This window comes from Oncorhynchus mykiss, chromosome 25, assembly GCF_057628025.1.
Source record: "Oncorhynchus mykiss isolate SJ-2025 chromosome 25, ASM5762802v1, whole genome shotgun sequence".
In the NCBI taxonomy this organism is placed as follows: domain Eukaryota; kingdom Metazoa; phylum Chordata; class Actinopteri; order Salmoniformes; family Salmonidae; genus Oncorhynchus; species Oncorhynchus mykiss.
The window spans coordinates 36,580,873-37,734,305 of NC_143046.1; the positions used below are offsets into that span (position 1 = coordinate 36,580,873).

The 1,153,433-nt window shown below is 41.6% G+C and overlaps 4 protein-coding genes, 7 long non-coding RNA genes and 3 pseudogenes across 21 annotated transcripts; 9 read left to right on the forward strand and 5 right to left on the reverse strand.

The window, feature by feature from the left end:
• The first annotated feature begins 12,523 nt into the window (after positions 1–12,523).
• LOC110505112 (proteinase-activated receptor 4) lies at positions 12,524–17,108 on the forward strand. The gene is made up of 2 exons (XM_021584095.3): positions 12,524–13,639; positions 15,637–17,108. The coding sequence occupies exons 1-2, from the start codon at positions 13,516–13,518 to the stop codon at positions 16,713–16,715; spliced, it is 1,203 nt and encodes a 400-aa protein (XP_021439770.3). The 5' UTR covers positions 12,524–13,515; the 3' UTR covers positions 16,716–17,108.
• A 3,859-nt stretch (positions 17,109–20,967) lies between these two features.
• On the forward strand, positions 20,968–40,968 carry lect2.1 (leukocyte cell derived chemotaxin 2, tandem duplicate 1). Of its 5 annotated transcripts, none has more exons than XM_021582973.3 (5): positions 20,968–21,097; positions 24,463–24,526; positions 39,178–39,289; positions 39,573–39,724; positions 40,629–40,968. In XM_021582973.3, the coding sequence occupies exons 3-5, from the start codon at positions 39,198–39,200 to the stop codon at positions 40,793–40,795; spliced, it is 411 nt and encodes a 136-aa protein (XP_021438648.1). In that variant the 5' UTR covers positions 20,968–21,097; positions 24,463–24,526; positions 39,178–39,197; the 3' UTR covers positions 40,796–40,968.
• Positions 40,969–62,791: 21,823 nt separating this feature from the next.
• LOC149971806 (leukocyte cell-derived chemotaxin-2-like) lies at positions 62,792–64,400 on the forward strand (annotated as a pseudogene).
• A 64,961-nt stretch (positions 64,401–129,361) lies between these two features.
• LOC149971807 (uncharacterized) lies at positions 129,362–177,402 on the forward strand. Its single transcript, XR_016491688.1, has 3 exons — positions 129,362–129,812; positions 130,181–130,242; positions 177,213–177,402. It is a non-coding gene; the product is annotated as an uncharacterized LOC149971807 (long non-coding RNA).
• Positions 177,403–278,494: 101,092 nt separating this feature from the next.
• LOC110505113 (leucine-rich repeat and immunoglobulin-like domain-containing nogo receptor-interacting protein 2) lies at positions 278,495–684,955 on the reverse strand. Its single transcript, XM_021584096.3, has 5 exons — positions 684,287–684,955; positions 610,919–610,996; positions 548,432–548,532; positions 461,928–462,006; positions 278,495–281,440 (listed from the first exon to the last, which is right to left on the reverse strand). Exon 5 carries the CDS (start codon positions 281,426–281,428, stop codon positions 279,584–279,586), a length of 1,845 nt encoding a protein of 614 aa, XP_021439771.3. The 5' UTR covers positions 281,429–281,440; positions 461,928–462,006; positions 548,432–548,532; positions 610,919–610,996; positions 684,287–684,955; the 3' UTR covers positions 278,495–279,583.
• Positions 307,130–774,615, forward strand: LOC149971808 (uncharacterized). Its single transcript, XR_016491689.1, has 3 exons — positions 307,130–307,619; positions 307,988–308,049; positions 774,562–774,615. It is a non-coding gene; the product is annotated as an uncharacterized LOC149971808 (long non-coding RNA).
• Positions 638,574–690,167, forward strand: LOC149971809 (uncharacterized; annotated as a pseudogene).
• A 14,366-nt stretch (positions 774,616–788,981) lies between the features above and the next one.
• Positions 788,982–941,722, reverse strand: LOC149971810 (uncharacterized). Of its 5 annotated transcripts, XR_016491692.1 has the most exons (3): positions 868,563–868,648; positions 792,800–793,047; positions 788,982–789,436 (listed from the first exon to the last, which is right to left on the reverse strand). It is a non-coding gene; the product is annotated as an uncharacterized LOC149971810 (long non-coding RNA). The 5 variants fall into 5 exon arrangements; XR_016491693.1 differs by lacking the exons at positions 792,800–793,047; positions 868,563–868,648 and adding an exon at positions 941,394–941,722; XR_016491691.1 differs by lacking the exon at positions 792,800–793,047.
• Positions 814,626–824,177, forward strand: LOC149971811 (uncharacterized). Of its 2 annotated transcripts, XR_016492106.1 has the most exons (3): positions 814,822–815,069; positions 815,485–820,166; positions 822,478–824,177. It is a non-coding gene; the product is annotated as an uncharacterized LOC149971811 (long non-coding RNA). The 2 variants fall into 2 exon arrangements; XR_016492105.1 differs by having other exon boundaries at positions 814,626–820,166.
• On the forward strand, positions 923,384–925,895 carry LOC149971812 (uncharacterized). The gene is made up of 2 exons (XR_016491753.1): positions 923,384–923,961; positions 924,081–925,895. It is a non-coding gene; the product is annotated as an uncharacterized LOC149971812 (long non-coding RNA).
• A 55,757-nt stretch (positions 941,723–997,479) lies between the features above and the next one.
• On the reverse strand, positions 997,480–1,004,627 carry LOC110504307 (uncharacterized). The gene is made up of 4 exons (XR_002470574.3): positions 1,004,593–1,004,627; positions 1,000,940–1,001,025; positions 1,000,298–1,000,385; positions 997,480–1,000,092 (listed from the first exon to the last, which is right to left on the reverse strand). It is a non-coding gene; the product is annotated as an uncharacterized LOC110504307 (long non-coding RNA).
• A 96,436-nt stretch (positions 1,004,628–1,101,063) lies between these two features.
• Positions 1,101,064–1,107,910, reverse strand: LOC149971813 (uncharacterized). The gene is made up of 4 exons (XR_016491695.1): positions 1,107,809–1,107,910; positions 1,107,044–1,107,185; positions 1,106,780–1,106,860; positions 1,101,064–1,105,707 (listed from the first exon to the last, which is right to left on the reverse strand). It is a non-coding gene; the product is annotated as an uncharacterized LOC149971813 (long non-coding RNA).
• A 26,266-nt stretch (positions 1,107,911–1,134,176) lies between these two features.
• Positions 1,134,177–1,137,132, reverse strand: LOC110505115 (H/ACA ribonucleoprotein complex subunit 1). The gene is made up of 7 exons (XM_021584099.3): positions 1,137,024–1,137,132; positions 1,136,403–1,136,616; positions 1,136,028–1,136,182; positions 1,135,785–1,135,844; positions 1,134,976–1,135,096; positions 1,134,764–1,134,883; positions 1,134,177–1,134,652 (listed from the first exon to the last, which is right to left on the reverse strand). The coding sequence occupies exons 2-7, from the start codon at positions 1,136,602–1,136,604 to the stop codon at positions 1,134,642–1,134,644; spliced, it is 669 nt and encodes a 222-aa protein (XP_021439774.1). The 5' UTR covers positions 1,136,605–1,136,616; positions 1,137,024–1,137,132; the 3' UTR covers positions 1,134,177–1,134,641.
• A 2,475-nt stretch (positions 1,137,133–1,139,607) lies between these two features.
• Positions 1,139,608–1,144,091, forward strand: LOC149971814 (alcohol dehydrogenase class-3-like; annotated as a pseudogene). Its single transcript, XR_016491545.1, has 5 exons — positions 1,139,608–1,139,625; positions 1,139,765–1,139,857; positions 1,139,968–1,140,133; positions 1,141,330–1,141,665; positions 1,143,792–1,144,091. The product of XR_016491545.1 is annotated as an alcohol dehydrogenase class-3-like (transcript).
• Positions 1,144,092–1,153,433: the final 9,342 nt, after the last annotated feature.

The window sequence follows — 1,153,433 nt, forward strand, 5'->3', positions numbered from 1 at the left end:
GTTTTGCTGATGCTCTGATAAATCAGAGACTGAGTGCAGGCATCAGAGCATTTTCCAAATTCCACCCACATATTTCTTCAGTGAAGAACAGGTTTAGCTTTTTTACTTCTGTTTGTCAAGACTGACCTCTGGTGGCTGAAGTAGGTAACAGTGAACAGTCTGGAAAAAGCACAGCACATTTTACGTCTTGTAATTTCCTGTTTCATTTTCCACTGAACAAAAATATAAACACAACATGCAACAATTTCAAAGATTTTACTGAGTACAGTTCATATAAGGACATCAGACAATTGAAATAAATAAATTAGGCCCTAGTCTATGGAGTTCACATGACTACAGATATACAGATATACATTTGTTGGTCACAGATACCTTAAAAAAAGGTAGGGGTCGTAGGGGTCGTGGATCAGACATTTTTTTAGTATCTGGTGTGACCACCATTTGCCTCATACAGCGCGACACATCTCCTTTGCATAGAGTTGATCAGGCTGTTCATTGTGGCCTATGGAATGTTGTCCCACTCCTCTTCAATGGCTGTGCGAAGTTGCTGGATATTGGCGGGAACTGGAACACGCTGTAGTAAACATCAATCCAGAGCATCCCAAACATGCTCAATGGGTGACATGTCTGGTGAGTACGCAGGCCATGGAAGAACTGGGTCTTTTTTAGCTTCCAGGAATTGTGTACAGATCCATGCAACATGGGACTGTGAAACCAGGATTAATCTGAAGAGCACACTTCTCCGGCGTGCCAGTGACCATCAAAGGTGAGCATGTGCCTACTGAAGTCGGTCACGACGCCAAACTGCAGTCAGTTCAGAACCCTGATGAGGACGACGAGCATGCAGATGAGCTTCCCTGAGACAGTTTCTGACAGTTTGTGAAGAAATTCTTTGGTTGTGCATACCCACAGTTTCATTAGCTGTCCAGATGGATGGTCTCAGTCAATCTCGCAGGTGAAGAAGCCTGATGTGGAGGGCTGGCGTGGTTACACGTGGTCTGCTGTTTTGAGGCCGGTTGGAAGTACTGGAAGCAGCTTAAGGAAGAAAAATGAAAATTAAATTATCTGGCAACGGCTCTGGTGGACATTCCTGTAGTCAGCATGCCAATTGCACACTCCCTCAACATTTGAGACATCTGTGGCATTGTGTTGGGTGACAAAACTGCACATTTTAGAGTAGACTTTTATTGTCCCAAGCACCAGGTGCACCTGTGTAATGATCATGCTGTGAAATCAGCTTCTTGATATGTCACTCCTGTCAAGTGAATGGATTATCTTGGTAAAGGAGAAATGCTCACTAGTGGGGATGTAAACAAATATGTGCACAACATTGGAAAGAAATAAGCTTTTAGTGCATATGGAACATTTCTGCAATCTTTTATTTCAGCTCATGAAACATGGGACCAACACTTTACATGTTGTGATTACATTGTTGTTCAGTGTCATTAAATACAGACCAACTCTACTGCATTAAGCAAAAGTGGCTTTGTGAGAAAAATATCAAAATCTACATTCATTCTTCTCTGCATTAAAACAATGAACTAGGTCAAAGGAAAATTACACTGTAGTTCTGCCTAGCTTGCATGTGGGCATTTGCATGTAAAAAGTCCCATGAGCACTAACGTGTAGTTCATAGGAACAGATTGTAATGGATTTCTTCCATCGAATGAGAGGAGGACCAAAATGCAGCGTGGTTAGAGTTCGTGGTTTTTAATATGAGAAACTAAACATGAACACAATTTCAAAACAACAAATGTGGCAAAACCCGAAACAGTCCTATCTGGTGCAGAGAACACAAAGACAGGAAACAACCACCCACAAACCCCAACACAAAACAGTGAGCATGCAACAATTGCTCTATATAATTGCTCTATATAATATTGTACGCGTTCTTGAATTTGTTCTGGCTTTGGGGGTTGTAAAAAGACCCCTGGTGGCATGCCTGTTGGGGTAAGTCTGTGTGTCAGAGCTGTGTGTAAGTTAATTATGCAAACAATTTGGGATTTACATCACATTTCTTATAAAGAGAAGAAGTGGTGCAGTCAGTTTCTCATCAAGAGAGAGACTGGCATGCATAGTAATTACATCAGCCCTCTGATTACAATGAAGAGCAAGACGTGCCGCTCTGTTCTGGCCCAGCTGCATCTTAACTAGGTTTTTCCTTGCAGCACTCAACCACACGACTGGACAATAATCAAGATAAGACAAAAGTACTTGCTTCTCTTTATTAGAATCTCTTTATTATGGACAGACCTCGTCAAATCTTTACAACCATTGAATCTACACTACCGGTTAAAGGTTTTAGAACACCTACTCATTCAAGGGTATTTCTTTATTTTTACTATTTTCTACAATGTAGAATAATAGTGAAGATATCAAAATTATGAAATAACACATATGGAATCATGTAGTAACCAAAAAAGTCAACCAAATCAAAATATATTTAATGTTTGAGATTCTTCAAATAGCCACCCTCTGCCTTGATGACAGCTTTGCAGACTCTTGGCATTCTCTATACCAGCTTCACCTCAAATGCTTTTCCAACAGTCTTGAAGGAGTTTCCACATATGCTGAGCACTTGTTGGCTGCTTTTACTTCGCTCTGCGGTTCAACTCATTCCAAACCATCTCAATTTGGTTGAGGTCGGGGGATTGTGGAAGCCAGGTCATATGATGCAGCCCTCCATCACTCTCCTTACACAGTCTGGAGTTGTGTTGTATCATTGTCCTGTTGAAAAACAAATGCTAGTCCCACTAAGCCCAAACCAGATGGGATGGCATATCGCTGCAGAATTCTGTGGTCGCCGTGATGATTAAGTGTGTCTTGAATTCTAAATAAATCACAGACAGTGTCACCAGCAAAGCACCTCCACACCATAACACCTTCTACTCCATGCTTTACGGTGGGAAATACACATGCGGAGATAATCCGTTCACCCACACCGCATCTCACAAAGGCACGGCGGTTGGAATACAAATCTCCAATTTGGACTCCAGACCAAAGGACAAATTTCCACCAGTCTAATGTCATTGTTCATGCTTCTTGGCCCAAGCAAGTCTCTTCTTATAATTGGTGTCCTTTAGTGGTGGTTTCTTTGCAGCAATTCGACCATGAAGGCCTGATTCACTCAGTCTTCTCTGAAAAGTTGATGTGATGTGTCTGTTACTTGAACCCTGTGAAGCATTTATTTGGGCTGCAATTTCTGAGGCTGTTAACTCTAATGAACGTATCCTCTGCAGCAGCGGTAACTCTGGGTCTTCCTTTCCTGTGGCGGTCCTCATGAGAGCCAGTTTCATCATAGCGCATTATGGTTTTTGTAACCGCACTGGAAGAAACTATCAAAGTTCTTGAAATGCTCCGTATTGACTGACCTTCATGTCTTAAAGTTATGATGGATTGTTGTTTCTATTTGCTTGTTTGAGCTGTTCTCGCCATAATACAGACTTGGTATTTTACCAAATAGGGCTATCTTCTGTATACCCCCCTACACTGTCATAACACAACTGATTGTGTTGTGCATTAAGAAGGAAAGAAATTCCACAGATTCACTTTTAAGAAGGTACACCTGTAAATTGAAATGCATTCCAGGTGACTACCTCATGAATCTGGTTGAGAGAATGCCAAGAGTGTGCAAAGCTGACATCAAGGGTAGCAATTTGAATTGATTTTATTTGTTTTAACACTTTTTTGGTTACTACATGATTCTTTAGGTGTAATTTCATAGTTTTGATGTCTTTACTATTATTCTACAATGTAGAAAAGAGTTTAAAAAATAAAGAAAAACCCTTGAATGAGTAGGTGTTCTTACAATTTTGACTGGTAGTGTATATGTTTTGCCCGTGACAGTTTACAATCTAAGGTAACATCAAGTAATTTAGTCTCCTCAGCTTGTTCAACAGCCACACCATTCATTACCAGATTCAGCTGAGGTCATGAACTTGTGTAGCAAATACAATGTTCTTAGTTTTAGAGATGTTCAGGACCAATTTATTACTGGCCACCCATTCCAAAACAGACAGCAACTCGTCGTTAAGGGTTTCAGTGACTTAATTTGCTGTGGTTGTGGATGTGTATATGGTTAAATCAGCAGCATACATTGACACATATGCCTTGTTCAATGTCAGTGGCAGGCCATTGGTAAAAATATAAGAGTAGAGGGCCTAGAGAGCTGCCCTGAGGTACACCACAATTTTCATGTTTGACATTAGATAAGCTTTTTTTTATTAAAGAAAACCCTTTGAGTTATATTAGATAGATAGCTCTGAATCCAAAATATGGCAGAGGTTGAAAAGCCATAACACATGTTTTTTAAACAACAGGCTATGGTCAATAATATCAAAGGCTGCACTGAAATCTAACAGTACAGCTCCCACAATCTTCTTATTATCAATTTCTTTCAACCAATCATCAGTCATTTGTGGCAGTGCAGTACATGTTGAATGCCCTTCTCTATAAGCATGCTGAAAGTATGTTGTTAATTTGTTTAAAGAGAATTAGCAATATACCATATTTGGTCAAACACATTTTTAGGGGTTTGCTAAGAGCTGGCAGCAAGCTGATGGGTCTGCTGTTAGAACCAGTAAAGGCTGCTTTACCACTCTTGGGGTAGCAGCTTTGGCTTCCCTCCAGGCTTGAAGACAAAGACTTTTCTCTCGTCTCAGATTAAATATATGACAGATAGGAGTGGCTATAGAGTCACTTCAAGCTATTTTCTTGTTGTTGTAACAACTGCTTGTAGAACTATTTTATTTGTTTGAAAGACCCTTCACCTGTGTATTAGAGAGACACCACTGTCCTCAATGGTACTCCGCCAGCTTTGGTCTTTGTCATGGTAGCTAGCAATGTAGGTTACACTGTTACTCCTCGCAGTTCTAGACAGGACAGGTCACAGGGATGATTGAAAACAACAACAAACAGCAGGAATCTAGACAGCAACAAACCCGGTTAGCCACAATGGCTAAAAGGGTCGCGGAATACGTTCAAGCCCTCAAGAAAACCCTGCTAGCTTGATAGACAGCTAGCTAGCAGCTAGGCTAGCTACTATGCCAAATAGCTCCTCAGACTTGGCCTTGGTAGGCAGGATATCAGAGAGTAGCAGTCCCAACAACTGATGCCAACTGCGTTGCGGGATCCAAACTAAAAAGTTAGCTAGCTACCAAGAAACTTTTCAATACACTTTCAAAACAACAAACATTCCAAAATAACAAACCGATCTCTCCCTCGTTCTGCATTCAACAGGTGGCCAACCTTGCTCCACTCCCTGATCTACTGGGTGAGCAGACTTCTATTCCAGCCCAGCAATAATATACATTATTATCAACTCATTGGGTTTGATAAGTTGAATCAGGTGTGTTAGTGCTAGGCTGGAACAGAAGCCTGCACACCCAGCACATCTCCAGGAGAAGGATTGGCCTGTTACAGTTATAATACATTTGTAGCCTACATTGTGTGTGACTTTTAACTGTATTGTTGTATACAACATTTGCTAACATACAGTGCCTTGCGAAAGTATTCGCCCCCCTTGAACTTTGCGACCTTTTGCCACATTTCAGGCTTCAAACATAAAGATATAAAACTGTATTTTTGTGAAGAATCAACAACAAGTGGGACACAATCATGAAGTGGAACAACATTTATTGGATATTTCAAACTTTTTTAACAAATCAAAAACTGAAAAATTGGGCGTGCAAAATTATTCAGCCCCCTTAAGTTAATACTTTGTAGCGCCACCTTTTGCTGCGATTACAGCTGTAAGTCGCTTGGGGTATGTCTCTATCAGTTTTGCACATCGAGAGACTGACATTTTTTCCCATTCCTCCTTGCAAAACAGCTCGAGCTCAGTGAGGTTGGATGGAGAGCATTTGTGAACAGCAGTTTTCAGTTCTTTCCACATATTCTCAATTGGATTCAGGTCTGGACTTTGACTTGGCCATTCTAACACCTGGATATGTTTATTTTTGAACCATTCCATTGTAGATTTTGCTTTATGTTTTGGATCATTGTCTTGTTGGAAGACAAAACTCCGTCCCAGTCTCAGGTCTTTTGCAGACTCCATCAGGTTTTCTTCCAGAATGGTCCTGTATTTGGCTCCATCCATCTTCCCATCAATTTTAACCATCTTCCCTGTCCCTGCTGAAGAAAAGCAGGCCCAAACCATGATGCTGCCACCACCATGTTTGACAGTGGGGATGGTGTGTTGCTTTTACGCCAAACATAACGTCTTGCATTGTTGCCAAAAAGTTCCATTTTGGTTTCATCTGACCAGAGCACCTTCTTCCACATGTTTGGTGTGTCTCCCAGGTGGCTTGTGGCAAACTTTAAACAACACTTTTTATGGATATCTTTAAGAAATGGATTTATTCTTGCCACTCTTCCATAAAGGCCAGATTTGTGCAATATACGACTGATTGTTGTCCTATGGACAGAGTCTCCCACCTCAGCTGTAGATCTCTGCAGTTCATCCAGAATGATCATGGGCCTCTTGGCTGCATCTCTGATCAGTCTTCTCCTTGTATGAGCTGAAAGTTTAGAGGGACGGCCAGGTCTTGGTAGATTTGCAGTGGTCTGATACTCCTTCCATTTCAATATTATCGCTTGCACAGTGCTCCTTGGGATGTTTAAAGCTTGGGAAATCTTTTTGTATCCAAATACGGCTTTAAACTTCTTCACAACAGTATCTCGGACCTGCCTGGTGTGTTCCTTGTTCTTCATGATGCTCTCTGCGCTTTTAACGGACCTCTGAGACTATCACAGTGCAGGTGCATTTATACGGAGACTTGATTACACAGAGGTGGATTGTATTTATCATCATTAGTCATTTAGGTAAACATTGGATCATTCAGAGATCCTCACTGAACTTCTGGAGAGAGTTTGCTGCACTGAAAGTAAAGGGGCTGAATAATTTTACACGCCCAATTTTTCAGTTTTTGATTTGTTAAAAAAGTTTGAAATATCCAATAAATGTCGTTCCACTTCATGATTGTGTCCCACTTGTTGTTGATTCTTCACAAAAAAATACAGTTTTATATCTTTATGTTTGAAGCCTGAAATGTGGCAAAAGGTCGCAAAGTTCAAGGGGGCCGAATACTTTCGCAAGGCACTGTAAGTACATGTAACAGTACTCGTCTTGCGTTGTGTACAATCAGTCATCGACACGGAACTCCAACATGTAGCACCAGTCATGTAGCTTTATTCTGATAAGAACGACACAAAATTGCACGTCATGCAATGCACGTCTCACCATCGCACGCTGGTTTGGTGCTTGTTCACTGGGACGATTCTAACTGGAACATCCCCCCTCGTAAGCAAGCTACGCAAACCAGCCAATAAGATGCCATGTTGAGTAGGTGAAGGCAAAACAAACTCAAACCAAAAACCCATTGGCTTAACAATAAAGTGGCAAGGGGAATCACCAATATAACCCTGTTACATACACATACAACCCATGGAATACAAGGATGTTGAGCAGTCTTTTGGGACATTCACTTGGACCTCTTAATTGGCAGACAAGCTTCCGCAGCTCTCCATATCTGAGGACAGACATCACAAAGAAACAGGCTTCATTTTATTACATTTAGACAGCCCTGACTATTATATATCTGACAGTCTTCTTAGTTTTCCTCTCTAGGGAATAAAACTGGAGAATATTTTCATAACGTCATCATACAACCTGCCCTATCTAACTAGTACACTTACTCAATTTCTGACCGCTGGAGCAGAAAATAATTTCACCCTCTTCCATTGCTGTTATCTACAAATGCATTTGGAGCATGCATTTTTTTTATTTACAATGACAAATAGGCCTATATCAAGATAAGCTAATATGAAGTTAACTACAGGTAGCTGATGATATTTCACTTAGCTATAGTATGTACAGTTGGCTAGCTAGCTAACAAGCAGTTCATTAGCCTACACAGAGTGGCCTGCTTTAGCTAGCTAATAATATATATATTTTGTTTACATTTTCAAAATGTATTTACTTACTTACTTGAATAGGTTCACGCACACACCCACGAAGCGGCCAATCTTTTGAAATGAAGAGTTGTCAAGCGGCAGTCCCCTTCTGGTCGAAATGTACAGTTGGTGGTAACTCCTTTTAAATCCCATTGAGATCATCCATCAATGACAGAAAAACTTGAATTGTTGCATCTCATTGTGTAGTTGTCCCCCGGTGGCTAGCTAGCTAGCTAAAATTGGCCCTTTCCAAAATTAGCCATGGATGGAGATAGGGATTTGGACTTGTGGTTTTACTTAATTCTCTGTACTGGCCACTGATTATAATGGCGATTCTGATCCAACCGTCATGTATGATAGAGTGATAGACCGTTTCGTCAAAACGAAAGAGAGGAAGATGGCATTGGCTTTTCTCTACAAGTAGGGTGAGTCAAAATATTTTTCTTCTTGCACACACACACACACACACACACACACACACATACATACACGCACGCACGCACGCAGACACGCACACACACATAAATCAGAACCATGGACAGCCACAAAATATTTAGCTGACGTTGATTGGACTAAATTGTTTTTGGTATCTTTTAATTGTCACTGTATTAGACGAAGCAGAGGTGATTTGATGTTGTTGGTGAAATGGTGCGGGAATAGTGGAGGCAGCTCCTGTTTTCTTTGCGACTTGCGGTAACTCTCTGTCGAAAATGTCGGAAACAACTTGCTTGACAATGCTGTAGGTCATGTAACTAACTGCCTGTTACACGCACATGCATTCTGGACTTCACCGGACAGAGGTTGCTATCCGGTTTGGTGATAAAAACAAATGTGTGTTTGAATTTACTCTGCCACTGTCTTCTTATTGTCTATGCATTGAGGTCTATATATGATGGTCGCAGGGCACATTAATGAACAGGTTATAGAGCGAACAGCGCAGGGGGGAATAAGTGAGTGACACTCTTGACCAGTCGAAGTCGTAAGTTAGGTGGGTCTAAATCAGGATAATAACCTTCGTCTTCATTACAATACATTTGACTAGGTATGTTGTTTTTTGTTCACGTCCTTTTTGTTTAATTTGATTAATAACCTCCCCTCCTCTCAATGAAGACAGTTTTTTTTTTCATCATGCCCAATGCGTTTCACCAAGTAGACAAGACTATCGGGTTTGGCTAATGATACCGCTTTAAAATAGATGTTAATCTTCAAAGCTTTATTCAAAAGTTTGTCAGCAGCAAAACAGTGAGTGGACATCCCCTTTTTATCTACGTAGGCTATTACGATATTTTAGCCAGTTTCTGTTATTATTTTGGATGTACATATATGCCCATCATGGTAGGAGAGATGGTGACCTTGTGACACTCCTATTTTGAAACATTTAAGTTATTTTCCTCTAGCAATTTCTTGTTTTCTTGTTTGATTAATTAAAAAACCCTTACCCTACTTTGACAAAAGCTGGTTCCACAGTAATGCATCTGGTGTCTTTTTAAAAATCCTGGCCATGCATAAGTAGCCTATCCATAAAAGGTTTCTAAATGGTCTACTTGTGAGGCTTTTGCAAGGCCATACAGACAGGACCAAAAAAAAAGCATTGCTTTTTTCTGCACAACTGGCTATCAGAGTTCACCCACCTATTTTTTTTTTACCACTACATCACTGGTTATGACCTGCTTTTTGTGGGTCTTAAAACTTTCCATTAGCAATGCATGAAATTGTAATTTTTGTGCTCGTTTTTAAAGGACAAAGCTAAATTATTGCCACCCCTCCCATCTCAGTGCAAACGAGCTGAGGTTAGAACAGGTAAATTGACGATTCTGGCATTAGGGCTGGAAAATGCCAATGTGGCAGTTTTTACATGACAAAATGTCAAACTAACATGCGTTTGACACTTGGGCCTCAGCGCCAACCAAAAACATTTATTTAATATTTATTTATTAAATGATTAAAACTCTTCATTCTGTTACCAAATCGGTAACAATTTCACCAAAAAAATCCGTAACAGAATGACTGTAACTGAATTGGGGACAATGAGAATTCAAACTAGTCACAAACCACAGTTCAGTCACGTGCTACTGTCCTCCCTTCCACTGGCATACTGTTTTGTTCAGCTTGTAACTTTTTTCTTTCTCTTTCTGTTACGTGGTAGTCAAAGCAAAAGAGTGTGAAAACAGTCTGGACAACCCCTCCCTCTCGCTCACTTCTCTTCTTTCTCTCTTCAGTTAATGTCACCTCTCCTCGTTCTTATGGATACCCACCCATGAGTGGTAGGTAACCTAGCAGTTAGCGTTTTGGGCCAGTAACTGAAAGGTTGCTAGTTCAGATCAAACCAAATCAAAATCAAATCAGATCAAATTGTACTAGTCACATGTGCCGAATACAACAGGTATAGATAGTGTAATGCTTGCTTGCGAGCCCCTAACCATTAGTGCAATTTCCAAAAAACACAGATAAGATTAAGAAATAAAAGTATTAAGTAAATATAAAGTGCAGCAGTAAAAAATAACAATATATACAGGAGGTACCGGTACCGAGTCAATGTGCGGGGGCATCGGCTAGTTGAGGTAGTATGTACATGTAGGTAGAGTTATTAAAGTGACTATGCATAGAGAGTGGCAGTGGTGTGGACAGGGGAGAGGAGGGGGGGGGGGGGGCAATGCAAATAGTCTGGGTAGCCATTTGACTAGATGTTCAGGAGTCTTATTGCTTGGGGATAGAAGCTGTTTAGAAGCCTGTTGGACCTAGATACTTGGCACTCCAGTACCACTTGCCATGTTGTAGCAGAGAGAACAGTCTATGACTGGGGTGGCTGGAGTCTTTGACAATTTTTAGGGCTTTCCTCTGACTCTGCCTGGTATAGAGGTCCTGGATGGCATGAAGCTTGGCCCCAGTACTGGGCTGTTCTCACTACCGTCTGTAGTGCCTTGCGGTTGGAGTCCGAGCAGTTGCCATACCAGGCAGTGATGCAACCAGTCAGGATGCTCTTGATGGTGCAGCTGTCAAACCTTTTGAGGATCTGAGGACCCATGGCAAATGTTTTCAATCCCAGAGTTAATAATGTGAAAAATCTGTCCATGAGCATGGCATTTAACCCTTATTCCTCCACGGTCGCTGTCAATAATGGCAGACCCCTTACCATGACCAGACTCTCAGGGAGAGTTGGCATATGAATAAAAACACATTTGAAATTCACACATGTATTAATACACACATCTACATGTGTGAAATAGGACCAATATAAGCACCCACCAAATAATTATTTTATTATGAGCCCCCTCATACCCACTGAGCACCAACCAACACCAGACGTCGGACATTGAAAAGTAGTTACAATTTTGTTAGAATTTGTAACTATTAGAATAATAGCCAGTGTGTATAATAAAACCCAGAGATGCAAAGGGAGCTACTACATTTTTTACCTTTGTGTACCTATTCAGGATACATCACCATGAAGAGAATGACATGAATAATTATGCATTTCTGTATAGTACAGATCAAAGACCCATGATGTCATTCTTTTACCATCATTATTTTATGGGCGTTAATCCACTTCACTTACTGTAATTCAATAACCAATAATGTTTTCAAACTCAAGGTGTTATATCATAGCTAACACCCCATTGTTTCTGCAGACATATTTGAATCTTAATTGGAGTTTTGAAAATGTCGTCACATAAAAAAAAAAGAAGAGACTTCACCGTAGTTTTGCAAAGTTCTTTGAGTAAATGTGTAACGGTTTTCTTCATCTGAAGGAGAGGCGGACCAAAATGCAGCGTGGTGGTTATTCATGTTTTAATTTATAAAGACACTATACATGAATAAACTAAGAAAACAATAAACGTGAGAAAACCTAAAACAGTGCAAACACAGAGACAGGAACAATCACCCACAAACACACAGTGAAACCCAGGCTACCTAAGTATGATTCTCAATCAGAGACAACTAATGACACCTGCCTTTGATTGAGAACCATACTAGGCCGAAACATAGAAATCATAGAAAAACAAACATAGACTGCCCACCCAACTCACGCCCTGACCATACTAAATAAATACAAAACAAAGATTTGGTAACACTTTGCCAGATGCAATAAGAAAATTACAGAAACACATTATCAGTAATAGCCTATTGAGGCTGAATATATAAACACCAGGGTGGAACGCATACACACTTCCCCTACATCCGTGATCCCTCATTTCCGTCAGCTAAGATCCTATCGTTTCCTGTGAGATGTCAGGAATTCACATGAAAACACATCAGCATAACATTAGCTAACATTAGCTAGCTAGTTGAAGTCCCTCTCAATCCACTTGCCCTGTGCTAGAAGGGACAAGGACTGTAATGCTGATGTGTTGCAGACCCTATTTGACTTTGCTATTAGTCCTTTCAAGGCCATTGCCTTGATATGCCCCTGTTCTTCTCTGACGGAAGTGACTGCTCCTCATGCAGGCCTCTACCTCTCTCCTCACAGTCACCATACTGGGGACACAGGACATGTGCTTATCCAGCTTGATAGACTGTGTGTTTGTCATGTTTATTTGTGTGTGTCTGAGTAGGGTTGCTTGGTATATGTGTGCGGAAGGACAGACTGCCAAGACAGGAGGAGCAAATAAACCGAGCTACGTGAAAAATAGAGGTCTCATATAAAACGAATGGTTGGATATTTATACAACTAGAGAGTATTTGGGTGGAAAGCACAGCCTCTGTGCCCAGTGGAAGATTATTGATGCTTATTTGACAACGGCTTGTCCTCCTAAGAACGGCAGGAATGTAATACCCTCTGGCGTCAAGACCTGAAGTTTTTTGTAGGTTGTGTTTTAAATGGCATCAGAGGATGCACGATTGAGTCCAGTATGGACAACAAAGATTGCTGCAAGGGAGAGGGGGATTGGGAACATACGGCTGTTGTTTAGGACAGAATATTTTCAATGAATGTCAGAACATGGAACTCTTGAGCACAATGACACTTACTTATGAAGTGTGTGTGTGGTTGTATGTGTGTGTTTGTTGTTGTATACTCGTTGGGTCATTGGGTGTGAGTGAATGTCTGTCTGGAATAATGCATGCCTTACTATGGCCCCAGAGGTGAAATTACCATATTTCCTGTTCCTCAAAGCGTGGGGAAGATCAACTCACCGCTCTCTCCTCATATGAATCACAGCATGAGAAGAACAATGTCATGCCCCAACCACCAAACATGCACCTCCCCCAGAGGCAGAACTAGACACACAGCTGGACCATATTAGAATAGAGGATAGGAGTACAGTGTAGAAGAGAGCGGTGTAGTCTGATGAAGTCAAGCTGCTGAACTCATCTGAGACACAGCTGAGACTCTTGACAAACTTCGGCAGGAACACAGTGATTTGAAGGGTGATAATTGTGGCAAAGGAGATAACAATTTTAGACTTCACTGTATTATCATTACAGGATTTGGGACACAGGGGCTGCGTTACACGGAGCAGTGAAAGGAAGGAAGGGAGAGGCAGCTCTCTCTGCTTGTGGAAGTAGCGCCTGACCATAAATTATAGCTTTCGCTGTGAGAGAGCACGGATCCTCTGCAGCACCATGAGTCTCTTTGCTCCAGCCGGGACTCCAGCCAGGACTCTGCTATTGCTGCTCTCTCTCTCTGCTCTCCTCCATGGCTGTTCCTCCTCTCCCACCACGGAGGAGTGCACTGGCATGGGCGTCCGTAAGTTGGTGCATCTTTTTTTCTTCTTCTTTCGATCCAAACTCCTTCAGGTCACTTTCATTAAGCAAACCACAAACTAATGGTTTGCTTAATGAAACCCTTCGTTTGGGTTTCATTGCGTGAATTATTTTCTTTGTGTGAATTTTTTATTTTTATTTTGGTAGGTGTTCATGTACAATAGTAAGTCATGTTTCCTGTGATTTTGAAGATATACCGGCATGCAAGCTAATCTACTGCCTCTTTTCTACTGAGTAGGAATGTGTTCTCTATAGGGTAGTACATTATTGCCATATACCGGCCAGCTATTTCCTGTAAATTAAACCATTCGCTGAAATGAGCCTGAGCTCTCTGGGAACTGTCACTATAGCCTGCCACTTAACTGTAATGGCTAAAACAACAACAGGCTAAACTGGAATGTAAATTTAATTGGTGATTGAAAAAGTGTTCACAACGCTGAGCCACTACATGCACAGTCAAGGTACTGAACAAGAGAGGTAACCCTCTTAGAAAAAAGGTACTATCTAGAACCAACAAGGGTTCTTTGTCTGTCCCCATAGAAGAATCCTGTGATTTTTGTTTCCAGATAGAACTCTTTTGGGTTCCACGTAGAACCCTCTGTGTAAAGGGTTCTACCTTGAACCCAAAAGGGTTCTACCTGGAGCCCAAAACATTTATACTATGGGGACAGCCGAAGAACCCTTGTGGAACCCTTTTTTCTAAGTGTGTAGGAGCTAAACGAGCTTCAGTCTATCTGCATTTCAAATGTGATAAATATACTGAACAAAAATAAAAAGGCAACATGTAAAGTGTTTCATGAGCTGAAATAAAAGATCCTAGACATTTTCCATAAAAGCTTGTGCACAAATTTCTTTACATCCCTGTTAGTGATAATTTCTCATTTGCTAAGATAATCTATCCACCTGACAGCTGTAACATATCAAGAAGCTGATTAAACAGCATGATCATTACACAGGTGCGTCTTGTGCTGGGGACAATAAAAGGACACTCTAAAATGTGCAGTTTTGTCACACAACACAGTGCCACAGATGTCTCATGTTTTGAGGGAGCATGGAATAGGCATGCTGACTGCAGAAATGTCCACCAGGGCTGTTGCCAGAGACCAGCCACCTGGACAGCTGATGAAACTGTGGGTTTGCACTACCGAAGAACAAACTACACAAACTGTCAGAAACCGCCTCAGGGAAGCTGATCTGCGTGTTCGTCGTCCTCACCAGGGTCTTGACCTGACTGCAGTTCTGCGTCATAACCGGCTTCAGTAGGAAAATGCTCACCTTCGATGGCCACTGGCCCACTGGAGAAGTGTGCTCTCACAGATTAATCCTGATTTCAACTGTTCCGGGACAGATGGCAGACAATGTCGCAATGATCTGTACACAATTCCTGGAAACTGAACATGCCCTAGTTCTTCAATGGCCTGCTTACTCACCAGAAATTTCATCCATTGACATATCATCCATGTTTGGGATACTCTGGAACGACGCGTACAACAGCGTGTTCCAGTTCCCGCCAATATCCAGCAACTTCGCACACCTTCAGACATACAGTACCACAGACCACTTTAATGGTATTGCCAGAACCCTCCCATGACCATAGGTTATTTTCAAGCTGATGAGATCACTTTGTTCTTAATGATCTGAATCCTAGCTTGAGATCCACATCGCGTAACTCAAGTTTTCACCCAAAATGTCCTTTCGACTACGGATGTGAAAGTCCTGCAAGCTTTTCGCATTGGGCTGAATCCTAACGTGAGAAATGCAGGCATATCTCCATCCTTTGTGTATATCACACATTGATGTTATTAGAAGTTTGTGTCACCTACACATTTCAAGTTAGGGGTATGCCTTATCTGAATGCTTAACTAGGATGCACAGCTTTTTCTAGGTAAAATATCAGTATATGAATGCATTTATACTGAAAATAATTTCATGCAGAACCTCTAACGAATGATCAAATCTCTTCTGTTTCTACCTTGACAGGGCTGCGCTCCTTCAAGCTGGTGTCCAACTGCAACTTCACCACCCTGAAAGACAAACAGATCCAGGAGGTGCAGGCTCCCACCACCGTGCTCTACGTGCCCATGCTCTACCTGGTAGCCTTCACTGTGGGCCTCCCAGCTAACCTCCTGGCCCTGTGGGTCCTTCTGTTCCGTACCAAGAAGATGCCATCCACCATCCTCCTCATCAACCTCACCGCCACCGACCTCATGCTACTGATGGTGCTCCCCTTCCGCATAGTCTATCACTTCCAGGGCAACGACTGGGTCTTCGGCGAGCCCTTCTGCCGCGTGGTCACGGCGCTCTTCTACGGCAACATGTATGGCTCGGTGCTGTGCCTGGCGTTCATCGCCGTCGACCGCTACGTGGCATTGGTGCACCCGTTCGGTGCCAAAACCCTCCGCAGCTTCCGCACCTCCCTTTACATGAGCCTGGGCGTGTGGGCGGTGGCGCTGGCCGCCATGGTGCCTCTCCTCGTCTCCCGCCAGTCCTACAAGCTGGACGAGCCGAGCATAACCACGTGCCACGACGCGTTGCCGGAGGAGGAGCATGAGAACTACTTCCTGCCCTACTTTCTCACACTCTTCTTTCTCTGCTTCCTGCTCCCCCTGCTGGTCGTCCTCTACTGCTACGGCTCCGTGATACGCACCCTAGTGGCGGGAGGCCAGCGCTACGCCCACGCTGTGCGCGTCACTGTGCTAGTGCTGGTAGTGTTCGTTGGCTGCCTGCTACCCAGCAACATCCTCCTTCTCCTGCACTACTCCGACTCCTACCTGGTGGATGACGGGGAGGACCTGTACGTGCCCTACATGGTTAGCCTAGCTGTTAGCACGTTGAACAGCTGCATCGACCCCTTCATCTTCTACTATGTCTCTGACGACTTCAGGGAAAAGGTCAGGACGGTGCTGTGTTGCCGCGGCGACAAGGGGAGAGACTCGACCACGGGGAACCAGGTGTCCTATTCGTCCACCTCAAAGGGGACGCAAAGGTCAAAGGTGACACTGCTGTCCAAGTCTAGTCGAAGCCCGGTGACGTCAGAGGGGGAGGTAGCATGCAGATAGGTATTAGACGTGTAGGCACTAGGATCAGACGAAGACTCAATCTTGTGTTGTTCCTCTGGTTTATGTGAGACTCTCATTTATACAGCCAATGACTTTTATCGTATATTGTGAAAAACAAAAAATGGATGGCAAATTCTGTGCAATTTCCATAAACATGCAGTCAATGGAGGGAGGTGTTTAGGAATCATCATCATACATACATACATGATACATACATCATACAATAGTCTCTTTAGACATCCACTTTGCCTCCCACAAATTTCAAATGCTCTTCATTTGTTGCCTATGGTCTGGTTTTCGAGATGAGGGTTTGTATCGTTAGAGTTCTACAGGATTACACAGTCAATCTATATTAATGGACTGTCTTTTATAAATCTGACAAAATGGGAAAAATACAGTTGCAGTGTGTGTTGTCCCTATTCTTCGGTCTAGGTCAGTGGTTCCCAAACTTTTTATAGTCCCATACCCCTTCAAGCATTCAACCTCCAGCTGCATACCCCCTCTAGTACCAGGGTCAGCACACTCTCAAATGTGAATAACATATAATAATCATAATAATATAATAATAATCAATCATTTTGTTCTTTATTTAACCATCTTACATATGAAATCTTATTTGTACATCGAAAATTGTGAATAACTCACCACAGGTTAATGAGAAGGGTGTGCTTAAAATGATGCACATAACTCTGCAATGTTGGGTTGTATTGGATACATTCTTAAATCATTTCCCACACACAGTCCGTGCCTGTATTTAGTTTTCATGCTAGAGAGGGCCGAGAATCCACTCTCAAACAGGTACATGGTTGCAAAGGGCATCAGTGTCTTAACAGCATGATTTGCCAAGGCAGGATAGTCAGAGCGCATCCCAATCCAGACATCTGGCAGTGGCTTCTGATTAAATAAAATTTTCACAGAACCGCTTGTTGCAATTTCGATGAGGCTCTCTTGTTCAGATATCGGTAAGTGGACTGAAGGCAGGGCATGAAAGGGATAACTTTCAATTACGTAGGTACTTTCCTGAAACGGATGAAACAAACAACTGGATTTGTTTGTTTCATCCGTTTCGGGAAAGTAGCTACGTAATTGCGCACCCAACTCACTCAGGTGCTTTGCTATATCACCTTTTACATTGTCCGTAAGCTTGAGTTCATTTGCACACAAAACAATCATACAATGATGGAAAGACCTGTGTGTTGTCCTTGTTAATGCAGAAAGAGAAGAGCTTCAACTTCTTAGTCATAGCCTAAATTTTGTCCCGCACATTGAATATAGTTGCAGAGAGTCCCTGTAATCCTAGATTCAGTTCATTCAGGTGAGAAAAAACATCACCCAGATTGGCCAGTCGTGTGAGAAACTCGTCATCATGCAAGTGATCAGACAAGTGAAAATTATGGTCAGTAAAGAAAACTTTAAGCTCGTCTCTCAATTTAAAAAAACGTGTCAATACTTTGCCCCTTGATAACCAGCGCACTTCTGTATGTTGTAAAAGCGTTGCCCATTTCATGGGATAGTGCAGAAAATACAGAAGAATTCAGGGGCCTTGCTTTAACAAAGTTGACCATTTTCACTGTAGCGTCCAAAACGTCTTTCAAGCTGTCAGGCATTCCCTTGTCAGCAGGAGCCTCTCGGTGGATGCTGCAGTGTACCCGAGTGTCGTAGGGAGCAACTGCTTGCGCGTGCATTACCACTCCACTATGTCTTCCTGTCATGGCTTTTGCGCCATCAGTAAAGATAAACACATATTGACCCCCAACGTCCATTTGATGTCACAAAGCTGTCCAGTACTTAAAAAATATCCTCTCCTGTTATCCTGGTTTCCAGTGGTTTGCAGAAGAGGATGTCTTCCGTAACTGACACCCCATAAACGTAACGGACATATACCAGGAGCTGTGCCAGGCCGCCACGTCTGTTGACTCAACCAGCTGTAACCCATATAATTCACTGGCTTGTATGCGAAGCAGTAATTGTTTCAAAACATCTCCTGCCGTGTCACTGATGCGCGTTGAAACAGTGTTGTTTGATGAAGGCATTGTCTGTATAGTTTTTTGGCCTTTTTCCCTAGCATTTTCCCGGCCATTTCCGCGGTAGCAGGAAGAATTAAGTCCTCCACAATAGTATAGGGCTTGCCTGTCCTAGCCACTCGGTAGCTCACCATATAAGACGCCTCTAGCCCCTTCTTATTAATGGTATCTGTTGCTTTTATACATGTCTTACTACTCAAAAGTCATCTTAGTTCTCCCTCTAGAAAGAGGAGTGGGAGGCCCCGGTGCACAACTGAGCAAGAGGACAAGTACATTAGAATGTCTAGTTTGAGAAACAGATGCCTCACAAGTCCTCAACTGGCAGCAAATGCTTGTCCTCTTGCTCAATTGTGCACCGGGGCCTCCCACTCCTCTTTCTGTTCTGGTTAGTGCCAGTTTGCACTGTTCTGTGAAGGGAGTAGTTCACAGCGTTGTACAGGATATTCAGTTTCTTGGCAATTTCTCGCATGGAATAGCCTTAATTTCTCAGAACACGAATAGACTGATGAGTTTCAGACACAAGTTATTTGTTTCTGGCCATTTTGAGCCTGTAATCGAACCCACAAATACTGACGCTCCAGATACTCAACTAGTCTGAAGAAGGTCTGTTTTATGGCTTTTTTAATCAGAACAATAGTTTCAGCTGTGCTAACATAATTGCAAAAGGGTTTTCTAATGATCAATAAGCCTTATAAAATGTTAAACTTGGATTAGCTAGCACAACGTGCCATTGGAGCACAGGAGTGATGGTTTCTGATAATGGGCCTATGTACGCCTATGTAGATATTCCATTAAAAATCAGCCATTTCCTGCTACAATGGTCATTTACAACATTAAATGTCTACACTGTATGTCTGATCAACTTGATGTTATTTTAATGGACAAAAAATTTGCTTTTCTTTCAAAAACAAGGAAATTTCTAGGTGACCCCAAACATTTGAACGGTAGTGTATATATATTTACGGCATTGTGCGGTACCCCCAGTTTGAGGATACCTGGTCTAGGTGAAATGCCTATATAGAGTGGGTATTACCCTTTCATTATCTACATGTATTGATACAAATATCTCATAGTATGGAATCAGCATTACTACACAGTATTACATATTTGTTTTCATTGTATTATCTAAAAAAATCCAGGGGTACTTTCCTTCAGGTAGGGTGACCTATTCCATAGCTTACAGCTCTGTGATAAATGTTTCAATTGTCCGTGGAATAGCTGAACAGTTTGTACCTGGAGGTCAACAACAGCATTTTACATTAAGCCGTTCTAAGTGATGCTATAATTTTTTTCCCATTTAGACGTGTTGGCCAAATTTAGGCATGTCCATGTGAAAATGGGTACGCGTCTGGAATGGATTTTGTTCATACCATGCTGTGACTGCTTGTCTGGAACACATTCAAGTTTTGGATATTTCCCTCAAAAATTGTAGATCATGGAGGGTTTTTAAGGTAAAGCATAGAGTCAGCAAAACATCATAATGTGGCTTCGTCAGGATTATATACCCTTAAATTAGCCGTTAATAATGATTTTGATGTACATTAGGCTGGTTTATACTTGAATACTTGAACTGGTGGCCTGGTATTTTACAATATTGTTTCCACTGGTATTTATTCAGTTGGCATTTACTAAGAAAGTATGTTGTATTATTTGTACTTACTTATATTCACAGATTGAAAGAAATCACTAAAATAAAGTGCTATAATTTTTGGGGGGAATGGGAGTTATATCATATAATATGCTGAAGCACACATATATCGCCCCAAATGTATCTTTTCACACTCTCTCAAACTTCCCTGACATCATTTGAGTGGAAACCAAATGTATTCTTTGCTTAACTACTGACAATGGGTTTTCTTTCAAAACAAGACACAGAAGGAAGTTTCCTCGTCAATTCCGGAGCCAAGACATACACAGTGCACTTGCCTTCGCTGTGGAACATTCCACAGTGGCAGTAAATCAATACTAGCTCCCACTATCAACATGTAAATGGTTGTTTATCTGGGGCTCAAAACACATTGAAACACCAAACCACTCTATCAAGAACAATTAATATTTCAAAAACAATACCAACGTTTATACATGCACACTTATTTAAACAAAGGGATTAATATCAATGTAACACCAAGTAGACAAAGCCTATGAGTGTGTAATCAAGTGCCAGCAAGCAGTGGATTCAACGCCTTCGTTTGGCCAAATGTGTGGAGTGATAAGGCGTATCATGGCATAGCAGTCTTGGGGGGGAGGGTGGGGGGGAATAAGTGAGTGACACTCATGACCAGTTGAAGCGTCTGTTGGGTGGGTCTAAACCAGGATAATAACCTTCGTCTTCATTGGGATTCCAATACATTTGACTAGGTACGTTGTTTTTTGTTCATAAACTTTGAAAATACCGATATTGATAACAATATCTGCATGTGTCTAACGGAATATTTGAATTTACGACGTAGTCTGACATGCAAAGAAAACCATTTGTTAAAAATAAACTTTTTCAAATGCACAAAGGCTTTGGCATCTGAAACACTGTAAGTGTACGTTTGAAAACAGCTTGGTTAGACAGCTGTCACTTTTGCAATGTGCCAAGTTCTCCTTTTCCTGGATTTGGTTAATTCAATCGAGATTAAGGTTGAGCTGAATGAACAACAGAGACCAAATGCAAGTATAAACCCTTCTTAAAATAGTTTGGGGAATGGCCTCGTCTCTGAGGGATGATCCTCAGAGCCTGATCCTTTGATGGCAGGTAGCCCTATGCGGGGCAGTTGGCATTGAAATCTCCCCCTCTGGGATTAAGAGGTTCCAATGACAGGTGGTGATGGTGGGGAGGTGGAGGGTTGTCGGTAACTTTTGCTGTGACACAGCAAGTACGAGATCATGGGTAAGTTTGACATATAAACACATCCCAAGATTTATGCCCATTGGTTGAGAGAGAGGAATGTGATAAGAGTGTGCCCATTGGTTAAACAGCAAGCGTAAGGAATTTGCATTATTCTGCTCATAGCTATAAGGCAAATAGGTGAATGACATTCTGTACGTTGATAATGGAAAACAGCAAGAGAGACACGATGCCATGCTGATGATGTTAATATTTTGTAAACACTAACATACATTCCCATTATGCACATAGAAGAGGAAGCAATGTAAATTGTATTGTGCTTACTGAAAGAAGCAAAGCGAGCTATCCATTCAGACCAGCCATACCGGTTGAACCTCTGAGATTAACTACATTTGATTAGAAACTTCTCTTCAGCATGACATTATTTCCTCTCCAATTGCTGAGCATCAAATCACATCTCATCACATGTTATTAGTCACATGCGCCGAATGCAACAGTGAAATGCTTACTCAACCAACAATACAGTTAAAAAAAAATATGAATAAAGAATAAGAAATAAAAGGAACAAGTATTAAAGAGCAGCAGTAAAATAACAATAGCGAGATTATATGCCGGGGGTACCGGTACAGAGTCAATGCTAGGGCCTTCTTCTGACACTGCCTGGTATAGAGGTCCTGGATGGCAGGAAGATTGGCCCCAGTGATGTACTGGGCCGTTCGCACTACCCTCTGAAGTGCCGTGCGGTCGGAGGCCGAGCAGTTGCCATACCAGGCAGTGATGCAACCAGTGCTCTCGATGGTGCAGCTGTAGAACCTGAGGACTCATGCCAAATCTTTTCAGTCTCCTGAAGCTGGACGGAAGATGAGAAGGGTAGCTATAGATGTGAGACAATGCAAATCTGAAAAATCTATAAAAGTAATGGCCCATTTGAACTTCCCAAAATAGTTAAGTTTGGTTAAAATGCCAAAGAATTATTAATTGTACTCAGTAAGTAAATGAAGGAGGGAGAAAGAGTATGAATGTTGGTGTGTTTACACCCTTGTATGGGCACTTTCTGTACAGTATGTATAGGACAAAGAAACACACAGTCATACCTCTATGTTTGTGAGTGTTCCTCTATGTTTGTGCGTATGCATGCTGTGTGTGTACGTGTGTGTGTGCATGTGCATTAGAGCAATTAGGATGCACACACTTAACTACTAGACCAATCAATGGACTTTCTCCTTGTCAACAGGGTTAGCTTTGGCAAACCCATAACAGACACTACCAGCCTCATAGTAGGCTGACAAAATGGAGGCTAAATGACCTGTGAGGCTAATGGTTTCTTCCTCTAATGGTCTGGAAAGCCTTAGCATGGCCATTAAAACACAGACAATCAGGTTTAGCAATTCACAGCACCCCCAGAGTAACTCCCCCACGTCATTTCAATTGATTCTCCAAAGAGGCTCTGAAAGGTAATTTCTTTTCTCATGAAGATTATTAGAAAAATAGGATAACCGTCAGAGAACCCAGCGTCTGAACACAGGAACCTAAACTGAAACCTGAATGACATTTGGATGAGGTTTTGATCTATTGTAAGGGTTGTTGAGGTGAAATCTGTTTGGTGACACATGCAGTATACTCAGGAAAACAAATACATTGTTTGTGGTGGTCAGTGAGACTCAAAATACAATTGAAGAGAAATGAGTGGGAGTACAAACGGAACATCTAAACTGTCATCGTCATCTCAAATTCTCTGTCACTAAATCATGAACACGGGCCCTTATGTAAGTATTTGTGCAATATAATGTGAGTAACAGAAACAATACTGGTCATTGGTTGTAGTTGGTTTGATTGGCTGTAGTTCAAATATCTAGCTAATTGGTGAAACAGAGGTGAAATGAGGTGAAGAACCAAGACATGCCAGAAATAAAAGTGGTGTAGCCCGACATCTAGTGGAGAAGTTGAGATTCAGCACATTTTGATCATATTCAGGACCCTGAGCTCAGGCCACGTCTGTGCTTAGTTCTACTGACGTGAATGTGGCTGCAAAGAGCTGATGTCATATGTTCAACTTAAGATCAGATTCCCTTTTGTACTTTCCTATGTTATTACTATTGCTATAACTCTGTTATGGATGATGACACTGCTATTGATGCATTCACTGAAAAACGGAGATAAACCGTAGCGTTGGTCATGCAACAAAAATCCAGTGTGTGTCATGAAGTCTCACTTTGTCGTAAAGTTATGTATCATGTGACTCTCTGTTAATACGTTGTGACTTACCTGTCATTTTTACCTATTGCAGCCTTTGCAGGTGACACTAGTCCTGTCTTGCTTTGTTTGACGGCACAATGGATCTTGACGCAATGAGTGGTGGTGAGAGAAGGCTAAGAGTTCACATATTCCGAGGTCACAGACACGGACGATTTGTCTAAAGTTAAGCACATAACACTCTAAAACCTGACAAACAAAGTAAAAATTCGAACTAAGTCCTACCTCATCTCCCTTTAGCCATATCCACTGCAGTGATGGCTGGTGCTCTGGTCACTCTCCTAGTTGTGGTCACTGTGACAATGTGAGTTTACCGACAAAGGACCATGACGAGGGCAAGCATGGTCAAATAGACCAATGTCAAATAGCAGGACAGCAGGAAGTCCCCCAAAATCCTCACCCAGGGCATCCTGAAGCGAGGTAAAGTTAGGCCTATAAGCATAGTTATACTGCAAGTTGAAGCTCCAATAGTGGTTCCACTTTATTCTGATCGTCTGACTGAAACGTTACCAGCTTTCCACAATCTAGGTTTCATATGCCTAACAATACGTGTCTGTGAAAATAGTCACTCCCTTATTTTATCGAAGCTTTGCACTCAAGTCTCTAATGTGTGGTTTGTCTCTTTTCTTGTGTCCAGCCAGAGAAAGACAGATGTCACTGAGGAAAAGGAGGAGGGTGATGATGAAACGGACGTGAACACTGTAAGTTAGAAAACTTAAACTTAAACTGGACAGCACGCTTTAAAAAGTTTACTCCTTGATGAAATTTGTCTGTGTTATATGTCGGCAGGTATATGCTGCAAATATGATATGTTTTGAACAGCATTCACATTTCATTAAAATATGTATTGTTAAACCAAAACAACAACCTAAACTACAAGATGTTTGGTTAAGTAATGCTGATTTATGTCATGAAAAATAGATATAGAAGCAGTGAAATTATTCTAACAGTATTGTTACAGTAATTAACCCTTTGCAAAATAACCCCCCTTGGTTACTGTTGTTAACTCGGACAAGCTTTTATCTTCCTGCGAACATGGAGAAACACACAGTTTCTGCGCCATCGTGCATACATTTATTTTGTCCCCCTACACCAAACGCGGTCACGACACGCAGGTTAAAATATCAAAACAAAATCTGAACCTGCCACGCCCTGACCTTAGAGAGCCGTTTTATTTCTCTATTTGGTTAGGTCAGGGTGTGATTTGGGGTGGGCATTCTATGTTGTCTATTTCTTTGTTTTTGGCCCAGTATGGTTTCCAATCAGAGGCTGTCGTTGTCTCTGATTGGGGATCATACAGCCCTTTTTCCCACTTTATGTTGTGGGATATTGTCTTTAAAAAAAAAATTATAACAATTTTTTGAATTATTAGGCTGAATGTCATGCGTCCTCCGATACACAACCCAACCAGCCATACTGCTTCTTAACACGGCACGCATCCAACCCGGAAGCCAGCCGCACCAATGTGTCGGAGGCTACACCGACACATTGGTCAGCACACTGCACCATGCACCATACACACTGCACCTGGCAACCTGGCCAATTGTGCGTCGCCCCACGGACCTCCCAGTCGCAGCCGGTTACGACAGAGCCTGGGCGCGAACCCAGGGACTCTGATGGCACAGCTGGCGCTGCAGTACAGCGTCCTTAACCACCGCACCATAGCACTTAGACATACAAAAAAATCGAAATATGACCACTTCTTGTGACTGTCACGATTGTCGTACTACTCCTCTGAGGAGGAGTAGTTGGAAGGATCGGACGACCAAAATGCAGTGTGGTATGTGATCATCGTGAATTTAATGAACAGAGAACACTTGAACAAACTATACAACACAATAAACGAATAACGACCGTGAAGCTATAATAAGAACTGTGCTGACACAAGCAACTAACATAGACAATCACCCACAATGACAAAACAGGCTACCTAAATATGGTTCCCAATCAGAGACAACGACTAACACCTGCCTCTGATTGAGAACCATATCAGGCCAAACAAATAACAGACAAACTAGACATCCAACATAGAATGCCCACTCAGATCACACCCTGACCAAACAAAGCATAGAAACATACAAAGCAAACTATGGTCAGGGCGTGACAGTGACTCTCACCGACTCCACACTTTCCTCCAACTCATTACAGATTTTCCTTGAAGATCCTAAATGGATTTCCCAAGTAGCATTGATCCATAATTCACTCTGTCTAAAAACAAGTCTAGTGGTTTCCTATTTTCCACCACAGCTATACCTCTCTTGTTTGGCCTTTGATATCTATAGGTTGGCACGTTTTTTTCATGGAACTTCCTATGTGATTAAATGCAGCGGTAGGCCTAGAACTTCCATCGTCGACTAAGTAAATACATAGGCCTAAAGCCAACAAATAAAAACAGTAGAAAATATGATGAAAATTCAGATTCTTTCAATCACATTCATCTCTCTACTCCGCCTGTCTGCCTCCGTTTCTATCTGTCTTGACTTGAGCTATTGCTAGTGAAGTGACTTGCCTAGTTAAATAAAGGTTCAATTAAATAAAAAACTGGATCTGGACCGAAGCAGTTGCTAGCAAACTTGCAACATTGTATCAAGTAGCCTATTCACGGCCCTCAGAGTTTCCCGCGCCAGTGAGCTCGGGACAGACAGCTCAGGACAGACAGCTGTTTCCAACTGGATATATGGGATGATCAGATCATGATATTTTTATCTTCCACACCGAGGCTTGGTGATTAACGAGGCCGGGAGTGTTGGAAAGATTTTTCAAATACTGAGGAACTATCTTTTGCAATGGATGTAAACAAACACTTAATTTACAATGTGTGAGGTGAAAACAATGACTGAGCTGCTCAGTATATTAGTGGTGGACCTGTTGAATTAAGACAATCAGAAATCATACATTGCCAAATGGGCACTTTCCTACATTTGTATGCAGCAGGCCAGGTAGGACTACCTCAATGCATGCTCAGGTGACATGCACTCACTCAACGTTATCAGGACATAGAGACACAACAGTGGCACAAGCCAAGAGACAAGAAGATTGATGACAAGCCTATTCCAGCGGTCTTGGAAACAAGGGCAAAAGTGAGCTGGAAGAGAAGTCTACTGCAGTTATAACTTTGACTGGTGAGCTACACGTGAATGCATTGTTTACATCTAATGCATGTAATAACCAATTCAACCACAAGAGGATATTTTTTTATCACAGATGCAAGTCCATTATATCTTCAACTTTTACGTATCAAAGAAACCCATGTTTTAGATATGGGCAGGTACTTACTGTATAGGCACAAATCTATGGTTAGCAGCAGAAACAGTATGGTATCCATAAACAAATGTCATCAAATGTTTCCACCTCCATGGTTGTATGTTTATGTTCTCAGGACAGTGTCAGAAGTAACAGATGAAGATGGGTGGGCGTATAACGTGAACGTCTAGCAACCCGAAGGTTGCAAATTTGATTATCATTACAGACAACTTACACATTTTAGCTAATTAGCAACTTGTCAACTGCTTACTACATTTGAGTTACTTTTCAAATACTAAGTATGCTAGCTAACTCTTCCCCTAACCCTAACCTTAACCCTTTTAGCTTACCCTAACATGAACCCTTTTAGCTAACCCTAACCCTAACCTTTACTCTTTAAGCTAACTTGTAAACATAATCCTAACCCTTAGCCTAGCTAACATTAGCCAGATAGCTAACGTTAGCCACCCAGCCACCTAGCTAGATTTCGTAACATATCATATTATAACGACACAGGGCGAGACGCAGATGCGTTATTGAAAAACAAGGGGCAGGCAAGAGGCTGGTCGAGGACAAGCATAAGTTCATAAACCAGGTCAGAGTCCAGAAGGTACAGGGCAGCAGACAGTCTGGAGGTCAGGCTGAATGGTCAGGCAGGCGGGTACAGTGTCAGGGCAGGCAAAGGGTCAGAACCGGGAGGACTAGAAAAACAGGAGCACGGAAAAACACACTACTTGACTTGACGAACTGGCAACAGACAGACAGAAGACACCGGTAGAAATACACAGGGAATAACGGGAACAAATGGGAGACACCTGGTGGGGGGTGAAGACAAGCACAAGACAGGTGAAACAGGGTGTGACACATATGTTTCGCAAATTCATAACATATACAGTAATAAAAATTGTCATTTGTAACAAATCATAGAAAATGGTTGATGGCCATCCACAAATGATTACATACCATATGAAACGTAATATATCATACTAAAAGGAGTGTCTCGCACAGATAATAATACGAAATTCTCTGAGACCAGGTTGAGAATACCCATACAGATTTCTGTCTGTGTGCATGGGTGTGTGAGGACTAGCCTATAATAAGAATGTGTGGCTGGAAGTTGGACAGCAGACTCCAGTCACCCAAGTCATAGACTGTTTTCTCTGCTACTGCATGCCAGGTCTAGGACCAAAAGGCTCCTTAACAGCTTCTACCCTCAAGCCATAAGTCTACTGAACAATTAATCAAATGCCCCCCCCCCACCATTTGTTATGTACACTGCTGCTACTCGCTGTTTATTATCTATGCATAGTCACTTCACCCTAACCTCCATGTACAAATGACCTCGACTAACCTGTACCCCTGCACATTGACTCGGTACCAGTGCCCCCTGTATATAGCCTCATTATTTTATTATGTTACTTTAGTTTATTTGGTAAACATTTTCTTAACTCGTTCTTGACCTGCACTGTTGGTTAGGTCTACACTTGTTGTATTCGGCGCATGAGACAAAGAAAGTTTAATTTGATTTGAGCATGTTAACCACAAACCATGTCCGGTTTATGTTTCCTAATCTGGAATTAGGGATCTTGCGAGATACTATTTTAAACTTCTTAGTTTGTTTTTTGCCCTTTTCACGTGCACCCTATGCTTCACAATTGTCATCTCAAAATCTAGTTCTGGCATTTGTAGGTTGGACATTGCAAAGTGATGATACATGTAGTGTGTTATTCATTCAGTTATTCATTTAGTGTTAAGGTTATATTTTTTGAGGTCTCCTGAGTCAAATTATATGTAAATCAGACTTCTGTTTCTAACGTTGTACTTGTGATTGCACTAAGTTGTGTAGTTATGTATGAGTTATGTAAGTTGTTATAATTGATTGTCATGACTGGCCTGTGAGCATCAGGGTACAATCGATCAGGGCTCTACAGAGATATCAAAATCAAATCAAATCAAATTGTATTGTTCACATACACGTGATTAGCAGATGTTATTGCGGGTGTACCGAAATGCTTGTGCTTCTAGCTCCAACAGTGCAGTAATATCTAACACGTAATCTCTAACAAATTAAACATTCACCTAATACACACAATTCTAAGTAAGAATGTATGAAGACTATATACATGGACGAGCGATGTCAGAGCAGAATGGACTAAGATACATTAGAATGGTATAGAATATAGTATATACATATGAGATGAGTAATGGAGGATACAGTTTAAGTCGGAGGTTTACAGACACCTTAGCCAAATAGCCAAAAAAGTTTTTCACAATTCCTGATATTTAATCTTAGTAAAAATTCCCTGTTTTAGGTCAGTTAGGATCACCACTTTATTTTAAGAATGTGAAATGTCAGAAAAGTAGTAGAGAGAATTATTTGTTTCAGCTTTTATTTCTTTCATCACATTCCCAGTGGGACAGAAGTTTACATAAAGTTTTTTATGGCGGTTTTGGAGCAGTGGCTTCTTCCTTGCTGAGCGGCCTTTCAGGTTATGTAGTTATAGGACTCGTTTTACTGTGGATATAGATACTTTTGTACCTGTTTCCTCCAGCATCTTCAATAGGTCCTTTGCTGTTGTTCTGGGATTGATTTGCACTTTTCGCACCAAAGTACATTCATCTCTAAGAGAGCGTACACATCTCCTTCCTGAGCGGTATGATGGCTAGGTGGTCCCATGGTGTTTATTATTGCGTACTATTGTTTGTACAGATGAATGTGGTACCTTCAGGTGTTTGGAAATTGCTCAAAATGATGAACCAGACTTGTGGAGGTCTACAATTAATTTTCTGAGGTCTTGGCTGATTTATTTTGATTTTCCCATGATGTCAAGTAAAAAGGCACTGAGTTTGAAGGTAGGCCTTGAAATACATCCACAAGTACACCTCCAATTGACTCAAATTATGTCAATTAGCCTATCAAAAGCTTCTAAAGACATGACATAATTTCATGGAATTTTCCAAGCTGTTTAAAGGCACTGTCAGCTTAGTTTATGCAAACTTCTGACCCACTGGAATTGTGATACATGGAATTCTAAATTAAATATTCTGTCTGTAAACAATTGTTGGAAAAATGCACAAAGTAGATGTCCTAACCGACGTGCCAAAACTATAGTTTGTTAACCAGAAATTTGTGGTGGTTGATAAACAAGTTAATGACTCCAACCTAAGTGTATGTAAACTTCCGACTTCAACGGCATGTAAACATTATTAAGTGAATGAGAAACCATAGAATAGTACAGAAAACAATATATACATATGAGATTACTAATGCCAGATAAGTAAACATTAAGTGACTAAGATACCGTAGAATGTCACGCCTGCTCCCGCTCTTCCCCTCTCCAGCATTGCACACTCCTGCTATCATCATTACGCACATCCCCCGTCATGCACATCCCCCCGTCATGCGCATCAGTGATTATTGGACTCACCTGGACTCAATCACCTCTTGTCATTACCTTCCCTATATCTGTCTGTTTCCCCGCTCTGTTCCCTGCTTCTGCATTGATTGTCATATGTCCTTGTATACCCATGTGCTGGCTCTGTTCCTGTTTTGTTTTATGTCTGTTCCTGATTAAGTGTTTGACTCCCTGTACCTGCTTCTCATCCCAGGCGTCGGTCCTTACAGAATACAGCATATACATATGAGCTGAGTAATGCAAAACATGTAAACATTATTAAGTGACTAAGATACCGTAGAATAGTATAGAATAATGTATACAATGGGGCAAAAATGTATTTAGTCAGCCACCAATTGTGCAAGTTCTCCCACTTAAAAAGATGAGAGAGGCCTGTAATTTTCATCATAGGTACACTTCAACTATGACAGACAAAATGAGAAGAAAAAAAATCCAGAAAATTACATTGTAGGATTTTTAATGAATTTATTTGCAAATTATGGTGGAAAATAAGTATTTTGTCAATAACAAAAGTTTCTCAATACTTTGTTATATACCCTTTGTTGGCAATGACAGAGGTCAAACGTTTTCTGTAAGTCTTCACAAGGTTTTCACACACTGTTGCTGGTATTTTGGCCCATTCCTCCATGCAGATCTCCTCTAGAGGAGTGATGTTTTGGGCTGTTACTGGACAACACGGACTTTCAACTCCCTCCAAAGATTTTCTATGGGGTTGAGATCTGGAGACTGGCTAGGCCACTCCAGGACCTTGAAATGCTTCTTACGAAGCTACTCCTTCGTTGCCCGGGCGGTGTGTTTGGGATCATTGTCATGCTGAAAGACCCAGCCACATTTCATCTTCAATGCCCTTGCTGATGGAATGAGGTTTTCACTCAAAATCTCACGATACATGGCCCCATTCATTCTTTCCTTTACACGGATCAGTCGTCCTGGTCCCTTTGCAGAAGATCAGCCCCAAAGCATGATGTTTCCACCCCCACGCTTCACAGTAGGTATGGTGTTCTTTGGATGCAACTCAGCATTCTTTGTCCTCCAAACACGACGAGTTGAGTTTTTACCAAAAAGTTATATTTTGGTTTCATCTGACCACATGACAATCTCCCAATCTTCTTCTGGATCATACAAATGCTCTCTAGCAAACTTCAGACGGGCCTGGACATGTACTGGCGTAACTTCTTGCGTCGAGCAATCCCGTATCCGAGAGCGTAATCATAGCCTCAAGCTCATTACCATAACGCATCGTTAACTATTCATGAAAATCGCAAATGAAATGAAATAAATATATTGGCTCACAAGCTTAGCCTTTTGTTAACAACACTGTCATCTCAGATTTTCAAAATATGCTTTTCAGCCATACAGTGCCTTGCGAAAGTATTCGGCCCCCTTGAACTTTGCGACCTTTTGCCACATTTCAGGCTTCAAACACAAAGATATAAAACTGTATTTTTTTGTGAAGAATCAACAACAAGTGGGACACAATCATGAAGTGGAACGACATTTATTGGATATTTCAAACTTTTTGAACAATTCAAAAACTGAAAAATTGGGCGTGCAAAATTATTCAGCCCCCTTAAGTTAATACTTTGTAGCGCCACCTTTTGCTGCGATTACAGCTGTAAGTCGCTTGGGGTATGTCTCTATCAGTTTTGCACATCGAGAGACTGACATTTTTTCCCATTCCTCCTTGCAAAACAGCTCGAGCTCAGTGAGGTTGGATGGAGAGCATTTGTGAACAGCAGTTTTCAGTTCTTTCCACAGATTCTCGATTGGATTCAGGTCTGGACTTTGACTTGGCCATTCTAACACCTGGATATGTTTATTTTTGAACCATTCCATTGTAGATTTAGCTTTATGTTTTGGATCATTGTCTTGTTGGAAGACAAATCTCCGTCCCAGTCTCAGGTCTTTTGCAGACTCCATCAGGTTTTCTTCCAGAATGGTCCTGTATTTGGCTCCATCCATCTTCCCATCAATTTTAACCATCTTCCCTGTCCCTGCTGAAGAAAAGCAGGCCCAAACCATGATGCTGCCACCACCATGTTTGACAGTGGGGATGGTGTGTTCAGGGTGATGAGCTGTGTTGCTTTTACGCCAAACATAACGTCTTGCATTGTTGCCAAAAAGTTCAATTTTGGTTTTATCTGACCAGAGCACCTTCTTCCACATGTTTGGTGTGTCTCCCAGGTGGCTTGTGGCAAACTTTAAACAACACTTTTTATGGATATCTTTAAGAAATGGCTTTCTTCTTGCCACTCTTCCATAAAGGTCAGATTTGTGCAATATACAACTGATTGTTGTCCTATGGACAGAGTCTCCCACCTCAGCTGTAGATCTCTGCAGTTCATCCAGAGTGATCATGGGCCTCTTGGCTGCATCTCTGATCAGTCTTCTGACCTGACCTTCTGACCTGGGACGGCCAGGTCTTGGTAGATTTGCAGTGGTCTGATACTCCTTCCATTTCAATATTATCGCTTGCACAGTGCTCCTTGGGATGTTTAAAGCTTGGGAAATCTTTTTGTATCCAAATTCGGCTTTAAACTTCTTCACAACAGTATCTCGGACCTGCCTGGTGTGTTCCTTGTTCTTCATGATGCTCTCTGCGCTTTTAACGGACCTCTGAGACTATCACAGTGCAGGTGCATTTATACAGAGACTTGATTACACACAGGTGGATTGTATTTATCATCATTAGTCATTTAGGTCAACATTGGATCATTCAGAGATCCTCACTGAACTTCTGGAGAGAGTTTGCTGCACTGAAAGTAAAGGGGCTGAATAATTTTGCACGCCCAATTTTTCAGTTTTTGATTTGTTAAAAAAGTTTCAAATATCCAATAAATGTTGTTCCACTTCATGATTGTGTCCCACTTGTTGTTGATTCTTCACAAAAAAATACAGTTTTATATCTTTATGTTTGAAGCCTGAAATGTGGCAAAAGGTCGCAAAGTTCAAGGGGGCCGAATACTTTCGCAAATCACTGTAGCTACACAAGCATTTGTGTAAGAGTATTGATAGCTAGCATAGCATTAAGCCTAGCATTCAGCAGGCAACATTTTCACAAAAACAAGAAAAGCATTCAAATAAAATAATTTACCTTTGAAGAACTTCGGATGTTTTCAATGAGGAGACTCTCAGTTAGCAAATGTTCAGTTTTTCCAAAAATATTATTTGTGTAGGAGAAATCGCTCCATTTTGTTCATCACGTTTGGCCTAAGAAAAAACCCTGAAAATTCAGTCATTACAACGCCAAACTTTTTTCCAAATTAACTCCATAATATCGACAGAAACATGGCAAACGTTTAGAATCAATCCTCAAGGTGTTTTTCACATATCTATTCGATGATAAGTCATTCGTGGCAGTTGGGTTTCTCCTCTGAAGCAAATGGAAAGATACACGCAGCTGGAGATTATGCAATAATTGCAACGGAGGACACCAAGCGAGCACCTGGTAAATGTAGTCTCTTATGGTCAATCTTCCAATGATATGCCTACAAATACGTCACAATGCTGCTGCAGACACCTTGGGGAAATGACAGAAAGTGTAGGCTCATTCCTTGCGCATTCACAGCCATATAAGGAGACATTGGAACACAGCGCCTTCAAAATCTGGGGCATTTCCTGTTTGAAATTTCATCTTGGTTTCGCCTGTAGCATCAGTTCTGTGGCACTCACAGATAATATCTTTGCAGTTTTGGAAACGTCAGAGTGTTTTCTTTCCAAAGCTGTCAATTATATGCATAGTCGAGCATCTTTTCGTTACAAAATATCTTGTTTAAAACGGGAACGTTTTTTTATCCAAAAATTAAAAGAGCGCCCCCTATATCGAAGAAGTTAAGCAGGGGGACACGTCTGGCACTGCAGGATTTGAGTCCCTGGCGGCGTAGTGTGTTACTGATGGTAGGCTTTGTTACTTTGGTCCCAGCTCTCTGCAGGTCATTCACTAGGTCCCCCCGTGTGGTTCTGGGATTTTTGCTCACCGTTCTTGTGATCATTTTGACCCCACGGGGTGAGATCTTGCGTGGAGCCCCAGATCGAGGGAGATTATCAGTGGTCTTGTATGTCTTCCATTTCCTATTGCTATTGATTCAGTCTTCCCAGCCTGGTGCAGGTCTACAATTTTGTTTCTGGTGTCCTTTGACAGCTCTTTGGTCTTGGCCATAGTGGAGTTTGGAGTGTGATTGTTTGAGGTTGTGGACAGGTGTCTTTTATACTGATAACAAGTTCAAACTGGTGCCATTAATACAGGTAACGAGTGGAGGACAGAGGAGCCTCTTAACCTTTCTGATCTCCCCATCCCGTGTATCGTGAATACAGACTCAAGCTCATTACCATAACGCAACGTTAACTATTCATGAAAATCGCAAATTAAATTAAAAAAATATGCTAGCTCTCAAGCTTAGCCTTTTGTTAACAACACTGTCATCTCAGATTTTCAAAATATGCTTCTCAACCATTGCAAAACAAGCATTTGTGTAACAGTATTGATGGCTAACGTAGCATTTAGCGTAGCATTTAGCATTAGCATTCAGCTGGCAACATTTACACAAAAAAACAGAAAAGCATTCAAATAAAATCATTTACCTTTGAAGAACTTCAGATGTTTTCAATGAGGAGACTCTCAGATAGCAAATGTTCAGTTTTTCCTGAAAGATTATTTGTTAAGGACAAATCGCTCCGTTTTCTGCGTCACGTTTAGCTATGAAAAAAACCCTGTATCCAGGATTGTGTAAATCTATCAGCAAGCTCATTAGCATAACACAACGTTAACTATTCATGAAAATCGCAAATGAAATGAAATAAATATGCCATCTCTCAAGCTTAGCCTTTTGTAAACAACACTGTCATCTCAGATTTTCAAAATATGCTTCTCAACCATAGGAAAACAATCATTTGTGTAAAAGTAGCTAGCTAGCGTAGCATTTAGCGTTAGCATTAGCGTTAGCATCCAGCACGCAACATTTCAACAAAAACATAAAAGCCTTCAAATAAAATAATTTACCTTTGAAGAACTTCAGATGTTTTCAATGAGGATACTCTCAGTTAGATAGCAGATGCTCAGTTTTTCCAAAAAGATTCTTTGTGTATTAGAAATAGCTCCGTTTTGTACATCACATTTGGCTACCAAAAAAACCTGAAAATTCAGTCCTCAAAACGCGAACTTTTTTCCAAATTAACTTCAGAATATCGACTGAAAACATGGCAAACGTTGTTTAGAATCAATCCTCAAGGTGTTTTTCACATATCTCTTCGATGATATATCGTTCGTGGAAGCATGGTTTCCCCTCTCAATCAAATGGAAAAATACTTGCACATGGCTTTGCGCACCAGTTTCGACACAGGACACCAGGCGGACACTTGGAAAATGTAGTCTCTTATGGTCAATCTTCCAATGATATGCCTACAAATACGTCACAATGCTGCCGACATCTTGGGGAAACGGCAGAAGGTCTAAGCTTATTCCTGTCGCATTCACAGCCATATAAGGAGACATTAGAAAACAGAGCTTCAGAAATTCTGCTCATTTCCTGTTTGACGTATCATCTTGGTTTCGCCTGTAGAATGAGTTCTGGGGCACTTACAGACAAAATCTTTGCAGATTCTGAAACTTCAGAGAATATGCATAGTCGAGCATCTTTTCGTGACAAAATATCGCGCTTAAAACGGGATCCAAAAATGAAATAGCGCCCCTAGAGATGCAACTGGTTAAAGAAGAAGTTACAGGTCTGTGAGAGCCAGAAATCTTGCTTGTTTGACCAAATACTTATTTTCCACCATAATTTGCAAATAAATTCATTAAAAATCCTACAATGTGATTTTCTGGATTTTTTTTCTCCTTTTGTCTGTCATAGTTGAAGTGTACCTATGATGAACATTACAGGCCTCTATCATATTTTTAAGTGGGAGAACTTGCACAATTGGTGGCTGACTAAATACTTTTTTGCCCCACTGTAAATGTGATGAGTAATGCCAGATATGTAAACATTATTAAAGTGACTAGTGCTCCAGTCTTTAAAGTGGCCAGTGATTTCTAGTATATGTCTATGCAGCAGCCTCTAATGTTTTATGATGGCTGTTTAACAGTCTGATGGCCTTGAGATAAAAGCTGTTTTTCAGTCTCTCGGTCCCAGCTTTGATGCACCTGTACTGACCTCGCCTTCTGGATGATTCCGGGGTGAACAAGCAGTGGCTCAGGTAGTTGATATACTTGATGATCTATTTGGCCTTCCTGTGACATCCGGTGCTGTATGTGTCCTGGACGGTGGATGGTTTACCCCCCCCCCCCCCCCCGCCCCCAGTAATGCGTTGGGCAGACCACACCACCCTCTGGAGAGCCTTGTGGTTGCGGGTGGTGCAGTTGCCATTCAAGGAGGTGATAGAGCCCGACAGGAGGCTTTTAATTGTGTATCTGCTAAAGTTTGTGAGGGTTTTAGGTGACAATCACATTTCTTTAGCCTCCTGAGATTGAAGATGCTCTGTTGCGCCTTCTTCACCACACTGTCTTTGTGGGGGTCAATTTCAGTTTGTCAGTGATGTGTATACCAAGGAACTTGAAGCTTTCCACCTTCTCCACTGCGGTCCCGTCAATGTAGATAGGGAAGTGCGCCCTCTGCTGTTTCCTGAAGTTCACGATCATCTCCATTGTTTTGTTGACGTTGAGAGAGAGGTTGTTTTCCAGGCACCACAGTCCCAGAGCCCTCACCTCCTCCCTGTAGGCTGTCTAGTAATCGTTGATTATCAAGCCTACTACTGTTGTGTCGTCTGCAAACTTGATGATTGAGGCGTGCATACCCACTCAGTCATGGATGAACAGATATCCCTCCCGCAGAGGGGGAGCGGTATAGAGGGATTGATGGGGGGTGGGGTTTAAATTCGTAAATTATAAGGCAGCAGCCCGACTCCTTCCTAGTCTCTAATGTGAGAGACTGGAATGCGTGTGCCTTATGGAGAATCTACCTCAGAATTGTAACATGCAATAAATGGACTTTGGGACATTATATTTCTCCAGCCAAAATGGTCGTAACAATGACAGATGGAATATGAAATGAATGTTATTTTTGCTATGTTATTGTTAAAGGGAAATGTCACAATTGTTCAACTTTATTTTCATCATCTCCAGCACCACCCCAATATCAACATATGTGAAAATTACTTGTTTCTATGTTCGGTCATCATCGGTGTGCATCCTGTGATTTTAACCAATTATGATTAGGAATTGCCCACAAATTGTCTACTAATTGGTTCATTATGTCATTGGGAACACTGATCTTATGAAGTTGAAACATTTTGAAATGTCCCTTCAACCAGGTGGCAGCTGGCTTCTTTTTTCTATTTGTAATATGTTGAGATATTACACATTATACAAAAGGTTAACTTCACTTAGTTGCTTAACTTGGAGCAAAAGTATGTGTCCTTCGTTATCTTCGTTATGACCACAAAGCTTTATCCACAACCTACACTTCTCTCCGTTAGATTTTGGTTTTGGAAAGGGTATAAAAAAGACACCACTCTCTTACCTCTCCAGGTACAGACTGTCAGTATTACATGTGCCCCAGGCACACTGTTTTACCATTTTCTGTTCACTTGTATCAGAGAAAGGAAAAGTATCCCAGCCTGTAGCCCACAGAAACCATGAGGATTTTTTTCAAGGGTCAAGGGTCAAGGGTCAAAAGGGTCAATTATGTAAAACTCATTTGTGATACCTTTGATGGTTTCTTATAACCAGGTGCTTTACATACTAACCAATACACTTGAACATTAACAGGTCAAAGACGGCCATTATGCGTTTTTCTTTATTATAATTTGGTATTATTGTATAATGTACACCATGTGTTAGGCACTTTTTCTGTTATAAAGTTTACGTTTATTCTCTATTGGAGTATATTCATTGCTTAAAGTGATAGTTGACCCAAATGTCATAATTTGTCAACCTTTTTCTGTATTTAAAAAAAAAAAACCCAATCAGAGTATTCTGAACAAACCTTATTTGCCAAGAAACAGGTGAAGGTCAGGGACAGGCTTCAAGTTTCAAGTCCAAAGAAATGTTTTATTGGATGTTCCTTCTCGACAATGCAACAACAATAAAACATTATAAAATATAAGAATTTTGAACATAAAGTCAATTAACTAGAAGAATAGAATAAACATTTTAGCATAACACCACCTGTTTACCCTGCTGTCCACCATTTTGTTCTACCAAATATATGTTTTTCTGGATTTCACAAAGTAAACAAAGTATTTCCAAATTCAGGGTTTCCTACTCTGATGAAAGAGTGTGAAACAAGGGTGTGCAATTTGGGAAAGTTGAACTTCAACCGGTATTTAAGCACAGACATTATGCAGTCAGAAACACAGATGGAAGCTGAGCAAGAATTTCTTGTAGATTTTCTCCATGAGTGAAAGCATCATCTAAGGCTTTACCATGAAGACTGCTGTTCTTTTGTTTACTGTGGTGCTCATAGGTAAGAATAACCAAAAATGACATATATTCATTCAACTATTAGGTCAATCCATTGCAATATCAAATCAAGTAGCTGTCCAGCTCGCACATGCAATTTGGTTGGTTCTGGATGCAGTTTGTGTTCAATATAATTTTGGCATTTTAATATAAATACACTTAAATAGTTTAGTAGAAAATATCAGCATAACAGGTTTTCCTCCTTAGTCATTATATCTGTGGTTCATCCCATCTCTAGCTGTGTTGTCAGAGTGTGAGATGGTCAAGTTTGGTCAGCTGTGCAGCGACAACTCCAGTAACAGGAGGAGGACAGGGGACAGATGGGGACAAGGACACCACGGCGCAAGCAGGTATGGCAAGTGTGTGTGTCTGTAGTATTTGTGGCATGCATTTTGATGTATCAGTTTGGTTTTATATTATTTTACTGTCCGCAATTTACCTCATACTTTAGTTGATAAGATGTTAACTACATTCCATGACAATGATTGAAATCTAAAAACCCATTCATTCAATATTAATGCTCTTACTGTATACAATACAAGAAATAAAACATACCATAGTGTTGCGAATGAGATACTCTCTGAATACTTTGTGAACCCCCCAGCTTTAATACCCTTTCCTATCTATGTCCAGAGGAGGCCGTGCGCATCAGGGTCTGGACATTGTGTGTAATGATGGGGCCACAGTGTACGCTCCATTTGACGTGAAACTCAACGGGAAAGTGATCGTGTACACAGACCCGAAGAAGGCAGCCATCAACGATGGGATCAACCTCAGTGGAGAAGGTCAGTGTCTATCCTGAATCAATTTTTTTAAATAACCAAGATAAATAGTTAAGTTAATGCTATGCTTGTAAATATGCACTGTATTCCGATGGAACTCCCTAAAAACCAACCACTTCACTCTGTGATTGTCGTAACAGGTTAGGAAAGCATTTTCGCTACTCCTTTTCTTTTGTAACAGTATTTTTATTGGAATTTCACAATATTCACCCATATTAAGAGATACAACAACAGAGACAAAGTACACAGAAAAAAAACAAGAAAAACAGCACCCACTTACACATATCTACGCATATAAATATATATACATACATACACACACACACACACACACATACATATATATATATACACACACATACACACATACATACATACACACACCCATACATATACATACATACACGCGTACGCACACACACACATACACAACCATACATACGTACACCATTTTCCTCTTCCCGCTCGGTGCTTCTCTCACCCCATCACCATCATTGCGTCTCTCAATACATACATTTTAAACAAACTTACAAACAGGAATTAAACAAAAAAAGCTCAGTTTAAACCAAGAAGTTAGGTTCCACACAGGGAACGTGCTACTCCTTTTCTTAACTTTAACTTCATTCTCCTAACCTGCTACATTACTTCTCCTTACCTGCTGTGTAAGTTCTCCTAACCACTAAGAAAAAAATCACTTTTGATCATGGCTGTATTGAAGTGGCGTGTTTTTAGGCTGTCCCGTAACCCAATATTCTGGCTCTGTTGTGTCACTGAGGTATACGAGCAACTAATATGTCACATGGCGGAATGGATATTGGAAGAATAATGTGGCATATAATTGGGTAATGGTTGAATCAATTGTCTAATTGATTGATTGACTGACACTGTGGTTGTCTCTGTTTTCTAGGTCTGTGCTTTAAGCTGTTCTACGTAAAGCCTGACAAGTACTCTGGGGTGGTGAAGAAGGGCCAGAGGATTGGGACCATGCTGACCATGCAAAGTGTCTACCCAGGGATCACTTCTCACGTCCACGTCCAGATGTGTGACAAGTCTGACCCCACCAAGTTCTTCTAATGGAGTCCCTTTTGACCTCTCAATCAACCAATAACATGATTGTAATCATTGGCCAATAGATGGGCTTACTGTGTTTAAAAATAATAATTTGCTTATTATTATAAACATTTTTATTACAGTATAAAATCCATGCATGCTGCACATTTCTGGAATAAAGTTTTACATGAACCCTATAAGCATCAGGGGTAAATTCATAATTTTTTATAAATCCTTTTATGCAACTAGTTACAGACATGAAAATAGACAATGATTTCTGTGTTAATATATAATTTCTGTGGTATATATATATATATATATATATATATATATATATACTCTTTTTGTATACTAGTTGTACGTGGCTCATCTGACAATGTGTACTCAATAGTAAAATTTGTGAAAAAAACATGATAGATTTAAAACAAATAACAACCCTGTACCATGACTAGACAGTGGAAAAAAACACCCATCTCTTTAATAAGTTCTTTAGACAATAAAAGCTAATTTACCAACATTTCTGAAAATTTGAAATTAAACTTCTATTGATCAAAATAACTGTTTAAAACATGAAAAACATACTAAAATTGTCACGTTCGTCGTAATGATGAGACCAAGGCGCAGCGTGATAAGAATACATTCTTCTTTAATTAACGAAAAACACTTAAACAACTGTGACGCTATGCTAAACCAAGTGCTGACATGCAACTACACATAGACAATAACCCACAAAACCAAAATGGAAAATGGCAACCTAAATAGGATCCCCAATCAGAGACAACGATAAACAGCTGTCTCTGATTGGGAACCAATTCAGGCCACCATAGACCTACATATACCTAGACATACCAAAACCCCATAGATTTACAAAAACCCTAGACAAGACAAAACTCACATACCACCCTCGTCACACCCTGACCTAACCAAAATAATAAAGAAAACAAAGAATACTAAGGTCAGGGTGTGACAATTTAAAAAAAAAAAAACATTAAATTTGACTATAAATGTGTGAAAATGTAAAAATAATGCATATTTTGGGGAATTTAAACCATTAGCTTGTGTTACAAAAGGTTAATAAAAGAAAAAGTGTTACTGTTTGACAGAAAATGTAATTTTGCCATCATTTCCAATTTGGGGTCAAAAATGACCCATGTTGGTGCATTTAGGGGTCAAAATATGTTGGTACTTTTGGGGTATTAACAACAAAATAAATACACCATAAATCATTCCTGATAAATAATGTGTATTTTTGTATCTGAGCCTCCGTTTTGGATTTTTTTCATATTTTTGTCTCAATAAAAACAACGGCGTGGCTGCGCAACTTGTGTTCAGGAAACATTTTTCCAGTGCACTAAACAACCTAATATTCTGAGCATGTGATACTTTACACAACTAAAACCAAACAAATTTAGCGCAGCCAGTAAGGCAATGTCGAGCCCAAGTGGAGGTGGAAGGGAACGAGGAAGTAGATGTGCTAGCTAAACAGTCCCTTCGAAGAGAGGAAGTGGAGGTGCCAATGAACAAGGCGGCTAAGGGACTGATATGGAAACTAGTGGTGCAGAGATGGCAGGAGCAGTGAAGCAGAGGCACTTAGGGCAGGCATCTATTCCAAATACAGAGGAATAACAAACTTAGGGTTAGAAAACAATTAAATTTTCTGCAAAAAATGATTGACCTAATAAAGCATACGTGGTCGGTTGTTGTTTTGGTCAATTTTTGTTGAGTAAGGCAGCTCCAAAATGCAGCTGTTTCAACCTCGCTCAGTGCTTTATGTGGTGGATGGGCGGACAGAGAAAGTACAGAGCGTAGGCGTCTTTGATCTTCTTTGGTTGTGTGTGATTTGCTCAGGGTGCTGTCATTCACAGGGACACTACGTCACCACAGCACCTGCTGGGAGAGCTAGCTAGCAAAACCCCTCTTCGGTGCTCCATTGATTTACAGTAGAAGTAGCCGCCCAAGAAAGCCCATTGTCATTGGCCACAGATAAATCAACATCTAATGCCCGGTAACTTTGTCAACTTCATAGCTAGCTAGTTGTTTACCACACACTGTTACCACGTCTTGAAGCTTAGCTAATCTTAGCTAGTTGAAACATATCTACTAGCTTAGCTAATTCAGAGCAAATGATTTTCAAACACAGTGTTATGAAGGAAATGTAGAGATAAATGTATTGGTGCTAATTAGCCACCTAAATAAGGTTATCCATTCAAAATAAAGCAAGCTGGTAAAGAAGATTCTAGTCGAGTGGTTGGTGGTGGATCATAGAGCAATGGCTATTGTCGTTGTTTGATGACAGACTGTAATACCGATGGAACCATATGTAGAAGAAGGATTAGTTATAAATGTCTTTGATGGAACTGGAACTGTGCAATATATGAAGCGAGGGAATAGTGTTACAGACATTGCATATTGTTAATTAACCAGGCCCCTTTGTGTCACAATATTACAGACCGATTACTAGTTAGTTAACTCTATAAAAGTATGCTCGACTACCGTGGTCTTTCGTGCAATAAGAGCTAAAGATATGGGACGTACCCATAAACTGATCATAACCCAAATGTTATAACGTTTGTGTGTGTGGCTCCAAATAAGTTTTTGAGATGAATTATTAGTGCATTCAATGTGTAGCCAGTGCAGTGTACTGGTTTTAATGCAAATGAGCTTTGTTGATTGACTTTGCCCCACCAATATTTTCAGGTTAAATTCAGCACTGGACAGGAGGTAAAATGGTATTGAAAAAAGAGGAGTAAACTAACATTTAAATTAACCCCAACCCTATAACTCTTTTAGATTTTTGATGAAAGCATTTTTCAGAATAATATTATTACTCTCTCTCTCTGCTTCTTCAAATGTGTTGCTGAAACAATCACTGACCGACTTCCTGTTCTCTCAGTGACAGTAAGGCAGAGAGTCAAAGTTTGACTGACGCCACAACTCAGAGAAAAGCTCACTTCTGTCACAACCCACTGGGCACAGCACGTCATTTCAACATGGGATAATTGGGTAATATTTGGTTGTGACGTTGAGCAATGAGATTACAACCTATATTAATCCACTCAAAAAGACAGCCAAAAGTAAGTTGAATTTCCAATGTGTTATCACTATGCTTTCAACTATCTAAAAGCACAACCAAATTCCTATCGATAAACAATGTCTGATTTTTGGTTTAGCTGTCACCCAAATGTCTATCACTGCGCTTTCAACCATATAAAAGCACAGCAAAGTTTAAATGGGAATACAGTGTCAGCTATTTTGTTTATTTACACACAGGTTTAATATTAAATCAATGTGCAAGCAGAACCAAATGACCTGGATTGCAGTTGAGATTACATTAAAGCACATTGTGCAAGTGACCAATCCCGTTCAAGATTCTGCACAGACCTACGGCGACCTATGCATGCACTCTTGAACATGCACACTTAATATGATTACATAACACATTTATAGTTAAAGTAACATCAAAATGTAGCCACGGATGTGGTACTCATTTGAAGGTTATTTTTACATTAGTTTGTAAGATAACCACTGAAAGTGTAGCCTGAAGTTGATGATCCAGCCAACCTACGGAGGAGGAGGAGGAGGATACGCCGAATATGCCCGATGAAGAGCTCCAGGCCTGTCTATCCGACTGACGCTTCTCCCTCCCTGTATCCGACACGCCCTGCATTACTATTGCTTTTCTGAACAGCCTCAGCACCCTGTCAGCTGTGGAAGACCATCGTCAAGACCTGCCACTGCCAGTATCCTACATTTGTTTTGTTTAGTTTTTAAAGCGTATTTGAGATTCTCTTTGTAATGAAAAGTGCTACATGAAATACATACATTATTATTGGGCCCACATCATGCCAATGTGGGCATGTTTGCTGGGTTGCTGCTGAAGAGTGGGTTAAATTGCCAGTAGAAGAATGCAGCAAGCTCAATGATGGCTACAAAAAGCTTTTATCTAGGCCAAAGGCTGTGCAAACATGCACTAGCTCCGGGGTGCCAATCACGTTGGCCGGTCCTCTGGCAGTCTCTATGGGGGTACCACAGGGTTCAATTCTCGGGCCGACTCTTTGCTCTGTATATATCAATGATGTTGCTCTTGCTGCGGGCGATTCCCTGATCCACCTCTACGCAGACGACACCATTCTGTATACTTCTGGCCCTTCCTTGGACACTGTGCTATCTAACCTCCAAAAGAGCTTCAATGCCATACAACACTCCTTCAGTGGCCTCCAACTGCTCTTAAACACTAATAAAACCAAATGCATGCTTTTCAACCGTTCGCTGCCTGCACCCTCACGCCCGACTAGCATCACCATCCTGGATGGTTCCGACCTAGAATATGTGGACATCTATAAGTACCTAGGTGTCTGGCTAGACGGCAAACTCTCCTTCCAGACTCATATCAAACATCTCCAATCCAAAATCAAATCTAGAGTTGGCTTTCTATTTCGCAACAAAGCCTCCTTCACTCACGCCGCAAAACTTACCCTAGTAAAACTGACTATCCTACAGATCCTCGACTTCGGCGATGTAATCTACAAAAAGGGAGGATAAAATAGGGGGACACTGAAGAGAGGATAAAATAGGGGGACACTGAAGAGGGGATAAAATAGGGGGACACTGAAGAGAGGATTAAATAGGGGGACACTGAAGAGGGGATAAAATAGGGGGACACTGAAGGGAAGAGAGAAGAGCGTAGCAATCTAAACAGTGGTGTGATGTACCAGGACCAAAGATGAGACTGAGTGCCCTGAAATGCTTCATGTCAAAAGTTGTATCTCCATGTTGTAGCACCAGGGTGAGGACACAGGCACAGACACAGTGTTACCAGTGTTTCCTCTGTCTCTCTCTCTGTCTCTCTCAGGTACCCGTAAGAAATCGGGTGTTTAAATGTCAAACGTTTTGTTATATTTCAGTCTTCTGTGATTTATTGGGATGCAAACTCAAAATGTAATACATTTCAACTCTATGTCTGACATGGTCTTCTTTTTAAAGGCCACAACCATGTGTGTGAGGTGTATACTTTGTTTCAAAGTAGATTCCTTTGACTACAAAGTAAAACTAGGATAAAAGCCCTGTAATTTCCCCAGTGATCAAAAGCTCCACTATACAAATGCACACACACACACACACACACACACACACACACACACACACACACACACACACACAAAGTTCTCTTATAGCTTTACTTTTTCAAGTTTTAAAATGAGTTGCTCTTTCCAGTGGATGACATCACACAGAGAGTTAAAGAGGAACATAAAGCCAGTCTGAGGACGTTTGGATTTCTGAGTGAAAAGCCGCTACATACAGCTCTACATCACACAGGGAGAGAGTAAAGGGGTTAATAACGAACATGAGGTTTGGCAGATTGAATTCATTGAGGAGATTTCCAGGAGAAAAACATCCCCAGACGCTGCCATGACATCTTCAAACCCTTACCTGGACAGAAGAAAGAAATGGAGAGACCAATCAGAACCGTAATGATGAAGGGCAATCACTGGCATCGTAAAAAACAGTCTCTATGCAGAAGTTTATCCATGACTGGGCAGAAGGAAAAGCCAATTTCCCGAAAATATGAAATAGATTAAATAAAGGCAGTACAGTCTTCATGGGCTTATAAATTATGCCCACCCTGAACAACAACAAAAAAACGACACACATAAATATGCCGACTGTAAAGTCATGCTCATCTTGGATGGTCTGGATGAAAGCAGACTTCAGTTAGATTTCAGTCCGAACCTGATGCTGAGTGATCTAACTAAACATCCACACTAAACTGGAGGCATGGAGGATAGTACTTTTGAAGGCTTCTTCACATGACTGGTTGTTGGACAGTTTGTTAGGGTCAACTTGTCACCCGTAGAGCATGTTCGGATGCATTTTTTCTAAATTATTGTTTTTACTTGGAAGTTAGGTCCAAAGATGCATACCTACAGGTAGGTATAACTGGATATTAATACTAGCAGACCAAGAACATTTATGTAGTGAATCATGTGCTTTATGTTCCTCGACATACAGACGTTCTTGGTCGATAACGTGAAATGAACCAAATAGATGAACCTGGTTTAATGTAATTGTGTATTTGACTTTGTCGACTTAAAAAAAAAAAAAGGATTTACCAACATTTTTTTACAACTTGTTACTCATTACGTTACAATATATCACCCCGTTTAGGCTGAACAAACGTTATCTGACAGAGAGATGTTGTGAAGTGTTAGCCTCAGCTCTCAGCTTACAGTTTTTTTCGATTGCTAAACGACAGTGGACACAACTGGAGTCACATGTGCAAAACTCTAACTACAGTCTGCACAGCAGCAGTTCATGTGGACCAAACTCTAGTTCGTTTTTCATTGCTTGAACACAGTTTTCAAAACTCTACACACTTATCCCATGACTTTAACCACAACCTGCACAACACTGTGGATTTACAGCACTTTGTTCAAATGCTAACACACTGCTGTCAAAACTGTGAACCACACATTCAAAACGGAATAGATTTCAGCCTTGTGCCTTTCAAACACTGCTGATTGCAATTTCAGCTGAAAGGCTAAGCAGGTGTCTTGTTTTAGACTTGTTAGTGAACACACACACATATTACAGTATATATAGGTAGAGCTCAAAAATACTCATTTTGGAAATGGAACAAGGAAGATGGGTTTGTGGAGGGAGAAGGGTGGCAGGGAGAGGGCGGATTCGTGGAGGAAGACAAAGAAGACAAAGAGCTATTATTTCAGATGAAATAAGGGCTACACTTATAGACCATGTCGTGAACCATGGTCTCTCATTGAGAGAGGCAGGGTTGAGGGTGCAACCCAATCTGCAAAGATCCACAGTGGCATCTGTAATACGAATTTTCCATCATACAAACAGGTGAGAGTTACATCCTTACAGTAAATGAAAACATTACAGGAATCTATTTTGTATTGCAATTATAGAATATTTACACAGATATATATTACAGTAAGTTTGACTGTAAAATATATTTTTACAACAGGACCCAAAGGCTGCCCCCAACAGGGGGAAGAGGAAAAATATTTTCAGATGCGCAGGAAAATGCTATTGTTGACATGGTTGTTGTCAACAATGCAATAAAACTGCGGGAGATTCAAGATAGAGTGCTGGCTGATAATGATATATTTGAAAATTTTAATTCTGTCAGCACAACAACAATTGCTCGAGTCCTAAAGAAACACCAAGTTACAATGAAACAGTTATACACTGTACCGTTCGAGAGAAACAGTGAACGGGTAAAAGAGCAAAGATACCAATATGTCCAGGTAAGACGTCTGAGGTTACGTACACAGCTATACAAAATATTTACAGTAAAAAAAAACACTAGCATTTCTACAGTAAAACTGTGCACTTACTGTTTTTCAGAGAGTAATGGAGGTGGGAGCACTGGAAAGACCACATTCATTTGTATTTATCGATGAAGCTGGATTTAACCTTGCCAAAACACGGCGCAGAGGAAGGAATGTTATAGGTCAAAGGGCCACTGTGGAGGTTCCAGGCCAAAGGGGGGGAAATATCACCATGTGTGCTGCAATGGCCAATGATGGTTTGCTTCTCAACACACCACTCATTGGCCCATACAACACAGAAAGGCTTATAGCTTTCCTAGAACAGCTCTATGCTCAGCTAGTGCCAGCAGAACAGGGGGAGCCAGTAAGAAACCCTCAAGTTTTTGTCATAGTTTGCGATAACGTTGCTTTTCACCACTCTGCAGCTGTCACAGATTGATTTGCAGCACATCACAGATTTATGGTTTTGTACCTGCCTGCATATCCACCCTTCCTCAACCCAATAGAGGAGTTTTTCTCTGCCTGGAGGTGGAAAGTGTTTGGTCACCACCCACATGACCAAATGTCTCTTTTGGAAGCCATGCGTGCCGGATGTGAGGACACGAGTCCAGAGGACTGCCAGGGATGGATAAGGCACTCCAGAAGGTTCTTCCCCAGGTGCATGGCAAGAGAAAACATTAGATGTGATGTTGAAGAAAACCTGTGGCCTGATGCTAGAGAGAGGAAGGATTAGCCCCTCAATTATTTGTTCGAATTACAGTATGTACTTTTAGTTTCTACCCTTTTTTTCTCATTACTGTAATTCCGTAAATTACTACAGACTATTGAAGCAAACTGCTAATTTTCATTTACCTTAAAGAATTGTTATGTTCTAAAAAATTTAATAAATCATGTGAAAGAATGTCACTCTTTTTCTTTGAAGAAAATATTACTTTGTATGAAGTCACTGAAATTGTTCAAACTGTAAAGATGAAAAGTTTGTATTTTCTGTATTGGTGTTTGATGCTAGTGTTTTTACTCTCAGTGTGTTCTGAGTGACAGTGTGTGTTATCTCAGTGAGGGTTGTGCATAGTGTTTGGCTGCACTGAGCGTGTTTTGAGCCATGTGTTAAGAGTTGTGTTGATTGGAATGAGTTTTGCAGGTGATGTGAACTGTTTAGCTCAGGTGACTGTTGGTAGTGCAGACTGTAGTTAGAGTTTTGCACATGTGACTCCAGTTGTGCCCACGGTCGTTTAGCAATAAAAAAAAACTGTAATTTCACACATCTGGTGTCACTGGTCTAAATCAGTCCCTGATCAGAGGGGAACAATGAAAAAAATGTAGTGGAACTGGCTTAGAGGTTCAGAGTTGAGTTTGAGGGACATAGACTGACCAGGTGAAAGCTATAAACCAGCACTGCCAACTCCCACGCATTGGCTGTGAAACACATGCATTTGACCCTCTTCTCCGCTCTTATGGCACACCTCTTATATCTCACGCAATGAAAACTACTGCTTTCATTATTTTACTTTGTCTATTGTATAGTCAGCTCGTTTACTTTTCAACTGTGTCCCAAATCTTTTTGAAATCTGCGCCTGCAACTGAAGATCAGGAGCAGAACCTCTATGTCCTGTCTTGTTACGTCACTTTGAAGCATATGATTGGTTTTGTTATTGAAGGATCAAGGGGATTGGAGGCATGTGTCAAACAAACGCCCAAGATTAGAGCGGAGCTGAATGGAGAGAGAGAGAGAACATTCTCCGCTGAGTTTATAAAACTGTAAATAGAGCAGCACCGTAACGCTGTTTTATGTCAAATGTGGTCAACAAAATTAGGCTGGTGTTACTCCTGTCCATTAATATATTGTACAATGCAGCCTTTTGTATTGAATTCTATTTCATCCACACTTGCATCAGTCCCCTTGTTTTGATGATTGGCATTTGTTTTAGCAGGGAAGTTTGTTTTAGCAGGGAAGTTTGGTCGGGTGACCTGTTAGTAACTATGAAAATATATATTTTTTTTTACAACAGATTGTGAACCCTAAAGTGTATGTTTGATTCTAGAGTGGGGAAATAAATAGACAAATAATGTGGTTAGGGTGTAAGGGCAGATTAATTAGGATTAATTAGGAATCTTCTCTTCAGGATATTTTATTATCTATTTATTTTGTCTGATTAATGGGCTAAAATAAATGGGCAATTACTGTGTTTGTCAGCAAGAACACTACTGTTATTAACTTATTTCATTATTCCACTTCCAAATGTTGCCATTTGAATACGCATTGGTGGAAAAAGTACCCACATGTAATACTTGGGTAAAATTAAAGATACCTTAACAGAAAATGACTCAAGTAAAAGTGAAAGTCAGAGTAAAATACTACTTGAGTAAAAGTCTAAACGTTTTTGGTTTTAAATATACTTAAGTATCAAAAGTAAAAGTAAAAATTTAAATCATTTCAAATTCCTTATATTAAGCAAACCAGACGGCACCATTTTCTGGTTTTCCTAATTTACGGATTGCCAGGGGCACACTCCAACACTCAGACATAATTTATAAATGAAGAATGTTTATAAAGGTAGTCAGGATGATCAGGGATAAGTGCATGAATTGGACCATTTTCCTGTCCTGAGTAATTTTGTCTGCCAGGGAAAATGTATGGGGTAAAAAGTACATTATTTTCGTTAGGAATGTCGTGAAGTAAAAGTAGTAAAAAATATAAAGAGTAAAGTACAGATACCCAAACAAATCTACTTATGTAGTACTTTAAAGTATTTTTACTAAAGTACTTTACACCACTGTGAATAAGTCCTACAAATAAGCATTGGATATGAAATGCTCCTGAAATCAAATATAATTAAAGACATTTTAGTATTGTGCACTAGGCAGAGATGGTAGAGGGACTCACAACTCATAAAGGCATCATATTTTGTCTATGTAGAGTAAGATGATGGCAAGGATCTTTAACTAGTAGGCATAAACTACCTGAATATTGATATTCATTAGATTTTTCTTGAAGGTTGGGTGATTTTGAGAAATACATTTTCATAAAAAGAAACATAGATCAAGGGAGGCTAATCCTCCTGGAGAGCAAGCAGGATTTTCTTCCAGCCCTATTTTAAAGAGATAGAAAAAAAATGTTTGTGTCCTTTACTTGAAAGCAGTTTATGGACAAGGAGACTACAATCTATGATCCTGTGCCGAGCCTCGCATACAACTTTTCACCTGAGAACAGGGATCAATCCCTGCTTCCAACCTTCCCACTGTTTCTAGCATTTGCCCATCTCCCTATCTATTCATTACTGTCTGAATGAAGTCTCGAAACACAAAAAATAAATACAAATTAAACAAATATATTAGCATACTTTCAATTTCATCCCCCCAAAATCTCAAAGTAACAAAGCCGTCGAATTTTGAGTGTTCATTTACTGTTCAAAGAATCCTGGTTACACCTGACCGTTTTGTGTGTGTTTTTCCCCCACCCTGGTCATAGGTCTAAGCCATGTCAAAATACGTAGAATTGCAGGAAATGTACTTTAAAACAGGACAATTTTCCAGGGGGCAATGAGGGTTGTGCCAGGGGGCAGCGCTGTATGATCCCTCATTGATGTCATTTGTTGAATCCACTTCAAATCAGTGGAGCTGAAGGGGAGGAGACAAGTTAAATAATTATTTTATTTTGAGACAATTAAGACATGGACTGTGTATGTGTGCCATTCAGAGGGTAAATGGGCAAGACAAAATATTTAAGTGCCTTTGAACAGGGTATGGTAGTAGGTGTCAGGCGCACTGGTTTGAGTGTGTCAAGAACTGCAATGGTGCTGGGGTTTTCACTCTCAACAGTTTCCCACCCAAAGGACATCCAGCCAACTTGACACAACTGTGGGAAACATTGGTTTCAAATCTAATCAAGTTTTATTAGTCACATGTGCCGAATACAACAGGTGAAATGCTTCCTTACTACAAGCCTTTAAAACAATGCAGTTTTAAGAGAAATAAGAGTATAAGAAAAATATTTATGAAACAAACTAAAATAAAAAACTAAAAGAGCAACAATAAAATAACAATAACGAGTCTACAGTTGAAGTCGGAAGTTTACATACACCTTAGCCAAATGCATTTAAACTCAGTTTTTCACAATTCCTGACATTTAATTACAGTACAAATTCCCTGTCTTAGGTCAGTTAGGATCACCACTTTATTTTAAGAATGTAAAATGTCAGAATAATAGTAGAGTGAATTATTTATTTTAGCTTTAATTTCTTTCATCACATTCCCAGTGGGTTAGAAGTTTACATACACTCAATTAGTATTTGGTAGCAGAGCTTGGGTCAAACTTCCACAAGCTTCCCACAATAAGTTGGGTGAATTTTGGCCCATTCTTCCTGACAAAGCTGTTGTAACTGAGTTTGTAGGCCTCCTTGCTCGCACACACTTTTTCAGGTCTGCACACAACTTTTCTATGGGTTTGAGGTCAGGCTTTGTGATGGCCACTCCAATACCTTGACTTTGATGTCCTTAAGCCATTTTGCCACAACTTTGGAAGTATGCTTGGGGTCATTGTTTATTTGGAAGACCCATTTGCGACCAAGCTTTAACATCCTGACTAATTTCTTGAGATTTTGCTTCAATATATCCACATAATTTTATTTTGTGAAGTGCACCAGTCCCTCCTGCAGCAAAGCACCCCCACAACATGATGCTGCCACCCTCGTGCTTCATGGTTGGGATGGCGTTCTTCGGCTTGCAAGCCTCCCCCTTTTTCTTCTAAACATAACGATGGTCATCATGGCCAAACAGTTCTATTATTGTTTCATCAGACCAGAGGACATTGCTCCAAAAAGTACAATCTTTGTCCCATATGCAGTTGCAAACAATAGTCTGGCTTTTTTATGGCGGTTTTGGAGTAGTGGCTTCTACCTTGCTGAGCGGCCTTTCAGGGTCTGTCGATATAGGACTCGCTTTACTGTGGATATTGATACTTTTGTAACTGTTTCCTCCAGCATCTTCACAAGGTCCTTTGCTGTTGTTCTGGGATTGTTATGCAATTTTCGTACCAAAGCACGTTCATCTCCTATATATGACAGTTGCATGGTCCCACGGTGTTTATACTTGCGTACTATTATTTGTACAGTTGAATGTGGTACCTATAGGCATTTGGAAATTGCTCCCAAGGATGAACAAGGCTTTTTGATTTTTGATTTTCCCATGATTTCAACCAAAGAGGCACTGAGTTGGAAGGTAGACCTTGAAATACATCCACAGGTACACCTCCAATTGACTCAAATTAGGTCAATTAGCCTATCAGAAGCTTCTAAAGCCACAACATCATTTTCTGGAATTTTCCAAGATGTTGAAAGACACAGTCAACTTAGTTAATGTAAACTTCTGACCCACTGCAATTGTGATACAGTGAACTATAAGTGAAATAATCTGTCTGTAAACTATTGTTGGAAAAATTACTTGTGTCATGAACAAAGCAGATGTCCTAACCGACTCGCCAAAACTATAGTTTGTTAACAAGAAATTGGTGGAGTGGTTGAAAAACACGTTTTTCAACCACTCCACCACTCCACCAGTGGGGAGAACAAGTATTTGATACACTGCCGATTTTGCAGGTTTTCCCACTTACAAAGCATGTAGAGGTCTGTAATTTTTATCATAGGTACACTTCAACTGTGAGAGACGGAATCTAAAACAAAAATCCAGAAAATCACATTGTATGATTTTTAAGTAATCAATTAGCATTTTATTGCATGACATAAGTATTTGATCACCTACCAACCAGTAAGAATTCCGGCTCTCACAGACCTGTTGGTTTTTCTTTAAGAAGCGCTCCTGTTCTCCACTCATTACCTGTATTAACTGCACCTGTTTGAACCCGTTACCCGTATAAAAGACACCTGTCCACACACTCAATCAAACAGACTCCAACCTCTCCACAATGGCCAAGATGAGAGAGCTGTGTAAGGACATCAGGGATAAAATTGTAGACCTGCACAAGGCTGGGATGGGCTACAGGACAATAGACAAGCAGCTTGGTGAGAAGGCAACAACAGTTGGCACAATTATTAGAAAATGGAAGAAGTTCAAGATGACGGTCAATCACCCTCAGTCTGGGGCTCCATGCAAGATTTCACCTTGTGGGGCATCAATGATCATGAGGAAGGTGAGGGATCAGTCCAGAACTACACGACAGGACCTGGTAAATGACCTGAAGAGAGCTGGGACCACAGTCTCAAAGAAAACCATTAGTAACACACTACGCCGTTATGGATTAAAATCCCTGCAGCGCACGCAAGGTCCCCCTGATCAAGCCAGCGCATGTCCAGGCCCGTCTGAAGTTTGCCAATGACCATCTGGATGATCCAGAGGAGGAAAGGGAGAAGGTCATGTGGTCTAATGAGACAAAAATATAACTTTTTGGCCTAAACTCCACTCGCCGTGTTTGGAGGAAGAAAAAGGATGAGTACAACCCCAAGAATACCATCCCAACCGTGAAGCATGGAGGTGCAAACATCATTCTTTGGGGATGCTTTTCTACAAAGGGGACAGGACGACTGCACCGTATTGAGGGGAGGATGGATGGGGCCATGTATAGCGAGATCTTGGCCAACAACCACCTTCCCTCAGTAAGAGCATTGAAGATGGGTCGTGGCTGGGTCTTCCAGCATGACAACGACCCGGAACACACAGCCTGTGCAAGTAAGTGGCTCCGTAAGAAGCATCTCAAGAAAATCTTTGGAGGGAGCTGAAAGTCCGCATTGCCCAGCGACAGCCCCGAAACCTGAAGGATCTGGAGAAGGTCTGTATGGAGGAGTGGGCCAAAATCCACGCTGCAGTGTGTGCAAACCTGGTCAAGAACTACAGGAAACGTATGATCTCTGTAATTGCAAACAAAGGTTTCTGTACCAAATATTAAGTTCTGCTTTTCTGATGTATCAAATGCTTATGTCATACAATAAAATGCAAATTAATTACTTAAAAATCATACAATGTGATTTTCTGGATTTTTGTTTTAGATTCCCTCTCTCACAGTTGAAGTGTACCTATGATAAAAATACAGACCTCTACATGCTTTGTAAATAGGAAAACCTGCAAAATCGGCAGTGTATCAAATACTTGTTCTCCCCACTGTAAGTGTATGTAAACTTCCGACTTCAACTGTACAGGGGTTACCGGTACCGAGTAAATGTGCTAGGGTACAGGTTAGTCAAGGTAATTGAGGTAACATGTACATGTAGGTAGGGGTAAAGTGACTATGCATAGACAATAAATAGTGAGTAGCAGCTTCCTAAAAAAAGGGGTGTGTCAATGCAGTGAAATGCTTACTTACGAGCCCCTAACCAACAGTGCAGTTTAAAAAATACGGATAGGAATAAGAGATAAAAGTAACAATTAATTAAAGAGCAGCAGTAAAAAATAACAATATATATGGGGGGTGCCGATACAGAGTCAATTTGCGAGGGCACCCGTTAGTTGAGGAAGTATGCAAATGTAGGTAGAGTTAATTAACGTGACTATGCATAGATGACAACAGAGAGTGGCAGTGGTATGGAGAGGGGGGGGGGGGGGTGTTGATGTTCAGGAGTCTTAAGGTTTTGGGGTAGAAGCTGTTTAGAAGCCTCTTGGATCTAGACTTGGCGCTCCGGTACCACTTGCTGTGTGGTAGCAGAGAGAACAGTCTATGACTAGGGTAGCTGGAGTCTTTGACAATGTTTAGGGCCTTCCTCTGACACCGCCTGGTATAGAGGTCCTGGATGGCAGGAAGCCTGGCCCCAGTGATGTACTGGGCCGTTCGCACTACCCTCAGTAGTGGCTTGCGGTCGGAGGCCGAGCAATTGCTAAAGCAGGCAGTGATGCAACCCGTTCTTGATGGTGAAGCTGTAGAACCTGAGGATCCATGGGATTTGAGGACCCATGCCAAATCTTTTCAGTCTCCTGAGGGGGATTAGGTTTTGTCGTGCCCACTTCAGGACTGTCATGAAGTGCATGGACCATGTTAGTTTGTCGGTGATGTAGACACCAAGGAACTTGAAGCTCTCGACCTGTTCCACTGCAGCCCCGTTGATGAGATTGGGGGCGGGCTCGGTTCTCTTTTACCTGTAGTCCACAACCATCTCCTTTGTCTTGATCACGTTGAGGGAGAGATTGTTTTCCTGGCACCACACGGCCAGGTCTCTGTTCCTCCTCCCTATGGGCTGTCTCGTTGTTGTCGGTGATAAGGGCTACCACTGTTGTGTCATTGACAAATTTAATGATGTGTTGGAGTCATGCCTGGCCGTGCAGTCATGAGTGAACATGAAGTACAGGAGGGGACTGAGCACGCACCCCTGAGGGGCCCCTGTGTTGAGGATCAGCGTGGCAGATGTGTTTTTACCTACCCTTACCACCTGGGGGCAGCCTGTTAGAAAGTCCCGGATGCAGTTGCAGAGGGAGGTGTTTAGTCCCAGGGTCCTTAGCTTATTGATGAGGTTTGAGGGCACTATGGTGTTGAACACTGAGCTGTAGTCAATGAATAGCTTTCTCACATCGGTGTTCCTTTTGTCCAGGTGGGAAAGGGCAGTGTGGAGTGCAATAGAGACTGCATCATCTGTGGATCTGTTTGGGCGGTATGCAAATTAGAGTGGGTCTAGGGTTTCTGGGAAAATGGTGTTGCTGTGAGCCATGACTAACCTTTCAAAGCAATTCAAGGCTACAGACATGAGTGCTATGGGTCGGTAGTCATTTAGGCAGGTTACCTTAGTGTTCTTGGGCACAGGCACTATGGTGGTCTGTTTGAAACATGTTGATATTACAGACTCGGACAGGGAGAGGTTGAAAATATCAGTGAAGACACACTGGTCAACGCATGTGCACGTCTTGGTAATCCGTCTGGCCCTGCAGCCTTGTGAATGTTGACCTGTCTTAAAGGTCTTACTCACATCGGCTGCGGAGAGCATGATCACACAGTCTTCTGGTACAGCTGGTGCTCACATGCATGTTTCAGTGTTATTTGTGTTGAAGCAAGCATAGAAGTAGTTTAGCTCATCTGGTAGGCTCGTGTCACAGGGCAGCTCTTGGCTGTGCGTCTCTTTGTAGTCTGTAATGGTTTGCAAGCCTTGCCACATCCAACTAGCGTCAGAGCCAGTGTAGTATGCCTCAACGCTTTCCCTGTTTGAAGGTTCGTCGGAGGGCATAGCAAGATTTCTTATAAGCTTCCGGGTTAGAGTCCCACTCCTTGAAAGCGGTAGCTCTGGCCTTAGTGTGCTCAGTGTGGATGCTGCCTGTAATCCTTGGCTTCTGTTTGGGGTATGTACGTATGGTCACTGTGGGGACGACATCATCGATGCACTTATCGATGAAGCCATTGTCAGATGTGGTGTACTCCTCAATGCCATTGGAGGAATCGCAGAACATATTCCAGTCTGTGCTAGCAAAACAGTCCTGTACCTTAGCATCTGCTTCATTTGCCAACTTTTATATTGATCTAGTCACTGGTGCTCCCTGCTTTAATTTTTGCTTGTAAGCAGGAATTAGGAGAAGAGAATTATGGTCAGATTTGCAAAGAGAGGGCGAGGGAGAACTTTGTCTGTGTCTCTGTGTGTGGAGTATAGGTGGTCCAGAGTTCTTTCCCCTCTGGTTGCATATTTGACATGCTGATAGAAATTTGGCAAAACTGATTTAAGTTTCCCTGCATTAAAGTACCTGGCTACTAGGCCGCCTCTGGGTGAGCATCTTCTTGTTTGCTTATGGCGGAATACAGCTCATTCAATGCTGTCTTAATGCCGGTCTGGTGGTATTTAAACAGCTTCAAAGAATACAGATGAAAACTCTCTCGGTAGATAGTGTGGTCTACAGCTTATCACGAGAAACTCTACCTCAGGCGAGAAATAGCTAGAGAAATCCAGCTGTTGTTTACAAAAATACATAGACAGCCAGCCCTTGTCTTACCAGACGCCGTTGTTCTATCCTGCCGGTACGTTGTATAACCAGCCAGCTGTATGTTGATGTTGTCCTCGTTCAGTCACGACTCCATGAAGCATAAGATGTCACAGTTTTTAATGTCCCCTTGGTAGTTTAATCCTAAGTGTAATTCGTCGATTTTATTGTCCAAAGATTGCACATTTGATGGCAGAATTGAGGGAAGTGGGGGTTTGACTTCTCAGCAGGCAGCCTGTTCTCCGGCCTCTCTTTCTCCCTCTCCTGGTTTTTATCACATTGAGGGAGTGGTTGTTGTCCTGGCTCCACACTGCCAGGTCTCTGACCAACCTATAGGCTGTCTCATTGTTGTCGGTGATAGACTATAATATTGTGACCATAACCATGAACACTAAGGTTCAAAAGAAACTCCCAAGGATTGTGGACAAGATACATTTTTAAACATTTAATCACAAAAAAATATCAAAATGATTTGGCTGCTGTACCCTGTGAGCTGATTGATCTAGGATCATTTAAGTCACACTCCAGAATGTTATATTAATTTGCTCACTTGGGTAATGGACCATCATGCCCCAGTAAGAAGGACTACAGTTGGGACTCGTCAATCTCCATGGATTGATGATGAACTGGGTGAAAAAAAAAATATGGCAAAAATCTTCGCAGCCAAATATAAACTAGAAATTATTTAACATAATTGTATAATACTATGTAATTATGCAGTTAAAATAAATAACTATTTTACAAAAATGCTTTTATTGATTGTAAAAATAATTTGGAATACAGTTAAGGGCTTACTTGGTACATGTATTTCATCATGCCCATCTAGTGTGGAAGTTGACGGGAGAACAATACCATACTGTATATCATTTTGCAAAGAACCAAATTTACTGAGCAATAATGTAAACACCCATTCTTCCAAACAAGCTATTGTTCAATGGATTGATGATCATATTATGAGCTCTTTTAGTCTACAATTGGTGTCAGGAGAGCTGTTAAACCTATTGAAGTCATTACACAATGGTAAATGTACAGATTATGATCTTATGGATATTTTTTGCTTCGCTATGCTGCTCCCCAGAATGCAGCTCCACTGAAATACATATTTAATTGGTCACTGGAAAAGGGGAAATTTCCAAATGTATGAAAGCATGCTAAACTGTGTCCAATCCCGAAAGACAGCAATGAACCCATTACTCCTGCCAATATTCGAAAAATTAGTCTACTCCCTTCACTCAGTAAGACATTGGAGGGTATTGTGAATAGACACATATGGGAGTATATGGAAAAGAATGATCTGATCACAGCCAATCACCATGCTTATCGCAAAAACCATTCCACTACCACTGTACTGGTTGACATGACTGACCAGTGGCTCAATGCTATGGATAATAGCAGGTTTGTGGGTGTACTATTTTTTTGATTTTAGTGCAGCATTTGATTTAGATATTCATGAAAATGATTGCATTATGGGTATCTAACTGACAGGAAACAGTCCACCTATATATCAATGGGTCGTTTTCTTCCCCTCATGCTCTAAACTGTGGAATACAGGGCAGTTAACTGTGGCCACTTCTTTTCTTAATGTATACCAACAACCTTCCTTATGCCTTATCTGAAACTCAAGCTATTATATTTGCAGATAATACTACAATTTATACAGCAAGACAATTGGTTCAACAGGTACAGCAGGCTCTACAAGTAGAAATGGGACATTTCAGGGAGTGGGTTTGCCAGAACAAACTTGTTTTGAACAACATGAAAACCAAGGTTATGTTGGTCTGTTGCATCCCACCACAGTATGGGATGCAATTAAGTATGGGGGAGTACAAATTCTGGAAGTGGCAGAAACCAAAACTACTAGGGGTGCAGCTAGACAACTGCTTATCATAACTAATAACTAATCTATGTAAATTAATAATGAAAACTGCATGTATGATCAGAAGGATAGCTAAATATTTGCTTGGAAAGATTCTTAAGCAAACAACCCAAGTATTAATTGGGAGTCAGTTCTGTGGTCTGGGGAAAAGCGTCAGCAAGTGAGGCTACAGATTTCACAGAACAAAGCAGCAACGATTGTTTTAAGGTGGAGACAAGATTTTTCTGTTGTAGTCATGCACAATGCTCTTGGTTGGTCATCAATCAACAAGATAATTGAAAAAAACATTATTTCACAATGTACACTATTTAAAACGGCCAAATTCTTTTCACAACAGTATTCAGTTGGTTAGAGACAGATATTCAGTCAATACTAGGAATAGATTGTCCATTTGTTAGCCAGACGAAAAAGAGAAATAGGCTAAATAAAATGTAGATTCAGAGCAGTAAAAAAATATATAATAATTTAAATGATCAAAGCAGAAACCTTTCAGTATATAAATTCCAACAATACTTTTTAAATAAAATATTTTGGGAAGGTTGTGCAAGGACTATGGTATATGAAGTAATCAATCTATAATTTCAGACTGTTAGAGTATTTATCTGGTCAATATGTCAGTGTATTATGTCTGTTTTTAACAGTGTGTTATATACACTACCGGTCAAACGTTTTAGAACACCTACTCATTCAAGGGTTCTTTTTTATTTATTTTCTGCATCGTGGAATAATAGTGAAGACATCAAAACTATGAAATAACACATTTTGCCTTGATGACAGCTTTGCACACTCTTGGCATTCTCTCAACCAGCTTCATGAAGTAGTCACCTGGAATGCATTTATATTAACACGTGTACCTTCTTAAAAGTACATTTGTGGAATTTCTTTCCTTCTTAATGTGTTTGAGCCAATCAGTTGTGTTGTGACAAGGTTGGGGTGGTATACAGAAGATAGCCCTATTTGGTACAAGACCAAGTCCAAATCATGGCAAGAACAGCTCAAATAAGCAAAGAGAAATGGCAGTGCATAATAACTTTAAGATATGAAAGTCAGTCACTTCAAGAACGTTGAAAGTTTCTTCAAGTGCAGTCGCAAAAACCATCAAGCGCTATGATGAAACTGGCTCTCATGAGGACCGCCACAGGAAAGGAAGAGCCAAGGTTACCTCTGCTGCAGAGGATACGTTAATTAGAGTTACCAGCCTCAGAAATTGCAGCCCAAATAAAAGCTTCACAAAGTTCAAGTAACAGACACATCTCAACATGAACTGTTCAGAGGTGTGAATCAGGCCTCCATGGTCGAATTGCTGCAAAAACAAACACGACTAAAGGACACCAATAATAAGAAGAGAATTACTTGGGCCAAGAAACACGAGCAATGGACATTAGACTGGTGGAAATCTGTCCCCTTTCGTTCTCATTTGGATTAATCTTACAAGAGTTCTTAAACATTAAAATACAATTTAAAATACAATCACCTTTTCGCATAATGTACCGGTCAAAATTTTGAGAACACCTACTCATTCAAGGGCTTTATTCTATTTGTACAATTTTCTACATTGTAAAATAATAGTGAAGACATCAAAACTTTGAAATAACATATTTGCAATCATGTAGTAACCAAAAAGGTGGCTGAGATAATGAGTTGGCTAGACATGCCGAGAGATGAGTTGGGATTGGTCTGCCCTTCTGTCAATTTGAGCTGGTCAGTATGTCTAGGTAATCCTAGACATACTAGCCGGTGTCAGTAAGCGTTGGGCAGTAAACGTAATTAAATTGTTGCCAGCATCACAGTTACAGTCGCCAACGCTCTGGATAACATGAAAACAGCCTAACCAGCTCTGCTAGGATCAGAGTGAGGTGTTCTCTCATTATGTGTCTGGAAGTAGCTAATAAGCTAGCCAATGTTAGCCAGTTAGCTCGGTTGCTTGACTGCTGCTTTTAGGGAAGAACGTTCGGGTCAACCCTACTAATCGGGCAGAGAGCCCGGTGTGCGGTCTGAACGTGAAACGTTCTGAATTTACAAACATATAATCTAACAGCACAGTTGCAGTCACCAACGCTCTGGATAACATGAAAACAGCCTAAACAGCTCTTATAGGGCGAGTAAAATGGTCAGATTAGGGTGTTCTCTCATTATGTGTCTGGAAGTATCTAGCCAATGTTATAGCCAGTTAGGTCGGGTGCTTGACTACCGTTGTGAGATGATCAACCCTACTAATCGGCCCGAGCGTCCGATGTGCTCTCCGAACGTGAAACACATTGAATTTACTAACGGACAATCTGACAACACAGTTGCATTCACCAACGCTCTGGATAACATAACAGCCTAACCAGCTTTGTTAGGGTGAATAATGTTCAGTGAGCTGCTCTCTCTCACTGAGATGTCTGGAAGAAGCTAGCAAGTTTGGGTGCGTGACTGCTGTAGTTACTTACATTCGGATCAACCCTTAAAGAGATGGGTGGGGCGAAAGCTTAACTTCTTATGGCTGCAGGGGCAGTATTGAGTTGCTTTGACGAAAAGGTGCCCAGAGTAAACGGCCAGCTCCTCAGTCTCAGTTGCTAATATATGCATATTATTATTAGTATTGGGTAGAAAACACTCCAAAGTTTCCAAAACTGTCAAAATATTGTCTGTGAGTTTAACAGAACTGATATTGCAGGCAAACCCTGAGGAAAATCAAACCAGGAAGTGGCTTCTATTTTGAAAAGCATATTTTCAAAATCTGATACGACAGGTGGATTAACAAAAGGCTAAGCTGTGTTTTGCTATATTGCACTTGTGATTTCATGAATATAAATATTTTTAGTATTTTTAGTAAGGCTGCTCCAAAATGCAGGTGTTTCAGTGCTTTCTGTGGTGGTGAAGCAGCCAGCAGAATATATGGAGCATAGGGGTTGGTAATGTTCTCTAGTTGCGCCGTGATTGGCTCAGTGTTCTGTCACTCATGGGGACACAATGTCTCCGGGTAGAGCTCGAAAATTCAAGCCCCCTGGGTGCTGCCATATAGTTACATTAGAAGTACCCATCCAAGAAGGCTCAAGGTAATTGGCCACAGATAAAATGACATCAAATCACATTGTATCTACCATAGCTTTGATTGGACTGATCATGTCAACATCATACCTTCAAAATCTTAGATAGCAAGCTAGCAGTCATCATCATGAATCAATTTGACAATCTATTGGCAAATTCTTTTCAATCCTTATCATATGAAGAGAAATTATGAAGAGAAATTATAGATAAAGCGTATCGGTGGCTATAAAATAAAACGCTAGCAAATTACTAACTGCAATGCACAACATGCAAAGTCTAAAATTACATTAAAATGAAGTGAATCTCTAATAATTTCAATTTTCTTATGTCTGTGTCCAGAACTGGCTGTTGCAAACACATGGGGGTTGACGTAGCATGATCGGATGGCCCGGGGCATCAGTCTATATGCCAATCAACGTGAAATTCAACGGCAGATCTATGCCATACTCCGCCCCTAGAAAGAAGGACATTAACAATGGGGTTTCTGTCTAAAAGGATTTACTTGGAAAACGAATTGCATGGAAAACGAATTGCATATTATATCTAATCTACCGTAGTGTACTTTGGACAATATCATTATTAGCACCCATTGAGGAAGCACACAGGACGCACACAAGCTATTCGTGTTTCAAAAGACATTTAAGTGTCTAAATAACAGATATGTTTAGATTTTTACTACAAGTGAATTTTTTTAACAATAGTTCTATATTGGGGTCAAAATGATCCAAAATACAGCTAGGTACCTGCCAAAATAAAGGAACAAACACCAACATAAAGTGTCAGTGTTGGGTCACCATGAGCCAAAACAGCTTCAATGCACGCACCTTGGTATAGATTCTACAAGTGTCTGGAACTCTATTGGAGGTTGCAACACCATTCTTCCACGAGAAATTCCATGATTTGGTGTTTTGTTGATGGTGGTGGAAAATGCTGTCTCAGGCGCCGCTCCAGAATCTCCCATAAGTGTTCAGTTGGGTTGAGATCTGGTGACTGAGACGGCCATGGCGTACATATATTATGGTTTACACCGTTTTCATGCTCATCAAAAAATTGTCATGGTAGCCAAAATAAGGGCCTGCCCAGAATTTGTATACATGACCCTGAGCCTGATGGTATGTTAATTACTTAATTAACTCAGGATCCACACTTGTGCGGAAGCACCTGTTTTCAATATACTTTGTATCCTTCATTACCTCAGGTGTTTGGCAGTCAACTGTACTTTAGCATCTTGAGGGTTAATGGAAGCTATTGGTCAAAAGGAAACTGTATACAGAGTGGGTACCCAGGGTCCAGAGCCGTGAAAACCTGGTGTTCAGTTAAGTGTAACATTGGTTAATATCATGTTCTCCTTTTTTCCAGAAGTCTGTGCTTTAAGCTGTGGTATGTGAAGCCAGTAAAGTACAGTGGCATAGTGAGGAAGGGCCAGTGGCTGGGGACAATGATGCCCATGTAACTTGTCTATCGCAGGATCACTTCTCATGTCCACCTTCAGATGTGCAACAGATCCAACCCCACCAAGTATATCAGATAGATGAGGGGGGTAGTAATTGTAAAAACTGGATGAAATACTGATGCAACTATGAAATGTATATTCATGTACATATATTATGCTACTTTACCCAATAAAAACGTGTACATACAGTTGAAGTCAGAAGTTTACATACACTTAGGTTGGAGTCATTAAAACTTGTTTTTCAACCACTCCACACATTTGTTGTTAACAAACTATAGTTTTGGCAAGTCGGTTACGACATCTACTTTGTGCATAACACAAGTAATTTTTCCAACATTTGTTTACAGACAGATTATTTCACTGTATCACAATTCCAGTGGGTCAGAAGTTTACATACACTAAGTTGACAGTGCCTTTAAAACAGCTTGGAAAATTCCATAAAATGATGTCATGGCTATAGAAGCTTCTGATAGGCTAATTTACATAATTTGAGTCAATTGGAGGTGTAACTGTGGATGTATTTCAAGGTCTGCCTTCCAACTCAGTGCCTCTTTGCTTGACATCATGGGAAATTCAAAATAAATCAGCCAAGACCGTAGAAAAATAATGGTAGACCTCCACAAGTCTGGTTCATCCTTGGGAGCAATTTCCAAACGCCTGAAGGTACCACGGTCATCTGTACAAACAATAGTATGCAAGAATAAACACCATGGGACCACACAGCCGTCATACCGCTCAGGAAGGAGACGCATTCTGTCTCCTAGAGATGAACGTACTTTGGTGCGAAAAGTGCAAATCAATCCCAGAACAGCAGCAAAGGACCTTGTGAAGATGCTGGAGGAAACAGGTACAAAAACATCTATATCCACAGTAAAACGAGTCCTATATCAACATAACCTGAAAGGCCGCTCAGTAAGGAAGAAGCCACTGCTCCAAAACCGCCATAAAAAAGCCAGACTACGGTTTGCAACTGCACATGGGGACAAAGATCTTACTTTTTGGAGAAATGTCCACTGGTCTGATGAAACAAAAATATAACTGTTTGGCCATAATGACCATCGTTATGTTTGGAGGAAAAGGGGGGAGGCTTGCAAGCCGAAGAACACCATCCCTACCGTGAAGCTCGGGGGTGGCAGCATCATGTTGTGGGGTGGGCTTTGCTGCAGGAGGGACTGGCGCATTTAACAAAATAGATGGCATCATGAGGTAGGAAAATTATGTGGATATATTGAAGCAACATCTCAAGACATCAGTCAGGAAGTTAAAACTTAGTCGCAAATTGGTCTTCCAAATGGACAATGACTCCAAGCACACTTCCAAAGTTGTGGCAAAATGGCTGAAAGACAACAAAGTCAAGGTATTGGAGTGGCCATAACAAAGCCCTGACCTCAATCCTATAGAATATTTGTGGGCAGAACAGGAAACGTGTGTGCGAGCAAGGACGCCTACAAACCTGACTCAGTTACACCACCTCTGTGAGGAGGAATGGGCCAAAATTCACCCAACTTATTGTGGGAAGCTTGAGGAAGGCTACCCAAAACGTTTGACCCAAGTTAAACAATTTCAAGGAAATGCTACCTAATACGAATTGAGTGTATGTAAACTTCTGACCCACTGGGAATGGCCAGGCACGACTTCAACATCATCATTAAGTTTGCAGACGACACAACAGTGTTAGGCCTGATCATCGACAATGACGAGACAGCCTATAGTGAGGTGGTCAGAGACCTGGCCGGGTAGTGCCAGAATAACAACCTATCCCTCAACGTAACCAAGACCAAGGAGATGATTGTGGACTACAGGAAAAGGAGGACTGAGCACGCCCCCATTCTCATCATCGGGGCTGTAGTGGAGCAGGTTGAGAGAATCAAGTTCCTTGGTGTCCACATCACCAACAAGCTAGAATGGTCCAAACACACCAAGACAGTCGTGAAGAGGGCATGACAAAGCCTATTCCCCTTCAGGAAAATAAAAAGATTTGGCATGGGTCCCGAGATCCTCAAAAGGTTCTACAGCTGCAACATCGAGAGCAACCTGACCGGTTGCATCACTTGCTGGTTCGGCAATTGTTCGGCCTCCGACCGCAAGGCACTACAGAGGGTAGTGCGTACGGCCCAGTACATCACTAGGGCTAAGCTGCCTGCCATCCAGGACCTCTACACCAGACGGTGTCAGAGGAAGAACCTAAAAATTGTCAAAGACCCCAGCCACCCCAATCACAGACTGTTCTCTCTACTACCGCAAGGCAAGTGGTACTGGATTGCCAAGTCTAGGTCAAAATGGCTTCTCAACAGTTTTTACCCCCAACTCATAAGACTCCTAAACAGGTAATCAAATGGCTACCCGGGCTATTTGCAACCATATCTACATGTACATACTACCTCAATCAGCCTGACTAACTGGTGTCTGTATGTAGCCTCGCTACTGTATATAGCCTCGCTACTGTTTTACACTGTCTTTTTACTGTTGTTTGTATTTCTTTACTTTCCTATTGATCACCTAATACCTTTTTTTCCACTATTGGTTACAGCCTAAGTAAGCATTTCACTGTAAGGTTTACACACCTGTTTTATTCGGTGCACATGACAAATAAACTTTGATTTGATGAAAGAAATAAAAAGCTGAAATAAATCATTCTCTCTACTATTATTCTGACATTTCACATTCTTAAAATAAATTGGCGATCCTAACTGACCTAAGGCAGGGAATTCTTACTAGGATTAAATGTCAGGAATTGTGAAAAACTGAGTTTAAATGTATTTGGCTTAGGTGGATGTAAACTTCTGACTTCAACTGTATATCAATGTCCCTTAGCTCCACCATGGTATTTACAGTAATCTTTTTGTTCGTTCTGTTCTGCTTTGCTCTTCCTAAAGCACTAGATGGCAGCAATGTATTACGATATTCAGAGGAAGAAATGGCTACATTATAAATTGATGGGCTGCACTGTACTGTTTCTCCTTTCAGAGATGGAAATTAAAATTATACCCTGTACGAATAATTCAATAACGCAAAAAGAACGTCTGCATCCATCTTCCTACAAATACATGTGGCATTCAGCGGCATGTCATCAAAAGAAACAGAGTATCTCTGTTTCTTATACATTCAACATTCAACCATATATTGGCTTTCTATCACTTTCTCTCTACCATGCCATTTCTGATGTGATTGAAGAAACTCAGGGAAGGTTCCACGTTGGCTGGAATACTGACGCCCTGCTGTTTCTGAATAGATTGAATTAGAAATACATTCAGGGGGTGGAAGCACTTCCCTTGTCTCCCCGTTGAGAAGGGGGATTGAATCCTTCACCAAAGGGATTCTGGGCCCAAGGTCTAAATTAACACCCATGGCACCCCAACTGTTCAGGGCACCTTGGACGACCACTTCCCTGCCTGGGTTCTCCAACAGGCATGGTGGTCGGTCGGTAGATAGGCTACCTCTCCAAAGGTGGGCTGCTGATTAATTGAGGCTGAGTATGTGCGGCGTAGTGCTGACAGATATTAAGTGCAGATGCTATGATGAGAGAAAGAGCTCTCCATCTTCGCCAAGTAAGTCATTATCTGTGTTGCAAACGTGGCCAAGAAGCCTCCAATGCGTTATTGGGCCATAGGTACGTCGAGTCACAGCACAACATAAGGTTGCTATAGCCCTCTATGGAGAGTCTTATGGACCTTATTTACATTGGTCATTCGTTGTAGATTATGTCTTGTCGTTGACACACAAGGCTATTTTTTTGACACTATCCACTCATTACTGTACCTTAACCTAACTTTACCCACTGGGCAAAAACTGGTTGAATCAATGTTGCATTTATTTAATTAGGGGGTGGATCAGCTTTAACATTGAAAACAGATTGTGGTTTCTATCAATGTAATTGTCTGCATAATTTCCAATCCCCCATATATATGATTTTGTACATATTTTCCTTTATTATTTTCCCCCAACCCTACCACCCCTCCCCTAATTGGAGTAAATTAATGAACAACAACACTTAGGCTTCTGCTTGCAGCCTATACATACTGTATGATATACATTTTACAGACACAGTATATTTTACATGAGTTACCTTTTGTTTGTTTTTAGTCCCATCCTTCAGCTCCACTCAACCCTTCCTATCTATCTCTGAAGACCACCCTGTTTTGATTTCTATTTGCCATATATTTTTAAACTCTGCTGTGATGTTTCACAAAAGTTCTGAACCTATATACATTTAATGGACACAGTATATTTTACATTAGTTATCTTGTTTTTTTGTCCCACCATTCAGCTCCCTCAACCCCTCCTGTTTGCCATATATTTTGCAACTGTGCTGTGATGTTTCACAAAAGTTCTGAACCTTTCTATTCTCATAATTTCTACAGATTGTAAAAGAAAGATAAATATTTTTGCTTAGAGTATTATTATATTATTGATCGATTGAATGATCGAGTGAATGTGACTTCAATCAAAGTTGTTTCCACATCATATCAACTCAAAAATGCTATGTGATGACGTTGAATCAAAGTGGAAAACTGGCGCCAATGGATAGGGCAGCCATGCATTGGGCTCTTAGGGAACTTTGCAGTATTTTATGTTATGTCTTGTTATTTCCTACATTATTATTAAATACAGCCGGGAGGAACTTTTAGATATCAGAGCGACGGTAACTCACCAGCATTACCAGCATTAGGACCGGATCCTTTGTTCGTATCCCCCAGGGCAATTGGTCTGATCCCAGATGCTGTTCCAAAACTCTGACGGCGGAAAAGAGGCACTCCGGAGCTGACATTTAATCCGATTCATGAGGTGGGCCCCCCACCCACCGCCTTCGAGTATATTACTCGCTAAAGTTCAGTCTCTGGATAATAAAGTTGACGAGCTCAGGGCAAGTGTTTCCTTCCAGAGAGACAGCAAGTATTGTAACATACATTGTTTCACGGAAACATGGCTCTCTCAAGATATACTGTCTGAGTCTTTTCAGCCAGTTGGGTTCTCAGTTCATCACGCAGACAGGAATAAATATCTCTCCGGGAAGAAGGGCGGGGGTGTATGTTTCATGATTAATTACTCATGGTTTGATTGTGATAACATACAGGAACTCAAGTCCTTTAGTTCATCCGACCTAGAATACCTCACAATCAAATGCCGACCGTGTTAACTCCCATGAGAATTCTCTTTGGTAATAGTCACAGCTGTGTACATTCCACCTCAAGCCAATACCACAATGGCGCTCAAGGAACTTCATAAAAACTGGAAACCACATATTCTGAGGCTGCATTTATTGTAGCTGGGCATACGGTCAGTCTGTAGCACTGCCCACAACCGCAGGGCTCTCCAGAGGGTGGTGCGGGCTGCCCAGCGCATCACTGGGGGAAAACCTGCCGTCCAGGACACCTACAGCACCTAATGTCACAGGAAGGCCAAAAAGATCCTCAAAAAACACAACCACCCGAACCACTGCCTGTTCACTCCGCCATCATCCAGAAGGCGAGGTCAGTACATATGCAGCAAAGCTGGGACCGAGAGACTGAAAAACAGCTTCTATCTCAAGGCCATCAGACTGTTAAATCCTAGCACTAGCACATTAGAGGCTGCTGCACTCTATATATAGACTGGAAATCACTGGCCACTTTAATAATTGGAACACTACTCACTTTAATAATGTTTACATATTTTGAATTACTCATCTCATATGTAAACTCAGCAGAAAAGTTGTCTTTCAAAGATAATAAAAATCCAAAGAACTTCACAGATCTTCATTGAAAAGGGTTTAAACACTGTTTCCTATGCTTGTTCAATGAACCATAAACAATTAATGAACATGCACTAACAGCTTAGAGACGGTAGGCAATTAAGGTCACAGTTAGGAAAACTTATGACACTAAAGAGGCATTTCTACTGACTCTGAAAAACACCAAAAGAAAGATGCCGAGGGTCCCTGCTCATCTGTGTGAACGTGCCTTAGGCATGCTGCAAGGAGGCATGAGAACTGCAGATGTGGCCAGGGAAATATATTGCAATGTCCGTACTGTGAGACGCCTTAGACAGTGCTACAGAGAGGCAGGGAGGACAGCTGATCGTCCTCGCAGTGGCAGACCACATGTAACAACACCTGCACAGGATGGGTACATCCGTAGCATCAGAACCTGCGGGACAGGTACAGAGTGGCAACAACAAATGCCCGAGTTACACCAGGAATGCATAATTACCTCCATCAGTGCTCAGACAGTCCCCAATATGCTGAGAGAGGCTGGACTGAGGGCTTGTAGGCCTGTTGTAAGGCAGGCCCTCACCAGCCATCACCAGCAACAACGTTGCCTATGGGCACAAACCCACCGTCGCTGGACCAGACAGGACTGGGAAAAAGTGCTCTTCACTGACAAGTTGCGGTTTTGTCTCACCAGGGGTGATGGTCAGATTTGTGTTTATCGTCAAAGGAATGAGCGTTACATTGAGGCCTGTACTCTGGAGCGGGATCGATTTGGAGGTGGAGGGTCCGACATGGTCTGGGGCGGTGTGTCACAGCAGGATCGGACTGAGCTTGTTGTCATTGCAGGCAATCTCAACTCTGTGCATTACAGGGAAGACATCCTCCTCCCTCATGTGGTACCCTTCCTGTAGGCTCATCCTGACATGACCCTCCAGCATGACAATGCCACCAGCCATACTGCTCGTTCTGTGCGTAATTTCCTGCAAGACAGGAATGTCAGTGTTCTGCCATGGCCAGCGGAGTGCCTGGGTCTCAATCCCATTGAGCACGTCTGGGACCTGTTGGATCGGAAGGTGAGGGCTAGGGCCATTCCCCCCAGAAATGTCTGGGAACTTGCAGGTACCTTGGTGGAAGTGTTGGGTAACATCTCACAGCAAGAACTGACAAATCTGGTGCAGTCTATGAGGAGGAGATGCACTGCAGTACTTAATGCAGCTGGTGGCCACACCAGATACTGACTGTTACTTTTGATTTTGACCCCCCCTTTGTTCAGGGACACATTATTCCATTTATGTTAGTCACATGTCTGTGGAACTTGTTCAGTTTATGTCTCTGTTGTTGAATCTTGTTATGTTCATACAAATATTTACACATGTTAAGTTTGCTGAAAATAAACGCAGTTGACAGTGAGAGGACGTTTCTGTTTTAGTTTATATACTGTATTCTGTCCTATTCTACTGTATCTTAGTCTATGCTGCTCTGACATTGCTTGTCCAAATATTTAGATATATTCTTAATTCCATTCCTTTACATTAAGTTGTGTGTATTGTTAAATATTACTTGTTAGATATTACTGCACTGTTGGAGCTATAAGCACAAGCATTTCACTATACCCACAATAACATCTGCTAAACACGTGTATGTAACAAATAACATTTGATTTGATTTGAAAACTGCTAGGATTTTAAAAAGTCATCAAAGTAAGGGAATTTCGTATTTTTTTCATCCAACTTTGAACCTAAATGTGTTTGTTGATTGTGCGTTGAAGTCACCAAATGTAAATCAAAACTAGACGTCGGTGCCAAGTGGGTAACCACTAGCTAGAAACGTAACTTCTCACGTTTACATGTAAATGTAAATAAAGTTTGTGAGCCCACAAGCTGGTTAGCTTAGTTTCTGTGAATAGTAATAACTTCTACTTTTCCTCTCATACTGGGGATAACAGTCTTTGATTGCATGCTGTAAGGATTGCAGGCTGGAAAAGTGAGGAGAAGCAATAATTGTAATGGCATACACACTTACACATAAAACCACCATGGGCATTGTTCAGTGTAAGGTAATAAGGAAGTAACTGACGCAGTAAGACTATACACAGACAAGTTAGCCAGAGCTTCTTTACCTAGAGGCAAACCTCCTGTCTGTACCACTGCACAAATTATGATCACTGCTGTATGCTGTAAATATGGATATGGTTATAGCTTTTGAACTACCATACCCTTCTGTATGGATTTGTCTGGCTGTATAGTTTTTATAGAAGTGTGTACTATATGTGTGTGTGTGTTGCATGCATATGTGTGATGACGAGGTGGGGTGTTTTGGGAGCTGTGTATTTGCATGTACAGTATTGCTAGAATATCAATAAGAAAAAAACAAGTCTTCATTGTTCAGGAAGTTGAACTAGTCACTTATGATGATGGTGACCACACTTTTCTGAGAGGTGAGGGAGTGAGAGTGAGGAAAAAGAAAGAGAGTGTGTGGTGGAGTGTGTTGTAAAAATGTATGGCTAAATTGGAATTTCTCTCAACAAAAGGCGTATTTCCAACAATAGAAGCCCTTCAGAGATAATGCTGATTTTTTAAGCTCTACCAAAAGCACATAAACTACTGAATAGCAATGGCCACTTGCTTCTTCTGTGAGTGGACTAATGCACCCTGGGGGGGTATAGACTGAGAAGTGCTAACTGATGAAGCTTTAACTAGAACAGAATGATTTGAGAGAGGTTTGGACTGTATCTAAGAGGCCCAACGTAGCCTTAGGACAAGTTTATGCAAAAACAGGGCATGATCATTATGTAGCATTTATTCTTCATTTATTTCTTCGTCTTCTCGGTGTGACCTGAGGCCAATTACGATATCTCATAATTCCACAATTTTTTTAAAGATTGCTTCTGAGATGAATCTTTGTGACAGCTGTCCCCAATGCTGTTGTCATTATGCAGAGAGAGAGAGATGTTCATCTGGAAAAAACAAGAGGTCCAAAAAACATGTGGGGGCGAGGAGACCAGAGACAAGAATATCCATAGAGTTCACAAAATGTTCCCTCTTTTCATCTACCAGTATACCATATTAATCTTTAACCAAGCAAAGCCATTTATTTATGAATAGAGCAAAAAACTTTTTGACAACTTAACTGCCCTCCTAGTATTCTCTTTCCTTCTTTTTTCACATATCCATTGTAGTTCAGATAGAGATATAAAACAGCCATTTGCAAAGTGAAAAGCCATGCTAGTCTGGTACGACAATTTCTTTGTGTTCTTCCGTTTCCCTATTCTGATTGCCCTACTTTATCTGAGGGTCCACGCTGAGATGTGAAAGCTACAGCTTAATTCTTATCAAGACTTCACTATAAATCATATCACCATCCATACTATGAGTCGCCCACATTAGGAGACGCGTTTGGGTGATTTAACACTTCCAGAATGGAGACAGTCATTCTCATCTCATGCTATAATGCTTATCTCTCTGAGGAAGAAAGGTCCTTTCAATGCCCATAGCCAACTGATAGAGCTTTCAATATCACCAGTAATAGGCAATATGGTGCTGGCTATTTACAGTACCTCAAGCATTCAATCAGGGTAGGAAGTCCGGAAAGTACCATGCTACTTTTATTTTAAAAATGTAATCCCAAAACCTTTTTCAGTTGTTCTGTGTTGGGAATCATTGTACTGTGCCTTGAAAGTGTATTACGGCGAGTTAATATCTGCTGATAGTATGTTTTTAGTGCCATGCCACTATTTCTACCACGTCCTTACCTTCTGAGTAGTTAAGGGTGTTGTTTCGATTAGATTCTGCAAAACCTATGAGGAAAATGCATATTTTAGGTTCATTCAATTTTAGGCACAAATTAAGCATTGAATTCACAACTCTAAATAGTCCTGATACAGCCTACCCAGATGATTGTAGTTGTACAGATGTCTGATCTTAATTTGAACACTTTCGTCGCAGGAGGTAAATAATCCTGCAGCAAGAGGATTTGAATATCTGAAGAAATATTTAGAATCGGCTACGTGCAGGCTACAGCATGTCTCGTGTGAATTCTTATGTGGATTAGAATAAATGTACATTTTTGTAGGGGATAGATGCATTGTTCGTTAGGGAAAATCTGTTTTGTTTTTATTAAGTCAAGCAATAGGCAAAATAAATTCATGGTTTCATCAGTGCTTGTGTGATCCAGTGGTTACAGCCACTGACCCCAGCACACGTATGCGCGACTCGGCATCGGTTTGAATCTGGCCCACTGCCCTTGGAGTCATGGAAGAAGGTTGCTTTTTTACGCATGAATTCAAAGTTAATTACGTGTGGTTACTGGGTTAAAACAGAAACAACTCAAAAGATTAACAGTTTAGGCATTCATTCCGAGTGGTTTAGGTTAGGGTTATGGTTTAGGGAAGGCTTAAAACAAAATAAAAAAAAACGATGTGCCTATGTATCATTAGGGACAGATCGAAATTTCCTGGGCGAAGGGGCTAGTCCAACTGAAGGTGTCATAAAAAAAAATGCACCCCCTCCACAAAGTTCTGTCTTGGCTGTGTGCTTAGGGTCGTTGTCAGTTGGAAAGTGAACCTTCGCCCCCAGTCTGAGGTCCTGAGCACTCTGGAGTAGGTTTTCATCAAGGATCTCTCTGTACTTTCCTCCATTCATCTTTCCCTCGAGCCTGACTAGTCTTCCAGTCCCTGCCACTAAAAAACATCCCCACAGCATGATGTTGCCATCACCATGCTTCACATTAGGGATGGTGCTAGGTTTCCTACAGACGCTTGGCATTCAGGCCAAAAAGTTCAAACTTGGTTTCATCAGACCAGAGAATCTTGTTTCTCATGGTCTGAAAGTCCTTTAGGTTTCTTTTGGCAAACTCCAAGCTGTCTGTCATGTGCCTTTTACTGAGGAGTGGCGTCCGTCTGGCCACTCTACCATAAAGACCTGATTGGTGGAGTGCTGCAGAGATGGTTATCCCTCTGGAAAGTTCAACTATCTCTACAGAGGAAATCTGGAGCTCTGTCAGAGTGACCATCGTGTTTTTGGTCATCTCCCTGACCAAGGCTCTTCTCCCCCGATCCCCCGATTGCTCGGTTTGGCCGGGCATCCAGCTTTAAGTAGAGTCTTGGTGGTTCCAAACTTCTTCCGTTCAAGAATGATGGCGGCCACTGTGTTCTTGGGGACCTTCAATACTGCAGAAATGTGCCTCAACACAATCCTGTCTTGGAGGATTGCAAAATTCCTTCGACCTCATGGCTTGGCTTTTGCTCTGACATGCACTGTCAACTGTGGGACCTTATATAAACAGGTGTGTGTGCCTTTCCAAATCATGTCCAATCATTTTAATTTACCACAGATGGAGTCTAATCAAGTTGTAGAAATATCTGAAGGATGATCATTGGAAACAGGATGCACCTGAGCTCAATTTCGAGTCTTGTAGCCAAGGGTCTGAATACTTGTGTAAATAAGGTATCTGTTTTTTATTTTAATACATTTGTAAAACTTTCAAAAAACCTGTTTTCGCTTTGTCATTATGGGATATTGTGTGTAGATTGATGAAGAAAATGTTGAATTCAATACATTTTAGAATAAGGCTGTAACATAACAAAATGTGGAAAAAGACAAGGGGTCTGAATACTTTCAGACGAAACTGTATATACTGTACACAAACCATTTTTTAAGTGACCAGGATTGCACAATAAAGTCGGGGACTTAATTAAATTGTGGTCCCTATTATTTACATAAATACATGTACAATTACATAGATACAGACACATTACAGAGACAGAGAGAAAAAAATGCTCAACCTCCATATTCTATAATCATCATAAAAACAATACGCCATTTCAGAATTTCCTTTACGAAAATGTTGCGCCGGACAACATGACAGGGAAGATTTACATTTACCGGACGTTTCAGAAATGTAATGCATATACAGTCAGATCCATACATTCAGATCGAACCTGCACAGCCAGCGCCATCAATAAAGGAGGGATTATGGCATAATGAGCCACATTTACATGTCCTTAAAATCTGCCTATAACAAGTTACAAAAACACTATTCCTTGTGTTTCGATGCATATGAAAAACTTTACAGCCTATTTTACTTTTTTTTATTTGGTCTTCTTTCCTAAAACAATAATTCTACACCTCATGGTTCAACTGTCAGAGATTTGAGAACTAAATGTATCAGGGCATTGCATGGAAAGGCCTATAGGCTTTTAATAAATATAAATACAGTGAACAAAAATACAAATGCAACATGCAATAATTTCAAAGATTTTTCTGAATTACAGATCAAATAAGGAAATCAGTAAATTTATATAAATAAATTAGGCCCTAATCTATGGATTTTCACATGACTGGGAATACAGATATTCATCTGTTTGTCATAGATACCTTACAAGAAAAGGTAGGGGCGTGGATCAGAAAACCAGTCAGTATCTGGTGTGACCACCATTTGCCTCATGCAGCTCGACACATCTGCTTCGGATAGAATTGATCAGGCTGTTGATTGTGGCTTGAGGAACATTGTCCCATTCATCTTAAATCGCTGTGCGAAGTTGCTGGATATTGGCGGTAACTGGAACACACTGTAGTACACGTCGATCCAGATAATCCCAAACATGCTCAATGGGTGACATGTCTGGTGAGTATGCAGGCTTTGGAAGAACTGGGCCATTTTCAGCTTCCTTGCTGCTTCCCAGCTTTCTTGTGTACAGATCCTTGCAACGTGGGGCCGTGCATGATCATGCTGAATCATGAGGTGACGGCGGCGGATGAATTGCACAACAATGGGCCTCAGGATCTTGTCAAGGTATCTCTGTACATTCAAATTGCCATCGATAAAATGCAATTGTTTTCATTGTCCGTAGTTTACGCCTGCCCATACTATAATCCCAATGCCACCATAGGGCACTCTGTTCACAATTTCTGCCATCTGCCCAGTACAGTTGAAGCTGGGATTCATCAGTGAAAAGCACACTTCTCTACTGTGCCAGTGACCATTTGCTCACTGAAGTCGGTTACTGTAATCAGGTCAAGACCCTAGTGAGGATAACGAGCATGCAGATGAGTTTTCCTAAGATACATTCTGACAGTATGTGCAAAAACGTATTTGGTTGTGCAAACCCACCGTTTCATCAGCTGTCAGTGGGGTAGATCTCAGACGATCCCGCAGGTGAAGAAGCCAGATGTGGAGGTCTTGGGCTGGCGTGGTTACACATGGTCTGCGGTTGTTAGGTAGGTCGGATGTACTGCCAAATTCTCTAAAACTAAGTTGGAGTTGGCTTATGGAAAATAAATGAAGATTCAGTTCTCTGGCAACAGCTCTAGTAGACATTTCTGCAGTCAGCATGCCAATTGCACACTCCCTCAAAACTTTAGATATCTGTGGCATTGTGTTGTGTGACAAAACTGCACATTTCAGAGAGGCCTTTTATTGGCCCTAGCACAAGGTGCACTTGTGTAATGATCATGCTTTTTAATCAGCTTCTTGATATGCCACACCTGTCAAGTGGATGGATTATCTTGGCAAAGGAGAAATGCTCACTAACAGCAACATAAACTCATTTGTACAAAAATGAGAAAAATATGTTTTTTGTTTGTATGGATAATGTCTAGGATATTTTTTTTTTGCTCATGAAACATGGGACCAACAGTTTACATGTTGCGTTTAGATTTTTGTTCAGTTTCTAAATACAGTACCAGTCAAAAGTTTGAACACACCTACTCATTCAAGGGTTTTTCTTTATTTTTATTATTTTATACATTGTGTTATATTAGTGAAGACATCAAAACTATGAAATAACACATATGGAATCATGTAGTAACCCAAAAAGTGTTAAATAAATCAAAATATATTTTTTATTTTATATTCTTCAAAGTAGTCATCCTTTGCCTTAATGACAGCTTTGCACACTCTTGGTATCCTCACAACCAGCTTCATGAGGTAGTCACCTGGAATGCATTTCAATTAACAGGTGTGCTTTGTTAAAAGTTCATTTGTGGAATTTCTTTCCTTCTTAATGCTGTGAGCCAATCAGTTGTGTTGTGACAAGGTAGGGGTTGTATACAGAAGATAGCACTATTTTGTAAAATACCAAGTCCATATTATGGCAAGAACAGCTCAAATAAGCAAAGAGAAACGACAGTCCATCGTTACTTTAAGACATGAAGGTCAGTCAATGCGAAACTTTTCAAGAACTTTTCAAGTTTCTTCAAAGCAGTCACAAAAACCATTAAGCGCTATGATGAAACTGGCTCTCATGAGGACCGCCACAGGAAAGGAAGACCCAGAGATACTTCTGCTGCAGAGGATATGTTCATTAGAGTTAACTGCACCTCAGATTGCAGCCAAATAAATTATTCACAGAGTTTAAGTAACAGACGCATCTCAACATCAACTGTTCAGAGGAGACCTCCATGGTCGAATTGCTGCAAAGAAACCACCACTAAAGGACACCAATAACAAGAAGAGACTTGCTTGGACCAAGAAACATGAGCAATGGACATTAGACTGGTGGAAATCTGTCCATTGGGCTGTAGTCTATATTGGAGATTTTTGGTTTCAACCGCCGTGTCTTTGTGAGACGCAGTGTGGGTAAACGGATGATCTCCGCATGTGTTTTTCCCACCGTAAAACATGGAGTTATAGTGTTATAGAGTGGGGGTGCTTTGCTGGTGACGCAGACTGTGATTTATTTTGAATTCAAGGCACACTTAACCAGCATGGGTTTCAGAGTATTCTGCAGCGATATGCAATCCCATCTGGTTTGCGCTTAGTGGGACTACCATTTGTTTTTCAACAGGACAATGACCCAACACACCTCCAGAATGTGTAAGGGCTATTTGACCTAGGAGAGTGATGGAGTGCTGCATCAGATGACCTGGCCTCCACAATCATCCGACCTCAACCCAATTGAGATGTTTTGGGATAAGTTGGACTGCAGAGTAAAGGAAAAGCAGCCAAAGGGTGGCTACTTCGAATGGTGGCTACTTTGAAGATTTGTTAACACATTTTTGTTTACTACATGATTCTATATGTGTTATTTCATAGTTTCATTAATTCAATTTATTTCATTATTCTACAATGTAGAAAACAGTAAAAATAAAGGAAAATCCTTGAATGAGTAGGTGTGTCCAAACTTTTGTATAGAAACATAACCCGTTTATAATAACAGTAAGCCACCTCGGGGGTTTGAGATATATGGCCAATATACCACTGCTAACGGCTGTGTCTAGGCACTCCGTGTTGCGTTGTGCTAAGACCAGCCCTTAGCTGTGGTATATTGGCCATATACTACACCTCGGGACTTATTGCTTAAATAAAGGCTAATATATATATTAGGCTATATATATATATATATATATATATATATATATATACTTTTTGGGGCCTTTACTTATATATACTGTATATATATATTTTTGCCTTTATTTAAGCAATAAGTCCCGAGGAGGTGTGGTATATGGCCAATATACCACAGCTAAGGGCTGTTCTTAGCACGACACAACACGGAGTGCCTAGACACAGCTGTTAGCAGTGGTATCTTGGCCATATATCTCAAACCCCCGAGGTGGCTTATTGTTATTATAAACTGGTTACCAACATAATTAGAACAGTAAAAATAGATGATTTGTCATCCCCGTGGTATACGGTTTGATATACCACTGCTGTCAGCCAATTAGCATTCAGGGCTCGACCCACCCAGTTTATAAAAAGAGAGATAAGTTTAGGCCTAAACTTAGAGAGATACAGATATGCCGGTGGCATGGTATGACACTGACATGCATTTCTTTATGTCAGATGGCTACTGCGTCTACTATACAGATATAGAATATATATAATAATCAAATATAATCAAATAACAAGGGGCCTATTAAAAAGCATGATCATTACACAAGTGCACCTTGTGCTAGCGCCAATAAAAGGCCTCTCTGAAATGGCAATAGATCATCGCTAGCTGATGTCTTGTTAAACCATCAATACATGATAGATTCACCCGCACAGCTGATCTCAGTTGCAACCATTATTGGTCACCCCATTACCGCTCCCTAAAATATGTTGGTGTTAACCTTAGTCCGGCTTGCAACCAGTCTTTCGAGATATGTTCACTATCTGGTTAGTATTGTAATTCGAACAACTTAGTCCTTTTTGCTCAGACTAAGGGTGATTTATCTAGCATTCCGTATAATAGAAATATTAATCCCTTACCAAGGCAAATCTACCCGCCAGTTTGAATGAATGGAAACTAATGTTGGTGTCGCCTATTGCTGTTTTATTTGTTTCCTATTTATGTTACCCAAAAGTGTCTGGCATGGTCATTTCTTATCATGATTGTGGGTAAAATATCTCTGGACTGTCCATATTTTTATTGTGTAAATTAATCAAGTCAATTTGAGGTTTGAGTTATTTGTGACAGAACGCAGTGGGCCAGAATCGACTCCCACGCCAACACGGTAGTCCGCGGCCCTAATAGGTAGACCACCCCAGGACATGATTGAACTAAATTTTGACCTTAGCATACACTTGACACTTTAATTTCGTAGCCTAGTGGAGACCAATACCTATCTTGTATTATTAAGTGATCTAAAACAATGGTTGTTGATGTGTAGGGCTGCATTTCAGATGCATTTTTGTACATTTGAATGTTGCAGTAATAGGACCTTGTAACGCTCGTCTGATGAAGAAGGAGTGGACCAAAGCGCAGCGTGGTAGGTGTTCATGATATTTATTAAAACTGAACACTGAAACAAAATAACAAAGTGGAACAAAATGAAACAGTTCTGCCTGGTGCAAACACAAAACAGAAAATAACTACCCACAAAACACAGGTGGGAAAAAGCTGCCTAAGTAGGATTCTCAATAAGAGACAACGATAGACAGCTGCCTCTGATTGAGAACCACACCCGGCCAAACACAAAGAAAATAGAAAACATAGAAATAAAGAAACTAGAATGCCCACCCTAGTCACACCCTGGCCTAACCAAAATAGAGAATAAAAGCCTCTCTATTGCCAGGGCGTGACAGTATCCCCCCGCCCCAACGGTGCGGACTCCTGGCCACAAAACCTGACTCTAAAGGGGAGGGTCCGGGTAGGCCTCCTTTACGGCGGCAGCTCTGGTGCGAGATGTCGACCCCCCTCCGCCTCTGGCTCCCCCCACTTTGGTGGCGCCTCTGGTGCGGGGACCCTCGCCGCCGACCCCGGACTGGGGACCCTCGTAGCGGGCCCCGGACTGGAGACCGTCGCTGCTGGAGGCTCCGGACTGGAGCCGTCGCTGCTGGAGGCTCCGGACTGGAGACCGTCGTTGCTGGAGAATCCGGACTGGAGGACATCGCTGCTGGAGGCTCCGGACTGGAGAACTTCGCTGGAGGCTCCGGACTGGAGAACGTTGCTGGAGGCTCCGTGTCATAACTCCTCACTGGAGGTTTCGTGCCATGGATCATCCTTGGAGGCTTCTTGCCATGGATCATCACTGGAGGCTTCGTGCACAGGACACACTGGGCTGTGCAGACGCACCGGAGACACAGTGCGCAGAGCCGGCGCAGGATATCCCGGGCCGCAGAGACGTACTGGCGGCCAGATGCGCTGAGCCGGCATCCTCCGACCTGGCTGGATGCTCACCCTAGCCCGGCAGATGCGGGGAGCTGGGATGTAGTGCACAGGGCTAAGAACGCGTACTGGAGACACACTGTGAGCTCCACCGCATAACACGGTGCCTGACTAGTACCACACCCGCCACGGTAAGCACGGGGAGTTGGCTCAGGTCTCACCTCAGGTCACCATTTTTTTTGGGGGGGGGGCCGTGTTCCCTCATAACATTGCCGCTCCGCTTTAGCTGCTGCCTTCGCCTTCCTCTCTGCTTCTACCTGCTCCCAGGGCAGGCGATCCTTCCCGGCCAGGATCTCTTCCCACGTTCAGGATCCCTTGCCATTTAAAATGTCCTCCCATGTCCAGTCCTCCTTCTTACCACGCTGCTTGGTCCTTTGGTGGTGGGAAGTTCTGTCACGCTCGTCTGATGAAGACGGAGTGGACCAAATTGCAGCGTGGTACATGTTCATGATATTTATATATATTTGGGCCCCATCACCACAGGCCACACCAACCCTGTGCAATTGCTGTAACCACACACCTCCAGAACCCAATTCACCCATTCAAAGCTTTAAATAACTCTACCTTCGAAGGCTTGCAACTCTCTTGTTGTCCAATAATTACTGTACGGAATTTACTGACAGTGAGCTGTGAAAATACTGTGCAGACATGCGTTCAACATTGTCCATACAGTGGAATTCACTATTTGATGCAAGACTGACACAAGACTGATACCCTTTTTTTCATAATAATAAAAAAAGAAATTCCCACGGAACCCCTGCAATTATGCCAACTGACATGTCATTCAACACCATGCTGCTCACATCCTTCAGTTGGGGTAGGGAAGGTTCAGGGGTATGGGGATGGGGAGACAGGGCTGCTGAGCCTGAAGCTGCATCTGTTGGGCCTGGCACCAGGCTGGGGCAGGGACAAACATTTGTGTATGAATAGCTTGCTAAAAGTTTGACTGCGTTGATTAAATGTCGGCTAAAAGAGGAGTGAAATTTACACACTCAAGGATATGCATATTCCTGATACCATTTGAAAGGAAACATTTTGAAGTTTGTGTAAATGTGAAATGAATGTAGGAGAATATTACACATTAGATCTGGTAAAAAAATAAATAAAAGAAAAACCAACCGTTTTTTTGTGCCATTATCTTTGAAATGCAAGAGAAAGGCCATAATGTATTATTCTAGCCCAGGCGCAATTTAGATTTTTTTAGCAGTGTGTGTGCAAAGTTTTAGACTGATCCAATGCACCATTGTATTTCTGTTCAAAATGTTGTACCAAGACTGCCCAAATGTGCCTAATTGGTTTATTAATAACTTTTGAAGTTCATAAATGTTCACTCTCCTCAAACAATAGCATGGTATTATTTCACTGTAAATTGGACAGTGCAGTTAGATTTTAACAAGAATGTAATCTTTCTGGCAACATCAGATATGTCTATGTCCTGGGAAATGTTCTTGTTACTTACAACCAACCTCATGCTAATTGCATTAGTCTAGGTTAGCTCAAATGTCCCGTGGGGGACCCACCGATCCTGAATAAGTTTTTAAGTAACTAATGTTAGGGGAGAAAAAGTAGCCTATCTCACTATGAACTAAGCTAACAAGTTCATTTCCACCACTCATGGACTACACCCGCCTTCCTTTGTGAAATGCTTGCTGGATGTTAACTTTTAGCCAAAAAATGTAATATTAAGAAATTGTTAGTTTTATTAGTACATTGTAAATAAAATATTATATTAATGATGATAGGTTAATAATTTCACATTGAATTTTTTTAAACCTAATGTTCTAATCATTTTTTTGGGCTCCTTTCAGTCACAGTCCCCCCCCCCCCCCCCATATGAGGGTGCAGGATATGGTCGAGACCTATGCAAAATCAGCGTTTGGACCAACCCTCCCTTGCGTCGGCAACTCACAAACAATCGCTGTCCATGGTTCTGAAATTGCGATGTCTATGTGGCTGCCTAACAGTAGGCAATCAGAGAATGTGGTGCTTCTAGTAGTCAATAGCTTTACTTTAATGGATACATGTTCATTTTTTGGGGTCGTAATTGACTCATGTCAAGCCTAACGTTAATGTTTCACGAAGCTACAGTGCCTTGCGAAAGTATTCGGCCCCCTTGAACTTTGCGACCTTTTGCCACATTTCAGGCTTCAAACATAAAGATAATAATTTTGCACGCCCAATTTTTCAGTTTTTGATTTGTTAAAAAAGTTTGAAATATCCAATAAATGTCGTTCCACTTCATGATTGTGTCCCACTTGTTGTTGATTCTTCACAAAAAAATACAGTTTTATATCTTTATGTTTGAAGCCTGAAATGTGGCAAAAGGTAGCAAAGTTCAAGGGGGCCGAATACTTTCGCAAGGCACTGTATAGGCCTATGGTGTCGCAATGTTGCTATTTAAAATGCTGGCTGGCTGCAATGTATTTGCTCCTTCAGTAATTAAAATGGGAAATTCAAACATTGCAGATTGTAAAATTTACTGGGCACAATACATCACAATTGTATGAATGTCATACTAAATTAAAGAAGGAAGTCTTCGGCACATATGTTGTATTCATTACATCTTCATATCTTATTTCAGTACGGAGTTGTAGAACGTTAAATAGAGAGTGTGAAAATAGAGAGTCTGAAAATGTTCCTCATCATTGGGTAAATTGTCACACAACCTCAGGTTAATTGTCACATTAGATTCTCAACAAATAAGAACACATCTAATGAAATGTGAATTCTGATTTTAATTTGAAATTTAAAACCAAATTCAACTTCATTAAAGATCTCAAAATAAAAACAATCATGCCTAGAGAATCTGGCAAATCATGCCTTTCTATCAAAACAATAATGTTGGCAGAGCACACATTAGTTAAGTCGCACGACCACTTACTACGAACTTTGAAATCAAACATTCTCTGGCGTGCACATAGATCCAGTTGAATTGTTGGAATCGGAATGGAATGTAATGCTGCAGATAACTTGCTTAAATGTTTAAACTCTAAACAAAACAGACTTGGTGTTTAAACACACTAATGCACTTAATGCACAGTTTTGTAACAGTCTATACGAGTACATCCGTATCTGACTAATCAGACTCATCTTCACCGTCACAGTTCTGGCACACATAAATTGACTGGCCTGAGGTGCAAGCATCATGGGCCCATTTGTTGCATATCACACACTTCACCCAAGTTTCCTTTGGAAGGCTGTTTGAAAATGGCTCCATAAAGACAAGGCAGGAGCACTCCTCTTCATCTGATGACTCTTCTACGATATTTATATTTTTTAGCTGCCTTCTTGTTCTTTGCAGATCCAGATTTTGACTCCCTTCTTGCTTCCCTTTCTATGGAAACTTCTATGGAAATTTTGCCATATTCCTTTCCATTTCTAGTGCCTACTTCACTGGTGTCTCAGTTAGAATAGCTGTTTTGCGACATTTTCTTCCTTTGCAAGCTGGTTTTCGGGGGCCAGCTTTTGGATATGGCCGGATGTCCTCTGGAGTTGGTAGTCCGCTGTCAGCGATGGCATTGCTGGGCAAGGGTGAAGTGGTGCTAGCATAAGAACTGGGCAGGTATGTGTCTGAGCTTGTGCTAGGCAGGGCTGGAATGGTGCTGGGGCCTGGCAGGGCTGGAATAGTGCTGAGGCCTGGCAGGGCAGGGTTGGTGTTGGGGCTTGGTAGGGTTGGGTTCTGAATGGGGCAATCTGTAACGTAGGATGGCGCAAACTCGGTTTCCAGAAATACATCCCTGTTGTAAGGTTGTACCCCAGCCACCCTAAAGCCAGCCTGAATGTTCAAGGTGGTTGTAGCCAGAGGATAGCCGATTGCCACAATCCCAGCAAAGTCATAAATTGACATTGTTCTCCCCGGATTGTTCCTCATCCAGACATCACACGCAGTGTTGATGTGCCTCTTTAGCGGCCTGTAGACAGACCTGTCTAAGGGATGAAGCCGATGAGAGCAATGGGGTGGGAATGACAGCATAATTATGCCATTTTCATTGCCATAATTGAGTCCATCAATGGATGGATGAGACTCGTGGTTTTGTCTAAAAGGAGTAAACAAATCAAAATCAAATCAAATTTATTTACATAGCCCTTCGTACATCAGCTGATATCTCAAAGTACAGAAACCCAGCCTAAAACCCCAAACAGCAAGCAATGCAGGTGTAGAAGCACGGTGGCTAGGAAAAACTCCCTAGAAAGGCCAAAACCTAGGAAGAAACCTAGAGAGGAACCAGGCTATGTGGGGTGGCCAGTCCTCTTCTGGCTGTGCCGGGTGGAGATTATAACAGAACATGGCCAAGATGTTCAAATGTTCATAAATGACCAGCATGGTCAAATAATAATAAGGCAGAACAGTTGAAACTGGAGCAGCAGCACGGTCAGGTGGACTGGGGACAGCAAGGAGTCATCATGTCAGGTAGTCCTGGGGCATGGTCCTAGAGCTCAGGTCCTCCGAGAGAGAGAAAGAAAGAGAGAAGGAGAGAATTAGAGAACGCACACTTAGATTCACACAGGACACCGAATAGGACAGGAGAAGTAATCCAGATATAACAAACTGACCCTAGCCCCCCGACACAAACTACTGCAGCATAAATACTGGAGGCTGAGACAGGAGCCTAAACAGGGCTTCTCCTTTGAGCACTTGGTATGCTCAACAAAATGTTTCAGGAAGTCAACAAAGTGCACATCTTTCATCCACCCAGAGGGATTTCACCACTCTAATGACAGGTGGCATGTTGATCAGGAAATTACCACGGAAGTTGACACGGGAATATAAAATATGGAGGTATACGATTCCCTGTGGCCGAGACAGCACAGGCCAGTGTGACGAGGGTTCCCCTTTCAGCGGAGGTCAGTGAACCTACTTGTTTGAATCCACGTCTGCCAACCACTTTCTCAGGTTTATGTACAGTGGTCACCCCAGTTTCATCGACATTCCATATGTCGCCTGGTCCAAATTGATATCTCTGCAGCACTTCTGCTACATTGTTGAAGAAAGCATTAAAAATGTCTCTGTTGAAGCTACTTGCCTCTGGCTTTCTCAGCGACAGCGTTGGGTGCGGCTTTAAGAAGCCTGTAAACCACTCCGAGCTGGCCTTTTCTTTTTCTGCCCACATTAGCGTGAACTTCAGCTGGTGTGCCCCAGCAAACTGGTAGGCAAGTTCTGACCTCACTTGGCGACAGACCAAAATAAATGCGACCTAGTAACATACTGAACAAGCTGCATCTCCAAATCAGGTGAAAAAAACTGCCTTGGCTTTGTATAGCCAACCACTGTTGTTGGCATGGCTGTCTGACTTTCAACTTCTTCTCTGGTAACCTTTTGACAATACCAAGTCAGAGAACGGTAATTTATGTCAAAATCCTTCGCTGTTCTCCTGATTGATTTGTTCTGCAACTTCACCTGCCTCACTGCCTTTAACATTATGCCAGGTGGTGTGCTGCCATTCTCTGTCTTTCTCTTATCATTTCTACCCTTCCTTCCTTCCTTCCTTCCTTCCTTCCTTCCTTCCTTCCTTCCTTCCTTCCTTCCTCCTACAAAAACACATTTCCTCATTGCAAATATATATTCATTGCAGGCTTATAAAGCCCACCGCCCTGCCTACTATCTTTGTTGCCACAATGCAATTCATAACACCACACTAAATTCACGACACTGTATGAAGTAGTGTGTGTGTGTGTGTGTGTGTGTGTGGATATACTGTCTCATACAGTAGGCATGCAGTGTGATAGTAGACACACACACGCCGGAGCCTGTCTTGTGTAGTCCAGGGATATGTCTGCTGCTCTAAACTATACATATATATATAATAATCAATTTACAGTAACATTTAATACTATTATCAGAGCTGATTACACAATATCACAATGTTCTTTGAGCATGTTCAATGTGTCTATGTATACTGGGGCAAGTTGTCACATTTGAAGACTTTCCCCAAGGTCATTGAGACAACATGCCCCAAACTGACGTGTGCTAATGTTGGCTAAATCTAAAGGTTAGCTCATCATAGGACTGCAGCTAAAGTATCAAAAGACATGTCTTCTCTACTCAGTGAAAAATTATAATTTTGAACATTCATACCTAAGTTTTATTGCATGAAATGTAAAGTGCTGCTAATTTTTTACTTTTGAAGGGGAAAAATAAGAAACGTGTGCTCACCTCAGATTAGAGTGACCTTGACCACACGTGAACAGGAAGTTGACCAAAGTAGTCACACAAAGTAGCTATTTGATTTTTGAGATAGAGCCTCTGTTGTGGTAGTTATGAACAGTTTGACAACTTACCCATGTGACTGTTACGGTGCGTGAATGAGGACCCAAAAGCGAATTAACTTAAACAGAGCTTCTTTAATTACCAAACATAGGTAGGCTCAGACGGACCGGCAGATTCCGACAGGACAAGACAAGGTTACAGCAAACATGACGACAGTCTGGTTCAGGCATGAAACACAACAAACAAGAATCCGACAAGGACAGGAACAAAAACAGAGAGAGATATAGGGGACTAATCAGAGGGAAAAGGGGAACAGGTGGGAGAAGGGGTGACGAGGTAGTCAAGAGGAGACAAGGAACAGCTGGGGGAAAGCGGGGGAGAAAAGGTAACCTAACAACGACCAGCAGAGGGAGACAGGGTGAAGGGAAAGGACAGAGACAAGACACAACATGACAGTACATGACAGTACCCCCCCACTCACCGAGCGCCTCCTGGCGCACTCGAGGAGGAAACCTGGCGGCAACGGAGGAAATCCTCGATCAGCGCACGGTCCAGCACGTCCCGAGAGGGAACCCAACTCCTCTCCTCAGGACCGTACCCCTCCCAATCTACGAGGTACTGGTGACCACGGCCCCGAGGACGCATGTCCAAAATTCTACGGACCCTGTAGATGGGTGCGCCCTCGACAAGGATGGGGGGGGGGGGGGGAAGACGAGCGGGGGCGCGAAGGACGGGCTTGATGCAGGAGACATGGAAGACCGGGTGGACGCGACGAAGGTATCGCGGAAGAAGAAGTCGAACTGCGACAGGATTAATGACCCGAGAAATACGGAACGGACCAATGAACCGCGGGGTCAACTTGCGAGAAGCCGTCTTAAGGGGAAGGTTCTGAGTGGAGAGCCAAACTCTCTGACCGCGACAATATCTAGGACTCTTAGTTCTACGCTTATTAGCAGCCCTCACAGTCTGCGTCCTATAACGGCAAAGTGCAGACCTGACCCTCTTCCAGGTGCGCTCGCAACGTTGGACAAAAGCCTGAGCGGATGGGACGCTGGACTCGGCGAACTGAGATGAGAACAGCGGAGGCTGGTACCCGAGGCTACTCTGAAAAGGAGATAGCCCGGTCGCAGACGAAGGAAGCGAGTTGTGGGCGTATTCTGCCCAGGGGAGCTGTTCTGACCAAGACGCAGGGTTGCGAAAAGAAAGACTGCGTAAGATGCGACCAATAGTCTGATTGGCCCGTTCTGCTTGACCGTTAGACTGGGGGTGAAAGCCGGAAGAGAGACTGACGGAAGCCCCAATCAAACGGCAAAACTCCCTCCAAAATTGAGACGTGAATTGCGGACCTCTGTCCGAAACGACGTCTGACGGAAGGCCATGAATTCTGAAAACATTCTCGATGATGATTTGTGCCGTCTCTTTAGCAGAAGGAAGCTTAGCAAGGGGAATGAAATGAGCCGCCTTAGAGAACCTATCGACAACCGTAAGAATAACAGTCTTCCCCGCTGACGAAGGCAGTCCGGTGACAAAATCTAAGGCGATGTGAGACCACGGTCGAGAGGGAATAGGAAGCGGCCTGAGACGGCCGGCAGGAGGAGAGTTACCGGACTTAGTCTGCGCGCAGACCGAACAAGCAGCCACGAAACGACGCGTGTCATGCTCCCGGGTGGGCCACCAAAAACGCTGGCGAATGGAAGCAAGCGTACCCCGAACGCCAGGGTGGCCGGCTAACTTGGCAGAGTGAGCCCACTGAAGAACGGCCAGACGAGTAGGAACGGGAACGAAAAGAAGGTTCCTAGGACAAGCGCGCGGCGACGGAGTGTGAGTGAGCGCTTGTTTTACCTGCCTCTCAATTCCCCAGACAGTCAACCCGACAACACGCCCCTCAGGGAGAATCCCCTCGGGGTCAGTGGAGGCTACTGAAGAACTGAAGAGACGAGACAAAGCATCAGGCTTGGTGTTCTTAGAGCCCGGACGATAAGAAATCACGAACTCGAAACGAGCGAAAAACAGCGCCCAACGTGCCTGACGCGCATTAAGTCGTTTGGCAGAACGGATGTACTCAAGGTTCCTATGGTCAGTCCAAACGACAAAAGGAACGGTCGCCCCCTCCAACCACTGTCGCCATTCGCCTAGGGCTAACCGGATGGCGAGCAGTTCGCGGTTACCCACATCATAGTTACGTTCCGACGGCGACAGGCGATGAGAAAAATACGCGCATGGGTGGACCTTGTCGTCAGAGAGGGAGCGCTGAGAAAGAATGGCTCCCACGCCCACCTCTGACGCGTCAACCTCGACAACGAACTGTCTAGAGACGTCAGGTGTAACAAGGATAGGAGCGGATGTAAAACGATTCTTGAGGAGATCAAAAGCTCCCTGGGCGGAAACGGACCACTTAAATTACGTCTTGACAGAAGTAAGGGCTGTGAGAGGAGCTGCCACCTGACCGAAATTACGGATGAAACGACGATAGAAGTTCGCGAAGCCGAGAAAGCGCTGCAGCTCGACGCGTGACTTAGGGACGGGCCAATCAATGACAGCTTGGACCTTAGCGGGATCCATCTTAATGCCTTCAGCGGAAATAACAGAACCGAGAAATGTGACGGAGGAGGCATGAAAAGTGCACTTCTCAGCCTTCACAAAAAGACAATTCTCTAAAAGGCGCTGGAGGACACGTCGAACGTGCTGAACATGAATCTGGAGTGACGGTGAAAAAATCAGGATATCGTCAAGGTAAACGAAAACAAAGATGTTCAGCATGTCTCTCAGGACATCATTGACTAATGCCTGAAAGACAGCTGGAGCGTTAGCGAGGCCGAAAGGAAGGACCCGGTATTCAAAGTGCCCTAACGGAGTGTTAAACGCCGTCTTCCACTCGTCCCCCTCCCTGATGCGCACGAGATGGTAAGCGTTACGAAGGTCCAACTTAGTGAAAAACCTGGCTCCCTGCAGGATCTCGAAGGCTGAAGACATAAGAGGAAGCGGATAACGATTCTTCACTGTTATGTCATTCAGCCCTCGATAATCTATGCAGGGGCGCAGAGACCCGTCCTTCTTCTTGACAAAAAAAACCCCCGCTCCGGCGGGAGAGGAGGAGGGGACTATGGTACCGGCGTCAAGAGCTACAGACAAATAATCTTCGAGAGCCTTACGTTCGGGAGCCGACAGAGAGTATAGTCTACCCCGGGGGGGGGGGGTGGTTCCCGGAAGGAGATCAATACTACAATCATACGACCGGTGTGGAGGAAGAGAGGTGGCCCTGGACCGACTGAACACCGTGCGCAGATCGTGATATTCCTCCGGCACCCCTGTCAAATCACCAGGCTCCTCCTGTGAAGAAGAGACAGAGGAAACAGGAGGGATAGCAGACATTAAACATTTCACATGACAAGAGACGTTCCAGGAGAGGATAGAATTACTAGACCAATTAATGGAAGGATTATGACAAACTAGCCAGGGATGGCCCAAAACAACAGGTGTAAAAGGTGAACGAAAAATTAAAAAAGAAATGGTTTCACTATGATTACCAGAAACAGTGAGGGTTAAAGGTAGCGTCTCACGCTGAATCCTGGGGAGAGGACTACCATCCAGGGCGAACAAGGCCGTGGGCTCCTTTAACTGTCTGAGAGGAATGTCATGTTCCCGAGCCCAGGTCTCGTCCATAAAACAGCCCTCCGCCCCAGAGTCTATTAAGGCACTGCAGGAAGCTGACGAACCGGTCCAGCGTAGATGGACCGACAAGGTAGTGCAGGATCTTGAAGGAGAGACAGGAGTAGTAGCGCTCACCAGTAGCCCTCCGCTTACTGACGAGCTCTGGCCTTTTACTGGACATGAAGTGACAAAATGACCAGCGGAACCGCAATAGAGACAGAGGCGGTTGGTGATTCTCCGTTCCCTCTCCTTAGTCGAGATGCGGATACCTCCCAGCTGCATGGGCTCAGCACCCGAGCCGGCAGAGGAAGATGGTAGTGATGCGGAGAGGGGAGCGACGGAGAGCGCGAGCTCCCTTCCACGAGCTCGGTGACGAAGATCAACCCGTCGCTCAATGCGAATAGCGAGTTCAATCAAGGAATCCACGCTGGAAGGAACCTCCCGGGAGAGAATCTCATCCTTTACCTCTGCGCGGAGACCCTCCAGAAGACGAGCGAGCAAGGCCGGCTCGTTCCAGCCACTGGAGACAGCAAGAGTGCGAAACTCAATAGAGTAGTCTGTTATGGATCGATTGCCTTGACATAGGGAAGACAGGGCCCTGGAAGCCTCCTCCCCAAAAACAGATCGATCAAAAACCCGTATCATCTCCTCCTTAAAGTCCTGATACTGGTTAGTACACTCAGCCCTTGCCTCCCAGATTGCCGTGCCCCACTCACGAGCCCGTCCAATAAGGAGAGATATGACGTAGGCGACACGAGCAGTGCTCCTGGAGTAAGTGTTGGGCTGGAGAGAAAACACAATATCACACTGGGTGAGGAACGAGCGGCATTCAGTGGGCTCCCCAGAGTAACACGGCGGGTTATTGATTCTGGGCTCCGGAGATTCGAAAGCCCTGGAAGTGGCCGGTGGATCGAGGCGGAGATGGTGAACCTGTTCTGTGAGGTTGGAGACTTGGGTGGCCAGGGTCTCAACGGCATGTCGAGCAGCAGACACTTCCTGCTCGTGTCTGCCTAGCATCGCTCCCTGGATCCCGACGGCTGAGTGGAGAGGATCCGAAGTCGCTGGGTCCATTCTTGGTCGGATTCTTCTGTTGCGGTGCGTGAATGAGGACCCAAAAGCGAATTAACTTAAACAGAGCTTCTTTAATTACCAAACATAGGTAGGCTCAGACGGACCGGCAGATTCCGACAGGACAAGACAAGGTTACAGCAAACATGACGACAGTCTGGTTCAGGCATGAAACACAACAAACAAGAATCCGACAAGGACAGGAACAAAAACAGAGAGAGATATAGGGGACTAATCAGAGGGAAAAGGGGAACAGGTGGGAGAAGGGGTGACGAGGTAGTCAAGAGGAGACAAGGAACAGCTGGGGGAAAGCGGGGGAGAAAAGGTAACCTAACAACGACCAGCAGAGGGAGACAGGGTGAAGGGAAAGGACAGAGACAAGACACAACATGACAGTACATGACAGTGACAACTTACCTCGCTCTTCCCTACATTTTTGGATGCAACAGCATACTAATCTGTAACTAATAGATTTTTTTGTTTAATATACATCTGTTCTGTAGGCCTATAGCCTACCTTAAGCATCCTCCCGCTCTCTCCCAACTCGGATAGAACGTTTGATGCGTAAAACCAGTCTATTAATGCCACATAATACAATCTGTCCACCGTCAAAACAATAGCTTACTTGGGATTGTTTCATTATGCAGACAATGCAGTCTAGCCTACTAGCCTATCTATAGCTACATACAGTATTTAGCTTGGTAGCCTGAGGAGGAGTAGGTGGGCCTGCACTCTCCCTAGAGGGACTGTTGTCGAGGGGAGGAAGAGGAGGAGCAAGGCCTCTGCCATTGCCAGGCCTGGGCAGTGAGTCTCTGTCGGGACTGGGAGGCTGCTAGTGCTAGCTACTGCATAAGTAGGTGTACTAGCATCCACCTGCAATGGTGTTTTGTCGGTCGAGGACGAGGTGGTAGCTTTGCATATGTGGTTATCGTCAGTAATTTGTTTATCCATCTTGAACAACACACTCATCCTCCATCCGAGTCCGACCTGATTCACCTAACTTTTTTGAACTTATAGCCAATTAGGTGAGGAGGCCGAGGCGGGCTGCTGCCGTCACCACTGAGAAAGAAGCTAATCAGATGCATGACAACTATATTGCCTGTCTGACTCACCCATGTAGATAGGACAACACAAACACTTCGCTTGCAGCATTTGGAAAAAAAGAAAAAAGAAAAAGAGGTTTACTGTCAAAGTGATTTATTTAAAATGTTTATAAAATGTGAGTTGATGGGCGCATGGGCCCCCAGAGCACCGTCTTACTTGGGACGCGGGTGTCCTCTATGTGGGTTTCCTCTCTTGGGACCCGGGTTTCCTCTATCCCTGTGATCTCAACCCATGACCTGTTTTTCTTTAGTGTCGTTACAATCCACTTAGAAAGTAGAATTGATCTGGCTTTTCCTATACAGGCAGTTATTTCAGACACCTGCCCATGATACATGACTGAAGCTATCATTTAATAAGTCATTACATCCCCGTAATATCCCCCATGTGATGCATAAACAACTCTCAGACAGCATGCCAGTAGAGGGACTCAGCCTTAATGACCCTTTACAGACCGCATTTCTCACAGACATCTCGATAATGTGACCAGTGGCACTTCCCTAAGAATAATCTCATGTTAACAACTTGGCTTCAGTGCAGGGATGTAGAGACACTGGGTACAAGGTCAGAATACTGATATTATACACTATTTATACAAAAGTATATGGACAACACGTAAGTGCTCTTATTGTGAAGTGGAAACATCCAGAAGCAACAACGGCTCAGCTGCAAAGTGGTAGGCCACACAAGCTCACAGAATGGGACTGCCAAGTGCTGAAGTGTGTAGTCCTCGGTTGCAACACTCACTACTAAGTTCCAAACTGCCTCTGAAAGTGACGTCAGCACAATAACTGTTCGTCAGGAGCTTCATTAAATGGGTTTCCATTGCCGAGCAGTTGCACACAAGCCTAAGATCACCATGTGTAATGCCAAGTATCGGCTGGAGTGGTGTAAAGCTCGCTGGCATTGGACTCTGGAGTAGTACAATGGAGGAAGGGTGGTTAGGCGGATGCCAGGAGAATGCTACCTGCCTGAATGCATAGTGCCAACTGTAAAGTTTGGTAGAGGAGGAATAATGTTCTGGGGCTGTTTTTCAAAGTTTGGGCTAGGCTACTTAGTTCCAGTGAAGAGAAATCTTGACGCTACAGCAAACAATTACATTCTAGACAATTGTGTTTCCAAATTTGTGGCAACAGTTTGGGGAAGGCCCTTTCCTGTTTCAGTATGACAATGCCCCAGTGCACAAATCGAGGTACATACAGAATTTTTTGTTGAGATCAGAGTGGAAGAACTTGACTGGCCAGTACAGAGACCTGACCTCAACCCCATCGAACACCTTGAGATGAATTAAAACGCTGACTGCGGGAGAAGACTAAATTGCCCAACATCAGTGCCCGACCTCACTCTGGTGGCTGAATGGAAAAAAGTTGCAGCAATGTTACAACATTTTGTGGAAAACCTTCCCAGAAGAGTGGATGCTGTTATTGCAGTCAAGGGGGGGACCAACTTCATATTAATGCCCAGGATTTTGGAATGAGATGTTCGACGAGCAGGTGTCCGCATACTTTTGGTCATGTAGTGTACCACCCATGCGTTAGAGCAGTCTGATAGAATATACATTTTAGATTTGAGGGCTGATACGGAACAATGAAAGGTCTCGTTTTTGATCAAAACACACAACTATCAAGACAACAAGGCGTCGGTGACTACTGTAGCATTAGAACTGTTGTTTTATGCGTGGATGATCAAACATTCATGTTGTTGACAGTGTGCTGTGCATAAGTTAAACAAATCAATTAAATCAGAACTGTTTTGTGATAAATCTACATCCTTATTACCTTGTATTTTCCCTGCCAACATGTTGCTGTTTGCCACTTTTACGGCGGTGTCTGAGGCTGAAGCTAATACTGACACCATATACTTAGCTCAGGATATTTGAACAAAGTCAGGTAAAAAGAAAATAACAGACACACTCAAGCTTTCAATCTGTGCTTAGCTCACTTAACTTCACAAGAAAATAACTATTGCGACCCACTAAAATATTCAAACTTAAAACGTCTACCCTATTAGGAAGTTTGTTGGATTTTTCTTTGTTGGTTTTTCTCTAATCGGGTGATTTACTAAACGAATGGTTGTCTTTTGCATTCCTACCACTTCTCAGTTGCCTGCTAGGCAAGGGATGGCTGCTTTTAATGGCAGAGTATATATTTACCCTGCCTCTAGTTCACTATAATTCTAAGGGATGTTCCATTCAATTTAGAAAAAAGTATTGTGCAGCAGGAGTTAACAAAAATGTATCACATGGAATGCACAACATTGTACAGATGTGGCACTTAAGTTTTACACAATATGCTCAAGTAATTGAAGGTTGCTGTCGTGTAATACACATGGAAACTACATCATGCTCAAATAAAGTGCAGGTAAACAACAAAAAATGATCCAGTCCAGCAAATTAGACAGACAGAATGTCTTGTTTCCACAGGGCCAGGCCGGATCTATGGTTAATGAAGGCACCACCTGCTGTGAACCCATTCATAGATCATATCAGGCTTTTATTAATGCATGAAGACTAGCTGGGTGGGCCTCACATCCTCCCACCCCTCCAAGAAACATATGATTAATGGTCTTCCCCCAACTGCATCAGTTAGCCCGCAATATCTAGTATTTGTCTTCACAAGATGGTATCGACTTTTGTGAGATCATGCAGAAAATGAACTGTCATGTGAGCAAGCGCTGCACTGAATGAACCCTGATAATACAGAAACAGGCCCTACCACAGCCAACGGTAACGAAAATAAATACTACAGGCCGACGAAGTTGCACAGGCCGCGCAGACAAAGCACGACCACAATGTCTGGGATTCTTTTTAAAATGAGCAAGTTAATCTTGTGTGGCTTTAATACGAGTGGCTCGATCCTCATTTGGAAAGACATTTTGAACAGAGGTCTTAGTGAGGATAATACAACAGATCAAGCTGTTCCAATGTTTGCACGGCCTAGATAATGGTGTGTATCATTATTTTTCTTCACATGTGATAGAAGAAAAGTGATAGCCAGCTCTGCCTTTGTTGTGCGTCAATGGGTGCTTAAGTCAGATTAACATCGAAGACGGAACATGATGAATTTCAAGGAAGGTTTTTGCACTGTCTGGAGCCCATTACATTTCCTCAAGGACATCGAAACAGCAACAAAACTAGCTATTAGAACATTGTCTATTTACATATCTGTTTGGTGTTTTTTTTATATAAATTCTCTCTCAGAATATGTTGACCTCTTTCATAAATGTTATTTCTTATAGTAGTAATGGATTATAATATTTAATATATAGTATTTGTGAACCTTGCTGTTGAGTATCCAAAGTATCAACAGGTTGGAAATTGCAGTATGTAGTTTGTCTTGCTGAGGTCTCGTTTGGCAAGAACAAGCTACACAACCTCCCTCATACCCATTTTTGTAGACTACTTTGCAATCACTTTTAAACTTCCTCATGATGCAAGAGTAGAACAACATTATCCAATATGCCAAGGTGAATGGTTGATTAGTTCTTACCTTTAAAAGGGAAATGTAAAAATGACTACTCTACACACCTGAACAGATGCACTCATGCCATCTATTATTTTCCAAGCCTGCAGCAATTTATCGAATGATTTAGTCTTAGACACAACTCTCACAAGTTTTATCTTCTTACTTTCTTGTAATTTTTAGTAAAATCTGGAAATTTAGAGTCATCTGAGGTCCCTGAAGTCGTACCTGCTGCCATTACGGGGAAATCTTAAAGAAAGAGATTGCATCAACCACCCAGATAATGCAAGTAAAGCCAGGTGCTGATTTTTAACAGAGCAGGGCTAGAGGGGCCACCAGGGAGCCTTGGGAGCCCAATCTAAAGGGGGGAGAGAAGCCTCATATTAAGGCAACTCACATCTGCCGCTAGAGGGAGGAATGATTGCCCGGGAAGATAATTGTGAGGCGAGAAGCATGGACTAAACGGTGTGCCAGGAATTTTATCAGTCTGTGGCCCCTTTACGGCCCCTGCTCGTCTTGAATAAGGGGGATATGAAAACTGGCAAGGTGCAGCTGGGAGGGAGAGAGTGTCATTATCGTGGGTCCCCACACAACCCCACATAATTCTTTCCTCTCCTTTGTTTTGCTTTCCCCTTCATTTTTTTTTCATGCTCTTTGCCCTCTCTTGACGAGGTAAACGTGTGAGTCCCTTGGCTTTTGAAATCAATTTGGATCCACGCTGTGTCTCGGATGACTGACTGGCCCCCTGGCTCAGCTCCTTGATGAGGCCTGGCTGGTCCCATGGCGCAGCTCCGTGACGAGGCCTGGCAGGGAGCTTTTGGCTGCCCTCCCTATGTTGAAAGGTGGAGGAAGTGATTAAAGGTGACAGTGCAATCACACACATGCATGTGGGAACACACACACAGACACATCTTTGGTTCACTCATACAGAAGTACACAGGTTTCGATGAGCTCCCTTCCTGTAAGAGAGTGTAAAGTAGGTTGCGTGGACAACGTGCCCAATTCGCCCTTCCTTTCTTTTTGTGAATAATTTTTTTATTGAATCACATCAAAAACAATACAATCAATAAAAAAAATACAATTTTTTTATAAAAAAAGACTTATTATATGAAAGTCATGTGGTGGCAACCAGCACTGAACAAAGACATTTTTTTGGCAGCAGTCAACCCAGCCAGCCAAACCAGCCAGCTGCATACCTGAATCATCATTAAGTGGAAGAGGAAATGGTTCCAATTCGACTTTCCTTATGTAATGATACCACACTGGAAATAATCAATTTTACAGACCCACATGAAAAAATACTACAGTTCACAATAACATTCTACAGTACTTTGGCTATGCCCGATTAAGTGATATGACATGCTATTCTATAAAATAATTTCTCCGTCATCAATATTACCTGATTGAGCTAATCATGTAAATGTAATTAACTAGAGAGTCAGGCACCAGAAAATAATATTTATAGAGCTGTTATCTTCCGAAAATTCTTAGACCTAGTAATATTATACATCAATAGCAGTCAATATTAATCGTCATCTTAATTCAGTCTCATCTGAAAGTTGTAAATTCTTGGTTATCTGCACGAACCCTGGCTAACCATTTGAATCAGCAATACAACATTGGGTTTAATAATTGATTTACTAAATACCTAACTAATCACACAGAATTACACATACACATAATTAAATCATACCTTGATTACAAATTACGTCATAAAGGAAAACGTCCCTAGCGGGCGGAACAGATATGACAGCTTGTTACACAAAAGAAAAGGGGCTGGGTTTGAGTGAAGGAGCGGGAAGACTGAGGAACAAAGGCCGAAGCTGTGCTATCGTAAATACAGTATCTTATGCATTCTAAATTACTGCCCATTTGGAAAAGGAAAACACAATAAATATTTACTCTGAGCTGCACTTCGGTAGGTTGGTGGTAGATGGAAGGCCATGTTGCCCAACCGAGTCCTTTGAAGAATGTCTCTGGTGGTCAATTGGATACGTTGTAGTAACGTCGTTGTGTGACAGACGGAATACTCTGTCTGTTCCTTCCTAACCCTCGTTTACATCTGCTGTTGCTAATTCAACGGCTAGGAGGTATCACTTCTGGAGTGAATAAGAGTTCAAAGTTCATACCATTCGCAACCAAAGCTCAAACTGATGTTAGCTTCATTCTGTAGTTATTATCTGAACCATTCAGACATCGGACCGTCGTCCTACATCCTCGGAACAGGAGGTTATATTGTCGTCAAGGGCTTATATAGGAAGGGAGAGGAGGGTGTGTTTGAAATGTTTTATAGCCCATGTCCCTTCACAGTGGCGGGCCACTGATTGAGCAGAGCCCTATCTCATGAAAACCCAAATCTCACATTTTAGAAGCTAAAATCACATTTAATCCTATCACAAATAATTTCATATTCAAACATTTAAATTGAACAACAATTCCATGTGAATCCGATAACTCTGATGTGTAGACTTTCCACTGTAGAGTCTATGTCATCTTGACAACCGAACTGACAACAAATTCATTAAGTACCACCGCATATGTTCCATTGGTCGGATTACCAGAATATAGTTCATTTCCCCCCATCTTCTGATGTTCCCAGAATCTCTATGTTAACCAAGGGTTTTGAAAATGTAACCTCAGTAGGGTAGAGAGAGGAAAAAGGGGGGAAGAGGTATTTATGACTGTCATAAACCTAACCCCGAGGCCAACGTCATGACAGTACTTACTATAGAATTCTATAGTAAAGTGTATAATACTGTAGAATAGTATACTACACACTGTAGGTGTGAAGTGCACCTACTCTGATTATTTTGACAATCAATGTTGCTTTGGTAACAGTAACTTATTCTTGTTAATCATTGCAGGAGAAACGTAAGAGGACAAGGAGACGTATTGTGTACATGGGTACATAATAGGACAAAGTATACCTATTGTGTACATACAATTGTGGATTGTTAATACTCAGTTCAATAAAACAGAAAAGTATTGTGAAGAGTTTGAATTACAATGTATAATGTGTCACAATGTGCTGTCCTATTCTTGTCTATGTCTGCTGCACCTTTCACCTCATCTCTTATTATTTACTGTACTTGACATACAGTGCCTTCAGACAGTATTCACGCCCTTCGACGTAATCCACATTTTGTTGTATTACAAAGTGGGATTCAAATGGATTTCATTGTCATTATTTTGTCAATGATTAATACAAAATGCTATGTAATGTCAAAGCGGAAGAAACATTTTAAACTTTTGCCACAGATTTTCGAACTGATTTCAGTCACAACTGTAACTAGGCCACTCGGGAACATTCAATGTTGTCTCAGTGTATATTTGGCCTTGTGTTTTAGGTTATTGTCCTGCTGAAAGGTGCAATTTTCTCCCAGTGTCTGTTGGAAAGCAGACTGAACCAGATTTCCCTCTAGGATTTTGCAAGTAATTAGCTCTATTCTATTTTTTTGTATCCTAAAAAAACATCCTAGTCCTTGCCGATGACAAGTATACCCATAACATGATGCAGCCACCACAATGCAGTGGTACTCTGTTATATGTTGTATTTGATTTGCCCCTAACATAACACTTTGTATTCAGGACATACAGTGAGGGAAAAAAGTATTTGATCCCCTGCTGATTTTGCACGTTTGCTCACTGACAAAGAAATTATCAGTCTATAATTTTAATGGTAGGTTTATTTGAACAGTGAGAGACAGAATAACAACAAAAAAATCCAGAAAAATGCATGTCAAAAATATTATAAATTGATTTGCATTTTAATGAGGGAAATAAGTATTTGACTGATCATTTCTTTGTCAGTGGGCAAACGTACAAAATCAGCAGGGGATCAAATACTATTTTCCCTCACTGTAAATTCTTTCTGGGGGATTTAAATATTGACTGGCTTTCATCAGGCTGCCCACTCAAGAGAATGCTTCAAACTTTAACAGGTGCCAGCAACTTAGATCAGGTTATCAATCAACCTACCAAAGTAGTTACAAACAGTACAGGAATGAAATCATCAACATGTATTGATTATATCTTTACTAATGGTGCAGAGATTTGTTTGAAAGAAATGTCCAAATCTTTCGGATGTAGAGATCACAATATAGTATTCATATCTAGGAAAACCAAAGCCTAATATTGTGTATAAGAGGTCATACAATACGTTTTTTAGTGATTCCTATGTTGTTGATGTAAAGAATATTTGTAGGTCCGTGGTGTGTAAAGAGGAGCAAACAGACACTGCTCTGGACACATTTATGACATTGCTTATTCCAGTTACTAATAAGCATGCACCCATTAAGAAAATGACTGTAAAAACTGATAAATCCCCATGGATTGATGAGGAACTGGAAAATTGTATGGTTGAGAGGGAAGAGGCAAAATGAATGGCAAATAAGTCTGGCTGCACAAACGATTGGAAAACGTATTGCAAATTGGTGTCTATCAACAATGACAAGCCACCGGGGTCTGACAACTTGGATGGAAAATTACTGAGGATAATAGCGGACAATATTACCACTACTATTTTCCATATTTACAATTTAAGCCTACTAGAATGTGTGTGACCTCAGGCTTGGAGGGAAGCAAAAGTCAATCCGTTACCCAAGAATAGTAAAGCTCCCTTTACTGGCTCAAATAGCCGACCAATCAGCCTGTTACCAACCCTTAGTAAACGTTTGGAAAAAATTGTGTTTGTCCAGATACAAGGCTATTTTACAGTAAACAAATTGACAACAAACTTCCAGCATGCTTATAGGGAATGACATTCAACAAGCACAGCACTTACACAAATGACTGATTATTGGCTTAGAGAAATTGATGCTAAAAATATTGTGGGGGTTGTTTTGTTAGATTTCAGTGCGGCTTTAGACATTATTGATCATAGTCTGCTGCTGGAAAAACGTATGTGTTACGGCTTTACACCCCTGATAATTTTTTGAAAAAGAGTTACCTGTCTAACAGAACACAACAGAACACAGATGATGAAGCCAGAGATTCTATGTATGCGGATGACTCAACTCTATACATGTCAGCTACTACATACAGTACAGCGACTGAAATTACTGAAACACTTAACAAAGATTTGCAGTTAGTTTCAGAGTGGGTGGCAAGGAATAAGTTAGTCCTAAATATTTCTAAAACTAAAAGCATTTTATTTGGGACATATCATTCATTAAACGCTAAACCTCAACTAAATCTTGTAGTAAATCATGTGGAAATTGAGCAAGTTGAGGTGACTAAACTGCATGAAGTAACCTTGGAATGTAAACTGTCATGGTCACAACAGTAGCTAAGATGGGGAGAAATAAATCAATAATAAAGTGCTGCTCTACCTTCTTAACAGCACTATCAATAAGGCAGGTCCTACAGGCCCTGGTTGTGTCGCACCTGGACTACAAAAAAGGACTTAGGAAAATTTCAATTGGCTCAGAACAGGGCAGCACGGCTGGCCCTTGGATGAACATAGAGAGCTAATATTAATAATATGCACGTCAATCTCTCCTGGCTCAAAGTGGAGGAGCGATTGAGCCTCCCGAGTGGCACAGTGACTGCATTGCAGTGCTAGCTGTGGCACTAGAGATTCTGGGTTCGAGTCCAGGCTCTGTTGAAGGCGGCCGTGACTGGGAGACCCATGGGGCGGTGCACAATTGTCTGGGCTAGGGAAGGGTTTGGCCAGCAGGAATGTCCTTGTCCCATCACGCACTAGCGACTGGCCAGGCAAAGTGCACGCTGACACGGTCGCCAGGTGCACGGTGTTTCCTCCGACCCTGGCTCCCGGGTGTGTCAAAAAGCAGTGTGGCTTGGTTAGGTTTTTTTTTGGAGGACGCATGGCAATCAACCTTCGCCTCTCCCGAGTCTGTATGGGAGTTGCAGCGATGAGACAAACTGTAACTACCAATTGGATACCGCAAATGTTTTTATTTTACCTTTATTTAACTAGGCAAGTCAGTTAAGAACAAATTCTTATTTTCAATGACGGCCTGTTCAGAACGACAGATTTGTACCTTGTCAGCTCGGGGATATGAACTTGCAACCTTTCGGTTACTAGTCCAACGCTCTAAATTGGGGAGAAAAAGGGGTAAAAATATATATAATTACAAATAAAAAAAAATAAAAGCATAACTCTCCCAGTGACCTGTGAATAAATAAAATAAAACATTTAAAAAGTGGAGGAGAGATTGACTTAATCACTACCTGTTTTTATGAGAGGTGTTGAATGTTGAATGCACCGAGCTGTCTGTTTGAACTGCTGGCGCACAGCTTGGACACCCATGCATACCCCACAAGACACAGCAGGTCTCTTCACAGTCCAGAACAGACTATGGGAGGCGCACAGTAGTACATAGAGCTATGGCTACATGGAACTCCACATCAAGTAACTGATGCAGGCAGTAAAATTTGATTTAAAAAACATAAAAATACACTTTATGGAACAGCGGGGACTGTGAAGCAAAACAAACATAGGCACAGACACATGCACACACACACACACACAATAACATGCAATTATACACACACGTACACATGGATTTTGTACTGTAGATATGTGGCACTGCCTTGGCAGCAGTGGATCCATAATCCATTATAAATACAAATACAAATAAAGTTAATTTCACTTTAGTGCCTTATTGCAAACAGGATGCATGTTTGGACATTTTTATTTTTATATTTTCCCTCATCATTTAGATTAGTATTGTGGAGTTACTACAATGTTGTTTATCCATCTTCAATTTTATTTTATCACAGCCATTAAACTTGGCCTCGTGGTGAAATCCCTGAACGGTTTCCTTGCACTCCGGCAACTGAGTTAGGAAGGATGCCTGTATCTTTGTAGTGACTAGGTGTATTGATACACCATCCAAACTGTAATTAATAACATCACAATGCTCAAAGGGATATTCAATGTCTGCTTTTTTTATTTGACCTTTCTAGGTGCCCTTCTTTGTGAGGCATTGGAAAACCTCCCTGGTCTTTGTGGTTAAATATGTGTTTAAAATTCACTGCTCGATTGAATGGACCTTACAAATAACTATTTGTGTGGGGTACAGAGATGAGGTAGTCATTCAAAAAGCATGGTAAACACTGTAATTGTGCACAGAGTGAGTCCATGCAACCGTTGTGACTTGTTAAGAACATTCTTACTCCTGAACATATTTAGGCTTGCCATAACAAAGGGGTTTAACAACATGTGTGCTCCTGCCAGTTAAATCAGTTTCATGGGGGGAATTTTAATTCAGTTTTTGAGGGATGCGTTTGCGCCCCACATCGCTTTTGTTAAAGATTGAGTAATGGTGTATTTGGTGCAAGAGGACGAGGGGGTAGTGACAACATACTAGAAACTCAATTGTTCTGTACATTGCATCAAGAAAGTGTACATTACTTTTAATTATAGACACTGTCAGTAGGGACTGTAAAAAAAGTTGACTTGTTCCGGTCTGGCCGATTAAAATGGATGTGAAACCTTTCATGTTGTCACGGTTCTCTGGAGGTGCTGCTGGGTTGGCTGCCTTGTGCTTTGGCAATAGGGGAGGATATACTCACAATGGTTAATTCATGGGTAAGCCACTAACCCCACTGCACTATGGCGTTTTGGCATTATGTTCACTTTCACCTGGCAGACTCCTCCAAAGACTTCCCTCTCCCCCAACCTTCCGAACCCAGCCGCCTTGAGTGGCAGCTGAGCAGCACATCCTACAAGCCACCATAATCCTTCGTTCTGCTTCTGTCTGATATAATCTTTTCCCTGGGATAAACACTGGTGCCCCAGGGCTTCCCGATAAGAATCTCTTCTGAGAATAGCCGATCCAAGTCGATGAAGACAAGGATCAGATTCTTTCACTTCCACACCCTGGAAATAAAAAACAAAAATATCAGCACCAGACATCCCTTTACTTATTTATAGCTGCAATAAACCCTTGGCAATTAGTTATCTTGCGAAGCAAAGCACACTGCAGCATCATCAAGTAGAAGAGAAAAGACAAATATATTTCAACCGGCATCTCACATTAAATCAATTCGGCGTACTTAAAAAGATTTGCTTACAGTAGTTGCCGATACTTGAGTTGTGCAACAGATGGTGACTCATATTTTGTGCTGTTGATCCATGTGTCAGCAACTCTCACTTGTGTTGCTCTAGAGAAAACATAATGACAATCAATTGCATTTGTCTAGAAGCGCATTTCATTGAGTCTCAAAGTACTTCCTGTCTTAAGTAGATGACACTTCATCCACCGCCAAGGTGTAGCTTTCCTAATATGTACACAGTACGCATGATAACCAATGCCATCAACATTCCAGCAACTATACATGTACTGTTTACTTAATGTGCTATTATCTACATGTTATAAAACACTGGAATCATATGCATAAGGGATTTAACTTAAAACCCAAACTATACTGAACAAAAATATAAATGCAACATGTAAAGTGTTAGTCCTATGTTTCATGAGCTGAAATAAAAGATCCCAGAAAAGTCCCTAATGCAAAAAATGCTTAGTTCTCTCAAATTTTGTGCAAACATTTGTTTACATCCCTGTTAGTGAGCATTTCTCCTTTGCCAAGATAATCCATCCACCTGGCAGGTGTGGCATATCAATAATCTGATTAAACAGCATGATCATTACACATGCGCACCTTGTGCTGGGGACAAAAAAATGGCGCCTCTAAAATGTGCAGTTTTGCCACACAACACAATGCCGCAGATTTCTCAAGTTTTGCTGACTGCAGGAATGTCCACCAGAGCTCACAATTGCAGACCACGTGTAACCGAGCCAGCCCAGAACATCCACATCTGGCTTCTTCACCTACGGGATGGTCTGAGACAAGCCACCCGGAGAGCTGATGAAACTGTAGGTTTGCACAACCAAATAAGTTATTCACAAACTATCAGAAACCGTCTCAGGGAAGCTCATCTGAATGCTCATGGTCTTCAACAAGGTCTTGACCTGACTGCTGCTCGGCAACGTAACCGACTTCAGTGGGCAAATACTCACCTTCGATGGCTAATGGCATGCTGGAGAAGTGTGCTCTTCATGGATGAATCCCAATTTCAACTGTAGGGGGCAGATGGCAGAAAACGTGTATGGCTTCGTGTGGGTGAGTGGTTTGCTAATTTGTTGTGAATAAAGTGCCCCATGGTGGCTGTGGGGATATGGTATGTATGGGCAGGCATAAGCTACGGATAATGAACACAATTGCATTTTATCAATGGCAATTTCAATGCACAGAGATACTGTGATGAGATCTTGAGGCCCATTGTCTTACCATTCATCAGCCGCCATCACCTCATGCTCCACCATGATAATGCACAGCCCCATGTCGCAAGGATCTGTACACAATTCCTGGAAGCTGAAAGTGTCCCAATTTTTACATGGCAAGCATACTCAGACATATCACCCATTGAGCATGTTTGGGATGCTCTGGATTGATGTGTATGACAGTGTGTTCCAGTCCCGCCAATATCCAGCAACTGAAGTGGGACAACATTCCACAGACCACAATCAACAGCCTGATTAATTCTATGCGAAGGAGATGTGTCGCTCTGCCTGAAGCATATGGTGGTCACATCAAATACTGACTGGTTTTCTGATCCACGCCCTTACCTTTTTTTATGTATCGATGACCAACAGATGTGAAATCCATAGATGACGGCCTAATTAATTTATATCAATTGACTGATTTCTTATATGAACTATAACTCAGTAAAATCGTAGAGATTGTTGCATGTTGCATTTATATTCTTGCTCAATATACATTGATACGGGTACCCCCATAGTTTCCCCAATTGAACCTGACACCACTGTCCCCAGTCAATTCCCTGAATCAATACTTGGCCCAGGCTGAAACAAACATTTTCAGACCACATCGAGCATAAATCATTCATGTCATGGATTCATTATTGACCAGGGTAGGGAACAGAAATACAACAAGCAGACAAATTTTGATAAGCATTCTTCCCTTGTACTCACGGTAGCCATTTTGGTCTGGCATTTGATCACTAGCATTCTTCCAGGCCAAAATCTAACATGAAACGCAGACCTGGGTTTAAATACCATTTGAAATAATTGTAAATACTTCAGCAAGAATTGATCTTGTCTGTCGCAATAGAACCAATACTATAGTCGCAAAACTGCAAAAACCTGCTCATCTGGCACTCCAAGCAGGCTAAAGTAAACACTGGATGTTTTTGTTAAGAATAGTATTTGAACCCAGGTCTGGTGAAACTCTACAATGTTTTTTTCTTCATCCTTTCACTCATGTCACTGTAAAATGTAATGATTTGCATATCTCAGGAGTTGTCCCGCTGAGATTTTGTGTGTGGTACATGTGTACAAAATTTCCCTCAGTGCACGTTTAATCAGTCAGCAGATAAGAGCGGGATGCTAGTGAAATACAAAAAAAAAAGTTAATTAGATTTTTCCTGCACTACACCTCTGCAATGTCATTATCCAAGAATTAAATGGGGACGTTTGTTTTGCTGCGCTATCAATTGCTGTGCTATCAACTTAGACTAATTGCGTGCGAACAGTTCTCCTCACAACAAGGGAGCGGAGGCCTCAGCGTGATCAAAACAAGGGAGCGGAGTCCTCAGCCTGACCAGATATTCCAACCCTTCCAGGAATTTGAGTTATTCTCAATTTCTCTAACCAGGAGGGATTTTTGGTTACATATAGGGAGTTGGGAATATTTTCAATTACTTCTCAATAAACTTCCATTTTTTTTTTTTTTATTAAAATCACTTATTGAATTGACTGCCTTCAATTCGATTGACCTCAGCCCTGCTTAGGTGCATTCTCCATGGCCTCTGTTTTGCCATGCTCATATACTGTTAGCTATATTATTATTTAGCGATGTCAGAACACAAAACCCTTCAAATTTCCCACCAAACAGGGTCAATCAGCATAAGCAGTCATCGATTGCAAACAAACCAAAAGCCGGACATGGGCACTTCGATGACAGTCACTCAGGGTAGCTTTGCTAATCGCAACGGAGCACAGCACAGCTAGCTACAAGGTGGAGGACCGTCCACTCTCCTGCAACAGTGTCAAATTATCAAGGATGAATATAGGGTTTAGCAGCAATACTGGAGTTATACCAGTAAATCTAGAGGCTAGCTAACCTACTCCTTTGACCAATAAAGCTAGCTAGCTTGTCAGGAAGCTACCCATAACTATTAGCAACTGTGGATATCTGGTTCCAAAGTTGTTTCAAGCATAGCGTAAGAGTACCTGTAACTATGTTAGCTACCATTCAGATGTTTTTCTTATAACATTTTCTTTCCATTATGAATATATTTAGGGAAAGGGATTCTGCCTTCTTGGTCCTCGCCTTTATCCAAGATGGTAATTTTGAGTTTCTTATGTATGATTATGATTACACCTTTAATTTTGTTTGTACAAATTGTTTGTACAAATGGTTCTCTAGTCTCTGTGAGTCCTTTTGGAAGAGGTGTGTTCCTTGGAACATTGCTATATCAATTTGGCTTCTTCCTAGGATATCAAGACAGCCGGAACATTTAATAGGGGAGTTTAGACCTTTCAAATTCCAAGAGAGAACAGCTAGCGTTGCCATCGTTTAAAAAAAAAGAATGTAGCAGTAATGATGAAATTGTTATCTTTGGTGTTAATAAGCCCATAGGTGTGAAACAAAAAGCAGGACACACAGGGAAACCAGCCATTGGTCGTTTGCCACCCAAAAGACCTCCCTGTGAACAATTGAGCCAGCAAATTGGGGTTAGCCTAGATCTGTTGGCTCGTCCCTTTGTGTGTTGACTTGATGTGCTTATCGAAAAAGTATTGAGCCTCCTTGGCAGTGGAAAATGTGTGGGTTGTATTTTGGAAGGTCAAGATGAGTTTTGCTGGGTGGATGAAGCCATATCTTAGGTTTAGCTTGTGCAGCCGTGATCTCACTTCATTGTAGGTTGACATCCGTTTTAACAGTTTGGCACTCAGATCTGGGTAGATGAAGATCCTCTTCCGCCGCAAGGTGAACAATTTTGTGGTTTGACTGTGGATTGTACAATCATACACTGAGATCCATTCCGGTGCGCTTCTCCCCCCTAAACAGTTCACAGAAATTACAATGAAAAAAAACTGTTGGTCCCATGTTTCATGATCTGATATAAAAGATCTCTGAAACGTTCCATACGCACAAAAAGCATATTCCCCAATTGTTTGCACAAATTTGTTTAAATCCCTATTTGTGAGCATTTCTCACTTACCAAAATAATGAATCCACCTGACAGGTGTGGCATATCAAGAAACAGATTAAACAGCATGATAATTACACAGGTGCAACTTGTGCTGGGGACAATAAAAGGCCACTCTAAAATGTGACGACTGGTTCTTATGTAGCAACATTTTAAATGGTGTTTTTTAGTTTTGGATAAAAGTAGAGACTCAGAGCTAGAAAATGGTTTATTCATTCAGATTCATGCAGGGTAGTAATGTCATAAATTGGGATTATAGTTCATTGTTTACCAAGCTAGCTAGGGACATGTCTTAACAAAAGACTCCACTATGCATGTAACTATTTCAGGGTGCGTTCGTAAATTCAGTCTGGCCATCTACACCTATTTCAGGGCACTCTTGCCTGAGTGTGCCAGAAGGCAGAATAACTGATGAATTCATGAACGCTCAACATCAGTTGAATATGGCCGGTGTCAGTAAACATCGGCAAAAAAACGTAATAAATTGTTGCCAGCAGCACACTTACAGTCACCAACTCTTTTGATAATATGAAAACAGCCTAACCAGCTCTACTAGGGTGAGTAGAAGGGTCAGAGTTGGGTGTTCTCTCATTTGTGTCTGGTAGTAGCTAGCAAGCTAGCCAATGTTAGCCAGTTAGCTTGGGTGCTTGACTGCCGTTGTGAGGTCTGAACGTTCGGATCAACCCTACTCATCGGCCAGAGCATCCAGTGTGTTTACGAAAGGGCAAGTATATGATATACCACTGTAGTGTATGATATACCCATTTTGTAGCTCTGAGTCTCTACTTTTATCCAGTGTAAATAACACAATTAAAAATGTTGCTACATAAGACCGATTTGATCCGGACGGTCACATATACCTGAGAGATAAATGAGATGCTGACCACCGTTTAAATTGGTGTGCCAGAAGGCCTTGTCACCATATTCGTAGTACGTCCTCTTTGTTCATTGCAACAGCAAATCCACCAGTTCTTGACGTTTCAGTTTTCTTTGTTTGACATAATGAGCATTGTAATAAATTGTCTTTCCCTGAAATGCAACTTTGAAAGTCTCCCAAAGAAGAGAGGGGGAGGTGACATTTTTTTAATTTGTCTGTGTTAGTTGAAATAAAGTCACATAATTCTTTGTTAGAAATAGGGCCCTGTTAAATCTCCAATTCCACAGGGTTTTTTTTTGTATTCGGAGTAAGAGCTAAATCTAGAATGTGGGGGGAATGGTCCGAAATTCTATGGCAGAATATTCTGTAGTTTTAACTGAGAGGAGAAGTGCTCTATCTAAAAACAATTGTCAATGCGCTAGTAAACTTGATGAACATGAAAAAAGTCCTTTGTAAGTGTTCTGGGATTAGACCGGTCGAGTCTTGGTTCAATAACACAGTTAAGGTCTCCGCCGAAGATGAGGCGGTGGGTGTCAAAATTAGGGAGAGAGGCTAAAAGACATGTCATAAATCGAGTATCATTCCAGTTAAGGGCGTAAACATTCGCAAGTACTACAGGGGTCTGGAAAAGGGTGCCACTAACTCTTGTATAAACATCCTACAGGAACTGAAATGATCTGTGAGGGTGAAAACTATACTTGTTTGTGAATCACTATTGCTCTTCCCCTGACTTTGCCGTTAAAATTCAAATGAAAAACCTGTCCAACCCATGCTTTACGCAATCTAGTATGGTCATTAACACGTAGGTGCGTTTCTTGAAGAATTGCGATATCAGTATTCAGGCTCTTCAGATGTGAAAATACTCTGGAGAGCTTAATTTGCCCCCCACAACCCCGAATGTTCCATGTCACCAGTCTGTTTGGAAGCCCCAAAATACCATCCTGACTTGTTGTTGAACTAGACATGAATCCTTATAAGAGGAGAAGTCAAATGAAGAAGAAAGAGGAAAAGAGAGATTGAGAGATTGGATGAAAGGTGCAGGGCTCCATCTGAATTTACCCACCAACGTTCCTCTGCACTGCCACGCACAACTTTTCCTCAGCTGGCACAATTTGATTGGCTGCTGTAATCCGTTAAATGAAGAGTTGATGCGCTGCACACTTTGTTTAATAGCATCATTTGTAATATTTGGGCTTGGGGAGGGTTTCAAGCCCGGTTGAGTCAAAAGGCTCAAGTCCAAGTTAAGTCACGAGTCATTGATGTTAATTAAAGTCAAAGTCAAGTTGCAAGTCATCATATTTGTGACTCGAGTCCAAGTCATGTGACTCGAGTCCACACCTTGCTACAGACGTCATTAGAGGGGGCCATCAGTGACAAGCATCACCAATTAAGACCAACGTAAACCACAGATGTTCAGAATTGACATAAAAGTACAAATAAAAGATACAATAAAAAAACAGTATACATCAAACAGACCCCTAATGAAAAATGTATATATACACAAGTATTGGTAGACAGGATCGAGGTCTAACTAGCGAGTAACATTAGCAAGTGTCCTATTGGCGGCCAAACTACCATGTGGGCTATAGATTGCCAAAAGTGTAATAGCAACTTCAAAGCCTTAGTAAAAAATAAATACATCAAAATGCTGTGCTTTTAACAGGGCTTTTATTTGATTAAGAAACTACACAAGATCAAATGAAAGTTTAAAGAGCAGTGAGACAGCAAAGTATGTCATTGTCAACAACACAAACTACTGTAGTTATGTGCTGCCACAAACATATCTACTGTAAGCTTTAGTATTGGATTATTTCATGATAAATGGATTGATAGATAGCTATAGATGGTTTCCAGCATAGCGAGTTGGTCGCTGTGGCCCGACAGCAGGTCTCAAATTCAGCCAGTGTAGTTGTGTGAGATGCCACAGAACCACAGATGGTTTCCATGGTTGCCTGAATTGGAGTCAGAGCAGCTGCCAGTGAGTTATTCAGCAATTCGGGGAGTTCTGCTGCTAAACTTTCAGGTGATTTCGCCAGCTCTCTGTCAAGGATCTCCACTGTTATTGGGTTAGCTGTATCGCCCGGAGTGGCTATTGAAGCCTTTAATGAAGGTGTGATTGTAGCCATTTTAGTGGTGGAGCGTAAAGTTTTTTCAGCCGATTTTCCAAAGCCCGTGACTGGTTTTCTAATGCTAGTTTAGGTACACTCTATTACTGGGTTATTAAAATAACTTTTGAGTTCATAAGAAGTATGAATTTAGGTGAAATTGAGGATTATTTACAAAATCTTGTCGGAGAGACCTCGTGCGACCTCTTTCTACACCGCTCAACCAGAAACGCCCAAAGCAGGGCATTCTACCGGATAACTTTTTTACTTGGACACTATCTCGTTGGCCTAACATTATATCCTAATTTTACTTTAGAGCAGGTCATATTGTTCTTCACATTACTCTCTCTGGTAAACACACACTATATCTGTCACGACTTCCACCGAAGGTGGCTCCTCTCCCTGTTCGGGAGGTGCCCGGCGGTCGTCGTCGCTGGTCTACTAGTTACCACCGATCCATTTTTCTTTTTCGTTTGTGTCTGTCTGTTTCTTACACATGTGTAAGATTGACTATTAACTATTGAGTTAACATCTGTAGGTTTATTTACCTCATTACCTGCTGTTATTTTGTGCAGGATTATTTCTGTGTTTATTTGGTACATGTGCTAGATTGCGCCAACAGGCTATTCTCACGGTCACGGTTTTCCCTACTGTTGTCACTTCGTATTCCTGTTTTGTTGGGCGCCTTCTTTGGGTTTATTTCCTGACCAGTTTTGTTGTGTTTTGGACTTCCAAATAAATATTTTACTATTTGGACCTCAGTGCTCTCCTGCTCCTGACTCTTGCACATACCTCGTCCTAGTGAGGCACCTTTCAATATCAAATCAAATGAACAAGTTTATTTGTCACATGCACAGGATACAGAAGGTGTAAATGGTACAGTAAAATGGTAACTTGCATAGTGGAGTCTTTTGTTTAGACAGCTATCTAGCAAGCTAGCTAGCTAAACAATTAACCATAATCCCAACTCATAACGTTACTACCCTGTATGAATCTGAAGGTAGCTAAAGTTAACCAGCTAGGTTCAATGTTAGCTAGCTAGCTAAAATTTGGATAAAACTAGCAACGCAAATGGCTTTGATGGACAAATAATATTACTACACAGATCATACACATAACGTTAGCTAGCTAGCTAACAGTACACTTGAACTTGTAATGAAAATGATACAATTAGAAACGTATAATATCAAAGAATGTCGCTAGCTAGACTCTCTTACCTGTATACATGGATGAATGCTTCTCCCTCTCTTTCACATATGTCATGGTTGCCCTTAGTTTAAAGGTGTTGCTAATTCGGAAACAGGCGTTTTATACAATGGCAGAATTTTCTCCATATCTTTAGCTATCATACTACTCTGGACGGTTCTGCATATGTGGACAACTACAAATACCTAGGTGTCTGGCAAGACTGTTAACTCTCCTTCCAGACTTACATTAAGCATCCAAAATAAAATCTAGAATCTGCTTCCTATTTGACAATAAGCATCCTACCAATCCTCGACTTTGGCGATGTAATTTACAAAATAGCCTCCAATACCCTACTCAACAAATTGGATGCAGTCTATCACAGTGCAATCCGTTTTGTCACCAAAGCCCCATATACTACCCACCATTGCGACCTGTACGCTCTCGTTGGCTGGCGCTCGCTTCATACTCGTCGCCAAACCCACTGGCTCCATGTCATCTACAAGACCCTGCTAGGTAAAGTCCCCCCTTATCTCAGCTCGCTGGTCACCATAGCATCTCCCACCTGTAGCACACGCTCCAGCAGGTATATCTCTCTAGTCACCCCCCAAAACCAATTCTTTCTTTGGCCGCCTCTCTTTCCAGTTCTCTGCTGCCAATGACTGGAACGAACTACAAAAATCTCTGAAACTGGAAACACTTATCTCCCTCACTAGCTTTAAGCACCAACTGTCAGAGCAGCTCACAGATTACTGCACCTGTACATAGCCCACCTATAATTTAGCCCTATCAACTACCTCTTTCCCAACTGTATTTAATTTATTTATTTATTTTGCTCCTTTGCACCCCATTATTTTTATTTCTACTTTGCACATTCTTCCATTGCAAAACTACCATTCCAGTGTTTTACTTGCTATATTGTATTTACCTTGCCACCAAGGCCTTTTTTGCCTTTACCTCCCTTCTCACCTCATTTGCTCACATTGTATATAGACTTGTTTATACTTTATTATTGACTGTATGTTTGTTTTACTCCATGTGTAACTCTGTGTTGTTGTATCTGTCGAACTGCTTTGCTTTATCTTGGCCAGGTCGCAATTGTAAATGAGAACTTGTTCTCAACTTGCCTACCTGGTTAAATAAAGGTAAAATAAATAAATAAATAAAATCCTTCACTCATGCTGCCAAACATACCCTCGTAAAACTGACCATCCTACCGATCCTCGACTTCGGCGATGTCATTTATAAAATACCCTCCAACACTCTACTCAACAAATTGGATGCAGTCTATCACAATGCCATCCGTTTTGTCACCAAAGCCCCATATACTAACCACCACTGCGACCTGTATGCTCTCGTTGGCTGGTCCTCGCTTCATACTCGTCACCAAACCCACTGGCTCCAGGTCATCTACAAGTCTCTGCTAGGTAAAGCCCCACCTTATCTCAGCTCACTGGTCACCATAGCAGCACCCACCCGTAGCACGCTCTCCAGAAGGTATATCTCACTGGTCAACCTCAAAGCCAATTCCTCCTTTGGTCGGCTTTCCTTCCAGTTCTCTGCTGCCAATGACTGGAACGAACTGCAAAAATGACTGAAGCTGGAGACTCATATCTCCCTCACTAGCATTAAGCACCAGCTGTCAGGGGAACTCACAGATCACTGCACCTGTACATAGCCCATTTGTAAACAGCCAGTCCAACTACCACATCCCCATACTGTATTTATTTATCTTGCTCCATTGCATCTCTACTTGCACATTCATCTTCTACACATCTACCATTCCAGTGTTTAATTGCTATATCGTAATTTCTTCACCAACATGGCCTATTTATTGCCTTAGCTCCCTTAACTTACCTCATTTGCACTCACTGTATATAGACTTGTCTTTTTTCTGCTGTATTATTGACTGTATGTTTGTTTATTCCAAGTGTAACTCTGTGTTGTTGTATGTGTCGAACTGCTGTGCTTTATCTTGGCCAGGTCGCAGTTGTCAATGAAAACTTGTTCTCAACAAACCTACCTGGTTAAATGAAGGTGAATTAAAAAATAAATAAAACATTTAAAAATACTCGGTCTAGAACGTGGAGAGCAATAGCAACATATTTAGAATTCTTTGCGATATCTCAGCCAATCATGGATAGCGGGAAGGTTCTGCTTTTTAAAATATTTTTTTATAAGGAAAGCATGTATTTTGTAGATGTTACATTGTCAGAACAGACACCTTTCTTATAATATCAATTGATTACTCATATAATTCATATATTTTGCCTCAAAAATGTCATACCATATCATACAGTTGAAGCCGGAAGTTTACATACACTTAGGTTGGAGTCATTAAAACTCGTTTTTCAACCACTCCACAAATGTCTTGTTAACAAACTATAGTTTTGACAAGTTGGTTAGGACATCTACTTTGTGCATAACACAAGTAATATTTTAAACAATTGTTTACAGACAGATTATTTCACTGTATCACAATTCCTGTGGGTCAGAAGTTTACATACACTAAGTAGACTGTGCCTTTAAACAGCTTGGAAAATTCCAGAAAATGATGGCTTTAGAAGCTCTGATAGGCTAATTGACATAATTTGAGTCAATTGGAGGTGTACCTGTGGATGTATTTCAAGGCCTACCTTCAAACTCAGTGCCTCTTTGCTTGACATCATGGGAAAATCAAAAGAAAACAGCCAAGACCTCAGAAAAAATGGTAGACCTCCACAAGTATGGTTCATCCTTGGGAGAAATTTCCAAACACCTGAAGGTACCACGTTCACCTGTACAAACAATAGTACGCAAGTATAAACACCATGGGACCACACAGCCATCAAACCGCTCAGGAAGGTGACACGTTCTGTCTCCTAGAGATGAACGTACTTTGGTGCGAAAAGTGCAAATCAATCCCAGAACAGCAGCAAAGGACCTTGTGAAGATGCTGGAGGAAACAGGTACAAAGTATCTATATCCACAGTAAAACGAGTACTATATCAACATAACCTGAAAGGCCGCTCAGTAAGGAAGAAGCCACTGCTCCAAAACCACCATAATAAAAAACCCGACTACGGTTTGCAACTGCACATGGGGACAAATATCGTACTTTTTGGAGAAATGTCCTCTGGTCTGATGAAACAAAAATAGAACTGTTTGGCCATGATGACCATCGTTATGTTTGGAGGAAAAAGGGGGAGGCTTGCAAGCCGAAGAACACCATCCCAACCTTGAAGCAGCATCATGTTGTGGGGGTGCTTTGCTGCAGGAGGGACTGGTGCACTTAAAAAATAGATGGCATCATCAGGGAGGGAAAGTATGTGGATATATTGAAGAAACATCTCAAGACATCAGTGTTAAGTTAAAGCTTGGTCGCAAATGGGTCTACCATATGGACAATGACCCCAAGCATACTTCCAAAGTTGTGGCAAAATGGCTTAACGACAACACATTCAAGGTATTGGAGTGGCCATTACAAAGCCCTGACCTCAATCCTATAGAAAATGTGTGGGTGTGATGTGATGAAAGAAATAAAAGCTGAAATAAATCATTCTCTCTATTATTATTCTGACATTTCACATTCTTAAAATAAAGTGGTGATCCTAATAGACCTAAGTCAAGGAATTGTTACAAGGAATTGTGAAAAACTGGGTTTAAATGTATTAGGCTAAGGTGTATGTAATCTTCCGACTTAAACTGTAAGTAGGACATTCACCACAATCATTTAGTGAATTGTGTATGTCATAAAAGGAATACAAGTTAACACATACAAATACACTACTGACATATTATGCAAAATAATCATCTTCTCCCTTACAGTATTCTTATTTGTTTTTCACAAATCTGTTACCTCTTTGTTATTTATTCCAGATTAACTCAAGCCAGCCCTAGTATCTGACACATAGGATAGATAATACTTACACATAATGTTATCAGGAAAATACACAGCATTGACAGAGATTTACACAAAGTTCCCACTTCAGATTTCCCACTTCAAGCCCAAGTATATCATACTTTGACTAAAACAATGACTTATTGACTTAAATCGTTATGCAACATCATGAGTCATTTTCGCTGGTGTGGTACTTTAACAAAATGAGGCTCCTAATTGATGCAAATGTCTATAGCATGCCTGGAAGAGGCAACAGGGGAAGCATTAGTACACACACACACACACACATACACACACACACACACACACACACACACACACACACACACACACACACACACACACACACACACACACACACCTACTCCAGAGGACATATGACAAATTACATGGTTAGAATAGGGTACAGCAGAATTCAGCACTAAACTGCAGTTAGAGGACTTGTTCTGGTTTATGATTACTTAAACATTTAAAGTAGCTATCCTTTTCAGTTGGTCTAGTTTGACGGCCCTAAAACGGCCCTGAAAGTGTTACATGACCTACAACACTTGCTACCTGTCCTGTATAAACGTCATACAGTAAAGTAAGAAAGCTGAAAATAGTTTTTTGTAGCCAAATGTTATTTTTGGCATTGACGATAAACAACGTCATCCCGTTTCAATTGAATTGTTTTAATTTAATCAGAAGAGAGACATTTTGATATGCCATTCTGAGATCCAACACAAAACAATGATGAACAATCACAGAGCATCTTCTACACTATACATGACATAAACTAATAAAAACTATTTTAAGTGATAAGTAGGCATTAGTCTGAAGCTGAAAAAGAATGGAAATTCATGACTACCACGATGCGTACGTCACCCATGCTCTACCAAGATTTTCCAGCACAAAGTTTTGACCTACTACTGTTGTTACAGTGCCTTCAGAAAGTATTCACACCCCTTGACATTTTCCACATTTTGTTGTGTTACGGACCAAATTTAAAATGGAATAAATGTTGTTTTTTTTGTCACTGGCCTACACACAATACCCTCATGAGGAGGAATTATGTTTTTATTTGACAAATTAACAAAATATGAAAAGCTGAACTGTCTTGAGTCAATAAGTATTCAACCCCTTTGTTATGGAAAGCCTAAATAAGTTCAGGAGTAAAAATGTGTTTAACAACTCACACAATACGTTGCATGGACACACTCTGTGTGCAATAATAATAATACTCTTTTTTGTACCACACACATACAAGGTCCCTCTGTCACGGTCGTCCTCCTCTTCATCTGAAGAGGAGAGGCGAGATGGATCGGAGGACCAAAACGCGGCGTACTGCATACAAAACAATAAACAAATAACGACCGTGAAGCTATCATAAGAACTGTGCTGACACAAGCCACTAACATAGACAATCACCCACAAACAAACAGTGCAACCCAGGCTACCTAAGTATGATTCTCAATCAGAGACAACTAATGACACCTGCCTCTGATTGAGAACCATACTAGGCCGAAACATAGAAATCCCAAATCATAGAAAATCAAACATAGACTGCCCACCCAACTCACGCCCTGACCATACTAAAATGCTCTTTTGCACACCAATATCTCTACCTGTACATAACCATCTGATCATTTATCACTCCAGTGTTAATCTGCATAATTGTAATTATTTGCCTACCTCATGCCTTTTGCACACAATGTATATATAGACTCCCCTTTTTTTCTACTGTGTTATTGACTTGTTAATTGTTTACTCCATGTGTAACTCTGTGTTGTCTGTTCACACTGCTACGCCTTATCTTGGCCAGGTCGCAGTTGCAAATGAGAACTTGTTCTCAACTAGCCTACCTGGTTAAATAAAGGTGAAATAAAAAATAAATAAAATAAAAAAAATACAAAACCAAGGAAATAAAAGGTCAGAACGTGACACCCTCAGACAAGCAGTGAATTTCAAACCCAGATTCAACCACAATGACCAGGGAAGTTTTCCAATGCTGTGCAAAGAAGGGTAAAAATAAAAAAGCAGACATTGAATATCCCTTTAAGCATGGTGAAGTTATTGATTACACTTTGGATGGTGTATCAATACACCTAGTCACTACAAAGATACAGGCGTCCTTCCCAACTCAGTTGCCGGATAGAAGGAAACCACTCAGGGATTTCACAATGAGGCCAATGGTGACTTGAAAAAAGTTATAGTTTAATGGCTGTGATAGGAGAAAACAGGATGGATTAACAACATTGTAGTTACTCCACAATACTAACCTAATTGACAGAGTGAAAAGAAGGAAGCCTATACAGAATAAAAAATATTCCAAAACGTGCATCCTGTTTGCAACAAAGTAATACTGCAAAGAATGTGGCAAAGCAATTAACCTTTTGTCCTGAATACGAGGTGTTATGTTTGGGGCAACTCCAATACAACACATTACTGAGTAACACTGTCCATACTTTCAAGCATAGTGCTGGCTGCATCATGTTATGGGTATGCTTGTTATCGTTTAGAACTGAGGAGTTTTTCAGGATAAAAAATTATTGGAATGGAGCAAAGCACAGGCAAAATCCTAGAGTGGTTAAGACTGCTTTTCACCAGACACTGGGAAATTAATTCACCTTTCAGCAGGATAATAACCTAAAACACATGACCAAATCTACATGGGAGTTGCTGGAGTTGCTAAATCAATTTTAATTCCCCTTTGTAACAACAAAATGTTGTGAATACCTTCTGAAGGCACTATACTGTATGATGGTAGGGAGATTTTAATTTAATACAGGACTATATTACAGGACTCTTTTCATTGAGTTACAGAAAGGCTGTGTTTAGACAGGCAGCCAATTTCTCATATTTCTTTCACTAATTGGTCTTTTGTTCAAATAGCGTCCTTTTCATACACACCAAACTTGGTGCAAAAATACCCCCACTGGTAACCTAGCAACATTCAAAGCTAGAGTCAGAGGTCGGACGTTCCCTGCGATGAAGTAAATGTGTATGAGAGAGGAAGAACGCTAGAGAGGGCATGCGAGTGAACAGAGAATTTAGAGTTTTCTCATGCCTGCCATGCCACAAAACCATGGGAGATGTGCAGTTTCGCCACCTTGTTTGAAATGAGTTAAACGAGTTTGTGTTGTATGTTCAAGTCAACCAGTGTGTGTTTTCCTGTGCGCCTGCTTTTCTACTCCTCACAGTTTTGACCTTTGCCTGTTTTTCTGGACTTCATTTCCGCCTGCCTGACCTCGAGTCTGCCTGCCACTCTACCATCTGCCTCCTGTGCCCTTATAGTAGATAAGTATCAGTTCAATCTTTAACACCTCACTAACCACACTAAGCTAATCAAATCAAATGTATTTATTAAGCCATTCGTACATCAGCTGATATCTCAATGTGCTGTACGGAAACTCAGCCTAAAACCCCAAACAGCAAGCAATGCAGGTGTTGAAGCACGTTGGCTAGGAAAAACTCCCTAGAAAGGCCAAAACCTAGGAAGAAACCTAGAGAGGAACCAGGCTATGAGGGGTGGCCAGTCCTCTCCTGGCTGTGCCGGGTGGAGATTATAACAGAACATGGCCAAGATGTTCAAATGTTCATAAATTATCAGCATGGTCAAATAATCGATCTGGTACACAGGTCAGGATTCCACAGCCGCAGGCAGAACAGTTGAAACTGGAGCAGCAGCACGGCCAGGTGGCCTGGGGACAGCAAAAAGTAATCATGCCAGGTAGTCCTGAGGCATGGTCTCTCTCCGAGAGAGAGAAAGAAAGAGAGAATTAGAGAGAGCATACTTAAATTAACACAGGACACCGGATAAGACAGGAGAAGTACTCCAGATATAACAAACTGACCCTAGCCCCCGACACATAAACTACTGCAGCATAAATACTGGAGGCTGAGACAGGAGGGGTCAGGAGACACTGTGGCCCCATCCGATGATATCCCCGGACAGGGCCAACAGGAAGGATATAACCCCACCCACGTTGCCAAAGCACAGCCCCCACACCACTAGTGGGATATCTTCAACCACCAACTTACCATCCTGAGACAAGGCCGAGTATAGCCCACAAAGATCTCCACCACGGCACAACCCATTGGGGAGCGCCAACCCAGACAGGAAGATCACATCAGTGACTCAACCCACTCAAGTGACACAGCCCTCCCAGGGAAGGCATGAAAGAGCACCAGTAAGCCAGTGACTCAGCCCCTGTAATAGAGTTAGAGGCAGAGAATCCCAGTGGAAAGAGGGGAACCGGCCAGGCAGAGACAGCAAGGGTGGTTCGTTGCTCCAGAGCCTTTCTGTTCACCTTCACACTCCTGGGCCAGACTACACTCAATCATATGACCCACCGAAGAGATGAGTCTTCAGTAAAGACTTAAAGGTTGAGACCGAGTTTGCATCTCTCACATGGGTAGGCAGACCATTCCATAAAAATGGAGCTCTATAGGAGAAAGCCCTGCCTCCAGCTGTTTGCTTAGAAATTCCAGGGACAATTAGGAGGCCTACATCTTGTGACCGTAGCGTACGTGTAGGTATGTACGGCAGGACCAGATCAGAGAGATAGGTAGGAGCAAGCCCATGTAATGCTTTGAAGGTTAGCAGTAAAACCTTGAAATCAGCCCTTGCCTTGACAGGAAGCCAGTGTAGGGAGGCTAGAACTGGAGTAATATGATCAAATTTGTTGGTTCTAGTCAGGATTCTAGCAGCCGTATTTAGCCCTAACTGAAGTTTAATTAGTGCTTTATCCGGGAAAGTAGAGCATTGCAGTAGTCTAACCTAGAAATAACAAAAGCATGGATTAATTGTTCTGCATCATTTTTGGACAGAAAGTTTCTGATTTTTGCAATGTTAAATAGATGGAAAAAAGCTGTCCTTGATATGTTCGTCAAAAGAGAGATCAGGGTCCAGAGTAACACCAAGGTCCTTCACAGTTTTATTTGAGACGACTGTACAACCATTAAGATTAATTGTCAGATTCAACAGAAGATCTCTTTGTTTCTTGGGACCTAGAACAAGCATTTCTATTTTGTCCGAGTTTAAAAGTAGAACGTTTTCAGCCATCCACTTCCTTATGTCTGAAACACAGGCTTCTTGCGAGGGCAATTTTGGGGCTTCACCATGTTTCATTGAAATGTACAGCTGTGTGTCATCGGCATAGCAGTGAAAGTTAACATTATGTTTTCGAATGACATCCCCAAAATATAAAATATATAGTGAAAACAATAGTGGTCTTAAAACGGAACCTTGAGGAACACCGACATTTACAGTTGATTTGTCAGAGGACAAGCCATTCACAGAGACAAACTGATATCTTTCCGACAGATAAGATCTAAACCAGGCCAGAACTTGTCCGTGTAGACCAATTTGAGTTTCCAATCTCTCCAAAAAGAATGTGGTGATCGATGGTATCAAAAGCAGCACTAAGGTCTAGGAGCACGAGGACAGATGCAGAGCCTCGGTCTGATGCCAAATAAAGGTAATTTACCACCTTCACAAGTGCAGTCTCAGTGCTATGATGGGGTCTAAAACCAGACTGAAGCATTTCATATACATTGTTTGTCTTCAGGAAGGCAGTGAGTTGCTGCGCAACAGCCTTTTCTAAAATTTTTGAGAAGAATGGAAGATCCAATATAGGCCGATAGTTTTTTATATTTTCTTGGTCAAGGTTTGGCTTTTTCAAGAGAGGCTTTATTACTGCCACTTTTTGTGATTTTGGTACACATCCGGTGGAAAGAGAGACGTTTATTATGTTCAACATAGGAGGGCCAAGCACAGGATGCAGCTCTTTCAGTAGTTTAGAGGCCATGATTATATTCATCATTGTGTCAAGAGATATAGTACTAAAACACTTGAGTGTCTCTCTTGATTCTAGGTCCTGACAGAGTTGTGCAGACTCAGGACAACTGAGCTTTGAAGGAATAGGCCGATTTAAAGAGGAGTCCGTAATTTGCTTTCTAATAATCATGATCTTTTCCTCAAAGAAGTTCATGAATTTATTACTGCTGAAGTGAAATCCATCCTCACTTGGGGAATGCTGCTTTTTAGTTAACTTTGCGACAGTATCAAAAATACATTTTGGATTGTTCTTAATTTCCTCAATTAAGTTGGAAAAATAGGATGATCGAGCAGCAGTAAGGGCTCTTCGATACTGCACGGTACTGTCTTTCCAAGCTCGTCGGAAGACTTCCAGTTTCGTGTGGTGCCTTTTCCGTTCCAATTGTCTGGAAGCTTGCTTCAGAGCTCGGGTATTTTCTGTATACCAGGGAGCTAGTTTCTTATGAGAAATGTTTTTAGTTTTTAGGGGTGCAACTGCATCTAGGGTATTGCACAAGGTTAAATTGGGTTCCTCAGTTAGGTGGTTAACTGATTTTTGTCCTCTGACGTCCTTGGGTAGGCAGAGGGAGTCTGAAAGGGCATCAAGGAATATTTGTGTTGTCTGTGAATTTACAGCACAACTGTTGATGCTCCTTGATTGGGGTCTGAGCAGATTATTTGTTGCAATTGCAAACGTAATAAAATGGTGGACCGATAGTCCAGGATGATGAGGAAAAACATTAAGATCCACAACATTTATTCCATGGGACAAAACTAGGTCCAGAGTATGACTGTGACAGTGAGTAGGTCCAGAGACATGTTGGACAAAACCCACTGAGTCGATAATGGCTCCGAAAGCCTTTTGGAGTGGGTCTGTGGACTTTTCCATGTGAATGTTAAAGTCACCAAAAATGTGAATATTATCTCCTATGACTACAAGGTCCGATAGGAATTCAGGGAACTCAATGAGGAACGCTGTTTATGTCTCAGGAGGCCTGTAAACAGTAGCTATAAAAAGTGATTGAGTAGGCTGCATAGATTTCATGACTAGAAACTCAAAAGACGAAAACGTCATTTTTTATTTTTGTAAATTGAAATTTGCTATTGTAAATGTTAGCAACACCTCGCCTTTGCGGGATGCACGGGGGATATGGTCACTAGTGTAACCAGGAGGTGAGGCCTCATTTAACACAGTAAATTCATCAGGCTTAAGGCATGTTTCAGTCAGGCCAATCACATCAAGATTATGATCAGTGATTAGTTCATTGACTATAATTGCCTTTGAAGTAAGGGATCTAACATTAAGTAGCCCTATTTTGAGATGTGAGGTATCACAATCTCTTTCAATAATGACAGGAATGGAGGAGGTCTTTATCCTAATGAGATTGCTAAGGCGAACACCGCCATGTTTAATTTTGCCAAACCCAGGTCGAGGCACAGACACGGTCTCAATGGGGATAGCTGAGCTGACTACACTGACTGTGCTAGTGGCAGACTCCACTAAGCTGGCAGGCTGGCCAACAGCCTGCTGCCTGGCCTGCACCCTATTTCATTGTGGAGCTAGAGGAGTTAGAGCCCTGTCTATGTTGGTAGATAAGATGAGAGCACCCCTCCAGCTAGGATGGAGTCCATCACTTCTCAGCAGGCCAGGACTGGTCCGGTTTGTGAGTGAGTCCCAGAAAGAGAGCCAATTATCTACAAATTATATCTTTTGGATGGGGCAGAAAACAGTTTTCAACCAGCGATTGAGTTGTGAGACTCTGCTGTTGAGCGCATCACTCCCCCTAACTGGGAGGGGGCCAGAGACAATTACTCGATGCCGACACATCTTTCTAGCTGACTTACACGCTGAAGCTATGTTGCATTTGGTGACCTCTGACTGTTTCATCCTAACATTGTTTGTGCCGACGTGGATAACAATATCTCTATACTCTCTACACTCGCCAGTTTTAGCTTTAGCCGGCACCATCTTCAGATTAGCCTTAACGTCGGTAGCCCTGCCCCCTGGTAAACAGTGTATGATCGCTGGATGATTTGTTTTAAGTCTAATACTGCGGGTAATGGAGTCGCCAATGACTAGGGCTTTCAATTTGTCAGAGCTAATGGTGGGAAGCTTCGGCGTCTCAGACCCCATAAGGGGAGGTGTAGAGACAAGAGAAGGCTCGGCCTCAGACTCCGCTGCTCAGCTGCTTAGCTGCTTAATGGGGAAAACCGGTTGAAAGTTTCTGATGGCTGAATGAGCGACACCGGTTGAGCATTTCTACAGCATTTCCCTCCAGAAACCATGAGAAAGTTGGCCGGCTGTGGGGACCGTGCGAGGGGATTTATACTAACGTTACTATCTGTACTTACTGGTGGTACAGACGCTGTTTCATCCTTTCCTACACTGAAATTACCCTTACCTAACGGTTGCGTCTGAAGCTGGGCTTGCAACACAGCTATCCTCACCGTAAGGCGATCGTTCTCCTGTATATTATGAGTACAGCGACTTCAATTAGAAGGCATCGTGTTAATGTTACTACTTAGCTTCGGCTGTTGTAGCAAAGTAAGGTTGGCAACAAAACGCACAGCAACACGTAAACAAGTCTGCAAGTTGTGACTGGAAGTTGTCAGCGACAAGAAACATAATGTTGGTCTAATGCTAGACGAAGCACACTACTAGACAGCTTTAGCTCAATTGGCATTGAAAACTAGCGATAACAATTGATATAATTCACAGCTTACCAACCTCCAAAAACAATTTTTATTTATTTTATTTATTTTACCTTTATTTAACCAGGTAGGCAAGTTGAGAACAAGTTCTCATTTACAATTGCGACCTGGCCAAGATAAAGCAAAGCAGTTCGACAGATACAACGACACAGAGTTACACATGGAGTAAAACAAACATACAGACAATAATACAGTATAAACAAGTCTATATACATGTGAGCAAATGAGGTGAGAAGGGAGGTAAAGGCAAAAAAGGCCATGGTGGCAAGTAAATACAATATAGCAAGTAAAACACTGGAATGGTAGTTTTGCAATGGAAGAATGTGCAAAGTAGAAATAAAAATAATGGGGTGCAAAGGAGCAAAATAAATAAATTAATTAAATACAGTTGGGAAATAGGTAGTTGTTTGGGCTAAATTATAGGTGGGCTATGTACAGGTGCAGTAATCTGTGAGCTGCTCTGACAGTTGGTGCTTAAAGCTAGTGAGGGAGATAAGTGTTTCCAGTTTCAGAGATTTTTGTAGCTCGTTCCAGTCATTGGCAGCAGAGAACTGGAAAGAGAGGCTACCAAAGAAAGAAATGGTTTTGGGGGTGACTAGAGAGATATACCTGCTGGAGTGTGTGCTACAGGTGGGAGATGCTATGGTGACCAGCGAGCTGAGATAAGGGGGGACTTTGCCTAGCAGGGTCTTGTAGATGACATGGAGCCAGTGGGTTTGGCGACGAGTATGAAGCGAGGGCCAGCCAACGAGAGCGTACAGGTCGCAATGGTGGGTAGTATATGGGGCTTTGGTGACAAAGCGGATTGCATCCAATTTGTTGAGTAGGGTATTGGAGGCTATTTTGTAAATGACATCGCCAAAGTCGAGGATTGGTAGGATGGTCAGTTTTACAAGGGTATGTTTGGCAGCATGAGTGAAGGATGCTTTGTTGCGAAATAGGAAGCCAATTCTAGATTTAACTTTGGATTGGAGATGTTTGATATGGGTCTGGATGGAGAGTTTACAGTCTAACCAGACACCTAAGTATTTGTAGTTGTCCACGTATTCTAAGTCAGAGCCGTCCAGAGTAGTGATGTTGGACAGGCGGGTAGGTGCAGGTAGCGATCGGTTGAAGAGCATGCATTTAGTTTTACTTGTATTTAAGAGCAATTGGAGGCCACGGAAGGATAGTTGTATGGCATTGAAGCTTACCTGGAGGGTTGTTAACACAGTGTCCAAAGAAGGGCCGGAAGTATACAGAATGGTGTCGTCTACGTAGAGATGGATCAGAGACTCACCAGCAGCAAGAGCGACCTCATTGATGTATACAGAGAAGAGAGTCGGTCCAAGAATTGAACCCTGTGGCACTCCCATAGAGACTGCCAGAGGTCCGGACAACAGACCCTCCGATTTGACACCCTGAACTCTATCAGAGAAGTAGTTGGTGAACCAGGCGAGGCAATCATTTGAGAAACCAAGGCTGTTGAGTCTGCCGATGAGGTTGTGGTGATTGACAGAGTCGAAAGCCTTGGCCAGATCAATGAATACGGCTGCACAGTAATGTTTCTTATCGATGGCGGTTAAGATATCGTTTAGGACCTTGAGCGTGGCTGAGGTGCACCCATGACCAGCTCTGAAACCAGATTGCATAGCAGAGAAGGTATGGTTTGATTCGAAATGGTCGGTAATCTGTTTGTTGACTTGGCTTTCGAAGACCTTAGAAAGGCATGGTAGGATAGATATAGGTCTGTAGCAGTTTGGGTCAAGAGTGTCCCCCCCCTTTGAAGAGGGGGATGACCGCAGCTGCTTTCCAATCTTTGGGAATCTCAGACGACACGAAAGAGAGGTTGAACAGGCTAGTAATAGGGGTGGCAACAATTTCGGCAGATAATTTTAGAAAGAAAGGGTCCAGATTGTCTAGCCCGGATGATTTGTAGGGGTCCAGATTTTGCAGCTCTTTCAGAACATCAGCTGAATGGATTTGGGAGAAGGAGAAATGGGGAAGGCTTGGGCGAGTTGCTGTTGGGGATGCAGTGCTGTTGACAGGGGTAGGAGTAGCCAGGTAGAAAGCATGGCCAGCAGTAGAAAAATGCTTTTGAAATTTTCAATTATGGTGGATTTATCAGTGGTGACAGTGTTTCCTATCTTCAGTGTAGTGGGCAGCTGGGAGGAGGTGTTCTTATTCTCCATGGACTTTACAGTGTCCCAGAACTTTTTTGAGTTAGTGTTGCAAGATGCAAATTTCTGCTTGAAAAAGCTAGCCTTGGCTTTTCTAACTGCCTGTGTATAATGGTTTCTAGCTTCCCTGAACAGCTGCATATCACGGGGGCTGTTCGATGCTAATGCAGAACGCCATAGGATGTTTTTGTGTTGGTTAAGGGCAGTCAGGTCTGGGGAGAACCAGCTATATCTGTTCCTGGTTCTAAATTTCTTGAATGGGGCATGTTTATTTAAGATAGTTAGGAAGGCATTTTTTTTAAATATCCAGGCATCCTCTACTGACGGGATGAGGTCAATATCCTTCCAGGATACCCCGGACAGGTCGATTAGAAAGGCCTGCTCGCTGAACTGTTTCAGGGAACGTTTTACAGTGATGAGAGGAGGTCGTTTGACCGCTGACCCATTACGGATGCAGGCAATGAGGCAGTGATCGCTGAGATCTTGGTTGAAGACAGCAGAGGTGTATTTAGAGGGCAAGTTGGTTAGGATGATATCTATGAGGGTGCCCGTGTTTAAGGCTTTGGGGAGGTACCTGGTAGGTTCATTGATAATTTGTGTGAGATTGAGGGCATCAAGTTTAGATTGTAGGATGGCTGGGGTGTTAAGCATGTTCCAGTTTAGGTCGCCTAGCAGCACGAGCTCTGAAGATAGATGGGGGGCAATCAGTTCACATATGGTGTCCAGAGCACAGCTGGGGGCAGAGGGTGGTCTATAGCAGGCGGCAACGGTGAGAGATTTGTTTTTAGAGAGGTGGATTTTTAAAAGTAGAAGTTCAAATTGTTTGGGTACAAACCTGGATAGTAGGACAGAACTCTGCAGGCTATCTTTGCAGTAGATTGCAACACCGCCCCCTTTGGCAGTTCTATCTTGTCTGAAAATGTTGTAGTTTGGAATTAAAATGTCTGAATTTTTGGTGGTCTTCCTAAGCCAGGATTCAGACACAGCTAGAACATCCGGGTTGGCAGAGTGTGCTAAAGCAGTGAATAGAACAAACTTAGGGAGGAGGATTCTAATGTTAACCAGTTAGAGCTCTAGGGGCGCTATTTCATTTTTGGATAAAAAACGTTCCCGTTTTAAGCGCGATATTTTGTCACTAAAAGATGCTCGACTATTATTATTCTTATGACAGTTTTGGAAAGAAAACACTCTGAAGTTTCAGAATCTGCAAAGATTTTGTCTGTAAGTGCCCCAGAACTCATTCTACAGGCGAAACCAAGATGATGCATCACCCAGGAATTAGCAGAATTTCTGAAGCTCTGTTTTCCATTCTCTCCTTATATGGCTGTGATTGCGCAACGAATGAGCCTACACTTTCTGTCGTTCGCCCAAGGTCTTAGCAGCATTGTGACGTATTTGTAGGCATATCATTGGAAGATTGACCATAAGAGACTACATTTTCCAAGTGTCCGCCTGGTGTCCTGCGTCGAATTCGGTGCGCAATTGCCAGCTGCTTCTACTTTACCATTTGATTCAGGGGAGAAAGCATGTGTCCAAGAACGATGTATCAATGAAGAGATATGTGAAAAACACCTTGATGATTGATTCTAAACAACGTTTGCCATGTTTTCAGCCGATATTATGGAGTTAATTTGGAAAAAAGTTTGCGTTTTGAGGACTGAATTTATGGATTTTTTTTGGTAGCCAAATGTGATGTATAAAACGGAGCTATTTCTAATACACAAGGAATCTTTTTGGAAAAACTGAGCATCTGCTATCTAACTGAGAGTATCCTCATTGAAAACATCAGAAGTTCTTCAAAGGTAAATGATTTTATTTGAAGGCTTTTATGTTTTTGTTAATGTTGCGTGCTGGATGCTAACGCTAATGCTAACGCTAAATGCTAACGCAAAATGCTAACTCTAGCTAGCTACTTTTACACAAATTATTGTTTTCCTATGGTTGAGAAGCATATTTTGAAAATCTGAGATGACAGTGTTGTTTACAAAAGGCTAAGCTTGAGAGATGGCATATTTATTTCATTTCATTTGCGATTTTCATAAATAGTTAACGTTGTGTTATGCTAATGAGCTTGCTGATAGATTTACACAATCCTGGATACAGGGGTTTTTTCATAGCTAAACGTGACGCAGAAAACGGAGCGATTTGTCCTAAACAAATAATCTTTCAGGAAAAACTGAACATTTGCTATCTGAGAGTCTCCTCATTGAAAACATCTGAAGTTCTTCAAAGGTAAATGATTTTTTTGAATGCTTTTCTGTTTTTTTGTGTAAATGTTGCCAGCTGAATGCTAATGCTAAATGCTACGTTAGCCATCAATACTGTTACACAAATGCTTGTTTTGCAATGGTTGAGAAGCATATTTTGAAAATCTGAGATGACAGTGTTGTTAACAAAAGGCTAAGCTTGAGAGCTAGCATATTTATTTCATTTCATTTGCGATTTTCATGAATAGTTAACGTTGCGTTATGGTAATGAGCTTGAGTCTGTATTCACGAACCCGGATCCGGGATGGGGAGATCAGAAAGGTTAACATGCATGAAACCAAGGCTATTACGGTTACAGAAGTCGTCAAAAGAGAGCGCCTGGGGAATAGGAGTGGAGCTAGGCACTGCAGGGCCTGGATTCACCTCTACATCGCCAGAGGAACATAGGAGGAGTAGAATAAGGGTGCGGCTAAAAGCAATAAGGTTGGTCGTCTAGAACGTCTGGAACAGAGAGTAAAAGGAGGTTTCTGGGGGCGATAAAATAGCATCAAGGTATAATGTACAGACAAAGGTAAGGTAGGATGTGAATACAGTGGAGGTAAACCTAGGTATTGAGTGATGAAGAGAGAGATATTGTCTCTAAAAACATCATTGAAACCAGGAGATGTCATTGCATGTATGGGTGGTGGAACTAATAGGACTAGAGGCTCTACAGTGAAATAAGCCAATAAACACTAACCAGAACAGCAATGGACAAGACATATTGACATTAAGGAGAGGCATGCTTAGTCGAGTGATCAAAAGGGTCCAGTGAGTGGAGAGGTTGGTTGAGGGTCACAGCGATTTAGACAGCTAGCCAGGCCATCGGTAGCAAGCTAGCATAGAATGGAGGTCTGTTGTTAGCCTCCTCTTGCGTTCGGTCAGTAGATTAGTGGGGTTCCGTGTGGTAGAGGGGATTAATCCAAATCACACAACAACAACAAAAATAAGAACAATAGATATAGTTATAGAGGCCCGAGAAGAAAACATAATAACAATAAAAATAAATAAATTGTCCGATTGTCTATTCAGATAGCAGCCGGTAAGACAGCTAATGGTTAGCGGGCTGCAGATGGGCGTTCAGGTAACGTCGCGACGGAGGAGCCAGCCGGATCTCCTTCAGGTAGATAACGTCGGCAGTCCAGTTGTGAAGGCCCGGTGGGGTTCCGCTTAGGCAGTAAAACGGGTCCGGATAGGTGACTGCAGCCCAGGAGTGAATGATGGAACTCAGGAGTGATTGACGGAGCTGGCTAGCACCGGAACAATCGATGTTTGCTCCGGAATCGACGAAAGCCGACTGTCACACGGATAGCAGCTAGCTAGCTGTGAGAGCCGGGTATGAATGTCCAGAGAGCAGTTGAAATCCAGGGACATGGAGAGAAAAATTGGTCCAGTATGTTCCGTTCCGAGCCGCGCTGCGCCGCACAAAACTGGCGATAGATTTTCGATAGATTTTTGAGCTAAAGGATAGCTGATGACCACAAACCGTGGTTAGCTGAATACTAACGATTTGCCAGTAAAGAAGCTAACTAGCTTCTGATTAGCTTTTGGATTAGCTTCTGGGCTAGCTCCTGGCTAGCATCTGGCTAGTTTCTGGCTAGCTTCTTGGAGTTTCTGGCTAGCTTCTTGGAGGATTACAGATCTGAGGTAAATAATACTTATTTATAAATATAAATTGGTGAGGCTGGTTGCAGGAGAGTGTTTTGAAGATGAGTTGATGGAAAATAAAAATAAAATGTATGTGAAAAAAAGTTGTAAATATATAAATATACAGGACACGACAAGACGAGGACAAAAGACGTCTGAACTGCTATCCGATATTAGAGATATATACACACAATGTAATTATCCATGATGTCAACGCTATCCATCTGGTCAGTCAGGCTGGTTGCAATCACTCACTAAAAAGCTACATTACATACTTTAATGAAACTACATATGCAAGGTTTGGATGGCAATGTTTTTGTTTGGTTGGGATTCCATCTCTAGCATTCTTCCTTCTCTCGTGTGCCCTTTGTCAGAGCGAACAACCGAACTCTGACCAGTCAGCGCTGCTTTGAATATTGCTATGGTTTTACACCATGTTTGGTGTGGATAAAAAGTCAAATTCTGAAAAAGAGCTGATGTGATTGGTCAAAAGACAAATTAGTGGAATAAACATCAGAATTTGACTTCCTGGGTAAATGCAGCCATTTATACACGGCTCAAAAAAATAAAAGGAACACTTTAACAACACAATGTAACTCCAAGTCAATCACACTTCTGTGAAACCAAACTGTCCACTTAGGAAGCAACACTGATTGACAATACATTTCACATGCTGTTGTGCAAATGGAATAGACAACAGGTGGAAATGATAGGCAATTAGCAAGACACCAACAATAAAGGAGTGGTTCTTTAGGTGGTGACCACAGACCACTTCTCAGTTCCTATGCTTCCTGGCTGATGTTTTGGTCACTTTTGAATGCTGGTGGTGCTTTCACTCTAGTGGTGGCATGAGACGGAGTCTACAACCCACACAAGTGGCTCAGGTAGTGCAGCTCATCCAGGATGGCCCATTAATGTGAGCTGTGGCAAGAAGGTTTGCTGTGTCTGTCAGCGTAGTGTCCAGAACATGGAGGCGCTACCAGGAGACAGGCCAGTACATCAGGAGACGTGGAGGAGGCTGTAGGAGGGCAAGAACCCAGCAGCAGGACCGCTACCTCCACCTTTGTGCAAGGAGGAGCAGGAGGAGCACTGCCAGAGCCCTGCAAAATGACCTCCAGCAGGCCACAAATGTGCATGTGTCTGCTCAAACGGTCAGAAACAGACTCCATGAGGGTGGTATGAGGGCCCGACGTCCACAGGTGGGGGTTGTGCTTACAGCCCAACACCGTGCAGGACGTTTGGCATTTGCCAGAGAACACCAAGATTGGCAAATTCGCCACTGGCGCCCTGTGCTCTTCACAGATGAAAGCAGGTTCACACTGAGCACATGTGACAGACGTGACAGAGTCTGGAGATGCCGTGGAGAACGTTCTGCTGCCTGCAACATCCTCCAGCATGACCGGTTTGGTGGTGGGTCAGTCATGGTGTGCGATGGCATTTCTTTGGGGGGGCGCACAGCCCTCCATGTGCTCGCCAGAGGTAGCCTGACTGCCATTAGGTACCGAGATGAGATCCTCAGACCCCTTGTGAGACCATATGCTGGTGCAGTTGGCCCTGGGTTCCTCCTAATGCAAGACAATGCTAGACCTCATGTGACTGGAGTGTGTCAGCAGTTCCTGCAAGAGGAAGGCATTGATGCTATGGACTGGCCCGCCCGTTGCCCAGACCTGAATCAAATTGAGCACATCTGGGACATCATGTTTCGCTCCATCCACCAAAGCCATGTTGCACCACAGACTGTCCAAGAGTTGGCGGATGCTTTAGTCCAGGTCTGGGAGGAGATCCCTCAGGAGACCATCCGCCACCTCATCAGGAGCATGCCCAGGCATTGTAGGGAGGTCATGCCGTCACGTGGAGGCCACACACACTACTGAGCCTCATTTTGACTTGTTATAAGGACATTACATCAAAGTTGGATCAGCCTGTAGTGTGGTTTTCCACTTTAATTTTGAGTGTGACTCCAAATCCAGACCTCCATGGATTGCTAAATTTGATTTCCATTGATCATTTTGGTGTGATTTTGTTGTCAGCACATTCAACTATGTAAAGAAAAAAGTAGTTAATAAGAATATTTCATTCATTCAGATCTAGGATGTGTTATTTTAGTGTTCCCTTTATTTTTTTGAGCAGTGTATGTATATATATATATATATGTATATATATGGAACCCATTCAACCCTCTGCTAAAGCCATAGGTTGTGTTTACACAGGCATCACCATTTTGATCTTTTGCCCTATTATTTTCAAAACATCTGATCTGATTGGTCCAAAAACAAATGAGTGGCAAAATATCCAAATGAGGATGTCTGTGTAAACTTAGCCTTATTAGTAGTCTAGTTAAGAGTCAAAACACATCTCACCATTCACCTCTCTTTGTCAGCTATACTGGCTTACCAAGAAAAAAAGCAGTAACTGCTCATTTGGTTGAAAATGAGTTAATATCATTTTTGCTACATTAAATACATGCTTAATCATGTGGACAAGTATCCTGCCTCTAGTTGTGTTTTGTAGAAAATGGGGGTTACTGTGAAACCAAGGTAAATAAAAGCCCTTTTTCTCAGTTCCACGCTATGAGCAGTTACTGCCTTTTTGCTTGGAAAGGCAGTATTTCGCACCGGGTTCTTAATTGACTCGAGGATATCAAGATGGGCGGTCTCTAGGTGCATGCTAAAAATAGATCCCTCTCATTGGACTCTCTCCCGGGATGCCATTTTTGCCATGCATTATGCATGTATGCTAATGTTTGACATGGATTAGCTGAAATGCCACCTATGGTTTGTCCTTCAAAGATGTATATGACCGCAAGAAGCAGTGAAATCTTAGGAAATGTATCGGTTGATAGAACATTTTAGAATGCACTCATAGTCAGTTATGGATTTTAGGGTATGTGATGACTGAATGTAGAGAAAGTAATTGATTGGGTTGGTATGGATTTATTGGGACAGAGCTTTAGCTGAAATGTATAAGTTTTGAGAAAATATAAGGGCTGGTGGAAAATATTGCAGATCCTTACCATCTCTCTCCTCTTATATCCTATCATCTCGCCCTTCTGCTAAATCATTCTCCCTCCTGTCTCCTGCCTCTGCCTCTCCCCTTTCTGCATCCTTTGACTCATTGTCCCTTTTCCTCCCGGCTCGACCCTCCCCTCCCGCTTCGTGGCCGAGTGACTCACTGCATGCTCACAGAACAGGGCTGCTTGCAGCTGAGTGAAAACAGAGGAAAAATGTACTTCCGGAGGACCTATCATCCTTCACTCCCTCCTCTCTACCTTTTCATCTGTATCCACTGCTAAAGCCACTTTCTATCACTCTAAATTAGAAGCTTGTGCCTCCAACCGTGGGACACTCTTTTCCACCTTCTTTTCCCTCCTCAATCCTCCACCTCCTCCCTCTGTGTGGATGACTTTGTCAACCACTTTGAAAAAGGTTGACAACATCCGCTCTTCATTCAGTCAACCTACTGAGTCCACTGGTCCCACTCACACAGAACTACCCTATGTCTTGATCTTTTTCTCCCCTCTCTCTCCAGATTGAAATCCTGCAACTAGTGATATCCAGCTATCCGACAACCTGCCAACTTGACCGATCTTTTCCTGCCTTCTTCAGACTATCTCTGGAGAACTTATCCCATTCCTCACTTCCCTCATCAACTCATCTCTGAACACTGGCCGCGTCTCCTCTGACTTCAAGATGGCCAGAGTCGCTCCCCTCCTCCAAAAACCCCTCTGACATCAAAAACGGCAGACCACTATCCCTTTCTTTTCTTTCCAAAACACTTGAGCGTGCTGTCTTTGACCAATTCTTTCGTTATCTCTCTCAGAACATTCTTTTTGACCCTAACGAGTCAGGCTTCAAGACGGGTCACTCAACTGAGACCGCTTTCCTCTATGTCACGGAGGCTCTCCTCTCTGCCAAAGCTGACTCTCTCTCCTCTGTTGTCATCGTCCTAGATTTCTCTGCTGCCTTCGACAATGTGAACCATCAGATACTCCTCTCCACCCACTCAGGGCAGGGCATTGCAGAATCTGCACAATCCTGGACTGCATCCTACCTGGCTAGTCGCTCATACCAGGTGACTTGGAGACGATCTGTGTCTGCACCAGGTGCTCTCACTACTGGTATCCCCAAGGCTCGGTTGTAGGCCTTCTTCTCTTTTCTCTACACACCAACTCACTTGGCTCTGTCATAACCTCACTTGGTCTCTCCTATCATTCAACACATCATTACCTCTCACAAAGACAATTAGTGATGCAGTCAATCTCTCATATACTTAGAGGCAGGAGAGATTGACATGCATGTTATTGATATTAGCCCAGTTCTGGGCCAACTGTAAATTGCCTATGTCCTTCTTTGTGGCACTTGATCATATCACTGGGCAGTAGTCCAGGTGTCATAACACTAGGCCCTGTAGGACTTGTTTTATCAATGTAAATATAAAGGCCCATGATTATCTGTCAATAAAATGTAGTTAGCAGCACTCTTGACATGGCTCCTGTCAACCATATCACATTCAAGTTAACTGGGTTATTGTGTAAACTGTTGTATTGCAATGAAAGCTACTTGTAAAGAGTTACCATCAACAGTTTTTTTTAAATACTTCCTGTTTAATCAATTGCTAATATATAATCCATCTGCTACTGTAGAGTAAGAATTTACATTCTAGGTCTTCTGTCATATAACCAAATCACAACGCACTACACACCACTGCTTCCTCTATCTCATGGTAGAAAACTTGCATCTCAATCCAGGGGATTTCAGTAATGGGGTCAGGTTAAATGGGAAGCCATTTGTTATCTTAGCTTCCCACGACTTAGGGGTGACCATAATAGTGTGATAGCAACCTGCAACTCAATAACCATAGAGTGGAATCAGTTGATGGTGCCTGAGGGAAGCGGATGAACTAGACCCCCTGTTATGGAGTAATCCCTCATGCCAGACTGGATTTCCCTCTACACAAAGCCGTATGGGCTTCTTGACTCCTACACTGCACAAGAACTGATTTGGTGTGTGTGTCCCAAATGGTACCCTATTCTCTATGGGCCCTGGTTAAAAGCAGTACACTATATAGGGAGTGGTTGCTATGGTGACACCCTGACATCCGCCAATCATCCTACAGAGGCTGTTAAAAACTGGGGTCTCAATCTTTCCCCTGAAACAGACCCGAGGGGGCAGGGAGTTTAGGAAGGTTGACTGACATGGGATGTGAGTGAAATACACTAACAGGGGTACAGGCAGGAGGAAAAACCTCATACTAAGATGTCTTTCTGTCTGTTTCTTACTAACCCTAGGAATTGAATTGATTCTGTCTATCAGGTAACACAGTCATTGTTCTGTCCATTGTTTGGAAACTATTTTGAGCTGCATATGTTGCAAATGATGGAGTTCTGCTTGTGTCCTTTTTGTCCTATATGTAGTTAATTGATTATTTTCTGCAGCATTTGTGTGTGTGTCAGAGCCTCACAAGTGTGACTAATTGCCTCACTGACTAAACAAAGCAATTGGATTGTATATTGGATTGATTGATTTTACACCTGCATGTATTAATGCCACTGTAACGGTTGTCTTCGGTGGAAGGAGGGTGAGGACCAAAGGGCAGCGTGGTAAGTGTTTATATTCATATTTATTTAAACTCAGAACACTAAACAAAATAACAAAGAGAATGAAACCAAAACCGAAACAGTTCTGTAAGGTGACGAAAACCACTAAACAGAAAATAATCACCCACGAAACACAGGTGGGAAAAGGCTACCTAAGTATGATTCTCAATCAGAGACAACGAACAACACCTGCCTCTGATTGAAAACCATTCCAGGCCAAACACAAAACCACAACATAGAAAAAAGAACAGACTACCCACCCCAACTCACGCCCTGACCAAACTAAAACCAAGACATAAGAAAGGAACTAAGATCAGAACGTGACAGCCACGTTCATGTCGGAAACTCTGACATGTTTTACTTGTTATCCTAGTCGGATCCCGAGTTTCCCCACTTGGAAGGTACCAGAATCAACTAATAGGAAGCGCTACAAAAATAACTTATGTTCATTTCAACTCTGATGTCCCGAGTTTCTGACATGACGTGAACGTGGCGTTATACCCAGTTTTGTCTGTTGAAGTGTTGCAACCTACAGGAATGGAATGCAGTCCTGAGGCATGGTGGATCCTTTATGCAGCATTATGGTGAGAGCACATGGCTACTGAAGATTGCTTGATACTAAAATGTGGTTGGAAACTCCGTATGGAGGTGACGCAATCGCGGAGCCTCTGGGGGCACACAGGCCAAATTGAGCTCCATACCGCATCGCTGTGCGCCTCCGAAATGTTGTAACAATGTGGAGGGCTCCGTATAGCTCAAAATTGACATGATTGGTTGACGGCAGGTGAGGGTGGGAGGTACTGTATGAACACAAACTCACTTCCTTGACATCTACGCTGCTCCGCAAAGCGGAGAGTATGTTTGATCTGACTTCGGTGGAAGCCGCAACACAGTGAATGCTATATGGTCAATGCAGACGTCGGATTGACCATGCAGCGCCTTTAACTTAAAGAAAATGGACACCTGCCTCCTGGGCTGCACCACTTCCTCTGCTTTTTGTTTATTTCCTTCGTAATGGTATGTTTTTAATTTTGCATGGTTTTTAAACAAACTTTTTTGATACAATGTAAAATAACTAAAGGAAGAGGTGAATGGATAATGGTCTGATACTTGAGTTCAGTTATAGAACAAAACATGCCTTAACCCCCTTGAGTTGATGTCCGCACCCCCACACAAATCAAATTAGCATAATAAAAAAATCCACATAAAAATCTGTCAGTTTAAGTTACAGATATGTTTTTTGAGGGGCGGGGGATGAGCCTCTACCACATCCGCTGATGTCGAACTTCCCCACTGCACTCTAAGGTGACAGAGCTAGAGCAGTGTTTGTCAGGCAATGAGACATCGTGAAAATCGGTCTTCTCAGAAAATTGGCTGCAGCATCCAAACGGTTTGCCCACAGGCCTCACAAGACTCGTCTGAAGGTCCCCCGGTACCAGCTGAAAAAATGTATGGAAGCATATATGGAGACTGTTTAGTGCCAAAGGTAAAGGGTTAAAAAAAAAACTGATCTTATATCTCTCAGATATAGGACAGAGACTTCAGAACAAACTTCCTTTTGAAGAAATTTGTTCCATGCAGTGAATCTGTTATTCAATGTGTTTGTATGGGCTAATAGCAGTAAGGCAGAATAAAAATGGGGGACATAAATTTTAAGGGGTCTTACAATTCCAAATCAAAGAGCAAAATGATCCTCAGTATGACCTTCTTAAAACAATTCCATATAGCTTAGTAGAACCCCCCTACCTCCCCGTCTCCACGGCTTAGACTGTAAGGGGTTAAATACATTTTTGAACTGGTTCACTGTTGTCTACTTCTACGCTACCTGTTCAACCCAGATCCTAAGAACATGTCATGTGTGCATCTATCATTTTGAATGTACTACACACACACACACGTTTATGTCCGTTAGACTGTGTATGCACTATGCATACATTTTTGAGTATGAGCGTGTGTGTCTGACAGCCAGGTCACCCAGACCACTAGCCAGCTGCTGCTATTAGCCTTTGGCTGGGTTGTTTTGGGAGAGGGGGGGGGGGGGGGGGGGGGGGGTGAGAGAGGTCAGGAGCTGTGATATAATCTAGAGGATGTGTGTGTGAGTGATGAGGTCCCCATTGTAAACACAGTGGCTAGTGAGAGGTGTAGTATTAGAGCTGGCTAGAGTGGCAGAGACATACGCACAAGGGTAATTGCTGCTCCCCCATCACCCTAAATGACATCTAATATCACAGCAGAGGGAAGCTGGTAAACCATTACCTGGCTGGAGCACAAGGGCATTTTTTAAGCTTTTTTCAACGGCCGATAAGCTCCAATTGGGCAGCAATATGATTCCTCATATACCCTGGCCACCCAATTTATTTGTCCCTGTTTGATCGAAAGGTGCAGTTTACATAACCAATTGTCTTTACGAATGATATACATATTTTGGGATTTGCTGGACATTTGGATCGGCGAGGGGGTTGTTGGATCGACCTGGGGCTGTTGCATGTATGGATGTGCACATAAGCTTGATAATTGAGAAGCTTTAATAACTCAACTTAACCTCAGGGTCATATGCAGTAGCGGATTTACGTATCGGCGACATGGGCAGCCTCCCAGGGTGACATCTTGCCGGGGGCGGCACAGGGCGCCCGCACAGAAAAAATTGGAATGGTGACATTTGCGCGGTTTTCTATCGCCCGTTTGCACGTCATGTCAATGATATCATGTCACCGTGTGGGACTGTGGGTCAATTAACCTTGTCGGAGTGGGTGACCGGATTCTAGTTTGTGAGCTTGGCAGTCTATTGCCTGGGAAGTTCCCCCACTCAGAATAACAAGATGGGGAGGGGACGGGACGGGGGTAGGTTGATCTCAGGTTTCCCCACTGGAAGCGAGCGGGGGAATCTATCAAATAGCGTACCTCTTACTTTGTACAGTACTAATGCAATTAGTAAAATCAGGCACACTACGAAATGCTACCAAATAAACCACAATTCATTCATAATACTATGAACATGTAGTTTCACAGACATATTGTTAAAAAAAATTCTGGTTTGTGTGAAATCGTTAAGAATAATATAAAACCAGTCCAAATGTATCCATATTTGTGGGCTGCTCTCAGAATTTGTCTTACTCTTCCAGTGGCCGTAGCTGAGGCAGAGAGGAGCTTTTCAAAGCTGAAGCTCATCAAATCCTACCTAAAGTCCACCATGTCACAGGAACGCCTTAGTGGCCTTGCTGTCAGGGTTTAGATGGCATGTGTGCAATTTAGTTTGGGTGTTTCTTGTTTGAAGTGCAATAGTGTAATAATCAGGTTCTCTTCTCTATGGGTGTGTTATTCTACATGTGTATTTGTGTGATATACTGTAGGATTTGTGCAATTTAGTTTTATTTGTGTGTTTTTTGTTAGCAACAGGGTAATAGTGTAATAATTAGATTCTCTTTTTTATTTGTTTTTATATACTACAAATTGTTTCTATTTGTTTTTGTTACTACTTTTTGATATTTATGAGTATTATTTTTGTGTATAGATTTAAATGGTATGATTATTTGTGTTGTTCCAAATGTCTGAATAAAAATGACCGTTAGTGCAGATTTTTTTGTTGGGGGAGGTTCGCCCAGGGAGCGATACCAGCTAGAACCGTCACTGTTCATACGATATGCGTAATTTGCATATTATTGCAAATTAGTCGAACCTATTAGTGGCTGTGTAATTTCAACCGCTGTAATCAATGTATATAATATATATTGTGCAGTAGGATGAATCATGTAACTAAAAAAGGTTGGGTGGACTTACAGTTCACATTTCACAAAAGGGCCTAACCGTTTGTATAATTTCCAGTTGTATATTTTGGCCCATTCACTCATGCACAGGGGTTGGAATCAGTTCAGGGACGAGAACCGGAAAATTAGATTTTCAAAACCTTTCTTTTAAAAAGTATGGGAACTTCCGCTAGCAGGACAACTTCCGGTGAAACTGGAGGGCACGATTCAAATAAATAATAATACAAATTATGGATATTAAACATGTAGGTACATACAAGTGTCTTATATCGGTTGAAAGCTGAAATTCTTGTTAATCTAACTGCACTGTCCGATTTACATTAGACATTACAGCGAAAGCATGCCATGAGATTGTTTGAGGATGGCGCTCCACATTAAAATATTTTTTCCAACGGCACAGGTTTCATAAATTCACAAATAGCGATTAAATATTAATTTACTTTTTGAAAATCTTCCTCTGATTTGTCATCCAAAGGGTCCCAGCTATAACATGTAGTGTCGTTTTCATTAGATAAAATCCTTCTTTATATCCCAAAAAGTCTGTTTAGTAATTTGAGTAATCCACTCATTCAACATGCAGAGAAAGGAATTCGAAAATCTACTGCTAAAATGTTTGTTAAAACAAGTTAAAATATGTTTCTATTGACTCCTCAGAAACCCTAAAATGTAATCAAACTATATGATTTCATACGGAAAGAAGTATGTTCAATAGGAAACCGATATTAACAGGTGCGTCTTGTCTTCATGGCGTGCCCAAACACGAATTTCCAAGAGTGTGTCCCAGTACTAAAGCGTATATTTCTTACTCGTTTTGGAAGAAACAAGCCTGAAATCTTGAACATAGACTGCTGACATCCTGTGGAAGCCATAGGAATTGCATCCTGGGAGCTATATTTCATTATTTCCCTAAACTTTCCATTGTAAGAGCATGGGCTCTCAAAAAAAATCTTTTTTTTTTTTCTTTGGATTTTCTATCATATCTATTGTGTCATAGTCTTCTACATTTATTTTAACATTTCTACAAATGTCAAAGTGTTTTCTTTCCAGTGGTATCAATTATATGCTTATCCTGACTTCAGGGCCTGAGCAACAGGCAGTTAACTTTGGGCACATCAGTCAGGCGGAAATTTAGAAAAAAGGGCCCTAGCCCGAAGAAGTTTTAATAATGTTATTTTACGTTCCAGGCATTTTTTTGTCCCACAACAAGGTGCCTACACAAAGAGATCACCCTCGTCACTAAGAAATGTATTCCAGTGTCTGCATGCAAGCTGAAAATCTTTGCCTGTGCGTGTTTAGGCTACCTGCCCTTCCCCCCTCTGAAGCATAGGCTACTGTGATGTTACAAGCTTGATTCAGAAGATAGTGAGAGAGACAATGCTAGTTAAGGATACTATAGGCCTAGTTATCACTTTTCACGTTGGACAAAAAAGTAAGATGTGTTTTTAATTCATGTGCCGCTCTCTACACAAGCTTGTTAGCTAGATAGTTCAAGCTTGTTAGCTAACTAGCTCTAAGGACATTCAAAGCTCCTCCATAGATGCCGCTCCTTCTAGGTATAATTTTGTGGAACGAATTCAGATAATGCATGTCATAACAAGATGCCCAGCACTTCAAGCCTCCTCATCAAACCCTCTCTGGCTCTCTACCCACTCCCAAAATCTCTGTCGCATCTTGCACCACAGGTTACACTTGTCTGTCCATCACGTATGTAATCAACTGGCTTGCCTGCACTAACCACACTGATTGGTGAAGTAATTCAATGAGCGTAATGTAAAAAGCTGTTCATTTTACAGGTTATTAAAAAAGGAACAATATAAACCAGTACTTTTTTAGGGTTCAAACCAGTTCAGAACTTTATTTGAATGGTCGGAACAGTGGAAAGAAACAACAAAAAAATTGTGGTTCTGTTCAGAATTATTGAGAAAAGATTTTGGTTCCAACCCCTGCTCAGGGATGCTTTCATTGATGAATGCATTCTTTCTGATATTTACAAATCCTGTCGGTTTGAGATGGCTCTCGAAATTCCATCTTGTCCCTATGCAGGGTTTTCAACGGTTACAGTGTGACTGTTTGAGGTTGTGGACAGGTGTATTTTATACTGATAACAAGCTCAAACAGGTGCCATTAATACAGGTAACAAGTGGAGGACAGATGAGCCTCTTAAAGAAGAAGTTACAGGTCTGTGAGAGCCAGAAATCTTGCTTGTTTGTAGGTGACCAAATACTTATTTTCCACCATAATTTGCAAACAAATTCATAACAAATCCTACAATGTGATTTTCGGGATTTTTTTCTCTCATTTTGTCTGTCATAGTTGAAGTGTACCTGTGATGAAAATTACAGGCCTCTCTCATCTTTTTAAGTGGGAGAACTTGCACAATCGGTGGCTGACTAAATACTTTTTTGCCCCACTGTACATTCATTGTGTTTTAATGTTTAGAAATGTCAATATTCATATTTTTCGAACTGGTTTTCGGTTACCTTTCATATCAGAGAGAAATAATCTTGAAAATAAAAGTTAAACAGTTAAAATGAAAGTTTCTATTGGACACATTCAGGTATATTTATCCCCATTTCATTCTGTTTAAAAAATGTTTTTCGATAGAATTGGCTGAATGAATACACCCCTGATCACACATAAACAGTTAACTTTCATAGCCACATAGAAACAGCTCGTTGTGTTCCTTCTCGCATCTACGTGCTCTCCTCCTCTCACCTTTTCCCTTCGCTTGTGGCCTTCAAAGCATAACAAATCAGCTGTATGTATGTGACCAGGAGAAAAAAACTTTCCAAGCCAAACCTTCATATCCTAACCGCTACACACAGCTTACATCGTTGTCACCATATTAGCTAAAGTAACATCATAGTCAACATAGCTAATGTGCTAATAAACCCACTACAATCATGCAGTACAGTGTAGTAATCAGTTTAGCAGTTACAACGGCAGGCCCCGGTGGCAATACATTTGTCAAAACAAAAGCTTACATTGACTTGGAATTGTTCCAGTGTTGGATAGCCACTTAGTTAACATAGCATCCCTCTGTTTGAGCTGGGTGTTTGAGTAGGCTAAACTAGCTAGCTGCCTTTTCAAGGTATGTAAGTGAAAGTGAAAAAAAAGACAAAATATAGCTAACTCTCTCTCATAAGAAAATTAATTTGTTATAAACTGTTCAACTATTTTCTTTCTCTCTCTCTTTGAGTCAAGTACTCATCAAATTTTATGCACTGCAGTGCTATCTAGATGTAGCTTATGCTTTCAGTACTATATTCATTCTCTGATCCTTTGAGTGGGTGGACAACATGTCAGTTCACGCTGCAAGAGCTCTGAAAGGTCCTCCGGAAGTTGTCATAATTACTGTGTAATTCTATGGAAGGCGGTAAGAACCATGAGCCTTCTAGGTTTTGTATTGAAGTCAATGTACCCAGAAGAGGACAGAAGCTAGCTGTCCTCAGGCTACACAATGGTGCTACCATACAGAGTGCTGTTGAGGCTACTGTAGACCTTCATTGCAAAACAGTGTGTTATAATAAATTATTTGGTGACGTGACTATATGTTGCAGTTTTATCTAAAAAGGATACATTTTTAAATCTTTCACTTTTTAAAATATTTTTTATGAAATTCACTGAAGAGGATGGTCCTCCCCTTCCTCCTCTGAGGAGCCTCCACTTGTCAATAGGCACTAAAGCAGTTAGCGTCTATGAATGCGGTAGATTTGAGAGTGCAACCTATTATTGATTTCTGACGATTCACATTCAAATGACAAGGCATAATCTACAAAAAATGTCTGAGGATAAATGTATATTATGCACTGACAAAGGGAATTCCAAGGATTATGGATCAGCAATATGCGCACCTTCAAACCGAAAGGAAAGGGAACAATTATCTGAAATATGTGAAAAAACACCTGTAGGTAGCATGCCATATTCATTGACAACTATATGTGACAATTCCATTGCTTATCAGTGTAATGTGCTGACACTCATAAGAAATCCACTTTAAAATAAACTGTGAATTCAGGTGATTCCTAAATTGGTAATATGAGTGGTCATGTAGAATAGTGAAGCTGTGAGATGAGAGGGCTGCGTTCAGAGCTGACAGTTTGACAGTTACTGCATGTCAAGCTCATACCCAGCCTTAATTTAATTATAATAATTATTATTTATATATTCCTTATAGTGCTTTTCAATATGTTCTCAAACTACTTAAAGCAAAAACAACAAAAATATATTCAACAAATAGTTCACAAGATGGACTATCTTGGCAGGCTGGGTAGTGTTCATTCGTGGCTTGAGCATTCAGCTTTACTATGCGATGGAAAATTGGTAAACTCTCTTAGAAAAGGGCTCACAGTTTAGCAGGTAGGTGTCGATCAATTGATTATCCATCCATCCAAGATAGAGAGTAGAAAAACCTATGCCTTCTCAAGTGCAGTTATTTGCAGCGCCACTGTCAAATCAAATTGTATTGGTTGAGTACACATAGTTTGCAGATGTTATTGCAGGTCCATCGAAATGATTATGTTTATAGATCCAACAGCGCAGTAATTGTGAACAATATTAAACAAAACACAAAAAAAATCTAAAGTTACTGGGAGTTGAGAGCGTTCCCGGCTGGAGCCTTGTGACAACGCTCTCTCTCTCGATGCACGGCAAGCGAGCCACATGGTGCTGGAGGGAAACTGGAGGCGAGGTAGACAGTGTTGGATCATCAAAGGGAGCAGAAGGGAGCAGAGAGCTCCGTATCAAATGGCTTAGCAGAGACAGACAGAATATGAAGAGGGATAGAGAGAGAGAGAGAGAGAGACGAGGGAGTGAGGGAGGATATTTGGGTGGCATGGAGAGTAAGAACCATGAGTGAGAAGACCTTACTAATCACAAGGGAGTTTTGGGTTGCGATATCAGCTGGTCTCAATCTCAGTGATCAACACTTTCGAAATGCTGTCAGCCAAGATGCTGGGTGAAATCTTACAAGGTGACATAAGAGAAATGGTCATGAGAAAATGACAGATCTGTGGACACATATGGCATCGTGTCGACATGTGCTGATTGCTGGGATCATGTGTTGGCTGGGAAGGAACCATTCAGGGTTGCAATCAGTAGGCATGAAAGGAAACATTCCGAAGCGGAGTGAGGAGGGAGGTCCTATCTCAACATTTCCAATAAGAAACACTCATTTTCGTTTTATGTAGCAAATAGTTTTTTTTTAAACATTTTGCCACATGCTGTTGTGGCAGCTTTTAGGCGATGGAAAAACATGCCTCACTCATGCAGTTTGAGGAAAATGACCTCATGCTGTTTACCAAATGGGGCATTACATTGCTTGCTCATGTTTCAAATGTCATCCACAGCAACAGAGAACAGCACTGTCCAATTAAAATGATGTAATTTACTATATATAACATCACACATATATTAATATTTCAAAACACAATGTTCATATATGTGTCTTACTTTATGTAAGCCTAACCCACCCATTGGACATGCAGATGCTGGGAAAGTGCTCATCTGAGTCCATTCCTATACTATATCCTACTGGAATTAAAAGTATCCTAATTTTGCACTGTCAGCATTCACCTCTTACCTGTGGGGCAGATTCAATTCTTTCAGAGCCCAGAACACCTTGTTAGCAACTTTAGCATTGTGCAGACCCTGCAACAAATGTTGCACACACGCCAGCTGTCTGCTAATCCTCGAAAATCACCTCAAGCATGTTCTGACACTCGCTCCCATATCCAGCCTTCCCTGAGCCAAAAATGAGAGAAAACATGTGTAGTACCTCCGAAGACCAGGTGAGGGCACTCTTGTATTTCCTGCATCTCTTCCCATGTAGGCAATGAGGGAGATAAGTTATGAAGTGTCTTTTGAGAGGCTTAATTGAAAGATGCTGGCAAAGCAGTGTGTGTGGACAGACTTGGTCAAAGGTTTCACTGTATGCTTTGCTCACATACGTACCAGGGAGCTGTCTCTGTCAGTGTGCAGCTGGATCCAACGGAGAACCAGAGATCCCATGGCTCCCATGGAGCTAAGGTGGCAGCATCTGTGTTTCTCTCCTACCACAAACAGATGAAAAGGACAAGTAGACCCAGAACTGGGGTTGACACTGCTCCATGTCCCTGGACTTTTTAGAATTGCACACAAAAGAGCCATTCACTTATAATCCGGCAGCATCATCCTTCTGTGAACTGGTTACAAAGAGAAACAGGTAAGGCCAAAGAAAGCGTGCTTCTTGTCAGGGTTGGCTATCTATGAGTAAAAAAGTTAGTGCAGCATTTCCCAACCTCGGTCCTGGGGACACCGAAGGGATTCAAATAACATCATTAAGCATAGTGCTAGGGCAAAAATCAAGACGTGCACCCCTTGGGTTCCCCAGGACTCAGTTTGGGAAACACTGGGTTAGTGTTAAACCTTTAGATTCGTCTGAGGCAAAAAGACAGCTCTTTAAATCAACTTGAAAAGTATGTGGTAAATGTATCTCCCCTTTATCCGTTTTTCACTGCTTTAAAAAGCAGTTCTGTAAGAAATGCATAAATGCAATCATAGGGCAATCTGTTTCTCATCCATTGCTACCGAGAGAAACCTGTCAGAGGAGAAATCATATGGTACGTTCAACAAAAGTATATCATAACCTAGATTTGATTGTAGGCTACACAGTTTGGGATTTTTAATGAATCCTATTTAGGCTGTGCTCTATAACCAATTCCTGTGGTCGTTGTCATGCCAAATATGTTCTAAGACTGTACAAACAGATATGGGACCAGGCTACACTCTTAGAAAAAAAGTATAGAGCCTAAAAGTGTCCCCATAGGAGAACCCTTTGAAGAACCCTTTTTTGGTTCCAGATAGAAACCCTTTGGGTTACATTTAGAACCCTTCCACAGAGGGTTCTACATGGAACACGAAAGGGTTCTACCTGGGACCAAAAAGTGTTCTCCTATGGGGACTTCCAAATAACCCCTTTTTTCTAAGAGTGTAGGTAGAATGTGCTACTCTAAGAAGAAGCCTCTTGTAATTGCTTTGGGAAGTCTTGTTTCTTAGGAAATCTTCAATCTTCAATTCATTTGTATCATGCAATAAAATATTAATCAAGGCAGTGACTCACGTGGTGAGATACTTGGAAGACTTGACTCATGGTGCGATTTGGTATGTTCAGTTTATCCCTTTTCTTTCAAGTTTCGAGATCTATCTGACACATTTGCAGCATGAGCCCATTTAAAATAAATCATGACATCCCTACTTATTTGGCATTTTACATTGTTCGCTGACATAAACATTGAGAAGATATAATTCCTTGACAATAGCTTCCCTTTCACATGTGCATTAGTGATGGGATGTGATTGACTAATGCCGTATGTCCACCAGATGCATATGCATTTTGCTATACGTACTTGATGCGACCAAAGCTAATAATTACAATGGATTAAAGTTATTCTCCTATCAGAGCTACCAGAGCTACCAACAGACTGGCAGAGCTACCAACAGACTGGCGCACACAAGGGTGCATTACAACAATTAATCTTATTTGTTTCTATTCTTCCGTCACTCATCTCTAGCAACCTAAATAAACTGAACTGGTTGTTACCATACAGAGTACTGATTTCAAATCACTAGCTTGCCCTGCATGATGGCATGTTAAATTATGCACAGAACAGTTCTGTGCATATTAATTCTGCACGCAATTCTGTTGGCTGGTTTCATGAAAACTATCCAACAATGCACACTACCCAAGCAGTGTCATTTCTTATCTGAGACAAATTTGCAGTCGTCAAGCCGGTATCCTCCCCTCTCTAACTACACAATAGTCATCATAATTTGGCCTCTATATGGGCCACCCTCGCTATGGAAACTTTTACAAACTTCCTTTTGTGCCACCACATGGTAATGCCTCACACAAGTTGAAAATATTGAACGCATGCAGTACACAGAACGCACTGCAGCCTAGCGTAGCATGCCAAATGTAGCGTTGCAGACTGCTCCATTGACAATGAATGACTTCTGCCGGAACGCAAACAGTTTGACGCATCTGGTGGACATGTAGCTTAAGACATCTTGATAACAATGGAAATCACTGCTGCCAAGGCAGCAGCTATTCTTCCTGGGGTTCAGCGAAATTAAGGCAGTTATGCAATTTTAAAAACATTACAATACATTCATAACAGATTTCACAACACATTAAGTGTGTGCCCTCAGGCCCCTACTCTACTACCACATATCTACAACAAAAAAATCCATCTGTGTAAAGTGCATATGTTATCGTTAGTTTGTATGCATGCGTCTGTGCCTATGTTTGTGTTGCTTCACAGTCCCTGCTGTTCCATAAGGTGCATTTTTATCTGTTTTTTAAATGTACTGCTTGCATGAGTTACTTGATGTGGAATAAAGGTCCATGTAGTCATGGTGCTACATAGTACTGTGCGCATCCCATAGTCTGTTCTGGACTTGGGGACTGCGAAGAGATCTCTGGTGGCATGTCTTGTGGGGTATAAATGGGTGTCTGAGCTATGTGCCTGTAGTTCAAACAGACAGCTCAACATGTCAATACTCTCACAAATACAAGTAGTAATAAAGTCAATCTCTCTTCCACTTTGAGCCAAGAGAGATTGACATGCATATTATTCATGTTAGCTCTCTGTGTATATCCAAGGGCCAGCCGTGCTGGCCTGTTCTGAGCCAATTTGCAAATTTCTTGAGTCCCTCTTTGTGGCACCTGACCACACGACTGAACAGTAGTCCAGGTGTGTCAAAACTAGGGCATGTAGGATCTGCCTTGTTGATAGTGCTGTTAAGAAAGCAGAACAGCACTTTATTATAGACATACTGTACTTCTCCCCATCTTAGTTACTGTTGTATCAATATGTTTTGACCATTTACAATTTACAAGACCATTTATAAGACCAATTAAAATTCAGGGTTACTCCAAGCAGTTTAGTCACCTCAACTTGTTCAATTTCCACATTATTCATTAAAAGATGTAGTTGAGGTTTAGGGTTTAGTGAATGATTTGTCCCAAATACAATGCTTTTTGATTTGAAATATTTAGGACTAATTTATTCTTTGCCACCCACTCTGAAACTAACTGCAGCTTTTTGTTAAGCACTGCAGTCATTTCAGTCACTGACGTGTATAGTGTTGACTCATCCACATATATAGACACACTGTCTTTACTCAAAGATTGAAAAAAGCAAGTGGCCCAGACAGCTGCCCTGGGGAATTCCTGATTCCACATGGATTGTATTGGATAGGCTTCCATTAAAGAACATCCTCTGAGTTATGATAGACAGGTAACTCTTTATTCACAATATAGCAGGGGGTGTAAAGCCAAAAACACATACGTTTTTCCAGGAGCAGACTATGATCGATAATATCTAAAGTTTCACTGAAGTCTCACAAAACAGCCCCCACAATATCTTTATCAGTAATACAAGCAGTACAATTTGATTTAAAATACAGATAAAAAAACACCTTATGGAACAGCGGGGACTGTGAAGCAACACAAACATAGGCACATACACATTATAACATACGCACTATACACACACGTACACAATGATTTTGTCCTGTAGATATGTGGTAGTTGTGGAGTAGGGCCCTGAGGGCACACAGTGTGTTGTGAAATCTGTGAATGTATTGTAATGTTTTTAAAGGTATAAACTGCCTTAATTTTGCTGGAACTCAGGAAGAGTAGCTGCTGGGATCCATAATAAATACAAATCATACATTTCTCTCAGCCAAACATCAGTCATTTGCTGTGCTTGTTGAATGTCCTTCCTTATAAGTGTGCTGAAAGTATGTATGTCTGAATGTCTGAATTTGTTTACTGTAAAATAGCATTGTATCTGGTCAAACAATTTTTCATAGTGTAGTTTCTTCTTTTTATGCAGTTTAGTCACAAGATTTCTTAATTTGCAGTACATTTGCCAATCAGTTGTGCAGCCAGACTTATTTGCCATTTATTTTTACTCATCCCTCTCAACCATGCAATTTCATCATGGGGATTTAACAGTTTTTACACTGATTTTCTTAATGGGTGCATGCTTATTAGTAACTGGGATAAGCAATTTCATAAATGTGCAAGAGCAGCGACTGGTTGCTTCTCATTACACACCACGGACCAACAAATAGTCTTTACATCAACAACATAGGAATCACTACAAAACTTATTGTATGACCTCTTATACACAATATTAGGCCCAGCCTTTGGAACTTTGGTTTTCCTAGATATGGCTACCTTCAAGCTAATTTCTGCAGTATTAGTAAAGATGTGATCAATACATGATGACGATTTCATTCCTGTGCTGTTTGTAACTACCCTGGTAGGTTGACGGATAACCTTAACTAGGTCGCGGGGACTAATTACCGTTTGAAGCATTCTCTTGAGTGGGCAGCCTGATGAAAGCCAGTCAATATTTAAATCAATAAATGGTTCTGAATACAAACGGCCACACCTCCACCTTTAGCATTTCTGTATTTTTTGTAGATCTTATAACCATGTATTGCTACCATTGTATCATCAAAGGTAATATCTAAGTGAATTTCAGAGATTGTCAGAATATGAACATAATATGAAATATAACCTTGTTTCATGAAATCATATGTTCATGTGGGCTATTTTTAGCACTTTTCTGAGATGCTTGATTGTTTTTATTGCTTTTCTGGGAAGCTTAGCAGAGGTAGACATCCTCAGGTTATTTATGTTAGTGCAAGGAGAGCTGCACACAGTGGACTTCCTGCTATGGCACACCACCTCAGTGCAAACAGTATAACTCTGGACATGAATTAGGTTACTTACATTCTGTCTTCCAACGCCCTTGAGATAATGTACATTTGCTGAAGCATTATGACAACTCAGCGACACAATGGTAGGGATTAAATGAGCTGGACTTAGGTCACTGATAATTCATTGTCTCAACGCAGCCGTAAAATGCTGTGAAAGGATCCAGGAACCCAAATGATTTGGGTGGATCCTATCCTCCTTATGATACAAGCTTTGTTTCCAGAAGGTATCAAAATGATCAATAAATGTTATACCCACAGAGCAGCAATAGTCTCTTAGCCATTTATGTAGGGCTAAAGGTCTGCAGGTCAGTGGGATATGCGATGAGTACTGTGTGTGTGTGTATGTATTGGAGTGTCTCTCTCTCTCTCGCTCTCTCTGTAGTTATGTGTGTGTGATCAGTGTGTGTTAATTTCTAACAATCTTCAATCCTCACATTGACTACCATTCTCTCATCCTCTCTGTCATCTTTGAAGCTCCGGAAGGGTCTGTCCATCAGCAAAATGTTCCCCATGTCAACCCCAGACCACACACCAGCCAAAGCTTGGTCTTGGTGCAGAATCTTCAGTTTCTCTCTCATCCCTCAGGCCAGTCCAGGGATCAAGCCCAGACTAGTGAGGATAATCCCTATTGTGTTCATCAGAGAGGCTATACCTCTGCACAGTGCACTGCAACACTTTCACACAGACTGTATGGCTGGAAAACAGAGTTTTACTGACTCTGTACGGCGTCAACTTATCTTGCCGCTCGACTCAAGGCAGTTCCCTGTTACACTTACTCAGAAAGAAATCGGCAGCGACTGATAGGGCTTAGTTCTCTTCAAGTACCCTTAGTGAAAACGTTTGGGAAACCCTGGGCTAGGCTACCTTTTTAATAATTTAAGTAATGGATCAAGCCTTAGCAGTCATTCTGATCTTGTTCCCAATGATCCGTGCTTCAGTTTATTATGTTGCTGTCCAGTGGTTCTGAATTTGCAATGCACCCGACATTCCACATTTTTCTGTTCAATAGCCTTTTGATTTGAACATTTGAAATGTTTTGGTGTGGGTACTAGGCTATTTGATTTCATTTATATATTTTACAGCACTTTGGTTTCACTAATACATACGTTGAAATGGAACCAAATGATCTATTTCTGTCTTCAGTGCTTTTCAAATAGGATAGATGGGCTATATGGTCTACTACGGTATAGGTTGAATGTGATAGTCTGCCTATAACTCCATTCCTATTTCATTCAGAGTTTAGAGAAATGAATAACATTGGAAATGAGCTATTATCCATCTGGTTAATGCAATGTATATCTGTTGAATTTGGAAAAATCCACCCTCACTCAGCCCTGCCCCATCTACACAGCCAATCAGGAGCCACTACTTTGTTGAGGTTGTAGCATCCTGTATACTTTTTTACTAAACTGTACACGCTAAGTAAAATAATATGCAGTTTAAATATGTAGTACGCTGGTATGGGTATTCGGACATGGCCACTATGTCTTGACTCCTATTTGCATTGGCTAATAAGGAAAACGTTATGGAAATGATTGTTCTTTACCCATTTAGGGAAAACCTGTTCAATTAAAACATATAACAGTGTTTCTGGAATAAGATAAGCCTAAAATACAGTGGAAGCAGAATACGGTTATTAACTTTCCCTGAAAAACATGTTACAGGATTTGATTGAATAGGAGGAATATATTGTTAGGGAAACTAGCTACCATTTCCTATATTGTGATTATTATTCATGAATTCAATAAGTCTTGCTTATTTTGCATGAAATAATGAATAGTACAAAGTGTACCACCAGAGATTAATCAAGTCCTAAAAATAATCACAGACACTAGTTTTGTTTTAGCTCCACACAGTAAACCGGCCGCATAACATTTGTACAACGATTTTAAAATTCCAAGTATAGGCCCCTAACAAATTCTTTGATATCTCTACTCTGCTTAATTAAAGAGTGAGAATATGTACTTCGAGCAAGTCTGGAGCGCTCCGTCTAGGGTTCATAACCTCATGGCAACATTATGACAGAACAACTTCTTATCTTGGTGTTACATAGGGATTTTGAAAATGACACAATGCTCGATTGAAAATACCAATATTGTGATCACAAATAGTTACAAATGTATAACGTTTATGCTCGTCGTAAGGATCGGACCAAGGCGCAGCGTGAGTAGAGTTCCACATAATTTAAATAAACTGAAACTCACCTAACAAAACAACAAACAACCAAACGAAACGTGAAGCTACTGATGTGCACTAAGGCAACTATACATAGACAAGATCCCACAACACAAATGAGGGAAATGGCTACCTAAATATGATCCCCAATCAGAGACAACGATAAATAGCTGTCTCTGATTGTGAACCATATCAGGCCAACATAGACATACAAAAACCCCTTGACATACAAAAACTAGAGTACCCACCCTAGTCACACCCTGACCTAACCAAAATATACAGACAAACAGAGATATCTAAGGTCAGGGCGTGACAGTTTAAATGCTTTTTGAAGTCAATTATTTCACTTATAGACACAAAATAGTACACTGCAGAATGAGAAATGTTGTCACATTCCTGCGGTTATTATTATTCATATGGAGCAACTTGTTCACTGGGGAGGCATCGTCCCCACAGGGGCCAACAAGTACAGAAATCACTTTGCTTCCCATCCTCTATCTAAACCAGCCAATCATTTGGCCATCAAGGCATCCCTCCAAGCCAACATAATTCTCCGGGAAGACTCTCTCGATGACAGAAGGAAAAATCATGCAACACAACAAACACTTTTATGTTATCTATTTCTGCCATCAAAGGTTAAATTCCATCAAGTGTCCAAATATATGCCTGTGCAACATATATATAAACCACTTTTCTCTCAAGTGACCTTTTGTTTTCCTCTGATGTACTTTAAAAAAAGTCTATCGAAAGAGGAAATGTGCACTACACTTTAAAAACTAAAATTGAGGTCAAGAGTGAGCCGGGAGAGAAAGTGTTCATTAAGGCATACAGCATATTCTATCCCTTACATAAATCCTTAGGTATTCACCATAGGAGAGAAGTACCAATTATGTTTGGGGACAAGCACTGGTCACACATTACATCGGAAGTGTTCCAGTTCTCACGGTTGTAATGGAAGATAATGCCAGAGTGCAGATGTTCACTAAATCTGGGGCTAAACAACAACATTCAGGCCTATAGGAATTTGGCAATAATAGCCAGGGATTGGAGTTGTGGTTTTATTTGATGTATTAGGATCCCCATTAGCCAACAACATTGGCGACTGCTAGTCTTACTGGGGTCCGATACATAACAAAAAAAGACATTAAAAACAAAAGGCTACCATTTACATACATACAGTTGAAGTCGGATGTTTACATGCACCTCAGCAAAATACATTTAAACTCAGTTTCACAATTCCTGACATTTAATCCAAGTAAAAATGATCCGTTTTAGGTCAGTTAGGATCACCACTTTATTTTAAGAACATGAAATGTCAGAATAATAGTAGAGATAATGATTTATATCAGCTTTTATTTTTTTCATCCATTCCCAGTGGATCAGAAAATTACATACACTCCATTTTGTATTCGGTATTATTGCCTTTAAGTTGATTAACTTGGGTCAAACGTTTCGCGTAGCCTTCCACAAGCTTCCCACAATAAGTTGGGTGAATTTTGGCCCATTCCTCCTGACAGAGCTGGTGTAACTGGTTTGTCAGGTTTGTAGGCCTCCTAGCTCTAGCTAGTCTGGCTTTTTTATGGCAGTTTTGGAGCAGTGGCTTCTTCCTTGAAGAGCGGCATCTCAGGTTATGTCGATATAGGACTCGTTTTACTGTGTATATAGATGCTTTTGTACCTATTTCCTCCAGAATCTTCACAAGGTCCTTTGCTGTTGGGATTGATTTGCACTTTTCACACCAAAGTACGGGGCGGCAGGGTAGCCTAGTGGTTAGAGCATTGGACTAGTAACCGGAAGGTGAGTTCAACCCCCGAGCTGACAAGGTACAAATCTGTCCTTCTGCACCTGAACAGGCAGTTAACCCACTGTTCCTAGGCCGTCATTGAAAATAAGAATTTGTTCTTAACTGACTTGCCTAGTTAAATAAAGGTAAAAAAAAATAAAACATCTCCAGGAGACAGAATGCATCTCCTTCCTGAGCAGTATGACGGCTGCGTAGTCCCATGGTGTTTATACTTGCGTACTATTGTTTGTACAGATGAACGTGGTACCTTCAGGCGTTTGGGAATTGCTTCCAAGGATGACACAGACTTGTGGAGGTCTACAATTTTTTTCTGAGGTCTTGGCTAATTTCTTTTGATTTCCCCATGATGTCAAGCAAAGAGGCACTGAGATTGAAGGTAGGCCTTGAAATAGATCCACAGGTACACCTCCAATTGACTCAAATTATGTCAATTCGCCTATTAGAAGCTTCTAAAGCCATGACAACATTTTCTGGAATTTTCCAAGCTGTTTAAAGGCACAGTCAACTTAGTGTATGAATCTTCTGACCCACTGGAACTGTGATACAGTGAATTAATCTGTCTGTGAACAATTGTTGGAAAAAGTACTTGTGTCATGCACAAAGTAGATGTCTTAACCGACTTGCCAAAACTATAGTTTGTTAACAAGAAATTTGTGGAGTGTTTGAAAAACGTGTTTTAATGATTCCAACCAAGTGTATGTAACTTCCGACTTCAACTGTACATTTAAAAACATTAACATGTAGTGTGTGTGCGCGCATCTATCAGTTACACATACATGTCAGTACATACACACCAATAGGTCACATGAGGGAAAGACATTGTGCCATGAGGTGTTGCTTTATTCGTTTTTTGAAACCAGGTTTGCTGTTCACTATATGAGATGGAAGGGAGTTCCATGCACTTATGGCTCTGTATAATACTGTACATTTCCTTGAATTTGTTCTGGACCTGGGGACTATGAAAAGACCCCTGGTGGCATGTCTGGTTGGGTAAGTGTGTGTGTAAGTTCACTATGCAAACAATATTGAATTTCCAACACATTCATGTTTGTTATAAACTTAGCCAAGCGAGACTGGCATGCATAGTAATGAAGTGCAAGCCGTGCCACTATGTCCTGGGCCAGCTTAAATGTAGCAATAGACAATAGATACAAAACAAAAATTACCTCTCTGTCTTCAAGGCCACACACTACAAGTGTAGTCAGTATACTTACAGCTAATACATTAACACAGAGACTGTATCAGTGGAGGCTCCATATAGGAAGAAGGGGAGGACCATCCTCCTAAGTGATTTTCATAAAAAGTAAATGTGTGAAACGTTTAAAAAGCTATCGTTTTTAGATAAAACTATACTAAATATGTTCACGTCACCAAATAATCTATATAAACACCCTATATTGCAATGGTCTACAGTAGCCTCAGCAACACTATGTAGGGTAGCACCATGGTATAGCCAGAGGACAGCTAGTTTCCGTCCTCCTCTGGGTACATTGACTTCAATGCAAAACCTAGGAATCTCATGGTTCTTACCTCCTTCCATAGACATACACAGTATAATGACAACTTCCAGAGGATGTCCTCCAACCTATCAGAGCTCTTGCAGCATGCTGCAAGAATAAATCCATTCATACTTCTGCTTCTGTAGACACATTCTCCATTATTTGTTTTAACATAGGCCTTCATTTTCTTTTACAGCACACTCAGTCATCACACATTTTGGGCTAAGCAAGCTAGAACCAAAGATGAAAGGGACTTAGTTAAGCAGGTAGGTGCACGGGCCTGAGGTAAAGGACTGTAATACAATCTTACAATTCAGTGTAATTAAATAGCGTTTCATGTTCTTGGCTTTGCAAACTTTGCACCATTGAAATTACAACATCAATCTAGCCTCAAGTTTTAATTCTTCAGATACCTATAATTCAGGTCGAGTCAAAATAGAAGAATTTGCTATCCATTGTGAGATGCATTGGGAATAAAAAATTACCTGAAATTATAGGTGTTTTTGTGCTGGACTCTAAAAGAATAGATACAAAAGAGGGAGTAATTATTAGTTCCTCCTTGATCCCTAGTTGAGAGTACAAAGAGTCAATGGGCAATTAGCCACACAGTTCATGCTAATGATTATATGACTGTTACCTGACAGCAGAGAATGTCACCTTTCCTCTAGGCCCTCTATTCTATTTTTACCAATGACCTGCTACTGGCATTATAGCATGTATGCTGAGCATTGAACCATGTACGCATCAGCAACCACAGATAATACGTTACTGAAACCTGTACATCACTGAAACCCTTAACAAAGAGTTGCAGTCTGTTTTGGAATGGATGGCCAGTAATAAACTGGTCCTTAACATATCTAACACTAAGAGTATTGTATTTGGTACAAATCATCTGTTAAGTTCTAGACCTCAGCTGAATCTGCGACTGAATGATGTGGCTGGGGAGACTAAATTACTTGGTGTTACCTTAGATTGTAAATTGTCATGGTCAAAACATATTGATTCAATGGTTGTAAAGAAGAGGAGAGGAACTGTCTGTAATAAAGAGATGCTCTGCTTTTTTTGACACCACACTCAACAAAGCAAGTACAGCAGGCTCTAGTTTGATGTTATCTTGATTATTGTCCAGTCATATGGTCAAGTGCTGCAAAGAAAGACCTAGTTAAAACTTACAGCTAGGGGCCAGTATCCTGAATTTCCGACCGACTGACGTGTCCAAAGTAAACCGCATGTTACTCAGGCCCAGAGGCTAGGATATGCATATAATTGGTATAATGTGATAGAAAACACTTTGAAGTTCCTAAAACTGTTAAAATAATGTATGTGAGTATAACAGAATTGATATGGCAGGCGAAAACCCAAGGAAAATCCATCCTAAAATATATTTTAGGATGGTAGTCTTTCCAAAGGGAGCTCCACAGGAAAAGTAGTCTTTGGAGTGCATGATTGAGGGCACGCATTTCATTATTTTACTTTTGAACATATTTCTTTCCCTCTGAAATATTATTGTTTATTTACATATTAGGGTACCTGAGGATTGAATAGAAACGTTGTTTGACTTGTTTGGACGAAGTTTACCGGTAGCTTTTTGGATTCCTTTTGTATGAATGTTGGAGTGGATTACTGAAATCAATGGCGCCTAAACAAGTCTTTTTTGGAAAAAAATAAGGACTTTATCAAACAAAATGAACATTCACTCTGTAGCTGGGACCCTTGGGACTGCAACCAGAGGAAGATCTTCCAAGGTAAGTGATTTATTTAACCACCATTTGTGATTTTGTGAAGCCTGTGCTGGTTGAAAAAATATTTTGATGTGGGGCGCTGTCCTCAGATAATCTCATGGTATGCTTTCGCCGTAAAGCCGTTAAGCTTTTAAATTATATAAGATACTTGTATGTTCATGAATGTTTAATATTACAAATATTTATTTGAATTGCGCTCCCTCACATTTCTGTTGTCCCGCTAGTGGGACGTATGTATTGCATGCACACTTTAGTCTGCTAGACCTTTTAATATTTAGTCCTTATTGAATGCTGTGAGAGCTTTGCTGTGTTTTCCACCTGTTTGCTGTTCTGATTAAGATTAAGAAACAGTACTTTGAGGACTACTGCATGTAACCACTAAATTATTGTACTGAAGACTGAGATGCACTGTAATTTGTCTTTTTGGTCCACTTCCAAGCCCAGCCAGTACAGCCCATTTGGCTTGAAAGGTCGACTTTTTTGTGTTTGGTGTTTGTTAATATTAGTGCACTATAACAGCCATGTGTTCTGAGTTCCCCTTTTCTTATCAATCCATGCTATCTATTTAAAACAAACTACATTTTAAGTGAAGTAGGCATTGGTCTGAAGCCGAAAAATAAATCAAATTCACATGAGCATCACAATGCCTATTCTACACATGCTTTACCAAGGTTTTCCAGCACACAGCTTTGACCTACTACAGTAGCTATGTTGGTATTGTACTTCAAACTTTGTATGTAGGTTGCTTGGGTTTCAAACCTTCTCAAACAGTCTAATTCATACTGATATAGAGGTGCATCCACAATAATGTGATCTGTACCGCATACAAGGTAAAGTATTGGATTCTTCACACACCATAGTAAGACATTACTAAGCTAACTTTCTTGCTATTTTTATTAAATTAAAGCAAACTTTGCTTTTATATTTACAAGACCATCAGGCCTGTAGTAGGTCAAAGCTGTGTGCTGGAAAACCTTGGTAGAGCATGGGTGGAATAGGCATTGTGGTGCTTATGTGAAATTTGTTTTTAGACTTCAGACCAATGCCTACTTCATTTAAAATGTAGTTTTGTTTTTAATATATAGCATGGATTGACAAGCATTTTTTATATGGGTCTTACACCAGAAGGTGATTTTCTGTTAAAGAGGAACTGCTCCCGTTTATTTGGCCTCATTTTCTGGCTTGCTGGCGGCCATAACAAAAGCCAAATGTGAGTTGGCTTGGGGGTGTGATTTGATGTGGGTGTTTCTTGGGTGTGTCCTTGCCACCACCAAGACACACACACACATGTCAGAACCTTGGCCACAGCTGTTTCCCCCCAGTCAATAACAACAAACAAACCTCCTGCAGGTTGAGTTCAATAACTACAGGGAGATGTATGGTGGAAGAGGAAGTTTTGAATAGGTCAGTAGCCTACAGAGTAATTTGAGAAGAATGCAATTGCTGAATTTATGTAGATATTCTAAACTAAGCGTTTTGATAATTGTCAAATGTAGTAACAGGTCCATGTAGAATAAATCCTGTTTGGGATAGGGGGCAGCATTTTCACTTTTGGATGAAATAGCATGCCCAGAGTGAACTGCCTCCTACTCAGTCCCAGATGCTAATATATGCATCTGGGACTGTATGCATATTATTATTAGTATTGGATAGAAAACACTCTGAAGTTTCTAAAACTATTTGAATGATGTCTGTGAGTATAACAGAACTCATATGGCAAGCGAACCCCTGAGAAAAATCCAAGGTTTGTAGTTTTTCAAAGCTTGGCCTACCGAATACACAGTGTCTATGGGGTCAAGTTGCACTTCCTAAGGCTTCTGCTATAAACGAGGGGGGAATGGGAGCTGAATGAGTCATGGGTCTGGCAGAGTGTCTCAGGCTCGTGACGTACGGTCCCGACAGAGTTAGCTCTCATTCCAGTGCTTTTCTACAGACAATGGAATTCTCCGGTTGGAGCCTTATTGATGATTTATGTTAAAAACATCCTAAAGATTTATTCCATACATCGTTTGACATGTTTCTACAACCTGTAAAGGAACTTTGAGTTTTGTCTGGAAATAGTGCTCGCGCCTCATGAAGATGGATTACTGGGCTGAGCACGCTAACAAGTGGCTATTTGGACATAAATTATGGACTTTATGGAACAAATCTGTAATTTGTCAAACTGGTATTCCTGGGAGTGCTATCTGATGAAGATAAGTGAGTGAAAAAGGTAAGTGAATATTTATAATGTTATTTCTAACTTCTGTTAGAAACATGGTGGATATTTGGCGGATATTTATTTGGCTGGATTGGGCTCTGAGCGCCGTACTCAGATTAGGCTTTTTAAAAATCTGACACAGCGGTTGCATTAAGGAGAAGTCTCTCTTTAATTCTGTGAATAACACTTGTATCTTTTATAAATGTTTATTATGAGTATTTCTGGGATTTGATGTGACTATCTGCAAAATCAAAATGTAATGATTTGTAATTGATTTGGAATCAAAACATTACTGCACGTCAATGTAAACTAAGATTTTTGGAAATAAATATGCACATTATCAAACAAAACATACATGTATTGTGTAACATGATGTCCTATCAGTGTCATCTGATGAAGACCATCAAAGGTTAGTGATTCATTTTAATCGATATTTCTGCTTTTTGTGACTCCTATCTTTGGCTGGAAAAATGGCTGTGTTTTTTTGACTTGGCTCTGACCTAACATTATCATATGTTGTTCTTTCGCTGTAAAGCCTTATTGAAATTGGACACGATGGGTAGATTAACAAGAAGTTTCTTTCATTTGCTGTATTGGACTTGTTAATATGTGAAAGTTACATATTTAAAAAAATATATTTCTGAATTTCGCGCGCTGCCTTTTCAGCGGAATGTTATCGAGGGGTTCCGCTAGCGGAACGCCTGCCCTAGAAAGGATAAACAACCCTTTACAAAATACCATTGAAGCAGTGTTCTGCTAATTTATCAATGTTCACCTTTCATTGTCATTCCCAGCCAATAAAGATATTGTACCTATTGGGATTTTGTCCTGTGGTAATGGGGCTACCTTTCTGTGTGGTGTCCCATTTAGATCAGGAGTTCCCTGATCCTGGGGCAGAATACACAGGGTTTCTCCCTCCCCATATTGACTGATACAGTTCAATTCAATAATAAAAAAATAACATACAAGTAAAAGTTGTGTCTAGTAAAACATGTTAATGCCAGGGCCAGGACTCACTCCATTCAGAGACATCAGTACCAAGCCTGTTTGTCAGTTTTGACTTTATCTTGCACATCTCTGTGTGCTGGCTCCATACAGGTTTCTGTGAACACATGCACAGTCACAGTTCTATTACCAATGGTAGTTAGGATAGGTAATATCTGATACACAGACAGGTACTATGTTGACATTTGAACAGGTCAGACAGGTCAAAACCTACCCAATTATGGCCTTCCTATCAGACTGGGCTGCTGTTTGGCAAAATAATCTCCAGCCCATCTGTAGGAATACACATAGTTGAGGCAGAGTTCAGCAGTGACACATGGAATGAAAAGGGGGTTTGCTACTACTGAACTTGTGTGCTGTACGGTATTATTAGTAATCATCTCATTGCGGATGTGTACACCGAGGAACTTGAAGCTTTCCACCTCCGCTACTGTCCCTTTAATGTGGATAGGAGGGTGCTCGTCATGCACCTGTGAACACGTACACACAGTCACTGTTCAATTACCAATGGCAGTTAGGGATAGGTGATACACAAACACATACTATGTTGAAGTTTGAACAGGTCAGACTAAACCTACTTAATTCTGTTCTCCCCATTGATGGCTGTTGGAGATCAGGATGGAGGTGAGGTCTTTGCCAGAGCCCCATTGATGAGCATAGCAGCATAGATTTGCTCATGGTCCCTCATCACTGATGAGGCCCTGTCATGCCAAATAATGTCCCCCGGCCTAATCGTGTCCCCCTCTACATCACAAATGGGACTCAAACTATTAGCGTCCATTGCTATTTCAACGGTGTGATGACCTAATGATTTGGAGATCATTAAAGCCTAAATGATATTCTTTTCATCATCGCTTTGCAAACAAGGCCGATATCCACAACAATTTCACTGTTTAAACAAGTTTCATTTAGCTAATAAAATGGAAACATTAATTCAAACTAATTTGTTACCTTGTTAACATTGCATTAAATCCATGTAATCTGCTTTACACATTAAAGTCACTTACCTTACAGATCACGAAGCCAGCTAATTTCCACTCCATTCAAATGCAAATCCTTTTGATTCATTCACTGGCTTGTCTGGCTGTCATGTTTATATTTAACCTGCCCTTCCCTACACTGAAATAATATCATTTCAGTTGTCCTCTATGATACGTTTTTTTCTATCTTGCATAGTTTATTAATACACCCTTGTGGTTGAATATAAACAGTATGTATCTATTGTAGGTCCTGGGATACCACCATGACAAATGTTCAACAAATAAATACGATCAAAGGATACCTTACAACAATGAACACCATGTGAAACGGCTGTGAAAACCAACTTGGCAATATTTAAGATTTTAATACATAAACTGATGGTTTTTGGTACAGTTGTGTCAAATGTATTTTCACAGATTTGTTGTGCACTCACATGGTAATCAAAATAAAATACCTAATTCTGGTGTGTGGAATATATTGGTGGTTGCTGTGTGGGTGGGAGGTTCTGCCTGTCACTTGTTCAACAGGCAGCCAGTCTCAGAAGGGGGACTTGAAGAGGGAGACTGCAAAGTCCAGGCAATGCTGCTCTCTTTGTTCTGAGTGTTTGCAGTGCTAATCTTTTTATCTTACATATTATGTTCCCAGTATGATAGTTTTCTTGCCCTTAGCAGATAATGACAACAGTAGCCGTAGATGATGTCATGAAAAATTGGAGGGTGATTGGTAATGGAGGACATCAGGTGGATCTATGTCTGGGTGTTGGGCAGTACCCCAAGCTCATGGGGAACAGAAGCAGAGTTAAAGGGAAGGAGACAGGCGTAAGCAAGCAAACACAGGTTACACTTTACTGTGAGAAAATTGCATGGATTAGTGTGTTGTTATAAATGGGAGATATGTACTTTAACACTTTTGGAAGGTATAGTCTACCTCAAGCTGGTCCCCCGCCGACTGATCCAAACTCACTGGTTCTGATGGACGGGATAACTCCTCGGAGGCTCCGACAGTCAATGGTTTGGAGAGGTACATTTTTATAAGCTTAGCTTAACTACCATTTCTTGCTTTCTCAAATGTCAACCAAAGCTTAACATACTTTGTCTATTGGGCATCACTGAAGTGTAGGCCGTCAGTGCTTCAAAGTGCTCCAACTGTAGAAGATGGTTACCTCGGTGGAAGACAACACTAGGAAGACAAAGATAAAAAACTATCAGTGTTAGGGGAAACTAAAACAAGCTTCAGGTTATTTTGTATGCAAATAGTTATCTGAGATTTTTTATATTCACTGTAAACAGATGGTGACCCCAGCTAGGAGCGAAAGAGCAGCAAGGTTTCCCAGGTCTCGCCTTTCGTCTTTCTTCCAAACCAAGTAATGTCATAGCACTTGGTCCCCTTCTTGATTCTGCTCTGGTGCCTTTCCTTCCGTTTCTCCTGCACCTTGTCCATGTTCAGTCTCCCCTTGATTGATGACAGGAATACATTTTATATGCATAGATCATTAAATACATTATTTTTCACATTACAAATACATTTCTAACACATCTCTTGGAGGACCAGAAAATAAATTAACAGCGGACAATCATTATTACCTGGTCAAAAACCCTCCACATCCTTCTCAGTCCCTGCCTGAAGGTACTGTAGTCCTTGAAGGCATTCTGATCTGGTTCGACAACTTCCACCACATCAGGTGGGTTTTCAGTGATCTGAAAGTACATTATACAAAAATAGCAATAGACAAACAACTATCACAACTTTGAAAGGCTACAGTAAATGCAATAATTGTATATACAATTTCATTGTTTACCTCAGTCAACAGCTGCTGTGTTATGACATTCATTGAAATCATAATTTCTGATATAATAGAATGTGATTGATAAACAAAAAGGTTCTTTCACTTGCCCAGCTGTCCACCTCCTTGACAATTCCCCGTCAGAAGAAGTAAAGGTTTATTTTGGCAATCATGCGCTTCACTCCGAAATGGCCAGCATGTATCTCGGTCAGCATGGCCTCCTTCTCCTCCTTAGTAAAAATCACACTCCTGTGTGGCTGGCCATCCTCCTGTGCGGCTGGCCGTAGGTAGATATGATTGCCTAACAATTTGGAAGAGGAGAGTTGTTGAAATACTCAAGTCTAAGTATATTTGCGCTATACATTCCACAGACTAGTTTTTATGAATAAAAATAACACTAAATGTACAAACCAACCATTTATCAGGTAATGCTAATTGATTTGAACCCCGGTTGTATTCTTTCCTCCAGAGTGCTTTAGCACACAGCATAACAATATACTGTATCTGTCTGTTTCCTTTAAGCCCACAAATATACAGTAACTAACCCTAAAAAAAAAATCCTATATTTTGGCTTTCTGATAATGTACAGTATATAAAACACCAATATATTTTAACCCCACAGCCCAATTTTTGGGGTACATATCCTACATCGAAAATATTGAGGGGCGTGGCACAGAAGAACAAAAGTCATTGCGTAGGCACACCTGGATACAGATGCGTTGCTGTGGCAGTGTCCATCCCCAAGGATCTGGAGGAAACTCCCCACTGTGTAAAAGAGCCTGGCTATTAAATGAGGCACCTCAATACTCAGCGCAAAGTTGCAGCGAGTTGGTCGGCTGATTGAGGGAGACACAAGGTCGAGCATCTCCTCTCGTGGGAGCCTGTTTGTAACGTGTGCGCTAGGAGTCGGGAAGCAAGTTCAGGGAGTGAATATTTAATAAAGAAATTGAACAGAATAGAAACCAAGAAATACGAAACAACGCACAGACGTGAAACTGAAACAGAAACAATAACGCCTGGAGAAGGAACCAAAGGGAGTGATATAAATAGGCAAGGTTATCAAGGAGGTGATGGAGTCCAGGTGAGTGTCATGAGGCGCGTTCCAAGTATTTCCAGGTATTTCCAATTTGATAAGATTCAGTTTTGGATAAAACTAAGCTTGACAAAATATTACAAATACATATTTCAAATATTACATTAGATCCTATACATTACCCAAATTAAACATTTTATCATCGTATGATCATGTCCATTCACACAAAACACTTATAAATTGTGATAAATGGTATCTTGTGAGGTAAGGCATAAAATAAGCCTAACAATACACTTTGGCTGATCTACAAGTAGATGTGCACAGTTTTTTTTTATTAAGAGCCACTTTACTAACAGAGTCTCTAGGAAAACCTTGACTACTAAAGATAAGATCTAATCTAGGGGGCTAAGATCTAATCTAATTATTTCGCCCCCATCCAAATCAAAACCAAACATGGATCCCATGTTGTATTCTCACTTTGCGCTCACACCTGTCTGTGTTTCACATCTGTTTGTCTTAGATAATCAGCCTTACATTACAGGGGCCGTGATGCACTGACAGGAAGTAGAATGGAGCGTGTGCAACCAAGCATTGACATCCATGTTTGATTTTGATCTGGGGAGGGCGGAAACATCTAACAACAGGATTTAATTATTTCTTGGGCACTGCTCGGCGAAGTAAACAATGACTTCCTAATCAGGACCATCAACCGATTAAGGCTATACCTTCCAAAATATGACACGCACTGCTAAAACACCATGACTCATCTTGAACACTTCCTCACTGGTATGCCCTAAAATGGAGTGTTACTGTTAACTGTACATGACAGCGAGCTCTGTAGGGCTAAATCGGCATTTATATCCAAGTGGGAAGGTGGTAATTACCAATTGTGAAGCTGTAAATACAAGTTGGATGCATCCATGTGGTTTGAACTTGTTCAGAAAGCGATTGGCTAATGGCCAACAAGTTGCATGAACCATCAACTAAAAGTACAGCTATCGTGCTTGTAAACAAAAGATAGTGTTCAAAAACCACATTAATGGATTGCTTTTTATAAATGATGCTTTGTTGTTACATGCGACTGATAAAAAGCTGTTATTCCTTAGTAGCTTAAACCAGAGGTCAGCATGTGGAAGAAGTCAGAGCTCAGGGTTGATAGACAAGTTTCCCACAAGTAATTACCGGTTTGCAGGCCGTTCAAGATTTTGTATGTGGTAAATACCACCTTCCCATTTGGTTATGAACGTGGGGTAAGAGGGTTATGATGACACATCCTAAACATTGTGAGGAGTGTCCTTTTTCAGACAACCTTCCCACTAATTGCCCTGCTGACTGAGGTCAGTGCTCTGTGAGTTGACTGGACTCCCTGCATGTACCACTGACTGAGCTGCGGATTTAAATGGAAAAGCTGTTTGGATAACTGTCTGCTCTACTTCCTCTGAGACACAATGAAACATAAAGGGACGTTTCTCAGTCGCACCGTGCCTTCCCGCTAAGATGTCTGCGGGAAACACAGACTGCAGCTCCTCCATCATGCTTGGTCATGTGCTCCTATTTTAAACAGCTTTGAATCCAAGGCTTTTTTTTGCTATAGGGTGACATGGCCTACAATTGATTTATGTATGGAGATATTTTAAAGTGTGGTACAAAAGCTGGTATATTATTGTTTGATTTTCTGAAAAAATATATCCTTTTACCAACCTCAATGCTAAACACCTTGGGTTAAATCATGACAAGGAAATGCAAATGCTAGAAGGTTATGAGTCACAGCCGCATAGATTATCACATTCACTTAATGACACAACCACAACACCTACACTTTCAGAATTTTTTTTTCCAAAAGGGTTCTGAGGCTGTCCCCATAGGACAGTGGTGTAGAATTCATACCATAGAGGGCCTGGTGTTTGCAGGTTTTTGGTTCTCCCTTTCTATTAAGCCCTAGACAACTCATCAATTAATTCATCAATCAAGTATAAGGCGGAGCGAAAACTTGCAGACACTCGGCCCTCCATGGAATGAGTTTGACACTTGTGTGGATTTGATGCAACTTTACTGCACTTTAGGAAACACGTCTATGGAATTTGGCTGAATTGTATCTAGAGAAAGACGTTGACGCCAGCTGGTGCCAACTATGACAGGGCTGTAATGCATGATTTCTCCTTCCATGTTAGGCCTCTTCCATCATGCCTGGTCAGTGGAGTCATAAGTAGCACTCCCCTCGGGCCAAGAGATTGATGATGACCTTAGCTAAGGTTAATCAGTACAGAAAAGTCAAGTCAGCCCGTGAACATGGTTTTCACAGGGGAAGTGAAATGATAAGCTACAATGACTTTGCTCATTATCATGCACACTGCAAATGACATGTATCTATCTAGTTCTTTACATTTTATTCAATGGGCTAATGTTACAACAATCAGTGGGGCATGTAGGGAAGCAGAATTTTTGTGGTCAAAACCATTAATCTTGCGGCGACAGGGGGAGCAGGTCTGTAAAATGCTATCATATCACGCAATTATAAAATGTTTATATACACTATCTATACAGTGCATTTGGAAAGTATTCAGACCCCTTGACTTTTTCGACATTTTGTTACGTTCCAGCCTTATTCTAAAATGGATAAAACAAATTGTTTTCCTCATCAATCTACACACAATACCCCATAATGGTGAAGCAAAATAGTTTTTAGAAATGTTTGCAAACGTATTAAATATAAAAACTATCACATTTACATAAGTATTCAGACCCTTTACTCAGTACTTTGTTGAAGCACCTTTGGCAGTGATTACAGCCTTGAGTCTTCTTGGGTATGACGCTACAAGCTTGGTATATCTGTATTTGGGGACTTTCTCCCATTCTTCTCTTCAGATACTCAGCAATTTTTAGGTCACTCCAGAGATTTTTTTTCGGGTTCATGTCCGGGCTCTGGCTGGGCCACTCAAGGATATTCAGTGACTTGTCCTAAAGCCACTCCTGTATTGTTTTGGCTGTGTGCGTAGGGTCGTTGTCCTGTTGGAAGGTGAACCTTCAGCCCAGTCTGACATCCTGAGTGCTCTGGAGCAGGTTTTCATCAAGGATCTCTCTGTTTGCTCCGTTAATCTATCCCTCGATCTTGATTAATCTCCCAGGCCCTGCCGCTGAAAAACATCCCCACAGCATGATGCTCCCACCACCATCCTTATCCGTAGAGATGGTGCCAGGTTTCCTCCAGATGTGACGCTTGGCATTCAGGCCAAAGAGTACAATCTTGGTTTCATCAGACCAGAGTGTCTTGTTTCTCATGGTCTGAGAGTCTTTAGGTGCCTTTTGGCAAACCCCAAGCAGGCTGTCATGTGCCTTTTTCTGAGGAGTGGTTTCCGTCTGGCCACTCTACCATAAAGACCTGATTTGGTAGAGTGCTGCAGAGATGGTTGTCCTTCTGGAAGGTTCTCACATCTCCACAGAGCTCTACCAGAGTGACCATTGGGTTCTTTGTCAATGTTAAGTGAAAGGGCATAACGCCAACCCTCCAGCGTGAGTTATTTACATTCACATAAAAACATGGTGTCAGAGAAATTAACCCAAAGTCATGCATTGCGGAAAAGAGGATAAGGTATGTAATGACTGTTGGATAAACGCAAATAAGTGGAACAAATGAGCGAGGACGAAAAGCCTGCAATGTCTCTCAGTCAAATTTCGGTGCCTAGTGCCATGGACATGAAAGGCGATTTGTATCAAAACCGGTTATTTTTAAGTGATCAGTGGGAGAATTATGAAATCACTACAGGCTTAGATAAAAAAAAAAGACCTGCATGTGAGACTGGCAACACTGCTTAGTGTTTTGGGAAGAGACTGCCATATGCTTCAGCGTCCCCTAGATCTGGGGAAGAGGATAGAAACAAATTATAAGAAAATCCTTGACCTTTTACAAAGACAATTTGAACCCACCCATAATCTGATTTATGAAAGATTCATTTTTTTTTACACGTGAACAAACTCAAACAGAGACGTCTGGTCAATATGTTGTGAGGTTACGTCAATTGTGTCAATTGTATCAATTGTGATTTTGGGTCAAAGAGAGACACAATGATCAGAGACAGACTTGTGATTGGCTGTAAAGATAACAGAGTTAGAGCAAGTATGCCGAGCGAACAACAACTTACGCTGACTTAAACTATAGATATATGCAGAACAAGCGAACAGACACAGATCCAATTAAAAAAGATGAACACTGTCCCTGAACAGGCAGAATCTGTCAATTATGCCACTCAGAACAAATACAGAGACCATGTCGATAGAAAATGGAAACATAATTCATCGATCGGACAGTGAACTAAGGCGGAAAAATACTAAAGAAGGGTGCATGTACTGTGGAGCCAAATGCCCAGCATATGGGGTCATATGCAAATTCTTTGGAAAAAATAAAAGTTTTTGCTCAAGTGTGCAAACAGAGACAAAGTAAGCCTGCCAATCTGCTAGAACAGGATACACGGGGGATCAAACTGAAGAGGTGGACATGCTATACATGACAGATGTTAATTCTGTTCAAAGTGGCAAAGATAAATGGTTTACAAACTTAAAGCCTGCCCCACTGACATGTGATAACTGTGATTACGATCCAAGCTGCACTACCAAATGCCAGTTAGACAGTGGCTCAACTGTCAATATATTCAGCTACAGAAACTTTATGCAAGTAATGCAGGATGGAGATGCAAAGCCACAACCAAGCAAGGCAAAGGCTGTACGATGGCCCAGTATTACACCAGAACTACAAGCCAATCCTGATTGGGGAAACATAAGTGCTAAAGTTCCAAGTGGTGAAAACCTTGCAAAAGCCTCTCCTTTCAGCAGAAACGTGTGAAAAAGCTTAAGTACTACAGCTCAACCACCAACATGTCGTTAATCATGTCAGCACTAAAGTAATACAAAAAGGTCCCATCAGACTTGAACAACTCAGAGGCAATACTGAAACAATTTGAGGACATTTTTGAAGGGATGGGGGCTCTGCCAGGTGAGAGCCACCTGGTGGTGGATGAGTCTGTTGGACCAGATCAACAGCTTCCCCGCCGAATCCCCATTCCACTGAAGGAAAAGATACTGTTGATTCAATGGAGGAACAGGGTGTCATTACGAAGGTCACCAAACCTACTGAGTGGATAAGCAACATGGTTGTGGTGGAAAAAACGGGCAAAATAAGAGTCTGCCTAGCATTGAAGAGAGAACTGCCTTGGTGGGGTATGTGTGGCAAGCCATTTTGACATGGAGAATTACTCCCACAGAGGGCTTCGGCAGCAGTCCTGTACAGGGCTTAATGTCTAGACGCAACTGCTCTGTTGCCAACAACTCCCAAGCTCCTCGCACCAAAGGTTATTGGGGATGTTCAGGCACACAAATGTGCACGGCAGGACAAGTCAAAACATTACTTTGACCAGCATGCAAAAAATCTGACTGTCATAAAACAAGGCCAAGCAGTCAAAGTGCTCCTGTCACCTCACGCCAGGGATGCCACATGGAGTCTTGGCACATGCATAGGGCACTCCAGTGCAAGGTCATATGAAGTGGAAGTAAAAGGCTGAAAGTATTGAAGGAACTGGAAGGACATGCGCCCAGTTCAGGAGAGCATAGGTCACAGGAGGGCCACATGGAAAGATTGTGAATATCCTCTGGATGGTGTGGGCAGGACACATAATGAGGAGATTTGGAAGACCCCACCAGGGCAGTTATCTCTGCTGACAGTGCCTCCACAATTTCAGGAGGCTGTGGAAGAGGAATGAGAAGCCCTGAGGCTCCCACCATCACAGGGGTGCCAGGAGAGGACCTGAGGATCCCAGAGGAGCCCAAGATCATATGCTAGCAGTGCGACACACTTGGACAAGGCCTAACATCAGACCTTAACATGTCCCTTAAGAGATGGACACTGATTTTTGTCATCTCATAAAAAAGGGAGTTTGATAATATAAATAGGTATTTTCACTGTGGTATTAAAATGGTATGAAGTGCTCGAGCTTATTATAAATGAAAAGGAAGATGTTAAGATGATGGGCATAATGCCAACCCAGAGATGGCACTAGCGGGGCACCAATCTAGGCTATATAAACAGGTGCATTATGAGTGTCCGATTAGGATGTTGTGACCTGTAACATGTTATACCTGAGTAAAGGATTATGATAGAACTTTACCAAATTCTCCGACGTGAGTTATTCACATACACATAAAAACAGTCACCTCCCTGATCAATGCCCTTCGTCCCCTTCTTGGACCTTCAGTGCTGCAGAAATGTTTTTGTACCCTTCGCCAGATCTGTGCCTCGACACAATCCTCTCTCGGGGAACAACGGGCAATTCCTTCGACATCATGGCTTTGTTTTTGTTCTGACACGCACTGTCAACTGTGGGACCTTGTATATACAGGTGTGCCTTTACATATCATGCCCAATCAATTGAATTTATCACAAGTGGACATCAAATAAGTTGTAAAAATCTCAAGGATGATCAATGGAAACAGGATGCACCTGATCTCAATTCTGAGTATCATTAGTAAAGGGTCTGAATACTTATTTAAGGTATTTCAATACATTTGCTAAAATGTTTAAAAACATGTTTTAGCTCTGTCATTATGGTGTATTGTGTGGAGATTGATGAGGGAAAAAAATAAAATAATTTTAAATTAAGGCTGTAATGTAACAAAAATATGGAAAAAGTCAAGGGGTCTGAATACTTTCTCAATGCACTGTATATAAAAGTATGTGGACACCCCTTCAAATTAGTGGATTCGGCTATTTCAGCCACACCCATTAATGACACGTGAAAACAAAAGAGCACACAGCCATGCAATATCGATAGACAGACATTGGCAGTAGAATGGCCTTACTGAAGAGCTCATTGACTTTCAATGTAGCACAGTCAAAGGATGTCACCTTTCCAACAAGTCAGTTCGTCAAATTTCTTCTCTGCTAGAGCTACCCCGGTCAAATCTAAGTAATGTTATTGTAAAGTGGAAATGTCTAGGAGCAACAACAACAACGACTCAGCTGTGAAGTGGTAGGCCACACAAGCTCACAGAATGGGACCACCAAGCGCTGAATTGCGTAGCGCGTAAAAAATAATCTGGCCTCGGTCACTACTTATTTCCAAACTTCCTCTGGAAGCAAAGTCAGCACAATAAATGTTTGTCGGGAGCTTAATGAAATGGGTTTCCATGGCCGAGCAACCGCACACAAGCCTAAGATCACCATGCGCAACGCAAGCGTCGGCTGGAGTGGTGTAAAGCTTGCTGCCATTGGACTCTGGAGCAGTGGACACGCTTTCTTTGGAGTGATGAATCACCATCTGGCAGTCTGACAGGACGAATCTGGGAAGGAAAATCTTAACGCTACAGCAAACAATGACATTCTAGATGATTCTGTGCTTCCAACATTGTGGCAACAGTTTGGGGAAGGCCCTTTCCTGTTTCAGCATGACAATGCACTGTGCAGAAAGCAGTGGTTTAAAGTACTACTTAAGTGTTTTTTTGGGGTATCTGTACTTTACTATTTATATTTTTGACAACTTTTACTTTTACTCCACTGCGTTCCTAAAGAAAATATTGTATTTTTTACTCCATACATTTTCCCTGACAACCAAAAGTACTCGTTACATTTTGAATGCTTAAAAGAGGACAAGAAAACTGTCAAATTCATGCACTAACAAGAGAACATGTGGTCATCCCTATTGCCTCTGGCGGACTCACTAAACACAAATGCATATTTTGTAAATGTCTGTGTGTTGGAGTGTGCCCCTGGCTATCCATACATTTTATAAACAAGAAAATGGTGCCTTCTGCTTTGCTCTTTTACCCCTACCTACATGTACATATTACCTGAATTATCTCTGGGGGGGCCACAGGGTTGAATTCTCAGGCCGACTCTTTTCTCTGTATACATCAAAAATGTCGCTCTTGCTGCTGGTGATTCTCTGATCCACCTCTACGCAGACGACATCATTCTGTATACTTCTGGCCCTTCTTTGGATACTGTGTTAACTGACCTTCTGACGAGCTACAATGCCATACAACTTTCCTTCTGTGGCCTCTAACTGCTCTTAAATACAAGCTAAACTAAATGCATGCTCTTCAACCAATTGCTGCCCGCACCTGCCCGCTCATCCAGCATCACTACTCTGGATGGTTCTGACTTCGAATCTGTGGACAACTACAAATACCTAGGTGTCTGGTTAGACTGTAATCTCTACTTCCAGACTCACATTAAGCATCTCCAATCCAAAATTAAATCTAGAATTGGCTTCTCATTTTGCCAAACAAACAGAGGAATTTTGGATATAAAAATAATCTTTATGGAACAAATTTGTAGATATCTCAAATCAAATCAAATCCAAGTTTATTTGTCACGTGCTCCGTATCAACAGGAGAATACAGTGAAATGCTTACTTACAGGCTCTAACCAATGGTGTGGGAAAAAAAGTATTGTGTGTGTGTCTGTGTGTGTGTGTGTGTGTGTGTGTGTGTGTGTGTGTGTGTGTGTGTGTGTGTGTGTGTGTGTGTGTGTGTAGGTAAGTGGAGAAATAAAACAACAGTAAAAAGACATTTGAAAATAAGAGTAGCAAGGCTATATACAGACAGCTGTTAGTCAGGCTTATTGAGGTAGTATGTACATGTACGTATCGTTAAAGTGACTATGCATATATGATAAACAGAGAGTAGCCAAAGCGTAAAAAGAGGGGTTGGCGGGTGGTGGGACACAATGCAGATAGCCCGGTTAGCCAATGGCCAATTTAGGTAGTATGTACATGAATGTATAGTTAAAGTGACAATGCATATAAGATAAACAGAGAGTAGCAGCAGTGTAAAATAGGGGTTGGGGGGGCACAAAATTAAAATAGTCCGGGTAGCCATTTGGTTACCTGTTAAGGAGTCTTATGGCGTCGGGGTAAAAACTGTTGAAAAGCCTTTTTGTCCTAGACTTGGCACTCCGGTACCGCTTGCCATGCTGTAGTAGAGAGAACAGTCTATGACTGGGGTGGCTGGAGTCTTTGACAATCTTTAGGGCCTTCCTCTGATACCGCCTGGTGTAGAGGTCCTGGATGGCAGGCAACTTAGCGATGTACTGGGCCGTACGCACTACCCTCTGAAGTGCCTTGCGGTCAGAGGCCCAGAAATTGCTGTATCAGGCAGTGATGCAACCGGTCAGGTTGCTCTCGATGTTGCAGCTGTAGAACCTTTTGAGGATCTCAGGACCCATGCCAAATCTTTTAGGTGTCCCGAGGGGGAATAGGCTTTGTCATGCCCTCTTCACGACTGTCTTGGTGTGTTTGGACCAATCTAGTTTGCTGTCGATGTGGACACCAAGGAATTTGAAGCTCTCAACCTGCTCCACTACAGCCCCGTCATTGAGAATGGGGGCGAGCTCAGTGCTCCTTTTCCTGTAGTCCACACATCCTGGTTTATCCATCTGGCTTCGCAGCCTTGTGAATGTTGACCTGTTTAAAGGTCTTACTCACGTCAGCCACAGAGAGCGTGATCACACAGTCGTCCGGAACAGCTGATGCTCTAATGCACGCCTCAGTTTTGCTTGCCTCGAAGCAAGCATAGAAGTGATTTAGCTCATCTGGTAGGCTCGTGTTACTGGGCAGCTCTCGGCTGTGCTTCCCTTTTTAGTCTGTTATATTTTGCAAGCACTGCCACGTAAGACGAGCGTTGGCGCCGGTGTTGTATGATTCAATCTTAGCCCTGTAGTGACGCTTTGCCCGTTTGATGGTTCGTCGCAGGGCATAGCAGGATTTCTTATAAGCTTCCGGGTTAGATTCCCGCACCTTGAAAGCGGCATTTCTACCCTTTAGCTCAGTGTAATCCATGGTTTCTGGTTGGGGTTTGTACGTACAGTCACTGTGGGGACGACGTCCTCGATGCACTTATTGATAAAGCCAGTGATAAAGCCAGTCCACTTTTTCATAGACCGAGTCACTGGTGCTTCCTGCTTTAATTTTTGCTTGTCAGCAGGAATCAGGTTAGAGTTGTGGTCTGATTTACCAAATGGAGGGCGAGGGATAGCTTTGTACGCGTCTCTGTGTGTGGAGTACAGGTGTTCTAGAATTTTTTTCCCTCTGGTTGCACATTTAACATGTTGATAGAAATGAGGTAGAACTGATTTAAATTTCACTGCTTTAAAGATTCTGGCCACTAGGAACGCCGCCTCTGGGTGAGTGGTTTCTTGTTTGCTTATTTCCTTTTACAGCTGACTGAGTGCAGTCTTAGTGCCAGCATCTGTCTGTGATGGTAAATATACTACAATGAAAAGTATAGCTGAAAACTCTCTAGTCAAGTAGTGTGGCCTGCAATTTATCACAATATACTCTACTTCCGGTGAGCAAAGTCTAGGGACTTCCTTAGATTTTGTGCACCAGCTGTTGTTTACAAATATGCACAGACCACCCCCCCCCTCTTGCTGTTCTATCTTGCTGATGCAGCGTACATCCCGCTAGCTGAATATCCATGTCATCATTCAGCCACGATTCCATGAAACATAGGATATGACAGTTTTTGATGTCCCATTGGTAGGATATTCGTGATCGTGCCTCGTCTAATTTATTGTCCAATGATTGCACGTTGGCGAGTAATATTGACGGTAACTGCAGCTTTCCCACTCGCCTTCTGCGGATCCTCACGAGGCATCCCGCTTTGTGTCCTCTTTACCTACGTCTCTTACTCTAGCAAATAACTGGGATGTTGGCCTTGTCGGGTTTTAGGAGAATGTCCTGTGCATCCTGCTTGTAGAATAAAAAACCTTTGTCTTATCCGAGGTGAGGGATCGCTGTCCTGATATAAAAAATTAGTTTTTCAAATTATGCGAAAAAAAAACACATAATGGCACAATTGGTTGGGTACCCGTAAAACTGCTGCCATTTCTTCCGGTGCCATTTCACCCTACTTTCCATGTGTCTAGGATTAAGCCTGTGTCTCACAGCCCTTTGTCTTCTGTTTCCAGGCCCACCCCTCCTCCCCGTGTCATCAATGGCCATCCGGAGTCCACAGTGAGATGCCTGTAAAGTGTTTGATCACGGGGCAGGGGTTTCTAGTACCCGGTTGACAGGGAGGGTTATGGCCTGGAGGAGAGGTGCTGTGTCCCTGCTAGAGATATCCTGGACCCAGCCCTCATCGCCGCCATTCATCGCCAGCACCCCAGTCAATCAGGTATGCGCCTAGGTAGGATGCCAGGTGGTGCCCCTAGAGGGGGGGGGGGGGTACTGTCACACCCTGATCTGATTCACATGTCTTTGTGATTGTCTCCACCCCCCTCCAGGTGTCGCCCATCTTCCCCATTATTCCCTGTTTATTTATACCCGTGTTCTCTGACGGTCTGTTGCCTGTTTGTAAAGTCAACCAGCATCTTTGAGTCTCAGCTACTGTTTTTCCCAGTCCCTTCTTTTCTCACCCTCCTGATTTTGACCCTTGCCTGTCCTGTCTCTGAGCCCGCCTGCCTGTCCCTGACCCTGAGCCTGCCTGCTGACCTGTACATTTGTCCCAACTCTGGATTATTGACCTCTGCCAACCCTGAGCCTGCCTGCCGTCCGATACCGTTGCCCCATATCTGGTTTACTGACCCCTGCCTGCCTTGACCTGTCTATTGCCTGCCCCTGTTAGATTATTAAACCATTGTTCATTCGATGTTGTCTGAATCTGGGTCTTACCTTCATACCTGATAGCATTCCTGTGTTTCTCACATACAGTGACCCCAAACATTTGAACGGTAGTGTATATGACAACCTATAAGACATATTCCACGTAAATGTTCCTTACATGTTTCAGGAGTACCCATATAGTAATTACTATATGGGTTGCCTGCCATTTTCTCTCTCTCTCTCTCTCTCTCTCTCTCTCACACACACAATTTGCTATAAAGACTTAAGTAAAACACAGAGGGCTCTCACACGCCTCTTCAACGCACCCTTTTATTATTGTCACAAATCATTTTTCAATTAGGAAAAAAATCAGCTACTTTAGATACACACACATTACCGTTACTGTTCAGCCATGTAAAAGGAGGGCGGGGGCGAGGTCGGGCATTGAAACAGGGCACCAGCCATGACCTGTTGTAATAAGCGTGTGATGAATCTGAACTGACCCTGGGCTCAGCGGTACCGTCAAGATGGAGGAAATTAAAGTGTTGTAATTATGCTGTCCTGCGGGCCGTGCCGGTGACAGGGAGATATTCAACAAAGTGCGCTGCAGCAGGTGCTCTTGCCACATGCTCACTGTAAAAAAAGGTACACTGTAGTCAGCTGGTAGCATTGTTTAGCCAATGCATATCTCCTAATTACCGGACTGCCAGCCACTGTAGTCATTGCACGTTTGTAGCCAATATTGTGAGTGTTATGTGCATGCTACGTCTACAAGAGTATGTGTTATGATAAAGCTAAGTTAATAAGTTAGTTGAAGATTCGTGATGGCCTGGTGCGCACATGCATGTGATTTAAGGCCTAGTAACCTAGTAATGGTTTCTCCTTAGATCTGATAAGATCTCTAGCTGGCAGAAGAGACAGGGTCATACATCCTGACTGTCAGCCTCATTAGTGATTAGTCTCTTTCTGTTGAGACATTTACATCTGTAGGACTGTGTGAATATCTCTGATGTTTTATGTTGCAATGGCATGCAATTTATGAGGAAAGATGACCTGTTTCAGGAAACTAGGCGTATGTCACTGGTCACTACTTCATAGGAGAGTCGTTTGAACGTTAACTTACAAAAAAGAAGGCAGAAATGCCTTCTCGAACATGTGAACTTTCATGTGCCTTAATAACAAACAATATCTGTAAATATGAATAAAACATTTAAATTGCGATCCTAGTTCGTTTAGCCACAGAAAAAGCCATCAACCTTTCCGTTAGCCATGATTGGCTGAGATAATGAGTGAGCTGGACATGCTGAGAGATGAGTTTTGATTGGTCTGCCATATAGCACGCTTTTGTCTATTTGAGCTGGTCACTATGTGTTGGTAATCCTGTCTAATGCTGCTGTAAATAGTTTTTAATGCGTAGTAAAACTGTATAAGTATTGCTCTCCACTTTCTGGAGGACCGAGTTCAGTGGAATTTGAGTATGATAGCTAAGGAGATGGAGAAAACACCTGTTTCTGGATTACATCTTCAAACTAAGGGCAACCATGGCATCCGTGACAGGAGACACACTATGATGTATACGTGTAAGAAAGTGATATCATTTCAAGTTAAAGTGTACTGTTAGCTAGCTAAAGTTAGCTGGCTGGCTGGCTGGCTGGCTTGCTAGCTAACGTTACATTAAGTTCATGCAGGGTAGTAACATTATGAGTTGGGATTATGGTTTATTCTTTAGCTAGCTAGCTAGCTACATGTCTTATTAAAAGATTCCACTATGTTCATAAATTCAGTCTGGCCATCTACTCCGATTTCAGAGCACTCTCGTCTGAGCGTGCCACAGCGCAGAATAACTGATCATTTTACGAATGATCAACACCAGTGGAATATGGCCAGAGTCACTAAATGTCGGCAAAAAAGAGTAATGAAATTGTTGCCAGCAGCACAGTTACAGTCACCAACGCTCTGGATAACATGAAAACAGCCTAACCATCTCAACTAGGGTGAGTAAAATGGTCAGAGTGGGGTGTTCTCTCATTATGTGTCTGGAAGTAGCTAGCCAATGTTAGCCAGTTAGTTTGGGTGCTTGACTGCTGTTGTGAGGTCAGACAGTTTGGATCAACCCTTCTCATTGGCCAGAGCGTCCAGTGTGTGCTCTGAGAGCGAAATGCTCTGCATTTACGAACAAACAATCTGACAGCACCTTTAGTCACCAACACTCTGGATAACATAACAGCCCAGTCAGGTCTGTTAGGGCGAGTAACGTTCAGTGAGCTGTTCTCTCATTTGTGTCTGGAAGTAGCTTGCAAGTTAGCTTGGGGTGCTTGACTGAAATAGTTTTAGTATTTAAAAAATATATATTATTATGAACAAAACAAATACAAAAACAGAAATATACAAACAAGAGTACATAGACCTTGTCAAAAAGTTTAAAGGTATCTATTACTTTTTTGTTTTCACCCTTATTGATAATTTCTAAATAATATTTAAATTCTATCTTAAACAATGTGAAGAGGGGTTTGTTCTTCTCCCACTTAATTTTATGGATAACGAATCTATATTAAAAACAAACAAATTAACAATGAAAGTGAAATCAGGGTCCATATAATTTGGAACACAATATAACATAATTTCAGTCTTTCAAATTAACATTAATAGTAGTTTATTTTAAAATAAAATATTCTAACATAAGAACAGTCCAAAAATAAATGGTCAAGAGTCTCTGGGTCACAAGCCCAAATTACACATTTTGAATCTGTGTATAATAAAGGTCTTTACAGGGGTGACTGCTGTTATTAGGCACAGGATCTCAGATCAACCCTTAAAGAGATGGATGGGGGTAAAGCTTAAGAGGGTGTGAACAATGCTGAATGGGTGTAGACAAAGAAGGGCTCTCCAGTAGTAGTACCAAAACATTCAAAGGCCATTTTCTCTAAAGTGAGTTTACAAGTTTAACAACTTTCAAGCAAAATGTATTTCGCATTGTTCCTCAAATGCAGTGTATGATATACCATTGTGTAGCTCTGAGTCTACTTTTATCCAATATACAAAACATAATTTAAAATGTTGCTACATGAGACGATTTTGAGCCAGTCGGTCACATATGTAAAGATCCAATTGTGTAGCCTGCATTACCAGTGTTAAAAGGCATGTTTATTTCCTTTCTTTTATAGAAACCACAAAGATCACTTCTATTCTGTATGGTGCTGACCAAGAGCCAAGAAAACTCTAGATATGGACACATCTGCCTTGTTCTTGCCGGACAGCCTTTGGTGAGTCAGAACCTTAACAATCAGCATTAAGTACTAGCAGGTGAGGGCATCCACAGCCGACCGCTCCGACGAGCTCCAGCTAGCCGTTTTTTCACTCTCACTGATTGCCATTTCACCGTGTACCACTTTCTTTCAATTATATTTTTTGTACATTTTGTATAATTGCCTGATGCTCATTTAATAATAGCAACATTTTCTGTTTAAAAACATATGCTGCCAGTGTCCCGATAATGTCGAGAGTTTGGCTATGCATACACTGCCCTCTGGCATCAAGATCTATTAAGCGATCATGCAAGTAGATGCCTCTGAAATCTAATTTGGGAGTCCTGTCCCAGTTACTTTATGACAATGAAATCATTGATGATGAAATCCACTTCATCGTGGCTTTAGCCAGAGGAGGCTGCTGCTTTCCACTGACAAAGTCTGAGGCTCCTATTGTATAAGACATGGCAGACATGTAAAGCAAGTGCATGCACTCTGTCTGACAGGGCTGAAATCAGTCCCTTTTGAGAACTGCTTCATCCCACTATTTCTCTTGCTAGTCAATGAAGTGGATCTGTGCAGTCGACAATGCCAACCTAGTACCCTGAAGTAGCCATACACTGTATTGTTGCATTGTTTTATTCTCTGCCAAGATTCAAACCCTATTTCTCTCCCACATGACTTTGGAGCATGGGTTTTTTGGCAAACGTTCCTCATTATCGTCAGCCCCTTGTCCAGCTTCACAAAGTAAAATAATACTGTAGCTCCTTTTCCATACAATATTTTGAGTAGACACAATGACCTCCAGCACAGGGGCAACACAATAGGTGTTTGTATACTCTTTCAAAATACCCCAATGAGTCAAGACAATATAAATAATAGCAGAGAACATTGGCTACAAAAGCTCCTGCGAGTGGGTGTTAAGTAATCAATCAAGATGGTATTGTATTAACATGCTAAGGACCTCTCCGCCCACTCCCTCCCACTGTCATCCCCTCAACAGTCTGCTACCTGAGCCATTAGGGATTTGTTAAATTCGTTTCTGACCCATTAGTGTGGGGCTCATTGTCTGATGCAGGCTGAAGAGTGGGAAATGGTTGGAATCGCGACGCTCAAATCGGCCAGATTCCTAATGGCATTCACTACAGGTGCCATGGAGTCTAGGCCTACCAGACATGCCACCAGGGGTCTCTTCACAGTCCCCAAATCCAGAACAAATTCAAGGCAATGCACAGTATTACATAGAGCCATGATCAAAATGGAACTCCCTTCCTATCTCAAGCAAACACCTAAATTAGCTTTAAAATACAAATAAAACACCTCACAACACAACCCCTCTCCCCTATCTGACCTAGTTGTAATGCCTATGTTAATGATTTTACATGTATGTAAATTGTGAAGTATTTTTGAGTGCAATGTCTTTTTTGTTATGTGTCCGACCCCAGGAAGACTATCTGACCCCATTGGTATCGGCTAAAGGGGATCCCAATAAAAATGTAATTAAAAATGCAAAAGCGATAAGTGGAGGTAGAAGTGATGACGTCTATCCACAAACTGCACTGCAAAAATAAACTGAAGACTCAATTCTAGTACTTGTAAGGGAAAGGGGGATACCTAGTCAGCTGTCCAACTGAATGTATTCAATTGAAATCTGTCTTCTGCATTTAACCCAACCCCTCTGAATCAGACAGGTGTGGGGGGCTAGTAGTGAGACTGGAGTTTTGCTGAATACAAAAGTGAAAAAGTGAAGGTCATTATTAAAAAGTGTTACTGTCACATGCTGTCATGAGGCATCACTGTCTTGCGTCAGTAGAGGTTTTTGTGCACACAGATCATAGCATCTTATCTTATAGGACCATTCATCGACAGACAAGGATTTTTCCCATGATGGCATTTATGTACTCTGCATGTCATGGGGTTGAATGAATGACACATTGTGACCAGCATGGAAAGTGGAAACCAGGTTTGTATCCAAAATAATACTACAGCATGAGAACACCTTGAGGAATTTTTGTAGCAACAGATTCAACAATAAAAAAATATAGTCATGGAAATACTTTTATAATGGTTATACAATGTTGTTTCATTGAAAGTGTTACCATGGTCAGAGAACATAAATCGTTTCTAAATCTGTTGTAAAAAAGTTAATGAGTAGAGTTTGAGGTACAACCTGTCGTTGAAAGATATAAGAATTTAATAAGTGAACAAAAGCAATTCACTACAGCAATTGCTGTCTGATAACCACAAAACAATGAAGGTTAGTAGTTCATTGAACATTTCCCCTGATTTTAATTAGCTTCTTTTGATATCCTGATTTATTATAGGGAGAGCAACACTGAGCAACACTAGATTCTAGATCTCTTTTAATTCATCAGATTTACTTGTCAACCCAGACTGAATATCGTGTGATCATGAATTTACAAAAAGTTGTGCACATTTGATACCTTGCAACACACGTAACCACACACATGGCCACAAAAAAAGTGGCCCACATTGCAATATATGTTGGGTACTTAATCCTTAAATGTGTGTGACTTACAAAAGTCTGGTTTACTGAGTAATTGGATGTCTGGTCCCTTTGGCGGTTCGGGTCTGATCTCTTCCTGATGAGTTTCTCCCTTCTTCTCCTGCTGCGTCTGGCAGTATACATTCCTTAATCAGAGAGCACATTCTTTAATAATGCCACCATTAAGCTAATTTCCCTCCTAGTGCTTTTCTCCCCTCACCTCTACAAATAGCAGTTAAGTCAAGACCAATCAGTGTCTTAACCTACTTTCTTGATTTACTTTGGAACATGTACTCAGCACACGTCAACACAAATCATTGGCCATCGTTGGCTTTGGCTGGCCTCTATCTGCCCCAAGGTCGGTGTATGATTCTCTCTCGAAAATCGGTAGGTTTTTAGCTCTGTGGAAATATCTCCATCTATCATGATTTTGTTAGATTATATATATTTTTTTGCCATATTGCTAGCATATTCCTTATATTATCTATCCCTTTCAGGTCTCTGACAGGAAATGGGCTAGATGTTGATTTGGTATTTGGCATGAGACGATTTTTGTTTTACCATCTTATCGTAGACGTACTACAATGTTGCTTCCCTTTGCTCAGTGATGTTTTCATATCCCATATTTTACTGTACAGTAAAAACATGGATGGCCTAGAACTCGCCTTTTGAAGTTGCAAATGATGCCTCGGATGATAAGTGCTCACATAGCTCCTTTTAGGTCACACATTTTCAAGCCACCCAGTGTTGCTTTATACCAGCCAATGAAAGGGACTGCTCTTTGTTCAAATAAAATACTTCTTTTGATCAGGTTCTCTTTTTTGTGACTTGTTCCAGCAAATTTCTTTCCTCAATTTGGCAAAGGCCCTTAGCTTTGATATTACTTTAAATTAGATTATGGTTTCCATGAGGATCCTTTGACCAAAATTACATATTCATATTTTTACAAGAGGGCTTCAGAAGCTCTTGAGAGAATTCTCCAACAAAATAATCTGCAGGTAGGTTTCAACAAAAGTGTGGAATCGAATGACCTAAAATAATGACTGTCTGGAGTGGTTTACTTTTGGTATACTTGTTTCTGTGAGAGGAAATCACATCTCATATTAAATCTCCACACATCCCATCTTAGGCCCTTTTTTACATTGACAAAAGTTGAAGGCGATTCTTCAGAGGCATCGAGAAAAAAAAATCCAGAGAATACACAAATTCATGTAATGTAAAGCTGTGTGAATTGCTTACGTCTTGACCACTACCTCCGGAGAGCGCACGACACAGTTGCCCAACACTCATACCGTAAAAATTATAATAGCAGAGCAATGTTTTTGAAACAGTTTCAAGTTTTATAAGTTGTATTTACAGGATACCCATGGTATACACTGTCCAACGAAGTGCTTCCTTCTCGACAATGCAACAACAATAACAAATAATAAAAGATAAGAGACATACATACATAAAGTAAATGGCTCAGTTGAATAGAATAAACATTGGAGCATAGGTATAATACAGGAAGGCAAAATGTATAAAATGAAGGCAAAATGTCCAATATCTACACTTGTTTTGGGGAATGGGGATTTGGGGGCAAGTGTTTAAAGTGGGCAGTATTTAGCAATCATAATAAGAGTCGGGTAGCAGCAGTTGTGATGTGTAGTGTGTGTGTGTGTGTGTGTGGGGGGGGGGGGGGGGGGGGTGTATATCTCTGTGGGTATGTGGATTAGTGCGAGTGAGTGAATATGTCCTAAGATGTGGAGAATCAGTGCAGGTGGTCAGTCCAGTTCAAGTGTTCAGCAGTCTGCTGGTTTGTAGATACAACTGTCTCTGAACCTGTTGGTATCAGACCTCATGCTCCGATACTGTCTGCGCTACAGTAAAGGAGTAGACAGCTTATGGCTGGGGTGTGTGGGATCCTTGATAATGCAGCGGTATGAGTTGAGGTCCTGGATGGGTGGAAGCATGGTCCCATTGATGTACTGGGCCGTCTTCACCACCCTTTGGAGGGCCTTGCGTCTGATATTTTCCCTATATTTAAGACTTGTTTTATTTAGTTGTTACCTGAAATTGAGGTAACAGCCTATTGCATTCTGAAATTGTTGATGTAGCTTAAAGGAAAGAAAAATGATCAACGGTGCTTGGCTGGCTCCACTGAGCTCCGAAAACCGCCCATCTCAACTCCCTAGGAAATTACTCACGTTTTCAGTTGCCCAATTTGCTTTTACTACATGTAATGCATTATAGTGATCAAAATGAAGTCTGTCTATTTCTTGTGTTATAGGGTAGGACTACTCTACATTTATAATCGTATGAGATGAAGATATGTGGTTAGATTTTGCTAGGTAGCTAGCTAGCATTAACTGTGCTTTTTTCTTTAAGTTCAAATGTAATGAGTTTAAGGACGGACGACAAAATAAGCCCTATAATTGTCTGTACATGCGTGTGAATTATTTGTATTATTCAAGAGTGTAATGCGGTTGGGTTGAAAAGTTGCTTGCATTGTTTAATAGTTTTGCTTACTAGTGGCTATACTGGGATATTTATGGTAAATGTCCCTTGCCGAGCACTCGAACCCTCTCTCGGCACATGACATTCTGTTGCTAATGTAAATTAAAAAGTTGATGTATATATTATGTAAATTGAAATCTCATCGCAGTATCTCTTCTACAACTCCTTCCATTTGAATAGGCCTTTGTTGTCACACAGACAGCTTCACCATTAGCAGCAGCTGTAGGGTTATCTCATGGGGAAAACATTTGAGATATGTTACAGGAAGTTATTATCTTTTCTCAGCGGTTGGTCAGTGCTTCCTGTCAATACCTGTTTGGTTGGTGTGGCCTGTCGGCTTCCCACAGAGAAGATGTGCAAACACACACAGGAAATTAACTGAGGACTAGAAGGCTCTCGGGTCTTGTATGGGAAACTTTCGGCGGCAAGCTCATTTAATTTACACCCCAAGCTTCAACCGTTTGTTGAGTCCACAATACAATTACTATGTTTCTCCCCTCCTTCCTCTGTTTCTCTCTAATGGGTCTTATTCGATGTGCATAATACCTTTCAATTCAAGTGCCATGCCACCTCACCTGCACCGGGTTCTGCAATGTGTTTTTAATGTGAAGTCTCGCATAAGTGATTATTAATTTACATTTTAAAAAGTATGCCTGATCTATCTTCTGGTGACGTGCCACTGTGGAAAAAACACATTCAGAGAAAAGCAATGATGAATTTGTTTTGGTAGACTGTAGTAGACTGCGTCATTGTCGCTTTACTGTGTGTTCAATTACTGTGCCCACGTTGCAAGGCTAATGAATCATGTGTTGGCAAAAAGCCTCAGAATTCGCCGGAAAATAGACAAGAAAAAGGGGAAAGTGGCACCGCCTGCCAGGTTTTGTCTCTGTACAGCATTCGGTGCCTCTGTGAAAACTCTTGATGTCTGATTTGGGGGGGAAGAGTGTGAGGAATGAGTGCATTAATGATTAACTGTTGGGGGCCCAGTTTCCCAAAAGCATCTTCAGGCTAAGTTCATTGTTAGAACCTTTGTAGGAACATTGTTTAATCTCCAGGCTGTTTTTCAAAACCCTAGTTACTAAAGTTGCTGTTGAAAACACTCATTATGTAACGACTGCCTCAGACCACTGTGTCGTAAGATTTTCCCTTTCGCGACTGTTTTCTGTCTTTCTGTGGCTGGCCGATAACTTCAGAACGAATGTGACTACAGATGAAGCTGCCAAATTTATTAGCAATTGTCACTAAAAGCAAAGGATAAAAAGATGATTAAATTAAAATCAAGTTGACTGTATTAGAAATATAAATACAGTTTAGGCTACATAGACCGATATATTTCAATGATATTAAAATCTATTTCATGTTCATCCAATTGAGTTTTATTTCGTTATGTAACCTGCGCAATGATGTGCCGAATCTTGATTTAGTGCATTTTTATAGGGTAAGCCGCTTCAAAATCTGTTGCCATAGATGATAACTTCTCTCTAGGAGCTGATCCGTTGTCAGTATAGTGAAATCATTTTAATGTTAAGGTAAGATTTGAAAGGGAGAACGCCGACCCGAGAACAGCTCTGGCTTTTTTTCAGATCGTATCAATATCGACCCATGGCTCAACGACACACTCTCTACTTGGTGTTTTGGGGAATGCATGTTACTCTTCGGCCGTTGTCCGAAATATGAGCCCAGATAGTTATTTACATGTTAGTGCTTAGCCATGACTCGTGAATGCAGCTGAGGTCTGAAAAGGACAAAGATAGATGCCCCCAAGGCACTTTCTCAATTCCTTATCAAGTGGAGTGGAATTTTGTTGACGGTCCATTTGAGAAGACTCAGCCTTTGTTTCCTTGCAAAAGGGACAGATTTACCTCTTCCTGGGAACCTCGCCCCGTTAGTACTGTGCTTGAACTATTCATATCTCCTGAATCAGGTCAACACAGCATCCAGCCGGGCTTAGAGTCTCACAAAGCAAACTGTTTGGGATTTTGGTAGTAACCCAATACCTTGTCAAGTGTACGTATAAGCTCTCTTTTCTATTTCAATTGGACATAATCCTACACGTGAGCATAAGAAGTGGGCTAATACTCTTCTCCATGGTCAGAGTCTCCATGGGATTTTGGTTCCAGGCGAAGCAGTTGCTTACATGTGTGTAAGAGAGAGACAGTGAGGGAGAGGGGGGAAAAATGGTTTGCTCCTTCATCCTCCAATTGGTTCTGGTCCTTGTTGCCTGGTAACCACAATCCCTTTTTGAAAGGCATTCTTTCCTTCCCAAAATATCACTGAAGACACACTTCCATTTTTCTAGCAAACATGCAATCTATTGACAATGCGACAATAACATTCATTTGGAGAAACAAAGCATAAAGTGACACAATGTTGCCAGTGGGTGTCTGTAATGCCAGATTTCATGGCTAAGCTTGGAAATTGGCCCAGTGCATAATACACAATCATGACAGTCCTCAGTGATATAAAATGTTATGCTGAAAGTTTACCAATGGCGTAGGTCTATTTTGAGGTAATGGGGAAAAATGTAGAACATGATTGCTGTTTACCTCTTAGTCATGGACAAACAGGTTGTACATGCACACTCTTGCACTACATTCACTATGAACTCCATCAAGCAGAAGGCCATGTTTGAGAGTGCATGGTCTTCAATCCATAGCCATCTTCACCTTCATCTTGATGATTTGTGTTTGAATCAATTCAAATCAGTGGCATTGTTGGAACCAGTAAACGGATAACTTTGATAACAAAATGGTTGTTTGAGTATCAGAATGTAGCATAGCTTTTGCTCATAGCTAACTATTTTCATGGAACAACGTTGAGAAAGACCAGTCTGTTATAGCCTACTGTCTGTAAAATTCAATCAACTGACTGTCAAGACAAATAAAGAGTCAAAGGAAATGGATGAGAGTGTCAAGTGAGGGAAGATAAGACAGAGACATGATTGTGAAATTGATCAAAAGCAACAGAGATGTGGTCCGAGTGGACACCCGTCGTACACATTGTTGGAAGTGAAATCAAAGCCAAAGTGATTTCCCTGTGGCTTTTCTTTTGGTTTAAAAGGAAACAAATCATCTAGGTTTGTCTGCCAACCACTTAAAAAAAAAAAACATTTTGGGGAGAGACTGTTGTGGTAAGGTCGCGTCGAGATTTTCCATTTAAGAGCGGCTCTGTTCATACACATTAGTCCACAACACCGTGGAGAGAATAGAATGAGTTATTATTGTTAGCTGAATATTTTTTTAAGTGTTCCAGCTGCCTTAGAAGATGTAAATAAACTGTTAAACAAAATAACAGATGTGGGTTCAGTGTTTTGATTGTCACGACACACTGATATTGATATGAGTTCTCATTACATTTAACACTGACACATTTCACGCACACTACTTTGATGCTAATTTTTCAGTGCAATTTTTATTAAATATTAGTTAGAAAGCCCACAAATGTGTTTTAAATTACTTCAAGCTTACTTCAAGCTATCGTGGTATAAAAGGCCAAACTTGAATTCAACTAAACTCTGTGATGCAATACAGAAAGGTTGCCAGTATTCCTTTACGACAAACAGTGCATACTAGACTGCATTTGGTCGATAACAGTGAATGCCAGTCTTCATGTAGAGAAATGCGGCTTGGGGCTGATCTTTTTCCCCGACCAATACAGACGTCACTGTCAGCCTCAGTGTAAGGGTTAGAGCCATGCAGAAAACACTCACAGTCACACTGTATGTCAGACATGCACAATGCTTGACTTGGGCCGGAGCGCCATACCTGCACTTCAAATTTTGGGGGAATTGTGTACCAGCTCTTCTATAAAACAAAGTAGCCTATCTCCTACCCAGATTCAAACACTGAGGCAAAGAAGGTTGATCAAATCAGAATGAAGGCAGGATGTGCATTGAATAGCAATTGAGAGTGGGCATTCATTCCCTGACTCCACTTTGTTCAAGCTTATTGGCTGCTGGTCTGTGAATCTATGCTTGACAGTAGGCTGTTTGAAAATGCACCAGCCAGAATGTGCATGATGCACTGTTCCAAGTTGTCAAATGTAGTTTTTTTTTAAGGTCAAAGTCAGAGAAATTTGTTTAATCATTTTTTGTAATTTAATTAATATAGGCACACTTTTAAATATTACCAATCACTTAAAAATCTACATATCAGCCATTATCATAATGACCCTTCAGTGTGTGTCTGTGTGTGCTGCATGTGTGCAAGTGGGACATTGCTCGTGGAGAGAAAGCACGACATTTCAGCTGCAGGTTTAAAATTGTGACAGACAACAGACTAACTAGATTGTCAATTCCAAAGATACATTTTACAGTTATCTCGCTAGTTAACTATAGCTAACTAAGCATTTCTTAATGTTGTTGTCACCTTTCTACTGGTACTGTAGATAGTCTAAATAAATCTGTGCCGTTGGAAAGCTGGGATTCCAGTAAAACAGCCCTTACACAGCCTGGAGGTTTGGTGGGTCATTATCCTGTTGAAAAACAAATTATAGTCCCTCTAAGTGCAAACCAGATAGGATGGCGTGGTAGCCATGTTGGTTAAGTGTGCCTTGAATTGTAAATAAATCACTGACAGTGTCACCAGCAAAGCACCCCCACACCTCCTCCATGCTTCACGGTGGGAACCACACATGTGGGAACCACACACCTACTCTGCGTCTCACAAAGACATTGCGGTTGGAACCAAACATCTCATACATGGACTCATCAGACTAAAGGACAGATTTCCACCTGTCTAATGTTCATTGCTCGTGTTTCTTGGCCCAAGCAAGCCTCTTCTTCTTATTGGTATCCTTTAGTAGTGGTTTATTTGCATTAATTTGACTATGGAGGCCTGATTCACACGGTCTCTTCTGAACAGCTGATGTTGAGATGTGTCTGTGGGCTGCAATCTGAGGTGCAGTTAATTCTGATGAACTTATCCTCTGCAGCAGAGGTGACTCTGGGTCTTTCTTTCCTGTGGCAGTCCCCATGAGAGCCAGTTTCATTAAAGAGCTTGATGGTTTATGCGACTGCACTTGAAGAAACTTTCAAAGTCCTTGAAATTTTCTGGATTGACTGACCTTCATGTCTTAAAGTAATGATGGACTATCATTTCTCTTTGCTTTTTTGAGCTGTTCTTGCCATAAAAATTACTTGGTCTTTAAGAAAATAGGGCTACATTCTGTATACCCGCCTACCTTGTCACAACACAACTGATTGGCTCAAAGCATTAAGAAGGAAAGAAATTCCACAAATTAACTTTTAACAAGGCACAGCTGTTAATTGAAATGCATACCAGGTGAACACCTCATGAAGCTGGTTGAGAGAATGGCAAGAGTGTTCAAAGCTATTATCAAGGCAAAGGGTGGCTACTTTGAAGAATCTCAAATATAAAATATATTTGTTTAACATATTTGTTTTTCGGTTACTACATGATTCCATATCTGTTATTTCACAGTTTTGATGTCTTCACTATTCTTCTACAATGTAGAAAATAGTAAAAATAAAGAAAAACCCTGGATTGAGTAGGTGTGTCCACTGTACCATCAAATCCACACATTTTGTTGTTCATCAAAGTGGTGGGCCAAGTGGGTCCAGTACACTTAGCCTACACTCTTAAGAAAACAATTGCTATCTAGAACCTAAAATGGTTCTTTGCTGTCTCCGTCCTTATACTTGATTGATTAATTAAGGTCACTTATTAGTAAGGAACGACCTCTCCCATAGGAGAACCCTTTGAAGAACACTTGGTTCCAGGTAGAACCCTTTTAGGTTCATGTAGAACCCTTTGCACAGAGGATGGATTCTACATGGACCCTTTACACAGAGGGTTCTACATGGCACCCAAACGTGTTCTACCTGGAACCAAAAAGGGTTTTCTCCTATGGCATAGGTGTCAAACTCATTATACAGAGGGCCGAGTGTCTGCGGGTTTTCGCTCCTCTCTTGATGAATTAAGGTCACTAATTAGTAAGGAATGCCCCTCATCTGGTTGGCTAGGTCTTAATTGAAAGGGAAATCCAAAAATCTACAGACACTAGGTCCTTTACACACAATCCTATGGGGACAGCCACAGAACACTTTTAGAACCCTCTAAGAATGTAGGTGTTGTAGTTGTCACATTGAGTGAATGTGACATAATCCACTAGTGTATGAGTCATAACCTTCTAGCATTTGCATTTACTTGTCATGATTGAGGTTTCAGAAAATCAAACAATACTTCATTATGCAGCCCTAATATACCAGCTTTTGTACCACTCTTTAAAATATTTCATACATGTACAATTGAAGTGCAGTAAAATCAATTGTAGGCCATGTCATCCTATAGAAAAAAAGCATTGTATTCAAAGCTGTTTAAAATAGGAGCACATGACCAAGCATGATGGAGGAGCTACAGTCTGTGTTTCCCGCAGACATCTTAGCGGGAAGGCACGGTGCGACTGAGAAAAACTACCCTTTATGTTTCATTGTGTCTCAAAAGAAGGAGAGCAGACAGTTATCCAAACAGCTTTTCCATTTAAATCCTCAGCTCAGTCAGTCAGTGGCACATGCAGGGAGTCCAGTTGACTCACAGAGCACTGACCTCAGTCAGCAGGGCAACTAGTGGGAAGGTTGTCTGAAAAAGTGAGACACTCTTCACAATGTTTGGGGTGAGTCATCATAACCCTCTTACCCTGCGTTCATAACCAAGTGGGAAGGTGGTATTTACCACATACGACTGGGTAAAATCCACTTGAACACCCCTCCAACTGGTAACTACTAGTGGGAAGCTTGTTTATCATCCCTGCGTGTTGACTTCTCCGACATGCTAACCTTTGACATCACATGCTAAGGAAATGACCTCGATAACAGCATTTTCGGTAGTTAAATGCAACAAAAAATGTTTTTTGAACACTAAGATTTATTTACAGGCATGAAAGCTTTACATTTAGTTTATGGTTGATGCAGTTTGTTGACCATTAGCCAATCTGCTTTCCCCACAAGTTCAAAGTATGTGAATGCATCCAACTGGTAGTGTTTGTTTAGCTAATGTTAGCTACCCTATCACTTAAGATGGTGGTGTGCAAAACAACTAAATACACCCATGCGTTGTTGAGGCAATGCATATACAACCAGCAATAAAATATTGCAATATATGTCACAACACATCTAAATGTATGTGTCATGAAAGTATTATGCCAGTGTTATGACATAGTTATGATTGTGTCATAATGTGTTATGAATCTATGTGTCAAAAAGTGATACCAAATAATTTGATCATTTCTGTACTTGGCCAAGAGACTATGTTAAACGCCCACACCAGTAAATATGCACTTTTCTGAGCTCAAAGACGATGGCCAGAGCGTACCCATTATGTTGCACAACTATTTCTGTCAGTAAGTCATCGTTTTAGTCAAAGTGTGATGTATTTGGGCTAAAATTGGGCTAAAATACCACTACCAGTGTAGTGTAATATAGAAATACTCATCAACTGGATGAGTCACCATTTATAGTTGTAAAGTGGAAATAATCCAACAACTGAGAATGAGGGGTCTCCATAATGTAGATGTGTAAAAAAGGACGTTGAATGATTATAAACTTCTGTTATCAATCTGACTCCTTTGTCATGTGAATGCTATAGGCCCATGGTCGTATCCAATGTATAGCAAAGGCTATGAGCCTCGCGTCACCACTCGGAATACTATAAGATGCACGTGTATAGGTTTACCGTTACGCAATTATTCAGAGGCTGACGTCTTTAGCATTCAATTATTGAGTTAACCTTAGCTCAGAGATGCACAGAGACTGAGAATATATGCAATGTAAATTGTGAATGACATTTACCATTGGAATATTACTCAGAAATGTGATGACTATGGTTCGAATCCATTCAAAAAATAACCCGATGTATTACAGTTACGCAATAAGAATGCAGTTAATAAATAAATGGCACGTACCAGAAATCTTCGCCATAAAAATAATACAAAATGTCTTGACATGACATACAAATGTACATCAGGAGATCGGTTTACCAATGACTCCAAGATCAATGTATAAATCCAGCTATTCCTCTTCCAAGAGCACCAGATATCGTCCTTCGTCTAATTAACATAACTTGGTCTAAAGCTTCAAACAAAGGCCTGAAAACGACGCACACATTCCTGGATCTAATCATCACAAATATTATCTAAATGATACGTTACGCACCCCTGTGTCGATCCTCTTTGAACTGTCGGCAGTCCAACAAACAGAATAATAGTTTCTCTGTATCAATAAATCCTTAGCACTAACAGTACAATGAAACATATCAAAATGCATAGCTCTTTATGAACTGCCTTGAGAAAAACCAGTTGAACCTTGTTCCTAACTCTCTGGTCCTGATAGATGTCGCTCAACCTTACCACCGAGTTGGTCTATAGCTAGGGACTATTTCTCATCATCAGCGATATTGGCCTTTACAGTAAGTGGGCTATCCTCAGAGCCTAGCGTCTATGTTCCCTCACTCTATTTCCATCTGGTGCCGTCCCGGTTGCCTAGGCCAGAGCTTCAACCATAGACCAATACAAGGGGCACCTATTTCCCGGGTTGGCTTTGCTCAGAATCACCTCTCTTGTGACTCCTTACCAATGCACTCAGTAACTATAGCTCAGCTTTAGGCTTCTTTATTCCAGTAACTCAGGTTCCCGATCGATTAAGATGCAAAAAAATCCTCAATCAATCAAATCAGGTTCAGAAACCTGAAAATGACATGCACTTGTATGACTCTTTGATGAAACAGGGTTTCAGAACAACACAGCAAGTTTATTCAAAATTCCAGAAACAGACATACAAATCCTGGTTATCAATGAATTACTATCACAGATCAAAATCACACTAGCAATTATGATAAGCGGAAAAGTCATTGAAGAGATTCAGTACCTCCAGCGCCCTTATCTAACTCCCCGTTAGGCTACCAATCAAATATTTTGTGTCTATTACACATTTATACGAAGCACGGCAGTTAAATTTAAATCGAGCTACAGTATAACAGAGATATTCTGCAATACTTTGGCAATACGGATTGAATCTAGCCCCTACCCACTGGGTAAAAACTGGTTGAATCCACATTGTTTCCACGTCATTTCAACTCAAACATGTAATGTGATGATGTTAAATCAAGGTGGAAAACTCATTGGATTTGAAAAAAGGCAATGTAAGGGAATTTCATCTTTTTTTACACCCTATACTTAATCTAAATCCAAATACATTGTGACATTTTTGCTGATTTCACGTTGAATTCATGTTAGTTGACAACTCATCCAAATGTAAATCAAAACTAGACATCTGTGCCCAGTGGGTATTTCCAACATTTATACGAATATACACTATTTCTGCCCTGAAATGACACCAAGCAAAAGACTTCACTCTGCACTCCGGCCCTCATCAAAAGTCAATCAACGTTCCACTTGAAGCGTATGTGATGTGGGGAGAAGTGTGGCAGTGGGTAAAGCTTGCCATATTTGTTCAATGAAAAGAGGACTTCCTTTCAAACGCCTCTGAGATTATGGCTGATGCCACATCCATGGGGTCAACCGGAGAGGAGCATCTCCTCTGGGCCAGTCGACTCACTTAGTCAAGAGGCACGTCAGTATGCCAAGCGTGTCATCCCTGACTCAGACGGGGAGGATGAGAGCGCTGCTCACCTTGGGTTTCCCTTTTGAATGAAAAGTCACATAATTCAAATCAAAACCTTCCGTTTTCTCCAGAGACAGGGGGACGCAGAGGGAGTTGAAGACGGATGTGATGATGTTTAAACCTTGAGTGGGGGCGGGGATGATGGGTAGTAGAAAGCTAGGAAGTCATCCAGGAGGTGGAGGACATATGGCAGTTTATAACTGTAGGTCAGGATCCAGAGTCCTTCCGGGGCCAGAGTAAGGACCTTGAAGGCAACGATGACGTCAGCTTTGGTGAGCCCCACATCCTGCAAGTTTAATCATAATAATGGCACAGTTGACGGCGTGATGCTCTTTGGAGAAGTATTGGCTGGGAATGAAGCTGTTGAAACCGGGGATGTGGCTGTTGCAGGGGGGCAGAGTTTTTATTTTCTTAGTACTTACGTGTTGCTATTCCTATGGGGCTGATCCTGTAGATGGGGAAGGGTAGAGATGCGAAGGGACCGATTTGTATACCTTCTTTGGTCTCCTTGGCTAGAAGGATTTCCACTGATGTGTGATCTGTCATAGCGGTCTGGAGGTTGCGGCTTGTAAAGGGGTAAGATTGCATAGTGATCATAACGGGGGAGAAACTATGGGTGAGGCCTTTGAGGAGGAACTGGACGAACTGGGCGTTTGATGAGATGAGAGTTCGGCTGCCATGGTTGGGATGTTGATGGGGGTAGCGAGGTTATCTGTCAGTCATGCTTGTTTGGATTTGAAGAGGTTGCGGGTGTTCGGGTTGCGGGAGCAGGTTCCACAGATGTGGAAAAAGGCGCAGATGGAGCAGAAGTGGAGCATCTTGTAGGAGGAAGCATTGCAGCCGAGTGCATTGCAAATATTACAAACCATGCTGACCTCAGAGAATGTGATTGGATACCCTTGTCAGTCCCTAGGAGGGGCTTGGGGGCCTGATGGATCAGGGGGCAGAGGTGGGCCCAGACAGGGGTTCTGGTGCATGGAGGGGAAGACTTGGAAAGGGGAAGACTTTGAAACTTGGATGGAACCGGGAGGCCACATCAAGGAAGATTGTGCAGAAGTCGTCCAGCTATGACCATCTAGAGGGAAAGGTTGTACAGAATACGTCCCTGAACATGGAGGCAGGGTGTCGGCGAGAAGATCTGGTGGAGCTGGCTGGGCGTCACTCGGGAGACAACAGGGATTCACGGTGCCGGCGGTTGGGGAGAGAGCATCCCGCAGGTGATCTGGACCTGGTGTGCCGACGGTAGTGCTTGGGAGACGCCAGGGATCCATGCCGCTTTCGGGGAGCCAGTCGATTGTTGGGGCCTCTGGTTTGGTCCGGCCGAATGCTACAATGGGAAATCAAGGAACAATTTTCGTCAGAAGGAGAGATCATGAGCTGTTCCATGGTGACGGTGGTGAGTAGAATAATCAAAGACTGAGAAAACAAAGAATTTAATGTTAGTGATTAATGTCGCTAGCTAATAGGTTGTAGAAATAATTGCAATGACGATACTCTAGCCAACAAAGCTGTTGGGCATGCAAGTAGCGAACTATGAGAGCTTGCGACATTTGGTGTTACGCAGGAAGCAAACACACAGGTTAGTGGTTGGAACAGGTGAGTATAAATGAAGGTAATGATTAGTTAGATGGGAGGGGTTGAAAATGTTTGGATGTGGTCTTTCCTCCGGAACTTAGGCTACATTAATATAGCTCCATCATTTCTGGAAAGAGAAGGATGACAGGGAAGGAGGGCGCAAGAGATTGTAAAAACACGTTTCCAGTTGCTGAGAAATACAGAGCTCAAAAGCAGAGCGCATCGTCGAGAGTCCCTTCTTTAGGGAAGATATATCCTGGCTTTTACTTGTCCTATTCTTTTAAAGATACAGTATGCCATTTTGTATCCAAATGTGTGACAAACCTGCACGCCATGATGCATTTGGGACTCATGTCAATAAATGATCAATAGAGGTGCTTTGCATATTTTGCAGTTCTGAATATGATTACATATGCAGGTATTATATAGACTTCCCCACTGGGTGAAAACTGGTTGAATAAACATTGTTTCCACATCAATTCAACCCCAAAATTCTACATAATGATGTTGAATCAATGTGAACAACTGATTGCCTCAACGTGAGGGAATTTCATATTTTTTTCAACAAACTTTTAACCTTAATCCAATGACATGGTGAAATATGTTAATTTCATGTTGAATTCACGTTGACAACTCAACCAAACATAAATCAAAACTGGTCATTGAACTGATGTCTGTGCCCAGTGGGTTGTTTTGTGTGTCTGTAGAAACACTGAGATTGAGGAAAAACTGTCTTTGGTACTGTACATAGGATTATCAAGGTAAGAACTGTAACAAACAGACTTGTTACATTTGCGTAAGAATCGATTTCTGCCAATTTAGAGAAGGTGATTTGGATTCTACTTTTGATTTCCCTGTGAACCTGTTCCCTGTGCTAAAGCTTTTCCACTGTTGAGAAATAGGCATTAGACCAGACCTCCAATATAGGCTATTGAGCGATAGCATCTATACAGATGTTGACCAATTTGGATTAGTCTCCACAGTCTTTTCTCTGAGGACCAGTGTTCCCGCACAGTAATCCAACTCACTCTGGGAACATCACCAGCTAATCTGGACGCCATGCGAATAGATCTGTAGAACCTGCAGTCTTCCCTTTGTCGCAAATTACACCCAATGTACTTTTTAGTGCGCTACTTTTGACCAGGGCCCATAACGCTCTGGTTAAAAGTAGTGCACTAAGGGCCTCCTGGGTGGTACAGTGGTTAAGGGCGCTGTACTGCAGCGCCAGCTGTGCCATCAGAGACTCTGGGTTCGCGCCCCAGGTTCTGTTGTAATCGGCCGATACCGGGAGGTCCGTGGGGCGACGCACAATTGGCCTAGTGTCGCCCGGGTTAGGGAGGGTTTGGCCGGTAGGGATATCCTTGTCTCATCATGCACCTGTGTGCACACTAACCAAGGTTGCAAGGTGTTTCCTCTGACACATTGGTGTGGCTGGCTTCAAGGGTTGGATGTGCGCTGTGTTAAGAAGCAGTGCGGCTTGGTTGGGTTGTTTATCGGAGGACGCATGACTTTCAACCTTTGTCTCTCCCGAGCCCATACGGGAGTTGTAGCGATGAGACAAGATACAGTAGTAGCTACTAAAACAATTGGATACCACGAAAAAAGGGGGGGAGAAATAAAAAAAATTGTGGTAATAAGGTGCCATTTCGTTTGCAAACAATGCATCTGCCATTCACATGATTTGGCTCAGGGTTTCTGGATATCCTCACTCTAGGCACACCAAACCAAGCTGCACTTCTTGTCTTCTTGTCACACTTATTTGAGCGATGGGAAGCCATGTTCACCTGATTAACAATCAGATCACATTCCACGAGACAAAAAATAAATGCATCACTAGCACAGAGAATGGGAAATGTTTCAGAGCATTTGTCATAGGTAAACTGCCAACATGAGGAAAACATGACATCAGTGTTTCCGTGAAGTAAATCAAAGAAAATGTCAATCTCAAATTTCTTGTGACCATACTATTCATGTACTTAGTAACTCCATAGGCTTTATGAGCTTTTATATATTCCTACACTTTGGTTTATGCATTAACTATGCAAATACAGTATTGGACAGATACAATGAAGGACAAATGAGCTAAAAGTCAGCCACATAATTGCTCCCACATATAATGAATAGTCTAATTATAAATGAAAGTGGGATAAATGTGCTAAATGTCACAGACACACACATCTCCACTCCAATCCCATTCCAATAATGGATGTACTGTATGGATGTCTCAACCTAAGTCTCTCAATTTCCTCACTGCATGTCCTTTGCTGCTGAACTAACATAACCTCATCTTCCCACACCACATTGGGAAAGATGTTCCACATTCAATCAAACCATTTTATCAGTTTTGTACAAAAGAGGACTTGTGGCTATTCTGCCTTTCCAGTGGACAGCTTTTTTGTTATATTCTGTTGCTCTGGAGAAATACAGACTTCAGCAAAACTTGCCAAGACCTGCCACCTCTCCTCAAAGAGTCTCCAAGCATCTTGTCACACCATTCCCACCTCCCATTGTGTCAGGAGCCTGGTCTGGCAGGTCTCCATTGATCCGCTTCAGAGCTGCGATAATTGGCCAATTAAGAGCTAAGAAAAGACAGTCAGCGTGTAGCAGTGAATCCAGCGATGGTAGTGTGGATTTTGTTGGAAAGCACTTCTACAGTAACTCCAACCATTTCCTTCTGCCGTTTTGTATGATTTCACTGCTGTATAGTGGCTCATAGAAATCAATGCGAGTAGAAAACAGCAGTTATGCTTCAATTATTGAAAATGTTGCATGAAAAAGTTTTCAATGCTCCAAAGTTGCCATGTGATGAGTTATACAGTAGAAGCGCTGTCAAAGCAAATGCATATACCTCAGCTAAGGACCTTCTTGTCCGAACATATTAGTCCAATACATCAAAAGAGATAGCATGTCCTCACAGAGACCCAGCAAGCCGCTATGGGCGAGTTTACACATGCAGCCCAATTATTATTTTATTTTTATCTGATCTAATTGGTCAAAAGAGCAATTAGCGAAATGTCTGAATTGGGCTGCCTGTGTACATAGCCAATGTGGTATTCATCACAGCTATTCGACTTAAGCCTGTAAACTTTTAAGAGAAGGGGACAGGGGGACAGACAGCATGTCACATCGAAGTTCTCAGTTCAACATCCTACTTACACCACTTTAACATCATGACAGGGACTTTTCTGCTTTAAGCCACCACATTGTCCTGTTCTTTTTTCTTAAGAGGCCTTATCAAGTTCTCTCAGAAGAACCATGACAAACTCTTATAAATACCTACTTTTAAGGGTAAATTGGTGGTTTTGAAATAGGGATTGGCGTAATCACCTTCACTCACTGAAGTGACTCAGAGTTAAGTTATTTTGATTCAACATACAATTGTAAGGCAACCAGCTGCAATATCATTGTGATAATGCTCAATAAAAATGTTTTTGAGCAAACTCTGGTCACGTTGATTGAGATGATAAAATTATCTGCATTCTTCTCTTCAGAGAACTTCTTAGGGCTGAGATCCCGCTAACGGGATCGATATGACAACAGACAGTGAAAGTGCAGGAGTCAAATTCAAAACAACAGATAACATAATTAAAATTCCTCAAAAACATAATCCCACTACAGTGTCCGATTTCAAATAGGCTTTACGGCAAAAGCACCACAAACAATTATGAGCCAAGTCACAGAGAAACACAGCCATTTTTCCAGCCAAAGAGAGGAGTCACAAAAATCAGAAATAGAGATAGAATTAATCACTAACATTTGATGATCTTCATCAGATGACACTTGTAAGACTTCATGTTACACAATACACAATACAATACACAATACATGTTTTGTTCGATAAAGTTCATATTTATATAAAACAAATCTCAGTTGGCGCGTTATGTTCAGTAGTTCCAAAAACATCCAGTGATTTTGCAGAGAGCCACATCAATTTACGGAAATTCTCATAATAAATGTTGATGAAAATACAGTGTTATGCATGGAACTTTAGATACACTTCTCCTTAATGCAACCGCTGTGTCAGATTTCAAAAAAGCTTTACGGAAAAAGCAAACCATGCAATAATCTGAGTACGGCGCTCAGAGACCAAGCAAGCTAAAAAGATGTCCAACATATTGTGCAGTCAACAGAAGTCAGAAATAACATTATAAATATTCACTTACCTTTGAGGATCTTCATCAGAATGCACTCCCAGGAATCCCATTAACACAATAAATGTTGTTGTTTTTTCGATAATGTTCATAATTTATGTTCAAATAGCTACTTTAGTTAGCGTGTTTTGTCAACAAATCCAACCTCACAAAGCGCATTCACTGGGAAAAAAAGTTCCTTATAGTCCGTAGAAACATGTCAAACGATGTATAGAATCAATCTTTAGGATGTTTTTCACATGAATCTTCAATAATGTTTCAACCGGAGAATTCTTTTGTCTTTAGAAAAGCAATAGAACGCGAGGTAACTCGCACATGAACGAGCGTCAAGACCTTGTGGCACTCTGCCAGACCACTGACTCAAAGAACACTTATGAGCCTCAAACAAGTTTCTAAAGACTGTTTACATCTAATGGAAGCCTTAGGAAGTGCAACATGACCAATATCCCACTATATCTTCAATAGGGAATGAGTTGAAAAACAACCAACCTCAAATTTCCCACTTCCTTGTGGGTTTTTTCCTCAGGTTTTTGCCTGCCATATGAGTTCTGTTATACTCACAGACATCATTCAAACAGTTTTAGAAACTTCCGAGTGTTTTCTATCCAAATTGACTAATACTATGCATATATTAGCAACTGGGACTGAGTAGCAGGCAGTTTACTCTGGGCACCTATTCATCCAAGCTACTCAATACTGCCCCCAGCCATGAGAATAATTATACACTGAGTGTACAAAACATTAAGAACACATTCCCAATATTCAGTGCAACCCCCCTCCCATTTTGCCCTAGAACATTCATCGGGGAATCGACTCGACAAGGTATCGAAAGCGTTCCAAAGGGATGCTGGACCATGTTGACTCCAATGGTTCAGATAGTTGTGTCAAGTTGGCTGGATGTCCATTGGGTAGTGGACTATTTTTGATACACACAGGAAACTGTTGAGCATGAAAAACCCTACAGCCCTGCAGTTCTTGACACAAACCGGTACGCCTGCACCTACTACCATACCTTGTTCAAAGGCACTTTAATATTTTGTCTTGCCCAATCACCCTCTGAATGGCACACATACACAATCCATGTCTCAGTTGTCTCAAGGCTTAAAAATACTTATTTAACCTGTCTCCTCCCCTTCATCTACACTGATTGAAGTGGATTTAACAATTGACATCAATAAGGGATCACATACTTCACCTGGATTCCCAGTCTATGTCATGGAAAGAGCAGGTGTTCATAATGTTTTGTTGGCTCAGTGTATTGTGGTTGAACTCCTCCTGCTCTCTCTCTTTTCTTTTACCTGCTGACTCACACTCAGCTGTCAACTCTCCCCTCCATGAGTCAGGTATCAATCACCCTGTACAACAAAGGCCTACTAAAGAGCTATGAAGAAGATGCTAAATCACAGTCACACTAGAGAAAGAAATATAATCTGATTCCTTTCTGAAATAAACGTGGCCCTGCAAACTGTTCTCTGAAGGGTTCCCTTTCCCTCAGTGCGATCCAATATACTGTAGCTCTGATTGCTGACAAACAGACGGCAAACAGTGACACCTTAGTTGAGTTGAATGTTAAGAAACTGAAGTAGAACGTTTGAAAACGTTGACATGCATATCTGTGCCATGACAACATGTCTGTAAATGAAACGTGGGCTTTTCTCAATATGCACCGTTTATTGTATCTGAAAAACAAGATGGTTGAGAAGGAAATGAAAAGAAAGAAATGTATCGTAATCATGCCTAGCACATGAATACACACAGTACCAGTTTACCTACGGGATTGCTAATCTGGTCTTTATGGCAGCAAAACAATGCAGCAACACAAATATATACTGGTCGCCCTGGGCTGGAGGAGACGGAAGTAATGAACACTTTGCACAATGAAACAGAAATAATAGCAGGATTAGCCGTGGCCACACAGGCTTCTGTCCAGCGTTGTTCATTATTTAGAAGTTGTGCATTGAGGCCTGTAGCGGGAGATAATATTGCATTGTTGTAGGGAGCAAGTGCAATAAGAGTAAGGAAAGAGAGAGAGAGAAGAGTGAGTGTCGCCACCCCCCCCCCCCCCCCCTTCCCCGTGGAAAATTGTGGCGAAGACAGGAGACGAGCACGGGAGGCATTAGTCAGCTGGAGGTGCTTCTATCTTTTTGTTTGTCAGTAATATCATCTCATTTGAGGGGTGATGAATGCTGATGACATCCCATGTTGTTGGAATTTGAACTGAACTATTCCCTAAAAGAATTTGGGAGATGTTTTGTTATTACTTGTGTGGTTGTCATCTTGAATATTGACCATGGCGAGGCATACTTTAGTATTCAGTTTCTATGCCTAGAAAATCGCTCGGCAGAAAAGAAGCAGATGTTATTTCTCACCAAGGATAAGGTGATTGCAAAGTAAAACATGACTCATCCCTCACAAATGGATGGGGTTTATTATACTATACAGTTGTATTTCTTGCAAATTATTACAGGAACCTTGTGGATTGGATGTGGGTTGTGCTTTTTTGTCCGTGACAGAAAAGTTATACGTAGATACAAGAAGCATAGAAACTCCCCAGACGATAACATGAAAGTTAAACTTTTTGGAGAGAAACTGTTTAATATTGCAATGCAATAATCTACATCTAATACAGATTAAAAGGGTAAGGGCCTAGATTCTCAGTTGTTCCCCATGTAACTTAAACATTGTGATGATGATAGTACTGGTTGCATTGTTTTTTATGAGCCAACTTTTTAACCTTTTATGGAGGAGTGTTCCTGTGGCGGGATTAGAGCAGCGCAAATTTAGAGCGCCACCTATAGTTTTTGATAAAACTCAAACTTTCATTAAAACACACATGCAAGGTACTGAATTAAAGCTACACTCGTTGTGAATCTAGCCACCAAGTCAGATTTGTAAAATGCTTTTCGGCGAAAGCATGAGAAGCTATTATCTGATAGCATGCACCCCCCAGAATAGCAGACCGTCACCTAAACAACAGATTTTGCGGTAGCCGGCGCTACCCAAAACGCAGAAATAAAATATAAAACATTCATTACCTTTGACGAGCTTCTTTGTTGGCACTCCTATATGTCCCATAAACATCACAATTGGGTCTTTTTCCCGATTAAATCCGTCATTGTATACCCAAAATGTCATTTGCTGAAGGCCAGTCTGATCCTGGAAAATGCCCCTTTACAAGACGCAACGTCACTTTTTAAAATTACAAAAGTTGCCTATAAACTTTTACAAATCACTTCAAACTACTTTTCTAAACCAACTTTAGGTATTAATAAACGTTAATAATCTATAAAATTGATCACGGGGCGATCTGTATTCGATAGCAGCAAGTCTGGAAATCATCGTCCATGTTTGAAAATTTCACAACATCCTGTGGTGCGCCTCAAGACAGGAAGGGCCCATTCGTGATCTAACCAAGGATAAAGCAGACATGAATTTTCTGTCGCCTTAGACAATTCATTGAATGGCGGATGAATATTTTTTTGTGTTTTTGGTAAACAGTTTTACCAGGGATTTTTACTCCTAAACACGTTCTGTTATAGCCACAGACCTGATTTAACCAGTTTTAGAGACTTCAGAGTGTTTTCTATACACACATACTTATCATATGCATATACTATATTCCTGGCATGAGTAGCAGGACTTGATTGTGCGATTTTTAACAAAAAGCTGCGAAAATTTGCATCATCCCTAAGTGCTTCCGGAACAAACATGTAGAGAGAACGTTCGTTATGTGTCAACACTGAAAGGGTCAAAAGAAAAGCAATGCTGCTCTCGGATCAGCCATCTCCACTCAAATCTTACCTTAACATTAGAATTATTCCACAATATTGACTACGGATCAGCTCCTAGAGAGAAATTACCACATATGGCTGCAAATATTGAGGTGGGAGGCTTATTATACTTTCCCAATAATAATGCACTAAATCACAGATTGGGCATATTGCGCACATCTTGTTAAACATCATGAAACATATTGAGGCAAAATGTTGACTAGAGTCGACTGGCAAAATTAAACTCAATATGATTGAAATACAGTGCCTTCGGAAAGTATTCAGACTGCTTGACTTTTTCCACATCTTGTTAAGTTACAGCCTTAGCCTAAAATTGATTGAATAGTTTTTGTCCTCATCAATATCCACACAATACCCCATTATGACAAAGCAAAAACAATTTTTTTTTAAACATTTTTATACAATTTATAATAAAAAAACAACAACTGAAATATTACATTTGCATAAGTATTCAGACACTTTACTCAGAACTTTGTTGAAGCACCTTTGGCAGCGATTACAGCCTCAAGTCTTATTGGCTGTGACGCTACAAGCTTGGCGCACCTGTATTTGGGGAGTTTCTCCCATTCTTCTCTGCAGATCCTCTCAAGCTCTGTCAGGTTTGATGGGGAGCGTCACTGCACAGCTATTTTCAGGTCTCTCCAGAGATGTTTGATTGGGTTCAAGTATGGGCTCTGGCTGGGCCAGACTTGTCCTGAAGCCAATGCTGCGTTGTCTTGGCTGTGAGCTTAGGGTCGTTGTCCTGTTGGAAGGTGAACCTTCGCCCCAGTCTGAGGTCCTGAGCTCTCTGGAGCAGGTTTTCATCAAGGATTTCCCTGTACTTTGCTCAGTTCATCTTTGCCTCAATCCTGACTAGCATGCCAGTCCCTGCTGCTGAAAAACATCCCCACAGCATGATGCTGCCACCACCATGATTCACCGAAGGGATGGTGCCAGTTGTCCTCCAGACGTGATGCTTGGCATTCAGGCGAAAGAGTTTAATCTTAGTTTCATCAGACTAGAGAATCTTGTTTTTCATGGTCTGATAGTCTTTACTGAGGAGTGGATTCCGTCTGGCCGTCAGGCCATAAAAGCCTGATTGGTGGAGTCCTGCAGAGATGGCTGTCCTTCTGGAAGGTTCTCCCATCTTCACAGAGAAACTTTAGAGCTCTGTCAGAGTGACCATTGGGTTCTTGGTCACCTACCTGACCAAGGCCCTTCTCCCCTGATTGCTCAGTTTGGCTGGGCTGCCAGTCTAGTAAGAGTCTTGGTGGTTCCAAACATCTTCCATTTAAGAATGATGGAGGCCACTGTGTTCTTGGGGACCTTCAATGCTGCAAAAACGTTTTGGTACCCTTCCCCAGATCTGTGCCTCGACACAATCATGTCTCGGAGCTCTACAGTCTTTTCCTTTGACCTCATGGCTTGGTTTTTGCACTGACATGCACTGTCAACTGTGGGACCTTATATAGACAGGTGTGTCCTGTTTCCAAATCATGTCCAATCAATTGAATTTATCCAAGTTGTAGAAACATCTCAAGGATGATCAATGGAAACAGGATCCACCTGAGCTCAATTTTGAGTCTCATAGCAAAGGGTCTGAGCACTTATATACATAAGGTATTTCTGATTATTATTTGTCATACATTTGCAAAAACCTCTAAAAAACAGTTTTTGCATTTTCATTATGGGGTATTGTGGATAGATTGCTGAGGGTTTTAGATATTTAATCAATTTTAGATTAAGGCTGTAATGATTAAGGCTGTAACAAAATGTGGAAAAAGTAAATGGGTCTGAATACTTTTTGAAGTGACTTTCCAGGCCTATGCAGCCTATTTATCTTGTAATGCAGTCATCTTGGTTTTCATATGAAGCATCCTTTTATCTTTCCCTTGTTTGTAGTCAACTTCATTTTGAAGTTCATCAGCGGGGACATTTCAGACATATACCTAGCCTAAACATCTTGATTATATGTTTAACTGAGATCTACCGTTAATAAAGTGACACGGAAGGGCAAAAAACATCTAACGATGCACTTTGGCTGCTCTACGAGTGGTCTGGCTCAAAGGTTTTTAAGAGCAACGTTACGAATGAAGGTTCTGGAAAACAGATTGTCTACTAAAGATAAATCGTAAGATGGTTCTAACGATGATCTTACCGCTATAACGCCTCTGGGAAACGCCGGGCTCTGGGAAATGAGAGGGCCTTATTTCCCAGAGCCTTCCTTAGTAATGTTGCCACTGGCGGAACACAGGTTCTCTGGACCCCCATGCAAGTTCGGAGTTTGGCCCCTAAAATTAATGAAATAGAATGTGTTTGCCAGACAGCCACTCACAAAGTATAAACATAGTATTTACCACTATAGACTACTATAGCCCATGGTGCTGAAATTGCAACATGTCTTTGCGGCTGACTATCAAATTGATGATTTGCTTTCTGTAATGCCAGGGCATGTAGCATATAGCTTTATTTTATCTAATGGATAAATGTTTATTTTCTACTTTTAAACTCGGACAAAACAGAGATGAGTGTTCTAGGTCCCAAGAAACAAAGAGATCTTCTGTTAAATCTGACAATTCATCTTGATGGTTGTACAGTCGTCTCAAATAAAACTGTGAAGGACCTCGGCATTACTCTGGACCCTGATCATTCTTTTGAAGAACATATCAAGACTGTTACAAGGAAAGCTTTTTTTCCATCTACATAACATTGAAAATATCATACACTTTCTGTCCAAAAATGCTGCAGAAAGATGTATCCATGCTTTTGTTACTTCTAGGTTAGACCACTGCAATGCTCTACTTTCCAGCTACCCGGATAAAGCACTAATAAACTTCAGTTAAGGCTAAACACAGCTGTTAGAATCTTGACTAGAACCAACATTTTTTAAAATCATATTACTCCAGTGCTAGCCTCTCCACACTGGCTTCCTGTTAAGGCTGGGGCTGATTTCAAGGTTTTACTGCTAACCTACAAAGCATTACATGGGCTTGCTCCTAACTATCTTTCCGGTTTGGTCATGCCGTACATACCTACACGTACATCATGGTCACAAGACGCAGGCCTCCTTACTGTCCTTAGAATATCTAAGCAAACAGCTGGAGGCGGGGCTTTCTCCTATAGAGCTCCATTTTAATGGAATGGTCTGCCTACCCATGTGAGAGATGCAGACGCGGTCTCGACCTTTAAGTCTTTATTGAAGACTCCTCTCTTCAGTAGGACCTATGATTGAGTGTAGTCTGGCCCAGGAGTGTGAAGGTGAACAGAAAGGCACTGGAGCAACGAACCTCCCTTGTTGTCTCTGCCTGGCTGGTTCCCCTCCACTGGGATTCTCTTCCTCAAGCCCTATTACAGGGGCTGAGTCACTGGCTTACTGGTGCTCTTCCATGCCGTCCCTAGCAGGGGTGCGTCACTTGAGTGGGTTGAGTCACTGACGTGATCTTCCTGTCCGGGTTGGCGCCCCCCCCTTGGGTTCGTGCCATGGGGGAGATCTTTGTGGGCTATACTTGGCCTTGTCTCAGGATAGTTAGTTGGTGGTTGAAGATATCCCTCAAGTGGTGTGGGGGCTGTGCTTTGGCAAAGTGGGTGGAGTTATATCCTGCCTGTTTGGCCCTGTCCGTGGGTATCATCGGACGGGAGCACAGTGTCTCCCGACACCTCCTGTCTCAGCCTCCAGTATTTATGCTGCAATAGTTGTTGAGGGGGGCTAGGGTCAGTCTGTTATATCTGGAATATTTCTCCTGTCTTAGCCGGTGTCCTGTGTGAATTTAAGTACGCTCTCTCTAATTCTCTCTCTTTTTCTCTCTCCCTTTCTTTCTTTCTCTCGGAGGACCTGAGCCCTAGGACCATGCCTCAGGACTACCTGGCCCATGACTACTTGCTGCTCCAGTTTCAACCCTGACCTGTTCACCGGAAGTGCAACATTGTCCCAGACCTGCTGTTTTCAACTCTCTAGAGACAGCAAGATCGGTAGAGATACTGTGAATGATCGGCTATGAAAAGCCAACTGACAATTACTCCTGAGGTGCTGACCTGTTGCACCCTCTACAACCACTGTGGTTATTATTATTTGACCCATCTTGGCCATGTTCTGTTATAATCTCCACCCGGCACAGCCAAAAGAGGACTGGCCACCCCTCATAACCTGGTTCCTCTCTAGGTTTCTTCCTAGGTTTTGACCTTTCTAGGGAGTTTTTCCTAGCCACCGTGCTTCTACACCTGCATTGCTTGCTGTTTGGGGTTTTAGGCTGGGTTTCTGTACAGCACTTTGTGACATCAGCTGATGTAATTAGATTGATTTATTGATAGGCCTATTTGGTCGTCATTTTCTCATGTCACAAAGCTATACACAGGGTCGCAAGGTTGCCAGTGTTTTGACTGCTGGATGGCGGCAATAATGTAATTACTTGTTATATAATTCAAGTTGGAAATTCCAGCATTGCAGATTGTAAAATACATTTTCGATACAACAGTACACTAAGTAAATTTTACAACTGTTCTGTATAGCCTACCTGAACCTGCATGACATGAGCTGTCCTCACGCTCTCTCCCAGCTTGAATAGAAAGTTGTTGTGCGTAAAGAATTGTCTATTAATGCCAAATAATATAGCCAGTCCACCCTCAATACAATAGCTTACTATGGATTGTTTCATTATGCAGTCTAGCTATTTACCTGCTATTTATAAATGTTTTATAAAAATTACACATCAAATAGCCTAACAATGCGGAAAAAGTTTGTCGGCTTGAAGATAAATGTAGCCACTACTTATTGTTGAACTCAGATGGTTTTGTCTGTCTAATAACGTACACAAAATGAGCTGCAATCAAGGTAAATTAAATCCCATTTGAGAGACTCCCCTTGTCTTCTGAAGTCCTCCTGAGACATTGTACATTATTCACAGAGTGGACAAAACATTAGGAATCCCATTCCTAATCTTGAGTTGCAGCCCTTTTGCCCTCAGAACAGCCTCAATTGGTTGGGCATGGACTACAAGGTGTTGAAAGCGTTCCACAGGGATGCTGTCCCATGTTGACTAATGCTTCCCACAGTTGTGTAAAGTTGGCTGGATGTCCTTTGGGTGGTGGACCATTCATGATACACATGTGAATCCCAGCAGTGTAGCAGTTCTTGACATACTCAAACTGATGCACCTGGCACCTACTACCGTACCCTGTTCTTGGTCATTGGCACACATATACAATCCATGTCTCAATTGTCTCAAGGATTAACAATCCTCCGTTACCCTGTCTCCTCATCTTCATCTACACTGATTGAAGTGGATTTAACCATTCCTGTAACTGTCACTTCAGCGGAGACGTCGTTTTCTAAACTAAAACTAATAAAGACCTACCTAAGAACAAAGCATTAGGCTCTCGGTCTGATATGCGCTTTTGAACACTAGAGTAAGCTCCACTCCTTGCACTGACACCGCTGTAGTCGTGACCACAGCATTTTTCTCACCGATATCCCGTAACTTTCAATCAATGATTTATTTTTCAAGGCCTGAGGCACTTTATAGTACATATGGAAATGAAAAAGGTTCATGAATGTCTTTTTGGAGGATTACTGTCATTACTGGCATTTTTAGTTGCTTTTTTTCCAATACCGTGTCACTTTCTTCACAGAAGATCTCCGCTCAACATAGAATTAAGATGCTTAAGCTATTTGTCTGACTGTGACTGCCACTAACTTCAGAACAAAGTTGACTTCAAATACAAAGTTGGCAAAGTATTTGTAATTGTTACAAACAACTGAAGGATAAAATTATGCTTCTAATGAAAACTGAGATGACTCCATTTAAAAGGTCTATATTGCCTATTTCAATCATATTGAAATCTCTTGATGTTTAATCAAGTGAGTTCTATTTTGCGACTAGGCTACTGTCTGTAATGTTTTGCCTCAATGTGTTTCATGATGTGTGACAACATGTGTGCAATGATGAGCCCAATCTGTGATTTGGTGCATTATTATTGGTTAAGCTGTTACGTCCGTTGTTGGAATGAGACCAAGGTGCAGCCCGGTAGGCGAACATCTTACTTTTATTTTAAATTAACTTGTGGAGTAATTCTAATGTCAAGGTAAGATTTTAATGGAGAAAGCTGATCCCAGTGCAGCAGTGATTTTATTTTGATCCTATCAGTATCGACACATGGTCTTAAAACACACTTAGCGAACGTAATATTTATAAGTTTGACTAAATATTATCTCTTGACCCCACATAATCATAGGCAATAAACTTCAATCTGCATAACAACACAAAACAAATTATCAAGCTAGAGAAATTGATCAACCAATACAATCATCACTCAAACATGTCAGAGAGTAAGCATGGAGAACCAATCCCCAAAAGAAAACGAGACTCCTTGACGGACACAGGAGATTCATGCTTTTCACCACTGGGAATGGTAAGTGTAGAAATCGACTTGCTAAAGTTGATAAATGATAAACTGGGCATACTTGAACTAGTCAGTAAAGATAGGAAGAAGTTGAAGTTGAGAAAAGCTGTGACAATGGTGAAAGAAACAAACAAGCTAAAAGGTAGAGTCTATTTGACTGAAACGAACGATAAATAACTTAAAAAGGAGAACATGTTTCTGAGCCTTAGTTGAAATACAAACTAGATCTATACGAGAGAAAATCTGGTGCTTACTGGTATGAAAGAAAAAGAGTGTGAAGACCCTGAAAATGTGCTGAAAGTATTCTTGATGCTCTACAGATCCCAGGCGATACCGTCGACAAAATTAAACTCGAACGTGTACACCGTTTCAAACAGAGATATAAGTGACAATTGTTGCCAAATTTGCATTATTTAACGATACAGTACTGGTTAACAGCCTGGGTAAAAGAATCGCTGGCACAAAAATATGCATAAATAATCAGTTCCTGAAGGAAATTGCAGAACGGCGCAAAGTTCTGTACCCACTCAAGGTGAATAGATTAAAAGGGAAACGTGTAGCCCTCGTAGTCGATAAACTGTATATTGATAACCAAATTGTCCCGAGACACCAAGACTATGCCATGGCTAGTCTACGTTTTACAAAGTTCCATAGAGGAGTCAAATAATAGAACACCCAATACTATCCATGGTAGGGATTGAAATAATTAAAAAAAAGTTCAACAATAAAATACAACAATTAATAAATAAAATACATTATACCATTCAAGAAGGGAAAGTTGTAAAATAATTAGAATTCGACTTCATATTTTGTCACACCTTGATCTGCTTCACCTGTGCTTATCTCCACCCCCTCCAGGTGTCGCCCATCTTTGTCCACTGGGTGTTTAAACCTGTGTTTTCTGCCCGTCTGTGCCAGTTCGTCTTGTATGTTCCAAGTCAACCAGCGTGTTTCTCCCGTGCTCCTGCCTTTTCTATTCTCTTTTGCTAGTCCTCCCGGTTTTGACCCTTGCCTGTTTTCTGGACTCTGTACCTGACCATTCTGCCTGCCACACTGTACTTCCTGGACTCTGAACCAGTTTTGACCTTTTACCGGTTTTGACCTTTTGCCTGTCCACGACCATTCTATTGCCTACCCCTTTTGGATTATTAATACATATCAAAGATTCAAACCAACTGCCTCCCATGTGTTCATCTGGGTCTCGCCTTGTGCCCTTATTTATTTATAGTGTTTATAAATAGATAAAAAACAGCAGTAGAAGAAAGGACAATTATTGAAATAATACTTCTTCAAATATAAGGAACTGGAACACAAAAGTACTCAAAAGCTCAAATTAGGTAAGATTCAACATGGTAGGGATAAAAATACACAAAATAGAGGAAATAGAAGGCACTATATGTGCGGGTGTTTTTGTGTTTGGACAAGTGTGGAGTTAAGTGAGTGAAAAAGAAAAACAATTTCAAATGCCAGAGCCCATGTGTGTCTGAGAGCAGGAGTTGTGACAGAGAACTTTCAATTTTGTGTAGATATGGGATATATATTTTAAAATAAGGGATACATTTTTATTTATTTATTGTCCTATCATGATGGAACGGTCCACAAACCTATACAGTAGACAACCACCTGAGCGACCCCCGCACTAAGGATACGTCCTTATCTATCAGAGGGGAGGCAAATTATTGTGGACCTGGTGGCACAACATTTTCAAAGGTCTGACTGAACAGAGATGTTTGGGAAAATGGTCACAACGGGGGACTAGCATGTGTGTGTTTCAGGGGAAGGGGGTGGTTCTGAGCTCTATCAGCTAGGACTTGACATTGGTTAATTCAGTGGCGACCAATCATTAAGGGCAGGTGGGGCAAAGTTTTGAGCTGTTTAGCTTTTGTGCCCATTAATACATGTCACATATCAGTTGGCATAAAATGTAATGTAAAAAAAATATATAATTGAGTTGCCACCTTCCTGTTTAAGTGCTTTCATTGTCTGCTTATATGCCCTGTTTATTTATCTTACGACTCTGACTTTGTGTACAGGGAGAACACTGTAAGAACGGCCCATGTTCTGAATGCTCTCGCTGTACATGTCAAAAGTGCTGAACAAATAGTTATATTGACTATGTACGTCCTAGCTCGCTAAAGAATGTCCAAATCGAAATTACGGATTGCCTTTTATCCGCTTGATGTCCCCTTATGCCATAGTTTGTACATCTCAATTTTATTTAAACCACATTTGTTTTAGCAAGTCAGCCATATCAGCTATGTTTTTTTTAAACATAGTATTCTATTCTACTTTTTCTATTCTGGTTAGAGCCAGTTTGCGCTCTTCTGTGAAGGGAGTAGTAAACAGCGTTGTATGAGATCTTCAGTTTCTTGGCAATTTATTGCATGAAATAGCCTTCATTTCTCAGAACAAGAATAGACTGATGAGTTTCAGAAGAAAGGTCTTTGTTTCTGGCCATTTTGAGCCTGTAATCGAACCCACAAATGCTGATGCTCCAGATACTCAACTAGCCTAAAGAAGGCCAGTTTTATTGCTTCTTTAATCAGATCAACAGTTTTCAGCTCTGCGAACATAATTGCAAAATGGTTTTCTAATGATCAATTAGCCTTTTAAAATGGTAAACTTGGATTAGCTAACACAATGTGCCATTGGAACACAGGAGTGATGGTTGCTGATAATGGGCCTCTGTACGCCTATGTACAGTAACAAATTGCATAACAAATCTGCAGTTTCCAGTTACAATAGTCTTTTTTACAACATTAGCAATGTCTACACTGTGTTTCTGATCAATTTGATGTTATTTTAATGGACAAGAAATATGATTTTCTTTAAAAAAAACAAGGACATTTCTAAATGACGGCAAACTTTTGAACTGTAGTGTAAATATTTTTTCTAACTGTTTATAATACAATCGAGGTAAGGATGTTGGAAATGCTTTTGGCGGTTGATCTGCTTCTGTTTGGTGGGTGGAACTGTGTGCTCTTTTTGAAGGATAGGTCCCGGTTTCTTGGAGGCCCTGTAATCTGGGGGGACAGGGTTGTCTACCGGTCACTGGGATGACAACCCAACTTGGGATGTGGTGAGATTTTAACGGTTGGAATAGTGGAGAACAATTGGAGGTTTACTTAGTAGCAATGCAAATATCATGGTACAGTTTTACAGTATGGACACTCAATCATTATGGTAGTTTTAATGGTAAGTTTACAAAGATATATTATGATAAATACTGTATAATTGAAACTTGTATCTCATTATGGTAAATGGTGAATTAAGTATAGACAGTTATAATTGTAATGGCTTAGCAGATAATAAGAAAATATGATCAGTATTTACCTGGCTAAAAGAGAAGGAATGTGATCTATTATTTACAGGAAACTCATTCAACAATTTTAGATGAAGTTGTGTTGAAACAGGACTGAGGAGGCGAAATATACGTCTCCCATGGGCAAAGAAACAAAAAAAAGGTGATGATATTAATTAAGAATAATTTTGGCCCGAATGTGCAAATTGTCCAAGCAAATACTCAAGGGAGATGGATTATTTTAAATATGTCATTGGACTAGGGCTGTTGGGGTGAGTTATTACTGCCACACCGGCTGTCTCGAGTCATGAAGGCAGTCAAATTCCATGTGACTATTTAGTCACGGTAATTAGGCTTCTCCAAGCTCTGATGCTGCTGATGGTCATTATAAATGTTTTTTATATCCCAGATTCTTCAAAGTAGCCACCCTTGGCTAACTGTCTGGTACTCAGCACTCTATTGTCCATCTAATCACTCTGACATCCATGCAAATGTATTCGCAAAATCTAATCAGAATCAGACACTTCATGAGAGCACGTTGGGAACGTAGCACAACATTTCAATAGGCCATGCAATTGCACAATAAAACAGAGGGATGGCCTCTACAGAAAAGAGGAGGATCAGCTTTCTATAGGCTAGGCCTACTATATTTATTTTCCAACTTTCCTAATATTTAAGCACAATGCTTTTTCCCAACTTTTTTGAATCATAGTTGCACAGCTCATGTAGCCTAGCCAGTGGGTCTATATGTTTTAATAATTGCATAATTGAATTTATGGTCCCTTTTGATAATGGTCTTTATGCTAATGGAACATTTGCGCTTATAGCCTACTACCATGTGCGCATTGCTGCACTTACAATGTGAAGAAATAGAGTAATAGTTTATGAACATTTGACGCTAAACGTTCTGATCTGTTGTGTGAGCCACATTGAGTAGAACATTTTTTTATGCTAGTGGTTGTTTAATTTGGGAACTATCGCCATCCCACAACTGTCCTAGACTATGTTTGGAATATTTATTTCTCGCACAGAATATAATAGGTAGACCTTTGTACTATGGGGGATAGTAGATTGACATAGGCTAGTTCTTTTGTTGTTCTTAAGCCTATTCATCATGTTGGCTGACGAAAAGTAAATGTGAACAGTTCTTCCATTATCTTCAGTATGCACCTCGGAATTGGATAAGGACGCGCACAGTTGCTGTGTCTGTCTTCACTTGAAGCCTGTGAGAAAGACCTGATCAAGTGATGGAGCACGCAGCACTCAGGGAGAAGGGCACAACAGCCACTGGCCAAAAAAAGGCATGGATGTCTTTGGGGTGCATTACGGCCACACAAAGGGAAGGCCGCCGTGATATTCTAGGCATTATCAAGCGCAAGTCAAATTGTGAATAAATGACTGATGTCATGACGTGACTATCATTAATGTGAGGACATGTTATTTATTGAATAATTAACCATGTTTAATTATTATAGGGTTAAATTAGTCATGTAACAATTAACTCATTAGTAACCTAGGGCACAACGGGAAAAGTTTGTTTAACTTCTTCATGTTTGGGGGTAGTATTCGGAAGTTTGGATGAATGAGTTTCCCAACTGCCTATTACTCAGGCCCAGAAGCTAGGATATGCATATCATTGGTAGTATTGGATAGAAAACATTCTAAAGTGTCTGTAAAATAATGTCTGTGAGTATAACAGAACTGATATGGCAGGCGAAAACCCGAGGACAATTTAAATTGTTAATAATGCACAACATTCAGGCAATACATCATTACATCTTTCCCCAAATGAGCGGCGTTGTGGCACTAACTGGTGGTTGTATGGGGACCTTATTTATGGCTCTATCACTTCCTAAGTGTCAAAGGAAAAGAAAAATGAATAACAACATAAACAAAAGACATACAAAATATAGCTACCACACCTTAATCATCTAATTGGACAATGTTCTATATACGTCCAAGGTCTTGGCTAAATTACTCTATCATGGCATTGTCTCTAATGTCATATCTAAGGTGATCCTACTTGAAGGGGGGTAGTAAAGGCACTTGAAAAAATGACACCCTCAATGACAAAGCTTACATTGGGGACATTACGATGCTGACATAGCGAATTCGGGAGAGGAGGCTGGGGATGCTGTGGATGGACCCCCTGAATGGGTTTCAGGATCTATTGTCAACTTTCCAAAAATCATGATTGCTTCCTTCCCACTAGTATAAGACCTCATTAGGTCTTCCATTGCGTGTGTGCGCCTGTGTGCGTAGTAGGTGCATACGCCAAGGGAAATAAGACCAAGGATCATGGTAACAGTCAGGATACTGTCCGGCACAGTCCAAGATCGGGTGACAGACCAATCTTTTGGCTTGTAGTCAGTCGAGTCAACTAAAACTACTTTGTTGAGTATGCTAAGATCATCAGCCATTGGTCCCTCGTACTGGATTTGGTTTTGAATGGCTTGTGGTAACTCAAGAGAACGCTTAGCAAAAGCGTTGGGCATTTCAATATCAGTGTTTATCCTGTCGTTGGGAAGATGGTATAGATTGAGGGCGTCTACGTGGATATTCGCCCCCTCTGGTACCTTAACAAAAACAGTCTGGGCGGGATGGTTCAGTTGGGTGGTTGAGTCATGGCGTTTGTAAGTCATAGTGGCGGATGCGAACAGAGTATCAACCAATCATCGATTCCCTACATCCTCCACTTGTTTGGTGGTGACCCCATCCCTTGCTGTTAGTTTGGTTCTACAGCTTTCTTCGCTGGTGATAGGCTTAAGACCACAAAGACGCTCAGTGTTATCCCTGGCGAATGGTTTGCTAGGACAGAGGTAGTGGACGTCTTTGGTTAGAGTACACTTTAACAGGGGTGAGATAGAAATCTGGATTGTGTTCCTGATAAGCTACGACTGGGGTTGTGGCAATTTTCACATGGGTCCTATCGCGCCAAAATCCTACATTTTGAACTGTTTTAAAACCATAGATATTCTCCAGTTCAACAACCGGCAGTGTCAGTAAAAATCCCACTTTATTACGGTCAACATCAACGTGTATTGGGATTGCCGAACCCAGACTATAGGCCAAATGTGACTGTAATGGCCTTATCGTGGTTGTGGTAGCTGAGGTCAATATATTGTGCATCACTGAGAGGGGCACTAGATATGAGGGGATTCTGTTCATGGCCAAGTTGTCCATAGAATAGCTAACTACACTAAGGAAATCATTCAATAACAATCGAACCAATTGGACATGGGCAGAGTCATAGTTCATGACCTCTACTAGCTTTCCTACAGACAGGAGTTTTTTTTTTAAGAAGAGCTGCGTGTGTGTTCATCACCAGAATAGTATCCTGGAGAGACTTTCCCACATGTTGCAACCTGAGTGCCTGTGCTTTCATCGTTGCTGGATAAGTAGCATCTCTTCAGTAGTCTTCCTAACATTTCTCTTGACTGTGGCTAGACTGACTGTGGCTAGACTGACTGTGTTGACGGCTGTGGTACCTAGAGCTAATAGTGACCCTACGGCTGCACATATTGAGAGAAGTGCCCCGACTAATCGTTTTTCTCGCCTGGGCTCCGGTAGTTCTGACTGGGTGAATGTGAACTTTTGGAGTTGGGCCAATATATGGGTAGTGTCTAGCTGGGTGTGCTTAACTGCCTGGGTAGTGAAGTCAGCCCCGACCCAACTCAAATGCGCCGCAGGTGGAATGTGTTGGAGGTACATGTTCTCTGCATCTAGGTGGACGTACACCCTCTCTGTGTGTGTACTCTGTAGTTGGTTTTAAGGAGTCCTGGATTATCGCAGAGAACGATTCCCGTAAGGAGTCCACTCGTGAGCACACCTGCTGTGTTGGTTTTGACCTGGGCACAGAGTGTCAGGATCAGCCAAAGGAACACCATCCTACAAAAACTCATAATTAGAGATTTTGTTTGATTATTTCAATTATTCGTTTTTGAAAACGAAAGTGTTTTGACACAACACAATTTTCAGAGGTCTTATTTCAAACAGCACAGCGAGAGACAATATCAACAGTGACAAGGAACTTATATCTTGTAGTTGGGAAGAGAAGGTAAGATGTGCAATGTACTGATCTCCTGGAAGGGATCAGCTGAGGATACTTAAGAATTTTCTAAGTACCTCTGACTTGCTAGGTTTCTATCTCATCGGTGCTGGCTTGCACCTCTTCTATTGTGTGTGGCTCTGATCGCCATCAGTACCAGTGGGCGTTTGATGTCCCAATCTTTGTGGTTGGCTGCCACATATTTCCTCAGGATTCTGACGATTGTCTGGTTGCTCTTTTCTATCCTGCCAGAGTTTTTAGGGTGGTACGAGATGTGACGTTTAGCTTTGAGTCCCAGGAGCCGCCACAGTTCGGTCATTACAGCTGCCAAAAAGTGGGTACCTCTGTCGCTGTCCACAGTTTCTTCTGGCAGGCCAAAACGACTGAAAATGTGGTTGAGCAAAATAATGGCCTTGGTTTCCGCTGTGTCATTGGTTGCGGGCAGGCACTCCACCCATTTTGTGAATACGCTGTGAGGAGATACTTATTGCGAATACAAATCGTGCAAGCCTGCCAATGCCCGTTCAGACAATGGGTAATTGACAGGATCAGACAGGAAAGCCATCAAAGTGATGACGGACTCGGCTTGGTGTTGCATTACTACCAGGTTACCATTCAGGAATGAATGTGTCTTTGTTGGGGTACACCAGGCAGGGTGCCGCTCAAAGCAGGCTTTTCAAGGACGTCACAGCTTCGTCGTGAGTGTCCTCCCAATCGAACGGGGGTCTTTCTAAAGAAGACGGGTCAAAGGCTTCAAGAAGTCGGCATAGTTTTCAATGAATTGACTGGAGTAATTACATACTCCAAAGAAAATGTGCACTTCTTGAAGATTTGTAGGTGTTTTGATGTTGCGGACTGCTTGGATTCTGTTAGACTGTTGCAGGATGCCCTCAGCACCCACCAGAGTCCAACGTAGTTTACCTTGGTCCTGCACCATTGTCCTTTCATGATGGCCAACTTCACCTAGGCTGCCTCGAGTTGGGTAAGAATGTGGTCCATCTCGTTGAAGTGATGTGACCAAGTCTCACTTCTCATGAGAAATGTAAGTAATTATAACGTGTCAAGCTAAAATTGTGCAATTGAGAGGAATATGTTAGATAATGTAGAGACAAACGATTGTGCATATTTTTTGTCATGAAGTTAATTTATGAAAATCGCAATTTAGCAAGGTAACTGACGAATAGCTTACATTAGCCAGCTAGCTATCTGATGTTATGACATGAGTACAGTATGACATTGGAATTCGTGTTGTTTAATGTTTTAGGAAAACCAGCCAACCAGGCTGTCATCTTGGGAAACAGTGGATGTATAAGAATCTAGCTAGCTAAAGCATTTACTGCAAATTGAATGAACAGTTGTGTAAACTGTCCGTGCAATGCAGCTGAAGTAACATAGCTAGCTAAATATGTACTTGTTTATTGTGTAGTGGAGGATAAAAATAACTGTATGCCTATGGATGTGTAGCTAGCTACAGTATGTAGGCGATCTATGTTTGGACCCTAAAACGTTAAGTTCTGAACTAATATTTATACCAATCTATGAACCTCAGCTATCATAGTTGTTGTATCAACTTCAAGTCTGAGTGGCACTAATGAAGCCTATGGATTGAGTAGAATATAATAACTTTACTGTGCCAAGGATGCAAGTCCTACATACATGTACTGTAGTTAATACCACACATGAGATCCTCACATTGTAGCCTGTCCATTGATTATATCCACTGATCATGTACTCTTCCTTGGCAAATAAAGGTGATGTTCAGGTATGAATCTCTATGACATTATTTTTCAGTCATATCCAATACCAGGTGTATCAAACTCCATTCTTTGAATGATGCTGTGTCTGCATGTATGTATTACAATTATACACTTCAACAGTGTTTACCACTCCTGCCCCTGGGACATCAATGATTACACATTGTAACTATGCAATAGACTAGAAACATGATTTACTGTAAGTAAATGCTGATTTGTAATTCATATATACAGAAAAGAAACTATGCATGTCTAACTCCCTTCATCTGCATTAATCTGAGGACACAGGATAGTATTTCAATGAGATACTTAATTTCAACCAGTGGAGAAACGCTTTATTGAAAGAAGTTCATTATCCAGATGTTATAAATACATAATACATGCATTATCATTATGATAATTGTAATATTATATTATTAAAAAAAGTTCAATCTGTACTTCAATGCACATATGGTGTGCATTATAAAACGAGGAAGAAAGACAAGGTGGGGAGTGAGGTGTAGAAGACAGAAAGGGAAAGAGGTAAGAACAGAGGCAGACAGCATATAATTAATGTATTACAGTGCTACCCTAATATTCTCTCAGTTCATCACAATTACAGTGTTTCTAGCAGTGTCTCCTAACCAGCCTTGGGCCCCCAGTTGGCACGAAGGATATCTTAGGATTGGGTGAGATGGCGATGACGGGACTGGCTTCCTCTTTCACATCAAAACATACCTGCAGACAAGAGACAGATGGATAGAGAGAAAGCATGATTAAGCCTTGTTTTTCTATTCTAACACGGTCAGTCATCATAATCATCAGGAGGTGAAATGCAAAGCTGACATTGGATCATTAACTCTGGGACTACGACATCTCTATCTGTATTGCAATGTAAAGCATCTCTTTAATAATACTTCCTGTTGACCTGACCAAGTGACCTCTCACTTATGATCATGCTGTGCCCTCTGTGTCAGCCAGTTCAGATGCAGGAGTTGTTCACCAACACAGCTGACATAACCTAGAACATTTAGGGGTAAAGGGCAGAGCGATGAAGTGAAGGAGAGAGACTGTTCATGATGACTTGATCATTTGAATCAGCTGTGTAGTGCTAAGGCAAAAACAAAAATGTGCACAGGTGTTTGGAGCATTCTGATATTCCACAGCTGGTGAGGTGTCAGGTTTTACTCTGTACTTAGAGGGTGATTATTCTAACTCTCTGTGAAATGCTGCAGACCTGCCAGCAGACGAGGTAGGAACACATATCCCACAAAGAAGAGGTGGATAGAAAAGGTCAAGGTATCCTTCTTCCTCCAAACTGTGCATGTAAGACAGGTTCCATGTACAACAAGACAGGCAGAGAGGAAGAGAGAAAAATAACACAGAACTGTTTAATTACCTCTGGTTATGGACACTTTTGCCAGCAATAAAGCTTTAACAAGGCTAATCTGAAAAGAAGTTCCCTCCATTTTATCAGCATATCGGGCTAGCAAAATTCTGGATCATTTCTTTTCTAACTTCCACGATGCATACAAGGCCCTCCCTCGCCCTCCTTTCGGCAAGTCTGACAACGACTCCATTTTGCAATCACACTGCCCTAGAGGAATACCCATTTAAGAATGCTGTTCATCGATCACAGCTCAGCATTTAACACCATGATATCCTCCAACTCGTCATTAAGCTCAAGACCTTGGGTCTCGACCCCACCCTGTGCAACTGGGTCTTGGACTTTCTGATGGTGGTGAGGGTAGGAAACAACATCTCCACCCGCTGATCCTCAACACTGGGGCCCAGCAAGGGTGCGTTCTCAGCCCTCCCCTGTACTTTCTGTTCACCCATGACTGCCTGGCCATGCACGCCTCCAACTCAATCATCAATTTTGCAGACGACAATACAGTGGTAGGCTTGATTACCAAAAACGATGAGACGGCCTACATGGAGGAGGTGAGTGCCCTCGGAGTGTCTGCTAAGAACTTTGCAGTGTCGTTTGGCTTTCCTGGAACTGGTTCAAAGATGGGGATGTTTTTGACGATTTTGTCAAAGCGATCCCGGCCAAGTGTGTGGGGAGCATCTGCAACTTCCTGTGGGGAATTGTGAGTTGAAAGGCCAGGAGGAAAAGCCAAGCTTTGGTTGGGTAGTCCCGCGATAGCACGTGTCTGTTCTGGAGTTCCTCTAGATGGTACCTCAGGGTGGTATTCTGCTGCATCGCAGAGTCCGCCTGGGAGTGGAGGGTATTTATGTTAGACACGTAAGTGTCGCACTTGCTCCGTTCTGCCTCATGCTTATCGGTCATGGTTTGCAGGGAAAAGTCTCGAGTGCAGAGCGAAAGATTCAGTGACGAGATGTCCTCCGCTTGCTTAGATGTCACGTTTTCCAACTTTCTCAGCTGGTCTTTTTTATTTTAATTTTAATTTGACGCCTTTTTCTCCCCAATTTTGTGGTATCCATTTGTTTGTAGCAACTATCTTGTCTCATCGCTACAACTCCCGTACGGGCTCGGGAGAGATGAAGGTTGAAAGTCATGCGTCCTCCGATACACAACCCAAACAAGCCGTACTGCTTCTTAACACAGCGTGCACCAATGTGTCGGAGGAAACACTGTTCACCTGGCAACCTTGGTTAGCGTGCACTGCGCCCGCCCCGCCACAGGAGTCGCTGGTGCGCGATGAGACAAGGATATCCCTACCGGCCAATCCCCCCTAACCCGGACGACGCTATGCCAGTTGTGCGTCGCCCCATGGACCTCTCGGTCGCGGCCGGTTTACGACAGAGCCTGGGCGAGAACCCAGAGTCTCTGGTGGCACAGTGGCACAGTCTCTGCGCCACCCGGGAGGCCACCCACCTGGTCTTTTTCATCATTCATTAGATCAGCAACCTCAAGTTCTGCTGTTTTGTCATCCAACTTGGTTATTGTGTTCATTAACTTCTTGCGTCGAGCAATCCCGTATCCGGGAGCGTAATCATAGCCTCAAGCTCATTAGCATAACGCAATGTTAACTATTTATGAAAATCGCAAATGAAATGAAATAAATATATTGGCTCACAAGCTTAGCCTTTTGTTAACAACACTGTCATCTCAGATTTTCAAAATATGCTTTTCAACCATAGCTACACAAGCATTTGTGTAAGAGTATTGATAGCTAGCATAGCATTAAGCCTAGCATTCAGCAGGCAACATTTTCACAAAAACAAGAAAAGCATTCAAATAAAATAATTTACCTTTGAAGAACTTCGGATGTTTTCAATGAGGAGACTCTCAGTTAGATAGTAAATGTTCAGTTTTTCCAAAAAGATTATTTGTGTAGGAGAAATCGCTCCGTTTTGTTCATCACGTTTGGCTAAGAAAAAAAACAGAAAATTCAGTCATTACAACGCCAAACTTTTTTCCATAATATTCCACTCCATAATATCGACAGAAACATGGCAAACATTGTTTAGAATCAATCCTCAAGGTGTTTTTCACATATCTATTCGATGATAAGTCATTCGTGGCAGTTGGGTTTCTCCTCTGAAGCAAATGGAAAAATTCGCGCAGCTGGAGGACACCAAGCGAGCACCTGGTAAATGTAAATGTAGTCTCTTATGGTCAATCTTCCAATAATATGCCTACAAATATGTCACAATGCTGCAGACACCTTGGGGAAACGACAGAAAGTGTAGGCTCATTCCTTGCGCATTCACAGCCATATAAGGAGACATTGGAACATAGCGCCTTCAGAATCTGGGGCATTTCCTGTTTGAAATTTCATCTTGGTTTCGCCTGTAGCATCAGTTCTGTGGCACTCACATATAATATCTTTGCAGTTTTGGAAACGTTAGAGTGTTTTCTTTCCAAAGCTGTCAATTATATGCATAGTCGAGCATCTTTTCGTGACAAAATATCTTGTTTAAAACGGAAACGTTTTTTTATCCAAAAATTAAAAGAGTGCCCCCTATATCGAAGAAATTAACTGATCATCTTTGGTCTGCAGCTTTGGGAATAGAACATTATTGCTTTGAGTGGTTTCATTCAAAACTGTTTGCGGGGCATCAAGTTGCTTGCTCCGGTTTCTAGCTAGCTCGTCAGATTCTTCTAGTTTGTGTGGACTTCATCATATTTATTTTTAGCTAAAATTAGTTGTTCCTGTAGAATATGGACTTGGTCAAGAGTTTGTTCACGTTCTTTGTCATAAGTGTTAGCCAGATCTTTCAATTGATCTGTTCTCAAACGCAGTTCCTTGGCTAGCAGTAGCTTGTCTTTGTCGGCTTTTATCGTCAACTTCCTGGTTCTTTCCACATGTCCCTGTCCCAGGGACATGTGTCCATTGGACCACTGTCCATCTCTGCTGGTGGGCATAGTTTAGGGCCAAACTGGAGAGAACCTTCACAAGACCTGTGATATCCAATCAGTTGGAATTGGTTGCATACCGTACAGTGTACCCCGTTGTAACAAAAGTGAGCATACGGTTGCTTTCACAATAAATAATTTATATCTATTTTTTAATTACTTGTGATTCATCACCACCAGGGTTCACTTATCCCTGAAAGCTGAAGTCACACTAGATTCCAGCAAAGGCGGGACTTCCAACAATACCAGATCAGTAATGTGGGAAAAGCAAATTTAATTGATTCATCAATGTTAATGACTAATCAAACCTGTAAAGGCTATTTGGGAATTAAACTTGAATTAACCTGAGAGCGTTGCTATTGTCACGTTCTGACTATAGTTCTGTTATTTTATTCTTTGTTTTAGTATGGTCAGGGCGTGAGTTTGGGTGGGCAGTCTGTTTGTCTTTCTATGTTGGTTTTTGTGTTCAGCCTAGTATGGTTCTCAATCAGAAGCAGGTGTCGTTAGTTGTCTCTGATTGATTGAGAATCATACTTAGGTAGCCTGGGTTTCACTGTTGGTTTGTGGGTGTTTGTTTTCCGTGTGAGTGTTTGATACACAGGATACTGTTTCGGTTTTCATTTTCATCACATCGTTTATTGTTTTGTATTTCAGTGTTCAGTTCGTTTTTAATAAATCGTCATGAACACTTACCGCGCTGCATCTTGGTCCAATCCTTACTCCTCTTCAGACGAAGAGGAAATCTGCCGTTACAGAAACACCCAACACAAAAGGACCAAGCGGCGTGGTAACGGGCAGTGAAGGCAGAGAGGCGCTGGTATGAGGAGGCAGCACGGAGCGCGGCTGGAAGCCCGAGAGGCAGCCCCAAAAATGTATTGGGGGAGGCACACGGGGAGTGTGGTGAAGCCAGGTAGGAGACCTGCGCCAACTTCCTGTGCTTACCGGAGAGAGAGAGGGACCGGGCAGGCACCGTGTTATGCAGTGGAGCGCACAGTCTCCCCAGTGTGTGTGCATAGCCCGGAGTGGGCATCGAGCCAGGTGCCATGAAGCCGGCTTTACGCATCTGGTCTGCAGTGCGTCTCCTCGGGCCGGCGTACATGGCACAAGCCTTACGCATGGTGTCCCCGGTTCGTCAGCACAGCCCAGTGCGGGCTATTCCACCTCGCCGCACTGGCCTGGCTACCGGGAGCATTCAACCAGGTAAGGTTGGGCGGGCTCTGTGCTCAAGAGCTCCAGTGCGCCTGCACGGTCCGGTCTATCCAGTGCCACCTCCATGCACCAGCCCTCCGGTGGCAGCCCCCCGCACCAGGCTGTCTCTCCGTCTTCTGCCTACAGGTGCTCCCGCCTGTCCAGCGCTGCCAGAGCCTTCCTCCTGTCCTGAGCCGCTAGAGTCTCCCGTCTGTCCTGAGCTGCTAGAGTCTCCCATCTGTCCTGAGCCGCTAGAGTCTCCCGTCTGTCCTGAGCCGTCAGAGCCGCCAGTCTGTCCTGAGCCGCTAGAGCCGCCAGTCTGTCCTGAGCCGCTAGAGTCTCCCGTCTGTCCTGAGCCATCAGAGTCTCCCGTCTGTCCTGAGCCGTCAGCCAGCCAGAAGCTGCCAGAGCCGTCAGCCAGCCAGGAGCTGCCAGAGCCGTCAGCCAGCCAGGATCTGCCAGAGTCGTCAACCAGCCAGGACCTGCCAGAGCCGTCAGCCACCCAGGAGCTGCCGGAGCCGTCAGCCAGCCAGGAGTTGCCAGAGCCGCCTGTCACGTCGGCAATGCCGGAATCGCCCTTCACTCCGGAGCTGCCGGAGTCTCCCGCCTGTCCGGCGCTGCCGGAGTCTTCCGTCCATTTGGGACCCGCGGAGTGGGTCCCCAGTCCAAGATCGGCGGCGAGGGTCGCCGCTCTAAAGAGGCCACGGAGGCAGGCTAAGAGGCGCACTAAAACTATGGTGAAGTGGACTCCACGTCCCGCACCAGAGCCGCCAACGCGGACAGACGCCCACCCAGACCCTCCCCTATAGGTTCAGGTTTTGCGGCCGGAGTCCGCACCTTTGGGGGTGTGTTACGGATACAGGTATCCTGTGGGTGTGTGTGTATGTATCCTGTGTTATTTTCTCTCCTTCTCCCCTCACAGGTGAAAATCATCACTCCCCAATCAGTCACCAATCAATCATCAATCAGAAGACACACCTCCTGTTTCCTACCCAATCACAGTTCCTTTCCCTTGGTTTAAAAACCCTGTCAGTTGTATGCTCTAGAGCTCAATCTCTCTGTAAATGCCATGTGTTTGTAGATCGCTCTGTTTCACCCTCTCCTACTATGTCTCTTTATGTATTGAGCTATCTTTTGTTTGAGCACCTCCATATCACTTTGTCCTCACCTGTGAGTTTTGTTTTTGGTTATGGTGTTTTTGTTCCTTTGCTGTCTTTTGTTTTAACGGGAACCCAAGCAACAAATGTGTAGAAAGTGTGCTTGTGGATCAACAGACTTGGTTTATTCCACAAGAGCCCATATCTTTGATGAGCTCAAATTGTCTACATAAGGTTGCAAAGGGACCAGGACGACTGATCCGTGTAAAGGAAAGAATGAATGGGGCCATGTATCGTGAGATTTTGAGTGAAAACCTCCTTCCATCAGCAAGGGCATTGAAGATGAAACGTGGCTGGGTCTTTCAGCATGACAATAAGCATCCAAAACACCCCTAAGCCTATTTCAACAACAGCTAACTAACTAACCAAAAATACAGTGGGTCGTCCGCCCAGTTCTAACTAGTGTTTTTAACAAAGTTTACCTACGAGTAGTGTATGCCCATGGGAGACTTGTCTTGGTTCCCCCTTTTCCCACCAGCAAACAAACACAAACACCATAACCAAAAACAATATTCACAGGTGAGGACAAAGTGATATGGAGGTGCTCAAACAAAAGAGCTCAATACATAAAGAGCGATAGAGAGACATAGTAGGAGAGGGTGAAACAGAGCTATCTACAAACATATGGCATTTACAGAGAGATTGAGCTCTAGAGCTTACAAGTGACAGGGTTTTTAAACCAAGGGAAAGGAACTGTGATTGGGTAGGAAACAGGAGGAGGTGTGTCTTCTGATTGATTATTGATTGGTGACTGATTGGGTGAGTGATGATTTACACCTGTGAGGGGAGAAGGAGAGAAAAGAACACAGGATACATACACACACCCACAGGATACCTGTATCCGTAACCCTCCCACCCTTTAAAGAGCAACCCTAGGGATTGCGACCACAGTATTACAATGAATACCCACAAGATCAACAACAAAGTCAACCTTACAAAACATACAAAAATAATCATTTACACATGAGACAAAGCATCTGCTAACACATTATCTGAACCCTTTTTGTGGCAGATCTCCAAATTAGAATTCTGTACAATAAGGGCCCAACGCATAAGGCGCTGGTTCTGGTTGTACATCCGGTGGAGAAACACATCTCCAACTACCGCTGTTCTTTTTCTTTTTCTGCCTCAATTTTACCCATCTCCAACTGGAGTTTCTCTTGCCTAATTTGGGCTCTCTCTTCCGCCTCCAGTTGGAGCTGTGTCAAATGGACATCCCTCCTGGCATCACCGTTTGTCAGTGGGGAGAGTGGATCAAAACGGGACAATGTGGCTGGTGTTTTAGCCTCGCCCTCGTTCTCAGACACTGACGGGCTTACAGGAGCAGCAACATCCGCTACAGGGGTAGTAGGCTCAGGCAGCGGTAAAACAAGCACCTGCTCTTCCAACAAAACATTTAACACTAGCTGTGTTAAATAGCTGACACTAACCTCCGCCTTAACTACACTCTGCGGAATCGATATAGAATAATGGTCAGCCAAGGTCATTAAATCAACTCTACGACATTTGTCAAAAACCTCCCATGAAGGGTTTTCCAAAAAGGATTTAAAATCAAAAGTAGCTATCTTAACTACTTCACAAGAGCCAACAAAAATAGCAAACACTAATGCTACATCAGCTATAACGCTCAACACTGAACTATACGACTACAACAATCTGCATGAGCGGCATGGGTGTCAGTAAAGACAGATCCCGGACGAGCCCCCACTCTGAATATTCCACTGATATGGGGTGTTTTGGATGCTCATTGTTTCTTTCCTTGGGTCCAGCTCAGCCCCTTTTCCTGCCCCCCCCCCTCCCAATACCAATAATATACGTTTTCTAATAAACCATGTGTTTGACGGTAATTTAGTTGTCTGTGGTTATTTCGTTCTCACTTTTACTTTTTCACTATTATAATTTGCATGAGTTATGTTACGGGTCTCGTTACCATCTCCCCTAGACTGTCGGGCCAAAAGGGATTCGTAATAGGCGGGGATACTGTCACGTTCTGACTATAGTTATGTTATTTTATTCTTTGTTTTAGTATGGTCAGGGCGTGAGTTTGGGTGGGCAGTCTGTTTGTCTTTCTATGTTGGTTTTTGTGTTCAGCCTGGTTCTCAATCAGAGGCAGGTGTCGTTAGTTGTCTCTGATTGAGAATCATACTTAGGTAGCCTGGGTTTCACTGTTGGTTTGTGGGTGTTTGTTTTCCGTGTGAGTGTTTGATACACAGGATACTGTTTCGGTTTTCATTTTCATCACATCGTTTATTGTTTTGTATTTCAGTGTTCAGTACGTTTTTTTATAAATCGTCATGAACACTTACCACGCTGCATCTTGGTCCGATCCTTACTCCTTCAGACGAAGAGGACATCTGCTGTTACAGCTATTTTTAGGTTAATGTGGAAAAGTCTAAAAATGTCTCATTGGTTGGAACAAATCAATTTATGTATTATCCCAATAAACATCCTAAAAAGGTAAGTTTGGCAATTTAACTTATTTATTAAATTGAACAAGACAATGATATCCCATCAGTTGCAATTGATTGGACACCCTACAGCGTACAATTGTAGTAATAGGTGTGAGAGAACGAGTGGTGTCACATGAAATATATGTATTTTTCTTTACTGGCGATTCTTCACCACCAGGGGTCACTGATCGCAGAAAGATGAACTCAAACGGGAGTCCCAGGAGTGACTTCCATTTTCCAAGGGACAACGAGAGAGCTAGTTAACTAAGTGACGTCTAACGTTCAACCTTTCGCTGATATTTTTCATGATGTTAACCGGGAATGCTCGGAAAACAAAGAAATACACAGTTGGTCTACCCAAACCACTGAAAATGCGAGAGATGGAGGGATAATTACTCGCTTCAGTCATATCCCCCCCTAATTCCCAATCGGCCAGCCCATATGTTTTGACTCCAGAAATGAATTATGACTGTTTTACTAGCTCCCGAACGTGAGAGACAGAAATAACACTACGTTGTTGGCCAACGGGTCTATTTCTCAGAATGCCTGCATCGGCTGGTACATATGTCCTAGCTCATATCATTCAGTAAATCCCCTACACACTGACTTTCGTCAGATATTCAACATAGGAGGCAATCTCTCCCTACTAATCTGGGTGAAAAAGAACCACACACAACACTCAACAATAATCCTCCCTATAGCGCAATTGGGGTATAAGTATCTTGTTAAACAATTCCTATGGACTGAATTCAACTGTGAGGCATAGTTTTATCTTATATTACTCACATGGGGCTACAAAATGTTGTGACGTGACTATCATTAATGTGATGACATGCTATTATCAAACAATTAACTATATTTAATTATTACGGGATTAAATTAATCATGTAACAATTAACTCATTAGTAACCTTAGGCACCACGGGAAAAGTTTGTTTAACTTCTTCAGGCTTGGGGGCAGTATTCGGAAGTTTGGATGAATGAGTTTCCCAAAGTAAACTGCCTATTACTCATGCCCAGAAGCTAGGATATGCATATCATTTGTAGTATTGGAAAGAAAACATTCTAAAGTGTCTGTAAAATAATGTCTGTGAGTATAACAGAACTGATATGGCAGGCGAAAACCCGAGGACAATTTAAAATGAATCTTACCTTTGAAGATCTTCATCTGGTTATAGTCACAAGAGTCCCGGCTACACAATAAATGTTTGTTTTGTTCAATAAAGTCCCTCTTTATATCCCAAAAACTCAGTTTTGTTGGAGCGTTTTGTTCAGTAATCCACAGGCTCAAAGGTGGTCAAAACATGCAGACGAATACATCAGAATAGAAACGGGAAAGTTTGTCGAAACATGTCAAACGATGACTATAATTAATCCTCAGGTTGTCTATTGTCTAAATAATTTATAATTTTTCAACCAGACAATAGAGTATTCAATATAAAGGAAAACCAACTAAGGGCTCGCAAACCAGTTCTGCTTGATTCTACAGTCCACTGACAAAATGGTCTCATTCTTCTTCATTTTTCAGAAAACAAGCCTGAAACAATGTCTAAAGACTGTTGACATCTAGTGGAAGCCATGGGAACTGCAATCTGGGTTCTAGCCATTTAGATACTCTATAGTCATTCAATTGAAAACTACCCACTTCAAAAAATCCCACTTCCTGGATGGATTTTCCTCAGGTTTTGCCTGCCCTATCAGTTCTGTTATACTCACAGACAATATTTTAGAGTGTTTCTATCCAAATCTACCAATTATATGCATACCCTAGCTTCTGGTCCTGAGTAACAGGCAGTTTACTTTGGGCACGCATCTCATCCAGATGTCGAAATACCGCCCCCAAGCCATAACAAGTTTTAAAGAGATGTTTTTGTGACGATAAGACTGTGATTTTGGTTGCCTAAATGAGATCATAGTCAATTCTAATACCTTACCTCGTAACGAGCTATGCCCCAGGGAACCAAGAGAGCATGTCACAAATACGGGAATGCCCCCTTTTGACCTGAGGGTGTAAAGTATGTGAGTTAAGAGTTAACATATTAGACTAAAACGGACCACATCTGCAGCGGGACCTACAGACTGTGTGTGTATATGTATGTGTGTGTATATTATGTCATTTTATATCATTTAGCTTGTTAGGAAATAAATAATCAGCTCAATTTGTGTGGTACATAATGATTAGTGAGATCCATGGGCAGACTTAACGGATGATGTGATGTTCAGAATGAGACTGATATGAGAAAATGATTGACTTCAGTGAAATCGAGATTCTGATATTCTTGAGTTAATTCAGGAAACGGTAATTCATTAATCTAAGCCTAGGCGTCGCCGCTAGTGGGACAACTTCCGGTGAAACTGGAGGGCGGGCAATTCAAATAAATAATCATAAACATTATGGATATTAAACATTTAGGTACATATGTGTCTTAAATCGGTTGAAAGCTTACATTCTTGTTAATCTAACTCCACTGTCTAATTTACAGTAGCTATTACAGCGAAAACATGCCATGTGATTGTTTGAGGGCGGCGCCCCACATCAAAATATTTTTCCACCGGCACAGGTTTCATAAATTTACAAATAGCGATTAAATATTCACTTAATTTTTGAAAATCTTCCACTGATTTGCATCCAAAGGGTCCCAGCTATAACATGTATTGTTTGTTAGGTAAAATCCTTCTTTATATCCCCAAAAGTATGTTTAGTTAGCGCCATCGATTTGAGTAATCCACTCGTTCAACATGCAGAGAAAGGAATTCAAAAATCTACCCCTAAACTTGTTTCAACAAGTCAAAATACATTTCTATTTACTCCTCAGATATCCTAAAATGTAAACAAATTATAATATTTCTTACGGAAAAAAGTATGTTCAATAGGAAACCAATTTTAGCAGGTGCGTCCTGTCTTCATAGCGCGCGCAAACACGAATTTCCAAGACTGTGTCCCTGTACTAAAACTGATATTTCTCATAGATTTTTGATGTTACAAGCCTGAAACCTTGACATAGACTGTTGACACCCTTTGGAAGCCATAAGAATTGCATCCAGGGAGCTAATTCTCAGTATGACCTTATACTTGCCATTCCTAGAGGATGGTCTCTCAAACAAAAATAATTCTGGTTGGCTTTTCTTTGAATTTTCTCCTACCGTATCTATTGTGTTATATTCTCCTAAATTATTTAACATTTAACATTTCTACAAACTTCAGTGTTTTCTTTCTAATGGTACCAATTATATGCATATCCTGGCTTCAGGGCCTGAGCAACAGGCAGTTTATGTCATTCAGGCTGAATTTGAGAAAAAAGGGGCCTAGCCCTAAGAACTTCCTTACTGATGTTTTGAGATGTTGCTTCAATATATCCACCTAAATGTCCTTCCTCATGCTGCTATCTATTTTGTGAAATGCACCAGTCCCTCCTGCAGTAAAGCACCCCCACAACATGATGCTGCCACCCCCGTGCTTCACGGTTGGGATGGTGTTCTTCGGCTTCAAAGCGTCCCCCTTTTTCCTCCAAACAAGCAGAGGCACTGAGTTTGAAGGTAGGCCTTGAAATAAATCCAAAGGTACACCTCCAATTGACTCAAATTATGTCAATTAGCCTATCAGAAGCTTCTAAAGACATGACATCATTTTCTGGAATTTTCCAAGCTGTTTAAAGGCACAGTCAACTTTGTGTATGTAAACTTCTGACCCACTGGAATTGTGATGCAGTGAATTGTAAGTGAAATAATCTGTCTTTAAACAATTGTTGGAAAAATTACTTGTCATGCACAAAGTAGATAGCCTAACCGACTTGCCAAAACTATAGTTTTTTAACAAGACATTTGTGGAGTGGTTGAATAACGTGTTTTAATGACTCTAACCTAAGTGTATGTAAATTTCCGACTTCAACTGTATATATACAGTATTTGAATATTTACTGCAATTTCGAACAGACAAATAGATTAGTGTCAATATTGTCATTTAATACTGTCAGATTTTGGTGTTTTTTCTAAGCCATACATTTTATTACTGGGAAGATTTTCACCAAGCCTAATATTGTAATGCCTATCTGGTATGGCTAAAAAGACAGATTTTGAGGTGAATTTGAGATCAAAATAAAGTTCAGCCTTGCAAATTCTTCCTTTCATCTTGAGTTATTCACCTCTGTAGTAGCATAGACATAATTGTACTTTTTTATAAAACATCAGTAATTTGCAGGTGTGCTCTAGAATTAATATGTAGACTAGTAGACAACAAATGTGCATTTGTTTGTATAGCTGTATCATTTGATTTTATCCTTTGATTGTATAGTTGAGTCATTACATGCATGGTTGTCTATGGGACATACGATATTCGAGCATTTTGTCATCCACATTTTCAAATGATATCGAATTCGAGCATAAAATAGCTATTAGACACCCAAATATATCTTCAGCAGCCCCTTAAAAACCCATATGGATCCATCTCTAAGTTGCATATCGTACACAGACAAAATTAGTATTCTTGATGTGTCTTTATTTGATGTCACTCTGGAAGACCAGTCTTAGCCCTTACCACAAGCTGAAAAGGTGAGATCAGTGAGTGGCTAAGTCTACCAACCAAGGCCTGTGATTTCTCTGAGATCTCAGTGCCCTTTAACAATCCCTCTGCAGCTCCTGTATTTCAACTGAACCCTGAGGGCTGGTCAACTGATGACCTCAGAATGAAGGGAGTTATTCTGACAAAAAGGTATTTAGAAAGGGTACTGTAGGATAGAAGAGTTGGGCTCTATCTGTAGCACGGGACTAATCACTGTACAAGAGGCGCCACAAGACTACAGTAGAAATTGAATATACAGTATATACACATGCAAAACTGGTCAACAGTTTTAGAACACCTACTTATTCAATGGTTTTCTTTATTTGGACTATTTTATACATTCTAGAATAATCTTGAAGACATCAAAACAATGAAATAACACATATGGAATCATGTAGTAACCAAAAAAGTGTTAAGTAAAATAAAAATATATTTTATATTTGAGATTCTTCAAAGTAGCCACCCTTTGCCTTGATGACAGCTTTGCACACTCATGGTAGTCTCTCATCCAGCTTCATGAAGTAGTCACCTGGAATGCATTTCAAAGGTGCTTCAACAAAGTACAGAGTAAAGGGTCTGAATACTTATGTAAATAGATTATTACATTTTTTTATGATGTTGCATGTGGACCAATACCCCATCACGTCTGGATGACACCTTTGCTGTACTAGCTGGTGGGAAACGCTTAAGTAAAATCTGAAACAGATTTACCTGCAGAGCTCCAAACAGTACCTGTATAATCACCTGGTTTTTGATATTGCATTTGGCAACAAACTTTTGACCAGATTTGCAAGGAATTCCAAGAACCCAGTGTATCCTGGATGACATGACCATAACGAGACTTGATGAGCACCGATACGTTTTATCAATAATTTCTCATCATTATTTATCTTCATATGACAAGGATTAAAAAGGATTTGCCAGTAGATTGTCAAATTAATTCATGATGATGAATCTAGCTAAGATTTTGAAAGTATGACGTTGACTTGATCAGTTCAATGAAAGCTACTGTAGATATAACGTGATTTGACATCATTTTATCTGTGTCCAATGACTTTGAGCCTTCTTGGATGGGCACATCTAATGTAACTCTACAACAGAACCCAATGGGCTAGAATTTTAGAGCTCTACCCTTAGACTTGGTGGTGACGTAGTGTCCCCATGAGTGACAGAACACTGAGCCAATCACGGCGCAATGCTCTGTATTTTCTACTGGCTTGCCACACCACCACAGAAAGCACTGTGCTAGGCTGAAACATCTGCATTTTGGAGCTGCCTTATTCAAGAAAACAAAAAAAGAGACCATGTTTGTATGCGGATTTATTAACTCAATAATAAATATATATTTTACATTGTGCAAACCGATATGTGACATGTATTAATGCCAAAATAACATGCAAAACAATCAAGCTAAAAATGTGGGGCTCAAAACAAGTGGGGCTCTGCCCCTTCTGCCCTGACTGACGGGTAGCCAATGGTGCGTAGTGTTGCTACATAATATTATTGTACTAACTAGTTTTAGTACATGTGACGTTCCAGTTCATTTCCTTGTATGTAGTCTTTTTTATTATATCCATTAGTAATAAGAGCTAAGACACCACAATAGTCATGATTTCCTAAGTGCATGGGGGTGATTGTTTTTGTGTGATTTCCTTCACGGTCCATTGAGATATTTAAAACAGTATTCTAATCTCCCACCATAATAATACTTTAGAGTCTTGTATTGCTTGTAGATTTGATAATTTACTATATATATTTCCAAAGAAGCGTGGATAATCATTATTTGAACCGTATAGATTAATGAGCCAATCTGTTTATGGTCCAATGTACAATAGGGTTCAATTTATGGTCACAAAATTTTGTCAGCCGGTGATTGTCAAGCAAATAATTGTCGCTCTCACTGTAATTGACCGTTAATGAACATAAACACTTTTAGCATCTCTAGGCTTCCACAATGCTGACCATTGCAACAACTTTAAAAAGTCTAATAAATCCACGTAATATATTTTACACCTTCACAATAAATACATCATTTATTTTAGACAGGTCTAAAGAAGCATGATATGAAGAAAATGTAGTCGACTTCAGAAGAATAGAATAACATACTCTGAGTTGTCCTTATGTTAGGTCCTGATCTGGCTATGCCAAATGGCTGTGGGCTACACTAGTTCATTTAGCAGACAAAATTTGTTTAGAATTCCGTGGCATTATTTCATAGTATGAATAACACAATTGAACAAAGCTGAATAAAATAGAAAGGATATTTTCTCCAAACAATTTGAGGGAGTGCGCATATTCGGCTATTCTGTGTTGAGCAGTTAACAAAGAAATATATATTACTATATGCTTAATTTAGAGTTATTCATGTAACTTTAGTTGTTCTACAAACGTTGGGCTACATATTTTGATTTGTAGTACAAGGCTGCATGATGCGACTTTAATGATGATTTGGAAAAAGTTGCTTGAACGGCATGAGCTCTGCTATGTGTGTCATGACACTATATCAGTGTCATGACTGGCCTGTGAGAATCAGGATACAGTGATTCAGCTCTACAGAGATATCTCTCTCCCGCCGAGGGGGAGAGGGATGAATAGGGGTTTTATGACACCTAGTTTGGGTGTCTGGACTGTTGTGTGCCTTATGAGAGTCTACTGCCCAAAACTAAAACATTGAATAGATTGGATGTTTGGGACAATATATATGATCAACCATATGGTTGAAATAACGATGGATGGAATATGAAAATGAACGTCTATTTTATGATGTTATTGAAAGTTAAATCTTGGTCGCAAATGGGTCTTCCAAATGAACAATGACCCCAAGCATACTTACAAAGTTGTGGCAAAATGGCTTAAGGACAACAAAGTCAAGGTATTGGAGTGGCCGTCACAAAGCCCTGACTGACCTCAATCCCATAGAAAATGTGTGGGCAGAACTGAAAAAGTGTGTGTGAGCAAGGAAAACCTGAGTCCGTTACACCAGCTCTGTCAGGAGGAATGGGCCAAAATTCACCCAATTTATTGTGGGAAGCTTGTGGAAGGCTACCCAAAATGTTTGACCCCAGTTAAACAATTTAAAGGCAATGCTACCAAATACAAATTGAGTGTATGTAAACTCCTGACCCACTGGGAATGTGATGAAAAAATAAAAGCTGAAATAAATCATTCTCTCTACTATTATTCTGACATTTCACATTCTTGAAATAAAGTGGTGATCCTAACTGACCTAAAACAGGGACTTTTTTACCAGGATTAAATGTCAGGAATTGTAAAAATATCATGACACAAGGTGAGACCCAGATGCAGAAACAGGAGGCAGATGGTTGGAGTCTTACAATGTTTAATAATCCAAAAGGTGTAGGCAAGAGAATAGTCGTGGACAGGCAAAAAAGTCAAAACCAGATCAGAGTTCAGGAGAAACAGAGTGGCAGAAAGGCTCTGGAGGATGAGAAAAAAGAGAATATCAAAGGCAGGAGTATGGGAAAAATGTTGGTTGACTTGGAACATACAAGACGAACTGGCACAGAGAGACAGGAAACACAGGGATAAATACACTGGGGAAAACAAGCAACACCTGGAGGGGGTGGAGACAATTACAAGGACAGGTGAAACTGATCAGGGTGTGACAGAAAAAATGATGAGTTGATGAGTTGAAATGTCTTTGGCTAAGGTGTAGGTAAACTTCCAACCTCAGTGTATATATATAATTTTTTACTTAACCTTTATTCAACTAGGCAAGTCAGTGAAGAACAAGTTCTTATTTACAATGATATTTACAATTATATAGTAATAGATTATATTTAAGCCAAGTCTAGCTAGCCAGCTGGTAAACTAAAGCCTAAACTGCCTTTTTCTTTAGTATGCTAGACCTAATGCTCAAGCAGTTCAATCGATTCCATTAAAATGCGACCCCTAGTGTTAGGGTGAGTAGCTGCCAGAAGTGTTGTGGAATCGATTGGGCTACTTTAGCATTAGCTAGCCTACCATGCTGATGAAAAATGCAGTTAATATTTAGCATGAGTTTGGAGTGCCATAAGCTATTGGTCGCTATGGTAGTGGACGTGGCCAAAGGTGTGGTTTTTGAGGCCCTTCCTCTTGGTAATTTACAGTATTTTGCTGTTTTAAAGCTCTTCTTTAAATTCTACACGTTGACATGGCTTATGCCTTGTTCTTGTGCTATCTGAGTGACTCGAACATTATATCAAAATAGATGGGAGTAAAATGCCATTACATTCTCCCTGACTGTTTAGTTTTTATTTGGGTAATTGTTAGTTCTCAAATATGATCTTTTTTTTAAATATATTATCTTTTCCACATTCTTTATATCCATTTTTTTCATATATATTTTTTTGGTGGAGGCCACATTTGACAATATGTCTGAGAGTACCATAAAGCCACTCTCTCCACAGTCACAACTGATGGAGAGAAGTGAAAATTCATGGCCCTGAAATAATGCATTGTGGCTGATTATTCCTCCCCTGGGAGCATTCTCGTTGGAACAATGAGCTTCTTACAGTGTCAGTGAGGACATGCTGTGGAATACTGTTGTAAAGAGAGGTGGAGAGAGGAGGAGGGAGAGAGCGGGCAGAGAGAAAGGAGGTATTGCGAGGAGGGCGTATGCGTTGAAACCTAGTCCAACCTTTGACTGTGATTGCAACACTAATAGAAATTAAACATCCAACAAGCCTTGTTAAAAAACAACCACACTGACCATTGAGTTGAGTTTGAATACAATACCATTACTATAGTCAGCAAAAGATCAGTTTCTCTTTACGTTGCATCACTTTTCTTTAAGTAGGTCAATGTGACCAATTCATGAATTGCATGTGTAAATACATGTATTTCCGGTCAACATGTTTTGATAAAATATCTTGCCTCCAGGTGGTAATATTTGGTTTAGTTTCTTCTGAGCATATAGTCTGTTTAACATCAGTGGTTGGCCAGAGGGTAATTTACGTAGTTACTCAGTTGGAAATATAGAAATGTAAATATAAGTTCATTATGACCTCAGGTCTAGCTCATCTCAGGTCAAGGAGGGTTGCATTCCTGCATTGGCTCATAGTTCATGACTTGCTAGCCTACCAGCACAGGGTTGCAGGATTCACGGCTCCCTACTGCCTGCAATTTGATGCATTTGGGTGGGATGCTGCTATACTGTGAGGCCATTGGATCTGTTCATCTATATCTTGGCTCATTCTTTGAATTTCATCAAATGCATTTTTAATAAGAAATTGTATCTCAATCAAAAAATCAACATCTAATGAGGCATCAATCCAGGCCAAACTGGCACTCATTTTTTCCTATCAGGAAATAGGTTCCTATTTTGTCATGCTATGGTTTCCATGGAAACCTCCCATGACCAGTGACTGAGTTTTGGCTTCAATCTGAGCTGTGGTTAAATCATTTACAGTTATTGGGTGGTGTCACAGGACCTTCAAGGTCAAGCCACCAACAAATATCCACGCTTTTATGGACGTTAAATCATTCTAGAACAAAATATCCTTCCTTTGATGTACTTTCCTGTTTTTCCATTCATTTTTGATGAAGACCAATTCTAAGATAAAGAAAAGGGGTCATACTATGGGTCATACATGCTACATATGGTGGTACACATGAGTATTATCTGTGGTACGGCAACTGCTCTGCCCATAACCGTAATGCTCTCCAGAGGGTAGTGAGGTCTGCACAACGCATCACCGTGGGCAAACTACCTGCCCTCCAGGATACCTACACCACCCGATGTCACAGGAAGGCCAAAAAGATCCTCAAGGACAACAACCACCCGAGCCACTGCATGATCACCCCGCTATCATCCAGAAGGCGAGGTCAGCACAGGTGCATCAAAGCAGGGAATGAGAGACTGAAAAACAGCTTCTATCTCAAGGCCATCAGACTGTTAAACAGCCATCACTAACATTGAGTGGCTGCTGCTAACACACTGACTCAACTCCAGCCACTTTAATAATGGAAAAATTGATGTAATAAATGTATCACTAGCCACTTAAAACAATGCCACTTCACTGCTACAGATTTATATCTATCCTACCCTGCCTTTCTAAGGTTTTCGAAAGCCAAGTCAACAAACAGATTACCCACCATTTCGAATCCCACCGCACCTTCTCCGCTATGCAATCTGGTTTTAGAGCTGGTCATGGGTGCACCTCAGCCACGCTCAAGGTCCTAAACGATATATTAACCGCCATCGATAAGAAACAATACTGTGCAGCCGTATTCATTGACCTGGCCATGTCTTTCGACTCTGTCAATCACCAAATCCTCATCGGTAGAATCGATAGCCTTGGTTTCTCAAATGATTTCCTCGCCTGGTTCACCAACTACTTCTCTGATAGAGTTCAGTGTGTCAAATCGGAGGGCCTGTTTTCCGAGCCTCTGGCAGTCTCTATGGGGGGTGCCACAGGGTTAAATTCTTGGGCCGACTCTCTTCTCTGTATACATCAATGATGTCGCTCTTGCTGCTGGTGAGTCTCTGATCCACCTCTACGCAGACGACACCATTCTGTATACTTCTGGCCCTTTGGACACTGTTAACAACCCTCCAGACGAGCTACAATGCCATACAACTCTCCTTCCGTGGCCTCCAACTGCTCTTAATTACAAGTAAAACTAAATGCATGCTCTTCAACCGATCGCTGCCTGCACCTGCCCGCCTGTTCAGCATCACTACTCTGGACGGTTCTGACTTAGAATATGTGGACAACTACAAATACCTAGGTGTCTGGTTAGACTGCAAACTCTCCTTCCAGACTCACATCAAACATCTCCAATCCAAAGTTAAATCTAGAATTGGCTTCTTATTTCGCAACAAAGCATCCTTCACTCATACTGCCAAACATACCCTCATAAAACTGACCATCCTACCGATCCTCGACTTCGGCTTATGTCATTTACAAAATAGCCTCCAATACCCTGCTCAATAAAATGGATACATTCTATCACAATGCCATCCATTTTTTCACCAAAGCCCCATATACTACCCACCACTGCGACCTGTACGCTCTCGTTGGCTGGCCCTCGCTTCATACTCGTCGCCAAAACCACTGGCTCCAGGTCATCTACAAGACCCTGCTAGGTAAAGTCCCCCTTATCTCAGCTCACTGGTCACCATAGCAGCACCCACCTGTAGCACGCACTCCAGCAGGTATATCTCTCTGGTCACCCCCAAACCCAGTTCTTCCTTTGGCCGCCTCTCCTTCCAGTTCTCTCCTGCCAATGACTGGAACAACTACAAAAATCTCTGAAACTGGAAACACTTATCTCCCTCACTAGCTTTAAGAACCAGCTGTCAGAGCAGCTCACAGATTACTGCACCTGTACATAGCCCATCTTTAATTTAGCCCAAACAACTACCTCTTCCCCTACTGTATTTATTTATGTATTTCACTCCATTGCACCCCATTATTTATATTTCTACTTGCACATTCTTCCACTGCAAATCTACCATTCCAGTGTTTTACTTGCTATATTGTATTTACTTCGCCACCATGGCCTGTTTTTGCCTTTACCTCCCTTATCTCACCTCATTTGCTCACATCTTATATAGACTTATTTTTCTACATTATTATTGATTGTATGTTTGTTTTACTCCATGTGTAACTCTGTGTTGTTGTATGTGTCGAACTGTTTTGCTTTATGTTGGCCAGGTCGCAATTGTAAATGAGAACTCGTTCTCAACTTGCCTACCTGGTTAAATAAAGGTGAAATAAAATACAAATAAATATAATGTTTACATACCTATATTACTCATCTCATATGTATATACTGTACTCTCTACCATCTACTGCATCTTGCCATCTTGATGTAATGTATCACTAGCCACTTTATTTGATTTGTTTAAGTATTTGATCATAGAAGTTTAAATGAGTATGTTTGATCTGTTAACACATTTCGTCTTGCATTCTATTTCTTAAAAATCAGTAAACCTCTCATTTTTATCTGTTTCCAATCCAAGCCAGTCAACCTAGCCTCTTAATATAAAACCCCGTTCTAATTCTGACAATGGAGGCTGACAATGACAATACCTACCTCTGTCATTCCTTTGACAGAAACGTTCCATAAACCACAGCCATTTTATTTATTATCTACGCTGAACAAAAATATAAATGCAACATGAAGACTTTCAAAGATTTTACTGAGTTACAGTTCATATAAGGAAATCAGCCAATTTAAATACATTCTTAAAACCCTAATCAATGGATTTCACATAACTGGGAATGCAGAAATGCATCTGTTTGTCACAGACACCTTTAAAAAAAGATAGGGGTGTGGATCAGAAAACCAGTCAGTATCTGGTGTGACCACCATTTGCCTCATGCAAACACATGTCCTTTGCATAGGGTTGCCCAGGCTGTTGATTATGGCCTATGGAATGTTGTCCCAATCCTCTTCAATGGCTGTGCGAAGTTGCTGGATATTGGAGGGAACTGGAACATGCTGTCGTACAAGTTGATCCAGAGCATCCCACACATGCTGGGATATTTTCAGCATTCAAGAATTGTGTAACATGAGGTGATGGCTGCAGATGAATAGTACAACAATGGGCCTCTCGATCCTGTCACGGTATCTCTTTGCATTGAAATTGCCATCGCTAAAATGCAATTGTATTCATTATCCTTCATTTATTCATGCCCATACCATAACCCCACGCCACCATTGGACACTCTGTTCACATTGTTGACATCAGCAAACCACTCTCCCAAACGACGCCATACACTTGGTCTGCGGATGTGAGGCTTGCTGGACGTACTGCTAAATTCTAAAAAAAAATGTTGGAGGTGGCTTATTGTAGAGAAATGGACATTCAATTCTCTGGCAACAGCTCTGTTGGACATTCCTGCAGTCTGCATGCTTATTGCACGACCCCTCAAAACTTGAGACATCTGTGGCATTGTGTTGTGTGACAAAACTACACATTTTAGAGTGGCTTTTTATTGTGCCCAGCACAATAAGCTTCTTGATATGCCACATCTGTCAGTTGGATGGATTATCTTGGCAAAGGAGAAATGTTCATTCATTTTAAGGCTAGTGGGCAATATTCGCAAGTTTGAATGAATGAGGTGCCCAAAGTCAACTGCCTGTTACTCAGGCTAGGATATGCATACAATTCGTAGTATTGGATAGAAAAACATTGTAACTTAAAGAGTTTTCATAATGTGTATATGATGTTTACATCCTTTACATTGTGTTGGAAATATCCAGATTAACCTCTCTGGCGCAGGCGTTCCGCTAGCGACCTACCTCGACAACATCTGGTGAAATTGCAGAGCACCAAATTCAAAATACAGAAATAGTCTTAATAAACTTTCATAAAAATACAAGTGTTATACATTGGCTTAAAGATTCACCTCTTGTTAACTTGTTATGGCTTGGGGGCAGTATTTTGACATCTGGATGAGAAGCGTGCCCAAAGTAAACTGCCTGTTATTCAGGCCCAGAAGCTAGGATATGCATAGATTTGGTAGATTTGGATAGAAAGCAATCTTAACGTTTCCAAAAATGTTAAAATACTGCCGATGTGTATAACAAAACTGATATAGCAGGCAAAACCCCGAGGAGAATCTATCCCAAAATCTTTTTGGGAGGTGACAGCATTCCATCTTACATTTTATAGTTTATTTACATATTAGGGTACCTGAGGGTTGATTAGAAACATTGTTTGACTTGTTAGGATGAAGTTTATTGGTGACTTTCGGGATTCATTTGTATGCATTTTGAACGAGGGATAACCGGTGGCTTTCTGAGTCAAGCGCACCAACTAAACTGACATTTTTGGAATATATATAGATATAGATATAAAGATATACTTTATTGAACAAAAGGACCATTTGTTATGTAGCTGGGACCCTTGTGATTGCAAACAGAGGAAGATCTTCAAAGGTAAGTGATTTGTTTTATCGTTATTTCTGACTTTCATGACACCTCTGCTTATTTGGAAAATGTTTGTACTGCTTTTGTACGCGAGGCGCTGTCCTTAGATAATCGCATGGTATGCTTTCGCCGTAAAGCCTTTTTGAAATCTGACAAAGCGGCTGGATTAACAGGCAGTTAACCTGTCTACGATATTGGTTCCCAATTGGGAATCAACCCTCCCACGTTCAGCTGAAACGGTGGCGCATGGAACGCAAAAATATTCTTAAAAATATTTAACCTCCACACATTAACAAGTCCAATAGCTCAAATGAAAGATAAACACCTTGTTCATCTAGTCAGATTTCTAAAATGTTTTACGGCGAAAACATAGCACATATGTATGTAAAACCACCACCAGACACAGCTCATTTGAATAGCCAAAACATGCAATCAACAAACGCAGGATTAAAAAATAAATCGTTCACTAACCTTTTGAAAATCTTCATCAGATGACAGTAATATGACATGTTACACAGTACATTTTTTTTTTCAATAATATGCCATTTATATCCATAAATGTCCATTTACAGTGAGTTCACGTTCAGAAATTACTCAAAAATGCCCGCAGGAAATCTAGGTAGCGCGGCAAGATAACGTAAATAGACATCATAAACTTTGACTAAATATACATGTTCTACATATAGTTAGAAAGATACACTGCTTCTTTATGCAACCGCTTTGTTAGATTTATTTTTAACGTTACAGAAATCGCACACTATTCAATATGCTGAGACGGCGCTCAGTTCCAAGCTACATTTCTACGTAATGTTGGAGTCAACAGAAACACAGATTTAAGCATAAATATTCCCTTACCTTCGATGGTCTTCGTTCAGAATGTTCTGGGAGGCTTCATACTTACCCAATACATCGTTTGGTTTCAAGTCTTGCGTCTTTGTATTAGCTACTGCTAATAACATCAGCTGAAATGCACCCAAAACGTCCTCTGGTCCGGAAAAGTTGCGCATCAAAACTTCAAAATTACATATTATATGTCGACTAAACAGGTCAAACTAAGTGCAGAAGCAAGCTTTATGATGTTTTAGACACGCAAAACAAACTTCAATTCAATCGCCCATCGTCTGCCCTTCTCTTGAGTGCTGGAACAAAGGAATGGCTGGGACCAATTCGCGCCCCTACGCACAGCCTATTTTCTCGTGGCACGCACTAATTTCACTCCCATAGGGATTTGAACGATTCAAAGCTCTACTGAAAGAGGACATCTAGCGGAAGAGATAGAAAGTCTCCCCAGAATCATAACTGGTTGGAAAGGGTGGGGGCCATGACGTCAAAGTTGCTCCAACTTTCATGGCCACAAAAACTTGTTTGGAAGAATGCCTGCCCTGTGAGTTCTGCTATACTTACAGACATAATTCCAACGGTTTTAGAATCTTTGGAGTGTTTTCTATCCAATAATAATTTTTATTTGCATATATTAGCAATTTTTGACAGATTTTTTTTCCAGTTTACTAGGGGTACCCAATCTCTCCAAAGGGGGCATATGTCTGCCATATCCTTAACAGGTTTTAAGCTTTTAAACGATGTAAGAGACTTGTATTTTCATGAATGTTTAATATTATGAATTTTGTATTTTGAATTTCGTGCTCTGACATTTCACCGGATGTTAGCCCAAAGAGGTTTAGCAGGGATGACATTTTGTGCACAAAAGATGAGAGAAATAAGCTTTTTGTGCATATGGAAAATGTTGGTGATTTTTTTATTTCAGCTCATGAAACATGGGACCAACACTTTACATGTTGCGTTTATATTTTTGTTCAGTGTATATATCAACAATTCAAGACTGTGATTGTAGGATGACATGGTGTAGACTAGGACGGGGGGATGTGGTAGGGAGTTCAATTTGGCTTATTGTCACCTGCGAATACTTGAACAAATTTCAGCGTTATTGACTTGTTCAAAGGGACATCTGTAGTTATGGAGCAATATCACCAGTGCATTCCATTTGGAGATGGAACCATGGACACAAGTTCTGTCTTGGTCTTGGCTTGTATGTAATCTCATTGTCACGCCTGCTCCCGCTCTCCCTCTCTGGCGCTCAAGGGCACCAGCCTGCCCTTCATTACGCACATCAGCGCTCACTGGACTTACCTGGACTCCTTCACTTTGTTTGTATTGCCTTCCCTATTTCTGTCTGTTCCTCTGTTGGTTCCATTGTCAGCATTAATGTTGTTATATCTTAATGTCCAGAATCTGTCCTTTCCTGTTACATGTCCGTTGCTAATTAAATGTTCACTCCCTGTACTTGCTTCTCGTCTATCAACGTTGATCCTTACAGAATGCCTACTCCACTATATGAAGCATCTTCGAGGTTTTTGTTTTTTTGGTTGGTGACGTTGGGTCCGCCGATGGAACCAGGGGTGCCTCAGCTAGGTCGTCGGGCTTCTATGCGTTAGCTGGCTTGAGAGGTCTTCTTGCCTCGGTGGGATCGGCAGCCTTCAGCCGGCCCATCAGGCTGCCATGCCTCAGCCGGTTCGTCAGGCTTTCACGCCTCAGCCGAATTGTCAGTTCCCTAACCCCAGCATGTTGGCTGGGCAACAGCTCCATAGACAGCAACTCTTCCCACTCCTCCGCTGCAACAAACAGACAGCATTACTCTCCAAACCAAACCATGGATTATAATTAAACACTTTGCCTAAGGATTGTTGGCTCTAAGGACGTCGAACATTCCATTTCTCACGCTGATCACTCTGAGTTGGATTTGACAGAGATGGGCTCACAAACTACAGCAAGGGAGGATTTACTCTTACTTATTAAAAGAGGTTGAGAGCTGCTTGATCGGAGCTCCAACATCACTGAAGTCATTATTAGATTTCCTACACTGAATATACTATTCAAAGAGGTATGGTTTCAGACTTTTTCAAAAGATGGTCAGGGATTCCTCTGTCCTTACTTTAGGAGGAAGCTTGTTCCACCATTGGGATGCCTGGACAGAGAAGAGCTTTGACTGGGCTGACCAGGAGTTGCCCTCCCGAAGGGGTGGGAGGGCCAAGAGACCAGAGGTGGCGGAACGGTGTGCTCCAGTTGGAATGTAAGGTTTGAGCATATCTTGAAAATAAGGAGGGGTAGTTCCCATTGCTGCTCCGTAGGCAAGCATCAGGGTTTGGAAGATGATGCAAGCTTCAAATGGAAGTCAGTGGAGAGTGCAGAGGAGCGTGCTGACATGGGAGTACTTAAGAAGGTTGCACACCAGGCGGCCTGCGGCCTTCTGGATAAGTTGCAGGGGTTTGAAGTCACACACTGGGAGCCCAGCCAACAGAGAGTTGCAGTAGTTTAGACGGGAGATGACAAGTGCCTTGATTAGAACCTGCACCGATTCCTGTGTGAGGAAAGGTTGTACTCTACAGATGTTGAAGAGCATGAACCTGCAGGAGCCAGTCACTGCTTTGATATTTGCAGAGAATGACAGGGTGTTCTCCAGGGTCATGCCAAGGTTCTTTGCACTCTGGGAGGGTGACACCATGGAGTTGTCAACCGTGATGGAGTGGTCTTGGAGCAGGCAGGCCTTCCCCGGGAGGAGTTCAGCTTTGTCATTTTGGTTATAAATGCAAGCTGCCTAAGTATGTCTAAGAATGTCTCCAGTGCTCCTTGGGCTCCCAGAATAAGTGTAAATGTAATAGATTTATTAATGTCAAATAATTAACAGGACCACACATTGAGGGGACAAGAAGACATAAAAAAACAGGATTTCCTTATGTTTCCTGGTGCACACGCCAGGCAACTGACTGTCTGGATTGATGTCAGATCAATTTGACCCTAGACTGAAATGCATACACTGTATGAAAATATGATGAAGGCAGCGGTTGTGGATAAGAAACTTGAACTCAATTCAACAGTATGAGACTGAGTGTATTACCGGAAGTAAAATATTCAAGCTAGGTATTCTGGAAAGGAGAGGTTAAACCCATTCATTAATCATATAGCATCTCTGATGCTATTACATCTTTTTTTTTTCTCAGATGGTTTGTAAGCTAGTTAATAGGAATTTACTCTCATTAATTAGTTAATTAATTTTCACTTGAATGTTCTTTGTCAATGTGCTGTTTTGTCATTACTTGTCTTCCTAATGGGGTCCAAGGCAGTAAAGCCCAAAAGCAAAGTGTGCTTTTGGGGATATTTTGATCGTAAAGGCTCTTTTTTAGAAACCTTTTAGGGGTTTATTTTGTTTTGTACCACATTAGTTTAACGTAGGATACAGGATTATTGCATTTCCATATTTTGTATCACAGGGATAAGTCACACATCAGCAAACAACTATTTTCAAACGACAACAAGGCAATAAAAATGAAAATATTGCATTAGCATAATATGCTTGCCTCCTCTCTCCTCCTCCCAAATATACTCACCCTCCATTACATGACATGAAAGTGGATATTTTTTATTTAGTGGCAGCACACATTGTGCACCCAGAGCCTTTGATTCAAGACCTGAAGCAGTATGCCCAAGCTGGGACTCTGCTGTCCGATCCCTCTCTGTGCAGTAACATATTTAACTGTGTAACTCTGTCTCTTTTTATTAGAATTCTGGGTGTCAATTGTAGTTCCTATGTCTATGAATAACTCCGATGCGGCCTCTGGGTGTTTCTCTAATCTTAGCTGATTGAGAAAACAGACTGCAATGGAAATAAAATAAATAATAGATAGAAGAAGAAATAATTCTATAATAATTGAATATCGCTTCTGCATTGACTTTTGCCATGAGTGAACAGCGTACAACTTATCCTATTGTTCAAAAATGTTGGTTACAGTTATGGCTATAGTGTAATTGTGTCTAAATAAAGAGACTGTAATTTCTTTGTTTCCGTACAGGGTTATCCAAGTTAAAAAATATTTCCAACCATAGCAAAGGAAAAAAGAAAGAAAGCAGAAATGTCAGCAATGTGTGTTCTGAGCCTTCAACACAGGCTGGCCTTATTCTGAAGGATGTCAAAGGTACCTGTCTGTGCATACAGTATGTCTGAGCAAGGTACAGTATGTTCAGATATCCTTTTGTTTAAAGATAATATTGAGCCGATCTGTACTGATATAATCCCATTTAACACCACATTGTCATGTAACCATCTAATAATCTGTTACATGTAGCATCGTATATTTTATTACGTGGCCTATAGAATGCAAATTGTACAATTTAGTGTATGCCTTATATAAGCACAGCATATTAGCACCTGGAAAATGATCAATCCATGTATGAATATTTATAATTAGTGCCACATCAACATACAAATATCGCTTGTAGAAAATAAATGAGTTCACTCGTAAAGCTTTTTTTTTTATGTTATCTTCTTAAAACATTTATTGGACACAATTACGCAGGTTAAAAACCAAATAATTACCAATTATAAAACATGAACGTGTGTACTCATTCTCACCACTCAAGTCGCATGGCAATAAACTCAACATTTTCGCATTGCATCAAATTCAAATAAATACATTAATGCACTGTCTGATGATTAAACTACTCTTTTGTGTGAACCTAAGGTGTGTAAAATTGCTTTCAGACTATCATAAGTCCCTCTTAATAGGACTTCTCTAGTGCTTTATTGATAGAATGAGAGCTATGAGAGAACCTTAGAAAGTTAACTAACAAGTAGGATCTAAAAGAGTGATGCAGGCTTCAAGATAGCCGACATTGAACTTGCCCGAAGACTTCATTAATCTCAACATGGATGCCTTGTCTGAGAAGTTGACTACCATAAAATAATGTGAATGTGGAGGCAAGCTCATCTGATGCAGCACTCCCATTACTCTCCTTCTTGGTCAAATAGCTCATTCACAGCCTGGAGGTGTGTTTTGGGTCATTATCAAGTTGAAATAAAATGATAGTCCCACTTAGCGCAAACCAGATGGGATGGCGTATCGCTGCAGAATGCTGTGGTAGCCATACAGGTTAAGTGTGCCTTGAATTCTATAGAAATCACCGACAGTGTCACCAGCAAAGCACCCCCATACCCCCTCCACCATGCTTCACGGTGTGAACCACACATGCGGAGATCATCTGTTCACGTACTCTGCCTCTCACACGGCAGTTGGAACCAAAAATCATTTGGACTCATCAGCCAAAGGACAGATTTCCACCGCTCTAATGTCCATTGCTCGTGTTTCTTGCCCCAATCAAGTCACTTCTTATTGGTGTCCTTTAGTAGTGATTTCTTTGCACCAATTTGACCATGAAGGCCTGATACACGCAGTCTCCTCTGAACAGTTGATTTTGAGATGTGTCTGTTACTTGAACTCTGTGAGGTGCAAACTAAGGTGCCGATTTCTGAGGCTGGTAACTCTAATGAACTTATCCTCGGCAGCAGAGGTAATTGAAGGAAAGAAATTCCACAAATTTACTTTTAACAAGGCACACCTGTTTTTTGAAAGGTATTCCAGGTGACAATGAAGATGGTTGAGAGAATGCCATAAGTGTGCAAAGCTGTAATCAAGGCAAAGGGTGGCTACTTTGAACAATCTCAAATATAAAATATTTTTTGGGTTATTACATGCTTTCCATATGTGTTATTTCATAGTTGTGATGTCTTCACTATTATTCTAAAATGTAAAAAAAGTACAAATTAACAAAAACCCTTGAATGAGCAGGTGTGCCCAGACTTTGATTGGTACTTTATTTCTGTCTGTGTATTTCTGCCTGCTACACCACCTATACAGATCTCATGATAAAGCATGTAAATGCTTACACCCTCTCAAAAGTGATATAAATATGATTGTTATATGCATTTGTGTTATAGGAACTTATTTTCACACATACAGTGCCTTCGGAAAGTATTCAGACCACATGACATTTTTCACATTTTGTTACGTTACATCCTTATTCTAAAATTGATTAAATAAATAAAAATATCCTCATCAATCTACACACAATAACCCATAATGACATAGTGAAAACAGGTTTTTAGAAATGTATATATATATTTAAAAAATACATAAATACCACAAATTCACATAAGTATTCAGACCCATTACAATGAGACTCGAAATTGAGCTCAGGTGCATCCTGTTTCCACTGATCATTTTCACCTTTATTTAACCAGGTAGGCTAGTTGAGAACAAGTTCTCATTTACAACTGCGACCTGGCCAAGATAAAGCATAGCAGTGTGAACAGACAACACAGAGTTACACATGGAGTAAACAATTAACAAGTCAATAACACAGTAGAAAAAAAAGAGTCTATATACATTGTGTGCAACATCCTTGAGATGTTTCTACAACTTGATTGGAGTCCCCCTGTGGTCAATTCAATTGATTAAGCATGATTTGGAAAGACACACACCTGTCTATACAAGGTCCCATAGTTGACAATGCATGTCTGTATACCGACACAGGATGAGACCCAAATGCAGATGGTTCGAATCTCTGATATTTATTAATAGACAAGGGGCAGGCAAAAGGCAGGTTGAGGACAGGCAGAAGTTCGTAAACCAGGTCAGAGTCAAATGGGTACAGGTAGGAAGGCAGAAAGGCATGACATGCAGGCAGGCTCAGGGTCAGGGAAGGCAGAAAAGCACAAGACAGGTGTGACAGTACCCCCCTCTAGGGGTGCCACCTGGCATCCTACCCGGGTGCATATCTGGTCATTCAGCAATGAGGTCCGGGTTCAGGATGTCCTTAGCGGGGACCCAGCCCCTCTCCTCCGGGCCATAACCCTCCCAATCAACCAGGTACTGGAAACCCTTGCCCTGAGGTCGAACACTATTTTATGCCGGATGGCCATCGATGAGACAGGGAGGGGGGTGGGCCTGGAAACAGGAGCAAAGGGCTGTGAGACAAAGATAAATCTTAGACACATGAAACATTGGATGTATACGGCAGGTGCGGGGCAACAGAAGACGAACAGCAGTGGGACTAAGGACTTTAGAGATGGGAAAGGGACCGATAAAGCGTGGGGAAAGTTTACAGGATTCCACTCTGAGGGGCAGATCCCGAGTGGAGAGCCATACCCTCTGCCACTTAAGAAGTGCGGACCGGTCTCTATTTCCAGGTATGCCGACAGCGATGGATGAACATCTGGGCTGAGGGTATGCCGACCTCTTTCTCTTGCTCTGGGAAGAGCAGAGAATGGTAACTCAGGGAACACTCGAAAGGCTAGAGCCCAGTGGCCAAGCAGGGAAGGGTTTTCCGGGTGTACTACACCAACACGAGTTGCTAGATCCAGGTGGTGGGATCGACCAAGACGAGGCACTGAAGAATCACCTCCAGATCCTGATTGGCACGCTCTGACTGGCCGGAGGACAGGCTGGCCTATGACCCAATGAGGGTGCAGAACCCTTTCAGAATCGGAATGAGAACTGAGGACCACAATCGGAGACCATGTCGATAGGAAGTCCATGGATTCGGAAGACATACTGCACCATGAGCTGGGCCGTCTTCTTGGCTGAAGGTAACTTGGGGAGGTGAATGAAATGGGCAGCTTTAGAAAACCCATCCACCACTGTAAGGATGGTGGTGTTGCCATCAGACAGAGGGAGACTAGTGACAAAGTCCAAGGATATATGGTACCAGGGGTGATGAGGCACAGGGAGTGGTTGAAAGAGGCCAGCCAGAACTTGTCATTGAGTCTTGTTCTGGGCGCACACTGTGCAGGCAGCGACAAATGTGGAGAAGTCAGAAACCATAGTTGGCCACCAAAAATGTTGTCAGATGAAAGCCAGGGTCCGTCGGGAGCCGTGGATGACAGTTAAGCATTGAGGAATGGGCCCATTCCAGGACCCATTCTACCCGTTGTCAAGGTAGACGAACACAAACCGATTCAACATGTCACGGAGCACATCGTTGACCAATGCCTGGAACACTGCGGGAGCATTGGTGAGTCCAAAAGGCATGACCAGGTACTCGTAGTGTCCTTTAGCCATGTTGAAGGCTGTCTTCCAATCGTCTCCTTCCCGTATCCAAACTAGGTGGTAGGCGTTCCGAAGGTCCAACTTAGAAAAGATGGTTGCCCCCTGGAGAGGTTTGAAAGCAGAGGAGTGGTACGGGGTAGCAACTCTATACAGCGATGTAATTGAGGCCCTGGTACTCATTACAAAGACGCAGGGTCTTATTTTCCACAAAGAAGAAACCTGCAATGGCAGGGGAGGCAGAAGGATGAATGCTCCCAGCAGCCAGAGAGTCCTCAATGTACTCCTCCATGGCCTTGGTCTCAGGGCCAGACAAGGAACATAGCCTCCTACGAGGCGGTGTGGTGCCCGGGAGGAGGTCACTGGCATAATAGTAGGGACGATGCGGAGTAAGGGAGGTGGTGCGAGCCTTGCTGAAAACCTCTAGGAGGTCCTGGTACACCCCACGGGAATGGCGAAGAAATCCGAGGCTTTCCAGAGCCCGCAGGAGGACGTCCCAGGGCAGGCTGCGTTAAGGCAGTGGCAGAATGGGCTCCAACCCAGGATAGAACCAGTGGTCCAGTCAATCAGGGGGTTGTGCCTCTAGAGCCATGAAAATCCCAAAACAACTGGAACATAGCAAGTTTCAATAAGTAGAAGCTGTATCGACTCACTGGGATTTCCTGACATTCGCAGATTAATGGGAACCGTACTGTGAGTGATCCTGCCAATGGATCGTCTGTCCATGGGAATGGACAGGAGTTGTGTGGAGATACCCAGCTCAGATACTAGAGTAGCATCCATGAAGCTCTCATCAGCCCTAGAGTCAATGAGCACCCGGAGAGATTTAGACCGATCACCCCACAGCAGAATAACATGGAAAGGGGTATGAGTAAAAGGAGTTAGAAGACTCTCAGTATGGCCCAACAGCATACTCGTACCTACTGATGAGCCTGGTCCTTTACTGACCAGGTGGATAAGTAATGCCCTGTGGTGCTACAGGGCATTACATATCCACCTGTCCAGTAAAAGACCAGGATCATCAGTAGGCAGGCAACTGTTGGAGCTCAGCCTGCATAATCTTTCCTTAGGCAACAATCTAGCCCTGCCCAGTTGCATAGGCTCTGTAGTAAACGAGTTGTGTGTCCCTGATGATTCCCGAGGGGGCTCTGGTGACTTCGGATCCTCTCGGGAATGCAGGCGTAGGGACTCCTGGGGTTCTTCGAAGGCGAGAAAGCAGCCATGGACGAGCGTGTGTGGCCGAGAACAGACCTCCTCTCCCCCCTGCATTATCGTAGGAGCCCATTGATCCTTATGGTTAAGGCTATGAGGGAGTTAAGGTCCAAGGGTAACTCCCCGAGATGTGAGCTGTGATTTAACAAAGTACAGAGTAAAGGGTCTGAATACCTATGTAAATGTGATATAACATTTTTTTTGTATGAATTAGCAAAAATGTAAAAAACGGTTTTGCTTTGTCATTATGGGGTATTGTGTGTAGTTTGATGAGCAGAAAAAAAAACATGTAATCCATTTTAGAATAAGGCTGTAACGTAACAATGTGGAATAGTCAAGGGGTCTGAATACTTTCCCAATGCACTGTATGGCTGCATTTCTTCCCATAGGAAAGTTGAGAAGATTATGATTCATGAGAAACCAAATAGTTATTATGGATAGATTTTTCACAATATTGTTGCTTTCACCTAAACTCATAATAGGTTCAGCGAGCAGTGAGACATAGATATAGATATTCTCCTGTGCCCAACTTTCTAAAACCATGATAAGAGAGATAAGAACATGCCGAAGACTAACAGAGATATGCATGATGACTGCAGACATGTTGGATTTCACATGCACTATAGGACTTTGCTTTTCCTCTTCGCTCCCTCCACCGATTACACATTCCTTGCTGAATGGAGTTGTCGGAGACCTTGAATCATCTAAGTGATAGGCAAGGCTGTGTAACAAGTCATAGAGCAATTTGTATTGCTTGGTTGCAGTTCTCAATGCTGCAGTGATTTTAGTTGACATTTTCAGAAATAAAGACAGATTGCATATGATATTCACTGTGGAACTCGGTCACAAAGGTACTCACGAAATACCCCCAATAAAAAGGTCACTAATACAATAAAGACAATATAATCTAGTAGCACTTTATGTAACAGTCCTGTTTCAACTGGTTACTTAAATATACAGTATACCATATGTGGTGGTAATGACACAGCTAGTGTATATTTAACTATGAGAATTGAGAATGTTAAATTGACCAATTTCACAGAGTACTTGGTGTTAAATTGGGAGTGTTGAAAACCCCCTAGTATACTCTCTGGTATGTCTATGGTACTTTGTGCAGGTAATTCAAGATAGATTGAATATAATTTATCCCCATTTTTTTTAAATCCTGGCACATAAAGGTACTGTTAGGGGGGGGGTTTGAGTTACTCTTGTCATTTTAGTTTTTTAAGTCTCTGGCTTGTAGTGTGATTTTGCTGTTGGGACCGTGCTGCTGCTCCAGTTTCAACTGTTCTGCCTTATTATTATTCGACCATGCTGGTCATTTATGAACATTTGAACATCTTGGCCATGTTCTGTTATAATCTCCACCCGGCACAGCCAGAAGAGGACTGGCCACCCCACATAGCCTGGTTCCTCTCTAGGTTTCTTCCTAGGTTTTGGCCTTTCTAGGGAGTTTTTCCTAGCCACCGTGCTTCTACACCTGCATTGCTTGCTGTTTGGGGTTTTAGGCTGGGTTTCTGTACAGCACTTTGAGATATCAGCTGATGTACGAAGGGCTATGTAAATACATTTGATTTGATTTGATTGGTAAATTCAAAGCAGTTGGTAACTATTGTTACGGAACTCTGGGAAAGATATTTACATGGGTAGTTTTCACCCCTGATTGTTAAATCTGAGATCTGAGAGGGAATTCTGATCCAAGTTAAGCTTTACACACTTTTCTCTCTACACATATTCTGACTTTGAATTTAAGCATGAGAATAGCTTGCTATTGACTCGCTACGAATTTGGGGTGGAGATCAAATAAATTAAGGTGTGGAGGAGGTGTGTCTACAGATACGCCGTATTCTGACATTAACCTTACGTGTGATGAAATAATTTATAAAGTCAAGCAACCTGTCGGTTCCAAGTGGAACAACATCTACTTTATTTTTTCCAATAGAAATAACACCACTTTCCATGCACTGGGATTTAGAAAATTGATAAGAGCTATTGATAAGAGGGGATTGTAAATAAACTCAACAAACATTTCAGTGCAACAATTTCAACGATTTTACTGACTTACAATTCATATAAGGAAATCAGTCAATTGACATAAACTCATTAGGCCCTCTTCTATGGATCTGGGCCTGGAAGGGCATAGCCCACTCACTGGGAAGCCAGGTCCTGCAAATCAGAATTAGTTTTTCCAAACAAAAGGGCTTTATTATGGACAAAAATACCCCTCGGTTTCATCAGCTGTCGGGGTGGCTGGTCTCAGAAGATCCCACAGGTGAAGAAGCCGGATATGGAGGTCATTGGTTGGCGTGGTTACATGGACGTACTGCCAAATTACATAAAACGATGTTGGAGGAGGCTTATAGCGGGGAAATGAACATTACATTCTCTGATAACAGCTCTGGTGGGATATTCCTGCAGTCAGCATGCTAATTGCACTCTCCCTCAAAACTTGAGACATCTGTGGCATTGTGTGATGTGCACATTTTAAAGTGGCCTTTTATTGTCTCCAGCACAAGGTGCACCTGTGTAATGATCAGGCTGTTTATTCAGATTCTTGATATGCCACATTTGTCAGCAGAATGGATTATCTTGGCAAAGAAAAAATGCTAACTAACAGGGATGTAAACAAAGTTGTTCACAAAATTTTAGAGAAATAAGCTTTTTGTGCATATGTGTCACGGTTTCAATAAGTAGTGAGTGCAGGAGTCAGGCGCAGAGAGCAGGGTAGTTCAAAATATGTGGATCTTTAATATTCCAAAAAAACAGAGAGACGGTCACGCCACACACACAAGAGCGCGTAAAGTCCCAGTCCAAACAAACAGGACGAAACTGATTGGAAAAAATAAACCACAAGAATAATCAAACACCATAAACAGAAAAACGAGCCCGCACAAAAGCCGGCGGGCCTACTGGGTTTAAATAGCCCACAACCAAACCTAAACACGAAACAGGTGCAACAAATCAGACACAACTAAATGAAACAGAAAATGGAATCGGTGGCAGCTAGTAGGCCGGCGACGACGACCGCCAAGCGCCGCCCGAACAGGAAGAGGCACCATCTTCGGCGGGATTCGGGACAATATGGAACATTTTCTGGAATATTTTATTTCAGCTCATGAAACGTGGGAACAACACTTTGCATGGTGAGTTAATATTTTTGTTCAGTATATAGATGACAATAGGTTTAGATCTATTTTACCTTATGATCACTGGAGACAAATGTGAAACCAGTCATACGTCAGCAAACTGAAGAATATCAACATACAGTGCCTTGCGAAAGTATTCGGCCCCCTTGAACTTTGCGACCTTTTGCCACATTTCAGGCTTCAAACATAAAGATATAAAACTGTATTTTTTTGTGAAGAATCAACAACAAGTGGGACACAATCATGAAGTGGAACGACATTTATTGGATATTTCAAACTTTTCAAACAAATCAAAAACTGAAAAATTGGGCGTGCAAAATTATTCAGGCCCTTTACTTTCAGTGCAGCAAACTCCCTCCAGAAGTTCAGTGAGGATCTCTGAATGATCCAATGTTGACCTAAATGACTAATAAATGTATAAATGCACCTGCACTGTGATAGTCTCAGAGGTCCGTTAAAAGCGCAGAGAGCATCATGAAGAACAAGGAACACACCAGGCAGGTCCGAGATACTGTTGTGAAGAAGTTTAAAGCCGGATTTGGATACAAAAAGATTTCCCAAGCTTTAAACATCCCAAGGAGCACTGTGCAAGCGATAATATTGAAATGGAAGGAGTATCAGACCACTGCAAATCTACCAAGACCTGGCCGTCCCTCTAAACTTTCAGCTCATACAAGGAGAAGACTGATCAGAGATGCAGCCAAGAGGCCCATGATCACTCTGGATGAACTGCAGAGATCTATAGCTGAGGTGGGAGACTCTGTCCATAGGACAACAATCAGTCGTATATTGCACAAATCTGGCCTTTATGGAAGAGTGGCAAGAAGAAAGCCATTTCTTAAAGATATCCATAAAAAGTGTTGTTTAAAGTTTGCCACAAGCCACCTGGGAGACACACCAAACATGTGGAAGAAGGTGCTCTGATCAGATGAAACCAAAATTGAAATTTTTGGCAACAATGCAAAACGTTATGTTTGGCGTAAAAGCAACACAGCTGAACACACCATCCCCACTGTCAAACATGGTGGTGGCAGCATCATGGTTTGGGCCTGCTTTTCTTCAGCAGGGACAGGGAAGATGGTTAAAATTGATGGGAAGATGGATGGAGCCAAATACAGGACCATTCTGGAAGAAAACCTGATGGAGTCTGCAAAAGACCTGAGACTGGGACGGAGATTTGTCTTCCAACAAGACAATGATCCAAAACATAAAGCAAAATCTACAATGGAATGGTTCAAAAATAAACATATCCAGGCATTAGAATGGCCAAGTCAAAGTCCAGACCTGAATCCAATCGAGAATCTGTGGAAAGAACTGAAAACTGCTGTTCACAAATGCTCTCCATCCAACCTCACTGAGCTCGAGCTGTTTTGCAAGGAGGAATGGGAAAAAATGTCAGTCTCTCGATGTGCAAAACTGATAGAGACATACCCCAAGCGACTTACAGCTGTAATCGCAGCAAAAGGTGGCGCTACAAAGTATTAACTTAAGGGGGCTGAATAATTTTGCACGGCCAATTTTTCAGTTTTTGATTTGTTAAAAAAGTTTGAAATATCCAATAAATGTCGTTCCACTTCATGATTGTGTCCCACTTGTTGTTGATTCTTCACAAAAAAATACAGTTTTATATCTTTTTGTTTGAAGCCTGAAATGTGGCAAAAGGTCACAAAGTTCAAGGGGGCCGAATACTTTCGCAAGGCACTGTATCACCTTTTCCACAGTAAAGTTTATCAAATGTTTGCCTTATAACTTGCAAGGATGAAATTTGGAGACAGTATCAAATCAAATCAAATTGTATTCGTCACATACATGTGTTTAGCAGTTATTATTGTGTGTTTAGCGAAATGTTTGTGTTTCTCTCTCCGACAGTGCAGTAATATCTAACAATTTCGCAACATACCCAATACACACAAATCTAAGTAAAGGAACAGAATTAAGAATATATAAATATATGGACGAGCAATGAATAAGATACAGTAGAATAGAATACAATACAAGATGAGTAATGCAAAGTATGTACACATTATTAAAGTGACTACTGTTCGATTTATTAAAGTCGCCAGTGATTTCAAGTCTATGCATATAGGCAGCAGCCTCTAATGTGATAGTGATGGCTATTTAACAGTCTGATGGCCTTGAGTTAGAAGCTGTTTTTACGTATTTCAGTCCCAGCTTTGATGCACCTGTACTGACCTAGCCTTCTCGATGATAGCGGGGTGAACAGGCAGTGGCTTGGGTGGTTGTTGTCCTTGATGATCTTTTTGGTCTTCTTGTGACATCAGGTGCTGTAGGTGTCCTGGAGGGCAGGTAGTTTGCCCCCGGGGATGCGTTGGGCAGACCGCACCACCCTCTGGAGAGCCCTGCAGTTTCCGTACTAGGCGGTGATACAGTCCACAGGATGCTCTTAATTGTGCATCTGTAAAAGTTTGTTAGGCTTTTAGGTGACTAGCCAAATGTCTTCAGCCTTCTGAGGTAAAAGAGGCACTGTTGCGCCTTCTTCACCACAATGTCTGTATGGGTGGCCCATTTCAGTTTGTCAGTGACGTGTACGCCGAGGAACTTGAAGCTTTCCACCTTCTCCACTGCGGTCCCATCGTTGTGGATAGTTGGGTGCTCCCTCTGCTCTTTCCTGAAGTCCACGATCATCTCCTTTGTTTTGTTGATGTTGAGTGAGTGTTTTTTTTCCTGGCACCACACTCCAAGAGCCCTCATCTCCTCCCTGTAGGCTGTATCGTCATTGTGGGAATCAAGCCTACTGTGTCGTCTGCAAACTTGATGATTGATTTGGAGGCGTGCGTGGCCACGCAGTCATGGGTGAACAGGGAGTACAGGAGGGGGCTGAGCACGCACCCATGTGGGCCTCAGTGTTGAGGATCAGTGAAGTGGAACCTTCACAACCTGAGTGCGGCCCGTCAGGAAGTCCAGGACCCAGTTGCACAAGGCGGTGTTCAGACCCAGGGACTCAAGCTTAATGATGAGCTTGGAGAGTACTATGGTATTGAACGCTGAGTTATAGTCAATAAACAGCATTCTTACATCGGTATTCCTCTTGTCCAGATGAAATAGGGCAGTGTGCAATGCGATGGCGATTGCATCGTCTGTGGATCTATTGGGGCGGTAAGCAAATTGGTTTGGGTCTATTGTGACAGGTAAGTTAGTGTCACACCCTGATCTGTTTCACCTGTCCTTGTTATTGTCTCCACCCCCCCCCCCCAGGTGTCGCTTGTTTTCCCCAGTGTATTTATCCCTGTGTTTCCTGTCTCTCTATGCCAGTTTGTCTTATATGTCCAAGTCAACCAGCGTTTTTTCCCGTTCTCCTGCTTTTGCTATTTCTCCTTCTTCTAGTCCACCCAGTTTTGACCCTTGCCTGTTTCTGGACTCTGTACCCACCTGCCTGACCATTCTGCCTGCCTTGACCTCGAGCCTGCCTGCCACTCTGTACAACCCTGGACTCTGATCTGGTTTTGACCTTTTGCCTGTCCACGACCATTCTCTTGCCTATTTCTTTTTGGATTATTAAACATCTAAGACTCCAGCCATCTGCCTCCTGTGTCTTCATCTGGGTCTCGTCTTGAGTTATGATAGTTAGAGGTGATATGATCCTTGACTAGTCTCTGAAAGCACTTCATGATGACCAAAGTGAGTGCTACGGGGCAATAGTAATTTAGTTCAGTTACCTTTTCTTTCTTGGGTACAGGAACAATGGCGACCATCTTGAAGCATGTGGGGACAGCAGACTGAGATATAGAGAGATTGAATATGTCCGTAAACACACCAGCCAGCTGGTCTGCGCATGCTCTGAGGACTCGGCTAGGGATGCCATCTGGTCCGGCAGCCTTGCAAGGGTTAACAAGCTTAAATGTCTTACTCACGTCGGCCACGGAGAAGGACAGCCCACGTCGGTGGCACTGTGTTATCATCAAAGAGGGCGAAGAAGGTGTTTAGCTTGTCCGGAAGTAAGACACCGGTCTCCGTAACGTGGCTGGTTTTCCTTTTGAAGTCCGTGATTGTCTGTAGATCCTGCCACATATGTCTAGTGTCTGAGCTGTTGAATTGCGACTCCACTTTGTCTCTATACTGACGTTTTGCCTGTTTGATTACCTTGCGGACCGAGTAACTCCACTGTTTGTATTATGACATAATCCCAGCCACCTTTCCATGGTTAAATGCGGTGGTTCGCACTTTCAGTTTCCCGCGAATGCTGCCATCTATCCACGGTTTCTGGTTAGGGTAGATTTTAATAGTAACAGTGGGTACAACATCTCCTATACACTTCCTGATAAACTCAGTCACCGTATCAGTATATTCGTCAATATTAACCTACCCGGAACATATCCCAGTCCACGTGATCAAAACAATTCCGATTGGTCAGACCTAAGTTGAATAATCCTTAGCACGGGTACTTCCTGTTTTGAGATTCTGCCTGTAGGAAGGGAAGAGCAAAATGGAGTTGTGGTCAGATTTGCCAGAAGGAAGGCTGTGGGAGGGCTTGTTGGAATCCCGGAATTGGAGTAGCAGTGTTTGACTGTTTTAGCAGCACGAGTACTACAGTTAATGTGTTGATAGAACTTCGGCAGCCTTTTTCTCAAATTTGCTTTGTTAAAATCCTCAGCTACAATAAATGCGGCCTCAGGATATGTGGTTTCCAGTTTGCATAAAGTCCAGTGAAGTTCTTTGAGGGCCACCGTGGTAATATAAATATAATACGGTGATCATTTGATTGTGAGGTATTCTAGGTTGGGTGATCAAAACGACTTGAGTTCCTATATGTTATCACAATCACACCATAATCCATTAGTTAATCATGAAACATACACCCCTGCCCTTCTGCTTCCTGGAGAGATATTTACTCCTGTCTACGCGATGAACTGAGAACTCAGCTGGCTGGACGGACTCAGACACTAAATCCCGAGAGAGCCATGCTTCCATGAAACAGAGTTTGTTACAATCCCTATGTCTCTCTGGAAAGAAACCCTCGCCCTGAGCTCGTCAACTTTAGTATCCAGAGACTGAACATGACCGAGTAATATACTTGGAAGCTGTGGTTGGTGTTCGCACCTCCTAAGTCGGACTTGAAGACCACTCCGAGTACCTCTTCTCCACCGGCGGTGCTTTGGCTCAGCCTCTGGAATCAGTTCAATTGCCCAGGGGGGTGTGAACAAAGTTTTTTTCCTGGTCACAATGCTGGTAGTGCTGGTGAGTTACCGCCACTCTGATATAGCAGCAAACCTAAGTTTTAATTATAATGAATAAAAAAATGTGTATTGTGTTAAATATTAGCCACTATTGGTAGCCACCAACAGTTATACCAACATACATTTATAACTGTCACTTTAGCGTTATTTTCCATACATTTTGCATCATTCAATTGCATAGTTTACCTTTCTTTCCTCTGTCATGTTTGTGTGGTTGATCCTGAGGATCGCTAGCATTAGTGGATAATATTAGACTAATGTATTACAATTTGGGACGTGTAGCCTATTTTAATCACTATGGAACGCAGAAAATACATAGCAGTTGAAACCTGGAGCATGTTTCATGACGGCAGGACTGTTGTCTTCACAGTTTAGTAATTAGTGAGGATTATTAGGGTAGATTTATAGGGCTACTGTTCAACCCCTATTGTACACTAGTCAAGGATCAAATCACCTCCACCCTACCTGATACCCTAGACCCACAACTTCACCACCAATTTGCTTACCACCCCAGTAGGTCCACTGACGATGCAATCGCCATCAAACTGCACACTGCCCTACCCCATCTGGACAAGAGGAATACCTATGTAAGAATGCTGTTCATCGACTACAGGTCAGCATTTAACACCATGGTACCCTCCAAACTCGTCATTAAGCTTGAGACCCTGGGTCTCGACCACATGCCCTGTGCAACTGGGTCCTGGACTTTCTGACGGGCCGCCCCCAGGTGGTGAAGGTAGGAAACAACATCTTCACCCCGCTGATCCTCAACACTAGGTTCCCACAAGGGTTCCCACATTCTCAGCCCTCTCCTGTACTTCCTGTTCACCCATGACAATGTTGCAATGCACGCCTAAAACTCAATCATCAAGTTTGCAAACGACAATACAGTGGTAGGCTTGATTACCAAAAATGACGAGACAGCCTACAGGGAGGAGGTGAGTGCCCTCGGAGTGTGGTGTCAGGAAAATAACCTCTCACTCAACATCAACACAACAAAGGAGATGATCGTGGACTCAAGGAAACAGCAGAGAGACCTGTCCCAGACCTGCTGCTACCTGTCCCAGACCTGCTGTTTTCAACTCTCTAGAGACAGCAGGAGTGTCTCTAGAGATACTCCTAATGATCGGCTATGAAAAGCCAACTGACATTTACTCCTGAGGTGCTGACTTGCTGCACCCTCGACAACTACTGTGATTATTATTATTTGACCATGCTGGCCATTTATGAACATTTGAACATCTTGGCCATGTTCTGTTATAATCTCCACCCCGGCACAGCCAGAAGAGGACTGGCCACCCTTCATAGCCTGGTTCCTCTCTAGGTTTCTTCCTAGGTTTTGGCCTTTCAAGTGAGTTTTTCCTAGCCACCGTGCTTCTACACCTGCATTGCTTGCTGTTTTGGGTTTTAGGCTGGGTTTCTGTACAGCACTTTGAGATATCAGCTGATATAAGAAGGGCTTTATGAATACATTTGATTTGATTTGGTCAGTACAGGTGCATTAAAGCTGGGACAGCGAGACTGAAAAACAGCTTCCATCTCAAGGCCATCAGACTGCCAACATACAGACTCAAATCTCTGGCCACTTTAATAAATGGACTTAATAAATGTATCACTAGTCACTTTAAATAACTCCACTTTAATAATGTTTACATATCCTACATTACTCATCTCATATGTATATATTGTATTCTATACCATCTACTGAATCTTGCCTATGCCGCATGGCCATCGCTCATCCATATATTTACATTTATATGTACATATTCTTATTCATCCCTTTACATTTGTGTGTGTAACGGATGTGAAACGGCTAGCTTAGTTAGCGTGGGCGCTAAATAGCGTTTCAATCAGTGACGTCACTTGCTCTGAGACCTTGAAGTAGTAGTTCCCCTTGCTCTGCAAGAGCCGCGGCTTTTGTGGAGCGATGGGTAACGATGCTTCGAGGGTGACTGTTGATGTGTGCAGAAGGTCCCTGGTTCGCGCCCGGGTATGGGCGAGGGATGGTCTAAATTTGTACTGTTACATGTGTATAAGGTAGTTGTTGTGAATTGTTTGATTACCTGTTAGATATTACTGCATTGTTGCAACTAGAAGCACAAGCATTTTGCTACATATGCATGTGACCAATAAAATTATATTTTATTTTATTTTAATTGGCATCTCCTCCTCTTGCCTTCCCCAGCCTCAGGTGGATCCTCTTGCCTGCCCCAGTTGCAGCTGTAAGTTCCAATCACCTTGTCCAGGTTGTCCACGCCTCCTTTGTTGTGGTTGTAGTCCAGGATAATGGCTGGCTTCCTGTCCTCACGATCACTGATCTCAGCCATTTTGTGCAGTGTGCTCAGGAGGACCATATTCTTGTTCCTCTTCAGGAGGTGAGAAACTAGAGTGGTGGTGGGGATGAAGGCAAACTTTGATGAGAAGGCCTCTCTCCCCCTTGTTGCGAGGAGTGCAGGGGTGAGCTCAGGCTTGTTCTTTCTAACTGTGCCAACCATGGTGATTTCGTCACGCCCTGGCCATAGAGAGGCTTTTTATTCTCTATTTTGGTTAGGCCAGGGTGTGACTAGGGTGGGCGCTCTATGTTCTTTTTTCTATGTTTCTGGATTTCTTTGATTTTGGCCGGGTATGGTTCTCAATCAGGGACAGCTGTCTGTCGTTGCCTCTGATTGAGAACCATACTTAGGCAGCCTGTTTTCCCACTATGGGTCAATTTTCATTGTTTCACTTTGTTATTCTGTATTTTCTCATGTTCGGTTATAATAAACTATCATGGACACGTACGACGCTGCAGTTTGGTCCGATCTTTCATATTCCTGTTCCTCAGATGAAGAAGATCTTCCTCTTCGGGAGCTATCTGCTGAGTTCATAAGAGGTGAAGAAATTGTCACACATGACATTGTGCCCCCTCAGTCCATCTGCCACATCAAGCACAACCTGCATCCCCTGGTTCTACTTTGGGCCTAAACTGGTCGGCATCCCTGTGTAGACTTGCCTCTTCCAAGCGTAGCTGGATTGTGTGTCACAGGCCACCCATATCTTGATGGCATACTTTGCTGGTTTGCTGGGCATATACTGCCGGAAAGGACAGCGACCTTCTGACGAAAGAGAATACTATCAGTAATTAGTATCAGTGTCAGAAAACAATCACATAAATCAATGATATTACAGCAATACATAATACAATCAACAGAGAAATTACTTACATTACAGATATGAAAGTAAAAATGTACCTCTGAATGGAATCAGTTGCTCATCCCACTGCTACTTCCAGCCCAGGGTTGTAGATGTATGGCAGATGCTCCAACCACACGTCTTGCAGGTCTTGACTCACGGTTATCAAATCGTAGGATTCTTGAGAAAGTGTGAAAGACTTTCAGTGGCATCAGGGCACGGAAAATCGCCCTTCCACTCTCTGCATCCCAGAGACTACATATAGCCTCACGGTGGGACCTATACACACCCGCTAAGATTAGCAGCCCTATGTAGGCACGCAGGTCATTCTCATCCATCCTTTTCCAGTTGTCTCCATATTTATGGAAACCCTACAAATTTGTCATCTCAGGATGATTTTTCGATGGCTGGTGTGATGAACATGTAGAATGTTGAGGCGATGTCCTGGTTATGGGCAACTGCATGTCTCATGTGCCCTGGGGTCATCCTTATGACATGTTGTGCTGCCATCCTACCCTGGTTGTCATATAGAGACAAGGAACATGTTATTTTGCTGTTCTTTGACAAAAAATGTATCTCTTTCAGCTTGGGAGATTTCTTCTTCATTTGAAGATTATGCATCGTGCTCTGGGTGGTATTCTTCCCCATCTTCTTCTTCAGATACCTCCTCCTCTTTTAAATAATTGTTCTCTTGTTCCTCCTCGACATCTGAAAAAAATCTGATCTATGCCCTGTTGGGTATTGAAACGTGCACTCATGGCTTCAGCAAAGAGAGAACCATGGAGACTGTCATCTGCAGCACCTTTATAGCCTCTGACTGCATTCCCCATTAGTAAACTTTCCTACAAGTTTTTATTTTGTCTGAAATTTTGTTTATTTTGTCTAAAATTGTTTACATTTTGTCTGTGAACTTGAGTCATGTGTGGGGTTGTGGAGGGGAGATGCTACACATGCACAATAACGTTTTAGTTATGTCTAAATTCAAACAGTAGCACACAATCTCAATTTCTCATTGTGTGTGTGTCTTTGTGGTTTTTGTGGTGTGTCAATTATTTTTTAACTGCCGGGTCAAAAATGACCCTAATACAATCTTTGTACCCTGGTGGTGTGCAGCTTTCATGGAAATATGAAAAAAAGGCGATGTTTCAATTTTTATAATGTTCGAGTCACTCATCAAATTTCAAGTTGAAAAAATATAATTTATGGGGTTTTCTCTGCTGTTAAACATAGTGGCGGGTCATTTTTTACCCTTAAGAAAACACAAGGGTTAAATCAGGTTCTCTAGCAAATTAGTAAGAATGTCCCACCCTATGTTCAAGAATGTCCTTTTCCCCTTTACTGAGATTACAAACCCTCACTTTTGGAGATTTGAAAACAAAATATTGTTATTTTTAAAACAAGCCAAAGTTAGTTGCAACTTTCGTTTATTCCACAAGAAAAGACAGAACAAATATTGTGGTTAAACTCAAAGTTGATAAAATAAACTAATATTTTCGATACATTTTTTTTTTTAAAGGTATCATCTTCGTAAATTATATCATAAATAGGACTGGTGGAGTTATGTCACACATGCAGCAGTAAATGTCTGCTCTACCAAAATTACAAACAACTAATTCCAGCATGGAATAGGCAAGTGGAATGGGGGAAAAGTCAGTAACTTGTCTGTCGGCCCTGCATTAAAGACCAAAATTGGTTCAAGAAAATTGTGATAAATAAATATACCAGTTTCATGGTGTAACTGAGTCAGGTTTGTAGGCCTCCTTGCTCGCACATGCTTTTTCCGTTCTGCCCACAAATTTTCTATAGGACTGAGGTCAGGGCTTTGCGATGGCCACTCCAATACCTTCACTTTGTTGCCACAACTTTGGAAGTATGCTTGGGGTCATTGTCCATTTAGAAGATCCATTTGCGACCAAATTTCAACTTCCTGACTAATGTCTTGAGATGTTTCTTCAATATAGCCACAAAATGTTCCCTACCTCATGATACCATCTATTTTGTGAAGTGCACCAGAACCTCCTGCAGCATAGCACCCCCGCAACATGATGCTGCCACCCCCGTGCTTCACGGTTGGCATGGTGTTCTTCGGCTTGCAAACATCCCCCTTTTCCTCCAAACATAACAATGGTCATTATGGCCAAACAGTTATATTTTTGCTTCATCAGACCAGAGGGCATTTCTCCAAAAAGTATGATCTTTGTCCCCATGTGCTGTTGCAAACCGTAGCCTGGCTTTTTTATGGCGGGTTTGGAGCAGTGGCTTCTTCCTTGCTGAGCGGCCTTTCAGGTTATGTCGACATAGGACTCGTTTTACTGTGGATATAGATACTTTGTACCTGTTTCCTCCAGCATCTTCACAAGGTCCTTTGTTGTTGTTCTGGGATTGATTTGCACTTTTCACACCAAAATACGTTCATCTCTAGGAGAAAGAACTGGTCTCCTTCCTGAGCGGTATTATGGCTGCATGGTCCCATGGTGTTTAAACTTGAGTACTATTGTTTGTTCAGATGGACGTGGTACCTTCAGGAGTTTCGAAATTGCTCCCAAGGATGAACCAGAATTGTGGAGGTCTACAATTATTTTCTGAGGTCTTGGATGATTTCTTTTGATTTTCCCAAGAAGTCAAGCAAAGAGGCTGAGTTGGAAGGTAGGCCTTGAAATACATCCAAAGGTACACCACCAATTGACTCAAATGATGTCATTTAGCCTATCAGAAGCTTCTAAAGCCATGACATCATTTTCTGGAACTTTCCAAGCTGTTGTAAGGCACAGTGAACTTAGTGTATGTAAACTTCTGACCCACTGGAACTGTGATACATTGAATTATAAGTGAAATAATCTATCTGTAAACACTTGTTGGAAAAATAACTGGTGTCATGCACAAGTAGATGTCCTAACCGACATGCCAAAACAATAGTTGGTTAACAAGAAATTTGTGGAGTGGTTGAAAAAAATAGTGTTAATGATTCCAACCGAAGGGTATGTAGACTTCTGACTTCAACTGTAGTTTAATATTGGAGTGAATCATTATTATTGTCCCTTTTCTTATTTTTTAAAAATCTTTTTGTATAATGGAAAGATGCTATTAAAAGAGACATATCAAACTTAGGGGAGAAGTTGACAAGTAGAAAAAAAAGCCCAGTGGTGTGGCTTTTATCATCTGACAGTTTTTGTCCCTCTTGCAGTAGGTACCTGGGACACAGGTGCCTCTAGACAACACAGTGTACAGAAGAGAGCTGACTTCATCCCTTACACCATAATAAGATGCTCTGGAGCATCCAGACATTAGAGGCTTGTACTAAAAGCAAAAGATGAAAGCACCAGATGGAATTATAATGTATTCCCCCCACCCCTAGTTGCATATATAATATATCAGCAAAGAACCTATGCAGTGTTGAATGAAGTGTGATTGTACTGCATGTTGTTACCAAAGCCTAAAAGGACTCTCACTCAAGTACCTAGGTTAATATCAACAATGGATTATACAAGACAATTTGGAGAACCATAAAGGGAATGTGTTACCCCCCAAAAAGAAAGATGTACATGTTTAAGTGTAGAACAGGGTGTTCTCAAGTGTTTGGTATTTGAATGTGGTTGCTTCAATGGGGCATTCTGAGAAAAATATGTTGCTGCAAAAAGCTAAAAAGACACTATCCGTTTCCATTTCCAGCCAATTGGTGCTTGGAATATAGCCAGCCCAATCTCTATTTACACAAAAGCACACACACCAACTAACAGATATACACACAATTGCCTTTATCTAATGCACATATAAGGCAACATTTCATTGTGAGACCCATCTTCACCCAGAGAGTTTTTGTGATAGTGTCTTTGTTAGTTGGAATGCACACAGTTGTTAACCAGTACTGTGCACATAATGGAACAACCATTGTTTACTGTAGGAATATGTATTTATTTTCCTAGGAAAACTATTTGAAACTTTGTGTGGTGTCTATTAACTCTAGTTAAACACATCATTAAACAAATATGGAGGCGAAAAAAACTATTTCCCTTTTCTCATTTCTGTGTACATTGCAGTCTTTTCGGGATTGTCAAACACGTAATTACAGAATTGCGCAGCACACTAACAAATAAATATTGGATGTTGGCACAGCAAGAGCATTACATGTGATTGGGTAAGGTTTACGCTAATCATTTTTTCTGTCCTCTATCATTGAGATATTCTTTATCATTGCCTGAACTATTGTGTTAGGCATTTATTGAGTCATGGAAATAGCACTATATTCCCTTGCTGGCAATGTACCTTGCTTTTGTGTGTACATACAAAGTTGCGTAAAGGCTTTCCTTTCCTTTATATTGGCAACAAGATTACTCTAAACACATGTACTGTAAATGTACAGTACCAGTCAAAAGTTTGGACACACTTACCTATTCAAGGGTTTTTCTTTATTTTTGCTATTTTTCTTCATTTTTGCTATTTACATTGTAGAATGATAGTGAAGACATCAAAACTATGACATAACAAATATGGAATCATGTGGTAACCAATTAAGTGTTAAAACAAATCAAAGTGTAATTTATATTTGAGATTCTTCAAAGTAGCCACCCTTTGCCTTGATGACAGCTTTCCACGCTCTTGACATTCTCTCAACCAGCTTCATGAGGAATGCTTTTCCAAAAGTCTTGAAGGAGCACCCACTTTGCTGAGCACTTGACTGCTTTTCCTTCATTCTGTGGTCCAACTCGTCCCAAACCATCTCAGTTGGGTTGAGGTCGTGTGGTTGTGTAAACCAAATGGGATGGCGTATCACTGCAGAATGCTGTGGTATCCATGCTGGTTAAGTGTACCTTGAATTCTAAATAAGTCACAGACAGTGTCACCAGCAAAGAACCCCCACACCCCCTCCTCCATGCTTCACGGTTCGAAATACACGTGTGGAGATCTTCCATTCACCTACTCTGCGTCTCACAAAGACACAGCGGATGGAACCAAAAATCTCACATTTGGACTCATCAGACCAAAGGACAGATTTCCACCGGTCTAATGTCTATTGCTTGTGTTGCTTGGCCCAAGCAAATCTCTTCTTATTATTGGTGACCTTTTGTAGTGGTTTCTTTGCAGACATTCGACCATGAAGGCCAGATTTGCGCAGTCTCCTCTGAACAGTTGATGTTGAGATGTGTCTGTTACTTGAACTTTGTGAATAATTTATTTGGGCTGCAATTTCCGAGTCTAGTAACTCTAATGAACATATCCTCTACAGCAGAGAGAACTTGTCACAACACAATTGATTGGCTCAAAACGCATTAAGGAAAGAAATTCTACAAATGAACTTTAAACAAGGCGAACCTGTTAATTGAAATGCATTCCAGGTGACCTCATGAAGCTGGTTGAGAGAATGCCAAGATTGTGCAAAGCTGTCATTAAGGCAAAGGGTGGCTACATTGAAGAATCTCAATATAAAATAAATGTGTATTTATTTAACACGTTTGGTTACTACATGATTCCATATGTGTTATTCCATAGTTTTAATGTCTTCACTATTATTTTTAAATCTAGAAAATAGTACAAATAACGAAAAACCCTGGAATGAGTAAGTGTGTCCAAACTTTTGACTGGTACTGTATTTATTTGATAGGGGGGCACAAACAGTACAAAAACACAAACATACCAATGGTACAAGCCATTCTGTATTCTGTTTCCGTGGGATCTCTCTGTATTTGACAGGATATGCGAGATCAAATACTATGATCTGCAGGGTGCGTGTGTATGTTTGGGTGTAGAGTGCACATATGTATGTGTAATAGAGGAGGACACACACACTATATTATACTCTACATATTTCCCTCCAGTGCAGCCAGACGGTGGTGGGTCAAAAGGTAGAACAGCAGTGGGATCACCAGGGAGCTCATTTGGCAGGAAGCACACCACGAGGGAGTGTATGAAAGCTCACCTAATGAAAGCACACAGCGTCCAACCTGTCCCGCTCACATCTGCCCAGACTGCAGCAAATGCCAGCTCCACTCTAGTACCATTTGATGTCAATGTTGGGCATCCCATCCCTCTCCTTACCCATCCACACCTTTACATTCTTTACCCTTACACAGGGAAGGCAATCCATTGAATGTAATCCAATCTGTTGACAATCCATTGTGTCCACAGGGTAAATTCGTAGCAGCAGGTTTCGAGTCCTGCATAGGCAATGATTATTCTGTTTGCGAGCTGAGGAATGAGGAATGTTGAGTTAAGTCAACGGCAGCTGCTGTGAGATGATGCTGCTAGAATTTCATTTTGATTATGTACGTTTGACTACATCAAGAAAAAAACAGGGACATGTTGCAGAAAATAGACATGCCTCTTTGCATTTGTGAATAGTAAAAGTTTGAGAGCTTCCCCATAAACGTACTGACTACATCGGATTAGATTGGTTGAGGGAAAGGAATACCTTGAGGTTCAAGAGCCCCATTACCAAATAGCTTGTAAAGAACAACCTTTAACAAAATAATGCATTTGATAAATACATTTTGAAATAGTTAAAAGGATGTTCCTTTTATCATGTTTCAGGTAAGACCCAGATCCAGACAATGTCGAATTAACAACGGTTTAATAATCCAACATGGGCATGCAATAGACAGGTCAAGGCAGGCAGGGATCCGTAAACCAGAGGTGGGGCAACGGTACTGGATGGCAGGCAGGCTCAGGGTAGGTAGAGTGGTCAGGCAGGGGGGCTCACAGTCAGGACAGGCAAGGGTCAAAACCAGGAGGACAAGAAAAAGAGACACTGGGAAAAGCAGGTGCTGCGAACAAAAACGCTGGTTGACTTGACAAAGAAGACGAACTGGCAACAGACAAACAGAGAACAGGTATAAATACACAGGGGATAATGGGGAAGATGGGCGACACCTGGAGGAGGGTGGAGATGAGCACAAGGACAGGCGAAACAGATCAGGATGAGACAGTACCCCTCCCTCTAGTGACGCCACCTGGTGTTCTACCTGGATGCATACGTGATTGAGTGGAGTGTTGGCATTGGAATTCAGAGAAGAGGCCTGGGGCCAAGATGTACCTAGCGGAGACCCAGCACCTCTCCTCCGGGCCATAACCCTGCCAATCAACCAGGTACTGGAATCCCCTGCCCCGAGGTTGACCCTTCAGGAGACATCTCACCCTGTACGCCAGTGGAAAGGTCTCAGCTTCCGGGGCCTATAGCGGCGTGCCAGCGCACCCGGCTTAACATCCTTGTGTACTGGTTGGTGTTCTGGAAGCAAAGTGGCCTGGGCCTTACTGAACCCCTCTCGGGGTTCCTGGTACTCCGCGGGAATGGCTGAGAGGTTCGGGGCAATTTTCAAGCCCCCAGAAAGACGTCCCAGGACAGGCAGAGCTAATTTCAGGCAATGAGTGTGGCAGAACGGGCTCCATCCCAAGATGGCACCAGTAAACCAGTCTTCCTGTAGACCCCAGGAAGACTAGCTGCTGCTTTTGCAACAGCTAATGTGGATCCTAATAAAATACCAAAATACCAAAATGGAGGGATTGTGTCGCTGGAGCCAAGATAATCCCAATACCACATGTACCTGCGGAGCCTCAATTAGCAGGAATTGTATCATCTCGCTGTGGTTCTCCGACACACGTAGGTTGATGGGTTGGTATGCTGGGTGACCCAGCCTATAGAGCGACCGTCCAGCGCTGTAACATTCATGGGAATAGAGAAGAGTTGTGTAGGGATGCCCAGCTCGGATGCCAGAGTAACATCCATAAGACTCATATCAGCCCCTGAGTTGATTAGTATCTGGAGAGACTTGGACTGGACGCCCCACTGCAGAGTGGCATGGAGAGGGGGGCGAGCACGAGGAGAAGCAAAATTAAAATTATCCTTAAGGACAGGTAGACACAATTACCGGCAGTACCGCAATACAGACAAGTCTAGGTGTTAAGTCTGGCAAATCGGCAGTCTTTAAGGCAAATCGGCAGTCTCTGGAGGCTAATGGAGGAACTCGGTAAGCTCGTATTCTTTCGTGGACTTCCAGAGTTCATCAGAAGCAAGGCAGGATCCTTGAGTGAGTGATTGGGATCGCAATCAGACCTCTTCTTCGTCCTTCGTTCCCATAGCCGACCATGGATCCAGATGGTTAAAGCGATGAGTGAGTCAAGATCCGTCGGTAGTTCCCGGGCTGCAAGCTCGTCCTTTACTTCCTCAGATAATCTGTGCAGGAACGTGTCGAACAGCGCTTCCGGGTTCCAGGCACCCTCTGCTGCTATCGTGCACAAATCCACCGCATAGTCTGCCACACTGAGGGAGTCCTGCCGAAGCTGGAGTAACTTCTGGATAGCATCTCTCCCGGATACCAGAGCCTCAAACTTCTCACCTCCACCAAGAATGCCTCCAGACTGAGGCAGATGGTGGATTGTTGCTCCCACACCGCCGTGGCCCAGGCGAGTGCCCTCATCAGCATAATAAAATACGCTATCTTCGAGCTGTCCGCGGGGAACAAAGAAATTTGCAGCTCGAAAACCAGGGAGCACTGGGACAGAAAGGCCCGGCAGGTTCTGGAATCTCTATCGTAGCGCTCCTGGGGAGGAAAGCGGGTATCCCGGGAAACTGGGGTGATGGCGCTGCTACCAGCCGGGTTACTGAGGGGCTAGGAGGTTACCTAGTAGACAGGTGAAACAGATCAGTGCATGACACCTTTCCCCAGGGAAAGAGAACTTCTGACATCAATAGGATTATAAATAAAGGTAAAAAAAGGGATTTCTTAGCACCGGTTAAAAAGAGACAACTGCTAAAGTATGGTATATAAACTAAGGCACAGTGGACGTCCATCTGGCTATACTGCTCGACGGGGTGTCACAACAGATCACCTAGAGTTACAGCTTATCATAAGGTACTCTACCTCAGGTGAGCAATACTTCAAGACTTCTTTAATATTAGACATCGCACACCAGCTGTTATTGACAAAAAGACACCCCCACCCCTTGTCTTACCAGAGGTAGAGTCTCTGTTCTGCCTGTGCATGGAAAATCCCACCAGCTCTATATTGTCTGTTTCTTCGTTCAGCCACGTCTCGGTGAAACATAAGATGGTACAGTTTTTAATGTGCCGTTGATAGCATAATCTTTATAGTAGGTCATCAATTTTATTTTCCAACGATTGCACGTTAGCAAGAAGAATGGAAGTTATTGGGAGTTTGCTCGCTCGCCTCCGGTTTCTCAGAAGGATCCCTGATCTTCGTACCCTTTTCTTCACGCAAAAGGCGTGGATCTGGGCCTGTTCTAGTGAAAGCAGGACATGCTTCTCGTCGGACTCGTTAAAAGCTCTTTGGGCTGCAATCTCGTTAACGGGATGATATGACAACAGCCAGTGAAAGTGCAGGGCGCCAAATTCAAAACAACAGAAATCTATCTCATCATTAAAATTCCTCAAACATACATCTCATACCGTTTCAAAAGTAGTCTTGTTGTTAATCCCACCACAGTCGCCGATTTCAAATAGGCTTTACGGCGAAAGCACCACAAACAATTGTTAGGTCACCACCAAACCACAATAAAAACAGCCATTTTCCCAGCCAAAGAGAGGAGTCACAAAAGCACAAATAGAGATAAAATGAATCACTAACCTTTGATTATCTTCAATAGATGACACTCATAGGACTTCATGTTACACAATACATGTATGTTTTGTTTGATAAAGTTCATATTTATATAAAAAAATCTGAGTTTACATTGGGGCGTTACAGTCACTAGTTCCAAAGACATCCAGTGATTTTGCATAGCCACATCGATTCAACAGAAATACTCCTCATAAATGTAGATGATAATACAAGTTATACACATGGAATTATAGATATACCTGTCCTTAATGCAACCGCTGTGTCAGATTTCAAAAAAACTTTACAGAAAAAGCAAACCATGCAATAATCTGAGACGGCGTTCAGAACAATCAAGTCAAATTAGCCGTCATGTTGTAGTCAACATAAGCCATAAATTACATGCTAAATATTCCCTTACCTTTGATGATCTTCAGAATGCACTCCCAGGAATCCCAGGTCCACAATAAATGCTTGATTTGTTTGATAATGTCCGTTATTTATGTCCAATTTGCTACTTTTGTGTGTGCGTTTGGTACACCTATCCAAATGCTGGTGCTGGTGGAACTTTTCTTCGGACAAAAACTTCAAAAAGTTATATTACAGGTTGAAGAAACATTTCAAACTAAGTACAGAATCAATCAATAAGGATGTTTTTTTTATCATATATCTTCAATAAAGTTCCAACCGGAGAATTCTTTTGTGTCTTGAGGAGCAATGGAACGCAAGTGGATCATGTGGAATGAGCGTGACCAGAAAATGGCTGACACCTGTTCATTCTGTTCTTATTCAGTCCCACAACACAGTAGAAGCCAGATTCAAATTTCTATAGACGGTTGACATCTAGTGGAAGCCCTAGGAAGTGCAACTTCATTCATGTCTCAAGGGGATTTCAATGGGAACTGTGTTGAAAACCTACCAACCTCAGATTTCTCACTTCCTGTTTGGATTTCTCCTCAGGTTTTTGTCTGCCAAATGAGTTCTGTTATACTCACAGACATCATTCAAACAGTTTTAGAAACTTCAGAGTGTTTTCTATCCAATACTAATAATAACATGCGTATATTAGTAACTTGGACTGAGGAGCAGGCCGTTTACTCTGGGCACCTTTTATCCAAGCTACTCAATACTGCTCCTGCAGCCATAAGAAGTTAAAGGAAAAAGTTTATTCCAGTCCGCGGTGAGTAATCGCTTTTCTGATGTCCAGAAGTTCTATCCGCGCATAAGAGATGGTAGCAGCAACATTATGTACACAATAAGTAAAAAAATAAGTTACGCAAAAAAAATTACAAAATTACAATTGGTTGGGAGAATGTAAAACATCAGCCATGTTCATCAGCTCCATCTTTTACTCATGCCACACTGTCTGCGTCGCACCAAACGACGCACCAAACAACGAGCATCACAAACACCGGGAATCTTCCCATTCAGTTGGTCAACTTTTACATTTACCGCTACCCCACTACCCCAGTATTCACTCATTTCAATGGCACCCTTGTCTTGAGAGCAAATCAATTCCTATGTCTTGCCCCCATTCATTTAACGCGGAGAGCCTTCTCCCTCTGACCAACAGAAACACAGGCAATTATCAAAAGACCACTTCTGGTTACCCTCACCGATTCCACAGCACCCAACTCTGTTTTCACCCACCCTGAAACCAAAAGGCAAGGGTCCACCTTTTCCCAAAACTTCACTCCCACTGTCACAAACTCATCTTTATCCTGACCCTCAGTGCAAGCCTCGGGCTCCGAGAACTTGACCACACCTACCACTTCCGATACTTCACCCTCATTCACTTCCTTTCTCCTCCTGTCTTCAGCTCACTCTGCTTACACTTTCTACCATTGTTCTTTAACCAACCATCTCCCTTTTCCCGCCATTTTTAACCAGCTCAAGCTCACTCTCTTCCTCCCTCTCGCTCTCTTAGACCTCCTCTGCTTGAAATGAGGTCATCGGCTCGGCCTGCCCTTAATACATTCGTGTGCCCATATATGGTAGTAAGATCAATAGCCAAGATACTCAGCTTTCCACAGACACCCTGCTTTTACAGATAAGGCTACCGTTCTCAAACCCCCAAAAATCCAATAGTGTCCTTAAATATGGGGACATTACATTTAACTATGGCGCAACAAAATTACAGAAGTGACAAGCAGTGATAAGTGCTAAACCTAATTGATACATATGCTCTCAGTTTCTTTGTATTAAAATGTTTATCGTATTAGATTAAGTACAAATTAGCTTGACATTAAATTTAATTCTCATTCTCTGTAAAGCAAGGGGATGATATGAACAATTTTAAAGACAGAGAAAAGCACAGCTGCGACACAGTAATGAAGGAACAATCTAATAAATCAGTCTTGAAAATGTAGTGAATTGGGCAGCATTGTATCTTCTGTAGCATTGTAATCTGCTATCTGCTTAACCCAGGATACCCCTCTGATTTGCTGTCCTCATCCAATTATACATGGTATGCCTCCAGGTGCTCATTTGGACTGTGTCAGAAGGTTAAATTAATTCCTCCACATTCCTCCTCTGATAGCGCCTTCCAATTGACACAAACTACCTGCAATATCATGCTGTCAAGGCTAGACATTTTGCACCATGCCTATCTGATGTGCATTGATTTTAAAGGTTCGAGGGGGGTATCACACAAAGGTTCAAAGGTTATGGTTTTTAGTGAGTGAAAGGGATATTTTTTGTGTACAGTAATTGTACATTCTGGAAAGGCAATGCCTCAAACCATTTAATTTTCTCAACCTGTGATCTGTCGTAAATGTGTTTCTGCAGATCTTCTGATGGCCTTGTCAAACTCATCTGATGTTGTAGAAATGCACAACCCTTACAATTCATACACTGTAAAACAGTAGAGAACAATTCAGTTTCTTTAATGTCAGTGATTGATATTTGAAATGTTCCAATGTAACAATTTTATTCAACCATATGGCTTTTCCCTGTTAGTGTTACCCTGCTGTTTCCAGATGTTCAACAGGCAGATAATACTATATACTGATAAATACCCAATTTAGCTTTGTCATTGTAGTCAATATGTAGACACTCTAAATGTTACAAATAAATCTTATTTTATTTCACATACATTATTATTATTTTTTTTTACTTTGAACTTGTCACAATCTAAATGATTCTACAACAAAATGAGGAACTACCACAACAAAGTCTAAATTTCTTACTGGGGAGAGAAGATATCAACTTCACTGCAGCAAGATGGACACATGTATTTTGCCATTAGGCAAAGGTTACGGTCAAAGTAATAAAAAGACAAAAATAGGATGAAAAAGTGGTCTTTGTAGGTTCTCTGTCAACTTCAATCCTCAAAAGTATTTATTACTCCCCAGAATAGTGTTATAATACTAACTTTTTTTAAAACCTCAAACCACTTTGATAAATAAAATACATGTTCATTTATGGTTGACAATAAATAAAATAAAATATTTAGGGGAACAGGTATCTTTTCTCCAGTGTGACGTTGCAATCCTGTAGAAGCCCTTTCCTATTTTCATGGACAATTTCTTAAGTGGGGAGTTACAATTTTGCTTATTAGGTTGGGGGAATTGAGATTTTGGATGACGTTGCATCCCATGAGTATTGCTATGAACAGTTTGTTTTTAATGAATATGTACATACACGTACATAATGAAGCATTTACGTACACATATGCAAAGATTATGGTCGGAGGGAATGATGCTCAGTTTGATCAGTCTGTTCTGTGAGTAAGCATGGTGCAAGACCAAACAAATAAGAGTAATACTTTTAGATACAAATTTGTACTGTACACGGTTCTGTAGTGTCTTTAATTCCAACCCAGCACTTATGGATTCCTTTTGGGTATATAAATTGAATTTGAAAAGCTTGATTACTGACACCTATTCCTTACAGGTCACCTGGGTAGCAATTAAGTTCATTTCGGAGGATCCGTGTCACTGACAACTGTGCAAAAACATACGTCACAATGTCGTAGCATTGCATCCAATAAGATGGAATGATTTGGGACTGCACTCCTGTGTCCTGTTATGGCGCTCTGCAGTGCTATTTCCATTCCCGGTAGCATTCTCATGCAGTAGTGGGAAATTCAGAAGTTAATAAATAATCCTTAGATTATTCCCAACATTTGGATTCCCAGATTCACAAACCATGTTAGATCATTTTCATGTTAAAGCGACGGGGTCCAGCTTCCCCCTCTGCTCCTCCATCTAAAGAGGTGCCATTAGACTTGGACCGAGGTACGTATTCAATATCTATGTTGTTTTTATGCTTCCCTTTGCCCCGACTCCAAACGAACAGGAGGAGGAAGCAGAACAAAACCACCCCCAGGAATGTGAAACAACCCATTGCTGTCGACACTAAGATAGTCTTTAGGTCCAAGCCGTAGGTCACGTTGATAGTCCCATTGGTAGTGGCATTGCTGGGATCTGTGTAGTACTGGGTCCTGTTTGCGTAGAGCGACCCCAGGCTTTTCACTGCTAGGGAGGTCATTAATGAGTCGTTACCCGCAGTGTTGGTTGCCATGCAAAGGTACACCCCGCCGTCCTGCACCTCGGCCGCCTTGATCTCCAGCGTCCCATTGTTGTGGACCATGACTCTACCGTGGCTCTTGTTGGTGAGGAGGCGCCGGCGTGGGGACAGCCACGACACCACCGGCCTGGGGGTCCCCTCAACACTACAGTGCAGTCTCACTGGCTGACCTTCGTCTACGGCAATTGTTTGCGTCTTGTTCTCCCGTATTTTGGGCTTGGTGCACGTCACATAGTAGGAGAGCAGGGTCTCCTTGAACTCCCTGAAAGGCCTGCCGCGGATGCCCTCGGGGGTACTGCACTCCGGCTGCGAGTCACCAAAGTAGATGGACTGCCTCCTCTGCAGGATCCACATGAGGCGGCAGTCGCAAACCAGGGGGTTGTCATCGATCAAGAGTACCTCCAGAGCCTCAGGAGCTTGGAAGACACCCTTCTCCAGGGTGTCCAAACGGTTGTGGGAGACGTTGAGAACCTTGAGCCACCGGAGGCCCTGAAATGCGTACGGTTCAACGGTCGACAACTGAGCCCCGACCAGATGCAGTTCTCTTAGGTGCACCAACTCCGACAGCATCCTGCCTTCGATGTATGTGATGCGATTGAAGGACAGGTTGAGGAGCGTCAGGTAGTGCAGGTGCTTGATTGCCTGGTATGGGAAGGTGGACAGGTTGGTGTTGGTGATGAAAAGCGTGGTCAAATTGAGGCCATGCAGCGTGTTGGCCGGCACACTGTCCAGCGAGGTCCAGCTGTCAATCTCCAGGTGGCGCAATCGGAACAGCTTCTTGAAGGAGTAGGCATGCAAGGTGCTGATGCTGAGGTATCGCAGGTGAAGTCTTACCAGGTTGTGCAGGTGGGACAGGGCCTCAGTAGGCACCACTGTCAGATTGCATCTCTCCAGGGTTAGAGTCTCTAGGCTAAGCAGTCCACTGAATGCCCGGTGGGAGATGTACACTAGGTCATTGTCACCCACCTCCAGGAACTTCAGATTGTTCAAGTCCTGGAACATGTAGTCCAGCAGGATGACAATATTGTTGTCGCTGACATCCAACCGGGTGAGGTTGGACAGGCCTGTGAAGACACCCATAGGAATGAGCTTAATACGATTGCTTTTGAGACTAAGGGAGTGCATGCTGTACAGAGGGTTGAAGGCCCCCGGCTCCACATAGCTGATAATGTTCCCACTGAGGTCCAAATCCTCTAGACCAGGATAGGGGGCAAAGTCATCCGGGTTGACGGCCTGCAGCTTATTCTTGCTCAGGTCCAGGATCCTGGTCTCGATGGGGATACCGTCTGGGATGCTAGGTAGGCGTTTGCGGTGGCACAGGACCGACTTGCTCTGGGCCGAGCAGTCGCAGCGGGCGGGACATCCCAAGGCAGAACCCACGAAGACGGCCACAAGAGCCAGTCCCAGGAACGGTTGCCAGCATGAGAGGGCCGTGTGCAGCATGACTTTACTCATACAGTCGACCATTCTGTCACGGCTCTACGAGAGAGAGGGAACACACACAACAAGAGAATATAATTAGAGAGCATAAATTGGTAAGAAAAAGTGACATGTGAAAACCTTCATGGATGTCAATATAAACATTCTTTTAAGATTATAAATGGACACTAAAATGGATGAGATCATCTTATTACTGGGTCGAAATTGACTGTCATCTTATTTCAATGAACATTGAGGACAGATTAGAATGGCCTTGTTTCTCTGACGCAAATGACTCATTTTCAACATCCTGAGCCATCATAAGCATTTCACACAGTACTGCAGCTGAAACCAGCAATCATGCCCCACCTATATCCCCTGACTCACGTACTTATTCAACATAATGTCACAATTTAGGCCAATGAACTCTTTTCTTTCAATGGTTTACTCTCGTGCTTTGAATTTAAGAACAATTTGTCTATAGTCATTTGTTATATCGGTTGGGTCTCCTTATAACACAAATCACTTCATAGAGTCTGCAGTCTATTGTTGTGTTTCATCCACAGCAAACTGATCAAGGGAGATGAATGGAGGAGTTATAAGAAAACTATCTCTATGATACGTCTGATCATTATTCTAACCGAGGAGGATTCAGGGGATGTATTCGGATTTATATGTATAACTGTGCAAAATATGTAAGGCCATAAGCAACTAAACAATGACGCTTAATCTTTTCATGTTCATATTGTAAAGTGAGGAATTGCTAGCAACAATGTTTGTCCACAAGTCCACATGTGATGTTTTTTCCCAATTCAACTTTTTAAAAATCCAAGACATTCCATCTATTTCCATCTCTGTGTGTTTTCTTCACATTGAAAAAGTTATATTGTTTATACAGGAATATATCTTTTGCTTTTCTGACCCTTACACTGAAATAATGAGCATGATTTTATTGATTTTCTTAGATAAACTTCCACCCCTCATAAGTAATAGAAACTGCACAACAGCTGCAAAATGACCATGGAACAAAAGAAAAAACATGATTGGAAAAACATGATTATTTCCGCCGTCCAAACACATTGAGAGTGAACACAATCAACACGTAGAAATTGTTGGAGGGCAGAACCTAATGGGAAGAAAATTAGGTTTGTAATTATACGGATTATCACAAAGGCCGCAAAAGCTAATAAATGAAGATCCGGGAGGTTAATCCGTTTTTAAAAATCCAATTAAAAAAATTAATCCAAAAGGTGTCAAAACAAACACCATCACACTCTGAAAGAGTAGCATCTGTAGTCAAGATGTGTCTGCTTTTCTTTTCAGCAGCAGAGAGTGGGGTTGAGATATTGCCTCTCACCTGTAGTAATAGGATGGGCCAAAGCCTTACACGGAACAAGATTCTCAAATAAATTCATTCAACAGTAATGTAACGCCTCAGTGTTACCCGAACACTTACTCATAAGGGGCACAGGGGAACATGCCCCATCAGATTTGTCCTGTTTAACACACACACACATACATACATACATACATACATATATATATATATATATATATATATATATATATATATATTATTCAAAGGTATGTGGACCCTTCAAATTAGTGGATTTGGTTATTTCAGCTACAACTCTTGCTAACAGATGTATACAATCGAGCACACAGCCATGCGATCTCCATAGACAAACATTGGCAGTAGAATGGCCTTACTGAAGTGCTCAATGACTTTCAATGTGGTACCGTCATAGGACACCACCTTTCCAACAAGTCAGTTCATCAAATTTCTGCCCTGCTATTGCTGCCCCGGTCTAATGTAAGTGCTGTTATTGTGAAGTGGAAACGTCTAGGAGCTACAACGGCTCAGTGCGAAGTGGTAGGCCACACAAGCTCACATTACGGATCCGCCGAGTTCTGCATAGAGCATAAAAATAATCTGTCCTCGCTTGCAATACTCACTACCGAGTTCCAAACTGCCTCTGGAAGAAACAGCAGCACAAAAACTGTTTGTTGCGAGCTTCATGAAATTGGTTTCCATGGCCGAGCAGCCGCACACAAGCCTCACCATGGGCAATGCTAAGCGTTGGCTGGAGTGGTGTAAAGCTCGCCGCCATTGGACTCTGGAGCAGTGTAAACACGTTCTCTGGAGTGATGAATCATGCTTCACCATCTGGCAGTCTGACGGATCGAATCTGGGTTTGGCAGACGCCAGGAAAACGCTACTTGCCCCAATGCAATGCCAACTGTAAAGTTTGGTGGATGAGAAATAATGGTCAAGGACTGTTTTACATGGTTAGGGCTAGGCCCCTTAGTTCTAGTGAAGGGAAATCTTAGTACTACAGCATACAATGACATTCTAGACGATTCTGTGCTTCCAACTTTGTGGCAACAGTTTGGGGAAGGACCTTTGCTGTTTCAGCATGACAATGCCCCCGTGCATAAAGCGAGGTCCATACGGAAATGGTTTGTCGAGATCAGTGTTGAAGAACTTGAGTGGCCTGCACAGAGCCCTGACCTCAAACCCATCGAACACCTGTCAGGGCCTAATCGCCCAACATCAGTGCCCGACCTCACTAATGCTCTTGTGGCTGAATGGAAGCAAGTTCCAACATCTAGTGAAAAGCCTTCCCAGAAGAGTGGAGGCTGTTATTGGGGGTCCAACTCCATATTAATGCCCATGGTTTTGGAATGAGACGTTCGACGAGCAGGTGTTCACATACTTTTGGTCATGTAGTGTATATTATATATATTATTGCACATTTTGTTGTGTTACAGACTGAATTAAAAAATTGATTACATTAATTTTTTTCTCACCCATCTACACACAATACCCCATAATGATATAGAGAAAACTTGTTTTTAGAAATGTTTGCAAATTTATTGCAAATGAAATAATTCAGAAATATCTAGTTTATCTAGTTTATTAAGTATTCAAGCCCCTGTTAGAGTCACTTTTGGCAGTGATTACAGCTGTGAGTCTTTCTGAGTAAGAGCTTTGCTCACCTGGATTTTACAATATTTGTCAATTTTCAAGTCTTGCCATAGATTTTCAAGAACATTTCAGTCAAAACCACAACTCGGTCACAAAGGAACATTCACTGTCTTCTTGGTAAGCAACTCCAGTGTAGATCTGGCCTTGTGTTTTCGGTTATTATCCTGCTGAAAGGTTAATCTCCCAGTGTCTGGTGGAAAGCAATCTGAACCAGGTTTTCCTTTAGGATTTTGCAAGTGATTAACTGCATTCCATAACATTTTTATCCTGCAAATCTCCCCAATCCTTAACGATTTCAAACATACCCATAACATGAATGCAGCCACCACTATGCTTAAATATATGGAGAGTGGTACTTAGTAATGTGTTGTATTGCATTTGCTCCAAACATAAAACGTTGTATTCAGGAAAAAAAGTGAATTGCTTTAAACATTTTCTTAACAGTATTACTTTAGTGCCTTGTTGCAAACAGGATGCATGTTTTTGAATATTGTTATTCAAATTGGATGCAGTCTATCACAGTGCCATCGGTTTTGTCACCAAAGCCCCATATACTACTCATCACTGCGACCTGTACGCTCTCGTTGGCTGGCCCTCGCTTCATACTCAACGCCAAACCCACTGGCTCCAGGCCATCTACAAGTCTCTGCTAGTTAAAGCCACACCTTATCTCAGCTCACTGGTCACCATAGCAGCACCCACCCGTAGCACGTGCTCCAGCAGGTATATCTCACTGGTCACCCCCAAAGCCAATTCTTCCTTTGGCCGCCTTTCCTTCCAGTTCTCTGCTGCCAATGACTGGAACAAACTGCAAAAATAACTAAAGCTGCATACTCTTACCTCCCTCACTAGCTTTAAGCACCAGCTTTCAGAGCAACTCACAGATCACTGCACCTGTACATAGCCCATCTGTAAATAGCCCATCCAATATACCTCATCCCCGTACTGTATTTATTTATGCCTTTGTAATCTTCTGCACATTCTACCATTCCAGTGTTTAATTGCTACATTGTAATTACTTCGTCACCATGGCCTGTTTATTGCCTTACCGCCCTTATCCTACCTCATTTACACATGCTGTATATAGACTTTCTACTGTGTTATTGATTGTATGTTTGTTTATTCCATGTGTAACCCTGTGTTGTTGTATGTGTCAAACTGCTTTGCTTTATCTTGGCCAGGTCACAGTTGCAAATAAGAACTTGTTCTCAACTAGCCTACCTGGTTAAATAAAGGTAGAAAAAAAGAATATTAAAAAAAGAAAATATGTACAGGCTTCCTTCTTTTCACTCTGTCAATTAGGTTAGTTTTCTCTTATTATAACCATCAACCTCTTGAAGCTAGGGGGAACTATTTTTATTTTTGGAAAAATAACGTTCCCAAAGTAAACTGCCTATTTCTCAGGACCAGATGCTAGAATATGAATATAATTGACAGCTTAGGATAGAAAACACTCTAAATGTTACGGTGCGTGAATGAGGACCCAAAAGCGAATTAACTTAAACAGAGCTTCTTTAATTACCAAACATAGGTAGGCTCAGACGGACCGGCAGATTCCGACAGGACAAGACAAGGTTACAGCAAACATGACGACAGTCTGGTTCAGGCATGAAACACAACAAACAAGAATCCGACAAGGACAGGAACAAAAACAGAGAGAGATATAGGGGACTAATCAGAGGGAAAAGGGGAACAGGTGGGAGAAGGGGTGACGAGGTAGTCAAGAGGAGACAAGGAACAGCTGGGGGAAAGCGGGGGAGAAAAGGTAACCTAACAACGACCAGCAGAGGGAGACAGGGTGAAGGGAAAGGACAGAGACAAGACACAACATGACAGTACATGACAGTACCCCCCCACTCACCGAGCGCCTCCTGGCGCACTCGAGGAGGAAACCTGGCGGCAACGGAGGAAATCCTCGATCAGCGCACGGTCCAGCACGTCCCGAGAGGGAACCCAACTCCTCTCCTCAGGACCGTACCCCTCCCAATCTACGAGGTACTGGTGACCACGGCCCAGAGGACGCATAGATGGGTGCGCCCTCGACAAGGATGGGGGGGGGGGGGGGAGACGAGCGGGGGCGCGAAGGACGGGCTTGATGCAGGAGACATGGAAGACCGGGTGGACGCGACGAAGGTATCGCGGAAGAAGAAGTCGAACTGCGACAGGATTAATGACCAGAGAAATACGGAACGGACCAATGAACCGCGGGGTCAACTTGCGAGAAGCCGTCTTAAGGGGAAGGTTCTGAGTGGAGAGCCAAACTCTCTGACCGCGACAATATCTAGGACTCTTAGTTCTACGCTTATTAGCAGCCCTCACAGTCTGCGTCCTATAACGGCAAAGTGCAGACCTGACCCTCTTCCAGGTGCGCTCGCAACGTTGGACAAAAGCCTGAGCGGAGGGGACGCTGGACTCGGCGAACTGAGATGAGAACAGCGGAGGCTGGTACCCGAGGCTACTCTGAAAAGGAGATAGCCCGGTCGCAGACGAAGGAAGCGAGTTGTGGGCGTATTCTGCCCAGGGGAGCTGTTCTGACCAAGACGCAGGGTTGCGAAAAGAAAGACTGCGTAAGATGCGACCAATAGTCTGATTGGCCCGTTCTGCTTGACCGTTAGACTGGGGGTGAAAGCCGGAAGAGAGACTGACGGAAGCCCCAATCAAACGGCAAAACTCCCTCCAAAATTGAGACGTGAATTGCGGACCTCTGTCCGAAACGACGTCTGACGGAAGGCCATGAATTCTGAAAACATTCTCGATGATGATTTGTGCCGTCTCTTTAGCAGAAGGAAGCTTAGCAAGGGGAATGAAATGAGCCGCCTTAGAGAACCTATCGACAACCGTAAGAATAACAGTCTTCCCCGCTGACGAAGGCAGTCCGGTGACAAAATCTAAGGCGATGTGAGACCACGGTCGAGAGGGAATAGGAAGCGGCCTGAGACGGCCGGCAGGAGGAGAGTTACCGGACTTAGTCTGCGCGCAGACCGAACAAGCAGCCACGAAACGACGCGTGTCATGCTCCCGGGTGGGCCACCAAAAACGCTGGCGAATGGAAGCAAGCGTACCCCGAACGCCAGGGTGGCCGGCTAACTTGGCAGAGTGAGCCCACTGAAGAACGGCCAGACGAGTAGGAACGGGAACGAAAAGAAGGTTCCTAGGACAAGCGCGCGGCGACGGAGTGTGAGTGAGCGCTTGTTTTACCTGCCTCTCAATTCCCCAGACAGTCAACCCGACAACACGCCCCTCAGGGAGAATCCCCTCGGGGTCAGTGGAGGCTACTGAAGAACTGAAGAGACGAGACAAAGCATCAGGCTTGGTGTTCTTAGAGCCCGGACGATAAGAAATCACGAACTCGAAACGAGCGAAAAACAGCGCCCAACGCGCCTGACGCGCATTAAGTCGTTTGGCAGAACGGATGTACTCAAGGTTCCTATGGTCAGTCCAAACGACAAAAGGAACGGTCGCCCCCTCCAACCACTGTCGCCATTCGCCTAGGGCTAACCGGATGGCGAGCAGTTCGCGGTTACCCACATCATAGTTACGTTCCGACGGCGACAGGCGATGAGAAAAATACGCGCATGGGTGGACCTTGTCGTCAGAGAGGGAGCGCTGAGAAAGAATGGCTCCCACGCCCACCTCTGACGCGTCAACCTCGACAACGAACTGTCTAGAGACGTCAGGTGTAACAAGGATAGGAGCGGATGTAAAACGATTCTTGAGGAGATCAAAAGCTCCCTGGGCGGAAACGGACCACTTAAAGCACGTCTTGACAGAAGTAAGGGCTGTGAGAGGAGCTGCCACCTGACCGAAATTACGGATGAAACGACGATAGAAGTTCGCGAAGCCGAGAAAGCGCTGCAGCTCGACGCGTGACTTAGGGACGGGCCAATCAATGACAGCTTGGACCTTAGCGGGATCCATCTTAATGCCTTCAGCGGAAATAACAGAACCGAGAAATGTGACGGAGGAGGCATGAAAAGTGCACTTCTCAGCCTTCACAAAAAGACAATTCTCTAAAAGGCGCTGGAGGACACGTCGAACGTGCTGAACATGAATCTGGAGTGACGGTGAAAAAATCAGGATATCGTCAAGGTAAACGAAAACAAAGATGTTCAGCATGTCTCTCAGGACATCATTGACTAATGCCTGAAAGACAGCTGGAGCGTTAGCGAGGCCGAAAGGAAGAACCCGGTATTCAAAGTGCCCTAACGGAGTGTTAAACGCCGTCTTCCACTCGTCCCCCTCCCTGATGCGCACGAGATGGTAAGCGTTACGAAGGTCCAACTTAGTGAAAAACCTGGCTCCCTGCAGGATCTCGAAGGCTGAAGACATAAGAGGAAGCGGATAACGATTCTTCACTGTTATGTCATTCAGCCCTCGATAATCTATGCAGGGGCGCAGAGACCCGTCCTTCTTCTTGACAAAAAAAACCCCCGCTCCGGCGGGAGAGGAGGAGGGGACTATGGTACCGGCGTCAAGAGCTACAGACAAATAATCTTCGAGAGCCTTACGTTCGGGAGCCGACAGAGAGTATAGTCTACCCCGGGGGGGGGGTGGTTCCCGGAAGGAGATCAATACTACAATCATACGACCGGTGTGGAGGAAGAGAGGTGGCCCTGGACCGACTGAACACCGTGCGCAGATCGTGATATTCCTCCGGCACCCCTGTCAAATCACCAGGCTCCTCCTGTGAAGAAGAGACAGAGGAAACAGGAGGGATAGCAGACATTAAACATTTCACATGACAAGAGACGTTCCAGGAGAGGATAGAATTACTAGACCAATTAATGGAAGGATTATGACAAACTAGCCAGGGATGGCCCAAAACAACAGGTGTAAAAGGTGAACGAAAAATTAAAAAAGAAATGGTTTCACTATGATTACCAGAAACAGTGAGGGTTAAAGGTAGCGTCTCACGCTGAATCCTGGGGAGAGGACTACCATCCAGGGCGAACAAGGCCGTGGGCTCCTTTAACTGTCTGAGAGGAATGTCATGTTCCCGAGCCCAGGTCTCGTCCATAAAACAGCCCTCCGCCCCAGAGTCTATTAAGGCACTGCAGGAAGCTGACGAACCGGTCCAGCGTAGATGGACCGACAAGGTAGTGCAGGATCTTGAAGGAGAGACAGGAGTAGTAGCGCTCACCAGTAGCCCTCCGCTTACTGACGAGCTCTGGCCTTTTACTGGACATGAAGTGACAAAATGACCAGCGGAACCGCAATAGAGACAGAGGCGGTTGGTGATTCTCCGTTCCCTCTCCTTAGTCGAGATGCGGATACCTCCCAGCTGCATGGGCTCAGCACCCGAGCCGGCAGAGGAAGATGGTAGTGATGCGGAGAGGGGGGCGACGGAGAGCGCAAGCTCCTTTCCACGAGCTCGGTGACGAAGATCAACCCGTCGCTCAATGCGAATAGCGAGTTCAATCAAGGAATCCACGCTGGAAGGAACCTCCCGGGAGAGAATCTCATCCTTTACCTCTGCGCGGAAACCCTCCAGAAGACGAGCGAGCAAGGCCGGCTCGTTCCAGCCACTGGAGACAGCAAGAGTGCGAAACTCAATAGAGTAGTCTGTTATGGATCGATTGCCTTGACATAGGGAAGACAGGGCCCTGGAAGCCTCCTCCCCAAAAACAGATCGATCAAAAACCCGTATCATCTCCTCCTTAAAGTCCTGATACTGGTTAGTACACTCAGCCCTTGCCTCCCAGATTGCCGTGCCCCACTCACGAGCCCGTCCAATAAGGAGAGATATGACGTAGGCGACACGAGCAGTGCTCCTGGAGTAAGTGTTGGGCTGGAGAGAAAACACAATATCACACTGGGTGAGGAACGAGCGGCATTCAGTGGGCTCCCCAGAGTAACACGGCGGGTTATTGATTCTGGGCTCCGGAGATTCGAAAGCCCTGGAAGTGGCCGGTGGATCGAGGCGGAGATGGTGAACCTGTTCTGTGAGGTTGGAGACTTGGGTGGCCAGGGTCTCAACGGCATGTCGAGCAGCAGACACTTCCTGCTCGTGTCTGCCTAGCATCGCTCCCTGGATCCCGACGGCTGAGTGGAGAGGATCCGAAGTCGCTGGGTCCATTCTTGGTCGGATTCTTCTGTTACGGTGCGTGAATGAGGACCCAAAAGCGAATTAACTTAAACAGAGCTTCTTTAGTTACCAAACATAGGTAGGCTCAGACGGACCGGCAGATTCCGACAGGACAAGACAAGGTTACAGCAAACATGACGACAGTCTGGTTCAGGCATGAAACACAACAAACAAGAATCCGACAAGGACAGGAACAAAAACAGAGAGAGATATAGGGGACTAATCAGAGGGAAAAGGGGAACAGGTGGGAGAAGGGGTGACGAGGTAGTCAAGAGGAGACAAGGAACAGCTGGGGGAAAGCGGGGGAGAAAAGGTAACCTAACAACGACCAGCAGAGGGAGACAGGGTGAAGGGAAAGGACAGAGACAAGACACAACATGACAGTACATGACACTAAAGTTTCCAAAACTGTAAAAATATTGTTAAAAACGCTTGTATTGTTTTCGCTGTAAAGCACAATTTCAAAATCTGAGACGAAAGGGTGATTCACAAAAGGCTAAGCTGTGTTTCGCTATATTTCACTTGTGATTTCATGAATATGAATATTTTCTATTAAGATTATTTGACCGTTAAGCTATGCTATTTTGCGTAGTTGATGACAATTATCCTGGATCTGGGCGGAGGGGGGGGTTTCCAAGAGGTTAAACTCTGTAACTGTTTTAAAGTCAGCATTGGCTGAGAGGTTTCCTTCCTCTCTGGCAACTGATTTATGATGGGCACCTGTATCTTTGTAATGACACACCTCAATTTATTTAGGCTTGCCATAACAAAGGGGTTGAAGACTTAACAACTCAAGTGATTTTTTATAAATTTTTAAAAATGTCAAAAAACAGAAATCCCACTTTCACATGATGGGGTATTGCATGCAGGCCAGTGACAAAAAAACTAAATTTAATCCATTTTATATTCAGGCTGTAACACAATAAAATGTGGAAAAGGTGTAAGGCTGTGGATACTTTCTGAAGGCACTTTATACAAAACATTTAAAACACCTGCACTTTCCATGACATAGACTGACCAGGTCAATCCAGGTGAAAGCTATGATCCCTTATTGATGTCACTTGTTAAATCCACTTCCACCAGTGTAGATGAATTGGAGGAAAAAGGTTAATTAAAGAAGGATTTTTAAGCCTTGAGACAATTGAGACATGGATTATGTATGTGTGGCGTTCAGAGGGCGAATGGGCAAAAACAAAAATGTAAGTGCCTTTAAACGGGGTATGGTACTAGATGTAACGAGGCTGGGTATTTCACGCTCAACAATTTCCTGTGTGTATCCAGAATGGTCCACCACCCAAAGTACATCCAGCCAACTTGACACAACTGTGGGAAGCATTGGAGTCAACATGGGCCAGCATCCCTGTGTAACGCTTTCAACACCTTGTAGAGTCCATGCCCCATCACATTGAGGCTGTTGTGTAACTCAATATTAGGAAGGTGTTCCTAATGTTTTGTATACTCCTTCTCTCTCTCGCTGTCTCTCTCAATACTACTACTACTACTACTACTACTACTACTACTACTACTACTACTACTACTACTACTAGTACTACTACTACTACTAGCCACCTAGTCATTTTATGAAGTTCGCTTCAGCTAGCCCAGATAGCTAGGTATAAGGTTGGGAGATTGGGAACCTATGTACCAAAAAGCAATTTCAGGGTAACAATCAAGTTTGAGTAGGTAGCTTGTCTAACTATCTTAGCTGGGGTTTGTAGGGTTTAGCAAATCAAGCATAATAATATACTGAATAAGACTCACATTCCTTTCAATAGTTTACCCAGATTCTAGCAGAGATGCAGAGAAGCATATTTAGTTTCATAAACAATTAAACACCAGTCAGGAGGATACAGATAGCTCAAGAGTTATGCTTAGATCTATAGCTTATAGCTTCAATCTGTGTGTAGTAATGTTATCTCAGAATGCCATTTCACAAGGCAAGTTATTGCCTAATGTTAGCTAGCTAACTAGCTAATATTGAACCTATTTGGTTCACAAAATACCCCAAATTAAAGCCTGCTGTTAGCTAGCTAGCTGATGTTAGATGGCTGGCTCGCTAGCTAACATTATTTTTATGATTTGTGTGTAGTATGTTAATGTTTTCTCAGAATGGCATTTCATATTGCTAGTTATAGCCTAAAGTTAGCTAGCTAACTAGCTAATATTGAACCTATTTGGTTCATTTTAGTTAGCTATGACAATTGGTTTGTATTGCTAGTACTCTATGGATTGGGGTCATGGTTCATTGTTTAGTTAGCTAGCTTGCTAGCTCCATGTATAAACAAATAACCCCAAATTAAATCTGACTGTAAGCTAGCTAGCTGACGTTAGATGGCTGGCTCGCTAGCTAACATTATGTTCATGATTTGTGTGTAGTAATGTTATCTCAGAATGCCATTTCACATTGCTAGTTATTGCCTAAGGTTAGCTAGATAATTTGGCTACTTTAGCTAGCTATGACAATCGGTTTATATTGTTAGTACTCTATCGATTAGGATTATGTTTCATTGTTTAGCTAGCATGTGTAAACAATAGGCTCCACTTGGCCAGATGATTACATGACCAATCAAGTTAGCCAGGTGTGTCTGACGGTGATTATGGCTATCCATTGTATAATAATGCCAAAATATTTGTTTCTGGAATTTGTCTTTCAGCATTAGTAGAACACGCCTGATTCTCCTCTACCAGTAATAGTAGGAGAATGGTCCAATGCCTCCCATCAAAAAGATAGCTGGCCCAAGCAGGCACAGGTCAAATTGTATTTGTCACATACACAGGGTTAGCAGATGTTATTGCGAGTGTAGTGAAATGCTTATGCTTCTAGATCTGACAGTGCAGCAGTATCTAACAGGTAATATCTAACAATTCCACAACTAAACCTAATAGGTAAGAAATATCACAACAAAACCTAATACACACAATCGAGTAAAGAAATTAGATGAAAATAGTTAAGTATAATATATATATGGATGGGCAGTGACAAAGCGGCTAAGATTCAATAGATAGTAAAGAATAGATAGTGAAGGATACAGTATACAGTATATACATATGAGATGAGTAATGTGAGATATGTAAACATTATTGGAGTGGCATTATTAAAGTGACTAGTGTTAGATTTATTAAAGTGGCCAATGACATCAAGTCTTTCAGTAGGTTTAACAATCTAATGGCCTTGAGATAGAAGCTGTTTTTCAGTCTCTATGTCCCAGCTTTGATGCACCTGTACTGATCTCGCCTTCTGGATGGAAGCGGGGTGAACAGGTAGTTGCTCGGGTGGTTATTGTCCTTGATGATATTTTTTGCCTTCCAGTGACATCGGGTGTTGTAGGTGTATGGTAGGGCAGGTAGTTTGCTCCTGATTATGCGTTGTGCAGACTGCACCACCCTCTGGAGTGCCCTGCAGTTGTGGGCGGTGCAGTTGCCATACCAGGTGGTCATACAGGCGGCAGGATGCTCTCAATTGTGCACCTAATAAAGTTAGTGAGGGATTTCTGTGACAAGCCACATTTTTTCATTCTCTGAGGATGAAGAGGCGAGGTTGCGCCTTCTTCACCACACTGTCTGTGTGCGTGGACCATTTCAATTTGACGGTGATATGTACACGAGGAACTATAAACCTTCCACCTTCTCCACTGCTGTCCCGTCGATGTGGATAGGGGAGTGCTCCCTTTGCTGTTTCCTGATGTCCACGATCATCTCTTTTGTTTTGCTGACATTGAGTGACAGGTTATTTTCCTGACAACACACTCCAAAGGCCCTCTGCTCCTCCCTGTAGGCTGTCTCGTCATTGTTGGTAATCAAGCCTACCACTGTAGTGTCATCTGCAAACTTGATGATTGAGTTGGAGGGTGCATGGCCACGCAGTCATGGGTGAACAGGAGAGGGTGTAGGTGAAAATTCATGACTATGGTTGATTTTCAGTAACCTATATTGTTGTCTTTGAAGTAGAAAGAATAACTGATATAAGTTTAAATATTAGACATGTGTAAACAGAATGAAGGCTGAACCCATGTGAGTGTACAAAACTGGATCAACATCGAATTGACCAATGGACATGTAAAAAACAGAACGTAAGCAGAATCTGTGTGTATGAGGCAAGGTAGACTAACAAGACATGACTGGTCTGGGCCATATCTGATCTTGTGAAGGCTACTGGACACGCACATGGGTAAATCATACATAAACAACATCGGCCTGAACTTGTAAAGACCTCTGGACAGGAACATTGGCTAAGCAGTGAGGGGCAACAGTAAGAGGGGGCATGTCATGCCACCAATAGACTATGCCCCAATGTCTGAGCCAATAAGAGAATGGAAACTAAGTAAGACAACAAGATTCATAAAGTGGAGTGATGTAAGGAAAAGACTGTATAAAAGCCAAGTACTAAGAATGAAGTGTTAGTTCTTCCATGGAATTGCTCGGCTTTGTTACTCTCCGTAATAAAGTCTATTTGAATTCACAAGCTCCGGTATCTGAGAAGTATTTGATTCAATATTTTCCACAACAAAGGCTGAGAACACACCCTTTTGTGGCCCCAGTGTTGAGGATCAGCGGAGTGGAGATGTTGTTTCCTACCATAACCACCTGGGGGAGGCCTGTCAAGAAGTCCAGGACACAGTTGCACAGGGCGGGGTCGAGACCCAGGGTCTCAAGCTTAATGGTGAGTTTGGAGGGTACTATGGTGTTGAATGCTGAGCTGTAGTCACCTGAAGCATGAGGATCTGCAGCGAGTGGTGAACTTCATCAACAACTAAGCAGAGGATTATGCAAAAGTATTACCAGGACACCACCCAGGGCACAAACACTTTGGTGGAATGATGCTGCCATCCCATGTTTTTTTAATGTATCCTTTATTTAACTAGGCAAGTCAGTTAAGAACAAATTCTTATTTTCAATGACGGCCTGGGTTAACTGCCTGTTCAGGGGCAGAATGACATATTTGTACCTTGTCAGCTCGGGGGTTTGAACTTGCAACCTTCCGATTACTAGTCCAACGCTCTAACCACTAGGCTACCCTGCCGCAGGGCGGAGTCCCTACAAGGAATCGACTAATAGAATTTTGAATATAATTTTCATTGCATTGTATGAGGTTATTCTTCTTATCTAAACTTGAGAGGTACATTTATGTTGTACAAGGTTGTATTGACTTCTACATGTTTTTGGTTATTTCCTGTTTTACAGCTTCGATGCTCTGGAGCCTGGTGTTGTTGTCGCCAAGGAGTGTAACGCTGACATCCTGCCTCCCATAGATGGTCTGTCTGTACAAGCACCACCTGGACTGGACACAGCTAGACAAACTTATGTTTTTGAGAAGATCAGGGAGTTTTGTGACAAAGAGGCTATGGACATCACATTCCCTGCACCAAAGTCAAGGACAGTACAGAAGATTCCCTTGTTCACGTGTGGTTCGGACGGACCAGTTATCAGCACTATCTGCAGTGCCTCTATTCACATGACTCTCTCCTAACACACACGCCATACATTGCTGCTACTATTATTTTTTTTATCCTGCTGCTCAGCCACTTTACCCCTGATTGTATGCATACTACTACCTCATCGATCACAGATATTGTTACTGATATATTTCTTGTACATACAGTATATTATTTTATATATATTGACAATATCTATTCCTGATATTGCTACTATGCAACGAACCATTTGGCTGCACAGTTTACACCTTCTGTAAGGACCATCATCATGGCAAGATGTGGCTGGAGGTTATAGCAATTCTTTCACATGACCTATACATTTAGACAAGTGTGTCTGGGTAAGATTCATGTAATATTTACAAAATATGTTTTTTCTGTTTACCTGTTTTTTCCCTTATTGTAGACTACTACTTTTACCACTTTTAGTCTTAATCTTCACTACACTACCCACTTTTTAGCACATGACCTCACATGTGAATCCTTATAGAGATGGATGGGGCTGGAGGGAGGGTGTGAACAATGCTGAATGTGGGACAAAAGAGATCTCTCCAGTAGGTACCAAAACATTCATAGGTAATTTTCTCAAAATTTTCAAAGTATAATTACTTTCCCATTGTTCCTCAAAAATGCAGTGTATGATATACAATTGTGTAGCTCTTAGTCTCTACTTTTATCCAATGTAAATAAAACACTATTTCAAATTTTGCTACATAAAAACGATTTGAGCCAGTCAGTCACATATATGCCTAGTTTCAGGAAACTAGGTGTATGTCCCGTGTCACTACTTCACAGGAGAGCCATTTGAATGCACACTTTTTTTGCCTGCTTTTCCTTCACTCTGCGGTCCAACTCACCCCAAACCATCTCAATTGGGTTGAGGTCAGGTGATTGTGGAGGCCAGGTCGTCTGATGCAGCACTCCATCAGTCTCCTTCTTGTTCAAATAGCCCTTACACAGCCTGGAGGTGTGTTTTGGGTCATTGTCCTGTTGAAAAACAAATGATAGTCCCACTAAGCGCAAACCAGATGGGATTGTATATTGCTGCAGAATGCTGTGGTAGCCATGCTGGTTAAGTGTACATTGAATTCTAAATAAATCATTGACAGAGTCACCAGCATAGCACCCCCACACCATCACACCTTTTCCATGCTTCACAGTGGGAACCACACATGCGGAGATCATATGTTCACCTGCTCTGCGTCTCACAAAGACACAGCGGTTGGAAACAAAGATCTCAAATTTGGACTCATCAGACCAAGGACATGTTTCCACAGGTCTATTGTCTATTGCTCGTGTTTTGTGGCACATGCAAGTATCTTCTTAGTATTGGTGTCCTTTAGTAGTGGTTTCTTTTCAGCAATTCGACCATGAAGGACTAATTCACGCAATCTCCTCTGAACAATTGATGTTGAGATGGGTCTGTTACTTGAACTCTGTGAAGCATTTATTTGGGCTGCAGTCTGAGGTGCAGTTAACTCTAATGAACTTACCCACTGCAGCAGAAGTAACTCTGGGTCTTCCTTTCCTGTGGCGGTCCTCATGAGAGACAGTTTCATCATAATGCTTGACGGTTTTTGCGACTTCACTTGAAGAGACTTACTTGAAATTTTCTGGACTGACTGGACTTCTTGTCTTAAAGTAGAAATGGACTGTCGTTTCTCTTTGCGTATTTGAGCTGTTCTTGCCATAATATGGGACTTGGTCTTTAAGCAAATAGAGCTATATTCTGTATACCAACCCTACCTTGTCACAGCACAACTGATTGGTTCAAATGCATTAAGAAGGAATGAAATTCCACAAATGAACTTTTAAAAAGACACACCTGTTAATTGAAATGCATTCCAGGTGACTAACTCATGAAGCTGTTAAAGAGAATGCCAAGAGTGTGAAGAGGTAGGCTACTTTGAAGAATCTCAAATATAAATTATATTTAGATTTGTTTCACACTACATGATTCCATATGTACTATTTCTTAGTGTTGATGTCTTCACTATTATTCTACAATGTAGGAAATAGTAATAATAAAGAAAAATCCTTGAATGAGTAGGTGTGTCCAAACTTTTGACTGGCTACATATACACTGCTCAAAAAAATAAAGGGAACACTAAAACAACACATCCTAGATCTGATTGAATGAAATATTCTTATTAAATACTTTTTTCTTTACATAGTTGAATGTGCTGACAACATAATCACACAAAAAATATCAATGGAAATCAAATTTATCATCCCATGGAGGTCTGGATTTGGAGTCACACTCAAAATTAAAGTGGAAAACCACACTACAGGGTGATCCAACTTTGATGTAATGTCCTTAAAACAAGTCAAAATGAGGCTCAGTAGTGTGTGTGGCCTCCACGTGCCTGCATGACCTCCCTACAAAACCTGGGCATGCTCCTGATGAGGTGGCGGATGGTCTCCTGAGGGATCTCCTCCCAGACCTGGACTAAAACATCCGCCAACTCTTGGACAGTCTGTGGTGCAACTTGGCATTGGTGGATGGAGCGAGACATGATGTCCCAGATGTGCTCAATTTGATTCAGGTCTGGGGAACGGGCGGGCCAGTCCATAGCATCAATGCCTTCCTCTTGCAGGAACTGCTGACACACTCCAGCCACATGAGGTCTAGCATTGTCTTGCATTAGGAGGAACCCAGGGCCAACCACACCAGCATATGGTCTCACAAGGGGTCTGAGGTTCTCATCTCGGTACCTAATGGCAGTCACGCTACCTCTGGCGAGCACATGGAGGGCTGTGCGGCCCCCCAAAGAAATGCCACCCCACACCATGACTGGCCCACCGCCAAACCGGTCATGCTGGAGGATGTTGCAGGCAGCAGAACGTTCTCCACGGCATCTCCAGACACGTCTGTCACATGTGCTCAGTGTGAACCTGCTTTCATCTGTGAAGAGCACAGGGCGCCAGTGGCGAATTTGCCAATCTTGGTGTTCTCTGGCAAATGCCAAACGTCCTGCACGATGTTGGGATGTAAGCACAACCCCTATCTGTGGATGTTGGGCCCTCATACCACCCTCATGGAGTCTGTTTCTGACCGTTTGAGCAGACACATGCACATTTGTGGCCTTCTGGAGGTCATTTTGCAGGGCTCTGGCAGTGCTCCTCCTGCTCCTCCTTGCACAAAGGCGGAGGTAGCGGTCCTGCTGCTGGGTTGTTACCCTCCTACGGCCTCCTCCACGTCTCCTGATGTACTGGCCTGTCTCCTGGTAGCGCCTCCATGCTCTGGACACTACGCTGACAGACACAGCAAACCTTCTTGCTATATCTCGCATTGATGTGCCATCCTGGATGAGCTGCACTACCTGAGCCACTTGTGTGAGTTGTAGACTCCGTCTCATGCTACCACTAGAGTGAAAGCACCGCCAGCATTCAAAAGTGACCAAAACATCAGCCAGGAAGCATAGGAACTGAGAAGTGGTCTGTAGTCCCCACCTGCAGAACTACTCCTTTATTGGGGGTGTCTTGCTAAATGCCTATAATTTCCACCTATTGTCTATTCCATTTGCACAACAGCATGTGAAATTTATTGTCAATCAGTGCTGCTTCCTAAGGGGACAGTTTGATTTCACAGAAGTGTGATTGACTTGGAGTTACATTGTGTTGTTTAAGTGTTCCCTTTATTTTTTTGAGCAGTGTATATATTCATTCTTGAAGAACATCAAAATATAAGCTTGTTTTTCTCCAATGTTTGTAAACATAGTAATCGTAAACAAACACTGTATAGTCAGTTAAAACAATAATTTTGATTTCATGGATGGTCAGTCCTTGCATCCATAACTCTGTCTATTAATCTGAGAGTGGTTACAGGTCCATCCAGGCCCATCCCTGAGCTTTTTACCAAAAACAGAGCTGTGGCGACCGTTATTTTATTGTTTCATCTGTGGATTTGCCGTTTAAATAGCTGCATATTATCAAGACATCAAAGTGTCACCAACAAAAAGGTAAACAATAGGCCTATAGCAAATGCAGCATATGGCATTCCTTTTTCACATGTAACTAGCATTTTCAGTAGCGCTCAAAGCATGCCATTCCGTGAGCACCGCATTTTATTTTTTCAACTCAAATCAATGAGCCCAATCAGTCCTCCATGACAACCAAATCCTAAACAACAGAGTAGGGCTGGTCAATAAGTCCTTAGTTTTGGGGTTATGCTAATGTAAAACAATTTGGCTAATCTATTCTATCTATTCATATTTCCAAGTCCTATTCTTGAATATCAAGGGTTATAACATTTATTGGAATGACTTGAATTCTGATAGACTTTGGTTTTTAATGTAAAGATATAAGTTAATCGTATTATTTTATGTAGTAGAAAGCGATGGGTTAGAACAGTGGTTCCCAAACATTTTTTAGTCCCGTACCCATTCAAACATTCAACCTCCAGCTGCGTTCCCCCTCTAGCACCAGGGTCAGTGCACTGTCAAATGTTGTTTTTTTTCCCATCATTGTAAGCCTGCCACACACACACTCTACGATAACATTTCTCATAAGAATGAGTGTGAGTTTTTGTCACAACCCGGATCATGAGAAGTGACAAAGAGCTCTTATTGGACCAGGGCACAAATAATAATATAATAATCAATAATTTTGCTCTTTATTTAGCCATCTTACATATAAAACCTTATTTGTTCATCGGAAATGTTGAATAATGCACCACAGGCTAATCAGAAGTGTGTGCTTGAAAGGATGCACATAACTCTGCAATGTTTGGATTCTCAGTCTTAAATCATTTTCCACCCACAGTCTGTGCCTGTATTTAGCTTCATGCTAGTGAGGGCCGAGAATCCGCTCTTACATAGGTACGTGGTTGCAAAGGGCATCAGCGTCTTAACCTCTACTGACTCCCCTTAATCATATCCTCAATTTTGTCCCGAGAGTCACTGTAATCCTAGATTCAGATCATTCAGGCGAGAAAAAACATCACGCAGATAGGCCAGTCGTGAGAAACACATCACGCAGATAGGCCAGTCGTGAGAAACACATCACGCAAGCGGTCAGACAAGTGAAAACTATGGTCAGTAGAGAAAACTTTAAGCTCGTCTCTCAATAAAAAATAAATAAATAAAAAAAAACACATGTCAATACTTTGCCCCTTCATAACCAGCACACATATTGTAAAAGCATTTTATGATCGCTGCCAATATCATTGCATAATGCAGAAAATACCTGAGAATTCAGGGGCCTTGCTTTAACAAAGTTAACCATTTTCACTGTAGTTTCCAAAACGTCTTTCAAGCTGCCAGGCATTCCCTTGGCAGCAAGAGCCTCTCGTGGAGGCTGCAGTGTTCTTAAGTGGCGTCAGGAGCAACTGCTTGCACTTGCGTTACCACTCCACTATGTCTCCCTGTCATGGCTTTTGCGCCATCAGTACAGATACCAACACATCTTGACCACCAAAGTCCATTTGATGTCACAAAGCTGTCCAGTACTTTAAAATATCCTCTCACGTTGTCATGGTTTCCAATGATTTGCAGAATAGGATGTCTTCCTTAATTGACCCCCCATAAACATAACAGACATATACCAGGAGCTGTGCCAGGTATGTTGATTCATCCAGCTGTAACGCATATAATTCACTGGCTTGTATGCGAAGCAGTAATTGTTTCAAAACATCTCCTGCCATGTCACTGATGCGTTGTGAAACAGTGTTGTTTGATGAAAGCATTGTCTATATAGTTTATTTTGGCCTTTTCCCCCCAGCATTGTCCCAGCCATATCCACTGCAGCAGGAAGAATTAAGTCATCCACAAACGTATGGGGCTTGTCTGTCCTAGCCACTCGGTAGCTCACCATATAAGACTCTTCTAGCCCCTTCTTATTAATGGTACCTGTTGCTTTTATACATGTCTTACTTCTCAAAAGTCGTCTTTATTCATGCTCAAAAAACTCCCGAGGCTTATTTTTCAAATATTCATGTTTTGCTTCTAAATGTCTGCGCAAGAATGAATGTTTCCTGCGAGAGAGTAACGGTTAATGTGATTGGATGTTCATTATTTTACTAGGCTACCTGTATTTGACTTTGTGTTGTTATTTTGCTGAACACTAGATGGTTTAATTTTGTTTTTGGCACTGAAACGAGGGTACTCAAATGTATAGCCCCTCTGTAATATAGAAATGTACTGTTTTTTTTAATTTTTATATGAATCACATTTTTATTTGGCGTACCCTTGACGGCATACCCCCGTTTGGGAATACCTGGCTTAGAAGAAGCCTACGTAACAAAACCATAATGTAAAATTTTACATCCATATATGGCCAGATATGTAAACTTTAATGTTGATTTATCCTGCAATAGATGTCGTTCAATGGGTAACATACATTTTTGTTTTCTTCTACTGCCTCTTAAGGGGAAAGTAATATGGTGACACTGAATGTAGGCTGTGTGTAGCGGATAGTGGTTATGATATGAAGGTTTTGCTTGGAAGTGTTTTTTTGCCTGAAGTCTGAAGTCCACAAGCAAAGGGAAAAAGTGAGCAGAGGAGAGCGAATAGATGTGAGAAGGAATTTTACAACGATCAAAGGGATGAAAGTGAACTGTGTTTGCGTGTGATGAGGAGTGTATTCATTCGGACGATTCTGTTAAAACATTTCTTAAATGGAAGCAAACTGAATGAAACGGGAATAAACATACCTGAATTTGTCCAATAGAATATTGTATTTGCAACTGTTGGACAAATGATTACACCCTGTAAGGCGATATTGAATGTGCCAATGTGTGTCACCTTGATTACTCAAATTTCTCTTGACCTGTGCACCTACGTCGTAAACTTTCATTCACAGTCTATGTTGTAGCCACCTCCATGAAGGGCATAGGGAAGATTTTAGCATCATGGAGTAGCCTAAACTTATCAACATTACTGATCATTGAGCTGGTGAATGGAATGTGAATGACATTCACCCAATATGCTCATTAAAAAATATTGTCCTCCCTCATTAAACAGCCACTGATGACGTCACATGTTATCACATTAATTGCGCATAAAATCACATGATGAGCAACCATGAAGTGCCAGAGTTCATCCTTTTACTTGCGCAGTCACAACCAACACAAGTTGCCATCCTTCTCAGCATGTGCAATAGCATACAGTATGTGGCATGACTTCACCATAGTGTTTTCACATTCTTCCCAAACGCTTTTGGCTCTCGTGTCTTTGGGATGACCTCAGGGTGGTCAGCTGAGCGTTGTCTCTGAGACTGATACTACATCAAAATGTACGCTCATATTGCTATAGCGCCTATCTGATAATGCAGGCAGACCGCCCTATTCACTGTCTGAGCTTGTGAATGCCAAAGGAGCTTTTATCAGATTGAAATCTAGAGGTGAGAGAGCAGCTACAGGAGATTGCGATCACTCCCCAGGCAGTTGACCGGTATATTCCATGGGCCACCACAGATCTCTCCCACTCTCTCTCTTTCTCTCTTTTTCTCACTGTCTCAATTTCTCTATTATCCTCTCTCCTTCCGGCTCTTTCTCCTTTCTGTCTTGAGTGTGCACAGTGCTCCCTCTCACAAAAACAACAGCACAGCTGTTCAATATTCAGTTGCATCCTAAAGAAAAATGCAATGTATAATAATGGAGATTCAGTGGGAGATTAAATTAATAAAGAATCTATTCATGTTTAATCAACCATTCCACTGTTATTCCCCTTTCATAAAGCCTCAGTAAAATACAAGGTGGAAAACCAATAGATTAAGAAACATTTATGCACTTTGACGTTAAAGGTTTATGCTTTTCAAGACAAAAAGAAGAAGAACATCTTTCATAACACAGACTTGTTTATGATCTGTGGAATCTGTGAAACTCCTCATGATGCATCTTTCGCAATCATCAAGGCATCTGTTTAAAATTAGATATCCAACTTCAGCAGATTTTGTATGCCAACTCGATCACTGAAAATTACTATTCAAATGAAAGCTGATAGAGACTTGGAGAGCACAGCAGACAGAGTATGAAATGTTTGGCCCATCTAAACCTTTTGATGATAAGTACACCCCAGTGGATTGCAATGGAACCCACTGTCACTTACTATTAAATAATTCATGACCTGGGATGCTCTTTGCTTTAGATGAATACCTTTGAGAAATTTCTCGAAGGTATTCACCTGAAGCAAAGATCATCAATGGTCACATAGGGTTGAAGTCGGAAGTATACATACACCTTAGCCAAATACATTTAAACTCAGTTTCACAATTCCTGACATTTAATCATAGTAAATATTCCCTGTCTTATGTCAGTTAGGATCACCATTTTATTAAAAAAATGTGAAAGAGAATGATTTATTTCAGCTTATATTTCTTTCATCACATTTCCAGTGTGTCAGAAGTTTACATACACTCAATTAGTATTTGGTAGCATTGCTTTTTAATTGTTTAACTTGGGTCAAATGTTTTGGGTAGCCTTCCAAAAGCTTCCCACAATAAGTTGGGTGAATTTTGGCCCATTCCTCATTACAGAGCTGGTGTAACTGAGTCAGGTTTGTAGGCCTTCTTGCTCGCACATTATTTTTCAGTTCTGCCCACAAATGTTCTATAGGATTGAGGTGAGGGCCTTGACTTTGTTGTCCTTAAGCCATTTTGCCACAACTTTGGAAGTATGCTTGGGGTCATTGTCCGTTTGGAAGACCCATTTGCCAACAAGCTTTAACTTCCTGACTGATAACCTGATAACCTTAGAGACATGTGAGACGCTAGCATCCCACCTAGTCAACAGGAAATGGAAGTGCGCAATGCCAAATGCTAATAGTACTCGATAAAACTCAAACTTTCATTAAAACACACATGCAGGGTACTGAATTAAAGCTACACTCGTTGTGAATCTAGCCAACGTCAGATTTTTAAAATGCTTTTCGGCAAAAGCATGAGAAGCTATTATCTGATAGCATGCAACACCCCAAAATACCTGAAGGGGACGTAAACAAAATAATTAGCGTAGCCGGCGCTACACAAAACACAGAAATAAAATATAAAACATTCATTACCTTTGATGAGCTTCTTTGTTGGCACTCCTATATGTCCCATAAACATCACAATTGGGTCTTTTTCCCGATTAAATCCGTCCATGTATACCCAAAATGTCAATTTATATAGCCCGTCATCCAAAAGCTCTGTTCCAAAACGCAACGTAATTTTTAAAAATTAAATAAGTTTCCTATATTCTTTGACAAAACACTTCAAACTACTTTTGTAACCCAACTTTAGGTATTTGTAAACGTTAATAATCGATCAAATTGATCACTGGGCGATCTGTATTCAATAGCAGCTACTCTAGAAAACGTTGTCCTTTCTCTCTCTCCCAAAAGTCTCTTCCTGTATACTGGACGAAAGGAAGGACCTACTTCTCATTCCACAAAGGATTTAAACCAATGAAAATGCCAGTACTGGCGACATCGTGTGGAAGTTGTAGGAACTACAAGCTCACCGTTATATATTTTTGCTTGCAATAAACAATTCAGAGACTGGCGGATTGATACTTTTCTGTGGTTTTTGTGACCAGGTTTTTCTTGGGATTTCGCTTGCTGTTCACGTTCTGTTATAGTCACAGACATTATTTAACCAGTTTTAGAAACTTCAGTGTTTTCTATCCACACATACTAATCCTATGCATATACTATATTCCTGGCATGAGTAGCAGGACGTTGAAATGTTGCGCAATTTTTAACAAAATGTTGAAATAATTCAGGGGAGCTTTAAGAGTTAAGATGTTTCTTCAATATATCCACAAAAGTTTCCCCTCATGAAAGCACCCCCACAACATGATGCTGCCACCCCTGTGCTTCACGTTTGCGATTGTGTTCTTCGGCTTGCAAGCGTTCCCCTTTTTCCTCCAAACATAACGTTGGTCATTATGACCAAACTGTTATATTTTGTTTCATCAGACCAGAAGACATTTCTCCAAAAAGTATGATCTTTGTCCCCATGTGCAAACCGTAGTTTAGCTTTTTTTATGGTGGTTTTGGAGCAGTGGCTTCTTCCTTGCTGAGCGGCCTTTCAGGTTATGTCGATATAGGACTCATTTTACTGTGGATATAGATGATTTTGTACCAGTTTCCTCCAGCATCTTTACAAGGTCCTTTGCTGTTGTTCTGAGATTGATTTGCACTTTTCGTCCCAAAGTATGTTCATCTCTAGGAGACAGAACACGTCTCCTTCCTGAGCGGTATGACGGGTGCGTGGTCCCATGGTCTTTATACTTGCGTAATATTCTTTGTACAGATGAACGTGGTACATTCAGGCGATTGGAAATTGCTCCCAATGATGAACCAGACGTGTGGAGGTCTACAAATATTTTTCTGAGGTCTTGGCTGATTTCTTTTGATTTTCCCATGATCAAGCAAAGAGGCACTGAGTTTGAAGGTAGGCCTTGAAATACATCCACAGGTACACCTCTAATTCACTCAAATTATGTCAATTAGCCTATTAGAAGCTTCTAAAGCCATGACAAATGATGTGAAGTTTCCAAGCAGTTTAAAGGCACAGTCAACATAGTGTATGTAAACTTATTTTTATTAATGTTTAAAAATTTCGGTGTGTGAATTTTACCCCTTTTTCTCCCCAATTTCATGGTATCCAATTGTTTAGTAGCTACTGTCTTGTCTCATCGCTACAACTCCCGTACGGGCTCAGGAGAGACGAAGGTTGAAAGTCATGCGTCCTCCAATACCCAACCCAAACAAGCCACACTGCTTCTTAACACAGCGCCATCCAACCTGGAAGCCAGCTGCACCAATGTGTCAGAGGAAACACCATGCACCTGGCAACTTTGGTTAGCGTGCACTGCGCCCGGCCCACCACAGGAGTCGCTGGTGCGCGATGAGACAAGGATTTCCCTACCGGCCAAACCCTCCCTAACCCGGACGACGCTAGGCCAATTGTGCCTCGCCCCACGGACCTCCCGGTCGTGGCCGTTTACGACAGAGCCTGGGCGCAAACCCAGAGTCCCTGGTGGCACAGCTGGCGCTGCAGTACAGCGCCCTTAACCAGTTAGAGCTCTAGGGGCGCTATTTCATTTTTGGATAAAAAACGTTCCCGTTTTAAGCGCGATATTTTGTCACGAAAAGATGCTCGACTATGCATATTCTTGACAGTTTTGGAAAGAAAACACTCTGAAGTTTCAGAATCTGCAAAGATTTTGTCTGTAAGTGCCCCAGAACTCATTCTACAGGCGAAACCAAGATGATGCATCACCCAGGAATTAGCAGAATTTCTGAAGCTCTGTTTTCCATTCTCTCCTTATATGGCTGTGATTGCGCAACGAATGAGCCTACACTTTCTGTCGTTCGCCCAAGGTCTTAGCAGCATTGTGACGTATTTGTAGGCATATCATTGGAAGATTGACCATAAGAGACTACATTTTCCAAGTGTCCGCCTGGTGTCCTGCGTCGAATTCGGTGTGCAATTGCCAGCTGCTTCTACTTTACCATTTGATTCAGGGGAGAAAGCATGTGTCCAAGAACGATGTATCAATGAAGAGATATGTGAAAAACACCTTGATGATTGATTCTAAGCAACGTTTGCCATGTTTTCAGTCGATATTATGGAGTTAATTTGGAAAAAAGTTTGCGTTTTGAGGACTGAATTTATGGATTTTTTTTGGTAGCCAAATGTGATGTATAAAACGGAGCTATTTCTAATACACAAGGAATCTTTTTGGAAAAACTGAGCATCTGCTATCTAACTGAGAGTATCCTCATTGAAAACATCAGAAGTTCTTCAAAGGTAAATGATTTTATTTGAAGGCTTTTATGTTTTTGTTAATGTTGCGTGCTGGATGCTAACGCTAATGCTAACGCTAAATGCTAACGCGAAATGCTAACTCTAGCTAGCTACTTTTACACAAATTATTGTTTTCCTATGGTTGAGAAGCATATTTTGAAAATCTGAGATGACAGTGTTGTTTACAAAAGGCTAAGCTTGAGAGATGGCATATTTATTTCATTTCATTTGCGATTTTCATAAATAGTTAACGTTGTGTTATGCTAATGAGCTTGCTGATAGATTTACACAATCCTGGATACAGGGGTTTTTTCATAGCTAAACGTGACGCAGAAAACGGAGCGATTTGTCCTAAACAAATAATCTTTCAGGAAAAACTGAACATTTGCTATCTGAGAGTCTCCTCATTGAAAACATCTGAAGTTCTTCAAAGGTAAATGATTTTTTTGAATGCTTTTCTGTTTTTTTGTGTAAATGTTGCCAGCTGAATGCTAATGCTAAATGCTACGTTAGCCATCAATACTGTTACACAAATGCTTGTTTTGCAATGGTTGAGAAGCATATTTTGAAAATCTGAGATGACAGTGTTGTTAACAAAAGGCTAAGCTTGAGAGCTAGCATATTTATTTAATTTCATTTGCGATTTTCATGAATAGTTAACGTTGCGTTATGGTAATGAGCTTGAGTCTGTATTCACGAACCCGGATCCGGGATGGGGAGATCAGAAAGGTTAACCACTGCGCCACCGGGGAGGCCGTGTATGTAAACTTCTGACCCACTGGAATTGTGATACAGTGAATTATAAGTGAAATAATCTGTCTGTAAACAATTGTTGGAAAAATCACTTGTGTCATGCACAAAATAGATGTCCTAACCAACTTGCCAAAACTATAGTTTGTAAACAAGACATTTGTAGTAGTTGAAAAACAAGTTTTAATGAGTGTATGTAAACTTCTGACTTCAACTGTAACTAAAGCAGAGCTAAATGCAGTAAGCGTGTCCCTAGCAGACACAACTGTATCATCGGAGGCTTGTACAACATCCCAAAAACCTCAAAAAGCAGGCACGTCCTATTTGCTGGTGTTTGCCCAAGTAGTTAAGGATTAGATAACAAACTTGGCCCCTGTGCAATAAACAAGTAAAAGCCATTTGAGAAATTGGCCTGGTCCATATCTCCACTGGAAGGTTTTAAGAGTGTTTTTGATGTGGCCCTTGGGCTACGATCATTCCATCTAATGCAATTGCTTTTCACACCCAAAGGTGTCTCTGTGCTCCAGCCGTATGTTCCAAGATGTCCGCTTTGTTTAGCCAACAATTGTCAACGCTCTTAAAGACCATGGTCAACGTGTTAGTTATAAGAGGGTACAGGAATAAAGAGACTGTACCTAATGTAACTATCCACAAAGAAAGGGTGTTCTATCTTGGGAGCTGGTTTTTCATTTGGGTTGTCTTGTACATTTATCTGTGTTGGTTGCCCTCAAGCCTGCAGCTCAGAATAATGCTAATAGCGATAAGAGAGAGAGAGAGAGAGAGAGAGAGAGAGAGTCTGAAGACTATATAGTCTGGTTTAGGAAGGGAATGTCTATGGAATGATTTATCGAAACAAAGTGTTCCTCAAGTACTACAAGCAGTAGTGGCAGAGGTGGTTTAACATAAGCCCCTTGTAGGTGTCTGTGGTGATGCCTGCTTACTTGACCTTCAGCAGAGGCACCTTGACTCCAAACCAGCCGTCTGACACTGACATACAAACTGTGCCAAAGTGTGCACTGGCTGATTAGGCTACCTAGATGGGCTACCTACCTTTTCATTCCAAATTATTGACTGCAATTAATTTATCAACATAATGATTATGTTCCAGGTGCACTATTTGTTCTATTGTCAAATTGCAGTTGTTTTTTCTGTGTCTGTATAAGGGAACCTCCCCCTTCTAGTCCCAAATTCATATGAATAAGTACAAGGTTGATGTAGCTCAACATTTCATTCATCCTCCCTAGGGTCTCTAGTTGGAAAACATCTTTGAATGGTATGGTTGGAAAAATGTTACATACATCTAAATGTCCTTTCTCTATTTACAGGAGTTCAGCTATCCAGAATCAGAACCAGAATCATGCTACTATGGGGCTGAACAATAATTGTTCCACTCCACCAGGGTGCCGAGGGATGAAAGACACCTCCACTAGACAACTTCACTGAGTCTACACCTTCACATTTCAAAATGTCATTCCATGTTTGCTTCATGCATTATATCATCCTGTAAAATAAAGTACATGTTTTCTTTATCTTTACAGTAGTAAATGTTGCATTAGATAGATATTTTAGATTTAATTGATGAAATATGATTCATATCTCTTTTGGTGTTGGTTATACTTGCTGTAGTCTGGTCTTTTTGGGCCAGACTGTGTTCTATACATTTTTATACAACGGGTGGATCTAATCCTGAATGCTGATTGGTTAAAAGCGCATTCCAGCCGGGGGCTATTCCACAAGTTATCACCGGCTGGATATATTACTTTAAAATGCCTATTTACTCTGTTCCATCTGACTGCTCAGTCCACTGTTTCATCAGCCCAGCCAGGGAAGTTATAAACTTGATCTTCACTATGAAAAGCATCTAGACATCATCTCACATTTATTTTAGACTAACATTTAGTTTTCAACAGCAGAGATTTGTATAAACCTTCCTGTCTGTCTCTCCAACATTTTCGACATTGTTTCAATATTCCAATTGTCCCATAGTAATGAACTTGTAGGGGTCGGGTGTCGGGACGAGAGAGAAAAGCAGGCAGCATTTCTCAGCCAGTCGAAATCATGAATCAGCTGTCTTAATTTTTATGGATATATACAAAGAAATGTCAGTTGAAAAAAGGTCAAATGAAACAAAGTGCAGCTAGTTTGCAGTCTTTCCAGCTTCAGTTTGAAGTGATTGTTTTAGCTGTATTGTTTTAGCTGTGTTGTTGGCTATCTTCTTTGAACAACAGTGTCCTAACCAATTCATTGTTATTGATGTATCCAAATGAATTTAAATAGAAAACAGCTTAAACCAACTGCAGCTACTGTTGTTATTATGACTGTAAGTTAGCTATAGTTGGCTAGCTAGCTAGCAAGCAAGGGATAAGAACGTTGCCAGCCAGTATGGCAATGGAACATTTAGAACGAACGTCAAAGTCGCGTCCATAGACACAGAACAAAAAGACTGAATGACTGAACCAATAGAACGAACAACCAGCCGGCTTGGGTAGCAACCATAGATTTGTTTCGGTACTATACAGTGCCTTGCGAAAGTATTCGGCCCCCTTGAACTTTGCGACCTTTTGCCACATTTCAGGCTTCAAACATAAAGATATAAAACTGTATTTTTTTGTGAAGAATCAACCACAAGTGGAACACAATCATGAAGTGGAACGACATTTATTGGATATTTCAAACTTTTTTAACAAATCAAAAACTGAAAAATTGGGCGTGCAAAATTATTCAGCCCCCTTAAGTTAATACTTTGTAGCGCCACCTTTTGCTGCGATTACAGCTGTAAGTCGCTTGGGGTATGTCTCTATCAGTTTTGCACATCGAGAGACTGACATTTTTTTCCATTCCTCCTTGCAAAACAGCTCAAGCTCAGTGAGGTTGGATGGAGAGCATTTGTGAACAGCAGTTTTCAGTTCTTTCCACAGATTCTCGATTGGATTCAGGTCTGGACTTTGACTTGGCCATTCTAACACCTGGATATGTTTATTTTTGAACCATTCCATTGTAGATTTTGCTTTATGTTTTGGATCATTGTCTTGTTGGAAGACAAATCTCCGTCCCAGTCTCAGGTCTTTTGCAGACTCCATCAGGTTTTCTTCCAGAATGGTCCTGTATTTGGCTCCATCCATCTTCCCATCAATTTTAACCATCTTCCCTGTCCCTGCTGAAGAAAAGCAGGCCCAAACCATGATGCTGCCACCACCATGTTTGACAGTGGGGATGGTGTGTTCAGCTGTGTTGCTTTTACGCCAAACATAACGTTTTGCATTGTTGCCAAAAAGTTCAATTTTGGATTCATCTGACCAGAGCACCTTCTTCCACATGTTTAGTGTGTCTCCCAGGTGGCTTGTGGCAAACTTTAAACGACACTTTTTATGGATATCTTTAAGAAATGGCTTTCTTCTTGCCACTCTTCCATAAAGGCCAGATTTGTGCAATATACGACTGATTGTTGTCCTATGGACAGAGTCTCCCACCTCAGCTGTAGATCTCTGCAGTTCATCCAGAGTGATCATGGGCCTCTTGGCTGCATCTCTGATCAGTCTTCTCCTTGTATGAGCTGAAAGTTTAGAGGGACGGCCAGGTCTTGGTAGATTTGCAGTGGTCTGATACTCCTTCCATTTCAATATTATCGCTTGCACAGTGCTCCTTGGGACGTTTAAAGCTTGGGAAATCTTTTTGTAACCAAATCCGGCTTTAAACTTCTTCACAACAGTATCTCGGACCTGCCTGGTGTGTTCCTTGTTCTTCATGATGCTCTCTGCGCTTTTAACGGACCTCTGAGACTATCACAGGGCAGGTGCATTTATACGGAGACTTGATTTCACACAGGTGGATTGTATTTATCATCATTAGTCATTTAGGTCAACATTGGATCATTCAGAGATCCTCACTGAACTTCTGGAGAGAGTTTACTGCACTGAAAGTAAAGGGGCTGAATAATTTTGCACGCACAATTTTTCAGTTTTTGATTTGTTAAAAAAGTTTGAAATATCCAATAAATGTTGTTCCACTTCATGATTGTGTCTCACTTGTTGTTGATTCTTCACAAAAAAATACAGTTTTATATCTTTATGTTTGAAGCCTGAAACGTGGCAAAAGGTCGCAAAGTTCAAGGGGGCCGAATACTTTCAATCAAAATAATTTTTTAAATGAAAATATGTCAATCATTATTTGAATACATTGGTTACATGTTGTATTAAAGTGATAATGCCCTCGAAGCCAGTGTTTGGAGGATATATTGGCACAGTTTGGCGGCAACACCCATGCCAATATATCCTCCAAACACCGGCATCTTTGGCATTATCACATAATTAGGGTACTTCATGTGGAAGCATTGTCAACATTATGGGGTAGGGAGGAGATTTCCCTACTATATAAATAGACAGTGGAAGCCTTTTCAAGTTTCTTCAAGTGCAGTTGCAAAAACCAAACGCTATGATGAAACTGGCTCTCATGAGGACCGCCACAGGAAAGGAAGACCCAGAGTTAACGCTGCTGCAGAGGATAAGTTCATTAGAGTTAACTGCAACTTATATTGCAGCCTAAATAAACCATTACTAAAGGACACCAATAAGAAGAATAAACTTGCATGGGCCAAGAAACACGAGCAATGGACATTAGACCGGTGGAAATCTGTCCTTTGGTCTGATGAGTCCGTTATTGAGATTATTGGTTCCAACCACCATGTCTTTGTGTGATGCAGAGTAGGTGAACGGATGATGGGAACCATGTGTTGTTCTCATTGTGAAACATGGAGGAGGAGGTGTGATGGTGTGGGGGTGCTTTGCTGTTGACACTGCCAGTGATTTATTTAGAATGCAAAGTTCACTTAACCAGCATTATGCAGCGATACGCCATCCCATTTGGTTTGCACTTAGTGCAACTATCATTTGCTTTCAACATAACAATGACCCAGTACACCTCCAGGTTGTGTAAAGGCTATTTGAACAAGCAGAGTGATCAGAGTGCTGCATCAGATAACCTGCCCTCCACAATCCCCTGACCTCAACCCAATTAAGATGGTTTGGGATGAGTAGGACCGCAGTGTGAAGGTAAAGCAGCCAACAAGTGCCCAGCATATGTGGGAACTTCTTCAAGACTGTTGGAAAAGCATTCCAGGTGAAGCTGGTTGAGAGAATGCCAAGAGTGTGCAAAGCTGTCATCAAGGCAAAGGTGGCTACTTTGAAGAATCTCAAATATAAAATATATTTTAATCTGTTTAACTACTTTTTTGGTTACTAGATAACTCCATATCTGTTATTTAATAGTTTTGATGTCTTCACTAGGTAATGTAAAGAAATAGGTCAAATAGGTAAATAGTTCAAATAAAGAAAACCCCTTGAACAACCTGGATGTGTGCCCAATATTTACCTATTTCTTTATGTTACCTAGTGAAGACATCAAAACTATGAAATAACACATATATAGTCTATATATATATATTTATATATTTTTTGTGGGGGGGTGCCTGTTTTGCATGTTATTTTGGCATTAATACATGTCACATATCAGTATGCAAACAACGTATAAAAAAAATCATAATTGAGTTAATAAAGCCTAGCTTTCTTCAGTATGGCAGCTCCAAAAGGCAGGTGTTTCAGCCTAGCTTTCAGTGCCTTCTGTGGTGATGGGGCAGCCAGACGAAAATACAGTACGGAGCAGAGTAGGTGTTGGTAATGTTCTCTAGTTGTAATTGGCTCAGTGTTCTGACATTACGTCACTGCCAAATCTAAGGGTAGAGCCCAATAATTCAAGCCCCTTTGCTGCCATAGTTACATTAGAAGTGCCCATCCAAGAAAGGTTCAAGGTCATTGGCTGCAGACAAAATTACATAAAATCAAGGTCATATCTACAGTAACTTTGATTGGACTGATCATGTCAATATCATACTTTCAAAATCTTGGCTAGCAGTCATCATTGTGAATCAAGTTGACAATCTACTGGAAAATCCTTATTAATCCTTGTGAAGAGAAGAGAAGAGAAGTAGAAGTAATGACGAGAAATTATAGATTACATTTATTGGTGCTCAATGGCCATTGGACATAAACATTACACAACAAGTTGGAAATCACAAATTCAACAATGAATGGTTTGGAAGTAATCAGTGGCTAACTGCAAGCATTACAAAGCAATCACTTGTCTGTTATTCAGTGGAGTGGGATTGTGGTCCCAATCCTGGGACCACGCAACTCTTTTCAAAGCTTAAAATTACAAATATTCAACATTGGTCGTACTGTCAATCCAGCTTGATTTGTGCTGCGCTCAAAACAACTTAACTCGAAACTGGGAAATCTGACTTCAATAAGTCCATGACAACTGGGAACTGGGCAAAAAAATAAATCAGACTGGGAAAATACGTTTTGAATTTATCCAACTTGGAATTGTACGTCGGGAACCCGGGCCTCTTTCTAGAGCTACGACCTGAAGATCACTGATCACTTTTTTTTCCAAGTTCCCAGTTGTCTTGAAAGCACCATGAATCCAGAGAATGCCAGATTTTAATGACAAAGTTTGATGTCTGAATTAGCCCACGAAGGACCGCCGCGTCATCTTCCTGTTCAAGTGAACACAGCACAACAAAGCGAGTCCAAAAATGTTTTGTACTCTGCTGCATAAATGTTGTAATATGCCAGGACGATATGTATACTGTTGCTAAGAAAGTAATACTAAGTGTATGTTGTGTAATAAACCTATTTCCCTCTTAATTTCACCTACTGTTCTGACGTGGTGGTGCACATTTAGCCTATAACCTGTTTTAGAGAAATGTAATCATCAAATCTTGTAAGAGGTTCCATTATCTGCTTATATCCCCCCTTTATTTATCCTACAGTTCTGACTTGGTGTACAGGGAGAACACTATAAGAACGGCCCATATTCTGAATGCTGTCGCTGTACATTTCAAAAGTGCTGAACAAATAGCTATATTGATTACGTTCATCCTAGCTTGCTCATGAATGTCTTAATTTAAAATAGGGATGGCCTCTTATCTGCTTGTCGTCTCCTTATGCCATAGTTTGTACATCTCAATTGTCAGTAGAAACCACATTTGTTTAAGCAAGTCAGCCATATCAGCTATGTTTTTTAAAGACAGTAAATGAGGCTGTTTTGCTGACAGAAAAGGCTCAGTTGATAGCCAGGTGTAGCAGTGGTAAGATGATGGGACTGCTGTTGGGACTCTGCTGTTGGGAAAGCTTTATGTAGGTCATAATACTTTGTGGGCACAGTTTGTCACCGTTATAGTGCAATTCATGTATTGTTTAGTGTTGTGTTGTGTAGTGTAGTGGCTTTGCTGGCATGCATCTAAACATTTTTGGTGATGGTTTGCCCCACCAAGATGCTAAAATCAGCACTGTAAACAGAGTTTACTCTGTAAACAGAGAATTAATAACTTCAGTGGGGTAAAGAAACGTTCAACCTGTAATTAGCTAACTAGTTAATTTGTAACTAAAACATACATTTTATTAGCTAGCTGATTTTGAGTTGATAGAAAGCAAGCTAAAGCTATTAGCTGTCTTACATTCTATGGGCTGAACTTTGCTAGCTAACGTTAGTTGCTACTTCCTAGCCACAAGATTGTAACATTAAACAGGTTGCTGTTGTCTAATATGTAACTTGTTTTAGTGTAGAAGGGTTGTTCTAACGTTTTAAAAATGTGTGTGATTATTTATCTGCACTATTCATGATGATATCAGCAAACAATTGCCAAACTCTGAAGGTTTGTGCTTGCTACAGCTGTGTGCGTTTGCCCCTGATTTGTTTATTTAACTAGGCAAGTCAGTTAATTAAGAACACATTCACATTTACAAAGAGGGCCTACCCCCGGACGGTGCTGGGCCAATTGTGCGCCGCCCTATGGAACCCCCAATCAATGCCGGTTGTGATATAGCCTGGAATCAATCCAGGGTCTGTAGTGACGCCTTAGACTGCTGCGCCACTCAGGAGCTGGCTGGAAGTGGAAGGGCTGGGCCCGTCCCCGCCCTATGTAAAAGGACTGGGCCCGCCCCCGCCCTATGTAAACCAATAAATCATGTTTCATTCATTTCAAAATGGGATATCCAACCAGCATAGGGTGTTGCCTGGAAGTCTGAGGGCACATCCCCTTCATTGTCGTCACGTTGTGCAGACACATCAAAGCAGCCATTCCTGACTCTCAATTCAAGGGCGTAGAGAGTCTGTTATTAGCAAGACTAGTGTCAGGGAGAGTGGGATATACAAAATAACATTTCCAATTTACATGTGTATTAATTACACAATTTTACATGTGTGTGTAATAGAACAAATATACTGTACAGGGACTTTACATAATTGGATTAAGACTTGCGTTAGGCATTTTCAGACTCATGTGTACACGGTGCACTGCAAAATGAAAAATATTTACCCGTTTAATGGGAACAGAAATAAATTCAAATGGAAGCTGAAGGCCAATGGGCCCTGACACTTTCCTTCTAAACTATGCTGGCTTGGCCTTGACTTGAATTGAAGTTGCACCAACCTCATACACACAAGCCGCATCTCATGAATTCCAGTACACTCCACATTACAGAGACAACAAGCTGTGCAGTATGCCCCATCATTAACTGTAAGATCGCTAATGTGAAGGGGTTAAACATACACATATTAGATATGTCAGCGCTGCTTTTGATATCTTAATTTCCCAGATATCAAAAATTAAATAACAAACTATCCTCACAAGGGTAACTGTATGGAAAAGTTATTAAATTATAATTGAAATGTTAACGAGCCTTATAGCTTCTAATGACTCTACCCTGAAGGAAACATGTAATTAACTCGCAGGTTAATGCATTGCCAGAGTGCAATCAATCCACCTTTTATAAAGGGAGTGTCTGCAAGTAATCAAAGAGGATGGTGACGATGGAAATGAGAAGGCAATCCTGGAACGTTCTCTTCTTGGTTTATACATTATTCAAATGATTTTTGTAAAGGATGGTGGATGGCATGGGATAGAGCCATATGGTCTGCCAAGGCGCAAAATGACACTGGCCTATTCTTTGATGAGCTTTGATGAGTGGGTTGTGTAACCCAAACTCTCTCAGTACATGCAATGGCATCCGTGTAAGGGACGTGACCTAGTTAAAAAACATCAATAACATGAAGTACATTCTCACATGGTTCTGTTACAGTACCAGTGTATCTACAGTGCTTTGCGAAAGTATTCGGCCCCCTTGAACTTTGCGACCTTTTTCCACATTTCAGGCTTCAAACATAAAGATATAAAACTGTATTTTCTTTGTAAAGAATCAACAACAAGTGGGACACAATCATGAAGTGGAACGACATTTATTGGATATTTCAAACTTTTTTAACAAATCAAAAACTGAAAAATTGGGCGTGCAAAATTATTCAGCCCCCTTAAGTTAATACTTTGTAGCGCCACCTTTTGCTGCGATTACAGCTGTAAGTCGCTTGGGGTATGTCTCTATCAGTTTTGCACATCGAGAGACTGACATTTTTTCCCATTCCTCCTTGCAAAACAGCTCGAGCTCAGTGAGGTTGGATGGAGAGTTTTTGTGAACAGCAGTTTTCAGTTCTTTCCACAGATTCTCAATTGGATTCAGGTCTGGACTTTGACTTGGCCATTCTAACACCTGGATATGTTTATTTTTGAACCTTTCCATTGTAGATTTTGCTTTATGTTTTGGATCATTGTCTTGTTGGAAGACAAATCTCCGTCCCAGTCTCAGGTCTTTTGCAGACTCCATCAGGTTTTCTTCCAGAATGGTCCTGTATTTGGCTCCATCCATCTTCCCATCAATTTGAACCATCTTCCCTGTCCCTGCTGAAGAAAAGCAGGCCCAAACCATGATGCTGCCACCACCATGTTTGACAGTGGGGATGGTGTGTTCAGCTGTGTTGCTTTTACGCCAAACATAACGTTTTGCATTGTTGCCAAAAAGTTCAATTTTGGTTTCATCTGACCAGAGCACCTTCTTCCACATGTTTGGTGTGTCTCCCAGGTGGCTTGTGGCAAACTTTAAACGACACTTTTTATGGATATCTTTAAGAAATGGCTTTCTTCTTGCCACTCTTCCATAAAGGCCATATTTGTGCAATATACGACTGATTGTTGTCCTATGGACAGAGTCTCCCACCTCAGCTGTAGATCTCTGCAGTTCATCCAGAGTGATCATGTGCCTCTTGGCTGCATCTCTGATCAGTTTTCTCCTTGTATGAGCTGAAAGTTTAGAGGGACGGCCAGGTCTTGGTAGATTTGCAGTGGTCTGATACTCCTTCCATTTCAATATTATCGCTTGCACAGTGCTCCTTGGGATGTTTAAAGCTTGGGAAATATTTTTGTATCCAAATCCAGCTTTAAACTTCTTCACAACAGTATCTCGGACCTGCCTGGTGTGTTCCTTGTTCTTCATGATGCTCTCTGCGCTTTTAACGGACCTCTGAGACTATCACAGTGCAGGTGCATTTATACGGAGACTTGATTACACACAGGTGGATTGTATTTATCATCATTAGTCATTTAGGTCAACATTGGATCATTCAGAGATCCTCACTGAACTTCTGGAGAGAGTTTGCTGCACTGAAAGTAAAGGGGCTGAATAATTTTGCACGCCCAATTTTTCAGTTTTTGATTTGTTAAAAAAGTTTGAAATATCCAATAAATGTCGTTCCACTTCATGATTGTGTCCCACTTGTTGTTGATTCTTCACAAAAAAATACAGTTTTATATCTTTATGTTTGAAGCCTGAAATGTGGCAAAAGGTCGCAAAGTTCAAGGGGGCCGAATACTTTCGCAAGGCACTGTAGCTCACTACTGTACTGTAGTTTAGCCATACTAGAACAATAACAACAGCACAGATTTGTTTGTATCTTTGATTAGTGCAATTTATCGTTAGTACCAATGTATGCTGTTGTTTCGGGACATCCTTTCCTGTACATCATCCTCCACTGGCCAATGTTACAATACCAATTTATCAGTGTGATCAAACACCATTTGATTCCGATTGAACATGCATATTTTGGAGAAAGAAAGGGATAACCAAATTATTGGAATCGTATTGTAGGGATTATATGGACAAATTATGACTTTATGGTCAAAAAACATTAGTGAAATGTTCTCCAAATATTGCCATCAATCAGAAGCAAATGAAAGGGAAAGTAGCTTGAGATTAACACAATTACCATAGCTGCAACATAATCACCAACAGGAGTCATGTGAGGCAGAGAAAGAGATTTTGGACCACATCCCTAACTGTGAGAATCAAAGGCCTTGGGTAGGCTAATAATAATCTGCTATTCTCCAATTGGCCTAGTGCTTTATTCACATGGCAAAGTCAAACATAATTAATCAGTGCTAATCAGCCATACAGGAATGTATTTAACACCATGACTTACAGTCTTCATCCCATGTTTAATAGTTATCAATTAATACAACTCAACTGTGGAGAGGAACAGGAGCTTGTCAGGGTGTCTGAATATTTTGTCATTAAATGTGCCAGGACTCAATTATCATGGCACCGAATAAGGACATCATTGGCGAGCCCTGTGCAGGTGATTATTATCAATATACAAGTCAAGATGAGAGATGAGTACTTTGATCGTTGAGGCCACCGTAGATGGGAACCTGGTAAACAGGAAGAAATTGGGAAGTCCTCAAGATTTGAGTCATTCATTTCCGTTGGGGTAAACTAAGGTATTGAATAGAAGGATTTCAAAGTATATTTTTCTCACTATAGCGCCCTTACCATATGAACAGTAATGTATTTCCATATTGATATTGAGGTGAATTTATTATGCTTTATTGCGCCACTTGAACAGGTCAAAATGCACAATCGGGAAGCATGTGTGTGCTCTCTACCATGAGTAGGATGTTCAGGACAGGTATTTAATCTACCATTAACAGGGCCAAGTAGTATAAAAGGTGCATCCCTGCAAACAATAATGAGTTGTTGGGTCGTCAGGACGTTGTCATGGTCCCCTGGGGGTTTTGGCTATTTTAAGATGTTCTTGGGACATTGTGTTATGGTCCCCTGGAGGTTTTTGTTTAGGTCCTGGTTCGTCCCAGGGACGTCACCCAATGGCCATGGAGAACCCCTCCCCCATTACACATTTCATTACACATCACCCCTTGTTACTGTTGCCAAGCCCACGATTGGTGAACCACTGATCCAGTCACAGCTCTTTGGCTTCTGGCAATGCTACAAACAGCATCTTAACATACAGTTTTTTTCAATTTACATATTTGAAATTTACAATTACATTGAATATGTTTATTCATACAGTAATCATAATTTAACATGTGGGATTTGAACTCCCAACCTCTTGGGTCACAACATTCTCAGCTTCCTGCTAGGCCACCATGTCTGTATCAGTGACTGATTTCACTTGAAGGCCTATTCCTACACTTTGCACTTTAAAGAAAATCTCAGCTTTGTTAAACCTGCATTTAACTAGGCAAGTCAGTTTAGAACAAATTGTTATTTACAATGATGGACTACCCCAGCCAAACCCGGACGACGCTGGGCCAATTGTGCGCCGCCCTATGGGACTCCCAATCATGACCAGATGTGATACAGCCTGGATTAGAACCAGGGACTGTAGTGACACCTCTTACACTGAGATGCAGTGCCTTAGACCCCTGCATCTAACCATTATTGCAGTGCCTTAAACCACTGCAGTGCCTTAGACCACTGCATCCATCTAACTATTATTATATTCTCTAGTAACATCAGAACAGAATAATATCACCAACATTAGAAAACAATACTGAAAATCCAAACAAAAATAGTAAATGAAATCAATGAGACAATAGTCAGATTAACTGATGACTAAAATAGCAGTGCAGGTGGCACTATTTTGTTAAGTGCAGAGATGTACTACAGGTAGTAAATGTGTAAGTAACTTCTACAATTCTACAGAATCTGTGACACAGCAGAAAGATCAGCATACCTCATATCCAGAGGTTATGAGTTCAAATGCCGGGTGGGGTCATATTGAAAAGTCAGTACAAATGTAATCATATTGTCATCTACTTAAGATACTTACCTTAAAACCCTCATTAACTTATAATGGTTTGGGAATCCTGGGACCATCACGTAACAAAAACCTCTAGGGGACCATGACATAATGTCCCAAGATCGTTAAGGGGACCTTCAAGGAACCGTCCCAAGAATGTGACCGGGAACTAGACCAAACCTCCATGGGACCATGACACAACTTCCTAAACATTTCCTCTAGGATGTCCGTGCAACAAACTGGGAACTGGACAAAACCTCCAGGGGACCATGACACAACATCCCAAGAACGTTCATGGGACTTTCATGGGACCATGAGACAATGTCCCAAGAACGTCCTAAAAATGTCCCTGGAACGAACAGAGAGAAAAGCTCCTAAGTACTAGTGAAATGAAATTCCTGAGAACGTCCTGACATGGTCCTCAATATCATCCTGGGAATGTACAGGGAACTCGACAAAGGTCCCCAAGAGTAACTTCCCTTTGGACCATCATATGGTGTTCTTACAACGTTCTCAGAACGTCAGTGGGATAACGTCACATCGAACCCTCAAGAGGCCTAATGCGAATGTCCTCAGCACATCCCCTGTGTGCTGGGATATTACCCAGGGGCTATAGAACACATTTGTCTATAATAGCTGTGGAACCCTGCCATGTTAAGTTGCCTTCTGAGAAAATGCCAGAGCGGAAACATGTGTACTCTAAGCACAGGCTAATTGCAACAAGCTCTATATAGGGAGTGTAAGCTTGGTATACTATAACATATACTATAATGTTGCTGATTTTGTTAAGATTAGCATAACCCAGCTATCAACACTGATAGTTGTTAAGAACAATGTTTTCCAAACTATTCCCCGGGGACCACTAGACATTGTACATATTTGTTCTATTCCAGAGCATTTCATTCCACTGTAGTCAACCAGTCTTCAAGCCCTTGATTAGTTGACAAAGCCATGCTAGTGTAGGGTCCCAGAGGACTGGGATGGGAAACACTGGGGTAGATCACGAATAGTCAACTATAACTTGTTCTATGTATTCTAAATGGCAAACCTTGCAAGAAACAATACAATACACAAGTGTATCAAATTCATCTGTGTGTTAGCCAGACATAAATGATGTTCCACCTCAGTTAAAGGTAAGATCAGGCTTTATATTAACCCTATGGTACATTAATCATGACGTCCGGTGCTAACGTTTTAAGACAATGAAAACTGATGGCTCCCATCTGTGTTTCCAACACACGTCCCCCAAATGATATAGATGCAAGCCTCTTTCCACATATCCGCACAAGCTAATGCAATTTGTCAAGAAAGAATGCTTAATGTACCACATAAAGCAGTGTTTAATATGATAGACCGGCTAAATGGATGTCTGGGAAGGAAGCACACTTAGTTATCTTATTTCATAGGAAGTGGACACAGGTTGTTAGTGCGTATGGTGGCAGGTTATAAGTGCTAGGAATGGTTTTGTAAATGACCAACATTATATAAAGGCCTACTTCACAGCAAACAGGAGTTCAAATTGAAAACCATCCAAGTTTAATCTATCGAACCCACCTGATGTGCTATGAGGTCTATTGAAAAAGGCCTGCGTAAAATCAAAATCACTAATCAATTTGCCATTTTCATTTTAATTACAAAAAATTAATTTGCATACGAGTCACTGGCATGTTTCTTCAGAATTTTCCCACTGACCTCCTACTCTTTGGTATTTGCGAGTAGTGACATCAGAGAACAGTCACTGCCACACAATCTATACCAATTAAAAAATTCACAGCCTCCCTAAAACAACCACGTTCATCATGCCTGAACTAAGTGTCTTTGATAATTGCGAGCTGTCACAGCCACAGAACAGAAAAGCTGTCACAGTCACAAAACAATATACCAATATACCCTAAAACAATCCCTTCCATCTGGCCCTGACGCAAGTGTAGCCTAGCCTCTGCCCACAGGGGAAGTGGCTGATGATTAAAATGCATTAAAAAGAGCTAAGAGTTCAATGTGTGGGCTGCTAAGTATCTTCTGCTACACTCCATCTCCCATGTCCGGGCATCCCACATCTGATATGAGTCAGGGGTGTCTCAGCTGTATTGTGAATGAGCCAAAGGGCTAGTTAGGTGAGACGAATGTCTTTGACGACCCCCGCGTTTCCCTCAAAATGGTTCAGAGATCCAGAGCGACAAACAATATAGACATTAGCGTCTGTTTGCTCACACCTTAACTACACAGACACAAACATTAGCAGGCTTCAGGTTTATGGCACTGTGTCATATAGGGAGGGATACATATCCAGCAATTCCTTGATACCCTCCACTGACCCTCTATATCCTCTAAATGTGAAACAACAATAACAACCCAAAACAATCAGGATACCAACAACCACTACAGTAAGCTCCAGCAGTACTGCATTCACTAGCCTCGTGGTTGTGTTCCACCCACTCCGTTGCATCCAACAAGTTAACTAACAACACATCTGTCATGCAAGCAGCATTTCTAGAAACAAGTCTTTTCTCCACAAAACTCTTATTTTTATGGCCCCACTTTCAAAATCAATACCACAAATATTTTATGAATCACATGACTACAAAAAAAGTCTGATCTTGGCAAACCAAAATAAGAACAGCTTCAAAATGCTGTTACAGTAGGTTATCCTAGATTGAGCCATAGCAAACAACACGATAGCATACCCATTTTTCCTCTCTGCCTGTTAGTCCAATGAGGTCTCTGGATACTTGATCCAGTGATACCGGAATCTCATAGGATCATTCTCCCATAGCCATCTCTTGCTCAGCTCAACAATGGCTAGACATCTCCCTCAAGCTACCGCTTCCATCTCTCTCTCTCTCTCTCTCTCTCTCTCTCTCTCTCTCTCTCGCTTTCTGACAGACACATCCGTGCAATCAAGAGGCTTGACCTTTGGCACTCTACTCAGTGCCATTAAAATCCATTCAGATGTGGCTCCTCCCAGGGAGGGACTTGAGACACTAAAAGCCTCCCGGAGTCCTAAATGTCAGCTTGTATAAGTCTGGCCACTTGCTTACAATCGTCTGAATCATTCCTTTGTTGTAGGAGGGTGGTGAGGAAGTCATTAACTACAATGAGACCCTCCCAGTTTTAATGAATGGCCGTAGATCTATGGAGTTTTCCCTCCTTTCATCTCCTCATTGATGACAGTCAGCAGAGAGAAGGGAGACATAATAAATTATTGATCTGCAAAATGTTATCCATCTAAAGTGCATTTCCACTCCCTGTCACAACATACTAAAATACATATAGAGAAACTGCATAATTGTTTCTCCAAGAGGATAACAAATAACAAAGGAATAACAAAGGAATGTTCATGATTGAAACCATGACTGCGTGACAACACTATACATGTAGTCCTATCCCAAACAAAAAACAGTGATGGCGGTAATAGTGGCAGACCATACAGTTTAATTTCTAATTGTGGTTGCTGAGGTAGCATTTGCTTTTGATGGTTGATGATGTAGCCAAGAATAAGAGGGCTCAAGAACAGTACAGTTTGGTAGAATTACTACGTTCTTCACATCAATAGACTGAAATAGAGGGAGATTGAGCCGGGTCACCCATGTAACCATATCTCAGGGTCCAGATTATGTCTGTTATCTTTGTTACTGATGCAAACATAGACCAATACTGGGACACACATCTAAGAGTGTGTCCCAAATGGCACCCTATTCCCTAGCCAAGCTAATTCCATTTGGCTCGAGTTATGCCCTAAAACACAAAAGTTTTGTAATCAAAGTATTTAACAAACCCCTCAAAGAGTCATTGTGAGGAAGCTTAATGTAATACAACCCTGTTTATTGGATTAAAGAGTATTCAGATGTCCTCGAGATTGATTGGCTATTGATGAGGTCACGTTAGGGCCCATGTTTGGCCCAGAAAGGAAAACATGCAGGGGGCAAAAGATTATAGTTATCATGATGCCAGCTGCTGATTCTTGTGTATTTAACAGCTTAATCAATATTCAATTTCTGTTTGTCTTATACAATGTATATCCAGGTGTAAAATACTGCCATTGGAATTTTAACATTAAATTATCTGAAATTACATTGTCAAAAATACTGCAGGGATGCCCATATTCAATATGTAGTGCTTAGGAAATGATTTAGACCCCTTGACTTATTCCACATATTGTTACTTTACAGCCTTATTCTAAAATGGATTAAATAAAATAATTTCTTCATCAATCTACACACAATACCCCATAAAGACTAAGCAAAAACAGGTTAAGAATTCTTAGCAAATGTATTAAAAACAAAAGACAGAAATACCTTATTTACAAAAGCATTCAGACCATTGACAATGTGACTACATCCTGTTTCCATTGATCATCCTTAAGATGTTTCTACAACTTGATTGGAGTCCACCTGTGGTAAATTCAATTGATTGGTCATGATTTGGAAAGGCACACACCTGTCTATATAATGTCCCACAGTTGACAGGGCATTTCAGAGGAAAAACCAAGCCATGAGGTCGAAGGAATTGTCCGTAGAGCCCCGAGACAGGATTGTGTCAAGGCACAGATCAGGGGAAGGGTACCAAAACATTTCTGCAGCATTATAGGTACCCAAGAACACAGTGACCTCAACCATTCTTAAATTAAATAAGGCTGGAACCACCAAGACTTATCCTAGAGCTCTCTGCCCGGCCAAATTGAGCAATCGGGGGAGAAGGGCTTTGTTCAGGGAGGTGACTCTGACGGAGATCTAGAGTTCCTCTGTGGAGATGGGAGAAGCCACTCTTCAGTAAAAGGCACATGACACCCCCCTTGGAGTTAGTTGAAAGGCACCTAAAGACCCTCAGACCATGATAACCAAGTTTCGCTGGTCTGATGAAACCAAGATTGAACTATTTGACCTGAATGCCAAGCATCATGACTGGAGCAAACCTGGCACGATTCTTACGGTGAGGCATGGTGGTGTCGGCATCATGCTTTGGGGATGTTTTTCAGTGGCAGAGATTCGGAGACAAGTCAGGATACAGGCACAGATGAATGGAGTAAAGTACAGATGAAAACCTGCTCCAGAGTGCTCAGGACAGACTGGGGCAAAGATTCACCTTCCAACAGGACAATTACCCTAATCACACAGCCAAGACAACGCAGGAGTGGCTTCGGGACAAGTCTCTGAATGTCCTTGAGTGGCCCAGCCAGAGCCCGGACTTGAACCCAATTGAACAACTCTGTAGAGACCTGAAAATGTTACGGTGCGTGAATGAGGACCCAAAAGCGAATTAACGTAAACAGAACTTCTTTAATAACAAAACATAGGTAGGCTCAGATGGACCGGCAGATTCCGACAGGACAGGACAAGGTTGCAGCAAACATGACGATAGTCTGGTTCAGGCATGAAAAACACAAACAAGAATCCGACAAAGACAGGAACAAAAACAGAGAGAGATATAGAGGACTAATCAGAGGGAAAAAAGGAACAGGTGGGAAAAGGGGTGACGAGGTAGTTAGGAGGAGACAAGGAACAGCTGGGGGAAAGAGGGGGAGAAAAGGTAACCTAATAACGACCAGCAGAGGGAGACAGGGTGAAGGGAAAGGACAGAAACAAGACACAACATGACAATACATGACAGTACCCCCCCACTCACCGAGCGCCTCCTGGCGCACTCGAGGAGGAAACCTGGCGGCAACGGAGGAAATCATCGATCAGCGCACGGTCCAGCACGTCCCGAGAGGGAACCCAACTCCTCTCCTCAGGACCGTACCCCTCCCAATCTACTAGGTACTGATGACCACGGCCCCGAGGACGCACTGCGACAGGATTAATGATCCGAGAAATACGGAACGGACCAATGAACCGCGGGGTCAACTTGCGAGAAGCGGTCTTAAGGGGAAGGTTCTGAGTGGAGAGCCAAACTCTCTGACCGCGACAATATCTAGGACTCTTAGTTCTACGCTTATTAGCAGCTCTCACAGTCTGCGCCCTATAACGGCAAAGTGCAGACCTGACCCTCTTCCAGGTGCGCTCGCAACGTTGGACAAAAGCCTGAGCGGAGGGGACGCTGGACTCGGCGAACTGAGATGAGAACAGCGGAGGCTGGTACCCGAGGCTACTCTGAAAAGGAGATAGCCCGGTCGCAGACGAAGGAAGCGAGTTGTGGGCGTATTCTGCCCAGGGGAGCTGTTCTGACCAAGACGCAGGGTTGCGAAAAGAAAGACTGCGTAAGATGCGACCAATAGTCTGATTGGCCCGTTCTGCTTGACCGTTAGACTGGGGGTGAAAGCCGGAAGAGAGACTGACGGAAGCCCCAATCAAACGGCAAAACTCCCTCCAAAATTGAGACGTGAATTGCGGACCTCTGTCCGAAACGACGTCTGACGGAAGGCCATGAATTCTGAAAACATTCTCGATGATGATTTGTGCCGTCTCTTTAGCAGAAGGAAGCTTAGCAAGGGGAATAAAATGAGCCGCCTTAGAGAACCTGTCGACAACCGTAAGAATAACAGTCTTCCCCGCTGACGAAGGCAGTCCGGTGACAAAATCTAAGGCGATGTGAGACCACGGTCGAGAGGGAATGGGAAGCGGCCTGAGACGGCCGGCAGGAGGGGAGTTACCGGACTTAGTCTGCGCGCAGACCGAACAAGCAGCCACGAAGCGACGCGTGTCATGCTCCCGGGTGGGCCACCAAAAACGCTGGCGAATGGAAGCAAGCGTACCCCGAACGCCAGGATGGCCGGCTAACTTGACAGAGTGAGCCCACTGAAGAACGGCCAGACGAGTAGGAACGGGAACGAAAAGAAGGTTCCTAGGACAAGCGCGCGGCGACGGAGTTTGAGTGAGTGCTTGCTTTACCTGCCTCTCAATTCCCCAGACAGTCAACCCGACAACACGCCCCTCAGGGAGAATCCCCTCGGGGTCAGTGGAGGCTACTGAAGAACTGAAGAGACGAGATAAAGCATCAGGCTTGGTGTTCTTAGAGCCCGGACGATAAGAAATCACGAACTCGAAACAAGCGAAAAACAGCGCGCAGCGCGCCTGACGCGCATTAAGTCGTTTGGCAGAACGGATGTACTCAAGGTTCCTATGGTCAGTCCAAACGACAAAAGGAACGGTCGCCCCCTCCAACCACTGTCGCCATTCGCCTAGGGCTAAGCGGATGGCGAGCAGTTCGCGGTTTCCCACATCATAGTTACGTTCCGACGGCGACAGGCGATGAGAAAAATACGCGCAAGGGTGGACCTTGTCGTCAGAGAGGGAGCGCTGAGAAAGAATGGCTCCCACGCCCACCTCTGACGCGTCAACCTCGACAACGAACTGTCTAGTGACGTCAGGTGTAACAAGGATAGGTGCGGATGTAAAACGATTCTTGAGGAGATCAAAAGCTCCCTGGGCGGAAACGGACCACTTAAAGCACGTCTTGACAGAAGTAAGGGCTGTGAGAGGAGCTGCCACCTGACCGAAATTACGGATGAAACGACGATAGAAGTTCGCGAAGCCGAGAAAGCGCTGCAGCTCGACGCGTGACTTAGGGACGGGCCAATCAATGACAGCTTGGACCTTAGCGGGATCCATCTTAATGCCTTCAGCGGAAATAACAGAACCGAGAAATGTGACGGAGGAGGCATGAAAAGAGCACTTCTCAGCCTTCACAAAAAGACAATTCTCTAAAAGGCGCTGGAGGACACGTCGAACGTGCTGAACATGAATCTGGAGTGACGGTGAAAAAATCAGGATATCGTCAAGGTAAACGAAAACAAAGATATTCAGCATGTCTCTCAGGACATCATTGACTAATGCCTGAAAGACAGCTGGAGCGTTAGCGAGGCCGAAAGGAAGAACCCGGTATTCAAAGTGCCCTAACGGAGTGTTAAACGCCGTCTTCCACTCGTCCCCCTCCCTGATGCGCACGAGATGGTAAGCGTTACGAAGGTCCAACTTAGTGAAAAACCTGGCTCCCTGCAGGATCTCGAAGGCTGAAGACATAAGAGGAAGCGGATAACGATTCTTCACTGTTATGTCATTCAGCCCTCGATAATCTATGCAGGGGCGCAGGGACCCGTCCTTCTTCTTAACAAAAAAAAAACCCGCTCCGGCGGGAGAGGAGGAGGGGACTATGGTACCGGCGGCAAGAGCTACAGACAAATAATCTTCGAGAGCCTTACGTTCGGGAGCCGACAGAGAGTATAGTCTACCCCGGGGGGGAGTTGTTCCCGGAAGGAGATCAATACTACAATCATACGACCGGTGTGGGGGAAGAGACGTGGCCCTGGACCGACTGAACACCGTGCGCAGATCGTGATATTCCTCCGGCACCCCTGTCAAATCACCAGGCTCCTCCTGTGAAGAAGAGACAGAGGAAACAGGAGGGATAGCAGACATTAAACATTTCACATGACAAGAGACGTTCCAGGAGAGGATAGAATTACTAGACCAATTAATGGAAGGATTATGACAAACTAGCCAGGGATGGCCCAAAACAACAGGTGTAAAAGGTGAACGAAAAATTAAAAAAGAAATGGTTTCGCTATGATTACCAGAAACAGTGAGGGTTAAAGGTAGCGTCTCACGCTGAATCCTGGGGAGAGGACTACCATCCAGGGCGAACAAGGCCGTGGACTCCCTTAACTGTCTGAGAGGAATGTCATGTTCCCGAGCCCAGGTCTCGTCCATAAAACAGCCCTCCGCCCCAGAGTCTATTAAGGCACTGCAGGAAGCTGACGAACCGGTCCAGCGTAGATGGACCGACAAGGTAGTGCAGGATCTTGAAGGAGAGACAGGAGTAGTAGCGCTCACCAGTAGCCCTCCGCTTACTGATGAGCTCTGGCTTTTACTGGACATGAAGTGACAAAATGACCAGCAGAACCGCAATAGAGACAGAGGCGGTTGGTGATTCTCCGTTCCCTCTCCTTAGTCGAGATGCGGATACCTCCCAGCTGCATAGGTTCAGCACCCGAGCCGGCAGAGGAAGATGGTAGTGATGCGGAGAGGGGGGCAACGGAGAACGCGAGCTCCTTTCCACGAGCTCGGTGACGAAGATCAACCCGTCGCTCAATGCGAATAGCGAGTTCAATCAAGGAATCCACGCTGGAAGGAACCTCCCGGGAGAGAATCTCATCCTTTACCTCTGCGCGGAGACCCTCCAGAAAACGAGCGAGCAAAGCCGGCTCGTTCCAGCCACTGGAGGCAGCAAGAGTGCGAAACTCAATAGAGTAGTCTGTTATGGATCGATTACCTTGACATAGGGAAGACAGGGCCCTGGAAGCCTCCTCCCCAAAAACAGATCGATCAAAAACCCGTATCATCTCCTCCTTAAAGTCCTGATACTGGTTAGTACACTCAGCCCTTGCCTCCCAGATTGCCGTGCCCCACTCACGAGCCCGTCCAGTAAGGAGAGATATGACGTAGGCGACACGAGCAGTGTTCCTGGAGTAAGTGTTGGGCTGGAGAGAAAACACAATATCACACTGGGTGAGGAACGAGCGGCATTCAGTGGGCTCCCCAGAGTAACACGGCGGGTTATTGATTCTGGGCTCCGGAGATTCGAAAGCCCTGGAAGTGGCCGGTGGATCGAGGCGGAGATGGTGAACCTGTTCTGTGAGGTTGGAGACTTGGGTGGCCAGGGTCTCAACGGCATGTCGAGCAGCAGACAATTCCTGCTCGTGTCTGCCTAGCATCGCTCCCTGGATCTCGACGGCTGAGTGGAGAGGATCCGAAGTCGCTGGGTCCATTCTTGGTCGGATTCTTCTGTTACGGTGCGTGAATGAGGACCCAAAAGCGAATTAACGTAAACAGAACTTCTTTAATAACAAAACATAGGTAGGCTCAGATGGACCGGCAGATTCCGACAGGACAGGACAAGGTTGCAGCAAACATGACGATAGTCTGGTTCAGGCATGAAAAACACAAACAAGAATCCGACAAAGACAGGAACAAAAACAGAGAGAGATATAGAGGACTAATCAGAGGGAAAAAAGGAACAGGTGGGAAAAGGGGTGACGAGGTAGTTAGGAGGAGACAAGGAACAGCTGGGGGAAAGAGGGGGAGAAAAGGTAACCTAATAACGACCAGCAGAGGGAGACAGGGTGAAGGGAAAGGACAGAAACAAGACACAACATGACAATACATGACAGAAAATAGCTGTGCAGCAACGCTCCCCATCCAACCTGACAGAGCTTGAGAGAATCTGCAGAGAAGAATGGGAGAAAATCCCAAATTACAGGTTGCCAAGCTTGAGGCGTCATACCCAAGAAGACTTGGGGCTGTAATCACTGCCAAAGGTGATTCAATAAAGTACTGAGTAAAGGGTCTGAATACTTATGTAAATGTAATATTTCCGTTTTTTGATTTATTTATACATTAGCAAACATTTCTTCAAACCAGTTTTTGCTTTGTCATAATGGCGTATTGTGCGTAGATGTGGAAAAAGTAAATGGGTCGAAAATACTTTTTTGAGGGCACTGTATATATAGATAAAGAACTAAACGCTGCAGCATTACACCAAATCCATAAATATTTTATCTGCTGATAAGAACACACAAACTCATCCATTTTGGAACACATAAACCAGTTGTGTTTTATGTTTCCATTTGAAACAAATGCAGAAGGCAAAGATGCAGATATGCAGATGCGTATTCACGGAGTGACATGCTCAACTCATATTATTTTGTCATTTGAACGGTTTCCCCACTAATCAGTCAGGTGGTTATGTTCCTCCCCATCGCTGATGTTGCTTTCACGTTCCACCTACAATAGAAGACTCTGAACTTGTTCAACAAAACATACCCTTCATCTATATTTAGTTGCATGGTTAATTATCCAAATGTTGTTGTTTTTTGCCTCCTGCTATTTAATTATTCATGAGGAAGCTCATGGGTGTTCCTCCCCCCTCCCGCAAGCACACCTTTCATTTTGAACATGCTGAAAATAAGCTTTGGTAGAGGAATGAAAAGATGAAGAGATGAAACAGGAAGAGTAACATGTAAATCTGAATAAAAATCTGTCTAAGCCAATGCTTTTGACAGGCAGCTAAGGCTAATTAGGTGGCTTTCTCTGGCTTCTAATTTGAGTGACCTTTTGTTAAAAAGCACAATGAACTAAATGACCGAATGACACAATAATCTAGTCACATTGGTCACTAATGTGTACTCAGTATCGACTCAAAATATACCCTTTGTCAACCCAAAGATGTCTTCTATTACTGAAAGAATGCATGACATCATATACAAAGCAGCGGAGAGACAATATAAGAAAACAATCCTCCAATTTGGTCTCATTAGAATATGTCAAAATAGACATTGAACCATTGTGTTTATATGTCACAATAGCTTACATATCGGTAGGTATATGCCACTTACAGTGACATATTATTATGTCACTATAATGATGAATTGTCCCCCTTGCTTCAAACTGAATTTGCAGGTCTTCAAAATACTGAGAGAATCTTTGCAGTATCAGTCCAAATCACTATCTATATCTTGAAATACCCGAAACCTTGATACAGTTTGGTACAATTATCACATAGTAAACCTTTGACTCTGAAACCCCTAATACAGTGCACAAAGGGGCATGAACAGTGCAATTCCATATGTTTCAGGTGCCATATGAGCAGATATACTTGAATAGATTTTAACCTTAGTTTGCATAAGTGCACAGTCATGCACTCTGTGGACAGCCTAACTGAAAGTACTAAACCTCAAGTCACATTTCAAAGATAGTTTATCAGTGGTCTATACTCCCACTCCCGCCTTGTCAATCAGTCGGTAGGGAGCTTTGCGGATTGTGACTTCACAGCATGGGTATTTACCTCACATAAAGAGTTTGTTGCCTCGCTGAGACCTGAGGTGAGGTACACAGAGAGCCTGTTCCTGGAAGATAAGCTCAGAATGATCTCCCCTGCAAACACACCTCTTCACAAACAATCATTAACATAGCCATTTCTCATGGCACATTACTGATTTTGTTATCATTTTGAGCCTCTCCTTATTGACCATGCCTACTTTAGTTATCGACCGCTTCCAGAAGACTAACTTGATGGTGTGCAATCCTTTCAGAGAAGTTAAATAGTAACATTGAAAAAGAAGGAGGATAAATTGTTTTATAAAAAAAGGAAAACAGATCAAATGTTTTTCTGGTGCAGTGATTGAACAGCGGTATCAAATAACAGCAGTGTTGGCAAGAACATTACATTTCATATGTTTAAATGTAACCTTTATTCAACTAGGCAAGTCAGTAAAGAACACATTCTTATTTACAATGACGGCCGACGACACTGGGCCAATTGTGCGCCGCCCTATGGGACTCCCAATCACAGCCAGACACCGTCTGGATTTGAACCAAGGTGTCTGTAGTGATGCTTCTAGCACTGAGATGTAGTGCCTTAGACCACTGCGCCACTTGGTATGGATGTCAAAAGAGCAAAAGTACAGAATATCAATGTTTGATGGACTTTTTATGCAAGGAAGAGATTATTAAATTGATCAAGTTGAAATACACTACTTCTGCAGGTCCATTATTTATAGTTTTTCAAGGTATTCTGTAGTTCCAATAGAAAAATCAGTCCACATGGAAGCCACACCTTAGTCTCTCTCCCCATCGCCCAAAGCTTACTCCATCTTACCGTCCCATATGTCAGCAAGAATTCTCTGCCAGACAATATAATTTTGAAAATTCTGGCACAAACATAGCTAATTCTATTGTCTCTGCAGCCAAAAACCAATACCAAGCTGCATGGGGACTTCTAAAACAGCCAGGAGTGCAGTAGGATCCAAAATGCCTACAAAACAACCCAAAAGCCTGTCACCGCTAAACCGTGTTGGAGGGAATTATTTCTCGACCATGGTTTCAATGGATGGACAGAAAGCCCCAGGGAAAAAACGTCTCTCTCAGCTGAACTATCAAATGCCTGCATATGATGAAGTTGGTTGGCTAAAGCTTGTAATATCTCTGCACTTGGGGACTTTTCTTTTATTCTCTGTGGCTTTCGAAAACACATAGTTGTGCAGGACGTGGCCTATCTCTGCCCTTAAGGTATCGAGCTTCAAGGGATCCGTTAATTGAGCAGAATTCCATTTTGACTCTGGCGTGCCCCTGTCCCACAATTGTCATCAGGACTAGTGTTACTGCAGCTAAATCTGCCAAGCAAAGCCACCCTTACACTCTGAAAGGTCCTCAATGCCCGTGAGGTTTGGCGTCTGAGGATGCTGCATGTGTCAGTGTAATGGCTACATTTGTGCGCAATGGTGGGGCTCCTCCAATTTGGAATAATAAAACAGGATGATAAAGAGCCAGAGGGCACTATCGACTAATTAAGGCCCAGATGGTCCAGATAAGTAGGGCCAGTAAGGCCTCCTACAATTAATTACTAAATGGTATTCAAGTGGCTATTGTTGGTCAGTCAGATACTGCTGACATAGCATCGTCACTGCCACGCCTATGGCCATGAGAGAGCTGAAATGACAGAAAAGCTTAGACAAGGTTTTAACAGACTATACTGGAGTTGGTGCCCATGTGGAGTGTTTCACTCCTCAAAGTAGAAGCCCAATTTACTGGATACTGACACCTACATGTATTATTCTATGTATACACAGCAACCTCCCGAGACTTGGCCATAATTGGGCAGATTTCTATCATGGCGTTAAGACATTTCCCTTGCCATTTTCATGCTTCACAACTGCCGCAACCACAGTCTCACACTGAATTCTTATCCAATGTATACTCACCTCTTTTATGCTGCATATATTATCCCAGATGATAGCTCCTCACATTTGACTTGACTTGGCAAAACTTTGCCAGATGCCAAAAGTCTGCCATCGGTTTAAAAAAACTTATTCGCTGACTAAGTGTCACCTTTGAACAGGTGAAGGGGAATCATTCCGGCTCCAACAATGAAGTTTTCACCACAATGGAAATTTAATGAATTGTCAAGGGTCCTGAAAGAGATCACCAAACACATTCCTCCCATCCTGCATGAGAGGACAGGTGGAGACATGGAGGGTTCAGGTGGATGCCACCAATTGCCCAACACAGGACTTGACAGCATGAGAGGGGGAACTTTCACACATTACTTCTGAAGAAAATATACGAAGGATCCTTGACCACAAAAGGAAGGTCATACGGTACCTTTCTTCTCCTTGTGCCAATACATTGGACATATATAATGTATGACAAGGCCCCAGGGGCTCCATTAAGAGATCCGGGACATGTCTAGTTGAGAAACTTAGAATGTCCCCTTAAAGTCGACAGATACTGTACCACACACTTTATTCTGGGAATAATGGGAAGAAAAGGCTTCCGATGTCCTTTCACACAGACTGTCTATTTTTTACCAAACAATCGCATGCTTAAATTTGAGAATCGAGGGAGCTCTTTTTGGGATAGGGGAGGGTGGAATTGGGTTGAATTATGGTAATGGTATGTAATTGAGAGGACCCAGCAGGACTCTCAATGATCATGCGGCTTGTATGATCAGCAAGTCAGGAGTGCGGAGATACGCTACGCCATCTGCAGACAAATCTCCTACATAAAGGGATTTTACTGTAATGTGGTTAGAATAACATGCTTTGATGTGATCCATTTTGTGTGCAGGGGGTGTGGGGGGGTGGGGGGGCACAGCTCAAGCTATGCAAGAGATATTAGAGAAAGTCGGAGATAAGAATCCCATTGATCAATGAATGGAGGAACGTACAGTATAACGCCTCACACACCAGACTGTTGACAAATAGCAAATGCTGCGTCGTGGCTGCTAATCGTAACACATGAGTAAACAAAACGTCCTATTTTCCTCGAAAGTACATACTGTCACGATTTCAAATCTATATGATATTGCAGAGAACACGTTAATAATCTCACATCTCTGAAACTGTTTTTTGGGTTGTACTTCTGGTTGACAAAATCCGTGCTAATGCTGGATTTCTTTAGTTAGCGCCCAATTGACTCCTATTCACTCCTTAAAGGAGAGCACTCCTTGTCCCAGAATCACCTAGAATTCAATGCACGGCCCATGGGCAACGTACACAATGGTCGTTAATAAAATTCCAAAGGAGTTTTCCATGTCCTCAAAAGTAGCTCTGACTATGCCTCACAATTTATAGGCACAAGGAATTGGGAAGAAGGGCAATACGGGACAATTGTGGTTTGTGGAAATTATTACATTCACTTCGAGACAGTGGGATTTGTGCATTGCTTTCAATGCCTAAATGTGCTTTAAAGGTCAAATCAAATCAAAATCAAATCAAATTTTATTTGTCACATACACATGGTTAGCAGATGTTAATGCGAGTGTAGCGAAATGCTTGTGCTTCTAGTTCCGACAATGCAGTAATAACCAACAAGTAATCTAACTAACAATTCCAAAACTACTGTCTTGTACACAGTGTAAGGGGATAAAGAATATGTACATAAGGATATATGAATGAGTGATGGTACAGAGCAGCATAGGCAAGATACAGTAGATGGTATCGAGTACAGTATGTACAAATGAGATGAGTATGTAAACAAAGTGGCATAGTTAAAGTGGCTAGTGATACATGTATTACATAAGGATACAGTCGATGATATAGAGTACAGTATATACATATGCATATGAGATGAATTTTTTATTTTTTATTTTACCTTTATTTAACCAGGCAAGTCAGTTAAGAACAAATTCTTATTTTCAATGACGGCCTGGGAACAGTGGGTTAACTGCCTGTTCAGGGGCAGAACGACAGATTTGTACCTTGTCAGCTCGGGGGTTTGAACTCACAACCTTCCGGTTACTAGTCCAACGCTCTAACCACTAGGCTACCCTGCCACTAGGCTACCCTGCCGGAATAATGTAGGGTAATGTAGGGTAAGTAACATTATATAAGGTAGCATTGTTTAAAGTGGCTAGTGATATATTTACATCATTTCCCATCAATTCCCATTATTAAAGTGGCTGGAGTTGAGTCAGTGTCAGTGTGTTGGCAGCAGCCACTCAATGTTAGTGGTGGCTGTTTAACAGTCTGATGGCCTTGAGATAGAAGCTGTTTTTCAGTCTCTCGGTCCCAGCTTTGATGCACCTGTACTGACCTCGCCTTCTGGATGATAGCGGGGTGAACAGGCAGTGGCTCGGGTGGTTGATGTCCTTGATGATCTTTATGGCCTCCCTGTGACATCGGGTGGTGTAGGTGTCCTGGAGGGCAGGTAGTTTGCCCCCGGTGATGCGTTGTGCAGACCTCACCACCCTCTGGAGAGCCTTACGGTTGAGGGCGGAGCAGTTGCCGTACCAGGCGGTGATACAGCCCGCCAGGATGCTCTCGATTGTGCATCTGTAGAAGTTTGTGAGTGCTTTTGGTGACAAGCCAAATTTCTTCAGCCTCCTGAGGTTGAAGAGGCGCTGCTGCGCCTTCTTCACAATGCTGTCTGTGTGAGTGGACCAATTCAGTTTGTCTGTGATGTGTATGCCGAGGAACTTAAAACTTGCTACCCTCTCCACTACTGTTCCATCGATGTGGATAGGGGGGTGTTCCCTCTGCTGTTTCCTGAAGTCCACAATCATCTCCTTAGTTTTGTTGACGTTGAGTGTGAGGTTATTTTCCTGACACCACACTCCGAGGGCCCTCACCTCCTCCCTGTAGGCCGTCTCGTCGTTGTTGGTAATCAAGCCTACCACTGTTGTGTCGTCCGCAAACTTGATGATTGAGTTGGAGGCGTGCGTGGCCACGCAGTCGTGGGTGAACAGGGAGTACAGGAGAGGGCTCAGAACGCACCCTTGTGGGGCCCCAGTGTTGAGGATCAGCGGGGAGGAGATGTTGTTGCCTACCCTCACCACCTGGGGGCGGCCCGTCAGGAAGTCCAGTACCCAGTTGCACAGGGCGGGGTCGAGACCCAGGGTCTCGAGCTTGATGACGAGCTTGGAGGGTACTATGGTGTTGAATGCCGAGCTGTAGTCAATGAACAGCATTCTCACATAGGTATTCCTCTTGTCCAGATGGGTTAGGGCGGTGTGCAGTGTGGTTGAGATTGCATCGTCTGTGGACCTATTTGGGCGGTAAGCAAATTGGAGTGGGTCTAGGGTGTCAGGTAGGGTGGAGGTGATATGGTCCTTGACTAGTCTCTCAAAGCACTTCATGATGACGGAAGTGAGTGCTACGGGGCGGTAGTCGTTTAGCTCAGTTACCTTAGCTTTCTTGGGAACAGGAACAATGGTGGCCCTCTTGGTGCAATATGCAGAAATAGCTTCATGTTGCCAAAATTCTAATAGTTTGCCTAATTTCAGTTTATGTAACAAAACAAACAAAACAAGCAAGAGTAGATCATCATTGCACCATCTTATGAAATATCAATAAAGTGTATAACAAAATGTTTTGTCTTGTCAGCTGTTTGAAGCTGGTGTACAAAACCGAAAGTAAAAGACGCAAAAACAAAACTTAAGAACAGGGAGCATAGAAATGGTGTTCATAGAACAGATCTACCGCTTCTTTGGCCTGCTTTGAATGAGTGACAGATCTATAACTCATATTTAAATGTACATTTGGTTGGGTCGCCCAAAAAGTTACATATTTCAGCTTTAATATACTTGACCATGTAATAACTGTTGTTTTCTTTCTAAGTTACAGGGGAATTGCATCAGAATTCCACAACTTGATACTTTCTTATTGACCATGAAAAAATATTTGGGCAAGTTGTCTTTACAATTGAAAGCCTTCTTTGGATGCTGTAGCTGTCTTATGTATTGAGTCAGTGACGCTTTGCAATGATGATGTCCAACGGTACATCATCTCGTATGCCATATGGATATGAATGCTAAAGAGTGCAAATCTCTGCAATGCCTATGCATTAAAACACCCTGTCATTTTTAAAATAGTAATTTCTATGAGTCACAGTAATTTTCTCTATGGGATGGATCAAAAATATATAGAAATGGGGGAAGGACATGCCTTTTCAATTTCAGTCAAGGTGAGGTTTTAGTATTTTTTTTAAATCTTGTCCAGAGGAGGGTCATGTAATGTGTAATTGATGACATTTCTATAGCCTTATAAGAATGTGTTTCTCATTAGGCTGTACAGTATATCGATGTGTGCCCAATGCCGCCCTTCATCTATGATTCTCGCCTGGGCGTGCAATATCAAGTGCGCCTATAGGCTATTTTAGTGTGGCCTCAATCAAATGATCCATAGCCTGCGAGTGTGCGCTCGGAGAAGCACAGAGCAAAGTTAAGCTAGCTGCTGGAATGGTGTAAATAAAACTAGGCTGCAATACACATTGCAATGGATATTTCAACCCTGAGCCCCGGACTGCTCTGCTCTTGCTGATCAAAAACAGTGCTGCCTAACTAATGCTGTGCTGTGTAGGCCTACAGTGACAGTTCAGGCTGAGAGTCAAAGGCTTCTTAAAATATATTTTTTATTAGGCCTAGTCCAGAAAATGCAATATCTTGCAGGCAGACTAACCTATAGCCTATCTTCTGTCCAGTTTGAGAAAGAGAGAGCAAAGATGAGAAGGAGGTCAACTTGATTGCTTGCTGCCACTACTCTAATTGATTTTAATAAAAACAATGTGTTTCTTGCCCATGATGTATTTATCAGAGTAATTGACCTCACAATAAGCCGGATTTGAGTAATTTACATTGTGGTGCTGAAACATGGAACAGCAGCCGCGACACAATCAATCAGAAATGGACAGCTCATGGTGCTGAAAGTAGACAAATTGAAATGGGCATAATTAATTTCAACCATCTTTATTTTTAATTAGACTTTACTAACAACAAGAGGGCTTTGTGTTTCAGCGTATTTCTTACTTGTTAAGAAATAAGAGGTAGGCCTACCGGTTTGACACACAAAATTAGGCTATAGGCTGCTATATACATAGATTTGTCGGCAAATTCCTACACCCACCATGTAATATTTACATATCCTACCTCCGTGTCAGTGAAGGGCTGTTAAGTTAAAACCAGGATTCCAATTGAAGGCATAGGAGAGGGTATGCCGTAGGCCTACCTTTTATTAAAGAAAACGTCAAAAAGCACACGCCTACCCCTTGCTAGCTTAAAATTAAGAAGAAAATAAAAGGGATTGGATTTATATAAAGTGATCTATAACAGCCCTGTGGTCCGCAATGCTTTATACTAGAAACAAGCTGTAATAAATACCCGGGAAAGACGTGACTTCTCTGTAGCCGAGGATACAAAAAATGGACTTTGCTTGGGAGGTAATCTAATTCTGTCACCATCAATTGATTACGCTATTCACTTTCTGTATAATATAAGATGTTTTAAACCCAAGACAGCTTTTAGGGAAACATTTGTGACCTTCTCTCGTTGGACTAAACCACAGAAGAAGAGTTGCCAGCAGGTAAAGCTTACATTTGTCTGCATTGTAGGCCTACTCTGTGTTGGAAAGGTACAGTAGGCCTAACTTTTGAAAGTACCATGCTCAGATTCCTATGATGTCTCAGATTGTATTATTTGCAAACGAGGACATTTTTCGTCGCAAACAAGACACACTGATTTGGCATTGGAGAAATATGACAAGATGAACACATAGGCTTATCTCTCTGTCCATTCGTAGCCTGTAATTTCCGTCATTTGTGTACTATTAAAAATACACGTAGAATTGCATGAAGTTACAATGGTTTCTCGGACCTGCAAATACGATGACAGATTCATGCAATGCTTTTACTGTAACGGAAATCTTTCCACCCCTACTCTTTTCCACGGTGGTCTGTGAACCCACAACCTTGTGGCCAACAGTCCACTGCACTGCTTTGCCGTGTAATGCATGCAGGACAAAAAACTTTTTGTAAAACTGCTTATCTAAGGCTCTGGTCTGTCCAGGTTCTTATTATTTTGGGTATAGGGAAGGGTCAGTTGTTTTATTCAATCAATCAGGGAGGGTTTAAGTAAAATATATTTAAAATATCAAATATATTTCAGAGAGGTCTGATATTCTCTATGAAACCCTTATTATAAATAGCATTCACTCCCTAGGAAATACATGTGTTTCTTTCATATCTGGGCTCTTGCTGGCCTCTATGAGAAACTCACAAAGAGAGAGGTGAGAGGAGTACTATCAAGCAACATCATTGCTCCAGGGATGTGTCTCTGGTCCAACACAGCTGCCAAGGAAGTATACTTTTTGGCATGTTTTCTGCTGACTGAACGTATTCTCGATAACAAGAACAACTTCTTGAATTAAAATGTTTTATGGAATTCCCTGGTAGACACCCATCAACACTCTACATTTGTCAAACCCCTTTCAATCATTACAGTGCCTTGGGAAAGGATTCAGTCCCCTTTACTTTTACCACATTTTGTTAGATTAAAGCATTATTCTAAAATTGATTCAATCGTTTTTTCCTCCTCATCAAAATTGATTCAATCGTTTTTTCCCCCTCATCACACAACACAGAATTTTTTTAGCTAATTTATCACAAAAAAAACTAATTATATAACATTTACATCAGTATTCAGACCCTGTGCTCAGTATTCTGTTGAAGCACCTTTGGCAGTGATCACAGCCTTGAGCCTTCTTGGTTATGACACTACAAGCGGGGCACACCTGTATTTGGGGAGTTTCTCCCATTCTTTTCTGTGGATTTTCTCAAGCTCTGTCAGGTTGGATGGGAAGCGTTGCTGCACTGCTATTATCAGGTCTCTCCAGTGAGTTCAAGTCCAGGCTCTGGCTGGGCTATTTAAGGACACTCAGACACTTGTCCTGAAGCCACTCCTGCATTGTTTTGGCGTTGTGCTTAGGTTCGATGTCCTGTTGGAAGGTGAACCTTCACCCCAGTCTGAGGTCCTGAGCGCTCCGGAGCAGGTTTTCATAAAGGATCTCTCTGCACTTTGCTCCATTCATCTTTGCATCGATCCTGACTAGTCTCCCAGTCCCTGCTGCTGAAAAATACCCCCACAGCATGATGCTGCCATCACCGTGCTTAACCATGCTTGGCATTCAGCCTAAAGAGTTTAATCGTAGTTTCATCAGACCAGAGAATCTTGTTTCTCATGGTCTGAGAGTCTTTAGGTGCCTTTTGGCAAACTCCAAGCGGGTTGTCATGTGCCTTTTACTGAGGAGTAACTTCCGTCTGGCAACTCTACCATAAAGGCCTGATTGGTGTAGTGTTGCAGAGATGGTTTTCCTTCTGGAAGTTTCTCCCACATTCACAGAGGAACTCTAGAGCTCTGTCAGAGTGACCATCCGGTTCTTGTTCAAGTCCCTGATCAAGGCCCTTCTCCCCCGATTGCTCAGTTTGGCCGGTCGGCCAGATCTAGGAAGAGTCTCGGTGGTTCCAAACTTCTTCCATTTAAGAATGATGGATGCCACTGTGTTCTTGGGACCTTCAACGGCGCAGAAATATTTTGGTACCCTTCCCCAGATCTGGGCCTCAACACAATCCTGTCTCGGAGCTCTACGGACAATTCCTTTGACCTCATGGCTTGGTTTTTGCTCTGACAAGCCCTGTCAACTGTGGGACCTTATCTAGACAGGTGTGCCTTTCCAAGTCATGTCCAATGTTGTGGAAAATTGCATACTTAGTTATGCTATCCCATGTTTAACTGTTGAAAGAATTGTCTCTTGTTATATGCTAGTATTTTTTCTAACCTGATACAAACGTGTCTTTGTGGGTGATTCGCTAAGGTCCGCTTGGGTGCGACCGCAGCATGTGGCATCCCGTGGGTTTACTATCTACAGAAAGTCACATGTATGGAAACTCGCAGAGCACATTATAGTATGTGTTGTTGTGAATGCAGTTAAACTGTTGAGCCCTCAGGCTATCTTAAATCTGCACAGACAACTAATTGCATTTTTTACACACTATCTGCTGACTGCCATGTATAAAAGAAAAAGAAAAAGGATGTGCTTCTCTATAAAAGTTGAGAACCGACACTGTTCGTAGAGCTTTTCAACTATGCAATATTGAGTGGATAGTTGATTCTACATTTTTCTCAACTTATAATAATGTGTTGTTTGAAAGAATCTGCAGTCTCTCTTCCTATAGAATTGCTACCACAACAATCAATTTGAATTTGCCACAGGTGGACTACAATCAAGTTGTAGAAACATCTCAAGGGTGATCAATGGAAACAGGATGCACCTGAGCTCAATTTCAAGTCTCATAGCAAAGGGTCTGAATACTAAATGAATAAATAGATATTTCTGTTTTTATTTTTTATAAATTTGCCAACATAAAAAAAAAAACAGTTTTCACTTTGACATTATGGGGTATTGTGTGTAGATTGCTGAGGATATATATATATATATATATATATATATATATATATATATATATATATATATATATATATATATATATATATATATATATATATATATATATATGTCTATATATATATATATATATATATAAATATCTATATCTATATCTATCTATATATATATATATATATATATATATATATATATATATATATATATTTAATACATTTTAATAAATTTTAGTTTAATTAATCAAAAATAATGCAGTAACTTAATTAACAAATTGTGGGAAAAGTCAAGGGGTCTGAATAGTTTCCGAAGGCACTGCATGTAATATTGTTTCAGAGAAGAGAACATTTTCTTTGGAAATAAAGTGTTTATCTTGAGCATAAAGATAACAAAGTAGATCCCAAACAAACAGTAGTACTAAACCTAACAGATTAAAATGAAATACTAGACTTAGTCTATAGTAGCTTATGGTAGGGGAAACATTGTGTCAACTTTCAAATATTTGACTGGAAAGTGAGAAGGCGGCAAAGCTGCTTTCATCCTTGTGTATGGTGAATTGAGCTACCGTATATTTTTGAGAATGTTATATGCACCTGAAAATATGAGGTTGACCATATCGGTGAGAAAACATATTAAAATTGTATGCAGCCACACATAAAATATGTAGCTACAAATATTCATACTGTGACCTGGGGCTTTTGAAGCAATGCACAGTGCAATATCAGTCACTCTGATAGCAGCTTGGTCAGAGGTTAGGTCTGTATCAGATAGGGTTAAGATAGATTACTTCAGCACAGTCTGCATCAACCACCCAAAATGACTATTCATGCCACTACAGCACATTGAGCATATAACTTGTGTCTATTGCAAAGAACAAGAAAAGCTGTTAAATACTGTGCTGGTTGCTGTTAATCTAATCTGTAGAATGGAATTGTTGAATGAATCTTAATTAGTTCGACGTTACACACAAACCTACTTCAGATGTACTGTCATATTTAAAACCTCATTATTAGTATAAGTTCATTAAATATGCAAAAAACACAGTCGTTGTGCTCTAAATAGATGATAGATCACTAAGGTAAAGAAAAACATAACATTTCTGAACTTAAGCACAAATATGATATTTTACTTTTGAAAAGAGCCAAGACCTACAGGTTAAACTAAAATAAAGTTTCTATAAAAATCTATTTAAATCAGAATTGAACAGTTGGACTGATCCTAGAGCCTTCGTAGACTCAACAACACTGAATCATGTATCAGCACACCAAAAAATATTCACAAAAAAATAGGTCCAAAGTAAATATTGGACACTTCATAAAACATTCACACAGAACTATAACAACATGGAAAAAAACGAAACAGATTCTACAAGAACCAATATCACTCCCAAAAAACACACCCCTATGGTACAATGCTTTCCAGGAATTCACCAATAAATCGGTCCACATGGAAAACTAGAGGCACAGACACCGTTAATGACTTGGTAATAGGAAATAAATAGTCCATGACAGTATTAAAAAGCCATTTTGGACTGAACAATGTAGACATTTTCAAATACAAACAACGTCAAAGTTTCACGTCGCAACATTTTGGAGATCAGAGCAATGTTGAGGGAATCATATTTGAGTCAGAAAATTATATTTATATGATAGGTAAGATATATAAAACCTTGCAGAGAGCCTTATCCAACTGACAATCTATTAGAAAAAAATATACACGACTGGAACCAAGGCTTAAAAAGATCTTATATTGGCAAAAAATGGAGGGAGAGTTGGAACATAACTAACGGAATTGCAGTTAAATAACCTAGCACTGGAAAACGCCAATGGTATGAAGAATGAAAGGGAATGTTGGAGTGAGACAAACGGAGCAGCCATGGATGTGGTGGGAAGATGTGGATTTGAGCAGATGTGATGTTATTGATATTTGTTGGAATTTGTGTGCATCTGTCTATTGTATTCTTTCTACGTATGTTTTCTGTTACTTGACAAATAAAATTTGCTTTTGAGTGACAGGAAGTAGAATTTAATTCATTGCAATTCAAAGAAACTCCAGCTCATAGAACATGAGAGTTTAATTGAATCTGAGGAGGGAGGGAGTGATGGAACATACAGTAAGTAATGAAATTACAGTTAACCAAAAATGTACTCTTAATCCAGTATAAACTAATGTATAGAATTTATTATCCAAGAGATACAATTCACAACTTCTACATCACAACGCTAGAGTCATGGCTTAAGTGTAAAACAATCAATAATTAATGTCTTCCGTGGAGGGTTATGAGGTCTAAAAGTTATGGGCAGAGTTAGAAAGTTGTCTTTCAGAAGTTTTATCATTTAAGATGACTTTTAATCTGTCTATCTGCATATTTCAAGACATGGCATTTGAGGATGAGGTAAGATATCAAATGGGTTGGACCATACTTTTCTCGTCAATTTTTGAAAATGATTGATGAGAAAAGTATGGTCCAACCAACTGGGTATCTCACAGCACCCTCATGTTTTACTTGATAACTGGAAATCAAATGATCCACCATCGTTTAGACAGTGGACGAATCAAATGCATTATTAGCCTAATATTGAAAAACATTTTGGCTACAGAGAGGAATAGAATAGCACAATTTGAGGCCATATGGCATAGAGTGTTACAAGCACTGGAAATGTCCATGGTATGAAGAATGAAAGGGAATGTTGGACTGAGACAAACAGAATGGGTATGGATACAGTGGGAACATGTGGGTTTGAGCAGGTGTGAGGTCATTGATGTTTGTTGGAATTTGTGTGCATCTGTCTATTGTATTCTAGTAGCTATGTATGTTTTCAAAAATCTACTGGTCTGATCGGCCCAGTTGGCCAAAAATCTACTGGTCCAAACAGAACTTACAGAACTTATAGGTGTAGTTTTAAAATGTATTGGGGCCATGCAGCGCCTATAGGTTGGCATGCCTTCTCTATATATAAAGCTACTAGTAGGCTAAATATTTGTTTATATCTCAAAATAGGACACTGCACCTTTAAGACAATTGCCTTCCAAAAGAGCCATTGAGCTGGGTTGCGTTCAGTACGTTTTTACATACTGGAACTTTAAATTAAACTGAAACGTTGGTTTATTGAACGACCAGTTAAAAAATGTGGAGGGGTTGGATTTTGGGATGGTGAACGCTGTCAGCATGGCCACTGCCCTTTAAATATGTCACTCAATGCTTCAAGCCACACCTCGCCACTCCCACCAAATGGGAGCAAACGTACGTCAAAGTATGTTCAAGAGCACACATGAACGTTTTGGGGAAACGTGTCGTTCAGTACAAACCGTTCGGCAATGTAACAAACGTTCAAGCGACCTGCATGCACCTCAGGCTAGAGTAGGCAAATATACTAATTGTCCCAGTCATTTACTGGCCAACAGTTATGATCAGTTAGCTGATATAGCAACTACTGAAGTTGAAACAGGTAAATTGCTTTCAGAACCCAAATGAATCAATCAAAGATTATCCTGCTTCGATAAAGAACTGTACACCTCTGATTGTAAATCCACACCAGGCCTTTCGAAAAGAATGAAGAACTCCCATTCTCAAAACAGAGGGAGCTGCATTGCTGGGAGCACAAATCTCTCTCATTTAAATCAAAATGGAATTGGAAAGCATGAATAAAGGCGAAACACCTGGATGGGAGGATATTCTCCCTGAGGTCTATTTAACATTTTGGGAACAATTAGGTCCACTATTCGAAATGCTTAACACAGCCATTCACAAATGTTAATTTGGGAGAGATGTGAATGCAGCACTAATTTAGCTTTTATAAAAAAATAGGTAAGGATGCCACCCAGTGTTCTCACTATTTCCCCATTCTTTGATAAACTCAGATATTCATCTGTTTTATAAAACGTCCCATCTTGAGACTTTCTTACACAAATAGGTCCACAAGGACCAGAGCGGGTTTGTAAAAAAAACTATTGCATACACTACAAGGCCAAAAGAAGGAGGAAAATCTTTCCAAAATCATGGGCATTAATATGGAGTTGGTCCCACCTTTGCTGCTATAACAGCCTCCACTGTTCTGGGAAGGCTTTCCACTAGATGTTGGAACATTGCTGTGGGGAATTGTGTGTATTCAGCCACAAGAGCATTAGTGAGGTCGGGCATTGATATTTGGGCGATTAGGCCTGACTCACAGTCCACTCTCCAATTCACCCCAAAGGTGCTTGACGGGGTTGAGGTTAGGGCCCTGTGCATTCCAGTCAAGTTCTTGCACCCCGAGCTCGACAAATGATTTCTGTATGGACCTCACTTTGTGCATGGGGGCATTGTCATGCTGAAACAGGAAAGGGCCTTCCCCAAACTGTTTCCACAATGTTGGAAGCACAGGATCGTCTAGAATGTCATTGAATGCTGTAGCGTTAAGATTTCCCTTCAATGAAACTAAGAGGCCTAACCCAAATCACGAAAAAGAGCCACAGGCCATTATTCCTCCTCCACCAAACATTACAGTGCAAACCAAGATTTGTCCTTCAGACTGCCAGGTGGTGAAGCATGATTCATCATTCCAGAGCACACATTTCCACTGCTCCAGAGTCCAATGGCGGCGAGCTTTACACCACTCCAGCCAAAGCTTGACATTGTGCATTGTGATTTTAGGCTTGTGTGCTGCAGCTCGGCCATGGAAACCCATTTCATGATACTCCCAACGAACAGTTACGCGCTACGCACTTCAGCACTCGGCATTCCTGTTCTGTGAGCTTGTGTGGCCTACCACTTCACAGCTGAGCCGTTGTTGCTCCTAGACGTTTCCACATCACAATAACAGAACTTACAGTTGCCCGAGGAAGCTCTAGCATGGCAGAAATGTAACAAAGTGACTTGTCGGAATGGTGGCATCCTATGATGGTGCCATGTTGAAAGTCACTGAGCTAATCAGTAAGGAAATTCCACTGCCAATTTCTGTCTATGGAGATTGCATGGCTGTGTGCTTGATTTCATATAACTGTCAGCTACGGTTGTGGCTGAAATATCAGAATCCACTCATTTGAAGGGGTGTCCATATACTTTTGGACATGTAGTGTTTCTTAAATGCTTCATCAGAAACAACAGCTCCATGGGTTATTTTCTCTCGCAATGCAGAAAAAGCGTTTGAAAGACTAGAATGGTCATATCTGTAGTCTGTCTTGGAACATATTGGAATTGGCTCCAATTTCATTAATATGATCAAATACTATATACCAATTTCTCTGCCATAGTTACAGTGGCGGTATCTGCTCTGCTCCGTTCAGAATCACCAGACAGATTGATCCGATTTCTCCTTTGCTATTTTTATTATCCATGGAACCACTGACCCAGGCACTTCGTCAATCCAAGGAAATAACAAATGTCCTTAATATCTAATTTCTCATTATACACGGACAATAATTTACTATATCTAGACAATGTATCACAATCGCTCCCGAACGCATTGAAGATCAAAGATCAATTCAACTTCATACCATGTTATAACATGTATCTCACCTAATCAGCCCTACTGCCTCTCAAGACCCTGACGAAGGACTCCATCTCTACTTATGGAATTCCAATCGTTTCCCATTAGATATATTTGGGAATAGATATATTTATTTAACAGAACATTCAAATTAACTCAATCCGATCTCAGCAGATGGACTAACATCCCAGCTCCTTTAAACAGCAGAACATGTATTGTCAAAATGAATATATTTCCACAGCTGAATTTCTGTAGTACAATGCTTCCCATGTCTACCCCTTGTGGCTAACAGGATGAAATTCATAGTACGGTTTCAAAATGTATATGGCAAGGTAAGCGATCCCAGATAAAATTAACAAACATACAAAGAGGGAAAGGACCAACTGTACCTTTAAATAGGGAAAGACTTAGGAGGACCAACAATAACTTTACATTGTATTTCCAGGCACTAGCATTTCACCCCATCCTAAATTGGTTTAGACATGACTCTTCCGCCTTCTGGTTGAATATAGGGAGACATTTGGTGTATCCTATTGTCCTTGAAGAGGTGGTCTTCACTGATATACTGTCACGCCCTGACCATAGAGAGCCCTTGTTTCTCTATGGTATAGTAGGTCAGGGTGTGACTGGGGGGTATTCTAAGTTTATTATTTCTATGTGGGGTTCCAGTTTATTATTTCTATGTTGGTGGTTTGTATGACTCCCAATTAGAGGCAGCTAGTAATCATCTCTAATTGGGGATCATATTTAAGTAGTTATTGTTCCCACCTGTGTTTGTGGTCACGTTTCGTTGTTAGTTTATTGATTTATTGTTTTGCTAAGTTTCACTTTATTAATAAATTATGTGGAACTCAACATCCACTGCGCCTTTGTCTCTCCACTCATTCGTGACAGACTATCCCACCAAACCAGTACCAAGCAGCGTGTTCACCAGGTGAAGGAGTTTTGGACATGGGAAGAAGTCATGGGAGGATATGAAACCCTTCCTTGGCGGCAGACGGAAGTGAAGGATGGAGGACAGCGACGACGCAGGGGTTCATGGCCACAGAAAGCACAAGGACAACCGCAATATTTTTTGGGGGTGGGGGCACAAGGGGTGGCCTGTCGAGCCGCGAGAAGAGCCAGAGACTGTTAAGGACGCAGTGGAGAAGTTGGGAGAGAAAGAGATGAGAGAAATGTTGTGTTCTGCTCAACATCCGACCAGAGGATCCGGTTAGCAGGCTGGTGCAAACTGTACCGGCTCCACGCTTCTGGTCTTCAGTGTGCCTCCCCAGTTCGGTACGTCCTGTGCCTCCTCCCCGCACTCGCCCTGATGTGCGTGTCACCAGTCCGGTGAAACCTGTACCAGCCCCACCCATCAGGCCTCCAGTGTGCCTCCCCAGTCCGGTACGTCCTGTGCCTCCTCCCCACACTCTCCCTGAACCTAGGCCTCCAGTGCGCATTCACAGTCCAGAGCTTCCGGCGACAGTTCCCAGTCCGGAGCTTCCGGCGACGGTCCACAGTCCGGGAACTCCTGCGACGGTCCACAGTCCGGAACATCCTGCGGCGGTCCACAGTCCGGAACCTCCTGTGGCGGTCCAAGGTCCGGAACCTCCTGCAGCGGACCACAGTCCGGAACCTCTAGTGAGGGTCTACGGTCCGGCGCTTCCAGGCAAAGTGTCCAGTCCAGCTCCAGGGCAGGAGCCTTCCTCTGCACCGATGTCCAGTCCAGGCACGGTGTCCAGTCCCGCTCCAAGATTGGAGCCTTCCTCTGCGCCGGTGTCCAGTCCAAGCACGGCGTCCAGTCCAGCTCCACTGTCACGCCCTGACCATAGAGAGCCCTTGTTTCTCTATGGTGTAGTAGGTCAGGGTGTGACTGGGGGGTATTCTAGTCTATTATTTCTATGTTGTAAGTTTATTGATTTATTGTTTTTGCCAGTTCATGTCCAATCAATTGAATTTACCACAGGTGGACTCCAATCAAGATGTAGACACATCTCAATAGCGAGTCTCATAGCAAAGGGTCTAAATACTTATGTTAAGGTGATTTATTACTTTTTTAAATCGCTTCATCTTTGTGGGTTATTGTGTGTAGATTGATCCATTTTTTTTCTTCATTTAATCACTTTTAGAAAAAGGCTGTAATGTGAAAAAAAATCAAGGGGTCTGAATACTTTCCCGAATGCACTGTACCCCTTACTACTAGAACTGCTGGGCCTCGAAGGACCCCGCTTCAAGCTAACTAGCAATATTCTAACAGTGTAATAAATACATTTCATATATGCAATCACTAAAATAATGAAGGTGTTAGGTAATATTAGAATATTAGAATAGCATTTTCATTAGTTTAAGTTGCTGTAGACTGTATGTCAAAACAAAACAAAACACCAATTCAACTGTTCAATATGTTTTAATCGTGAAGTTCCTTTGACAAGCATTTCGCTACACTCGCATTAACATCTGCTAACCATGTGTATGTGACAAATCAAATTAGATTTGATTTACAACTATGAAACAGAAACCATGTGTTGGAAGACAGTTACAGCTCTTTTTACATATATGTTGTTTTTTAAATACCCAACCACGAAGATGCATACATGCATGGTCAGCAAAACAAGTGACCCTATAATACAAACAGTAGCCTAAACATCATTAAAAGTGCCAAGTGTGCTTGAAAAATATTGAAAATCAGGGACAGTCGAAAAGCATTAAACATTTATGGCAATTTAGCTAGCTAGCTTGCACTTGCTAGCTCATTTGTCCTATTTAGCTAGCTTGCTGTGGCTAGCTAATTTGTCCTAGGATATAAACATTGATATTTTACCTGAAATGCACAAGGTCCTCTACTCTGTCAATTAATCCACACATAAAACGTCCAACCGAATCGTTTCTATTCATCTCTCCTCCTTCCAGGCGTTTTCTTCTCTGGACTTTATATTGTTCATAAATTAGGTGCATTACCGCCACCGACCTTGTTCGTCTTTCAGTCTCCCAAGTGGGTATAACCAATGAGGAGATGGCACGTGGGTACCTGCTTCTATAAACAATGAGTAGATGGGAGAGGCAGGACTTGCTGCGCGATCTGCGTCACAAATAGAACTGACTTCTGTTTTAGCCCTTGGCAATGCAGACGCTTGTTGGCATGTGCAGCAATTTCTACATTTATTTTTCAATGGTTGCGCACACGACGCGGTGATGTAGTCAGCCTGTTACATGGTCTGCTTTTTCACGCAATGGCATCCATTGGATTTCTTTAGCGCTTATCCCTTGTCCTAACCGTTGACACCAATCTTCGCCACTTTCACTTTCTTGACACACTTCCCAAAACCATGTTGTTAGCAGGTGACAGGTGTCCCTAGGTTCGGTGATTTGTGCATCTGGCTACCTCGCACTGTTTCCTCCCCAAAAGCTGTGCTCAATTTGCCTGGCGCAAATGCTCTCATTGAATATTTGCTGCTGCCTTGGCCCTATGTGGCACACGTGGCCCGTATACTAGACTCATTATGAAGTATTTCCTGGGCATGGTGTTGTTCATGCACTGCTTGAACAGCACGTGTGAGTTGATAGCAGCCAAGTCAAGCCATTTTGTAGAACACAGCAATAGGCCAGCAGCGGGTGCCTCCTTTCACAGAGTACTGCCTTGCCAAATGATCCAAAACATCCACACCAACCTAAGGAACAGAATAGAGTAGAAAACATGAGGATTATTTTCCCATTGGAAAAACAACAAGTGTTATACAGATGAGCATAATGCTTTGCATACGTTTGTCTATATATGACAAGGAGTATTATTTAATATTGACATACCTTTGGTTGTAGTGAGTAATAGTATCTGGTTTTGTCTTCGTGTCCCTGTCGATGGCAACTGTCAGATGCATGGCGCTCATGATAGAAACGTTCTTTCTTGCTTTGCATTGGTATAGTGTGAGCACAGTTGGGTAGGTTACTCTCTAAATGTAATCCGGTACAGTTATTAGTTACCTGTCCAAAATTGTAATGAGTAGTGTAGTTTTTGGATTATCCAAAATCAGTAACGTAATCTGATTAAATTCAGTTACTTTTACAGTAGATTACTTTCCCCTTAAGAGGCATTAGAAGAAGACAAACATGTACTTACTGTATGTTACCAATTGAACAAATGTTTTGCAGGATAAATCAATATTAAAGTTTACTTAGCTGGCTATATACATGGATGTTAAATTGTTCTTTATGGGTTGGTTATGTAGGCTTCTTACTACATATAATAATACAATTACATTATATCTTTACATTAAAAACCAAAGTCTATCACAATTACAGTCATTCCAATAAATGTTGTACCCCTTGATCTTCAAGAATAGGACTTGGAAATATGGAAGTATAGATTAGCCAAATTGTTTTACATAAGCATAACCCTAAAACTAAGGACTTATTAGCCAGCCCTACTCTGTTGTTTATGATTTTGTTGTCATGGAGAACTGATTGAACTCATTGATTTGAGTTGAAAAATAAATGCTGCGCTCATGGAATGGCATGCTTTGACTACTACTGAAAAGTGCTATTTACATGTGAAAAATGAATTCCATATGCTGCACTTGCTATAGGCCTATTGTTTACCTTTTTGTTGTTGGTGATATCATGATAATATGCAGCTGTTTAAAGGGTACATTTTCAGATGAAACTATAACAAAATGGTCGCCCCGCCACTGTTTTGGCAAAAAGCTGAGGGATGGGCTTGGAGAAATGTAACCACTCTAAGATTAATAGACAGAGCTATGGATGCAAGGACTGACCATCCCAAATTATTGTTTGAACCATGTTATGAAACAGTACAGTGTTTGTTTACATTTACAATGTTTACAAACATTGGGAAAAAAACAAGCTTATATTTTGGGTTCTCCTGGAGTGTGACAGTTGAACTAAGCTCATGAGGCATTTATGTTATATTCTTCAAGAATCAATGTATATATATATATATATATATATACAGTGCCAGTCAAAAGTTTGGACACACCTACACATTCCAGGGTTGTTCTTTGTTTTTAAAATGTTCTACATTATAGAATAATAGTGAAGACATCAAAAGTATGAAATTACACATATGGAATCATGTAGTAAGCAAAAAAGGTTAATATATTTGATGACAGCATTGCACACTCTTGGCATTCTCTCAACCAGCTTCATGAGGTAGTCACTTGGAAAACTTTCCAAATAACAGGTGTGCCTTTTTAAACGTTAATTTGTGGAATTTCTTTCCTTCTTAATGCGTCTGAGCCAATCAGTTCTGTTGTGACAAGGTGGTATACAGAAGATAGCCCTATTTGGTAAAAGACCAAGTCCATATTATGGCAAGAACAGCTCAAATAAGCAAAGAGAAATCACAGTCCATCATTACTTTAAGACATGAAGGTCAGTCAATCTGGAAAATTTCAAGAACTTCAAAAGTTTCTTCAAGTGCTGTCGCAAAAACCATCAAGTACTATGATGAAACTGTCTCTCATGAGGACCGCCACAGGAATGGAAGGCACAGAGTTACCTCTGCTGTAACTTTCATGCTGTAGAGAATAAATTCATTTACCAGCCTCAGAAATGGCAGCTTAAATAAATGCTTCACAGAGTTCAAGTAACAGACACATTTCAACCTCAGCTGTTCAGAGGTGACTGCGTGAATCGGGCCTTCATGGTCGAATTGCTGCAAAGAAACCACTACTAAAAGACACCAATAAGAAGAAGAGACTTGCTTGTGCCAAGAAACACGAGCAATGGACTTTTCACTGGAGGAAATCTTGAGATTATTGGTTCCAACCGCTTGTGTCTTTGTAAGATGCAGAGTATGTGAATGGATGATCTCTGCATGTGTGGTTCCCACTGTGAAGCATGGAGGAGGTGTGATTATATAGGGATGCTTTGCTGATGACACTGCCAGTGATGTATTTATAATTCAAGGCACACTTAACGAACATGGCTACCACAGCATTCTGCAGCGATACGCCATCCCATCTGGTTTGCGCTTAGTGGGACTATCATTTGTTTTTCAACAGGACAATGACCCAACACACCTCCAGGTTGTGTAAGGGCTATTTGAACTAGAAGGAGAGTCACCTGACCTCAACCCAATTGAGATGGTTTGGGATGAGTTGGACCGCAAAGTGAAGGAAATGCAGCCAAGTACTCAAGTACTCAAGTACTCAGCATATGTGGGAACTCCTTTAAGGCGTTTGGAAAAGCATTCCAGGTGAAGTTGGTTGAGAGAATGCCAAGAGTGTGCAAAGCTGCCATCAAGGCAAAGGGTGGCTTTTATTTAAAACTTTTTCGGTAACTACATGTGCTATTTCATAGTTTATTAGTTATCCTACAATGCGGTATATAAGAAAAATACAGAAAATAATGAATAAATCCACAAATTGATGTAGCAATTACAGATTGCACCTTTAAGTCTATCAAAAGTATGTGAGTTTGAGCATGTGTCTATGGAGTTTGAGCATTAGGCCTATGGATATTGGATTTTTTTTAACAGCATGAATTTGATTGAGCAATAAAAGCCCAATTTTTATTCCATAGTCTGGGATCCGCATTATGCAGCTGTTGCAAGAACGTATATTTCACTGGCTGTTCACTGGTTTCAAAAACCATGATTGATAGGCAGCTTTAACTTCTTGAATTCAACCATTATTGGATTCAAATACACATTTAGATTTTGAACAGCCATTCACAACAACCACAATAGATACATGAGAGAGCAGCAGTGTGATTCACATCAATGCTCTATGTAGATATCAATAATAAGTGATATCCGTATCGCCGTAGACTACACCACTGCTGTCATCCTTACCTCCAAGTATTTATTCAAGTTGGATAATCTTTGGATGCCGACAGTAGTCGCACCATTGGAAGACATATCTTGGACTGTAGCTTACAAATGCCTATTCCTGCTGTTTTCCCGTAATCCATCAGACGCATACATTTTGGTGTGTCATCATACTGGTCTCTGATTTGTGGTCAGACTTGCTCAGGTGGAACAAACTTAAACTTGCACCTTTTTGAAATGCTGATTTGAATGTCATTGAGAAAACAGAGAAGTGTCAAAGATTTTGTTTCTCGCAAACATCGTTTTTGAATTTACAAGTAATCCTTGAAGTAATCATCTAGTTATTCAATAGTATCTGTAATCTGATAACAATGTTTTAGGTGGTAACTAATCCCTTACTTGGTAACTAATCCCTTACTTGTAATCCGTTACTCCCCAACCCTGAGTGTGAGTGTTGTCTTGTCATTCTTCTGCACCCTTGTGGAGTACAACGGCTGTGCAGGTGCCTTATTTTGCGTAGACGGAGCTCCCGTATCGCTTTGTTTGTCCCTAGAATTTCTAAGCAAACAGCTGGAGGCAGGGCTTTCTCCTATAGAGCTCCATTTTTATGGAATGGTCTGCCTATCCATGTGAGAGACGCAAACTCGGTCTCAACTTTTAAGTCTTTACTGAAGACTCATCTCTTCAGTGGGTCATATGATTGAGTGTAGTCTGGCCCAGGAGTGTGAAGGTGAACGGAAAGGCTCTGGAGCAACGACCCGCCCTTGCTGTCTCTGCCTGGCCGGTTCCCCTCTCTGCATTGGGATTCTCTGCCTCTAACCCTATTACAGGGGCTGAGTGCCTGGCTTACTAGGGCTCTTTCATACCGTCTCTAGGACAGGTGCGTCACTTGAGTGGGTTGAGTCACTGATGTGATCTTCCTGTCTGGGTTGGCGCCCCCCCTTGGGTTGTGCCGTGGCGGAGATCTTTGTGGGCTATACTCGGCCTTGTCTCAGGATGGTAAGTTGGTGGATATCCCTCTAGTGGTGTGGGGGCTGTGCTTTGGCAAAGTGGGTGGGGTTATATCGTTCCTGTTTGGCCCTGTCCGGGGGTGTCATCGGATGGGGCCACAGTGTCTCCTGACCCCTCCTGTCTCAGCCTCCAGTATTTATGCTGAAGTAGTTTATGTGTCAGGGGGCTAGGGTCAGTTTGTTATATCTGGAGTACTTTCCTGTCCTATCCGGTGTCATGTGTGAATTTTAAGTATGCTCTCTCTAATTTTCTCTTTCTCTCTTTCTTTCTCTCTCTCTCGGAGGACCTGAGCCCTCGGACCATGCCTCAGGACTACCTGACATGATGACTCCTTGCTGTCCCCAGTCCACCTGGCCGTGCTGCTGCTCCAGTTTCAACTGTTCTGCCTGTGATTATTATTATTTGACCATGCTGGTCATTTATGAACATTTGAACATCTTGGCCATGTTGTGTTATAATCTCCACCCGGCACAGCCTTAAGAGGACTGGCCACTCCACATAGCCTGGTTCCTCTCTAGGTTTATTCCTAGGTTTTGGCCTTTCTAGGGAGTTTTTCCTAGCCACCGTGCTTCTACACCTGCATTGCTTGCTGTTTGGGGTTTTAGGCTGGGTTTCTGTATAGCACTTTGAGATATCAGCTGATGTACGAAGGGCTAAATAAATACATTTGATTTGATTTGATTTGTTCATGGTGCAATTTGTTCGCCAATGACAGTGAAGTGAAGAAAATGTCCACAGTGACATTTTTCCCATTGCCAACATAAGGTTTCACAAGCCTCATCACATTCTCATGTGGATCTTTTCTGAAATGATGTCATCCCTTCCTTTCTCCTGTCTTGTCGTTTCATTTGGTGGTGGCATGGGCACCTGCTTACTGCGTACCATTCTGGCTTTTTTGTGCTTAGGCCTTGAAGGTGTAGGTTCAGGGTGAAGACCAGTCAGAAGAATAATCATCAGAGATGTCATGATTAATTTCTTCCCCACACAGAGTCCTTTTCATTCAGATTTTGTTGCAGCGTTAACGCAGCATGTGCATCCATTGATCTTGGTCTTCATGCCATTGTAAATTACATAGGCCATGACTGTGTACTACAATTAGGCCAGAGTAGACTGATAAGGCTGCTTGGATTTGGTGGACAGATAAAGGATACAGTACATACCATTTTTAGATTATAATTAGAATATACCAATACAATAGAATGGCCACCCTGTTCTTCATTCACAATTGGTTTGCATTATCCAATTCCCCTTACTCATCAACTCACCCATTCTCCCCATCATACTTTACTTTATTTCAGGGTCGCAACTTTCACTGGGGACGGGGGGACATGCCCCCCCCCCCACATTCTGGAATTTAATTTTTGTCCCCCCTAGTTTTATAATTGGAATGTGATCCAAAACAGGCAACAGTGTGCTTTAGGACCATGCGGATGCCTCCGAGCGATCGGGTAGGCTGTTTGGAGTATTTACCGAGTGGATTTAGGACCACGCGGACACCACAAAGCGGGCTGACAGGCTGTATGAAGGCAAAGCTTCTGGAAGGCTGGCTGGACCCGCAAGCAAGAGTTGAGCATAGTTTTTGTTTCTTTTGCTTGTATATTGTACCTGTTGCCCCCAATAAAAAAAAAATACAGCATAATTTCTTAAGGAATCACAAAAAATAAAGCAATTACCAAAACTAAACAAGGTCTCCAATACCCACTGCGTCAAATCTAGTGAAAGCAGCACAGCCTTTATATCTCCACTGCGATTGCTCACTTTTACTGCAAGGGCTCCCATTTTCCTAAGTCACTCAAACAAACTCATCAAATTCTCTTAAGGTGCAGCTGAAAGCATTTACAGAAACACTGTGTGGAAAAGCTAGCCTAAGCCTCTCTCCCACAACCACATTCTGCTAATAAAGGATTGCCATCCAAACAAGATGAATTGTTTAACTGTTTTTCCCCAAACCTCAGCACTTTAGTGAGACCTCTCAAAGTACCATCGTATGCTCATTAGGAGTACAATGTACCACAGGAGCCGATTTCCAACCCACCTGAGTTAAGGGAGAGCTTAGGTGGGTACCTTAAGAAGCAAAATGAATGCCCATGTGGACTCCTCCCTCCCAAATGGGAGGTCCCAAATGCCTTATGCAACACATAAAAGAAGCGACAACCAATTACGTAACATCGCTCTGGAGTGCAACACAATTTTAATCCTGCACAAGAACGGAGAGAGTAACAAGATTATGGTTTTGAAATCCTCTCTGAGGTGTTTGGGGGAACACACTCAGATTTGCTTCAATCTATACAGTACAGCTGTGTATCCCATCCCAGGGCAGAGTGGCGAGTGACCAGGCGGTCTAAGGCACAGCATCTCAGTGCTTGAGGCATCACTACAGACACCCTGGTTTGAATCCAGGCTGTATCCCAACCGGCCGTGATTGGGTGTCCCATAGGATGCCGATTTGTCGGGTGTTGGCCGTCATTGTAAATAAGAATTTGTTCTTAACTGGCTTGCCTAGTTAAATAAAGAGAATGAGCATGAAGAGACCACTATATCAATTCTCACATTCTTCACTATTCATAAAATGTGAATAGCTCTCAAATCTCATTCTCAATTTTTGACCATGCCATGTGTGGGTTAAACTTAGAGCTATTATCAATAATTAATGTCGCAAATGGTCCCATATTTACTTTGGTGCTACGTATCTGTCGTTGTGTGACTCAAGAGGAACCTGACATAGTGATGTCACAGTAGGACTTAGCCCACGTAGTGCTGTTTCGATTAGCTGGCTTGGATTTGCTCAAACAAAGACTTCATTCTCCCACTTTGATGAATTTTGACAAAAAGCATTGAACAAATGACATATCGTAAAACGTGTTCACTTGATTTCCCTTTGGTATAAGTAGGGCTTGGTGTGTCCCTTCTGTAAACCTCATGCGAGATGTATCCCTTTTGTAAACCTTAGCGTCAGGTTACAATGAACATACATGTCATGAATATATTAATCAGTTAATCCAAACTAAATAGATCTAGATCTTAGATTGTTTCTGAATATTGCTAATGTCAATAAGGGACTCTTATGTGAAATAGAAGAAAGACTGTGATTGGACTACAAGCTTCAATTATCCCAGCATGACCGCATAAAATGCAGCTACATTTCTAGACCGAAAGGAATACTGGCTTACCATGGAAAATCAGAAATTACTGCTATTAGAGATGACACAAGATGCAATCCCAGGCACTAAAAGCATTCCCTGTGGTGATGTGGATCCTTGCTTTCATCCTGCGTATGTGTCTCTACCCATGACCAGGAAATCTCTCAGGAGCCATTGTAACAGCAGCAGCATTATAGTACCACTCTGTCCAGTCCAGGCAGCGTCCAGGCTAGAACTCTCCAGACTCAAGCATAACACCTCAGGGAAAACAGCGAAAACTCCAGACTTCAGTTGTCAGCTATCTCGCAAAACAGGAGCTGGACTCTGGGTTGTTTGGTAAACAATGACTGACTGAATGAGCGAATCCAGTTGAGTGAATCCAAGCGGTCCGTTTGTCTGCTAATAGGTAAATGCAAGCGAGGATGCTGGCTAGTTACATGCACTAGTTAATTAACCCCTGTAGGATTGGAAGGGAGCAGAGGCTCTGATTGCAATAGGCCTACTGGGCACAATCAAGGGCCCAAACTGAACACTGTATATGGCACAAAAGTGTTGTAGTAAACACAATCTCTTCGCTCCACCCACCCGAGGGACCTTTTACTCAAACCACAGTGCACTAATGATGGTGTCTCGACAGAAACGAAAAAGGAGGGGAAGAAATGGATAAGAAATAGAAAAGGTGTGTGGGGGGGGGCGAATCACAGGCACACAATTTAAACCACTTTGGCTCTGGGTCTAACTCCTCCACGATGTTTACAGCCCTGTGTTGTCTCCCACAGAGCGCAGAGTAGTCAATTCAGGGGAAGAGATTATTCAGTGTCGGGTATCTACATACTAATCCTAACATGAGGACGGTAGGGATGAGCAAGCGTATAATGACTCATCAGTTTGATATGTGCATGTATGAACATAATAGAGGCTGCAGCTTTGTAATACTGGATATAGAAAGGCATAGCTTGGGTAGAATCAGATAATTTGCATAATGACAAAGATGTTTACATGTACAGTAGCACAAAACCATATGAGACACTTTACGAAGCAATGGATGCATATGTACAGTTCACTATGCACATTAGTACATAAAGTTGTACTCTTCTTAAAACCTCTACAAGATCGTTGGGTCTCCCGCGGGACGGTTGAGCTAATGTAGGCTAATGTGATTAGCACGAGGTTGTAAGTAACAAGAACATTTCTCAGGACACAGACATACCTAACTGCACTGTCCAATTTACAGTAGCTATTACAGTGAAAGAAAACCATGCTATTGTTTGAGGGGAGTGCACAGTTGAAAAATGTATTCATGTATGAAAAATGTATTAATAAACCAATTAGGTACATTTGGGCAGTCTTGACACACATTTTTTTATAGAAATAAAATAGTTCATTGGATCAGTCTAAAACTTTACACATGCACTGCTGCCATCTAGTGGCCAAAATCTAAACTGTGCCTGGGCTGGCATAATACGTTTTGCCATTTTTCTTGAATTTCAAATCTGATGGTACAAAAACACGTTTTTTTCTTTGTATTATCTTTTACCAGATCTAATGTGTTATGTTCTCCTATATTAATGTAACATTTCCACAAACTTCAAAGTGTTTCCTTTCAAATGTATCAAGAATATGCATATCATTGCTTTAAAAAAAGGGGCGGATCCTTTTTGAGCACTCCCTGCATATGCTGTATAATACATTTAGCAGAACATGAATAGCCCACCCGATTCTAACTCAGACTCTTACTTTTCTTTCTTCATTTTAGAATTATCTCACTGGTGCAAGATGGTGAAGGTTGCTGTCCTATCATCGGAGAGAAACATCCATCCTTAGTCAAGGACATCTTTGGAATCACCATAAGCTTTAGTCCTCCAAATTAAGTAATGCAGAGCAGGTAAATAAATAATTAAAACTGAATGGAAATGATGCAAGGCTCTACGATTATGAATGGGAGGCTTTTAGATGGAGCCAGAACAGCTGAATTATTCAGTCGTTGTGAAAAATTGTAAAAAAATTGTGTGGGGGGGGGGGGGGAGCAGACTGGATGGTGACTCTGGGATGAACCAATCTGGAAAGCCATTGATTTCACAGGAGGTTCAAGGTTCACCAATAGGGCACCAGTTTCACCAACCACAGGAGACACAAAACCTCTCTCTTTGGCAATGCTTATAGGAACACACCATCTCCTTTGTGTCATGAATAATGTAAAGCAAAGGCCTACATACCCAGATAGAAGCACACACACACACACACATACACACACACACACACACACACACGCTCCATTACCTCTATTATTAAGAAGGTTACTTTCGGATCATATAAAAGTACAAATGGGCAACCAATTATGATGTCATTGTGTCCTAGCGCTGTGAAATGCCATCAGCTGTATACCAGGGAAGAATGTACAGTGCTCTTTGATCCACAAATTAAGTTAAGGAAACATTGACATACACTGAACAAAAATATAAAGGCAACATGTAAAGTGTTGGTCCCATGTTTCATGAGCTGAAATAAAAGATCCCAGAAATGTTCCATACGCACAAAAAGCTTATTTCGCTCAAAGTTTGTGCACAAATTTGTATACATCCCTGATAGTGAGCATTTCTCCTTTGCCAAGATAATCAATCCACCTGACAGGTGTGGCATATCAAGAAGCTGATTAAACGGCACGATCATTACACAGGTGCACCTTGTGCCGGGGACAGTAAAAGTCCCCTCTAAAATGTGCAGTTTGTTACACAACACAATGCCATAGACGTCTCAAGTTTTGAGGGGCGTGCACTTGGCATGCTGACTGCAGGAATGTCCACCAGAGCTGTTGCCAGAGAATTTAACGTTAATTTCTCAACTATAAGTTGCCTCCAATGTCGTTTTAGGGAATTTCGCAGTTCATCCAACCAGCATCACAACCGTGGATCACGTGTATGGCGTCATGTGAGTGAGTGGTTTTCTGATGTCAAAGTTGTGAACAGAGTGGCCCATGGTGGTGGTGGCATTATGGTATGGGCAGGCATAAGCAAAGGACAATGAACACAATTGCATTTATCGATGGCAGTTTGAATGCACAGAGATTCCGTGACGAGATCCTAAGGCCCATTGTCGTGTCATTCATCCGCCACTATCACCTCATGTTTTAGCATGATATTGAATGTCCCCATGTCTCAAGGGTCTGTACGCAATTCCTGGAAACTGAAAATGTCCCAGTTCTTCCATGACCTGCATATTCACCAGACAATGCTATTTTAATTTATTTTACCTTTATTTAACCAGGTAGGCAAGTTGAGAACAAGTTCTCATTTACAATTGCGACCTGGCCAAGATAAAGCAAACCAGTTCGACAGATACAACGACACAGAGTTACACATGGAGTAAAACAAACATACAGTCAACAGTCAATAATACAGTATAAACAAGTCTATATACAATGTGAGCAAATGAGGTGAGAAGGGAGGTAAAGGCAAAAAAGGCCATGGTGGCAAAGTAAATACAATATAGCAAGTAAAACACTGGAATGGTAGTTTTGCAATGGAATAATGTGCAAAGTAGAAATAAAAATAATGGGGTGCAAAGGAGCAAAATAAATAAATAAATTAAATACAGTTTGGAAAGAGGTAGTTGTTTGGGCTAAATTATAGGTGGGCTATGTACAGGTGCAGTAATCTGTGAGCTGCTCTGACAGTTGGTGCTTAAAGCTAGTGAGGGAGATAGGTGTTTCCAGTTTCAGAGATTTTTGTAGTTCGTTCCAGTCATTGGCAGCAGAGAACTGGAAGGAGAGGCGGCCAAAGAAAGAATTGGTTTTGGGGGTGACTAGAGAGATATACCTGCTGGAGCGTGTGCTACAGGTGGGAGATGATATGGTGACCAGCGAGCTGAGATAAGGGGGGACTTTACCTAGCAGGGTCTTGTAGATGACATGGAGCCAGTGGGTTTGGCGACGAGTATGAAGCGAGTATTCATTGACTACACTTCAGCGCTCAACACAATAGTGCCCTCAAAGCTCATCACTAAGCTCAGGACCCTGGGACTAAACACCTTCCTCTGCAACTAGATCCTGGACTTCCTGACAGGCCATCCCAAGGTGATAAGGGTAGGTAACAACACATCCGCCACGCTGATCCCCAACATGGGGGTCCCTCAGGGGTGCATGCTCAGTCCCCTCCTGTGCTCCCGGTTCACTCATGACTGCACGGCCAGGCACAACTCCAACACCATCATTAAGTTTGCCGATGACACAACAGTGGTAGGCCTGATCACCAACAACAACGAGACTATAGGGAGGAGGTCAGAGACGTGACCGTGTGGTGCAAGGACAACAACCTTTCCCTTAACTTGATCAAGACAAAGGAGATGATTGTGGACTACAGGAAAAAGAGGACTGAGCACGCCCCCATCCGCATCGACTGGGCTGTAGTGGAGCATGTTGAGAGCTTCAAGCTCCTTGGCGTCCACATCACCAACAAACTAACATGGTCCAAGCACACAAAGACAGTCGTGAAGATGGTACAACAAAACCTATTCCCCCTCAGGATACTGAAAAGATTTGGCATGGGTCTTCAGATCCTCAAAAGGTTCTACAGCTGCACCATCGAGAGCATCTTGACGGGTTGCATCACTGCCTGGTATGGCAACTGCTCGGCCTCCGACAGCAAGGCACTACAGATGGTAGTACATCACTGGCAAAAAAGCTTCCTGCCATCCAGGACCTCTATACCAGAGGGTGTCAGTGGAAGGCCCTAAACTGAACACTGTATACTCTCTGTTATTATTTTGCATAGTCACTTCAATAACTTCACCTACATGTACATATTACCTCAATTACCTCGACTAACCGGTGAGGTTGCACATTGACCCTTTACCAGTACCCCCTTTATAGCCTTGTTATTGTTATTTTACTGCTGCTCTTTAATTATTTGTTAGAAAGCCATTGAAGAGGAGTGGGACAATATTTCACAGGCCACAATCAACAGCCTGATCAACTCTCCGTGAAGGAGATGTGTCGCTCTGCATGAGGCAAATTGTGTTCACACCCGGTACCGACTCGTTTTCAGATCCAATCCCCTACCCTACCTACGGATAAAAAGTTATCCGTGACAAACAGATGCATATCTGTATTCCCAGTCATGTGAAATCCATAGATTAGGGCCTAATTGATTTATGAGCTGTAACTCAGTAAAATCTTTGAAATTGTTGCATGTTTTTTTGTTCAGTATATGTACCCACCCACCCACGACTGATCTGAGTATTTCATGGAGAAAAAAAAACAAGAATATCCTTTCAAAACCAAAAAGCCTCCCTGCCATAGCTAGAGCTCAAAGCATGTTAGTTTCATACTTGCTACAAACAGAGAAAAAAAATGATGTACTATATGTCCAGTATATGAACGACAATATTAATGAACTGACCTCCACTTTCCAATTATCAATGGACGACCATTCAAATTTTTTCTTTTGAGGGGGGGGGGGGGACTCGACTACTACTACTATTACTACTGTTATAAGATAGTAAGTCAGTTGATGATCAGTGTTCCTTGTTCGAGTTAACAAGGTAAAATGATTGTATGTTAACATGGTGATATTATTCTACGTAGTCATGCGTGACATACCACAAAGATACCAATTGCCTACATTTGTACCGGTCTTTGGTGAAAATACAAAGGAGAAGCAATATGGATCAAGCCAATTGGAACAAATATCGATTGGGTATAAAAGACTAACTGAAATTACTAAAAGACATCAACAAAAACATGCTATGTGCAGGTACAACAGAAACATACTGTGGCATTTATATGATTAGTAGTTTTTGGAATTTGCAGCTTTGTCCTCAGCTTTAGGACATTTCCCTTGTCCTACAGATCTCCCATGTACAATTAAATGCTGTTCCTCGCCTGCCTGCCCTGCTCTGCTCTCAGGTGCCACATCACTTCTGCTTTCCTGTTTGACAGGATGCTATGTGGTCCCTGACCGGGATGGAAGATGGATGGCCATCGCCCGCCTTGTGAACTCCGCTGGTTAAATTAGCCCAGATTTAATTAACTCTCCCTAGCCTAGGTTCTCGGCCTGACAGCCACAGCACGGAGCCCCATCATGGGCCCCCAATCAACTGCTGGACGGGCAGCCTGACCGTTGGAGCAGGCTGGAGGATAACAAACACATTGGGTGGTGGGGACACCACTGGAGTGCGAGACACTTGGAGACCTGCAGGATAAGAGAGGTAGGGGCGTAAAGATGCACCCATCTCCCACCCTCTTGTCATCCCTAGCCTTGCATCCTGTTTTATTCCCAATGTTTAATTATGTCCCACAGTTAAAACCAATGTTTGCTAGCTAGCTAGCTGCACTTTCAGTGGGACTTGCATAGAGGGAGCGAATGAAAGAGAGAGAGTGAGAGAGATCCATATTTGCCTCACATAAAGTAAGACTAAGGCACTGTACTGACATATCGTTATTCACCTTTCCATTACAAGCCTCCCCTCGTGGGTTAAAGCAGGTTGGGAGATATATAATATATGTATACTACGTTATGTAGCTGCAGATTAGCGTGGTGGTCTGATGCACTATTTCACAATGTGTGAGTGGCATCTCCATTTAAAAGAGCAGCTCAGGTAGACGGCTAGAGCACAGTCCACATTCTGCCTTTACTCCGGTGATCCATAAGGGCTACTCGGCTACGTTGTCACCCAAGCTTGACAAATGCACTGGACCTGCAAAATGCTTGTACTAGCACAAACATATTTGCACGATGTATCTTTCTCCCGGAAAATGTATCGATATATGAATGCATCTCGACCACATCAATTTTGTCCGGTATCCAAAGTGACAATAAAACACAGGGGCAGAAAATAAATGGAGAAATAGAAGAGGATGGAAGTTTCAAGCGGAATCAGTTCATGTTCAATATGCTGTGTGCATCCTTGTAGCAATGCTAGGTTTAAACACATGGAAGAAGCATTACATTTCCCAAGTTCCCAGTGCCTTTAGGCTTTGTATGGACAACAAATGTTGTGTGGGTGGATACAGGCATGATTTGGATTTTCTCCAATGCTGACACAGTTTGCAATCCAGAATGGAGCTTGACATGGCATCATTCCCTCCGAGTTTCATCTCAAGCTATCTATCACATTACCAGGCACAAACTGATGTGTAATCTAACTAAAATGACCCTTTGAATCAAGCTAGGCTTTTTCATGTATCCTTCGTAGCTAAAGTATGTCTACTCGTGCTCTGCTGTGGGTGTAGTCTGCAAGACATATTTAACAAATTAACATTGTCCCCTGTGACATGATGTTTCCTCTTAATTCAAGAAAGTTAAACTGCTTTACTCTGAAGAAACGCTTGCAAACACAACAGAATATATAATTCATACAATTTACAAAATTAATTGACTTATGAAACCTAGGCTGCCTTAAAATGTCACCATCAAGGTTCTACAGAATATAGAGGGATGTGCAGCCAAGAAGCTGGTATCCCTGCCCAGCACATTAGCCCAGAGGGCTAACCTCCTTTAGGAGCCATTTATTCACAGTCAGTGGTAAAGCACAAAGTGGTCAGAGTTCACCCACACATCCATATTGCCCAGACCGGGCGACTCTGGAAAGAGTGATACGTTTGCTTCTGCCTTCCTGTCACTCTGTGGCGCAGTAATAAGTCTCATGTGCTGCATTTCCATAGCAAGCTGAGTGCATTCCGGGACTCTCTTGTCAGGAAGCAGCTGGATCAGAGGCATTTTCTGAGCATTTGCCCTCCCTTCTCTCCCCGCCCTGTGGTACCTGTGGTACCCTGTCATTTTGCCAGCCCTGTCTGTGTCCATCACTGTTCCCTTCCCTGTGTGTTTTCGTCAGGCTCACACATCATGCCCACACATGTGCTACAGGTTATTGTCAATGTATAGCGAACCAAACAGAAACAAATTAGTTTCTAATTCATCAAACAGTGATACCAAAAGGAAATATCTGATCTATGAACTAGACTGATTTTCCACACTACAAGGCCTGTTTGCCAATAGAAGATATACCAGCTTAAATATCTGGCTAACAAAAGAAATTCCATGCTCAAACAACTGGTGAAGAGGCGCACAAGTAGATATTCAGACAAATGTAACTACTAACTACTACTTATCAAACGTGACCTTCCTCCTTTACTAGGCGCCACACGCATCTTTGTGCCGACAAACTCTAAATATCTGCTGAGTCACAAATGCACTGTCAAATGCGTTATAGTTGTACAACCTGAGTGTGTAATGCGACCCTAAAGGAAGTGTCACACGTCAACTTTTGTTGAGGTCAGGCCTCCGGTGAAGTCAGAACTTCCTTTGAAGTTACGTTTTCTGGTGAAAATGTGTAAATGTTGTTCCAACAGTGAAGGTTCACTGCTTCCCCAAAAAAGGAAGACCCAGTCGTGATCTCCCCAACAATGCATCTCTCCCAAACGAACTCAAAGCATTTTATGCACGCTTCAACGCCAACAACACAGTGCCGTGCCGTGAGGGACCCACTGACCCAGAGGACTGATTGATCACGCTCTCCGAGAACAACGTGAGTAAGGTCTTTAGTAATCAGGTCAACACTCACAAAGTGAGGGGCCGGAAGGTATTCCAGGGCGCGTTCTCAGATCATGCGCAGATCATGCGCAGAACAGATGTTAGATATATCACGATCAGTATGTAATCACCCACGTCTTAAACTAACCACCATCATTCCTGTTCCCAGGAACTCTTAAGGCTTCATGTCACAATGACTACCGCCCTGTAGCACTAACATATATAATCATGAAGTGCTTTGAAAGGCTGGTTATGGCACACATCAACTCACCCTAGACCCACTACAATTTGCATACCGCCCTGACAGATCCATAGACGACACAATCACAATTGCACTCCACACTGCCCTCACCCACCTAGGTAAGAGGAATACCTATGTGAGACTGCTGTTCATTGACTACAGCTCAGCATTCAACACCATTGTCCCCTCCAAGCTTGGGACACTGGGACTGAACACCTCCTTCTGCAACTGGATCATGGACTTCCTGATGGCTGATCCCAGGTAGTGAAGATAGGTAACATCACCTCCGCCACACTGACCCTCAACACAGGGCTGGGGCTGCAGTGTAGTGTGTCGAGAGCCTCAAGTTCCTCGGTGGCAAAACCCTGGACTTAAAATGGTCCACACACACATGCACAGTCGTGAAAGAGGTGCGACAGCACCTCTTCCCCCTCCGAATTTTGAAAAGGTTTGGCATGGGCCCTTAAATCCTCAACAACTTCTACAGCTGCACCATTGAGAGCATCTTGACTGGCTGCATCACTGCTTGGTATGGCAACAGCACCGCCCTCCATCGCATGGCGCTACAGAGGGTGGTGCAGACAGCCCAGTACATCACTGAGGCCAAACTCACTGCTATCCAGGACCTCTGTATCAGGCGGGGGAAGGAAGGCCTAGAAAATCTTTAAAGACTCCAGCCACCCAAGCCATATACTGTTCTCTCTGCTTCCGCACAGCAAGAGGTACCGGTGCATGTCTGACACCAACAGGCTCCTAAACAGCTTCTATCCCCAAGCCATGCTACATAGTATGAATTGACCCTTGTACGTTCTTTTTTATTATGTCCCTATACACACTCACAGGACTCTACACACTCATGCACACTGACACTCCAACACACATGCACTTAATTTGTTCACACACATAACATTAACCAACATTTATACTGACTCTACACACACCATATACAGTATGCTGCTGCTATTCTGTTTATCATATATCCTGATGCTGAGTCACCTTAACCAATACATATTTACCTCTATTTTTATTTTATTTTCTTATTTTACCTTCATTTAACTAGGCAAGTCAGTGAAGAACAAATTCCTATGTTCAATGACGGCCTAGGAACAGTGCGTTAAGAGTGCCGGGTTCGGAAATCTTAAAAGCCCCTATGGCTTTGTCTTTAAAACTTTCAGCACTTTAACGTTGACATAAAACTTTTGTATCACCTCTCAATCAAAGCCCCGGGGCGAGTAGTCAATTTAACAAACATACCAGTATAATAAAGACCTCAGTATCATACAACCAACGATTGATGCTGTAGCCACTCTTACTTCAGAGTAAATGGATGTATTCAATCAACACTCCGCTCCATTCTGATTCAGTTCAATGGAAGAGTCCTGGTATGTGCGGCAAGTATATGCTTGTCTAGATCCAGCTCCGGTGAAGAAGCAACCACCAGCAGACAATCACAGAGGAGCTTAACGTGTCCATTAGGCCTGTCAGTTAGCAGTCCGTTGATTAATTGCACACTACACGGTGGCAAATTAAGGCAGTCCTCAAGCCCACCCCCAAAAATAATTAAGTAAGAGTTGAGATTGCTAGTGAGAGGCGATTAGATGGGAGCAATGCTTCTCCCCACCCTGATACCAATCAATCTGTGTCTTAGCGTGAAAAATAAGGAATAGTGTAATAACGTGTTCGACCTACAGTGTGGGAATGTGTGTGCACCTGTGTGTGAGTGTGTGTGTGTGTCCATCTGGCATGTGTGTGAGAGAGAGAGAATGTGTGTTGAGTTGGAACAGAGTAGGGAGAGAGAGGATAAGCCCCTGAAATCAGTCAAGGGGCACTGTAGGCTATTTCAAGTGACTCATAACGCAAGTGGCAATTCACAGGAGCAGGGGCATCCATCATGATCACATGATTGCCTCCCAATCCTACGCCAGTGTGATATCATCCCCTTCTCCTCACGTTTCCTTGGCATTAAAGTGGCACCATCACTTTTTAATTTCATAAGGAAGATAAAAAAGAGAGAGAACACCTACAAACGGAATCAGCAGTGGAAGCAGCAATGGTCCACCTGGGACCATACCTTCTGAGAGACAATATTTTTATAAATTCTTAGTAAACTGTATATACTGTTAGTAAACTGTATATACAGTGCATTCTAAAAATTTTCAGACCCCTTGACTTTTTCCACATTGTGTTACGTTATAGCCTTATTCTAAAATGTATTAAATACAAATAAAATCCTCGTTCATCTACACACAATACCCCATAATGACAAAGTGAAAACGGGTAAAAAAAATAAAATAAAAACTGAAATACCTTACTTACTGTATATTATTATTCGGACCCTTTGTTATGAGACTCGAAATTGAGCTCATAACAATTTCCATTGAGATGTTATACAAAACATTTTTGGAGTCCACCGGTGTTAAATTATATATATATGTATGTATATATATATATATATATATATATATATATATATATATATATATATATATATATATATAGGGTCCCACAGTTGACAGTGCATGTCAGAGCAAAAACCAAGCCATGAGGTCAAAGGAATTGTCCATAGAGGCACAGAACTGGAGAAGGGTACCAAAAAAGTTATGTAGCATTGAAGGTCCCCAAGAACACAGTGGCCTCCATCGTTCCTAAATGGAAAAAGTTTGGAACCATCAAGACTCCCCCTAGAGCTGGCCACCCGGCCAAACTGAAAAATTGGGGGAGAAGGGCCTTCATCCAACCTGACAGAGCTTGAGAGGATCTGCAGAGAAGAATGTGAAGAACTCCCCAAATACAGGTGTGCCAAGCTTGTAGTGTCATACCCAAGAAGACACGAGGCTATACTCGCTGCCAAAGGTGCTTCAACAGAGTACTGAGTAAAGGGTTTGGATACTTATGTAAGTAAGGTATTTCAGTTTTTACTGTTGTTTTGCTTTGTCATTATGGGGAATTGTGTGTGTATATTTATGAGGGGGAAAAAACAATTTCATTAATTTTTGAATAAATCTATAATGTAACATAATGTGGAAAAAGTAAAGGGGTCTGAATACTTTCCGAATTCACTGTGGTACTGTGGAAGAGAAGGAAAAAGCCAGAGAAATGGTCCTATTGTAAAGAGTTTGTTCGAGGAAATTATGACGTTGGACCTCTTTTACAGTGTATGCTCTCTAATGTCTGCTCTCTGCTACACAACCCTCTCAGGCCAAGCAAGCTTCCATCCAGACCAGATCTAAACACTAAACACAAGTTACTCAAAATCAAACAGGTGTACCCGCCTAAGTCCATGGTCTTTTGAAGTACTAGTCCAGATACAGAGAGCAAAACACCCCCTACTGGTTGACACAACTTATAAAAATACAAACAAAAGAGAGAGATACAGCGAAAACATAGAGTTAGGAGCTCGGGGCCCAGAGATAGATGGTGTAATGATGACAGAGCTGGTGTCTAACACCTGCTGCAAACTGTCAAGTCTTATCTTCAACACTGCTCATCCATTAGCTGAGCTTTCTGAGCTGTATTTTGTTCCCTTTCACCCCTGTTTGGCAGAGTCACGAGTGATGCTGGTTAGCAAAGGTGGCCAAGGGAAAGTATTTGTAGGAGAATCAGACTGGGGATCATAACCAGTTTGGTTTTTCAAGAGGAACACATCTTTGTTTACTTAACGAAGAGAAAAAATACTGCATATTGCATATCTGGTCAGAATGCTTCACTTTACAGTGTACCTAGACATGCACAAGAGGAAAACCCTTTCATATGACAAGCCTGAAAACTGACTTCCCGTTGAGGCTGAAATGACTAATCATGTTTTTCTCTGGGTGAAATATTATATTAGCCGTGTGTCTGCATTCAGTATTGGATTCTGTGCACCACAGTCAATAACGGTCACATTGTGTCAACTCATGTCCCAGGGTGCATCTCTCCAAAAAAAAGATCAAAAGACTAATATGACGTATCCCTGGGTAGTGTCTGTACATTGTTGTCCGTTATCCAGTTTGTGCATTTAACTCCTGTATAATACAACTCGGCATGAAATTGGTGATATCGATGTCGCAAAAGTAGCCCTGCACCATGCACAGCTTTGGAGGAGCAGAACCATGCGTTCTATGATTGTTATGCAGTGTGACAAGACAAATGTGGAGGATATGCCACAAGGGAGCAGTATAATGAAGGAACCACTGAAAGATAACATGGTGCTGTAGCATACTGTAGCATGCCCGCAATGTGGCTATGCATCTGTGTGTTTTAACTGGACACCGCTATTGTAAATGCAGTGTGCCTTCTTGTTGGTTCATTTCGTCACAATCACTGGAGTCACCTCTCATAAAAACAGAAGGAGCCAGGCAAGAGCATGTACATTTCATTCTTAAGTGTATTAAAGTCCACCACTCACAAACCCAATGCGCATCAGCACTACAAATGTAACTGTGAGGAGGAGGGTGATAGAGAGGGAGGAAAAAACAACAACATATATTCATAAGCCTTGTGACACTAAAGTGAGATTGGAATGAAGAATAAAAGATACACCGTGCCTCAGCAATTGGCCCATGGCGAAATTCCTTCATGTGCGGTGTCCGAGCCTATACTTCTCCCCATCTCATCACCTGGACAATTTTGTCTCGGTTAGAGCTGGTCCATCTTCTCCCAGGCTACTCCTTATTTCACCGTTTCAATTTCCTCCCCCTGGAAGTGGTGAGTTGCTAGTAGAGTACCTCAGACTTCCTCTCTCAGCAGAGAAAAACCACAGGCTTCTGTCTCAAGCCTCAAGATTCTGCTTCCTGTGTTCATTTGCCTTGTGTGTGGAAAGGAAATACTGCATCCGCCAACCCACATTGAATCACTTTGGCATTTAACCGTTCCACTGTAGGATTATTATTCCTGGGTTGGCTGACGCCGATACTACATGATCAATATCAAAGGCTCTCGGAACATTAAGATGGTTTTCTTTCAGTCTGTCTCTACCTTTACTGTTGTTGCTCTCTCTCTCTCTTCAGCGAATGTATGTTTGTTCTACCCCTCTCTTTCTCAATCTCTCTCTTTCCTTTCTTCGCTCTCTTTTCATTGGTCTCTCTTTCACCGTCCATCTTTCTCTCTCCACCTACCTTTCTCTCTACTGCACTGCTCATCCACATCTCAGTGTCTTTCCTCCCCCTCTGTTCTGTCTACGCCTCTCACTCTCTCTCTCTCTGTATGCTTCTTTGTATATCTCTGTTAGGGGTCCATCTCCTGTCTCACCGGGTCATCCTCGTCTCTCTTCCTACTTACATCCTTCCATCCCAGCCCCCAGGAAGCGTCTTTCCCCCATGAAGCCTGTGCTGATGAAACATTAATGCAGCGTTGAGAGAGAGCCTCCCCCACAGGCCCCCATTTTGATCTGGCCCATCGAAAGCCGACACAGATTGCCCCCCCCCCCCTAAAAAAAATTCCAGGCGTCACAACACATAAAAATAAATATTCCATTGATCTGAATCTCTCAAACAGAATTAGGAACTGGACAACTTTGAGTTCTCACTGTTTTACCGCTGAGCATAATCTGTGGCTCTCTCCACGTCGTGGATGAATTGACTGCCATTCGCGTATAGCATTTAAAACCTTCACAAGGGTCCCCTGGCATTGCTCTGATGTACACAGACACAGACCTGTCCCTCTGTAGTTTTGAGCAGTATACCAACACAGAGCGTGGATGTTAGGGTAGATTGACGTTAGGGTAGATTGAGGTTAGGGTAGATTGTTGTTAGGGTCGATTGATGTTAGGGTAGATGCCTGGTGCAGTGGAAGGGTAAAGAGGACAAGCTTGAAGAGCTGTCAGGTTCGATTAGGAAAATAATACTGCCGTCGATAACTTTACTGTGCAACCCTTTATGCGTAGTATTGCGGTCTTGGGTCTTGGCAACTGAGTATTGGAGAAAGTAACCCTGGCAGACCTGCTCCCAAAAGACTTTCTGAGATTCAGAGAGGAGGCCTCAGCTATCACTCCTTCAGTGTCCAGTTGTGATGGGATGGGATGGGACCTGGAAGTTTTACCCTCAGGGGTTTAGCCCGCTGTGCAAGGCAGAAGGATGACGATCAATATAACCCAGATATCCATTTAACAATCATGACACAATGACTATACGAAGTCCCAAATCAATACCTGGCCCCTGACCCTTAGGCACTTTGGTAGGTCTGAGATGATTGAATAGGCCTGCGTCCATATTATGGCACTGTACAAAAGCCTAGGCGGTTAGGGGCTGTGGGTTGATTTGGGACTTCATATAGGCATTGTGTCATGATATCTGGGTTATCATGAAAGCCATCCTTCTGCCCTGCACAGCGCCCTAAACCCCTAAGGGTAAAAACTATCCCGTCACAACTGTAACACACAAGACACTGAAGGAGTGATAGCCGAGGCCTCTTCTCTGAATCTCAGAAAGTCTTTCAAGGAGCAGGTCTTCCATAGAAGGGGGAAGTATCTATGGCCAGAGCGACGCTAGGTACAGAAACTGGGACATCGCTGTTCCCCTGAGGAGGTGAGATAGGCTCCCAGCGAGAGACCTGCTGCTGCCTCCTCCGCTAGTTCCAGAGTCTCTCCAAGTCTAGAGTCTCTGCACCAACATCTAAAGGATTTGGGCACCTTTGACAGTCAACCACAGTCAACGGGTAGGGCCTGCAGGGCTTACAGGGACTCTGTGAGATTCTGAGCATCAGCTTGGTTTGATCTAGCCTCTAGCAGTATGGGTCAACTTCAAAGATTAGGACTGTACCGGGAGACACCATTGCAGGTAAACCAGCCGAAACTCTAGGTACGGCAAGTAAATCCTTCAGTACGGCAAGTAAATCCTTCAGGCACATTTCTGGCCTAAGTACTACAGGACAAGAAACCAAATTCATCTGGTAGTGTTCTAAGAAACGCCAATGCTTTGGGCGTGGACTGTACTCACTTTTCACATTTCTCTGTCTCTTCGTTTATTTTTCTTTATTTTCCGAAGCTCATTATTCCTCCTCTCTCTTTACATGAAACTCAATTGTTTGTTCAATTCCAGCTCCTATTTTGTACCCCTCTACTTGACCCCAAATCATCATCATCAAGTATTTATTAATCTCCTAGACAGATCATTTTAGAGTTGCTAGGGACCTAAACATCAAATATGTCAGCAGTCTGTTGAAAATGATGGTTTCCGTGACAACCAAAACCCCAGACCAAGTTGTTCTATCTAGCTTGCCAATCAGACCCAAGAAAGAAACATGAAGGACATCATGAAGAGACTGAAATGCCAAATGACAACTTCCATGGTGACTAACAATACTACAATTCAATGCATACGCTCATTAAAGAGGAACATATATTGACTGAAGCTAATGGTGTTACTAATGACACAAAAATAAAAGACTGACATGATGAGAGGATACTTGGATACTTCATACACCAACGATTTGCTCTCTCAAAGTACTTTCTTCGTAAAGTTGTATGAGTGGAGGCTGAATCCAAGTTATTAAGGCAAAGGCGCGGCATATATTACAAAACATACTCACCTACATTGTGAACAGGACAGTTCATCATCATAGAAGCAGCGGGAAAGAAAGAGAAGAGAGAAGCAAAAATAACATTAGTAATGAAAGGATGCACATATACACAACTTTCATTTGTGAAATGTTACAGTTTAACACTTACACACAAAACATAAGCAAAAGTGAATGAATGTGTTTTAGTTGAATTTGTCCAGACGTCAACAAGCACCCATTGCCCTATTAGTTAATTAACTTGATTGAAAACTCAATGAAAACACACCATAAGGGATGTCAACAGGCAGAGAACACATGAGATCACAGGTACAAAGTCAAGCAACAGAACATCAGTATGCAATTGTATTGCTCTGGGCAGGTTAACCATTGTAATTACAGAGTGGTGGTTGTTTTAATGCATGTTTTCTTCTCTAGGCCAACATGGTCACATAGATTTGAATTTAATTCTAGAGGACATCAGGAGTTGGCAAGTCAACCCTAAATATTATTCCTCCTTTAAAATCAACCGCTAAACGTTGGTACCTCTTGAATGATACTCTTATAACTAAATTGCTTCCCAATTCCCAGAACAAACACTCCAAGGTTTCAGAGCCTGGAAAACAGGCAAGTGTACTCAGTAGAAGAAGTACTCAGTTGTCATACTTGAGTAAAAGTTAAGATACCTTCATAGAAAATGTAAAAGTCAACGTATTTGGTTTTAGATATACGAAAGTATAACAAGTTTGTAATTGCTGAAATATACTTATGTATCAAAAGTATAAGTATAAATCATTTAAAATGCCTTATATTAAACAAACCAGACGGCACCATTGTTGCTTTTGTAATTTACGGATAGCCAGGGGCACACTCCAACATTTTTGTATTTGAATTCATTAGGGATTCCCACTACTTTTCCTGGGGTCCAAACACATTAAGGCACTTACATTGCACATTATAAAATATAAAACAGTACATCATATAACATTATTACACCACTACATATCTAAAATACAAAATGTATAATGCTACCATAAAACAATATTACAATGTACGTGTGCTAGCGTGTGTGTGTGTGTGTATGCGTGTGTCTGTACATGTGTGTGTGTGTGTTACTTCACAGTCCCCGCTGTTTCGTAATATGTTTTTTTCATACGTTTTTTTAATCTGATTCTACCGAAAGGCATCAGTTACAAATTAAGCATTTATGTTCGCGAGTCCACCAGATCAGAGGCAGTAATGATGACCAGGGATGTTTTCTTAATAAGTGTGTGAGCTGGACCATTTTCCTCTCCTGCTAAGCGTTCAAAATGTAACAAGTACTTTGGGTGTCAGGGAAAATGTATGGAGTAAAAAGTACATTATTTTCTTTAGGAATGTAGTGAAGTAAAAGTATACATGTGTAAATTGTAAAGCAAAGTGCAGATACTGTAACGGCCGTTGTTGGTGGAAGAAGGTGAGGACCAAGGTGCAGCGTGGTATGTGTCCATATTTATTAAAATGAACACGGAAATAACAAAAATACCAAAGTGCAGACACATAACAGAAAACAATCACCCACGAAACACAATAGAAAACAGGCTCCCTAAATATGGTTCTCAATCAGGGACAACAATTGACAGCTGCCTCTGATTGAGAACCATACCAGGCCAAACACAGAAATAGCAAATCATATAAAAACGAACATAGACAACCCACCCATAGACAACCCAACCAAAGACATAACAAAAGAACTAAGGTCAGAACATGACAGTACCCCCCCCCCCCCCCAAAGGTGCGGACTCCGGCCGCAAAACCTGAACCTATAGGGGAGGGTCTGGGTGGGTGTCTGTCCGCGGTGGCGGCTCTGGTGCAGGACGTGGACCCCACTCCACCATAGTCCTTGTCTTCCTCTTAGCCCGCCACTGTGGCCTCTTTAGAGCGCCGCCGACCTCGGACTGGGGACCATAGCCACGGGTCCCAAATGGACGGGAGACTCCGGCAGCTCAGGACAGATGGGCGGTTCCAGCAGCTCAGGACAGATGGGCGGCTCCGGCAGCTCAGGACAGACGAGCGGCTCCGGCAGCTCAGGACGGACGGGCGGCAGCTCAGGACAGATGGGCGGTTCCGGCAGCTCAGGACAGACGGGCGGCTTCGGCAGATCCCGGACTGGAGGGAGACTCCGTCAGATCCGGACTGGAGGGAGACTCCGGCAGATCCGGACTGGAGGGAGACTCCGGCAGATCCGGACTGGAGGGAGACTCTGGCAGAGCTGGACAGGCGGGAGCACCTGTAGGGAGGAGACGGAGAAACAGCCTGGTGTGGGGGGCTGCCACCGTTGGGCTGGTGCGTGGAGGTGGCACTGGATAGACCGGACCGTGAAGGTGCACTGGAGCTCTCGAGCACGGAGCCTGCCCAACCCTACCTGGCTGAATGCTCCCCGTAGCCAGGCCAGTGTGGTGAGGTGGAATAGCCCGCACTGGGCTGTGCTGGCGAACCGGGGACACCATGCGTAGGGCTGGTGCCATGTACCCCTGCCCGAGGAGATGCACTAGAGACCAGATGCGCTGAGCCGGCTTCATGGCACCTGTCTCGATGCCCACTCTAGCCCAGACGATACGAGGCGCTGCTATGTACCGCACCGGGCCATGCCTGCGCACCGGGGACACCGTGCGCCTCACAGCATAACACGGTGCCTGCCCAGTCCACCTCTCTCCACGGTAAGCACGGGGAGTTGGCTCAGGTCTCCTACCTGACTTAGCCACACTCCCTGTGTCCCTCCCCCCAATACATTTTTGGGGCTGCCTCTCGGGCTTCCTTGACCGCCGTGCCAACTCCATTCTCCATTTCGTCCCATGTTGTAACCTCTTCCAGATAGCGCTGCTCCTTACCACGCTGCTTGGTCCTATGGTAGTGGGTGATTATGTAACGGCCGTTGTTGGTGGAAGAAGGTGAGGACCAAGGTGCAGCGTTGTATGTGTCCATATTTATTAAAATGAACAAGGAAATACCAAAAAAATACCATAACAAATAACTAAGGTCAGAACGTGACAGATACCCCCAAAAACTACTCAAGTTGTACTTTAAAGTACTTTACACCACTTAGTGTACTTGCTATTCCAACTCCAAACCGCTCACATAATAGAGGCCTGCATCTGACTAATAGCATGATTTAGTATCCCTGATGTTAGTGACCCTAGCAGATCAGCGGCTCTCTCCCCAAAAGCTGTGGCCAGTGGGCGCTCATAAATCATAGGTGGATTTATTTGCTACCATTAACAATATAGGAGCTTGAGACCACATTTTACAGCGAGATAGGTTTCGCAGCCCAGCCGGCATCCAAGTGAAAGAGCGTGGAGAGGCGACGGTGAAAAATGACAGCATCACCCTGGATCCGGCCCATATATCATTCAGGGGCCAATTCTTTCAATGGAGTGTGAAAGCAGGGATGGAGACTTAAGGAGACGAGGGATGAAGAGATGCATTTTTTTTGAGGTACTGTGGCTGAGAGGTGGTGAGAAACTAGTAAAGATTGATAGGACCCGGCATAGTCTTGTAGAGAGATTTGTTTATACTGTCCCCTAAACCCTTAAGAATACAACTTGGAAGTGTTTCATTATTTGCAGTAGTGACTTTCCTGGTGAATTTCTCAAAGAAATGTAGGTAATTCAGTACTGCAAATGAACATTCATTTTAAGTCATGAAATTAAGATGACCTAAACCTTTAGGTAGAAATAATAAATGTATCAATGTAGCCTGCACTCCTGTGGTGTTACTATCATAAATGATACACACACTGTGCATATTAATAAGAACACAAACTGCTGAGGGAAATTGAGTATGCATCCGCACAAAACAAAAAAAAATAATAGCAATGGATAAGTGACGAACCAACAGTCCCTGGGTACCTCCACTTATCATCCACTGCAACTACTAACCAATCCACCTCAACGCTGTCAATACTTCCACCGATGGTGGTTCCTCTCCCTGTTTGGGCGGTGCTCGGAGGTCGGCGTCGCCGGCCTACTAGCCATCACCGATCCATGTTTCCTTTTCCGTTTGTTTTGTCTTTGGTTCATTCACACCCGGTTTTCATTTACTTTAATTTCTGTTTGTATATTTACCCCTGTTTCCCCGCTTAGGTTTGTGCTGGATTATTTTCTTGTTGCTTGTGGAGGCTTTCCTCAGTGTATTTCGCGTGTGTTTATTATAGTAAGGTGCGTTGTTTTTTTCGCCTTACGGGGGAGTACTTTTAGTTCCCATTGTCTTGTGCGTTGTTCTTGGGTATTGTACTGTACCGTTTTTTTGGACTTGCCCTTATTAAAATATACGCTACACTGACATCTCTGCTCTCCTGCATTTGACTCTACCTACCTTCAGTGCGTAAACGCAACATACGCAGCCCAGGGCAGTTTTTTATTTCCACCATTCTCTTGATATTATGTTTTTGACAATGCTCTAAATACGTGACAGTCTTTCAGGCAAACAAACAAATGGCTGGGCTTGTGCTTAATGTGGTTATTTTACATGGTCATGGCTATTATTCGTTATGCACTAGTCTAGCCCATTAAAGGGAATAATGCAGTATGGTTTCTGATACCATATTGTTTAGTAGAGCAATATATATGATTCATCATAGCACTATGCATAATGATGATACTGAAATGTACCGATTGTCAGTACGGCTGATTTTCTATATTCCCATAGCTTCAAAGTTAATGGCCTTCTCAAAACCACAGACTGACAGGTGGTTATGTGAGTCATAACACAACGTCTTACTGTGGAATAGCAGATGAGAGATAATCAGCTTGAGCCTCAACGTAGCTGAGAATGGGCCTCCAGAAAAGGTCTCCCACGGTAAAAGTGAATAGGACAGAGCTTAATTACCTCGGAAAAAAGGAATTAATGAAATACTAATATGCCTCCGATTTGAATCTTACGGCTTCGCCATCCACTAAAGTGATCTCAAGGACTTCAGCCCTTCTGTTAGTAAGCCCCATTACTGTTATTTATCATCCCTCACATGACGGAAGGCAGTTTAGAAACCATTATTTCTGGGGATGAAGCCTTCTCCTGCCGCCTCGTCCTTTGATGGAGGACACCCAGGCATTTAGTGAACTGTGTGTGTGGAGAAATGAGCGAGATGTTAAGCAGTTGCTCTTTGAGAGGAGAGAGAGATGTACTCAGTATGCCAGTGAACTCATTGCTGCGTCTTGTCAATTAGACATTGGAGAACAGTCCAATTGGAGTTCTCAAGAGGGGAAAGGGGAGCCAGAGAGTTGATTGTGGGTTTCTTTCCAGCATGGCTGCTTTAAAGCACTAATTAGTAGGGAATGAACTCAAATAACCACGTTCAGTTTTTTCTCAGCCGTATATCCACCTCTGTCGAGACAGTTCTCTGAGACTTAGAAAACCTCTAAATCTTGGTTGAGAATCTAGGTGGAGGGTAATGGAATTTACACTGTCGGCATCCTCCAACACCAAATAGCAGTCTCACAAGACTGTGCACCGCACTGAACCACAAACTGATATCATAAGTCAAAGGCTACTCTTGAAGTTCTGGCAAAGAGAGAGTGAAAAAGTACAAGGGAAGATAATCTCAAAACAGCCCAAGATAAAGCAATTTCCCCTGATCTGAGGCAATCTTTTGACTCTTTCTCATTCGGTGATGACCAAATATCACTACTTTTGCACTCCCATCACTCAAGTGCACCCACTGGTCCCAGAAATTGATTGTTGGCAGATGAGGCTGGAATGGTTGAGGTACAGTGTCCAACAGTACAGATCGTCTGTAACAAAACTGTTTCTCTCTGAAGTCTGAGTGGCCTGATGAAAGGTGGATAGAAATAAGTCTGGACACAATGTCAGAACTCCCTCCATCAAAAGTGACAAATGAAGAACATTACGATGCTACTAGTTCATATACTGTGGCATAATATTATTGATTTGATCTATATCATTGTATTGATTGGTCTCATCGTGAACATTGTTTTCGGTTCAATTCTAGTGAAATCTTCCGATATCCTTTGAAGATCTTTGAGATGAATACCAACACTTGCAAATGACTATGTAGAGAAATGCTACTGTACATGGAACATAAAGGGTATAGATTAACCAACAAAAGCAAGTACAGCAACACCAGGTTTTCAAGCAACGGATTGTTTTGAAATTGTTAACTTCACGAACCACTGTGTGAGTAACAGCTACAGAAGTCTTGTTTGTATCAGGTAGAATATAGTTAGTTTAGCAGATTATACTTTCTCCTACCTCTTTCATAGGGCTTTCACAGATCTTTCACATAGCAGAATCACAACGTTGCCAGTTAGATTTTTTAAGAGGTCAAGATCAATGGAGCTCAATGATTAAAAGTTATTGTTGTAATATGGCTCTGGTATGCCTTCATCATGTACCTTTTAATGGACTAATTCCACCAAAGTGTTGTATGAAAGGGGTATAAAGATCCAGATTATACCAGACAATCTAAAATGTTGAATAGGGAGCAATGTAATGAGATATGCTGTAGCTTGAGAGATAGATGTCCTTGATAATTTGAGAGTGAAGAAAGGAGATTCCAATCTTGTCTTTCATTTTCAAATATAAATGTCCAGAATTTAAAGATTTATAGTATGTAGCTGGAAATGGAAAGAATCTCTTGCGAGTTATCAACCCTTTTGTTGCAACATTGCGTTTGTTTGCCAAGGAGTCCCTTAGAGCCCCAGCTTTGTTTAGCTTATTTTTTTATGTTTACTTTTTCCTCACAAATATACCTGCAAGCCCTCTTTCTCGCTATGATTACTTCCCCAGAGGTGGGGATGAGGGCTCCAATTGAGGCAATTTTTTCAGCTTGTCCTGAATTTAGATGTGTAATGAAAACTCTCCTGAGGTATCTATACAGGCACACACACACACACACACACACACACAAACACAGCCACGCAAACACATACTTTCTCTCACAGAAAATCCCTCTTCTTCTCTGAGTCCTGGATACAGGTTGTGTCTTTAGATGTCTGACAGTGTATTCATAATTAGACTGACAGATTTAAAGGCCCTCTAATTGTTTTCTCCCTCTTTCTCTCTTGCTCAGTGCGTAACTCACAGGCAATGATTAAGGCTGAGTTTTAGTGCTTACACAGCAGAGGTTGATGATGACTATGATGATAATATCATCCTGCCCAGAGTTGAATGCATAAAATGTCATTACCGTTTTGGCTGGCGGATGTTGACCGCTTCTGTCTGTGTTGTCCGCTGTTCTAGTGTTGGTAATAAAGTGCATTCTGCATGATTTTGAATCATTTGATCACCTCTGTGCATCTATGGATACATAAACTGAACAAAAAATATGAAAACAATATGCAACAATTTCAAAGATTTGACTGAGTTACAGTTCATATACGGAAATCAGTCAATTGAAATAAATTCCTTAGGCCCTAATTTAAGGATTTCACAACTGGGAATACAGATATGCATCTGTTGGTCACAGATACCTTAAAAAAAAGGTATGGGCGTGGATCAGAAAACCAGTCAGTGTCTGGTATTACCTTAATTTGCCATATGCAGCGCATAGAGTTGATCAGGCTGTTGATTGTGGCCATCGGAATGTTTTCCCACACCTTTTCAATAGCTGTGCTAAATTGCTGGATGTTGGCGGGAACTGGAACACGCTGTCATACACGTTGATCCAGAGCATCCTAAACATGAGTATATAGGCCATGGAAGAACTGGGACATTTTCAGCTGTTTACAGATCCTTGCTAAATGGGGTCATGCATAATCGTGCTGAAGCATGAGGAGATGGAGGCGGATGAACGGCACGACAATGGACCTCAGGATCTCGTCACAGTATCTCTGTGCATTAAAATTGCCATTGATAAAGTGCAATTGTACTCGTTGTCCTAGTTTATGCCTAGCCAGACTATAACCCCACAGCCATCATAGGGTACTCTGGTCACAACGTTGACATCAGCAAACAGCATACACAGTGCAGAAATTCTTTGGTTGTGCAAACCCAGAGCTTCATCAGCTGTCTGGGTGGCTGGTCTCAGACAATCCCGCAGCTGAAGAAGCCTGATGGGGAGGTCCTGGGCTGGCGTGGTTACACGTGGTCATGCTCCCTCGAGACTTGAGACATCTGTAGCATTTTGTAGTGTGACAAAACTGCATATTTTATTTAGAGTGGCCTTTTATTGTCCCTAGAACAAGGTGCACCTGTGTAATGATCATGCTGTTTAATCAGCTTCTTGATATGCCACACCTGTCAGTTGGATGGAGTATCTTGGCAAAAGACAAATGCTCACTAACAGGGGAATAAACAAATTTGTGCATACAATGTGGGAGAAATATGTTTTTTTGTGCGTACAGAACATTTCTGGGATATTTTACTTCAGCTCATGAAACAAACACTTTGCCTGATTAGTTTATATTTTTGTTCAGTATAGATAGTGTCTGATATTGATCCTATCCACACTGTGGAGCAAGTTCAATGTTTGACAAATTTATAAACTTTTTAAATTAGACAATTCTATATTTTCATTCTTGAATCCAACTCTGCCAAGCTCTCATACATGTTTTATTCATTATTTTTTCGTCCATAAAACATTCACACAATATATCACAAAATAATACTATTAAAATACAGTGGCGTATATTCATGGATGCCAAGGGAAGCCAGGCTTCCCCAAAAAACTCTCCAGTATGTGTTTCATAATTTTCCTTCAATTCGCAAGAGGCTGAATGTATCTCACAGGAGAAAGCATCCGAGCGAGCGAAACAGCGCCCATCTGTCTCTCTACATGTAGTCCATCTATCTGATGCGCTCTGGTCCCAACAAGTATGACATTTTTGCGGCTTGTAGCATTGAAGGCAAGGGAAGCCAGCTAGCATAAAAAGTATACAAAAATTGCAAATCAGCGTTGAGCTAAACTGAGCAAGTTAAACTGAAAAACTTGAATTGTTGCATCTTGTTGTGTTGTTGTCCTCGAGTGTCTACTTAGCTAGCTAGCTAAAATTGTCCCTTTCCTAAGTTAGACATGGATGGAGATAGGGATTTGGACTTGTGGTTTTACTTAATTATCCGTACTGGCCATTGATTATAATGGCAATTCTGATCCAACCATTAAATCATACATTGTTGTGCACCTGGCCTGAGAGGATGGAAGTTCAATATGTAGCTAGATGTAGAAGGCTAACGTTGCCCATGAATGGAAGTTAAGCTAGCGAGCAAGCATTTTAGCCAGGTAGCCTAGGACAACAAAAATAAAAGTGTGTACTGTATGATAGGCCGTTTCCTCAACATGAAAGAGGAGGAGGATGGCATTGGCAATTATCTACAATTAGGGTGAGTCGACATATTTTCTTACTTTACTAACGCACACGCAAGCACACATACACACATAAATCAGAAGCATGGACAGCCACATCATCTTTAGCTAACGTATATTGGACTAAATCGTTTTTGGTATATTTTAGTTGTCACTGTATTAGACTAACATGCTGACCAGACCGTATGCGCAAGTGCGCCTGCGTGCGCTATCGCACACATGTTGATTTTGTCCACCCACACCAGACACGATCAGGACACCCAGGTTAAAATATCAAAACTAACTCTGAACCAACTTTGTGGACATATCGAAAAGCATTAGTCTTGGGATATAAACACTGGGATGTTATTTTACCTGAAATGAAAAAGGTCATCTACTCCAACAATTAATCCACAGATAAAAGGGTAAACAGAGATTGTTTCTAGTAATCTCTCCTCCTTCAGGCTACTTCTTGTTCTTTGGACTTTATATTGTGGTTGGCAACCAACTTTAAGGTGCATTTCCACCACCAACTGAACTGGAGTGTGGACCGGAGTTCATCTTTCAATTACCCCCATGGGTATATGCTCCTAAAAACCAATGAGGAGATGGGAGAGGAAGGACTTGCAGCGCGTCAAGTGTCACAAAGAGAACCAAGTTCTATTTTAGCGCCTGGCTATGCAGACACTCGCGCACGTGACGTGAGCAGTGTGGTCAGCATGTAAGCAGAGGTGGTTTGATAAGTTGAAGTTGAAATGGTGATGGAATAGTGGAGGCAGCTCCTGTTTTCTTTGTGACTTGCGGTAACTCTCTGTGGTTCTAAATGAATAGTTGTTTAGTGGTCCGAAAATGTCAGAAACATTATAACTTGCTTGACAATGCTGTAGGTCACGTAACTGTTTGTTACTGTACATGTAGTATGCTTTGGGGACTTCACTGGACAAAGGTGGCTATCCGGTTTTGTAATAAAACAAACGTGCCACTTTCGTCTTCTTATTGTCTCAGGCTTTAGGCCTATATATCACGTTCGCAAGGCATATGAATTAATAGGTTATAGAGCAAACAACGCAATTATCACAACACTTTGTTTGGAATATGGCTTTTTTTTGTGCTTCCCCAGTGATTTTACCCACGCAACCCCTACTGTTAAAATGCAATATAAGAAGCAAGAATATGGGTTTCTCGTTGCGGTCCTGCTTTACTGCTTGGCTCAGAAGTTTATTTATTTTTGACTGCGGCTCACTCAAAGATGCTCCTGCAATTAATGAAGCGTGCAAGGTTTTTTTCTACCTCAAGTGGACTGGACTGGATAATCAACCTGCTAATGGATGCAATAAAGTAACTGACACCCAAGTCCTTGATACAAAGCGAAAACATTCCACTTCTGACACATTTATTTAACCAGGCAAGTCAGTTAATAACAAATTCTTATTTACAGTGACAGTTTAGGAACAGTGGATTATCTGCCTTGTTCAGGGCCAGAATGGCCTTGTCAGCTCGGGGATTTGATCTAGCAACCCTTTAGTTACTTGCCCAATACTCTACCCACTAGGCTACCTGCCACCCCAAATCCAGGTAGCTCTAAGACGATAAGCACTCGAATAGTCATTATTGTAAAAATAAAAATAAAAAGGTTGAATCATAACTCACAACAATATATTGGTCTATTAGAAGAAGAAAAAACATGAAATGTAATTAAAAACCCACAGCCAAAGCGCTAGATTGCACTCATGGGTAGACCTTGGTGGCCCTCTCAACGGAATCAAATTACTGCAATTCCTCTACACACAGTCCATGCTTTGTGCCCTGCCTGTGTCATAGGGTGGACTTGTATGAAATGAACTCTCACTGAGCTTTGCATGCTTTCACCAGTGATTGACCTTAATTGATTGTTGATTTCCTGTAATTGACTGCATGTGTGTGCTGTGATTTGGAGATTTGCTGCGCTTAACTGAATTAACTTTTTTTTACCACCCTCCACCTGTGATTGGAGCATCTCCTAACTACGCTCTCTTGTTGCAATTCACACCTCTACCTCCTTTATAACCTGTGGTGCATCTCTGTTAGGGCAGCGTGGGGAGCATTGAAGGCAAGGGAGGCCAGCGAGCATTTGGCCTCCTCGGATAAAAAAAGTATAAAAAATGTGCCAATCAGCATTCAGCTAAACTGAGCGAGCTCAACTGTGAATGGTCCTGACGCACCAAAAAAAAAAAGTGTCAGTCACTCCTATCAAATCCCATTGGGAGCGTATGTCATTGACAGAAAAACTTGAATTGTTGCATCTCGTTGTGTTGTTGTTCTCCAGTGGCCACTTAGCTAGTTAACTAAAATTGACCCTTTCCTAAATTAGCTATGGATGGAGATGGGGATTTGGACTTGTGATTTTATTTAATTCTCCATACTGGCCAATGATTTTCACAGCAATTCTGATCTACCCATTAATTCAAACATTGTTGTGCCCCTGGCCTGAGAGGATGGAAGTTCAATATGTAACTAGATGTAGAAGGCCAATGTTAAAAATGTTAATGTTAATGTTAAAAAATGTTAGCTAAGTTAGGCTAGCAAGCAAGCATTTTAGCCAGGTAGCCTAGGAAAACAAAAAATAAAAGTGTGTACTGTATGACAGAGTGATAGACCGTTTCGTCAACATGAAAGAGAGGAGGATGGCATTTCTCTACAATTAAGGGGAGTCAACATCTCGACTTGTACGAATGCAAGCACACACACAAACACACACGCACACAAAAATCAGTACCATGCACAGCCACATTGTACAGTGTTTAGCTTACGTTGATTGGACTACATTTTTTGGTATCTTTAAAAAAAAAGTTATTATTATAATTTCTTTGTTATTTCATTTACTTTTTTGATAGCTTTTTTTCTGCATACATTTTACATATATACTTAAATATACGTACACTGTACACTGCATACACATTTAACATACATGGTACTTTTATATAAAGCAGTCACATGACAATAATACGTTACCAAACATAAACTCTTTAATCCCAACCCTCAGCCACTCTCAGCCCATCCCACCTGTCACCATAGACCATCCTTGTTTGGTTTCCATGTCCCATATATTTATCAGTTGTTCTGTGATGTTTTACATATTTATTTTACCTTTCTAATCTAATAGTATCCACAGATTGTGAGATAATGATTAAAACCTTTCCTAAGAGTATTATTATATTATTTATTGCCTGACTATGGCTTTCCAAATTGCCCAACACTGCTTTTTGTAAGGTTAGTTTCAAGTCCATGTTGTAATTTTTTAACCATTCCTGAACCTGTAACCAGAAACAAGCTACATAGCGGCAATACCAGAATACATTAGATATTGATTCTGTCTCTTTGCAGCAAAATCTACAGAGCTGAAATTGTTGTATGCCCCATATATGTATTATCCTGTTGCGACTCTAGGGGCAGTATTTTCATTTTTGAAAAAAAAAACATTCCCGTTTTAAACGGGATATTTTGTCAGGACAAGATGCTAGAATATGCATATAATTTACAGCTTTGGATAGAAAACACTCTAACGTTTCCAAAACTGTAGAGATATTGTCTGTGAGTATAACAGAACTGATGTTGCAGGCGAAAGCCTGAGAAAAATCCAATCCGGAAGTGCCCCAGGTTTTGAAAGCGCTGTGTTCCAATGAGTCCCTATTGAGCTGTAAATGTGCCATCAAGGAGCTTACGCTTTCTACGTATTCCGCAAGGTGTCTACAGCATTGTGACGTAGTTTTACGCATTTATGTTGAAGAATAGCCGTAAGTGGTCACATGGTGGCTCGGAGAGAGATTCTCGCGTAAAATACAGAGGTAGCCATTACTCCATTCGGTCCTACTGAAAAACGAATTGTCCCGACGGATATCGAATAGTTTTCGTGACTGCAATTTCCGGGCGATTTCTCAGCCAAACGTGAAGAACAAATGGAGCTATTTCGCCTACAAAAATAATATTTTGGGAAAAAATTAACTTTGGCTATCTACCTGGGAGTCTCTTGAGTGAAAACATCTGAAGTTCATCAAAGGTAAACAATTTAATTTGATTGCTTTTCTGATTTGTGACAAGGTTGCCTGCTGCTAGCAAGGCATAATGCTATGCTAGGCTATCGATAAACTTACCCACATGCTTGTCTAGCTTTGGCTGTAAAGCATATTTTGAAAATCTGAGATGACTGGGTGATTAACAAAAGGCTAAGCTGTGTCTCAATATATTTCATTTGTGATTTTCATGAATAGGAATATTTTCTAGGGATATTTATGTCCGTTGCGTTATGCTAATTCGTTTCAGGCGATGATTACGCTCCCGCATGCGGATTTATATAATATATAGCATTCTGTTGGTGGCAAGAATTTTATTTAGTAATTTAAATTGAAAAAATGTGTTGAATCAATTGTAGGTTTTTATACCAGTTCATAAATCATATGCCATTGAATTGGTACATCGAAAATCTCTTCTCATTTATTTTACAACCTGCATGGCACAGTTGTCAACATTTTTGTTCTCAAATGAAACTGGCATATTTTTATATTTATGCCATTTCCTTTCAACCCATTTGTATCTTTAATATATGGCAGGCAAACAAGTTCCCTACCTTCTTCCTTTACAACTTGCCTCCTCCATTTTTGTGGTAGTACTGCAATCAGTTGGTTGTAAATTTGGATTGAGCAGATATTCCAGTATATATTTGCATGTGACATAACTCCTCCGTTTCTATTCATAATATCATTAATGAATATAATTTTAAATAAATAAATGCCATAAATATGTTTTAATCAGTATATTTGATTTTAACCATAACATTTGTTGTAATATTTGTTATATCTTTTCTGGAGGATAAAACTGAAATTGTAACCAGCTTTGTATGGCTTGTTTAAGAAAGGGCGATACTTTAAACAAAATTTCATTTTCAATTAGTCGGAAATGAGAAGTTGTAATCTCTATAAAGGTAAAAAGACAATTGTTAAAAAAGGAAGGACGTTTTGTTATATAAAATAGATTTGAGTAATCCACTCGTTCAACTTGCAGAGAAAGGAATCCAAAAAGCTACCTCTAAACTTTCTTAAAACAAGTCAAAATACATTTCTATTGAATCATCAGGTACCCTAAAATGTAATTAAACTCTAAGATTTCATGCGGAAAGAAGTATGTGAAATAGGAAAGTAAAATTAGCAGGTCCATGTCCTCTTCGTAGCGCACACACAGACTGATTTCCAACTCTTACTCCCAGTACCAAAACTCAAACTTCTTCCTCGTTTGGTAAGAAACAAGCCTAAAACCTTGAACAAAGACTGACATCTAGTGGAAGCCATAGGAATTGCCAATGCTTTCCATTGTAAAAGCATTGACTCTCAAACAAAAAAAAATGACTGGTTGGTTTTTCTTTGGATTTTCTCCTACCATATCAATTGTGTTATCGTCTCATACATTATCTTAACATTTCTACAAACTTCAAAGTGTTTTCTATCCAGTCGTACCAATTATATGCATATCCTGGCTTCTGGGCCTGAGTAACAGGCAGTTTACTTTGGTCACGTCAGGAAGTGGAAGGAAAATAGACCCTAGCCTGAAGAAGCAATTGTTGTATATTATCTCCAATATATCATCCATGTAAAAAAAAAACCCTGTCTGATCAAGATATATCTGGTAAAACCTTTTTTATTCTATGTGCTATGCTTTTCGCCAGGATTTTTGCATCACACTACTGAATTGTTAGAGGCCTGTTACATGCAGTATGTTTTTTGGAACAAAAGAAAGGTCTTGAATTATATTCTTCCACTGTCTTCTTATTGTCTCTGCCTTTAGGCTTATATATCACAGTCGTAAAGGATAATTCTATCCTCCTAATTCTGGATTACAAGCAAAAAATTAAGTAGGAAGCACCAGTGACCCGATCAATAAAAAAGTGGTCAGATGAATCAGATGCTAAGCTACAGGACTGTTTTGCTAGCACAGACTGGAATATGGATTCCTCCGATGGCATGAGGTGTACACCACATCAGTCATTGGCTTCATCAATAAGTGCATCAATGACGTCATCCCCACAGTGACCATACGTGCATACCCCAACCAGAAGCAATGCATTACAGGCAACATCCACACTGAGCTAAATGCTAGAGCTGCCGCTTCAAGGCGCGGGACACTAACCCGGAAGCTTATAAGAAATCCCGCTACGCCCTCCGATGAACCATCAAACAGGCAAAGCGTCAATACAGGACTAAGTTCGAATCGTACTGCATCGGCTCTGACGCTCTTCGGATGTGGCAGGGTTTGCAAAACATTACAGACTACAAAGGGAAGCACAGCCGAGAGCTGCCCAGTGACACGAGCCCACCAGACGAGATAAATGCCTGGTTCAGGCACATTCCCATTCATCAGATGGACACACTTCCTTTCTCAGACCCCACATACATGTGTGTTTGAGCACGCACACACACACACACACACACACACACACACACACACACACACACACACACACACACACACACACACACACACACACACACACACACACACACACACACACACACACCTCACTCCCCTTCTTGAATTCCATGTTAACCCCCACGGGAACCTTTCCTCAATAGAATATTCCCCCACTGGAACCACACCTGTTGGCATTCTCACAAACAATCACAATATTGTTTCAATAATATATAGACCTTTTCTTGCAACTCTGGTATGTAATGCTTTTTTGAGGCTTTGCTCACAATTCATTCTGCGGCAGCACAATGACCAAACTGTATGTGAGGCTCTTGATCATATCTTTGATCATGACACTAGTGAGGAGAGTCCTTGTTAAACTTTGACACAAAGTAGTCTGTGATAAATAGCACAATATGTTTCATCTGAGTAGTTGCTATAGTAAAAAATAATCAATACAAAATATATAACAACATTAGGTGATAATATATGTATTATTATGGATTTATAATCAGCTATAACGGGGTGGTAATTTTGGACTGGGAACACAGAGTTAACTAACATGAAATGAACACAACAGGAGGGTTAAACAGGTCAACATTTACAAGGCCGCAGGGCCATGTACTGCATACCAGGACATGTACTGTGAGCATGCGCTGACCAACTGGCAAGTGTCTTCACTGATATTTTCAACCTCTCCCTGTCCAAGTCTGCATTGCCAACACGTTTTAAGCTGACCACCATAGTTCCTGTGCCCAAGAACACTAAGGAAACCTGCCTAAATGACTACTGACCCAAAGCACTCAAGCCTGTAGCCATGAAGTGCATTGGCTTACATCAACACCATTATCCCAGAAACCCTAGACCCACTCAATTTGCATACCGCTCTAACAGATCCACAGATAATGCAATATATATTGCATTCCACACTGCCCTTTCCCACCTGGACAAAAGGAACATCTACACTACCATTCAAAGGTTTTGGGTCACTTAGAAATGTCTTTGTTTTTGAAAGAAAATAACATTTTTGGTCCATTAAAATAACACCAAATTGATCAGAAATACAGTGTAGACATTGTTAATGTTGTAAATGACTATTGTAGCTGGAAACGGCTGATTTTAATGGAATATCTACATAGGCGTACAGAGGCCCACTATCAGCAACCATCACTCCTGAGTTCCAGTGGCATGTTGTGTTCGTTAATACAAGTTTATAATTTTAAAAGGCTAATTGATCATTAGAAAACCCTTTTGCAATTATGTTAGCACAGCTGAAAACAGTTGTCCTGATTAAAAAAGCAATAAAACTGGCCTTTTTTAGACTAGTTGAGTATCTGGAGCATCAGCATTTGTGGGTTCGATTACAGGCTCAAAATGGCCAGAAACAAAGAACATTCTTCTGAAACGTGTCAGTCTATTCTTGTTCGAAGAAATGAAGGCTATTCCATGAGAGATATTTCTGTCATGGCCATTGAAAGAAGGGGACCAGGGCACAGCGTGGTGAGCATACATTCTCTTTTTATTAGAACTACAAAACAAACTGTGAAGCTAAAGGCTATGTGTCATAAACAAAGTCAACTTTGCACAAAGACAAAAAAAGGGAAAAGGGGCTACCTATGTATGGTTCTTAATCAGAGACACCAATAGACAGCTGTCCCTGATTGAGAACCCTACCCTGCCAAAACATAGAAATACAAATAAAGACATAAAAAGATTCTCTAAGGTCAGGGCATGACAATTTTCAAGAAACTGAATATCTCGTACAACGCTGTGTACTACTCCCTTCACAGAACAGCGCAAACTGGCTTTAATCAGTATAGAAAAAGGAGTCGGAGGCCCCGGTGCACAATTGTGCTAGAGGACAAGTACATCAGAGTGTCTAGTTTGAGAAACAGACGCCTCACAAGTCCTCAACTGGCAGCTTCATTAAATAGTTCCCGCAAAACACCAGTCTCAACATCAACAGTGAAGAGGCGACTCCGGGAGGCTGGCCTTCTAGGCCAGAGACCTGGCCGTGGGGTGCCAGTACAACAACCTCTTCCTCAACGTGATTAAGACAAAGGAGATGATTGTGGACTACAGGAAAAAGAGGACCGAGCACACCCCCATTCTCATCGACGGGGCTGTAGTGGAGCAGGTTGAGAGCTTCAAGTTCCTTGGTGTCCACATCACCAACAAACTAACATGGTCCAAGCACACCAAGACAGTGGTGAAGAGGGCACGAAATATCCTATTCCCCCTCAGGAGACTTGAAAAGATTTGGCAAGAGTCCTCAGATCCTCAAAAGGTTCTACAGCTGCACCATCGAGAGCATCCTGACCCAATCTAACAGGTGACCTGTCACGAACCTGTCTTATACTTGTTAAGGTGTTTCCCTTTTTTAATACGAACTGATGTAGTTTGGTAATTGAGACATTTTAGTCACAGCCACTCTCAGCCAGGGTGTGACGCCTGCAGGGTTTGGAGGAGAAAATAAGACTGCCTTTCTTCCACATTGTAGAAGATTGTACCACTTTCCCATATCAGTGGGTGAAGAATAAGGTGTACAACAACATAAGCCACTGTTACAGATAGTTCAATACATCTTGCGTGTTACTGATAGACTCCTTTCATAAAGCTCATTCTCAAAAATGAGCGAGCATGCAACAGTAGCTTCATTAACTGACAATAACTGTCTATGGAGTACCTCTTAGCACCACATTCCCTGCCAGTTGGATAACAGTCCTCAGATGAACTTCCTTGAAGTCAAAAGAGTGGGCCTTTCGTTTCGAGTGTCACCATATTTCACTCCCTCAACATCTCCTCTTGTTAAATTATTGCTGAACCAATGGGCATTGAAGGTAGTTACTCTTGTGTTAAGGTAGGCCGACCATTTGAATCACATGGTGTACCAAAAAACTGTGTTTACACTGCCATTCCTTTCATATTCCAGGCTATTCCTAAATGGCTGTCCATGATGGCACAGCAAGATTTCTGCATTATCACTACCAACCCCACTTTAGCAGCAGGGACCTTTCAAGAAATTGCGGAAACATTGATACTACACTCCAAGCTGATACACCATCCATTTCTCCTTGCCTGATTGCTTGGTGGACGAGATGGGTTTTCCTCTAGTTTACATTCCGCTCAGGGTTGATGGGTCTAGGCCTGTCAGACAAGATGCCTATCCTCTCCTTGAGAGCTGTGGGAGAGCGAGGCAACAGCCGAGTTCTGAAGGAGGGTGAACTTCACACTCGTCTAATCTCTACTCGGAATCTGTCTATCGTTCAGCGGAAGTCGAGCTGCCAGACCTGGCACTAATTCAATCACTGTCTCTTGATTGGCAGGGGAGCTGGAACGCTCCAGGGAGGGAAAACATCTCTTTTGACCTTAAAAAAAGATGGAGGGTTTAGAGAGAAGGTGTCTAGTTGACGCGTTCCCAAAGGACTGTAGTTAAGACCAGTGAGGGGAGTTGGTTGGAACCACAGATCCAGTGATTAAGATGAGGAAGAAGTTACAAAATATAAATGTTTAATGGAGCAGTGTTGTGTAAAAAATGCCAGGTGCATCTTTTAACAGTTATATCTGTATGTGGTGAGGGAAGTTAATCAAAGCACACAGAACTCCTTGGTCCAACTTTTTGCAAATTATACAGAAGACTTACCATGTTGTTGTGAGGGCATGTCCGGGCATGTCAGATGAGTTGAAATAGATAATTTGAGTGGACAGACTCATTATAATCTATTATGTAGATATAGACTGTCCTTTAACAACATACCTGTTTTTTTGTAATACAGTATGATAATGATGCAATGAGGGGGCAAGAATCTGCAAACCCATCGTAATGCTATGATGTGTTCTCCTAGAGCTAAAAAGGAGGACTAAGTAACATTGAAGGATATTTCTTTACTTTTCTACTTCTCTCATGCTCTTATAAGTCTTAAGATGGAGGTTCCTGTGGACAGGATGAGTGGGTTTACAAGTATTTCATAAGACCTGCCTACTGTACTGGTCCGAAGTTGGAAGCTGGAATTCCCGGACATGTCTATGGAATTTCACATGGATTGCACAGCGCACATGCATGGAATATGCAGGTGATGGATATGAAGAAAATAAACACACTATATTAAAAATCCCACCTTTAGGTCATCATTATTAATACTCAATTCTCCCATACTTTCCTGCTTTGATACTTTGAAACATGCCTATGAAAATTCCCTATGTATCTGCATGCAACTGAGTGTCCAGAAGTGGACTAATTGCTGTGTCAGATACCCTGCCCGCCAAGGGTACTCAGGCAAAGTTATGCAAAACACTTGGAAATGCATCAGCTATCCTTGTTTCTTGCATTCATAATGCTTATAGACAGCAAATCAAACCAAATGTTTTATCTCTGCCTCTGTATTACATTTGGATATCAACTATCCAGAGTTTGAAAATACTATGAATGGAATAATTTCATCCGCAGGAATAATTTAAAATAAAGACTCTCAAAGTGTTTCTTTCACCACCCAATCTAACAACAAAATTATAAATAGAACATCAGAGAACTTGTCACAGACTATTCAAAAAGCGTAATCCTGAATCCTTTAGAGACCTGAAATACAGCAATAGCAATAAATATACTTAATTGTCCCATTTATCTATATTGTTGTATTCATTGCAGAGGGTTTAACACCCTTTTGTGGCTGGTACTATGTGCACAAAGTAAAAAATAAATGGGGAGAAAGTAGTCACAGGAAAGTTCAACTGTGAAGGGAAACTTTAAAGCTCACCTCTCTTTCACCTCTTGTTGAATAATTGATCTACACCTGGGAAACCAAGTCACTTTCCTCCCAAACCACAGCCTCATTTTGTTACCAATTAATGACTACAAAGCACAATGAAGAAGAACCCAAAATAGATGAGTGAGTCTAGAGAGTGTTGCTAGGTTTTTGGTATTTTACCCAGGGCCCCCATATTTAAGTGAATCTCATTGGATTATGTTTTCCTCCCTCAGAGTATTACATTTTTGAGGGGAGATTTACCTGGTGCTGTTACATTTTCTTGCAGATTTGTGTGCCTTTCATCACGTCTGCTTACAATACATTAGAAAAACACCTTGCATCCAAAGAGATCCTGAGAGTATTTAGAGATTATGATACTGCTTGTATCAAAAAGCAACTTGACTTTTGGGTCACATGATCAACGTGCCTCAACGTGATCAAGACAAAGGAGATGATTGTGGACTACAGGGAAAAGAGGACAGAGAATGCCCACATTCTCATCGACAGGGCTGCAGTGGAGCAGGTCGAGAGCTTCAAGTTCCTTAGTGTCCACATCACCAACAAACTAACATGGTCCAAGCACACCATGACAGTCGTGAAGTGGGCACAACAAATTCTATTCCCCCTCAGGAGACTGAAAAGATTTGGCATGGGTCCTCAGATCCTCAAAAGGTTCTACAGCTGCACCATCGTGGTTGCATCACTGCCTGGTATGGCAACTGCTTGGCCTCCAACCACAAGGCACTACAGAGGGTAGTGCGTACGGCCCAGTACATCACTGGGGCAAAGCTTCCTGCCATCCAGGACCTCTATACCAGGCGGTGTCAGAGGCAGGCCCTAAATATTGTCAAAGACATCGGCCACCTTAGTCATAGACTGTTCTCTCTGCTACCACACGGCAAGTGGTACCGGAGGACCAAGTCTAGGTCCAAGAGGCTTCTAAACAGCTTCTACCACCAAGCCATAAGACTCCTGAACATCTAGTCAAATGGCTACCCAGACTCCCCTCTCCGCACCACTGCCGCTCTCTGTTGTCATCTATGCATAGTCACTTTAACTCTACCTACATGTACATACTATCTCAACTAACCAGTGCCCCCACACATTGACTCTTTACTGGCACCCCCCTGTATATATTGTTATTTCATTTTTTACTGCTGCACTTTAATTAATTGTTACTTTTATCTCTTATTCCTATCTGCATTTCTTGAAACTGCACTGTTGGTTAGGGGCTCATAAGTAAGCATTTCACTGAACGTCTACACCTGTTGTATTCGGCACATGTGATTAATAAAATTTGATTTGATTTGACATATTTTATAATTGTGTTAATATTCCCTTTAAAGGGAAATAAGGCAGTTTGGATGTCATACCTTGAACAAATCTACGCATGGTTTCAACTTTGATTTGCCATTTAATATAATATCCAGTGAGTGGACATATAAATATAATACGATTCATCTAACCCAGTGGGCAAAACTGCCTGCAGTGACATTATTGCATCCAGTGAATGATGTCATTGCAACCAGTTTTGCCTGTTGGGAATTTTCTTCAGTGGGCTCCAATTGTTATGTTTTTTTTTGCACGCTATTATCAGATGGTTTTGAAGTCTTCCTGTCACTGTTTTTTCCCCCATGCTGCAGCGCCTGGGTTGGGTGGTATAGGACATTCTGTTCATGTAACACAGAGCTCCCAACTCTGTGTGAGCAAAGTGTCCTTGATGCAGTGAAAATTGTAATAGGCTCAAAGTGCTGTGCTGCAAACGGTAAAAGCCACCATTTTACACCATTCCCTTAAAATAGAAGAGGGGAGGAGAGAGAGGGGAGGGGAGGAGAGAGAGGGGAGGGGAGGAGAGAGAGAGGGGCAGAGAGCGAGAGGGGGGAGAAAGAGAGACAAAGACAAAGACAAAGAGAGAGTGTCTGAGAGTGAATGAAAGGGAGGGAGAGTGGCTCGGCCTGTAATTGGGAGACAGTGATTGAACTTTTCACAAGGTGGTCAGTTGAGACAGTGCAAAGGTCACGGTGGTGGTGATGCCTGAGCGGTTTTGAGAGTCATCATTCTGGCCAGTAATGAGCTCCACGGCTGGGGATTAAACCACCTCTAATACTCAGGGACTTCATAATTACCAAATCTTTTTGATCTGAGTGGAGGAAGATTTATGAAGATTAATGCAGAGGGAAGCTAACACTCACTAGATTTCGTCATTAACACCGGACCGCAATTAAATACATTTCACGGTGCGATGACAGAGTCACTCCGGCCCAATGATTTATTTTCCGGCTCCAGCTGGCATTTCTGTTTTGTCTCTCTGCAGCGTTCGTACAGGCGGGTGATTTACAATGTGAGTGTTAACCCTGTTTAAAGGGTGTCACACAGTGGATCGCGAAAGCAGGGCTTGTCAGTGACACATCGTCATAACTTTGAATTGTGTGAAGAGAAGATTAACGCAAATGTTTTTTCTCTCCCCCCATTATCCATTATTACTGTGTAACTAGAGAACACAGTAAGATGTAATGCACTGTATGCTCTAGTTACAGTACAGTACATCTAATGGTCAAGTGCATGTTTCACAGGTGAGGTTTTTTCTCTACTTCATAACAACTGAATATATTGACATTTCTCTAATGAGCTAGTTGTTTATATTAATCAGACTTACAGACACTGAAAGTAGTTCCTATTTAATCAAAGATCCACCACTATATTTTACAATAGGTATGGGGTTATATTCTGTTCATGCATTCTCATTTCAAAAACAGAGCTCTTTTGCCACCCACACCAGAGGGTGGGTTTGGTGTTGAAATTAAAATGCATGAGCAGTATGGTAGTGTATCTTTGATGTTATGGGGCTTTTTTCGTTCCCACTGGTCCTGGGGCCCTTGTTGATGTCATTGGCATAATGTACTTTACCCACATTTTAGCCAAAAACCTGGTTGCCTCTGCCAGGAGAATCTTCCAGCCAGACAATATTCCCAAGCACACATCAAAATCCACAAAGAAATGGTTAATTGGCCATAAAAATCTGTCTTCTGCAATGGCCATACCAGTCTCCGGACTTGAAACCCATTGAAAACCTGTGATAACCTTTATTTAACTAGGCAAGTCAGTTAAGAGCACATTCTTATTTACAATGACGGCCTACCTCGGCCAAACCCAGGGTATCCTTGCCAGGTGATGTATTGGAAGGTTTTGAAAACAGTGTCAATACTTTTGAGCCTTACCTTTTAAGCAAAACATATTACTTGTTAAACCAAATTTCTGAGCAATTGTATTAGTATAAAATAATATAATTCCCTCCCCCCTGCAAAGAAATGCATACAATATACTGTAGTTCAGTATTTGAATTATTTATTTTATACAGTCATTTTTGCTCATCTTTATCAAGGGTGTCAATAAATTCGGAAACCACTGTATATACAGTTTACTTGTTTGGAACAGATCATTGACTATTCTGACTATATTGTTTGCAGGTAATTAATGAATCTTTGAAAGCACATACACTTAAAAGGGAAACCTTAAAATTATACATTCTTAAATACCTACTCAAATACTGGATTAATGCAGAGTACATTCCCAGTGGTGCGTAATGCATCACTCTTGCCTTGCTGAGTTTAAGAAATGCTAATCAAAGCAAGTTGATGGAATCCGTTCACAGGCCCCGTGATAAAATATTTGTGAATCTTCAAACCTTATTTATGCACAGTCTGGCAATGTGTGAGAGTGAGTGCCTCTCTCCCTTTCTCAGTGTGTGTGTGTGTGTGTGTGTGTGTGTGTGTGTGTGTGTGTGTGTGTGTGTGTGTGTGTGTGTGTGTGTGTGTGTGTGTGTGTGTGTGTGTGAGAGAGAGAGTGAGAAGCTTTCCTTTTAGAATATGACACCTGCTGGCTTATTCTACTGCCATTATTAAACAGGGGATGAGAGGCGGTCTGCACTGTCAAGCAGTTCTTTTTAAATGAGCTCAGAGGTGAAGTGAAAGCCATTTTACTGCGCAAAGCTCAGTGGAAACTAGTATACTCCCGCCCGCTGTCTATCAAGGTGCATTTTTTGGGTAATGCAACTTGTAATGATACAACATAATCATTGGCTCGATGTTCTTTGCAGACAGCACTGTCTGACAGTCTTTTAAGTAACAACAATCAGGTTTTAGAGAAACGTCAGTAAGAAAAAGTGACTCTTGGATTCGCCTGAAAAAAAGCCAAAGCTGGTTACTGCACCAGAGAATTTGAGATTTCCTCATAGCATTTTCTGTCACACTGAGAAATTGTAAAATATGTATTCTTAGATAAACTTCAAGTTGTGGAGATATTAATCTCTGCTTGATTGCTGTTTAATTATGTTTTTATTAAGTGGAAAGGAACTTAATTAATTTCAATACCTTATTATGTAAAAATATATACAGTATATACTGCTGCATCCAAATTTTGCAAGCAATGAGACGACAATAGTCTACTCAATATGAATCATTATTCAGACAGAGGGAAACGATAGAGGGAGACAGATGGAAGGGGATGAGCAGTGTAGAATATGATGAACCAAATAAATTGCCCTGCCATAGGGGGCTGTGTATGGTCTCTAGATTCTAGAAAATGATCACTTAGCCAACCTCCAGCCAGTACCCACACATTCAACTGCCCTGATCAAAACCAAAATATGTCCATCCTGTTGACACCATAGGGGAAAGTCACAATGTTGAGATACAAGGCAGTGCACGCTCTCTTCATGTACACTAACTCACTGTTACAGATGAGAACTCAGTGTATTTAGCCATCATGCAACCAATAGCAGCCCCAGCAGGGGAAATTAAGCTGCAGGGGTCGGGATGATTAAGAGGAGACAGTGCTATTTTGTTGAGAATAAAAGGGGGTGGGTGGTGATAGAGATTCCTTGAACCCTGACTACTCAGGACGTTTAACCTTCTGGAGAAGGAATTCAAACGGCTTAATCGATAGCAATTTTTAGGACAACACTCCAACACTCTTGTCACCTTCCACTTCATCTCCCTCTCCTCTCTGAAGATATTGCAGGAGACAATTTACTGTGGGCCTTACTCCAAAGAAAGACGGGGAAGAGAGCCAGGACAAATGGCTCTTAGGAGAAACTGATGGATCCCTGATTGGACAGGGTCGGAAGGTAGCCTAGCGGTTAGATCATTGGGCCAGTTGCTGAAGATCGCTAGTTAGAATCCCTGAGCCGACAAGGTGAACAATCTGCCAAGGTGCCCTTGAACAAGGCACTTAACCCTAATTGTTCCAGGGTTGACAGTTGATAATGGCTAACCCTGGCCGTGACCCCAATCTCCAAGGGTGTCTCAGAGGGAGTTGGGATATGCAAGAAACACATAAATACCCACCAAATTATTATTATTATTACATGTCCAATACGGCGAGGCTTAAGAGAGCAGTGTTTTTCTATTAGATATATTTTTAGTTCATTGGAACATCAAATGTATTCTGGAATAGGGCAAACTATTAATATTTCTGTCTGACTGGTTTGATTAATAGATTAATAATGAAGTAATCTATAAGAAAGCACAATCAATCCTCACTTTCGAGTCGATTGCAAGTGGAACTTGAGCTTGACGACCCTGATGTGAATCGTTGAAAGCAATTGTTCATTAGCTTTGTGTCCTGGTGGGCACTCGCCAGCCAAAATATGTGGTTTGATCAGATGCGGGAAGGGGGATTTTGGAGGGTGTCAGCTCCCACACCATTCATCATCTGATCAAAGATAATAACACACTCTGCATCCCAGCTGGTGATTCGCTGTCGGACACGAGCAGGGAGAGGAAGGACCTCATCTAGTGCCGGGTCCCTAATGGCACTGTGAAAAGGAGAGCCTAGATTGCCAGCTTGACTGAAATTACAGTAATTTCAAGGCAGGACTACAAATTATCTTCTTAGAGACATGGTACACTGAATCTTCTCTCTACTAAAGCCCATTTGCAATTTAACAGCATCAACAGTAATCACTTTACTAAAATATATGTACGTTACAGCATGTGTACAATGTGTGTTCTTCCACAAGAGTGAATTGGAATACATAATAGGGTGTTATTACACAATGTTTTTTTCCCTCTTGGTAAAAAGAATAAGAGTGAATCACAAAGACTGTAAAAGGATATGGGCTGTTGCTCAGATCTAACAAGATACCATGTTGAGTCATAACCAATTGCAAACGAGAACAGAAGCACAAAAACACATGGAAATCTCAACTTTTGCAAGCGATTAAAGTATAATTTGCTATCTCAAATCAAATCACATTTTATTTGTCACATGCAATATTACAGGTGTAGACCTTGCTGTGAAATACTTACCTACAAGTCCATAACCAACAATGCAGTTCAAGAAATAGAGTAAGAAAATATTTAGTAATTTTTATTTATTTTTTCGTTACAATAACGAGGCTATATACAGGGGGCACCGGTACCGAGTCAATGTGCAGGGATACAGGTTTGTTCATGTAATTTGTAAAGTGACTATGCATAGATAATAAGTAGCGAGTAGCAGCAGTGTAAAAACAAAAGGGGGGGTGTCAATGGAAATAGTTTGGCCGCGGTGATGTACTGGGCCGCACGCACTACCCTTTGTAGCACCTTACGGTCAGATGCCAAGCAGTTACCATACCAGGCGGTGAGGCAACTGGTCAGGACACTCTCAATGGTGCAGCTGTAGAACGTTTTGAGTATCTGGGATCCATGCCAAATATTTTCAGTCTCCTGAGGTGGAAATTGTGTTGTTGTGCCTTCTTGGTGTGTTTGGACCATGATACTTTGTTGGTGATGTGGACACCAAGGAATTTGAAACTCTTGACCTGTTCCACTTCAGCCCCGTCGATGAGAATTGGGACGTGCTCCGTGCTCCTTTCCCTGTAGTCCACAATCTCCTTAGTCTTGGTTACGTTGAGGGATAGGTTGTTATTCTGTTACCCGGCCAGGTCTCTGACCTCATCCCTATAGGCTGTCTCGTCGTTGTCGGTGATCAGGCCACCACTGTTGTGTCGTCAGCAAACTTAATTATGGTGTTGGAGTCGTGCCTGGCCATGCAGTCGTGGGTGAACAGGGAGTACAGGAGGGGACTGAGCACGCACCCCTGGGAAGCTCCAGTGTTGAGGATCAGCGTGGCAGATGTGTTGCTACCTACCCTCACCACCTGGGGGCGGCCCGTCAGGAAGTCCAGGATCCAGTTGCAGAGGTAGGTGTTTAGTCCCAGGTTCCTTAGCTTAGTGATGAGCTTTGAGGGTACTATGGTGTTGAACGCTGAGCTGTAGTCAATGAATAGCATTCTCACATAGGTGTTAATTTTTTCCAGGTGGGAAATGACAGCGTGGAGTGCAATAGAGATTGCATCATCTGTGGATCTGTTTGGGCGGTATGAAAATTGGAGTGGATCTAGGGTTTCTGGGATAATGGTGTTGATGTGAGCCATTACCAGCCTTTCAAAGCATTTCATGGCTACGGACGTGAATGCCACGGGTCTGTAGTCATTTAGGCAGGTTGCCTTTGTGTTCTTGGGCACAGGGACTACGGTGGTCTGCTTGAAGCATGTTGGTATTACTGACTCAATCAGGAACACGTTGAAAATGTCAGTGAAGACACCTGCCAGTTGGTCAGCACATGCCCAGAGGACACGTCCTGGTAATCCATCTGGCCCCGCAGCCTTGTGAATGTTGACCTGTTTAAAGGTCTTACTCACGTCAGCTACAGAGAGCGCGATCACACAGTCGTCCAGAGCAGCTGATGCTCTCATGGATGTTTCAGTGTTGCTTGCCTCGAAGCGAGCATAGAAGTGATTTAGCTCATCTGGTAGGCTCGTGTCACTGGGCAGCTCGCGGCTGTGCTTCCCTTTGTAGTCTGTAAAAGTTTGCAAGCCCTGCCACATCCGATGAGCGTCGGAGCCGGTGTAGTATGATTCAATCTTAGCCCCGTATTGACGCTTTGCCTGTTTGATGGTTCGTCGCAGGGCATAGCGGGATTTCTTGTAAGCTTCCGGGTTAGAGTCCCGCACCTTGAAAGCGGCAGCTCTACCCTTTAGCTCAGTCAAATGTTGCCTGTAATCCATGGCTTCTGGTTGGGGAATGTACATACAGTCACTGTTGATAAAGCCAGTGACTGATGTGGAGTATTCCTCAATGTCGTCGGAAGAATCACGGAACATGTTCCAGTCTGTGATAGCAAAACATTCCTGTAGTTTAGCATCTGCTTCATCTGACCATTTTTTTTATAGACCGAGTCACTAGTTCGTCCTGCTTTAATGTTAGCTTGTAAGCAGGAATCAGGAGGATAGAGTTGTGGTCGGATTTCCCAAATGGAGGGCGAGGGAGAGCTCTGTACGCATCTCTGTGTGTGGAGTACAGGTGATCTAGAATTGTTTTCCCTCTGGTTGCACATTTAACATGTTGATAGAGATTTGGTAGAACTGATTTAAGTTTCCCTGCATTAAAGTCTCCGGCCACTAGGAGCGCCGCCTCTGGGTGAGTGGTTTCCTGTTTGCTTATTTCATTATACAGCTGACTGAATGCGGTCTTAGTGCCGGCATCTGTCTGTGGTGGTAAATTAACAGCCATGAAAAGTATAGCTGAGAACTATCTAGGCACGTCGTGTGGCCTGCAATGTATCATAATATACTCTGTACAGACCACCCGCCCTCGTCTTACCGGAGTGTGCTGTTCAATCCTGCCGGTGCAGCGTGTATCCCGCTAGCTGAATATCCATGTCATCATTCAGCCATGATTCCGTGAAACATAGGATATTTCAGTTTTTGATGTCCCGTTGGTAGGATATTCGTGATTGTACCTTGTCTAGTTTATTGTCCAATGATTGCACGTTGGCGAGTAATATTGATGGTAACGGTAGCTTTCCTAGTTGCCTTCTGCGGGTCCAGATGAGGCATCCGGCTCTTCTTCCTCTGCGTCGCTACCTTTTGCGAATAATTGGGATGTCTGCCCTGTGGGGTGTTTGGAGAATATCGTGTGAGTCCTGTTTGCTGCAGTTGTTGTTGTTGTTGTTGAAATATTATTTGTCTAATCCGAGGTGAGTGATCGCTGTCCTGATATCTAGAAGCTATTTTCTGCCGTAAGATACGGTTGCAGGAACATTATGTACAAAAAAATAATAAATGTTGCGAAAAAAAAACACATAATAGCACAATTGGTTAGGAAACCGTAAAACAGTGTCCATCTCCTCCGGCACCATTGTAGGGGGAAACAGCAAACTTAATTATGGGGTTGGAGTTGTGCATGGCTACGCAGTCGTGGGTGAACAGGGAGTACAGGAGTGATCTAAGCAGGCACCCATAAGGGTCCCCAGTGTTGAGGATCAGCGTGGCAGATGTGTTGTTGCTTACTCTTACCACCTCGGGGCGGCTCGTCAGGAAGTCCAGGATCCAGTTTCAGATGAGCTTTGTGGACACTATTGTGCTAAACGCTGAGCTGTAGTCAATGGCTATGGAGAGCATGATCACACAGTCGTCCGGAACAGCTGGTGCTCTCATGCATGCTCTGGTGTTGCTTGCCTCGAAGCGCGCATAAAACATTTAGCTCATCTGGTAGGCTCGCGTCACTGGGCAGCTCGTGGCTAGGTTTCCCTTTGTAGTCTGTAATATTTTTCAAGCTCTGCCACTTCTGATGAGCGTCAGAGCTTTTGTAGTGGGATTCAATCTTAGTCCTGTACTGACGGTTTGCCTGTTTGATAGTTCGTCTGAGGGCATTGGGGGATTTCTCATAAGCGTCCAGATTAGTCTCCCGCTCCTTGAAAGTGGCAGCTCTAGTATTTTAGCTCGGTTTGGATTTTGCCAGTAATCCTTGTTCTGGTTGGGAAATGTCCGTACGGTCACTGTGAGATGATGTTGTCGATGCACTTATTGATGAAGCCAGTGACTGCGGGGGTATACTCCTCAATGCCATTGGATTAATCCCGGAACATATTCCAGTCTGTGCTAGCAAAACAGTCCTGTAGCATAGCATCAGTCACTGGTACTTCCTGCTTTAGCTTTTGCCTGTAAGCAGGAATCAGGAGGATAGAATTATGGTTAGATTTGCCAAATGGAGGGTGAGGGAAAGCTTTGTATGCGTCTCTGTGTGTGGAGTTAAAGTTGTCTAGAGTTTTTCTTTGTCATAAACTGGTACAAATTTGGTAAAACGGATTTAAGTTTGCCTGCATTAAAGTCCCCGGTAACTAGGAGTGCCGCTTCTGGATGAGCATTTTCTTGTTTGCTTATGGCCTTATACAGCTCGTTGAATGCGGTCTTAGTACCATCATCGGTTTGTGATGGTAAATAGACCACTATGAATAATATAGATATGAAATCTCTTGGTAGATAGTGTGGTCTACAGCTTCTCATAAGGTATTCTACCTCAGGCAAGCAATACCTCAATACTTTTTTTAAATTAGACATTGCACACCATCAGTTATTGAAAAATAGACAAACACCCCCGCCCCTCATCTTACCAGACGTAGCTATTCTGTCCTTTTGATACACAGAGAAACCAGCCAGCTCTATATTATCCGTGTCATCGTTCAGCCACATCTTGTTGAAACATAAGATATTCCAGTGTTTAATGTACTGTTGGTAGGATAGTCTCAATTGTAGATCATCCAGTTTGTTTTCCAATGATTACAGGTTGGCCAGCAATAGTGGTGTAGTGGTGGTTTACCTATTCGTCGGCTAATTCCTACCAGACACCCCGCTCTCCTCCCCCTTTTCCTCCATCTTTTCTTCACACTGATGGGGATTGGCGGGGATTGGCCTTGTCTTGACAAAGCAGTACATCCTTTGTGTCGGACTCATTAATAAAGAAAAACTATTTGTGGGTAATCGCTGTTCTGATGTCCAGAAGCTCTTTTCGGTAATAAGAGACAGTAGCAGCAACATTATGTACAAAATTAGTTACAAAAAATGTGAAATAAAGCGAAAAAAAATTGCACAGTTGCTAAGGAGCCCATAAAACAGCAGCCATCCCCTCCGGCGCAATTATACAGTTGAAGTCGGAAGTTTACATACACTCATTTTTCAACCACAGGTTGGAGTCATTGAAATTCGTTTTTCAACCACTCCACCAATTTCTTGTTAACAAACTATAGTTTTGGCAAATCGTTTAGGATATCTACTTTGTGCATGACACAAGTCATTTTTCCAACAATTTTTTACAGACAGATTATTTCACTGATAATTTACTGAATCACAATATCCAGTGGGACAGAAGGCTACATACACTAAGTTGACTGTGCCTTTAAACAGCTTGGAAAAATCCAGAAAATTATGTCATGGCTTTGGAAGTTTCTGGTAGGCTAATTAGCATCATTTGAGTCAATTTGAGGTGTACCTGTGGATGTATTTTAAGGCCTACCTTCAAACTCAGTGCCTCTTTGTTTGACATCATGGGAAAATCTAAATAAATCAGCCAAGACCTCCACAAATTGTAGACCTACACAAGTCTGGTTCATCCTTGGAGCAATTTCCAAATGCTTGAAGGTACCACGTTCATCTGTACAAACAATTGTACGCAAGTAAAAACACCATGGGACCAGGCAGCCATCATGCCGCTCAGGAAGGAGTCTCCTAGTGATGAACGTACTTTGGTGTGAGAGTTCAAATCAATCCCAGAACAACAGCAAAGGACCTTGTGAAGATGCTGGAGGAAACAGGTACAAAAGTATCTATATCCACAGTAAAACTAGTTCTATATCGAAAAAATGTAAAGGCCGCTCAGCAAGGAAGAAGCCACTGCTCCAAAAACTGACATAAAAAAGCCAGACTATGGTTTGCAATCGCACATGGGGACAAAGATCGTACCTTTTGGAGAAATGTCCTCTGGTCTGATAAAACAAAAATAGAATTGTTTGGCCATAATGACCATCGTTATGTTTGGAGGAAAAAGGGGGAGGCTTGCAAGCCGAAGAACACCATACCAACCGTGAAGCACGGGGGTGGCATCATCATGTTGTGGGGGTGCTTTGCTGCCGGAGGAACTGGGGCACTTCACAAAATATATGGCATCATTGAAGAAGGAAAATTATGTGGCTATATTGAAGCAACATCTCAAGACATCAGTCATGAAGTTAAAGCTTGGTCGCAAATGGGTCTTCCAAATTGACATTGACCCCAAGCATACTTCCAAAGTTGTGGAAAAATGGCTTAAGGACAACAATGTCAAGGTATTGGAGTGGCCATCACAAAGCCCTGACCGTAATCCTATAGAAAATGTATGGGCAGAACTGAAAAAGGGTATGCAAGCAAGGAAGCCTACAAACCTGACTCAGTTACACGAGCTCTGTCAGGAGGAATGTCTAAAATTCACTCAACTTATTGTGGGAAGCTTGTGGAAGGCTACCCGAAACGTTTGACCTAGGTTAAACAATTTAAAGGCAATGCTACCAAATAATAATTGATTGTATGTAAACTTCTGACCCACTGGGAATGTGATGAAATAAATAAATCATTCTCTCTACTATTTTATAACATTTCCCATTCTTAAAATAATGTGCTGATCCTACTTGACCTAAGACAGGGAGTTTTTACTCTGATTAAATGTCAGGAATTGTGAAAAACTGAGTTTAAATGTATTTGGCTAAGGTGTATGTAAACCTCCAACTTCAACTGTATGTGTGAACAGAAGCACAAAAATAAATGTAAATCTCAACTTTTACAAGCGATTAAAATATAATTTGCTATCTTTCTAACATTGATTTCATCATAATTTGCAAGGTCATTGTAGGTGTGGTGGAGATAGGTCAGTGAACCTGATGAATGCCTTTGCCCTTTGACCTGAAGACTCATGTCAGTTCCCAGACCTAACACCAAGGCTTTACGTCAATGGTCTAATGTGTCTATCAAAACCCTGATGGTTACATTGGTGCTGTGGCCATGTTCATACAGGTGCCAATCAAAATGTTGGAGTTGCTGAAGAGGGCCAGGCTTCTGTTCAGTTGACTAACATGAATGGCAGATATACAAAGATTGACTGTCCACATTCCATTAGTATTGTCGATGAAGCATTAGTAATGCATTTAGTTTTAGCCAAAAGCTCCAGTCTAATTTAGGTCTTCTCACGAAAACGTCTGTAGCGTCCGAACGGTTTGGCTTACATTTGACCCCACTGTGGGAAGGGGAGACTCTCACGAACAAGATGGTGTTTCCAGTTTTGCTTTCCAGAATTGTTCCAGGACTCATCTGAAGGTAAACCCACACAATTAAAGGAAGTATTGAGGTAGTTTTGTGCCAACAGAAATACGGGGTTAAATACGTGTCCAAAAAAAGTATAACATTTCCTGAGCTTTCTTATCTCTCTTAGATATACGACGGATACTTTAAAACCTTTTGATACATTTTTTTGCAGTCTTTTCTGCCATTTATGAATGTCATTCAACACATTTCTATGGGCTCTGGTAGTAAAGGCCAAATTCAATATTTTATCAAATAATTGTTCAATATTTTGTTTTGGTCCTAAAATTGTAAATCAAATAGAAACATTATCCTTGATATGACCATTGTAAAACAATTCCATACATTAGCTTAGGAGTTAATATGAACATGTTTAAGGCAATTGTCTATTTTATGATTGGGAAAGTGACAAACTTGCCACCACTGAGCTTCATGTGTCAAATGACAGTGGTGTCCTTTTCTAATGGGGTCTTATTATAGCTATAACTGCGTTGGTTAAGATCTCCTTAGTGTTTAATAAGTTCACAGTGGATATGTTGAGATGGGCTGTTTTTATTGACACACAAACCTTGGACAGATACATGTTATCTGGGTCAGGGGTGCCACATAGCCCTGTCACATGAAATGAAGAAAAACAATCCCACTGGTGGCTGACTTGCATAAAATACAACCATACAGTATGCACAAAAACACATTCTTGTGTTGTTTAACTACACAAACCCTTTCACACAATGATTTGACATTATTGAATATGTTCATTTTAAAAGGCATTATGGAGTGCAAATCACAAAGAGCGATAACAATTGAGATCTACAGTATACGATTAGTAATTTGTTAACTTTTAATGCTTCAAAGACAAACAAATTACATGAATTCCACAGATGTCATGTTAAAAGTCACCTGGGAATTGTATGTTAAGTCTAGTTTCTGAAATTACGATTTACTGCCCTGCCAAAACGAAGGGAGTGCTCTGTCTCGGAGGTGTTTCGATCACACCTCTGTGGGTGGACTTAAGCGCTAGCTGACTCCTACATCTGTCAGCGATGGTTTAGTAGCACTTCTCCTGCGCATACTAATGAACCACTTTGGAGAATCAACATCTTGTAAGACACACAAACCGGAAAGAGAGAGAGAGAGAGAGAGAGAGAGAGAGAGAGAGAGAGAGAGAGAGAGAGAGAGAGAGAGAGAGAGAGAGAGAGAGAGAGAGAGAGAGAGAGAGAGAGAGAGAGAGAGAGAAAGAGAAAGAGAGAGAAAGAGAGAGAGAGAGAGAGAGAGAGAGAGAGAGGGCGTGTTTGCTTGCAGCTTATTCCATTTAAGACCTACAGTATGCGGTTCCCAAAACAGTGCTCTCTTTTATGAGATGCCTACACAAAGGACCAATGACATTAAGCAATGAAACAAGAACATCGACTAGTGCTCAGTGGGGGAGACAGCGAGAGATGTATAGCATAGGTATGGATTTTATTTTTGCAGTACATTACCTATTCAATATACTTTTAAAGGGGAAGGTACTTGGCGAGTCGAATTGAGAAAACCTTCTGTTTACATTGACCTTTAGTTTATTGTTGCAAAATCATGGACATTTTGGGAAATAAGGAGTTTATTGTGATTTCCTTTGAGGCATAACATAAACATAAATTAACAAGCACTATAATTTCAGGGTTCGTCCAATTATCTTGTAGTCTGTTTAGGACCCTTGAATCTGTTCCATGTAATTATTTTACTGTATATGAGTACATGCTGCTATCACGCTGCTGTAATGTTTTTGGGTCATGGAAATTCGTTTTTCAACCACTCCACCAATTTCTTGTTAACAAACTATAGTTTTGGCAAATCGTTTAGGATATCTACTTTGTGCATGACACAAGTCATTTTTCCAACAATTTTTTACAGACAGATTATTTCACTGATAATTTACTGAATCACAATATCCAGTGGGACAGAAGGCTACATACACTAAGTTGACTGTGCCTTTAAACAGCTTGGAAAAATCCAGAAAATTATGTCATGGCTTTGGAAGTTTCTGGTAGGCTAATTAGCATCATTTGAGTCAATTTGAGGTGTACCTGTGGATGTATTTTAAGGCCTACCTTCAAACTCAGTGCCTCTTTGTTTGACATCATGGGAAAATCTAAATAAATCAGCCAAGACCTCCACAAATTGTAGACCTACACAAGTCTGGTTCATCCTTGGAGCAATTTCCAAATGCTTGAAGGTACCACGTTCATCTGTACAAACAATTGTACGCAAGTAAAAACACCATGGGACCAGGCAGCCATCATGCCGCTCAGGAAGGAGTCTCCTAGTGATGAACGTACTTTGGTGTGAGAGTTCAAATCAATCCCAGAACAACAGCAAAGGACCTTGTGAAGATGCTGGAGGAAACAGGTACAAAAGTATCTATATCCACAGTAAAACTAGTTCTATATCGAAAAAATGTAAAGGCCGCTCAGCAAGGAAGAAGCCACTGCTCCAAAAACTGACATAAAAAAGCCAGACTATGGTTTGCAATCGCACATGGGGACAAAGATCGTACCTTTTGGAGAAATGTCCTCTGGTCTGATAAAACAAAAATAGAATTGTTTGGCCATAATGACCATCGTTATGTTTGGAGGAAAAAGGGGGAGGCTTGCAAGCCGAAGAACACCATACCAACCGTGAAGCACGGGGGTGGCATCATCATGTTGTGGGGGTGCTTTGCTGCCGGAGGAACTGGGGCACTTCACAAAATATATGGCATCATTGAAGAAGGAAAATTATGTGGCTATATTGAAGCAACATCTCAAGACATCAGTCATGAAGTTAAAGCTTGGTCGCAAATGGGTCTTCCAAATTGACATTGACCCCAAGCATACTTCCAAAGTTGTGGAAAAATGGCTTAAGGACAACAATGTCAAGGTATTGGAGTGGCCATCACAAAGCCCTGACCGTAATCCTATAGAAAATGTATGGGCAGAACTGAAAAAGGGTATGCAAGCAAGGAAGCCTACAAACCTGACTCAGTTACACGAGCTCTGTCAGGAGGAATGTCTAAAATTCACTCAACTTATTGTGGGAAGCTTGTGGAAGGCTACCCGAAACGTTTGACCTAGGTTAAACAATTTAAAGGCAATGCTACCAAATAATAATTGATTGTATGTAAACTTCTGACCCACTGGGAATGTGATGAAATAAATAAATCATTCTCTCTACTATTTTATAACATTTCCCATTCTTAAAATAATGTGCTGATCCTACTTGACCTAAGACAGGGAGTTTTTACTCTGATTAAATGTCAGGAATTGTGAAAAACTGAGTTTAAATGTATTTGGCTAAGGTGTATGTAAACCTCCAACTTCAACTGTATGTGTGAACAGAAGCACAAAAATAAATGTAAATCTCAACTTTTACAAGCGATTAAAATATAATTTGCTATCTTTCTAACATTGATTTCATCATAATTTGCAAGGTCATTGTAGGTGTGGTGGAGATAGGTCAGTGAACCTGATGAATGCCTTTGCCCTTTGACCTGAAGACTCATGTCAGTTCCCAGACCTAACACCAAGGCTTTACGTCAATGGTCTAATGTGTCTATCAAAACCCTGATGGTTACATTGGTGCTGTGGCCATGTTCATACAGGTGCCAATCAAAATGTTGGAGTTGCTGAAGAGGGCCAGGCTTCTGTTCAGTTGACTAACATGAATGGCAGATATACAAAGATTGACTGTCCACATTCCATTAGTATTGTCGATGAAGCATTAGTAATGCATTTAGTTTTAGCCAAAAGCTCCAGTCTAATTTAGGTCTTCTCACGAAAACGTCTGTAGCGTCCGAACGGTTTGGCTTACATTTGACCCCACTGTGGGAAGGGGAGACTCTCACGAACAAGATGGTGTTTCCAGTTTTGCTTTCCAGAATTGTTCCAGGACTCATCTGAAGGTAAACCCACACAATTAAAGGAAGTATTGAGGTAGTTTTGTGCCAACAGAAATACGGGGTTAAATACGTGTCCAAAAAAAGTATAACATTTCCTGAGCTTTCTTATCTCTCTTAGATATACGACGGATACTTTAAAACCTTTTGATACATTTTTTTGCAGTCTTTTCTGCCATTTATGAATGTCATTCAACACATTTCTATGGGCTCTGGTAGTAAAGGCCAAATTCAATATTTTATCAAATAATTGTTCAATATTTTGTTTTGGTCCTAAAATTGTAAATCAAATAGAAACATTATCCTTGATATGACCATTGTAAAACAATTCCATACATTAGCTTAGGAGTTAATATGAACATGTTTAAGGCAATTGTCTATTTTATGATTGGGAAAGTGACAAACTTGCCACCACTGAGCTTCATGTGTCAAATGACAGTGGTGTCCTTTTCTAATGGGGTCTTATTATAGCTATAACTGCGTTGGTTAAGATCTCCTTAGTGTTTAATAAGTTCACAGTGGATATGTTGAGATGGGCTGTTTTTATTGACACACAAACCTTGGACAGATACATGTTATCTGGGTCAGGGGTGCCACATAGCCCTGTCACATGAAATGAAGAAAAACAATCCCACTGGTGGCTGACTTGCATAAAATACAACCATACAGTATGCACAAAAACACATTCTTGTGTTGTTTAACTACACAAACCCTTTCACACAATGATTTGACATTATTGAATATGTTCATTTTAAAAGGCATTATGGAGTGCAAATCACAAAGAGCGATAACAATTGAGATCTACAGTATACGATTAGTAATTTGTTAACTTTTAATGCTTCAAAGACAAACAAATTACATGAATTCCACAGATGTCATGTTAAAAGTCACCTGGGAATTGTATGTTAAGTCTAGTTTCTGAAATTACGATTTACTGCCCTGCCAAAACGAAGGGAGTGCTCTGTCTCGGAGGTGTTTCGATCACACCTCTGTGGGTGGACTTAAGCGCTAGCTGACTCCTACATCTGTCAGCGATGGTTTAGTAGCACTTCTCCTGGGCATACTAATGAACCACTTTGGAGAATCAACATCTTGTAAGACACACAAACCGGAAAGAGAGAGAGAGAGAGAGAGAGAGAGAGAGAGAGAGAGAGAGAGAGAGAGAGAGAGAGAGAGAGAGAGAGAGAGAGAGAGAGAGAGAGAGAGAGAGAGAGAGAGAGAGAGAGAGGGCGTGTTTGCTTGCAGCTTATTCCATTTAAGACCTACAGTATGCGGTTCCCAAAACAGTGCTCTCTTTTATGAGATGCCTACACAAAGGACCAATGACATTAAGCAATGAAACAAGAACATCGACTAGTGCTCAGTGGGGGAGACAGCGAGAGATGTATAGCATAGGTATGGATTTTATTTTTGCAGTACATTACCTATTCAATATACTTTTAAAGGGGAAGGTACTTGGCGAGTCGAATTGAGAAAACATTCTGTTTACATTGACCTTTAGTTTATTGTTGCAAAATCATGAACATTTTGGGAAATAAGGAGTTTATTGTGATTTCCTTTGAGGCATAACATAAACATAAATTAACAAGCACTATAATTTCAGAGTTCGTCCAATTATCTTGTAGTCTGTTTAGGACCCTTGAATCTGTTCCATGTAATTATTTTACTGTATATGAGTACATGCTGCTATCACGCTGCTGTAATGTTTTTGGGTCCCAGCGGGAACCCCCTTGTGGTCCTGAGGACCGAGTTTGGGAATTGCTGGCTTATGGTGTATTATAGCTGGCTTTAGGCATTTCATCAATTTATCTAAAGCATTCAAAGATGACTTTATAGTGGCTTATAAGTATGCTATAACAAACCAAACCATAACATGATTATGATGTAGTAATAATGTGTTCCTCATTGACAAAAAAGTTAAACATGATTAAAATGCTGTATGATGCTTGAGGAAAAAGTGACCGGCAATTATGAAAAACTACGTTGCTGAACATTATACGCTTTGGAGACCCGTCATTCAGGGTGGAGCCCCACCTAATATGAGCCGCACCAATAATAAAAAAAAGTTAGCCTGTTTTGCATGTAATTACGGCATTAATTAGTGTCACATACCAGCTCAGAAAACAATGTAAAGCAATATGTGAGTGAATAAAGCAGCATGCAACGTTTATATCTTTCTTTGAGCAAGGCAGCTCCAACATGCAGCTGTTTCAGCCTAGCTCAGTGCTTTCTGTGGTGGAGGGGCAGCCAATGAAAGCACAGTTGTTCATCTTCTCTAGTTGAGTAGTGATTGGCTCAGGGTTCTGTCACTCTTAGGGACACTACGTCACCGCAGAATCTACGGGAGAGCTAAGCCGTCCAATTCCCCCCTGCAGTGCTACCATAGATTTACAGTAGAAGTGCCCGTCCAAGAAGGCTCAAGGTCATTGCCACAGATCACGTTACAAATCACGTTTCATCTCCCGTAGCTTTGATTGGAATGATCATGTCAACATCATACTTTCAAAATCTTAGGAAGCCAGCTGGATAAGCAGCCCGTCATCATGAATCACTTCGACAATCTACGAGAAAATCCTTGTCTGATGAAGAGAAATTAGAGATAAAATGTCACCCGCACTCTCTCTCTCTCTCTGTCTGTGTGGCAACTTAAAGAAGAGTAAAGTTAAGACCTCAACATCTTGCTGAATTTATCTGAACTAACATCTGAATTTCTGTCGCTGTCCATTTTGAAAGTGCTGAACGAGTAGGCCTACTGTAGCTCATATCGCAGCTTGTTTGCATGCACATGCTTATGCTTATAGCTAAGTGTTAACGATATGAAGAACAAACATTTTGAATGTGCTGAACATAAATGTAATAACGTTTGTGTATAGTTCAAAAGTGAAAACTCATTTTGATATGAAAGGAGAATGTGGTTCAAGTTACACAAATACACAAGGAGTCAGTAGAAGCCATATTTATTTACACAAGTCAACCATGTCGGATATGGTTTTTAAAAAGGCAATAAATGAGGATGAATGAACTGTTTCGCTCCCATTGACGTCCATGGTACTGAAAGGAAAGGCTCCATTGTTGGGACAGCTTTATGTAGGCCCTAACAGTTTGTGAGCACCAATTGTCAATGTTATAGTGCAATTCATGTCTTGTTTTGTGTTGTGCTGTGTAGTGGCTTCGCTCTCATACATAAAAAAAAATTGGAGTATGCACAACCATAATCACCGCTGACTCTAAGTCATTATTATTCTTAAAAATATTTCAAAACGACATTTTAAAGTGAGAAGTAGGCAAACCTTCTTGAACAGCCTAATTCATACTCTTAGAGGTGCTCCCACAATAATGTGATTTGTTTTGCATACAAGATAAAGCATTGGATTCTTTACACACCACAATAATCCCATTCCACTACCTTATCAAGCTTTTTTTTTTATTATATGAAAGCAGGCTTTACTTTTATTCTTACACAAAACAACCATGCTTCATTGAGTGAGCTGTTTTGTCTTGTAATAATGTGGTGACTGCCTGCATTTCCTTAAACCTTTATTTAAGCAAAACATCAAAATAACAATAATACATTTTATAGCATATATTTTTGGTGAGTATTGTGCCCAACATAATAACAGGTGGGGGTCAGTTGGACAAACTCACTCATATGTAGAGGTCTATAGAGCCTTTCTGCATTCGTGATTTCTGTAACCATTAGCTAAGGGCTGGAATTTGTTCTGGATGCTCGAACAATGACACGTCTGTCTTGTGTGTTGATCTAGCTAATTAGCTAGCTAGCTAGCTAGCATGTGTACACTCACTGCAATGCACAGCAGATGCGTTACTTGCATGTGCATTGTCCGGGTTTAGATTCAATATAGACAACTGGTTTCTTACTAAGACAATTAGTTTAATCAACTACAGTTCGTGTTGCGAGAGGCTGGTCTTGGTTGAAGAAACATTGAAAGGCTAAACTGACATCTGGCTGCTCGCATAGAAATATAGCCAGTTTGACTGTATCATGCCTGGAGATTCTAGATTGTATGTATTATAAGCAGCGTGGCAATTTCCGAAATTTCGGTGTTCACTATGAACTTTACTACCTAGCTAGCTATAATTTATGGAAGAATGTAACTTAGATATACTAAGATATATTGTCAACATTGAGTTTTGGTGCCCAGGTATGGTACAGTCTTGTTGGCTTGTAGCTACTGGCTAGTTGGCTAGCTAACTGGCTATAATAGCAGCCAAGGAGATTCCCTATCTTATTTGTTTGTACTCTGATTTAGTTTACACAGATGACTTCAGACATAAGAAAAACGTACCATAGGAAATATATCTAGCTAGCTAGTCAATCAAACATTGTTTGTGTCCAATGGTCACTTTATGGATGCTATAATCTCATTTTAATCAGATGTCTAGAATTTGAGTTAGGGGTGCTCAGAAAATACTCTGAAAACTCAATCGCTAACGACCCTGTTAAAAAATCTGCTATGTGGTTCTCGGTAACAGCTCATGGTGACAGCTCATGATGAGAGGCGGATATGGGTTGTGTACCTCCAGTCAAGTTGATTTGCAAATCATCGAGCTTGGTGTCATATTGGCTCTGATTTGAGAGTAGGGAGATTTAACATCGAGCTTCAACCAATTCCATACTATTAGCCACCAAAATAATACTTATAATGCATTAGGAGTATTAGCATATGGAATTATGAGTCTATATGAGTCTTTATCTGTGTCTATAATTATGCTTATACAGCATTATCACTATATCATGCATTGTGAGTAAACTTATAATGCTGTATAATGCGTGATGAATATGGACTTCATAAAAAGTGTTTATACTTTATTTGAGGTTCTGGTGGGTTATGAGAGTTAAACTAAGCTCACTTGGCATATATAAGTTATATTATTCAAGAATCAATGTTACATCAGTGTTACATCTTTAAGTTCAAAAATGTATGTAACAACTGCTGATTGTCCCTTTACAGGGGAATTATTTTTAAAGACAAGCCTGCTGCTTTACAATTCCCTTACAGAATGATTATCAGACATAGGACTTTTCTCCCTAATGTTTATTACACAATGTTATAGAAAGTATACACTTATATGTAATAACATAATTATGTATTTAAAGGCCCAGTGCAGTCAAAATGCAGTGTTTCCTTTGTTCTGTATCATATTGTGCTACAGCTGATGAAACTGACACTAAAAGTGTGAGAAAAAAAACATTTCTCAGTGTTATTTCCTGATAGTTGCTGGTTGAAAATACAATCTACTCAGGATTCTACACCTTCACATGATTGTACACAGGATTGCACACATTCTAATCAGCCTGCTCAATTGGGCGGACATTTTGGTTTGCCTGGTGATATCACCAATAACAAAGAGAGTTCCAAACCTCTCTGCCAATAACAGCTAGTTTTACATTTCCCTTCCTCACATAGACAACTCCCAGACAGTGCTAGCAAAATTGTTCCTTGATAAATTGTTTAGATTTTTTGCAAAAAAAGCTTTTTTTTGTCCATTTTAATGGTAACTATTAGAGTAAGGTACTTAAATGTTACCCAGAAACTATTTGATATTGATATAAAATGGCTGCCTTTAACATAGAGCATCCACATCCCCATTAGCTTTCCGTTACACTACAAACCTGCAGGTTAACCTTCAGGTCCATAAAAAAAGAAGGAAGAAGAAGAGAAAAACAGTTGAAATATTAAAGACTCTCTGTGGCACTGGCATGCAATGGCCCTGCTAACTTACCCGTTCCTGGTTGGGCTCCAAATGCAGCTGGTTGTCTCTCAAATATTAACCGTCTCCAATCTGTGACAGTGGTCGTGTCCAAATACCCATACTAGCGTACTACATACTTAAACTGAATACTATGTGCTCATCGTCGCATACTATTTAGCACATACCATTAAGTGAAAAGTATGCCGCAACACAGTAGTGGCTCCTGACTGGCTGAGTAGGTGGGGTGGGGTCAAGTGCTGGGGTATTTTTCCAAATTCAACAGACATGCATCACATTAACCATCTTGAAAATAGCTCATTTGCAAATTTCTCTAAACTCTGAATAGAGTTATAGGCCTACTCAGGCTTGTTATAGGCAGACTATCACATTCAGCCTATGCCATAGCCCATATAGCCCATCTATACTATTTAAAGGGACTTTTAAAAATGTTCAATTTCATATTCATCATCTCCAGCACCACCCCAACATCAACATATGTGAAAATGGTGTATTCCTATATTTTGTAGGATAAAAAAGATAAGCGGGAGATAAGTGTTTCCAAAGACATCGATGTGCATCATGTGATTTTAATCAATTATGAGTAGGCATTGCCTACTAATTGTCTACTAATTGGTTGAATTAATTGGAAACACTTATTTTCAATCAGGCCTTAGTAGACAATTAGTTGGCAATTAGTTAGCCATGCTCAATCAAAATTGGCTAAAGTCACATGATGCACACTTCCAATGCATTGAGGATCTCGTGGTCAGCACAGAAATCACTTAACCTTACCACCTATCCACCTCTTTAGGGAAAAGGGTACTAAAACACAAAGGAAAAGGAGATTAAAAAAATGACACCTTCAAATACCTCCTTCAATATTTAGGAGAAGCTGAATAATTTCAAGAGGAAATGGTTGAACAACTGTTGTATGAAATATGAATGGCAGATGTGGTACTTAAGTCTAAACCATGAGTCTTTTCAGTTGAGCGAACAAAGACAGTAAGTGAAGTTGTTCCCTTGGTACATTTGGACTGGAGGTTGAAAGTTGTGTATATATACTTAACTTTTCCACATAACTCTTGTACATGTTGACCATGTAATCTTACATTCTTTAGGAGGAACCCTTTGGGTTGCCAGTTGAAAAGGGTGAAACTGCAACCTTTTTCTGATAGGAGTGGTTCAATTATTAACCTTTTTAATAATGTATTGTAGAGGTGGCAGCCTATCAGATTGTCTTGGAGGCGTGGCTTTCAGATAGATATTTTTTGAAGATAGCTGTTTGTTGGTTTTGTTCATGCAATTGTACCCCTTGTTTGTGTAGCCTGGTCATACTCTGTGCAGTGGAAATATTTTTTAAAGCGCTTCCTTTTAACTCCATGCTTCCTTACAATGCACACTTCACTCAAGGTGTCAAACTGTTTTCAAAGTCACAGAGGCAATGGAATCTGTAATAGGGCGTCACTCAAGGGTAAACCGACATCATTGGACACCTGACATGGTTGAAGCCTTAATGGCCTTGGTGACACTGAGAAAAAAAATATTAACACTCTACACCCACCTTCATAGCATGTAAGCACATACACACCCACCCACACTCACTTTCACAGAAGAGGAAATTGGTAAAGGACTACACTATTGTACCGCTCTTTGATAACCTCTCACCTCAAAGTATGTAGCTAACAAATGGACTGTTATTTTACCTCCACTTCCTGTGAGAATTGCACTGTTCTTTATAAAAGCAGACATATTGGTCACGTAATAGAGTTACATTATGCATATTTTCCAGTGATAGTTTAATACATTGTTTTCGAGTTACCATTAGAGACCGTGTCACAATCAAACGCAAATGTCAGATGAAAACATAATCAACTTTGAATACAGTTAAGCTATTGGCATCCAGGTAAAAAATAGCCCATGAAAATAGCCCATGCATACAACTTTCTAAACTTGTGTAATCTACATTTTTGACTTATTTAAATAACTGTTTGTCACATGTGAAAGCTTCGCCTCCGGCCACAACAATGCTTCTACCAAACGTGTGAGCTTCATGATAACTGACAGTGATGGATGGTGTCGTCCTTGTAGTCTCAGTGTACCAACGTTATGATAAGTGTACATTTGTGGTGATGATTAACACACACACACAATGCCTAGAAAAAATCCTAACACACTTTGCACAGACTTCAACATTTCGCTACCTTAAAATCTAATCTAAAAAGCCATGACATTTTATTTGTTTCCTACAGATCTACACAACCGACTACATACTTAGTGGAAGCAACTTTGGCAGCCATTACAGCTGTGAAATAAAACAAATAAAATTCAACCATCTTTGCACAATTATTATGGCAATGTACTGTATATGCATAGTTTTTGTCCAAATTGCTCAAGTAAGGTTGGGAACATTCAACAATTTTCTCAGATTTTCAAGCAAATTTAAGTCAGGACTGAAACTGAACCGAGACTGAGACTGTACCACTCAGGAGAACTCTGTTCTGATATGTCTTTGTCATTACAATTCCAGGGTTTTCAGAAAACTGAGCTGGATATTCCTCCAACATTTTAACTGGGCTTGGCTCCTTTCGCATTTCTTCGATCCTACCGATAACATGATGCTGCCACCACAATGGGCTCCTGAGTGGCGCAGCAGTCTAAGAGGCTTCACGACAGTCCCTGGTTTGATCCAGGCTGTGTCACACCCGGCAGTGTTTGGGAGTTCCATAGGGAGGCGCACAATTGTCCCAGGGTCGTCTAGTTTTGGCCGGGGTAGGCTGTCATTGTAAATACGAATTTGATCTTAACTGAATAGCCTGGTTAAATAAAAAATAGCGTACAAAACATTAGGAGCACCTTCCTAATATTGAGTTGCACCCAATTTTGCCCTCGGAGCAGCCTTCTTTTGTCGGATCATGGGACTCTACCAGGTGTCAAAAGGGATTCTGACCCATGTTGACTCCAATGCTTCCCACAGTTGTGTCAAGTTGGCTGGATGTCCTTTGGGTGGTGAACCATTCTTGATACACACAGTTGTTTTGGGACCATCCAGACACCACAGAGCGGTTGGGTAGGCTGTTTGGAGTGTTTATCCAACTGGATTATAAAAAATAAAAAATAAAAAATAAATAGTTATGTCGCCCCAACTTCTAAAACCAAAGATGCGCCCTTGCATACTACCAGTCCCCATTCAAAGGCATTTACAGTATATATATCACCCTCTGAATGGCAATCCATGTGTCAATTGACTCCCCTTCATCTAGACTGATTGAAGTGGATTTAACAAGTGACATCAATAAGGGATCATAGCTTTCACCTGGATTCACCTGGTCAGTCTATGTCATGGAAAGAGCCCTAAGAGTTGTGCAAGGTTAGTCGAATCTTATTCAAAATTATTCACAGCTGTAATGGCTGCCAAAGGTGCTTCCACCAAGTGTTAACTCTGGGGTGTAAAGACGTACTGTACGCAATCCATACTTTATTATTGTATGGATTGGAGGGGTAAACATTTCTATAATTTTTCTTTCACTTTGAAAATTTGGAGTAGGGTGGATCGGTAGGATAAAAAAAAAGAAACCCCTTTTAGATGTAATTTTGTTTGGGATAGGGGGCAGCATTTTCACGTCTGTATGAGAAGCGTGCCCAGAGTAAACTGCCTGCTACTCATTCCCAGTTACTAATATATGCATATTATTACTAGATTTGGATGGAAAACACTCTGAAGTTTCTAAAACTGTTTGAATGATGTCTGTGAGTATAACAGAACTCATATGGCAGGCGAAAACCTGAGAAAAATCCAACCAGTAAGTGGGAAATCTGAGGTTTGTAGTTTTTCAACTCTTGGCCTATTGAATGCACAGTGTCTATCGGGTCATATTGCACTTCCTAGGGCTTTCACTAGACGTCAACAGTCTTTAGAACCTTGTTTGATGCTTCTACTGTAAAGGAGGGGGGGAATGGGGAGAGGGGAATGAGTCAGAGGTCTGCCAGAGAGCCACGAGCTGTTGACGCGCATTCATGTGAGAGCTAGCTTGAGTTCCATTGCATTTCTGAAGACAAAGGAATTCTCAGGTTTAACATTATTGAAGATTTATGTTAAAGACATCCTAAAGATTGGTTCCATACATCATTTGACATGTTTCTACGGACTGTAAAGAAACTTTTGGACTTTCCTTCTGCTCGCGCATCGTGAGTTTGGATTTGTTTACTAAACACGCTAACAAAAGGAGATATTTGGACATAAAGATGAACTTTATCGAACAAATCAGACATCTATTGTGGAACTGGGATTCATGGGAGTGCATTCTGATGAAGATCATCAAAGGTAAGTGAATATTTATAATGCTATTTCTTACTTCTGTTGACTCCAACATGGCGGATATCTGTTTGGCTTGATTTGTTGTCTGAGCGCCGTACTGAGCGCCATATTATATATTTTTTTACCTTAATTTAAATAGGTTAGTCAGTTAAGAACAAATTCTTATTTTCAATGACGGCCTAGGAACAGTGGGTTAACTGCCTGTTCAGGGGCAGAATGACAGATTTGTACCTTGTCAGATCAGGGATTTGAACTTGCAACCTTCCGGTTACTAGTCCCACACTCTAACCACCCCTGCCACCCCGATTATTGCATGGTTTGCTTTATCTGTAAAAAAAATGTTCTGACACAGCGGTTGCATTAAGAAGAAGTATATCTTTAATTCTGTGAAAAACTCTTGTATCTTTTATCAATGTTTATTATGAGTATTTCAGTAAATTGATGTGGCTCTCTGCAAAATCACCGGATGTTTTGGAAGCAAAACATTACTGAATGTAATGCGCCAATGTAAACTGCGATTTTTGGATATAAATATGCACTTTATCGAACAAAACATACATGTATTGTGTAACATGAAGTCCTATGAGTGTCATCTGATGAAGATTTTAAATTTATCAATATTTCTGCTTTTTGTGTGGCTGTGTGTGTTTTTGTGACTAGAATCTGACCTAACATAATCATATGTTGTGCTTTCGCTTTAAAGCCTTTTTGAAATCGGACACGATGGGTAGATTATCTTTCATTTGGTGTATTGCACTTGATAATGTATGAAAGTTAAATATTTCAAAAAAATATTTTTGAATTTCGTACGCTGCCTTTTCAGCGGAATGTTGTCGAGGGATTCCGCTAGCTAGGGATTCCGCTAGTTCCAATATCGTGCTACTAACCTGTGAGAGCCCAAATCATGTTAGGTTGCCTCTGATTACTTGAATGGGCAAACCTGCTTGGCTCCCCTTATAATGAAGGATGGACACATTTCCCATTCTCTCCTCCTGCACTCACTACACTCGCTCCAGCTCTACGCCAAAACCACACGTTACCAGCCACAGCCAGCTAACTACCCATCTAACAGAACCAGCGACCAAACAAGCACAGGGGAGAAGTAGATGAATAGGGACAGGCGGAAAGAAGCGGACAGGGTCCATGTACTCTCCACAAGGCACAACACCACTGGGAGTTTGACAGAGCATCTGGTGAGCTTTTCCAAACCTTGAATGTTTGTTGAAGTGTGTAGGCAAACGTAATTGAAGAAGAGGCCAATAATTAGTGTAATAGCCTACTTGTAGCTGGTGGTAGAATTACTGGTGTAGTGGAGCCAGTCAGCACTAGAGCAAGCGTGGGTTTCAGATTTAGTTACTATGATTTTAATTGTCATTTTCTTTGTGGCACCCTTATGTGCTTTTGCTTTAATCATTGGCCAGTTTTGGCTACACTCCATTTCTCTGATGCCTCAGTTATGATTCCTTCTGTATGTTCTCCTTAAGGAACATTGTCACGTGCCACATTCCAAGTTAACATTTTTCTTTTAAGTTATCACGTTTGACATTGCATGAAAGCAAATGCTAAATTATTGTAGTTGTACTCAGTTATTTGAACTAATAAAGAAGATGCTTGATGTAATTATTGTCCCAGAGAGAGGCGCAAATATGTTTTAAAAACGGTAAAAATTGTATTGATCATGTATGAATTCTGATTAATATGGAGATACCATTTGTTTAATTCAAATCAAATGACTAGCGCCCATTTCATTAATCATTTACTGAGGTGATCATTTGTTGGAAATAGACATTCTATATTTTGTGATCCCATTTCAGGATGTGAAATACAATGAAAATCTATGTTCCCTCGAGAGCCCAGATGACTCACTTACAGAGAAAATGTCAAGGGGAAGACAGTGAGAGGACATCCTGACGAGTGCTCCGGTGGGTTTACAGAGCCCTGAGCAGAGCTGACAAGATCAAACTGGACTGGACTCACAACAACAGCTCCCGTTTGGGGCCTGTCTCTGACTCATCCTCACTCCACACACAGCTTTAACAAGCCTTTTGTGGGGTCCAGCTAGCTGCTTTTGCAGAAAGAAAGCAGTGTTGCACTGCACTTCGCTCTCTCACTTTCTGTTACAGGCTCACCAACATTTTATTAGCTGTCTCTCACAGTTGCTTTGCTTTTTATATTTGGAGAAAAGACTCAGTTAGGGTCAACAGGAATCTTTGTTTGATTGCGTGGTGCACAGAAATAAGACCCTAATAGATCTGTCATGGAATACGAGTTCTGTCTTTAATTTCTCATGCTCGTAGCTACAGTAGATTAGTCTACACTGTTGCAGTGGGCTGTTTATGAGAGTTCTTTACTCTTCCGTGCCATGCAGTGTATTCTCTCATCACCCCAGGCTTTTTGGTATCGCCAGCACCCCAGTTTTAATAAGCAGTCAATGCTAATCTGGGAGGGATTTACAGGACAGAAACAGTACCACAGTTTCCATTCAGCGCCAGTCCATGCGGACAGCGGATAATCGCATCCGCAATGCTTTCAATCCAGCCGACAACACAATGATTAACAACAAGCGGTCGCAATGACACAGCGAGAGGTCAAGCTGGTTTTCAACCACTCATTTCTGCTAGGTTTATTGTAGATACAGTATGGCACAGTCAGACGACGCCTGGCAAAGCCTTCATTTTGGGGAAGGGATTTCAGTCAGTGCTGCCAAAAAGGCTTTCCCCCAGAACTCATTATCTTGTCCTCATTGTCATGGGGAGCTGAAGCCAAATCTGCATGAATTGTTCACTCTCGCTGACTAGAGGGCAGATGTTACTAACAGGCCAGTCGAACACATGAGAGTTGAGGGTTTTTCCCAAATGTTTGCTAATGTGATTGAGGTCATTAAAGGTCATCCAGTGTCTGGTATTATTTATTGCAGACTGTGTAGACTGTAGACAGTCAAATGGAGACTGAAAGGTTAGGCAACACTTTATTTTGATAGTCTGTAGAGCGTCTACAGATGGAGTATGTACAGATTATCTGTATAATTTCATCTCCTAACCCAAGCCCTAACCCTAACTTTAACCCTTATCCTAACCCTAAACGTAACCCATACCCTAACCCTAACCCTTACCCTGACCCTTATTCTAAACATAACTGTAACCATAGCAAGCAGTTGCTTATCAACAGATAGTCTGTTGATATTATGACAGTCTGTTGATATTATGGCCGTCTGTAGAGCATCTACAGATGGACTTTCTAGACTACCCAAATAAAGTGTGACCAAAGGTTACAATGGCGTCCACTAAAAACTATGTTTATAAAATAAATGAGTTAAATGTCAAAGAGCGCTCAATTCAATCCCCTTCATAGCGAGAAACCCAAAATACCATTGCCTTAGTACAAGTACAGAATAAAACCCATTTTCATTCAACTGAAATTAGTTTTGTTTGGTTGCAAGCTGTTTGGTTTTAAGCTGTTCGCATCTGTATAAGTAATTACATTACCTAAAGTGTATATTTACGCTATGTAGGAAGATTCTTATTACTCCACTGTGAATGACTTTTTTTAGTCCATCTGTCTATAATTATACAATGTTTTTCAACACATTACCCATTGGAGCAACTCAACTTCATTACCGGTGGAAGTTTCTCCTAGCAGCTGTTTCCGAACTTGGCTCCCAAGTTAAGACAGTTATGCTAAACTCATTAAGGTATTCATGTCATATTCTTTTTAAATGATAACGATATATATATATATATATATATATATATATATATATATATATATATATATATATATATATATATATCATTAGTTGAACATGCCAATGAGAGGGTTAAAATGGCACAGATTGTATCTTTAATGAATCAATCCAGTGGCTCTCCATGACTAGAGAAGACCATCGCTGCTGCACAAATAGTAATTATTGTGCTATCATTCATAATCTTAATTAGAGTATACAGTGGTCCATCCACAAATCAATGCACCAAGACACATGAAAAAAATGTATCCCTGTTCCCCTCTCTTGTTTCTCAACTCCTCTGTGATAAGATCCCTCTTTACGACAAATGGAAATGCTTGCCTGAGAACATTTCTCTGCACTTCACAACTCATTCTCCTACGTATCTCTGTACTGCATGGCTTACCTGTCAGCAAAGTAATAAATAGCCACAATGAATAGCGAGAGAAGTTGGATAAATAAAATATTGCTTTGTCACTGCTTCGTTCAAAGTGCTATAACTGGAACCGACATCTTCAACCTGTCAGCACACTGTCTGAGTGAGGGCTGCAGGTATATTATCAAGATATGAATCATGAAGTTGGACATTAAAGTATGTCAGTGCCCCTCAATCTCTATTAAACACCACTATCCTATTGAAATTCCTACAGCACTTCCCTACTTAATCTTAAAACCGTCCTTGTTTTTTATTGCTCGCACCTTTAAGTAATTGCATTTGAAGATAAAACGGCGCGTTCATATATTAAACAAAATTCTTTGCAAATCAGAAGGTGTTTTTTTTCCCTGTGACTTCAGCCACTGGGTGCATTTTCTAATCTGTTAGGTGTATAATCCTAACAGGATGGAACCTAACAGGGTGGAAGTTTGCAGCCTAAATTAACCAGAGCTCTGTGAGTAAGCAAAATTGAGATATCAAAATGGTGAAATGTTCTCTATAATTTATCCTAACAGTGTGAACATTTATGAGTGGTACATACAGACTAACAACATACTATAGATGAAACAGAGTATTTATTTTTTATTTTGCTAAATACCTACATTTTTCCCACCAAAGAAATTATGACATTTGTTTCTTAAAGTAGAATTACGATGGACAAAGATTTTATTTTTATATTTACACTTTTTTTTAAATGTTTTTTTTTTGGGTGGAAGTTGATGAATAACACCTGGGTCCATGCCTATATCCACTGAAACAAAGTGTTCAAAATGCATAAAATTACCTTTCAGGATCAATCTTGAAATGATATTCCTAAAATATTCAAAAGTTCAAAGGTTTGGGGTAACTTAGAAATGTCATTGTTTTTTAAAGAAAAGCAAATTTTTTGTCCATTAAAATAATATAAAATTGATCAGACATACAGTGTAGACATTGTTAATATTGTAAATGACTATTGTAGCTGGAAATAGCTGATATTTTTTTTATGGATTCTCTACATAGGTGTACAGAGGCCCATTATCATCAATCCTCACTCCTGTGTTCCAATGGCACATTGTGTTAGCTAATCAAAGTTTATCATTTTAAAATTGTAATTGATCATTAGAAAAACATTTTGCAATTATGCTAGCAAAGCTGAAAACTATCATTCTGATTAAAGAAGCAATAAAACTGGCCTTATTTTGACTAGTTTAGTATCTGGAGCATCAGCCTTTGTGGGTTCGATTACAGGCTCAAAATGACCAGAAACAAAGACCTTTTTTCTGAAACTCGTCAGTCTATTCTTGTTCTGAGAAATGAAGGCTATTCCACGCGAGAAATTGCCAAGAAATGTTGATGTTGGCCGTCTAGGCAGAGTTGCAAAGAAAAAGCCATAACTCAGAATGGCCAATAAAAAGAAAAGATTAAGATGGACAAAAGACCACAGGCACTGGACAGTGGAACTCTACCTAGAAGTCCAGTGTCCCGGAGCTGCCTCTTCACTGTTAACGTTGAGACTGGTGTTTTGCGGGTACTATTTAATGAAGCTGCCAAGTTGGTGCATTGGCATGTGTTGTTCCAATCATAAAAGTAGAATGGCCATGCATGTTAATAAACCATGGTAACCTTTATATATATCACAATCTGTCCAAGTATTTGCAGCACAAAAACAAAAACGTGCCTTTACTGCAAGCAATCAAAATATGTCACCATACTGCTCTGGGTTAGGTAAATCTGCATTTTCTGTGAACTGCAAGCTTGAAGAAATATAATGTCATTGAATTGGTTTTTATAGATGACTTGCATTCCAAATTCAAACCTTCGTCTTGTTTGCATAAAATGTTCTGTTTTTGTCTGACACTAAAATTTTGATTTTGATTGAATAAGTCCTTTCGGCTTGCAACATATCAAGGCTTTATTCACCAGTTTGGGATGACTTGAAGTTCATCAGCTGTGCCTTTTCTTCTTACACGACCTATTTGCCCTCGAGGAGCCGCAAGTGCACCGCCATCTGTCAAGCATCCCACAAAATGCAGTGATCTGGACTCAATTCTTACTGACAGACAGTTTTCACCAAGATGATGTGTCATGCTCACCCACTTGGTGGCTCCTCTGACCCTAGGCTTATTCAGGCGTGCTAATTCTAATAGTGCCTCATATTAGGTAGAGATGTCAATCTAATGAGTTGATATCCATGCATTGACTTTCACTACAACTATTAATTACTGACATTTTCGGGTTAAAACCTCACGTGATAATTTCCCTACTTAGTGGACTTTCATTATAATTTAATTGTTTTATCAAGTTATATCAAGGTAATTCACTTCTAAATCAACTCCGGATGACTCTGGGGTATCAAGTTACATATCCACAGCCATTGGAGGCTTGGGAGTCCTGCCTTAACGCTCATTCGCTGATTGGACTGTCCGTCAATTTGTGGCAGAACGGTACATCACAGTGACACAAACTTCACAAGCTGCAAAAATGAAAGTCTACTGGAACGATAGGAACTAGTTCGACAAACACACATCGGTTTATCAAATGTTATAAAATGTAAATGTATTGTAGATGTGACACAAATCCACTGTGTTTATCATAGAGGCACACACTTTATATTCACTTTATTGTCGCTAGCCAACTCTGTCGTACGTTCACATGGTTAGAGAGACAACAATTAATGAGAGCAGTGCACCAGGAAATTAGTCGGATTTTTCCTTAACACTAGTTATTTAAAACAGTATTACAGAAACAAGCCAGATGAAATCTTAAAGCATGCCAATTGTAAAGTTGATTGTTGATCTTTTTTTATATAGGTAATTCATAGCAAACGATGTACTATTATTCATACTGTAATATTTACTATAGCAGGGCATACTAGTGCAAAAAGTGCATACAAATCATAGATAAATAACGAATACCCCAAGAAAATTCAAAAAAATCAGAGCTTTCGAACAATATAAGGCATTAGTGGGTACTGTCAATTTAGTCTTCATATTGTCTGCAAAAACATTTCACAAAGCCAGAAAGAAAAACTGACTGTCACACCCACTGACTGTGACTAGGGTGGGCATTCTAGTTTCTTTATTTCTATGTTTTATATTTCTTTGTTTTTTGCCGAGTGTGGTTCCAAATCAGAGGCAGCTGTTTATCGTTGTCTCTGATTGGGGATCACATATAAGTTGTCATTCTCCTTTTGGTGTTTGTGGGATTTAGTTTTTTTGTTAACTCTGTTGTTTTTGTTTGGTGTTCTGAGTAATTAAAGTATCATGAACACTTACCACGCTGCACCTTGGTCTCCTTCCGACGACAAACGTTACACTGACATTGATCATAATCTGAATCATAATAACATCCCAGTGTCAACCAAAGGTGAACCTTTCAAAAACCATTTCCGCATCTGAGTCATCACTATTCACAGTCAGTGCCAACAGAGTTACACACTACTGATCGGTGTACAGTTGGAAGACGCCCGGAATCTCAACATTGGCTAAGGAAATGTTGGCCGTCTTTGACGATCACAATATTAACCTGGTGCTGGAGCACGTAAAGGCTAATAGACCACTGGCCAAGGCCCCAGCTCAGTCTCCCAGAGGCATCAAACTTGTAATCTAATTAAAACAGACTGGGAAAGACAAGTTGAAAGATAAGGGTGCCACGGGGAGGATGTGGCCTGCCAGTCCACTTGCAGTGCAGAGCATTCTCCTCACCAATGACACTCACAAGTTATTGAACCCTGGGAGTGTAGCGGGGAGTGGTCGGAGTGCCACAGTAAGTGACATTAATAAAGCAGGAGGGCCGGTCTGACAGCGTTGTCTGTTGGAGATTGACAATGCAATTAATCACAAAGGCCGAGACTTAATATAATAATGAGAAAGGTGGGGTAGTACGGTACACTCCATCTCAATATTTGTGGTGCAAGAGATCCTTTGCTTATAGTGATAGACTGAGGAAATAGACAGCTAAGAGGTAAAAGTGGAAGCACAAATCAAAAGTTGCTTCCTCCCGAGGTGTTTCGTGAAGTCAGATTAATAGGACTGAACTGTGTCTAGGTACTTTAAAATAATGGATATTTTTAGATGAAACAATCATTTTTGAATAACAAAAATTGCTTTGCGAAGGGTTTCATTACATGGAACCAAAACAAAACAACCTGAGTTGAGATATGCCCTGCATGCTTTTATATAGAGCTCACAATTTTTCTACTCCCTAATGGAAGCAATCGCTAACTAAGGATAAAATATTGTTGCCTTCAGTACAGAGGATATCAACACAACCGGATGTTAATCTAGACTACCCCGAAGCCATTGGCACTCTGAAGAGAGAACTGCTCTAGAGGCAAAGTATAGATATATTACAAATGGAATCAACTGAACAAAACATTCAACGTTGTTAGAATAATCAGTTAACCTTAGACATCGGTAAAATAACAGATAATGTGCTCTGTCTACTGCTTGACTAGCTCAATACAATATATTTCAGATTCATTTTTTTGTTTAGTATTATTAATTCTTTGCTAAAGTCACTGAAATTAGTCACAATTTATTTGTATAGTCAGGATATTTTAGTTGTTGCATTTCACCACCATTTTTCTCCCCAATTTCGATCTTGTCTCATCGCTGCAACTCCTCAACGGGCTCAGGAGCTGAAAATCCCACCTTGGGATTAGGTGTAACGATAACCTACACCTGTTGAATTCGGCACATGTGACAAATACAATTTGATTTGATTAGCAAGGTTATGCTTGCTAAGGTTATGGTTAGGGTTAGGTTTACAATAAGGTTTAGGGTAAGAGTGAAGTTTAGGGTTAGGATAAGGATTAAGGTTAGGGTAAGAGCTAGGGATACTACCCTGAAATGTAACTTGTTTATTTATGTCTCAAACAGCGCTAAGGTGACCCCGTAAATTGTCTGCCGTTCATGATTTAGTATTCTTAAGCCCTGTTCTGGCCCCATCATTCCTGACAAAACATGGCACTGTAATTACATCAAATGTTTTCGACAGCTGAATGTGAACGCATTGTGCCAAGTGCTATATATTTATTATTCATTATATTTGTATAGCCAGCTGTAAAATATCAGATTTGCCGCCAAATTAGTTGTTTCCTTTGTTCCCTTGTTATGTTCTATAACATGCTTACTCACAAGTCAGGTTGCATAACATGCAGTACATGACTTAGGAGTGTGATATCTTCATGTTCAAGTGCGCTTAAGTAACACGGTGAGTTCACCATGTTTGTATAGCCTGTAGTGTGTGTGTGTGTGTGTGGTTTGTGTGTGTGTGCGTGTGTGTGTGTGTGTGTGTGTGTGTGTGTGTGTGTGTGCGTGTGTGTGCGTGTGTGTGCGTGTGTGCGTGTGTGTGTGTGTGTGTGTGTGTGTGTGTGTGTGTGTGTGTGTGAGTGTGTGCGATGAAAGATTACTGGACAGATAGTGGGAAATATTAATGACATTGACACACAGAGTGCTGCAATAGACAGATTTTGGCTTATCAGTAATATACGAAAAATAACACAATCATTCTGTGTGCGATGCATGTTCCTTGCTAATGTGCCAATGCATTTTACCCAGGGAACCTCCGGCACTAGGTTGAATTACAGAGACAAGGATGTTGTGCTAGGTGTTATAATGGCATGTCCTGTCCCTATCAAAATGGATGGCACACATAAAAAGCAGGCATAACCACTTCATTGGGGGTCGCCTTTTACTTGAGGGCCACCTGAGCTCAGACATTGCTGACACCAAAGATTTCCAAGGAGTGCAGAGTGGAAAAAAGAACATTGTGAAATAGAAGGAAATAACCTTGAAGTTAGGTCAGCTGTTCAAGGAGCAGTCCATAGAAACAGGCCATATTCCTCTTGTGTAGTAATACAAATACTCTACTCCATTACTATACCATTGAAATGCAATTACAAAGGGGGGAAAAAGTTTTTAAAAATTATTGGTATAAAAAAATAACCCCATTTACAGTTACATGACCAATGTGAAAATCAAGCATATGTCAAAATCTAAATTGCAGGTTCACATGTAAGAAAACACGTGCAAATCTAATTTTCACATGTGGAATTGCAGGTTCACATTTAAGAAAACTCAAACTGTGAAAAATTGCAAATTCACATGTGGGATTGAAATAATGTTATTCACACATGTCAAAAGAAGGTGTAATCATGTTGCAGGAACAATGTTTCCACCGGTGGAATAAGGGTGACCACATCTAAAAAGCTCAAATGCTGGACAAGGAAGCAAAACATTTTTTTGGGGGGGGGGGCAGATTAATGGATCACGTTCAAATGGTGACATACTTGTACCCTGTTAAAGGGGCAATCCTTAGCTGCTACTTTTAAATAAAAAATATGTATCCAATGATTCTTGAAGAATATAGAGTAGAAATGCCTCATGAGCTTAGTTCAACTGTCATACCCCATCAGAACCCAAAATATAAGATCAAATCAAATGTGTTGAGTGTAACAACGCAGAGAGAAAACAATAGAAATAATAGAAAAAAACAACACAAGGAATAAATACACAATGAGTAACGATAACCTGGCTATATAATGTACCAGTACCAAGCTTGTTTTACTCCAATGTTTGTAAACAAAGTAAATGTAACCAACCTCAGTATAGCCTAAAAACATGGTTAAAATAATACATTATCCAGCCCCATCCCTCAGCTTTTCACTGAAACTGGTGTGGGGAAGACACTTTGTGAATGTTTCAATTAAGTTTTGCCACTTGAAACACCTTTAATAGAGTAATAGTGTTATTATATGATGCAATCCTCTTGTGATTGAGTTACTTTTGTTCCATTAATATCAAGCAAAACTTCTGAAGTCAAGGAGATAATTCCAAGTATTGTAAACTAAAATAACGATGCAAAACGTAAACCCAAAAGTATTGATAGCAAAACAAAACATTCCAAGGAAATCATTTTGAAATGCCAAAACATTGTAAATGGGTGCAAAAAAATAGTTTCAGTGAAAACCTTTTTATGATAACGGAATTAAATAAAACGCCTCCCTCTTTCCATGTTTTCCTTGGACTGCCTGCCTGTGCAATTTTTCCTATCTTTAGTTATGTTACCCTTGCCTTAGCGTTCATCAACTTTTTTCCAATTGCAAGTTTTGACACATTAATTCCAGCAACATAGCAACCTGCACCTCACTGTTGGTTTTTAAAATGTCACATTGTGATTTATAGAAGGGTTGACAAATCAGTATATAATGAAACATCATTAGTGTTTGTCAGAAGCCTTTTCTTGGACCAATAAGGCAACTCCATTAATTGAATGCAAAAGCCTATTAATTGAATCCAACTAGCATGCTGGTTGTTCTTGTAGATGTCCAATCATTGTCCTAATGCAAGTTAACATTTTACTGCAGTGGGAAAAATCAGGGTCACACAGTGTGTCACGACTTCCGCCAACGTCAGTCCCTCTCCTTGTTCGGGCGGCGTTCGGCGGTCGACGTCACCGGCCTTCTAGCCACAGCTGATCCACTTTTCATTTTCCATTTGTTTTGTCTTTGTTTTACACACCTGATTTCAATCCCACACTTACTTGTTCAGTATTTAACCCTCAGTTCCCCCATGTTTTCTGTGAGTGATTGTTAATTGTATTTTCGGTCTGTCATGGTGTGCATGTATTTGTTAATTTGTATATTTGACATTTTGAGTAAAAGTAAGTTGATTACTCAAATCTGCTGTCTTATGCCAGACTCTCTACACCAGCTACACATAGGACCCATTACAGAATCACTCACCTGAAGAATGGAGTCAGCAGGAGCAGACGCCCTCCCTGTTCCAGTGGAGGAGCGCGTTCAGCAGCCAGCACGCGACCATGTGGCAATGTCTGGGCACTGCCATGGATCACGTGCTGCAGACTATGGATCATTTGGAGAGACGAGGAGGTTTTTCAGCGCCTCCACCACCCCCACGACAACAGGTCCCACTGTCCACCCCTCTTTCCCCTGGTCCCAGCGGGATTCGACTCACGCTCCCGAGGGAGTATGATGGGACGGCTGCAGGATGCGGGCATTACGCACAGAGCCCACTCGCCCCCAGTGGCTAGCTGGGTGTCTGTACGTTCCGTCTGCTGTCTGCGACCGTTTGATCTATTGGGCCCATACGTCACCCTCCTCTGGTCATCCTGGCATCGGGCAGACGGTGCGTTGCCTTAGTGGGAAGTACTGGTGGCCCACCTTGGCTAAGGACGTAAGGGTTTATGTTTCCTCCTGTTCTGTGTGCACCCCGTGCAAGCGTATGCTGTTCGAACTATCCTGGACTCGAGGCGTCGGGCGAGGGGCCTTCAGTAGCTGATGGAGTGGGAGGGGTACGCTCCGGAGGAGAGATATTGGGTGCCGGTGTAGGACGTCCTGGATCCTTCGTTGCTGCGGGATTTCCACCGTCTCCATCCGCATCGCCCTGCGCTTCGTCCTCCGGGTCGTCCCCGAGGTTGGTGTTGGCTCGCTATTGGAGCTGTGCGTCAAGGAGGGTGGTACTGTCACGACTTCCACCAAAGTCGGTCCCTCTCCTTGTTCGGGCGGCGTTCGACGGTTGACGTCACCGACCTTCTAGCCACCGCTGATCCACTTTTCATTTTCCATTTGTTTTGTCTTTGTTTTACACACCTGATTTCAATCCCACAATTACTTGTTCATTATTTAACCCTCTGTTCCCCCATGTTTTTTTGTGAGTGATTGTTTATTGTATTTTCGGTCTGTCATGGTGTGCGTGTATTCGTTACTTTGTATATTTGACATTTTGAGTAAAAGTATGTTGATTACTTAAATATGCTGTCCTGCACCTGACTCTCTACACCAGCTACACATAGGACCCATTACACAGTGTTTCTTGAAAGTCTTAAACAAATCTACTTTGAAACAGAAGTAGAAACCTCACATACATGGTTATGGGTTGGAAAAAAAACTGAAGATATATTGTTGGAATGTATAACATTTTTAGTTTGCATCCCAATATTACATTTTATACACATCACAGAAAGCTGATGTATGACAAAACCATTTAATATTGAAACACCAGATTTGGGGCTTTAATAACATTTGACCCATGAGGCCAATAGGTCATCTTGCCGAGACCTACACATGATATCCGTCTGTTCATTTGACTTTGGGTAAGTATAAAAAAGGGCTTAATTGACTAAATGTCACACTATCACTTTAAGGGCAATTCCAGACCTTGGTCCTGATTTAATTAAGTAAAGAGGCTGTCAACCATGTCATGTTCTGCTTAGTGTACACTCCACCATGCACAGCTTTGCCACTTAAGCCATGACTGTCATAAGGCAGACAAACATAACCAAATCCACTAGCCTATACATACTTTGTTACTACAACTTACTCAGGGAGAGGGTTAAGCCCAAATTCCATGATTAATTCAACTACACTGAACTAAATTATAAACGTAAAGTGTTGGTCCCATGTTTCATGAGCTGAAATAAAAGATCCCAGATATATTCCATATACACAAAAAACATATTTCTCTAAAATGTTGTGCACAATGTCTTTACATCCCTGTTAGTGAGCATTTGTCCTTTGCCAAGATAATCCATCCACCTGACAGGTGTGGCATATCAAGAAGCTGATTAAACAGCATTATAATTACACAGGTACACCTTGTGTTGGGGACAATAAAAGGTCACTCTAAATGTGCAATTTTGTCAAACAGATGTCTTGTTTTGAGAGTGCATGAAATTGGCATGCTGACAGCAGGAATGTCCACCAGAACTGTTGCCAGATAATTTAACTTTAATATCTCTACCATAAACCGCCTCCAATGTTGTTTTAGAAATTTTGGCAGTGCGTCCAACCGGCCTCACAACCGCAAACCACATGTAACCACGCCAGCCCAGCACCTCCAAATCGGGCTTGTTCACCTGCGGGATTGTCTGAGACCAGCCACCCGGACAACTGATGAAAATTTGGGTCTGCACAACCGAAGAATTTCTGCACAAACTGTCAGAAATCGTCCCAGGGAAGCCCCTCTGCATGTTCTTTCTCCTCACCAGGGTCTTTGCCTGACTGCAGTTCAGTGTCGTAACCGACTTCAATGGGCAAATTATCACCTTTAACAGCCACCGGCATGCTGGAGAATGTGTTTCTTTGCGGTTTCAACTGATGAATCACGATTTCAACTGACCAGTCAGATGGAAGGCAGCATGTATGGTGTTGTGTGTGTGAACACTTTGCTGACGTTGTGAACAGAGTGCCCCATGGTGGCAGTGGGGTTATGGCATGGGCAGGCATAAGCTACGGACAACTAACACAATTGCATTTTATCAATGGCAATTTGAATGCACAGAGATACCGTGACAAGATCCTGAGGCCCATTGTTGTGCTTTTGTCATGCTAGCCCATTGTCATGCATGATAATGCACGGCCCCATGTCGCAAGTATCTGTCCACAATTCCTGGAAGATGAAAATGTCCCAGTTCATCCATGGCCTGCATACTCACCAGACATGTCACCCATTGAACATGTTTGGGATCCCCTGGTTTGACGTTTACGACAGCGTGTTCCAGTTCTTGCCAATATCCAGCAACTTCGCACAGCCATTGAAGATGAGTGGGACAACATTTCACAGGCCACAATCAGTAGCCTATCAACTCTATGCGAAGGAGATGGGTTGTGCTGTATGAGCCAAATGGTGGTCACACCAGATACTGACTGGTTTTCTGATCCACGCCCCCTACCTTGACCAACAGATGTATATCTGTATTTCCAGCCATGCGAAATCCATAGATTAGGGAATTGTAATGTTCTTTACAACATTAAAATGACAGGTTAATCCTTAAACTCCCGGGAAGCATGACTGGAGGGCATACTCTAACCTCCAACACCCTCAACACCTGTAGTAGGGAAGCCTATGCGGCTCGAAAGGGTTTCAATTACAATACGCCTGGTGTGTTCCATTCGTTATGAGGTAAACAAGATAACAAGCAGGGGGTATTTACATTCCATGCCTCTATTTGGAGGCACTGTTGGTGAACGTCCTCCCCAATGCATTCAATTAATGGGATTTGCAAAATACACAGTGACCTTATCCAAACTGACAAATGGGCATTTTCCTCACACCCTTCTGCACACAGCATGCTCGAGCTTCCTTATTTACTGCCCATTTTCCAAATGCCACTTTTGTTTTCTGTTTACTCCAGAAAGCATTGTTCATTTGGACTTTACCCCTGATTACGCCACACTGAAGTGAACGTGACTATACATCTAGCCCCCAGAGGTCCTGGATGGACTGTGATAGCTACGACTCTTTCATCATTATGCCTTTCGCACTAACAAAGAAAGTCCCGCTGTGCAAATCTATATTCATTTAGGTTGACGAGTGGTGAGGGACTTGTCATTAGGTGGCTGGGGCTATATGGAGCGTGTACTCAGAGTTTATACTCCAGGGGACTGTGTTTGTACTCATGAAGTCCTCTCCTCCGTTGTTCTACTCCCTATCGCACAATGGAGTCCAATTGGTGCTGACATTGACCCAGTCATGTTCATGCTCCTATATACAGTGGGGCAAAAAAGTATTTAGTCAGCCACCAATTGTGAAAGTTCTCCCACTTAAAAATATGAGAGAGGCCTGTAATTTTCATCATAGGTACACTTCAACTATGACAGACAAAATGAGAAGGAACAAAAATCCAGAAACTCACATTGTAGGATTTTTTTATGAATTTATTTGCAAATTATGGTGGAAAATAAGTATTTGGTCAATAACAAAAGTTTATCTCAATACTTTGTTATATACCCTTTGTTGGCAATGACAGAGGTCAAACGTTTTCTGTAAGTCTTCACAAGGTTTTCACACACTGTTGCTGGTATTTTGGCCCATTCCTCCATGCAGATCTCCTCTGGAGCAGTGATGTTTTGGGGCTGTTGCTGGGCAACACAGACTTTCAACTCCCTCCAAAGATTTTCTATGGGGTTGAGATCTGGAGACTGGATAGGCCACTCCAGGACCTTGAAATGCTTCTTACGAAGCCACTTCTTCGTTGCCCGGGCGGTGTGTTTGGAATCATTGTCATGCTGAAAGACCCAGCCATGTTTCATCTTCAATGCCCTTGCTGATGGAAGGAGGTTTTCACTCAAAATCTGACGATACATGGCCCCATTCATTCTTTCCTTTACACGGATCAGTCGTCCTGGTCCCATTGCAGAAAAACAGCCCCAAAGCATGATGTTTCCACCCCCATGCTTCACAGTAGGTATGGTGTTCTTTGGATGCAACTCAGCATTCTTTGTCCTCCAAACACGACAAGTTGAGTTTTTACCAAAAAGTTATATTTTGGTTTCATCTGACCACATGACATTCTCCCAATCTTCTTCTGGATCATCCAAATGCTCTCTAGCAAATTTCAGATGGGCCTGGACATGTACTGGCTTAAGCAGGGGGACACGTCTGGCACTGCAGGATTTGAGTCCCTGGCGGCGTAGTGTGTTACTGATGGTAGGCTTTGTTACTTTGGTCCCAGCTCTCTGCAGGTCATTCATTAGGTCCCCCCACGGGGTGAGATCTTGCGTGGAGCCCCACTTCGAGGGAGATTATCAGTGGTCTTGTATGTCTTCCATTTCCTAATAATTGCTCCCACAGTTGATTTCTTCAAACCAAGCTGCTTACCTATTGCAGATTCAGTCTTCCCAGCCTGGTGCAGGTCTACAATTTTGGTGTCCTTTGACAGCTCTTTGGTCTTGGCCATAGTGGAGTTTGGAGTGTGACTGTTTGAGGTTGTGGACAGGTGTCTTTTATACTGATAACAAGTTCAAACAGGTGCCATTAATACAGGCAACGAGTGGAGGACAGAGGAGCCTCTTAAATAAGAAGTTACAGGTCTGTGAGAGCCAGAAATCTTGCTTGTTTGTAGGTGACCAAATACTTATTTTCCACCATAATTTGCATATAAATTCATTAAAATCCTACAATGTGATTTTCTGGATTTTTCTTCTCATTTTGTCTGTCATTGTTGAAGTGTTCCTATGATGAAAATTACAGGCCTCTCTCACCTTTTTAAGTGGGAGAACTTGCACAATTGTTGCTGACTAAATACTTTTGTTGCCCCACTGTATTGTGTTATGAATCTGATTAACTAGCCTACTAATGTTGTTGCACTCATTAAGGCTAGGTGTCTTAGACCTAGCTAGATGGTCTGGAACCTGTTTTAATGTGTTTATACATGTGGGAAGTGTGTGACTAGGTGTTGAATGTACAGTATTTACATTATGCTGCAGTAGACAGCCATCTTACCTTAGTTCCAGGGCCAGCTCAATCATGACTTCTTGGTCGGCCAGTCCAAGTGGACTTTCTTTGTTCATATGGTGACAAACATAAATATTTACTAAAAGGAAAATCCCAAAAGTTATGCCCAAACAAGACTCAAAAATCCACAAAAGGCCTCATGGCTCTGCCAGCTGGGACACTCACTGACTATCACCTTTATTGGCAGCACCTGTGTGCAAATAAAGGCTTGGCTTAAAACCTAGACCCAGTTGGTGCTACCACCTGGGGATTGAGCGTGGAAGTGTACCATGGTAGTGTGTTTGTCTATTCCTTACATTAACCTTCTCCCCCATATCTTTTTTAAATATTTTTTTGCCGCATATATATTTTTTGTATTTTTCTTAACCTCAACTACAAAATACTCTCCTGCAATCCACTTCACCCAATGTGGTATGGATCTGCTGTTTCTTTACCTCTGAACCGGAACCCTCAACAGAAGCTAGCCAGCAAACTAGCTACTAGCCAGCTAGCAACTGCTAGCGGTCATCAGCCTCCAAAAGCCTAGACAAATCTGCACAGCGTAACTCAAATCAGAGCAAATCGGACTTATTTTTCTTCCCCATATCTCCGTATTCCTACCGCAAACTCTGAACCATTTCACCTGGATCATCACAGCTAGCTAGCTGCTATCCAAGTGGCATTTCCTGGCTAACGTCTCTGTCCCGAAGCAAGAACCAATAAGCATGGAGCTAGCCTTGCTAGGCCCATCTCCCGGCTAGCCGAAGAGGTCCATCAGCCACTCCTTGGGCTACAATACCTATTTTGCCAATTGGCCTGGACCCCCCGACCCTTTAAGACTGGACTATTGATGTAATTTGCCTGATGGGTTTCATCAACTGGCTCCTCCATCGCGACGTCCCCTGAATGACCATCTGCTAGCCTGGTAGCCCCGGCCCGCTAGCTGTCTAGAGCATATCGGGCTGTTAGCTTAAGAGGACCATTGGAAAAATTATTTGGCCACTATTCTGCCAATTGGCCTAGACCCCGTTTACCACACGAGCCATGCTGGTCCACGACGACTGGTCTGCAGACGTAACAGCACGAGGGGGCTACAACAGACTTTCTTCCGTCGCGATGTCCCTCTAAGGCCCTTCAGCTAGCTTGCTAGCCACGGCCCGCTAGCTGCCTGACCTCACCTGGTTTAAATTGTGTTTTGAGAGACAATATCTCACTCATCGTCACTCAGTGCATAGGTTTACCTCCGCTGTATTCACATCCTACGAACCTATGAACCTATTCTAGCATGCCCAGAAACCTGCTCCCTTTACTCTCTGTTACGACCGTACTAGACGACCAGTTCTTATAGCCTTTAGCCGTACCCTTATTCTACTCCTCCTCTGTTCCTCTGGTGATGTAGAAGTTAATACAGGCCCTGCAGTGCCTAGCTCCACTCCCATTCCCCAGGCTTTCTCATTTGTTGACTTCTGTAACCGTAAAAGCCTTGGTTACATTATAAGCCTCCTCCCTAAGTTTGTTTTATTCACTGCCTTAGCACACTCTGCCAACCCGGATGTCCTAGCTGTGTCTGAATCCTGGCTTAGGAAGACCACCCAAAACCCTGAAATTTCCATCCAAAACTATAACATTGTCTGACAAGATAGAACTGCCAAAGGGGGCAGAGTTGCAATCTACTGCAGAGTTCTGTCTTGCTATCCAGGTCTGTGCCCAAACAATTTGAGCTCCTACTTTTAAAAATCCACCTATCCAGAAACAAGTCTCTTACCGTTGCCGCTTGCTATAGACCACCTTCTGCCCCCAGCTGTGCCCTGGACACCATATGTGAATTGATTGCCTCCCATCTTTCCTCAGAGCTCGTGCTGTTAGGTGACCTAAACTGGGACATGCTTAACAGCCCGGCCATCCTACAATCTAAGCTTGATGCCCTCAATCTCACACAAATGATCAATGAACCTGCCAGGTACAACCCCAAATCCGTAAACACGTGCACCCTCAAAGATATTATTCTAACCAACCTGCCCTCCAAATACACCTCTGCTGTCTTCAACAAGGATCTCAGCGATCACTGCCTCATTACGACCACCCCTCATCACTGTCAAACGCTCCCTAAAACACTTTAGCGAGCAGGCCTTTCTAATCGACCTGGTCTGGGTATCCTGGAAGGACATTGACCTCATTCCGTCAGTAGAGGATGCCCTTGACCAGCACAAAAACATCCTGTGGCATACTGCATTAGCATCGAATAGCCCCCGCGATATGCAACTTTTCAGGGAAGTTAGGTACCAATATACACAGGCAGTTAGGAAAGCAAAGGCTAGCTTTTTCAAACAGAAATTTGCATCCTCTAGCACAAACTCCAAAAAGTTATAGGACACGGTAAAGTCCATGGAGAATAAGAGCACCTCCTCCCAGCGGTTCCTAGGGATGACTCTTTTCTCTGTATACATCAATGATGTCGCTCTTGCTACTGGTAACTCTCTGATCCACCTCTACGCAGGCAACACCATTCTGTACTTCTGGCCCTTCTTTGGACACTGTGTTAATTAACCTCCAGACGAGCTTTAATGCCATACAACTCTCCTCACAGTGGCATCCAACTGTTCTTAAATGCAAGTAAAACTAAATGCATGCTCGTCAACCGATCGCTGCCCACACCTGCCCGCGTCACTACTCTGGACAGTTCTGACTTAGAATATGTGGACCACTACAAATACCTAGGTGCCTGGCTAGACTGTAAACTCTCCTTCCAGACTCACATTAAGCATCTCCAATCCAAAATTAGATCTAGAATCAACTTCCTATTTCGCAACAAAGCATCCTTCGCTCATACGGCCAACCACCCTCGTAAAATTGACTCTCCTACCAATCCTAATCTTAGGCGATGTAATTTACAAAATAGTCTCCAAAATAGTCTCCAACACTCAACATTCTGATGCAGTCTATCACAGTGCCATCCGTTTTGTCACCAAAGCCCCATAGACTACCCATCATTGCGACCTGTACGCTCTCGTTGGCTGGCCCTCGCTACATATTCATTGCCAAATCCACTGGCTCCAGATCATCTACAAGTCTTTGCTAGGTAAAGCCTTGCCTTATCTCAGCTCACTGGTCACCATAGCAGCACCCACCCGTAGCACGTGCTCCAGCAGGTATATTTCACTGGTCACCCCCAAAGCCAATTCCTCCTTTGGTCACCTTTCCTTCCAGTTTTCTGCTGCCAATGACTGGAATTAACTGCAAAATCTCTGAAGCAGGAGACTCATATCTCCCTCACTAGGTTTAAATCTCTAGGGTAGGGGTAGCATTTGGATTTTTGGGTGAAAAGCGTGCCCAAATTAAACTGCCTTCTACTCAGGCCCAGAAGATATGCATATAATTGGAATATTTGTATAGAAAACACTCCAAAGTTTCCAAAACTGTTAATATAGTGTCTGTGAGTATAACAGAACTGATTTGGCAGGCAAAAAACTGAGAAAAATCCATTCAGGAAGTAGGATTTTTTGGGGGGTTGTTGTTTTCTATTCAATGCCATTACAGTATCCATTGATTTAGGACTCAAATGGCAGTTCCTATGCCTTCAACTAGATGTCAACAGTCTTTAGAAATTGTTTCAGGCTTGTATTCTGAAAGATGAGGGAGTAAGACCAGTCGGAATGAGTGGACCCTGCCGTGTCACAGAGCTTTTTCATGCGCGCGACCAGAGAGAGTGTCATTCCTGTTTACCTTTTATATTGACAACGTTATTGTCCGGTTGAGATATTATTGATTATTTAGGCTAAAAACACCCTGAGGATTGAATATAAACATCATTTGACATGTTTCTATAAACTTTGACTGGTTTGAGCCTGTGGATTACGTAAGAAAATGCACAAACAAAACAGAGGTTTTTGGATATAAAGAGAGACTATCGAACAAAAGGAACATTTATTGAATAAATGAATGTCTTCTGAGTGCAACCATATGAAGATCATCAAAGGTAAGGGATTAATTTTATCTCTATTTCTGACTTGTGTAACTCTTCAACTTGGCTGGTTACTGTTTGTAATGATTTGTCCACTGGGCGATGTTCTCAAATAATCGTAAGGTATGCTTTCGCCGTACATAGCCAACCTGTAATTAGCCCATCCAACTACCTCATCCCCATACTGTTATCTATTTTATATATTTTGCTCCTTTGCACCCCAGTATCTCTACTTGTACACTCATCTTCTGCACGTCTATCACTCCAGTGTTTAATTGCTATATTGTAATTATTTCGCCACTATGGCCTATTTATTGCCTTTCCTCCGTTATTCTACCTCATTTGCACACACATAGACTTTTTCTATTGTATTGTTGACTGTATGTTTGTTTATTCCATGTGTAACTCTGGGTTGTTGTTTGCTTTGCTTTATCTTGGCCAGGTTGTAGTTGTAAATGAGAACTTGTTCTCAACTAGCCTACCTGGTTAAATAAAGGTGAAATAAAAAATGAAAAAATATATAACAATTGCCAAGTGTAGGCTGGCTGCGAAATTGTGATCCTAACAGGGACGGCATGTCGATATTTGTCTATTGTTCAAGAATATGTCTAGCCACAATGTTACATTGTGCTACATTGTGAGTGTTACAAAGCAACAGCTTGATGTCTCTCGATGTACTTTACAAGAAAAACTTGTTTTTGCTTTGTGCGGTGGGGTTGGTGGCTGGGTACGCACTGGCTATTATCAAAGCCATATTTACTCACAAATAAACCTTGATGAAGGCCAAGTTCACCATACAACAGATAGCCCAAACAACCAGGGTAGCATAGGCTATTAACTGAAATTGACAAACAATTTTCACCACATGTAAATACCAATGTAGCCAAGATACACAGGCAATAACCTCCGATGGCAGCATATTTTATAGCAATCAGCCGACGAAATGACACACTGTGCAACTCAGTTCAACTATAGTAGACGATGTAGTATCCACAGCTACAATTGATAGGTGTCACTAAAAGACCAGTTTACAGCATTGACACATTTCATCCAAATAATTTGCAATGCAAACTCCATAGCCTATAACAATGGATTTAAAGTTCATCCAATGCTCATGGCTATTCCGTGCCACTAGTGTGAAGTGAAGTAACTGGCTAGCTAATCGGATGTGTGACTTTCAGATCACAGACATCAGAAATGTAACACAACGTATAGGATATATAGCTATAGTTATAGATTTTTAGTACTATAGCAAAGCGACATTTCATATGAAGCAAAGCAAAGCATAGCACAGCCAACTAGCTAACAAGCTAGCAACACTAGCTAGCTAGCTGTTAATGTGGCTTGAAAACAATCAAAATAAGTAATACACACTGCATTTACAACCACATAACAAACGCGACATATCACTTTATATCTAGCAAGACATATTATCTATGTCTTAACTTTTCAGCAGGTCAGTATTGAATCCCTTAGGAACTCTCTTCACTTTGTGAACGCAAACACAAGGCTCACTCTCAACACTGCCACTTTTTAGATTTTGAGGATAAAAACCGCCATAATCATTGAGAAAAAACATTCAATAACAAAAAATAATGTCCATTTTTTTATGTAATTATATTTTATCAGGCATTTCATAACAGCATTTTAAAAAACGAAATTATCACGGGGTAAGCACTGCCTACACTGACTGGATGTCACCGCTGTTAGCAATGCGTAGTGCTGCTGGTCCCTATTGAGTGGTTGACTAAAGCTGTGGATGTTTGAGCCCAATGGCAACCCAAACATTTGGTTTTGTCTAAAGTTGAGGGATGGGGAATGTAACCCCTGTACTACATGTACTAATTAAACATGTATATGTTATACTGTTAAACAATCAATACATTTAGAAAGAAACATCCCAGATTGTGCCTTTAAACAGTATCTAATAATCCATTCAAACAAAAATGCACAGAGGGTCAGTTACAAATTCCATTATATCAACCAAAATGTGGCAGTATCACCAGCCATTTCCTCTGATCTGTGCTGAATCTCAAAACATACAATTTGTCTCAAGGCCATTAGACATTGTTTTTCTAGATTTTTCTGCACCTTTCTCCTGAATATCTTTGACTGACTTTACTGATATAAACAAGCCCTCTGGACTTCTCCTCCCCACTGAGTTGAACATACCATTATGAGAGACAAACCGCAATATTGGCTCACATACCCACTCCTAAGTGTTGCATTTCATTAGATGACTTAAAACTCTCATCTTCCTTTGACAATAAGCAATATAACCAGCGGTCTAACATAAATGTAAGGCGAGCATGAGCAGCTTGATGACAATGTTCTGTATTCTGACAGTACCCTTTCAGTCGTTATCAAATCCATTGAATGAAACGAGAGAGAAGAGAAAGGAATGCAATCTTGTGGTACAATCTTTTCCACCGCATTTGACAATGATAGATGTCTCTTTTCCTCAAAGGGAAACCACGTCAATGCTGCCAATACCTGTTGATGACACGATACACGACTTGAGAATTTCTGGGCCACAGCAATGTGCCAGAGCAATATTCTGGGCCACAACAATGATACATAGCTCCTAAATAAGTAAACGGTCAGTCATAAAGTGAACAAACACTTATCCGGTGTATGTGACAGTAATAATAATACTTTTAAAAAAGTATTAGCAAACATTTTCAGTATATTTTCGTACAGGACAGGGAATACTGTAGGTCATGAGGGAAAGCAAATTATGTCTCACGTCTAGTAAGACTGAAGATACATTTTCTTTGCTCGGTTCACAATCTCCACAACATATCCCGCCCAACCCATAGGGCAATGTTATGGATTGTTAGGCCAGTTCAGTGGCTTCACACCATGAATGGACATACAGGCCCATCAGTCATACTATTGCAATCATGGTTAAACAAGTGACTGTGGTGGGTGGGAAAGTTAAACTGTGACCTGGACACATTCCAATTATAGGCTACTTCACAAGTTATTTCTAAAGATATTTGAAAATGGCAGAAATATATCGGAACATTATTCAATGCAAGCTCCTACATTCTAATCAGCACAACTAAAGATTGTTTATTATCTGTCCACTGTTATTTTTATAGGAGAATAAACCTTAATCAGCACTCCCAACAACTAATAATGACCTTGCTCCGGTCTGTTCCTCTCCATCTCTTAAAGGTAATGACCCTGATAACCTGTGTGTGTGTCCACTCCTCAATGTGCCGCCATCACTCTCAAGACATTTCCACTCCCAATTGAGCACATATCATGTAGGCATTACATATTACCTGTAAATGGCCCAAAAAACTAATTGCAAAATAAAAAAATGTAAATAAAAGTTAATGAAAATTTAAGAAAGAGAGCAGGTGTGGAAGAGCTCTTCCCCGACTGGTTAGTAATGTCAATGATATGGTTTGCTTCCAATCAGTGACTGTTAAATACCGCTCACTTGAATTCCCAGAGCCAAAATTCACGAAGCGTGCCAAAGTAGGATTGCTGATATAGGACCTGATTTAAGATCAGTTGTGCCTTTTTAAATCTTAATGAGTAAGACGGGGGAACTGATCCTAGATCAGCACTGCTACTTTGAGAGGCCCGAAATTGAAGTAGTAAGTCGAGTAATTCCCTAAGGTCGCTGTTGCACATAGCCTAGCCAACTGATCTCTATCCCCCTAACTCCCTTATCCGCCTGCAGTCCTTTTCCAGCTGCATCTCCGCTAAGATATTCCATGAAATATTTATTTACCCTGCATTTTCCTCAGACAAATCCGGGCTATCCTTTACAGTCACACCTGCTGATCCAAGCCCTTTTTTTCGTGCGAGGGTTTTGGGCCTCAGTTGGCTGCGCCTCCGTGCATAATATCCAACGGGTTAGAGGCGCATCACTGCACATTAAAGGCTGAAGTGGAGTGAACATAAACGTGCTCTACTGCCATGTCCAAAAGTGGTGCCACGTAGATTATTACTGTAGCTCCTTCCCTCATCCACCTGGTACTCTACCCTGCCTGCAGTGTAGGGACTGCTGCCCTATGTACATAGATAGCGTCATTGAACACTAGTCACTTGAATAGTGTTTACTTACTGTTTCACCCACTTTATAGTGGGAATACCTACTGTATTCTAGTCATTGCTAATCCTATATAATTTATATATTCATTTTTTACAATTTATTTATTCGGTATTACGGTTGGAGCTAGAAACACTAACATCTGCAATAACGTCTGCACATCTGTGTACGCGACCAATGCACTTTTATTTGATTTTGATCCTCCCCACATCCTCTACCTCTATCTGAGATATGGAGGATAACAATATATACAGTACCAGTCAAACATTTGACACACCTACTCATTCCAAGGTTCTAATTTATTTGTACCATTTTCTACATTGCAGAATAATAGTGAAGACATCAAAACTATGAAATAACACATATGGAATCATGTGGTAACCCAAAAAGTGTTAAACAAATCAAAATATATTTTTTTATGGGAGATTCTTTAAAGTAGCCACCCTTTGCCTTGATGACAGCTTTGCACACTCTTGGCATTCTCTCATTACTTTACGACACTATCTGTGTACATAGGGCATCAGTCTCTGCTGAGCAGGCAGGGTAGAGTACAGGATGGATGAGGGGAAGATCTACCAAGTCCATATCATGGCAAGAACAGCTCAAATAAGCAAAAAGAAATAACAGTCCATCATTACTTTACGACATGAAGGTCAGTCAAGAACTTTAAAAGTTTCTTCAAGTGGAGTCGCAAAATCCGTCAAGCGCTATGAGGAAATTGACTCTCACGAGGAGCGCGACACGAAAGGAAGACCCAGAGTTACCTCTGCTGCAGAAGATGAGTTCATTAGAGTTAACTGCAACTCAGATTGCAGCCCAAATAAATGTTTCACAGAGTTCAACTAACAGACACACCTCAGCATCAACTGTTCAGAGAAGACTGCGTGAATCAGGCCTTCATGGTGGAATTGCTGCAAAGAAGGAAAGAAATTCCACAAGTTAACTTTTTAACACAAAGGTTCTGATAGCCGCTCAAAGTTTGCCAGTCAAGACATTTCATCCCCCTCCTTTAATTCCTAATTAGAATCGTGGCATTTCCTGTACCAACATCTAAAAAAAAAACAAGCAAAAGGAATGGACATCTAAACCACAGGGAATGTCACATGGTTTTTCTGAGCTCTGTTGTAACCAACCGGGTTAAAACAACTCATAGTTAATGAGAAGAGACACCTAAGAAACATTTAATGTGATAAAACACCTTTTACCTCTCCTCTCCTCACAGCTGAAAACGAGACAACTCTCGTCACCATCCAACAATCCCCTTCAGGAGTATCAATGTTACCCTTTTGTTCCAAAGCTCCGGGGGGCCAGATTTGACAACCTGAACACCACATCCATAAGTAAACGCCCTTCAACTACATTAATTCCAGTCGACCATTAATTGCAGGCTCGCTGTATCAAGCCTGACATTTAAGTTTCCCTCCAGAGTGCATCTTTGGGACAGAGTCTGAATGAGACGCATCTGGTTTAATTAAGGCAAAACAGAGATGACGGGGCGACTGCATGTTAATGTGATCTAGGGGAAGGTTGTCATTGCTGCTTCCCATCACTTCCATATACAGTACATCTATTCAGTCACTACCTCCTGTTTCTCACTGTCTCTTCTTGCAATGGACCTGTCAACAGCAGGAAGGAAGGCTATAGTCCCTAATTCTGATCACGACTAGCAATTTCCCTAATCATTGTGGATAATAGTTTTTTCCTTATAGAGCCATTGTGGAAGGAGAATATCAAAAATTCCAGGGTAGAGAATTGGAGGCATTTAGCTGACTTGGTACTGGATATTTGGTTATTCAATTTGTGGATAAGTTCCCTCATTAAAGCATGTTTTGTTGAATTTTTAGAGGCTTTCTAAAGGTGATGGTGAGGCAAGAACCTTAACTCTATCCTTATTTTTAGCAAGACTCCCTGTACAGTATGCAAATTGCCTTGCTTACACTTAAATACTTACAATATACACATTCCACGGTTGTGTTAATTGGCGAGATGCAGAAGTGTGATTTGTTTAAAGCAGAGGTCATGCCCCTCTTTGAAGGGAACTTCTATGAGTAAAACACACAAGTCGGTCAAGTCAAAGCAATCAACACAAATTGAATTTCACACACTGAGTTATTCATTGCTGTTTTCCACAGATCCTACCTCTCTTCATCATCCAATGATCTAAATAACATCAAATTACTTCAACTCACATTTACATCTCATAGCCATTAAAAGATGAACAATGGATGCTTACTTACAGTGACAATAATATAAATCAAATAAAACATTTCTTAGCATAATTCGTAAAGGGAGGGCTAGAATCCTGATGTTTGGGAGAAGACTGACTGTTGAGAACAATCACATTGAATCATTATACTTGGGGAGACGTGAGTATATTGCAAAGAATGATGAGGCATATAGATGTATCATCTACATTAATAGTCAATAGGAATGCCAATCATCGGATGTGACTTATTTTGCCTTGAATATATAATCTCAAAGCAAGCCCAGCAGGCAAAACTGGTTGCAATGATGCCACAAGGACGTCATTACCACCACTGGGTATGAAAATCTACCTATCAATAACTTGATTTTCAATGTGTGTCATACCCATTGATTAAAGACGTCCTTATAGCATCATTGCAACCAGTTTGCCCACTGGGTTTGCCTTGAGATTTCAGAGTGTACTCCATGTCATTGTATTGAGGATACGTCTTGTAGTGGGCACACACAAAGGAGAAACATACCGATTGTTTGAGAGTCTATTCAACTATAATATCTGAATAGTTCAGAAACTATCATTACCGTACTCGTAGACTTGAAAATAGAAATATGGCGCATTTTTAGGGACAAACAGCCTGTATTTCGCTCTATTCATACTGTATCCCCATGCTCCATCTTCCTAGAAACCTTCATTGAATTAAATGTGCCTTTAGTGCCCAGAGGAAGCAGGCACTGCCAAATAGCTTGGGCTAGAAAAATAAAAGAAAACGGAAACATCTATTTCCATGCCCATAATACATCATCATAACCCCAGCCGCAATGAATTCCTTGCTTCTTTATTTCTGTCCACTATCAGCCGCCAGCAGGCCTGCCTCCACTGCCTCCACAGCCTCGACTCTATGGACACTCCTTGAAAGACAGAATGCAGTAGCTAAGGCTCCCTCGGTTGTTTGAGACTGTCTTCAACACCTGGAAGTGTGGTGCTGAATTAGAAAGGATGTTCAACAGTTGCTGAAAAACTACTTTTTTCATGTGTTTCTCTGTCTTGTGTAATGAAAAATAGGTTAGTGGGAAATTATTGTGTAATTACTTACACACTGGTGGCTGCATACTATAATGTGCACATTTAAGTTGCACATTATCGGGCACACAATGGATCATAGTAAATCTACTGCATGTAGTCAAATCCACTTCACAGCTGGGAATCAGCCACAATAGCCAACACACTATCACATATTATTGTGAAATCGGCACAAATGAATTGCTTTTTTTTTAAATGTTCATCACACGATTATCAAAGTCAATATTTTCGTGTCCACCACATGATTTTCTTCTTCATAACGTATTTGTGTCCATTAAACAATTTTCTTCATAACGAATTCCCCCAAAAAATTGAACTGTATTTTAAGACAATTAAGTACTCTATGTTAGCTAGGCGGCTAACGTTAAGTACATGGCTAGGGGTTAAGTAACCTACTGCCTTTTTCTATGATTGAAATGCACTGGAAAACATAAGTCATTTGAGTCTATTTTACAATTTGTGATAGTGGGTTGCAAAAGCATCACCATTGAATTCCAACACTAAGGGGAAACTCTAACATACCCAAATATTTCTCAATGTTGTGATGGGGAAGTATTGCATGCCTTGTTATATGGCATTGTATTATTAGAGGCAGGCTGTGAAATCCCTCCTGATATATTGATGTATCCTCCTTCGTTCTAATTATCAGCTCTGTCACATTCTACCTGCATCGCCGGGATGGAGTGTGACAGGTGAGGAAGTTGCCCTGGTACTCAGGGATGTTTTGAAATGCAGCCTATTACACAGCCATCTAGCTGAGAAGATGGGCTGGGTGGTTGGGAGGAAGGAAGGGGAGCAGGCAAGTGGGGGAGAAAGGGTAAGGTCATACCAATCTAATTTGTGCTGCAGTCATGCTGGTTCCTGTGGGCCACCCCCTCAACGCCCACCACTCCTCCAGATCAATACATGGTATGAGCCCTAGCCAAGTCGAGTCACTAGAATGTCAGTCAAAACCTGTTATCTGCCCTAGTGGATGTGTGAGTTGGCTAGGGTCTTAAAATCACATTCTGTAATAGTGGGCCACCAATAATAACGTAAACAATGGGGCAAGTGCATGAGATTTGTGACAGATTGAATATTCACAGAGAGGAGGTAATGAGGGCATTAGTACTTCAAGCTTTTATTCGATCATGTGATATGTGGAAACCGTTTTTATCCTCAATGGCCCGACGAGAAAAGTAGTAACCTTGATATGTGCTATGGAAAATATTGATTTAATACTTAGGCCTGCCCATTGCTAGAGGGAACAATGCATACAGTGGGGCAAAAAAGTATTTAGTCAGCCACCAATTGTGCAAGTTCTCCCACTTAAAAATATGAGAGAGGCCTGTAATTTTCATCATAGGTACACTTCAACTATGACAGACAAAATGAGAAGAAAAAAAATCCAGAAAATCACATTGTAGGATTTTTTATGAATTTATTTACAAATTATGGTGGAAAATAAGTATTTGGTCAATAACAAAAGTTCATCTCAATACTTTGTTATATACCCTTTGTTGGCAATGACAGAGGTCAAACGTTTTCTGTAAATCTTCACAAGGTTTTCACACACTGTTGCTGGTATTTTGGCCCATTCCTCCATGCAGATCTCCTCTGGAGCAGTGATGTTTTGGGGCTGTTGCTGGGCAACACAGACTTTCAACTCCCTCCAAAGATTTTCTATGGGGTTGAGATCTGGAGACTGGCTAGGCCACTCCAGGACCTTGAAATGCTTCTTACGAAGCCACTCCTTCGTTGCCCGGGCGGTGTGTTTGGGATCATTGTCATGCTGAAAGACCCAGCCACGTTTCATCTTCAATGCCCTTGCTGATGGAAGGAGGTTTTCACTCAAAATCTGACGATACATGGCCTCATTCATTCTTTCCTTTACACGGATCAGTCGTCCTGGTCCCTTTGCAGAAAAATAGCCCCAAAGCATGATGTTTCCACCCCCATGCTTCACAGTAGGTATGGTGTTCTTTGTCCTCCAAACACGACGAGTTGAGTTTTTACCAAAAAGTTATATTTTGGTTTCATCTGACCACATGACATTCTCCCAATCATCTTCTGGATCATCCAAATGCTCTCTAGCAAATTTCAGATGGGCCTGGACATGTACTGGCTTAAGCAGAGGGACACGTCTGGCACTGCAGGATTTGAGTCCCTGGCGGCGTAGTGTGTTACTGATGGTAGGCTTTGTTACTTTGGTCCCAGCTCTCTGCAGGTCATTCACTAGGTCTGGAATTTTTGCTCACCGTTCTTGTGATTATTTTGATCACACGGGGTGAGATCTTGCGTGAAGCGCCAGATCGAGGGAGATTATCAGTGGTCTTGTATGTCTTCCATTTCCTAATAATTGCTCCCACAGTTGATTTTTTCAAACTAAGCTGCTTACCTATTGCAGATTCAGTCTTCCCAGCCTGGTGCAGGTCTACAATTTTGTTTCTGGTGTCCTTTGACAGCTCTTTGGTCTTTGCCATAGTGGAGTTTGGAGTGTGACTGTTTGAGGTTGTGGACAGGTGTCTTTTATACTGATAACAAGTTGAAACAGGTGCCATTAATACAGGTAACAAGGGGAGGACAGAGGAGCCCCTTAAAGAAGAAGTTACAGGTCTGTGAGAGCCAGAAATCTTGCTTGTTTGTAGGTGACCAAATACTTATTTTCCACCATAATTTGCATATAAATTCATTAAAAATCCTACAATGTGATTTTCTGGATTTTATTTCTCATTTTGTCTGTCATAGTTGAAGTGTACCTATGATGAAAATTACAGGCCTCGCTCATATTTTTAAGTGGGAGAACTTGCACAATTGGTGCTGACTAAATACTTTTTTTGCCCCACTGTATATACAGTAGGTAAACTAATAATTCCTTGATTTATGCTCAAACAGAGCTTATCAACCAGAACACTCAAAATCACCTTGAACATGTGTGGTATTTTAGGAATTCATTGATAATGGGATAGCAGATAGTGAGAAAGCACTTTTATCATTTGAAATGTTCTACTGCAATTCCTCTTCCTCCTACTAATACTTATTTTGCATTTCCACTTCTAATACACCTAATTATATTGATCCGCATCAAAGAATACTTTACTTTTCTTTGTGGTATTAAAAGAACTAGGTAATACAAATCTAGCTGCAAAGATATGCTCTGAGTGTACAACAAAACACCTTCCTAATATTGAGTTACATCCTCCCTTTGCCCTCAGAAAAGCCTCAATTCGTTGGGACATGGACTCTAAAGGGGTAGACGAAGGGACAGGTTAAAGAATGATTTTTAAGCATTCCACAGGGATGCTGGCCCATGTTGACTCCAATTCCTCCCACAGTTGTGTCAAGTTGGCTGGAAGTCCTTTAAATATTTTGTCTTGCCCATTCACCCTCTAAATGGCACACATACACAATCCATTGCCCTCAATTGCCCCAAGGCTTAAACATCCTTCTTTATCCTTTCTCCTCCTCTTCGTCTACACTGAATGAAGTGGATTTAACAAGTGACATCAATAAGGGATCATAGCATTCACCTAGATTCCCTTGGTCAGTCTGTCATGGAAATATCTGTTGTTGTTAATGTATTGTACACTCAGTGTATATTTTCTTGTTGTGATACTGCACAACCCAACAGCACTGTTGGAGAACTGAGCCAAAAAACATCAATATGCACAATTTCAATACTATGTACCCACTTGCCTGTTGAAAACACGCAGGTGGCAAAAATTCCATCAATGATTAAGCAAATGAACACATATTGATTCTCATATTTTTTTTTTAACCAGGCAAGTCAGTTAAGAATAAATTCTTATTTACAATGATGATGTAGGAACATTGGGTGTTTTGTTCGGAAGCAGAACGACAGGTTTTTACCGTGTCAGATCGGCGATTCGATCTAGCAACCTTTCGGTTACTGGCCCAAAGCTCTAACCATTAGGCTACCTGCTACCTGCCGCCATATGGAATGAAGTTTCTTTTTTTTGAGCCAATGGTGCACACTGATGGGTTCCTAGGTTTGTTGAGGAGAATTCTCATTGATGCAGTCATCTGAAACTATAGCACAGCGTCCGATGGCTGAACAGTGCCCACCAGACAGCAGGGTAGCATCCCAAATGGCACCCTATTCCCTATAAAGTGCCCTACTTGTGACCAGAGCCCTATAGGCCTTCATGAAAAGTAGTGCACTGTGTAGGGAATAGGATGCCATTTGGGACACAGTCCCTGTTATACTGATCAGAGAAATCTGGAGAGTTTGAGGCAATTTAGTTTAATACATTGTTTACAATTAATCTTCAACTGGATGTTTTGCGTGGAGCTTAAATAGGCACATCAAAGTTTGCGTCAATAAAATCTGTGAAGAGACACAGCGTCTCAATTGAGTTTCAAAAGAGTACGCCACGCCCTGCTGAGTCTTCCTGTGAGAACAGAGAGATTAACATTTTATAGTGATACTGTGGAAGGACGCGATCTGTCACCTCTGCTTGCTTTTCAATCAAGACCCAGCATCTCTATATTCCTTCATATTGAGCGGCTGGGAGAATGTCTGTCTGAGTTTTGACTTGTTATATAAAAACTTGTGTCAATTTGAGTGTTATGGATTAACAGAGTTGGGTATCCTCCTCCCCAAACATGTTAGGCTGAACATACATGCAGCGGTGGAACATGGCTCGGATGAGAGTGATGACTTGAGTGGCATTGATTTATGCAAGATCAGCAATAGGGGCTTGCATGCATTGTTAAAAACTAGATAATAGCATGAACACATAACACAATTCCCACCAGACATCATCTCAGCCAAAGGTGATAAAATATCCAGTGAGACATCCCAAAATTAACTTTGTGCTGAAAGTATATAGTTCATCAATAACCTTCAACAGCATTTTTTATTTGAATATTCATAATTCACACAAAAAACGTGATTCCTCACTTTACTATTAATAGCTCAGAAATGGTTTGATGAGGGCCCAATGCATGCTGGGGAATGTGAATCACAGTGTACATAAACCAATCGTTTTGCCACCTAGATTTGGAGGGCCCGTCCCTTAAGGTACAGTGCTGTGGAGTTGTGGGCAAAGAGCTTGATAAATATTGAAAAGTAAAATACAAAACTAACCAAGGATTAAAAAAACCTTAGGGAAGGCTAAATGTAGTAATCTTTGGGAACAAACACAAATACTGTATCTTCCATATTCAAGGTGACATTTGAAGCTCATGATATTTATAGAACATTCACCCTCAACTGTAATCGACAGATGACCTCTATTGACGACTCCATACTGTTTGAACTATAACCTCAATTCCTTCAATCTGTTTTGAATGGCATTATAATTACATTTTATATCACAAGAAGCAGTTAGTGGACTACTGTTATGCCTCAGATAAGTGTCAGATCCACCTCAGTTTGTTCTTTTAATCCAGTTGGTGTACATGTCCTTTAATAAGAGCAAATATAGTTTAATTCCAAAACGCCATACAATGCCTTGAAGAAAGACTTTCTGATTTTCTCTATTTTTGCACGTTTTATGCTGAATGTTAGCAGATCTTCAACCAAAACCTAATAGTAGATAAAAGAAAACTGAGTGAACAAATAACAAAAAAAGTATACCTATTTTATTTATTTAATTGACAAAGTTCTGCAACACCCAATTCCCCTGGGTGAAAAAGTAATTGGCCCCTTACACTCTGGGTTTTCAAGCATGAACTGCTCTTTTCAAGTCCTACGTTACCACAACATCTTAATTGGGATTAGGTCGGGACATTGACTAGGCCATTAAAAAACTTTAAATGTGTTGCGTTTTTATGTGTCTGTTTTAGTTTGTTCAGGGTGTGAGTTGGGGTGGGCATTCTATGTTTTTTGTTCTATGTTTTGTATTTCTGCTTTTGGCCTGGTATGGTTCCCAATCAGAGGCAGCTGTCAATCGTTGTCTCTGATTGAGAACCATACTTAGCTAGCCTGTGTTCCCACTATGATTTGTAGATAGTTGTTTTCTGTTTTGTACCTGACAGAACTTTTTCATTTATTTCATTCACTTTGTTATTTTGTTTTGTGTGTTTAGTCTAATAAATTAACATGGACACTTACCACGCTGCACATTGGTCCGATCCTTCCTACTCCTCCTCAAACGAAGAAGACATTCGTTACAGTCTTAGGCATTTTCATGTAGACTTTGGAGTGACTACCTCATCTCTGTACCTCACACACACAATTATCTTTAAGATCCATCAGTCGAGGACTGAATGTCAAACACAGATTTAACCACAAAGACCTTTGACATTGACCTTTGAGCATGGTGAAGTTATTAATTACACTTTAGCTGGTGTATCAATACACCCATTAACCACAAAGATACAGGTGTCTGTCCTAACTTAGTTGCCAGAAAGAAAGATAACAACTCAGGTATTTCACTGTGAGGCCAATGGTGACTTTAACACAGTTTAATAACTATGATCGGAAAAAACTGAGGATGCTATACTAACATAATTGACAGTGAAAAGAAGGAAGCCTGTACAGAATACAAATATTCCAAAACATGCATCCTGCTTGCAACAAGGCACTTAAATAATACTGCAAAAAATGTGGCAAAGCAATTCACTTTTTATCGTGAATACGTAGTGTTATGTTTGTGGCAAATCCAGTACAACACATCATCCAGTACAACACTCTCCATATTTCCAAGCATAGTGTTGGCTGCATCATGTTATGGGTATGCTTACAATCTTTAAGGACTGGGGAGTTTTACAGTCTACAAAAATTAAACGGAATGGAGCCAAGCACAGACAAAATCCTAGAGGAAAACAAGTCTGCTTTCCACCAGACACTGGGAGACAAATTCACCTTTCAGCAAGACAATAACCTAAAACCCATGGCCAAATCTAAACTGGAATTTCTTACCAAGAAGACTGTGAATGTTCCTGGTTGAGTTACAGTTTTGACTTTAAAAAATGTACCAATTTGACAGAGCTTGATGAATTTTGTAAATAATTATGGGCAAATACTGTACAATCCAGGTGTGCAAAGCTCTTACAGACTTATTCAGAAAGACTCAAAGCTGTAATCGCTGCCAAAGGTGATTTCAACATGTATTGACTCAGGAGTGTGAATGCTTATGTAATTGAAATATTTCTGTATTTAATTTTCAATAAATGTGCAAATATTTCTAAAAAACATGTTTTCACATTATGGGGTATTGTGCGTAGATGGGTGAGAAAAATGATCTACTGAATACAGGCTGTAACACCACGGAATGTGGAATAAGTCAGGGTATGAGTAATTCTGAACGTACTGCATTTGTTTGAAATCTAGTTGGTTTTATTTCAGGGAGACAAACAAATCACATTTTGTTGCAAAACAAGATATATCCATCCGCCTCTGCAAGGTTTTATACAGTCAAATGTGACAAATAATTACATGTAATAATGACAACCGTACAAATGGTAGATTTGTGACATCAACATAAAAAAATGTATATATTTTAAACAAAAATATAAACGCAACATTTTCCATACGCACAAAAAATGTATTTCTCCATTTCACAGTGTGTCTTGTGCTGGGTACAATAAAAGGCAATTATAAAGATAATTTAATTGCAATTTCTCTACCATAAACCGCCTCCAACATTGTTCTAGAGAATTTAGCAGTACGTCCAACCGGCCTCACAATGGCAGACTACATGTAACCATGCCAGCCCAGGACCTTCACCTGTGGTATCGTCTGAGACCAACCACCTGGACAGTTTACGAAACTGAGGAGCATTTCTGTCTGTTAAAAAGCCCTTTTGGGGGGAAAAAATCATTCTGATTGGATGGGCTGGCTCCCAAGTGGGTGGGCCTATCCCCAGTCATGTGAAATCTATAGATTAGCGCCTAATGAATGCAAAACACTATAGCATAAGGCTAAACTCAACAACAACTGAAACATCCTCTCACTGTCAACTGCATTTATTTTCAGCAAACTTAACATGTGTAAATATTTGTGTGAACAGATTCAACAACTGAGACATAAACTGAATAGGTTCCACAGACATGTGACTAACAGAAATGGAATAATGTGTCCCTGAACATAGGGGGGTCAAAATTAAAAGTAGCAGTCTGTATCTGGTGTGACCACCAGCTCCATTAAGTACTGCAGTGTATCTCCTCCTCATGGACTACACAATATTTCCCAGTTCTTGCTGTGAGATGTTACCCCACTCTTACACCAAGGCACCTGCAAGTTCCCAGACATTTCTGGGGGGAATGGCCCTAGCCGTCACCCTCCGATTCAACAGGTCCCAGACTTGCTCAATGGGATTGAGATCCGGGCTCTGCAGAACACTGACATTCCTTTCTTGCTGGAAATCCCTCACAAAACGAGCAGTATGGCTGGTGGCATTGTCATTGTCATCAGGTATGATATTCGGATGTACCCATCCTGTGCAGGTGTTGTTACACATGGTCTGCCACAGCGAGGACGGTCAGCTGTCCATCCTGTCTCCCTGTGGAGCTGTCTTAGTTCTCACAGGTCGGACATTGCAATTTATTGGCCACATCTGCAGTCCTCATGCCTCTTTGCAGCTTGCCTAAGGCACGTTCACGCAGATGAGCAGGGACCCTGGGCATTTTCTTTTGGTGTTTTTCAGAGTCAGTAGAAAGGCCTCTTTAGTTTCCTAAATTTTCATAACTGTGACCTTAATTGCCTACCGTCTGTAAGCTGTTAGTGTCTTAACGACTGTTCCACAGGTGCGTGTTCGTTAATTATTTATGGTTCATTGAACAAGCATGGGAAATAGTGTTAAAACCCTTTACAATGAAGATCTGTTTCATGAATTATCTTTGAAAGACAGGGTCATGAAAAAGGAACGTTTCTTTTCTTGCCGAGTTTAGATACGTATATGTTAAATATACAGGTTACAAACATTCGATCACATTTAAGCAGTGAAAAAATAGTGTTATGCAAATGTAAAGAATTGGTGTTTATCGCATTTCCAAAACCATAATTGTGTGTTTCAGCAGTCAAAGAGGATATATAAGAGAAACAGCAATCTCTAATCATCCCTCGGTGAGTTGTATCATGGGAATATGTGGAACACGCAGTATATAGCCAATAAAGAATATTAGTTTGTGTAATGTCATTGCCTCATCTTATAAGATGTTATGCTGCTATAATGTACTATAGATCTAATTCAGCCCTTAAATTCCTCCTGGCTTCTATATACTGTAGCTAACCATCAATTGGATTCATGATTCCCGACTCTTTTCAATTCAATCGCATTGACTAAATTCCCCCCCCCCCCCCCCCCCCTCACAACAGGACCACGGTTTAGGAAAACACCCATAGGGTAATGAATTACCTGCTGATCGCTTGGTATGTTTCAATACAACAACCTAACACCTTTCTCCTCTCCAAACTCAAAATAGCTCACGCTATGCATCAAAGACCTCCTTGATAAGTTAATCGGAACTATCTGTTACCAAATATAGAGAGAAATTCACTGGAGTCTGAACTGACATGGGAACGAAATCAACCACAATCGAAGCCAAACAGTTGAGGCGAAAACAGATGATCAGACATTGTGAATGCTTGGTACTTACCACTTTGAGAAGCAATCATCCTCTCAGCCATGGCATGTTCTTTCCCCCCCAGTTATCACTGTTTTTCAGGCTTCTATATCTGGTTGGAAAGAGAGAGAGAGAGAGAGAGCACGTTAGAGAGCGAGAGCAACAGAGATCGATCACAGGTGAGCTTATGATCTGGTAAGTAGAGTGTGGATCCAAACGCAAAGAACAACATTTCAATCAGTGTTCAAAACAAAATTGTTACGGACACTGTCAGAAGTTCACAATCAAAGAGAAGGGGATCAAAGGGAGCTAGTCATTGTTAGTAACCATTATTTACAGTGTTACTTCAAACCTGAGCTACCCTGCACCAATCATTTTATTTCTTTGGGGGGGGTAGAGCAGCTTTCATATTGCAGATTGTGGGTACTATCAATGTAATTGACATTTCCAATCCCATATATATATATATATATAGATATAGATATTTTTTTTATCATATTTTTTTTATTATTTATTATTTTCCTGCTAACCCTATCAATCTTCCCCTAACAGGAGTAAACTAATGGACAACAAAATGTAGGCTTCTTCTTCCAGTTTATACATTCTACATACATTTTAAATTAGTTTTGTATTTAATTGTTTTATCCTCAACCCCAACCATCTACAGTGCCTTGCAAAAATATTCATCCCCATTGCCGTTTTCCTATTTTTTGCATTACAACCTGTAATTAAAATAGATTTGGGGCGGAATTTCATGTAATGGACATACACAAAATAGTCCAAATTGGTGAAGTGAAATGAAAAAAATAACTTGTTTAAATGAATTATAAAAAATAAAAACCGGATAAGTGGTGCATAGGTATTCACCCCTTTGCTATGAAGCCCCTAAATAAGATATTGTGCAACCAATGTCCTTCAGAAGTCACATAATTAGTTAAATAAAGTCCAACTGTGTGCAATCTAAGTGTCACATGATCTGTCACATGATCTCAGTATATATACACCTATTCTGAAAGGCCCCAGAGTCTGCAACACCACTAAGCAAGGGGCACCACCAAGCAAGCAGGGTCAGGGACAGAGTAGTGGAAAAGTACAGATCAGGGTTGGGTTATAAAAAAATAGCAGAAACGTTGAACATCTCACAGAGCAAAATTAAACCCATTATTAAAAAATGAAAAGAATATGGCATCACAACAAACCTGCCAAGAGATGGCCACCCTCCAAAACTCATGGACCAGGCAAGGAGAGCATTGATCAGAGAGGCAAGAAAGAGACCAAAGATAACCCTGAAGGAGCTGCAAAGTTCCAGGTCAGAGATTGGAGAATCTGTCCATAGTACCACTTTAGCTTTACACTCCACAGAGCTGGGCTTTACGGAAGAGTGGCCAGAAAAAAGCCATTGCTTAAAGAACAAAAATAAGAAAACACGTTTGGTGTTTGCTAAAGGGCAGGTGGGAGACTCCCCAAAGATATGGAAGAAGGTACTCTAATCAGATGAGACTAAAATGTAGCTTTTTGGCCATCAAGAAAAATGCTATGTCTGGCGCAAACCCAACACCTCTCATCACCCCGAGAACACCATCCCCACAGTGAAGCATGGTGGTGCAGCATCATGCTGTGGGTATGTTTTTCATCGGCAGAAACTGGTCAGAATTGAAGGAATGATGGATGGCGCTAAATACATGGAAATTCTTGAGGGAAACCTGTTTCAGTCTTCCAGAAATTTGAGACTGGGACAGAGGTTCACCTTCAAGCAGGACAATGGCCCTAAGCATGCTGCTAAAACAACACTCGAGTGGTTTAAGGGGAAACATTTAAATGTCTTGGAATGGCCTAGTCAAAGCCCAGACCTCAATACAATTGAGAATCTGTGGTGTGACTTAAAGATTGCCGTACACCAGCGGAACCCATCCAACTTGAAGGAGCTTGAGCAGTTTTGCCTTGAGGAATGGGCAGAAATCCCAGTGGCTCGATGTGCCAAGCTTATGGAGACATACCCCAACAGACTTGCAGCTGTAATTGCTGCAAAAGGTGGCTCTACAAAGTTTTGACTTTGGGGGGGTAAATAGTTATTTTTGATGGCTGTAATACATAGATATGCCGATAGTGGACCCTGTTTCACTCCTCTTGACATCCATTATTTACTCTTTTACACCTTGGGTTACAATTCATAACTTTAGACCATTTGTATATGAGATTCTTCAAAATTTAAATCATCCAGGCGTGTATATAAACATTCTAATCGTTCTTTATCAAAATGCCTTTTCAAAATCAGCTATGAACACCAAGCCTGGTTTCCCAGATTTTTCATATTTTTATATATTTTTCTGTACTTGTCTTATATTATATCCTATGTACTGTCTATGTAAAAAAAACTATCTGATTAGGATGAACAATATCCAACAATACATTTTTTATTCTATGGGATATGCATTTTGCTTCAATTTTGGCATCACACTGACGTGTAAGGGGTCTCCAGTTTTTCTGGGTGAACTGAATCTTTATATTTACGACCGGGGTCCGGTTTCAGTAATAGTAAACTATATATATATTATATTCCTTATTTTTTACTTAGCTATATTAAATTGTTTTAAGGTCATACCAAGGATAATTTAGCTATTTTATTTAGAATTTTAAGACCACTTGATTTTTTTTTATATATACAGTACATACACACTCACACATGACCACAAGCTCAGTTGTTCCATCCCCTAGCCCAACTCAAGAGTATAGTTGATGTGTGAATGCGTATTGAGAAGGCATGCCAAATTGAGCAGGAATGGGAACCAACCAATGTCTTGTCCTTTCTGCTGGAGATAGGAAATCCCCCCCTCCCCCACCATTTACACACACTGGTCCCCTGTTCTTCCCAGGCACCTCTGTGTAGTCAAACCATTTGATTATTCTGTGCCTCCAGAGCCACAATAATTTACCCCGTACCAATGAAATACTGCACTTTTTGACCATCTCAAAAACCAAGCATATTGGCATAATCCAAAACCCCAAATGTAATGAATTTCGTTAGTATTTTTTTCACCCTAACACAATCCTTTCCTGTCCCCTGTAAAACAGCGTGACCTTAGGGATATACGTTGGCACCTGTCTGTTGCTCTTTAGCCAATAATGAGTCCCTCCACACAGGCTAGAGGGGAGCAGCACACAGGAAGGTGATTATGAGGAAGGAGTGCCTGAGTTGTTAATGAGACATGATGAGAAAGAGGAGTGAGGCTAATATTAATTCTTTATCCTGTGTCCCAAATTGCACTCTATTCCCTGTGTAGTGATAGGGTTCTGGTCAAAAGTAGTGGACTGTATAATGAGTTTAAAGGCAGGGAGACAAAAAAAAACATTGAGGAAGACTTGTAAAATCAGCCTGACACCCAGTACTACTCGTGCCCCACAAAGAGTTCAAGGACATAAGCTGTCCTGCTATTTGATCATTTATCCATTGGATCCCATCGTTAAGCCAAATCTGACATTTTCCACACTGCCCTGGGAATTTTGATGGGCTGCGAAATTGTGATTTCTTAACACGCTACTAACAGGAGATCAGACAGAGCTCCGAGCTAAATCATGGTTGCAATAAGCAGAATAAACTATACAGACCAGCTGATATGTCATTGTTAGTGTCAAGCCAGCTTGATACTAGACAGCGGAAATGGTTATTGTCTGCGTTCACTACTCCCACCCCAATGAAGTAACGTCAGGAACAAGAATATCTAAATAAGAAAAAGATACATGGAAACATATCACATATTACAACTGAAATAAAACGATTTGACTGGAAATGTCAATTATGAAGATTTAGTTAACATGTTTAACGCCTACAATGAAAATAAAGTTATTGAAGACCGACTGCTAATTAATTGTCACATTGTAAATGAAAGTAATGTGGATTGCAGCAACATGTGTGATAGACAATTTAAATATCATTTTAATAAAGCACTTTGCATCTGTTTCATTGATTTAAGATAACGACTTCCAAATAACAATAAATTACTCTCCCTACCATAATAAGTACAATAAAGTACAATATTTCCAGGGCTGGACTACTGCATTTGGGGCACCGGAGCGCCGATCTTCAGGGGGACCACACTGATTTTGTTAGTCACTCTCACTCAGCTATTATATTAACGTAGCATAAGTCATGGAAAAATGTGTAGGATTGCAGGAAATTAGATTTCTCTCCATCCCATGGAAAAATGGGTAGAATTGAATAAAATGTATAATACAATTGCAACATTTTCTATCAGCCCCATGGCAAAATACTTGCAGATTTCAAGGTAATTTCCTCATATTCTATATATTTAGCCATAAGTCAGAGAGAATTTGGAAGTTTTGAAGCACATTTCTTGCAACTCTACACATCATGCTATCATATGCTATCTGGAGGGTCTCGACCCACAACCCCCAAAATGCTAAATATGTTGGGGGCTGCTTGAAGGTCCCGTTCGGTAATTCGTCCCTGAATATGCCACAGTAGGCCTAGGCTATTGGCCTTGTTACCGTAGACCCGTAAAAAAATATATAAAGGTTCAATTTTGAGGAAACAAAAGTAATTTTTATATAATTTGGGCAAATTTAAATACATTTATTATAATACAATGAAATGTAATAAAAAAATACAACCAATCACAATTTAGACTCAAATGTCAAATGTGTAACTTACAATTCACAAGTATTTCCTTTACCCCTCTTGATAAGAAATTGCCATATTTTATTAAGACATTCGTCAATTAGCTAAATTGGAAATGAAAAAGTAATCACACACCATTCATAAAATGTGTAGGGTAGGCTACATTGCCATAGTTGTAACGATTCTCTTCTTGTGAAGTAGAGGCGGACCAAAGCGCAGCGTGGTGGTTGTTCATTGTATTTTATTCACGACACTATACATGAACAAACTAACGAAAAAACAAGAAACGTGAGAACTCAAAACCTAATACAGCCTATCTGGTGAATACTACACAAAGACAGGAACAATCACCCACAAACACACAGTGAAACCCAGGCTACCTAAGTATGATTCTCAATCAGAGACAACTAATGACACCTGCCTCTGATTGAGAACCATACTAGGCCGAAAACATAGAACTGCCCCAAAACATAGAAAAACAAACATAGACTGCCCACCCAACTCACGCCCTGACCATACTAAATAAATACAAAAACAAAGGAAATAGAGGTCAGAACGTGACAATAGTAGATTTGCCTTGGGAAACGAGGAAATTAAATACTTTATTTCAGGATTGAATTGTTCCGAGGATAATATCCACGAGAGCGAAATCACATAGTCCTTAATTAAAAATAAAAAAAATCTAAGGGTTAACCCAAACATCAGCTTCAGGGAAAGGTAAATTGGGGGCCAATAATGGTTGCAATAGAAATCAGCATGCATTGATGGTTTAACGAGAGACAAGCTGGCGATTAATCTGGTGGCCATCGATGGTTGCATTTGGCCTTAAGATTATACATTTATTTGGTTGTGATCTTTGGATAATACCTATTTTGGATGCAGCAGTTGTTAGCTAGAATGCTAACACTCATTGACATGGCTGGTAGCAAAGCAGGTCAAAGAGCCATTTTACTGGTTGAAGTTGAAGTGTTTTTTAAGTATAATACTGTGTTGTGACAATAACACAAACATTATATTAAGCAGGACATTCATGAAAGCCTTAAAATCCAATTATAATCCAAAAGTAGTGTGAAATGCACTCAAAAGCGCCATGTAAAATGAGGCTTTTTTTGCTGACGGTATATGAGAACTCCGCCATGTTCTGCATCCAAATTGTGCACATCACCCATGTCCGGCAATGTTTGAAAACACAGAGAGGGGCATATTAATGTATTATAAATTAATACCTTTCCTTTCGGGGCCACCGTATATTAACATTATGCAGTTCCAAAACTAAATACTTAATGCAGAATATAAGGTTCCATGCCTTGTGGTAAAGGCACTGCTGCAGCATTTGCTACCTGGAATGAAGATGAATAACCTGGAAGTCACCACTAACCCTTCTTAATTAAAAGACCATCCTGCATGTTAATTGTCAAGAGCGTCTGGGTGCTGAGAACATTGTGGCCAAAATGCATTTGTTCAAACCCCAACTTTTGCATCAGCTCAACTGAGACTGACACCATCCTAACCTGCCAGCCTAATCACCTGCGTTGCCAATTTCTGTCAGTGAATTGGTTGTAATATTTCCCCTGTCAGCACTTGTGACTTCTGGCAATGAACGTGTGTGAGAGTTAATCGTAGCTCTTCTTCCTCTAGGAACCTATAAAGAACAAAATATAAATGCAACATGTAAACTCTTTGTCCCATGTTTAATGAAAAAGAAAATATCACAGACATTTTTCATATGCAAAAAAAAATACTTATTTCACTCAAATGTAGTGCTCAAATTTGTTAGTGAGCATTTCTCCTTTGCTAATATAATCCATCCACCTGACAGCATGATCATTACACAGGTGCACCTTATGCGGGGGACAATAAAAGGCCACTCTAAAATGTGCAGTATTGTCACACAAAACAATGGGTTATGGTGTGTTCAGGCAGAAGCTACGGACAACGAACACAATATTATAACAATTATAATATTATAATAATATTAATAAAATAATAATATTATTTCATCGGTGGCAATTTGAATGCACATAGATACTATGACAAGGTTCTGAGGCCCATTGTCTTGACATTCATCTGCCGCCATCATGTCATGTTTCAGCATGATAATGCAAGGCCCCATGTCGCAAGAATCTGTACACAAATTCTGGAAGCTGAAATGTCCCAGTTCTTCCATGGCCTGCATACTCACCAGACATGCCACCCATTGAGCATGTTTGGGATGCTCTGGATCAACATGTACGACAGAGTGTTCCAGTTCCTGCCAATATCCAGCGACTCCAGCAGCATTCCCCAGGCCACAATCAACAGCCTGATCAACTCTATGCAAAGGAGATGTGTCACGCTGCATGAGGCAAATGGTGGTCACACCAAATACTGACTGGTTTTCTGATTCACACCCGTACCTTTATTTTAGGTACAGTATATATGACCAAGTGATGCATTCCTAGTCATGAAATTCATAGATTAGGCCCAATTAATTTATTTCAATTGACTGATTTCCTCATGTTAACTAACTCAGTAAAATCTTCTAAATGTTTGCATGTTGTGTTTATATTTCTGTTCAGTATATTTCAACATGATACCCTTATGTTAGGAAATGGAGAAAGAAATACACATTCCAGGCAGATTGTCTCATAGGCATTCAGGTGAAAAATGTTGCATTGAGGGGACTATACTATGACCTCAATAATCTGACTGTAAGGAAAGTTATCAAAAACACAATAGAAATCGCATCTGTCATCCTCCAGTAAGCAAAAGCAATGTGTAGAACAACTTAATGAGAGAGAGAGATTTACTCCAAGCAAAATATTAGGAAATGTAGCTGTCTACATTCTTTCTATTTTAAACATATGACCATCTTTGATGGTCATACATCATTTGACAAAGATACCTTTCTCTTTCATTGTCCGGTAATTTATGTGCGTGGCTGCTAGCCAAATAGCATTGCACTTCTGTTGTCAGCTGATGAAAATTAATCTATTTTTGGCTGAATGCATTCATTTACTGTGTGTGACGAGAAACTAGTTGCACACCACTTATCACTCTACTGAAGCAAAAAAACACATTGCTGCCTTTTTTTTTACTGCTACCGGGTTACCATCAGACAAGAATTGTGAGAATTGCAGAAGTTGGCAGATCGGCGGTACCGACTTCAGACGAGACACGTGTCGCTTGTGAGCAAATTGGAGAACATCATCGTGTTCTTGAGAGTCATCTTTCCATCCGGGTCATATTAGTTTGTAGCCCAAACAGTTCGGATGCTACAGGCATTTTCATGAGAAGACCGATTTTCGGGATGGCTTCTGGTCTGACAAACACCAGTGTAGTTCTGCCACCTTCCATCGCCGATGGGGAAGGCCCGACATCGATGGATGAGATGGATTGAGACGCAGCCGATGCGGAAGACCGACATTGATTGAGACGCAGCCGACGCAGATACTGTATGTCTAGCTGAAACAGAGATTTTTATGGGGATTTGTTTATAATTCTAATTAGATGTAGATGTACACATCGACTCTAAGGGGTTATGTACTTTGGGGGCATGAGGCAGTGTCCTCTAGATGTGTTGTTTGCATATACTTTCTAGATATTGTGCAGACAAATTAATTATACTGTAATGAAATACACTGATGTGCGATATCCTTGAAGAACACTTGACAATCCAGGAATGCACCCAAGGGCTCAATATGGCAAGACGTAAACACGTTGAAAGCAAGACAACTTATTCCTCCCTGTCCTGAAGAGACATCATATATTTTTTTTTCTTCTGAAAATCCCCAGTTGAGTGACCAACACATTGCAACCAACAATACACAGTGACATTGCAACCCTTGACATTCCACATGTCAAACAAATCTAACGAGTGACCAATGGTTGCAAGACGAAATTGCTGACAATACAATTGTCAAATGTTTGAGCATATACTTAATTTTGAACTGTGGATTGTGTATCAACATACACACTCACTACAAAGATACAGGCACCCTTCCTAAATGACTTGCCGAAGAGGAAGGAAAACGCTCAGGGATTTCACCATGAGGCCAATGGGGATTTTGAAACAGATAATGGCTATGATAGGGGAAAACTATGGATGGATCAACAACATTATAGTTACTTCACAATGCTAACGTAAATTTGTGAACAGAATAAACATATTCAAAAACATGCATCCTGTTTGCAATAAGGCACTAAGCACTAAAGTAATACTGCAAAAAACGTGGCAAAGAAATTAACTTTTTGTCCTGAAAAAAAGGTGTTATGTTTGGAGGAAATCCAACAGTACCACTGTTCATATTTTCAAGAACAGTAGTGGCTGCATACTTTTATGGGTATGCTTGTCATCGGCAAGGGAGGTTTTTTTTAGGATAAAAATAAACGTAGTAGATCCAAGCACAAGCAAAATCCTAGAGGAAAATCTGTCTCAGTCTGCTTTCCAACAGACACTGGGAAACAAATTCACCTTTCACCAAGACAATAACCTAAAACACAAGGCCAAGATGACATTTTATGTTCCTGAGTGGCCTACTTACAGTTTTGATTTAAATCGTCTTGAAAAATCTATGGCAAGACTTGAAAATGGATGTCTGGAATGATCAACAAACAACTTGACAATTTTTCCTAAAGAATAAAGGGGCAAATATTGTACAATCCAGGTGTACAAGCTCTTAGAGACTTACCCAGAAATACTCTCAGCTGTAATCACAGTCAAAGGTGATTCTAACATGTATGACTCAGGCGGTATAATAATGACCTAATCAAGAAAAATATGCGTTTGATTAATACATTTAAAAAAAAAATAACCTTGCACTTTGACATTACAGAGTATTTTGTGTAGGTCGTTAACAAAAATTTGAATTTAATACATGTATAACAAATTGCTGTATAACTGTAAATGCTGTTTAACAAATTGTGGAAAAAGTTAAGGGTTGTGAGTACATTTGAAGGAACTGAAGTATATAAGTCCAATGAGAAATGCTTTCTCACCAAAGCTGAACGGGTGTCTTTTCATCTAAAGGAGCTCCGTTTAATACAGATAATCTAATTACTTTGCACAGCTGGACATCCTTCATACATTCCTTTCAATCTTAAGCATTTGATTATATGTAAACACATGCTTGATTTACTCCTTACTGTGCGCAAATCTGCCGGCTTGTTGTGATGGATGACAAGAAACCAATTAATCACATCATTATACCAGTTAAAAACCATGTTTGCTCCGATGGAGGCAAAAAACAGAGAGAAGTGATAGGAAGATGATCTGATTCACCAACGCTCCCTCCCAAATAAATACATAAAACGGTGCCATAAACAATATATTATTTTTGCAGAGGTTAGGGAGGTCTTTCTATTGACACATATTTATAATATATCTAAGTTTGCATTAGGAATATGAAACATGAGACCTGGACTGCGTGTACTATGGCCAACCTAACGTGGAGTATTTATTGTGTAAATACAGGTTCCATCCATAGCAACTTAAGTGTGTACCCTTGTCATCCAGACCCTATTAGCAAAGCTCATTAGACATTTTATACCTTCTGCGTTCTTTCTTTTCTTAACCACCACTCCACCACCTCCAAACATATTAACTCCACCAGGCAGTGTTTGCAGCGCTCTGTGGCACTCAGGTCCTGAAGGGCTCGATATCAAATAAAGCAGACTTGACTGGCTATGGCTCACAGGGCCTCCGAGTGGCTCCTCTGAGGGAAGCAGGGCGGCAGAAGAAACTGCAGCTCCGCATGCTCCCTCTCTGTTCCCCTCTGCCGACTCAGTGGCCCACATTTCGTTAATGAGAACCGGCAACACACACAGACACATGTACCGTGTCGACTCTAATTATATTACAAAGCACTGCCCCTCCACCGAGGCCCCCAGTGGCATTGTGTAATGTACTCCAAAGGGTTTCTAAAAGGCAAAACATCTTAATGTGCATTCTGAGTGCATCCAGTTGAAGCACATAAAAAATGCTAACAACAAAACAGTAGATGCCAGCAAGGATCATTGTTCTGCATTTTGTATGTTATTCTTGCTATCTCGCTGATTGAGTGTGGTACTTGCCACTGTACGGACATGGCACCGCTTCTACAAGTAGAATGCTGTATTTTTCCCACTTTAGAGGTAAGAATGTGTTACAGAGATCATTACGCAAACATAATGAGCTTGTTAGGGTGATGTCACCTCCTGGGCAGACAATTAGTCCCCTGCTATGGAAGGCCATAGGACGAGTGCTGGAGCTATGATTTCCACGATTTGCACTTGAAGGGGTTTTGTTGGAAAAATTGAGTTTGACCATAATCTACCACTTGCGCTATTATATGGTGTTGTAATAACATTATTATACCTTTTGCCACAGGGTAATTCCAGGTGTGGTCGAGTCTGACGGCGGGAAATGGCCTAGAAAACAATTGGTTCAAATTCCACTTGAAGGCACATCAGACAAGTATCTGAAGAAAACATTGATAGCTACATATAAACTGAAATGATATTGCAATACTGCGGAGCCTTGAAGAACAAGGAAGTATTCTCAAAGGGAAATTATTTTTGGGACAAAAATGACATCCTCTCTCACCTGGATGAATGGTATTATGGAAGAGTGTTAGAATGAAAAGAGAAAGGGACAGTGCATTCACCTGAATATGTTGGTGCCGCAATGATCTTCAATATTTGCATGCTGCCAATCCTAATATGCATTAGATACCATTAGTCACACAGACAAGAGTAAGACAGGAATTACAATAATAAACAGTAGTGGTGCTTGGGTAAAATCACTGGGGAAGCCAGGGGGGGGGGAAAGCCATATTACAACCTACGTGTTATGATAATTGCATCGTTTGCTCAATAACCGGAGAGCAACCTCTGTCCGGTGACGTTTACAAAGCATATTGTATGTAACAAACAGTTACATGACATACTGTACAGCATGGTCAAGCAAGTTAATGTTTATGACATTTTCAACTACTTAACAACTAATGATTTAGAACACTGGAGAGTTACCGCAACTCACAACGAAAAGAGGAGCTGACATTTATTTCAACATCATCAAATCACCTATGCTTAGTCTAATACGGTGATACCTAAAAAAGTCCAAAAATGATTCTGTCCAATCAACGTGAGCTAAATATCATGTGGCTGTCCATGGAACTGATTTCTGTGTGTGTGTGTGGTGTGCGTAAGTAGAAAAAAACATGACTCACCCTACTTGTAGAGCAACGTCGATGCCATCCTCCTCTGTTTCATGTTGTCGAAATGGTCTATGACTCTGTCACACAGTACAGTACACACTTTTATTTGTTGTTGTCCTAGGCTACCTAGCTAAAATGCTTGCTTGCTAGCCTAACTTCCTTTCATGGGAAACGATGAGCCAGCTAGTCGTTAAAAATGTAAATGGTAAAACATTTAAAAAGTTATCATTTTCAGATATAACAAAACTAAGTATATTCACATGTCACCAAATTATTTATTAAAACACACTGTTTTGCAATGAAGGTCAACAGTAGCCTCAGCAGCACTCTGTATGGTAGCACCATGGTGCAGCCGGAGGACAGCTAGCTTCCGCACTCCTCTCGATACATTGACTTACAAAACCTAGGAGGCTCATGGTTCTCACCCCCTTCCATTGATTTACACAGTAATTATGATAACTTCCAGAGGACGTCCTCCAACCTATCAGAGCTCTTGCTGCATGAACTGACATGTTGTCCACCCAATCAAAGCATCAGAGAGTGAATCTAGTACTGGAAGCATAAGCTACAGCTAGCTAGTAATGCAGTGCATAACATGTGGTGAGTTGTTGATATAAATAGAGAGAAAGACCATAGTTTAACAGTTTTGCACAAATTAATTTCTTAAAGAATGAAGGAGAAGCAAGAGCGATAGAGATTTAATTTTTTTTTCAGTTTCAGTTTCACTCAAACACCCTGCTCAAACAGAGGGATGCTATACTATCTATCTGGTTATGACTATCCAACAAAACACTGGTACTCTTCCAAGTCATGGTAAGCTTTTCGTTATTACCAAGGGGGCCCGTCGGTGTAAGTGCTAACTGCTAACTGACTATACACTGTAAAGTCACTGCATGATTGTAGCGGATTTACTAACACATTAGCTATGTTGACTGTGGCATTACTTTAGCTAATGTTCTACAAAGATGTCGGCTGTGTGTAGCAATTATGATATGGTTTGGCTTGGAAAGTAATTTTTTTGCCTGGTTACAATAAGCTGATGTGTTGTGCTTTGAAGTCCACAAAGGAAGGGAAAGGTGAGAGGAGGAGAGCGCATAGATGGAAGAAGGAATACAACGTGACTGCTATGAATGGGAACTGTTTGAATTGTTTAAGAGTTTAAGAGTTTCTCAAATGGAAGAAAACAAAACAAGGATAAACATACCTGAATTTGTCCAATAGAAACTCTAGTTTGCAACATTTTCTCTCGACTTGTGTGCACCTACATTATAATATTTCATTCATAGGCTAGGTTGTAGCAACCTCATGATGGTTATAGGGACAATTTTAGTATTATGTAGTAGCATTGATTTCACATTGAACTGGGTGAATGGAATATGAATGACAGTCATCCAATATGCTGTGATAGAAATAAAGCCATGCTCATGAAAAAAAAGTGTCCTCCCTCATCTTTAACAGCACTAAACGCCACTGACCTAGCTACATATTGAGCTTCCATCCTCTCAGGCCAGACACACAATGTATGAAATTATGTTTGGATCAGAATCACCATTATAATCATTGGCCAGTACGGAGTATTAGGTAAAACCACATTTCCAAATCCTTATCTCTGTCCACAGCTAATTTAGGAAAGGGACAATTTTAGCTAGCTAGCCACCGGAGGACAACAACACAACGAGATGCAACAGTTAAAATATATTTTTAATCCAAATCCAAACTGACACTTCTTTTTGGTGCGCCAAGACCATTCCCTGTTGGGCTCCCAACGTTTGCTCAATGTTGATTGGCTATTAATGTATATTTTTTTTATCAAGGGAGGCCAAATGCTCGCTGGCTTCCCTTGCATTCAATGTTACAGGTGGCAACAATGTCATACTATTTTAGACCAGACAGCATCAGCTAGAGGGGCGCTGTTTCGCTCACTCAGATGCTTTCTCTGGTGAGATACATTCATTCTATTGCGAATTGAAGGAAAATTATGAAACACAGAGAGACTAAAGATTTTTTTCTTTTTTCTTGCTAAATCTTTTGGGGAAGCCTGGCTTCCCTTGGCATCCATGAATACACGCCACTAATAATAATAACAACAACATCGACAACTGCAAGTCAATAAACACGTCCTAATATAGTACATCAATTAATTTTTCTCAAACAAGGCAAATAGGGCTTTGTGTAAACTATATATGCTCCTGGAGCAAAACAATGGAGACTAATTACTAGTTTACTGCACTTTCAATCTATAAATAGACTCATCAGTAGCAGAAGCATACTGTATATAGTTTCGGGACAACCGAAAAACCCTTTCTGGTACCCTTTTTTCTAAGAGTGCTTATAAGATGAGATCAAAATCAAAAAGGGATACATGAAAGGTCTGGTTTCTCAAAGACCTTCGGAAGATTTCATATTCGACTAAGAATAGCCTTTACCGCTAACACATCATGCTGGCACTTTGCTTTGCAGCTCTGCATAGGAAATGGTAACATGGATCTGTCTCGAATGGAGCTTACTGGCTTCATGGAATGCAGATCAACCTCAGACTGCTATTGAGTGACAGTTTGGCAGGTCTAGCTGAAGTTGCTTTTACCATCCCCCTTTACGACAGAGGTGGCTATGAAATATGGACAGTGGCAAATTGAGATTCATCAGGCATGCGGTCTTCCTCACTGAAATCTATATTCAATTTTGGAGCATCTGTTACAGCAGTGGCGGGACGAGACACACTGGGATTGAGAATCGTTTAAGTGTTCTGAAATGTGTGCAGCGAAAGGCTATCTCTCCTCACTATCAGAGATGTTGAGTCTTTTAAAATCTGCTTCTTGGGAAACAACAACACACTCGTAATAAACAAATACAGATACTCACAAGAAAGGAGCTGCTATTTTCAGTCTATTTCACTGTCGGTGATATCACTTCCAAGGCTCTTCTTTTTCGCCATTGGCAGGAACAGTGATATAAAATCAAGCAGTGTCAGATGGTAATCATTTTCTTCAGAATAATTGAGTATCTCTCTGTCAAAGTATTGTTTGCATGTTGGGCTAAGATCTCCCCATTAGCAGTGAAGGTTTTCATGGGCCCTATTTTAGTTGAATGAGCCACAGCCGTCTGGTCTCATGGGACCTCATCAGATTTAAAGAGGTATGTTACACCTAGAGATCCTTTCAGACAGCTTCCAACACGTCTAGTACCGCAGTGCTGCTTACACTGCTGACCCAAGCAGAATACTAGTGAGGAAAGCACAGGCAGCTGCATAGCGTAGCCACTGGCATTGTCTATTCTCAACTGGATTGGTTTCTAAATGCCTCATGTAGGTAACCGTGTTCAAGTCTTCTAAACACAACTCTTTCCTAAACTGACTAAAACCAAGTTGGATAAGATGATCAAGAAGGAAGCTACACTTTCAAAGATTAAATCCAGTAGGGCTTGAAAATCTATCAGAGCCAGAATACAAGGCAGGGCTCAACTCCCTGTCTTTGACACCAAGATACACACAATATTTGATCAAGTACAATGTACAACACACCTGCAAAGACGTAATAATAAATATCCCAAAAACCTGGACTATGTGGAAGCAAGCGCTCAAGTCAGCCTCATCATTTGACCATGCTAATGAGGACTTGTAGAGGAGAGGAAGTGATGAGGTGATTATCATTATTTGCCAAAAATTTTACTTGAAAGGTCAGGGCGGTTACACTCTCAGAACAACCTGAGGGCAGAGAGAGGGCATTGTAAACAACACAGCCTTATAGGAGGTTAAGGCTTGTTTTAATGACGCGGGAGCCAAAATGCAGATTGTGTGGCCGACCTTCTCTGCTCAGTTCAGAACATTAATCTTGGCCTTTGCATCCTCTGAGATTCCGCTGTAGTTCTGCTCTGACCTTGGGTTCAGATGCAGATTCTGTATGTGGTTTCAGTAGACAGCAGCACAATCCAAGGGAGGTCAACAAATAATAACAGCAAATGAGAGGAAGGACATTTTTATTAGTTCTTCAAAATGTTGCATTGAACTTTTCCTACCACCAGTGAAAGAGGAAGCTGCGTTTTCCTGTAAAGGTACATTTATTGAGAACATCAGAAGCCGATAAAGAATGCACCAAAATAACTAAGAAAGTCAATCTTGTGCAGCAGTTATCCAGAATAAAAAAGAACAGCTCTCCTGCATAGCAAGATATTGTATGCTTGATAAAATATACACCTGAGTTTGCCTTTGTTTCAAATGGTGACAGTATCAATTAAGCGATCTAAACGTCCGTTCTTGGAAATGCATTGTTATCTTATACTCAACTTTGTCATCAAGTTTGATTAAATATGAAGTCCCTAGTGTATTCCCTTAAAACACCCCGCCATATCATAATAATGCATACCCAAATAGAAAATATTCCCTGAACGCGTACAATAGGTGGTAGTACCTTTAATCATTCCTGTTTGCATGCAAAATAGGCTCCATTTTCAATGAGTATGTCACTAGCCTAAGAGAATACATGATCATGCCAGTAAAGCTCTTTATTAGCTCGTAGTGAACAATGAGCCGTGTCAGTTGATAGAGGATGAAGAGCCTTCATAGTTCCCCGGGAAGCTGAAGCTAGCAAAATGAGAATCAATAAGCATGCTTCATTTGTTTTATGTCCATCTCCAAACACTCCCGTCTGAAAATAGATATTCTCATTTTTTTGGCCAGATCTCTACTCACAATGCTGCCATTGACTCCCGAGTCAGTTTGCCAAACAGTAACCCAACCATATACGACAATGGCTTTCAGCTTTATGTGCACCATTGTAGAGCTACAGTATATTGAAGAATAAACACACAGATGTTATCTTTCTACTATTTCATATAAAAGTTCAAGTTAGGCATAGCAACGGGAAGGCTGGCTGGTGTGTTTACGGACATATTCAATCAAGGCTTATCCCAGTCTGCTGTTCCCACATGCTTCAAGAGAGCCACCATTGTTCCAGTTCCCAAGAAAGCAAAGGTAACTGAGCTAAATGACTATCGCCCCATAGCACTCACTTCTATCATCATGAAGTGTTTTGAGAGACTAGTCAAGGACCATATCACCTCCACCCTACCTGACACCCTAGATCCACTCCAGTTTGCTTACCGCCGCAATAGGTCCACAGACGACGCAATCGCAATCACACTGCACACTGCCCTAACCCATCTGGACAAGAGGAATACCTAAGTAAGAATGTTGTTCATCAACTACAGCTCAGCATTTAACACCATGGTACCCTCCAAACTCGTCATTCAGCTCGAGACCCTGGGTCTCGACCCCGCCCTGTGCAATTGGGTCCTGGACTTCCTGACGGGTCCTCAACACTGGGGCCCCACAAGGGTGCATTCTCAGCCCTCTCCTGTACTCCCTTGTTCACCCATGACTGCATGGCCATGCACGCCTCCAACTCAATCATCAAGTTTGCAGACGACACTATAGTGGTAGGCATGATTACCAACAACGACGAGACGGTCTACAGGGAGGAGGTGAAGGCCCTTGGAGAGTGGTGTCAGGAAAATAACCTCACACTCAATGTCAACAAAACAAAGGAGATGATCGTGGACTTCAGGAAACAGCAGAGGGAGCAGCCCCCTATCCACATCGACGGGACAGTGGAGAAGGTGGAAAGTTTTAAGCTCCTCAGCGTGCACATCACGAACAAACTGAAATGGTCCACCCACACAAACAGCATGGTGAAGAAGGCGCAGCAGCACCTCTTCAACCTCAGGAGGCTGAAGAAATTCAGCTTGTCACCAAAAACACTCACATACTTTTATAGATGCACAATCGAGAGCATCCTGTCGGGCTGTATCACCGCCTGGTATGGCAACTGCTCCGCCCACAACCGTATGGCTGTCCAGAGGGTATTGAGGTCTGCACAATGCATCACCGGGGGCAAAGTACCTGCCCTCCCGGACACCTACACCACCCGATGTCACAGGAAGGCCAAAAAGATCATCAAGTACAACAACCACCCGAGCCACTGCCTGTTCACCCCGTTATCATCTAGAAGGAGTTCAGTACAGGGGCATCAAAGCTGGAACCGAGGGACTGAAAAACAGCTTCTATCTCAAGGCCAACAGACTGTTAAACAGCCATCACTAACATTGAGTGGCTGCTGCCAACATACTGACTCAAATCTCTAGCCACTTTAATAATTAAAAATTGGATGTAATAAATGTATCACTAGCCACTTTAAACAATGCCACTTTATATAATGTTTACATACCCTACATTACTCATCTCATATGTACATACAGCACTCTAAACCATCTACTAAATCTTGCCTATGCCGTTCGGCCATCGCTCATCCATATATTTTTATGTACATATTATTTTTCATTCCTTTACACTTGTGTGTATAAGGTAGTTGTGAAATTGTTAGATTACTTGTTAGATATTACTGCATGGTCGGAACTAGAAGCACAAGCATTTCGCTACACTCTTATTAACATCTGCTAACAATGTGTATGTGACAACTGAAAAATGTATTTGATTTTGATGATGCTTATTATGCGTCATGGTTGAACCTAAAGATTACATGTAAAACAAATTAAATGAAATTGGAAAAAGTTTAATATATATGTGAAATTAAATTAAACAATGTATGTTGACGCTAATAGTACAGTATGTATAATGTATAATTATGTTGCCATATGATAGCCTAGTATGTTCTGTAAACTATTGTGTTTTAACAGTTTCACTCAATTCAATCTAATCAACCTGATAATTATGACACACTATGTCATTGGTTGCACTAATTGCACTAATTGTTTGTCTACAACTTGGGTCAAGCATTCATGACATTACCCTGAAAAAAGCACAGTGATGCTGAAAAGTTGGTATTTTACCCAATAAATAACTGGGAGTTTATATATAGAGAGTTTGCGACTCTCTTTATTTCATTGTATAGCTTTTACATAATTTGTGAATGTTGCAATAAAAAAATATGAAACAATTTTTCCGTTGCATTATTGGTATAAATACAAATGGGATTGTGGTAGGGGAGAGAAAAAACATGGGATATCTAAAAACATATCTTATAACCTTCAAACTTTAGGCTACAACTATTCCTGCGAGGCTCCAACATTCCTGCGAGGATAGAAGTTAGCATTTAAATGTCTCAGAAAATAATTTAGGATTTATTTAAACCTTGTTCTAGCCAACCAAAATGGATAAAAACCCCGGGCCTGGTGTATCTAGTATCTGAAGGATCACACGAGTGTCAAGGGGGAATGTGTCAATGTGCTGAGGGAATGGGTCAGGACACTTGAGAGATGACCGCATCGTGGAGGAGATACGACTGCAAATGTTTTTATTAGAATAAACAGTAATTAAATGAATGATACATATACAACACAAGGTTAAAACACATGCAAGACATACGTAATAATCTACTAATATGAAGTGTAACATCGATAAAACAAGTAACAATGAAAAAAATCAAAAGAAAAAATACAACTGCTTGATTCAAATATTAATTAAGAATTATTTTATTTATGACCAAGGTGACGGCTTGTTCCACCAAATCGGCCTCAATATGCCCACAGACAACGTGTCCCAGAGAGGGAGCAGAACCCCAGCCCCCGCTATCGCCACACAATGGAGACTGAAGTGGTGGCACCCGAAGCAGGATAACTCTTTGAAGTGGTGGATCTGGTGCAATTGAGATAAGATTCGACCAGGAAGAGCTAGGGATATCAGCAAGACGAGGGAAAACCACTTTTGACGCAGCAAAAGGAAGCACAACACACATGGTCGCACAGTCCCGTGACTCCCTCCACTTCCCCATGCAACTAGACACAGGCCGCCTGCTGCTCCAACGCCACATGTTGAGGAAACATCACAAAAAATACACCAAGCAGCACTGTCCCATGGGCTTACTTCAACTCTGGCCCCTTCACCCACAAACGAGAGGTAGTAGTAGAGTACCCTCATCAAACTGTGCCTCAGTCTTCTGATGTGTCACGTCGTCGGAGAGGACGTACTCCATCGCTAAGGACTTGGACCCGTAGCACAATGAGCCAGAAATGGCTGACACACGTTACACTTATGCACGTTCACTGTAAAATTCTGGACACCTTGGCCTTACATGCCCTGATGAGGGTTTTTATCCATGTCACCCCAGAGCACGAGGCCACTTTTGGTGTTTTATAACTGCAGCAAAAGGTAAGACCAATGTTTTAATAAACTGTCGCCTTGCAGTTAATATTCTTTATTCAATGCATTTTGGGGGGGGGGATTTATTAATAGTTTTTTGATGTGTTACAAAATGTAATGTTATTGCAATGTTATTGTATTGGCTACACTTGTGTGCTTTGCGTAATAGCTTGAGGATAGTATGGTGTTGGCTTCTGCACTTAGTCAACTGTGCTTTTTCTCTTAAACGCAGTTGTTGTGTTGTGGTTTGAGCAATTATTTATAATTATTGTGTGCTTTGGTGGGAGGTTCTGGTGATAAGTGAGTCCACTTTGCTGGATTTAGTTGGGTGGCACAGGCCCGATTCTGCATGGAGTGTCTCTGTTTTGTAAGCGGTGCACTCATGATTTATGCTCTTATCTAATCAGTTGTGGGGGTGTGGAGTCACACACAAACGCTCTGCTGTACGATAGACAATTTAGTTTGAGTTGAGTCGGGTCTCTCTCTCTCCCTCCTCCCTGTCACTCGCCCCCTCTTTCTCTCCCTCTTCTGTCCCCATTGTAGTGGATATCAAGTGATTGGGAGCAGTGCTCACAATAGTATCCCAATTGTATTTTCTATTAGCTTACAATTCTAAACTTCTAAGCATGAGAACAATTTCAAGTAAGGAACATGGGACTTTGATCGCTTTTCTCCACAATGGTTCTGAAACTGTTTCTTTTTGTGCTCAATTTTATTACGCACAATCTTGTGTTTCCTAATTTAGTTACAACACCCCTCTCGCTTTGTCTCTCATTATAATTTGTTATAACCCGTTATAATTATGCAGTACAAAGACTTGTTTACAACAGGCTTTTTTGCAAACAGCCACAAGTTAAATTAAGTTAGACTGTGGGGATACTGTTACTGAATCTTGTCCTATGCTTAGGCTACTCATCACATTAGGAATTGTATTGCGTAAATGCATGCAATGCTTTATTATAAAGGTGCATTTTGTTTTTCAGCCCAAACACCCTACTCAAAACATCTTCCAGCGGCTATGAAGTCAGGGGCACAGCCCATGAATTATACATGTACCATATTGTGGTCACTTCCAAAAAAGGGAGATTTAAAAATGATAGCTAGTACAGTGACATTTGTTTACTCTGAGAGATCTTACTTTTTGAGTCGGAATTACCACGAAGTGAGAGGCAATCTCATTTTATAGTCAGGCTCACACAACACCTTGCAATGGCTCTGTCACTCATCTCCCTATCACCACTTGACTGCTGGTGGAACTGACAATGACTGAATGACAGACCTGGGTTTCAGTACTACTCAAAATATTTGAAAATACTTCTGTGCTTGATTAAGCTTGCCTGGTATAATGGACCAATAGAATAGAACCTCAAACTCTTGAAATCTGACACTTCAGGCTGGCTTAAACAAACACTCAAATTATTTGAAAGATTTTAAATAGTATTTGAACCCAGGTCAACTCCCCAATGATTCTTCCATCCATCACACAAGTGCCTTTAAAGAGATTGAACAGGATCTTAAGCACTCACAAATTCGTAACATATTGTATGAATTAGAATTATTAACATATCATAATAATTGCAGAAATATATACACTGACTGTACAAAACATTAGGAAAACCTACCAAATATTGAGATTTTGCCCTTAATTCGTTGGGCATGGACTCTACAAGGTGTTGAAAGCAAGGTGATGCTGGCCAATGTTGACTCCAATGCTTCCCACAGTTGTGTCAAGTTGTCTGGATGTCTTTTGGGTGGTGGACCATTTTTGATAGACATGGGAAACTGTTGAGTGTGTAAAACCCAACACCATTGCAGCTCTTGACAACTCAAGAGGTCCGCCTGGCACCGACTACTACCATACCCCGTTCAAAGGCACGTAAATCTTGCACATTCAACCTCTGACTGGCACACATACAGTACACAATCCATGTCTCAATTGTCTCAAGACTGAAAAATCCTTCTTTTACCTGTCTCCTACCCTTCATCTACACTGATTGAAGTGGATTTAACAAGTGACACCAATAAGGGATCATATCTTTCACCTGGGTTCACCTGGTCAGTCCATGCTATGGAAAGAGTTGTATTTTGTATACTCAGTATATACACTACCAATCAAAAGTTTGGACACACCTATTTGTTAAATAAAGGTGAAATAAAAAAATAAAAAAATAAAGAATATTCAATGCTTTTTTTTTTAAAAAATTTTTTTTTAACTATTTTCTACATTGTAGAATAATAGTGAAGACATCAACACTGTGAAATAACACATATGGAATCACGTAGTAACCAAAAAAGTGTTAAACACATCAAAATATATATACAGTGCCTTGCGAAAGTATTCGGCCCCCTTGAACTTTGCAACCTTTTGCCACATTTCAGGCTTCAAACATAAAGATATAAAACTGTATTTTTTTGTGAAGAATCAACAACAAGTGGGACACAATTATGAAGTGGAACGACATTTATTGGATATTTCAAACTTTTTTAACAAATCAAAAACTGAACAATTGGGCGTGCAAAATTATTCAGCCCCTTTACTTTCAGTGCAGCAAACTCTCTCCAGAAGTTCAGTGAGGATCTCTGAATGATCCAATGTTGACCTAAATGACTAATGATGATAAATACAATCCACCTGTGTGTAATCAAGTCTCCGTATAAATGCACCTGCACTGTGATAGTCTCAGAGGTCCGTTAAAAGCGCAGAGAGCATCATGAAGAACAAGGAACACACCAGGCAGGTCCGAGATACTGTTGTGAAGAAGTTTAAAGCCGGATTTGGATACAAAAAGATTTCCCAAGCTTTAAACATCCCAAGGAGCACTGTGCAAGCGATAATATTGAAATGGAAGGAGTATCAGACCACTGCAAATCTACCAAGACCTGGCCGTCCCTCTAAACTTTCAGCTCATACAAGGAGAAGACTGATCAGAGATGCAGCCAAGAGGCCCATGATCACTCTGGATGAACTGCAGAGATCTACAGCTGAGGTGGGAGACTCTGTCCATAGGACAACAATCAGTCGTATATTGCACAAATCTGGCCTTTATGGAAGAGTGGCAAGAAGAAAGCCATTTCTTAAAGATATCCATAAAAAGTGTTGTTTAAAGTTTGCCACAAGCCACCTGGGAGACACACCAAACATGTGGAAGAAGGTGCTCTGGTCAGATGAAACCAAAATTGAACTTTTTGGCAACAATGCAAAACGTTATGTTTAGCGTAAAAGCAACACAGCTGAACACACCATCCCCACTGTCAAACATGGTGGTGGCAGCATCATGCTTTGGGCCTGCTTTTCTTCAGCAGGGACAGGGAAGATGGTTAAAATTGATGGGAAGATGGATGGAGCCAAATACAGGACCATTCTGGAAGAAAACCTGATGGAGTCTGCAAAAGACCTGAGACTGGGACGGAGATTTGTCTTCCAACAAGACAATGATCCAAAACATAAAGCAAAATCTACAATGGAATGGTTCAAAAATAAACATATCCAGATGTTAGAATGGCCAAGTCAAAGTCCAGACCTGAATCCAATCGAGAATCTGTGGAAAGAACTGAAAACTGCTGTTCACAAATGCTCTCCATCCAACCTCACTGAGCTCGAGCTGTTTTGCAAGGAGGAATGGGAAAAAATGTCAGTCTCTCGATGTGCAAAACTGATAGAGACATACCCCAAGCAACTTACAGCTGTAATCGCAGCAAAAGGTGGCGCTACAAAGTATTAACTTAAGGGGGCTGAATAATTTTGCACGCCCAATTTTTCAGTTTTTGATTTGTTAAAAAAGTTTGAAATATCCAATAAATGTCGTTCCACTTCATGATTGTGTTCCACTTGTTGTTGATTCTTCACAAAAAAATACAGTTTTATATCTTTATGTTTGAAGCCTGAAATGTGGCAAAAGGTCGCAAAGTTCAAGGGGGCCGAATACTTTCGCAAGGCACTGTATCTTTGAGATTCTTCAAAGTAGCCACCCTTTGCCTTGATGACAGCTTTGCACACACTTTGCATTCTCTCAACCAGTTTCATGAGGAATGCTTTTCCAACAGTCTTGAAGGAGTTCCCTCATATACTGGGTACTTGTTGGCTGCTTTTCCTTCACTCTGCTTCACTCTGCTTCACTCTGCTGTCCAATTCATCCCAAACCATCTCAATTGGGTTGAGGTCGGGTGATTGTGGAGGCCAGGTCATCTGATGCAGCACTCCATCACTCCATCACTCTCCTTCTTGGTCAAATAGCCCTTACAAAAGCTGGAGGTGTGTTGGGTCATTGTCCTGTTAAAAAACATATGATAGTCCCACTAAGCGCAAACCAGATGGGATGGCGTATCACTGCAGAATGCTGTTGTAGCCATGCTGGTTAAGTGTTTCTTGAATTCTACTGTAAATAAATTACTGACAGTGTCACTAGCAAAGCACCCTCCTACCATCACACCTCCTCCATGTTTCACAGTGGGAACCACACATGCAGAGATCATCTGTTCACCTACTCTCATACTCTGCGTCTCACAAAGAAAAGGCGGTTAGAACCAAAAATCTCAAATTTGAAATCATCAGACCAAATGACACATTTCCACCGGTCTAATGTCCATTGCCTGTGTTTCTTGGCCCAAGCAAGTCTCTTATTCTTATTGGTGTCCTTTAGTAGTGGTTTCTTTGCAGCAATTTGACCATGAAGGCCTGATTCACATAGTGTCCTCTGAACAGTTGATGTTCAGATGTGTCTGTTACTTGAACCTTGTGAAGCATTTATTTGGGCTGCAATCTGAGTAGCAGTTAACTCTAATGAACTTATCCTCTGCTTCAGAGGTAACTCTGGGTCTTCCTTTCCTGTGGTGGTCCGAGCAGCTGCACACAAGTATAATATAGTGTAAGCTCGCCAACATTGGACTCTGGAGCAGTGGAAACTCGTTCTCTGAAATTATGAATCACACTTCACCATCTGGCAGTCCGACGGACGAATATGGGTTTGGCGGATGCCAGGAGAATGCTACTTGCCCCAATGTATAGTGCCAACTGTAAAGTTTGGTGGAGGAGGTGTAATGGTCTGGTGCTGTTTTTCATGGTTTGCGCTGGGCCCCTTAGTTCCAGTGAATGGAAATCTTAACACTAAAGCATACAATTACATTCTAGACTATTCTCCAACTTTGAGGCAACTGTTTGGGGAAGGCCGTTTCCTGTTTCAGCATGGCAATGCCCCGTACAAAAAGCAAGGTCCATACAGAAATGATTTGTCGAGATCATTGTGGAAGAACTTGACTGGCCTGCACAGAGCACTGACCTCAACTCCATTGAACACCTTTGGGATGAATTGGAGCGCGACTGCGAGCCAGGCCTAATTGCCTAACATCATTGTCCGACCTCACTAATGCTTGTGGCTAAATGGATGCAAGTCCTCGCTGCAATGTTTCAAATTCTAGTGGAAAGCCTTCTCAGAAGAGTGGAGGTTGTTATAGAAGCAAAGTGAGACCAACAGCATATTAATGCCCATGATTCTGGAATGAGATGTTCGACAAGCAGGTGTCCACATACTTTTGGTAATGTAGTGTGTGTATATATATATACTGTATATATATTTATAATTTGAAAAAATTGCAGGATGTAACATATTATATGAAATTGATGATGTTGTACACAATTGTGCACAATTTTTGGGGACCCATTTTGGCTCATGCGCGCTACTTTCAAAATATTGGCAAAACATCTGTATCATCACTTTAAAGGGTAAGGTCTTTTTATTTTCAGTCTCCAATCCCAGATGGGAACTGTGAGAGAGAGCGAGGAAAAGGGGAACCCGAACACTGCTTTGTCAAGTTTCTGATATTACTGAGGGACTTTGGGGATGACGGGTGGCTTTCAGCCACGGTGCTCGCCTCCCGGTTATTGGTAAGTGAAGAAGTTGATGGTGATTGGTTCCGCTAGAGTCCACTTGTGCAATCAGCGCGTGCATACGGTCGACGTCTTTAATATGGAAATTTTATTCAGCATCAACGTGTGAGAGGTAATCAAGACATGGCAGAGATCAATCTCTTGACTGTTATGCACAAAATAGATCAGAGAATAGGTTTCAAGCAATAACCCGATGTTGAGGGGTATTTTGATAGGCATGTGTGCTACCTAAATTAATGACAGCAAGGACATTGTTTGCAAAGTCGGGTCATCTCTTTGTCTCACTGTAAGGATTACCTCAGTACCGTGACCCCCAGAAACCCATTGTAACACATCATTTAATTCTGCTATGTTGTAACACCTCTAGGCCTACAAAAACGAGTCCTTGGAGTTAGTCTCCATTTTGGTTGTCAGGGCATGTCTGGATTATGTTGGGCACTGTGGGCAGGCTAAACCACGCCAAAAGGTTTTCTAGTCAGACAAAAAAAAATTTGCCTAAAGATTAGTTGAGTCGCAGAGACAGGATTCAGCAGTCTGGGACTTCAAGCAATGACGTTAGAAACTAATCCTGATTTGTTCTGTCTTTCTGTAAAATAAGCCACTCGGGGATTGGTAGTTTGTTAATGAATAGAAAAAAATGCGATCAACATTCCTTTATTCCTAGGCATTTCTCACTGTCGGGATCAAACTATCGAGAAACAGAAAATGACAAATTTAATAGAGTTAGTCCCCAACAAGCTCTATGCTATCAAGCTACTCGTTTTATATACTGTATAGCTCTCTCTTTACTTGCATGTGTCGCCTGTAAATGGAGACATACCATTATACAGATGTCTCTTTACTGTAACCCTGCTCCCTGCAATGACTGCTGTGGGAGTAGCTAGGCCCAATGCAAAAGGGAATTGAAAAGGTCACTACATGAAGATATGAGAGAACCTGGCTAAAGAAGCCACACTACAATCAACATTTTCAATGGAGGTCTTGAGTTACAAGGGCATATTGACTTCCTGAGTCCCCTCAGGCTTATGTCCCCAGATTAGTCAAGACACTCAAAAAGCCTTCGTCTTAAATTATTGTGTAACATTTAGTGCAACGTGTCAAATAGGTTTTCAGAGTACTAGTTAATAGTTGGTAAAAGCAGTAGTAATAGACCATTTGAACCGATGTATGCAAGTGATACTTTGTACGTTTTTCTGAGCGCACTCACATCTCGAGACGTACACCAAAAAGAGTAATTGAATTGCTCTCCAAACCATGTTTTATCAAATTAAACGTGAGTGGATTATGTTTAAATTAGCCACAGGGAGCCTTTTTAAGGGGAAAAGCTTATGAGTTCAAGCAAGCACTGCTCACGAAGGCAATTTCTACCACTTAGGCAGGACAAATTAGTCTGCATGTAACTAAATATTGATATAACTAATGGACATTAGCCACCTTATTAACCCTAATTATTGATGCCAACATGCATCTAGTTATCAGTCAACTATGACCTTAGAATGAGAGGAAAACATGCAAAACTGGCTAAACATCAGATTCAGGACAATTTTTGGCATCGCCAAAAATGTTTTTAGGAACCAATCACAGGGGGAAATGTTCTTCTTTAGACCTATGAAACATATTGTGACAGGTTTCTGGCATTTCCAGGTCCAAATCACCAGTGACCACATATATCGAGGCTGATAAGGAGATTTCCGGCTGGACTAGCCACAGATTAATGGATCACTGATAGGCATTTCCCCTGATTGGATCCACATTATTGCCATGAAATGATGGTCAATTACAACAAAGTAATACAAATCTAGGTTATTATCACATTTTAACTCATGCGTCTCATCCAACTGCTTCAGTGGACACAGATCCAGTCCGAGAACACAATTCGGCTGAATAATTCTTGGTGCTCTTGCCATTCAATATCCATACATGGGCATTTTAATAATGAATCCAATTCTGATCATCTGGAAGAAATGTTTGATTGCCACTGAATAATGCCAATAGCAAAGGATAATATGGCTATTGATTTAGGTGCTGAATTGCAGGTTGTGAATTTAAATGGTTCATTGATACTTGCATGGTTAGAATGGATTTCATTCCTTCTGCTCATAATCCGTTAAGTATTATTTCTGAGATCAAGTTTATTTGGGAGCACAATATACTAAATCTATGAAGGCAATTGCACAAAGTTTGCAGTCCGTGAACCATCTTCATCAGGATGTTAGGGGGGAAAAATATTAATTTCTCAACCCCGGCAGAGCAGTATTATTTGGCTGCAAATGGTGTCAGGAGGTTAATGTTGATTTAATATGCAATTTATTTTAAGCTGCGAACATAGAATAACAGAGTGAATATGATAAAAAATATAAAAAATATTCAGGTTGGGTTGCTTGGTACATCAGGGCTACATGAATTGTCTTTTCTCTCCTGAAATTGTTCTGCTTGTTCACTACACAGTCATGCGGCTGGCTAATTGGCTCAGCATTCTGCTGGGTGCATGATGATGGCATTCCCAAATAGCTTGAAGAGACTTTGAGGAGCTTTTATAAAGCTCAGGCCTCCGATAATGGCTTGGTATTCTTAGTATTCTGTGAAATACTTTACGAAGCATCACCAACTGTTAGTGATAAGTACATGATCTGAAAAGTTGATCCCATAAATGCATGAGAGGTTCATGAGTTAATACATGTTCTTCCAATTAATTAATTAATTAGTCACAATGTATTACATTTTGTATGCACCTTTATAACCCTTTTGTAAAATGACACCACTGTAAACTGCTACTGTTAATAGCTTCCCTCATTAGCCAGGAGCATATCACCCTGCATCACACTGCTGGCTTGTCTCTGAAGTTAAGCAGGGTTGGTCCTGAAAGTGGTTTTGGAGGACCACCAATTTCCTCTGATCTAAAAAAATATATACCAATGCCCCAGGGCAGTGATTGCCGACATTTCCCTATTTAGGGTGACATCGTTGGCATGCTATAGGGTTGTCCTGACCCTCTGTGGACACTAAATATCCCATGGCACTTATTGGAAGAGGAGGGGTGTTAACCCTGGTGACTTGGCTAAATTCCCAATCTGGTTTTCATACTGTACCATCATGGACACCCAATCATCCCCAGCTAACAATTGGCTCATTCATCCCCCTCCTCTCCCTTTGTAACCATTCCCCAGGTTGTTGCTGTAAATGAGAACGTGTTCGCAGTAAACTTACCTGGTAAAATAAGGGGTAAAAATAAATAAATCCAAAACTATATCTCAAAGTAGCCTCTGAAGGGCTAGCATGCAACTGTCATACATGAGAACTCTGCTATGCTTCCCAAGAGAACAACTACATGGCATCAAATATTTGACCTTCCTCCTTCACAAAACCACACTGCTGCCTGGCTGAAGATAGGAGCTCACATTGAATCCATTATCAGACTGCATGCAGAATGTCTCTTGGGAAGAGTGTTGCTTTGCCACCTTGTCACATTTCCCCATTAATGATGGCCATCTGTGTTGATGTGACTTTGTGGGATACTTCCATTAGCTGTCTTCAGGAGACTCATGATTTAATCTGGGGCGGCAGGAAGCCTAGTAGTTTAAAAATATATATATACAGTGCCTTGCGAAAGTATTCGGCCCCCTTGAACTTTGCGACCTTTTGCCACATTTCAGGCTTCAAACATAAAGATATAAAACTGTATTTTTTTGTGAAGAATCAACAACAAGTGGGACACAATCATGAAGTGGAACGACATTTATTAGATATTTCAAACTTTTTTAACAAATCAAAAACTGAAAAATTGGGCGTGCAAAATGATTCAGCCCCCTTAAAGAAGGTTAATACTTTGTAGCGCCACCTTTTGCTGCGATTACAGCTGTAAGTCACTTGGGGTATGTCTCTATCAGTTTTGCACATCGAGAGACTGACATTTTTCCCATTCCTCCTTGCAAAACAGCTCGAGCTCAGTGAGGTTGGATGGAGAGCATTTGTGAACAGCAGTTTTCAGTTCTTTCCACAGATTCTCGATTGGATTCAGGTCTGGACTTTGACTTGGCCATTCTAACACCTGGATATGTTTATTTTTTAACCATTCCATTGTAGAGTTTGCTTTATGTTTTGAATCATTGTCTTGTTGGAAGACAAAACTCCGTCCCAGTCTCAGGTCTTTTGCAGACTCCATCAGGTTTTCTTCCAGAATGGTCCTGTATTTGGCTCCATCCATCTTCCCATCAATTTTAACCATCTTCCCTGTCCCTGCTGAAGAAAAGCAGGCCCAAACCATGATGCTGCCACCACCATGTTTGACAGTGGGGATGGTGTGTTCAGCTGTGTTGCTTTTACGCCAAACATAACGTTTTGCATTGTTGCCAAAAAGTTCAATTTTGGTTTCATCTGACCAGAGCACCTTCTTCCACATGTCTGGTGTGTCTCCCAGGTGGCTTGTGGCAAACTTTAAACAACACTTTTTATGGATATCTTTAAGAAATGGCTTTCTTCTTGCCACTCTTCCATAAAGGCCAGATTTTTGCAATATACGACTGATTGTTGTCCTATGAACAGAGTCTCCCACCTCAGCTGTAGATCTCTGCAGTTCATCCAGAGTGATCATGGGCCTCTTGGCTGCATCTCTGATCAGTCTTCTCCTTGTATGAGCTGAAAGTTTAGAGGGACGGCCAGGTCTTGGTAGATTTGCAGTGGTCTGATACTCCTTCCATTTCAATATTATCGCTTGCACAGTGCTCCTTGGGATGTTTAAAGCTTGGGAAATCTTTTTGTATCCAAATCCGGCTTTCAACTTCTTCACAACAGTATCTCGGACCTGCATGGTTTGTTCCTTGTTCTTCATGATGCTCTCTGCGCTTTTAACGGACCTCTGAGACTATCACAGTGCAGGTGCATTTATACGGAGACTTGATTACACACAGGTGGATTGTATTTATCATCATTAGTCATTTAGGTCAACATTGGATCATTCAGAGATCCTCACTGAACTTCTGGAGAGAGTTTGCTGCACTGAAAGTAAAGGGGCTGAATAATTTTGCACGCCCAATTTTTCAGTTTTTGATTTGTTAAAAAAGTTCGAAATATCCAATAAATGTCATTCTACTTCATGATTGTATCCCACTTGTTGTTGATTCTTCACAAAAAAATACAGTTTTATATCTTTATGTTTGAAGCCTGAAATGTGGCAAAAGGTCGCAAAGTTCAAGGGGGCCGAATACTTTCGCAAGGCACTGTATATATTTCACCTTTATTTAACCATGTAGGCCAGTTGAGAACAAGTTCTCATTTACAACTGCGACCTGGCCAAGATAAAGCAAAGCAGTGAGACAAGAACAACAACACAATGTTACACATGGGATAAACAAACGTACAGTCAATAACACAATAGAAAAATCTGTATACAGTGTGTGCAAATTAAGTAATGAGGTAAGGCAATAAATAGGCCAATAGTGTTGAAGTAATTACAATTTAGAAATTTACACTGGAGTGATATATGTCCAGATGAGGATGTGCAAGTAGAAATACTGGTGTGCAAAAGAGCAGAAAAACAAATATGGGGATGAGGTGGGTAGTTGGTTGGATGGGCTATTTACAGATGGGCTGTGTATAGCTGCAGCGATCGGTAAGCTGCTCTGACAGCTGATGCTTAAAGTTAGTGAGGGAGATATAAGTCTCCAACTTCAGTGATTTTTACAATTCGTTCCAGTCATTGGCAGCAGAGAACTGGAAGGAGAGGCGGCCAAAGGGGGTGTTGGCTTTGTGGATGACCTGTGAAATATACCTGCTGGAGCGCGTGCTACGGGTGGGTGTTGCTTTGGTGACCAGTGAGCTGAGATAAGGCGGAGTTTTACCTAGCAAAGACTTATAGATGACCTGGAGCCAGTGAGTTTGGCGACAAATATGTAGCGAGGACCAGCCAACGCGAGCATACAGGTCACAATGGTGGGTACTATATGGGGCTTTGGTGACAAAATGGATGACACTGTGATAGACTGCATCCAATTTGCTGAGTAGAGTGTTGGAGGCTATTTTGTAAATGACATCGCCGAAGTCAAAGATCGGTAGGATAGTCCGTTTTATGAGGATATGTTTGGCAGCATGAGTGAAGGAGGCTTTGTTGCGAAATAGGAAGCCGATTCTAGATTTATCTTTGCATTGGAGATGCTTCATGTGAGTCTGGAAGGAGAGTTTACAGTCTAGCCAGACACCTAGGGATTTATAGTTGTCCACATTTTCTAAGTCAGAACAATCCAGAGTAGTGAAGCTCGTCAGGCGGGCTGGTGTAGGCCATGCATTTCATTTTACTAGCGTATTAGAGCAGTTGGAGGCCACAGAAGGAGTGTTATATGGCGTTGAAGCTTATTTGGAGGTTTGTTAACACAGTGTCCAAAGAGGGGCCAGATGTATACAGAATGGTGTCGTCTACGTAGAGGTGGGTCAAAGAATCACCCGTAACAAGAGCGACATCATTGATATATACGGCCCGAGAATTGAACCCTGTGGCACCCCCATAGAGACTGCACCCCCTATTGCTGCAGGATGCAAATTTCTGTTTGAAAAAGCTAGCCTTTGCTTTCCTAACTGACTGTGTGTAATGGTTAACAGCATTGGGCCAGTAACCGAAAGGTCGCTGGTTCGATTCCCAGAGCCGACAAGGTGGAAAAATGTGGCGCTCTGCCCTGGGGCAAGGCAGTTAACCCCAGACAACAACTGCTCCCCAGGTGCCGATGGCACGGATGCCGATTAAAGCAGCCCCCCATTCCTCTCTGATTCAAAGGGTTAAATACGGAAGACACATTTCGGTTTAATGCATTTAGTTGTGCAACTGACTAGGTATCCCCCTTTCCTAAATCCTTTTCAGCAACTATAGTATGACCATACTTGTGAGCAACATTTTGCCACATGCATTACATTGGTAATTGAATTACTACACTCTTAGAAAAGAGGGTTCCAAAGGGGTTCTTCTGTTGTCCCCATAGGATAACCATTTTTTGTTCCAGGTATAACTATTTTGGGTTCTACATGGAACTCAAAAGGGTTCTACCTGGATCCAAAAAGGGTTCTCCTACTGGGACAGCCAAAATAGCCTTTTAGGTTTTAGATAGCACATTTTTTTCTAAGAGTGTAAAGAATTCCTGAATGACCTAAATATTGATATTCCGATGTTTGGGTGAGTAAATCTGCATGCATAATGCAGAACAAACACACAACTGCTCTATAGATATACTAAAGGACAATACATTTCAATGAAAAACATGCACATGTAAACTGAGTTATATTTAAATGTAAACTGAACTTTACTACTATGTAAATTTAAGTAGAACACTTTACTACAATATATTACCAATCAAGAATATGTATATTGTAAATAGTCATGGTATTAAAAAAACATTATTTTGCAAGGACAAGCCAATTAGCCATTCCAGGTAATTTGTCCAGCGAGTTTAGGTAGTTTGGTGAGAGTGGTTAGGTTTACAAGGGGATCCACAAAAATCAAAATGCTCCACAAGCCACCAGCAATACTGTCCCAACAAATGTCTCTCCTTTCCAAGCAAAACTTTACACAGACTAGATAAATCACACAGGCGTGAATAACCTACCTTTGTTACATGTTAGCCTGACCTTTCTCGCACCATCCAGTGTTGTTCATGGCCCAGCACTTGACTCCATGCGAACTATGCCAACACTGTCCTAAGTTGCATGCTAGCACAATTATCTCCTTAAGTTTCAACCTTTCCCTAAACTGTGGAATAACCATTCAATGGCCCAAGTAGTTCCTTTACCTCTCCCAAACATGAAAACCTCCAGAGCTTAATTCAACATGTGGCACCCTATCACGTCTCTCTCAATTGAGAAGATACTGTAGTTTTTCTCTTTCCACCCAGCCCATTAAGAAAATAATCAATTTGTCAGCAGCAGAAGGGAAGAGAGGGGAGGACGGGGGTGGCGTGTTGCACCCTCCGTATCAGGTGTCTCCTGCACTTTCGCAGGAGACAATGACGCCAGTTCGTGTGCAAATTAAATGGAAAGACAGAAAAATGCATTATTGATCCACGGAGGCTGAAGTGTCTAGCTCACAGCACGGGGTCGGGTTCTGGTACAGGATAATTAATCCACAGCCTGAACCGAATCAAGGAGAGGATCATATCCCCCCTCTCGCTCATCTCCCCCTTTTTTAAACACTAGCTGCTTCCATTTTCCATTCAACCACAGAGAAAATAGGTCACCTGCCTGTGGGGCAAAACCTGTGTGCAGATAGATAGCTAGCACCGTTGGGACAAGGAGTACCGACAGAAAAATACCTGAGCTTGTTTTCTGAGCAGGTGCCTGTTCTTTTTGTGTAAGACCAATTGTCAGTGTGCTAGTATCCTGTAATTAGATCCCACATGATAACTCTTACATCACATTATTGTTTCACATTCCTAATATAATCATATTATCCTATACCACCACCACTCGGACTGCAAATGTTCTATGCACCCACACGCTCGTCCTCATGTGTAAAAGAACATCCCTCAAGGACATTGAGATAAAATATGCACTTTGAAATGTTTTAGCTAACTTTGACCTTCTGGCTTTATGTGGGTGAATCTCAAATAAGTGTTGGTGTCCATAAAAACTGTATTTAATAGAAGAGCTGCTGGAGTTCGGGGTAGGGGATCAGCTGTGGCTTGAAGGATTGACTGGCTCTGAATAACCCCCTTCCCAGTCCTTTCATCTCTCATGCCACTGCTGCAGCTCACAAGCCCAGGGCCTAGTGGTGGCGGTCAGTGCAAAGGACAGTTCTCAAGCACAAGGTCCCAGGTGTTGCCAAACAAACCCCTCTTACTGTCAAACTATGACCTTAAGTCATTGGCTTTGTGGCTCTCCTGGCCGTTTGTTTAGCACTGCAGTCAAGTCAAGTTACTCAGGCCACGTTCCAGGTGGACTACATTGCAGACGCATGCCAGGTCTCATAACGCCTGGATAGGTGTTTAACATATACTGTAGCTAACCACATCAGATAATATAGCAATCTGATGCTCGACTGCTCAGTCGAGACGTGACCATTGGTTGATACAATGTAACATACATAATGTAGTGGGACTGGAACTCGACCACAGTGAAGGGAGATTACATGTATCAAATCAAATTGTATTTGTCACATGCGCCAAAGAAAACAAGTGTAGACCTTAAAGTGAAATGCTTACTTACAAGCCCTTAACCAACAATGCAGTTTTAAGAAAATACAAAAAAAGATATAATGAAAGTAACAAATAATTAAAGAGCAGCAGTACAGTAAAATAACAATAGTAAGGCTTTATACAGGGGGTACCGGCACAGAGTCAATGTGTGGGAGAACCAGTTGGTTGAGGTAATTGAGGTAATATGTACATGCAGGTAGAGTTATTAAAGTGACTATGCATAGATAATAACAGAGAGTAGCAGCAGCGTAGAAGAGGGGGGGGGGGGGGGGCAATGCAAATAGTCTGAGTAGCCATTTGATTAGATGTTCATGAGTTATAGCTTGGGGTTAGAAGCTGTTTAGATGCCTCTTGGACCTAGACTTGGCGCTCCAGTACCGCTTGCCGAGCGGTAGCAGAGATAACAGTCTATGAATAGGGTGGCTGGAGTCTTTGACAATTTTTAGGGCCTTCCGCTGACACCGCCTGGTCCTGGATGGCAGAAAGCTTTGCCCCAGTGATGTACTGGGATGTACGCACTACCCTCTGTAGTGCCTTGCGGTCAGAGGCCGAGCAGTTACCATACCAGGCAGTGATACAACCCGTCAGGATGCTCTCGATGGTGCAGCTGTAGAACCTTTTGAGGATCTAAGGACCCATGCCAAATCTTTTCAGTCTCCTGAGGGGGTAGGATAGGTTTTGTCATGCCCTCTTCGAGACAGTCTTGTGTGCTTGGTTAGTTAGTTTTTGGTGATGTGGGTGCCAAGGAACTTGAAGCTCTCAACCTGCTCCACTACAGCCCTGTCGATAGTTTAGTGATGAGCTTTGAGGGCGCTATGGTTTTGAAAGCTGAGCTGTAGTCAATGAATAGCATTCTGACATAGGTGTTCCTTTTGTCCATTTAGGCAGGTTACCTTAGTGTTCTTGGGCACAGGGACAGTGGTGGTCTGCTTGAAACATGTTGGTATTACAGACTCAGACAGGGAGAGGTCAAACATGTCAGTGAAGACAATTGCCAGTTGGTCGACGAATGCTCGGCGTACACGTCCTGGTAATCCGTCTGGCCCATGCGGCCTTGTGAATGTTGACCTGTTTAAAGGTTTTACTCACATCGGCTGTGGAGAGCGTGATCACACAGTCGTCCGGAACAGCTGATGCTCTCATGCATGTTCCAGTGTTACTTACCTCGAAGCGAGCATATAAGTTATTCAACTCGTCTGGTAGGCTTGTGTTGTTGGGCAGCTCTCAGCTGTGCTTCCCTTTGTAGTCTGTCATAGTTTGCAAGCCCTGCTCTAACTCAGGCGAGCAAAATCTTGAGACTTACTTAGATCTCATGCACCAGCTGTTGTTTACACAGTTACATCGACCTCCACCCCTTGTCTTACCAGAGGCTGCTGTTCTATCCTGCTGATAGAGTGTATAACCCACCAGCTGTATGTTATTAATGTCGTCGTTCAGCCATGACTCAGTGAAACATAAAATATTACAGTTTTGAATGTGCCGTTGGTAGGATATACGTGATTTTAGTTTGTCCCATATATTTTCCAGTGATTGTATGTTGGCTAACAGTACGGATGGCAAAGGCAGATTAGCCACTCGTCGCCTGATCCTCACAAGGCACCCCGATCTCCTTCTGCAAAATCTGTCTCTTTCCCCTGCGAACGACGGAGATGAGGGCCTGTTCGGGTGTCTGGAGTAAATCCCTCCAGTCCGACTTATTAAAGAAAAATTATTTGTCCAATTCAAGGTGATTAATTGCTGTTCTGATGTACAGAAGATATTTTCGGTCATAAGAGATGGTAGCAGCAACATTATGTACAAAATAAATTACAAACAATGCGAAAAAACAAACAAAATAGCACGGTTGGTTAAGAGTCAATAAAACGGCAGCCATTCTCTCTGGCGCCATTACAGTAATCTACTGTGAGAGTTTTGCGTTATATCCATGTTCGTGTCGTAATCGTACTATGATTGTTGTTTGTCGTTTTTGCAGTGGCTTTATACTAAAGTTAGACACTATTTTGGCTGTGCAGACAGTATAAAGTTGCATCAAAGACTGAACTAGACATGCGCCAAAAGCCAAATGAAATGGTTTGCTTTTTTACAATCCAGCAGATATCTGACAGGATTTGTTCAGCTTTGTCAAGCGTGCAATTGTAGAGGTATGCTATTTATACCAGTTAGTGAAGCTTGCGGTCATTGCAGATAACCTAAAAACATATATTTGTACACATTCATCAGACCAAAAAACACAGGCTAAAGAGTGTTTTGATGACGTTGTTTAGTGTTTCATTTGTCAGGTGGTGTGTGGGCAGAAGTGTGAACACTTGTTCCTAACATCTGCCCTGTTAATGGCATGGTTTGTGAAGAAGAAGCAAAACAGCGTAATTCCCTCTCCTTCCCAGAATAAAGAAAATAAAAGACAATTTTGAATACATATCATCACAGTCTTTTGCTATTTTAATTTTGGAATCAAGGTGAGCAGAGAATACAAAACAGCACCCACAAGAAGTGTCAAACATAATGTCTTGTTTACAGTCAACTTAAATGATTGTACTAAATGATGTGTACCACATTAAAACTTTGATTTTACATTTTCCTTGCTCAATCAAGAGTTGGTCATGTTCCCTTAGAATGGTATGCAACAACATGCAAACAACCTAACACAAAATACAGTGGTATGTGCAAAGCTATCCAAGCATTATTTCTCTGAGGTAAATTAAAACAGGAATACATTTTTGATTGGCAGATATGGCCTAGTGACTTCACAACTTGTTTATGCATTAGGCTACACTGGAGACCCATCTTGTGCTTGCGTTTCATCCTCCCATTGCTTCTGCATATGTAGGATGCAGCACAGTGGCAGCACAGTGAAGTCTCACATCAACTCCCTCTCCGGATGTTCACCACCCACATACAACAGCAATACAACCACCTCCGTCATTCCCAACCCCTTTTTTTTCTAGGCCATCCATCTTTGGACCTGTCACCCAATTAATCCTTTAGGCCATGATGAACTGAACCAATTAGGCAGTGCACTTCTGCATGGGCAGAGATGCATCTCCTAATGACTGAGTCACTGTTCACAAGAGCGGTCCGCCATGCCTCCATCTATCGCCTCTCTACCTCATTACCATGCAGCCATTAGCCATCCCTCACGCAGACCAGCCACTCACATTTACACCACGATAAACAAATGCTGATTGGGAGGGATCAGGAATTATCATGCGATAACACTGGAGTAATTGGTGTTTAACAGTTTTAGCGTTATTGTAGACATGCAGTTGTTGGCATTTCAAATCTCTATGAATTCATTTAGGTTGTTTTTTTATTTTCCAAAACTTTGTTCTATAATCATAACTCTTCATGATACTATGCAATGCAAAAACATCCATCTTGGGAAAGTCATTTTTACATTCCACATTCTTGCATACCATGTAAATTTCCCATTTAGGCTGATTACACTTGTATACAAACTGGCCCTACCAAGAAAGCAGTGTATGATGGACAATGCCCTTACAAATATTTGATGGTGGGGTTGAGTAACGACATTAACATCCTGAGCTGCATTTTGCCATTCTGTATTTTAGAAAATATCACTGCCCCGTAAAATGATTATTTTTCCCAAAACCAGACTGTTACATTTCAAATACAGCTCCCTTTAAAGTCACACTCAGTAAGATGTGCATACCATCAAAGAGTGGGCCACTGACAGAAAAATAAACATATGAGCAATATGACCCATGTAATTTCGACATGTGAATAGCACTTCATTTCTAATATAAGTACAGTGCCTTCAGAAATGATTCATTGCCCTTGATTTTGTTGTCACCGGCCTACAAACCACATAGAGTCAAAGTGAAATTATGATTTTAGAATTTTTAACAAATTAAAAGCTGCAATGTCTTGAGTCAGTAAGTATTCCAACCCTTTGTTATGGAAAGTGCACTCTGGCACTCTGGGTTGAATTTACAACATACTCGTAGTATAAACCAGCCGTTAGTCTTGAAGTCTGCTTGTTTAGAACATGGCTTTACATGTGAATCCTTAAAGATGTGTGGGGCTAAGAAGAGCTCTCCAGTAGGTGTACCAAAACATTCAAGGGCCATTTTCTCAAAAGTGAGGTTACAAGTTTATCAACATTCAAAGCAGAATTACTTTCCCATTGTTCCTCAAATGTCGTGATATACCATTTTTTAAAGTCTCTACTTTTATCCAATGATAAGAAACACAATTTCAAATGTTGCTACATAAGACTGAATCCAGCCACTCGGTCACATATTGACAATTTCAGGGATCTTTTATTTCAGCTCATGAAACATGCTACCAACACATTACCTGTTGAATAAAACATGTTGTTCATTGTCAGAGGAGGAAGGGGTGGACCATCCTCCTCAGTGAATTTCATAAAAATAAAAATTGTTAAACATTTTAAAAGTTAGATCAAATAATAATAAATATATTCATGTCACCAAATAATTGATTAAAACACACTATTTTTTAATGAAGGCCAACAGTAACCTCAACAGCACACTGTAGGGTAGCACCATGGTGTAGACAGCTAGCTTCTGTCCTCCTCTGGGTACATTGACTTCAATACAAAACCTAGGTTCTCACCTTCAATAGATTTACACAGTAATTATAACAACTTAGGACGTCCTCCAACCTATCAAAGCTCTTGCAGCATGAAATGACATGTTATCCACCTAATCAAAGCATCAGAGAATGAATCTAGCACTGAAAGCATAAGCTACAGCTAGCTAGCACTGCAGTGAATAACATGTTGTGAGTAGTTGATTCAAAGAGAGAGAAAGACAATATTTGAACAGTTTAACAAATTAATTTATTCCAAAATCAAGGAGAAGCAGGAGAAAAAGAAAGAGAGATGTAATATTTTTTTCAAGTTTAACTTACTTAGCTAGCAAATGCAGCTAGCTAGTTTAGCCTACTGAAACACCCTGCTAAAACAGAGGCATGCTATGTTAGCTAGTTGGCTATGACTATTCAACACAAGGCTGGAAGTTTTCCAAGTCAAGGTAAGCTTTTGGTTTTACTCATTTATTGCCACCAGGGCCGCCGGTGTAACTGCTTACTGACTGTACACTGTAACATTACTGCATGATTGTAGCGGATTTACTAATGTGTTAGTTTTATTAGCTATGCTGTCTATGACGTTACTTTAGCTAATATGGTGACAACGATGTCGGCAGAGTGTAGCGGTTTGGCTGGGAAAGTTCTTTTCGCCTGGTCACATACAGCTGATGTGCATTGAAGTCCACAAGCGAAGGGAAGAGGTGAAAGGAGGAGAGCGCATAACGTAGATGCGAGAAGGAATACAACATGGCTGCTATGAAACTGTGAACTGTGTTTACGCATGATCAGGGGTGTATTCATTCCGCAGATTCTGTTGAAAAATGTTTCTTAAACGGAAGCAAACGGGAACAAAACGGGGATAAATATACCTGAATCTGTCCAATAGAAACTCTCGTTTGCAATTGCTGGACTAATGATTACACCCTATATCAGTTAGATGTCTCTGGACTTGTGTGCACATACGTTGTAAACTTTCATTCATAGGCTATGTTGTAGAAACCTCATGAGTATAGGGAACGTTTGAGTATCATGTAGTATCCTAAACCTATCGCTGGTACATTGAACTGGGTTAATAGAATATGAATGACAGTCATCCAATATGATGCAATAGAAATAAGGCCATGCTCCCAAAAAATTATAATCATCCTCCCTCATCTTAAACGGCACTGGCCACCACTTCATTATGCATACTGTATACTCATAGTATCATGAACATTGAATGCAAGTCTGTAACACAATCATAGAGGTGGACAAAAACAAAACCTTCCAAACACATTCAACACAAAATAGGATGGGAGGTAAGAACAAATGATTATTTACAATGACGGCATACCCCGGCCAAACCGACGCCACGCCAATTGTGCGCCGCCCTATGGGACTCCCAATCACGGCCGGATGTGATTTAGCCTGGACTCTCTATGGTTCTGGTTCCCCTATCTCAGGGCCTCTCCTGTTTCCTCCAGCTCTGTCTTCACCATTAGCCTCTTCTCTGTGTCTAATTGACCCTTCACTAAGCCATGCCCCATCATTTTGGCCAACCAATTACAGTGCTCCAATGGATAGCAATTGTTGTCGAGCCCAACAACTCAGACAACCTCAGGTTTAAATCACATGAAAGCCAGTGAGGGCTATGGCAAAAAATGTGAGTTTTCTTCCGAAAATGTATTGTTTAAATGGATAAATAATTTAAAAGCGCACCAGGAGAACTTGCTACTGTGATTCTTGAAATGCAGAGCCTGTTGAGTATTTTTTCTCATCTGAAATTATACTTTTGTTACATTGTTTGCTAGCTCAGCAGGTTAGCCAGCTCTCAATCACAATGAGCACCAAACGTTGCTAACACTAGTTAGCTAGCCACTAAATATAACTTGTTTAATCAAAATGTATGTTAGCTAGCTAGATACAAACATAATTTTGCCAGGTTTCTATGAAGCAATTGTAATGACAGTCCACCACAACATACCCAAACATTTCCTGATTAACAAGGGGTAGTATGTGTTTAATTTCATTGTGTATGAGAAACACAGAATGAGATGATTGTGAGGGGATTTTGCCAGTGATTGAATGGGGAATTGGGCTTCCCGGGAAAGTGTTGTCCGAGGTTGCAACAATAAGCAAGTGTGCCGGGGCTTGGCAAAGTGTCAATTTAAGTCTGCATCTTAAAGATCAGCAGCCACAGAGGCTCCTTCTCATCCTATCCCTTTGATGCAGCTCTAGGGGGCCCTGGCTAGCCTCCAACCCCTCAAACAGGCGCTGAGAAGACTTTCGAGAGACACTGCCACCACACTGCCCCACTCTTTCTTTCTTTCTTTCTTTCTTTCTTTCTTGTGTGTTTTCTTCCAGGGCTGCATTGGGACCTTGCTTCTCAACCAAATGTTTTACTCTCCTAAAATGTATTTTGAATCACCCAGTGTCTCAAAAATGTCCTTGTTTCTTGTTGATGTTGTCGTTTGTTTATACCTCTCTGCCTCGGTTGGCAGGTTGGTGACCGGCACTTTTACATACATGCAGTCTCGCTCATCCATCCTTGTGGATTGCTTCAATATTAATAGGCTACGCGTCGCTTAATTTCCCTCTAATGAGAGCGTCCTTGAAACGTGGCGTTGTAATGAGTCTTGCTACAAGTGCATCGCTTAACCTCCTTAGCCCTGGGAGGGTTGCACTGTGTCTCACTTCCTGTTCGGTTACAGGCACTGCAGCCATGATATACCACATTGACTCTGTCAGAACAAAATTCTGTTAGGGAGCTGTTGAAATGTACACAATTGTTACCCAGTCAGGGGGAGGGTTAGTTTTTTTTTTATTCATAAAAGGGAGGGTCATGTAATTTGTTATAGATTAAATGTCATATTGCTCAGGTGTCACGTTCTGACCATAGTTCTTTTGTGTTTTCTTTGTTTTAGTGTTGGTCAGGACGTGAGCTGAGTGGGCATTCTGTGTTGTGTGTCTAGTTTTCCTATTTCTATGTTTGGCCTGATATGGTTCTCAATCAGAGGCAGGTGTTAGTCATTGTCTCTGATTGGGAACCATATTTAGGTAGCCTGTTTTGTGTTGGGTTTTGTGGGTGGTTGTTTCCTGTCTTCTGTCTTTGTGGCTATGCACCAGATTGGACTGTTTCGGTTTTTCACATTCGTTGTTTTGGTATTTTGTAGTGTTCACGTTTATTGTCTTTATTAAACATGTTGAACACTAACCACGCTGCGCTTTGGTCCGATCCTTCGTCCACAGAAGAAAACCGTTACATCAGGGTTTGAGAATGAGTTCCTTATTATAGTATCTCGATGTGTGCTCAATGTTGCCCCTCATCCCTGATTCTCTGTGGTCTCAAAATAATTATCCATAGCCTATACCAGTGGTCACCATTCTGAGTCAAAATGCAAGCTGAGATCTACTGCTCAGATGTTAAAAAAACTTAAGCCTATGCAATATTAACCCTTGTGTGGTGTGCGGGTCTGTGGGACCCATGTTCAATGTGTACTAAAATAAAAATTGTACAATTAATTGTTTTTTCAACCTGAGACGCCTTGGCTAATTTTCTGTGGCGAACATGTAAAAGAAGACATTTTAATTGAGTGTACTTTGTGCACCGCTCTACACATTTACATAACATATGTGGTGTTCGGGTCCAATGGACCGAGGGTAATAAAAGTGTGTGTGTAAGTGAAAACAGGTCAAAATTAAACAAAAAGGTTTGCTGTGTGCCTTCACTCTGTCTTCCTCCTGCCTGGGCCTGCTGTTTCAACATAGCACCAAGAACCTTCCTGTCTCCCTGCCTGTCTCCCGCTTTTCTTGCACTCTTTACCCTTTGTAGTCTTGCGGGAACCTGCACAATGTTATTACAGTATAATACATTTTTTTCGATACATTGGTAAAACATATGTGTTGTCCCACACTCTACCCCAGCCAGGTGCAAATTGGGAGAGGGACAACAAATAAATAGCTTTACATGTGTGACTCCTTACCACAATCAGCATGGCAAAAATAATCTCTGCTCAGAGGGCCTTAGAAATAATTTTTGCAGTGAGAGAAGCTAGTGTGGAAGGAACGTCTACCACTTTGGAAGATTAAGAATTTTTCGAATATGAGCATCATGTCTCTGTCAAATCAGAGTCTGACAGTGAGTTGGAAGAAGAGGATGAGATTGACCCTCAGCCAGCCCCAGGACCAGCCCGTCAGCAACCAGCCCCAGGACTAGCCCGTCAGAAACCAGCTCATCAGCAGCCTGCAGGAAGAGAAATATGGATTTCAAAATGTTTTAACATTTTATGGTCTTCTTGCCCAAGGAATGAGCCACCCCGCATGGCTGCTAATGTAATAAGGATGCAACCAGGGCCGACGCAGATGGCGGTTACTCATGTGCAGGACACAAAGTCTTCTATGGCTTAAAAAAACAAGCCATAGACCCCCACCTCAGCTGTACAAGGAACAGGCCAATCAATTCCTCTAAGATTGTGTTCACAGCCAACACATCCCTAGTGTCCTCAGTGCCAAAGAAAGGCTACAATGTGCTGCTCATGAGTATGCTGCATAAGGATGGGAGAATCTGTGGCCAGGAACATGAAAAAAAACTGAAATCAGAATGGATTACAATGCCACGAAAGGAGGGGTGGACAATTTAAACATGCTGGTGACTAGCTACAGCTGCAAAAGAAGAACCCTACGCTGGCCACTTTATATTCTTCAACACCTTGTATATCTCGGCACACAACGCGTTTGTCATCTGGATGGCATTGAACCCAGAATGGAACAGAGGAAAGCTCCAGAGGAGACGGCTCGTTCTCGAGAAGCTGGGCAAGGCATTGGTAAGACCTCAAAGGATTCAGGAAGAGGATGCTGGTGCCCCATGTGCCCGTCCCACAGAACCAACAACTCCAATACCGGAAGTAAGTGTGAGTGATGTTGTTGCGTGTGTGTGTGTGTGTGTGTGTGTGTGTGTGTGTGTGTGTGTGTGTGAGACTCTCCTACCTTGGCCTGCTGTAACTAAAATTCCTGAAGTAAGTGTTTTCATCATTCTAGATTGCAGCCGGTAGCAACAAGAAGAAGCGCTGCGGTGTGTGTGGATCCAAGAACAAAGACAGGAAACATGCATCAAGTGCAAGAAATACATTTGCAACACACACACACAGTAAAATTCTGTCCCTCATGTGGTGTGTAGACTGGCCTTAATTTGTGTTCAATGGGGCTCATTGATCATTTCCAGAAAACACTGTAAAATGTGTCCTTTGTTCAGTTCAAAGCAATAAGCATCAATATTGATGAAAATATTGTTTTATTCCACCCATGTCTTCATTATAATTTATTTTTGTTTGCTAAAATCACATTTCATTTAAAAAAACGAATAGAGCTTTTATTGATATATGTGATCTAGCAGAGGTAAATGGCGTATAATTAACCATGTACTCTGTCTATATTGCTTGTAATTGCTATAAGTCAACCTCTAAATATTAAGTATTTTTATGTACATTGTTATGGCTGCATTGTTTTAAAAACCTAATAATGTTGTGGGTCCATCAGACCCGTAAATATTTGTTGAATAACAAAAACATGAACACCACACAGGGGTTAACCTATTAAAAACAGTACTGCAGCAATGAGGTTTGTGCATTAGGCTATTGGCCCAATACTTTATTACCGCAAAATTTGAGGTAGGCTATATGATCACACCGGTAATAGATAAGTTGTTGTATTACTTGTGAGGCACAGCTTAGTGAGCATATGTTTAAGTAATTTTTATTTTTTTTTGTATTTTACTAGGCAGATGGTGCCTGCATTTGATGGTCAGTCTCAGCAAGGGGGAGAGAGCAGCACACTGTGGGTCCATCTCTCAACTTCCCTCCACTCTCCCTTTCCTCCACTGACACTGACCAAATAGGGACACCGTCCCCCAGCTGATGGCAAAACTCGAGTCACACCACATTATCTCTGCCTCATGCACAAATTCATGTTGTTACTTTTATGAACATATTAAGTGAAATATTCCTTGATATCAAAAGAGACCCAAGCCGCTAATAATAGCAACGCAAGCCTATCGATACACTTTCCAACTCATTCATTACAGCTGCAGCTGGTTGTAGCATGATTGGAAGTAGAAAGCACGCACATTTTATGGCGTACATAGCCTAAGTGTTTAATAAAAAAATTTGACAGTGCTGAGTAAGAACGTAAACATGAATTCAATCATAAAATCAGCAGCACTTGGCTGCATTTATTGACAGTTGTTCATTTGTCATGGTTTCAAAAGTTTTTAGATCAGTCTCAACTTTGCTGTAGCTTTCTTTTACGTTACTGCAGACAAATCTGAGTAATCCGATTGGCCAGCAGTAGGCATATAGTGCGCTTGATATGCTCTCCGGGCCCGCGAGGAAGGCAAATTTGTAATTTCAGACACATGAAATGGATCTAAATCCGAACACAACCCAGCTCGTGGGAAGTGAGAATGAGCTCTTATAGGACCAGGTCACAAATAATAATATAATAATAACCAATAATTTTGCTCTTTATTTAACCATCTTACATATAAAACCTTATTTGTTCATCAAAAATTGTGAATAACTCACCACAGGTTCATGAGAAGGGTGTGCTTGAAAGGATGCACATAACTCTCAGTCTTAAATAATTGTCCACACACAGTCTGTGCCTGTATTTAGTTTTCATGCTAGTGAGGGCCGAGAATCCACTCTCACATAGGTACATGGTTGCAAAGGGCATCAGTGTCTTAACAGTGCGATTGGCCAAGGCAGGATACTCCAATCCAGAAATCTGGCAGTGGCTTCTGATTAAATTCAATTTTCACAGAACCGCTTGTTACATTTTTAATGAGGCTCAAATGTTCAGATATCGGTAAGTGGACTGGAGGCAGGGCATGTAAGGGATAACGAATCCAGTTGTTTGTGTCATCCGTTTCGGGAAAGTACCTGGGTAATTGTGCACTCCGCTATATCACATTTTACATTGTCCGTATGCTAATAAAAAAATGTTTTTAATGACAATCATATTTTTATACGGCATTATAAATGGTATTGTACCCCAGTTTGGGAATACCTACTATAGGTTATAGGCCTAGGCTATACAAAGAGCATGCTCGGAGAAGCAGAGGGCAAAGTTATATTTCTAAGAAAATGTACTTCCTTCCTGAGTTTTTCTGCTGCTGGGATAGATATAAAACTAGGCTTCAATGCATTACACACTGCTATGGATAGGCTATCCCAAGCATGAGCCCCGGCCTGCCCTGCTCTTGCTAATGTAAACACTTTTGTGCTGCCTAACCAGTCACTTTGCTGTGTACAGTGGCACTTCAGAAGGCAGTAAAAGTCTTCTTACGAAAAATAAAAATGTAAACATGTCCTGTTCAGTTTCAGAGAGAGAGAGCGCGAAGATGAGAAGGAGGACTGGAGGTAAGCTTTCTACTGCTATAATTGATTTGATATGTTTAAATATATATATATATATATATATATATATTATTTTACCTTTCTTTAAGCACTGGGGAGTTTTTCAGGATAAAGAAGAAATGGAATGAAGCTAAGCACAAGGAAAATCCTAGAGGAAAATCTGTTTCAGTCTGCTTTTCATCAGACACTGGGAGATGAATTCACCTTTCTGCAGGGCAATAACTTAAAACACTAGGCCATATCTGCACAGGAGTTGCTTACCAAGAAGACAGTGAATGTCCCTGAGTGGGCGAGTAACAGTTTTGACTTACGTCTACTTGACAATCTATAGCAAGACCTGAAACTGGTTGTCTAGCAATGATTAACAACTCATTTGACAGAGTTTGAAGAATTAAATAAATATATAAATGTCAATTGTTGCACAATGTAGGGGTGGAAAGCTCTTAGAGACTTACCCAGAAAGACTCACAGCTGTAATCACTGCCAAAGGTGCTTCTATAAGGTTTTGATTCAGGGGTGTGAAAACGTATGTAAATTATTTGTATTTATATATTTCATTTTCAATACATTTGCAAACATTTCGAGAAACACGTTTTATTTTGTCATTGTGGGGTATTGGGTGTAGATGGGTAAAACAAATTAATCTATTTAGGGTGTAACAACAAAATGTGGAATTAGTCAAGTGGTATGAATACATTCTCGAAGGCACTCAATGAATATTTACAAGATTCCTATTTTATAAGTATACCGTTTAGAGATATTGATATTTAAATTGAGAGAAAGAACACATGTACAGGGCCATGCATTACCATTTAGCAAATGGAAGCATAAGCTACAGTATATTGAAAGGTAAATAGTAAATGCCCCTTTAATTGTGTGAAATTGTTATTTCATTTCGCTATGCTGAGCGTTTCCTACTTCCATCCAAATTACTTCCAAATTAGTGATAAAGCTCAACTCAGCCACACGTCATTGGGCAAATGTGTGTGTTCACTCAATGTACTTGAAGACTGTGTCTTTGGGCTTTGACAACTATTAGAACACGTTTCATGGTCACATTTTCCTGCTCTTGTAATGGCGATTTCACCAGTGCTCTCTCTGATGGATAGCACACCGATCACTGTTGTATACCTTCAGCATCTCTCTTACATTTACATTGTAGTCATTTAGCAGACACTTTTATCCAGAGCAATTGGGGTTAAGTGCCTTGCTCAAGGGCACAGACAGATTTTCACCTAGTCGGCTCTGGGATTTTAACCAGTAACATTTTCGTTACTGGCCCAACTCTCTTCACTGCTAGGCTATCTGCCACCTATCTGACAAAATGCTTTGAGAAACAAAGACCAACAGCGCACTCCAATTTGGGCCTCAGTTGGTGTCAGAAATTGAAGGACTATTATTCAGACAAAACAAGAATATAGATACATTCAGTATCATAATAAGAATATTAATGGGAAATGTGGGCTAGGTGCAACATAAGACAAACAATGACATGGGTTTGCATGAGAGGTCAGTTCCTAAGTAATTTCAATGCACTTTTCTGACTCAAGGAAAGAGCCTTCAATTATTAGGTGCTTGTTTGAGCTCTCCTAGCTCTGATGTTGAGGAACTGAAGCAAGCACACGTGTAGTTTTTTGGGGGGTTTGGAACAAAGCCCTGCATCCCCACCATCACATAACTGCTTTGTTGTTTACTCAATCCAAAAAGGTTCCATTATAAATCCCAATCTGGTTCAGGTAGGGATAATTTGAAAGCATATTCTATTGCAAACATGACTAGCTAGTGGTAAATTATAAAATATGATCTTACATTGTTAGACTTTCACAAGGCACTTCAGAGAAGCAGATTGTAATTTTGGGTGGCATAGAATGGTGTTATGAGTGCATTCCGGTGAGTGTTCCGTGGCAAATGTCCTTCACAATACAGCAACATCAGCTAATTTTGTTCAGAACAATCCAGGGTATGATGCCATGTCATCGTTGTAACTGTACATGAAATACGGAAGTCATAAACTTTAAAACTGTAAATGAAATGAGTTATATAATATCGAAATGTGAAGTACATACTGTATTGGGACAGAGGTTTGTGATTTGTGTGTATGACATCAAATATTTATTTATTATAATCCTCTTTTCAGAACATTTTCATCTCCTCCTGATATACAGCACTCAGACAACAACAAAATTACAAAAGTTGGCCAAATAGTTGTAGGAATGGAGAATCTTCTAGTTGTGCTTGGTGCTCACATTTAGAATGGCTGTCAGCTGAATCTCATACAACGCTGTAGAGCTGAGACCCTGAGCTCTCACGTCGTGCATAGCATGTTACTGTGTAGCCACTGCATTCCAATTTAGGCGCTTACCAGTGTCCAAATGTGCCATTTTCAAGTCCCATATGGATACAAGTGTAAAGGGCTACATCATATCAACTCACATCAACTCTGAACTAACTGATCCTCCGTGGTCATTTGAAAATATGTATTTGAATAAAAGCATAATGTCTTCTTCACCACATTATTTATTCAATGACAAAAATTATGCATAATTCGCACTGACCCCAAAAAAACTCTGGAAGACTTTGAGTGGGAGACATCTCGACAGAAGCACATGTAAATTTATAGCAAATCAGCCAGATTTGGCAAGGAAGGAAAGGAAATGCCTCCATATCAAACTGAATAATGGAGTAGCCCTTGAAAAATGGGGTCAGCTATAGATGGCTTTGAATTTTTTCCCCTTTCCTTTAAAACAGCTGTTTGTCCATATAACAGGAGATTGATTTGAAATTCAAATGTGGAAGAAGAACAAACATATGCCATTATACCCAGTCTGTGAACATCCCTGGTGCAGGTGGACTTGTAATCAGGCTGTCATGCTGATGCAGCGCAAGAAACATATGAGGCTGCTGCCTTGTTAAACATTTGTATGCATTATGCCAACCAAAAAAACACAATGTAAACATTAAGAAGAACGTTTGAAATATCGCTCTGTGATAAGTCTTTCAGTGTTTTGCCATTACCATTGCCAACAGATTGTTTAAAACAGGAAGCGCAAAGCTATCCTACAAACGATCGTTCCAAGTCTTTTTGGTAGATGGTCTCGAAATATCAAGGTGTGTCACCTAGCCTCAAAATAAAACAAGAAGCTTGTAAATCTATAATAGGGCTCTCGCTCTCCTGCATCCAAGTGTGTTGAAACAACAACATGTTAAAGGTCCAATGCAGCCATTTTATCTCAATATCAAATCCTTTCTGGGTAATCACCTTACCTTACTGTGATGGTCAATTGGTCAAAAATAAACAAAATAGTCATTCGCAAGAAGCAATTTCTCAAGCTAGAAATTTATTAGGACTGTCTTTGAGTGGTCTGAGGGGGGAGGGGTAAACTGAAAACAAGCTGTTGTTGGCAGAGATTTTGAACCTTCTTTGTTATAAGTCAATTAACTAATTTACCACCTGGCGATGTTTCAAACAGGAAATAAATGGTTTGACTGCACTGTGCCTTTAAGCCACTATTCACCCGTCTATTTTGAGTAATCATCTAACTGCCCCCCCCCACATCCCTCACAGTAGAGAAACTCCTTTTATCAAAATGAAAAAATGGAGCCCTTTAATGGTCTCCACTTCTATGTCCAATTAGCAAACAAGGGCTTTGTGGCACTATTCATTTGTAGTCATTACACACATTTGCATGAGTCATGAGAGGAAAATACAACAGGTGAGGTGCTCCGTCAGTGTTGTGGATTATAACGGTGCGGCCCGACATCTCTGATTGCAAACCATTAAAAGAGGCAATCCACAGTCAATTGAATTCATCATGGAAGTTAGCATGAATCCAGCCATATCAAAAGGGCCCCTGTTCCGGAGAAGCACAGACGCCACGACTAAAACCAGCCATGACCTTGGGTTCTACAGTATGTCTCCATTAGAAACGATTCTGTATCTTTAGGTGCACAGTAACATCTCCAGAATGAGTGTACCAAAGAGCCCTTTCAACTAACATGTAAAGCAGAGATCTAACTGTAAAATGCATCTTCTGTCTAAATATCCACAACTATGTGCCTAATTTAAGTGTATGCGAGGCCTTCATTGGTTGGCCTGACAAAAGTTCAAGATTGTGTGAAATGTTCCATTGTCCGTACAACTAAAACACACAGTTTGAAAACAAGGTCAGTGAACTCCAGGCACCCAGGCACTCTTCCAACCTACCAGTTGAAAACCGCTGCCAGTTTACGCTATCCTGACTCTTAAGAATCGCTTGTGCTAATTTAGATGAAAACATTTAATAACAGTTATCCAATTTGAACAGAATCACGCCCAGATGTTGTGCCCCAGATGCAGGAGCACAGCCACTTAGTCACAGATGTTTTAACAGCACTTGGGGTATGTCCGTAATGTTTACACATGTCTGTTTACCATCATCCACAACCATTGTGATTGTGACTACACCGACAGAGCGTTGTTGCAGAAGTAATGCCTTGCTCTTTGTTTTACAAACACAATCCAGTCATCACATTTGGGTTTAAAACAGGCAGTTGTTATGTTGGCCTACTTTACTTGCATTCTGGTTGCCTTTGATTCTTGATGCCAGAAATCTACTGCCTCAGGGAGGTTGGAAAGTTCTTAGCAATGTGTAATGGCAACAGAGAAAATAGAATGTAATGCAGGGTCATATGTGTGTGATGTGATGACTTATGCTCTGTACTGTTGAGGGCACTATGCCAAAAATACTGTCACTTCAATGCTGATTTATTAATGCATTCTCAGGCTAATCAGTGAAAATTAGATCCCCGATGAAACAAGAGCACATCGTTGCAAAATGAATGACATGTTCCACTGGGCACACCACATCATTTCAACGTGGAAATGTGAGTAATATTTGGTTCAGACGTTGATTAATGAGATTTCAACATTTATTCACCCACTCAAAAAGGACTGCCAGAAGTTTGTTGAATTCCCAACGTGTTATCACTATGCTTTCAACCATCTAAAATCACAAACCAATTCCAATGGAAAAACAATGTCAGATTGTTTTGTTTAGTTGTCACCTAAATGTGTTATCACTGCACTTTTATCCATTTAAAAGCACAACAAAGTTAAAGTGGGAAAACAATCAGATATTTTGTATTTATACAACAATTTAATGTGTTATCACTCTGCATCATCTAATACCCAAATTACCTGGGTTGCAGTTGAGATTACATTAAAAGCACATAGTGCAAGTGATGCCGTTTGAGCTTCTGCACTGATTATTATAGCAATTGACCCTTTGCTAAGCCCCGCCCCAGAATTTTGGCCAATAAATTGCAGCGTTGCAATGGATAGCAATTGTCGTCGAGGCTGACACCTCAGACAAGCTCACTTTTAAATCGCATGAAAACCCTGAGGGCTATGGCAAAAACTGAGTTCTCTTTCCCTAAAAAATAATTGTTTAAATGGCTAAAGGAGCACTTACTACTGTGATTCCTGAAATTATATTTTCGTTACATTGTTTGTTAGCTCAGCTGGTTCTAACGCTCAGTCTGATAGACCACCAAAAGTTGCTTACGCTAACTAGCTAGCCACTTAACATAAGTTGTTTTCTTAAAATGTATGTTAGCTAGCTAAATTAGCAACGTTATGAATACAATTTCCATCTGCTGTTGACATCGATTTGAGAGCACTATCTTGTTGGCTCCAAAAGTTGTTATAGCTTTGGATGCATGCTGACAGTGAATTCATATCCATTGAGTGCATAACTAGCTACACTACAAACATTATTTTACCAAGTTTTCATGAAGTAATTGTAATGACAGTCCACCACAACATACCCAAGAGATTTCTGATCATCAAGAAGTAGTCTGTGTTTAACTTAATTGTGTTGTAGAAACACAGTTTTAGATCATTGTGCAGGCATTACACCAATGGGGAATTGGGCTATCTGGGAAAATATTGTCCAAAGTTGCAACAGTAACCAAAGGGGGTAGGGTAAATTGTGAAGATTTCCAAAGACCTGCGACCTTTGCATGCCATGATGAACATGAGTGCTTTCTATGATTACATAAGAAGAGATTTAGGGTTACAGTACCATAAGAAGACATTTAGAGTTATAGTGGCCATGGATCTGTTACTCATTTTCAGGTTGAATATATACTGTTACATTAGTTAGTAAGATAGCCTAACTTTATGCTATTTACTGAATTACAAAAGTAATATTGAATTGTCAAATACCTCATTCCATTTCCATCACAAGACAATATGCCTGGCACGAAACACTGTATTGTATCCTCCGATAGGATTTTTACGACTATGCTGTTGAAAAAGGTGTGCTCAGGTATCCGCGCCCTGTAGTTTCCCCCGAGATTACATTGTTTTTCCATGATTCATTCCACGACCCCTTTATGATGGTTTCCCTATGCATCCAACTCCTCCAATTCATCTGTTGAGATGGTTCTTTCTGCATACAGATAGAGACAGTGAGATTGAACATTTACTGTACAGTGCTTGCTTTACGATACCTGGAGAAAATCGGATCTCTCTGAAATGAAAATGGATGGCAGTTTTAGAAACTGTTATTCATTTTGTTAGAATTACATGGCAAACTAGCCAGAAGGTTGTGGATTCACAGAACACCACCGATGAGAGTAAGGGCGAAAAAATTTCCAGCAAAATAAAAGCACTGCATGAAACTATCTTATTCCGGGAAAAAACAGCTTTTTATAAATGCCTTTCATGCAATTCTACGTCATTTTACATGACTAGAGACAACCAGAATCTTTTTTAATACCAAATCAGAGCATGACAACGAATATGCACATTCTGCAGTACCGGAGGCGTTTGATTTCTATACAGGCAATTGTTAAAAAAGAGTATAGTTTAAGTTTGGAACAGTGCTGAAGTTGTCTATCAACCGTAAAAACTAAGCGCAAAATAACCAGTTACAACTGAAGTATATGACTATCAATGAATTAGAGAAAAAGCCATTCTTTGTTTAACACAGCAGCCGCATATCATATGCAAAACATTTTGCATATGATAGAAGGCTGTTGCGCAGCCTCTGGATGTCATAGAGACAAACCAAAGATATCCCATATGCATCGGATTCTTGTTTTGTTTAGTAGCATAAATAATTGCAGACTAAAGATTTGTTATAGGTTGCTTTTTATAATCAGGTCCATAACAAAATAACATTGAATCTTAAACTAACAATGGGTAGACCTATGCTTTCAACCATGTTCCTTAACAAAAGCCACAACACCCTCACATACGCCTTTTATTCAAACCCTGGATTTAGCTTAAAACACCGAGCTCTTCACTGAAGAGGCCTTCTCATATTAGCCTACTTTCAGTGTCCATGTGCTGTCCAACTCCGTGGCTGCTGCTTCATAATAAGGTAATTTATATAAATTACTCAAATATAGCTTAATGTTAGGTCAATAACCCTGATGAATAGCTTCATTATGGGAAGCCTCTTTCGTATTGTCCGAGATTGGAAAGCTGCTGCGGTCATCCCCCTCTTCAAAGGGGGTGACACTCTAGACCCAAACTGTTACAGACCTATATCCATCCTGACCTGCCTTTCTAAAGTCTTCGAAAGCCAAGTTAACAAACAGATCACTGACCATTTTAAACCTCACCATACCTTCTCGGTTGTGCAATCCGGTTTCCGAGCTGGTCACAGGTGCACCTCAGCCACGCTCCAGGTACTAAACGATATCATAACTGCCATCGATAAAAGACAGTACTGTGCAGCCGTCTTCATCGACCTGGCCAAGGCTTTCGACTCTGTCAATCACCGTATTCTTTTTTTTTTTTTAATTATAATATGTTTATTATTTTACAATAAAAAATCAAATAAAAAAGACAGCAATACTAACAATGACATTCATTGTACTGTTGAATGGGATGGCCCATCGGCAGACTCAACAGCCTTGGTTTCTGAAATGACTGCCTTGCCTGGTTCACAAAATACTTCTCAGATAGAGTTCAGTGGGTCAAATCGGAGGGCCTGTTTTCCGGACCTCTGGCAATCTCTATGAGGTTACAGCAGGGTTCAAGTCTCGGGCCGACTCTTTTCTCTGTATATATCAGTGATGTCGCTCTTGCTGCGGGTGATTCCTTGATCCATCTCTACGCAGAATGACAGATTTTTACCTTGTCAGCTCGGGGATTCAATCTTAACGCTGCTTCGAGGGTGGCTGTTGTCGATGTGTTCCTGGTTCGAGCCCAGGTAGGGGCGAGGAGAGGGACGGAAGCTATACTGTTACACTGGCAATACTATAGTGCTTATGAGAACATCCAATAGTCAAAGGTTAATGAAATACTGCTAACCTACAAAGCATTACATGGGCTTGCTCCTACCCATCTTTCCGATTTGGTATAGAGAGAAATAGTCCTATAAATACTATATTAACTACAACCTAAAACCTCTTACCTTGGAAAATTTAAGTCTCATGTTAAAAGGAACCACCAACTTTCATATGTTCTCATGTTCTAAGCAAGGAACTTCAACGTTAGCTTTTTTACATGGAACATATTGCACTTTTACTTTTTTCTCCAACACTTTGTTTTTTGCATTATTTAAACCAAATTGAACATGTTTCATTATTTATTTGAGGCTAAATTGATTTTATTGATGTATTATATTAAGTTAAAATAAGTGTTCATTCAGTATTTTTGTAATTGTCATTATTACAAATATATAAAACAAATTGGCTGATTCATCTTTTTTGGTCCTCCAAAAATCGGTATCGGTATCGGCGTTGAAAAATCATAATCGGTCGACCTCTAATCACAGCCATTAAACTCTGAATCTGTTTTTAAGTCACTATTGGCCTCATGGTGAAAAACCTGAGCGTTTTCTTTCCTCTCTAGTTATGAAGGACACCTGTATCTTTGTAATAACTTGGTGTATTGATATACCACCCAAAGTGTATTTAATAATTTCACCATTATCAAAGGAATATTCAATGTCTGCTTTTGTATTTTTACCCATGTACCAGTAGGTTCCCTTCTTTGCAAGGAATTGGAAAACCTCCCTGGTCTTTGTGGTTGAATTTGCGTTTGAAATTCACTGATCGACTGAAAGATCTTATAGATAATTGTATATGTACGGAACAGAGATAAGGCGAGCGATCAAAAATCATATTAAAAAGACTATTATTGCACACAGAGTGGTGTCTTGATAAGCACATCTTTACTCCTGGACTTATTTAGGCTTGCCATAACAAAGGGGTTGAATAAAGGGGTTGAATACTCATGGACTAAATGTTATCGATTTTAAATTCAAGCTGTAACACAACAAGATATTGAAGAAGTCAAGGGGTGTGAATACTTTTTGAAGGCACTGTATAGGCTACTGTGCAAGCTTTGCTCAAGGAAATTATTAATACAGCAAGACGTGGTGATTTATTTAGAGATTCTTACTGTGAGTTCAGAAATATCTTAATCATGCTATAATGTAAACTAGCTCTCATATGTGAACATACAAGCAATCATTCAACAACATTGCACATTTTATCATGTCATCTGGATGATTAGACAATACGTACAATTCCAGGTCAGGGAGTTTGACCAATTTCTCTTGATGACTTTAAAGTGGTGACATGTGAACCTCCATGGCTGTCTTGGGCTGTGGTCCCCGCTGATTCAAAGGGCTTTGTTAAATAAAACCCTCTGACTCTGCTCTAACCTTCACCTCTGAGCCCCAGCTAGATAAGGGAATTGCTCTCCCTCAGATCCCAGTCATCTAAATATAGTTGACATGTCAGAGGCGAGACGGTGTTTGCTCCTCGGCTGACGTTGCTGTTATCTATCATCACTGTCACGGGTATCTGTCTGCTAGGATGATGCCGACTTGTTGTTGTCGACAAACATTTGTGATTGCTACAAGTATGTCTTAAAATTCTTAATGATGATGCATCCCCTGGGCTGCTCCTATCGATTGAATTTATATTTACAGTACAGTTACAACAGAAGCTATGTTTCTATGTGTACTAGTGAGAAAAGGATACTCACATAGTAATGATTGGAGATCATTGTATTGGAATGAGTATTACATCTAGGCGGTGGCAGCTTATGGACGTTATGGACATTAGTGCACTATCTAGGGAATAGGGTACCATTTTGGACGCAGATTTAAATGCACCGTCTCTTCCTCCAACTCTGCATTTAGCACCTAGATGTTGCAAGCCAGAGAGTTAGAATTGCTTAATTGCACTGGTTAGCATTAATAAATCATCTCATATGTAAAGCCCCCTGTTTAGGAGACCTGCATGGTTCTGGTACCAGTTCCGACCGACCGCATATAAATTGATCGAAATGGCATGCATTGAGCAATAGCCCTGGTTCCCATGGGTACATAGCATAATCTGACCTGTGTGACATAGGAAATGAAATCTTGAACCACTTGAAGCTGGGATGTCCCTCCTACCATTTCATTCACTCTTCTGACTGTCCATCAACTCCTGGCTGAACCCTATGTCACAGCCACTGACAAAGCACATGCCTGCAATCTTTACATCGTAGAGCAAAGAGTGGTTTCATCACGGTAACACATTCAGAGATGGATTTATAGCCACAAAATAATGAATCTATTTTAAAAAAAAAACACTTTCTGTTTGTCATATATGGACAAGATTAATATGAGATGAAAGGCGGGTTTCTAACAAGTTCAGAAAGCCATGCTAGAGATGTGTTAGACGTTCCCAGCGATAAGGGCAGACATTTTGATCAAGAGAGACCTTAGAAAATATGCACATTTTCTCTAACACTAAACATACAAATATGTATTTTACAGTTATAAGGAAAGTAAAATCGTATAGTTAGTCATTTTATAATTTGATTATACCATATTTAAAAATAATATAAGTCATTTGAAGCCTTATTCATACAGTTTTGTTGAATAGGAATCATGTTATCATATTTGCACTGTGTACTGTACTTGAGCTTGTGTCCTCAAAAGTAACTACACCTCAGCAATTTAACTCTTTTTTATTTATTTTAACCTTTGAATAAGCAGCATTACTAGTTACTGTTCACGGCCCTCTCATGATAATTAATACATTTTGGGGATTACATAGATTACATTTGAAATTATATTTAGTTACATTTAACTGGTTTAATCTCCAGTCCAAGCAGGTTAAATACTGTATCCATGCTGCATGTATTATATTGACCTGATTTAGTCAGGAAAATGTTAATTTGCTGTGTCTGTGTGTGTGAGAATGAGTGAAAGAAAGACAGAGAGATTGTAAAAGGGCTGGGTATCATGTTTAGCAAAGTAATTGATGGTTTAAAAACATAAATCAACCTCTAATACAACATTTTACAATGTTATGGAGAAACCTGTTACGAAATTATTCAGATTCATGAGACAATTTGAGACAATTTGTCAGCTTGATAACATAAATATCTCTGTTTTCAAATATTCAACCTGAATAATTTGGCATAATCATTAGCATCTGTCATTATCTACTCTGGATATTCACAACAATCATAATTCATTTTAACAGAGAAAATATGATTATTCTACTGTACATCCCTGTTTCTCTTGTTCATGATTGTATGCTCAGTACGGTTGGCATCCATTTTGTCTAGGCATTGCACCATCTGTGGACTGAGCAATGACAGCCCTCTGAGGCATTTCACCTCCAGCAGACTTCCCATAGGCCTCTGATTACACTGGCTGACTGGAACCCAGCAGGTGCCAGGGAGAAAATGATCCTGAGCCTTAGCAAGTGGACAGCCTATGCCAGATTCTGCAGCACCAGGATGAATACCTTAGCTCGTCTGTCTAGCAGCAGATTTAGCCATCTGAACGCCAGAGAGGCAATCACCCACACACTGGTCATTTGGATATGCTAGCGTGTATGGTGTCCATTTTAGGACACCCATTTAACGTTAGAGAACATAACTTCCTAAAGCTGTTAAAAACGGACAAAAATATGTTGCGAACTTCATCCAACAATGAATGTCCTGAAATAGACATAGCTGGGCATTCTACTGTCGGCTGCCATTCTACTGTCACCTGCCATTTGAGTCTACCTGAAACATATGATCCTTCGCCTGCCTTCCCAAAGAGTGCTTCCATGCCAGCATCGGCCGGAAAAAAAAATTGTTTCTCAGATTGTTCTGGCAATTTGACATTTTGTAACACTAACCACTTTTTAGAAAATCATGATGAAAGTGACCATTTTAGGCCCTTTTTAGACCTAAACATGCCCACTGTTAAAATCCTATGATCCATTAACTGTACTTAATACAGACAACATCTTGGTGTCAGTTTTTATACTCCTAATAGTGTGCACTAAAATATGGAGTATCGCTACATTCTGAAATACAATTTTACACATTAATTTATTCAACATTAAAACTATTATTATCACATGTACATATTCTTATGCATTCCTTTACACTTGTGTGTTTAAAGTAGTTGCTGTGAAATTGTTAGATTACTTGTTAGATATTACTGCATGGTCGGAAGTAGAAGCACAAGCATTTCGTTACAGTCACATTAACATCTGCTAACCATGTGTATGTGGCCAGGGTTCGCGGCCACGACGCAAGCCCAAAAGACAGCCCAAATTTTTGGGGAGGAGGCACACGGAGTGGTCGGGAAGTTGATGGGTGAGTCAGAGACTGTCGAGGATTTATTGGACGAACGGAGGGAAGAGTGCTCTCACCTCAAGTGATCCTTCCCAGTCAGGTACGTCCTGTACCTGCTCCTCGCACTCTCCCTCAAGTGCGTCTCCACAGTCCAGTACGCCCTGTGGCTCCTCCCTGCACTCGCCCTGAGGTGCGTGTCACCAGCCCGGTGCCATATGTACCGGCCCCACGCATCAGGCTTCCAGTGCGCCTCCTCAGTCCAGAGCTTCCGGTGACAGTTCCCAGTCCAGAGCTTCCGGCAACAGTGCCCAGTCCAGAGCTTCCGGCGATGGTTCACAGTCCGGAACCTCCAACGACGGTCCGCGGTCCAGAGCCTCCAGCGACAGTCTGCGGTCCAGAGCCTCCAGCGACGGTCTGCAGTCCAGAGCCTCCTGCGGGGGTTCCCGGTCCAGAGCCTCGTGTGAGGGTTCCCAGTCAGGAGCCTCCGGCGACGATCTACGGTCCGGAGTCCCCCGCGACGAACCACGGTCCGGAGTCCCCGGTGACGATCCACTGTCCGGAGCCTCTAGCGACGATCCACGATCCGGTGCCCCCGGCGACGATCCACGGTCCGGAGCATCCGGCGACGATCCACGCACCAGAGCCACCATGGAGGATGATTTTTCTGCAAGCGGATTGGGTACTTCGCCCCGCACCGGAGTCACCCCCGATGGTAGATGCCCACCCGGACCCTCCCCTATTGAGTCAGGTTTTGCGGTCTGAGTTTATTTTCCACCATAATTTGCAAATAAATTCATTCAAAATCCTACAATGTGATTTTCTGGATTTTTTTTCCTCATTTTGTCTGTCATAGTTGAAGTGATGAAAATTACAGGCCTCTCTTAACTTTTTAAGTGGGAGAACTTGCACAATTGGTGGCTGACTAAATACTTTTTTGCTCCACTGTAAGTATACATCTAAAAAGGGCCTAAAAGGGCCACTTTCATCATGATAAAAAAAAACAAGTGTTACAAATGTAGAAAGCATGCGTCTACCCCCTCCTTTTTCGAACATTCTGTTAAAAATCGCGCAACATTTCAGCGTCCTGCTACTCATGCCAGGAATATAGTATATGCATATGATTAGTTTGTGTGGATAGAAAACACTCTGAAGTTTCTAAAACGGGTTAAATCACGGCTGTGACTATAACAGAGCGTGTGTTTCATCGAAAAGCGCAAGAAAAACTGGTCACTGAAAACTGAAAAAAATATCCATGCGCCACTTGCATGTATTGTTTAAGGGACACCAAATTAAATGGGGCCGAGATTGCAATTCCTACAGCTTCCACACGATGTCGCCAGTCTTGTCATTTTTTGTGAGTTATTTCTTGGTGAAACAAAGGAGAGAGATTCCATTCCATCCGGTCTCCGACAGGACGTCTTGGAAGAGAGATTTCCCAAACATGATTTGAAGACGTGGAGCTATTGAATACACATCGCCCCGTGTTCAATTTGATAGATTATTAACGTTTACTAATACCTAAAGTTGGAAGTGTTTTGTGAAAGTTTATCGTCAACTTTTTTAATTTAAAAAAATGATGCTGCGTTTTGAAACTGTGTTTTTTTCTGAATCACACAGTTTCCATAGATGGATATTTTGGGTATATATGGACCGATTTAATCGAAAAAAAGACCCAATAGTGATGTTTATGGGGCATATAGGAGTGCCAACAAAGAAGCTCGTCAAAGGTAATGAATGTTTTATATTTTATTTCTGCTATTTGTGTAGCGCCGGCTACGCTAATTATTTTGTTTACGTCGCCTTCAGGTATTTCGGGGTGTTGCATGCTATCAGATAATAGCTTCTCATGCTTTCGCCGAAAAGCATTTTAAAAATCTGACTTGTTGGCTAGATTCACAACAAGTGTAGCTTTAATTCAATACCCTGCATGTGTGTTTTAATGAACGTTTGAGTTTTAACGAGTACATTTAGCATTTAGCGTAGCGCATTTGCATTTCCAGGTGTCTGGATGAGACATCTGCGTCTCAGGTAGGAGCAAGAAGTTAAACATCCTTGCTCACAATTATGTTTTCATGTGAGAACTTCCAGAGCAATCTTAGATAGTACAAATATTCTCAGGCCATCCTGGCATTCTATGGTGTCTTTCAGTCCCCACAATGTGGCTTTTAAATCCTCTTATACGCTAAGTCCCCTTATACGTTCATCATAATGTACAGTGCCTTGCGAAAGTATTCGGCCCCCTTGAACTTTGCGACCTTTTGCCACATTTCAGGCTTCAAACATAAAGATATAAAACTGTATTTTTTTGTGAAGAATCAACAACAAGTGGGACACAATCATGAAGTGGAACGACATTTATTGGATATTTCAAACTTTTTTAACAAATCAAAAACTGAAAAATTGGGCGTGCAAAATTATTCAGCCCCTTTACTTTCAGTGCAGCAAACTCTCTCCAGAAGTTCAGTGAGGATCTCTGAATGATCCAATGTTGACCTAAATGACTAATGATGATAAATACAATCCACCTGTGTGTAATCAAGTCTCCGTATAAATGCACCTGCACTGTGATAGTCTCAGAGGTCCGTTAAAAGCGCAGAGAGCATCACGAAGAACAAGGAACACACCAGGCAGGTCCGAGATACTGTTGTGAAGAAGTTTAAAGCCGGATTTGGATACAAAAAAGATTTCCCAAGCTTTAAACATCCCAAGGAGCACTGTGCAAGCGATAATATTGAAATGGAAGGAGTATCAGACCACTGCAAATCTACCAAGACCTGGCCGTCCCTCTAAACTTTCAGCTCATACAAGGAGAAGACTGATCAGAGATGCAGCCAAGAGGCCCATGATCACTCTGGATGAACTGCAGAGATCTACAGCTGAGGTGGGAGACTCTGTCCATAGGACAACAATCAGTCGTAAATTGCACAAATCTGGCCTTTATGGAAGAGTGGCAAGAAGAAAGCCATTTCTTAAAGATATCGATAAAAAGTGTCGTTTAAAGTTTGCCACGAGCCACCTGGGAGACACACCAAACATGTGGAAGAAGGTGCTCTGGTCAGATGAAACCAAAATTGAACTTTTTGGCAACAATGCAAAACGTTATGTTTGGCGTAAAAGCAACACAGCTCATCACCCTGAACACACCATCCCCACTGTCAAACATGGTGGTGGCAGCATCATGGTTTGGGCCTGCTTTTCTTCAGCAGGGACAGGGAAGATGGTTAAAATTGATGGGAAGATGGATGGAGCCAAATACAGGACCATTCTGGAAGAAAACCTGATGGAGTCTGCAAAAGACCTGAGACTGGGACGGAGTTTTGTCTTCCAACAAGACAATGATCCAAAACATAAAGCAAAATCTACAATGGAATGGTTCAAAAATTAACATATCCATGTGTTAGAATGGCCAAGTCAAAGTCCAGACCTGAATCCAATCGAGAATCTTTGGAAAGAACTGAAAACTGCTGTTCACAAATGCTCTCCATCCAACCTCACTGAGCTTGAGCTGTTTTGCAAGGAGGAATGGGAAAAAATGTCAGTCTCTCGATGTGCAAAACTGATAGAGACATACCCCAAGCGACTTACAGCTGTAATCGCAGCAAAAGGTGGCGCTACAAAGTATTAATTTAAGGGGGCTGAATAATTTTGCACGCCCAATTTTTCAGTTTTTGATTTGTTAAAAAAGTTTTAAATATCCAATAAATGTCGTTCCACTTCATGATTGTGTGCCACTTGTTGTTGATTCTTCACAAAAAAATACAGTTTTATATCTTTATGTTTGAAGCCTGAAATGTGGTAAAAGGTCGCAAAGTTCAAGGGGGCCGAATACTTTCGCAAGGCACTGTACTTGTTTTCTCAAGATATACCAAGGTATCGCATATAAATTAGCCTCTGTTCTGGCTGACAGCCACGCTTCCCTGCTTCAATTAAATTGCCCTCGGATGACTCTGGAGCATCAGGTTACATATCCACAGCCATTGGAGGCTCAGGAGTCCTGCCTTGATGCTCATTTTCTAATCGGACTGTCCGTCATTTTGTGGCGGAACAGTATATCACAGGCACACAAGCCGCATAGTGTTGCAAAGCTAAGAGTCTACTGCAATTTTACAACACATCGATGTATATAGAATTTAATGGAAACATTTCAAACACAAGTTGAAGATGTGAAAAGAAAATTGTGTTCATCACAGAGGGACAACCTTTATATTACATGCAAACTGAGATTGTGAGGAATCCGTAGAGGCGCTAGCCAACTTTATGGTACGTTCAAAGGGGAAGAGAGAATGAATTTGAGCAGTGCACCAGGAAATGAGTTAAATTTTCCCTAACCACTAGTTATATGAAAAAATTGTTACAGTAAGGCAACTGAAATCTTATACAGTTAATTGTGAGTGTATGTAGATTATCAACCCCATGAATAGGTTGATATCTAGGATGTACTGTATTTTTATACAATTTACTATAGCAGAGCATACTAGTTTAAAAAGTGCATACAAATCACTGATAAATAATGACTACCAAATCAAAGCAACCGTATCAGTGTTTTTAGACGATTAACAACTCTAGACAAGCCTGTGAGACCATAGTGAGAATGTCACAAAACCCCCTGGCAGCTTTCTCACTATGGTCTGAATGTCACAAACACCACCGGCAGCTTCCTCACTATGGTCTGAATGTTACAAAACCCCCTGGCAGCTTTCTCACTATGGTCTGAATGTCACAAAACCCCCTGGCAGCTTTCTCACTACGGTCTGAATGTCACAAACACCACCGGCAGCTTTCTCACTATGGTCTGAATGTCACAAAACCCCCTGGCAGCTTTCTCACTATGATCTGAATGTCACAAAACCCCCTGGCAGCTTTCTCACTATGGTCTGAATGTCACAAACACACCTGGTAGCTTTCTCACTATGGTCTGAATGTCACAAACACCCCTGGCAGCTTTCTCACTATGGTCTGAATGTCACAAAACCCCTTGTCAGCTTTCTCACTATGGTCTGAATGTCACAAAAACCCCTGGCAGCTTTCTCACTATGGTCTGAATGTCACAAAACCCCTGGCAGCTTTCTCACTATGGTCTAAACGTCCCAAAACCCCCTGGCAGCTTTCTCACTATGGTCTGAATGTCACAAAAGCCCCTGGCAGCTTTCTCACTATGGTCTGAATGTCACAAAAACCCCATGGCAGCTTTCTCACTATGGTCTGAATGTCACAAAAAACCCTCACAGCTTTCTCACTTTGGTCTGAATGTCACAAAACCCCCTGGCAATTTCTCACTATGGTCTGAATGTCACAAAAACCCCAGGCAGCTTTCTCACTTTGGTCTGAATGTCACAAATCCCCCTGGCAGCTTTCTCACTATGGTCTGGATGTCACAAAACCCCCTGGCAGCTTTCTCACTATGGTCTGAATGTCACAAAAACCCCTGGCAGCTTTCTCACTATGGTCTAAACATTACAAAATACCCCTGGCAGCTTTCTCACTATGGTCTCAGTGGCTCGTCTTGAGTGTGGACCATTAGGGACTGGAAGTGAATGAGCCAGCTCCTCCAAAAGTCTACCTCCTGGGTAAACCTCAAATGCCCAACACAGCTCCGGCAAAAGGCACAGAGGGTATCAGTAGGGTATGATACAGTAAGTTGAGAGTGGACGACTGCACATAATATTCTGTGGGAGTACGAAGTGGATGAAATAAAGATAACCGGGGGAAGAAGTGGCATACAAGAAGGTAAACAGTGGTAAGAAACAATTAACTGTATATTATACGGTGCCAATATTCCAAGCAGTTTTTTGTCAACAAAGCAAAAGATGTTAACAACATGGAATAATAAATAGTGGGGGAGACAGGCGGTGTCAATTGCATGTTTATTTGTCTAAACCGGTTTGTTGTACAGTGGTTGCCTCTTACCTACCACAAGACCGCTAGACAACATATAAGGAGATAATTGCAGAGCGAGGTGTTTGTCCCCCAACAAGTCTCTCCAAAGCATGGCATTTATGTCATTGAGATAATGAGATGTGTCAAGAAATCTGCTGAAGTCCTCAAGTTTCCCTGCGCTGCATCATGAAACTTGCTGTCAGTATCTCAAATGTGACAGTCCCTTGGCATGCATGCATGCATGAAGCTCCCCCTCCATAGGTTTTTCGCATTGAGTTTGCTTGGCAACAACTGTCCAATCCCGTTGCTTTAAGATGTCTGTGTGGGCAAAACCACTTAAAATGAAGGGCTGGCCAGACAAAAAGTTCGGAACATGCTTTTGTACCTGGAAGCAAGTCTCACACTAAGAATAAAATGCATCACATTTTCAAGAGTGAATCACTTCAATCATATTATTTTGCCATTGTGTTCTTCGTGGAGAAAAGGCATTGGCCTTTTTTGTGACATTCAGACCATAGTGAGAATTGGCATCAACTCGAACATGATAATGAACGCTTGTTTAACCGCAACAGCACATACAATTGAGTTGGATTACATGCAGAGCACTCCGATGTGTCCTGACCCTAATAACCACCGACCCAACACTTTCCAATTCAAAATAATTCCCTTAAGGTTTGTGGCTAGAACGGGGCTATGCTGGGTTGCATGGATGGAGAAGACTTTGTAAAAGAGCGGCTGATGTGTTATTCGTGTTATAGTCTAAGGAAATTGACCCCTCCCCATTACTAGGAAGTCTACTTTCAATATCATCTTAATCGACATCTCCTCTGACAGGGTGGCTGACTTTGTCAGCTCTGGCACCATTTCTTTCTTACTGACATTAAATGGAAATTTAACTACTTTGAGAGCTTTATGACTTGACTGCTTATTCCAATCAATAGCTTATTTAGTACCTTATTACTTTTTTAGCAACAACAACGCATGCATAAACCATGCTATCTCAGAGGGAGTGCATGAATATATCTTGAGGCAAAATGTGAAAAACATCACTTTCCCTGAGTATATTTTGCCGGACTCGGCATGAAATATCCGCAAAGCGTTGACTCAGCAGTAGACTAAAACGTTGATGAATGAGCACATAAACATCCACCTGGATGTCCAACAATGTAATTTATCAGGAGTGGGTAATTAATATGAACATCATATCATTCATCCAGAGTGTGGTGTTGTTTCTGTTGTTTCTGTTGGTGTTGTTTCTGTTGCTTAAACTTTTGTTTTTGTGCGGCATGACGCGTTTTCATGAAGACTCATGGGGTTGCATTGTTCTGGTTCATGTTCTGAAATGCATTATTCTCATGCACTGTTCGATGTTAAAATAGAAGACATCGAATAATTGTATATATTTTAAGATTTTTAGGAAATTTACCATTGGTAGTTGAGCAGTCATAGCAGCCTACTGCAGCTCAATCAAGCAACTGCTGTCTGAGAAAAGCTTTGATTGAATCAAAAATGAGAGGTCTTCAAAGCAAATGTTGTCTGAACATGTTAGGCTGACCATACACTACCGTTCAAAAGTTTGGGGTCACTTAGAAATGTCCTTGTTTTTGAAAGAAAAGCTAATATATTGTCCATTAAAATAACATCAAATTGATCAGAAATACAGTGTAGACATTCTTAATGTTGCAAATGACTGTAGCAGCTGGAAATGGCAGATTTTTATGGATATCTACATAGGCGTACAGAGGCCCATTATCAGCAACCATCACTCCTGTGATCCAATATTTAATGAAGCTGCCAGTTGAAGACTTGTGAGGCATCTGTTTCTCAAACTAGACACTCTAATGTGCTTGTTCTCTTGCCCAGTTGTTCACCGGGGCCTCCCACTCCTCTTTCTACTCTGGTTAGAGCCAGTGTTTGCTGTTCTGTGAAGGGAGTAGTACATATCGTTGTACAAGACCTTCAGTTTCTTGGCAATTTCTCGCATGGAATAGCCTTCATTTCTCAGAACAAGAATAGACTGATGAGTTTCAGAAGAAAGAGCTTTGTTTCTGGCCATTTTGAGCCTGTAATCGTACCCACAAATGCTGATTCTCCAGATACTCAACTTGTCTAAAGAAGGCCAGTTTTATTGCTTTTTTAATCAGGACAGTTTTCAGCTGTGCTAAAAATAATTGCAAAGGATTTTCTAATGGTCAATTAGCCTTTTAAAATGATAAACTTGAATTAGCTAACACAACGTACCATTGGAACACAGGAGTGATGGTTGCTGATAATGGGCCTCTGTACGCCTATGTAGATATTCCATTAAAAATCTGCCGTTTCCAGCTACAGTAATCATTTACAACATTAACAATGTATTTCTGATCAATTTGATGTTATTTTAATGGACTAGAAATGTGCTTTTCTTTCAAAGACAAGGACCTTTTTAAGTGACCCCTAACTTTTGAACGGTAGTGTATGTTCAGCCTAATATATTCAACCTAAATTAGAATTGTACCAACAACAGACAACACTGGTGTGCTCTGGAGTATGGCATTTTGAATACAATGTTTTACAATAATTAGGAATATCTCATGACTTTGTAAAACTGAACATATATTTGAGCAAACTATTGCTATTGTCACGTCCTGACCTTAGTTCCTTTTTTATGTCTCTATTTTAGTTTGGACAGGGCGTGATTTGTGGTGGGCATTCTATGTTTTGTGTTCTATGTTTACTATTTCTATGTGTTTGACCTGGTATGGTTCCCAATCAGAGGCAGCTGGCAATCGTTGTCTCTGATTGAGAACCATACCTAGGCAGCCTGTTCTCACACTGTGGGTTGTGGGTAATTGTTTCTGTCTTCGTATTAGTTACCAGACAGAACTGTTTTGGTTGTTATTTTTGTTTACTTTGTATTTTAGTGTTCAGTGCTATTGAAATAAATGACGAACACTTACCACGCTGCATATTGGTCCGATCCTTCCTACTCCTCCTCAGAAGAGAAGGAAAACCGTTACAGAACTACACACCACCAAAAAAGGACTAAACAGCGTGGTAACCAGGAGCAGAGGGTTCTGGACTTCTGGACAGGCTGGGGAATATCGCCACCCCAAGGAAGAACTGGAGGCAGCGAAAGCTGAGCGGCGGCGATATGAGGTAAGACAGTGCAACAGGCACTAGAGGCACATGGGGAGATTGGCGGAGTCAGGCGATAGACCTGAGCCAACTCCCCGTGCTTACCGGAAGAAGCACAGTACTGGTCAGGCACTGTGTTATGCGGTCAAGCGCACGGTGTCGCCAGTACGCACTCATAGCCTGGTGTGCTATAGACCAGCAAGTGCCATGCGAGAGTAGGCATCCAGCCAGGGCGTATTGTGCCGGCTCAGCGTGTTTGGTCTCCTGTATGCCGTTTTGGCCCAGGGTATCCTGCGCGCGGCTCTGCGTGCTGTGTCTCCGGGGCACTGGGAGGGTGCAGTGCACCCTATGCCTGCTCTCCGCCCGTGCTGGGCGAATGTTGGCATTGAGCCTAAGGGAGAGGTGCGAGTGGTATGCACCAGATCTCCCGTGCTCACCCACAGCCCGGTTCAACCTGTGCCTGCACTCTGGAGGGTCCGGGCTAAAGTGGTCATCCAGCCTGGAGGAGTGGTGCCAAGGCTGCACACCAGACCTCCAGTGCTCCCCCACAGCCCGGTCCATCCGGTGCCTCCTCCACGCTCAAGGCCTCCTGTAGCTCTCCCTAGCCTGATGGGTCCTGTGGCAGCCCCACGCACCAGGCTGTCTCTCCGTCTCCTCCTTCCAGGTTCTCCCGCCTGTCCGGTGCTTCCAGAGTCTCCCTCCTGTCCGGATCTGCCAGTGCCACCCTCCTGTCCGGAGCTGCCAGAGCCCCCCTCCTGTCCGGAGCTGCCGGAGCCACCCGTCAGTCAGGGGCTGCCGGAGCCGCCCGTCAGTCAGGAGCTGCCGGAGCAGCCCGTCAGTCAGGAGCTGCCGGAGCCGCCCGTCAGTCAGGAGCTGCCGGAGACGCCCTACACTCCGGAGCTGCCGGAGTCGCCCTTCACTTCGGCGCTGCCGGAGTCTCCCGTATATTCGGGGCCCACTGCAAGGGTCCCCAGTCTGAGTTCAGCAGCGAGGGTCGCCGCTCCAAAGGCGCCACTTAAGAGGGCCAAGACTATGGTGGAATGGGGTCCACGTCCCACGCCAGAGCCGCCCCCGTGGACAGATGCCCACCCAGACCCTCCCCTATGGTTTTAGGTTTTGCGGGCACCTTTGGGGGGGGGGGTACTGTCACGTCCTGATCTTAGTTAATTTTTTATGTCTCTATTTTAGTTTGGTCAGGGCGTGAGTTGAGGTGGGCATTCTATGTTTTCTATTTCTACGTGTCTGGTATGTATCCCAATCAGAGGCAGCTGGCAATCGTTGTCTCTGATTGAGAACATTACTTAGGCAGCCTGTTCTGCCACTATGAGTTGTGGGTAGTTATTTTCTGTTTAGTGTTTTTGTTGCACCTTACAGAAATGTTTGTTTGTCGGTTTGTTGTTTTTGTTCAATATTCATCTTTATTAAAATGATCATGAATACGTACCACGCTGCACTTTGGTCCTCTTCTCCTTCTCACGACGACAATCGTTACAGCTATGTGTGAAGAATAACTGCATTATAACAGTAACAGCATTAAAATGGAATTAAGGGGCTCTTCCAGCCTGCTTTGTGCCTCTCAAAATTATGGAACAAAATACTGGTCGTCTGTTAATGTCCTCTGAGGGAACTAATGTTCCTGTTATCACATAGAATAATAAAGAAAAGAAAAAACTCAGCGTTCATCAGAGAGGATGTTATAATTCACTGGGGAGAATAACAAATGGCTCTAATAATAAATTGGTGGCGCAACATTTGAAAATGTTACTTCCCATGCATTCCAATGCACTTCTAAGTAAATAATGTCTCTACCTTTGCAAACAGACGTACCCAATGACAATTAATCAATTACAACTGTTTATCATATACATTCATTCCACATTCCAATGTTTGTGTGTCGGTTTTCATTACGCCTTGTTTCGTTTTCCTCTCTCGATTTCCTACAATGGCAAGACACGGAAAGTAGGATACTCACTAAAATTGGATCAAATCTCCCTTAATGAACACAAATCAAAATCACATCAACTAAGTCATCCTCATCAACGGGTAATGTTTTTGAAGGCAACATATTGCCAAAGCACTTGTTTAACAAGCTTCTCCTAGTGTGATTATAACAGATGGGGAAAGCAGCCTGTGGTGTCTTTACGAGGGGATATTCTGATTTACCTTTTAATTACATGCAATTTCTGACCATTCAAGAGGATTGAGTTTCGACAGACTTTTGATGGAAATATATAGGCCTAGGTCTGCTGTGGTGTTCTCATGAGCTATTCACGGTTTTGTATACACGGAGAATACAAAACACTAAGAAGCTCTTTCCATGACATAGACACACTAGGTAAATCCAGTTGAAAGCTATGATCACTTATTCATGTCACTTGCTAAATCCACTTCAATCAGTGCAGATGAAGGGAAGGAGACAGGTTACAGAAGGATTTTTAAGCCTTGAGACAATTGAGATATGGATTGTTGTATGCAATCCAATTGTGTATGTATGCCATTCAGAGGGTGAATGGGCAAGACAAAATATTTAAGTGCCTTTGAACTGGGTATGATCGTAGGTGCCTTGCATCGGTTTGTGTCAAGAACTGCAACACTGCTGGGTTTTTCACGCTCAACAATTTCACGTGTGTGTCAAGAATGGTCCACCACCCAAAGGACACCCAGACAACTTGACACAACTGTGGGAAGCATTGGAGTCAACATGGGCCAGCATCCCTGTGGAACTTTTCTGTCAACTTGTAGAGTCCAAGCCCCGACAAATTTAGGCTGTTCTGAGGGCAAAATGAGTAGAGTGTTTCTTAATATTTGGTATACTCAGTGTGTATCGATAAGTATTCTCCTTCAAAGTAATGGTCATAATTGCCTTGATTACGACTCCCCACCCTCTATTTCAAGGATTCCATAATAAAATAAATCTTCCAATCTAACTCAATCTAATATTGGATTGGGTTGAATTCACTCACTCGTATGTGTATCCTTCTTGAATAGGTGGAATGGCATTCCTTTGAATAGTTTGCTGCAGGCTAGTTACTTAAGGCTTCGATTGTGTTCATGTTGCTTTACAGAGACTGTGCTCATATTTTGCTCTCCAGTCATTATTGGTGTTCAGCCCATTAATTTTATAGTCACATTTTCAATCCAAATGTGCAATCCTGACTGACATGTTTTTAATGGTTTGGAAATGGAAAATAAACACACTCGAAAGAGCAACTTGCGCGCTAGTTTTCTAAATGATTGGTGATATTTGATTATCATCATGTTTTATTGTCTTGCCAGCTTGTCTGTGCGTGTGCGTGCATGCGTGCGAGTGTGTGTGTGTTCCTGCGTGTATTGCGTATTGTGTGCTATTCATCCATGTGTCATATCTACTGTACACATACTTCTGTATTCTGTCAGGTCTTTCATGTTGAAACATCCTGTATGGTAAGCTAAGGGCAATGCTACAATGTGTAGCCTGAATGACAAATATTTATGTTCTTGCTTGCTCATTGTCTGCCAGCTATAATTTGAACAGATGTCTGCCAGCTAGAACGAGAAGTCCCAACACACCACAGTAGGATGTGGATGAACGGGCTACCATTGAAATTTTAGGCTAAGATTCTAGTACTTAAATTCCTGGTGTCAGGTATTTGTACACATTAAGGACGTATAGAGCTAACTGAATGTGGTCCAAAAGTGATTAAACATACAAGACTCCAACTTTCTCTCAAAAGTATTTTTTTTTAAATGAATATTGCATGCCATATGTATTTAAGTGTCGTTAACTATTTTCAACATGTCCATGATTTTTATCACCCAACCTTTTTTTTTAAATTGTAAATTAATAAACTGATGCCTCATTTAAATCAGATTTGCACTAGCCAACACCGGCATAGCTGGAGTTTTGACGGTGTCGGAGGTGGAACCACGTTAGAACTGTCAAACCCACAAGCAACTCCCAGTATTGTAGCTATTGTGGACATTGCCATTGGATGCATGTACGTTAGTATGAATGCAAAGGAGCTGTTTTTACAAGTTTGACACCTGGAATGTGAGATTTAATATATTCTACATAGTGATTAGGCTGGTATAAATCGTCATTATTTAGTTTAATGATTTTAAATTTTAGCGTCATTTATTTCTATATTGCCCTCACTTTCTCGTTATGAACTTCTAACACGAGTGGGACAGGTGTGGCTTCATGACAATCATCACAAGGGTAGCTACTCACTGATTTGACAGCTCCAACACATTTCCACCTCCGACCCCGCCAAAACACCAGGAATGCATGAAGGTATCGGCTATCACCGGTTAACACTTGATCTGATTGAATCTAGGCCGAACACTCTCCAAGATCCCACAAAATCACGTCTTGTGGATTGTAAGTGCGTGTCACGGCGGTAGCCAACTCCCCACCATCTAAGGGTCAAAGAGTCAACCTGTCCATTTTAGAGTGACATGTCTTAGATTTAATCTCCTCTCCAGAGGGTAGGCAGACCACTGGAAGTTAATGGTTAACAGCTTCATGTGACCCTGACCATTGCTCCTACTGATAGAGACTGTACCTCCCTCCACCCACCCACCCTCATCGTCCACATCCACACCCCTCTGGGGGACAAGGGGCAATGGCTGGAATTATTACATCATATAACCCCCCCCCCCCCCCAGCCATCGTCCTCGGCAACTGCCACGGCGTGTTACCACGGCAGCCTCGGAACATGGAGGACAGGTCCTGCCTGCTACAGCACAAATAGAGATAGGGAGGCAGGGAGGGAGGGAGAGACTTTCCCCCAGGGTGTCCACAACTCTGTTTACGCAGAAATACTTGACATTTGTATGTCTGCCCAATCAAATAGTCTTTGCTTGTGGTCCAGTGCAGTGCTCCCCACCTGAGGCTTGCACTTTTCACTCAAGCCAGTTCCCCTTACTTTTGCAAGACTTCGACGTTTGTCCACCCCACGAAGAGGACGAATAAATAAACATGACCCTATAGCCATTGTAAAACTGTGTTTTCATTGTTCTTATATCACTGTCCGATATGGTGTCACACTTAATCTTCTCCTCCTGTGTGTTGGCCTTAAGCAACTGCAGATGTCGGCTCAATCGGAAATTACTTTTAATTATCGCTCTCCACGTATTGAATTCCGGCCTATGAGGTAGCGCAGAAAACATATCATGCCATACCATTTCCTTTAGGTATACTGTAGGCCTACTGTATATTGGGAGATGCATTTGAGGAGTTTTCAGTTCATGTTCCTAGTTTAGTCTCTGTCTCTTCAAGTACTACAGTATATGCAGTAATACTGCTTTCTCACGCTATAGAGTACAAAAGCAAATAAGAAAGCAAACACATTAGCTTTTCTGCAAACATGAATGTGACTGTGCAAATAGCCAAAACAGAGGCTTAAATATTTTATGTCAACAAACAAGCGGGCCAATCCCCCCCCCCCCCCCCTCCCAAAAAAAGGCCAAGCACCATAGTAATGAAGGGCACGATACTTCAAACAGACGGAAGTTAGCACAGCTTTAGAAATGTAGTTTCATATGCATTTCTCAGCTCTCTGTAGTACAAATTAACAGAGTCTCTCATACAAATGTCTTTCAATCTTGTAAACACAGCACATGAGGGGATAAAATAAAGATATGAATGGGGGGAGAAGAAGCGAGGCAGAGAACTTCAAATAGAAAAAACAACAGAGCAAATATCAAGTGTCTGCATGGATAAGTGTAAAAAAAAAATTGGGGGGGAAATTTATATTGGGGGGGGAGTTATATCACAAGGGTATTCATCTTCCCCTGTGCTAGGATGATTCCCATGACATGGAAATTATGAAAGCAGTTGAGATATTTCCTCTCTGTGGAATTGAGGACTATGATATTAGGTGTCCATTGCTATTTCTGTTACAGTGGTTAAGCGGTACCATATCTACTACGAATACTACAATAACAATTAGGCCATTTTCCATATTATGTAGCTAAAATATTACTACTACAATAGGGCCGTTGTTCATATTGTGTAGCTAAAATATTACTACCACAATAGGGCCATTTTGCATATTGTGTAGCTAAAATATTACTACCACAAATAGGGCCATTCTGCATATTGTGTAGCTCAAAACACACACCCAGCCACTCGCTACTTGCACGTTCTCCCTTTATTCAAAGCGATAAGAAAGTGTTGGAAGTGTAATGCACATTAGACGCAATCTTCTTGGAAGATGAATTTGATTTTGGTCATTTGTTGCCATGATGGAGTGAACAACATTGACATCGCCCATTCATCTTCTTAGTTAATTAGACGACAGTTAGACGATACGGTCCACAAAATGTCATGCATAAAAAGGAGCGACAACACATCTTGAAAATAAATAACAATGATAATAACTGAACATAACATATTATACATATTTCTATGATAATATTGACTGGTCAAACATGGGCAGAACAAAGATGTGTAGGCCTGGCATATTTTCACATTTTCACAGAATTGAAATAAATGGTGAAAGAACATTTGTGTGTCAAAGATCGATAGCACCAATAGACACATCGTTGCCATTTATAAGCTCCCTGTGAGGTTATACGCTATCCGTGCAACAATCTGTCACCTCCTCCTTGTGTTTTCAATGCCTTTTGTGGCCTTATCAATAAACCATCCAATGTCACATGCTGGGCCGTGTTATTAACTTCTGCCTCTATTGTAATCTCTCAACAACATCATTGATAGCTGTCCGCCATAATTCTTTACAATCCCTCCACGGAGGCATCTCACCCAGAGAGAGAGAGAGAGAGAGAGAGAGAGAGAGAGAGAAAGAGAGAGAGAACTACTCCCCTCCCCACTCTAAATCTTTCCCCCGCACCTGAGATAAGAGCAGAATTTAGTTATTGAGCGGGTGGTTTAAGATATACGCTTTCGCTAAAGGGACACTCAAAAGACGCACAATGAGAAGAGATTGAATGGTGTTTCATTACTTGTGGGTCCCGTATTCTCTCTTTGTGTGTCTACAGCAGTGCTTCCATTAACCTCGCAGGTCAGAGGGTCTCTATGGTGGAGAGTTCAACAGGTTTTTATATGGTGCAACATGTCTGTTACAAAGTGCTTCATCATACGATTCATACCGTAACATAACATAAATAATGATGAAGGTAAATAGTCTTCAGTTTGTTTTTGGACTCTATTATTTTACTTTGCTAATGAAATACCATGATTGATGACTACATGAGTATTCGTGTGGTCATCAAACAAGAGTATTCACAATATGCACATTGAATTTCAGAAGATATTTTAGGTTTGATACACAATAGCAATCCATCTCTTATTCTTGGCTTTGGCTGGGAACCTATGTGGAATACATGAGGTGTCTTCCCTATAAAGCAGAATGCTACCATCATTTTCCTGACAGAACAGGCAAGGACGATCATGAGCACTCACGCTGTGTATTATCCACCTACAACAGCTGCACCTCCACTATGCACAACATAATGACAAAAATGAAAGGGGTATTCTCAGTGCAAGGAGCAGAGAGCAGGTTTTATTTGTTTTGAGAGGGAATGGGCCTGGTCTTCCTCATTGCAATGGACATGGACAAGAGAGAAGGACTTTGCTTTGTACAGCTCCATCCCCAATGACACCGAGTGTGAGATAATAGCGACCATAATGTGTTGCCGCTAATGGAAACAAGAGGAGTTTAAGAGTACAGAAAAAGACAGACAGAAACACCAAAGGCAGAAGGGAAAGAAAAAATAATGATGTGCTTGATTCACACTTGTCCAAAAAAAAGCCCCGGCTCGTGTGAGAATTTAATTCCGTGGTGAAAATAAGGATGAGATGGGGGAGAGCAGGGAGAGACGGTAGGTGAGAAACAGCACAGCATGGTGGGAAATGGGATCCGCCATTTTAATCCTCTGTTAACATAGAGGTAGTGTTGGGAAGTGTAATCACATGAATGTCCCCTGTGTTAACGGGAGATGTTGATGTTGTACTGAGTCCTTCTAATGATGTCACAATGTGTGTGTGTGTGTTTGTAAATTAGGTACAGATGTGTTGCTGAGAGCTTCGTAATGTACATACATTCACGGAAAACCAGCTCTAACACACAGTTATATTAACGGTATTCCACATTTCATGTAGCCTCATTTTGACCAGCTAATAGCCTAACCGATCATGCAACTAGTAGCGTTGCGTGGGTAAAATCACTGAGGAAGTCAGGCAGGGGAAAAAAATCCATATTATAACCTAGGTGTTGTGCTAATTGCGTTGTTTGATCTACAACCTGTTAGTTCATATTCCTTGACACCGTGATATATAGGCCTAAGGCCGAGACAATAAGAACACACAGTGGCAGAATTAATTCATCACCTTTGCTTCATCACAAAACCGGAGAGCAACATCTGTCCGGGGAAGGCCACAAAACATATTGCATGTAACAAAGAGTTACATGACCTACAGCATGGTCAATCAAGTTAATGTTTCTGACATTTCCGGACGACTAAACTATTAATTTATAACCAGGGATATTTACCGTAAATTGCAAAGAAAACAGGCGCTGCCTCCAATAATCCAGCATCATTTCAACTTCAGAATCATCTAATCACCTATGCTTGGTCTAATACAGTAACTAATACAGTCTAATACTGTGTGTGTGCGTGTGCGTTTGCGTGCGTGCTTGCTTGCAAGTAGAAAAAACATGTTGACTCAGCCTACTTGAAGAGAAATGGCAGTGCCATCCTGCTCTCTTTCATGGGGCCTAAACAGTCTGACTTTCATACAGTACATACTTTTAGTATTTGTTGTCCTAGGCTACCTGGCAAAATTGGTTGCTCGTTAACCTAACTTCCTTTCATGGGCAACGATGTGCCAAGCCTACTACATCCAGCTATAGTTTAAGTCGGAAGTTTACATACATTTAGGTTGGAGTCATTAAAACTTGTTTTTCAACCACTCCACAAGTTTCTTGTTAACAAACTAGAGTTTTGGCAAGTCGGTTAGGACATTTACTTTGTGCATGACATAAATCATTTTTCCAACAATTATTTCACTTATAATTCATTATATCACAATTCCATTGGGTCAGAAGTTTACATACATGAAGTTGACTATGCTTTTAAACAGCTTGGAAAATTCCAGAAAATTATGTCATGGCTATAGAAGCTTCTGATAGGCTAATTGACATAATTTGAGTCAATTGGAGGTGTACCTGTAGATGTAGTTCAAGACCTTCATTCAAACTCAGTGCCTCTTTGCTAGACATCATGGGAAAATCAAAAGAAATCAGTCAAGACCTCATTGGGAGCAATTTTCAAACGCCTGAAGGTACCACATTCATCTGTACAAACAATAGTACGCAAGTATATACACCATGGGACCACACAGCCATCATACCGCTCAGGAAGGAGACTCATTCTGTCTCCTAGAGATGAACGTACTTTGGTGCGAAAAGTGCAAATCAATCCCAGAACAACATCAAAGGACCTTGTGAAGATGCTGGAGGAAACAGGTACAAAAGTATCTATATCCACAGTAAAACAAGTCCTATATCGACATAACCTGAAAGGCCGCTAGGAATATGATGAAACATATAAAAGCTGAAATAAATAATTCTCTCTATTATTCTGACTTAAAATAAAGTGATGATCCTAACTGACCTAAGACAGGGAATTTTTACTTGGATTAAATGTCAGGAGTTGTGAAAAACTGAGTTTAAATGTATTTGGCTAAGGTGTATGTAAACTTCCGACTTCAACTGTACATGTTGAACTTCCATCCTCTCAGGCCAGGGGCACAATGAATACATTCATGGTTGGATCAAAATCGCTGAAATAACATTGGCCAGTCCGGAGAATTAAGTAAAACCACAAGTCCAAATTCTTATTTCCACCCATGGCTATTTTAAGAATGTGCCGATTTTAGCTAGCTACTTACCTGTTAATATAAACTCAGCAAAAAAATAAAAGTCCTCTCACAGTCAACTGTGTTTATTTTGAGCAAACTTAACATGTGTAAATATTTGTATGAACATAACAAGATTCAACAACTGAGACATAAACTGAACAAGTTCCACAGACATGTGACAAACAGAAATTGAATAATGTGTCCCTGAACAAGGGGGGGTTAACAAAAGTAACAGTCAGTATCTATCTGGTGTGGCCACCAGCTGCATTAAGTACTGCTGTGCATCTCCTCCTCATTGACTGCAGTGCATCTCCTCCTCATGGACTGCACCAGATTTGCCAGTTCCTGCTGTGAGATGTTACCCCACTCTTCCACCAAGGCACCTGCAAGTTCCCGGACATTTCTGGGGGGAATGGTCCTAGCCCTCACCCTCCGATCCAACAGATCCCAGACGTGCTCAATGGGATTGAGATCTGGGCTCTGCGCTTGCCATGGCAGAACACAGGAAATCACACACAGAACAAACAGTATGGCTGGTGGCATTGTCAAGCTGGAGGGTCATGTCAGGATGAGCCTGCAGGAAGGGTACCACATGAGCGAGGAGAATGTCTTCCCTGTAACGCACAGCGTTGAGATTGCCTGCAATGACAACCAGCTCAGTTCGATGATGCTGTGACACACTGCCCCAGACCATGACAAACCCTCCACCTCCAAATCGATCCCGCTCCAGAGTACAGGCCTCAGTTTAACGCTCATTCCTTCAACGATAAACGCGAATCAAACCATCACCCCTGGTCAGACAAAACCATGACTCGTCAGTGAAGAGCACTTTTTGCCAGTCCTGCATGGTCCAGCAACGGTTGGTTTGTGCCCATAGGCGACGCTGTTGCTGGTGATGTCTGGTGAGTACCTGCCACACAACACGCCTATAAGCCCCCAGTCCAGCCTCTCTCAGCCTATTGCGGACAGTCTGAGCACTGATGGAGGGATTGTGTGTTCTTGGTGCAACTCGGGTAGATGTTGTTGCCATCCTGTACCTGTCCTGCAGGTGTGATGTTCGGATGTACCAATCCTGCGAAGGTGTTGTTACACATGGTCTGCCACTGCGAGGATGATCAGCTGTCCGTCGTGTCTCCCTGTTGTGCTGTCTTTGGCATCTCACAGTACGGACATTGCAATTTATTGCCCTGGCCACCTCTGCAGTCCTCATGCCTCCTTGTAGCATGCCTTCACGCAGATGAGCAGGGACCCTTGGCATCTTTCTTTTGGTGTTTTTCAGAGTCAGTTGAAAGGCCTCTTTAGTGTCCTATGTTTTCATAACTGTGACCTTACTTTCCTACCGTATGTAAACTGTTAGTGTCTTAACGACCCTTCCACAGGTGCATGTTTATTAATTGTATATGATTCATTGAACAAGCATGGGAAACAGTGTTTAAACCCATTACAATGAAGATCTGTGAAGTGATTTGGATTTTTACGAATTATCTTTGAAAGACAGGGTCCTGAAAAAGGGACGTTTCTATATTTTTTATCAAGGGATAAAGACAGAATCGGATATTTTAGCTACACATACAGTACTAATACAGTTTGAGATATATTCAGGCTCTTGTGAATTAAAACCATATTTTTTTAACACCGAGAGACGGAAGAATGTTTGGGGGAAACCTTGCTTCCCTTGGCAACCATGAATACACGCCACTGCATGCAACATTATGGACGAAATGTTCAAATCCTGTTGCTGCAGGATTTTCTTTCTGTGACAATACAGATCAAATTACGATCCTACATATAATATTTCTGACTGTTAATGCAACAACATGCCAAATGAATGTTAGCTTTTTGAGAAAGTGGCACAATGTCTAGGTCGGTAGTTTATTTGTGAACAATGGCTTATGCCACTGAGTTGAATTCAGTCTTGTAACTGTGAATAGAACATGGTTGCAAAGGAAAATGTGGAAATTCACTTACCTCTGTGCTTATCCAACAATACACAAAATCTTATTTAGGATTCATTTGGATCCCCATAGTATACCTAAGTGGGTAACTGCTCGGAATTCTAAGGTCAAGACAAAGATGTGCATGTCTCAATAGATTCACTTATCTGTTTTTCAGTATTAAAAAATGTACTCAAAAAGTCCTATTTTTATAATTCAACCCCAATTCCGTTCTCCCTCCAGAAATCCCTGCTTGAGCTTCTTCTGACAAAGCTCTCAATAGGGAATTGGCTGCTGGTCTTACAAATCTCCACCTTTGCAGTTCCTGAACCTCCAACAACAAGTGAAACCGTTACCTTGTTTCACATTGCTGCAAGGGCTTGACACAAACCGCTGCACACAATGCACAGCACAACTCGACAATCCACGAGGGAAAGTACCAGACATCTGCAAAAAGAGCCTTGGTTGGTCATATAATAAGTATCTTCCGGTTAGACTTGTATATCCTCTTGCATATTGTTGGGGCACTGTGACATAAAAGAACAAGAGACCTGTTTAATTCTGGGCGAAGAAAAGAGACTATAGACTTCACTCCCTTTCTCCCACTTACATAATGTATCTCTATCCATATTGTTCATTCTATTTCCATGGCTGTTTGCTAGGTATGTGGGACTCCACCTTGGGCCATATGCAAGGTGAGCCAGTTCTACAAACAACGTGCGAGTGCCTCTTTCACAAACAATTATTTTTTTATTTTACCTTTATTTAACTAGGCAAGTCAATTAATAACAAATTCTTATTTTTCTTGACGGCCTACCAAAGAGCAAAAAGGCCTCCTGCAGGGATGGGGGCTGGATTTAAAAATTAAAATGAATGATATAAAAATATAGGATAAAACACACATCAGGGCAAGAGAGACAACACAACATTACATAAAGAGAGACCTAAGACAACAACATAGTATGGCGGCAACACAGCATGTTAGCAAAACAACATGACAACAGCATGGTAGCAACACAACATGGCAGCAGAACAACATGGTAGCAGCACAAAACAAGGTACAAATATTATTAGGCACAGACAACAGCACAAAGTGCAAGAAGGTAGAGACAACAATACATCATGCAAAGCAGCCACAACTGTCAGCAAGAGTGTTCATTCTTTGAATGAGGAGATTGAGATAAAACTGTCCAGTTTGAGTGTTTGTTGCAGCTTGTTCCAGTCGCAAGCTGCAGCGAACTGAAAAGCCGAGAGACCCAAGGATGTGTGTGCTTTGGGGACCCATAACAGAATGTGACTGGCAGAATGGTTGTTGTATGTGGAGGATGAGGGCTGCAGTAGATATCTCAGATAGGGGGGAGTGAGGCCTATGAGGGTATTATAAATAAGCATCAACCAGTGGGTCTTGCAATGGGTACACAGAGATGACCAGTTTACAGAGGAGTATAGAGTGCAGTGATGTGTCCTATAAGGAGCATTGGTGGCAAATCTGATGGCCGATTGGTAAAGAACATCTAGCCGCTCGAGAGCACCCTTACCTGCCGATCTATAAATTATGTCTCCGTAATCTAGCATGGGTAGGATGGTCATCTGAATCAGGGTTAGTTTGGCAGCTGGGGTGAAAGAGGAGCGACTACGATAGAGGAAACCAAGTCTATATTTAACTTTAGCCTGCAGCTTTGATATGTGCTGAGAGAAGGACAGTGTGCTGTCTAGCCATACTCCCAAGTACTTGTATGAGGGGACTAACTCAAGCTCTAAAACCTCAGAGGTAGTAATCACGCCTGTGGGGAGAGGGGCATTCATTAATGCTCTGAGCATGTGGACAGTTTCCTCAGCAAGGCATACACAGGGGTTGTCCAGGGCCCTGAAAGGCTAGAAAGCTGCTCTCTGCTGGGTTTGAAACATCAGACAGACCTGGCAGCTCAACCGTGAGATAGGTGCCATTCAGACAGCCTTCACCCACCGCTGTGCATTCGTCTGCCAAAGGGCATGTCCTGCCTGCTAAAACAGAAACCACCCATTGACATGCAGTGCAATGCACACCTTGCAGAGCTGAATATCTTACACAATCATTGTAATGTAGCCCGCTAATAAACTCAAGTGATTCACCTGCTGAAATAATGTTTTTTTTTTCTTTACATGCAAACTGAACAGTTTGTCAAAAAAAGAGATTGACAGTATCGTGTGGATGTCATTGTCAAATAATCAAAGACCATTGAGTCAGCCTATCAAGGTGAGAATAGGCCGTCAAGCTGTGCAATGCATTGCTTGCATGCAAATGACGCGGTGTCATTGTAATGACACATTTGCATGGTCTCAAGGCCCAGCAGTAACTAACATACTGTATCTCTTTAGGGAAGATGCTTTCCTTTGAGATAGGATTTAGATATCCTGTGAATGCACTCAAAAGGCATTGCGGTTCCATACTCTTTCATCGTTTCCCACATACATCCCGTATTTAATCTCACCCAGTATGAAGAAAAATATGTTCTCTACGGTAAATGTTCAGTCTTGCCTGTTCTCCACCTCTGGATCTAATCGACTTATCATAACCCATGTAACATGCTAAATTAATCTTCCCTGATTCAATATGCACATGTCCATTCCTATTTACAGTGTTTTACCTCCTGTGTTTCAAGTTTGGATTCTGTGTGGCAAATTAATCTGAAGGCCACTGAGGTCTATTTTCAGTTCCACTGTTTATGCCAAAGGCAACATTATGCAACATTATATAAAAAAGTATATTCTCAAGATGGATTTAGCGTAAAAAAAGAGAACCCCCCCCCACACTCCTATATAGATTTAAATGTATTGATGTAATAAACTCAATAGGTTATTAAAAATGCCATATTCAACCATTGAAAAATACTTTGGACATGGCTAGTGCATTTCATGAGACCACACAGGTAATTATTGCCATTGAGTGTACAAAAATAAGTGATCTAAAGGCTCTGTGGTAGGGAATGGTCTTGGAATTGGGGGGTGTCATTTTTGGACCACTAGTTCCCCATTCTCCATAGCGTTGTGAGCACCAGCCCTTCTGCAACCCGGTAGTAGTAATCATTTTTACAGCCCTTACTTAATTAAAATGTTAGATACACTGTAGCAATATGTGGCCGAGTTCTCACCAAATTAAAAAGAAATTAGGATGGAAGATGTGTAGTTTATGGCTTAAACAAGCCTTTACATTGTTTCCAATAAAGCACAACCACAGTCGAATATTGTTAAAATATTTATTGATCCATGAGTCATGTCAAAAAACGATTTGATATACAAGTGCATGGCCAGCTGTTTTGGACTTGTTAATGCTAGCCCTCCTGAGCATTGGCATCTGTTAAAACCAGATATGTGAATAACACAAAAACATGTAGACGGAAACTGTGGATAGATTGAAAATAGTAATAAAACAATTAAGTTTGAACTCAACGGCAAACGGTTGTTGTTAATATACACATGAACATGCTGGTCTTGAGGCAAAGGTAGTGCAGCGGTCTAATCATGTGACCCTATGAGCTATCAACAGCTCCTGTAGGCAGAGTTCAATCAAACCCACATTGCTGGTGGGTACGGTATATTTCATTTCCCTGTTGCCAAATAGAATTGCACAATGGTCTTGTGTTCTAGAGGCTCCTCTCCAATGACAATAAGACATATAGGTTGATTTCAGTGCAGTGGTTGTTTAAACAAAGATACTGCGTCAAAAAATGTTCTACAGGTTTGACGGAATCCAGAGTTCCAGAGCCAAATGTTCACCTCTTCCAAACAACCATCCCCGGTCTGCCATGACACTCACATTGAAGTGAGACAGCAAATGAATTAATCAGCCTCTCGGGCCATGCTGATGCCATCTATGCAGCTGGGAGCACATTTTTGCTCGATATATCCTCAGCAACTTCTGCCATAGCAAAACCTTAGCCCTGTATTTTAACACAGATAACACCTTCAACACATGCACATAATGACACACACAGTGTCTGTGCTTCCTATTTTCCTTCGCCGTCACCTCTGTCTTCCATCCAACTCAAGTGTGACCCTTCGTAGGAATGCACTGCAACTAAATTAAACTGTAACAGTGATCTGTGAGAGTACTCTGGTTTCTGCTGTTACATTATTTACACTACTAAACGTTAAACCTGATGAAAGTGGAAATCAGATTGGAGAAAGAGAGGAAAAGTCTGTGTTACACCTCATGGCGAAGTGTTTGGGAATATGACATTTAATTTTTCCCCCACATCTCGTCCGGCAGCGGTTCCTTTTCATACGTGATCACATTTATTTCCAAACAGTCCCAATCTCCCCCTGCCACATCCTCACAGGGTGCTTATTGAAAACGTGACGGGAAAGGAGAATGGGGGGGGGGGGACTCAAGAGAACTCAGAACCCTGTTTGGAATTCGGTTGGGCCATACACATACAACACAGGGTTGGCATTTGAAACTGAGCATTTAGCATTTAAGCATGTTTACTTGACGCGTTTGACATCTCAGAGTAATTTTCTGTCATGTGTACCCTTTGGAGGATAGTGTCCCTCGGAGGCGTCAAAGGAGCGGTAAAACAGGTCAAAGATCAAATAAATCAAACTCTATTTTCAAAAGAAGCAGGTGGTATACCGTGCCTTCAAAGTATTCACACCCCTTGACTTTTTCCACATTTTGTTGTGTTACAAAGTGGGATTAAATTGGATTTAATTGTCTTTTTTTTTTTGGTCAGAGATCTATACAAAATACTCTGTAATCTCAATGTTTTTAATTCATGGAAAATAACACTAATATAAAACAATACAAGCTCTGTCAAGTTGGTTGTTGATCATTGCTAAACAGACAATTTCAAGTCTTGCCATATAGATTTTCAAGCCGACTTAAGTCAAAACTGTAACTAGGCCACTCAGGAACATTCAATGTCATCTTGGTTAGCAAGTCCAGTGCACTGCATTTTAGGTTGTTGTCCTGCTGAAAGGTTCATTTGTCTCTCAGTGTCTGTTGGAAAACAGACTGAACCAGGTTTTCCTCTAGGACTTTGCCTGTGCTTAGCTTTATTCCTTTTCTTTTTATCCTAAAATGTCATAGTCATTGTCTATGACACCCATAACATGATACAACCACCGCCTTGCTTGAAAACATGAAGAGTGCTAGTCAGTGATGTGTTGGATTTGCCCCAAAAATAAAGCTTTGTTTTCAGGACAAAAAGTTAATTTCTTTGCCACATTTTTTGCAGTGTTAGTTTAGTGCCTTATTGCAAACAGGATGCATGTTTTGGAATATTTTTATTCTGTACCGGTTTCCTTCTTTTCACTCTGTCATTTAAGTTAGTATTGTGGAGTGACTGCAATGTTGTTGATCCATCCTCAGTTTTCTCCTATCACAACCATTTAACTCAATAGAATCCCCATTGGCTTCATGGTGAAATCCCTGAGCAGTTTCCTTCTTCACCGTCAACTGACTTATGAAGGATGCCTTTATCTTTGTAGTGACTGGGTGTATTGACACACCATCCAAGTCTAATTAATAACTTCATCATGCTCAAAGGGATATTAAATGTCTGCTTTCCCCTCCACCATCTACCAGTAAGTGACATTGTTTCAAGGAATTGTAATACCTCCCTGGTGTTTGTCATTAATCCGTGCTTGAAATTCACTGCTCAACTGAAGGATCTTACAGATAATTATGTCTGAGGTACAGAGATGTGGAAGTCATTCAAAAATCATTTAAACTTGTCCTTATTCATTAATTTGTAAAAAATGTCTAAAAACATAATTCCACTTTAACCAAGTGTATTCATAAAGCCCCTTTTCCATCAGCCAATGTCACAAAGTGCTGTACAGAAACCCAGTCTAAAACCTCAAAGAGTAAGCAATGCAGATGTAGAAGCACTTTTTGACAATATGGGGTTTTGTGTGTAGATCAATGACACAAAATCTAAATGTAATCAATTTTAAATTCAAGCTGTAACAAAACAAAATGTGGAATAAGTCAAGGTGTTTGAATATTTTCTGAAGGCACTGTATTGTATTTACTCCATTTCTGACTAGTTGGTCAAACTAATAGCATAACTATAACTATTTCCTCTAGAATACATACAGTAAAATAATTCCTTGACCCATCAAAAAATAACACGTGTGGGAATATTTACAGTGAATATGAGTACAATAAAAAATGTGAAGATAAATATTATTTTCTTACCTGGCAGGGCCTCTGATAGTAGATGTCCATAGAGTGTGACTAAAGAGTATTTAAAAATCCCCAGTGGAATACACAGGTCACTTATTTCAAGATTCCGATGTCTGTAATAAAAAAGAGAAGAAATTTAAGCAGACATAGGGTAGGAGCTTTCCGGAAGTAGCACAAGTCTAAGCAGTAACAAGCCCATCGAACCAAGACAAACATCCTTGAAGACTGTCAGCCCAAGGAAGACAGAGGAAGGCCACTAAGTTGAAGAAGGAAAAGACCTCTGACATGCACAGTATCTTCCTTCAACGCTTGGGCGGATTGATCGTTTTTCTGCCCAAACGGCTGCCAAGGGACGCTTCATTAAATCCTAATTTCTCTCGGCACTGTAACCCGCCCGACTGGCCAAGGAATTTTATGAGAGAATATCCTGATTTAACTCCTAACTGTCATGTTTTGGCTACAAACGTGAGTATCAAAGCAGGGGAAGGGATGGAATTAATCTGTTGACCACAATTTATGGCATTACAAAATTATTGGCACCCCGGTTGCATAGCCTGCCAACAAATGCTTCTTGTAGCCATCAATGAGCTTGCTGCACCTTCTAGTAGCAATTTGGCCCACTCTTGAGCAGCAAATTGCCTCTAATTCTTGTTTGAGGGGTTCCCTCCGCCAACTGCTGTTATCAGATCCGACCGTAGGTTATGGATGTGATTCAGATCTGGGCTCTTTGCTGATCACTCCAGAACAGTCTCACGTTTTTTTCTTGAATCATTCCAGTTTTCTTTTGATATGTTTTTGTGTTGTTGCCCTGCTGGAAGACCCTCAACCTTCAACAGAGATACAGTTTTTGGACACAGGTTTGAACATTGTACTCCAAAACATTTTCATAATCTGCCGAATTTCATGATGTATTGCACACATTCAAGTCTCCCAGTACCAGAGATAGCAAAGCAACCCACAGCATTATTGAACCTCCCCATGTTTGACTGTTGAGAGGGTGTTCTTTGTTTTGTCTTTGGTAAACATGCTGAAGGAGACACAAGAAAGCCTGATTGAATTTCTCAATTTCTTTTATATACAAGCCTAAATCATGGGGAAAATGTTCTGTGGACCAATGAAAGACAATTAGGCAATAAACACTGTGTTTACTAATGACCAAATAAAGGGAAAGGGGATACCTAGTCAGTTGCACAACTGAATGAATTCAACCGAAATATGTCTTCCGAATTGAATCCAACCCTTCTGAATCAGAGAGGTGTGGGGGGCTGTCTAAATTGATGTCCATGTCATCGATGCCCGGGGAGAAGTTGTTGTTGGGGGTTAACTGCCTTGCTCAAGGGCAAAACGGCATATTTTTCTACCTTGCCGGCTGGGAGCATTCAATGAAAATAAGACCCTCCCTACAATCAAGCATGGAGGAGATTTAATAATGCTGTGGGGTTGCTTTGCTGTCTCTGGTACTAGGGGATTTGAATGTGTGCAAGGAATCATAAAATCAGAAGATTATCAGGTGTTTTGGAGTCCAAAGTTCATCCCAGTTTCCAAAAACTGGGTCTCCATTGAAGGATGTGGGTCTTCCAGCAGGACAACGACCTCAGACATACATAACACAATCACCCAGGAATAGTTCAAGAAGAGATGCTGGACTGTTCTGGAGTGGCCAGATCTGAATCACATCTAAAAACCTATGGCACGATCTGAAAACAGTAGTTGGTGGAGGACAGTCCTACATCATTGAAGAATTAGAGAAGTTTGCAAATAAAAGGTGTACCAAATTGCCAGTAAAAAGGTGCAGCAAGCTCATTGATGGCTACAAGAAGTTTGTCTTTAGTTATCTTGGCCAAAGGCTGTGCAACTAGTACTAGCTTTGGAGTGACAATAATCTTGTCAATGCCATTTGTCTTCATTTTCTGTAAACTAAAATTGCATGCATACATTTATTTAAAATAAAATTGCTTCTGCAGTATAGAAAATCCAATTACAAGATGTGGTAACCAAAAGTTGTTTTTAATTTCAACTTATTTTAGAAGAAATAGGGAACCATTTAAGAAAAGTGTAAATGTGTCAATATATTGGGCCGCAACTGTACATGATTAGTCAACCAGTTTTTTTTAATTAGTAGTCCCAGGATGCTACAGAATAGATCTGCCTAATGAGGGGGAGGAGACTCAGTTTGCTTGAAGCATTTAGTGATGAATACTTAATGAGATGTTAATAGGATGATGCAATGTTGGACAGAATACAGTAAATGTTGAAGTGCATTTACACTCCCATTGTGAGCATGACTACTATTTATCCCATTCATATTAAATGAAATTTAGAGACGTGATGAAAGTAAATTACGATGACCTTCTTATTATGTTGCTTTTATCAGTCCCAGGTGTAGATAAACCTCATAAAATATATGTCTTAAATGTGACAATAAGTAATTAAATGAATTGCACGCCATGTCAGTGAGTGAGATGAGTTTGCTCCCAGAGGATAAGCCACTGATATGTTACTATGACTGAGGAATAATACAATTCCTAGTATCAAGTCATCGAGGAATTCACTTAATAACACTCAACAATTGGATTAAGATCTAGAGTCTAACTTGTGTTCCATACAGTGTTGGTTGTTCAACTGGTGTGGTCACAAATATAGGCTACATCAACCAGTGTAAACCCAAATAGTACTTGTATTTAAGCAAAAATGACTTACAACCACACTTTCCTCATAGCCTACAATTAAACAAGGCTGTATGGGGATTTTGAATATATAAATTAAACTCCAACTGTGTCTCTGATTTTGGACATTTTGCTCCATTTCTCCCCATATGAATATATTTTTTGCTGCAAAGTTTGATGCTAGCATGTTTGCTAACTTAACTATGCTATCGCTGGTCCCATCAAACATTCTGTTTGGAATGTGAAGAACAAACGCCAGAGTCTGGTAATCAAATACAGTTCATTCAGAAAATATTCACACCCCTTGACTTTTTCACATTTTTGTTGTATTACAGCCTGAATTTAATATAGATTAAATTGAGATTTTGCGTCACTGAACTACAAACATTACCCTATAATGTCATCGTGGATTTTTTTTCCCACGTTGATCAAAAATTAAAAAAATTAAAAATAAAAAGCTGAAATATCGTGAGTCAATATGGTAAGCCTAAATAAGGAGGTTTTCCAATTGTTAGCAGAGAAGGGCACCTATTGGTAGATGGGTTCAACAAAAAGCAGACATTTAATATCCCTTTGAGCATGGTGCAGTTATTAATAATTACTCTTTGGATGGTCTATCAATACACCCAGACACTACAAAGATACAGGCACCCTTACTAACTCAGTGGCCAGAGAGGAAGGAAAACACTGAGGGATTTCACCATGAGGCTAATGGTGATTTTGGAGTTTAGTGGCTGTGATAGGAAATAACTGATTATGGATCAACACCATTGTAGTTACTCCACAATGAAAAGAAGGAAGCCTGTACAGAATAAAAATATTCCAAAACAAGCATCCTGTTTGCAATTAGTTAATAAAGTAATACTGCAAATAATGTGACAAAAATAGATTTGTGTCCTGAATACAAACCATTAACACAACACTACTGAGTACCACTCTTCATATTTTCAAGCATGGTGGTTTTTGCATGATGTTATGGGTATGCTTGTTTTAATAGTCACAGTGGGTACAAATCTCAAATGCACTTCCTGATAAACTCATTCACTGTATCGGTATATGTGTCGATATTATTTTCTGAAACTACTCTGAACATATGATCAAAATAATGATCAAAATAATCAAAATAATCAAAATGATCAAAATAATGTTGAGGCGTGGATTCCGATTGGTCAGACCAGCGTTGAATAGTCCTCATCATGGGTGCTTCCTATTTGAGTGTATGCCTATAGGAAGGGAGGAGCAAGATGGAATTGTAGTCTGATTTGCCGAATGGTGGGTGGGGGAGGGACTTATATGCATTCTGGGAGGTTGTATAAATAACAATGGCCGAGTGTTTTAGCAGCACGAGTAAGACAATCAATATGTTGATAGAATTTCGGGAGCCTTTTCTTCAAATTTGCCTTGTTAAAATCGCCTGCTACAATAAATGCAGCCTCAGAACATGTGGTTTCCAGTTCGCAAGTCCCGTGAAGTTCTTTGAGGGCCGTTGTGGTATCCGCTTGAGGGGGGGATATAGACCACTGTGGCTATTATTGATGAAAATTATCTCGTGGGATAGTACGGTCAGCATTTGATTGTGAGATATTCTACGTCGGGTGAACAGAAGGACTTGAGTTCCTGTATGTTATCACAGTTACACCATAAGTTGTTAATCATAAAACATTTACCTCCACCCTTCTGCTTCCCGGAGAGATGTTTGTTCCTGTCGGCGCGATGTACTGAGAACCAAACTTTACAGAGTCAGATAGTATATCTCGAGAGAGCCTTGTTTCCGTGAAGCAGAGTATGTTTACAATCTCTGGGGTCTCTCTGAAAGGTGACTCTCGCCTTGAGCTCATCCATTTTATTATCCAGAGATTGGACATTAGCGAGTAAAATAATCTGGAGCGGTGGGTGGTGTGCACGCTTCCTATGTCGGACCAGATGACCGTCTCGAGTACCATTCCTCCACAGGCGTTGTTTTGGGTTAGCCTCTGGAATGTGTTCAATTTCTCTGGGGAAAGCAAACAAAGGATCCACTCCAGGGAAGTCGTAATCCTGTTCGTGATGCTGGAATTTCTGGTGAGTTACCGCTGCTCTAATATCCAAACGTTCTTTCCGGCTGTATGTAATGACACAAAACAATTCCTGAGCTAATAATGTTAAAAATAATACATAAACAAACAAAATACTGCAGAGTTTCTTAAGAGCTAGTCGCAATGCTGCCATCTCCGGCAACGCCATCATCAAAGAAACAAGTCATATTTTGAGTCTATACAGTATGTGTTTACATTTACTTTGTTTACAAACATTGGAGAATATAACAAGCTTGTATTTTGATTTTAGATGGGGTACGACAGTTGAACTAAGCTCATGAGGCATTCATAAGTTATATTCTTCTCGAATCTATGGGTATGTATCATTAATGTATGCCAATGCTGCCAAAGACTGGAACGAATTGCAAAAATCACTGAAGCTGGAGACTCATATCTCCCTCACAAATTTTAAGCACCACCTGTCAGAGCTGCTCACAGATAACTGCATATAACTGATAACTGTACATTGCCCATCTGTAAATAGCCCGTCCAAATACCTCATCCCCATATTGTTATTTCTTCTTTTGCTCCTTTGCACCCCAGTATCTCTACTTGAACATTTATCTTCTGCACATCTATCACTACAATATTTTATTGGTATATTGTAATTACTTCACCATCATGGCCTATTTATTGCCTTATCTTACTTCGTTTGCACATACTGTATACAGTGCCTTGCAAAAGTATTCGGCCCCCTTGAACTTTGCGACCTTTTGCCACATTTCAGGCTTCAAACATAAAGATATAAAACTGTATTTTTTTGTGAAGAATCAACAACAAGTGGGACACAATCATGAAGTGGAACGACATTTATTGGATATTTAAAACTTTTTTAACAAATCAAAAACTGAAAAATTGGGCGTGCAAAATGATTCAGCCCCCTTAAGTTAATACTTTGTAGCGCCACCTTTTGCTGCGATTACAGCTGTAAGTCACTTGGGGTATGTCTCTATCAGTTTTGCACATCGAGAGACTGACATTTTTTCCCATTCCTCCTTGCAAAACAGCACGAGCTCCGTTATGTTGGATGGAGCGCATTTGTGAACAGCAGTTTTCAGTTCTTTCCACAGATTCTCGATTGGATTCAGGTCTGGACTTTGACTTGGCCATTCTAACACATGGATATGTTAATTTTTGAACCATTCCATTGTAGATTTTGCTTTATGTTTTGGATCATTGTCTTGTTGGAAGACAAAACTCCGTCCCAGTCTCAGGTCTTTTGCAGACTCCATCAGGTTTTCTTCAGAATGGTCCTGTATTTGGCTCCATCCATCTTCCCATCAATTTTAACCATCTTCCCTGTCCCTGCTGAAGAAAAGCAGGCCCAAACCATGATGCTGCCACCACCATGTTTGACAGTGGGGATGGTGTGTTCAGCTGTGTTGCTTTTACGCCAAACATAACGTTTTGCATTGTTGCCAAAAAGTTCAATTTTGGTTTCATCTGACCAGAGCACCTTCTTCCACATGTTTGGTGTGTCTCCCAGGTGGCTTGTGGCAAACTTTAAACTACACTTTTTATGGATATCTTTAAGAAATGGCTTTCTTCTTTCCACTCTTCCATAAGGCCAGATTTGTGCAATATACGACTGATTGTTGTCCTATGGACAGAGTCTCCCACCTCAGCTGTAGATCTCTGCAGTTCATCCAGAGTGATCATGGACCTCTTGGCTGCATCTCTGATCAGTCTTCTCCTTGTATGAGCTGAAAGTTTAGAGGGACGGCCAGGTCTTGGTAGATTTGCAGTGGTCTGATACTCCTTCCATTTCAATATTATCGCTTGCAAAGTGCTCCTTGGGATGTTTAAAGCTTGGGAAATCTTTTTGTATCCAAATCCGGCTTTAAACTTCTTCACAACAGTATCTCGGACCTGCCTGGTGTGTCCCTTGTTCTTCATGATGCTCTCTGCGCTTTTAACGGACCTCTGAGACTTTCAGTTCTTGATTTGTTAAAAAAGTTTGAAATATCCAATAAATGTCGTTCCACTTCATGATTGTGTCCCACTTGTTGTTGATTCTTTACAAAAAAATAAAGTTTTATATCTTTATGTTTGAAGCCTGAAATGTGGCAAAAGGTCGCAAAGTTCAAGGGGGCCGAATACTTTCGCAAGGCACTGTATATACTTTTTTCTATTGTGTTATTGACTGTATGTTTGTTTATTCCATGTGTAACTCAGTTGTTGTTTGTTTCGCACTGCTTTGCTTTATCTTGGCCAGGTCGCAGTTGTAAATGAGAAATTGTTCTCAACTAACCTACTGTACCTGGTTAAATAAAGGTGAAATGAAAACAAATAAAAAATGTGTATGTACATAAATGGATGCAGCAACTAAGGATTCTAGCTTTAAATGTGTGAATGATTTTTGCCATTCCGCATTCCTCTTCCACCTCCTTCATGGGGAGCGGTTAGTTAGTCTAGTGAACATTTAGTATTGGCCAAATAAGTTTAATGTTTTAACCAAGTTAAGTCATTTCTGCATCTGTTTAATTTGTAAATATATCTGTGGGTCCAGTCTTCTCCATCATGTGTGGGGGTGTCCTCGGAGTGGGCCACAGTGTCTCCTGACCCCTCCTGTCTCAGCCTCCAGTATTTATGCTGCAGTAGTTTATGTGTCGGGGGGCTAGGGTCAGTTTGTTATATCTGGAGTACTTCTCCTGTCCTATTTGGTGTCTTGTGTGAATCTAAGTGTGCGTTCTCTAATTCTCTCCTTCTCTCTTTCTCTCTCTCGGAGGACCTGAGCCCTAGGACCATGCCCCAGGACTACCTGACATGATGACTCCTTGCTGTCCCCAGTCCACCTGGCTGTGCTGCTGCTCCAGTTTCAACTGTTCTGCCTTATTATTATTCGACCATGCTGGTCATTTATGAACATTTGAACATCTTGGCCATGTTCTGTTATAATCTCCACCCGGCACAGCCAGAAGAGGACTGGCCATCCCACATATGCTCTCTCTAATTCTCTTTCTTTCTCTCTCTCGGAGGACCTGAGCCCTAGGACTATGCCCCAGGAATACCTGACATGATGACTCCTTGCTGTCCCCAGTCCACCTGACTGTGCTGCTGCTCCAGTTTCAACTATTCTGCCTTATTATTATTCAACCATTCTGGTCATTTATGAACATTTGAACATCTTGACCATGTTTTGTTATAATCTCCACCCGGCACAGCCAGAAGAGGACTGGCCACCCCACATAGCCTGGTTCCTCTCTAGGTTTCTTCCTAGGTTTTGGCCTTTCTAGGGAGTTTTTCCTAGCCACCGTGCTTCTACACCTGCATTGCTTGCTGTTTGGGGTTTTAGGCTGGGTTTCTGTACAGCACTTTGAGATATCAGCTGATGTACGAAGGGCTATATAAATAAATTTGATTTGATTTGATTTGATTCTAGGCCTAAATACATACCACCTATTTTATCTCCTGATTTTCTGCTCCACACCAGCCAAAAAGGACGTCGGGTCCTCCATTTTAACACGGTCTTTGTCATTTTCAGTTCTGCTACTGAGGTGCACACATTGAACTAAGAAATTAAGCTGCTCCTTCATTGTGCAGGCTGGAAATCGATGGCTGTTGGTCATCCAGGAAATCCACAGTAAGTTTCCAATGTGGCAATCTAAGATAGCAGTGTAGGCACTCAACTCTGTGGTGGCTTTAGAGCAGACAGCATTTCCTTGTAATCTCCAAATTGGTCAGCAGAATGCCAATCTCCAAAATGGACAAGTTAAAGTTCCGGTATAACTTTTTAAACTCAGCTTGACAAAGCAGAAAGGCAATTGACTGGGACATAGGCCTACAATATACTGTAGTAAACCATTACACAAAAGAGGCAAAGGTCTGGTCTGCTGAACAACACAATTATTACATTCCTGGAATTTCAGAGCATTGGTCTTGTGTTTCCCCCTGTAGTTCCAGCATGTCAAAACATCAGATTTTTTTGATGGTACGCCAATTATAGCTTAGTTCACCTGAGTGTGCACTGACAATGTTCTAGAAAAACAAACAAACAAGTCTTAATTGCTCTCAAAATCAAACCGAGACTTCCCATCCGTTCATTGCCTTGTAAATGACTCACGACCCACAGATTGGAATAATCCGCCATTGGACGATTTGGAAGACTGGAGTCGTGGAGGAATTGCGAAGCGGAAAATGAGTTCAGCTTAATTGGAGAAAATACTTAATAAGAGTCCCTTATTAAGGACTGTAATCAGCGGCACAGAAATGGCCCAGGTAGGGAGATAACACGGTCAAAGGGATCAGCATTAAAGCTTTCCAAATGAGAATAGAGAATGTTTTTTTGAGGAGATTCTAAACTGAAGCCTGATGGCGAGTATGTTAAGAAGGATGTCTCTGGTGTCCCTCACTCCCTCACACATCACTCACTTTATTTTGAGGCTAAATTAAGGTGTCATTTTAGGAGAGAGGCCTTAGTTGAACAGAACAAAAATGGCAACAGCATCACCCTGTATTTATGTCAAATAGATTTATGTCTCAATGGGGACTCACTTGGATGAATAAAGGTTAGACAGATAGACAGAAAAATATAAATGCAACAATTTCAAATTATTTACTGAAATACAGTTAATTGAAGGAAATCAGTCAATTTAAATAATGTATATTCAATAGGCCCTAATTTATGGATTTCACATGACTGGCCAGGGGAGCAGCCATAGGCCCACCAACTTGGGAGCCAGGCCCAACCACTGGGGAGAAGGCCTATGTCAATCAGACTGTTTTTTTCTCCACAAAATGGCTTTATTACAGGCAGAAATATTCCTCATTACCCCGCAACCCCATCTTCAGACAATCCCGCAGGTGAAGAAGCAGGATGTAGAGGTCCGGAGCTGGCGTGGTTACATGTGGTTACACGTGGTCTGCGCTTGTGAGGCCAGTTGCACTTACTCTCAAATTCTCTAAAATCACTTTGGAGGTCGCTTATGGTAGAGAAATGAACATTCAATTATCTGGCAACACTCTGTTGGACATTTCTGCAGTCAGCATGCCAATTGGCATGCTCCCTCAAAACTTGAGACATCTGTGGTATTGTGTTGTGTGACAAAACTGCACTTTTTAGAGTGGCCTTTTATTGTCCCCAGCATAAGGTGCACCTGTGTAATGATCATGCTGTTTAATCAGATTCTTGATATGCCATGCTTGTCAAGTGGATGAATTATCTTGGTGGAAGATAAATGCTTATTAACAGGGATGTAAATAAATTTGTGCATAGAATTTGAGCAAAATAAGCTTTTTGTTCTTATGGAACATTTCTGGGATCTTATATTTCAGTTTATGAAACATGGGACCAACACTCTACATGTTACGTTCAGTATAGATAGATTTTTAAGTGTTACTCAGAAGTATACAGCTGTAACCTCAGCCCCGGACAGTGCTGTTTTAGGAAGGCCACAACACCTAACAACTTTAACACTCTGGTAACAGAAGACTGTGCAATATGGCTTTATTCCAGAAATAAACATTTTAAGCCTTTGGAATGAGGAGACTGTACCTGTTTTTAAAACCTGGTTAGTTGAAGTCACCCGTTTGCAATATATAGAACGGATTTGTCATGTTATCTCTGGCAGATATAAGACATTTGTGAAGATATGGCAGCGCTTTATAGCATATCTTTCACATGATGATGGGCAACACAAAATACAACCTGCAACCCACCCTGAGCGTTTACATTGACTGGCATTAAGTAACTTTTGGTTTGTCATTTTGCTTCAGTTGTTTCTCTTCCTGACAATACTTTAGTGTGAACAGGTTTCTAACTATACAATTAAACACCAGGTGAATAAATGAGTGTACCTTTCAATGAAAGTATCAACACGCGCCACACACATTTCCTGTCCATCTCTCTCTCACCCTATCCCTTCCTTCTCTTTCTCTCTCCACCCAAGAGAGAAATTGTGCTTGGCACAGTCCTGACCTCCCCCCCCCGTCTCAGACCAGAGTTTATTCAACTGGGGAGCCCATCTCCATTTGTCTATGATAGATCAGATATGATTGACTAAGACAAATAGCTGGCCTCAGAGTGCACATCAATCAATCTAGATTCCTCTTCTCGCCACAGACAAGAAGCCACAGAACCAGCCCTATAATCTACCTTCTTACACAGCACCCTGTATCACTTGTTTGATAAATACCCATGTATTAGATGACTGTGAGCATCCTTGTTTGTTAAGTTTTGTAATGCAGTTTCCATTGATCTACAGGTGTCTGTTTACGTTTAATCCCATCTAATTAATGGTCGCTGTCGTCTCATAGAAATCCTAAGAGAAAGGTAATGAGGTTATTTCCACTGGGAATACTGTGAGTACAGCAGCATTGTTGAGCTTTTTGTCTTAGTCTACACAGACACAAGTCATTAATCAATGTTTCTTCTTTCTCATAGCATCCTGAGACCCAGCATTCTTTTTTAGGGGGGATATACACTACATGACCAAGAGTATGTAGACACCTGCTCGTCGAACATCTCATTCCAAAACCATGGTCATTAATATGGAGTTGGTTTCCCCTTTGCTGCTATAACAGCCTCCACTCCACTGGGAATGCTTGCCACTAGATGTTGGAACATTGCTGCGGGGAATTGCTTCCATTTAGCCTAAAGAGCATTAGTGATATTGGGTGATTCAGCCTGACTCGCAGGTGCCGTTCCAATTCATCCCAAAGGTGTTCGATAAGGTTGAAGTCAGGGCTCTGTGCAGGCCAGTCAAGTTCTTCCACACCGATCTCAACAAACAATTTATGTATGGACCTCGCTTTGTGAACAGGGACATTGTCATGCTGAAACAGGAAAGGGCCTTCACCAAACTGTTGCCACAAAGTTGGAAGCACAGAATTGTCTAGAATGTCATTGTATGCAGTAGCGTTAAGATTTCCCTTCACTGGAACTAAGGGGCCTAGACCCTTGGCACTATGCATTCGGTCAGGTAGTGATGTCCTGGCATCCACCAAACCCAGATTCGTCCTTCGTCCTGCCAGATGGTGAAGCGTGATTCATCACTCCAGAGAACGTGTTTCCACTGACCAAGAGTCCAATGCCGGCGAGCTTTACACCATTGTGCATGGTGATCTTAGGCTTGTGTGCGGCTGCTCGGCCATGAACCCCCATTTCATGACACTCCAGATGAACAGTTCTTGGGTTGACGTTACTTCCAAAGGCTGTTTAGAAATCGATTGTGAGTGTTGCAACCAAGGACAGATTATTTGTACGCACTGCAATCTTCAGCACTCGGGGTTCCCGTTCTGTGAGCTTATCTGGCCTACCTTTTCATGGCTGAGCCACTCCTAGACGTTTCCACTTCACAATATCAGCATTTTCAGTTGACTGGGGCAGCTCTTGCAAGGCAGACATTTTACAAACTGACTTGTTGGAAAGCTGGCATCCTATGATTATTTATTTATTTATTTAATCTTTATTTAACCAAGAAGGGCTCATTGAGATTTAAAATATATTTTTCAAGAGCGTCCTGGCCAAGATAGGCAGCACCAAGTCATTGCAAAAATTACAGACAAACAACATAAAAAACCACAAGTAATCTAGTAAAAACCATAGAATTCACAAGAGTATAACAAAATCAAAAACAGCAAATTAAAAACATTGACAGGTCAGGGAATCAGTCTCAGTCTCATTTAAAAATACCAATCGGGACAAGTTCTTCCAGTTTAAAAGTATTTTGTAAGGCGTACCAAGACGATGGCGCAGGGTGATGGTGCTACGTTGGAAGTCACTGAGCTTTTCAATAAGGTCATTCTACTGCAACTGTTTGTCAATGGAGGTTGCATTGCTGTGTGCTCAATTTTATACACCTGTCAGAGACACATGTGGCAAAATAGCCAAATCCACTAATTTGAAGGTGTGTCCACATACTTTTGTATGTATAGTGTATATATATTTTTATGTAACACAAGTGTTTCGGATGAAAAAAAAACAGATTTGCATAATTATTTAAAAACAAAACATATTTTATTGTAAGTGCAAAATTGTCCTCTGTAGTGGTCATTAGGACGTACAGTTGAAGTCGGAAGTTTACATTCACTTAGGTTGAAGTGATTAAAACTCTTTTTTCAACCACTCCACAAATTTCTTGTTAACAAATTAGAGTTTTGGCAAATCGGTTAGGACATCTACTTTGTGCATTACAGACAGATTATTTCACTTATAATTCACTGTACCACAATTCCAGTGGGTCAGAAGGTTACATATACTAAGTTGACTGTGCCTTTAAACAGCTTTGAAAATTCCAGAAAATTATGTCATGGCTTTAGAAGCTTCTGATAGGCTAATTGACATAATTTGAGTCAATTGGAGGTGTACCTGTGGATGTATTTCAAGGCATACCTTCAAACTCAGTGCCTCTTTGCTTCACATCATGGGAAAATCAAAAGAAATCAGCTAAGACCTCGTAAAAAGAATTGTAGGCCTACACAAGTCTGGTTCATCCTTGAGAGCAATTTCCAAATGCCTGAAGGTACCACGTTCATCTGTACAAACAATAGTACGCAAGTATAAACTCCATGGGACCATGCAGCTGTCATACCCCTCAGGAAGGGGTCTCCTAGAGATAAACGTACTTTGGTGCGAAAAGTGCAAATCAATCCCAGAACAACAGCAAAGGACTTTGTGAAGATGCTGTTGGAAACAGGTACAAAAGTATCTATATCCACAGTAAAACGAGTCCTATAATCAACATAACCTGAAAGGCCGCCCCGTAAGGAAGAATCCACTGCTTCAAAACCACCATTAAAAAGCCAGACTACGGTTTGTAACTGCACATGGGACAAATATTGTACTTTTTGGAGAAATGTCCTCTGGTCTGATGAAACAATAATAGAACTGTTTGGCCATAATGACCATTATGCTTGAAGGAAAAAGGGGGAGGCTTGCAAGCTGAAGGACACCATCCCAACCGTGGACGTGTGTTACGGTGGAGGACCAAAATGCAGCATGGTTATTTCGATTCTAGTTTAATAAAAAGATAAACACGAACAACACAATCAATAAACGTAACGTGAAAACCTAAACAGCCTTATTTTTTTTTTAAATAAAAAATAATTTATTATCATCAATACCATTCATTCTTTACAACTCATAATTTCCATACAAACTCAAATAGTGGTATTTTAATTTAAACAAAACAAAAACCCCAAACAAAACCTCAGGGGAGCATCCTCCCTCCCCGTCATCCTACAAACTACCTTTCCCTATCTCCCTGTCCCTAATCTATCCCCTTACAAATCTAAATGACACCCAGCCCTAAACCCCCCTTCCACCTCTCCCGGGCAGCATGCTGCCCCCACTTCCTCTCCTCCCTCTTCATCCTCCCCCTCAAATCTCCTTCCACCCTCCTCACTATCCCTTCCACCCCCCAATCTCCCCCTGTCTTCACCATGTTCTGCCTGGCTTCCCACAGCCCCCGTTTAAAGAGACTCATGAGAAGCCAGAGCAGAAACCTGTCCCTATCAGTCCCTCTCGCTCTCCCTACACCTCTCTCTAACCTGGCCCACATCAATACAAAATCCCCCCTTACCAAACCTAACAACACCCGTGCCCTAGCCCATACTACTCCGGCAAAGGCACAGTCCCAAAAGACATGGCGCGCAGTCTCCTCCCTGCCACAAGAAGATCTTGGACAGGTGGGGGATTGCACCAAACTATACCGGTACATGATGGAACGTACCGGCAAGCACTTATGGAGGCTCAACCAATTCAGGTCCTTGAGCCTGTTGTCCAGACCCCGCGCCTGCACTCCCTCCCAGACCACTTCCGAGATGCCCACTACAGGCGCCGGACTCCCTGCCTTTCTGACCTCCTCGTACAGGTGCCTGTGATCTAAACCTACTCGGGCAACTTCAACCTCAGGGTGCGCACGCAGCCACTTGGCCGCATGACCAAAGTGCCACGGCAGCTGTTCCGCCCGAGGACCCGTGTTAGACCACACCATTACGCTTCTCGCCTGATACGAGAAGAACACCCGCAGGAGGTAACCGGACGGGTGTATCACTGGATGAGCAAGCTCCGTTAACAAGAAAGAAACAAAAATTGCGTCCAGCTTGAGGGGGAAATGTGGTACCCCCCTACCTCCCTCCCCGATGGGACAAAGCATGCGTGCCCTGGCGACCCACTCGCACCTGCCACTCCACATGAACTGAAACACAAGCCTCACTAGAGGCCTCCTCAGACTAGCCGGCAATGGGTAGATGTACGCCAAATACAAAAGAGACGGCAACACATCCACCTTTAGAACCAGGACTTTGCCCATAAAAGACAAATACCTAGCCTTCCACATTGCTAGCTTCCTCTGTACCACTGCGATACGCATGTTCCAGTTTAGCGTCGCTGAGCCGGAGGTCTCAAAATGGACCCCGAGAATCCTCAGGGCCCCCTCACAGAGAGATAACCCCCCGGGCACATCCGTTCTACCGCGCCATCTTCCGAAAAACTTGACGGAAGACTTTGCATGGTTCAGAACTGCTCCCGACGCTCGGGTGAAATCCCCAAAGATGGCAAGGGACCTTGTTAGGCACGAGTCCTTGCACAGCAGCAAGGAAGTGTCGTCGGCGTACTGCGTCATCTTAACACGCAGCCCACCACTTCCAGGGATCAACAAGCCTTCCACCCCTGTGTCTGCCCTAATGGCAGCCCCCAGAGGCTCCATATACAGAACGAAGAGGAGAGCCGAGAGTGGGCACCCCTGCCTGACCCCAGACGAGAGGTCAAAAACGTCACCCAAGTGACTATTTACACTAACTCGGCACCCCGCTCCGACATATAATGTACAAATCCATCCTATGAACTTCTCCCCAAATCCTAATCGACCTAACACTCTGAATAAAAATGATCTATTCACGCGATCAAAGGCTTTCGCCTGATCTAGCGCTGCTACCATTAAAGGCAGTCCTCTATCTTCAACCCAAGCGATGGAGTCCCTGATTAACTGTAGGTTCCATCTAATAGAGCGGCCCTCTACCCCGCACGTCTGATCCTCATGGACGACGTAGGGAAGGGCTGTGCGCAACCGGTCTGCTAAAACCTTTGCAAGTAGCTTGTAATCTACACACAGCATGGTCAACGGCCGCCAGTTGCCAAGGTCTGTTACTTCCCCCTTCTTATATAAAAGTGACAGCACACCAACAGCCATTGATCCCCCCGGGACCCCCGTCTCAAGGATGACCTTCAAGACTTCGAGGACCACTGGTCCAAGTATACCCCAAAACTTGAGATAAAACTCAGCCGGCAGCCCATCTATCCCAGGCACCTTCCCTTTTCCCATCCTCCTAAGAGCACTCTCAACCTCTTCTAGTGAGATCTGGGCCTCCATCACTTCTCTAATGTCCACCGGCAACCGCCTGGACAAGTGTTCTAAAAACACATTTCCCTGCTCTACATCTATTTCCCTTTCCTTAAATAAACCTTGGAAATGATCAGTTGTCACCCTGACCATATCCTCTGGTTCTCTAACTATACTACAATTTTCTTCCCTACCGCCATGCATTACCTTCCTACTCTGTCTGGCCCTAACCGACTTAAAGAACATAGCAGAACAAGTCTCATTGTGTTCTAGAAAGCCACTATGCGCACGCTCCAGGAAAGCTCGAGCCTTCCGCTCCTGCAACTCCCTGAGCTGCGCCTTTAGGGTTGCGGATCTCTCCCAGTCAAACGACCCGCCGAGGTTGCTTGCCTCGTACTCGAGTTCAATTAACCTTTGGATACGATCCACCTCCCTCCTCTCCTCCCTTTTTTTCCTCTTGCAATACCCTATTATAAAAGCCCTAATCCTCACCTTAACTAATTCCCACCACTCTAACACCCCCTCGCACATGGACCGGAGACCCTCAAGCCTCCAAAAGAAACCATAAAACCCGTCAACAAAAGCCTGCTCCTCCAGCACATCCCGATCTAGCTTCCAGTACCCCCTACCAAAGAGGCAGACTGGCGACCCCACCTGCAGGAGCACCCCGTCGTGATCCGAAAAGAAAACAGGCAACAGCCGCCCAGACAACTTACCCAAAGACCTGGGTACAAAAATATAGTCGAGCCTCCGCTCAACCCCCCTGGAGTTGCGCCATGTAGGACCGTCCATTTTCGGAGTAGTGTGTAGACCACCATCTACCAGACCATGGCAAGCCATTAGCCTGGCAATGGCGCCTGCACTGCTATCCCCCCCTCTTCCTAAATCTGTATTAAAATCCCCCCTATCACTAATTTCCTATTTGTGACACACAGGGGCGTCAGACAGTCCACCATCTCCCTCCTGTCTGCCACCACCTGTGGTCCATACACCACCACTAATCTAAAATTACAATCCCTTATCGTGATATCCACCCCTATAACCCTCCCCTGCATTACCACAAAAGAATCCTCCACTTTAACCTCCCTGTGCCCACACAAAATCCCTACCCCCGATGAGTGCACCCCCCCAACACCCCAAACCGACTCCCCCTTGTCCCACTCCCTCTTAAACCTATTAACATCCCCTCCATCCCTCAGGTGAACCTCCTGTAAAAAACAAAAATCAAACCCCACACCCTCCAAATAACTAAAAACCACCCTCCTCTTAACACAATCCCTTAAACCCCTTACATTTAAACTAACAAAAGTAAAATCAGACCCCATGAAAGAATAAAATAAAAACATGTAATACACTCAAATTCTAAACCCAGACAGAAAAAAACAAAAACAGGAGACTCACCCGATGCTCCCCTGCTCCATATCTACCGGTGATAACACCATCTGTACTCCCAACATCCCCCCCTCTTCCTCCATCTCACCAACCCAGGATGCAGGAATAGTGTTTGGCTCCGGGGTGCCCTGCACCCTGGGTCTACCCCCACAATCCTCCCCCTCCCCAGTGCTGCAGCTGGATTGGAAAAAATTCAGGGAGGCTGAGTCCCCAAACAAAAAACTCCCCACCTCCTCCTGTACCCAGTCCTGAGTCTTGTTAGGTGTGTCCCCACCCAACAGATATTGAGAGCCTGTGGAAACCATCAGCAACCCAGAGGTTTCTCCCACCCCCATCACTCTCTTGGCCATCCCCTCCCTCTCACTGTCGGCCAATCGCACCGTCCTCTTCATTCTCTTCTTTGGTGATGACGGCAGTGGAGAGATACCACCCCCCCCCCCCCCCCCCCCCCGCCAGCTCCTCCACCATACCCCTCATCTCTTCCACCAGGGCACATTCCCCCCAGTCCACTTGCTCTTCCACCGTCTCCTTCTCCACCACTCCTCCATCGCTTTCTTCTCTCTCATGCTCCTCCACTCGGTTGCCTTCTTCCGCCACTTTTCCTGGTTCTCCTACTCCCGTGCCTTCCGTTTCCTTCTCTCTTCCTTCCGCCGCTTCTTGCTCCTCCTCCTTCCTTGTGGCCTTCCCCTCTGGACCTGTACTCTGATCATGAGGCGTGCTTCCTTCCCCTCCTCTTCTTCCCCCATCCCCCGCCCCTGCTCCCCCCCCAACCGCAGACGCATAAGACCGCTGACGGGCCGGGCACCCCCGCCACAGGTGTGCTGACGAGCCACACCCATGGCACGTCTTAGGCTCGTGATCCTCAGATGCACAAAATCTGCATTTTCTTGTACTGCATGAGGCGAATATGTGACCGTAGGCCATACAGCGTCTGCAAAATGGGGGCTGACGTGCATAAAACAACATCCCCCTGTCAGCCCCTAGGGAGAACATAGCAGGAGGATGGAGGTAGCCACCATGTCCCTTTGGGTCCTCTCTGAGGAGGGCCTGGAAACCTCTCCTCCCATTCCAAAACCCAAGGGAGTCTTTGAGGTGCCTTGCTGAGGAGACGTTATCCATATATCTCCCCAGAAAAGCCCTCACCTCTTCGTCCTTAACGTAAGGGTTGTAAATGTTGACAGTTACAACCCTAAAGTTATTCTTCGCCAGACTTGTTATTTCGTAGTGGCACATCGGCCTCTCACCTCCCACTGCTCTTGCCCTTCTCAGGATATCATCGTGTTTTACCTCTGTATATAGTGCCACGTCGTATGCTCCCTCCAACGAGTTGCCTTGGAAACAAAACACGTCCTTCACCGTCAGCTTTATCATCAATATTATCCTTCCAAAAGATTCCCGTCCTAAAGGCTCCATCTCCTTTTCCTTCCAAGCAAACCTAATCGTGTTAGCCAGCCCAATCCCAGGGACCGACCGTGTTGATGTATTTAGCACCATCTCCGCAAGGAGAATGGCGCTCGTTCTCTTCTCTTCCAAAACAAGTGAAAAGAAAAAAACAAATGACTGAGCCTATCTGGTGACAACAAACACAGAGACAGGAACAATCACCCACGAAACACTCAACGAATATGGCTGCCTAAATATGGTTCCCAATCAGAGACAACGATAAACACCTGCCTCTGATTGAGAACCACTCCAGGCAACCATAGACTTTTGTAGACAACTCCGCTATACCACAATCCCAATACCTACAAAAACCTCAAGACAAAACACACCACATAATAAACCCATGACCAAAATAATAAAGAAAACACAAAATACTAAGACCAGGGTGTGACAACGGGTGTGGCAACATCATGTTGTGGTGGTGCTTTGCTGCTGGAGATATTGGTGCACTTCACAAAATAGATGGCTTCATGAGGAAGGAAAATTATGTGGATATATTGAAGCAATATCTCAAGACATTAGTCAGGAAGTTAAAGCTCAGTCACAAATGGGTCCTCCAAATGGATAATGAACCCAAGCATACTTCCAAAGTTGTGGCAAAGCCCTGACCTCAATCCCATAGAAAATGTGTGGGCAGAACCGAAAAAGCGTGTGCGACCAAGGAGGCCTACAAACCTGACTCAAAACCTTTACATTGCAGTCGATGGGTACAGTAGGTGAAAATTTGCTGCAGCTTTCAGGCGTACACGACAGAAGACATTTCTTGATAATATAATTTCTAGAGATACTCTACCAGTCAAAAGTTTTAGAACACCTACTTATTAAAGGGTTGTTCTTTATTTTAACTATTTTCTACATTGTAGAATAATAGTGAAGACATCACAACTATGAAATAACACATGGAATCACGAAGTAACCAACAAAGTGTTAAACAAAACAACATATATTTTAAATTTGAGATTCTTCATATATATATATATATATATATATATATATATATATATATATATATATATATATATACACTGCTCAAAAACATAAAAGGAACACTAAAATAACACATCCTAGATCTGAATGAATGAAATATTCTTATTAAATTATTTTTTCTTTACATAGTTGAATGTGCTGACAACAAAATCACACAAAAATTATCAATGGAAATCAAATTTATCAACCCATGGAGGTCTAAATTTGGAGTCACACTCAAAATTAAAGTGGAAAACCTTACTACAGGCTGATCCAACTTTGATGTAATGTCCTTAAAACAAGTCAAAATGAGACTCAGTAGTGTGTGTGGCCTCCACGTGCCTGTATGACCTCCCTACAGCTCCTGGGCATGCTCCTGATGAGGTGGCGGATGGTCTCCTTAGGGATCTCCTCCCAGACCTGGACTAAAGCATCCGCCAACTCCTGGACAGTCTGTGGTGCAACGTGGCGTTGGTGGATGGAGCGAGACATGATGTCCCAGATGTGCTCAATTGGATTCAGGTCTGGGGCACGGGCGGGCCAGTCCATAGCATCAATGCCTTCCTCTTGCAGGAACTGCTGACACACTCCAGCCACATGAGGTCTAGTATTGTCTTGCATTAGGAGGAACCCAGGGCCAACCGCACCAGCATATGTTCTCACAAGGGGTCTGAGGATCTCATCTCGGTACCTAATGGCAGTCAGGCTACCTCTGGCGAGCACATGGAGGGCTGTGCGGCCCCCCAAAGAAATGCCACCCCACCCCATGACTGACCCACCGCCAAACCGGTCATGCTGGAGGATGTTGCAGGCAGCAGACTCTGTCACGTCTGTCACATGTGCTCAGTGTGAACCTGCTTTCATCTGTGAAGAGCACAGGGCGCCAGTGGCGAATTTGCCAATCTTGGTGTTCTCTGGCAAATGCCAAACGTCCTGCACGGTGTTGGGCTGTAAGCACAACCCCCACCTGTGGACGTCGGGACCTCATACCACCCTCATGGAGTCTGTTTCTGACCGTTTGAGCAGACACATGCACATTTGTGGCCTGCTGGAGGTCATTTTGCAGGGCTCTGCAGTGCTCCTCCTGCTCCTCCTTGCACAAAGGCGGAGGTAGCGGTCCTGCTCCTGGGTTGTTGCCCTCCTGCGGCCTCCTCCACGTCTCCTGATGTACTGGCCTGTCTCCTGGTAGCGCCTCCATGCTCTGGACACTACGCTGACAGACACAGCAAACCTTCTTGCCACAGCTTGCATTGATGTGCCATCCTGGATGAGCTGCACTACCTGAGCCACTTGTGTGGGATGTAGACTCCGTCTCATGCTACCACTAGAGTGAAAGCACCGCCAGCATTCAAAAGTTACCAAAACATCAGCCAGGAAGCATAGGAATTGAGAAGTGGTCTGTGGTCACCACCTGCAGAACCACTCCTTTATTTGGGGTGTCTTGCTAATTGCCTATAATTTCCACCTGTTGTCTATTCCATTTGCACAACAGCATGTTGTATTTTGAATGGTTTGCGTCTCAATCAAACACATTCGCCGATGTTTCCCTTCCGCCTCTGTGGTGAAAGTTGCCAGAGCTAGAGCGGTGTTTGTCTGACCTTGTGACATCCAGAAAATCGGTCTTCTCACGAAAACGTCTGTAGCATCCAAATGGTTTGGCTTACAAACTATTATGACCCATCCATGGAAAGATGAGACACACTGGTTTTCCTCCACAACCCTCACGGGACTCGTGTGAAGTTGGTACAGCCGATCTGCCAACTTCTGTCTGTAGTGTCCAAACAGTTTAGGCTACACACTAAAATCACCTCTCTGTGGAAAGTTACGTTTCTCATGCCGTTTTGCTCTAGGACGCCCACAAGCATAACAAGTCTAGTCTAAAAGTAGCCCGGTTCCAGTTTAAAGCGAGATTGAGTTTATAGAAACTTTGTCAGCAGTGCAGTTTCATCTTGGTGCAGAGTCTCAACTCACGTCTCTGTAACAGAACCATAAAACTCCCTTCCTGTCTGTCCCATAGCCCATGCTGTACCTTGCCACTTTTCCTGGTAGAATTTATAGTTTTGCTAAAATTGTTTTACTGTTTAATTGTGTTGCTTTCAAGGCCCGGCGTCGTATCGCAGTTTGTCCCAGACAAGGCTGAGATGAACTTGTGGCTTTCAAACCTTCCAGTCCACTTCAATTCCCCATTCAATCCCCTCTGGCTTGGTCACCATTGTGATTCCATTATGTGGCGGCAGACTGAAGCAAGTCTAAGCTTGTGCATTCAATTCGACTTGATGACACAAATATGCCGAAGGAGGTTTTAGGCACAGCTGCATTGATCCACAGCTTAATTCGATTACACTCATACTGAGGACCATTAACAGCAATAATTTCTACTTCTGTTACATTGTGATGTTGAATTGCATTGTATTCGGTCCTCAGGGACACTCTGGCATAACCAAAGTTAGCCATCTAGATTCGCACTGACCATAAACTTTTTACAGTTAGGATACTTAGTTAGGCTAGAGTAAACCAGGACATGCAATTACTTTTTTTGTACAATACGAAGAGATTGACCTTTTTATCACACTCCGTTAAGACAACCAGCTGGAGAAACAGCCATTGTACCACATGCAAGTAATTGCTGCCTCCAAACTAGAACTACATTAATGGCTTGTGTGACGTCAGCAGATACTCCATGTCACATTTAATCAATCTGAATATCTCTCTCGTCGTTGATTTCAAAGGGGTGATTGGGGTCACTAATGTCAAGGACAACACATTTCTGTTTTATCTATAAGAGTGAATTCAGTGAGTTCATCCGAGCAGGATTTTTACCGTCATACAATCAAATCAATCACTTTTCAGGTTTTGAGATAAACCAGGTGGTTGCCTAGATACTATTTGCTGGATACAAAGACGTCATTTGTTGTTTTGGGGAGTGAGTGACACACTAAATGCAGAGAAAACATTGTCAATGGGCTACATAGCCTAGGAATTATTTTTGTTTCTTCCAAAAAGTCAAACAGAGGTCAGTATTCATATTGTGAGAACTTCAATATAAAAGCGATATTCAAGAGATCAAATCGATATGTCAACAATGAGGATGAAACAAACAAATGGAACTTCAGCCTGGAGGCACAGTCAGCAAAGTGTCAGCGAGTCACAAACATATGCAGACAGAGGGAAAGAAGGTGAATGCAAATTTACCTGCTGGGTCCCTCGAAAAAATAAATAAATATCCAGATAAAAAGAATGCCTGGAAAAAAAGATGGTTGTGGGGGACAAGGTAAAACTATTAAAGAGAACCTTTTTGGAAGATAAAAGCCAGTAGGGAAAGGGGGGGGGGGGGGGAAACAGCATGTGCCTTTGGCCTACGTTGAGAGTTGTTGATGAGAGATTGGTGAATAAGACACAGTAATGCAATGTGAACGCTCTTCCTACACCGAGGTTATTACATTAGTACTCATACCGGCGCCGTGTATGAGTCAGACTCCGACAGTTCTCGACCGCAGGACTGGCTTCATTAGATGAATCTTACACAATGGGCAGGAAGAACGCAAAGGCAGACACCCCCAGGAGACAAAGTGCTCTTTTCCATCCGCAGCATTGTCAAGCTTCAACTTAAGCTACTGCGGCTATTGAGGAGTGTTAAGTCAGATCTGATCCAAACAGTTATCAGTTGCTGTTTTCAAGATGATGGATCCTGGGAACCACTGCTAGATGTCAATTGTTTTCACAGAAGTATTCACATTGATAGGTCCCTCAGCATCAGTAGGTGGGGAGAAACTCCAAATACCTCAGAGACATGCAGAATATATAGTCAATTGCATAATTTCTACGACACACCATTATCCATATAATGACAGCACAAATGGCACCTGCTTAAAGATGGCTCAGGCCAAAAATAACTGCCTCCCTACAGGATAGTAGGGTATTTCAGAACATGAAAATAGTCACGGTATAGCATTCTGTAGGAGATTTCTAAGTCATGTTCTGCTTGAATCCCAAACGTCATGGAGTACTAAAGGCTCTCTAACCTGGTCACACAAGGGCTGCATGCACCTTTACCAGCGACGATCAACAGCTAGAGTGACAACTGTTATTATGCATTACTGCATCATAATGCATTAGAATTGCAGATTTTAAGTAATGTGTTACCAGAAGGCTTTGCACACAAACAAATAAAATAAACTTGTTCCCCAGTGTGTGCAAGCACGTGGACTCTCTCTATATATATATATTTTACCCACAGACACGCTCTCATTAACACACACAGGAAGGCACACACATGTAAGCACGCACACATACGCGCATACACACACACCATGTGGTGTTGCAAGCACAATTAACTTAGGGAGGTGATTTATACCCAGTGGCCTAAACAGGAGCGTGTGTGCCGTCTCTGATGTGATAACACGCTACCAAATCCGTATTTAATTGGGACGCTTTCCCCCCAACATCTCCTCACCCGATGGAAAGACAACAGCGAGCAAATAATACAGCTAAGACATGATCTGGGAGGAATTAGGGGAAAATACACTAAACCAACAAGCCGACAGATGTACTGTATATCTGAGTTAAAGAAACAACAAGTCTTTGAACGTGTAATCCTCCACATTCTGTTCAACTGATTAGCTTTTCCATGCTCAGCAGCTGGCACTTTTGCCCAATTTGTCTGGCTCCAAATATTAAGCAGAATCATGTCCGACACAAACTTCAAGCCAAATGGACAGTAAAAATGGTCGGCCACCAGGTATTGTGAGGGATTGCTTCACGATTAAAAAGGATTTCACGGAAAAGGATTACTGGAAAAGGTTTAAGGAAATGCATCGTAATTTCCTGGTCTCTTTTACCTTCAAGCTAATTTGTTGTGGAGACGTACACTGCATGGATGTCCATCTTTGCCTGAGCTCTTTATACAGCTAATCTATTTTGGATACACATTTGACAGATTCCACTGTCTACAGAATCCACCGCCCCCCTTAGGTTATTGTATTATTACTGTTTAGTGAGTGAAGCTTTTAATAATTAAATAAATGCATAACAGTTAGGGGTAGTGAAATTGATCCATTTTAAATGGTTTTACATTCCTTTGTTGAGAATGCTTCTCCATTTGGAAGAGAGAGAGAGAGAGAGAGATGCAGTAAATGCAGGCTGAGAAAGTATAGTAGCTTCAATCAGTATATGTCATGGTTGAAGTGACACAGAGTTGAAACATGCTTCAGTAGAGGCAGTTGAAAGTGGAAAGCAAACAAAGCCCAGTCGGAGGGAAAATCATGTTTACCTGACAGTCAGCATCTACAGATGTAGGATCTTAATTTGAGCTAGTTTGCTACACCAGGAAAATAATCCTGCAGCAACATGACATTTAAATTATTATGTGGATTATAATTCATGGACATTTTTGTAGAGGGAAAATCAAGTCTGAAATTTCAATCTGAAAATTACAAACTTCAGAAGCTTTTTTAAATGTCAAGTACACTACAAGTTGTACATTTCCTGCATTGCATGAAGTTCTCCTGCAACAGCTTGATCAAATTAAGATCTTGCAACGTATATTGCACACTGCCCTATCCCACCTGGACAAGATGAATACCATTGTGAGAATGCTGTTCATCGACTACAACACAGCCTTCAACACCATAGTGCCCTCCAAACTCATCCCTATGCTCAGGGCCCTGGATCTGATCCCCTTCGTGTGCAACTGGGTCCTGGAATTCCTGACGGGCCAACCCCAGGTGGTGAAGGTAGGTAACAAAACCTCTGCCACGCTGATCTTCAATATTGAGGCCCCCTATGGGTGTGTGCTCAGCCCCCTCCTGTAGTCTCTGTTCACCCATGAAAATAACCTCTCCCTCAATGTCAACAAAACAAAGGAGATGATTGTGGACTACAGAAGACAGCAGAGAGAGCACGCACCCATCCACATTAAAGAGGCCACAGTGGAGAGAAGTTCCTTGGTGTGCAAATCACTGAGGACCTGAAATGGTCTCTCCACAACGACAACGTGGTGAAGAAGGCACAACAATGCTTCTTCAACCTCAGGAGGCTGAAGAAATCCGATTTGGCTCCCCAAGCCACAACCTGTACACCCTGCTACCATCTAGAAGGCAGAGATAATACAGGTCCATCAAAGCTGGAACCGAGAAACTAATAAACAGCTTCTATCTCCAGGCCATCAGACTGCTAATTAAACTGTCATCACTAGCCGGCCTCCGCCTGGTAACTTGCTCTGAACCTAAGACACTGTCACTAGATGGCTACCACACAGTACTCCACCCTTCACCTGCAACCTAGAGACTGCTGCCCTATACACAGTACATTGAGTCATTAAACACTGGTCACTATAATTATGTTTACATACTGTTTGACCCACTTATATCTATATACTGCATTCTAGTTACGGTTCATCCATTAAAACTACTGCTGTACACACATTTTCTATTCATATACTGTCCATACTGTCTATACACACCATTTATAGATATACATATTTATATTCCGGACTTTGACATTCATCGCTTTGTTATTGCTCGCTCTGATATTTCTTAATTATTGTTATAATTTTTGGAGGATTATATGTGTATTGTTTTTGTTAGATATAACTGCTTTGTTGGAGCTAGAAACATAAGCATTTCGCTGCACCCACGATAACATATTAAAATCTTTGTGCTAGACCAATAAACTTTGATATGATATAAGAGACGCTTCGCTCATGCTATTAGCATAGCTTACCTTAGGCAAGGCTATGTTTACCTGGCTGTTTTTGACAGATACACTCCCTTACATATTTAATTGGATTTGAGATCAAATGTTTTATATGAGGTGACAATACAGAATGTCACCTTTTATTTTAGGTTATTTTCATACATATATTTTTTGAAATTGAATCACTGTATGTATTTCGTCCCCCCATTTTAAGGTTTCATAATATTTGGACAAATTCACTTATACAGTTGAAGTTGGAAGTTTACATACACCTTAGCCAAATACATTTAAACTCAGTTTTTCACAGTTCCTGACATTTAATCAGATAAAATATTCACTGTCTTAGGATCACCATTTCACATTATTTTAAGAATGTGAAATGTCAGAATAATAGTAGAGATTATTATTTATTTACGCTTTTATTTCTTTCATCACATTCCAAGTAGGTCAGAAGTTTACATAAACTCAATTCTTTTTTGGTAGCATTGCCTTTCAATTGTCTAACTTGGGTCAAACGTTTTGGGTACCCTTCCACAAGCTTTGACACAATACATTATTTACCATTATTTTATTTTAGGCACAGCATAATCCGAAACCAAACCAAAACAAACTGCAAATGCATCCAATACATTTGTAGAGTGACTAGCTTGACGTAGTCATTGCGTGCTAGGAATTTGGGACCAAATAATGCAACTTTGACTACTTTAATACCCTAAAGAAGAGCGTGTCAAAGACATTTTTCCTAACCACTCAAAGACGACACAATAATCAATTCTGCTTCGTTGATATTAATATCTTTCCTTATTCATGATCACTTGTACTCTTATAACTGACCTATCTAGGGAGAAAAATGACATCAATCCTCTTGTTGGTAGACCTGCAGCATTTTCCATCAACTCCGAAGTCTTGTGAAAATGTAATTTCATGGTCAACAAAAAAGCAAATTGGACACCTGTCCATGCATTTGATTGATGTAGTCCCCCCCCCCCAAAAAATAAGTATTGATGTGGATCCCCAATATACTGTAAGCACTATGCCTGTACATTGTCCTTTGATGGTGTGTGCCCTTTAAAGTGACTTCAATGTGACTGTGCCTAGTTAACCTGAAATGTAAATCTTATGGTTGTCACATAATATTGCTCTCACACTGTACATTTCTGTCTAATAAAATAATTGAAGACTAAACTATGACGGTTCTTACACTGTCTGCTGTCCAGAGTACAAGGCCATCGCTGTGTCCTATGGTCACAACACCCTTTGAGAAAGGTGAGCTAACGTCACTGAGCCTACTCCTGGACTACAAAGCGATTCAAACGGAGGTCCTCCGTTGAACAGGTCATGTGCAACATGCAACCCAAAGACCAATGCATAGCCATGACATGTCAGAGCATAGGGATTGCTGCTGTTTTGCCACCTCCATAGAGAACAATAGTAATGGTGTATTTTTGTAGGCACTAACGGAGGCTAACTCAACCCTCGACTCGTTGGCCAAAGCCTATGGGGAAATTAAATGTTTGTTTTTTTTGGTTGTTTTTTTTGACAAACTCCAAAAGTAAGGTCTGTGTTAAACACAGGCTTAGGAGATCTGATACGTTTTGATCTATGAGATCATCTTCATCAGCTAACGTCACTTTTGAAGAATTTCCATAATCAGAGCAACCACATGAAGCACATAAAGGCTTCATCATTCATGAAGGTCATTTTAACGGACTGATATTATCTGTCTGAACAAAACGTGTATGATCTCCTAAGCCTGTGTTAACAGACCTTGTTTTGGTGTATGGTGTAACACCATTCTATCCCCAGTTATTGCCCCCATAGGAATAGCCAACAAACAGAGGTAGAAAACGCTAACTCATTTCTGTTTTTTAGGACTACAAGCTGGCGAACTCCGTTGATTGACTTGTTAATGGACGATTCTAATTGGCAGATTGTATGCTTCTTAGCCACAGAAAGCTGGAGTCAGCATACAAGGCCCACCTAGGAGTGCCGGGCCCCAACTTGCAATAAGGGACTGCCTTGTGTGTACTTTATGGTACTGATGAGTATGAATTATTCTTTGTCTTGGTGATAATGGTCGCACATTTCCAAGGAACATCCCAGTGTCTGTGTTTGCTCTGCCCATCTTTGCTCTGCCAATCTGTGTGTCTCTCCTTGCAAACCTCTTGTCGTTTGCACAGTGTTCTGCCCTAAGGAGTCCCTTGTTCTTTCTTTTATACAAGATGTTGAATCGTTAATTTTACTGAGTCTGACAGACAATTATTCATGCCCATTGAATTAAGTTGTATTTCTGTCCAAACAACAGTAAGAGGCAAAACTTGGTCACGCAGTCACGTTCCAGTCTTGTTTAATTATCGTCTTTCTTTACTTTATTCTTATTTTGTTCCGAAAGTGTACTTTTGTTTTACCGCTACTCTGTAATACAAGGTTTGTGACGATGGCTGGCTACCGGAACTCATTACAAGCTCATTAAACCCAAATTATTCATTAATTTCTGTGTTTCTACTTTCTGTATTACAGAGGCAAAATAAACCAAAACACAGATATTTTCTGTTGCTGCATTATAATAACAGGATCGAAATAAAGAATAAACACCGTAACTTCTGAATGACCAAATAACTCACAAACACCCACACCCCTAAAATGCAAAAACCTCAAGATATATGTTGTTTTCAAATGATGTTTTTGTATTCCCGCGTTAGTGGCCTCAGCTGTCGATGAAGATGGCCCCATCAAAACATCTCAGCTTTAACATTCATCTTCCCGATAGCAATCTCCTACATGTTAGCGCAAAATGTCAGCTGTTATCTTTTTGATTTTCATTTGAATTCTCACTCTGTCTCTTTTGGAATCTTGACAGGCATATATATTTTGCCATCCACTCATTCTGCTCACCTTGTTGCTGTTGACAGAAGCTGACAGAAATTTGTACTTGCCCTTAACAGGGTCATTGCTTCATCTGAATGTCAACAACAAACAATAAGATACCAAGTTACACATTTCTATTCTATTATTTTTCAATCTACTTATCAACCTGAAAGCAAATTTGATAACATTTGGCTGATAGGAAAAGAGGAAAAGCTTAATCGAGGAGCTCAAGAACCAAATGCAATATCTTCTTCCACATACACCTGAAACACTTCCTGCTACTGCAATACACTAGCTTTGCACTCAAAATACATTTGGCCATTGGTAACTAAAACATGCCTAAATTCGAGTGAATTAAATAGTTAGGGAGATATTCTGGAGGTCAGGCAGTACTTTGTGCTGTTTGACTGGTCACAGATATATGTGGTTTGCCCATGAGCAGTAGCTCCATAAATTAATTCTAACAATCCGAGTTGCCCTGTGGCCAAATCCCTAGCATGCTACTTTCTATTCAGACGGCATGCAGGCCTAGTCAACATTAAGCACAACTGAAAATATAACTGCTGTAATTGGATTGAAATACAATTTGTTGCTTTCAATATTAAATGTAACCTGCCTGAGCCTTTCCAAAATGTGTAACTGGTGTATACCAATGACATTACTTATGCAGAAGCTGATTAATTTCTAAAAAGGTAATGTTGTTTTTATTCAATGTTTTTGACTGTTTGTTTTGTATGCTCCACCTTTGAACCCTGTGATCGAAACACCATGCCCTAGTATCTGCTGGGTCTCCTCTCATCATTGCACCCTCGACAGTGACAGATGTTGACGTGACATCCGGCATGAAAACGTGGTATTTACAGAACATCTATGCTAGGTCAATGTATTTTTTCCTCCATACGTCTCTTTCAACTTTGCATAACCGACAGTAAATGGAGTCATAGTGAACCTCTCTCTGCGTACCTCATAAGGGACCGAGCCAACTTAACCAGCACAGCTGAAATGAGGCAGCCGGTGAGTGAGTGGCTCGGTCCCCTTAACTCTCCATCAACTGTTTACCAGCGAGCCGCTGTGTCACTCTGATTTGTGTGGAAGGCCGTGTGAGGAGGCAGGTTGGAAAACAGAGAGGCCCGCCCGCGTTCGGTGAAGCCTGGGCCCCACTAATGGTGCGCAGCACAGGAGCATTTCCCATCATGGCAAACCGTGGGCGGACGTTGATTTGCCTTCCTTATTTACTTATTTGTCAGATAATATTCAGATTTTTAGCCATTACCGTGAGCCTCTAAATGTATAATTTGGCTTTTTGTTCGGTTCCTGGATAGTTTTAGCTTTCTTATCTTTCATGCCTCAATGTTGAGTTGGGATCTGCGTCCCCAGTAGGCAAAAGTGGTTGCATCGACGTCTTTTGTCACATCTAATGTGTCTTGCAACTAGAATAGGGTCATTATGACTTCCCATGCACATTTTATCTGGAAGGTCTATCTTGGAGGTCTATGTCTATTGGACACTCATTTTACAATTAGACTACATCTCAATCAGGGGTTGACATTTGTTGGCTCTATAACACATCTCTTCCAACATCTCTTTTCACAAAACACAAGTATGAGTGTGCTGAGGAGTTCAGTGCATTTGGTCAGCCTTTTTCATACCACAGTCCAGTCCAGTTTTGATTAAGGATGCAGTGAGGTGCATCATAACAGATGAGTAGATTTGTACCATTAACACATTGGACAAACTTCAACCATATCATCTTTCAGCAGACACCAAAAACCTAGAGACTTGCAGAATGACTTCCATCTTAGAAATATTACCTTCTTCTAGTAATTTGTGATAGTGATGACTGTGAGACATTTTCCACAAGTACTGTGTGATCTTGACCTGAAGTCATAACAAAGGCCTTTATCCTCTGTCATCGAGCAGTTCACATCCATCTTTATCAAATGTGTCAAAGGGAATACATAACAGCAACTCATGCCTAATGAACCACAGTATATGCAATGAAATTACACTAAATTCCTAGCTAACAATAAGGACTGGAAATACTAACAGCCACAATATGCTATGAGATCAGGTGGGAAATATTTGGGTAAACAATGTCATTTGTGAACATGGTTTAGATCAATGGGAGGCAGTGACACTGTTTTACTTTCGACTCGCTCTCAGTCTCTGTTATTTCCACTCTCTCCTCTCATTCTCTCTCCCACCCCGGCTCTCTCTCCCTCTCGCTCTTGTGGATACCAAAGGGTGAAAGGTTCACTGGCCCTACCGAAGCATTTGCATCTAGCTGGGGTCTTGGTTCACTGACATTCAGCAGACACGTTGGTTGTGGATCGATAGGGAGATTAATCTTCACTTTGCATCACATGCCAAGCTTCTTAGATGTCTGGCGATTGCTGACTGCAGACCGATCCTGTTACTCTTTTATTTTTCTAACCAACCCAAAGACTGTCTGAGCTGTCAGGAAAATAGGTGCTCTCTGAGCCTGTATTCAACCTTGTTCTTGTTCATTTGTGCGTGTGGGTGTATGTGTGTTTGTTTTATTGAAATATCAAAGTCACAAAGCATAATTTAGTTGTTGCATGGTAAATACATGTAACAGCAAAGTGAACAAGTAAATATTTAGACATACTCCTCCTTCTTCAGGTTAATTATGCTCTTCTCCCAACTGCTGTTCTTTTAGAATTGCTTCTCAGTGTGCGCTGAAGTAACAAGAACATTTCCCAGGACATAGACCTGTCTTATATGGGCAGAAAACTTAAATTCTTGTTAATCTAACTGCACTGTCTAATGTACAGTATCTATTACAGTGAAAAAATACCATACTATTGTTTGAGGAGAGTGCACAACAACAAAAAACTTTTATCACTGCAACTGGTTTGATACATTCACCTCTGAAGGTAAATAATGTTCTTACATTCAATCATCCTGCTCTGATTTGTCATCTTGAGGGTTCCAGAGATCAAATGTAGCATCATTTTGTTTGATAAAATACATTTTTATATTCAAATGTAGGAACCAGATTCTAAAGTATGAACCCATGCTGGGGGTTCATGAACTCTTGCTCTTAAACTTGAACTTTTCTCAGAGATCTTCTTATGCTACTTTGAGCTGTATTCAACTGCAGAATGGTACTCGGAGCCTACCACATCTGGAGGGCTACCTTCATTTACCTCATACAGTATGTGACTGGGTCTACATGTTAGTCTATAGTGATGCCCTTTCTGTTTAAATATCACTGGAGCAGGTCAGACCAAACATTATGTTGATAGGCAGTCTGAGATTCAGCAAGGATTACATTTAGATGTGTTTTTAATATAGTCTCTTTATTGAGGCACATCATAGTTATATTAATCAAATGTGTAAAAGAGCAGTTTTTGCTTTGTAGTTAGGCCGCATGTACTTACAAGGAGTCCTGTCTCAAAATGGCCACCAGCCATCTCAGTAATGTGAAGCATAAGGAGATGTCTGGCAACTTCTCTCATCTCCCAGTGACTATCAACCATGGGGCCTACTGCTAAGCTAACTAGCAGACAATTAATTTAACCACCAAAAAATTGACAGCTGTGCCATATAGATCGCAAAATTAGTTGGGAAGAGATTTTCCACGTGCAGATTCCATGGCACAAGGTTTACTGTGCTGTTACTGAACTGATATGCAAAACGACGCCGGATTCAAAACTTAGAATTTTTCTATTTGAATTATTATACAAAATTATTTTGAATAGAATGTTATATATATGGGAGATACAACCATCCCAGCTCTGCAGATATTGCTTTAAAGAAACAGAATCATTAGATCATTTGTTTTGGTACTGTCCATATGTAACTTGTTTTTGGCCGAATGTCCAGGAATGGCTGAGGAATTGCAACATTTACCTGGAGCTAACTCTGCACATAGCACTAATGGGTGATTTGAAAAGTCATAGTCAATCAATCAATCATATAATAATACATTTAGCAAAAATGTTTATCTTTGATTTACAATCTGTAGAAACTATGAGAATAGAAATAAGATTTGTGAAACATTACAGCACAGTTGAAAAAATAAATGTTAAACGGCACAGTTAAACATATATGGAAAACAGCAATCAAATTGGATGGTCTTCAGAATTAGGTAGCGGAAAGATAGGAGTAAAAACAGACAAAGATAACTATTGTAAAATAGATTGTGTTCATAGAATGTATATAGTATGCATAAGCTGGAAGTAGAAGCCTACAGTGCCTTGCGAAAGTATTCGGCCCCCTTGAACTTTGCAACCTTTTGCCACATTTCAGGCTTCAAACATAAAGATATAAAACTGTATTTTTTTGTGAAGAATCAACAACAAGTGGGACACAATCATGAAGTGGACCAACATTTATTGGATATTTAAAACTTTTTTGACAAATCAAAAACTGAAAAATTGGGCGTGCAAAATTATTCAGCCCCCTTAAGTTAATACTTTGTAGCGCCACCTTTTGCTGCAATTACAGCTGTAAGTCGCTTGGGGTATGTCTCTATCAGTTTTGCACATCGAGAGACTGACATTTTTTCCCATTCCTCCTTGCAAAACAGCTCAAGCTCAGTGAGGTTGGATGGAGAGCATTTGTGAACAGCATTTTTCAGTTCTTTCCACAGATTCTCGATTGGATTCAGGTCTGGACTTTGACTTGGCCATTCTAACACCTGGATATGTTTAGTTTTGAACCATTCCATTGTAGATTTTGCTTTATGTTTTGGATCATTGTCTTGTTGGAAGACAAATCTCCGTCCCAGTCTCAGCTCTTTTGCAGACTCTATCAGGTTTTCTTCCAGAATGGTCCTGTATTTGGCTCCATCCATCTTCCCATCAATTTTAACCATCTTCCCTGTCCCTGCTCAAGAAAAGCAGGCCCAAACCATGATGCTGCCACCACCATGTTTGACAGTGGGTATGGTGTGTTCAGGGTGATGAGCTGTGTTGCTTTTACACCAAACATAACGTTTTGCATTGTTGCCAAAAAGTTCCATTTTGGTTTCATCTGACCAGAGCACCTTCTTCCACATGTTTGGTGTGTCTCCCAGGTGGCTTGTGGCAAACTTTAAACAACACTTTTTATGGATATCTTTAAGAAATGGCTTTCTTCTTGCCACTCTTCCATAAAGGCCAGATTTGTGCAATTTACGACTGTCCTATGGACAGAGTCTCCCACCTCAGCTGTAGATCTCTGCAGTTCATCCAGAGTGATCATGGGCCTCTTGGCTGCATCTCTGATCGGTCTTCTCCTTGTATGAGCTGAAAGTTTAGAGGGACGGCCAGGTCTTGGTAGATTTGCAGTGGTCTGATACTCCTTCCATTTCAATATTATCGCTTGCACAGTGCTCCTTGGGATGTTTAAAGCTTGGGAAATCTTTTTGTATCCAAATCCGGCTTTAAACTTCTTCACAACAGTATCTCGGACCTGCCTGGTGTGTTCCTTGTTCTTCATGATGCTCTCTGCGCTTTTAACGGACCTCTGAGACTATCACAGTGCAGGTGCATTTATACGGAGACTTGATTACACACAAGTGGATTGTATTTATCATCATTAGTCATTTAGGTCAACATTGGATCATTCAGAGATCCTCACTGAACTTCTGGAGAGAGTTTGCTGCACTGAAAGTAAAGGGGCTGAATAATTTTGCACGCCCAATTTTTCAGTTTTTGATTTGTTAAAAAAGTTTGAAATATCCAATAAATGTTGTTCCACTTCATGATTGTGTCCCACTTGTTGTTGATTCTTCACAAAAAAATACAGTTTTATATCTTTATGTTTGAAGCCTGAAATGTGGCAAAAGGTCGCAAAGTTCAAGGGGGCCAAATACTTTCGCAAGGCACTGTAAGTGTTGTTGTTCATTAGTTTACTCCAAACATCAGACAATTATGCAAATCACTAGCCAAGCTATGCAAAGAAGGATTGGTGGAATCTATATACCCTCTCCTTTTTGTCCAGGTAGCGACTAGCAAGTATAATGATCAAGGCAGGTGTTAATGATGGTGAAGCCGAAGGTTCTCTACAGCCAGAGAAACCAAGAGCAGAGCTTAATGGGGTGAAAAGCTTACTTTTGGAAAAAAGTTCATTATGGCCTTTCACAATCAATAGGGAGAGTGAAAGAACCCCCTATGGGCTATGCTTCAGTTCTCATAAAAAAGGGAGAAGCAACACATTGCTTTTCCCTCTTTTTAGGAGTGTTTTACTCTACCTATTGATCTCAATTAACTTCGTATTTACTGAAAGTTGAAAGGGGCAAGCTGTGTCATGTTAATTTTAATGTTACCTGATTCCAACAGAGAAAACAAAGGCATTGTCATGACCTGGTAGGACAATTAAAAACACAACCACACTGGATCAGAAACATAGGTGATGAAGTACCACCCACCAAAAAGAAGGAAAATGTCTCCGCAATTTAACACATTGTGTGATCGAGGCTCACGTGCTTTGTGCCGTTTTTAACTACTGTCATGGTGTCCATATTTGGACAGCCTTATCTTCACAAGTAGTTGGTGTCAGCTTAGACACTATCATGTACTACTGCGAACCTTGAGTAAGAAGCAAACAATGCAAAGACATTGCACATAACATTCGTAACATAACACATAACATGAAACAAAGCCTTCGGGCAATACTATATAACTGTATGTGTGTATGTTATTGCCTCTTAAATAAAACATCTACAATACATACATCCCATATGAGATATATTACTCCAGATGCTGCATACAACCTCTGCATATTTTTGAATGATGATTTGGACTTCAGTTACAGATCACCATTTATCACCAATGATAATACTAAGTACTAGGTCCAGCAAATGTAAAGACACAATCCCTAAGGATGTAAAAACCCAAAGCAGTATGTAACGAAAGAGACCAATACCATTTTTGCAGAGATCAGCAATGCCATAACATTATTTAAAAGACTGTTGAAGTGAGAACAAGGATGACAGCTTGAGCTGTTAGCACAAGTTAAATGTAATTTCCCATTATTTGCAAAAGAAATGGCTCATGCTGTACTTTCAGAGTGCATTACTGCCAGCCTTTACACATTGTTTTCATGCATAATGTTTCAGTAGAATTTTATGTCTAGTCCCCAGACAATTTTTACAGCTTTTTCACTGATGTATTTTACATTGCAATTATGCATTGCTATTACAATGCAAATTCATTTGTTTGGGGAAAATACAGATTTCTGCTCAATCAGGGGCTGCGTTTCTGCACAATGTTTTATTGAGGTGGTGGAACTAGAATACTTGGCTGCTGCAAAGAAATACATTGTTTTAAAAGAACCCTCACTATGCTAAATCTGTCAATGCCTGTAGATAGCATCCCCATAAAGAACATGTAACAAATAACAAACTTCAGCGAGACAGCCAGGCCCAAGGTTTTCTGGTCAGGCAGATGGTACCCCTCCTAAACAACTGTAATTAAATGTTTCTACCCACATCCTGCACCCCTCGTCCCATAAAGCCATGGGGTTCTATCTCGCCAGCCAATAAGACCCTAATGGCCGTAGTGGATGCAACCGACCCCTGGTTAACACTGGGTAATGATGCCATTACTGCCCAGAGTCCGGTGCTCCAACAGCCCAATCCCGGCTGGATCTCGGAGCCCCAGTGAGCCTTGTGAGCCTGTGCGGGTGGTTAAAAGCCACCCACACAGGCTCACCACAGAGGGAAGGGTGCCATCAATTTCCAATGTCAATGTACAAAAGGTTTGGATGTTTGGAGACAGTCATCCTCCCCTCACAGACAGAGACAAACAAGGGGAGCTTTTTTAAAGGGCTCTTCCGATGATTTAGCCCACACCAGCACTCCCAGGACCACATGGTGTCTTGGCCCGAAGCTGACACTGTCTCTAAACGAGCCCCAAACGATTCCTATTAATTAGAGTCTGTCTGGGTGACAAGCTAATTAATGCCTGTATTATTTTCCCTTATTTCGGAAGAGATAAACATCATCAAATGCAGAAGGTGTGGAACGATTAGCTCATTAGCCAGACCAAATGTCAGTAGATGCATGACGAGATCAGAGAGCTAATTCTGCTAGCGCCTCTTGTGTTATGCATACTGTAAAAGTGTATAAAGTTCAATAACAACAGCATATGTTGTTTACTGAATTTCTTATTAGTAGGTAGCACATTATTGGCACAAAGCTGCCAAATTGTAGGCTTTTCAAGACTTCAACAAAGGAAGAACATTGTGCTTTTCTATTGCTCTCCCTTGGAATTCTCAGGTTCAGAAGACATGGTTTCAATGGTTATGGATGTTGTACGCCATGACCTTTCTCCAGCCATCGGTGATGTTTTGTAGCTTTGAGCTTCACAGCAGTTTCGTTGAAGTTAATTGGTCCTAGTATACAGGTCGAACATTGATCGAAAAAAAAAAATGGTGACCAAGTTATGACGGCTGTCAAGATCTCCCTGGCAGGCTTCCTTAAAGAGCAACTGAATTCATTGATTCCCCATGTGTTTTTCTGTTGCTCATTAATCCTTAGGAGTCTATTGATGCACCCGTGCGTCAGTTGAAGTAACACAATGAAAAAATCCCCATCAAAATCCGTCATGTTAAGCTATAGACATCAGTTCTTGCATGGGCTGCATCTCAGTCCATGTCGGCATCCGCCTTTGTCGGCCTTCCGCATCTGTGGTGGAAGCTGGCCGAGATACAGCTGTGTTTGTCAGTCCATGAGACATCCCATAAAATCAACCGTAGCGTCCAAACGGCCTACAAACTGTTATGACCACTGTATGGAATCTTGATCTTCGACTCTCGCCAACTTTTGTCTGTAGCAACCAAACCATTTTAGCTACATACTATACCACAGGAAGTTGGTGGAACTTAATTGGGGAGGATGGGCTCGTGGTAATGGCTGGAGCAGAAAACAGTGCCTTGCGAAAGTATTCGGCCCCCTTGAACTTTGCCACATTTCAGGCTTCAAACATAAAGATATAAAACTGTATTTTTTTGTTTAGAATCAACAACAAGTGGGACACAATCATGAAAAAAGAAAAGCAGGCCCAAACCATGATGCTGCCACCACCATGTTTGACAGTGGGGATGGTGTGTTCAGCTGTGTTGCTTTTATGCCAAACATAACATTTTGCATTGTTGCCAAAAAGTTCCATTTTGGTTTCATCTGACCAGAGCACCTTCTTCCACATGTTTGGTGTGTCTTCCAGGTGGCTTGTGGCAAACTTTAAACAACACTTTTTATGGATGTCTTTAAGAAATGGCTTTCTTCTTGCCACTCTTCCATAAAGGCCAGATTTGTGCAATATACGACTGATTGTTGTCCTATGGACAGAGTCTCCCACCTCAGCTGTAGATCTCTGCAGTTCATCCAGAGTGATCATGGGCCTCTTGGCTGCATCTCTGATCAGTCTTCTCCTTGTATGAGCTGAAAGTTGAGGGACGGCCAGGTCTTGGTAGATTTGCAGTGGTCTGATACTCCTTCCATTTCAATATTATCGCTTGCACAGTGCTCCTTGGGATGTTTAAAGCTTGGGAAATCTTGTTGTATCCAAATCCGGCTTTAAACTTCTTCACCACAGTATCTCGGACCTGCCTCTTGTGTTCCTTGTTCTTCATGATGCTCTCTGCGCTTTTAACGGACCTCTGAGACTATCACAGTGCAGGTGCATTTATACGGAGACTTGATTACACACAGGTGGATTGTATTTATCATCATTAGTCATTTAGGTCAACATTGGATCATTCAGAGATCCTCACTGAACTTCTGGAGAGAGTTTGCTGCACTGAAAGTAAAGGGGCTGAATAATTTTGCACGCCCAATTTTTCAGTTTTTGATTTGTTAAAAAAGTTTGAAATATCCAATAAATGTCGTTCCACTTCATGATTGTGTCCCACTTGTTGTTGATTCTTCACAAAAAAATACAGTTTTATATCTTTATGTTTGAAGCCTGAAATGTGGCAAAAGGTCGCAAAGTTCAAGGGGGCCGAATACTTTCGCAAGGCACTGTATGTGGAATGGTATCAAATACATCAAACATATGTTTTCCCTCTGTTTGATGCCATTCCATTTGCGCCGTTCTAGCTATTATTATGAGCCATCCTCCCCTCAGCAACCTCCACTGAAGAAAAAATATAAAGTGTAAAGTGAAACCATGTAAAGTGTTGGTTTCATGAGCTGAAATAAAAGATCCCCAAAATGTTCCATATGCACAAACAAGCTTATTTCTCTCAAATGTTTGTTTACATCCCTGTTTGTGAGCATTTCTCATTGGCCAAGATAATGCATCCACCTGACAGGTGTGGCATATCAAGAAGCTGATTAAACAGCATGATCATTACAAAGGTGCACCTTATGCTGGGGGCAATAAAAGACCACTAAAATGTGCAGTTTTGTCACACAACACAATGCCACAGATGTCTCATGTTTTGAGGGAGCATGCAATTGGCATGCTGACTGCAGGAATGTCCACCAGAGCAGTTGCCAGATAATTTTATGTTAATATTCTCTAGCATAAGCTGCCTCCAACGTTGTTTTAGAGAATTTGGCAGTAATTCCAACCAACCTCACAACCGCAGACCACGTGTAACCACGCTAGCCCAGGACCTCCACATCCGGCATCTTCACCTGCGCAATCGTCTAAGACCAGCCACCCCGACTGCTTAGGAGTAATTATATATGTAATAGAGCTCATTTGTTGGGAAAAACAAATTCTGATTTGCTGGGCCTGGCTCCCAAGTTGGTGGGCCTATGTCGTCTCATGCCCACCCATGGCTGCTCCCCTGCCTAATGTGAAATTCATAGATTAGGGCCTAATGAAACTTATGTCCACTGTAACTCAGTAAAATCATTGAAATTGTTCCATGTTAGCTATTGGAATTGAAACATATTGTCCCATGTACATTGTATAATTTGCCGATGGTCCATAACTAGCCCCATAGGGATATCCAAAGTCAACTCGAATTTACCACAGGCCTTACAATCGGTTCTCGTGCAGCTGCACTCTCAGTTCATGATTACTTGTGTGCCAGCTGTAGCATGTGTGCAGAATTTAAACAAACCAAACCTTAATTTATGTTGTGATGCAGCCACAACCACAAGTCGGACGAGACTGGCTTTATGATCAAAAATTATCCTATTTACACTTTGTAGTCCATTTTGAAAATATAATACATTTTTCTGACTATCGATGCCATAGTTTTGTCACAAAACACTCTTGGCATTCTCTCAACCAGCTTCATGACTTAGTCACCTGGAATGCGTTTATTAACAGGTGTGACTTGTTAGCAGTTAATTTGGTGAATTTCTTTCCTTCTTAATGCGTTTGAGCCAATCAGTTGTGTTGTTGTCATGCCCTGACCTTAGAGAACCTTGTTTATTCTCTATTTGGTTAGGTCAGGGTGTGACTTGGGTGGGCAAATCTATGTATCTATTTCTTTGTTGGCCTAATATGGTTCCCAATCAGAGGCAGCTGTTTATCGTTGTCTCTGATTGGGGATCATACTTAGGCAGCCCTTTTTCCCACCTTAGATTGTGGGATCTTGTTTGTGTGTAGTTGCTTTAGGCATTGCATATAGCTTCACGTTCGATTTTGTATTTTGTTGTTTTTTTGGTGTCATTTAAATAAAGAATAAATATACACCTACCACGCTGGTCCAATCCCATCTTTAAACGAGCGTGACAGTTGTGACAAGGTATGGCTGGTATATAGAAGATAGTCCTCTTTGGTAAAAGACCAAGCCCATATCATGGCAACAACAGCTCAACTTAGCAAAGAGAAATGACAGTCCGCCATTACGTCATCCAATCCGGAAGATTTCAAGAACTCTGAAAGTTTCTTCAAGTGCAGTCGTGAGGCTCTCATGAGGATCACCAAAGGAAAGGAAGACCCAGAGTTACCTCTGCTGCAAAGGATCAGTTAATTTGCATTACGAGCCTCAGATATTGCAGCCCAAATAAATAATTCACAGAGTTCAAGTAACACTTTTTTTGGTAACTACATGAATCCATATGTGTTATTTAATAGTTTTGATGTCTTCACTATTATTCTACAATGTAGAATGTGGACTGTTTTATAAATGACAAGTTGTTTTATAGGGGCAGTTGCTCTTTAAGAAAAACAATATTTCAGTCTTGAGGTTGTTGATTGAGATGTGGATGTGTTATGTTTGCTATGTCATATCCTGGCGGTAATGTTGTTTGCATCCTGTTTTCTAGATCTAGCTACGTATCTTTGATGAAAGTTGTGTTTGTGATGCTAATGTTAGCTCACAAATGTGAGGATGTTAATAAAGAACAACTCTCATTCTTTCAACATAACTTTTGCGACATTGTCTTATATATTGTTGTCTGAACATCTCAGAGGCATTGCATGCTAATTGTTACTTCTAAATGGGCGGTTGCAGGTTGATTCTGTTGTAGGTTGATTCTGGTGAGCGATTGGATAGCGTCCACCGGATGCACACTGGGCAGCTGTTATGTTGTGACATACTTAGCTACACAAATCTCACAACTCTGTTTTGGATAGTGCTGACTTTATTACCAAAATGACACTACTTACACTTCTGAGTATATTTTGGCACTGGAATAAATGTTTGACCAATATTGATGCCACATAGGCTCTTTTCAACCAGATGGTTTTTTAAGTTCAGTTTCATTTGAATGTTTAATGTACTCACTTCACAGAAGTCCAAGAGATTTCAGAAGAACAGAGGTGGACATGAATCACCACACAAGCCTGGAATATCTCTAAAGCCAAATAGGGCCACAGTGTGGGCTATGTGTGTATACAATATAGAGCATACTGTATCTCCCAAACCATGAGCTTCTCTGTAGGATTTAGTTATGACCTGTTAGTAGCCTAGCAAATGACGGAAAGGTGAAAATGCTCTAGCATATAGTGGACTATTGCGTATTTACAGCCTGTGCTCTGCTAGCAATTAGCATGTTAGCTTTGTCCCCATGTGTCAGGTGTGTAGAACACGGAAGCTCCAATTTGGAAGGCGACTGCTCTACTGCAATTACTCCACAATGATGAATGGACTGTGTGACGAGGTCCTGAGTAACAGACGGTAAAAAAATGGAAAACACACAAGCTCTGACCTCTCTCTGTGACCAGTAGCCAGCCTTCTCTTCACTACACAGAAGATAAGGAGAGACGGGGAACTAGGCATATCATTTCTGCAGGTAATTGCTGATGGTAATCATAGGCATATTTGATTGAGGGAACAACCACCTCTGGTATTTTTGTGGCAGCAGAGGAAGCCAATGGTCAGCTACCCTGTTAACCACGCAGAGCTAAGCTGACTAATTACTGTAGTCTGACTGCATGCACGCTCACACTCTTCTTCAACGATCTATTCTTATCAGACAATTTAGTGGTAAATAATATTTAACTATATATATTAGATAAACCTGACTCACTACATTTAACATTATTGTGAAACCATGTGCAATCAAGTATTGTGTTTAGCTGACTAAGATCCAGGTATGGTCCTGAAAAGTGAATACAAAATTCAAGTATTATTTGTAAAATAAATGAAATCACATACAAAAGCGTAAAGCTTAAGTTACAAAGCATTAACAAGTATTACAGGGCATTATTCTAGGCATGATCAGAGAGGGAGAGAAATAGAGAAGTCATAGCCTGAAAGGCAATGCCCCAAGCTTCCTTGGGGTGGATAGGAGAGAGAGAGAGAGAGAGAGAGAGAGAGAGAGAGAGAGAGAGAGAGAGAGAGAGAGAGAGTGTGTGTTTCTGACCAGCACAGGTCAGGAACAAAGAAGAGAAAGAGACAATGAATCTCCAACCCCTTTATAATACCCTAGTTGTTTGTATTCAAAATCTGATTTGCTGACCAATAGGATACTGTTGAGTCAACTTCCAATCAATCAGATATCAGACCTACTGGATGTTATCACAACAGAACCTCTGCAATCCAGAGGTGTGACAGAATTTGGGCCAGGGAGAGATAATGCAACATTCCTAAGGCAACACAGAGGAAATCTTTGCACTTCAGGGGCTGGGCCAGCCTACAACAACAAAATACAACCTATAAAAGCACAAAAAAATGTTGTGGGGTGCAAAATACAACAATCCTATTTTCCTAGAAAATGTGAACCTGTAAACCTGGTATTGAAATGAGTCATGAGTATTTATTAGACCATATTCAGTGAGTTTGTCGGTTTCTGGCCAGATGAACATGAGCAGAGAACGCATTGTGATCTGATGCTGCATGGTGTCATCTGATTGAACACCTGTGCGTTGTGGTATAATTGAGACGCTTAGGCAGCTAAATGCAATGGGAAATCCGATTAGAGCATGGACATGTTGATTGCATAATGGCGCACATCTCTAAAACTGAATATACTAGGCGGAAGATGCATTTTAATACCAGGTGTGAACCCAAAGTCCATATGCATTTCTAGACATAGCTGTTTTATATACTGTATCTGGTCTACACAGTCCCCGCATGTACAGTATGTGTGTGTTGGTGTGTTAGTTTGCATTTTCTGTGTGCTACTGCGGAAACTCAAGAAGGTATCCACCCAGTATGGACTCTAAGTATGACGTAGGATTGGTAAACTGTTTTTCTGAGGTTTTCTTGCTCACATCCCAAAACTCCAAAACAATTATCCTCTCACTCCAGAGTACACTTTGTCTTTGATTGCTGAACCAATTACACACTTCTAGACCTCTTTCATGCTATCCTAAAGGAATGGCTGACTTTATACCTTCTTTTCTCTTAAGCAAACTACTGTAGCTATTCATCTACCGGGCTTGTGTCCCCACCTTCTTCCTTCACTATGTTGCTGAGTAACTGTATTGATTTTCCGTTGGTTTTGTTTTATTTCCTTTCTCACATTCCCTTTGTTGGGGAACATCTTTCAGTTGGCACCAATGGTTTTCTTTCTGCTTGTATCCGTGAGAATAGTTATGTCTGCGAGGGAAGTTTGCAATTTCATGCCTTTGCCACTTAAACTATATTCTCCTTAGCCTTTCTTTGTTCTCCTTTTCAGGTTGTTTGTAAAGGTGACTTGCGATTGAAGTCCGAAGGTTAAATAAGTGTTTTTGTCACAGACGGTTTCTGTTGCCTTTTTGACATAATACATTGGATAAAGTGAAGCTATTTGGTTGGAGGACACCAGCATGACCATGTCAATAATGATGTGTTTTGTATTCTCTGGAGAAATATTGCATTTCACAGTAGCATACATCACAACATGATCATCATGGTTTCGGGACTACAACCAAGATTGGTAACGCTTTAAATTAAGTTGTCCCTATTACTATGTAACTACACAGTAATAACTGTAGTAACAACAGTAGTTAGATAGTAAAACCTATGTAAAACTACTATGTAATTACATGGTAATAGGGTTGTTGCGGGTATCAATAATTACACAATTGGAACAAAGGATGTGTAATTACACATTCATTTGAAGGTTATTCTACCTGTGTAACTACTGATGTTATTGCACATTTTCGTGTTCAACTATGTAACTAATGTTTTGTAATTACACATTTGAAAGTCACCTGTGAATTACCATATTAATAACTCAAACCATAATATGACCTAATTAAATCAAATTGTATATGTCACATGCTTTGGAAACAACAGATCTGGACTAACAGAGAAATAAATGCTTAATTACAGTACTTGTCATTTTCCACACATTTTGTTATTATTAGTACAGCGCCTTATTCAAAAATGAATTAATTCAATACCCCGTTTTCTTTTTTTAATTACATAAGTATTCAGAGACTCGAAATTGAGCTCAGGTGCATCCTGTTTCCATTGATCATCCTTTTTTTTTTTTCTCTCTCCCCAATTTCGTGGTATCCAATTGTTGTAGTAGCTACTATCTTGTCTCATCGCTACAACTCCCGTACGGGCTCGGGAGAGACGAAGGTTGAAAGTCATGCGTCCTCCGATACACACCGCACTGCTTCTTAAGCTCGCATCCAGCCGCACCAATGTGTCGGAGGCTACACAGTGCACCTGGCAACCTTGGTTAGCGCGCACTGCGCCCGGCCCGCCTCAGGAGTCGCTGGTGCGCAATGAGACAAGGACATCCCTACCGACCAAGCCCTCCCTAACCCGAACGACGCTAGGCCAATTGTGCGTCGCCCCACGGACCTCCCGGTCGCGGCCGGTTACGACAGAGCCTGGGCGCGAACCCAGGCACAGCTGATGGCACAGCGCCCTTAACCACTGCGCCACCCGGGATCTGGGGAAGGGTACCAAAACATTTCTGCAGCACTGAAGATCCCAAGAACACAGTGGCCTCCATCATTCCTAAAAGAAGTTTGGAACCACACAGACTCTTCCTAGAGGAAGGCTCACCTTCCAACAAGAGGATCTGCAGTGAAGAATGGGAGAAGCTTAAAGTGTCATAACCAAGACTACTCAAGGCTGTAATCACTGCCAAAGGTGCTTCAACAAAGTACTGAGTAAAGGGTCTGAATACTTATGTAAATGTGATATATATTTTTATTTTTATGAATTTGCAAAAAAAAAATAAAATAAAAAATGCTTTGTCAGTATGGGATATTGTATGTAGATTGGTGAGTGAAAAAAACTAGAATACTTACTGAATGCACTTTATTTATAAAGCCCGTTTTACATCAGCTGATGTCACAAAGTACTATACAGAAACACAGTCTAAAACCCCAAACAGCAAGCAATGCAGATGTAGAAACATGATCAGTCCAATATAGTCCATGATCAGCTCCTTTGTATTGCTGACGTTGAGGGAGAGGATATTGTCCTGGCACAACACTTCCAGGTCTTTGATCTGCTCCTTGTAGGCTGCTTCATCATTGTCTGTGATCAGTCCTACACAATTGGAACAGTTGATGTTGGAGTCGTGGGCAGCCACGCAGTCGTGGGTGAACATTGAGTACAGTAGGTGACTAAGCTTTTGTACTACAAGTGGCCACTACCATCGAATCCACATCTAATAGCCGGGATGATAAATAGGCTTGGACCTTGCAACAATTGAAACGAGGCACACACTGTCATTAAATACCTGTCATTTTCAGTTAGTTTGTTTACAATATACTTACCCAGGAGATTGCAACTTAATGTAAATTGAGGTGAATTTTGATTACTTTGTATTTACAATGTAACAACCTTTGCAGACAATTGACTAAACAGGAGAAATAATGAGACAGGAGAGCATTTTTCAGTTTGTATCTTTAATTGATTTAAATAAGATTCATATTTAAAGTGTTCAAATTACATTTCCCATTTCAGACTCAAAGCAATAACTATTTTTATTTAGTAAAAAAACAGGGTAATGTAGCTAGCTAACTAGATGGCTAGCTAGGCAATGGTAGCCTAATGTCAACACGTTTTTATTCTTACTAAATCATAAAACTCATAAAACATTCAGTTTGCAATGTTTTACAATTACATTGCACTTTGCACACTACAAACCTCTAAAAACGAGACAAATCAAGAAACAGAAATAGCATTTGGCTCTCATTTTGGCTGCAAAGGAGAGTGTTCTTATTCAAAAATGAATAAGAAATATCAGTTTTAGCAGAAGGACACAGACTTGGAAATGTGTGTTTGCGTGCGGCATGAAGACATTACTCACCTGCCAAAATCGGGTTCCTATTGAACATACTTCTTTCCGTAAGAAATAATATAGTTTGATTACATTTTAGGCTATCTGAGGAGTAAATGGAAATGTATTTTTACTTGTTGAAACAAAGTTTAGGGGTAGATTTTCGGATTCCTTTCTCTGCACGTTGAACGGGTGGATTACTCAAATCGATGGCTCCAACTAAACTGACTTTTTGGGATATAAAGAAGTATTTTATGTAACAAAACAACACTACATGTTATAGCTGGGACCCTTTGGATGACAAATCAGAGGAATATTTTCAAAAAGTATGTCATGCCCTGACCATAGAGAGCCATTGTTTCTCTATGGTGAAGTAGGTCAGGGCGTGACTGGGGGGTATTCTAGTTTATTATTTCTATGTGGGGTTCTAGGTTAATATTTCTATGTTGGTGATTTGTATGATTCCGAATTAGAGGCAGCTGGTCATTCTTGTCTCTAATTGGGGATCATATTTAAGTAGCATTTTTCCCACCTGTGATTGTGGGATATTGTTTATGTGTAGATGCATGTTAGCACTCCATTTCGTTTCGTTTAGTCTTTATTGTTTGTTGTGTGGTTCACTTATTTCTAATAAAAGATATGGAACCCAGATCACGCTGCATGTTAGTTCGAGTTTGCTTCCAATGAATACCATGACAAAGTAAATTAATATTTAATAGTTATGTGAATTTATGAAACCTGTGCCGGTGGAAAAATATTTTGATGCTGTACGCCAGGGGTGTCAAAGTCAAATGGACGGAGGGCCAAATAAAAAAATCAGCTACAAGACGAGGGCCGGACTGTTCGAATGTTCATTGAAAAATTTTTAAATGACGCATATAGTCTAGTGAACCTAATTGAACCTACTGAAAACCTAACAAATATATTACAATATGATCAGATAAATAAAGCAATATTTTCTTATGGCTCTGTCAGTAATCTTTAATTTTCAACAGACACAAAAGACAAATTTCCTTTATATAAATATCCCCATAACATGAACATTAAATGAAAGAAACCGGTATTCAAGGCACCATCAGTAGACTATATTTTCTATTTTAGCAAAAGTGGGCTAAATTTACTTCAAAGAAAAAACAATAATAGCAATTTTCTATCATCCACTCAACTGAAATATTTTTAAAATATAATTGGATTGAAATACAAAAAAATAAAGTGCAAAAATCTATTAATCAAAAACAACACTTTGTTTAAGGAGAAGTAACATGCAGTGAAAACAAATATTAAATTTTAACTTTTAAACTTGAACTGAGTAAAAACTCTAAATATGTGATTGCACAGTAATGTTCACTTGTTTGAGGTTGAGGGTGATACTTGGTGGTGTCCCATCTTTTCCACAAGTTCATCAATGTTCGGGGTAAGGCTCTGAGCTGAAGAAATCCTCAGAATTGAGTGGAGGTGTTCAGCAGTAAGTCGACTTCTGTGTGATGTTTTGTTCAGGTTCATCAAAGAAAACAGTTGTTCACACAGGTATGTGCTGCCAAACATAGACAACGTTTGAGCAGCCTGGATGCGCAGCTGGGGCATTGTGCCGGGGAGGAAACGGGCGAACTCCGCAGCACCCACTGCCGCATATTTTGCCCTCAGTGCATCATTGCATTGGAGGTCAATCAACTCCATTTGGAGGTTTGGTGGTGAGCTTTCCACGTCAACAGCAAATGGGTTACCGAGCAGTTCCAACCTGCTTTTTTGTGCTTCAAAGTCAGCAAATCGGCGTCGAAAGTCAGCGGCAAGCATACCTATTTTATCAGCCAACTGTGTGCTCGGGAACGCACTGGTAGAGAGCTTCTCTTTCATGGTCTGGCAGCTGGGAAAGTGGCTCAAATTTTATTTCCGCATCTGCGTCTCCCACAGAGTCAGTTTGGTTTTAAATGCCTTCACTGTACTGTACATATCAGAGATGACACGATCCCGACCCTGCAGCTGCAAGTTTATTGCATTCAGATGACTCGTAATGTCACACAGAAAAGCCATTTCACACAGAAACATTTCGTCTCGGAGTTGTGTTGTGTCTTTCCCTTTGCTGTCCAAGAACAGACAAATCTCCTCACGAAGCTCGAAACATCTTTGAAGCACCTTTCCCTGGCTTAGCCATCGCACCTCTGTGTGATAAGGCAAATCACCATGCTCCGTTTCTAACTCCGTCAGAAATGCCTTGAACTGGCGGTGATTCAAACCTTTGGCTCTGATAAAGTTAACTGTGCGCGTGATGATGCTCATTACATGCTCCATTTTCAAGGCTTTACCGCACAACGCTTCCTGGTGTATGATACAATGATAAGCTGTCAGCTCACCTGTCGCGTTTTCCTCTTGCATCTTTTCCCGTATCTTCGCCACCAGTCCGCTCCTGTGTCCACACATCGCAGGTGCTCCGTCGGTTGTCAAACCCACAAGTTTTTCCCAAGGCAGCTCCATCTCATTTACACATCTTGACACCTCTTCATACAAATCATGCCCCGTAGTTGTGCCATGCATAGGACGTAAAGCCAAAAACTCCTCTGTCACGCTTAGGTTGGAGTCCACTCCGCGGATGAAAATTGACAACTGGGCAATGTCAGAAATGTCGGTGCTCTCATCCACAGCCAAGGAATATGCAATAAAATCTTTTCCCTTTTTCACAAGCTGCTCTTTTAGATTGATGGACAACTGGTCTACTCTCTCGGCAATGGTGTTTCTGCTCAGACTCACATTTAAAAAGAGTTGCCTTTTTTCTGGGCAAACTTCGTCACAAACTTTAATCATGCAGTTTTTGATGAAATCCCCCTCCGTAAATGGCCGGGCTGATTTAGCGATCTCTTCTGCCAAAATAAAACTGGCCTTGACAGCAGCCTGGCCTTGTGATTTGGCTTTTTTGAACAGAGCCTGTCGAGATTTGAGGCCTCGTTTTAATTCCTCTGCCTTTTGTAGCCTTTGTTCCATGTCCATATTCTTGTTTTTGTCCGCGTGTTTCGTTTCATAATGTCGTCTCAGATTATACTCTTTCAGTACCGCCACACTTTCTCCACACAGAAGACACACAGGTTTTCCAGCTACCTTCGTGAACATATACTCCGACTCCCACCTTGTTTGAAACCCCCGGTTCTCAGTATCCACCTTCCGTTTTGCCATTTTTGATGGGTATCTGAAAGTTAATTTTACTGTGATGCTGACGACTGCTGTGCCAATAAATATTGAAATGAAGCAGCCTACTGCTCGGTGCGTCACCTTTGCATTGTGGGAAATGTAGTATTGGTGCGTGTAAAAGATCTGCGGGCTGCCGGCTTGCTGCGGGCCGGTTCTAATAATAAATCAAGATCATCCCAGGGGCCGTAAAAAACCTTCTTGCGGGCCGGATGTGGCCCGCGGGCCTTGACTCTGACATATGTGCTGTACGCCATCCTCAAACAATCGCATGACATGTTTTCATGGTAACAGCTACTGTAAATCAGACAGTACATTTAGATTAATAAGAATTTACCAATATAAGACACTTATATTTCCATCAATGTTTAAAATCAATAATATTTATGATTATTTATTTGAATTGCGCGCCCTCCAGCTTCCCCGGAAGTTGTCCCGCTAGCGGGACTCGTATCCCTAAGAAGTTCATTACTCTCCACACAATACCCCATAATGATAAAGCAAAAACTGTTTTTTATAAATATTTGCTAATTTACACAAAATAAAAAGCTGAAATATCATATTTACATGAGTATTCAGATCCTTTAATCAGTACTTTTTTGTAACACCTTTGGCAGCGATTACAGCCTTGAGTCTTCTTGGGTATGACACTACAAGCTTGGCACACGTGTATTTGGGGAGCTTCTCCCATTCTTCTCTGCAGATCCTCTCAAGCTCTGTCAGGTTGGATGGGTAGCGTTGCTGAACAGCTATTTTCAGGTCTCTCCAGAGATGTTCGATCGGGTTCAAGTCCGGGCTCTGGATGGGCCACTCAAGGACATTCAGAGACGTGTCCCGAAGCCACTCCTGCATTGTCTTGGCTGTGTGCTTAGGGTCGTTGTCCTGTTGGAAGGTGAACCTTTGTCCCAGTCTCAGGTCCTGAGTTCTCTGGAGCAGTTTTTCATCAAGGATCTCTGCTCCGTACTTTGCTCCGTTCATCTTTTCCTCAATCCTGACTACTCCCAGTCCCTGCTGCTGAAAAACATCCCAACAGCATGATTTGGTTTGGTTTTTGCTCTGCCATGCACTGTCAACCTTATATAGACAGGTGTGTGCCTTTACAAATCATGTCCAATCAATTGAATGGCCCACAGGTGGACTCCAATCAAGTTGTAGAAACATCTCAAGGATGATCAATGGAAACAGGATGCACCTGAGCTCAATTTTGAGTCTCATAGCAAAGTGGCTGAAAACCTATGTAAATAAGGCATTTCTGTTTTTTTGTATTTAATACATTTGCAAAAATGTCTAAACATATGTTTTCGATTTGTCATTATGGGGTATTGTGTGTAGATTGCTGAGGATTTGTATTTATTTAATCCATTTTAGAATAAGGCTGTATTGTAACAAAATGTGGAAAATGTCAAGGGGTCTGAATACTTTCCATAGGGCACTGTACTTTATATCATTGCTTAGTGAATTATATTTCCTTCACCTTCTTAATTCAAAGTCAAGACAATATGTCTTAATATCTTTGGTTGATTTTCCGTCCGAGACAATTACTCACATTCAATGTGACAACCAGGAGATCAATCGTTTGAAAACAACCCGTCTTAAGTGGTTTACAGCTGAAGATGAGCAAACTTTGACTTTCTTTCTCATTGGAAAGAAGGTGTCAAAAGTGTCCTTCGCACAGAAAAATGACAACGTGTATTGAGACATCACTATTCATTGAGTAGCTAGGAGCAAGGCCAATGCTGGAGTTCCACTTGTGAGGTGTGTCTTGACTTCCGACACCCTGCAAGCGATCTATAAAACATCCAGTCCCCTCAGGCTGTTGGGCAGCTCACTTAAATACATCAATACTGTGGGAAATGAGACACAGAGAAATGGCTTCTAAGGACTGAGGAGTTAGACAGCTGACTGAGATGGCCATATGTCTTATTTAAGCTGCTGTACTCGATGCACCACAGTTAATCGAATGATCTCTCTCTCCATTGCCGAACACCCATTGTATGGGTCTCAGTCCATACATGGGGTTCAGCTATTCCAAAAGAAACATGACATTAGCATGAAGGCTCGTCGTCGCTGAAGTGAATGTTTCAAGGGTTACCTTGGCTGTCGATTGTCATCCTTTCAATAATGTCATTAAAGGCCTCAGACAAAAAGTCGAGAACAAAGTCTAATCTCCTCGTTAGAATTACTAAGGTTTACGCATCAAACTTCTGATGAACTTTACCAAAAATATTGAACAATACCTGTACATACTACATAGCGCTATAATGCAAATAATGCACGTTTGGGTTTAGATGTGCTCCATCAATGTGTCATTTCGCCACGTGTTTTTTCAAGGTCATTGTGACGCCAGCTAATTTAGTGTGTTGCTCAACCAAACAAATGAATGGGTGGACTTGATGAAATTCCAGCTCATCTTCAGTCAAGTCAACTTGGCAAGTGTAATTCAAATTAACTTCCAGTCTCCTCACCAAATAGAACTCCACTTGACAGTCTGTCAGCATTGTTAATAGATTATTCCAGATCATCTTCAACACAATGACATTTTCAACACTATTTTTTTTCCATTCCCTCTGTCCTCAGCTGGATATATTCTGGAGAGTACACAAGGTGTAGAATTAGTTTTTATAATGTTAAATATTCAGATCATTTCCCAGCATCTCTCCTGGAACATTGACCTGTCAATCAAACATCAGAGTGCGTAGCCCTCACAGTCAAATCCCATTTATTGGCTTGGCAACAACAAAAAGATATGTGTACAAGGAATATAAATCAACAATGAGTCTAAGATAAAAGTTTCATAGATTACTCATGACAGGTGGGCCACAATTATCAATTTCCCATTTAGTGTTTGTGCCTCGGTAACTGGAATTGATGCAGTAAAAAAATGCTAGGTTCCAAAGGTTAAACGACTCAGTCTCGACTAAATCCGATAAATAAATTGATGCGAGTCGTGATATTTGGTCAATTGAACAATGCACTGTCACAGAGAACTTAGCACGCTGCCGTGTGTGACATTAGCCTTCCTGCAATCCTCAACTCTCTCTGCTTCTGATACAATATCACAGGTGATTGACTTGTCAGAAGGTGCCATCAGGTGTTTACGTCTCCATTTTGTTATCGCTTCAGCAAATTATCAACATGAAATGTCATCCTGGCACGTTTTCGCAAAAAAAGGTCAACTGTCAGAGTAGCTGACGTTTTTCTCAGTACATTGCATTCAATGGGAAAAGGTGAGTGTCACAAGGTTTATGTTTTTGTCAATGCATTGCTTTTAATTGAAAAAGATGAGCACCACAGGGTTGACGTTAATATCAATACATTGCAGTCAATGGACAAGATGATAGTGAGGTAAGGGGAGAGGGGAGAGAGAGGGCAGGGAGTCAACAGACTGACCGAGGTGGGAGAAAGGAGGGAGAGATAGAGGAGGGAGAGATAGAGATGTGAGGAGGGGGATGCAGGATAGAAGGAGGAAGAGAATGGAGTAGAGAGGAGTGAGAGAGAAAGGGGAGAGTGAGGGATGGGTATAGAAACAGGAAGAGGGTGAGGGAGGGAGGGACGTGGGAGAGACGAGGGAAAGGGAGAGATAAGAAAGAGGTGGCGGGAGGGAAATAAGTAGGGAGATAAAATGTAGAGGGAGAGGGAGAAGGAGGAGGGTGAGGATGAGAGAGAAAGAGCGGGAGAGAGAGACAGAGGGTGAGAGGTTAGAAAGAAGGGGGAGGGAAGCGAGAGAAGAGAGTGGGGGATTAAGAGAAGGTATAGAGTGAGGTAGACAGACATGAGATAAACAAGAAAAAAGTCAATCCTGTGGATACATATATTTTCCCATTTAATGTATTCATGTTCACTTTGCAGCTGTGTGCCACCCATGGCACCATGCTGCTTACTGTCAGTTTTCAGGGAGATCCACCCATGCAGCACCTCAGCCCTGCAGTTATGCTCCTTTAAAAAGCAAATGATGTGAGATGCAGCCAGGGAAGTGATGATCGTGTATGTTGAGACGGAGCAAACCAAGAAAAGACATTGAGTTCACATGAGTAAATTAAACAGGTACAGTATGGAATGGAACAGGTGTACAATGTCCATTTTAGGACATCTGGGCTACTCGATAGGATGAAAGGTGAAAGGTGAGATGATAGAGCACACCAAACAAAGCCATTGAGTTCAGATGGGGAAATGGAACAGGTATGAAACAAGTGTGTGTTGTCCATTTTATGAACTACTTGATGCTCCCAAAGCTCTTCAGTAGCAACACTGTACTGATGGCTTCAACATGGGTTATTTTGAGATCCTTTACAATCTGATTGTTACATACAATGATCCATAAATTTACCCCTTTATACCATTACATTTTATCCTGGTGGAGTAAAGCCTCATAAAGGGTCTATGTGTTGTCTGACTATGAATAACAATGGTCCCTAAAACAAAAATGTTGTCATTTTATCTGGGTAAATTGGGGACTTTAACACATGATGGTTAGCTGTGATCAGTCTGGTTGCTGTAGGCTTTGGAAGAGATCATAGGGCATTGAAATATTGTCATTAAAGAGCTGACTTTTCCCGGAAAAAAATAGGGCTACCAGAACTCCAATGGTAATTATGTTGGTACCTCATTTAGGGCTGCAATTGTGTCATTTTCTGTCAGTGTTCTCCCACCTGTGTCTGAACCCCCAGTTGTTATTATCCACCTTGGTAGCACAGTGGGGCTTTGAGTTTCTCATTTCATTTGCCTCCTATAGCAGAGGAGCTTTTACCACCATACACAGACGCTTCACACTAGGAAAACAGTAAATCCACTTTGATAAAAAGCTCGATTTTTCTTGAAGATTAGAACTCAGGACCGGCTATCTTAATCTTATTGTTAGCACTTTGCCTGTGCCCTAGGCAGTAGAAACCTGTCTCTAAGTAAAATTTAAGGACTCCCTCTTTATTGAAAGCCTAAGTACAAATTGCACTGTTCGCACAAAATATATAAATGAAGCGCTTTATTATCACAACATCTACCTTCTACGCTGGACAATTCATCTTGATGCACGACAGCGGCAGAGAGAAGATAACAAATTCAGCCGGGGACAACAACACAAGTTCATCTTTTGAGGCAGAGACTTCAGTGAGACATTCTAGTCAAAGGGTTCTCTTCAAACAGAGAAGAGCGTAGCCGTGTAGCATGGCCAATTTAATCACTTTGAAACATGAATCACTCCTACTCTCTTTGAGGAACACTTGTCAATATTGATTAGCCCAGCCCTCTAGAAAACAGCCTTTTTAAGTCCCTCCTCATGCCATAGACCTGGGCTTAATCAGGCTTTGCTTAAGAACAGAGCTGCTAGGAGTCCTTTTGTTACATAATGGATGGGGCCAAGTTACACAACTCACTCACTCTGTGGCACCTCACTCTCTCCTCCGCTCTTTCACTTCTTCATTTTTTGAATGCTCTACTGGAGATGCCACACTGCTATGACAACCGACCTCATTGACCCTCGTTATGTTTTCAAATCAGCGAGTGTAATCGGCACCTATTTAATGTGTTTTGGCATTCTGTCATATGATTTTCAGCAGACGATGGAGGATCCCATCTGTTTATTTGGCTCAGTCAGGACCAATAACACACCGGGATAGAACAAAGAACCCCCTTGAAAGCCAGTTTGCAGCCTAGGGAAGTTGAAGGATAGGGACACAGCGAAATGACACCACCTCCCCATCTGGCGAGGTGTGTAGGGTGGGGATCTTGCCCTTGAGTCTTTGGGAGCCATGTAATTAAGGAATTAAGGCACACACCAAGTTAATAAGGCATTACAGTTCAATCAGCAAGTTAGTCACTAACGGGAGACTAGGTGAGGCGACTGCTTAAGCAAATAATGAATTTCATTAAACTATCAGGGATATGGAAGAATACCCCAAGGCTTAAAGATGGCAAAGACCTGGATCATTGGATCAAATGGATATTATGATAATGATCCTACCTAAGACTGCATTTACAGTAATTCAACAATTGTTTTTTGGAGTGTAGAGTGTGAGAAAATGGTGGGGCTCACATTTTGTTTTATTTACTGGCCAATATGCGAAGGCAATTTAAGAAGCTCATACCAAGGATAATTTTGTCATTTGATCTGGAAATTTTAAGACCCCTTGAAGTACAAAAAAAGATCGAAAAAAATGTGGATGAAAATGTTTATTTGGCCTTACTGCTGTTAGCACATGTAAATGCAATGAATAACAGATTGACTAAATGGAACGACAGATAGTTCCACACAAAAAAATGAAGGACGTGTCTGTCCTATATATGAGAGTAATATACGAAACATCAGGATTATTTGTTGTTGGTGTATTTACCCCCTTATGATTGGCACTCAATTGGTACCAGGGGACCTTCAGACAAGTCTTGTGAGGCCTGTGGTCATCCTAGACCAAAACAATCAACATAGAGGGGGTCATAATAGTCTGTAGGCCAAACCGTTTGGACGCCACTGACGATTTTGTGAGAAGAGATTTTCAGGATATCTCATGGTCTGACGAACATACCTCTAGCTGTCAACTTTCCCCGCAGATGCGGAAGTGCGACATCTGCGGATGCTGTGGATTGAGATGCATCCAACGCAAACAAATAAATATACATCTAGCTTAAACTGACGGATTTTGATTGGGACGGATTTTAACGTATTATTATGCTAACTCGATTTCCGTGGGGGTGTGGACATCGACTCTACGGGGTTAAATTGAGGACAGTGTCACCTGACGGAGAAGGAAGAGAGAGAGAGGAAAAATGTCTCCTGTTCAATTACAAGAGCTGAGAAGAGTCGTTGTCTGACTGTCGGAGTCGAGCACAGGAAGTGCATCCAGTAAAAGTGAAGGACAGTCATGCTATTAATATTGCCGGTCGTTCACAAAAGGAAAATATATTGTTTACTCTCATGAGGACAAAGATAGTTTAGGCGCAGTATGTTTTTATCTCAGTGCCTGGCTAGCTGGGCTACATGTGGGTTTTACTCCTGAATTTCAATAAGGACTGTTAACATTTTGGCTGTGATCAGCACATGTGGAACAGTCACAGTTCAGGTTGTTGAGGAGAAACACCAGTCTGAACTTCCTTCTTTTAATGACTCATCATAGTTGTAAGGAAGCACACTACAGCTACAATGTGCACTGTAGTCTTGAATGTGAGTCTAAAGAATTCAGAAATGGAGAGGAAAAGCTTTGTTTGATGAGCGTCCTCTTGAAAATTGGAGAGAGAGAGACGAAAACATGTAGAGAGAGAGAGGAAAACATGTCAGTGGCAAAAATTATTTCATTATTAATATGTTGCCTGGCGACGTTAGGGTTGAGGAGAAAACAGACGGAAAACACAGATGGATAGACCCTCGGCTCTGGGCCTTGAGACCAATCAATGCCCTTCACCTTCGTTTTCTGCACATTCTTTTCTTGGGGGAAAACATGATTGATGAGCATTAGTGTAAGATTAGCAAAACAATGTTTTAATGATTGATAACCACATACTGTTACTCCATGAATGATGACTGACCTAAAATATGCCCTCTGGTGAACTGATTGGAGTGGCTAGGTTTTGACTGGGTAATTAGTGGTCAATTAGAAAAACGCCAGAGATCAACACGGCATGTTTTTCCCTTCTCCCTCTCCTGAATGCAGGTGGTGTAGTGTTAGTGCACATGTGTTGTAGAGCGATAGGGGGGGGGGGGGGGGGGCTCTAATGTAGTATTGGAAGGCCCCCGCTCTTCAAACATTCATGTGGGAACCGCTCCAGGTAATGTTCCCTAATTGGGTGGAGAAAACAGCGGCCTGAAAAATCCATGGTGAAACATACAATCTGGTGGACTTTTTTCCCATTTTTTTCTCAACGTTCAATGTAAATTACGACCTGATGTATACTGAATTCATAATGACCGGTTTTTTGCAAAAATGCAATTTTTCTTCCTCCAATGCATGTAGTGCATGATTCTTTTATAATTTTGTTTCTACAATGTGGTATATTTGTTTATTTGATCCCCATTAGCTTTTGCAGAAGCCTCAGCTACTCTTCCTGGAGTCCACAAAAAAAACAAAAAAATATGGCAAGTTACAAAACACTGATACACTTATAGACAAGGACAGTCACACAAATGTAAAATACATTAAAAAGTAATGTGTGTTTGTGCGTGGTTCAAATGTTCCGACTGTCACTAAGAATTTGTCACCTACTTGTCCTCAGAGTGCTCCATTTGCAACCTATTCCTCCTGCTGCAGCCTGCGTTGAACATTTAGCCCATAGTGTTTGGTATAAGAATAAATTATTGTCTCCAGACGTCTCCTGTAGCCTTACCATTTGTTCATTGCTTTGGAGTCTATACCTAAAGCAAATACAAGGTTTTTTTCCAGTCCACTTTCTACTGAACAGAACCATAAGGGAACACACTGCTCTTTATATTCAACAATCACCTTTCACATTATCTTCAATCCCAATGAAATCTGTCTTCATTTCTTTTATTTAACTAGGCAAATCAGGTAAGAACAAATTTTTATTTACAATGACGGCCTGCCTTGCAGAAAGACTAATTTTTACCTTGTCAGCTCAGGGATTCAATCTAGCAACCTTTCGGTTTCTGGCCCAATGCTCTAACCACTAGGCTACCTGCCGCCCCATTGAACTAACTGGTTGGGCCATACGTGCATGTGGAAAGATGTATGGTATTGACTACTCATTTCAATCACATGGGTCACTTTTCCAACAGTAAAGAGTTGAACATAGTTGTCAATGTCTATTCAGACAACAGTTGTTGATAGGCGCTATACTGAGATACCTGACTATTGGCTACCATTGTATATCTAATTAAGATCTTCAATGAAAAACATGTGTGCTGTGATATGAAACACTTTATTTTATTTTCAGGAAATCCATAATACTTAGATAAGTATAATTTAAAACCTCTACAGGATCGCTGGATCCCCCGCGGGATGGTTGAGCTAATGTAGGCTAATTTAATTAGCATGAGGTTGTAAGTAACATCAACATTTCCCAAGACATAGACATGTCTGATATAGGCAGAAAGCTTAAATTCTTGTTAATCTAACTGCACTGTCCAAGTAACTGTAGCTATTACAGTGAAATAATGCCATGCTATTGTTTAAGGAGAGTGAACAGTTATGAACTTGGAAATATATTAATAAACCAATTAGGCACATTCGGGCAGTCTTGATACAACATTTTGAACATAAATGCAATAGTTCATTGGATCAGTCTAAAACTGTGCACATGCACTGCTGCCATCTAGTGGCCAAAATGTAAATTCCGCCTGGGATGAATAATACATTATGGCCTTTCTCTTGCATTTCAAAGATTATGGTACAAAAAAAGACAAGCCAGATGGCCCTGCTCTTGAGTCAATATTCATTTTAAGGAATTATAATATATGTCTTATTCAAACAGTACAGGACTTGACTTTCAATAGTTTTTTGGCAGTTTCTATATTTGGTGTCATTAGTTGCTCACCGCAACCTATTGTCAGGATGAATTAATTGATAGTGGACAGTTGACATCAATTTGCTCAGAGAAACAAATAAACATCGAATAACTGATGCTACCAAGAAAAGTAGCAACACTAGGAAGCCCGCTAAGAGAAAAGCAAACAATCCAAAGGCAGTGGATTTAGTAGAATTGTTTACTGACATACTGTAAAAGTGAGATTAACAGCTTTCATAGACTTGGCCTCTATTGGTTGGCCTGTCATGATATATTGCTTGTTTGTTCTTTTGCTCTTAAAGCACTTTGAGATTCTATGAAAAGTGCTACAGAAATGTAATACATTATTAACAATAGTTTTCTTTCTTGTGATGGCAGGAGATGTGCATTTCCTGTAATATTGCATGTAAATAGACTCAGGTAAAATTAATAGAAATTACTATCTACTGCAGAGTGCCACAAATATGATATTCTAATAACCATATTACTAATAATAGGCAAAGCTGTCTGACTGTGATATAATAATACCCCATTGAATATTGCTCATTGGTATATAGCGTGAGCTGCTATATTTGCTTATTCGACTCAGAGAGGCTCAGACAAAACTGTAGAGGTTTTCAGGGTCTTCTAAGGTAGTAAGAAGCTTCTTCTTTTTTTTTTTTACCAGAGCTTCCAAGCTTCCATCTCCACAAGAGGAGGATGCTAGAGAGGGGCATTAAGGGGGAGATTTCCCAGCAGCATTTGCCATAATGTTGAGGTTAAGCTGCGGCAGGGCCGCCCGTCCTTTTGTGATTATTGTCGTATTCAACGGTCTCCTCAAAGGCTTTATCTTGTTTTCAAACAGGAGTACGCCTGCTGATTACCAATGGTGTTGCTGTCGCCTTACCACATTCCTTCACAAAATAAAAAAAGATGATGAAGGAATATTTACAAATATGTGATTAGCAGTTTACCGTGGCAGATAAATATCTATGTTGGGGTTTAGGATATGCATACTCCGTAGGCATAGTATACACTCAAGCAATGCGGTTGTCTTATTGTATAGTTGTTCCCCGAAAGCAAACCAGACACTGTTATATTTCAAACAACAGAGTGGATGTAGAATTTTATCCGAGGAAACATTGTGTTTTCCTCAAAAAATATGTATTTGCCATTGACTTCATCAAAGGAGACCCATGCTCCAATTTTAGTCATTCATCTTTTACAGGGCACATCCATTTGTATTTCAGAAAGCAAACTTCATATGACTACAGATATCTTTTTGTTAAAAACATAGAAAATAAGTAAACAAGAATTACTGTTGGTGCATGTACGTCATGTTTACTGTCATCGATGGATTTATAGCACTGAGCCTGTAACATTGATTCAGGGAATTCAGTTTTGTGACAAACTCTCTTTGCAGAGTTATTTTTCCTATTTTATAAGGAGGTAGAGCAATGCAATTAAAACAGTGCTTCAGAGCACCAACTGGTTTATTATTCCAGGTTTTGTTGCCTGTGCCTAATGTAAAAACACCCCTGCATAATGCAGTCATCCGTGTAAAGAAACCACAGTATTATTATTGTATAATCAGTGGCTTTCTTACTCTTTGACGCCAATATAAACATAGAACAAGAAAGAGTTTAGCTCTGGCTATAGAAATAATTGGCTCTGTGCTGTGCCAGAGTCTCTGTTCCAATGTGCAATGTCCTACCATTCCCATTACAATTTGGGAACATAGAATGGGTGGGATTGGGCAGCCTGATTGGCACAGGCCTCTGGTCAGCTGTTATCTTGTTGCACATAATGGGAGGATTTGTATTGGGTTTGAGTAATAAAAAAAAAGAAGGGCCCTGGGGCCCTATTCACCTAGAGTCACCGCTGTGTCCTGATGCTTAAGCCCTCCAGCAATGAATTATTCTGCCTCCGTTTTAAGACTACTGCAGTAGAATGACAAATCCACTGTGTGCTATTTTCCCGGGAACACTGATCATATCTGATATTATTTGTTATATGTGTCATTGATGTAACCCAGTATTGCTACAATCAAATCATTTATACTGACAATTGACATTGAAGACATACTAATGCTGAAACTGTCAGTGATAATCATATGAAAAACATTTGAAACCTTTTATGTTGATGACCTCTTCTTTCAAATCATGAAAATTGTCAATGGCTGAATATGGTAACAAACATAACACGATGCATGCCATTGCATTTGTGCCTTATTTTTGCATGTTGTATACAAATTGATAACCTAGGGCTCGATGGCTTTAAAGAGATGCATTGCATTTCAGTTCCTCAAATGCATTGGATTTCGTTGTAGTTCAGTCTTTCAAATGTATTGCATTGCGGGCTCTACTGTACATTGAATTTCAGTCTTTTCCTTTGTTTTCATCTGATCTCTTGATAATGCAAATTTGACATGTGGATGTCAAGGCTGTGTAATTTTTTTAAAGTGCTTCCACTGTTAGAATGCATATACATGTATTAGTATTTGAATCTGTGAAGAACACACTTGCACATTTTGGAAAGCCACCCACTGCTTTTCCCTTTTCTTCCCGTGTGATGCGTCTGTGTACAAGTACCAAGCCCAGATCAGACAGACTGATCCAGACTGAGCTCAAACAGGGAAGGCAGTGGTACTTTTCTCCATGTCACAGTTCCAAAACTGATTGAAGTTGCTTTTAATTCGACGTTGACTATATCACGCGTCCTCCCCCTTAATCGTTGATACCAAGTGAAAAAAAAAAAAAATTTCTCTGTTTAAAATAATATTCAGTGGCCATGGCCAATAATGTACATCGTCTATGATTAAACTTTTCTTTTTTTTGTAGGGTCATGAAGCTAAGGATGAATAGTCAGAGCAAACGTGGCTATCAAAATATGTAATACGTTATCCTAGCATGAATTCTGCCGCTTTAGCCCTTACATTTCGGCCTCCATTACACTGACAAACTGTAGCAACTTACCATATCAGAAGATGTTCAGACTACATGGTTCTTTTCCGGCTAAGAAGACAGAAGATGAGGGGCCATGGAACAGTCAGTCTGAAAGGCAGTGAGAGAGAGAGAAGGGCAGAGTTAGCATCAGGATATCGTTAACGGTTAGGATTTTGGACGCAGAGCTTCACAGAGATTTAGCCTGTCAGCCCAATGGTCACTAAGTCATTCCAACAGTGTCTAGCCACTATCTAGCAACTTCTCTCGAAAACCATTATTCCTTAAAAGACGGAGAATGTGATGTGAACAATGTAAAGAGGAGCCTCCTGCAGAGTTTGCAATGAAGTGAACTAAATAGCAGAATTAGTATGAAACAAACAGGTTCATTTAGGAGGTTTAAAAGAGATCAATTTCAAACCAAAAATTAGATACTTTTGGTTCCACCAGTGGTGTAGTACTGCTATTTTTTTTTATTGACATCATCATTTCCACAATCAAAGTGTGTACCGACAGATGTAGCCTATTGAATAGCCTCTCATTACAGAGCTCTCCAACCCTTTTGCTAGAGCGCTACCACCCTGTAGGGTTTCACTCCAACCCCAGTTGTAACGAATCTGATTTGTTTTATAAACCAGCTAATTATTAGATATAAGGTTTGCTAGGTTAAGGTTGGAATGAAAAACTACAGGATGGTAGCTCTACAGGAACAGGATTGGAGAGCCCTGTATAGAATAGGCATCAAATGCATCCTCCAATTGCAACATCTGCCTATGCCCACACATATTGTCTCAAGAAAATGTTGTATTTTTAATACCCTCATAACACCAAATTAGGCATACCTAATTTCAAAATAGGCCATCACTGGCAATAGGGAATGATAATGATTCACGTTTTACTGGTGAAACATCTGCATGCCAATCATTTGATTGATCTCAATCAGTTTCATGGGAATAGCCTATGCATTTTGATCGATCTTCTTGAATTACTGTTTCGTGAGCAAATGAGTGCAGATGGTGTTAACAAACTATTAGCCTTTCTCGTATTTTGTTTCAATCAAAGCATACACTACATTTGGAAAGTGATCAGACCCCTCTGACTTTTTCTACATTTTTTTTTAACGTTACAGCCTTATTCTAAAATTGATTAAATAGTCCCCCCCCCTCATCAATCTACACACAATACCCCATAATGACAAAGCAAAAACAGTTTTTGTTTAAATTTCGGCAAATGTATTAAAAAAAATCTGAAACATCATATTTACATACAGTAAGATTTCAGACCCTTTACTCAGAAGCACCTTTGGCTGCGATTACAGCCTTCAGTCTTCTTGGGAATTACGCTACAAGCTTGGCACACCTGTATTGGAAAGTTTCTCTATTTGGAATTCTTCCCTGCAGATCATCTCAACCTCTGTCAGGTTGGATGGGGAGCGTGAACCATCGCACTGGCCTGAGGTCCTGAGCGCTCTGGAGCATGCTTTCATCAAGGATCTCTCTGTACTCCTGACTAGTTTCCCAGTCCCTGTCACTGAAAAAGATTCCCACAGCATGATGCTGCCACCACCATGCTTCACTGTAGGGATGGTGCCAGGTTTCCTCCAGACATTACTCTTGGAATTCAGGCCAATCTTGGTTTCATCAGGCCATATAATCTTGTTTTACACAGGCTGTCATGTTCCTTTTACTGAGGTGTGACATCCGTCCGGCCACTCTACCATAAAGGCCTGATTGGTGGAATGCTGCAGAAATGGTTGTCCTTCTGGAAGGTTCTACAATCTCCACAGAAGAACTCTGAAGCTCTGTCAGAGTGACCATCCGGTTCTTGGTCACCTCACTGACCAATGCACTTCTCCCCCGATTGCTCAGTTTGACCGGGCAGCCAACACTAGGAAGTGGTTTGATGGTTGCAAACTTCTTCCATTTAAGAAAGATGGAGGCCACTGTGTTCCTAGGGACCTTCAATGCTGTAGACATTTTTTTGGTACCCTTCCCCAAATCTGTGCTTCTACACCATCCTGTCTCTGAGCTCTACGGTCCATTTCTTTGACCTCATGGCTTGGTTTTTGCTCTGACATGCACTGTCAACTGTGGGACCTTATATGGACAGGTGTGTGCTTTTCCTTATCATGTCCAATCAATTGAATTTACCATAGGTGGGCTCCAATCAAGTTGTAGAAACATCTCTAGGATGATCAATGGAAACAGGATGCACCTGAGCTCAATAGAAAAGGGGCTCAATACCTAAGTAAATAAGGTATTACTCTTTTTAAATATTAATACATTTTTTTTTTTAAGTCTAAAAACCTGTTTTCACTTTGTCATTATGGGGTATTGTGTGTAGATTGATGAGGGAAAAAATGGATTTAATCAATTTTAGAATAAGGCTGTAACGTAACAACATGTGGAAAAGGGAAGGGGTCTGAATACTTTCCAAATGCACTGTATATCCTGCCTAGAGGCTCTGTTGAGCTTTGGCGCATGTGATTTTCTGTTGGCTTTTCAATTTCAGCTAACTATCCTAAAATTGCATTGGAAATTAGCAGGTGTTTTTGGTGTAACAGTAAAGTTATAGGCCTGCTATGCTAGGACATTATATTTGGTTATGTTATGCAAAATACAAATTAATTGCTTTGTGATCTTACAAGATATTGATTCAGTTTTGATCTAACTTTACTAAACAAGCACCATTGTGAGAACTGGTCATTTTCTATTTCTAAATATTATAGTGATGAGTAGGACTATTAGAAATAAGAAACAGATTTAAGGAATGTTATTTTAAATGATTGGAACACCCATTGATGTTTTTTAAAGGATAACGCTAAATCAACTTTGATTTGCTTACACACATGGTTACAATATACCCTATTTTTTATTTAACCTTTATTTAACTTGGCAATTCAGTTAACAACAAATTCTTATTTACAATGAATGCCAACCCAGACGACACCGGGCCAATTGTGCGCCGCTCTATTGGACTCCCAATCACGGCCAGTTGTGATACAGCCTGGAATCAAACCAGGGTGTCTTTAGTGACTCCTCTAGCACTAAGATGCAGTGCCTTAGACCACTGCTCCACTTGCGAGCCCATTACAGAATAAAATAAAACAGATAGGGGAACTATCAATTCATATAATTTACTTGCTTAGATTTAATCATCAAATCAATTGACCAAGTATTGAACATAAATCATTACTAAGTAAAATTGCAGGAAATTTGTTTTAAAATAGCCATGAAATCAAGCTTTCAATACATCACTGGGGCCAAGCTTCCTGACATCCAGGACCTATATACTAGGCTGTGTCAAAGTAAGGCCCAAAAAATGGTCAAAGACTCCAGTCACACAGGTCATAGACTGTTCTCTCTGCTACCGCATGGCAAGCAGTACCGGAGTGCCAAGTCTAGGACCAAAAGGCTCCTTAAAACCTCTTAGGGCTAGGGGACAGTGTTCGGAAGTTCGGATAAATGACGTTCCCAAAGTAAACTGCCTGTTACTCAGGCCCAGAAGCCGGGATATATATATTCTTGGTACCATTTGAATGGAAACACTGACGTTTGGGGCCAATATATTCTATATGGCCAATGGCCAATATATTCTAAATATCCAAAGCAGGGCTATAGCAACTTCTAGAGACGGTCAGGCTCTTGGGCTTTGTGGTGGACACTCTGGTTTTGGTGTCCTCGGCAGAATAGTTTTGCAGTAACCAGGTGGTCACATACAGTGCCTTGCGAAAGTATTCGGCCCCCTTGAACTTTGCGACCTTTTGCCACATTTCAGGCTTCAAACATAAAGATATAAAACTGTATTTTTTTGTGAAGAATCAACAACAAGTGGGACACAATCATGAAGTAGAACGACATTTATTGGATATTTCAAACTTTTTTAACAAATCAAAAACTGAAAAATTGGGCGTGCAAAATTATTCAGCCCCCTTAGGTTAATACTTTGTAGCGCCACCTTTTTCTGCGATTACAGCTGTAAGTCGCTAGGGGTATGTCTCTATCAGTTTTGCACATCGAGAGACTTTGCTTTATGTTTTGGATCATTGTCTTGTTGGAAGACAAATCTCCGTCCCAGTCTCAGGTCTTTTGCAGACTCCATCAGGTTTTCTTCCAGAATGGTCCTGTATTTGGCTCCATCCATCTTCCCATCAATTTTAACCATCTTCCCTGTCCCTGCTGAAGAAAAGCAAGCCCAAACCATGATGCTGCCACCACCATGACAGTGGGGATGGTGTGTTCAGGGTGTTGAGCTGTTTTGCTTTTACGCCAAACATAACGTTTTGCATTGTTGCCAAAAAGTTCAATTTTGGTTTCATCTGACCAGAGCACCTTCTTCCACATGTTTGGTGTGTCTCCCAGGTGGCTTGTGGCAAACTTTAACCAACACTTTTTATGGATATCTTTAAGAAATGGCTTTCTTCTTGCCACTTCCATAAAGGCCAGATTTGTGCAATATACGACTGATTGTTGTCCTATGGACAGAGTCTCCCACCTCAGCTGTAGATCTCTGCAGTTCATCCAGAGTGACCATGGGCCTCTTGGCTGCATCTCTGATCAGTCTTCTCCTTGTATGAGCTGAAAGTTTAGAGGGACGGCCAGGTCTTGGTAGATTTGCAGTGGTCTGATACTCCTTCCATTTCAATATTATCGCTTGCACAGTGCTCCTTGGGATGTTTAAAGCTTGGGAAAACTTTTTGTATCCAAATCCGGCTTTAAACTTCTTCACAACAGTATCTCGGACCTGCCTGGTGTGTTCCTTGTTCTTCATGATGCTCTCTGCGCTTTTAACGGACCTCTGAGACTATCACAGTGCAGGTGCATTTATACGGAGACTTGATTACACACAGGTGGATTGTATTTATCATCATTAGTCATTTAGGTCAACATTGGATCATTCAGAGATCCTCACTGAACTTCTGGAGAGAGTTTGCTGCACTGAAAGTAAAGGGGCTGAATAATTTTGCACGCCCAATTGTTCAGTTTTTGATTTGTTAAAAAAGTTTGAAATATCCAATAAATGTCGTTCCACTTCATAATTGTGTCCCACTTGTTGTTGATTCTTCACAAAAAAATACAGTTTTATATCTTTATGTTTGAAGCCTGTGGCAAAAGGTTGCAAAGTTCAAGGGGGCCGAATACTTTCGCAAGGCACTGTATCATATTGGGTTCCACAGCGCAAGATGGGGTTGGTGGAGTTTTATGAACATCAAGGCAAAAAGGGAATTTTTTGTCAAGCATCCAACGGGCCTCCGCAGTGCACACATGTAGCCTACAGTTCTTAATCATTCTCGCCACCGCCAGAGAGACGACAGGGGGAAAAACACAATTTGCCTACCTCTAGGCTGCTGTAGCCTACATATTTATTTGGTTTGTCATTCTAACGTTTTTCAATGAATTGTTGTGGTAATTCAATTTATGACACACTGTTATTGTGCTGGAGATTTTTCAATGTGATTTGAAGTTGACACTTCATCTGAACTGGTTTAGTAACGTTACCCCCATAGACCCATATTAACCCTGACCCATATTAAGCCTAATCGTGGACTGAAAAGCATATGGGCTGAGAAGTCCAGGCATCTGGGCTTAATCTGTGTTTTGGAAACTAGCTAGAATATATTATCTACTGGCAATTCTCCTGCATCTAGCAACTCTAGATGTTACCTTGTCATTTCCTTCACAGCAAATGTTATTATGGTGGCAAAGTCGTAGAGCGCCGTGCTCTCATTAATGGTAAACTGTTTTGAATATCTGACAGTGATATCGCCATTGATCTCCTCTTTTTTGTATCGTACTTGGCAGCTTTTTCCCACCCCGACATAAGCACGTCTCTTATGTTTTATCATGTTGCGTCTGAAATGAAGGGAAAAGCACAATAACCTCTCACTGAAAATATAAAATGGGGAATCTTTTTGACAGTCGCATGCATTAAAATTAGCTTGCTTTCACTGTTGCCAGGAAAGTTACGAGCCAGCAGAAATTCGTATGACAGGGAAAGTCAAATAGAGCAGAGGCTTTCTGGCACAAGCCTTTTAATGACTGGATGTAGTAGTTGGTAGCGTATCCCTACGCCTTTAAAATGGTAGCGTGCAGAGGTTAGAGCCTGCAGACTACTGTGGCTTGGCACAGGTGGAGGGACACAAAGATGCCTGACTTCTTTACCACAGCCGTTGGCTTAGTCTGGCCCCACTCTCATCCCCAAGAAAGGGGGATAGATAAAGGGAGGAAGGGAAGGATGGATGAGGGGAAGGTGGGAGTCTGCAATGGTTGGGGGTAGGCGGACGTCCAAAATGGAATCCTGAGAGGTAAACCAAGGTCAGCATTACTCACTAGTCTAACATGAAACCCAACACACACACACAAATATACGAACACACACACACACACACACACCAGGCTGCCAGACTGACACTGTAATGGCAGTGCCCTAAGATTGAGATCTTCACTCTTCACTGACTCTGTCCCTCTGTGGAGAAAGCTCAGTGGAGAGAGTTCGCCCCTGTCTTCCCCTGGTAGTGGCCCAGATTGTGAGGCTTTCATTTGGCTGAGGAGGAGGTTGGTGGTTCAGGGAGCTCAGATGGCTGGACTGTGATGCTTGCAACAACAAGGTTGTTGGATTTTCCCATCAAATACTGCATTTTTAATCGACCATAATGTTAACTGATTCCATACTTGCTGTACTCTATCGATTTGGATACCATCTACATATTGTCACGTTCTGACCATCGTTCGTGTGTGTTTTCCTTGTTTTAGTGTTGGTCAGGATGTGAGCTGGGTGGGCATTCTATGTTGGATGTCTTGTTTGTCTATTTCTATGTCTGGCCTGATATGGTTCTCAATCAGAGGCAGGTGTTAGTCATTGTCTCTGATTGGGAACCATATTTAGGTAGCCTGGGTTTCACTGTGTGTTTGTGGGTGATTGTTCCTGTCTCTGTGTTTGCACCAGATAGGACTGTTTAGGTTTTCACATTTCATTGTTTTGTAGTTTATTCATGTATAGTTTTCCTTCATTAAAAAAACATGAATAACAACCACGCTGCATTTTGGTCCGACTCTACTTCGCCTAAAGAAAACCGTTACACATATAAATTCAGCCACAAAAGAGCATAGCCCAATACATTAAAAAAAGTATATATATATTATTTTTTAAGTCTGTATGTTTATTGGATAGAGAGAGATATAGATGAGAGTGTGCAGAAATAATATATATGCACCAGAGGCAGCGGCCTAGACTGCTAGACCAATGGTTTCTAAACTATATATACACATATATATATATATGTACAGTCTCAGTCAAAAGTTTGAACACAGCTACTCATTCAAGGGTTTTTCTTTATTTTTACCATTTTCTACATTGTAGAATAATAGTGAAGACATCAAAAATAACATATATGGAATAACGTAGTAACAAAAAAAGCGTTAAACAATTATTTTTGATTCGATGTAGTCAAAGTTTGCCTTGATGACAGTTTGGCACACTTGGCATTCTCTCAACCAGATTCATGAGGAATGTTTTTCCAACAGTATTGAATGACTTCCCACATATACTGAGCACTTGTTGGGTGCTTTTCCTTCACTCTGCGGTCCAACTCATCCCAAACCATCTCAATTTGGTTGAAGTCGGCTGATTGTGGAGGCCAAGTCACCTGATGCAGCACTCCATCACTCTCCTTCTTGGTCAAGTAGCCCTTACAGAGCCTGAAGGTGTGCATTGGGTCATTGTCCTGTTCGAAAAGCAAACAATAGTCCCACTAAGCGCAAACTAGATGGGATGGAATATTGCTGCAGAATGCTGTGGTAGCCATGTTAAGTTTGCCTTGAATTCTAAATAAATCACTGACAGTGTCACCAGCAAAGCACCCCCACACGATCACACCTCATCCACACATGCAGAGATTATCCGTTCACCTACTCTGTGTCTCACAAAGACCCATCCAATACAACACTTGAAGTGGGGGTCAATTGAAAAGGATTGCTCATTGAAAATACACAGGCTTAACTCTGGGGTAAAGTATGCTTGATGGTTGGGAGGAAAATACTCTTTCCCCCTAGCAATTCCAGCCCCAAAAAGGCTTTCCCCAAGCGTGCTAATCAGCTTGCGAGTCTCCCGGTGTGTTTTCACACCCCCAAAGGCACCATCTTCTAACTCACGCCAAGCAGCTTTGCACTGCTTTGCCGTTTCTGGCACTGCATGCCTTACCTCCATCCACTTCCCTTCTTTCCCTCCTCCCCCTATCTGTATTTCACTCCCCTTGTTCTCTCTTTGTGTTGCTCTCTCGCTCATCAAATCTCATTGTGTTTTGCTCGTCCTCTCCCCATGTGATTGTGCGTTCTTGTTCCACAGATTCAGCCAGACTGCTCGATACAGAAGCATTGCGTTGTTTTTGTGCAGTTTTCTGTTTTGTCGTTTTGAATGTATTTTCAGCTCTTTTCTCTATGATATGACCTTCTCATCGTTGAAGAGGCTTGCGAGCCTCAAAGAATATGAGCTATGCCAGAGCGGCATCTTCGCCTTGCAAGGTAAATTATAGTGGATAGGTTAGGGTTAAAGGTCCAGATGAAAGCATAATAGTACTCTATTTTGGAGTTTATTTGTTGTGAAGAAAACTTTGTTGCTACAGAAGAAAACACAACGCCTCATAGTCCATTAAAGACAATGTGGTTGTTAGGCTGCATGTTCAACAAGATATTGGTAATTTATCATGGATAATGCTTATTCATAATGAAGGAGTTTTCTGCATTGGAGGGGAGAATAGGCTTAACATTTTCACATCATAAGGGTAAATAAACACTTCAGACGGTGTGCCTTTGGACTGGCCTTCAAAAGGCTCCTAACATTCATCACACTGGCTTCCTGTGAGGTATTCGATGTAGCCTTGATGTAGCTGCGGGGCTAAGAGCTAACTTAACGCTCAAGTTTGTTTTTGTCATCTTGGTTGCATCCAGCCGCCAAGTTTTTTCTTTCTTCTTCTCCCCAATCAAAAATAAGTCAATACTCAATCATTGAAGTCCATCTCACATGAGCTTCGAGAGCCTTTTGAAGCTGTCTGATAGTCTTGCTCTTAATACTTTCTCAGGATTTCCCAAAGGCCAGTAAATGATTTATGGAGCTGAAAGCCAGTGTGTCTGAGAAGAGCTAGTTTCACCTTTGGGAGACGCAGTCACCACCAGAATGTATACAAGAGACAGTATGAGGGCCTCAGTTAGCATTAGTGTCACATACTGTAGTTCAACATCTGGAACAGTCTGTGAATCCTGACAGACATTGCAATGCAGTTTCTACAGACATCAATGCCTCCTTCTTGCAGGCCCTTTCTGTTAATGAAGATATGGCACGGTTGAGGTTCAGTTGAATGTTCAGTTGTGTAACACAGAAAGTTAAGCATGCAAGAAAATGGAGCTACAGTGCACTTTCTGCTAGCTACAATCTGCCATACACACTTTTCTTCAAACTTATGATACAATATCTTGGCTATTCGGTTCAATACAGGAGGCAGCTTCAATTGATTTAGCAGGGAGAAGACAACTTAAATTGAGATCTCTGCTGTTTTTCAATAAATTATCGGGAGTGGTTTTGTAAACAGTGTCACATTTCCCATCTGGGAATCCGTGGCACATTTTATCATGCTCCACGTCTTCTGAGACAGAATGTAGGCCATATAATAAGAGTCCAAAAGAACATCAGATTCCGTTAATGCTATGAATGTGGTGGCAAGGAAAGGTACAGTTGCAGAGCTTTCATACATTGACACAGGACAATGCCTGAATCAAGAGACATTGGTGGAAAGAGGTTAGCATTTTTTTGGGGGGGGGGGTTATGATCTTTGTTAGACTGTAACTTTCTCACTCATCAATATTCATGATTCGTTCATGATTATCCATAATAATGGTAACATCCACACTGTTCAGAAAACATCTTATTTACAATAAAAGTGACTGCAAATTGACACAATACCTTATTCGCCATTCCATTCCTATTGTGAAAAACATAATCTGAAACAAAACCAAAACAAATTGCAAATGCTTCCACCAAGTTTGTAGAGTCACAATCTTGATGTAGTCATTGTGTGCTAGGAATATGGAACCAAAAACTAAACTTTTGACTAGTATAATACACCATTAGTGAAGTTGTCAGTGGAAAAGAATCTTCAAATGGGGGACTAGATACATAAGGTGCTTTCATTTCTAAACGGTAAGTATGAAAATACCCTCAAATAAAAGGTGACATGCTGTACTGTCGCCTCATATGAAACATTTGATCACAAATCCAAAATGCTGAAGTGTATAGACATTTTGGCTCCACTGTCCAAATAAATACATAGGGTAGTGTATGTACGTCTGTACAATTCCATTTGGAATTATCAAATATTTTATTGATAATTATTTCACATGATGTAAATTGATGTATAGCAGAAACCATGCTGTTTCAATTCTAGAAGAGCTTTGTGTACAAAATGCAATGTGAATACTTCCCTCTCAATTTCAATGAGGCAACCACCAAATATTATATAGAAAATAAAGGGATTCATGCTAAATTATGGATTTCACCCTTGCAATCTCCCTCAAGTGTAGAAACAGATCAACGGCAAAAATAACTTTGATAATGATAGCAAAGACGCAATTTAGTGAGCATGAATGAGAGGTTGTCTTTTTCCGTCTGCTTCGATGGGATCATCTATGATCCTCTTTACATGCTAATGTGCTACCACTGGACCGGGAAGCGGAGCCATTTGCAATGTTTGCAATTAAAATTGTACTTTCATTTTCTGTACACTCTGTCAGAGGCGGTATGTATTGAAGTGCCTGAGGCCTCCATAGATTCACTGAGCTATGATTTGAGAAGAACTGAGGACGAGAGGCAATACCGGCGTAAAAATATTAATACACACATATCTGTGGAGCTGTTCAAGAGCTAAGTCTACTCAGAGCCTGTGCCGTAAACGACTCCATTTCTCATTCACTGCTGTGAAGTTCTGTCATTTTAATTAGTTTTGTTGGAGTTGCAGACTTTTTATAATGCCCAGGCAATCCATCACTCTCGCTAGTGGTGCCTATTATCTGTGATAAGTACTGTAGAATATGTCTCAAATATAGTGCAGAGTCAATTCATTTCATAGTGAACTTTGTATTTCACACATTGATGAGGTCAAGTGAGGGTTACAATGAAAAACAGTGTTTCTGGATGGTGTTCCATGTAGACAAGGGGACAAATAGATAAGACACTGACAACTGGCACTGTTTTTAAAGTAGACTCCCATCATTTTGTTAGCTTATTTCAGTTGATATATGCTATAACAAGCACATCCCACTGGGCACAGACATCAATTCAATATCCATTCCACGTTGTTTCAACGTAATTTCATTGACATGATTTGGAAACAACATTGATTCAACCAGTCTGTGTCTAGTGGGGATTTAATACAATGATGGCTGTTTAAAAAAAAAAAAAATGACACATTGAGACATTCCGAATGCACTTGAATGAACAAGGTGAGCTTGGAGCATGTAGTGTAAAAGAAAGTAAAAAAAAAAAAAAACGAAAAAAACGAATTTGGTGATGTTTTTGCATATACAGTAACCAATCGTAGTTCAAAAACAGCACACAATCCTCATGTGTGTGTGTGTCCAAACATTGCCACACCTGTAATCTGTCAACTAGAGCACATAGTGGCATTTTGATGTGACACCACTGGATATGGTGTTTTATACCGGCCATAAATCAATACTCTAAAGGGATGAAAATAAAGGAACGAAACTCATAAATCTTTTCAGTGACTGAGCATCAATACATTTTAAGACTACTGTCTCCTCCGTTCAACTTGCACATTTACATAGAGACTTTCATTTAATATAGTCTGTTTTCAGTTCCACATAACTACTTCCCTAGCACCCAGTACAATATCTCATATGCACCTACAACGAGAACCTAAACATCTGCCTTAATGTTGTGTTTTTGTTCTATAAGTTTAATGAGATCCTATTGTACAGGATAAGTGTATTTGTGAATAATTGAAGAACCAGGCCATTTCCCTGCATGTGAAGGAGGAAGTTAGTATGGGTATTGTCAGGGGTACAGCAGGGGGAAGTTGGTGGGGCCATATCCTGGAACAGACTCCACTGAGTATACCGCATACTGAGTTATCTGCCATCATAAGCACATTTAATAGTGGCATGGCTGTAGGCCTCCTTTTCCTTTGATATAGACTGGCTTTTGTTTTCGTTGATCAGAACAAAGTAAAGTTCTTTCATCGCTGTTAATCACACACACTCAACCTTTTAGATATTTAATCTTTAATCTTGTCGAAAGTCATTAATTTGAAGGGGAATCAATTTCAACAAAGTAAATATATGTAATTATAAGACATGCAGTGTAAGGCTACGATTCTAATGTGTAGTATCCACCTAAGGGTTTTACAATAATTTGGGTATATTTTATTACAATTATCATTAAATAATTACATGTATCAGGAGAATCTCTGTCTTGAATACCATTGTCATGCATAAAATACATTGATTCATTTGGATTCCCTGCTTTTTCCTTAGGATAGATCTATTGCCAGGGACCTGGAAGTCAATGAGACTCTAATGCCAAACAAAGTCTCTCCAGGACAATGTCAACACTGCATCTATAATGAGAATAATGCTACAAGACTGTATTGATAGCTTATAGATATCCTGATATTTTCTTTTCCATCAATTAAGCTTCCCATCCAAAGGGCAAATCCATAATGGAACATCAGGATATTATTAATTAAGTTGAGAGTACATTGTTAGTCACAAATGTCAGGGAAGCGTTGTCAAATGTGCTAAGCAATGCATTGGACACGGTACAGTATGTCGGATGAGACCACAATAATACTGCTTTCACTTAGGATTAACGGAATTTTGTCTGTTACCAAAAATTGGGCAATGTTTATATGGCCTCCTTATGCTGCATTTAGACTAGGGACGCAAAAGCCGCAATACCAGTCGGCATAGCGAGACAAGAAAGCAAGAAAGACGGTGACTGCAAAAGCAAGCCTGCATGACGGTATTCGTTGCTAGAGTTCAGTAAACAAACAATACAAATCAACATCAGGTAGAAATAAATTGTAAACAATGACAACCTGTTTGTTTTTTTGTTTTTTTAACCTTTATTTAACTAGGCAAGTCAGTTAAGAACAAAATCTTATTTTCAATGACAGCCTAGGAACAGTGGGTTAACCTGCCTATTGAGGGGCAGAACGACAGATTTGTACCTTGTCAGCTCTGGGATTTGAACTTGCAACCTTTCGGTTACTAGTCCAACGCTCTAGCCGCTAGGCTACCCTGCCGCCACAAAGGAATGTGGGCTTCCTGTTTGTTTGCCGTCTACTGTCTAACTCTTACCATATAAACGGGCAGTGGCTCGGGTGGTTGTTGTCCTTGATGATCTTTTTGGCCTTCCTGTGACATCGGGTGCTGTGGGTGGCCTGGAGGGCAGGTAGTTTGCCCCTGATGATGCTTCGGGCAGACCACACCACCCTCTGGAGAGCCCTGTGGTTGCGGGCAGTGCAGTTGCAGTACCAGGTGGTGATACAGCCCAACAGGATGCTCTCAATTGTGCATCCATAAACGTTTGTGAGGGTTTAAGGTGCCACGCCACATTTCCTCAGCCTCCTGAGGTTGAAGAGGCGCTGGTGTGCGTTTTTCACCACACTGTCTGTGTGGATGGAACATCAGTTTGTCAGTGATGTGTATGCCAACTTGAAGCTTTCCAACTTCTCTACTGCTGTCCCGTTGATGTTGTTTCCTGAAGTCCACGATCAGCTCCTTTGTTTTATTGATGTTGGGTGAGAGGTTATTTTCCTGGCATCACACTCCCAGGGCCATCACCTCCTCCCTGTAGCCTGTTTCGTCATTGTTGGTAATCAGGCCTACTACCGTTGTGTCGTCTGCAAACGTAATGATTGAGTTGGAGGCGTGGGTGGCCACTCAGTCATGGTTGAACAGGCAGTACAGGAGGGGGCTGAGCACGCATCAATGTAATGCCCCAGTGAGGATCATCAAAGTGGAGGTGTTGTTTCCTACCTGCGAGGGTTAACACGCTCAAATATCTTACTCAAGTCGGCCACAGAGAAGGAGAGCCCACATTCCTTTGTAGCGGGCCGCATCGGAGGTGCTGTGTTATCCTCAAAGCTGGTGAATAAGATGTTTAGCTTGTCCAGAAGCAAGGCTGGTTTTCCCTTTGTAGTCCGTGATTGTCTGTAGACCCTGCCACCCACGTCTCGTGTCTGAGACGTTGAATTGCGACTCCACTTTGTATCTATACTGACATTTTGCCTGTTTGATTTCCTTATGGAGGGAATAACTGCACTCTTCGTATTCGGCCATATTCCCAGTCACCTTGCCATGGTTAAATGCCATGGCTCGCGCTTTCAGTTTTGTGCTGATGTTGCCATCTATCCACTGTTTCTGGTTAGGGTAGGTTTTAATAGTCACGGTGTGTACAACATCTCCAATAGTGGTCAAGTGTTTTAGCAGCGTGAGTACTACAGTCAATGTGTTGATAAAACTTTGCTAATGTTTTTCTAAAATTTGCTTTGTAAAAATGACCAGCTACAATGAATGCGGCCTCAGGATATTTGCTTTCCAATTTGCATAAATTCCAGTTAAGTTATTTGAAGGCTGTTGTGGTATCGGCTTGACGGGGAATATACACGGCTGTGACTATAACCGAAGAGAATTCTCTTGGGAGGTAATACGGTCGGTATTTGATTGTGAGGTATTCTAGGTTGGATGAACAAAAGGACTTGAGTTCCTGTATGTTATCAAAATCAAACCATGAGTAATTAATCATGAAACATACACCCCCGCCCTTCTTCTTTCAGGAGAGATATTTTCTCCTGCGCGATGAACTGAGAACCCAACTGGCTGAACGGACTCAGACAGTATATCCCGAGAGAGCCATGTTTCCATCAAACCTAGTATGTTATAATCCCTGATGTCTCTCTGAAGGAAATCCTTGCCCTGAGCTCCTCAACTTTATTATCCAGAGACTGAACATTAGCGAGTAATATACTCAGAAGCGGTGGATGGTGTACGCGCCTAATGAGTTGAACTCAAAGACCACAGTTTTGGAACAGGCTCTGGGATCAGATCAGATCAATTGTCCTGTCAATTGTCCTGGGGGATATAACAAAGGATCCGGTTAGGGAAAGTCGTATTCCTATTCATAATGCTGGTAATGCTGGTGAGTTATCTCCGCCCTGATATCCAAAAGTTATTCCCGACTGTACATAATAACACTAAATATTTCCCAGGCAAATAATGTAAGAAATAAGCACGGCAGCTCTATCTGTCAGCACCATTACTCAGTGGCATTCTCTCAACCAGCTTCATGAAGTAGTCACCTGGAATGCATTTCAATTAACATGTGTGACTTGTTAAAAGTGTCATTTGTGGAATTTCTTTCCTTCTTAATGCATTTGAGCCAATCAATTGTTTTGTGACAGGGTAGGGGTGGTAAACAGAAGATAGCCCTATTTAGTAAAAGTCCAAGTCTATATTATGGCAAGAACAGCTCAAATAAGCTCAAATAAGCAAAGAGAAATGACAGTCCATCATTACTTTAAGACATGAAGGTCAGTCAATTCGTAACATTTCAAGAACTTTGACATTTTCTTCAAGTGCAGTCACAAAAACCATCAAGTGCTATGATGAAAATTACTCTCATGAGGACCACCACAGGAAAAGAAGACCCAGAAGTTCCTCTGCTGCAGAGGATAAGTTCATAAGAGTTAATTGCACCTTAGAAATGGCAGCCCAAATAAATGCTTCACAGAGTTCAAGTAACAGACACATCTCAACATCTACTGTTCAGAGGAGACTGCGTGCATCAGGCCTTCATGCTTGAATTGCTGCAAAGAAACCACTACTAAAGTACATAAATAAGAACAAGAGACTTGCTTGGGCCAAGAAACACGAGCAATGGACATTAGACGGTGGAAATCTGTCCTTTGGTCTGATGAGTCCAAATTTGAGATTTTTGGTTCCAACCATTGTGTCTTTATGAGACGCAGAGTAGGTGAACGGATGATCTCTGCATGTGTGGTGCCCACCGTGAAGCATGGAGGAGGAAGTGTGATGGTGTGTGGGTGCCTTTCTGGTGACACTATCAGTGATTTATTTAGAATTCAAGGTTCACTTAACCAGCATGGCTACCCCAGCATTCTGCAGTGATAAGCCATCCCATCTGGTTTGCACTTAGTGGGAGTATCATTTGTTTTCAACAGGAAAATGACCTAATACACACCTCCAAGCTGTGTAAGGGCTATTTGCCCAAGAAGGATAATGGAGTGCTGCATCAGGTGACTTGGCCTCCACAATCACCCGACCTCAACCAAATTGAGATGGTTTGGGATGAGTTGGACCGTAGAGTCCTTCAAGACTGTTGGAAAAGTATTCCAGGTGAAGCTGGTTGAGAGAATGCCAAGAGTGTGTAAAGCTATCAGCAAGGCAAAGACTGGCTACTTTGAAGAATGTAAAATTAATAATATATCTTGATTTGTTTAACACTTGTTTGATTACTACATGATTCCATGTGTTATTTCATAATGTTGATGTCTTCCCTATTATTCTACAATGTAGAAAATAGTAAAAATAAAGGAAAGCCCTTGAATGAGTAGGTGTGTCTAAACTTGTACTGGTACATGTCCTTGAATAAAACATTAACTTTAAGCAGTGGTGCATTCCACCGTGCAGAATGCTGCAGCTGTTAATATGCTCCCCTTGTACTTTCTGCCGTGGTCCGAGTGACCACTACATGTAATAAGGTAAAGAGGATGGCCGAAGACCATGTGTCATAGAGCATGAAGAAGACTAAGGAGCAAAGATGTCCTTATATGATCCTGTAAGAGCTTTATGACCCTGATTTAGGCCATATGTAGTGCAATTACTGTAAATAGTAATGAGACAAACACTTTAAGGTTGAATGTAAACATATTAGGCTTTTTATGAGCAGATTGAGTGCTGGGAATGAACTATTTTATACAAGCACTATGAAGACAATGAGGTCAACTGCTCAGACAGTTGAGAAAATATGCTTTCTCCATTTTAGCATCAAAGATGATTTTATTCGCAGGAAACCCTGCGCTAGAAAGGTTCATGCTAAATTGTAATTATTTCGCCTCTATGGCCTATTTATTGCCTACCTCCCTACTCTTCTACGTTTTTACACACTTTACATTTTTCTATTGTGTTATTGACTGTACGTTTGTTTATGTGTAACTCTGTGTTGTTGTTTTTGTCGCACTGCTTTGCTTTATCTTGGCCAGGTTGCAGTTGTAAATGAGAACTTGTTCTCACCTGGCCTACCTGGTTAAATAAAGTTGAAATAAAAATAAATAAATAATAAAGTATTACTAATAATAATTGATTATGCAAGTATAAACACTCATTGTCCATCTAAAAAGGGCTCAAGTCAAATAGTCTCCAACAGTGTGATATTGTGAAAAATTTGCATTACACGTTACGGTGCTGTTTTAGATTCAGTGTCGATGTTAAAACCAGAAAGTTCCGGTGTTGCCATCACTGGTTAATGTTTGCACAATAATCAACGACAGAACAGCAATAATCTCGACGTTTAGCAATGTCTCGCATGGAAACATATATAACAAAGATGTTATTCAGGGGGAAAAACTATTTTGCCTTTTTCCCCTCCATACCTTTCCACGGTGTGTCTTATCTCTGTTCTGCAGTGTTTGCCATTTTTGTTCTCCCAATGTCATGCTACAATTCATCCACAATCTGCTTCTGTTCTCTGAAACAAATCACCAAGCGTCTCTTTTTTGTCTTTGTGACAACAGTCGGTTTCTTATTCAGGCTCTCAACCCCTTTGTCACAATGTCTCCATTCTCTACCCACCGTCTGCCCCTTGTTATTTATGGAATGCAAAGCTACAGTGGCAGTGAGAATGAACCTGGTGCTAAGCACGTGGCCAGGCCTCCCAGGCGGGCACTGCCAAGGGAAGATTATGTCACCAACCGGAGCCTTCTGCCACCTCTTAACATCCATGCCAACTCCCCTTCAACCCTCCAGCATAGCAAACCATGTTTATATGCAGGGGGAATGAGTGGATAAGAAAACAATGGCTCCCATATTGGCATGTTTAGTGATTTGCCGTCACCTTAGACCGCGTTAGTAATCTCTCTGGGCTCGTTCATGTACAGACACGTTTCAGCAACAAAAAAAACGAACAAATAAAAAAGTAAACGTAACTGGAGTCATTTGTCAAGTCATTTTGCAGTGGGGCGGTGTGATCATAAGATTGGGGAAATTTGTTGTCTAATGCTTCAATGATTAAATCAAAAATAGTTTTTGTTTAATAAAAGGATTAGGGTCTTCTGCATGGACCTGATTTCTCATTATTTTTCAAATCCCCTCTACAAGATCCTATACTGAAAGAACATTCTGCCTGTCTTCCTTTTAGAAACCCCTTCACTGCATTTTGATTCATAATTTATACTGCTAGGTTAAAATTGGCTTCTTTCATTATATCATTTTTTGAAGCGCACACAAAGAATTTTCGCTGAATGCTTCGCAACCCCCCCCCCCCCCCCCAAAACAAAAATTATGTATCTGCATGCTGCAGTCTAGTGTAAGAATTACAAACAGAGTTGACTCCATTTCCTATCCCTTCGCTATCCTGAGGTAGCTGTCAAACTGTCAACCTGCTTGCAATGCTACTCCCACGTTCCCAGTTGCAATCCATTACAACGGGGGTGAGCTTATCCTCTATGGAAGCCTGTGCTGGCATCCTACTATTGATTTGCTGCAGGTGTAGGATGACTGTGTTGTGAAACCGAGGAGAGAGTTGCCCGTCTTCCAAAGTCAGGAGAGCTGAAACCCGGATATAACACTCCCTAGCCGGGTTGAGACCAGTGACACAAAGAGCCCCAACCTCTACAGCAAGGCTTGGTTACCCATAAACCCAATTTACCATCAATATCCCCTTGTGACTTCCCTGATAAAAAAAAAACAGGCAACACGTGCTACAGCACATGGACAGCGAGAGCAGATGCTTGATGATGGCCAGTATTGAATTAGGGCTGTTAATGATCCGTCTGTTTTCCAGTATACTTATACTGCAGTCAGTCTGTCTACTGAGAAACAGCGGTGATGTAAGAGAGAGTAGGGAAAGGGAGGGGAGGCACAAAATGTTTTCATCGAGTTTTGGTGCCCAAGGAACTGTAGCTAACATAATACATGACCATCCCCAACATCTATAGCATCCCATTCCATTGTCCAATGCTGCGTAACCGCAGAGCAAATTCTCTACTACTGTTCCATAAATGACCAGATGGGGTAGAGAGAGTTGGAGTTTGTTTGCTAACTGGCCTGCCAACCGCCAACATTCTGGCATCGTGCTTTCGACGCGGCGCCCAAATCCTGAATCACGTGGAAAGGGGGGCGACAGATGTTGTGTTCAGAGGGAGTCCACCAACATATTTCCCCTCCAGCTCATGTCTGCCCGGCTTCATCCTCTCCCCCTACATTGGGGGAAAGTAGCAACTAGCAAGAGCACTCCATCCATGCATCCTTCATGTAATACACAGCTTTAATAGGGTTTACTCATGCAGTCAAGAGAGATATTGACCAACCAAACATGTATGTGACAAGGCAATAAAGCATTGTCGTTCAAGCTGCATGTAAAGGGGGCTCTCCTGGACCTTGATGGTGTTGTCTCGTAACCTCAAGGACTCAGGCTCAATGTCGTTTCCATGGATCAAGAAGAAGGAGGTCTGTTTCCAATCCACGGTAGGTTCACTGGATCCCACCTGTCAAAGACAACCAGCCTCATGATCACTCATTCTCAACAACCCATTAGGCTACTCTGTGTAACTGCTTTCCAATCCAACAGTAGGCGTTTATTGAGCCACAGCCCTGAAGCTTGTCTAATTGGATAGGGTCTGTTGTTCCTGTACCCCAGACATGTACGGGCTGTTTATATGATTGAGTGCGTATACCCACTCGTTCCAGTCCAAGACTGGAACGAGGAGTATAGGACCCCCAAGGTGGCTAATCAGCGGCCTGGAGGACTCAATGTTTAGTAAAAATGATTGCCTTCTTTTCTATTCCCAACTAACAATTCTAGGGACAGAGAATATTTTTGTTACCTGTAATGTTCCCCTGACGTTTAGTGTCCAGTTTTTTGTCTAGTTATGGGAACAATCTTTGTTAGCAAAAAACCTTCTGAGAACCTATTTTTCATGTTTTGATGTTAATAAGAGTTAGGAGAACCGTTTCTAATATCATGCAGAACATACCCAGAATTTGCCATGTTCTCTAGACACGTTTTATTGGACGTTGCAAGAAAATTTATGTATCCAGGTTTTCTGATGGTTAACGTCCAATCACGTTCAAACATATGATGTTCTGTCATGGTCCATCCCCTGGAGGTTTTTGTCTAGTTTCCCAATTTGTTTATGGGGACATCACTAGAGACGTTTTTAGGGCGTCGCCTGATGGTCCCAAACAAATTCTATCCCCCCCAAAATTGCTTGTTTCTTTACACACCACCCCTTGTTACTGTTGCCGAGTGCATCAGGGCCCTGATTGGTGAACCCCTGATCCATTTATCAATCAAATTCAATAACAAAAACATTATAGGGCCCTTTTTAAATCAGAATATGTCATAAAGTGCTTACACAGAAAGCCCATCCTAAAACACCAAAGCGCAAGCAATGCAGATGTAGAATCATGGTGGCTAGGAAAAAGTCCCTAGAAAGGCAGGAACCTAGGGAGGAACCAGGCTCTGAGGGGTGGCCAGTGCTTTTCTGGCTGTGCTGGGTGAAGATTATTCGAGCACATGGCCATTAAGGCCAGATCGTTCTTTAAGATGTTACAATGTTAATAGATGATCAGCACCGTCAAATAATAATCACAGTGGTTGAAGAGGGAGCAACATGTCAGCACTGCAGGAGTATATGTCAGTTGGCTTTTCATAGCCGAGCATTCATAGCCGAGAGTTCAAGACAGCAGGTGCGGTAGAGAGGGAGAGAAGTCTCCCTCCCTTACTGTATGGTGAGAAGGTTAGGGACAGCCCCACACAAACAGTGCTTTTAAAATAAACTTTTTTCAACTCACATATTTGATACCATTATGCATTTATACAGTAATTATTATTTAACAAGTCCTCAACTAGGATTTGAACTCACAACCTCTTGGTTCACAGCATTCCAATCTTCCTGCTATGCTAATCTTCCTGGGACCAGGTTGAAAATAAAGTAAAATCACAAGTCAGGTGTATTTAATATGCTTTGAATGTTGAATGAACATTCAAAACTTGACAACTTAGTTTAACGTACTAAAAGTACAAAACAAGATACAGTACTTGAGGCAAATTTCAATAGTTTTGCCAGCAACTACTAGTTTAACCGGTTAGACATAACCGAACATTTCCGCCTAAATAGTAATTATTTATCATGAAACAATAACTAGTAGTGCAGCCTACTCTAATAAATATTTTAAATGCACCTTTCTGGTAGTTATGAAAACTCACTTTTGAGGACATAAGGTCAAGTATATAATAAAAAATATGAGGAAAATCTTATATATGATGTTTCTATTCAACAAAAGTGGTGGAATGCAGCTTGAAGTTATTGAAATGCTATCTTAATACAGCAACAATTATAAAATGACTAATCGTAAGACTGTACCTTCCTTATAACTGTAAAATAAATATTATATTTAGTGACAGTACAAAATTGGCACATTTTCATATCATTGACGACAGAGCACAGCGTACCTCTGAGTGACACATACAGTAGATGCCATTCAAATGCCTGCCGAATCATTACAAAGTGATTTTGTCCCTCTGTGACCAAGAGAAAGGGGTCTTGTTTCTTTGAAATTATTTTAGTATTTTTTCATGTTGAGAGTCTGTATAAGAATAAATATGGAAATCTGTCTAAGAATACCACAACAAGACCGATATCACTGCATTCACAGGCTGCCCTCTTTAATATGTTGTCTCCCACATGGGGCTCCGTTGCTCAGCCAGAGAAAATCAAACCCTTGTCTGGACAGGCCAGAAAATGTGATGTGTCACTCCCTATTCAAATGAGGTGTCAGATTTCACATTGTCCATCTCATTTCTTCCGGGGCATCAGCAGCTGAAGACAGAGGCTCCTCTCTTCAGCTGAGTACAAAGCAATTGATGTTGCGCCATTCACAGAGCAAAATTGTCGGTAAATGGTCCAGAAATGATACAATTCCCCTAAATAAGGGACTTTACATCGAAGAGGTTTAAGCTATGTCCTGGACAATGTTGTAGTCATAAAAACAATTAGAAAAGGCTATTGAAATGCCACGCATATCTTGTTTTGTACTTTTAGTACTTCAAACCAAGTTGTCAAGTTTTGAATGTACATTGAACGTTTAAAGCATTCTGAATACATCTGTCAAAAAACAAGTAGTTGCATCTGCAAAACTGGGAAGACTAGAAATAATAGAAGATGTATGAATAATAACAATAGTGTTCTTGCTGACACAAGCACATTGATTACCTTATATTTTATCCCATTGTAAGGAATGAGAATTGTTACATCAGCTATTGTGAAAGACCAAATAAGTTCAACAGATGTTGACAGAGTTTTCATTTGGGCCTAATTTTAATTTATTAATTGAGATAAAGTTGAAGTTGGAAGTTTACATACACCTTAGCCAAATACATTTAAACTCTGTTTTTCACAGTTCCTGACATTTAATCCTAGTAAAAAGTCCCTGTCTTAGGTCAGTTAGGATCACCACTTTATTTTAAGAATGTGAAATGTCAGAATAATAGTAGAGAGAATTATTTAGTTCAGCTTTTATTTATTTCATCACATTCCCAGTGGGTCAGAAGTTTACATACACTCAATAGGTATTTGGTTGCATTGTCTTTAAATTGTCTAACTTGGGTCAAATGTTTCAGGTAGCCTTGCACAAGCTTCCCACGATAAGTTGGGTGAATGTTGACCCACTCCTCCTCACAGAGCTGGTGTAACCGAGCCAGGTTTGTAGGCCTCCTTGCTCACACACGCTTTTTCAGTTCTGCCCACAAATGTTCTATATGATTGAGATCAGGGCTTTGTGATGGCCACTCCTATACCTTGACGTCCTTAAGCCATTTTGCCACAACTTTGGAAGTATGCTTGGGGTCATTGTCCATGTGGAAGACTAATTTGAGACATTGCTTCAAAATATCAAAATAATTATCTACCTCATGATGCCATCTATTGTGTGAAGTGGACCAGTCCCTCCTGCAGCAAAGCACCCCCACAACATGATGCTACCACCCCCGTGCTTCACGATTGGGATGGTGTTCTTCGGCTTGCACTCCTCCCCCTTTTTCCTCCAAACATAATGATGGTCAAACAGTTCTACTTTTGTTTCATCCGAACAGAGGACATTTCTCCAAAAAGTACGATCTTTGTCCCCATGTGCAACTGCAAACCGTAGTCTGGCTTTTTTATGGCGGTTTTGGAGCAGTGGCTTCTTCTTTGCTGAGCGGCCTTTCAGGTTATGTCGATATAGGTCTCATTTTACTATGGATATAGATACTTTTTTTTAACCTGTTTTCCTCCAGCATCTTCACAAGGTCCTTTGCTGTTGTTCTGGGATTGATTTGCACTTTTCGCACCAAAGTACGTTAATTTCTAGCATACAGAACGCGTCTCCGTCCTGTGGGGTATGACGGCTGCGTGGTCCCATGGTCCCATGGTGTTTATACTTGGGTACTATTGTTTGTACAGATGAACGTGGTACCTTCATGCGTTTGGAAATTGCTCCTAAGGATGAACCAGACTTGTGGAGGTCTACAATTCTTTTTCTGAGGTCTTGGCTGATTTCTTTGATTTTCCCATGAAGTCAAGCAAAGAGGCTGAGTTTGAAGGTAGGCCTTGAAATACAACCACAGGTACACCTCCAATTGACTCAAATCATGTCAATTGGCCAATCAGAAGCTTCTAAAGCCATGATATAATTTTCTGGAATTTCCCAAGCTGTTTAAAGGCACAGTCAACTTAGTGTATGTAAACTTCTGACCCACTGGAATTGTGATACAGTGAATTTTAAGTTAAATCATTTGTCTGTAAACAATTGTTGGAATAATTACTTGTGTCATACACAAAGTAGATGTCCAAACCGACTTGCCAAAACTACAGTTTGTTAACAAGAAATTTGTGGAGTGGTTGAAAAACACATTTCATTCACTCTAACCTAAGTGTATGTAAACTTCCAACTTCAAATGTACATTAAATACACCACCAAAAGTTGAATTTGATTAGCCCTAGCTACATGCATATTCATACTACAGATATGACAATGTTTGTACTGGTAGTAGTATGAGTTGGGATTATCAGCTAGCTACCGTTTACACCTTCTGTATTTTGTGCATGTGTTTACCAGAGCAAGAGACAGTAATGTGAAGAACAACATGACCTGCACCAAAGTCAGATTAGGATATAGGCCAAAGACTAAATATAATGTATTTTTATCTGCAGTTTTTCCTTATTGGAGGCTACTACATTTACCACTTTTTAGTCTTAATCTTTGGATGTTTACTATTTCACGAACATGTGAACTACACTACTACTCCCTCTGTTTAGAACATGGCCTCACATGTGAATCCTTAAAGACATGGCAGGGGCTAAGGCCTAATGATGCTAGGTGTCAAGTAAAGTGTTACCATTTCAGTTTATGTGGCAAAACAAGCACTCAGTGTATCGAGAATCACTGTACCATCTATTCTGCATTGAAATACATTTTCAATAATCTAAAATGTTGTATTTTGAGCTGTTTGAAGCTGGTGTACAAAACCGAAAGTAAAAGACGCAAAAACAAAACTTAATGTGAAACATAGAAACAGCGCACATAGACAAGATCTACCATTTCGTAGACTTGCTTTCAGTGCGAATTACAGATCTATAACGCTATGTGAATTTGGTCGGGTCACCCAAAACATTACATATTGTAGCTTTAACAAATTCCAACGATTTTAAATAAATATAAATAATAATTACTGGAAGAACTGTACAGACGCCAGCTTTTGTAACGGAAGAACTGTAACATCTCCCTCTGGTTTTTATGTACCCATGTTACCACAAAACTCTGTTACATATCTTTCGGGGGGGGGGGGGGGGGGTTATCAAACTACAGTGAGTGATATGTTTTTAGACCCGGTAACGCAATTAACAGAATTACATTATGGGTCGCTGATCTGTAATACAGCCAATGCATAATTATGGATATGAATGTAATTCTCCTCATATTTGGACATTACAGCACAGCAGAGTAGAGTTGTTTACAGTGCAGTAGAGTACTGTAGAGTCCAGCACAGTAGAGTATAGTTCAGCACAGTACAATGTACTTTTCTTTACTGCACTGTACTGTATTGTACTGTACAACTGTATTGCATTGGACTGTAATCTACTGTGCTCTACTCACTGTACTATCCAAACTTGTGAAACATATGTCTAGGATAGGTTCAGATTTGGTCCAGTCCGGTCCCTCAGTGGACATTGAAGGGAAATTTCATTGCTGCTCTTTCACTGTATATGTCCATTAATATATAATATGTCTCATAAAAATCGAGTTTTTGCATCTCACCTGTAGAAACATGCCATCTACATTTCCTGGTTGTAAGCAAACCACAATATCCAGAATTCATACTGATTTCAGGACTACCACCCCTGTTGATGTGTCTCCAGTTGTCCGATCCCATCAGAGTCCGAAAAACAGTGTTATTAGTAAGAAGGGGATGGTGTGGATGAATGATTGGTGTCTGTTGGGGGTGGGTATTGTGTGTGAAGGTTAGTATGCATGATTGGCAGTATGCATCTATTGACACGAGGGGGATGGGTGGATATAGTACCTTGTTTGAGTGTGTACTGATGGGGACAAAGTAGTAAAATGTTGGCTAATGTTACACTCTGATCTGTTTCACCTGCCTTTGTGCTTGTCTCCACCCCCCTCCAGGTGTTGCCTATCTTCCCCATTATTCCCTGTGTATTTATACCTGTGTTCTCTGTTTGTCTGTTAACAGTTTGTTTTGTTTGTGAAACCTACCCACGTTTGTTCCTCTGCTCCTGTCTGTTTCTTGCTCCAGTTTCCTAGTCCTTCCCGGTTTTGACCCTTCTGTCTGCCCTGACCCTGACCCTGAGCCTGCCTGCCGTTCTATACCTTTTCCCACCTCACTGGATATTTTTCCCCTGCCTGCCCTGACCCTGAGACTGCCTGCCGTTCTGGACCCCTTGCAACTTCTCTAGATTTCTGACCCCTGCCTGCCTTTGACCTGTCGTTTGCTGGCCCTTGTATTAGAAATAAAATGTTGTTTCATCAACACTGTCTGCATCTGGGTCATACTTGAAATGTGATAGCTAATCACAGACTAGTGCGTGTCCTACAGACTAATCCTGCTTCTGATGATGATCTTGACACCAGCTTTAGTAGTACAGATAGTACAGTATAGACCCATTGGATGAAAGCTTTCAGCCGGGAACAAGATCAAGCTCAACATCCTCTGACTCACAAAAGGAAAAGACTGCATGGGGCTGGCTTTGGCAAAGGGGTATAGTCTATGACTCCAAGGTCATAGAGCTCATTAAGTTCTGCCAGACCAGCTGCAATTGCCCAACACAAGACAAGCTTCTTCAGGACCCTGCCTGGAATATTCAGCCAACACAATATCCACATTCAGTAAGATGTATGTTGTAGTATAATATCAGAATACCTAGTATGCTCACAACTACATTGCAGTATAGATATTGCTAGCTCATGTACATATGTGTAGAGACGTGTCGTTTTAATGTCATATGTTGAACAATGTTGAACATCCTTTTACTGTCTACTCTGAGTATACTAAACATTAGGAACACCTTCCTAATACTGAGTTCCCCCCTCCCGCCTTTTGCCCTCAGAACAACCTACATTCTTCAGGGCATGGACTCAAGGTGTTCGAAAGCATTCCACATGGATGCTGGCCCATGTTGACTCCAATGCTCCCCACAGTTGTGTCAAGTTGGCTGGATGTCCTTTGGTTGGTGAACTGTTCTTTTTACACACGGGAAGCTGTTGAGCATGAAAAACCAAGCAGTGGAGTGGAGATACCAGTAGAAAGGCTACTCCAGAAATGTTGCTGCTGACTTGTTGGCAAGTGAAGCATGGGAAGACAGAAAGCAACATTCCGTCTTCCCCAAAGGATGGGTTATGTTGTTGTATTTTCTATTGTAGTTGACAAAAAGAGTAGCCATTTTTTGGAAACAATAGCTAACCGGCTAGCGCTAGTTACTTGCCTGGCTAGTGGCTAGCTAGCCAAGCAGCATACTGGTTTCTTGGAAAGCAAGCCAACCAACTAAAGTAGAGATCTTTACAACTTTTGATCAAAAATCATCTCTCATCGGCCCCAAGCATTACCTCTGCCCCCAGTACTGACTGGTGATTAGCCCCCAGCCCATTTCCCACACTGAGTTGCAGTGCAGAATTAGAAACAATCTTCATGCAGGACCTGGGAAGCTCTATCCTGGGACCACCTCTAAGACCTACTCCACTAGCTTGCTCCTCACCGACGCCACAGAGCAGCAGAAGTCGTAGCAGGGGTGTGAGAAGGGAGAAAAAAGCCGCAGACTCTGTCCTTGACACATCACTCGCAAAGGCATTGCAAATGATTGGAGACATATCCCTAAGAAGATATGGAGAACGTCATGTACTGTGCCAGCAGCTTGTCACAGAGGTAAATAAATACAAATATATACATTTCTTCTGTTCTGAGGTCCTTTTTCCCTCCTCTCCTCACCATGCACACTGTTCTCCAGACACTCATAGTTTCCCCCCTCTTCTCATCCTCTCCACAGGGTCCTAGCACCTGTTGCTGATTTCATGGATCAACTCTCGCCAAAACTCCAGGAGGAATTCGATGACCAGCTGCATGAGTTTGTGCATGACTTCAAGAAGAGGACATGGACCACAGTGAAATTATTAATTTGTTCTGTTGTTCAGACATCTCAGGAGTCACGAGAAACGTACATTTTTATTGCATAAACAGTTGTTATGTACGTGTCTGTTTATAAGGCACTATTTTAATATCGTTCCTAAAAATTTATATTTCCCATATATATTTGTATCTACACTATTTATATTTGATCCTTTTTTTTGTTGACATGTCTGTTCATAGCAGACACTGTGTACTATTGTTCAGAAATATTTGACACGCATTTTTATTCCATTGACACTTGTTTACATGTCTGTTCTCAGCAGACACTTTTGTATTGTGGTTTACTTTCAGAAGCAAGAATAAACGTTTATTTGTCTGCTGAAAAAGCTCTGTTGACATTTCTCAATACAAAAGTATTTCAATGCATTATATTTGAACCATATTTGAATCAACTGCTGACAACATACAGAACAGCTGTGTTTCACAGACTATACAGGCGTTCTTCTACTTGTGGTGTAGTTCAATGTAATATAAATTACTTCACACTGAGATGTCTCAGAATCAGGTTTGAATTTTATTAACACGTTTAAAACTCTACTGGTTCACAGTGCACACAAAGAACTGAGTCTTTGCGTCCATCAAGAATCCTCACCCTTGCAGCCATGATGCCGAATGAATTCTCTGACTCTCTCTTTATTGACACCTGTGAATGACAGATAACAAGAGAATGTCAGATAAATATTTGGTAAACAAAAACACCATACCATTTTCCATGAAACATAATCCAAAAGCATTGATAACATGGAACTTCTCATACAGAGGTGCGTACATGTATGCAGTAACAAGGGAAATAATAACAGAAAAGAAAACTTTATATAATCAACATACCTGGATAAGGGCACATGAGCTTCTATGTAGGGGGAAAGCTGCATCTCCCAGGAAAACATGAGAACTTGACGTTGTGGTACCTGGCAGGACAGCTGGCAGGACAGTGGTAAATCCAGGGTCTCTTGAAACACACCACCGTAGCCCTCTCTGCTGTAATGCCTCTACATCCACCATTGTGCACCTGTAGCGGGCATCTTCTCTGTCTCAGTATCACACCTATTATATGTGTTGCTAGCAACGAGCTATTCTCAGGACCAAAGAAGCAACCTGAACGAGGAACCACCCAACTCAACCAGAGACACAGCCATCTTCTTCAGTTGTTCTCCTTCATGCGGCCTGAAAAATCAAGAGGCCACAACACATTTTGAATAAGACTGAGTATAACATCACTACATTTTCAGGATCTCCAGGTCTTCAGGTCCTGTCTTTCATTCCATTTCCTACCTTTTCATGATCCTTCTCATTACGTTTGGAAATATTTCAATTAATGTTTTTAAATGTGACTGACTGGCTCAATTCGATCCTATTTATCAACATTTTAAATGTATTTATTTTATTTTATTGGAAAACAATGTGAACAATGGGAAAGTAATTCTGCTTTGAAAGTTTATAAACTTGAAACCTCACTTTTGAGAAAATGGCCCTTGAATGTTTTGTTAAACCTACTGGAGAGCTCTTCTTTGTCTACACCCATGGTTCACACCCACTTAAGTCTCAGCCCCAACCATCTCTTTAAGGATTCACATATGAGGCCATGTAGTAAACAACCAAAGATTTGAATACTAAAGGCTGGTTTATACTACATCTATCGACAGTTGTCACATCATCATGAACATTCTATTGCCATCCGACATCAAACTTGTTGTTGTCGTTCTGAAAAAGCATAAACACAAAAACTACAGGCTGCACTAGTGCATTTTAACACCATTAAATCCACCCGTTTATAAATGAATTGAGTATATGTCAATCTATCAAACCAGGCAACTAAAAGCAACTTTCTAAACAATGTTTTTGTGTGTTTCTAGCTTGTTAGCTAGCTTGCTATGGTGTATAATTATGTCTGCAACACCTCTCATCACTCATATTTATGTAAGGAGACTGGAAAAACACCCCCAATTAGTGTCTAACTGTGAAGTGTCCCTTTAAAGTCAAGGCCAGGGTGGACTGGCCAAATTTCTACTACTTTTCAATGTCCATTGGTGTCCGGTGTCGGTCGGTGCTCAGTGGGTGAGGATGCTGGTTACAGTAAATGGAAAGGGCTGGGGAGGTGATATTAACTGGAGAGTGAGAGATAGACGCAGAGAGGGAGAGAGGGGGAGGGGTTGTCTAGACTCAGACTGTTTTAACACTCTTGGTTTGACTACAAGACAACGGAAAGACAAAATAAAACAATAATGACCTGAAGATAACAGTATGCGAGTGGAAGGGAGTAGCAGGTGTCCCAACTGTGGTTTGTGACTATTATGACTCTCCATTGTAACCAATTCCGTTGCAATAATTCCGTTACTGATTTTTGGGGAATTTCCGTTACCAATTTGTTAGCGGAATTACGAGTTTTAATCACTAACACTTTACATTTAGTTGCCTCTATTACTTTGTAACTAACACAGTAATAATTGTGCTTACAACATTGTAAGTAGTTAAATAGGTTTCACAATTTAATCACATGGTAATAGGGTTGTTGCAGAATCAGTTATTAGACAATTGGAACAAGGAATGTGTCATTACATATTTACTTGCTGAAGGTTATTCCACATGTGTAACTACATATGTTATTACACATTGTCTTGTTCCAGTGTGTTACTACTGTTTTGTAATTACATGGTTGAAAGTGACCTGTGAATTACCATGTTAATAACTTGAACCAAAATCTGATCTTACAGAAGAAGATGGCGCCGACAGATATGGCAGCTCTGCTTCTAGCTCCCACAAACATTTCGCTACACCCTCAACTACAAGGTGCCGATACCAGGGTTGATAAATAGGCTAGGACCTGGTAACAACAATTGTAAGACGGCACACCCTGTCATGACCTGGCTCAAAGGCTATGTAAGAACAATGTAGTTTCATAGGATATACTTGTAATTAAACTGAACAAAATAATAAACGCAACAAGCAACAAATTCAAAGATGTTACTGAGTTACAGATCGTATAAGGACATCAGTCAATTTAAATAATTAAATTAGGCCCTAATCTATGGATTTCACAAGACTGGGAATACAGATATATGCATATGTTGGTCACAGATGTGGCGTTCCGCATTAGCATCGAATAGCCCCCGTGATATGCAACTTTTCAGGGAAGTTAGGAACAAATATACACAGGCAATTAGAAAAGCTAAGGCAAGCTTTTTCAAACAGAAATTTGCACCCTGTAGTACTAACTCAAAAAAGTTCTGGGACACTAAAGTCCATGGAGAATAAGAGCACCTCCTCCCAGCTGCACAATGCTCTGAGGCTAAGAAACACTGTCACCACTGATAAATCCACTATAATTGAGAGTTTCAATAAGCATTTCTCTATGGCTGGCCATGCTTTCCACATGGCTACCCCTACCCCGGTCAACTGCCCGGCACCCTCCACGGTAACCCGCCAAAGCCCCCACCATTTCTCCTTTACCCAAATCCAGATAGCCGATGTTCTGAAAGAGCTGCAAAATCTGGACCCCTACAAATCAGCCGGGCTAGACAATCTGGACCCTCTCTTTCTAAAATGATCTGCCAAAATTGTTGTAACCCCTATTACTAGCCTGTTCAACCGCTCTTTCATATCGTCTGAGATTCCCAAAGATTGGAAAGCTGCCGCGGTCATCCCCCTCTTCAAAGGGGGTGACACTCTAGATGCAAACTGCTACAGACCTATATCTATCCTACCCTGTCTTTCTAAGGTCTTCGAAAGCCAAGTTAACAAACAGATTACTGACCATTTCGAATCCCACCATAACTTCTCCGCTGTGTAATCTGGTTTCAGAGCTGGTCATGGGTGCACCTCAGCCACGCTCAAGGTTCTAAACGATATCATAACCACCATCGATAAGCGACATTACTGTGCAGCCGTATTCATCGACCTGGCCAAGGCTTTCGACTCTGTCAATCACAACATTCTTATTGGCAGACTCGACAGCCTTGGTTTCTCACCTGCTCGCCCGTCCAGCATCACTACTCTGGATGGCTCTGACTTAGAATATGTGGACAACTACAAATACCTGGGTGTCTGGTTAGACTGTAAACTCTCCTTCTAGACTCACATTAAGCATCTCCAATCCAAAATGTAATCTAGAATCGGCTTCCTATATCGCAACAAAGCATCCTTCACTCATGCTGCCAAACATACCCTCGTAAAACTGACCATCCTACCGATCCTCGACTTCGGTGATGTCATCTATAAAATAGCCTCCAACACTCTACTCAACAAACTCGATGCAGTCTATCACAGTGCCATCCGTTTTGTCACCAAAGCCCCATACACTACCCACCATTGCGACCTGTACGCTCTCGTTGGGTGGCCCTCGCTTCATACTCGTCGCCAAACCCACTGCCCACAGGTTATCTACAAGTCTCTGCTAGGTAAAGCCCCGCCTTATCTCAGCTCACTGGTCACCATAGCAGCACCCACTCGTAGCACGCGCTCCAGCAGGTATATCTCTCTGGTCACCCCCAAAACCAATTCCTCCTTTGGTCATCTTTCCTTCCAGTTCTCTGCTGCCCATGACTGGAACGAATTGCCAAAATCTCTGAAGCTGGAGACTCACATCTCCCTCACTAGCTTTCAGAGCAGTTTACAGATCACTGCACCTGTACATAGCCTATCTGTAAACAGCCCATCTATCTATCTACCTCATCCCCATACTGGTATTTATTTATTTATTTATTTTGCTCCTTTGCACCCGAGTATCTCTACCTGCACATTCATCTTCTGCCGATCTACCATTCAAGTGTTTAATTGCTATATTGTAATTACTTCGCCACCATGGCCTATTTATTTCCTTAACTAACCTCATTTGCACTCACTATATATAGACTTTTTGTTTTCTTTTGTTCTACTGTATTATTGACAATATGTTTAGTTTATTCCATGTGTAACTCTGTGTTGTTGTATGTGCCGAATTGCTACGCTTTATCTTGGCCAGGTCACAGTTGCAAATGAGAACTTGTTCTCAACTAGCCTACCTGGTTAAATAAAGGTAAAATGAAAATAAAAAATACCTTTAAAAAAGGTAGGGGCGTGGATCAGAAATCCAGTCAGTATCTGGTGTGACCACCATTTACCTCATGTAGCACAACACATCTCCTTCGCATAGAATTGATCAGGCTGTTGATTGTGGCCTGTGGAAGGTTATCCCACTTCATCAATGGCTGTGCAAAATTTCTGTACAGTGGTTCCTCCTTTAAAAGTTGCAAGCTTGCACCGTGGGACTGAGAGGTACTCAGTGTCATGGCTTCATTGCTCCAGACAACCACAAGGAGGAGTGAGAGCACTCATTACGCATTTGGGTCCCAAGATTTTTATATGACCAATCATATAGAATGGTTCCGATGATGGATTTTGACGCAAGCCACCTGTCCCTGGTGAAGATGGCTGACAAAATATACAAGTGAGAGGAATATGTTAGTTAACGTATAGACAAATGTTTGTTTATATTTTTATGTCATAAAGTAAATTTATGTAAATTGCTATTTAGTAAGTTATCTGACTAGCTAGCATTAGTCAGCTAGCTAGTGTTGGGAGAATTAATTTGTAATTTGTGTTGTTTAATGTTATAGCGACTCCTGAGAAAACCAGCAAACTAGGCTGTCATCTTGTGAAAGAGTGGATGAAGGAATCTAGCTAGCTAAAGCATTTACTGCAAATTGAATGTACAATTGTGTAAGCTTGCCTTGCAATGCAGCTGTAGTAACATAGCTAACTATTTACTGGCTTATTGTGTAGTGGAGGATAGAAATAACTGTATGCCTATGGATGTGTAGCTTGCTACAGTATGTAGCCGATCTGTGTATGGACCCTAAAACGTATGGTATGAATATTAGTTCAGAACCTATCTATGATCCGCAACTATCATAGTTGTTGTATCAACTTCAAGTTTGAATGGCATTAGGGGCGGCAGGGTAGCCTAGTGGTTAGAGCGTTGGACTAGTAACCGAAAGGTTGCAAGTTCATATCTCCGAGCTGGTCTGTCGTTCTGCCACTGAACTGTTCAACTGCCTTCATTGAAAATAAGAATTTGAAGTGGCGCAGAGGGTGGCGCAGTGGTCATCAGAACCTCTGGGTTCGTGCCCAGGCTCTAGCCGCGACCGGGAGGTCTGTGGGGCAACGCACAATTGGCCAAGTGTTGTCCGGGTTAGGGAGGGCTTGGCCGGTAGGGATGTCCTTGTCTCATCGCACACCAGTGACTCCTGTGGTGAGCCAGGCGCAGTGCGCGCTAACCAAGGTTGCCAGGTGCACGGTGTTTCCTCCGACACATTGGTGCAAGGGGAACATCAAAAGCTTTTGTGGAGCGAGGGGTAACGAGGGTGGCTGTTGTCGATGTGTGCAGAAGGGCCCAATTAGGGGCGAGGAGAGGGACGGAGTAGAATATAAACACTTTATTGTGCCAAGGATGCAAGTCCTAGATATATGTACTGTAGTTATTACCACACATGAGATTCCCACAATGTCGCCTGCACATTGAATATATTCACTGATCATGCACTCTTCCTTGGGAAAAAAAGGTGTGGTTCAGGTATGAATCTCTGAGACATTATTTTTCAGTCATATCAAACTCCGTTATTTGAATGATGCTGTGTCTGCATGTATGTATTACAATTATACACTTCAACAGTGTTTACCACTCCAGCTACTGGGACATCAATGATTACACATTGTAACTATGCAATAGACAAGAAACATGCTTGATTTGAAATTCGTATACAGTATACAGAAAACAAAACTATGCATATCGAACTCCCTTCACCTGCATTAATCTGAGGACACAGGATAGTATTTCAATAAGATACTTAGTTTCAACTTGTGGAGAATGTGAAACGCTTTATTGAAAGAAGTTCATTATCCAGGTGTTATAAATACATAATACATGCATTATCATTATGATAATTGTAATATTATATTATAAATACAAGATCAATCTGTACTTCAATGCACATATGGTGTGCACTATAAAATGAGGAAGAAAGACGAGGTGGGGAGAGAGGTGTAGAAGACAGAAAGGGAAAGAGGTAAGAACAGAGGCAGACAGCTTATGATTAATGAATTACAGTGCTACCCTAATATTCTCTCAGTTCATCACAATTGCGGTGTCTCCTAACCAGCCTTGGGCCCCCAGTTTGCCCGAAGGATATCTTAAGAGCGGGTGAGATGGCGATGACGGGACTGGCTTCCTCTCTCACATAAAAACATACCTCCAGATGAGTGACAGATGGTTAGAGAGAGCATGATTTAGCCTTGTTTTTTTATTCTAACATGTTCAGTCACTCTGGGACTACTACATCTCTGTCTTTATTTCAATGTAAAGCATCTCTTTAATAATACTTCCTGTTGACCCGACCAAGTGACATCTCAAGTATGATCATGCTGTGTCCTCTGTGTCAGCTAGTTCAGATGCCGGAGGGGTTCACCAAAACAGCTGATATAGCCTAGAGGATCTGGGGAGAAGGGGGAGAGAGATGACGTGAAGAAGAGAGACTGTTATTGTGTGTGTGTGGTCTCACCTGGTGTCCACACTAAGTGGCTACAGAGTACTTTATGCTGAAATCCAGATAATGTCAATAGAAGATACTGTATGTGACGCAGACACCTATCGGAGTGTACCTGAAACATTTAAATACAGAGGGCTATGTGTCTCATCACTTGGTTATTGCAAGGCTAACCCCCAGGGAAATCATGACTTGGCAGCAATAGATAGCAACAGGTAGTCCAGTGAAAAAGGCTGTGTTTATGTTGTGTAAATCTCAAAATTATTAGCTGACATCTTAAGGGTTTTTTAATTAATGCATGTGAGACAGGTTCCATGTACAACTAGACAGGCAGAGATTGAGAAAAATAACACAGAACAGTTTAATTACCTCTGGTTATGGATATTTTTGCCTGCAATAAAGCTTCCACGGCCTGTTCCTCAGACAGTGAACATCTGGCAATATCTACATTTTCGATCCCTTGATCAGGTCGCTCTCTGAAAATAATGAAAAAGCTTATTTTTTATACACATGAAAACAATAACTGAGATATGACCATTCAATCTAAAGCAGCAGATGTCGTTTTTAGGACACAACAATATAGCCCAGTGCTGCTTACCTGAGATGCCATCTTCATAGGTGTCCGCATTTACTTCCTTTGTGTCGGAAAAAAGTTGCTTTCTGAAGAATTTTTTTTTTTTTGCGCTCGACAAAAAGACACAAATGTACCTCAATAGCATATAACAGTTTGCCTGTGAATAACCACACCTTCATACAAACGTGCTACTGTATGAAGAATTCTTGACACACAACCGAAGATGCTGCCATATCCTGCCAGCACGCCCACAATCGAGCCACACAGGAGCAGAATGATGACGCGTGTAAGAGAGAAAGGAATGAGATGGGAACAACTTGTTGCAAATTGGGGAGAGGGGCTATTAGCTGAACAATAAAAAAGTCAACCTTAAAGTCAACCTTTACTAAAGAATAGTCTAATAGCCCCCCCCCCCCATCACAGACCAGATTTGCCCTAATGACCAAGGGGTAGCTTGCTACTCAATGTAATAAAGTAATAACGTTAAAATAAGTTACCTTATAGGTTATGTTGGCTGACAATTTGTTAGCTGCACTGTCCTTACGAACCACATAGCATATCATTACAGCAGTATGTACCGGTATGTTAGCTAGCTACCTAACATTAGTAGTTATACATCAAATTAGCCTGTATATTAACTATAGGCTATCTAACTACCCAACGTTTATTGACTTGATTATTCTCGTCATTCTTAGCTTAGCTAAATGGTATAGTCGTTGTGCTTTATCAATGGGCATTCGGGTCCTTTCGTAAATTCGTTCTGGCTATCTATAGGCTGGACAATGGAAATAGTCAAAATTCACCCAAGGCTGAAAAACGGCTTAAGAAGGTTGGCTAAACTGGAACACGAGCGTGAACCCATAGCAAATGAATGGAATTGAACGTTCGCAGAGCTTGTTTTGACTGGAGTGATGTTTAGAATTCCATAAAAAATGTATCCCTTTTCATTTAACCACTACAATCTGTTCGTCGGACGAAACTGGACAAAAACACACTTGTGTAGAAAGTAAACATCCGCACCTCGATGGTGTCAACTGTGCTTATGTCTGCGTAATAAAAAATTAGGGAGAAATGTAAGAAATATTCTGGTCTAGCAATCGATGACAAACAAACTCGCTGCCCAGACTTACATAATTACAAATTGGAGAATCTCCTGATTGAGATGGTGCCAGTGTAACAGTTTTGCTTCTGTCCTTCTCGTCGCCCCTACCTGGACTCAAACCAGGGACCCTCTCTACACAACGACAACAGCCACCCTCGAAGCATCATTAACCATCGCTCTACAAAAGCTGCGGCCCTTGCAGAGGAGAACAACTACTTCAAGGTCTCAGAGCGAGTGACTAGCTAGCCATTCCAAACCGGTTGCACCCGACTTGAAAAAAAAAAATATATACACATTCAGATATTTGGCGAAATAGACCGACATAACTGTCCATAGGAAAACAATTTGGGGTGCTCATTTGATGACAACCGAGCTAGCTGCCCAGGCTTACATAATTAGAAAGCGGAGATTCTCATGATTGAAATGGCGTCCGACTTGAAAAAAAAATATATATACACATTATGAGATATTTGGCTAAATAAACAGTGATGCCTATATTTCCCCCATAGGAAACAATAGTAAGATGGCAGAGTTCCAATATTATTTTTGTTCTTTACATTTCAACTATAAAACAGCGTAAGCAGGTCTCATTGTCAACAATAGCGAAGCAGGCATTGTGATGTTGAATAATAGGCTGAGAATAGAACATTTGGAAGGCGAGTTGGTGCCACGGTGCTCGATAGAACTAATCGGAGCTGGCAGGGTTAAAAATGCACTAAAATAAGGACTGTTTTTTCACGATTACTTCAAAACGACGGCAAGCAGCTGGGAAATATGGTCATATTATCAAACTGGGCTCCACGGAGGATGCAGTGAACAAGTTTTTGTCAGAAAATAACATTGTCAAAAATGTAATGTGTCCAGCCTACTATCTACATAGATTTCAGAGCACTCTTGTCTGTGTACCAGAGTGCAGAATACCAGAGCACAGTAGCCCAATAAACAAATAACCACATTTCATGAACAAATTATAGATAAAAATACTCTTTCAAAATGTCTTTACATTTACAATGAAATAACTTTTGCAGACAAATTATTGCCAGCAGCACAGTAACAGTAACTAATGCTCTAGATAACATGAACTCATCCTATCCAGCTCTGCTAGGGTGAGTAAAATGGTCAGAGTGAGGTGTTCTCTCATTTGTGTCTGGAAGTAGCTAGCAAGCTAGCCAACTTTATCCAGTTAGCTTGGGTGCTTGACTGCAGTTGTGGAGTCAGAAAGCTTGGATCAACCCTACTCCTTTGCCAGTGTCCAGTGTGCGCTCTGAACGCCCTGAGAGCGAAACGTTCTGAATTTATGAACAGACAATCTGACAACGATCTGAATCTGAACACTCTGACATACTGGAGTATATTTATGAATGCACCCTATATAATTTGGAGACTATGCCCTTACCCTTGCTGTCATTATTTTGTGGATAGGATGAGATACTAGATCTGAACCGCAGGGTACTCTATAAGCACGGAAAGCAGAAGCTGGAAAGAAATCAATTTTGAAAAGCAGGCTGATCGTAAGTCTTGGAACGCACGTAGCTGCAACTGTCCACAATGTCAGAGAGAGTATGAATTCCCCTCTATCTCCAAGCTGGAAAGGATATTGGGTGGCCACCCAAGAGGAGACTAGAATTATTAAACAATGGTATATGGGGGTCATGATTAATAATATATTTGCAATGGCTCCCCATTGAACGTCGTATTGTAAGCATTTGAGTGATGATAGGTTTTTGACTTTTGAAAGAGATTTTGGAATATACTTTGGAACATGCTTTTTCAGTTCTGCCAACAAATTTTATATGGGATTGAGGTCAGGGTTTTGTGATGGCCACTCCAATACCTTGACGTTGTGGTCCTTAAGCCATTTTGCCACAACTTCGGAATTATGCTTGGGGTCATTGTCCATTTGGAAGACCCATTTGCGACCAAGCTTTAACTTCCTGACTGATGTCTTGAGATGTTGCCTCAATATATCCACAGTCCATCTTGCAGCAAAGCACCCCCACAACATGATGCTACCACCCCCGTGCTTCACGGTTGGGATAATGTTCTTTGGCTTGCAAGCGTCCCCCTTTTTCCTTCAAACATAATGATGGTCATTATTTCCAAACAGTTCTATTTTTGTTTCATCAGACCAGAGGACATTTCTCCAAAAAGTACGATCTTTGTCCCCATGTGCAGTTGCAAAGTGTGACTGCCATGACATAATTTTCTGGAATTTTCCAAGCTGTTTATAGGCTCAGTCAACATAGGGTATGTAAACTTCTGACCCACTAGAATTGTGATACAGTGTGTTTTTATTTTAATAATCTGTCTGTAAACAATTGTTGGAAAATAACTTGTGTCAAGCACAAAGTAGATATTCTAACCGACTATAGTTTGTTAACAAGAAATTTGTGGAGTGGTTGAAAAACACATTTTAATGACTCCAACCTAAGTGTATGTAAACTTCCAACGTCAACTGTATATAATAGTCTCCTGATCTTTACTATACTATAAAGTTTCATAATTTTTTAAAAAATTGTATATTTCTTTGAGTCCTTAAGTGGTCTTAACATTCAAAAGCATATATCTAAATGATCCTTGGTATAACAATTTTAAAATAAAATAAACAAAAAAAATTAATAAAAAATAAATCTCCCTTTTTCTGGACTCTGTTTTTCAAAGATAATTTGTAAAAATACAAATAACTTCACACATCTTCATTGTAAAGGGTTTAAACACGGTTTCCCATGCTTGTTCAATGAACCATAAACAGTTACCGAACGTACACCTGTGGAACAGTCGTTAAGACACTAACAGCTAGTAGTGTCTTAGGCAATTAAGGTCACAGTTATGAAAACTTAGGACATTAAAAAGGCCTTTCTACTGACTCTGAATTACACCAAAATAAATATGCCCAGGGTCCCTGCTCATCTGTGTGAACGTGCCTTAGGCATGCTACTTGGAGGCATGAGGATGGAAGATGTGGCCAGGGCAATAAATTGGTGGAGTAGCGGGGTAACATCTCACAGCAAGAACTGGCAAAAATGGTGCAGTCCATGAGGAGAAGATGCACTGCAGTACTTAATGCAGCTGGTGGCCACACCAGATGCTGACTGTTACTTTTGATTTTGACCCCCCATTTGTTTTGATTTTGACCTCCCAAGGGACACATTGTTCAATTTCTGTTAGTCACATGTCTGTGGAACTTGTTGTCTATGTGTCAGTTGTTGAATCTTGCTATGTTCATACAAATATTTACACATGTTAAGTTTGCTGAAAATAAACGCAGTTGACAGTGACAGGACGTTTCTTTTTTTGCTGAGTTTATAATAAAATGTTATCCAACTAAAGGGACATATGGTGGTCAGAGTTGTGAGCAGTAATAGGAACACATGTGGAATGATGGACTGCCTGAGCCAGGGGTTCTAGTGACAAAGCAAATAGTAAGATGCTTGGAGGACATGATTGCCTTTTCCCTCTGGCAATGGGGAATTGTTTAGAACCTAATTTCCCAGTAAGCACAATATTGGATTGATTAGAACACAACACTTTGATCATGCTAATAATCTCCAAAGGCCATACGTTTAAGGACTGTCCAGAGGTACTGCCATTCAAGGCGATCAAAGGACTTTATGGCGTGAGAGAACAGCAGCAGGTAGTTCCACATCTGCAGCTGCGTCAATGATGTGTAACTGACAGCTGATGTTGTCAGATGCCAGACAAGTTTCTATGAAGCCAGTTTGATCATGATAAACTAAATTTGTCATGTAAGGTTTAAGTATGCATCCCAATAATTTTGCATGTAAACTCAAATCTGAATTTTTAACAATGATAGGGGGTGATAGTTCCAATGTATCTGCATTTTCTTTCTTCAGTAAAAGCAAAATAATTGCTGTGTTTGAGTCTCTCGAAAATAACCCTTTGGTTCTAGAAAACTGAATCATATTTAATAGTGGTTCCCCAGTTGTTCCCAGAAAGCAGTCAATAACTCAGGAGGGATTCCATTATAGCTTGGTGATTTTACTATGTCCATGCTTTGTACTGCCTCTTCAAGCTCAGCCAAAGAGATTGGCGTGCAATCAGTTGTGCTAGTCAGTATCTGGTTCTTTCTACTATTGCAGAACATTCACTCCCTCTTACCATGGGCCCAGTGATAGTGGAGCTAGCTCAAACTCTGGCTGCCGACAAAGTGGCTTTGAGTGGAATGATGTTTTCTTGAACAGTAGCTTCATATAAAATGGTACATGGCTTGGAACACACCTTCTCAGAGAGAACCTTCATGAATACCAGGAGGTGTCCTTTTTCCATCCATCAACCTAGATGAGAGCACTTCCAACAGCAATGAAAAGGTTCTCTCCATTCTAGTCAGCTATGTCAATTAAGCTCTGAAGAATATACCTGAACACCTGAGATCTCTTGATGTTTTGAAGGGCAATGCTACCAGCCTAGAGACTGCACTGCTGACGTTTTTCCAAGACCACAACATCCCCTTTTCGAACTTAATCAGCATGATGATTGACCCCTGCAGCGTAACGAGAGGAAAGAAGACGGGACTGGAGACTGGAGTGCGACAGAAGCATTGCCCAACCCTCCTAGATGTTGATGGAGACACCTGCCACCATATTAACAATGCTGCAAAAATGTTTACTGCCCCTTCTGGGCATTTAGTGGAACAGCTGTTCACTGACCTACACACTGACCATCAGTGGCCTTCAGACGAGGTAATTTCAACAGATATAGAGAAGTATAAATCTGAAATATACTAATAAATAGAAAAATGGAGTAATGGGCTAAATAAAATGTGTAAAACATTTCAATTTTATTTCATTTGTTTTCAAGTGAAATACCTTCTGGAGGTGTGCGGGTTCATGGACATTGCAAGGACGAACCCCCAAAGCTTTGTGTCTCACCGCTTGCTCTCAGCATATGATTTTGGCATCATTAACAAGAGACTGCTGCCTGAGTACAAGGTCCTCTACTTTTGGTTCCTGAAACAAGGCAGACCAGACCCTATACGAAGACCCCCTCCAGAAGATCTATGAGGACCACAATGTCACCAAGAGGGCAAAGGCCAGAATACATTTCAGAATACATCTGCAAGAAAGGTGAAATTAGTCATATTTTAATTAATGTAGGCCTTTATATTTTGTTCCCTGTCGAAGTTTAGAAACATTTAAGCATGGGTGTCAGCCCCCACAATGTTATATGTATTCTATACTTTATGTAGCCTAAAGACCCTATTTTAGTCTAAATTAGTCTCTTTCAGGAATGATGCAACTAGGCAAGGACGGAAGCAATGGGTGCTGAAGAAGATTTGGTACGAGAACCACACCACAGACCTCCAACGCAATGTTTACCTTGGTGTGCTTCCCATCTTGAAGGAGTACGTGATAGTTTTTACATTCCTGATAGACAAACTAAATAGGTCTATCCTCTCTGGGTCTCATCAGTTGGAATGTCTTACAAGCAGAACACTTGCCCCAAAAACTGTAAACCAGTTTGGTCTTAAAATAGATTATTTAGCATTTTACAATAACATGCCATGATTCATACACACGGCCGCCAACCCTCGTCCACAAGCTGCATGACAAGCAACTTGAAGTGATCACCACTTGCATGGCATGCTTCGTCAAGGCTGAGCATCTCCACACCACACCCAAGAAGCTCATAGAGATGAGATTTTATTGACAAGATGCTGCCTTCCAGAGAGTTGTATGTTGGACTAGTGGCTGAAAAACTTAAGGCAAAAAATCCAGGACACCCGGTTAGTAAATGTATAATGAGAAATTAAATCCGAAACACTTTTTCTCCGTGTAAAACATTTTCATTTGCAAAATATTTTGTCATAATATTTTCCAGATTGTGTAGCAGTTTTTTTGACGCAGTGAAGACTGCACACATGACAACTGCAGCTTACATGCAGAAAAAACTGCCCCAGGACAGCAGGACCCTACAATCACTTTCTGCTATGGGATCCAATGGTGAAAGGCCATTCACAGACTGGCATCCTGCTAAAGTGGCTTGTGGGGAGAATGGGCCACCCAGTGCATCCCAAATGTGATGTGCCATTGGAAGTCATTAAATGTAATGTGGGCTCCACCCTTCCCCTTACAAGGATGGTGAGGACACAATGGTCTAGTGGTGGGCTGAAGTCATGAACACTGGAAAGTACCCAGGCCTGAACCAGGTTGTACTAGGGGCTTTCTCTGTCTTCCATGGTCCTATGGTGGAGTCTTCATTTAGTGTGATGGGAGACATCATAGACCATCATTTTCTATATTGTAGAATAATAGTGAAGACATCAAAACTATGAAATAATACATATGGAATCATGTAGCAACCAAAACAGTGTTAAACAAATCTAAATATATTTTATATTTGAGATTCTTCAAACTTTGCATATGTGTTATTTCATAGTTTTGATGTCTTCACTATTATTCTTCAATGTAGAAAATAGTAAAAATAAAGAAAAAACATTTAACTTTCAAACTTTTGACTGGTACTGTATATCTCAGTATCAATGCATGCATTTGAAACGAGGCAATCAATGCCAGACAAGGATGATCTAGAGATAAAGTGACACTGTAAAACAGCTCGACACTTCGGGATCTTCATCTGCGATCCATTCTGCTCATTACCCTGCTCTTATTTCACGATTTCGGGAGCAGCGGACTGACTCGACCCCGTTACAGTATTTGGACGGACTTGCGCTGCCGCATGCCACACTGACGTTTTTAATACAATTTCCAGTTACAACCCAATCAGAGGAGCCCAACGTATGACAGCTGTGGTAAAGCGATAAATCATGAAAAATAAGAGGGGAGGCAGGGAAAAAAAAACTATTGGATGTAATTATGACTTTACCATGCACAATGCCACTCGGCTCGCAGCCACGCTCGCTCTTTCATTGCCGTCGTCACACACCTCATGACAACGGACCCAGGTGTGCGTGTGTGGGGGCCCGACCATATGGTACATTATCCTGGCCTTTAGCAGTCCCTTTCAAAAACACCTACCATCTGCTGCATGCATCAACTATATCATTGCCTGTCCCTAAATTACAATGGTTTATTATAATTAGAAGTAAGATATATTAGTATTATTTTATATGTCATAGTTATTTATTTATAGTGGTGCTATGCATGGGGGTGATTTGAATAATTCATTTAATTAATCAAACTATACCTGTGTGATGTGAGTTGATGCATTACTTCCATTTAAGTGTTCTGAGGATACGACGTTGGATTACCCGAAATATGTTACATTTTATATCCTTTGTCAGAACATTGATTTTGGTCTTACCTTTTAGTGTTTGACAAAATGTCATATTAACCAGAGTGTAGAGACAGTTGAAAATGACAATGACAAAGTGGGAAATCAAACCAATCAAAGAAGCGCTGATTTTACCTGGAGCATGTGTTGCAAAAGACACCTCTTCTAATATAAACATGTCTTTGAGGGGCACACTTCAAAATGTTATTTATTTGAACTAATTCCTGTAAAATGGTCATCTCCTCTGCTGGAACTAGAGAGCATGTTGTAAATGGTTATCCAAAAATCTGAGAATAAATATCTAATCTCTGCGAGTCATTATGAGACTTTCACTGCAATGCTTTCAGTGGCAGTACAAAGCAACTCCAATTCATCCTGTACATGTACCTTCCCCTGAAAGTGGGAACCATAAGTATGATGGGTTAATTATTTTTGCACCCAAATGACTGGTAATTCAAGGTCTAGCATGGCCTGTATGAAAAACAGTTGACACAGTATCTCCCTGTATTTTAGCAAATGGCTGCTGCTGACTATAGGTAGGGTGGAGAGTCATTTAGGAGGAATTATCATTCCCTCCTAATACCCCTTGTATAAATCGGTGTGATTTCCATTTCACATTTCAAAACTACCAATAGGAAATTACAATGAGATTATTCATATTGGGCTGAATTGGGACAGTGTCTCTGATGAACAGCCATAGAATCCAAGTCTCTGGAAATCCATTCAACAGACTACATTATTACACTGTTTGACTTTCTAGGGGTTCCAGAGGATGTAGGATACATCACAGACACTAAGAAGAAAGGGATTGTCGGGAGGGGGGAGACAACGTGGAGGGGGAAATAGGAGAAGGCGGATTTGAGGGTGGAGACAATATGGTGGAAATCCATGAGTTAGCAAATAATCCCATTCTCCATCAGCACAATGTACGAGCCACAGGCAGCGCTCAAACGGCTTTAGCCTTGAGTCAGAAATAGTTCCTCCTCTGTTATCATGTCCAGTGCTTAAAAGCCACTTAAAGTGCCTGCAGAATCTGTGTGGAATGAGGCTCCCACTCACACAATGTTAAAAGTGCAACTCTACAGTAGCTCCCATGAAAGGGTCAAATACAGCAAGGCAAATGCCATTGCTATCTTTTACTTCTATGGAAATATCTTTAATAATTTATCACATCGCTTCCTCAATTCAGTTATTGTTTGCCTTTGTTATAACCATTTTCTTGACAACAGTAACATTTGTATTATCTACTTCACAGAAACCATTGTTAGCTAGCATGCTAAACGCTTAAAAAGATCAGCCATTTTAGTTTCTCATAGTGTTTTTTATATAACCCTTATTTTAGCAGGTAAGTTGACTGAGAACACATTCCCATTTACAGCAACAACCTGGGGAATAGTTACAAGGGAGAAGAGGGGGGATGAATTGTAAGCTGAGAATGATTAGGTGACCGTGATGGTATAAGGGCCAGATAGATAGTGACCAGAGACTCAGGACTGGTGCTACCCTCTGTTTATCATTTATGCATAGTCACTTTAACTAATCCAACATGTACATATTACCTCAAATAGCCCGACTAACCAGTGCACCCACACATTGACTCTGCACCGGTACCACCTGTATATAGCCTCGCTACTGTTATTTTTTACATTATAAAAAAATATATTATTTACTTATCTATTGTTTACCTAATACTTATTTTTTACTTTTGGTTAAGGGCTTGTAGGTAATCATTTCACTGTACACTTGTTGTATTTGGCCCACGTGACAAATAAACTTTGATTTGGTTTGGCCCTCCCAACACTTTCCAGTCAAGTGGGAAAACATTGTCAACATTCATGAGCTAACCCATAAAGGCATTATTCAAATTCTCCACTACTGTTTAATTATTTTACAAATGTCATATTTTGGGCAATGACTATTTGAAAGTGAATTTAGAATTTGTTGCAACACACCTGTATAGCTATTTTGATAATAACTTTATTCTGACATTAATATAATCCTTGCCTTGCCTTGACTTCTCTTATTATGGACTGTATTGGTGCTCAACAGCTTTAAAATGCGGAGGCCTATCAGACAGACAGACGGAAAAATAGGATTGCCTTTCAGATTAACAGACACAGTTCTTGTAAACGACTGAGCGTTCCCATCATTGGGAGGCTCAGAGGCTGCTATCTTCTCTACAATACATTCTGTCCATTACAATGGTTCATTTGCTACATTAGTTCATTAATGCTTGTCTTTGTGAGGAAATTCTGATTGAGTATTGGTTGCCACATTTTTTTCTCAATCACTCCAATATGCATGACCCTGTTAGTTTTTTGGAACCAGTCATACAAACTACCCCAATTACATGCAAGTGTACTTCTCAGCATAACATAAAGTAATATTACCAATATTGTACCCATTTACAGTACATTAACTTTATTTAAGAGTACGTTGTGCAGAAATGAACCAACTGCCAATCAGGTGTAGTGGCCCATGGTAAAAACACTAATCCCCCATATTTGATTGTAAGTAGAACAGGTGAAATCCTCTGTATTCAAATTCTGAATAAATAAGCAAGTACTCATATGGCTCACATCTCACAGTGTACAGTACAATGCCTACCTCAAGAATGTTCCAGTTTCAAAAGCTAGATGTCTATAATCAACTGAACCAACTGAACAGAAAGGATTATGCCATGCGGAAATGAGGAGACTTATCTAGGACAGCTCCACTGAAGTATTTGGTGACGCATCAGCAGCATCCCTTAAATTAAATCCCAGGTCGGCGTACATGCTAAGAAACGTGCATGTCACTCACAATACAAGTGCTATTACAAGGAATCGGTGTCCATCACTAAGATAGCATATGATGCTTGCACTTCTTGAGGTAATGAGGATAAATAGGAATGAAAATGATAAATAAAACAGGTACTTTCACATTCTATGATATTGTCAATCACAATCCTTATGACGTTGAACACAAGCCTCATGTCTTCCACTGAACTATCAACATCATTATATGTTATAACTGGCCATAATCACATACTGTACAACACTGTTTAAATGCGCTAGTCATGTAGGAAAACATTTAATGGTGGCCACATTGACAGACGTTGACAGACAATGGAGTCTCTGCTGTTAGAAAGTTTACTTCCAGCATGCACTTTTCCTACCAGCTCTGACTTTGCTGTTGACTACTTTGTTGAGGGAAAATGTACTTGTTGCAATTGTGATATGTTGTTGTCTCGCGGAGCTATTTTAATTAAGATCAATGCACTAATGTAAGTTGGTCTGGATAAGAGCGTCTGCTAAATAACTAATATGTAATGTAAAATGTCTTCCCCCATTCCACCCACCCACCCATTGTAAGCAGTTTAATAACTGTAATTAGTGCAAATTGAACACCTATTTTGACTTGCTGCTCACATCACTGCAAACATGACAACTGTTATAAATGTAATCATAGCAGAGAAAGTGCTGTAAGATGAGGGATGTATTTTAACCTTCATTGTGCATTAGACGGGGGTAATCTTTATCATGGCAGACCTGGTGATTTCCCCCAGTAATGAGACCATGAGGTTCCCAGATTTTCTGAATCAGTCTCTGTCTGGGCTCCAAACCTGTTCCAAGCATTTGGCCAGAGCATTCCACATCCAGCTGCTGCTTCGCTTAACACATTTTCCAAGTTTGCTAAGTGACCTAGCTCTGTCCAAAAAAAAATGGTTTAGCGATGCACTTTTGTCTCAGTTTGATGCACACATACTACATGTAAATATTTTTTAGGTATGTAAATTGTAAAGGCTTTTGTGTAAGAACAGCTATCGCCATTGCAATCGTCTAATGGGGATCCTAATAAATCAAAGATCAGTGCTCGAATTCTGTTTTTCTACTGACATTCTCTGCAAGTAGCAGTCCTGTAAAACCAAATGTCTAATTTAGATTTGAATACAGGAATGCATTGCTGGAACTGAAGTGTCAAAAAGGTCAGAGCTAGCTAAATGTCAGCAGTTGGATCTATAAATCAAGAGTTTTGGTTTGGATGGTCACAGATGAACCGATACTGACCACAAAGGATGATGGTCTCCCATTGGTCTCAGCTGGTCTCTGCAGCGGTGGCATGGCCACTCAAGATACTGCTCCTGCCCACACAGGTGGAGTCTCCCAGGGGAGTGTTCTATGCCAACCACTGTTTTCTGCACCTGTTCTTTCAATCTCCTAAATATTCAGAAATGATTGCTGAAGCGATACAGCAATACGTATCCACCAAGCTGAAGTGCATAGAATGTAAAAAAAAAATGGAAAATGGAAAGAGCAACAAAAACATGAATGGATATATACAGTGCTTTCAGAAAGTATTCAAACCCCTTGACATTTTCCACATTTGGTTACATTACAGTCTTATTCTAAAATTGATTAAATAAATAAAAATCCTCATCAGTCTACACACAATACCATAAAAAGACGAAGCAAAAACACATTTTTAGAACATTTTGAAATGTATTAAAAAAAAATTATACCATATTTACATAAGTATTCAGACCCTTTGACATGAGACTTGGATCTGAGCTCATCCTGTTTCCATTGTTTATCCCTGAGATGTGCCTGCAACTTGAATGGAGTCAACCTGTGGTAAATTAAATTAATTAGACATGACTTGGAAAGGCACACACCTGTCGATATAAGGTCCAAAAGTTGACAATGCATGTCAGAGCAAAAACCAAGCCATGAGGTTGAAGGAATTGACCGTATGGCTCCCAGACAGGATTGTGTTCAGGCACAGATCTGGGGAAGGGTACAATAAAATGTCTGCAGCATTGAATGTGCCCAAGAATACAGTGCCCTACATCATTCTCAAATGGAAGACATTTGGAACCACCAAAACTCTTCCTAGAGCTGTCCGCTCGGCCAAATTGAGCAATCGGTGGAGAAGGGCCCTAGTCAGAGAGGTGACCAAGAACCCGATGGTCACTCTGACAGAGCTCTAGAGTTCCTCTGAGGAGATGGGAGAACCTTCCAGAAGGACAAACATCTCTGTAGCATTCCACCAATCCGGCCTTTATGGTAGAGTGGCCAGACGGAAGCCACTCCTAAGTAAAAGGCAAATGAAGTTTGCCAAAAGACACCTAAAGACTCTCAAACCAGACTCTCTGGTCTGAAGAAACCAAGATTGAACTCTTTGGCCTGAATGCCAAGAGTCACGTTGGGGGGAAACCGGGCACCCCTCATCACCTGGCCAATACCATCCCTATGGTGAAGCATGGTGGTGGCACACTAATCAGTGTCAAGGGAAAGATGAAAGGAGCAACGTATAGAGGGATCCTTGATGAAAACCTCAGACTGGTGCGAAGGTTCACATTCCAACAGGACAACAAAACTAAGCAGTGTCTTCGGGACAAATCTCTGAATCCGATCGAACATCTCTGGAGATACTTGAAAAAATTGCTGTGCAGTGACATTCCCCATCCAACCTGACTGATCTTGAGAGGATCTGCAGAGCAGAAAGGGACATACTCTCCAAATGCAGGTGTGCCAAGCTTGTATCATGTTACCCAAATAGACTTGAGGCTGTAATCACTACCAAAGGAGCTTCAACAAAGAACTGAGTCTATGACTTTAGACACACCTACTCATTACATGGTTTTTCAGAATTTTTCCTATTTTCTACAATGTAGAATAATAGTGAATACATCAAAACAATTAAATAACACATATCGAAAAATGGTTAAACAAAAACATATATATTTTATATTTGAGATTCTTCAAAGTATCCACCCTTTGCCTTGGTGACAGTTTTGCACACTCTTGGCATTCTCTCAACCAGCGTCATGAGGTAGTCACCTGGAATGCATTTCAATTAACAGGTGTGCCTTGTTAAAAGTTATTCTGGGAATTTTTTTTTGTAACTTATGTACTGTACATTTCTTGTGTTACTTTTAGATTTTATAAATTATTTTACTTTAGTTAATTTGTAAATATTTTCTTATCTCTATATCTTGAACTGCATTAAGGGCTTGTAAGTAAGCATTTCACGGTAAGGTTGTATTCGGCGCAAGTGAGAAATACAATTTGATTTGATGAGTAAAGGGTTTGAAAACTTATGTAAATGTGATATTTCCATTGTATTTTTTATCTGCAAAAATTAGAAAAAACTATTTTTGCTTTGTCATCATGGGATATTGTGTGTAGATTTATGAAAATAAGTTTTTCTCCATTTTATAATAAGATTGTAACATAACAGAAAAATTCAAGTTGGTCTGAATACTTTCCGAAAGCACCTTAAAGCTGTGTTTTTTTTGTTGCATGTATTTGTTCTGTAAAAGCTTTAGCCTTGGCATAAATGGCCAAGAGAGGGAACAGAGGATCTCAAAATCTCTGAGCAAGAAACACTTGGCAAGACAGTGCTGACAGACATGGCAGCTCAGCTTCAAGCTCCTAAGCAACTTTGCAGTATTTTTTTTTTTTTGTGTCACTACCATTACGACCAGGAATTTCCCAAATGTGATCCTTTGGTCGCACCCCCCCAGGGAAATTGAACTTATCCCAGAGGCTGCTCCATGGTCCCGCCGGCGGAGAAGAGGTACTCGAAGTGAACTTTTAGTCTTACACACAAGGCGAGCACACCATCAACCGCTTCAGAGTATATTACTTGCTATTGTTCAGTCTCTGAAAAAGTTGACGAGGATCTCCTTCCAGAAAGACACTAGGGACTGTAACATACTCTGTTTCACGGAATCATGGCTCTCTTCGGATATACTGTCCCAGTCCATATAGCCAGCTGGGTTCTCAGTACATAGCACAGACAGGATTAAAAAACTCTCTGTGAAGAAGAAGGGCGGGGGTGTATGTTTCATGATAAACCGCTCATGCTGTGATTGTGATAACGTACAGAGTCTCAATTCATTTTGTTCATCCGACCTAGAATACCATACAATCAAATTCCAACTGTATTACCTCCCAAGATAATTATTTTCGGTTATAGTCACTGCCATGTATATTCCCCCTCAAGCCGATACCACGACAGCCCTCAAGGAACTACACTGCACTTTATGCAAACTGGAAACCACATATCCTGAGACCACATTTATTGTGGCTGGGGATTTGAACAAAGCAATTTTGAGGAAAACGCTACCGAAGTTCTGTCAACACACTGACTGCAATACTCGCACTGGGAAAACACTCAACCACTGCTATTCTCTCTTCCAGGATGCCTACAAGGCCCTGCCCTCCCTTCAGCAAATCCAATCATGACAAAATGTTGCGCTTCCCTTCCTATAGCTAGAAAGGAAGTACCCGTGCTAAGGTCTATTCAAAGCTGGTCTGACCAATCGGAATCCATGCTTCAAGATCTTTTGATCACCTGGCTTGGGAAATGTTCCGGGTAGCCTCAGAGAATAACATTGATGTATACATGGACACAGTGACTGAGTTCATCTGGAAGTGTATATGGGATGTTGTTCCAACTGTTACTATTAAAACCAACCAAAACAGAAACCGGGGATAGATGTCATTATTCGTGCTAAACTGAAAGTGTGAGCCACCGCATTCAACCATGGCAAGGTCACTTGGAACACGGTTGAATACAAACAGTTTAGTTATTCCCTCCGTAATGGCAATCAAACGGGCAAAACGTCAGTAGAGACAAAGAGTCGCAATTCAACGGCTCAGACATGAGATGTATGTGGCAGGTCTATAGACAATCATGGATTACAAAGGGAAAATCCAGACATGTCGCGAACACTGATGTCTTGCTCCCAGACAAGTGAAACACCTTCTTCACCCGATTTGAGGATAACACAGTGCCATCGACACGGCCCGCTCCTAAGGACTGTGGGCTCTCGTTCTCCGTAGCCTTTGTGAGTAAGATATTTAAGCGTGTTACCCCTCGCAAGGCTGCCGGCCCAGACCGCTTCCCTAACCACGTCCTCAGAGCATGCGCAGTCCAGCTGGCTAGAGTGTTTATGGACATATTCAATCTCTCCCTATCCCATCATTCTGTCCCGAATTGCTTCCACCATTGTTCCTGTCGCCACGTTGCACTCACTTCTGACATCATGAAGTGCTTTGAGAGGCTAGTTAAGGATCATATCACATCTACCTTCCCTGACACCCTAGACCCACTTCAATTTGCTTACTGCCCCAATAGATCTGCAGACGATGCAATCGTCATTGAACTGCACACTACCCTATCCCACCTGGACAAGAGCAATATCTATGTAAGCATGTTGTTCATTGACTATAGTTCAGCATTCAACACCATCAAGATCGGGGTCCTGGGTCTGAACCCCGCCCTATGCAACTTTGTTGTGGATTCCTGATGGGCCGCCCCCAGGTGGTGAAGGTAGGAAACAACACTACTTCACTGATCCTCAACACAGGGGCACCACAAGGGTGCATGCTCAGCCCCCTCCTGTACTCCCTGTTCACCTATGACTGCGTGGCGACACATGCCTCCAACTCAATTATCAAGTTTGCAGACGACACAACTACAGTAGGCTTGATTACCAACAATGATGAGACAGCCCACAGGGAGGAGGTGAAGTGTGATGAAGTGTGATGAACATCCTCTCCCTCAACGTCTACAAAACAAAGGAGCTGATCATGGACTTCAGGAAAAAGCAGAGGGAGCAGCCCCTATCCACATTGACAGGACCACAGCGGAGAAGGTGGAAAGCTTCAAGTTCCTCGGCGCACTGACGAGCTGAAATGGTCCACCCACACAGACAGTGTGGTGACGAAGGCACAACAGCGCCTCTTCAACCTCAGGAGGCTGAAGAAATTTGGCTTGGCCACTAAGATCCTCACAAACATTTACAGATGCATAATTGAGAGCATTCTGTCGGGCTGTATCACAGCCTGGTATGGCAACTGCACCGCACGCAACCACAGGGCTCTCCAGAGGATGGTGCAGTCTGGCCAATGCATCTGCCCTCCAGGACACCTACAGCACCCGATGACACAGGAAGGCCAAAAAGATCGTCAAGGACATCAACCACCCGAGCCATGGCATGTTTACTCCGCTATCATCCAGAAGGCGAGGTCAGTACAGGTGCATCAAAGCTGGGACCGAGAGACTGAAAACTAGCTTCTATCTCAAGACCATCAGACTGTTAAATAGCCATCACTAGCCGGCTACAACCCGGTTACTCAACCCTGCACTTTAGAGGCTGCTGCCCTATATACATAGACATGGAATCACTGGTCACTTTGATAATGGAACACTAGTCACTTTAATAATGTTTACATATTGCTTTACTCATTTCATATGTATATACTGTATTCTATTCTACTGTATTTTAGTCAATGCTACTCAGACATTGCTTGCTCTAATATTTATATATTTCTTAATTCCATTATTTTACTTTTAGATTTGTATGTATTGTTGTGAATTGTTAGATATTACTGCACTGTTGGAGCTAGGAACATAAGCATTTCGCTACACCCGCAATAACATCTGTTAAATATGTTTATGTGACCAATAAAATGTGGTTTGATTTGAACAGGTAAATGGGCCACTTATCTTTACAATCAAATATAAGAAACAGGGTTTCTATGAAGTGATGCAGACTGCCGACAGAGTATTTGTGTGTAAACTTAAATTGACAAAATCAGCGAAGAAACATCAGCTCCCTGTACTGCATGTGAACCGCTTGTGAACCCCTCAGTTAAGATGAGATCCTGAGAGGTATTGGATTGTTACAACAACCCAAAATCAGGCAAGACATACATAACTGGAAAGCACACATATAGATTAGGATTTTAATAAACATCTTTCATCTTTCTGCATGCAAACTGTGATGTATGTTTGTTGTGTGCTGATGACCATTGAAGAGCCCAATTAATTAATAATAATAATTAACACTTAGGCATTATTCCAGTACGTATAAATTGTTTCAAGTACATGTTGTACTTTTGGCCATCATCCACACCGACACATTTGATTGTAAATCTTCCACTTCTTCGGGAATATGTTCCCCGCAGACAAGACAACTTGCAACTAAAATTAAATGGTGTGAGCCACTCAAGGTTGAATTCTGTGTGCAGCTAATGAGACAGACAAATGGGAATTGAACTGCAATGTGGGGATGCTAGTGCTAGGCCCTCTATAATAATCAATAACATTGGGCCTACAGTTTATGAAGAACTGCAAATTATAATCTTAAACATTAAACGCATCATCAAGCAATCAAAAAAATAATGTGTTTTATATTCTTGGAGAAAAATGCAGGTGGCTCTTAGAGCTGGTTTTGTTCTCTATGCTGGCAGTGCCAAAGCTGACTGTGGCATTTCCACTCTGAGAGTATACCTCCCGCTACCGGCCATATTATCTCCTCCATCTTGCTGCTGCACATAAAGTGACCTAGTTCTCCATTTAATGAAACAGCGCTCCCCTCTTTCAACAAAGTAGTGCATGCACTATTATCTGACCTCAACACGGCCGAGAAGACATTTGGGCAGTGCCCAAGTGAAGTACACACAGAACTGGAATTAAACACTTATTTGCAAGGTTCACTGAGACAGATGTTCAAGTACCTGGTTGCCTGGCAAAATCATTGTGCTTTTGTGGGAAGTCAAACTGGTGGTTTTGATCACATCTGTGGTATGGTCTCATGATTACCATGATTAAGTCAACTAAGCAATACACTATTTTTAGTCTTTGACCTTTATTTAATCTTTTGATGTTTCAATTATTGGGTCTGATTTATTTCAACTGTGTGAGGAATCAATTCACCACATCTTGATAACATTCCCATCACAGCTAAAACTATAATTGCAATAGCTAAGGAGACATTTGCTCCTACATGCAGACAGGACGTGAATCAGGCGACATTCTGCCAATCAACATGGTGAAAGGGTTACTCGATCACTCAGGGTTTTTAAAATACCCCCATTGATTGACAGCAAGATGGATTGCTGCCAACCGTGCAACATCTCAAATTAGCCATGCAAGGCTTCCTCACTTTTTAATCAACAATCTAATGACAAGAGCCTGTCTGATGGTCGTAACCAATGACGTCTTGCCACGCTCTCCATCATGGCAAGGGTCAATTTACACAATACAATTGTGGTTGGCTGTTGGCTGTTGCAATCTGCCTCTTGCTATCTGAAGAGGCCCTGATTTGATCCTGACAGGTTAACCAAAATTAAAATTACTAGTGTTTATTAAATTACAAAACATTGAATTACAAAACAGTAGCTTTAACAAACATAATCACACCTATTCATTTGACCATAATTTCTATAATGTTATTACAATAATTCAGGGACCTCATGATATGATATCACAATACTTATTTGCCAATACAATATGTACTGCGATTATATATGTATCACGATTATATACTCTCTGTATTGCGATTAGATATTGAGATTTTATTGGGATTCGATGTTCCAATCATATTGTTCACTATATGTCTGATGCAGAGGGACAAGAGAGAGCCATAATGCAAATAACTGTTGATCAGTCATGGAAATAAAAGTGCTGAAAATATACTGGCATACCATTGAAAAAGAAGATTGAGGCCAAGCTGTAGGAGGACAAATACAGAGGTTTTGGGGCAGGTACAGACGACTAGCGCTCGTTAACGCTAACTACCTAGCTCCTTTTTTTTAGAGAACCGATTCTTGTAGTCATAGAATCGAAATAATATAATTAAAAATAATATTGCGATACTCTACTGTGTCGACCCCCCCATCCCTAATATGCACATTTATGTCACAATGAAGTGAAACCAACACATGTACAACGACCTATTCTTCCATTTACTTGATAGGTGCATTGACCTAATTCAATATCAATGTGGATGGCAAAATGTCCAATACAGTACAAAAGGTTCCAATCTCATGACCAACATGTGACTACTCGGCAAAGTATATACAGTGAGGGAAAAAAGTATTTGATTCCCTGCTGATTTTGTATGTTTGCCCACTGACAAAGAAATTATCAGTCTATAATTTGAATGGTAGGTTTATTTGAACAGTGAGAGACAGAATAACAACCAATAAATCCAGAAAAACGCATGTCAAAAATGTTATAAATTGAGTTGCAAATGAGTTGAAATAAGTATTTGACCCCTCTGCAAAACATGACTTAGTACTTGGTGGCAAAACCCTTGTTGGCAATCACAGAGGTCAGACGTTTCTTGTAGTTGGTCACCAGGCTGGCACACATCGCAGGAGGGATTTGGCAGGAGGGCTGACGTTTGGCAACTCAAACCTTCAGCTCCCTACACAGATTCTCTATGGGATTAAGGTCTGGAGACTGGCTAGGCCACTCCAGGACCTTAATGTGCTTCTTCTTGAGCCACTCCTTTGTTGCCCTGGCCGTGTGTTTTGGGTCATTGTCATGCTGGAATACCCATCCACGGCCCATTTTCAGTGCCCTGGCTGAGGGAAGGAGGTACTCACCCAAGATTTGATGGTAAATGACCCCGTCCATCGTCCCTTTGATGCGGTGAAGTTGTCCTGTCCCCTTAGTAGAAAATCACCCCCAAGGCATAATGTTTCCACCTCCATGTTTGTTGGTGGGGATGGTGTTCTTGGGGTCATAGGCAGCATTCCTCCTCCTCCTCCAAACACGGCGAGTTGAGTTGATGCCAAAGAGCTCCATTTTGGTCTCATCTGAAAACAACAGCTGTCCTCTGAATCCTTCTGATGTTCATTGGCAAACTTCAGACGGGCATGTATATGTGCTTTCTTGAGCAGGGGGACCTTGCGGGCCCTGCAGGATTTCAGTCCTTCATGACGTAGTGTGTTACCAATTGTTTTTTTTTGGTGACTATGGTCCCAGCTGCCTTGAGATCATTAACAAGATCCTCCCGTGTAGTCCTGGGCTGATTCCTCACCGTTCTCATGTTAATTGCAACTCCACGAGGTGAGATCTTGCATGGAGCCCCAGGCCGAGGGAGATTGACAGTTATTTTGTGTTTCTACCATTTGCGAATAATCACACCAACTGTTGTCATCTTCTCACCAAGCTGCTTGGCGATGGTCTTGTAGCCCATTCCAGCCTTGTGTAGGTCTACAATCTTGTCCCTGACATCCTTGGAGAGCTCTTTGGTCTTGGCCATGGTGGAGGGTTTGGAATCTGATTGATTGATTGCTTCTGTGGACAGGCGTCTTTTATACAGGTAAAAAACTGAGATTTGGAGCACTCGCTTTAAGAGTGTGCTCCTAATCTCAGCTCGTTACCTCTATAAAAGACATCTGGGAGCCAGAAATCTTTCTGAATGAGAGGGGGTCAAATACTAATTTCCCTCATTAAAATGCAAATCAATTTCTAACATTTTTGACATGCGTTTTTTTTTATTTTTTTGTTGTTATTCTGTCCCTCACTGTTCAAATAAACCTAACATTAAAATTATAGACAGATAATTTCTTTGTCAGTGGGCAAACATACAAAATCAGCAGGGGATCAAATACATTTTTCCCTCACTGTATACACAGTACCAGTCAAAAGTTAGGATACACCTACTCATTCAAGGATTTTTCTTTATTTTTACTTATTTTCTACATTGTAGAATAATAGTGACAACATCAAACTATGAAATAACACATGGAATCATGCGTTATCCAAAAAAGTGTTAATCAAATCAAAATATATTTTATATTTCAGATTCTTCAAAGCAGCCACCCTTTGCTTTGATGATAGCATGGCAAACACTTTGCATTATCTCAACCAGCTTCATGAGGTAGTAACCTGGAATGCATTTCAATTAACATGTGTGCCTTGTTATAAGTTAATGTGTGGAATTTCTCCAGGGACAGGGAGACTAGTCAGGATCAACAGAAAGATGAACGGAGCAAAGTACAGAGAGATCCTTGATAAAAACCTCAGACTGGTGCGAAGGTTCACATTCCAACAGGATAACAACACTAAGCACACAGCCAAGACAACGCAGGAGTGGCTTCGGGACAAGTCTCAATGTCATTGAGTGGCCCAGCCAGAGCCCAGACTTGAACCCGATCGAACATATCTGGAGATACTTGAAAATAGCTGTGCAGTGACACTCCCCATCCAACCTGACAGAGCTTAAGAGGATCTGCAGAGCAGAATGGGAGATACTCCCCAAATACAGGTGTGCCAAGCTTGTAGCGTTTTATCCAAGTAGACTTGAGGCTGTAATCAAAGCCAAAGGTGCTTCAACAAAGTCTATGACTTGGGTGACTTAGGACACATCTACTCATTACATGTTTTTTCCCCCTATTTTCTACACTGTAGAATAATAGTGAAGACATCAGAACAATTAAATAACACACGTGGAGTATCTTGGAGTATCGTGGAGTAACACATCTTGGCATTCTCTCAACCAGAGTCACGAGGTAGTCACCTGGAATGCATTTCAATTAACAGGTGTGCCTTGTTAAAAGTTATTTTATGGAATTTCTTTCCTTAATGCGTTTCAACCAATCAGTTGTGTTGTGACAAGGTAGGGGTATACAGAAGATAGCCCTATTTGCCAAAAGACCAAGTCCTTATTATGGCAAGAGTAGCTCAAATAATGAAAGAAACAGGACAATACATCAATACTTTAAAAAAACATGTTAAAACCTGTTAAGGATGCTGCGAATTTTCGCAGCTTTTTGTTAAAAATCGCGCAACATTTCAAAGTCCTGCTACTCATGCCAGGAATATAGTATATGCATATGATAAGTATGTGTGTATAGAAAACACTCTGAAGTCTCTAAAACTGGTAAAATCGTGTCTGTGGCTATAACAGAGCGTGTTTAGGAGTAAAAATCCCAGGGAAAACTGTTCACCAAAAACACAACAAAAAAAATTCATCCGCCAGTCTTTGAATTGTCTAAGGCGAAAGAAAATAGATCCGCCTACAGCTTCCACACGATGTCGCCAATACTGGCATTTCTTTGCGCATTTATCCTTGGTGGGATGACGTATAGGCACTTCCTGTCTTGGGGTGCACCCAGGGAATTATGAAAGTAAAAAAAATGGACGATGATTTCAAGACTTGCTACTATCGAATACAGATCGCCCCGTGATCAATTTGATCGATTATTAACGTTAATTAATACCTAAAGTTGGTTTGCAAAAGTCGTTTGAAGTGATTTGTAAAAGTTTTTGTCTATGGCAGGGGAAAATAGATAAGACCCTGTTTACAATGCCTACAGCTTCCACACGATGTCGCCAGTACTGTCAATTGATTTTAAATTAATCCTTGGTAACATGAGGAATAGGCACTTCCTGTCGTCGAGCACACCACAGGAAGTAATGAAAGAGAGAATGTGGACCATGATTTCAAAACGTGCTGCTATTGAATACAGATCGCCCCGTGATCAATTTGATAGATTATTAACGTTTACTAATACCTAAAGTTGGATTACAAAAGTAGTTTGAAGTGTTTTCTCAAAGTTTATATGTAACTTTTTTAATTAAAAAAAATTACGGTGCGTTTTGGAACGATGCTTTTCCATGGATCAGACGGCCTTCATAAATGGACATTTTGGGTATACATGGACGGATTTAATAAAAAAAAATACTCAATTGTGATGTTTATGGGACATATAGGAGTGCCAACAAAGAAGCTCGTCAATGGTAATGAATGTTTTATATTTTATTTTTGCGTTTTGTGTAGCGCCGGCTACGCTAATTATTCTGTTTACGTCCCCTTTGTGTATTTCGGGGTTGCATGGTATCAGATAATATAAACATTTTTTTTTTAAAAACAGTAAGACATGAAGGTCAGACAAGAACTTTGAAAGTTTCTTCAAGTGCAGTCACAAAAACCATCAATCGCTGTGATGAAACTGGCTCTCATGAAGAACTCCATAGGAAAGGAAGACCCAGAGTTACCTCTGCTGCAGAAGATAAGTTCATTAAAGTTACCAGCCTCAGAAATTGCAGGCCACATAAATGCTTCACAGAGTTCAAGTAACAGACACATGTCAACATCAACTGTTCAGAGGAGACTGTGTGAATCAGGCCTTCATGGTCGAATTTCTGAAAAGAACCACTACTTAAAACCTCTTGGGGCTAGGGGGCAGAATTTTCACTTTTGGATAAATAGCGTGCCCACTTTCAACTTCCTGCTACTCATGCCAAGAATATAAGATATACATATAATTTGTAGATTTGGATAAAAAACACTCTGACGTTTCTAAAACTGTTTGAATCATGTCTGTAAGTATAACAGAACTTATGTAGCAGGCAAAACCTTGAGGACTAACCGTTCAGAATATATTTTATTTTTTTAAGGTCTCTGTCTGTTCAGTGAGTTCTCGTTGGCAAACAATATTGCTTATTGTCCGGTTGTGCTTCATGTGTTGGTGACAATGTATTTGCCAGAGACCAAGACACTGTGTTTTGTATTATAATGGATGTATCAAACCAAATGTCAAACCATTTAGTTTCCCAATGTCAGTGGTCCTTATGGAGAAACACATTTAACCAATGTGGAGGACACTGCACGAGATGGACGATGACTTCTGTTCCTGTTTCATGCCTATCGTGCTAAAGGACATTTTGATCTACATTTCAGTGTGATTCTGGCCCTGTAAACACACAATCCCTCACACACGCCTCTCGTATTGTCTGAGGCAAAGTCGGTCTTGCTGTACATTGCCCTCCCTCTGTGCCAAGAAGATTTCGCTCTGTCGTCAGGATGAGAAAAAAAGGCATGAAAACCATTTTCTCTGAGAAAATCTCAATCTCGGGCTAATCTACAAGCCCGATCATCTGGCTTTGTAAATAAAGAGAACTACAGAGGGGTGAGAGGAAGAATAAATCTGCGCTTTTTTTTCGCAAGAGCATCTGTTGTCTGTTGCTCAGGTTGCTCACAACTTTGGGAGGAGACGGCATCTGACTCGAAAAAAGCTGAAATTGTAAATCTCATCAATGAGTCGTGACAGACAACATGGAGTGCCGTGCTCTATCAACTGCTAGGTAATGATCATGTAATTTGCCGCTTTTTCTGCTGTCATAATACTGTGCATGAACATTACAAAGGCGACCCTTTGTCATGCAACATCTCTCCCCACGATCCCATCAAGGAACGGGATGTTGAATACACATTTTCCTTCTCCCTCCCTCGCTCTCCTCCTCTCTCCCTTTATCACTGTTTAAATCGGTACAACCATCCAACTGCTTTTTTCATGTCCCTTCAAAGATTTTCTCCGCCCCCAACCAACTTGAAATATTTCGCTTATTGTTCTTTCAACAATAGCTTACAAACACAAATAATGAAGTCTCAGCAGGCTGACACAAAGGAGCGAGCGTGCTCAGTGGAAGTGATCAAATATGGCCTTGAGCCAAGCGCACCTTTGTAGATGGGCTTTGTGTTGCCATTGATCCTGGGGTGGCTACACCCGAGGAATACATTATTGATGTACTTTTTGTAACTTCTGAAAGGAGCAAGTCACAGGCTTAAATGGGGCCAGATTGGCATCATGCCATCAACACCGGAAGAGGCAGAGCCAGTACGTGGGTGCCTCAAGAGTTAAAAGCATACTATATGACCAAGGGAGCACTGTAGTAGAGGTTGTAATCTCTGACTGTGCAGTAATTGGTGAGATTTTTATTTTACCTTTATTTAACTAGGCAAGTTAAAGCACAAATTCTTATTTTCAATGACAGCCTAGGAACAGTGGGTTAACTGCCTGTTCAGGGGCAGAACGACAGTTTGTACCTTGTCAGCTCGGGGATTTGAACTTGCAACCTTCCAGTTATTAGCCCAACGCTAACCACAAGGCTACCCTGCCACCCCAATAATGTACACCTCAACCTAGTCAAGCCTCTGCCATCACTTTGCACATTAATGGCCTTCGCATACAGTTGGAAGAACTTGTAAATTCTATGCAGTATGATGCACATTATATCACAAGATGTCTGCTCCCTTTTTAATAGAACACAACGGCATGGTCCCTAATTTTTAGCCAAATGTTGCATTCTCCTCATCCAAAACTTGGCAAATCTTTCAAAAAACAGATGGTGGTTGGTGGCTGCGATATTTCCTCATCTACTGTAGCTGTTGAAGATGGCGTTAGGGTTGGCACAGAAAATGGGTTGTGCACAGATTTACTTTTTGGATCACTGTCGCTTAGCATGTGCCGTGAGTGGGTTGAGGTTGAGGGGTGAGTCGCATTCTGTATGTGTTGTGGCTTACATACAGACAGAGGCAACCATTATGCATACTATGCAGTAGAATCAAAATGCATTTATTCCTATAGCAGTGCATAAACCTTACATGTCCCTTTTCACTAAATCTACGCTGGACGTCTATTCAATAACATGTAGCATGCAGAAGCATAGAGCTTATAAATCCAACCCCAAGTGCTAATTCAAATAAATGTTTAAGATCAAGTAGGCTTTAAACATACTCACTGCAGAGCACATACACGCACGCGCTGGTTTTTCAGCAGAGGCAATGGCATCCCCTATTGAAATTCTGGGAGAGTTCTCCCTAAGCCTTACAATCACAGACAAGCTCCTGTTGAATAATTGAGCTACATGACACGCCACTGTTCTCATTCAGTGTATCCTACTCACTTCCTCTGTCTTCACTGTTTCACTCAAGTCCTCCAGACAGAAGAGATTAAGGGGTGTGTGCTAACTAACCCTGATGGAACTGACAGACCATCGCCCTATAGTGTCCCTCAAGAACACCGATCTGATGCAAAGTCGATTTATAACACACTATAGCTTTGTTTCCATACCAAACCGATATCTGGAAATCCACAGGATAGGATGTGTCCCACAAAAACAGAAGAGTATAAATTTACTATGAATATCAAACATCAAATGTACACGCCCCCCCCCACATACACTCAACTCCCTACTCCACCAACCTCCCATCCCCCCATACAGCTCACTGTCTGAGCCACTGTGATGTAACCCCCCCATTCTTCCATCAGTATGTTTGGGAGCCGGCATGTGAACAGTGGACCCAGAGCTGGACAGAAAGGCTCCCCCGCCATCCATTATTCGATCATCTGCAAAGCCCAGGGGCCCGGGAATTTTACAGTAATGCAAGCTCATTGATTTATAATTCACAGCCACGCTGGCAACCAAGGGTCGGAATTACACATGTTGACAACAGCGACGGCACTTGTACATGAGGATGTAAAGGTCATTATCTAGATGCCGCGGCTTTTTTTTACGTCTCCCCTGACAAAGGGGGTGCATTAGTGTCTTGTGTGTATGCAATTCCACTAGAGGGAAGGTGCATTCTGGGTCCTCCACAGTGTTGTAAACATGATTGTTTAAACTTTGTCAACATTCAAGAGGTGCCTGTTCATTCATTTGATTCAGCATGCTGTTCCATCCCTGTTTAGCACAGTAGTGTGTGTATTTATGTACTTTGACAACATATTTGTTGTACACAAAACCATATACAGTACTGTATATATGTTTTATCTTATTCTCATAAGCCTGTTGGTTGTTTCGGTTGTTCAAGAATAGGGATTGGATATGTCCATCAAGAACCCTGCATCCAGAACCCTGCACCCCCCCCAAACGATCGACCACACGCACGCACGCACACACACGCACTCACACGCACGCACACGCACGCACCTACACACACACACACACACACACACACACACACACAAACACACACAGAGATCAAGCATTCATCGTGAGACTCTTGACTTGTACCTGACTTGTCACATAACATCCCCCTATAACCCACCAGTGAACGCTGCTACTATGAAACAGGATTACTTCCTGCAGACAAGACATCCATCTCTTTGAACGATGCAAAAACCTCTTGAGAGCTACCATTTGACAACAAAACCTCCAGTATCCTTCTGAATAGGCTCAGAGAGTTGTTGAGCTTTTCTCGGTTAAGCGTGTTTCTCGGTACAGGAGTATCACAGTAGCATGGGGGCTAATGATTCCCTCATCCCATTGACAGCTAAACTCAGATTAAATGTAAAAATGTACAAATCTGGGAGAGATTAAAACGACAAGTGACTCAGCACTCCCTCTCCATATTCACCCTCAGTTCACACAACAGACTGAAAGTAGAGGGGGGAGAAGATAGTGCAACACTTCATATCAAGAAATGTAAGTGAAGGCAAAAATAATGCCTTTAGTGTCAATGTCGTGGTAAAGTGAGATGCAAATACTATAGCACTTCATTATTTACCATGGCTGACTCATTAAAAAACTGCATGGGAAACTACTTTCATAACATACTGTAGTTATGGGAAAATGTTTATTAATGTAATATATTTATGATGTCCATATTAGGACATCATTATTATTAAGTCTGACCTGAAGGAAGTGCTCTTCTTTCATCTCTGCACCATAAAAGGAAGGTGTGGTTCGTTGTCATAATTGGTGGAGGATCTGTGTATTTGAGGGGGTGGATGTGTGTGTTACATGAATACAAATCATAATCTCTATGGTGAACTAGCGATACAACAACCTGATGCCCTCTAGAGCTTTGAGGCAGGATCTTATCGCAACCCTTTAAAGACCCATGGGCTCTCTCTCCTCTTCCCTCTCTCGCAGAAAGAAAGCATGTTCCTCTACAAGGTGCAATTGCCACATGGCAGATGAAACCCTTGAATGGGACTTAACCCAGCAGCATCTCCTCAACCAAGACGTAGGGAGACTGGCCACTGATGCTTGGGTGGGAAAGTGACAATCTCAATATAGAGAGTCTTCAAGGCATGCCCGTTGTTGAAACTTACAAACATCCGCGATGTGGTCTACTGCTCTGGCAGTGTAGCCCTGAAGGGAGTGAGGATCAGTGACCTACACTAACAAGACTAAATCCAATGCCCTGCTGAGAAACTATTCATACACTGGCAGTCACGGCTAAGAGAATCTGTCTGGTATATAAGATATACTATAGTGTTGCTGACATCAAACCCAATCCAAAGGCGATAAAAAATATCAGAAATTTGATTCTCAGTATTTTTCTAACAAATTTTCTGTTATTCTTTCGAGTTGGTCTTTTCTGATTTGTCCAAGTCCAATAATTGGATAAGTGGCTGAATAGTCATAACCATTAACATTATGAAAATTTGAAAACCCTTTCTTGGACTAACACAAAAGGAAATTGGATTCTAGAATCAAATTTACAAATCAAGATTAGACATTTGCTAATACTCAGCCACTCAACTCTAATCCACTGTGCCAACTAAGACACCATCCTTTACCAGGACAACATGTCTTACCAGGACAACATTGCTTACGAAGACAACAAATGCTGCAAGGAGTTAAATATTCAACTGGCTCCCCACCTTGATACCACACACACAGCACTTTTGTAACCGTCTAAAGAGCAAAGCGTTCAATACTCTAAATACCAGGCTTCGCTGCTGGAAACCGAGGGCAGAGAGAAAGAGGGGGTAAGTGGCAAAGTCGTCTTAAGGACACATCAAAGTGGCTGATGAAGGCTAAACACAAAATGGATGGTCCTGCCATTAGACTTGTGCCCGTATAAATCTTATAAGGAATAACGATATAGGCTGGTTATTACAGTTTATACATATTACATTACATGTAATTAGTAAATGAGGAAGTGATAGTCCAGCATTAGAAACATGGTACGACTGTAGAAATGGGTTGTTGTGTCCAAGTTGGGAAGTTTGGTGCTAAAATGTATTAACCTTTATATAAAGTTGAAGGTCTCATGACTTTCAATGTTTCCATGTTTGATAGTGCATTCTACAACAAAAAAGCACATTGAATATCATATTTCTTATAAAATCACACATTTGTTGCACCAGTCAGTCACCTAAGTAACTGCTGCAAAAAGCCGTAAAAATAACCTTTGATGTTACTCTCAGATACACTCTGTGTTCTGCTTCTGAAAACATAATAGAGCTTAATAAGTAAATGTGCTGTCAGATGTGGGAAGCTAAAAGGGTAGTTAGATAGCAGTGTTTCGCCAACTTATTAGCAAGTGAAGACAAGACAATGGATTCTTAATTTTACTCACGACAAATGAGAACACAACAAGAAAATCCAAGAAGTAATAACTTGTGATTACAGGCTATTGTGAAATGGTAGGACCTGCTATAGCAAACTAGCTAGCTATGTGACTTTTTCTCCACAACCAAAACATGATGTTCTATTTTTAGCTGATATGGGAATTAATACACAAGCAGCATGTCAAACTGGGATAATACATCTGATTATTTCACATGGAGATGTAGGAAGCTAAAACAGCTAGCTTGCTGTGTTTGTAGCCAGTGTAAAGCCAGCAATAAGGGTTTTGTCCAGGCACTCCGCAATGTATTGTGCATAAGAACAGCCCTAAGTCATGGTATATTGGCCATATACCACAACCCGTCGTGACCTATTGTTTAAGTATATTACTAGAACTACCCAATGCAGCAACATTCTGTATCAAAATCCCAATGGGTCAGACTTTAAACAGCTTGGAAAATTCCTTAAAATTATGTAATGGCTTTAGAAGCTTCTGATAAGCTATTTGACATCATTTGAGTCAATTGGAGGTGTACCTGTGGATGTATTTCAAGGCCTACCTTCAAACTCAGTGCCTCCTTGCTTGACATCAAGGTAAAGTCCAAAGAAATCAGCCAAGAACTCAGAAAAAAATTATAGACCTCCACCTCATCCTTGGAGCAATTTCCAAACACCTAAAGGTACCACGTTCATCTCTACAAACAATAGTACACAAGTATAAACACCATGAGACCAGGCAGCCATCATACCGCTCAGGAAGGAGACGCATTCTGTCTCCTAGAGATGAACGTACTTTGCTGCGAAAAGTGCAAATCAATCCCAGAACAACAGCAAAGGACCTTGTGAATATGCTGGAGGAAATAGGTACAAAAGTATCTATAGCCACAGTGAAACGAGTCCTACATCGACATAACCTGGAAGGCTGCTCAGCAAGGAAGAAGCCACTGCTCCAAAACAGCCATAAAAAAGCCAGAATATGGTTTGCAACTGGACATGGGGACAAACATCGTACATTGTTGGAGAAATGTCCTCTGGTCTGATGAAACAAAAATAGAACTGTTTGGCCATAATGACCATCATTATGTTTGGAGGAAAAGGGGGGAGGGTTGCAAGCCGAAGAACACCATCCCAACCGTGAAGCACGGGGGTGGCATCATCATGTCGTGGGGTTGCTTTGCTGCAGGAGGGACTGGTGCACTTCACAAAATAGATGGCGTCATTAGAAGGAAAATTATGTGGATACATTGAAGCAACATCTCAAGACTTCCAAAGTTGTGGCAAAATGGCTTAAGGACAACAAAGTCAAGGTAGTGGAATGGTCATCACAAAGCCCTGACCTCAATCCCATAGAAAATGTGTGGGCAGAACTGAAAAAGTGTGTGGGAGCAAGGAGGCCCACAAACCTGACTCATGTACACCAGCTCTGTCAGGAGGAATGGGCCAAAGTTCACCCAACTTATTGTGGGAAGCTTGTGGAAGGCTACCCAAAACGTTTTATCCAAGTTAAACAATTTCAAGGCAATGCTACCAAATACTTATTGAATGTATGTAAACTTCTGACCCACTGGCAATGTGATGAAAGAAATAAAAGCTGAAATAATTAATTCTCTACTATTATTCTGACATTTCACATTCGTAAACTAAAGTGGTGATCTTAACTGACCTAAAACAGGTAATTTTAGGATTAAATGTCAGGATAAAATGTCAGGAATTGTGAAAAACTGAGTTTAAATGTATTTGGCTAAGGTGTATGTAAACTTCCAGCTTCAAATGTACAAGGAGTACCAGTACTGAGTCAATGTGCAGGGGTACGAGGTAGTTGAGGTAATACAGTATGTACATGTGGGTAGGGGTAAAAGTGACAAGGGAATCAGAATATTTAATAAACAGAGTAGCAGCAGCGTATGTGAAGTTTGAATGTGTGTCTATGTGTGAGTGTGGCATCAACATGCAGGGCAAAACAATTAAGATGAATAAATAATAAAGGGGGTCAATTTAAATTGTCCGGGTAGCAATTTGATTAACTGTTCAGCAGACTTATGGATTTGGAGTAGAAGCTTTCCAGGTGCCTTTTGGTAACAAACTTGCGCTAGGCACCAAGTTGTGATGCAGCCAGTCAAGATGCTCTCAATGGTGCAGATGTTTAACTTCTGATGTTGCATGCCAAGTCTTTTCAGTCTCCTGAGGGGGAAGAGGTGTTGTTGTGCGCTCTTCACGATTGTGTTGGTTTGTTTGGCCCATGATAGAAAGAACTTAAAGCTCTCGACCCGCTCCACTACAGCCCCGCCGTTGTGAATGGGGGCATGTTCGGCCCTCCGTTTCCTGTAGTCCACGATAAGCTTGTTTGTTGATGAGGGAGAGGTTGTTGTCCTGGCACCACACTGCCAGGTCTCTGACCTTCTCCTTATAGGCTGTCTCATCGTTGTCTGTGATCAGGCCTACCCCTGTTGTGTTGTCTGCAAACTTAATGATGGTGTATGCAATCGTGGGTGAACAGGGAGTACAGGAGGGGACTGAGCACATACCCCTGAGGGGCCCCTGTATTGATGTCAGCGTGGCAGATGTGTTGTTGCTACCCTCACCACCTGAGGGCAGCCTGTCAACCCATGCCTTGTGAATGTTAGCCTTTTTAATGGTTTTACTCACATTGGCTACGAAGACCTCAATCATTACCTGAGATTACTGTAGGACACCACTGCATTCTATAGTGTTCTACTGTTTAAATTACAGAAAGGTGTTACAGTGTGCTGTAAAATAAATGTATGGTATTTTACTGTGTATTATATGATAAACTACTGCATTCAGTTTATACAGTGTCATACTGTTGATTAATACAGTAAGTTACTGATACAATTACAACAACAACAACAAAAATCCCGCTCCAGACACGTTACCCATCTGACCCGTACTAATGCTTCCTGTTGACAAACTCGGGAGGGATGAAGGGGACTTTGCTAGAGGTGACCCGCAACGCTAGTCCCCGGCAGTTCACTCAGAGAGGTCGTGGTCCAAAGTGACACTGTTGACAGGGTCACTGTCAACAGGAGTTGTCCATGATCTGTCCTCAAGCCCCAGCCTCTCCTCGTGTGCTCTTCCCAGAGGGATTTGCACTGCCACCAATGGTCACTCTCTGCCATCCACCACTGGAGCAGGGGCCAGAGGATTCTGCCACGCCATGCCCTTGCTGGCCACAGTGTGCTCATGTGGCAAGGACACTGTCCTGGTTTCATGCACTTAATAGAAAACAAGTTTCCTTTTGTTTATGATTTCTGGTGGGTGAACTGTGAAACCATCACTACCTTTGGTAGCACTGCTGCTACAAGCGAACCACATTTTAGAGAACCAGTGGTGCTCCATTTCACAAACCAATGTTTGGCTAACCACTTTGATAGGAGTCAATGAGTATTCATAAATCCATTAGACTTGATCTCCATTCAACACAAGGTCCTCTTGAAAATGTCTTTAAGAAAGCTGGCTGTCTATACGGTACAGATGTGGGACATCTGAACACTGGAATAAACATGTACACTATGTAAAAAGCCAGCATGCGCTTAGTGGCCCGATCTGTGTAAGCATGTGGCTAAGTAAAGCCTGAAATGTATTTATAATTAGCCTGAAATGGATTTATCAGCGGTGCATCTATCAGCCTGTCAGATATTGAATATTCACCCAAGGGATCCGTTTAACAAGAAACAGTGGAGGAGAAAGCGTATTCAAGCCCAAATCAAATTAATTTCAGAAAAAAAGATGGAAGACGGTCATTCATGTTGGTGCTAGACATGCCAACAAGACACTGCATGTGTCTCTTTTCATAATGACCTGTGTATTTCTGTCACCAAGCCACAGTATGACAATGCCATTCAGGCTCCTCTCTGTACCCGACAAAGGTCATTGTGTCGAAAAACCTGAAACCCAATGTTGACAGCACAGAGAGCATTGATTTTCCTATTCCTTAATGGACTGTCTAAAAATATGCCACTGTGCTCGGGCCATGTATTCCCTTTCACACAGTTCAACCACGCTACTTCTGACAGACAAGTCAACCTCCTATAATGGCAACATTTTTGCTTCTACAGTCTGGATAATAACAACTCTGTTATATTACAGTAATGTTCTACAGAGTGCTTTCAGACAGTTGGGCAGGAGGCCTGAAGTATTGACATTTTAGGATGGGGGCATTTAAGAACAGTACAGTTAATAGCCCGGGACAGAAAGAAGATCTTTTAATGTCCACATAAACGTTGAGACGCCTGTGAATCTCCGAAGAATGCATAGAGGATGCTCTGGTATAATTTCCTAGTCTAAATCAATGCATAGAGTTACCTTCTAATGGCTAACAAACATTGAATATGACTGAATCTCTACAGCGAAAGTGGGCCTTCTTATTCATCATTGAAGGGTCTGACAAGTCCTCTTGATGTATGAGTAGTTTATAGTTACATAGCAACCCAGGTAATATGACTTAAGTGCAATCGTTCCAGTTCCTCTGTGGCTACTCTAACCACGATTGTCCAATCCTTCCAAGCAAATCTTACACATGTGCTGTATTAGCTGGAAGTCTTCCTTCCCTGAAGTAATCCCTGGCTTTATTCTCACTGATGCAGAGTGCTTGTTATTAGCCTTCACTGTCGTGCCTGTAAATGTATCCCTCTCACTAGTCACATTTAGTTCTGTAGAACTCTGAAGTGCAACTGTTTTTGCGTGACCCATCTGCACATTCTAATTTAATTGGAGTTTAGTACAACTGCCACACTGGCATACAACATAGTAGCATAACCCTAAATACTGTATGCTTGTCTGCATCTCGGCTAAAAATCTGGGTAAAAGATCGATTGGAATGTAAATCTTATTCGTTACATTTAGCAATTGCTTGCTTTTCTAAAGTCTAGCAACCTTGTCAGCAGGCATGCCAGCTAAGGTAGTTAGACCAGCTACAATCCCTTGATTGATAGCCTGAAGTGGCTTGGTAGCTAGTTATGAGGTTGGGAGATTGGGAACCTATCTAGCTGGCTAGCTAAAAGTGGCTAGTATTACAGAGAAACAACAAAACATTGTGTTTTCATTCAAAACAATCCCCCTATTCTTTCAGCAAACAGATTCTGGTTAAATTGTAATAAGTAATATTGGCTATAAACAAGTCTTAACAAATTCCTGATTAAAATATAGGGCATAATTCAAAGTATTTCATCTATGTGATTCCAAAACGCAGAAACTATAGAAAATGATTTATTATAGTTGGAAACACTTATGTCATATTTCAGCTGCTTAGTGATGAACATTTATACTGATTCCAACCGTACCTGTATGTAATAAATCAAAAGCACAGGATTTTTTACATCAGTTGTTTTCTTCTCTCATTTCTACCACTTGTTAATGTGTCGTCTACGATTCTGATTATTAACTGGAAAAAAATGATAACTCCCTCTATGCTCCATCAATACTGTATGATTCAGTGGATGCATTATTCTACCGAAATGGAAGACCAAGTCTTTGACTCCTTTGCCAGCATCAGACAGAAAAAAACAGACCGCACCTTTTCCCTTTACAGGAGTTGGAGAGACACACGCAAACAAGCATACGCACACGAACATAAACACACACACAAGCATACACAGACACACACACACACACACACTCAGATGCAAACATACCTGGACTAAATCATTTAGCAGATTCAAAAAGCCGAGAAAGCAAAATCGCCATTGCTTATTGACAGTGAAAAGCAGTACAAGGTTTAATGACATACTGCTCATTAGATTACACCTATACCTGGACTGTGCAAACAAAAAGATGAATAGCCAACAGTCTCTTTCATGAGGTAACATGTGAAAACACACGTTAATTCCAATACCAGAGCTTTGTCACATTGATGGGCAAAATCCTATATTCTAAATATTGTTTTTTAAATTTTTTATCAAACCTTTATTTAACTAGGCAAGTCAGTTAAGAACACGTTGTTATTTACAATATTGCTTGACAAGCATTATATTACAGATAAGAAATAGCCAGTCCTATTGGTGGACATTAAGCAACTGTACCTCAGGAACTGTCTTCAACTTCCATCCACCCTCTTCTGCCTGGTACACCCCCTCTAGCCCCCTGTTGGTGTCTCTAGAGGCAAAAGCATTTAGTGGTCACTGGTTTGCATGCTACACGAGGTAGCATCATAATAATCCTCCCCAGCAGGGGCAGGCTTTGACAGGTACAGGCTATTTATTATTCAATTATTTTCAATATTTCAGGGCAGACAGGATGTGCATGCAATCATAAATATTTCAGCTTGTTCCTACAAAAGATATATCGATAGGGAGGTGCTGTAGATTCCCTCTAACAATGCTGCATTATATTTATAGCCCCCTCTTTTATATCCCTCAATCATCCTATGAATCAGTTTCTTCTAATTTACATTCAACAAGGACCTTGAGGAGAGAAAACACATGCTTATCTACGCGTTTCATCACACTTTCAGCTTAGCAGGAACAAAGATGGGCATGACCGCAGGACAGAAACGATGCATTGCATTACAAGATTTTCCTTGAAAAACTCGCAAGGAACTGATGGCAGAAGTATGATGTGGGGCATTTAAGACATTCGGGCAGCATTCGAAACAACGAAAACAATCTGTTTGCTGTCTGCTACGATTAAAGGGGAAAACAGCCCTTCATATGCAGAGTGACTGTGGCTGTGCAGCTGTGACTCGGTGGTGGGTGGTGGTGGTTAAAATACAAAAGTAATCCCATGGCCCATAGATATGACCCTTACAAAGACGAAGGCAAACACCAGTGGTAATTATGACCTTCCACCCAGGCTTCCTCTTGGAAGCCACGATGCAGAGACCGAGTCCCCAAAGATAAATTGCTTTCCACACTGGCATCATATCAATCATGCATAGGGATAAGGTAAGAGGAAGAGAAATCACAGAAACTTTTCATTAACAGCCTGGTGATGACTCAAACGCACCTACCTCTCCGTCTGATTCTTCTCCCTTTTTTTCTTCTGCTGCTGAGTATTGCAGTTACCTAACACAGGAGGAGTACAGTAGCTGGCCGGCTGATACAGCGGGAGAGTTGAAGATAGGTCCTTACCTTGAAATGCCATCCAGGATCCAATAGTCCACAAGATTAGCTGACTGAAGCTGAGAGCTCCAAAAAAGAAAAGGATGCTTCTCAAGTTCACCTGGAACAGGAGCCTTTGAATTCAAAATACCGTTAAGCGTTTTTTTTTTTCTCTAAATGATGTCTTTCATTGCTGTGTGCTCCTACTTCCTTTATTTCCCTGGTTGTGCTGTATCTTTTCTGTTGCGTCCCTTGGTATTCCACCTTATTAAACCCAAACGCTGATTGGATCTTCTCCTCTTTTGTTACAGACAGGCAGGCAGCGATTAATTGCGAGATCGACAGAGGGAGAACACTCCTCGAGCGCACTGGCTTCCCTGAAAATGACTAGAGGTAGTCTGTGCTCTCCACACCTCGAAGATGGGAGCTGTCCTCTGTTCAGCCCAGCATTGGGGGGAGGGGTCCCCCAGAGTGCAAACTTTCAGACACCTCTCACCACCCAATAGTAGGTAGAAGTGGATAGCGAACTCTTCTTGTATAATATTCTCTATTTTTCCCCTTCCAATTTGCCTTGTTTTGTTGCTCTCCCCTGTAGAACGCTGTCTGCTGAGAAGTGGAAGAATGAACGCTGCTCTCTCTCTCTCTTTCTCTCTCTCACACACACACACACACTCCCCTCCCTGCAACCCCCACCCCCTTGTTTTCGCTCCCTTCCTCTCTCTCTCTGTCTCTCTCTTTCTCTTTCCTCCCTCTTGGTCTCTCTCCCATGTCTGTCGTCTGACAATTACCTCTTTGGCATTCACAGTTATGTCAGATAGAAAAGGTTCGCCGCCTGCACTTCTTAGGATCCCTTAGGGATACAAATAATGGTCTGATAAATATGGGAAGCTAAATAGAGAGTGAGTAAAGAAACAACATGAACATTAATGAAGGAACGAGAAACGAGAAAGGGACTCTGACTAACGTTTTTCCCCCCCATTATTACTGACTCCATGGAGCTTTGGTCTTTTTCATCTCTCTTTTGCAAATGCCTTGTAGTGGATCAGGTCAGGAGTTGATGTTGGCCAACTGTCGAGAGAGATTGAAGAGGGAGACGAAAATAGCAGCAGTAACAGACCAGTGCTCTGAATCGAGGCAAGGACAATCCACGAGATTTAGCAAAGCGTGGATTCTTTTACAATTAGCAGCCTAAACAAATTGCCAGCAATTCCCTTATCACTCAGTGCACATACACACAGAATATTACCCTGGACGCGGAAGCTGAATGAAACAATATGCACAACAATTAGGAACAAAAGAAATAGGTCCCTGGAACATTTCAAGTGGAGCATCGGCATGTATCTAAGCTATGTCTTTACACTTGATTACTAGAGTAACGTTCAGGCGTAATCCGTTTGTCATGTACTTAGGCATAGCATGACAGCATGTGTGTGTTATTTTTACAAACCAAGCATAAATAATGACTGATGATTATCACCTCAGGAATTAAATTGCTGGGAATCGTGCCAGTGTGAGAAATGTCACTTTTTGTTTACTACATTTATTTTTCTCACATAATCTTCACGCTTTCCGAACATTTATCCAACAAGACTCACGTGACTGATGCTCTTATACCCGTGTAATGCAGTAATTACTCTAGTGACAACATGTTGTGAGAGTTAAGATAATGTTGTTACTAGAGTAATTACACAGGTAAAAGAGAATCTTAATGTAAAGTGTTAAAGACAAAAGGACATTAGATCATGTTTTACGTAGATCGTGATAACAGGAAGGAGCATGACCTTGATCTCTATAAGTAGTCTAACTATGAAGCTAAAAGATGAAGAACCCTCAACCGGTCCACTGACCTCTGCATCCTTTCCATCATCACCATTACACTCCTGTCTTTCCTAGAAAACACATCCATTGGCACACTCAATCACAGCCAATGGCACACATCAAATGGCCCACCCAACCACCGACTCCAGTCTATCAAAGAGTGTGTTTGAAAATGTAACTGGAACTATTCACATCACAGACCAGCTATCTAACCATTATAATACAAGAGACTGAATCATTAGCAGGTTTTTAATGCTCGTTCCTTTCTTTACTGTTGAACTACAATCACGCACTGTGACAGTAATTTCTATGTTATAACTGTGCTGTTACATTGCACCAATGATAAATAACGTTTTGCAATGTTCTAGAATGGGATGTCAAAGCAATCAAATTGCAAACATAAACTCCTCAAAATCTAATTGATGGGCTCCCTGAAGAAGACATAACAACCCAGAAGTGAAATGGCTAGACGTAGGACATATTTTGACATTGGAGTCCAAGTTTTTAAAGGACAGAAGCCAGACCTAAGAGTGCTCTGTGTGGACTACAGTGCTCGCTCTACAGTGTCCGCCTAATGTGGGACAGCTTGCAGATAAGCCCGGGTAAGCCTTCTGGCTCAGACACCGGCACGGGCCTCTCCGCATCTCATTATCCAGGTGGTGCCATTTCCAACACAACTCTCCATGGTCCAAACCTACATTCCTCTAAACAGCAGTGGCACACACACAGCCCATTTGCAATTCCGCGAACATCATTAGGACTCAAGTTGCTTTGCAAACTGCTCATATCCAGGGCATCCTATTTATATAATCGTTATACATAAAAGATACATAGACACAGGTATGAATGGTTACTTATCTGACGTACAATATTCTTGGAATGGTAAGCGGTGGCTTTACCTGAAGCAAACTACGCTTAACTTGTAAGGCTTTTTTCAAGGGAACAAGTTTCAAGTTGTATTAGTCGTAGGTAAAGCATACACATGGTATACACCGTCCAACAGAATGCTTAAATTCAGGTTCCTTCTCGACAATGCAACAACAAAATAAATAATAAAAGTTAAGAACACAAACATAGAGTAAAAGGCTAAGTAGTATAAAATACACATCCTCCAGTATTTGACACATCTTAGTGACGTAAATTATAAATGCCAGACAGATACAGTACCAATGGTAACAGCAGGATAAAATATATACTTGTTGAGCGTCAAAAGAAGGGCATTGTGTTGGTGGTGTTAGTTGGCAACTAAGAAATGGGTTTTGTCAGTCACATTTAAGCATCTGTGCTAGACGTTATTCACATTCGCTGTGTTGCCTCCTTGGACTCTCCAGGCAATTTCTTAACCACTCACCCTATGGGTCTGTTTGTCTTGTCTGCATTGTCAGCCCGAAGAGTCCCACTGATTAAACCTAGGGATTTCCACAAAGTGCTTGTCTGCCACTTTTGCCTCAAGGTACATGAAGCAGCTCGTCTCTACCTCATTGATCAACAGTGGAATTGTTATTGAGACATGTAAAGGCATAGCTAATTAGGGTATCATGGTTCATTAACTAAGCCTCATTATGAATAAGATGAGAAAGACACCTACTATACTCTTCAATATTAAAGAGTGTACCTGTCGTGCAAAGGGAAAACTCAACCACAATTTGAGTTGTTCCTTAAGTACATTAAACATTCACCATTGAAATTATTTTGAGTAAAGCTATTGTGATCTGGTTTGTCTTTCTACTTAACAGTGTCAGCATTACAGTGCAGTATTCAGACCCCTTCACTTTTTCCACATTTTGTTACGTCACAGGCTTATTCTAAAATGGATGATATTGTTTTTTCCCCTCAACAATAAAACACAATCTTTCATAATGACAAAGAAAAAAATGGTTTGTAGACATTTTTGAAAATGTATTAAAACTTTAAAACTGAAATATCACATTTACATAAGTATTCAGACTTTACTTAGCATTTTAGGGTATGACGCTACAAGCTTGGTACACCTGTATTTGGGGAGATTCTCCCATTATTCTCTGCAGATTCTCTCAAGCTCTGTCAGGTTGGATGGGGAGAGTCGCTGCACAGCTGTTTTCAGGTCTCCCCAGAGAGGTTTGATCGGGTTCAAGTCTGGGCTCTGGCTGGGCCAGAGCTGCATTGTCTTGGCTGCATTGTCAGAGCTGCATTGTCTGCATTGTCTTGGCTGTGTGCTTAGGATCGTTGTCCTGTTGGAAGGTGAACATTCACCTCAGTCTGAGGTCATGAGCGCTCTGGAGCATGTTTTCATCAAGGATCTCTCTGTACTTCCCTCGATCCTGACTAGTCTCCCAGTACCTTCTGCTGAAAAAAAATGACCACAGCATGATGCTGCCACTACCATGCTTCACCATAGGGATAGTATTGGCCAGGAGATGACTGGTGCCTGGTTTACTCCAGACGTGACGCTTGGCATTCAGGCCAAAGAGTTCAATCTTGGTTTCATCAGACCAGAGAATCTATTTTCTCATGGTCTGAGAGTCCATTTGGTGTCATTTGGAAAACTTCAAGCGGGCTGTCATGTGCATTTTACTTAGGAGTGGCTTCTGTCTCGCCACTCTACCATAAAGGCCAGATTTGTGGAGTGCTGCAGAGATGTTTGTCCTTCTGGAAGGTTCTCCCATCTCCACAGAGGAGCTCTGTCAGAGTGACTATCGGGTTCTTAGTCACCTCCCTGACCAATGCCTTTCTCCCCCGATTGCTCAGTATAGCCTGGCGGCCAGCTCTAGGATGAGTCTTGGTGGTTCCAAACTTCTTCCATTTAAGAATGAAGGAGGCCACTGTTTTCCTGGGGACCTTTCATGCCCTCTCCTTCCCCAGATCTGTGGCTCCGACACAATCCTGTCTCTGAGCTCTACGGACAATAACTTCGACCTCATGGCTTCGTTTTTTGCTCTGACATTCACTGTCAACCGTGGGAATTTATATAGACAGGTATGAGCCTGTCCAAGTCATGTCCAATCAACTGAATTTACCACAGGTGGAATCCAATCAATTTGTAGAAACATCTGAAGAATGATCAATGGAAACAGGATACTCCTGAGCACAATTTCAAGGGTGGGTCTGAATACTTATGTAAATAAGGTATTTCTGTTTTTTATTTGATACATTTGCAAGTATTTCTAAAAACCTGTTTTCCCTTTGTCATCATTGGCTATTTTAGAATAAGGCTGTAACATAAAAAAATTTGTACAAAATTAAGGGGTCTGAATACTTTCAGAATGCACTGTACATATTAGTCCTACAAAACAGACCAATTCTTGCCCCGAAGCAGTCACTGTATGTTAACTCAGTTAATATGCAGGTAGGCTTGGAGTCTGCCCTCTGGTCCAGACAATCTACAAAGAGAGATGGGATTACTAGCAGACCGAGACAGACCTCTCAATTATAAAATGTATGCTGAGCTTCATGAAGTTTAATTTATGACCTCAGGGAACTTTTGATCACTACAGACTGTTTATTGTATCAACAATCTTCAGATTCTATACGGCTAGTCCCTTTACAGCATGCTACCCCAATCTTCATCTGTGTGAGGACAGACGCTTGGAGATGAGAAGCAAGTACAGGGAGTGAACATGATGGGCAGCCTGGTGCCCCTTGAGCGACAGAGAGGGGAGCAGGAACAGGCTTGACAGTACCCTCCCTTCTAGGGGTGCCCCCCGGCGTCCCACCTGGGCGAGCTTGACGGCCCGAGACACGGGAGTCGGACAAACCGGCTGAGGCGTGGGACACCAACGAGCCGGCTGAGGCGTGAAAGCCTGACGATCCTGCTGAGGCGTGGGAGCCTGAAGAGCCGGCTGCAGCATGACGTAGGATGGGAGCCTGCCGAGCCAACCGAGGCAAGAAAACCTCCCGAGGAAGCTAAGGTGTGGAAGCCCGACAAGACAGCTGAGGCAACCCCGGTTCCTCTGGCAGCGACACCTGGACCCGACATCACATACAAAAAACAAAAAAACTCCCTGATGCTTCGAATTGTGGTGTCAGCATTCTGTGTGGACAGACGCTTGCAGACGAGAAGCAAGTACAGGGATTGAACATGAGCACCAGAGAGGGGGAGCGGGACCAGGCGTGACAATGTGGATGGATGTTAATAACCATAAGGCTGGTTTCCCGAACACAGAATAAGTTTAGTCCTGAGCTAAAAAGCAGATTCTCCATTGGCCAGGCAGAGGTCAGTAATCCAGGGCAGCGTCTGAAAGGTACAGAACGGCAGGCAGACTCAGGGTCAGGTAAGGCAGAAAAGTAAAAACCGGAAGAACTAGAAAACAGGGACTAGAGAGAACTGGAGTATGTGAAAAAAACACGCTGGTTTGACGAGACAAGACGAACTGGCAACAAATGGGTAAAATGGGTGACACCTGGAGGGGGGTGGAGACAAACACAAGACAGGTGAAACAGATCGGGGTGTGACAAAATTGAGGTGAGAAATGCTGAGCACATTGCAAAATGAAGGTTTATAGAAGTACTGTTTCCCAGAGATAACCACGTTCTTTCTTTTGTGTCTTCTCTTGACGGCTCTTGTGCGAAACACAAGAACTGTGTTTTGCTGATTTTTATTTACTTATTTTATTTCACCTTTATTTAACTAGACAAGCCAGTTAAGATCAAATTCTTATTTACAATGATGGCCTACCAAAAGGCAAAAGGCCTCCTGCGGGGATGGGGGCTGGGATTAAAAATGTAAACATTTAAAATATTTAAATATTTGACAAAACACACATCACGACGAGAGACAACACAACACTACATAAAGAGAGACCTAAGACAACAACATAGCAAGGCAGCAACACATGACAACACAGCATGGTAGCGACAACATGATAACAACACAACATGGTAGCAGCACAAAACATGGTACAAAAATGATTGGGCACAGATAACAGCACAAAGGGCAAGAAGGTAGAGACAACAATACATAACGCAAAGCAGACACAACTGTCAGTAAGAGTATTCATGATTGAGTCTTTGAATGACGTAAATGATAAATGCCAAACTGTCCAGTTTGAGTGACTGTTGCAGCTCATTCAGGTAGCTAACTTCAGCGAACTGAAAAGAGGAGTGACCCAGGGATGTGTGTGCTTTGGAGACCTTTATCAGAATATGACTGGCAGAACGGGTGTTATATGTGGAGGATGAGAGCTGCAGTAGATATCTCAGATTGGGGGGAGTGAGGCCTAAGAGGGTTTTATAAATAAGCATCAACCAGTGGGTCTTGCGACGGGTATACAGAGATTTTACAGAGGCGTATAGAGTGCAGTGATGTGTCCTATAAGGAGCATTGGTGGCATATCTGATGGCCGAATGGTAAAGAACATCTAGCTGCTCGAGAGCACCCTTACCTGCAGATCTATAAATTATGTCTCCGTAATCTAACATGGGTAGGATGGTCATCTCAATCAGGGTTAGATTGGCAGCTGAGGTGAAAGAGGAGCGACTACGATAGAGGAAAGCAAGTCTAGATTTAACTTTAGCCTGCAGCTTTGATATGTGCTGAGAGAAGGACAGTGTACCGTCTAGCAATACTCCCAAGTACTTGTATGAGGTGACTACCTCAAGCTCTAAACCCTCAGCGGTAGTAATCACACCTGTGGGGAGAGGGGCATTATTCTTACCAAACCATATGATCTTTGTTTTGGAGGTGTTCAGAACAAGGTTAAGGGTAGATAAAGCTTGTTGGACACTAATAAAGCTTTGTTGTAGAGCATTTAACACAAAATCCGGGGAGGGGCCAGTTGACTATAAGACTGTATCATCTGCTTATTATTGGATGAGAAATGTTCCTACTGCCTGAGCTATGTTAATGATGTAAATTGAGAAGAATGTGGGGCCTAGGATTGATAGACTGGTGGAATGTAGGTCCTACTATACAATGCAAACTGGGTGTTAGGAATATTCTTCCAAAGGTGTACCACAAAGGCAGCTTCACAGAAAAGAAAGTCCCAGATCTGCTGCATATGTGTTGACCATAACAAACTCAGATATTTTATGAAGATCACCAATATTTGTTGTATATACCGCATATTAAGATGACTGCACTAATTTTAATTTGCTCTGGATAGGAGTGTCTGCTAAATGAATCAAATGTAAACGTAAAATTGTGATGATGGCATACTGACCATTTTGACATGGCAAATGGTACTTTAAAGTAATCTTGGCTGACACTACATTGGCCTGTCAGTTAACAAGTGCCCGGTTGTGACCCCAACAATGACTAAAAGGCTCAAGTTGGAATACTGTCCAACTCTTTTGAGACCATTTGAATTTCAGTGGTGTTTAACCTTCCCGACCCACACTACCTCACACTGTTTTTTATAAACAGTAGGTTATTTTAATCCCTTGAGTCAGAATAAATATTGACTACGTATGGCTGTTGTGGGAAGCTATTGACAGAGTCATTGAACTGTTAATAATGTTTTCCTGTGGTCAATATTAGTCTATGAGCTCTTACTGTAAATATTTGTATTCAGGTCTTAACTGAGTAGATAATGGTTTTGTAGATAGTACAATTTGTGTACTACAAATTATATCAATATGATGCGGTTGAATAGCCCAGACAGCCCAGAAGACTACTCTGTCCTTCCAAAATGACCCTTGTCTCTTAAGGATCGGACCCTTTTTCTCAATTTTCGCCTGAAATCTAACTGCCTGTAGCTCAGGACCTGAAGCAAGGATATGCATATTCTTGATACCATTTGAAAGGAAACACTTTGAAGTTTGTGGAAATTTGAAATGAATGTAGGAGAATATAAAACATTAGATGTGTTAAAAGACAATACAAAGAAAAAACATGCTTTTGCATTTTTGTTGTTTGTTCCATCATCTTTGAACTGCAAGATAAAGTCCATTATATAACTAAGGACTCTAGGCACATGGATGTTGGCCACTGGCAGCAGTGTTTGTGCAAAGTTTTAGACTGATCCAATGAACCATTGTATTACAGTTCAAAATGTTGTCTCAAGTCTGCCCAAATGTGCCTAATTGGTTTATTGATAAATGTTCAATTACATAACTGTGCACTCTCCTCAATCAATAGCATGGTATTATTTCACTGTAAAAGCTACTGTAAATTGGACAGTGCAGTTAGATTAATAAGAATTTAAGCTTTCTGCCCATATAATAATCTATGTCCTGGGAAATTTCCTTGTTACTTACAATGTCATGCTAATCACATTAGCGCACATTAGCTAACCGTCCCGCGGGGGGGGGGCACCGATCCCATAGAGGTTGAAAGGAACACATTTGTACTTTAATTAATCTCAATGACTTTGAGTTATTTTGGCCACAGTATACATACTCTGAATTTCCCTTTAATAAAGTACAATGGAAAAATCTTGAGGTTCAGGTTAGAATCAAGTGCAATGTAGATTTTTTATTTATTTTTTATTTCACCTTTATTTAACCAGGTAGGCCAGAACAAGTTCTCATTTACAACTGCAACCTGGCCAAGATAAACCAAAGCAGTGCGACAAAAACAACAACACAAAGTTACACATGGGATAAACAAATGTACAGTCAATAACACAATAGAAAATCTGTATACAGTGTGTGCAATTTTATTTTTTTTACCTAGGCAAGTCAGATAAGAACAAATTCTTATTTTCAATGACAGCCTAGTGGGTTAACTGCCTGTTCAGGGGCAGAACGACAGATTAGTACCTTGTCAGCTCGGGGGTTTGAACTTGCAACCTTCTGGTTACTAGACCAACGCTCGAACCACTAGGCTACCCTGCCGCCCCAAATGAAGTAAGAAGGTAAGTCAATAAATAGACCATAGTGGCGAAGTAATTACAATTTAGCAATTTACACTGGAGTGATATATGTGCAGATGAGGATGTGCAAGTAGAAATATTGGTGTGCAAAAAGAGCAGAAAAACAAAACAAATACGGGGATGAGGTAGGTAGTTGGTTGGATGGATGGGCTATTTACAGATTGGCTGCGTACAAAGTTAAAGTTAGTAAGGGAAATATAAGTCTCCAACTTCAGTGATTTTTGCAATTCGCTCCAGTCATTGCCAGCAGAGAACTGGAAGGAAAGGCGACCAAAGTAGGTGTTGGCTCTGGGGATGACCAGTGTAATATACCTGCTGGAGCGTGTGCTACTAATGGGTATTGCTATGGTGACGAGTGAGCTGAGATAAGGCGGAGCTTTACCTAGCAGAGACTTATAAATGACCTGGAGCCAGTGGGTTTGGCGACAAATATGTAGCGAGGACCAGCCAACGCGAGCATACAGGTTGCAGTGGTGGGTAGTATATTGGCCTTTGGTGACAAAACAGATGGCACTGTGATAGACTGCATCCCATTTTCTGAGTAGAGTGTTGGAGGCTATTTTGTAAATGACATTGCCGAAGTCAAGGATCGGCAGGATAGTCAGTTTTACGAGGGTATGTTGGCAGCATGAGTGAATGAGGCTTTGTTGTGAAATAGGAAGCCGATTCTAGTTTTAACTTTGGATTGGTGATGCTTAATGTGAGTCTGGAAGGAGAGTTTTCAGTCTAGCCAGACACCAATGGATTTATAGTCGTCCACATATTCTAAGTCAGAACTGTCCAGAGTAATGATGCTTGTCGGGCGGGCGGGTGTGGGCAGTGAACGGTTGAAGAGCATGCATTTCGTTTTACTAGCATTTGTGAGCAGTTGGAGGCCACTGAAGGAGTGTTGTATTGTGTTGAAGCTCATTTGGAGGTTAGTTAACACAGTGTCCAAAGAAGGGCCAGATGTATACAGAATGTTGTCGTCTGCCTAGAGGTGGATCTGAAAATCATCAGCAGCACATCATTGATGTGACATCATTGATGTATACAGAGAAAAGAGGCACCCAGATAATGGAACTCTGTGGCACCCCCATAGAGACTGCCAGAGGTCCGGACATCAGGCCCTCCGATTTGACACACTGAACTCAATCTGAGAAGTAGTTAGTGAACCAAGTGAGGCAGTCATTTGAGAAACCAAGGCTGTTGAATCTGCCAATAAGAATGTGGTGATTGACAGAGTCGAAAGCATTGGCCAGGTTGATGAAGACGGCTGCACAGTACTGTCTTTTATTGATGGTGGTTATGATATCGTTTAGGACCTTGAGTCTGGCTGAGGTGCACCAGTGACCAGCTCGGGAAAAAGATTGCATAGCGGTGGGATTCGAAATGGTCGGTGTTATGTTTGTTCACTTGGATTTCGAAGACTTTAGAAAGGCAGGGCAGGATGGGGGGGGCTTGGGACAGTTGCTGTAGTAGTGCAGAGCTGTTGGACGGGTTGGGGTAGCCAGGTGGAAAGCATGGTCAGCCGTAGGGAGATGCTTATTGAAATTCTCGATTATCATGGATTTATCACTGGTGACAGTGTTTCCTAGTCTCAGTGCAATGGTGGGCAGCTGGGAGGAAGTACTCTTATTCTCCATGGACTTTTACAGTGTCAAGGGCGGTCTGGAGTGAACCAAGGGCTATATCTGTTCTTAGTTCTTAGAATGAATAGGCCATTTAGATACTGTGCCAAATATTACCGTCAATAATACAGTAATAAGGACAGTGAAATTCATAGTGAAAATACATTACAGGACACTGAAATTGACATATAATTTTACCTTTAAAAGAAAGTAAGAAAGTACCCTTTTTAACAACATGTTCTACCAAGTCACCAGTTGATAGACATTGAAAGTCATTGATTGTATTATCCACTTTTTGGGGCGAACTGTCCATTTTCTACGACGTGTGCTACTCAGACATGTGGGTGCCTTACTGCCTTTTCCATGAGGCTGAGATATCTAGTGATGATGATGTCTATTAATATTCTGAAGCGGGATGGTTGTAAGGTTAGTTTGTGCTTTGTCTCCCTGTCTACATGAGAGGGACCAAGTAGCCACAATTTACTGTCGACAGGAAGGACAATGACCCCCATTTAATGGTAATTAACAGATATGATGGATGAAAATATAAAGCCTCCCAACCTGCCGGAATATCTGATAGAGAAATATGCACTGTTTGCATTCATTTGCATACTGTAATGAGTTGGCATCGAGCTAGGGAAAGATTAATATGTTATTATCTTTATACTGTTTTTAGGATGGAGGGTAGGTACAAAGTAGCAATGGCTTGTTGCACACGGAACCCCAGTAGGGGATGTGAGTCACATTTACTTGTAAGAACCATCTGAAATAGTATTTTCTCTGACTAAATGGTGCTTTTATGGGTAACAGATATTTGCATAACAGTACAACCACTCCCCTATAATTATTTTTCCTCTCCTTACAGTGTGAAGTACAGGATACTGATCATAACATATTCTATTGCACTGTTGCCTGTTCAGATGTTTATGTACTAAAGGTAGGCAGAGAGATTGAGTAATAGCATATTAGTCAATAATATATAAAAAAGGCAGAATGACACATTTAAACTATTACGGTGCATCGTAAATCAATAATGACACAACTCCTCTTGTGGGTTGACATACGCCTATATGTTTTTAATATTGGTGTTTTAGTCTATCATTCAAAAGTCACTGATTGGGTTGCTCAGTTCAGCTCTATTGGAAGGAGGGCAGACCCCTCTGTGTTACATCTGCCAGGAGCTGGAACACCAGGTCAAGGATTGCCTGGAAGTGTTGGAGATGCGGGGACTTTGGACATAAATCCAGGGACTGTTTGTCTCCAAGCAAGTGCACCATGTGTGTAAAAGAGGGCCACAACTCAGTCTTATGCCTACTAAGCAAGGGTTGGTCCCCAATCCAGCCCAGATGAAGAGCTGTAAGAGGAGAGAGAGAGAGGCAGAGCCACCGACCCAGAGCCATACTCCCTGTGCTCTCTTCACCGCCAGCATTGGTCCCCACCACTCAAGCAGGTGGAGTGAAACGCCATTCACACTTCACAATCTAAAGTCAAGGAAAAAAGAGAGATGAGAAACCTGTTCCCAGTAGAAGGTAAGCAAATAATCTAAAAAAGTTTAGAATAAAAGACTTTGAAAACATTGATGATTTAAAATTGAACTGCTTCCTTAGAGGAATGAAAATGAAAAAGTGATACATGTATATTAAGTATACTGTATAAAGCACCTGATGCAAATAAGAAAAAGTGATTCTTTACGAAAGTAAGGGGCTCTTTATGTGTGGGACATTCAATAATTATAGGTGAAGATTTTAGTACGGTGACGGAACCAAATAATCGGGTATCTCAGACAATTTCCGAAATTTAAATAGTAACCCCAAGAGTAATAATAAAAATCCCATAAAAATGTGTCTGTTTAAGCTAGCGATATCAGTTTTTATGCATGGGCCGCATCTCAATCCAACCGCATCGCCAATGGCGGCCTTCCGTATCTATGGCCATGAGACAATCCCCAAAAGTCTGTCTTATCACAAAAACATCTGTAGCGTCCGAATGGATTGGTCTACAAACTAATATGTTGTTCTCCGTTTGCTCAGCGACCCAAACAAGCATCAAGGGACATGTCCAAAGTCGGTACCGCAGATCTGTCTGTAGTGTCCGAAACAGTCTGGGCGATACATTAATATGATACCTCTATGGAAAGCTGAGACTCTCACGAACACGTGCACATGTCGGCATCAGTTTAGAAATGAATGGATGTATACAGTGCTTATGGAACGTATTCACACCCCTTGATTTTTTCCACATTTTGTTGTGTTAAAGTCTGAATTAAAAATGGATTAAGTTAATATTTTGTGTCTCTGGCCTACACACAATACTCCATAATGTCAAAGGGGTATTATGTTTATAATTTTTTTTACAACCAAATTAAAAATGAAAAGCTGAAATGTCTTTAGTCAATAAGTATTCAACCCCTTAGAACCCCCAAATAAGTTCAGGAGTAATAATGTCATATAATAAGTTGCATGGACTGTTTGAAAATAATACTATTTAACCTCTCTGCGCACGGAACCCGGTAGCGGGCTCAAATTCCACAACATAAGGTGATCGCTACATAAATAGTCATATTAAACATTCATGAAAATACAAGTGTCTCACATGTATCGGAAGCCTAGAATCTTTCTAATCCAGATTTAAAAAAGGATGTACTGCGAAAGAATACGATGCGATTATCTGAGGAGAGAGCCCCATAAAAAAAACAATTTCAACCAGCACAGGCTAAAGAAATCACAAACTGCATTAAAATAAATTGTTTACCTTTGACGAACTTCATCTGTTTGCAATCTCAATGCTCATTGTTACACAATGAATGTTCTTTTGTTTGATAAAATCAATTTTTATAGCCTAACACAAAACATTTTGTGAACTGCTTGTGTCGTAAATTCCGTCTCATTCCATTTTTGACGACACAGTTGAGGGTAAATACCAACACAAAACGTGACTTTTCCAGTCATGTTTGGTTTCATTGCAATCAACTGGTTTGTTTGTAACACAACCAAACCTGATGGGCCATTTCGCGGGAGGTATTGACTGAAAGAAACCGATTTGAAGACAACAAGTAATGACATCACTGTGCACCAATGATATGACCACTGTTTCGTTGATTGACTGTATTTTAACCCAATGACCACTGATCGTCTTGAAATATAGCTGGGTAGATAGCCAATGAGCTGAGGTAAACGGCAATATGCAATGGTTATGTGTTGGAAGACCAACCCATGTAGTAAACTCCAGCGTAAAGAGAGTCATTCGCTATTGAAGTTTTATACCGGAAGGAGCTATGCATATTACGCAAAGCATTGTTTGGTAAACGCGCAGATTCATCTGTTTATATATCAATCAGTATGGCGACTAAGTCAGGGAAAGCTAAATCAAAGTCTAGATATACAGGTGTACACACAATTTTAGAAGAAATTGATCGGAAAAGTGAGACAGAGATTGTTGTAGGACGATTCATTTAGCGATCCCAAAGTGGAGAAATATTTTTTGAACAGAGAGGACATGTTTTGGACTGGTAAGTTCTTCTCATGCTAATGCCCTTGTTTGAAATTAATAATATAAAATATTATTTGTGATTTTTTTTTAATTTTAGAAGCAATAGATAAAATGTAATGCAATGAAATGTGAGATGCGTGTGTTGCCGCCCCACCCCAACCCACATGAAATAGCCTATTTGAGGCTGTTGAGGGGAGGGCAGGCCCACAACAATGGCCAACGTGAAATTGAGACAGTAGATCTAGCTGGTCTGTCGTAATATAATAGAGACAGTAGATCTAGCTGAAATGTCATAATATAAAAGAGACAGTAGATCTAGCAGGTCAATAATAATATATCCAACCTTATGTTCCCTGTAATCTATATATATATCTGTTTATTATACCTGTTGATACTCACTTTACAGCAGAAAGAGACTGCTATAGCACCTGGCATCAGCAGCACAATATTGTGTAGAGCTTTGGCAAAGTGGGTGGGGTTATATCCTTCCTGTTTGGCCCTGTCCGGGGGAGTCCTCAGATGGTGCCTCAGTGTCTCCTGACCCCTCCTGTCTCAGCCTCCAGTATTTATGCTGCAGTAGTTTATGTGTCAGGGGGCTAGTGTCAGTTTGTTATATCTGGAGTACTTCTCATGTCCTATCCGGTGGCCTGTGTGAATTTAAGTATGCTCTCTCTAATTCTCTCTTTCTCTCGGAGGAGGACCTGAGCCCTAGGACCATGCCTCAGGACAACCTGACATGATGACTCCTTGCTGTCCCCAGTCCACCTGGCCATGCTACTGCTCCAGTTTCAACTGTTCTGCCTGTGATTATTATTATTTGACCATGCTGGTCATTTATGAACATTTGAACATCTTGGCCATGTTCTGTTACAATCTCCACCCGGCACAGCCAGAAGAGGACTGGCCACCCCACATAGCCTGGTTCCTCTCTAGGTTTCGTCCTAGGTTTTGGCCTTTCTAGGGAGTTTTTCCTAGCCACCGTGCTTCTACACCTGCATTGCTTGCTGTTTGGGGTTTTAGGCTGGGTTTCTGTACAGCACTTTGAGATATCAGCTGATGTACGAAGGGCTATATAAATACATTTGATTTGATTTGATTTGACTAACATAGAAAAACAAACATAGACTGCCCACCCAACTCACGTCCTGACCATACTAAAACAGATAAAATAACAGAACTAAGGTCAGAACGTGACAATAGAGTTAATCACACGCACATTCCTAGATGGGAACCTGGTTCAGTCTGCTTTCCAACAGACACGAAGAGACAAATTCACCTTTCAGCAGAACAATAACTTAAAACAAGGCCAAAAATACACTGTAGTTGCTTACCAATACTTAGTTTTATTTTATTTATAAACATTTTTTTGTTGCTTACCAATATGAATGTTCCTGAGTGGCCTAGTTACAGTTTTGACTAAAATCGTCTTGAAATTCTATGGCAAGACTTGAAAGTGGCTGTCTAGCAATGATCAACAACCAATTTGACGGAATGTTTTAAATATTGTATAACCCAGGTGTGCAAAGCTTTTAGAGACGTACTGTACCCAGAGAGACTCAGAGCTGAAATTGCTGCCAAAAGTGATATTAACGTATTGACTCAGGGGTGTGAATAATTATGTACATTTGATATTTCTGTATTTCATTATCAATAAATGTGCAAACAGTTCTAAAAACATGTTTTCACTTTGTCATTATGTGGTATTGTGTGTCGATGGGTGAGAGAAAAATATATATTTAATCCTTTTTGAATTCAGGCTGTAACACAACAAAATGTGTAGTAAGGGGTATGAATACTTTTCTCTGAGACAGTACTTTATTTGTGAATTATCTGCTTAAGATATTTTTCTCCGTAGTGGCTAAGCTTTCATCACGGGCAATGGCCACTGCATGCCTACTAGTACTCAACTCTAATGTTTTATGAAATCCATCTTATCTAGACAGCTTCCATTTACTAGTTAATAGACCAGACTTTGTGATAACGAAAAGGCAAAATTGCTACTTCAGACAGGAGAGAATAGGGCTTGATATGTTTTTTTCAGCTATGGTGCTTCTGCTATGGAGGAAAGAGAAATTGAATCATCCAGGTGCTAACAAACTGCCATGTTCCCCACCCCTGGGGACCTCTACACGTTGTCTAGAAAAACGACTGGGGCAGCACCAGGCTTTGAGAAAAGCGCTGAAATCCCTCGCTGATGGGAGGTGGCCGACAGCTATGCAAAAATCACTTATTCTTCCAGGAGACCATAATTAGTGAATCATATCTGGTTAAAGAAGTGTGAAATAGAAAATAGGTCTCATTTGTGCTATGATGTGTTTGTGGCCTCCGCTCTTGTTTCTCCCTTCCACTTCCATAACAAAGCAATCAAAACAGACAAATTATATAACACACTGCTTCCGTAGTTGTCGACTTTGCATACAGATTCTTATGAATTCATAAGAGGAAGTGACTAAGAAGTTACAATAAATGAGCATTTGTCCCACTATTGATGCTGTCATGCTTTTGGAGAAGTTTATTATGGGTTATGACTAAGTTGTAGGTTTGATTTCTAACATGCAAGGTAATGCAAAGCTCCTGTGCTCACCAGCTACAGGCACTGGAATAGGTTCACAGAATGTCAGTGAGGGTTTATTTAAACAGAGTTTGAAGTCCTCTACCTGCCAACCCGTCATTCATAACCCCACATTTTTAGCATGTTATTTTGGCATTAATACGTGTCACATATCAGTTTGCAAACAATGTAAAAAATATAGATATCATTGAGTTAATAAAGCCGCAAACAAACATGGTCACTTTTTTGTTTTCTTGAGTAAGGCAGCTCCAAAATGCAGGTGTTTCAGCCTAGCTCAGTGCTATCTGTGGTGGTGGAGCAAGCCAGCAGAAAATATGGAGTGTTGCGCCGTGATTGGCTTAGCGTTCTGTCACTCATGGGGAAACTATGTCACCACCAAGTCTAAGGGTAGAGCTAGAAAAATCTAGCACCTTGGGTGCTGCCATAGAGTTACATTAGAAGTGCACATCCAAGAAGGCTCATGGTCATTGACCGCAGAAAAATGACGTCAAATCATGTTATATGTACAGTAGCTTTCATTGGACTGATCATGTCAACATCATACTTTCAAAATCTTAGCTAGCAGTCACCATCATAAATCAAGTCAACAATTTACTGGCAAATCCTCTTTAATCCTTGTCATACAAAGCACTCATGTGCTCCTAATCTCAGCTTGTTACCTGTATAAAAGACACCTGGGAGCCAGAAATCTTTCTGAATGAGAGGGGGTCAATAACTTATTTCCCTCATTAAAATGCAATTAAATGTATAACATTTTTGACATGGGTTTTTCTGGATTTTTGTTGTTGTTATTCTGTCTCTCACTGTTCAAATAAACCTACCATTAAAATTATAGACTGATCATTTCTTTGTCAGTGGGCAAACATACAAAATCAGTAGGGGATCAAATACTTTTATTCCTGACTGTATTTGAGTGCTGACTTGGTGTACAGGGAGAACACTGTACGAATGGCCCATATTCTGAATTTTGTCACTGTACATTTCAAAAGTGCTAAACAAGTAGTTATATTGACTATGTCCGTCCTAGCTTGATCATCAATGTCTTAATTGAAATTACGGATTGCCTCTTATGCGCTTGTTTTCCCCCTATGCATAGTTTGTACATCTCAATTGTCATTAGAAACCACATTTGCTTAAGCAAGTCAGCCATATCAGCTATGTTTTTTTAAAGGCAGTAAATGAGGCTGAATGAACTGTTTAGCTGCCAGACAACTGCTGACAACTGCCAGACAACTTCTGTTGGGACAGCTTTATGTAGGCCCTAACAGTTTGTGGGCACCATTTGTCACCTGTATAGTGCAATTAATGTATTGTTTATTGTTGTGGTTTTGCAAGCATGCATCCCACGTTATTATTTTTGCCCAACCAAGATGTACATGGTAAAATCACCAGTGTTGCCAATACATCTTTCACGTAATTTAAACTGGTACTGGGCTACCTTCAGATGAGGCTTGTAAAGCGTGTGGGCTTCCTAAAGCAAAACAACCAACATGTTCGTATCCGTGAGAGTCTCACATTTACATAGAGGGGTATATTCTTGTGTAGCCCAAACTGTTTGGATGCTACAGACAGAAACTGGCAGATCGGTGGTACCGACGTCAGACAAGTCCCGTAACGCTTGCTAACATATGGAGATTTAAGTATTATTTCTTTATTTTATTTCACCGTTATTTAACTAGGTAGGCTAGTTGAGAACAAGTTCTCATTTACAACTGCGACCTGGCCAAGATAAAGCAAAGCAGGTCGACACATACAACAACACAGAGTTACACAAGGAATAAACAAACATACAGTCAATAATACAGTGGAAAAATATATACAGTGTGTGCAAATGAGGTAAGATAAGGGAGGTAAGGCAATAAATAGGCCATGGTGGCGAAGTAATTACAATATGCAAATTAAACACTGGAGTGATAGTGCAGAAGATGAATGTGCAAGTAGAGATACTAGGGTGCAAAGGAGCAAGATAAATAAATAAATAAATACAGTATGGGGATGAGGTAGTTGGATGGGCTATTTACAGATGGGCTATGTACAGGTGCAATGATTTGTGAGCTGCTCTGACAGCTGGTGCTTAAATCTAGTGAAGGAGATATACGTCTCCAGCTTCAGTGATTTTTGCAGTTCGTTCCAGTCATCAGCAGCAGAGAACTGGAAGGAAAGGCGGCCAAAGGAGGAATTGGCTTTGGGGGTGACCAGTGAGATATACCTGCTGGAGCACGTGCTATGGGTGGGTATTGCTATGGTGACCAGTGATCTGAGATAAGGCAGGGCTTTACCTAGCAAAGACTTGTAGATGACCTGGAGCCAGTGGGTTTGGCGACCAGTATGAAGCGATGGCCAGCCAAAGAGAGCGTACAAGTCGCAGTGGTGGGAGGTATATGGGGCGTTGGTGACAAAACGGATGGCACTGTGATAGACTGCATCCAATTTGTTGAGTAGAGTGTTGGAGGCTATTTTGTAAATGACATCGCAGAAGTCAAGGATCGGTAGTGTGGTCAGTTTTACGAGGGTATGTTTGGCAGTGTGAGTGAAGGATGATTTGTTGAGAAATAGGAAGCTGATTCTAGATTAAACTTTGGATTGGAGATGCTTATTGTGAGTCTGGAAGGAGAGTTTACAGTCTAGCCAGACACCTAGGTATTTGTAGTTGTCCACATATTATAAGTCAGAATCGTCCAGAGTAGTGATGCTGGACGGTCGGTCAGGTGTGGGCAGTGATCGGTTGAAGAGCATGCATTTAGTTTTACTTGCATTTATGATCAGTTGGAGGCCACGGAAGGAGAGTTGTATGGCATTGAAGCTCAGAGGTTAGTTAACACAGTGTCCAAAGAAGGGCCAGAAGTATACAGAATGGTGTCATCTGCGTAGAGGTGGATCAGAGAATCACCAGCCGCAAGAGCGATGTCATTGATGTATACAGAAAAGAGAGTCGGCCCGGGAATTGAACCCTGTGGCACCCCCATAGAGACTGCCAGAGGTCCGGACAACAGGCCCTCCGATTTTACACACTGAACTCTATCAGAGAAGTAGTTGGTGAACCAGGCGAGGCAGTCATTTGAGAACCCAAGGCTGTTGAGTCTGCCGATAAGAATGTGGTGATTGAGTCGAAGCCTTGGCCAGGTCGATGAATAAGGTTGCACAGTATTGTCTCTTATCGATGATGGTTATGATATCGTTTAGGACCTGGAGCGTAACTGAGGTGCCCCCATGACCAAATCTGAAACCAGATTGCATAGTGGAGAAGGTACGGTGGGATTCTAAATGGTCGGTAATCTGTTTGTTAACTTGGCTTTCGAAGATCTTAGAAAGGCAGGGTAGGATTGATATAGGTCTCTTGCAGTTTGGGTCTAGAGTGTCTCCCCCTTTGAAGAGGGGGATGATCACGGCAGCTTTCCAATCTTTGGGAATCTAAGACAATACGAAAGAGAAGTTGAAGAGGGGTTGCAACAATTGTCAGATAATTTTAGAGAGTTTCCAGATTGTCTATCCTGGCTGATTTGTAGGGGTCCATATTTTGCAGCTGTTTCAGAACATCAGCTATCTGGATTTGGCTGAATTAGAAATGGGGGAGGCTTGGTCCAGTTGCTGTGGGGGGTGCAGGGCAGTTGACCGCGGTAGGGGTAGCCAGGTGGAAAGCATGTCCAGCCGTAGAAAAATGCTTATTGACATTCTCAATTTTAGTGGATTTAATGGTGGTGACAGTGTTTCCTAGCCTCAGTGAAGTGAGCAGCTGGGAGGAGGTGCTCTTATTCTCCATGGACTTTACAGTTTGTGCTACAGGATGCAAATGTCTGTTTGAAAAAGCTAGCCTTAGCTTTCCTAGCTGCCTGTGTATATTGGTTCGTAACTTCCCTGAAAAGTTGCTTATCATGGGGGCTATTCGATGCGAATGCAGTACGCCTCAATATGTTTTTGTGCTGGTCAAGGGCAGTCAGGTCTTGAGTGAACCAAGGGCTATATCAGTTCCTCGTTCTAATTTTTTTCAATGGAGCATGCTTATTTAAGATGGTGAGGAAGGCACTTTTAAAGAATAACCAGGCATCCTCTACTGATTGGATGAGGTCAATATCCTTCCAAGATACCCGGGCCAGGTCAAATAGAAAGGCTTGCTCGCTGAAGTGTTTTAGGGAGCGTTTGACAGTGATGAGGGGTGGTCGTTTGATCGCAGACCCATTACGGATGCAGGCAATGAGGCAGTGATCGCTGAGGTCTCGGTTGAAAACAGCTGACGTGTATTTGGAGGGCAGGTTGGTTAGGATGATATCTATGAGGGTGTCCGTGTTTACGGATTTGGGGTTGTACCTGGTATGTTCATTGATCATTTGTGTGAGATGTAGGGCATCAAGGTTAGATTGTAGGAATGCCGGGGTGTTAAGCATGTCCCAGAATTTGTCCTTTCTGCTGCTAGCCCATTGAAACACATTGAATAAGGGATTCATACATGAAAAACATATATATAGTTTTGGGACTATCATAAGGAAGTTTGTTTTAAAGTGTCTGTCTTATACTGTATCTGAGAGATTAAAAAAATATCAGGATTAAAAAATAAAAATTGTTTACCCATTTCCATATAAAACAATTGGCACTAAACTACTTCCAAATACACTGAGTACACAAAACATTCATAACACCTGCTCTTTCCATGCCAAACTGACCAGGGGAATGCAGGTGAAAGCTATGATCCCTTATTGATTTCACTTGTTAAATCCACTTCAATCAGTGTAGATGAAGGGTTAAAGAAGGATTTTTAAGCCTTGAAACAATTGAGACATGCATTTGGTATGTGTGCCATTAATAGGGTGCAAAGCCGCTCTGTTTCCCGTGTGTATCAAGTATGGTCCACCACCCAAAGGATATCCAGCCAACTTGACACAATACATTTTGTCAGAGAATTTAGGGTTAAGTGCCTTGCTCAAGTGCATATCAACAGATTTTTCACCTAGTCAGCTTGGGGATTCAAACCAGCAACCTTTCTATCACTGGCCCAACACTCTTAACCACCAGGCTACCTGCTGCCCTGCCATGAATGCCACATGATATTGGTTGAACTCAACTAGTGCTAAACTGGCTGTTTTAATTGGATATGCATACATTCAGTGATAATCAGTGATAATCAAATGTCAAATGTCCTACATTTTTTTCCTGGTAGCAGCATAAGGCCAAAGTAAATTAACTCAAAACGCATCAATGACATTGTTATTTTCCCGTACTTGGGCAAAGGATCGTTAAATTACTGTTATCTACACGTCACTACCTCAAGCAAAATGTCCATATTGCTTACCTAAGTATCACTGCGGATTTGTTATATACTCAAGAGTGTTATTGTTGAATCAGCAAAAGTGCTCACATTTAACATAATGGACCATAAATTCACTATATATGGTTGGAAACCAAAGGTTATACTAGCAAAAACCTTTCACTTGGATCTATTCACAAATTCAAAGTAATGAAAATAAGAGGCCTGTTTAGTGAGTGGATCTTACAGTAAGTCACATTAACCAACTCAGTAATATGGAAAGATTTTCAGATGCTGCTATAAGGTCCTGTATTTATTTTCTTAGGCAACCTTGGGTTGTGTCTCATTGTGTTCTTGAACATAGCAATGTTTCTTTGTGTTCTGGAATGTAGCCCTGTCTTTCATTTTTGTTCATTGATTTCACCTGTGTCAGTTACTCACCTGGTCTCATCAGCTCCTTATTTAGTTCAGTTCATTCTGTTTGTGCCTTTCTGAGGTATTGTTCATTTTGACTCTACTAAGCATTTTACCTGCCCGTTTGTGAGAACCAGTTATAGCCTTCAGTCCTAGTTTTTGATTCACCTGCCTGTTTGCCTACCTGTGAATGACCATTCCCTGCCTGTGACCACAATTTCTGTCTTCTGCAAAGGCGAAATAAACACCTGCCGCGCTCTGCGTGTGAATCTACACCTTTTTCTCCCTGAGTATTCATGTCTGAAACTTTGGCTCAGCTATCACAGAAGTTGACTCAACTACAACATTACTTGTTAATCCATATCCAACCCCAGCTTTTCAATTCATTTTCTAATCACTAGAATTGAAACAAGGCACAAGGGCTTGAATTGCTCATCTCCCAACATATAGTTATTATTCAAATCCTCAGTACAGCTCCAGAATAACATTTTCATTACACTTCCATAATGCAATATATCTCATAATAACCTTAAATTGTGAAACCTCAATATTCAGGCAACAATACAGATATGGTTTCATTTCTGAAGTGAGATGTCTTCAAGGTTCCTCTAACCTCTCAGTGGACTCTCTGTGTTCGGACAAAAATACAATCAAAATACCATTTTGATTATGTCAGCGCTCGACAAAAGCCACGGCACTTGCAGAGCAAGGGGAACAACTACTTCATGGCCTCAGACCAAGTGACGTCACCAATCGAAATGCTATTAGCACGCACCACCGCTAACCAGCTAGCCATTTCACATTGGTTACACTCACCCCCCCTTTTGACCTCCTCCTTTTCCGCAGCAACCATTGATCCGGGTCAACAGCATCAATCTAACAGTGTAACTTTAGTCTGTCCCCTCGCCGGGCTGGAACCAGGAACCCTCTGCACACATCAACAACTGCCTCCCACGAAGAATCGTTACCCATCGCTCCACAAAATCCACGGCCCTTGCAGAGCAAGGGGAACCACTACTTCAAGGTCTCAGAGCGAGTGACGTCACCGATCGAAACACTGTTAGGGCGCACCACCTCTAAATAGCTAGCCATTTCACATCGGTTATACAGCAATGTCTAAAATGCAGTCTAATAAATCCACAACAACTATCTAATACACACAAATCTAAGTAAGGAATGGAATAAGATATAAACATATAAATGTATGGATGAGCAATAACAGAGTGGCTTAGGCAAGATGCAATAGATTGTATAAAATACAGTATATAAACTCAACAAAAAAAAAAAACCTTTTTCAGGACCCTGTCTAAAAATCCAAATAACTTCACAGATCTTTATTGTAAAGGGTTTAAACACTCTTTCCCATGCTTGTTCAATGAACCATGAACAATGAATGAATATGCACCTGTGGAACAGTTGTTAAGACACTAACAGCTTACAGACGGTAGGCAATTAAGGTCACAGTTATGAAAACTTATGACACTAAAGAGGCCTTTCTACTGACTCTGAAAAACACTAAAAGAAAGATCCCCAGGGTTCCTGCTCATCTGCGTGAACGTGCCTTAGGCATACTGCAAGGAGGCATGAGGACAACAGATGTGGCCAGGGCAATAAATTGCAATGTCCGTACTGTGAGACGCCTAAGACAGCGCTACAGGGAGACAGGATGGACAGCTGATCGTCCTCGCAGTGGCAGACCACGTGTAACAACACCGGCACATCACACCTGCAGGACATGTACAGGATGGCAGCAACAACTGCCCGAGTTACACCAGGAACGCACAATCCCTCCATCACTGCTCAGACTGTCCTCAATTTTGTCTCACCAGGGGTGATGGTCAGATTCTCGTTTATCATCGAAGGAATGAGCGTTACACCAAGGCCTGATCTCTGGAGCGGGATCGATTTGGAGGTTGAGGGTCCGTCATGGTCTGGGGCGGTGTGTCACAGCATCATCGAGCTGGGCTTGTTGTCACTGCAGGCAATCTCAGTGCAATGCGTTACAGGGAAGACATCCTCCTCCCTCATGTGGTACCCTTCCTGCAGACTCATCCTGACATGACCCTCCAGCATGATAATGCCACAAGCCATTCTGCTCTTTCTGTGCGTGATTTCCTGCAAGACAGGAATGTGAATTTTCTGCCATGGCCAAGCGAAGAGCCCAGATCTCATTCCCATCGGAGGGTGCGGGCTAGGGCCATTCCATGCATAAATGCCTGGGAACTTGCAGGTGCCTTGGTGGAAGAGTGGGGTAACATCTCACAGCAAGAACTGGCAAATCTTTTGCAGTCCATGGGGAGGAGATGTACTGCAGTACTTAATGCAGCTGGTGGCCACACCATATACTGACTGTTACTTTTGATTACGACCACCCTTTTTTCAGGAACACATTCAAATTCTGTTAGTCACCTGTCTGTGGAACTTGTTCAGTTTATGTCTCAGAGGTTGAATCTTGTTATATTCTTACAAATATTTACACGTTTCTTCTTTTGCTGAGTTTACATACGTATGAGATGAGTAATGCAAGATATGTAAACATTATTAAAGTGACTAGTGATACATTTATTAAATTGGTAATGATTTCAAGTCTATGTAAGCAGCAGCCTCTCTGTGATAGTGATGGATGTTTAACAGTCTGATGGCCTAGACATAGAAGCTGTTTTTCAGTCTCTCGGGTCCCAGCTTTGAATCACCTATACTAACCCCACCTACTGGATGGTAACGGGGATAACAGACAGTGGCTCAGGTGGTTGTTGTCCTTGATTATCTTTTTGGCCTTCCTGTGACATCGGGTGCTGTAAGTGTCCTGGTGGGCAGGTAGTTTGCCCCCGATGATGCGATGTGCAGATGGTACCACCCTCTGGAGGGCCTTGCGGTTGTGAGCGTTTCAGTTGCCGTACCAGGCGGTGATACAGCCCAACAGGATGTTCTCAATTGTGCATCTGTAAAAGTTTGTGAGGGTATTAGGTGATTAGCCAAATTTCTTCAGCCTCCTGAGGTTGAAGAGGTGCTGTTGCGCCTACTTCACCACACTGTCTATGTGGGTGGACTATTTCAGTTTGTCCATAAGGTGTACCCCGAGGTACTTAAAGTTTCTCCTTCTCCACTGCTGTCCCGTCGATGTGGATAGGGGGGTGCTCCCTCTGCTGTTTCCTGAAGTCCACAATCATCTCCTTTGTTTTTTGTTGACGTTGAGTGAGGGGTTGTTTTCCTAACACCACACTCCAAGTGCCCTCACCTCCTCCCTGTAGGCTGTCTCGTCATTGTTGGTAATCAAGCATACCACTGTTCTGTCATCTGCAAACTTGATGATTGAGTTGGAGGGCTTGCATGGCCATGCAGTCATGGGTGAAAAGGGAGTACAGGAGGCGGCAGCGAAGTGGAGATGTTGTTTCTTACCTTCACCACCTGTGGGCGGAACGTCAGGAAGTCCAGGACCCAATTGCACAGAGCGGGGTTGAGACCCAGGGCCTCAAGCTTAATGATGAGCTTGTAGGGTACTATGGTGTTGAATTCTGAGCTATAGTTAATGAACAGGATTCTTACAAAGGTATTCCGCTTGTCCAGATGAGATAGGGCAGTGTGCAGTATTATGGTGATTCCATCATCTGTGGACTTATTGGGGCGATAGGCAAATTGAAGTGGGTCTAGGGTGACAGGTAAGGTGGAGGTGATATGATCCTTGACTAGCCTCTCAAAGCACTTCATGATGACAGAAGTGAGTGCTGTGGGGCGATAGTCATTTAATTCAGTCACCTTTGCCTTCTTGGGTACTGGAACAATGGTGGCCATCTACCCCCCTACCATCTAGTAGTTTGAGATGTTAAATGTGCATCAAGGCTGGGACCGAGAGACTGATAAACAGCTATCTCCAGGCCATCAGACTGTTAAACAGTCACCACTAGCCGGCCTCCGCCCAGTACCCTACCCTGAACCTTAGTCACTGTTACTAGCTGGCTAACACCCTGTACTCTGCCCTGCATCTGAGAGACCGCTGCCCTATGTACATAGAGTAATTGAACACTGGTCACTTTCATAACATTACATACTGTTTTAACCGTACTGTATTCTAGTCATGGCTAGGGCGGTTGCTGTGAAACTATTAACACCACACTAGCAGTCATGAGTCGAGGTAATCTCCTTTTATGCACTCAAGACTTGCTATGGTAGTACCCAACGTGCTTACAACCATCAGGTCGCTAATGGCCTGGTACTTAGGGCTTTATTGTCACTCTAAATACTCTGACATCAATGCAAATCCAATTGAATATCACATCAAACACATAAAAAACAGCACTGTGATTGATCAATTTGAATAAAGAAATATAACAACAGGTTGAAACAGAGTGGAAAATATGATCATTGAGGATGTTGTTTCAAAGCCTAATAATGAAATGGACATCACTTTCTAAGCTTATAATGAATTCAAAACAAACATACGCATATTAGAGCTTATGCATACACATAAGCCTACACAGTATATGAGCCTAGGCCCAAATTATTGTTTATTTTTTTATTAAAATAATTATTGTCTTTCCACAACACATATCCTACCACATATTACGCACAGCAGAAAAACATACACAGTACTAGTCTAAAGTTTTGACAGATTTCCACCTGTCAAATGTCCATTGCTTGTGTTTCTTGGCCCAACAAGTCTTTTCTCCTTTTTGGTATCCTTTAGTAGTGGTTTCTTTGCAGCAATTCGACCATGAATGCCTGATTCACAAAGTCTCCTCTGAACAGTTAATGTTGAGATGTGTATGTTACTTGAACTATGTGAAGCATTTATTTGGGCTGCAATCTGAGTTGCATTTAATTGCAGATTTCTGAGGCTGGTAACTCTAATGAACCTATCCTCTGCAGCAGGGGGAACTCTGGGTCTTCCTTTCCTGTGGCGGTCCTCATGAGAGCCAGTTTCATCATAGTGCTTGATGGTTTTGCGACTGCAATTGAAGAAACTTTCAAAGCTCTTGATATTTTCCAGATTGACTGACCTTCATGTCTTAAAATAATGATGGACTGTCGTTTCTCTTTGCTTATTTGAGCTGTTATTCCCACAATATGAACTTGGTATTTTACCAAATTGCCCTACCTTCTGTATACCACCCCAACTGTACCTTGTCACAACACAACTGATTGGCTCAAATGCATTAAGAAAAAAATAAATTCCATACATTAACTTTTAACACGGCACACCTGTTAATTGTAATGCATTCCAGATGACTAGGCACCTCATGAAGCTGGTTGAGAGAATGCCAAGAGTTTGCAAAGCTGTCAAGGCAATGGGTGGCTACTTTGAAGGTTCTCAAATATAAATATATTTTGATTTGTTTAAAAAAAAAAATTTTTACTTTCAATTCCATATGTGTTATTTCATAGTTTTGATGTCTTCACTGTTATTCTAGAATGTAGAAAACAGTCAAAATAAAGAAACCCCTTGGAATGAGTAGTTATGTCCAAACTCTTGACTGGTATTCTTCATAATAACTTAATTACCTTGACTGGCCTATGACCCCGCACGTTGACTCTGTACCACCCACTGTATATAGTCTTGTTACTGTTAATTCATTGTTGGTCTTTATTTTATTTTTTTCTCTCTTTTTTTTCTTTTTTTTTTGTATCATTAATTTTTACTTAATTATTTTCGTAAATATTTTCTTAACATGTATTTTTCTTAAACAGCATTGTTGGTTAAGGGCTTGTAAGTAAGCATTTCACTGTAAGGTTGTATTCGGTGCATGTGACAAATAACATTTGATTTGACAAACCAAATGTCGACTGGATTGATGCTATTGTTCTGCCAGATAGACATGTAGCTACAGTGCCTTCAGAAAGTGTTCATACCCCTTGACTTACTCCACATTTTGTTGTTTTTTGTTCATATACAAACAATAACCCATAATGCCAAAGTGAAAATTGATTTTTAGAAATGTTTGCAAATTAATAGAAAATGGAATACAGTAAGATTTAATTTACATAAGTACTCACACCCTTTGCCATGACACTACAAATTGAGCTCAGGTGCACACACTTTCCTTTGATCATCCTTGACGATGTCACTACAACTTGATTGGAGCCCACCTGGGGTCAATTAAATTGTTTGGACATTTATTAGAAAGAAACACACCTGTCTCCATCATTGGGAAATTTAAAAAATATGGAACTACCCAGACTCTGCCTAGAGCTGGCAGTCCGACCAAACTGAGCAACAGGGCAAGAAGGACCTTAGTCAGGGAGGTGACCAAGAACCCAATTACCACTCTGACAGAACTAAAGAGTTATTTGGCTGAGATGGTAGAACCTTCCAGAAGGACAACTGTCTCTACAGCACTTCACCAATCTGGGCTTTATGGGAGAGATGCCAGACGGAAGCCTGCCTGGAGATTTCAAAAAGACACACAAAAGAATCAGAGCATAAGGCATAAGATTCTGTGTTCTGATGAGACAGAAATGTAACTCTTTGGCATGAATGCAAAGTGGTATGTCTGGAAAAACAGGCACAGCTCATCACCCATCTAACACCATCCTTACAATGAAGCATGGTGGTGGCAGAATCATGCTATGGGGATGCTTTTCAGCGGCTGGGATTGGGAGACTGGTAATGATAGAGGGAACAATAAATGGAGCCAAATACAGGAAAATCCTTAATGCGAACCATTCCAACAGGTCAATGACCCCAGGCACACAGCCAAGGCAATGCTAGAATGGCTTCAAAACAAGGATGTGATAGTCCTTCTGTGGCCCAGCCACAAGCCCAGACTTGAATCCAATTGAAACTCTGTGGAAAGCCTTGAAGATTGCTGTTCACCGCCTCTTCCCATCTAATTTAACAGAGCTTGAGAAAATCTGCATGAAAGAATGTGAGAAAATCCCCAAATCCAGATGTGCAAAGCTGATACAGAGATACTCAAAGACGACTCAAAGCTATAATTGCCACCAAAGGTGCTTCTACAAAGTATTGACTCAGGGGTGTGAATACTTATGTAAAAGGTTTTTCTGTATTTCATTTTCAATAAATGTGCATACATTTCTAAAAATATTTTTTCACTTTGTCATTTTTGGGGATTGTGTGTAGATCGGTGAGATATCAATTGAATACACTTTGAATTCAGGCTGTAACAACAAAATGTGGAATAAATCAAGGGGTATGAATACTTTCTGAAGACACAGTAGTTAACATTTAATTGAGATATGTGTTTTGGGAAAGCCTTTCCATCATTAGTAGAACTATATTTGTACTGTTCCTTAATTGTTTGAAACCAATGGAGGAAGCCACTTAGGGGTCTTGGTATAAAAAACAATGGCTAGTCCACTTCCTCTTTTTTGCAAGCTAGTCTTGACTCCTTACGGAGTTGTGAAGCCTATCTCTTGGCCTAAAAATGGCATTCTCCTGATGTAGTCTACCATGACGGTCCCACTTGGCCGATAACATATTGCAGCCAAATGTAATTCTATTTAGTTAATTATATGCTTCAAAAGATGATCACCGACCATTCAATAGCTTATTTCCAGCTTCAGTGTTTTCATATGCCTCCGAATCACAAGGGCAAATAATAGGTAACAGGCATGCAAAACCCCTCAATTTGGCTTAGTAATTTCAACAGCCTGAAAAGCCAGGAACCTCACTAGCAGTCATAAATGAATGATTCATGTTTACGATGCATTCCAAATAGGCTACACTTTGTACCAACTCTGATTCATGCCAATTGGATAACAAGAATAGTTGTCCATTTTGTGCGTGTCGTATCCCGGCGAACCAGAATTTTAACCCTCCTGCATAAAGTTAGGGCCATATACATCCAGTAAGACATGGTGCAGCCAAGCGCCTGGATATATATAGTGAAACAGGAAGGTGATCCTTTTTAGATAAAACTATACTAAATATGTTCACGTCAGAAAATAATTTATTAAAACACTGTTTTGCAATGAAGGTCTACAGTAGACTCAACAGCATTCTGTAGGTTAGCACAATGGTGTAGCCAGAGGACAGCTAATTTCCATCCTCCTTTGGTACCCATCCAGGCTATGAGGCTTGTGGTTCTCACCCCCTTCCATAGACTTACACAGTAATTATGACAACTTCCGGAGAATGTCCTCTAACCTATCAATTCCTTGCAGCAGGATGCTGGATATGTTGTCCACCTAATCAAAGGATCAGAGAATGAATCAAGTACTGAAAGCATAAGTACTGAAAGCATAAGCTACAGCTAGCTAGCACTGCAGTGCATAAAATATGGTGAATAGTTGACTCAACGCGAGAGTTTGAATTTAATTTGAAGGGGTGTCGACATTTACATAAGTATTCACACCCCTGAGTCAACACATGATATAATCCAATTTGGCAACAATTACAGCTGTGAGTCTCTGGGTAAGTCTCTAAGAGTTTCCACACATGGATTGTAAAATATTAGCCCATTATTCTTAAAACAATCTTCACGCACTGTCAAGTTGGTTGTTGATCATTGCTAGACAACCATTTAAGTCTTGCCATAGATTTTCAAGCAGATTTAAGTCAAAACTGTAACTTGGTCACTCTGGAGCATTCACTATCTTCTTGGTAAGCAACTCAATTGCAGATTTGGCCTTTTTTTTAGGTTCTTGTCCTGCTGAAAGGTTGAATTAATCTCCTATGTGTCTGGTGGAAAGCAGACTGAATCATGTTTTCCTCTTGGATTTTGCCTGTACAGCTCTATTCTGTTAATTTTGCGTCCTGAAAATGTCCCCAGTCCTTAATGATTACAAGCATACCCATAACATAATGCAGCCCCCACTATGTGTGAAAATATGGAGAGTGGTACTCAGTAATGTATTGGATTGCCACAAAATGAACACTTTGAATCAGGAAAAAAAGTGCCTTGTTGCAAAATGGATGCATGTTTTGAAATGTTTTTATTCTGTACAAGCTTCATTCTTTGTCAATTATGTTAATATTGTGGAGTAACTACAATGTTGTTGATCCATCCTCAGTTTTCTCATATCACAGCCATTCAACTCTAACTCTTTTAAAGTCACCAAAGGCCTGTATATTTGTAGTGAGTGGGTATAATTAATACCTTTGACTGAGGAACCTTACAGATAATTGTATGTGTGGGGTACAGAGATGAGATAGTCATTCAACAATCATGTTAAACAATATTTTTGCACACAGAGTCCACGCAACAAATTCCGTGACTTTTAAGTACATTTTTTACTCCTGAACTTATTTAGCCTTGCCATAACAAATGGGTTGAATACTTACTGAGTCAAGACATTTCAGCTTTGCATTTTTTTATTCATTTGTAAACATTTCGAAAAAAACATAATTCCACTTTGACATTATGGGGTATTGTGTGTAGGCCAGTGACACAAATCAACTTTAAACACAACAAAATGTTGACAATGGCAAGGGGTGTGAATACTTTCTGAAGGCACTGTACCTGCGTATACCCTCCGCAACACCACGGCTCAATGGTACTTCAAACATTGGCTGGTTACACCAACATAGTTATAACGTAATTCCATTTCTATGCACACCATGGTCTGTTTGATGTTATTCATGAGCTGTAACTGAAAGTAATACAACTGCATGAAGGCTGAATGTGGCTATGAATATAAAGTGCTGGCTGTCATGCTTGAGTACTGTATGCGTACCTGGTCTTAATAATGAATTTTAATTCAACGTTGCCTAACGGTTATTACTTTCCCACACTTTTTTCTCTCCGTGAAGTGGGCAGAGGAGGTGTGGATCTTTCAGCTATCTTTTAAGTGGTAATTAGAGTGTTGTGTTTTAAATTATTTCTGGCTTATAATTGTGATGCTTTTAGTCAAGTGAGAAAGGCTAATACAGTCCATGGAAAATATGCAAAGCCTATGTTTTCAATTACAGAAGATTTTGAATAGGTCTGGATAACAAATACGATTTTTACTGGCCTGTAATTATATTGCCACTGAAGTCCTCGGGATGATCTTTTATGATTGTCAAAATAGACTTTGCCTCTTGTAATGGATATAGCAAGTTAGTAACGACTCCTGTTGCTGAAGAGCTGTGGTAGTTTTTTGCTCTACTACTGTGAACTGGGCTTGAAGACCCTTTCGGATGTTGTGGAGACTTCATTGTTTATTGTTTGCTTGAAACTCTGTAGTGATGTTCTATAGTCTGGTTGATTAATTTATATTCCATAGTTAACGCTTATTCAACTCTTCCTGACAAATTTCGATCTTTGCATAATAAGATATTAAGTGACAATAAATCAAATATAACAAGACAATAAATAACATAACCAAATATTGGAAAGCTGCAGCTTATAATAAATTTAAAAAATGCCAGTAACACCGAGCCGGTGTTGTGCCAAAAAGCTCCCCTCTGCTGCTTTTTTTCAAGTGTATTACTCCATAAATAAATCTCTTTGCTAAAATTCATCATCTCTCCCATGTCTTATTCGACTAGTAGTTGTTCTGAAATGTTTATTGCTTGCCTATATTTTACTCCCTCCACTATGTTTAATATAACACACATACATTAATTATTCATTTTGGTTGCCTATCCTGATGTGAAGTTTGTTCTATAGAAATTATTTGTCTCTGATGTGTCCCACAGAAAGTATTTGACTCTAGCCACAAAATGTAAGGAAATTAGGGGGGGGGGGGGGGATTTTGGCAAGGCTATTTTCTTGACTGCCAAAATTCCCCCCCCCCCCCCTAAGTTTTCATACAGGACTGGTGGACCCATCGTGGGCAGTGGTCACAACCAATCTGAAATGTATGTTGAAAAATGTTAATATACTGTATATAAAACATTGAATACATTTTCTTGAATTACAATTATTTCATTATCAGACAATGCGGATGATACTACCTCTAGAAATATTACTGCTTATACAAATTAGAAGTGAACAAGCAACTACCCAGTTAGTGTCTTCCTCATTGTTGTCCACCTCCCCACAGAAGTGGCACAGTTGGCTCAGGTCATCTAGCAAAACAATGTCAAGCAGTCTATACATCTTTACATGTATCTGAGCAAACAGGGAACAAGGCCATAGTTTAGGTTTCTTGTAACATAATTATTTCAATAATGTGTTTTAGTGGCCATCTAGTCAGAAGTCGGATCAAAGAAAACCTTGAAATATCCATTTAAATGTTGTTTGTATCTACAATTCTATTAAATTAGAATTTGAACATACCAGTGTTTGAGGATAGTGACTACCATTTCTTCTCTCATGATGTTAACATCTTGGCCGTATTTTAAAAGACAATCGACTCCTCCTTCAGAAGACATTCAGCAAACTGGGTAAAAAAAAATCTGATGGTCATTTCAGTTTTCCTCAGCAAAATGATGTTAAACTTAAGATTCTAATTCGCAAGTATAGAACGACACAGCTATAATATAATTTGACAGTTCTGTTTTGCCTTTTAGTTAGTATACTTTCAGTAGGTTAACTGTACATTACTTATACTCTCATACTTACTTTCAAGGCAAAGACCCCACAAGAAGTAACATCTTGTTGGCATGGGTGAGGAACGGTACCACACGCCCATCTGTAGATATTACACCCCTTCACTCTCAGGAATGATCTGAACATATATGTTAATTAAAGTACATCATTTTGATACATTTTCTTGATTACAATATAGAGATTAATAACAGAGGGGAATCAGAGAATGCGGGGATTCCAGCAGGGTGTGAGTTGAAGTAGTCAAATCTGGAGCTAACAAGGCTCTGACTTAGCATCTTGGGGGCATTACTAGATGGTGTGGAGGAAGAAGCAGAACGTTCAGGTTAGGGCTGGAATGTAAAGGACGTGATCATCTCAGATGATCTAACATCTGAGAACGGGCAGGCATTCCCTCGGATGTAGAGCATCTCCGCCTTGCTGATATGTGCTGTCATCCAGGTGGAAATGTCACCTGCATATCTGATGTAGGAAAAGATAAGAGATAAGTTGAGTGTCCTGTGAATATGTGTGTGTATGTGTATATATATCTTGGTATGTATTTTTTCAATTTTATTTTCAATTAGTATTATCACTATTGGGTTTTGTGGTTGAGGGGATGGTGGTGCTGGGGGTGTCCTATTGAGGGCGAAGGGACCTATTGGGGAGGCGATTCTTCATGGAGGCACATTCAGTCATAGTTTTGTTTATTATTGCATTATACATAAAAAAAATCTGATTATAACAATTTACTGTGATTATGGAAATGCGATCATGTTGACATACATTAACTTTCTTTTTCACCCAGAGTACAATTTGTATATTTATTATTACTATTATTGTATTATTACTACTGTACCTACAGTACACTTTTTTAAAACTAAAACAGAAAAAAAAAAATCAGGAAAAGCCATGAGTGAAAAGCACGATGGGATCAGGGATTGAGGGATGGGTAGAGAGAACAGTAAAGGGACCCGAACACTATTATTGCTGAATTAACCACTTCCTTTTGTGACTAGAGTCTAATACTTCCAGTGGCACACATCAGAGGGCATGATAGGTTACCAAAATGATCCTGAAGTGTGCCAGGCCTTGCAGTTCCAAGATAGAAGGGGGGGGGGGAGAATTTCGGAAGACAAGAAAATGGCCTTTCTGAAAACATCCCAACCCCACCTTCTAATTTCCTTAATTTTGTGGCTAGAGTCAAATACTTTATGTGTATCAGAGTAAAATTCAGGATAGGCAACCTGTCATGTGTGCTCCCTCTCCGGCTTCTAGGTCACCAGGCTGCTCGTTAGGGCGCACAACTGTCACCAGCGTTAATGACACTCAACTGGACTCCATCACCTCCTTGACTACCTGCGATATATGTCACTCGCTTTGGTTTCTTCCCCCATCATCATTGTTTCTGTTCCTGTTTCATGTCGGTGCGCTGTTTGTGCTTCTTGTTTTGTTCATTTATTTATTCAATGTATTCACTCCCGGAACTTGCTTCCCAACTCTCAGTGTACATAGTTACAGAATGACGACTCATCAAAGGGAAGAGTCAGGGAGTAAAAAAAAATAAGGTTTTGTTTTGGGGGTGGTGTCAGGTCCGGGTGATGGAGCCGGAGCTACCTGGGAGGACTCAGCCGGTTTGTAGGCTCCCGTGCCTCAGCGGGTTCGATTGGCTCCCATGCCGAAGCTGGGTGAACAGGTTCCCCTGCCTCAGCCGAGGCAACCGGGGAGGTCTCAGGTCTCAGCTGGCTCGTCAGGTTTCTGTGCCTCAGCGGAGGCAACCGGTCCGCTCCGGATCCCCGGGATCATCCCTGAGGTCTGAGTCCTGCTGCTGGAGCCGAATGCTCTCTCTCCAGCACCAGAGGTCATCATGTTCCCGCGCTTTAGCAAAGGTGACCTGTCCACTCCTGATCCCCGGGATCGTCATCTTGGTCGGCGTCCTGCGGCTGGAGCCGCGAATTGGGGAGGGGGTACTGTCAAGTGTACTCCCTCCCAGGCTGCTCGTTAGGGCGCACACCTATCGTTATGTGCATAATTACACACCTGGACTCAATCCCCTTCTTGATTAACTCCCTTTGGTTTATTCCCCAGTCGTCATTGTTGCTGTTTCTTGTTGGTGCACTGTTTGTGTTTCTTGTTTTGTTCATTAATTAATTACATGTATTCACTCCCTGAACTCGACTCTCAGCGTATATCATTACAGTGACACAAATTCATGGTTTTATAAGTGTTGACACCGACCTGACACAATGCTGCCCCCATCTCGGATTCTCCACTGTGCGTGCAATATCAAGTACGCCTATAGGGTATTTAGTATTATCTCAGTCAAATTATCCATAGCCTATAGGCTATGAAGTGCATGCTCGGAGAAGCATAGAGCAAAGTTGTATTTCTAAGATGGCTGCTTGGAAGGTGTAAATAAAACAAGGCTGCCGTGAGGAAGACTCCCATAGGGCAGCGTCCAATTGGCCCAGCGTCGTCCACGCTTTTTTGGCGTGCTGCCTAACCAATGGCTGTGCTGTATAGGCCTACAGTGGCAGGAGGAGAGTAAGGGCCTCTTCCCGAAAATAATTTTTGATTAGGAATAGTCCAAAAACTGCACTCTTGCATGCGGACTAACCTATAGCCAATGTTCAGTTCAGTTTAACCCCCTCAGGTCGCGGAAATCTAATTAGCACAATAAAAAAAATCCCCATAACAGTATATCAATTGAAGCATCTCAATCCACCACATCTGCCTATGTAACACTTGCGCGTCTACGGTGAATGGTGATGAAGTGTTGTTTGTCAGATAGTTATTCTCACAAGATCATCGGCAGGGTCCGAACTGTTTGGTGTGGGTCTCAGTTTTGCTCTACAACCCCCACAAGTGTCAGGGGGCTCTTCTGAAGTTTGTACCGTCTTGTGTCAACTTCTGTTTGTAACGTCCAAACCGTTTGGGCTACAAACTAATGTGATTTGAAGTGGTTATGAGAGGGATAGAGTTGTCTCCGGACTTGTCTCTGGGCTGCTGTGCTGTTTATTGCTACTTGGCTACCTGCCACACTTTTCACAACGGTTTAATCAAAACTCTGCATTTGACACCTTTACCAATGTCTTTGTTTTTTCTCGCTCAACTTTTTTTCACCCCGTGGTTCTACAGGACCTCCGCCTGCTCAAAAAGCTAATTAGTAACATTAACACTGTTGATGGGCTCCTGAGTGGCGCAGCGGTCTAAGGCACTGCATCTCAGGGCAAGAGGTGTCACTGCAGTTGTAAGGGCGTTCGTCTGTAGGAGGAGGAGAAGCGGACCAAAGCGCAGCGTGGTGGTTATTCATATTTTAATAAATCACTACACATGAACAAACTAACGAAAACAAATGTGAGAACGCAAAACAGTCCTATCCTGTGACAACAAACACAGTGACAGGAACAATCACCCACAAACACACAGTGAAACCCAGGCTACCTAAGTATGATTCTCAATCAGAGACAACTAATGACACCTGCCTCTGATTGAGAACCATACTAGGCCGAAAACATAGAAATGCCCCAAAACATAGAAAAACAAACATAGACTGCCCACCCAACTCACGCCCTGACCATACTAAATAAATACAAAACAACAGAAATAGAGGTCAGAACGTGACAGTACCCCCCCCCCCCCAAAGGTGCGGACTCCGGCCACAAAACCTTGACCTATAGGGGAGGGTCTGGGTGGGCGTCTGTCCGCGGTGGCGGCTCTGGCGCGGGACGCGGACCCCACTTCACCATTGTCTTAGTCCGCCTTATTGTCCGCCTCCCTGGCTTACTCACCATGGCCACCCCTCTCAATGACCCCACTGGACAGAGTGGCTGCTCGGGACAGAGGGGCAGCTCGGGACAGAGGTGAAGCAGCTGCTCGGGACAGAGGGACAACTGCTCGGGACAGAGGGACAACTGCTCGGGACAGAGGGGCGATAGCAGCTCGGGACAGAGGGGCGATAGCTGCTCGGGACAGAGGGGCGATAGCTGCTCGGGACAGAGGGGCGGCAGCTGCTCGGGACAGAGGGGCAGCTGCTCGGGACAGAGGGACAGCTGCTCGGGACAGAGGGACAGCTGCTCGGGACAGAGGGACAGCTGCTCGGGACAGAGGGGCGGCAGCAGCTTGGGACAGAGGGGCGACAGCTGCTCTGGACAGAGGGGCAGCTGCTCGGGCGGCCCCTGGCTGACTGACGGCACTGGCGGCCCCTGGCTTACTGGCGGCCCCTGGCTGACTGGCGGCACTGGCGGCCCCTGGCTGACTGGCGGCCCCTGGCTTCCTGGCGGCACTGGCGGCCCCTGGCTGACTGGCGGCACTGGCGGCCCCTGGCTGACTGGCGGCACTGGCGGCCCCTGGCTGACTGGCGGCACTGGCGGCCCCTGGCTGACTGGCGGCACTGGCGGCCCCTGGCTGACTGGCGGCACTGGCGGCCCCTGGCTGACGGGCGGCACTGGCGGCTCCTGGCAGACGGGCGGCACTGGCGGCTCCTGGCAGACGGGCGGCACTGGCGGCTCCTGGCAGACGGGCGGCACTGGCGGCTCCTGGCAGACGGGCGGCACTGGCGGCTCCTGGCAGACGGGCGGCACTGGCGGCGCTGGGCAGACGGGCGGCGCTGGGCAGACGGGCGGCGCTGGCGGCGCTGGGCAGACGGACGGCGCTGGCGCCGCTGGGCAGACGGGCGGCGTTGGCGGCGCTGGGCAGACGGGAGGCTCAGCTGGCGCTGGGCAGACGGGAAGCTCAGCTGGCGCTGGGCAGACGGGAAGCTCAGCTGGCGCTGGGCAGACGGGAAGCTCAGCTGGCTTTGGCCAGACGGGAAGCTCCGGCAATGCTGGAGAAGAGGAAGGCCCTGGTAGCGCCGGAGAGGCGGGAGACTCCGGCAGCGGCGCCGGTCAGGCGGGAGGCTCCGGCAGCGGCGCCGGACAGGCGGGAGGCTCCGGCAGCGGCGCCGGACAGGCGGGAGGCTGCGGCAGAGGCGCCGGACAGGCGGGAGGCTCCGGCAGAGGCGCCGGACAGGCGGGAGGCTCCGGCAGCGGCGCCGGACAGGCGGGAGGCTCCGGCAGCGGCGCCGGACAGGCGGGAGGCTCCGGCAGAGGCGCCGGACAGGCGGGAAGCTCCGGCAATGCTGGAGAAGAGGAAGGCCCTGGTAGCGCCGGAGAGGCGGGAGACTCCGGCAGCGGCGCCGGACAGGCGGGAGGCTCCGGCAGCGGCGCCGGACAGGCGGGAGGCTCCGGCAGAGGCGCCGGACAGGCGGGAGGCTCCGGCAGAGGCGCCGGACAGGCGGGAGGCTCCGGCAGAGGCGCCGGACAGGCGGGAGACTCCGGCAGAGGCGCCGGACAGGCGGGAGACTCCGGCAGCGCTGGACAGGAGGAAGCCCCTGTAAGGATGGGCCGGAGAGACAGCCTGGTACGGGGGGCTGCCACCGGAGGGCTGGTGCGTGGAGGTGGTGACGGATAGACCGGACCGTGAAGGCGTACTGGAGATCTTGAGAGCAGGGCTGGCACCAACCGCCCTGGCTGGATCTTCACCCTAGCCCGGCAGATGTGGGGAGCTGGGATGTAGCGCACCGGGCTAAGCACGCGTACTGGGGACACCGTGCGCACAACTGCATAACACGGTGCCTGACCAGCACCACGCCCGCCACAGTTAGCACTGCTAGGAGCACTGTAGTGCTGAGATGGCACAGGACGTGCAAGGCTAGGGAGATGCACAGGAGGCCTGGTGCGTGAGGCTGGCACAGTCTTCACCAGACCCCTCGCTCGTACCTCAGGATGAGTATGGAGAGCTGACCCCGGTGCCATTAAATCCCTGACACGCTCCGTCGGGCGAATGTCGTGCCTCATGCACCAAACCAGCAAGTCCCTCATATCACTCTCCTCCAATTTCCCCATTAACTCCTTCACAGTCTCTGCTTCGCTCACCTCCAACACCAGCTCTGGTTCTGAGCTCCTCCTTGGCTCCTCACGATAAACGGGGGGAGTTGGCTCAGGTCTGACTCCTGACTCTGCCACACTCCCCCTGTGCCCCCCCCAAGAAATTTTTGGGGGTGACTCTCGGGCTTCCATCCGCTCTGCCGTGCTAGTTCCTCATAATGCCGCCTCTCTGCTTTTGCTGCCTCCAGCTCGGCCTTGGGGCGGCAATATTCTCCTGGCTCTGCCCAGGGTCCTTTCCCGTCTAGAATCTCCTCCCAAGTCCATCTCTCCAAGTAGTGCAGCCTCTCCCACTGCTGCTTCTGCTGCTGCTGCTGTTGCTCCTCCTGCTGCTGCCTTTGCTGCTGCTGCTGTTGCTCCTGCTGCACCAGTCGCTTCTCCTGCTGCTGCTGTTGCTGCAGCCTCTGTTTACCACGCCGCTTGGTCCTTGGTGGGTGGGTGATTCTGTAAGGGCGTTCGTCTGTAGGAGGAAGAGAAGCGGACCAAAGCGCAGCGTGACGGTTATTCATGTTTTAATAAATCACTACACATGAACAAACTAACAAAAACAAGAAATGTGAAAACGCAAAACAGTCCTATCCTGTGACAACAAACACAGTGACAGGAACAATCACCCACAAACACACAGTGAAACCCAGGCTACCTAAGTCTGATTCTCAATCAGAGACAACTAATGACACCTGCCTCTGATTGAGAACCATACTAGGCCGAAAACATAGAAATGCCCCAAAACATAGAAAAACAAACAGACTGCCCACCCAACTCACGCCCTGACCATACTAAATAAATACAAAACAACAGAAATAGAGGTCAGAACGTGACAGCAGTCCTTGGTTCAAATCCAGGCGGCATCACATCCGGCCATGATTGGGAGTCCAATTTGCCCAGTGTCATCTGGATTTTACCAGGGTAGGCTGTAATTGTAAATAAGAATTTGGTCTTAAATGACTTGCCTGGTTAAATAAAAAAATGAACACTAAACTGTCTAATTGCAGTTGCTGTACTCATAATATAGAGGAGAACTATCCCCTTATGGTGAGGATAGTCTCTCCTCCACCCGTTACGGGCTCTGAGCTGTTGACTCCATTGCCTGCAATATTACACTTTAAAAAATCATCCAGTGATCATACACTGCTTACCAGGGGACAAGGCTAATCTGAAGGCTAAAACTGGTGAGTATAGGGATATTATAATACACGTCGGCACCAACGATGTTAGGATGAAACAGTCAGAGGTCACCAAGCGCAACATAGCTTCAGCGTGTAAATTAGCTAGAAAGATGTGTTGGCATTGAGTTATTGTCTCTGACCCCCTCCCAGTTAGGGGAAGTGATGATCTCTACAGCAGTCTCACAACTCAATCGCTGGTTGAAAACGGTTTTCTGCCCCTCCCAAAAGATAAACTGTGTAGATAAGTGGCCCTCTTTCTGGAACTCACCAACAAACAGGACCAAGACTGGCCTACTTAAGAGTGACAGACTCCATCCTAATGAAGGGTTCTCTAATCTTATCTATCAACATAGACAGGGCTCTAAATCCTCTAGCTCCACAATGAAATAGGGTGCAGGCCAAGCAACATGCTATTAGCCAGCCTGCCAGCTTAGTGGAGTCTGCCACAAGCGCAGTCAGTGGAGTCCGCTTAGCAATCCCCAATGAGACCGTGCCTGTTCCTCGATCTAGGTTGGGCAAAACTAAACATGGGGGTTTTCGCTTTAGCAATCTTACTGGATTAAAGAACTCCTCCATTCCTGTCATTATTGAAGAGATTGTGGTATCTCACATCTCAAAATACGTCTACTTAATGGTCGATCCCTCACTTCCAAGGCAGTCATAGTCAATTAAATAATCACTATTCATAATCTTGATGTGATTGGCCTGCCTGAAACATGGCTTAAGCCTGATGAATTTACTGTGTGAAATGAGGCCTCGCCTCCTGGTTACACTAGTGACCATATCCCCCGCTCATCCAGCAAAGGCTAAGGTGTTGCTAACATTTATGCCAGCAAATTTCAATAAAAAATACATATTTTTCATATTTTGAGCTTCTAGTCATGAAATCTATACAGCCTACTAGTTCACTTTTTCTAGTTACTGTTTACAGGCCTCCTGAGCTGTATACAGCCTTCCTTGCCGAGTTCTCTGAATTCCAATCCAACCTTGTTGTCATGGTAGATCTTTTTTTTTTAAATGGTGACTTCAATGTTAACATGGAAGGTCCACTGACCCATTCCAATAGGTTTTTGGAGCCACTCTGTGGGCTTTGTCCAACATGTCTCTGGGCCTACTCATTGCCACAGTCATACCCTGGATCTATTTTTTCTAAATGTTGTGGATCTAAATGTTTTTCCTTATAATCTTGGACCACCATTTTATTACGTTTGCAATTGCAACAAATAATCTGCTCAGACCCCGACCAAGGATCATCGAAGGTTGTGCTATAAATTCTTGGACAACCCAAAGATTCCTAGATGCCCTTCCAGACTCTCTCCACCTATCCAAGGATGTCGTACAGTTAACCACCTAACTGAGGATCTAAATGTAACCTTGTGTAATACGATAGATGCAGTGGTACCACTAAAAACAAAAAACATTTGTCACAAGAAATTCTCCCTGGCATACAGAAAATACCTGAGCCCTGAAGCAAGCTTCCAGAAAATTGGAAAGGAAATGGTGCTCACCAAACTGGAAGTCTCTCGACTAGCTTGGAAAGACAGTACCGTGCAATATTGAACGGCCGTCACTTCTGCTCGATCATCCTATTTTTCAACCTAATTAAGGAGAATGAGAACAATCCAAAACTAAAAAGCAGCATTCCCCAAGAGGGGATGGCTTTCACTTCAACAGTGATGAATTCGTGAACTTTTTCAACAAAAAGATCATGATCATTAGAAAGCAAATTACAGACTCCTCTTTAAATCTGCACAATTCTCCAAAGCTCAGCTGTCCTGAGTCTGCACAGTTAATCCTGTATCTCTTGACACATTAATGAAAATAGTCATGGCCTCTAAACCTTCAAGCTGCATACTGGACCCTATTCCAACTAAACTACTGAAAGAGCTACTTCCTGTGCTTGGCCCTCCAATGGCTCCTTATCCTCCAGATCTGTACCAAACTCACTAACAGTGGCAGTAATAAAGCCTCTTTTGAAAACGCTAGACCTTGACCCGGAAAATGTAAAAAACGATTGGCCTATATCAAATCTCCCATTCCTCTCAAAATAATGTATACGAAACGCTTCACCCTGGTTTTAGGCCCCATAATACAGTAGCACTGAGACATGGTCTGGTAATTGACCACCTTCACGAAGGTGGTCAATTACCAGACCAAGACTCTGAATCTGTCCTCATGCTCCTAGACCTTAGTGCTGCTTTTGACACCATCGATCATCACATTCTTTTGTAGAGATTGGAAACCCTAATATATCTACACTGACAAGATCTTGCCTGGTTTAGAGCTTATCTGTAGGAATAAGAAATATCAGTTTTTCTCTGTGTATGGTTTGTCCACTGACAAATCAATTGTAAGTTTTGTTTTTCCTCAAGGTTTCGTTTTAGGACAACTATTGTTTTCACTATATATTCTACCTCTTGGTGATGTCATTCGGAAACACAATGTCAACTTTCACTGCTATGCAGATGACACACAGCTGTGCATTTCAATGAAACATGGTGAAGCGCCAAAATTAACTACCCTGGAACCCTGTGTTTCAGACATAAAAGTAAGTGGATGGAGGCAAATGTTTTACTTTTAAACTCGGCCAAACAGATGCTAGTTGTAGGTCCCAAGAAACAAAGAAATCGGCTGCTGGATCTGACAATTAATCTTCATGGTTGTACAGTCGTCTCAAATATAACAGTGAATGATCTCTGCGTTACTCTGGACCCTGATCCCTCTTTTGACAAACTTATCAAGAATATTTCAAGGACAGCTTTTTTCCATTTTTGTAAAATTGCAAAAACATGAAACTTTGCCTTTGTCACTTCTAGATTAGTTTACTGCAATGCTCTACTCTCCGGCTACCCGGATAAAGCACTAAATACACTCCAGTTAATGCTAAACACGGCTGCTAGAATCTTGACTAGAACCAAAACATTTGATCATATTATTCTAGTGCTAGCCTGACTAAACTGGCTTCCTATTAAGGCTACGGCTGATTTCAAGGTTTTACTGCTAACCTACAAATCATTAGATGGGCTTGCTCCCACCTATCTCTCCGATTTGGTCCTGCTGTACATACCTACACGTATGCCACGGTCACAAGACGCAGGCCTCCTTATAGTCCCTAGAATTTCTAAGCAAATAGTTGAAGGCAGGGCTTTCTCCTATAGAGCTCCACTTTTATGGAATGGTCTGCCTATCCATGTGAGAGACGCAGACTCGGTCTTGACCTTTAAGTCTTAAGTGAAGACTCATCTCTTCAGTAGGTCCTATATTGTATTTGAGTGTAGTCTGGCCCATGGGTGCGAAGGTGAACGGAAAGGCACTGGACTAAGTTAGTTAGTGGTCTATTGATATCCCTCTAGTGGTGTGGGGGCTGTGGTTTGGCAAAGTGTGTGGGGTTTTATCCTGCCTGGTTGGCCATGTCCGGGGGCCACAGTGTCCCCCGATCCCCCGTCTCAGCCTCCAGTATCTATGCTGCAATAGTCTATGTGTAATTATCCTGTCTTAGCTGGTGTCATGTGTGAATTTAAGTATGATCACTCTAATTCTCTCTCCCTCCCCTCCTGGAGTACCAGAGCCCAAGTACCCTGTCTCAGGAATACCTGGCCTGATGACTCCTGGCTGTTTCAACTGTTTTGCCTGTGGCTATGGAACCCTTATCTGTTCACCGGACATGCTACCTTATCCCGGACCGGCTGCTTTCGACTCTCTCTCTCGCAACTGCTGTCTCGACCTCTGAATGCTCGGCTATGAAAAGCCAACTTACATTTACTCCTGGCCTGTTACACCCTCTACAACCACTGGGATTATTATTTGACCCTGTTGGTCATCTATGAAGGTTTGAACATCTTGAAGAACAATCTGGCCTTCATGGCCACGTACTATTATAATCTCCACCCGGCACAGCCAGAAGAGGACTGGCCACCCCTCAAAGCCTGGTTCTTCTCTAGGTTTCCTCCTATGTTCCTGTCTTTCTAGCGAGTTTTTCCTAGCCACCGTGCTCTTACAATGCAACGCTTTTACTATGAAAGGAGATATTTCCACCCCTACTCTTGTCCATGGTGGACTGCAAACCCACAACCTTCTGACCCGCAGACCTGTGCGCTTTCAAAATTCCGTAATTGCCATGTAACGCTTACAAGACGAAGAACAGTTTCTAAAACTGCATATCAAATGTATTTAAAACTTTAAATACACTACAGGTTTGACATGTCCTGCATTCTAGGAAAACTCTCCTGCAACAGGGTGATCAAATTAAGATCTTACTGTACTGTACTCTACTTTGCATCTACTGTGCAGTCCAAACTTATAAAACATAGAAGTCTATGATTGGGTCAGACCTACCAAATTTGCTCTTTTTTGGGTGAGGAGCTCATTGGAATAATAACCAGTGTGTAGAATAATAACCATTTATGCAAAGGATGATATTGCATATTTCTACAGTTGTGTACCTATTCAGGATACATAGCCATGAAGAGAATATCCATAATTATGCATTTCTGTATAGTACAGATCAGGGACCCATGATGTAATTCCGTTACTGTAAATATGTTACCGGGTGTAAATCCACTTCACTTACTGTAGTTCAATAAACAAAAGAGATTTCAAACTCAAGGTTTCATGTCATAGCTGACACCCATTCTTTGTTTCCATCGAATTGCCCAGTACACCAATGTTTTTTTTCCTGTTTTCTCTTTGATACTGTTGCCAAGCATACATCTGCTCAGAGAGCTGTGAGTGGGACCAGCCTCTGCAAGGAGCTCCACGAGGTGGACTCATCTGTGCATTCCCTCACACATAAGGCTTATGGGTACCCACTACCCTGTTTCCCATTCATCGCTCCCTAGCTTTTGTTTACGCGATTTCCTGTCGAGTGCAATGGGAATTCCCGATCCCACCCTTTGGCCCCTTCAGTGCACATTTCTGAATCTGCTCTGTGCCATTGTTGCTGGCATCAAAATTCAAGATGCTCCTAAGACACAGACCCTGTCAACATTATCATCGCAAAGCTACTTATCGCTGGCTGGAGATTAATTTGGCCTGGGTTTGCAATGAATATAAATCCGGCCATGTTGTTCTTTATGACACCAGAGGACCAGTAGTGCAGCAGACTGGGGGATTGATGGTGGACCGGACATAATGAGAGTTGGATCCCTTCACAAATGTCCCCTAATTACAATTGTGTGCCCCACTGATTTATGGGATATGGCTTCCAATAACAGCTCGTACAGTATAGGCGAGGGACGATCTGGGACTTTCCACCAGTGCTGCATTCCCATTTCAAATCACAGTCCTCACATCAAAGGAACTCAGACTATCTCCCTGGTTAGAGTAAACAAATAAACTAACACAGTTAGGGCAACCAATCAGAAGTACTGATGCTCTCATACTCACAAGTTGGGCTGTTGTTGAACCTATTGGAACAGTAGTGTAATGGTTGATGCAGACTAAAATGACAATAGATCAAGTTTAAAGTGGGACCGAAAAGTTGTGTCCCAAATTATTCAGTAGATACATATATTAGGGGCACTTGTTCTTTTCAGCAGCCATTTCAAAAAGCTATATCTACATCCAGCACAACTTCATATGATTCATTATTGAATTGCATTGCTTTCAGATGTTCTGCATTTTGAACAGAACAGTTTTCATCAGGACATATTTTATCTTACTTTCAATATTGGAAAAAACCTGCCGTCGTTTTTATACCGCGGTCTTGATAAAAGAAAAGTTAATGGGCATACCCAATAAAACATTCAACAGTGGTTAAGGGAAGTAATGGAAGGATAAGGTTGTGAATAGGTTGGTCAAATGTTAGTGATCGCTGCATGGAAATCCCCATGGAGCCCAGATAACATGTTTCACACACTACTAGGCCAAGGAAGCCAGGACTCCTCCTAAGGAATCACAGATGTAGCTTCGTATCCTCCAAAATGTAGTCCCACATGTCCTGAGGAAGATTCTTGTTCTCTTACTGAACCTTCTGACGAAGAGGAGTAGTAGGAAGGATCGGAGGACCAATGCGCAGCGTGGTAAGTGTTTATAGCTTTTAATGAAGTACTAGAACACTGAGCAAAACAATAAATAACAACCGAACAGTCCCGTAAGGTGAAAGACAAAAACACTAAACGGGAAATAATCACCCACAACTCAAAAGTGAAACCAGGCTACCTAAGTATGGTTCTCAATCAGGGACAACAATTGACAGCTGCCTCTGATTGAGAACCATACCAGGCCAAACACAGAAATCCCAAAACATAGTAAAGGGAACATAGACAACCCACCCAACTCACACCCTGACCATACTAAAACAAAGACATAACAACAGAACTAAGGTCAGAACGTGACAGAGGTTTATATGTTCAAAATGTCTTATTCATAAGAAAGCAACACAAGCTCATTTGGTTCCTGTGCAGCAGTACTTCACATTTTCGAAGCAAATGCACTTTTAAGTGCTGAGAAAATAATGTTTTACAGTCAACTCTAGTAAAAAAATATATATATATAACATGTGTTTTTCTCTGCCTGGTGGAGTATTTTGGAGGGTTCTTTGGCAAGTTCTCTCATGCAAGCATCGATAAGATCATATTTAAAGAAAATCACACGGGTGAAAATTAATTGTAGTTTGACCAATGCGACATGTATGCTCTCGTTGGTCCTCGCTACATATTCGTCGCCAAACCCACTGGCTCCAGGTCATCTATAAGTCTTTGCTAGGTAAAGCTTCGCCTTATCTCAGCTCACTGGTCACCAAAGCAACACCCACTCGTAGCACGCGCTCCAGCAGGTATTTTTCACTGGTGATCCCCAAAGCCAACACCCTTTTGGCCGCCTTTCCTTCCAGTTCTCTGCTGCCAATGACTGGAACGAATTGCTAAAAATCACTGAAGTTGGAGACTTATATCTCCCTCACTAACTTCAAGCATCGGTTGTCAGAGCAGCTTACCGATCGCTGCAGCTGTACACAGCCCATCTGTAAATAGCCCATCCAAACAACTACCTACCACATCCCCATATTTATTTATTTTTTTGGCTCTTTTGCACAGCAGTATTTCTACTTGCACATCCTCGTCTGCACATATCACTCCAGTGTTAATTGCTCAATTGTTATTACTTTGCCACTATGGTCTATGTATTGCCTTACCTTCTTACTTCATTTGCACACACTGTATACAGATTTTCTATTGTGTTATTGACTGTACATTTGTTTATCCCATGTGTAACTCTGTGTTGTTGTTTTTGTCCAGGGTCCCTGCCGATCTGCGTAAATGTGCCTTAGGCATGATGCAAAGAGACATGCGGACTGTGGATGTGGCCAGGGTAATAAATTGCAATGTCCGTACTGTGCCTATGACAGCACTACAGGAAGACAGGACGGACAGCTGATCGTCCTGGCAGTGGCAGACTACGTGGAACAACACCTTCACAGGATCGGTACATCTGAACATCACACCTACAGAACAGGTACAGGAGAGCAACAACATCTGCCCGAGTTACATCATTAATGCACAATCCCGCCATCAGTGTTCAGACTGTCCGCAATAGGCTGAGAGAGGCTGGACTGAGGGTTTGTAGGCCTGTTGTAAGGCAGGTCCTCACCAGACATCACCTGCAACAATGTCGCCAATCGGCACAAACCCACCGTCGCTGGACCCGACAGGACTGGCAAAAAGTACTCTTCACTGACGAGTCACGGTTTTGTCTCACAAGGGGTGATGGTCAGATTAGCGTTTATCGTCGAAGGAATGAGCATTTCACCGAGACCTGTACTCTGGAGCGCGATCGATTTGGAGGTGGAGGGTCCATCATTATCTGGGGCGGTGTGTCACAGCATCATCAGACTGAGCTTGTTGTCAGTGCAGGCAATCTCAGTGCTGTGCATTACAGGGAAGACATCTTCCTCCCTCATGTTGTACCCTTCCTTCAAGCTCATCCTGCCATGACCCTCCAGCATGACAATGCCACCAGCTGTACTGCTCATTCTGTGCATGATTTCCTGCAAGACTGGCCTGTCATGGCCAGTTGCCCAGAAATGTCTGGGAACTTGCAGGTGTCCTGGTTGAAGAGTGGGGTAATCAGAGCCAAACTGCAGACAGGTTAAACCAATAAGGGCCACAACCTAACCGCACCCTTGGCTTTTCTGTCTTTGTCTTCCCTTTGACCCACACTGTGAAGGAGTAGGAGGTTGTTGGAGAGATAGAATGTATGGTGGTGATGGAGGATTAACTTCTTATGGCTGGGGGCAGTATTGAGTAGCTTGGATGAATAAGGCGCCCAGAGAAAACTGCCTGCTACTCAGGCCCAGTTGCTAATATATGCATATTATTATTAGATTTGGATAGAGAACACTGAAGTTTCTAAAACTGTTTGAATGATGTCTGTGAGTATAACAAAACTCAAATGGCAGGCAAAAACCTGAGAAAGAATCCAACCAGGAAGTTGGAAATCTGAGGTTTGTAGTATTTCAAGTCAATGCCTATCGAATATACAGTGTCTATGGTGTCATATTGCACTTCCTAAGGCTTCCAATAGATGTCAAGTATTTAGAACGTTGTTTGATGCGTCTACTGTGAAGGAGGGGGGGGATGAGAGCTGAATGAGTCAAAGGTCTGCCAGAGTGCCATGAGCTGATCACGCGTGCTCACATGAGAGTTAGCTGCGTTCCATTGCATTTCTACAGACAAAGGATTTCTCAAATTGAAACATTATTGAAGATTTATGATACAAACATGCTAAAGATTGATTCTATACTTCGTTGTTTCTACGAACTGTAATATGAACTTTCGCTGGACTTGCCCGCACGTCGTGATTTTGGATTGTGTACTAAACGCGTGAACAAAAAGGAGGTATTTGGACATAAATTATGGACTTTATCAAACAAATCAAACATTTATTCTGGAACTGGGATTCCTGGGAGTGCATTCTGATGAAGATCATCAAAGGTGAATGAATAAGTGAATATTTATAATGCTATTTCTGACTTCTGTTGACTCCACAACATGGCAGATATCTGTATGGCTTGTTTTGTTGTCTGAGCGCTGTACTTGGATTATTGCATGGTGTGCTTTTTCGGTAAACCTTTTTTGAAAGCTGACACAATGGTTGCATTAAGGAGAAGTTTATCTAAAGTTCCATACATAACACTTGTATTTTCATCAACATTTATGATGAATATTTCTGTAAATTGATGTGGCTCTCTGCAAAATCACCGGATGTTTAGGAAGCAAAACATTACTGAACGTAATGCGCCAATGTAAACTGAGATTTTTGGATATAAACATGATCTTTATCAAACAAAACATACATGTATTGTGTAACATTAAGTCCTGTGAGTGTCATCGGATGAAGATCAAAGGTTAGTGATTCATTTTATCTCTCTTTCTACTTTTTCAGACCTAATATAATCATTTGGTGTGCTTTCGTCGTAAAGCCTTTTTGTAATCTGACACTGTGATGGGATTAACAATAAGTTTATCTTTAAAATGGTGTAAATTACTTCTATGTTTGAGAAATTTTAATTATGAGATTTCTGTTGTTTTGAATTTGGCGCCCTGCACTTTCACTGGCTGTTGTCATATCGATCCAATTAGCGGGATCTAAGCCATAAGAAGAAAGGAATGTTTGATTTCAATGAACCCCCAAAGATTGGAGGACCTTCCACTGGTGACAAAGTAGTTACTCTCTTTGTTTTGAGTTTGGTATATAAACCTGATAGTAATAAACTGGTTGAACACTTCACTTGAACTGGTGGTGTATGTTTGTCTGTGTAAACCTTTCCTTACAAAGTTCTTGTGACCGAAACCGCCACATTTTTGAGAATGTGGGCCTGGCAGTGAGGATACACATACAGCCACAACAATGTTTTTGGGGTTGTTTTAATTAAGGACAGTCAACCATGTAAGATCTTTTGAATCAATTGGTCGCTTCCAATAATATGCAACAAGAGGAAAGCAATCACTTGTTATTAGAGGGACAAAGGAAGTGTCAACTGCAGATGAATATAGACATGCAAAAGTTAACTTTTGATCCATCACTGCGGTAAAAATTGCTCAACAGACCGCTGGTCTACCCATCGTGGCCAGTCAGTATCTGCAGAAAATAACGTTGGATGATGAGGGAAGCCAATAGCTATGACACACTGAAGAAAAAATCAATACAGTTGGTAGTCACTGTGTCTTTGAAGGCAGAGCGGTTCCACACTTGGACATATCAACCCAAGAAGGCACCGAGGTCACAGATATTTGATCTGGTCCACCTAGCAAAAAAAATGGCTAGAGCCCGCAACCCTCAGTAGTGGGGAAATCGTGGAAAGAATAGTGATTGACCACTACATCCGGGCCTTACCTTATGAGTTAAAGAAGGTTGTCAGCCTGGGCAGTCCCACCACTGTGAATGGAGTGGTGGACCTCATTGAGAGATGTCAAGCAACTGACGAACTGCTCAAACCAAATCCAAAGATCGGATGGGGAACTTGGGCACCAGGACCAGGTTTTCCAACCGGAAGCAAAGACTAGGAACAGAGGGGTGGATACCGACACCCAGGAGTGATATCGCTGAGGTGAAATAGGACACATCGCATGGAACTGTCCCAAGAAGGAGGAACCCACGCAGGTCGACAATCTACACCACTGCCATGTAATTTCTGCACATGTCCAAGCCCATGGCCACCCACCACACCTCAGTCGGGTACAGGTCCAAGGAAAATAAGTTTATGCTGTTCTAGACTCCGGGGGCATGGTTTCCCTCATCATACCTTCACTATTAACCCAGCCACAGAAGACTACAACTGTAACCATGGACATCACCTGTGTACACATGGACACCAAAACTTACCCAACCGCAGATGTAGAGATTAACACCACCAGAGGGCAGTTCAGAGGTAACCTAGGGTTGATTGAGAACCTACCACACCCTGTGCTAGTGGGTCGCGACTGTCCATATTTTCAAGAATTGTAGAAATGTCTACAGGACAAAGGAGATGGTTGAGCCAGTAATAGTGCATGCCAGGTACCATGTACATTTTCCAGTGGAAAGGAAATAAAACCACAACCAAATAACTCACTGACCTATGAAAAGAACGTTGACAAGTTGGTACTTACCTACCCGTATCCTGTAGCCGACACTCGAGTTCTCCTGGGAGAAGAAGGGGAAGGAAACAACGAAGGGAGAGTAAACTCAGTGGGGATAAATGGGCCAGAAATGATGGAAGAAAACCCAGGCCGAGGGGTCTGTAAATTCTTACGCCAATTAATTTTACCTCCTGTGTTAACACAGTATAGGGGAAAGTTTGCTACTGCTCAGTTGGAAGACACCACACTATAGAGGGCAAGACAGAATGTCAAGGTAACAGGTGGTGTACCTGTAAATACTGCTCATGTACTCACCTTCCCCTTTTTTCCATGAGAAACATTCTCTTATACCAGGTCACGAAGTCCAATGACCTCCCAGTGGAGCAGCTGTTTGTTCCAACTCCGTTTCGGCGGACAGTGCTGAACCTGGCCCATAGTCACTTATTGGGAGGACATTTACGGACAGAAAAAAAACACAAGAATGGGTGTTACAATGCCCCTGGCAATGCTTCTGCATATTGTCAGGGGTGTCCTGACTGTCAGAGAACCTCACCGCTCCCTGATTTACGAAATCCCTCCTTATGGATTCAGCTAGGGGGCACTATTTTTATGTTTGGAAAAATAACGTTCCCAAAGTAAACGGCCTATTTCTCAGGCCCATATGCTACAATATGCATTTAATTGACAGATTAGGATAGAAAACACTCACAAATTTCAAACTGTCAAAATGTTGTCTGTGAGTATAACAGAACTGATATTACAGGCGAAAACCTGTGGAAAATCAAACCAGGAAGTGGCTTCTATTTTGAAAGCTCCATGTTCCATAGCCTGCCTTCGCTCCATTTAAATGGGATATCAACCAGATTTATTTTGCTATCGCTTCCTCAAGGTGTCAACAGTCTGTTGACATAGTTTCAGGCTTTTATTTAGAAAAATGAGCGAGAAAGATAATATCGCGTAGTGGATAGCTGGGTGTTCGCATGAGTTTTGCTTGCGCAACAGAGTGGGGCAGCAATTGTCTCTCCCTCTCCTACTGAAAAAGAGACAGTGCCGGGTGACATATTGTCAATTATATATTCTAAAAACAACCTGAGGATTGATTATAAAAAACGTTTGACATGTTTTGTGGACATTACAGATACTATTTGGAATTTTCGTCTGCGTTGTCGTGACCGCTAGAGCCTGTGGATTTCTGAACATAACGCGCCAAACAAACTGAGGTATTTTGGATATAAAAATAATCTTTATGGAACAAAAGGAACGTTTATTGTGTAACTGGGAGTCTCGTGAGTGAAAACATCCGAAGATCATCAAAGGTAAGCGATTCATTTGATTGATTTTCAGATTTTCGTGACCAAGCTACGTATTTTTTTTTTAATGTGGCGCTCTGCAATTCAGCGGTTGTTGATGAAAATTATCCCGCTAACGGGATGTGGCGCTCTGCAATTCAGCGGTTGTTGATGAAAATGATCCCGCTAACTTGATGGGTTGCGTCAAGAAGTTAATCACATTTGCAGTGATAGACACACCATCCGATTTAATTGCTATGGATTTAATTGGACCCTTGCCATGGTTAGCAACATGTTTTCAACATATACTGGCTGTAGTGGATTATGCCACTAGGTATCCCGAGGTAATTCCCCTGTGTACTGTCAACAACAAGAGCATCCCCAGAGAGCAGCTATAGATGTTTTCTAGAGTAGGTTTACCCTGAGAGATCCTGCCGGACAAAGTTACGGTGTTCATGTCCAAGATGACAAAAGATTTATGTAAATTGCTTCAAAGCAAACAACTGTGCATGTCTCTCTAGTCAAGAGATTAAATAGATCCCTGAAATCCGTGTTCATAAGGATCATGGAGCGGGATGAGAGAAACTAGGACCAGCTACTGCTGGTTTTATGTTTGCCAGGCATCCACAGATTTTTTTTCCCCATTTGAGCTATTGTTTTCCCACAGGAATTGGGATTGTTAGATGTGATGAAAGAGAACTGGGAACAACAGGCCAGCCCACACAACACTGTCATGGAACACATTGAAGAAATGAGAGAACGTTCCTCTGACCCCAGTAGCTTGAATGGAGACGGTCGGTTACAATATGTGCAACTGCCCTTTGGACTTTACGGAGCCCCAGCCACGTTTCAACAGCTGATGGACCGCATTCTGCACCCACATCAATCCTATGCCTGGACGATTTGATAATCTACAGTCACACGTGGGAGGAGCACCTAATCCAATTAACAGCGGTCCTCGAAGCCCTTTGTTATGCAGGACTCGCAGCCAACCCAAAGAAATGCATGCTGGGGGCAAGGGAAGACCCCCATGAAATGTACAAAAATGAATGGCAATTTATTGGCATTGGGCAAACCATATACACAATCGCAAATACCACTCAAGTGGACGGCAGTTCATCAAACCATATTGCAAGTGGAACATGGCAAATGCCAAGTGTCATACCCCAAAAATCCCAAAGATAGCGAGCGTGCTCCACTGTAGATTTTCACATGGCAAATGCTCACCAAGTCAGGTCCCAAGGGGGAAATTTGGAAAATCTCAACAACAAAAAATCTATTTTAAAACTTCAAGTGCTTTTTGGACCGTTTTTCGAAACATAAAAAAAAAATGGTCAATTATACATATGTAATAACTGTATGGACATCCATTTGTCTTATTTTATTGAGTTTGTTCATAAGACCTATGTTTTTTCCATTTTCAATATATGATCATAGAAAGTCGGCTTCCGAACCCAAAAGTCAGTGAACCATGTCCAAATGCCATACATAAGTATTGAAAGTACCAAATCAGGATGTTATGATCAGAGGGAGTCGGCTTCCGAACCCAAAAGTCAGTGAACCATTTCCAAATGGCATAAGAAATGTCCAAATGGCATTTATACTGACCAAATTATATCTATCACAATGTTAAGCCCTGAATCAACCTAGAAGGTCTATTAGTCATGTTTGATCATAGGAAGTAAGAATTTCTCGTTGATGTTGATTTCAGCCTGTCCATTTGGTGATGGAAAATCCTTCATTAAATGCAATTACCCTGTCCATTTGCAATGTTTTACAAAGGGCATTTACCATCACAAATTGGACATGGTTTAATATATTACAGAAATGTCCAATTGCCTCGCTCGTTGAACTCGAGATGGATGAGCAGTGATAGTGGTTCCTCTCTATCGCTCGTTGGTGAAATGCGCCCCCCATTGGCAGGACCCGGGTGGGAGGTGTTCCCTACCCGGCCATGGACCCCTTGGAACCCCCCGAAGCCATTAAGATCCACATTAAAAATACGCTCCTGGTAACTGTTAGATTAATTTAGTTCTTATGTGTTCATTAACCAACTCTGTCCGTTTCTAAGAATTTGTAAGATTCTTATTTGCATAAAATAGACAGAGACCAGTCAACCAAAATTAGCCAATAGCGTTTATTCTCGAGAGCGCTCTGCTTAAAATAGCATGTACATCAGTTTATGTATCACATACATGTATAACCTCATAGAGTTTTAAATGTCCATCCTCCTCTCCGACAAAGACAAAGCAGCTTCAAAAGTCCATTCCAACCCACTAACGCACATACATTACACACTATATCTGGATTATCTCCTGAAGTCTCACCACAGTTTATTACCACTTAGATGACAGTTCCAGCCCCCACCAGATACAGAACCTGGAGGGGCTCTTGCTGTCTTATTTTATCTCCACAGAGTTATAGCTGGGTAGGTTCAAACATAGGTTGAGGAGTCTCTTTGCTTTCTTTCATTACACACATACATTCCTTCTTCCATAATGGTTATCATTTTGAATTACTCCTTGTCCATGCTACATAACCTCTTTCTTATGAACTAACATTATTAATCAGATATAGTAAAACAGGGTAGAATTCAATTACTTCTAGTTCTAGTTAAATGTATACATTGTTTAGTCATTATTCATAACAGTAACCCGTTCAGATTACCAGGTGCATGGCTGTCCATTTGCAATGTCTTACAATGAGCATTACCATCAAGAATTGGACATGCTCTAATATACTGCAGAAATGCCCAATTGACTGGCCCGTTGAACTCGGCATGGTCGAGCAGTGATAGTTGTTCCTCTCCATCGCTCATTTGTTTTGATTTCAGCATGTCCATTTGGTGATGGTAAATCCCTCATTAAATACATGGGAAATGTACACTGTCCATTTGCAATGTCTTACAATGGGCTTTTACCAACACAAATTGGACATGCTCTAATATACTGCAGAAATGCCCAATTGAGTGGCCTGATGTACTCGGGATGGATGAGCAGTGATAGTGGTTACTCACCATCGCTCAATGGTGCAATGAGAGAGACTCTGTTGGTATTTTAAAGATTTTTTGAAAAACGTCCAAAATGACCAGGGGCGCCCACTATTGGGTGGGGGGTGCTCCCTACCCGGCCATGGACCCCTTGCACCACCTAAAGGCATTTAACCTCTCTTGGGTAGGGGGCAGTATTTTCACGTCGGGATGAAAACTAAACTGCCTGTTACTCAGACCCAGAAGCTAGGATATGCATATATTTGATAGAAAACACTGTAAAGTTTCTAAAATTATGTATGTGAGTATAACAGAACTGACATGGCAGGTGAAACCCAGAGGACAAAACATCCCCCCAAAAAATCATTTTCAGCCTACTTTTATTATAAGGCGAAATCCTCCCAGATTGCAGTTCCTAGAGATTCCACTAGATGTCAACAGTCTTTAGAAAGAGTTTCATACTGGTTTTTGGAAAAATTAGCCTGTAATTGTAGTTTTTCTAGGTGGCTCCCATTTTGGCTGTAGTGTTTCCAAGCACGTGGAAGAGATCGCGTTCTTTGGTATTTTTCTCCGGTAAAGACAACAAAGATTCTCCGTTTCAAATTGTATCGTTTATTTACGTATTAGGGTACCTAAGGTTTGATTGTAAACTTTGTTTGATTTGTTTGGATAAGTCTATTAGTAATGTTTAGGATTAATTTTGTATGCATTTTGATGGAGGGAAACTGGATGGATTATTGACTGAAGCGCGCCAGCGAAACTGAGTTTTTATGGATATAAAGAAGGACATTATCGATGTATCTGGGACCTTTTGGAGTGCCAACAGAAGAAGATCATCAAAGGTAAGGCATTTATTATGTCGCTATTTCTGACTTTCATGGCGCCTGCCTGGTTGAAATATGGTAGACAGGTAGACACAAAATCACCGGCAGTACCACAATACAGACAACTCTGGGTCTCAAGTCTGCGTTCGGCCGGAGACAGCCTAGCCCTGTGGAGCTGCATCGGCTCAGGAAGAGATGATTCGGCAGTCTCTGGAGGTTCTTGGAGGGACACCGACAAGCACGGATCCTTTCGGGGACGTCCGGAGTTTATCAGCTGCAAGGTGGAATCCCTGAGTGAGCGATTGGGACCACAATCAAACCTCTTCTTCCTCCTACGTTCCCGTAGCCGACCTTCGATTCGGATGGTTACAGATGAATGAGTCGACATCCGTCAGTAGTTCTTGGGCTACCAGTCTATCCTTTACCTCCTCCGATAATCCATGCAGGAACGTGTCGAACAGCGCTTCCGGGTTCCAGGTAACACTCCGCTGCTAGCGTGCGGAAATCCACCATATAATCTGCCACACATAGGGTGTCCTGCCGAAGCTGGAGTAACTTCCGGGCAGCCTCTCTCCTGGACACCAGAGCCTCAAACACCTTTCTCACCTCCGCCACGAATTCCTCCAGACTGAGGCTGACGGCGGATTGTTTCTCCCACACGAGTGCCCTCCCGGTCATCAGTGTAATAATATACACTATCTTCAAGCGGTCCGAAGGTAACGAAGAAGGCTGCAGACTGGTGTGACGGCGCTGCTACCCGGCCAGGTTATGGAGGGGCTGGGAGGTTACCGTTGTGGTTGGCTACCTAGAAGGCAACCCATGGACTTGCTCCCCCAAAATGTCCAATGCTTGGTCGTGACATTAGGCCGTGGCCTGGAACCCTTCCATCATACAGCGAAGCAACTCCTCTTGCCTACCAAAGGTGTCTCCTTGGTAGGTTGAACTCCGAGGGGGAGTTCACATACCCAAACGGGCAACGATTGAACTTGTTGGTCACGAGGGTCAACTGTGAAGAAGTACTTGGCATTTTCCACCTTTGGCAACTCTTGGTTGAGTTGTGTTATTGGAAAATGAGACAAAGGAACCAGCTCGTTGAGTTGTCTATAGTCAATGGTAAGATGCCTTTTACCCATTGATTTCTAAAATGGGCCACACAGGAGCGCTGTGCGTCCTGAACACTCACTGATTATCTGTTTAGCTAATAGGGAGTCGATAATCTCTTGTACCTCTGCGTACGCTGCAAGATGAATTTTGCTTTGTCTCACAAACATAGGAGCTGCTCCTGGTAGCGTAGGAATACACACCACATGAATACCTGTAACATTGCAATCCAGCAAGTCTGTCGAGCAGATCTCACGTTAAACAATTCTCTCAACTGATGTCATTCAGTGTCATTGACTAGTGTGTCAGTTGCTGTAGTACCTCTGCGTGGAAACCAGGATGTGGTTTGGCTACATCGTACAGGTCTTCATCAGCTGGTGACGGCATGTCAATGGTGGGGGAATCATCTACTGTTACCTCACAAGAGTGTACCTCACATGCAGGAGGAGATGCGGTATCGTTCTCTGTGACTATGAAGTATATTAACAGGTTTTTGTCAGAATCGACATCCAGCCTGAACATTGATGTGTAGTCATTTGGCAATACTGGAGTTATTGTGATTGCTTTTGACGGACAAGTAAAACGCGTACCACGCTTGCCACATAGGTCTAGGGAGGATGGAAGATGCCCAATCACAGGAACAACAAGTTCACCGGGGTTGCGTCAGTTGCTGATGTCAAACATGTAGCCTTTGAAAAATGTGGTGAAATCAACATAGCTGGCATAGTTATTTGTGTACAGACTTGGTTGGTTTCCAATCCATTAGTGGTACCAAACGGTCAATTAAATCTATCCCAATCAGCATCCGTTCGGTGTCAATGCTAGTCACGTACACATGGAGAATCAGTGACACGCTTCTGAAGTTCAGTTTAAATAGGAGACGCTTGGTTAGAGGCGAGGTAGCATGAGTGAAACCACAAAGTTGTGTCACAACGTTCCGTTTTCAACCAATGTTTTGCTGGGTCCACTGCCCTTTCGAGTTCATCCAGTAAAGTTTCAGATATAAGGGAAAGATTCGGATTCGAGTTTATCAGAGCATCACAGTTCAAAAAAACTGCTTTAAGGTATGCCCTGTTTCAGTTGATATTTCTCGTCATATCCCCAACAAAGTGGAGTGGGTTGGAAGAACAGATCGGTTTGTTATGTGTCAATTTTCAAGACAGATAACCCACCTTCGTGCCCAGTGGGTCCTCTATCTGTTGCAACGCTGCTTACCTTGTGCGTCTCCACATCTGTATCAAAGTCTGTAGACAAAACCTGCGGGCTTGTGTCTGGAACGAGCTGTCCCTGGATAGGGATTTGAGTGTGGGCGGGGGTAATCGGAATGTTGACATCCTCGCAAATGGTGTGAATTTCAGAGGACTCGGTCTCCAACGATTTTACGCCTAGTCATGATGACTTATCCTTGTCCTTTCTCAAATTTATTTTGCTGCAGTACGTATTTTTCTCAAAGCTTCTATATTGTTTTGGTTAACATTTAGATCGTTGTTGAACACTTTGTAGCCCTTGTTACCCTTGTATCCTGACCCTTTGAGGGTTAGGTGCAGAGACGTAGTGGCCAGGTCAATCCCTATGGGACCTGTTAGGTTGGGGACGTTCATCATAGCTATCTTTACTTTGGTGTTATCGGTATGGTGGTGGTTACTCTATAGCCACCCCATTTTGTCCGTAATCTTTACCGCACCTGTCCCTGATGCCACACCTTCCAATTGGAGTGACTGTTACCGCTCAAGCTCGAAAACCGAACTGTCCGCGCTCTTAGTCCGGCTTGTGTTTGATGCTTCAAAAGCTGTGCTCGCAACATTTCGAAGTGCCGAGATTGGCAAACCAATGTGGGCAGTAGGGCCCAAGTAGTTGGGATACATGTTTGACAAAAACATTTGTTTGAATGGCAATAGCTCTTCCAATCCTGTTTCAGTGAGCATGCCAAAGTAAGCTGAACAAAGCCTATGATAGTAGGCTTGTGGGTGTTCATTCCAAGCTTGTGAGTCGCAGAACCACTGAATTCTATTTTCAAAGCCATGGCAAGTTTAACGCAGTTGTTTTGAACGTGTTGCTGTTGTAGACGGATAAACCTTGTCACATGTCTGTTGGACGTTCACTTCAACAGGTGAAGTCTGTCTGTGTTTTTAGCGTTAGAGTAGCCATCCAAGATGTCCTCTATGTCTGCTAAGAACGTCTAAGTGTTGTATGGCTTTCCTGGAACTGGGTCAAAGATTCAGAAGTTTTTTACGATTTTGTCAATTCGATCCCCGTCAAGTGCGCGGGGAGCATCTACACCCACGTGTGGGGAATTGTGGGCCGAAAGGCCAAGAGGAAAAACCAAGCTTTGGTTGAGTTGGCGAGGAGGCGCCATTTCAAAATGGGCCGAATGGTCAAGATGAAGAGACTAAAGGACCCCTAAGAAAGGTGAAGTCTGAAATCTCCTGTCGTCTACATTCCCTCGTTCCCTGAGCTCCGGTTGTGAGCTAGGTTGCTTGGTTCGGTAGTCTTGCGATATCACGTGACTGTTCTGCTGTTCCTCCAGATGATTCCTAAGGGTGTTATTCTGCTGCATCGCAGAATCCACCTGGGAGTTGAGGATGTTTATCTTAGACACACAGGTGTCGCACTTGCTCCGTTCGGCCTCATACATATCTGTCATGGTTTGCAGGGAGAGGTCTCGAATGTGGAGCAAGACATCCAGTGATGAGATGTCCTCATTTTGCTTAGAGGTCACATTTTCCAACTTTCTCACCTGGTTTTCTCATCCTTCATTAAATCTGTGACTTCAAGGAGTTCTGCTGTTTGCCATCCAACTTGGTCATTGTGTTCTTTATCTGATCGTCTTTGGTCTGCTGCTTTTGGAATAGAACATTATTGCTTTGATTGTTTTCATTCAAAACTGTTTGCATGGCATCAAGTTGTTTGCCCCTATTTTTAGCTAGTTGTCAGTTTCATCTAGTTCTGTGTGGACTTCATCATATTTATGTTTGGCCACATCGAGTTGTTCCTGTAGAATACGGACTTGGTCAAGAGTTTGTTCACGTCCTTCATCATAATTGTTAGCCAGATCTTTCATCAAACACAGTTTCTAGCTAGCTGTATCTTGTCTTTGTTGGCTTTTATAGTCAACTTGCTGGTTCTCTCCACCTGTCCCTTCAACTCCACAGCTTCCTGCTCGTGCCTCTGCTGGGTATTGGACCACTGTCCATCTCTGCTGGTGGACATAGTTTAGGGCTAAACTGGAGAGAACCTTCACAAGGCTTGTGCCTGATGGTCTATTTTGGACTTCATCTATCGCAATTTCAGAATTTTCTTTGCTTATGGCATCGATATCTAACATTATCAGACCCTCTGCATAGTTAGGATTTGCATCGCTGCTGTGGTCAGCGATCAATCTTTCTGTGGGTGAGGGTTCACTTATTAGCGGGGGAATGGGTGGCAACCCATTTTATAGCTTGCTCATTATTATGATGATCAGTTATTTCAACGTATGTAAAGTTTGGGTTTTGAGTTGGAAGTTTATAATTGTCAATGAATCATCAAAACTGGATAAGTAATGTGGGAGTAATGAACTTGCAAAGGCACATTTTATTGATTCATCAATTTGAATGATAAATCAAACCTGTATAGGCTATTTGGGAATTCAACTTTAATTAACCTGAAAGCAGTGCTGTATCTAAGTTAATGTGGAAAAGTTTAACAATGCCTCATTGGTTGGAACCAATCAGTTCTTGTATTATCCCAATAAACCAGCTAAAAGGTATTATGGCAATTTAACTTATTTATTAAATTGAACGAGATAATGATATCCAATCAGTTGAGATTGGTTGGATACCATACAGTGTGCACCATTGTAACAAATGTGAGCATATGGTTGCCATCACAAGAAATAAAATATAAAAAATGTACTTACTCGCGATTCATCACAACCAGAGGTACCCGATAGCACAGGCTAAAGTTGTGCAGGGTACCAGCAAAGGTGGAGCTTCACAATACGTGGCCGTAGACACCAATGAGCTGGTAAAAGCACATTTGATTGATTAACAAATGTTATTGATCAATGATATCTGTCTAGGCTATTTGGGAATTGAACTTTAATTAACCTGAAGGCGCTGCTTTATCTAATGTAGAAAAGTTTAAAATGATAAACAGTGTAACCTGAATTATTTAAAAACAATGACTGGTGATTCTTCACCACCAGAGGTTACTAATAGCACAAGCTGAAATCACACAGGATTCCCGCACGGCGCAGGATTTCCCTTTGAACAAAGAGGAAACAAAATGGCTGCTCCCCTTGTTAGCATAGAATTTGGTGCAATGCTTAGCTTCACTTGTGCGGAATCTTACTTTCCAGCACAACAACAGTCCCCTCCAGCAAGAGAACAGTCTAGTAAGCGATCGTCTCACATTCAACCTTTTCGACGTAGTTTGGATTTCTATGCTAGCAACATTTCCGGACTATGCAGAAACATAAAAGAAATACCCACCTTGATCTCTTCACGTTACCAAAACACGAGAGGTAATGACTTTGCTTCAGTCAAACGAATATATCTACTCAAATTTCCATAATGGCCGGCTCATATGTCCTCTGCTCTAGAAATTACTTATGACCGAGTCTACTCGCTCCTGAACGTGATAGACAGAAATAACACTGTGGGGCCCAACTACTATTATTCTCAGAATGCCTGCATCGGCTGGTACATATGCCCTAGCTCATAGCATTCAGTAAGTCCACCACACACTGATTTTTGTATGATATACAACGCAAGGGGAAATCTCTCCCCAATAGTATCTGGGTGAGAAAAAAACCCACACACGCCACTCTCAACAATAATCCGGCCTATAGCTATTGTGTATAAGTATTTTGCTTCACAATTTCTATAAACTGAACTCAACAGTGAGGCCTAGTTTTATCTCAGATTCCTAGCACGGGGGTGCCAAATATGTCAAGATGTTGTATCATTAATGTGATGACTGCTATTCATCGAATAATTAACTGTGTTGATAATTACATGATTAAATTCATTTTTAATTTTTTTAAATGTTAAATTTCACCTTTATTTAATCAGGAAGGCAACATGAGAACAAGTTCTCATTTACAATTGCGACCTGGTCAAGATAAAGCAAAGCAGTTCGACACATTCAACAACACAGGGTTACACATGGAGTAAAACAAACATACAGTAAATAATACAGTAGAAAAATAAGTCTATACGATGTGAGCAAATGAGGTAAGGGAGGTAAAGGCAAAAAAAGGCCATGTTGGCGAAGTAAATACAATAAAGCAAGTAAACACTGGAATGGTAGATTGGCAGTGGAAGAATGTGCAAAGTAGATAAATAAATAATGGGGTGCAAAGGAGCAAAATTAATAGATAAATACAGTAGGGGGAGAGGTAGTTGTTTGGGGATGGGCTACGTACAGGTGCAGTAATATGTGAGCTGCTCTGACAGCTGGTGCTTAAAGCTAGTGGGGGAGAAAAGTGTTTCCAGTTTAAGAGATGTTTGTAGTTCATTCCAGTCATTGTCAGCAGAGAACTGGAAGGAGAGACGGCAAAGGAAGAATTGGTTTTGGGGGTGACCAGAGAGATATCTGCTGCAGCGCGTGCTAAAGGTGGGTGCTGCTATGGTGACCAGTGAGCTGAGATAAGGGGGGACTTTACCTAGCAGGGTTTTGTAGATGCCCTGGAGCCAGTGGGTTTGGCGACGAGTATGAAGCAAGGGCCAGCCAACGAGAGCGTACAGGTCGCAGTGGTGGGTAGTATATGGGGCTTTGGTGACAAAACGGATGGCACTGTGATAGACTGCATCCAATTTATTGAGTAGGGTATTGGAGGCTATTTTGTAAATGACATCGCCGAAGTCGAGGATTGGTAGGATGGTCAGTTTTACAAGGATATGTTTGGCAGCATGCGTGAATGATGTTTTGTTGCGAAATAGGAAACCAATTCTAGATTTAACTTTGGACTGTAGATGTTTGATGTGAGTCTGGAAGGAGAGTTTGCAGTCTAACCAGACACCTAAGTATTTGTAGTTGTCCACATATTCTAAGTCAGAACCTTCCAGAGTAGTGATGTTGGACGGGCGGGCAGGTGCAGGCAGCGATCGGTTGAAGAGCATGCATTTAGTTTCACCTGAATTTAAGAGCAATTGGAGGCCACAGAACAAGAGTTGTATGGCATTGAAGCTCGTCTGGAGGGTTGTTTGCATAGTGTCCAAAGAAGGGCCAGAAGTATACAGAATGGTGTTGTCTGCATAGAGGTGGATCAGAGACTCACCAGCAGCAAGAGCGACATCATTGATGTATACAGAGTAGAGAGTTGGTCCAATACTTGAACCCTGTGGTACCCCCATAGAGACTGCCAGATTTGACACACTGAACTCTATCAGGGAAGTAGTTGGTGAACCAGGCGAGGCAATCATTTGAGAAACCAAGGCTATCGAGTCTGCCAATGAGGATGTGGTGATTGACAGAGTAGAAAGCCTTGGCCAGGTCAATGAATACGGCTGCACAATATTGTTTCTTATCGATGGCGGTTAAGATATTGTTTATGACCTTAAGCGTGGCTGAGGTGTACCCATGACCAGCTCTGAAACCAGATTGCATAGCGGAGAAGGTATGGTGGGATTCGAACTGGTCGGTAATCTGTTTGTTGACTTGGCTTTCGAAGACCTTAGAAAGGCAGGGTAGGATAGATATAGGTCTGTAGCAGTTTGGGTCAAGAGTGTCCCCCCCTTTGAAGAGGGGGATGACCGCAGCTGCTTTCCAATCTTTGGGAATATCAGACGACACGAATGAGAGGTTGAACAGGCTAGTAATAGGGGTTGCAACAATTTCGGCAGATCATTTTAGAAAGGGTCCAGATTGTCTAGCCCGGCTGATTTGTAGGGGTCCAGATTTTGCAGCTCTTTTGGAACATCAGCTCACTGGATTTGGGAGAATGAGAAATGGGGAAGGCTTGGGCAAGTTGTTGTGGGGGGTGCAGTGCTGTTGACCAGGGTAGGGGTAGCCAGGTGGAAAGCATTGGCCAGCCGTAGAAAAATGCTTATTGAAATTCTCAATTATAGTGGATTTATCGGTGGTGACAGTGTTTCCTATCCACAGTGCAGTGGGCAGCTGGGAGGAGGTGTTCTTATTCTCCATGGACTTTACAGTGTCCCAGAACTTTTTTGAATTTGTGTTGCAGGAAGCAAATTTCTTCTTGAAGCTAACCTTGGCTTTTCGAACTGCCTGTGTATATTTGTTTCTAGCTTCCCTGAAAAGTTGCATATCACAGGTGCTGTTTGATGCTAATGCAGAACGCCATGAGATGTTTTTGTGTTGGTTAAGATCTGGAGAGAACCAAGGGCTATATCTATTCCTGGTTCTAAATGTATTGAATGGGGCATGCTTATTTAAGATGGTGAGGAAGGCATTTATAAAAAATAACCAGACATCCTCTACTGACGGGATGAGATCAATATCCTTCCAGAATACCCCGGCCAGGTTGATTAGAAAGGCCTGCTCACTGAAGTGTTTCAGGGAGCGTTTGACAGTGAAGAGTGGAGGTCGTTTGACCGCTGACCCATTACGGATGCAGGCAATGAGGCAGTGATCGCTGAGATCTTGGTTGAAAACAGCAGAGGTGTATTTAGAGGGCAAGTTAATCTGGCAACCATTAACTCAGTAACCTGGGGCACCATGGGAAAGTTTGTTTATTGAGTTACCGTTTCCCAAATTAACTCAAAGAGGATCAGAATATTAATTTCATAACAGTCGCTAATTAATTGATTTCCTCTTAAGTCTCATTCTGAACGTCGCACAATTCGTAAATCTGCACAAACCCGGGTCTCACTAAATCATTCCATACCACACCAATTGAGTTGATGTATTTATTTACTAAACAAGCCGAATGATAACATAAGATATACTAACAGTTTTGGTTATTGGTTAGAACTTCATACATTGGCAAACAGGTCCCTAGCAGACCTACACAATTTGACACTTGTTACACAAAATTGAGATTTAAAGAAAGAGAGATATAGAGAGAGAAAAAGTGCACAAGATAAAAGCACACAATGATACATTAATAAACTATGCTTAGTTTAGCCCTGACACTTTGCCCCGAACTGCCGCTCTTATGGGTCAGAATTATAATGAACGTAGGTCTCCGTTCGGTATCTCTTGGACCAAGTTCCGCTTAGTGGAAAAGGTTTGGCTGACACATTTTCTCTCAATGGCAGCGTCTCCTTCGTTACCAGGTAGATATTCTGAGAGTAGTCATATCAGAAGGCTAATCAGCTATGTCGACGCTCCCAGCTTGGGTAGGAGGGCCGTGTAGACAACCGATGATTTGAAGAGAATAACTGTCTGGTTCTTGAATACACCTTCTTAGATACAGTAATCAACCATAGCCTTGATTGTTAAGAGGTTCCTTTGACTTCATGTTGCGTTTGTTGGGTCGCAACTATTTTAGATCAAGCTGTGGACCCTTTTAGTCTGTATGTAAATTCTTAACTCACAAGTTTTATACCCTCAGGTCACAAAGGGGCGTTTCCGTCTTCATGGCATACTCTCTGGGTTCCCTGGGGACGTAGCTCGTTACAAGGCAAGGTATCAGGATTTTACCCTGATCTTGTTTAGACAACTAAATTCACAGTTCATCTTTACAAAAAAAAATATCTTTGATCTGGAAATGTTCTACCAAATGCACAGTATGTAAACATCATGTACATATTATAAAAACTCTTCAAGTTACAATGTTTTCGTTACAACGTCGTTGTTTAACTTGTAATGATAATAATAACGACATTCCTTTTCATATTACATCTATCATTGTTACCACTATTTTGGCAGATTACATATATTGTCCCAAAGTCAATTTATTGCATGTTACAGTTCTGAGGTAGATTCTCCATAAGGCCCACACAAAGACATTCCAGTCCCAAACACTAACAGGACCAAGGTTTTGTCTGCTGCCTTCAGATTTTCAATGGGTGTGAGGTGTCATAACATTCTTCTATACCTCTCCCCCTGTGCGGGAGTGGGGGATGCCTCTGTAAAACTGCAATCTGCGGCAACCTGATCCTCACAGGCCAGGCATGACACCAGCCAATTGTGCGCCGCCCAGTCACGGCCGGTTGGGATACAGCCTAGAATCAAACCAGGGTCTGTAATGACGCCTCTAGCACTGAGATGCTGCACCACTCAGGAGCTCCCAGGCTAATACAAAAGTATGTTATTCAAAACCATTATTCTAGAATGTAGGAAATAGTAAAAATAAAGAAAAACCCTTGAATGAGTAGGTGTTCTAAAACCTTTGACTGGTCGTGTATACTGCTCTGCTAACTAGCTAGCTGAAGTGTAATCAGTGGATAGCTAAGACAGAGAAAGGGGACGTAAGAAGTCATCATGGATTGGGCACAGGACTCTTGCTGGTGAACAGTAGTTGACAGTGTCGGCTACAGATGACATGCAGGAGCTTCCTGCAGGAATTTGTAGTCTTGCTGGGGTCTTCACTGTTGCTTCTCTGTTGCTTAGCATTTCACATTTTTGATAGTAGTAAGACACATCACGAACATGGACTGGACTCGTACAGTATGTGTCCCAAGACTAGTCTGAAGGTAACCCGGTACCGGTTTCAAAATCGAATGGAAGTATGGGAGAAGTTCTGTGCCAACAAAAAAAGGGGTTAAACATTGTGTCCAAAAAATAAATAAATATTTGCTGCGCTGTCTTATATCTCCTAGATATAGGACAGACACTTCAAAACCTTATTATTTTTTGACTGTTTGTTTTGCCATTTATGAATATGTTATTCAATGTGTTTCTATGGGCTATAAGAGGTAAAGGCAAATTCAATATGTTATCCCAAAAATGTGTTATACTTACAATGGTTCTAAAATTCCAAATAAAATAGGTAAGTGATCCATGGTATGACCATGTTATGTATTCCATTTTCAATTCTAAATTCTCAATGGCAACCAAACTACATCTACAACCCCTGTTCTAGGCAATAACATGTATTTTACACGAATCCTATGAATAAACAGTTTCATTTTCTAAGAATTTGTATTCTCTTCTATTTTCTATTCTAAATAGTCATTGACAATCAAACCACTTCCATTCTCCCTGTATAAAAGACATGCCCAAGGGACAAGCATAAATCAAGCAAGACTGTTTCTGACCTCTGAAATCCCGGCAGTCAAAGTTACGCGTTAGGACCTGTGTGGCTGTCTAATCCAAGAAGTCATCCCCTTGTCACTCATGGTCTCGCCATCTCTACTGATGTATGTGATGGCTTTTCATACGAATAGCAACACAGGCTAAAAACACAGGCAACACTTGAGCTAATCTTGTCCTCTGACACTTCTTAATAAACACAGGGCAGCTTTGTTTTTTTTTTTATTAGCATTGTTATTAATATTTTTTGATCATTTCCCAGGTATAGTCTCACTTTAGGATAAATTAAGACTTACAGTATACTTGCAGAGATGCCTGTTGTCATGTAACTGGGCAGAGGTGCATTGTCCAGAGTCATACCTGCAACCAATCAGAACACACAAACAATTAATTCAAACAGACCAATAAGCTCAGGGTTTCTAATGACATGATTACTGCAATTCACGTAATAGAGGAAGGTATGACTCTGAAGAATTCCCCACAGTTTATGAACAATTTATACACAAAACATGACCCCATTTTTGTTATAATACTCGGCAGTTATTATGCTTGAGCTCAACACGCTGTTAAATGAAATCGCACTAAACATAACTCATTCTTCCAAAAAAGGATCAACAACGAAAATACTGTTGGGATAGCATTTAGTCCACCACAATACACCCCAATATTTATCCCATTTGGCTATCGCTACACTGCTTAAAGACAATTCTGTGTCATTGTTATTCACATGGTGTCTGTCAGATCTATCTCTGTGATGTCCTTTTGAGAGAAGCCAGTGACCTTTGTGCAGGTGCATCTTCATTTGTTGTATGTCTCTCAGTATCTCCTTTGCAAAGGTCACCTTGGCTGAATGAAAAGGTGCTGCATTATAGTTCTCAACTAATACAGAACTTAGTTTCAAGTGCTGGTATATGTTTATCCCAGTCCACATTAACAATAGATATCCCTATACATTCTATTTTAACTTCATGGTTATAATTTTATAACCGGTTTAACTTTGAACAATTTACAGTCTGATTACCGATTCATAATCCACACCAGTGGACAAGAGGCCTGCATGACATTCAATATCCCTTGAATATGCCTTTTAAAAGGACTGTCTTATAATGCTGTTTGTAAAGTATGCCATTTGTGGTAGTAAATTAAAGTTCTTCCTCCCAGCACATTTCTTTTTATCTAGAGGGTTATTCACCTGTCCCCATAGGATAATTATTTGATGAACCCTTTTAGGTTCCAAGGAGAACCCTTTCCACAGAGAGTCCTACCTGGAACCAATAAGGGTTTTCCTATGGCGACAGACAAATATCCCTTTTGGAACCCTTTTTTCGAAGAGTGTATTTTGCCATCAACTTAAGAGGAGGCAGACATCTATATGGTAGGAATATATCCATATACTGTATGTTACGTTGCCATTCATACATTTTTTTTCCCGCTGGAGTAACAGCCCTTGTGTACATTTTGTTGTTTAGCTTTAGTTTGCAGTGACCTTTATTTAAGATTGTATGCAAGATGTGATCAAAGAAACCTGTTTTTCACATTTGGCGTGGTACCGGCAGGATCCCGGCATCCCACACAGACTGGTTTAGGTTTTCTAGAACGTCTGGTAGCATTTTAGGTGGGCGGGTGTTCAACCATTTAAAGGGGGTTTAATGTCACTTTGCCCTCCCTTATAAACTCTGTCAACTGCGTTTATTTTCAGCAAACTTAACATGTGTAAATATTTGTATGAACATAACAAGATTCAACAACTGAGAAATAAACTGAACAAGTTCCACAGACATGTGACTAACAGAAATGGATTAATGTGTCCCTGAACAAAGGAGGGGGTTCAAAATCAAAAGTAACAGTCAGTATCTGGTGTGGCCACCAGCTGCATTAAGTACTGCAGTGCATCTCCTCCTCATGGACTGCAATAGATTTGCCAGTTCTTGCTTTGAGATGTTATCCAACTCTCCCACCAAGGCACCTGCAAGTTCCCAGACATTGGGAATGGCGCTAGCCCTCACCCTCCGATCGTGTTCAATGGGATCGAGATCCGGGCTCTTCGCTGGCCATGGCAGAACACTGACATTCCTGTCTTGCAGGAAATCACGCACAGAAGGAGCAGTATGGCTGGTGGCAGTGTCATGCTGGAGGGTCATGTCAGGATGAGCCTGCAGGAAGGGTACCACATGAGGGAGGAGGATGTCTTCCCTGTAATGCACAGTGTTGAGAATGCCTGCAATGGCAACAAGCTCAGTCCGATGATGCTGTTACACACCGCACCAGACCATGACGGACCTTCCACCTACAAGTAGATCCCGCTCCAGTGTACAGGCCTCGGTGTAACGCTAATTTATTTGACGATAAACGCGAATCTGACCGTCACCCTTGGTGAGACAAAACCATCACTTGTCAGTGAAGATCACTTTTTGCCAGTCCTGTCTGGTCCAGCGACGGTGGGTTTGTGCCCATAGGAGATGTTGCCGGTGATGTCTGGTGAGGACCTGCCTTACAACAGGGCTACAAGCCCTCAGTCCATCCTCTCTCAGCCTATTGCGGACAGTCTGAGCACTGATGGATGTGTTCAGATGTACCGATCAGCTGTTCGTCCTGTTTCCCTGTAGCCCTGTCTTAGGCGTCTCACAGTACGGACATTGCAATGTACTGCCCTGGTCACATCTGTAGTCCTCATGCCTCCTTGCAACATGGCTAAGGCACATTCACGCAGATGAGCAGGGACCCAGGGAATCTTTATTTTGGTGTTTTTCAGAGTCAGTAGAAATGCCTCTTAATTGCCTACCGTCTGCAAGATGTCAGTGTCTTAACGATCGTTCTACAGGTGCATGTTCATTAATGGTTTATGGTTCATTGAACAAGCATGGCAAACAGTGTTTAACATTGCTTAAAAGTAGAGACTCAGAGCTACAAAATGGTATATCAAACACTGCATTTTTGAGGAACAATGGAACAGTTATTCTGCTCTGAAAGTTGATGGAACTTGTAAACTCACTTTTGAGAAAATGGCCTTTGAATGTATTGTTACCTACTGGAGAGTTCTCCTTTGTCTACACCCATCAGCATTGTTCACACCCTCTTCTGCCAGCCCCACCGATCTCTTTAAGGATTCACATGTTTTACTTGCTATATTGTATTTACCTTGCCACCAAGGCCTTTTTTTGCCTTTACCTCCCTTCTCACCTCATTTGCTCACATTGTATATAGACTTGTTTATACTTTATTATTGACTGTATGTTTGTTTTACTCCATGTGTAACTCTGTGTTGTTGTATCTGTCGAACTGCTTTGCTTTATCTTGGCCAGGTCGCAATTGTAAATGAGAACTTGTTCTCAACTTGCCTACCTGGTTAAATAAAGGTAAAATAAATAAATAAATAAAAATGTGAGGTCATGTGCTAAACAGTGAGCAGTGTAGTAAAGATTAATCTTAGGTTTTATTACATACAGTCGGGAGGAACTATTTGATATAAGAGCAATGTCAACTCACCAACATTACGACCAGGAATACGACTCCTGAAGCGGATCCTCTGTTTGGCCCACCACCCAGGACAATGGATTGCAGCCGGCAATGCAAAACAAAGGCGCCACAGAAGCGGCAGACAAAGCGGTCTACTGGACAGGCTCCGTAGACGGGCACATCGCGCACCGCTCCCGAGCATACTACTCGCCAATGTCTAGTCTCTAGACAACAGGGTAGATTAAATCCTTGCAAGGGTTGCCTTCCAGAGAGGCATCAGAGACTGTAACGTTCTTTGTTTCATGGAAACATGGCTCACTGATAACAGTCGGTACAGCCACCTGGTTTCTTCACGCATCGCGCCGACAGAAACAAGCACCTCTCTGGTAAGAAGAAGAGCGGGGGTGTATGCCTTATGATTAACGAGACGTGTGATCCTAAAAACAAACAGGAACTCAAGTCCCTTTGTTCACCTGGTTTAGAATTCCTCACAATCAAATGCCGACCGCATTATCTACCAAGAGATTTCTCCTCGATCATAATCACAGTCGTGTATATTCCCCCTGAAATAACTTAATTCAACTCTATGTAAACTGGAAACCACATATCCTGAGGCTGCATTTATTGTAGCTGGGGATGTTAAACCCTTAACAATGAGGATCTGTGAAGTTATTTGGATTTTTACAAATTATCTTTGAAAGTCAGGGTCTTTTCTTTTTTTGCTGAGTTTTGCAATACTTTCCCCTTAGAGTACCAACCCTTGTGTACATTTTATGGTGTAAAACTCCCATGGTGACACCAGCACGTTTTGAACTTCTAACCCCTTTTAAACATTGTGTTTGAGATACTGACTGATGGTGCATGGGATTAATCTATATCTTCAGCATCCACTGATACCAACCATTAGTCTGTGTGATTAACGGGAGCTGAGCTCGAGCAGTTTTTGTGAGACAAGGGTGGATCCCGAAAATTGTTATTCCCACAATAAACTCTCTAACGTCAGAATGGTTTAAGCTACAAACTATTATGACCCAACTATAAAAAGCTGAGACTCCCATGAACGTACTGTTTTTCCCTATGAAGCTCACAAGCTACAGATTTGTTAGAAGGTAAGAGGTTGTTCCATATAGAAGATCATAGGAAATCTGTAATGCTGTAATAAGCTCACACAGTTGCTGTCACAAACTCCAACCTCCACACGCTTGTCACTAACTAATTGGATTTTAATTTCCTACTGAGCAAAACATTTCTGTACTTACAGTATTCTCTTTTTTACCCGTTTTGTGCTTGGCAGACATTCTTTTTTCCTTGGTAATGTGAGTTGGCCCAGGTTGGCCCACACCTGGGCCTGAGGGCACTTTTGAAAGGTTGGCAGAAATGGATGTTCTGTTCGAAACTGATGGTGAGTGGGGTGAAGATGAGAGTATAGGGTGAGTACGAGTGTGCTACAGTCGTGAAGAAAAAAGGAAACAAAATCATTAAAGTTGTGATGGAAACGAAATTGTTTGTAGTTGGAGTGAGGATTTTGGATCATTGAGCATCATGGAGAAGATGGGTGAGAGTCGGTGAGAGTCACAAGAGCTGGTCTTATTCAGATTTTTTGTGTGTCCATGGAACAGAAGAAGCATGCTTTGTTCCTCAAACATGATTTTAAAAAAAAATGTGTGTATAGATTTCCGAAGCAGGGCCCCTTATTTCTGGTAGACCATCATTGTAAATAATAATTTGTTCTTAACTGGTTTCCCAGCTAGCACAGTGGATCTGGGCCAATTCCCGCTGAGAGTCGGGGCACTCGGGTGAGAGTCAGACTCGGCCGATGTCATGTGGCCCTTCGGCAGTATTACTTATGGCTAGGATGCGAGAATTGAGCTCGGTCCGATTCTGGTGTGAGTTATCTGGCCCAATTTGGCTGATTGGGTCTACTCTCTGGCAGATGATTTCACGGGCAGCTTTATATAATTCAATTTATATAATTAATTAATTCAAAATAATTGTATTTTAAGAGTCCTATGTAGTCGTAATTAAGTATTTTGATACTATGTGCACGGACGGCAGTTGATAAGCATTAAAAACTTTGTGGATGGAGCAACGGTCTAAGACACTGCATTGTCGTGCAAACTGCGTTGCTACAGATGCTGGTTCGAGACCCGTGCTGGCCGCGCCCAGGATACCCATGAGGCGATGCATAATTGGCTCAGCGTCGTCCGAGTTAGGGGAGGGTTTGGCTAGCCAGGATGTCCTTGTCCCATCGTGATATAGCGACTCCTGCACATGACACGGTATGGTGTTTCCTCCAACACAAAATGTTATTTTTGTGGATGGGTATAATTTGTATGTATAAAATGTATAATTGTAATTTTGTATACATTTAATTAAATTAACATCTGGCCACTTCTTGGGGAATTGTGGTAAGATGTCGGGCAAATTCGGCTGAATTCCGGTCGAAGGAAACTGCCCGATGTTCTTGGGTCGATACTGGGCTGTCATTCCTTTTGATTCCGGGCCGATTCAATCAGTTAGCCCCCGGAAGAGGGCTGCTTCGGGGCCTATTCCTCATTGCTAGCTGGGTAGCCTAGTTAAATAAAGGTTAAGTAAAAATATTTTAAAAAACACTTCCGCAAATTATTCTGAATCAAGATAAATTAAGGAATCGGTCATTAATTGAGACATTTTTTGTTTTAAATTAAAATCGCCCCAACAAGCTAATATTTCAGGCAGTCTTTTCAAACAGGTCTTACACTAAAATGGCATTATCATTTTCGCAATTTCACAGTATTATTTAAACCTCAATGTGGAAATATACACTGAGTGTACAAAACATTAGGACTTTCCATGACAGACTGACCAGGTGAAAGCTATGATCCCTTATTGATCCCACCTGTTAAATCCACTTCAAAACGTGTAGATGAAGGGGGAGGGGACACGTACAAATATTTTTATGCCTTGAGTCAATTGAGACATGGATTTTGTATTTCTAAAGTACCATTCAGAGGGTGAATGGGCAAGGGAAAGTATTCAGACCACTTCCCTTTTTCCACATTTAGTTCAGTTACAGACATATTCTAAAATGGATTAAATAAATAAAAAATCCTCATCAATCTACATGCAATTCCCCATGGGGACAAAGTGAAAACAGGTTTTTAGAAGTGTCTGCAACTTTATAAAAAATAAAACACTGATACCTTATTTACATACAGTACCAGTCAAAAGTTTGGATGCCTATTCATTCAAGGGTTTTCATTAATATTTTCCACATTGTAGAATAATACTAAAGACATAAAAACTATGAAATAACGCATATGGAATCAGGTAGTAACCAAAAAGTGTTAAGCAAATCAAAATATATTTTATATTTGACATTTTTCAAAGTAGCCACCCTTTGTCTTGATGACAACTTTGCACACTATAGGCATTGTCTCAACCATCTCCACCTGGAATGCTTTTACAACAGTGTTGACGGAGTTCCCACATATGTGTCCCGTTTCAGGAAACTGCAGTTGAAGTCAGAAGTGTAAAAACACTTATGTTGCAGTCATTAAAACTTGTTTTTCAACCACTCCACAAATTTCTTGTTAACAAATTATAGTTTTGGCAAGTCGGTTAGGACATCTACTTTGTGCATGACAAGTAATTTTTCCAACAATTGTTTACAGACAGATTATTTCACTGTATCACATTGGGTGAAGTTTATATATAAAGTTGACTGTGCCCTTAAACAGCTTGGAAAATTCCTTAAAATTATGTCATGGCTTTAGAAGCTTCAGATAGGCTAATTGACATAATTTGTGTCAATTGGAGGTGTACCTGTGGGTGTATTTCAAGGCCTACCTTCAAACTCAGTGCCTCTTTGCTTGACATCATGGGAAAATCAAAAGAAATCAGCCAAGACCTCAGAAAAATAATTGTAGACCTCCACAGGTCTAGTTCATCCTTGGGAGCAATTTCCAAATGCCTGAAGGTACCATGTTCATCTGTATAAACAATAGTATGCATGTATAAACACCATGGGACCACGCAGCAGTCATAGCTCTCAGGAAGGAGACGCGTTCTGTCTCTTAGAGATGAGCGAAAAGTGCAAATCAATCCCAGAACAGCGGCAAAGGACCTTGTGAAGATGCTGGAGGAAAAAGTATCTCTATCCACAGTAAAACGAGTCTTATATCGCCATAACCTGAAAGGCCACTCAGCAAGGAAGAAGCCACTGCTCCAAAACCACCATAAAAAAGCCAAACTACGGTTTTAAACTGCACATGTGGACGAGAAAAATAGAATTGTTTGGAGGATAAAGGGGGAGGCTTGCAAGCTGAAGAACACTATCCCAACCGTGACGCACGGGGGTGGCAGCATCATGTTGTGGGGGTGCTTTGCTGAAGGAGGGACTGGTGCACTTCACAAAATAGATGGCTTCATGAGTAAGGAAAATTATGTGGATATATTGAAGCAACATCTCAAGACATCAGTCAGGAAGTTAAAGCTTGGTGACAAATGTGTCTTCCAACCGGACAATGTCCCCAAGCATACTTCCAAAGTTTTGGAAAAATGGATTAAGGACAACAAAGTCAAGGTATTGGCGTGGCCATCACAAAGCCCTGACCTCAATCCTATAGAGCATTTGTGGGCAGAACTGAAAAAGCGTGTGGAGGAGTTATAATTCATAATGAATTATTCCAGCCCAGTTGCAATTTAGATTTTGACCACTAGATGGCAGCAGTGCATGTGCAACGTCTGAGACTGATCCAATGAAGCGTTGTATCAAGACTGCCCAAATGTGCCTAGTTTGTTTATTAATAACTTCAAAACTGTGCACCCTCTTCAAACAGTAGCATGGTATTATTTCACTGTAATAGCTACTCTAAATTGGACAGTGGAGTTAGATTAACAAGAATTTAAGCTTTCTGCCAATATCAGATATGTCTATGTCCTGGGAAATGTTCTTGTTACTTACAACCTCATGCTAATAGCATTAGCCTATGTTAGCTTAACCGTCCCTTGGATGGGACACTGGTCTCGAGGAAGATAATATCCTGTTAGGGATAGGGGGATGAATTGCGTGCCCATAGTGAACTGCATCCTACTCTGTCCTAGATGATAATATATGCATATAATTATTACTATTGGATAGAAAACACTCTGAAGTTTCTAAAACTGTTTGGATTATGTCTGCGAGTATAACAGAACTCATAGGGCAGGCAATCTTCCAAACAGGAAGTGGAAATTCTGAGGCTGGTCGATTTTGAAGTCATCGCCTGTCCACATCCAAACAAGATATGGATCTGTTTGCACTTTCTACGCCTTCCACAAGATGTCAACAGTCAGTAGAATGTGGAATGAAGCCTCTAGTGTGATGTTTGACCAAATGGGAGGGGAATGAGTCACTGGCCTGGCAGAATGCCATTTCCTGGTTGCGCAATTTTCTGTTAATATCGCCTGCGTTCCATGACTGTAGACAAAAATGAATGCTCCGGTTGGAAAGTTATTGGATAGATATGAAAATAACATCCTGAAGATTGATTCTCTACTTAGTTTGACCAGTTTATTCGACCTGGAAAATAACTTTTTGAAGTTTTCCAGCGCCAGCTTTTGGACATGTGAGCTAAACGTGCTAGCAAAAGCAGCTAATTGGACACTAGTAATGGACATTGTGGAACAAAACAACGAATTATTGTGGAAGTAGGACTCCTTGCACTGCATTCTGATGAAAGATCACCAAAGGTAAGGGAATATTTATGATGTAATTTCGTATTTCTGTTGACTCCAACATGGCGGAGAAATATTGTCTACGTCTGAGCGCCGTCTCAGATTATTGCATGGTATGCTTTTTTCGTAACGTTTAAAAAAAAATAGGACACAGCGGTTGCATTAAGAACCAGTGTATCTTTAATTATATGTAAAATATGTATCTTTCGTCAAAGTTTATGACGGGCGGAGTGACGGGCGATTCCGGCAGCTCAGGACAGATGGGCGACTCCGGCAGCTCAGGACAGACGGGGGACTCCGGCAGCTCAGGACAGACGGGAGACTCTGGCAGCTCAGGACAGACGGGAGACTCTGGCAGAGCTGGACAGGCGGGAGCACCTGTAGGGAGGAGACGGAGAGACAGCCTGGTGCGGGGGGCTCTCACCGGAGGGCTGGTGCGTGGAAGAGGCACCGGATAGACCGGACTGTGGAGGCGCACTGGAGGTCTCGAGCACCGAGCCTGCCCAACCCTACCTGGCTGGATGCTCCCCGTAGCCAGGCCAGTGCGACGAGGTGGGATCGACCGCACTGGGCTGTGCTGGCGAACCGGGGACACCATGCGTAGGGTTGGTGCCATGTACCCCGGCCTGAGGAGACGCACTGGAGACCAGATGCGCTGAGCCGGATTCATGGCACCTGACTCGATGCCCACTCTAGCCCGGTCAATACGAGGCACTGCTATGTAACTCACCGGGCTATGCCTACGCACCGGGGACACCGTGCGCCTCATGGCATAACACGGTGCCTGCCCGGTCCATCTCTCTCCACGATAAGCATGGGGAGTTGGCTCAGGTCTCCTAACTGACTTAGCCACACTTCCCGTGTGCCCCCCACCCAATACATTTTTGGGGCTGCCTCTCTTCCCAGCCGCGCTGTCGTGCTGCCTCCTCATACCACCGCCGTTTAGCTTTCGCTGTCTCCAGGTCTGCTTTGGGGCGGCGACATTCCCCAGCCTGTGCCCAGGGTCCCTTGCCGTCCAGAATCTCCTACAATGTCAATGAGTCTTGAGATTTCTGCCGCTGCCCATTACCACGCTGCTTGGTCCTTGGTTGGTGGGTGATTCTGTAACGGTCGTTGGAGGAAGAAGGTGAGGACCAAAGCGAAGCGTGGTACTTGTTCATGTTATTTATTTCAACTGAACAACATCTAACAAAGAAACAAAAAGCACAACCGAAACCGCTCCATCAGGTGCAACACACACTAAACAGAAAATATAATCACCCACAACTCAAGGGTGAAAACAGGCTGCCTAAGTATGGATCTCAATCAGGGACAACAATTGACAGCTGCCTCTGAGAACCATACCAAACACAGAAATCCCAAATTCTAGAAAAAAGAACAGACTGCCCACCCCAACTCCTGCCCTGACCATACTAAAACAAAGATAAAACAAAGAAACTAAGGTCAGAACGTGACACTATCACTCTCCTTCTTGGTCAAATAGCCCTTACACAGCCTGGAGATGTGTTAGATTATTGTCCTGTTGAAAACAAGTGAAAATCCAACTAAGCGCAAACCAGATGGAATGGCGTATTGCTGCAGAAGCCATGCTGGTTAAGTCTGCCTTGAATACTAAATAAATCATGGACAGTGCCACCAGCAAAGCACCCCTACACCATCACTTCTCCTCCTCCATGCTTCACGGTGGGACCCACACATGCGAAGATCATCTGTTCACCGTGGTTGGAACCAAAAATCTCATCAAACTAAAGGAAAGATTTCCACAGGTCTAATGTCCGTTGCTTGTGTTTCTTGGCCCAAGTAAGTCTCTTCTTGTTATTGGTGTCCTTTAGTAGTGGTTTCTTTGCAGCAATTTGACCATGAAGGCCTGATTCACAGAGTCTCCTGTGAACAGTTGAATTTGAGATGTGTCTGCTACTTTAACTCTGAAGCATTTATTTGGGCTCCAATCTGAAGTACAGCTATCTGTAATTAATTTATCCTCTGCAGCAGAGGTAACTCTGGGTCTTCCTTTCCTGTGGCGGTCCTCATGAGAGCCAGTTTCATCATAGAGCTTGATGGGTTTTGCGACTGCACTTGAAGAAACTTTCAAACTTCTTGAAATGTTCAGAATTGACTGACCTTCATGTCTGAAAGTAATGATGGACTGTTGTTTCTCTTTACTTATTTGAGCTGTTTTTGCCATAATATGGACTTGGTCTTTTACCAAACAGGGATGTTTTCTGTATACCACCCTTGCCTTGTCACAACACAAATGATTGGCTCAAATGCATTAAGAAGGAAATAAATTCAACAACAAGGCACACCTGTTCATTGACATGTATTCCAGGTGACTACCTCATGAAGCTGTTTGAGAGAATGCCAAAAGTGTGGAAATCTGTTTTCAAGTAAAGGATGGCTACTGAAGAATCTCAAATATAAAATATATGTTGATTTTTTTAACACTTATTTTTGGTTACTACATTATTCCATATGTGTTATTTCATAGTTTATGTCTTCACTATTATTCTACTATGTAGAAAATAAAGGAAAACACTTGAATGAATAGGTGTGTCCAAACTTATGACGGGTACAGTAAGTATTCAGACCCTTTGCTACGAGACTCAAATTTGAGTTCAGGTGCATCCTGTTTCAATTGATCATCCTTAAATGGTGGAGTTTTGGGCGGGGTGAGGAAAGGTGTGACTTTCAGGTTACAATAGGTATACAGCAGATTGCCGAATGTCCTCACTTTGATTATGCTGGACAACATACTCTAGCACCATGATTAGGATCTCTATTAATTTAATTGAGCATTCAGAAGGAATGGAAAATCTACTGGAATCATTTCAAAAATACTGGTAGACTTGGGGATTTTGGTAACGGACAGTGCTATTCGCAAACACTATCATCAGATGCTTGTTTTACGCCAAACTCGAAAGCCCAGGAAAATGAACTGGTAGAGTCGACGACAATACTGTAAAGTAGGCCTAATAATGCTGAAAATAATGCGTAAATCGACTGCTGGTCTTTACTGTATGCTGCACATGTTTACATTGTATTTCATTTCTAGCGAGACTATTCAAGCCATCAACTCACTGATGAATGAAGATGATGAGCAATCGGCAATGGCAATCTGTAATCTGCTGGCATCATAGCACAGCATCGCTCTAATCACCGTCAAAAGACATTTGAAGAAACTTGTGTGGACTTACGGAAAGGCTCGGTAAGTAATGTTTTATATATATTATTTTTTTTTTAATTCTCAGAACCCTGTGTTCGCTTGTTTTGTACTGTTCTGTAGTTTCATCCCAATGATTTGTCTGACAAACAAAGAACTTTGTGTCCTGCAGGCCCAGGCATGGATCAAAGCTGGTGAGACATTCAATGACGTCATCTTCACAAACAAATCAACCATGGCCCTTGAGCAATCAAGCAAGCCGAGTACCAAGCATCTGCTCAACTCCTGATTTAAACCGGATCGAACTTGTTTGGCATCAACTGAAAACATTCATCCGTAACTCTGCCAAGCCGACAAGCAAAGATGAGCTGGTCAAGGCCATCAAGATGTTTCGGCTATTGATCATCTCAGCAAGGTTTTACCTGTGGTAGTGGAGCTGGGTGGATGTGCGACTGAAATGTAGTTTAAATAAACATCTGCATTTGAATGTATTTTTTCTCGTTATTTTATTAACGAAAGCATTAAGATGTTGATGAGAAGAAATACTGTACTGCTGTTTTGAGTTAGAAATGTAACACCAAATACATTGCAAGTTGAGGGATTTTCACAACAGTAGCCGGGCTATAAAAAGTCTATTGTCCTGCTAATAGGAAACATTTGCATGATGGGCTACACCTGCTACAGTGCAACAGTACACTTGTGAAAAACAAGTGTTTGAAAGCCTGCATTCAAAATGCCTCCAGTTGTCAATCACTACTGTAAAAAAACACAGCATCTTGTTTACATTCTTTATTGTAACCACAATGTCAATTACTATTAGAGTTTGGGATTTACAAATGTGCGCTTTTCATTATTATTTACATTGTTTAGGTTCAAACGTGCAGACTTTTTTCCTTTAAATGATTTGATGTAGGATGCTACATTTTTGACAATCTTACTTCTATTAGGCTGTTATTTTATATAGGTCTTGGCTTGGAAGAAATAGACTCAAATTAAGCCCTCATTGTCTGTAAAGTCAAATTAAAATGAAGATTATTGCTGAAACGAATTGCTCGACTGGTGTAGGTTTTCTCCATCTGTTGGTGTCCAACACTTGCATAACAAGTTAGCTATATTTTCAGCACCAGTCACTGTTCACCTCCTATTGATTGCGTTGCGGTTGCCACCAATTGTTTTTTAAATCTAACCTTTGTTTAACCAGACAAGTCAGGTAAGAACAAATTCTTATTTGCAATGCCAGCCTACCCCAGCCAAACCCAGATGTTTTGCACCACCCTATGGCACTCCCAATCACGGCCGGATGTGATACAGCCTGTATTCGAACCAGGGACTGTAGTAATGCCTCTTGCACTGAGATGTAGTGCCATAGACTGCTGCACCACTAGGAAGCCATGAGCAATATATATACAGTATATATATATATATATATATATATATATATATATATATATATATATACACATTTCTTTTTTTTCAGAACATTAACCGTGTGTAGGTAGATGTGGAAAGGTAGATACAAATGATTTGTTGCTAGTTGGGAGGGGGGGGTTCACACCTAGCTCAAATTGGGGAGGGGGGGGTTCACACCTAGCTTGGCTTAGTAAAGGTTGAATAGTCTATTGTTTAGCTAATAGCCCATCCTAGAAACGTTGTTAGCATAATTCACAGCCTGCTGCGCTTGTGAAAAAGAAATAACTATGCTTTTTCCCCTTTCCACTTGTTTTTAGCCACAATCGGCCCCAAACCCAATTAAGACATTTTTGGCACAGTCGATAGCGTGCTGGACTTCGGGCTAGAATGTTGAGGGTTTGAAACCTGCTTCCTGCTTGTTTCATTACATTATTATGCCAGTCTCAGAGCAAATAGCCTGGATTGTTACTCCCATCTCGTTCCTCGCTCACTTCCACACTTCATTCTCCACCAGAGTGGCTCGCTTGTGGGAGTGCTGGCAGGATATGGCAGCACCTTCGGTTGTGCGTCAAGAATTCAGCATGAAGGTCTGGTTATTCACAGGCAAAGAGTAATATGCTCTAAACCGCTCTGGTGACAACCAAACTTTTCTGCCCTGTTTTCAGTCATTCCACTTGGCTGGGACAACCTCCTCAGATTAACACAGATGAAGGGAGTTAGATATGCATAGGAAGTGTAGTTGACATTTTTTCTGTATATATGAATTACAAATCAGCCTTTACTTAAATGATGTTTAACAGTATACCACCCTGCATCCCACTGCTGGTTTGCTTCTGAAGCTAAGCCAGGTTGGTCCTGGTTGGTCCCTAGATGGGAGACCAGATGATGCTTAAAGTGGTGTTGGAGGGTCAGTAGGAGGCACTCTTTCCTCAGGTCAAAAAAATATCCCAATTCCCCAGGGCAGTGATTGGTGACAATTCCCTGTGTAGGGTGCTGTCTTTTGGATGGGATGTTAAATGGGTGTCCATTTGGTCATTAAAGATCCCATGGCACTTATTGTAAGAGTAGGGGTGTTAACCCTGGTCTCCTGTCTGAATTCCCAAGCTGTCCATCATACCATCATGGTCACCTAATCATCTCCAGGTTACAATTGGCTCATTCATCCCCGTTCCTCTCCCCTGTAACTATTCCCCAGGTTGTTGACGTAAATGAGAATGTGTTCTCAGTCAATTTACCTGGTAAAATAAATAAATATAAATGTTTCTAGTCTTGCATAATCATTGATGTCGCAGGAGTTGTAAACACTGTTGAAGTGTATAATAGTAATACATACATGCAGACACAGCATCACTCACAGAATGGAATGTGATACCTGGTATTAGAAATGACTGAAAAAAAACTTGCTAAATATAGATTTTTGTAAATTAACTTCATGACAAAAAAATATGCACAATCGTTTGTCTCTACATTAACATATTCCTCTCAATTGTACATTTTTTTGCTCATTATGACATTATACATTTGCTTCCAGAGTAATGTTTTTTGTCAGACATCTTTGCTGAAGAAAGTTGCCAGCGATGGGTGGCAAAACTCAGTTTTCAAGATATTTAGATTTGTAAACATAGTGTCATTTGTTTGATTTTAAAATTGAGGCATTATTGCCTTTCTCTGGGAAATGGTGTCATCAACATTTTGAAATGTACTGACATTATATATCTGTATTAAATATTGGCCATTGGCCTCCTTGAACCCCCAAAATTGGTATCAGTATCAGCCAGAAAAAAATACATATTGGTCGTTCTCTAGAATACACATAATTATTTAGGCCTACATGACATTTATGCCCTCTTTTGTTTTTCTACTCTAAACCATTTTTCTATTGGTTTAGTGTAGCTTAATGATCTCAACTCCATCCCAATGGAGTACGTTTAGTGCTGACTGACCATTATCAGATCACTACTTTTTTTTCCAGTTGAATTAGCATGGTTGTGGTTTCCTATTTCTCTCTCACCTAAAGATTTACAGACTCACATTCTATGCATTTGACACGTTTGTCTGTTTGGCTTTGTATCAGCTTTACACAGACATGGCAAACCCTCCCAGAACTCTACAAGTGGAGTTGGGGAGCCAATAGGAGGGACTCTTTCCTCTGGTTTAAAAGATCCCATTGCCCTGTTCAGGGTGCCGTAATTCGGATGGGAGGTTAAAGGGTGTCCTGACTCTGTGGTTACTAAAGATCCCACTTATCGTAAGAGGGGCGGGGGGGGGGGGGGGGGGGAGATGGCTGGCTAAATTTCAAATCTGGTCATCCCCCATCCACTCCCATGTAACAATTCATTATATCGTTGCTGTAAATTATGTGTTCTTAGTCAACTTACCTGGTAAAATAATGGTTGTGTGTATATATATATATATATATATATATATATATATATATATATATATAAAATCATTATTTTACCAGTTGTTGGCACATTCCTCCTGACAGAGCTGGTGTAACTGAGTCAGGTTTCTAGCCCTCCTTGCTCGCACACACTTTTCAGTTCTGGCCACAAATTCTCTATAGGGTTCCAGCACAGCCAGAAGAGGACTGGCCACCCCACATATGCTCTCTCTAATTCTCTCTTTCTTTCTCTCTCTCGGAGGACCTGAGCCCTAGGACCATGCCCCAGGACTACCTGACATGATGACTCCTTGCTGTCCCCAGTCCACCTGACCGTGCTGCTGCTTCAGTTTCAACTGTTCTGCCTTATTATTATTTGACCATGCTGGTCATTTATGAACATTTGAACATCTTGGCCATGTTCTGTTATAATCTCCACGCGGCACAGCCAGAAGAGGACTGGCCACCCCACATAGCCTGGTTCCTATAGGTCATATGATTGAGTGTAGTCTGGCCCAGGAGTGGGAAGGTGAACGGAAAGGCTCTGGAGCAACGAACATCACTTGCTGTCTCTGCCTGGCCGGTTCTCCTCTTTCCATTGGGATTCTCTGCCTCTAACCGTATTGCAGGGGCCACAGTGTCTCCTGACCCCTCCTGTCTCAGCCTCCAGTATTTATGCTGCAGTAGTTTGTGTCGGGGGCTAGGGTCAGTTTGTTATATCTGGAGTACTTCTCCTGTCCTATTCAGTGTACCGTGTGAATTTAAGTGTGCTCTCTCTAATTCTCTCTTTCTTTCTCTCTCTCGGAGGACCTGAGCCCTAGGACCATGACTCCTTGCTGTCCCCAGTCCACCTGGCCGTGCTGCTGCTCCAGTTTCAACTGTTCTGCCTTATTATTATTTGACCATTTTGGTCATTTATGAACATTTGAACATCTTGGCCATGTTATGTTATAATCTCCACCCGGCACAGCCAGAAGAGGACTGGCCACCCCACATAGCCTGGTTCCACTCTATGTTTCTTCCTAGGTTTTGGCCTTTCTAGGGAGTTTTTCCTAGCCACCGTGCTTCTACACCTGCATTGCTTGCTGTTTGGGGTTTTAGGCCTGTTTTCTATACAGCACTTTGAGATATCAGCAGATGTACGAAGGGCTATATAAATACATTTGATTTCAATAAATCAGGTTTCCCATAGAAAATAATTGGAAATCACAATGACCCCCAAAAAATGTTTCCCTAGATGGAATGTGCTCGGGGTTTCGTCTGCCAAATAAGTTCTGTTATACTCAGACATAATTTTAACAGTTTTAGAAACTTTAGTGTTTTCTATCCAATACTACCATGCAAATGCATATCCTAGCTTCTGGGCCCGAGTAACAGGTAGTTTACTTTGGGCATGCTTTTCATCCGGACGTGAAAATACTGCCCCTAGCCCAAAGAGGTTTAACAGTCACCATTCTAAAACTAGCAGTAAATCTAAAAAAAATGACATTGTGACCAAAGAGAACAGACAAAATTGATATTTTTTATTTCACCTTTATTTAACCAGGTAGGCAAGTTGAGAACAAGTTCTCATTTACAATTGCGACCTGGCCAAGATAAAGCAAAGTAGTTCGACACATACAACACAGAGTTACACATGGAGTAAACCAAACAAACAGTCAATAATACAGTAGAAAAATATATACAATGTCTATATACAATGTGAGCAATTGAGGTGAGATAAGGGAGGTAAAGGCAAAAAAATGCCATGGTGGCGAAGTAAATGCAATATAGCAAGTAAAACACTGTCTATTTTTATTACATTTACAGTTTCCTAGTTACAAACACTTCTGACCACAACATGGCTTCCAAGATTGGCTTCCCGCTTCCTCACAATTTTTTTTTTTTTTACATAAAAATAAAATAAACTGCACTACACTGCCTTTCTGTTCAAAACAAACCAGATATGATCCCTACACAGGCCCAAAGAAAGTCTGGGAGGATGGGCTAGTACCGCACGGCAAGTGGTACCGATGCACCAAGTCTGGAATCAACAGGACCCTGAACAGCTTCTATCCCCAAGCCATAGGACTGCTACATAGTTAGTTAAATAGTTAACCAAATAGCTACCTGGACTGTTATGTTCCCGAGCAAGTGAAACAAAAATGTCACTCAAATAGAAGGGGGAATTAACAAAGAGTCACTGACAACAAACAAAATCAGATAGGTGGTGTTCTAGGACAGGTTCTGAAAGACAATCATGGGATGTCCACTGAAAGTTGACTAGCAACAACTGGTACCTAAAAGATACCCACTAAATTTGCCTAAGAATATGCAAACACAATAAAACCCCACACCAAACTTAAAGACAGGAAGCAAATCAGTGGAGCAAAATGAAAACAGGGAAAATAAGATTTTTTTTTTTTTGTCAAACAGGGAGAGCCAGATAAAGATGGTAAGCCTCAACATCTCTCAAGCCAAATGGAGCAACGGGCCAGCCACTCTTAAATATCATCTTTGCCAGCACAGGTGAAACACCTGACTAACGAGATGACAAGCCAGCACAGGTGTAAATCATATTGACTAAAGAGGTGACACCATTTGGAGCGGGCAACGTGCTAATATCCTAATGTACAACCTCAAAATAGAAATGGAAAAAACAAAGCCTGTAACACCTTCCCCCTTAAGACAACACATATATCAAATATTTTTATTTGAGGGGGCTTGGGCAATTTGCTGCAGGGGGTGCTGAGCGGTGGGCCAGGGTAGGGGTAGCCAGGTGGAAAGCATGGGCAGCCGTAGAAAAATTCTTATTGAAATGTTCGATTATCCTAGATTTATCGGTGGTGACAGTGTTTCCTAGCCTCAGTACAGTGGGCATCTGAGAGGAGTTGCTCTTATTCTCCATGGACTTTACAGTGTCCCAAAACTTTTGGAATTAGCGCTACAGGATGCACATTTATTTTTGAGAAAGCTAGCCTTAGCTTTCCTAACTGACTGAATGTATTGGTTTCTGACTTCCCTGAAAAGTTGCATATCGAGGGGGCTATTCGATGCTAATGCAGAATGCCACAGGATGTTTTTGTGCTGGTCAAGGGCAGTCAAGTCTGGTGTGAACCAAGGGCTATGTCTGTTCTTAGTTCTACCATTTTTGAATGGGCCATGCTTATTTGAGATGGTGAGGAAAGCATTTTTAAAGAGCAACCAGGCATCCTCTACTGACGGGATGAGGTCAATATCTTTCCAGGATACCCGGGCCATTAGAAATGCCTGCTCGCTGAAGTGTTTTAGGGAGCGTTTGACAGTGATGAGGGGTGGTCGTTTGACTGCGGACCCATTACGCACGCAGGCAATGAGGCAGTGATCGCTGAGATCCTGGTTGAAGACAGCAGAGGTGTATTTAGAGGTCAAGTTGGTCAGGATGATATCTAAGAGGCTGCCCATGGTTACGGATTTAGGGTTGTACCTGGTAGATTCCTTGATAATTTGTGTTGAAGGCATCTAGCTTAGATTGAGGGCATCTAGCTTAGATTGTAGGACGGCCAGTGTGTTAACTTGTTATGGCTGCAATCCCGATATCGGGATCGATATGACAACTACCAGTGAAAATAAACAGTGCCAAATTCAAACCACAGAAATCTCATAATTACAATTCCTAAAACATACGTGTCTTATATAATTTTTAAAGCTATTCTCGATGTTAATCCCACCAAACTGTCCGATTTCACTACAAACGATTGTTAGGTCTCCACCAAACCACAATAAGCACAGCCATTTTCCAGCAAAATGTAGCATTCTCAAAAAGCATAAATAAAGATACAATTAATCACTAAACTTGAATTATCTTCATCAGATGACACTCATAGGACTTCATGTTACACAATACATGCATGTTTTGTTTGATCAAAAAAAATCTGAGTTTACATTGGCGCGTTAGATTCACTAGTTCCAAAAACATCAAGTGATTTTGCATTGCCACATCGTTTCAACAGAAATACTCATCATAAATGTAGATGATAATACAAGTTATACACGTGGAATTATAGATATACCTCTCCTTAATGCAACCGCTGAGTCAGATTTCAAAAAAAGTTTACGGAAAAAGCAACCCATGCAATAATCTGAGATGCCGCTCAGAACAGAAGGTTCCGTAACAGTCAGTAGAAACATGTCAAACGATGTACTGAATCAATCTTTAGAATGTTGTTTACATATATCTTGAATAACGTTCCAACCGGAGAATTAGAATTACTTCAGATGAGCGGTGGAACGCAAGTCCTTCCCCTGTGAACGCGCCTGGTGAAAGCGTGGTCCACTCATGGCTGTGGTGACTATTTCTTGTGTCAATCGACCACCCCCTTCACATTAGAGTCATCAGACAAAGTTCTATTGACTTCTGACATCTAGTGGATGGCGTAGGAAGTGAAAACTCATCCATATCTCGCTGTAATTTCAATGAGACCTTGGTTGAAAATCTAGAAGTGGAAGTGGAAGGAAGTGTAATTTCTCAGGTTTTTGCCTGCTATATGAGTTCTGTTATACTCACTGACATAATTCAAACAGTTTTAGAAACTTCAGATTGTTTTCTATCCAATACTAATAATAATATGCAAATATTAGCTATTATGACTGAGGAGCAGGCCGTTTGATATGGGCACCTTTCATCCAAGCTACTCAATACTGCCCCTGCAGCCATAAGAAGTTAAGCATGTTCCAGTTTAGGTCACCTAACAGTACGAACTCTGAAGATAGATGGGGGGCAATCAATTCACATATGGTGTCCAGGGCACAGCTGGAGGCTGAACGGGGTCTATAACAAGCGGCAACGGTGAGAGATTTGTTTCTGGAAAGTGTATTTTTAAAAGTAAAAGCTTGCATTATTTGGGCACAGACCTGGATAGTATGACATTAGAGTTACTAGCCTCAGATATTGTAGCCCACATAAATGCAAAAAGTAACAGACATCTCAACATCAACTGTTCAGAGGAGGCTATGTGAATCAGGCCTTCATGGTCAAATTGCTACAAAGAAACAACTACTAAAGGACACCAATAATAAGAAGAGACTTGCTTGGGCCAAGAAACACAAGCAATGTACATTAGACCGGCAGAAATGTGTCCTTAGGTCTAGAGTCCAAATTTGAGATTTTTGGTTCCAACAGCTGTGTCTTTGTGGGTGAACGGATGATCTCTGCATGTGTATTTCCCACTATAAAGCATGGAGGAGGAAGTGTTATGGTGTTGGGCTGCTTTGCTGGTGACACTGTCTGTGATTTATTTAGAATTCAAGGCTCACCTGCATGGCTACCAAAGCATTCGGCAGTGATACGCCATCTCTTCTGGTTTGAGTTTAGTGGGACTATAATTGTTTTTCAAAAGGACAATGATCCAACACACCTCCAGGCTGTGTAAGGGCTATTTCACCAAGAAGGAGAGTGATGGAGTGCTGCATCAGATTACCTGGCCTCCACAATCCCCCGACCTCAACCAAATTGAGATGGTTTGGGGTGAGTCGAACCATAGAGTGAAGGAAAAACAGCCAACAAGTGCTAAGAATATGTGGGAACTCCTTCAAGACTGCTGGAAAAGCCTTCCAGGTGAAGCTGGTTGAGAGAATGCCAAGAGTGTGCAAAGCTGTCATCAAGGAAAAGGGTGGCTATTTGAAGAATCTCAACTATAAAATGTATTTGGATTTGTTTAAAACTTTTTTGGTTACTACATGATTCCATATGTGTTATTTCATAGTTTTCATGTATTCAGTATTATTCTACAATGTAGAAAATAGTACAAATAAATAAAAACCCTTGAATGAGTAGATGTTCTAATGAGTAAGTGTTCTTTTGACAGGTAGTATATACATACACACATACAGTGTCTTGCGAAAGTATTCGGCCCCCTTGAACTTTGCGACCTTTTGCCACATTTCAGGCTTCAAACATAAAGATATAAAACTGTATTTTTTTGTGAAGAATCAACAACAAGTGGGACACAATCATGAAGTGGAACGACATTTATTGGATATTTCAAACTTTTTTAACAAATCAAAAACTGAAAAATTGAGCGTGCAAAATTATTCAGGACCTCAGACTGGGGTGTAGGTTCACCTTCCAACAGGACAATGACCCTAAGCACACAGCCAAGACCACACAGGAGTGGCTTCGGGGCAAGTCGCTGAATGTCCTTGAGTGGCTCAGCCAGAGCCTGGACTGGAACCCAACCGAACATTTCTGGAGAGAACTAAAAATAGCTGAGCAGCAACATTCCCCATGCAACCTGATTGAGCTTCAGAGGTCCTGCAGAGAATAATGGGAGAAACTCACCAAATACATGTGTGCCAAGCTTATAGCATTATACCCCAAAATGCTGAAGGCTGTAATCGCTGCCAAAGGTGTTCATCCAAATACTGAGTAAAGGTTCTGTAAATGTGATATTTCAGGGGGTTTTTAATGAGAAAAAATGTAATTATAGGTTGTTGTGTGTAGATTGATGGGGATATTTAAAAAATATATATTTTAGAATAAGGCTGTAAGGTAACACAATGTGGAAATAGTCAACGGGTCTGAATACTTTCCGATGCACTGTATACACACGCATACATATTATGAATACCCTCCCACTCTATCTGACAAATTATTTCTCTCTGCTCTTACTTTCCTTAATAGGATGTCGGTGGGCCAAGCTGTGAGAGTCTTCAGCGAAATGGAACACACCTGGGCTCGGATGTGTTCCGGGGTTAAATACACCTTTCCCCCATACATCGAGGTCACTCTCCATGCAGACACACTGTTGTCTTTTGTTGTGTCATTTTGGGGCGTCTTTGTTTTTGTTTTGGCACCTCTCAACACCCCTCATTATCACCATCTATGCACTCATCCATTCACTTACACTACTGACTAAACACGCCATTGTTACTTGTATATAGGTTACTTTATTTAATAAATATACGTTTCTTATTTCTTTATCTCTGCGTTGTCTCCCTCTTTGTTTTGAGCTAAGAGCCGGTTTGTAACATGGGGGGCTCGGCTGGGATATAAGGTTGGTTCCTAGGCATTTTGGAATATAGTATTTTTTGGCATTATGTTGGCTTAATGCTAATTACGATGCGCTTTGGTTGGTATTCACTGCCTAGTCTTTTAACTTGTTATGGCTGGGGGCCTTATTGAGTAGCTTGGATGAACAAGGTGCACAGAGTAAACTGTCTGCAATTCAGGCCCATATATACATATTATTAGTAGATTTGGATAGAGAAAACTGTTTGAATGATGTCTGTGAGTATAACAGAACTCATATGGCAGGCAAAAACCTGAGAAAAAAATCCAACCAGGAAGTGAGAAATCTGAGGTTTGTAGTTTTTTAACTCATTCCCTATCGAATACACAGTGTCTATGGGGTCATATTGCACTGCCTTAGGCTTCCACTAGATGTCAACAGTCTTTAGAACCTTGTTTGATGCTTCTACTGTGAAGTGGAGACGAATGAGAGGGGAATGAGTCAGAGGTCTGTCAGAGCGGCATGAGCTGACCACGCGCGTTCACGTGATAGTTCGCTTGCGTTCCATTTCAATTCTAAAGACAAAGGAATTCTCCGGTTGGAACATTATTAAAGATTTATGTTAAAAACATCCTAAAGATTGATTCTATACATCGTTTGACATGTTTCTAAGGACTGTAAAGGAACTTTTTGACTTTTTGTCTGCACCTAGTGATCGCGCGTCATGAATTTGGATTACTGGGTTAAACACGTGAACAAAAAGGAGGTATTGGGACATAAATTATGGACTTTATCGAACAAATCAAACATTTATTTTGGAACTGGGATTCCTGGGTGTGCATTCTGATGAAGATCATCAAAGGTAAGTGAATATTTATAATGTCATTTCTGACTTCTGTTGACTACACAACATGGCGGATATCTGTTTGGGTTGTTTTGGTCTCTGAGCACTGTACTCAGATTATTGCATGGTGTGCTTTTTCGGTAAAGCTTTTTTGAAATCTGACACAGCGGTTGCATTAATAACCTCTTGAAACTAGGGGGTGCACTATTTTTATTTTGGGAAAAATAACGTTCCCAAAGTAAACCGCCTATTTCTCAGGACCAGATACTAGAATATGCAAGTAATTGACAGCTTAGGATAGAAAACACGATAAAGTTTCCAAAACTGTCAAAATATTTTCTGTGAGTATAACAGAACTGATTTTGCAGGCGAAAGCCTAAGAAAAATCCAATCAGGAAGTGACTCATGTTTTGAAACCGTTGTGTTCCTTTCTACGTATTCCCTAAGGTGTCTGCAGCATTGTGACGTAGCTTCGCGCATTTATGTTGAAGAATGAGCGTAAACGACTACATTGTGTAAGTGGCCAGCTGAGGGCTCTCAGAGTGATTATTGGGTAAAAGACAGAAGTAGTAATTTCTCCTCTCGCTCCTACTGAAAAGCCAATTGTCCCGGTTGATATATTATTGAAGAGATATTTGAAAAACACCTTGAGGATTGATTATAAAAAACGTTTGCCATGTTTCTGTCGATATTATCGTCATGACCGTCATGACCACTATTTCTGAACATAACGTGACAAGCAAACGGAGGAATTTTGGGTATAAAAGTAATCTTTATGGAACAAAAGGAACATTTGCTGTCTAACTGGGAGTCTCGTCAGTGAAAACATCCGAAGATCATCAAAGGTAAACGGTTAATTTGATTGCTTTTCTGATATTCGTGACCAAGCATCCTGCTGCTAGCTGGACATAATGCTATGCTAGGCTATCGATAAACTTACACAAACGCTTGTTTTGCTTTGGCTGTAAAGCATAGTTTTAAAATTTGAGATGACAGGGTGATTAACAAAAGGCTAAGCTGTGTTTCACTATATTTCACTTCTGATTTCATGAATATGAATACTTTCTAGTAATATTTTTGGACCGTTGTGCTATGCTAATTAGTGTAGTTGATGACAATTCTCCCGGATCCGGGATGGGTAGTTTCAAGTTAACCTCCTGGAACTCCCTCTCCCGGATCCGGGAGAATTGTCATCAACTGACATTTTATACTGTAGTTTTAAGATTTGCCTTTTCCGAACCATGAAATAACGCCCCAGATCATTATTCCTCCTCCACCAAACTTTCCAGTTGACATTATGCATTCGAGCAGGAAGCATTCTCCTGGAATCCACTAACCCCAGAATTGTCCGTTGGACTGCCAGATGGTGAAGCGTGATTCATCACTTCAGAGACCGCGTTTCTACTGCTCCAGAGTCCAATGGCAGCAAGCTTTACACCACTCCAGCCGACATGGCATTGCACACGGTGATCTTAGGCTTGTGTGCGGCTGCTCGGCCATGGAAACCCATTTCATGATGCTCCAGACGAACAGTTCTTGTGCTGATGTTGCTTCCAGAGGCAGTTTTTATCCTGGTAGTTGCAACCGAGGACAGACGATTTTTACACACTACACACTTCAGCACTCAACAGTCCCGTTCTGTGAGCTTGTGTGGCCTACCACTTCATGGCTGAGCCATTGTTGCACCTAGATGTTTCCACTTCCAAATAACAGCACTTACCGTTGACCGGGGCAGCTCTAGCAGGGCAGAAATTTGACGAATTGACTTGTTTGCATGGTGGCATTCTATGACGATGCCGTTTTGAAAGTCACTGGGCTCTTCAGTAAGGCCAGTCTACTGCCAATGTTTGTCTATGGAAATTGCATGGCTGTGTGCTCAATTTTATACCTCTGTCAGCAACGGGTGTGGCTGAGATAGCGAATCCACTCAGTTGAGGTGGTGTCCACATAGTTTTGTATATATAGAGTATGTATTTATGTGTGTTTTATTGTCAAATACACCAGATAATTGCAGTAAGATGTGTTGTTTTACAGGGTCAGCCATAGTATTACTGCACCCCTGGAGCAAATTATGGTTAAGTGCCTTGCTCAAGGACACAGACAGATTTTTCACATTGTCGTCTAGGGTATTTGAACCAGTGACCTTCACCAAGTACGAGGACAGTTTAGCAAAACACCTGGTTGCCTAAAGTTATCCTGACGCTGTGTTATGGTCCCCTGGAGGTTTTGTCTAGTTTCCGTTGGGTCCTGGGGACGACACCTGATGGTCATAAAGAAAAATCCCCATCAAATGCGTCAGTTTTTTTGTATTGGATGCATCTCAATCCACCGCATCCGCCGTTGTCGCAATTTCGCATCTGCGGTGAAAGGTGGCAGAGCTGGAGCGATGCTTGTCAGACATCCCAAAAAATCAGTCTTCTCTCAAAAACCACTGTAGCACTCGAACAGTTTGGCCTAAAAACTACACTGAACAAAAATATAAATGCAACATCTAAAGTGTTGGCCCAGTGTTTCATGAGCCGAAAAAAAATCACACATTTTCCATACGCGAATAAAGCTTATTTCTCTAAAATTTTGTGCACAAGTTTGTTTACATTTGTGTTAGTCATAATTTCTCCTTTGCCAAGATAGTCCATCCACCTGACAGGTGTGGCATATCAAGAAGCTGATTAAACAGCATGATCATTACACAGGTGGACCTTGTGCTGGAGACAATAAATGAACACTTTCAAATGTAGTGTTTCTGTCTGTAATAAAGACCTTTTGTGGAAAAATGTATTCTGATTGGCAGCCAAGTAGGCGGGCCTATGCCCTCCAAGGCATTAGGGCCTAATGAATTTATTTCAATTGACTTGTTACCTTATATGAACTGTAACTCATTAAAAACTTTGAAATTGTTGCATGTAGGTTTACATTTTAGTTTTCATTTTAGCATTTGGAAAGTATTTAGACCCTTTTAGTTTTTTCCACAATTTGTGACGTTACAGCCTAATTCTAAATGGATTAAAGCAAAAACAGGTTTTTAGATTTAAGTATTCAGACCCCTTTACTCAGTACTCAGTACCTGCAAGCTAGGACACGTATTCAGTGGTGTAAAGTACTATTTAACTAGTTTTTTGGGGTGTCTGTACTTTACTTTACTATTTACATTTTTGACAACTTTTATTTCACTACATTCCTAAAGAAAATAATGTACTTTTTACTCCATACATTTTCCCTGACACCGATAAGAACTCATTACATTTTGAATGCTTAGCCGGAGAGGAAAATGGTCTAATTCACGCACTTATCTCTGGTCATACCTACTGTCATCCCTACTGCCTCTGATCTGGCGGACTCATTAAAATCATGCTTAGTTTGTCAATTATGTCTGAGTGTTGGAGTGTGCCCCTGGCTATCCTTACATGTTTAAAAAAAAAAATGAAAATGGTGCTGTCTAGTTTGCTTAATGTAAGGAATTAGAAATTATTTATACTTTTTCTTTTGAAACTTAAGTATATTTTTGCAATTACATTTACTTTTCATACTTAAGTATATTTAAAACCAAATACTTTAGACTTTTACTCAAGTAGTAATTTACTGGGTGACTTTCGCTTTTATTTTAGTCATTTTCAATTAAGGCATCTTTACTTTTACTCAAGCATGACAATTGAGTACTTTTTCCACCACCGCTTTTATTTGGGGAGTTTCTCCAATTCTTCAGTGAAAATCCTCTCAAGCTCTGTCAGGTTGGATGGACACCGTCACTACACAGCTATTTTTAGGTCTCTCCAAAGATGTTCAATCGGGTTCAAGTCCGCGCTCTGGCTGGGCCACTCCGGCGTTGTCTTGGCTGTGTGCTTAGGGTTGTTGTCCTGTTGGAAGGTGAACCTTTGCCCCAGTCTGAGATCCTGAGCACTCTGGAGCAGGTTTACATGAAGAATCTCTCTGTACTTTGTTCTTTTTTATCTCCCCCTCGATCCTAACTATTCTACCAAAACCTGCTGCTGAAAAATATCCCCACAGCATGATGCTGCCAACACCATACTTCACCGTAGGGATGGTGCCAGGTTTCCTCCAGATGTGACACTTGGTATTCAGCCCAAAGAGTTCAATCTCGGTTTCATTAGACCAGAGAATCTTTTTTCTCATGGTCTGAGAATCCTTTCTGTGCCTTTTGGCAAACTCCAAGCATACTGTCATGTGCCTTTTACTGAGGAGTGTCTTCCGTCTGGCCACTCTACCATAAAGGCCTGATTGGTTGAGCACTGCAGAGATGGTTGTCCATCTGGAAGCTTCTCCTATCTCCACAGAGGAACTCTGGAGCTCTGTCAGAGTGACCATCGGGTTCTCTGTCACCTCCCTGACCAAGGCTCTTCTCTCCAATTGCTCAGTTTGGGCAAGAGGAAGAGTCTTGGTGGTTCCAAACTTCTTCCATTTAAGAATGATGGATGCCTCTGAGTTGTTGGGGACTTTCCATGCTGCAGAATTGTTTTGGTACCCTTCCCCAGATCTGTGCCTCAATGCAATCCTGTCTCGGAGCTCTATGAACAATTCCTTCAAACTCATGGCCTCGTTTTTGCTCTGACATGCCCTGTCAACTGTGGGACCTTATAAAGACAGGTGTCTGCCTTTCTAAATCATGTCCAATCAATTGAATTTACCACAGGTGGACTCGAATCAAGATGTAGAAACATCTCAAGGATGATCAACGGGAAAAGGATGCTTCTGAGCTCAAGGGTCTGAATACTTACAAGGTATTTTTTATTTTATTTTATAAATGTAATAATGAGTCATTATTGGCTATTGTGTTTAGATAGATGTAGAAACACTAACTTAATCAATTTTAGAATAAGGCTGTAATCTAACAGAATCTGGAAAAAGTCCAGGAATGCAGTGTATTATGACCACTATGGAAAGGCGAGACTCTCATGAACACGATGGTAATCTCCATTTTCCAATTGTCAGGGGACTCTTCTGAAGTCGGTATCGTCTATGTGCCAACTTCTGTTTGGTAGCATCTGTACTGTTTGGGATACAAACTAATGGGAAAGGGACGTTCTCACGAACACAATGGTGTTCTTGGTTTGTGTGTACGACCTCCACAAGTGTCACGGGACTCGTCTGAAGTATGAAGTTAGTTTTATGTCTACAAAACATATATATTTCCAGAGTTTTCTCATCTCCAATATTTAGGACAGACACTTCAAAACCTTTATGATTTTTTTTACTGTCCTTTTTGCCATTTATGAATGTGTTATTCAATGCGTTTCTTTGGGATATACTGGTAGTAAAGGCAAAAAATCAACATTTATCAAATAAGGTTTAAAACATTTTTCACCTCAAGGGGTCCTAGAATTTCAAATCACATAGCTAAATGATCCATAGTATGACCCTCTTATTAAAACAATTCCAAATGTCAGCTTAGCACCCCCTTCCCCCCATTGTCTTCGACCCTAAAGAATAAACAAGGCATTAGTCCATCTTAAAAACTCCTCCACATTTACTGGATTGATTTTTAGAGTGCAGAAGAGAACCTCCCCCTTCAGTTTTCTTTCTCATCATCAAGACCAGTATGTAGGGGATTTAGTTCCAGGCATTTATTTTACACCTGCTACATTACGTTAGTGTTGCCAAGCCCTGATTGGTGAATCACTGATCCAGTCACAGCCCTTTGTCTTTTGGCAATGCTACAGTAGGGACACCCACACACACACACACATACACACACAAACACACACACACACGCACACAAACAGTGCTATTAACTTACATATTTGACACACAAGTACGTGATTACATTGTGTATGTTCCTTTATACAGTAGTATTAGTATCTCACAACCTCTTGGTTTACAACATACTGACCTTCCTGCTACGCCACCATGTCTGTATCAATGAGTGAATTCACCTGTAGTGCTATTCCTACACTTTGCACTTCAAAGTAAATCTCAAATCTGTTTAAATTACACTGAAGAAAAACTATTATATGTCTCATAGTTATCTAGGTGTAACATTAAACCAGAATAATATGCCTCATCAACATTAGACAACTATACTCAAAACCCAAACTCATATTGCTAAATTAAGTAAATTAAATCAATGAGAGAATAGTCAGATAAACTGCTAATTAAAATAGCAGTGCAGATAGTACTCTTTTGCTAAGTGTAGAGACATTTTAACGGTAATAAATGTGCAGGAGACTTCTAAAATTTTACAGACTTTGTGGCGCAGCATTTAATCAGCATATTCCAAATCCAGAAGATGAGTTCAAATCCTAGGTGGGGTCACTGAAAAGTCAGGACTAAATGATCGTGTCAAATGTAATCATATTGATTAAAGATTTTCACACTATTTTAGCTGAAGAGAGTACTTACCTTAAAACAGTCATGCCATTTAATTATTTTCTTATAATGGTTTGGGATACCATGACACAACATCCCAAGAATTCCCTAAAAACGTCCCCGGAACAGACCGGGAACAAGACGAAACCTCCATGGGGAACCTTCAGGGGACCATGACTTGACATCCCAAGAACGTCCTAACACCATCCCCAGGACAAACCGGTAACTATAAAAAGGTACCCCAGAGAATTTTCCCTTGGGACCATCATGTGACATAGTAAGGACTAGTAAAATTAAAGTCCTGAGAAATGTCGTAAAAACATCCTGACATGGTCCTCAGTGACATCCTTGGTACTAGACAAATGTCCCCCAGGGAACGTTCCCTTGGGGCCATCCTGTAACATTCTTAGAGCGTCAGTGGGATAACGTTGCGCCAAAACCATTAAGGGACCTTATCGGAACGTCACCGAATGTCCTCAGGAAGTCCCCTGTTTGCTGGGAGAACCCTCCCAATGTGATCTCCAAGCTCATAAAACACCCCTCTTGTCCTAAAGGTCCAATGCAGCCATTTCAATCTCAAAATGAAATCATTTCTGGGTAAGAATAAAGTACCTTACAGTGATTGTGTTCAATTAAAATTGTCAAAATAAAACAAAAATAGCTTCTTAGCAGAGAGCAATTTCTCCAGCAAGATTTTTGCTATGACTGTCTGTAAGTGGCCCAATGTTTTATGAGCTGAAATAAAAGATCCAATAAATGTTCCATACGCAAAAAAAATGTAATTCTCTCAAATGTTTTTCAAAAAATGTATTACATCCCTGTTAGTGAGCATTTATCCTTTTCCAAGATAATCCATCCACCTGACAGGATTGGGATATCAAGATTAAACAGCATGATCATTACACAGGTGCACCTGTAAAATAAAATGCCAGTCTAAAATGCCACGTCTCAGGTTTTGAGGGAGCGTGCAATTGGCATGCTGACTGCAGCAATGTCCACCAGAGCTGTTGCCAGATAATTTAACGTTAATTTATCTACCATAAGCCTTCTCCAACGTTGTTTTAGAGAATTTGGCAGTGTTTCTAACTGACCCCACTACCGGGTCATTGTTATGGTATGGGCAGGCTTAAGCTACGGACAATGAACACAATTGCATTTTATTGATGGAAATTTGAATGCACAGAGATACCGTGATGAGACCCACTGTCGTGCCATTCATCCGCAGCCATCACCTTATGTTTCAGCAAGATGTTGCACGACCCAATGTCACAAGGATTTGTTCACAATTCCTGGAAGATGAAAATGTTCCAGTTCTTCCATGGCCTTCATCCTCAGACATCATATATATCTTCTAAAGCTTGCATTGAGGATGCCCATGAGGTTTACACATTTGTAGTACATGCAATGACATTCTCTTCAGCGAATTGTGTCTTGCATGCTTTCAAATCCATCCTAAGTTTTTTCTCACCTAGAGACTTTGATCTGAGCAGGCAGCCACACCACTTAACAGCCATGTATAAGGCCATCTATCATATTTATGATTGATGGCAATACACTGTGGCATACATCTACATGGATCAATATATGCCTTCTCTTTCAGCGCTACATGTAAGTACGTATTATTTACACAGTACCAGTCAAACGTTTGGACGCCTACTCATTCCAGGAATTGTCTTTTTTTTAAACTTTCAATCAGTCAATCAAATGTATTTATAAAAGCCTTTCTTACATCAGCTGATGTCACAAAGTGCTGCTCAGAAACCCAGCCTAAAACCCCAAACAGCAAGCAATGCAGGTGTGGAAGCACGGTGGCTAGGAAAAACTTGAAAGGCCGGAATCTAGGATGAAACCTGGAGAGGAACCAGGCTATGAGGGTTGGCCAGTCCTCTTCTGGCTGTGCCGGGTGGACATTATAACAGAACATGGCCAAGATGTTCAAATGTTCATAGATGACCAGCCTTGATGACAGTTTTCACACTCTTGGCATTCTCTCAAGCAGCTTCATGAGGTAATCACCTGAAATGTATTTCAACTAACAGGTGTGCCTTGTTAAATGTTAATTTGTATTATTTATTTCCTTACTAATTATTTTGAGCCAATCAGCCCTATCTTGTCATAACACAACGATCTTCTGTATACCACCCCTATCTGGTAAAAGACCATGTCCATACTATGACAAGAACAGCTCAAATAAGCAAAGAGAAATGACAGCCCATAATTAATTTAAGACATGAAGGTCAGTCAATACCGAAAATTGGAAGAACTTTTAAAGTTTCTTCAAGTACAGTCACAAAAACCATCAAGAGCTATGATGTAACTGGCTCTCATGAAAACCACCAGAGGAAAGGAAGACCCAGAGTTACCTCTGCTGCAGAGGATAAGTTCATTACAGTTAACTGCACCTCAGATTGCAGCCCAAATAAATGCTTCACAGAGTTCAAGTAACAGACACATCTCAACATCAACTGTTCACAGGATACTGCGTGAATCAGGCCTTCATAGTTGAATTGCTGCAAAGAAACCACAACTAACGGACACCAAGGCCAAGAAACACGTGTAATGGACATTAGACCGGTGGAAAACTGTCCTTTGGTCTGATGAGTCCAAATTTTAGATATTTGGTTCCAACCGCCGTGTCTTTGTGAGACGCAGAGTAGGTGAACTGATGATATCTGCATGTATGGTTCCTACCATGAAGCATGGAGGAGGAGGTGTAATGATTTGGGGGTGCTTTGCTGGTAACACTGTCTGCTATTTACTTACAATTCAAGTCATACTTAACCAGCATAAATACCACAGTTCTGCAGTGAATCGCCATCCCATCTAGTTTGCACTTAGTGGGACTATCATTTGTTTTCAACAGGACAATGACCCAACACAACTCCAGGCTGTGTAAGGGCTATTTGACCAAGAAGGGGAGTGATGGAGTGCTGCATCAGATGACCTGGCATCCATAATCACAATTAAAAGCTGCTAACAAGTGCTCAGCATTTGTGAGAACACCTTCAAGACTGTTGGAAAAACATTCCAGGTGAAGCTGGTTGAGAGAATGCCAAGAGTGTGCAAAGCTGTCATCAAGGCAAAGGGTGGCTACTTTGAAGAATCTCAAATATAACACATATTTTGATTTGACTTTTTTGTTTACTACATGATACCATATGTGTTATTTCATATTGTTGATGTCTGCACTATTATTCTACAATGTATACAATAGTAAAATAAAAATGAGTAGGTGTCCAAACTTGACTGGTACAGTATATCCCTGAAGCTTTGTTGAATATTGTCAAGTGATGTGTCCTGAGTACAGTCCGAACTCACAGGTGGACAGTACCACATCTAAGGACATGAATGTGTGAGCAGCATGTATTTTTCTGTAATATATTGATACAAACCTCACCCTGTTTGGTTACAGGTAGAAACCTTTTGGCTTCCATGTAGAACCATCTGTGGAAAGGGTTATACATGGATCCAAAAATGGTTCTACCTAGAACCCAAAAGGGTTCTTCAAGGGTTCTCATAAGCCAACAGCCAAAGAACCCTTTTAGGTTCTAGATACACATTTGGTCAACACCATACCTGTAGCAAACATCTCAAGAGGACCTCACATTTCTGCTGACTTTATCAGCATGGGTATGATCTTTATATTTACAGAAGATGGGCTAAAGAATCCATTAAGCACTCTTTAAAAAGGGTTCCAAAAGGGTTCTTCAGCTTTCCCCATAGGAGAACCCACTTTAATTCCAGGTAGAAACCTTTTTGGTTCCATGTAGAACGCTCTGTGGAAAGGGTTTTACATGTAACCCAAAAAGGTTATTCAAAGGATTGCCCGAAGAACCCTTTTCGGTTGCGTACCAGCATTTCTCTTATGGCAGTCACTGATAGTCACTTAATTGACAAATGTCAGCTAGCATTTTTTTAGAATAGTAATTTCGTCTAGCTGTCTAGCGGCAGATAGCTTAATGTTTAAGGTGAAAAATCTGTCGATGTGCCATTGATCAAGGCACTTAACCATAATTTTCTTCAGTGGCACCGTACTACTATTGCTGACCTTGTAAAACAACTCATTTCATTGCACCTAATAAAAATATTTGGGGTGGGGGGTAGCTACTGTATCTAAACTTAGTAATCATGGTTTATTAACTGACTGATTTTGTTAGTCACTCTAACTCAAATATCATATTGAAAACGGCAAACATTTCTCTCCACCCTGTGGCAAAATGTTTAGAATTGCTGGAATTTCGCTGATAAAACTTCACATTATTCTCTCCGTCCCATGGCAGAATGTGTAAAATTGCAGAAAACTTGCTTTAAAACTGCAACAGTTACTCTACGCCCTGTGGCAAACTGTGTAGATTTGCAGGAAATTAACTTTAAAAAATATATATTATCCACTGTCAAGGGGGTATAATTGTGGGTACGTAGACCTGGGAGCCACTCTGGACCCTCATGATGAGTTCATTTAAAAAAAGTTATTTTTTATCCATTCCTGTTTTAGATAGCACCTATTTTTCTAAGAGTGTGAGTACCAACTAGATAGATATTTATTTGAATGCTCATTACAATATGTACTCAGAGTCATTATTCAAATGAGCTTTTCTGTTTAAATGCATACAGTACATTTGCAGTAAGTTGCCACCTGCCATATGTTGCTGCACTAGAAATTAAGGAAAGCAGAAGAACATAGTTATGAAGAGGGTGGTTTCAATGAAACTAAGGAGGTATGTCAAATTGTTGATGGATTCAAATAGTGAATTTAATCATTAAGGCATTTTTTGTGGAATCAGGTCCTTTTAGTGTCGGTCTCGAACAAAAGCCTTAACAAGCAAGTATGATTCCCACATACAGTAAAGAATGGTGGTTACAGTACCACAACAAAAAGGGAGGAAATGTGGGTTTTGATGGGAAAGGTGGCCCTAAAGTGTGGGATAATACTCTTAACTAGAAACATTGTCTGGCTCTTCAAAGTATCATGTGATTTGCAGTGATTAAATGGGCTTCTATACTGTAAGTGTTTGAAACTTATCAAGGTTAATGCCTGCACATGATAAAACAAAGAATCTTGGAATTAAATCTTGAAGTCAAACTAAATTACATTCTAGAGGGTCCTTGGAGTGCCTTAAAGTTGATTTAAATTAGATTGGAAACATGAAAGTCAAACAAGCGCAGTAAATGTCACACTTTTCAACAATGATGTTTCACGGATCTCAGAATAATATGCTTGGGCTTTCAAATTGAAATGTTATGTGTGCAAATTGTTGTGCAGATGCATATTTTACGATCAATACCAAACCTGAACTGATGTCAACACACAACAGATGCAAATTTCCTTGAAGTGATGTCCACAAGAATCAATAATTGCATGTGAAAGACAGATATGTTAATGGTAGTAGTTTAGCCATCATTGTTTAATTTAAACCCTGCTTCATTTACACATAGTGGTAATCATCTGCTTAATAGTCGATATTTGCCACTTAAACAGTCAGTTAATCACAGTCGCTGCAAATTTGCAACTTTAGTTTTGTCTTCTCTTGTTAAAAAAACAGTTTTCCTTGTTTTAAATTGCACTCATCATTGAGAAGAGAATGAGCTGGAATGTGTAAAGATGCTTAGGGTTAATAAATTACATTAAATAGGCAGGTTAAAATGTTGTTTAAAATGTTTAATTAATTTGATTTCATTTGTAATTTAGAGATAAAACAGAACACTGTCGTCATGGGTTCTGCAACTGATATCTCTTTATACTGTAGCACTGCCCACATTTAGCATGTTATGGGTTTCCCATTAAATAGTAAGCAAGTTACAGTGTGACGTTACACAAACCTGTTGATGGGCTTCAAATCACTTTATCTGCCACGAGCTACAGGAGACCTCACCAGCAAAGGCTTTCCAATGGACTCTAATATGGCCGTGCGAAATGTTAGTTTGCGCAAATTATTGAGCAATCTCTGCAAGACCCTCCTCCTCGGCCCCACCCTCTCTCCCACCCGGGGTTTTGGAATTGACAGTCAAATGTGTGCGCAACGAAGGCATTGCACGGCATGACTCCAGTCAGGGTCCACTCTTCCCGGCTGGAGAGATTCTAAGGAGTGACGTCGATGGCTGCGGGGGAAAGAGAAAAACAACAGCATCAAAATTATTTTCTAATGGAGTGGGAGACTAATTGTACACAGAGGGCCACAGCCCATGATATGAAGTCTTTATTTTGGAAAGTACAGTATTGTTCATCACTACAGTATATGCTATATGATAGAACTTGAATAGATATACTTTGTGGCAATGTTATAATACAACTGTATGATCCAATTGGCTGGTCAGTTATGAAATACCACCACAGTGTTCTGGATGTATGAGAATCACAACAATTCCAGGTAACAAAGGTCATGAATTCCATAGTTCTTCTCAAGCAAGTTATTCAGATTTTCCAAACTAACCGGTTGTAAGTAATCACCTAACATAACATAAAATGGTATTATGTGAAATATGTGATAAGATCAGCTAATAGCCCATGTCTTTTATTAATGTTTTCATACAAATAACATGTGGGCCTGCCTACTACATCCTCATGACAAATGCACACCATATAATAAGCATTGTTTGGGGATTGTGTTTGTTCCATTCTTACACTCTCCCTTTCATACATCACGGCATAGTGTGCATTCAGATTTTTTTTATATTTTTTTACCCCTCCTCTCTCCTGTTTTTCCACTGCAAGTAATTATAGCTTAAGTGCGGGCCGGCTGTAAGGGTAAATCCCAAATAGCACCCTATTCCCTATATCCCTATGGGCCCTGGTCAAAAGTAGTGACTATATAGGGAATAGGGTCGTATTTGGGATGCAAATTAAATGCAGAGAGAGTGGAGTTGTAACATAATTTCCTTGCCCTCCTGGTGTAATGCAACACAAGGAATGTCTTGTATTTAGTTAGCCCCTTTTTGTTGCAGAACCCGTTGTGTTTCACAGCTGGGCACCATTGATTTGAATGGCGAAAGATGAAATGGATGTTTGCTGCCACCCTGTTCTGTCGTTATCAGCATTTTTGTGCCTGCTCAATCAAGCCTTATCTGAGCTGGCTGCTGTTTTTTGTAAAGACAATAATACATTTACAATGACAAAAAAACACACTTCCTCGACTTCATTTGAGCTTTCCACAGGAGCATAAAAATTTGCTGAGTTTGAAAAGCTGGAATTACAACGGGAACATTGTTTACAGCCCTCTTCATGGTGTACTTATCAGCCTTATGGGCAGTGTAATCGAGATTAGGCTTAACTTATTTGACAACAAAACAGAATGCAATAAGGAATATTTATTAGATAGAAAGGGGGAGGCCTCGTCTCCAAGAAAACGCTCCTGGGTACCAGATGTGGATGACAGGTAACCCTATGCCGGGCAGCATAAGTTACTCATCAGAAAGGAGGGATACATGGAGCAAAGTTTGCATATAAAGATTGAAGACAAGGTAATGGAAAGTATTTTTTAATTCAAGGTGCGCTGATTTTAACAATGTTTAATGTCGTTTGGTTGAAATTAGATGTCTGCATGTACACTACCGTTCAAAATGTTTGGAGTCACTTAGAACTGTCCTTGTCCGGATAACACCAGTCTCAACGTCAGCAGTGAAGAGGTGACTCTGGGATGCTGGCCTTCTAGGCAGAGTTCCTCTGTCCTGTGTCTGTGTTCTTTTCCCCATCTTAATCTTTTCTTTTTATTGGCCAGTCTGAGATATGTCTTTTTCTTTGCAACTCTGCCTAGAAGGCCAGCATCCCAGAGTCACCTCTTCACTGTTGACGTTAAGACTGGTGTTTTGCGGGTACTATTTAATTAAGCTGTTGAGGACATGTGAGGCGTCTGTTTCTCAAACTAGACAATCTAATGTACTTGTCCTCTTGCTCAGTTGTGCACCAGGGCTTCCCACTCCTCTTTCTATTCTGATTAGAGCCACTTTCCCCATTAGAAGAATTCAAAAATCTATGTTACCAAGTGAACAACATCTTTTGCAGGATAAATCAATGTTAAAGTTTACATAGCTGGCCATATATAGATGTAACATTTTACTTTATGGGTTGGTTATGTAGGCTTTTTCAAACCATCACTTTCTTTTACATATGATTAATATATATAATTTATAAATCCCAAAATGGATGTAGCAGCTACAGATTGCCCCTGTCCATTAGGTCTATGGATTTATTTTTTATCAACATGAATTAGATTGAGCAATAAAAGCCCCACTTTTATTCCATATGCTGGGATTCGTACCATGTAGCTGTTGTAAAAACACATTTTTCACCGGCTGTCCAATGGTTTCAATGATTGATAGGCAGTTTATACTTCTTGAATTCAACCATTATTGAGTTCAAATACATATTTCGATATGTGAACAGCCATTCACAACAACCATCATCCATCCGTAAGGCGCAAATAACTAAATGAGAGAGCAGCAGTGTGATTCACATTAATGCTCTTTGTAGATATCAATAATAAGTGATATCTGTATCGCCGTAGACTACACCACTGCTGTCATCCTCATCTCCAAGCGTTTATTCAAGTTGGATAATCTTTGGATGCCAACAGCGGTTGCGCAATTGGAAGACATAGCTTGGACTGTAGCCAAAAAAGCCTATTCCTTCTCTTTTCCCTCAATCCATCAAACATATTTGATGGGTCATCATAGTGGTCTCTGACTTGTGGTCAGGCTCACTCAGGTGGAACAAACTTGAACTTGTGCCTTTTTTCAATGCCCTATTTGAATGTCATTGAGGAAACAGAGAAGTGTCAACAACAACAATAAAAAATCCACATCCTCATCTAGTGTTTCAAACATATATCTTTAATCTGATTACAATATTTATGCTGGTAACGAAACAAGCGAGCTAGTTGCTGAAGTGTGGCTACTGTAGTCGCAGCTCCGATTCGGGACGAGTGGCTATTGTAGTGTTGAGCTGAAAGACTGCAGGGTAGTATTATTTGGGAAAGGTGAATTTTGACAAGGGTAGAAGAGGAGGGATGATGAACAGAGAGAGTGATGAGGGGAAGAGCGTAGTTGAGACAGGACATATTTAAGCATGGAAGAGTAAGGACAGAATTGACTGTTAGTGTGAGCTATTACCCGGAAGCTGATTTGGAATACTTGAGAGTGATTCTATGGGGTGAAAGACCAGATCAGTAAAACCAAGATCATGTGAAGGGAAAAAAGTGTTGGAAGGAGTAGTGAACTCACTGCCACAAAGGAAACCATAGAAAGTCAGGAGGAATACAGCATTAGACACTATATCAATAAAGGGGGAAAAACTCTGTTCCCTAACAACAGCAAGCATATTTTGTTGTTGACGAGAGTGATGGGAAGCCTAGCATCAGGAGGAGAGGGCTACATATTTTTCATGCCTATGAGCATCCATTTAATTTACATGGTGAGAAAACAGACTCAGAAAAGAAGGATCACAACATCTGACATGGAATTGGATACCTGCCACCATAAAGTGAATGTATTGAGGAGAAAGATGAAGGTGGTCCCTGCAGAAAGTGATAAAGAAAGTGATTTCCACGCGGAATCATATGATTTCAATGTGGAAACGTCTATGCCACTGCGCGTATATTGTTTAGCTGACCCCCATAGGGCTGCTATCACAGGATTGTTTAGAACAGCAGCATTTCCAAGTGTGGCGGCAGTGGCACTGGGACCTTGCTAGCAGCTGGGAACCTGCGACGAAACTCCTGAAAACAGAAACAAGACAGAGCATCAGCCACAGTATTCTCGTGCCCTGGGATATGTACGGCATTAATAATACAATGATGAATGACAGACAGCCATGTTAGGTGCGGCTTCATTTTCACAGTGAACAGTTCTGCGCTTCCATTGCCGTACGCTGGCCCCATATAGCTCAAGCCACGACGATGGGGTAAACTTAGAAATACGCTAATTACCTTTTGTGATCTAATTTGGAGAGGTAGGGTGGCCATCTACCTGCAAACCACTGACCTTCAAAATCACCCACAAAACCCAAGGGTGGGGCCGCATCCATAAAGAACTCGAGGGCATCCGAGCACATGAGGAACTCGTCGTAGAAAAAATAGTTTATGTTCCAGCTATTAAGCAAGAGAGACCAGAACCAAAGGTCTGAATGGAAATCCTCATCCAGGAATAATAGGTCTGAGAGGCTAGCATAAGAATCTGTGATATAAAGGCGCGAATTTGAGGGATGATACGCATCACAAAGTTATGGTGTCCCAGTAGAGTCAATAGATCGTGTTTAGTATTGGGCTGCCCATCCGCGAAGGACTGCACTGATTCATGGATGAGTAGCAGTTTATCTAGGGGGAGATAAACCTATTGATGCTATCTAGAGTTATGCCTAGGAACTCAAGGGTGGTTGAACGGCCAATAGTTTTCTCCTCTGACAGAGGGATGCCTAGAGCTTAGAATTTCTGCCTAAGTTCTGAGATTGCGTGGCCTGAATTGTCAGGAGGGAAATTAATAACCAGAAAACTGTATAAAAATGGCAGTTATTTAAAGGTGCAATATGCAGACATCGTTCCTCCTTTTCCTAGATGCTAAAATCCAAAGTCAGCCTAATTTCAGTTTGTGACAAAACAAGCACTCAGAGTGCAGAAAATCATTGTACCATCTAAACCGCTGTCAAATATATTTTCATCTGTTTGAAGCTGGTGTATAAAACCAGAAATAAAAGATGCAATAACAAAACTTCAGAACGGGAAGCTTAGAAAAAACATACACAGAACAGATCTACCTATCACGTGTCACGCCCTGACCTTAGAGATCCTTTATTCTCTTTTTTGGTTAGGTCGGGGTGTGACTAGGGTGGGCATTCTAGTTTCTTTATTTCTATTTTGGCTTGGTATGGTTCCCAATCAGAGGCAGCTGTCTATCGTTGTCTCTGATTGGGGATCATATTTGGGCAGCCTTTTCCCACCTGTTTGTTGTGGGATCTTGATTTTGTGTAGTGCCTGTGAGCACTGCATTGACTTCACGTTTCGTTTGTTTTGGTGAGTTTAATTTATTAAACATGTGGAACTCTACGCACGCTGTGCCTTGTTCCGTTAATTCTACAAACGATCTTGACATCATGACTCAGGATGAGACCCAGATGCAGACACAGGAGGCAGACAGTTCGAATCTCAGATATTTATTATAAAACAGGGCACAGGGAAATGGCAGGTCAAGGGCAGGTGGGGTCAGTAATCCAAGGCAGAGTCAATCAAAGACAAAGACAGGCAGGCTCAGTGCAAACAGAATGGCCAGAACCGGGAAGACTAGAAAACAAAAACAACGGGAAACACACTGGAACGACCTGACAAGACAAACTGGCAGGTATAAATACACAGGAGATAATGGGGACAAATGGGAGACACCTGGTGGGGGGCGCAAGACAGGTGAAACCAATAAGGGTGTGACACTACCGTTTGTTAAACTTGCTTTCAAGGAGAGCTTGATAGCGAAATAATACAGAGATTCCCACACGATGTAAAACATTGGCCGTAGAGCGGCAAAATGGGCACACAGACTTTGGGTGGGGATCAAAGCATGAGCTGCAGACATGGAGGAAGATGCAATTATAGATTATTTTCATTGAAATTGTTGAATTTAGGTTGTGTTATTGTGAAACTCCACCTTACATCCCTGGCGAGTGGTGAAAAGGGCAAGGGAAGGGCGTATTTGCTCAGACTTGACAACAAAACATGATGCTGGAGCACAGGGGACCTCTGCCGGCTTGACTCCAAAAGCAGCCTTCAGGCACATCTCGGGGCATGCCTGGCTGGCCACAATCTGAGCAGGTTAGGGCCCTATAACTACTGTATCGCTACTAGCATGCAACACCACTAACTCCGTGTCAAGGACAGACCAGTCGATGACCTCGTTGAAGGTAGCTAGATGAAGGGCAGCTTTAGCGGAAAAGCACCCTCAGACTTAATACTAAGATCTCAAATCTTAGAGATGTAAATCTAGCTCCTTTCGCCTGAGGTGAAACACAGAGCAAATAATGTCGCAGCAAATGCTAAAAACTACAACGAACTCGGAGATGGAAAGGTTACGCTGTATCCTGGGATCAGAGGTCTTAAAGACAGCTGTTACATCTCCACAAGCCACAACCCTCTCGTCACCCGTCTTTCCCTTGGGGGATGGTGGTCCTTAGTCGGGGAGACACGTAGTCTGTGGAGGACACATATGGCCTACCATTGGGGGCCGCCGGTGTAGCCGAGGCCAGGATTAACATGGGCTGTGCATGTAAAAAATTGCTTCAGGATCCCCAGCTACAACTGGGGTCAGATCTGCTATGCTGGAAACGATACCGCAAGCGGAGCTGTCTACTTCAATCACTTGGAGTCGTGCCTCGAGAGTCCATGGTGCCGAGGATGGTTTGGATAATTTTAAAAAATGACGTTGCGTGTTGGAAGATAGCTTTTTTCCTGAACCAGACAGGCTATACAAATGGATATTTTGGGCATACATGGACGGATTTAATCGGGAAAAAGACACAATTGTGATGTTTATGGAACATATAGGAGTGCCAACAAAGAATATCATCAAAGGTAATGAATGTTTTATATTTTATTTCTGCGTTTTGTGTAGCGCCGGCTACGCTAATTATTTTGTTTACGTCTCCTTCAGGTATATTGGGGTGTTGCATGCTATCAGATAATAGCTTCTCATGCTTTCGCCGAAAAGTATTTTAAAAATCTGACTTGTTGGCTAGATTCACAACGAGTGCAGCTTTAATTCAATACCCTGCATGTGTGTTTTAATGAACGTTTGAGTTTTAACGAGTACATTTAGCATTTAGCGTAGCGCATTTGCATTTCCAGGTGCCTAGTTGAGACGTCTGCGTCTCAAGTAGGATCAACAGGTTAATCCAGCCGTGTTGTCAGGTTTCAAAAAATCAAAAGCACACCATGCCATTATCTGAGGACAGCACCCCGCACACCAAAGCATTACATACATTTTCCAAAAAAGCAGATGCGCCACAAAAGTCAGAAATAGCGATAAATTAACCAGTTGCACTTAGCCATCCCGGATCCGGGATCGTGAATACGGCCTCAAGCTCATTACCATAACGCAACGTTAACTATTCATGAAATTGGCAAATGAAATGAAATATGCTAGCTCTCAAGCTTAGCCTTTTGTTAACAACACTGTCATCTCAGATTTTCAAAATATGCTTCTCAACCATAGGAAAACAATCATTTGTGTAACAGTAGCTAGCTAGCGTAGCATTTAGCGTTAGCATTCAGCAGGCAACATTTTCACAAAAAACAGAAAAGCATTCAAATAAAATCATTTACCTTTGAATAACTTCAGATGTTTTCAATGAGGAGACTCTGTTAGATAGCAAAGATTATTTGTTTAGGAAAAAAACCCGAAACTTTTTTCCAAATTAACTCCATAATATCGACTGAAACATGGCAAACGTTGTTTAGAACCAATCCTCAAGGTGTTTTTCACATATCTCTTCGATGATATATCGTTCGTGGAAGTGTGCTTTCTGTCCTGAATCCCAGGAGAAAATGCCCGCAACTGAAGATTACGCACCAATTTAGACAAAGGACACCGGGCGGACTCCTGGAAAATGTAGTCTCTTATGGCCAATCTTCCAATGATATGCCTACAAATACGTCACAATGCTGCAGACATCTTGAAGAAACGACAGAAAGCGCAGGCTCGTTCCTGGTGCATTCACAGCCATATAAGGAGACATTGGAAAACAGAGCTTCAGAAATTCTGCTAATTTCCTGTTTGAAGTTTCATCTTGGTTTCGCCTGTAGCATGAGTTCTGTGGCATAATATCTTTGCAGTTTTGGAAACGTTAGACTGTTTTCTTTCCAAAGCTGTCAATTATATGCATAGTCGAGCATCTTTTCGTGACAAAATATTGCGCTTAAAACGGGCACGTTTTTTTATCCAATAATGAAATAGCGCCCCCATAGATTCAACAGGTCAAATCCCTTACCTTTGAAGATCTTCATCTGGTTGCAATCACAAGGGTCCCAGCTACGTAACAAATGGTCCTTTTGTTCGATAGTCCTTCTTTATACCCCGAAAGTTTCGATGGCACGCTTGACTCAGTAATCCACCGGTGTCCCTCGTTCTAAATGCATACAAAATGAATCCCGTCCCTTCTTCTAAACAAGTCAAACAACGTTCCTAATCAATCCTCCGGTACCCTATTATGTAAATAAACTATAACATTTAAGACGGAGAATACTGGAGACCATTACCGGAGATAAATAACAAAGTACGCGCCTTCACCGGAATGCGCTACAAACACTACAGCCAAAATGGGAGCCACTTAGAAATACTACAAATTATAGCACATTTTTCAAAAAACAAGCCTGAAACTCTTTCTAAAGACTGTTGACATATAGTGGAAGCCTTACAAACTGCAATCTGGGAAGAATTCCTTTTATATTCCCATTCCCAGCCTTTGTAATCAGATGTGAGCTGAAAAAAAAACATTCTGGATGGATTGTCCTCTGGTTTTTGCCTGCCATATCAGTTATATTATATTCACAGATATTATGTGTGTGAGTGCAACAGAACTGATGTTACAGGCGAAACCCAGATAAAAATCCAATCAGGAAGTGCCGCATTTTTTTAAACCGCTTCATGCCAATGACTCCTTATATGGCTGTGAATGGGCTACGAATGAGCTTACGCTTTCTACGTATTCCCCAAGGTGTATACAGCATTGTGACGTCTTTTTACGCATTTATGTTGAAGAATGGCCGTAAGGGATGGATCCCGCAGAAAATCTTGCGTAAAGTACTGAGGTAGCCATTTTTCCAATCGCTTCTTATGAGAAACCAATTGTCCCGATGGATATATTATCGAATAGATATGTGAAAAACACCTTGAGGATTGATTCTAAACAACGTTTGCCATGTTTCTGTCGATATTATGGAGCTAATTTGGAAAAAAGTTTGGCGTTGTAGTGACCACATTTTCCGGTCGATTTCTCAGCCAAACGTGAAGAACAAACGGGAGCTATTTCACCTACAAAAATAATATTTTTGGAAAAAAGGAACATTTGCTATCTAACTGGGAGTCTCCTGAGTGAAAATATCCAAAGTTCTTCAAAGGTAAATGATTTAATTTGATTGCTTTTCTTATTTTCGTGAAAATTTTGCCTGCTGCCAGCAGAGCCTAGCATAGCATTATGCCATGATAAACTTACACAAATGCTTGTCTAGCGTTGGCTGTAAAGCATATTTTGAAAATCTGAGATGACAGTGTGATTAACAAAAGGCTAAGCTGTGTCTCAATATATTTCATTTGTGATTTTCATGAATAGGAAGATTTTCTAGGAAGATTTGTCTGCTGCGTTATGCTAATTAGTTTGAGGCGATGATTACGCTCCCGGATCCGGGTTTGAGAGTCACAAGAAGTTTTAACAGGTTTGGAAACTTGTGTTTTCTATCCAATACTACCAATGACATGCATATCCTAGCTTTTGGGCCTGAGCAACAGGCGGTTTACTTTGGGCACCTCATTCATCCAAACTTCTGAATACTGCCCACAAGCCCGAAGAAGTTACAAGAAATTTGTGGAGTGGTTGAACAACAAGCTTTAATGACTCCAACCAAAGTGTATGTAAACTTTGTCTGACTTCAACTGTATCACTGTATCATTTGCATACATTTGAACTTCAGATCCAGCACAGACAGAAGACTGATCATCAATATACAGGCTGAATGGGAGAGGCCCCAATATTGACCCTTGTTGCAAGCCCATTGACACACTGGGCTCTGCCTTCAAGATATGATTTCATCCATTTCAAGGATTTGGGGGAAAAGTTTAACTCGGACAGTTTTGTGATGAGAACCTCATGGTTAACAGTATCAAAAGCTTTCCGTAGGTCTAGAAATACAGCCTCAACAATGTGCCAATGAGTGACTAGTTCTAGTTTTTAAGAAAGGTAGAGCCCAGCCCAAATACATCTTTGGCTTTAGTGAGCTAATCACCTTGTTCAACTCTGACTCAGAAACCTCCCTTAACCTCCCATAATGAAGGCCAGTTGAGTGTCATTCACTGGCGCTGAGTCCAAGAATCCAGTGGTTTGGTTCTGTGTCAGTACATTGACAGAGTCAACAAAGTGGGAATTGAAGGCTGTTGCTATTTCGACCTTTGAAATACTGTTGCTGTAAAACAGCAAGTGAGAGTCACAAGGGGTAAGTTGACATTTTAAATACTACCCTAGATTTACGCCCATTAGTCAAAGGAAAGTGATTATTGCAGGAGTGAACCCGTAGGTTAATCAGCAAGTGTGGTAACATTGCCTGAGTGTGCTGTGCTCATAGGCTGACAATAGGTGAATGATATTCCTCATGCTTGCCAATAGTAAAGGAGGAGAGACATGACACTATGCTGATGAGGTAACATTGTAAAAGCTACCATAGGAATACCTGCTATGCCCGTGAGATAGGGAGTGATGTGAATATATAATGCTTACTAGATGGATAAAAAAGTTACACCCATTCAGAACAGCTTTCCTGATTGAACTTTCATAAACTACATTTGATTTTACTCCAAGGACTGAATCAAATTTGGTGTCAAAGTTGGGGTTAGACATCTACTATATGAGGACAAGTAAGTGTCATAATTGAAGGTCTCCCTTGTAGCTGTGTGTAACTGAGTCAGTGAGTGAAAATCACCATAGTCTTATATAGCATGATCTTTATTAATGAAGCAATTGAGAGAGAAACTACTCCTCATTCATGAGCTAATGGATGGGTGCATGTTCCATGTTCCTCATTCATTATTTACAACATCTAATTTATACACCAATGTTGACATAGACAATCACATTTGAGATACTCCATGTAGATCCTTATTTAATTTCTCTGAAATCGGCTCCCATGTTTCTCAACCCTGCTTGCGTTACATATGTGAGAAACACAATTCTTCCAGCATTGGCATTTTTCCTGGTAGGTATGTGAAAAACATACAGTACTTTGTCCAGCATAGGCATTTTTTCATTCAAATGCATACCTCTGATGGTAAAGAGTGTGGAGGGCTCTCAATCATCCCAGTTGGTTGGATGCAAGATTCCCAAGATCATTAAATCAGTGAAGCATAATAATTCTGCCAGGGTTCTCGTTTAGCCCCCTTGGATATTAAGCCCTCCATATGAATACTTTTTTCACCCTCAATACATTTGTTACTGCATCCAGCCCATAACCTGTTTCAGTGCAGAAGTGTCTGGGGAAGGTGTATAGATTAACAGCAGAGACGGATTGAAACCTTCTCTACTTTCAACACATGACCTAAATCCTATATCTCAAGTCAACTCGATATGACATGGGTATAAAGAGATGTAAAGCCAACCAATACCGCACTCATCTGTTGCCCCTTTTCAATGTACTGTATGTGCCCAATCGCCCATAGATATGAAAGGATTAGATGTGGGCCTTAAGGATCTAGGGGTAAGCACTAGGGATCCATTTGGGTTTGGGCCGCAGGTTAGCATTTTTCGTCATAAATCTTGTTCTGGAACAGCTCTGCAGAGGGGTCACTAGCTGGCACAATCTGACTTTAATCTTAACCTTAACTCGAACTAACCTTTACCACACTGCTAACTCTAATGCCAAACCTTAAATCTCAATTTTTGTTTTAATGAGTTTTGATAATATAGCCAATTTTGACTTTGCAGCTGGCCTATCTAAGTGGAAATCACTCGGTTCTGCCTCCAGGACAAGACTCATGACAAACGTCAACCTGCGTTTGGGCCATTGGAAGACATGTACTCTTCACACATAGAACTTGACATGGATAAATACCTGCACCATTACATAGGACAAGATTAAAGGGATCATTTTGTATATGTATTTATTAGGGATCACCATCAGCTGCTGCCAAGACAGCATCTACTCTTCCTGGTGTCCAAACACATTAAAGCACTTACATTACATATAAAACAGTACATCATATAACAGTATTACAATACAAAATGCACAATACAAAAATAGTCCACTGAAAATGCAAATATACCAGATTTTCCACCAATTTCATGAGTGAGTTGCTAATCCCTGTAGCATGACCCTCCTCATTCGGAGTGAACTAAGAGTTTTGCAATCCTTCTTAAGTATTTCAATTGCTTGACATCCACCAGCTGCAACTGTTTCAATGTACCATAATTAATGACAACCATCTAAAAGGAAATTAACAGACTATAGCCCAAAGGCAGTGGACCTAAAATGGTGAGTTTAATGAAAATTATTGAAGTTAATAATAAATGATTTTGCACATTTGAGCTCAAATATTGTTGGAGGACCTTAGGACAAATCTTTAGAATTAGACCTCAAAAGTAGTTTATCTCTTATCAAGTGGACTAGTGTCACTGACTGAGAACCAACAGGAAGAGGATTGTTTCCAAGGAAAATTAAATATTAACACAACACGCAGTTCTGCACTATGTGGTGCTTTCTGTCCTCTTTTGGTTGATGTCTCATGCTAGTTCCACGCAGTTGGAAAGCTGCGGATATGCAGACGTCTCACGTTTCCCCCTGCATTGTGTGTGAACGGGGAATGAGAGGGGATGATTGTGGGAGCAATCCTAATTGTTGTCCCATTTGTTCGTCGCCACGAAAACAACAAAGTCGACGGTCAAAGCAAGGTGGTGCAATAGAAATGTATTAAGGAGTGTCAGGGAGGGGAGAAGAGAAATTCAAGCTGACCATTAACATACAGTAAATGAGTAAAGCCAAGCGATGTTGAGCCAGAGATACAGACAACAACAGTGGGAGCTGACCGTGAGGTGCAGAGTGCAGATAAATAAAGCAGTGTTATTAATTCAGAGAAGGGTTTCAACGTTAGTAGTCAAGTGCTGAGTTATTTGTTTTCCACTTGCTCACACAGCCTGTGGAAAAAGGGGGCGACTAGTCCAATTTCACAGGCTACGTGAACTAAGTGCCCCTATCCTAGTTATTTGTCCCAGATCTGCTGATGCATCCCTCTCTTTCCTTCCTCTTTTTCTTGCTTGCACCATTTATTATTCAAACCATTCCTTTCAATTCTCTCTTTCGTGTTCTGCATGCCGATTGGATGTGCATTACATTATTCTGCGCACACCAATATTTGCGCAACATCAAAATAGGACACCGTTTATTTTATCATATGGAGGACTGACATTCTAATTCATTACTACTTATATTGTTTAGAGACCCACATACTGTACAGTATTGTCAAATTGTACTGATAAATAGACTCCAGTGCTGTAGGCCACAGTGACCTCCTCGCAGGTAGGAAAAGGGAGCTTCTACAAAATGGGAACCTGCTAAAGTACAATCTGCTTGCATTATATTCATGTGCCTTCAGAAACAGTGGAGGCTCCTCAGAGGAGGAAGGGGACCTAGGGTGTTAAGTTAGCTAATATGGGGACAACAATGTAGGCTGTGTGTAGCGGTTATGAAATAGTTTGGCTTGGCTTGGAAAGATTTTTTCACCTGGTCACATACAGCTGATGTGTTGTTCATTGAAGTTCACAAACAAAGGGTAAAGGTGAGAGAAGGAGAATACGTAGAGGCGAGAATGAATACAACATGGCTGCTATGAAAGTGAACTGTGTTTATGCGTGATCAGAGGCGTATTCATTCTGTCGATTCTGTTAACTTTTCTTAAAAGGAAGGAAATGAAACAGGGATAAACAATACTGGAATTTGTCCGATATAAACTCTTGTTTGCAACTTTTGGGCTTTTGATTACCCCCTAGATAAGCTAGATGCCGGCAATAGTGTGCAAGGCAGTATTGGATGTGCCACTGTCTGTCATCTAAAAAAAATATCTTGACCTGTGTGCACCTACGTTGTAAACTTTAATTCATAGGCTAGGTTGTAGCAACCTCATGATGGGTATAGGGACAATTTGAGTATGTAGTAGCCCAAAGTTGTGTAACGGCCTAAACCTGTCAATGTTACATTGAACTGGGTGAATGGAATATGAATGATAGTTATCCAACACGCTGTAATAGAAAAGTAAGGCCATGCCCATAAAAAAAATACAATAATCCTCCCTCGTCATAAATGGCATTGTTCAGAAAGTATTCACAGCCCTTGACTTTTTCCACATTTTGTTGTGTTACAGCCTGAATTTAACATGGATTAAATTGAGATTTTGTGTCACTTCCCTACACACAACACCCCATAATGTCAAAGTGGACATTTTTACAAATTAATAAAAAATGAAAAGCTGAAATGTCTTTAGTCAATAGGTATTCAATCCCTTTGTTATCTTGTTATGGCTGCAATCCCGATATCGTGATAAGTGTCATCAACAACCGCTGAATAGCATAGCGCTACATACAATAAATATTACTATAAATATTTATGAAATCACAAGTGCAATATAGGAAAACACAGCTTAGCCTTTTGTTAATCCACCTGTCGTGTCAGATTTTTAAATTATGCTTTACAGCGAAAGCTTATCGATCGCACAATAAAACATTAAGTACACTTAGCATCAGGTGGCTCGGTCACGAAAATCAGAAAAGCAATCAAATTAATCGTTTACCTTTGATGATCTTCGGATGTTTTCACTCATGAGACTCCCAGTTACACAACAAATGTTCCTTTTGTTCCATAAAGATTATTTTTAGATCCAAAATACCTCAGTTTGTTTGTTATGTTCAGAAATCCACAGGAAAGAGCGGTCACGACAACGCAGACAAATTCCAAATAGTTTCCATAATGTCCACAGAAACATGTCAAATGTTTTTTATAATCAATCCTCAGGTTTTTAAAATATAAAATCGATAATATACAGTGGGGCAAAAAAGTATTTAGTCAGCCACCAATTGTGCAAATCCTCCCACTTAAAAAGATGAGAGAGGCCTGTAATTTTCATCATATGTACACTTCAACTAAGACAGACAAAATGAGGGAAAAAAATCCAGAAAATCACATTGTAGGATTTTTTATGAATTTATTTGCAAATAATGGTGGAATATAAGTATTTGGTCAATAACAAAAGTTTCTCAATACTTTGTTATATACCCTTTGTTGGCAATGACAGAGGTCAAACGTTTTCTGTAAGTCTTCACAAGGTTTTCACACACTGTTGCTGGTATTTTAGCCCCTTCCTCCATGCAGATCTCCTCTAGAGCAGTGATGTTTTGGGGCTGTTGCTGGGCAACACAGACTTTGAACTCCCTCCAAAGATTTTCTATGTGGTTGAGATCCTGAGACTGGCTAGGCCACTCCAGGACCTTGAAATGCTTCTTACAAAGCCACTCCTTTGTTGCCCGTGCGGTGTGTTTGGGATCATGGTCATTCTGAAAGACCCACCCACGTTTCATCTTCAATGCCCTTGCTGATGGAAGGAGGTTTTCACTCAAAATCAAAAGATAAATGGCCCCATTCATTCTTTCCTTTACACGGATCAGTCGTCCTGGACCCTTTGCAGAAAACAGTCCCAAAGCATGATGTTTCCACCCCCATGCTTCACAGTAGGTTTGGTGTTTTTTGGATGCAACTCAGCATTCTTTGTCCTCCAAACACGACGAGTTGAGTTTTTACCAAAAAGTTATATTTTGGTTTCATCTGACCATATAACATTCTCCCAATCTTCTTCTGGATCATGCAAATGCTCTCTAGCAAACTTCAGATGGGCCTGGACATGTACTGGCTTAAGCAGGGGGACACGTCTAGCACTGCAGGATTTGAGTCCCTGGCGGCGTAGTGTGTTACTGATGGTAAGCTTTGTTACTTTGGTCCCAGCTCTCTGCAGGTCATTCACTAGGTCCCCCTGTGTGGTTCTGGGACTTTTGCTCACCGTTCTTGTGATAATTTTGACCCCACGGGGTGAGATCTTGCGTGGAGCCCCAGACCGAGGGAGATTATCAGTGGTCTTGTATGTCTTCCATTTCCTAATAATTGCTCCCACAGTTGATTTCTTCAAACCAAGCTGCTTACCTATTGCATATTCAGCCTTCCCAGCCTGGTGCAGGTCCACAATTTGATTTCTGGTGTCCAATGACAGCTCTTTGGTCTTGGCCATAGTGGAGTTTGGAGTGTGACTGTTTGAGGTTGTGGACAGGTGTCTTTTATACTGATAACAAGTTCAAACAGGTGCCATTAATACAGGTAACGAGTGGAGGACAGAGGAGCCTCTTAAAGAAGAAGTTACAGGTCTGTGAGAGCCAGAAATCTTGCTTGTTCGTAGGTGACCAAATACTTATTTTCCACCATAATTTGCAAATAAATTCGTAATTTTTTTTCTCATTTTGTCTGTCATAGTTGAAGTGTACCTATGATGAAAATTACAGGCCTCTCTCATCTTTTTATGTTGGAGAACTTGCACAAGTTCTCTGTCTTTCACAGTAGGAGAGGGAAAAGCAATACCTATCCAAACTCTGTTGCAAGAGCAAAACTCGTGTGACCACTTGACGCGACGTTATGGATCTGGCTCATTTTTCAAAATAAAAGCCTGAAACTATGTCTGAAGACTGTTGACACCTTGAGGAAGCGATAGGAAAAGGAATCTGGTTCATATCCCTTTAAATGGAGCAAAGGGTGGAACATGGAGTTTTCAAAATAGAATCCACTTCCTGCTTTGGTTTTCGGCTGCAATATCAGTTCTGTTATACTCACAGACAATATTTTGTCAGTTTTGGAAACTTTAGAGTGTTTTCTATCCAATACTAATAGTAATATGCATATATTAGCAACTGAGACTGAGGAGCTGGCCGTTTACAATGGGCACCTTTTCATCCAAGCTACTCAATACTGCCCCTGCAGCCATTGAAAGTTATGTCAGGCCTCAATCACTTCAGGTGTCAAATTTAACAAGGCTTGACGAGTCACATACAGTGCCTTGCGAAAGTATTCGGCCCCCTTGAACTTTGCGACATTTTGCCACATTTCAGGCTTCAAACATAAAGATATAAAACTGTATTTTTTTTGTGAAGAATCAACAACAAGTGGGACACAATCATGAAGTGGAACGACATTTATTGGATATTTCAAACTTTTTTAACAAAACAAAAACTGAAAAATTGGGCGTGCAAAATTATTCAGCCCCTTTACTGCAGCAAACTCTCTCCAGAAGTTCAGTGAGGATCTCTGAATGATCCAATGTTGACCTAAATGACTAATGATGATAAATACAATCCACCTGTGTGTAATCAAGTCTCCGTATAAATGCACCTGCACTGTGATAGTCTCAGAGGTCCGTTAAAAGCGCAGAGAGCATCATGAAGAACAAGGAACACACCAGGCAGGTCCGAGATACTGTTGTGATGAAGTTTAAAGCCGGATTTGGATACAAAAACATTTCCCAAGCTTTAAACATCCCAAGGGGCACTGTGCAAGCGATAATATTGAAATGGAAGGAGTATCAGACCACTGCAAATCTACCAAGACCTGGCCGTCCCTCTAAACTTTCAGCTCATACAAGGAGAAGACTGATCAGAGATGCAGCCAAGAGGACCATGATCACTCTGGATGAACTGCAGAGATCTACAGCTGAGGTGGGAGACTCTGTCCATAGGACAACAATCAGTCGTATATTGCACAAATCTGGCCTTTATGGAAGAGCGGCAAGAAGAAAGCCATTTCTTAAAGATATCCATAAAAAGTGTCATTTAAAGTTTGCCACAAGCCACCTGGGAGACACACCAAACATGTGGAAGAAGGTGCTCTGGTCAGATGAAACCAAAATTTAACTTTTTGGCAACAATGCAAGACGTTATGTTTGGCGTAAAAGCAACACAGCTCATCAGCCTGAACACACCATCCCCACTGTCAAACATGGTGGTGGCAGCATCATGGTTTAGGCCTGCTTTTCTTCAGCAGGGACAGGGAAGATGGTTAAAATTGATGGGAAGATGGATGGAGCCAAATACAGGACCATTCTGGAAGAAAACCTGATGGAGTCTGCAAAAGACCTGAGACTGGGACAGAGATTTGTCTTCCAACAAGACAATGATCCAAAACATAAAAGCAAAATCTACAATGGAATGGTTCAAAAATAAACATATCCAGGTGTTAGAATGGCCAAGTCAAAGTCCAGACCTGAATCCACTCGAGAATCTGTGGAAAGAACTGAAAACTGCTGTTCACAAATGCTCTCCATCCAACCTCACTGAGCTCGAGCTGTTTTGCAAGGAGAAATGGGAAAAAATGTCAGTCTCTCGATGTGCAAAACTGATAGAGACATACCCCAAGCGACTTACAGCTGTAATCGCCGCAAAAAGTGGCGCTACAAAGTATTAACCTAAGGGGGCTGAATAATTTTGCACGCCCAATTTTTCAGTTTTTGATTTGTTAAAAAAGTTTGAAATATCCAATAAATGTCGTTCCACTTCATGATTGTGTCCCACTTGTTGTTGATTCTTCACAAAAAAATACAGTTTTATATATTTATGTTTGAAGCCTGAAATGTGGCAAAATGTCGCAAAGTTCAAGGGGGCCGAATACTTTCGCAAGGCACTGTAATACATTGCAGGGACTTACTCTGTGTTGAATAATAGTGTTTAACATGATTTTTGAATGATTGCCTAATCTCTGTATCCCACACATACAAGTATCTGTAAGGTTATGGGTATATTTGTTATCGACAATGACTAGGGAGTTTTTGGGGTAAAAACAAACGGAATACAGCCAATGTTCCCTCTAAACTGTGCACGGGCGTGCAGCTCCCCTGGGACCTCTGCACAGAATAAATATCAGCCTGCGCAGAGAAGCACGAGATTGAACTTCACCCAACTTTCTAGTTTTCCCCTTTAGTTAGCACTATCAACATTTCCCTCTACTGTGGGAATTGCCAATATTAGCCACTTTCAATGCAACATACCGAAACAAAACGAACTATGCAAGACTGACTTACTATGCAAAACTAACTTTGATATCTTATACTAAGATATTTTCTTATGGGCAAAATGCACCGGAGTAGGATTCTATTGCATTGACAGGCATGACTCAGCCTATACTCTACAAACCAGTGCAGCATTAACCAATCAGAGCTGCAGTATCCCTATATGCAAATAGACCATTGCCATATATGGATTGGTGCCATTCACAATGAAGCATGAGTGCTCACGAGAAGATGCGGTTTGTTTTGAGATCGAAGCGAGAGATGTGTGTACCTACGTTTGTTTTGAGATCGAAGCGAGAGATGCTTGTACCTACGTTTGTTTTGAGATCGAAGCGAGAGATGCATGTACCTACGTTTGTTTTGAGATCGAAGTGAGAGATGCATATACCTACGTGTGCAAATTTGTCACGATTCTTTGCTAGCAAGTGAGTTATTAGCCCAGTTATAGCTCATTTCTAGTCAGCAATGGGTGATTGGTTACACAAAAGCATTTATAGGCGTCTTTGAAAAGCGAGCCAGGTAAAGTGCATTTTTTGTTGTATTTTAGGACATTTTAAATTTATTTCACCTTTATTTAACCAGGTAGGCAAGTTGAGAACAAGTTCTCATTTACAATTGCGACCTGGCCAAGATAAAGCAAAGCAGTTCGACACATACAACAACACAGAGTTACACATGGAGTAAAACAAACACAGTCAATAATACAGTAGAAAAAATATATACAATGTCTATATACAATGTGAGCAAGTGAGGTGAGATAAGGGAGGTAAAGGCAAAAAAAAAGACCATGGTGGCGAAGTAAATGCAATATAGCAAGTAAAACACTGGAATGGTTGGTTTGCAGTGGAAGAATGTGCAAAGTAGAGATAGAAATAATGGGGTGCAAAGGAGCAAAATAAATAAATACAGTAGGGAAAGCGGTAGTTGTTTGGGCTAAATTATAGATGGGCTACGTACAGGTGCAGAAATCTGTGAGCTGATCTGACAGCTGGTGCTCAAAGCTAGTGAGGAAGATAAGTGTTTCCAGTTTCAGAGATTTTTGTAGTTTGTTCCAGTCATTGGCAGCAGAGAATTGTAAGGAGAGGCGGCCAAAGGAAGAATTGGTTTTGGGGGTGACCAGAGAGATATTTCCAGCTGGAGCACATGCTACAGGTGGATGCTGCTATGGTGACCAGCGAGCTAGGATAAGGGGGGACTTTACCTAGCAGGGTCTTGTAGATGACCTGGAGCCAGTGGGTTTGGCGACGAGTATGAAGCAAGGGCCAGCCAACGAGAGCGTACAGGTCACAGTGGTGGGTAGTATATGGGGCTTTGTTGACAAAACGAATGGCACTGTGATGGACTGCATCCAATTTATTGAGTAGGGTATTGGAGCCTATTTTGTAAATGACATCGGCGAAGTCGAGGATTGGTAGGATGGTCAGTTTTACAAGGGTATGTTTGGCAGCATGAGTGAAAGATGCTTTGTTGCGAAATAGGAAGCCAATTTTAGATTTAACTTTGGATTGGAGATGTTTGATGTGAGTCTGAAAGGAGAGTTTACAGTCTAACCAGACACCTAGGTATTTGTAGTTTTCCACATATTCTAAGTCAGAGCCGTCCAGAGTAGTGATGTTGGACAGGCGGGCAGGTGCAAGCAGCAATTGGTTGAAGAGCATGCATTTACTTTTACTTGTATTTAAGAGCAATTGGAGGCCACGGAGTTGTATGGAGAGTTGTATGGCATTGAAGCTCGCCTGGAGGATTGTTTACACAGTGTCCAAAGAAGGGCCGCCAGAAGTATACAGAATGGTGTCGTCTGCGCAGAGGTGGATCAGAGACTCACCAGCAGCAAGAGCGACATCATTTATGTATACCGAGAAGAAAGTCGGTCCAAGAATTTAACCCTGTGGCACCCCCATAGAGACTGCCAGAGGCCCGGACAACAGACCCTCCGATTTTACATACTGAACTCTATCAGAGACATGCTTGAATAAGCTAAGTAGCCAGTAGGCAGAGGATAGCATAATTTGTCTGACTCTCTGTAATAATAGTATAGGAATAATGACCTTTATTTTGTAAAGTGGTTTCTTGCATCAAACAACATATTTTTACGAAGACGACATTGAATGTTCCTCAGTGGTCTAGATACTATTTTGACTTCAATCGACTTGAAAATCTTGACAGAACTAGATTTTGTTTTAAGAATAATGTGCAAATATTTTACAATGGAGGTATGCAAAGCTCTTAGAGACATACGCAAAAAGACCGACAGCTGTAAATTGCTGCCAAAGGTGGTTCTATCATTTATTGACTCAGGTGTGAATACTTATGTAAATGAAATATTTCTGTATTTAATTTTCAATACATTTGCAAAAATGCCTAAAAACATGTTTTCACTTTGTCTTTATGAGGTATTGTGTGTGAGAAAATTGTTTTTTAATCCATTTTGAATTCAGACTGTAACACAACAAATTGTGGATCAAGTCAAGGGGTATAAATAGTTGCTGAAGGCACTGTACATATTCAGTTAGTTTTCCCTGCTCTGTTGACATGTAAAAACTCCCAAGGTGAAGATACTGTAGCTAGGGCCAGCACTGCCTTTTTGGCATTCCTAAACAAGATTTGGTTGGGAGCCCCCCACCTCATGGGTAAACATTTTAAGTAGTCCCCCTCTTGGGAGCTTCTAGAGAAAATATTGTGGTTTGAAAGCAAATTTTCTGCAATTCTTCACATTTTGTCATGGGGCAGAGATAACATGTTACAGTGTCCAAAATAATTTCATGTAATTCTACAAATGTTTCCTAGGGTGGAGAGAAAAAATATAAATGTTTAAGCTAATTTAATGCAATTCTACACATTTTGCTATGATTTATGCCATGTTCATTTGATATCTGAGTGAGAGTGACAAAGTCTATGTGGGCCCCATGGAGGTCAGGGCCCAAGGGCAGATGCCCCGCGTGCCTGGTCAGTAATTTGGCCATGATTACTACAAGGTGTAGATATCTGCCTAGACTAAATTACCAAATTAAATAATGTTAGTTGACATGGGCTAATTAAGTGGCTGTCAGTGACTGACATTACAAGATAAAAACTGCTGATGCACTACCACATTTTGAAATTGCTTCCTGTGTATTGTACTATTTGAACTCTCAACAGTAAATAAAACATTATGATGTTGTTGGGGCCCCCTAGTAGCTGGGGTCCTTAAGTGACCGCTTATTTCACTTATGCCCTGTGCCGTCCCAAGACATAGGTTCCACTTATTTTCTAAGGGTCAATCAAGTAAAGTGAACGTGGAGCTTCTCCAATCACTTTTTATGTGCCAAATCCTCATAGATGTGATTGGTCTACTTGCCTGTTCATCAACACCTATCGTTGTCAATTAAGTTTACAAATACAATTGTTGTTAATAATGGTGATAGTGTCACGAGATACTAGGAGTGGTGGGTGGAATCAGGCGCAAAGAGCAGGGTTCAGTAGAGTGTCAGTTTATTCTCCGGTGCACAAAACGGTCATGCCAACACACAGGGCGCATACAATTAACCAGCCCAAAACACAGGACCAAAATAGTCCGGGGAATACATACACGAAAAACCACCATACAACAGAGTAACAAAAACAATCCTGCACAAAACAAGGGCGGGACAACCTACTATATATAAGGACGTTAATCAAACTAAAATACATACAGGTGAAACTAATAAGACAAAACCAACAGACAAACGAAAAAGGGATCGGTAGTGGCTAGTAGGACGGTGACGACGACCGCCGAGCACCGCCCGAACAGGCAGGGGAGCCAACTTCGGCGGAAGTCGTGACAGATAGGCTGGAAAATACGCAGGTTAGTGTTTTTTGTTGTTGTCATAAATCTTGTTCTGGAGGCAGCTCTGCAGAGTGGTCACTTTAAATCTGATTTTAAACGTAAACATAACCATAACATTAACCACACTGCTAATCCTAATGCCTAACCTTAAATTAAGACCAAAATGAATTTCTACAATATAGCCAATAAACAGTACCAGTCAAAAGTTTGGACACATACTCATTCAAGAGTTTTTCTTTATTTTTACTATTTTCTACATTGTAGGATAATAGTGAAGACATCAAAACTATGAAATAACACATAAGTAACATAAAAGTGTTAAACAAATCTAAATATATTTTATATCTGAGATTCTACAAAGTAGCCACCATTTGCCTTGATGACAGCTTTGAACAGTCTTGGCATTCTCTCAACCAGCTTCATGAGGTGGCATGCACCTGGCATGCATTTCAACTAACAGGTTATGTTATTAAAAGTTCATTTTTGGAATTTATTTTCTTCTTAATGCGTTTGAGACAATCAGTTGTGCTGTGACCAGGTAGGGGTCGTATACAGAAGATAGCCCTATTTGGTAAAAGACCAAGTCCATATTATGGCAATAACATCTCAAATAAGTAAATAGAGATGACAGTCTATCATTCTTTAAGACATGAATGTCAGTCAATCTGGAAAATGTAAAGAACTTTGAAAGTTTCTTCAAGTGCAGTTGCAGAAACAGGCTATCATGAGGTCCGTAACATAAAAAGAATAGAGTTACCTCTGCTGCAGAGGACAAGATCATTAGAGTTACCAGCCTCAGAAATCGCAGCCCAAATAAATGCTTCACCAAGTTCAAGTAACAGACACATCTGAACATCAACTGTTCAGAGGAGACTCCGTGAATCAGGCATTCATGGTCAAATTGTTACAAATAAACCACTACTAAAGGACACCAATAAGAATAAGAGACTTGCTTGGTCCAAGAAAAACGAGCAATGGACATTCGACCGGTGGAAATCTGGCCTTTGGTCTGATGAGTCCAAATGTGAGATTTTTGGTTCCAACCACTGTGTCTTTGTGAGACGCAGAGTAGATGAACGGATTATCTCTGCATGTTTGGTTCCCACCCTGAAGCATGGAGGGGGAGGTGTGATGGTGTGTGGGTGCTTTGTTGGTGATTTATTTAGAATTCACACTTAACCAGCATGACTACCACAGAATTCTGCAGCGATATGCCATCCCAATCCTTCATTTTTAAAGTGCATGTATTGTTGACATCAGGACGAGATAATTTCCGGTCACAACTTGCAGACTTGTTTACGTGTTGCTGTGCGGTTTGTTGCCAACCTTACTTTGCTACCTGACAACTTTGCGGTTTTTACTTTTTAATTACCGTTTATATTTTTAGTTTTTCCCTCACTCAACGCTTTATCTGGGCATGGTTCGTCAGGACTTCCAACAGCCGAAGCTAAGTAGTAACATAAACATGATGCCTTCTAATTGCAGTCGCTATACTCCATAATATACATGAGAACGATTGTCTTACGGTGAGGATAGCTGTGCTGCAAGCCCAGCTTCAGACGCAATCGTTAGGCAAGGGTAATTTCAGTGTAGGAAAGGATGAAACAGCATCTGTGCCACCAGTAAGTACAGATAGAAACGTTAGTACAAATCCCCTCACATGGTCCCCGCAGCCGGACAACGTTCTCATGGCTTCTGGAGGGAAATGCTGTAGGAATGCTCAACCGGTGTCGCTCATTCAGCCGACAGAAACTTTCAACCGGTTCTAACCATAAGGCAACAAGTTGGAGTCAGAGGCCGAGCTTTGCATCATTAGCTTTGACGAATTGAAAACACTACTCATTGGCTTGGTATACCCAAAATATGAGTCTTAAAACGAATCTTCTAGAACTTCTAGGTTAGATTACTGCAATGCTCTACTTTCCGGCTACCCGGATAAAGCACTAAATAAAATTCAGTTAGTGCCTAATACGGCTGCCAGAATCCTGACTAGAACCAAAAGATTTGATCATATTACTCCAGTGCTAGCCTCCCTACACTGGCTTCCTGTTAAGGCAAGGGCTCGATTTCAATGTTTTACTGCTAACCTACAAAGCATTAAATGTGCTTGCTCCTACCTATCTTTCCAATTTGGTCATGCCGTACATACCTACACGTAAGCTTTGGTCACAAGACGCAGGCCTCTTAATTGTCCCTAGAATTTCAAAGCAAACAGCTGGAGGCAGGGCTTTCTCCTATAGAGCTCCATTTTTATGGTATGGTCTGCCTAACCATGAGAGAGACGCAGACTCGGTCTCAACTTTTAAGTCTTTACTGAAGACTCATCTCTTCAGTAGGTCATATGATTGAGTGTAGTCTGGCCCAGGAGGTGAACGGAAAGGCTCTGGAGCAACGAACCGCCCTTGCTGTCTTTGCCTGGCCGGTTCCCCTCTCTCCACTAGGATTCTCTGCCTCTAATCCTATTACAGGGGCTGAGTCACTGGCTTACTGGTGCTCTTCCATGCCGTCCCTAGGAGGGTGCGTCACTTGAGTGGGTTGAGTCACTGACGTGATCTTCCTGTCTGGGTTGGCGCCCCCGCTTTGGGTTGTGCCGTGGCGGAGATCTTTGTGAGCTATACTCTGCCTTGTCTCAAGATGGTAAGTTGGTGGTTGAAGATATCCCTCTAGTGGTGTTGGGGCTGTGCTTAGGCAAAGTAGGTGTGGTTATATCCTGCCTGTTTGGCCCTGTCTGGGAGTACCATCGGATGGGGCCACAATGTCTCCTGACCCCTCCTGTGTCAGCCTCCAGTATTTATGCTGCAGTAGTGTATGTGTCGGGGGGCTAGGGTCAGTCTGTTATATCTGGAGTACTTCTCCTGTCTTATCCGGTGTCCTGTGTGAATTTATGTATGCTCTCTCTCTCTCTTTCTTTCTTTCTCTCTCTCAGAGGACCTGAGTCCTAGGACCATGCCTCAGGACTACCTGGCATGATGACTCCTTGCTGTCCCCAGTCCGTGCTGCTGCTCTTGTTTCAACTGTTCTGCCTGCGACTATGGAACCCAGACCTGTTCACTGGACGTGCTACCTTGTCCCAGACCTGCTGTTTTCAACTCTCTAGAGACAGCAGGAGCGGTAGAGATACTCTTAATGATCGGCTATGAAAAGCCAACTGACATTTACTCCTGAGGTGCTGACTTGTTGCACCCTTGACAACTACTGTGATTAATATTATTTGACCATGCTGGTCATTTATGAACATTTGAACATCTTGGCCAAGTTCTGTTATAATCTCCACCGGCACAGCTAGAAGAGGACTGGCCACCCCTCATAGCCTGGTTCATCTCTAGGTTTCTTCCTAGGTTTTGGCCTTTCTAGAGTGTTTTTCCTAGCCACCGTGCTTCTACACCTGCATTGCTTCCTGGTTGGGGTTTTAGGCTGAGTTTCTGTACAGCACTTTGAGATATCAGCTGATGTAAGAAGGGCTTTATAAATAAATTTGATTTGATCTGTTTGCGTTTACCTGTAATAGCATTCGTTTTTTTAACAGGACAATGAACCAACTCTCCTCCAGGCTTTGTAAGGGATTTTGACCAAGAAGGAGAGTGATTGAGTGCTGCATCAGATGACCTGGCCTCCACAATCACCCAACCTCAACCCAATTGAGATGGTTTGTCACGACTTCCGCCGAAGTTGGCTCCCCTGCCAGTTCGGGCGGTGCTCGGCGGTCGTCGTCACCGTCCTACTAGCCGCTACCGATCCCTTTTTCATTTGTCTGTTGGTTTTGTCTTATTAGTTTCACCTGTGTGTATTTTAGTTTAATTAGCTTCCCTATATGTAGTAGGTTGTCCCGCCCTTGTTTTGTGCGGGATTGTTTTTGTTACTCTGTTGGATAGTGGTTTTCATGTGTGTTTTCTCCGGACTGTTTGGTCCTGTGTTTGGGCTGGTCGATGCGCCCTGTATGTTGGCGTGACCATTTTTTGGAGGAGAATAAATCACGATATACCGAACCCTGCTCTCTGTGCCTGATTCCAACCCACCACTCCTAGTATCCCATGACATGGTTAGTATGTGTTGGACCACAGAGTGAAGAAAATGCAGCTAAGAAGTTCTTAGAATAGGTGGGAACTCCTCCTTATAGAATAGGTGGGAACTCCACTATTGTAAAAACATTCCAGGTGAAGCTGTTTGAGAGAATACAAAGACTCTGCAAAGCTGCCATCAAGGCAAAGGGTGGCGACTTTGAAGAATCTCAAATCTAAAATATATTTTGATTTGTTTAACACTTTTTTTGTTTGCTACATGATTCCAAATGTGTTATTTCATAGTGTTGATGTCTTCACTACTATTATACAATTTAGAAAATAGTAAAAAAAAAAGAAAAGCCTTTTAAATGAGTTGGTGTGTCCAAACGTTTGATTGCTTGCACCCTCTCCCAGGCTGTTTATAAATAAGCCCCACCACTGCACTTAAATTATACCACTGCATCCTCTGTATGATGTTTATGCCTTTAATCACTGAAACCACATGATGGCTAAAGCATGGCGTTAAGGCATTTTCTTTCATGTCTTTGGTCAGCTGGACCTTATTCAGTCACAACTTGTAGACTTGTTTACGTGCTGCTGTGCGGTTTGATGCTAACCTTACTTTGCTACCTGCCAACTTTGCGCTTTTTACTTTTTAATTACCGTTTATATTATTTTTTCCCTCACTCAACGTTTTTCATTCAACATTTTCACCCCGGACACTATATCTGGACTTGGTATGTCAGGACATCCACCAGCCGAAGCTAAGTTGTAACATTAACATTATGCCTTCTAATTGCAGTTGCTGTACTCATAACATACAGTTTGTAATGCCCGGGGTGTAGTGGAGGAAGGAGTCAGACGCAGGAGACAGAGAGTTCAGAGTAGGCTACTTCTTTATACACCGACCAGGTGAAAAGAGACGCCACTCAAAACAAATGCCCCAAAACACAGGGGAACTAAACAGTCCCAAAAAACAGCTCACGTACACGAACAACCGTGACCTACATATATGTACAAAGAGTACACATAAAACAATCCCGCACACCCAGCAGGCGGGCCGGCTGGCTAATAAAGCCCAACTAATAAATCTAATTAACAACAGGTGTAACTAATAAACAGACAAGGAGGGGGAGGAAAAGATGAGTGGCAGCTAGTAGGCCGGTGACGACCGCCGAGCGCCACCCAAACGGGAAGGGGAGCCACCTTCGGTAGGAGTCATGACACAGTTGAACGATCGCCTTATGGCGAGGATAGCCGTGCTGCAAGCCCAGCTTCAGACGCAATCGTTAGGCAAGGGTAATTTAAGTGTAGGAAAGGATGAAACAGCGTCTGTGCCACCAATAAGTACAGATAGTAGTATAAGTCCCCTCGCACAGTCCCCGCAGCCGGACAATTTTCTCATGGCTTCTGGAAGGAAATGTTGTAGGAATGCTCAACCGGTGTCGCTCATTCAGCCGACAGAAACTTTCAACCGGTTCTAACCATAAGGCAACAAGTTGGAGTCAGAGGCCGAGCCTTGCATCATTAGCTTTGACGAATTGAAAACACTACTCATTGGCTTGGTATACCCAAAATATGAGTCTTAAAACGAATCATCCAGCGATCATACACTGTTTACCAGGGGGCAGGGCTACCGACGTTAAGGCTAATCTGAAGATGGTGCTGGCTATGTCTAAAATTGGCGAGTGTTGAGAGTATAGGGATATTGTAATATACTTCGAAACCAACGATGGCGGGTAGAAACAGGCAGAGGTCACCAAGCGCAACATAGCTTCAATGTGTAAATCAGCTAGAAAGATGTCGGCATCAAGTAATTGTCTCTGGCCCCCTCCCAGTAAGGGGGAGTGTTGAGCTCTACAGCATAGTCTTACAACTCAATCGCTGGTTGAAATCTGTTTTTTGCCCCTCCCAAAAGATAGAATTTGTAGATAATTGGCCCTCTTTCTGGGACTCACCCACAAACAGCTCCAAGCCTGTCCTGCTGAGGAGTGACGGACTCCATCCTAGCTGGTTGGGTGCTCTCATCTTATCTACAAACATAGACATGGCTCTAACTCCCCTAGCTCCACAATGTGATAAGGTGCAGGCCAGGCCCCAGGCTGTTAGCCAGCCTGCCAGCTTAGTGGAGTCTGCCACTAGCACAGTCAGTGTTGTCAGCTCAGCTATTCCCATTGAGACCGTGTCTGTGCCTCGATCTAGGTTGGGCAAAACTGAACATGGCGGTGTTCGCCTTAGCAATCTCACGCCTTAGCAATCTCCTCCATTCCTGTCATTATTGAAAGAGATTGTGATATCTCAAAATAGGGCTACTTAAATGTTAGATCCCTCACATCCAAGGCAGTTGTAGTCAATTAACTAATCACTGATCATAATCTTGATGTGATTGGCCTTACTGAAACATGGCTTAAGCCTGATGAATTTACTGTGTTAAATGAGGCCTCTTCTCCTGGTTACACTAGTGATCATATCCCCCGTGCATTCCGCAAAGGCAGAGGTGTTAATTTCAATTTACAATAAAAACAAAACGACTGTGTTTTCCTCTTTTGAGCTTCTAGTCATAATCTATGCAGCCTACGCAATCACTTTGTATAGCTACTGTTTACAGGCCTCCTGGGCCGTATACAGCGTTCCTCACTGAGTTCCCTGAATTCCCATTGGATCTTGTAGTCATGGCAGATAATATTCACATTTTTTGTGACATTAATATTCAAATGAAAAAGTCCACAGTCCCCCTCCAAAAGGCTTTCGGATCCATCATTGACTCAGTGTGTTTTATCCAACATGTCTCCGGACCTACTCACTGCCACAATCATAATCTTAACCTAGTTTTGTTTTTGTGGTATAAATGTTGTGGATATATGTTCTTCCTCATAATCCTGGACTATCGGACCACCATTTTATTACGTTTGCAATCTCAACAATTTATCTGCTCAGAACGCAACCAAGGATCATCAAAAGCTGTGCTATAATTTGTCAGACAACCCAAAGATTCCTAGATGCCCTTCCAGACTCCCTTCACCTACCCAAGGACATCAGAGTACAAAAATCAGTAACCGCCTAACTGAGGAACTCAATTGAAACTTGTGTAGTACCCTAGATGCAGTCGCACCCCTAAGAACAAAAAACATTTGTCATAAGAAACTAGCTCCCTGGTATACAGAAAATACCCGAGTAAGCAATTCCCGAAGCAAGCTTCCAGAAAATTGGAACTGAAATGGCGCTAGACCAAACTGGAAGTCTTCAGACTAGCTTGGAAAGACAGCACTGTGCCGTATTGAAGAGTCCACACTGCTGCTCGATCATCCTATTTTTACAACTTAATTGAGGAAAATAAGAACAATCAAAAAAAAAAATTGATACTGTCGCAAAGCTAACTAAAAAGCTGCATTCCGCAAGAGAGGATGGCTTTCACGTCAGCAGTGATAAATTAATGAACTTCTTTGTCGAAAAGATCATGATCATAAAAAAGCAAATTACAGACTCTTCTTAATCTTAGAGATAGGGGACAGCATTTCCACTTTTGGATAAATAGCGTGCACAATTTCAACTTCCTGCTACTCATGCCAGAAATATATTATATGCATATGATTAGTAGGTGTGGATAGAAAGCACTCTGAAGTTTCTAAAACTGGTTCAATCATGTCTGTGACTATAACAGAACTTATGTAGCATGTAGCAAAACCCTAAGGAAAAACTGTTCAGAATAAAACCATTTTTTTCCTCTGACCGTTCCCTCAGTTGTCTTTGCCAAGGGAAATTAGATAGCGCCCATTTTATAGTTCCTACTACTTCCACAGGATGTCACCAGTCTTTGTAATTAGGTTGAAGTTAATCATTGGTGAAACAAAGAAGAGGCACATCCTGGAACAACGTTACACTGTTGATAGTTACACAAGAGGGATGTTTTGTTTACTTTCTCTATCGAATACAGATTGCCCCGTCTACCATTTGATCGATTATTAACGTTTAAAAATACCTAAAGTTGTATTACAAAAGTAGTTTGAAATATTTTGGCAAAGTTTATAGGCAACTTTTGAAATGTTTTGTAGTGACGTTGTGTTTTGGAAAGCTGTTTTTTTTCCGGATCAAACCTGCTTTATAAATGGACATTTTGGGTATACATGGACGGAATTAATCGAAAAAAAAGGACCAATTGTGATGTTTATGGGACATATTGGAGTGCCAACAAAGAATCTCGTCAAAGGTAATGCATGTTTTATATTTTATTTCAGTGTTTTGTGTAGCGCCGGCTACGCTAATTATTTTGTTTACAACTCGTTCAGGTGGTTCAGGGGGTGCATGCTATCAGATAATAGCTTCTCATGCTTTCGCCGAAAAGCATTTTTAAAATCTGACATGTTGGCTGGATTCACAACGAGTGTAGCTTTAATTGAGTACCCTGCATGTGTGATTTAATGAAAGTTTGAGTTTTAACGCGTTTTATTTGAATTTGGCGCTCTGCATTTCCCGAGGCTATTGGCCACTTGGGACGCTAGCGTCTCACTATCCCCAAGAGGTTTTAAAATCAGATTATTTCTCCAAAGCTCAGTTGTCCTGAGTTTGCACAACACTGCCAAGACCTAGGATCAAGGGAGACACTCAAGTGTTTTAGTACTATATCTCTTGACACAATTATGAAAATAATCATGGCCTCTAAACCTTCAAGCTGCATACTGGACCCTATTCCAACTAAACTACTGAAAGAGCTGCTTCCTGTACTTGACCCTCCTATGTTGAACATAATAAGCGGCTCCCTATCCACCGAATGTGTACCAAACTCACTAAAAGGGGCAGTAATAAAGCCTCTCTTGAAAAAGCCAAACCTGGACCCCCAAAAAATAAATAAATATTGTCCTATATCGAATCGAAAATGTTTGAAAAATCTGTTGCGCAGCAACTCACTGCCTTCCTGACGACAAACAATGTATATGAAATGCTTCAGTCTGGTTTTAGACCCCATCATTGCACTGAGATTGCACTTGTGAACGTGGTAAAATACCTTTTATTGGCATCAGACCGAGGCTCTGCATCTGTTCTTGTGCTCCTAGATCTTAGTGCTGCTTTTGATACCATCAATCACCACATTCTTTTGGAGAGATTGGAAACTCAAATTGGTCTGCACGGACACGTTCTGACCTGGTTTAGATCTTATCTGTCGGAAAGATATAAGTTTGTCTGTAGATTGTTTGTCCTCTGACAAATCGTCTATAAATCTCGGTTTTCTTCAAGGCTCTGTTTTAGGACCACTATTGTTTTCACTATATATTTTACCTCTTGGTAATGCCATTCAGAAACATAGTGTTGACTTTCACTGCTATGCGCACGACACACAGCTGTACATTTCGATGAAACATGGTGAAGCCCCCAAATTGTCCTCCCTGGATGCCTGTGTTTCAGACATATGGATGTAGATGGCGGCAAATGTTCTACTTTTAAACTCGGACAAAACAAAGCTGCTAGTTCTAGGTCGTCTCAAATAAAACTGAGAAGGACCTCGGCGTTACTCTAGACCCTGATCTCTCTTTTGACGAACATATCAAGACTGTTTCAAGGACAGCTTTTTTCCATCTACGTAACATTGAAGAAATCAGAAAGTTTCCATCCAAAAATGATGCAGAAAAATGTATCTATGCTTTTGTCACTTCTAGGTTAGACTAATGCAATGCTCTACTTTCCGGCTACCCGGATAAAGCACTAAATAAAATTCAGTTAGTGCTAAATACGGCTGCTTGAATCTTGACTAGAACCCAAAAAATGTATCATATTACTCCAATGCTAGCCTCTCTACACAGGCTTCCTGATAAGGCAAGGGCTGATTTCAAGGTTTTACTGCTAACCTACAAAGCATTTGATTGGTTTGCTACGTACGCTACGGTCACAAGACGCAGGTCTCCTTACTAGAATTTCTAAGCAAAGCTGGAGGCAGGGCTTTCTCCTACAGAGCTCCATTTTAATGGAATGGTCTGCCTATCCATGTGAGAGACGAAGACTCGGTCTCGACCTTTAAGTCTTTATTGAAGACTCATCTCTTCAGTAGGTCATATGATTGAGTGTAGTCTGGACCAGGGGTGTTAAGATGAACGGAAAGGCACTGGAGCAACGAACCACCCTTGCGGTCTCTGCCTGGTCGTTTCCCCTCTCTCCACTTGGATTATCTGCCTCAAACCCTATTACAGGGGCTGAGTCACTGGCTTACTAGTGCTCTTCCATGCTGTTCCTAGGAGGGGTGCGTCACTTCAATGGGTTGAGTCACTGACGTGATCTTCCTGTCTGGGTTGGGTGGGGGCGTCGTGGGGGAGATCATTCTGGGCTACACTCTGCCTTGTCTCAGGATGGTAAGTTGGTGGATACTGGGGCTGTGGTTTGGCAAAGTTTTTGGGGTTATATCCCGCCTGTTTGGCCCTGTCCGGGGGTATTATCGGACAGGGCCACTGTGTCTCCCGACCCCTCCTGTCCCAGCATCCAGTATTTATGCTGCAATAGTTTATGTGTCTCTCTCTCTCTTTCTCTCTGAGGACCTGAGCCCTTGGACCACCTGGCGTGATGACTCCTTGCTGTCCCCAGTCCACCTGGTCATGCTGCTGCTCTAGTTTCAACTGTTCTGCCTGCAGCTATGGAACCTTGACCTGTTCACCGGATGTGCTACCTTGTCCCAGACCTGAAGTTTTCAACTCCCTAGAGAAAGCAAGAGCGGTAGAGACACTCTGAATGATCGGCTATGAAAAGCCAACTGACATTTACTCCTGAGGTGCTGACCTGTTGCACCCTCTACAACCACTGTGATTATTATTATCTGACCCTGCTGGTCGTCTATGAACATTTAAACATCTTGACCATGTTCTGTTCTAATCTCCACCCGTCACAGTCAGAAGAGGACTGGCCACCCCTCATAGCGTGGTTCCTCTCTAGGTTTCTTCCTAGGTTCTAGTCATTCTAAGGAGTTTTTTCCTAGCCACTGTGCATCTACACCTGCATTGCTTGCTGTTTGGGGTTTTAGGCTGGGTTTCAGTCCTGCACTTTGTGACTTCAGCTGATGTAAGAAGGCTTTTATTAATATAATAAATAATATATAAATAAATTACAGTACCTCCACCACATTTCCCAGGAGCACATTTCCAGGCAGCATCATCTCTACTGCTGTCCATGCTACCAATATATCACACTCCAAACAATAAGTTTAACGACACTCTTTTCCTTATAGTAGCATATGTCACGATAAGTGACCTACTGTAACTCATGTTAGCTCAGCTGACATGTCACTACAATGGTTAAATGTCTGTTTTTTTTCCTATTTTAATGAGACCATGTTGGTGTGTATGCACCTAGCTTTTGTAAAAAACTAGCAGCTGATGTGAATCTGTCTCTCCTGGAAGGACAGGACCGTAGTTGGACATCACTCTGCTGTCTTTGTAACACAGTATGTCTGTAGTTTGAAGGTACTTTACACCCATTCTACACCCACCCCTCCATCATTGTCCTATGTGAAACATCTGTGTGCTGCCCTTTCAGGACTCAAAGTAGAATGTACAATATGTCCCTGTGTGTCACATATATTTCATTTAGGCTGGGCCTTTCAATATGCTGTGTATGACATGATTTTGGATTTGTTAGACCCCTTTGTGAGAAAATAACACTTTGTTACAAAAGGTCAATCCATGACCCGACAACATTCTTCTTCACTCTTGGCACGTCTTATACTGATCCACAATGACCCCTTTATACTATAAGTACTAATGGGCAGGGTGTATTATCCCCAAAATATAATCTATAATAATCTGACCTTTTGTAACAAAGTTTCCGGTAAATTATTTTATATTGCTGTTTGGCCAATTCAGCACTTTTCACATGAACATTGAATCTTCACGGCAATCACCTCCCTCCCAAACAACCTCTGCTTTCTCCCACTGTCTACTGTTTTTGGTTACCTCTGCTTCGTTTTTTTCTTATTCCTTCCCTGTTGTCTCAAGGCACCTCCTGAAAGTAATCCTGAAAGGTCCACCTGCTGGGAGCTATGCGGTTTCCTGTTTTTTATTGGTGAGTCAATTAAGCAGTAAATGACCCCTAAAATCTACTGTTATAAGGCAAGCACCAGCATTGGATTGCCTTTAATACATCACAATTATGACAGTAATTGATTCTGACGGCTGATTGCGTTTTCCCAAGCTGTAAAGATATTTCAGAAAACAATAAAATATGATATTGTCACCATTAAAAAGGAGTGATTAAAGCCATCAATTTTTGTTGCTAGTCAAGGGGACCGGCTTGAGGTGCCGCCACTAACAGGTGCGAGCATCAACACTGTAGAATAATTGTCACATCATTTCACCCTTGACTTCATACCTACTGCAATCTGGGCTGAGAAGTAGTCATAAGGGTGAGATTTAGTCTGTCAATGGCCTCTTCAGTCATTATTCAGAATCACTTATCTGTAAGCACTCACTCAAAATGGCCGCTTCTGCAGGATTGGAGTATGGTGGTACACAACGGTTATATAATTCATATTTCTCAGTTGGGTTTATCAGCATTAGAGCACCTTGCCTTGACTGCTCATTATTACTAACATCACAGATATTAAATGTACTAACTCTGAGTTGTAAGATAGTTGACCACTCCTGACCTATACAGTACATCAGAATGATCCCCAGTTGGAATGCCCTTCTTAATTATAAGAAGACATTGTTCACGCTCGAGTCCAGAGCAATTACAGAGCATTCCAATTGGATTTCAGGTTTTTCCCTAAATGTCCATAGTCTAAACAAGTTTGTTGAAATTGAGTATAGTATCAAACAGGCCTGAAGTAGGAAAATCATGTTAAATCATTGCTGCAGAAAACAAAAGATAATTTATTTAATTCAAACGTACAGTAAATGTTGGATTTTCATCAAAGAGAGTGAATCCTCATATAGGAAAAGGAATTATGCCTCTGTGGCAGTTGCCTTGATGATAACATTCGTCAAAGCGCTCGCCATTGATTTCAGCAGATAATTATCTTGTGTGCATCGCCAAGGTCATTCAAATATTTTATTGGCACTCAGAAACTTCTGCTGAAAACCAGCTCGTGCCATTACCAATTCATGAGCTTATTATGACTGAATTATATTATCTCTTCCGCACAACCGTTTTTTCACTCCATCATAAAGGCCTGCTTGATCGATTAACCCTAAGCCCTGTCTAAGGGGGAGGGGGGGGGGGGGGGGGGGGGTATTCTACTGAGCTATATGGAATTGTTTTAAGAAGGTCATACCAAGGATAATTTTGCTATTTGATTTAGAATTTTAAGACCTCTTGATGTATAAAAAAACAAAGTACTTGATGAAAACAAATGTTTGGCCTTTGTTATTAGCCCATACAAAAGGCATTGTATAACAGATTCACTCCATGGAACAACAGATATTCCCCCAAAAATCTAAATTAAGTTTGTTCTGAAGTGTTTGTCCTATATCTGAGGGATATAAGAAAGATCAGGAAACATTTGTAAAAAAAAACTGTTTTACATGTATTTAACCCCTTATTTTTGGCACTGAACATTCTCTGTATATACAGTACCAGTCAAAGGTGTGGACACATCTTCTCATTCCAGTGTTTTTCATTTTTTGTACTATTTTCTACATTGTACAATAATACATTGTACAATAATAGTGAAGACATCAATAAAATAAAATAACACATAGTATGTCGTAACCAAATCAAAATATATTTTATAATAGAGATTCTTCAAAGTAGCCACCCTTTGCCTTGATGACAACTTTGCACACTCTTGGCATTCTCAACCAGCTTCACCTGGAATGCTTTTCAAACAGTCTTAAAGGAGTTCCCACATATTCTGAGCACTCGTTGGCTGCTTTTCCTTCACCCTGCGGTCCAACTTATCCCAAACCATCTCAATTAAAATAACCTAGAATGCATTTCAATGAACAGGTGTGCCTTGTTAAAAGTTAATACGTGGAATTTATTCCCTTCTTAATGCATTTGAACCAATCAGTTGTGTTTTGACCAGGTAGGGGTGATATACAGAAGATAGCCCTATTTGATTAAAAGAACAAGTCCATAGTATGGCAAGAATAGCTCAAATAAAAAAAGAGAAACGTCAGTCCATCATTTAAGACATGATGGTCAGTCATACTGGAAAATTTCAAGAACTTTTAAAGTTTCTTCAAGTAAAGTCACAAAAACCATCAAGCTCTATGATGAAACTTTCTCTTCTGCGGACCGCCACAGGAAAAGAAGACCCAGAGTTACCTCTGCTACAGAGGATAAGTTCATTAGAGATAACTGCACCTCAGATTGCAGCCCAAATAAATGCTTCACAGAGTTCAAGTAACAGACACATCTCAACATCAACTGTTCAGAGGATAATTTGTGAATCAGGCCTTCATGGTCAAATTGCTGCAAAGTAACCACTACTGAATGGCGCCATTAGAAAAAGAGACTTGCTTGGACCAAGAAACATGAGCAATGGACATTCGACTGGTGGAAATCTGTCCTTTGGTCTGATGAGTCCAAATTTGATATTTTTTGGTTCCAACCGCCGTGTCTTTGTGAGTAGGTGAACTGATGATCTCTGCATGTGTGGTTCCCACTGTGAAGCATGGAGAAGGAGGCATGATGGTGGGGGGTTGAAGAGAGAGATGAAGTGCTGCATCAGTTTACCTGGCCTCCACATTCACCTGACCTGATCCAAATTGAGATGTTTTGGGATGAGTTAGACTGCAGAGTGAAGGAAAAGCAGCCAATAAGTGCTCAGCATATCTGCCTCCTGTGCCATCTAAATATTTGTTGGAGACAATGTAGTAGGAGGCGTAGTAGAATTGTCAGTACTTAGAAAAGCTACTTCACTATTGGGGATTTGAGAGTGTATTTTTGCCTGCATATATTTTGTAATAAACCAGATAAAATCATTTTGTCCCATAGGGCGACGCACAATTGGCCTACTATCGTCCAGTCTAGGGTTTGGCCATGGTAGGCCGTCCTTTGTAATAAGAATTTGATCTTAACTGACTTGCCTAGTTAAATAAAGGTAAAAAAGAACAGGAAAAAAAGCATATTTGAGGTACTCCTTCAAGACTTTTGGAAAAGCATTCCAGGTGAAGCTGGTTGAGAGAATACCAGGAGTGTGCTGCAAAGCTGTCATTAAGGCAAAGGTGGTAACTTTGAAGAATTTCAAATCTAAAATACATTTGTATTTGTTTAACACTTTTTGGTTGCTACATGATTCCATATGTGTTATTTCATAGTTTTGATGTCTTCACTATTATTCTACAATGTATAAAATTGTCCAAATGAAGCTAAACCCTTGAATTACTAAGTGTGTCCAAACCTTTGACTGGTACTGTAAATTGGTCGGGGTGACCTTCAGACGAGTCTTGTGAGGCCTGTGGGCATCCTAGAGCAAAACTAGCAGCATGCATCTATTCGGGAGAGTCTCACCCTTCCACAGAGGGGTCAAATTTGGATGTTACAGACAGAAGTTGGCAGATCGGCTGCACCGTCTTCAGACGAGTCCCAAGACACTTGCGGGGGTTGTAGAGCAAAACGAAGAACACCCTCGTGTAGGCCAAACCGTTCAGACGATACAGACAATTTTGTGAGAATATAGAGTTTCAGGATGTTTCATTGTCTGTCCTCTGTCACCTTTAACCACATATGCGGAAGTACGAAATCTGTGGATGCGATGAATTGAGACGCATCCAATGCAAAAAACACTGATGTCTCCAGCTTAAACCGAGGGATTTTTTTAGTATGCTAATTACATTTCCACAGGGGCACGGACATCAACTCTAGGGGGTTAATCATTAAAATGCAATTTTCATATTGTGTATAGGTTTACAGATGGCTGGTAAATAGTTCATAAATATTTATAATTTCACAATTTAATGGCAAACACCCATCATCTAAAATATAATATATACAAAATAAGTGCAGAACCTCAATCTGTCTAGTTTTGTACACCGGTGTTGGGGGAATATTCTGCTTCCTGTTCCAGAACATTCTGAAATTCCACATTACTGTAGCTGGGCTGGCTAATGTTATGTACAACATCTTTTTATTTGTATTTTTTTAAATTACAGTTTCCAGTCAGCCCTCTAGAGAGTTCTGACAATAAGGGAAAGCCATTTAAATGTAAACTAAATAAATAATGATTAGATAGCAAAATAGAACAGCTGTGGGTGTATACATCTTTAACATGTGGGGAATCATTTGCACTTATGTGATGGCATATTTTCTCTCAGACATGACATGCCAGTGCATATGTCCTTGTGTAACTCTCATCAATATGCATCTGCCACCTGTGCCATCTAAATATTTGCTGGAGAAAATGTAGTAGGAGGCGTATTAGCATTGTGAGTGCTTACAAAAGCTTCGTCACTTTTGGGGATTTGAGAGTTTATGATTGCCTGCATATATTTTGTAATACACAAGATAAAATCATTTTGGAACATGATCAAAATATACATCAAAGCTCCTTGCAAATCAGGCTTTTGATTGTATTTCATGAATTTCTTTTGATGTGCCTTTCAATGCCACTCCAAACTCTGTTCACTGTCTCCCATGTGTTTTCCAAGGGCTTATGGGGTACTAAAACGGATCTAATTTAATGTTTAAGTCAGAGCTAGAAGTCTGCCCCAGAATACCACTTTAATACAAAGTTAGAAAACCAGATTAATTTCAGTGTCAGTGATAATAATGCCTATTGGTGCAAAGTGAATTCCTAATGCGGGAACATTAAACTGGTAGTTGTGCTTCTCACTCTCTGGCTTTCAAACTACTGAGTACATGGGAACTGCTTCAGTCCACAGTGTGAACATGCTACCACTCACATCCCTGGATCTCTTCTCTGCTTTAACAGCTCATTGATGGTCCTATGGAGACGTGTGTTTAGAGGCATTGTGCCTTTGTGCAGTATCATAATGAGAGAGGGTTATAGGTTCTTCTCTCCAGCTCACCCACAGAGGGACAAGCTGCCATGGGATGTTCCTTCTGGAGAGTCAAAGCTCCCCAGGTTTTATTGAGAAACGGACAGTTAATTTGTCCTGGCATATAGTAACAAACTTAGGGTAGCAGAGTTGGTGTTTTTGTTGTTACCACACAATGCAAAAGCTCTTCGGTATCCCTCGGTGGCAACACTAATACTTAACCAATGTGGCACTATTATCCATCACCCAAATTGAGTAACAATTAAGATAAATGATCAAATACACAATAAGAGCTGTTTGTAGCTCCCAAACATCCAGGGAAGGACTAGCCATGTGGCTGTTCTATTTTTAGCCCAGTGGGACTGTCTAACTTGTTGGTTTTTTTGTGTGCAAAATTATCATTATCTGGCTAATAATGGGGGCCTCAAGGAAAAATATATGCTAGTGTGAGGGCCTGAGGATCAAAATGTGTCTGGTGTTTTAGAAATGCCAGGGTCGATTCATGGAGCCAGTCCGCCCCTTCAAACACCATACTAACATCAATGGTTAATGTCAAAGACTTTTTAATTCCCTAAAGTGTTTTCTTCCGGGACTATTGACTGGGATAGGGAAGATACACCAAGTGCTCGGGAACACTTTGAAGTAAATGTGGGGATAGAATTGTTATCCCAGCTCTGAGACAATAAATGTCAACAGACCTCTCGCCAGGGCCTGCTATGCTTCAGCGTGGCACATTTCAATTGCCACACCATGAAAATACTGTATGACAAAGTGCCCATTGAGATTATGGCATAAAATACTGGCAGCGAGGCCTTCTCCAAGGCCAGAAGCAGAGAGAGATGCATTTACTAAAGAATCATTTTCATACCAGGGCTATCGCTAAAGGGCTACATCCACCATGCCAGAACTGTTTTGAAAAAATTTTATAATAAGAAATATTTACAGTGATGTCCACACAGTCTTTTGTCTCTTTCATTAAAGGTATTATGGCTGAATTGGAACTGCACTAAGGATGAAAATAAGACCTCAAAGCTCCCAAGGCATAGGTTTTATTAGATTTGGGAGCGTTATAATTTGGGAGGTTGTATATTTTCATGGTGGTTACAAAATTTCACAGCTCTGCTGTTGCCTATGGTGTATTGACTGTGATCCCCGGTTGCACAAACAGCTATTACTCATTCTTGGTCCTTGTCATCTTAATATAGCAGAGTGTTTACAGCATTGTGTTACCAGGCCATCAAGATTAATAACAGTCATAGACTGACAGTCACAGCTTCACAGGTTACTCTAAACAGCACCCCCATTGTGCGGTTTTATACATAGGCCTACTAGTATCACTGTCCCGTGTTGCTCAGTTGGTAGAGTATGGCGCTTGGGGTTGTGGGTTCGAATCCCAAAGGGGACATTACAGATGTTGTATGTATGGGGGACAGAGGAAGGGTTAGTCATTCCAAAATCAACACCTATTATTTTACACAGAGTGAGTCCATGTAACTTATTATGTGATTTTTTTAAGCCACATTTTACTCCTGAACTAATTTAGGCTTACCTAAAACAAAGAGGCTGAATAATTATGCAATGACTATATTTTTAGTGATACATTTTTTATTTATCTTTAAAAAAATCTTCCACTTTGACATTATAGAGTATTTTGTGTAGATTGCTGACAAAAATGTTACAATTTAATCCATTCCAATGAAAACATTGATGAAACATTGTCAACTAAACATACTGCAGCGTAAAACTTTACATGTGATGGTGTGCTTCCTTTTAAACGTCTGACAGCAAGCCTTTGGTGGTCCAGAGGCAGACATGGAGCCAGTAGCTAGGCAACCCTAGAGACCAGCTCTTACAATATCACTAGTCTTTAAAAAGTGTTTAGAAGCTTTTATAATGCTTCAAGTTTTACTTCGTTTTTTAATTCTAGTTGATGAGAAGTTGATGTCAAGGAAATATTTCTGTTGCAATTCTTGTGTTAAATGAAGGTTGACATTTTCCGTCTGTAAATTAGTCTTGGCAGCTTGTAAAGTTGTCGGATTGTAACCATCGCATTTTAAATACAGTGCCTTGCAAAAATGTTCAGATCCCTTAAATTTCTTCACATTTTGTTGTGTTACAACAAGTGGGATTAGAATGGATTAAATTGTACATTTTTTGTCAGCAATCTACACAAAATACTCTATATTCAAAGTGGAAGATTTTTTAAAAGATAAATAAAAAATGTATCACTAAAATATGTGTGTTGCATAATTATTCAGCCTCAATTAGTTCAGGAGTAAAATGTGGCTTAAAAAAATCACATAATAAATTACATGGACTCACTCTGTGTAAAATAATAGATGTTGATTTTGGAATGACTAACCCTACCTCTGTCCCCCATACATACAACATCTGTAAGGTCCCTCAGTCAAGTTTTGAATTTCAAGCAGATTTAACTTCAAAGAACAGGTAGCTTTTCAAAAGTCTCATAAAGAAGGGCAGTGATTAGTAGATGAGTAAGAATAACAAATCAGTCATTGAATATCTCTTTAAACATGGTCAAGTTAGTCATTATTCTGTAGATTCTGTATTAAACCACCCTGACATATTGAAGATACTGTCATCCTTCTGAACTGAGCTGATGGACATGAATGAAACTGCCCAGGGATGTTACCATGAGGCCATAGGAAAGTTCTTTGATGGGAGAAAACTGAGGATGGATCAACAACATTGTAGTAAATCCACAATAATGACCTAAATGACAGAGTGAAAATGAGAGTACAAATAGAAAAAACATATTTCCAAACATGCATCTTGTACGCAACAAGGCACTAAAGTAATACTGCAAAAAAAACAGCAAACGAATACATAAAGCCTTATGTCAAATCCAACACAACACTTACAGGAGTGACTGCTTCCTTATTTTCAAGCACGGTGGTGGCTGCATAATGCAGTGGAGGCTGCTGAGGCGGGGATGGCTCATAATAATAATAATAATAGTGAATTTTAATGGCTGGAATGGAGTGAATGGAATGGCATCCAAAACATGTGTTTGATACCATTCCATTCACTCCATTTCAGCCATTATTATGAGCCGTCCTTCCCTTAGCAGCCTCCACTCGCATCACGGTATGGGTATGCTTGACATCTGCACGTTTTCAGGATACAGAGTAACGGAACGGAGAACAGGCAACATCCTAGAGGAAAACATGCATCACTCTGCTTTACACCAGAGATTGGGAAAGGAAATCACCTTTCAGCAGGACAATAAACTTGTGCTTACCAATAAGTCATTGAATGTTCCTGAGTGGCCAAGTTACAATTTTGAATTAAATCTGCTTGAAAATTGCTATCTAACATCTTGGGCTCCCGAGTGGCGCAGTGATCTAAGGCACTCAGTGCTTGAGGTGTCGCTACAGACACTCTGATTCGAATCCAGGCTGCTTTGAATCCATCCCATTGGGCGGCGCACAATTGGCCCAGCGTCATCCAGGTTTGGCCGGAGTAGGCCGTCATTGTAAATAACAATTTGTTCTTAACTAGCTTGCCTAGTTAAATAATGGTTAAATTTCATTTTTTTTAAGTTATTTTGAAAATAATAATTGGCAAATAACATGTATTGACTCAGCGAGCTGAATATTTATGCAAAAACTATATTTTTGTTATTAAATTAGTATTAATCTTTAGAAAATGTAAGAATTTTGCTTCCACCTTTACATTACAGAGTATTGTGTGTAGATTTTTGAACAAAGAAATTACAATTAAATCAATTGTAATACCACTTCGTGACACAATCAAATGTAATGAAATCCAAGGGGTCTTTAATACTTTTGCAAGGCACTGTATGTAATGTGTTTGGAGTACTGCAGGTAATAACTGCATTGAATTGACATAGTAATTGCTCAAATAATTGCCATCTTCTCAAAAACATCATAAAACTGAAGTTAGGAGACAATTCCCATCTGACCTATGGTTACTAATACAGCATTCTTTGTAAATACCAATGCCGTTGAATATACATGAATAACAGATACATGAAGGACATAAGTGCATTATGTGATGGACAAACCCTGCAAAGAACTACAATTATATGGGGCGATATCACGTCAGCATGGGCCGAAAATATTTTTGGATTCTCCGATTTTTCTGCCAATTCTCACGTAAAAACGTAATTGTGAGGATTTATGTTTAACATGCTTTTTACATTTGTGTCACAAACCACTACAAAAATGTTTTTGACCTATACATGCCTCCTATAAAACCCTATGATCCGTGAACCATACTTGATACAGAAAACAACGTGCTCTAAAATATGTAGTATGGCTATATTCTGAAAGAAGCATTTCCACAATAATGTATTCAACATTAAAACTATTCATATGAATATGTCAATGTCTATTGTTTAGAACAATACACTCTTCAAACACATCACATTTTCAGAGTGTGCTCTGTGATACTTTTAAAGAAATTATCAATTTGATAGATATACATTGACAGTATATGTCATCAACCAAATCACAGCCCTCCTGTAGGATTGCACATTCAGCAAATCACCAGCACGAGGAAGTTCTCTTTGAATCAATTCCCCATTCACTGTGTTGGTGGTGCCACAGATTATCCATTATATTAACCAGATATTCAAGTGGCTGTCCTAACAATGAAAGTAAATGTCTTCAAAAATGGAAGGAAGTCAGGAGTAGGAAAGATCAGCTGTGACCATTCTATCCAATGAGAAGGCAGATACACACGTAAATAACAAGCACAACTCCATTTTTTCTCAAAGTTGCTGGGATGTCATGTGTCCTAATTATATAATTTCACTCGTAACAAGCTAAGAATTATGAAACTTCTATTCCATCAAATAAACCGTACTTAGCAAATAAGCCTTTCGATTGTTTTGTTAACCAAATTCAACTCTCATTGACCCCCATACAAAAACTCCTTGTTGGTGAGCGAGAAAAATAAATAAAAATAAAAATAAAACCCCTGCTGGAGAAGGCTGATTTCAGGCCCAGATATCCTCTCTGGTGGCGCTCTTAAGATGTGTCTAAAATGTGTTAAAACGATATGTAAAAAAATGTACAACATCATAAAGGGTACTTCTAAGATATATTAATGTTTAAAATAGTTTTAAGGTTGAATAAATCAATGTGTAAAATTACGCTTCAGTATGTGGACGATACTCCATATTTTACAGCACACTATTCGGAGTATAATTGCCTCTATCATGTACGGTTCACGGATCATTAATCTTACAGGGGGCATGTACACAGTAGATGCCTGGAGTATTGAAAACATATATATATATATATTTTTTATTACTTGTTAAAGAAAATCTCTTTCTCTGAGCAATTTTATTAGTATAAAATAATATACCCTTTCAGCAAACAGCAACTCAGCATATGAATCATTTATTTTTTAAACCGTGTTTCTATCAAGAGTGCCAATAATTTTGGACCTGGCTGTCTATTCAAGGACGCATCACAAATACCTTTGGCAAAGCCAGAGGACTGTGCCTGTTGACTGTTGTAGAATGCACATATTTTTCCACTGCTTTTTATGTCTCACCTCTGTTTCATAATTCATGACTGTTTTGCTGCACTTCGAGAACATTGGTGACCCTCCACTCCTGATCAGACACAAATGGCTGAATCCCTACAATGCTGTGGCGGCCAGATAAAAGCAAAGCAGAGTGATTCACTTGTGGCTCGCTTGGCCCTTTGCTTTTAGGGGTTGCCCGCCCACACACACCATGTGGGTTCAAATCATGCCCAATCCATAAGAGGAAAGGGGAGTGAGAGAAAGGGAGATAGAAAGGGGGAAGAGGATGGCGGCTGGCACTTCGTCCTGCTATGAGCATAATGCTAGCGTGGGCACTCGAGGGGAATATTTTTCCCATCCTTGTGGCAAGTGTGCCTCTGAGTGCCTCAGCCATTTCATACCGTTTGTGTTGTGAGGCTGTCTCTTTTCTGAGGTATAACAGATGCTATTCATGCAACAGTTGAGTTGTATATGTAACATTGTATATAACCAGGGATGTTCTAATCAATGTTGATTATAATGCAGAAATATGAGCAGGCAGTTAGGGACAATATGTGCCTTGCAATTATGCGATAAAACAAAGGGAAATAAATGCATATGAGTGTTCAAATCAATATTTTAGGATTTTGTAAGAATTCAAATCTTACAGATTATTTTTTATCAACCCTACATTATCCAATAGGTAGTACGTATGTAACACAGCATGTTACCTATAGCTAAGTCATAACTCGAACACATTGAGGGTGTAACAATGATGTACTTAATGATGATTGCATTTTCCCGCCTGAAATCTGGACCTTAAATTATGCAATACAGTGGTAAGAGACCTTAATTAGTGTGTGTGACAAAAACAATTAACGAGATGGATCTTATACTGAGTAAATTCATAAAAGCAGCCATTCCTATTTCCATCCGCCGTTTGGCGTATGCTATGATTTATGGCAACCCTCTCAAAGCAATGATAGACAACATATTTGCATGTAAATGCTGGGCAACTGAAATGTGACAACATAAATATAATAGAAGCATAGCGTGAGATGACATGGCAATCACCTCAATAAATTCAATATTGTATGGCATGTTAGGCCCACAGTGTTACATAAGGTCGAATGCAACAAACAAGTGACTTTGGCTATGCTTTGTACTGAAGTTCAGCCATGATGCATTGGCTTGGCTGATACTGTGTTAAGGCTTCCAAAATGGGTCCTTAAAAACCCTTATCAACACGGGTCATGAATAGATTTAAGGCTACATCTGTCTCTCTGTCTACAGTAGGTTGACAAATTTAAAGTAAAATCACCACAACATAACTGTAGGAAAATCTATGACTTGGTGATTTAATAAATACAAAACAGCATGATGGAAAGCATTTACGGAAATGAAAACATTGTTTCCATTTCCTTATAGATATTTTATGCATCTAAATTCATTTTCCATTTTCCTCTATCTTCGCGATTCCGAGTCCATGATCATACATGGTGTGCCTTTGTGCATCCTCACAGGGTCCCTGGATGCAAACAGAGGCAGAGCTGACATTCTTTAATAATGCATTGGATCCACGGTGCCATTCCAGTGGCGGGGTTGTCATTGACCATTTAACACAATTATACTCATCCAGCCAGGCAGTGGACTCAAGCAAGCGGGCAAGGTTTGAAAGGGAGAGAAGTAGCAGTGAAATATTTATAATGGGAACTATTTGACTAGAAAACATTGGTAGCATTCTGTTGTTCCCCAAGATGGCGTTAAAATAGACAGCCAAATGTTGGTGATCAAAGTGTGGTGTGTAGCTACGGAATAATATATAACAATCCTGTCAGAGATGTATGTATTTTAATCTCTGCAGATTTATTCAAAGATTTGTAATGATCCTATTTGATTGACCCACTGCAGATCCTTTGCAAACAATTTTTTTTTGCAGTAACATTCAATGTCTCTCACTTCCACTTGTGAATGACTGTCCTAAAATGGACCCCGTGCATTTGGGTATAATGGTGAGCGTCTACATAACACTCCATACGGCAGTCATTGTCAAGACAATGACTTAAAATAATCAAATACAAAAGTATTGTATTAAACAACAAGGTCATCAAACCTTGAAGATAAGTATTATTTGACATTTCTGCTATGACTCATGTTGTCGATGTTCACAAGGCCATTGACTTGACTATACAAGAGACAAAAATGACAAGCGATATATTCTCATGAATCTGGAGTCTGTTAAATTTACTGGAAATGTGGTTCCTTTCTATTTACAAAGTGACATTCACGGTGTAAAATATATCAAGATTGTCGTGAAGGCTGAATGTTCAGAATTGCTAGCAGACTACGTTGCTGTGTTTTATCATTCTGACAATAGCTTGGTTAATCCAAATCAAATGTCCATCCTGCAAACATATTGTCCCACAGAAGCAAAATACTGTATATGTGGTGGTCACTGTCTTTCGCAGGGCCTGGGGAAATGTGTCGGTGCAGGTAAACTGATGATGGTGTCGGTGCCGGTGGCTGAGTGTGCTGTTCCACTATGATGAATTTCACTATCCCAGATGGCCAACCCTACACGAGTCAGAACAAGCAAACCCTTCAACCAGCATGAGGCTTCACCAGCCAGCCGTTGTCTTACCGGCCAAGGTCACTGTCAGAGGAAAGGCAGACAGGAAGAGAGTTTAATATCTCCAGTGCTGACAACTGCAATTTAATTGTTACCCTGTGAAATAGATTTCACACTTTTTGGGAAACGGATGTTGCTTGAGCTTGATCTTGACAGCACTCTTTAAAGTCTCCCAACTCCTTGGGACATAACTTTTGTGAACTTTGGGAATGGGGTATGGATTTCTTGCAAAGTCATTACAGAGATAACCAGATAAAATTAAATAAAACCTGTCTTATGCAGCAGAACACACACTGGGAAGGTTTTTGGGATTTATGCCAGTGAGATAAAAAGGTAGCTCCACGATATGGAAATCAGGCCAGGTTTTTTTTTTACTAGGCTGTGTCCCTGAAAGGCTTGCCAAGAAGCATTGCTGTGGACAATTGGAATGCTCAGTAAGCAGGTATGATTTATTTATTCTCTTCAAACACAGTGTTTTTGTGTTGGTCAAAACAATGAAACCGAGTGTTCTGTGGACTGAAGATGTACCCTGTTAAATGTACTACCAGGAAAACGATTTTTGTCTTATTTTAACCTAGATTTCAACCACAAATTGGATTGTTGATCTGACATCTTTTCAGACTTCCCAAAATGGGCTCATTGTGCTTCCTCAGTGACATCTTCAGCAGATGTTATGTAAATAGTTGATACTCGTTGTGTTGGAGATGTTTACACTATAGTTTTCTTCCAAATACATTGCCTCATTCACATTGAAGTACTTATGTTGGTCCCATTTCCATGAAAAAAAAATATTGGACTAATTCTAAGCTTGGTTCCAGAAAATTAGAACTTTGTCAGGTATCTATTTTCAGTCAGAAATGGTAAAAATCAAAGAAAGCCAACTATAGCTACACCTCAGGACTAAAATCAGACATTGAAGCTGAACAAATCTCATTGAGATTCAACAATTTCTCATGGTGCATGGCTGAGAGACATTAAATGTTATTGCAAAAGTGTAGGTTGCAAAGATGTGTAATGATCCTATCTTTGCGACCTAAACTATTCTGTGGTAACATTCAATGTCTCTCACTTCCATGGTGAGTGGGTACATAGCATTCCGTCGAGACAATGACTTAAAATAATTAAAAAAAAATTACAGTGCCTTGCGAAAGTATTCGGCCCCCTTGAACTTTGCGACCTTTTGCCACATTTCAGGCTTCAAACATAAATATATAAAACTGTATTTTTTGGTGAAGAATCAACAACAAGTGGGACACAATCATGAAGTGGAACGACATTTATTGGATATTTCAAACTTTTTTAACAAATCAAAAACTGAAAAATTGGGCGTGCAAAATTATTCAGCCCCTTTACTTTCAGTGCAGCAAACTCTCTCCAGAAGTTCAGTGAGGATCTCTGAATGATCCAATGTTGACCTAAATGACTAATGATGATAAATACAATCCACCTGTGTGTAATCAAGTCTCCGTATAAATGCACCTTCACTGTGATAGTCTCAGAGGTCCGTTAAAAGCGCAGAGAGCATCATGAAGAACAAGGAACACACCAGGCAGGTTCGAGATACTGTTGTGAAGAAGTTTAAAGCCGGATTTGGATACAAAACGATTTCCCAAGCTTTAAACATCCCAAGGAGCACTGTGCAAGCGATAATATTGAAGTGGAAGGAGTATCAGACCACTGCAAATCTACCAAGACCTGGCCGTCCCTCTAAACTTTCAACTCATACAAGGAGAAGACTGATCAGAGATGCAGCCAAGAGTCCCATGATCACTCTGGATGAACTGCAGAGATCTACAGCTGAGGTGGGAGACTCTGTCCATAGGACAACAATCAGTCGTATATTGCACAAATCTGGCCTTTATGGAAGAGTGGCAAGAAGAAAGCCATTTCTTAAAGATATCCATAAAAAGTGTAATTTAAAGTTTGCCACAAGCCACCTGGGAGACACACCAAACATGTGGAAGAAGGTGCTCTGGTCAGATGAAACCAAAATTGAACTTTTTGGCAACAATGCAAGACGTTATGTTTGGCGTAAAAGCAACACAGCTCATCACCCTGAACACACCATCCCCACTGTCAAACATGGTGGTGGCAGCATCATGGTTTGGGCCTGCTTTTCTTCAGCAGGGACAGGGAAGATGGTTAAAATTGATGGGAAGATGGATGGAGCCAAATACAGGACCATTCTGGAAGAAAACCTGATGGAGTCTGCAAAAGACCTGAGACTGGGACGGAGATTTGTCTTCCAACAAGACAATGATCCAAAACATAAAGCAAAATCTACAATGGAATGGTTCAAAAATAAACATATCCAGGTGTTAGAATGGCCAAGTCAAAGTCCAGACCTGAATCCAATCGAGAATCTGTGGAAAGAACTGAAAACTACTGTTCACAAATGCTCTCCATCCAACCTCACTGAGCTCGAGCTGTTTTGCAAGGAGGAATGGGAAAACATTTCAGTCTCTCGATGTGCAAAACTGATAGAGACATACCCCAAGCGACTTACAGCTGTAATCGCAGCAAAAGGTGGCGCTACAAATTATTAACTTAAAGGGGCTGAATAATTTAGCACGCCCAATTTTTTAAAAATTTGTTAAAAAAGTTTGAAATATCCAATAAATTTCGTTCCACTTCATGATTGTGTCCCACTTGTTGTTGATTCTTCACAAAAAAATACAGTTTTATATCTTTATGTTTGAAGCCTGAAATGTGGTAAAAGGTCGCAAAGTTCAAGGGGGCCGAATACTTTCGCAAGGCACTGTATCCTTGATTTGCTAGCTATGGCCATCTAGTTCAAGTGCTGCCTTTCTTCCCAGTAGCCTACTTAGTATGTGAACTACTGACTGCTCATGACTTGCAGATGATTGCTGACACATCAACCAGGATTAAGGGGCAGTGCAATTTGTGACTTGTTGTTTTGCAATCAGTGGCTGTATTGTAGGAGGGGTTGTTTTTAAATATTTTCTGAGTATATTACCAGCTTCTCAGGGTCCATCTCAGTGTGCTTCATTAAATAGCTAGAGGACCTCTAATATCTTCAGGCATAATAAGTATAATTTTTGTTTTAGTCTGTTGTTTTCTAATACTGTCTTTTTACTAGTTAAATCAATCTACTTTAAGTGCTGCCTGTCTTCCCAGTAGCGTACTTGGTGTTTGAACTGCTGACTACTCATAACTTGCAGATTATTGTTGACACATCAACCATGATTAAAGGGCAGGGCAATTTGTCACAGTTGTTGTTTTCATAATCAGTGGCTGTATTGGAGAGGGAGTGGTTTCTCCTCTCCTAGGCAATCAGCCATTACTTCCGGGAGGTGTGCTCTTCACCTTTGCAAGGCAATTAGCAATTTGTGTTTGTACTTCAGTCTCCCTTGTTTTCTCAACGGCACTTGTGTCAGCGCAGTTCTAGTCGCAAAACTAAGACCACCACCGAAACACAGACGGTTTTGCAGAGTTTTTGTGCAGAGCTATTCAAGGAAGGAAATAGGTGAAGGTTCCACACCACTCTTTTACTTGAATATCTTACCTAGTTATTTTAGGATTATCTCATTTTCTTATTTTGTCAATTTGGCAACTATGTGTGTGTTTATATACCTGTTTGCACCTCTCCTTGGTTGCAAACCTTCTAATTTAGTGTACCCTACACACACAACCTCTGCGGTCAAGAATGCAGAGTTCATCTCAGCCTGCTGTCCTTCAGTCCCTTAACTTTTGGGCCCTGCCAGAGATATGGCTCACCCCAGAGAACAAGCTGCTACTCCAGCTTCTCTCTCTTCATCTGACTATGCTGTCTCTCATAGTCTGAGGGCATCTGGTTGTCACGGTGATGGCACAGGACTACTAATTTCTCCTAAGTGGACATTTTTTATTTTCTCCCTCACTCACCTGTCCATCTCCTGATATAAATTCCACTGTCACTTGTCTACTTAAGCGTAACATTGTTGTCATCTTTCGCCCAGCAGGTGCCTTTAGAGCGTTCCCTTAATGAGCTTGACACCTTGATAAGCTAATTTCATGATGATGGCTCATCGCTCTTCGTTCTTGGCAACTTCAACCTCCCAATACCTGCCTTCGATTCATTTCTTTCCAACTCTTTATTTTCCCGCCTTGCTACTTTTGACCTGACACTTTCACTCCCACTCACAAGGCAGGCAATACACTTGACCTCATCTTTACTAGCGGCTGTTTGCTTACTAATCTCACTGCAACCCCTGTCCAGGTCTCTGATCACTACTTTGTTTCCTTTCCTTCAACCCTAGCCACTCGGCCTCTACCCAGATGGTCATGCGCAGTAGCAATGTTCACTCTCTCTACTCTCTTCTCTTATTTCCTTTCATCTTTCCCTTCTGCTAAACCCTACTCCCTCCTCTCTCCTTAATTCTGCCTTTTTTGACCTTACTCTCTTCCCTTTCCTCATCCTATGACTCGCACTGTCCCCTTTCCTACTGGCCGACCTGGCCCTCTTCTCCTGTTCCATGGCTGAGTGACTCATTACGAGCTTACAGAACAGGGCTGTGGGCAGCTGAGCGAAAATGCAGGAAAACTAAACTTCCGGAGGACCTATCATCCTTTCACTCCCTCCTCTCTACCTTCTCTTCCCCTATCTCTGCCAACGCCACTTTCTATCTCTCTAAATTTAAAGCTTCTGCCTCTAACCATAGGAAACTATTTTCCACATTCTTCTTCCTCCTTAATCCCCCACCTCTCCTACCCCTCTCCCTCCTCCCTCTCTGCAGACAACATGTTCAACCATTTTGAAAGGTTGATGACATCCCCTCATCATTCACTCAGCCTATTGAGTCCACTGGTCCCACTCACACAGAATTACCCTACGCTTTGACATCATTCTCCCCTCTCTCTCCAGATGAAGTTCTGCAACTAGTGAGGTCCAGCCACCCGACAACCTGCCCATTCGACCCCATCGCATCCTCCATTCTCCTGACCATCTCTGGAGACCTTTTACCATTCCTCACTTCCATATCAGCTCATCCCTGACCACTGGTTGCATCCCCTCTGACTTCAAAATGGCCCGAATCGCTCCCATCCTCAAGTAAACAACACCCGACTCATCTGACGTCAAAAACTACAGACCAGTATCCCTTACTTATTTTCTTTGCACAACACTTGAGTGTGCTGTCTCTGACCAACTATCTCACTATCTCTCTCAAAATCATCTTCTTGACCCTAACCAGTCAGGTTTTGTCCTAGGCCGTGTCTCTGAAAGGCTTGCCAAGAACCATTGCTGTTTAGAGTTGGAATGATCAGTACACAGGTATCATTTTTCACCTCATATGTTAAAGCTTTATTCTCATCAAACAAGGTCTCTTTGTGTTGGACAAAAAACTAAACCGTGTCTTCTGTAGACTGAAAATGTACCTTGTAAAATGTACTACCAGGAAGGGTATTTTTGTCTTAGTTTAACCAAGATTTCAACCACAAATTGGATGGTTGATATGACATCTTTTCATACTTCCCAGAATGGGCTCATTGTGCTTTCCTCAGTGATGTCTTCAGTAGTTGTTATGTAAATAGTTGAGAGTCCTTTAGTAGGGGATAGTCATACCAGTTTTCTCCTAAATCCACATTGAATGAGACATAAAATAGACCCACTTATGATGATCCCATTTCCAAATAATATTTTGTGGTTTGCACCCACGTCACATAAAAAAAGAAAAATGCTTTGGGCTACTTCTTAGCTATGTTCCAGATAATTCGAAGTTTGTAATGCGTCAATGTTCAGTAATTTTTGGTCAGAAATGTTTAAAATATAAGAAAGCCAACTATAGGTCCATCTTTGTACTAAAATCAGACATTAAAGCTGATCGAATCTCATTGAGATCCATCAGTTCCTCATGGTGCATGGCTACCATAGGCTATGTCTGTCAAATGATCATGTTGTATTCAACTGTAACCCACAGGTGCTCCTTAGGTCACAGAGGTATCACTTTTGATTGAGAGTGTTGCCTCGGTTGTCTGTGTGTTTCTACTAATAGGCATCCCTCTCAAATGGCAGTTTGACAGGCTCAGGACACTGACAGGAATATCAATAAATACCTCATAGAAAATAGACTTGTCAGTCATCATTGGAAAATATGGATTTTGCTTTTCATGAGCCACACAGTTATAAACTGCATTTCTAGACATTGCAAATCAATAACCTCATAAAAATCTCATAGGTTTAACTACAGTACCAGTCAAAAGTTTGGACACACCTACCCGGACTAATAGCATTGACCTGCCATTTTTTTTACGCTGCTGCTACTCACTATTTATTATCTATCTATGCATAGTCACTTTGCACCTACCTACAAGTACAGTACCAGTCACCAATTTGGCCACACCTACTCAATCAAGGGTTTTTCTTTGTTGTTTACTATTTTCTACATTGTAGAATAATAGTGAAGACATCAAAACTATGAAATAACACATATGGAATCATGTTTTAAACAAATATATTTGAGATTCTTCAAAGTTGCCAGCCTTTGCATTCATGACATTTTTACACACTCTTGGCATTCTCTCAACCAGCTTCACCTGGGATTCTTTTCCAACAGTCCCGAGGGAGTTCCCACATATGCTGAGCACTTGTTGGCTGCTTTTCCTTCACTCTGCAGATGAGCTCATCCCAACCATCTCAATTGGGTTGAGGTCGGGTGAATGTGGAGGCCAGGTCATCTGATGTTGCACTTCATCACTCTCCTTCTTGGTCAAATAGCCCTTACACAGCCTGGAGGTGTGTTCAGTATTTGCACTGTTGAAAAACAAATGATAGTCCAACTAAGCGCAAACCGCAAACCAGATAGTATGGCGTAAAAATGCTGTGGTATCCACGCTGGTTAAAATTTCTTGTCGCGGGATCATTTTTGTCAACATCCGCTGAATTGCAGAGGGTAAAATTCAAATTAAATTAATAATTTTTAATTGTACACCAAAATGAGTAACTACTCTGACACTGACAAACTGAGATCAAACTGGTCTTGAATTCAAACAAACAATAGCCCAGGCCAATGAAGCTACAGACAGATTGTGCAATATAAGGAGGCAATAAACAGTGCATTCAGAAATATATTCAGACCCCTTAACATTTTCCAATTTTTGTTACGTTACTGCCTCATTCTAAAATGGATTAAATAAGTAAAAATCCCCCCATAATGACAAAGCGAGAACAGATTTTTTTAAATGTTTGCAAATGTATTACATTTTTTTAAACAGAAATACCTTATTTACTTAAGTATTCAGACCCTTTGCTATGATACTTGAAATTGAGCTCTGTTGCATCCTGTTTCTATTGATCATCCTTAATATGTTTCTACAACTTGATTGGAGTACACCTGTGGTAAACTCAATTGATTGGACATGATTTGGAAAGGCACACACCTGTCTATATAAGGACCCACAGTTGAGAGTGAATGTCAGAGCAAAAAACAGGCCATAAGGTCGAAGGAATTGTCCGTAGACAGGATTGTGTTGAGGGAAAGATCTGGGGAAGGGTACAAAAAAATGTCTGCAGCATTGAAGGTCCCCAAGATCCCCAGTGGCCTCACTCATTCTTATATGGAGGAAATTTGGTGCCACCAAAACTATTCCTAGAGCTGGCACCCTTCCAAACTGACCAATCGGGGAAGAAGGGCCTTGGTCTGGGAGGTGACCAAGAACCTGGTGTTCACTCTGACATAGCATTAGAGTTCCTATGTGGAGATGGGAGAACCTTCCAGAAGGACAACCATCTCTGCAGCACTCCACTCCAATCAGGCCTTTGTGGTAGAGGGACCAGATGGAATCCACTCCGCAGTAAAAAGTATATGACAGCCCGCTTGGAGTTTGCCAAAAGGCACCTATAGACTCTCAGACCATGAGAAACAAGATTCTCTGGTCTGATGAAATCAAGATTTAACTTTTTGTTTTGAATGTCAAGCGTCACATCTGGAGGAAACATGGCACCATCCTTACGGTGAAGCATGGTGGTTGCAGAATCATGCTGTGGGGATGTTTTTCAGCGGCAGTGACTGGGAGACTAGTCAGGATCGAGGCAAAGATGAACGGAGCAAAGTACAGAGAGATCCTTGATGAAAACCTCCTCCAGAGCTCTCAGGACATCAGACTGGGGAAATGGTTCACCTTCTAACATTGCAACAACCCTAAGCACACAGCCAATAAAATGCAGGAGTGGTTTTGGGACAAGTCTCTGAATGTCCTTGTGTATGTAAACTTCAGACTTCAACTGTATGTTATGGTGTGGGGTGCATTTTCCTCGCATGGTTTAAGTCCACTTGTAGAATCTATGTCAAGCCGCATTGAAGCTGTTCTGCAACACCGTTTCAAGAACATTTATGTTGGAGTGTCCTTAATTTTGGCAGAAACCTGTATATGCTTGTGATAAAACATAATCCAGTTTTTTATCCTCTGTGGTTAAATTATGCTCTCTGGTGTATTTTGAACATTGAGAATGGGCTCCTTTGGTTGGATACAAAAGTATAATAATACAAAAATAAAAATACATGTTTTAAATCATAGATTTTTTGCCTCTTGGATCACCTACAGTCTTGGGCCCCTGACTCACAATTGACCAGTCACATTATTTTTATTAACCAGTTACCCAATCAAGGCAGGGCCCCTAGTTACTCACGTAGGCCCCCTACCTCCTCTCCTCCCCCATCTGATGATTAGCAGAGCGGCAGCAGAATGTCTACACTCGTTGAGAGAATCTTCCTGTGGTTGGCGGTTGCAGTTAATTAAATGTAAAATATACATTACATATATAATATACACTTAATATATAATATATACAGTATATATTTCCTTTGATTTTTATGCAAAAACCTTTTTTTGTTAAAGAACATACAGTATATGTTAACCTAAAAACCTAAGGCCCAAATCTAACTTCACAAGGCCCAATAAGGCCCAAATCTAACTACACTACACAGTACTGTAATTAAAGTGGCTACACAGTAATCTAACTACACAGTAACGACAATGGACGTTTCCTTAAAAAAAGATTTGTGGAAAATCAAGTACCACTTGAAGTAACAGCAACTTATTCCCTTTAATACACATTTTAATATGGAAAATATTGTCCTGGTCTTCTGAAGAAGGTCTTAGAGACAGAAGTGGAGGATTGATTAGAAGGGAGTTAATTGGGTTACCAGCGATGCAAAAGACACAGATTGCCGAGATGACAGAAAAATGACATGCAGAAAGATGACACTGCGACACCATGCAAAAAGTGTCAACGCAAGCCGCACCCGACGTCAATAATACCAAGGATTTGTTCCTGCTTACCCAAGGATCCCTCCCACATAACAACAACATGTCAAAAGACTAGCCCGGCTTGTCATTGCCAGAAGTAATAGCTATATCCTTGGAAGGAATATGATTGTGTCCATGCTGTACAATGTACAATACATCCACTACAGTCTCCACACCGTATATGTCATACACACATCAACAGTGCATACAGTTTATATACATACAGTGCTGTGCATGAATTCCACATGGGCAAATGTGAATTAAAATAATAAATGTTCAATTCTGGAGGCCTGTGTCCGACAAGAGCATTGTGAATCCATATCACACTTAAGTGCTTGTTGTTTTCTTTAACTTTCCACAATTTTCTATTTCAGACGCAGCTGGAGACTGAGATAGATAGACAGCCATCACAGCTCTCAATTTCTCTTCTTTACCCCTCCAGGCACTTTGAAAAATAGACAGAGAAAGCGAACAGTGGGGTGAATCATGCAATGCATGCATGCACAGTACAATACAGTAGCAACTCTAAGCCATGTCACATGTCATTTTCTGTACGAACTAAAGCAGAATGGTCAAACATCAATGATATAAGCATGACTTCAGAATTGTGAAGAATTGATTCTTCACTGAAAATAGGTCACAAGCCTTACAACAACACATTGTAGTTTAAGTGACAGTTCTACGTTTCAAAGCTATCATGAAGGTGTCCACTATGTCTTCGTTTTTGTCTAGTCCACAAATTCAATATTCACTTTCAGCTTGTAGACATCAACTGAAATGTATACTTTTTGAACCAAAAACATTTGCCCCAAAAAATGATTGAAAATCAAACACCCATAAGCAAAGTTGTTTTTTTGCTCTTCTTGTTGTTTGTTTACTTTAGACTTTGGTGAGACTTCCCAGCAACTTATACAAACAGCAGTGAACTCATGAATAAACCGTTTTTGAGTTGAACACGTTAATGCGTTTATAGGCCCAGTGCAGTCAAAATTACAGTGCATTAGGAAAGTATTCTGGAAAGTATCCCTTGACTCTTTCCAGATTTTGTTAAGTTACAGCCTCATTTAAAATGGATTAAGTTGTTTTTTTCCCCCTCATCAATCTACACACAATACCCCATATCAGGTATTCCCAAGGGGTACACGCAATGCCGTCAGGGGTACGCCAAATAAAAATATTACTCACATTTTTAAAAAAAAGTTTTAAGTAAATGAAATCAAAAAAATGTAATAAAACAAATCACATGTTCAAACAGTACTGTACATTTATATTTTCCAACGGGGCAATACAATTGGGTGAGTTTTTCATTGCCCGAGTATCCTCGTTTCACTGCCAAAAAATAAAATTTCAACCATCTAGTGTTCAGCGATATAACAACACAATGTCAAATACAGGTAGACTTGTCATATAATTAATATCCAATGACATTAACCACTACTCTCTCGCGGGAAACCTTCACTGTTGCGCAGACATTTAGAAACGTAACATGACAATTTGAAAAATAAGCCTAGGGAGGTTTTTGAGCGAGAATAAAGATGACTTTCGAGTAGTAAGACATGTCTAAAAGCAACAGATACCATTAATAAGAAGGGTCTAGAAGTGTGTTATATGGTGAGCTACTGAGTGGCTAGGAGATACAAGCCCCATACTATTGTGGAGGACTTAATTCTTCCTGCTGCCGCGGATATGGCTGGGACAATGCTGGGGGAAAAGGCCAAAAAACTATAGAGACAATGACTTCATCAAACAACACTGTTTCACAACGCATCAGAGATGTGGCAGGAGATGTTTTGAAACAATTCCTGATTGGCAAACAAGCCAGTGAATTATATGCATAACAGCTGGATGAGTCAACAGACATGGCGGGCCTGGCACAGCTCCTGGTATATGTCTGTTACGTTTATGGGAAATCAATTAAGGAAGACATCATCTTCTGCAAACCACTGTAAACCAGGGCAACAGGAGAGGATATTTTTAAAGTACTGGACAGGTTTGTGACATCAAATGGACTTTGGTGGTTAAGATGTGTTGGTATCTTTCCTGATGGCGCAAAAGCCATGATAGGAAGACATAGTGGAGTTGTAACGCGTGTGCAATCAGTTGCTCCCGACGCCACTTGGGTACACTGCAGCATCCACCGAGAGGCTCTTGCTGCCAAGATAATGCCTGAAAGCTTGAAAGACGTTGTGGACGTGAAAATTGTTAATTTTGTTAAAGCAAGGCCCATTCTCGGGTATTTTCTGCACTATGCAATGATATGAACGCTTTTACAACATACAGAAAGAAGTGCGCTGGTTATCAAGGGTCAAAGTATTGACACATTTTTTAAAATTGAGAGACAAGCGTTAAGTTTTCTTTACTGACCATAATTTTCAATTGTCTGACTGCGTGCATGATGACGAGTTTCTCACACGACTGACCAGTCTGGGTGATGTTTATTCTCGCCTGAATTATTTGAACCTAGGATTACAGGGACTCTCTGCAACTATATTCAGTGTGTGGGACAAAACTGAGGCTATGATTAAGAAGTTGAAGCTCTTCTCTTTCTGCATTAACTAGGACAACACACAAGTGTTTCCATCAATGTATGATTTTTTTTGTGTGCAAATGAACTCAAGCTTACGGACAATGTAAAATGTGATATAGCAAAGCACCTGAGTGAGTTGGGTGCGCAATTACGTAGCTACTTTCCCGAAACGGATGAAACAAACAACTGGATTCGTTATCTCTTTCATGAACTGCCTCCAGTCCACTTACCGATATCTGAACAAGAGAGCCTCATCGAAATTGCAACAAACGGTTCAGTGAAAATTGAATTTAATCAGAAGCCACTGCCAGATTTCTGGATAGGGCTGCGCGCAGAGTTTACTGCCTTGGCAAATCACGCTGATGCCCTTTGCAACCATGTACCTATGTGAGAGTGGATTCTCGGCCCTCACTAGCATGAAAACTAAATACAGGCACAGACTTTGTGTGGAAAATTATTTAAGATGGAGACTCTCTCCAACACAACCCAACATTGCAGAGTTATGTGCATCCTTTCAAGCACACCCTTCTCATGAACCTGTGGTGAGTTATTCACCATTTTTGATCAACAAATAAAGTTTTATATGTAAGATGGCAAAATAAAGAGCAAAATGATTGATTATTATTATATTATTATTTGTGCCCTGGCCCTATAAGAGCTCTTTGTCAATTCCCACGAGCCGGGTTGTGACTAAAACTCACACTCATTCTTCTGTTTAATAAATGTATCATAAAGTGAGTGTGGCAGGCTTACAATGATGGCAAAAAACAAGATTTGAGAGTGCGCTGACCCTGGTACACAGCTGGAGGTTGAATGTTTAAAGGGTAACGGACTATAAAACGTTTGGGAACCACTGCCCCATATAGACAAAGCATAAACATCATGGCTTGGTTTTTGCTCTGACATGCACTGTCAACTGTGGGACCTTATATGTGACTCCATTCAGGAAACTAGGCATATGTCACACGTCGCTACTTCACAGGAGAGTCATTAAAACGTAAACATGTATTTTTGATCAAAATGTGTTTTTTTGTCAGAAATATCTTCTGGAGCATACAAACTTTCATGTGCCTTAAATCAAATCAAATCACATTTTATTGGTCACATACACATGGTTAGCAGATGTTAACGCGATTGTAGCGAAATGCTTGTGCTTCTAGATCTGACAGTGCAGTTATATTTGAACAAGTAATCTAACAAATTCACAACGACTACCTTATACACAAATGTAAAGGGATGAGTAAGAATATGTACTTATACTGTAAATATATGGATGAGCGATGGCCGTGCAGCGTAGGCAAGATGCAGTAGGCTGTCTCGTCGTTGTTGGTAATCAAGCCTACCGCTGTAGTGTCATCTGCAAACTTGATGATTGAGTTGGAGGTGTGCATGACCACGCTGTCATGGTTTAACAAGGAGTACAGGAGAGGGCTGAGAACACACCCTTGTGTGGCCCCAATGTTGAGGTTGGAGCGGGGTGGAGATGTCATTTCCTTCCCTCCCCACCTGGGGGAGGCCCGTCAGAAATTCCAAGACCCAGTTCCACAGGGCGGGGTCGAGGGTGCTATGGTGTTAAATGCTGAGCTGTTGTCAATGAACAGCATTCTTACATAGGTATTCCTTTTCTCCAGGTGGGATAGGGCAGTGTGCAGTGTGATGGTGATTGCGTCGTCTGTGGACCTATTAGGTCGGTAAGCAAATTGGAGTGGGTCTAGGATATCAGGTAGGGTGGAGGTGATATGATCCTTGAATAGTCTCTCAAAGCACTTCATGATGACAGAAGTGAGTGCTATGGGGTGATTTATTTTTGTCATCCGTGATTGACTGTACAGTCGTGGCCAAAAGCTTTGAGAATGACTCAAATATTAATTTCCACAAAGTTTGCCGCTTCAGTGTCTTTAGATATTTTTGTCAGATGTTACTATGGAATATTGAAGTATAATTAAAAGCATTTCATAAGAGTCAGAGGCTTTTATTGACAATTACATGAATTTGATGCAAAGAATCAATTTTTGCAGAGTTGACCCTTCTTTTTTAAGACCTCTGCAATCCACCCTGGCATGCTGTCAATTAACTTCTGGGCCACATCCTGGCTGATGGCAGCCCATTCTTGCATAATCAATGCTTGTAGTTTGTCAGAATTTGTGGGTTTTTGTTTGTCCACCTGCCTCTTGAGGATTGACCACAAGTTCTCAATGTGATTAAGGAGGGAATAACTACACTGTTTGTATTCGGTCATGACTCCATTCACCATGCCATGATTAAAAGCGGTAGTTGAAACTTTCAGTTTTGCACTAATGCTGACACGGTTTCTGGTTAGGGAAGGTTTTAATAGTCACCGTTGGTACAACATCACCAATGCACTTGCTAATAAACTTGTCCACCGAGTCAGTGTATACGTCAATGTTGTTGTCTGAGGCTACCCGGAACATATCCCAGTCCACGTGATCGAAGCAATCTTGAAGTTTGGAATCCGATTGGTCAGACCAGCATTGGATAGACCTGAGCACAGGTGTTTCGTGTTGTAGTTTCTGTCTATAGGCTGGGAGCAACAAAATGTAGTCATAGTCAGATTTGCCGAAGGGAGAGCGGGGTGGGCTTTGTATGCATCATGGAAGTTAGAGTAGCAATGATCCAGATATGCTGATAGAATTTAGGAAGCCTTGTTCTCATATTAGCTTTCTTAAAATACCCAACTAAAATAAATGCAGCCTCAGGATATATATATATGGTTTCCAGTTTACATAGAGTCCAGTGAAGTTCTTTCAGAGCCGTTGAGGTATCTGCTTGGGGGTAATATACACTGCTGTGACTATAATCTAAGAGAATTATCTTGGCAGATAATGCGGTCAGCATTTGATTATAAGGAATTCTAGGTCAGGTGAAAATAAGGACCATGAGTCGTTAATCATAAGGCATACACCCCCGCCCTTCTTCTTACCAGAAATATGTTTGTTTCTATCGGTGCGATGCATGAAGAAACTGGGTGGCTGTACCAACTCCGACAACACATCCCGAGTGATCCATGTTTCCGTGAAACAGAGAATTTTACAATCTCTGATGTCTCTCTGGAAGGCAGCTCGTGCCCTAATTTCATCCACCTTGTTGTCTAGAGATTGGACATTGGCGAGTAATATGCTCAGAAGCGATGGATGGTGTGCTCGCTTTTTAAATCTGGCCAGTTGGCCCCTCCGTCTGCCTCTCTTGCGGCGACCGTGTTGTTTTGGGTCGTCCTCTGTCCAGGGTGGAGGCCCGAACAAAGGATCAGTTTCGAGAAAGTCGTATTCCTGGTCGTAAAGTTGGTAAGTTTACATCGCTTTTTATATCTAGTAGTTCGTATGTAATAACTGTATGTAATAACACTTGAGATTTTCTGGGCTAACAATGTAAGAGATAATTCAGAAAATAAACAAATTACTGCATAGATTCCTAAGGACCTGAAGCGAGGCGACAATCTCTGTCAGCGCCATCTTATAATAACAAACTTGTAATCCATCCATAAATACCAGTAAAATGTTTACATTTGTATTAAATGTTTTAAATTTAACCTTTTAACTATTGCAAGTGAGTTAAGAACAAATTCTTATTAACAATGACTGCCTACACCAGCCAAACCCTGATGACGCTGGTCCAATTATGCGCCAGCCTATGTGACTCCCAATCACGGCCGGTTGTGATACAGCCTGGGTGAGCCTAGTTGGTTTAGCCACAGAAAAAGCCTGGAACCTTCCCACTAACCACAATTGGCTGAGATAATGGTAAGGCTGGACATGCTGGAAGATGAGTTTGAATTTGTTCTGCCATTGTGCGTGCTTCTGTTTGTAACGTGAGCTTTTCAGTATGTGTTTATAGGCCTTTCTACCGCACCGTTTTTGAAAGATATAGCATCAGCCATCGATAACTAAAAACAAGTATATACTTTTATCAACAACATTGATGCCCTGAATTTAGCGGATCAGTTTAAAAAGTGAGGGCTATTTTCTGCACATGCAGAGTGACTTGACTCAACGCTGGCCAAACAAGCTACAAAGAAAATGGAGTTCAATTGTTCCAGTCTGCCGTGAAGCGTTCATCCGAGTACGTATATGGCTAAGAGTCTAGCTACATTTTCTGATTTGGGTTTCTAATTTTGTTAGAAAGTTGTTTTAATTGCAAGTTAAAGCATACTGTTACGGTGGTTCATCCTTTAAAAGTTGCAGCGTACTGCAGCGCAGCTTGCATGTTGTCCCAGAATTCTATGGCACGTTATTTAAGTGTGAACCACTGGTACCATTAATGCTAGTTAGTGCTAGTTTGACCACCAGAGGGCATCTTTGAGGAGATTTTGATAGCCTTCAATAGTGGCTTTACTAGAGAATTTAAAACCTTTTTTTGAAAGAACATTGGATATGGGACTGATTTTAAGACATTTTGCTAAATTAATTAGATTAATATTATGATGTTTCTATTCCAAGAAAAATTAAAAACCCTCTGGGTTTCCGTTAGGATGGAGTGTAAAATATGGACAACGTGACGATCGGGAGTAGGCTAAGGTACTAGGCTATTTAGCTAAATTATCCCCATGTTGTGCGGGCACGCGGGAGACCGGGGTTCAATTCCCCGACGGTGAGGAAGGAATAGGCTGTCCTTGTAAATAAGAATTTGTTCTTAACTGACTTGGCTAGTTAAATAATGGTTACACTAAGAGAATAACATGTATATTGTATAATTGTAGTCTAACCAATACCCAAACGGAGATTCAGTGAAAATGAAAATCCCATTGATTTATCAAGACCAGTCCCCATGCTTGTCTGAGAGCAGCGTGAAATGGTGCTAAAATAGTTCTAGACTATTGCTTCAAATCATATTGCTTCTATTTTCAATATGCTGTTTAACCTCTCTAGGCTATGTGGGACGCTAACGTCCCATCTGGCCAACATTCAGTGAGGTTGCAGAGTGCCAAATTCAATTACAGAAAAGCTCATTATAAAAATTCTGAAAACAAAATGTATTTTACATAGGTTTAAAGATTAACTTCTTGTTAAACCAACTAGTGTCATATTTATAAAATGCTTTTCGGCGAAAGCATACCTAGCCCAGAACATAGCCCAGTTGACAAATTATTACAAACAGTAACCAGCCAAGCAGAAGCGTTAAAAAACTCAGAAATAGAGATAAAATTAATCCCTTACCTTTGATGATCTTCATATGGTGGCAATCAGAAGACACTCATTTACTCAATAAATGTTCCTTTTGTTCGATGAAGTGTCTTTATATTCAAAAACCTTTGTTTTGTTAGCGCATTTTCTTCAGTAATCCACAGGCTCAAACTTAGTCAAAACAATCAGACAAAAAAATCAAATTGTATCCGTAAAGTTCATAGAAACATGTCAAACGATGTTTATATTCAATCCTCAGTTTGTTTTGTAGCCTAAATGATCTATAATATTTCAACCGGACAATAACGTTGTCAATATAAAAGGTAAACAAGAAATGCAAGTGCGCCTGAAAAAACTCACGTTTGTGTCCACTCGTTCAGACTGGTCTTACTCCCTCATTTATAAGAATACAAGCCTGAAATGATTTCTAAAGACTTGACATCTAGTGGAAGGCATATGAACTGCAAATGGAGTCCTATGTCAATGGATAATGTAATGGCATTGAATAGAAAACTACAAAACCAAAAAGAAAACTACTTCCTGAATGGATTTTTCTCAGGTTTTTGCCTGCTAAATCACTTCTGTTATACTCACAGACACTATTTTTGGAAACTTTAGAGTGTTTTCTATCCAAATCTACCAATTATATGCATATCATATCTTCTGGGCCCAAGTAGCAGGCCGTTTAATTTGCGCATGCTTTTCATCCAAAATTCCAAATGCTGCCCCCTACCCTAGAGAGGTTAAATAAATATGACCTATGCCACTTTAAACAGCACATTACTCAACACTAGTGAGACTCATGTTGCCTGGGGTAGGCCTACAGTATAAGGAAAAATATGACTTGGAGGATTCTAAATTTAAACCAAAAGCCACCTCATGGGTCTCCTGTTGGCGGCCTGGGTATCGAACCTGCATCTGTAGCAATGCATTTTGCACTGCGCCACTCAGGAGGCCTCATCCAAAAAAGCATCAAAATATAGAGAGGTATTGGTAAAGGTATATTGTCCTGCTAAAATAGTTGTAGGCTATTGCTTCTAACTTCAATATGCTTTAAAATAAATAAGACCTACACAACTTTTAACAGCGCATTACTCAACACGAGTGAGACTCATGTCGCCTACAGTAGGTACCTTAGGTATATCGGAAATATGACGTGACTGTCCGACAATAATTACATGTAGAGGATTGGAGGATTCTAAATAAAACCAAAAGCCGCCTCTTCAGTTTCCCGTTGGCGGCCGGTATGGGTATCGAAACTGCATCTTCAAAGTTTGAATCTGATCCATGTGCACCTTCATCAGATGAGCAGAATTGTACCGCCCTGAGCCCCCATCGATTAGAGTGGGCTGTGACAGAAAGATTAGATGAATTAAGAATTAAAAGTGATTCCAATGCACAAACACTGCGTACACATTTTGAGAAATGTCCAGCAAGTGCCAGGACCGTCTCCTAAAGTTGATTCAGCTGCGGGATTGTGGCACCACCAGTACAGAGCTTGCTCAGGAATGGCAGCAGGCAGGTGTGAGTGCATCTGCACGCACAGTGAGGCGAAGACTTTTGGAGGATGGCCTGGTGTCAAGAAGGGCAGCAAAGAAGCCAGAAAAAACATCAGGGACAGACTGATATTCTGCAAAATGTACAGGTACAGACTGGATCAAAAGTCTTTTTTTTTTTTTTTTAATTTAAAAATGTTACCCCTTTTTCTCCCCAATTTCGTGGTATCCAATTGTTGTAGTAGCTCATCTTGTCTCATTGTAGTAGTATCTTGTCTCATTGCTACAACTCCCATACGGGCTCGGGAGAGACAAAGGCTGAATGTCATGCGTCCTCCGATACACAACCCAACCAGCCGTACTGCTTCTTAACATAGCGCGCATCCAACCCGGAAGCCAGTGTGTTGGAGGCTACCACGTGCACCTGGCAACTTGGCTAGCGCGCACTGCGCCCGGCCCGCCACAGGAGTCGCTGGTGCGCGATGAGACAAGGAGATCCCTACCGACCAATCCCTCCCTAATCCGGACGACGCTAGGCCAATTGTGCGTCGCCCCACAGACCTCCCGGTCACAGCCGGTTACGACAGAACCTGGGCGCGAACCCAGGGACTCTGATGGCACAGTCCCTCCCTGCAGTACAGCGCCCTTAACCACTGCGCCACCCAGGAGGCTTAAAGTCATTATTTTCTGATGAATCCCCTTTCCGATTGTTTGGGGCAAAAAAGCTTTTCTGGAGAAGACAAGGTGAGCGCTACCATCAGTTCTGTGTCATGCCAACAGTAAAGCATCCTGAGACCATTCATGTGTGGGGTTGCTTCTCAGCCAAGGGAGTTGGCTCACTCACAATTTTGCCTAAGAACACAGCCGCAAAAAAAGAATGGTACCAACACATCTTCCCGAGAGCAACTTCTCCCAACCATCCAGGAACAGTTTGGTGATGAACAATGCCTTTTCCAGCATGATGAAACACCTTGACATAGGCAAAAGTGATAACTAAGTGGCTCTGGGAACAAAACATCGATATTTTGGGTTCATGGGCAGGAAACTCCTCAGGCCTTAATATCATAGAGAACTTGTGGTCAACCCTCAAGAGGCGGGTGAACAAACAAAAACCCACAAATTCTGACAAACTCCAAGCATTGATTATACAAGAATGGGCTGCCATCAGCCAGGATGTGGCCCAGAAGTTAATTGACAGCATGCCAGGGCGGATTGCAGAGGTCTTGAAAAAGAACGGTCAACTCTGCAAATATTGACTCTTTGCATCAACTTCATGTAATTGTCAATAAAAGTCTTTGACACTTATGAACTGCTTGTAATTATACTTCAGTATTCCATAGTAACATCTGACAAAAATATCTAAAGACACTGAAGCAGCAAACTTTGTGGAAATTAATATTTGTGTCATTCTTAAAACTTTTGGCCACGACTGTACATCCCACTGCTAATTTGAAACAATGTCTTCTCCTGTTTTTCCTACCCCCTCTACTCACTGTCCTATAATTAAAAGCTTGTAAAAAAAATACAAGAGGAGTGGGAACTGCCTCCAAAATGAAAAGAAAATGGAAAAAAAGGATGTCACCTGAAAATGAAAAATCAGACACTTATGTCTCATATTGAGTCATGTGTTATAAATATTTGAATAATATAATTTACTGTGTATAGTGCTCACCCAGGTTCTTTACAATATATGTACAGTCAAAATGCATCTCTGATAAAAAAGTAAAGTAACTCAACATCAAATCAAATCAAACATATAGTATGGCCATTTTGAACAATGTGGACCAGAAACACGTTCTGGTGGGAGTTATAGCAACACCAGAGTGGAAGACAAAGATATTTTCTTAAGGTGTTCTACAAATGAAATCCACTGAGAAGGAGAAAACGTTGTGTCTTAAATTGTTTGTAAGGGGGGGTGGGGGGGACTCTTCAGAGTCACCAATTTCTTCTTGTGTGGGATATGAATCATGGGAAACATCCTTAGATTGCATCCATTTGTTATTGTTGTGCCGTTTTTATGGCTGAGGGAGAAATATATATAAATCTGAGAGATGATACATTGGAATGGATGGTTTCCTGACTGCCTTTGTGCATTTCCAAAGTGATCGATCATTGGCTTTATCCCACTTGTCAAATGCATTGAATTCAGCAGTTCCAAAGCTGCTGTTAAAGGGAACAAAAGCAAAGTGGTTGTTTTCTACCCAGAAAACCCAGAGGTTTGCTTTGTTAGAGATCCATCTTTTCATAGACTTCTTTATTTTCGTAATTTTGAAGTGTGTCTCATTTTCCAAAATTTCACTTCAGCATGATTTGTTAGCCCAGCATTACTGGAGTGGAGAAAATTAGGGAATAACTGAATACAGCAGAATGGATTGGTATCACAGTACGTTCAACCAGTGTTCTCCAAGCTTGGTCCTGGAGACGCAGTGGGTGTTCCTACTCAACTAATAAACCATTGATTAGTTGAATCAGGTATTAGCGCTGGGCTGTAATAATAACTTTGCACCCAGTGGCTCTCCAGCACCAGGTTTTGAGGGTGAGGCAACAGGGAGGTTGGTTAGACAGGGTTGACAATGTGCAGTGATTTATGATGCAACATATTGGTGAAAGCAATTGTAATTCAATCTCATTCAAGACTGACTATCACTATAAAAACATCATGATTTTCCATACTCTGCAGGATCGCTGTCATTTAAATTAAAGTGATAGTCTCTAAATCCACCTAGTATTTTAGTGAGACGGTTGGTCTGACAAACAGAGTATTTTAGTGAGACAGTTGGTCTGACAAACAGAGCGACTGTAGTCTAGGATCATTTGGAATTAAAGAAATTGGGCACAAACCCACATTGAAAGCACTGGGTAACTCATCCTTTTTTCATAATATTAATTCCATTTTGCATTTCAAACACTTTTGTACCTGAGGATATGCACACACACTCTCAAAGATATACAGTGGCCTTTTGGTGAATGGAAATGAGTGTCACTTATTGCTTAAATTATAATTCAAACAAGGGGAAAAACACAAACACAGAAGAGGAATTCATTTTTTTATTTGCAGATAATCCATAAAGTGCTCTTTAATCATGGAATTATATACTATAGAACAGTGATCATCAACTCGATTCAGCCACGGGCCGATTTTTCTTGAGCAGATGGTCGGGGGACCAGAACATAATTACAAATAATTTGTAGACTGCAAATTGACCACAAGAAGCCAAAACAGATATAATATATGAGTGAAACATAATCATTTCAAACCTTGCTTACATTTGTATGCGATCACTTGTTTTCTATGCTTGGGAACAGATTTCAAAACTCAAAATTGCTTGGTGCTGATTTCCTGCTGTTTTTACAGTATTTTATTTCCAACCATGAAAATGTAAAAAAAAAATATGTACAGTGCCCTCAAAAACTATTCACACACCTTTACTTTCCCTTGATCCTGACTAGTCTCCCAGTCCCTTCCTGCTGAGAAACATCCCCACAACATGCTTCACTGTAGGGATGGTGCCAGGCATCCTCCAGACATCATGCCTGGCATTCAGGACAAAGGGTTCAAACCTCAGACCAGATAATCTTGTTTCTCATGGTCTATTAGGTTCCTTTTGGCAAAATACAAGTTGGCTGTCATGTGCCTTTTAATGAGAAGTGGCTTCCATCTGGCCACTCCACCATAAAGCCCTAATTGGTGGAGTGCGGTGGTTGTCCTTCTGGAAGGTTCTCCTATCTCCACATAGGAACTCTAGAGCGCTGTCAGAGCGACCATCGGGTTCTTGGTCACCTCCCTGACCAAGAAACTTCTCCCCCGTTTGGAAGAGCGGCCAAGTCTAGGAAGAGTATTGGTGCTTCCATTACTAAAGGACACCAATAAGAATAAGATATTTGCTTGGGACAAGAAACACGAGCAATGGACATTAGACCGGTGGAAATCTGTCCTTTTTCTATTGATTCCACATTTTTGTCGATGAGTGATGGTGTAGGGGTGCTTTGCTGGTGACACTGTCAGTGAATTATTTAGAATTCAAGCAGCCAACAAGTGCTCAGCATATATGGGAACTCATTCAAGACTCTTGAAAAAGCATTCCAGATGAAGCTGGTTGAGAGAATGCCAAGAGTGTACAAAGCATTTCACTACACCCGCAATAACATAATAACATAATAATAAACATGTTTATGTGTCACGCCCTGACCTTAGAGATCCTTTTTATGTCTCTATTTGGTTTGGTCAGGGTGTGATTTGGGGTGGGTATTCTATGTTCTATTATTTGTATTTCTATGTTTGGCCGGGTAGGGTGCTCAATCAGATACACCTGTCTATCGTTTGATAGAGAACCATACTTTTCCCACCTGTCTTTGTGGGAAGTTGACTTTGCTTATGGCACATAGCCTTTAGCTTCACGGTTTGTTTTGTAGTGTTTATTGTTTTGTTCAACGTCATTTCATTCTAATAAAGAAAATGTACGCTCACCACGCTGCACCTTGGTCCAGTTCTTTCAACGGCCATGACAGTATATGACAAATACAATTTCATTTCATTTTTGAAGCTGTCATCGAGGCAGGGGTGGCTACTTTGAGGAATCTAAAATATAATATAACACTTTTTTGGTTACTACATGATTCCATATGTGTTATTTCATAGTTTTGATGTTTTCACTGTTATTGTACAATGTAGAAAACAGTACAAATAAAGAAAATCCTTGAATGAGTAGGTGTGTCCAAACGTTTGACTGGTGCTATATGTGTTTGTGAGAATCTCACCTTTCCACAGAGGGGTCACATTGTGTAGCCCTAACTGCTTGGACATTACAGACATAAGTTGGCAGATAGGCTGTAAATAATTCAGGTGAGTTCCAAGACGCTTGTGAGGGTCATGGAGCAAAATGTAGGCCAAACCGTTTGGACGCTACAGACGAATTTGTGAGTATCCCAATCTTCGGGATGTCTAATGTTCTCACAAACAACATTCTAGTTCTGAAACCGCAGATGCGGATGTGCGATATAGGCAGATTTTATGGATTGTGACGCAACCAAAACACATATCTAGCTTAAATGGTGTGCAATAATAGTGTTTAACATGATTTTTGAATGACTACCTCATCTCTGCACCCCACACATACAGATAATTGTAAGGTCCCTTAGTCTAGCAGTGAATTTCATACACAGATTAAACCGCAAAGACCATGGTGTCACACCCTGATGTGTTTCACCAGTCCTCGTTAATGTCTCCACCTCCTCCAGGTGTCGCTTGTTTTCCCCAGTGTTTAAATCCCTGTGTTTTTTATCTCTGTCCCAGTTCGTCTTGTATGTTTCCAAGTCAACCAGCGGTTTTCCCGTTCTCCTGCTTTTTGCATTTTCTAGTACTCCCGGATCTGACCCTTGCCTGTTTCTGGACTTTGTACATGCCTGCCTGACCATTCTGCCTGTCTGCCACTCTGTACCTCCTGGACTCTGATCTGCTTTTGACCTTTTTACCTGTCCATGACCATTCTCTTGCCTACCGCTTTGGATTATTAAACATTGTAAGACTGCCTCCTGTGTCTGCATTTGGGTCTCGCCTTGTACCTTGATACATGGAGGTTTTCAAGAGCCTCACAAAGAAGGGCACTTATTGGTAGATGGGTCTTTTTTTCCCACTCTTTTTTTAAGCAGACACTGAATATCCCTTTTAGCATGGTGAGTTATTAATTACAATTTGGATGGTGTATCAATGCACCCCATCACTACAAAGATACAGGTGTCCTTCCCAATTCAGTTGCCAGAGAGGAAGGAAACCACTCAGGGATTTCACCATGATAGGAGAAAACTGAGGCTGGATCACCAAAATTGTAGTTACTCTACAATACTAACCTAATTCACAGAGAAAAGAAGGAAGCCTGTACAGAATAGAAATGTTTTTCTCCATTTTACTTCAGAAAGTATTCATACCCCTGGACTTATTACACATTTTGTTGGATGAAATTGATTATTTTTTCATAATCGTTATTTAGATTTGTATTTTTTTTTGAGATTTACACGATTATCAAAACGTCACGCCAGGGTAAGCTTACACGAAATACAGCACTTGTTTTATGTGTTTCTAAAACCCACTATGTGACAATGAATGGTGAAAAAACGATTGGAACCATTTCCCTGTTTGACCGCTAGGTTTTATGGATATTTCGACTGTGGTATTCTATGCCCTGGTGACACGAGCATTAACGTACCTGACAGACATATGGACATTTGTTTCAAATATAGGCTCCCAACCAGAAGTGACATAATGAAGCAAAGAGGTGGTACACCTGAGGCTCAGATTTAGTAAATATCACATGGGCTACTGATCTTGGGCTAAATATGGCACTAATGTGTAAGGTTCTTTGAATCCTTTCTGGTGTATATTTTGTGCACATCCCAGATGCACATTCCTTAAAAACCCAACGGTGAAGTAAATGCTAAAGCCTCTCATCTTACGACTTTTCAACACAGGACTTTAGTGTTTCACTTCTGCAGCAAGCGCAATCAGGAAATGTCAGTGGAACTGTACATAGAAAGGCATTAACATCCAACAACTAAGCAGCTGAGTAATCAGATGAGAAAACAACCATTATCGTATTATCCTGCCCATCTTTACACATTATACTGGACATTTGGCTCATTCACTCATTCAAGCACTAGTCCTTCTAACAAAAAATTGTATCAAATCTGAGGCAAAAATAGACAATTGTGCATGTAGATCAGCACTGCATCGGAACACTCCAAGCCACACTAGGAGGCCTGCGGGTCTCGAATGCACAGTACACCGGACCAATGCCCTGTGGGGAACAAAAGGGCGGACGATACAGACATTGAGGTCAGTCTCCAAAACAAAACAATCACCCCTATTACTCGCTCTCTCCAAACAGTGAGAAATCCCATTAAAAGTGTGAAAGCCCCATTGGATTTGACCTGCCATCAAGAATGCATTGCATTTGAAGGAGGCCACGACCCTAGAGACTCTGGAACTGATCCATTCTACGCCCACAAACGTTATTTTATTCTCTACTCTAATTTCATTATCTCAACATATAGTTATCGAAATGTAGCCCTTTAATAATGAATGGATAGTCAGATAAACAGAGAATAGAGAAGACATTTCCAGGTTGAAATAATGACTGACTTGGATAGGCAGAGTGAAGCACCATTGAAATGTGTTAAGATGACAGACGGCTGATGGAAATCATTTTCCACCACAGTGTACATTTATCTCTAAACAGTCCACCAAACATTCCAACTGATGTGGAAGGTATTCAAATAATAGAAGTTACAATTCAGCTTGGGTGTCCAAAATAGATACAGTACATAGGAGTCTGCAGCAGGGGTACTCCAGCTAGCTCATTTCCATGCAAACAGGGTTGTCAAACTGTTAAATAATTTCTTAAAAACATTGTTTTAGTAAAAAACTTTTTTTTAACCATTAACACCAATTATCTCAAGTCATTCTTGTTTTTCATTTTCACATATGTTGCAGCTTAGACCCTATTTGACATCATTTGAGGTGTTAGTGTTGTGCCCGCCATCGGTTGAGACACAGCATACTCTTGAATTGGATGGGTGTTATGTAAATCATAGAAATGTAATTCATAGAACAGATATATCCCTAAGACCACTGCAATGTAGCTGGTACATCATTCACATTTTAATTGAATTTATTGCAAAACATAATCCCAAAAGTATTGAGAGCAAAACATATACACTACTGTTCAAAGGTATGGTGTCACTTAGAAATGTCCTTGTTTTTGAAAGAAAAACACTTTTTTTTGTCCCATGAAATTGTTCAGAAATATATTGCTAATGTTGTAAATGACCATTGTAGCTGGAAACTACTTTTAAAAATGTTTTTAAATGGAATATCTACATAGGCGTACAAAGGCCCATTACCAGCAACCATCACTCGTGTGTTCCAATGGCATGTTGTGTTAGCTAATCCAAGTTTATAATTTTAAAAGGCTAATTGATCATTAGAAAACCCTTTTGCAATTATGTTAGCACAGTTGAAAACTGTTCAGGTTTAAAGAAGCAATAAAAGTCACCTCCTTTAGACTAGTTGAGTATCTGGAGCATCAGCATTTGTGGGATCAATTACAGGCTCAAAATGGCCTGAAACAAAACTTTCTTCTGAAACTCTTCAGTCTATTCTTGTTCTGAGAAATGAAGGATGTTCCATGAGAGAAATTGCCAAGAAACTGAAGATCTCATACAACGCTGTGTACTACTCCGATGTGAAAAAGGGTCTACGCTACAACATACGTGAAAATGAAAGAGAAAAAAAAGAAATCGGATTGGCTATATTCCCGTGAAATTTGAGGTGCATGGTTGTGAGGGAATTTCCCATGCGAGTGTGTGGATTCCTGCACACTCCCACGCATCCCCTGAACACTTCAGTGATACAGGAATTTCTGGGGTAGTAAATTCCCAATAATGCATTAACAAGGTTCTTGAAATGTCCAGGTTGTGCGAGTAATGTAAACTCTCAACTGCTGCAAGTGTGTGCCTCTTTGTCATGTGTGGAAGAGAAGCCCAGTGAAAAGCCAACTCTCCTTGTCTCTTAACTTATCTTATTTTCAGGTTGTAACATTTATAATAATGGTATTTAATACATTTTTATAAAATGTTCTGCAATGTGTTCAATCAAACACTGAAAAAGAGTGATACTCTCAAAGGTATGTTTAATGCTCTGTAAACATTCAATAGCAAAGCGCTGCATTGGTGGCTTGTCCACCAAAACAGTGTAAAATGAACCTTGTGCTTGTATCTATTACAGGTTCTTGTGCCACTTATTAGGAGACTGTGAGGTAGGTGTATCTCTCAGGTTTACCTGATGACAGGGCATCATGCCCTGGTTTGTTGTGTACTGAATGTAAAGAAGGGAAGGCCAGAGGAGAAAGCCTTTTTGTGCAAGTAGCTTCTGTGTAACACTAGGTTTATTCCTCATTCATTACTCCTGGTCATTGGAATACACAGGTCATACATGGCCCTACTACATGTTTCAAGCAAAAAAAGTATGTTTCCTACTCTAGTTCACATGCCTTTAGATCTGTGCACTGGATGTATCACAAGCAAAACGTGTTGCATACCTCATTTGATTATAACGACCATTGGGTAGGTGTTTGTGGGCGATGCATCCACTGCATGGAGCCAAAGGAATCTGGACCCCATTTCAAACAGGTGTTTTCACAATAGTCCAATGACAGTTATTCCATGAGATATCAACAACTGTTTTGGGGGAACTACAATCAAGGAAAGAGTGATAAATGTCAAAGGTTAAAATTCCCCTGGAATATCTCTCAATCTCGGGATGGTGGGACTGAGGCTCATCGTGAGAGTATGCATGACTTGAGACTGATGCATTTGTTTACTGTATTCTAGTATTTCTTTGTTTTTTTATTTTGCTTCTCCAGTGCACAGTCGAGAGCGCTTGCAGAGGATGAGAGATATTTGGACAGTTCATGTTGACCCGATTAGCGATTAGGAGGGTGGCCTGCAAAACAGCAAACCACCCTGGGCCAAGCTGGATGACTCTTGTTAGTTGATAATATGCAGGTAAGCATGATATTCAAAGATAAGAATGAAAGTGTTTTCAAAATAATCAAGCAGAGTACTGGCAGGATTCATCCAGCTTGGCACAGATCGAGCCTCTGCGGGGGTTACTTTCATTTCAGGCCCTGCTTAGCCTAAATGCAGATACTATTAGCACTTTTTCCTTCTCTACTGAAATGAATTATCCTTCAAGAATTAATTAAGTGGATTTCAATGTTTTATTCAAGGAACTAAAACCTTGATACGGGTGCTTGAATTTTATTTCTGAAAATATGTAGAAACCCTGATGTGTGATTTTAATGATAATACAAATAATTTAAAGGAAGGTTTTCATTTATCATTCACTGATTCATTCATTTAATTATTAATTGTTGGTTTTAATATACTGGTGACATCCACAAAGGCAAGCTAGCAATGACTATCATTAGCATTTAGTGGGGGCAAATAAGCATGCACAAGCAAATCATTTACTGACATTTATGGGAGCGACGTTATCGGAGATATACGGGACGTGTAAATTTGTGTAAATTTTCAGAAATGCACACTTGCACACACATTCTCGTTGAAAATGGCAGATTTGGGCACTGAAAAGCGCCTAAATTAGAAAGCAGTGGCTATACCATAACATGCTACACATTATTTCAGAGCTCAAGCTCTACACTTCACAGCGCTGTATGGGTTCTGAACTCGAGCACTGCACACGACAAGAAATTGCCCCCATTCGTCACGCTAATTAGGCAACTTTTGCAAATGTTCTGTTGTCTGAGGAAGGGAAATGCTGTGAATTGAGAGCTCGAGGGTATTTTTATCGAGGAGATGTTGTGGATTATAATAAATACTGCTTTGATGTCATACAAGCAAGCAAAACACCAAATGTGTACTTCACATTTCCACATCATAGAACTCATGTCATATACGTACACTAAGTGTAGAAAAATTAAGGACACCTATGATCCTTTATTGATGTCACTTGTTAAATCCACTTCAGTCAGCGTAGATGAAGGGGCGGAGACATGTTAAATAAGGATTTTTAAGCCTTGAGACAACGATTGTGTATGTGTGCCATTCATAGGGTGAATGGGCAAGACCAAAAAATATGAGTGCCTTTGAACGGGGTATGGTATTAGGTGCAAGATGCACCGGTGTCAAGAACTACAACGCTGCTGGGTTTTAGACTGCTTCGCCACTCGGGAGGCGACATCCAGCCGACTTGACACAACTGTGGGAAGCATTGGAGTCAACATGGCCGAACATCCCTGTGGAACAACACCTTGGGGAGGGGGTGTTTGATTTACAGTTACAAGATGACAGGGCATCATACCCTGGTTTGTTGCGAACCGAATGAGCCTATGTTTGTATATTGTGAAGAAAATTGGTCACGAAAAACACACCTGAATGCACTCATGACTCATCTCTATTCACACCAAAATTACGATCTGTTTCTCTGAATTTCCTTGTGAAAGCCTAACACTGTAAGATTGCATTGTATACCTTGGCTAGTCATATTGGCAATACAACAAGATACAACAAGATTTCAAATGATGCCCACCTGACCCAGATTGCGATTTATAACAGGCCATTTTTGGATAGAGTCAACAACAGCAATTGTGAGATGCTTGGAATGCAGGATTGTGTTCCAAACAAAACAACTACAAGTGTGCTTGCTCTAGTTCTCCAACAGCACTGCTAGGAGAGCTCAAAAAACACCTTTAAGTTAAAGACACTTCTTTGAGTCATAAAAGTACATTTAAATTACTTACAAACTGTGGACACTTTGGAGAGGTGTGTGGTCACCTGAAGAAACCAGATAGTCCTCTTACTCAAACCCTTGTCATTTTGTTTGTCTCATGTGGCATCTACCCCACATGTTCCAGGAATATTTTAATCATGTATCCAGAGAATTTTCAGATTTAGTTATCAAGAAATGCGGTCAAAAGTACAGCAAATGTAATGCACATGAAATCAACAGTGTAAGATTTGGATTTAGTCTTGTTTCAGGTGAACTGATGTGTCTTCAACTTTGGTCTAATCCTTTTCCCAAATTCTCCAAACTTTTCCCTTTCAATTGCCACCAGACTTGTCTGTATGCTTTTCATATTTATTCTGTAAGAAACATTTCAATGTAGCCCTACCCATAAAGGCCAATTCCCTGGAGTGTAAAGAGTTCAAGGTAAAACAAATGTCAATTTTGATCAAATTAAAATATTTCTTTCAAGAAATGTATACACTTGTTTGACAACCCTGTTTTGTAAGCTTTTCAATTATATTGAACTCAACCATTTATCTTTTACATTGTGGAAGACATGGATGTCTCATGGTAGGGTGGAAAATGGGTCAACTTTGAGCAACTTAACCTCCTAAATATTTTTGCAGTCAGGTATATTAATTATATTAATTTCTGACCACTTCTTCCATGGGCAAGTATGGATAGAAAGTTGCATTCAAATCAAAAAGGGTTTGAAATCAAATGGAACGACCCATAGTTGTCACGCCCTGATCTGTTTCACCTGTCCTTCTGCTTGTCTCCACCCCCTCCAGGTGTCACCCATCTTCCCCATTATCCCCTGTGTATTTCTACCTGTGTTTGTCTGTTACCAGTTTTCTTGTTTGTTCATGCCTACCAGTGGTTTGTCGCTGCTCCTGGGTTTCTCTTTCTCATCCTCCTGGTTTTTGACCTTTTGCCCATCCGCCAGACCACTGCCTGTCTCTGAGCCTGCCTGCCGTCCTGTACCTTGCTCCACCTCTGGATTACCGACCTCTGCCTGCCTGCCGTCCTGCACCTTGGCCTCTGCTCTGGATTATCGGCCCCTGCCTGCCTTGACCTGGAGTTTGTTGTGTACGTCAACAGCGCTTCCCTTCTTTTTGTCTACGACCAATAGTTAATGTATGCAAAAGTACTCTACATTTTTACAGTAGGTGGAGAGGAGCTGTACTGTAGATTCAAGACTTCTCGCTCTGTGTCTGTGTGTCTGTGTGTGTGTGTGTGTGTGTGTTACAATATCCGGTAATCGTAGCTGTACAGTGGCAAAAGCAACTCTCCATGGAAAGGCACATTTACGGGGTGGAACACTCCAGCGCGTAAGTCTGAAAGTACAATTTGTGGGTGTACAGCCGTAGTCGGACCTGCACATCTCCGATAAACACTTTGTGCGCCTTTGTCAGCTGCACTAAATCTACGTTCACATCTGCCCATGTCTCTTCCATAAATGTTCGTTCACTTGTTTGTTGTGCATGCTTATTTGCCGCACTGAATGATGCTGTCACTGGTATATTAAAAACACTAATTATTGAATTATGAATGACATCTCTTCAACAACTGCAGCAGACAATCTTATGAGGTGGTGTTGACCAGAGGGCCTGTGACAGCGTGATATAATAGACAGCTAAATGTTCAATTGTAAGTAAGGACAAAGCATTTTATTAGACATGTAAATGTTAAATTGTAAGTAAGGACAAAGCTTTTTACTAATGCATTTCACAACCAAAATGACAATACTACTACAGTTGTATCTGCTTGGCTGGGGAACTAGCCTAATAGTTTATCAAACTGGGAATTTTTTATTACAACTTTTCAGATTTCACAAAACACAAATTACCTGTCAGTGTTGATGACGCTGTCGGCGTCATCAGGGCAGCAACTCGGTTCACTATCAGAGGCATCATGATGGCATTTCCTTTTCTTAGGAGTCGAGGGAGACAGCCAAATACGTGAATACAGACTCAAGCTCATTACCATAACGCAACGTTAACTATTCATGAAAATCGCAAATGAAATGAAATAAATATGCTAGCTCTCAAGCTTAGCCTTTTGTTAACAACACTGTCATCTCAGATTTTCAAAATATGCTTCTCAACCATAGGAAAACAATAATTTGTGTAAAAGTAGCTAGCTAGAGTTAGCATTTCGCGTTAGCATTTAGCGTTAGCATTAGCGTTAGCATCCAGCACGCAACATTAACAAAAACATAAAAGCCTTCAAATAAAATCATTTACCTTTGAAGAACTTCTGATGTTTTCAATGAGGATACTCTCAGTTAGATAGCAGATGCTCAGTTTTTCCAAAAAGATTCCTTGTGTATTAGAAATAGCTCCGTTTTATACATCACATTTGGCTACCAAAAAAAATCCATAAATTCAGTCCTCAAAACGCAAACTTTTTTCCAAATTAACTCCATAATATTGACTGAAAACATGGCAAACGTTGTTTAGAATCAATCATCAAGGTGTTTTTCACATATCTCTTCATTGATACATCGTTCTTGGACACATGCTTTCTCCCCTGAATCAAATGGTAAAGTAGAAGCAGCTGGCAATTGCGCACCGAATTCGACGCAGGACACCAGGCGGACACTTGGAAAATGTAGTCTCTTATGGTCAATCTTCCAATGATATGCCTACAAATACGTCACAATGCTGCTAAGACCTTGGGCGAACGACAGAAAGTGTAGGCTCATTCGTTGCGCAATCACAGCCATATAAGGAGAGAATGGAAAACAGAGCTTCAGAAATTCTGCTAATTCCTGGGTGATGCATCATCTTGGTTTCGCCTGTAGAATGAGTTCTGGGGCACTTACAGACAAAATCTTTGCAGATTCTGAAACTTCAGAGTGTTTTCTTTCCAAAACTGTCAAGAATATGCATAGTCGAGCATCTTTTCGTGACAAAATATCGCGCTTAAAACGGGAACGTTTTTTATCCAAAAATGAAATAGCGCCCCTAGAGCTCTAACAGGTTAAAGAGATTGTGCTATTTTTCAAGGTATGTTTATAATTGAGGGATGATAACAATCGTTTACTTTTTTTCTGTTCGACAAAGTGCACAGACTGATCCCCAGGTCATGAATGGTTGCCGGGACCTGCCTGAAGGAGAGAAGGTGGGTGTCATAACATGCAATGGTTTAGTGACCTCCAAAAGTAATTTAATTCACTGTTCAATTGCCATTTTCACAGCTTGTCAAGCAAGACCTCGGAATAAAAGTGTGTAATGCGAGACAAGTACCCTTGTGACACCTCCATTTTCTTCCTGTCTCCCTCGACTCCTAAGAAAAGGACATGCCATCATGATGCCTCTGATAGTGAACCGAGTTGCTGCCCTGATGACGCCGACAGCGTCATCAACACTGACAGGTAATTTGTGTTTTGTGAAATCTGAAAAGTTGTAATAAAAAATTCCCAGTTTGATAAACTATTAGGCTAGTTCCCCAGCCAAGCAGATACAACTGTAGTAGTATTGTCATTTTGGTTGTGAAATGCATTAGTAAAAAGCTTTGTCCTTACTTACAATTTAACATTTACATGTCTAATAAAATGCTTTGTCCTTACTTACAATTGAACATTTAGCTGTCTATTATATCACGCTGTCACAGGCCCTCTGGTCAACACCACCTCATAAGATTGTCTGCTGCAGTTGTTGAAGAGATGTCCAGTTTGCAACAGGACATTCAGCATAGAGAAGAACATCAAGGGAGCCCTCATCAGCATCATGCAGACATGCTCTCAATGTGAGCATTTCAATGAATGGAACAGTCAGTCACCCGTCAACGGCAATAGCTTATGATATCCCAAGTGTGTTTATATGTGAGCAACCAGTATCTAGGGGACAGGAGCTGACCAACGATGCATTAAAGCGGCTCTGGCAAAGGCCTTACCTCTTGCCTGATCACCAACGGTGATCAGAATTAGGTTGGTTTATTCTGACCTGTTCAAACTTCAACATAGTATATGTTTGTTTGTCAGATATCACCTATCCTAACTGCTATTGGTAATAGAACAGTGACTGTGTGTATGCATTCAAAAATGAATCTATTAACCTCTTGAAACTAGGGGGTACTATTTTCATTTTTGGAAAAATAACGTTCCCAAAGTAAACGGGCTATTTCTCAGGACCAGGTGCTAGAATATGCATATACAGTGGGGCAAAAAAGTATTTATATATATATTGTGCAAGTTCTCCCACTTAAAAAGATGAGAGGCCTGTAATTGTCATCATAGGTGCACTTCAACTTTGACAGACAAAATGAGAAAAAAAATCCAGAAAATCACATTGTAGGATTTTTTATGAATTTATTTGCAAATTATGGTTGAAAAATAAATGTTTGGTAAATAACAAGTTTATCTCAATACTTTGTTATACACCCTTTGTTAGCAATTACAGAGGTCAAATGTTTTCTGTAAGTCTTCACAAGGTTTTCACACACTGTTGCTGGTATTTTGGCCCATTCCTCCATGCAGATCTCCTCTAGAGCAGTGATGTTTTGGGGCTGTTGCTGGGCAACACGGACTTTCAACTCCTTCCAAAGATTTTCTATGGGGTTGAGATCTGGAGACTGGCTAGGCCACTCCAGGACCTTGAAATGCTTCTTACGAAGACACTCCTTCGTTGCCCGGGCGGTGTGTTTGGGATCATTGTCATGCTGAAAGGTGTGTGTATGTATGTGTGTGTGTATATATATATATATATATATATATATATATATATATATATATATATATATTGCTCAAAAAAATAAAGGGAACACTAAAATAAGACATCCTAGATCTGAATGAATGAAATATTCTTAGTAAATACTTTTTTCTTTACATAGTTGAATGTGCTGACAACAAAATCACACCAAAATGATCAATGGAAATCAAATTTTTCAACCCATGGAGGTCTGGATTTGGAGTCACACTCAAAATTAAAGTGGAAAACCACACTACAGGCTGATGTAATGTCCTTAAAACAAGTCAAAATGAGGCTCTGTAGTGTGTGTGGCCTCCACGTGCCTGTATGGCCTCCCTACAATGCCTGGGCATGCTCCTGATGAGGTGGCGGATGATCTCCTGAGGGATCTCCTCCCAGACCTGGACTAAAGCATCCACCAACTCCTGGACAGTCTGTGGTGCAACGTGGCGTTGGTGGATGGAGCGAGACATGATGTCCCAGATGTGCTCAATTGGATTCAGTTCTGGGGAACGGGCGGGCCACTCCATAGCATCAATGCCTTCCTCTTGCAGGAACTGCTGACACACTCCAGCCACATGAGGTTTAGCATTGTCTTGCATTAGGAGGAACCCAGGGCCAACCGCACCAGCATATGGTCAAGGGGTCTGAGGATCTCATCTCGGTACCTAATGGCAGTCAGGCTACCTCTGGTGAGCACATGGAGGGCTGTGTGGCCCCCCAAAGAAATGCCACACCACACCATAACTGACCCACTGCCAAACTGCTCATGCTGAAGGATGTTGCAGGCAACAGAACGTTCTCCACGGCGTCTCCAGACTCTGTCACGTCTGTCGTGTGCTCAGTGTGAACCTGCTTTCATCTGTGAAGAGCACAGGGTGCCAGTGGTGAATTTGCCAATCTTGGTGTTCTCTGGCAAATGCCAAACGTCCTGCACGGTGTTGGGCTGTAAGCACAACCCCCACCTGTGGACGTCGGGCCCTCATACCACCCTCATGGAGTCTGTTTCTGACCGTTTGAGCAGACACATGCACATTTGTGGCCTGCTGGAGGTCATTTTGCAGGGCTCTGGCAGTGCTCCTCCTGTTCTTCCTTGCACAAAGGCGGAGGTAGCGGTCCTGCTGCTGGGTTGTTGCCCTCCTACGGCCTCCTCCACGTCTCCTGATGTACTGGCCTGTCTCCTGGTAGCGCCTCCATGCTCTGGACACTACGCTGACAGACACAGCAAACTTTCTTGCCACAGCTCGCATTGATGTGCCATCCTGGATGAGCTGCACTACCTGAGACACTTGTGTGGGTTGTAGACTCCCGTCTCATGCTACCACTAGAGTGAAAGCACCACCAGCATTCAAAAGTGACCAAAACATCAGCCAGGAAGCATAGGAACTGAGAAGTGGTCTGTGGTCACCACCTGTAGAACCACTCCTTTATTGGGGGTCTTGCTAATTGCCTATAATTTCCACCTGTTGTCTATTCCATTTCCACAACAGCATGTGAAATTCATTGTCAATCAGTGTTGCTTCCTAAGTGGACAGTTTGATTTCACAGAAGTGTGATCGACTTGGAGTTATATTGTTGTTTAAGTGTTCCCTTTATTTTTTTGAGCAGTATATATATATTCCATGTCAGATATATATTTTCAATTTTTTTATTCAAATGGAATGGAGTAGAACAGCAAACACACACGGCCACTGCGCCTGCTACTCCTCTCCATTTCCATATGAAATAGCCATTGGGTGCTGTTCAGGGGACGGCAGGCCCACAACAATGGCCGGAGTTGAATGAAACAGCACTTCACCTTAGTGACTGTTCCCTCTGCTCTATATAATACGTTTCTGTTTATTTTATGTGATGATAAAAGGCTCATACAATACAAATATTTTTTAAATGTTTTCTTTCACAGTGATAGCGACTCCGACTGGGAGCCCCCGGTGCCAAGCTGCCTGCTCTACCTCTGCCCCCAGTGGTGTTCATATGCCACAGTTCATTGCTGCAGGCATGATTGTGCCTCAGGGCCAAAAGGGCACAGCATGGAGGCGTCGTTGTGTTCTGTGTCGCATGAACTGCACCACTTGTTCAGTTTGCCTCAGCTTTACATCAGAAAGAGACTGCTATGGGACATGGCACAGGCAGCAAAATATTGTGTAGAGGACTTCCAAAGGGTGTACTGTTTTTTTAAAAATATTTATTTTCTAATATTTTTTGTGTGTGTGTGTTAGAATTGCTTTTTGATATGTTGTATATAGTTATTTGCACTGTTGTATATAGTTACAGGTCATTTCACCAATTCGGCCACTTGGGTACATTTGGGCAACTTGTGTGGGACACCTGTGTGACTTCATGCTAAATGTCATGTAGCTCACCCATTCCTGAAGTTATCAGTCTGAAACCTTGCACACCTACAGGTGCCCTCTTGTGTTATCCATCAAAATTATCTACAGCATCCTATCTGACTGTGTGGCTATTTTAGTACATGTGAAAGATGATGCTACAACAATAAAAAACAGAAAACGTATGCTCTTTCTTTCTCTTTACTTCCACCAGATCTACTGTGTTATACATTTCCACAAACTCAGAATGTTTCCATTCAAATGATACCAATAATATGAATATCCTTGCCTCTGGGGCTGAGCTACAGGCAGTTAGATTAGGGTATGTCTTCAGGCGGAAATTGATAACAAGGGATGCAGCAATAAGAGTTAAGCCAGCTCTTGGAGACTTGCAAGATGGTGTGATGGAGCCCTGACCAACAGAAAGGCTGGGTACTGACATCTCTGAAGGGAGAGCGACATGGCACTCAACACATCCCTCATATGGGATAGAAGGTGATTATGAATAGAGTACAGCAAAAATGTCCTGTATTTGCAACATCCTTTTCATTCCATGTGTCACTGATGAACTCTGCCTCAACTTTGCCTATTTCTACAGATGGAAAGGATCGTTTGATGCCGAGACAATAATTGGGTAGGTTTTATCTGACCTTTTCAAACTTCAACATAGTACCTGTTTATGTGTCATATTTTACCTATCCAAACTGTTGTTGGTAACAGTGACTACAGTATGCGTGTATGTCTTCACAGAAACATGTAGGGTGCCAGCACAAGGAGACTTGCAAGATGGTGTGATGAAGTCCAGACTTATAGACAGGCTTCATACTGTCATCTCTGAATGGAGTGAGACCTGGCACTCTGCATTACAATTTTACAAGAAAACATTTACTTGTATTTTTTTATTTTTTATTATGGCAAGACCAGCTCAAATAAGCGAAGAGAAATGACAGTCCATCATTACTTTAAGACATGAAGGTCAGTCAATCCGGAAATTGTCAAGAACTTTCTTCATGTGCAGTTGCAAAAACCATCAAGCACTATGATGAAACTGTCTCTCATGAGGACCACCACAGGAAAGGAAGACCCAGAGTTACCTCTGCTGCAGAGGATAAGTTCATTAGAGTTACCAGCCTCAAAAATTGCAGCCCAAATAAATGTTTCACAGAGTTCAAGTAACAGACACATCTCAACATTAACTGTTCAGAGGAGACTGCATGAATCAGGCCTTCGTCGTCGATTTGCTGCATCAAAAAAAAACACTACTAAAGGGTACCAATAAGAAGACTTACTTGGGCCAACAAACACAAGCAATGGACATTAGACCGGTGGAAATCTGTCCTTTAGTCTGATGAGTCCAAATTTGAGATCTTTGATTCCAATCGCTGTGTCTTTGTGAGACGCAGAGTAGATGAACGGATTATCTCTGTATGTATGGTTCCCACCGTGAAGCATGGAGGAGGAGGTGTAATAGTGTGGGGGTGCTTTTCTGGTGACACTGTCAGTGATTTATTTAGAATTCAAGGCACACTTTGCCTACATGGCTACCACAGTATTCTGCAGCAATACACCATCCCATCTGGTGTGTGATTATCATTTGTTTTTCAACAGGACAATGACCCAACACACCTCCAGGCTGTGTAAGGGCTATTTTTTATTTTATTTTTATTTCATTTCACCTTTATTTAACCAGGTAGTCTAGTTGAGAACAAGTTCTCATTTGCAACTGCGACCTGGCCAAGATAAAGCATAGCAGTATGAGCAGACAACACAGAGTTACACATGGAGTAAACAATTAACAAGTCAATAACACAGTAGAAAACAAAGGGGGAGTCTATATACAATGTGTGCAAAAGGCATGAGGTAGGCGAATAATTACAATTTTGCAGATTAACACTGGAGTGATAAATGGTCAGATGGTCATGTACAGGTAGAGATATTGGTGTGCAAAAGAGCAGAAAAATAAATAAATAAAAACAGTATGGGGATGAGGTAGGTGAAAATGGGTGGGCTATTTACCAATAGACTATGTACAGCTGCAGCGATCGGTTAGCTGCTCAGATAGCTGATGTTTGAAGTTGGTGAAGGAGATAAAAGTCTCCAACTTCAGCGATTTTTGCAATTCGTTCCAGTCACAGGCAGCAGAGTACTGGAACGAAAGGCGGCCAAATGAGGTGTTGGCTTTAGGGATGATCAGTGAGATACACCTGCTGGAGCGCGTGCTACGGGTGGGTGTTGCCATCGTGACCAGTGAGCTGAGATAAGGCGGAGCTTTACCTAGCATGGACTTGTAGATGACCTGGAGCCAGTGGGTCTGGCGATGAATATGTAGCGAGGGCCAGCCGACTAGAGCATACAAGTCGCAGTGGTGGGTGGTATAAGGTGCTTTAGTGACAAAACGGATGGCACTGTGATAGACTGCATCCAGTTTGCTGAGTAGAGTGTTGGAAGCCATTTTGTAGATGACATCGCCGAAGTCGAGGATCGGTAGGATAGTCAGTTTTACTAGGGTAAGCTTGGCGGCGTGAGTGAAGGAGGCTTTGTTGCGGAATAGAAAGCCGACTCTTGATTTGATTTTCGATTGGAGATGTTTGATATGAGTCTGGAAGGAGAGTTTGCAGTCTAGCCAGACACCTAGGTACTTATAGATGTCCACATATTCTAGGTCGGAACCATCCAGGGTGGTGATGCTAGGCGGGCATGCGGGTGCAGGCAGCGATCGGTTGAAAAGCATGCATTTGGTTTTACTAGCGTTTAAGAGCAGTCGGAGGCCACGGAAGGAGTGTTGTATGGCATTGAAGCTTGTTTGGAGGTTAGATAGCACAGTGTCCAATGACGGGCCGAAAGTATATAGAATGGTGTCGTCTGCGTAGAGGTGGATCAGGGAATCGCCCGCAGCAAGAGCAACATCATTGATGTATACAGAGAAAAGAGTCGGCCCGAGAATTGAACCCTGTGGCACCCCCATAGAGACTGCCAGAGGACCGGACAGCATGCCCTCCGATTTGACACACTGAACTCTGTCTGCAAAGTAATTGGTGAACCAGGCAAGGCAGTCATCCGAAAAACCGAGGCTACTGAGTTTGCCGATAAGAATATGGTGATTGACAGAGTCGAAAGCCTTGGCAAGGTCGATGAAGACGGCTGCACAGTACTGTCTTTTATCGATGGCGGTTATGATATCGTTTAGTACCTTGAGTGTGGCTGAGGTGCACCAGTGACCGGCTCGGAAACCAGATTGCACAGCGGAGAAGGTACAGTGGGATTCGAGATGGTCAGTGACCTGTTTGTTGACTTGGCTTTCGAAGACCTTAGATAGGCAGGGCAGGATGGATATAGGTCTGTAACAGTTTGGGTCCAGGGTGTCTCCCCCTTTGAATAGGGGGATGACTGCGGCAGCTTTCCAATCCTTGGGGATCTCAGACGATATGAAAGAGAGGTTGAACAGGCTGGTAATAGGGGTTGCGACAATGGTGGCGGATAGTTTCAGAAATAGAGGGTCCAGATTGTCAAGCCCAGCTGATTTGTACGGGTCCAGGTTTTGCAGCTCTTTCAGAACACATTTGACCAAGAACGGGAGTGATGGAGTGCTGCATCAGATGAACTGTCCTCCCCAATCACCCGAGTTGGACCGCAGAGTGAAGGAAAAGCAGCCAACAAGTGCTCAGCATATGTGGGAACTCCTTCAAGACTGTTGGAAAAGCATTCCAGGTGAAGCTGGTTGAGAGAATGCAAAGAGTGTGGAAAGGGTGTCTACTTTGAAGAATCACTAATATAAAATATATTTGGATTTGTTTAATGTTTTTTGATTTCTACATGATTCCATATGTGTTATTTCATAGTTTTGATGTCTTTGCTATTATTCTACAATGTAGAAAATATAAAAAATAAATAAAAATCCTTGAATAAGTAGGTGTGTCCAGTACATGGATGAGCGATTTGCCGTCTCTGTCATGGAAGCCATGGTTGTCCTTTGTATGAAGATGTAATCCTCAGACAGTTTTTTTTATGCAACAGCCTTCTGTGTTCTCTTTTTGACTCCCTTTTTCGACTCCTATTTGCAATCATACTCTGCTTCCACCAGGCATTCCAGTGATTTCAAAACTCGGTCAACTTTTTCTGTGACAACAACACTGTTGATCACTGTTTCTTCCCATCACTGTCATCAGAAGACTCTGCAATGTCTGGTTCAATCTGACAACCCAGATGTTCTAGCCATGTCTGAATCCTGGCTTAGGAAGGCCACCAAAAATCCTGAAATTTCCATCCCTAACTATAAAATTTTCTGACAAGATAGAACGGCCAAAGGGGGCAGAGAGAGCCTGCAGAGTTCTGTCATACTCTCCAGATATGTGTCCAAACAATTCGAGCTTCTACTTAAAAAAATGTACCTTTCCAGAAACTATGTTAGATGGCCTCAATCTCACACAATTATCAAGGAACCTATCAGGTACAACCCTAAATCCGTAACCATGGGCACCCTCTTAGATATCATCCTGACCAACTTCACTCCAAATACACCTCTGCTGTCTTCAATCAGGATCTCAGCGATTATTGCCTCATTGCCTGCATGCATAATGGGTCCGCGGTCAAACAACCACCTGTCATCACTGTCAAACGCTCCCTAAAACACATCAGCGAGCAGGCCTTTCTAATCTACATGGCCCGGGTATCCTGGAAGCATATTGACCTCATCCCGTCAGTAGAGGATGCCTGGTTGCTCTATTAACCAGTTGGATTTAGGGGGCGCTATTTTAATTTTTGGATGAAAAACGTTCCCGTTTTAAACAAGATATTTTGTCACGAAAAGATGCTCGACTATGCATATATTTAACAGCTTTGGAAAGAAGACTCTGACGTTTCCAAAACTGCAAAGATATTGTCTGTGAGTGCTACAGAACTGATGTTACAGGCGAAACCCAGATAAAAATCCAACCAGAAAGTGCTGCATTTTTTGAAACCGCCTCATGCCAATGACTCTTCATATGGCTGTGAATGAGCTTACGTTTTCCACGTTTTCCCCAAGGTGTCTACAGCATTGTGACGTCTTTTTAGGCATTTCCCTTGAAGAATGGCTGTAAGGGACCATATATGGCATGTGGTCACATGGTGTCTCCCGCAGAAAACCTTTGCGTAAAATACTGAGGTAGCCATTTTTCCAATCGCTTCTTATGAGAAACCAACTGCCTCGACGGATATATTATCAAATATATTTCTTAAAAACACCTTGAGGATGGATCCTAAACAACGTTTGCCGTGTTTCTGTCGATATTATGTAGCTAATTTTGAAAAAAGTTTGGCGTTATGGGTGTAGCATTTTTCGGTCGATTTCTCAGCCAAGCATGGTGAAGAAACGGGAGCTTTTTCGCCTACAAAAATAATATTTTTGGAAAAAAGGAACATCTGCTATCTAACTGGGAGTCTCCTGAGTGAAAGCATCCGAAAGTCTTCAAAGGTAAATGATTTAATTTGGTTGCTTTTCTTATTTTTGTGAAAATGTTGCCTGCTGCCAGCAATTCCTAACATTCCTAGCATTATGCCACGATAAACTTACACAAATGCTTGTCTAGCGTTGGCTGTAACGCATATTTTGAAAATCTGAGATGACAGTGTTGTTAACAAAAGGCTAAGCTTGTGCTTGAATATATTTATTTCATTTCATTTGCGATTTTCATGAATAGGAAAAGTTTATAGGGGTATTTATGTCCGTTGCGTTATGCTAATGCGTTTGAGGCTATGATTACGCTCCCGGATACGGGTTTGCTCGTCGCAAAAGGTTAAAGTGCAATTGCCCCTGCGATATGTCACTTTTCAGGGAGGTCAGGAATCAATATACTCAGCCTTAGCTTTCCTAACCGACTATATTTTTAAAACAGGAATTTGCATAATTCCAAAATGTTTTGGGACACTGTAAAGTCCATGGAGAATAACACCACCTCCTCCAAGCATCCCACTGCACTGAGGATAGGACATCTAGGATAATTGATCATTTCAATAATAATTTTTCTACGGCTGGCCATGCTTTCCACCTGGCTACCCCTACCCTGGCCAAAACCTCAGCACCCCATGTAGCAACTTGCCCAAGTGCCCCCCTCTCCGCTTCTTCTTCACCCAATTCCAGACAGCCGATCTTCTGAAAGAGCTAAATATCTGGATCCCTACAAATCAGCTTGGCTAGACAATCTGGGCCCTCTCTAAAATGATCTGCCGAAATTGTTGCAACCCCTGTTACTAGCCAATTCAATCTCTCTTTCGTATCGTCTGAGATCCTGAAAGATTGGAAAGCTGACACGGTCAACCCCTCTTCAAAGGGGGAGACACTCTAGACCCAAACTGTTATAGACCTATGTCCATCCTGCCCTGCTTTTCTCAAATCTTCAAAAGTCAAGTTAACAAACAGATCACCAACCATTTCGAATTCCACCGTACCTTCTCCACTATGCAATCTGGTTTCCCGAGCTGGTCATGGGTGCACTTCAGCCACACTCAAGGTCCTAATTAATATAAGAACCGTCAATCACTGTATTCTTATTGGCTGACTCAATAGCCTTGGTTTCTCTAATGACTGCCTTGCCTAGTTCACCAACTACTTCTCAGATAGAGTTCAGTGTGTCAAATCGGAGGGCCTGATGTCTGGACCTCTGGCAGTCTCTATGGGTGTGCCACAGGGTTCAATTCTCAGGCTGACTATTTTCTCTGTATATATCAATGGTGTGCTCTTGCTACTGGTGATTCTCTGATCCAACTCTACACAGATGACACCATTCTGTATACATCTGGCCCTTCTTTGGACACTGTGCTAACAAACCTCCAAACGACCTTCAATGCCATACCACACTCCTTCCGAGGCCTCCAACTGCTTTTAAATGCGAGTAAAACCGATTGCTGCCCGCACCCTCCCGCCCGACAAGCATCACCACTCTGGACGGTTCCGTGACTTAGAACATGTGGACAACTACAAATACCTAGGTGTCTGCTTAGACTGTAAACTCTCTTGCCAAACTCACATTAAGCATCTCCAATCCAAAATGATCTAGAATCAGCCTTCTATTTCGCAACAAAGCCTCCTGCACTCCTGCTGCCAAACATTCTCTTGTAACACTGACTATCCTACCGATCTTTGACTTCGGCGATGTCATTTACAAAATAGCCTCCAACGCTCTACTTAGCCAATTGGATGTAGTTTATCACAGTGCCATCCGTTTTGTTACTAAAGCCCCATATACTACCCACCACTGCGACCTGTACACTCTCGTTGGCGGCCCTCACTACATATTCGTCGCCAAACTCACTGGCTCCAGGTCATCTATAAGTCTTTGCAAGGTAAAGCCCACCTTATCTCAGCTCACTGGTCACCATAGCAACACCCACTCATAGCACGCGCTCCAGCAGGTATATTTCACTGGTCATACCCAAAGCCAACAATTCATTTGACCGCCTTACCTTCCAATTCTCTGCTGCCAATGACTGCAACTAATTGCAAAAATCACTGAAGCTGGAGTCTGATATATCCCTCTCTAACTTAGAGCATCAGCTGTTGGAGCACCTTACCGATAGCTGTACCTGTACATAGCTAATCTGAAAATAGCACACCCAACTACATCACCTGCAAATAGTTAATTACACTCTTTTTCTTTTGCACCCCATTATCTCTACTTGCACATCATCATTTGCATATCCATCACTACAATTTTAATTCTAAATTGTAATTATTTTGCTTCTATGGCCTGTTAATTGCCTCTTCTACATTTGCACACACTATACATAGAATTTTTCTATTGTGTTATTGACTGTGTGTTTGATTTTGTCGCACTTGCTTTGCCTTATCTTGGCCAGGTTGCAGTTGTAAATGAGAACTTGTTCTCAACTGGCCTACCTGGCTAACGTCTCTAGGGAAGGGGGCAGCATTTGGAATTTTGGATGAAAAGCCTGTCGAAATTAAACTGCATTCTACTCAGGCCCAGAAGATAGGATATGCATATAATTAGTAGATTTGGATAGAAAACACTCTAAAGTTTCCAAAACTATTAACCTGTTGCGGTGAGCAATCCCGTAATCGGGAGCGTAATTATAGCCTCAAGCTCATTACCATAACGCAACGTTAACTATTCATGAAAATCGCAAATGAAATAAATATATTGGCTCACAAGCTTAGCCTTTTGTTAACAACACTGTCATCTCAGATTTAAAAAAAATGCTTTTCAACCATAGCTACACAAGCATTTGTGTAAGAGTATTGATAGCTAGCATAGCATTAGGCCTAGCATTCAGCAGGCAACATTTTCACAAAAACAAGAAAAGCATTCAAATAAAATAATTTACCTTTGAAGAACTTCGGATGTTTTCAATGAGGAGACGCTCAGTTAGATAGCAAATGTTCAGTTTTTCCAAAAATATTATTTGTGTAGGAGAAATCGCTCCGTTTTGTTCATCACGTTTGGCTAAGAAAAAAACCCTGAAAATTCAGTCATTACAACGCAAACTTTTTCCAAATTAACTCCATAATATCGACAGAAACATGGCAAACGTTGTTTAGAATCAATCCTCAAGGTGTTTTTCACATATCTATTTGATGATAAGTCACTCGTGGCAGTTTGGTTTCTCCTCTGTTCAAAATGGAAAAATGCGCGCACCTGGAGATTACGCAATAGTTTCGACGGAGGACACCGAGCGGACACCTGGTAAATGTAGTCTCTTATGGTCAATTTTCCAATGATATGCCTACAAATACGTCACAATGCTGCTAACACCTTGGGGAAACGACAGAAAGTGTAGGCTCTCTCCTTGCGCATTCACAGCCATATAAGGAGACATTGGAACACAGCGCCTCAAAAATCTGGCTCACTTCCTGTATGAAATTTAATCTTGGTTTCGCCTGTAGCATTAGTTTTGTGGCACTCACAGGTAATATCTTTGCAGTTTTGGAAACGTCAGAGTGTTTTATTTCCAAAGCTGTCAATTATATGCATAGTCGAGCATCTTTTCGTGACAAAATATCTTGTTTAAAACGGGAACGTTTTTCATCCAAAAATGAAATACTGCCCCCAGAGGTTCAAGAGGTTAAAACAATGTATGTGAGTATAACAGAACTGATTTGGCAGATAAAAACCAAAACCATTCAGGAAGTAGGATTTGTTGTTGTTGTAGTTTTCTATTCAATTCCAGTACAGTATCCATTGACTTAGGACTCAAATTGCAGTTCCTATGCCTTCCACTAGATGTCAACAGTCTATCGAAATTGTTTCAGGCTTCTATTCTGAAAAATGAGGGAGTAAGAGCAGTCTGAATGAGTGGAACCTGCCGTGTCACAGAGCTTTTTCATGCGCTTGACCGAGAGATTGCCTTTCTTGTTTACCTTTTATATTGACGACGTTATTTTCCAGTGGAAATATTACAGATAATTTAGGCTAAAAACAACCAGAGGAATGAATATAACATCGTTTGACATGTTTCTATGAACTTTATGGATAATATTGTTGTCTGCCTGTTGTGACTGCGTTTGAGCCTGTGGATTACTAAAGAAACCGTTCAAACAAAACGGAGGTTTTCGGATATAAAGAGAGACTTTGTCGAACAAAAGGAACATTTATTGAAAAAACTAATGTCTTCTGAGTGCAAACATATGAAGATCATCAAAGGTAAGTTATTATTTTTATCTCTATTTCTGACTTGTGTAACTCTTCTAGTTGGCTGGTTACTGTTTGTAATGATTTGTCTGCTGGGCTATGCTCTCAAATAATTGTAAGGTATGCTTTCGCCGTAAAGCATTTTTGAAATCTGACACCGTGGTTGGATTCACAAGAAGTTAATCTTTAAACCTATGTAAAATAGTTGTCTTTTCTGAATTTTATATTGAGTATTTCTGTATTTGAATTTGGCGCTATGCAATCTCACTGGATGTTGGCCAGGTGGGACGCTAGCATCCCACATACCCTAGAGAGGTTAATAAAATAAAGGTGAAATTAAATGAAATTAAAATTAAAATGTTTTTACCTAAATCAAGGATTTCCTAATTTCCTCATGCTACATGGCAGACCAACCCGAACTCATCTCTCGGCATGTCTAGCCCATTCATTATCTCAGCCAATCATGGCTAGCGGGAAGGTTCCTAACTTTTTCCATTGCTAAACCAACTAGGCTCATCATAACAATTGTATTTGTATTTACAGATGGCATACAAGTTTGTTATTAAGGCACATGAAATTTCACATGTTCCAGAAGGAATTTCTGACCCAAAACACAGTTTTACATTCAAATTACTCTCATGTGAAGTAGTGAAGTGCAAAATATGCCTCGTTTCATGAAACGGGTCACATGTGATTGTCCCACCCTGCTATCTAACTAAATGTAAGTAGCTCTGGATAAGACCGTCTGCTAAATGACTAAAATGTAAATGTTAAATGAATGTAAATATGGCTTTGCAAATGTCAAAAGTAATAACACGTCTAGGTTTATAGAGGACAAATGGGCATCTGTGAGGCAGCTGGGGCCAATATTTGAAGTCGCACACACACACACGTCGGGATGCAGGTGGCATTATCCTGTTTGGGTGAGGGGCCATGATATTATGGCTTTCTGTAATTGAGATGGCTTTGGCTTAAGGGAGGGAAGATTACTGGCTTTGTGGTTGAACAGATGCTCAGTGGTTGCCAGCAAGCACCAAGTCAAACAGCATTCATGATGGACCCTTTGATTATTTATGACAGTATTAAGTCAATACCCTCAGCATCCTTCTCTTTTCAACCTCCTGACCTTCCTCTCTGTCGTGTGATATGTTGGGATTCCTCTGACTCAGAGAGTGAGGATAATGTCATATCCTGTCTTTTAAGATGAACTGGTTCATATGGTGGCTTTGAAAAGTAGTGCAGCATTTAGGGATTCCAGTTTCCACATGCTGACTTCTCTACCTAACCAGTATATCACCTCACAACAAATATAATAGTAAATTGTTAATTTTTAATCCCCAGGAGAAGACATTGAGAAGACATTACCTCACACATTTTTCCATCCATAGTAATGTCATGATAACTAAGTTACTTAAGTTCATTTTGATTAAATCTTTGCAGTTCAGAGTACATTACCTCCAGTTTGGAGATGACACTGTCACTGTTGTCAGCAGAAGCCATCTTTTTGGGCTCAAAGGTAACACGGAATGACGGATCACACACCCGTTCCATTCATCATTATCAAGTGTGAGACAATGCCGCTGTAAATTTGTACCTGACATTTTCCAATTTCCATTTAATGAAACTGTGAAAAGCAATTACAGTCCCAATATAATACAATGTAAATGGATCAAACAATAGGCTGTGAGCTGAGCATCTGTAACGAGTTTTGTGTGTTGCTGGTGAGAGAGTCAGGTGCAGGACAGCAGATACGAGTAAAAAAACGTGCTTTACTCAAAAAAGACAAATATACAAAGTAACATCTTGAGCACACACAGACGAACCGAAATTACAATAAACAATCACTCACATATACAACATGTAGAACAGGGGGTTAAATAATAAACAAGTAATTGAATAAGTGAAGACAGGTGTGATAAGACAAAGACAGAACAAATGGAAAATGAAAAGTGGATCCGCGATGGCTAGAAAGCCGGTGACGTCGACTGCAGAAAGCCGCCCGAACAAGGAGCGGGACCGACTTCGGTGGAAGTCGTGACAGCATCGTGACATGCCTCAGTAAAATATCGCAGTGGTTTAAACACTGAAACTTGCCAATGGAAAAGGTGCCTCAGAACTTCTTGCAGGGATAATAATGAACGTCCCTAAAATGGCTTACACGCAGTGTTCCTGTGTAACTAAGAGGCTTGGCTTGAGACCTGGCACAAAGTGCTAATACACCAAGGACACATGTGCCATGTTAACACGATTTTAAATAAGATGGTGTATAGAAGATGGACTTGAATAACGCCTGCTGCTACAGTACTGCAAAGCTTTCTCCTTTCTGAGCTCTTTCTTTGAACATTCTGCACAACCACATACATGTAATCAATCTGTAGAAATGTATATATCAAGGTTCAAATAAAACAGTTTTATAAAATATAATCAAAATATCACATATCTTCACGCATCGCTCAATGTCAAACCCAACTGCTTCCTCTCATTGCCCGGGCTGATATTGGCACAATGGATGAGCATCTCGACCAAAGAATAAAACGTGCCACTGGCCTTCCTCCAGATCCCCGTGGTGGTAACTGAAAGATATGCTGAAAGGCCTGGTGGAGGTGGAGATCCATCTGCATAAGATGCTCTGTTGTTCATTGAGCAAACTCTACTGGACGTTAATGGCGGCCATTGTTTGAAAACATAATGAGGCTAGATTTTGCTGTCCTCTGCGGTCTCTTCCAGACTGTTTTCCTGGAGTTGAATAAACATGGTTAAATGACAGGGTTTATAAATGGGCCCCCATTTTCTCTCTGGAGAAAGCTTTTGGAGACACATAATACTATGCATTCAGGGCTTTCTCTGTTTGTGCTCTACTCAAATGGTTCCAAATATAGCACGGTACACGGTCCATCCCTGCCACAGCGAATGGTTTAAAACCAACACACAACACAACAGAACACACAACCCCACAAATGTACTCTTTCAGTTGAAGAAAATGGTGGCAGTGAAGGTTGGTATTAAAGTGTTTGGTAGTAGGGGTAGTACCCTGTGGGGTCATTCCACGTTCAAAAGAACAAGAAATAGCATTTCTACAACCACCATCTCAGATTATTCTTAAATCGTTTCTGTAATTAGTAATAGACACGAGTAGCATTCCTAAAACATTATTTTGTTGAAATATAATTTGATCTCAGAGAAATTAGGCTACTTTATTGTACCCAAATTGGCCACTTCCATTCATAGGATTCAGATAATATTCAATAAATATAGTATCCAAAATCCGATTAGGACCAAACTTCTTCCTACCAATAAATAATGACATCAGAAATCCAAAAGCCAAATATGGACCCCCACACCCAAGCCAATCCCACTCCAACAACTAGTATATAGTATAAATTATCTGTTTGACAAGTACTCAGCCCACAGTCCTTGGTAGCAGAGGAGGCACTGTGTTATCCTCAAAGCGTGCGAATAATGTGTTTAGCCTGACTACTTGACAAGTAGTATGTGGTTTGGAGTATTGCTTCTTCATACTGTGTAATGTATTCCCTGTGAATCTGCTAATGGCTTTTTTTGGCCTTGGTCAGATACATTTGTTAATGAAGTTGCTTTTGTTATTTACCATGAAGTAGTGTGAAAGTACCATGTTTTGACCACCGGATGCCGCTGTTCTTAATATACCGTCGCACCCTTTTATCCATTCTGCTGATCTCTTGTGTTTATTGAATAGATCACAGCATTTATTTTTACAACTTATGAAAATAAATTGTGTGGTCATTCTCACAATTCAAGCCAGTCCTCCGTGAAAGCAATTCAGTTTGTCCGTCTCTTAGAAATCTAATACATCAACCCAACTCTCCATGAATAGTCTAACAAGTGTCCACTCTGCGAGGGCTATCCCTAAGCAATTCTCATATGAAGATTTTTTTTAAAAGCACAATACTTTGATGGTGAAATGGGACAGGGACTAAAATGTTGTGACAATCCTAATAAAATATTACATTGCATGGCAGTCTTATGTTTTTCAATCATTTGTGTATGAAACTGCTCTATATATATTGTAATTATTGACATTTACCATTAAACCCAACCATATACCATTACCATTGCAAAAAACTTTACAGTGTGCGTTTGGGACTTATACAATTGGAGACCCTTAGAGACCATGACATTGAAACCATTAGAACTTTTGTAGCATAATGGTTTTAGAAGGGCGTGTCATTTTTTGAATGGTTTTCCACTGTTGCCAGTTCTTCTCCCAACATTTGAAAGTGCCCAGTTGAGAATCACCCTGAAAATAGACTCGAAACTGCACCTAAACTATACCAAAACTAATTTCACACATATAACAACAGATTAAATAAATGAAGTAGTATGATGTGGGAGTTGATGAGCGAGGGGAAGTTAATTATTATTAGTGAATAATTATGTAATCGCCAATTGTGAATGAAGAAAATCAGTCCAAGCTGCCTACTCTGACCTACTTGAGTACTTGATTTATTTTTTATTTTACCTTTATTTAACTAGGCAAGTCAGATAAGAACAACTTTCTTATTTTCAATGACAGCCTAGGAACAGTGGGTTAAAACCTTTGGGCTAGAGGGCAGGGGGCTAGGGCTTGGGGCCAGTATTCGGAGGTTTGGATGACTGACATGCCCAAAGTAAACTGACTGTTATTCAGGCTTAGAAGCTAGAATATGCATTGGATAGAAAACACTCTGAAGTTTCGAAAACCGTTAAAATAATGTCTGTGAGTGTAACAGAACCGATTTGGCAGGCAAAATCCCGAGAACTATCTATCCAGATTTTTTTTTTTTTAAGTCACAGGCCATTTCAATGTTCAATTGTCTATGAAATATTCAAATGAATTTCTCCCAGATTGCAGTTCCTATGACTTCCATTAGATGTCAACAATTCTTTTGAACGGTTTCTGGCTTTTTTAAAAAATGAGCAAGTAGCTGTAGTTTTTCAAGGTGTCTCACATTAGGACTCTAGTCTTGTGGTGCATGTGAATGAGGACGTTATTTATCTACGGTAATGAACATACTACACTCAGTCTTAAATTTGATAGTTTATTTACATATTAGGGTACCTAAGGATTGATTAGAAACGTTGTTTGGACGAAGTTTACTGGTATCTTTTGGGATTCCTTTGTCTGCATGTTTGAACGAGTGGAATGGTGGATTACTGAATTAAACGCGCCAACTAAACAGACTTGTTTGGGATATAAAGAAGGACTTTTTTGAACAAAACGACCATTCGTTGTGTAGCTGGGACCCTTTGGATTGCAAACAGAGGAAGATCTTCAAAAGTAAGGGATTTATTTTAGTGTTATTTCGGATTTTTGTGATGCCTCTGCTGGTTTGAAAAATGTTTTTAATGCTGGTGTATGCCGGGAGCCGTCCTCTGATAATTGCATGGTATGGTTTTGCTGTAAAGCATTTTTGAAATCTGACAATTCGGTTGGATTAAAACAACAAGTTAAGCTTTCAAATAATGTAAGATACTTGTATACAATTTTAGCATTTTGAATGTCACACTCTGCAATTTCACCGGATGTTGTCTAGCCCAAAGAGGTTTTAAACAACAGAGATTGCAGATTGCAGAGCGCCAAATTCAAATACAGAAATGCTCATTATAAAAATTAAGTTAACAAAATATATTTTACATAGGTTTAAAGATGAACTTCTTGTTAATCCAACCATGGTGTCAGATTTATAAAATGCTTTTCGGCGAAAGCATACCTAGCCCAGAACATACCTAGCCCAGAACATAGCCCAGTTGACAAATTATTACAAACAGTAACCAGCCAAACAGAAGCGTTACAAAATTCAAAAATTGAGATACAATTAATCCTTTACCTATGATGATCTTCATATGGTGGCAATCAGAAGACATTAATTTACTCAATAAATGTTCCTATTGTTCGATAAAAAGTCTCTTTATATCCAAAAACCTCTGTTTTGTTTGCACGTTTTCTTCAGTAATCCACAGGCTCAAACGCAGTCAAAACAGGCAGACAAAAAATCCAAATTGTATCCGTGAAGTTCATAGAAACATGCCAAACGATGTTTATATTCAATCCTCAGGTTGTTTTTAGCCTAAATGATCTATAATATTTCAACCGGACAATGAAGTCATCAATATAAAAGGTAAACAAGAAATGCACTCTCTCGGGATTGCGCATGAAAAAGCTCTGCGACACGGTAGGGTCCACCCATTCAGACTGGTCTTACTCCCTTATTTATAAGAATACAAACCTGAAACAATTTCTTAAGACTGTTGACATCAGGTGGAAGGCATAGGAACTGCAAATTGAGTCCTAAGTCAATGGATACTGTAATGGTATTGAATAGAAAACTACAAAACCAAAAAAAAAACGACTTCCTGAATGGATCTTTCTCAGGTTTTCGCCTGCCAAATCAGTTCTGTTATACTCACAGAGACTATTTTAAGAGTTTTAGAAACTTTAGAGTGTTTTCTATCCACACATAGCAGTTATATGCATATCATATCTTCTAATTTGGACATGCTTTTCATCCAAAAATCCAAATGCTGCCCCCTACCCTAGAAAGGTTAACCGCCTTGCTCAGAATGTTTACCTTGTCAGCTCAGGATTCGATCTTGCAAGCTTTCAGTTACAAGTCTAATACTCTAACCACTATGCTACCATATACACAGTGAGAGTATGTGTAATTTACAAAATTGGAATGAAAATGACTCCGATGGTGGGGAAGAAATTCATCATGACATCTCTGATGATTATTCTTCTGATTCTGAGGCTTAGCCTACACCTTTGAGGCCAACTACGCAAATATCCGACCGAGCTACCACCAAATGAATGGTGCTGCACTGGAGAGTGGCTGTTTTACAGGCTCCTGACCAATTGTGCTTCATTTGTGTCATTTTTGGGCTAATCGTAACTTTTTTTTAATAATGTTTCCGTCATCGTTTCCTATGACCAAAAAGAGCTTCTGGACATCAGAACATCTATCACAAACCTTGATTTGGACAATGACTTCTACTTCAATGAGTCGGAGGCGAAAGACACAGATTTTTCAGAATCTGTCCCAAATCCCTGACACTCGAAGGAGACGGCATTATAGAGGCCGATGAGCGGACACCCTGATGAGACTATGGTGGTGAGTGAATAAATCGGCGCTACCCTCTGTTCTATTGGCAAATATGCAATCGCTGGAGAATAAACTGGACGAGCTCCATTCGAGTCTATCCTCTCAATGGGACAATAACTTCTTGATACTACCCACCCCGCATGCGCGAGCGTAATCATAGCCTCAAACTAATTAGCATAGCGCAGCGGCCATGAATATCCCCAGAAAATGTTCCTATTCATGAAAATCACAAATGAAATATATTGATACACAGCTTAGCCTTTTGTTAATCACACTGTCATCTCAGATTTTCAAAATATGCTTTACAGCCAACTCTAGACAAGCATTTGTGTGAGTTTATCATGGCATAATGCTATGGCTAGGCTCTGCTACCAGCAGGCAACATTTTCACGAAAATAAGAAAAGCAATCAAATTAAAAAATTTACCTTTGAAGAACTTCGGATGTTTTCTCTCAGGAGACTCCCAGTTAGATAGCAAATGTTCTTTTTTTCCAAAAATATTATTTTTGTAGGCGAAATCGCTCCATTTGTTCTTCACGTTTGGCTGAGAAATCGACCGGAAAATGCAGTCACTACAACTCCGAACAAACCATCAAAACAGGCAAACTATCACTGATTACAAACTATCACGGATTTCAAAGGAAAACCCAGCTGAGAGCTGCCCAGTGACGGAAACCTACCAGACGATCTAAATGGCTTCTATGCTCGTTTCGAGGCAAGCAAAACTGAACCATGTGAGAAATCACCAGCTGTTCCGGATGACTGTATGCTCTTTGTAACCGATGTGAGTAAGACCTTTAAAGAGGTTAACATTCACAAGGCCGCAGGGCCAGACGGGATTACCAGGACATTTACTCAGAGCATGCGCTGACCAGCTGGCAAGTGTCTTCACTGACATTTTCTACTTCTCCCTGATCCAGTCTGTTTCAAGCAAACCACCATAGTCCCGTTGCTCAAGGTAACCTGTCTAAATGACTATCGCCCATAGCGCTCTCATCTGTAGCCATGAAATCCTTTGAAATGCTGGTTATGGTTCACATCAACACCATCATCACAGAAAGCCTGTACCCACTCCAATTCGCATACCACCCCAACAGATCCACAGATGACTGCAGCTCAGCATTCAACACCATAGTGATCTCAAAGCTCTTCACTTAAATCAAAATCAAATTTTATTTGTCACATACACATGGTTAGCAGATGTTAATGCGAGTGTAGCGAAATGCTTGTGCTTCTAGTTCCGACAATGCAGTAATAACAAGTAATCTAACTAACAATTCCAAAACTACTGTCTTGTACACAGTGTAAGGGGATAAAGAATATGTACATAAGGATATATGAATGAGTGATGGTACAGAGCAGCATAGGCAAGATACAGTAGATGGTATCGAGTACAGTATGTACAAATGAGATGAGTATGTAAACAAAGTGGCATAGTTTAAAGTGGCTAGTGATACATGTATTACATAAGGATACAGTCGATGATATAGAGTACAGTATATACGTATGCATATGAGATGAATAATGTAGGGTAAGTAACATTATATAAGGTAGCATTGTTTAAAGTGGCTAGTGATATATTTACATAATTTCCCATCAATTCCCATTATTAAAGTGGCTGGAGTTGAGTCAGTGTCAGTGTGTTGGCAGCAGCCACTCAGTGTTAGTGGTGGCTGTTTAACAGTCTGATGGCCTTGAGATAGAAGCTGTTTTTCAGTCTCTCGGTCCCAGCTTTGATGCACCTGTACTGACCTCGCCTTCTGGATGATAGCGGGGTGAACAGGCAGTGGCTCGGGTGGTTGATGTCCTTGATGATCTTTATGGCCTTCCTGTGACATCGGGTGGTGTAGGTGTCCTGGAGGGCAGGTAGTTTGCCCCCGGTGATGCGTTGTGCAGACCTCACTACCCTCTGGAGAGCCTTACGGTTGAGGGCGGTGCAGTTGCCATACCAGGCGGTGATACAGCCCGCCAGGATGCTCTCGATTGTGCATCTGTAGAAGTTTGTGAGTGCTTTTGGTGACAAGCCAAATTTCTTCAGCCTCCTGAGGTTGAAGAGGCGCTGCTGCGCCTTCTTCACGATGCTGTCTGTGTGAGTGGACCAATTCAGTTTGTCTGTGATGTGTATGCCGAGGAACTTAAAACTTGCTACCCTCTCCACTACTGTTCCATCGATGTGGATAGGGGGATGTTCCCTCTGCTGTTTCCTGAAGTCCACAATCATCTCCTTAGTTTTGTTGACGTTGAGTGTGAGGTTATTTTCCTGACACCACACTCCGAGGGCCCTCACCTCCTCCCTGTAGGCCGTCTCGTCGTTGTTGGTAATCAAGCCTACCACTGTTGTGTCGTCCGCAAACTTGATGATTGAGTTGGAGGCGTGCGTGGCCACGCAGTCGTGGGTGAACAGGGAGTACAGGAGAGGGCTCAGAACGCACCCTTGTGGGGCCCCAGTGTTGAGGATCAGCGGGGAGGAGATGTTGTTGCCTACCCTCACCACCTGGGGGCGGCCCGTCAGGAAGTCACACCTGACGCACACTGACACTGACTCAACTCCAGCCACTTTAATAATGGGAATTGATGGGAAATGATGTAAATATATCACTAGCCACTTTAAACAATGCTACCTTATATAAATGTTACTTACCCTACATTATTCATCTCATATGCATACGTATATACTGTACTCTATATCATCGACGGTATCCTTATGTAATACATGTATCACTAGCCACTTTATACTATACTATGCCACTTTGTTTACATACTCATCTCATTTGTACATACTGTACTCGATACCATCTACTGTATCTTGCCTATGCTGCTCTGTACCATCACTCATTCATATATCTTTATGTACATATTCTTTATCCCCTTACACTGTGTACAAGACAGTAGTTTTGGAATTGTTAGTTAGATTACTTGTTATTACTGCATTGTCGGAACTAGAAGCACAAGCATTTCGCTACACTCGCATTAACATCTGCTAACCATGTGTATGTGACAAATAACATTTGATTTGATTTGATTTTTTTAAGTCCAGTACCCAGTTGCACAGGGCGGGGTCGAGACCCAGGGTCTCGAGCTTGATGACGAGCTTGGAGGGTACTATGGTGTTGAATGCCGAGCTGTAGTCGATGAACAGCATTCTCACATAGGTATTCCTCTTGTCCAGATGGGTTAGGGCAGTGTGCAGTGTGGTTGAGATTGCATCGTCTGTGGACCTATTTGGGCGGTAAGCAAATTGGAGTGGGTCTAGGGTGTCAGGTAGGATGGAGGTGATATGGTCCTTGACTAGTCTCTCAAAGCACTTCATGATGACGGATGTGAGTGCTACGGGGCGGTAGTCGTTTAGCTCAGTTACTTAGCTTTCTTGGGAACAGGAACAATGGTGGCCCTCTTGAAGCATGTGGGAACAGCAGACTGGTATAGGGATTGATTGAATATGTCCGTAAACACACCGGCCAGCTGGTCTGCGCATGCTCTGAGGGCGCGGCTGGGGATGCCGTCTGGGCCTGCAGCCTTGCGAGGGTTAACACGTTTAAATGTCTTACTCACCTCGGCTGCAGTGAAGGAGGGGCTGCATGTTTTCGTTGCAGGCCGTGTCAGTGGCACTGTATTGTCCTCAAAGCGGGCAAAAAAGTTATTTAGTCTGCCTGGGAGCAAGACATCCTGGTCCGTGACTGGGCTGGATTTCTTCCTGTAGTCCGTGATTGACTGTAGACCCTGCCACATGCCTCTTGTGTCTGAGCCGTTGAATTGAGATTCTACTTTGTCTCTGTACTGGCGCTTAGCTTGTTTGATAGCCTTGCGGAGGGAATAGCTGCACTGTTTGTATTCGGTCATGTTACCAGACACCTTGCCCTGATTAAAAGCAGTAGTTCGCGCTTTCAGTTTCACACGAATGCTGCCATCAATCCACGGTTTCTGGTTAGGGAATGTTTTAATCGTTGCTATGGGAACGACATCTTCAACGCACGTTCTAATGAACTCGCACACCGAATCAGCGTATTCGTCAATGTTGTTATCTGACGCAATACGAAACATCTCCCAGTCCACGTGATGGAAGCAGTCTTGGAGTGTGGAGTCAGCTTGGTCGGACCAGCGTTGGACAGACCTCAGCGTGGGAGCCTCTTGTTTTAGTTTCTGTCTGTAGGCAGGGATCAACAAAATGGAGTCGTGGTCAGCTTTTCCGAAAGGGGGGCGGGGCAGGGCCTTATATGCGTCGCGGAAGTTAGAGTAACAATGATCCAAGGTCTTTCCACCCCTGGTTGCGCAATCGATATGCTGATAACATTTAGGGAGTCTTGTTTTCAGATTAGCCTTGTTAAAATCCCCAGCTACAATGAATGCAGCCTCCGGATAAATCGTTTCCAGTTTGCAGAGAGTTAAATAAAGTTTGTTCAGAGCCATCGATGTGTCTGCTTGGGGGGGGATATATACGGCTGTGATTATAATCGAAGAGAATTCTCTTGGTAGATAATGCGGTCTACATTTGATTGTGAGGAATTCTAAATCAGGTGAACAGAAGGATTTGAGTTCCTGTATGTTTCTTTCATCACACCATGTCACGTTGGCCATGAGGCATACGCCCCCGCCCCTCTTCTTACCAGAAAGATGTTTGTTTCTGTCAGCGCGATGCGTGGAGAAACCCGTTGGCTGCACCGCTTCGGATAGAGTCTCTCCAGTGAGCCATGTTTCAGTGAAGCAAAGGACGTTACAGTCTCTGATGTCCCTCTGGAATGCTACCCTTGCTCGGATTTCATCAACCTTGTTGTCAAGAGACTGGACATTGGCAAGAAGAATGCTAGGGAGTGGTGCACGATGTGCCCGTCTCCGGAGTCTGACCAGAAGACCGCCTCGTTTCCCTCTCTTTCGGAGTCGTTTTTTTGGGTCGCTGCATAGGATCCACTCCGTTGTCCTGTTTGTAAGGCAGAACACAGGATCTGCGTCACGAAAAACATATTCTTGGTCGTACTGATGGTGAGTTGACGCTGATCTTATATTCAGTAGTTCTTCTCGACTGTATGTAATGAAACCTAAGATGACCTGGGGTAATAATGTAAGAAATAACACGTAAAAAAACAAAAAACTGCATAGTTTCCTACGAACGCGAAGCGAGGCGGCCATCTCTGTCGGCGCCGGAAGTTCTCACTTAGCTTAGGAGCTGGGGACTTAACACCACCCTCTGCAACTGGATCCTGGACTTCCTGACAGGTCGCCCCGAGGTGGTGAGGGTAGGCAACAACACATCCACCATGCTGACCCTCAACACGGGGGCCCCTCAGTGGTGCATGCTCAGTCCCCTCCTGTACTCCCTGTTCACCCACGACTGCATGGCCTCTCATGACTCCAACACAATCATATAGTTTGCTGACAAAACGACGTTGGTAGGCCTGATCCCAGACAATGATGAGACAGCATGTGCAGTGGTTTGTCCTTTAAAAGTTGGGTCTTACTGCTGCACAGCTTGCGTTGTGCCGCAGAATTCTATGGCACGTCATTTAAGTGCCAACTACAGGTTCCATTAATGCTAGTTTGTGCTAGTTTGACCACCAGAGGGCATCTTTGAGAAGCATTTTATAGCCTTCAATAGTGGCTGTACTAGATCATTTTAAACCTTTTTTGTAAGAACACAGTATATGGGACTGATTTTAAGAAATGTTGCTTAATTAATTTGATACATTTTATGGTGTTTCTACTCCATTATGGCCCACTCCCCCCCCCCCCCCCCCCCCATTCCCCATGGGCTAAGTCTGTCTTCTGTGCACTTCTCTGCGGCCTATACTGTTCCCCCTGATCTCGTGCCTTGAACCTTGCGCGCTTTCAGTGGATGGAGAACTGCAAGGCAATCCCATTGTGCCACTTGGGAACCATGACCAATATACAGTATATTGTCCTGCTAATAAGGTTAATAATATATCTGTGAGGATATCCAAGCAGATTTTATATCATTCTAAATGAATAATAACAATAATCGTTTTGTTAAAAAAATAACAATATTTGGAAATGATTTCATTTTCAAATAACGTAAGATGAGAGAGAAAAGGCCATTCTTGAACATGGGGTAAGACGTGATTTATTTATGTTTTATTTATGTTTTAGAGGGAGAGAAACCAAAAAGCCACAGTCATCTCAAGGGTCTCCCAGTCAAGGTCATCACAGGTATTGAACCAGCATCCATAGCAACACAGCTTGCATTGCTATGCAGTGTCTTAGACCTTTGCACCACTCAGGCTCTGTACAATGTGATCGGTCAGAAGTGGGCTACAGTACTACAATAAGAGCAAAATAAAATAATGAAAACATTTGTGTAACAACAGTTTTAGTAAGTCGTGCACAATTATCCGTTTCTATTTAGGTTTATGTTGCCCATTCATTGTCAGTTAGAGACAAGGACCCAAAAGCAAAATCAGTGCTCTAATCAGATCCTCACACACATGAATATTGACCCCACACACACTCTCAGACAGACACACTTTCACACATACGCTGCTGCTCTGTTCATTATATATCCTGATTCCCTCGTCACTATTACCCCTACCTACATGTACATATTGAATTACCTCAATTACCTCATACCCCTGTACACTGACTTGGTACTGATGTGGCTTGTAAATAGCTTCATAATTGTTTTGTTTTACTGTGTTACTATTTCCTTTTTCATTTAGCAAATATTTTTCTTCCTATTTATTAACTCTGCATTGTTGGGAATGGGTTTGTAAGTAAGCAGTTTACGATAAAGTCTACATCTGTTGTACTCAGCCCATGTGACCAATAACATTTCATTTGATTTAAAGTTAAGCAGTGTGACAGGAGCGAAGGTACTGCACCGTTTGGATAGAAAAAGCCTGTGACAATACATCAGGACTTTTATCAGCCCAAAATGAATGCAATTCCTTTCTTTGGAGATGACATGTTGTTACACCAGCCTTCGCTTTGGCTCCCCCTCCTGTTCAGATCTGGCAGTCGGCATCGCCAAATTTCCATCTCTAACGAACCCCCTTCACTCATGAAGACCGGACTTGTCTCGTCACCATTACACAGTCCTGGTTCCAATCCCCACCCTATCACTGTATATATATTCCCTCTGTCATTTGCCTTTGTCTGTCATTGTAAATGTTGCTTGTTTTCCTGAGAGGAATTTCTCCTACTATTTCCTGAGTACTTTATTATTTTGCACTTTGGGTTTCATCCCGCTTTTATATATATATATACGATAGTGCTATATATATATATATATATATATATACACAGTGGGGAGAACAAGTATTTGATACACTGCTGATTTTGCAGGTTTTCCTACTTACAAAGCATGTAGAAGTCTGTAATTTTTATCATAGGTACACTTCAACTGTGAGAGACGGAATCTAAAACAAAAATCCAGAAAATCACATTGTATGATTTTTAAGTAATTAATTTACATTTCATTGCATGACATAAGTATTTGATCGCCCACCAACCAGTAAGAATTCTGGCTCTCACAGACCTGTTAGTTTTTCTTTAAGAGGCCCTCCTGTTCTCCACTCATTACCTGTATTAACTGCACCTGCTTGAACTCGTTACTTGTATAAAAGACACCTGTCCACACACTCAATCAAACAGACACCAAACTCTCCACAATGGCCAAGACCAGAGAGCTGTGTAAGGATAATCAGGGATAAAATTGTAGACCTGCACAAGGCTGGGATGGGCTTCAGGACAATAGGCAAGCAGCTTGGTGAGAAGGCAACAACTGTAGGCGCAGTTATTAGAAAATGGAAGAAGTTCAAGATGACGTTCAATCACCCTCGGTCTGGGGCTCCATGCAAGATCTCACCTCGTGGGCATCAGTGATCATGAGGAAGGTGAGGGATCAGCCCAGAACTACACGCCGGGACCTGGTCAATGACCTGAAAGGAGCTGGGACCACAGTCTCAAAGAAAACCATTAGTAACACACTATGCCGTCATGGATTAAAATCCTGCAACGCACGCAAGGTCCCCCTGCTCAAGCCAGCGCATGTCCAGGCCCATCTGAAGTTTGTCAATGACCATCTGGATGATCCAGAGGAGGAATGGGAGAAGGTCATGTGGTCTGATGAGACAAAAATTTAGCTTTTTGGTCTAAACTCCACTTGCCGTGTTTGGAGGAAGAAGAAGGATGAGTACAACCCTAAGAACACCATCCCAAACGTGAAGCATGGAGGTGGAAACATCATTCTTTGGGGATGCTTTTCTGCAAAGGGGACAGGACGACTGCACCGTATTGAGGGGAGGATGGATGGAGCCATGTATGCGAGATCTTGGCCAACAACCTCCTTCCCTCAGTAAGAGTATTGAAGATGGGTCGTGTCTGGGTCTTCCAGCATGACAACGACCCGAAACACACAACCAGGGGAACTAAGGAGTGGCTCCGTAAGAAGCATCTCAAGGTCCTGGAGTGGCCTAGCCAGTCTCCAGACCTGAACCCAATAGAAAATATTTGGAGGGAGCTGAAAGTCTGTATTGCCCAGCGACAGCTCCGAAACCTGAAGGGTCTGGAGCAGGTCTGTATGGAGGAGTGGGCCAAAATCCCTGCTGCAGTGTGTGCAAACCTGGTCAAGAACTACAGGAAACATATGATCTCTGTAATTGCAAACAAAGGTTTCTGTACCAAAAATTAAGTTCTGTTTTTCTGATACATCAAATACTTATGTCATGCGATAAAATGCAAATTAATTACTTAAAAATCACACAATGTGATTTTCTGGATTTTTTTAGATACCGTCTCTCACTGTTGAAGTGTACCTATGATCAAAATTACAGACCTGTACTTGCTTTGTAAGTAGGAAAACCTGCAAAATCGGCAGTGTTTCAAGTACTTGTTCTCCCCACTGCATATATAGTGCTTTAATAAATGCAGTAGCTCTAAACCTGTGACTGCCTCCTGCCTACTCCTGTCTACACTTTGACCTAAAAGAACAGGAAGCAGCAGGACATCCCGACCTCTCTGCTATAGGAGCAAAGCTCATGCCTGGAGCACCTCGGGACTAACCTGGATGAGGTGCTCCGGACCGTACGCCAGCTGCAGGCTACACCACCACCTTCCCAGCTCCCCACGGTCGTTCCAGCAACCCCACCACTATCTACATCACCCGGTCCGATCAGCAACATCCACCTGACCTTCCCGGAGGGGTTTGACGGCACCCCAACTGTAGGGGGTTTCTCCTGCAGTGTGGCCGTGGTGATCTCGGTGCTGACAGGCCGGGCTCTGGAGTGGGCCCACACCATCTGGGAGAGGGACGGTCCAGAAGTGCAGTCCTATGAGTGCTTCACCCAACTCTTCCATGCCGTTTTCGGCCACCCTACAGAGGGCCGAGTGGGAGGTGAGAGTCTCCTCCATCTATGCCAGGGGTCCAGGACAGTGTCTGAGTATGCTCTGGATTTCCAAACGGTGGCTGCGTACACACGCTGGAATGACCAGGCCCCGTTGACGGTTTTCCGCAGCGGGTTACAGGCGGACGTCCAGACCGTTCTGGTGAGGACCTCAGGCTGGACCAGCTCATTGCCATGGCCATCCGCCTGGATAATCTTCTGCGTGCCCGTCGTCGCCCAACCCAGGGGTTCGGGTCTCTCCCAGGAACCTCCAGTGAGACTGAGCCCGACGCACTTTCCCCCAGAGGAACATCAACGCCATAGTCAACAGGGTCTCTGCTCCTACTGCGGGGAGTCGGACCACCCTTGGAACACCTGTCCCAGAAGGAGAACCAGGCGAGGAAGCGACAGGCCGAGGAGCGCTCCTGCACCTTCCCAGGTAGGTGTGAACATGCCTTGCTCCTCTCTGTCCACCCAGCCCATCCTTTTTCCTGTCACCTTCCCGGACTGTCCTTGACCCACCCTGAGTCCTGCATTAGTGGACTGAGGTTCTTCAGGAAATTTCCTAGACCGGTCAGTGGCCTTATCAATACGCTTTCTTCTAGTCCCTTTACAACCCCTATACCTCCTAGACAACCGTCCCCTAGGAACCTGACTGGTGTGCCAGACCACGATTCCCATTTCCCTCACAGTTGCTCACAACCACCATGAACGTATCACTTGCCTCATCTTAGACTCTTCTGCACACTCCGTAGTTTTAGCTTTCCCCTGGTTACAGTTGCATAACCCCAGGATATCGTGGATGAAAAGGAGGTTGTTGGATTGGTCACAGGAGTGTCAGGGGAGGTGTTTCTCTGTGTCTATCTGTGCCACCTCCGTGGAACGTTCGGACCAGGCCATCCACCCGGAGGAATACAGGGACCTACAGTTGGCCTTTTCGAAGACTCGTGCCACGTGCCTGACCCCTCATCGTCCATGGGACTGCACTATCGAATTTCTGTCTGGCTCTACACTCTTGCGGGGGTATATCTACCCTCTCTCGCATGCAGAGACCGAAGCCATGGAGGTCTACATCCAGAAAGCCGCTGCCCCAAGGATTCCTCTGTCCGTCCACCTCTACGGCCTCCTCCAGTTTATTTTTCGTGAAGTAGAAGGATGGAGGTCTCCGCCCCTGTATCAATTACTGGACACTGAATAAGGCAACTGATAAATTCAGTTATCCCCTGCCTCTCATACCCACTGTGATGGAACAGATGCACGATGCTCAGTACTTTACCAAATTGGATTTACGCAGTGCCTACAACCTGTTGCGCATCAGAGAGGGGGATGAATGTAAGACTGCCTTCAGCACCAGCACCAGGCACCACAGTGGTGGCGCCTCTCACCTCCATCCTCCATCCTGAAGGGACGTCCTCGACAGCTGTGCTGGACTGATGTTTATGCTACTGATGTTTTCATAATTTTACCATGCATCTTGGAAGTTGGGATATTTATTTAAATGTTATTGTTATTAAAATAAGCTCTTACCATGTTCCAACACATCTGCTTCTGTTTCATAGTTGTTTCATAATTTTACCATGCATCTTGGAAGTTGGGATATTTATTTAAATGTTATTGTTATTAAAATAAGCTCTTACCATGTTCCAACACATCTGCTTCTGTTTCATAGTTGTAATAAAGGCACTCCACCAATAATATTTATTGAACACTTGAATGTTGGTGTTTTTAGTGTTTTTACATATAGCCTACAGCAACATAAACTAATGAAAATACCATTGTGTTATTTGACCTTCAAGAACACAACCTAATTATTATTTTTGTGATAGCATATATCACTGTTAGAATGTTGCAGTCAGATTGATTCCTCATTAGCTTGAAAGGTGTGCCTCGAAGACGAGCAGTTCTCGTGTTAAGCAAGCCAAATCTATTGGTTGCCTACCCAAAACTGCATAGGAAATGTTGAGATCTATTTAACTTGTTATGGCTGCAGTGTCATCAACATCCGCTGAATAGCATAGCGCTACGTTCAATAAATATTACTACAAATATTTATATTCATGAAATCACAAGTGCAATATAGGAAAACACAGTTTAGCCTTTTGTTAATCCACCTGTCTCGTCAGATTTTGAAATTATGCTTTATACCGAAAGCAATCCAAGCGTTTGTGTAAATTTATCGATCGCACGATAAAACATTAAGTACACTTAGCATCAGGAAGCTTGGTCACGAAAACTCTGTTGTGCGAGCAAAACTCATGTGACCACTTGACGCGATGTTATCTTTCGGGCTCATTTTTCAAAATAAGAGCCTGAAACTATGTCTGAAGACTGTTGACACCTTGAGGAAGCGATAGGAAAAGGAATCTGGTTCATATCCCTTTAAATGGAGCAAAGGGAGGCTATGGAACATGTCGTTATCAAAATAGAAGCCACTTCCTGTTTTGATTTTTCTCAGGGTTTCGCCTGCAATATCAGTTCTGTTATACTCACAGACAATATTTTGACAGTTTTGGAAACTTTAGAGTGTGTTCTATCCAATACTAATACTATGCATATATTAGCAACTGAAACTGAGGAGCTGGCCGTTTACAATGGGCACCTTTTCATCCAAGCTACTCAATACTGCCCCTGCAGCCATACATTTTTTTTAAAATACAAGTTACAAGCTATATATACTGTATAAAAGTGTGGAGGCATAGCAAGAACAGCCGCATCTTGTGGTGAAAACCTGGTATTTCATACTACTTTATGGGAAAAATGCAAGCGAGTTCAATTACTTATTTCTTTAAACAGGGTAAACAAAACATGACCAGATTCACAGGGAATACATTACATCCTACTGAGAAGCCTCAGCTTCATACTATTTGTCAAACATAGAGAACTGATACTGTGTACTGGTTGTTGTTGTTGGATTGGCGTGGGGGGTTCGTGTGTAGCACAACATTTTACGTGGCGTCATTACGTCATTACGACATTATATAGGTATGCACATCAGCTTTGACATCGTTTTTTCACATCGCCGTTAAACTAGACATCGGGCTGATGCCAATGTTGGCATTTTTAGCTAATGTCAGCCGATTCCGATATGTTCACTGATATATCGTGCATCCCTATTACTAATAGCTCCATATACAATGCCCCTCACAGTCAGGTAGTCTTGTATTCAAGTAACTGTATATTTAGTCAATCTGTATGTACTCTACCAGGCATAGGTCCAGTTCAGATACTCCTTTCTTTTATCTAATCACTGATCTCACATTGGAATCCATTTAGTGAAACTCAGTCTTTCCCCTACCTATTCATGTAAGAGCAGTGATTATCTCAAAGAGGGACTGCATTTTCAAAGTATTCAAATAGGGAACCAGAACTGGTTGTCTGTCTCGATTAAATATTGATAAAGTGGGCCTCGTATAGTGCTGCAACACTAAATTATCCATTGGGTAACCTATTGGTCAACTCATAGCAACCACTATCAGAATATTTTCAATTATGCTTTGAAATAAAGTAAATTCCATAGAACTAATAAATAATATATATATATATGCAGGGCCCGAATCCCAAGGTAGGGCAGAGATAATATCCTTATACTGCCTTTGTGAGTCAGGGCATGGATGTAAATGTGTTGTTTGAGGTGTGTGTCAACGCCCTAGCTGTCAATGCTAGTTAATGATAGCCTGCCATCGACCCCGGAATGCATTGCTAAATTAAACATCCAGGGGAAGTTAGATGTCTGTGTATATGCAGTAACGATTGCAAGGGTATCTGGGAGCAAGGCGTCCACCACCCCACAGTCATGGATAGTCTATCTCGATGCATTAATTTGTTTGAGAGACTTGTGAGTTTGACCAAGTATTCTTCTATTCATTTGCTTCCTTTAGAATTTTTTATGTGTAAAATTGAATCTATCACGCCACATGGGGCATGATGCTACCAGTCAAAAGTTCGGACACACCTACTCATTCCAGGGGTTATCTTTATTTTGAATATATTCTACATTGTAGAATAATAGTGAAGACATCAAAACTACGAAATAACACACATGGAATCACGTAGTAACCAAAAAAGTGGTAAACAAATCAAAGTATATTTTATATTTGAGATTCTTCAAAATAGCCACCCTTTGCTTTGAAGACAGCTTTGCACATTCATGGCATTCTCTCAACCAGCTTCTTGAGGTAGTCACTTGGAATGCAATTCAATTAACAGGTGTGCCTCAAAAGTTAATTTATGGAATTTCTTTCCACTTCTCAAAATCAACTGTTCAGAGGAGAGGTGATTCAGGCCTTCGTGGTCGAATTGCTGCAAAGAAACCACTACTAAAGGACACCAATAAGAATGAGACTTGCTTGGGCCAAGAAACACGAGCAATGGACATTAGACCAGTGGAAATATATCCTTTGGTCTGATGAGTCCAAATTTAAGATTCTTGGTTCCAACCGCCGTGTCTTTGTAAATGAACGGATGATCTCTGCATGTGTGGAACCCTGTTACGGTGCGTGAATGAGGACCCAAAAGCGAATCAACTTAAACAGAGCTTCTTTAATTACCAAACATAGGTAGGCTCAGATGGACCGGCAGATTCCGACAGGACAGGACAAGGCTACAGCAAACATGACGGCAGTCTGGTTCAGGCATGAATGACACAAACAAACAAGAATCCGACAAGGACAGGAGCAGAAACAGAGAGAGATATAGGGACCTAATCAGAGGGAAAAAGGGAACAGGTGGGGAACGGGGTGAATGGGTAGTTAGAGGAGACAAGGGACAGCTGGGGGAAAGCGGGGGAGAAAAGGTAACCTAACACGACCAGCAGAGGGAGACAGGGTGAAGGGAAAGGACAGAGACAAGACAACATGACAGTACATGACAGTACCCCCCCACTCACCGAGCGCCTCCTGGCGCAATCGAGGAGGAAACCTGGCGGCAACGGAGGAAATCATCAATCAGCGCACGGTCCAGCACGTCCCGAGAGGGAACCCAACTCCTCTCCTCAGGACCGTACCCCTCCCAGTCAACTAGGTACTGATGACCACGGCCCCGAGGACGCATGTCCAAGATTTTACGGACCCTGTAGATAGGTGCGCCCTCGACAAGGATGGGGGGGGGGGGGGAAGACGAGCGGGGGCGCGAATAACGGGCTTAACACAGGAGACATGGAAGACCGGGTGGACGCGACGAAGATATCGCGGAAGAAGAAGTCGCACTGCGACAGGATTAATGACCTGAGAGATACGGAATGGACCAATGAACCGCGGGGTCAACTTGCGAGAAGCCGTCTTAAGGGGAAGGTTCTGAGTGGAGAGCCAAACTCTCTGACCGCGACAATATCTAGGGCTCTTCGTTCTACGCTTATTAGCAGCTCTCACAGTCTGCGCCCTATAACGGCAAAGTGCAGACCTGACCCTCTTCCAGGTGCGCTCGCAACGTTGGACAAAAGCCTGAGCGGAGGGGACGCTGGACTCGGCGAACTGAGATGAGAACAACGGAGGCTGGTACCCGAGGCTACTCTGAAAAGGAGATAGCCCGGTCGCAGACGAAGGAAGCGAGTTGTGGGCGTATTCTGCCCAGGGGAGCTGTTCTGACCAAGACGCAGGGTTGCGAAAAGAAAGACTGCGTAAGATGCGACCAATAGTCTGATTGGCCCGTTCTGCTTGACCGTTAGACTGGGGGTGAAAGCCGGAAGAGAGACTGACGGAAGCCCCAATCAAACGGCAAAACTCCCTCCAAAATTGAGACGTGAATTGCGGACCTCTGTCCGAAACGACGTCTGACGGAAGGCCATGAATTCTGAAAACATTCTCGATGATGATTTGTGCCGTCTCTTTAGCAGAAGGAAGCTTAGCAAGGGGAATGAAATGAGCCGCCTTAGAGAACCTATCGACAACCGTAAGAATAACAGTCTTCCCCGCTGACGAAGGCAGTCCGGTGACAAAATCTAAGGCGATGTGAGACCACGGTCGAGAGGGAATAGGAAGCGGCCTGAGACGGCCGGCAGGAGGAGAGTTACCGGACTTAGTCTGCGCGCAGACCGAACAAGCAGCCACGAAACGACGCGTGTCATGCTCCCGGGTGGGCCACCAGAAACGCTGGCGAATGGAAGCAAGCGTACCCCGAACGCCAGGGTGGCCGGCTAACTTGGCAGAGTGAGCCCACTGAAGAACGGCCAGACGAGTAGGAACGGGAACGAAAAGAAGGTTCCTAGGACAAGCGCGCGGCGACGGAGTTTGAGTGAGTGCTTGCTTTACCTGCCTCTCAATTCCCCAGACAGTCAACCCGACAACACGCCCCTCAGGGAGAATCCCCTCGGGGTCAGTGGAGGCTACTGAAGAACTGAAGAGACGAGACAAAGCATCAGGCTTGGTGTTCTTAGAGCCCGGACGATAAGAAATCACGAACTCGAAACGAGCGAAAAACAGCGCCCAACGCGCCTGACGCGCATTAAGTCGTTTGGCAGAACGGATGTACTCAAGGTTCCTATGGTCAGTCCAAACGACAAAAGGAACGGTCGCCCCCTCCAACCACTGTCGCCATTCGCCTAGGGCTAACCGGATGGCGAGCAGTTTGCGGTTACCCACATCATAGTTACGTTCCGACGGCGACAGGCGATGAGAAAAATACGCGCATGGGTGGACCTTGTCGTCAGAGAGGGAGCGCTGAGAAAGGATGGCTCCCACTCCCACCTCTGACGCGTCAACCTCGACAACGAACTGTCTAGAGACGTCAGGTGTAACAAGGATAGGAGCGGATGTAAAACGATTCTTGAGGAGATCAAAAGCTCCCTGGGCGGAAACGGACCACTTAAAGCACGTCTTGACAGAAGTAAGGGCTGTGAGAGGAGCTGCCACCTGACCGAAATTACGGATGAAACGACGATAGAAGTTCGCGAAGCCGAGAAAGCGCTGCAGCTCGACGCGTGACTTAGGGACGGGCCAATCAATGACAGCTTGGACCTTAGCGGGATCCATCTTAATGCCTTCAGCGGAAATAACAGAACCGAGAAATGTGACGGAGGAGGCATGAAAAGTGCACTTCTCAGCCTTCACAAAAAGACAATTCTCTAAAAGGCGCTGGAGGACACGTCGAACGTGCTGAACATGAATCTGGAGTGACGGTGAAAAAATCAGGATATCGTCAAGGTAAACGAAAACAAAGATGTTCAGCATGTCTCTCAGGACATCATTGACTAATGCCTGAAAGACAGCTGGAGCGTTAGCGAGGCCGAAAGGAAGAACCCGGTATTCAAAGTGCCCTAACGGAGTGTTAAACGCCGTCTTCCACTCGTCCCCCTCCCTGATGCGCACGAGATGGTAAGCGTTACGAAGGTCCAACTTAGTGAAAAACCTGGCTCCCTGCAGGATCTCGAAGGCTGAAGACATAAGAGGAAGCGGATAACGATTCTTCACTGTTATGTCATTCAGCCCTCGATAATCTATGCAGGGGCGCAGAGACCCGTCCTTCTTCTTGACAAAAAAAAAACCCCGCTCCGGCGGGAGAGGAGGAGGGGACTATGGTACCGGCGTCAAGAGCTACAGACAAATAATCTTCGAGAGCCTTACGTTCGGGAGCCGACAGAGAGTATAGTCTACCCCGGGGGGGGGGTGGTTCCCGGAAGGAGATCAATACTACAATCATACGACCGGTGTGGAGGAAGAGAGGTGGCCCTGGACCGACTGAACACCGTGCGCAGATCGTGATATTCCTCCGGCACCCCTGTCAAATCACCAGGCTCCTCCTGTGAAGAAGAGACAGAGGAAACAGGAGGGATAGCAGACATTAAACATTTCACATGACAAGAGACGTTCCAGGAGAGGATAGAATTACTAGACCAATTAATGGAAGGATTATGACAAACTAGCCAGGGATGGCCCAAAACAACAGGTGTAAAAGGTGAACGAAAAATTAAAAAAGAAATGGTTTCACTATGATTACCAGAAACAGTGAGGGTTAAAGGTAGCGTCTCACGCTGAATCCTGGGGAGAGGACTACCATCCAGGGCGAACAAGGCCGTGGGCTCCTTTAACTGTCTGAGAGGAATGTCATGTTCCCGAGCCCAGGTCTCGTCCATAAAACAGCCCTCCGCCCCAGAGTCTATTAAGGCACTGCAGGAAGCTGACGAACCGGTCCAGCGTAGATGGACCGACAAGGTAGTGCAGGATCTTGAAGGAGAGACAGGAGTAGTAGCGCTCACCAGTAGCCCTCCGCTTACTGACGAGCTCTGGCCTTTTACTGGACATGAAGTGACAAAATGACCAGCGGAACCGCAATAGAGACAGAGGCGGTTGGTGATTCTCCGTTCCCTCTCCTTAGTCGAGATGCGGATACCTCCCAGCTGCATGGGCTCAGCACCCGAGCCGGCAGAGGAAGATGGTAGTGATGCGGAGAGGGAGGCGACGGAGAGCGCGAGCTCCTTTCCACGAGCTCGGTGACGAAGATCAACCCGTCGCTCAATGTGAATAGCGAGTTCAATCAAGGAATCCACGCTGGAAGGAACCTCCCGGGAGAGAATCTCATCCTTTACCTCTGCGCGGAAACCCTCCAGAAGACGAGCGAGCAAGGCCGGCTCGTTCCAGCCACTGGAGACAGCAAGAGTGCGAAACTCAATAGAGTAGTCTGTTATGGATCGATTGCCTTGACATAGGGAAGACAGGGCCCTGGAAGCCTCCTCCCCAAAAACAGATCAATCAAAAACCCGTATCATCTCCTCCTTAAAGTCTTGATACTGGTTAGTACACTCAGCCCTTGCCTCCCAGATTGCCGTGCCCCACTCACGAGCCCGTCCAATAAGGAGAGATATGACGTAGGCGACACGAGCAGTGCTCCTGGAGTAAGTGTTGGGCTGGAGAGAAAACACAATATCACACTGGGTGAGGAACGAGCGGCATTCAGTGGGCTCCCCAGAGTAACACGGCGGGTTATTGATTCTGGGCTCCGGAGATTCGAAAGCCCTGGAAGTGGCCGGTGGATCGAGGCGGAGATGGTGAACCTGTTCTGTGAGGTTGGAGACTTGGGTGGCCAGGGTCTCAACGGCATGTCGAGCAGCAGACAATTCCTGCTTGTGTCTGCCTAGCATCGCTCCCTGGATCTCGACGGCTGAGTGGAGAGGATCCGAAGTCGCTGGGTCCATTCTTGGTCGGATTCTTCTGTTACGGTGCGTGAATGAGGACCCAAAAGCGAATCAACTTAAACAGAGCTTCTTTAATTACCAAACATAGGTAGGCTCAGATGGACCGGCAGATTCCGACAGGACAGGACAAGGCTACAGCAAACATGACGGCAGTCTGGTTCAGGCATGAATGACACAAACAAACAAGAATCCGACAAGGACAGGAGCAGAAACAGAGAGAGATATAGGGACCTAATCAGAGGGAAAAAGGGAACAGGTGGGGAACGGGGTGAATGGGTAGTTAGAGGAGACAAGGGACAGCTGGGGGAAAGCGGGGGAGAAAAGGTAACCTAACACGACCAGCAGAGGGAGACAGGGTGAAGGGAAAGGACAGAGACAAGACAACATGACAGTACATGACAAACCCACAGTGGAGTATGGAGGTGTGATGTTTTGAGGGTGCTTTGCTGGTGACACTGTCGGTGATTTATTTAGAATTCAAGGCACACTTAACCAGCATGGCTACAAAGCATTCTGCAGTGAAAAGCCATCCCATTTGGTTTGCGCATAGTGAGACTATCATTTGTTTTTCAACAGGACAATGACCCAACACATCTTCAGGCTGTGTAAGGGCTACATGACCAAGAAGGAAAGTGAAGGAGTGCTGCATCAGATGACCTGGCCTCCACAATCACCCAACCTCACCCCAATTGAGATGGTTTGAGATGAGTTGGAATGCAGAAAAGTAGTCGATAAGGGCTCAGCATATGTTGGAACTCCTTCAAGCCAGTTGGAAAAGCATTCCAGGTGAAGCTTATTGAGAAATGCCAAGAGTTTGCAAAGCTGTCATCAAGGCAAAGTCTGGCTACTTTGAAGAATCTTAAATATAAAATCTATTTTGATTTGTTTAACACTTTTTTGGTTACTACTTGATTCCATATGTGTTATATCATAGTTTTGATGTCTTCACTATTATTATTAGAAAATAGTAAAGATAAACCCTTGAATGGATAGGCGTGGCCAAACTTTTGACTGGTCCTGTATAGTATGTCTATATATATATATATATATATATATATATATATATATTATATATAGCATTACAGTATTTTATCCGGCATCTCAACAAATTGGTGGTATAAGCAAAGCAAATCATCTAGCCTGCTCAGATTAGTTTGTTCAAGGGAAGAGATGTTCGACCACATGCTGATCAGAGATGAGTTGTCGCAGCATGCAAACACAATGTTGGAGTAGGATAAAGAGGACATCTGCGTCACTTAAGAGCATTTGAATCTGTTTACCCATAGCACATGTATGGAGGCGTCCGATGAATGCTCTATGGATCTATCTCGGCCCCCGCACAGAAATTGAAGCTTGCAGCCTATCACTTTCTATTTGGCCATCTTCAACAGACTGCAACCCACTGCAGATAGTCTGCGTGTGATATTTGCAACATCAATTAGAACATGCATTTATGAGATATGAATCGAGTAGGGAGACCCCAATTCAATAGATAAAACAATGGCATGAAAATGAATGCAATTGTTGTAATTAAAAAATTATGTTCACGTTTTTAAAGTTTTTAAAGCCAATGTGTACAGTCATGTTACTCACAGTACTATACAGTCCATCTGAGCCTTGAACTTGCAGTGCTCTGATGCTTGACTGGCATATTTCCATAACCTGTGACAGCGTACTACAGCATCGTTGATCTACCATCAAACCACACTGGACTTATGCTACTCAGCATTCCTTAATTCATTTGAGCCTTTCCCCAAAGTCGTATTTGCCCTCTTTCCAAAACACTAGTATTCAGGTGCCCTGTGATCCCTGTCCTGAGTGGAAAGCCTGGTCTCATAGACTAGACATAACATAGTACATTTAAATCTGGAATGTTCATATTAGTACATACTGTATGTTACATTTGGTACGGTTACATAAGAATTTTCCATAACCTTAACCCTTTTAGCTAACCCTTCCCCTAACACTAATCTTAAGCCTTTAACCTAACTCCTAAACATAACCCTAACCTTAACCCCTAACCCTAACCCTTAGCTTTGGCAATGAGCTGGATTTCATAACATATCATATGTTTAGCAAATTTGTAACTTATTGTACGAAATGGGTGATGGACATCCACAAATTAATACATACCATACGAAATTTAACAAATTATACTAAATAAAGTGTCTTGGATTTACAAAATAATACCAAATGTTCTGAGACCAATTTGAAATGGCTTAGTCCGATTTTGAGAATGACTCCCGGGCGCCTGAGGAGCCATGTCTGTGTAGACATTCATTGGGCTAATCGTATTAAACTATAGAGAACTTCCGCCTACAGGTCCATTCCCAAGCCTATTGCCAAAGTTATGTCATCCAATTCAATGTAAAGAACACTCAGAATAAAAATGCTTTTGGGACGTTAATAAAAGCAGCTCTTCTGATGCACCCGGGCTGTGTCTCGGGCCTGCTATTTATTTTCCCCCATTTCTATTTATTTGTCTATTTCTGGCAAAGGTGCAGCGAACCCTGTCAGATCTGCGTTGTGGACGAGAATAATTAATATTCGAGCGAGGAGAGCGTTTCGGCAGGAGACAAAGCGTTGGAGCTATTAGGACTGCAGAGGAGGCCAAATGCGCTGGCGGTGCAGATCGACGCAAATGACTTCACCGGGGGAGATGGTGGTCCCCTCTGCTCGAACTTCTGGCAGATGATCATTAGCACCTCGGGTTTTGATTGATATGGCACATTTCCGATGGCAGGTGCACGACTCCTCTAAACACCGCTGTCCCTAATGATTAATCTCATTTTAAGATGCATCTGGAGACGTAGACTCACTCAAGACGAGCACGTGTCATTTAAAGTGTACTCTGGAATTGGCAGATTAAGAATTTAAGACAATATTACAGGACAGAGATATGAGGCTACAGTACAGAGAGAATCTGACACAAACAACATATGAGGTTAACTGAGTAGGTGCTTAAGGTGGTCTGAACATTGACAGATGCCTGATTATGAAGCCCCCCCCCCCCCCCCCCCCCCAAGGTCGATGAGAAAAAAAATACTTTTGGATCTTCACAGACATTGTAGATTGCTTTCCTGTGTTTCAACTGATTCTTGATTCTACATTTCACAGTTGAAATTAAAGTTAACTTAAATATTTGAAATTAAGTTGTTTTCGCTCCAGAGAAGCAATCAACACTGAACGGTGCAGAATGGCTCTATTAATTTGAAAAGCTGCACATCCATTTCACAGAGTCTAAGGCGATTGTACTGTAGTTTTATTTAATAAGGTTTAGGATGAAGAACAGCTCAGTTCAGTGTTAAGACAGATTCTTTCATTTGGGTAATATTTTTTAATTAGGCAGGCAAGTCAGGAAACTTTGTCTGATTCTTAATTGAAATAGAATATGGCCTTGTCATTTGTGGTTAATTTGCTATTTAAATCCCAAGAAAGCATTTGAATATGGCATAACGTTCGATAGAAGATGCTAACCCAATACTCATTCTTCTCAACCAGGACACTTCTTTGAGTTTTTAAAAATTGCCTGCCATTTCAATACTAATGCACTGATGGGAATATATCCGAAAACCAGAAGCGTCTACCTGTGATTTCAATTGATGAGATGCATTTCTTATGTGATGGTGACTGAGGGTTTCTTGGAAACCACACTTGCTTCCACTGCAAGTGTATACGATAATGTGTTCAGTTGATGTCACCTTGACCTTGCACTGATCCCTGCTTGGGTAACAATGTGAAAGGGGGAATAGAATTGCATAGAGTTTCTATGTAAATCAGATGTCTGTACAGCATCAGAATGTTATATTTCAAACACAGAGAGAGAGGGTGGCAGAGGAGTAGAGAAAGAAAGAGAAATGTCAGCCGGTTTAATGCTGTCATAGCTGAAGATCTTTTTCATAACAGAGAGTGTAAGATAAACCTTTGTTCCTATCACACTTGACCTCCGTAACATTCTCCTAGAGTATCTAGAAAGACAGCCAAACATCAAACACAGCTATCTGAAACTATCTCGCAAGTTGTTGATGTCTGCCCTTTGCCAAAGAGAATGACACATCCTTTTCCTCTATCTCAACCATCTCAGGAATGTCCCTCTAGTCATTAAAATGTGACATGGCAAGACTTTGCCACCAGCCTCTGTCCGTCGCCTATACCCAATCAATGTGTAGCACACATACGGGCATAAGGGCACATGCGTGTCACATTGGATTACCTGGCAGAAGTGAGTCACAGATGTTTCTTCTGTGACGTGACATAACAGCCAATTCTTACAGGCATGTGGTGGGCCGTACTGCCCAGCTCAAGTCCAAGATGACACAAAATGGCAGCTGAAACGCAATGCCCTCTACTCTCTAATACGATCTTACAGTAAACTACCAAAGTGAATAATGCAGATTTGTTCATAAGCACTAATATGGATCTGAAATTATGACATGTTGGCTGACTGACTAAAAAGTCATGAAATGTAGTTGATGCTTGATGCCATGGTTTTTCTTACCTCTTCTATGACTGCTCTCTATTTATATAATTCTGTACAGACGTAGGATCTTAATTTGAGCCAAGTTGCATCACTGCCTATATGGCAACTGCTCGGCATCCGACCGCAAGGCACTACAGAGGGTAGTGCGTACGGTCCAGTACATCACTGGGGCCAAGCTTCCTGCCATCCAGTACCTCTATACCAGGCGGTGTCAGAGGAAGGCCCTAAAAATTGTCAAAGACTCCAACCACCCTAATCATAGACTGTTCTCTCTGTTACCACACGGCAAGCGGTACCAGAGCGCTAAGTCTAGGTGCAAAATGATCCTTAAAAGCTTCTACCCCAAAGCCATAAGACTCCTGAACAGCTAATCAAAGGGCTACCCAGACTATTTGAATTGCCCTCCCGCCCTCTTACATGCAACTGCTACTCTCTGTTTATTATCTATGTATAGTGACTTTAGCTCTACCTACATGTATATAACCTTGCTACTGTTATTTTACCGCTGAAATGGGATCTGAGGGTCAATTAAAAAAAATAGTTATTATTTTTTTATTTCACCTTTATTTAACCATGTAGGCTAGTTGAGAACAAGTTCTCATTTACAACTGTGATCTGGCCAAGATAAAGCAGAGCGGTGCGACAAAAACAACAACACAGAGTTACACATAAACAAATATAACAGTCAGTAACACAATAGAGAAATCTATGTACAGTGTGCGCAAATTTAGAAGAGTAGGGAGGTAAGGTCAATAAATAGGCCATAGAGGTGTAATAATTACAATTTAGCATTAACACTGGAGTGATAGACATGCATGATGATGTGCAAGTAGAGATACCCGGGTGCAAAAGAGCAAGAAGATAAAATAACAATATGGGGATGAGGTAGTTGGGTGTGTTATTTACAGATTGGCTGTGTACAGGTACAGTGATCAGTAAGCTGCTCTGACAGCTGATGCTTAAAGTTAGAGAGTGAGATATAACTCTCCAGCTTCAGTGATTTTTGCAATTCGTTCCAGTCATTGGCAGCAGAGAACTGGAAGGAAAGGCGGCCAAAGGAAGTTTTGGCTTTGGGGATGACCAGGGAAATATACCTGCTGGAGCGCATGCTACGGGTAGGTGTTGCTATGGTAACCAGTGAGCTTAGATAGATAACGTGGGGCTTTACCAAGCAAAGACTTATAGATGACCTGGAGCCAGTGGTTTCACCAGGCAAACAGCTATTTTAAGGATTGTTTATGGTGATTTCCTGACCCAGACTGCTGCATATTATGTGAAAATAAAATCTATTTGTATGCTGTCAACTTTCAACTGTTCATCTCTCTCTATGAGACATGGACGCAGGTACGCGCGCACACACACATACACCTAGAAAAGTTAACCTGTGGTTTACTTTGATGAAATATTTTTTCTCTCTCTTTCTCCATGGGTTTCCTCTTTCAAAGTCCTCTTGTGTATTTCCCATCCTTTCATGGTAGGCTGAGCTTTTCAGGCATTGTCAAGCTTGTTTAAATATTTAATAGGAATTGGGAAAGAAACAAAGAGACCAAGTTGAGGGCAGAGTCCCTCCTCAGAAACCTAAGGTATATTTCCCATGAAATGGTGTGCAATGAAGTAGAATACAACTAAGGCTTTTGTGTTTTCCGATGCATTCACTTTATTTTAAACATTGTGAGAATTGTCCCTGGTGACATTTTAACTTCTACAGCTTAACTTTAGCCTGCCCAGAATAACCATACCCATGTGGATTTGACTAAGCATGCTCACTTCAGCGTCATAAAACCAGACTGTGTTTCTCCACAGTGGTAAAAAAAAAATGTTATTGTGTGTGGCGAGTGAAGTATTTTTACCTGACTCTATATGCAACTGGTAACATGTTAAGTAAACTGGAGGCTACTTGATGATACTGTCCAACAAATTATTTTATGAATTAAAGGAGCAATATGAGATGTCCATTTCTTCTTGAAGAATAACTCATAAATGCCACATGAGCTTAGTTCAACTGTCTTAATCACAACCCGATGTTATTAACACACACGCTTCAAAACATTGTAAAAAATATCATTTTGATTTCATGGATGGTCAGTCTCATTGATGGCTCCATCTATGAATTTGAGAGTGCTTACATTTCTCCAGCCCCAACCCACAGCTTAGTATCAAAACCAAGTAGTGGGGTTGCCATTGGGCTGAAACAAATACATTTACATACTCATTATAAAGAGATAACTGTAACGAACAGGATGGGAGACAGAGAGCTAGTTTCAAGCGCAGGGAGCAGCAGGTGTTTATTAGTAAAGGACCACAGGGGGAGGCAGGTAGCTGGGTCCAGGGGCAGGCAGGTCATACAAAGGGGTTCCAAAAAGGCAACAGTATAGCCAGGGAAAAGGCTAGTAACGTCATCTGGGAGATCAGGCAATAGCTTGATAGCAGGAAATCCGATAGGCTAAAGTACAGGCAGGGAATAGGTATCGTTATTGAGGCAGGCAAACACTATCATAAATGGGAGGATTAAATTACAGGCAACCCAGCATTCCAAATAGAAGTGTGTCACAAAACAAACAATACCTCACAATGATGGGGTGCAAACAACTGAACTAAATAGTGTGTGATAATGACATCCAGGTATGTGAAGAGGTGATCAGAATTCAGGTGATTGGGATCTGGAGAGTGAGCTGCGTTCAGGGGATCTACGTGTTTGAGAGTGAGTTGGAAGCGAACATTACAATAACATTACTTTATCTGATATGCGTTTAAATGTCCAAATACAGTTAATTGGCACAGCAGCACTAAGTCAATTCATATCTTATGCCAAGAAAATCATAAAGCTTATTAGAGAAGTGTCCTTATTGAGCTTCATAACATCTTGAGCTACAAGGTAGTCTACTCTGATGAGGTGGGTAATTGAAAACTGCCAGGCAACCAGAGTAAACAAATAAAGAGAGAAAAACGAAGCCGAGCAATTCCACATTAATGAAATTACAACGAGACTCTGATTTTTCACTTTTAAAATGTCTGCTAAACAAAAAAACATGTATTTAAAAATGTAACAAACCATACAACACTATGCACAAGGCGGGGAGAGGAAATGTGTACTTGGGAAAATGCTGACAAGGTTAGAATATGGGTGTATTTTACATGGAGGAGTTGGCATACTTGAGGGCAAAACGATTAAGAAGAGGTTATGAGAGAGAAATTTACCTCTGAAGTATTTATTGTAAAACATTGTAAATTGTAAAACATGAATAAGACAACAGTGACACATTCAAGTTACAGAACTTGGCAAGTCTTTGATTATAGATTGTGATATTATTAAAGAGTAGGCTACAGCCTTCATAACCTTGTACAGTACCTCTTCACCCACAAATTATATTTTACACAGATGCAGCTCCCACCTTATGTATGGGACCAGAACTAGGCCTATGTTTGTATACCAACTGTAGATGGATCTCCTGTAAAATATCATAAGCAATCGAACTAACACTCAATTTCACCAACGTGTGAGCTGGTGACGATTCACAATGCCCTGTGCAGTGCCACCACATAGAGGGGCAGTGCAGGACTCTGTATTAACGAAATGTCTCCCCCTTCCGGTCAACACAGAGTGAGACCAGCCCTCAAGTATGCCAACTTCATCACATACAGTGCCTGCATCAAGAACACTGGCATGTGTCACATGTGTGACAGCCCAAAGTGTTGTAGATGCAATATGTTCAACAAAATGGTCATCCATGATGCTGTAATCATGTAATCATGTCTATTATTGAGTGCTGTTGGGAAATAACACGAAGAATGGAGCAAGCTATGAAATCCACGGAATTACGGCTGCTCGCTTGTCACAATCCAATTACATTGTCACTGTTTTCTCCGGCTCAAATCCCAACTCCCCTAGCCTCAATTCATTCAGTGAGGTTAATCTCTGATTATGTTTGTCTGTACATTTCCAATGTGCCTCAAATCCAATAGGAGAAAGCATTGTTAATAAATAATGACCTAGGTTCCACACTGTCCATATGTGCAGAAGGAGCATAGTGCAAACCTGATTTTGAAGTTGTAATACTCGTTGATAACACGAGGGAGGTTATAATTTATCCCTTGGATTGTCTCACGTATACTGCACAGTCCATAATATGCCAACACGGTGTGAATTAAATTAGTATTATCTTTCTAGCGTAAACAAATACTCCTTTATGTGTAGGATCAGCTTTGGGCCGACATGTCCACTGTGCAACGTGTGTGTCACGTTCTGACCTTTATTTCCCTTGTTTTTGTATTTAGTTAGTATGGTCAGGGCGTGAGTTAGGTGGGCAGTCTATGTTTGATTTTCTATGATTTGGGGATTTCTATGTTTCGGCCTAGTATGGTTCTCAATCAGAGGCAAGTGTCATTAGTTGTCTCTGATTGAGAATCATACTTAGGTATCCTTGGTTGCACTGTTTGTTTGTGGGTGATTGTCTATGTTAGTGGCTTGTGTCAGCACAGGTCTCATTTATAGCTTCACGGTCATTATTTGTTTATTGTTTTGTATGCAGTGTCAGTACTTTCTTTATTAAAGATTTACCATGGACACTTACTTGCATATTGGTCCTCTGATCCATTTCGCCTCTCCTCTTCAGATGAAGAGGAGGACGACCGTGACAGTGTGGCATCTCATTGGGGGTTGTCGAGAGAAACTGACACTGGATCCTCATTGTGTGTGTTGCTCTTTCAGCCCCCCCCTCAAAAAATTGAATTGTCAAGAGCACTACAGCTGGAAATGGACAAATATTTTACTTAGCAAGGACTTGACATGGAACAGCCAGTTAAGAAAAAATGCTGGACACCTACAAATTATTATATATTTTAGTCAACACTCTTACCCCAGAGCAATTTACAGGACAAACTAGAATTAAGTGCATTGATCAAGGGAACTTCAACAGATTCTACACCTAGTCAGCCCTGGGATTGGAACCAGGGACATTTAGCTTACTGACTCAATGCTCTTAACCACTAGGCTACCTGGCACCCCTAGTAAACATTGAGGTAATGATAGTTCATTACTTTTGTACAGTCGAAAATTGTACTGGTGAAAAACAATGTAGGCAAGAGACTCTCATGCAGACTTTCTCACTGTAAAGCTAGCCCACTGTATGCAAAAACAATTTGCGCCAAAGAGACCTCGAGGAATTGGATCCAAAGTTAAACTGGTACTGTTATACTCAAAAATGAATTTGTCTCAGAGCTAGTTGGCCGTCTGAGAAAATACATTTTATTTCCCTTCAAAAAATCACTTGAACCCGCTTGGCTATCATTGGCAGCCCCTAGTCAGACAGCCCAAACTGGGGTTATTCACTTTGAGGGCCTTGGTAGATTGGCTTGTCTGGAGCTAACTGATATGGACCAGGGCCCAATTTTCTTTGGCTAATTAGTTTGGCTACCATATCAGTGCCAGTCCTTATCAGCCCCGGGGCCTTGTGGTTTTCTCTTTCTCTAAACCAGAAACACTGTAAGACATGTCTTTCTGTGTATTTATATGTCCTCATAGTTGTGATAAAAGTAGTGCTATTTGTCAAGGTGTGCCTTGCCAAAACCTTCACACGAAGAAAAAAACAAAACAGGTTGAAAATTACTGCCATCTTTGCTAAATTTCGAGAACATGACTACCTTACTCTGGGAGTGAGAAATCGGTTAATTTGTCACACCAATGCTACCCACTAAATGCAAACCAAAAGGCTGTTAGTACATTTCCTTTAAGTATACAGTGTGTCTGTGGAAAGTTGAGACAAACCATTTCGACAGGTACAAGGGTGTTGCTAGTGTAGACTTGAATTCAGTACCCTATAGTTCGCTATACATTTGTGGGAAGGCTATTTGTTATCACTATCCAGATATTCACATAAGTTTACAGTCATTTAAAGCACATTCCAGATTCCAGTGAACCACTCTATGACCACCCAAGCTGATTTCTTTATGTCTAATTCATCCACCCTGAACTGAACATATCCCACTGAGTAAAACCCCTTCCAAAGTTTATTCAGTGCTTTTGACATATCAAATGAACCACAGTCTAATTCATGTGATCCACAGAGATAGCACGTCTGTGTAGTGTAGTCATTAAAAATGCACTGCTGCTCTCTCAATGGCGGCTCAGTCACATACAGTCATGCAGAGAGCCCTTTGGTAATTTAATCACATTCAGTAATTTCCAGTTAACAGCAACATGGGCTAAGGATAAATTATTAAGTGCATACATACAGTATTTGCCTCAGGTATTCTCTCAAGGCTGGAGAGTTTTGATCATACAGTTGTATGCATTACATTGTCTGAATTTGTATTTCTTCATGGCCTATTTAGGTGTACACAGAGTGAATAGAGGTTTACCTTTTACATCACATCTCATGATAAATTGTTAATCTAAAAATCACAGTTAACTGCTGTGCCGTATACACAGAGTTGGGGAGTAACTGTTTACATGTGATGTGACTACCTCAAAGCTGTAACTGTAATCCGTTACGTTACCAGCAATCAGATAACAAACAAAAACTAGGTGATTACTTCTTGGTTGACTTTTAAATTCAGAAAGTATGTTTGCTTGAGTCTGATGGATCCTTTTTGTCTTTCTTCTCCCTTTCTTTCTTTCTCTCTCTCTCTCAGAGGACCTGAGCCCTAGGAACATGCCTCAAGACTACCTGACATGATGACTCCTTGCTGTCCCCAGTCCACCTGGCCGTGCTGCTACTCCAGTTTCAACTGTTCTGCCTGTGATTCTTATTATTTGACCATGCTGGTCATTTATGAACATTTAACATCTTGGCCATGTTCTGTTATAATCTCCACCCGGCACAGCCAGAAGAGGACTGGCCTCTCTAGGTTTCTTCCTGTTTTGGCCTTTCTAGGGAGTTTTTCCTAGCCACCATGCTTCTACACCTGCATTGCTTGCTGTTTGGGGTTTTAGGCTGGGTTTCTGTACAGCACTTTGAGATCAAATCAAATCAAATCAAATCAAATCAAATCAAATCAAATTTTATTTGTCACATACACATGGTTAGCAGATGTTAATGCGAGTGTAGCGAAATGCTTGTGCTTCTAGTTCCGACAATGCAGTAATAACAAGTAATCTAACTAACAATTCCAAAACTACTGTCTTGTACACAGTGTAAGGGGATAAAGAATATGTACATAAGGATATATGAATGAGTGATGGTACAGAGCAGCATAGGCAAGATACAGTAGATGGTATCGGGTACAGTATGTACAAATGAGATGAGTATGTAAACAAAGTGGCATAGTATAGTATAAAGTGGCTAGTGATACATGTATTACATAAGGATACCGTCGATGATATAGAGTACAGTATATACGTATGCATATGAGATGAATAATGTAGGGTAAGTAACATTTATATAAGGTAGCATTGTTTAAAGTGGCTAGTGATATATTTACATCAATTCCCATCAATTCCCATTATTAAAGTGGCTGGAGTTGAGTCAGTGTCAGTGTGTTGGCAGCAGCCACTCAGTGTTAGTGGTGGCTGTTTAACAGTCTGATGGCCTTGAGATAGAAGCTGTTTTTCAGTCTCTCGGTCCCAGCTTTGATGCACCTGTACTGACCTCGCCTTCTGGATGATAGCGGGGTGAACAGGCAGTGGCTCGGGTGGTTGATGTCCTTGATGATCTTTATGGCCTTCCTGTGACATCGGGTGGTGTAGGTGTCCTGGAGGGCAGGTAGTTTGCCCCCGGTGATGCGTTGTGCAGACCTCACTACCCTCTGGAGAGCCTTACGGTTGAGGGCGGTGCAGTTGCCATACCAGGCGGTGATACAGCCCGCCAGGATGCTCTCGATTGTGCATCTGTAGAAGTTTGTGAGTGCTTTTGGTGACAAGCCGAATTTCTTCAGCCTCCTGAGGTTGAAGAGGCGCTGCTGCGCCTTCTTCACGATGCTGTCTGTGTGAGTGGACCAATTCAGTTTGTCTGTGATGTGTATGCCGAGGAACTTAAAACTTGCTACCCTCTCCACTACTGTTCCATCGATGTGGATAGGGGGGTGTTCCCTCTGCTGTTTCCTGAAGTCCACAATCATCTCCTTAGTTTTGTTGACGTTGAGTGTGAGGTTGTTTTCCTGACACCACACTCCGAGGGCCCTCACCTCCTCCCTGTAGGCCGTCTCATCGTTGTTGGTAATCAAGCCTACCACTGTTGTGTCGTCCGCAAACTTGATGATTGAGTTGGAGGCGTGCGTGGCCACGCAGTCGTGGGTGAACAGGGAGTACAGGAGAGGGCTCAGAACGCAACCTTGTGGGGCCCCAGTGTTGAGGATCAGCGGGGAGGAGATGTTGTTGCCTACCCTCACCACCTGGGGGCGGCCCGTCAGGAAGTCCAGTACCCAGTTGCACAGGGCGGGGTCGAGACCCAGGGTCTCGAGCTTGATGACGAGCTTGGAGGGTACTATGGTGTTGAATGCCGAGCTGTAGTCGATGAACAGCATTCTCACATAGGTATTCCTCTTGTCCAGATGGGTTAGGGCAGTGTGCAGTGTGGTTGAGATTGCATCGTCTGTGGACCTATTTGGGCGGTAAGCAAATTGGAGTGGGTCTAGGGTGTCAGGTAGGGTGGAGGTGATATGGTCCTTGACTAGTCTCTCAAAGCACTTCATGATGACGGATGTGAGTGCTACGGGGCGGTAGTCATTTAGCTCAGTTACCTTAGCTTTCTTGGGAACAGGAACAATGGTGGCCCTCTTGAAGCATATGGGAACAGCAGACTGGTATAGGGATTGATTGAATATGTCCGTAAACACACCGGCCAGCTGGTCTGCGCATGCTCTGAGGGCGCGGCTGGGGATGCCATCTGGGCCTGCAGCCTTGCGAAGGTTAACACGTTTAAATGTCTTACTCACCTCGGCTGCAGTGAAGGAGAGACCGCATGTTTTCGTTGCAGGCCGTGTCAGTGGCACTGTATTGTCCTCAAAGCGGGCAAAAAAGTTATTTAGTCTGCCTGGGAGCAAGACATCCTGGTCCGTGACTGGGCTGGGTTTCTTCCTGTAGTCCGTGATTGACTGTAGACCCTGCCACATGCCTCTTGTGTCTGAGCCGTTGAATTGAGATTCTACTTTGTCTCTGTACTGGCGCTTAGCTTGTTTGATAGCCTTGCGGAGGGAATAGCTGCACTGTTTGTATTCGGTCATGTTACCAGACACCTTGCCCTGATTAAAAGCAGTGGTTCGCGCTTTCAGTTTCACACGAATGCTGCCATCAATCCACGGTTTCTGGTTAGGGAATGTTTTAATCGTTGCTATGGGAACGACATCTTCAACGCACGTTCTAATGAACTCGCACACCGAATCAGCGTATTCGTCAATGTTGTTATCTGACGCAATACGAAACATCTCCCAGTCCACGTGATGGAAGCAGTCTTGGAGTGTGGAGTCAGCTTGGTCGGACCAGCGTTGGACAGACCTCAGCGTGGGAGCCTCTTGTTTTAGTTTCTGTCTGTAGGCAGGGATCAACAAAATGGAGTCGTGGTCAGCTTTTCCGAAAGGGGGGCGGGGCAGGGCCTTATATGCGTCGCGGAAGTTAGAGTAACAATGGTCCAAGGTCTTTCCTCCCCTGGTTGCGCAATCGATATGCTGATAAAATTTGGGGAGTCTTGTTTTCAGATTAGCCTTGTTAAAATCCCCAGCTACAATGAATGCAGCCTCCGGATAAATTGTTTCCAGTTTGCAGAGAGTTAAATAAAGTTCGTTCAGAGCCATCGATGTGTCTGCTTGGGGGGGGATATATACGGCTGTGATTATAATCGAAGAGAATTCTCTTGGTAGATAATGCGGTCTACATTTGATTGTGAGGAATTCTAAATCAGGTGAACAGAAGGATTTGAGTTCCTGTATGTTTCTTTCATCGCACCATGTCACGTTAGTCATAAGGCATACGCCCCCGCCCCTCTTTTTACCAGAAAGATGTTTTTTCTATCAGCTGATGTCAGCTGATGTACGAAGGGCTATATAAATACATTTGATTTGATTAGATTTTCTTCTAAGGGGAATTCATCCAAAAGTAACTCAAAGTAATCAGGTTACGTTACTGAGTTTGCAACCTGGACTCAGTAGTAGTTGTAACATAGTAACCATAAATCCAGCACAGCCAATTAGTATGATATGTTATGTTTTGTATAGTATGTATTAATTTCTGGATATCCATCATCCATTTCGTATGATAAGTTACGAATTACAATATGTTTGATATGTAATGAAATTTGTACAATGTGTTGTGGATAATATTAGCTAGGTGGCTAACACTAATGTTATGGATTATGGGTTAAGGTTAGGGTTAAGCTTAGCATGTGTTACATCTGCGCCAGCCACGCCCTCTACTGCTCATCCTGTGTCTCCCCAACCTTCCGCCACTCCCGATGTGCGTGTGTGTGTGTGTGTGTGTGTGTGTGTGTGATTGTGTAGGCAGAGACAGGTGTGCTGGAGGCAGAGAAGATCCCCACCAGCTGCAACCTGTTCCATAATCAAGACCTCTACAAATACTCAGCCCTGCCACTTCCACACTGCCAGATCGTAACCTCTGCTTAGTCAGTCTGCGGTTTTTAGCCGTTTGTTCCTGCTTAAGATCTTGTTTTCATGTTATGCCTGTTTTCCCTTGCCTGATGCTGTTTTCCTCTCCGGTACAATTCTGCCGCTCTGACTCTAGTCCCTGTCTCCAGTCCCACATCTCCCCCACTCCGCTGCTTCCTTGGATTCCTCTCCGGACCTGCTTACCCAGTCCCAATTCCACTCGCTCCAGCCTCAGCTTCTGCACCTGGCTTCCAGCAACCCACCCGAGCTTCCCCTGGCCTGCACTCCATCTTCCCCCTGTGTTTCAATAAATACCTTGGTTACAGCCTTTGATATTATTGACCATAGTGTGTTGTTGAAAAAACTTTAGTGCTATGGCCTTTCAACCTCTGCCATATCGTGGATTCAGAGGTATCTACCTAATATAACTCAAATATAACACTTTAAAGGAAGCGTTTCTAATGTCAAACATGTAAAGTGTGGTATACCGCAGGGCAGCTCTCTAGGCCCACTATTATTTTCTAAATTTACCAATGACCTGCCACTGGCATTAAACAAAGCACATGTGTCCATGTATGCTGATGATTCAACCTTATATACGCATCAGCAACCACAGCTAATGAAGTCACTGAAACCCTTAACAAAGAGTTGCAGTCTGTATTGGAATGGGTGGCCAGTAATAAACTGGTCCTGAACTGGTCCTCTAAAACGAAGAGCATTGCATTTGGTACAAATCATTCCTTAACTTCTTCAGGATTGGACTCTTTTTTTCCAATATTCACCTAAAATGAGATTCCCAAATCTAACTGCCTGTAACTCAGTCCCTGAAGCAAGGATATGCATATTCTTGGTAGCATTTGAAAGGAAAGACTTTGAATTTTGTGTAAATTTGAAAGGAATGTAGGAGAATAAAACACAATAGATCTGGTAAAAGATAATACAATGAAAAAACCAAACATTATTTTGTATGTTTTTTTGTACCATAACCTTTGAAATGCAAGAGAAAGGTCATCATGAATTAGTCCAGCCAAGTATAATTTTTTTGGGGCCACTAGATGGCAGCAGTGCATGTGCAAAGTTTTAGACTGATCCAATGAACCATTGCATTTCTGTTCAAAATGTTGTATTGAGACTACCCAAATGTGCCTAATTGATTATTAATAAATTGTCTTTCACTGTAAAAGCTACTGTAAATTGGACAGTGCAGTTAGATTAACAAGAATGTAGGCTTTCTGCCAATATCAGATATGTCTATGTCCATGGAAATGTTCTTGTTACTTACAACCTCATTCTTATCGCATTATCCTATGTTAGCTCAACGTCCCACCAGTCCCGAAGAAGCTGCAGCTGGCCCAGAACAGAATGACACGTTTTGCTCTTAATTGCAATCAGAGGGCTGATATAAATACTATGCATGCCAGTCTCTCTTGGCTAAGAGTTGAGAAGAGACTGTCTGCATCACTTCTTCTTTTAATGTGTTGAAAATCCCAAATTCTTTGCATAGTCAACTTACACACAGATCTCTTGACACACAGACTTATCCCACCAGACATGCCTCCAGGGGACTTTTCATAGTCCACAAATCCAGAACAAATTTTTAAAAAGTACAGTATTATATAGAGCGCTTTTTGCATGGAATATCCTTCCATCTCATATTGCTCAAATAAACAGCAAACCGGGTTTCAAAAAACAGATAAAGCAACATCACGTGGCCCAACATCTCTCCCTTATTTGACCTAGATAGTGTGTGTGTGTGTGTATGCATTGATATGTAGGCTACGTGTGCCTTTAAAAAAATATATGTAGTTCTGTCCTTGAGCTGTTCTTGTTTAATGATGTTCTGTATTATGTCATTCTGTATTATGTGTCATATTTGTGTGGATCCCAAGAAGAGTAGCTGATGCTTTTGCAACAGCTTATGGGGATCCAAATAAAATACCAAATACCAAAATACCTCATCCCAGTCTCCTCTTCCGAGTCTGCTCTTGGGTTCATCTGCTCCTCTCCGCTTGACATTACGATCTGGCCCAGATATGAAGCCAGCAGACTCAGATTCTCTCCACCAAACCCTCGCCAGCCAAGGCGACCAAGCAATATGACCAATCCCTGAAAACCCTTCTGGAGCACGTCAAGGAGTTTTCACATAGCCTTTCGGACCTGCAAGGCCAAACCGCCCAGAGCTCACAACCTGCCCCGGGTCCCTCTCCTCTGCCCTATGAGCCGTTTGTTCCGACCCCAGAGTGTTACGATGGCAACCTCGGAGCTTGCATAGACTTTTTGGTTCAATGTTCACTAGTATTTGAGCAACAGCCCTACGCTAATGCTAGTGAACGGGCCAAGATTTCCTTCCCGATTGGCAGCCTCTGTGGAGCAGCGCTTTCCTGGGCCACGGAAGGGGCGGTATGGGAGAGACAGTCTCCCATCTGCTCCTCCTACTCCAGCTTCACAGAGGAGATGAGTCTTCGACCACCCTGTCTGTGGTAGGGATGACGCTAAGCGACTTCTGTCCCTCCGTCGAGGCCCCTATAGTACCGCTGAGCTGGATCTGGAACTGAGAGAATCTGGAATGAGGCGGCCCTTCGTGGAGCATTTCTGCAAGAACTCACTGAGACCACCAATGATGAGTTGGTGTCCAGGGATGAGTCGGATGGACTCGACGCTCATTTCCCTCGCCATCCGCATTGACACCCGTCCCCACGAGTGTTGGAACGAGAGGGCACGTAGGGTTGCATGCCCCATCACTACATCTGCTTCTTTGCTTGGTCTTCCTCCTCTGACTGCCTCCCTTCCCAAGGCTCTCCCAGAACCTGAACCCATGCAGTTCGGTCGGGCCCGTCTCTCACCTGAGAAGAGGCAGTAGCAAATCAGCAGTAGGAGCTGCCTATACTGTGGCCAGGTTGGTCACTTCGTCTCCACTTGTTCCCTGTGTACAGCAAACGATGGTGGCCTGGCAGTTGTTTGGGGATATACTTTTGAACCAAATCCCAGCCAATCTCCCCCAGACCCTTGCTAGGCAAAAACCTAGTGTGGCAGAGCCAGGCTTTTCCTCTGCCTGTCCTCATCGATTCAGTGCCAAAGAGAGTTTCCTGGACTGAGGTGTCGTTGTCCAGTTGGGCCAGGATACTGTTCCACTGGATTTACCCCTTGATGCCAACGCTCTCAACGGACAGATCCTTGCCTGTGTCTGTGAGAGAACTGTCCCTGTCATCCTGCGTCTCTCTGGGAATCATCAGGAAAGGATCAGTCTCCAAATGATCGACTGCCCTCACTCTCCCCTGGTTCTGGGCCATCCTTGGTTCTGGGCCATCCTGCACAATCCACAAATCGACTGGATCACCGGAAAGGTAACCACTTGGAGTACATTCTGTCACTCAAATTGTTTTCATTCTGCCCTTGTTACTGCCTTGTCTGTGCCCCAATCCACTCCAGAACCTCCAGAACTGTCATCAGTTCCTCTCAAGTATCACGATCTGGCTCCTGTGTTCAGAAAGCAGTTTTTTACTTTGTAAATAAAAAGGATGGGTCGCTGAGGTTGTGCATAGACTTCCGTGGGCTGAATAACATCACTGTGAAGAACAAGTACCCCTTGCCACTCATCAGTTCTGCTTCGCCCCACTCCATGTTTCCACGGTGTTCACCAAACTCGACATCCGGAATGCCTACCACCTGGTCCGCATCAGAGGGAGGGACGAGTGGAAGACGGTGATTCACACACCACTTGGACACTTCACCTGCTCCGATACGCATGACAGGGTTAGGGTTAAGATTAGGGTTAGGGGAAGGGATAGCTGACATGTTAAGTCATTTCAAAGTAGCTAAAAATGTGTAAGTAGTTGCAGAGTTAGTATTTAGCGAAAATGCAACCTTTGTGTTGCTAGAAGTTTGCATTATACAACTACCCATCTGCCCAACCAGCCACCCTACTTTTGCTTCTGCCTTAAGTAAGCTTCTGTCTTAAATAACCATACCATACCACACGTAACATTTACTTTTACGACATTACATCAAGTCTCAGATCAGGCTGGAGTTTGGGTAATCCAAAAGCTACATTACTGATATTTTTTTGGGGGGGACATCTAACTAGTAACTATAACAAACTATATTTAGAAAGTAACCTACCCAACTCTGCATACAGTATATACACTCCTCCTCATGAGATTCAGAGAAAGAAATGAAGAATAAGATAAATTATTTTATTTGGAAATAATATGAATTCTGAATCCATTTTGGTTTGCGCTTGAGAGGAAAAAATCTTTCAAATGCCACCTGTCGTCATACAGGCCTAGTGTACTGCGTGTTCAAATGTATGGTATGGTAGCTACCATACTTCAGGAACAACAGAAACATCTATATGTAAAGGAAAAGGGGGTCAATGCAAATATTTCGGGTAGCAATTTGATTGACTGCTCAGCAGTATTATGGCTTGAGGATAGAAGATGTCAAGGAACCCTTTGGACCTAGACTTGGCACTCTGGTACCAGTACACACCCTCATGAGAGTCAGAGAAAGAAATGAAGAAAAAGTGGAAATTCATGAAAGAGGCTGACAAACCGAGACAGTTCAACGTCTCCTTTAATGTGTTTCTTGGTAACATATAGCTCCAGGGGGTCTCATGGACAAGTATGTAGCTAATGGCATACAAAGAGCATGAGTAAGACTGTAAAATGGATTTCATGACCATTAAACTTTGATATAGCGGATAAGTAATGTAGTTAATAGGTTTTCGGGTACCCCTATCCGAGACCACCAGCCTCACAGATTTAATTTCCAAAGTAAAGTGATCTGAATATTACTGTGGAAAAGCATAGTTCCAGTGTGACTGCAACCTCGCTCAGTGTCTTTGAAGAAAATTGAAATTAGACTCCCGGTGAAACATGTGCCTGGACCATAATAGACTGGCTCCCCCTTCCCACAGCAGCGTGGCAGTGTTTGCCAATGTGTTCCGATTAAAAAAAAGAAGACTGAGTATTGCTCCAAAGGAGCTCCCACTATTACACACAAGGGGGATTTCAATGGTGATGGCCTGTTTGCAAGTGGTGAGGGAAAAGTGTCCAACCTTACTATCACCTTATCACCGGGTTAGCACCTTCCCCCTCTTATCTCGGAGCCGGGCTCCGCAGAGAGATAGTCTTGGAGACTATGTGCACTGGAGTGCAGTGGCAACTAGAGATCAGGTCCACTGGGGAGCCTTCACAGTCTGTAAGGCTTTTTGCAGCTCAGAGCAACACCTAGCACTTATTCATTGATTGGGCCATACCACTCACGGCCAAGAACCACCTAAGGGTGATGATCAGGTGATGTGTTCCACAAAGACATGTTGTATTTTTCATTTCTATTACAATATATACACTGAGTGTACAAAACATTAGGAACACTTTCCAAATATTGAGTTGCACCCCCTTGTGTCCTCAGAACAGTCTCAATTAGTTGGGGCATGGACTCTACAAGCGGTTCACAGGGATGCTGGCCCATGTTGACTGCAATGCTTCCCACAGTTGTGTCAAGTTGGCTGGCTGTTCTTTGGGTGGAGGACCACTCTTGATACACACAGGAAACTGTTTAAGATGAAAAACCCAGCAATGTTGCAGTTGTTGTCACACTCAAACCAGCTCGCCTGGCACCTACCACCATACCCCGTTCAAAGGCACTTAAATATTTTGTCTTTCCCATTCACCCTCTGAACGGCAGACATGCATAATCCATGTCTCAATCCATGTCTCAATTGTCTCAAGGCAATTGTCTCCCCTTCATCTACACTGAAGTGGATTTAACAGGTGACATCCATAAGGGATCTCAGAAGACAGAGTAATTGAGTTCAAAGTTGTGCTGGGAAAAACATTTCTAGTAGACATTTGTATTTTAGGCCAACTTAGTTTTATCCATACCTACTCTAGATTTTCCAATGCATTTGTGTACGTTACGGGCACTATGTGCTCAATAAAATAAAAAACTCTTTATAAGAACTCCAATGTCTGCGAACCAGGAATGATCAATAGCTATCGATCCATTCTGAGCCTAGATTTTACTGAGGCTATTTCATGTGTGTGGCTCAGGGAAGCAACCCACACATGACACACTTAAAACCAAATACAGTCAATAATTTCCTCTTGGAGTTACTTTTGGACACAGTAGTTTCACAGGCTTTACTTGACATAGGACAATGTGAGGGAATTTCTGTAACCAGCAATTTTACAGAGTAAGGCCTACTTGCTAGCTTGCTACAGCGTAAATACACTGTTTATACAGTGGGTAAATGCCTACTCTAAGTGTGACCTCCCTATAAAAGTGTAAATCCATGTATTTTGTACCCCTAAAACACATTTACAGTCAAATAATTAAAATACCTAGTCAGCTTTATGCCTAGAAGAGCTGCGTTCACATTTCAACAAGTTTGGCACATCAAGCCGATTCACATTGAGGTTGTTCCCGTCATACATTGGTAAGTATGGGACAGCTAGTGTGATATTGATTCAACATGCATATCTTCAGAGGATTTTAGGCCTTCATAATTGCCAATCTGGTGAAGGTTGCTGGAACAAGAAATGTAGTCCATCCACCCAAAGTTATCTGAGATAGACGAGTGGGAGGCTAAAAGAGAAGCCTGGTAAATAATGATTTGTGGTAGCTACAGTTGAAATCGGAAGTTTACATACACCTTAGCCAAATAAATTTAAACATAGTTTTTCACAATTCCTGACAATTAATCCTTGTCAAAATTACGTTTTAGGTCAGTTAGGATCACCACTTTATTTTAAGAATGTGAAATGTCAGAATAATAGTAGAGAAAATGATTTATTTCAACTTTTATGTCTTTCATCACATTCCCAGTGAGTCAGACGTTTACAGCCTTTCACAATCTTCCCACAATAATGTCATGACTGTCTTGATCAGGTCAGGTTACAGGAGACCACAACCCTACAGATTATCTCTCAACCCCAACAGAGGAGTAGAGATCTAGGGGTCTGAAGATGTGGGGGTTTGATGACTGTCACGACTTCTGCCGAAGTTGTTGCCTCTCCTTGTTCGGGCGGTGCTTGGCAGTCGACGTCGACGGTCTTCTAGCCATCATCGATCCATTTTTCATTTTCCATTGGTTTTGTCTTGTCTTCCCACACACCTGTTTTCAATCCCACCCATTACCTGTTGTGTATTTAACCCTCTGTTTCCCCTCATGTCTTTGGTCAGAGATTCTGTCAGAGACGTGTGTATAGGTGGCAGGGATGTCAGGCGCAGTAGAGTCAAACGGAGTGTAAAATGGAGTCTTTTAATAAATGTCCAAGTAACATGCTCCATAACACTAATAAGAAAAATGAATATAAACAAATATGGGTACGAAGACCCGTCGCGTACCTATACAAATAAACACTACACTGACAATAAACAATCTCTGACAATGACATGAGGGGAAACAGAGGGTTAAATACACAACAGGTAATGGATGGGATTGAAAACAGGTGTGTGGGAAGACAAGACAAAACCAATGGAAAACGAAAAATGGATCGATGATGGCTAGAAGACCGGTGATGTCGACCGCCGAGCACCGCCCGAACAAGGAGAGGCAAAGACTTCGGCAGAAGTCGTGACAATGACCCTTCACGCCCATGGTAAATCTTAGGCCACAGACAAATTCATTTTGTCCTGTTACTATGGAGAACCAGCCTCAGAACATTAAACATGAAATAAAGGGACTTTGGAACAATGGGTTCCGTCAGCCACAATGGTGGTAATGACAATAGATGGAATATGAAAATGTATGTCATTTTTGTTTTGTTATTAAAGGTTAATAGATGACGTTATTACGAAAACATTGTAACGTCAATAGTTTACCGAGTATATGTTTGATGTTTATACATTGTATGGAACATTTCCAAATCAAAGAGAATGTTCTGGTAAAGATTAAATGTGAAGTTAGTTGTCTAAATTTAGATTTGAGTAAAATCCAGACCTTGCCCATAACTTGGTACGCCCAGAGAATTGCCCTAAGGGTGGTTACGCCCACTTCTGACACGAGGGTATAAAACCTGTGTGTAAAGAATTTACAGATAAGACTACGTGACCCAAGTTGCAGCCGACGTCTAAAAAGGTAAACAAACCCAAAACGCAACACAAGTTTGAAGTCAAAAAAATATTTTCTACCCAAGCTACGAATGAGTAGCTGTGTCTAAGCGGGTAAATTCAAGTTGAACCATCTAGCCTCCACTCCTCATCGAATCGGGGTATCTACACTCTTTCATTCCTACGCTGTGAGCTCTGAGCTACAGAGCTGTCTGTCCTAAGAAGAGCCCTTCCAGAGCAAGGGTGAGGGAACAGACTCCTAAGCCAAAAGGACACTGACATCGTGAGGACAACCAAAGAGTTGCGCCGGAGAAGTGCGTCATTGAGCAGCCTGAACGGTCCACGCGGAGAACCCACGGAGACCTTCCCCACGTAATTACATCATTATATTCTGATCCATAAGAGCGGCAGTTTGGGGCAAGGCTAGGGTTAGAATAAGCATAGCTGACAAATTCACCCAAATGTATATTTCTCTCGTGTACTTTCTCTTTTTCTCTCTCTTTTAAATCCCCATTTTGGGTAACACGCACCATAGTGTGTTGGCCCGTTACACTAAGTTCTAATTAACAGCCTAGAATGTAATTTTGTGTATGTACATCTTTTATCATCATTTTAGCTTTCTAGTAAATCCATACTCAACTAAGATTGGTGTGGTAAGAAATCATTGGTGAGACCCGGGTCTGTGCAGATTCCCGGATTATGCGACGTTCAGAACGAGACTGTATAAGTAACTGGTTAATTAGCGGCTGTTGTAAAATCAATATTCTGATATTCTTTGAGTGGATTTGGGAAATAGAAACTCATTTTCCCATGGTGCCCCAGGTTAATGAGTTAATAATTGCTTGATTCAGTTAATCACGCAATTAGAAACCTTTAATCATTCGATGAGCAACAGTCGTCACATTAACTAATACAACGTCACAACAATAAGTTGGGTGAATTTTGGCCCATTCCTCCTGACAAAGCTGGTGTAACTGAGTTAGGTTTGTAGGCCTCCTTACTCGCACACACTTTTTCAGTTCTGCCTGTTTCTATAGGATTGAGGTCAGGGCTATGTGATGGCCACACCAATTCCTTGACTTTGTTGTCCTTAAGACATTTTGCCACAACTTTGGAAGTGCGCTTGGGGTCATTGTCCATTTGGAAGACCCATTTGCTACCAAGCTTTAACTTCCTGACTGATGTCTTGAGATGTTGCTTCAATATATCCACATAATTTTCTTTCCTCATGATGCCATCTATTTTGTGAAGTGCACCAATCCCTCTTGCAGCAAAGCACCCCCACAACATGATGCTGCCACCCCCATGCTTCACGGTTGGGATGGTGTTCTTAGGATTGCAAGCCTCCCCCTTTTTCCTCCAAACATAACGATGGTCATTATGGCCAAACAGTTTTATTTTTGTTTCATCAGACCACAGGACATTTCTCCAAAAACTACGATCTTTGTCCCAATGTGCAGTTGCAAACCGTAGTCTGGCTTTTTATTGCGGTTTTGGAGCAGTGGCTTCTTCCTTGCTGAGCGGCCTGTCAGGTTATGTCGATATAGGACTCTTTTTACTGTGGATATAGATACTTTTGTACCTGTTTTCTCCAGCATCTTCACAAGGTCTTTTGCTGTTGTTTTGGGATTGATTTGCACTTTTTGCACCAAAGTATTTTCATCTCTAGGAGACAGAATGTGTCTCCTTCCTGAACGGTACGACGGCTGCGTGTCCAATGGTGTTTATACTTGCATACTACTGTTTGCACAGATGAACGTGGTACCTCCCAAGGATGAACCAGACTTGTGGAGGTTTACATTTTTTTTTCTGAGGTCTTGGCTGATTTCTTTAGATTTGTACATGATGTCAAGTAAAAAAGCACTGAGTTTGAAGGTAGGCCTTGAAATACATCCACAGGTACACATCCAATTGACTCAAATGATGTCAATTAGCCTATCAGAAGCTTCTAACGCCGTGACATCATTTTCTGGATTTTTCCTAGCTGTTTAAAAGCACAGTCAACGTAGTGTATGTGAACTTCTGACCCACTGGAATTGTGATACCTTGAATTATAAGTGAAATAATCTGCCTGTAAACTATTGTTGTAAAAATTACTTGTGTCATGCACAAAGTAGATGTCCTAACCGACTTGCCAAAACTATAGTTTGTAAACAAGAAATGTGTCAAGTGGTTGAAAAACGAGTTTTATTGAGTCCATCCTAAGTGTATGTAAACTTCCAACTTCAACTGTATATCCTGTTGATGCCAGGAGTTCCTCTGTAGGAACACCCTCCCCCCCGTTCAGCTCAAACGGTGGCGCATGGAACGCAAAAATATTCTTAAAAATATTTAACCTCCACACATTATTAAGTCCAATAGCTCAAATGAAAGATAAACACCTTGTTCATCTACCCAGCATGTCAGATTTTTAAAATGTTTTACGGCGAAAACACACCACACATTTATATTAGACCACCACCGAAACAAAGACAAGCGGCAGCCATTTTGTCCCAGAAAATATAAAATTATAAAAGCAGGATTAAAAAATAAATCGCTCACTAACCTTTTGAAAATCTTCATCAGATGACAGTGATAGGACATGTTACACAGTACATTTTTTTTTTTTCAATAATATGCCATATATATCCATAAATGTCCATTTACAGTGTACTCATGTTCAGAAATTACTCAAAAATGCCCGCAGGAAACCTAGGTAGCTCGGCAAGATAACGTAAATAGACATCATAAACTTTGGCTAAATATACATGTTCTACATATAGTTAGAAAGATACACTGCTTCTTTATGCAACCGCTGTGTTAGATTTATTTTTAACGTTACAGAAATCGCACACTATTTCATATGCTGAGGCAGCGCTCAGTTCCAAGCTACATTTCCACGTAATGTTGGAGTCAACAGAAACACAGATTTAAGCATAAATATTCCCTTACCTTCGATGGTCTTCGTTCAGAATGTTCTGGAAGGGTTCATACTTACCCAATACATCGTTTGGTTTCAAGTCTTGCGTCTTTGTATTAGCTACTGCTAATAACATCAGCTGAAATGCACCCAAAACGTCCTCCGGTCCGGATAAGTTGCGCATCAAAACTTCAAAATTACACATTATATGTCGACTAAACAGGTCAAACTAAGTGCAGAAGCAAGCTTTATGATGTTTTAGACGTGCAAAACAAACTTCAATTCAACCGGGCATCGTTTGCTCTTCCCAGGAGTGCTGGCACAAAGGAATGGCTGTGACCGATTCGCGCCCTGACGCACAGGTTTTTTTATCGCGACACTTACTCCAACCACTCCTGTAGGGCCAATTCTCGCGCGATTTGAACGATTGAGCGCTCCAAAGAAAGAGGACATCTAGTGGAAGAGATGGAAAGTGTCCCCAGATCCATAAGTGGTCGGGAAGGGTGGGGGCATGACGTCAAAGTTGCTCCAACTTTCATGGCCACAAAAACTAGTTTGGAAGAATGCATGCCCTGTGAGTTCTGCTATACTTACAGACATAATTCCAACGGTTTTAGAAGCTTTAGAGTGTTTTCTATCCAATAATAATTATTATATGCATATATTAGCAATTTTTAATATATTTTTTTTTCAGTTTATTAGGGGTACCCAATTTCTCCAAAGGGGGCGTAAATCTGCCTGGCATCAACAGGATATGCTAAGACACTGCAAGGTACTTTGCTCCATTCTGCCGCTCTCCAGTTTTCATATGTTTTCATAAAGAAACGCCACCCTTGCACTTTCCCCTCAACAGTAACGTGGATGGAAGCATTTTACATGTGATTGGAAAGCTTATCCTCTTGTCTGAAAGCAACTTTTATCAGTCTACTCATAACATCACCTCTTACTTCTGGGTGATATGATAGCATAGATTTACCAAACAAGTGTCAGTATCCTCCCGGTTATAATAGAGGGAAACATTCTCTCTATGTCTTGGAGAAGAGACATAAAATACAATGAATGTTTTTTCAAGCCTCACCACATCAACATAACCTTAACATCTCCAAGCAGCTGCTGGAGAAGATGGATAGAGTTCAACTTTCTGCCAGCTAAAATCAAAAGGCTGGAAATCAGAGCATGAGCAGTCCCTCTGATATTGATTTAAAAGCTTGGTATTCAAAATTGGGATTCAGCTTTTCAAACCGTGAAAACATAATTTGAAGCTTGTGAAAACATGCCAATTGGACTTACTTATAGACATCAGTTCCTGAGGGTCAGCCAATGAATATGTTGCCACCATAATGATATGAGGGGCAGTTGTATACTTTTTTATTTGTATTTCAAGTAAGGATATATTTAGTCTTAAGTTTTAAATTTAATTCCAACTGTTTCAATTATTCCAAAATTGACACCAACTTACCCAACCAGACATGCCACCAGGGGTCTTTTCACAGTCCCCAAGTCCAGAACAAATTCAAGGAAACGTACAGTATTATACAGAGCCATGATTGCATGGAACTCTTTTCCATCTCATATAGCGCAAGTAAACAGCAAACCTGGTTTCAAAAACAAATAAAGCAACACCTCACAGAACAACACCTCTCCCCCATGTGACCTAGGTTTTGTGTGTACTAATATGTTTATGTAACTGATATATGCAAACACACACACACACAGACACACACACACACACACACACACACACACACACACACACACACACACACACACACACACACACACTACATGTTAATGTTTTAAATGCATTTCAATTGTAAAGACTTTTGTCTGTAATGTATTTTCTCCAGTAAGACTAGCTGTCACCATTAGCATCGGCTGATCCTAATAAAATCAAAAATCTAAACCTCTGGTTCAGACTCAAAAATACAGCTGGAACCCAATTTGAGTTTTCAAAGTAAAGTCTTATTCACTGTGCCTTTGCAGAGATTTGGAATCACTACTTGCCTACATTGTAAGTAATATCTACTATCATCACATTACTGGTGGAGTGTGGTACCTGCCTTGGGGATTGACCAAGATCAGTCTAATCACTCTGTGTCAGCGAATCTGGTGACTCCCTGAAAGTTGAATCATGCCACTAGGGGTAGAATCATTATGATGAGGTGCAGATGACAGGCTAGGGCTTCTTACCCTAAAAGATAGCTACATTATGAACCCAATGGATATCAAAAAGCTTTTGCCAATTAAGACATTTTCACCTACTAACACATGAAAAGCCCAATGTACCCTCACAAATGTTAAGACTACAATTTACGTCAATGTATGCAATTACATCAATGTATTCCTAGGCTTTCCAAAACTGATTCCCAATTTCCAACTGGGAAATCCCAATAAGAATGTGTCTTCAACATTATCCATCTGAAAGCTGAAATTCACAATAGGCGAAATAGCACAACTGGCCAACCCAGGCGCATTTGTTATTGTTTTTGTTTTGAGGAAATGAGCATCCACCAAAATGGTAAAAAGAATCATAGGAATTACTCTGCTATTCTATCATGCCTGCAATGATGTCATAGGGAGAAAAAAACATTGTTTCAAGTAACGTCATTGCTGTTGTAACATCGAACGGACGTAGCCGTTTCACCGCTATGGACTCCAGCTTTAAACATGCAGAAAACACAGAGGAAAGTTCCATGTGGTTTGAAACATAATTATTTTTCCAATGGTGCTCTCCTCTTGGACCGTGCATTAGTCCCGCAACATCTTGTTGTGGACTCAGAATAACAACTACAATGTTTCACAAAAGTTGAAAAAGTGCCAGATTCATTGGAAAAGCTGCACTATTTTGACAGTCAATATACCAACCGCTGTAGGCACAATACCCCAGCCATGTTTTATCCTTGCTGAGTTTGTCCAATGGATTATACTTTTGAAAGGTATATATTTATTAACCAGCACTTCCTCAATCCTCAGGAGTAGGAGTCTGTATACTTTACCCTGAAAATGCTTCATTCCTCAACTAGCATTGCATCAGTTGTCAGCCAAATCTACTTAATTTCTTTAAAAAATACGACATCAATGCAACCAAGTTGGCTCCCAACACCGGTCACTTGTCAAAATGCATGACATGCCAAAATATTGCATCAGACTGACTCATGAAATAAGCATAGATCCCCTACTCTGACATATCAGCAAACGATTGTAAGTATTTAAATACCCATCTGGAAATGTCAATGTCCTTAAATAACTCTCATCAGAACTCGTAAATGGCGTATAATTTATGTTTGGATAGAGAGATATTTTTTTAATGCTGGATAAGTAACACATATTCATTTAGAATACTAAAAGACTGATGAGAAGCTCAATGATAATGAATAAGAGGGCTTTACCTTTCCAGTATACTCCAGTCCATGCATGATATACACTGTTCTATTGCCAAAGAGATTTTCCTTGAGTCAATATACACATGCAGACATCCAGGGGTGATGGATTTTGCAGTTACCGGTGGGGGCTGTGACTTATATGCATATTGCTCAAAACATTTTTGACTTTGTCTTTCATCACCTGTCGTCAAAATGTGTGCAGGACTAAATGTGATACCTTACGGGTTCTCTGGGAGAGATAAAATACATGTTTTAATGCAAAGTGTAAGTGTGAAATACTAGCATATCCTTTGAGATGAATGCTGAGTTTAATTTTGTTTCCATCAAATTTGATCATATATTGCACTATATCATACTACTTACTAGTACTACAGAATTCTTTATGGGAGTAGAGCTTGAGATCCTTTCCCATTTTGCCTTGGGGTTCTTAGTTTGTTTTCAAGGTCCATTAACACGTGCTTGATCCTTACTGGCTGAGCCAGTAGGAGTTATTTCCGTAGATTTAAATTCATTCCAGAATTCATCCCTCTCCTCAGCAACAATACCTCCATAAGCTCCACCACTTTGTGTACTTCAAAGGCCCCAAGACTGAGCTTTCTTTGTACGTAAAACAAAGAAGGGATGTGCTTTTCCTTCTTTCAGGTTTCTAGAAAGCAAAATCAACACAAAAACCCTAAGAACTACAGCACAATTCGACATAAAATATACCTGGAAAAGTGTACTTTTTCTTTTACCTTCCACTCCAAACTTTTTGAAACAAATGATTGTACAACTCAAGCTCCCACAAAGCCCGGCGAAATCACGGCTATGAAGCGACGGACGTGCCCCATCTTATCGTCTGCTGGCACAGCACAGATTAGTGGTGAACGGAATGGAAAAAGGGTGTGAGGGAGAAAGAAAAATGTAAAAGCTGCTCTCCAGTATTAGAACAGACAGTTGCATTAGCTTTCTAATAAGATGAGACAGAGCAAGACTGAGCCCAGAAAAGGGGAGAGAACAGTTTCCTTGCTCCTCAGTTTTTTTTCCCTCTCCGCCAGTTTTTTCTTCATTGTATTTTCCCCCTTCTGTCTTTTCTACTTGTATCAGATTGTTCTGGAGAATATAGAAGAAGCATGTCATAGTTTTACCTTATAGAGCATTAATTATACTCCTTTAATCGTGGCTGTTATCGTCGCAAAGTTGAACCCCCTCGGCAGCCTCCGTTCCCCTGGGTGCAGCGTGATCCTCTTTGTGCGATGGGCCTTTATGATGTATGAGCCTTGCAACTAGTAATCACCGCAATACTCAGGATGCGTGGGGATGGGCAGAAAAACTCCCCCTCACACTTCAGTCAAAATACTTTGCGATGGTGCATCTCCCTGCATGCACAGGGTCTGTGATGAGAATGCATGCCCACACTATGGTGTTGCTAGGTTAGGCTATAGCTGGTGGCATATACAGTTGACCAGTGTTTCCCAACTCCAAAAGTTAATACTGTACTGTATACAGCTTAGTAAAGCAATGGAAGCATATTCAGCCCACTGCAGCGTTTCCCAACTCCAGTCCTCAAGTATCCCCCAACAGCACACATGTTTGTTGTCGCCCCAGACAAACCTGATGCAACTCATTAAGGGCTTGATGATTAGCTGACAAGTTGAACCAGGTGTTCTTTCTAGGGCTACAACAAAAATGTATGCTGTTGTGGGTACTTGAGAACTGGAGTTGGGAAACGTGGTATATGCTTCCACTGCTTTACTAGTCTGTATACAGTACAGGCCTTTGGAGTTGGGAAACACTGGATCTGAGAGCCTTCAATTACTAACCACCACAGGTCTCTGGAGTTGGACAGGCGAGAATAAATGTAGAGCAGCAACACGACCCCTGACTGTTAGGCTGCACGTACCCTGCTGAGATGTCTGCGGAGGAGGTGTGAGTTGAATCATAACACCGGGCCCTAATGAGACTGGGATGCACTCATCTTAGCTGTTATTCGTTGCCTACTTACGTGAACATTCAGATTATGATAGCTTAAACCTTCACGATCAGTCCCCAAAGTTTTTCATCCATAGATACTAAACCGTTTCCAATCCAACCTGAAGCTATGTCTCCCCGCCTCCCTCTCACCCTCACCTCCCCTCAACTCATCAACTATGTCACTTAAGGAAACATGGAGGTGAGGCGTCACATAAGAGAGACAGAGGGCCGGAAATCATTTTCCCTATTTCACACCATGAAAAGCAAAACCTGTCTCCTTTACAGAAATCAGTCGTTCCTAGCAGCCTCTCCCAGGTGGCAGTTTGTGCACAGGCATGTCCGAAGGTTGACCCCTGCATTTAAACCTAACAAGCACCATGTTGCCTTGGGCAAAGAAGTGGTTAGACACAGTAAGGTAAGGGTAGAAAATCTCTACACAGCAAGATACCGTTAGACACAAAAACAAGTCTGAATCTGCTTTGGGGAGGGGGGGGGGGGGGTCATACTAAGCTATATGAAATTGTTTTAAGACGGTCAAACAAAGGATCATTTTGATTTAGAATTTTAAGACCACTTGAAGTATGAATTTATTTTTTGCTAAAAACACATTTTTATGAAAAATTAATTTTGGCCTTAATGCTATTAGCACATACAAAGGGGTTAAACATGTGTCCAAAAAAAGCCCAAATAATATTTCCTGAACTTTCTTTAATCTCCTAGATTTAGGACAGACGCTTCAAAACCTTTTTGCCATTTATGAATGTGTTTTTCAATGTGTTTCTATGGGCTATTGCAGTAAAGGCCAAATTCAATATGTATCACCCCAAAAATGTATATATTTTTTAATACCTAAAGAGGTCCTAAAATTCACAATTAAATAGCTAAATGATATATAGTATGACCTTTAAACAATTCCATATGTTAGCTTAGTAGAATCCCCCCACCCAAGACTTGGCCAAGCCACTTCCAGTTTAGATGGATAGCTGGACGCATCCACTATTCATGTCCACTTACAGTGTGAGGCTGTGTCAGATTTCAGAAAAACCTTATGGAAAAAGCATAATCTAAGTACAGCGCTCAGAGCCCAATCCAGCCAAAGAAATATCCGCCATGTTGGAGTCAACAGAAGTTAGAAATAACAATATAAATATTCAGTTACCTTTAATGATCTTCATCAGAATGCACTCCCAGGAATCCCAGTTCGACAATAAATGACTGATTTGTTCCATAAAGTCCATAATTTATGTCCAAATAGCCACTTGTTGTTAGCGTGTTCAGCCCAGTAATCCATGTTCATGAGGCGCGAGCACTATGTCCAGACAAAAACTTGGAAAGTTCCGTTACTGGTCGTAGAAACATGTCAAATGATGTATGGAATCAATCTTTAGGATGTTTTTTTACAGAAAACATCAATAATGTTCTAACCAGATAATCCCATTGTCTGTAGAAAAGCAATGGAACGAGAGCTAACTCTGTCGGCACCGCGTGTCACGAGCCTGAGTCACTCTGCCAGACCACTGACTCATTCAGCTCCCATTCCCCCCTCCTTTATAGCAGAAGCATGAAACAAGTTTCTAAAGACAGTTGACATCTATTGGAAGCCTTAGGAAGTGCAACTTGACCCCATAGACACTGTGTATTCGGTAGGCCAAGCTTTGAAAAACTATAAACCTTTCCCAATTCCTGATTGGATTTTTCTCAGATTTTCGCCTGCCATATGAGTTCTGTTATACTCATAGACATCATTCAGTTTTAGAAAGTTTTAGAAACTTCAGAGTGTTTTCTATCCAATACCACTAATAATATGCATATAATAATATGCATATATTAGTATCTGGGACTGAGTAGGAGGCAGTTCACTCTGGGCACGCATTTCATCCAAAAGTGAAAATGCTGCCCCCTATCCCAAACAGGTTTTAAGAAATACTCTAGTTACCGACTCTGAACAACTCTGCACAACCCTACAATCTATTATCAGCGACACATTGTATTTGTTATTCTCAAGTCAAAGGAGAATAACCTCTCACTGGCATGGACTCAAACATTGAAGTGATTAAACTTTCATCACTGATTTGTGGCTGGAGTACATCATTAACAGTAATCTTGATTGACAGATCACTGAAAAGAGACACAACCGTTACAAAATGTCTCTTGTAGTTGATACACAGTAAGAAAAGACAAAACTTGGATAGTTTTATAAAACTGGGATATTTATATAAGGATTTTCTTGAAAACATAACTTCGTCATCTTTGAAAACAAAATATATATTGAACCATCATTTAACTAGGCAAGTCAGTTAAGAACAAATTCGTATTTACAATGACAGCCTACCCCGGCCAAACCCAGACGACGCTGGGTCAATTGTGCATCGCCCTATGGGACTCCCAATCACAGCCTGATGTAATGCAGCCTGGATTTGAACCAGGTACTGCAGTGACACATCTTGCACTGAGATGCAGTGTCTTAGACCGCTGCACGACTAGGCAGCCCACAAAAGGTTGTCACCTTAACCATACGCATTTACTAGTGCGTTGTTGTGCAAAGCTTTGAGAAGAGGAACTCAGAAAAAAAGAGATGAGAATACCAGATGCAGTATGTGTTTGTGATAGTGAAATAATGCCCATTGTATAAATACAATTTCTGTCCTTTGGTACTGAAACCCGAGCACTTGTGAAGCTCGCTTCTCCATTCATCAGACTGTGCTTCACAATTTACAGTAATTTCATGGATCTGCTCAAGCAGTTTAATATCTAACACCATTAGGAACTTTCATGGGGATTTTACTTCCCGATTTTGATCCATGAGATGTTCCCAAAAACTCCAGACTGGGCTCTTGATTGCCTGGCTACCTTGAGATAAGAGAAGAGGTTTAAAATTCTAACCCTAAAGTGAAAATAATTTCTCTGTTCTTTGACTGCATTTTTTTAAAATATAACTGCATCGTGAACCAATTACTAAAATGAATGTGCCCCCTCTCACCAATGTATTGACTTGAATACTGATTCAGCAGCCTCTCATCTCAGAATTTACATGCCCCTTCTTACACTTGTCATGAATAAGATGTACAGCAATCTCTCTCTCTCTCTCTCTCTCTCTTTTTTGAAAGTTGCTTCTTGCATCTTCAGCAGGTTCAAGGACTGTGCCAACTGTTCCATAGCTTCAAAGATTTTTTTTGCCGGTGAAAGAGATAATCTGCTTGCGAGTCACTCCAGGCTGTGCTGGCTTCTTGGGCCACACAGACACCCCTGGAATCAGAAATGAGGGTTGACTCCCTGTCAGTGTCTGCCAGCCGACTCATTGATGCATTTGCCTAATGATGGAACCCACTCTCCAGATCCCACCACTAAGGGAGAGATAACTCAACTGCAACATAAAGCATCTATCAGTATTCCTCACTTTCCCTCGAAATATAGAAAACCAGCAATGGCTCATCTGTTCATCCCCCCCCCCCCCCCCCCCCCCCCCACACACACACACACACACACACACGATACAGTTCTCTGGCTGATTGCACCTGGCTTATAAGTGTTTTGTGTGCTGAAATCCAGTTTGCGTTGCATGTTACAGCTATCATGTAAACCTCTTTGAAGATGTGCCCACATAGCAGCTAAAACTAACACACGCTTCAACCTTTCTCTTAGAAACTGTCATACTGGGAAGAAGTAGGAATTCTGTTGATATGTATTCTGTTGATATGAAATTAGTGTAGGAGTAATATGCCCATAATATAATATATACTGAACAAAAATAGAGACGCAACATGTAAAGTGTTGGTCCCAGTTTTCATGAGCTGAAATAAAAGATCCCAGAAATGTTATATTAGCACATAAAGCTTATTTCTCTCAAATGTTGTGCTTAAATTTGTTTACATCCCTGTTAGTGAGCATTTCCCCTTTTGCCAAGATAATCCATCCACCTAGACAGGTGTGGCATATCAAGAAGCTGATTAAACAGCATGATCATTACATAGGTGCACCTTGTGCTGGGGACAATACAAGTTTTGTCACACAACGCAATGCCACAGATGTTTAGAGGGAGTGTGCAATTGGAATTCTGACTGCAGGAATATCCACCAGAGCTGTTGCCAGAGAATTGAATGTTCATTTTTCTACCATAAGCCACCTCCAAAGTCGTTTTAGAGAAACATCCGACTGGCCTCACAACCGCAGACCACGTGTAACCACGACATTGCTGGACCTCCACATTCGGCTTCCTCACCTGCGGGATCAGCCGAGGAGTATTTCTGTCTGTAAAAAGCCCTTTTTGTGGGGGAAAAATAATTCTGATTGCCTGGGCCTGGCTCCACAGTGGGTGGACCTGGCTCTCAAGTGGGTGGGCCTATGCCCTCCCAGGACCACCTATGGCTGCACCCCTGCCTAGTCATGTGAAATCCATAAATTAGGGCCTAATGAATAGACTGATTTCCTTCTATGAAGTGTAACTCAGTAAAATCTTTTAAATTGTTTCATGTTGCAGTTATATTTTTGTTCAGTATATTATCTGAATCCATAATTATGTGAATGCTATAGGCCCTTAAGCATATTCGATGGGTCTAGCCAAGGTAGCGAGCCGTGCGCCATCACTCAGAATACTATAAATTAGAATAAGTTGTGTCCAAGATAGCCGTTATGCAATCATTTAAGAGGCTAAGAGCTAATATCTTGCGATCAATTAAATGATTGACTTTGCATCTCTGAGTTAAGGCTAACATACACTACATGACCAAAAGTATGTGGACACCTGCTCGTCAAACATCTCATTCCAAAATCAAGGGCATTAATATGGAGTTGGTCCACCCTTTGCTTTTACAATAGCCTCCACTCTTCTGGGAAGGCTTTCCACTAGATTTGGAACATTGCTGCAGGGACTTGCTTCCATTCAGCCACACAAGCATTTGTGAGGTCGGGCACTGATGTTGGCTGATTTGCCTGGCTCACAGTTGGCGTATTAATTCATCCCAAAGGAGTTCGATGGGTTTGAGGTCAGGGCTCTGTGCAGCCCATCCAAGTTCTTCCACAACGATCTCGACAAACCATTTCTGTATGGACCTCGCTTTGTACACGGCGGCATTGTCATGTTGAAACAGGAAAGGGCCTTCCCCAAACTGTTGCCACAAAGTTGGAATCACAGAATCATCTAGAATGTCATTAGCGTAGCGTTAGGATTTCCCTTCATTGGAACTAATGGGCCTAGCCTGAACCATGAAAAACAGCCCCAGAACATTATTCCTCATCCACCAAACTGAACAGTTGACAATATGCATTCGGGCAGGTAGCGTTCTCCTGGCACCCGTCAAACCCAGGTTTGTCCATCCGACTGCCAGATGGTGAAGGGTGATTCATCACTCCAGAGAATGTGTTTCCACTGCTCCAGAGTCCAATGGCGGTGAGCTCTACACCACTCCAGCCGGCGCTTGGCATTTAGCATTGTGATCTTAGGCTTGTGTGTGGTTGCTCGGCCATGGAAACCTATTTCATGAAGCTCCTGACAAACAAGTCTTATGCTGACGTTGTTTCCAGAGGCAATTTGGATTTCAGTAGGGAGTGTTGCACCCCAGGACAGATAATTTTACACAATTCAGCAATCGGTGGTCCCATTCTGTAAGCTTGTGTGGCCTTTTTTGAAAACCTGACTTGTTGGAAAGGTGGAATTTATGACGGTGCTCTTCAGTAAGGCCATTCTACTGCCAATGTTTGTCTATGTAAATTGCATGGCTGTGTGCTAGATTTTATACACCTGTCAGCATTGGTGTGGCTGAAATAGCCAAATCCACTAATTTGAAGGGGTATCCACATACGTTTGTATATACAGTGTAGTGTATATGTTATGTGTAGTGTGAATAACATTTACCATTAGACCATACTTCAAATAATAATTTAGCCTCTCTGCGAGTAAAGCTAGTTTCCAGAATTTCCGCCTGTCTGACGTGCCCAAAGGACTCCATTTGCAGTTCATATGCCTTCCACTAGATGTCAACAGTCTTTAGAAATAGTTGCAGGCTTGTATTCTTATAAATGAGGGAGTAAGACCAGTCTGAACGAGTGGACCCTAACGTGTCGCAGAGCTTTTTCAGGCGCATGTGCATTCCTTGTTTACCTTTTATATTGACGACGTTATTGTACCGTTTAAATATTATAGATCATTTGGGCTAATAAACAACCTGAGGATGGATTATAAACATCATTTGACATGTTTCTATGAACTTTACGGATACAATTTGGATTTTTTTGTCTGATTGTTTTGACTGAGTTTGAGCCTGTGGATTACTGAAGAAATTAGAGGTTTTTGGATATAAAGAGACATCATCGAACAAAAGGAACATTTATTGAGTAAATTAATGTCTTCTGATTGCCACCATATGAAGATCATCATAGGTAAGGGATTCATTTTATCTCTATTTTTGTAACTCTTCTGCTTGAATGGTTACTGTTTGTAATAATTTGTCAACTGGGCTATGTTCTGGGCTAGGTATGTTCTGGGCTAGGTATGCTTTCGCCAAAAAGCATTTTATAAATATGACACTGTGGTTGGTTTAACAAGAAGTTCATCTTTAAACCTATGTAAAATATGTTTTGTTTTCTGAATTTTTATAATGAGCATTTCTGTAACTGAATTTGGCGCTCTGCAACCTCACTGGATGTTGGCTAGATGGGATGCTAGCATCCCACGTACCCTAGAGAGGTTAACTTCTTAAGGTATAGTGGGCAGCATTTTCACTTTTGGATAAATTGCTTGCCCAATTTCAACTTCCTGCTAAAAAAAAATGTGTCTGTTCACTGAGTTCTCATTGGCAAATGATATTTCTTACGAACCTGTTTTCAGTTCCTACTGCTTCCACTGGATGTCACCAGTCTTTGGAATTTGGTTGAGGTTATTAATTTGTGCAATGAAGAAGTAGGCCATCTAGGAACTGGGTAACACTGTTGAGAGTGCGTTGGTTTGTTGTCTTCCTATATTGAACACAGATAGACCCTTCTACAATTTGATCGATTATTAACGTTTAAAAATGCCTAAAGTTCTATTACAAAAGTAGTTTGAAATATTTTGGCAAAGTTTATAGGCAACTTTTGAAATATTTTGTAGTGACGTCGCGTTTTTTGGAAGCTGTTTTCTTCTGGATCAAACGCGGCAAATAAATGGACATTTAGATATATATGGACGGAATTAATCGAACAAAAGGACATATTGTGATGTTTATGGGACATATTGGAGTGCCAACAAAAGAAGCTCGTCAAAGGTAATGTATGTTTTATATTTTATTTCTGCGTTTTGTGTAGCGCCTGCAGGGTTGAAATATGCTACCCTCTTTGTTTACTATTGTGCTATCATCAGGTAATGATGCTTTATGCTTTCGCCGAAAAGCCTTTTAATAAAAATCTGACATGTTGGCTGGATTCACAACGAGTGTAGCTTTAATTGAGTGTCTTACATGTGTGATTTAATGAAAGTAAGATTTTTATATATTTTTTTTTATTTGCCGCGCTGCATTTTCCCTGTTTTTTGCCCAAGTGGGACGCAACCGTCCCCTATACCATAGACTTCTCCTTAACTTCCTATCTTTAATTCTGTGAATAACAATTGTATCTTTTATCAACGTTTATTATGAGTATTTCTGCAAAATCACAGGATGTTTTGGAATCAAAATATTACTGCACATAACGCGCCAATGTAAACTGAGATTTTTGGATATAAATATGCACATTATCGAACAAAACATACATGTATTGTGTAACATGATGTCCAATGAGTGTCATCTGATGAAGATCATCAGAGGTTAGTGATTCATTTTATCTATATTTCTGCTTTTTGTGACTCCTATCTTTGGCTGGAAAAATGGCTGTGTGTTTGTTTGACTTGGCGGTGAGCTAACATAATCTTGTTGTGCTTTCGCTGTAAAGCATTTTTGAGATCGGACACGATGGGTAGATTAACAGGAAGTTTCTTTAATTGCTTAATTGGACTTGTTAATGTGTGAAAGTTACATATTTCAAAAAAATATTTTTTAATTTCGCACACTGCCTTTTCAGCGGAATGTTGTCAAGGGGTTCCGCTAGCGGAATGCCTGCCCTAGAAAGGTTAATGATGTTACTGCGACAACTGTATGGCTACCATTTTACAAACTCCAAACCAACTGTTCCATTTTGTTTGTTTTTTTGTAATGTTTATAGCTCATTTTGTACACAATGTTGCTGCTACTGTCTCTTGTGACCGAAAACAGCTTCTGGACCTCAGAACAGAGATTACTCACCTTGAACTGGACAAAGATTTTTTCTGTAATGAGTCCAATGCGAAGGATATACTGAGGATATACGGAGACCAGGCCCAAATCCCCGTCATTTGCATGAAAAAAGGTGGAAATATAGAGGGCGAAGGTCTCGGTGCCTTGTGAGAATTTGTCAGTGAGTGAGTAAATCACCACTATCCTCGATATTATTGTCCAACAAGCAATCATTGAAAAACAAACTGGATGAGCAACAATTAAGACTATCCTACCAACAGGACATTAATTAAAACCTGTTTTGGCTTGTGGGCAGTATTTTGATGTCTGGAAGAGAAGCGTGCCCAATGTAAACTGCCTGTTTTTCAGGCCCAGAAGCTAGGATATGCATATAATAGGTGGTAGATTTGGATAGAAAACAAGCTAAAGTTTCAAAAACTGTTAAAATAATGTTTTTGAGTATAACAGAACTGATATGGCAGGCAAAAATCTGAGGAAAATCCATCCAGGAAGTGGGGTATCTTGACGTGGGTAGTTTTCAATTGAATGCCTATAGAGTGTCTATTATGGTTAGGACCCAGATTGTTTTTCCTTTCTATTGAATACGCTATTGTCCGTTGTAAATATTATCAATTATTCAGACAGTTGACAACCTGAGGATTAATTATAAACATTGTTTGACATGTTTCAACGAACTTTACCGGTACTATTAGAAAATATTCTTCTGCATGTTTTGACCGCCTTTGAGCCTGTGGATTACTGAACAAAACGCGCCAACAAAACTTTTTGGGATATAAAGAGGGACTTTATCGAAGAAAACAAAAATGTATTGTGTAGCTCTTGTGACTGTAACCAGATGAAGATCTTCAAGGGTAAGTGATTCATTTTATAGCTATTTCTGACTTTTGAGACTCCCATACTTGAAAGTGGAAAATGGCTGGAAAATGTTTGTATGATTAGGTAAGCGGGGCGCTCTCCTCAGATGCTTTCGCCGTAAAGCCTTTTTGAAATCTTTCAAAGTGTCACGACTTTCAGCGAAGGTGGCTCCTCTCCCTGTTCGACTACTAGCTGCCACTGATCCATTTTTCCTTTTCGTTTCTGTCGGTCTGTTTTGTTTACACCTGTGTCCTATTAGTTAATTTCGGTGGGTTTATTAAGGACAGAGCAGCTACGTTTGGTAAGACGAGGGGCAGGGGTGTGTGTTTATTTGTCAATAACGGCTGGTCGCGATGTCTAATACTAAAGAAGTCTCAAGGTATTGCTCGCCTGAGATAGAATACCTCATGATAAGCTGTGGCTGGGCACCTTAATGCAGGCAATTTAAATCTGTTTTTTAGAGAAGCATGTCACATGTGCAAACAGAGGGAAAAAAACTCTACAAGCAAAAACTAAAGCAGGAAGTACCAGTGACTCGCTTAATACGGAAGAGGTCAGATGATGCAGATGTACTACCTACATGTTTCAAACAGACCACCATAGACCCAGTGACCAAGAAAGCAAAGGTAACCTGCCTAAATGATTACCACCCCATAGCACTCTCATCGGTAGCCATGAAGTGCTTTGAAAGGCTGGTCATGGCTCACATCAACACCATCATGCCAGAAACTCCAGACCCACTCCCATTTGCACACCGCCATAACAGATCCATACATGACGCAATCTCATTCGCACTCCACACTGCCCTTTCCCACCTGGACAAAAGGGACACCTATGTGAGAATGCTGTTCATTGATTACAGCTCAGCTTTCGACATCATAGTGCCCACAAAGCTCATCACTAAGCTAAGGACCCTGGGACTAAACATCTCCCTATACAACTAGATCCTGGACTTCCTGATGGGCCACCCCCAGGTGGTAAGGGTAGTCAAAAAAACATCCTCAACACTGTGGCCCCTCAGTGCTGCATGCTTAGACACACCCACAAATGGGTGGCCAAGCATGTCTCCAACACCATCATTAAGTTTGCTGACGACACAACAGTGGTAGGCCCGATCACTGACAACGATGAAACAGCCTACAGGGAGGAGGTCAGAGACCTGGCAGTGTGTTGCCAGAAAAACAATGTCTCGCTCATTGTGAGCAAGACAAGGTAGCTGATCGTGGACTAAAGGAAAAGGACGGCCGAACAGGCCCCCATTAACATTGACGGGACTGAAGTGGAGTGGGTCGAGTGTTTCAAGTTCCTCTGTGTCTACATCACCAACAAACTATCATGGTCCAAACTCACCAACACAGTCGTGAAGAGGGCACAACAACACCTTTTCCCCCTCAGGGGAATGAAAAGATTTGGCATGGGTCCCCAGATCCTCAAAAAGTTCTACAGCTGCACCATCGAGAGTATCCTGACCGGTTGCATCACCGACTGGTATGGCAACTGCTCGGCATCTGACCGTTAGTCGCTACAGAGGGTAGTGTGTAAGGCCCAGTACATCACTGGGGCCAAGATTCCTGCCATTCAGGACTTATATACTAGATGGTGTAAGAGGAAGGCCCAAAACATTGTCAAAGACAGTCACCAAAGTCATGGACTGTTCTCTCTGCTACTGCATGGCAAGCAGTACCGGAGCGGCAAGTCTAGGACCAAAAGGCTTTTCAACAGTTTCTACCCCCAAGCGATAAGACTGCTGAACAACTAAACTAATCGAATGGCTACCTGGTCTACTTACACTGACCCCCCTTTTGTTTTTACACTGCCTTTACTCGCTGTTTATTATCTATTCATAGTTAATTTACAAATTAGATCGAATAATCTCTACCGCTGCACATTGACTCGGTACAGGTACCACCTGTATATAGCCTCGTTATTGTTATGTACAATTCTTGTGTTTTGTTTTTAAGGGGTGGATCAGCTTTAATATTGCGGATAGATTGTTGCTTCCATCAACTTAATTGTCTGCATCATTTTGTTCTGTCTGTGACTATCATTAAATGTATAGACTTATTTTGTCAAATCATTTTTCTATGTGTAATTATTATTACGTGATTCAACTAATCATATAAACTTGAATTAACTAGGATGTCAGGGCAACACGGGAAAATGTTTATAGAGTCTCTATTTCCCAAATCAACTCTTCAGATATTTTTATTATTTATAAAGTACAGTCTTGTATTAATGTATTATTACCTCATCAGTTCTCATTACTGAACATCACAAACCCTTGGATATCTACACAAACCCTTGCCTAAATCATGAATCAGCAATATACAAATTGTTTTAATTATTTATTTACTAACTAACTAATCAAGTCACAGAAATACATGAAAACACACTCAATTAGTTCATACATGGGGTATTACATGATACAAAGAAAAAGTCCCAAGCAGACAAAACCAATATGACAGCTTGGTAGACAAAGAAAGGGGGTGTTGCCCGCTCAAGAGAGGGAAACTCATAGCTGATAACACACTCATAGAAATCTATTCATGTTCTCAGAAATGAAGGCTATTTCATGAGAGAAATTGCCAAGAAACTGAAGATCTCGTACAACACTGTGTACTACTCCCTTCACAGAACAGCGCAAACTGGCTCTAACCAGAATAGAAAGAGGAGTGGAAGGTCCCGGATCACAACTGAGCAAGAGGACACGTAAATTAGAGTGTCTAGTTTGAGAAACAGACACCTGACAAGTCCTCAACTGGCAGATTCATTAAATAGTACCCACAAAACACGAGTCTCAATGTCAACAGAAAAGAGGCGACTTCAAGATCCTGGCCTTCTAGGCAGAGTTCCTCTGTCCAGTGTATGTGTTCTTTTGCCCATCTTAATCTTTTCTTTTTATTGGCCAGTCTGAGATAAGGTTTTATTTGGAACTCTGCCTAGAAGGCCAGCATCCCAGAGTCGCCTCTTCACTGTTGATGTTGAGACTGGTGTAATCCGAGATAGAATACTTTATAAACCAATACTTTATAATCAGATAGAAAATCATAGCATATAGACATAAATAAATCACAAGTAAATCACAACCTCATGCAGACTATAAGAAAAATGTAGTATATGAAAATGTAGCTAGCTAACGATAGACTACCTTACCTGTATACATCCTCATGCATGATGGACGCATCTCCCTGTCAGGAATGCCATACCACGGTTGCCCTTAGTTTTAAGATGTAATCCGGAGACAGGTGTTTTCTCCATCTCGTTAGCTATCATACTCTAATTCCACTGATTTCAAAACTTGATCCTCCAGAAAGTGGAGAGCAACACGAATGCAGCTCAACTACACAATACATGTTTTTTTAAAAGCAGAGTTCGACAGGCTTACCAACACAGACTGACAAGCTCAAATAGACAGAAGCCATCAAAATGGCAGACCAATCCGAACTCCTCTCTCGGCATGTCCAGCCCACTCATTATCTCAGCCAATCATGGCTAGTGGGAAGGTTGCTGAATTTTTCTGTGGCTTAACCAACAAGGCTTGAAATGTAACAGTTATATTCGTATTTACAAATGGCATACAACTTTGTTATTGAGGCACATGAAAGTTTGTGTGGACGAGGAGGCATTTCTGCCCAAAAACACATTTTGATAAAAAAATGTAAAACATTACGTTCAAACGGCTCACCTGTGAAGTCGTGACTTGCGACATACACCTAATTTCCTGAATTTGAAATGCAAGCTGCCAAGACAATGAGGTCAGCTTTATTTAAAACCTAAAGAACCTCCACTAAAGTTATCTGTTCATAAATATTATGAGGAGAATTCACAGGGTTGTCTATGACTGTCAAGATGTGTCTAGGATAATCGGGGTTATTTCTTTTGAAAAGGAGACTGTGTAACAAAGCCAAATGCTGTGCAACAAACAGCTAGTGATGGTCATGATGACCTTGCCCACGCTCTGTGTAAAGGAGTTCATGTGTAGCCACCAGCAAGTAAACAGCAACTGAAACAAGAGGAGCAAGATTTGTTCTTATGGTTATTGGCAGGCAAACATACACTTGTGGGGGCATAGCTGTGTGTGTGTGTGTGTGTGTGTGTGTGTGTGTGTGTGTGTGTACACGTACGTAGGTACTACCACGCGATCTCATGCTACAGGTGACGTCAATAAAAATCTATGAGCTACAATGTAGCCAAGCATCAGAGGGTACATGCCTTCCATTTTGAAATGTACTAATCCAATACTTTATAATCAGATAGAAAATCATAGCATATAGAAATAAATAAATCACATGAGTGAATCACAGGTAAATCACAAACTCATGAACATGATATGCAACTAACTAACTAACTAACTAACGTGATGGGGTTAATAAGTAAAAATATGATTCGCATTGTCTCCAGACAATGTAGATGTACTGTTTGTACAATTAAAGTAGGAAGATTACATACACTTAAGTTGGAGTCAATAAAACTTGTTTTTCAATGCAGCCGTCATACCGCACAGGAAGGAGACGTGCTCTGTCTTCTAGAGATGAACGTACTTTGCTGCGAACAGTGCAAATCAATCCCAGAACAACAGCTAAGGACCTTGTGCAGATGCTGGAGGAAACAGGTACAAAAGTATCTATATCCACTGTAAACAAGTCCTATATCGACATAACCTGAAAGGGCGCTCAGAAAGGAAGAAGCCACTGTTCAAAAACCGCCACAAAAAAGCCAGACTACGGTTTGCAACTGCACATTAGGACAAAGATCGTACTTTTTGGAGAAATGTCCTCTGGTCTGATGAAATAAAAATAGAAGTGTTTGGCCATGATGACCATTGTTATGTTTGGAGGAAAAAGGGGGAGGCTTGCAAGCCGAAGAAAACCATCCCAACCGTGAAGCACGGGGGTTGCAGCATCATGTTGCAGGTGTGCTCTGCTTCAGGAGGGACTGGTGCACTTCACAAAATAGATGGCATCATGAGAAGAAAAAATATGTGGATATATTGAAGCAACATCTCAAGAGATCAGTCAGGAAGTTAAAGCTTGGTCACAAATGGGTCTTCCAAATGGACAATGACCCCAAGCATACTTCCAAAGTTGTGGCAAAATGGTTTAAGGACAACTAAGTCAAGGTATCGGAGTGGCCATCACACAGACCTGATTTCAATCCTATAAAACATTTGTGGGCAGAACTGAAATAGAGTGTGCAAGCAAGGAAGCCTACAAACCTGACTCAGTTACACCAGCTCTGTCAGGAGGAATGGGCTAAAAATTCACCCAAATTATTGTGTGAAGCTTGTGGAATGCTGCCCAAAACGTTTGACTCAAGTTAAACAATTTAAAGGCAATACTACCAAATACTAATTGAGTGTATGTAAACTTCCGATCCACTGGAAATGTGATGAAAAAAATCAAAGCTGAAATAAATAATTCTCTCTACTATTATTCTGACATTTCACATTCTTAAAATAAAGTGCTGAACTAAGACAGGGAATTTTTACTAGGATTAAATGTCAGGAATTGTGAAGAACTGAGTTTAATTAAATGTATTTGGCTAAAGTGTATGTAAACTTCCGACTTCCACTGTACATAGATCTACAAATGAGGAGGGTCTAATGCTATCCAAGGTTGTTATCTTTGACAATTCCAAGACAGAGGATAGCTACAGTCCTGTAAGGATGAGTCGGTAGATAAATACAAGTGATTGACCTTTGAGCTATTCAGTGACACATCCTCTAAATCAGGGATCATCAACTAGATTCAGCTGCAGGCGCATTTTTTCTGTTGGTGGGCCGGAACATAATTAGAAATAATTTGAAGACTGCAAATTGACCGCAAGAACAGTTATAATGTTTGACTAAAACATAATCATTTCAAAACTTGCTTACATTTGTACATGTATATGTCTCTCTATTATGCGTGGGAATACTTGGGAACATATTTCTTAAATAAAAGTTACTTGGAGCTGATTTCCTGGTGTTTTATGTACAACATTAAACGTTTAACATTTTTTTATTTATTATATACACATGTTTTGTTGTTGAAAACTTGTGGGCCCCCAAATAAAACCGTCAGTTGGGGAACACTGCTCTAGATTGACATCTGCAGATGCTCGAGGAGGACATTTACATTTGACAATTTGGTCATTTAGCAGATGCTCTTATCCAGATTGACTTACAATTTGTGCATTCATCTTAAGATAGCTAGGTGAAGTACAGATGATGCAAGCTTAGACGGGAAGCCTGTGAAGTGTGCGTAGGAGCGTGGTGACATGGGGCTGCGGCATTCTGGATAAGTTGCAGGGGTTTGATGGCACAAGCAGGGAGCCCAGTCAACAGAGAGTTGCAATAGTCAGGACGGGATATGACAAGTGCCTGGATTAGGACCTGCGCCGCTTCCTGTGTGGGGAAAGGTTGTACTGATGTTGTAGAGCATGAACCTGCAGGAGAAAATAATTTATTTGATGCTTGCAAAGAACAAAATGGTGTTGTGCAGGGTCACACCAAGGTTCTTTGCACTGGGAGGGGGACACATTGGAGTTGTCAACCGAGATGGAGAGGTCTTGGAGCGGGCAGGCCTTCCCCTGGAGAAATAGCAGCTCAGTTTTGTTGAGGTTGAGCTTGAGGTGGTGGGCCCACATCCAAGCTGAGATATCTGCCATGCACGCAGAGATGCGTGTCACCACCTGGGTGTCAGAAGGGGGGAAGGAGAAGAGTAGATGAGTGTCATTCACATAGGGTAACATGAAATTGCACAGGGAATTACTTCCCTTTTACAGTGCATTGCAAAACTATTCGGCCCCTTGAACTTTGCAACCTTTTGCCACATTTCAGGCTTCAAACATAAATATATTAAACTGTATTTTTTTGTGAAGAATCAACAACAAGTGGGACACAATCATGAAGTGGAACAACATTTATTGGATATTTCAAACATTTTTAACAAATTAAAAACTGAACAATTGGGCGTGCAAAATTATTAAAAGCCACAGATCGATCAAGGAATATTATTGCAAGCTTAGTTCAAACATGTACATTCAATGATGGTGGACTTTTTGAAGTGAACAGATATTGTGGTGTGTAGATAACAAACAAACAGATGTTAGCTTATGTTGCCATCCCAGCAAGGCTAACAGTATTTCATCCTACCAAATCAAAACAGATTTCGTTGGGCATATTTATTGCCCCAGGCTTTGTATACACACTGATACTTGAACATACTGAAATATCCACTAAGTGTTGGCTTGCATAGAAGACTTTGGATCATCACAACAAATCTAAATACATACACTTGTTTCCCCCTCAAATATCCATGATGAAGAGTTGTTATTTCCATCGATATTGAGGAAACAGAACTTGAGCTCCAATTGAATGTTGATGAATTTACCAAATCGCCCTGAAATTGTCATGTTGTCTTGTCTCTGTCCTTTCCCTTCACCCTGTCTCCCTCTGCTGGTCGTTGTTATGTTACCTTTTCTCCCCCTCTTTTCCCCAGCTGTGCCTTGTCTCCTCCTAATTACCCATTCACCCCGTTCCCCACCTGTTCCCTTTTTTCCCTCTGATTAGGTCCCTATATCTGTCTCTGTTTCTGCTCCTGTCCTTGTCGGATTCTTGTTTGTTTGTTTATGTGTCTCATGCCTGAACCAGACTATCATCGTGTGTGCTGCAACCTTGTCCTGTCCTGTCGGAATCTACCTGTCCATCTGAGCCCACGTATGTTCGTCATTAAAGTACTCTGTTTGTTAATTCGCTTTTGGGTCCTCATTCACGCACCATAACAGAAGAATCCGACCAAGAATGGACCCAGCGACTTCGGATCCTCTCCACTCAGCCGTCGAGATCCAGGGAGCGATGCTAGGCAGACACAAGCAGGAATTGTCTGCTGCTCGACATGCCGTTGAGACCCTGGCCACCCAAGTCTCCAACCTCACAGAACAGGTTCACCATCTCCGCCTCGATCCACCGGCCACTTCCAGGGCTTTCGAATCTCCGGAGCCCAGAATCAATAACCCGCCGTGTTACTCTGGGGAGCCCACTGAATGCCGCTCGTTCCTCACCCAGTGTGATATTGTGTTTTCTCTCCAGCCCAACACTTACTCCAGGAGCACTGCTCGTGTCGCCTACGTCATATCTCTCCTTATTGGACGGGCTCGTGAGTGGGGCACGGCAATCTGGGAGGCAAGGGCTGAGTGTATTAACCAGTATCAAGACTTTAAGGAGGAGATGATACGGGTTTTTGATCGATCTGTTTTTGGGGAGGAGGCTTCCAGGGCCCTGTCTTCCCTATGTCAAGGCAATCGATCCATAACAGACTACTCTATTGAGTTTCGCACTCTTGCTGTCTCCAGTGGCTGGAACGAGCCGGCCTTGCTCGCTCGTCTTCTGGAGGGTTTCCGCGCAGAGGTAAAGGATGAGATTCTCTCCCGGGAGGTTCCTTCCAGCGTGGATTCCTTGATTGAACTCGCTATTCGCATTGAGCGACGGGTTGATCTTCGTCACCGAGCTCGTGGAAAGGAGCTCGCGCTCTCCGTCGCCTCCCTCTCCGCATCACTACCATCTTCCTCTGCCGGCTCGGGTGCTGAGCCCATGCAGCTGGGAGGTATCCGCATCTCGACTAAGGAGAGGGAACGGAGAATCACCAACCGCCTCTGTCTCTATTGCGGTTCCGCTGGTCATTTTGCCACTTCATGTCCAGTAAAAGGCCAGAGCTCGTCAGTAAGCGGAGGGCTACTGGTGAGCGCTACTACTCCTGTCTCTCCTTCAAGATCCTGCACTACCTTGTCGGTCCATCTACGCTGGACCGGTTCGTCAGCTTCCTGCAGTGCCTTAATAGACTCTGGGGCGGAGGGCTGTTTTATGGACGAGACCTGGGCTCGGGAACATGACATTCCTCTCAGACAGTTAAAGGAGCCCACGGCCTTGTTCGCCCTGGATGGTAGTCCTCTCCCCAGGATTCAGCGTGAGACGCTACCTTTAACCCTCACTGTTTCTGGTAATCATAGTGAAACCATTTCTTTTTTAATTTTTCGTTCACCTTTTACACCTGTTGTTTTGGGCCATCCCTGGCTAGTTTGTCATAATCCTTCCATTAATTGGTCTAGTAATTCTATCCTCTCCTGGAACGTCTCTTGTCATGTGAAATGTTTAATGTCTGCTATCCCTCCTGTTTCCTCTGTCTCTTCTTCACAGGAGGAGCCTGGTGATTTGACAGGGGTGCCGGAGGAATATCACGATCTGCGCACGGTGTTCAGTCGGTCCAGGGCCACCTCTCTTCCTCCACACCGGTCGTATGATTGTAGTATTGATCTCCTTCCGGGAACCACCCCCCCCCGGGGTAGACTATACTCTCTGTCGGCTCCCGAACGTAAGGCTCTCGAAGATTATTTGTCTGTAGCTCTTGACGCCGGTACCATAGTCCCCTCCTCCTCTCCCGCCGGAGCGGGGTTTTTTTTTGTCAAGAAGAAGGACGGGTCTCTGCGCCCCTGCATAGATTATCGAGGGCTGAATGACATAACAGTGAAGAATCGTTATCCGCTTCCTCTTATGTCTTCAGCCTTCGAGATCCTGCAGGGAGCCAGGTTTTTCACTAAGTTGGACCTTCGTAACGCTTACCATCTCGTGCGCATCAGGGAGGGGGACGAGTGGAAGACGGCGTTTAACACTCCGTTAGGGCACTTTGAATACCGGGTTCTTCCTTTCGGCCTCGCTAACGCTCCAGCTGTCTTTCAGGCATTAGTCAATGATGTCCTGAGAGACATGCTGAACATCTTTGTTTTCGTTTACCTTGACGATATCCTGATTTTTTCACCGTCACTCCAGATTCATGTTCAGCACGTTCGACGTGTCCTCCAGCGCCTTTTAGAGAATTGTCTTTTCGTGAAGGCTGAGAAGTGCACTTTTCATGCCCCCTCCGTCACATTTCTCGGTTCTGTTATTTCCGCTGAAGGCATTAAGATGGATCCCGCTAAGGTCCAAGCTGTCATTGATTGGCCCGTCCCTAAGTCACGCGTCGAGCTGCAGCGCTTTCTCGGCTTCGCGAACTTCTATCGTCGTTTCATCCGTAATTTCGGTCAGGTGGCAGCTCCTCTCACAGCCCTTACTTCTGTCAAGACGTGCTTTAAGTGGTCCGTTTCCGCCCAGGGAGCTTTTGATCTCCTCAAGAATCGTTTTACATCCGCTCCTATCCTTGTTACACCTGACGTCTCTAGACAGTTCGTTGTCGAGGTTGACGCGTCAGAGGTGGGAGTGGGAGCCATCCTTTCTCAGCGCTCCCTCTCTGACGACAAGGTCCACCCATGCGCGTATTTTTCTCATCGCCTGTCGCCGTCGGAACGTAACTATGATGTGGGTAACCGCGAACTGCTCGCCATCCGGTTAGCCCTAGGCGAATGGCGACAGTGGTTGGAGGGGGCGACCGTTCCTTTTGTCGTTTGGACTGACCATAGGAACCTTGAGTACATCCGTTCTGCCAAACGACTTAATGCGCGTCAGGCGCGTTGGGCGCTGTTTTTCGCTCGTTTCGAGTTCGTGATTTCTTATCGTCCGGGCTCTAAGAACACCAAGCCTGATGCTTTGTCTCGTCTCTTCAGTTCTTCAGTAGCCTCCACTGACCCCGAGGGGATTCTCCCTGAGGGGCGTGTTGTCGGGTTGACTGTCTGGGGAATTGAGAGGCAGGTAAAGCAAGCACTCACTCAAACTCCGTCGCCGCGCGCTTGTCCTAGGAACCTTCTTTTCGTTCCCGTTCCTACTCGTCTGGCCGTTCTTCAGTGGGCTCACTCTGCCAAGTTAGCCGGTCACCCTGGCGTTCGGGGTACGCTTGCTTCCATTCGCCAGCGTTTCTGGTGGCCCACCCGGGAGCATGACACGCGTCGTTTCGTGGCTGCTTGTTCGGTCTGCGCGCAGACTAAGTCCGGTAACTCTCCTCCTGCCGGCCGTCTCAGGCCGCTTCCTATTCCCTCTCGACCGTGGTCTCACATCGCCTTAGATTTTGTCACCGGACTGCCTTCGTCAGCGGGGAAGACTGTTATTCTTACGGTTGTCGATAGGTTCTCTAAGGCGGCTCATTTCATTCCCCTTGCTAAGCTTCCTTCTGCTAAAGAGACGGCACAAATCATCATCGAGAATGTTTTCAGAATTCATGGCCTTCCGTCAGACGTCGTTTCGGACAGAGGTCCGCAATTCACGTCTCAATTTTGGAGGGAGTTTTGCCGTTTGATTGGGGCTTCCGTCAGTCTCTCTTCCGGCTTTCACCCCCAGTCTAACGGTCAAGCAGAACGGGCCAATCAGACTATTGGTCGCATCTTACGCAGTCTTTCTTTTCGCAACCCTGCGTCTTGGTCAGAACAGCTCCCCTGGGCAGAATACGCCCACAACTCGCTTCCTTCGTCTGCGACCGGGCTATCTCCTTTTCAGAGTAGCCTCGGGTACCAGCCTCCGTTGTTCTCATCTCAGTTCGCCGAGTCCAGCGTCCCCTCCGCTCAGGCTTTTGTCCAACGTTGCGAGCGCACCTGGAAGAGGGTCAGGTCTGCACTTTGCCGTTATAGGGCGCAGACTGTGAGAGCTGCTAATAAGCGTAGAACGAAGAGCCCTAGATATTGTCGCGGTCAGAGAGTTTGGCTCTCCACTCAGAACCTTCCCCTTAAGACGGCTTCTCGCAAGTTGACCCCGCGGTTCATTGGTCCATTCCGTATCTCTCAAATCATTAACCCTGTCGCAGTGCGACTTCTTCTGCCGCGATATCTTCGTCGCGTCCACCCGGTCTTCCATGTCTCCTGTGTCAAGCCCGTTCTTCGCGCCCCCGCTCGTCTTCCCCCCCCCCCCCCATCCTTGTCGAGGGCGCACCCATCTACAGGGTCCGCAGGATTTTGGACATGCGTCCTCGGGGCCGTGGTCACCAGTACCTTGTTGATTGGGAGGGGTACGGTCCGGAGGAGAGGAGTTGGGTTCCCTCTCGGGACGTGCTGGACCGTGCGCTGATCGATGATTTCCTCCGTTGCCGCCAGGCTTCCTCCTCGAGTGCGCCAGGAGGCGCTCGGTGAGTGGGGGGGTACTGTCATGTTGTCTTGTCTCTGTCCTTTCCCTTCACCCTGTCTCCCTCTGCTGGTCGTTGTTATGTTACCTTTTCTCCCCCTCTTTTCCCCAGCTGTGCCTTGTCTCCTCCTAATTACCCATTCACCCCGTTCCCCACCTGTTCCCTTTTTTCCCTCTGATTAGGTCCCTATATCTGTCTCTGTTTCTGCTCCTGTCCTTGTCGGATTCTTGTTTGTTTGTTTATGTGTCTCATGCCTGAACCAGACTATCATCGTGTGTGCTGCAACCTTGTCCTGTCCTGTCGGAATCTACCTGTCCATCTGAGCCCACGTATGTTCGTCATTAAAGTACTCTGTTTGTTAATTCGCTTTTGGGTCCTCATTCACGCACCATAACAGAAATGGCACGAACTCCAGAAAACTGGTAAAGTCACAAACTGGTAAAGTGCTGTGTTGACAGCATTGTGAAAAAAAGCTTACATCACAATTGAGTGTGTTTGACCCTTGACGTACACTCAGTGTACAGTACAAAAGATTAAGGACACCTGCTCTTTACATGACATCCCTTATTAACGTCACTTGTTAAATTTACTTCAATCAGTGTAGATGAAGGAGGTGAGACAGCTTAAAGAATAATTTTTACACCTTGAGATAATTGAGGCAGGGATTGTGTATGTGTGCCGTTCAAAGGGTGAATGGGAAAGACAAAATATTGAAGTTCCTTTGAACGGGGTATAGCAGGTAGTAGGTGCCAGGCGCACCGTTTTGTGTCAAGAACTGAAAAGTTGCTGGGTTATTCACTCAACAGTTCCCCGTGTGTATGAAGAATGGACCACCACCCAAAGGACATCCAGTCTACTTCACAACTGTGGGAAGCATTGGAGTCAACATGGGCCAGCATCCATGTGCAATGCTTTTGATATGTTATAGAGTCCACGCCCAAAATAATCTGGGCAGTTATGATGGGAAAAGGGTGGTGCAACAAGATATTAGGAAGGTGTTCTTAATATTTTATACACAGTGTATATGCCATGGTATTTGCTAGGATTTGCGAGTGGGTGAAAATATTATAATTTAAAATATCTCTTTCAATATAAAATCCCCACAGTAATAATGATATATAATCTTATGATAAATTTAGTTTCGTTTTTTTGTCCTTTGCTCATCCTTCTGTGCTCAACAAACATGATCTAAATCAGGGATGTAAACAGTTCAGTGCAAAAATAAAGTACCATGAGAATCTTTCTGCTGTCCCTAGAACATAACTGAACTGTGATGTCAAACCTATACAGTTACTGTATGTACCATAGATGGGTTGACTGATGGTAGTAGGGCTACCATAATGAGCTTGTCGGAGCAAGTTGTTGGCAACAGTGCTGTTAGTCTGTTTAACTTCACCCAATGTATACAGTGTCCATATAAGGACAACTCCAAGTGACTACTCTGACAACTATGGTCGTGTGAATGTCCAAATATGGACACTGTTAACAAATCCAGAATGCTGCAGTGTGTTTAATGAGGTAGAAAAACAGCTGCAATTCTATCAATCAAATTATGTTTATGTTTTGAGATATCAGCTTATTAAGTTTGACACTTAATAACCTTTAAGAAATTTGAACATTTAGCTATTAGGGAAATAAAGACGTCCATTTTGCTCTTTAAGCAGGTCTATCCGTTTAATCTGGTCATTATTTACCCCCCAAAAATGAAATCAGTGCTATTGCCTTAAAAGAGAACGATCAGAAAGTATATGCATGCAATTGTGCCTGTGTGTAATTTTTAAGGACCTCGGGCATCCACTGGGGGATTTCACTTCTGAAAATGTCATGGATTTGAAGAGACTGGGTACAATCTAAAAATCAATAGGGAATTATTTCACAAGCTAATAATAGTTGAACCGGCTAAATGTATGTCTTTATATTTTAGTGGTCTATACAAACCTCAGGGCTATCTCAGTTTTGATAAGTGATGAGAAGTTATGTTGGGTTGAATCTCCACATTACGCTTTCAAATGATGGATAATAGCCAAGATTTTTCTGAATGCTGTAGTGTAGGTAAACGTATCCCTGCTTGAGTAGCTGTGTAAAGCCACATACTCTGAGCATAAAGACATGTATTCCATACAAATTTCCCGCTAACAATAAACAAAGCTGACAATTTGAGTCCAGTTAAATTATTCTTCGGCCTTCCAATACACAATGGCTCCATAATCTCAAAATTTTCATGTGGAATTGTGACGTCAGACCAAGTTGTGAATCGGCCACATAATTATGTTGTCAATGGTCTCATAGGGATCCCAAGGTATCATTATTAAGCCTGTGAGTTGTGAGTGTGTCACAAAATTACACGGCACTCTGTGGCAAGTAGCCTAGCTTTGAAGTGTTGGGCCAATAACTGAAATGTGTCTGATTTGAATACCCTAGTGGACTTGTTGACAAATCTGTCGATGTGCCCTAGATCAAGGCACTTAAATCTAATTGCTCCTGTAAGTCACTCTCGAAAAGTGTGTCTGCTAAAATGTAAATCAATGAAACCAATCTAACAGTTTGTCTGTGATATGACTGCTGAGATTATCTTTTCATTGAGTAACAGTAATTCAACCTGTCATTTTCACACAACCCTTATCACTGCAAACAATTAAGTTTACCCTGTATGGACAGAGTTGATCATTCTAATATCAAAATAAATCTCCTGGCCTCCTGAGTGGGCCAGTGGTCTAAATGAGGCGCCACTACAGACCCGGGTTCGACCCCAGGCTGTGTCACAGATAACCGTGACCGGGAGACCAATGAGGCAGTGCATAATTGGCACAGCATCGTCCGGGTTAGGAGAGGGTTTGGCCGGCCGGGATTTCCTTGTGACTCTCTGGTGACTCCTTGTGGCAGGCCGGGTGCCTGCAAGCTGACTTTGGTCGCCAGGTGGACAGTGTTTCCTCTGACACCTTGGTGCGGCTGGCTTCCGGGTTAAGCTAGCAGTGTGTCAAGAAGCATTGCGGCTTGGCAGGGTCGTGTTTCCGACGACGCATGGTTCTCGACCTTTGCCTCTCCCGTAGGCACAAGACTGTAACTACCAATTGGATATCACAAAATTGTGGAGAAAAAGGGGTAAAATGTCATCTCCTCTATACCCCTGATAAAAGATGTCACTCACCCTGACTAGCTAAGACTGGGAAATTATTCATACACAAATGGCTGATCTGTCAATCAAGGTAAAGACTACACCGATAGTATTTTACTGTATTTTCAGTAGAATGAAACCTAAAGAGCCTGCAAAGTGAAATGGAACACGTTGGACAACTAGACACTGAAGTAGAACATGGTGCCCAGTCCTTGCGGCTGCCAGGGATACAGACACTCACTCACTCACTGTGAGCATTATGCTGGAATTAGGCTTCAGACAGCAAATTACTAAATGGGGAAATCTAATTAAATCCAGGATTTGTATAAGTATCTGTGCTGAGGATTACAAAGGCTCAGCCTGGCTAAATCCTCAGAGTGACATTTCAAAAACTCTGGTTACATAAACCATCGGACAAGGAAGACAGACCACATAAGGCCACCTCCGTGCTGCCTTGGAAATGGAAAATAGTCAGCCATTTGTAGATGCTGTAAATCAGTTTCCCTGTTATGTATTACAGTGGAACACCTTGAAGGATGCCATTAATAACATATGGGCACCTGAAAGGCGAGATTGTGCAACTATGATTTACAGGGGTCATTGTAAACTAATGCATTTAATTTCACCTGTAAAATATTCGATGGGATTTATTGAGTAATATGATACTTTAAATTTGCTGACATGAATGGGGTATATTGTTCTGAACCATGCTAAGGTTTGGGATGATGGCAACTTTTCTCTGTCCCCTGGCATTTGGTGAATGTTCTCTGTAATGTGCTGCTGAAATTCTAGCTATACTACTAACTGTAATGAGCAATTTTATATGTTCCACTTACAGGTTTTTAAAGAACCTCTCTTTTGGTGCCCCAAATGCTAATAAGTTAATTGTTACATGATTCATAGAATTGGGTAACTATTAAATATACTTAGTTGATTTGATAAATAACAGTCATCAGATTAATGAAAGTAAAGTCACAACATATTGGAGCCGCATGCAAGGAAACTAAGACAATATTAGGCTTTACTGCTGAATTCAGTCTATATGAATGTTGTAGCAAAATTACATTATACAACAATAGAGCTGTAGGCAGGATCATCGTTGAGAGTTTGTGTTTGTTTCATTTCAACCCAGATGGCAGTGAAAGATTGTGTTGTTTTATACCTGACAAAGGGTCAGAGTGAGTAGACTCACCAATTATTACATTTCCAGAACTGGGACATTTAGGGCCAGCCGATTTAAGGAAATTTGAGAAAATATATTAGTTTGGCCAAAGCAAAGTATTATCTCTCTGTTCATCGAGCTTCAGTAGCGTGAGTATTTCTTTGTTACCTAGTGTTCCATTAACATCGCTAGGTTGAACCTGAGACATGTAAAGTCGTTCGTAAACCCCATTCCCGAATTGAAGGATACCCTGTTTGTGCTTGAAATTAACATTCTTGTGCAAGAAAGGCTAGCTTTGCATTAGAGGCGAAGCTAATAAAGAGAGAGAAGCCATTCTCCTTTGTTTACAGCGGAAATCCCGCCTTGGGCGACGGAAGTCCAGCCTTTGCTGGAATCTCTTGTGAGTTCAACTTTCAGGGCTAAGTGATTCTTTGTGGTGAAGAATCGGCAGTAATTTATTTGGAAAAAATGTAATTAAATCCAATGTGAGGGCAAACGTCTTCTCACAGGTGACACTTTATAATTTCCAACGAATCTCAACTGATTGGATATCGTTGTCTCATTCGATTTAACAAGTAAGCTACATTTGCAAACAAATATTTATATCAGGTTGATCACTCAGATTAGGACAAAATGTATTTGTTCCAACCAATGAGACATTTTAAACTTGTCAACCTTAACCTAGATACAGCAACACTTTCAGGTTAATTAAAGTTTAATTCCCAGATAGCCTATACAGGTATGATTAGTCATTAACATTGCTTAATCAATTAAATTAGCTTTTGCAAATTCATTGACGTCCAACTCCCACATAACTGATCCACTATTGATGATCCACTAACGTCTATAAATATATTAAAATTGTTTTTGCAGCTTCCAACAACTCATAACTTGTTATTTTTTAAATAACAATAATGAGCAATAATAACAATCGGACACCAACACCAACTGCTGGTAGGGGGGGGGGATCCCGAGACACAAAGGGGGAATAGTAGCTCAGATCCATTATGAGGCCAGTGGGGGGGGGTTAGGACTACGTGCAATGCTGTACGAGGCCCCCTGATCAGGAACAAGTTGTACATTTCCCCACAAGAAAGAAAGGCGTGATAACCATAGAATACATTTGAGATATCACTGAGGTGTCCCACACGTGTCATGAAAGACCTACCTACCAAAACAATGGTAACTATAATAATTTATTGCCATGCGTAGTCTCAACTACAAAACAACTAGGACAATGCTCTAATCATGTGTTCAAATCAAATCAAATTTTATTTGTCACATACACATGGTTAGCAGATGTTAATGCGAGTGTAGCGAAATGCTTGTGCTTCTAGTTCCGACAATGCAGTAATAACAAGTAATCTAACTAACAATTCCAAAACTACTGTCTTGTACACAGTGTAAGGGGATAAAGAATATGTACATAAGGATATATGAATGAGTGATGGTACAGAGCAGCATAGGCAAGATACAGTAGATGGTATCGGGTACAGTATGTACAAATGAGATGAGTATGTAAACAAAGTGGCATAGTATAGTATAAAGTGGCTAGTGATACATGTATTACATAAGGATACAGTCGATGATATAGAGTACAGTATATACGTATGCATATGAGATGAATAATGTAGGGTAAGTAACATTTATATAAGGTAGCATTGTTTAAAGTGGCTAGTGATATATTTACATCATTTCCCATCAATTCCCATTATTAAAGTGGCTGGAGTTGAGTCAGTGTCAGTGTGTTGGCAGCAGCCACTCAGTGTTAGTGGTGGCTGTTTAACAGTCTGATGGCCTTGAGATAGAAGCTGTTTTTCAGTCTCTCGGTCCCAGCTTTGATGCACCTGTACTGACCTCGCCTTCTGGATGATAGCGGGGTGAACAGGCAGTGGCTCGGGTGGTTGATGTCCTTGATGATCTTTATGGCCTTCCTGTGACATCGGGTGGTGTAGGTGTCCTGGAGGGCAGGTAGTTTGCCCCCGGTGATGCGTTGTGCAGACCTCACTACCCTCTGGAGAGCCTTACGGTTGAGGGCGGTGCAGTTGCCATACCAGGCGGTGATACAGCCCGCCAGGATGCTCTCGATTGTGCATCTGTAGAAGTTTGTGAGTGCTTTCGGTGACAAGCCAAATTTCTTCAGCCTCCTGAGGTTGAAGAGGCGCTGCTGCGCCTTCTTCACGATGCTGTCTGTGTGAGTGGACCAATTCAGTTTGTCTGTGATGTGTATGCCGAGGAACTTAAAACTTGCTACCCTCTCCACTACTGTTCCATCGATGTGGATAGGGGGGTGTTCCCTCTGCTGTTTCCTGAAGTCCACAATCATCTCCTTAGTTTTGTTGACGTTGAGTGTGAGGTTGTTTTCCTGACACCACACTCCGAGGGCCCTCACCTCCTCCCTGTAGGCCGTCTCATCGTTGTTGGTAATCAAGCCTACCACTGTTGTGTCGTCCGCAAACTTGATGATTGAGTTGGAGGCGTGCGTGGCCACGCAGTCGTGGGTGAACAGGGAGTACAGGAGAGGGCTCAGAACGCAACCTTGTGGGGCCCCAGTGTTGAGGATCAGCGGGGAGGAGATGTTGTTGCCTACCCTCACCACCTGGGGGCGGCCCGTCAGGAAGTCCAGTACCCAGTTGCACAGGGCGGGGTCGAGACCCAGGGTTATTGTTATTACTGCATTGTCGGAACTAGAAGCACAAGCATTTCGCTACACTCGCATTAACATCTGCTAACCATGTGTATGTGACAAATAACATTTGATTTGATTTGATTTTTTTAAGTCCAGTACCCAGTTGCACAGGGCGGGGTCGAGACCCAGGGTCTCGAGCTTGATGACGAGCTTGGAGGGTACTATGGTGTTGAATGCCGAGCTGTAGTCGATGAACAGCATTCTCACATAGGTATTCCTCTTGTCCAGATGGGTTAGGGCAGTGTGCAGTGTGGTTGAGATTGCATCGTCTGTGGACCTATTTGGGCGGTAAGCAAATTGGAGTGGGTCTAGGGTGTCAGGTAGGGTGGAGGTGATATGGTCCTTGACTAGTCTCTCAAAGCACTTCATGATGACGGATGTGAGTGCTACGGGGCGGTAGTCATTTAGCTCAGTTACCTTAGCTTTCTTGGGAACAGGAACAATGGTGGCCCTCTTGAAGCATGTGGGAACAGCAGACTGGTATAGGGATTGATTGAATATGTCCGTAAACACACCGGCCAGCTGGTCTGCGCATGCTCTGAGGGCGCGGCTGGGGATGCCATCTGGGCCTGCAGCCTTGCGAGGGTTAACACGTTTAAATGTCTTACTCACCTCGGCTGCAGTGAAGGAGAGACCGCATGTTTTCGTTGCAGGCCGTGTCAGTGGCACTGTATTGTCCTCAAAGCGGGCAAAAAAGTTATTTAGTCTGCCTGGGAGCAAGACATCCTGGTCCGTGACTGGGCTGGGTTTCTTCCTGTAGTCCGTGATTGACTGTAGACCCTGCCACATGCCTCTTGTGTCTGAGCCGTTGAATTGAGATTCTACTTTGTCTCTGTACTGGCGCTTAGCTTGTTTGATAGCTTTGCGGAGGGAATAGCTGCACTGTTTGTATTCGGTCATGTTACCAGACACCTTGCCCTGATTAAAAGCAGTGGTTCGCGCTTTCAGTTTCACACGAATGCTGCCATCAATCCACGGTTTCTGGTTAGGGAATGTTTTAATCGTTGCTATGGGAACGACATCTTCAACGCACGTTCTAATGAACTCGCACACCGAATCAACGTATTCGTCAATGTTGTTATCTGACGCAATACGAAACATCTCCCAGTCCACGTGATGGAAGCAGTCTTGGAGTGTGGAGTCAGCTTGGTCGGACCAGCGTTGGACAGACCTCAGCGTGGGAGCCTCTTGTTTTAGTTTCTGTCTGTAGGCAGGGATCAACAAAATGGAGTCGTGGTCAGCTTTTCCGAAAGGGGGGCAGGGCAGGGCCTTATATGCGTCGCGGAAGTTAGAGTAACAATGGTCCAAGGTCTTTCCTCCCCTGGTTGCGCAGAAGTACCTGTAGGATAACATTACGAAATAAATTGGTAGGATAGCTGGTCCCCTTGGGAACCAGTACCAATGCCAGCCACAGTCAGTAAGAATGTTAGAGACCTAACAATTCAAAATGCCCTTCATAACAACGACAGAGGGATTAGCCACTCAGATTGCAACACATGGAAGGGAATCGCCAAAACACTGTTCTGCTAATAAATAGAACCCTCCATTCTGGAGGAAAGTTTGATTCAGTGCTTATAGAGTACTTCTGTCGTGAGGTTAGCTCCTCTGTGGATGACATAGTTATGAAATAGTCTCCTTCATACCTATCGCCACTACAATAGCGTAAGACACTTTGACTTGTATTAAATCCAGTACAGGTCCCCTTGGCATAAGGCTTGAGGTCGGCACCAATTCTTCCTGAGACAAGGTCATTGACATGGAAATATTCTGATGACTCATTCTGTCCAGGTTGCAGCCTACCAGGATATTTGGTTTTCTTGCCCTTGGCATGTGCACTTGTGCAAGCATAAACGCACAACGGAACATTTAATGAGGATTCATACAAGGATCACTTATTAAGCGTTCAAGCAAAATACCAGTCTTGGTAAAGTGGAAATAGACCCTGACACCCCTTTGACTCTACAGCTACATTAATCACCATTTTTTTCCCCAGAGGTCCATAGGTCATTCCTGTAGACTGTCCGAAGCTAGTTGTCACTACTTCCGCCAAAGTCGGTTCCTCTCCTTGTTCGGGCGGCGTTCGGGGGTCGACGTCACCGGTCTTCTAGCCATCGCCGATCCACCTTTCATTTTCCATTTATTTTGTCTTGTTTGTTTACATTCCCTCATTTCGGTGACGTGTATATAACCCTCTGTTCCCCCCACGTCTGTGTGTTGAATTGTTTGTTGTAAAGTGTATGTGCATTGTAGACTAGATTATTTCAACCCATATTTTGTTGTTCTGGGTGCCGTCGGTTTTGCCTCATTAAACTGCTCTGGTTATTACCCAGTTCTGCTCTCCTGCGTATCTGACTTCCCTGAAGCCAGTTATGCACCTTTTACAGAATTCCACACCCGAATATGGAGTCAGCAGGAGCAGGTACCTCTGGTATAGGGGCCGAGGAGCGCCTCCGGGGGCACGCGGCAATGCTCCACCATCTCGGCGCCGGCATGGACTGCGTCGTCCAAACTATGGACCGCTAGGAGAGACAGGGAGTTCCTTCAGCGCCTCCACCAGCACAACAGGGGTCTCCAATGCTCGCCTCCCTTGCACCTGGTCCCAGTGGGATTCGTCTCGCCCATCCCCGGGAGTATGATGAGACGGCTGCACGCTGCCAGGGTTTCCTGTTGCAGCTGGATCTATACCAGGCAACCGTCCACCCGGCTCCTTCGGGCCGTGAGAGGGTGTCCGCCCTCGTCTCATGCCTCTCGAGGAAAGCCCTGGAGTGGGCCAACGCCGTGTGGGAGAAAGGAGATGAGGCGCTTGACCATTTCGAGGATTTCACCCACCTTCGACCTCCCGCCCGAGTGTAGAGCGGCGGGTGAACGTCTCTTCCATCTGAGGCAGGGGACGAGGAGCGCTCAGGAGTTCGCAATGGACTTTCAGACCCTGGCCGCCGGCGCGGGATGGGACGACAGGGCCCTGATCGACCACTATCGCCTGCAGGGACACCACCCTCACCTTTGACCAGCTGGTGAACCTGTCCATTCAGCTGGATAACCTGCTGTCTACCAGCACCACCTCTCCGATGCCCATGGAGCTGGGAGGTGCTGCGCTCAGGGAAACCGGAGGGGGTTCATTCACGTGCACAATCTGTGGCCGCAGAGGTCACACTGCCGGTTGGTGCCTGGTTGGTTCCTCTGGGGGTCGAGGCAGCAGGCAGGACACTCTGGCGTCACCCCAGGTGATCTGGCACCATTCTCACCCAGAGCCCTCTGTTGCACACAGGTTTTTGTATGTTACTTTTCCTGAGTTCTCCCCGCATTGTCAGCATAAGACGCTCGTCGATTCAGGTGTGGCTGGGAATTTCATGGATTGATCATCCGCCCATAGTTTAGGGATCCCCATTGTTCCAGTGGCTATGCCCTTCCCAGTTCACGCCTTAGACAGTCGACCATTAGGGTCAGGGTTGATTAGGGAGGCCACCGCTCCCCTGGGCATGGTGACGCAGGGGGGTCAGAAGGAGAGAATCAGTCTCTTCCTTATTGACTCTCCTGCATTTCCCGTGGTGCTAGGCCTACCCTGGTTAGCCTGTCATGACCCCACTGTTTCATGGCAACGGAGGGCTCTCACGGGGTGGTCGCGAGAGTGCTCTGGGAGCTGTTCAGGTGTTTCCGTTGGTGCTACTATGGTGGAAAGTCCAGACCAGGTCTCCACCGTGCGCATTCCCCCCAAATATTCAGATTTGGCTCTCGCCTTCTCCAAAACGAAGGTGACTCAATTACCACCCCATCGTCGGGGGGATTGTGCGATAAATCTCCTGGTAGACGCCGAACTTCCCAGGAGTCACGGGTATCCCCTGTCAAAGGCAGAGACGGCGGCTATGGAGACATACAGTATGTCTCCGAATCCCTGCGTCAGGGGTATATTCGGTCCTCTACTTCACCCGTCTCCTCAAGTTTCTTTTCTGTGAAGAAGAAGGAGGGAGGTCTGCGCCCATGTATTGACTATCGAGCTCTTAACCAGATTACTGTGAAGTACAGTTTACCCGCTACCTCTCATAGCCACAGCGATTGAGTCAATGCACGGGGCGCGCTTCTTCACGAAACTAGACCTCTGGAGTGCTTACACCCTGGTGCGAACCCGGGAGGGAGACGAGTGGAAGACTGGGTTCAGTACTACCTCAGAGCATTATGAGTACTTCGTCATGCCGTACGGGTTAATGAATGCCCCCTCAGTCTTCCAAGCCTTTGTGGATGAGATTTTCAGGGACCTGCATGGGCAGGGTGTAGTGGAGTATATTGATGACATTCTGATATACTTCGCTGCACGCGCCAAGCATGTGTCCATGGTGCGCATGGTGCTAGGTCGACTGTTGGAGCATGACCGGTACGTCAATTCTGAGAAATGCCTGTTCATTCAGCAGTTTGTCGCCTTCCTAGGATACCGCATTTCCACCTCAGGGGTGTAGATGGAGAGTGACCCCATTTCAGCTGTGCGTAATTGGCCCACTCCCACCACGGTAAAGGAGGTGCAGCGTTTTCTAGGGTTTTCTAAATACTACCGGAGGTTTATCCAGGGTTTTGGTCAGGTAGCGGCACGCATTACCTCACTGCTGAAGGGGGGCCCGGTGGGTTTGCAGTGGTCGGCTGAGGCAGACAGGGCTTTTGGTCACCTAAGGGCTCTGTTTACCTCGGCTCCCGTGCTAGCCCATCCGGATCCCTCTTTGGCGATCACAGTGGAGGTGAACGCGTCAGAGGCTGGGATAGGAGCCGTGCTCTTTCACCGCTCGGGTATGCCACCGAAGCTCCCCCTGTTCCTTCTTCTTTAGGATGCACATTCCGGCGGAGCGAAACTATGACGTGGGGGACCAGGAGCTATTGGCTGTCATCAAGGCTTTGAAGGCATGGAGACATTGGCTTGAGGGGGCTAAACACCCTTTTCTCATCTGGACTGACCACCGCAATCTGGAGTACATCCGGGCAGCAAGGAGACTGAATCCTCGCCAGACAATGTGGGCCATGTTTTTTACCCATTTTGATTTCACCCTTTCGTACAGACCAGGTTCCCAGAATGTCAAGGTAGTCACACTGTCCCGGCTGTATGACACAGAGTAGCGGCCCATGGATCCCACCCCTCTACTTCCGGCCTCCAGCCTGGTGGCGCCGGTAGTGTGGGAGCTGTTCTGGGTGCCGTCGGACTTGCCTCAATAAACTGCTCCTGTTTAACCCAGTTCTGCTCTCCTGCGCCTGACTTCCCTGCAGCCAGATACGCACATCTTACAGCTATAAACTTATAATGTAGTTATCAATTTAGGATAGTGCCCTAAGCAACACACCACTAAGTCGGATCGCCCTAGATATGACAATAGACAAAATGCCATGATAGCGTAATTTAGCCAAAACTGTGGAAGTATATAGAACAGAGTCCAGTTAGATGATTAAGGTGTGGTAATTATATTTTGTATATCTTTTTGTTTGTGTTTTATTCTTAATTTCATTTTCATTTCCTTTGACTCTTAGGAAGTGATAGTGTCACAAACAAGTTCCCAATACGACCACCAGTTAGTGCCACAATGCCGCTCATTTGTGGAAGAAATGTAATGATGTATTTCGTGAGTGTTATGCGTTATTAACATCTAAGTAACTTCCTAGATCCACCAGCCTGGACAACAGGACGATGTGTCCGGATCAAAGATCCACAACCAAGACATCCCATGGCCATTCTTGTGGGAGTCTGCAACTTACAGAAATCCTACAAGGTTAAACCACCAGAGGGGAACTGGCATGATGATCCACAAACCAGGACATCTGGTGGTCATTCTTGTGGCGAGTTGCAACTTGCAGAATCCCTCCAAGATTGAACCCACCAGAGGGGGACTGTCATGACTGTCCTGTGAGGATCCAAATAGGTCAGATCAGCTTGGAAATGGATGACTTCAACCATACCCTCTCACCCACAAAGGGGGGACAGTTCACACCCTGTTGTAAATCAATGATTAGAACCTTCAGCTATTTCTCCCTCCAAATTCACACATTAATGTGCCTTAGGCACAAAACGTTTCACAGACATTTTCCCGTTGAAACTCTAACACGTTCTGAAGCAAATACTGGAACAATATTTCTAACATAGAACATGGGGAATGGTCAGAGATGATCAAAAGAAAAATAATGTCATTTCGGTTGTTATTTTGTGACGTCATTAAAAATGTTATAAAGTAAATGCTGTAACTTGAAAAGTATACACACTACATGTACGAAGTCTACATCCTCTACATTGTGTATGTAATATAACAAATTATGAAAGAGTTTTTGTTAAGAGAGGGATGTGATGTTAGAAACTATAAGAGGAAATTGTTTCTATAACTTTGTACAAGTAGTCACCGCCCCTTAAGTGAAGTCAGAGAGCATGTGAGCCTCACAAACCGCCCCTTTAGAATGAACTATATAAAACGGTGGGTTAAGAATTAACATATTAGACCAGGGAGATGTGTATCTGCAGGTCACGTCCAAGGTGGTTTGAACTCTGAAATCTCAACATGAGGATTATGATTATGATTACCTGTCCTAAGTAAAGTATCTAGAAAAGTGAATTTAAGTGGGACCATTGTACTGCTATCCTCAAACCATCCTATTCTACTTCTCTCATCACCAATAGGCTTGCTAGCCTATCTTCCAATAAGCATCTTCCAAAGCGAGTGGAAGTTAGCTCTGTAGTTCTGTTCAGGACTACACAACGGGATGCCGGGCGACGGCAGAGGAGAGCAACAGAAGGAGACGGGTGGGGACCATTTTTGGACAATCAGATCCTTACACTCATGCTGCATAAAGGCCCAACAACCTTTCCAACAAGGCCTGTTCCGACAGATAATACGGCGAACCAAGGCATTTACACATAAATACATTCATTATTTCTTACTCCAAACAGGCGGCGGTTTGTGTGCAAAGTATATGATTACTGTGAAAGTAGTTTCTAAAATGTGCCAACGTTAAGTGTCTCTGTCTCGCCCTCTCCATGTCTTTTTGTAACAAGCCGCCATATTGTTGTCAGTTCACTAGTGACCTGTTTCTAATGTATTATGTGTGTATGCTCATCCTGTGTAGCCATTTAGTTAGCTAGTAAATAACAATTTGTGTAGTACTGATTCATAAGTAAGGGTTTTTGCAGATGCAGGAGGTTTCTGACTGTTTAGAATGATAATATATTTTGTATTTATTTTACATTGTATTTAACCAGGCAAGTCAGTTAAGAACAAATTCTTATTTTCAATGCCTAAGAACAGTGGGTTAACTGCCTTGTTCAGTGGCAGAATGACAGATTTGTACCTTGTCAGCTCGGGGATTCTAACCTGCAACCTTTCGGTTACTAGTCCAACGCTCTAACCACTAGGCTACGCTGCCGCCCCTTATGATTAATAAGTTGACTGTTTATGGATGTGATAGGTAAAGACTTTAGAGTTTAATTTGGGAGATGGTAACTCTTTAAAGAACTCCTCTTGTGCTGCCCAAAATCCTAATGAGTTAATTGTTACATGATTAATTTAAATTGGGTAACAATTAAACATAGTTAGTTGATTAGATCAGTAACAGTCATCAGATTAATGAAAGTAAAGTCAAGACAATGCACACAATAGATTAATCTCTAACTCAAACGAAAAGTTATTCATATTGCTATTCAGGAGACTCTCGGCTATGTTGTGGTGGACTGTTATTACAATTGCTTCACGGGAACCTTGTCAAATTAAGTCTGCTGGCGTACTGCCACTGAGCAAGGCAGTTAACCCACTGTTCCCCGGGCGAGGCAGCCTCCCTCACCTCTCTGATTCAGAAGGGTTGGGTTAAATGTAGAAGACACATTTCAGTTGAATACATTCAGTTGTACAACTGATTAAGTTACCCCCTTTCCCTTTTCTGAACGCACTGTCAGCATGCAGTCAAAGCATAAATGAAAACATTAATAAATTAGCTTCTTGGTCTAGATTTATTAAGGTTAGGATTAGGCTAAGGCTAGCAGCCTGGTTAAGGTTAGGCTTAAAATCGGATTTGAATAATATAAAATGTAGGAATAGACAGAGTTTATAACTTTTCAGTTGTTTTAACTAGTTATGACCTTATACTTGGCCACCTAGCCATGGAGCAAATGATAACACTAACATTTTAGGCAAATTCATTTTGTGGTCCCACTGGTGTACAGGGTTTGCTCATTTTTGACCATTCCATCAATCCTAAAGATACATCTCCACCCACCTTGGGCAACAGGCCATGTAAAACGAATTTGCCCATTGTGTCAATACACACTCCAAACCTGTCAACATTTAGCCTATCCAGATTTCAAGAGTTTATGTTCTTTCTATTGGCAGATTTGCATCCACAATTTTAAAAGTCTAATTGATCATTAGAAAACCCTTTTGCAATTATGTTAGCAAAGGTGAAAACTGTTGTTCTGATTAAAGTGTCTAGTTTGAGAAACAGACACCTCACAACTGGCAGCTTCATTAAATAGTAACCACAGAACACCAGTCTCAACTTCAACAGTGAAGAGGCGACTCCAGAATGTTGGCCTTCTAGGCGGACTTCCTCTGTCCAATGTATGTGTACTTTTGCCCATCTTAATCTTTTATTTTTATTGGCCAGTCTGAGATATGGCTTTTTTTCCAACTCTGCCTAGAAGGCCAGCATCGCAGTGTTGCCTCTTCACAGTTGACGTTGAGACTGGTGTTTTGTGGGAACTATTTAATGAAGCTGCCAGTTGAGGTCCTGTGAGGCGTCTGTTTCTCAAACTAGACACTCTAATATACTTGTCTTATACTTACTTATACTCTTGCTCAGTTGTGCACCGGAGCATCCCACTCCTCTTTCTATTCTGGTTAGAGCCAGTTTGCGCTGTTCTGTGAAAGGAGTACTGCATCTTGCATGGGTCTCAATCCACTGCATCCGCCGATGTCGCACTCCTGCATCTGCGGTGAAAGGTGACAGAGCTAGAGCGGTGTTTGTCAGAACTTGAGTCATCCCGAAAATTGTATTTCTCATACAATTGTCTGTAACATCCTAACAGTTTGACTTATAAACTAATATGACCCCTCTATGGAAAGATAAGACTATCACAAACCCATACATGTCATTGTTTGCTCTAGAACGCTAACAAGCCTCACAAGACTCATCTGAAGGTCCCCGGTACCAGTTGAAACATTTTATGGAAGTACAGTGCATTAGGAAAGTTTTCAGACCCCTTCACTTTTTTCTGCATTTTGTTACGTTACATTGGTTTGTTGTCTTGTTGGAAGGAGAACATTTGCCCTAGTCTGAGGTCCTAATCGCTCTAGATCAGTTTTTCGTCAAGGATCTGTCTGTACTTTGCTACATTCATCCTTCCCTCGATCCTGACTAGCCTCCTAGTCCCTGCAGCTGAAAAGCATCCCCACAGCATGATGCTGCCACCATAGGGATGGTGCCAGGTTTCCTCCAGACGTGCCGCTTGGAACTCAGGCCAGAGTTCAATCTTGTTTTCATCAGACCAGTGTTAGCAGTTGATGATATTCTTTGACAACACAGACCCCAAAGCAAATCAGGAGGAGAATATATTTATTCAAAGAGAAAAAAATCACAGTTGTTATGCTGGAAAGTGAATGGTCGATATTCATTCTTCCCTGTTCTCGTTGTTTCTCCACTGAAAAAAAGAGACTGGATGTAGTTTATACTCAAACCTAGCCTGTGGTTGACACATTTGAATTCATTGCTGTAAAATTGGGCCAATGGCCAAATGTAAAGTATCCTGTTTCAGCTTCAATGTATAGATAATGTGGACCAATGAGAACTTGCCACACGTAGATATGAGTCCCGGATTGGAACCTCTACACAGATTCTAAACAGATGTTGAACTGAAAAACAACTAGTTCCATTGATCTTTAGTTCTCTGTGTTGAATATTTCTCTTTGAATATTCTCGCATTAGAGAATCTTGTTTCTCATGGCCTGAGAGTCTTTAGTTGCGTTTTGGCAACTCCAAGTGAGCTGTCATGAGACTTTTACTGAGGGGTGGCTTCCGTCTGCCCACTCTACCATAAAGGCTTGATTGGTGGAGTGCTATAAAGATGGTTGTCCTTCTGGAAAGTTCTCCCATCTCCACAGAGGAACTCTGGAGCTCTGTCAGAGTGACCATCTTGTTCTTGGTCACCTCCCTGACATAGGCCTTGAGAAACTAGATTGCTCAGTTTGGCCAGGTGGCTAGCTCTAGGAAGAGCCTTGGTGGTTCCAAACTTATTCTATATAAGAATGATGGAGGTCACTGTGTTCTGGGGACCTTCAATGCTGCAGAAATGTTTGGTACCCTTCCCCAGATCTGTGCCTCAACACAATCCATTCTCTGAGCTCTTGTTTTTGCTCTGACATGCACTGTTAACTGTGGGACCTTATATAGACAGGAGTGTGCCTATCCAAATCATGTCCAGTCAATTGAATTTACCACAGGTGGACTTAAATCAAGTTGTAGAAACATCAAGGATGATCAATGATGCACCTGAGCTCAATTTCGAGTCACATAGGAAAGGGTCTGAATACTTAAGTAAATCATGTATTTCTGTTTAAAACATTGTATACATTTGAAAATATTTCTAAAAACCTGTTTTTGCTTTTCCATTATGGGGTATTGTGTGTAGTTTGATGAGGAAAAATAATAATTTAATCAATTTTAGAATTAGGCTGTAAAGTAACAAAATGTGGAAAAAGTGAAGGGGTCTGAATACTTTCCCGAATGCACTGTACATACAGAGACTGTTTAGTGCCAAAAATAAGGGGTTAAATACATGTAACAAAAAATGTAAATAAATGTTTCCTGATCTTGATTATAGCCCTTGCTTATCGCCCAGATATAGGAAAGACACTTCAGAATAAACTTCCTTATGATTTATTGGGGGAGACTATCTGTTGGTCCATGTAGTGAATCTGTTATTCAATGCATTTGAATGGGCTAATAGCAGTAAGTCCCAAAAATATGTTTGATATTTCAAGCAGTCTTAAAATTAAATCCAATGATCCTTGGTATGACCTTAAAACAATTCCATATAGCTTAGTATGACTATAAATATGGAAACAGTGATTTTAGAGAAAGAAGCAATAGCCTATGATTAAAGGGTTAGGCTCTCCATTATCATTATTCAGATCATCCCAAATCAATCAAGTCACAATTATCAGTTTGATATTTACGTCAGTGAGCAGGCTTGCCGAGTGAGGAGAGACACATGGGTACCAACGGAAATGACTCGTGACTTAACTTGGACTTGAGCCTTTTGACACAAACTGACTTGATACCCTCCCCAAGCCCAAATATATAAAAAATTATGCTATTAACAAAAGGGTGCAGCGCATCAACTCTTCATTTAACAGATTACAGTTTGAATCGAGCAGCAGCCATTCAAATTGTGCCAGCTGAGAAAAAGTTGCACGTGGCAGTGCAGAGGAACGTCGGTGGGTGAATTCAGACGGAGCCCTTGGAAAGATGATACCCAAAAGTATTATTTTCAGATATAAAGACTACCCTGTAGTCATCAAAAAACGAATTTCAACTTGCAAAACATGTGGAAAGAAAATTACAGACGGAGGAGCAACAACTTCCAACTTTTTCTACATGTGAAGCTACACAAAGTCGTAGCTAATATAACCGACAGCAATATATAACATTGCTAGTGTAGCACGTAGGGTAACGTAACGTTGAACCAATGATCCTCCACACAGTCAGTCAGTGCGGGAACGTGATCATTGCACCCAAGATTGAGCTACAACTAGCTAGCCTAAATCCTGCCTGATGTTACTGCTGTTTCTAAAACCATTGATATGCATTAGCCAACTGTAACCACACACAGAGAGGGTATGTGTGTGTGTGTGTGTTAAGTTTGGGTGATTGTGTACAAGCCTACATCGCCCTATTGCGCCCCATACTCTTGTTAAAAATATGAAATGGTATTACATACATAAGGGAACATTTCGGCATTTCGTGTATGATCAGTGAGAAAGTCCATATTGCAAATGTACGGTCCCTTACCCGACGTCCGAAATCGTTTGTAAAATTCGCGGTCGGCGTCGGGCCGTGCGGTAGGGCCGGACCTACCGGGAAGTCGTCGAATGAACTTTGTCGGACTTTCGGTTCCCGTTTTAAAAAAAAAACAAGTTTCGGACCGTTTTTCCGCCGTCCCGGACACTCCCACCAGATGGCATACGGAATCATATGGCAATTTGGCAAAACATCACGAATCGCGACGGGGCCTTATCTCAAAAACTGAAAATAATTCGAAGCCGAAACTTGGCGAGCGTAGGTTTGGCTCAAGGGGCAGTTGGCCCCGAACGGGATGGCGTCTAGGCCTCGACGGTTTTTGAGCTACGGCCATTTTTCTGGGATTAAAGGCTTAAAATGGAAGTAGAGAAATTATTTTTCCACTTCGGGTCAAAGCCAAGGAGCCTCCGGTGTCAATAAAAAAAGAACCAGCCATTTATCTATCGTCATTTAAGAGAAACGGAACAATGACAAATTGGTGATGGTCACAAATAGGCGTTTTTTTTTTTCAACGGTTACAGATCCAGTTGCAGGGTGTTCATACGAATCTTTTTAAAGTGTGCTGCGGAGCTCTGCGACATTTCTGTGATTTTCTATGATTTTCTGAAATAACACAATAACCGACCATTAGAATAGTAGGCCCAAAATGAAGCCTGCCCCACAATGTCATTTGCTTTTGAGTGACAGTGAGAGAACCGTTAGGGTGAGAAGAAAAATTCCACCACATGAATGTTCCTAAGGTCCTCCCGATCTCAACAAGCCTAACCTTGACCGTGTGGCATTAACCCTTCACAGTAAAACAGGGTTTTTTGATCTCACAGATTACAGTTTCATCTCTCCCCATAGGAATACATTGCCTGCACCCCTAATTTCAACCTGAGGCCTATGTGGGTTATGAATGCCGTATGAACCTGTCTTCGGTACCAGTCCATCGGGCCACTATGAGGTCTACCTGTGTCGATTCTAAGCTTCCTGGACCAACCGGAAGTGGTTCAAATGCCCCTAAAAGTGTTTACCCATACACTGCATGCAGTTTGATAGACATAGTGCATTCAACCCTGTGTAGATCAGTCAATTCTTAACGTAAGGACTTAAAACTCAGGATTCTGTAACAGCATACCCCAATGAGGATATGTGGTGACTTATAGCTTCCTGTGCCAACCGGAAGTGCCATAATTGGTGTCTCAGGGGCTGTTTCGAAGGGTTAAAAAATTCAGATCTGTCCAAAACTTCATATATGTGATTAGGCAACCCCCATGAACTGTAAATCAGTCATTTTTCCCCAAAAAAATCAAAGGAAAAAAAAATTGCACTAAAACACAACTTGGATGGAGGGACGTATTGGGGTGCGTAGAGACAGACAGTGGCCGCAATAGTTAGCTTTGTTCGAGCTAAAAAAGAACGGTCGGACCTAGAGTTCCGAAACTTTAGAAACCTGTTCTAGACCTCCGGGCCATGGTGCGTGACGAGTTACGTGGCTCTAGATGGTTCTCGGACCGAGAAACAGCCTCGTACATTCGCAATAACTTCAATTCATTTTTGCATCACGAAAATGACGACGTTTAGAAAAGTCTCAGAGACGCAAGGCTAGGTGCGTTGAAACCGGCTCGGCCCATAGAGACGGACCCCAAAGTTTCTTTCCGATAGCTCGTTCAAGGACCCCGTAGCAAGGCATGGAAATAAGTGGATTTTCAGCACCAATTAGGGTTTTTCTCGGACACCAAATGACCTATCGAGCCGAAACTCGGGATTCGGGGTCGCCTCACATAGGACTTCACATAATGTCCGAACTGGACCCGCAGCTAGAACGTAACTATGTGTTTTACCTTTTTATTATGTTTTAAACTAGAGGCGCTGTGAATTATGGGACTGCTCTGACATATATGATAGTTGGCATCTAAATGAGTAGGAAACAGTGGGTTTGGTGTCATAATGACATCTAATGGACTGATGGACACTGACTTGCTAGTTGACTTTTGTACATTTGCAATATGTTTAAACAGAGAGGGACCATCACCAAAATGGCATTCTGAAATCAACACAAAAAATGGCATCACCATAGTCTCCAGACTGTGCTGAGTTCAACGAGCTATCCCGCTTGACCGTAGCTCGCTCGGTCTAGGCGCAGCAACCATTAGAATATTAGGCCCAAAATGAAGCCTGCCCCACAATGTCATTTGCTTTTGAGTGACAGTGAGAGAACCGTTAGGGTGAGAAGAAAAATTCCACCATAGGAATGTTCCTAAGGTCCTCCCGATCTGAACAAGCCTAACCTTGACCGTGTGGCATTAACCCTTCACAGTAAAACAGTGTTTTTTGATCTCACAGATTACAGTGTCATCTCTCCCCATAGGAATACATTGCCTGCACCACAAAATTCAACCTGAGGCCTATGTGGGTTATGAATGCCGTATGAACCTGTCTTCGGTACCAGTCCATCAGGCCACTATGAGGTCTACCTGTGTTGATTCTAAGCTTCCTGGACCAACCGGAAGTGGTTCAAATCACCCTAAAAGTGTTTACCCATACACTGCCTGCAGTTTGATAGACATGGTGCATTCAACCCTGTGTAGATCAGTCAATTCTTAACGTAAGGACTTAAAACTCAGGATTCTGTAAGTGGCCATGTCAATCAAGACATGTGGTGATTTATAGCTTCCTGTGCCAACCGGAAGTGCCATAATTGGTGTCTCAGGGGCTGTTTCGAAGGGTTAAAAAAGTCAGATCTGTCCAAAACTTCATATAGGTGATTAGGCAACCCCCATGAACTGTAAATCAGTCATTTTTCCCCAAAAAAATCAAAGGAAAAAAAAATTGCACTAAAACACAACTTGGATGGAGGGACGTATTGGGGTGCGTAGAGACAGACAGTGGCCGCAATAGTTAGCTTTGTTGGAGCTAAAAAAGAACGGTCGGACCTAGAGTTCCGAAACTTTAGAAACCTGTTCTAGACCTCCGGGCCATGGTGCGTGGCGAGTTACGTGGCTCTAGACGGTTCTCGGACCGAGAAACAGCCTCGTACATTTGGAATAACTTCAATTCATTTTTGCATCACGAAAATGACGACGTTTAGAAAAGTCTCAGAGGCGCAAGGCTAGGTGCGTTGAAACCGGCTCGGCCCATAGAGACGGACCCCAAAGTTTCTGTCCGATAGCTCATTCAAGGACCCCGTAGCAAGTCATGGAAAATAGTGGATTTTCAGCACCAATTAGGGTTTTTCTCGGACACCAAATGACCTATCGAGCCGAAACTCGGGATTCGGGGTCGCCTCACATAGGACTTCACATAATGTCCGAACTGGACCCGCAGCTAGAACGTAACTATGTGTTTTACCTTTTTATTATGTTTTCAACTAGAGGCGCTGTGAATTATGGGCCTGCTCTGACATATGTGATAGTTGGCTACTAAATGAGTAGGAAAAAGTGGGTTTGGTGTCAATTGATATCCATTTGGTGTCATAATGACATCTAATTGACTGATGGACACTGACTTGCTAGTTGACTTTTGTACATTTGCAATATGTTTAAACGGAGAGGGACCATCACCAAAATGGCATTCTGAAATCAACACAAAAAATGGCATCACCATAGTCTCCAGACTGTTCTGAGTTCAACGAGCTATCCCGCTTGACCGTAGCTCGCTCGGTCTAGGCGCAGCAACCATTAGAATAGAAGGCCCAAAATGAAGCCTGCACCACAATGTCATTTGCTTTTGAGTGACAGTGAGAGAACCGTTAGGGTGAGAAGAAAAATTCCACCACTTGAATGTTCCTAAGGTCCTCCCGATCTCAACAAGCCTAACCTTGACCGTGTGGCATTAACCCTTCACAGTAAAACAGTGTTTTTTGATCTCACAGATTACAGTGTCATCTCTCCCCATTGGAATACATTGCCTGCACCCCTAATTTCAACCTGAGGCCTATGTGGGTTATGAATGCCGTATGAACCTGTCTTCGGTACCAGTCCATCAGGCCACTATGAGGTCTACCTGTGTTGATTCTAAGCTTCCTGGACCAACCGGAAGTGGTTAAAATGCCCCTAAAAGTGTTTACCCATACACTGCATGCAGTTTGATAGACATAGTGCATTCAACCCTGTGTAGATCAGTCAATTCTTAACGTAAGGACTTAAAACTCAGGATTCTGTAACAGCATACCCCAATGAGGATATGTGTTGATTTATAACTTCCTGTGCCAACCGGAAGTGCCATAATTGGTGTCTCAGGGGCTGTTTCGAAGGGTTAAAAAAGTCTGATCTTTCCAAAACTTCATATGTGTGATTAGGCAACCCCCATGAACTGTAAATCAGTCATTTTTCCCAAAAAAAATCAAAGGAAAAAAAAATTGCACTAAAACACAACTTGGATGGAGGGACGTATTGGGGTGCGTAGAGACAGACAGTGGCTCCAATAGTTAGCTTTGTTGGAGCTAAAAAAGAACCGTCGGACCTAGAGTTCCGAAACTTTAGAAACCTGTTCTAGACCTCCCGTAGATGGTGCGTGGTGAGTTACGTGGCTCTAGAAGGTTCTCGGACCGAGAAACAGCCTCGTACATTTGAAATAACTTCAATTCATTTTTGCATCACGAAAATGACGACATTTAGAAATGTCCCAGAGTCGCAAGACTAGGTGCATTGCGAACGTCTCGGCCCATATAGACAGACCCCAACGTTTCTGTCCGATATCTCATTCAAGGACCCCGTAGCAAGTCATGGAAAATAGTGGATTTTCAGCACCAATTAGGGTTTTTCTCGGACACCAAATGACCTATCGAGCCGAAACTTGGGATTCGGGGTCGCCTCAGCTAGGCCAACACATAACATAAGAAATGGACCCGCAGCTAGAACGTAACTACGTGTTTTATGGTTTTTTTATGGTTTGTACCGAAGGCGTTGTGAATTTTGGGCCAGCTCTGAAGTATGTAATAGTTGGCTACTAAACGAGTTGGAAAAAGTGGGTTTGGTGTCAGTTTGTATCAGTTTGGTGGTCAGAATGATATCTAATTGACTGATGGACTCTTGTCCACTTGACTCTTGTACATTTGCAATATGATTCTATAGTGAAAAAACATCACCAAAAGCGACATTCTGAAATCAACCCAAACGAGCGATTGAGATGACCCAGAATCACTGCAAAGCCATCCCGAGTTCATCGGGCCAGTCAATTTCACATTCCTGCAGGATTTTTATAGCATGACAAATTCGTGATGGTACCTGCCCATTAAAACATATTGCAAATGCACAGTGACTTTGAAAAAGTAAGAAACAAAAAAAAATACATCTAAAATTTTTTGAGCATGACAAATTCGTGATGGTACCTGCCCATTGAAACATATTCCAAATGCACAGTGACTTTGAAAAAGTAAGGAAACAAAAAAAAATACATCTAAAATTTTTTGAGCATGACAAATTCGTGATGGTACCTGCCCATTGAAACATATTGCAAATGCACAGTGACTTTGAAAAAGTAAGGAAACATAAACAAATTCGATAAACAAATTCGTGATGGTACCTGCCCATTGAAACATATTGCAAATGCACAGTGACTTTGAAAAAGTAAGGAAACATAAACAAATTCGATAAACAAATTCGTGATGGTACCTGCCCATTAAAACATATTCCAAATGCACAGTGACTTTGAAAAAGTAAGAAACAAAAAAAAATACATCTAAAAAATTTTGAGCATGACAAATTCGTGATGGTACCTGCCCATTGAAACATATTGCAAATGCACAGTGACTTTGAAAAAGTAAGGAAACATAAACAAATTCGATAAACAAATTCGTGATGGTACCTGCCCATTGAAACATATTGCAAATGCACAGTGACTTTGAAAAAGTAAGGAAACATAAACAAATTCGATAAACAAATTCGTGATGGTACCTGCCCATTAAAACATATTCCAAATGCACAGTGACTTTGAAAAAGTAAGGAAACAAAAAAAAATACATCTAAAAAAATTTGAGCATGACAAATTCGTGATGGTACCTGCCCATTGAAACATATTGCAAATGCACAGTGACTTTGAAAAAGTAAGGAAACATAAACAAATTCGATAAACAAATTCGTGATGGTACCTGCCCATTAAAACATATTCCAAATGCACAGTGACTTTGAAAAAGTAAGAAACAAAAAAAAATACATCTAAAAAATTTTGAGCATGACAAATTCGTGATGGTACCTGCCCATTGAAACATATTGCAAATGCACAGTGACTTTGAAAAAGTAAGGAAACATAAACAAATTCGATAAACAAATTCGTGATGGTACCTGCCCATTGAAACATATTGCAAATGCACAGTGACTTTGAAAAAGTAAGGAAACATAAACAAATTCGATAAACAAATTCGTGATGGTACCTGCCCATTAAAACATATTCCAAATGCACAGTGACTTTGAAAAAGTAAGGAAACAAAAAAAAATACATCTAAAAAATTTTGAGCATGACAAATTCGTGATGGTACCTGCCCATTGAAACATATTGCAAATGCACAGTGACTTTGAAAAAGTAAGGAAACATAAACAAATTCGATAAACAAATTCGTGATGGTACCTGCCCATTAAAACATATTCCAAATGCACAGTGACTTTGAAAAAGTAAGAAACAAAAAAAAATACATCTAAAATTTTTTGAGCATGACAAATTCGTGATGGTACCTGCCCATTGAAACATATTGCAAATGCACAGTGACTTTGAAAAAGTAAGGAAACATAAACAAATTCGATAAACAAATTCGTGATGGTACCTGCCCATTAAAACATATTCCAAATGCACAGTGACTTTGAAAAAGTAAGAAACAAAAAAAAATACATCTAAAAAATTTTGAGCATGACAAATTCGTGATGGTACCTGCCCATTGAAACATATTGCAAATGCACAGTGACTTTGAAAAAGTAAGGAAACATAAACAAATTCGATAAACAAATTCGTGATGGTACCTGCCCATTGAAACATATTGCAAATGCACAGTGACTTTGAAAAAGTAAGGAAACATAAACAAATTCGATAAACAAATTCGTGATGTTACCTGCCCATTAAAACATATTCCAAATGCACAGTGACTTTGAAAAAGTAAGGAAACAAAAAAAAATACATCTAAAAAATTTTGAGCATGACAAATTCGTGATGGTACCTGCCCATTGAAACATATTGCAAATGCACAGTGACTTTGAAAAAGTAAGGAAACATAAACAAATTCGATAAACAAATTCGTGATGGTACCTGCCCATTAAAACATATTCCAAATGCACAGTGACTTTGAAAAAGTAAGAAACAAAAAAAAATACATCTAAAATTTTTTGAGCATGACAAATTCGTGATGGTACCTGCCCATTGAAACATATTGCAAATGCACAGTGACTTTGAAAAAGTAAGGAAACATAAACAAATTCGATAAACAAATTCGTGATGGTACCTGCCCATTAAAACATATTCCAAATGCACAGTGACTTTGAAAAAGTAAGAAACAAAAAAAAATACATCTAAAAAATTTTGAGCATGACAAATTCGTGATGGTACCTGCCCATTGAAACATATTGCAAATGCACAGTGACTTTGAAAAAGTAAGGAAACATAAACAAATTCGATAAACAAATTCGTGATGGTACCTGCCCATTGAAACATATTGCAAATGCACAGTGACTTTGAAAAAGTAAGGAAACATAAACAAATTCGATAAACAAATTCGTGATGGTACCTGCCCATTAAAACATATTCCAAATGCACAGTGACTTTGAAAAAGTAAGGAAACAAAAGAAAATACATCTAAAAAATTTTGAGCATGACAAATTCGTGATGGTACCTGCCCATTGAAACATATTGCAAATGCACAGTGACTTTGAAAAAGTAAGGAAACATAAACAAATTCGATAAACAAATTCGTGATGGTACCTGCCCATTAAAACATATTCCAAATGCACAGTGACTTTGAAAAAGTAAGAAACAAAAAAAAATACATCTAAAATTTTTTGAGCATGACAAATTCGTGATGGTACCTGCCCATTGAAACATATTGCAAATGCACAGTGACTTTGAAAAAGTAAGGAAACATAAACAAATTCGATAAACAAATTCGTGATGGTACCTGCCCATTAAAACATATTCCAAATGCACAGTGACTTTGAAAAAGTAAGAAACAAAAAAAAATACATCTAAAAAATTTTGAGCATGACAAATTCGTGATGGTACCTGCCCATTGAAACATATTGCAAATGCACAGTGACTTTGAAAAAGTAAGGAAACATAAACAAATTCGATAAACAAATTCGTGATGGTACCTGCCCATTGAAACATATTGCAAATGCACAGTGACTTTGAAAAAGTAAGGAAACATAAACAAATTCGATAAACAAATTCGTGATGGTACCTGCCCATTAAAACATATTCCAAATGCACAGTGACTTTGAAAAAGTAAGAAACAAAAAAAAATACATCTAAAATTTTTTGAGCATGACAAATTCGTGATGGTACCTGCCCATTGAAACATATTGCAAATGCACAGTGACTTTGAAAAAGTAAGGAAACATAAACAAATTCGATAAACAAATTCGTGATGGTACCTGCCCATTAAAACATATTCCAAATGCACAGTGACTTTGAAAAAGTAAGAAACAAAAAAAAATACATCTAAAAAATGTTGAGCATGACAAATTCGTGATGGTACCTGCCCATTGAAACATATTGCAAATGCACAGTGACTTTGAAAAAGTAAGGAAACATAAACAAATTCGATAAACAAATTCGTGATGGTACCTGCCCATTGAAACATATTGCAAATGCACAGTGACTTTGAAAAAGTAAGGAAACATAAACAAATTCGATAAACAAATTTGTGATGGTACCTGCCCATTAAAACATATTCCAAATGCACAGTGACTTTGAAAAAGTAAGGAAACAAAAAAAAATACATCTAAAAAATTTTGAGCATGACAAATTCGTGATGGTACCTGCCCATTGAAACATATTGCAAATGCACAGTGACTTTGAAAAAGTAAGGAAACATAAACAAATTCGATAAACAAATTCGTGATGGTACCTGCCCATTAAAACATATTCCAAATGCACAGTGACTTTGAAAAAGTAAGGAAACAAAAAAAAATACATCTAAAAAATTTTGAGCATGACAAATTCGTGATGGTACCTGCCCATTGAAACATATTGCAAATGCACAGTGACTTTGAAAAAGTAAGGAAACATAAACAAATTCGATAAACAAATTCGTGATGGTACCTGCCCATTAAAACATATTCCAAATGCACAGTGACTTTGAAAAAGTAAGAAACAAAAAAAAATACATCTAAAATTTTTTGAGCATGACAAATTCGTGATGGTACCTGCCCATTGAAACATATTGCAAATGCACAGTGACTTTGAAAAAGTAAGGAAACATAAACAAATTCGATAAACAAATTCGTGATGGTACCTGCCCATTAAAACATATTCCAAATGCACAGTGACTTTGAAAAAGTAAGAAACAAAAAAAAATACATCTAAAAAATTTTGAGCATGACAAATTCGTGATGGTACCTGCCCATTGAAACATATTGCAAATGCACAGTGACTTTGAAAAAGTAAGGAAACATAAACAAATTCGATAAACAAATTCGTGATGGTACCTGCCCATTAAAACATATTCCAAATGCACAGTGACTTTGAAAAAGTAAGAAACAAAAAAAAATACATCTAAAAATTTTTGAGCATGACAAATTCGTGATGGTACCTGCCCATTGAAACATATTGCAAATGCACAGTGACTTTGAAAAAGTAAGGAAACATAAACAAATTCGATAAACAAATTCGTGATGGTACCTGCCCATTAAAACATATTCCAAATGCACAGTGACTTTGAAAAAGTAAGGAAACAAAAAAAAATACATCTAAAAAATTTTGAGCATGACAAATTCGTGATGGTACCTGCCCATTGAAACATATTGCAAATGCACAGTGACTTTGAAAAAGTAAGGAAACATAAACAAATTCGATAAACAAATTCGTGATGGTACCTGCCCATTAAAACATATTCCAAATGCACAGAGACTTTGAAAAAGTAAGGAAACATAAACAAAAAAACATCCCAAAAAATGTTGGGTAACCAGCTGCATATTTTAGATCACAAGCTTGAATTCTGAGCATGACAAATTCGTGATGGTACCTGCCCATTAAAACATATTGCAAATGCACAGTGACTTTGAAAAAGTAAGGAAACATAAACAAAAAAACATCCCAAAATTTTTTTTTTGGGTTACCAGTTGCATATTTTAGATCACCAGGTGCACATTTCAGGTCACCAGGTGCACATTTCAGATCACCAGGTGCACGGAGGAAAATATTTACTTTTGACTTTGACTTTTGACTTCCTATGACATCATATTGCAAATGGAGAAAACATATGCCTTATGCACAAGTAAAACAAAAAGAAATATGTAATACAAGTTGACCAAGGTATAGTTTGAGCAAAGTAAAGTTTGAATTTTGAGCATGACAAATTCGTGATGGTACCTGCCCATTAAAACATATTGCAAATGTACAGTGACTTTGAAAAAGTAAGGAAACATAAACAAAAAAACATCCCAAAATTTTTTTTTTGGGTTACCAGTTGCATATTTTAGATCACCAGGTGCACATTTCAGGTCACCAGGTGCACATTTCAGATCACCAGGTGCACGGAGGAAAATGTTTACTTTTGACTTTGACTTTTGACTTCCTATGACATCATATTGCAAATGGAGAAAACATATGCCTTATGCACAAGTAAAACAAAAAGAAATATGTAATACAAGTTGACCAAGGTATAGTTTGAGCAAAGTAAAGTTTGAATTTTGAGCATGACAAATTCGTGATGGTATCTGCCCATTAAAACATATTGCAAATGCACAGTGACTTTGAAAAAGTAAGGAAACATAAACAAAAAAAATCCAAAAAATTTTGTTGCACATTTTAGATCATCAGTTGCACGGAGGAAAATATTTACTTTTGACTTAGACTTTTGACTTCCTATGACATCATATTGCAAATGGAGAAAACATATGCCTTATGCACAAGTAAAAAAAATATGATAATAAAGCATGACTAAAGTATGTTGATAAAGTTCTTATACATGTGTTATTGACACAAAAATCGAAAGAATTTTGAAAAAAGGTCAAGAAAGCACTTTTTTAAGGATGTATGAAGTTTTTTACCAAATTTTGACATTTTTGACTTTTGACTTTTGACTTCCTATGAAATCATATTCCAAATGGAGAAAACATATGCCTTATGCACAAGTAAAAAAATATATATATATATGATAATAAAGTATGACTAAAGTATGTTGATAAAGTTCTTATACATGTGTAATTGACACAAAAATCGAAAGAATTTTGAAAAAAGGTCCAGAAAGCACTTTTTTAAGGATGTGTGAAGTTTTTTACCAAATTTTGACATTTTTGACTTTTGACTTTTGACTTCCTATGAAATCATATTGCAAATGGACAAAACATATGCCTTATGCGCATGTACTTAAAAAAAATATATATATGATGACAAAAGTATACTCATACAGTACTTACCCATGTGTAATTGACAAAAAACTCGAAAGAATTTCGAAAAAAGGTCCAGAAAGCACTTTTTTAAGGGTTTTTAAGTTTTTTTTAAAAAATGTCATTTTTCAAAATTTGGCTTTTGGATGTTGACTTGGGTGCCATTTGCAATATGAAATGCCCCGGTGGAACGCACACGCCCCCTATTGGAATTTTGAAGTGTTACAATTGGCAATTGCCATATGGCATTTGCAATATACTTTGCATGAATCAACGCCAAATTGGGTGGTATTGACCATCGTGTACATGGTTTGTCCAATGCCAATATACCGCCATTTGTTTTTGTCCAAATCAGGGGGGTATTCCCTTACATTTGGTGAAGAGCACATTATGACTTGTTTAGGACTTGAAACTCAAAGTTTAGGACTTTGGACTTGACTTGGTACTTGAGTGCTAAGACTTGAGACTTACTTGTGACTAGTAAAACAATGACTTTGTCCCACCTCTGTTAGCTACTGTCATGGAGTTGGCTAAATATTTTCGTGAAGAAACTGATAAAACACAGGTACAAAATCAAGGTGACTTACAAAGATGAGGACAAAGAGCAAGACAGGGAGTGCGGTGATGTGGTGTCCGCAACTAATGAATCATTGTAGTATCTGAAAAGACACCTATCCCGGAAGCATGATCGTGTATTTACTATGTGCATATGCTAAAACATTAAACATTTTGTTCATTTTTGTTAAATTATCTACACAATAGGTCATAATTGATTTTGGCCCAATTTTGGCCAGGCATGTTCCAATGTTCAAGGTACTTTCCGTTTTGATTGGGTTATTTTGCCTAAGAATCTTTAGGCCTACCTATAGAAAAATAAAATACTTCTGCATCTCTGCCCAAACTGGTAGGAGTGGCCTAAAGGGTGTTTAGCATCCCCAGTGGCTCTGCAATCGTGGAGATGATATTCTCCGCTGTTGGCCTGCTCTCCAGGCACCAATACATGAGCCTGAAGCCACAGACTGGTCAAACTCGTGATCCTAAAAATGAACTCTAAAAATGAATTCAAAAGAATCAAAGGATGTCAAATTCAAAGGAATCAAACATGAAAGCACATGCAAGTGCGTGAAATGCATGAAAGTGTTCAACAAATGTAGTCTCCATGTCTGACACCACAAAATAAATCTAATCTCTCAGATATATGCCAACAATGTTACTTACAGTACCAATCAAAAGTTTGGCCACACCTACTCATTCAAGGGTTTTTCTTTATTTTAAAATAATAGTGAATACATCAAAACTATGAAATAGCACATATGGGATCATGTAGTAACGAAAAAAGTGTTAAACACATAAAAAAATATTTTATATTTCAGATTCTTCAGAGTAGCCTTTGCATTGATGACAGCTTTGCACACTCTTGGCATTCTCTCAACCAGCTTCACCTGGAATGCTTTACCAACAGTGTTGAAGGAGTTCCCAAATATGCTGAGCACTTGTTGGCTGCTTTTCCTTCACTCTGCAGTCCAATTAATCCCAAACCATCTCAATTGGGTTGAGGTTGGGTGATTGTGGAGGCCAGGTCATCTGATGCAGCACTCCATCACTCACCTTCTTGGTCAAATAGCCCCTACACAGCCTGAAAAAAAAATGTTGGGTCATTGTCCTGTTGAAAAAACAAATGGTAGTCCCACTAAGTGCAAACCAAATGGGATGGTGTATCGTTACAGAATGCTTTGGTAGCCATTCTGATTAAGTGTGCTTTGAATTCTAAATAAATTACAGACTGTGTCACCAGCAAAGCACCCCCACACCATCACACGTCCTCCAAATGTTATTGGTTACTTACACGTGAATAGCAGATGTTATTGTGGGTGTAGCAAAGTGCTTGTGCTTCTTGCTCCAACAGTGCAGTAATATCTAACAAATTACACAATATATACCCAATATACACAAATCTAAGTAAGAATGCTTTTAGACTATATACATATGGACGAGTGATGTCAGAACGGAATGGACTAAGATACAGTGGAATAGTATAGAAAACAGTATATACCGTACATATGAGATGAGTAATGCAAGTGTCACACCCTGGTCAAAGTATTTTGTGTTTATCTTTATTTATTTGGTCAGGCCAGGGTGTGGCATGGGTTTTTGTATGTGGTGTGTATGTATGGGGATTGTAGCTAGTGGGGTGTTCTAGCTAAGTCTATGGCTGTCTGAAGTGGTTCTCAATCAGAGGCAGGTGTTTATCGTTGTCTCTGATTGGGAACCATATTTAGGCAGCCATATTCTTTGAGTTTGTGGTGGGTGATTGTCCTTAGTGTCATTGTTCTGTGTTAGGTTACACAAGTATAGGCTGTTTTGGTTTTCGTTAAGTTTATTGTTTTGATAGTGTTTGTGTTTAGTGTGTTACTTCATTAAACATGGATTGCAATAGACACGCCGCATTTTGGTCCGACTCTCCTTCTCATCAAGAAAACCGTTACAGCAAGATATGTAAACATTAAGTGAATGAGATACTGTAGAATAGTATAGAATACAGTATATATATATATGAGATGAGTAATGCCAGATATATAAACATTATTAAAGTGACTAGTCCTTAAAGTGGGATTTCTATTCTATGCCTATAGCAGCAGCCTCTAATGTGCTAGTGATGGCTGTTTAACAGTCTGTGGGTACTACATCTCCTATACACTTCCTTATGAACTCAGTCACCGTATCCGTGTATGCGGCTAGATTATTTTCGCAAGCTACACAGAACATATCCCAGACTACGTGATCAAAACAATCCTGAAGTGTGGATTCTGACTGGTCAGACCAGCATCGACTAGCACGAAGCACGGGCACTTCCTGTTTGAGTTTCTGCCTATAGGATGGGGGGAGCAAGATGGAGTCGTGATCAAATTTGCTGAATGGAGGGCGGGGGAGGGCCTTGTAAGCATTCCGGAAGTTTGAATAGCAATGGTCGAGAGTCTTAGTAGCTCGAGTAGGACAGTCGATATGTTGATTGAACTTCGGCGGCCTTGTCCTCAGATTTGCTTTGTTAAAATCCTGAGCTACAATAAATGCAGCCTTAGGATATGTGGTTTTCAGTTTGCATAACGTCCAGTGAAGTTCTTTGAGGACCGTCAAGGTTTCGGCTTGAGATGGGACAAAAATGCCTGTGGCGATGAAGGAGGAGATTTCTAATGGGAGATGGTCGGCATTTCATTGTAAGGTATTCTAGGTCGGGTGAATAAAAGGACTTGAGTTCCTGTATGTTCCTAGAATTACACCTTGAGTCGTTAATCATGAAACACACCCCGCAGCCCTTCTGCTTCCCGGAGAGATATTTATTCCTGCCTGCAAGATGTACTGAGAATCCTGCTGGCTTTACTGACAGAGTATCCCGAGAGACAGGCCCCAATGTCTCTCTGGATATAAATCCTTGCTTTAAACTCATCAACTTTGTTATTCCAAAGACTGAATATTAGCGGGTAATATACTCGGAAGAGGTGGGTGGTGTGCGCGCCTCCTAAATCGAACCAGCGGGCCGCCTTGAGTGCCTCTCCACCACCGGCAATGTATTGGGTCGGCCACAAAAGGATCTGCTCCAGGAAAGTCGTATTCCTGGTCGTAATGCTGGTTGTTCTGGTGAGTTACCACCACTCTAATATCCAATAGTTCTTCCCGGCTGCATGTAATGACACAAAACATTTCCTGAGCTAATAATGTAAAAAAATAGTACATAAAAAAACGAAATACTGCAACGTTTCCTAAGAGCTAGTCGCGATGCTGCCGTCTCCGTCGGCGCCATCTTCAGACACACATGCGAAGATCATCCGTTTACCTACTCTGGGTCTCACAAAGACACAGTGGTTGGAAGAAAAAATCTCATATTTGGACTGATCAGACCAATTTCCACCAGTCTAACGTCCGTTCCCCTTGTTTCCTGGGCCAAGCAAGTCTCTTCTTCTTATTGGTGTCCTTTAGTAGTTTTTTTTGCAGCAATTCGACCATGAAGGCCTGATTCACGCACTCTTCTCTGAACAGTTGATGCATTTATTTGGACTGCAATTTCTGAGGCTGGTAACTCTAATGAGCTTATTCTCTGCAGCAAAGGTAACTCTGGGTCTTCCTTTCCTGTGGCGTTCCTCATGAGAGACAGTTTCATCATAGCGCTTGATGGTTTTTGTGACTGCACTTGAAGAAGCTTTCAAAGTTATTTTCTGGTTTGACTGACCTTCATGTTTTCAGGTAATGATGGACTGTCATTTCTCTTTGCTTGTTCGAGCTGTTCTTGCCATAATATGGACTTGGTCTTTTACTAAATAGGGCTATCTCCTGTATACCACCCCTACCTTGTCATAGCACAACTGATTGGCTCAAACGTATTATTAAGGAAAGAAATCCCACAAATGTACTTTTAACAAGGCACACCTGTTAATAATGCATTCCAGGTGACTACCTCATGAAGCTGTTTGAAACAATGCCCAGAGTGTGCAAAGCTGTCAACAAGGCAAAGTGTGGCTACTTTGAAGAATCTAAAATATATTTTGATTTGTTTAATACTTGTTTGGTTGCTACATGATTCCGTGTTATTTCATGTTTTTGATGTCTTCACTATCATTCTACTATTTAGAGAATAGCAAAAATAAAGAAAAACCCTTTTTTGAGTAGGTTTGTCCAAACTTTTGACTTGTACTGTATATGCCAACAATCTTACTGAACACAGGCCTCTCACCCACTACATTTGAACAGACAAGGCCAGTGCAATACTCAATACCATCACACGACTAGGGTGTGACCCATATTGAACAGGACACATCAAACTGAAAATTCTCTGAGATCAATTTTAAATTTTCAATGTCATTCAACATTTGAGTTTTGAAATGCCCAGACTAATTCTCAATGATGTGCAATGACCACTTGGTGTTTACTAGCGAGGGATTTGGTTACTTTCTTTAAATGTTTCATGCTAGACCTGAAACATGTACCAATGGACCAATTTCTCGTATAGATTCTGGCTAGTGGATCATGAAGTGATGCTTCGTAATCAGATAATTCAGCGGATACAACTAACTCTGTAAACAATATATGATGCTCTGGGATAACATGCTTAGAAAATACAGTCATCCCCTCAGTGATGCTGGGAGAAAATACATGTTGAAGATGTCCAACAGCAGCAACATCAAATGCCAGTGTCTATCTCTTTCTGGGACCAACATCACCAAATATTAGATGAATGTTCCTCATAAAACACATTGTTCGACTGGCATTAATCCCGATGCCATTACCGCTGTGTTGTAGGTTTAACTTTGTCTTGTGGTTATTTTTGTCCATATAGCCATAGCTGAATGTATAAACTCATTTAATAATGTTTTCATTGGAAAGTTCTTACTAAATATTCAAAGAGCAGCTTGATCTCATACTGTCCTACACCCTCTAAAATGTAATTCATTATGTCCAACATAATGAATTACATTTTCAGAATGAATTACGAGTTATCTGATACATTGATGTCAAGGAATTGACTAAACTGTTGTGTTTGATTCTGCAACAAGAACTGTCACCTGGATTCTAAGCAAGATGTAATGCCCCTCATTCAATGTTTTGGTGCGGACTGACTACCCCCTGAGCCGTGACCTTGTCAGTGAGGCACATCCTGCAGTAGTAGTTGGCACTGAAAGGTTCCACATAACCAAGAATGCAATTTAAACATAAATTGTCACACGTAATCTGTGCAATGGTACCATAGTAGATTTATCAGTGAACAACACTTTCAATCCACTCTGTTCCAATACTTTTACATCTTCAACAAATGGACTTAGAATTCTGTCAATGCCATACTTCTTCCCATCTTGAGAGTGGAACAATGCAATAAGATGGATATTCAGCAGAGATTAATTCTGGAGTGGTGGAGAATTATGGAGAGTGAAATATAGACATCAAGTTTATGAATGCCATGTTTAGACCCTAATGGGTTTACAGTTTCAAAGTCATCATAATAAACTTGAATTTGCAGGTCATTTTCATACTTTGAATACAATGGATGGTTTCGGTCGTACTTTCCATCAGAAAAATCATGATTCATGCCACTATGAAAAGACATCTGAATGTGATTTCATTCATCCTCATTCATTCCAGTTACTTTGTTTGTCTTTTAATCATATCTCACTTCTAAGTGCACGTCCAGAGGTTCGACAACCCCACATTTTTCTCTGAAATACTTCACATATTTAGCATCTGTGTTTAAGTCAGTGAAAGGATTATGCACATTGTTAAAAACTTATTCTACTGAGCTTCTACTGGGATTGTTAGGAGGGACCACACTCAATACTTGTTCCCTGAGACTTCTCTGTGACCTTCATTCACATACTCTTCCGTGCTTTCAACAATAGACAGTACAACATTCTTAGCAACACCACTGCCCTGTAACTTAGCAATAATAGATGCACACATTTCTTTAGACTGGTCTTTTGAGATATGAGACATTGCAGGTTGATGGACAAATTGAGGTCTGAATCAGAGTCACTCTCTTGCGAGGTCTCTTCAATCACATTCTCAGATTGTGGAGTTGTGGGCGTGTTGCCATCATTACTTGATGATGCTGAATATCATTCTCATAGTTTTTTATCAAGTGCTTTCTAAAATGTGCAAAACTTTTGAATTGCAATGAACATCCATCTTGAGCACATATCAAACAAAATTATTCCAGGATACAAGCCATGCAAAAACTTAATTTGCCGAATTAATGTGCCAGCTGCACAGTGGTGTGCATTCATGGATGCAAAGGGAAGCCAGTAAACCCCCCCAAAAATATCAATCACACAAAAAAACACACAATTACTTGTCTTTTGTCTGTCTACGTTTCATAATTTTTCTTTAATTCAAAGAGGCTGAATGTATCTCACAGGAGAAATCATCCGAGCAAGCGAAACAGGGCCCCTTTGTCTCTCTACGTGTAGGCCATCTATCTGATGCTGTCTGCTCCAAACGAGTATGACATTGTTGCTGCCAGAAGGAATCTGGCCTCCCTTGACAAAGAAGCATAAAGAAAATGTACCAATGTGATTTCATGGTGTTGAAGTTGAAATGGTGCCGGAATAACTTGCGGTAACTCTCTGTGGTTCTCAATCAATAGCTGTTTAGTGGTCTTAAAATGGCGGAAACATGAACTTGCTTGACCATGCTGTGGGTGATTAACTGTCTGTTATTATACATGCAATATGCTTTGTGGACTTCACTGAACAGAGAACAGCCCATTCCATCTCATCCCATCTCATCCCATCCCTATCCGGTTTTGTGCTAAAACAAAGAAGTGGTTGAATTTATTCTGCCACTGGGTCTTCTTATTGTCTTGCTCTTCAGGCCTATATATCACAGTCACAAGGTATATGAATTAACTGGTTGTAGAGCAATATAGCAATACATAGGCTGAAAAAAATGTGAACTTTGCAAGCTAACAGGCGGGCCACAGACAAATCCTTGTCACGGATGGGCTATTGCAGCAGATGACCACACCGAGTTCCACTCCTATAAGCTAAAAACAAGAAGAAGTGGTTCCAGTGGGCACACGATCACCAACACTGGACAACTGAAGAGTGGAAAAACATTGCCTGGAACATGAAAGCGAGTTCAGTTTATTTGAGTGGCTTGCGCAGTTCCCAGACCTCAACCCATTAGACTAGAACATCTTCGGGATGAGATGGAATGGGCTGTTCGCAGCATTAATGTACCACCGTCCAATCTGTAGCAACCGCGTGATGCAATTGCGTCAGCATGGGCCAACATCTCATTGGACAACTTGTAAGACTTGTGACGGCCCTGAATTATTCTGAACCGTCTCAGTGACCGTCTCAAACTAAAAGGAGAAACCAATGTTTTCTCTGGTAGGCACAACCTACCTGGCACCCCTATAAATAATAACTTCAAGTCAAAACCGTTAGACTGGCCTGAAAAATTAATCATGTTCTGGAGGCAAAGGGGGGTCCGACAAGGTCCCAGATTTAGGGCTCTCTCTTGTGTTGCCAAAATCAATGCTGTAGACTGTTGTCTGGAGAAATGTGTTCATGTTGCTGATTAACTCATTGTAGCTTACATTGAAATCAAGATTAGCTTTGAAAATGTAGTCAAATGCTGCCAATAATTCTACATGACAATGTAGAAGTTGCTGATGGCCTGCTTGCTGGATCCTGAGGTGAGTAGGTATGGCTGCCGTCTTCCTTCGTCTCCAGGTACTCATCTAGGCTCCTACAGGACTTAGGAAAAAAGAAAAGAAAGACATTCAACAATGCTGTTATGCTGAGGTAAAGAAAGTTCAAAAGATATCTTTGTCATGTGTTAGGATAAAGGGTTTCATATTCAATTTGACACACATGCATACAACATGATTACCTAGTTCCACTTCTTTGTTGGAATTTGATTCACATACTGAGCTCAAAGAAGTTGACATCTGCCACATACCTTGTGAAATACAACCAGATGTTCAATGGTGTGAGCTGCGCTGATCTTCTGTATTTTTTTCCTTTCAGCAGGCTCCCTGATAACAGGACTAGAAAGGAAGACATGTCACTGTCCCACTCTCTAAGCAAGAATTGCTGATATTAGCATCAAATGAACTCATCATCAACATTTTGTTCAAGTGTTTTAAGTTCCCTACAAGGACCCAAGTGAAGAGTCATTGCAGGCAAAGATTTCGAGTTTGTCTTCTCTTATGGATTGCCGACTCTTATGGACTAGACTTTTAAAGGATATTTGTGAACAACACCCTCTACCTCAGTGTCTTTCTACTCTGATTTTAAATGTATTTATTGCTCTGAATGTTTTTCTATGTGTTGTATGTGCCTGTGTCATGTGTCATGTCATGTGTGTAATGCACCATTTTACAAATGAAGTTCCTTCCGGAAAAATATAGAACAGTAATTTTAATTGAACTTTGAATTGGATTATAATGTTTTTTTTCCAACTTTCATACAGTACACCCCTTAATCTGAATAAGAACAGATATGAAAGAACAATGTAAGATGGACAAATGATCCTAAAATTTCACATCATAAACATACTCCCCGAACTAGGTCATACTTTATGTGATGTAAGAATGTTCACCATCTGCCTTCTTTATTGTCCCAGTGTCTTCATACCCCTTCAGCATTGCTGTCCCTCCTGGTTTCGTCAGCATAATCTTTGATCAACTAAACAGATTAAAACAAACATCTCCTTGATTGTCAAGGAGTCAAAGGGTGAGGGTTGTGTCGAAATACACAATTAGCAATATATTTGATAATGGCACTGATGATGATCTGCTGGATAATGGCACGTGTGGTATCCATAACAAAGTTGGAGAACAAAATTAATCAAAAAAAGAATTGCATACATTTGTTTACATCCCTGTTAGTAGGCATTTCTCATTTTCCAATATAATCCATCCAACTGACAAGTGTGGCATATCCAGAATCTGGTTAAACAGCATGATTATTACATAGGTAATAATCTTGGCTACGTATGCTACACATGCCTCTCCCTAATGTCAATATGCCTTGTCCACTGCTGTTTTGTTTAGTTATTATTGCCTTATTTCACTGTAGCGCCTCTAGCCCTGCTCAATATGCATTAGCTAACCCTTGAGTTAAAACTCCCACACATCCGGTGACCTCACCTGGTTTAAATTATGTTTCTAGAGACAATATCTCTTTCATCGCCTCTCAATGCATAGGTTTACCTCCACTGCATTCACATCCTATCATACCTCTGTCTGTACATTTTCCCTTGATTCTAACCTACCGTGCCCAGAAACCTGCTCCTTTAACTCTCTGTTACGAACAAACTAGACGACCAGTTCTTATAACCTTTAGCCATTCCCTTATCCTACTCCTCCTCTGTTCCTCTGGTGATGTAGAGGTTAATCCAGGCCCTGCAGTGCCTGCAGTGCCTCAAAACAATTTGAGCTTCTACTTTTAAAAATCCACCTTCCAGAAACAAGTCTCTCACTGTTGCCGCTTGCTATACACCATCTTCTGCCCCCAGCTGTGCCCTGGACACTATATGTGAATTGATTGCCCCCATCTATCTTCAGAGCTTGTGCTGTTCGGTGACCTAAACTGGGACATGCTTAAAACCCCGGCCATCCTACAATCTAAGCTTGACGCCCTCAATCTCACACAAACTATCAATGAACCTACCAGGTACAACCCCAAATCCGTAAACACAGTCACCCTCATACTTATCATCCTAACAAACCTGCCCTCCAAATACATCTCTGCTGTCGTCAACCAGGATCTCAGCGATCACTGCCTCATTGCCTGCGTCCATAATGGGTCTGCGGTCAAATGACCACCCCTCATCACTGTCAAACGCTCCCTAAAACACTTCAGTGAGCAGGCCTTTTTAATCAACCTGGCCCGGGTATCCTGGAAGGATATTGAAGTCATTCCGACAGTAGAGGATGCCTGGTTATTCTTTAAAAGTGCTTTCTTCACTATCTTAAATAAGCATGCCCTATTAAAACAATTTAGAACCAGGAACAGATATAGACCTTGGTTCACTCCAGACCTGACTACCCTTTACCAGCACAATATCATCCTGTGGTGTACTGCATTAGCATTGAATAGCCCCCGCGATATGCAACTATTCAGGGAAATTAGGAACCAATATACACAGGCAGTTAGGAAAGCAAAGGATAGCTTTTTCAAACAGAAATTTGCATCCTGTAGCACAAACTCCAAAAAGTTCTGGGACACTGTAAAGACCATGTATAATAAGAACACCTCCTCCCAGCTGAAATTAAGAAACACTGTCACCACCGATAAATCCATGATAATTGAGAATTTCAAGAAGCATTTTTCCACAGCTGTCCATGCTTTCCACCTGGCTACACGTGCCTCGGTCAACAGCCCTGCACCTACCACAGCAACTTGCCCAATCTTCCCAATTTCTCTTTCACCGAAATCCAGATAGCTGATGTTCTGAAAGAGCTGCAAATTATGAACTCCTACAAATCAGCCGGGCTAGACAATCTGGACCCTCTTTCTAAAAGTATCTGCTGAAATTGTTGCAACCCCTATTATTAGTCTGTTCAACCTCTCTTTCGTATCGTCTGAGATCCCCAAAGATTGGAAAGCTTCCACGTTCATCTTCCTCTGCAGATGGGGAGACACTCTAGACCCAAACTGCAACAGACCTATATCTATCCTACCCGGCCTTTCTAAGGTCTTCGAAAGCCAAGTTGACCAACAGATCACCGACCATTTCGAATCCCACCGTACCTTCTCCGCTATGCAATCTGATTTCTGAGCTGGTCATGGGTGCACCTCAGCCACACGCAAGGTCCTAAATGATATCATAACTGCCATTGATAAGAAACAATATACTGTGCAGCTGTATTCATCGACCTGGCCATAGCTTTCAACGCTGTCAAACACCACATTCTTATCGGCAGACTCAACAGCCTTGGTTTCTCAAATGACTGCCTATCCTAGTTCACCAACTACTTCTCAGACAGATTTCAGTGTGTCAAATCGGGGGGCCTGTTGTCCAGACCTCTGGCAGTCTCTATGGGGGTGCCACAGGGTTCAATTCTCTTTTCTCAGTGTACATCAATGATGTCACTCTTGCTGCTGGTGATTATCTGATCCACCTCTACGCAGACGACACCATTTGTATACTTCTGGCCCTTCTTTGGACACTCTGTTAACTAACATCCAGACGAGCTTCAATACCATACAACTCTTCATCTTTGGTCTCCAACTGCTCTTAAATGCAAGTAAAACTAAATGCGTGCTCTTCAACCGATCGCTGCCCACACCTGCCCGCCTGTCCAGCATCATCACTCTGGACGGTTCTGACTTCGAATATGTGGACAACTACAAATATCTAGGTGTCTGGTTAGACTGTAAACTCTCCTTCTAGACTCACATTAAGCATCTCCAATCCAAAATTAAATATAGAATTGGCTTCCTATTTCGCAACAAGAATCCTTCACTCATGCTGGCAAACATACCCTCGTAAAACTGACTATCCTACCGATCCGTGACTTCACCGATGTCATTTACAAAATAGCCTCCAACACTCTACTCAGCAAAATGGATGCTGTCTATCACAGTGCCATCCATTTTGTCACCAATACCCCATATACTACCCACCACTGTGACCTGTATGCTCTCGTTGGCTGGCCCTCGCTTCATATTCGTCGTCAAACTCACTGTCTCCAGGTCATCTATAAGTCTTTGCTATGTAAAGCCCCACCTTATCTCAGCTCACTGGTCACCATAGCAGCACCCACCCATAGCACACGCTCCAGTTCTCTGCTGTCAATGACTGGAAAGAACTGCAAAAATCACTGAAGCTGGAGAGTCAAATCTCCCTCACTAACTTTCAGCACCAACTATCAGTGCAGCTCACAGATAACTGCACCTGTACATAGCACATCTGTAAATAGCCCATCAAACTACCTCATCCCCCATAATGTTATTTGATTTATTTAGCTCCTTTCCACCCCAGTATCTCTACTTGCACACTCATCTTCTTCACATCTATCACTCCACTGTTTAATTGCTCTATTGTAATTATTTCGCCACCATGGCCTATTCATTTACTTACCTCCCTTATCCTACCTTATTTGCACACACTGTATATAGACTTTTTTCTACTGTTGTAACGTGTGTTGTTTGAAGGAGACCAAGGCACAGCGTAATTTGTGGTCATCATATTTATTAAATGAGAACCAGCAACAAAATAACAAAGTGAAACCAAAACTAACGTACCGTTCCGTAGGCTACAAGAGCTGTAGAAAAACAAGATCCCACGACATACATAGGTGGGAAAAAGGCTACCTAAGTATGATTCCCAATCAGAGACAACGATAGACAGCTGCCTCTGATTGGGAACCACACCCGGCCAAACACAAAGAAATACAAAACATAGAATGCCCACCCCACATCACACCCTGATCTCACCAAATAGAGAAATAAAATGGCTCTCTAAGGTCAGGGCGTGACAACTGTATTATTGACTTCATGTTTATTTATTCCATGTGTACTCTGCTTTTGTTCATCTTGGCCAGTTCGCAGTTGTAAATGAGAACTTGTTCTCAACTAGCCTACTTGGTTAAATAAAGGTGAAATAAAATTAAGTAAAAAACATAGGTACACCTTGTGCTAAAGACAAAATAAGGCCACTAATATGTGCAGTTTTGTCACACAACAAAATTTTGAGGGACCTTGCAATTGGCATGCTGGCAACAGGAATGTCCACCAGAGATGTTGCCAGAGAATTGAATGTTAATTTCTCTACCATAAGCCGCCTCTGTCATTTTAGAGAATTTTGCAGCATGTCCAACCGGCCTCACAACCGCAGACAGCGTGTAACCAGGACCTCCACATCCATCTTCTTTACCTGCGGGATCATCTGAGACCAGCCACCTGGACAGCTGAAGAAAATAAATGGCTTCACGAAATGTCAGGAACAGTCTCAGGGAAGCTCATCTGCATGCTCGTCATCCTCACTTGACCTGACTGCAGTTCGACATCATAACCGACTTCAGTGGGCAAATGCTCACCTTCGATTGCCACTGGCTCATCACAGATGAATCACAGTTTCAACTGTACCGGGCATCTGGTAGACAGCATGTATGAAGTAGTATGGGTGAGCTGCTTGCTGATGTCAACGTTGTGAAAAGAGTGCCCCATAGTGGTGTGGATTATGGTATGGACAGGCATATGCTACGGACAACAAACCCAATTGCATTTTATCAATGGCAATTTCAATGCACAGAGATACCGTGACGAGATCCTGAGGCCCCATTGTCGTGTAATTCATACCCCGCCATAACCTCATGTTTCAGCATAATAATGCACAGCCCCATGTCGCAACGATCTGTATACATTTCTTGGGAGCTGAAAATGTCCCAGATCTTCCATGGCCTGCATATTCACCAGACATGTAATCCATTGAACATGATTGGGATGCTCTGGATCGACCTTTGGTGACAGTGCGTTCCAGTTCCACCAATATCCTGCAACTTCGCACCGCCATTGAAGATGAGTGGGACAACATTCCACAGGCCACAATCAACAACCTGATCAACTTTATGCAAAGGCGATGTATCACTCTGCATGAGGTGAATGGTGATCACAACAGATACTGACTGGTTTTCTGATCCACACCCCTGCCTTTTTTTACAGTATCTGTGACCAACAGATGCATATCTGTATTCCCAGTCATTTGAAATCCATAGATTAGGGCCTAATTAAAAAATGGCAATTGACTGATTTCATTATATGAACTGTAAATTAGTAAAATCTTTGAAATTGGTGCATTTTGTGTTTTTTATTTTGTTCAGTGTATCTCTAGTGAACATTGTTGCTCGTGCTTACCCCCAAAATAAAGCCTACCATCTGGGTTAACTTGGTTGAGTTTATGAAAACAGATGTAAGTACAATGTAATTACTAGTTGTTACACTGGATTTAGCTAGTTAAAATGATGTGTATGTCACGTTCTGACCTTTATTTTCCTTTGTTTTGTCTTTATTTAGTATGGTCAGGGCGTGAGTTGGGGTGGGCAGTCTATGTTTTGTGTTTCTATGTTTTTCTATTTCTGTGTTTGGCCTAGTATGGTTCTCAATCAGAGGCAGGTGTCGTTAGTTGTCTCTGATTGAGAATCATATTTAGGTAGCCTGGGTTTCACTGTTGGTGGGTGGGTGTTTGTTTCCTGTGTCAGTGTTTGTGCCACACGGGACTGTTTTGTTTCCATTTCACTTTGTTATTTTGTATTTGTGTCATGTTCAGTCTTTTCTATTAAAACATGAACACTTAGCATGCTGCATATTGGTCCGGTCCTTGCTACACCTCTTCAGATGAAGAGGAGGAAATCTGCCGTTACAGTGTATCTTGAGGGGTACTTACTTGTAATTAATGTGTACTTATTGTGTAAAATGGGCATCCTGAGAACCTGGCCCTCATTTTTTAAGCTTCTGGAAGCACCATCCAAGTGGGAGAATAAACACACTAGTACACCATAAAGTACATGTAATACTCACATAAGTACAATGCAATTACTAGTTGTTACACAGGATTTGTGTATCTTGAGGGGTACTCACTTGTAATTATAGTGTACCTACAAAGTATGTTACCCATCCTAACAATCTATTAGTCAGCTTCTCAAAGTGCCATCCAAGTGAGAAATAAACACACTAGTACACCACAGAGTACATGTAAAATCTGCATAAATACAATGTAGTTACTAGGTGTTACACATGATTTTGCTATTTCTGTATAATTAGTAATGTTCTGAAAGAGCTGCAAATTCTGAACTCCTACAAATCAGCCGGGCTAGACAATCTGGACCCTCTCTTTCTAAAAGTATCTGCTGAAATTTTTGCAACCCCTATTATTAGTCTGTTCAACCTCTCTTTTGTATCGTCTGAGATCCCCAAAGATTGGAAAGCTGCCACGTTCATCCCCCTCTTCAAAGTGGGAGACACTCTAGACCCAAACTGCAACAGACCTATATCTATCTATATCTAATTATAGTGTACCTACAAAGTATGTTACCCATCCTAACAATCTATTAGTCAGCTTCTGAAAGTGCCATCCAAGTGAGAAATAAACACACTAGTACACCACAGAGTACATGTAATATCTGCATAAATACAATGTAGTTACTAGGTGTTACACAGGATTTTGCTTTTTCTGAATAATTAGTTAGGCCTACTACTCATTATCAAGTGAAAATATCTATAACCAACATACAGTATGAGCTTCTACTTTAGTCAACTTTATTGCAACATGTAAAAAAATACCTTACATTTCTTACAAAAGAATACAGATTTGTATTGTTAGATTAATAATTGGATTAAACAAAGATAACATGCAAATAACTATTCTAGTGGTGACTCAAATATGTAGCCTATAGAATGGTGAGTAGCCTATATAGCTAATTTAGAAAAAAGGGACTGTCTTTTTCTCCCCTTTTTAATGTCACAAGTAACAATAGAAACTCCGTCGTCATATGTTTCTTTCTTGTAAGCATTTTCACATGCTGGAGTCTGAGACCTTGTGGTAGAGAAGAAGAATGTATGACAATTTATCATTAGACACTATTACCCTATACTAGTAATCATCATCATGCTTTTTATAGTTTAGGTCTATAGATACCTAGCTAGTACTTGGTTATACAACTAGCTATAAAAGTACATGCTAACACCAAAGTACCAAAGCGAGGAATAGCCTTAATTTCTTAGAACAAGAATAGACTGACGAGTTTCAGAAGAAAGTTCTTTGTTTCTTACCATTTTGAGCCTGGAAATCAAACCCACACATGCTGATGCTCCAGATACTCAACTAGTCAAAATAAGACTAGTTTTACTGCTTCTTTAATCAGGACAACAGTTTCTGCTATGCTAAAATAATTGCAAAAGGGTTTTCTAATGATCATTTAGCCTTTTAAAATGATAAACTTGGATTAGCTAACACAACGTGCCATTGGAACACAGAAGTGATGGCTGCTGGTAATGGGCCTCTGTACACCTATGTAGATATTCCATAAAAAAATGTGCCTTTTCCAGCTACAATAGTAATTTACAACATTAACAATGTCTACACTCAATTTCTGATTAATTTGATGTTATTTTAATGGACAAAAATGTGCTTTTCTTTCAAAAACCAGGACATTTCTAAGTGACCCCAAACTTTTGAACGGTAGAGTATATGTATCTGTTTTCTTTACATGAAACGCGCTGACAAAGACATTACTTGGTGGCAATCCAAACCAACTAATATAGCTCAGAAAAACCTCCAACTTAAGCTAATGCTCTGCCACAAAGATCTAGGTTGTAATCAGTGGCTGGCTAGCTACCGCGCTGTTAATGCTGCACGTGTTAGCTAGGATTCTACTTAGCCAACCATCCTTAGCTGCTTCTTGCCTGAACGTCAGCTAGTCTAGTCAAATTGGAGCTGAAGACTCAATCAAGTGCTGCCTAAAATAATGCGGGCTCAGGAGGCGATACTTCTTTGGCTAGCTAATAACATTAGCTTATTAGATAGCTAACAAGCGATAGCTAACCAAGCAAGATTAAAAATGCTGAGCTTATAATGTTAGCGTGCACTAGCTAGCTAACACGAGTGCACTTATTTCGACTTATTAAAGATAAACTCAAAATAGGAATATGCTGAACAAACCATCAATGAATTAGCTAGCTAACGTTAACTATCTTTAGCCAGCTAGTTTGTATTCGCTAACCTTAGCTAGATAAGTTAGCTGTCTGGCTAGCTTGGTCCGGTCACTGGCCCGGGTGAAAAGGTTTCATATCAGGGGATACCTTTACATGACACGTTTTTGATATTCAACAGAACACAGGCCATTTCATGTGAATATTTTCTGTTTTGTGGACATATACTGACAAATTCTGAATCCAGATTTGTATTTTACAGATGGATCGATATTTACATAGTGGGTACCTGGAGGAAAATGAGAAGGATCATGCTTTTTCAATTTCAGGGTTTTGGGGGAGGGTTTTGTATTTTTTTTTTTTAAATCTAGTCCAATTTCAATATTTTTCAGTGTTTTAGATTAAGTTGCTGTTAGACTATATGTATCGATGTGTGCACGATGCCGCCTCATCTCTGATTATCTGCTGGGCGCGCAAAATCATGTGCGCCTATAGGCTATTTAGCGTGGTGTCAAACAAATTATTAATAGCCTATAGGCTACGAAGTGCATGCACAGAGCAAAGTTATATTTCTAAGATAGCTGCTCGGATGGTGTAAATAAAACTAGGCTGCAATGAATATTGCAAACCTGAGCCCCAGCTTGCTCTGCTTTTGCTGATCAAAAACGTTTTGTGCTACCTAACCAAAGGCTGTACTGTGTAGACCTACAGTGGCAGTTCAGGAGGAGAGTCAAAGGCTTCTTCCGAAAATAATATTTGATTAGGCCTAGTCCCAAAAATGTTGCACGCGGACTAACCTATAGCCTATGTTCTGTTCAGTTTGAGAAGGAGGACAATTCAGCAGCTACTCTTTCTGGCATCCAGCTAAATTAAGGCAGTTAAATATTTAAAAAACATTACAATACATTCATACCAGATTTCACAGCATTAAGTGTGTACCCTCAGGTCTCTACTCTACTACCACATTGCTATAACACAAAATCCATGTGTACATGTGTGTATAGTGCATATGATGTTGTGTGTTTGTATGTATTTGTCTATGTTTGTGTTGCTTCACAGTCCCCTTCACAGTCCCCTTCACAGTCCCTCTAATTTTACTGCTGGCATGAGTTACCTGATGTGGAGTAGAGTTCCATGTAGTCATGGCTCTATGTAGTACGGTGCGCCTCCCATAGCCTGTTCTGGACTTGGGGACTGTGAAGAGACCTCTGGTGGTATGTCTTGTGGGGTATGGATGGGTGTCTGAGCTGTGTGCCAGTAATTCAAACAGACAGCTCGGTGCATTCAACATGTCAATACCTCTCACAAATACAAGTATTGATGAAGTCAATATCTCCTCCAGTTTGAGCCAGGAGAGATTGGCATGCATATTATTAATGTTAGCTCTCTATGTACATCTGAGGGCCAGCCGTGCTGCCCTGTTCTGAGCCAACTGCAATTTTCACAAGTCCCTCTTTGTGGCACCTGACCACACAACTGAACAGTAATCCAGGTGTGACAAAACTAGGTCCTGTAGGACCTGCCATGCTGATAGTGCTGTTAAGAATGCAGAGTAGCGCTTTATTATAAACAGATTTCTCCACATCCTAGCTACTGTTGTATCAATATGTTTTGACCATGACAGTTTACAATCCAGGGTTACTCCAAGTAATTTAGTCTCCTCTACAATTTCCACATTTTTCATTGCAAGATTTAGTTGAGGTTTAGCGTTTAGTGAATGATTTGTCCCAAATACAATGCTTTTGAAATATTTATGACTAACTTATTCCTTGCAACCCATTCTGAAACTAACTGCAGCTCTTTGTTAAGTGTTGCTGTTATTTGAATCGTAGTGGTAGCTGACGTGTATAGTGTTTAGTCAACCGCATACTTACAGTAGGCACACTGGCTTTACTTATATCCTGTGGCATGTCATTAGTAAATATTTAAAAAGAAGGGGCCTACACAGCTGCCCTGGGGAATTCCTGATTCTACCTAGATTTAAAGAACACCCTCTGTGTTCTGTTCGACAGGTAAGTCTTTATCCACAATATAGCTGGAGGTGTAAAGCCATAATACATATGTTTTTCCAGCAACAGACTATGATCAATAATGTCACACCTGCTCCCGCACACCTGCTCCCACTCCCCGATGTCGTCACACCTGCTCCTGTCCATCATTACCCACATCAGCGCTTCATTGGACTCACCTGGACTCTTTCACTTTGTTGATTGCCCCCTCTCTATCTGTCTGTTCTTCAGTTTGATCCCTGTGTCAGCATTATTGTCGTTATGTTTCCCCTGTCCAGACCCTGTCCTTGTTTGTTTCATGTCAGTTATTTATTAAATGTTCACTCCATGTACTTCCTTCTCATCTCTCAGCCTCTGTCCTCACATATGATGACAAAAGCCGCACTGAAATCTTACAAAACAGCCCCCACAATATTTTAATCATCAATTTCTCTCAGCCAATCATTAATTGTTTGTGTAAATGCTGTGCTTGTTGAATATCCTTCCCTATAAGGATGCTGAAAGTCTGTTGTCAATTTGTTTACTGTAAAATATGATTGTCTTTCGTCAAACACAATATTTTTCAAAAGTTTACTAAGGGTTGGTAACATGTTGATTGCTTGGCTATTTGAGCCAGTTAAAGGGGCTTTGCTATACATAGGTAGGGGAATAACTTTTGCTTCCCTCCAGACCTGAGGGCATACACTGTTTAGTAGGTTTAAATTGAAGATATGGCAAATAGGAGTGGCAATATCGTCCGCTATTATCGTCAGTCATTTTCCATCCAAGTTGTGAGACCCCGGTAGCTTGTCATTGTTGATAAACAACAATATTTTTTAAAACTTTCTTTACAGAATTCAAATTTACATTTTGTGTCTTTCATAATTTGGTCAGATATACTTGGATGTATAATGTCATTGTTTGTTGCTGGCATGTCATCCCTAATTTTGCTAACCTTGGCAATGAAAAAAATCATTAAAAGTAATTGGCAATATCAGTGGTGCTGAAACTTGTAGCAGCAGCCGCGACACAATCAATTGGAATTGGACAGCTCATGGTGCTGAAAGTAGGCAAATTCAAGTAGGCATAATTAATTTAAACTGTCATGTTGATTAAGCTTTACTAACAACAAGAGGGCTTTGTGTTGGAGCCTATGTCTTCTAAATTAAGAAATAAGAGGTAGGCCTACCTATTTGACAGACTAAATTAGGCTATAGGCTGGTATATCCATAGATTTGTCGGTCAATTCTTCCACCCACTATGCACTCTTTAAGCCACTGATGACCAGTAGCCAGCAGTTAAAGCTTACATATTTCTCCATCAGTAGGCTTATTTTGTCTGGGGTGGAAGGGGAGTCCTAATCTTTGAAAGTACCATGCTCAGATTCCTAATGATGTCTCAGATTAAAGTATTTGCCAACTGGGACAGTTTCGTTGCATACAAGACACACTGATTTGGCATTGGAGAAATATGATAAGATATCTCTCTTTACATTCTTAGCCTTTAATTTAAGTAATTTGTGTGGTATTAAAAAAGATGTTAATATGTAGAAAGATGTAGAATTGTATGAAATGTTTTCATCTGTATTTTTCGTGGATGTCTTACATACCATGACAGACTTCTGCCGAAGTCGTTGCCTCTCCATGTTTGGGTGGTGCTCGGCGGTCGACGTCACCGGTCTTCTAGCCATCATTGATCCATTTTTCATTTTCCATTGGTTTTGTCTTGTCTTCCCACACACCTGTTTTCAAACCCATTCATTACCTGTTGTGTATTTAACCCTCTGATTCCCCTCATGTCTTTGTCAGAGATTGTTTATTGTCAGTGTTGTGTTTATTGTATAGGTGCGCGACGGGTCCTCGAACCCATGTTTGTTTATAGGACCTCTATATCAGGCGGTGCCAGAAGAAGGCCATAAAAATGTTCAGAGACTCCATCCACCCAAGTCGTAGACTGTTCTCTCTGCTACCACACGGCAAGAGGTACCGGAGCTCCAAGTCTAGGTCCAAGAGGCTTCTAAACAGCTTCTACCCCCAAGCCATAAGACTCCTGAACATCTAATTATATGGCTACCCAGACTATTTGTACACCGCTGGTACTCTCTATTATTGTCTATGCATAGTCTCTTTAATAACTCTACCTACAATTGAAGTCGGAAGTTTACATACACCTTAGCCAAATACATTCAAACCCAGATTTTCACAATTCCTGACATTTAATCCTAGTAAACATTCCCTGCCTTAGGTCAGTTAGGATCACCACTTTATTTTAAGAATGTGAAATGTCAGAAAACTACTAGAGAGAACGATTTATTTCAGCTTTTGTTTCTTTCATCTCATTCCCAGTGGGTCAGAAGTTTACATACACTCAATTAGTATTTTTTAACAATGCCTGTAAAACTTGGGTCAAACCATTCGGATTGCCTTCCACAAGCTTCCCACAATAAGTTGGGTGAATCATGATGCCATCTATTTTGTGAAGTGCACCAGTCCCTCCTGCAGCAACGCACCCCCACAACATGATGCTGCCACACCCGTGCTTCACAGTTGGGATCGTTTTCTTCGGCTTGCAAGCCTCCCCCTTTATCCTCCAAACATAACGATGGTCATTATAGCCAAACAGTTCTATTTTTGTTTCATCAGACCAGAGGACATTTCTCCAAAAAGTACAATCTTTGTCCCCATGTGCTGTTGCAAACGGTAGACTGGCTTTTTTATGGCGGTTTTGGAGCAGTGGCTTCTTCCTTGCTGAGCGGCCTTTCAGGTTATGTCGATATAGGACTCGTTTTACTGTGGATATAGATACTTTTGTACCTGCCTCCTCTAGCATCTTCAAAAGGTCTTTTGCTGATGTTCTGGGATTGATTTGCACTTTTCGCACCAAAGTACGTTAATCTCTAGGAGACAGAACACGTCTCCTTCCTGAGCGGTATGACGGCTGTGTGGTTCCATGGTGTTAATACTTGCGTATTATTGCTTGTACAGATGAACGTAGTACCTTCAGTCATTTGGAAATTGCTCCCAGACTTGTGGTCTACAATTTTTGTAGGTCTTGGCTGATTTCTTTTGATTTTCCCATGATATCAAGCAAAGAGGCACTGAGTTTGAAGGTAGGCCTTGAAATACATCCACAGCTACACCTCCAATTGACTCAAATGATGTAAATGATCAGAAGCTTCTAAAGCCATGATATCATTTTCTTGAATTTTCCTAGCTGTTTCAAGGCACAGTCAACTTAGTGTTTGTATGTAAACTTCTGATCCACTGGAATTGTGATACAGTGAGTTGTAAGTGAAATAATCTGTCTGTAAACAATTGATGGAAAAATGACTTGTGTCATGCACAAAGTAGATGTCCTAACCGACTTGCCAAAACTATAGTTTGTTAACAAGAAATTTGTGGAGTGGTTGAAAAATTAGTTTAAATGACTCCAACCTAAGTGTATGTAAACTTCCGACCAACTGTTGTTCTGTATTTGAGCTGTTCTTGTACAGAATATTGATGTTCTGTATTACGTATGTCATCATGTATTATGTTTCATGTTTTGTGTGGACCCCAGGAAGACTATCTGCTCAAATACGTTGACTAACCGGTTGGGGCCGGTTGGACACATAGACTCTGTACCGGTACCCCCTGTATATAGACTCACTATTGTTATTTTACTGCTGCTCTTTAACTACTTGTTACATTTATTTGTTAATCTTATTCATATTTTTTTGAATTGCATTGTTGGTTAGTGTCTTGTAAGTAATCATTTCACTGTAAGGTTTTGTATACCTGTTGTATTGTGACTAATAAAATGTGATTTGATTTGAAGGGAGGGCCATCCATTTTAATTTCAGAGAGGCCAGATTTTCTCCATATAACCCTTATTATAAATATGTTCACTCCCTTAGACATGTATGATATTGTGATTTGCTCAGTATATCACACATGGACATTTCCTGTGGACAAATATGGACTAATTTAATATCTTAAACTATTTTAAATCCTATTCTCTCTCTTTATGTTGACAAAAACTGACTGTATACATCGCATATGTATTTTCTCAGCACATTCAAGATATGAAGCTATGTTGATTCCAGATATGCTTCTCTCGGCTTGAGGTCCATATCCAGATTTTGATATGCTGAATATAAGGCCGATTTCTGATGGATTTAGAGTGTTCAGCACATGCTCAGTAACTTGACAAATATTAAATACATATTTTTATTTCATGCACAAATCATTTTTGGATATCATACAAATAGGGCTATGTGGACATATTTTCTCTATATGATGACAAATAGCCTACTGACCGTAGCTCTATATAGTATACAGTATTTTCTCAGCACATACAATGCATATGCTCGACTGAAGTTAGTTTTCTCATCATGAATGAAGCAGGTAGAGTAGCTACCTTGTGGTTAGGGCTGTGATGGTAATTGAATAAGCGTGTAGCTGACGGTTATGGATAAAGACCGTCATGAAAATAAAATAACTGCCAAAACCGTTTAAATAGGCCTACATTCATTTTAGAATATGTTTTTTTTTAAATTATTATTAGAATTAGGCACTGTTAAAATGTGACAAGTAAAAGATGCCAAAAACAATTTAGTCCAATCAAAGTAAGCGAAGTATGATGTGGCTGTCCATGGTACTGATTTCTGTGTGTATGTGTGTGCTTGCAAGTAGAAAACAACATGTTAACTCATCCTGCTTGTAGAGAAATGGCAATGCCATCCTCCTACATACAGTACATGCTTTTAGTTTTTGTTGTCTTAGGCTACCTGGTTAAATGCTTGCTCGCTAGCCAAACTTCCTTTCATAGGCAACAATGAGCAAGTTATTTGGGGCATATTGGCCAGGACCGGGCATAATCAGCGTGGATTAGTATATAAATTAAGGAAATATTCTGTATCAAATTTTACCATGTCAGGTTGGAGAGGATTGGTACATTGTCCATTTGACACAGCATTAGCGCATTATAGGCCTCAGAGCCAGAACAATCTAGTCAACTGCTGTTGAATAATTAATCAACAGTCAGACACATCCAGCCTTTGTGTAAAAGAAGACAGAGTTATATATTTACTCTGAAGCAATGAAAATTAGCATTGTATAAAAGAAAGTCCACAAATCAAAGTTTTTTACTGAAGTGCCATGGCCAATAGCTCCCTACACCCACACACATCATCTGTTGGAAAGAGGAGAGGTAGAAAGTTTAACAGACAGGCTAAGTTAGTAAAACATTTGCTTTTAATCATTAGTAAACATTCCCGCTATTTGATTAAGTTTATCTACATGAAAATAAAGTTAAGCATACTGTAGGTGATTTGATAATGTTGAAATGTTCAAGTTGAAATGGTGCTGTAATAGTTGAAGCAGCTTCTGTTTTCTTTGAGACTTGCGGTTGCCTAACTCCCCGTGGTTCTAAATCCTAAAATGTTTAGTAGCCCGAAAATATCGGAAACATTAACTTACTTGGTCATGCTGTATGCCATGTATCTGTTTGTTACACGCAATATGCTTTGTGGACTTCACCAGTCAGGTGTGGCTCTCCGGTTTTGTGGTGAAACACAGGTGTGGTTGAACGTATTCTGCCACTGTGTCTTCTTATTGTCTCGACCTTAGGTCTATATATCATGGTGGCAAAGCATATAAACTAACATGTTATAGAGCAAACAACGCAATTATCACACATTTGGTTGGAATATGACTAATTTTAGCTTCCCCATTGATTTTACCCACTCACCGCTACCGCCGTGCACATTGGCCCGGCCAATTACCGTAACCTCAAATTCTAAGACCGTCACAACCCTACTTGTGGAATGGTTATGTGAAATTACAATATTTCTTGTAATATCGACAACTTTTATTAATGATTTATACATCAATACTTTGGAGTGGATCACAGACCAACACTACCATGACGATTGGGTCTGGACTGCGAGGGACCGCCACTGAAGACCCAATCTGCATCCATCACTTACACCGTCTACAACAAACAGGGCAGGCAGGGGTATTGAGGGTGTGCAACTTTTATAATTTTACATTTTCAAAGATTGGCCTATGTTTGCGTCTTTACAGAAAACACGTGTTGTGATTGGAGCTCTGGACTTGCTATGCTGCATTTTTCTTTACAGAAATGGCTTTGGAAATAGCAACTTGGATGAACTATTACAATGTTTGCCTTTCCGTGTCTTGTATAGCCTACTACTGAATATGGTCCAAATGTATGCTCAGATACATTATGTCACCTTCATGTGAAGATGCACAATGATTTTCGATGCCTGAACAGGTCCAATAATTTGGCCGCTGGACATGTCATGAGTCGGATTTAGCCCATTTCGGTCAGAACACACGAGGATGAATATTACATATCATGTAAGGATGTCTATTGAAATAAAAAAAATGTGTATATACGGACACATAAATGATCAATTAATGACTACAGATATGTGAGCATGTTGACACATACTCCTTCCGGAGTTAAAATATTCTACAAATATGTAAGTGGGTGAATGCGCATCAGGTGCATGTCTTGAATGTATCTCACCCATTACTTTACTTGTTACTTGTAATAAAAAAATAAAACATGTTTTTACTTAAGTTAATTCAGAAAAATATTTTCTTAACTCTATGTTATTAAAACTGCATAGTTGGTTAAGGGCTTGTAAGTAAGCATTTCTCGGTAAGGTCTACTACACCTGTCGTATTCGGAGACTGTGACAAATCAAATTTGATTTGATACCAGATATCTACAAAATATATATGAAAATGTATGCACTCACTACTGTAAGTCGCTCTGGATAAGAGTGTCTGCTAAATGACTAAAGTGTACATAGCAGGGAGATTTTTAAGCTCCGGATCGGATGCATTTAGAAACTGTCCCATTACAGAGAACATCCTAGCTCCATATATTACATTAAGGACAGGCATATGTGGAGCATGTCTACACCTTATATATATATATTTTTTTAAAGCAGATATCCAGAAATCTATAGATAAAGATATCCCCTGATATTGACCCTTTTTGACCCAGTGATATTACTTTCTATGCAAATTCATCATAAACTCATGAGTAGCCTCTATTTCATTGTAAGAATAATCACCATTCCCTCACTGCTGCCACTTTCTCAATGTGAGGGTGGAAAAATGGCATCCAAAAGTAGGTCCCTATCAAAATATCCCGGATGTTCCAATTAACCTTGCTCGGAGCTGAACAACACCGGAATTGAACACCAGACTCTATTGTTCATTTACACTCATAGTGTTTCTCTTGTAAAATTCAAAGCCGGACTCCAAAATCATTAACACAAGAATTATAACACTAGGGTTTTTGCTGTGCTGTGTCAGTGTTCAAGGTGGAACCTAAATGAGAATTTCTGCTCTAGGACAGGAATGACTTGAAATAGGTGCAGCAACTTCTTCTGAGGTGGTCCTTTAAAGAAACATGTCTCATGACTCATTTTTTGACCCATCATTAAGTTATGTTATTCTACAGGATATATCCCTAGTGAAATCATATAGCATATGGCATCATTAAAAAGGGGAAGTGCATATAGTCTAAAAGTATTTTACTGATGCAGTATATGTAATGGTAGGTACTGTATTTATCTGAAAAGCATCTAATATCAATACCAGTCATGATTCAAGGATTCACGCACTAGGTGTACACGAAGCAGATTTAGAGAAAAAAAACATCTTACATTGTGACCCTGACAAGGTGGATTGAAAAATGCTGTCAATTAGTTTGGAGTTTTACTCATGAAACACTGAGAATCTCACTGCTGTTAGACTGTTGATAGGTACTTATCACAGTGTGAGGCTGTTCCTCTTGCTAGAACAAAAGCGGTATCTGTCGCTTGCCGACCTGGTAATGATGAATCTACAGATTCTACTTGTTAGTGGCCAACAACCTGACATACAGCCAATCAAAGAGCACAACCCTTCACATGTGGGAGCCCCCCCTTCAAAAAAAGAGGGTATCACACTTCATATGCAATGTAGGCTACGCAATGGTAGCTAGCTAAGTGCACTGACGCAATGCACACAACATTAAACACTTCCTCCAAGCTAGCTAACCACTGTTGCTACTATTGATATTGTAATTAAATCACAATGGATTAGGTAGTTTCCTTGAAACAGCTGCCTGTGTTAGCTGCCTAGTTAGTGCAGTGTACTTAGCTAGCTAGCTATTCTTTGTTAGCTAGCGAATATGTTAATGGTAGCTAGCTAGCTAAACATTTGGCTATGGGCTGAGTAGGCACTGGCAGTATTGGATTATTAGGCACTTGCAGAATGGGATTATGGAGAGTGAATTAAATTGTTTCTTCAACATTTCGCTATGTAGTTATCTAGCTGTGGCCATCTGGCTAGTATCAACAAGGGCTTTCTACAAAATAGCAACATTAAGCGCAGATAGCTTGGAACCATAAGCAATACGCACGGATATGCATTGCCAAACAACGCTACTAGCACCTTCTGGTTTGGAGTATTTTATCAAGGCTGAGTAGCTGACAATTTCCAAGGTCTTTGCTGTGTGAACACAAAAGAGATTGACTGCCAACACTTTGTTGAGAGATGCAAAGTACTGCAAAACCCTTGACAATCTTACCAGTGTGTCTGAGCTTTAGGGCTTTTGCCGATCCATAAAAAGAAATCCATCTCCAATTATTTGCTTCGGAAATTGCTTTAGCCAACCTTAAATCGTAACGTACCCCCCCCCCCCCCCCCCCCTTATTGCATAATCAGATCTCTGTGGTGGTATACCCAACCTAATATTACGATTAGAGAAATGAGAGGCTGCTATTATGTGTGAGAGCGCCTTCATTTCCCTCTGCTGAAGGGAAGTGATTGCCCTCCCACTGTACACAGTAATGGCTGATAAGAGAGGCTGATCGAAGAAAGGTGCCTTCAATGTGAGCTCGTTATCATGTCAGTGGCAAGCACATGAAGTCCTTTACCCTGCTCATCTGCTGAAAATGTGGAGGAGAAAAGGCATATTTCATGTGCGATTTTCTAGGTTTTTAGGTTCAAATGATTACAGGATAAAAAGAAGAGGTACCTTAAGAGATTGAAACCAACTCTAAACCCCTTCAGGTGAATTTAAATCAATTTTCCTGTATCTCCCTTGTATGGGAGTTCTAACACTGAGGTGTTTGTGGGATTCAGTGAGTTGTCAAAGCAGGCATAGTAGGCATTTGCTTCTGGGATGTTATAAGAACATGATAATAACATAGTACAAACATTGAGATTTAGGCCATGTCATATCTCAGCAATATCCAGATATGCACTTGAGGCTTGGATAGTGTTTGTTGTAGTGACTTGAATTAATTAATTGATGTGCTACATAAAAGGTGTTAGGTTTGCAGCTGAGAACTGGACTAAGGAAAAACCTGATGTTGCATCCTTTGGGGCGGTTACTAAGGGCAGATACTATTGGTGTGGCTGCCCTTGGGGCAGTCAATAAAGTAGGGCAGATACTATTGATGTTGCTGCTCTAGTTACTATAGCAGAAGGAAAGATTATATTAGAGTCCTTGTTTATTTTTATGAAAAGAAAAGTAACTGCTTTAAGTTCAGAACTAGATTTCACTCTTCATTATGCATGCAATATCTAAAATATGTAAACAGAACTTGTGAATTCAGCCGAGTTTTGAGTAAAATGAACATACTAAAACAACACTGCTCATAAGCGCATCAGACAAAAACAGTCTATTTTGGATATGGATGATTGAATCTGCACGTCTCTCTTGGAACAGAAGGTCCTGGTCCGTATGGTAATGCTAACATGATGCAACTCCATATCTGTTCATTTGTTTGCTAAAATTGTGTTATGTTCACATTTGAGATGACACATTCTAGAAACCTCGAGGGAGTTTACACAAACCAGGGCCAAATGTGCATTATTAGCCAGGTCAACATCTGTTTTTGTTGTTTGTCATTGGTTATGTGAGCTCTGATCCATGCCAATATATGATTGGTACAATTTCATTTGATAAGAAAATAGCTACAGTAGTTACCATGGCTACTGCCTTTGATTTTTGGACCAGACCCCATAAAGAGAAGACGTGATTCATTAATGCATAAAGGCACGGGGTTAAGGGCAAAATACAGTGTACGATACTGTTTTTACATCTTGTCATGGATATATTTACACTAATGTAAACCAATTCATTCTTTATAATTGTTCATGTATTGGTGATTTTGTTTAGGAATACAGCAAGTCATTTCACCTGTGCACCTGGCTGGTTCTATTATTATTACCTTTTTGTGTTTCTACTTTGTCAAAAGAAGCTGAAACTGGACTCTTAGTTACAATAACTCTATTACTAATCACATTTACAAACATAGTTTTTGGCAGCAGCTAATGGGGATCCATAATAAATAGAAAAAAATACACTGTATTTTACACTATACTATACCATGGCATTGTTAAATACTCCTTTCTGATTGGCTTGACGGGCATTCTATAGCGTGTAATTTTTCCCTATAACGCACTGTATATTTTCACAGTAGAATGAATTGGCTATAGCTTATTTTACAAGATTTGTTTGAACTACTTTTGAAAGCAAAAATCGAATTGAAACCAGTGTTGGTACTGTTTTCATAAAAGCAAGCTAGGACTGATGGGTTGGTTAGCTAAACTAGAAAGTCTGTTTGATTACCATGGTAACGACTGTAGCTATCTAGTAAACTCGCTAGCTACTTCAGTGGATGTTGAACACATTTCTACTTGAAAATGAGCACATTTCTACTTGCAAAGGAACACATTTCTAGTGGCAAATGTTCTAAGTGATAGCCATGGTATGAAAGGGATAATCAACTTGGGGCTAAATACGTTCTCTGGAAAATAATGTGGGGAACACACCTTCCGCGTTGTGCATTATTTTCCAGAGAATGAACATAGCCCCTCGTTGATAATCCATTACATGTTTTTATTGTAAGTGAAACAAAAATAGACTTTAGCACTACGTTTTTCACTAGGACATATCCTTGACTCTATCTAAACAAAAAACTAGTTGGATTTTTACACAGATAATCAGTATTTCCACAAATATCTCTTCATGCAATTTACCCTTTACACTCTTTTATGCACTACTTATCACGCATTGGTGCGATTTGTCAAGGCAGGATACTCTGAGAGCAGCCCAATCCAGAAATCTGGCAGTGGCTTATGATTCAATTCAATTTTCACAGAACAGCTTGTTGCAATTCAGATATCAGTAAGTGGACTGGAGGCAGGGCATGAAAGGGATAACAAATCCAGTTGTTTGTGTCATCCGTTTCGGGAAAGTACCTGCGTAATTGCCCAACTCACTCAGGTGCTTCTCTATATCACATTTAACATTTTGCGCCATCAGTACAGATACCAACACATCTTGACCACCAAAGTCCATTTGATGTCACAAAGCTGTCCAGTTCTTTAAAAATATCCTCTCATGTTGCCCTGGTTTCCAGTGGTTTGCAGAAGAGGATGTCTCCCCATAAACGTAATGGACATATACCAGGAGCAGTGCCAGGTCTGTTGACTCATCCAACTGTAACGCATAGAATTCACTGGCTTGTATGCGAAGCAGTCAATGTTTCAAAACATATCCTGCCATGTCATTGATGCGTCATGAAACAGTGTTGTTTGATGAAGTCATTGTCTGTATAGGTTTATTTGGCCTTTTCCCCCAGCATTGTCCCAGCCATGTCTGCAGCAGCATTATAATTAAAGTCCTCCACAATAGTGTGGGGTTTGCCTGTCCTAGCCACTCGGTAGCTCACCATATAAGATGCTTCTAGACCCTTCTTATTACTGGCATCTGTTGCTTTTATACATGTCTTACTACTCGAAAGTCGTCTTAATTCTCGCTCAAAAAACTCCCATGTCTTATTTTTCAAATTGGCATTTTTTTTCTCAATGTCTGCGCATGAGTGAAGGTTTCATTGAGTTGTGATATAGTACTTTTGCAGATATAAGACACTGTGGTTGAGGAAAGGCACTACTCGCAATATAAGTGAACCCCAAATCAATGTAGTTCTCATCATATGTCTCTTCGATGGTCCAACATCCCTGTCTGTTGTTCGGTGCTTTCCTGGGTAAGTGGGCAGTAGCTCTTTGGCTGCATCAGATTCACTACTGTCAGTGTCCATGCTAGCTGGGCTAACAATAAATGTAGAATTACTGATGCTAGCATTGGATGTGCATGTGGAAGCAGAACAACTTGTGTTGTTGACAGGCGCAGGTGTAGTACTGCTGGAAGTAGCATGACTACCAGTAGAACTGGTCTCTATGGCTGCAGGGCTTACTTTTTCTAAACATTTATCAATTTAGGAGCAAACGGAATGAGCAGCAGCTACGTTTGGCTAGACTTTGACCAGACTACCTGTGTTTGACATTGTGTTGTTATTTTGCTAAACACTAGATGGTTCAATGTTATTTTTGGCAGGGAAACGAGGCCACTCAGGCGAGAGAGAAAAACTCACCCAAATGTATAGCCGCGTTGGAAAATATGAATGGACTGTTTGAAAATTAAGATTTTGTTAGATTTTTTATATATTTAAAAGAAATGTGAATCACATTTTTATTTGGCGTACCCCCTGTGGGTATTTCCAGATTTGGGAATACCTGCTCTAGCGGGTACTTATAGGCTGAAAGGCCAGGCACTTCTAGTGTTAAACCATGAAGTGGTAATCTGATTTAGGTTTTTATTCTCAAACATAAATTGCATTAGTTAATGGGAATATGTTGGCCTGAAATCAATGGTTAAGCTCTTTCCAGACCTACTAAGGAGAAAGTTGTCTCTTAGGAGTTGTCTCTGTTAAATCTGTTCTTAACCCCTGGTGTAGTACGAGGATGGAAGACCACAAAGACTTCTGCTAAGCATGACTTGTTCAGGATACAGCATTTAGCACAGACTGTTTGAGAGTGCTTTATCGGGGTTCTTCACTCACTCTTCTCAATCATGTTCAAGTTCTACAGAGCGCCTGAGAGACAGTCTCTGGTGAAAGGAGTAGCCTAATTGCCGCCGGGTGTAAGAGAGACCAGTCATTGACTGTCCACTTACATTTTTTGTATTTTTCAATTACATTTTAAATGTCTCCTGGAGGGATTCTGCTCTGAGTAGTCCTTCCACCTGAGAGCCTCTTTCATAGCTTTGACTTAAAATGTTCAAACGTTGAGTCGACTTGGTTGGTTTCCTGCAGGGAATCTGCAGCACGTATGTGTTTTTGTGTGTGGGGGGAGGGGGGAGGGGGGTCTGTGTGTGTGTGTGTGTGTGTGTGTCTCTACTGTAGTGTCTTTATGGCTATCAGTTAGTGTCACAATGGAGACTCCTCAGAGGGCGAAGGGGAGTGAAAACATTTTTTTAATCCTTTTTAAATAAAACTATACTAAACATGTCACCCAATAAGAGACTGTTTTGCAATGGTCTACAGTAGCCTCAACAACACCCTCTAGGGTAGCACCATGGTGTAGCCAGAGTACAGTTGTTTTCTGTTCTGCAAGGGTACATGGACTGAAATACAAACTTAGAAGGCTCATGGTTCTCACCTCCTTCCTTAGACTTTCACAGAAATTATAAATACTTACGGAGGATGTCCTCCAACCTATCAGAGCTCTTGCAGCATGAACTGACATGTTGTCCATCCAATCAAAGGATCAGAGAATTAATTGAATAGTGAAAGCACAAGCTACAGCTAGCTAGCACTGCAGTGCATAAAGTGTGCAGAGTAGTTGACTCAAAGAGAGAGAAAGACAGCAGTTGAACAGTTTGGATCAAATACATTTCTTCCAAAATTAAGGAGAACTACCAGAGAGAGAGAGAGAGAGAGAGAGAGAGATCTATATTTTGTTGTACTTTAACTTACTTATCTGGCCAATGCAGCTAATTTAGCCTACTCAACAACCTGAACCAAAAGAGGGAGGAATGCTTTTTATGTAAGCTTGGACATAATTTCTCTTGCCTCGTCACAGACAGCTGTTGTGTTGTGCACTGAAGTCCACAAGTGAAGGGAAAATGTGAGCGGTGGAGAGCTTGTTGATGCGAGAAGGAATTATACAACGAGAAAAGTGATGATGCTGTATGTGGCTGCTATGAAAGTGATCAAATCAAATTTATTTATATAGCCGATCTTACATCGAAACCTAGGAAGAAACCTAGATAGGAACCAGGCTATGAGGGGAGGCCAGTCCTCTTCTGGCTGTGCCGGGTGGAGATTATAACAGAACATGGCCAAGATGTTCAAATGTTTATAAATGACCAGCATGGTCAAATAATAATAATCACAGTAGTTGTGGAGGGTGCAGCAAGTCAGCACCTCAGGAGTAAATGTCAGTTGGCTTTTCACAGCCGACCATTAAGAGTATCTCTACCGCTCCTGCTGTCTCTAGAGAGTTGAAAACAGCAGGTCTGGGACAGGTAGCATGTCCGGTGAACAGGTCAGCATTCCATAGCCGCAGGCAGAACAGTTGAAACTGGAGCAGCAGCACGGCCAGGTGGACTGGGGACAGCAAGGAGTCATCATGCCAGGTAGTCCTGAGGCATGGTCCTATGGCTCACGTCCCCCGAGAGAGAGACAGAAAGAAAAAAAGAAAGAGAGAATTAGAGAGCGCATACTTAAATTCACACAGGACACCAGATAAGACAGGAGAAGTACTCCAGATACAACAAACTGAACCTAGCCCCCCGACACAAACTACTGCAGCATAAATACTGGTGACTGAGACAGGAGGGGTCAGGAGACACTGTGGCCCCATCCGATGATACCCCCGGACAGGGCCAAACAGGAAGGATATAACCCCACCCACTTTGCCAAAGCACAGCCCGCACACCACTAGAGGGACATCTTCAACCACCAACTTACCATCCTGAGACAAGGCCGAGTATAGCCCACAAAGATCTCCGCCACGGCACAACCCAAGGGGTGGCACCAACCCAGACAGGAAGATCACGTCAGTGACTCAACCCACTCAAGTGACGCACCCCTCCTAGGGACGGCATGAAAGAGCACCAGTAAGCCAGTGACTCAGCCCCTGTAATAGGGTTAGAGGCAGAGATTCCCAGTGGAGAGAGAGGAACCGGCCAGGCAGAGACAGCAAGGGCGGGTCGTTACTCCAGAGCCTTTCCGTTCACCTTCAAGTGATCTTCCAAAGTCATTTTTGATTCATCTAAAGAAAATATATTTGGGCACGCAGCGACGGTTCATTCTCTGAGGGAGAGAGGGTAGAGAAGGAGAAGGAGAACCGGAGGTAAACTTTGTTAGCTTGCTACTACTATAGCTAGCACATTTTGTTAGCCCATGATGTGATGCTTGCTATTCAGTGTTATTGACCTCACAGTAAGCCAGATTCGAGTAACATACATTTCAACATCTTGACTCAAAAGCTACACTGACAGATAACATTAAGCTAGCTAACTAACTTTAGAGACGATCCAGTATTGCTAGCAGTGCTGCTAACATTAGCTAACTAGCTAATTTTATTAATTGGTTTTGAGAGTAATTGATTAAGTTAGCTATCTGGACACTGAATCCAAGTACTGGCGCTCTGTTCACCACCCGAAAAGTATCACTAATTAATTAATAAATTACTGTCTAAAAATGCAAATAAAGCTAACTAGCTAACTTAAGGCTTACATGGATAACATGACGTTTGGTACTTTGGTAACTTCAGCTAAATTAACTTGCTATCTGTTGAGAAATCAAAGCTGGATAGCTGAGTTAACATTGTTTTTCTAACTTATAGAAGATGGACATACAGACATTTGTTTTGAGAAAGAGGGCGAGAGATGCAGCCCAACAAACACAGATGGTTGTTGTATTTGCAGGAGTAAGTGAATAGATTGTGTGTGTGTTTGCAACAATTATTTACTCGTAGCATTTACATAGATGGCTTGGCTGACAATGTCACAGAAATGATGTCCACGCTTCCATGGGCAGAAGTGGCCTGTTGTGATTATGGTTGGCCAGATTGCTAGCAAGCATGACAAGACACTACCATGTGGGGGATCGTAAGTGGCTCATTTCAGCATGTGTCATCTTGTTATTATTCATTATTCATTATTTAACCCTCTGTTTTCCCCATGGTTTTTGTGCGAGATTGTTTTATGTATGTTCGGTCCGTTATTGTGGGCTCGTTATTACGATGATGTTATTGGAATAGTTGTGTAAGGTTACTTGTGTTGAAATCCCTGAGTGTTTTCATTCCTCTCCGACAACTGAGTTAGGAAGGTTTCCTGTATCTTTGTAGTGACTGGGTGTATTGATACACCATCCAAAGTGTGAATAATAACTTCAACATACTTAAAAGGGATATTCAACTTTTTTTTTTTTCATTTTTACCTATCTACCTATCTTTTGTGAGCCATTCAAAAACCTCCCTGGTCTTTGTGGTTGATCTTGTGGTTGGAATTCACTGCTTGACTGAGGGACCTTACAGATAATTGTATGTGTGTGGGTACAGAAGGACAGTGACACAAAATCACAATTTAAATTTCAGGCTGTAACACAACAAAATGTGGAAAAAGTCAAGGTGTGTGAATACTTTCTGAAGGCACTGTATATACAAAAGTATGTGGACACCCCTTCAAATTAGTGGATTCTTATATTTCAGCCACACCCATTGCTGACAGGTGTATAATTAAGTGATTTACCCTATAAGTTTGTGCAGAATTGAAACTTGCTTACTAAGGATAACTACCTCATTCCTGGCATCCTTTGCAAGCAAACACTTGCTGCATTTTAACTCCGGAGTGTCAATATTGTCCTGGACAGGAGCTTAATAAACACAGCTTCTACAGCGCTGGAAACTCCATTGCAACCTTGCTAGCTAGTTGGTAGCAGGTTTTGAAACAAACACTTTCGAACAAGTTAAAAATAAATCAAAATAAAACTTAGCAAACACCAGGCCAAATCAGCAGGTGAAGGCGCAGGAGGTGTCGAAATTTGGACCAGGAGTTTGTGACAGGAAATGATGTGGTTGACTTTTTTTTATCTCAGTGTTAGTTATCACCCTCTTAAACTCCATGTAGGGATCTTCCACCTTATGCTGTGACACAACAATCTCTTTCAACTCAAGATGTGCAGCAAGGGAAAACAACACACTGGACTTAAGAAGGCTGGCACAAAACATGTAACATATGGCAGTATACACGTGATAGTTGACCATTTGACCCTGTTGCCAAAGACAGTTGAATCAAATTTCAATAACATTTATTTATAAAGCCCTTTCTATATCAGAAGTTATCACAAAGTGTTTATACAGAAACCCAGCCTAAAAGCCCCAAAGAGCAAGCAATGCAGATGTAGAAGCACGGTGGCTAGGAAAAACTCCCCACAAATTAAAGAATCTAGGAAGACACCTAGAGAGGAACCAGGCTCCGAGGGTGGCCAGTCCTCTTCTGGCTGTGCCGGGTGGAGATTATAAGAGTACATGGTTATTAAGGCCAGATCGTTCTTCGAGATGTTCAAACGTTCATAGATGACAAGCAGGGTCAAATAATAGTCACAGTGGATATAGAGGGTGCAACAGGTCAGCGCCTCAGGAGTAAATGTCAGTTGGCTTTTCATAGCCGAGCATTCAGAGGTCGAGACAGCAGTTGCAGTAGAGAGTGAGAGAGAAAGAGAGTGTGAGAGAGAGAGAGAGAAAGGAAGAGGTGGAGAGAGAGAGATTGAGGGGACATCCGGTGAACATCCCAGGGTTCCATAGCCGCAGGCATAACCTCAGAAACTCGGGTCAGCAGCGCGACCCGGGGGACTGGGGACGGGGACAGCCAGGAGTCGTCAGGCCAGGTAGTCCTGAGGCATGGTCCTATGGCTCAGGTCCTCTGGGAGGGGAGGGGGAGGAGAGAGAAATAGAGAGACTTGTTATTTCAAGGGGTGGCAAACAAATCTCCTGTTTTTCCTTTTAAGCAGATACTTTATTACAACCCCATTTCTGAGACTGCTCCACCCTACATGGTCACACAAGGGCTGTGTGTGTGTGTGTGTGTGTGTGTGTGTGTTTGGTTTTACCATCCTTGTGGGGATAAGTCGTCACAATTATAGTACAACAAGGAAAATTCGGACAAGTGGGAACATTTGTGGGGTGGATTTTAAGGTGTTTGAGGCGTGTCAAGATGGTGTGGCTGGTTTCTCTTATATAAATGTTGCGACATAGTATGCATATTATGGCATAGACAATGGTAGTGCTCTTAACCTGTTGAAACTCTAGGGGCAGTATTTCATTTTTGGATGAAAAACGTTCCCGTTTTAAACAAGATATTTTGTCACGAAAAGATGCTCGACTATGCATATAATTGACAGCTTTGGAAAGAAAACACCCTGACTTTTCCAAAACTGCAAAGATATTATCTGTGAGTGCCACAGAACTGATGCTACAGGCAAAACCAAGATGAAACTTCAAACAGGAAGTGAGCAACATTTTTGAGGCGCTGTTTTCCATTGTCTCCTTATATGGCTGTGAATGCGCAAGGAATGAGCCTACACTTTCTTTCCCCAAGGTGTTTGCAGCATTGTGACGTATTTGTAGGCATATCATTGGAAGATTGACCATAAGAGACCACATTTACCAGGTGGTGTCCTGCGTCGAAATTGGTGCGTAATCTCCAGCTGCAAATATTCTTCCATGTGATTCAGAGGAGAAACCAGACTTCCACGAACGATATATCATCGAAGAGATATGTGAAAAACACCTTGAGGATTGATTCTAAACAACGTTTGCCATGTTTCAGTCGATATTATGGAGTTAATTTGGAAAAAAGTTTGGCGTTTTGATGACTGAATTTTCGGGTTTTTTTGGTAGCCAAACGTGATGAACAAAACGGAGCGATTTCTCCTACACAAAGAATCTTTTTGGAAAAACTGAACATTTGCTATCTAACTGAGAGTCTCCTCATTGAAATCATCAGTTGTTGGATAAGACTGGAGGTGTGTGCATGTGGATTTTGAATATGTGGGAGTGGTCTACAGTGTTGTTGTTCAATAGCTGGTTTGTTGGAAAATTTGGCATAGACTAAGTGGCCCCTCAGTTTGGGGTTTCTGTTGTAGGCGGATATACAGTATATCACAAAAGTGAGTACACCCCTCACATTTTTGTAAATATTTGAGTATATCTTTTCATGTGACAACACAAAAGAAATGACACTTTGCTACAATATAAAGTAGTGAGTGTACGGCTTGTATAACAGTGTAAATTTGCTGTCCCCTCAAAATAGCTCAACACCCAGCCATTAATGTCTAAACCGCTGGCAACAAAAGTGAGTACACCCCTAAGTGAAAATGTCCAAATTGGGCCCAATTAGCCATTTTCCCTCTCCGGTGTCATGTGACTCATTAGTGTTACAAGGTCTCAGGTGTGAATTGGGAGCAGGTGTGTTAAATTTAGTGTCATCGCTCTCACACTCCCTCATACTGACTGGTTACTGGAAGTTCAACATGGCACCTCATGGCAAAGAACTCTCTGAGGATCTGAAAAAATGTATTGTTGCTCTACATAAAGATGGCCTGGGCTATAAGAAGATTGCCAAGACCCTGAAACTGAGCTGCAGCACGGTGGCCAAGACCATACAGCGGTTTAACTGGACAGGTTCCACTCAGAACAGGCCTCGCCATGGTCGACCAAAGAAGTTTAGTGCACGTGCTCAGCGTCATATCCAGAAGTTGACTTTGGGAAATAGACATATGAGTGCTGCCAGCGTTGCTGCAGAGGTTGAAGGGGTGGGGGGGTCAGCCTGTCAGTGCTCAGACCATACGCCGTACACTGCATCAAATTGGTCTGCATGGCTGTCGTCCCAGAAGGAAGCCTTTTCTAAAGATGATGCACATGAAAGCCCACAAACAGTTTGCTGAAGACAAGCAGACTAAGGACATGGATTACTGGAACCATGTCCTGTGGTCTGATCAGACCAAGATAAGCGTATTTGGTTCAGATGGTGTCAAGCGTGTGTGGCGGCAACCAAGTGAGGAGTACAAAGACAAGTGTGTCTTGCCTACAGTCAAGCATGGTGGTGGGAGTGTCCTGGGGCTGCATGAGTGCTGCCGGCACTGGGGAGCTACAGTTCTTTGAGGGAACCATGAATGCCAACATGAACTGTGACATACTGAAGCAGAGCATGATCCCCTCCCTTCGGAAACTGGGCCGCAGGGCAGTATTCCAACATGATAACGACCCCAAACACACCTCCAAGATGACCACTGCCTTGCTAAAGAAGCTGAGGGTAAAGGTGATGGACTGGCCAAGCATGTCTCCAGACCTAAACTCTTTTGAGCACCTGTGGGGCATCCTCAAATGGAATGTGGAGAAGTGCAAGGTCTCTAACTTTCACCAGCTCCGTGATGTCGTCATGGAGGAGTGGAAGAGGACTCCAGTGGCAACCTCTGAAGCTCTGGTGAACTCCTTGCCCAAGAGGGTTAAGGCAGTACTGGAAAATGATGGTGGCCACACAAAATATTGACACTTTGGGCCAAATTTGGACATTTTCACTTAGGGGTGTACTCACTTTTGTTTCCAGTGGTTTAGACATTAATGGCTGTGTGTTGAGTTATTTTGAGGGGACAGCAAATTTACACTGTTATACAAGCTGTACACTCACTACTTTACATTGTAGCAAAGTGTAATTTCTTCATTGTTGTCACATGAAAATATATACTCAAATATTTACAAAAATGTGAACGGTGTACTCACTTTTGTGATATAATGTATGTCTGAAGTCCTGAAGTGGGGGGAATGTATGTTGTGTGTGATGAATCCGGCTTTGAGTCTGGAGTGAAGGAGTTTGTTTCTGAGAAGGTGCTGATGAGAGGTATAATCTGGAGTTCTGTCTCTGTTGGGGGAGGTGCTAATGCGTCTCTCTCTCCTCACTGAATGAATGACAAATGGGTAACAAGTGGTAACAAGTATGGCGCCAAAAGAGATAGCTGCCGTTTTACGATCCCGAAACCAATTGTGCTACTGTGTATGTTTGTTTTGCGTTGTTTGTAACTCATTTTGTACGAAATGTTTCTGCCATCGTGTCTTATGACCGAAAATAGCTTTTAGATGTCAAGACAGCAATTACTCACCCCGTACAGGAGGAGTACTTTTTCTTTAAACGTTAATAATCAATCAAATAGAAGACGGGTCTATCTGTTTTCAATAGAGGACGAGAGAAAACTAACACTACTTTTCAAGTCTTGCCCAAATCTCAACAGCGTTACCCTTTTACAAGATGGCCGTACTTCTTCATTGCACAAAGGAATAACCTCAACCAAATTCCAAGGACTGGTGACATCCTGTGGCAGCTGTAGGAACTGCATTATTGTTTCCCCAGGAGAATTCATTGAACAGACAGCGACCTCAAAAATAAATAATTCTGAATGGTTAGTCCTATGGGTTTTGCAGTTTCAAACAGTTTCAAACAGTTTTAAAAACATCAGAGTGTTTTCTATCCAAATCTACTAATAATATGCATATCTTATATTCTTGGCATGCGTAGCAGGAAGTTGAAATCGGGCACGCTATTGATCCAAAAGTGAAAATGCTGCCCCCTATCCCAAAGAGGTTTTAAACGTAGTAGGTAATTATTTGATAAATAGCAGTCATCACATTAATTATAGTCACGACAGCTGCAACATCTGTATGTCACAAAAACTCGTGACTCTTTTCAAACCAAACCGTGCCATCCCTCCCAGACTCCTGTTACACCGTGGCAGTTGGGATCACCATTTCAGTTGGCTCTGTTCTGTTTTTTTCTTAGACGAGGCTAAGGCATCGGAGGTTGAGGTTCAAAGTCAACATCAGAATCAGATGAAGAATCTTCATCAGCAACGTTGATTTCAACCTCTATATCCGGTCCTCTATCTGACTCCAACTCATCTAAATTCTGCAGCATTTGCAATGTTGTCAGTGCGCCCATTCGTTTGGTTTGACTTGCCATTGTGAACTACATACATTATTGTATGTACTTACGAGCCCCTAACCATTTTTTTTAAATTATAAGAATAAGAGATAAAAGTAACAAGTCATTAAAGAGGAGCAGTAGAAAATAACAATATATACAGGGGGAGCAGGCACAGAGTCAATGTGCGGGTGAAACGGGTAGTTGAGGTAGTATGTACATGCAGGTAGAGATAATTAAGGTGACTATGCATAGATGACAACAGAGAGTGGCAGTGGTGTGGAGAAGGGATGGGGGGGCAATGTGAAAATTCTAGATGTTCAGGATTCTTACGGCTTGGTAGTAGAAGCTGTTTAGAAGCCTCTTGGACATAGACTTGGCGCTCCGGTAACGCTTGCCGTGTGGTAGCAGAGAGAACAGTCCATGACTAGGTTGGCTGGAGTCTTTGACAATTTTCAGGGCCTTTCTCTGACACCGCCTTGCATAGGGGTCCTGGATGGCAGGAAGCTTGGCCCCAGTGATGTCCTGGGCCATTCGCACTACCCTCTGTAGTGCCTTGCGGTCAGAGGTCGAGCAGTTGCCATACCAGGCAGTGATGCAACCAGTGTGGTATGCAACTCATCATGAGAAACTCTACCTCAGGCGAGCAATGTCTCGAGACTTCCTTAGATATCGTGCACCAGCTGTTGTTTACAAAAATACAAAGACTGCCGCCCTTGTCTTACCAGATGCCGCTGTTCTATCCTCCCGGTACATTGTATAACCAGCCAGCTGTATGTTGATATTGTCATCGTTCAGCCACTACTCTGTGAAGTATAAGATGTTACAGTTTTAATGCCCCGTTGGTAGTTAAATCTTCCCAATAACTTGTCCATTTTATTGTCCAAAGATTGCATGTTTGCAAGCAGAATGGATGGGAGTGGGGGTTTATTTGATCGCCTCCTTCTCCTCAGAAGGTAGCCCTCCTTCTGGCCTCTCTTTCTCCGCCTCCTCTTCATGCAGATCACTAGGGTCGGGGCCTGTCCGTGAGGGAGCCGTATGTCCTCCGGCTCATCAGGGTCGTGAAAGAAAAAAAGGGATTCTGCTAGTCTGTGGTAATCGCAGTCCTTATGTCTAGAAGTTATTTTCGGTCATAAGAGACAGTAGCAGCAACATTATGTACACAAATAAGAAAAAAATAAGTTACAAACAATGCAGATGAACAAACAAAAAAACACAATCGTGTGGGGCACGTAAAACGCCTGCCTTCTGCTCAGGCGCCATTTTAAAAAGCTTTAACTCTCCCAGGGGAAATTATATACCATTTCCAGCCTTTCATCATAAAATAATTAGACCTCCCTCAATCCTCTTCACCCTCATCATTCAGATCTATCAAATTCAATCACCCTTTTCATCCTCATCATCATTCTGTTCATTGAAGTTACATGCACCATTATCAGTTTCTGTGGTTTCTAAAGCCAATTCATCCATTGATGAACAAAACAACATTCATTTTATTTTCAAGCTTGTTATGTTACATGTGGTCATGTGCTGAATGCATTAACAGCACAGGTATTTTTGGAAATAGAGCTGAACCTCTTGAATTCTGAGTTATTTGACAAAGATACTGTTTGTGTCATACAAACGGAAGAATTTGGTTTTCTGGTACTACTCTGAACAAGAATATAAACGCAAAATGTAAATTGTTGGTCCCATGATGCATGATGAGCTGAAAGAAAAATCCCATACATTTTCCATAGGCAAAAAAATATGATTTCTCTCAAGTTGTGTGCACAAATTTGTTTACATTCCTGTTAGTGCACTTCTCTTCTTTGCCAAGATAATCCATCCACTTGACAGGCATATCAAGAAACAGATTAAACAGCATGATCATTACACAGGTGCACCTTGTGCTAGGGACAATAAAATTATACTTTAAAATGTGCAGTTTTGTCACACAACACAATGCCACAGATTTGAGGGAGCGTGCAATTGGCATGCTGACTGCAGGAATGTACGCCAGAGAATTTAATGTTAATTTTTCTACCTAAAGCTGCCTCCAACGTCATTTTAGAGAATTTAGCAGTATGTCCAGCTTATCTCACAAGTATTTCTGTCTGTAAGTAATAAAGCCCTTTTGTGGGGAAAAACAAATTCTTAGAGGCTTGGCCTGGCCTGGCTCCCCAGTGGGTGGGCTTATGCTCTCCAATTCCCACCCATGGCTGCACCCATGCCCAGTCGTGAAATCCATTGATTAGGGCCTAGTTAATGTATTTCAATTGACTGAATTCCTTACATGAACTGTAATTCAGTAAAATAATTGAAATTGTTTCATGATGCATTTATATTTTTGTAAAGTATATTAAAAAATCTAAATGTTTTATCTGTATGTGACTGGGGGTGGATTTGAAAAAAGTGATGCTCCTTTCTCCTCATCTGTCAATTACACGATGCACCCATTTCTTTATGTACAATTTGAAAACTGGTCGGCCTAATATTGTCACTCATCAGATTGTCAATTTAATCTCGTCTATAGGCTTACTCTTATTATGTGTGAAATTAGTTTCGGTATAGTTTAGGTGTAGTTTCGATGGGCCGGCTGTGTATGTTTGTTTCCCACTCATCAACCTGGATAGAGTCAGGCATATGTTTTGCGTTATTCTAAAGGCCTACTGCAACACATATACGGTATTATACCTTTCATCAGTATGTTTTTGTTTCCCTTACAATACATGTGATTAGTAATAGAGTTATAGTAAATGAAACAGTCCCTTTTTACAAAGTAAAATGTAAAAGAGAATGGTATCATCCTGCGGTTAAATTATTGACATGAGCGCCAACGCTGACAAATAGGCTTAACACAAACTCATCATTACACCATTGTTCTTATAAATTAAATCAACCTCTTTAGCCTCATCATTCAGTTAGGCCTAATTTAAATCCAATTGTGAAGTAACTTGCACAATTATCGGCCATTCCAACCATTTGTCATTCATTCAGTGGGTTGGCATTGTTTGCTTCACAAGATAGAGTCAATGTCATATTTAACATTATTCTAAAGGCCTACTGCAACATGTAGCATACGTTTGTTTCCCATGCAATACATGTGATAGAGTTAAAGTAAATAAAACATAAAAGAGTCCCATAATAGCTTCTTTAAAGTAACATGTAAAAGAGAATGGTATCAACCCGCAAGGCATATGCTCAAATGATTTGCTGCTGATAAATAGTCAAAACACCATTACACTATTGTCTTTCTAAATTAAATCAACCTCTTCACCCTCCTTATCATTGTTATGACTAACTTAAATTCAATTGGGTAGTAAGGTGCACTGTTATCGCCCATTCATCCATATCAAATTGTATTTGTCACGTGCGCTGAATACAACAGGTACAGTGAAACGCTTACATTTTAAGAAAAAAAGTGTTAAGTAAAAAATGGATAAGTAAAAAAATAGAAAATAAATGTAAAATATTTGAACAGCAGCAGTAAAATAACAATAGCGAGGCTATATAGAGGGGGCACTGGTACAGAGACAATGTGCGAGGGAACCAGTTAGTCGAGGTAATTTGTACATGTACGTAGAGTTAAAGTGACTATGCATAGATAATATCAAATCAAATGTATTTATATAGCCCTTCGTACATCAGCTGATATCTCAAAGTGCTGTTCACAAACCCAGCCTAAAACCCCAAACAGCAAGCAATGCAGGTGTAGAAGCACGGTGGCTAGGAAAAGCTCCCTAGAAAGGCCCAAACCTAGGAAGAAACCTAGAGAGGAACCAGGCTATGAGGGGTGGCCAGTCCTCTTCTGGCTGTGCCGGGTAGAGATTACAACAGAACATGGCCAAGATGTTCAAATGTTCATAAAAGACCAGCATGGTCAAATAATAATGATCACAGGCAGAACGGTTGAAACTGGGCAAGCAGCACGGCCAGATAGACTGGGGACAGCAAGGAGTCATCATGCCAGGTAGTCCTGAGGCATGGTCCTAGGGCTCAGATACTCCGAGAGAGAGAAAGAAAGAGAGAAAGAAAGAATTAGAGAGAGCATACTTAAATTCACACAGGACACTGGATAAGACAGGAGAAGTACTCCAGATATAACAAACTGACCCTAGCACAACCCAAGGGGGGGGGGCACCAACCCAAAGAAGTTAATGAATGTATTACTGATGAAGTGAAAGCCATCCTCTCTTGGGGAATGCTGCTTTTTAGTTAGCTTTGCGACAGTAGCAAAAATACATTTTGGATTGTTCTTATTTTCCTCAATTAAGTTGGAAAAATAGGATGATCGAGCAGCAGTAAGGGTTCTTCGGTGCAACTGCATCTAGGGTATTGCACAAGGTTAAATTGAGTTCCTCAGTTAAGTGGTTAATGGATTTTTGTCCTCTGACCTCCTTGGGTAGACAGAGGGAGTCTGAAAGGGCATCAAGGAATCTTTGTGTTTTCTGTGAATTTATAGCTCGACTTTTGATGCTCCTTGGTTGGGGTCTGAGCAGATTATTTGTTGCAATTGCAAACGTAATAAAATGGTGGACCGATAGTCCAGGATTATGAGGAAAAACATTAAGATCCACAACATTTATTCCATGGGACAAAACTAGGTCCAGAGTATGACTGTGACAGTGAGTAGGTCCAGAGACTTGTTGGACAAAACCCACTGAGTCGATGATGGCTCCGAAAGCCTTTTGGAGTGGGTCTGTGGACTTTTCCATTTGAATATTAAAGTCACCAAAAATTAGAATATTATCTGCTATGACTACAAGGTCCGATAGGAATTCAGGGAACCCAATGAGGAACGCTGTATATGGCCCAGGAGGCCTGTAAACAGTAGCTATAAAAAATGATTGAGGCTGCATAGATTTCATGACTAGAAGCTCAAAAGATGAAAACGTCATTTTTTGTACTTGTTGTAAATTCTAATTTGCTATTGTAAATGTTAGCAACACCTCCACCTTTGCGGGATGCACAGGGGATATGGTCACTACTGTAACCAAGAGGTGAGGCCTCATTTAACACTGTAAATTCATCAGGCTTAAGCCATGTTTCAGTCAGGCCAATCACATCTAGATTATGATCAGTGATTAGTTCATTGACTATAATTGCCTTTGAAGTAAGGGATCTAACATTAAGTAGCCCTATTTTGAGATGTGAAGTAATACGATCTCTTTCAATAATGACAGGAATGGAGGAGGTCTTATCCTAGTGAGATTGCTAAGGCGAACACCGCCATGTTTTGCCCATCCCAGGTTGAGGCACAGACAAGGTCTCAATGGGGATAGCTGAGCTGACTACACTGACTGTGCTAGTGTCAGACTCCACTAAGCTGGCAGGCTGGCTAACAGCCTGCTGCCTGGCCTGCACCCTATTTCATTGTGGAGCTAGAGGAGTTAGAGCCCTGTCTATGTTGGTAGATAAGATGAGAGAACCCCCTCCAGCTAGGATGGAGTCCGTCACTCCTCAGCAGGTCAGGCTTGGTCCTTTTTGTGGGTGAGTCCCAGAAAGAAGACCAATTATCTACAAATTCTATCTTTTGGGAGGGGCAGAAAACAGTTTTCAACCAGCGATTGAGTTGTGAGACTCTGCTGTAGAGCTCATCACTCCCTCTAACTGGGAGGGTGCCAGATACAATTACTCGATAACGACACATCTTTCTAGCTGATTTACATGCTGAAGCTATGTTGCATTTGGTGACCTCATCCTAACATCTTTGGTGCCGACGTGGATAACAATATCTCTATACTCTCTACACTCGCCAGTTTTAGATTTAGCCAGCACCATCTTCAGATTAGCATTAACGTCGGTAGCCCTGCCCCCTGGTAAACAGTGTATGATCGCTATATGATTAGTTTTAAGTCTAATACTGTGGGTAATGGAGTCAACAATGACTAGGGTTTTCATTTTGTCAGAGCTAATGGTGGGAAGCTTCGGCATCTCAGACCCCGTAACGGGAGGAGTAGAGACAAGAGAAGGCTCGGCCTCAGACTCCGACTTGCTGCTTAATGGGGAAAACCGGTTGAAAGTTTCTGTCGGCTGAATGAGCGACACAGGTTGAGCATTCCTACAGCATTTCCTTCTAGAAACCATGAGAAAGTTGTCCGGCTTTTTGGACCTAGACTTGACGCTCCGGTACCGCTTGCCATGCGGTAGCAGAGAGAACAGTCCTTGACTAGGTTGGCTGTAGTCTTTCACAATTTTTAGAGCCTTCCTCTGACACCTCCTGTTATAGAGGTATTGGATGGCAGGAAGCTTGGCCCCAGTGATGTACTGGGTTGTACGCACTACCCTCTGTAGTGCATTGCAGTCGGAGGCCGAGCAGTTGCAATACCAGTTAGTGATGCAACCAGATACTCTCGATGGTGCAGCTGTAGAAACTTTTGAGGATCTGAGGACTCATGTCAAATCTTTTCAGTCTCCTGAGGGGGAATAGGCTTTGTCGTGCCCTCTTCAAGACTGTCTTAGTGTGTTTGGACCATGATCATTTGTTGGTGATGTGGACACCAAGGAACTTGAAGCTCTCAACCTACTCCACTGCAGTCCACTTGATGAGAATGGAGGCGTGCTCGGTCCTCCCTTTCCTGTAGTCGACAATCATCTCCTTTGTCTTGATCAGGTTGAGGGAGAGGTTGTTGTCCTGGCACCACACGGCCAGGTCTCATTGTTGATGATCAAGTCTACCACTGTTGTGTCATCGGCAAACTTGATGATCATGTTGGAGTCGTGCCTGGACATGCAGTCATGAGTGAACAGGGAGTACAGGAGGGGAGAGGGCACGCACGCCTGAGGGGCCACCGTGTTGAGGATCAGCGTGGCGGATGTGTTGTTCCTACCCTTACCACCTGGGAGCGGCCCGTCAGGAAGTCCAGGATCCAGTTGCTTAGGGAGGTGTTTAGTCCCAGAGTCCTTAGCTTATGGATGAGCTTTGAGGGCACTATGGTGTTGAACGCTGAGCTGTAGTCAATGAATAGCAGGTGTTCTTTTTGCCCAGGTGAGAAAGGGCAGTGTTGAATGCAATAGAGATTGCATCATCTGTGGATCTTTTGGGGTGGTATGCAAATTGGAGTGGGTGTAGGGTTTCTGGGATAATAGTGTTGATGTGAGCCATGACCAGCCCTTCAAAGCACTTCATGGCTACAGACATGAGTGCTATGGGTCGCTAGTCATTTAGGCAGGTTATCTTAGTGTGCTTGGGCACAGGGACTATAATAGTTTACAAGCCTTGCCACATCTGACGAGTATTAGAACCGGTGTAATACGATTCCATCTTAGTTTTGCTGAATCCTTGAAAGCGGCATCTCTACCCTTTAGCTCAGTGTGGATGATGCCTGTAATCCATGGCTTCTTGTTGGGGTATGTACGTGGGGATGACGTCATCGATGCACTTATTGATGAAGCCAGTGACTGATGTGGTGTACTCCTCAATGCCATCGCAAGAATCCCAGAACATATTCCAGTCTGTGCTAGCAAAACAGTCCTGTATTTTAGCATCTGCTTCATCTGACCAATTTCTTATTAACTAGGTCACCTGTGCTTCCTGCTTTAGTTTTTGCTTGAAAGCAGGAATCAGGAGGATATAATTATATATAACTACCCTCTCGGCGACCGATCCTTATAAGGCCACCGGACCTTCGACCTCGATACCTCCGACTCTTTCTCCTGCGAATGACGGGGATTAATTAATTAAAAACCTCTCTGGGATAGGGGGACACAAATGTCCCACTTGGCCAATTGCCAGGGCAAATGCAGAGCCCTAGATTCAAATAAAATACTATAAAATTCAAACTGTCATTAAATCACACATGCAAGATAGCAAATTAAAGCTACACTCGTTGTGAATCCAGCCAACATGTCAGATTTCAAAAAGGCTTTTTGGAGAAAGCATAAGGAGCTATTATCTGATGATAGCACAGCAGTAAACAAAGAGAGAAATATAATTCTGAACGTTGTTGACTTCGTAATCGGCACGAACCCTAACCTAAGGGATGAATCAGCGATACACAAATTGTCTTAATTATTTATTAACTAAATAATCACACAGAAATACATAAACACACACACGGTATAGGTTATTGATTACGAACATAATGCAATGAAACGTCCCTAGTGGACTAATACGATATGACGGCTTGTTACACAATGGAAAGGGGGTGGAGAAAGACAAAGAGCGGGAGAGACATTTGGAAACTACCCTCACCATGAATATTAATATTTAGCACCCTAACAACTGCTCATTTGGATTAGAAATGCAACATATATTTACACATAGATAACATTCTCTGTCGTCTCTCTGTTGAAATCACTCGGTCCGTCTATGGGAAGTAGTTTGATACAAGTCTCTGGTTGTCCACCTGAGGTCACAATGTCCTTAGTTCTAGTTATTTTTTGTTCTGGAGTGTTCTTAGTATGGATACATCAGAGGTTTATCACCCGGTGGTGAGAGGGATCTGTTATTCCCTCCTGTCATTGATCAATTGTCCTAGACTACTTTACATGCAGAGCTGCGGATGGGTGCATATTTTGGTCTAGTCTTCATCTTCTTCACTCGTCGAGAGTTTCAGAGGTCTTACCATTTTCTGCTCTTGTAGTTTAACCATTTCAATGTGTGGACCACGTCCTCATGTTTTCTTTGGTCTGTATTTAAATTCTTAGCGAGTCCTTTTAAGCACTCTAGCCTGAAAGGTGGTTCCTTCATGTTGACATGAACTCTGACCTCAGTGGGGGTCATGGCTTAATTAGTGTGCAACAGACATGAAAAACAATCTAATTAGAAGACTAAAATCATATTTCTATGTTTTCAAAAATAGTTTCATATTTAATCATATACTGTACATTTTACAACATTTAGATGTAAATCTGATATATACCGAGTGAAAGCATTTAATGATATAATGTTCCCTTTATAAAGTATTTCTGATACTTTTAATAACATGACAAAATAGACATTAATTTCCCATGTACTATCTGTCATCAGTCCCAACATTCTTTATGTTAGAAATATTGTTTCAGTGTCCATTGTTTGATGTTTAAGTTGTTAGGAAAGAGTCTCTCTTTACACACAGCACATTCCTTTGTTCAATACTGCAGGGCAAGAGAGAGAAAGTTTACAGCCGGCGTTAAGTCATAAAACCGTCTCAACTCCCCGCTTCCTCTCTGGTGGGAGGGGGGGGGAGGTTCTGGCTATCTATCAGCCCTGTGCCAAGCTGATCTGGCGCCTTTGATCCTCACCAGGGAGAGAGAGTCATGACACAGCACATCAGATATATACTGTAGCTCATGCGCACAGAAAAGGGACAGAGTACATGGGACAGAGTGGAAAGAGCATGGTGTGGAGTCATTTTGGTCTGATAGGTATGGGGTGGTCATTTTCATGCAACCGCTTCAGAGAGACCATGCCATGTAAGCGCATCAGAGAGATTATGTGACACCTGCGGCAGGTGCACAAGAAACAAGGCCAATGAAACTGTGTGCAGTGCAACCGATTTATTTGTGGGTCTTACTCACACAAAGCCCCGAAGCACTGTGCTGAATGTGGACCCGGAGCATAAAGAGAAGACAAGATTGATTCATGCTTAAAGGCACACATAAGGGCACAATATTGTGTCCGATACAATCAACAAATGATTGTTTTTATATCCTGTCAAGAATATATTTATACTTATTTATTAATGCAAATCACCCTTTACAATTGTTCATGCACTAGTGCTTTTAAATTCACCTGTGCAACTGTCTGGTTTATATTTTATTTTATTTTATTTTTAGTTTCTACTTTGACAAAAGAACCTGTAGCTGGACCACTCTCTAAATTACTATAACTCTACAACTAATAGAATCTACAAATAAAATTGACCAAATGGATTATACTACAATGTTTTTATTATAAGGGAAATTTAAATAGTGTGTAGTGTGTGTATGTGTGTGTGTGGCTCCCTGTTACGGTTACAGGCATACTAGGGTTTTCTGAGTCAGTGTTTTGCAGGTCAGCCCCAGACAGTCTCTGCAGGAGGTGTTAGACTACAGCCAAGCTGTCTGAGGGAGAGGAAGCAGCAGAAACTGAATGAACTCATAAAATAAAATGGGCTCTCAGACCCTTGACTGTAGAAACTACCACTTCATCAGTTCAGCATTTTCCATGTGAACTGGTCCCTGAACATTCTCTGTATTTGTGGAACACTGACATATTATCTATAGATAATAATTAATAGCTAAGAAATGTTTTTGATGTGCTTAAAAATGTGTAATAGGCGTTTTGATATACACTGAGTGACCAAAATATTAGGAACACCTGCTCTTTCTATGACAGACTGACCAGGTGAATCCAGGTAAAAGTTATGATCCCTTATTGATGTCACGTGTTACATCCACTTCAAATCAGTGTAGATGAAGGGGATGAGACAGGTTAAAGAAGGATTTGAGACAATTGAGGCCTTGAGACAATTGAGATGTGGATTGTATGTGTGCCATTCAGTGCCATTGAACAGGGTCTAGTAGTAGGTGCCAGGTGCACCGGTTTGAGTGTGTCAAGAACTGCAACACTGTTGGGTTTTTCACACTTATTAGTTTCCCGTGTGTATCAAGAATGGTCTATCACCCAAAGCACACCCAGCCTACTTGACACAACTATAGGACGCATTGGAGTCAACATGGTCCAGCATCCCTGTGGAACACTTTTGTCAACTTGTAGAGTTCATGCCCTGACAAATTAAGGCTGTTCTGAAGGCAGAAGGTGGTGCAGCTCAATATTAGGGGTTCCTAACGTTTTGTATACTCAGTGTACAGTACAGTTAAAGTAAATCGTTACCCAATTTTACTGAATAAACCCATTCAAAACACAGCATAATTGTAATATTTCCCTGAGTGTTGACAAGGAGTACTGGACCAATTAATATCCCAATCTTCCCAGATGTCATTGTTAAGCATTCAAACTGCATACAGTACTGTGTGGGCAAAACTGCAGAGCCATAAATCTCTTCTCTATGATGCTGATATTTTCCCATAAGAAATTATCCATATGGTCAAAATGGGAAGAATTATGCTAATTTGCAATGATTTGCATGCAACATAGCCAAGTACGCAGCTCTCTTATACTTTGCTTTGGAAGCGTATGAATGAATTTTGCCAGATTTGTGGGGGTTACACTTGATAGATGAGGCTCAACAGTGGAAAAACCAGTCACAGCTTTAATACCATATGATTAATAACTATATGCTACCCAACACTGCTCTAAAAGAGAGAAGACCTCATACCAAAACCAAAAGTAACATCTTGCATTCATGTAAGGAATTCTAGGAAATATTGTATAGTTTGCTATAAAATGCGTGGTTCTAATCCGGAATGCTGATTGGTTAAAACCACATTCCAGCCAGTGTCTATTCCACAAGTGTCACGTCTAATCAAGGTGGGTGGAATCAGGCGCAGAGAGCAGATAGCAATATAGAGTTTATTCTCCGGTGAACAAAACATGGTCAACCCAAACACACACAGGGTGAAATTATCCAACACAGGATAACAGACTAACCGGAGAATAAGAAACACAAAAACACTGACTCCACTGGCTAAATCTATAACATTAAAATGCCTATTTACTATATTCCATCTGATTGCACAATCCACTGTTTCATCAACCCAGCCAGGCAATTTTTAAACTTGATCTCCACTATAAAAAGCATCTAGACATTATCTCTCATTTCTTTTAGAGTAACATTTCATTTTCAACATCGGAGATTTGTATAGACCTTGCTGTTTGTCTCGCCGACATTTTCAACATTGTTTCAATATTCAAAGAGAAATGAGTAGCCCTGTGCCACCACCGTGACAACTAGATGCTCTCAGACTATGAGAGAAAGCATAGTCAGATGAAGAGAACAGCTAGAGTAGCAGTGTTCTCTGCAATGATCCGTGTCTCCGTCAGGGCCAAAATGTCATGGGACTGAAGGGCAACATAGGCTGAGATGAACTCGGCATTCTTAACAGCAGATCGGTTGTTTCAAACGCTGCCAGAGACCTGGAATTCCACATGGCTTGTGCACGCAGGTTACACTAAATTAGGAAGGTTGCAGCGAAAGGATGGGGAGTGTCTAAAGCAGGGAGTGGAGAAAACAGGTATAGAAAACACACACACACACCCACACACACACACACACACACACACACACACAGTTGCCAAAGCTACAAAAAAGAGCAGAAACTAGATTTAAATGACTAGGTAAGATACTCAAGTTAGAGTGTGATGTGAAGCCTTCCTTGAATTACTCCGCAGAACTATCTTTGTTTCGGCAACGGTCTTAATTTTGCGACAAAACCACTACTGACATGACTCACGCATACAGCTGCTAAACAAGGGAGACTGAAGTACTAGTCACAAATTACTCTGCCCCTTAATCCTGGTTGACTTTCTGCAAATTATGACATTATCAATATTTGGAGTCTACAGACTATGTATTTCATCCTAGAGATTGTTTTTCTTATTTAAGACACCTTTAAACATTCTGTGAACACTTCTCAGGTTCACAGAATCGGATCTTCAGATCAGATCTTCAGTTTCAATGATCAATCGCTGTGAGAAACCTACTCAACTTTGACTTGCACTACTCAAACAGAAGAATCAAGTGAGAGGAACTTTGCTGAACAACACACTCTGATCGCTTACGACAAACTGAGTCTTCATCTTTCCATAAAAGGGTACACGAACCTTACAATGCACCCAATGCACCTTATATCTTTGGACTGAACAAATTGAGAATTTAACAGAGAGAGAGAGAGAGAGGGGGGGGGGGGGGTCCTTGCATCTGAGCTCCAACGAGGGAAGTAGCTTCTTTGACCGACAATGCAGAGGCTTGCATGACAGCTCTATTGTGTCTGCCAAAGCTTAAAGGCGGTAAGACAATTTAATGACTATGCATTCCTTACCCGAAAGTATTTCTGATTCAATTTCTGTGTTACCTACGTTGCAAACTCACCATCTCAGCCTGATTGGTGGGGCCAACCCGGGAGACTATGAAAGGCAGGTAATTAGGACCACCGCCTCCAGCCATATTTGGAAGCACTATAGCCTACAAGGGAAAAGGGGGGAAAGGGCACAATGTACACAACAGTAGACATCGTTATCAAACATGAGTTCAATTTCAACACAGTTACTTCTGGCAAGTAATGGTAATAGATATTGGGGTGTTTTCCCAAACACAGACTATGCCTTATCGTAAACTAAACTGCACCTTCATGCTGGACTACCTAAAATTCTGTTTTACAAATGGTTTTAGTAGTCCTACATTGTCACTAATCTGGATTTAGACTGTCTGCTACTTTAGATCTAAGTAAGGGCACAATCACTACCTTGTAGGAGGTGGGTTTCACTTCACGCATGTATCAATGGCAATTAATATATTCCCATTGTTTGATTTTGATTGTACTTCTACATCTGTATTGCTTGCTGTTTGGGGTTTTAGACTGGGTTTATGTATAGCACTTTGTGGCATCAGCTGATGTAAAAAGGGCTTTATTATTATTATTATTTTTTATTTATTTTACCTTTATTTAACCAGGTAGGCAAGTTGAGAACAAGTTCTCATTTACAATTGCGACCTGGCCAAGATAAAGCAAAGCAGTTCGACAGATACAACAACACAGAGTTACACATGGAGTAAAACAAACATACAGTCAATAATAAAGTATAAACAAGTCTATATACAATGTGAGCAAATGAGGTGAGAAGGGAGGTAAAGGCAAAAAAGGCCTTGGTGGCAAGGTAAATACAATATAGCAAGTAAAACACTGGAATGGTAGTTTTGCAATGGAAGAATGTGCAAAGTAGAAATAAAAATAATGGGGTGCAAAGGAGCAAAATAAATAAATAAATTAAATACAGTTGGGAAAGAGGTAGTTGATAGGGCTAAATTATAGGTGGGCTATGTACAGGTGCAGTAATCTGTGAGCTGCTCTGACAGTTGGTGCTTAAAGCTAGTGAGGGAGATAAGTGTTTCCAGTTTCAGAGATTTTTGTAGTTCGTTCCAATCATTGGCAGCAGAGAACTGGAAAGAGAGGCGGCCAAAGAAAGAATTTTTGGGGGTGACTAGAGGGGGTGACTAGAGAGATATACCTGCTGGAGCGTGTGCTACAGGTGGGAGATGCTATGGTGACCAGCGAGCTGAGATAAGGGGGGACTTTACCTAGCAGGGTCTTGTAGATGACATGGAGCCAGTGGGTTTGGCGACGAGTATGAAGCGAGGGCCAGCCAACGAGAGCGTACAGGTCGCAATGGTGGGTAGTATATGGGGCTTTGGTGACAAAACGGATTGCACTGTGATAGACTGCATCCAATTTGTTGAGTAGGGTATTGGAGGCTATTTTGTAAATTACATCGCCAAAGTCGAGGATTGGTAGGATGGTCAGTTTTACAAGGGTATGTTTGGCAGCATGAGTGAAGGATGCTTTGTTGCGAAATAGGAAGCCAATTCTAGATTTAACTTTGGATTGGAGATGTTTGATATGGGTCTGGAAGGAGAGTTTACAGTCTAACCAGACACCTAAGTATTTGTAGTTGTCCACGTATTCTAAGTCAGAGCCGTCCAGAGTAGTGATGTTGGACAGGCGGGTAGGTGCAGGTAGCGATCGGTTGAAGAGCATGCATTTAGTTTTACTTGTATTTAAGAGCAATTGGAGGCCACGGAAGGAGAGTTGTATGGCATTGAAGCTTGCCTGGAGGGTTGTTAACACAGTGTCCAAAGAAGGGCCGGAAGTATACAGAATGGTGTCGTCTGCGTAGAGGTGGATCAGAGACTCACCAGCAGCAAGAGCGACCTCATTGATGTATACAGAGAAGAGAGTCGGTCCAAGAATTGAACCCTGTGGCACCCCCATAGAGACTGCCAGAGGTCCGGACAACAGACCCTCCGATTTGACACACTGAACTCTATCAGAGAAGTAATTGGTGAACCAGGCGAGGCAATCATTTGAGAAACCAAGGCTGTTGAGTCTGCCGATGAGGATGTGGTGATTGACAGAGTCGAAAGCCTTGGCCAGATCAATGAATACGGCTGCACAGTAATGTTTCTTATCGATGGCGGTTAAGATATTGTTTAGGACCTTGAGCGTGGCTGAGGTGCACCCATGACCAGCTCTGAAACCAGATTGCATAGCAGAGAAGGTATGGTGAGATTCAAAATGGTCGGTAATCTGTTTGTTGACTTGGCTTTCGAAGACCTTAGAAAGGCATGGTAGGATAGATATAGGTCTGTAGCAGTTTGGGTCAAGAGTGTCCCCCCTTTGAAGAGGGGGATGACCGCAGCTGCTTTCCAATCTTTGGGAATCTCAGACGACACGAAAGAGAGGTTGAACAGGCTAGTAATAGGGGTGGCAACAATTTCGGCAGATAATTTTAGAAAGAAAGGGTCCAGATTGTCTAGCCCGGCTGATTTGTAGGGGTCCAGATTTTGCAGCTCTTTCAGAACATCAGCTGAATGGATTTGGGAGAAGGAGAAATGGGGAAGGCTTGGGCGAGTTGCTGTTGGGGGTGCAGTGCTGTTGACAGGGGTAGGAGTAGCCAGGTGGAAAGCATGGCCAGCAGTAGAAAAATGCTTATTGAAATTTTCAATTATGGTGGATTTATCAGTGGTGACAGTGTTTCCTATCTTCAGTGCAGTGGGCAGCTGGGAGGAGGTGTTCTTATTCTCCATGGACTTTACAGTGTCCCAGAACTTTTTTGAGTTAGTGTTGCAAGAAGCAAATTTCTGCTTGAAAAAGCTAGCCTTGGCTTTTCTAACTGCCTGTGTATAATGGTTTCTAGCTTCCCTGAACAGCTGCATATCACGGGGGCTGTTCGATGCTAATGCAGAACGCCATAGGATGTTTTTGTGTTGGTTAAGGGCAGTCAGGTCTGGGGAGAACCAAGGGCTATATCTGTTCCTGGTTCTAAATTTCTTGAATGGGGCATGTTTATTTAAGATGGTTAGGAAGGCATTTTTAAAAAATATCCAGGCATCCTCTACTGACGGGATGAGGTCAATATCCTTCCAGGATACCCCGGCCAGGTCGATTAGAAAGGCCTGCTCGCTGAAGTGTTTCAGGGAGCGTTTTACAGTGATGAGAGGAGGTCGTTTGACCGCTGACCCATTACGGATGCAGGCAATGAGGCAGTGATCGCTGAGATCTTGGTTGAAGACAGCAGAGGTGTATTTAGAGGGGAAGTTGGTTAGGATGATATCTATGAGGGTGCCCATGTTTAAGGCTTTGGGGAGGTACCTGGTAGGTTCATTGATAATTTGTGTGAGATTGAGGGCATCAAGTTTAGATTGTAGGATGGCTGGGGTGTTAAGCATGTTCCAGTTTAGGTCGCCTAGCAGCACGAGCTCTGAAGATAGATGGGGGGCAATCAGTTCACATATGGTGTCCAGAGCACAGCTGGGGGCAGAGGGTGGTCTATAGCAGGCGGCAACGGTGAGAGACTTGTTTTTAGAGAGGTGGATTTTTAAAAGTAGAAGTTCAAATTGTTTGGGTACAGACCTGGATAGTAGGACAGAACTCTGCAGGCTATCTTTGCAGTAGATTGCAACACCGCCCCCTTTGGCAGTTCTATCTTGTCTGAAAATGTTGTAGTTTGGAATTAAAATGTCTGAATTTTTGGTGGTCTTCCTAAGCCAGGATTCAGACACAGCTAGAACATCCGGGTTGGCAGAGTGTGCTAAAGCAGTGAATAGAACAAACTTAGGGAGGAGGCTTCTAATGTTAACGTGCATGAAACCAAGGCTATTACGGTTACAGAAGTCGTCAAAAGAGAGCGCCTGGGGAATAGGAGTGGAGCTAGGCACTGCAGGGCCTGGATTCACCTCTACATTGCCAGAGGAACATAGGAGGAGTAGAATAAGGGTGCGACTAAAAGCAATAAGAATTGGTTGTCTAGAACGTCTGGAACAGAGAGTAAAAGGAGGTTTCTGGGGGCGATAAAATAGCATCAAGGTATAATGTACAGACAAAGGTAAGGTAGGATGTGAATACAGTGGAGGTAAACCTAGGTATTGAGTGATGAAGAGAGAGATATTGTCTCTAGAAACATCATTGAAACCAGGAGATCTCATTGCATGTGTGGGTGGTGGAACTAATAGGTTGGATAAGGTATAGTGAGCAGGACTAGAGGCTCTACAGTGAAATAAGCCAATAAACACTAACCAGAACAGCAATGGACAAGACATATTGACATTAAGGAGAGGCATGCTTAGTCGAGTGATCAAAAGGGTCCAGTGAGTGGAGAGGTTGGTTGAGGGTCACGGCGATTTAGACAGCTAGCCAAGCCAACCGGTAGCAAGCTAGCATAGGATGGAGTCTGTTGTTAGCCACCTCTTGCGTTCGGTCAGTAGATTAGTGGGGTTCCGTGAGGTAGAGGGGATTAATCCAAATCACACAACAACAACAAAAATAAGAACAATAGATATAGTTATAGAGGCCCGAGAAGAAAACATAATAATAATAAAAATAAATCAATTGTCCGATTGTCTATTCAGATAGCAGCCGGTAAGACAGCTAACGGTTAGCGGGCCGCAGATGGGCGTTCAGGTAACGTCGCGACAGAGGAGCCAGCCAGATCTCCTTCAGGTAGATAACGTCGGCAGTCCAGTTGTGAAGGCCCGGTGGGGCTCCGCGTAGGCAGTGAAACGGGTCCGGATAGGTGACTGCAGCCCAGGAGTGAATGATGGAACTCAGGAGTGATTGACGGAGCTGGCTAGCACCGGAACAATCGATGTTTGCTCCGGAATCGACGAAAGCCGACTGTCACACGGATAGCAGCTAGCTAGCTGTGAGATCCGGGTATGAATGTCCAGAGAGCAGTTGAAATCCAGGGACATGGAGAGAAAAATTGGTCCGGTATGTTCTGTTCCGAGCCGCGCTGCGCCGTACAAAACTGGCGATAGATTTTCGAGCTAAAGGATAGCTGATGACCACAAACCGTGGTTAGCTGAATACTAACGATTTGCCAGTAAAGAAGCTAACTAGCTTCTGATTAGCTTCTGGATTAGCTTCTGGGCTAGCTCCTGGCTAGCTTCTGGCTAGTTTCTGGCTAGCTTCTTGGAGTTTCTGGCTAGCTTCTTGGAGGATTACAGATCTGAGGTAAATAATAATTTTTTATAAATATAAATTGGTGAGGCTGGTTGCAGGAGGGTGTTTAGAAGATGAGTTGATGGAAAATAAAAATAAAATGTATGTGAAAAAAGTTGTAAATATATATATATACACAGGACACGACAAGACGAGGACAAAAGACGTCTGAACTGCTATGCGATCTTGGAGAAGATTTATTTATAAATAAATTTGATTGATTGCTTGATGAAATTACACACAATAGTTGCATATTTGTGGTCCATCCATCAGTTTTTGAAACACCTGCAAACCAGGACACAGTCGACCTAATTTTGATTTAAAATATAGCTTGCTGCAGTCAAGGAGTATGTAGTCCAGAACCCAGTATAATTATTAAACTCCTTAAACCCTTTGTCTGGGTTAGGCTTAAAGCTGTAATATATAACTTTTTGGGCGACCCGACCAAATTCGCAAAGAAATGTAAGTTATAGATATGCCATTCCCATTGAAAGCAAGTCTAAGAAGCGGTAGATCTGTTCGATGCGCGCTATTGATATGCTTTCTGTTATCAAGTTTAGTTTTGGTGTCTCTTACTTTCTGTTTTGTACACTAGCTTCAAAAAGCTGAAAATACAAAATGTTTGGTTATTGAAAATATATTTCACAGCGGTTTTGATGGCACAATGAATGTCCACACTTTAGATTGCTTGTTTTGTCACATACTAAAATTAGGCAAACTATTAGAATTTTAGTAACCAGAAAATGGCAGAGATATTTAATAACTATATAGAACCACACCATACACAATGGCTAAATGGGATTTGATATGGTTGATACTGCAGAGAAGACCAGGAGTTGACAGAAAGTATAACAGGTAGGCTAGCTAGCTGTGGTACCTAGGCTGAATGGATGGACTGGTTTGCAAGTGCAAAAATAAACATTGCATTACGAAATACCTAAAAGGCTGACAATAGTTGGCAAATGACGAAAAGGCAACCTTATTTACCTCACATTGCCATGACATACTGATGACGAAATTACAATGTAAGCAACAAAAATAGGAACTTCACTCTCACTCTTAAGTAAGTAAGTGTTAAGAAAAGTTACAATGTCAGTAAGTCATTGACAACATAATATTATTTGTTGGGAAACAGTTCAAATTATCTGACCCTTATTACCAGCACTATGTTTTTTTCTTCCTGTCGAGGATTGGCGGCCACATTTTACATTCATAAACCATGTAGCGGGCTGTTCGAAAACTCTGTGCGGGCTGTTAACAATTTTTCTGTATTTTACACCTTGTTCACTCATGTTTGTTACCTCATTAGCTAGCTATTTACCAGTATATCCAAACATTTGAGGACACAGAAAGGAAAAGGTATCGCTTCTTCAGGGGATAAATGATCATAGCAATGAATGAATGACGGATCTTATGCACGTAGTCATTAAAAACTTGATGCTCTTAAATGTGCAATATGCACAAATCGCTACCATTTCCTGGTTGCTAAAAGTTTAATACTTTGCCTAATTTCAGGATATGTGACAAAAGTGTAGATAATTATTGTAGCATCTAAACCGCTGTGAAATATCTGTTCATTAACCAAAATATTGTATATTTTTTTTACGTTTTAGAAAAGTAAGACAAAAACTAAACTTAAGAATGAAAAGCATTGAAATAGCACACATAGAACAGATCTACAGCTTCTTAGACTTGCTTTCAATGAGAATGACAGATCTTTAACTCACATTTGTATGTGAATTTGGTTGGGTCATCCAAAAAGTGACATATTTCAGCTTTAAAGAGACAGTGTACAATTTTCAATGTAACGCATCTCAATAGGAACATAATGCTTTTACATAATGTAACAACTTAAAATTCCAGATTTTTTTTTTTCAATTACATGTATTTGTAACAACATTTTACATTTTCATAATAAACAAATGTATCTAAAGAGTTACATATAATTTCATATAGACTATATCTAGAACAATTTTAAAGTGCAATTCCACCCCTTTTAAAAAAATTGCATGTTTCTACGGTCTGTGGTTAAAAAGAAAAGGTCCCCAAAAATGCATCTCTGTGACATCACATGGTAGGGTTAAAAGTTAGAAAAACGGATAAAAAAAAAAAAAAGGATTTTTCAAACATGTCATCGAGTCAAACTTTTTAACTTGATTAATTTCGACACAATGCAGAAATGCACAGTTATATAGACATACAGTTGAAGTCGGAAGTTTAGATATGCTTAGGTTAGAGTCATTAAAACTAATTTTTCAACCACTCCACACATGTCTTGTTAACAAACAATAGTTTTGACAGTTAGGACATCTACCTTGTGCCACAGTGTCTCCTGACCCCTCCTGTCTCAGTCACCAGTATTTATGCTGCAGTAGTTTGTGTCGGGGGGGCTAGGTTCAGTTTGTTGTATCTGGAGTACTTCTCCTGTCTTATCTGGTGTCCTGTGTGAATTTAAGTATGCTCTCTCTAAATCTCTCTTTCTCTCTTTCTTTCTCTCTCTCGGATGACGTGAGCCCTAGGATCATGCCTCAGGACTACCTGGCATGATGCCTCCTTGCTGTCCCCAGTCCACCTTGCCGTGCTGCTGCTCCAGTTTCAACTGTTCTGCCTGTGATTATTATTATTTGACCATGCTGGTCATTTATGAACATTTGAACATCTTGGCCATGTTCTGTTATAATCTCCACCAGAAACAGCCAGAACAACCACAAACTACTGCAGCATAAATACTGGTGACTGAGACAGGAGGGGTCAGGAGACACTGTGGCCCCATCAGATGATACCCCCGGACAGAGCCAAACAGGAAGGATATAACCCCACCCACTTTGCCAAAGCACAGCCCCCACACAACTAGAGGGATATCTTCAACCACCAACTTACCATCCTGAGACAAGGCCGAGTGTAGCCCACAAAGATCTCCGCCACGGCACAACCCAAGTGGGGGCGCCAACCCAGACAGGAAGATCACATCAGTGACTCAACCCACTCAAGTGACACACCCCTCCTAGGGATGGCATGAAAGAGCACCAGTAAGCTAGTGACTCAGCCCCTGTAATAGGGTTAGAGGCAGAGAATCCCATTGGAAAGAGGGCCAGGCAGAGACAGCAAGGGCGGTTCGTTGCTCCAGAGCCTTTCCGTTCACCTTCACACTCCTGGGCCAGACTACACTCAATCATATGACCCACTGAAGAGATGAGTCTTCAGTAAAGACTTAAAGGTTGAGACCGAGTTTGCGTCTCTCACGTGGGTAGGCAGACCACTCCATAAAAATTGAGCTCTATAGGAGAAAGCCCTGCCTCCAGCTGTTTACTTAGAAATTCTAGAGACAATTAGGAGGCCTGCGTCTTGTGACCGTAGCGTACATGTAGGTATGTACGGCAGGACCAAATCAGAGAGATAGGTAGGAGCAAGCCCATGTAATGCTTTGTAGGTTAGCAGCAAAACCTTGAAATCAGCCCTTGCCTTGACAGGAAGCCAGTGTAGGGAGGCTAGCACTGGAGTAATATGATATGGTTCTAGTCAGGATTCTAGCAGCTGTATTTAGCACTAACTGAAGTTTATTTAATGCTTTATCTGGGTAGCCAGAAAGTAGAGATTTGTAGTAGTCTAACCTAGAAGTAACAAAAGCATGGATACATTTTTCTGCATCATTTTTCAATCCCAGAACAACAGCAAAGGACCTTGTGAAGATGCTGGAGTAAACAGGTACAAAAGTATCTATATCCACATTAAAATTAGTCATATATCGACATAACCTGAAAGGAAGAAGCCACTGCTCCAAAACCGGCATAAAAAAGCCAGACTACGGTTTACAACTGCACATGGGGACAAATATCGTACTTTTTGGACAATGTCCTCTGGTCTGACGAAACAAAAATAGAACTGTTTGGTCATGATGACCATTGTTATGTTAGGAGAAAAAAGGGGGAGGCTTGCAAGCCGAAGAACACCATCCCAACCGTGAAGCAAGGGGGTGGCAGTATCATGTTGTGGGGGTGCATCGCTGCAGGAGGGACTGGTGCACTTCACAAAATAGATGGCATCATGAGGCAGGAAAATTATGTGGGTATATTGAAGTAACATCTCAAGACATCAGTGTTAAGTTAAAGCTTGGTCGCAAATGGGTCTTCCAAATGGACAATGACCCCAAGCATACTTCCAAAGTTGTGGCAAAATGGCTTAAAGACAACAAAGTCAAGCAATTGGAGTGGCCATCACAAAGCCCTGACCTCAATCATATAGAAAATGTGTGGTCATAACTGAAATAGCGTGTGCAAGCAAGGAGGCCCACAAACCTGACTCAGTTACACAACTTATTGTGTGAAGCTTGTGGAAGGCTACCAGAAATGTTTGATCCAAGATAAACAATTTGAAAGCAATACTACCAAATACTAACGAGTGTATGTAAACTTTTGACCACTGGGAATGTGATGAAAGAAGTAAAAGCTGAAATAAATAATTCTCTCTACTATTATTCTGACATTTCACATTCTTAAAATAAAGTGGTGATCCTAACTGACCTAAAACAGGGAATGTTTACTAGGGTTAAATGTCAGAAATTGTGAAATACTGAGTTTAAATGTATTTGGATAAGGTGTATGTAAACTTCAAACTTCAACTGTATGTACACACTGGTATTGTGCTGGAGATAATCAAAATGAGGTTGAAAATTGCCCTTCAAATATTTATTCTGGTGCTCCTACATTTTATGTTGTGCACATAACTTTTTAAAGTCGAACATTTTTAATTTAGAGCCTTGGCCATACATAGTCGGGAAGGTCAAGGGAAGGAAAGGTCTGAGCGGTTTGTGGATACTGACAAAACAAAAGCGATCAACTTCAAAGGCCCCTTAGAAAGAGAAGTTGGGGGAAATCCAATATCTTGCTCATTAGTCTGCTGGGGTTTCATTGATGTATACTCTCCCTACCAGCAAACAACATGAGGCCTAGGCTTTTCATATGAGTCGATGAGTCAGACCTGCGCTCAACACAAGCACAGCAGCAGCCTTCACTCGCTGCCAGGGCTATTATTGCAACGCTGTCCATCAACCACTATTTTTCTTCATAGACTTAAAACGTAATGAATTGGCCTTCGTTTTTTACATATTTCTAACGTCAAATGCAGTGAACATTCCTATACGCAATTGGACATCAATACAGTGAATAGTTATAGCTAAATTGTTGTAATACAATTCTGTGACAACATTTAATAATGTCTCTTTGCCTTTGCTGTTGTGCCATGATGTTAAATTGTTGTGCTTTAATACCTTTGTTTAAAAAACATTTTTTCCAATGGACGAATTATGGGAATAGAGTAAAGAGAGAATGTATTTCAACCTCTGTGATATTTGCAAATCCTTGGAGTGGCAGGTTATTTTCAGAAAACCATAATGAAGTTGCAACATCTGGACTATGCCACATGTATGGATTCCTTTTGTCTGAAATATGGGAACAACAAGGTAATTTCCATTACTGTGACAACAGAAAGTAATGACAACTCATTCACAATTAACTCTACCCTCACAATGGATAAAACCTGAGGAAAACCGATTGCTGATTAGTTCAGATGAAAGGGACTGAAATGTAGCTTCTGTCGAGTGCCAGATGGTACCGAAAAGAACAAGAAGCAGGGACATGCAACTCTCAGTACAAAGAACACAACACGCAATTCAAAGAAACCCTGCCTGGCAGCACATGCAAGAGAGACTGACATTTGTAGAATGTCTTTGTTTACTTTTCTAACATAGTAAGATCACTAGGTGAAAGGCTTGATAACACCACATACAGTGCCTTCGGAAAGTACACACCCCTTGACTTTTTCCACATTTTGTTGTATTACAGCCCAAATTTAAAATGGATTAAATTGAGATGTTTTTTCACTGGCCAACACACACTAACCCCATAATGTCAAAGTGGAATTACGTTTACATACAGCTCCAGTCAAAGGTTTGGACACACCTACTAATTCAAGGGATTTATTTATTGTTTACAATTTTCTATATTGTAGAATAATAGAAGACATCAACACAACAGAATATCACATATGGAATCATGTAGTAACCAAAATAAGTGTTAAACAAATCAAAATATATTTCAGATTTTAGGTTCTTCAAAGCAGCCACCCTTTGCCTTGGTGACAGCTTTTCACACTCTTGACATTGTCGCAACCAGGTTCATGAGGAATGCTTTTGCAACAGTCTTTAAAGAGTTCCCACATATGATGAGCACTTGTTGGCTGCTTTTTCTTCACTTCGCGTTCTAACTCATCCCAAACAATCTCACTTGGGTTGAGGTCAGGCGATTGTGGAGGCCAGGTCAGCTGATACAGCATCATCACTCTCCTTCTTGGACAAATAGCCCTTACACAGCCTCGAGGTGGGTTTTTGGTTCATTGTCCTGTTGAAAAACAAATGATAGTCTCACTAAGCGCAAGCTAGATGAGATGGCGTATCACAGCAGAATGTTGTGGTAGACATGCTGGTTTAGTGTGCCTTGAATTCTAAATAAATCAGACAGTGTCACCATCAAAGCACCATCACACCTCCTCCATGCTTCACAGTGGGAACCAAACATGTGGAGATAATCCGTTCACCTACTCTGCTTCCCACAAAAATCTCTCATTTGGACTGATCAGACGGAAGGTCAGATTTCCACTGGTCTAATGTCCACTGCAAGTCTCTTCTTCATATTGGTGTCCTTTAGTAGTGGTTTCTTGGCAGCAATTCAATTATGAAGGCCTGATTCACACAGTATCCTGTGAACAGTTGATGTTGAGATGTGTCTGTTACTTGAACTCCCTGAAGCTTTATTTGGGCTGCAATCTGAGGTGCAGTTAACTCTAATGAATATATTCTCTGCAGCAGAGGTAACTCTGGGTCTTCCTTTCCTGTGGTGGTCCTCAAGAGAGCCAGTTTCATCATAGTGCTTGAAGAGTTTTGCGACTGCGCTTGAAGAAACTTTTAAAGTTCTTGACATTTTCCAAATTGACTGGCCTTCATGTCTTAAAAGTAATGATGGACTGTTTCTCTTTGCTTATTTGAGCTGTTCTTGCCATAATATGGAATTGGTCTTTTACCAAATAGGGCTATCTTCTGTACACCACCCCTACCTTGTCACAACACAACCGATTGGCTCAAACGCATTAAGAAGGAAAGAAATTCCACAAATGAACTTGTATTATAACCTGGGTGGTTTGAGCCCTGAATGCTGATTGGCTGACAGCCATGGTATATTAGACCTACATGATTCCATAATAATGGATGGAACGGAGCTAATGGAATGGCATCAAACACATGAAAACCATGTGTTTGCTTTATTTGATACCATTCCACGATTCCGCTCCAGCCATTACCATGAGCCCATCCTCCCCAATTAATAAGATGCCACCAACCGCCTGTTGTGCAATTATCTATAAGGTGGTCCCTCAGTCGAACAGTGAATTTCAAACACAGCTTCAACTACAAAGACTAGGGAGATTTTACAATGCCTTGCAAAGAAGGGCACGCATTGGTAGCTGAAAAAAAACAGACATTGAATATCCCTTTGAGCATGGTGAAGTTATTAATTACACTTTGGATGGTGTATCACTACACCCAGTCACTACAAAGATACAGGCGTCCTTCCTAACTGAGTTGCCGGAGAGGAAGGAAAACAGGGATTTCACAATGAGGCCAATGGTGACTGAGGAAAATTGAGGATGGATTAACAACATCCTAGGTACTCCACATACTAACCTAATTGGCACAGTGAAAAGAAGGAAGCTTGTACAGAATAAAAATATTCCAAAACATGCATCCCGTTTGGAACAAGGCATTAAAGTAATACAGCAAAAAAATGTGACAAAGCAATTAACTTTTTGTCTTGAATACAAAGTGTTATGTTGGGGAAAATACATTACAATACAACACTGAGTACCATTCCATATTAAGAAGTATAGTGGTGGCTGCATCATGTTATGGGTGTGCTTGTAATCGCTAAGGACTGGGATTTTTTTCAGGATTAAAACGAAATCCTAGAGGAAAACCTGGTTCAGTCTGCTTTCCACCAGACACTGGGAGATAAATTCACCTTTCAGCAGGACAATAACCTAAAACACAAGGCCAAATCTACGCTGGAGTTGCTTACCAAGAAGACAAAATCAAATCGTATTTGTCACATGCAGATGTTATTGCGGGTGTAGCGAAATGCTTGTGTTTCTAGTTCCAACAATGTTCCAGTGAATGTTCCTGAGTTACAGTTTGGACTTAAATCTATGACAAGAACTGAAAATGGTTGTTTAACAATGATCAACAACCAATTTGACAGAGCTTGAATAATTTTTTAAAGATGAATGTGCAAATGTTGCACAATCCAAGTGTAAAAAGCTTTTTGAGTCTTACCCAGAAAGACTCAAAGTTGCAATCGCTGCCAAAGCTGCTTCTACAAAGTACTGACTCAGGAGTGCGAATACTTGTAAATGAGATGTCTGCGTTTCATTGTCAATGAATACATTTTAAAAAATTTACTTTGTCATTTTGGGGTATTGTGTTAAGATGGCTGAGAATTTTGAATTCAGGCTGTAACAACAAAACGTGGAATAAGTCAAGGGGTATGAATACTTTTTGAAAGCACTGAGTAATAAGGAGAGGTCTGTATGGTTATTGACCAAGAATCCGAGAGCAATCCAATAAAATATGTTTTACTCCTCTGCCTACTTCTCAGGATTTGAAATGTCACAGAAAGTGTTTGCCGACAAGAGACTTCTAAAAGTTGACAGATGAGGAATGAATGGCAGCAATACATAGAATTGCCCTGCTACATCTAGAGTTTTTGCATGAGATATCTTATTTGATTTGGTCAAATGTCTCTGCTTTTAACTACTACGTATGTCTTTGCTAGATTCTAAGATTGATTGAATCAACGAATCAAAGTCATTGCTTCACTAGAAAAACATACATTTGCATATGTGAAGTTATGTGCACATTCATTGGCAAATTATCCTTAAAAAATGTAAGGTATCTCTCTCAATGCTAAAAATGGATCTCATGACTATTACCTGCAGTGTTCTATTAATCTGAAAAAAGTATTCTCAAACACAGCCCATAACATCCAAATAACATCAATTACACCTCGTAATGTAAACCTGGATTTCATTATCCCCTCCCAAAAAGGACAACACAATGCGTAATTATATTTATATTAGGTGTTTGCTACAGCATTCTACAGAATACCGCCTTTCTTCTTGTAAGCTTTTGCTCTCTGAACGATACCTGACGGAATATTGTCTGGCTGTCTCAGCGTATTTGGAGAAAGAGCTAGAATGCCCATCAATCTCCCTAGGGGTCTTAGCTGTGGATATTGCCACCCAAGCCACCTGCTTTGGCATCAAACCCCCTTGGTGTAATAGCCCCCTCGAATACCATTGTGAATTCATTCTCGGGCTTGTCAGAACCCAAAATTGAACCTTTTTTTAGAACAATTTGCACACGTTGCCACACTCCATCTACATACATTATTATATGGGTCTCATCATTACTTTTCTAAATTAATTTTGATGCGATGTCATATTAGAAATGCAAAATATGCCTGTTGAGTATCTAAAAAAGAGAAATGCATATTCAGATATTTTTTTGTGAATTGACTACAGACAAGTTAAATGGAAAATTCCTTTAAAGCTAAAGTTAGCACATTCACACCAAGTAAATCACTATTGACAGCTAGTAACAACTATCTAAATAATAGCTAGAAGGAAGTAACATGATCTCACCCTAATTTTACAGCTGTTACCGACTGTTTCTTAAACAACACAATTAGCTTGATTGTAAGGATCCTAAGGCAGTTAGCTATAGCTAGTGCTTCGACTTGAAGATAAACCCATTCGCAAAAGTAGCTTGAATTGGCAATAAGTAATGAAAGGATAGTAGGATAGTAGGGCAGCTGGCAACCAGTCAGATAATATTTCATGTACTTATACATCAGCCAACACTCATTAACACCTCTGTCTGGGTGTCTCTAAGGGGCCTAAGCATTTTACAACATCCTATTGGTGCCTCACATTACAGGAAAAGAAAGACGCTCCAGGGTCCTGATGCTTTTACATTCACCCCCAAACAAAACATGCTCACACACCACGTGTAGAGCAGTGATTTTTGCATATACTCTATCTACCATCTGTGGTAGAACAATGCACCGAGCCACGAGGCCTTATGCAACCAAACCTTGGCTGTGTCTCGTTGAAATGTCACAACGTCTCGCAGGGATGCAATTTTAATCGAAATAAATTGACATTGAAATTTCCCCCCAATATTGTCTCCATGCGTCAGGATGCATTTCAATGCTTAACAACTTCTCATGTGGGTCAATCTGATTGGACACCTCTGATCAAATACTGTAGAATGAGTAAAGACAGAGAGCACTGTGGCATGGTTGTCTAGGCAACACAAGGCTGAATGGGAAAGACAAAGACAGACACAGTTTCGCCTTGGTTCGAAGATACTCGATCCACGCGGACTATGACAGCGTCAGAGCCTTATGGTAAACACTGGATAATTTGCGGCAGCGGTGTCTGGGGTCCAGGTAGGAGGCTTAAGACATGGTTGAGGGGAGACAGGAGTACAGAGAAGGCATGTGTAGAAAGATTAAGCTATGAGCCAACTGACAACCACCTCTCACTCATCACTCTTTCAATCATTCACCCTCACACAAACACACGCCCCTCTCAGGCAGCAGGCAGCCGACGGCGTGCCACGAGATAGGGAGAGCGACTGCAGAGGTAAGAGCACATCTAGTCCCGAGAAACACAATCAACCAGAGGGAAAATGTAAAATACTTCCACCATAAGATTGATTTTAGGAGTAGTCTACACAGGGAGGATTCAGGGTTTGACACAGCTGGGATCATAAGCCCAGTTTACGAATTGCAACCATTGTTTCTGGTGCTTTGCCTGCTGTTACCATATCATGAACCACAACTTTGATAACTGTTACTCTAGTTACCACAGAAGTTACAGAGTAACCATAATATAAATGCTACTCCATGTAAGGTGTCATAATTGGTTACTCCTGCAGCATTGTTGCGAAGGGAATATTACAAAATCCTCTTTCTACTATTTCCTCATATTGTGTTGTCATTCCCCAGTACTATACAAACAAGAAAACGCCCACATGAAGGCTTTATGATGACATTTTTTGTGTCTTTATTGATAACGTCGATGTGTGAGGCTTTTTCATTCAACGTATGACTTTGAAATTAGACCTAGTAGTGGTTTGAGGTGTTATATCCCTAAAATTGGGGAAATAGAAATGATTCACATGGAGAAAGAAATAGCTTCAACTTAGTCAGTTGTATCAACTTCTTACATTGTTACAAAATATGTCAGGGAAGCTCATATAGATTATTTTAAATGACATAGCTCTTACATATTAGAGTATTACATAAACCAGTATTCTGCATTTATCAATTACCATAGCTTAATGTATTCTTATGTACTATTGTATTCTTAATATTCAAACTTGACTCAATGAAATAAATGACAAACCCTTTTAACCTTTTCAATTCATCACATATCCTTCTATGAATTATCTCCCTACAAAGCAGGACACAAACTGACATCCTCTGGCAGGGCACTGTTGACCATTCCAACGTCTAATGTCGGTTGAAAACAAAAGAGACCGGGCATTTTCTATTAGGGCCCCTAGACTTTAGAATGGTCTGGCAGAGGAGGTTCAGTGCTTCCTGCCGAAGACACTTTTATAAAGATTATTTTAATGCATGACTTCAATGTATCATTGTATGGTCTTTTTTTCATTCTCCTTCCTCTTGTATTTGTTTCATTGTTAGTAATTTTATTTGATTATTTTATGATGTGAAGCACTTTGTTACGTGTATTCAAAAGTGCTTTACAAATGAAGTTATTCGGCGTGGATGCAAAGCAATGCACAACTCCAGATTTCTTACATACTCATATTATTATTATTTGATTTCTTACACTCGCTCTAGCACTTAAACAACTTAAGCTAATAGCATGAAACCAACTTCCAAATGTGCAAACTTCCTCAACTTTTATTTATTTATTTTTTATTTCACCTTTATTTAACCAGGTAGGCAAGTTGAGAACAAGTTCTCATTTACAACTGCGACCTGGCCAAGATAAAGCAAAGCAGTGCGACACAAACAACAACACAGAGTTACATGGAATAAACAAGCATACGGGTAAACACAATACAAATTAAAAAAAAGTCTATATACAGGCCATACTATTTTAAGATTCTAAAAAAACATATAATTATATACATTTGCATTAAATAACTCACCAACAGTAACTCTTGAAATGTTCAAGCCGGAAACACCAAACCAACTTTCACAAGTTCAGGCTATGATAACTTCCAATTCTTGAAACCTAACCTAACCTAACCTGAATATAAGAGCAGCGTCAACTCACCATCCGTACGACCAAGAATATGACTTTCCCGGAGCGGATCCTGTGTTCTGCCTTTCACCCAGGACAACGGAATGGATCCCAGCCTGCGACCCAAAACAACGACGCCGTAAAAGAGGCAAACGAAGCGGCCTTCTGGTCAGGCTCCGGAGACACATCGCGCGCCACTCCCTAGCATACTACTCGCCAATGTCCAGTCTCTTGACAACAAGGTTGATGAAATCCGAGCAAGGGTAGCATTCCAGAGGGACATCAGGGACTGTAACGTTCTTTGCTTCACGGAAACATGGCTCACTCGAGAGACGCTATCGGAGTCGGTGCAGCCAGCTGGTTTCTCCACGCATCGCGCCGACAGAAACAAACATCTTTCTGGTAAGAAGAGGGGCGGGGACGTATGCTTTATGCTTCACGAGACGTGGTGTGGTCACAACAACATACAGGAACTCAAGTCCTTCTGTTCACCTGATTTAGAATTCCTCACAATCAAATGTCGACCGCATTATCTACCAAGGGAATTATCTTCGATTATAATCACAGCCGTATATATTCCCCCCCAAGCAGACACATCGATGGCTCTGAACAAACTTTATTTGACTCTTTGCAAACTGGAATCCACACAGCCTGAGGCTGCATTCATTGTAGCTGGGGCTAATCTGAAAACAAGACTCCTTAAATTGTAACAGCATATCGATTGCGCAACCAGGGCTGGTAAAACCTTGGATCATTGCTATTCTAACTTCCGCGATGCATATAAGGCCCTTCCCCGCACTCCTTTTGGAAAAGCTGACCACGACTCCATTTTTTTGCTCCCTACCTACAGACAGAAGCTAAAACAAGAAGCTCCCACGCTGAGGTCTGTTCAATGCTGGTCCGACCAATCTGATTCCACGCTCCAAGACTGCTTGTATCACATGGGCTGGGATATGTTTCGTATTGTGTCAGACAACAACATTGACGAATACACTGATTCGGTGAGCAAGTTCATTAGAACGTGCGTTGAAGATGTCGTTCCCATAGCAACGATTAAAACATTCCCAAACCAGAAACCGTGGATTGATGGCAGCATTCACGTGGAACTGAAAGCGCGAACCTCTGCTTTTAATCAGGGCAAGATGACCGGAAACATGACCGAATACAAACAGTGTAGCTATTCCCTCCGCAAGGCAATCAAACAAGCTAAGCGTCAGTATAGAGACAAAGTAGAGTCGCAATTCAACGGCTCAGACACAAGAGGTATGTGGCAGGGTCTACAGTCAATCACGGATTACAAAAAGAAAACCAGCCCAGTCACGGACCAAAACATGCGGACTCTCCTTCACTGCAGCCGAGGTGAGTAAAACATTTAAACGTGTTAACCCTCGCAAGGCTGCAGGCCCAGACGGCATCCCCAGCCGCGCCTTCAGAGCATGCGCAGACCAGCTGGCTGGTGTGTTTACGGACATCGATCCCTATCGACAATCGATCCCTATCCCAGTCTGCTGTTCCCACATGCTTCAAGAGGGCCACCATTGTTCCTGTTCCCAAGAAAGCTAAGGTAACTGAGCTAAACGACTACCGCCCCGTAGCACTCACTTCCGTCATCATGAAGTGCTTTGAGAGACTAGTCAAGGACCATATCCCCTCCACCCTACCTGGCACCCTAGACCCACTCCAATTTGCTTACCGCCCAAATAGATCCACAGACGATGCAATCTCAACCACACTGCACACTGCCCTAACCAATCTGGACAAGAGGAATACCTATGTGAGAATGCTGTTCATCGACTACAGCTCAGCATTTAACACCATAGTACCCTCCAAACTCGTCATCAAGCTCGAGACCCTGGGTCTCGACCCCGCCCTGTGCAACTGGGTACTGGACTTCCTGACGGGCCGCCCCCAGGTGGTGAGGGTAGGTAACAACATCTCCACCCCGCTGATCCTCAACACTGGGGCCCCACAAAGGTGCGTTCTGAGCCCTCTCCTGTACTCCCTGTTCACCCACGTCTGCGTGGCCACGCACGCCTCCAACTCAATCATCAAGTTTGCGGACGACACAACAGTGGTAGGCTTGATTACCAACAACGACGAGACGGCCTACAGGGAGGAGGTGAGGGCCCTCGGAGTGTGGTGTCAGGAAAATATCCTCACACTCAACGTCAACAAAACTAAGGAGATGATTGTGGACTTCAGGAAACAGCAGAGGGAACACCCCCCTATCCACATCGATGGAACAGTAGTGGAGAGGGTTGTAGGTTTTAAGTTTCTCGGCGTACACATCACAGACAAACTGAATTGGTCCACCCACACAGACAGCATCGTGAAGAAGGCGCAGCAGCGCCTCTTCAACCTCAGGAGGCTGAAGAAATTCGGCTTGTCACCAAAAGCACTCACAAACTTCTACAGATGCACAATCGAGAGCATCCTGTCGGGCTGTATCACCGCCTGGTACGGCAACTGCTCCGCCCACAACCGTAAGGCTTTCCAGAGGGTAGTGAGGTCTGCACAACGCATCACCGGGGGCAAACTACCTGCCCTCCAGGACACCTACACCACCCGATGTAACAGGAAGGCCATAAAGATCATCAAGGACAACAACCACCCGAGCCACTGCCTGTTCACCCCGCTACCATCCAGAAGGCGAGGTCAGTACAGGTGCATCAAAGCTGGGACCGAGAGACTGAAAAACAGCTTCTATCTCAAGGCCATCAGACTGTTAAACAGCCACCACTAACATTGAGTGGCTGCTGCCAACACACTGACTCAACTCCAGCCACTTTAACAATGGGAATTGATGGGAATTGATGTAAAATATATCACTAGCCACTTTAAACAATGCTACTTAAAATATAATGTTTACATACCCTACATTATTTCTCATATGTATACTTATATACTGTACTCTATATCATCTACTGCATCTTTATGTAATACATGTATCACTAGCCACTTTAAACTATGCCACTTTGTTTGCATACTCATCTCATATATATATATATATACTGTACTCGATACCATCTACTGCATCTTGCCTATGCCGCTCTGTACCCTCACTCATTCATATCTTTTTTGTACATATTCTTTATCCCTTTACACTTGTGTGTATAAGGTAGTAGTTTTGGAATTGTTAGCTAGATTACTCGTTGGTTATTACTGCATTGTCAGAACTAGAAGTACAAGCATTTCGCTACACTCGCATTAACATCTGCTAACCATGTGTATGTGACAAATAAAATTTGATTTGGTTTGATTTGATTTACTCCCTGCATATAGCCTCATTATTGTTGTTTATTAATATATATATACATATATATATATATATATATATATATATATATATATTTATATATATATATTTTTTTCTTAAATATTTTTCTTAACTGCGTTGTTGGTTAAGCGCTTGTAAGTAAGCATTTCACACTAAGGTTTACTACACCTGTTGGATTCGGCACATGTGACAAATTACATTTGATTTAAAAACTTTTACCAACTATAATTATCTAAATTTGCACACATTTGCATAAAATTACTCACCAACAGTAACTCCTGAACCGTTCTAGCTGGAAACACCCAACCAACTTTCACAGGTTCAGGAAATCCTCATTTAAGTTTTTTTTTTTAACTGTATAAATCAGCATAGAATAACACAACAACAATAATTTTTGAACAAAGGAAGTTGCAGACACCAAACCAACTTTCACATGTTCAGGTTATTCTATCAATCAATTGATTCTTCACAAGCTAGCATGCACACCACATTTTCTTCAGGAAATTAACTTTGCAAGTAATTATGATTATTATTGTTATTATTATTACTACCACCATGACTTATGCTCATTTACCATGTCTCCATATGTATTACATACTTACTCATTCCAACAGTATGTAAACTCATTCTCAAAAAACATGACCTTGTATAAATTCGTATTTAGTGCTTTAGATAAGATTCATCTTATTCACATTTCCCAACAGTTCTCTATTGCTCTGCGGGCGCACCACACACACACACACGAGCTGTGCACACGTCTCTCTCAAAGACTCCGCATGGTCAATCCAACATCATTTATTGCAATGCAGCCTCAGAGCATTCATACTTGACAGCTTCGGGGGAGCTGTCATAGGCATCTAATAAATTGATTTGCACCGCACGTCTCATAGGGATTATCTTATAGCCATCAGGCTAATTACAAGCAACTGGCTAAACGGAAATACCTATAGCTCTTCTGAGATGTTCGAGTTTGTTTCCCAGCCAAGATCGCATGAAGTAAAAAGACTGCACAGTTTTCCCACCCGCATCTTCATCCTGAATCTCCCCAGCAAAATTCACCTACATTCAGTCTATTGTTTATATGTGTATTTCACACTATGTTGAGGTAAAAATCTGAATATAATGCTTGTATGGATGTCAACCCCAATACATGTTTATCGCATCTTTATTAATCAACTACATTACACTTAAAAACTACTTTGACTACCATTACCGATTTCTGTATGCTAGCTCTGCTACCAGCTTATACGAATGGGAGTTAGCACCCAGTCACTTTTTTTTCTAAACCTGAAAAGGAACAAATTCTAAAATGTTATGCAGTGAAAACAGCCAAATATATCCAAATGGGATTTTAGTAACCTCATTGTGGGCCTGTAAGAATACACCAATCATTAAGGATTTGACAAATATGCACTTTGTTAGATGTGCGCCAATCCAGCGTCCCCCCACTGTCTGCATTCCATTGATCTCTTTAGCACCCCGATCTCTTTCCAGGTGTTCAAACTCACTTTCCTGTCTTTGAAATCCCTACACAAGGTATCATAAATATGTTTTTTTATTTGTGGACTTAATCTGATAGCCTTTCGTCATAGTTCTCCATGTTTGTTGTCAAGGAAGTTGTCAAGGAAGTGAGTTTGCATTTATACAGTATGTACCACCTACCGTCAAATAATCATGTCAATGCATAGCTATACGGAGCCCTCCGCATTGTTACAAAATTTGGGAAGTGCACGGCCATGCGGTATGGAGCTCAATTTGCCCCTATTTGTGTCACACCACCTGTACGGAGCCTCATCGCTGGAGCTGGAGCAAGCATACATTGGCTTCCACTCAGAGCTGCATGGGTCACCCTTTGATAACCCCGACACCTTGTGAACTCATGAGCAAACTGCTAATAGCTAATTCAGAGTGGTGCTAAGCATTCAAATGACATTACTCAAACACATTTGCTAAACAGTAACTAACACACATTAACGTCTAACATTCTGACATGAGCAAATACATTCCAAATATGAATTTCTACCTGAAAGAGGGGAACTACAGAAATGATTCACACGGAGAATCTTCAGCTTCAAGTCAGTTGTAATGACTGAACTGGGATTCTCCGTCCACCCCCTAAAGGATTTCCTAGGCATAACTCAACCTCTGCACAAATAGACAATAAAGCACATATCATTTCACATTCATATAAATGAAAAGCACATTTCATTCTATCACAGGCATAGGAAAAATGGTGAGGGAAGAAAAATTAAGAGGGGATTGAAGCCTGAGAAGCATGGCACAATGGCACAATGGCACAATGTTGAAGAAGTTGTTCGAAACCAATGCTCCGATTTGGTCAATGAGAAGAGAGGATGGGAGGAAGGAAACAAGCGTAACCTGTTTAATTGAGAGAGTAAGGTGATATTATCGCTGACTCGTAGCTCGAATCTGCCACCCACATGCAACTGTCTGCAGCCTTGAACCTGCTAGCTCTGGGCTAATATTAAGAGGAAGGATTGGAACTTAAAAGAGCATTATTATAGATCATTTGCATACAAAACTGGATATTGCCTACCCAGATACATTGCCAGACTTAATGCTACGCCCTCAATCTCCCATCCGCAGTCCACAAACTTTCAGATGATGATTGACACTATGTGAATGGAAGAAATATATATTTTTATGCTGAAATGGATTTGGAATATCCAACAACTCCAACAACAGAAAACAATCTATATAATCCCCGCCAATCATCTCTCTGAGTTTCATTTGCTTTAAAATGTTATTGTGAGACACCAAATCTGTCATAAAGGCGGTCTTTTTGGGTATTCTCAGGGCATAAATGTAAATAGTCTGTAATTACAAAACCTTAGAAATGCAAAGCAATGAAAGCATACAAAATCGCTTCCCAAGACTAATCATTATCGTTGATAACCTTTCATTCAGCTGTTGTCATGGCAGTGGAGTCAGCGGAAAAATAAATGCCCTCTCTCCTTGTGACATAAATGTATTTCAAGCTTATACTGTTCCAAGTATTTTTTCCCCCGGTACACATTATTCAAGGAGCTTCAAATTGAAGGGAGCTATCCCTTTGATGCCCGTTGATTTCGCATCTCCATTTGCTACCTCATTATATACCTTCTCTATTGTTTTCTGTCTCATTCTCCCTCATATGCCAACTCAAATAACTGGTAAATTGGTATCGTTTTTTTTTCTCAGAAAATCTACATTTATTTGAATGCTTTCCAATGTGTGTGTGTGTGTGTGTGTGTGTGTGTGTGTGTGTGTGTGTGTGTGTGTGTGTGAATGTTTGTGTGAATGTGTGTGTGTGTATGTATATATATATATATATATATTTATATATACGTATATATATATATATAAGAAACACACACACACACACACACATTCACACATAGACACGCACACACATCGGAAAGCATTCAAATATATATATATATATATATATATATATATATATATATATATATATATATATATATATATATATAATATATATATATATACACACACACACACACACACACAGCTGAAGTCGAAAGTTTACATACACCTTAGCCAAATACATTTAAACTCAGTTTTTCACAATTCCTGACATTTAATACTAGTAAACATTCCCTGTCTTAGGTCAGTTCGGATCACCAATTTATTTTAAGAATGTGAAATGTCAGAATAATAGTAGAGAGAATGATCGATTTCAGCTTTTATTTCTTTCATCACATCCCCAGTGGGTCAGAAGATTACATACACTCAATTAGTGTTTGGTAGCATTGCCTTTAAATGGTTTACCTTGGATCAAATGTTGTTTCGGGTAGCCTTACACAAGCTTCACACAATAAGTTGGGTGAATTTTGGCCCATTCCTCCTGACAGAGCTGGTGTAACTAAGTCAGGTTTGTAGGCCTCCTTGCTCACAATCGCTTTTTTAGGTCTGCCCACAAATGTTCTATAGCATTGAAGTCAGGGTTGTGTGATGGCCACTCCAATTCCTTGACTTTGTGGTTCTTAAGCCATTTTGCCACCACTTTGGAAGTATGCTTGGGGTCATTGTCCATTTGGAAGACCCATTTGCGACCAAGGGGAACAGAGGACTAAATACATGCACTGATGTCTTGCGATGTTGCTTCAATATATCCACATAATTTTGCTTCTTCATGATGCCATCAATTTTGTGAAGTGAACTAGTCCCTCCTGTAGCAAAGCACCCCCACAACATGATGCTGCCACCCCCGTGCTTCACGGGGCTTACAAGCCTCCCCCTTTTTCCTCCTAACATAACTATGGTCATTATGGCCAAACAGTTCTATTTTTGTTTCATCAAACCTGAGGACAGTTCTCCAAAAAGTACAATCTTTGTCCCCATGTGCAGTTGCAAACCGTAGTCTGGCTTTTTTATGGTAGTTTTGGAGCAATGGACTCTTCCTTGCTGAGTGACCTTTCAGGTTAGGTCGATATAGAACTCGTTTTACTGTGGATGTAGATACTTTGTACCTGTTTCCTATAGCATCTTCACAAGGTCCTTTGCTGTTGTTCTGGGATTGATTTGCACTTTTTGCACCAAAGTACTTTCATCTATAGGAGACCGAACATGTCACCTTCCTGAGCGGTATGACGGCTACGTGGTCCCATGTTGTTTATATTTGCATACTATTGTTTGTACAGATGAACGTGGTACCTTCAGGTGTTTGAAAACTGTTTGAAGACTTGTGGAGATCTATAATTAATTTTCTGAGGTCTTGGATGATTTCTTTAGATTTTCCAATGATGTCAAGCAAAGAGGCACTGAGTTTGAAGGTAGGCCTTAAAATACATCCACAGGTACACCTCCAATTGACTCAAATCATGTCAATTAGCCTATCAGAAGCTTCTAAAGCCATGATGTAATTTTGGGGAATTTTCCAAGCTGAAATAAATCATTCTCTCTACTATTATTCTGACATTTCACATTCTTAAAAGAAAGTGGTGATCCTAACTGACCTAAGACAGGGAATTTTTACTAGGATTAAAAGTCAGGAATTGTGAAAAACTGAGTTTAAATGTATTTGGCTAAGGTATATGTAAACTTCCGACTTCAACGGTATTATCACTTGTGAATGATGCCCAGCGTAAGAAAAAAAGGGATTTATTTCATATCATAGTCACACAGTCTAGCCCATATGTTTCAATAAGGTTTGTATCACAACTAAAGTGGCAAACTAACCTTTAAAATTAAGCACATTAATCCACTTTACAAGGTGTGTACAACCTAACTGGCATATATTAGCAGCACTTGAGTTTCAAGTTTGGGGAAAAACATTTTCACCAATAAAATGCACCTTCATTATAATTGCATTTGCGGTCACTTTTGATATTGGTGTTTTCCACTCAGGGAACTTTTGCGCTTATAGCCTACTACCATTTGTGCATTGCTGCACTTATAATGTTGAGAAATAGCCTAATAGTCTATCGACATTTTAAGCTATATTTTCTGATCTGTGGCGTCAGCCACATTGCATAAGAAATGTTTTTTTGATGCTAGTGGTTGTATTAATTTGTGATCTATCGCATCCCACAACTGTCCCAGAATATGTTTTGAATTGTCAGGGGTGTGCGTGCTGGTGTAGAAGTCAGGTGCAGGAGAGCAAAGAGATGTGATCAGGCACACACTTTATTAGGCAGAAACAAACCTTCAGCCAAAAGCGAAAGTGTAAAGTGCGACAAAGTCACAATGATGCAAAAAAGGAGTATGACAATAAACATACTACGGGTGGACAAACGGTACCCGGGAAACACCAGCCTGGCACATCATAAAACACGTAACAAATAACAATTACACACAAAGACATGGAGGGGAACAGAGGACTAAATACATGCAGTGTGATTAGCGAATGAAACCAGGTGTGCAGGGAACAAGACAAAACAAATGGAAATATGAAAAATGGAGCGGCGATTGCTAGAAAGCCAGTGACATCGACCGCCGAACGCAGCCCGAGCAAGGAGAGGAGCCGACTTCGGCGGAAGTTGTGACAGGAATATTTATTTTCGCGCACAGAATAGAATAGATTGAATTTTGTACTATGGGGGATAGTCGATTGACATAGGCTAGTGTTTTGCTGCTCATTGGGCTTACTCATCTTCGCTTGTAGCCTGTGAGAAAGGCCCGGTCACGTACCGGAGAGCCATGTGAGTGAGGCGCTACGGAATGTGCAGCAGACGCAGCGCACAGAGCAGCACTCCGGGATGCAAAAGGCATGGATTTTTTTAGGGTGCATGACGGCCACAAAGGGATTCCACCATGAAATTGGGGGCATTATCAAGTGCTTGTCAAATTGTGAATACGAGACTATTGGAGTGTGTGCAGCCTGTGCAAAAAAACAAAAAACAAAGCAGAGGTCATGCCTTTCAAGACTTTTTAAAATCATCATTAGTATCATCATGCATCCTTACAATGTATTACAAATCAAAACATAGCACAATGTTTGTAGAACAACTAAAGTTACATTAATAACTCAATTAAGCATATAGGGGTACCTATTTAGTTTTTAACCGCTCAACACTGCCTCAAATCATTTGGTGAAAATATTTGTATTACATTCAGCTTTGTTCAATTGTATTCTTGCCTGTTAAATAAACTAGTGTAGCCCACATGCTTTTGGCATAGCCACATCAGGACTTAACATAAGGTCAAGTTAGAGCATGCTATTCTTTTCTGAAATAGACATTTTATTCGCAGCATTGTCGTGTCTTGGCTATCATTAATGCGATGACGATTGTTTTAGCGAATCGATTAACTATGTTTAATTATTATGATGATTAAATTAATCCTGTAACAATTAACTCCTTAGCAATTTTGGGACACCATGGAAAAAGTTTATTTAACGAGTTATCCTTTTCTGAATGAACTCTTAAAGACAGAAATATCTTATCTCAGTCATTCAATTAATTGTTGCCTTCTATCAGTCTCATTCTGAATGTCTCAAAGTCCTTGGAAATCTACACGAACCCTAGCATAAATGTTGAATCAGCAATATACAAATTGGCTTAATTATTTATTTACTAATGAACTAATCACACAGAATTACATAAACACACACACACACACACACACACACACACAGTACAGTTATTGGTTACTAACACAATACAATGAAAGGTCCCTAATGGACTAAGCCGATATGACGGTTTGTTCCACAAAATGGAAAGGGGGGGAAATGTAAGAAAGAGCGGGAGAAAAGATAAAGGACTTCACTATCGTTCATACAACTGATAACTGTGCTCATGGAAATATGAATACTTTGCACATGAATGGCCGCTCATTTGAAAAATAATTGCAACGTATGTATTTAATATGTGTATGCCTTTGTTGTCTTTCTGTTGAAATCGCCGGTCCGTCTGTTTGAGAGTAGTTTGACAGAAGTCTCTGGTTTGTCCCCCAGATCCTTTGTAGTTGTAGCTGATATCTGTTATAATGGATATGTCAGATGTACCATTGGTTGTTGGATAGGGAAATGTTCTTTAGAATGGATCTTTCAAAGTACCACCCAGTGTTTCTCAGGGCTCGGATGGTTAGAATAGAAACATTAAAGGTATCTATAATGGTGAGAGGAAACTGTTCTCGCTCTTCTTCGGTCAAGTTTTAGGCTAACAGTATTTAAACAGCTGCAGACTGAATGTTCCTGTGAAGTCTTCTTCACTCAAGAGTTTGAGGATCTTACCATTTTCTGGTATTGTAGTCTTTAAACCATTTGTAACGTATTCAGCTGGAACTGCACGTAACTGGTCTATAGAGTGGTAGCCATTTCAACGTGGGGACTACCGTCCTTACATTTTCTTAACTTTAGTTTTGTAGATTTCTTAACCATTCGTGACATCCGCCTGCTTGGTCTAATGTCAATTTTGTCGCGAGTGGGTTTTATGTTCTCTGGGGCAATCCATGATGCCGACATATTGTCTGTGCTCACTGACTAGTTAAGACTTTATATGAATAACAATTCTCTCATTTAGAAGACTAACATCACATTTTATCTTCTCACAAAGTTTCATATTTAATTATATAAGTTCCACAACATCTTGGTGTGACCCTGATAACTGAGAAATATGTACATTCAGAGATACAGGTACGTTGTAAAACTGTCCTTAGTTACATCACAAATTATTAACAAATTTGACAGGATCGAATCTGTTCGAATATGCCTGTCCTGCCTGGCATAACGTGGAAGGTTCTCATCTGAAAAAGGCTAAAAACCATACAGAACCTGGCAATCAAGACTCCCCATGTATACCAACAACCATGACACCCACCAGATGGCAGGACTAAGAACAGAATGGCTGTTCTGGGACACAAGTTTGCCCTCAGGTCAGTGGGGAACCCCTCGCTAAAAACCATTATCCAAGAACAAACCCACACAGATTTTTATCCAGCCAGCACACCCTCTCTTTGCTTCTTAAATATTGATTACTTTTATCACTTTTAAACCTCTATTTCAAACATTTTAAGTGGATTTCTGAGGTACTTCAACCAGATTTGATCCTCTTTTACTTCCGCTGATATCTTACATTTTAGAGGTTGATATTTGACTTGCTCACATCAGTTAAAAAAAATGTTTTTTACATTCCTATGAAGATATTTTTTAGGTCATTTTAAATGGAAACAAACCAACCCAGTTTTAACCCCTAACAAATTATATAGAGGAATAGACTTCCTAAACATGCATTGCTTTTAAAAACATACTTAACACTTACCTGTTCTTATTACGACCAGACGTGTGTAATCCTTTCAGCCCGCTCCTGTTGGACAAAGGAAAACAAAGCTTATTACAACAACAAACTCCTCATCCAACCACTCGCAATCAAAAAGTACCCCTTCCCCAGTATCCCGAAGAGCAGGTTTTTCCTACTTTCTATTTTTTATAAAGTTGTTTACCCACTTCCCAAACCCAAACCAACTCCTCCTTTTTATTCAATAAAGTTTGTTTTAAGTCAGGTTTAGAAAGACAAAAGGACAACTCCATCACTACTCCCCCTTGTACATTGCCAAGCCTCACTTTTAACTGGACAGATACAGTACAATGAGACACAAAGTCCTGAACTGTCTCCACCAGTCCATAAGTTCCTCGACCCAACTAAAATATGGTTGTGGATATTTGAAATTATGGGGCATTATTGCTTCCACTGGTCCTGGGGCCCTTGTAATTTACATTTTAGCCAAAAACCTGGTTGCCTCTGCCAGGAGGATGAAACTTGGCAAAAAGTGGATCTTCCAGCAAGACAACAATCCCAAGCACACAACAAATTCCACAAAGAAATGGTTAATTGACCACAACATCAACATTTTTTGAAACATCAACACCCATTGAAATGTTGTGGTTGGAATTGAAGATGGCAAAGCGCAGATGAAGGATATCAAGGATCTGGGCATAGAGATTTCGCCCAACATATTCTCCAATCTCATAAAACATCTGAGAAAAAGTGCTCAGTGTTATTCTCGCAAGTTGACGTATTGAAAACAGGGGTGCCATTCATTTTCACCCCTATCTTTGAGAGACTTTTTCCACGTTTTGTTACGTTACAGACTTATTCTAAAATTGATAAAAATACAAATAAATCCTCAATCTACACCAAATATCCCATAATGACAAAGCAAAAACAGGTTTCTATATTTTTTTTGCACGTTTATAAAGAATAAACTACTGAAAATTGTCAGCAATTTTATGGTATGACGAAACAAGCTTGGCACACCTGTATTTAAGGAGTTTCTCCCTTTCTCCTCTGCAGATCCTCTCAAGCTCGGTCAGGTTGGATGGGGAGCGTTGCTGCACAGCTATTTTCAGGTCTCTTCAGAGATGTTTGATCGGGTTCCAGTCCGAGCCCTGGCTGGGCCACACAAAGACATTCAGAAACTTGTCCCAAAGCCACTCCTGCTTTTTCTTGGCTTTGTGCTTGGTGTTGTTGTCCTGTTGGAAGGTGAACCTTCTCCCCAGTCTGAGGTTCTGAGTGCTCTTAAGGAGGTTTTCATCAATGATCTCTCTGCACTTTGCTCCTTTCATCTTTCCCACTATCCTGACTAGTCTCCCAGTCACTAAAAAACATCCCCACAGAATGATGCTGCCACCACCATGCTTCAACGTAGTGATGGTGCCAGGTTTCCTCCAGATGTGATGCTTGGAATTCAGGCCAAAGAGTTCAATCTCAGTTTCATCAGACCAGAGAATCTTGTTTCTCATGGTCTGAGAGTCTTTAGGTGCCTTTCGGCAAACTCCAAGCAGGCTGAGGAATGGCTTTCAGCTGGCCACTGTACCATAAGGACTTATTTGTGGAGTGCTGCATGGACGGGAGAACCTTCTAGGACAACCATCTCAACAGAGGAACTCTGGAGCTCTGTCAGAGTGACCACCGGGTTCTTGTTCACCTCCCTGACCAAGGCCCTTCTCCCCCGATTGCTCAGTTTGGCCAGGCGGCCAGCTCTAGGAAGAGTCTTGGTGGTTCCAAACTTCTTCCATTTAAGAATGATGGAGGCCACTGTGTTCTTGGCGACCTTCAATGCTGCAGATATTTTCTGGTACCCTTCCCCAGATCTGTGCCTCAACACAACCCTGTCTCGGAGCTATACTGACAATTCCTTCAACCTCATGGCTTGGTTTTTGCTCTGACATGCACAGTCAACTGTGGGACCTAATATAGACAGGTGTGTGCCTTTCCATATCATGCCCTATCGATTGAGTTTACCACAGGTGGACTACAATCACGTTGTAGAAACATCTCAAGGATGATCAATGGAAACGATGCACCAGAGCTCAATTTTGAGTCTCTTAGCAAAGGGTCTGAATACTTTATTGTAATTGCAAACATTTACTTTCTTATTATGGGGTATTGTGTGTACAGTAGATTGATGAGGAAAACAATGTAGTTAATACATTTTAGAATAAGTCTGTGACGTAAAAAAATAATGTGAAAAAGAGGAAGGGGTCTGAATACTTTTTGAATGCACTGTAGTTAGGCCTGACCACAGGACTGGGGGAAAAGGCCATCTGTGATTCTCTGGGGAAAGTTCACAAACCTAGACAGTTCTAAACTTTAAATTGGTTTGGATTAGAGCTTTTGATGAACCCGTGTTTCCCACCTCCAGTCCTCCAATACACCCAACAGCAGACATTTTTGTTGTAGCCCCTTAATGATTAGTTGACAAGTTGAATCAGGTGTGCTTGTTCTGGGCAATTTAAATGCACAGAGATACCGTGACCAGACAGATTTTAGCAGTGCAGCAGAGTCCATCCTGGCACTTCAGAGTTAATTCCGAGCATCCCAATCATTTCAAGGTCAATCCAGAGAATCCCAAACAAGCTCAATGGGTGACATGTCTGGTGAGTATGCAGGCCATGGAAAAACTGGGACATCTAATTTTCAGGAATTGTGTACAGATCCTTGCGATATGGGGTCGTGCATTATCATGCTGAAACATGAGGTGATGGCGGCAGCTGAATGGCACGACAATGGGCCTCGGGATCTCTTCACGGTATCTCTGTGCATTCAAATTGCCATTGATAAAATGCAATTGTGTTCATTGTCCGTAGCTTATGCCTGCCTATACCATCTGCAAAGTACAGTTGAAACGGGCATTCATCCGTGAAGAGCACACTTCTCCAGCATGTCAGTGGCCATCGAAAGTGAGAATTTGTCCACTAAAGTCGATTACAACGCCGAACCACAGTCAGATCAAGACCCTAGTGAGGACGACGGGCACATAGATGAACTTCCCTGAGATGGTTTCTGACAGTTTGTGCAGAAATTCTTTGGTTGCGCAAACCCACAATATCATCAGCTGTCCAGGTGGCTGGTCTCAGACGATCCCGCAGGGAAAAAAGACAGATCTCTTGGTCCTGGGCTGGCATTGACAAATTCTCTAAAATGACATTGAAGGCGGCTTATGGTAGAGAAATTAACTTAAAATGATCTGGCAACAGCTCTGGTGGACCTTCCAGCATTCATTATGACAATTGCACATGTCGTGGAAAATTACATAATTAGTCATACAATCCTGTGTTTTACTGCTTAAAGAATTGTCTCTTGTTATATGCTCAAGTTGTTTCTAACCTTATACAAACTTTTCTTGGTGTGACTTAGTCATAAGACTGTGCTTACAGCTAAGAGACATGTGGGTGCAACCGCAGCATGTGAAATCCCGTGGGTTTACTATCTACAAAAAGTCACATGCATGGAAACTTTCAAAAAGGAGTACACTATAGTATGTGTTGTTGTGAATGCAGTTAGACTGATCTTAAGTTTGCACAGACAACGAATTACCTTTTACACACCATCTGCTGACTGCCACATATACAGAAAGGGGTTGGATTTTCTCTATGAAAGCAGAGACCTGGCTATGTTTGTTAAACATTCAACTCTGAACCATTCTTGGTGATGTTGATTGCTTCATTTTTGCTAATCTAATAAAGCTGTTGTTGGAAGAATCTACAGTCTCTCTCTTCCTATAGAATTTCCCTGACACACGCTCCCCTCAAACTTGTGTGGAATTGTGTTGAGGGAAAAAAACTGCACCTTTCATTGTCCCTAGCACAAGGTGAACCTGTGTAATGATCATCCTGTTTATTCAGCTTTGAGAAAAATACAATTTTGTGCATATGGAACATTTCTGCGATCTTTTATTTCAATTCATGAAACTTTACATGTTGCATTTATATTTCTGTACAGTGTATAGTCCTTTTAATAGATGAAAGGTATTACTTTGAGGGTGTTTACTACACATCATAAATGAGGAGGTCCCCACTAGCCAAGAACATGTTGTTTTACAGGTTTCCAGTTCTGTTGACATTGAAATGTCCTTCAGGGTTTCCACATGACGGTACTGAGTATTCATGGGCTTTGCTCTTTTCGGCCACTACCAAAACAAAGGTAAGTCGGAACGTCAGGAAACAACAGTGCTTTGATGAAGTACAGCCAGACTCATAGCATCTTTAGTCCGACATTGCAACCGGGTCTGATTGGATTACCCAGCGACAATAAAATTATTCCCTCCCGTCAGTCTTCTATTCCGGATGACCATTCTTTTGGGACAGCAAGCACACAGACAAAGACCAACAGACAGACAGACAGACAGACAGACAGACAGACAGACAGAAAAAAGTAACAATGTAATATGATTTCAGGACAAAAAGAGTGTCTCAGTTCCCCATTTTCAGACAGAGGGTGTGTGCTTGGCGGAGTGATGTCTGTAGAGATACAGATGGATGGGGGGAGAATGAGGAGGAGAGCTAACACAGGGGCCACTGAGCTCATTTAACACCAGGCCTCTGGACAGTTTGGCAGAAGCTCTCTTGCTCTCTCCCTTTATAATGGCCTTCTGTCTATGGCCGGCAAAAGCAGATAGACAGTGGGTATGAGGTGACTGCAGATTTCCGATAACTTCTTAAGACTTTCTGCATCAATGGGGAGCCAGTAATGACATTATATGCAGTTATTTTATCAGATTACTATGAGGAATCAGTTGGAGAGATGAAGTGAAGCTGGTTGTAGGCAAGCTAGGATGCAGGCATGGATGTGGAATCAGTGTTACAATGCAACCTATGAGGTCCAATGCTCCTGTCTCAGGCTCTTCGCAAATTATAATTTGTATTTAGTTACAGAGGATAGGTTCTTTCCCTTGGATAGAATATATGTTTTGTCCTCTCTGCATAATTGTGATGTTTATTTTTTAAATTGGAATCAAGTGCAACAAGCTCCCTATAGTATGGTCATATAAATGTCTAACATAATGACAGAGTTTGACACAATTAAAAAACTGTGTGTGTGTGTGTGTGTGTGTGTGTGTGTGTGTGTGTGTGTGTGTGTGTGTGTGTGTGTGTGTGTGTGTGTGTGTGTGTGTGTGTGTGTGTGTGTGTGTGTATTTCCCAGGTCATGCCTATGCAGACGTCCAATGTCGAGGGGCCCACCCCGGCCATATTGTTCTACTTGACTTTGAGCAGGGTTACGTCTGGGACAAAAGCTATTATGGTCGGCTTTATGGATTATGAGGGAGGAGTGTGACCCTTGTCCCAAGGTGAAACGCTGCTGGCTGCTCCTGTTGCAGTCCATCACGCTACTGTTCTCCATTACAATACAGGTGCCAACCTTGACAGCACATCACTGCTCAGCCTAAACATTGGCAAACATAAATACACTCACATGCATGTGGGTACACACACTTGCATGAACATACACACAGGCAGACACAAAATATCACACACTCACTTGTTATTGAATTGTGTCAAGCACTACCATTCTGTACACACACACAAAGCGAGACAAGCTGCTAAGTTCCATTAATGTTGCAAGCTGACATCCAACTCTGTGTCCCACAGTTGTTCTCCTTGCTTGTGGCATACGGAATTGACAATTGGGGGTAAACACTGTCAGCGGTTTTGTGTGGCCCAGGAAGGTTAAGGGTTTTTATTGAGTGCAGGACTAAAATGGCCCATGTGGATTCAGTGGCTGGCTGTCTACACAATGGAAAGGCAGTGGTTGTTAAACTAAGTCTGGGTTTCCCAATAACATCAGTAACTGTAGTCTGCACCCCCCCTCCCCACCCAATCAGATATTGGGTATACTGTAAGGATAACAAGCAATATATGCATTAGAAAAAGTTTTTTTTGACAAACATGAACCACAAATGGTTCCAACCAATCACAATTAGAAGCTTTAAAGTCAAATCACCAAACAATCAAATAAACAAACTACTACTAATTACAACTAACACCTCCTGTATAATAGTTTCTCACATTTCATATAAACCAACATCCAAATGACTGTGTGTGTGTGTGTGTGTGTGTGTGTGTGTGTGTGTGTGTGTGTGTGTGTGTGTGTGTGTGTGTGTGTGTGTGTGTGGAGGGGTTAGCCTGTGTGTGCGGGTATATGTGTGAATGTGTGTGTGTTTCAGTGTATCTGAATGTGTGTTTGTGTGGGTTATTGTTTGAATCAGTGTTTCTCTTTTTGACAAAGCACACTCTGATTTCCTATTCTGTGAGGAGCCTCACGAAGCAGTTGATGGTGGATGTGAAAGAGGTGGACAGCACTTGGCTTTTGGTGTACCTGTGCACCCTGGTGCCTTGCATTTCCCTTCTTTTCAACCATAATTATCCAGTGGGCTGTGGCATCCAGGAGCACATCAGGGACTGGAATTGGAGCAGCGGGTCCTTTTCTCCTCTTCTCCTCCTCCTGGGTGGGCTCCAGTGTAATCACTCAGAAGGGTCACTGAGCGGTTATCGTACCACTTCACAACGTGGTTTCCCCAACCATGGCCATCTTCTGTTCAAAAGATCCACGTCCTACTCTCTTTAGCTCAGCATCGCACATCAAGTTGACGCCTGGTAGTCTGTTGCCACGGACAGTACCAGTGGAGTGAATTCCCTGCTGAGCCAATGTGAGCACAAGAGGGACACTCGTAAACCAGTTGTCGAAGAAGAGCTTGTAGTTCTCTCGATTGGGTATAGGCTGGGCCAGGCGGAGGACAACGTTGACACTTGCTCCCACATCTGCTAGCTCAGGGGGTTGTACAACTCTTCCTGTTCCTTCTGCCCATAAAATGTTATTGTGTCCATTTCCTGCAAGTATCAGTAGATAGTAAAGTAAATAAATCGACTATGGTCATAATTATGCATCCGAGCACGTCGCCACACTTTAGCATGATATTGCCAGAACAAAACTGCACAATAATGCCCTGAGACAACGAACCAAAAAACACAGTTTTAGTATATAAATAAAAACAAAATAAGTCTTTAAATAATCAAACATACTCATGCATATATTTTTATTAATTTGAAGTTATTTCAATTTAAACATGTTAAAAAGAGATTTTATCTTACTAATTGGTGGCACTGTGTCCCATGCAGCTTTGCGTCCTGAAAGGACTGCTCCACCCCCAGACAAAAGGCCACACCCACTTCAGCCCCTCATTTCTTTGGACACAGACATGTCAGGCAATATTATATAAAAAACAAATATATATTTAAAAAAATTAAAGGGGTGGTGTGAGGTCCAAAAGGGTAGTTTGTTGCCTGAGGGCAACACCATGCCATAGAGAGTTATAGTACCTCATATCATCCCGTGTCTGATAAAGCCTACATTTGACATCAATGCCTTTCCCTTTCCAATCATCAAAACATAGGGCTGGTAATACGCCAACATAACCTAGCAATGTAAAAAAAAAACAATCACTAAACAGTTCAGACAGAGGTCACCTTTGTTTCTATCTCTTTGTGGCTTTGCATTACAATATCGTGGCGTGATCTGGTCTGAGGCTAGTCATGATAAAACCCTGAAGTGCCAGGAAATACTCTGCGGCACTCCTGAAAATCTGTCTGGCATACTCAATATCAGCTAGTCTGTGGGAATAAAGGGCATGTGTATTGACGTGCCATCCTTCTCAGCCCTCCTTGCCAGGCGAGAGTCTTCCACCTGAGGGATCTGACATGAATACCAACCCTGCGTGAGACACGGAAAAGGGGGCAAGATGGGACACAGAGATTTGTTTTTGCCAGGCTTTTAAGGTTAAAGGGGAACTGTATCTGCTGATTTGGCCTTGTTTTTTGACTTGCTCCTCAAGAAATGATGGCGGCCATGACAAAAACCTAACGTGATTTGGCTTGGGGGTGTGGATTGATGTGGGTGTTTCTTTGGTGTTTCCATGCCACCCCCGAGACACACCCATTTGTCAGAACCTTGCCCGCAGCTGTTCCCCCCCAATCAATCACAACAAACAAAACTCCTGCAGGTTGAGTTCAGTAACTACAGGCAGATGTATGGTGAGATGCCTTTGGAAGCTTTGAATAGGTCAGTAGACTACTAAATATGAGAAGAATGCAATTGCTGAATTTATGTATTCTAAACTTAAGTGTTTTGATAACTTTCAAATGTAGTAACAAGTCCATGTAGAATTAACAACCCTTAAGCAGTGTTCTGCTAATATAACAATGTGCACATTTCATTCTCATTGCCAGTGAATACGGATACTATGGGCTTTTTGTCTGGTGGTAATGGGGCTACCTTGCAAACATGTCAGAGTGGTCATACCTTTCTGAGTGGTGTACGAAACAGGAGTTTCCTGATACTGGTGTAGAATACACAGGTTTTCTTCCTCCCCATATTGACTGATACCATTCAATTCAACATTTAAAAAGACGACACACGTAAAAGTTGAGTCTAGTGACAATTTTATGCAGAGTAATAGGTCTCTCTCCATTTAGAGACGTCAGTATCAAGTATGTCTGTCAGTCTGGACTGCGTCACATCATCTTGCAAGTCTCTACATGTGCTGGCTCCACATGTTCCTATTAAGACACACACACACATAGTCACTGTTCTACTGCCAATGACAGTTAGGATAGGTAATGCAGTATCTGACGCACAAACAGGTTGAAGAGGTCAGATTAAACCTACCCAATCATGGTCCCCCCCATCAAACAACAGAGGCTGGCGTCTGCCCAAAACTTCAACAGTCCACTCCATCTGTAGAAATATCTAGAGTTCAGCTAGAGTTCATCAGTGACACATAGAATGAAAATTGTTTTTCAAATACTGGACATTTCTGCTGTACTGTATTATTAGTAATCACTTTCAGTCCCACAGTGTGACAAGGTGAAACAATAGACAGTGACGTGGTAAATTGTATTTTGTTATAATGCACTTCACAATCAAAATGACTTTACAACTTGTATCTGCTTGGTTGGGTAATTAACCTACTAGTTTGTCAAACAGTTTTTTTTATTTATACAACTTTTGTAATAACACACATTACCGTTCTTGATGAATCAGTCTGTGTCATCAGTGCAGTAACTCGGCTCAAGCTAATTCTACGCCGACACCAGTTTCCACAGCCACAATCAAAATGTGAGTTTAAACCTAACCACACTGATAGTCGTATGTCTAACACTAACCTTAAATTAAGACGAAAATACTCATTTTTGTTTTTATGAATTTGTACAATGTAATTTTGTCTTGGGGCTGTGATAACTAGTGGAAACCCCAAGTCTATGCTTTACAGATCTAGATTGACTGTAGCTCCAGATCGGATTAGATTCAGGCTGGTGACGCCGTTACGGTTTATTGCTCCTAGTTCACTGTATTAGTCTGACTCAGATATGAGTTATTTACCACCATAGCTGCAGCCATTATTCCGTTTTGCCCTAGATAATACACATCTATGAGCTATGAACTAACTTGCAAATCTGACTCGTAGGCTAACGTTAGCTAGCCTGTAGCTAGCTAGCCTGCTTTGCCAGCAATATCAAATGATAATGTTAAATAACCAGCAGTATCTAGATAACACACAATAAACTTGTATGAGCTACGAACCAAGTAAGTTGTAATATCTAATGAGCTATGCTAATGTTAGCTTAACCTTAAGCTAGCCTGCCTCACAAGCTAACATTCACTAGCCTGCCTCGCTTTATCAAAATATACCTATTAATGAATCTTCTTAGCGCTAGGCCCATTTATTCTCCATTTCTCCAATGACATGCCTAAAGTAAACTGCCTGTAGCTCAGCCCCTGTGTCAGGATTTGGCCAGGGTTGTTCCGGTTTTTGGTCACTAGATGCCCCCATTGTGCTTTTTGACCTTTTGTTTTCCCTTGATCCCCATTATTATTTGCACCTGTGCCTTGTTTCCCCTGATTGTATTTTAACCCTTAGTTTTCCTCAGTTCTTTGCTCTGTGTTTGTATGTTAGCACCCAGCCCTAGTATTCTGTGAACTCTTGTTGATCCCGGTGGACTCTCTTGTGGAATTCTGTTTTTGTTCTTGTTTATTTATTTTTGAGTATCTTTTGAGGCTTTTTATGCTATACCTACCACCTTGTGGATTTACCTTTTTGTCTTGGAGGATTACCTTTGTTCTTGTGGAATTCCTTTGGAGGTTGTGGAGTTACATGTTTTCCTGAAGGACTTCTCTTTTTACTTCATTAAATACACCGTCTCAAGTACTGCTGTGTCTGCCTCATCTTCTGGGTTCTGCCGACTATTCGTGGCTCAGTAGGTTAAGTGACTGTTTCTCACTCCGGAGACCCGGGTTCGTAACCGGGTCCTGAAGCCAGGATATGCATATAGTTGGTACCATTGGAAAGAAAACACTTTGCAGTTTGTAGAAATGTTCAAATAATTTAGGAGAATATAATACAATAGATATGGTAGGAGAAAATCCCAAGAAAAACCAACCAGAATATTTTGTTTTTTAATACCATCCTCGTAGAAATACAAGAGAATGGTCATATTGTAAAATAGCTCCCTGGATGCAATTCCTATGGCTTCCACCGGGTGTCAGCAGTCTATGTTCAAGGTTTCAGGCTTGTAACTTCAAAAACGAATAATAAATAACAGTTTTTGTATGAGAACACAGTCTTGGAAATCCGTGTTTTTCCACGTCATGACGAAGTTCCGCACCTGCTAAAATCGGTTTCCTATTGAACATACTTCTTTCCGAAATAAATATCAGTTTGATTACATTTTAGGGTGTCTGAGGAGTACATAGAAACATATTTTGACTTGTTGAAACATAGTTTAGGGGTAGATTTTTGGATTCCTTTCTCCGCAAGTTGAACGAGTGGATTACTCAAATCGATGGCGCCAACTAAACTGACTTTTTTTTATATAAAAATATTATTTTATCTAACAAAACGACACTACATGTTATAGCTCGGACACTTTGGAAGATAAATCAGAGGAAGATTTTCAAAAAGCAATTGAATATTTAATCTTTATATGTGAATGTATGAAACCTGTGCCGGTGGAAAAGTATTTTGATGTGGTGCGCCATCTTCAAACAATCTCATGTCATGTTTTCATTGTAATAGCTTCTGTAAATCGGAGAGTGCAGTTATATTAACGAGGATTTAAGCTTTCAGCAGATATAAGACACTTAAATGTACCTAAATGTTTAAAATTCATAATAAATATTAGAAATTATTTAAATTACATGCCCTCCAGTTTCACCGGAAGATGTCCTTCTAGCGGGACACCGATCCTTAAGATTAACCACCAATAATGTTATCTAACGTCACTAGCTAAGTTATACCAGAGATGTTATTATATTCCAGTATCTCTGGTTATACTCACCACCACCACCGGCCATTGCACACCAAGCTAGCGTTACTGGTGCAGACTTGGGGACAGACGAATTCCAAAGCAACTATTCTGCATACTACTAGGGTCCTTCAACAGGGCATGCAGACCATAGAACAGAGGTAGGCAACCCTGTTTCTGGACTGCCACAGGTACTGCAGAATTTTGTTCCAACTAGGCACCACACCTGACCAACTGAGCTAACTGATCAAATTCAACACACTTGGGTCTTCCAGGTCAGTTAAATCAAAAACATGAAGTGCCTGTGGCACTCCCGGACCAGGGTTGCCTACCCCTACAATGGAACTTTGGTTGTGGAGGCTTTGTCAATCCGTATAAGGCCCGTGTTCCTTTCTACATGTTGGCGGCAATGAAACAACTGAGCTCAATTCAATGAAGGGAAGCGAAGTCGGGAGAGGGACGATTTGCACGTGGAGCTTGGCAAAGGGGAGCAAGAATTGTTGACATCATTGTAATCCAAACCCAACCTTCCTTTACTCATTGTGATGCACAGATTCCAAACTCCATTTTAGATGAGACTGACTTACCCTCTTTACACATTGTAGTTAATTTTGACACTAGAATAAATTATGCCACATAGGGCATTTTCAAAGGGATTAGGTTCTTTATAGGGGCAATCGCTCTTTAAGATGCACAAAGAAAGGAGTGGTCTGACAGAGCATGGACTTTACTGCAGTAGACTTCCCTCACCGTCACTACAGCCTCCAGCACACACCCACATACACACTCCACCTCTGCACTAAACCATTGCGGTCTGCTCACTTGCCTGCTGTTCAGGACACTCCATAGTGGTTAAGAAAGAGAATTAAAGCCTGGCAGCAGATTTCAATACCCTGTGAGGTGCTGCTCTCTTCCTCTGAGACGGAAGTTTACCCTAAATTGTCACTGAATATGTCAAATGGGGGACATTAGACTTGTGCAGGAGCCAACTCACGAGCCTATGCAAGTCACCCTGGACGAAATTGTCTGCCAAGAACTGAGAATGATGAAGTGGACTGTGTATGCAGCATGTCTATCAGACTGTAACTACATTTTTACTGGCTTATTCTCTAATGTAAGCCACCCAATAAAGCTAGCATTGAGGAGCTCTCTGAACACGTTAATGTAGCCCAACACTCTTAAAAGGCTACCGAAAAAAATGGACAGCCAAAATAAAAAATAAATATATAAAACCCATTTGCTCCTGATAAATGTAATGACTTGGGAACTATCATGAGCATGCATACTAAAACTAAAGCATGACGCTAGCCAGAGGAAATATAAAACATTTATCTGATTTGCACATGAAAGGAATTTGTACTTATCTGATATACAAGTGGGAAAAGGTTTTGTGACTAAAAACAGGTAAAGTATGACAAGGTTTAGTGGCTAAAAGCATACCTGTATTGCTTTAGGTCTCACAACAACTTGCAGCTGCCGCACATTTAAATGTATGCATGGGAGATCCAATGTTGTAATGTAGACAATCTGTACATACAAATGTCCCAAGTAAAAGTCATAAGACAGTTGTTCTATAAATTAAACGAGGGGGGACTATGTAAAAAAAAAAAAAATGTTTTTTAAATCCTATGACACATGATGTTTTAACATTGTATTGTGCCTAATGGTGTGGGTTATCAAGAATATGTAGGTGATAAATCGTCTTCTCTCGTTGAATTGATAGACTGACACTATCTTTTACTTGGGGTGTTTGAATGTTCAGATTGTCTACATTAAGACGCTGGATCTCCCATGCATACATTTAAATATGCAGCTGCTGCAAGTTGTTGTGAGACCTAAAGCAATGCAGCTATGCTTTTTGTACATACAGAGTTGGTAATGTCACATCAAAGAGGCAGGAGAAGCATCAAAGAATGATGCCCCCTACAGAAATTCCAGGAATATTTGGTATTATCATTGAAGGTTTGTCATATGCAGATTTTGTCTGTCCATTTAAAATGACTTTTTGACAAATTATTTCCTATGACGACAGATGATCGGTTATTAACATTTTATTATGCCTAATGGTGTTAGTGATCAGGAATATGTGGATAAGGAAATGGACAGAAATCTGCATAATGACGAACCTTCAACAGTAATACCACATTTTACTGGAATTTCTGTAGGTGGCATCCATTTCTCTGATGTTTCTCCTGCCTCTGTGTTAATGACATGTCCAACTCTGTATGTACCCAGCACATAAGACCCTGCACCGTATTAATAGGAGTCCAGATATTAGAGTTTCTGTAAGTGATAGCATTTCTTCCAATGCTTTTCTCATTGCCTCGGTGTTATGACATGTTCAAATGTACCCACACATAATCCTGTAGGCCTATGTTCTACAAACACAAATCATCTGCTTATTATCTGCACCCTAACCATGAATCCGTCTGATAAGATCGTAAAAACGCACACAGCTGTAAATCTAAACGAAAGCAAATCTCCGTTGTACCCAACGCAAACGCACTTCTCCGTAATTAAAGCTGATTTGGCATGATATACACGCTGCAGGCATAAGCATGATTAGGTTAGACAAATACCAGGGTCAATATTTTTCGCAGGCCTGGGAAATTACTAATACATTTTATATGATAAACACTTGCACCGTCGGCAATCAAAGCATGCATGCTAAAGAGTTGTGTAGCCATACAATGCTAGGCTACGGAGCCTCCTACTTTTAACCAACCCTATTATTGTTTACTGATGACGGAATATCATGAAAATATTTGCCTGCTGTGTATTATTACCACAAAGAGGGATCTTGAGATATGCTGTTAGTTTCATTGGGTATTTTAGTGTGCTTGGTGTCTGTGTGATGTAGTGAGGTTGTAAAGGCCAAAGTCATTCCAGCCATACTCTATCATTAGTTTTGAAGGTACACTCTGAAATGGAAGGAGGATATTCTGTGTTTTTCAAGTGTCAAATTAAAGAGAGCATCCCTAATGGCGAACTAGACAACTGTGTGTGTGTGTGTGTGTGTGTGTGTGTGTGTGTGTGTGTGTGTGTGTGTGTGTGTGTGTGTGTGTGTGTGTGTGTGTGTGTGTGTGTGTGTGTGTGTGTGTCAACTGATTGACTCTGTATGCATGTGCAATAGATCAGGTCGAGGAAAAACTACAGAGTTCTCCTTTAAGGAAAACCAGGAACACTGCAGGAAGCCAAAACCGTGAACGTGCCTACCAAGGGATAAATTATTAAGGTTTTGTAGGTTTAATCTCATTGTTTGGCTGTGGAATCAACAAGATCTGGCGAAACTATCTCCCTCGCATTCTTCCTCACACGCTTATTGGAACCTGATAAGAAAAAAAGGTGTCGCTCATTGTGAGGTGCTTATCGCAAACACTCAATTGGTGTCATCCTCTAAAATGTGCATGTGGTGGCTGGGCCATATCGAGTGCTGATAAAAGGGATGAGTTATGAGGTGGGTGTTACAGAGGGAGGTGTGGAGAGAAAGAGAGCCAGGAGAGCCTGAGCTCTTGAAAAAAAAAAAAGCATTTTGCTAAATGAGTTTGCCAGTCTCACCTGGCATAGTTAAGTGTGAGAATGTGTCAGAGCGAGAGAGAGATAAAGGTAGAGAGAGAAAGGGAGTCAGATAAAGAGAAGAGACAGGGAGAGCGAGATAAGAGAGGGAGAGACAGATGATGTGGAGCGTGCAGAAAGAGGATTGAGGGAGTTGGAGAATGATAGCCAAACGAGTCTTCTTAAGGGAGGGTCAGGAAATCACTGCATCCGAGGCGTGAGAAGAACTGTAAATGCTTGGCTACCTTTGCCCTGTACACACACTCAAACAGTTGCGCGCACACACACACGGATGAAGCACGCACGCACACACACACGCTCCCCTGTGATAGTCTACACCCTTTACATAAGGCCTTTTTAACGTTTTGGATTTACGCTCTTATCCAGGACAACTTACAGTGAGTGCCTTAATGAGGCTGACACAACCGTTGCGTCATACAACATAATCATACAATACAAGCATCAAATCCTTTATTAGTGCTCATAAACTTTTTCACTTACTCACATTGATAAGAACGGTGGCCATTTTATATCAGTTTTGCCAAATGAAATGGCATTTCAGGTCACTTAATGTTGTGCATTATAACGTGCTGCTTAAATAGGCTCCTTGAACGTTTGAACAGGAAGCGCTGCGATGCTATGAGCCAACATGACATTCGCCAGGCCATCCAGAGTCGCTCGTGCATCGCAATGCCGTCAGAAAAACAAGGAGTCCATCAGTGGCGGTGCATTCACAATTCATGAAATGCCTCCGTGACACAATCTTCCCAATGATAAAATCCAGAGCAGCATGATCCAACTGGGTAGTTTAGAGAGGAGGATTTGGGATAAAGCAGATATAAAATATGAATGGCCGAATAGAACAAACATGGCGGTGGCCCATGAATATTTCACGCGACATGTAATGGAAAAGTATAAAAGGAAAGCAGCGACATTGGAGACCATTAGTTGCACAAAATGACCTTCTCAGACATGACTGAGTGGATGGTAATGACAGAGAGTTGATGGCAAGGCTTCACCCCGCCTCTCCTAGGCCTATGGCAAGCGACTCCACGATAGTCAAAGGCTTTGACACACACACACACAACTTTGTTCATGTGTTTCACCTAACCTTATGACCAAAAAACCCACATTGCTCTAAATGTCATAACCCTCAAGTCATCAGTGGTGTTATGTGGACTGTGTCAATGTGCATTGCTTTTATATTTGACATTTTCTCTACTTTTACATATTTTTTTATACTGAATGTTAACAGATCTTCAATCAAAACTTACTATTAGATAAAGGGAACCTGAATGAACAAACAACAACTATTACATACTTAATTAATTTCCTAAACAAAGTTCTGCAACACCCAATGCCCCTGTGCAAAAAAAGCAATTGCCTCCTTACACTCAATAACTGGTTGTGCCACCTTTAGCTGCACTGACTGCAACCAAATGCTTTCTGTAGTTGTTTATCAGTTTCTCATGTCGCTGTGGAGGAATTCTGATTCCACATGTGTTATTTCATGTTTTTGATGTCTTCACTACTATTCAAAAATATTTGAAAAATAGTCCAAATAAAGAAAAACCCTGGAATGAGTAGATGTTCTAAAACTTTTGACCGGTACTATATCTATCTCTCTCTATCTGGTGTTTTCGTTAAAATAAGATCAATCAGAGTTGACGTTGAAGGATCTATAGGGTTGGGTCGTGTAGGCATAGTCACTAGCTGAGTTAGGTTTAGATGGTGACGCGTGTTTTTTTTTTGGATTGGGAAAAGCAAGCTTCAGACAATCATAATTTAGGTCAACCAGGATAATAACTTCTAATTTAGTAAAAGAAGACAAACTAGTTAACTCCTCGAGTGCACAAAGGTTGGAAGTGCGAGCAAGGTAGACCCCTACTTTAAATGAAATTATGAAAGAAAGACAAAAAGACTAAATCAACATCAAAATCAACATCGAATCAGATGGCTTAGTCATCACAAAACCACTTGATGTTGGCAATTATTTTAATCATTACTTCGTAAGCAAAGTGGAAAAAAATGTACCATGAAATGCCAACAACGAACAGTAAGCCATTGTATTCATGCATTTAAAAAAACATAATGAAAGGGAAGCATTGTAAGTTTTAATTTTGTAAAGTTAGTGTGGAACAGGTGGTGAAATTATTATTGTCAATCAATAATGACAAACCTCCTGGCATTGACAACTGAGATGGAAGGCTACTGAGAATGGTAGCTGACTCTATGGCCACTCCTATCGGTCATATCTTTAACCTGAGTCTAGAGAAAGGTGTTTGGTCCTGGAGGGAAGCCACAGTATAAATTCAAGCACATAGCCAGCCATAAAATCTCCATAGACAAATATTGGCAGAAGAATGGCCTTTACCCGAAGAGCTCAGTGACTTCCAACAAGTCAGTTCGTCAAATTTCTGCCCTGCTAGAGCTGCCCCGGTCAACTGTAAGTGCTGTTATTGGGAAGTGGAAACATCTAGGAGCAACACTCACTACCGAGTTACAAACTGCCTCTGGAAGCAACGTCAGCACAATAACTGTTCGTTGGGAAGTTCATAAAATGGGTTTCTATGCAGAGCAGCAGCACACAAGTGTAGGATCACCATGCACAATGTCAAGCGTCGGCTGGAGTGGTGTAAAGCTTGCCGCCATTGGACTGGAGTGGAAATGTGTATTTCAGTCCGAAGGACAAATCTGGGTTTGGAGGATGCCAGGAGAACACTACCTGCCCGAATGCATAGTGCCAACTGCACTGCAAATTTTGATGGAGGAGGAATAATGGTCTGGGGCTGTTTTTCATGGTTCGGGCAAGGCCCCTTAGTTCCAGTGAAGGGAAATCTTAACACTATAGCATACAATCACATTCTGTGCTTCCAACTTTGTGGCAACCATTTGGGGAAGCCCCTTTGCTGTTTCAGCATGACAATGCCCCTGTGCACAACGTGAGGTGGTGTGGAAGAACTTGACCGGCCTGCACAGAGCTCTGACCTCAACCCCATCGAACAGCCATTGGGATGAATTGGAACACCTACTGCGAGCCAGGTGTAATCGCACAACATCAGAGTCCAACCTCACTAATGCACTTGTGGCTGAATGGAAACAACTCCCCAGCAACAATGTTCCAACATCTAGTGGAAAGCATTCCAAAAAGAGTGGAGGCTGTTGTAGCAGCAATAGGGGGGGGGGGATCAACTCCATATTAATACCCATGATTTTAGAATAAGATGTTAGACGAGCAGGTGTCCACATACTTTTCAGTCCTTCCAGGATTCCGCGATGGCATGAATCAATGCAAAATCAACCAATCAGAGCATATTTTGCAAGAGCTCATGATTTTGACCAATCCCTGTACTTTTAGTGCATAAAAGGGTCCAATCAAAAGCAGTAATTTTGACCAAATACTGCACTGTTACGGTGGAAAATGGCACAATGCAAACACACGTCAACAAAGTTTTTTCCCCCTGGCCTGTCAGCGTATTCACATGTGAAGATGATGGGTGATTGTTGATGGCTAAAAGGAAGTACAATGAACATAAATCAAATCTCATTTGCCAACAAAAAAGAACAGCTAAAGACCGTGCGAAACAATTTCCAAATGTTTTGGAAACGAGAGAAAGTCGACAATCAACGGTCACTTCGAAACAGCAAAGCATATTAGAATGTCAGAACAGTTCCCACAGCAGCGGCAGATCACCATGACTGAACTAGTAGCAGGGAAGACAGTGGCAAGCCCTGGGAGAATCAAGGTGAATGACGTTTTACTCAAACTTTTACTCCGCTCATCTTGGCTTTAGTAGGGTCGTCGACACTCTGCTCTCCCCAGTCTGTCAATGGAGAGTGCTCCTCAAAGCACTGAGGGCAATTTGTCATCTTTGCCGTTTTAAACTCTTTGTAAAACTTAATACGGATCACGAAAGCACAATCTTTCTGGATTTAAAAAAATGTTAATACTGTTGTAAAAGTACATATCAACCACAATACTCTATTTTTACTTGTTCTGTTATTTTTCTCCTTCACCACCCTCTTAGAAAAAAAAAAATCCCAATCAAGTATTTTGTAAACAATTTATGCAAAATAAATATTGATTCTCAAATTGAAAGCGATTGATCAGCTTTTAATTTATTTATTATTATTATTTATTATTTTTTTAGTGAGAGAGAGAGAGTGGGAGGTGTATCTAGTGTTGATAGCAAGCCCCAAGCCTGATGGAGAGGTGTGTGTGTGAGTGAATGTGTGAGTGGATTATGACAGAGCTGTTTGTTCAGGAAAATAAACAAAATGAAGCACTTTATTTTTGTATTATGTATTCTGCTTAAAATCGTCCTAAAACTGAGCACATATGACTTTTTATTGCTTTATATGAAATGCAAAATGAAATGCAAAATGTATCACAGAATTTCGTAAAAGCTGCCACAAAATCAAGTATTTTTGGCCACAGAATTCACAAAAAGAAAATTGCGCGGAATCCTGGAAGGATTGACTTTTGCTCATGTAGTGTACACCGGTTTTCAGCCAATCAGCACTCAGGGCTTGAACCACCCAGTTTATAATGGGAAATATAGAAGAGCTCTATCAACTGTCTTTACCGCATGCACTGTTGAACTTGCTTGCAACCAACATCAAACTTGTGGCTTTCACACAATTAATGTTATGTTTTTTTTAGTCATAATATTAATAATATAATGATGATGATAATAATGATTTGTATTATGTTGAAATTTGCTGTCGATGGCTTCCCTAGTAGACAAATAAGATGATCCCGGATAGGTTTCTTCTCCATTTAAACTTTTCTGTGTGGCTTTTAAATGAACTAGAGTTGTAGCACACATTTCAGCTCTAGAGTGGGCTGCACCTCTCCATTCATTTCACAGCTCCCTGCCAAAAGGCAGAACACCTCAATGGCCCTTTACTTCACAGACAGAAAATAGAGGAATTCACTTTTGTAATAAGGATATAATGGGCACAAGAAGAAACAAGGCACTTGGATAATCAAGTCATGTCTCATTGGAAAAGTGCAAAACACTTTGGACTTTTCTCATTAAAAAAGGTCAGAACTGCCATTGCCAATACAGCATGGCCCTGGGACGCATAGTTACCCTTTCAATAGGATTTCACTCTTCTTTATGTCTTGTAGTTCCAGATCTGCCACTGTAGGATCTTGTTTATAAAGTTGACAGAGTTGAACCAGACAAATAGGCTTGTTTGGTGGTATCACTTGTCCAAGAATACTGTCTATCACCAGCAATGGTAGAGGAAAGCGGTTTATTCTGACTTTCAACCAAATGCATGTTTACTGGCTGACCTCAAATATATAGATCCATCCACAAACACACACACAACCAACTCACCCACCCACCAACACGCACAAATACACAAGCACGCATCCAACCCGCACACACACACACACACTTTCAACCACCCACCCAGAGGCTCACACTCACAAGCACACACACCTGCACCCACACACGCTTGGACGCATAAAAACACACGCCATGCACCTCCACTTTCAAGCTTTAATCCGGGAGGCTTGCCATCTAGCAGAGCTGAATAAATAACCAGTTATATCATGTTGCACTTTGTGTATAGCTCGTTTCAAAAAAACTGTGTGGCTTTCTTTTCAGAGGTGATGGAGGGGAAGGGAAAAAAATCAATAGGTAGAATAATGATGCGAGTCCTGTCTGCGCTGCCTTTCTTCCTTTATATTCAGAATCATCCGTTAAAAGACACAGCCTTTGGACCTCAAAACTAATTTCATTCATCTGCTCTCTTATTTACTTGGTGCTGAGGTTGGATTGAGTGTGCAGGTGTGCATGTGTTTGTGGCAGAAGGAGGAGATGGGGGAGTAAGGGAGGGATGGAAAGACACAGAGAGAGAGCCTGATGGTGTGTGATGGAGAGAAAGAGAAGAGAGAAGCCAAGAAGCCACTCAGTGTGCCTTTTCAAAGCCTCCTCGATGTAGCAAAACGGCAACAGCAAAATAACTATTTTGGCTAATGAGCGAGCTGGTTAGCGGTCCGTGGGCTTTCCTTCCTGCATAATAATAAAAGAATAAGGAAATGTACTGACACAGAAAGAAGATAAAAGGATTTGTAAGGGTATGTAAGTACAGAAGAGGAGTTGAGAAGCCAATCAATAATTCATTTACTTTCAACCAGTCAAGGGCAATTAACACGCTTTTTCTCCCCCCATTACCCGGGTAAAAGGAGCAGTCGCCGTCTGAAACTCCTGCCTGTCGAGAAGGGCTCAAAGGTGGATGACAGGGGAGGCTTTGAGGAATATACAGTCTCTGACACACATGTTAGTTATTTGTTTGTTTGGAGGTCAAACACCTTTTAAACACATTTTAAGAGCTTGTCTGTGTTTATGTGTGTGTCTGTAATTAGCATAATTTCTTTATTTTACCTTTATTTAACTTGGCAAGTCAGTCAAGAACAGAGGCTACCTGCCACCCTGTAGACACAAGTCTTGCATTTTATAGACGGCCTCATTTTCCCCCAAGCCCATCCATTACATGCACCATAAATGTAGGCCCCTGAACAGCATCACAAGTCTCAGTCACAAGATGAATGTGTGGATGTGTGTTTGTAGTCCCGCTATGAGTGAAACAGAAACCGGCAGAGATCATTACAGCTGTGAGAAACTGACAGCTCTGTCATGGATAACAGTAGTATGTCTGGTGACCCTCTGTGCCGGCCCCAGCCACCGTACTCCAGCCTACCAAGCACAGTGGGACTGAACATCTCACTCTCGAACTGAGAGGCCAGTGACATTCTGTCATGGGAGCTAGAGGAGGATTTAGGCTACACTTCTTGTGGACCTCTAGACTGGAACAACATGGAACCTCATGTTGAGCGTGCCGGAGAGTGTTGAGTGCATGGGGTTAAAACATCATAGCTTGAGAATCAGTGCACTGCCTGACTCGCTCTGCCCCCTTTGTATGGGATATACAAGTTGCCCGAGCAGGAAGGCATTGGGGAAAATTGAAAAGTGGGAGAGAGAAAAAAACCAGAAAAAAAAACCTCCAGCTGCTATTTCCAGATACCTCTTCCCCCCGGTGTGTGTACGTTGGAGATGAAGACAGTCTCAGATTGGAATCCTAATTTCCTTTTTTCAAATTACGTTTTCACAATGGAGTCATTCATACAGACGACAGTACAGCTGTAAACTGATCGAGTGGTCCAATACTGCCTCCTTGTGGATGATTGAAATACATTTAGATTTCAGTGAATTTCCCATGATCCAGGTAGGAGGCTGTCAACACTGGAGGCTGCTCAGGAGTGATTTAACCAGGTAGCCAGCCAGCCTTGATGAAGGCTCTATGCTGAAACACATAGGGGTTGTAATCTGCTATAAATGTCTGTAAAAGAAGTGGAATTAAGAATATGCATACCAGTGTTGTCCATCTTAGCCAAAGCCATTTGCCGCCTTCCACTTCTGACCTCTGACCTCCCTCTAGGCCAGCCAGCTCGACCGTTGCTTGGTTGGTAGTTTAGTCCATTCTAGGCCAACCAGCACCAACGTTCCCTGGTAGACCAGTCTATCTAGGCCATCCTGCTCTAGTATTGCCTGGTAGTTCAGTGGTTTAAGTTGAGTTGACACAAATACAAGGTACTTCAAAGGGACTGAAGTCCCACATTAGTCCATCTAGTCTCTATGTGTAGAAGCACAACAACCTGACCGTCTCTCTCACCACGTGGTATCAAGAAACCCCAAATACAAGAGGCTTGACACACCCTTCATTTTATCAACTCTAAACAGGAAATTGCCTCAGAGTAGCCTTCAGAGTATACTTACTATCATCTACTAGTGTAGAGAGTGATTGTTTGGTAGTGCTATCTTAACTCAATGCACTATGAACTGCCAATAGTTAACACACAACATTCAGATCTTTATAAAAAATGGTAAAACTGTCTGCCATATAGAATAGGGAATCAGGTCAGATCGATTAATTACATTTCGAACATTCTGAAAGTTTCAGTCTATTTCATACACTATTGGCTAATCTGCAAAGGAAAAGGAAAACAAACCATCTGTATACTTTAGGATGAAAATTCAAACGCATTCTTCCTGTTACACTTATTAAGGTTTCCCTCTACTGCTTTATGACACAAGTTCACACTGAGTAACTCCATATGCTCTCTTCTTTTCTCTGTTCTTCTCAGTCTGTAATATATCAGAAATGATTAAAGATAACATGCTTATATCAGGAAAAGGTTTACACTGCATTCTAAAAGTGTTCAGACCCCTTGACTTTTTCCACATGCGGTTACATTACAGGCCTATTCTAAAATGAGATAAATAAAAACATTATCCTCATTAATCTACACACACCCCATGTTGACAAAGCGAGAACAGGTTAAGATTTTTTTGCAAATGTGTTAAAAATAAAAAACAGAAATATCTTATTTACATAAGTATTCAGACCCTTTGCTATGAGACTCAAAATTGAGCTCAGGTGCATCCGGTTTCCACTGATTATAATAGAGATGTTTCTACAACTTCATTGGAGTCCACCTGTGGTGAACTTAATTGATTGAACATGATTTGGAAAGGCACACACCTGTCTACATTATATAAGGTCTCACAGTTGACAGTGCATGTCAGGGAAAATACAAGGCATGAGGGAATTGTCTGTACAGTGCTGAGACAGGATTGTGTCGAGGCACAGATCTGGGGAAGGATACCAAAAAATGTCTGCAGCATTGAAGGTCCTCAATAACACAGTGGCCTCCATCATTCTTAAATGGAAGAAGTTTGGAACCACCAAGACTCTTCCAAGAGCTGGCCGCCCAGCCATACTAAGCAATTGGGGGAGAAGGGCCTTAGTCAGGGAGATGATCAAGAACCTGATAGTCACTCTGACAGAGCTCTAGAGTTCCTCTGTGGAGATAGGAGAACCTTTCAGAAGGACAAGCATCTCTGCAGCCTTCCACCAATCAGGCCTTTATGGTAGAGTGGCCAGACCGAAGCCACTCCTCAGTAAAAGGCACCTGACACTCTACTTGGAGTTTGCCTAAAGGCACCTAAAGACTCTCAGACCATGAGAAATAAGATTCTCTGGTCTGATGAAACCAAGATTGAAGTCTTTGGCCTGAATGCCAAGCATCATGTCTGGAGGAGACCTGGCACCATCCCTACGGTGAAGCATGGTGGAGGCAGCATCATGCTGTGAGGATTTTTTTCCAGCAACAGCGAGTGGGAGACTAGTCAGGATCAAAGGGAAAGTTGATAGGAGCAAAGTACAGAGAGATCCTTGATGAAAATCTGCTCCAGAGTGCTCAGGAACTCAGACTGCGGCGAAGGTTCACCTTCCAACAGGACAACAATCCTAAGCACACAGCCAAGATAACACATGAGTGGCTTTCGGACACGTCTCCGAACGTCCTTGAGTGACCCTGCAAGAGTCCGGACTTGAACCCAATCTAACATCTCTGGAGACCTGAAAATAGCTGTGCAACGCTCCCTATCCAGCCTGACAGAGCTTGAAATGATCTGCAGAGAAGAATGGGAGAAACACCACAAATACAGGTGTGCCAAGCTTGTAGCGTCATACCCAAGAAGACTCAAGGCTGTAATTGCTGCCAAAGGTGCTTCAACAAAGTACTGAGTAAAGGGTCTGAATACTTATGTAAATGTGATATTTCAGTTTTATTTTTTTATTTGACAAAATATATTTTTTAAACAGCTTTTGCTTTGTCATTAAAGGGTATTTAAAAAATATTTTAATCAATTTTAGCAGAAGGCTGTAATGTAACAAAATGTGGAATAAGTCAAGGGATTTGAATACTTTCCGAAGGCACTGTATTTCATGATGCTCTCCAAAAAATATCAAAATCTATTTACACTTAAGAGGAATCTCTCCACTACCAGAGTTAAAACAACATACTGTACATATTTAATCATCTTTTGTACCATGTTTGTAGGAGTGGGACAGGGTGAAGCAAGGCATTAAGTCACACCTAATAGGCCGTCAATGAATACAAAAGAGTTTTACATACACTTTATTAAAGCATTCTAATGTGCTTAGCGAGGAAATGTAATAAATTAAATATATATTTACATTAAAAAATATATACAGTATATCACAAAAGTGAGTACACACTCACATTTTTGTAAATATTTGAGTATATCTTTTCATGTGACAACACTACAGAAATGACACTTTGCTACAATGTAAAGTAGTGAGTGTACAGCTTGTATAACAGTGTAAATTTGCTGTCCCCTCAAAATAACTTAACACACAGCCATTAATGTCTAAACCGCTGGCAACAAAAGTGAGTACACCCCTAACCCCTAAGTGAAAATGTCCTTGTCTCTTTTCGTTCGGATGTTGACTACTGCCCCACAAACATCGTTGCTATGGTCATCAAAAGCTTCACCCACAAGGCACAGGAGCTGCATCGCACATGGACAGCCAGATGTATTTAACATTATAATGACAGATAAACATAGTCAACTTTCTGAGACATTAATTACATGGATGGATGTACTATGTTGTGTGTGTAAGAGAGAGGTCACTAGATAGCAGTTACAGTTGAAGTTGGAAGTTTACATACACTTGGGTTGGAGTTATTAAAACTTGTTTTTCAACCACTCCACAAATTTCTTGTAAACAAACTATAGTTTTGGCAAGTTGGTTAGGACATCTACTTTGTGCATGACACAAGTAATTTTTCCAACAATTGTTTCACTTATAATTCACTGTGTCACAATTCCAGTGGGTCAGAAGTTTACATACACTAAGTTGACTGTGCCTTTAAACAGCTTGGAAAATTCCAGAAAATTATGTCATGGCTTTAGAAGCTTCTTTTAGGCTCAATCAATTGGAGATGTACCTGTGGATGTATTTCAGTGCCTACCTTGAAACTCAGTACCTCTTTGCTTGACATCATGGGAAAATCAAAAGAAATCAGCCCTCAGAAAACAATGGTAGACCTCCACAAGTCTGGTTCATCCTTGGGAGAAATTTCCAAATGCCTGAAGGTACCACGTTCATCTGTACAAACAATAGTACGCAAGTATAAACACCATGGGACCACACAGCCGTCATACCGCTCAGGAAGGACACGAGTTCTGTCTCCTAAGATGAACGTACTTTGGTGTGAAAACTGCAAATCAATCCCAGAACAACAGCAAAAGACCTTGTGAAGATGCTGGGGGAAACAGGTACAAAAGTATCTATATCCACAGTAAAACGAATCCTATATCGACATAACCTGAAAGGCCACTCAGCAAGTAAGAAGCCACTGCTCCAAAACTGCCAAAATACAACTGCATGGCCATAACGACCATCGTTATGTTTGGAGGAAAAAGGGGAGGCTTGCAAGCTGAAGAACACCATTCCAACCGTGAAGCACAGGGGTGGCAGCATCATATTGTGGGGGTGCTTTCCTGCAGGAGGGATTGGTGCACTTCACAAAATAGATGGCATCATGAGGCAGAAAAAATATTTATTGAAGCAACATCTCAAGACATCAGTCAGGAAATTAAAGCTTGGTCGCAAATGGGTCTTCCAAATTGACAATGACCCCAAGCATACTTCCAAAATTTTGGCAAAATGGTTTAAGGACAACAAAGTCAAGGTATTAGAGTGGCCATCACAAAGCCCTGACCTCAATCCAATATAACATTTGTGGACAGAACTGAAAAAGTGTGTGCGAGCAAGGAGGCCTACAAACCTGACTCAGTTACACCAACTCTGTCAGGAGGAATGGGCCAAAGTTCACCCAACTTATTGTGTAAAGCTTGTGGAAGGCTACCAGAAACGTTTGACCCAAGTTATACAATTTATAGACAATGCTACCAAATACTAATTGAGTAAACTTCTGACCCACTGAGAATGTGATGAAAGAAATAAAAGCTGAAATAAATAATTCTCTCTACTATCATTCTGACATTTCACATTCTTAAAATAAAGTGGTGATCCTAACTGACCTAAGACAGGGAATTGTACTTGAATTAAATGTCAGGAATTGTGAAAAACTGAGTTTAAATGTATTTGGCTAAGGTGTATGTAAACTTCTGACTTCAACTGTATGTCCCACACACTTAAATACATCACAGACAGAAGTGGTCGAGGTCGGCCCTGCGCTGCTGTTTGGACAATGTGATGAGCCACCTGCCACCACGCTTGTTCCTCTCGTCCTTCCACATGGGCTCGATACCATCCTGCAGCACAACAGGCCAGGCTCAGGGGGTAAAGGTCAAGAACATTACCTTATTTTAGGCCTACACCATGTTCACCTTTATAGATCAGGGGTTGATTGCCATCTGCACAGAGTAAACTGTAGAAACCTCAACAATTGTCACACCCTGACCATAGTTTGTTTTGTATGTTTATAGGTTTTGTTTGGTCAGGGTGTGATCTGAGTGGGCATTCTATGTTGGATGTCTAGTTTGTCTGTTTCTGTGTTTGGCCTGATATGGTTCTCATTCAGAGGCAGGTGTTAGTCGTTGTCTCTGATTGGGAACCTTATTTAGGTAGCCTGTTTTGTCATTGTGGGTTGTGGGTGATTGTCTATGTGAGCACGATTATGCTTTTCATATATAACGGCACGGACGATGTTCATTTATTGTTTTGTTCAGTTTACTTCGTGGTTTCGTCATCCATTAAAATGATGCATTCACACCACGATGCGCTTTGGTCCGCTTCTTACAACGATCGTGACAACAATTGCTTGTTTTTGTTGCAGAACTTGACACTACATGGTAGTAGATGGGCTTTGTATTAAACTGTATTTAGATGAAGTGATTAAGCTATACCCAAGAACAACTCTGTTCTCAGTTTCTGCTTGTTTGGTTGTTATTGAAAGATGAAACCTGGAACTGAAATTGGAAGAGGATTGAAGTGAAAAGCAGTCAACAGACACTGGTAGCCAAGTATGACATTTAATTATCACTGGGAGAGGCTTGTACAATTGCATCAATCTGAGTAGTTGTCTATTTGAGGCGGACAGACCTCCCTGGAAGGAGTCCTAACCCTTGAAGTAAAAGCTAAGGCCACAGGCTGAAACGAGACCATGGGAAATGTGACAACTCCCTGTCATAGTGTAGCCCTCTGTCTGAAAGGCACTGGGCAAGTCAAGAACTCAACTGAACTTTGGTGAATTAATGGAATGTTATGGACAATTAATGGGTTGCTGCTACTGGCCACAACCTGAACAGACAAATGTGCTGTTATGGATGTTGAAAGGTGTATGGAAGAAAAAGGAACAGGTGTGAGATTACAGATAGGGAAAATGACCCTTACCTTGAAAAGTGTGTAGCCAGAGTTATTTGATAGTTGGATGTGATGATACAGACTAAGGAAAGGAGAAAAGGCAGAGTAGTGAAAGGCAGTAAGTCAGAATAGTCGTTGTCATCAATGTAGGATTTAGGCCAGGTGTTCCCAACCTTTTTCACCCCTGCAATGGGGAACATTCTACACACCCCCGCCATGTCTATTTCTATGGGCACAAGCACGGCTCATGACCCAAACTGTTCACACCCCTCTTGTTGGCAGAGAGAACATTTTGCAGGTTTAAAGCTTATTTCCTACAATTCTACACATTTTGTCATGGAGGTGCAGAGAAAAATGTGCCGTTTTAAAGCAATTTTTTTTGCAATTGTATACATTTTGCCATGTCTAAATCAGATCAAATCTTATTGGTCACATACACATGGTTAGCAGATGTTAATGCGAGTGTAGCAAAATGCTTGTGCTTCTAGTTCCAGCCGTGCAGTAATATATAACAAGTAATCTAATAATTTCACAACTACCTACAAGTGTAAACGAATAATTAAGAATATGTACATATACATTTATGGATGAGCGATGGCTAACGGCCAATGTGGCTAATGGCTAATGTGTATTCATGTGACATTTGAGTGACTCGAACATTACTACAAAGTCTATAGGCTAGCTAAAAAGCGGGGCTGATGGGCTAGTTGATCTGGACATTTCTGACAAGTTATAAATAGCTCTTTAAGGTATGCAATGACTGACATGATGAGGAAAATTGGTGATGCACTACCCAATTTGGAAATTGCACCTTGTGCATTCTACGATTACAACTTTCAATAGTATTTTTGTTATTTAACTAGGCAAGCCAGTTAAGAACAAAATCTTATTAACAATGACTGCTTACGCTGGGCCAATTGTGCTCCACCCTATGGGACTCCGAATTACGGCCGGTTGTGATATGGCCTGTATTTTCACCGGCAATCAGTTTCCCCACCTATTTTTTTTTAAGACTACATCTAAGTTTAGCCTTCATTAGGAACTGATTGGGGTCCTAATTTGAGCTAATTTCTCCCATGGTTTCTAAAAGGTCTATTCACAGCTGTGTTCCAGGGTAGGGATTAGGGTTGGGGCTTAGTCATAGCATGACGCTACTCCAAATACTTCTCAAAGTTCAATCACGATTGTCTTACATGCTGTGGTTTTGATGTCGCTTTCAATGATTTCCCCATGATCAATCAAATCATGATGCATAAGTAAACAATTTGTTTGTGTAACTTTGGATGATTGTTAGGCTTTAATATGACTAAATGGCTGGCTGAGGCAGGGGAGACTGGTGATCCCGGCTGAGGCATGAGAGCCTGACGATCCGGCAAAGACATGAAAGCCCGGTGAGCCGGCTGAGAAAGGGGAGCCAGGCGATCTGGCGGAGGCATGAAAGCCTGACGAGCCGGCAGAGGCAGGGGAGCCTGGCGATCTGGTTGAGGCATGAGAACCTGTAGCGGCTCCCGGACCCGACGTCTTTTACTCCAACGGGGGGATTTTTTATTTTTTTTTAACTCCCTTAGGTGAGGCGTTATTCTGTAACGATGTGCGCTGAGACTCGGGAAGCAAGTTCAGGGAGTGAGTGATGTAATCAATAAACAAAACATGATACAAAACAAGAACCACGAACAATGCACAGACAAAATACAGAAACAATAATGCCTGGGGAAGGAACCAAAGGAAGGTTAATCAAGGAGGTGATGGAGGCCAGGTGAGTGTCATGAGGCGTGTGCCGATGGTGACAGGTGTGCCGGAGAGGGAGCACACGTGACAATATAATTCTGAAAGGTAAGTGCTTCAGCAATTGAAAGGTGATTGTTTATAAAAGGCAGAGGTGAGTGAGGCTCAACATGGCAGGCACTTCAGAACGGCACGGACACTGGAATAGACAAATCAAAATGCAGTGGTTAGCATACAATTTTAAAGGACTTTAATACACTTTGTGCTGGAAACTTTTCAATTTGAACAAAGATGTGAATGGACTAACGTAACTAATTGATGTAAAAACTGTACTTATTTTTTATTTCTAGTACTATAGCTAGTGCCACATTGCTGCTCATTTATCAAAAATACCAAATATTTTGATGTTAGAAAAGTCAAGGATCTTCGTCAAAAACCATCCACGACATTCACCTCCAAATGCTGTGCCGTGTACATTCACCTCCAAATGCTGTGCCCCTCCACACACGGCCGGTAATCAGCTGGAATGGACAAGTGGAGATCTCCTGTCCTGTACCTGTCAACCCGATGATGATGCTCTTGCCCCAGCCTTTGTTGCACGCCTCCAGAGCCACCCTCTGAAACAACAGATTGAGTATCATCAGAAGACAAGTATTTAGGGGAAGCCAATCTACTTAGCAAAGTGAAAGGTATTTTGCCATTGCAGTCCAAGCCTGAAGTGCCAACTACAGTGACCTCTGGTGGTGAAGAGTAGAACACCTTCCATATGTGAGAGCAAAAAAAGGGCCACAGTTCAATTACTTTCCCAGTTTCCTGCCTCACCATCTCAGTAGGAGCTGTGGAAAGGTCATGGGCAGCAGGGGTGTGTTCAGTGAGGGGAAACCATTCAGAAAGTTTCAGACAGAATTACAATGGATAGAGCTGACACGATTCCCTATTCACATGACAGACATCTTTAACTTGTCCACAATCAAATCAAATTGTATTTGTCACATGTGCCGAATACAACAGTGAAATTCTTACTTACAAGCCCTTAACCAACATTGCATTGCCAGTGCTCTCTATATGCCAAAAATTCCAGAGGCTATTTCATACATGCATTTTCTTGTCATTTAGCATACACTCTTATCCAGATTGACTTACAGAAGCAATTGGGGTAAAGTGCCTTGCTCAAGGGCACAGACAGATTTTTGTTCACCTAGTCTGATCAGGGATTGAACCCAGCGATCTTTTGGTTACTGGCCCAACGCTCTTAGCCGCTAGGCTACCTGCCTGACAGTTTGGTGGAAGTTGCAATGTTGGTGTTTGCAAGCCTGGTTGCTTCTTCGCTTGCACAGCACCAATTGCAATCCCAAGATTGGAGTAGAATACTGTTGTACTATTTCTAAGATGAATCTAACTATCATTATAGATATGCTCACTGTCTACTTGGCAACGTTGAAAATGGGGAGTCAACAATGAATGATCCTGACTAGGGTTGCATAATGCCAGGAACTTTAAATAAGTGCCCTGATTTTCCAGAAATCCCGGTTAGAAGTTCCCGGAATAAGCAATAAATTCGAAATCCTCCAACTGGAATTTCTGGTAAACCAGGGAATTTATTGAAATTTCCTGCAATTTTGCAAACCAAATCCTGACCACAACCTTCCAAGCTATAGTTGATGACAGGCGAGATTGAATTCCAATTACCTGATCTTCTGGCAGATGTTGGTTTTGGGGTTTTTGCAGAATTTTCACACTGTGGCACATATAATGGGATGACGGTGTCACCTTGGGAAAGAAAATAGACTTTCATTTAACATCTGATTCAACACAATCAAGTCATTGCATTATTTGATTCTGGAGTGTTTGTACTGGACGGGAACCGGAACAAGCATGTTCCCCTGTGGGTCGCCGGGACAGGAAAACACTGTTTTAGGGAGAATACATTTGCTGATATTTACAGTCCTTCACCTGGCTTGAACTTGGTGACTCCCTCGCTCACGCTCTCGATTGTCCCGGCGCCCTCATGACCCAGGATGACAGGGAAGAGTCCCTCCGGGTTGCTGCCGCGCAGAGTGTAGGCATCCGTTTGACACACCCCCGTCGCAAAGATCTGAAACGCACAACATTGCCATTAGGTTCTCTCATTCAATACAACCAGTAAGCTATGAAGTATGTGTTGCCAACTAGCCTAAAACATCCTAAATGGTTCAACCAAGTCCCAACCCTCTAGGACTATTCCTTTAATACCAACTACTGCACCTGCTATGTTGATAATAGAAGCTATCACAAGGTTGTGTCTCAATGGTGCAAGACAGACAGCTAGCTAGTACAATAAAGGAACGTGGTAAAGTTCTTAGAATAACAACGTTTTCTAAACACCCTGTTGAACACATTCCAAAGATGGCTTCCTCACAGCTGGCCTACTAAATCCATTTGGGCGGGGAGACAAGGAACACACTTGATGCTCCCCACAGTATTCCATCAGCTGCCGAAAAGCAGCCTGCCTCAAACAGTATGTCCTTTTTGTTTTACAGAGCAAAAGAGCAAAAGAGCTCACATACATATTATTCTAGGGGGAAGATATATTGAATCACACGTACAAACCAAAGGTACTGCACACAAAACAAAGGTCTGCCGCAGGCTGGGGTGGTTGGTTATGTTGTTGCTGGAATTGTCATGTGAGCGCAAATACAACACAGGAGCATTTGTCTGAGACATTTAAGGGGCCGTTACCTTGATGCGCACTTCGGGGACCTTTGGTGGGGCTACCTACACCTCCTCAATGGACAAGGGTTTCCCAGCCTCCCATGCTACAGCCGCCTTGCACTTAATCACCTGGAAGATAGAGATCCGCAATGTGTCAACTGTCCATTTCATACACAGAAAATATGATTTTGAAGATTGATTGTGGTGTCTGTCTGTGGTGAGTGCAGTTGGAGAGGAGAGTGCTGGTCAGTGGTTACATATTCAGTGTGCACCTGGCCTCCTTACAGTTGGAAGGAATTTGATCTGTAGTCTCGCTACTATAGCCAGTTTAACCTATTACCTACATACCTTACGATCAACTCCTTTGCCAATGATTGGGTAAAAGATCAGAATTGGGCTGCCTGTGTAAGGTATTCTGGAGAGGACTGGTTCAGACAAGAGAACTTGAAACAGCAAGGAACCATGATCCTAACTAATATTACTGTACTGTGAGGCCAATGTACACTGATAAAACTTTTTTTTTTTAAATGCAATATGCAACAATTTCAAAGATTTTACTGAGTTACAAGTCATTTATGGAAATCAGTCCATTTAAATAAATTCATTTGGCCCTAATCCAGGGCTGTCCAACCCTGTTCCTGGAGCGCTACCCTCCTGTAGGTTTTCACTCCAACCCCAGTTGTAACTAACCTGATTCAGCTTATCTACCAGCTAATTATTAGAATCAGGTACGCTAGATGAGGGTTGGAGTGAAAACCTACAGGATGGTAGCTCTCCAGGAACAGGGTTGGACAGCCCTGCCTAATCTATGGATTTCACATGACTGGGAATACAAATGTGCATCTGTTGATCAAAGATATCTTAAAAAAAGGTATGGTCTTGGAACAGAAACCCAGTCAGTAACTGGTGTGACCACCATTTGCCTCATGCAGCACAACACATCTCCTTCGCATAGTTGATCAGGCATGTGGAATGTTGTTATCTTTCACTATATCGGATCATTCCAATATATCGTTATCACTCCGCGGCAGAGGGATACGTCCGAGGTGAGGATTTACTCCCGTGTACACCTGTGTCACGGCTGGGGTCCGCCCCTATATATCGACCCCATGGCCGCGTTACATGTTATTTTTCATTTTCTCGGCAGACGTCTGTGTGGTTTAAGGTACAGACTTTCTGAAGTTCGCTTGGTAAGTGTAATATCTTGCATGGAAGTATACTCACAGCCTGGAGCAGCTGGTTACATGGTCAGCCCCTCTTGAGTGCTCCACTCACTGCGTGCGGTTGATCTGTATCTTCCGCCCGTGGTATCTTCCGCCCGTGGTTTGTCGTATACTTGTGTTTCGTTAGCATTACACTATGACTCCGTGTGCATCCATTAGTATGGTGGCTCTTGCTGCCACAAACTGTAATTGACACATTTTGCCGACTGGCTTCTTCTATGTGTGTGCTGTGAATTGCTTTTACATCAAAGCAGAGGCTCTCTCACTGGATCGTGGATATGATTACAACAGCATACTGCCTGGCTGGCAGGCCGGTGCTGGGATCTGTGGTGTCACATTCAACACAAGGTGTGGCTGAGTCCTGGGCTCTACTGAGAGGAGTGCCCCTCGCTGATATCGGTGCTGCGGCCAGCTGGGCTTCCTCTTGCACCTTTGCTAGGTACTATCGGATAAATTTGGCACTTCCCTTCACGTTTGGTTCAGCGGTGCTGGGCATCCCCTGCGTCTTGGTCCAGGCGCTGGCTGGCCAGATCCCTCTAGCATCAACTAAATCTGGTATGGGTATACCAATATATTGGAGTTATCCAATATAGTGAAACATAACCATGGTTACATATGTAACCTTCGTTATGTGAGCTATATGGCAGATGAACACCACTTATGGCAGGAGCTGGATGAACCAGCTTCAGTGGGGGATGGACACCTTGGCACTGGGGGCTCCCATTCTGAGTCAGTGTCACTGTGAAAGAAAATGTTCAGTTAGAATAGTTTCACATATGAGCCCTGTATCAACAGGTCTATTAAATAGATATATATAGAGTACAGGGAACATAAGGTTGAATATATTATTATAGACCTGCTAGATATACTGTCTCATTTATATTATGACATTTCAGCTAGATCTACTGTCTCTGTTATATTATGACAGACCAGCTAGATCTACTGTCTTTATTATATTACAACAGACCAGCTGCATCTACTGTCTCCGTTTCACTTTGGCCATTGTTGTGGGCCTGCCCTCCCCTCAACATCCTCAGATAGGCTATTTCATTTAAAAAATAATATTTTATATTATTAATTTCAAACAATGGCAATAGCATGAGAAGAACTTACCAGTCCAAAACTATGTCCTCTCCGTTCAAAAAATATTCCTCCATTTGGGAATCGCTAAATGAATCGTCCTCGATCAATTTCTTCTAAAATTGTGTGTACATCTGTATATCTAGACTTAGATGTAGCTTTCCCTGACTTAGTCGCGATATATAAACAGCTGAATATGCGCTTTACCAAAACAACGCTGTGCGCAACATGCGTTGCTCCTTCCGGTATGAAACTTCAATGGCGAATGACCCTCTTTACGTCGGAGTTTCCCACATGGGTTGGTCTTCCAACACATAAACATTACATATTGCCATTTACCTCAGCTCATTGGCTATCTACCCAGCTAGATTTCAAGACGATCAGTGGTTATTGGGTTAAAATACAGTCAATCAACGAAACAGCGGGCAAATCATTGGTGCACAATGATGTCATTACTTGTTGTCTTCAAATCGGTTCTTTCAGTCAATACGTCCCGCGAAATGACCCATCAGGTTTGGTTGTGTTACAAACAAACCAGTTGATTGCAATGAAACCAAACATGACTGGAAAAGTCACATTCTGTGTGTGTATTTACCTCGAGTGTGTCGTTGAAAATAGAATGAGACGGAATTCACGACACAAGCGGTTCACAAAATGTTTCGTGTTAGGCTATAAAAATAGATTTTATCAAACAATAGACCATTCATTGTGTAACAATGAGCATTGGGATTGCAAACAGAGGAAGGTCGTCAAAGGTAAACAATTTATTTTATTGCATTTTGTGATTTTGTTACGCCAGTGCTGGTTGAAATAGTTGTTTTTTATGGGGCTCTATCCTCAGATAAGCGCATCGTATTCTTTCGCAGTAAATCCTTTTTTAAATCTGACAATGCAGTTGGATTAGCAAGATTCTAGGCTTTTGACCCATGTGAGACACTTGTATTTTCATGAATGTTTAATATGACTATTTATGTAGCGATCACCGTATGTTGTCAAAATTCATCCCGCTACTGGGTTCCGTGCGCAGAGAGGTTAATGCAACCGCTGTGTCAGATTTCAAAAAAAGTTTATGAAAAAAGCAACACATGCCATAATCTGAGACGGTGTTCAGAACAGAAGCCAAATTAGGCGTCATATTGGAGTCAACAGAAACCAGAAAATACATTATAAATGTTTCCTTACCTTTGATGCATTCTAATGAAGTTCAGTCTCAGGAATCCCAGGTCCACAATAAATGCTTGATTTGTTTGAAAACGTCCGTTATTTATGTCCAATTAGCTACTTTGGTTAGCGCGTTTGGTAAACAATTCCAAAGTCACAAAGCACGTCCACTATAACATGACGAAATGTCCAAAAGTTCCGTAACAGTCAGTAGAAACATGTCAAACGATGTACTGAATCAATCTTTAGAATGTTGTTTACATTTATCTTGAATAGCGTTCCAACCGGAGAATTAGAATGACTTCAAATGAGCGGTGGAACGCAGGTGCTTCCCCTGTGAACACGCATAGTGGATGCATGGTCAACTCGTGGCAGTGGTGACTATTTCCTGTGTCATTCGACCCACCTTCACATTAGAGTCATCAGACAAAGTTCTATTGACTGTTGAAGGCGTAGGAAGGCGTAGGAAGTGAAAACTCATCCATATCTCGCTGTAATTTCAATGAGAGCTTGGTTGAAGATCTGCCACCCCCAGAAGAAAAAAAACAGGAAGTGGAATTTCTCAGGTTTTTGCCTGCTATATGAGTTCTGTTAAACTCACAGACATAATTCAAACAGTTTTAGAAACTTCAGAATGTTTTCTATCCAATACTAAAAGTAATATGCATATATTAACAACTGAGACTGAGGAGATGGCCATTTACAATGGGCACCTTTTCATCCAAGCTTCTCAATACTGCCCCTGTAGCCATAAAAAGTTAAAGCAATGAAGTTGTATCCGCTCTTCGGCTGCATATTTTCGCAATTTTCTTCAAATTTGAAAACGTTGTGAAGCCACATCTATTTTCGTAAGAATTTCACTATGGGCCCTAAAAGCGACATCCGGGAACGTTTGGCGTACTAACGATATCCATACTATAACCAATAAGCATACTATATACCCAATTTACATCACAAATAGTACGGTTAGTATGAGTATTCGAACACAGCTATGTCACGTGACACATACAAGTCATGTAGACGTCATGTCAGTTTGCTTGTAAGTTTATTATGAATGATCTTACCATGCACACCTTAAAAACGTCTACATGTGTTATGCGTCACGTGTCTGTTTAGTTTATTATTAAAGATCTCACCATGAACGCCTTACGTCTACATGATTTTGTACAAAAAATTATATTTTCCAGAGTAATCAAATCAATTTAATTTGTTGATTTAGCTAAAATAGACATATCACCTCAATAAAATGATTAGGCTAGTTGATATCACAGCCATCCACCATTACTGTGTAGATATGCCTATTATTCACATCAATATAGACACAAGGGCTTCTTTGTTGAAGGTAGCCATATTCAGAAAGAAGAGGTAGCCTAGGTCTCTAGTGGTGCATTCAAAAGAACTCGGCTGACTTCCATCTTCAGTGCTTTCAAGACAACTGGGAACTCGAAAACAAACGAGCTACCACTGGGAAAAATATTTTGAACTGGTCATCCAACTCAGAATTACAATTCAGAAACTCGGGCATCTTTCTTTGACCTGAAATTCACTGATGTCGTGATTTGACCTTGTCCCCCCCCCCCCCCCCCTCCCCCCGGGTTCCTAGTTTAACCGACACAATCACTGTCACCATGCAATCCGTAGACCATACATTTCTGATAAAAGCAGGGCTCGAAATGAGGGGATATGTGAGGATATAGGCCTAACCCTTGTTATAGAGACGGGCAAAAAAGCATATGCTACCCCTTGTTTGCTTAGCCTAAGAAATAACAACGGTCCAGATTATGTAAAACAATCTGGGCTATAACAAGATTTTCTCCCCGATTTTATTTCCACAGTCTACTAGCCTATTGAAGGTCTTGCTCAGCCTCAACATGGTTTCTTGGTAGACCTACAAGCTTTTGACAACATACACTTTTAATTGAAAAGCAAGTGTCACTATTACAGGAAAACATGGATTAAGTAAGTGTAGAATATTAGCGGTAGGCTATGCCAATAGAAGAAATATAGAATCGGTGTGGGTCTAGCCATACACCAAACAGTTTTACAGATAAACACTTTATTATTCAGGATAATCACATTGAGTCAGTCTATTAATTTCAGTGCAGTTTCGTTCTTCCGATTTGACCAACAGTAGATTAACTAGGATCCTTTGACTTTTCCCCATGTTATATTTGTTCCCAATTAGGCTTTTAATGTTTTCCTATTAATATGCATAGGCTAACCATTGCAATTTTAAAACCTCTCTAGGCTAGGTGGGACGTGAAATTCTAAATACACCATTCGTAATATTAAACATTCTTGTAAATACATGTATCTTACATCATCTAAAAGATGAACTTCTTGTTGATCAAAACGCTGTGTCAGATTTCAAAAAGGATTTACGGCGAAAGCATACCATGTGATAATCTGAAGACAGTGCCCCGCACACACAAGTATTACTAGCATTTTCCAACCAAGCATTAGCGTCATGAAAGTCAGAAATAGCAATAAAAGAATCAAGTCCCTTGAAGATCTTCTTCTTTTGGCAATACAAAAGGTCCAATCTTCACAACAAATGGTCGTTTTGTTCGATAAAATCAATTTTTATAGCATAACACGAAACATTTTGTAAACGGCTTGTGTCATGAATTCCGTCTCCTTCAACTTTCGACAAAACATTCTATGTATTACTCACACTAAACTTACGTTTATCTAGTCATGGTGGTTTCATTGCAATCCTCTGTTTGTTAGTAACACAACCATACATGATGGTTATTTTTGCAGGACGTATTGACCGAAAGGAACTGATTTGAACACACCAAACAATGGCCTCATTGCGCGCCAATGATATGACCAGTGCTTCGTTGATTAACTGTATTTCGGCCCAATGACCGTCTTGAAATCTGGCTTGGTAGATGGCCAATGAGCTGAGGTAAATAGCAATATCTAATGGTTATATCCGGGAAGACCAGCTCTTGAACGAAAGTCGAGTGTAACACAGCCATTCGCCATTGAAATTTCTACCTGAAGGAGCCACGTTGTTTGCGCTAAGAAGTATTGAGTCGAGATCATTTTCCGCTATTTTATCGAAAGAATTATGGCGAGTACATCTGGAAAATCAAAGGCAAAGTCCAGGTATACAGATCTACATGATTTTATTGACGAAATTGATAGAGAAAGTGACACTGAGTCAGATTGTGAGACAAGTTTGGACTCCCAATTTGAGGAAACGTTTTTGCACGGAGAGGATGCAATTTTGGACTGCCATTGTTTGAAATTAATAATATTAAATATTATTCATTTGAGTTGTTTTGGAGATATTTTTATTTTATTTGATGTATAAATATATAATCAATAATGAAATGTGTGAAGTACACATGGCTCTACACTGGGTGTGTGTATGTATGTCTGTCTGTATTTGTATATAATTAGATATTTTTTATATGTATTTTATCTAAACATGGAATGAAACAGCACCTCACCATAGTGATTGGGTTCCCTACTCTATATAGAATCTGTGTCTGTGTATATTAGATATTTTTTACATGTATTTTATCTAAACATGGAATGAAACAGCACCTCACCATAGTGATTGGGTTCCCTACGCTATATATAATATGTGTGTCTATATCTTTATTTCACAGTCCCTCCTATTCTGATTGGGAGCCCCCACTGCCAAGGTGCCCATTCACCACAGGAGCTGGTTCATCTAGCCGGACCACTGCTGTCTCCGGCTCCACACCTACCCCCGCCCGGCCAGGTGTGAAGTCGGTGACAAAGAAGCGGAGGTGGGGAAGAGATAAACCTGCAATCAGAGAGGAGGTGGGTCGTTGGCACTCTGTGCTAGAGGAGGATCTGGCGCCACCACCTCCAATATTCAGACTGAAAAGGCCACAAGGACCTCAGCTGGACATAACCTCAAAGTACAGCACCATGCAACTTTTTCAGCTGTTTTTTGCTTTGTCAGTTGTTGATTCCCTGGTGTTGAACACTAATAAGTATGGTTCTAAGAAGCAGGCAGGCAAGAAAGAGGGATGGAAGTCCTTTTCCATATCAGATCTTTTTTCTTACCTGTCAATAGTCATTTACATGGGTCTTGTGAAGCTGAAAACCCTGAAAGACTACTGGAAAACTGCTCCCCTCTATCAACTGCCTTTCCCCTCCACTGTCATGTCACGCAAAAGGTTTCTGACAATCTCACGGGCACTTCATATCAGTGACCCAGAAGTTGATGAGGACAACGAGAAGAAGCGAGGCACAGCAAGGTTTGATAGGCTCTGCAAAATAAAACCTCTCTGACCACAGTGTGGTTGAGGCCTGCAATACCTATTTTCAGCCCACCCAGAACCTTTCCATCGATGAGAGGATGGTAGCCTCAAAGGCCAGAATTGGCCTAAAACAATACATGCGTAACAAACCAACTAAATGGGGTTACAAACTGTTTGTTTTGGCTGATTCTGCGTGTGCATACACGTGCAATTTTTTTGTTTATGAGGGTAGAGCAGTTTTGCGAACTGTAAGGAACTCCGTTATGATTCCGTTATGGAGTTATTCGATTTTCAACTGCTGGGGTAGGGCTACAAACGTTTTGTGGACAACTTCTGTTCACAGCCCTGAGGAAGCTGGATGTGTGGGCTTGTGGCACCATTCGGACCAACAGAGTGGGTTTTCCGAAAACCAAGGTGAATGACATGCCTAAGCGGGCTGAGCGGGTACCATGAGATGGATTCGCCAAGATGACCTGCTCTTTGTGAAGTGGATGGATACGAGAGAGGTGGTCATGTGCTCCAGTATCCACAAGTCCTTCAATGGCGATCACGTTGTCAGGCGTGTGAAGTGCACTACTGGGGCATGGACCACCAAAAATGTGCCCCATTCCTGCAGCCATAAAGGATTACAACAAGGGCAAGGGAGATGTGGACCTGTCAGACGCGCTGATAGGTTACTACAATGTTCTCCATAAGACAATGAAATGGTACAAATGGTTTTCTATAATTTCATCGACGTTGCTGTGGTGAATGCCTTCATCCTCCAGAAGGAAATGGCTAAGAGCTGTGGATAGCCCCCCCATCTCACAGCTAGCCTTCCGAGAGTTGCTCATCCAGGAGCTTGCTTGCTACAGCAAGTCCAATGCAGCACCTTCAGTCCGCTCTACCTCTGTCCCTTCTGCTCCAACCAGTGGTGTTCACCTGCCCAGATTCATCTCTGCCGGCATGAATGTGCCTCAGGGCAAAAAGGGCACAGTGGGGAGGCGTCGTTGTGTGCTTTGTCACAGGACCCATCACCTGCACCACTTGTTCAGTAACCCTCTGATTTATAGCAGAAAGAGACTGCTATTGGCCATGGCATCAGCAGCACAATATTGTGTAGAGGACTGAGGGTCTTCACAATATTGTACATTATACAATGCAAATAGTCTAGGTAGGCATTTGACTAGATGTTCAGAAGTCTTATTGCTTGGGGGTAGAAGCTGTTTAGCAGTACTGTAATTCTCTTTTTACTACTGGCCCAACACTCTTAACCGCAAGGCTATCTGCCAACTATACACTGGCTTGACTGGCTAGCATCTTTTCATTTTAAGCTGACCTTCCCTTATCTACACTGAAATAACATTATTTCAGTAGTCCGCTATGATTAAAAAAAAGAATAGCTCATTAGTACACCATTTTGGTTGAATATATCTAAATTGGTCCTAGGATACAACAATGAATAATGTTGAACTAACAAATACCATCAAGGTACACCTTACAATTTACAATAATGAGCACCTTGCAATATTTAAGATTTAAATACATAAACTTAGATATTCATTTTTTTGGTAAAGGTGTGTCAATTTACTTTCACAGATTTTCTGTACACTCAAATCGAATCAAATTGTATCGCTCACATACACATGGTTAGCAGATGTTAATGCGAGTGTAGCGAAATGCTTGTGCTTCTAGTTCCGACAGTGCAGTAAATTCTAACAAGTAATCTAACAATTTCACAATAACTACTTTATACACACGAGTGTAAAGGGATGAATAAGAATATGTACACATACTGTATATGGATGAGCAATGGCCGAGCAGCATAGGCAAGATGCAGTAGATGGTACAGAGTATAGTATATACGTATGATATGAGTAATCTAGGGTATGTAGTCATTATATAAAGTGGCATTGTTTAAAGTGACCAGTGATACATTTATTACATCCAATAATTAAAGTGGCTAGAGATTTGAGTCAGTATGTTGGCAGCAGCCACTCAATGTTAGTGATGGGTGTTTAACAGTCTGATGGCCTTGAGATAGAAGCTGTTTTTCAGTCTCTTGGGTCCCAGCTTTGATGCACCTGTACTGACCGCGCCTTCTGGATGGTAGCGGGGTGAACAGGCAGTGGCTCGGGTGGTTGTTGTCCTTGATGATCTTTTTGGCCTTCCTGTGACATCAAGTGATGTAGGTGTCCTGGAGGGCAGGTAGTTTGCCCCGGGTGATGTGTTGTGCAGACCTCACTACCCTGTGGAGAGCTTTACGGTTGTGGGCGGAGCAGTTGCCGTCCCAGGCAGTGATACAGCCCGACAGGATGCTCTCGATTGTGCATCTGTAAACGTTTGTCAGGATTTTGGGTGACAAGCCAAATTTCTTTAGCCTCCTGAGGTTGAAGAGGCGCTGTTGCGTCTTCTTCACCACACTGTCTGTGTAGGTGGATAAATTCAGTTTGTCCGTGATGTGTACGCCGAGGAACTTAAAACCTTCCACCTCCTCCACTATTGTCCCGTCGATGTAGATAGGGGGGTGCTCCCTCTGCTGTTTCCTGAAGTCCATCTCCTTTGTTATGTTGACATTGAGTCAGAGGTTATTTTCCTGACACCACACTCCGAGGGCCCTCACCTCCTCCCTCTAGGCAGTCTCGTCATTGTTGGTAATCAAGCGTACCACTGTAGTGTTGTCTGCAAACGTAATGATTGAGTTGGAGGCGTGCATGGCCACGCAGTCATGGGTGAACAGGGAGTACAGGAGAAAGCTGAGAACACACCCTTGGGGGGCACCAGTGGTGCAGATCAGCGGGGTGGATATGTTTCCTATCCTTACCACCTGGGGCGGCCCGACAGAAAGTCCAGGACCCAGTTGCATAGGGCGGGGTCGAGACCCAGGGTCTCGAGCTTAATGACAAGTTTGGAGGGTACAGGCTGAGCTGTAGTCAATGAACAGCATTCTTACATAGGCATTCCTCTTGTCTAGATTGGTCAGGGCAGTATGCAGTGTGATTGCGATTGCGTCGTCTGTGGACCTTTTGTGGTGGTAGGAAAATTGGAGTGGATCCAGGCTATCAGGTTTTGTAAAGGTGATATGATCCATGACTAGTCTCTCAAAGCACTTCATGATGACAGAAGTGAGTGCCACAGGGCGATAGTCATTTAGCTCAGTTACCTTAGCTTTTTTGGGTACAGGAACAATGGTGGCCCTCATGAAGCATGTGGGCACAGCAGACTGGGATAGGGGTTGATTTAATATGTCCGTAAACACAGCCAGCTGGTCTGTGCATGCTTTGTCGACGCGGCTAGGTATACCGTCTGGGCCAGCAGCCTTACGAGGGTTAACACATTTAAATGTTTTACTCACGTTGGCCACGGTGAAGGAGAGCCCACAGGTTTTGGTAGTGGGCCTTGTCAGTGGCACTGTATTGTCCTCAAAGCGAGCAAAGAAGTTGTTTAATTTGTCTGGGAGCAGGACTTTGGTGTCTGTGACAGGGCTGGTTTTATTTTTGTAATCCGTGATTGACTGTAGATCCTGCCACATACGTCTCGTGTTTGAGCCGTTGAATTGCGACTACTTTGTCTCTATACTGACGCTTAGCTTGTTTGATTGCCTTGCGGAGGGAATAGCTACACTGTTTGTATTCGGTCATGTTTCCGGTCGCCTTCCCATCATTAAAAGCAGTGGTTCGTGCTTTCAGTTTTGCCATCAATCCATGGTTTCTGGTTAGGGAACGTTTTAATAGTCACCGTGGGTACAACATCACCGACGCACTTGCTAATAAACTTGCTCACCTAGTCAGCGTATACATCAATGTTTTTGTCTGAGGCTATCGGAACATATCCCAGTCCACGTGATCTAAGCAATCTTGAAGCGGGAATCCGATTGGTCGGACCAGCGTTGAACAGACCTGAGCATGGGCGTTTCCTGTTTTAGTTTCTGTCTATAGGCTCATCGTGGTCAGATTTGCCGAAGTCAGGGCTGGGGAGGTCTTTGTATACGTTGCGGAATTTAGAGTAGCAATGGTCCAGAATGCTGCCAGCTTGAGTCGAGCATTCGATATGGTGATCAAATTTAGGGAGCCATGTTTTCAGATTAGCTTTGATAAAATCCCCAGCTACAATAAATGCAGCCTCAGGATTTATGGTTTCCAGTTTACATAGAGCCCAGTGAAGTTATTTTAGGGCCGTTGAGGTATCCGCTTGGAGGGAATATACATGGCTGTGATGTCCAGACAGTCGTATGAATAATTGCACCAAGGCGCAACGTGAGTACAGCTCCACATTTTAATGATAGTGAGACTTCCAAAACAACAAAGACATAATGATTGTGAAATAAGTAGCGCATATAGGCACTCACACAAAACAATATCCCACATCACAGGTGGGACAAAGGACAAACTAAGTATGATCCTCAATTAGAGGCAATGACAATCAGCTGCCTCCAATTGGGAACCATACTCACACACCAACATAGAAACACAATACAAAAAACTTCCCTAGTCACGCCTGACCTAAAAAAACAGAGAAGCCCGAGGGCTCTCTATGGTCAGAGCGTGACAGTACCTCCCCCCAAAGACCGCAAAACCTGAAACCAGAAACCAGATAGGGATGTTTAGGGTGGCGGCTCCGGTGCGGGACGTAGCATCTGCTCAGACAGCGGATCCAGCCATTAAGCCGGGCGGAACACCGTGCCCGGCGCAGAGGAAGGCTCCGGCCATGGAGCGGGACTGGACGCCGTGCCTGGACTGGACACCGGCGCAGAGGAAGGCGCCGGCCATGGAACGGGACTGGATGCCGTGCCTGGACTGGGCACCGGCACAGAGGAAGGCTCCGGCCATGGAGCGGGACGGGACGCCTGGACTGGGCACCGGTATAGAGAAAAGCTCCGGCAATGGAGCGGGACTGGAAGCCATATCTGGACTGGGCACCGGCACAAAGGAAGGCTCCAGCCATGGCACCAGCGCAGTAAGCTCCGGCCCGTGGACCGTCACTGGAGTCCTGGACTGTGAACCGTCGCTGGAAGTTCTATACTGTGAACCGTCACTGGAGGTTCCGGGTTGTAGACCGTCGCTGGAGACTCAGGGCTGGTGACACACTCTTCAGGGCGAGTGCCGGGAGCCGGCACAGGACGTACCGGGCTGGGAAGGCGCACTGGAGGCCTGGTGCATGGAGCCGGCACAGGTAGCACCGGACTGATGACACGACTTCAGGGCGAGTGCGGGTAGCCGCACTGAAGGCCTGGTGCGTGGAACCGGCACAGGTTGCACCGGACTGATGACATGACTTCAGGGTGAGTGCGGGGAACTGGCACAGGAGGTACCGGGCTGGGAAGGCGCACTGGAGGCCTGGTGCGTGGAGCTGGCACAGGTCACCCCGGACTGATGACATGCTCCTCAAAATGCTTGCGCTGCAGCATACTCCTAGCCAACATCTCTCTCCGATATCCCTCCTCAAATTGCTCCATCGACTCTCAGACGGTCTCTGGCTCTCGGCCGACCTCCCCTTGTGCCCCACCCAAAAATCTTGGGGTTGCCCTTGAGCTGATTTAGGCCGCCGTTACCGGCGTCGTCGCTGTCCTCCTTTACTCCTTGGCGACTCCCGCCAAGGAAGGGTCTCACATCCACCCAGTATCTCCTCCCATGACCAACTCTCCTTTACCTCCTGGGCACGCTGCTTGGTCCTTACTTGGTGGGATAATCTGTCACAACCATGGTATAAATAATTGGACCAAGGCGCAACGTGAGTAGAGTTCCACATTTTAATGATAGTGAGACTTCCAAAACAACAAAGACATAACGATCGTGAAATACATAGCACACATAGGCACTCACACAAAACAAAACAATATCCCACATCGCAGGTGGGTAAAAGGACAAACTAAGTATGATCCCCAATTAGAGGCAACGACAATCAGCTGCCTCCAATTGGGAACCATACTCACACACGAACATAGACACACAATACCTAGAACCCCCCTAGTCACCATAGTGAGCCCTCTGGGTTCTCTATGGTGTTTTAGGTCACGGCATGACACTTGGTAGATAATGCGGTCCGCATTTTATTGTAAGGAATTCTAGGTCAGGTGACCAAAAGGACTTTACTTCCTGTATGTTGTTATGATTAACGACTCGTGGTGTAGTCATAAGGCATATACCAACACACTTCTTCTTACCAGAGAGATGTTTGTTTCTGTCGGCGCAATGCGTGAAGAAAACGGGTGGCTGTACCGACTCTGATAACATATCCCGAGTGAGCCATGTTTCCGTGAAACACAGAATGTTACATTCTCTGATGTCTCTCTGGAAGGCAATCCTTGCTTGAATTTCGTCTACCTAGTTGTCAAAGACTGGACATTGGCGAGTAGTATGCTCGGGAGCGGTGCGCGATGTGCCCGTCTACGTAGCCTGACCAGAAGACCGCTCCGTCTGCCCCTTATGTGGCGCCTCTGTTTAGGGTCGCCTTCTGGGATCAGATCAATTGTCCTGGGTGGTGGTCCGAACAGAGGATCCGCTTCAGGAGAGTCGTATTCCTGGTCATAATGTTGGTAAGTTGACGACGCTCTTATATCGAATAGTTCTTCCTGGCTGTATGTAATAATACTTATGATTTCCTGGGGTAACAATGTAAGAAATAATACATTTAAAAACAATATACTGCATAGCTTCCTAGGAACGCAAAGCGAGGCGACCATCTCTGTCGGGATCATCTTGCGATCTCACATGGCAATCATGTCCTGAAATACTGAATTCTGGTGGGTGGAATAGAGACGAGGTGGGTGCTGTGTTGGTGAGTTTCTGCTGTCACTTGTTCAGTCTCGGAAGGGGGACTCAGAGGGAGACAGCGAAGTCCAGGCACTGCTGCTCTGTTTGTTCTGAGTGTTTGCTAGTGTTTTTAGTTCATCGGTGTATCTCACATTGGTGCCAAGTATGATCGAGCAAGAACATTTCTTAGCAGATAATGACAACATGACAATAACAGTAGCTGTAGATGATGTAATGAAAAGTTGTAGGGTGGTTGGTAATTGAGGACATCAGGGTGGATCCATTTTTGCGTGTCAGGCCCTAGGTCATGGAGAACAGGAGCAGAGTAAAGGGAACCGGGTAAGAGACAGAGATGTAAACAAGCAAAAACACAGGTTCCAGGTTGATCAGGCATGTAAAAATAGTTATTGAATGATTTAATTTACATTTTTGATTAGACATGCAATATTGTTAATGGCAGACAAAAAAGAAAGGATACCCGTCTGTAATTTTTTTTATGTCAGTGCGGTGAGGGATGAGGGAGGTAAAGGATGGTTCCTGGAAAAGATTAGGTGAGTTGTGAGAGAAACTCTGGGGTGGTGTCATAAGGTGTATGACTCAAGTGGTTAACAGTACCTACCTTTCCACGGAGATTACTTATCGGGACACAGCAGTTAGCCTATTTGGAGAAACCCCCGGGTCAGTGTTGGCACTGCTGACAGCATGGCAATGCCGCCTACCGCGAGGAAGCAAATGCAAATAGTTATCATCTGAGATTTTTAAATTCACCTTAATGGATGGTGACCGCAGCTAGGAGCGAAAAAGCAGAAAGGTTTCTCAGGTCTCGCCTTTCGTCCTTCTTCCAAACCAAGTCATTCTTTTTTTTTTTTTTTTTTTACCCCTTTTTCTCCCCAATTTCATGGTATCCAATTGTTGTAGTAGCCACTATCTTGTCTCATCGCTACAACTCCCGTACGGGCTCGGGAGAGACGAAGGTTGAATGTCATGCGTCCTCCGATACACAACCCAACCAGCCGCACTGCTTCTTAACACAGCACGCATCCAACCCGGAAGCCAGGCTACACCGTGCACCCGGCAACCTTGCATGCAAAAAAAAAAAAAAAAAAAAAGATTTGTAAAAACCATTGTTGACAGACTAACATCTGTGCCTTGTTCCAGAGTTCACAACCTCGGTCACTCAAGGTGACCTCAGGAGAACCATGGGTATTGAAGATGTTCATCATCACCTTGGAGGTGGCCTTGCCAGTATTTTCCTTGATGGGTATCATACAAAAGAAAATTCATTTTTTGCTCCAAGCACCCTTTTTAATTGGGTTACGAAGGAAATTTAGAGTTAAGCACGTTCTCTTCCTTTACAGACCTTAATGGGTATTGCCTCCAACCAATAATCGGTCACCTTCAAACACCAGCTGTTGCCCTTCCTGGATTTTGTGAAGGGTACAATGAGGTCCACCCCTAACATAAAAAGTGTTGGAGAGAAGATTACTTCATTCTTCCCCATATCTGTGTCATTCACTATGCAGATTTTCATATTTGTAAAGATAATGACACACACAATCTATAATGTTGAACTATGCTGTGGTCAAATAAAGCAACCGTTAGAAAACAACTTATTAGGGCAAAATTTGAACAGTGACACTTACCGATCATGTGCCATGGTGAAACAACGGATGGTCTTCAACATCTGCGCCACAGTCTAAAACCTCTCAAACTTCTGTCAGGCTAGACAGGTACTGACTTTTAAGCTCAAGGTGACAAATTGAAACATTGTGTTTTCTGAGATGACTTTAATTGAAATCATAATAAATTCAGATATAATAGAATGTGATCAATCAACAAAAGGCTATTTCACTTGCCCAGCTGTCCACATCCTTGACAATCCCATGGCAAAAGAAGCGTGTGTTGATTTTGGCAATCATGAGCTTCACTGCGAAATGGCCGACATGCATCTCGGTCAGCATGGCCTCATTCTCCTCAATGAAAATCACCCTCCTGTGTGGCTGGCCATCCTTCGCTCGTGAGTACATATGATTGCCTAACAAGTTTGAAGAAAAGAGTTGTTGAAATGCTCAAGTCTAAGTCATTTTACACGACCGTCTTTTCTCTCTCTCCCCCCCAATCTCTCTCTGTATTTCACTCTTCCCACCTCTCTCTTTCACTCTCATCCTCTTTCTCCCTTTCCCCCCTATCTATCTGTGTGTCTGCCTAGCAAAGACACCTAGTTAAGGGCAGTTGGAATGACCATAATTGCTTAGACCTATCCATTTGATTGATCAAGGTTAACTTATAGCTTGATATGTCAATATGACAGACACATAACTTAATGCATAACTAGCACCTTGTAGATAACTACCTAGATGGAAAATGGTTGTTGAAAAATTGATGCTTATAGCTAAATCCTTCCAGTTATGTAATAGAAGTTAACTGCTTAACATTGAATAGTGAATTTCTGCCCCCTACGAATGTTGAGCCTCTTGTCGAGATCAGCGGTGCCTTCATAGTACTTCACCTGGTTGGAAAGATAAAATAACATTTCCTCGAGGGATGCCGTTGAAGTGCAAGCTATATACATACAAAAAGCTACAAAAACAGTTAGCTAGCTAGCTAACATTAGCTAAACAACTGTCTGGCTAGCTAGCTGGATGTATATCAGCCCAAATAATTAACAAAACACAAATAAACAAAAACAAAATCCAACGTACTCCTTTATTCAGATTCAACTGCCAATGTCCAACTCTACAGGCTTTAGGTCCTGAGAAGGAAAAGCATCTTCGGACAGTATTCTTTGCAGTGTTTCGGGGATGAAGTCCTGGAAACACCAAAATCTTTTTTGCAGGGGGACTCTATTTGGCTTGACAGGCCCTTTGATTTTGAATTTGTTTTCCCTAAATGACTACTGTAGTGGAAAGATGAGATGGTGATAATACTCCTGACTGGCTGGCGTTCCCATTGAAGTCCTGGGGTCACTGACGCCAGAAGAGATGTGAAGACCGATTTAAAACGTGAATCAACTAAATTAATGTTACTGCGTGAATTAAATTGTCATGTTTGTTCAAGATTTAGTAAAGAACTATGAATTGTAATATTTTTTTTAAATTGTACTGCAGGTGCTATGGATTTATAGTTACATGGAAACTGTGGATAGTTAAAAGGGAGAGACACAAATGTGCGCTCATATCATTAAAATATAGTTGAGTCGATTAGAATCTGGTTGTGTTTTTCCTTTCTTTGACTTTTCCCCACGCCATATGTGTACCCAATTCGGCTAAATGTAATCCTATTAATTAAGAAGCTTGAAATGTTTTCCTATTAATTTGCATAGGTTAACCATTGTGATTAATGATATTTACTATCTTCTGCTTTTTGTGAATAAACAAGCATTGGTAAAAACAACAACAACGTTTTGACTTTTCATTTGTTTTCCATGAATGACGACTGTAGTTGAAGAATGAGAGAAGGTGATATACTCGCGAATGGTGACTGGCTGGAGTGCGAGGCCCAGCATGATGACTCAATCATAATTTATTACATTGTCTGGATGGCAGCTTATCTTTTGCGATCTCTAAGAAGAGGCATTCTCATGGAAGTCCTTCGGTCACTGACGCCAGGAGAGGTGTGAAGACAGATGAAAACGTGAATCAACAAAATGTTATGTTACTGTGTGAATTCAATTGTCATCTTTGAATTTCTCAGGAGTTCACAAAGTGCTACGAATTATATATTTTATTGTACTGTAAGTGCTATGGATTTATTGTTAAAGGGAGTGTTATTTTTTTCATCAGGCAGCAGAAAGTTCAGAGGGAGCGAAAAAAGGATGCACTCCTATCATTTACAATGAGTTGATTAGATTTGAATCTGGCTGTGTTTTCCTGTCTTTTGAAATGTTCATTCTGGTTGGGCATGAGTTTCTGCATGAATTTGGTTTATAGGACAGTGAAGTTTCTCTTAGAGATTATTCTGAGCTGAAGACACGTGTCACCACGTTGTTTTAGCCTATTGGTGATAGTCATATACTGTTATTCTGTAATGTATTTCACGTACACTGTACTTGTTTGAGTGTCAATTCTTTCATCCATTAGTTAAATAGAATAACTGCATTCCTCGTTTTAAAGAGTAATTCTTTGATTGACTAAATGCTTCTAATTCAGTAAGTCTATTGGTAGTTGTTATTTACACTATACACATACTGTAGCATATTCTTGGGTATCATCTTGACATCTCTGGTTAATTAATGCTAGAACATTGGTCGCCAGGATTAGCTATTTGTAGTCTCTTAATAATTGCATAACGGTGCATGTTAGACATGTTCACTATAGTCATACGTCATACTGAGTTGGGGACCCAATGATTCACTGTCTTGCTGATCCTCCAGTGACGCACATGGCCTGTTGCATTCATGTTACGAATCCCTTTTGGCCCGAGAGTCTAGGGGGGATGGTAACAAGGGGGGGGGGGGGGGGGGGGGGGGGCTGAGCTGGACCCAAGGAAAGAAACAAATATCCCAAAATCCTCTAAGCTAAACTAGCCTATTTCAACAACAGCTAACTAACCAAAAATACAGTGGGTGGTCCACCCAGTTCTAACTAGTGTTTTTAACAAGGTTTACCTATGGGGAGAAGGAGAGAAAAGAACACAGGATACATACACACACACACAGGATACCTGTATCCGTAACAATTTATTTTAACAGAAAACCACGGGATAACCACTGCAATATAGGCCTACACTCAGAAAAAAAGGTGCTATCTACAAGCTAAAATAATTATTCCACTGTCCCCATAGGATATTTTTTTTGGGTTCCAGGTAGAAACATTTCTGTGCCTAGGTAGAACCCTTTTGGGCTCCATTCCACAGAGGGTTCTACATGGAACCAAAAATAGAAATAAAGTCAGCAAAAAAATAAATGGCCCCTTTTCAGGACTCAGGACAGGTCTTTAAAGACAATAAGTAAAAATCCAAATAACTTCACGGATCTTCATTGTAAAGGGTTTAAACACTGTTTCCAAATGCTTGTTCAATGAACCATAAACAATGAACATGCACCTGCGGAACGGTAGTTAAGACACTAACAGCTTAAAGACGGTAGGCAATTAAGGTCATAAGTATGAAAACTTAGGACAGTAAAGAGGTCTTTCTACTTACTCTGGAAAAACACCAAAAGAAAGATGCCCAGAGTCCCTGCTCATCTGTGTGAACGTGCTTAAGACATGCTGCAAGGAGGCATGAGGACTGTGGATGTGGCCAGGGCAATAAATTGCAATGTCCGTACTGTGAGACGCCTAAGACAATGCTACGGTGAGACATGACTGACAGCTTATAGCCTTCGCAGTGGCAGAGAGAGGCTGGACTGAGGGATTGAAGGCCTGTTGTAAGGCAGGTCCTCACCAGAAATTACCGGCAACAACGTCGCCTATGGACACAAACCCACCGTCGCTGGACCAGACAGGACTGGCAACAATTGCTCTTCACTGACGAGTCGCGGTTGTGTCTCACCAGGGGTGATGGTCGGATTTGCGTTTATCGTTGAAGGAATGATTGTTACACGAGGCCTGTAGTCTGGAGCGGGATCAATTTGGAGGTGGAGGGTCCGTCATGGTCTGGGGAGGTGTGTCATAGCATCATCGGGCTGAGCTTGTTTTCATTGCAGGCAATTTCAACGCTGTGCGTTACAGGGAAGACATCCTCCTCCCTCATGTGGTACCCTTCCTGCAGACTCATCCTGACATGACCCTCCAGCATGACAATGCCACCAGCCATACTGCTCGTTCTGTGCGTGATTTCCTGCAAGATTGGAATGTCAGTGTTCTGCCGTGGCCAGCGTAAAGCCCGGATCTCAATCCCATTGAGCACGTCTGGGACCTCTTAGATCGGAAGGTGAGGGCTAGGGCCATTCTCCCCAGAAATGTCCGTAAACTTGCAGGTGCCTGGTGCAAGAGTGGGGTAACATCTCACAGCAAGAACTGGCAAATCTGGTGCAGTCCATGAGGAGGAGATGCACTGCAGTACTTAATGCAGCTGGTGGCCACACCAGATACTGATTGTTACTTTTGATTCTGACCTCCCCTTTGTTCAGGAAGACATTATTCAATTTCTGTTAGTCACGTCTGCGAAACATGTTCAGTTTATGTCTCAGTTGTTGAATCTTGTTATGTTCATACAAATACCGTATTTACATGTTAGGTTTACTGAAAATAAACGCAGTTGACATTGAGAGGATGTTTCTTTCTTTGCTGAGTTTACCTGGAACCAAGAAGGGTTCTCCTTTGGTGACAGAAAAAGAGCCTTGTTGGAACTTATTTAATTCTGTACTCAAACATCTGCCAGGTATTCAAGATAACACGGAACATAGCACCACCACCTTTGAAGGTTTTCATCACCCAGTAGGGATGACTGTGGTATCCTCAAAATGGACAAAAAGGAGACACAAGAGGGCCCCCCACACTCATTTTAGATCCCATGGGGTCTTTATTTTCATACTGTATGCTTTTACTGTCATCACTATCTCCTTTGCCATCTTCTCATGTCTTTTCTTGGAACTCCATCCATACACACACACACACAGACACACACACACTACTGTAGCATCTTGTTCACATTTCTCACATTTTAGGCATCCAGCTGAGGGCTTGGATGGATCATGTTGCAATGAGATGGGCACAGTGGTATGTATGTACAATCCTTTTCAGTGTGGCAGCAAATTAGTTAGAACAGGAGAAGAGGATGCGGTTGATAGTGGAGGGTGAGCAGTGTGGGTGGTTTGTAGAACAGCTGCAGTGACGCTGATAGTTTTCTCTGGCTCATCACTTCTTAACTAAAAGAAAGATAGATTTAGAAATGAGTTAGACATTGGCATAGTTCAACAGCTGAAAAGCCTTTATTAACATACTCCCACAGATAGCAAGATATTCAGTATTCACTGAATGATGTAGCCTACCCATCCCTATTTACAATTGTATTAATCAATGAAATAAGTTATACTATAGCACATTCAATGACATTATTATTGTAGGCTATAGGCTCCTTCTGCATCCACCTAGTACAATTTAATGATGTATCATACCCATCCACATTTACAATTTAATTGATCAATTAGATAAACAATACTAGCACATAGAGTGACATTATTGTAGAATAGGCTACCCCTGTGTCTAGATTATATTAGGATGCCGTTATGATTTCATTGGTCTTGTAAGGCATGATTTTAGGTCTTCGATCAAAGTTGTATGTTGTATCTCATTTCCCTTCTTCAGTGAAAAGTACTTATGCATCCCCCATTCAATTCAGTTCGAGTGTGAATGTGTAGGCCTATTGACAGTGGGGGGAAAAATCCATAGCTCCAGCACACAATGGCATGTAGGGTTAGCGTATTACAATGTAAAATATGTATATATCCTATAGTACAATGGCATGTAGGGGTAGTGTATTACAATGTAAAATATGTATATCCTATAGCACCATGTGTATATTTTAATTTACAATTGAATTGATAAATAATAACATCAAATTGCATTATTATTGTACACTAGCCTACTCTACACAGTAAATAATATTGCCTACGCACACTTGTTATCAACAAAAATGTATTATTTTCAAATAAACCAAATTTTCCTTATCAACACAATAGGTCTAAATATTTCCTAACGATATCACAACTTTAACATAGCCTACTTACTCTTCAATTGGATCAAGGACATCTTGGTAATTATTTTCATTGTCTCTAAGGAAACTATCTGGGGCAGACACTCGAAAATCGTCTCTGCCGCTTGTAAAAAAACAAACAGATTAATGTTTGTGTCGCCGCCGAGCTCACAAATACCGTGCCAGTCTCTCACTCTTTGAACGGTCACTGCTATCCGGTTTCCTTGGGAAGTCCTTATCCTGAACCCTAAACCCTAAACTAATACAAAACTTAACCATTTTACACTTATACTTGACAGAGGAAGGGACATCCCAAGGGTCCCGAATACCACGGACCCTCTGGGAAAGCATGTGAACTCCTCTATTTGACTGAAAGCCACGGACACAAGTCTTATTGGTTGTCTGATTTAGGCTACTGGGGAACTGGTCACAACACAGTCTGTGATTGGCTAACAACATTTAGATCTGTTTACAGCGAGATAAGATAACATACCATGCCATGAGGTGTTGAGGGAAAGACAGATTACATATAGATTGGACATAATCTTTTCTAGGCCATTAGTGATAACAGGAAATACACAAGCCATAGGCTACACTCAGACGCAGGCGTCACACAGACATTAGTAAGATGTTGGTATGAAGACATGTTAGTTAACCTTACACGCAGGCGTTATGCAGATGTTATTTAGGCAGCCAAACGGTGGTACGGTTGCATAGGCTTAATTAAGTCTCTTAACACCCCCTATACATTTTAGTCGTTCGTTTGACCTGCTGGCAGCAACAAATTCTACAGCAGGATTAATAAACACTCATGCCGTGACGTGCTCCGACCAACAACTGTCCTCTTCTTCTTTGGTATAATGGCTTTCACAAAAATGATGTGTGCATTCCACCAACTACGTGCAGGTGGAAAATAAAGATCCCCAAAATGAAATAATGCGGTGTAATTTAAAAAATATACAGTTGAAGTCGGAAGTAAATACTCCTAAACTAAACACATTTAAACTCAGTTTTTCACAATTCCTAATATTTAATGCAAGTACAAATTCCCTGTTTTAGGTCAGTTAGGATCACCACTGTGTTTAAAGAATGTGAAATGTAGTAGATATAATAGTAAGAATAATGATTTATTTCAGCTTTTATTTATTTCGTCACATTCCCAGTGGGTCAGAAGTTGCATACACTCAATTCATATTTTGTTGCATTGCTTTTAAATAGTTTAACTTGGGTCAAACTTTTCGGGTGGCCTTCCACAAGTTTCCCACAATAAGTTGGGTGAATTTGGACCCATTCCTCTGACAGAGCTGGTGTAACTGAGTCAGGTTTGTAGGCCTCCTAACTCACACACTCTTTTTCAGTTCTGCCCACACATTTTCTATAGTATTGAGGTCAGGGCTTTGTGATGGCCACTCCAATACCTTGACTTTGTTGTCCTTAAGCCATTTTGCCACAGCATTGGAAGTATGCTTGGGGTCATTGTCCATTTGGAAGACCCATTTGCAACCAAGCTTTAACTTTAACTGATGTCTTGAGATGTTGCTTCAATATACCCACATAATTTTCCTACCTCATGATGCCATCTATTTTGTGAAGTGCACCAGTCCCTCCTGCAGCATAGCACCCCCACAACATGAGGCTGCCACCCCCATGCTTCAAGATTGGGACGGTGTTCTTCGACATGCAAGCCTGTCCCTTTTTCTTCCAAACAAAACAATGGTCATCATGACCAAACAGTTCTATTTTTGTTTCATCTGACCAGAGGACATTTCTCCAAAAAGTATGATCTTTGTCCCCATGTGCAGCTGAAAATTGAAGTATGGATTTTTTATGGCGGTTTTGGAGCAGTGGCTTCTTCCTTGCTGAGCGGCCTTTCAGGTTATGTCAATATAGGACTCGTTTTACTGTGGATATAGATACTTGTACCTGTTTTCTCCAGCATCTTCACAAGGGCCTTTGCTGTTGTTCTGGGATTGATTTTCACTTTTCGCACCAAAGTACATTCATCTCTAGGAGACAGAACGCGTCTCCTTTCTGATCAGTATGACGGCTGCGTTGTCCCATGGTGTTTATATTTGCATACTATTGTATGTACAGATGAACGTGGTACCTTCAGGCATTTGAACATTTCTCCCAAGGATGAACCAGACTTGTGGAGGTCTACAATTTTATTTCTGAGGTCTTAGCTGATTTCCCCATGATGTCAAGCAAAGAGGCACTGAGTTTGAAGGTAGGTCTTGAAATACATCAACAGGTACACCTCCAAATGACTCAAATGATGTCAATTAGCCTATCAGAAGCTTCTAAAGCCATGACATCATTATCTGGAATTTTCCAAGCTGTGTAAAGGCACAGTCAAATTAGTGTATGTAAACTTCTGACCCACTGGAATTGTGATACAGTGAAATAATCTGTCTGCAAATAATTGTTGGAAAAATTACTTGTGTCATGCACAAAGTAGATGTCCTAAATGACTTGCCAAAACTATAGTTTAACAAGAAATGTTTATATATACAGTTGAAGTCGGAAGTTGACATACACTTAGGTTGGAGTCATTAAAAATGTGTTTTTAACCACTCCACAAATCTATATGGTATAGTCTGTCTCCATTCTCATGAGAAAAGTAAATAGCATTATAAATCAGGATAGATAGTAACTGTATATATATATATGCTCAATTAAATAATATAATTACAAAGTTATGACATATAAACACAATTTTAACAGGGCATGACAAATATAACAAGTCTGTTGTTCACTGCAAAAATATCAGTTGCTTGTCTCAAATACAGCATGAAGCAAAAAGTGTTACAACACATGCGCCAATACCACGTTATATGTTTCTTACGATCTTCAAAAATTAAATACGTTTGTATTCAACGTGTGCCTTGTACAAACGTGTTTTCTATTCGGTGTGTGACTGTCAAACCTCAGATGAAGAAAAAAAAAACACCGGTGGGAAGAGTCAAACATCCGCCCACATTGAGCCCGGCCCTGAACTGCACACAGCAGCCAGGGGTACTTGATACATTCCTCTAAGAGTAGTTCACAATCTAGTCCAATTGCGGCCACAAATAGACATTGTTACAAATGTACCAATAAATGTGCATTGTTTAAGGCACACATATCCAAGTCTGTCACAAATGACAAGCCCCTTATGGTGAACGAGAGGCTTATAGAAGCATTACTATTTTGAGTTTACTATTCATCGTTTGCCGGTAGAGGGTCCTGCACGCTCTGGGCATTACTGACTCAAATGAACACAATCAGTTGAACGATTCACTCTTGAGTTGAAAAGATCTGAGTCATTAAAGAGCCAAACTTGCGGGCAGCTTAAGAACTAGCCTAAAGACCAACCAGGAACGCTGTTAGCACACTGAGTACCATGATTTGCAAAAACCTATGACATCCTCAAATTACATATGCAGTGACTGGGCATGAAATGTGGGCTAAATACAATTACAGCAAACATCTTATAAAAGGATAAGATCAGTCAATTGGTGCATTTGTGACAAATTAAGGGGAGGGGGGTATGCTTGAAGTAGGAACATTGAGGTTTGAGGCAAGTGGACTACTTACCGATCTGTGACAAAAAAAAAAAGCACTGGCTTCTCGGAGGACAGTTTTCACATAGGGAGGGGATTTACTACCCCTTCTTAGAAGCACCCTGCATACAATCTGAACAGGGAAACCAGCCACTGAAGTGAGGCATTAACATATGACACTGCAATGTAATTTCCTTTAAGTGTGTGGAGTAGCTCTCATGTTGACCACATAGCTGTTAAAGCAAGAAATATTGCCAAAGATTAGTCACTGTAGCCATTCAGGAGACATTATGGCTGGATATAGGACAGCAACAAGCTGAACTGAAATGAGATCCTGACAAAAGTGTGGTGTGACAACTCAAATGCTCACATCCATAGAAGCAGCTAACAAACGGCAATATTTTTATGCTGCCTTCATCAGAACGATGGGGCATGCCTTTGCAGTGAGAGCTGCTGGATCATTTGCTTTGACAGTTGTACTAGCAAGTTGTATTTCCGTACCTGAACAGTTTGGACAAAAGGGTGTTGGAAACAGACACACAATCAGCTTGAATTTAAAGGATGTGCTTCAGGAACACAAAGCTAATATTGCATTAGTGGAAATAAAGTCACATGTCCAAATAAATTGGAACGACAAAGGCTTTTCTTTACAAAAAGACAGGAATACTCTAATCACATTTGATTATCTGTGGGTAATAACAATATTTTCCACTTATTGTAATGAAAACAAATGAACTCATGTCAATCATATCATCCACAAACAAACATCGGGGTTTCATCGATTTCTGGCTTTATCAATATTGAAATGACTGTTGCACTCCATCATGACATTGATAAAACAGTCCAGTGCCCCCAAGGGGCCCATATTTTGGTCTAGCTGAAAGCTCTGAGTCAGAGCCAACAGTATAAGAAAAACAATGTGACGTATCCAAAATGTACCCCCCAAAAAACAGCGAGTGTGAACAATGTTGAAGAGTTACAAAAGCAACTGGGCTATTAATGATTGCTGTCACAGGGAATGCTGAGTGCATTCAAAGGTCAGTAAATAAAAGCCAACCATTCACACATTATTCATCAAAGATTGGTGTACAAAATCAAATTGACAGCTGAGCAGTATAAAATGATGCAACGCCTGTTCTCCATAAGTCAAGTTCAAAAGAGCCAAGCTCAGGCGTCGCACCGATTTGCTTCCTGCCGCTATTGACACTTGGCGAGGATCCGACGCAAACAGTTTGTCATCATCTCCCACCTGGATGATAGAAAAAGGCATATCAACACCACAAAAACATGAAATGCAAAGCAGCTTTACAACTTGTCTATTCACGTTCATTTAGATTCATTTTCTTGGATTTGGACTTACCCCTGAATCCTCGTCCACCGCCACCTCCTCTACCTCTGAATCCCCCTCCTCGACCACCTCCAAAACCGCCTCTGCCAAATCCACCACGGTCACCACCGCCCCTGCCACCACGGAATCCACCTGGGAGGGCAAAAATATTTTGGGGGGTATAAAAATTTACTAACATTCCCACCCCCTTTTATTCACAAGAAAAACAGCAATTTTGCTCTTACCTCCACGGGGACCTCCTCTTCCACCTCGACCTCCTCTGCCTCCCCTTGGGGGACCCTTCTCACCCGGGGGCCTGGGAAGGAACCTCTGGAGTGGTAGGAGTTTCATTGGGTCTACATAGAACTGTGGACCAGAATATAATGAGTTACGGAATACATGCCATAGCTATGTTTATGCAATAGATGGATTAGCTGACAAAGTCACAGAAATGTACACGCTTCCATGGGACAGTCGTCAGCGTTACGTGATTCTGGATGCTAACAAGAATAACAAGAAACTGCCCTGTGGGGAATCTTAAGTGTTTTGTTTCAGCTTGTTCTTGACACTGTCTTGTTTCGAGTTATTGTAACCATATTTTCATGTAAACGCTAATATGGCTTAAATTGTATTAACTAGCTCAGAAACTACGTATTTGAGACATGGGTTCATTGTTCAAATATATTTGTTTTCAATAAACATCGGACAAAATTTGGCTTACATGTTGTCAAAAGTCTAAGCCAACCTCTGTTTTGCCCCATAGTGGCACACGTGTCGGTTTTTGCTAAACAATCAACTAATTGACCAAATTTATGGTCAATCCGAAAGAGGGTCCACGAGAAAATGAAAGTACACGTCGGCTGTGTGGAGGTGCCACGCAGCGCTCAGTGAACCTCCATAAAAAGGCCTTTACGTACGATTTATAGATGATTGGTTGACAGGCGAGCGGGGGTAGGTTCTGATATCTTGCATTCTCTGTTAACACCAGTTCGACCATGAAAGCACTTTTAATTGCCATCAGCTCTGTTACATGTAATACACTGATATTGCTTACCTTCTGTAGTTTCTTGAATGAGGATGCCTTCATATTATCTGAGAGTTTAACAGAGAAATACTGTTTCTTCAGGTTAAGGGGCAAACCAGTGTCAAAAATGACATGAAACTCATTGTTAACCAGTAGAAACAGAATTCAAGCATACAAGTTTTACAGTGTTATTAATGAGATCAAGAAAATTAAACATGTTCCCAAACACTTCACAGATGACTTTGGTTAGACAAAGAAAGATTGAAAGGATACAAAGTCACGTAGTTGGCCGAAGATTTCGTCCACTTTCCCGATTTGCTCCTTGTTTTCCAAGTACACGGGTGCATTGAAGTAAGGAACTTTGTTCTCCTCAGTTACACACTTGCACACAATTTCATCCTCACAGGGGTGCATGAATTCTCCTAATGCTGCAGAGACAAGAGCAAGGACATCTGGTCAGTACAGGAAAAAAAATAAGTAAACTGGGAACAGTATGTGAAAGTACAAATGTAACAATGCCAGGCATACTATATGTACATTCCAGATGTACATATGGTGTAGTGTAAATTCAAGATGCAAAGCATTAACAATTCCCTTTCCATCACTGGAACATGATATGGGTGCATCACATGGCGGTCTCCATCTTACCAACCACATATTCTGGAGGACCATAGTCTTGGAAGCCCCCTCGACCTCCTCGTCCACCACCTCGGAAACCGCCGCCGCCACCTCGACCCCCATATCCTCCTCCACCACCACCGTATCCTCCTCCACCACCACCGTATCCTCCTCCACCACGGTTGAATCCGCCACCACGGCCCCCTCTTCCACCTCCTCCTCGGAAGGACATGTTCTAGTGTACCTGAGAGAGTTGGGAGGACGGGAGATAAGATTAAGTTGCATAGATACAATTCAAAGCAATTCACTTTCAAATACTAGACATGGTCTTCAAACATTGTCAGTGACGTTAGTGGATGTTTCCAAATGCTTTGCTGGCTAAATACCACAATAAAACTAGCTAGCTAGCCAACGAACAGTATAATGATTAACTAATGACTTGATCAATGCATGATTTCACGTTTATGAACTATATCAGTACAACAACTTCCAAGGGATCAATTGAACAAGCTAGCTAGCCAGCTTGACTACTTATTTTCAACATATCAAGACTACAGTATCACGATATGCTTTGCTGAGCACATTATGGTCGCGTCGTGCAACTTATGAAATACACATATATATATATATATATATATTTGATTTACATACCTTTGCACCACAAATAAGCTCAGCTGATGGAGTGAAGTGTGCCAGACACAAGTTCTACGCGACGAAAACACATGTGCTTTCAGGTGGTGCCGTAAAGTGAGAACTATAGAGATTGATAGAAGTCTCTTCAGGGATATTTAAATAATAAAGGCCGAGGAGGTGTGGTATATGGCCAAAATACCACGGCTAAGGGCTGTTATTCGCACGACCCAACGTGGAGTGGCTGGATACAGCCCCTTGGCCGTGATATATTGGCCATATACCACAACCCCCCCCCCCCCCCCCCCCCCGAGGTGTCTTATTGCTATTATAAACTGGTTACCAACATAATTAGAACAGTAAACAAGTAATGTTACATACTACCTGTGAAATATAGTCTAATAGACCACCGCTTTCAACCAATCAGCACCCAGGATTCCAACTACCTGGTTTAAAAAAAACATTTTAGCATGGGCATTGCCATTGAGGGCTTCCACAATGTTAAAGTGGGTGGGGATTCCTATGAGTTGAGACCAATCAGCCAATGAAGAAGAAAATTGACTACTTTAAAATTGAGATAGCTTCAATGTTGCTGCCCCTAGTGGTTAGAGCATTGGGCCAGTAACCAGAAGGTTGCTGAATCGAATCCACGAGCTGACAAGGTTAAAATCTGTCTTTCTGCCCCTGAGAAAAGGCAATTAACCCACTGCTCCCCGGTCGCCAAAGATGTGGCTGTCGATTAAGGCAGCCCCCGCACCTCTCTGATTCAGAGGGGCTGGATTAAATGCGGAAGTCACATTTCAGTTGAAGGCAACTGACTAGGTATCCCCCTATCCCTTTCCCAGTAATGTCACAGGCGCTATAATGGCACAGATACAAAGATGAGTTGTCTATCTATCTCTATGGTGAGAACCGAAGAGAAGTCCGGATTGTCGTAAAACTCAGACTGTCGTTCATTCACGACATCCTGTGAAAAACACTAGGGGAAGATCTCAATTGCTCACCGCGCGTCCTCTCCTCGTGTCTTTCTCAAAATTCATTGGAGGAGAAGGTTAGTGGGGCGGGACCTCTGACTTTCTCATCCAATTGGGTTTCAGAAGGTAGGCGCGCCGTGAAGAAAGAGGGCGCGAGGAGGAAACAATTGAGATTATCCCCTACCTGAGAACACCACACACACAATCACTTTGACAACGCTGGAAGGTCTGGACCTGGATTTGCTACCAAGTCAACAGTAATACTTTTGAGAGCAGGCACATGTTTTCTTTACATATTCTTTAGAGAAGGCTAATTTAATTAAGGCTGTATAATATATATATTTTTTAAAAATACTAATTTGTTTAAAACTGCAATTGTGTGCCCCTTTGCATTACGTCGCTCTGGTCCAGGTCGTTACCTGAGACCAATGTAATGTATTGTAGCGACCCGCACAGACAGCGGTGTGTTATGTGTTAGGCTATTAGTGGGTTGTGTTGTACTTACCAGTGTTCGTGCCAATCAACCTGCTATCTGCCAATCACGGGAATGCCTGTAATGTTCTAATGCTGGGCATCCTGGTGGTTGGCTGAGTGGCATGGAGGGGAGTTGGGCAGGGGGAGGGAGCATTGGAAGTTAAGACCAGGTTTAGCCATTGTTCTTTCTCTTATGTCTGGCCTTCACAAGAGAAGGTCACAGTTGGCTTGTGGGGTACCTTTCATTTATTTGGGGTAGGCTACGGCCAAACAGTAGCCTGTGTAAAGTTGAGTTAATAAACCGTCAATTCGTAAACTCAATCCTCTGTCTGGACAATTGTTCCTTTATGATCTAGTCAGGTCATTACAGTATTATCCCTAGATAACTGACAGTGGGGCTGTTTTGAAGCCACCGTGCAGCCATTTTATTATTCCTCCTCTGTCGTAAAAACAAAATGAATATTTTTTGAAGCTATAGAAATGCATTTTTAAATTTGACAAGTACATTCCATTACAGACACCTTAAAGCTGGAATCCTTCACGGTAAAGCAAACAACTAACACTTTCTTCGTCCCCCCCCCCCCTCCCCCTCCGGACATCATTGCAGCGTGGTAGAACATGTACCGCAATTTTCTTGTTGCCATGTTGTGCAATGCTCCTCACCTCCGCTTTGTCAAACAAAACAACAACAACAGCCGTGGGGCAGTCAGTGACACTGTTTCCACTACTGCGGATTCCATCTTTAATGTATACTTTTAAAGTGAACTGAACAATTAAAATGTAAAAAAAATATATATATATGAAAACGTATTCCATAGTCTTTTTGGAGAGTACTAATGTTGCAACAAAGAATGACTTAAATCCGTGTAATTTTATCCTTGTAACATTTTGTTGAAATACTGTGGAATTCCAATAATTCCTATGGATGGACTGCTCCTTCTGGGGAGGGCCAATGTTGCACAGCTTCTCATTGGCCATTACATAGCATCAGAAATCCAGGGTTTATACACATCATTGACTGCAACTTGAGCATCGAGCCACACGTAACAACCTGGACTAGAAGAAGTGCAACTGTCATACCTATACATATTTACATTTATCAGCCTACTTGTTGATGTGCTTTATTTCCCCTAGACTCACAACTGGAATAAGTTATAATGAACACCGAAAGCCAGGTAAGCAATGACTTGTCTGTCTTGTTGTAAGCCCAAGCAGTAGCCGTCTGTGTAATAAGGCACCCATTGGTTTTTTGTTTTTTTTATCTGAGGAAATCTCTTTATAATGCATGTATTGAATCTATTACTATTACCCCAGGTGATCAAGTGCAAGCCAGCAGTAGCATGGCAAACCCCTGTCTATTGAGAGGGTGGAGGTTGCCCCACCTAGGGCTCACAAAGTGCGCATAAAGGTAACCACAACTTTCCACTAAGATAAACATTTCCCAGACCAATGCTTATGTAAAGCCTAGTGCTCGCAGGGATATTAACCTAAAGAATAAACTGTGTGCTGTTTCTGTTGATTGCAGCAAGTGGAATGTGCCACACTGACTAGGGGTACCTCTATGAGACTGGTGTATGCATGCATCCCACTGGTTCTGGGCCACAAGGGGTCAGGCGTGGTGGAAGGTGTCAGCCCTGGAGTCTCCAAATTCTCACCAGATAAACCAGTAAGAATCATGTTTTTGTGACTAAAAATGTAGTTGTGTTGTTATTCTTCTACCATTGATCTGTTCTAGGCTATTTTGAGACCTTGAGGCTAGAATCCATAGTTGCTACTTCCCTGTTTTGACTTAAATGAATTACATACACATTGATTCTTAAAGAATATCACTTATAAGTTCCTCATGAGCTTAGTTCAATTGTTGTTCCCCTTCAGAACCCAAAATATAAGCTTGTTTTACTCCAATAAGGTGAATGTAAACAAACACTGTATAACATGGTTAAATCTATACATTTGATATTATGGATGGTCAGTCCTTGCATCCTTTCCTGTGGCGGTCCTCGTGAGAGCCAGTTTCATCATAGTGCTTGACGGGTTTTGTGACTGACTACACTTGTCGAAATTTTGAAAGTTCTGGAAATTTTCCGCATTGACTGACCTTCATGTCTTAAAGTAATGATGGACTGTCATTTATCTTGATTATTTGAACTGCTCTTGCCATAATGTGGACTTTGTCTTTTACCAAATAGCGCTATCTTCTGTGTACCACCCCCACCTTGTCACAACACAACTGATGGGCTCCAACGCATTGAGAAGGAAATAAATTCCACAAATTAACTTTTAACAACGCACACCTGTTAATTGAAATGCATTCCAGGGGACGACCTTGAGAGAATGCCAAGAGCTGTCATTCCTTAAAAAATGTTTAAAAATATTAATTAGTATTTTTATTGTTATTTATTCATATATATATATATATATATATATATATATATATATATATAATTAATTATAATGCTTTATTTAACTAGGCAAGTCAGTTAAGAGCAAATTCTTATTTACAATGACAGCCTACACCAGCCAAACCCAGGCCAATTGCGCACTGCCCTATGGGAATCCCAATCATGGCCGGTTGTGATACTGCCTGGATTTGAACCAGGGACTGTAGTGACGCCTCTAGCACTAAGATGCAGTGCCTTAGACCGCTGCGCCACTTGGGAGCCCAAGGCAAGAATATAAAATTATTATTTTTTTGGTTACTATATGATTCTATTTGTTATTTCATAGTTTTGACGTCTTCACTATTATTCTACAACATATTTTTTTTTTGTAAAAATAAAGAAAAACCCTTGAATGAGTAGGTGTGTCCAAACTTTTGACTGGTACTGTATGTACTTTCAGTGCTGTTTCGTGCTAAGTGCCGTCTTGTGTCTCAACAGGCTTAAATGTGATGTCAAGACAATTATAGGATTCCATAACCCTCTTCGTGTTGAGCCTGGCTCCACATGTGTAGTGCTCGGGTTGGGGGCTGTGGGCCTAGCTACAGTCATGGGCTGCAAAGTTGCCGGGGCTGCCAGAATCATCGCAGTGGATATCAATCCGGGCAAGTTTGACAAGGCTGAGGTGTTTTGGGCCACTGAGTTTGTGAACCCCAAGGACCACAGCAAGCCCATCCAGGAGGTGCTGGTGGAGATGACCGGCAAAGGGGTGGACTTCTTTCTTTTTTTATCCTTTCAAATGGTAAAATTCAAAGCAATTGGGCTACAGGGAAGACGGTTTGTGTGGTCACTCACCTCCGTTGTGGGTATTGGCCCGCTATAGTCTGGTGGTGTCAGTATAAAAATGGCCAGAATAACATAGCTAATGGACAAACCGTCTCAGTTCTGGAATGTCTTCCTTTTTCTTCCTGAGAGCTGCCTGGAGAGGTGTAAGGATGCCTGGAGTGTCTGTCGTAGGATGGACAGAGGTAGGGTAGATATCTCTAGTCCCTTAAGACCTCTTGGTGGTCTTGGAAGTGGACATACTTTGGAAGTGAGTTGACGATATGAGACATACAGTGCCTTGCGAAAGTAAGGGGGCCGACCCCCTTGAACTTTGCGACCTTTTGCCACATTTCAGGCTTCAAACATAAAGATATAAAACTGTATTTTTTTGTGAAGAATCAACAACAAGTGGGACACAATCATGAAGTGGAACGACATTTATTGGATATTTCAAACTTTTTGAACAAATCAAAAACTGAAAAATTGGGCGTGCAAAATTATTCAGCCCCTTTACTTTCAGTGCAGCAAACTCTCTCCAGAAGTTCAGTGAGGATCTCTGAATGATCCAATGTTGACCTAAATGACTAATGATGATAAATACAATCCACCTGTGTGTAATCAAGTCTCCGTATAAATGCACCTGCACTGTGATAGTCTCAGAGGTCCGTTAAAAGCGCAGAGAGCATCATGAAGAACAAGGAACACACCAGGCAGGTCCGAGATACTGTTGTGAAGAAGTTTAAAGCCGGATTTGGATACAGAAAGATTTCCCAAGCTTTAAACATCCCAAGCAGCACTGTGCAAGCGATAATATTGAAATGGAAGGAGTATCAGACCACTGCAAATCTACCAAGACCTGGCCGTCCCTCTAAACTTTCAGCTCATACAAGGAGAAGACTGATCAGAGATGCAGCCAAGAGGCCCATGATCACTCTGGATGAACTGCAGAGATCTACAGCTGAGGTGGGAGACTCCGTCCATAGGACAACAATCAAGTCGTATATTGCACAAATCTGGCCTTTATGGAAGAGTGGCAAGAAGAAAGCCATTTCTTAAAGATATCCATAAAAAGTGTTGTTTAAAGTTTGCCACAAGCCACCTGGGAGACACACCAAACATGTGGAAGAAGGTGCTCTGGTCAGATGAAACCAAAATTGAACTTTTTGGCAACAATGCAAAATGTTATGTTTGGCGTAAAAGCAACACAGCTCATCACACTGAACACACCATCCCCACTGTCAAACATGGTGGTGGCAGCATCATGGTTTGGGCCTGCTTTTCTTCAGCAGGGACAGGGAAGATGGTTAAAATTGATGGGAAGATGGATGGAGCCAAATACAGGACCATTCTGGAAGAAAACCTGATGGAGTCTGCAAAAGACCTGAGACTGGGACAGAGATTTGTCTTCCAACAAGACAATGATCCAAAACATAAAGCAAAATCTACAATGGAATGGTTCAAAAATAAACATATCCAGGTGTTAGAATGGCCAAGTCAAAGTCCAGACCTGAATCCAATCGAGAATCTGTGGAAAGAACTGAAAACTGCTGTTCACAAATGCTCTCCATCCAACCTCACTGAGCTCGAGCTGTTTTGCAAGGAGGAATGGGAAAAAATTTCAGTCTCTCGATGTGCAAAACTGATAGAGACATACCCCAAGCGACTTACAGCTGTAATCGCAGCAAAAGGTGGCGCTACAAAGTATTAACTTAAGGGGGCTGAATAATTTAGCACGCCCAATTTTTCAGTTTTTGATTTGTTAAAAAAGTTTGAAATATCAAATAAATGTCGTTCCACTTCATGATTGTGTCCCACTTGTTGTTGATTCTTCACAAAAAAATACAGTTTTATATCTTTATGTTTGAAGCCTGAAATGTGGCAAAAGGTCGCAAAGTTCAAGGGGGGCCGAATACTTTCGCAAGGCACTGTATTAAAGCCTGACTAAGTGCAGCTGATCTAAACATTGTTTGTACCATAACAGTGAAAAGTGAATTGTCATAAGCTAACAATAATGATCTTGACTGTGCATGTCATCTGTAATGTCATGTTATAATGCTGTTTTGTACCCCCTGTGATGAAGGGTTCAGGTGTAGTGTTACAAATGCACTTCATATGTCTATATGAAATATATGACAAAAAATGAACAAATACACATGCACATGGTGTCATTTTCCAACAGGGTGGAAGAGTTTGGAGAGTGTCCCCAAACTCGTTGGGGAGTACATGAACAAGAAACTTAAGCTGGATGTGTTTGTGACCCACACTCTGACCCTGGATCAGATCAATGAGGCTTTGGACCTCCTGAACGGTGGGAAGAGGTGAGAGCTCTCAGTGTGTGTGTGTGGAAACTAGACAGCTGAGTTATGTCCAATATAGTGCCGTGAAAGACCTAAAGCCAATGAGATGTTCTGGCAGGACCTGAAGTGAGCAGTTTATGCTCGAAAACCCACAACTGTCGCCCGAAGCAGTTCTGCATGGAAGAGTGGGCCGAAATTCCTCCACAGCGATGTGAGAGACTGATCAACAACTACAGGAAGCGTTTGGTTGCAGTCATTGCAGCTAAAGGTGGCAAAACCAGTTACTGAGTATAAGGGGGCAATTACTTTTTCACACAGGAGCATTGGGTATTGCATAACTTTGTTTATTAAATAAATGAATGAAGTATCAATCTCTTTATTATTTGTTCACTCAGGTTCCCTTGACCTAATATTAGGTTTTGGTTGAAGATCTGATAACATTCAGTATCCAAAATATGCAAAAATAGAGAAAATCAGAAAGGGGGCAAATACTTTTTCACAGCACTACTTAACATTGGATCACAGCTTTAGAGTTGGAGTTGTAGAGTAGGATTACATACAAATAGTTCAAGCTCATATGATGTCTTCGTGTCGTTGTCCCTTAATTGTTAACTAAAGTATTTGATAGATTGTAAGTGTCTCAAATAAATGCTCTTTAGCTCACCTATGGGTTTTTGATCTTTCTCCCCTCCCCCTCTAGCATTCAAACTATTATCAATATGTGATACTGACTGGCCTGAACCAGCTGGATGAAGATTAAGTTTATAGGTCGATTATTATCCTCCTGACCATGGACTTCAGATAAGCCATATACTTGTTCAGTGAAATACCTTATAAACTACCTTCTACTTCTTTCCTAGGTTACTACTTGACCAAAGATCTTAATTACCTCTGCAAAGTGCACTCAAATTTAGGAAATGCCCAATACCAACCTCATTTTATTTCTGTAATTTCACTGTAATAGGATATTTTCTATGCACAGCAGATGTTTATGTTGCCCTGCATTGAATACATCTACCAGTAGATGGCAGACACACCCCACAGAAAGCCTCTGACACCATCCTCATGCACAGAATGAATCAAATACTGAGGGATATAGTAGACCCGACTGCTTAAGCCTCAGTGTTGAGATGTGCAGTATTGTCACTGGTAGGGACTTCATTAATTGTGACAATCAATGTTTTTAATTCGTCGTGGAACGTATGAGCTATTAATTGAGACAAAAGCTATTCACTTAACACAATCAAATGCTTTCAATATTTCCCCCTATGTAACACTTTAATAGAGCTTGCTAGCATGTAATGCTATGCTTGTTTGATGGGAGATACAAGACACATTTCCCCGAGGGTATTCAATGTGAAAGAAACTAATGTATTGCATACATTTGCACTGAGGAGAAGGCAGAAGAATCAGCAGGAATGTTTCGTGATAGAGAGACAAATGGCACAGTGTCATCAGCGGTTCAGAAATATACTCTTCATGTAGCTCGGGTGTAGTTTCGACTTCGGTAATATTATATATTGATTTAATATAGAGCGATCTGGCGGGCTAAAATAACAGTCCCAGCCTGTCAGGGCCCTAGACAAAAGGTTGCTTGGGGAATGCCTCCCAATGATGAACTGAAATAGCTGTCTCGGAATTTGCTTTATTGAGGTTCCATTCAGATCAAATGAATAGCCTTGGCAGTTTCCCTGATTTTCCATCTTTATTTAAAATGGAAAATGAACCGGTACCTCCCGTCTCTGTGTTCGGCTCCGGGTTCTGTGTGTAATCAATCAGAGATCCAAAGCTTACATTTTTTCCTCTCCCCGTCAAAGAAAGTTTGCAAAAATGGGAAGAAGGGAGAGAGAATGGGGGTATGGGTACGAGAGAGAGAGAGAGAGAGAGAGAGATCAAAAGGCGAGAGAAGAAAGGAGGAGACAAGTTTTGACAGGTGCTTATGTGACTTGGCACTCTCATCAATAAATGTTGGACAAGCCCACCCTTCTAGATGTATAAGGCTTGCTTTGGGGACAAGTGTCTATGTGTCTGTCTAATCTGTGGGAAAATATCCATGTTGCAGTCTCTTTCCTTTTTTTGAGGGTGTGTTTGAATTTGTCAACCTTTTAGGTTGTCACGGTGCTAGGACACTAATACACCAGGGAACTGCTGTTTGAATTACATACACCACTACCTCACTACATGTTTGAGATACTTGGGCCATATCTTGTTCCCTGTTTCATCATGTATCTCGCTGTGTAATACACTGTGTCAACCATATCCACCACTGATCTTCTTCAATCCGTCCACGTTTTTATGTTATGGTGAATTCTGAGATATCTCTGTTTTGTTTCACTATGAGAATGCATCACTCTCAGTTTTATTGCAATACAAATCATGCCAAATGTCTACTTTTTTTCACTACTATCAAAACATTCAATTGTAATAGAATTATTAGCGAACCAGTCTACAATGTCTGCCTGTCTCTGATGTAAATCCATGTCATTAGTATAGTAGAACATTTATTAAAAGTTGTAAAATATATTTCAAATTTCAATAATATTAAAAACAACAAACCATTTTTATTGTGAGAAGTAGTTATAGGTCTAAGGCCGAAAAAGAAAGTTCATGAGCAACAACATGTAAATATGTAAACATACAGCACCAGTCCAAAGTTTGGACACCTACTCATTCCAGGGTTTTAATTTTGACTATTTTCTACGTTGTAGAATAATGGACAAGACATCGAAACTATGAAACAGCACATAGAATCATGTAGTAACCAAAACAGTGTTAAACAAATCAAAATACATTTTATATTTGAGATTCTTAAAAGTAGCCACCCTTTGCGCTGATGACAGCTTTGCGCGCTCTTGGCATTCTCTCAACCAGCTTCATGTTGAAAGCTTATTTTCCAACAGTCTTTAAGTAGTTCTCACATAGGCTGAGCACTTGTTGGCTGCTTTTCCTTCATTCGGCGGTCCAACTCATCCCAAACCATCTCAATTGGGTTGAGGCCAGGTGATTGTGGAGGCCAGGTCATCTGATGCAGCACTCCATCACTCTCCTTCTTGGTCAAGTAGCCCCTCCACAGCCTGGAGGTGTGTTGGGTCATTGTCCTTTTGATAAAACAAATTATTGTCCCACTAAGCGCAAACCAGATGGGACGATGTATCGCTGCAAAATGCTGTGGTAGCCATGCTGGTTAAGTGTGCCTTGAATTCTAAATAAATCACAGACAGTGTCACCAGCATAGCACCCCCACACCATCACACCTTCTCCTCCATTCTTCACGGTGGGAACCACACATGAAGAGATCATCATGGGAACCAAAAATCTCAATTTGTACCAATCAGACCAAGAGACAGATTTCCACCTGTCTAATGTCAATTGCTCGTGTTTCTTGGCCCAAGCAAGACCATGAAGGCCTGATTCACGCAGTCTCATCTGAACAGTTGATGTTGAGATGTGTCTGTTGAACTCTGTGAAACATTTATTTGGGCTGCAATCTGAGTTCTTGAAATTTTCCACAATGACTGACATGTCTTAAAAGTAATGATGGACTGTCATTTCTCTTTGCTTATTTGAGCTGTTCTTGACATAATGTCAACTTTGTCTTTTACCAAATAGGTCAATCTTTTTTTATTACCTTTATTTAACTAGGCAAGTCAGTTAAGAACAAATTCTTATTTTCAATGACGGCCTAGGAACAGTGGGTTAACTGCCTGTTCAGGGGCAGAACGAGAGATTTGTACCTTGTCAGCTCAGGGGTTTGAACTTGCAACAATCCAGTTACTAGTCCAACGCTCTAACCACTAGGCTACCCTGCCGCCCGTCTTCTGTGTACCACCCCCACATTGTCACAACACAACTGATTGGCTCAAACGCATTGAGAAGGAAAGAAATTCCACAAATTAACTTTTAACAATGCACACCTATTAATTGAAATGCATTCCAGGTAACTACCTCAGGAAGCTGGTTGAGATAATGCCAAGAGTGTGCAAAGCTGTCATCAAGCCAAAGCGTGGCTCTTTGAAGAATCTCCAATACAAAATATATTTTGCTTTGTTTAGCACTTTTTTTGGTTACTATGTTATTCCATATGTATTATTTCATAGATGTGATGTATTCACAATTATTCTACAATGTAGAAAATAGTAAAAATAAAGAAAAACTCTTGAATGACTAGGTGTGTCCAAACTTTTGACTTGTACTGTATATGTATGTGTATGATGTGTGTATATATATATATATATATATATATATATATATATATATATACACATATATACACCGGTATACATAATTTTATGAATTGAATGCTAAGCAACCTGCCTACACATAGTTTGAAAGATACAATACCAACACAGCTACTGTAGTAGGTCAAAGCTGTGTGTTGGAAAACCTTAATAGAGCATGGGAGGAATCGGCATTGTGGTTCTCGTGAATTTCCTTTCTTTTTTTTGCTTCAGACCAATGCCTACTTCTCACTTAAAACGGATACGTTTTTATTTTCCATGTTTTTTACACCTGAAGGTGATTATGCAAAATGATTGTACAACATTATAATACAGCATAACACAGCAATAAAAGTTAAGTAAAAGTAAACAATAATGAGAAATGGCAACAGAAATAAGGTAGCCGTTAGTATTTAATATTAACAACTGATTTTCCAGATGGTAGCGAAAAACAAAAAACACATTTAAGCCAATTTGAAGTTAACTGTAACATTTTTTTCTCCCTGATCTCTCTTAAGACTATCAATCGAGCAAGCTCCCGGAAAATACACAAATGATCAATATGTACCCATTAGCATGAACATGTACCTTTAAGTTTACTGAAAAAAGGCCTAGTACGACATTGTCTGTAAACAAAAGTGAGTTATTACTAAATATGAAGTGCACAACCAAATTCATCAGATAAACTTAGTAAATACAATTCAGGGATGGCCATAATTGTTCTTGACAATCTACAGGTTTATGCAGGCTTTTCTACCACACCTGATTCTACTATTCATGGTGAATAGCTGAGTAGCAGAACCAGGTGTGGTAGCACTGGGCTTGAATAAATAAAAACATGCATAACCCTGTGGCTCGTCAAGAGCAAATTTGGTAACTCCTGAAACAAACACTGCTGAGAAACACCTGTACAATATAACATTAGACAAGTACAAAACACTCGTAAGAAAAATTATATACACATTTACAAATCTGACATTGGATATGTGCTCCGAATCCTTTAGCTACAAATGTTCTTAGTAATTCTGCACACAGCTGTCCAACTCCAGTAAAAGAGCATAGATTCCCACATTTATAAATGGCTGTATAAATATGAAAACAGATGGGAGTACTCACAGATTTAGAACAGAACATAAATGTTTTATTGGTAGTGTGCAAAGTACCATGTGTCGGCTTTGAATTGGCATACACCGTAAGTCGTTTGTCAGCTCCACATGGGGCAGCTTGCATTTCTCGGTGACAGGATGCATGCCCACAATCCGCCACTCTGCCATAAAGTCCAGGGCAGTACCGTAGGGATGGCGTGCATCTCACAGATGAGGGCAACGATCTCTTCCTTGAGAGTCTGAGAGCTGGTCTCACCTCCTTTCTAGAAAGACACATGTAGTAGTACACACCACCACACTCACTGCCACTTGCCTGCCACTCCACGAACCCAAAGGCTCTTTTAAGAGCAACCTAATAAGTGAAAATAAGTGTGTGTGTCCGGGAGGGGGCTGTCAAAACTATAAACAAAATAATTGACAAAATGCATCCTCCAGGAAGCAAACCCACCATCTTCAGGTCAAAAGGCTGTGATTCTAAAAAAGACACGACAAACCCTGTTCTTAAAACATTGATTTCAACAGACAATTGAAATGGGCAGTCTAGAAGCATTTGTTCCAAAATAACTTTGTTCAGTCACTCAGTACTGATTAAACATTTAGTATTCTTGCTTGGTTCAAATACAATAGTCTAAAACAGTTGATTTTATGAACACAGACTTTTTTAATCACGTAGCTAACCAGGTTAGCAATCATGTAATTTTCTTTGGACTGTGCACAGCATGGCACACAATTTAGCATGGTCAGAAATGCTCCAAAAAGGTAGCACACCGTTGGTTCTTAATGGACAGAAATGAGCATGTGAGAGCGATAAATTATACAGTTGTAGCCAAAAGTTTTGAGAATGACACAAATATTAATTTTCACAAAGTCTGCTGCCTCAGTTTGTATGATGGCAATTTGCATATACTCCAGAATGTTATGAAGAGTGATCAGATGAATTTCAATTCATTACAAAGTCCCTCTTTGCCATTCAAATGAACTGAATCCCCAAAAAAACATTTCCACTGCATTTCAGCCCTGCCACAAAAGGACCAGCTCACATCATGTCAGTGATTCTCTCGTTAACACAGGTGTGAGTGTTGACGAGGACAAAGCTGGAGATCACTCTGTCATGCTGATTGAGTTTGAATAACAGACTGGAAGCTTCAAAAGGAGGGTGGTGCTTGGAATCATTGTTCTTCCTCTGTCAATCATGGTTAGCTGCAAGGAAACACTTGCCGTCATCATTGATATGCACAAAAAGGGCTTCACAGGCAAGGATATTGCTGCCAGTGAGATTGCAACTAAATCAACCATCTATCGGATCATCAAGAACTTCAAGGAGAGCGGTTCAATTTTTGTGAAGAAGGCTTCAGGGCAACCAAGAAAGTCCAGCAAGCGCCAGGACGTCTCCTAAAGTTGATTCAGCTGCGGGATCGGGGCACCACCAGTACAGAGCTTGCTCAGGAATGGCAGCAGGCAGGTGTGAGTGCATCTGCACGCACAGTGAGGCGAAGACTTTTGGAGGATGGCCTGTTGTCAAGAAGGGCAGCAAAGAAGCCACTTCTCTCCAGAAAAAAACATCAGGGATAGACTGATATTCTGCAAAAGGTACAGGGATTGGACTGCTGAGGACTGGGGTAAAGTCATTGTCTCTGATGAATCCCCTTTCCGATTTTTTGGGGCATCCGGAAAAAAGCTTTTCCAGAGAAGACAAGGTGAGCGCTACCATCAGTCCTGTGTCATGCCAACAGTAAAGCATCCTGAGACCATTCATGTCTGGGGTTGCTTCTCAGCAAGGGAGTGGGCTCACTCCCAATTTTGCCTAAGAACACAGCCATGAATAAAGAATGGTACCAACACATCCCCCGAGAGCAACTTCTCCCAACCATCCAGGAACAGTTTGGTGACGAACAATGCCTTTTCCAGCATGATGTAGCACCTTGCCATAAGGCAAAAGTGATAACTAAGTGGCTCGTGGAACAAAACATCGATATTTTGGGTCCATGGCCAGGAAACTCCCCAGACCTTAATCCCATTGAGAACTTGTGATCAATCCTCAAGAGGCGGGTGGACAAACAAAAACCCACAAATTCTGACAAACTCCAAGCATTTATTATGCAAGAATAGGCTGCCATCAGTCAGGATGTGGCCCAGAAGTTAATTGACAGCATGCCAGGGCGGATTGCAGAGGTCTTGAAAAAGAAGGGTCAACACTGAAAATATTGACTCTTTGCATCAACTTCATATAATTGTCAATAAAAGCCTTTGACACTTATGGAATGCTTGTAATTATACTTCAGTATTCCATAGTAACATCTGAAAAAAATATCTAAAGACACTGAAGCAGCAAACTTTGTGTAAATTAATATTTGTGTCATTCTCAAAACTTTTGGCCACGACTGTACATTTAATCAAAACTGCCCCTGCAAACTGATTCAGTCCAAATTGTGGCGAGTCTAATGGTCACTGTATGGAAGCTGTAGTCTCGTTCTTATCCGACGCCTAGATATTGAGCTAGTTCTGAGCAAGAAACACTGTGACAACGCTAATGCTAACAGCCCTGTTAAAAATCTGGTATGTGGTTCTTGGTAACGAACGGGTGGCTCATGACAAGTGGTCGGGAGTGTCTTGTCTTGTGTACCTCAAATCAAGTTGATCTGTACATTTTCAGATTGGTGACATATTGGCTTAGATATGATGGTAGGGAGATTTGAATTTAACATCGAGCTTCAATCAATGCCTGTATATTGTGGGGGCTGTTGCCCCTACATTAATTTCCACATGAGATTTATACTATTAAGAGAGGTACCATTTGGACTCAAGTCAGCTTTTTTTTTATGATCTTTTCTGTTTCCCCAGCAAATATCAAGCTTTTACCCTGCGGCCAAGGTGTTGTCAGTGTTTGCATTCCGACAGACATGAGAGACTCATAAAGAAAATTGACAAACAACAGAAATGCCAGCGTGGGTAAATACTGGTGAACAAACAGAGCCTCGTAGGAAAAAAATGTCAAAGGGCTGTCTTGTCTTCCACAATATTTAGATTGGGATCAAGAGATTTCCTCCTTAATTATTAAATTATTGTAAATATGACACAGACAGATGGTAGCACAAACAAAGCATGTTCTAAAACGAAAACATGAGGTAAAAAAAAAAAGCACTTAATGATTTTGAGTAGAAATGTGAATTGACGATTGAGCACTGTGCGTTTATCGCCTTCTCATTGTGGGTTAGTCAGTGCATGAGACTTTGGCGATAGCAGAAGATCTCACTGATTGTGTGTGTGAAACTCCTTAGGACCCATTTACTATGCTATTCTACCTTCATAACTCCTGCTCTTTTAAAGACGAGACATGGGCAATTTGATGCCACATTCTATAGAAACTGCGTCTTTATAATTAATGGGTAAATTATGACTGATCAGACAGTGGTAATTGTAAAGCTGGCACTGAAGCATGGCAATGAATTCAAGAGCATCCGTTGCATAGCATAACCGAGAGGAATTATTGTGTAGCAGCTAGTTGTGGTTCACAAGTTGACACAACATCCCGACATCTCTGGTGATGAATGTATTTGTCTATTTTCTACTATTATATACGTTGGAGGTAAAGTCAGTCATTCACACGGTTGTGACCGTATGTTATAAACAAAATTGCCATGCAAATTCAGACATAGAAAATGCATTGTTCAGTCCTCAATTTGGATTTGATTAAAAATCCACAGTGGTAAAAAAAAATAACCCATTTTGTGTTGAGGTGATGGCCCGTTTGCCATGCCCATTTGCTAAGCTTTAAGTGGGTTGAATTAGCTTAAAACCAACAAAATAAACTAACAAATCTTGCCATCTTTAATGAACACGGCGAAGAGCATACTTACTGAGCTCCCACGTTGTCGTCATAAAGGAGGAAATACAGTATGTGCATTTGTGAGAGTCCCTTAAAGACAGAGAGAGGAAAGTGAGAGAGAGATATTGGGATGGATACAAAGTGCCGACTGCCATGGAAGGACGCGCCGCTTAAGTCACTAAAGACTAGCAGTGGAGGCCCCTGTTTTATCAGCAAATCCTTGCCATTATACTGCTAATGCCAGGCATAGCCTGTGACATCCCCAGCCTTGCTCTGACACCGCTAAAAGGCTTTAGCTTCTGTGTCACTGGCACACTCTGAATCAGTGGAGGAA

Coding starts and splice junctions, on each gene's coding strand:
- lect2.1 (XM_021582973.3), top strand. CDS start 39,198: ATGGTCAAGTTTGGTCAGCTGTGCAGCGACAACTCCAGTAACAGGAGG. Junction 39,290..39,572: donor GGACACCACGGCGCAAGCAG/GTATGGCAAGTG, acceptor ATCTATGTCCAG/AGGAGGCCGTGCGCATCAGG. Junction 39,725..40,628: donor GATCAACCTCAGTGGAGAAG/GTCAGTGTCTAT, acceptor TCTGTTTTCTAG/GTCTGTGCTTTAAGCTGTTC.
- LOC110505112 (XM_021584095.3), top strand. CDS start 13,516: ATGAGTCTCTTTGCTCCAGCCGGGACTCCAGCCAGGACTCTGCTATTG. Junction 13,640..15,636: donor GTGCACTGGCATGGGCGTCC/GTAAGTTGGTGC, acceptor CTACCTTGACAG/GGCTGCGCTCCTTCAAGCTG.
- LOC110505113 (XM_021584096.3), bottom strand. CDS start 281,428: ATGGTCGACTGTATGAGTAAAGTCATGCTGCACACGGCCCTCTCATGC.
- LOC110505115 (XM_021584099.3), bottom strand. CDS start 1,136,604: ATGTCCTTCCGAGGAGGAGGTGGAAGAGGGGGCCGTGGTGGCGGATTC. Junction 1,135,845..1,136,027: donor TCGGCCAACTACGTGACTTT/GTATCCTTTCAA, acceptor CTGAAGAAACAG/TATTTCTCTGTTAAACTCTC. Junction 1,135,097..1,135,784: donor CATTCAAGAAACTACAGAAG/GTAAGCAATATC, acceptor TCTGGTCCACAG/TTCTATGTAGACCCAATGAA.